The sequence below is a fragment of the Tauraco erythrolophus genome, chromosome 1 (assembly GCF_009769465.1).
Source record: "Tauraco erythrolophus isolate bTauEry1 chromosome 1, bTauEry1.pri, whole genome shotgun sequence".
NCBI classification, from domain to species: domain Eukaryota; kingdom Metazoa; phylum Chordata; class Aves; order Musophagiformes; family Musophagidae; genus Tauraco; species Tauraco erythrolophus.
Window position 1 is genome coordinate 79,280,556 of NC_141465.1, and position 1,153,433 is coordinate 80,433,988.

The 1,153,433-nt window shown below is 38.3% G+C and overlaps 2 protein-coding genes across 3 annotated transcripts; both read right to left on the reverse strand.

Moving 5' to 3' along the window:
• Positions 1-18,529: 18,529 nt before the first annotated feature.
• Positions 18,530-814,456, reverse strand: GPC5 (glypican 5). 2 transcript variants are annotated; one of them, XM_086620082.1, is made up of 8 exons: positions 814,297-814,456; positions 796,870-797,031; positions 684,035-684,729; positions 659,639-659,772; positions 652,000-652,125; positions 547,701-547,821; positions 389,894-390,056; positions 18,530-18,687 (listed from the first exon to the last, which is right to left on the reverse strand). In XM_086620082.1, exons 1-8 carry the CDS (start codon positions 814,454-814,456, stop codon positions 18,530-18,532), a joined length of 1,719 nt encoding a protein of 572 aa, XP_086476208.1. The 2 variants fall into 2 exon arrangements, with proteins under 2 accessions (XP_086476208.1, XP_086476202.1); XM_086620076.1 differs by having other exon boundaries at positions 18,530-18,690.
• Positions 814,457-1,134,947: 320,491 nt separating this feature from the next.
• On the reverse strand, positions 1,134,948-1,136,793 carry LOC147529427 (uncharacterized). Its single transcript, XM_086615964.1, has 2 exons — positions 1,135,205-1,136,793; positions 1,134,948-1,135,164 (listed from the first exon to the last, which is right to left on the reverse strand). The coding sequence occupies exons 1-2, from the start codon at positions 1,136,791-1,136,793 to the stop codon at positions 1,134,948-1,134,950; spliced, it is 1,806 nt and encodes a 601-aa protein (XP_086472090.1).
• Positions 1,136,794-1,153,433: the final 16,640 nt, after the last annotated feature.

Genomic DNA, 1,153,433 nt, shown 5'->3' on the forward strand with positions numbered 1-1,153,433 from the left:
CGATCTCTGCTTACCTCTTCTGATATTGTCTCAGGGATTTTCTTGTGAATGTGACGTGCTTCAGTTCATAGAAGTCTCCTACTGCATGGAACTGGAGATACACAGACTTTCTTTCATTCATAGCCATTTCCATTTTTTTTTGTGTGAAGATTAGCCAGAAGAATTAAAAGTTCTTAACTAATTCCCCCTGCTCCATCTTTTTAAAGCTTATTATACTAGAATGAGACATTTCTTCAATGCTAGGGTCTGAGATTCAGTTTTTTCCTGGGAACTCAAAATTAAGAGTCTTCTTATCTTCAAGCTTAGCTAGGGTATTACTTCCTCTTTGAGAAAAAGGAGAGAAGACAGAAAAAAACTATAAACCTATCATTTAAGTTGACATTTCTTATTTATGACTATGGATCTTTTCACTCATTCATTTTTCAGGTGGTTTGGTGGAAACTCATATGCTTTTGATAATTTATACAAACTGCTGATAGAACAAAGTTCAGAGTGAGATGTACTGCACCTTGTGCATTGGAGGAGTCCGGATTCAATAATATCTGGAAAGATTTAGAGTATTATGGTCTAGTGCACATAGTCCTGGAAACCAGAAACTTTTACATTCATACTGTTACTGTAAGCTATTTATAAAGTTATTTTCAAAGGAAGTAGTTGATAAAGGGGTTTTGAAAATTATTTTTATTAAAAAAAAATAATCTTTAATTGTAGCTGGGAGTAGAGGAATAATCTGATATTCTAAAGTGGTCATTCATTCACAATGTCCTAACATAAATGTAAATTAGTAAGCAAAGGTAGAGAGCATCCTTAGCTAACTTTGAAAATTTTGATTAAAACATGAAACAAAAAACAGATTAGGAGGTGTGGTACAAATCCTGAGTACTGACTACATGCACTCAATGTTAAGGATTAAATACAGTCTCCACCTCAGAGGCACAAATAACACGTTTTCAGTCTTTCCAGGGAAGGAAGCACCAAGTATTACATAATCAAGTAGAAAGACTTAATCAGTTAAGTAAAATCCCAGATCCCACATGTAACATTTCACTGACTTCATACTTCCTAAAATTAGTAGACCCTTATACAAGGTGTTGCAATTCATTGGTGCAACAATTTTCAAACTGTGGAAAAAAATCTGCTACATTCTTTGTAGCCTCCTGGATGTCGATTGGAGTAATTTCCTAAATAAGTCTCATCGTCATCTAAATCTGGACAATCTACCTGTGCGGCATCAAGGAGTGAACCTCTGATAGCTTTTTCACTTAGAGGGGTATAAGATGGAATCTTTAGGAACTTTTATCTACTAGAGGTTCTCTGCACAAAAAACTGGCCATTGCTTACACTGTGCTGTGTATTTTCTATTTTGAGTCATTTAATTTTTGCTATGAAAAAAGAATATGAGATGTCACAATGTACTTACTGTGTCATAAAAGGTAGGGAACATTTAGATGGGATATTTGAATTTGGCAAATTCAATTTCATTCAGAGACTAACTGTTTTGAAGCTTTTTGAATAACTGAGATACAGCCTGAAGGGTAGAGAGAAATAAAGGGCAGAGCTATGTCTGCATGCAAGAGTTTTGTTTTTAACCTCACAATTTGAGACTCTCCATGCACATACATCATGTAGCAAAGATATAATTTGATGAAAAGCCAGTGTCGCGCTTTGATGTAAAACTATTTCAATACAATGCATCGTAGATCACAAATCCTCAAGAACATTTTATTTAAACCAGCTAGCAGTGCTTGAGAAGTGATAATTGCTAACCTTCATGAAATGTAGACTTAATTTTGCCTTAACATTTGATAGCTTTATGGGTCTTTCCTACAAGCCATTTTTTGTGTTTCTGAAATGTGTCAGAGTGACAGTGCAAGAATCAAACTTCTTTTATCTAGACACTGAACAAACAACACCCGCAGCAGCGCTGCAGGCTTCCTGACATTGCCCTGTCGAAGCGTCATCTTCAGCTCTGTTTTGGAAGAATCAGTGATAGAGGTTGGTGCAGTTCAGCTTCTGTTTGTTCAAACCTCAGCCTCTTTGCTGAAACTGCCAGTGAAATGTACTAGTTGCAACATGCCTAAAATGACAATATTCTTCAATATAGTCCAACAAAAACCTAGCGAATAGAGCAAACGGTGTTGCTGCTAATTTGCCTAAAACTGTACAAACAGTCTAAAACTGAAAAATCTTATCAGCACCTTATAGACTCCTTGGCTTATCCAGCTCCTGTGATAATTGGGCTAAATTCCCAGGAAAAGACTGGCATATCATGAAAGTAAATTTGTCCATCTGGATGGTAAGGTCTGTGATAAGATGTCTTATCACTTACTTAGTGAAAGTAAAAGGAAAGTGGAGAAGATGACTGTGATGAAGAAGATAGTATACATAAACAGAAATGCCAAGCATACACAGCCTAAAAGATATGTATGATGGATGTATGGTGAGTGCAACCTATCTAGCCACTTAGCAGCGGATGAATAAATGTTATTTTCCTTTTGAGACTAAAAAGTGTCTGAACTCATTGGAATTCCTCAGCCTTATTTGATCTGTCCTTGAGTGTTCGATACCTATTTAATTATGTTTTTTTTTAACACTTATGCATAATAAAACATCTTGTGACAGTCACCGTAGAAGAATCAGAAACTGCAAATGGATGCTGCATCATGGAGCAAAAAGCAATCATGAACACAGGAGTGGGAGGGACCTCTTGATTCATGAAATGCAGTTACCCACTAACTCCAGCAACACAAATTATGTAATTGCTTCCCTAAACATATCCAGGCCTATCTGAAAAGCAAGAAGTTTGGGGTTTGGGTTTTGTTGTTTTTCACAGCTTGTCTCATCAGAAAATCTGATGAAGAAATTCACAGTTTTATGAATTTAGAACATTCTTCTAATTTCTGGTCTGAAGTCCGTTAAAATTACCAACAGATGTCAAATGAGAAGTATGTGTCTGGAAAGAAAGGCTGAATTTTGCATACCAGCAATAATATCCTGCATCTGATGACTTGAGTGGCTTTCCTTCATATTAATAATCTTTTAAGCATAAATTTTTGAAGTAGACTCTACAGACCTGAATAACACCGGGATTCCCCTTCAGTAGGCCATGAACAAACCTACAAGGAAACAGATTTACTCTGCAAATCAAGTCAAATTGGAAATAAATGCTAAAATAGACGAATATATAAAATACTAAATAAAATTAGCATGCAAAAGGAGCAATAGGGTATAATATGAGAAAGACAACAAAATGATTATGCAGTTGTGGGGATGAACCATATCCATACTAGTTAGTGGTTATACATCTGTGCTTTTATCCGTATTGCCAGAGAACTAGACGGAGTTTATAGTTATGCAGGGATTTAGAAAACATTTAGGGTAACATTGTTTTGCATGTTAATTACTACTTTGGCCCAGTGTGGTTTAAGTTTAACCAGGAAAAACAAGAACAATGGATATTGACGACATTAGATCTTTTTCAGAGTCAAATAATGGTCTTTGAAACTAGATGTTTTAGGGCACAAATAACTAATGTTTCTCATTTAAGATTGGTACATGGACATGTGATAAAGATAGCTATGAAGTAAGCTTATTTCTTTAGAGATCAAAATGTGAAAGCGAATGTTTACATTGTTTTTCTTTCCTGAGTGTTCATTCAGTTATATGTGGCCCTTTTTTTTCAATAGAAGAAGATGCTCTTCCAAAATCCTCTTATGACCTTAAGGAAAAGAAGCCACATTTGCAAAAAAAAAAAAAAAAAATAAAAAAAGGAAAGAGAAAGATAGTGCTGGTGATCCTTAGCTGATATATTAGTACATGCCTGTGTAAGTATAGATGCATGTTCATACATACTAATGTAAGTTATTGCACAATTTTCCTTTTCTCATTTCTGCCAAAAGTGGTACTTGGCTAGAGCTTCAGCACTCAGAATTCTGATTCCCATTAGCAGAGAGTCTCCACTAGGACCAAGGAAACCATTACTGGTCTTGGCTCTTCTCTCCTGGAGGTTATTGTCTTTTCAGCAGTGATATGGATGTTTTTCCTTGCCACAGCAATTTAGACCCTAATGTGTTTCTGCAAATTGCTAAACTGTAAGCTGTGGCAACTCAGGAACAGACACAATAACTTCTCGGTGGACAACAACATCTTTTAGAGGCACATAACAAAAAAACTGCTCCACCATCAGAGCTCACAGACAGTGAGGTTTACTCACAGACAGTCTGAAATTCTACTGTTTTCTCTCTGGATTGTGTCAGTATTTCATCTGGGATCTGGGAACAATTGCATTTAACATGGGTAAACCCCTTATAGAACAGGAATGAAATTTCTCAGGACTTCCATAACAGATTTCTAACTGTTGGACTAATGTCATGTTCTCCTTTTTATTTTTTTTTGTCTTTTTTTTTGTTTTGGATTTGATTTTATTGAGTGATACTCAATGATTTTGGCTTCAAGCTTCTGTATTAAATTAACAGGAAACTGAAGAGAAAATCTCAGTAGACACAAGCAAATTTTATCTGCATTTCGTTGGTGAGCCACAGAATTTGACATGTTTTTTTTTCTTCCACTATCTAAGTTTGAAACAGGAATGATCATTGCTCAAATTAGCAAGTATGTTCATGGGTTTATAAACTCTCAAATAATATGATCGGATATTTCCAGTAATTTTCTAGAACCATGGAAGTCGATGGCTTTTGTGTGATTTATAGCTTTGTCACAAATACCTTGTAGAACTTTGTTACTGGAGGAGCCTTATTTCTGCACCCAGATTTTCTCAAAATTTGAAAAGATTTTGTAGATTTAAATGAAAATTTGCTCAATACAGTATGTTTATTTCCCAAACCTTTCTTATCAACCTCTTAACTTTAAAATTTGGGGTGAAAAAAGAATAAAATAATCTGGAATTCTTTCGCTCTTTATTGTTAGGGTTGTTAGCCTTTGTACCTCCTGCTGTCGTGCACATAGCGTCTGAAAAACTTCATTCTTAATGCAGTAAATCCCTGGAATTAGATGTGTTTTATCTCTGTATGTGTGGCATCCATCATTGCTGGAAGGAGAAAAAGATGTGGAATGGTGGAATTCAAGATTCTTAGGGCAGCAAGGAGGGTGGGTGCACAGCAGGCTCACTACCCTGGATTTCAGGAGAGCAGACTTTCGTCTCTTCAGGGATCTCCTCGCTAGAGTACAATGGGATGAAGCCCTGAAGGGAAGAGAGGCACAAGAAATCTGGTTAATATTTAAGGATCACCTCCTCCAAGCTCAGGAGCGGTGCATTCCAACAAAGAGAAAGTCTGGTAGGAACACCAGGAGGCCTGCATGGATGAACAAGGAGCTCCTGGACCAGCTTGGGCACAAAAGGAAGGCCTATAGAGGGTGGAAGCAAGGACAGGTGGCCTGGGATTGTCCGAGCAACCAGAGCTCAGGTTAGGAAAGCTAAAGCCCTGATAGAGTTAAATCTGGCCAGGGACATCAAGGGCAACAAGAAAAACTTCTACAGATATGTCAGTAATAAAAAGAGATCTAGGGAAAACGTAGGCCCTCTCCGGAAGGAAACAGGGGACCTGGCTACCCGGGATATGGAGAAGGCTGAGGTTCTCAATGATTTCTTTGCCTGAATCTTCACTGGCAAGAGCTCCAGCTGCACAGCCCAAGCCACAGAAGGCAAAGGCAGGGACTGGGAGAATGTAGAACCGCCCACTGTAGGAGAAGATCAGGTTCGAGACCATCTTAAGAACCTGAAGGTGGACAAATCCATGGGACCAGATGAGGTGCATCCGCGGGTCCTGAGGGAACTGGCGGATGAAGTTGCTAAGCCACTATCCATCAAATTTCTGAAGTCTTGGCAGTCTGGTGAAGTTCCCAATGACTGGAAAAGGGGAAACATAGCCCCCATTTTTAAAAAGGGGAAAAAAGAAGACCCAGGGAATTACAGGCCAGTCAGTCTCACCTCTGTGTCTGGCAAGATCATGGAGCAGATCCTCCTGGCGACTATGCTAAGGCACATAGAAAATAAGGAGGTGGTTGGTGACAGCCAACATGGCTTCACTAAGGGAAAATCCTGCCTGACTAATCTGGTGGCCTTCTATGATGAGGTTACAGCATTGATGGATAGGGGAAGAGCAACTGACATCATCTACCTGGACTTATCCAAAGCATTTGATAGTCCCACACGGCATCCTTGTCTTTAAACTAGAAAGACATGTTTTGATGGATGGACCACTCGGTGGATAAGGAATTGGCTAGATGGTCGCACTCAGAGAGTTGTGGTCAACAATTCAATGTCCAAGTGGAGGCCTGTGATGAGTGGTGTTCCTCAGGGGTCGATACTGGGACCAGTGCTATTTAACATCTTTGTTGATGACAGTGGGATCGAGTGCACCCTCAGCAAGTTTGCAGATGACACCAAGTCGTGTGTTGTTGTGGACACGCTGGAGGGAAGGGATGCCATCCAGAGGGACCTTGACAGGCTGGAGAGATGGGCCTGTGAGAACCTAATGAAGTTCAACAAGGCCAAGTGCAAGGTCCTACACGTGGGTCGGGGCAATCCCAAGCACAAGTACAGGCTGGGTGGAGAATGGATTGAGAGCAGCCCTGAGGAAAAGGACTTGGGAGTGCTGGTGGATGAGAAGCTCAACATGAGCCAGCAATGTGCACTGACAGCCCAGAAAGCAAATCGTATCCTGGGCTGCATCAAAAGGAGCGTGGCCAGCAGGTCGAGGGAAGTGATTCTGCCCCTCTACTCTGCATGCATGAGATCCCACCTGGAATACTGCGTTCAGCTCTGGAGTCCCCAACACAAGAAGGACATGGAGCTGCTGGAGCGGGTCCAGAGGAGGGCCACAAAGATGATCCAAAGGCTGGAACACCTCTGCTATGAAGACGGGCTGAGAGAGTTGGGGCTGTTCAGCCTGGAGAAGAGAAGGCTCCGGAGTGATCTCATAGCAGCCTTCCAGTACTTAAAGGGGGCCTACAGGAAAGCTGGAGAGGGACTTTTTACAAGGGCATGTAGTGATAGGACAAAGGGCAATAGATTTAAACTGAAAGAGGGGAGATTTAGATTAGATATAAGGAAGAAATTCTTCACTCTGAGGGTGGTGAGGCACTGGAACAGGTTGCCCAGAGAAGTTGTAGATGCCCCATCCCTGGAAGTGTTGAAGGCCAGGTTGGATGAGGCTTTGGGCAACCTGGTGTAGTGGAGGATTTCCCTGCCCATGGCAGGGGGATTGGAACTAGACGATCTTTGAGGTCTCTTCCAACTCTAACCATTCAATGATTCTATGATTCTATGTCTAAGAAAAACACATCAGAAAACATTTGTGTAAGTACTGAACTGTGATTTGTATACCAAAAGCTGTCACATATGAGATTTCTTGAGCAAAAAATGTGAAGATGGTCATCAAAATGGAAACTAGCTGAGGAGGATGCTTAAGAAACTGGGGTGAGGATAAAATTTAGTACTAAAATAGGAGAAAGTTATGTTAGCACTCATGCTGTCTATAGCAATATTAATCCTGGCAGAAACAGATTCCAAGCAAAAAGGTCCAGATTCAATTTATAGTATTCTTCATTAAACTCATAGGCAAGTGTGGCTGAAAACCCATCCAGGAGAATGGAAAACTCATGTGCACTGTCTGTGTGTTTGCTGAAGAAAATTTGCCTGCTAGAGAGCAATAAGTTACACAAAAGAGTTTTCTTAAGTAGGACTGTAACGAGGTTGGAAAAGAAAATCTATCAGATTGGCAAATCTCAGAATCTTTGAAAAACAAAGTTACTGTTCTTCAAAGTATGCTTGCATGCATGGTGGCTAAGGAAGGCAACCACTATTCTCTCAATCCATTTCTGCCTTATTCACAGTTTATTGAACAGCCTAGTGCTCCAAATATTCCTCTTAAGAAAGTCCATCCACGAAGCAAAGGGATCCAATTGCTAAGAGGTGGTTTACAGGGCTCTCCTACCATTCTCAGCTTCTACAGTGCCTGTCTTCCCACTGAGAGGAGTTCTTATAGGTGGTAACAGCCTGAATGGTTCATACCCTCTTTTGCTAGTGTGATCAGTGTTAATCGTTCATTAGATGTGAGATATTGTCAGTAAGTAAATTCTGTAGCAGTCTTTCCACCTAAGTCAGTTCTCCTCTGGCCCAGGACACTCCAAAGTCACATTTGGATAGCCAGGCCTGTGCTGCCTTCATCTCTGCTTCATCACAGCAGCTTCTCTACTTCTCTCCTTCCAATGCTGCTCAGCCCTCTCAATACTGTGCACACACCGTTCTTCTTTTAGAAAAAATTAACTGATATACAGGCTTTACTCATAAAAAATAGTGTCTCTCCCTGGCTTTTCCCTCAAAATCAAAAAGAAATAAACACTCCCACAACTCTTTTTACTCAGCTTCAAGGCTACAGGTTACATAGTCTTAGTAAAGAGGCCCTTCATGTCATGCCCATTGTGTGCTCCTGGAGAAGACTAGGTGATAGATCCACTCAGTGCTCAAACATCAGACGGTATAGAAGACCAGTCCTGCTAGGGTAAGTATCTAAATTCCGTGTGCAGCTAATGAAGAGAGGTAACACTTTAGAAGGTGTTTTTCTTCTAGAACCCCAAGCTGGAAGGAATTAGCTGGATTGAATCCCATGCTGAAAGTGAAATTTATCTCTTGTAACTTCACATGTTAAATATCAGATATCCTTGAACTAATGTCTTCATTGCCAGAAGAGACCTATGTGACCCTAGATACCTTTCTCAGGATGAGAGGAATCACTCTTTCAAGGTGCTGCAACGATCCGGAGGGCTCAGTTCAGGTGGCCACACAGAGGCTGTTTATACCTTCTGAGACGACCTAAGACATCTGTCAGGACCTGGCAAAAATTTCACAGGACACGGCTGAGAAGGCCACTGCCTCCCTGCAGCACCAGAAAGGGGCAGGTGTCTCAGACTGTCCTGACGTACATGCGTAGCCTTGTAACATGGCACTGCCATGGCTAGTAACCAGCCATTAGCTTTGTACTGAGTTTTCAATTCTGCCAGACTTGCCCTATGTGAATTTTTCTTGACCTGCCTGCAGCTTTGTTTTGCTTGGTTTAGCTGTGACAGTAGGTTTTTTCTAATTGACCAGGTGGCTATGGCAAATTTCATTTAATTTCATCGACCTTTGCATGAGACAACCGTAGTTTTATACAGATAGCAGTAACAAGCAGTTATTCTACGTAGAATGAACTAGAAACTGCCAACTGAATATGAGCCAGCAGTGTGCCCAGGTGACCAAGAAGGCCAGTAGCATCCTGACTTGTATCAGAAATAGTGTGACCAGCAGGACAAGGGAAGTGATGGTCCCCCTGTACTTGGCACTGGTGAGTCCACACCTCAAATACTGTGTTCAGTTTTGAGCCTCTCACTATAAGAAAGACATTGAAGTGCTGGAGCGTATCCAAAGAAGGGCAACAGAGCTGGTGAAGGGTCTGGAGCACAAGTCTTAGGAGGAGCAGATGAGAGAGCTGGGGTTGTTCAGTCTGGAGAAAAGGAGGCTGAGGGGAGACCTTATCACTCTCTACAGCTACTTGGCAGGAGGTTGTGACGAGGTGGATGTCAGTCTCTTCTCCCAGGTAACAAGTGATAGGATAAGATGAAAAGGCCACAAGTTGTGCCAGGGGAGGTTTAGATTGGCTAGTAGGAAAATGTTCTTCACCGAAATGGTTGTCAAGCATTGGAATAGGCTGCCCAGGGAAGTGGTTGAGTCACCATCCCTAGAGGTATTTAAAAGAATTTTAGACGCGGCACTTAAGAAAATGATTTAGTGGTGGACTTGACAGTGTTAGGTTGATGGTTGGACTTGATCTTTCCAAACTAAATGATTCTATGATTCTATAATTCTAAGTAGTTTATGTATTACAATTTATTTTTGTTATTACTCTCATTGAGACGTTTCTGTGTAGAAATATTCTAACCAGGTAACTATGCTTTCTTTCCTCTTCTGTAATAATTAGAAATAGACTAATAATGATTCTTGAATTAGATTGTTAAGATTTTAATTATACTAACAGTAAATTCTTGGCTTTTTATATGTGGTGCATTTCCCCTTTGTCCATAAACAAAACTTCATGTGTAAAACTAGGCACCTGTATTTCACCAACTGGACTGGTTCAGAGTGAAGAAAAGGGGCAGTCTGTGAGAGTTTAAGATCTAGATGCATGAGTTTATACTACTTTTCCCCTCTGCCTAAAGAATCAGATTGGTCTGAAGCAATTTCGCTTAATGTTGTTTATTTTAAATAGTGGGTTTGCAGCATTAAATCTAATTGAAATCTACCCTCTTCCAGTTTCGAGCCATTGCCCTCTGTCCTATCAATACATGTCCTTGCAAAAAGTCCCTCTCCAGCTTTCTTGCAGGATCCCTTTAGGTACTGGAAGCTGCTATAAGAACACCTCAGAACCTTCTCTTCTCCAGACTGAAAAACCCCAACTCTCTCAGCCTGTCTTGTAGGAGAAGTGCTTCTGCTTTAGGATCATCTTCGTGGCCCTCCTCTAGACTCACTCTGATAGCTCCATGTCCTTCTCATTTTGGGAACCCCACAACTGAATGCAGTATTCCAGGTGGGGTCTCATAAGAGCAGAGTAGAGGGGCAGAATCACTTCCCTCGACCTGCTGGCCACACTTCTTTGGATGCAGCCCAGGATACGGTTGGCTTTCTGGGCTGCAAATGCTCATTGCAGGCTCATGTTAAGCTTCTCATCCACCAGCACCCCCAAGTCCTTTTCTTCAGGGCTGCTCTCAATCCATTCTCTGCCCAGCCTGTATTTGTGTTTGGGATTTCCCTGACTCATATGCAGGACCTTGCACTTGGCCTTGTTGAACTTCATTAGGTTCTCACAGGCCCACCTCTCCAGCCTGTCAAGGCCCCACTGGATGGCATCCCTCTCCAGTGTGTCCACAACACCACACAGCTTGGTGTCATCTGCAAACTTGCTGAGGGTGCACTCGATCCCACTGTCTGTGTTGCCATCAAATATGTTAAACACCACTGGCCCCAGTACAAGCCCTGAGGAGCACCATTCATCACTGGTCTCCAGTTGGACATCGAGCTGTTTACCACAACTCTTTGAGTGTGACCATCCAGCCAATTCCTTATCCACCGAGTGGTCCATACATCAAATCCATGTCTCCCCAATTTAGACACACGGATGTCATCCTTGGTATTACTGATTTTCTAAAATGTTACAGAGAAACATGATTTTCAGGGCAGAAGATTGAAATAAAAGAAATTAAAACAGTATTTCTAAATACTCCCTTAAGCATGTATTAGTGTGCAGGTCTACTTACTTATTTGAGCATAAGTAGTTTCCTCTTACCCTTGCAGTTTTGATTACTAAAACACTGAAAATTTTAACAAGTTACATATTTCATAGGAAAATACATGATTTTTTCCTTTAGAGTAATATAGGTAAGAGTTCACAATATAAACTTCTACTTGCTAAATTAAATTTTTATTTGTCACGGTATACATAGAGCAGAGAAATACAAATTACTATTAACTGTGATGTTGTGATGCCTTTCTAAAAACAATCTTATTGTGTTAAATGTATCCATTCAGTTTTGCATGTAGACAATACAAAGCCAAGTTATGTTTGCAGTTATATCCATGGAATTCAGTAGAATCACAAATGTTTAAAAGAACAATTTGTCTCATGCACTAATTACCAGTCCCACCAAGGCTCTGAAATTACAAATACAGCATTTTTTATAACTTACTAAACACATTCATGACAAGCAACATTTATTCTTCAGGATCATGTTGCTTTTTACCTTTTTGAAGGCCTGGTATCCCATATTTTGTTTTACTTGATAAACCTCTGATCTTTTTAAAAACAAGAAGGTGAAAGACAAGGATTTCACAAACAGCTCTGTCTGTCAAAAAACAGGAATGTGAACAGACATGAAAAATGTTTTTAACACCCAGCTCAAAGGTGTTAGCTATATATAAAAATAAATAACAAGTAAACAGGAAAACATTTTCTCCTACTATACAATACCAATCCGTTATAGACACAGCTATAGGGGACAAAGAAAAGGAAATGACTCAGGATTAAGTATACTGATGTATGTATTGGGTAGTATGTTATAGTCTTTCATGTGTGGCACGTGTATGAATAAAATCAGGCTTTGCTATGATTTTTTAAATGGCCATATCCTGCTTTAGATAGTGAAGTACAAATTCATTCCTGCACAAAGTGCAATCTTGAAACCAATTTTTTGCTTTATATGTTTATGTTATTAAAATGTTTTCTTGTACCTAACATTGTGTTGGCTTGCTATAAATATGTGACTAAACTGCCAGGAGTACTATGGCTACCCCATTCATTGTACCAGTGCCATTGTCTGTGGAGATGCAAGGTGAACTGGATGAAGGAGATCCTTTGGGTCAGAAATACCCGAACCGCTTTCACTGCATGGTCCTATAAACTCTTGTACCAGCACAAATGAGAGAGACGATGACATTGAGAGAAGCAGGAAAATCAGGAACTGCCACTGAGAAAAACCTCCAAGTGACTTAAATTCAAGGGACTAATAATTGATTTAGACTGCCTGACAAACCTGGAGAGACATAGTTGTGACACCTAAATTAGGCACGCACAGCAGGTGATCTTAGCACAGCCCGCTGCGCTGTAAGGGATGATGAGATGTGTCAACCGAGTCCTCCCAACCACCGAACCTCAACATGTTATTCCTCTTCAATGTGAGCTGGTAAAAGAGCTTCATGAGGTACCAGGTATATTGTCTCTAGCATTTCACATCTATGAGTTCCAAAATAAAATAAAAGATAAAGTTTCCAATTGCCAGGGATGAAAATTTCATCTGGCAAAATCTGTCTAGCCAGATTTTTTGTTTGTGCATCACCAGGAAGAAAGAGTAAGGAGTTAGAACTTTATTAATAATCTGCTGAGATTTGCAAGAGTAAAGTCTGAGTTTTACTAGAGATACATTAGCTTTTTAGTCTAATGTAGTTAGAAACAACTTTTTTTCCTATTATACTCAGTTGTGACTCAGAGCACACAGAAAAAGACATAATTTGCTGAATAAGATTCATGTTTACACAATTATTTCAGAGTAGAACTGAACTTAAAAAAAACTGAAGCAGAGATTGCTTCAAACTTTCGTTTTAATTCATGCTCCTGAAAAGACTCTATGGAAATATTAAGGTTAATCTGAAATCTTTGATAGGTTAATCTAAACTCTGTTAAAATCTGAACAAGAATATTAGTTTAGTAAACATATAAAAATACAGGTACATAGAAATAAGGGATGTATATGTGTATCTACCTATCTATAGAAAGAGAGAAAGACAAAGATAACCTGATCCTGGCTATAGTTATAGTGCATCTTTCATTATTCATGAAAGGAGCAATGATACTTACTTCCAAAGGAAATAAATGCTTTTGGTTGTCTTTCACCAGTTACACTCAGGAAGGTTGTCACCTTAAAATATTTATTTAAAGTCCTAGGACATTACTTATGAGAAAAACTACTTCAGTACCTTTTTCCTAGGAGGTACAAGGTACATTTAAACATACAGGTACATCTAGAGAGAATAAAAAATGGACATTCAAGAAGAATAGCTCAATCTTGCTAAATAAAAATATCATGGATTTTTGAAATGTTATATTTTTATAATTGCTCTTTTTCTAAAATGTTATTTTACAAGTAACTGCACTGTCCTCTAATAAATTATTAATTATACAAATGCCTCTCACCTTTTGCTTGCTGCTTTTTTTAATTGTACAGAGAACAGCTACACAATCTGAAGAGTGATATCCATTGCAATTTTAGTAGAAACAGCCTTTGAATGAGTGTTTGTGAGAAAAAGGGTACTTGTTGAGTAAAGCATTCGTACCTTAAACCATATCAGCCATAATATATAAAAAGCTTATTTAAAAGAAACCAAACCAAAACAAAAAGTTAATTCAACGAAGGATTTGTGAGACATGGAGACATTTTATACTGTTAAAAATGTCTGAGTAAAACCAAATGAAAGTACTCAGAGAAACCTAGACTCAGGTGCCATTTCTCAGGTTGTCTGGAGAGCTCAGCAACAGCCCTGTGCTGCCTGTACGACCGGCTGTTGGGAAAAGCCTCTGCTTCCCAAGGTCGTTGACCCAGAGTGGCTCATATTCATACTACGTACAGTCCACCATTTTATGTGGATACAGACGTTTTCACACTGTATTGACATGATCTCCAGTTTAGCCTTTTTTTTTTTTCTTTTTCTCCTCCTGGCTTCTCTAACATTCTCTGCATTTGTTTGCTCAGTGTTATTCCTAATTTCATTAACACATACAACATTTAAGGTTGTTTTTTTTTCCCAGTTGCCAAACTTGTATCTACCTTTCAACATTCTGCCATGTTCCCAAGTTTCTTACTAGGGTACCTCCTTCACAAAATAACCTTGAGACATACTACGAAACAGCCTTGGCTTCCTTTAAGGCAAGTTTCCTCTCCTTGCTCAGAGACATTTTAATATTGTTTTTGTACTTCTTTAAGAAACAAGAATATTTCTTTATGGCATGTGAGATATGACGAAAGAATCATGAGGCAGCCTGGCAGAGTACAAGTCTAGGCAATGACATGGAGTATGTGGTGGTGCCTAGAGATGGTTGAGACAGGAGGGTGAATGAGGTCTTGTGGCTGAGGGGCAAGTGAGGGAACTCCAAACCTGCCACTATTGTATTCATATTGCCTGTGGGAGTGATCCCAAAACCTAGATTGTTCATATGTATCTGGGAGAAAAAGATCTAATTTTCCATTCCAGAAGGAATCTTAGAAATTATTTTGTATAGGTGCAGTGTAGAAAATAAAGGGAACAGGTCACGAAAAAAATTGAGGAGTAACATAGACTAATACCATATGTATGAAGAGGGCTTAGGACCTAATTACTATCATTATTTGAAAATGGGGCTTGTGTTTCCAAGGTGCTATAGAATCTACTGTTATCTCCTTGACTACCTGGTGTCATCAGTAAGGTCTTGAACTACAAGCAAAAGTGAGAAACTAAAGCAAAGTGCTTTAGGATATAAATCAAATTCTAAGTAATGAGTATTGGTAGATTTTTTTTCTCCATTTCTGAATCTCCTATTCAAAGCTTTATTCTGTTTTTCTTGAAGTGACTGGTACTGGTTATTGTTCGAAAACACATTGCTGGACTAGACGGATTACTGGTTTCAGCTGATATGAAAAAAAGAAAAGAGTGGCATCAGGTTTTCTTTCCCTGGATCACCGATGTAGTAATTTCAGTGTATGTTGAGAGAACAAGACAAGTGAATTTGAGGGACTGTTTTACAAAACCTGTAAAATAAAAAAGAGGTCAAGTAAAATGTACACACTAGCACACATGCCTACTAATGATGTTTATCTGGGCATGGAACTGCTCTTAGGAATGTTCACTTGCTTTTTTAAACTTTATATGTTTACCTCTTGTTATACTGTATGTACTAATGACTAATGGATGCATTTGGGACTTAAAATATTTACATCTGTTTCTTTATATTAGTCTCATAAAAAATTAACTTTTTTACAGTCTAGGAAGAGTTCTAGGTACAGTATGAGCGCATACAACACCGTACCTTTTTTTTCTCTTGTAAAAGACTGTGAAGGAGAAATAACTACAAAATATTTTTGAATACTTTTTGGTTAAAATGGCATGGGAATTAGTCATGGCAGAACAATCAAATCTTATAACAGTAATATATAATGTACCATTAGTACAGTGCAACACTTTAGCTTACCTCATCATATAACGCATAAGAACTTTAGCTGGGATTCTTATTGTGATTCAGGTTTGCATTCATGTGTCACCACTTCAACCAGGTATCTAAGCTCTCGGTATTACTGATGGAGACCTGGCATATGATTCACAGGCCCACATATGCATGTCTAGACCTATTTGAGGTACACAAGGAGATCCCACTTACCTACCAACTGCCACTCCGGATGGCTCCCATTTAAAGTAGCCTCAGGGATTTCCCATATATTCTGCATCATTTTCCTGGTTTCAGCTGGGATAGAGTTAATTTTCCTCCTAGTATTGTGCCGTGTTTTGGATTTAGAATGAGAATAGTGTTGATAACGTACTGATGCCCTTCTCATTGCTAAGCAGTGCTTACACTAAGTCAAGGACTTTTCAGCTTCTCATACTGCCCTGCCAGTGAGAAGGCCAGGGGCACACAAGAAATCCAAACTGACCAAAGGGGTATTCTATACCATATGATGTCCTGGTCAGTATATAAACTAAGGGGAAAGTTAGCCAGGGGGGCCGCTGCTCAGGAACTGGCTGAGCATCTGTCGACAGGTGGTGAGCAATTGCGTTGTGCATCACTTGTTTTGTATATTCTTTTAACATCGTTACTATTTTCCCTTCCTTTTCTGTCCTATTAAACCGTCTTTGTCTTAACCCACAAACTTTTTTTTTTTTTTTTTTCTGATTGTCTCCCCCATCCCACTGGGGGAGTGAGGAGAGTGAGCGAAGGGCTGTGTGGTATTTAGCTGCCTGCTAGGATAAACCACAGCAGTCATATATGCCAGTTCCATGAGGATGTCTTGGATACCCTAAGAAATCTTAAGTGGCACCAGACACTTTTGGGCAACTGAGCTGCCTTCTTAGGTGTCTGTCTTCATATGAGTTGAGTAGCTTACTGGGCTTTGTTGACTGTGTTGACAAAGGGCTCAGGTCACTTGCCCACATAAAGACCTGAGGCCCTTCAGTGCAGTAGCTGGACATCAAGTGGGTTTCCTGACAGCATCTCAGCTGGCACTCGTAGCTGGTACTTTAGCAATTGAATGTTGCCCTGTATTTCCACTGACTGCAGTGACAGTTTAGTTACGGAACACATATGTAACAGATACGTAGCAGGTATGTAAATATCTGTATCTAGACATATAGATTGAGATATCTTAATCCAACATTGAATCCCAACCTTGCTGTTATTTTCAGATAAAATGTGGTTATGTGAATATCTGCATATACATACACAGTATTTAATATGTAGTTTTTCTGAACTATGAAAAGTAATTCCTACTAAAATTAGATGAGTTTGTACTGTGAATTATTTTTCTTTTTCCTTTTTGGAGAAAGAGAGAAGAGTAAATTCAACATCTTCTGTTTTACAGGGATCATGTCCCAGAAGGGAGGACTTCATATAAAAAACTCATAAAGTGCTGAGCAACTGTTTCATCAGTTGCTATCAGTTGTATGTAGAGTTGTGAATAGCAGCACAAAGTTCACATGGAGATCAATTACTCTTGGTTTACCCCAGGGTTTGATACTGTTTGACTTCTTCATTAATTACCTGCATGATGCAACAGAGTGCACTCTCAGGAAGTTCTCATAGAGGATACAAAAATGGGAAGAGTAGCTGATACATTAGATAGTTGTTCTGCCATTCAGAGGGACCCTGACAGGCTGAAGAAATGGCTTGATAGGAACCTAATGAAGTTAAAGAAAGAGAAACGCTAAGTCCTGCATCTGAGGGGAAATAACCCCATGCACCAGTGTATGCTGGTGCCAACTAACTGGAAAGCAGCTTTGCAGAGAAGGACCTGGGGGATCCTGAAGGACACCAAGTTGACCATAAGCCAACAATGTGTCCTGGCCACGAAGACAACCAACAGCCTTCTGGGTTGAATTAGGACAAACATTGCCAGCAGGATGAAGGAGGTGATCCCTCCTCTCTGTGCAGCACTGGTGAGACCATATCTACAGTACTGTGTCCAGGTTTGGTCTCCCATGGACTTACTGGATGGAATCTTGCAAAAGGGACATGGATTTTTAAGAGATAGGAACATGTCTTATATAAGGAGAGACTGAGAGAGCTGAGACTGTTCAGGCTGGAGAAGTGAAGATGCAGGGGGGATCTTATCAATGTGTATAAATACCTCATAAGGGGAGTGAAGAAGATGGAGCCAAACACTTCTCAGTGGTGCCCAGTGACAGGACAATAGGCAGTGGGCACAAACTGAAATGGAATAGATAACACTTAAGCGTAAGAAAAAACTTTTTTGCTACGAGTGTCCAAACACTGGAACAGGTTGCCCAAACAGGGCATTGTTGGATGTTGCCCAAACAGGACATATCATTGGCGATATTCAAATACCTACTGGACTTGGCCTTGGACAGCTTGCTCTGGTTGACTCTGCTCTGCTCAGGGTTGGTCTAGATGATCTCCAGGGGCCCTTTGCAGAACTCAGTGATTCTGTGATCTCTTTTTTACAAATCGTTTTTAAGAGAAAGATTATCATAGTCAACTTAATTTTAACATAAAATATTATAAAAGGAAACATCATTTTGCATGTCTATACAGGTGTTAAAAAAAACCCACAGGAAAAATATTAAGGAGACAACTTTGTTAATATTCAGGCCCAAGATCAGAGAGGCTGATGTTACACAAGCTATCATAAATATTGCTATATCTACCAGACCCCTTATTCCAGACTTGTGAGAGGTGATAAACAGATGACAATGAGACACATATATCAAGCCAGAGCTTCGCAGTCACCAAAGACTGAGAAACAGTGTTACCAAACTAATCAGCATAAATGTCATATAATCAGCCATTGTTGTACATCCTGCTCCAGTTGTGTCTAAAGCGCTGCCATCGTTGGTTTGATGGATTTGCTTTACGTCACTGAGGTTCGTCTTGTCTGGCATCCCTGCTGAGACAAATAAGAAAATATGGCATGAGGCATGCCTTGTCACTACTGGCAACACATTATAGCTAGAACAAATTTAAATATCCTCAGCACACAGACTGTCACAGTTTGGTTTCTAATTCTCATGTTACTGCCAAATTCAAAATCCTTTATAATTGCATCTAGAAACATACACTATACTAGATGGCTATTCATCGTTGAAAGTAGTCCAGAGGTCTGCCAGCTCTGAACAAAGTTGTTCTTGTAGAAATATATCTCAACAAACATTTGCAGACTGAAGTGAACAGCTTTACAAGTCCCAGTAGTACCTAAAAGTCCACTGCTCACATCTTTCTTGGATTTGAAGGAAAAGGGAAATAATTTAATGTGAAATTGCTTGTGTCTGGGTCCCAATATTATTCCAAAATAATGTATACTTGATGGAAGATATGCAGCAAAGTATACTTGTTACTGTATAAAACTTCAATTTTGGCACGATTTAAACAGACTTTACAACATTGTAAGGCAAAATTGTAAAGCTAACTTTAGACAAGAACTCTTTCACTGAGTTCCCAGCTGAATATTTGTACTTTTTTGGACCAGGGTAAATATTTCTTCATCTCAAAACAGTGCTTTGTATGGAACAAAGATGTAATCACCCATTATGTTCCCGCTGCCTGGTTAAACAATCAGAAACAGAAGGTCTTGGAGACACATTCAGATTTGGTAGCATTGGCAGCTGCTTGTATTTGCTATGAATACTTTTAGACTAACTGTCTTATCCCATATAATAACTTACAGCATGTCACTATCAATCAAAATTAACAAGTCTAAATTCAGTGTTATTACATGCAACAAATATTGACATTGTAATTACACTGAGACTGAAAAAGGCTTCATATAAAGCAAAGTCAATATTTATGTAATTAGGTCAATACATATATAATTCAGAAGGTAAGCTCTACTGTTGGAATAGCAGTATTAGAAAGAAGCTCAGCTCTACTGAGCTGACATATTGATTTTACAGTCTGAGTTTCTGCATTATTATTCATTGTTTAGGTACTTCTTTCCTCTCTGTATCATTAGGAAAGATGAATAAACTAGTGATTCTTTTTTATTATTATTATTCAAAGGGACCATGATGAAGTATAAATATTTGACTCATGGTGTTATCCTCTTTGTTAAGCTGGTTTAAAGAAAGCTACGGAGAGCCCTCATTTTTAAAATGAACAACTTTTTTTTGATGCTTGTGTTAAAAATACTCTTTTCTCTAAAAGCAGCTTGAAAGCTGCTCTTTGTGCACTTACTGTATGTACTCAAATCTTCCTCTAGCTTTGGAAAAATGCATTAAGGGAACAGTCAGCTAAAGTCAATCACATTGTCTGAAAAACCTGCTACAATGAATTTGTCTTCACTGCTGCAGCAGAATGTACTGCTATTATGTGTGGATTTATTGATCCAGTGCTCTTGCCTGGAATTTGTGAAAATTAGTCTATGAGTACAATGCAAGTGGACATACAAGAAGGAAGAGTGACAAAAGATGTTGAGAAGGAGGGAATACAACTTCTCCTTATCAGGCACATTCAGTAACCTGTCTAGAAAAAGATCAGTCGCTCCACACTTCACTGAATGGATGTTTGGTGGATCATCAAAGAGGGTATGTCAGGGTGTTTTTTTTCAGGGAAGTTTTGGAAACAGAACAACAACAAAAAAATGGTTTGGGTCATTTCTCCAGAGCATTAGTGAGGATTTCCCATAAATAAAAAGACTAATTTCAACAGACAGTGAAAAATTCAACACTCACCTGTACAACAAAACAGTTCACCAAGTGCTATAGGTATAACAAAGTAGATTTTTCCCAGTGTATTTACAGATACACTACTGCAGTAGTGAAAGATATGGCCTTATCTTAAACATCCAAGATATGGCTTATTATAAAAGATAATTACAAGAAAAAGAAATATATTCCTAGATCTTGCACTTAAAGAAATATCTGGCTTCAGTTAAAGTGACTCAATATTAATTACTGACCGGAGAGTAAGGTTTGATTTTTAGTGAAAATTTCATTGACAATGTTATGGAAATAAGGAAAGGATATATTTCATTTTATGGAAAATGTTAACCCTTTTTTTTTTTTCTTTTCTCTAGCTTCAAATGGAAGCTGCAGACTTTGGAAGTTCCCATGAAAAGAGATTTTTAAAAGAATGTTAAAACCTACCAATACATTTTCCTTTGATCAATCAAAATGCCATAAAGTATTGGATGTAATCTCAGATGTTACACGCATATGCTGTTAGGATTGCAGAGTGAACATATAGCAAACCTTTCACCTATTCAGTCAGCCCCATAGGTCTACGCCACAACATTGACTTGATTGAAATGAGAAGTTCAAAAAATATGCTTAGACATGCTCCTATGAAAAAGCTCACTGAACAGAGGAACACACAAAAAAATACCCTATTTTAACAGAACTGTGGGGTTTTTTTCGCCACAGAATGCTATGTCTTTTTTTTTATGCTAGTTTGAATAAGTCTAACTATAAATTTAATTCCTATGTCTAGACTGCAATTTCTATTTAAATAAGTAGGTTCTGTTGCCCGTTATGCATTAGGATTTAAACATATGTGTCACCTTTCACATAGCATAATCAGTAATGGAAGCAATCTTTTCCTCTAAACAAATTTAACTTTTGTATTTCACAGTAGACTTGCAATGAGAGCTATCTAAATACTTATAGCAGAAGAGACTTAACTAAACTCAAACCCAAACCTGTTTGATTTTAGTTTTCTTAAATACTAGAAGCTGAAATAATGTTATAGAAGAGACATTTAAGTTTCCCAAATATAAATGTCTAGTTTAATATCAAAATCACACTAGAGTTAATATTTTGACTGGAAAATGATAAAATTCAGATGTTTCAGCTGAGATTTAGAGTTTTGTTCTGAAGAAAAGCTAGAATTGCAGCAGAGTAGATGATAAATCTCTTGGGAGTTGAAATCCAAAACTAACATCTGCAGGAACCTGTATAAAGCAAAACTGCCAAGTATCACATACCTGTCCCCAGCAACAACTCTGAAACTCAGTTAGTGGCTGCAATTTAAAGTATTGTCCTGCTCTGATTTAGAAAAAATTAATCAATCATTGCAATAAATATTACAGTATCTCATTATAGTATAACGGCTGCAGAGTATTTCTAACAGTCTTTAACGTTTTCTAAAAATGTTTAAAGCTTGTGAGAGATAAAGGCACTGACAGGCTTGACATCGGACCTGTTGCGTTCTTCAGAATAGCTACAGCAACAATACAATTTCCTTCCAATATTCAGCAGGAGCCTTTAACTCTGATTTGAAAAGTCAAACCTAAAGTCATGGAAGATTTTCGTTTAGCACGGAGATTTTCTACTGAGATTGTCAAAATATTACAAGAACAGGCTATGACTTTTGAGCAGTAGATGCTTGCCTACTAAGGGCAATGCAGGGACTTTAAGCATTTTATATGTTTTAAATGGAACATCCTCTAATAATGGTCTAGTTTGAAACCAAACCAGAAAATATTTGTTTAACTGTAGTCTAACCTCAAACATCTCGCTATACTATTATCTATTATATATTATAAGATATATCTCAGAACTAACATGGCTCTTCAAGGGAAAATGAAGCTCCCAAATAAGCTGCTGTGGGAATCCTCCTGGATATAAATCGTGTCAAAGATTTAGAGAGGAGGAAGAACTGGATTTCTCTCTGTGCGTCATTCTCACTATGTTCTGTTTAAATATCTCAGACATGCTTCAGTTTATTATTATTTTAAAGAGGGCCTACAAGAAAGCTGGAGAGGTTTTTTTTTGCAAGGGCATTTATTGATAGGAAAAAGGGCAATTGATTTAAGCTGAAAGATTTCAATTAGAGATAAGGAAGAAATTTTTCACTATAAGGGTGGTGAGGCACTGGAACAGACTGCCAAGAGAAGTTGTGGATACCCCATCCTTGGAAGTGTTCAAGGCCAGGCTGGATGAGGCTTTGAGCAACCTGGTGTAGTGGAAGGTGTCCCTACACATGGCAGAGAGGTTGGACCTAGATGATATTTAAGGTCCCTTCTAAACCAAACCATTCTATGATTCTATGATTCATGTGTAGTAGTTGCTGTGAGAACTTGCATTTCCTACTTTAAATAGTATATAGATTCCTTTACTGAAAAGTAGCTGTATGTGAGGAAAACATGTTCATTATGTATCAGATAATTTCTCAGCTAGCGTGTTTAAGCCATTAGTCTTAAAAACATCACAAAATACTTAGGAGTATCCAATGCTTAGAAAGAAAAGTAGAAACAATGGACTACATCTACTATTACGCAAAGACTCTTCCGTGTGAAGTTCATGTGATGTTGGCCATGAAGGGTCAATGAGGGGAGAAAAAGATGTCTCAGAACTATATTATGAATGGTATCTGGCAAAGGACTAATTTCTTTAGGTCATTTTCATGTTTTACAAATACATCTATACTTGGAAAAGCTAAAGGATGTCCCTAAAAGGAAAACATATGCTATATTTGGCTTGAACATATGCCCTTCTTATAGTACACATATAGCAGTGCATATACTCACCCTCTTCAGGAAATTCGTGTGTTTTTATGATGTAGTGCAACTTTTGCCCTCTCCATTGCACAGTAAGTGAAACAGAAAAGAGCAGGGGGATTGGAATGGATGATCTCAGACGTCCCTTCCGACTTCAACAATTCTGTGATTCTATACGTATTAAATGTTTCACAATTCAGCACTAGTCATGAACAAACAAGCAAACAAAAAAATCCCACTGGGTTTCACTAACAAGTAGAACAGAGGAAAAGAATCTACATTGCTTTACCATTCTTTGACTACATTGCTTTTGAAGATGTGAACAGTGATATGAGAGAGATCTCTGCTGAGAATATAAGTCAGGAATCAACCTAGTGAAAAATGTATCTCTGCTTTATTTTGTTTAGTTTTCATTTAATGAAGGAGAAATTAACAGCTGATCCACAGAGGCTAAAGAAATGTCAAAATTTTCAAGAATTTTTCCAATGAAGCTTTGGGGATTTTTAGGCTTTAATTTTAAAGAAAAATAAATGATCGAGAATTGCACATTGGTTTGTCATATCTGAATTATAAATCAGTTTACTCAGCTGAATTTCTTAATATTTCGAACTTCTTATCTTTCAGTGAAGCTTCATTTGCTACAAGGTGCATAAGAAAAGAATAGAAAAGTCAACAGTATTCATTTAAAATGAACAAAGGCTTTTGTTATGGAACTTATTGTTATATAAACATACATATAACTGCTGCCCTATCCATGAAATTAAGGAATTAGCACAGAAAACAGATTTCACTGATAGTAAAATGGTTTTTGTAAAACGATTTTTATTCCCAGCTCCTTGTGTTTTCCTGTGAAGCCTAAAATCTTGATTGAGTGCAATAAGTTCTTGTATCTGATCACGTCAATTCCAATAGGTTGTCAATAAAGGCAAGGTGAAAGAGAAAAGAAATTTCAAAACCAAAATTAATAGATTTTGCCAAAACAATAATATCTGTTTCACTATTTGAGTCTCACTGTAACCATTGTCTGATGCTTTTGAGGTGGGAGAAACAATAAGATATAGTGAAAAATTTAAATAATCAGTCCACTGGGACCCCTAACTTCTGGCATTCAGTGATTAATGTGTGCCTTGGAGCATAGGGATATACATTTATTATCCTTGTAAAATAGAGGGAATGATTCTCATAATTCTCATAAATTCATGCTACTTTTTCTGCAACCCTTTTGCCTTATGTAAGAAGAAACCAAACCAAAATCAATGAAAAGCCAAAATAAAAAAGCAACAAACTGAAAATATGCTTACACCTTCTCAGTTGTATGAGATAATTTTTAACTATGAAGGCCAGAGTCCTTAGAATACATACATTAAAAAAAAATTCAGTACAGTTTTTTAAAATCACAAATGAGTTCATATTTTGGCAGAAGAGAATTTCATCTGCTTTGCTATAGTGGTTATATGGGTCAGTTTGTGTTCGAAATGATAAATTTAAGTGTGAGTACCATCCTGAATGCAGCATAAAGTAGCATTATGCTGATGCTGAAGTGGTGAGCTTAAGAAGATAATAACATAGTATGTAAGGCATGATTAATTCCAGTTAGTTTTTCAGATCTATACAGTCTACGTTTACAGCTAGAGTTCAGTTGGTTAAACATAGCCATCTACAGACGTGTTAGATGCAGAGGAGGGGGGTTATCACAGTTGGCATACAGCTGCCCATCCAAAAGAAGCCTGATTCTTATAAAACCCTTAAAGGATGTCTTGGACATCCTAGAGAAGCTCCAGTGGCTTTTGGCACTTCTTTTTAGACAACTGAATCCTGCCCCGTATCAAAGTTACTGCAGCTCCTCCTCCCATTATAGTGAATGTAGAGAAACAAGTAAATGCAGAAGAAGGAGATGGAGTACTCAGATGTAGATATTTAATCTGAATTTGGACAGATGAATCCTACACTTAGTCATGTAACAGGTTCACGACTGAATGACCAATGAATATTTTCTGACATATTCCCTGTCATTACGTTCTGCATCTTTGGTGGAAAAACAAAACTAAATACCAAATCATGTAGCCCTGGTAAATGGCTTATGTTGTAGAAATTCTAGGTAGGAAAAACAACAACAAAAAAATCGTGGGGTATTGATTGAATTAATATTTGTTTCACATGTAGTCCTATTTTTTCACTTTCATACCTAAATCCCTGCCTTTAAACATTTTTCGTTTCATCATCTGATGTTGAAGGGCAGAATGAAGAGCTGCCATGTTGCCATGAAATTGGTCAATGTCCAATGTGTGCAAACATCTCTGAGAAGACAGTACTTTGTGAAAGTGTTTCCTGCTAAAGTGCAGAAAGATTCATTGCAACTATATTAACATAGCTAAATACACATTCCAGAAGGACATCCTTCAGGCAAAGTGGCTTATGTCTACCGTGCTCAGAGACAGCAACACCTAGAAGATACTGAACAAATCTCCACTACACAGTACAATGCCCCGCATCTCTTTTAAGCCACACACAGTGGTCTCCTTGGCTCAAAGACCCAGTTATCATTTTGTTTGTTTTCAGTTCAAAGTGCCTGAAAAAAACCACAAGGGCTGTGCTGCAACCCACCAGGTGGTGTTTTTATAACATGAAACTGAAGGACTGCATTACAGGCTCTGGGATATGATATCCAGGCATGGGAAAGTGTTTCAAAAATAAAAAGCCTGCTGTTGAGGGACTTTGTAGGGCAGAGAAATCCAAGCCTTCAGCCGTCTGGTTTGTGTTGCCTTTTGGAAGCAGTCCTTGGAATGAATTATCCACAGAGTTTGGAGTTTGTTTTGGAGGGAAGAGATGGTTTTCCTTAACGCTGAGCCATGGAGTGAACTAACATTTATGTAATGTGGACAACAAGAACTGAAACCAGAAGACAACTCACAAGATGAGTTACTTGACAGTGTAAACATAGTCAGTGAAATCATTGTATCATAGAAAGGTTCTGTACTGTGATATAAATTCTAGCGGCAAATTCTTAATGTCCTCATGAGTCTCACCTCTGTAATTGGCCAGTCATTTCATTCAGTGAAATGCAATCATTTGTTTTCCTGGCTGCTCCTTAGGAAAGTTGCTCAAGAAACCTCTATCAGATGCCAGGCAGGATCTTGAGTAGGTCTGAAGCTGATCTATATGCCACAAGGTGATGTAGAATAGGGAGACCATGTTCGCTTAGGAGTCAAGCCAACTGAAAATTTATGTTTAGCTTGCCTCCACAAAGGGAGGTCATCAATGACTGGGATTTTTGTGTCCATATATGAAGTGTGGTGATAATCAAGCCATCATTAGATTTTTTTATCTCTGAAAGTGACCTTCTTGTGCTTTATACCCTCTGTTCTTAAGTGACAGAGCTTTCACCAGTTTCCCCAAGGAAAACAATTTCATAGAATCATAGAATCATAGAATGGTTAGGGCTGGAAGGGACCTTCAAAGGTCATCTAGTCCAACCCCCCTGCAAGGAACAGGGATATCTCCAACTAGATCAGGTTGCTCAGGGCCTTGTCCAACCTGGCCTTGAACGTCTCCAGGGATGGAGCATCCACCACCTCTCTGGGCAACCTGTTCCAGTGTTCTACCACTCTCATAGTAAAAAATTTTTTCCTAATATCCAACCTGAACCTACCTCCCTCTATTTTAAAACCATTACCCCTTGTCCTATCATAACTGGCCCTCCTGAACAGCCTCTCCCCATCTTTCCTGTAGGCCCCCTTGAGGTACTGGAAGACCGCTATAAGGTCACCCCGGAGCCTCCTCTTCTCCAGGCTGAACAGCCCCAACTCCTTCAGCCTGTCCTCATAGGAAAGGTGCTCCAGCCCTCTTATCATCTTCGTGGCCCTCCTCTGGACCCTCTCCAACTGGTCCATGTCCTTCTTATGTTGGGGACTCCAGAACTGGACGCAGTACTCCAAGTGAGGTCTCACGAGGGCAGAGTAGAGGGGGAGAATCACCTCCCTCGACGTGCTGGCCACGCTCCTCTTGATGCAGCCCAGGACGCGGTTGGCCTTCTGGGCCGCAAGAGCACATTGCCGGCTCATATCGAGCTTCTCGTCCACCAGTACTCCCAAGTCCTTCTCCTCAGGGCTGCTCTCGATCCAATCACCACCCAGTCTGTATTTATGCCTGGGATTGCCACGACCCAGATGTAGGACCTTGCATTTGGCCTGGTTAAACTTCATGAGGTTGGTACGGGCCCACCTCTCCAGCCTGTCAAGGTCCCTCTGGATGGCATCCCTCCCTTCCAGCGTGTCGACGGCACCACACAGCTTGGTGTCATCGGCGAACTTGCTGAGGGTGCACTCCATGCCACTGTCCACGTCACCGACAAAGATGTTGAAGAGGGCCGGGCCCAACACGGAGCCCTGAGGGACGCCACTTGTGACCGGTCTCCACTTGGACATTGAGCCGTTGACCACTACTCTCTGAGTGCGGCCATTGAGCCAATTCCTTATCCACCGAGTGGTCCATCCATCAAACCCATGACTCTCTAATTTAGAGAGAAGAATGTCGTGCGGGACAGTGTCAAAAGCTTTGCACAAGTCCAGGTAGATGACTTCACTGTCCATATAATGTAGCATGCTGTAGCATGATGCAGGTAAGAGCTCTGAAATACAGTGTACTGAGCTGTTGTCAGTTTTTGTTCTGTATGTGAACTAAACATAGATATGGTTAAGAAGAAAGTTTCTGGAATAGGTAATTGGTACTTACTTGGTGAAAATAATTTGATCTAAAATCTTCCTATTTGACTTTGTATATTACAACAATCATTGTAATAATACACAAATAGCAATTATAAATGCACAGGGAATATCAAGATGCAAGTAATCTCACCTACAAACAAAGGAATAGTATTACTGTTATTGTTAGAAAGCAATTAAGAAGTCTGCCTAACGGCATTAGCTAAGAGAATTCTGCATGGTTAATCATATATTAGAAAATGAATCCAACATATCATGTTTAACTGCACATATTTTATTAAAATCTGTGCATGTGAGAAATAGAGTGTAACCAATGATCTTAACATAAGTCTGGCAAGTCATTTTAACTACAGGGGCAGCAGACATTAAGTCTCTAGTCTAGTATTTGAAAGTTTTCTTTCAAAGTTGACGGGGGCATTTGTTTCACATTATACATTAATGAACTCAGTATTTCCATTTAGAAAACAAAGCTTTTATGAGTCAATGTAACACAAACAAATGGTGTCACAAACCAAAACATTTCAATTTATTACACATTCTTAAGAATCAGAAAGAGATAACTTTTTTTTTTAAACAGTTAATGTATACTCTTTTACTTGTAAGTCAGTTTTACCATATAGCAAAGTATTAGATGTCTAAAAGACTTGGTTTATTTTGCCTACAGAGACTAAAACATAACTGTATTTTTCATCTGAGGTAGAAAGAACCACAGTAACCCTCGTTAGATCTATTCCTACTGCTTTTCACGCAATAGCTTCTAAATCTATGTTCATTGTAAGACATGTTCATTATAAGTTCAATGCTCTAGGGTGCTGGAATCAGCATTGTCAATAATACCTGTTTTAAATGAAGAAATCCATCTTTTCAATCCTTTTCACTATTGAGGAACTTTCAACTTTTATCATTAACCTATGCAAAGGCTTCGTAATCAATACAAAATTATAATAGGGTTAAAGTCCTATAAATCAGACTGGGTAAAAGTAAGCAAATTCTTCGTTCTTTGAATTTTCATCTGATCAGTACTAATTTCCTTCTTATGAGTCAGATGTGCCATATAAATTACTGTCCTTTGAAACAATTTACCCACATGATTCTTTTTTAATCTTTTTTTCTTTTTTTAATTTTACTGTAGGAGATTTATAATCAACTATTCTGGCTTACACAAAACTACCATCTAGAAGAAAGAGATGAAGTTGAACTGAAACTCCTGAAAGTAATGTGTGAACTTGGTTTGAGGCAGAATGTTACCAGTTAGGCACATTAAGAAAATGAAATTTAGTTTTTATTTTTATTTTTAAATCATTCAGATTCCCAAGATTTATGGATCAAGTTCACTGTAGCTGTTCATTATTTTACTGTTTATCTGGATGCTGTTTTTAAAATTACGATATAAAATCAGTCTTTTCTGGAAGAGAAATCTGAACTAAACCAATTTCCATTGTTAAGATGATGAAGTAATTCTGGCAATTTTTTTCAGGTCAGTCCACCTAGAATGCCAGTCATTCTGCCTTCTGTTAGAAGAAACATAGCCTGTAGATTAGCTTAATCCTCCAAACCACTGATGCATTAAACTATCTGTAATTTTTGCTATAAAGCATATTTAATGACATATTTCCATAATTTAAGCTGATTTAAGGCAAGACTGCTTGCAGTCATTTCCTTATCATGTCTGCCAGGTGGGGACTATAAACTCACCTGTTGCCATGCATTGGCACGTGCAAGATCCCTCTAGTGAACCTGTTCCCAGAGGTTAGCCATCAGATCTGTGATTTTTCTTGCTGAGTTAGTTTTACCACAGCTTGAGCTTACTTTAGAACCACCCCACCGTGGGATCAGATAAGTGCTGGCAAGAGGAAGAAGGATCATGCTGTTATAATCTGGGAAAGGACTTAAGCTGTCAGCTAACCATAACATCGTAAAGCATCCAGAAACAGACTGAGAAAAACGTATAATCCACTGTAGATATCTGTCCCGAACCTACATCAAAGACTGCATTACTGACAAAAAAGGAAGTATGGAGCCATAAAGAAGGTAGACGTCCTTGTATCCGTTTCTTCCCTGTAAACAAAAGCACAGTTTTTCTCCTTATAAACAGGAATGCAACACAGAGATTCTCTTTGGTTGCAGATTTCTCATCCTTTCTGGGATAACTTTTGGTTCCCCAAGTTTTATCTCAGCTTTTATGTTGAAATGTATTTAAAGCATCTGACTCAAAAGAATCTGGTGCCTGATGTCTTCTTAGAAATATATTTTCTAATCAGATGAGGTTTAAAAACCACAAGTTTTCATAGAAAATTTTGTTCTCCAATTTTCCTATCAGAAACAGTCCTTTCTGGCTGAGCATTTCAATTTCTTCCAGGCTAGATGAATGTCTGTGATAAATACTGTCGTGCTTGCTGATGAATATTGATCTGCATTCCTCAGTGTGTTTAGTGTTATGAAATGCCACAGGAAGTCTTGTGTCTCAATGCATCCCACAAGTACAAGATCTTTAAAGTCACTAAAAATGGACAGTTAAACATCAAAGTAAGTGCATTCTTTAAGTTCTGAGATAACTGTCAGACCATTCAAAGACTAGACACAGTAACCGTAGCAGTTTTACCTCTCCCTAGGAAAGATGGCCTTGCAGAATTCATATCAATATGCAGGTTTCATGCAAATACATGGTTCCATTCAGCAACACACAAATAGTGCTGTTTCTGTTTGGCTCTCAAGGATCTATCCCTGAACAGAAAAAAAACTGCACTCCCCTTCATGCTCCTACACCCTAACAAGGCTGACCATCGACTTGTTTGGATCTGGTTGACTGACCGGGGGAAAGTTGTTTCTAATGAAAACGAGATATCAGTCTCCAGGTTTGTAATTAAAAAAAAGCAGGTAATGTAATAACAGGTCTCAAAATAATGTGGAAAAAGGAAAAGAAAGATTGAAGAAAAAAGATTACTTTTTTTTTTTTTTCCAGATTGGTAGTGTGGATATGAAGTAAGCCAAAATAAAAAGAAGACCTGTATGGGTTCAGCAGTTTCTCCTTAAAACCACATAAGCCATGTCTGCTCCTTACTTTTAACTGAAGAGGAAGGCCCATCTAACTTAACTTACTTAAGTAACTTAAGCATAAAGAAAGAGACTGAACTGATATTTCCAGTTAATTGGATAATTTAGATGTATTTTCAAAACAGGTTTTTAGTCACAACGCAGCTCTTCGAAGAGAACAGGAGCATAGATGGATGAGAAACAGCTGAACTTTCACAGTTGAGGTTTTTAGCCTGAAGATATTGATCCAAGAGAGAAAGAATTCAGTAAAGAGTGAACGAGAGCTGAAAAGCAAAGAGGAGAACAGTGACCTCTATTTAAAGTATTTCTGTGTGGACTTGTAAGTTAAAGACACCGTGAGTTTGTACTATTTTTTTGGTTGGGAGTGTCGTGGTTTTAGGCCGATCCAGCAACTAAAACTCACACAGTCTCTCCTTCTCCAGTAAAGTGGAGAGGAGAAAAATATAATAAAGGGACTGAGGGTTGAGACAAGAATAGAGGGAGCACCCACCAACCATGGTCCTGGGCAAAACAGACTTGACTTTCTTAAAAGCAAAACGATTTATTGATGGTTACTTAAAAGGACAAAGGGAAACAAAACCGGTTATGTGAGAGGATAAGAAGAAACAAAGCCAGATCTTAAAATCGACACCTTCCTTCCCCTCTCCCCCGCTTTCCTTTTCCTCCCGGCTCTACCTCCTACCCCCAGCGGCGCAGGGGGCAGGGACTGGGGGAGTGCAGGTCAGTTCATCCCATCCTGTTACTGCCGCTTCTTTCTTAAAGGCGGAGGAGTCCTTACACCCTTTTCCCCTGCTCCAGTGGATCCCCTACTCATGAGGAAAAATCCACAAACTTCTCACAGTGTGGGCTTTACCACAGTCTCGGATTCTTAGGGAGTTGTAGCCTCTCGCTCCGGCGTGGGTCGTCACGCAGACTCCAGATGCCTCGCTACCTTGTCATGCATCCCAACATGACCATCCTCAGGCTCAGGCATCTCCTCTCCACAGGCTGCGAGTGGGTCTCTACTCCACCGAGGCCGTCCTGGTTGCAGGGGGGCCACCTGCTATCTCACCATCAGCCGCAGGGGAAACTCGGCTCCGGCACACCTCCTCCCGCTCCATCCTCGCTGACCTGCTGTCGATGCGGCTGTTTCTCTCAGATCTCAGTCCTCTCTGGGTGAACTCAGCCCAGTGGGCACCCCGGGAGTGGGGTGCCCCCAAGTTCCCCAGCTGGCTCCGCCGCCGCCATTCTCCGTGGGCGGCACCTGCCCGACGCAGGCAGCCGCCCAGCCGGGAGCCAGGGAGCGGGGGCAGTGCCCTCCTCCCTTCTCTGCTCGATCCTGGGCAAAGCACCTTTTCCGGTTCCTTTGTCCCGACGTAAACAGGGCAATTCGCAGAGGTACTGATTGGCTCAACCCCGAGGGGGGTGGCAGTCCAATCTGGTGGTCAGAACCAGGTCTAACCCGGTTCCAAAACCAGGGAGGTCACAGGGAGCAAAGCTCCTCTCCTGCCACCAGAAACACCCCCCCCCCCCCAATCAAACCATGACAGGGAGGCACTAATTTTGTTTTACAGCTACTTCCAGTGGGGCATGGTAAATTCAGCTGTACTGTCAGTGAAGAGGCATGTGAAAATGTTAAAGATGCCAGTTTTCATGCATGGATGAGTCATGGGAAGTGAGAGGATATGCTGTGGAGCCATTCTATGAGCTTTCATTCATTTTAAGCCACTGAGTTCTTATCCCGACCATTCACTGTCCTTTAAGCATAAATGTTCTTCCTGAGCCTAAGTAAGTATCGACAGACCAAGATGACCTTTTCCACCACACTCTTGTTCTCTGTTGAAACATCAGCATTTGGCAGGAGAAGGGGAGATGATAACAGAGTGACCTTGGCAGACACCACTACTCACCTTTTTCATCTTTTAGATTAAGAGAAGGAAGGTTGGACTCATTCCATAGGCAGAGTAGCAGAGAAAGCTTTGCAAGAAGCCTGTACCCAAAAGCTTAAGAATGTATGCCAGACAACATGAGAACAATAATTCACATCCCTGTCCTTCGTGTATGTTTCCTAGAGTTCTTTTTAAGTGGAGGTGCCTACCTTAGCACAGCTGTCATTTCTTAGGAATTAGTAGAGAAAGGAATCCTTTCAGTGCAGTAGAGCCTGGATATGAGACAGTTTAAAGCATGTGATAGCTTGTGGTGCCCTGAAATTGTTTATGTTTTTAAATAGTCCTCTCCCAGACAATGATAGCTGAATAATGAGAGGACTACTTCACAGACCACCAGAGGTTTGTTTTTCAGCCTCACATCAGGAATTTGTGATTTTATGGAAAGACTAAAAACCATGAAGCCACCGGCATAGGTTTGAGTGATTGTTCAGAATGGAGAAAGCAAAACCTGGTGCAAATTATATCTACTTCTAGCAATACAGTCAGTCCTGAAGCAGGCTATCTTCTCAGGACAATTGGGCCTTTTCTTTTTGAAGGGCTCCAAATGGGAGCTCTGAAGGAAATTAGCATGTGTATAGGGTGAAGGATTAGAGTACCTGGGTTGTAAAGTTCACTGTACAGTAAAAAAAGCCTACATCTTAGGAAAAAGTGATTTATTTACTTAGATTTTCACTTACACACTAAATGTTAAAATAGCTTCTTGTACATTTTAATGCATTTGATTTGGGGAACTATACGCAAGTTGGGTTTATTTTTATTTTACCACTATATCCAAGTTGGGTTTATTTTTATTTTACCACTGATATATATATTTTTAAAGGCTTATGGCAAAACTGGCGGATGAGGTCATACCTTAAGGTAAGGTGCAATGTAGACATTGAGAAAAGTAGACTACTGAACTAATACCATCAAAATCTACAACTAGTGAAAGAAGACCAGACTAAGTTAGACAAACTAGAAACTGGGCATGAAAAAATGGAAATTCTTACATAACCAAAAAGGGAGAATTGAAGCAGAACGAATGAATGCATTCAAAAGCTAACATAAGTTGAACGACGAAGGAAACTCTCCAAAAATAGTTCAGCAGAATAAGCAGATGACCTAAACTGCTGAAAAGGCAGACTCTAGGTTTTTAGTAAGTCAATAAAACTGTAAGTCTGGGAATGTCATGTAAGATTAAGTGGTAGTCATGACATCTTCTTCCTCCCTTGTGATGTGCCCTTCTCCTGTGTGCCCTCTCTTTCCTTCTGGCTCATGGATGAGTCATTTCATGTTATGCTCCTTCACAGAGTCTCTGGACATGTTCAGTACATGATTCACTCTGGTCAAGCTCTAGCAGTTTCCAGAGTCAACAGGGAATTAGGGAGCAGCAGATGCTCAATATGTGTAGCAGAAGAGTATCAAACTCCAACACCTTCCTAGACACCGGATCAAGATGTTGTCTCCTCACTTTAACAAGAAAGCTGTCAAGAAACATAGCTTTGAGTTTGGGAGCTGAGTTACAAAAGGTTGAGAGATGAGATGAATTCTCCTGGGGGATGCTGCTATCCAGGCACTGAGGATACAGCACAGGCCATGCTTTTGCTGGTGACGTGCAGTCCTGCAGCATCTGAACAGACCTGGGTTGGTGACAGTAACAGTTTCTGTTGACTGTCCAGTGAACCCCAGGCAAGGTGAGGTGTTGAATCAGACCCAGGTCCATTCAGAAAGACCAGTCAGGAGCAATAGCAGGAAATCGGCCCAGAGACAGGACTGGAGAAGTGATTTCCTTCCCCACTGGTCTGAAGCCATCGAGGAGACAGGAGTGGAGATAATTATATCCACAGAATAGCTCAGGGAAGGCCTAGGTGAGCTGAAATGGGATTCTTGGGTCCATGGCCAAGAAGGCATGGGTGGAAGCCACAGGTGAGGCAGGTCAGGGTCATCCAGGCTTAGAATAGGGGACAGGGGGTATACCTCTGTAGCAACTGATTGAAAATAATCCCTAACTTGTGCAAGTTTCTCAGCACCCCCAGCCCCCAGGCATCACCCCAAGACCTCATCCACTTTCCAGAGGGGTATCTAAAGCTGCGAAAGGTTCTTTTTCCTCTTTTTCCTCTGAGTATGGCAGAGGCACAAAGTTTGAACAAGTAATTAGTACAGGGTCCCTTACACAGCACAAGTCTCCCCTCATTCCTCCTGTTGCATGTACCCATGTCAGTCCTCTCCTGCTGCAGTACTGGCTATGGGCTTTAGAAGAGAGGCAGGTTCTTATAGCCAGCCCCAGAGTGTTCCTGTTGACATTGGGGATACATGTCAGCAGCTGATAGGACACTCACGGGACGTTATCTCCAACTCATTTTTCTAGAATACAGCTTGCCTGTGAATGAGTGTGGTCCGCTTATCTCTATATATTGCTGTGGACTTTGTCCTCCAGATGAACATACTGAGAGGAAAGTGAGAAAGCATCTGGGAACAGCAATACAGTAGTCAGTCATTATGAAGGACTTACGTGCTGGTTTTAATTCTTCAAATGTGAAGGAGAGATCCTGCATCTAGCTGTTCCTGGACTGCACTGATATTCCTAGCCCACGTTCAACAGAGTGGTCTGAGGAACACAGGTCTCCCAAACGGAGGCCTTTGAGATACTTGTCTGCTGCCAATACGCAGTGAGTCAGTATCTCTTTCCAGGAAAGTCTGGGGTCAGGATGAGGGAAACAAAGAACTGTTTCCAAACATTCTTCTGTTCTCCATGAACTCTTCCTAAGAACTTGTTGGTGGGTCTCTCTTCCCTTCCTTGCCCTGAAATACCTCCTGTCCATGTTCTCCTGAGGAAGTGAAGCTTAAGCATCCTCTCCCACTGTTGTAGGTGTCAGCCTTACAGCAAGCTGGCTCTTTGGGATTATACAGCTTTGAAAGAGGAAAAGGTACTAGTCAAGGCCTTTCTTTTAAGTAGGCGGCCAGCTTTTTATTTTTAGTTCTAAATTATCCATTACGTACAGAAAACATGCTAGGAATTTCAGGGATACATAACTCTTTTCCTCTATGGTAACAGTGGTGCACTTTCTGTGTGCTCTATATAGCGTGAGTGTCGGAAAAAGGATAACGGGGTTAGCTACAGGAGAGGACCATGTCTGGAGATGACCTCAGTGTAGGAATGTAGCAAGTGAATGCAGTGAGGCCCTCCAATAGGAGATGGTCACGACCCTCTGCCTTCCAGAGTCTTACACTGACTTGCTGATTTCACCAAATGGGCAGAAGAACACAATCCTATCAGGAGATGCTAATCCATTTGAGCAAAACCACTGAAATTCCTCAGATTTATAGGTAACAAAAGATTATTTCAATAGCCTGACAGTTCAGCCAAGCATGTGCTGATATTGTCACTGAAATGTGCACCTGCCACTTGATCCAATCATCCCATGCTGTAGTCTTTCCATTCCCCAAATCTCTCTTTAAACTATTCAGTCTAGATCTGACTTATAGTATAATATTTCTTTGGTGGAGATTAAAGGCAGGTGAAAATATTGAAAAAAATATAATGCTTCTTGCTTGATTAATCCCCGTCTTTTCCACGGGAACCTATTCCTTTGTTCAATCTAAACTTCGAATTTCTTATTAAAATATAAGGAATTGAGATCAGCCAAGACTATATAGGCTTCTACAAACACTGTTTTATGTATACTACTATCAAACAGAAAGTTGTTGTAAGGAAAGGAAAACAAAAAATTTCACAATTATTTTCAGCACAATCAAGAATTACATCACTTTTACAATTTTTGGGTTATGAAAAAAAAAATTCTTAACAATGTGATAGAAAACGTATGTACTAAATGGCTTTAAAAAGAGTTTTCTTGGAAAAAAACGTCTCAAAGATTGACTATTTTAAGCAAGTCATGTTAAGTTTTCTGCATTCTCAGCGATAGCTTTTGCTTCCCATAAAACATTATCTGTGACAAATTTAGTAATAATACAGTCACTTTTCAAGGGCAGAAAAAGAAAGGCGTGGCATTCATAACGGCTGAAAACATTGAATGATGTACACATAATGAACAATATAGATCTTCTGGTGTTGCTAGGCATTACTGAAAGCAGAGAGATATCTTGCTGTTTAATCCTGTTATTGTCACAGTGATCAACCTGCCAGATGCAAACTATTTTTAATGGCTTTCTCTGCATATGGACTGTGAAAGTGTAAATAAAGGAGATGATACAAGAGTTTTCTCCACACAGGTGGTCTATTTACAAATAGGCAGTGGATAACTAACATTTTTTACATCTTATATCAATCAAAAACCTAAGAAAGTATGATTAGGCACTGTTACAAAATTGGGACTTCAAGGACTGGTTTCATTCTGAATGTAAAAAAAAAATAATATTTCGCTTCCATGTTCAGTGAATTGCAACCCTAGTATTCTTTTAAAATGCACCAGTTAAACAGTTGGGATTTTTTAAATCTGGTACATAGAAAATTCAAGAAAGCAGTATTATAGATGCATTCTATTTTGACTTTTTGAAAGCAGGCTATGTGGTATTTAAAACTGCCTATTGTTTTACACTTGAACTGCAATACCCAAAATAGCATGTTAGGGACAGTTAGTCAGTCTCATTCAAAGTTTTGTCTGACATGAAAAGAAATTGTAAACAGGAAAACGAAGACACACAGACCTAAATAATTTACATTCCCAAGCATATTTTTAGATAATACATCTGGAATAAATGGAGATATTTTAATACAGTGTCAAGCTGCTGAAATTCAGTGGCCTGTATTACCATAGAATCAGAGAATCGTAGAATGGTTTGGGTCGGAAGGGACATTAAAGACCATTATACACAACAGATTAAATGACCAAAATGGAATCCTTTTCTTTAGATCTGTTAATCTATGTGCAGACTGAAATCTTCTTGAACTGGAGTTAATACTTATTAGCCAGACTTCCATATTATCTCTCCAACTGGAAACTCTCTAATTATATGAAATCAGATATGAGTGCACACAAACAGAATAGCCTGACCTTATGAACTTGTCTTGAGCTCACGGAGATGAATTTTAAGTCTTAAAGTACTTTGAAAGAAGTTTTATTTAAAAAAAAAATTGAAAGCAATGCAGACATTTCAAATACTCAATGTTTACCATAAAATTATGATGTTTACTCACTTTGCCATATTTTGTTCACCTTTTATAATTGGCAAATGACAACCATCTTCCAAAGCCATGCAAAATTCAAAATAAATTAAAATAATTCCTATAATGAGACTCCATTTATGTCAGGAGCACTTTCGGGTCAAAATGACTTTGTAAGTTCTAAAGAGAGAAACTCCTGAAAATAAGACTTTACCAGCCGAACGCTGACCAGACGCTTACCTGAAGCATTGCGCTCAGCACTGCCACAGCTGAGTCCCCAAGCACAACCTAGCCACTGGAAATTCCGTACCCAGTCTCTTCCCAGTGCTTTGTATTCAGATGGCTTTTTGCAAAGTGTTCCTCTGTGCAAATACTTTCCTCAGAAAGATACTGTACTTCTGGGTGTGCGGGTGATATCTGTAGGTTCTTTATTGGTACTAAGAACTTGACAAACAGACTAAATAAGAGTAGCCTCCTGCCATGCCTGTTGTGTAACTGTTCTAGATTTTTCTCTCTATTTTTAAAGGAGTAGTTTAAAATAGTTCATGGTCTAAATGTTCAATAATAGTATTAAAGCTACAGCTAGACTGTGCTCAGCATTTTTGCCCTGTGGAATGAGTACGAAGGGGAAAAGGAAGTGTACTCAAATATGCATCTCCCAGACCAAAGTTTCAGCTTGTGTAACAGAAGGTATGTGATTTATTTTGTTTTAATATCTTTTCCATTATACCGTGGTCTCAGCATAGCAGTGTAATTTAGAATCTGGCCCAGTTTTTCTGCAATATTTGGCTCGACTTGAAATGGAACTAAAGGTGATCTTTTGGCTTAAGGAGTTTCATTATTCTAAACATGTAATTATTTTAGAGTTCCCGGAGATATTTCCAGATATTTTGCAAGAGAAAGAAGGAACCATCTTCCTTATCCAAAAACTAAAAAAAAAAAAGCCTACAGTTGTCAAGTTAGGCATGTTTATATAAAGTCGAGATTAATATTAAGGATGACATATGTTGGAAAAACGCAAGACTTACATGATTACCTAGTTTGCTCATGTTCACATCACTCGGTTTAATTATGGCTACCCCCTACAACACTGTCCCCATAGAGAAATGGTACAGGCATTTATGGACATACTGCCTCTAACATTTTTGCATGACACTTGAAAGATTGAAAGCCCAGAAAACCAGGTCCACTGGTCACTCTGCATCCACAGGAAGTCAAGGAAATCAGAACATGTGCCGGTAAGTGTACCATAAGATTCATTATACCCACTTTTGAGTTTGCCAGTGACAGCAAGACTGGATTTACAAGGCCAGTGATACACTGACTGCCTCCAAGCACTGTGTGAAAATGCTGGCATTTCAGCAAAGCTTGGTCTTAAAAGAAATACGCAATTTCTCTCTGGTGAGGTGCACTGTCACGCCTTCCCTGAGCAAAATTGCGAATTTGCCATAGGGCAGAAACACAGTAAATTTACAATTATTTTAAAGCACAGATTTAGTCAAAGCTATATCAGTAGCAGATATATTTTTGTGCCAGGATATATACTTCCAATATCTACCCTTCTGTAACTATTGAAATATTAATATCAACGTTTAAAAGGCTTGATTATGGAGCCCCTTCTGTGCACAGTAAAGGTTTTTATGTATAGGTATTTATTGCATTTACTTTCTTATAAGCTCTGTAAACAAAGGACAAAAAAAGAAATGTATAATCTTTTCACAATAAAACAAGCTAGAAAGTCAACATCTAAATATTGTTGTTATAAATTATTTAAGTATGAAATATTTTACTATTTTGACTCTTTCTTTATCTATAGAATAGATAGAATAGACTCTCTGCTTCAAAAATATTGTACTGCAAAATGTTGTTAAGATCTGTTCTGATTTATGCTCCTCTAATACACATAACAATATGTGCGCAGTGTTGTTATAGGTCTCAACCTGAGACGTTTCCATACAAATGTTGCTTTATTTCAGTGTTACGGAAGTAAAGTTCTGTGTTGGTTCTTAACAGACACCAAAGAAGCTACTAAGAAAATAGTTCAATTAAAAAAAATATATGTAAGGTATCATAATATATAATGAGATGGACACTTCTATTGAAGTGTTTTATTTTTTTAAAAGAAGTTTTAGTAAACTGAAGTAATGTTAAAAATTAACACTTTCATTGTGAATTCACTGTAATTAATAAATTCTATACTGTAACATATAACTTTCCAGTGTATTTAATCTAAGTAATTTAAATCTATTAAGGATAATAAATCTCTCACCTTAACTGATGAAATTTGAAATAAATACTGCTGATGAAAACTTTACAGCAGAAGTATTTCAGTGTTATTTGTAAAGACTGTTGGTTTTTTGTTGTTTTTTTTTTTCAGAATGACCTCTTCATCTATAGGGTGAGAATAATATCAAGACCTAAACCTAGAGCATACATGAAACTTGAAGAATTCTCTTCAGCCTTCTAGAAAAACAGTCTTGCTGTGAAGCTACCAGAATACAGCTTAGTGAAACAAAAGACTTTTTTTTTTTTTCAAGTAAGTTTTTAAAACACTTTCTGTGTTAAATAGATTTCATAGTTCCCTGCCAAAATTTATTTTTGGTTTACACAGTAATGATTAGCTGATGTGCAAGAATTATTAACAGCTGGTCGATAATTTTTTTTTTTTTTTGAGACTGAGTGATTGCATTTTGTCTTGTATTGAAATCTAAACAAGAGAATGTTCTGACAATAATATTTCTGTCAGATGCCAATAAAAACTGTAAAGTTACTTTTAAGAAAACTTTTATTTATATGTAGCATTTATTTATTTATGAATTGCCCATGTTGAAAAGTAGTATATTAAAAATAACTGTTGCCTGTAACATCTGCTTCTCTCGAAATATTTTCAATTGTAGTACAAAGCTGACTTCTCTCCAAGACTGGAATTCTTTTGTGGTCTTTAAAAACTGTGAAGTGTAGTAAAAATCAGTAATGTTTGGAGGTTTTCAGAATCCACTTAATTATTCAGAGAACCATTGTTCCAAAAATGTTTAGATTTTATCAAGTCTGCAGTAATAATATCTAGCTTGAGACAGTACTCTGTCTCCCTCTTACTAATGCTGTCCAAACCACTAAACTATCCCAAAGGGAGAAGAGCTGGAAGAATAGAAAACTGTCATGAAGCAATTATTACTGGGCAGACTGCTTCATATCCATGTGTTCAGCACATTTATTTCAATTTACTTCTGGCACGAAGAAATACAAAAATCAAGGATTCATAGAAGAAGAAACAGGAATAATATTCAATGATTTCAAAGTACACAATAAACCAATTTAGCCAACAGAACAACAGTGGATAATTTCAGCTGAGAGTAGTTACGCCAGAGCATCTGGAGAATTTTGGGGAGCAAGAGGGATTTCTAATATTTAATCCAGATAATTGTGTAAATCTATGTATACCTTGCCTTCGAGGAGTACACATGTACACGAGAAAAATTATATACCTGACTGAGAGATAAATATATTCGGGGAAAGATTTTTACATTTATTTCAGTACTAAGTGAAGCTGGATGTAAAACCCCTCCAACTGAAACATAAATTTCATCATTTTTCAACTTTAAAAACTGCTGTGTTTTTATTTGGTTTGTGTTTTTTTCGTGTTTTTGTTTGTTTGTTTGTTTGTTTTGTTTCTTTTTTTTTCCCTCTCAAGGAAGATAGGCTTTCAAATACATTCATTCAGAAACTGGTAAGCTACCTGTGAGCTTTCTACCCAGCACCTGTGCACAGATACAATCAGACTAGACTGCAGGATCTGGGTAGCCAGGAAGAGCATCAACAGCCCCAGTGCTGCCTGCTGCCTGTGCCTGGGGACAGGAATCCATCCACACTGCAAAAATTGTACAAACTAGGGAGACAACTGAACAGCTGATAGATTCAAAACTTCAAACCTTCAAAGATAACCTGAATGATGGGATCAGTTGTGCCTAGAGACTCTGGGCATTGAAGGCACCTTTACAATTGATAATAAAGGAATGTCTGCATGGTAGAGTTGCCTTGGAGCCTTTGCTACAGTCCACTGTATTTTAAAGCAATTTCTGAATAAATTGAAGGCATTGCAGGCTAAAGTGGACAAACTTCCAACAGAAGGTCCTCTAACAGAAAAAAAAAAAAAAAAAATTGAAACTTTATGATATTTAGCTGGAAGATGTGTTCAGCTGCAAAGAAGACCAGCATTATCTTCCTAATTTCTAGGAAGCAAGAATGGATTCAGCCTCCCATGCCCACATATCTCTTCCGTGGCACAGATACTTTCTGCATTTCCAGCACAGCACATCCAATCAAGTACCTGTGAATTTACTGGGAGAGTTTGGTACAGGCTAAACGTGTTTTGGGTACTGTTCAAACTGATATTGATGTCCGATTTCCACTGCCCAGAAATGTTCCTGATTACTGCTGAATTTGTTGGTAGCCAAAGAATCCAGATGAGAAAACAGAACCCTGAAGCATTTCTTCTCGGTTTATGAGAGATTATTTATCATCTCTCAGACTTGTAGAGGCAGTATGGAAAGATCATGCTGGCCAGTCAATGTAACAAGAAGAAATGAAGTGTCAGCATATGCAGAAGTAAGACAAAGTGCTTAAATAAGAAGGAAAACCTCATTCAAGCAAACACATGCTTGTGAGCACTTCTGGGTCTGAACAAAGGGAAATAATAGTTCAGAGCAAAGGGAAATAACTCCTAAGTGGAGTTGATTTGGGTTGAGAATATTTCAGATGAATAGGATCTTCAGAAATTATTTCAAGCTTGTGCTACCAGTCTGACTATTCTCATACTTCAAATGCCAAAGAGTACCACATACCTTTCTGCCTCTCTAACAGTGAGGGCTTTCAGCTCTTGAAATTCTTGAAGATACTAGACTTAGTGCTTTTAAGCAATCCTCTTGGTGATTCACCCATTTGAACCTGGACATGATATACGCTTTAGATTTACACATGCTTTTGCATCTGCTCCAGCTGTACTTAGTTTCCCTGCGATTCATCGCTAGATTTTTCTGGTGTGGGGTTTTTTTTTCTTTTTTTTTTTTTTTCCTATTACATCTGCTTGTGCACTCATTCTCCGCCATTTCCCAAGTGAGTACTCTAATTTCATAAGCAGCACCTTAAATTTTCCAAGCAACCTGTTAGTTAGCTTGTGGTTAGAAGGAATAGTGATGGAGCTAATGGGACATGGATTCTGAACGCAGCTCAGAACAGAATATAGATTCCCACATTCATCATGTGCTTTTGCAATAGAGGCCTTGATGCATAAATCAAAAAGCTACAGAGGGAGGCCTTTTGCACAATACCATATGAAGTACCTGGCATGTAGAACCACATAGAAGGGGAGAAACTAGGTTAAGGGATGAGTCCCCCTGGGGAATGAACAAATCCCCAGGGCCTTTCTGATGTTTTGTGCATCCCAGCTGTGGAATCACTCATCTGGTAAAATAACAGCAATCATCTCCTGAATGTAGACACACACTATGTGATTTAGTTGCCTACATGCAGATACTAAGGGCTCCTTCAGGGACTGTCAGGTATTCTGCTACCTACTGTCAGATGAGAGGAATGGTGACTTCCTGTAAGACCTGTGTTGTAACTATCAGCTTCATAACTTGGATACCCTTGTATACCTTGGAAGATACTATGTACCTATCAATAAAAGCATAGATGAATTGCACTCCAGAGTTTTCTCACTCTGGTGTTAATGAAAATTGGTTTGAACTGGCATCATGACAATGTTTGTATTTAACATGCATTTTCTGCATGGTCCATCTCTGGTTACAAGTGTTTATGACCATCACAGATATTCCTGCTCTTTGACATGAGTAGTTTATAATTGGGCTTGCTATCTGCCTGTGGACAAAGCAATTTCACTGAATGACAATTAAGCTGAAATTAAGAGATGTCTCATCGAGATAAATGTCCAAATGAACATTTATCAGAAATAAAATGTTTTTAAATTTCTACGAAGTCTGACTATCAGATCCAGTATCTGTCTGGGAAAACGTGCAGTTCTGTTGATTATCTGTCTGCGGTCCTTGGCTTTCATAAATGGGATGATGACGGATGTTGATGAAGCGCCCATGAAGTCATGTGAGAAAATACTGCACTGGTTATCTGAAAGAATTAAGATGGCTTCCTATTTTTCTTCATTTCACAGATGAGTAAATATTTGAAGATGTTCACTTGTGTCCACATGGAAGTGTGCACAAGAGGACTTTGAATATCTAATGTTTCATACATAACAAAGCTATTCTTTTTCATATCTTTTTAACTCATAGTTTTACATGCTTGGATTGCAATGTATTTGTAGATTATATTTCTATGTTTGTAGTTTATGATCAGTTGCTGTATATCACATACCACACAGTTACTGTTATGATCATGTAAATTTGGACAAAGCACTGACATTAGTTAGAAACTCTGGTTTTGTTGCATCTTCCTAAGTGGTGTATGATGATGATAAAATGAAAAATGACACTCTGATGTACATATGTTTCTGACACATGGATTTTATCCAAATACCCATAACCTGCTAAGTAAATCTAACTTTTTCTAGACAGTTATATGGTGTCTAGTTAGCACAGAAGGACATGAGGGCATGTGTTTAGGCACAATAATCACAGACTGGCAGACCCTTCCATCTGTAATTGAAATTAATTCTACCTACAAGATCTGGAAAAGAATGAGATATCTGAAATGAATCCTTTCCTTTTAGTGCTAATCAAAATAAACTGATACATGACAGAATTGACACTGTTTCTACCAAAAGAAATTCCAGGAACTGTTGAGACCTGTATCTTGGTCATTATGACCTTCAGTCAAAGTGACTTTCAGTTGCAGAGAACTGGGTAACGGATGCTTATGCATCAGTCCAACTCTACAACTCATAATGCTACTTTCATCCCCTTCTGCAGGTTGTACCTTTCAGAACATACAGAGAACACTTCTTTTGCAGGTGCTTTCATTCTCCTTTTTTTCATGAGTACATGTCTAGTGTTATAAAACCCTATCTCATGAAAGTTCAGAACATACGTTGTAATGACAAGACTGCGCTCTTTAATCTGCATTTCATTACACGTTCCTTGATAGCTTTATAATCCTTTTGAATGTGATACCTGTACAAGAAACATCTATTTCTTCTTATTTTTGAAGTACACTGTGATGCACATATTACAGTAACTGATTTAGTTTCTGCTTTCTCCCTTTGTAGTGCCTGCAAAAATATTGTGTGCATCAAGAACAGTGGATAGTAGGACTGTCAGGAGTGAAGTGAACATCTGAGAGTCTCATTTTATTTCTGCTCCAATTTCTTCTACATGTAGGTCAAATCTGTGTTTATAGTATTTTCTTCAATATTTCCTGTAAATTTAATCTCTGCAGGGGGTAAAAGTTACTTCATTTTCCACTGTCTTGCACACTATTTTTCTAGAATCATGTGCTGATTTTAAGTATATATGACGTCTCAAGTTTAACAGAAGCTTTTTACTGAGATATCAAATTTCAAATAGTTATTAAAACAAAATAAAAGTATCTTTCTTGAATGCAAGTTGAATAAGAGTGTGTATCTTGAATAATTCCTGGATGGTAATATATGTCTTGAAAGGAGCTTAATATTTTCTGCCCTCAGATGTTCACTGGTATTGGCAGTGTCCCCTGTAATTAAGGTTTTCTGGACCTTCTATTAATGATGACAAGCTTCATTCTTGCCAAAATCAAGTTATTTAGACTCAAAAATCTCTGAATATTGGCTGTAAAAAGAATTCTAATTCAATTATTTTTTTTGAAATGTTCAATTATAAAGGTTCAATTATATCTAAAAGAAAGACTAAAGAAAATATACATTAATTCCAAACATTTACATCTTTTCCATTTGCATTTTCTCTTGTAAGATCATCAGTCAATTTTTGTTATGAAGGGTTCCACTGATGGAAAAACTGCACTTTTATGATTTGCGATGTCTTTTTTGCCTCATTGTAAATCTATAACTATGCCAAATTACATGATTTTGAGTACACTTATGTGTTAGAAAGTTGATTTTTTTCACTTAACATTTCTGAAGAATCCATTCTTTTCAGGTTCTCCTTGTTATGACTAAACTCTGCCTGCACCATGGCAGTTAGGGAACTGACCATGCTTCCTGCTTAATATGGGTGCAGGTTCAAAACTTCCCTCTAGACCTTTTTCCAGAACTACTATTCTTAGATGTCCTTTGCTGAGCTGGAATTCATACCGTAGTCTGAGCACTGTCAATGAAAACAGGAGTGGTCTTCCCTCTGTAACTGTGGTTACATCAGACAGCACAGATTTGTGGCAGAGAAATAATCTGATTAAAATGCAGTGGAAACAAATATCCTGTTGAGAAAGGAATTCACTGGATAAAGGCATTAACTGATACCAAGACTGTGAAACTAGGGAAAGGAAACGAAGAATTTGGAACCTGAAGGATATATGGAGAAGGCTGGAAACTGTTTGTCTGGAAAAGGGCATTCAGTTCAAAAGAATAAAGTGACAAGGGAGATGGTGGGACTGATAGGAAAATCAGACTTGTGATGAAGAAAGCAGCTGAGCAAACAGTGATAGAGTGGAATCTGATGAAAGGGAGTAGATCAGCTGATGGGGTAAATTGACTTTGACATAAAGCTAGAAAGGAAAAGGTGAAAGAGTGGGAACAAGGTGGAAACTGAAAGAGAAGTACATCAAAAGTGTTAATTTTTGAAACCGACTGGAAATGATTGAAAAGAGAGATCAAACAAAATCAATTACCATTGGGTTAAATGAGTACCAAAACCAGCACTAGAATGGAGAAATATCTTTAGGAATTTTAGAGATAGTGGCATTGTCTAACTGCTGCTGTAGAGAACTTGTTTATTTCTTTATCACGTTGTAATTTTTTAGTTAAAACAGAAGAGTTTTCACAGTAGTTCTGAAACTTCAAACCCACTAATAGTCAACGTATAGCTATATGAAAAATGAAGGAAAAAAACCTATGGTGTTTCTTTTTATTCTGGGTGTTTTTTTCCAGTTATTTTCTTCAGACAAAAAAAATGCAAAAGGTGTACAAGCAAAAATGTGTTAGAGCATTATCTTCTGACTAAAAAGTCAACCATTATGAAAAAAAGACTCAGAAAAGTTGCTTCTACAGAATTGATTTTGACATTTTGTTACATCTTTGTTACTAGTTAAGCACTGCTTAATACTGAGCTGTTAAAAAGAGGTCATTTACAATTATATATTGTCAGAATTGTCCCTGGCAATTTTCGCCCTGAGATGATCAGAACTCTCCGAAGCCACATCCAGTCACAAGCTGTAAGGTAGTATGGAGCAGAGACATGTAAGCAGATAGTCATATTGGATATGGCCACCCTGTCTTGGAGGCCAGATGGCTTTAATGTTATATAAAACGTCTATACACAGTCAGTTTACGGGTATAGACAAAGCCTTATTAACTAGCCAAAGGGGTTTTAAGTTTAGATTCACATACTACTTTTTTTCTCTCTGCCTAAATTGAGCTATGATTGTCCATTATTGAAATGGTAATTATATATTACCTATCCTGAATAAGTAATCAGTTATATATACAGCTTACCATTAAAGTGATTCTAGAGCTTTCATTGTTAGTAAACTAATTCAAGTTTAATTTTAATAACGAAACATGCTCAGAAAAACAAAGAAAAGTATATTTGCAGTAGTACTGATCAGATGAGCATGACAGATAATGAAGAATCCTAAAGACTTAGATGTTGGATTAGATTTGGAATTTGGAAGTTGCTTTGTAGCACTTAGAATAAATCTGCTCTTCTGTTATGTGTCTTTTGTAACAGTCCCCTGTATACTATTACAAGGTAACAATCAATGACACCAATCTGCCTGAAAAAACTGCACCCAGTTTGAATATGCCTGTAATAGTGACAGAAAGCAAAGATTGAACACTCTCTGGAAACTGCAGAAATTGGATGAGAGCCTTTTTCTAAACTCAGCAAGGAATAATTGCTCATAGCTATCCAAATGAGTCTGTTACTTTAGGAGAAAAGAAATCTATAAATAGGTTTATAAAATACACAATAACTCTCCCCCCCAGGCATAACAGAGTTTAGGCATATAAATGCCTTTAAAAATCTGGCTGTATGCACAAGGTGGACAAAAAAAAAAGGTAAAGCAGTCTCTGCAACCAGAATATTCTTCTGCTTAAAAATATTCCAGGTTTAAAATTGTTTTCTTATCGTGCTATGAAAGAAACAGAAAGGTTTGAGGAACCTGGACAGGCTGGATTGATTGGCAGAGGCCAATTGTAGGAGATTCAACAAAGCCAAGTGCCACCTCCTGCATTTGGGTCACAACAACCCTATACAATGCTACAGACTTGGGGAAGAGTGGCTGGAAAGCTGCCTGGCAGAAAAGAATCTGGAGGTGTTGATCAACAGTTGGCTGAATATGAGCCAGCAGTGTGCCCAGGTGGCCAAGAAGGCCAGTAGCATCCTGGTTTATATCAGAAATAGTGCGGCCAGCAGGACTAGGGAAGTAATTGTCCCCCTGTACTTGACACTCGTGAGTTTACACTTTCAATACTGTGAGCAGTTTTGGGCCTCTCACTACAAGAAAGACATTGAGGTGCTGGAGTGTGTTCAAAGAAGAGCAATGAAGCTGGTGAAGGGTCTAGAGAACAAGTCCTGTGAGGAGTGGCTGAGGGAACCGGGGTTGTTTAGCCTGGAGAAAAGGAGGCTGAGGGGAGACCTTATTGCTCTCTACAACTACCTGAAAGGAGGTTGTAGCAAGGTGGGTATCGGTCTCTTCTCATAGAATCATAGAATCATAGAATTGTTAGGGTTGGAAGGGACCTCAAAGATCATCTAGTTCCAACCCCCCTTCCATAGGCAGTTACTTCTCACAAGTAACAACTGATAGGACAAGAGGGAATGGCCTCAAGTTGTGCCAGGGAAGGTTTAGATTGGCTATTAGGAAAATTGTCTTCCCCAAAAGGGTTATCAAGCATTGGAACAGGCTGCCCAGGGAAGTGATTGAGTTGCCACCCCTGGAGGTATTTAAAAAACATGTAGATGTGGAGCTTAGGGTCATGGTTTAGTGTCCAACTTTCCAGTGTCAGGTTAATGGTTAGACAGGATGGTCTTAAAGTCTATTCCAGCCTAAATGATTCTATGATTCTATAATTAGTGTTGTTTTTTTTGTTTGTTTGTTTGTTTTTTTCCCACAAAAAGTAGCAAAAGCATAAATGCCAGGTTAAATATAGGTAGGTAGATTACTTAAACAGATGGAAACCCAAGTTCAATTAACTGCCCCAAATACAACAGGGAGTTGAAGCTTAGCATCCATTAGCCCATACAGAGCCCTAATCTGTAAGCTATAGTTTTTCCAATTTCTTACTCTCTTCTAAACCGTTATGAAAACTCCAGTAATACAGTTTCTATCATGTTTTCATTCATAATAGCGTTTACCATGGAGAGTATCTTCGTCACAACCAAGGCAACACAGAAAGTCTTAAACTGCTCTTCTCAAAAATTAATATGGATGATAGACCTAAATCTCCCAGAAAATGATCACTGATGACAGATTTCTATAAATAAATCATCTTGTTTCTGTCATTCATTACAGCTTGAGGAGTACTTGATTTCTTAAATAAATAAATAAAAATATTTGGATCTGTATATTTCAGAAAACTAAGGAATGTTCTTCACACCCATTTTAATTGTTGTATTGCTTTTACATTGCTCTTCAAAAGTCATGTTGTGACACCTGTCTTCATATGGAAAAAAGTAACTTCTCATATGCAAACTATCATTTCCCCTGTCACACTGAATTATATTTTTCCAGAAAGAGAAGCAACAATTTTTCATCTTTCTAACTGGTCTGCCTGTCCTGTAAGCAAGTCACAGGCTGAAATATCAGCATGTTTGAAAGAAACTAGATTGTGATTGCATTTCCTTCACGAGCAAAGCAGTAAACCAGTCAACATGAGCAATACTGTTGCAGTTAAACCCCAGATTACCATGGCCATGGCATCTTAAAAATCATAATAAAATGACAGGGACTAATTCTCATTGTCTCACTATTTCTGAGCAGTTTCATAACCTAAAAAAGTTCCAGGAAAAACTGATGACTTTTTAAACCAAGCAGGTATTAAGTGTAAGTAGATGTGCTGGAATTTAAAACATATTTTAATGCAGAGATTTAAAAAAAAAAACAAACCAAACAACAAATCATGCAACAGCAGCAGATAGATATGATGATGACATTCACAAGCCTAGACTCTCAGCATAAACCCCAGAATTATGAAAGTATCTTCTTTCATTACCAACCACTGAGGTGAGTTAATAAATGCAGCTTTCTTTTCCATCGCTTTTAGAAAGATGGAGTCACATGTTGCCCCATTTCTAAGGCTACAGGAATAAAAAAAGACAAAGATTGTCCCAGATGGGGAATTGGAAAAAAAAAAATCACATTGCACAAAACTTCTTTCTCTCTAGTCCACCTTCATGGAACAGTAATAATAAGTGTTCAAAGATTTAGTGTAGTTTGATGCATTGCTCTCAATAATATAACTTCATCTCTGGTGAGAATGAAAAGTACACAGCACTTTCATGAAAAGAAAATAGTGTACTTATAATGAAAGCTTCCTTAAGTTTGTGTGGGTTTTCTTCTTGGTATTGTTTTATTATTCAGAAGATGAAATAAGAGGCTATAGGAGAAATAGGAGACTGGAAGAAATCATAATTTAAGCTTTTTGTATGCTCTGTGGCTAGAATACTTGGTTAGCATTTTGGAAAAGTACTCTGTTCTTTGAATCAATTTCTTCTGTTTTGAGAGTCTCTAATACTTCTCATTCTGCCCCAGTCATATTCTTGAATGGAGGAGTCTCTACTATTTATCAAATATTTCAAGCTGTTGCTGTCAATTTTGTCTGCTCGTTTACTGAGGGAACTAATCAAAATTCTATGTCATCTAAGAAAAAAAAGTTCAAAAGAACATTAAGGAAAGGTTTTTATATACAGTAACAGATATTTCGCACCTGTGAAAAGGTTCTATGATTTCTTTTTTTTTTGTCTTTGGTACATACATGAAAACTATATTTACTCGCGATTAATTTCACTCATCAGGAAGAATCCAATTTGCATGTAGAAATTTAAAGCAAAATATTTACAGTTCAACACAAGTACATTTCTCCAGGTAAATTTAGACACACACTTATGTGAAAGAAAACTGTATCTATTGATTTCAGTGCTACAACAAACAGAATGTTGAATGAGAAATATATTCAGCTTCAGTCAAAAGAATATCTCATTCCAAACCAGAGGACCTATTCATTACACTTTGCTGTACTTTTTTTCTGAAATGTTTTGGTACAAAACGTCAACCAAGATACATCTCTAAGGAGTTGGGTATAGCTGTTTTCTGCCTCTTCATGGTAAACACTGCTTCTTGTGAAGGGCCCTTAGAATTCTCCTAATTTTTATGCTACAGTGGAAGGTAAATGACAAAATACCCAGATTTAATAAACAAAGCCTATCTCTCTTGACAATGAGTTTTTTTGTATCTACCTACGTACCTGCTTACCTACTTATGTATCTATATATATATGCATATATATGCGTGTGTATATATATACATACATGTATATGTGTATATACATATATACAACTATGTAGATATAAGCAATTTACTCTCTGTTTCATTTGTTTTTTGCTTTAGGCAACATACTGTTTCACAATTTCATATGGTATTTTCATTTGAAAAGTATTTTATTCTTACCATGTATTTCTTTGCATATTTTTAAATCTCTGTAATAGAACATGAATGCAATGGCTCTTTTCTCATTGCAATATTTCAGATATTTATTCAGGCTGATACAAAACAGAAAACATGTGCCCTGGCAACCAAGAGGGCAAATCACATCCTGAGGTGTATCAAACACACAATTACCAGCCGGTCAAAAGAGATGGTTATCCCACTGTGTTCAGTGTTAATGCAGCCTCACCATGGGTGCTGTGTGCAGTTCTGGGCACCACAATTTAGTAAGGATGTGAAGTTTTTTGAATGCGTCCGTAAGGAGGGCAACAAAGCTGGTGAAAGAGCTGGAAGGAATGTCCTGTGAGGAGCAGTTGAGGACTTTGGGTTTGTCTAGTTTGGAGAGAAGGAGGCTGAGGGGTGACTTTACTGCTCTCTGCAGCTTCCTGAGGAGGGGAAGTGGAGAAGGAGGTGCTGAGCTCTTCTCCCTGGGATACAGTGACAGATCACATGGAAATGGCTCAAAGCTGGGCCAGGAGAAATTCAGCCTGGACATTAGGAAGCATTTCTTTACCAAGAGGGTGATCTAACACTGGAACAGGTTTCCTAGAGAGGTGGTCAATGCTCCAAGCCTGTCAGTGTTTAAGAGACATTTGGACAATGCCCTTAATAACATGGTTTAACTTTTGGTTAGCCCTGAATTGGTCAGGCAGTTGGACTAGATGACTGTTGCATATCCCTTACTACTGGAGTACTCTAAAAATATTTTTGGAGTTCGAGCTACAGGTATCTAAAGGACCATCAGCATGAATTCTTACTAGATCTGTACAAAACTTGGCATGTGTGATTTTCTGAGTTTTAAACCTTTCTTTTCACTCTTAATCACAGGTTCTATAGTTCTAAAGTTCAACTTTTGCTTTAGGTTTTCTAACTATCTGAATACAAGGTTTCATGAGAGTGACTAATGATTTGCCTGAGTTAATTTCGTATAGTTTTGCTGGCCAGATTTTTTTTTTTGAAAAGTTAATGTCTTGTTTTCAAAATACATGCTCCTTTAAAGAGGCAGAAAAAATGTTTTGCTTAGTTTGTTTTTCCACAAAAGATGCATGAGGTCCAAACTTTCTGTTTAAACTATGCCCAATAGCTAGCCCATATCTTAGTCAAAACATAATTTTAAATGATTTCCAGTTTCATTTATAATGTCTTTCTAGCTTTAATATTTGTGATTGAAAGGATGATTTTACTGAAATAAATAAACTAATAGAATAAAATTAGAAAAAGCACATTGGTTGAGAACGCTAGCAGTTTGGGCACCATTTCAGAAAAGCACTTAAATGGAAAGTAACTTCATTCAAGACAGACAGCAGACAGTGCATGAGACAATGTATAAGACTGACTCAAAAAGTAAAAGATCCCAAGACAGTTAGAATTTGGCAAGTGAAAAAAGCCTGAAAACCCAAGCAGATGAAAATTGACCAAGACTGAATGAGGAGAGTTTTTGGACAACTAAGTTGTTTGGAAAGTTGTAACTGAACCTGCAAGATGTATTTAAAAGTTTATATGAAAATTAAACCTAGGATATTCTAGATTCCTAGTAGCTGGAGAGGCCACTAGATAATAAGGCAGTCTACAAAGTCGTGATTCATTGAAAACAATTGTTAAATCTTCCTGCTAAAAAGAAGAGTCAGAGAGAATAAAATGAACAATTGTTAGATGCAAAACACAGTAAGATGAAAGAAAAGAAAAAAACAGAGAAAAAGAAGCATATCCTCACACAAAACATGCATGAGCTGTGTGGAACACCTTGCCACAAGATGTCGTGGACTTCATGGATTACTGAAGTTCAAGAAGCAGCTGAGTAAACCTGCTACAGGAGTTCAGCTGGAATATTAAATACAAAAGGCTCATCTTATTTGCTTTAATTTTGGCATTTAGTGTCCTTTCAGACACCCTAGAAACTTGCAGGTGGATGTTAAACCTGAAGGAGACCTTTCCTTTCTTGACCAGAGCTGGTGAGCTGTTATAGTTGTACTTATAGGACTGACATATAGTTAATGAACTGTCTAGTCAAGACTGTCTAGTCAAGACGGTCAATAGAACCTCAAGAGAGGTTTGAAGTACCGAAGCTCAATTCTTCGAGTGATACCAGGCATTCATGATTATGCATCTGAACCCTGGTTGTTTACTTTAGCATGAACTGAATCTCTTCTGAGGTTCTACTGACTGTCTTGACCAGACAGTTCATTAACTATGTGTCAGTCCATTAACTATAATTAAAGCTCAGACATCTAGCTCACATCTAAGGAAATGCATGGAGATATCCAAATGAAAATGTACTAATGTTTTGCTAAATACCAAAAACATCTACTTCTGGCTCAAGAAATCCCCATGTTGCAGACTGACAAGAACTGGGAAAATATTCTGGGAAATGATCAATGAGCATTGTATTCTTGTTGTTTTTGCAAATCCTTACCTAAGCAGCTACTATTAGCCAGTGTAGACAGACGATAGGTAAAGTAGATGAGATTGATGGACCCTGAACTGTCTTAATATAGCAACATAGATGTCCTTATGTTGTTCTCTGGGAACATAGTGCATTTTGTATTGTTAGGAGCTAAGATCAAGTCAGCATAAGAAAAAAAATAAAAAATAAAAAAGGACTCTCAAACAATCCAATGAAATTTAGGTGAGTTCAGTAGAGAAGAACAGTTTTTAAAAGTGTACTATATGAAACAAACTGTTCTTCCTGAAAAGGAGAGAAGCTGATTAAAATAAAGGATCTACTTGCTTACTTGCTCCAGATAGTGCCTTGAATTGTTTGATCTACTTTATATGAAGGCATGAACACATGCAAAATATCAAAGTACTACTAAGTCTACACATCTGAAACAGATTATTTTCCCCATTCTGTCCTATAAGTTACCTCTGTACTGAAAACCTTTGTATCTTTACCTAACAGCTATTTCCAGCACTTTCTTTTCCTGTTTCTGTCACATCCCACACTGGGAAAGGGCTGGGGAAGAGCAGGATGTGTGACTCAGATTCACCCCTTGGTGTGGACAAAGGTGAGAGAACACTCAAGGTCCAGAAACAAACATGGACTTTAATGAGGAACTTCTAAAGAACACACACTTTGAATGTGTTGGCTCTCTCACAGTTATATCCATCCAAGCCATGCGGCTTTACAGAAAATCAAGGTAAGTCTTATGTTACTTAAGAACTTTAAGAGAAAAGAAGAGGGGAAGAGAGAGAGAGGAAAAGAGAGAGAAAGAAAGAAGTATCACCAGTCTTGGATCCAGTATTGGACCTGCCAATGGAGGAAGAGACTCCCTAATCAGAGCAGAGGAGGGTTGCCTCTATTTGTTGGCCCCTATTGCTGGAGTTCTGGAACCTTCCCTCATCCCTGCTCCAGGAGTTGTTGAGACAGAAGAAGAGACACTCGGTCCCTCCCTGTAACTCAGCTCTCTCTTGAGGTGGTGCTCACAGCACAGACTCTTGGGGCTCGTCCCTTACGCTGCCCTCGAGAGCCATTTACAGCAACGCTTTACACAGACCAAGAGCACAGGTTTGATCACGGACATATGACCATCTGTCTTCAGTAATGGCTGGCACGCTCCCTGCCGTGACTTTGATCCATTTTTCCAGACGGAGCCTGGGAGTCATTTGAAGATGTGGATACACCCCAGGCACTTCTTAACAGGCAGGATAATACCTTTTTCTTCCCGGGGTGAAAAGGAGGAGTTGTTTCCCCATCTAACTTTAAAATGCCTTGACATTCATCTTTTAATCAGGACCTGTCATGTTTTATATACAAATACAGCTGTAATAGCAGAGTGTTTTTTTTCCAGAAACTGCTCCTCCAACCTACTCCGGGATACTGGAACATATCACAGGTTTATTACCCTTTTCTCTCTTGTCTCTGTGTTTTCCTTGTGCTTATTTCGCATTTCTGTTTTAACTATCCTCTGTGGCTGATCCTACCATGAACTTCAGGTGGTTAGGTCAATCTTAGTGTTCATACAAAATCCCACTATGTTTTCTGTGAAGCAACTAGTTCAGATGTAGATCCTATGAATCCTGCTGCTGTAATCCTCTCTCCCCATAAGGGCAGATGGTTTTTAATAACAGCTGCATCACGATTCTGTACAAAGACAAGGTATTTCCTGTAAATAATGCATGGATTTTCAGAAAAGTGTGTGCCAAGAAAAGTTATAGCTTTATCTCTAGAAGTATAAAGAACAAACTCTTTGGGGAAACAATGTGTTTTCATTCTTTTTTCATAAGTTGCCTAACCCACTGATGTCCACTGGAATAGAGATGAAAAAAATCAATGCAGTTACTGTATTACAACACCAATATGTACACTGGGTTTATGTACTAATATATATGCTACAGTGAGAAATCTAATAATTAATCTGTTAAATAGACTGCCATTTCCTGTGAATACTTACATTTTTGCAATCATCATGGGCATTTTTGATAACAACAAAGAAAACTTTACGTTTTCAACAAGTTTTAAAGTGCAAAAAATGAGTTAAAATCTTAAAAACCTGACATAATGGAAGTAATTTCTCAGATTGCTGCTAAGAATGCTCTCATAAGTCACAGGTTGTTCACTCAAGAAACTTGGAAATTTGTGATTGGAAGATATAAGACAACTTTGTTTAAACTCACATTAAGGGACCTATTATGTGATCATTTCATTTTTTCATAAACTGTTTTTCAAAAGTTCCCAACTATGTGCAATGGTTTCTATGGCCTTCTATGCCCTAGAGGAGAAGTGTTAATAGGGTCTGTGATTGACCCTGCATGATAAGTGATTTGAACTCTATCTCACATGATTGAACGTAGCAAATATTTTAGAAAGTATTGTATACAAAAGAATTCACAATCCTTTTTTTATTTATTTTTGACGATAGTTATTTAAACTACATGCAGTTTTTAATTCAGCATTGTCTACAAGCCCACGCAAAGAAAAAATTGCAAGCAGATATCACTGTGAAATTCTGAGACAGAAAATCTGAGAGAATTGCAAGTTGACCTTCATTTACACTACTGGAATAATGATTTTCTTTGAGAAACTATGTGGTCAGACTAATTAAGTGCACTTGTAGATCTACAGGGACCTTGGATTACTTTTGCTTTCAAGGAATCAAACATTTTCAGAGAAACTTTACATTTCTTTCTTCATGCAAGTCATGTTATGGAAAAAGTGATTTCAAAAAAAGGAGAAACAGTGTAGAAAAGTAGCTAAATGGTATTTTCTCTAGACAATATAAAGCCCCAAATAAAATAACAGGAAGTTTAGAGGTAAGGAGCATCGCTCCTAACATTCAGTTGTATTATTGGTGTAGCCAACAGGTAGGCTACAATATACAGTCTTTTGCCCTTTAAAATAAGTAAGTTGCATTTAAATACTGATATCTAGTGATTTAACTCCTTTGTGTGCTGGTTCCTGCTAACAGATCACCTATTAAGTCAACAGATGAGAGGAACTAAAATTACCTAGAGATGAATTCCAAATGAAATAGAAAGCTTTAATTACCAACAAGGCTTAGCAGAGTTTATGCAAAATTACTACTGCTTTTTTTCATGGCAAAATATAAATAGTCAAAATTCAGCAATTTACAGATGAAATTACATTAATTAATCTATTATATGTTAGTTTGCATAAAGATCTGGTTGTTAATCACAGAAAACAGATTTTGGAGATGAAAGTAATCAGTGAAAACTGACAGCATGTACCTATGTGCCAAATTAATACAGAAGGTGGTAAACTTATTGTTCTTTGATATGTATAAGAAATATTTAAATAGTCTAAATAACTCCAATTTAAAAATAAATTTACTCAACTTGCTAATGGAAGAAAGGCCTAACTTTAGATTGTACTGCATATGATTTTTTCTATATTCTGTATTGATTGTACTGTTCAGTATGTAGAGTTAGGATAGTTTAGATATATTAACAGTGTGAACCTCTCTCATCAAACAAAACTGTTTAAAAATATGGATAAAGTATTTAGAGCAGATTTCAATTTCAATTTCAATTTCTTCCCAAAAGTTACAAAAACTGACTAAAATTGAAAATAATAATAAAAAAATATACTTAAACAAGAATTGTGTAATTATTATCTCATATCAGATGCATAGAGGGGACTTCCCTACTCTTCCCAGACATGTGTCAATACTACCTGTGGAACGGACAGAGGTACAGACATGCCATTAGAAGGAATTCTGGGCTGTACTGTTTGCTTCTGTGCAAACTTTTTCAGGGATATATAAAATTACCTATACTTTTTCTCCCATATCAGTGAAAAGCAATAGTCATTTGTTGGGTTTTTTCCTCTTTCTGTTATTCAGAATCAGTAATTGTTTCTGGAACAGTATTTTACTCCGTGTAAATGGAGTAAAATACTGTTCAATTTTACTGGACAATTTATCATAGTATTAAGGTAAAGACTTTCTTTCTGACAAAAGATCAACTAATCAACCCACATAATTTTTATCAAAAGAGGACACAATATGCAAATCTTTACCTCATCGTACTATATTTACAGAAAAACTGGTTGGAAGGAACTTTGAAGATGTGTCCATACGAATAATAAAAAGCCTAGTTCCTGATTATTCATAATGTTCAATTCCTGACATTATTCCTGTTAATGGTTTTGGTGTTTGCCAGCTACTACAGTTCCAGATGATGCCTGGGCATAGCTCCTGAGATAACATAGAATCATAGAATCATAGAATGGTTAGGGTTGGAAGGGACCTCAAAGATTGTCTAGTTCTAACTCCCCTGCCATGGGCAGGGAAACCCTCCACTACACCATGTTGCCCAAAGCCTCATTCAACCATGTTGAGCTTCTCATCAGTCAACACCCTCAGTCCTCCTCAGGGCTGCTCTCAATCCGTTCTCCATGCAGCCTGTACTTGTGTGTGGGCTTGCCCTGACCCACGTGCAGGACCTTGCACTTGGCCTTGTTGAAATTCATTAGATTCTCACAGGCCCACCTCTCCAGCCTGTCAAGGCCCCTCCGAATGGCATCTCTTCCTTCCAGCATGATCACAGCACCACAAAGCTTGGTGTCGTCAGCAAACTTGCTGAGGGTGCACTCGATCCCACTGTCTGTGTCGCCGTCAAATATGTCAAACAACACCAGACCCAGTACTGATATCTGAGGAATGCCACTTGTCACTGGTCTCCACTTGGACATTGAACCGTTGACCACAGCTCTTTGAGTGTGACCATCCAGCCAATTCCTTATCCACCAAGTTGTCCATCCGTCAAATCTGTGTCTCTCCAATTTAGAGACAAGGACATCATATGAGACAGTGTCAAATGCTTTGGACAAGTCCAGGTGGATAATGTCAGTTACTCTTCCCTTATCCACCACCGCCATAACTCTGTTGTAGAAGGCCATCAAATTTGTCAGGCAGGATTTGCCCTTAGTGAAGCCATGTTAGCTATCACCAATCACCTCCTTATTTTCTATGTGCCTTAGCATAGTTGCCAGGAAGATCTGCTCCATGATCTTGCCAGGCACAGAGGTGAAACTGACTGGCCTGAGTTCCCTGAGTCTTCCTTTCTTTCTTTTAAAAAAGGGGAACATTATTTTCCCTTTTCCAGTCAGTGGGAACTTCATCGAACTATACGACAGATAATGATTTATCAACTTCATCCGCCAGTTCCCTCAGGACCGTCAGATGCACATGCATCAGGTCCCATTGACTTGTCCACCTTCAGGTTCTTTAGATGGTCTTGAACCTGGTCTTCTCCTACAGTGGGCGGTTCTTCATTCTCCCAGTCCCTGTTGTTGCCTTCTGTGCCTTAGGCTGTGCAGCTGGAGCTCTTGTCAGTGAAGACTGAGGCAAAGAAGTCATTGAGTACCTCAGCCTTCTTCATATCCCGGGTAGCCAGGTCTCCCGTTTCCATCTGTAGAGGACCCACATTTTCCCTTGTCCTCTTTTTATCACTGACATACCTACAGAAGTTTTTCTTGTTGTCCTTGATGCCTCTGGCCAGATTTAGTTCTATCACGGCTTTAGCTCTCCTAATCTGTCCCTGGTTGCTCAGACAATTTTTCTGTATTCTTCCCAGGCTACCTGTCCTTGCTTCCACCCTCTCTAGACTCATCATTGAGTCCAACCATTAAGATAATACTGCTGAGTCTCCACTAAACCATGTCCCTAAACACCACATCTATGTCTTCTAAATATGTCCAGAGAGGGTGACTCCAAAACTTCCCTGGGAAGCCTGTTCCAATGGTTGATAACCGTCTCAGGGAAGACAATTTTCCTAATAGCCAAGCTAAACCTTCCCTGGAGTAACTTGAGGCCATTTCCTCTCATCCTATAGCTTGTTACTTGAGAAAAGAGAACAACACCCACCTCGCTACAATCTTCTTTCAGGTAGTTGTAGAGAGTGATACGTTCTCCCCTCAGCCTCCTTTTCTCCAGACTGAACAATAACAGCTCCCTCAGCCGCTTCTCACCTACACACTTGTTCTAGGCACTTCACCAACCTAGTAGCCCTTCTTTGGACACACTCGAGCACCTCAATATCTTTCTTGTAGCGAAGGGCCCAAAACTGAACACAGTATTTGAGGTGCTGCCTCACCAGTGCCAAGTACAGGGGAACACTCGCTTCCCTAGTCCTGCTGGTCACACTATTTCTGATATAAGCCAGGATGCTACTGGCCTTCTTGGCCACCTGGGCACACTGCCGGCTCATATTCAGCCAGCTGTTGACCAACATCCCCAGGTCCTTTTCCACCAGGCAGCTTTCCAGCCACTCTTCCCCAAGTCTGTAGCTTTGCATGGGGTTGTGGTGACTCAAGTGCAGGACCTGACACTCAGCCTTGTTGAACCTCATGCATTTGACCTCAGCCAATTGATCCAGCCTGTCCAGATCCCTCTGTGGAGCCTCTCTATCCTCAAGCAGATCAACACTTCTGCACAACTTGGTGTCGTGTGAAAACTTACTGAGAGTGCACTCAATCCCTTCATCCAGATCATTAATAAAGGTATTAAGCAGAACTGACCTCAATCCTGAGCCCTGGGGAACACCACTTGTGACCGACCACTAACTGGATTGAACTCCATTCACCACAACTCTTTGGGCCAGGCCATGCAGCCAGTTTTTCACCCAGGGAAGCATACACTTGTCCAAGCCGTGAACAGTCAGTTTCTCCAGGAGAATGCTGTGGGAAATCGTTCAAAGGCTTTACTAAAGTCTAGGTAAACAATATCCACAGCCTTTCCCTCATCCATTGTCATGGTTTGATGGTGGGGGGGAAGGTTCTGGTGGCAGGAGCTGCCCACCAGATCGGATTCTCACCCCCCTCGGGGCTTGAGCCAATCGGAGCCTCTGCAAATTGCCCTGTTTACATCAGGACAAAGGAACTGGAAAGGTGTGCCTTTGCCCAGGAGCAAGGAGAAGAGAGGGGGGCGCTGCCCCCACTCCCTGGCTCCCGGCCAGGCAGATGCCCACGCTGGGCCGGTGCCACTCACTGAGGATGGCGGCAGAGCCGGCTGGGGAACTCGGAGAGCACCCTGCTCCCGGGGTGCCCACCAGGCCAAGTTCACCCATAGAGGACTAAGATCTAAGAGAAACGGCCACACAGATACCAGGTCAGTGAAGATGGAATGGGATGAGGTGTGCCGAAGATGAGTTTCCCCTGCAACCAGTGGCAAGATGGCAAGTGGCCCCCCTGCAGCCATGGTGGTCCCGGGGGAGCAGAGACCCACTCGCAGCCCGTGGAGAAGCCCACGTCGAAGAAGAGATGCCTGAGCCTGAGGACAGTACGCACCTAGAGTCCGTGGGACAACCCCTGTCAATGGGGAGGTGTTTTCTTTAAAGGAGATGCCTGAGCCCGAGGACAGTTGTGAATCATGGGCACAGGTAGAGACGCATTTACGCATTTACGCGTTTAGAGTCTGTATAAAGACGCATTTAAAGTCGATATGACGACCCATGCCTGAGCGAGTGGCAACGACTCCCTAAGAATCCGAGACTGTGGTAAAGCCCGCATTGGAGCAATCCTATGGGGAAGGATTGCATCCTGCGGGTAGGACTCACGCTGGAGGAGTTTGTGTATTTTCCTCGTGAGTAGGGGATCCATTGGAGCACAGGAAAATGGTGTAAGGACTCCTCCTTCTTTAAGAAAGAAGCAGCAGTAACAACATGGAATGAACTGACCTGCACTCCCCCAGTCCCTGTCCCCCTGCGCCACTGGGGGAGGAGGTAGAGCCAGGAAGAAAAGGAAAGGGGGGTGGAGAGGTGTTGTTTTTAAGATCTGTCCTTGTTTTCTTTTTATCCTTTTAAGTAACTGGTTTTGTTTGTCTTTATTCTTTTAAGTAACTGTTAATAAATTGTTTTGCTTTCAGAAAGCCAAGTCTGTTTTGCCCGGGACCATGGTTGCTGGGTGCTCCCTCTGTTCTTGTCTCGACTCAGTCCTTTTATTGTGTTTTTCTCCTCTCTCACTTTACTGGAGTGAGAGAGCGGCTGCGTGGAGTTTAGTTGCCCAATCAGCCTAGAAAAAGTCATAGAAAAAGGTCAGGTTAGTCAAGCAGGATCTGTTTTTCCTAAACCCATACTGACAAAGCCTGATCACCTGGTTGTCCTGTAGCTGCCGTTTGATGGCACTCAAGATGATCTGCTCCATAAAATTCCCCAGCACCAAGGTCAGACCAACAGGCCTGTAGCTCCCCAGATTCTCCTTCTGGCCCTTCTTGTAGATGGACGTCACATTTGCTAATTTCCGGTCAACTGGGACCTCCGCAGTTAGCCAGGACTGCTGAGAAATGATGGAAAGTGGCTCGATGAGCACTTCTTCCAGCTCCCTCAGGTCCCTTGGGTGAATCTCATCTGGCCACATAGACCTGTGTGTGTCTCAGCAGTGCAGCAGGTCACTAACCATTTCCCCTTGTATTAAGGGGGCTTAATTCTGCTCACCTTCCCTGTCTACCAGGGGGTTGGGCTCCTGGAGAATGACTGGTCTTACTGTTAAAGACCGAGGCAAAGACAGAATTAAGTATCTCAGCCTTTTCCTCATCCTTTGTCACTATATTTTCCCCTGCATCTAATAAATGATGGAAAGTCTCCTGAGCTTTCCTTTTGTTGCTAATGTATTTACAGAAACATTTTTAATTGGCTTTTATGGCAGTAGCCAGATTAAGTTCTATTTGGGCTTTGTAAGACACAGCTCTGGTAAGCTGCACATGGCTTCAGTACAGCTGGAGCTCTGGGAAAACATGCTGGCAACATTGATGGCCAATGAGGGTCAGCTCATTGTAGCTTCTTCATCTGGGAGCGTAGTGCTGGGCTGTGATGTCCTTAGATAACTACTGAAGTGACATGGAGCAGGCCAGATAATTAGAGAAATAAAGACCATGGAATAATCAGATTCTGTTCCTTCCATCCCTTATTTTAATCCAACAGCAAATGGCTTCTCCGTGCCTTTTCTCTATGCTAAAGTTTGAGTGGGAAAAAAAAGCCTCAGGAAAGTCTCTCTGAAGTACAGTTGCATCATCCCTGGACTTTAATGATGCAGTTTACTTACTACCTATGGCTCTGCTTAGTCACCCCCTAGCTTTACAGCATCTTTTGTTATTATGGATTATGGATTTTTTTTTTTGCTAAATGTTGCTTTGAGTTGCAAACAGCTTCATTTTCTCTGTTACTACTCATGTTACCTTCAGTGTTTCATGAATAGCCAAGTAAAAGACTGAAGGCACACTCCTGCTCTTTGCTCCAGCTGCTTCTGAGCACTAATTAGCACTGCAGCTAATGGTGTACATGGACATCAAGTGCTATGACATGTGATGTCTTTGAATCTTCAGGAATATTAATACAATTGGAATAAATGACACATAGGACCTCATCATTGACAGAATATGACATTGCATTGTATGATAAAATAATTCAGATTTTAGTGTAACGGAAAGAAGTTCTTTCCGGCCTTTAGCCAAAGATTCTGCAGTTAAATGAGTTTATAGAATCATAGAATCATAGAATCATAGAATGGTTAGGGCTGGAAGGGACCTTCAAAGGTCATCTAGTCCAACCCCCCTGCAAGGAACAGGGATATCTCCAACTAGATCAGGTTGCTCAGGGCCTCATCCAACCGGGCCTTGAACGTCTCCAGGGATGGGGCATCCACCACCTCTCTGGGCAACCTGTTCCAGTGTTCTACAACTCTCATGGTAAAAAATTTTTTCCTAATATCCAGTCTGAATCTACCTCCCTCTATTTTAAAACCATTACCCCTTGTCCTATCACAGCTGGCCCTCCTGAACAGTCTCTCCCCATCTTTCTTGTAGGCCCCCTTGAGGTACTGGAGGACCGCTATAAGGTCACCCCGGAGCCTCCTCTTCTCCAGGCTGAACAGCCCCAACTCTTTCAGCCTGTCCTCATAGGAAAGGTGCTCCAGCCCTCTTATCATCTTCGTGGCCCTCCTCTGGACCCTCTCCAACTGGTCCATGTCCTTCTTATGTTGGGGGCTCCAGAACTGGACGCAATACTCCAAGTGAGGTCTCACGAGGGCAGAGTAGAGGGGGAGAATCACCTCCCTCGACCTGCTGGCCACGCTCCTCTTGATGCAGCCCAGGACGCGGTTGGCCTTCTGGGCCGCAAGAGCACATTGCCGGCTCATATTGAGCTTCTCATCCACCAGTACTCCCAAGTCCTTCTCCTCAGGGCTGCTCACGATCCATTCTCCACCCAGTCTGTAATTGTGCCTGGGAACAGTCTGTAATTGTGCTATGGGAAGTCTGTCTTTTGTATTTTTACTTTTCTTAGAGTATGTCTAATATAAATGGTAGCTTATCATTGGGTGCTGATATCAACGTAGTGTCAGTAGAAATTATTGGTATTCTTTACTTTCAGTACCATGCATAACCAAACTTTTTCATTGCTAAGAAAAACACAAATCATAGCAAAAATATCACTTACTTTGAGTTACATCTCAGTACTGATTCACACAATATGTTAAATTTAAAGTATTTTATAGATAAAAATTCAGTTAGTTGCAAATGAAAATTGAATATGAACTGAATTAAAGTGGTGTCAGCACTCTGTACTGCTAAACTGCATTTAATTCAAAGAGGCAGGCAGTACTTTCAATTAATCTTTACCATATCAAAGAATGGTGAAATTTAGAATTCCATTAAATTCCTCCAGAAAGCACGAATTTCCAGAAATACTGAACTCTGCCACTCTGTAATTTGCAGCAATATAGATATGGGCAGAAACTAAAACTCTTCAGTTAAACATCTATTAGATTTTAATGCATCCTGTGGACAGAGGGAGAGTAGTGTTGTCACACATCTTTATTTTAGAAGAGCTTTGGAAGTTATCACATGACAATCTTATAAACAATCAAGGGAAATACTGTTCAGATTGAACAATTGTAGTATGAACATGAAACTAGTGGAAAACTATTTAAGGAAAGAATTAACTGTAGCTCATTGTCAGAGTGAAAAGATGTTTGTTGTGTGATATCACAATATCTATCCAAGGCTCGGCAATATTTTTCGCCCATGACAGTGGAAGAAAGAGCATCTTTATTAAATTTTCAGATGTTATGAAATTCTAGGTCTGCAAGTACTTTGAAAGATAAGATAAAATTTCTCCAAAAAATGGACCTGTTGTAGTAATATACCTAAGTAAAATATGACTTAGTAGGAAGAAAGGATTGTACTTAGGCAGGGACAAACTATGATACAAATGCAAAATGGAAGGCAATAGGTTTTCAGAAAAAGACCTGAGGGTTATTATGGGCTGCAAAATGAACATTTAGTAACATTTATCGCAGTGTTCTGAAGAAACAGCTTCTCTGTTGGAACATACAAGCCACAATGGCATAAGAACTATTTTCTAAAAGAATTTTCACCTTCTTTCCTTCCTGTCTAATTCTTTACTTTGAGCATTGAGTCAAAGAAACCTCTAATTCAGATTGTAAGGGTTCTGTAGTTGAATCTCCTGCTCAAAGCAGAGTCTCTGCATTACTTCATGGGTTACCAGCCCCTAGGTAGGCTGTGACCCATTAGCCCAATCATCTTGATGTTGTTTTTTTTTCACCTGGCCTTCTACTAGTCTGAGTCCAATGTACTGTGATTTTAGGAATGGGTATAAGCCAGACAGATCATGGGCATATTGATAATTGGCCAAAAGGAACCAACAATCTCTAGAAAATATGACCTATGGAATAAAATGAAAACATTCGGGCTGCAGAGTCAGAGAGGAAAGCCTGAAAGGTGCTATGATAACAACCTCGAATATGTTATGGTAGCTCACAGAGGAATTGTAGTGAAATTATTGCAATTGACGTCAAAGCAAGGTCTTCTAGAAAAGGAAGGTGGTTTTTTTTCCTCATAAAGTGTAGACTGACTTTTCACACTTGTACTGTCACAGATTTCATTCACTCACATGCTCTAAGTGGTCTGTTTAGGATCACTTGTGCACAAGACAGAAAACAAGGAACAAGTCCTTGTCTTTGTTTTTCTCTGATTGGTGGCAACAAACTAATTTTTTGGCAGATCTTCATATACTCCAGGAGTCAGCAGCTGGATGATTGGTTGTCTCAGAATCCCACTTAACTCATCTTCCCTAAATCTTAGGCCACTTTACTGCCCATTATAGGTTTTTTCTTCCTTGGTATACTGAGTTTTTCTGATGGGCTAAAAAGAAAAGGGCTGATATATATGATATGCTGCAACCTTGTTGGCATCCTTCTGGTGTTTGTATGTAAGTTCTTCACTGATGAGACATCTGTTATCAATACAGGCCACTCTTAAAACCTTGTGATGTGCAGCTTCTTCTGGTACTTTCAAACACATATTTCCATTCATACTTCATTCATAACAACCTCCAGGTTTCTCTGCAAAAATCTCTCCAGCAGGTAATAATAAAGTTGCATTTATGCTCACTGTGGATAGGGTGAGAGTTGATGGTCTTCAAGTTGCAGCAGAAAGAATTAAACAATACATTACGAAAAAACCCAAAACCTTTCTGAAAGCCAACCTTAATCTAGATTGCTAGTGAGACCGTACAACTCCATCACTGGAGGGTCTAAGTACCAGTTGTTATGGGTTGACCCTGGCTGGCAACTAAGCCCCCACCCAGTTGCTCACTCATGTCCCCTGCAGTGGGGTAGAGGAGAGAGTCATAAGGGCAAAAGTGATAATAACTTGTGAGTTGAGGTAAAGACAGTTTAATAGGTGAAGGAAGAAGAAAGTAAAAAAAAAAAATACCCACCTCACAAACTAACAAGTGATGCAAGGACAATCACTCACCACCTCCCACCGGCAGACCAATGCCTAGTGGGTCTCTCTCTGAGCAATGACTACTTTGGAAATACTCCCTGCCCTGCACCCACCCAGTTTTATTGCTGAGTATGACACTATAGAGTATGGGATATCCCTTTGGTCACTTGGAGTCAGCTGTCCCAGATGTGTTCCCTGCCAGCCTCTTGCCCACTCCCAGCCTACTCGCTGAAGGGACAGAGTGAGAAACAGAGAACATATCGACACTGCAGACACTTTTCAGCAGTATCTAAAACACTGGTGTGTTATCAACACTGTTTCGGTCACAAGTCTAAAGCACAGTAACATACGGGCTGCATGAAGTTAGTTAACTTCATTCCAGCTAGATCCAGTACACCAGTTTACACAAATACATTCAAGAGATATTTTAGATTAAGCTGTAAAAGCAAGGCATAAAATCACGGGTACAGCTTGTCTCATATCCACACAGCTAAATCCTCTTGCACTTAGAAGCGGTGATGACTGCACCCAAACTTACGGGAAACATTCCTGGCATAAGTTGCTGGATGATGCGAAGCTCGACATGAGCCGGCAATGTGCTCTTGCAGCTCAGAAAGCCAACCGTATCCTGGACTGCATCCAAAGAAGCGTGGCCAGCAGATCAGGGAAGGTGATTCTGCCCCTCTGCTCTGCTCTGGTGAGACCCCACCTGGAGTTCTGTGTTCAGCTCTGGGGACCCCAACATAAAAAGACATGGAGCTGTTGGAGCAAGTCCAGAGGAGGGCCATGAAGATGATCCGAGGTTGAGAGAGTTGGGTTTTTTCGGCCTGGAGAAGAGAAGGCTTCGAGGTGATCTTATAGCACTCTTCCAGTACTTAAAGGGAGCCTACAGGAAAGCTGGAGAGGGACTTTTTGCAAGGGCATGTAGTGATAGGACAAGGGGCAGTGGCTTTAAACTGAAAGAGGGCAGATTTCGATTAGAAACAAGGAAGAAATTTTTTACATTGAGGATGATGAAACACTGGAACAGGTTGCCCAGAGTTGTGGATGCCCCATCCCTGGAGATATTCAAGGCCAGGTTGGATGAGGCTTTGAGCAACCTGATGTAGTGGAAGGTGTCCCTGTCCATGGCAGGGGAGTTGGAACTAGATGATATTTAATGTCCCTCCCAACCCTAACCATTCTATGATTCTATGATCTTCAAGATCTCTTCCATTCTAAATGATTCTATGATTCTATCATCGTATTTTGCTAGACTTTCAAATGCTTCACAGACTGGGAAAGGATATTGGTAAGTAAGGTAAAATTTCTTACCTTCCCAACTAGGCGTATCCAAATGAGAATTTAATGCTTTCAAAAAGACTTTCTGGGGAAAACTGCCATCATAGAAAGAACAGGATGAAAATGTTACACTTTACAACCAGTGATAACCTACCTTGTCTGATAACACAGTATTTCCCAGACTTTGCATGGGAACTAGACTTGTCTCTGTGGTAATGAAAAACTATTCACTGAAAATGAAGTGAAAGGAATATCTTTTTTTTTTTTTTAAAGAATGCTGGGAGTTCTGCTGGTAAAAATACCAAAATGAATGGCTTGTTTTGGGAGATTGTTGAAAAACATGTGAGGAGAAGAATTTAATTTTTCTTCTTGTTTTCAGTCTGTTTCTATTTAAGAGTTGGCAAGCACAGAACTACAGTGATTTTTTTTGATTCAAAAAACGTAGATACTTCTGTGTTTTCTTTCTCCTAAGTAAAAGTGATCCCACAAGAAAGGAAAAAGATGTTCCTTTCACTTCATTTTCAATTAATGGCTTGCTTATGCTTTGTAGGAAGAGGTCATTGCCTGCCCCAGGGAGCCCAGTCTCACAGTGCAAGAAACATGAACCTGAACAAGATGGGTAACAAGGGCAAAGGTACCTGAAAGAATGGACTTTTCTGGTGCTTGTGGGATGCATTTTGCAGCTTAGCATTCACACATCACAGGGTGCTGACACCTATAGGAATTCAGTTAATGATGTGGATTTTTTTAAATCTTCTCATTAGTAGAGACATTGATAGACTCAATAAACAAAGGGAGATTTACTATTAGAAGCCTGTTCTTGATGTAAAGTAAAAAAAAAAAAGAAAAAGGAAAAATGAGCTAGTGATATAGATCTGCTTTGTACTGTTCTGTTTCCCTATTAACAAGAAAATGGAATGTTCCATCATTTCACCTTTCTTAGGACTTTACTGATCAGCTGCAACAGCTATAAACATTTGGCAGTGCAACTTGGAAATAACCAGTCAGAACCATTTAAATTTTTCTTCAAACCTATTTGAAAAGGTGAGGATGTAAAAAAGCACACCACAATTTTCTCTAGTTGTTTGCAGGACCACAATGAAGATTCTTATCCCCTTATTCTTCTTCCATCCCAGTTCTGTTTCTGACGCATCAGTAACTGGAAAACCTCTGAAATCTGTGTCAAAATCTGAAACCAAATCCATCCATCCAGTGGTTGGATGCTTCTGTGCATTCCTTCCATAGGACCCTCATCCGTCTCTAAGGTTCATAGGCAAGATGCAGCTCTGAGGGCTGTCTACTCTCTTTCTGCTCCATAGAACAGGGAAAACAAGTTCCATAGCAGAAAAACACTAAAGCTGTGGCACTATATAGCATTACGGACTGGTTTTGGTAACTGTTTTTAAATTCATGCTTGAATTTTCAGAGCCAACTGGTGCAATACAGTTGTGTCCTGACATTTAAAGACAGAGCATTACACAGTCCATCCCATATCTCAGTATCCTTACTAAAAGAGCTAATTGAGTCACACCAGATATAGGCAACGCAACTGATCCAAAAGTAAAGTTTGATTTGATCTTAAATGCTTACTTCATCCAGTCCAGCGGTGTCCAGTACAAGAAGACATAGGCCTTTTAAAATGATCAGAGGGCTGAAACACCTCTCCTATGAGGAAACACTGAGAGAATCGGTGTTGTTCAGCCTGGAGAAGAGAAGGCTCAAGGGGCACCTTATAGCAGCCTTCCAGTACTTAAAGGGGGATTATAAGAAAGACAGAGAGATACTTTTTACCAAGGCCTATAGTGACAGGACAAGACAAAATGGTTTTAAACTGAAAGAGGGTAGATTTAAATTGGAGATAAGGATGACATTTTTTACCATGAGGGTGGTGAGAGGCTGGAACAGGTTGCTCAGAGAAGTTGTGGATGTCCCATCCCTGGAAACATTCAAGGTAAGTTTGGACGGGGCTTTGAGCAACCTGATCGAGTGAAAGATGTCCCTGCCCATGGCAAGAGATTGGAGTAGATGACCTTTAAAGGTTCCTTTCAATCCAAACCATTTGATTCCAGGATTTTGTGATTCTAAAAACACGATGTCATAGACATGCTCCAAGAATGCAAAAAGAAATAATCATTTCTTGAATAGAATAGACTAGACTATTTCAGTTGGAAGTCCAACTGCCAGCAATATTTTCCTGGATTCCAATGTCAGTTACACATTGGAAAAAGGGCATGCAACCAAGATTCTATTTCCAGTAGCTATTGGATAAAATGCTACTCTTGCAATGGGAGAAGGCAAGTCTTCTTACAGTAGCTTATGGTCCTTACTGCTAATCCCTCACCTCTCCATCTGCTCCTCTGAGCCATTTCTCTCTGTGCTTTCTTATATCGCTTCAGCAGACAAGTGCTAAAAAACTTGGAGGGTATGTCTTTTGACTCCCACAGATAGAAGAGAGAACGGCCTCCTGGACTCCCATTCAGTGCTTATCCCTACTGCTTAGTATACAGAGGGACTGCTACTAATACTTCTAAGACCTTGCCATTGCCCGTCTTTTAAACAGATGCCCCAAAACAGCTGAAGGAGCAAATGCTTTTAGCAGTAAACGCATGTGTGACATAAGTTCTGGTGCCTGTATTAAGAAACACATCCCTCTCCTCACTACAGTCATTTGAAGTTCATCTTGCAGCAATCTAGCTGCTGCAAGTCTACTAGAAAAGGCATAATTGCTCCCATCTCTTTTATTAGGAATCCTGGTGCCCAAAGTAGGCCTAAGAGGAACCAGATGCTAAAAGATCTGATACTTCGAACAGCCACCCACTCTCACTTTCAGCTGAGTAAAACTTACACATTTAAGTATGTGCCATGAACATAACCCAGGCCAGACAAGAAAAGAAGGAAGCATCCTTAGATGGCACATTAGGTAAGTGGCATGAATCACTCTAGCTCCATCTCGATTTTTTCTGTAATCAATGCCTTATCGGTGTAGACTGATGTTACTAGTGTTAAAAGACTAAAGGTGAGTGAGATGAATCTGTTATCAATGTCATAGATTCAACCTTTCTTTGTGGATCTCACCCTAACTGTTTAATGCTTTAGCCATCAAGTTAAACTTGATTTAGATAGCACAGACTTTTACCTTTTTAAAAGCATCATTTGCAAAACCTGAATTGTTCTTAATTTCTGTTTAAAGACGTGCTTAACATTTCATGCACACAAAATACAGATGCAAATACAGAAATACAGCAGTACCCTGTTATTGTCTCCAGAAGTTCCCTACCACTGGAGTTATACTGTATTCACCCATATCACTTTAAGCTCACTGGAAAGAAACTGTTTTGAAACAACATCTGATAAGGACCTAAGGAAGAACAATAAAGTGAAGTTTGCAGGTGGCGGTTAATGGGGAAAGACTGAAAATCTAAGAGGTGTTATAATTGAATAGGAGAAGAGCTTATCTAGTCTCATTTATAGGAGAAAAACTATTAGATTTTGATACATACCTCAACAATAAAGAAGGTTACTGAGCAAAGTAAATCTTTAAAATGCAAGAACATTGGATTACTGTCAACGAGATATCAGGATAAACTGGCTTAATATCATGGAAAATTTTTCTCACTCATGGAAAGGTGGGGAGGGCAGAGCAATGGATGTAGTGTAAGTCTCACCCCTAGTTCCATCTAAAAAACAGATGTAACCTCCTTGTAGGCAGATGTGGCAGAAAAATGCCAGGTGGGTAGTCTTGAGTGGTGCTAGCACTCAGGATGCTGCGCAACTGAGGTTTGATTCCTGCTCCAAATTGCGCAAGCATAAGCACAGAATAATTCTAGAAAAGTTCACAGCTGCTGTTAAGTTAGCTGAATCAGACTATATTTACTGAGACCTAAGGCAGCATTATTATGCTGTTAGTTCTCTGCTCTACTAGAGTTTTCAGCTTTTTCTACACGTGTGTCTCAACACTTTTGAGATAACAGAGAACTCTGTAGGTTAACAATGTCTAAGGAATCGATAGTTGCTTCCAAAAAATAAGTCATAAAACCTTCCAAAAATTCTGATTTCTAAGAGAAAATGTTTGTCTCTTGAAAAGTATTTGTCATTGCTTTATTGATTTCTTTGGATTTCAGTCCCGAGATATCCTTTCTGCACTAACAGAACCTTTGAAAGAAGTGTTAGGTCAGATCGTATAAAATTATTAATATAATCTAGGATCATTAAACCTGGATGTTGTAAAAGTGAGATCATAGATATACTCTGGAAGTTGAGATTTTCCTTCAGTGGCATAATATTTTTGTTCCAGGAAATTGTTCAGAACGTGAACCCTAATGTTTCAGGAAAGTCTTCTCATATGTTTTTAAATAACAAATCATCCTTTGGAAAATTTGATATCCCTGAAACTTGTATTTATCATTTAGCAGTCAAATGGCATCTGAAACAGCCAAGAAAGAGCTTTAACCTGTCTACCCAAGTTATTTATTTAAAAATTATAGATGTTTTACTCAATCAAGATGAATTATCCTTTTTTTTTTTTTTAACCTTTCATCCTCTACTCTGGTGTCTAGTCTACTGAAAACTGTTTGTTTTAAACTAAACCTTGAAGTGATTACTCAAGATTCAGATCAATTATTTTTAATTTCAAAGGCAGTACAAAGCTTCTTTCAGTACCATGAGACAAAATTGAGTTTTCCTTTCCCAACATGAAGGTAAAATAAGCTTTTTTCTCCTTTTCTTGGAAATAAAGTACAAATCTGTGGCGGCAGATCAAGCATAGAGTTGAAGGGAGTGGCCAGTGGTGAAAGGTGGCTGAAAGGAAACAGGCAGATTTTGAGAAGTGTTTGGCCAGGCTGGAAAGCTGTTGTGAAGGCTGCAGATGTTCATGATAGAGAAAGGAGGCATCAGATCCCTGAGAGCACCAAGCCTTCCCTGAGACCTCTGTCACAGAATCGTAGAATCGTTTAGGTTGGAAAAGATCTTTAGAACATCTAGTCCAACTGTAACAACAGTTCATAGCCAAGGCACTCCTTTAAGTTCTGCCTGAGTCCCTGGTCCTTCCAGTCCTCCAAGACACCCACCAAGACACTCGTGTATTGCCCTTGGCAGCTGCAGTAAAAGCAAAGGACCATGCCAATGGGAAACTGAGATCAGCTCTTTAGGCAGTGCTAAAACATCTAATACCTGAAGCTTCTGGCAAAAGCAAAAAAGAGCAGCTTTGGGGCAAGATTCCTGCTATTGACAGCACATATGTCTCAGTATCAGCTAAATGAATGTGAGCAGGGGAAAGTCAACACTTACAAAAGATTTCTGTTTCCAATATTCATATTTGAAATGGAAGTCGGCAGCAGAAAAGAGTGGACTCAAAACTTCTAAAAAAACCCCAATGTTAAATAGCTTATTTTTAGTGGCAACTCATGTATTTGATGGTAGAATACTTTTATGTATGCCACTTGTTTTCCCTGAGGATACTTCTCTAAAGGTAGCTTTATACATATGTTCCCTGTAAACAGTACTTTCTTAATCAGCCTCTTGCTGGGGGTTGGGGTGGTGAGGGTGGGTGACACAGAGAGGGGGAAAAATATTGCCTGCTTTAATGCAAACAGAAAAACTTCTGAAAGTACAAACACCAAATACCAGCCCAATCAATATGAGGAAAACGAACCAAGAAATCATGCCTAAAGTCAACAAAAGGACTTAACTCTTCACAGTCTCAAAGTGAATCCAGTCATAGTATTCTTACGTGCATTGTATCCTGGAGCTGTTAATTAAAAAAGAAAATGTGATGTGGAACTAAGTACGTTATATTGCAAATAATGCTGTTTGCCTAATTGATTTACACAATATAGCTTCGAATAGTACTGACAAAACGCCCATTTCTATGAACATACCACCTGTGTAGGAAGCTCAGTCCTAGATATTATTTTGTTAACATGGGGCTTGAAGAGCTGCCTTTGCTATTTACGTTTACTGACCACTGAGGACAGTGCTAAAAGGTCAGAGCATGCAATTGCTTGCCAGGCACTGCCGGCGTCTGCTCTGAAGGTTCTCGCCAGCTCCTTCCTGACCTCAGGTGTGAAGAGGTCCTCTGATGCAGATTGTGCTGCTGCACTGTTTATGGTCTTCTATCACTGTGAGCTATGTATCCTCTCTAAATTTGTAACTTCTGCCCACTTCAAAATTCACTAAATTAATCATACAAAACTTTTCCTCGGGTGTTCAGGCACATTTTGCACCTTTTTGATATTTGCTTTTCTTCCTCACACACTCATGTCAATTCCACCATTTTAAGACTTGCTCTGGCACTGCAGTATTCACTGGACAAATACACTCTTGTGACACTTTTATCCTACTGCTCTGGTCTGTCCCTTATTCTCTAGTACTTGCCAAATCTTTTTATGACCCCATGGGCTAATCTGCTTGCCTGTCTGCTTTTGATGCTCCCAAAAAATGATGTATAAGTGCTTTATATATGTCAAATTCTTAGAAATCTCAATACATACTACCTGTTTCATGTATTGACTATTTTGATTTGATTCATTCCACCTATTTGTGACCCTTATCATAGATCCCTAAGGCAGGAATATAATTACTCGTAGCTCCATTTATAGTTAATGGGAGGCACTAAAGACCTCACCAGAGCATATAAGGATGCTGTAAAAAAATGTTTTAGGCAACAGTGTATTTTCTTTGTCCATTGTTGTCGTGGTTTTTGGACTGAGGGTCGAGACAAGAACCGAAAGGGAGCACCCACCAAACATGGTCCCGGGCAAAACATGACTCAGGCTTTCTTCATAAAACAAAACAATTTATTAACAGTTACTAAACAGGAGACACAAGGGAACGAAACCGGTTACTTGAGAGGAGAAAAGAGAAAACAAGGCCAGATCTTAAACCAACAACCTCCCCACCCCCCTATTTTCTTCTGTTCCTGGCTCTACTTCCCCCTCAGCGGCACAGGGGGACAGGGAATGGGGGAGTGCAGGTAGTTCATCCCTGTTGTTAACTGCCGCTCCTTTCTTAAAGGAGGAGGAGCCTTTACACCATTTTCCCTTGCTTCGGTGGATCCCCTACTCACGAAGAAAAAAGTCCCCAAACTTTTCCAACGTGAGTCCTGCCCGCAGGATTGCAATCCTTCCCCATGGATTGTACCAGTTCGGGCTTTACCAGTCTCGGCCTCTTAGGGAGCTGCTGCCACTGGGTCGTCCCATGGATTCCAGATGCCTCCACGACCTCGTCGTGCATTTCCATGCCCATTATTCACAGTACCTCATCGTGCATCTCCTGCTCCACGACCTCTCCTGGGCTCAGGCATCTCCTTCCCGACGTGGGTTTCTCCACGGGCCACGAGTGGGTCTCTGCTCCGCTGAGTACACCCTGGCTGCAGGGGGGCCGCCTGCCATCTCACACCAATTGCAAGGGAAACCTCAGCTCCAGTACCCCTCCTCCTGCTCCATCTTGACTGACCCGGTCGTTGTGGTTGTTTTCTCTTAGATCTTAATCCCCTCTGGGGAGCTCGGCCCGGCGGGCACCCCGGGAGCGGGGCGCTTCCCGAGTTCCCCATGTGGTTCCCCCGGCGCCATCTTGAGCACGTGGCGCCGGCCCAGGCCCGGGCAGTCGCCCGGCCGGGAGCCGGGAGCGAGGGCAGCGCCCTCCTGCTCTCTCCTCGCTCCTGAGCGAAAAGCTCTTTCCTGCCCCTTTGTCCCAACTTAAATAGGGCAATTCGCAGAGGCGCCAATTTGGCTCAACCCCCCGAGGGGGTATGGGACTCAGATCTGGTAGCACAGGGAGCAAATCCCCTCTCCTGCCACCGGAACAGCCCCCCACACATCAAACTATCACAATTGTCTATCTAAGTACCTAATGTGACTGCAATCCTAAGTGAAATCCCTACAGTAAAGTGGTATGCATGCAGTAGTTACTGCTTGATTTGAGTTTTCTTCTGATTTATTTTTGTACAATGAGGAAAGACCTTTATGTTCCCAGACGTAAGCTGTATCTGTGAGGGAGGACTATGTTTATTTGGTTGTCAGGGATTTTGTTTGCAGATGTCATCTCATTTGCCAAAAAATAGTAGAAACATATCATATCTTGTTTGATCCACCGCAAGGAAATTTCTACAATCTGTCCAGATAATGCATCAGTACATGAACAGTAAGAATACGGTATAACATGCGTAATAGTGTATTGACATATGTATTACTTATTCCTACTTTACTTGCATTAGTATTCGTATTTGTATCCCTATTTGTCTTAGCATTAAAAATTAAAAAACTGCAAATAAAACCATGGGGGTTTATATTGTTACATAATGGGAGAAAAATAATCATTTACCATGGATTTATGTTAGATTTTTGCACTGCAAATGTGTTTCAGCAGAAACCGATTCAATCTAAAATATAACATTTTCAGGTACATTAATGCCAGATATGAAAGTCACAAGTTTACACAATATTCGTAGTAGAGATTTGGATGAAACTGTATCTTCTTGAACACTGCTGGAAGAATTTATCTGAATATATATTTCCTGAAGCAATCTCACCATATGACTATATTTTCATCATGTGTGAATACACTCAAACACTTAAGTGTCTGAAAGGTATTTAATGATGTGTGATGCTGTTGTTTTTCAAAACAACAAGGCCGGACAAATAGAAGAGGAAAATGAGTTCCTTGGTTCATGTTCACAGAAAAACCATAAAATCTACACAAACTTGTGAATAAATGTGTATGTATTCACAGGGATACTCTGGTTGATTTTCTTGTTTTTTAATTCCATTTGTGAATTTGTATTTTATTTTGCTAAAAGCAAGACAGCTACTATAAACCATCAGGTTAAATGCAAAGTGTCATTGGACACCTGCTTTATTTCATTGTCTGACTACCAGTGTGTATTGAAGCCCATCCTCTCTTACACAAAGCATTGATTTATATTCAGGAGGTATATGAATCATCTTAGGCTGTTAGACTCAGGAACTTAGCTTTTCCTTTCTTTTCTAAATAGATGTGTTTGGCAAGTTATAAGCAGCCTAGAAATATCCTGTTAGTAGAAAATAGTTGGCAAATGTAAGTTCAAATCCCCATCCAGAATGTCATTAATGCTGTTCAGTGAGAGTGGCAGAGACTCATAAAGAAATGATCAGCCCAGCAAAATGTGGAGCATCTTCTGTTCCTTTTGAATGCAGTGGAAAATGAAGTTACTCAGCAGATCCTAGAAATATTCAACATCTAACAGACAAAGCCCAAATGGAGGAATTTGCAATGGTCTGGTGACCCATTTTACTTGTTCTAAGATTGTTTGTTTCGCGGTACCCCTCAAATGAGCTTCCAAAAAAGCAGAGAACAATCCCAGTTTAATTAGTAAGTCAACACCACAAAGGAGTAAGATTTTTAGAAAATGTATAAAATGAGTACTTCTGATCCTTTTGCCAATCAATTAATTCTCCAATTAAAAAAAAATGCCAGGGTGATACTTCATTAGAGCTTAAAAGCAGCGGAGAGAAAACTGCAAAAGAAAAAATTCTTGCCTTGAAAATCAAAGGCAAAACATTAAAGTAGTTTTGTAAAATAACATTAATGTTCATGAAATATGCTTAAAGTGGAAATTGCTTTGGGAAGTTGGGAAATGTTCACATAGTGCTGGATGTCACATATGAGATGCAAAGCACAACATAGTTTAAAAAGACACAACGGGTCAAGAGCAGAGTTAAAATGAGCGCAGTATTAAAAGAGTGTGGAAAAAAAACCACTAAAAGACCCAGAAAAAGAAATTTTACTTGGTAACTGCAAGATCTTTTTCCGTTTTCAGTATTGCTTTTGGTTACCAGCTCCTTTGACCTTTCTCAAAACAAACAACAAAGGAAGCATTTTAATCAGGGATTACTCATATTAGACTTTTTTCAAAACAGGTGTTTTCTGCTTTGTTTATTTTGGGAAGAAGGATGTTTCAGTAGGATATTTAAACTGAAGAGTATAATTTCAAAACCTCTTTTTTGGCAAGGAAAAGTTTTGAGCATTTTCCCTTTTGCATTAGTTATAATAACTTGGAATCAATATAATGGACAGGTGACATAGTTTGCACATCTAGATTCACTAGGATTCTGTGAAATAATTAAAATCCACTGATCGAGGGCAGCTTCTGCGTTCCAGCTATTTTTTTTTTCCAACTGTAACAGCTGGCATAATAATAGCTATTCCCCCTACAGCCTTTCTTGCATTTGTGTTTATATTATCACAGCTAAAAACAACACTATTATTAGAAAATATTATCGTGCTGAGGAAGTTATTCAGATCCTCCCTGTTGTATGCTGTTTGGGCAGCAGAAAACAACAGACACTGGTGTAACATCACCAGCTGAGCATCGGTTTTAGCTGTTAATGGCCTGAGACAACGAGGCTGTCTGGTTCTGCCAAGGAGCACCTGACCTACCAGCCCCCAGCAAGCTCCATCAGCTCTGCAGCAGCGATATGTGGGGGGCACCAGCTGGAGGCCACATGAGATGACCTGCTGATTGTGTTGGAGCTCACTGTAGCTCCTGGTCGTAGAATCATGGAATCATAGAATGGTTAGGGTTGGAGGAGACCTCAAAGATCACCTAGTTCCAACCCCCCTGCCATGGGCAAGGGACACCCTCCACTATACTAGGTTGCCCAAAGCCTCATCCAACCTGGCCTTGAACACTTCCAGGGATGGGGCATCCACAGCTTCTCTGGGCAACCTGTTCCAGAGCCTCACCACCCTCAGAGTAAAAAATTTCTTCTTTATATCTAATCTAAATCTATGCTCTTTCAGTTTAAATCCATTGCCCCTTGTCCTATCACTACATGCCCTTGTAAAAAGTCCCTCTCCTGCTTTCCTGTAGGCCCCCTTTAGGTACTGGAAGGCTGCTATAAGATCACCCCGGAGCCTTCTCTTCTCCAGGCTGAACAGCCCCCACTCTCTCACCCTGTCTTGATAGGAGAGGTGTTCCAGTCCTCAGATGATCTTTGTGGCCCTCCTCTGGACTCGCTCCAGCAGCTCCATGTCCTTCAGCTCCATGGTCACTTCACGGTAGCCAGCCTTCTGCTCCTATGGACCTGCAGCCCCAACTTCTTGGTGGGGAAATGCACCCAGGTCCTGCTTCCCCTACCTTGCACCAGCGCAGAGAGTAGAACCAGTGCATGGGTTTGAGTATGGGAGTGGGACAATAAACAGTCATCATTATTTACTGATAAATCATTAATTATTGGTAAATTATAAATAATTGACAGATCACCTGTTAATTATTGGTAGATTCCCTGACATAGTTTTGGCCCGTGAAACTAGCTGTGCTTCAGGAATGGCTAGGGAAAATGGCACAGGGAAAGCTCAAGTCAGCTGCTCCTGATAGCAGTCTGGGTGCAGCGTTCCTCTTCCGATAAAGAGCTCTGTGGGATGTGGGACACCACGGCACTTAAATCAGAGATTATCTCGGTGTAGTCTAGGTGCAGCCAAAGCAAGGATGAGTCTAGCTAGCACTGCAGCTAGGTGAAGAGGCTTCAGGTTTCCATAACAATAATCAAACCCCCATGCTTCACACCAGAAAATCCACGCTGAATTAACACATGTTGTTTTTAGAATAATGATCTTTCTCTCTCTCATGCGTACAGCACACATTGCACTGTGTGACAAACTTCTGAAATGTATTTGTAGATGGCTACACTGTGCCACCTGGAGTTTTAATAAGCCAAAACAAATTATTTTCTCTCTATCTTATATCATTTTATTTATGAATAAAGTATTCGTATTTTGAGCAAGAGTTTACTTCCACTAATCATGGATAAGGAATTCATGAATAGATTTGCAAGTGTTCTGAGGAAGGCTCATCAGCTCTCCAGAAAGCACTATTAACTGTGTAATTTGTCAGTATATTTTGGATGCTGTGAAAAGGAGAAAAAAATGAGGTAGAGATGGGTGTGAAAGCATTACAGAAGTGGGTGTTCCGAATACTTTAGAATACTTTTTACAGCTTTACTGTATCTTTAGGATTCTACCTGGCTCAAATATATTTAAATGGATAGGTCTGAGGTGGAGGCATTGCTATGCTCCTCCTGGTGCAATTGCCCCTCTTTAGGGAACACTTATTCTTGTTTTCCTGCCTTTTTATCTGGGAAAACCACTATCTGAGAAGAAAAGATTTCTGTGTTGAAAATGTGTCTATAGATTTTTATTTTATACAGAAAGAGCAAATGGTTACAGCTATTTTGTCAGTTAAAATACTCGTACTTTTACAATACGAAAATGTAGCAAGTACAAAAATGTCAATATAAATCACATTCATTTCCTTAATAACAAACAGAATATTGCCATTGGAGTCACTTGGAGAAAGATTCCTACTTTAGCAGTATGAACAGCTCTTGAAATTGATAAAGGCTTTCCAACATAAGAAAGTTTGTAGCTGAACCAGGAAGAAATCCATCTGTTCAGAAAATGAATATGGCTTTCAGATCTGCCTATCTAGTAAACAAAGCAAAAGAACTACACAATCTGCAGAGATCTACAAACATAAAGCAATATATTCTTGCCAATGCTGTGAGAATCAAAAACTCTCACTTGAACTGTCAGTTTACATATTCTATTCCTTTTTCTCCTTGAGAAAGACAAATAACTAGTAGTAGCAGTAGTTTCAGAAGAAACTTTAAAAACTCCAAGTAGATTGATTTTCATTTCTTCCTACTAAAATAGTAGGTTAATTTATGTGAAAGTAAAAGGGAACAAAACTAACATACACAAACAATGTAGAAGGTTTTTGAAGTACAGCTACCATTGAATAGTCTAACCAAACCATGTGTTGCTGCATGTGGACAAAAGTTTTGAACACCAGCACCTGCTTGCAATATGGTGTAGTATTAAATGAGACCAGCGAATCAGCGTGTGGGTTGTCATACGGAGTCTAACATATTTACTGACATGGATATAAAAGAAGTACTACCATATCCACTGTACAATGCCTATATTTGAGTTGTTCTTTTTTGTTCAGCACTGTACAGTTTTAGTCCCTGACCATGAGCCTACCTTACTCTCTTGGTCTGTGGTCCTGAATTGGTGTAAAAAGGCAAAGGTACCCCATGGGGCAAGAGTTTGTGTCCTATCAAAGTACTGAGGCCTGGGTATTAGGGTCAGAGCACCAGTTTCTTCTCACAAGGCAACCATAGTCTGCTTTCCCAGTGGAAATACTTGCAAGAATGCATGTATAGATGACTTAGCAAAGTTTTTAAAATAAAAGAATTTTCAGTAAATACAAAGGTTTATTTTTTCTTTGGAATCTGTTTTTATTTTTTTATTTGAAATTTGTTTTTATTTTATTTGAGTTGCACCCTAAATGGAATGGAAATTATTAAAAGGAGCATAGACTGCAAGAATAAAGAGTTAGGCATAGGCCAGGAGAGGTGTCCCATGGCTCCTATCTCCATCTTTGTAGGTGTTTATCTGGGAAATGTAAGAAGAAACAATACTTCACTTTATTATCAAAGTGTATCTGGAAGCTTAGAAAGGATATGAAACTTCACAGGTGATCAAAAGATGTTCACAGATTCAAGATCACTCTGTAGGACAATGAAGAAGAGGTGCAGCTTCATTATCAGCTATTGAATAGGAGAGATGGGTGTGGTGCATTGAGGGGAGACCTGATTACAGCCTACAAATACTTGAGAAGGGATGGTGGGGAGGTAGGGGAAGGGCTCTTTACATTAGTGTTGGATGATAGAACAAGAGGAAATGGGTATAAGCTTAGTCAGGGGAGATTCAGGTTGGATGTTAGGAAGTATTTCTTCTCTGAAAGGGTTGTCAGCCACTGGAATAGGCTGCCCAGGGAGGTGGTTGAGTCCCCATCCCTGGATGTGTTTAAGAATAGGGTGGATGAGCTACTTAGCGATATGGTTTAATAGGGATTAGGGACGGTTGGACTGGATGATCTCTAAGGTCTTTTCCAACCTAGAAATCTATGAATCTATGAAGACTTAGTCTCTTATCGTATTTAGGACAAATGCTCATTCATGTTACATAGTAGGGAAGTTCTGGCTTACATGACCAGCAAAAGAACAGTAAAGCCTATGGGGTATGAAGATAACCCAGCGAGTTACAAGGATGCCAAGCTTCCTCCCAAGTACATGTGCATTTGAAGCAACCTCTGAGCCAGCTAGCACATGCTGCTCTAATATAGAAAAGAGAAACAAAAAGATGTATCTGAAAAAAATAAGGAAATCAGAAGGAAAGTACCAGTCCTAAACTCTTACATTCCTGCAATACACCCCCAGACCCCATGCAGTGGCTTAGAAAGACTTGTAAAAGTAGTCCTGAGTCAAAGTCCGTAGCCCTTAGCTTTCAGTCAGTAATCTCCTGTGCATGCAGGGGACATCTTCACCAAGCAAGGTGGCCGTGCTCTGGGCTGACCGAAAAGGAGTGGCTCTGCCAGCCCCTCTGGAGGCGCTGCACCAGAGGGCAGGCTGAGCAAAAGCCCTTAGAAAACACCAGGACGAAGCCACTGCTGATGGCACGTGAGCTGCTCTAGTGCTTGTCACTGGAGACCTACGATCTGAGGGACAGAGGCCAGGAAAGTCAGCACTGGTGGCAGACACACTGTGCGCGCCATTGTTTCTTCCGCAGCGTTAAACTGCTGTCTCTGCAGAAGAAGGGAGAGATCTGACAACGTGCCACAGTAAATTCCCACCTTTGATACGTGGTAGGCAATCCAGCAAAGCATCTAACAAGCGGGAGTTCAGGGCTGGTCAAATTACTGGGAGCAAGTGCCACAAGAGATGAGGGATGATGGATGAGTACAAGATCAGACTTTGCTAAAAGTGTGCCAAGGAGGAATCTTGTTGGATTCAAGCAGAGTCAGCTGCGTTTCAGGTGGAAGGCAGGCTGTTTCTAACGGCTAGCCGTGAGTGAGGTGTTTTGGCATCTGCCAAAATAATGGGCACATGAGCTTTGATTCATTTATACTTGAAAGTGGCAAGGTGAGGAAGAAGGAAGGAGACCATATTGTCCCCACCTACTGCAAGCATCTTCCAGTAGTCCAGAGCGCTCTGTATTTTATTGCTGCATAGCCTGGGCTCTCCCATCTTTTGGTTTTATCCCTTATTTCTTACTCCCTTATGCCTGAATCCTGCAGAACCACCTAGAGCCTCTGAAGAAGGAAGACTCTTACTTCTTCTCACCTGGAACCACCTGTGCTGCTTATGCCACCGCTCACGGCTGCTGTCCCTGCTGAGATCTGGCCCCCAGTGAGGCCTGGTGACCCTGATTTTGGCACTGCTGCTGCTATTTTCTGACAGTACTCCCCAAAAATGTTTCTGTTTCCAAGAAAACGTGCGATTTTAAAATCTCCACTTGTAGACAAAAATACATGAAGCAATCAACTTAATGGTTAAGCGTCACGGGTGGAAAGCCCCTTTTCATCACTATTGTGCCAACTTCTATTTCCTTCTGTCACAAAGCAGCAACAAAAATATTTTATTGCAAAGGGCTTCAATTAACTTTTTCAGCTGAAAAAAACCTTATTTTTACCAGGTACATTTAACAGAAAACAATGTTTTTGACAACAGGTCGAGCAAGATATTTTCTGTTTTATTGTAAACACTATTACCTACAGAGGTTAGCGGTTTCAAATATAAAATTAGAAATGCCATTTAGGTTCTCATTGTCTCCTCATATTCATTTCAGGTTATTTGCTCTGGTATAAGATTGACAAACAATTTAGCAATCAGTAAAAAGGCTTGGTTTAACTTTAGAAGTAAAAGCAATTTCATGAATGTGAAAATATGGGAAGTCTCACCCATATTTTATTAATGAATGTGTTAATACACCTTCTTTAGGGAATTTCTCAGTGTGAAATTATGCAAATGCCATTATTTTTAAAAGCACAAAGAGAATGTGATTTACACTGATAAGAAAAATAAAGCCTTTCAGAAAATAACAGGCAACTCACTGGGGCATCACTGACCTATTCCTTTCTCACTTATTAAATGAATCTGAGGACCGTTTCGGGATTGTATTGATCACGTTTGTAAAATGACAGGTGACCTCCAAATCAGTTCACACACCAATGTCTTTTAGTGGAGCACAGAGCTGCTTGTCAATGGTATCTTCAGAATTGAAATAGACATTGATGGACAAGACCTTCAACTGGCTATTTAAAACATGCAGATTTCCCTGATTAAACTGATCTCTTTTGTTTTTTTTTTTTTGTTGTTGTTGCTGTTGCTGAGGGTTTTTTTAATGAGCTTTTATTGACTAGATGTTTACTGCTACAGTAAATTAAGGGAATGTTTGCAATGCCATAGTCAAAAATTTGTAATCAATGACATTATAATACTAAAGTTTTGCCAGAGGTTTATAAAAAAGGTTATGTTATTAGCTATAAATATATTCTTCTCCAGTACAGAACTAAGTGTACAAGCTTGATTCTTTTTTCTGTTTTGAAAAAAACATACGAGATTTCTGTAAGTTAAGCAGGGTTTTCTATTAAAATATAATGAGTATTTTGCTTCTTCTGACAAAATTCAGCAAGATTAGTTTTCGAGGTCTTGCTATAGTTATAGCACCTCAAAATTTGCTGCAAATTTTTAGTGTTTGAAAGGTGAAAACAAAAAATATATGATCTATCTTTTAGGCAACATTTATGGTACTATTACATGTGCATGCATGGTTTATTTTAAACACAGCAACAGTGTGAAATAAGTGCTCGCTTCAGAAATGGTGGGTATTACATGCATTTTCTCAGAACCTGATTTTGCTTTTGTGGTATCCGTTGTCTATATAGTATTTCAGTATAAAGTGCTATTCAAAAAAATTAAATCTTGATCACAATTATAGTAAATGTTTATTAAATATAAGTGAAGGAAGAAAAAAATCAGGTTATTTATAATAATTCCTTGTTTCCTGAGTTACTCTGCAATGAATTTTTCCTGGTTTTGTTTTTCCTTTAAGAGAAAAACGAGTGTTATAAAATTGTAATTGAATCTAGGTTGAACCACATTAGCAATTCCTCCAGCTTACCAAGGTAATACGTTTCTAAAGTTCTATCATCAAAAGCACTTGTTTCAAAAGTATTTTCATTTTATTTCAGCTTTTTTTCTCTTTGAATTAGATTACTCTCCTCTGTGTTTCACCCCAGAAGCTGTTCATGAAAATGATGCCAGACCCAAAGCAGACTCCTGTGTGAGGCTAGCACAGCATTTTCTGGCTTGACAATTTTTATGTAACAATAATTCTCTGCATGATTTTACCTTATGTCAGTTACACATACCTAGTCTTTCACACTGTAGGTGACTCTGAACTATTTCAGTACAATTTTTTTCCCCATTTTAAAGTTCAAATCTCATGATTTGAGTGAAATTATTCACACCATTTGACATGAACCCCATTTATCCTTTCCCAAATCCCATATTTTTAAAAGTTTAAGTGAAGCTTTGGATATCATCTATTAATTCCCACAAAGGGATAAATTTAATCCCAAAACTCTAGAGGTGACATTTAGATGATCCTATTCTGCACAAGATTAGTACAGGCAGATTTTGGACATATTTTTCTCTTCTACAGATAGGTTAGGATGGACACACCTCCTCTCTCTGCCATTTGAGCTGAACAGCCATGGCTCAACTCAGAAGTCATAGAATCATAGAATGGTTAGGTTTGGAAGGGACCTTAAAGATCATCTAGTTCCAACACCCCTGCCATGGGCAGGGAAACCCTCCACTACACCAGGTAGCCCAAAGCCTCATCCAACCTGGCCTTCAACACTTCCAGGGATGGGGCATCCACAACTTCTCTGGGCAACCTGTTCCACTGCCTCACCACCCTGAATGTAAAAAATTTCTTCCTTATATCTAATCTAAATCTCCCCTCTTTCAAGTTTAAATCCATTGCCTCTTGTCCTATCACTACATGCCCTTGTACAAAGTCCCTCTCCGGCTTTTCTGTAGGCCCACTTTAGGTACTGGAAAGCTGCTATAAGATCACCCTGGAGCCTTCTCTTCTCCAGGCTGAACAACCCCAACTCTCTCAGCCTGTCTTCATAGCAGAGGTGCTCCAGCCCTCGGATCATCTTCGTGGCCCTTCTCTGGACTCGCTCCAGCAGCTCCATGTCCTTCTTGTGTTGGGGACTCCAGAGCTGAACACAGTACTCTAGGTGGGGTCTCACGAGAGCTGAGTAGAGGGGCAGAATCACTTCCCTCGACCTGCTGGAGTCATACAGTTGCATTTATCCTGCCCTTGAGCTAATGCATCTTGCCTCTCAGTAGAACATCCGTTTTATTATGGCATGCTGTTAATGTGTGTGAAGCATAAACCAGACCTGATTTAAGTCCAGCCAGCTCAGAAAACAAAGTAAATTCAGAGCTGCAGAAGGCAATTCAGAGTATTTATTTTTGAAACGTCACCATTAAAGAGAGCTAAATCAGTTGTTACAAGTATCCTCGGACAAATCTGTTCAGGTGAGCACTCCAGAAACAGAATATCTGTGTTCTGCCTCACCTTCTTTCAGCTTGAGAGAATTTGTGTTCCTAGTCACTGAGAGCGTGTTGAACTGCGTGCACAGAGCCCAAATGCTTTCCTTTTCTAATTCCAGACAGGCATCATTTCAGCTCAGGATGGGTAGGTGACCATAAATAAGGAGCCTGATTCTGTTACCTGATGATTAAAATACGTTATCTGCAGAAGAAGAGCACCAGGTCCTGGCCCTTGCTCCAGGTACTGTTGTGCGTTTTCCGTTGCCATTTGTATGTAAAAGAGATTTTGAACAGGAACGGAAAACCTGATACTCATTCTCCTTACTCCACTAGAAAATAGGATTGTTTCTGGGTTACCTGAGCAGATTCTTTCCTGATTAAATGAAAGAAATAAAATCGCAAGAGTATCAGAAAACAAATGTTACTGTTAACTCAATGATTTGTTACCTTAATATTATTTCTGGTACATATTTGCGTCATTAGCAATCTGTAAATTTATTGCTAATCTCATAATTAAAACACAGAAGCAAATTTTGGAAGTTAGAGAGTGGTCTTGAAATTCAAATTGCTCACAAACTCTGCAGTATTAAAAAAGGAAAACATGCAAGTAATAAGCCATTTCATAATCCTTGAAACAGCATCCACAGTGTTGGAAAACAATTTTGTGGTATCAGGGTGCCAAAATGCTGGCCCAGCACAAGTCCTGTGATAAAGTTTCTTAAAAATGTGCATTTTTTAAACCTTTCCAGTTATGAGAAAACAATGCTTTAGAATGTTAAAGTAGGTGAATTAATTAATTGACAGATTATTTCTATTATTTTCAGGGTTTGGAAATTGATCTGAAAAATGTTGGTTTCAATTTTTAAAAAAGAATAGCAATTTTTCGTGGCTATGTTATTTTCATTATCTTTCCATATACAGTTTTTGAATTTTAAATGTATAATCTCTACACTTTTTCTTGAGCAAGAGCTTCATCCAAGGCCTTGGCAGTGCTTGAGAAAATTATACTGTGTTTTGCTTCATTCTAAGATGATGACCAAAGTGTAAAGGCACTTAACTTTAACATAAAAAGGGAAGTTGGTTGATGAGAATCTCAACATGAGCCGGCAATGAGCATTTGCAGCCCAAAAAGCCAACCGTATCCTGGGCTGCATCCAAAGAAGCGTGGTCAGCAGGTCAGGGAAGGTGATTCTGCCCCTCTACTCTGCTCTTGTGAGACCCACCTGGAGTACTGCATTCAGCTCTGGGCCTCCAACATAAGAAGGACATGGAGCTGTTGCAGCAAGTCCAGAGGAGGGCCACGAAGATGGTCCGAGGGCTGGAGCACCTCTCCTATGAAGACAGGCTGAGAGAGTTGGGGTTATTCAGCCTGGAGAAGACAAAGTTCCAGGTAGACCTTCTAGCAGCCTCCCAGTACTTAAAGAAGACGTATAAGAAAGCTGGAGATAGACTTTTGACAAGAGCATGTAGTGATAAAACAGGGAGCAATGGCTTTAAACTGAATGATTTTCATTTGATCTAAGGAAGAAATTTTTCACTCAGAGAGTGGTGAGGCACTGGAACAGGTTGCCCAGAGAAGCTGTGGATGCCCCATCCCTGGAAGTGTTCAAGGTCAGGTTGGATGAGGCTTTGAGCAACGTGATCTAGAGGAAAGTGTCCCTTGCCATGACAGGGGCATTGAAACTAGATGATCTTTAAGGTCTATTCCAACAAAAAACATTTTAGGATTCTATGAAATTCACAATAGAATTTTGTAAGTAAATTAATTGTAATGTTTACTCCATCTCTTATAATAACTTATTCCCACAGGAGTTTTATTTCACTCTATGAGATTCAAAAGACATTTTTATGTACCTTGGAGTTTTGACTGTTTAGGGGAGGAGGAGTTGTATTTTAAATGAAATCCTTACAGTTATTCTCATGAGTTATGTGTTAATCAAGAGCTGCTGTTTCTAGTGACACAATCACTTTTTTCTAACCAATCTTTGCAAGTGAAGGGATGTTATCTATTGCAATGCTAAAATGTTTAGAAAAAGTACAAACTCAGAAAAGTTCCTATCAAAGTACTGATTTTATCCAAATATGTCTTAGATGTATTTACAAGATCACAAGACAAAAAGATTTCCTAGATGTTTTTATTGTGTGTTTGTGAATAAAATTTTAAAGGTCTTACTAGCTAGGAGTATAATAAATGCAGTAGGACTTGGAGAAAAAGGCAATCCATGACAAGGGCAAGTTTTCTGGTAGATGACTATGGCTTCACAAGCTGACAGAACAAAAATAATAAATAAACCAAGGTGAAAATAATAATTACTCAACTTTTAATTTTAGAAGAAAATCTATTTCTTAATATGGGCAAGCATCTATGGAAAAACAAAACAAAACTATGGAGGCTGACCAAAACTTGTAGCTTCTGAGTTAACATCTTTGTACTCTTCATACAATAAAGTAACATCATTGTTATACTTGTTAGGGTTATCCTTCTGATTGCAACCCTCATATTTATCAATCTGATGCACATTTTTAATGGAAATGTATTTTATAAATAAAAGAAACTGTTCATCATCTTCATCAGTTCATTTCCCACAGCAAAACATTTGGGATGAAATCCTGCCCTTGTATATCTAACAGTAACATTTCCATTAATCATAGAGCAGCTGGTATTTTACCCTTTATTATTGACCTTTTAAAAGTCTTATATTACGAAAGTATAATGAGAAGCTGATATGTCGCAGCTGGAAGGCTTCAGGTGGCTCTAAGTAGACCAATGCTCTAATGCGAAGGCTTCAGGCTTACTCTAAGGAAGGCCCACACTCCTCCAAGACTCAGGAGGAAATGCCTCACCCTTAGAAGTAAACACCCTGCCTTAAATAGTCAGGAGTCACATGGTTTGCTAGATGGGTCAAGGCTATTGGTCACTTGACCATCCATCTCCCAGAGTGATTGGCTGAATGCTACAGCACCTGTTTCAAGGTAACTTTCCCAGTGTAACGAGCCACAGGTGTTTTAGTTAACCTGCATAGGGAAAGAACCTTCACAGGATGCTGCAGCAGCCAAAAGATTTCTCCACACTGATATACCTACACCATTAGCAATATAACCCTATATCAGAGCTTTATGCTAATGCAAAGCTTTGTGTTGACTTCACTCTTGAGGTTTCTTCTCATTTCAGTGAAATAGAATATTCCACTGATAATAATATAACATATCCTAATTAAGATGATGGAAAATGAAACATGCTTCTGTTATTTCAAGGACCCAAGCACCTTTGAATTATTCTATAAATACGGTGGGTACGTCATTGAAACAGAATCTGACTCTATAACACGGTGTGCTAAGCCTTTAATTCCCCCTTTTTGTTTTAAGATTAATTTGAATCAAGCAGGGAGATTTTTCAGCAATACCATGGGAGATACATCTAGCAAACCAGTTGTACATTCAGTTATTAATTCTGACTCAGACGGAGACTTGAAATTTAGTCTCTGCTCGTGGAAGGAACAGGTTGATGGCCGATGTCATTATTTCCATTAGGAGGGTCATTTGATGGATGATCTCCGTCCTGGCCATCGTTCGGATGTTGCCTGTTCTGTTTCCGATGTTGCAGGTCAGGGCGGACGCATCTTGCGGGCAGCCATCGTATCCCAGTATCTGTGGAAACGCAAGCATACCCACGACCCCAAGCAATAAGCTCATACGGGCCTTCCCACGTCTTAGTGAGTAGGTCCTGTATCCAGACTTTCGCTCGGGGCAGGTGCGTCTCGCCTGAAGACTGCAACGAAAGAAAGTGATTCAAAATAATGGGATTATTTGAATTTGATGGCACCGTAAGATGGTTAATTGTGTATAACGCTTTTTCTAGGCGACTCTGTGGGGTTTCTCCATGCATTCCCCCTTTTTGTTTTTCTAAAACACGCTTCAAGGTGCCATGAGCGCGTTCAACAATGGCTTGGCCAGTAGGAGAATGCGGAATACCCAAAGTATGATTTACACCCCATAGTTGTAAAAACTGCCGCGTCTTCTGTGAGACGTAGGCCGGGCCATTATCAGTTTTTATAGAAGAAGGCACGCCCAAGACCGCAAAAGCGAGTTTCCAATGGGCAATGGCATCGCGACTTTTCTCCCCAGTATGAGCAGTTGCCCACATAGCTGAGGAGAAAGTGTCAATAGACACGTGCACATACTTAAACCTGCCAAATTCAGGAACATGCGTTACATCCGTCTGCCAAAGCTGCAGGGCCTTTAGGCCTCTGGGGTTTACCCCCGATGGCAGAGGTGCCGCAAGTCCGTGGTGTTGCGGCCGAAGACGGGGAAGCAAGACGCATCAATATGATGAGTAAAAAGGCTTCAGCTTTATTCTGTGATACTGCTCTTTTTATAACATAGCTCGGTTCTGTGCACGCTTTCATGCGCTGTACTTAGCAAGCTAATTGGTCTAACACTACTGTTCACGCGACAAGCACGAGTATGATACACACGGTGATTGGATACAGATTTCTATATTTGTTACAATATTTTAATATTTTTGCAGTTAGTATGTTTTGCTCAGAATCTTGTTTTTCATAGTTTCATCCTTCTTGTTTTTTTCCCAGGGACAGTGTGTTTTTCACAGCTTCAACCTGCCTTCTTATCTCAAGGACAGTGTTCTTTTTATATTCGCTGATACACATTCCTTACTGTTAACACTTTGGCTGCAACATCTCCCCCTCTTTTTTCAAAAACGGCGTGCGCTATAGCTGACAAGCGTTGGGTCACACATTGCATTAAGCATGGTCCAAAAAGCAAGAGAAAGCCTAACAACAAAAGAGGCCCCAAGCACGTTTTGATGAGATCTCTCACCCAACCATCTATTCCCCAGGAAGTCAACCATCCATTGATGCCATCTACCTCTTTCAAGGCATGTAGTTTGTCCTTTAGTTGTTTAAGTTTTCTATGCACTGACTCTCCTGGACCTGTTAAATTCATACAACACATTCCTTCGATCTCTTCGCAACCATGCCCATGGGCTAAAAGCAAATAGTCAATCGCTGCTCTGTTTTGCAATACTGCATGATTGACACTTTCTACATCTTTCGTTAATTCATCTAGAATGCTGGATGTTAAGTTTATCTCGTCACGAGCCCAGCAACCTAGTTGTTTTGCTAAGGTGAGCGCTTTTGCTGCTGCTAACCCTGGGAAAAGTGTGGAGGCAGCTACTCGTCCAAATTCACTCCAAAACGTGGGATTGCCTACACTGCTACAGTCTAGATCATGTAGGCTTCTTTTTCTCCTGGTGTGATTTTCACTCCATTTTCTTAATAGGGATATATTAGGATGGAATAAGGCTAGTTGGCCTAAATAACAAGGACCTCCTTCTGGTTGTTTTGGAATGCCATTCCATGCCCTGTCTCCACAAATTAAGAAAATTCCTTCGGGCAACCTTCGAGGTTCAGTAATGTTGCTGCCATTGCAGCTCGAGTATAGAAAGCGAACTGCCGATGTGCTGTCAAGATTAGAATCTAAGGTTGCCCATAGTTTCCTGTTTTTATTCAAGTTGTTTGGGTCTAATGGCAAAAATGAAAACCATCCTCCTATTTTCCCAGCGGTAGTATTTGCATGCATACTACCAAGCAGGTCTAGTTCTTCTAGATTAGACTGGAGGGAAGCATTAAGTGCATGAATAAGCCGGCGTTGTACTGCTCCGTCATACTGTTGAGGGGTCGCTCTATAGATCGTTGTGGTATTGAAGTTGCTATATGTTAGGTTGGTGGCGTTTACCAGCCCTCTAAAGGCTGCCACTTTCCATGTTGGTACTCCTATGAGACAGGTACGGAATGGGTTTCCAATACCACCCAGGGCTAGGCAGATTGATGACTGGTTTGTTTTGTTAGCAATGGTTACCCATATGTTGTCTCTCGGGCTGATGGAGTTGATTCCGTAGGTCATTTGGCACCACACTAAGATTCCTGTTACTATAGGTATTGTCTTACCAATAAACTCCTCCATCCTTGTCATGATGTCTACACTGCCTCTGATGTCTGGTACCCATCACTTGTGTCTTTTGTGCTACTTCTACAACAGTCAGTAGTTTTTGTAACCTAAAGGCTGCGTATGCTAATATAGCTTCTTCTGCACTTTCAAACAACGCAGTTAACCTTTGTCGTGAAGCGTTCTCTATTTTAAGCCAAGCAGCGAGCGCCTGGTATGGGTTAATATCTAAAGCGTGTCTACAATCTGTACAGCCTTGCACTGCATCACGTTGCGATTCATGACATATGCGACTACAACCTCCGCACTCTATAGTTATAATTTCTAAATTCCTACATCTACACCTGCAGTGTGTTAGCGGGTATAATTTTGCAGCTTTGCGTGTACGTATCAAACTACGGATAAAGGCAAAATCTATCTCGTCTGGATCAGAGTCATCTAATATGTTCTTTGGAAGATTTAACAGTTCTTCTATTCTTCTGCAGAGAGGTCCGAGTCTTTGGGAACTCCTGGATTGCCTCCGCCTTCGCCTTTCAGTTCGCGCGTTGGGGGACATCTCCCCCTCTTTTTTCAAAATGGCAGCGAGTCGCTTTACATCTTGATGGCACCGTTCAACAATAGCCTGACCCGTGCTGTTGTACGGAACACCTTTTCTATGTTCAATTCCCCAATCTGCTAAAAATGCAGCACATGCTGTTCCTGCGAATGCAGGAGCATTGTCTGTTTTGATGACTTGTGGTAAGCCAAGGGCAGCAAATGCTGAAAGCCAATGTTGTTTCACACATCGGAAGGCAGTAGAAGGCGCTGGTGTCGCCCATACAGCTCTGCTGCAAGTGTCCACGGTGACGTGGATATGGCGCAGTGGACCAAAGGTGGGAAACTCAGTTACATCAGTTTGCCACACTCCTCTTGGTTGCAATCCTCGAGGGTTGGTGCCTTGCAGCGACGATGGCACGGGCTTGTGCTCGCGACAGTGCAAACTCTTTCTAAGAGGTCGAGCAGATTGGTGAAAAAATTTGTGTGATCGATCAGTGACAGCGTTGCCCCTTTTTTTTTTTTTTTTTCTTGCACGAATAAAACTCTGTGTAGGAGACTGGCAATTTCAGTTACTAGCATATTGTTTTGGTACAGCTTTGCAAAAGCAGTTTCTAGTATACTACTTCCCTTTCCGAGGGCCTTACTATTTCCACTATACCCAAGATTTCGCTGAGCAGGAGGGTGTCAATCGGCAGGGTCGTTGTGGAGAAGGGAGGCAGGCACGGCACCTTCAGGGCGTCCCCTGTTTATCCACACAGTGTGCTCTGCAGCCTCCCTCAGCTCCGCTCTGAGCCATCTCCTTTCACCCTCAGCAGAGTCTACGACAAAGGTACTGACACGGCGTTGCCGCACGCGTGGCCAGTGCGCGCAACAAGGCTGCCCAGTATATGCTCTGCCGGCTAACAGCGGTTTTTGCAAATCGCAACATGTTGTTCAATAACAATCCTCCTAGCTTCTCTTTTCAAAGTTACGTGCTTACAACTAAGTCCAGTTAATAATTCTTTGTCATTAATTTGGTACCAGTTAATTCTTTTCCTTCCAGTAGCTACGGGTGGAATCCATACACTTTCCGATCGGAGAAAAGACACAAAGCATATATACAAGCAACTTTCACACACATAATATACCTAACAATGAGAAACATAAGAACAGTTGATATATTAACATGAAATCTTCTATTACAAGTCTGTCCATTTGAACCATTCTCTTCATTCGGTGTTTCTGTGATCTCTGCTTGCTCTGCTAATTCTTGGATCTACCCTTCTCTATTTGTAGTTTCAAAAGTCCTGGTTGGCTTTACGTTTCTTGCTGGTAACCAGTATGGACCTGTGGGAAGAACACAAACATACCCTCTTCCCCATGTAAGCAGAGGCGCAGGGCCATCCCATGAGTTGAGTCCAGCTTCTTATAACATGCTGTTGATTTTTCTGCAAAAATGGCACTGGGTTTAAAATTGTGATCCACAGCCATAGTATGTTGCCTAGAAGCAGACAAATTAAGAAAATTTAAAACATATGTGGCTTTGTCCAAGGATTCTTGCGGGGAAATATACGGAAGACTGCCCCTTTTTGTTTATCAAACATTCGTTTTAACGTTAAATGAGTTTGTTCAATAACAGCTTGTCCCATAGGTGAATGAGGGATACTGGTAGTGTGAGTCACTCTCCAATCCTGAAAAAAGGCACCATACTGGATCACTGTTTGTCCCAATTTTCTTTGGTACTCCCATGGTTTTCTTCAGTGTGAGCAGTAGCAACAACAAGGGCAGAAAACATATCAACAGTTACATGCACATATTTAGATCGATTAGACAATTGAATATAAGTAATATCAGTTTGCCATAATTCATTGGCACATAAACCTGTTGGATTTACTCCTGCTGGAGTATTTGAAGGCACAATACATTGACGGTTAGGGTAGGCACGTACAATTTGCTAAGCTTGATTTACTGTCTGACCTGACAGAGAGCATCATCTACTACCAATTGACAAACTGTAGGACTATTCATCATTTCTTGAAGCAGTACAATCCAATGATATTGTTGCGTGGGTCGTTCATTGTTAAGCACTGGAACTGAAAAGGCAAATCTAGGACAATCGTTAGGGTGCAAATAAATAAAAAAGTAAAAAGGTGAAATAACCCAATCTTTTAAATCAATCGCCATCAAATGCTAACATTCTGGAATCATAGTAGGATTTGGTACACCCGGTTGTAATGCACCCATTGGTGAAATGATTGTATTAATAGCTCTTAAATCTTTTAACATAAATCTCCATTTTCCTGATTTCTTTGGGGTAACAAATATTGGAGGGAATTATATGTCCTAATTTGAGCTGTTCATTGACTAATTTTTGAGTTCAGTTCAGTTGCTCACCTTTTAGTGGCCACTGATCGACCCAGACCGGCTTGCCAGCTTGAGTCAGGGCTGGACATCAGTGACGTGCTAAAAATTTGAGGTTAGCCTCACATTCCACTGATTCAACAAATCCCGACCTCATAATGTACATGGGACATCAAAAACATATGGTTTCAAAACAGCTTGTTTGTTACCTGGGCCTACTACTAACAAGGTCTGTGCACTCTGCTGTGGGATCTGTGTTCCACCTACTCCGATCACAGCTGCTAGAGCTTGTATCAGAGGCCGAGAGGGCGGCCAGTCAGGATCTTTCACTGTAGATACATCAGCCCCTGTGTCAACTAGGCCAGAAAAGCCTCCCCATTAATGATTACTGTTAAAGGAGGCTGTGCAGCTGTGACTGTCTGTGTCCAAAATTCTTTTGTGATAGCAGAGTGACCTTTATTGTTGTTATACACGCAGCTTTTATAGATTATTACTCAGGCCACGATGTGTCCATGCGGCTCTCACCCAACTGTGATTGATTACATACAATAGTGCACGCACCTATTTTAATTTTACTATTGGCTATGCCTAAAAAGGAGCTATTTTTTACTTGCTAAACTAAACATCATTTTCTCACACACTCTATATCAACTTCCCAAACTCCTCATGTCAACTTCTCACACTCCCTGCACCAGCTGTTCACACTCCCTTTTCTTTCTCATCCTCTTTATCGGTGTTTCCCAACTTCAGAAAAGAGCACAGGCTTAAATCATCAAGGTCAAACCTCAACTGTAGCTGTGTGTATGATGCCACAACAACTCCCCCCTTTTTTGTTTTTCTGTGATCATTACTTGATTAACCGTACTCTGTACCGTCTGCTGGGAGCGTGACAATAGGCAGGGGGTGATTATTGCTATGCATAAAAGAACTACTAGCAATATAATGTCTGCTTTATTAAAGATTTTAACCATCCTGTCAATTAAGAGCATTGATAAAGCAGAAGCTGTAGCATTAATTTGTTTTGCAAGCTAACAACCCAACTTATTCAGTGTAGTTAACACCTGTGCCACTCCAACTCCTGGTGCAAATATTGAAGCTGCAATGATTTTAGCTGGTTCCCAAAATTTTGCTTTATAGTGTTTCGAGCCCACATTGTGACACGCCTTTACTAAATCTGCAATCGTTTTTGCCCGATTTCTGATAAGATCAAGAGCTTGTTGGCAGTCTGTGTTAGCATTTTCAATGGCTAACTGGAATACCAACACATCTGCAGTAGCCGGATTTTCTGTTTATCTCTGAACTGCCATTTGTAGCTGATCAAAGAAATGCTCATAAGGTTCCTGTGCTCCGTGCCGAATGGAAGCAAAGGAAGCCTCCCTTGTCCCAAAAATCAGGGACACGTCTTAATGCTCTCGTAGCCAATTCAGTCAGCTGTTGGAAAGCCACTTGCTGTAACCCTGCCTGTGCCTGATTTTGACATGAGTGACATTTTATTCATCCCAAAATATTTAGCTCTCGATTTAAGAGATTTAACACCTATAACACTTTAGCTATTGTTTCATTGGGAGATTTCCCCATCATTCCTCTTTCTTGTTTCAAAAGCATATTCTCCAAAGTACCATGTGCATGTTCTATGATCGGTTGCCCAGTAGGATTGTAAGAAATACCAGCAACATGCTCAATACTTTATGATGACAAAAATACATATGTCTGATAAGAAGTGTATGCCAAAGTTCCTGCGAGCATAAACCACGAAGATCAACACCATTCACTGGTGGCATGATCATATTTTAACAGCTAGTACACAATTGTACGATTGAGCGGGCTTATTGTCGTGTTAAACCAAATTGTCACTTAATAGCGTCAGTATCCTGATGGTAGAAGTCCTGCAAGATTTTGCCTGTATTAACGAGTTTGGTACCAGAGCTGCACTCGTGAGAGGCTCAGCTCGCCTGTTCCCTTCTGCTATAGGCCCTGGCAGCGTGGTGTGCGCTCGCAGATGTACAATGGAATGTGCATGTTTACGGTTTTGCAACACTGATATTAACTGTTGAAATTGCTGGAACAGAAGAGGATTAGTTATTTCCCGCAATGCCTATCGAGACGATCCAAGTTACGATGTGCTCTCTCTTGGTACAACCTGGGCCACAGGCAGCGGCCGGGCGGGGGGGGGGGGGGGGGGGGGGTCAGCCCTCCCTCGCCTCAGCCGGGCGGGGTGGCGATGACGACCCAGCAGCCCTGTGCCGCCCCCCCCCCTTGTTGTTGTTGCTCTTGTTGTTGTTGCCGCAGCTCCGGCCGCTCGCGCTCCGTAAGCGCCGCCGCCCCCTCCCGCCGAGGGGACCATCAGCCGCGAACGAACCGGCGCAGCGGGGCCCGCCGCGCGTCTCCGTCCTTTCCAGCCGCGGTTCGTTCCCGCACACGAGCGGCAGCGCCGAGGCAAACGCCGCCCGCGGCCCCGGCCGGCAGCAGCAGCGGCGTTCCCGGGGCGCCGCCGGGCGCGGTGGGCGGCGCGGCGCGGGGGTGCCGGTGTACCGACTTCGTTGGAAGCGGGGGAAAGAAATAAGTCTGTCTTTCGTTCGGGGCCCTGGATCAAAAGATTCGATGATGACTTTTCCAGGCCGGCAGCATCCCCACAGGTGGCTGCACGCCAAAGTTTAACGTCTATAGTGTCCCAAGTCCTTGTCATGTATATATTTGAAGAGCTTGCCTCCGGTACATGGGCTGATACCCAAACCAGGAGTACTGGGAGTTTTATCAAGTTAGAACTGTTAGTAGTGCTGGTTTCTCTAGCACTTTGTCCCAGTCGCTTACCTCCTCCTGTTGAGGCAGTTGTTGCTTATTTGTGTTTTTTTGTGGGTTTTTTTTTTTTTTTTTTTTTTTGCTTTTTTTTTTTTTTGCTTTTTTTTTTTTTTTTGTTTTTTTTTTTTGTTTTTCAGTCGCTTACTTCTTTTGCATACCCCCCTGCAATCAGGGGCCAATATCTTTTTCTAAGTTTTAGTCCACGCTCCTCTAAGAAGCTTTTCAACAACGACAATGCAACATCCCGTTCCATCATCTCATTCCCAGGCTGTCATTGAAGCATTCCCCATCCCGATCCAGACCTTGGTCTGCCTGACTCACCGGTCAGTCCGTAGCGCTACGATTCCGCCTCTCTCGGGTCGTCCGCCTCTCGGGCTATTCCGCCTCTCTCGGGCTATCCGCCTCTCTCGGGCTATCCGCCTCTCTCGGGCGCCGGGATGGCCGTCCTCTCTCTCGTCCGCGTTGTGGTCGTTGAAAACCCTCTTGATCACGTCGGGGTCACCAGATGTTGCGGCCGAAGACGGGGAAGCAAGACGCATCAATATGATGAGTAAAAAGGCTTCAGCTTTATTCTGTGATACTGCTCTTTTTATAACATAGCTCGGTTCTGTGCACGCTTTCATGCGCTGTACTTAGCAAGCTAATTGGTCTAACACTACTGTTCACGCGACAAGCACGAGTATGATACACACGGTGATTGGATACAGATTTCTATATTTGTTACAATATTTTAATATTTTTGCAGTTAGTATGTTTTGCTCAGAATCTTGTTTTTCATAGTTTCATCCTTCTTGTTTTTTTCCCAGGGACAGTGTGTTTTTCACAGCTTCAACCTGCCTTCTTATCTCAAGGACAGTGTTCTTTTTATATTCGCTGATACACATTCCTTACTGTTAACACTTTGGCTGCAACACCGTGGCAGTCAGCGCAAGCGCTGACAATGTCCCGAGCCTCAGTGGGCGTTAAGTGGAACTGCTTCTGCAGGGTATGTGCACTTTGATGGAAGAAATTATGCGATGCCTTGGCTTGTGCGATCTTATCGGGCTGAGGTGCTACCCATGCGGGGTTAGCTAGCATGTCAGCCCTGGCGTTGCCTTCCGTTATAAAGCCTGGCAAATTAGTATGACTATGGATATGCAGGATGTAATATGGGTGAACTCGATCTTGAATTGCACACCATAAGGTTTTTAACAGAGAAAACAGAGCCGCATTATTCACTTCTTTCAGAAGTGAACAATCTAAGCGTTGTGTTATATCAGCCACATAAGCAGCATCGGTGACCAAATTCAAAGGTACCTGCGAGAACCGTTGAAAGGCCATGGCAACAGCCCTCAGTTCAACCAACTGGGCTGAGCCTGACTCATGGCCTTCCAGCACCTGCCACTCAGATTCCTCCTTCCAGGTAACAATAGCTTTCCCAGTTTTCCCAGACCCATCAGTGAAGACAGTGGGTCCTTGTACTGGCACTCGGCTATTTTTGGCCGCAAGGTAAAGCTTGTCGATCTTGCCAATTGCAGCAATTTATGGCTAGGCAGATGATATGCAATTTGTCCTGAGAAATTTTCCAGCGCACTTTGGAGAGGAGCACTGTTAGTAAGGCTCCACTCAAAGTATTCCTGCTGTACTGGCAGAACAATTATTGCAGGATCTGCTGCCACCAATTGTAGACAGCGCTGACGGCATTTGATTATCAGACAAGCAATTAATTCAAATAATGTAGATGCTGTCTTTTTTGGTTGGTGCGGCAAAAAGACCCATTCCAGAATATGCAAGGGGTCAGACCACTGTTTGTTCCATTGGCCAATGATACCTGTAGGATGAGAATCTGGAGTGGTAATAAAACAGTAATATCAATGGAGGGATCTATTCGGTAAACCTGACGAGCAGAAATGGCCTGTTGAACCTCCTCTAGTGCCCGTCGCGCTTCAGGAGTCAATTTTCGAGGTGAATTCAACTCAGGGTCCCCCTTTAAAATATTGAAGAGCGGCGCAAGTTGCGCCGTGGTTAGCCCTAGATAGGGACGTAACCAATTGATGACGCCCAACAGTTTCTGAGCGTCATTCAAGGTCTTAATAGAACTCGAGAATTGCACCTCTTGGTGTTGTATAGTTTGGTCCAAAATTTTGACTCCTAAATATCTCCAAGGAGGATGCTGTTGAACTTTCTCCGGAGCCACTTGCAATCCATAAGAATGCAGAGCAGTGAGTAGCCGAGGCTGTATCTTCAGCAGCTCGTCCTGGGTGGATGCTGCTACCAGGATATCATCCATGTAATGGTAGCAGTATGCTTCAGGGAACTGCTTACGGATTCCGGACAAAGCTTGAGCAACGTACCATTGACAGATAGTCGGGCTGTTCTTCATGCCCTGAGGTAGGACCTTCCATTGATATCTCTTTGCAGGTTCAGCGTTGTTAACCGCAGGTACAGTAAAGGCAAATTTTGGTTTGTCATTAGGATGTAAGGGGATCGTGAAAAAACAGTCCTTCAAGTCAATGATCAAGATTTCCCACCCTGCTGGAATCATGGTGGGTGAGGGCATACCAGGCTGCAATGCCCCCATGCTTTCCATTACTGCATTGATTTTTCGGAGATCTTGTGGCAATCTCCATTTTCCTGATTTCTTCTTAATTACGAAGACAGGCGTATTCCAGGGACTGGTAGAAGGTTCAAGGTGTCCCTGTTGTAATTGTTCCTTAACTAGTTGATGAAGGGCGACTAATTTTTCTTTTGGTAGGGGCCACTGGGGTTGCCAGATGGGTTTGTTTGCTAACCATCGCAAAGGCAACGTAGGATATTGTGCGCCCTTCAGTACAGTGGCCCCCATCAAAAAATTTGTCCCGATACGTACTCCCCAGGCTGCCAAGACATCTCGCCCCCAGAGGTTGAGTGGAGCTGTAGTGACATAGGGCCGAATTGTAGCTGTTTGACCCTCTGCGTTCTTTACCACCACAGGTCGTTCGCTTCGATAACTCTGCGTGGTTCCTCCCAGTCCTGCAATGGCTGACCCTGCGGGGGCTAAAGGCCATGTAGGAGGCCATGCGGAGAAGGAGACGATTGTCACATCAGCCCCTGTGTCAATCAAACCTTGGAGCTGAATCCTGGACGGCTGGGCATCTGGCAATATTAAGGTGCAAGTCATCTGTGGCTTTTGGCTGGAGATATCCGCAGTCCAGTAAACTTGCGGAAGTCCTGTGGAACCAAAACCACCACCTTCACGACTTTGTCATTTTGCCTTAGGGACGCTTGATTTGAAGGGTACAAGTTGAGCGATCCGAGTCTTTTCCGGTATTGTGACAGGGGGGGTGGGCGTGGAAATCATCGCACAGATTTGTCCTGTGAAGTCGGCGTCAATAACTCCTGGGTGAACAAAGATCCCTTGAATGGTGGTACTAGATCTTCCCACCAATAATGCACTTAGCCCATGTCCTAGAGGCCCAAATGCATCCAAGGGAACCTTATAGACCCGACAGGATTCTAAGACGACTGTTGTTGCGGTGCATACATCCACCCCGGCTGATCCCTGGGTGCTGGCTGAAAGCTGGCTGAGTAAGCCTGGGTTGGTATCATGCCCTGGGGAAACATTTCTGTCTGAGCGCACATCCCCATTGCGCTCCTGGGGAAGTTTCCCGAACGAGTCAGGGGTCGGCCATTGGCATGGTATAACGATTCACAATATCTCGCAGAATGGCCTGGCTTATCGCATCTTATGCAGCGAGCAGGTCTCCTGTTATCCTTGTTTCTTCTTTGTCTCGTCTGTCTTTGTCTATTGTCCCTCTTAGGTTGTCTTTTCAGTTCCGGGTCAGCATTTTTGGGTTGAATAGGCCGTAGAATTGTGGCCAGAGCAGACTTATAGCTTTCAGATTCTAGCTTAGAGCATGCTTCAATCATTTCTGTTAGTGTAGGCTCCCCTGGCATGGAATTTATGATTTTCCTACATTCTTCATTGGCATTGTCTTTTGCCAGCTGCTTACATAGTAGTTGTCTCAGGTTTTCATCTTCGACCTGTTTTTCGAGGGCTGCAGCAACTTTCTCTACGAAAGATAAAAAGTGTTCTTTCTGCCCCTGATAAATCTTCACGTACCGCGTTTTTGGGGCAGCCATATCTATGCCCTTTAATAGAGCTCCCACGCCGATCTTTTGGGCTTGCTCAAGAACTTGGGGGTGCCATGTAGCTTGAAAATCGGGGTCAGCGAAAGCATTGGCTCCCAGTAGAGCATCTGCTGGAGCTCCGTATCTGGGGTCAGTTGGGGGTAATTGCATGTTTCCGGCTGCAGCTCTCTCAGCCATTCTTCTCCAGTTGGCCTCGAAGACTGTATATTGTACTGGTTGAAATAATACCTGACCTAGATGTTTAATGTCGAATGGGGAGAGTAGGTCAGTATTTAATATCCTGATGATCTGCATGACCTGAGGAGAGTCTAAACCGTATTGTGCTACCTTGGTTTGCAGGTCTTGGACTACCTTCCAGGCGATGGTTTCGTGTTTGTCAATTTGACCTGAGTTAGGAAGCGCCTTTTGTACTGGGAAGGCTTGGATAACATCCTCTGTTCGTTCATTACTTCCCTGAACAATCTGCTCAGACCCCTTTTCAGGCAACCCAACTTTTTCTATTAGATCCCAGTCGCCAGCCTCCAGAGCCCGCCTCTTGACTTCTTCCCAGAACCGTTTTGAATTTTTTGGGCGCACAGTCACCTTGCATTCGGGAAGCGTCCAGGGACGGTTGTGGGCTGGCCATGTTTGTTGTTGTCTGACTGTCGCCACGGCTTCCTGCAGTGATGAAACATTATCAGGCAGGGGTGTGTCCAATGGCTTCTGACAGGATGCAGACGCTGGGCCAACGGGTCGTGTAAAGGCGGAGGCTGTGGCCGGTTGTGGAACAGTCCATGGAGATGCAGTCTGGGTTGCGGAAACTTGTGTCGGCACCACTGTCTGTGAAGGTGCCACTGCTGTTGTCAGTGGCATACTTGGCGCCACTTCCGGGGTCGTTGCTGGGCCGGTTGGCACGGCCAGCCCAGGTTGTCCCGGTACAGATTCGGCAGCAATAACCTGCCGCAACATTTCCATCAATGCCGTTAGTTGTTGCGACATTCCTTGCAAACCTGCCATAACCTGCTGTATTATGAAATGCGTTGTTCGGGGTTGCTCCATTTGTGCCCGTGGCAGATAGCCGGGCGCTATGGGTGATGCCGCAGGACATGAGGTTGCAGTAAACCAGGGTGCCATGCCTGGGAACTGTCCTTGTGGTGCCTGGTCTGGTTGAGGGGCCAATGGCGGAGCAGTAGGAAGAACACATTCTGCTGTAATGGCTGAAGTAGCCGGTTGAGATGCAGAAGAAGGGGAGGCTGTTGGGGCAAAGGGTGGGGGACGCTCCGATGCTTTGTCTTGTCCGGAGGAGCATTCCCGCAAAAAATCACAAGGAGGACACTTGGGTTGGACATAATCTCGCAGGGAGGGGTAAAGCTTCTGTGCAGTCCCACAACTTTCTCCATATCTGAGGACAGCGGGGGCACAACTGGTGCACTACCGTGGTCAGTCCCCTTTCAGATAATTCATCGTCCCCTTCAGAAACTTCACTTGTGGATTCATCAGAATCTGGCAATACTTTTTCCTTCCTTTCTACCGTCCATGTCTGCATTACATCATATACAGTTCCCCAAATACGTAGCAGACCAGTCAGGTTCTTTCGTCCAAATACTGTTTCATAGATTAGCTTATCCCCTAGCTGCTTCCACGCTTCTGAGCTAAAGGGGGTGTTGAGGTCGGTCAGGCATTCATGCTCTGCCGCCCAATCTAACAGCTCACAGAGAGCTTCATCACTTATTTTAGCCCCTGCGACTGTCATTGCAGGTTTGAGAATGGAAAACATCATGCTTTCTTTTGTGGAGCTTTGTCCCATCATTCTAATTTGCAGTTCGTCCCTTGGAGCCCCGTGTACGGAAGCACGTACCTTCAGATCTTAGTTGCGGCTGGATCACGTCGGGGTCACCAGTTGTCGCAGCTGGAAGGCTTCAGGTGGCTCCAAGTAGACCAATGCTCTAATGCGAAGGCTTCAGGCTTACTCTAAGGAAGGCCCACACTCCTCCAAGACTCAGGAGGAAATGCCTCACCCTTAGAAGTAAACACCCTGCCTTAAATAGTCAGGAGTCACATGGTTTGCTAGATGGGTCAAGGCTATTGGTCACTTGACCATCCATCTCCCAGAGTGATTGGCTGAATGCTACAGCACCTGTTTCAAGGTAACTTTCCCAGTGTAACGAGCCACAGGTGTTTTAGTTAACCTGCATAGGGAAAGAACCTTCACAGGATGCTGCAGCAGCCAAAAGATTTCTCCACACTGATATACCTACACCATTAGCAATATAACCCTATATCAGAGCTTTATGCTAATGCAAAGCTTTGTGTTGACTTCACTCTTGAGGTTTCTTCTCATTTCAGTGAAATAGAATATTCCACTGATAATAATATAACATATCCTAATTAAGATGATGGAAAATGAAACATGCTTCTGTTATTTCAAGGACCCAAGCACCTTTGAATTATTCTATAAATACGGTGGGTACGTCATTGAAACAGAATCTGACTCTATAACACGGTGTGCTAAGCCTTTACGTACCACTTTCTGTCTTCAAAGTCTTGAGCTAACACTGACTGAGTACACTAGGCATGCTGGTAAATTTGCATTAAGTGAAGGCTAGCTTTTCTGGCAAGGACTAGGATGGAAAACTGCCACAGTAGTATAAGCTACGTATAAGAGTCAAAAATGGAGGCTCTAAAAAAGTATGATGGTGAAGTTGACTATAGAAGAGGAAAGAAAAAAAAATACAGACAAGAGGATTATACTTTTCAGCTAGCATAGAGTTTGTGACTTTAAACAGCCAAAAATGAGTGGATAAATAAGTGAGACAAGTATGTTGAGCAAACAGAAGAAAAAAGTACTGTTTAGAATTTCAGCACTTATAACAAATCCTGCTAAACATCTGAGTGCATTAGCTTCAATTCTCCTGCTTGGTTTACACTTCTAGCTAGTAATGTTTGTTTGTTTGTTTTGCTTATTTTTATTTGGCACACCAAATGTCATGGGTCTCATCAGGAAAATCTTTAATCACAGCTTTATTGCAGCTTCATACTGACAACCTCAAGCATTCAAAAATAGAGAATCTGGCTCAAAAATCATAACATCATCTTTAAATAGTCAAGAAATGACATAAATAAATTTGAGGTCTCTGTGTAAGCTGTCATTTCTGAGCTTTTATATTACAGTTGCTTTATACATTAAGGTTTTTTTTCATAATCATGAGGACACTAAGTGTATTTGAAAAATAAATAGAGAAAAGATGAGACTCTCAGATTACAGTCTCAGCAGCTAGATTTGAAGAAAATAGTTAATTTTACTGACACATTAAAATTGTGAGTGTGGATAATATAGATCACTGAAACAATTATCTTTAGTCCTGGGTAGTTCTTTAAGATATTGAAGGTTTTTTAAAGATTAAGAAAATCTGAAGACTTTGGCTAACAGCTGACCAAGCGTATCAGTTTGAAAGGACCAAGGTCAACACATACTGCTAGAAGTATCTTGTCCTGAAGTTATTGTACATCTGTGTATAACTAAATTCTAGTTATTACTGAATATTTATATAGTATTCTTGAAAGCTATATACTGAGATTGATTATTTTAGAAAGAAATGCTAAAATAATATCTGTTATGTTGCACTTTCTAACTACTTCTAGAATACAAAAGAATTGGAACAAGCTGTGCTAAGTGATTTAGTGATTTCCCCAATGTCTTAGTATGCATTATGTTTACAGCTAGGCATTGCAACAATCTAAGCTTTTCTTTTTTTTTATCTTTTTTGTCTCTTTACTTCCCCCCCTGTACAAAACCACTAGAAATATTGAGCTTTTAGAGAAGATAAGAAGACATTCTGCAGTCCAGGTTATAAAATTTCTTCATTCATTTACATTTCATAATGTTTAACAAAATTGATTGCAGGTTGTAAAATCTAAGTCCTGAATCCTCTTGTGATGAAAACTGCATAGTTAACATTGATCCCTGTTAAGCATTTCTTTATTTTTTGTTTAAATAGCTATATGCATGGATTCAGGCAACTAGTTATAGAACCCATGGTAGCTAAGAAGCACTTCACAGAAGTCTCTCTTCTACCTTAGGATGATGCATGTGCAGCAACCTGGCAGAAATCTGCATTCCATGAACAGCAGTCACTGGACAGTGGTTTCCTGAGTGGAGCTGAAACTTTTAGGTTTGCTCTGTAAATTCCTAAGTAGACTGGCATTTGCCATTTCAGGACTTTCTCCTTCATGCTGGTGAAAATACCAGAGGTGTATTAAGCAATCACCATGAAGCTTGCTTCTGCTTGCTGTAAAAATATGTTCTATGCAAAGGGTTGCTTCATTTGGTGTGTTTCTTACCATAGCCTTTAATTTTTTTCCAACCGAAACCAAAAAAAGCTTTCAAGTTTCAGTGAATGTGCAGGCAACTGAATGTGGGGATTTCTGTTTACTTGGGAAACACAAATAACGATTATAAACTACGCTCAAATTCTCAGTGGAAAGACCAACAAGTGTTCTCATCTTTTTTTTAATGCACCCATCTCTTCTATGGTTTTCCATGTTGCATGTACCATATGTTCCTGGCAGCACTGTGGCAGCACACTTTGAAATTTATCTGAAGCCAGAACCTAAATAACTGGATTTAGTTTATAAGCACCTTTAATGTATTTTTGAACTTAAATCTTACCTTACACAATTTATATCTGATGTGTGATGGTAAGTAAATCACTAATTCTGAAAAAGATCACATCTATTTACCTATAGTAAACCCTACATTTTGAACATTAACTGCAGTGGAACATTCTTCTATAATATACTTCTATTTTCAGCCATTCTGTGAAGTACTATATGGTTATTCAATTTAGCAGCACAAAAGGCAACTACTTTAAACACCACAATCCATTTAAGAAAAGTAAAAATAATTCACTGAGTTTCTAATTCAAGAAAGAAAGCTGTGAGTGACCAAATGGCACTGCAGACTGAGACTTAGCTAGTATAGGTCATGTGTTAAAGATTTACTGTAAAAAATAAAAAGAAAAAAGATGGTTTAAATAGTAGCTACTAGTTTCCTCAAACATTCTGCCTGCCAGGAAATTTGTCTGGGGAAGCTGAACACTTTCCCAGTTCAGCTATATGGGCATGATTCTTATCTTTTGAAATAAATCATCTATAGGAGTTTCTTTGCAGAAAAAATCTTTACAGTGATTAAAATGTAATTGCTCACTGGGAACTTGTTGCATAATTCAGTATCTGTCTCTATAATGGGAACAAACTGTATGGTTTGAGTACGCTTTTAGATGCAGATTGAGTTCTTTTCTATATCCAAGATGAAAAGCAGCCTTGGACTTGCCTGATAACTGCATTTGATTTTAGAATGAAAGTAGACAGACAAATTGGGAAAGTAAAATTTCAAGATCAAAGCTCCATCACAGAATCTTTTACAAGCCTGAGAAACAGAATACAACGGTTAGGGTGCTTTTATTCAAAGGTGTATCAAAAGTGGATGCTTGATTTTAGAGACAGTTTCTTTTTATTCTTGGGCTAGCATAGAGCGGATGCAACCTAAAAGTAAAAAAAACCCAAAAACCTAGATTAAAAGAGAAAAATAGCTGTGCTCAGAAAAACCTTTTGCTTGCCCATTCCTGAGGTCATTGATGTAAACTTCAAAGGAAGATATTTATATCCCTTATACTTTAATATATTAATGTTGTCTCTGTAATCTATCTGCCAAGGGTCATTAGGAGGCAAGGCTCAGCAACGCTCAAAGTAGTTCTATTTAAAAAAAAAAAAAAAGCATTTTATTAGGCTCAGTCTCAGTCTACCATCTTTATTTTCTATTCCAAGGCTTTAGAATAGTAAACAAGAGATGAGAAAAGGGAAAGGTAAGAAAACTCCAATAAGCCCTCTTCACCTAGCTGATCCATATCATGATTGTATCAGTGTGTAGATAACCTTAACCACTCACTTTTACTGTTATTATTCCCTTGCTAGACAGTTCTAGTGAACACGAAAAATTTTTTGTTCATACAAAAATGAAATTGAGAAATAAAATTTCAGAGAAAGAAATGCCCAAGATCCTAAGAATAGAATATATATGCTATATATTTATGCAAATCAGAGCCTATTGGAGCCCATACTCTTGTAAAATTCCCAGCTTCTCAGAAATGCTGTCAGAATCACTAATAGACTAAAATCCAAAACTTCCCATCCACAACGACAACTTTATCATTTAAGATCTATCCATAATCAGTTACAGTAGGTTCACAAAAAAATAGTTCATCAGGTGCAGTAGCTCTCCTGGAGCTCTAAGAGCTCTGCTTACATAGATCACCTTCCATCATATTTCAATATTCTGAGAAAGTTAAGATAGATGAGAGAATTGGATGTGTTTGCAGTTGCTGACTCATTTGGTGAAAGGATGTGCCATAAATCACAGAATCAGAGAATTGTTTAGATTGGAAAAGACCTTGAAGATCATTGAGTCCAACCGTTAACCTAACATTGCTAAGTCCACCACTAAACCATGTCCCTAAACACCACATCTATATGTCTTTTAAATACCTCCAGAGGTGGTCACCTAACAAGTTTCCTGGGAAGTCTGTTGCAATACTTGACAACCGTTTCGGGGAAGAAATTTTTCCTAATAGGAGATCTAAACCTCTCCTGGTGCAACTTGGGGCCATTCCCTCTTGTTCTATCATTTGTTACTTGAGAAAAAGAGAACGACACACACCCCACCTCTACTCCTTTCAGGTAGTGGTAGAGAGCGATAAGGTCTCCCCTTTGTCTCCCTTTATCCAGGCTAAACAACCCCAGTTTCCTCAGCTGCTCCTCATAAGACATGTGTTCCAGACCCTTCATCAGCTTTGTTACTCTTCTTTGGATGAACCCCAGCAGCTCAATGTCTGTCTTGTAGTGAGGGGCCCAAAATTGAACACAGTATTCGAGGTGTGGCCTCATCAGTGCTGAGTACAAGGAGATAATCTCTTCCTTAGTCCTGCTCACCACGCTATTTCTGAGACAAGCCAGGATGCTGATCCTCCTCCTGACTTCTCCAAGAATCAAAAAACCAACTCATTTTGTAATCCATATGTCAAAGATAGCCTCCAACTATCACATCACCCACAAATCCTTCTCTGTTTGCAAACATGTCCAGTGGGGTGAATTTCTTGGTTGGCTTACTCACCAGCTGTGTCAGGAAGTTCTCTTCCACACCCTCCATGAACCTCCTAGACTGTTTCCTCTCTGCTGTATTGTATTTCCAGCAGATATCTGGTAAGTTGAATTCCCCCATAAGAACTAGGGCTAGCAACTGTGAGACTTCTCACAGCTGTTTATAGAATATTTTGTCTGCCTCATCATCCTGGTTGGGTGGTCTATAACAGACTCCCACCACGGCATCTGCCTTGTTGGCCTTCCCCCTGATTCTTACCTATAAACACACAACCCTGTCGTCAGCATCGTTAAGCTCTAGACAATCAAAATACTCCCTAACATACAGGGTGTCCTGGTTTTAGGACAGCCTCTCCTTGCATGTCCATCCTTCTGAAGAGTTTACAGCCATCCATTGCAGCACTGCAGTTGTGTAAGTCATCCCACCATGTTTCTGTGATGGCAACTATATCATAGTTTTCCTGCTGCACAGTGGCTTCCAGCTCTTCCTGTTTGTTGCACATGCTGCGTGTTTTGGTGTAGACTCACTTGACGTGGGCTGTTGATCCCACCACCTTTTTGAGGAGAGAAGCCCTAATTCCTATGTGACCATTCTCAGGCACTTCTGTGATTTCTAACACATCAATAACCCTTGTGTCTTTGCTACCACGTGAATCTCCATCCCTACCTCCACTGAGATGGCAGACTGAAGAACCTCACTGGCACACTATCCCTCGAACATTGGCATGCTGCACCCAGGATTATCTATAGCAAGCCTGGTTTTATGCCTTGTCCTCTTTAAATCTAATTTAAAACTCTTTCAATGAGCCCTGTTAACTCCTGCGCAAAAATCCTTTCCCCCTTTGAAACAGATGTTCCCCTATCTGTCACCTGCAGGCCTGGTGTTGTATAGACCAACCCATGATCAAGAACCCCAAATTCTGCGGGTCACACCAGGCTCAGAACCAGGTATTGATCTGCTGGCTCTTCCTGTTTCTTCCCTCATCATTCTCTGAAACTGGAAGGATAGAAGAGAACACTACCTGTGCTCCTGATCCCTTAACCAGTCGCACCAAGGCCCTGAAGTCTCTCTTGATTGCCCTCAGGCTTTTTGTTGCAACTGCATTGCTGCCTACCTGAAAAATCAGTAATGCAAAATAATCCAAGGGCAGTACCAGAGTAGAAAGTTTCCTCTTCAAATCTTTAACCTGGACCCCAGGAAGGCACGTCCCATGGACTTGGCCGCTGCTTCTCCTGGCCCCGCTCAGGTCCGTCAGCTGATGCCACGTGATCTACGGGCTCCTGGCGGCTCTCTTGGCTCCCCCTGAGGTTCCTGCTGTTCAGGAAACTCCCCTGTGCACCGTGCTGCAGTGCTCCACTGGAGCTGCTCACCTCAGCAACAAATCATGAAGCACCTGGAGTTTCCTACAGGCTGATGGTTTCATACCCAGATATGCTGCGTTGTCTTTTCTCGGATGGTAAAAGACATCTATCTGAGAGCAGGTCATAACCTGCTAAGCTTTGAGCCACGGGATGTAGTGCGTTTTTATAACTGTTGATGTCTCTTGGGAAGCAATGCAGAAGCACTCGCAACCTATTTATTTGTGGCCATGAAGCATCCAGCTCTAGCTGCAAAACACATCAAAGTATTTTCTGCACTTGACATAACCTCTGTCCTGTTTGCCTTTGGTGTCAGCTGCTTGACTTTTTCTTCTGGGAGCTGGTAACTGGTAAGGACTGGTTTGGTTTAGTGATGTTGATTATGTTTGGTGAAGACTAGACAGAGAGGTATCTGTGGCGCACGAGAAATGCTCTCACTGGAGTCCAGAGTACTTCACAATACAGATTATGTTAGGTGTCACACAGAGCCAGGCCCGCTAAGTGCCCAGCGGTGCTGTCTCTGCTGCCATGCTGCATGTGGTCATGCTTGTGAATATAAACGTACGCAGGTACAGAGAGTCTTTATGATGATGAAGGATATATGCAACCCCTGCTGCCTCCTCCACAGAAAACACGTGAATTTCAGCTTCCAAAGGGAAGTCACTGAGCATATGAAATAGACCAGAAGGAAGAAAGCTGGGAAATCAGTTCCCTGATTTTAGATGTAGAAGTTTAACAATTGAATATATAGCCTCAGCATAGGAAACATGATTCAAGCCAGCCTGAGGGAAAGGAAAAATAAGAGAAATGCGGAACAATACTGATCAGTTTCTTCCCTGAGGATTTATTTGTTCTACTACATGTTTTCGAGGCAATTGATATCTAGTTGTTCAGGCCACCTGCTGGCAATTTTTTACAGCTGTGAAAAAATTTCTGATGGAATTATTCTGTGACTCTGCAAATGTTAGTTGTGTTAAGGAACTGCTGGGGTTAGGAACATTTCAGAGAACTAATCATAGTTAATTTTGGCTTAATAAAACGAGCAGTTTGTTTAATTAAATAGAAAATGTGGTTTAGACAGTACAGAGTTTGTGGCAAACAATATAAGAAATCAGAGGGTTTTTTTTTTTTCCTAAAAGAAAACTTTCATTACTTTTTTGACTAAATCTCAGTTTGAAGTGTACCATTTATTCAAATATCTCCTCTCCTCTTGGTTTTGCTCCTTTCCATGTAACAATAATGATTTGAATCACAGCTGTTTCACAGGAAAAACCTCCTCCATTTCAATGTAAAGAAGTAAATCTGTTTAAAACAGCTTCAGTGGTAGATTAAACTCATCTGTTTCACTTTGCACAGAAACGGACTGGAAATTAACATGATCAGTTATGGCATCTCAGCTGTGAGGCTGGTAACAAGCAGCTGTGAGGGATAATTTTATAAACTATTTCAGCTAGAGACATAAGAGCATTTCTGCTTGTGCCCTGACATATTGAGAAGTCTTGTAAACTCTTAGTGCATGGACTAGTTACAGGTAAAATGAATTTATTTATGTCTGCATATAATTAATAAGCAAATCACCACAGACCTATTGTGAAAGTGAATTGCACCTTGCAAATGACTATGGATATCTGGATACTTAAAGAGAGCTTCTGTAATACAATGCATCTGTCCACAAATGAAGAACAAGTCAAGAAAGAAGAGTGTAAGAGGCAGAGAATCCGATCTGTGTGTACAAAATGAAAAAGCACTTCCAACAAGGCAAAAACTGCTAGCGCAAGGAGTGTGATAGCACGAAGTAAGAAAAGCAAAAGTCAGTGATTGATCTTCTATCAGCTGTTGATTTTGCCATTTGAATGCTGTTTAACAACTTTATGGTAAAACGAGGACCCGAAGGGCATGTCTCAGTCATCATCAGATAACTGATGTCTAACCACAGATGTCTAACGATTTGAGATGCCCTAAGATATCCTCCCCGGCTTTTCAGCTGCTGATTCCAATGTGTGCAGAACTCCCATGGCTCATGTGTCATTTTTGCCAGCTTTGTGTAGATGTCTTAGAAACACTATGACCTTTAAAGTGGTACATGGCATATCCATTTAGGTAACTGAATTTAGGTATCTGAGCTGAATTTCACCCATATGTTTCTGCAAGGGAGAAACACCAGGTGAAACTAGTAGAGGGAAATGCAAAGTAAAAGGCTTCTGGACTTCTGATCCTGGCAAGGGTTTGACTTCGATAAATGTTTTATCTGAGTGATGACTTGGTCCTCAGCAAAATGACCTGAACCAGCTGCTGGATTGCCTTATCTGTTGAAACAGTCCAGGAGTCTACAGTATATTATTGTGAGCAAATAGTGCAAAATATGCAAAACTAAAATGAGTCTATGAAATTCCAGCTGTGTGATAAAACTCCTGCTTGGTTTGCTTAATACATGCACAGAACAAAAGTCTCTAAAAGCTTGGTGTATGCAGTTTGAAACAAATGTTGAAAAACTAAATTTCAAAACGAATAGAAGATCTGACATAATCACAGCTATATTACAGATAAAAGCAAAAACAGTGACATGCATATGGTCCTTGTTAACATGCTACTAAATTGTATATCTTAAGGTAATAATTCTACTTTTAACATCAAAAAATAGGGCTCACTGGTGGTGACTAAAAATTAAATTAGAATCAGAAAAAAACTGAGTTGGCAGGAAATGCAAGTAATCGTAAAGTCCATTCCCTCTCTTCACAGTAGGCTCAAATATACTTAAATCATCCTGACAAACTTGCCTAGTCTACTTGGTAACGATGGAGGCTATACAACCTTCCCAGCCACCTATTCCCATACTTTACTGGTCTTTCAATCCAAAAATGAGTTTTGTTGTTTTTCCTAATATATCTTTCTTTCTGTTTGATTTGCCCGTTACATGGGAACAGAATATTCCCTTCCTCTTAGCTCGATCCCTCCTGTCTGAGATGAGGATTTTTTCCCAATAGTTTATTGCTTATTAGCAAACATGAGTTTGTCAGGCAAAGGTTACAATTCACGTAGAAGAGAAGTACACTGACTGTATCTACACAAATTCAGTTCTCTCTTCATTCCAAACATTGAACATATTCCACCACTTAAGGCTATCAGGCAACTAGAACAGGTACAGAGAAATTTTCAGCATGGTCATTAATTATGTGAAAGACAAGGTAAGTAGTGAGAATAAAATTTGCTGATAATCTTCAATTATTCAGGACAAAAAAAAGTAAAAATTACTGTGAAGATGTGCAGAAGGATGTCAAAATGTTGACTGACTAGGCAATAAAGTGGCAAATGAAATTCAGTGTTGATTGCTTCAAATTAGTACACATAGGAAAACAAGCCAAATTATATACAATGACTGATTCTAAACAGCTATTGCCACAGAGGGATGAGAGCTATGATTTATTAGAAATAATTCTATAAATATTTTGATTCAAGTTTCATTGTTTTAAAAAAGCAAATTTTAAGAACTATTAGACAATGGACAAAAAAAAAAAGAATAAAGTATCCTAATATCATGATGTGCTGAAACTTGAATATACGAACTGACATTTCCCCTTTGTGAAAAGAGTACAGTAGAACTAGAAGAGAGAGTAAAGTTTTATTGAAGATTTCTATGCCATAATTTCTGTGTAAGGAGAAATTGAATGCAGTAAAATTCATTGGAAGAGAGAGATGAAGAACATGAAATAGAATCACCTATATGAGAAATTAAATTGGAAATGCCTATTTAGTTTCTTACAGTGCCAGAAGTGGGATCAATGGGATTTTTTTTGGATAGCGGACATTTTTTTTTGAAGTATACGTAATTAAACCATTGTACCTATCATTCTGGGATTTTAGGAAATGTCTAAACTCGCAAAAGAAAAACACATTAGCAACTCTTAAGTACTACAACATTGGACTCTGCTTCAGATCACCAGAAGTGGGGACTGTTTCATGCAGGCAAGCATCACTGTACCTTCTATTCTTATACAACTGCCTAAACTTTGCATAGGCGTGCTGGGTTTATGTGAGGGGCTGCAGAAATGGCCCCTGTAAGTGAAAAAGCTTAATGTTCTGGCTTTACATGATGGGATTTGATAGCAGGGGAGGGGTTGTGGAAATGGCCCCTATAAGTAGCTGTGAAGAGCTTCCCTGGCTCCAAAACCGTTTGGAGTGGCCTCTGGCCAGGTGAGACCTTCCCCATCCCTTCAGGCCGAGGCCGATCAGCACCTCTGAGAATGCCCTATTTAAGATAGGGATAAAGGAGCTCAAACTAAGGTGGACCTACACTGAAGAGAGCAGGGAGGTGGGGGCTGGATCCATGGCCTCCTGGGCAGGTGGCTGCCCACACTGGGCCACTGCTACCCAACTGGAGATGGCTGCAACAGTGCAGCTTGGAGAGCTCTGAAGTGCCCCACTCCTGTGGCACCCTCTAGGAAGAGTTTGTTTTGCTGGAACTGCTGAGGTTTGTCGAGAGGACTGAGATCTGAGAGAAATGGACACGCAGACACCAGATTAGTGAAGATGGAGTGGGAAGAGGTGTGCCAGAGCTGAGATTCCCTCACAGCCCGTGGTGAGATGGCAGCATCCCCCCTGCAGCCCGTCCAGGTTAACGGTGGAGCAGAGACCCACCCCCAGGCCGTGGAGAACCCCATGCTGGAGCAGAGATTCCTGTGCCTGAAAGGAAATCATAGAGAATGGTCTCTGTGAGCTGCTGGAGGCTGATGACGAAGTGGAGAAGCATCTGAAGCCCATGGAGAACCCCACGCCAGAGTGAGTGGCAGCTCCCTAAGAAGCCGTGACTCTGCAGGGAAGAAGTCCACACTGGAGCAATCTGATGGCTAAGGATTGCATCCTGTGGGAAGGACTCACATTGGAGAACTCTGTGGACTGTCACGTGAGCAGGGGAACCACTGCGCAGGGGAAGAGAGTGTAAGGAGTCTTCCTCCTTTAAGAAAGGAGCTGCAGAAATAATGTGCAATGAACTGACCTGCAACCCTTCCATTCCCCGTCCCCCTGCACCGGTGGGGGAGGAGGTAGAGCCGAGAAGAAGGGAGCGGTGGGGGGAAGGTTGTTTTGTTTCTTGCTATCCTCTCTGAATGAGCCATTAATGAATGAAATTGATTTGTCCCCAAACTGAGTCCGTTTTACCCGGGGCCATGGTTGGTAGGTGATCCCTCCCTGTTCTTATCTCCATCGTCTGGCTTTGTGATACATTTTTCTCCTCCCCACCTCACTGAGGGAGAGGAGTGAGTGAACGACCTCATGGTGGCTGAGCTGCTGCTTCCAGCGGGGCTGAACCACAACTATAGGGGACCCTCTTAAGAGATGAGTTAGTGAATTAGATGCGCGAGTCTATGAACTTGATGGAACTTCTGTAGAAGCTCTTATATTCTCATATCTGCATTCAGAAAATAATTGAATCATGGCAACAGTAGAGTTAGACCGAAGATCCATCAATCACAATATCCTGTCTTTGAGGAATAAGTTTCCGGGGAGGGAAAGGATGCTGGTGACAAAGTGGCCGTTTTTGGTTTGTGTGTTTTGTCACATCTTTGGGCAGATCCAACACTCTGGAGGCCTTAGGGGAGTGAAAGGCACTATCAAGGGAAGTGCTGCTTGGTGGCAGCCTCAGCCTCCCTGTTTGAGGATTTTCATTGCTTGATCCTCATCCTTTCTTCATTTTTAAAAACTCTATCTCTTTTGGTTGAAGAAGGAAAAATACAGCGGCCACTCCAGGTAGGAAGGCTGGCTGGACCTGTCTGCTGCTGCTACTCAGTGGATGGGATTTCTGACTAAAACAGATGAAGGACCTTCTGGTTTCCTTCCATCATGCTCCACTCTCCCCAGTCCCCAGATGAAGAATCAGAAGATATTGGCAGAAAGTAGATGCCTAAGGAAGAATTAAATGACAAGGAAAGCATTTAGTGATACTACTTCCCTGAAATAACCTGTCAACTTCAAGAAACCTGGCTTTTCAGGGCTTCTGAGCAGAAGTAATGTCTTTCCATTTAATAGCCCTGATAAATTTTACTTCTTTAAATACATCCACATCCTAGACTAAATCAGATCTGCACTCGGAACAGGGAAAGAAGGAAAGTACAAGTGATTTTAAACTGCCTCCATATCCCAATATCCTGGTCTGAAAGCATATCTAGCACATCTGAAGGTAGATGTAGAGCATTAGGACATCCTCCAACATCCATGCCAGCACTGAGACTCGGAGTGTTGTGCACCCTCACACTTCTGGCAGTGAGCTATGGGAGCAAAGCCTCCATTTGATGGCTTCACTAGCCCTTCTTATGAACACAAAGAAAAACATCAAAGTGCTCTGGCTATCATAGTTTCCTCCTTTTAGGAAAGATACCAGAACCCATATTAGAGATTGGATGTCATCACCTCTTCTTGCTCCTCTGGAGGATGACAGAGTTTGCAGAAGGCAGTCAATAACAGTCTGCCCAGTGGAAGCCTCCCAGATTATGGCAGCAATGATTTTGGAGTAAGCACAACAGAAAGCGAATCGCAAACATAGGAAGAAGCTGCTTGTGTTTGCAGTGTTGGTTCTTTTAATGAAAAGCCAGTTTCCTTTCAGAAAGAGTGAGTCCTCTCACATTATTAACCTGGAGGTGGTACATACAGCAACACTGCAGCCCAGGAACAGGGAGACAAAAACAGTCTTTCTTGCTTTGTAAGAACAACTGATGGCTCTTCCTTCCTGCCTGAATTTAAACTGGAAAAATATCTTAATTCAAAATTGCTTTAACTGTACTTATTACAGGCAGAAACCAGACCAGGAAGCCTTACTTTTGCTTCTGTTTTAAATCTACCAATTAATTCCTCTAATTCACTGACTCAATTTTGTTATGTTTATTATACAAATACTGTGTTACTTCAACATTATTGATGTTCCATTTTCCTACTTCTCCATTTTAGGATTTTTTTCTCTGTATGTTTGATCATTGAAATGAATACATGGATATATAAAGTGAAACATAAGTAAATTAAGCTCCAGATAGTGAATCCGTGCTCGTATTTTATATATATGCTCTACTTTGGAGTACTACTGCAACAGACCTGTGGTAGAGAATTGGTCTTACATATTTCTTGGCTGAGCTGAATTTGGGGACTAAATTCTATCACTTGGCTATTTCACAGATGGAAATTGCTGGGAAAGTATCTAAAAAATCGCTTTCTTTGGACTACATCTACTTTGGTAGCTGAAAACATCTGCTGCGAGTTAGGATTTATGTCCTTTCAGGACAAACAGTTCCTTAATGATAACATGCTCTGACTTCACAGTAGCTTTGCACTGAGGCTTGGTGCAGAGCTTTCACATGATGCTTCAGTTTGGACCAATCTGCTCACAGTCTTATTGGCAAAAAGGGGAGAAAGACACCACAGACTGGGAGTATAAAACTGGATATGTAAAACCCGAACCGTTACTATGAGAGCCAGTTTTCATCCAAATATAAGCTGCACATGCACCCTACTCATCAACATGGTAGTAGCCTGGTGTAGTGCCCAGATAATAATGAATTCACTGTGTTTGCCAGGGTGCAGCAACGGGCTGGTACAGCCAATATGCATTTAAGGTGCACGCTGCTAGGTCCACCTTGTGTAACACTGAGCCTAACGCCTTCGATGAGCTGCTGTTGTGCTGCACTCAGTTATGCAGTGTAAGCATGGCTGATGCTTTTTCCCAACCAACAAGAATTACTTGTTTCTAAAATCAAAGGTAATGTACTTTCACATGCTTGATTTTTTGCACCATCTTGCATTTATGTTTACATTCTTACTTTATGTATTACTATAAACCCTGTTCGTGTTATGAACCATTTTTATGCATCAAATTCCTTGTTTATACATCACTGATGATGCCCATGTAATAGCAAAACGTTTGACTTTTTTGTTTTCAGTTTTTTTTAATGCTCCAATATAAACTAAGAGTCAGGTATTTTATACCTAATATACTCTTAGTTCAGCTATGCATGCAATGTTTCTGTAACTGAATTTCCTGTACTGATATGGTAGTGGCAAATCACAAACACTCTTTAAAGTATAACACAAGAATACTATGTCAAACAGATGCTGCAGAGAAACGTTTATAACATATCACATCACAGAAAAAAAAAAGGACATATTGCTTGAATATTAAGAAGAAAATCAATATAGCTTCAACACTAAAAGCCAATTATTAGAGGAAAGCAATACTTTATGAAGTTAATCCTTTATCCTTGCTCCTCTATAATGTTACATCAGCTCGGGGAATATACAGATTCGTGACAAAAATTTAAGCCTGAGGGAGGTGTATAAACTCTTATGCTTTATGCCTCGTATTTCACTAGTACTTTCACTCTAAAATGAGCAAGTTGGCACACCTAAAGGTAGGATGAGGAACATGATCACATACAACTCCTCTTCGAGGAACAGCAATACTACATCCAAATATCAAGATGCTGATATTTGCCATCTCCTTAATGATCTGGATTCATAATCATGGCTATCTGACCTTTCATTGAAATGAACATCTAACTTTCATATGACACAATGTCTCTAACATCAGAAGGATTCTTTAATGAGGGTTGTTTTCATTCTCAAAGTTTGTGAGAATCTATGTCGTGGTTATTGTACACTGTCAGGTTAACATTTCCTATATGTATTCATTGTTCTCTATTGAGATTTTTAGTTTGTCATCAGTCATTAAAAACTAAATCTACTGCTGTGTTTTAGTTTGAATACAGCTCCCTGTGCTGATACAGTCTTTGGAAGCCAAACTTTGTCTCAAGAGAAATTTTACATATGAGTTGCTTGCAAAGCTCTCAAATAGTAATTTCTAGATGAAATAGAATGGCACATTCATAACAAAACTTGCAATAACTGAAAAAGAAAAGGATAATTTTGTGACAAAGTTAATTTAAATTAATAAAGTGGAAAATTCCTAGTCAATGAACTACTTTTTCCCGCAAAATGGCAGATACTCCAGTGATTCTTGAAGCTCCCGAATAATCAAACAATTATTAATTCAAACCTAGCAAGAAAAAGGGTGAGACATTCTTCATGCAAAAAAGAAAAAAAAAAATCGACATTCTCAGTCAAAAAGGCACTAAAACACAGACAATAAATTTGTTGCTGTTTTAACCTGACTTTGAATCAAATACGGAGTAGGTGGCATATATCTATGACTTGTCGAATTCTTTAACAAAGCTTTTCAAATATTTGAAAACTAAACATATCTCTTGCTAGAATACTGGGAGCTGGAAAGTAGAATTTTTAGAAAAAAATGCATCAAAAGAACAGCAGATTTTTTGAGCAAGATGTAAATGTATATAGCTCTTCCCTCTTTAAGCATTTGACAGCATGCAGTGGTGCACTATACTCAACCAGTAAAAGCGGGTGGAGTGTAAATAAACATACCAATAGACTTTGAGTCTAATCCTTTCTCAAAGAGGAATGTACTTCCTTTTAAAGAGCAACTAATGAATTCCACATGCTAGTATTTTTTAGTATTTTCCATGCTATTTATTTACAGTGAAAGTTAATTTATTGAGAAACAGTATGGTGCTTTTCTCAGTGACTGTCTTGCTCTAGCTGACTCAGAACTATTAAAATATGCTTATCAGAGTTTTATGGAGAATAGCCCTGGAGGTTGTCTTCATGTAATGCTTCTGATAAGCCCTGAAAAGACAGAATTTTGGCTTGTCTTTCAACCAAGAATTAAGTAAGCTGGCATTAGAAAACAGGATTTAAACAGAGCTATGCCCAAGTCTGACTCATCATTGACCTTACCCATATATGAGCAGAGGGTGAGTAAACATGATTATATCCTCCCACTCTGGTTGGTTGTGAAGAATATATTTCAAATGGCAGTGTCTTAGCACAATACATTATTGCTTGTTTGCAGAAAAAAAAAAAAAGAAGATTCTATAAAAGAAGGTAAAGGGAAAAGGAAATCAGTTCATGATACAGTATTTTTCCTTAGTCCACAGGAGAGTCACAAAAGGGTGTTAGGCTTCTCTGCAGGATGAATTCTCCTTCCCAGTGCTCAAGGTGTTCCAGCAGAGAGCAGGGCACACAGACCTGGAAGAACTTGCTCTTGTAAACTGTATTTCCTCGATCGCAGTGAAATGTCTGACTGTTTTATGTCTGTTAAACTGCGACACAATCTCCTTCCTTTATTTCTCAATGTGATAAAAGGTTTTCATAATGCACCACATAGTGTTAGTGCAGTTTCTACAACTGTGTTCTGTATTTTGCATCCCAGAATGGACTCTGGCAAATGTAAGCAAAGCAAACAAGCAAACAAAACCTTTTATCCTCTGGCCTTTTTCTTTCAATAAAACATAAATGCCACCTTTTATTCAAGCAAAACTGAGAACAACATTGTCACTAAAAGATACTGTCCGTTGTAAAGCTCAAGGTGTTTTGGGTTACGTGAAAAGATAATTAAAACCAGTAAAGTAGTAAAGGAAACCACAGGGAAATTTAACGTGAAAGTAAAAAGCAATGCAGAATTCTGCATATCAGATTTGTAATGGAGTTTGCTTTCTCGTCAGGGTAATAAAGTTACCTATACAAAACATTACACAATGTGCTGAACTTCCTCTCTGTAAATATATGTGCATTACAAGAGTCTTATTCAGTATAGAAATATCTGAGGCTATCAAAAATCTCTAAAACTGTGCTTAGCTTTGGCAACATGATAATTTCGGAGTTCTAGTCTTTTAACAGAGACAAAAGTTGTCAGTAAATATTAATTATTGATTCCATGATCAGTGCTGTCTCCTCTAACACAAATACACAACTCCAGCAAACATGGTCCTACAGATAAAAACGATTCTGTTTTCAGAACTACAGAATATTGCACTTGTCATGGAGAATGAAATAGCAACATGCAGTACTCTTGTTGAAATAACCTATGGACAAGATAACAAAAAGATAAGTGAGGTGAAGTTTTTAGGAAAGAGTAATAGTAAATTAACGAAGCTAAAAAAAAAAACAAACAGAAAAACATTTAAACTTGCAACACCTGGCTCAGGTAAAAGCTATGTAGTGACATATTGCAGAGTAAAGCTCCGAGTTACGGTGATAACTGAGCAAAAGGAGATGCTGTACCAACATGAAGTTACTAGAGGCTCAGTTGCACTGCCTAACCAAAGATGCCTAGTGCTGTTTGGGCTACCCTGGGCTATCCTCCCTGACCCTGGGCTGCAACTCCAGAAGGACACAGACTTCCTATATCATATCTGCCAGTCCCTTGTTGGGTCCTGGATGCCTTAAGGAATGTCAAATAGCACCAGTTTCCTGTGTGTGGTCAAGTGTGTTGACACCTTCATTGTTTGATGTAAAATTCAATATGTGCAGTTTAAGCTCGCATTTCTCAGTCTTTCATCATACCATAGAAAATTTGAATTTACTCTTCCTGGACTGGGTCTAATTCTACCCCACATCACCCTGATACTACATTAATAATAAAATAATAAAGGAACAGAAGCTTGAAAATAGAACAAATCACTCAGCAAACAACATGAGTGAAGTAGGTCAGACCAAAGTTCATGTAGCATGGGACCTTTCCTCTAATAATGGCTTGTAGATGATGTTTAGTGAAAAGTATGGAAAGTGTGATACTTTTCAGGCTATTTTCCCAGCTTTAAACAACCTACAGTTCAGGGACTTCCTCAGGCGTGAATGATATTTTTGTGTTGATAGATTTTTCTTCCACAACTATCAGAGGTCAACCAATCATTTATTCCAAGTGAATGACTTGATGATTTGCAAGGAGTTTATTGGCAAGAAAGTAAATGTTGCTATTATGGTTGAGAATGAACTCATTGAGCAGTGCATGTGATCCAATCAGTTTCTGGATAGTTCGTTTGGAGGAAAAAAAAAAAAAAAATTCAATTTCTGAACATAATGGGCTTAGACAATGTGACTTGGAATGTGTAATTTCAAATGTCAGGATGCAATGGTGGCAAAGCGTCTTTTTGTTGGTTTCACTGTCCAAAGTAGGATGCATTGCATTTTATCAAAAAGGACACTAATGTCAGCAAGATGAATGACAATATCGGTTCAAGCATGGCCCAGCAGAGAAAGAACTTCAAAAAATAATTTGAAGGTGGTATACAATTTAGTTGAAAGATAAATTGACAGTGACAGCCAGTTTCTTTTTTACGTCGTGTCAGAATAATGTTGCCTGTCTGTTAACAAAAAACACACCAAAAGAGGTCTAAATCCAGGATCAGTTCTGCCCTGGATTGCATCAATAACTTTAAACTCATATGGAAATAAAATAGTATTTGCTCTTTGTTTGCATATAGTTTATAGAATCATATAACAAAATCATTCCATAATATTTTCTTTTTTTCCCCCATATACCATGGGATTTGTTAATAACTACATGCAAGTCAGAATCTTAAATCCTTAAGACTACATGCTATAAAGCCACTGAGAAATCACACTTAAATGTTAATATTTGACTGCCATGTTAATTCATGGAAAAATTTTGCTTAGTTGATTTTAGAGGAATCCTTTTGTTCATGCATAAAATCTCACTTTTCCAGTTCTTTCCCCAAGGAGAAGCCTAAAATATAACTCCTCTCAATCTAGCTCACTCATCCTCATTAAAGCTGAAAGAAAGAGTAAGAGGACAAAAGTATACTGTGCTTTTCCATAATTGTGTACTCACATATTGTTTCATCCATATGGCTTATAGCCTTATCTTAGGAACATATACATTAGTTTGACCTCTGGATGACCTAAGATTAAACTGTTATAGGAAAAGATAGGCAACCAGGGACAGTTTAAAACTAACCATACTCTAGGCAGGGAGATAGAAAGCCTGTTAACACATGCAATGGAAATAAGCTGGCTGAATAAACCTCTCATGAAGCAAACTGATGGCACTTTTTCCTCCCCTTACAACAAACCACATAAACTTTCATCATTCCTGCAGACATTGTGCTCGTAAGCAAATGAGCTCTTGAAATGTTTCAGGGTTTTTACTGATAGAAACTTTGTAGGATATTTACCCAGAGTATATACATTCTATTTTAAACACAATGTGACCGCTCTCCTGGAAAAGAGCACAGTATCATCATGGGATTTGCTACCAGACTTTGCTTCCAGTAACAACTGAGTAAGAAGTCATGACAGCACCTTGAAAGTCTCACTGGAGAACAATGATTACGTTTCAGGATCTCTATGCTTGAAATATATGTCATAGAAAGAAAACCATGATACCACTATTTTACTGTTGGATTTAAGTGTTTAACAAACCATGTACCAGCACATTTCGGTGGATGATAGAGTGGCATCTGAGTGTCTAGATGTAGCTCAGAGTTATGGCTTAAGACAAATGAGGGTTTGCTTATGGTTCAGGTTTTTCTTTTTCTTTTTAAAAATTTGATTTCTTCAAAATTTGAATTATTTATATAATTATCTATTTGTTTTAGATATTTCCACCTTTTTTTTGTTCTTTTTGTCTGTTCTCCTCCTAGATTCCTGCTTTCCTTTTCTCTGTTTCTTCTTCTTTTTTTTTTTTTTTCTTTTCTTTTTGTCACTGAAAAAGGAAAGAGAAGTGATGCTGGTGAAAAAGAACAGAAAAAGTGTTCTCTGGTTTAATATTTTTTTCATAATTTTTATTCCTGATTTATAATGCATCATGTTTTATAGCAAGCTATAGTAGCCCTCCCACATTTTCCATCTCATATGATGTGGAATTTGTACTGTGCTAGAATGTCCTTAGAAATAGATGAAGTTCTTAAGCCTATATCTTTCAAAAGAGTCAACACACCCTGTCTGAAATACAGCGGGTGTTGAATCTGTAAGGAAAATGCTGACGTCCCGCTAAAGAATGGCAAAGCTCTGTCTGATTTCAGCAGTGTGTGAATTTCATCACTGCTTTAATCAGACAACTAAAGAGCATTACATTAAACACATCTTCTGCTCTCACAGATGCAGGCTTCAAACTCGCTTTTACTTATCAATATTTAACTTATTCTTGTTTTATCATCTCTGAATATGTTTCACTGAACGTAGCACTAAAAAGGAGTCTAAAATATTGAGTGGATCATAAAAGCAAATGCCAGAGAGAAAAGTAATATTTAAATTTAAAAAAACCCCACCTTTATTTTTTTTAACAAAGAGCTATCCACACCACTTTTTCTTACATCTCTGGTTGTGATAGCATACATTGTTTTACCATGATAACTTCCTAAGTGATATTAAATAAGATGAGTGACTATGAGTTTAAGGAACAGTATTCTATACCACTTGATTTTCATATTACAGCAGCAAAGGGACCCTAGCAACTCATATATCAAATTTTCCTTTTGTTTTTAACAAACTTGCATGGACAGCATTGTCAGCTCTCATGCTGTTGTCATAAATCTCTTTTATAGTTAATGTTTTAAATAAATATCTAGCTTTTGAAAAAGGTGATTATGTAAATATTTCAGAATTCATTAAAGAGAAAAAATATATCTAGTGTCTAATCTTTACAGCTCTGAAGACCTGAGTAAGGCCCCACCTCACAAGGAAGAATTAGAGCCTTTTCCTAGCTCTCAGACCTCATGATTTTTAGGCATTTGGGATCAGGAACGCTGAATGTGTGGACAGTCTTCTCCTATAACATAAGGTCTACTGAAAAGTAGGACTCTGACTTAACTCTTCTTTCCTGAATGCCTTCTTTCTCTGCCAATAATTCCTTTTTGTCTCCATATACAATTTTCCTTCAGCAACACTTCCAAAACTTGACTGGGTGCCAGTTTCCACTTCCACAGAATTATTCATCTTACAATCACACTGGTGTTACTAAGATACGGATCATATCATGTGAGATGACAATTCAGAGAGAATGTGAACATCCAAACAACTCCTCATCCCTCTCTCTCTTCTTATCAGCTTATTGGTACTCCAACTCCATTGGTCCAAGATAATTTTTCTAATTTGCAAGATGTCTTGTACTTCAAAAGTGATTAAAGCTCCTGCAATCAATAAGCTAATAAGCTGTTTTCTGGTTGTTTTAATTCATGGCAGTGGACTTTATTCCTTGAAGCTTACGTGACAAATTTTAAAGGTGAACAGGTAACTTTTTAGCTCTTAGGTTTTAAATGTTATAATAATAATAATAAAAAGTCTAACGAAAGAAAAAAACCCAAACCTGTTGTAATCTATTCTCAGATGTGTCTGTGTATAAACCAACAGAAAGAAAAAGCAATTTGGTAGCAGGGAATCTGCAATACACAGTATTACATTGGAATCGTCTTACTATAGATTGTTATTGTCAATAAAAAGGGAATAAAACTCAATAAAAGGGAAAATGTGATAAAAAATAAAATCTTACGAGTTTTTTTTGTGTGTGTGCTATCTTATCCAGTAGAATTAGAATTTTTATTTTCAGACTAGAAAATAGAATGACTAAGGAAAACTTCATTTTCACATGGGTCAACTCTTCTTTGTCATTATGTTTTTCTGGTTTCGTATGGAATTTTCTTTCTATTTAATTAGATGCAATACCTAGACTATTACGTAGAAAGGGCTTCTGCTTTGTCACATGATAAATTTAAGCAAACAAAGGAATAATCTCTCATTTAGTATTCATATTGCTATAAATGCATGCATACATACATATATATATATGTATGTGTATAAACACAGATGGTCATCTTTCGATGGCATTTCAAGGCATTGTTCTGGGAAGATTGTTTTCTTTACCCTTGACTTATGTTAAGTATTCCACTCAGGTTAGGGGAGACGATTGTCTGATTGCCTGCCCTATTTTTCTTTGCCAGAGCAGATAGAGTATGCTTATCTATTAAAGGCACTCCAGAGCTACATTAAGCTTGGATACCTGTGGAGCTTGTCAGCACAAGTTCTGACACAGGTCAATGGTTGCTGGGGCAGCCTCAAGAACTGAGTAAGAAGAACTATTTTGTATGGGAAACACACATCTCTGCCTTTTTCTTATCAGCATACTTATAAAAAATCCTTTGGATAATGAAATAGAAAAGCTCTCCAGATAAATTTGGCTTTTTTGTTTTTACTTTTCGAATTTTTTTAGTCTTTGATACAATTATTTTCCTTCTTTTTCATGGTTTAACCCCTATGGAAATCAAATCACAGAAAGATTTAAAACCTTTGAAGTGGTTGGAATATTTATGTATCACCTTCAGTTCTTCTTGGAGAGATGTCTCAGTTCAGAATAAAAAAGCTCATAGACACAGAGAAGTAATTGATGCATGAAAAAAAGAGGGAGTGGAAACAAGAGCCATAAGAGATGATTTGGCATCAAATCATGCTATGACTACAAGTTTTTGGGGATTGTATTCAGTTGTGTAAGTGCAGGTGCCTATTGACTTAGGGCATCTAAGATGGCTGTTTAGATATTTACTACAGATCTGAGTTGAGCACTACAGGAGACCTACGGTTTTCTAGTGATGGAAGCTGGATGGGAAGACTCTCAATATCTAAAAATATATGACATCTATATTCAGGAAACTAAATTGCCTCCAACTAAGTTTTGCTATTCATTATTATATTGTTATTTAATGGCATAACCCTGGACTCAATTCAGGTGCCCACACAGAGGTGATGGTAAAAGTTGAGATTCCCAATGATGGCTTGCCTGGCCTTAGATGGTCCTCTGGTGGTGGTAGGTTCTCCTACAGATCCTGTCACAGTTGATAAACTTATGCAGCTTTCTCATCTTCTCTACAGTATCTCAGATAATACCACATGCTTACGTATGTGTCAAGCTTCTGTGTACATTTATACATAAAATGACGTCCATAAAGAAAGATACAAGTAAATTTTTTTCAATATTGTGTAAGAAGATACTCTCTACCATTCTGAACCACTCTTGCAGGTACAGGATATTGCACTCATTTCCTATGATTCTGGAACTTCCAGGTTCCTTCTTAACTGAATGCTTTTATAACCCTTTTGTACAAAATTCTACCAGGACAACCAGAGCTGCTGTATTAACATGTAGAGATCAGTGTATACACGCTTCTATTTTCAGGATGTACTTGAAATATTATAATGTTTTGTTTCATATATGTCTGCTGTTTTAAACCTTTAACCTTTTAAAACAAAAAATTGCTGTAGATTTACTCATTAATGTATTTTCTGGCACTTTCCTTTTAACATAGAACTCTTACTTCCACACTGTTCATGTCTCAGAGTGTACAAGAATTTAGTTGTAGATAAATATTTATCCATATAGCTATAAACTATAGCAGATGTGCTATTAGTCCATGCTGCATAACCCTGATCTCAGACAGTCACTTAATACGGATTCAGAAATTTGCCAGTATACATCATGCAGTCCCTGGCTATCATCTGAATGACAGTCCCTCATTTTATATGTCTGTTTCTTGAATCATTAGAAATATTTTAAGAAGCTTTTCACAAACTACAATTCCATTAAGCAGACAATGGAAAAAATATGATAAAATAGAAGCAAGTGAATCTCCATTATCATAATTTTAAACTAATTTATTTTTTATTTATTATTTAAAACTTTTTTATTTTAAAGATCTAGCCAATTTGACTCCTTCTCTCCCTTATGAACTGAGCTTCCTTGAAGCCCTAGCACTTCAACTAAATTTTGAATATAAATGTATAAATTGTACATCTGTCTCATCTCGTTTTAGGCACTAAATTTATCCCATTTTGGTTTAGGCACTAAATTAGAGATAGACATCTTTTAACCACAGATCTATCTTCAGGTAAGATTCCTCAGGAAGTGAATATATTGCCGTCTGTGGGTGTTTGTCTCTGTAAGATGAATAGGTGACTAAGGTCATCTAGCCTTCAAAGTGCTGTTTTTAAGTTGGTACTCCACTTGGAAATCTAGGTAGGGAGGGTGATTATGTCTCGACCACAAAATAAAAAAGGGGCCAGACATCAGTCCTGGGGCTTGCAGTCAAGTGGGACGCTCTCACTGCTTAGGCCTCTTTTATTCTATAACAAATTTTTCTTCCAAGAGCTAGGTCAGAGTGGTCTAAAACAAAGCTAGAGCGGGAGCTAAGAGTTAAGCAGTAAATACGATCAAGCATCCAGTGCTCAGGTTTGCTCCCTGACTCTTTTACTTAGCAGTATAGGTGCATACATCCAAGAGGAAGCTGAAGGCACCACAGAGATATGTCAATGCTTTAAATTAAAAAAAAAAAATCTATTTGCATATATATTCAGATTTTTCTACCAGAAAATCAGGTGTTGGGAATAGGTGATCATTGATCTTTTTGTTGAAAGTGATGATTTAGGGAGCCTCTTGGTTTCCTGCCTACTCCTAATTTATGTGAAGATATTACTGTAAATTTCAGGTTCACAACAAAGTTTCATTACGTACTATTAACCAGTGACCATGTGCTGGACATGGTATATGGAGGAGAAAATGAAGAATTCTATCACATTAATACTTACAATCAACTTTGTCATAAACTAATAGAGAATTAAAAGAGGAGTACTAACTAGTAGAAAAAAAGTTGAAAACTTCAGAATCATAGAATCATAGAATCATAGAATGGTTTGGGTTGGAAGGGACCTCAAAGATCATCTAGTTCCAACACCCCTGCCATGGGCAGAGAAATCATCCTCTACACCAGGTTGCCCAAAGCCTCATCCAACCTGGCCTTGAACACTTCCAGGGATGGGGTATCCACAACTTCTCTGGGCAACCTGTTCCGCTGCCTCACCACCCTCAATGTAAAAAATTTCTTCCTTATATCTAATCGAAAGAACTTGAGTAATGCGTAGTACAATACAGAAAGAAAACAAGCATTAGAGGGACATTGTTACTTTCTCCTGGGCTAAAGACTCTTGCTATACTTCATATGGTGGTTGTATTCTTCTATTTCTCTAGAGCTTTTCCTCCCAGCTGGTAGACTCGAAGGTCAGCTGAAGGTTAGGCACTTTCTAAACAGTACGTAAAGCAACTTCTGTGGAACAGTATTTACTATGGTGAATTAAGGACATCAAATGTTTTTCCTATACAATAATAATTCACATTAATTTACTAAACATCAATTAATATTCATTTAAAATATAAGTTAAAATAAAGATAAACAAAACATTAAAATATGTTTAAAAAGCTGGTTGCATAATCTTAGTATTAGAACAGGAAATTTCCTTAGAAATAGGAACTTATTTAGAATATTAGAATAGGAAATTCTAATAATATAATTACAATTCTAACAATTCTCTTCTTAATTCTATAATTCTTAATTCTAATAATTCTAATCTTAAAATAAATTCTAATAATATAATTCTAATTAGTATTAGAATAGGAAATTCTCCTTAGAATAGGGAATTTCAGGCCTTCAGGTCATCAGGTCACCATCAACTTCTCAGGTCATCATGTCATCAGGTCATCATGAGATTTTTAAATTCCATTTCTCACTTAGTAATTGGATTTTGACAACAGTGACTTACCTTCTCTCTTTTTTTTATTTGTTTTTTCTTTTTTAATTTTTCCTCCCATGCTATATCGTTTTTTCATGGCAAGGTTTTGGTAGTCAAGGGGCTACAGGGGTGGCTTCTGCGAGAAGCTGATAGAAGCTTCCCCTATGTCTGATAGAGTCAATGCCAGCCGGCTCCAAGACAGACCAGACGCTGGCCAAGGCCAAGCCCATCAGCGACAGTGGTAGTGCCTCTGGGATAACATATTCAAGAAGGAGCAAAAAAAATCCAGCCTGCAGTTGGAGAGAGGAGTGAGAGTATGTGACAGAAACAACTGTGGACACCAAAGTCAGTGAAGAAGGGGCGGGAGGAGGTGCTCTAGGCACTGGAGCAGAGATTCCTCCTGCAGCCCGTGGTGAAGACCACGGTAAGGCAGGCTGTCCTCCTGAAGTCCATGGAAGTCCACAGTGGAGCTAATATCCACCCGTACTATATGGAGGACCCCACATGAGAGCAGATGGATGCCTGAAGGAGGCTATGACCCTGTGGGATGCCTATGCTGAGACAAGATCTCAGCAGGACCTGTAGACCCATAGAGAGAGGAGCCCACACTGGAGCAGATTTGCTGGAAGGATTTGTGACCCCATGGGGGACTCACACTGAAGCAGTCTGTTCCTGAAGGACTGAACTCCATGGAAAGAACACGTGCTGGAGCAATTTGTGAAGAACTGTAGCCTGTGGGAGAGACTCACATTGGAGAAGTTTGTGGAATACTGTCTCTTGTGGGAAGGACCCCACACTGGAGCAGGGAAAGAGCATGAGGAGTTCTTCCCCTGAGGAGGAAGGAGCAACAGAGACAACGTGATGAACTCACCGGAATCCCCATTCCCGTCCCCCTGTGTCACTTGGGGATGGAAGGACATAGAGAAAACTTGTAATAAGGTTAAGTCTGGAAAGAAGGGAGGGCTGGGGGGAAGGTGCTTTTAAGATTTGGTTTTATTTCTCATTACCCTACTCTGATTTGATTGGTAACAAACTAAACTACTTTCCCCAAGTCGAGTCTATTTTGCCCATGATGGTAATTGGCAAATGATCTCTCTCTGTCCTTATCTTGACCCACAAGCCTTTTGTTATATTTTCTCTCCCTTGTCCGGTTGAGGAGGGGGAGTGATAGAGTGGCTTTGGTGGGCACCAGGCATCCAGCTGGGGTCAACCCATCACACATGCCAATACTTACTATTGCATTACCAATCTGGAAAGTGACATCTGTAAGACCTGAATCTATTTGAATCAGCAAAGGAGCTTGAGAAGTGTGCAGTATGAAATGTGAAGGTTTATAGAGTAGTCACATGACAATAATGTTTTATCCAATTAGCACCTTCATTAAGTGGCATTAAACATTTAACTTTGAGACACGTAGCTACTGTAACAATACACAATTGTAAAGAGCAGCAGCCCGCTTCACCATTTGTCTCCCTCAGCATATGCATCCTCACCAAAGTGCAGACACAATGCTACCAAACCAGAGCAGTAACAATTGCTCCAAGAATATTCACAGAAGGAAGAGATTAGTCACATGCAAAACAGGCTATGTACGTTAACTCTGAAGACATAATTGAAAAAATTGGTTTTGGAAGAGTGGAGAGACGTTACGTATTAAGAGATTTCTAACATTTTTGAGAGTCTTAATCCCTATGAATGGATTTGATCTGAAACATGTTATGCAAATGTTTATATAACCTTATTAGCAAAGTCTGTCTTTAGTTGTACGGTTGTTTCTTCTCCTGAAGCACATCTTCTTGATTCTTTGGGACCTATATTTTATAAATGTCAGGTCATAGTTTCTGGTATTCTATTGTCAGAAATCTGTTCGCCTTCTATGATACAATTCTAAAGTGCTTAACACTCAACTAGAACAATGTTCATATTGAATTGGAGATGATGAATAATTCATACAGTTCAATTTAACATTTTTTTCTTGGCATTAGATGGTAATTTAGCATAGGACATAATTAATGACTTCTAAGATACTGACATTCAAGGTTGCTGTTGGTAACATCTAGAAAATGTACAAAAACATGCTTTCACAGTTAATTTAATGCAGTAGGTACTCCTCATCACTGTTATGGTATATGAAATCGTACTGCAAGTGTTTATGGTTTCCCTAGATGCTTAAAAGACACTCAGTAATGCTAGCATTAAAATATAAGATGAAAGATGTCTTAATATCCCATCAAGGAGGTTTTGACAACCTTGGCATTTCTACATTGGCTTTGGGAGGACTTCCAGACTGATAATTTCATGTTATGTCTGGATAGACTGTCTTTTCCTTTCTGCATTATGATTTTATGTATTATGTGATATACAGTCTAAAACAAAAGCTCAGGACCAAACTGAAGATCTATTAAGACGTACTAATAGTAATCGTAGTCCTAAAATGATTGATCTTTGCCACTGTTTTAAAATGAGTCGATTTCACTTCTTAGTTCTGTCCCAGATTCTGCCATAGATTTTGTACATAACATTGGGAAAATAGCTTGAAGTCAATCCTTCCATATTGGGTATGTGGGTATGTGCCTATTGTGCTGATTTCTCTTGAGTAAAATGGTTATAATTACTTGTAGCTCAGAAGGTGAGAGACTTTGAGTGTTTAACACTCATTGACGTCAGACTGAACTGGGGCATCAGAAGTGGTCACTCCAAGGAATGTTTGTTCCTCTTCTCTCCAGGAAGTAGGAAGTCCTGTAGGAAGGACAAAACCTGCTGGAAGTTTATGTAGACTGCTAAGAGATTACAACTGTGTCTTCAATTTGGTGGTCCCTGTCACAAGGGCAACAGTCAGTGTGGGGGGTGAGGAAGCAGCTTGGGTGGTAACTGCTTCAGATGGCCTAATGTTTTTAGGATGCTGAATGTATGTTAACTAGACTGTGTTGTCACTTTTACTGAATACAAAACTGTGCTCTGTTTCTTTGTTGTTTTGTGGGGTTTTTTTTCATGATACTCAGAACAGGCTTAGCAGTAGACATTTGGAAACATCAGATTAAAGTTCTTGTAGATTATGTATCATCAGCAAGTTCATTGAGTTCATTGAACCTTGAGGTTCAATGATGATGCTCAAGACAGCTTTACTCTGTGTCCACAGTTTTAAATCCATTTCAGTAATTTGATTTTTAAGTTGCTGCTAATGAATCCCACTGGCAGAGTTAAGAATTGTGTCCTAAAATACACTTCATTATTATTCTCTAAAGCTTTCTACTCAGGGACGAGGCCATGGACAGCAAATTTTCTTGAAGAACAATGTCTGTTGTATTGCATAGGTCAGACAATCATATTGGTTTAGGGAGTGTCACCGATGCTCATTTTTTCTTCTAGAGACTCATTTATCTTCTAGGAGTCAACCCCTTTCTGAGCTAGAGTCAACCCATTAGTGATTGTCATCAGAATGCTGCTGAGCTAGCTCAGGTCTGCTATCTTCTTGTTTTACGAACTACGATGAATAGAATGTACTTCATGAGAGTAAGTCTAATGATTTAGGGCTGGAACTGCTTTGGAGGTTTCCAAAATAATTTATTTGTAAGTTGACTTACACTACTATAAACTACAGAATCTCAAAATTTATTCAGTGACAAATCCTGCAGTCTTTATTCTACACATAAGCAAAGTGCTGAAATACCAGACATTTCCTTATTTCTCACGTTGCATGAAAAATACAGTTAAATGGAATATAATAATTTATATTAGAATGGAGTTTAAGAAGGAAACAGCTTAGAAACCTTGTAGTTTAGAAAAGTAAAGGTGTTATTCTGGGTATCATAACTTCCAGCTTGATATAGCAACACTTTCTTTCAAAGAGAAGTTGAAACTTTGCAGAGAAAATAAACATATTATTCCAGCATAGATATATGTTTGGTTAGATTTTGCATTATTCACTAATGATGCTTTTTCCTCCATTTTGAGAAATTTTCCTATTCTGCCCTACTGTTCAGAATAACAATAAATTTTATATATATATATTTTTTTTTTCTAATCATACAAACACAGGGCTGGGTGGGAAATAGCAAAATTAACCTTAGAAGACGCACAATGCATTTTCTGGCGTTTTTTGCTTCTAAGATGTAATTTGCAGCCTGACATAGGAGTAAGATGCTTTTTATCCATCTGCAAGCTCACTAAAACCTGAGTTTTGAGATGCTTATCTGGTTAGATGTGTGAGAGGCAGTTTTCAGTACCCAAAAATCTAAGTATTTATCTCCGGAATTTCCTAACTTTATAAACAATCTAAAGAATGTGCCTAATTTATTGCTGTATTTACTCTATGATTCCACCGTTATCACAGAAAAGAGACAACCAGCTCTGAGTGATTTATAACTTGCCTGCATTATTTTTCACCATTGACTGCAGAAGAAGTTATTACTTCAAGTGAAAATCATAGTGCTGTATATTTACATGCACTTTGCTGCTATGCTAATACACTGATAGCTACTTGTGCTGTAGACAAATACCTTTAGACTAGTATAGGTCCAGAGAAAGACAACTTGGATGATCTAGAAGACTGGATGTCTGAATGAGGAGTATCTTTAAAAGGACTAAAATAATTTAGTTCATGTAGACTAACAAAAAAAGATGAGGTGTGTTTGCTGTCTGTAGCTATTATGGAATGCAAAACGTAAGCATTTAAGATAAGATTTACTTTGGTTGAAGATCATAAGGAAAACTGAAGTATGCATGAGATGATATATTTAAACAGAAAACTAGAAAAACTTTTTAACCACTAGAGTACTGTGACTGTGCTTCAGAAGATAAATATATGCAGATATTAATGTAACTGTATTTGAAGCTGCATATGCATAATTGCAGCACAACTTCAGTACTATCTGTCCGATAATTCAAAAAACTATAACTTTGTGTTACACTGGATATTTAGCAAAACAATTCAATTTTTTCCATTGGCAAATTTTCTGATTTAAAATGTAATGATTAGGCTATATTTTTTTATTATACCTTATTCCTCATAAAATCATCATATAAAATAAAACGTGTTTTTACATAGTATTTATACATTTTTTTTTCTGAAATGTTAGAAAACATTCTCTCCAAATTTTTTTGAGGATCACTTATACACACGTGTATGTATACACACATACAGTTATGTAGACTTATTGTTTACATAACCTCTCAAAATTCCTGATTTTAGTTTTCATAATTTTAGACCATGCCACCAACATAGCAAAAATTATCATTGTTTGTATCCCTGTTGTTCCACCTGTTATGTTGCCTACCAAACTATACCAGAACAGCCTGGAAAACAGGTGAGAAAACTCATTACTGGAGAGCAGAAGATACTTCAGAGGGAAGATGCAGTTTAACTTCAAAGGAATTCTGAAAGGATTCTACTTTTTTCATGATTCAGCAGGTATTTGTAATCTCTGACGGACCAAAGGCAGGTGCAAGTTTATAATGTAAGTAACCAATATGAAAGTTAAAGCGACAGAATGAATTATGTCAAAAGCAATCAAAAATTAATAAAAAAAAACCAGCCAAATTAGTTAGTAGTTGAAGTTTTTTGAAGCATTCGTTGATATGATGTGTCTCTAATGACTTGCTAGATCTTTAGATAGATTTGTAAACTTCAGTTTTGCCCCAACCCAACTTTTTTCCCGTTTAACTGTTACGGTGTTACAGTGTCAAAGTCTTTTAAGTGCAAAGAGGAAATGACTTGGGGTGTACGAGTATTAATAAATTTGACTTTGTTCAACAATAAAAATCAGAGTTCATGTAGGGATTCATTATATTAAATAACACCAAGTGGAACTAAGTTGACTAACACAAGTGCACAGAGAAGATAATTGCTGTTTGTTTTAATAACTTACTCACAAAGCATATAGTTATACCCTAAACTGCAGGTCAGAAATACAGTCAGGGATAAACTTTTATATTTGTAAGGTTTTAATCACATCCTCCTAATTTACTTTAATGGGATTTGGACAGTGACAACCCAACAGACAACCTGCGGTGGTAAGAGCTAGACTGCATAGAGAATTTCCAAAATCCTTTGTAACATGTCTGCTTCTTGTACTTTAGCTGAAAGTCGAATAGTATAACTAAAATAGCTCAGTGGGTATCATGAAGAACATTTCACACACGGGTGAGATTCATATATTCCAAAATCTAATGAAAGGTACAAGAGAGGATAAAATGTATTACAGATAAGGAAGTCTGATCAAAATAGAAGTGACAGGTTCATTTCTGCGAGGCATACTCTGTGCCTACTGCAGACAATATTTTGAGTTATTCTATACATTTAAAATTATAAAATACTTTTTACCACTGTTTTCCATTTGAGAAAGGTCTCAAAAAAAATGCTCTGTGTACCCACCCAGAAGGTCATTCTTGCTGTGCTGGCAAGTTTCCAGTAGAGCTGCTTTTTCCCCAATGGATGGGGAAAAAATTGTAGGCACAAATACAACAAAACTTCTCACATCTCATAACTATAGATTGACAGTGAGAAAGGAAAAAGACATAAAAGAATTCCCCAGTCCATTAAAAATCTTCCTAAGCTCTTCCTGCTCTATTTGAATATAGCTAGTGAATGAAGTCTGCCTAAAATTAACTCTAATGTAACAAAAGGAGAAGTGAATTGTAGAAATCTATGGCTTTGCTCTAAGGAGAATGTGTCACCAGCCCCATGACATTTAAATTAAATATAGAGGCTGTCAGTTTAAATGTCCCAGCTGATATCAACTACTGATATAAAGCAAAGAGACAGAACAGGTCTCTAAGATACCTAGGAGTCAAACGTTAGAAGATTTTATGGGCAAAATACAGTACCTTGAACTGTACTTGGAAAAAAATGGGAAGACACAGAAAATGTTGCAGGAATGGTGCAGCAGTTCTTTGCACGTAAAACACTGCTAGAAGCAGAGCAAGTGTATTTTTCCATGAATATACTTCCTGCGTGGTTTTCAGATGTAGATTTAACTTCAGTTTTACACATCTGTAAGTGGGCCACAAATGACTCTGTTAGCATTTTGCAAGCAAAAAACCCCAACAAATACTTGCATCAAGACCGCATGCATTCTGATAAAAGCTGATTCAAACATTGAATCTTCTTCAAGTACTTCAAGTAATAAAATAAATTGAGAAGAATTACTTTAACACAGTTCTGGAAAGATGCTTTCTTAATGTTGTGTAATTAGATACATGACTGCGCTTTGTTTCTGGGACAAGACCCAGATGTATTTATTATATTCATGTAAATCTCACGTCTGTTGCATTTGTGTTATTTCAGACATATTCTCATGTTGTAATGAGTGACCAGATGCACAGAAAGCTCTGATGTGCAAGTATTTAGATAAGATTATATCTCTAAAAATCCATAAGAAATGTCACACATATACAATAAACCAGTTTAAATCCCATAAAACTATGTAGAAAAAAAAACACAACAAAGAGAAAGCATATACATAATTCATCCTTCAGGACTTTGGACATCCTAAATATTAACATAACTTACTGCGGATTAGCTGCAAAAATGTCTTCTTTTTAAATATGAAAAAAATCACTTTAGTGTATATTTATCTGTTACAAAAAAAAGGTCTTCTTTTCTGCAGCCACATTTTTTCACAATGTCTAAATTTTAGAAAAAAATAAATGAAACTGTTTATTCTTTAAGTGGTCAAATGCTGATATCAGCTAGTGCAATAGAAAGAGGTATCTTGGAGCTTCTGAAAATCCTTCAAGCACTTTCTTTGAAAATTGCAACTTTTTTGCTCTAGCCCTTATTTGTATGCTAAAAAGTGCTTGTTTTTCCCATATATATAACATTCTTCATTGGTATGTGCTTAATAAACCTGCTTATGAATGAACATCTCCATTTTTCAGATGAGAAAACTAAAGTAAAAAATCTCTCAAGTCTCACATCTTGTTGGAAGGAAAAGTAAAACAAAAATTCCTACAGAAATCTTGATTTCTGTTCTCCTAGCCTAACTAAAAACAATCTTTCTTTCTCTTTTACAAATACGTTGGTGAATACTAAATGATAACTGAAATAAAATGACAGATCACTTCAAATCTCCTTACCCTGAAGTATCTGCTTTAGAAGAAATTCATGTGTAAGCATTGTTTTAAAATATATTTACATTTTCTAATCTGTTAATTAAGGAGTCTGGGTTGTTGATTATCTCTGCTCATTTTACTTAGGTGACTAGAGGTCATGGAAATATTTCTTTCCTCAGAAAAATAATGTTGTCTCCATAGAGTAATTCATGTTAATTCATGATCATGTGGCCTTTCAATCCATTAATTAAATTAATGACACTTCACTGCTTTCACCCATGCACCCTTAATTAAAAATGCTGAGAGGGAGAGGGGCACAAAGAAATAACATATGGCATTATCAGTGTTGTGCCCAAGAGAACTATTTAATAACAGCTCTAGCTAATTTACTGTTAATAAAACCTAGTCACTCTCCCAAAATCCATATGATAATGTAGACAAACTGTGAATACTCAAAGTTATAAAATTTTTAACTATTCTCTGCATCAGCCTTGATGACTAATGATTCCTACCTCTCAGTAGAAGTAAGGTGGAATATTCAAAAACCACAACTACTAATTTGAACTTGATTGTATTAGAGCACACTTTGATAAGAAGTCATGATATCTAGCTGCTTTTCATTGCTGCTGATGAGTTTTGGGTAGCTAGAACTCTGCGCAGAATGAGTTAAGCATATATTCCTGAAAGATCTGCCTGGAGTCTGTTGAAGAAAATATTTAGTCAACACGTGATATACTTCGTTCCTTTCTGGATCATTTTCTGAGACTGTTGATGTAGCCTAAGTAAAATACTAGATCTTAGAGACCAAAGGAAAGAGCTACAACTAAATAATAGATACTTCCGTCTGTCAGGTAAACAATAGGCAAGTAAAGGTATCTAGAATAAAACAAATGACTTCTCTTAAATTAATGACTCATTCCCTTCCAATTTCCTGAGTCTTAAGAGAAATGAGGGTTCTGCACAAGTACTTCTCTAGTCTATCCAAATAACTCCTGCTGGGAGTCTACCAGGAGGCTGGTCTTGAAGTGCTGCCCGAGGTACCCTTCAAGGCATCTGGTGAACAGCATCAGGGAGAACTTTGCAGCAGCATAGCCCTGAAGGGATTTGGATAGCTAAGGGAATAGGGACAGACAAAAGAACAGTTAGAAATGGGAAGTCTTTTATTTACAAACATCTAAATTATCTGAGCTTGCCAGTGGTTGCCTGCATGCAGCTGCAGCTAAAGAAATGTTCAAATTTCATTCACAAGAAAAACTCTTAATTCTTGTTATCTTGAAGCTATATAATAGAGCTGTAAGTCCTTTCTTTCAAGGACTGCACAATCAATCATTTCTCAGTTGTCCTTATTCACACAGAATCATCAGACTCCCTCTTGGTAGGATTTCCCAGGTTTCCCCTTTAGGAACTAAATTAATGCTTTGCAGATGGATTTTAGTGGCTGAATTCCAAGCTCTTTGTGTTCATTGGCAATCCATTATATCAGTATATATCCAGAATAACTTCCTTCAACTCCATAACTAGTTTTCACTGAATACTTTAAATACTCAATGCTGTATTACATTTCTAATAATAAGAAAAAGGTGCAAGCTGTTCACACAAAATAAATATATTAATGTATGGAACTGGGGAGACTTATTTTAATGAATCTCTATATGAAGGAAAATAATAACAGTTATAATAATTAATAATCAATGCAACTAGCTCTGTGGTGAACATATTGCAGGAGGTTTTTTGAAGGTTTTTTCCTCAAGTTTTTATTTAAATGTTTTCTTTAATACTAACAGAAAAGTTAAAGTTAAGGACAATTTTTAGAAAGCTTGATTAAACACTTCACTCTTCCCGCTTTCAATTCCTCTACCATTTTTCTAGTGATGGGAAATATCTAAACCTTGTTTACTATTGTCCATCTTTTCAAATAATAAAAATTAATAACATTGGTGAAAAAGCATGATTTTTTCTCACCACCAATGTGAGACTTTTCTCTACATCCTATTTACTTTCTCTTGTTACAGTTTAAAGTATCCTGGATGAGGAGACTTTCTGAAGATAATGAACAAAACTAAACTATAATTTATTTCATGAGGTTATTCCAAGATCTTCTTCCTTCCCAACACTTTGTCATTCTGGCCTTCCAGAATGTGTTCTTTTGCCACTCAGAGAGATTAATTTTCTTCTGCTTTAGTTCTCTAAAATCACCACAAGTAAGGACAGAAGAGCATCAGCTACTGCAAAGGAGAGTCAGAAATGCACAAACAAATAGAGATGGGAATCACCAATTGAAGCAGTACCACCTTAAATCATCTTAAACTGTTGTAGAACTGTACTTTCAGTTCTTTTAAATACCTGTATTATACATATTTTATATCCACTTTTAATAGGCAGCAGGAGAAGCTAGACACATTAAGCCGTTTTATTTTTTTGTTCTACATTCATTTCTTTCAAACTCCTCATGAAGTCATTGGTCTTCTTGAAACTTCACTTTACTTCTTTTAAGCAATCATTACTTCCATTAGAAACATTCACAAATGTTTCCTCTACAGAAGCTTACAAATGCGTATCCAACCCCTGCCTTACTTGCATGGCATTCAAAACAGGCCACCTTATCACCTGCAGTTTTAGGATTAATTCTTTGATACATTAAGAAAGCAAAAGAGAGAACGAGAACATTAATTGAATTTGTTTGGGATCCAGGAAGATGTGATAGTTTGATGTGGGGGGGTGTTCTGGTGGCAGGGGAGGGGATTTGCTCCCTGTGCCACCAGATCTGGGTCCCATCCCCCTCGGGGGAGGTTGAGCCAAACTGGCGCCTCTGCGAATTGCCCTATTTAAGTTGAGACAAAGGTGCGGTCTTTTGTCGGTCTTTTCCCAGGAGCAGGAGAGGGGAGGAGGGCGCTGCCCTCGCTCCCGGCCGGGCGACTGCCCGGGCCGAGCCGGCGGAGCCGCATGGGGAACTCAGGGGCGCCCCGCTCCTGGGGCATTTGCCGGGCCGGGTTCACCCAGAGAGGACTAAGATCTGGGAGAAACGGCCACACCGACACCAGGGTCAGTCAAGATGGAGCGGGAGGAGGTGTGCCGGAGCTGAGGTTTCCCTTGCAATCAGCGGTGAGCTGGCAGGTGGCCCCCCTGCAACCAAGATAGACTCGGCAGAGCAGAGACCCACTCGCAGCCCAGTGGAGAAGCCCACGTCGGGAGAAGAGATGCCTGAGCCCTAGGAGAGGTCGTGGAGCAGGGGACTGCACGACCAGGTACTGTTAATAATGGGGCATGGGATGCATGACGAGGTCGTGGAGGCATCTGGAGTCCGTGGGACGACCCACGCCGACGCGAGTGGCAGCAGCTCCCTAAGAGGCCGAGACTGGTAAAGCCTGAACTGGTGCAATCCATGGGGAAGGATTGCAATCCTGCTGAGCAGGACTTACACTGGAAAAGTTTGGGGATTTTTTTCCTCGTGAGTAGGGGATCCACTGAATCAAGGGAAAAATGGTGTAAGGACTCTCCTCCTTTGAGAAAGGAGCAGCAGTTAACATCATGGATGAACTGACCTGCACTCCCCCATTCCCTGTCCCCCTGCACCGCTGGGGGGGAGGTAGAGCCAGGAACAAAAGGAAAGGGGGGTGAGGAGGTTGTTGTGTTTAAGATCTGGCCTTGTTTTCTCTTTCTCCTCTCAAGTAACCAGTTTCGTTCCCTTTTGTCTCTTGTTAGTAACTGTTAATAAATTGTTTTGTTTTAAGAAGAAAGCCTGAGTCATGTTTTGCCCGGGACCATGGTTGGTGAGTGCTCCCTCTCGGTTCTTGTCTCTACCCTCAGTCCAAAAACCACTACAGAAGAGGATCAAAATATATCCATAATATTGTTCTTTTTTTTTTTTTTTTTATCTGATCACTTTCCTGGCACAAAAGATTTTGGTTACACTGATGTATAACATTTTGATGTGGATTTTTTAATCTCCCTTTTTCAAACATCTGTTTTGAAATAATATTTATAACTTAATGCAAAACAAAATTAGTGAGAGTCTACAAACAAAACTTTGAATTAAATGGCACCATCTGCTTTGGAGACCTAGGACAGTTGTTTTAAGAGAGAACCCATGCTGCACTGTGAAAACCCAGAATAATCTTTCTGACAAATACACGAGGTAAATGTTCACGCTATGCAATATATGGGTAAGACAGCAGCCATTTCCAGCAAACACCTTGAGCAAATCAATTGGACAGTACCAGAATTACCTCCTGCTTTACCATGGCAGCAAGCCAGGATCCTGCTACTTGGCTGCCTCCCTTTCCTCCCTCATAAAACATACACACACACCCCTGGCAGCTCACTGTCACCTGGACTTCCACTAACATAATATATTTCCAAGTAAACTGGAAGATTCCATCCAAATTCTAGTATCTTGAAACATTGTCTTTTCTTATTTGGCTGGAGATAAGTTTAGTCTCATGTAGCATACAGTAAAAAAAAACAACAAAAAAAAAAAGGCAGAGAAAAAGACTCTAATGTCTCACTGGCAAAGAGGCAAAATACAGTGAACCATATGGAATATAAAGACAAGGGGATTAAATAACAAATTTTTCCCTTTTCTACTGGTAGTTATCTGAGCTATGAGAAATGTTCATTCAGTCGTCTCTGTGACAGTAAGCAAAAGCATTTCAAGCTAGCTTTCAGCATCGGCTTCAGTGCAGCTATTCAAGCTACACAATACCTGAATCTGACTGGCCAGACTAGTTCAAGTCACTAAAGCCAGGTCTCTAAGATGCTTTATCAATTATTAAAGAAGAAAAATAAATGCATCTGAGGAGAAGAAGAAACAAAGAGTGGTAATGTTTAGCACTAATCTACAAGTGAGAAAACCTGTGCTCCAGGTCTTTCAAGTTCAAGTCCCCTGCTCTTTGGCATGAACAAGTCTAGGCCAAGATGAAAATTCAAATGAGATGATTCTTAAGCCTTTCGCTAAAGCTGAAAGACTACAAAATAAACACCATATACACAAATCCAGGGATATGAAAAATAAACGTAGATTTGCTTCTAAGTCCCAGGTAAAAAAATACCTGATTTCTGGTTTATGTTCCAAAAGCTCTCTGTTTTATTTGTTAACAAGTACTAAACACATAAACAGTGCATACAGCACAGAACAGCATGTAAAGAATAGAAATATATTCCAAGGACAGATCAAAAGCTTAACAATGTCAAGAAATCTTTTTTCCACTGTGTGTTGTCTGAGATTTTGAGCAAAAACCTCCCAAAAAGGATTCAAATTCTGTGAATTTATCATCTCAGATATTGTATGATTCTCAATGTTCAGGTCACAAGATACTGCAGTATAGATAGATAATTTAATAATTTTGGTGTTCTAAATATATGAATACATAATTTTATTTTCTTTTTCCCAGTGCTGGCTTAAATTGAGACATTTATGTAGTCATTCATTTGAGCTTCTATAAGAAGCTGCTCGGTTTTCAATCTATTTAGGTGTTAATTTTGTATTTAAAAGGTAATTATGATATTTCTAATCCCAGATGCATTATTTCTTCTTAGTTGAGAATCATAAAAAGAAGGGAGTGTGGGACAGCAGAATTTTATTTTTTAAATTAAAAACTTAGCAGGTCATCTTTTAATAGATTTATCTATGCACAGGGATTTGTGTATATTCAGTAAAGACTTAAAAGTAGAGATAGCAATTAAGAGTTGTCCTATGGGATATTACTATATGCAGCCTTCCTTCCTCATCTGTAAAAAGCTAAGTGTTTTTTATCAGATGTCAAACACCCTAAGTACCACTGTCAATAGGCATTAAAGGAATAATCAGTTTGTAAGGCATGCACAGCTCCGTGCAGGATTGGATCCTAGAGACAACGAATAACCTTCTCAGGTTATTGTGTTAGAACAGATGACCAGCTTTTACATAAAAGCTAGGTGAGGCAAAATCTGCCTCAGAACAAGGCAGAATGAAACTTTACTGTTATTGTATCTTTAGCTTTTAAAATCAGTCCTTTAATTTGCCCTTTGTAAGTATTCTGCATGGTACTTCAGAGAGGGAATGACGACCAGTGACTTTTGGAGCAATGCTGATTTCAAGAAGCATAAGTGAAGATACCCAGTAAAGCACTAATGTAGTGCTGGTGCTCTTAGACTGTGAATTACTCTGACCTTTATGAAAATTATCATGGCCAAGTCCTGTAATTACATGAGCAGTTGAAGAATTGGCCCTTATGACAAAACTCATCATTCCTTTAATCACTAGTCTTGAAAATCAATAGTATTCTTTAGACTTAAGAAGGAAAAAAAAATATGCAGATTTATTATTAAAATGCTAATGAATTCAAAATGGGGACAATCACAAGTAATGAAAATATTTTCACAATTTTTTTTTCCTTAATTTCCCTATTTTAGGAGTTGACCTCATTAATTTAAGAATATTTAAATGTTTGTTTTGAGTGATTTATATCTCTATAACTGTATGTTTGATGTGTCAGTTGCCTCAGTGTCTTTCTTTAAGGTGCCTTACACAAACAACAACCTTCTTTGACTTTTTAAATTTTTTTTCATTACAGCCAGGATACTCGTATTCAGAAAGACACCTGAAGTAATTCTGAACAGTAAACAGTTGTACAGGGAGTTAATAAAGAACCGTGAAGTGGAGCACAGCTATAATAAAAGATTATATCACAATAGATAAAAGGTACAGCGGTGCTTTTCTCACTGGGATTTTGTAAAGGACTTGAGTTCAATTACGGTATTGGGTACTTTAATCCTCATTCTCTATTTGCCATGAATAAATCAGGAACAAATTTACCAAGTCAATGGACAAACAATATTCATTATTTTAGACTACATTAACCCCCAAACTTCTACATCGACAGGAGTGATTCACCTAGATAAGTCAGGTCCAACTGAGGCTATTTCTAAGAGCTTTAGAGCAACACCAAAAAGAAACACATGTGCTTGCATGTGCAATATTCTCTGTGTATTCCTGTATTGCACAGAGAGCAGAGAACAAAGGACCTTTCTTTACTCAATATTTCTTTTTTTTGAAAACTCAATCTTTTATACTTTAACTACAAAGGATTTTATTATTCATACCTTATCAGATTCACCATTATCACCTTCAGTACTTAGCTAAGAGAATGATGTTTGGAGTTTAGAGTTGTCTTAGAGTACTCTGGTGGTCACTAGGAGAGATACGTATCTCTAGGGCACAATTTTGAGTATGCTCTTGCATTTCCCTGTAGAAATACCTATATAATAATGCCAGTGTCTAGTACGTAAAATAAAGTGAAATGAGTCCATGTGAAAATGGTTAATATATGCATTTGTTTTGAATCTTCAAAAACAATTGGCCTCCACACCCTTAAGACTTGAAAGGATGGATTCCATAGGCTCTTACTGGGCAAAACCATGCCATGCTACCTATGAGGAAAACGCAGGCAGGTGGCTTAATGCTTCCTTTAAGACCAATGAAAGCAGAACACTTCTCCAGGATTTCTGAACACTGATGACCTGGCCTGAGCAGTAGCTGCAACTTTGGTCAGTGGCCAAGTATTCAAATGTTCTGGATAACAGACTGCTGAGCATATGCAACCAGAGCAATGCATCCAGAACACATAAAGCTTACTGTATATGTTCTGGCCATCTGTGCAGCTCATGAGCAATTGCTCAAGTGCATCCCAATGTGTCAGGCTAACTATATGTGCCTTGTACATCACATACTCCCAGCTTTCCTGAAAGCAACGTTTGTAGAAAAGGAAGAGATGCATCTCATATAGTTTGATGTAGTTATATCCATGTTAAAATCCCCTCTCCTCAGTTAAAATGGATGTTACCAGCTACTGTTTCGCCACCATAAGAATGGGTCATACAGCAAAGACTGTCATATAACTTAAAATGCACCTTCCATGTAGTTCACACATCTATCAAGTTTTTCTGCTTCTTCTAAGTTAAATGGTTCAAATAACTTAATTATTTCCTTCCTTTGAATCCTTTGTATCTTTCTAAATATTTCTATAGATTCTTTCAGGAAGTGTGCACTCTAGAGAGCTGCAGGAAGGTAGATTGCCATGGACTGAGACCTTGCTTTTCAGAACAGGATACTGAGAGCATTTTTTGTGTCCTCAGCAGTGTCATTTGGACCCAGATCCTGATTGCTAGGACAACTGTTTCAGCGGAGAGGTTGTGAACAGCCTGAGAATAAGAAGACAATACATCATTAATGTATCTTGAGAGTTACATCCGTTTCTGGATCTATTCAGAATGAGGCCTTTGGGTGTGATAGGAGATGAACTGTGTGACAATTCATCTTCTCATCCTCAGAAGATCCCCTGCTAGACTCACATCCAGAGCAGTGCTATAAATGTGTTATATGCATACTGCTACCACAAGGCATGGGAGGGACAAGCAAATACTCTCTTGAGAGCAAGATGTGAATACAAACAGCATGCACTGCAATCAGTGATAAGGTGCTGGTCACACATATTCAACCGATGAAAGCTAATTTATTAAAAGATACATGAAAACAAGCTCTTTAAACTAGTATGCCATACATAAAAGACTATTTATTTTTCACCTCACATCTCTTCTTTCTTGTATGACTGAATTTTTTGTTTTGTTTCAGCTATGACCTTTGCTGATCACCATAATTTTATAAAATTAGAAGGTTTTATCTACAAGTCCTGTATAAGAAACGTATATAGTTTGCAAAATGAAATAACTATAATTCCATGCTCCTTGCTTACCAGGACTTTACTATCATGGAGCTGTTTGTGATTCTCACCCTACAGCATTGGTTCTAGTATTGCTGGAATGGAAGTCACATGTGTGGGACTCTGCCCACCATATCAACTTCTTCTTTTTAAAAAAAAAAAAAAGAAAAAGAAAAAGAAGACTACCCAGGTTTGCATTTAGTTTGCTGCACTGTTCCTCGTTATCCATGACTCCTCAGAAATAAAATCATAGAATCATAGAATAGCCCAGGTCAGAAGGGACCATCAAAGATCATTTGTTCCCATCTTTCATGGAAAAGGAGGCCTAGATGTGTTTAGCATTCTGTCCAGTTGTGTCTGGAAAACCTCCAGTGATGAGGACTTCACCACATCCCTGCGGAAGTTGTTCCAGTGATTGATTGTTGTCACTGTAAAAAAAAAAAAATCCATGTTCTATCAATATGAAACCTCTCTTGGTGCAACTTGTGCTCGTTGCCCCTTGTCCTCTCCATGTGGCTTCCTTGTGAAGAGAAAGCCTCCATCCGCTTTGTAGCTACCTTTTAAGTACTGGAAAACTGTGATAAGATGCTCCCAAGCCTTCTCTTCTCTAGGGTGAAAAGACCTAACTGGTGTCTCCGTTTAGCAAGTATACCAAAATATGCAGTCATTGGGCTTTTGACTATCGCTGACTTGCAGAGAGTAGAACATTATTTGTCCTTCACACCTTTGAAAATCTCTTCTACCTATTAAACAGATCCATTAACATCTTGGGAAGCACAGCATCTCGGCTGGCTGATTTGCACATGTTCAACCTTACCTTTAGAGCATTTTTTTCCCTTGCTAATTATTCGTATTACTTCTTTTCTGAAGAGAATTTTCAAATGAAAATAACATGTCAGCTATTTTTAAATTATCATTTGTTTCATTGTCTGCACTATTTTATCCTTTTAATAGATCTACTTTCTCTCCAGTAATTCATTTGCCACTGATGTATTTGTGTAAGACTGTCTCTTTCACATTGACCTCTATGGTTAGCCTCAACACATTTTGATTTTTTGCTGCCTTTATCTTAACCTCAACACCAATAATATGCATAATATTACCTGGAAATCCAGATAACATTATTACTACTACAAGTCAATGAATGCTTTCACCTTAGATAATAGTTTTTGCTGGGGAGTAAATTCAAAGATAAGTGTGTTAAGAATGCATAAATGATTTTGCTTGAAGCCTCAGCAGGTACTGAGTCACAACCCATTAATCTTTTCATATACTCCTCAGCATGAACAATTAATATCCCACTATAATGAGTCTATAAAAATAAGTCTAGTGATGTTAAATATTAAAATTTAAAACAAGCAGAAACCAAAAAGTTTAGAGAATTCGGTGATACCAACTGTATCCTGGGCTGTATCAAAAGGAGCATGGCCAGCAGGTCGAGGGAAGTGATTCTGCCCCTCTACTCTGCTCTTGTGAGACCCCACCTGGAATACTGTGTCCAGCTCTGGAGTCCCCAACACAAGAAGGACATAGAGATACCGGAACGAGTCCAGAGGAGGGCCATGAAGATGATCAGAGGGCTGGAGCACCTCTGCTATGAAGACAGGCTGAGAGAGTTGGGGCTGTTCAGCCTGGAGAAGAGAAGGCTCCAGGGTGATCTTATTGCAGCTTTCCAGTACCTAAAGGGGGCCTACAGGAAAGCTGGAGAGGGACTTTTTACAAGGGTGTATAGTGATAGGACAAAGGGAAATGGATTTAAACTGAAAGAGGGCAGATTTAGGTTAGATATAAGAAAGAAATTTTTCACTCTGAGAGTGGTGAGGCAGTGGAACAGGTTGCCCAGAGAAGTTGTGGATGCCCCATCCCTGGAAGTGTTGAAGGTCAGGTTGGATGAGGCTTTGGGCAACCTGGTGTAGTGGAGGGTTTCCCTGTCCATGGCAGGGGTGTTGGAACTAGATGATCTTTGAGGTCCCTTCCAACCTACACCATTCTATGATTCTGTGATTCTATGAATCTGAAGTACTGCTAGCCAGAACTAAAGTCAGTTCGATGCATATACACAGAAGCTTACCATTAGTAGGAGATAACACATTTTTGACTATGAATACTATTCCAGAAGATCTAAATTACAAATAGGAGTATAATTCATGCTGGTGATAAACCAGATTTATATTGATGTAATTTCATTGACAGCAGCAAGGATACGTCTGCATACACTTAGAGTAATGCAGTATTAGGTTGTTCATTTTACTAGCAATGGACGTAGCTATCTATACAGCCACTGGTTGAGTCATAGAAAGCAGAACAAGGAAAGAATCATATCCAGAAAGATGATTTAATATTACAAAGCATAATGACGACCTTGTAAAATCTCATGACAGTCATTGCTTCACTTTTCATAAAATCTAGGTTCAGTGTGGGTCAACAGACTGTTCCATAAAATATTGTTGGATAATTTGGGTTAGCTACTGTTGAAAAAGTAAACTTATATACTGTGAAATGTCTGTGGATTTACAAACCTTAGTGAACACTTTCTTTAATTATGTCTATAAAAAATCAGCCTCTGTCACTATTTCAAATTGGAATATAAATCTATCTACAGTAGGTGCGCAGCAGCAGAGACACTGGAAAACATGCTCTGGAATTAAAGGTTGCCATTTATTTACCCTTATGGTCTTGCAATATATTAAACTTTTGGAAAACAGGAAATTGGGTCTTGTCTTATTTAATTTTGTCTCTTAATCTAACTTGCAATAAATAGATATAGTATCGACATGAACAAGGACTTCCAATTGCTCGGGGGTTGATTTGTTTCATTTCAGAGATAATGGTTATTTCAACAACTGTAAGAAGCTCAGTAGTGATAGTACTCAGTGTTCAAAGGCAGTAGGAGATCCTTGAAGAAAAGCTCCATTTCTTTTCCATGAGAAAAGAAGTCAATCACCTAAATTTGTTCCTTAATGTTCATTACTTTTTCAGTTATAGTAGAAAAGGCTATAACAAATAAAATTAGGACTAAACAATAATAAAGTCAAACAATGTTTTTAGTTAAGATAAATATATACTTCAGGCCTTTTATCTTCTCTGTGAGTTCTTACTGTGCAGGAAAATAGAAGCTGAGTTCCAGTTCAACGAGTTTTCTTCCATTATGTCTGGATTGTCATTAAACTTGTATTAAAATGTACAGTATAGCATCATAAGGTTTTAGATCAGGTCTATATTAAGGAGTGAAAGACTGTTTTTTTCTCTCAAACAGTTTCCTGAAGTTATCTCTCTCTTATGATTTAGGGGTGAATATATGTAACCTTCGGACTATACATTTGTCCTCCTACCTGGCAGTCCTCAATGGCCCAGTTTCTGTTTAAGCTTTGTGAAGGCCACGCTGCAGAAGCTATCTCTACTGCAGCAGTATGAAAACTGATCTTACATTTGAATGTAGATGAATTCTTCTAGAAGAGTGGGCAAGGAAAATAAGTTTATCTTATCTAGTATGGGGATAGGGAAAGGGAAGGAGAATCAAATACGGCATGGATATTACTCATCCTACTGTTGCCTTCTTGAACAACTGAGACCCTGTCAAGCCTTTCTGTAGAACAGAAAAAAAAAAGTCTTTCATAAATTTCGCAGGAATGCACTATAAATGCAACTAAGAATCAAATTGAACTCAGATGTTTACAAGTCAGATATCAATAGTTAGTCAATTCAAAAAGTGTCTCCTGAGATAATTCATCTCATCTTGAGAAACGTGCATGAGATAGGTTAGATGCCTTAGATGCTTCAGAGTTGCCCTTTCCACTGGCTGTAGAAGCTTCGGGTGACCAATCTAGACATCTAAAGTTAGGTGAAATGAATTGCAATATAAATCAACAACCTCTGGAAATATGTAAAATTTTATTCTTCAAAGCAAAATGAACTGACAGAAAAAAATCATCAAGAGATTGTATTCAAAATGTGTGGTTTGCTAGATTTCCTTTTCCTAACAATGAAACTCTTGTTTTAGCAGTCTGGGAACATATGACTTCAATCAAATGACATATTAAGTTAGGACAGATGAGTAATTCCTAAAACATGTTAAGCAAATGTCACCATTTTGCTACATGAATCATCTGTAATTTTTTAAGGTATAAATTATCAGAAATAATTACCCAAGAATTTAGAATATAATTCTTGCTCTGTCATTTGTGGGAATTTCAGCAAGTTTCTAAGTTATTTTGGATAGATTAGACAGATTTCATGGAATATTTCTGTTCTCTTACGAATATAAATCCTGAGATCTGATGTGTTAACATATCTGATTATGAATTAGAAACTCACGTCTTGCTTGATTTATATGAAATAAGTCATTGACAGAAACATGTCTGAAAACATTTGCTAAAATAGAGACATGAAATTGAAATTATTTCTGCTTTTGAGTTTGCTTCAGTGAGATGGGTTGAAGCTATTTTTCCTTGCATACCTCAAAAAAAAATAGCAAAATGAGAAATAAGCTATGGTCCAGAATAGATGTAGTATCATGAGAAGAAACACAGCTTGACTTGCAAGTGCTGCAGAGTTAATACTGTCTGACCATTACTCTTATTCTCCCTATTTGCTTCCGTACTTTTTGAATTCTTTGCTGTGTGCAGCTCAGCTGCAGCCCAGCCAGTGGTGGCAGCATCCCTCTGCGGGACTCAAACATCCAGTCTCCTCTCCCTGAATCAGTGCTCTCACCACAGCACCTCAGCATGAGGAGAGGTTTTCACTGCTGGCTCCATCAGATGAGATGAAGACTTCTCTTCAGCTTCATGGCCCCCAGAAGGATGGCTGCAGGTGTCGTGAAGGCCCCAGGCCAGCCCCTAATCAGACATGCTCACAGTGTCACTGTTTGCTCTTAGTAAACTCATGATGGCCATACACAAGTGAACACTTTTTAGAGATGCCTACTTCTCTGCATTAATCATATCACAATAATAGCTTTGCATCCCTGTGCTCTGCCTGTCCTTCTATTTATGGGGGTGATTAACGAGTCACTTCAGCAATCTGATTACGGCCGTATGATTGTGTTGAGAGTTTCAGGGTTTAATTTTTTTTTTTTTCCTTTTGAACACCTTGCTGAGAAGCCACATTCTAAGATAATCTACAATAAGAGAAAAGACAAGAGGTGGATATAAACCAGCAAGATGTAGAGAAGAGAGATTCAATGACAAGAATTTGGATGCCCATCAGCAATCTTCTCTATGCCCAGCATTTTCTTTCCCTTGGTTATAGAAAGCCAAACCTTCTCATCTGTGGCAGTCAATCAACATTAATTTCAATGGAATATTTTGTGTACGTTGGAGGTGAGACTTTGAGTCACATAGTTTTATTTTCTCGTAACTTTTTTTTGTTAAAAAATCTTAATTCATTTTAAAGCTAAATTAAATTTTGAGATTAAAAACAACCAAGGATTTTATGCTAATACAAAATGATATATACAGAATTAATTAGGACTGTAACTAATTAGTTTTATAAACCATGTGTTTAAATTTTACAAGTTTATTAAGCACAGAAATGAACTGGAAACAGTTAATTTATTTTTAAACATGATTTATACTCATTAAGCTTCTGCCTATTCATCTATGTTTTAGTTATATTTTCCACAATATTTTCTGCAAGATTTCTTTCATCTTCAGGCAGAGTTAAAATCAATATTGGGGGTTAATTAATGACTGTATATATAGCATAAAGCTCATGAAATAAGGAGTGAATATAAAAATCATTCAAGACGTATAAATAAACCCTTTTCTATATGAAATCATGTATTACAGAAATATTTTACTTGTCAAGTGACAGACAGCTGCTTTTAAATGCTATATTTATCAATAATAAAATCTCTTTATTGTCTGTCATTTTAAACTCTTTTATGAGTTGTAACTCAAAACAAGAATACACAAATAAAGATCATGACATGACAATGATCACTTAGTAGAATTTGGATTGACCATTGTAAAAAAAAACTAAAATAAAACTAAACTTATTGTTCACAAACATGCCTGTTTCAATATTTCTGTATTCTCACCAGTCATTCAACTGGTAGCCAAGTAGAAATAAGCTGATTTTCTAAGTGAGCCTCACTTTTAGGGAAATGAGCACCAAGATGAATAAGTTAAGCTTTGCATTATACATAGTGTCTCATCTCAAGCCACAGCATACTGCTAATTTATATCTCAATTTATGCTATCCACGAAAAGTCCTTTGCCAATCAAAAAGGAAAATCTGTTTTTTGGTGTTGTTTTTTTTTTTTTTTTTAGTGTGATTTGTCAGAGAGTTGTTCTAGGACTCTCCATAAGTAACTTTACTTTCTTTTCTCATGCAAAATATAGGTGGTATCCATAGGCAGGAAGTTTTACGCAATTGCTAAAAGTGCACAATAGTAACAGAAGTTATAATCCTCAGCAACACTGCGCTTGTTACTTCATTGTTGACAGTGCTACGTGGAGCAGAGATTGTTACTGAGCTTCTAGAAAGCAGCCGAAAGCACAAGCAGAAGCAAAGTTAGCTGGCCGGGCTGCTGCTGTGCAAAGCATTTGTGATAGCTGCAGAGAAACCTGCCTCCATACTCAGGCCAGACTGCTGAGCAAGGGATGGAGAAAGCATGTTGCCCTGCCGGAATCAGACAGCCCTGGGGAGAACAGAGACAGAAACACACACAGAAAGCCCAGCCACCTCCCTGAACACACTCTGCAAAACGGCTATGATTAGTGAAGATCATGAGAAGAGAGCTGGAAAATGGTTAAGTAGGTGGAAAGAAATGTCAGCCATACTCACTCAGCTGGTTACAATAGCGCTGAAACCTTCTGCTCATCGTCTTACTCAGGATCCCTCAGATTCCTTCAAGGTTACAAGCTGTCCTCCCAAATACTGCTGGCTTTCTCCGGTACTGGCATAGTATTCCTAGCAATCTGTCCATACTTTCTGGCCTCCTCAAGTGCAGGATCAAGCCGCAGGTGCTTTTTTTCCTGTGCTGGTTTGCTTGCCTATTACTCTATTCACCTAGTTCTTCGTCCACCTCTGAGTGGCATCAAATCATCAGTATTTTTTTCCTCAATTGGATCTCAATGGCAGCAAATTCCAGACTTTTCAATCAGCTGGTGCTGCTCTTGGCACTGCTGGCCCCGACCTAATAAACATAGACACATTAATCCTGGGATAGGCAGGGAACCTGTCTGTGAAACAGAAACGGTAGTGCAGAGTAGTCGGGGCATAGAATAAATAAACAAGAACACGCATTGTATGCAAAATGTTTAAAGAGAAATAGCTCTGGTTAACTTAATAATGAGGATATACAGCTCATATGGAGCTTTTTTTTTTGATAAAAGCCCAAAATCACTTTGCTGAAACAGAGAGGGAATGCGAAGAGATCAATTACTATTTCCCAACACAATAGGTAGAAGGGTTGGGCTGATGTTTAGGTCTTCTGAAACACTGGTCACACTAGATTGCACTGGCAATGGCAAAGAAAAGAGCTATACGCTAATTGGTGCTCAACAGGAATTTATCCCCAGGAACTAATTTCACTACCTTTAAACTAAGGGTCATAATAACTGCTGTTCAGTTCTGACATAAGTAACACCATTACACTTAAAAGAGATTCATTTGGCTGGCGTTATCATGTTAAATGGTGTGTGGCAGCAGGTAAACAGATGTAAAATTTCCAGCTTTTCAGTTGGAAAATAAAAATGGAGAAATAAAGATGAAGTTAAGTGAACATGATCTTTACTCCTGTGCTCCTGTTTCTGAAGTGATGTAAATAACAAGATATATTTAAACTTTGCAAATCAGGACACTCCATTAATTGAAAAAAAAAAATGACCTTGGGGAATCTACTGTATAGTGACCATATTATTTGATACCAGGCAGTGCTTTCAACACCAATACAAACCTCAAAAATTTTCACTTAATATATGCTCTCAGTATAAGCCTTGTGACAAAAGGGAAAAATAATAAGAACATATGTCAACTGCATTTTGAATATGGTAAAAGTAAGATGAGAAAATTTAGGACTAAGGTGATGACAAAAGCTCTATTTTTATTCAGTGACACTTGCAGTTATTTCTAAGAAAAGTGAGAAAGCAGGAATTTTAAATTCCTGTTTTGCCTTTTCTCTGCCGACTACTTTGACCTGAAGTGCATGATATGTATGAACTGTATGGGAATTTCTTTAGTAGAGTGACTCTAAAGGACATTGTGATACTGCCAAAATGAGAAAGTCCAACAACGAGAAAATCTGAAGTTTCCATAGGAAAGAGGCTGTAATTTGTAAACACCCTTGTTGAAAGAAGTAGCTGGTTAATTCAATAAACAAATTGCACAGAAATAGTCTGATTTTATGGCATCATTTTTTCCCCGATAGAAATATTCTCAGCAAAGAGGAAACTACATCCAGCACGTGGAGTTCAGATGCTAGAATTTATATATCGACAATATCAGCCTGTTTTCATGACAGATAATGACAGCAGAACAAGACATTTTATGTGGTATTGTTAGAACAATTGAATACAAGCAGGCAGTCTGAGGCCTCTTTGAGGGCTTAGTAGGGTTTCAGCAGTTGTACCTGCTTTCCAGTTTTGCAAGAAACATACATGAATATGTTTCAGCATATGCAAAGGTATTCAAAGTATATATACTTACTTATGTACCAATAAATAGGAAAAACAAATAGCTTTGATTGTCCCATCAGTAACCTTTGTCAAGCATGGAATTTTTATTCCTCTTCTTCACTCTTTGGATGAATAGAGATATTTTCAGATCATAATCCAAATCACTCCAGTTAAGAAAATGAAAAGATTAAATGAAAAAAGGGCAGCCTATCCATACTACATTTTTATTGTATTCAGAAATATATCAGCACTCTACTCCATCAAGCAGAAGCAGTCAAGGTAGTATTGAAAAAAGATTTCCTTTTCCTAACTCATTCTTCATTGTTCCTTTAAAATATTTTCTGAGCAAAGTGAAAAGAAAACAAGCCTAGATTTATTTAAAGAAACTACATGAGAGTGATGCCTGCTATAGAAAGCGTTATACTATTCTAACTGCTTTGATCAGTAAAAAAAAAAAAAAGAAATCCTGTTATTTGCTAATTGTGTTGTAATAAAAAAAAATGTTTAAGGCAGCTAAAGAGTCCATGCCCCAAAGGCCTTCCGAATTAAAATGAATGTTGTGACCTCACTAAGCAAATACTAGGAAAAATGTATTCTGTGCTGTGGCAGCTCTAAGCAGCTGCTCTTGAGTCTGTGGGCTACACCAGCTGTAATAAAGTTATGATATATACAGTTTATCTATTAAAAAAGCTTTGTGTAAGTCTCCATAACCCAATATAAATGGAATTTCTAGTGAAAAATTCAGGTGCTCACCCTTACCTTTTAAAAAAAAGGTGCATTAGTGAAGTCACTAAATACCTTTTCTTCAGTGTTTATGACGGTATTTTTAGAAAACAAGACTGACTGTATAGTTTACTGAAAAATTTCCTTCTAACCAGATGCTCTTTTGAGACCAGAGTCCTGCTGACGGGCACAAGAAGCATCTGGCCAGCTGTCAGGATTGATTTGGCTCGGTAGAAACTGGCAGCAATAACAGAATGAAGGAAGACTGCAATTACACCAGACAGTAACCCCTTCAATTCCAATAGCTGGGAACATAACCAAATATTCTTGACACCTGATAAAAAGGAGCTGATACAATGCTTGGTTTCTGCATTAGTTAAAAAAGATTTCATGTAGTTGCACCAGCACTGCCTTGTCAGCACCCTACAAAAGTCCTGCAGGAATAAAAAGTGGGAACCTGAGAAGAAGTACATTGAAGGAAAAAAAAAAAAAAAAGCTACAATTCCTCCTTGATCCTTTTCAGAAGCTATTCTATGCCTAAACCTCCAGATACTATATTGTGTGTCAATGACTCAGATTTTCAGTGTCCTCATAAGACACTCTTTTGAAACTTTTTGAACTTTGCTTAAAGTAAGTGAATCCTCTCAGGACAGAAACCCCAGACTCTAAAGAGGAAAAAGCTGGAAGGAGACTTTCTGCTGCCTTCAGTGAGAGCTGGCATGAGCTGTAGTCATCTGGCACGTGAAAGACTCCATGGTAGTTTGTATGTGTGACTTGTGTGCTGTCAGCTCACACTGACATTAACCATACTGCAAGATGAGAAGATGTAAGAGGGGAGAAAGGAAGAAGAACACATCTATAATACCTTTGTCTCTCATCTTATTCAGCTTCTTCTGTCTATATTTGTCGGCCGTTCTATACTCTGGTATTGAGAACACCTGTATAAATATACGGCTATTCCGTTTGTAAGATCGTAAGATGTTGAGAGGATTTTAAAGAAAAAACAGAGCTCTTGCAGACAGCAGGGATGTAAAATACCACTAAATTATCTTTCAGAAATCTAGCTCCACAAACCAAGCTGAAGTGGACCATTTCACGCTTATCCAGGTTTCAGTCTGTCGCCGAGCCAATAGTAGCATAATAACCTCTTTGAGAGCATGTGCTAAACTGCAAGAGACTGCAAACTTCCTCTTGTCCTACAGGAAGGGAGTACTACTCTTTCAGTAGAAAAACTACATTTTCTTCTGAGTAATGTAACCTGGAGGACATTAAAATCCTTATAGATCAAACAGAATTTTAAAACTGCTGGAAAGCTTGGATAAATACTCAACTTGGGTAAAGAACAAGATTTTCCCCTCTACACAGTGAGTTTATACCTTAAAAAAAAAAAAAAGCTTTCAAACCATAGATATTTCATGGTAGAACTATTTCCCTACTGCTACGTATGCTGAATGTTTTAACTTTAATAGATGTATCTCTGTTATGCGAACAACCACACATCCCCATACATCTCCACTGAATGTGTAAATAGCACACTAGGATTTTTCTTTGCCGCTATTAAATATTGTTTTTCATTAGAACAGCCTGGACTGTTCTAAAAACTCTTCCTTTACATATATACATGAATCATTCTTTGACATTCATGCTGGAACAAGTGTTTAAAAAACCGTCAAGGAAGGAGGTGAACGAGCCTGCAACCCTGAGGTCATGCTAATAGACAGTGTGCTTTGCTGGTTCCACTGCCATTGTCATAAAGATGATGTTTTCCATGGCTAAACATGTAAGTGCTTAGATACTACTCAAATCCTCATTACTTTTATTTATTGGTATTAAAGACTCAAAGAAAAATTGCTCCTGTCTTGTTTACTACCATCTCTTACTATGCTTGTTTACTTTAGCTGCTAAAATGCTCATGGCAGGAAACTATTGTTACGTTTCTTTCTAGGGCAAACGCAAGTTTGGATTGACTCTGCTATGTATCATAACTCATGTGGAAAGTATGCATTAAAGACTTCCCCAGACTGACAAAAATCAACATTATCTCGGAGGAATGGGACCTCTGAGCTTTCTCCAAAAGTGATTAGTAATACACGTTCAGACTACCTAAGACTGAATTTTCTTTAACTTCTTCAGAAAATCATGGAATAAAAAAAAATTTAAGGTTAGAAAGGACCTTCGAAGGTCATCTGGTCCAACCTCTGATGCTCAAGTAGAGCCACTTACAGCTGGTTGCTGAGAACCATGTCCAGATAGCTTTTAAAGATCTCCAAGGACGGAGACTCCACAATCTGTCTGGGCAATCTGTGTCAGTGCTTGGTCATCCTCACAGTTAAAAAGTGGTTTTGGTGTTCAGAGGGAACCTGCTGTGTTTCTGTTTGTGTCCGTTGCCTCTGGTCCTGTCACTGGGCACCACTGAGAACAGCCTGACTCCATCCTCTTTTGAACCTTCCCTTCAGGTTTTCATACAAATTGATGAGATCCCCCCTGTGCCTTCTTTTCTGCAGGCTGAACAGTTCAAGATCTCTCAGCCTGTCCTGATCCACAGCTCCTGACCCTTAATCAGCTTTGTGGCCCTTTGCTGGACTGCCTCCAGTATGTCCATGTCTCTTTCGTACTGGAGGCCCTAGAACTAGACACAGTATTTCAGGTGTGATCTCACCAGTTCTGAGTAGAGGAGTAGGGTCACCTCCCTTGACCTGCTGGCAACACTCCTAATGGACCCTAGGATACCGTTAGCCCTCTTTGCCACAGAGGCACATCGTTGGCTCATGTTCAACTTGGTGTCCAGCAGGATCTCTGGGTCCTTTTCTGACAAACCACTTTCCAGCTGATCGGCCTCCAGCCTGTATTGGTGCCTGGGGTTATTCCTCCCCAGGTGCAGGACTTTGCACTTCTCCTTATTAAACTGCATGAGGTTCCCGTTGGCCCATTCATCCAGCCTGTCGTGGTCCCTCTGTCTGGCAGCACAACCCTCTGGCATATCAGCCACTTCTCTCAGTCTGATGTCATCAGCAAACTTTCTGAAGGTACACTCCGACCCGTCATTCAGATTATCCTTAGTATCCTCACATAGAACATGCTATGTGTTTGAAAAGCACTGTCATGGGGTCGTTGTAACTGCTATCACTATTGCATTATTGTCTGGAAACATGAGGATCCAATGCAACATACAGCCCATCTGAAAAGTTCAGTAGGTTTTGAGTATGCGGTCAAATTTAGAATATTGAAATTATTACAAAAATATAATATTTGAATTTTAAACGTCTGAATAAATCACTTAAAGATTAACATGCAAACAAACGTATCAACTGGAATTACACAGTAGCTAGATATTCTGTAACCTGATATTGGTCTCAGGTTTTACAGAACAAAATAAAGATGTAGAAGACAATGAAATACTATGACCTATCTTTTCTAGAGTGGCTTCTATTAAGTAGGGAATAAAGTGTCTGTTCGCACTCTCTTAATGGATTTAGACCATTCGATCAATAGTAAAGGATAAAACTAAACCACTTAAGAAGGTATTGCATTAATAAAATCCCTTGCACCTGTCTCTGTAAAAGAGGATAAACAGAGCAGAATTTCAGGGGGTGATTAAGAGAGCATCAGGTTGCAGTGAAAGGCTTAAAGGGGACAAATTAGCCTTTGCTGTACATGGAGATAAGGCAAAGGGCTGCGAGGCTGAGCTACACGTTACAAGCTTTTACAGGCAGATTAAATGGTTTTGGGCTTTTTTTAAAGACGCCATGGGGATATCATATGACAAAATATCTTGAGGCTGTTTATATAACTAATAAAAAAGATGGTAAACTACTGTGCTGGAGCTACCCTTAGGGCTGCTTGTTGATCTTATTTATTACAGCCAGAATTATACTTGATTCATAGCTGTTCTTATATTCATTCTGTAGAATGCCTACTGGGACATGTGGAGAAAAATGTGAAGATTCAATCTGATTTTATTGCATTTTAATAATAAAATGTACTAGTCGTAATACTTTTATGAGCTTGTTAGTTTATAAATACGATCCTCCCTTTCACAAGCCTCAGTGACTGAATCCCTTATATTCATGCCCTTCACATTCTTAGATGGCAGTTGTCTTCAGAATTTCACAGAGCTCTGGGCCAAGGAGGCCCCTATGTCACCCAGGCTCACTTCTTATAGGTGAATAGCCACAGTTTCACTCCTATATTGTCACGACTGACTAACTTTCTATAGTTATTACAGGCAAATGCTGAAGAAGATCTGGTTGACTATGTCTATGACCAAAGGTTATTAGGTAAAATACAGAGTAATAAGTCTTTGCAAGTATTTAAAGATGGTTGTAACAGAGAATCAAAAAGTGTCTTTAAATGGATAGTTTTCACTGTGAACGAAGGTCATCGATGAAGTTCAATAAGAGTTTGTGCTGGGCCCTACATCATTCAACGCATTCATAAATGACCTACAAAAGAGGGTGAGTATGACCCAGAAAAGAGACGAAAAGCAAAGTGAAAATGTTGCTGACAATACTAAGCCATCTGAAAGAGCAAAGATCAGGGCCTGCTATGAAGGATACACCAAAGAATCTTATGGGATTGGGGAAGAAAATGGCTAAGAAAATGCAATCTAGATAAATATAAAGTGATGTTCATGACAAAGAATCATCTTTCATTCTGAGCTCTGAATCAACCACTATCAATCAGAAGAAAGGTGTTGGAGTTATAACAGAGAAAATCATGAAGATATTAGGTGAATCTCTGTAATAATAACTACTGAGTTATTAGAAATGAAACACAGAATAAAATGGAGAATGTCATTGTAAAACTGTATAAATCATTTTGTTTACTGTGTGTGGTGTAGGTCCCCAGAAAACAAAAGCGTGTAGAGGAACTGGATAAGGTTAAGAGAAAGGCAACAAAGAATACAAAAAGTATGAAATGGTGTCTGTAGAAGGAATAAATAAGTAGTCTGGGACTCTTCTGCTTGAAAAAGAAATGACTGAGGGGAAATGATAGAGCATGTAGAGAACAGATCTGTTGTTCTCTGCCTCTTGACAGCAAAGGAACTAGTAGGCATCAAATGAAGCTGTCAGCTGTCAGGTTCAAAACACAGTTACAGATAGACTGTGCATCACCTTGACACGGAGTGTTGTGGATGATAAAAATGTAAATGGGCTCATAGGAAAACTAGACAAATTCATGTCAGAAAAATCCATACAAACCCTTACTACCTCAGGTAGTCTTGTAGGCTAGAAGTATTGTCATATGCTGTTGTGTTTTTTCTCTGGACATTTAATTTTAGTTGTTGTTGGAAATAATCTCTTGTGCTAGCTTAACCTTTGGTTAATCTTGTTTGATGTCAGAGTATCAATTGCCCCAGCAATGACGAAATCTACAAAATCTAACAATACAGCTACCAATAAGGAATAAAGACAATGAAGGTATTTATCAAAACCAAAACAATAAAACTCATCTTTTCTCTCCCTTTTGAACTATCTTTGGTGAAGTGTTTCACCTAAGGTTATCTTCAAATCACTTTATTTCTATAGGATTTCTTTATGGATAAAACTTTGTGGTCTAAAGTAGGTAATTGCTAGTACCCAGTCAAATTTTTTAATCCACTACATTGTATTGTACAAATTTGGGAGATTAATGATAACATAGTATCCATGGGACAAAGAAATCAAACATCTTCTAACTTCAACTGTAGGTGACGTCAGAGAGTACAATCCTAGAAAAGTGACTCAGTGGCAAACAGCGGGCATGATGTTCAACTTGCCCTAGTACTAAAAATGCAGATGTTTACATGTGAGCTATACTTATCCAAATGACCATTGCAATCAACAGAGGCTCAAAGAATACCTCTATGAGGAGTAAGGGAATAGGTCAACCAATGGGACTTTTCTTCAGATACACAAGCAAAAGCATGTAATGCAATTTGAAGTGCCTAAAAGCATTTGCTCAGAGATGATGGATATTATATCAGACCTACAACAAAACGATATTCTTCTGGACTCACAGCTGGAGGCCTGGCAACATGCATAAAAGTATCTTGAATGTTTAAGCAATTTAATCATGTCCTGTGTGTTTGCCTGAGGATGAGGTGATCTGTCTCTACACTCCATCAACAATATCATTCATTAAGAGTAGTATCGAATAGCATAGCATAGCACAGCATAGAAGAGCATAGAACGGAATAGAATGGAATAGTTCCAGCTGGAAGGAACTTACAAAGATCACCTGACCAATTCAGGGTTGACTAAAGTTGAAGCATGTTATTAGGGGCATTGTCGAAATGTCTCTTAAATACTGACAGGTTGGCACATTGACCACCTCTCTAGGAAGCCTGTTACAGTGTTTGACCGCCCTCTCCAAAAAGAAATGCTTCCTAATGTCCAGTCGGAATCTCCTCTGGCCCAGATCTGAACCATTCCCACATGTTCTATCACTGAATCCCAGGGAAAAGAGCTCAGCATCTTCCTCTCCTCTTCCCTTCCTTAGGAAGCTGCAGATAGCAATGAGGTCGCCCCTCAGCCTCCTTCTCTCCAAACTAGACAAACCCGAAGTCCTCAACTGCTCCTCACAGGACATTCCTTCCAGCTCTTTCACCAGCTTTGTTCCCCTCCTTATGGATGCATTCAAAAAACTTCACATCCGTCTTAAATTGTGACGCCCAGAACTGCACAGAATACTCAGGGTGAAGCCGCACCATGTATGGATCATCTGGCTCACAGATCTTAATCAAGTTTCTCGGCAATGTCCAGCACACAGGCGACTCAATGTCTAGCACACAGGTGACACACGGGGGTGTTGTAGAAGCAACCCAGCCTTGTATCACCTTGAAGCAGAGAAGATCCACGGGGAGCTGTGTAGACAGCTCAGCCATGATTTGTCTGACTAGTCCTAAACTAAAGGAAGCAATGCTGCGTTATCCAAAGAACCAAAACTTGATTAGAGCCTTGAAATCTCTCAACAAAGAATATGTCCTGAGTCTCAATCCAACCACTGTCCAGTTGCCTGAAGTAAGATAAAGAGAAGCTGGAAGGTTTCTCTTTCAGCTGACAGCTTTGTGTACTCAGACAATCGATAAGGGGAAACTCCCTGTCACACCGCCAAAGATCCCTTCAGGCATAGCCCTACACAGCCATTTAAATCAGGGGATAAAAGCCCTATGATTTGGGTTGGGAATTGGGAGTCCCTTCTCCAACTACACAGCTGGTCTGTGAGGAGATTCTTCCCCCCTTGATCAGGACGCAGGGAATGAGAGCCTGGAGGGGCGATTATTTAGCATGCTCTAAGTCTAGTGTGACATTTTGGTTTTAAATTGCAATAGTGCATTCCTCCATTGTATCTATAAAAACCTGCAACAGTGGCAGATTGAATCTGCAAGTGCAGTTCAAGTAAATTGTTATCTTGAACCTTACAGCTAAACCTGTAAGCGCAGTGCAAATAGACCATTAGCTTGAACCTTGGAGCCGAGTCTCTGTTCGCCACACACCAACACTGAATACAGCAGGAAGATCACCTCTCTTGACCGGCTGGTTATGCTGTGTTTAATGCACTCCAGGATGCCGCTTGCCCTCTTGGCTGCCAGAGCACACTGCTGACTCCTATTAAGCCTGCTGTTGGCCAGCATCCCCAGATCCCTTTCTGAAGGCCTGCTCTCCAGCCACTCCTCTCTCAATTTATACTTATGTCTGACATATACATGTGCTCAACATGGAAAGGAATTCCAGCTACTCCAGCCAGTAAGTCACCTTCATCTGATGCTGAACTTAAATGCCTCTATGCAAATGCATGTAGCATGGGGATTAAACAAGAGGAATTGGAGGTGTGTGCACGCCTTGATTTCAAGGCTCAAATCACGCCTTCTATGATCTTATTGGCATCAGAGAGATGTGGTGGGATGAATCCTGTGACTAGAATGTGGGAATGGAAGGATATAGGCTCTTTAGGAAGGACAGGCAGTGGAGATTCGGAGCAGGTGTCGTCCATTATGTAAAAGACCAACTGAAGTGCATGGAACTCTGCCTGAAGATGCATGAGGAGCCAATCAAGAGCTTATAGGTCAAGATTAAAGGGAGGGCAGGGACAGATGACATTATAGTGGGGGTCTGCTACAGGACACCTGACTAGTAAGACCAAGATGATGAGGCCCTCTATAGACAGATAGGAGCAGCCTCATGTTCGCGAGCCTTGGTCCTCATGGAGGGCTTCAATCATCCCAATATCTGTTGGAGGGGAAACACAGCAGGGCATAAGCAATCCAGGAGGTTCCTGGAATGCGTTGATGATAACTTCCTTCTTCAAGTGATAGAGAAGCCAATGAGTAGGTTCTATGCTGGTGCTATGCTGGACTTGTTCTTACCAACAAAGAGGGGCTGGTGGGGAACAAGAAACTCAAGGGCTGCCTTGACTCTAGCGATCATGGAATGGTGGAATTCAAGATCCTTAGGGCAGCAAGGAGGATGCACAGCAAGCTCACTATCCTGGTCTTTAGAAAAGCAGACGTTGGCCTCTTCAGAGATCTCCTTGGTAGAGTACCATGTGAAAAAGCCCTGGAGGGAAGTAGGGGCCCAAGAAAGCTGGCTAATATTCAAGGATCACCTCTTCCAAGCTCAGGAGCAGTGCATCCCAACAAAGAGCAAGTTGGCCAACACCAGGAAGCCTACAAGGATGAACAAGGTGTTCCTGGACCAATCAAACACGAAAAAGAAGCCTACAGAGGGTGGAAGCAAGGACAGGTAGCCTGGGAAGAATACAGAGAAATTGTCTGAGCAACCAGGGATCAGATTAGGAAAGCTAAAGCTCTGATAGAATTAAATCTGGCCAGAGACATGAAGGGCAACAAGGAAAGCTTCTATAGGTATGTCAGTGATAAAAGGAGGACTAGCAAAAACATGGGCCCTCTACAGATGGAAACGGTAGACCTCGTTACCTGGGATATGGACAAGGCTGAGGTACTCAATGAATTTTTTGCCTCAGTCTTCACTGGCAAGAGCTCCAGCTGCACAGCCAAAGTCACAGAAGGCACAGAAGGCAGGGACTGGGAGAATGAAGAATCGCCCACTGTAGGAGAAGATCAGGTTTGAGACCATCTAAAGAACCTGAAGGTGGACAAGTCCATGGGACCTGATGAGATGCATCCATGGGTCCTGAGGGAACTGGTGAATGAACTTGCTAAGCAGCTATCCATCATATCTGAAAAGTCGTGGGAGTGCAGTGAAGTTCCCACCAATTAGAAAAGGGGAAACATAACCCCCATCTTTAAAAAGGGAAAAAAGGAACACCTGGGAAACTACAGGCCAGTCAATCTCACCTCTGTGCTTGGCAAGACCATGGAGCAGATGTTCCTGGCAAATATGCTAATGTACATGGTGAAAAGGGAGGTGACTGGTGACTAATAATTTGACTTCATTAAGGACAAATTGTGCCTGACAAATCTGGTGGCCTTCTACAATGAGGTTACAGCATTGGTGGGTAAGGGAGAGCAATTGATGTCATCTACTTGGACTTGCCCAAAGCACTTGACACTCTTTAAATTGGAGAGACATGGATTTGACGGATGGACCACTTGGTGGATAAGGAATTGGCTGGATGATCGCGCTCAAAGAGTTGTGGTCAATGGCTCAATGTCCAAGTGGAGACCAGTGATGAGCAGCGCTCCTCAGGGGTGAGTTCAGGGGTGGTGCTGTTTAATATCTTTGTTAGTGACACACCAAGCTATGTGATGTTGTGGACATGCTGGAGGGAAGGGATGCCATCCAGAGAGACCTTGACAGGCTGGAGAAGTGAGCCCGTGCAAACCTCATGAAGTTCAACAAGGCCAAGTGTAAGGTTCTGCACATGGGTCAGGGCAATCCCAAGCACAAATATATGCTGGGCAGAGAAGGGATGGAGAGCAGTCGGGGGGAGAAGGGCTTACAGGTGTTGGTTGATGAGAAGCTCAACATGAGCCGACAATGTGCACTTGCAGCCCAGAAAGCCAACCGTATCCTGGGCTGCATCCAAAGAAGTGTGGCCAGCAGGTCAAGGGAGGTGATTCTCCCCCTCTACTCTGCTCTCATGAGATCCCACCTGGAATACTGTGTTTAGCTTTTCCCCTCTAACATAAGAAGGACATGGACCTGTTGGAGTGCGTCCAGAGGGGGGCTATGAAGATGATTAGAGGACTGGAGTCCCTCTCCCCTGAAGACAGGGTTGTTCAGCCTGGAGGAGAGAAAGCTCTGGAGAGTTGTTATAGCAGCTTTCCAGTACTTAAAGGAGGCCTACAAGAAAGCTGGAGAGGGACCTTTTGCAAGGGCATGTAGTGACACGACAAAGGGTACTGGCTTTAAACTGAAAGAGAGTAAATTTACATTAGATATAAGGAAGAAATTTTTTACAATGAGGGTGGTGATGCACTGGAACTTTTGCCCACAGAAGCTGTGGATGCCCCATCCCTGGAAGTGTTCATGGCCAGATTGGATGAGGCTTTGAGGAACGTAGTCTAGTGGAAGGTGTGGTACAGGAGTTGGACCTACTTGATCTATGATTCTAGGATTCCATTATTTCTTTGTCCCAAGTGTAGAATCCAGCATTTGTTCTTGTTAATTTTTCATGCCGTTGATGATGGCCTACAACTACTTGAGAAGGGATGGTGGGGAGGTGGGGGAAGGACCCTTCACATTAGTGATGGGTGATAGGACAAGAGGAAATGGGTATAAGCTTAGTCAGGGGAGATTCAGGTTGGCTGTTAGAAAGTATTTCTTCTCTGAAAGGGTTGTCAGCCACTGGAATAAGCTGCCCAGGGAGGTGGTTGAGTCCCCATCCCTGGCTGTGTTTAAGAAAAGGGTGGATGAACTACTTAGGGATATGGTTTAATGGAAGATTAGGGACGGTTGGACTGGATGATCTCTAAGGTCTTTTCCAACCTAGAAATCTATGAAATCTATGAACTCTATGATTGCCAGATTCTCCAATCTATCTAGATCCCTCTGCAAGGCCTTCAGACCTTCAAGAGAGTCAAGAGCCCCTCTCAGTTTGGTATCATCAGCAAACTTGCTAATGATGCATTCAATTCCTGCATCCAAATAACTGATAAATATGTTGAACAGGACAAGCCCTAGGATTAAGCCCTGAGGAACACCACTGGTGACTGATTGCCAGCCAGATGTGGCCTTGTTCTCAACAACCTTTTGAACCCTGTCCTTCAGCCAGGTCTTCACATAGCAGTTACAGTATTAGTAACATGTAAACGTTTGCAAATAAACGTGAAAATATACAAAACCCTAAAAAGTATAATTCTGAACATCTACAGTGCACTTACAGCTGACACAAAATTCCACTGTGTAAAATGTGTTTTCATATTTCAAAATTCATTGTAAATACTTTAATATACTGTAAATAAATATATTTAGAAGCTGTGTGTAATGAAAATGGCATTTCATGAGGTAAGGAGTGTTGTATTGGTTGCCAGCAGGTTGAAATAAACCATAACACAATCAAAATGAAATAAAGACACATATAAAAGCCATCTCATAATTCAGCAAGCCATTTATAATGAAGCCATCTCATAATTCAGCAAGCCATTTATAATGAAATATGCATCTTTTAAATAAAGAAAATGCATTGGTAGTAGTTAATATGTTAAAATTATTCCTTTCTGTAAATCTGTTGTTATGCATGTTTATAAATGTATTCACTTTTTGTAAGACCTTGACAGACAATCCTTTAAGACACTTTGATAAATGTATTTCTGATTTAAGTCTATTATCTTCTGCAGTTAAAGCAAGATTGTTTCTTGCATAACATTTTAAAATGGCACGATTACTTGGAACTAATACTCCTTATTTTAAAAATCTATGAAATACAAATTTTAGAACACCTTTGTGAATTAGTTATGCCAAGGAAGATACTGCAGTTGTAATTTGAAAACATTTTTTCTGTCATAATTTTCATAGTATGAATCCAATTTTCTGCTTCTGAAGAATACATAACATGATGATAAATTTTGAGATTCTGATCTCAAGATACTCTAGAGTATCTCCTTCTGATTCCATATTGTCGTGGTTTTAGGCTGATCCAGCAACTAAAACTCACACAGTCTCTCCTTCTCCAGTAAAGTGGAGAGGAGGAAAATATAATAAAGGGACTGAGGGATGAGACAAGAACAGAGGGAGCACCCACCAACCATGGTCCCGGGCAAAACAGACTTGGCTTTCTTAAAAGCAAAACAATTTATTGACGGTTACTTAAAAGGACAAAGGGAAACAAAACCGGTTACGTGAGAGGATGAAAAGAAATAAAGCCAGATCTTAAAAACTGACACCTTCCTCTCCCCCACCCCCCCACCCCCCAGTGGCGCAGGGAGCAGGGACTGGGGGAGTGCAGGTCAGTTCATTCCATGCTGTTACTGCTGCTTCTCTCTTAAAGAAGAAGGAGTCCTTACACCCTTTTCCCCTGCTCCAGTGGATCCCCTACTCACGAGGAAAAATCCACAAACCTCTCCAGCGTGAGTCCAGCCCACAGGATGCAATCCTTCCCCACAGATTGCCCCAGTGTGGGCTTTACCACAGTCTCGGATACTTAGGGAGTTGTAGCCACTCGCTCTAGCATGGGTCGTCACGCAGACTCCAGATGCCTCTCTGCCTTGTCGTGCGTCCCAACACGACCATCCTCAGGCTCAGGCATCTTCTCCCCACGGGCTGCGAGTGGGTCTCTGCTCCACCGAGGCCGTCCTGGTTGCAGGGGGGCCGCCTGCCATCTCACCACCAGCTGCAGGGGAAACTCGGCTCCGGCACACCTCCTCCCGCTCCATCCTCACTGACCTGCTGTCGATGCGGCTGTTTCTCTCAGATCTCAGTCCTCTCCAGGTGAACTCAGCCCAGTGGGTACCCCGGGAGTGGGGTGCCCCCGAGTTCCCCAACCTGCTACGCCGCCGCCATTCTCTGTGGGCAGTGCCGGCCTGACGCAGGCAGCCGGCCGGCCGGGAGCCAGGGAGCGGGGGCAGTTCCCTCCTCCCTTCTCTGCTCGCTCCTGGGCAAAGCACCTTTTCCGGTTCCTTTGTCCCAACTTAAATAGGGCAATTCGCAGAGGCACTGATTGGCTCAAGCCTGAGGGGGATGGCAGTCTGATCTGGTGGCCAGAACCAGGTCTGACCAGGTTCCAAAACCAGGGAGGTCACAGGGAGCAAAGCCCCTCTCCTGCCACCAGAACCGGTGGTTGTAGTTGCCCGGGAACAAGGAGGACCCGGGAACAAGGAGAACCGGTGGTTGTAGTTGCCCGGGAACAAGGAGGACCCGGGCAACTACAGACCGGTCAGCCTCACCTCTGTGCCTGGCAAGGTCATGGAGCAGATTCTCCTGGGAACCATGCTAAGGCACATGGAGAGCAAGGAGGTGGTGGGTGACAGCCAACATGGCTTCACCAAAGGCAGATCGTGCCTGACCAACTTGGTGGCCTTTTACGATGGGGTGACAGCATCGGTGGACAAGGGTCGACCAATGGATGTCATCTACCTGGACTTGTGCAAAGCTTTTGACACTGTCCCGCACGACATTCTTCTCTCTAAATTAGAGAGTCATGGGTTTGATGGATGGACCACTCGGTGGATAAGGAATTGGCTCAATGGCCGCACTCAGAGAGTAGTGGTCAACGGCTCAATGTCCAAGTGGAGACTGGTCACGAGTGGCGTCCCTCAGGGGTCCGTGTTGGGCCCGGCCCTCTTCAACATCTTTGTCGGTGACGTGGACAGTGGCATGGAGTGCACCCTCAGCAAGTTCGCCGATGACACCAAGCTGTGTGGTGCCGTCGACACGCTGGAAGGGAGGGATGCCATCCAGAGGGACCTTGACAGGCTGGAGAGGTGGGCCTGTGAGAACCTCATGAAGTTTAACCAGGCCAAATGCAAGGTCCTACATCTGGGTCGTGGCAATCCCAGGCATAAATACAGACTGGGTGGTGATTGGATCGAGAGCAGCCCTGAGGAGAAGGACTTGGGAGTACTGGTGGATGAGAAGCTCAATATGAGCCGGCAATGTGCTCTTGCGGCCCAGAAGGCCAACCGCGTCCTGGGCTGCATCAAGAGGAGCGTGGCCAGCAGGTCGAGGGAGGTGATTCTCCCCCTCTACTCTGCCCTTGTGAGACCTCACTTGGAGTACTGCGTCCAGTTCTGGAGTCCCCAACATAAGAAGGACATGGACCAGTTGGAGAGGGTCCAGAGGAGGGCCACGAAGATGATAAGAGGGCTGGAGCACCTTTCCTATGAGGACAGGCTGAAAGAGTTGGGGCTCTTCAGCCTGGAGAAGAGGAGGCTCCGGGGTGACCTTATAGCGGTCTTCCAGTACCTCAAGGGGGCCTACAGGAAAGATGGGGAGAGGCTGTTCAGGAGGGCCAGTTATGATAGGACAAGGGGTAATGGTTTTAAAATAGAGGGAGGTAGGTTCAGGTTGGATATTAGGAAAAAATTTTTTACTATGAGAGTTGTAGAACACTGGAACAGGTTGCCCAGAGAGGTGGTGGATGCTCCATCCCTGGAGACGTTCAAGGCCAGGTTGGACAAGGCCTCTGAGCAACCTGATCTAGTTGGAGATATCCCTGTTCCTTGCAGGGGGGTTGGACTAGATGACCTTTGAAGGTCCCTTCCAGCCCTAACCATTCTATGATTCTATGATTCTAACCCCCACCCCCTCCACATCAAACCATGACACATATGAAAATACAGAATGTTCGCAATGTTCTTTGTTTGGACATATCTTCTTCCCTTGCGAAAGTAATAAACTCACAATAATTGTAAAGCTGCCTTCAGAACCTTGGAAAATGATATAGAAACCTAGAATATGTCACATTTTGTTAGGTGACTTTGCTGAATATACTCCCAAGTTCCTGTCTCTTTTTATGGCACATTATAATTTATGGCTTTTACACTTCTTTACTATAGATATTGTATATTGGTAGGACTGGAGAAGTGTTCTGTGGATTACTGTGGATGAAGAATTTCAGGAAGTAGATGCTGTGCAAATGCTTCAGGACTGAATTTCTGTAATGTGGTTGCCTGCCGTGGGAGATGATAGATCTTTGTTCTGACCAAGCCCCTGAAGTGTTGAAATGGTGTTTGCGAAGCCTCACTTACGAGGCTCTGCAGACAGAGAGGCATGCCTGCCAGAGCCGCTGCTTGCCTCTAACCGGCACAAGCATCTCAGAATTAAAGCCCAAGAAATTGCAGGAGTATAGATAGGGACAGATAACCATTATACATGATGCTACCAAAAGGCAGCATATCTTATTTTTGTTGCATTTAAGACGTAACATTACCTAGCGAGTTGCTTTTTCCTATTATTTTGCATTTTCTATTTTCTTTCTTGAGTCCTGTTTATGCTTGTCTCTGGGACTGTGAGATAAAAGCCACATAACGGAAAAAAGACTGAAGGAATGAAAGGGAGGTTTATACATTTTGAGAAAGATGTTGTTGCAATTTTATAGAATAACGGTCATGGATGTATTTTTTTTTTTTTTAAAGGAACATTTCAATCAACATGGTAGAAAAAAAAGAGTATCATACAAATGTTAAAAGCATGTTTTTCTCAGTGCTGGTACTTTTGGCCCTATTCTTAGTTAACCTCTCATAACCTAGACCTCGTATATTACTGGTTTTATATATTTAAGCAATTTTTAATAATAGGATTTACTCATAGGATGAACATCCTTTCTATTCTGCACTTCAAGTTTCCTTTAATAAATTGCACCTCTGATCTTGTTCTCCATATATTTGGTCAAAATTATGTCTTCCTTATTTCCTTCTTCCTACCTCAAAGGCCACTGAAGAAAATGTAGGGGGTTAATAGCTTTCCTGTTGCCCTCTGAAAAGAGCACAGGAACTGACACTAATATTTATCTTCTATAATATATTGAATAATCAGGGAAGTAACTTTCCTTTCAGCCTTCCCTCAGTAGAAGAGTGAAAATCAAATGACAGCAAAGGGATACCCAAGAATTTTATTACCATTTTCACCAGTACAGTATTTGCATAAGGACTTCTCATTTATTTTCACTATGACAGCAATTTGGGAAAATAATTCTGTACTTTCGTATCTCTTTAGACAGCCTGGACTGGCTATGTATCTCTGAGTTATGAATAATGAGGTTTTTACTTACATTGCTCTTTCCAATGGGAAGATATAATAAATGCCAAAAATGCACATTTGTCTTAGCTAGGTCTGTAGCTACTTGAATCCTAGAGAAGGAGGGGAATTAATGTTATTTTGTAGAGTCTTAATTATGGCATAATTTAATGGTGAACCACTATAGCATCAGGCACTACATTACAGTCCTTTCATGATATCTTTTTGGTGGAAGTCGGTAAAAAAAAAAAATCTGATACTTCTTTTCTTCCAAGTGATTCTTTTTAGGGAAGGAAGCATTTGAAAAGTTCAGAGCTCCTCTTTACTGCAGATGATCAGGAATTATTTGAAGCACATGCAGGGTGTTCATCTCTAAGGACTGTATGTACCATAATGAGACTTAGACGATAAAAGGAAAGGCTAAGAAAATCGTGAAGGGTGATACTCATCTCATCCACCCTCCAAATATATATTATAGACATAATATACATCATTGACATCTACATTGTTTTAATTCCATTTATATTCAGTGAAAGAAACACTTCTAGTCACAGTTCATACCATACTAAGGTAATAAAGCCTCTTTACATCTCAGTCTAGATGATGGTCCCATCCAACCGGTCTCATTAAAAATTTTAGTGGTCAATGCATCTAGTTTAAGAGAAAGACAAGTAAATGTGGAGCATAAGTAAGTAAAACAATAAATAAGATAAGAAAATCATCTAAATTACCCTCAGGAACATTCTCTACATGTTTTGCCTCAGCACGTGTGGGAGTGTGCAAGCTGGCATGGGCCAAACCTGTTGGGGAACAGGCAAACAATGAATTTATGTGGACAATCACTGGAGAGTGCTTGAGCTTGTTCACAGGCCCTGATATATAGCTAAAGATTCCTCCAGACTAGAGCTAGGCTCCATAGCATGCCCAAATTCATTCACAAGACATTTTGAAATTAGGACACTGAACGGATCTACTGATACCTCTTTTCTTTGAATGCAACAAAATTGTCCTGGTTTTAGCTGGGACAGTTAGCTCTTCTTTTTAGCAGCTAGAAGAGCTCCGTGTTTTGGTTTTACTCAGAGGCTCGCTCTGAGAAGAATGTTGATAGCGCACTGATGTTTATAGTTGGCACTGAGGTCTCAAGGACTTTTCAGCTGCCGTGTTCTTGCCAACGTGCAGGAGCACAACAGGATAAGGGGGGAGCATGGCCGGGACAAGGCATCCACGACTCTCCTTACGATTTGCACTTGAATTTAGGATTGAGAGCCAAACTGGCCAATCAGTATTCCGTATCATGCAGCGTCATGCCCAGTATAAAAGTGAGAGTCAGCCGGAAAGAAGGGCTTTTGCCCTTCCGGGACTCTCACTTTCGGGCTTTCAGAGTGCTTTCTCTTTCTCTCTCTCTCTCGGTCTCGGGGCCTCCCGTTCATCCAGGATTGCGGTATCAGGTTTTATCTGTTTTGGGATTGCAGCTTCGGATTGAGATGGGCCTCGGTCAAGGAGTGGTGAGCAATTACACCGTACATCAGTCGTTTGCATATGTTTATCCTTGTACATATCTGTATATACACGTATTGGTAGCGGCAGTAGTAAATTGTTCTTATCTCAACCCACGGGTCTCTTCTTTTTCCTCTTTGATTCTCTCCCTCATCCCTGGGGGTGAGGGAGGGTGAGAGAGGGACTGTGTAGGGTTTAGTTGCCGGAGCGGCCTAACCCACGACAAAACTACTACTAATACTGATGTGGAGAAACCTGTGTCCCATCTTCAGGGTACAGATGGTTCCCTAAACTCAGATGATTCTCTAAAGTCCGTACGAAATTCCTTTCACAATGTCCCATTACTTAGGTTTTCACATTATGTGTGAATGGGTTTCACATTGAGTATGAGAGTTTAAAAGATCTCCATACATTTTCTGTTATGGATTATTTCTTCTTGATTACCTGAGATACAGATCAGTGTGATCGTAGACTAACATCAGGGAAAAACAGAATTGCAACATACAGACAGATTCAGTCTGGTCCTGTCTAGCATCTCCCAAATAGACTTACAAGGGATAAAATCCTGAGGAAATGTATTTTTTCCTGACCCTGTGAAGAAGGCTGTACGGCACTGCACAGCCTGGCTCAAATATGTGTTAGAGATAAAAAACCTGAGGTTTTCATTTCGTGATGCATATACATCAATGGCTCCTTTTTGGTGCTTAGACTCTCTTTCCTTTTAGGAACGAACTCAGGCTAAATCTAGATATTTGAATAACATGGTCTTAACTCATTCTTCTGGATGCCTCTGATACAAAGATATTTCATTCCATTTCATTGACCTTATTTTGCAACTTACTTTCCTTACTTATGCACTCTCATTAAAAAGAAACCAGATATGTATTTGGAAGATGTTAATGACTAAACGATATTTCTATTTGCTCAATGCTGAAAAGTAGATAAGAAAAAAATAGTGCTAGAAATAATTACCAAATTTCAATATTTATAGAAACCAGGCACTTGTGTAGATAATAAGACAATTCTCGATGTGCTTTGATGATGATGAAGTGCCAGTTTTCTGCAAATATTGAAATAAGGTAATTATCACTTGAACTACTCATTATTTATCTGGTTTAAAATCACAATGAATACAGTCGAATTGCTAGTTCGTCATAGGAATGTGAAGCTAAAAATAAGTGTTGTATTAACCTTTTGTATACTAACTTTTTGGAAGTAGCTTGAAACGTATTTTACAAAATGAAATGAGAGAGAATCTCTACATACACAAGCAAGGGCAAATTTGTCCATTTATTCTTGAAGTTAAGACAGCAGGCTTCCTATAAAATGCACTATCCAATACCTATTTAATCTCTGATCTTGCAAACACTGACATCTAAAGATAAATCTACTGGCCATTTGTGTGCATAAGTCCAGGTAAATAAGAGCAGAGGACATGTCCTGAGTCACTGAGTTCTATACTTTACACACCTGTGCATTTAAATTAGTCAATCTGCAAAGCATCTAGACTTTTTTAAAACCAGCCGCCTTTGTTGTCTCCGCTAATTTGATGAGAAGACTGTTTCAGAACCTACTTGTTCACAAAGGAACCTTCTAATTTACCTTTGAAATTAATCCTGATAAATATTTGTTCTCATGCAAATATTGCTAAACACATACGCAGATGTTTGCAATAAAAAGTCTTGGCTTATATTATGCAAGGATTATATATTTGCTCTGTACTTTGTATGGTTTAAAACACAAAAATACTTAAATCCAGTATGCTTTTCATAGATACTAAGACACTACAACACTCTCTAAATGCATTTATTTTCAGGATTTTTGATCATGCATCCAGGGGCACACAGAACTGCTTGCAAAAGTAATCTGATGATAATTTGGAAACATAGGGACAAGAGAGGCATTGAAATGCAAATTAGCATGCCAAACAAAAATTTCACATATGATAAAGTGATGCCTACAAAACCTTAAGCTTTGTAGTGTTTTAGTATCTGAGTGTACTGCATTCAGAATTATACTGTATTAATTTAAGGCCATAAGGAACACATATTTCTTTAAGCCCAGATCTAACAGTATATTTTGCCCCAAGACTGGAGGAAAGCAAATGTCACCCCTTGTCTTCAAGAAGGGCAAGAAGGAGGACTCGGGGAACCAAAGGCTGGTCAGCCTCGCCTTGATCTCGGGGAATGTGATAGTGCAGCTAATTCTGGAAACCGTTTCCAGGCACATCAAGAACAGGAAAATCATCAAGAGTAATCAGCACGGATTCACTAAGCGGAAGTCACGCTTGGTGAACTTAATAAACTTCTATGATGAAGTGATTGGCCTGTAGATGAAGGGAGAGCAGTGGACAGTGTCTTCACCAGGCCTTCAGTTGGGCCTTTAACACTGTCTCCCTTGAGATTCTCGTAAAGCAGCTGTTCATGTATGGACTGGACAGGCAGACTGTAAGATGAATTGAAAACTGACTTAATGGCTGGGACCAGAGAGCAGTGATTGGTGGTGCAAAGTCCAGTTGGACACCAGTTACTGGTGGTGTACACCAAGGGTCAATATTGGGTCCAGTCCTGTTTAAGATCTTCATTAATGATCTGGATGATGGGGCAGAGTGTACCCTCAGCAAGTTTGCTGGTGACACCAAATTGGAAGGAATGGCTGATAAGCCAGAGGGTTGTGCTGCCAGCCAGAGGGACTTTGACAGGCTGGAGAAATGAGCTGACAGGAACCTCATGCAGATCAACAAGGAGAAGTGCAAAGTCCTGCACTTGAGGAGGATCAAGCCCAGGTACCAGTATACACTGGGGGCCAATTAGCCAGAAATCAGCTTGGCAGAAAATTATGTGGGGGTCTTGGTTGGACACCAAATTGAACATGAGCCGGTAATGTGCCCTTGTTGCAAAGGAGGCTAATGGTATCCTGGGCTGCATTAGAAGGAGTGTTACTGGCAGGTCCCGTTTGGTGATCCTTTCCCTCTACTCAACACTGGTGAAACCACATCTAGAGTCCTGTGTCCAGTGCTGGGGTCCACAATTCAAGACAGACATGGACATACTGGAGGCAATTCAGCAAAGGGCCATGAAGATGATGACGAAGGGACTGGAGCATCTCTCCTATGAAGAAAGACTGAGACATCTGGGACTGTTTAGCCTGGAGAACAGAAGGCCCCGGGGCATGTCTTTTTAATGTTTCCACTGGTTCCCAGCAACAGGATCAGAGGCAATAGGCACAAACTGAAACGCAGGAGGTTCCTTGTGAATATCAGGAAACACTTTCTGATTGTGAGGGTGATCGAGTACTGGCACAGGTTGCCCTGAGAGGTTGTGGCATCCCTCCTTAGTGATCTTCAAAAGCTGTCTGGACATGGCCCTGGGCAATCATCTCTAGGTAGCCAGGCTTGAGTATGGCATCCAATCATTATTACCCAGCTGGGCTGAGTTGAATATAATGAACTAATTAACTCAAGGTACAGACCCTGCCTACAAAAGGCAGGCCATTTCCTCCTGGCTGTGGAAGATGCAACAGTGTCCTTGGTGCTGCAGCCCAGGCTGGTGAGCAGCACTTGAGCAGAAGGGTTGGTCCAGATGACCTCCAGAGGTCCTTTCCAACCTCAACCATTCTGTGATTCTGTTTCTGTCATTTGCAAGAAAAGTGGAACTGCCTGCTGCGATATCAGGCTCAATGACAAAAGAAAAGATCATTTGATTTCCCTCCCTCTTCAAAAATCAAATATGTTTCATGTTTAAAAAAGTATGATTGCAATCTGAAAATATGTTTGTTCAGAGCTAAATTTGCAGCACAAAGAGGGAGTGGCTGAGGACTGGATGTCCAGGAGCACTCTCTCAGGAAGGCATTTGTCTGCTATGGAGCCTGGAGTCCTGGGAGTGCTGCCTCTTCAGGGGCTGTCCATCAATAGACTGTGAACTTTCCTGAACTCACCTCTGCTTCTCAAGCACATCAGTGTGGGAGTCTCATCTTGCTATCAGTGGGTCCTGTGGAAACCCTGTGCAGATTGGATGTGGCTACTTGAGGGCTGAACATTGAACAGCCTTGATCTAGCATTTTACTAAAGATGTGTTACTGTCAGTCTAATATGCATAAAGATGACTTGAGATCAAAATATTATTCCTTTTTGTTTTCCATGAAAGCAACAAAGCTTTGTAAGAGAATCTTTCAGAAACAGAGAAAGACTAAATGGCCAGAGAAAAACCTTTCAAGACAGTAATATATTTAATTGAAGAACACTTCAAAGTAAATAAAATATACCTTACAAGCTCAGGGTCATAAGCTTGATTCCTTTTGAAGAAAAACTATGTTTATGTGTAAATTAACAAACTAGTGACACTGTAGCTTCTATGAAATTCTTTGGATGCAGATTCTTCTGGTTTCTGGCTAAATAGGGGAACAGTTTTGATGACAGAGGTGAGGATTTATGCATCTAAACAACGGGAGCTAACTGTATAGTACCCAATCATCTACTAAAAGTTGGCAGATACCACACAGATCTTATGGCAGGGACACACTCTGGTGACACTGTAGCTAGAGACCTAGCCCACAGACTCTAAAAAATATGAATGAATTTAAGCAACTACATCTAAATCAGATAGACATCATCTGACATTGACTGTGTCAGCTGTGACTGAAGAGAGAACAAATTCATGTATATTCCAGGCTACAGTGAGCAGGATGTTCTGCTTTTTGGTCTGGAAGAGGTATATGAAACAGAAATAAAATCCTATGCAAGTGGTGGCAGCTTTCTTGAAAAAAAAAAAAAACCAAGTAAGAAACAGAATACAAGAACAGCATTACTAGAATTTCAACACTTAAAAAATGGAGAGTTTAAAGCTAATTTTCCTAAACGTTACCATTTTACTTAGACAATAATTACCAGATTTTTAATATATATTGAAAAGTAAAAATGATTACTTAGTTAAGCAATCTGTGGGATGATGTGCAAAATTACACCTATAAAACAACTTCCACTTTGTTTCTCTGGTCTTACACACTGCAATTTCTCTAAGGATATGTGTCTTCTTTGTAGTTTTCCCATTCGCACGTTATAAATGCATGTGCCATGGCTCATAGTCACTCTCGTATTTGTTGGTGTGCGTGAAGGTATGTATATCTATTTAGAACTGCATGGGGAAAAAAAGTATAAATCTGTCTGCTTATGGGTTTGTGTGGCATAACAATGCTGCAAGGATATCTACCTCAAATCCAGAAAAATGACACGAGAGTGACTCAATACAGATGAAGGTGTGAGTGTACTCATGTAATAGCCTACTGTATACGGGTATTAACTCTACAATGCTACAAATAGGAAGTAGTTCTTACTCCTATTTAAATGGTTAAAGTCCTGGTTCCACATAGGCTGCCTGCAGCTGGGATTTGTGCCAGATCCTACCAACATCAAACCAGGATCATAGCTGTTCATAGTATATTTGTAGCACTATAGTTTGCCCCAGTGCATGTATTATTAAGGCACACATAAAGTATACCATGCACCCACCAGAATCAGAATCATTATTTTAATAGAGTGTTGTTTTTAAGTATAGTATGACAAATAGCAGCTTTTGGATAGGTATAAATAACTGCATTAAAGTAGATATTGTTAGCACTGTGACTTGCTCTTACCTGTGCTTCTTTCATTGTTTCTAAAACAAAATTTCACTTCATAATACCTCTGCGATTATTTCAAACCTTACAGGTGCCTACCTGCTTTTCTAACTCAGAAAATTCAAGGCTTAAGAGTTGCAAAATAGTACCGTACTGTGACTTGGGAGTTTGCATAACACTGAGCAGAAAGGATTTTTTTTTTATAGAGTGTCCCCAAGACACATATTATTTAGATGGATCCAAGCTGCGAAATTTACATTATTACCATTTGCCAGATGTATACTTGACCTTTTGGGTTTGTACAAATGCATATGCTACATTCAAAAATATGCATTTTCTAAGCATGTAGCAGAGGCAAAAGTAATAGGCAATGTTTCTCTGGGCTCACTCACAGACACTGGAGACATTTTCTGGCTCAGCTCATCCTTTCTACATTAACAAATCTCAATATCACCATACATATGGGCCTAAGAAGTGAAAGGGCCTATCCCTCTCCTCTGTTTCTAGATGAGGAACCTTAGCAGCATAAGGTAGGTTCAATGTGCACCATTTGATGGAGCTGACTGGGCATGCAGCCTTCCTACAGGCAGACTTCAGAAGAGCTATTAATATGATATGTAAATTAAATTAATTCGAAAGTGTGTTTTTGTCCCTGTAGTAACATCTATCTCTGAAAATTAAAGCATAAATAGCTACAGATAATTAAATCTTAAATTTTCTGCATCTAATTTATTGCAATAGAAATGTTTTAGATATTATATCTTATATTTTTTATATAAAACAGATTATACCTAATGATTTTTCAAGGTTAATTTTTAATTATAAGTTTATTTTTTAAGAATAAATGTATGGTAAGGAACCAGAAATTTTGTCATTGCTTACTTCATTGGAGACAGTCATGTGAAGTTGAATAGATCGTACCTTAGCCTGATAATTTTTCTGACCAATAACTTGCTGAATCAACAGGAATGCATATATCTTTACCAAGAATTAAAAAATTTGGTCCCACTGAATAAGGTGATTTTTAACCATGTCCTTCCCTTTAGTGTGTGCATACTGTGACAGGTAGAGGTCACACTACTTATCTATTTCCACCATACTGTCTAAATAGAGAGTATATTACCTACAAAAGAGAGCATAATTATTTCTGATATAGTTTGTTATACATATTTCCAGGACTGTTGTAACAAAATTTCAAGATGACTTTCAAAATTGGTTAGTAAAAGCAGAAAGGTAATTTTTGAATTCTTACAGGTAAAGAGCCATAGCTAATGAGCAAAAAATGTAGTTGTTGAGAAAGCTGGAGGAGGAATTAGTAAAAAGGATAAACTAAGTAAGTTAAGGCAGAGATGAATGGTATGGTAAAAAATTCAGGGAGCAAAATTCCTTTTAATGTTATAAAATGAAAACCAACGGAATCTGTGTGATTTTATAGCTCTCATTCTATTATGAGGCCAAAGGCAGCCAAAATCTGGTTTGGAAAGTTACATGCATAGTCAAGAGATTGCAACCAAAACATTTCCCTTGGAAGATGCATGTATATGAAAAAGGATCAAGAGAGATGCATAGCTCATTTTCTGAGCTGATGCTTGCTGTATTCTGTTTGGCACCTCCTGTAAAATCCCAGTTGTGAATAAAATGAATCCAAGAGTGGGTTCAGTTGCCTAAAAATAGGTTTTCAGTGCCATTTTAGATGGCCTGGGGTGTCCACATGGCCTCCAGCTGTGTCTCTGGAAGGACATAAAAGGAAAGATCATAGTAACCACAGGGGAACATTAAAATGAAAATTGCCTATTTTCAAGCTTATATATCATTGTTTAATGTTTAAAAAAAGAAACCAAATACCAAGAACTTCTCAAATACAAACAGACATCAATTATCTTTAAATGGTGTAGAGCATATTCTATTTCTACCCATTTACTTGAATTTACATAAAATGCTGGAATCATCAGGCCCAAATTTAAGACCATGCCTAGTAATTTGGGCCATCTCCGATTCGGAATTGTCCTAGTCATCACAGCTATAGTGACAAGATAGACACAGTTTTTGAAGTATGGTATAAAATATTAACTTTTTCCTTGAACTTTAGCCTGCTAGCTGTGACGGATGAATTAGCCGAAAGTATAAATACGGCCCTGCTTCCCTTGTGGTAAAACAGGGGTTATTATAAAAGCTACCTATCTCATCTGATTGTAACTGAAAAGTTAAATTAATTTAAGTTTGTTAATATCATAATGTTTTTTTCATTTATTATTTACATATCTGGAGGCCAGTTCAGAGAAATGGAAAAATATATGCAAATGCTGTTTGTTACAGCCAATGGAGAAAGACAAACACTTTAGGAGATTCGGAATAGAAATCTATCATAAAAGTTCGTAATTCTTTCTTCTTAAATCATTAGCTGCTTGAGATTAGCCCTAGCCCCTTTAGTCATGTCTGTATTTATACATAAACGAGGAAGGAGAAATCTCAAGCAGGGATTGCCCATAACGACTGTCAAAGTGCAAGGCTTAGTCATAGATTCATAGAATCATTTAGGTTGGAAAATACCTTTAAGATCATCAAGTCCAATGATCCTGGCCCTTCTGGTCAACATGCCTCTGGGCAATGCTCAGGCACAATTCAAGGAAAACTACTTGGAAGAAGTTTCGGAAGATGGGCACTTTCAGTCAAAACTGGCATCCTGTCACCCTTGCCAGTCCTCCAACACTATTATAGCAGGCTTTATACCTTCAACTGTTCTAGCATTTCTAATGCCATACCCAGGACATCCTTCACATGCTTACCCTCAGTTTCATGTTTTGAAAAATCTCATTGCAATAAGCTAGTCTTCAAACTACCTTAGAAGTGACAATATGCACAAAAGATAATTGTTGTTTTTCAGGGTCAGGGGAGGTCCAGGGCTGGATGCTATGAAGGGAGAACACGGCAAGTTCGTTTTCCCTCTGACTTCTAGGACAGAAAAAAGCTCATGGGCTTTATCTATTAGCAGTATGCTCAAATGCTGTTGATCCTCTCCTTTAGAATCATAGAATCGTTAGGGCTGGAAGGGACCTTCAAAGGCCATCTAGTCCAACCCCCCTGCAAGGAACAGGGACATCTCCAACTAGATCAGGTTGCTCAGGGCCTCATCCAACCGGGCCTTGAACGTCTCCAGGGATGGAGCATCCACCACCTCTCTGGGCAACCTGTTCCAGTGTTCTACAACTCTCATGGTAAAAAATTTTTTCCTAATATCCAACCTGAATCTACCTCCCTCTATTTTAAAACCATTACCCCTTGTCCTATCACAACAGGCCCTCCTGAACAGCCTCTCCCCATCTTTCTTGTAGGCCCCCTTGAGGTACTGGAAGACCGCTATAAGGTTACCCCGGAGCCTCCTCTTCTCCAGGCTGAAGAGCCCCAACTCTTTCAGCCTGTCCTCATAGGAAAGGTACTCCAGCCCTCTTATCATCTTTGTGGCCCTCCTCTGGACCCTCTCTAACTGGTCCATGTCCTTCTTATGTTGGGGACTCCAGAACTGAACACAATACTCCAAGTTAGGTCTCACGAGGGCAGAGTAGAGGGGGAGAATCACCTCCCTCGACCTGCTGGCCACGCTCCTCTTGATGCAGCCCAGGACGCGGTTGGCCTTCTGGGCCGCAAGAGCACATAGCATTTAGCTTCTGGTCTACTCTGTTCTTGACAATGCAGCACCATTTACATCATGCTTGCCTCCACCCTGTTTATAATGCGAATTAAAACACTCATGCTGCACTGATTTCAAATCTTGTGAACTTGTTTGTAGGGCCATGTCCAAAAATACTAATATCAATTCTTCCTAAATAATTCAGTTAAAGCTACCTTCTTCTGAAGGTTTGATTTGGTCCCCAAACTATTTCAGATGTAAATACGTATATTCATAATATCTCAGGTTTCTGTTTTGAGAGTAAAAGTATAGGTATCCATTAAAAATTAGGAACAGGTATAGTATAGCTTATGAAGACAATTTTTAAAAGCTCAACAGACAAGCACTTCTCTCCCCCTCTCCCTTTATAATATATCTTTTCCTGTTAGCATATTTATTTCTGTTAAAACACAGAACCTTTCTTGAAGTTTCATTTACTGTCACAATGGATCTATCAGGAGACAACATTGCCACCTTTCCTTATAGGTATTTTTCATCTCTTGAAGGAGATGAGACACACATTGCACTCTGTAATTCTTCCAGCACCCACTTGATTCCCTCAGTTTCCTCTGAAATCTTCTCTTCCCAGATTAAGCATATCGTTATTGGTAATCCTTTTAAACAGAGTGTACTTCATGCATGACTATTTCTTCAGTGTCCCACTACCATCTGGGATTTCTGAATCTGAATTTACCTGAAACTCAGTTTCAGTTTGTAGCTTAAGAGAATGTTTTGTCTTTAACATCCTTCACCTAATATCAAACATTATTCTTCTCCTTGATTTTTTTTCTGAAAAAAACTCTGACTGAACAAAATAAAACCTGTGAGTGTTTTTTTTAAAAAGTGAAATGCATTTTATTTACTGAATTTCAAAGATAGAATGGTAAGTGTTTTGTACATACACAGGCACGTTTGACTGGCAAAGCTTATTTGCAATAAACTCCTACTAGAATGAAATTATATTTATCCTTATCGGAGATAAAGGTGAAGGTGGGATGAAGACATATACTGGTCATTTTTCTTTGTCAATCAAAAATCACATTTCTTCTTTGGAATTTTTGTTCATTTTGAAGTGTTGGAGTTGTTGTTATGTTCCTTTATTGTCACAATGGTGCAGTGTTACAAAACTTTGCAGTTAGCAGAGATCCAACTGCTCATTTGTTTTGCAAGCCTTTCTGATAAGAAAACGGTTCTGCAGGATAAGTAACAGTGTTTTTACTATTTGTGAAGTACCATTGCTTTGCCAGAACAGATTGAACTTCAAAGCCTGACTAAAAACACCATACATAGTTTATTTGTTTGGAAGACATAAAAATAAAAGCCAGAGCTGGGGTTGCTACAATGGTATTTCAAATAAACTATTGTGACAGCCAAGTATTTGTCAAGGGCTGAACAAGCTTTTCATCAGCCAAACTATTTCTCAATTCCTGGAGTTAGTAATTGATTGCTAACTTAACTGCTTTATTGCTGCTCAAACTGTCATACTGTATTCAGAGCACAGAAAAAATGAATTCATATTTATAGATCTATTCCATCTTTTATTTTCTTTAATAAGCAGTGTTTTTAATGGTTGCTTAATCATAAATTCTAGTCAGACTCTATTAATTGTTTTTTGACCTACATACTATTATGGGCCTGATTAACAATTCCCTAATCAAAGTTGCAAAACATTCTTCTTTGTGTTCAATAATTTAGAGATCCATGTGGGAGTTGTATTGTTGCTCTTAGTCTCAATGTGAATTTAGTTCATTCTATGCATGTAGTTTTGAGATTCACTTGAGCAAAAATAATTTCAAATTTTTAAAAGCCCACGCTAATACACCCAAGAATGCAATGAGTCTGTAAACCGTATTTCTTTTTCATTGATAAAGCCACCTTCAAATTCAATTACCAACTATTTTTCTAATTGGCAAAATGGAATATTTGTTCTGCCAGAGGCTCCTAGGACCAAGTCTTAGCGTGATTACTTTGAACCATGTGACCAGAGAGCTTTTGGGCTATTGAGTAGTAACAGGCAGGTTCAGGAAAAGCATTCCCATTCACGAATGAGGCACAGAAGATGACATATAACCCACTTTACCATCCTCCTTCCCTAGCACCAGAAAAACAGGAGCAAGGTGTGGAAAGGATTGGATATAAGGAAGAAATTCTTCCCTCAGAGGGTGGTGAGGCACTGGAACAGGTTGCCCAGAGAAGCTATAGATGCCCCATCCCTGGAAGTGTTCAAGGCCAGGTTGGATGAGGCTTTGGGCAACCTGGTGTAGTGGAGGGTTTCCCTGCCCATGGCAGAGGGGTTGGAACTAGATGATCTTTGAGGTCCCTTCCAACCCTAACCATTCTATGATTCTATGATTCTATGAAATATATCCTGGGCACAAAATACTGAAACATTGTGATTAAAGGTTTTTAAGGACAAAGATCTACCTAAGCCCCTGTAAATCACACCATTTCTGTAACCTCCAGAAAACAAGTGTGTGATGTGGGCAGCTTAAAGGCCACTCAGTCTTTTCCCAGAGGAACAAACGCCTTTTCAGAGATGGGATAGCTTACAGCACAGATGAGGAGCAATCCTGGAAAGCAAATCATTGGTCTTACAGGCCTTAGTGACTTCTGCCCTATTGCGTACTTCTTGGTCAACCTAAAGCTTTTCCTAAATCAGGGACCCCAGCATGGCAAGAACCTCCTGCTTTCCATCCAGCTTTTTTCCCTGCTCCTTAATCCACACAGAAAATCGCTGGCTTGGTTTCAGATGTGTTTTATATGTAGAGAATTCTTTCAGATTACATCTCCATTGTGTGGCAGTTTAAGCCCTGTTCAGTATAGACACAGGCAAGTATTATACATCTGATCACTGTTCTCTTACATGCTTCCAGTGATTCATTCAAACAGTTGGACAGGGGCTTCCATAACTTACTGGGAAAAAAAAAGAAACAAGTGTTGTAGCTCAAACTGCCCCTAAGTACACTGGCAAATAAGGAATTTGGAGGAAAACATGGTACTGTGGACAAAGCTTTCCTCAAAAGATACATACACAAGGCTAAAGTCAAGGTATTTCCACTAATTTGCTGATGACCTTAGTTAGCTGCTTGGTGAGTTAAAATAGTACTCAAACCTTAATTATTTAATGAGCATCCTAAGACTGAAGATGAGGGAACAAGCTCACTTGTTGATAAACCTGTGACATTCTTCATAGCCTGGGAATTTTGTGTATCAGAATAGACTTCCTAAGGAATAAAAAATCTACCTTACATGCATATTCAGTCTCATGCCTGATGCTTTGCAAGGCAGTTTTTCCTCAGGGAACTATGTTGAAATTCGTTATAAATATTCAGCTTCTGAAATGTCTGAAGGTAAATTAATACAATCTAGTAGCTAATTCCTTTTTGCAAGAATCAGACAAACTATTTTCATCACCAGAAGACATGAAAGTATTTTTAAAATATGCCTCCTGAATAGTGTGTGAGCAGCAACATAATGTGATGGATTGAAGTTCTTTTAAACTGTTATTAGTGCAGAACATGAAAGCTGAAGAGTTTGTGTCCTACATTGTTTTATAGTCTTAATTTCTTCAAAATTTAAAAGTATTGTGAATTTCTTCTCATTGTATACTTTTGTACATAAATGTACACATCTACTATTAAGAAAATGCATTTCGTCTTTAGCGTTGTTTACCCACATTGTGACAGAAGTGAACTTTGCCACATTTTTGGCAAAATTAAAACTCACATCTTGCATGCCTATGGGTATTCTAATGCTATTTATAGAATCAACAGGGATACAAAATAAATATAATATGAAATTCAGAGTCAATCTTAAAATCAGCAGAAAGATTACACTGATAAAATTTAGACCCTATCAGATAGAGATTAACAACACAAAAGTTATCAGGATGCTGTTTGAATGTTTATATTAAAATCCCTGAACTACATGCAAATGATTGAAACTGTTAGAGATAACAACTGAAAAACCCAGCATGAAATGTACTTTTATGTCCAGGTTATAAAAGCTACCCATTTATGTACAATATTTGCTATGTATCTGCGGTAAATTAAAGCTATATAATTCAATTTAAAACACACATTGTAATTTCTGAAGCTAATGAAGGATCTGGAAAAAAAACTTCAGAGACCACACACAAAAATTGCAAAGAAATCATGAGGGGTCTTAAACAACAGAAGAAAGTTAACTGTAATGGTTTAAAATCTTTATCTAAATGTTTAGTCAAGATAAATGAGGAAGAATACTACCTCAAAGGACATTCTTGCCTGTTGGGTTTAAAGGCAGTTTTAGATGGCAACAATGCAGAGTACGATCACTTTGGAATAGCAACTGTAATAACACGGTTTATCCAATTACATGCTGAGAAAACACTTACTCCAATATATGTCAAGTTTCAGTTAATGTTTTGCACACAAATGTTATTGAGCTCTTCACAGTATAACCTTTCATGAAAGAAAGTTTCAACATTTTCAGACTATATAAAGATAAAATGGAGTTTAAAAATATTCATTAAATAGGAAGATGAGAATCTGAATTAAAACCGTGAGATTTGACTTTATGAGATTAAATATTGATTTTTTTTTTGAAAAATAACCCAAAATATCAGGAAAAAGTACTTATTTTCTTACAATTGTGCTAAAATAAACAACTCCTCCCGTTTCCTTACATATTCTTCCATAAGCACATAAATGACAAAGCATTCAGAATTTTGAAGGAAGAGTAGCTGCTGCTTGGAATTAATGCACTAAGTAGAGAATATATATCTTCATTGTAGTACAGTATGTTCTTCATTCTTCCTCACTACTTTAAATTTCTTGTGAATATTGTAAAAAAGTGATGGTAAATTTGTACAGATGCAATGGGTTGTCGTCTATTCCTGACTGTTTTTGAAGTATATTACTGTCTTTACTGAGGAAGAGATGACAGAAGAAAAAGATAAGGTAGATATAACACAGCACAAATCTTCCTATCTTTAGGCACAATCACCAGTTTCAGTCATGACAGCATTACCTTTGTGAAGACAGATGGTATCAGTACTGCTTAATGTTGAAATTGTAGAGGTATTTCAGAGGGTTCTCCAAGAGCTCAATATTTAACACTATTCCTCTGTTTTCCCCTGACAAATGGTGGACTTTGCAGGTAATGGCATCCTTGGTAGTAATCTATGTCAGAAATGGTTCAACCTCATTTGAAGCTCAGAGACGCTTCCAAGCCTGAAAAGTCAGAGATATCTGCACCACAGTTTCTGAAAAATGACAGCAGAGAATTCACCTCTGGTAATATAGCCAGTGCTGCTTAAAATTGATGTTTGAGACCGTGAGATGACATCCTAAATTGCCATGCTCCATCTAGTTCCAGAGAGAGGGCCGTTTTATGGTGGAAGTGTGCCTAGGTCATAGATTATAGAACATGGAATGATTTGGGTTGGAAGAGATCTTCAAGATCATCTAGCTCCAAGCCCCACTGCCATAGGCAGGGATATCTTCCACTAGATCAGGTTGCTTAGAGTCTTATCCAGCCTGACCTTGAACATCTCCAATGATAGAGCATCCACTTGTTCTAGTGTCCTATCACCCTCATCGTAAAAAATGGCTTCCTGATGTCCAAATTGAATCTACAATTTCCCTCATATCCAATCTGAATCTAAAGTTTTCAGTTTAAAACCATTACTTATTGTCCTATCACTACTCTCTTTATTATAAAGAGTCCTTCTACATCTTTCCTATAGGCCCACTTTAAATACTGTAAGGTTGCTATAAAGTCTCCCTGGAGTCTTCTCTTCTCCAGGCTAAACATAGAATCATAGAATCACAGAATGGTTAGGGTTGGAAGGGACCTCAAAGATCATCTAGTTCCAACCCCCCTGCCACGGGCAGGGGAACCCTCCACTACACCGGGTTTCTCAAAGCCTCATTCAACCTGGCCTTGAACACTTCCAGGGATGGGACATCTATAGCTTCTCTGGGCAACCTGTTCCAGTGCCTCACCACCCTCTGAGGGAAGAATTTCTTCCTTATATCCAATCTAAATCTACCCTCTTTCAGTTTAAAGCCATTGCCCCTTGTCCTATCACTACACGCCCTTGTAAAAAGTCCCTCTCCAGCTTTCCTGTAGGCCCCCTTTAAGTACTGGAAGGCTGCTATAAGATCACCCCGGAGACTTCTCTTCTCCAGGCTGAACAGCCCTAACTCTCTCAGCCTGTCTTCATAGCAGAGGTGCTCCAGCCCCCATCATCTTTATGGCCCTCCTCTGGACCCACTCCAGCAGCTCCATGTCCTTTTATGTTGGAGAAGCCCCGGAGCTGAATGCAGTACTCCCAATGGGGTCTCACAAGAGTAGAGAAGAGGGTTAGAATCACCTCCCTCACCTGCTGGCCACGCTTCTTTTCATAGATTCAGCCCAGGATATGGTTGGCTTTCTGGGCTGCCAGCGCACATTGCCATCTCATGTTGAGCTTCTCATCCACCAGCACTCCCAAGTCCTTCTCCTCAGGGCTGCTCTCCATCCCTTCTCTGCCCAGACTGTACTTGTGCTTGGGATTGCCCTGACCCATGTGCAGGACCTTGCACTTGGTCTTGTTGAACTTCATGAGATTCACATGAGCCCGTCCCTCAGGCCTGTCAAGGTCCTTCTGGATGGCATCCCTTCCCTCCAGTGTGCCAATCATACCACACAGCTTGGTGTCATCAACAAACTTGCTAAGGCTGCACTCAATCCCACTGTCCATGTCACCAACAAAGATGTTAAATAACAATGATCTCAATATGGACCCCTGAAGGACACCACTCGTCACTGTCTTCCATCATATCATAGAATTTGTGTATTTACATTAAAACACTTTCTTTTGAAACTTAAAAAAAAAAAATAATTGTAACACTGGGATTTATATTAAGTATGAAGTCGACTATTGCAACAAAACTTTAACCTTTCTTCATCTTTTTTCAGAGAAGAAACAATCTTTACTCTTTCCTTTCTGCTCATCTTCAGGCATTCAAAATTTGTTCTGAAGATTTCTTCTTCATAAAAAATTATTGAAGTTTATTCTAAATGGGAGAAATCTAGGATACAAAAGTTTGTTTAATATTTATCTTTGAACTTGGGTGAGTGGTGTTCTCTGGAAATGAATCTTTGAATATAAATAACATTGAAATGTATAAGAAATAGTAGGGAATTGTGGATTTTTAAATGTTTTGCTGTTTTTTTTTTTTTTGGTTTTAGAATCAATGACTGGACTTTCATTTCATAAAACCTGAAGGAAACGAAGTATTTACGGCTCAGTCCAGCTATACCACTTTTGCTCTGGTACTGTAATTCCCATTGATTTAGCAAGTAATGCTGTCAAATTTCACATAAGTATAGAAATGATGAATAGAAAAACTTCTAGCTTTCAGGAAGATTAAATCACAACTCTACTTGGACTATTCTTTAGTTCCAGCTATTTCACGCTAATGGCTACATTTTATTAACTCCCAATAGTCCAGATGGGATACCTCATACCACTGGGATGAAATTGAACTTGGAGTGTATTTTTAGAAATGTTTTATGCTTGGGATTGGTAAATACTGCATTTTTCATAAACCATACACAGGCTACAGTGAATTTTTTTTCTGTGCTTCAATTTTTTTTTCCATATATTGAAAAATATGGAAAGAAAAAAGAAGACATCATATACCATGTATTTGAGGAAAAAAAGAGATACCATCAAAGTTCTAGACTAACAGTCAAAGGGTCTGTTTGTACGTTGATAAAAAGCAAATTGAATTTAGTATAATGGCACAATGAGAACTCAAGTATCACAGTTTAGATCATAAAGTAGTATCAGAGACTGAAAATGGTAAAAAATGTGAAAGATTTACCTGATCAATTTAACTAATGTTATGTATTTTTTATACAAATTTTATAACAAATTGAACAGTTGTGGAAAAGCCATTTATATTAAAGATATTTAGGTGCATAGAAAAGGCCTCCTGCATACCCAAGTTAAATTCCTTGCAAATGTATTAGATAATAGTTGTTCAAAACTGGTAAATACCCTTCTTTCAATTGATAAACACTAGTTCTGTGAGAAAACGTCTGTTTTCAAATCTAATAGATATGAGTTAATATCACATACTCTTTTAAGATTTGAGAATTCATTTAAGTCAATTGGAAAGGTATACTTTCTTACACAGTCTCATAATATTTTCTCTTCTTTTAATGTTAGTGCATACATACTTTCTGAGACCAAGATATGAGACTTCCATGCTAGATGTGCTACAGAGATAAATGGAAGAGGGTTCATAGCAATGTCTTACCTCATTAAAGTTGAAGATAAAAAGCGCATTTCAAATGCTGTGGAACTAGTGAAGCAGCATGGGTTATAAAGGTTAACTCTTTAAACATTAGGAGAAAAGCTGTTCAGTTTCACATTTTATTGACATTTGATCTTAAAGTGCATTAATAACTGGAGTATTAAAAAACTGGGAACATGTCTCATTGTGTAATGCAATGATAGCTTCAATAATACATTCCATAACTAAAAGAGCTCTGAATGTCAGGAAGCTTTGCGTTCAGTGAGTATTTCATGGACAGATTTATTTACAGCAAATCTTTCTATTTTTGAGAGAACTGTTGACGGTTTGTGGGCAGAAGACAGAGTGGGAATGCAACTCATGGAAAGACACACATATATTTGCTACAGAAGAAAAAAAGAATGGAAAGGAAAGGTTGTCTTCAAAATTCTTCATACAGAAACAATCTCTGTTTTCCTCTTCTTCCCAGTGTTACATCTCAGACTTCATAGTGGAATGAAACTTTAACAGTCAGTATGAATTTAGCCTACTTAGCCTAACTGTTAGCATAAAGGCCCTGAAACTTAACAAACATTTGAGTGTAGTAGAGGTAACCAAAATATGATAATCATCTGTCCTAAACAATGGAATGTTGATTTTGTGAGCTCAAGGAGACAGATAGCCAAACTATAAAAACAACCTGCAAACATGTTCTGGAGTGTCCAGAACAAGCAGACTGCAAGTTCCAACACCAGTGACAGCAAAACGGGAAAATACAGTGCAGTTTGATCGGACTAATCATCAGTGAGATATTCTCTACCCAATCCCATAAATGAGGACACTGAAGAATACTCAGAGACTCTGGAAGAAGAGACTCCAGGAAGGACCTAGAGAAAGGAGAACCTGTGAGACTCGGATGGGAATCCATGACCCTGCACCAGGATTTGGGACCATCTCTCCAACACTCCAGCAGATCCTGTGGCCCAGCCCCAGAAACGTACACTGCATGGCTGTGACTGCTGCGCTGACCTGACTGACTTCTCTCCCAACTGCATCATCTCTCCCATGAAACAGGGACATGGTGCAATTCACAAAACTGTATACGTCTGTGATTAAAACATTTTGGTGTCCAAGTCTATATAGTATCTACACTGTAATTTGGTCTTAAACCACAAGAATCAGGTTTCTGTGGTTTTCACTTCTTTTACACTAGCAAGAAAATCAAAAGGGAGTTTTTATAAGTAATAGTTCAAGATGTTTTTGTCCCTTGCTACATTATGAAACACACATGAAGTCTGAAAAGTCTCTGCTCTTATGATCTGTTTTAGAGGATGAAGAAGAGAGACTGAGCAGGGCTGCAGTATGGAAAACTATGTGCTTAGTAGACCTCTCCTCTGGATGGTTGCAGCTTCTGCACCTCATCTATGTTACAAGTAGTTGTAGGTAGGCAAGCTTAACCTTGCAGAAAGCATCTCATCATCTCGTTCAGGACTAGGCATTTCTCTGTGTTGCCTAGCACTTCTCCTGGGTCTCTTGTGAGGTCAAAAAATAATAATGATTTTATGAACTTCTCCAAATGCTCTGTCACTCTGGAAGCAGTGTGCCGAGGCCTGTCAGGCTGAGTTTTACAGCATGAAACAAAGGAAATGAGTGATACACTGGAGATACGGCATGAAGACATACCATGTATTTTGAAGGCCTAGAGGTATTTCTTGGAAACCAGAGGACATCAGTCTTAGTGTTGTCTCATTTGTATTGACTGTAAAAGCTACTCAGGAACAAAATATCCTCAAAATGTTTTGGTGCTTTGAATCAGAGAGAAAATTAGCAGCTTTACTTCAAAGGTTGTTCTGGGGACCTAGTTAAACAACACATCCAATTTTGTCAGAACAACCTAGAATCGGGCAGTTATAATGGTGGTTTATACATGATCATAAATCCTAGAGATTGTGCTTCTGCCGGCAAAACACATAATTTCATTCTGCTTAAAAAGCACAGCCAATCTCACTCCCATGGAACCATGTGCTATCCACATCTAACACTCTATTAAAATCTGTCATGCTTGGTGCCTTCAGTCTATGATATCTTCTAGCAATCCTGCACAGCTACTAGGTTAATGTGTTAAATAATTCTCTTTCAATTTGAGAATGGTGTTAGGCATTCAAGGCCACAACTACTAAACTATCACTATCTATACTGTTTTGTACTGTACAGATTATAACTGTTTTCCTCAGATATCACAAAGTCATGTCCTACCACATGACAAATTCTTGTTTACTTTGACAGCAGCCTACGTTTTTTTAAAAATAAAATTCCCCTAAAGGTTATAGCAAATATATCCATACAAAGAAACACCTGATTCTTTCCTATTTGTTTAATTCTGCAGCATACTTATTTAATACTCTCCTGGAATAAAACAGTTGCCAGTTGGTACAAGTCAGATCTATTTGCTTCTAACCGGCTTGTCTGGATTTTAAAAGTAATCATATAGATGTAATCAATTTACAGAAGTACTTAGATAGCTGTTTAAAAAATAGTAATACACTTATTAATGCCTAATAAAGAAAATTTGAAAGGCAAATTATGTTTATCATATTTTCAGAATCTATATTAGCATTTTGGCTATATTGAAAAAAAGTATTATTTGGTAAATTAAAGTATCACAAACATCCAAATACACTGGAAATGTAATTGTGAAGCTAACAACAAATTTCTCCAACAGATGTGACATTTTAAAAGATTAATTTAATTATTTAAATATCCACTGGAAAGGTAATTTGAATATATCAGAATTTTTCCTGCTGCATTTAGCAACACACTGAAGCAGCTGAAGGTACTAGAACTAGCTATTAATCAGATTTTTACAGGAAACTTGTCTCAACTTGAGTATAAAATAAAGAGATGGATGCTTTGGAATTAAGTTTCATACATGTATTTGTATGTTTTATATCTACCCATGATCACATCATTGTTAAGTAGGAAAAGAAAACATGCACGTTTACCTTAGCTGTTAACTTCACTGATGTGCATAACATTATGCCAAGGAGTTTGGATTGATAGCTATAAAAATATAAAGGCTGGAACACAATTATTTGAGATGCTGCAAGTTTATTTTCTATTTAACAACCAAGCAAGAAAAAGAAATAAATTAACCTTATCAAAAACTATAAGCCACAGAAAACTTTCGTTCCATAGTCTGATCTGCACTTAAATGCAAAATTTATCTGTTTATCCATAATGAGAGAACAAAGTGCTATTTGTTAATTCTTTGAAAGCTGAGAATGCAAACCATACATGTGTCTGAAACACCAGTTTCTTAATTTCTTATATCAAGGTACAAGACTTGTGTAGAATAAAAAGCTGCAGCCTGAAGAAACTGTCTTTTCCAAGAGCAGAGATAAAGTTCTTTTGACTGGAAATATTTTGACCTGATTAGACAAGTTGATGCAGTATCTGCTTAGATTTTACACATAGGTATGCACTCACTGACAGTGAAGGTGACTTAAATTTTTCTTTTTCATTTCCCCACCCCCCCATCTCTTATCATCTGCATATCCAACAAAAAAGAAGTGCTAGTTTAGAGAACAGGGACACTACACAGTGGCCCAGTAAAAATGCCAACCAAAGCTTATGTCAACTGTGCAAAACTCTGTCCTGACCTTTTAAGCTTGTTATCAACTTGTTATGAGAACTTGCTGGGTGAACTGGAGCTTGGTACCAGGTGTCTCTTGTTATGATGTAGAGTTTAAGCATGGGATAATAGCAAGTGCCTTGAAAATATAGTTGAAAACTGGGGACCTAGACCTATCAACAACCCACAGATGGTCAATTAATCACTGCTCATTGAAGAAGTACATCCTTGACAGTGGGCAAAAAACTACTTTCAGCATACTAAAGAAAAGAAGCAGGTAAGCAAGAAAAAAACAGCTGAACAACGGGATAAGGCACCTGCCTGGGAATGAAACACACTTGTCGTGCAGCGTATAGCCTAGGGTGCAAAAGCTAAATGCTAAAACCACGTAGAAGCGCAAACATCGTATAAAATGACAAAACTTGGAATCACAGGAACTGTTTCTGAAGAATTGATATGAGATCTTTGAAGTAGCAAGGGAGCTTCCTGCTTTCCCTGAATGCACCAGGAGCAGCAGCTCTCCCTCTGCTCTAGGAGCCCTTTGTACCTCAAGAACTTTTTAACCTGCAAAAGCCGTCATCCAGGATTGTGCATGGAGGGGTATGTGTGGGTGTGCATGTGCATATGCATGCATGTGTGCCTGTCTTTCCCTGTAAATGCTACATATTTCTTTTCTCTAACACTCTAATTTGCTAGTAAAGCCTTATTACACATAAACCCAAATACGATTTTATTGTTTCCTCCATTGCCCTTTAACTGACTCTATTCTCTTCATATAGCCTTATATTATATAGTTTGACAGTGGCTAGGCTATTTTACATCCCAGAATAAGTATTTTCTTGAATTCTAGCACCAGTCAAAGTATTCTACACACTGTATGCCAGGAACATGTTAGGAATGGGTGACAATGTATATCTGTCAGTCAGTTTGGTATCTTCAAGCCAGTGGTCTAGTAATGTGTGTAACCACTAACCTCATGTTTGTCCCTGACTTATTAGCTTGAAAAATAGCCTGTCTCCATAAACTCTTCTTTGCAAGTCACAGGTCAGTCAAAGCCATGACTTGTTCTGTTACTTATGGAAGTTTGTTCCCTTCTTGAGGGCTAATAAGATAATGCCTCGTTAAGGTTACGACATCTTGACACACTTAACAAGTGTCTTTATTTGTCTTTAATCCATTTTCCCTGTTTTTAATAAATCTGACTTAAAGAAATTTGATGGTTATGTGGATATTTCAGCAGTTCATTTTCAAGGGCAAGACAGTCTTGCAACTACAAAGAAGAAATGCTAAATGAGAGCTAAACGACACAGTCGAAGGGAACTGGTAAGATTTTCCTTTACCTTGGGAAAGCGTGAAGAAAAATGCAACAGCAGATTTCACACTACAGGAAATTAAAACAGCATCATAGAAAGAATGAGCTTTTAAGATCTCTGGTTTGTAGTGAACTCTCCTGCTAGTTTCTAGCCAATAATTGGTTTTGCTTTTGTTATGTTTTTCGTCTTTCCTGTTTCTGAGAAGGTGAAATATCTTACCACGATTGAATAGGGTAAAGATTCCCAATAGTGAAATCTATTACATGGTGGCATAGTCTCCAAAGGAAAGTAGCAGAAGCTTTATTGCTAAGTACATTTAAATCTAGATGAGACAAAGCACTAGAAAATATTCTTTAGGGACCAATCAAGCGACTACATGAAATAGAAGACCAAATATGTATTTTTGGCTCTAATTTCTACCATTAACATCCATGTTATGGTAGGAATCAAAGGTTGTTCAGAGATTAATGTGTTAGAGCTGCTAGATGAGACATTAATTATGTAAAAAATTCGTATTTCAGAACATTTTGCTCGTTATTATAGATTCCAGGGTTAGTAATTTAACCATACTTAAAAGGAAGCATACATTAATAAAGACTGAGCTGCAGCCAAAAATATCCACCTGATTCTAAGTGGTTGCTTTTCTCATAGCAACTAGAAAATCACGTTACTAATCTGGCCTTTCCTCATAATCATAGATGTTGCCTAGGAATAGCAATTCAAATAGCATATCAATGAATACATCTACTCATGTTCTAATGGGATGGAAATGGACAACAGAGACAGAAACAAGGAGAAACAGAAAATTGTTGGCTGACGAATATCTACCTAATGAAGGGTGTTTTTAAAGGCTTGTGTAGCTGAAATACTTACATGGCTATAGGCTGTAATTAAGCCATATAAAAAGGGTGATACGGTATAGATTTTCTTCTTTAGATTTCTTTTCACAAACGCAACCAATTCTGATAGAATTGAGTTCTCCTGACACAACTGAAGGAATTTCCCAAAAACCCCCTCCTATAAACAAGAAGCCTCTCTCTCCACCCCTAACACTTAGAACAGGGTGAAATGGACTTATATCTCACATTCCAGTTTCAGATCCAGAAACTAATTTCCTCAGTTTTCAGAAGACACTGTATTTTGTTTCTTTATTTGTAGTTAAGAGGGATGGGCAGCTGGGATCTGCTTTTTAGTCTGTTTTGGCACTAGGCTTTCCCTTTGATCCTTCTGCACATAAAAGATGCAACCTTATATATGAAAAGTGGCAACCAAGAAAATCAGTCTTGCCTCTTTGGTGATATGTAGTCAGAATTATTATAGCTTCAGGTGAGTAGTAATTCTTCAGCATGTTATAGAAAGAGACAGATGGGTAAAAATCAGTGCAATGCAGTACCATTATACTGACTCTGGCAGTGAAAGGAGAGTGTGAAACCATAGTAACAGCCACCTATAGCCTTTCTAACACTAGAAAAGATGCATAGCATGTAAACCCTCCTCTAAATCACGTAGGAATGTTTTAATGTTTAATGTAGAGCACTGCTGGCAGAATATTGAAGATAGGACTAGAAAAGATGTGGCTACATGCTAGCTGCTGTGACAACATTAAAAGTAATTCAGTAATATACCACAGAGCAGGTGAAGAGGAGGGAGCAAGGAAAGGACAAAGTTTATTTTTTCTGCAGGTTGCAGTGCTCTTGACATCTGAAACAAGGTCAACACTGCAGAAAGAATGTGCCGTTCTTACAGGATGGAGAAGACAGAACATGGATGGACTTGAATTAGTGCTTTGAGGCTTTCAGGCATATGTTGACCTGCCTATGGTCCCCTGTGTTAGCCTTACTGCTGATCATTTGGCAGGCTAGCTAATGTCTTTGCCTTTAGCCTTTGCCCGTAACTCCTTCCCCTTCACTTCCTCCTACCACTGACACATACATAGTGAAGCAAAAAAAACCCCACACCTATCAGCGGAAAGAAATATAGGTTACAGAATAGCTTACCAAGCTGCCTAATTCATGTTGGTTGAAACACAGCTGGTGAGGGAGGAGGAACATTTTATTAAACTAGCAACCAAATTATTTAAAATAGAATGAAATTTTATGTTTCACTTACCATCGTTTTTCTTACAGTATGAGTTTTATTAATTTTTAATGTTTAATTTGCAGTTTTTAACTTTGAAGAGAGTATAAAAGTATACACTCTTTGAATAGAGTATAAAAACATTCTGCACCTTTTTTAGAAAACTACTTCAGTTGTTCTGAAGTTCCCATGTATTCTCATTTGTAAAACCCTGTCCATTTACAGGCGGCTTATGACTCCCATAGGGAGACACCAAAAATCTTTCTATTTAAATAATGTTCTTACTGAAGGCTAAATCTAAAAGTACCCTAATAAAAAATAGGTTCTGTTATCAGTCTCTCTGTCCCTAGATGGCCTCTGCTTTCAAATAAAACATGTTGATTTACCAACCTAGTCCTTTGCTGGCAGAAATATAATGCTAGTCTGTATTAACTGCAGGGGTGGTGGTGAAAGAACCTCAAAAGAGCACTGTCAGAAATCGTGTAGATCTCATCCAGAGGGAACAATGTTTAAAATTTACCTTACAATGGGTACTTTAACCTTTTTATTGTTAGGAATTTTTGCTTTTGTTTTTTGTTTCTTGTCCTTTCCAGGTGTATTTGAGACTGAGGCTGAAGTTACTATAGTGATTCACCTGTGCTTATAAATTATAAGGCTATATGTTACACGTAATAAATGGAAAAGTGAAGGAACTCAGCACTGGAAGTTTGCTAGCTTTAATGTCCTGATACATAGAAGCATGCCAGATGCCCACTCAGATGCTCTCACTCCCACTCGTCAACAGGACAGTAGGAGAAAACAGGGTGAAAAAGATTGTGGGTTGAGATAAACAAAGGGAGATCACTTACCAATCACCGTCATGAGCAAAACAGACTTCACTTGAGGAAAGACCCATGAAAATGATCAGAGGGTTGGAACACTTCTTTGAAGGAAGGCTGAGAGAGTGTTTGAGTTCTTCAGTTTGGAGGAGCGAAGGCTCCAGAGAGACCTTATTGCAGCCTTTCAGTATATACAGAGGGCTTATAAGAAAGATGGAGAGAGAATTTTTACCGAGGCCTGTAGTGACAGGACAAGGGACAATGGTTTTAAACTGAGAGAGGGAAGATTTAGATTAGACATAAGGAAGCCATTTTTCATGATGGGGTGGCAGGACACTGAAAGGGGTGAATGCCCCATCAAGACCAGGTCAGATGGGGCTTTGAGTAACCTGATCTAGTGAAAGATTTCGCTTCCCATGGCAGGAGGGTCAGAATACATGATCTTTATAGGTGCTTTCTAACCCAAACCATTCTATGATTCTATGAAAATTAATGAAACTGGTTGCCAATTAAAATAGATCTGGATAGTGAGAAGTAAAGACAAAATTTAAAACAATATCATCTCTCTACCTTTTTCCCAAATTCAACTTCACTCCTTCATTCCCATCTCCTCTACCTCCCTCTTCCTCAAGTGTCACAGGGAGATGAGAGGTCAGGATTCGTTCACAACAGCTCCTCTCTGCTACTTCCTCCTCCTTACACTTTTCCTCTGCTCCTGAGTGGGCTCTGCAGGAGCTAATGTTCTTCAGGAAACATCCATGTGTTTTGGTGTGGGGTTGTTCACTGGCCGCAGTGTGGATATCTATTGCAGCGTGGATCTCCACAGGTTGCAGAGAGACAACCTGCTTCACCATACTCTCCTCCATGGATTGCAGAGGCACCTGGAGCACCTTTTCCCCCTGTTTCTTCTCTGACCTTATTGCTCATACTGCTATTCCTCACTTTCTCCCCTATCCCCACACTCTGCTCTCCTTCTGACATTTTTTTCCCTTTCTTAAATATGTTTTCATAGAGGCAACACACACATGGCTGACTGGCTCAGCTGTGTTCTGCAGTGGGTCTGTTGTGGAGCCAGCTGGAACCAACCGTGTCTGGCACGGGGTGGCCTTTGGTCTCAGAGAGACCATTCTGCAGCCCACTTGTTACCAAAACCTTGTCACCCACACCCAATACAAAGCTATATGAAGTGGGGTAACCAGTCTGGCCTCTGGCCAAGTATTAATTTTAAAGATCTAGCTAAACCAGATTTATTTCCTTTCAGATCATTGTCTACAGGTCAGAGGAAGCCACCTTGTGAAGCCTATCCCGTGGAGAGGGTACCATAGTGTTTCAAGGTCTATTGGCTTCTCAGAGCTGTGTTTTTCATAATACACGGTCCTGTTCCTGCCTTATAAGTGGGTAGGCAGATTTCCAAGGAAGGCAAACACTGACTTTGGTGGTGTTATTAATCCTGTTTGTTTAAACACTGGTCATGCACATGTACCTGACTTTTCCTAAAAATGAAGGACTAGTCTACTGAAAGAAATCTACAGATAGATTTTATCACATATTTCTCAGTTACATAATGCACCAGGACCCGAAAACTGTCCTGAACTCAATGTATGATTCAAGTCTGCAACTTGAGATACCAGACTCTCTCTATCCAATGCTGCTAGTAAGGATTTTGTATTTTGCTGGTTATTGTTATGAAGGAAAAGCAGAATAAATATAATTCAGCCAGAAGCTTGTAATACTCTTCATCACGAGATGGTGAAGAGAAAGGTAATCTGAATTTTATGTCTGTTCCCTGCCTAAATACTTTTTTGTGTGTTCGGATATCTAAGGCTCTTTTGAATTCAGAAAATAACTCAAAATATGTTGCTATCTTGCTACACATTTACAAACATAACATCATAAAAAAAAATGCTGGCTTTTAGCTCTCAAGGACAATGCAGTAACAGAAGTAAAAGTCATCATCAAAAAATTCAAGAGTTTGTATGTGCATAAATTACGATACCATTCCCAATCATATTCTGTATCATTTTGCTTCACCTTTCATAGAATGCTGCTGTATATTTTTTTTGACTCCTTGAATTAGTATTATTAAGATAGTAATTCATCTTTTTGGCATAATAAAGAGTTGTTTAATGTGAAAAATTTAGAGAAATAATAGACGTTGCTGGGGAACATGTAGTTCTTTTAAAGTCATTTGAAAATGTACAGTCAAGTGTCTTATTTTCCTGCTAAGATTTATGTTGAAACTAATCCTTATACAAGATAATGAAAGGATGAGCTAAAACAATTAGATATTCTTTTAGAAGGAAAATATTATCTCTGTACCAGTTTAGAAATATGGCTGTAAAATGAAATGCTCAGTTAGACTGCTTTTTCACTCTCTTGACTTTAACTTTGCATGACCACAGGTTTAGTATGAGAAACTCTTTGCTGAGCCTTATCTAATTTTTTCATTTACATTATAGGATTTACAGTCCAGACACTTGCAGAGTACACAAATTTGTTCTCTGATGCCAAAGGAAGCTCATTTTACTTAGTAATAAAGGCAATTTGAACCCAGAAAATATAATGTATGTGATGTGTTTTTGTTTTGTTTTGTCGTTGCTGTTGTTTTAAGAAATCCATTCATCTGTATTTCCAGAAGAGATCTGGATAAAAAAAAATCATTATTACCCTTAACAGAAACCCTTCAGAAACATTTTAATAAATTTAAACCACTATATGGTAACTCATGAGACAGGAATAACCTCTATTGTGTAGCTAAGTATTTCACAGTCCTTGGAATATTTGCAAATGTACATTTAAATCTTCGTAGGAATGATAGGAACTCTATGCTATAAATTCCTCCAATACTAGAACCATAAATACTACTTTATGAAGCCTGCTTCTGCCTGTGTTTTATAGCTTGCACTGATTTGGCTCTTCTTTTAGAGATTTCAGATATTACCTGTGAAAGACATTAGGCTTTTCCTTCCTAAAACCATGTGCTGAGAATTGTTCCAGGCATACAAACACAACTATTAATAAAGAGAGTTTAAACATGAGATCGATCACTGCTGAAACAGAGCTCATTTTAAGTCAAAGCAGGAACAGAATTAAATCAGAAATTAATGAGAAAAACTTCCTGTAGTAGTAAAAAAAAGGTTATACTAGTAAAATGTCATCTAGAAAACAAAGAGTAGTAATTTCCAACATATATTATTTCTCACATTCTGGACTACTTAAGCTTTACCAAAGTAAGAGTATAAAGCCATAAGAATAGGCACAGTAAAGTACAGCACCTCTAGTAGCAGACCATAACTTCTATGTATGGAAGAATACAAAACAAGATGCATATAGGGCTGGCCTTGCTCTTCCACTTCCAGAAATTAACAGTGTAGGACTTTTATAGCTGGAACTTGTATCTGAAATGTGATCTGATGGCCACAGGTAGACCATTCCTCCATGAACTTGCTGAATCCTTTCTTGACTTTTTTTGAAGGTGTAATATCTTGTGCTGAGTGAAAAAGTAATCAAGTTTCTTATTTTAAGTCTATTACCTGAGAATTTCTTTAGATACTTCCAGGTTCTCATATTGTATGATATAGTGATAATATTCCTTATTCACCTCCATGATTTATAGCACCCTTATATATCACCCAGGGTCATGTAATGCTTTCTAAAGGAGATAGAAAAGAAATATAGCGTAATAGTTGCAAAAGGGTGTCTTTAAACTCAGTCGAACAGAGAGGCTTCACCATTTGTCTTTTTTAGACTCCCTGGGTGGGAGCCAGCTCAACAAAGAGTAAGTAGTAGCTACTCCTTGCCAGCATTCTTCACTGAACTTCACTGAACTGTAATTGTGTGATTATAGAAATGTCCTTTTAAGGAAAAAAAATAGATGCCTAGCATGCTTTCTCTTCAAGTACTTGTAAAATATTCAAATTTTTATTCTTTCTGCTTACTATCATTCCATGAACTCACAGCTCCTGAGTCCATTTGCCATTATCCCCTACTCTCTTCAGTGTTCGGTAATGCACTCTTAGCCCAGAAAGCACACTTTATTTTTCTGATTTATTTGTTCTACAATCTTTCCCTCATCCTCCAGTATTTTCTCTTCCATCTCTGTTATCAGCCTGATAAGGGTATATTGTCATCCACCAGCATCTGTCTTCAGTGCAGTTGCCCTCCCTCAAAATTTTCATCACTACTCCCATGCGTCTCAGGTGCATTCAGAGATATGTGACTTACCTCCTGGAACCTTTTCTGGACTTCTGCATCCCAACAAAGAGAAAGTCAGGTAGGAACACCAGGAAGCCTGCATGGATGAACAAGGAGCACCTGGACCAACTCGGGCACAAAAAGAAGGCCTACAGAGGGTGGAAGCAAGGACAGGTAGCCTGGGAAGAATACAGAGCAATTGCCCAAGCAACAAGAGATCAGGTTAGAAAAGATAAAGCCCTGATAGAGTTAAATCTGACCAGGGATATCAAGGGCAACAAGAAAAACTTCTATAGATATGTCAGTGATAAAAAGAAATCTAGGGAAAATGTAGGCCCTCTCCGGAAGGAAACAGGGGACCTGGCTACCCAGGATATGGAGAAGGCTGAGGTTCTCAATGATTTCTTTGCCTCAGTCTTCACTGGCAAGAGATCCAGCTGCACAGCCCAAGTCACAGAAGGCAAAGGCAGGGACTGGGAGAATGAAGAACCGCCCACTGTAGGAGAAGATCAGGTTTGAGACCATCTAAAGAACATGAAGGTGGACAAGTCCATGGGACCTGATGAGGTGCATCCGTGAGTCCTGAGGGAACTGACAGATGAGGTTGCTAAGCCGCTATCCATCCTATTTGAGAAGTCATGCCAATCTGGTGAAGTTCCCAATGACTGGAAAAGGGGAAACATAGCCCCCATTTTTAGAAAGGGAAAAAAAGAAGACCCAGGGAACTACAGGCCAGTCAGTCTCACCTCTGTGCCCGGCAAGATCATGGAGCAGATCCTCCTGGCGACTACGCTAAAGCACATAGGAAATAAGGAGGTGATTGGTGACAGCCAACATGGCTTCACTAAGGGCAAATCCTGCCTGATTAATTTGGTGGCCTTCTATGATGAGGCTACAGCATTGATGGGTAGGGGAAAAGCAACTGACATCATCTGCCTGGACTTATCCAAAGCATTTGATACTGTCCCACACGACATCCTTGTCTCTAAACTGGAAGGACATGGTTTTGATGGATGGACCACTCGGTGGATAAGGAATTGGCTGGATGGTCGCACTCCAAGAGTTGTGGTCAACGATTCAATGTCCAAATGGAGGCCAGTGACAAGTGGTGTTCCTCAGGGGTCGGTACTGGGACCAGTGCTATTTAAAATCTTTGTTGGAGACATGGACAGTGGGATCGAGTGCACCCTCAGCAAGTTTGCAGATGACACCAAGTTGTGTGGTGCTGTGGACACGCTGGAGGGAAGGGATGCCATCCGGAGGGACCTTGATGGGCTGGAGAGGTGGGCCTGTGAGAACCTCATGAAGTTCAACAAGGCCAAGTGCAAGGTCCTGCACGTGGATCTGGGCAAACCCAAGCACAAGTACAGACTGGGCGGACAATGGATTGAGAGCAGCCATGAGGAAAAGGACTTGGGAGTGCTTTTGGATGCAAAGCTCAACATGAGCTGGCAATGTGCACTGACAGCCCAGAAAGTCAACTGTATTCTGGGCTGCATCCAAAGAAACGTGGCCAGCAGGTCGAGGGAGGTGATTCTGCCTGTCTACTCTGCTCTTGTGAGACCCCACCTGGAATACTGTGTTCAGCTCTGGAGTCCCCAACATAAGAAGGACATGGAGCTGCTGGAGCAGGTCCAGAGGAGGGCCACGAAGATGATCCGAGGACTGGAACACCTCTGCTATGAAGACAGGCTGAGAGAGTTGGGACTGTTCAGCCTGGAGAAGAGAAAGCTCCGGAGTAGCCTTATTGCAGCCTTCCAGTACCTAAAGGAGGCCTACTGGAAAGCTGGAGAGGGACTTTTTACAAGGACATGTAGTGATAGGACAAGGGGCAATGGATTTAAATTGAAAGAGGGTAGATTTAGACTAGTTATAAGGAATAAATTTTTCATTCAGAGGGTGGTGAGGCACTAGAACAGGTTGCCCAGAGAAGTTGTAGATGCCCCATCCCTGGTAGTGTTCAAGGCCAGGTTGGATGAGGCTTTGGGCAACCCGGTGTAGTGGAGGGTTTCCCTGCCCATGGCAGGGGGATTGGAACTAGATGATCTTTGAGGTCTCTTCCAACCCTAACCATTCTATGATTCTATGATTCTATGATTCTATGATTTGTCATCAGTTTCTTAATTTCTGATTCCTGGAAAGTCCATGACTTCTATGCACATCATTTTGCACTATACTATCTCTCCTTTGTCAAGTAGTTTGTTTATTTTCTTTAAACAGAGAATAATGATACCCTCAGATATTTTTAAAACATAATTCTTATCTTATTCTCAAGATTCGACCAGAGAGATTGTAAATATTATACTACTGTTCATTCTTTTAGAAGCCATGTTGTCCTGGTTTTGACTGGGAGAGAGTTAGTTTTGCTTTTTAAGAGCTAGAAGAACTTCGTGTTTTGGATTTACTACGGGATTTGTTATGAGAATATTGATAGTGCACTGATATTTATAGTGATACTGAGGTAGCGAAGACGTTTCATCTTGCTGTGTTTTCACCAGTCCACAGGAGCCCAACAGGCTGGGGGAAAGCATGACTGGGAGAAAGGGCCCTTAGGATTTGAATTTAGATTTAGAATTGATGGCTAAATTGGCCAATCAAATATTGCCTATCATGCAACATCATGTCCTATATATAGGCGAGTGTTGATCGGGAAGTTGAGCAATCTTTCTATTTCAAGGGCTCTGAGACTCTTGTAGTGCTATTTCTCTCTTGCTCCCTTTTTGGGCCTCTCACTCTTCTGGGATTGCGGTGTCAGGACTTACCTATTTCAGTATCGTTTGTCAGGATGGGACAGGGGTTTGTCACTGGGTGGCGAGCCATTATACTGTGCATCACTTGTTAGTGTGTGTGTGTGTATATATATATTAACACATATTATGATTATTTTCTCATTATTACTTTTAATTTTATATAATTATTATTAAATTGTTCTTATCTCAACCTGTAAGTTTCCTTCCCTTTTCCCCTTTAGTTCTCTTCCCCATTCCCTGGGGGTGGGGGAGTGTGAGCGAGTGGCTGTGTGGCGTTTAGTTGCTGACTGGGTAAAACCACTGCACATGTCAAAAGTGTCTTAACAAAAGAAACAGAACAAAGATATTTTATTTTTTATGACAGGTTTCAGGTTCACCCTTCAATTTCTAATATTATCTATTATGTGATCTAAATATATATATATATAATCTAAAGGAATCACTTTATTTTTATACTCAATTGCTCATCATCTTATGTTGCGAAATGAAGTCAATGTAACAGAGCAACATGTTATTATTCCGTTGTTAGAAAAGTTAAAGTAGTGAAGGAAAACATACAGTTGAAAAAGCCAATAGTAAAATGTTAAAATGGACATTTAAGTTTGATGGTGTGCCATATTTTGGAGTTTGCTTTGGAAGAATGCTTGAGACATGCTAGTACAATAGCCACAAGTAGCTTACCTAAAGAGGTTTTTTTTTCTTCAAGCAAAACATGTCTCATTTCCCTGGGAAATGTAAGTGCAGGCTATTAGAAAGGCACTTTATCTCTCCTCTACAGTTCTGCAGAGTGGCAGTATTTTGTTTGTTTGATTTGGGTTGGGTTTTTTCCCTAAAGAATACCAGAATAAAGAGAGAGGTTTGGTTCTGCATATTAATAGCTCCTTGAAATACTCATATAATTCACAATAGCAGTGCAAGAGTACTCCTCCCCCATCCATCTCCCTTTTATGGCTCCTTATTTGTCTATTCAGTAGCAGGTCACCATTTTTCACCAAATTTTCACCAAACATTTGAAACATTTTGAAACATGATTTCAACAATAATTTTTACCAAACAACAGTTGAATTATTTCAAGTTTAGTTTTGACTTGACTTTTTCTAGACTGCCAGTAAATATCTGTCCTGGTTATGAAAAGCATGGGGTGCATTATAATATAATTCAACAACTTGAAAAGAAAAACTTATTTCCTGTGTTTTACACCTAAACATGAGAAAAGAATAGTCACTTGTAAAATTTACTGAATAAAAGACCTGATCCTGCTATTCCCATTTTAATTGAAAGATCCTTTATCTGCCAGTAAGACCTAGTAGTGTTTTTAGCATGCTCTATGGCAACAGCATTGAACCAGATGCACTTTCTATAACTCAGACATGAAGACCATCTTATTGTCTCCAAAGAACTGTCTGAGAGTCTGAAGCAGAGCACAGAAGAGAGGAAGGCTTACTTTGCACTGACTTCTTTATTTCCCTTTCTGTAAGGTTATTTTTCTGAACAATTAGGGATTTATTTCCTCTGAGGAAGATTTTGATGTTTTCCAGTATACTGAAATCTTCAGTGTATCAGGGGATTCTCAACAACATGGATCCACTTAATTAATACTGAATTACTCTGGAAATCCTACCAAAGTACTCACAACAATTATAGTAATAGCAAATGAGCTCATCACAAATAATGTTTTCACCAGCTGTACAAAATGAATTAATAGTGGTTGGACACTCATTTTCTACAGATGTTGAACTCACTGTAGGATAGTTTAGAGGAATCGAAAAAAAGGTAACATCTAGAATGCTCATTTAACTTATGGAGGGATCATATACCATTTTCAATTATCACCTATGGAGAAGAGTAAAAATTAAAACTTATAACATATATCTTGCAAACTACATCCACATTTCCTGGTGAAGAAGTTAATGACAGAATAGTTTTTCACAAGGCCTTGTCAATGGTAAGGAGAAAGATGAATTAAAAATGTCATCTTGGCATTTTCCTTAAAAGGAGAGTTCTTGAGAAAATAGGAATTTCTCATTAATCTACTTCTATTGTTTATAGGTGTGTTCATAGCAAGAGCGGCTGGAGCCTTGTGGATTAAGAATGCCAAGTTTTCCAGTGACGCTTTGAAGTTGGAGGTATTTAACCTACTTTTGATCCGTAGAAAAACATTTGTGTAGGTCAGTTGTCTTTCCCTGTCTTTAATGTGTAGGAAGAATAAAGCAGAAGGCCAACAGTAACTAAGTAGTCCAGAATACAACATCCTTCATGCAGCTCCACAAGAAGGGAAGACAAGAAAGTCATCTAAGTCATCTCAGTCATCTAAGAATACATTTTTTTAGTGCTTCACCAACAGGCATAGATATATTTGATAATTCAGATCTTGTCTGTAGTTTCTTATGGATAAAAGTTATTCATTCCTGAAAGCAGGCGTGCTATCCTATTTCAACTTTCTATAAGGAAATTTTACCAGACATTTATTTTCTCTCTATCCCACTCCAGTATTAACAATACAGTATTTAGCTGAGCCATTGGCTATGTAGGAAGAAAGTAATTTGTCAAAGGTTTGTAGGCAGGAGTAAGCTGTTTGGAGCCTGTTGTCAACAAGGGAACAAATTATAGTCAAGCTATGTTTTGTAGGGTGTGTATTGTACAATACTTACGGTAGAGGTGAAAAACAAGGTGTGGGTTTTTAGCATCTGATTCCTTCAAGAAGATTGGTATGAATAAGGACCAAAAATCATTCTAAATATCCTTAAAACCAATCAAAAAATCTCATTGGATGCCTCAAAGGAACCTTTTCTAACACTTTTTTACATAGAGGTTGTATGTTCTCATTGGTCAGCAAAGTAAAGAGGAAAAAACTAAGCCTACATTTAAATACTGGGAATTGAAAATGCAAACCAATGAAAAAGTATTAAGTCAAAAGCCAAATAAACAAGCCTGTTATGAAAGTACAAGGTAGTCCTTAACATTCCACAATTAAAGCTCATTGTAGCGTGATGTGCTAAGTGTATAGTATCTATACGTTATGTTAAAAAAAAAGTGTTAGGTATCTAGATGCAGATTATTTACCTAAACATAAATTATTCATTACAGTAATTTATTGAAAACTGATATTTCTATTTTTTAAAGGCTCAATGTGACTTACATGATTAATATTTTCTAGAAAATGGGATTCAATACATAAGCTGAATGTTTGATACCATTTAAATGGAAAAGATCTTTAAAGTAAATTTACATTTCCCTATTTATTTTTTACAACTGCAATTACCACTAAAATATAAGCCAGATAAGAGAGCAAGAATATAATAGAATCTATCTTTGGATAGAACAAAGAGTTACAAAAATTTCAATTCTATATCTTTGCTGAGTTGATTAAATATCCAGTATATGCTTTCAATTTACCATGCTGTTTTGATGCCAAATGAATTTCAGACTTACCATAGCACTTTTTATCATGGAACTTCACCTTATCTTGCAATATAGCACAGTTTAATAAAGAGATATTTTCTTCTAAATTGTCTAACAGAAACAGATAGCTTAATATTCTTTTACCAATTAAATAAGTAATGCAAGACCAAAACACCAGGTATTTCTTGATAACAAGGATACCTAAGAACTCTCCAGGTCATTTGTGACGCAAAGTACTTTTCTTAGTGAACAAACGGGGAATCTGTTTCACTCAAATTGATTGATATTGCTCAAAGAGGAGATATCGACTTTTATTAGCCTCTTTTTGCTTTTAGCTTTTTCTTTCACTCTGAAAGTCTTCAAATAAATTGTTTCAATTGACACACACAAAAAGAAATAAAACTCCTTTGCCTTGTGTTAAAGCCTTTGCTATGAAAAACAATATTCACTGCAGTCATAATGTGGAAACTCCAACAGAGAAATAATTCACATTGAAGTATTAATTTCACAGTGCCCAGAAAAATAAAAAAAATACAAATAAAAAATATAGAAGGAAACCGACTGAAAAGATGCAGTGGTCAAATGGAGCCCTTACTAGAGATCTACGAAGTTTTCGATACCATTTTCACTTTCATCCTAACATTAAAAGATTTTTTTTTTCCTTAAAGCAGGCAGTTTAGTGAAGATGTTTACAAGCCGTACAGAACTAAAGAAGTGATTTTCAAGTAGTTATCCTTCTTAAGCTTCACTTGGCTCATTGTTTATGTAATTTTTATGGTGCAGTGTGAATATCTGGTTGGCAATGACAGCATTCCTTATGCTTTCTGACCATTCAGAATCACTTCCTTAAAAATTAATAGGTTACAAAAAAGGTTAAAGTTTAATCTTGTTTTAATGCTGATTAAGTGTATCAAGTAGTTTAAAAGCAAATGCCAGGTGTGTAAGGACCAGATTTTTATACTCTTTCTTACTGATAATGAAAACCATCTTTACTTCAGTGGTTGCTTCACTGACACTGTTTACCAACGGTGATGCTCCCCAATTTGAAAAAATGTTAAAAGAGTCTCAAGCGAGACTCTAGATGTGTGCAAATATTTTTTCTAAAATATACAGAATTTTGAGGGATATTTGGAACAATTTTTTTTGTTTTATTTTCTTTCAGATGCTTCTGTTTTTTCCTACACATATTAAACTCTACACCCTCTGGTTCAGTAGGAATTAACATAATGGTAAGAGACAAAAAACAAGACTAGATATCTTTTGTTAATTAAAGCAAGCTGAAAAGTTCAGAACATGACAGGAAGAAGCCTTGGGAGATGTGTAACAGGAAAAAGAAAACGATCTATTTCTTGCTGGGTTTTGTATCATTTTCAATGCTTTCCCTGTCACTGTAAGAATCTCTGATAAAACTGTGAGAATATGAATGACTACAGAAGAGGTGACCTAGTGCTCCAATGGGTCCTGTGTAAAGAGCTTAGATTCAATTCTAGCTACCTTGTTTCCTATCATCTCCTGGAATGAGAAAGATCCGAAAGGAAACCTGAGGAGAGAAAATGCATTTCAAAACACAGCAATCTTTTTAGTTTAAAGTATGGTTAAAATCCCTTTTCTCTCTATTTTTTTTCTTCCTGGAGAAATGGAAGACATAAGGCTGACAATTTGCTAAAAATGTATAGTCTACGACACAAGAAATAATATCTGATGATTCCTGTGCTGTCCTTTCAAACATCTTATTTTGAAGAAGAATAATAATTTGCTTCCTATATTAGAGAACATAATGGTTTCTAATAATTAAATGCAAGCATAATCCCCAAAAAATGAAATTTACATATTCCCTTATTAATAATAAATAAATAAATGCTATTAATTGTAACAGTCTTAATATGCATAGAAATCCTTTCTGAATCTTTCTGCATTCTCCTGTAACAATGTATTCCAGAGTATAACTAGAGACTGAGGTATGTATTAATAACTCAAAAAATAAAAAATTTTGATAAAAGTGTTCCTCCTTCTATCAAAATATTGCATGAAATTGTCACAAGTCTGTTCTAACTCAAATAAAAAAGTCAGACACTGCCTTCTTCCCTTTTGAATTCCTTTTCTATGTTTTTGCATAAAAATTTCTTCATTAATCCTCTTTCTTAAGACAATAACTTCTACTTTTTATTTCTAACTTATTTATAGAATTTAAAGCTACACAACGGAGTTTGAAGTGTTTGCCAGATGCTGACATTAATGATAAATTACAGTTATTTCTACTTCCTAAATATTTTTATCGGCATTTGGAAGAGCTGGAGCTTCTGTTTCATTGAATGTTAAAGCAGCTTCCTGAGTAATTTCAGCCTGTCATCATCAGACAACCAAAAGGCTCAAAAAATATTGTTGCATAACTTCCTTTGTAATATAATAAAGATCTTGCCACTGGAAAAGAAGTAGAAACATACATTTTAGAGTAAGAGACTGATGTCACTCAGAGTGATTGCAGGAACCAATAAAGTAGCAGTATAAATAGTGTCAATACAAATATAAATTACAATAACTAAGCTTTAGGTCAAGTCAAAGGAAGCAGTGCAGGCAGTACTCTGCAATTGCTTTAAGAACATCTCTATGGATACATTAGGGTTTGTCTAAAACAAAGAAAACAGTTCCCACCAGGAGTTAATTTTACTATGCATTTTTATAAAACCTTGCCTATTTTGTCCTCTTTGTAGTTTTTCAGCTGTCCTAGTTTCATCTCTTCCTTTTTCATGCAACCTTACATGGAAATGTCAAAGGTCAGGGCTGGGTTTACCTACTGTGCTACTGTAATTTGTCCTTTGCCCCAACTCTCCCCATAAGCTTCAAATCCAGTTCAAGCCAAAACTCAAGTCTCAATAATAATTGACACCGATGTTGATCATCATCAACAGATGCATGCTTTTTAAATGAGATCACAGGCTTATTCCAGGTACATAAAGGGAGAAATAAATTCCAAAACAAAGACAAGCAATTATTTTATGTCCTCCTTGTACTGTAAAGAACAGTTTTGATTCGGGTTCTAGCCTATGAAATATCTGATTCAACATTCTTATCAACCAACACTGGTAATGCCTGATTTATTTGACAAAATTCTTTGCCCTTCTCATCCCTTAATCAGAAAAACTGATATTACAATGACAAGGAAGTCACAGCTGTCATTTTAAAACTAACACAGTTTCTCAATGACAGCTGCAAAACTACAATGAAACAAAGGTTTGCAATACAAACTTTACTTTTATTTCTTTTCAGTATTGAGATCAATCTTATTTAAAACTGTATAACTAAACCCCCAACTATTAGCTTCAACAATAAGGAGGTAGTAGCATTAGAAAAATATGCTTAGTTTTACACATTGTAAAGCTGTGGCCAACAGATGATAGAGTTTCTTCTGGATATATAGAGCAGTTAACACAACTGACCTCTTCCAGAGCTGTCACAGCTTACAATGTAAATATGCATGAGATCCACGTTTTTAAGCTGATAAAAGGCAAATTCAACATATTTGAAAAGTAAGGCTCAAAGGTAAGTGCTGAATCAATGAAAAGGCAAAGATCATCACAAAGCACAATGAGAATAGAAGATGCCTGGAATTTTTTCAAGGACAAACTTTTAGATAAAATGAGGGACATTATACTGGCAGTGACTAATTACAAAAGCCACAAAGAGCACATGATCCCATCTAATTATATATATTCACAAAATATTCTCTCAGTTACTCAAAATCATCTTAGCAGAGAGGCTGAACACATGAACAAGAAATAATCCCAACATTGACAGCCAATAATAAAGGTATTGTAATCAGAGAAATAAATATTAACCTCTATATTTCTGGTTCCTGCTGAATTTTATGTATTGTGACAATGCTTTTTCTAAGTGTCACCTGAGTGGAATGTCAGTGACATACCAGATGGAAAGGGCAGTACAAGTGTCAGTTTTTTATTACTGTGGGTTTACTAATATAGAAAGTGCAATAGGGAAAGTAAAACTTCAAGCATCTTGTTATAAACATTAACAGCATTAGCAAACCAAGCACAGTCACAGGCCTAAAAACATGTAAGAAACATAAAGAGTTTAAGAATAAAGACACTAAGAATATTGCACAAACACAGCAGCAAAAAAAAAAAAAAAAAAAAAAAGTGGAAATAGTTTTCTGTATCTTTGTCTTTATTTCCTTTATCTGTGAAACAACGGGGATGTAATAGTAAGAAGGGAAACTACAGAATATGATCAGTTGGTAGAGAAAAGGCAAAAAATAGCAAAAAATGAGGACAGGGATTTAGTGACAGAACGGAAGACAAGAAGATGTTAAGGAATGTAACAGATAAGTGATTTTTGCCATGGAGGAATTAATGAGAAAAAAGTGATCATTAAAGCAAATATTTAACATAATACAAGAATACTAGATCAGAACAAAAATCTTTCTTTGGTCAGTTGTAAATACGTAGGTAAAGAATATAAGACACAGGGCAAGTATAAATTGATCCTTCCCTAGATTGCCTCTCAAAATCTAACAAATGGTAGTTTAAGAACTCACTAGGCAAAAGAGTAAGTATGTGTAAGAGTTTAATGCAATAAACTGTATGCCTGATATCATTGCTGTGCAAGATGCTGCTGTTTTTGTGATCCCAAACAATGGGAAGAAAGTGAGTAGAAAAAAGGGACAATACAAATTTTTTCCTCTAGTTTTCATTCCTTCTATACCTGCCAGGTAGGATCTTGATTCTAAATCAGACAGTGCAACCAGCTACTGGCTCTGGGAGAATGATCAAAGGTGATGTGCAAGCTTTGTTCTGGAACGGATAGTGAAGATATGAGAAGAAATCAATTAGCCTGGGATCCATGAGAATACAGAATTCGGGAGCCGTTGAACTTTTTTTTTCAGAACCCGTTCATCAGTCCAATTGCTTAATGAAAAATAGGCTTCTTTCCCACAGTACTTCTGATGTATGTGATTATATAACTTTGCTGAATTCGTGACTACAGGATGATGCTCCCTAAATTTTTGTCATACTGAACAAAACTCAAACTCAAACCTGAATTTGGCAGAACCCACACAGTTAACACTAATTCCATCCATATATTTTATGATAATTCTGCATGTGAAACTGCATAAATTTTTCACTTAAGTTTCATATTAGCAATTGAACCTTGTAGAAATCTACTTTCTATTCTCAAAATACATGTCCTTTATTGTAAAGATATCATGTTCATGAAATTTGCAGATCCAAGATATCATGCAATTTGGCAAAATGCAGAAAAAAAAAAAGCCATAAGTGTGACAGAGTCCTAGCTCCTATGGCTAATTAAGAGAGTTTTAGTAAGCAGAGTTCTTACAGCCTGAAGAGAAAACTGAAGCCATGACAGCAGTCTTAATATATGTAAAAAGCTTTTGTTCTCAATGTCCATAGTGGAGAAGACATAAAGTATCAGACTTAAAACAAAGCAAGAAAAATTTAAGCTAGATTGTAAGAAAGATTTTCTAGCAGAAGGGTTTCTAAGAACTAAGTAAGTTACTGAGCTAAACTGTCCAGACTCAAGATTGGCAGCCCTTAAGAACAGATTTAACAAAATCTGTCAGGAATGACCTTCCTAGAGTTGATAAAGATTAACTCAATGAAGTGGAAAGATACTCCTCCAACTGCTCTAACTCTGACTGTAGCTCATTATTTCACCTGGGAGTAGATTGCACACGCCTATTAAGCAACAGGAAAGAAATAGTGTTAAGTACGGCTTGAAAGACATTAATGTTTAAATACTACCAGACATTCAGATTTCACAAAAGAGAATGAATATATTTACATGGGGCTAAATTTTTATCTCATTTACATTAAAAAATCAGTCTTTTGAAAAGAAATTACTACTTGTAATCAGGCTGACCCTCTAGTAAAATTTATGGAATGAAAGTTGTAATTGTTGTATAACGAGGAAATTCAAGTTACATTCATGGAGTAACGGGGTGTCAGAGCTGTGCCTGTGTATGTACCCAGCACACTCTGCCATCAACTCTCTGAGTGGTTCGGGAACTTCACAGGAGTCATCAGCAAAGATGAGACAAGGAACTGATGTGAGGCGAGGTAGTTTACTCAGCTGCTATCTGGTTTCAAAACAATGCATTGAATTCATTTTCACAGGACCTCTTCAGGTGGGAGTTTCAGACAGTCCTTCCATTATATCCTTCCTATTGGAAGCTCCTGCTAGACCTGAACCAACCGATAGGCACTATTTTTATGGATAGATGTACTGATAAACATCCTGGGTACAGTGTCAGGCAGTCACAAGGACTCTCCCAGACAGGTCCAGCTGCACACCGGGGATTTTCTCCTGTATATAAAGAAATGTTCATTTAGGACAGTCTTTTGTACATAGCTGAGATAATTGCCATGTTTAAGATATTCAGTAGAAAATCAGATCACTCTGTATATCCTAGAGTGATCATGTAGGACCTCTGACCACCTGAATTATAACAATTCAGCAAAACACAGATTTGGGGAATCTCATTCAGTCAAGCTAAAAGTCTGATTACAGGGACCCTTTCAACGGAGACTGCCAACATATCCACACAGCAGCTGAATAACCTGTTCAGGAGATTGAACAATGAAGAAGACAAGATTCCTTCTCCAATGGACTTCCAGATGTGCTCTTTTTCTAAAATAAAATCATAGAATGGTTAGGGCTGGAAGGGACCTTCAAAGGTCATCTAGTCCAACCCCCCTGCAAGGAACAGGGACATCTCCAACTAGATCAGGTTGCTCAGGGCCTCGTCCAACCTGGCCTTGAACGTCTCCAGGGATGGAGCATCCACCACCTCTCTGGGAAACCTGTTCCAGTGTTCTACAACTCTCATGGTAAAAAATTTTTTCCTAATATCCAATCTGAATCTACCTCCCTCTATTTTAAAACCATTACCCCTTGTCCTATCACAACTGGCCCTCCTGAACAGCCTCTCCCCATCTTTCTTGTAGGCCCCCTTGAGGTACTGGAAGACCGCTATAAGGTCACCCCGGAGCCTCCTCTTCTCCAGGCTGAAGAGCCCCAACTCTTTCAGCCTGTCCTCATAGGAAAGGTGCTCCAGCCCTCTTATCATCTTCGTGGCCCTCCTCTGGACCCTCTCCAACTGGTCCATGTCCTTCTTATGTTGGGGGCTCCAGAACTGGACGCAAATATATCATAGATTAAAAAAAAAAAAGAAAATAGAAATACAGATCATTGTTATTATTGGACAATATAGCCTGTCTTCTTTAAAAAGAAAAGCTTTTATCTGATAGCTTCAGCTTGTTGTCTAAATTATTTATTTTCTTGTGCTTTCAATGACTTGTTCTTGAAAGTCTTCCCTCACTCAAGTAAAGGCAAATATAATTTGGCAACAACACCTTTTGATACTTCAGTCGCAAAAGGGACAAGGGCATTACTTGGCCGACACCAAATGCCATCACACACAACCATGCCAAAAGATATTGTGAGTTTGACAGAAGGATTGGAAGGTCATAGTTTTCCTACCAAGAGAAGAAAGTAAGTTTGTTTATTCTGCAAAACAAATCTAAAAACAAATCCATATCCTGATACAGCACAAAATAATCAGCTCTGCTGACCTCATACTTCTAGGATCAAAGAGAAATGTATGTGTACCAAATAATATAGCAACAAATGTGAATCCAACAGACAGCAACTATGAAAACACCTTTAATAATTCCAACAGACCAAAGGGATATTTCACACCATATGACATCATGTTCAGCAATAAAAACGAGGAGAAGAAGGAGGAAGAGGGGACATTCGGAATTATGGCGTTTGTCTTCCCAAGTAACTGTTATGCGTGATGAAGCCCTGCTTTCCTGGAGATGACTGAACACCTGCCTGCTCATGGGAAGTAGTGAATGAATTCCTTGTTTAGCTTTGCTTACATGTGTGGCTTTTGCTTTACTTATTAAACTCTTTATCTCAACCCATGAGTTTTCTCACTTCTACCCTTCCAATTCTCTCCTCCATCCCACTGAGGGGGAGTGAATGAACAGCTCTGTGGAGCTTAGCTGACTATGAGGTTTAACCCACAACAAGTGTAATGAAAAAAAACAGGCAATAAAAATAAACAAAATGTTCATTTTTTGACATGTCTATGCATGTGCGCATATATATATATATTTTACAACGAATCTTATTTTGACCTAAAGAATGTTGAAGAAATTCTTGAGTTCTTAGGATCATTTGATAACCCCATATGTTTGATAACCCCATTTGTTTGTATGCATTATCTTCAACATTTAAATATTTATACTTATATTTCAATTTCTTATTAAATCTTACAAATAATGAAAATATAGCTTTTTCACTTCTAAAGGAGTAATGTTATTTCCAATTACTTCAAATAGTATGTTAACCTCATGTACTGTGGCTCTTGTAAAGTAGCTGTTACAACTATTGTATTTTAAACCTTTTTGATTATTTAACCCTGTTAGGCTATAGTAAGTCATGGCCTTGTTCCTACATAAAATATTCACATGCTTAACTTTGAGCTCAAGTAATCTCATAAAAATCAATGAGCTAAGCAGATGTTTAAAATTAATCATGACAATAAATCTTTGGAGACTCGAGGCCTTTAAATTATATGTATCAAAAGTGTTATAGTAACTTTCAAGGAATGACAAGAATTTTTATTAAAAAAATGCAGCAGCATCAAATTGCAAAACACTTCTGTATACATTACTGAATAATAACTTTGGACATTTACTTTTCCTGTAAAAATTCAAACCCTAGGCCAAATCAAATGGAGCTTGGAATTTCTAGAACCTAATTAAGAAGCATATGTGGGGGAGGGAGGAAAAAAAGAAAGTCATAAGTAACTTAAAAATAATTTCTGAGCACGATTTTCTTCAAAAGAATTTTAGGACTAGATTCAAAAACATGTTATAATCACAAAGTGCAGCTTATGTGAAATTTAACACTTAAAAATATGATCCAGACTCCTTCAACTTACATTTTGCTTGAGTTTTTGCAGGTCCCTCAATTCCTACTGTGTCAGATGACTTACATAGCTTGCATAAAAAAGCCACCAGATAAAATTCATAAATAGATTAAAAGAACCAGTCTCAACATAGGACATTTTCTTGCTCCTGATATGACCATAAGACCTGTCTACAATGTTATATTTATGCTTTGCTACTTTTCACCCCGGTCCAGACCTTCCTGTCCTTCTTGGCTGTGAAATATGGCCCAGCTTCAAACTGAGCTGTACATCTGTCCAAGTCTGTATTCCAGCTGGAGAGGTAGGAATTAATTGCATGTGTTTGGGTCAAAGAAGGACCCAGACTTTTCGATGCCTCAGTATGCTGATTTTAGCTGGGATGGAGTTAATTTTCTTCATAGCAGCTAGTAGGGGGCTGTGTTTTGGATTTGTGCTGAGAATAAAGTTGATAACACACCAGTGTTTTAGTTGTTACCAAGCAATGCTTACATTAAGAAAAGGACTTTTTCAGCTTCTCATACTGTCCCTGCCCTCCCAGTTTCTTCTCCACAAGAATCTGGGAGGGGACACAGCTGGGACAGCTGACCCAAACTGGCCAAAGGAATATTCCATACCATAAAATGTCACGCTCAGTATATAAGCTAGAGGGAGTTGGCCGGGGCGGCGATCGCTACTTGGGGACTGGCTGGGCATCGATTGGAGCGGTGAGTGGTTACATCACTTGTTTTTCTTGGGTTTTGCCTCTAGTTTTTGTTATTTTCCTTTCCATTACAATTATTATTATATTTTTTAGATTTTATTTCATTTCATTTTATTTCATTTTATTTTATTTCAACCATTAAACTGTTCTTATCTCAAGCCATGAGTTTTCTTATCTTTTTTCTCAGATTCTCTCCCCCATCCCACTGGAGATGAGCAAGTGGCTGTGTGGTGCTTAACTGCTGGCTGGGGTTAAATCATGAGACTCAGAAAGAGCAGTAATATAGAAGGTGAGAAGTAGAGACAGTTTGCCTTATACACAAGGTCCTCTTCCTCTGTGGTCACATAGTGAATGTAGAGAACCAGTTGGCAATATCTGAAGGGATTATCTTAAGTACCTCAGTATGGGTCAAGCTGAGTTAAGATCAACTGCCCAAACTGGTAGAAGACAAGCTAGCTTCAGTCTGAAAACCCTGTACTTTCAGTCTTGCAGATGATAGCCACAACAGTGACCTATTAAGGTCAGTCTGACTGATCTATATGCAGGCACAGATTTGATGTATAATGTATATACCTATTTTGGGGCTGAATGTATCTTATTTCCTGCCTCCTCAAAGTGTAGATGGAGACCATGTGTCATGCCTGTGCTTCTCTTCACTAACATGTCATTAGGTGCCAGAGTTAACTAGCTACTATGAGTCTTCCTGGGCAAGGATTTTGGGAAACTTACGTAGTTTAATGGATTCCATTCCAGGATCCTAAGTACTACATGTGGCTGCATTAATTTGCTATACATAAACCCTCCAGGTCTCGTTTTCTTATGACTTCAAAAAAGGCATTTTCCCTTATCACATTGGGAATTAGAGATATTTGCTGAAGCCACATATAGAAGACCAAGCTTTTATTTCTTCATACATTGAAAATTCTTCTAAATAAACCACCATAGAGCAAACAAACTAGATGATAGTCTGGTAATCAAAATTAGAGAGGGGAACAAGTCCTGAATTCTTAATGGACTGCCAATCCTGGAAAGATAATTTTTTCCTTTAAACTTGAACTACAACTATTACAGCAATGACTATAGTACCATTAAGATTACTTTCTTATGACTTTGAGGATGGCAAATCTTTCCTCTGCTCCCCCACATCCTCTTTTTATGGCAAAAGACATGGTAACACTGGCCTTAATCCCTCAAATAAATCAACAGGTCAGCCTTTGCTACTAAGTAGTGTGGTGTTAATTCCTACAGTCAATAGATAAACAGGTACGTTTGGAAAATAACATTAGGAAAGCAATCTCAAATTCACAGAGTGCTATTTGTTCTTTTCCACTGTCAAGGCAATCCTGATAATGTGAAGACGTTTGCTACTGCCCTGTTAATCTGTTTTTGCAAAGAGCTGTCCATCCTCTAATCTTGCTCAATTTAGTGAAGGCATTCTCTTCTTTCACTGCAAGAATTGCATAATATATAGACCTTGTAGGTCAAAACAAAGTTCTTGGTACTTTCCTTCTACTTTTTCAGTGATTTCTGGTCATAATCATGACTACATGGTTGTACACAAATCTAACACTAATAGATCAGAGCATTAGCATTACTTGATTAATTAATGCATTTTCCATATAATTCATGGCCAGTTTTCCTACTGTTGTATCTATATACCAATATGGAGAGCATAAAAACCACCTTCCATAATCTGCTGAAAATTGGAGAAACCTTCATGTCCAAGCTCCCTGTGACAGAACCTGGAGCCAAGCTTACGTCTGTCAAGTACATTAGGTTCCAATCTCCATGACAAAAAATGCTCTGGTATTCCCATCTGTATCAGACATATTTGCTTCTGGCATCTTATAAGCAGCTAATCTGGTGTACTTATCCAAATTTATCTTGCTAGATGGTCAGCCCTAAAGTTATAGGTCCAAAATTTGTGGGTTGCACAAATCAGGGACTTGTGGTAACCAAACACTGCCCAAGTCTAAAAAGGTGGTGAGTCTCGGGCTGTAGGATAACTAGGCAAGAATGTAACCAAGAAAGACTTCAGAGGATTATTAAAAAATCCATAGAAGTAAATATAGTAATAAAATGTAGAAATAAAAATCAAATATTTTGAGCTCAACAAACAGATATTCTATGGAAAGCTGTCTCAGAAAATATCCATTTAGTTCTATTTGTTATGGAAATCATCATGAGGCTGTAGGCCTTCCAGTCATGGGATACCTAGCAGATAAGTGCATGTATATGTATGCCAATGTATGATATATTTATCAGGTACATTTACCCTTTTATGAAAATTTCCTATACCCTTAATGTGACAGAACTTAGAATCATAGAATCATAGAAAATCATAGAATGGTTAGGGCTGGAAGGGACCTTCAAAGGTCATCTAGTCCAACCCCCCTGCAAGGAACAGGGATATCTCCAACTAGATCAGGTTGCTCAGGGCCTCGTCCAACCTGGCCTTGAAACTTGCCCTAAATATGAAATTCTCAAAGTCAGTAGAAATACACACACACACACACACGAAAAGGTAAATATAGGTAAATGATATGTTCGATTGGGCATAGAAATAACAAATAAATCAGAACTCGGAAACATGTTTTGCATCTTCAGAAAAGGTAATGAGGTCTCAAGCTTGGCCCTACTTGCCCAGCATTAATCCATTCATCTGTGAGCTTAGTCCTGAAATAAGCACTATCCTACATGGTTTGTGATTCTAGAAGGGGCTGCATATTCTCAGTATGAGATTCCAAGGAACAGGAGAGATCTCTGAAGTAAGCAGATGTGTTCTAAGGAAGTACATCAAGGCATAGAAAATACATTTTTTAATATTAATTGTTTATGGAACATTCTACTCAAACATTACTCTGGAATTATCAACTCTAAGAATAACTGGCTGCAATCTCTGACCCATTGGTGAAGCCTTACACAGTCTGACACAAGCTGAACAACCAAATTGGCACAGTGCGCAGGCTGCAACTGGCAGAGAAAACAATTTAGAGCATATTTCGTTTACATTAAAATTCTGACACAAAGCACAAACGCTATTCAAAAACACTGTGTGTGAAAGGTGCAACATGGACCTCACAACTGCTGAGAGATTCTGGAAGGGCACAGTGCACAGTGTCCTTGCCTCATCTGGCATGGCAGCATCATGATCCCAGGATCTTGATCATGATTTTGTTTAATCCTTAATCAAGCAGGGCAGCAGTAGAGACATATTTCCTTGAGCTCTCTGTCTGAACTTGACTACCTCGTGACTAGTTAGTTACAATCTCAATAATCAATAAATAATAACTTCAAAGCTACTGGCAAGAAATAGACTTGACATTTAATACCTATCCAGTGTCTACAATGATAATGTGACTATGGAAATATTTGCATTTTCTTAAAAGCCTCAGCTCCTGAATTTAAATGATTGTGGAATACTATTATCTGCTTTCATTTATTATATACTAATACTAATACTAACACTAACACTAATGTTAATATAAATACTGTTTCAGGTTTTAATTACAGACAGAACAACTTGAAAGTTACACAAATCTGACAATTATTTTCTGATAATCTTCTGAAAATATCTCCCAATTCAAAGAGCTTTTTATTATTAGATCTAAAAGCACTACAGAAAAGCAACTGTGTTATCTCTGGACAGGGAAACTGCAACCATAGTTTCACATTTGGTTTCTTCTGTTTCTGCCCTTGAGATGCCACCTCAGTTTAGCAGGCATTACTGTTTGTAGACAACATGCTATACAGTGAATCAGTATCTAGCAAGTGATGTTTAAAAGTGTATCATCTGGACTGAAAATCTAGGTTAGATTCAGTCATCGTGTTACAGCAGAAGCCTCTCACATTTGTTCTGGTTCAAATGAAGCTGGGAAAGGGTATCTAAGAATGGTGGAGGAAACGAGAACTCTGTAAGTTGCTGAGAAAAAGCAAGTGGAATAAATGCCTGATTCACTGAAAGGTGAAACACCTAACTTAAAGTTATCCTGCTAAAAAAGAGCATAAATGGTAGTGGATCCTATACCTTCAGAGACTACTTTTTTTCCCCAATTGCTTAAAAACAACATACAAGAAACAGATCCCTACTTTAAGAAAATAATAAAACACAGTGATTTAGGCTATTCTCTTCAATGTTATTATTTGGGTTTGATGATATTACTATCTCTCTCTGAGAAATACCTGTCACAGACTTCACTAGAGAAAATTAAGTCAGTGACCTCCTTATTCAGTTTCAGAAGGGAAGACAAATCTACTTTATGATGTATTAATTTCTTTAGATTACAGACTGCAGTCAGTTATACCAGCTTGCTGTCTACGGTGATCTCTAGAAAATGTTTCAAGCAGAAATGCCATTCATTTACATGATCATTATTAGACCCTTCCTCTCTGCCTCTTTCAGGAAGGAAGCACAGTGAGTTTGCTCTCCATCTGTTTGGCACAACGTAAAACCTGTGGGAAATCTGCCAGCTTTCAAGAGATTTCCTGTTACTTATGCCCAAGGACATACACTGATACATAGATCCAGAGTGGAAAGACTTACATATTCTGAGACTTCGTATTAGTACCCTGCTACGCACATGAGGGCTTATGCAATACTTTTTAAACCACAATGTCAGCAAATTTGAAACATCAGATCTCATCTACCAAACCTACTGAGTAGCTATTTAAAACATGTAATGGTAGCAAACAAAAAAGCATAGATTCCACAATAAACATAGACCATTAACAAGACGTACAGAGTAGATAATCTTATCTGAGTTAATCTAACAAAGAAAAGCAGAAGATCCAGTTCAGGTATCAGCTAAAATGCAGACTGATTCCTACTTTATCCATGTAAGTTCAGCCAAGCATAATAAATCCTCACAAACTGTAAAAGCATGTATAAGCTCACTTTAATAAGGAGTAGTATTGTTACTTGTCATCACAATAGAGGATCAGTGTAGATTCATTCTCTTCTTGAAGACTTTGCAAATGCATTGTAGCCAAACCTCTGGATGCTTAATGACAGGATAAACAGCTTATAGTGAATTATAACGTCTGTAAGGAGTAGAGAATTTTTAAATGGTACAATTTGATTCTGTTAAGCTAAATACCCAACATCCAGCTAAAATCTGTTCCAGTTCCATTAACTAATTAGAAAATTATTTTAAAGACTTATAGTGAAGAGTTTTCTAGGCTCTCAGAACTAAGTTTTTCAGCATTGCCTACAGTCTGTCAAATCTTTTTTATTAAACTGCCATTTCCAAGATTTTGTGCAACCATTAGTAGCCTGTTACTTTAAGCCATAATACAGAGAGTATATAACAAAAACATTTTCTCACTATAACATTCCCTCAGCTATAGAAATCAGTGTTTCCCTTTAAGGTGCTCTCCATGAATTACATTTGAGACTTTACCGTGTGTTTATGTAAGGAGAAATGATAATAGAAAATGTTATTTCTCGTTTAGTTCCTACGTCATATAATTGTGATTTCTCTAACTCCTCCACATAGTGGTTACGAAGTGCAGACTCAAGTGCTCTATCTTGCAGAGTAAATTAAGAACATGTAATACAATAATTAATGGAGTGTAGATAGGTACTACAAGTATAATGTTTTAACCATCTATTTCTTCTGCAAAATGATTATGAGCTGAAGTGGTTCCAAAAGCCAGTGCACCGTTGTAGCAGTGAAACTTCCTTATCAGGGCATCCAAAGACTAAACTGTTCGGTCCATGTGCATGCTACTCCATGAACCAGCTTTCACGTATCTCTAGAAATATGGGGCTTGAAGACTGGCACTCAAAGCCATGGACAGTAACTGTGAAGTCAAAACTTTTATTAAGTAGGAATATCAAGTTCAAGGTGTTTGTTATTCATAATGCACTCTTTTTGATTTCAGAAGATAAGAGTTTCATAACGCCATAAATTTCCTGTGAATATTTATTTACGCCTTTTACGTGAAGGAACGGCTTGATCCAATGAAGAATTCACATTACTTTACTTTGGTCATGTGAAAAATTCACCACAAGGGAAATGGAATGCAAATTTTAAGAAACAAGAGAGATTATTCGAACATATAAGTTCTCTATTCAATTTTTATTAGGATTATTAGACTAACCTGATTGTTTTGGCAAATTTACAAGGATAGAATAGTAGCCTGACCACTCAAAGAGGTGAGCTGGGTAAAGATGTACCAAACATGATCAAAGGCATGAATGGATCTGTTAGAAGTCTAGATTATGGTGCCTTTGGTTTTCTCTCTTTACTTCTCCTAACAGAGAGTAGACATCTGCTCCCAGGTAATATTTGCTTTCCAGGTGATTTTGCTGCACCCAGAGTAGGCTTACATACTTCCTTCCAGCTCTTTGGAAATGATAGACTAGGTATGCATAAACCTCTTCTTCCAAAGAAACACTGCCTGCAAGACTTCTGCGAACAGTCATGGTAAGGTTAAACGCTACCCTTGAGCACAACGAATTATCTTCTAGAACAATCTGTTTCTCACCCAACTGTTAAATGCAGGTGCAGTGAAATACATTTATAGCTAGAACTATACAAACAGAGTAATTTAATTATTAGAAGAATCAGTATATTAATGGAAGATATAGCTCATTTCTAGTGAAGAAATTTGTATACCTAGTATCTTCCAAATTAAATTATTCAAATGTATGCATCCTTAAAGACAATCTACAAAATGATCTTTAAACTTTTTCCATATTTTGTGCTTGCATAAGACATAGTCTTATGTCTAGATCACAATCTACAATGTTCCTTAAAAGATTATTTCCTGCCTCCTTTCTTCAAAATATTTCTGAAATTGTCGTACACTTATCCAGATACTAATGTAGCTACTAATGCTTTACATACATTTCTATGGTACAGCTGGTCTATACAGCTTTTTGCTTCTGTTTTGATATAGATTACTAACACATCTGCAAAGCCTGTCTGTAAACGTTACAAACAGAACAAAGGTAGATCCAGGCAAAATATGTTAGTTCATTCCACTAGATTGTTCTTATAAAAAATTACTTCAAGTATTTCATTGAACAAAGAAGGCTTTCACCTTCACACAATTTCCAAGATTTTATAAGAAGGAGCAAGTTCTCCAACAGCAACAGACTGACAGTCTTGTGGCTGAGGCACATTTTAGCACGTAGAAGATGTGAAAGCAGACTTTGTCAAGATTTTTATCCACAGATCTCTAATAGGTTAGCCTATCATTTTTCTTCAGTTCCTTGGCTCTGTTCTGCCTCCTTTCTATCCTAGTAGCAACTAAGAGAGTTCAGTTGCCTTTTGGCTCTTTCCTTGGCTTGTAATTGCACACTGCCCTCTGTGTCTTCTAATTTGTTTACTGACCAACAGTATGTGTTGGCATTTTGTGGCTTTTGGATGGGATTTGTGAAAATATTTGCAAATATTCCTGCATCAGTGTTGCATAACCAACAGTATGAGGAACTATTTGCATTTACAGGCAGAAAAATTATTTCACTTGTAACTTTCCCAGCGCTCCTCTTCTACATATTCATTAAGACCATTAATCATTTCTCCCACCTCCTCTCTGTTTTCTAAAAGGTCACATTTGGTTTCACACCAAAAAAGGATCCTTTCTTAAATATATATATATATACACATATACAAGATTTTTCAAAACCTGTGAGTAACATGTTTCATGTCATCAACTTTACTAGCAAAGACTAAGCAGTACTTATTTACCTTTCCACTCTCTCTCAGACCATAACCCTTTTAAGACTGATTTCATGGGTCTGTGTGACCCAAAGCACAGTGGTAGGAAAGAATGCCTAGAATAACCAGTAGCAAGTATTTTACAAATCAGATGAAAAATTGGGTACACATACAGATATAATTTCAAAACTTTTGGCAGCCAGAGAGATGTCTCAAATATATTCATTATGCTTATATTAGGAAAAAAATTTCCATCAGGATAAAAAAAATTAATTTATGTGTATTTTTTCATATATAGCTCTAATTTTTATATATATATATATATATATATATATTTAATGTCCTTAGCTTGTGTGCAATCTTCTTAACTGAAATGTCTAATTCAGAATCTTAACTACCAAGGTTTTCCTCTATAGCCAGTCACCCCTCCAAGGAATAATTTGGCCCTCCTAAAATCTCTGTAGTGGTTTATCACTTCCAATTAACTGTTGAGGTAGCCCATTGTTTTCTTTGGGCATGATGTGTATTGAAGCCCAAGGAAAAGCTTCCAGTTTCAATTAGGGGAATAAAGGGGAAAAATAAGGGAGCTTCTGTCTTTGAAAATACAGCCCAAGAAGTTTAAAAAAATTGCTACTATGCTTTAAGTCTGACCTACGGAGCCTTTTTCAATTTTACGATAGATGCTAGTTTTTTATATTACTGGCAAAGAAAAATATTAAAAATTAACCCAGTGTAAAGAATATGGTTTCTAATTAAGAAGTTGGCCATTATCACTTTTTTATCCTTGAGAAACCGCTCATAGATGGCGCTAAGTAGAGTCAATTGCTACCCACTGCCTTGTGCTGACAGACAGCCACTCTCCTCTGGAGGGCACTTGCACCGAGCAGAATTATTTTTAGTTGCAGATACTTGGGAGCTTCAAGTCATTACTATGAATCATGTGACATTAAACACCTGTGGCAAACTGCCACCTCTGACAGACTCTTTATTGTGACCCATGAGTATATGCACAATTAATATCAGATTGTACATCATTAAATTTTCCTGTCTGACTTATGAATGAGTTCTGCCCTACAGACATAGAAACAAGAAACAACAATGATCCTGCTTACCAACCCAGGAACAGTTAACCTACTTTTGATATGTCTTTCCCCTAGACTTATAAATAGACTTTTAATTACATTGATGACATATCACCACACTTTTTTTTTTTTTCTAATAGGGATTTCAGTAAAAACTTACAGCTATTTACATCAAATATTACTTCTTCTATCACTGACAGAAATTTATGTAATTTAATTAACTTATGCCTCGGTGATATTTTGAAAATGAAGTAGCTCTGAAGAAGGCATTGAATGGAATCTACTTAATATTCCATCAGAGTGTACTGCAGCATAAACCTAATTCTCTCAATAAAGTGACACACTGAATATAAAAAGGTAGGAAAATTGGACCTTTTTACTTAGTACGAAAAAAACCATGGAGTTCAGATACCCTAACAAAATAATTGTGGTTTAACAATAAAGACTGATGGAAAACTAATGTTTGCTTGAGAGTAGGTGGCATGCAGAGAGGGTGCTTTCAGTGGCAGTGGTGATGCTGCGTGTTTTGCACATTCAGTCTCTCTCAGAATTTGACGGGTGCTACCATTAATTTTCATTTTCTGGCACATATTCAACAGAGGTAATTTCATTACCTTCTCATCTGTCTATAGGCAGGATTCCAAATATTCTTCTGGGTTTTCATATTTCTCGCTCATTTGCTCTTTTATTTCTCTAAACTCAGATCTAGCTGTCCAGGCTGCATCCGCACTATTTCCACTAGCTAGAAATCCTAACTCCCTTTTCGTTCACCCAGTCATATGGAGCTTTACTCTGAAGTTACAAGTAACTATTTATCATTCTAGATAATGAATGCAAGATCAACCTTTATTAAAATTTAGCAACCAAAAGTTTCTTCTTTTTTTTCAAGATAAAATAACTCTTGTTTTACATGAAGAAAATTTTATGCAATTTTAAACTGACATTTTCCTGAGCAGAATTTTGCAAATAGAAACGTGAAGTTTTTTATAACAGGGGAAGCAAATTACATTATCTTTTGTAAAGGTAATTAGCTATTTCCCACATACAGATGATTTTTAATAATATCAGAAAATAATATGAGAATTCCAATAGGCAGACATGGATGTAAACAAAGACAATTATTTATTTCTCAGATTAAGATATCTAAATATTTAATGGAAGGAAAGGTATTAATTAGCATTATAGTGATTATTTTTGAGTTGGATACAGCGTGTAGTTCTTTCACTTAAAAAAATCTTAGTCAATACAGACTTCTATATTAATAGTAATATTCAATATGGGTCTCCTAGTTAGTGCAAATAAATGTAAAGTGTACACTACATGTAAATTAAAGCTACTCTTTCTTTATTATTAAACAGCTACAGAGTACCATCAAAGAGATGCAAGTTCCACCAACAGTAAAATCTTAATTTTAATTTAATTTCTATGATTTCACATGATAATATTAAAGTTTATGTAAAAACAACGTATATCCATGCAGAATCAGACATTTTGGAGGTTCCTACAATATATCCATTCTACTCGACCAGTGTCAACATGAGACACAAAACGAATACTCAGTTTGCTTACAGACAACATACGGTGTGGACTGATGCACCACAAGCCTTCTCCTACCATGATTCAGACAGTCAGTTCTCATTGACATTAACAGGAAGCTAAGTGCATGTTTAAAACAAAGCAAGTACTCTCTGATGCTTCCAAAATAAGAAGTTTTTTAAGGATTATGTACTTTCTTGAATCAGGTCTCGTGGTTTGTGGTGGAAGCAGGGTGGCAAAGTGTTATTTATGATCATTGAAACAACTACAAATATTGCTGTTTGTATCTCCAGTGAGAATTGCTCTGTGCTCTTTATCCATCTAAATACTAGGTAGAAAAAATTAACACAAGGAGAGTCTGTTTTCTATCCCATCCAAACCAAGGAGACAAAATACTGCTCCCTTTAATCTTTGTTAGAGGGATTTTACATATTTTTTTAGACACCAATATTGTTGCCTATAAATTACCAACGATTGAATTTTCAGACCATCCAGAATAAGGCATAAAAGGGTTTCTTCAAAACAGACTTGAACAGGATATAAATTGTACATGGGCCAAGTGTGGGCCATATGCACCAGGTAGAGTATCACCCAGCATGAATAGGCATCGATGTAACTCTGCTTCCTGGCATCGACTTTGCAATGATCCATGTTGAGGTCATTTCAGTCTGTTTGATAACTGGGAAAGGGCAGCTTCCCTTCAAATCAGGGAGCAGAGTTAATGAAGTCTATTGCAAAGGCATCAGAGCCAGCTCGGCCATGGGAGGAAATAAAACATTAAGTCATTTCTAATATGACTCAGTTTTTGGGTAATTGGTAGTTACCCTCTAAACTACCTGGCACTCAAAAGGCAACATATTCTAAATTTCTGGCAGCCATTAGAATGCTAATGTTTAAGGTTGGCATATATTGTACTTACCTGAGCCAATCTATTACATGCCACTCTTAGATACTTCGGCTGCGTGGTTCATGTTTTTGATACTATTTGCTGTGGATTGCCACTGTTTCTTTATTGCTGTGCTCAAATACAGATGCATTTTGTTTTAATTAAGTCATTATTGCTATCTTGTAGATTTGCTTAGCACTTTCAATGTTTAGCTGTTATCTCCATCTGCAATCTTCATCTCTATAATTAGTAATACTTTTATGATATTTTAATGTGAAATCAGTCTGAGAAAGACATCCTTTACCTGTTAATATAAGCTTTAAAGAGAAAAAGCTCCAAAGTCCGGAAATGGCTGTGATCTTCAAGGCTTATTAATGAGAGCAACACACTTAGAACTGTGTTTAGATGTTCAAGTATTTTCAGATAATCTGAATTCAAGACTGTATGAGTTTGCATAAATGGTTCAAAATTCCCAAAGATTTCAATAAACTGGCAACCTGATGGAATAACTTGAACTTAAAGTGACAGGCATCAGCCTGTCACTGTTTTAATAATTTGAAACAACACTTGTTCACTTTTTAACCAATAAAATGAATGAAACATGGGCAAGCTTAGATTTTGAAACAGAATAAAATAAAGCATGGAGACAAATAGCTGACACAAGATCTGCACGAAAAAAGAAAAGATAACTTTTGTTTTTAAAAAAGAACTTTTTCCTCCATAACCAATTCAAAATTACCCTGCTTTGCATAACCACTAAACCATTCATTAAATTAAATCTGATTCACATTTGCTGTGTAACTATGCAGCTGAAATTCGCTCAAGGAGAAAGTATGTATAAAAAGGCAAGAAATGGGATGAACTGTGTATGTGCTTACTGTCAAGGCATAAATGATGCAAAAAGGTGACCACCTTTTGTGACTAGTTCTTTTGACTCCTGTACAATTCTTCACAACAGTTATTTTCACTTTCATTTTTTTTTAGCACCGTATGCCTGGGGATCTTTTCCATCCCCTCTGAGCTGCTGTAAATTTTTTCTTAAAATACTCCCTGGCTCACTTACCTTTTGATTAGATTAACTGTAAACCAGATTGAGCATTAAAACTGGTATATAAGAACCAAATTCATTATATACGTTATGTTGCAATGTAATTACAATTGATTTTATACTGCAGGTGTCCTAGAAACTTAAATCAGATTTCTCTCTTCCATTTCTAATATAAAACTGTTTATTAATAAATAAGAGAAGACAAAAACACAGCAACTTAAGATCACACATGGAAGCTCTTTGCAACCAACATACTATTTTAGAAAAAATATAAAAGTATCTTATATTATATAAGACTTCTTTTTCTTTCCTGCTGGCAATTGTTGGAGTTTACATTAAATTGCAACGGTAAGTAAAAGCCCTTGAACACAGAGATGTAGAGTGTTTTCTTCTGAGATAAAAGGAGGTATTTTCTAGGCCACTGCACAACTAGGTATTAATATACATTTATTTAGAAGCTTTGTATTTCTGTCTACTTTTTTCATCATTCTTTTTTCATATAAATTTAACTCTGGAATTTAAACAACATGAATAAATAGACAACAGTTTTTAATATATCAGTGAAGGTGAAACTGTTTCAAGTTAGAATGGCAACTAAAGCTTTGAAAAAATATGAGCCTTCTTATTCAGTGCTACCAAAATAATTTGATTCCAAAAATTGATTAGATCAATAGAATTTACAATTAATTTTGAAATTAGATTTTAAATTGATTGGACTGATAATTTACAAAACTACAAACACAAAAAATATGAGTTGTAGCTCTATAAATTTTTTCAACAGCTTATGTAAATTATGTTTTTAAGGACCACTTCACCAATACACAAGGAAGGAAAACTATCTCTACAATGGAACAAAAGAATACCTTTGCACCAGTTAATTTCTCTATTAAGCTTTCGAAAGAACAGCTAAGTAATGCAAAATCTTTTGCAATTGTTCTCTATGTAATAATGAAGACACATTGCCATTTGCTTCTCAAGTAGGTTGTAATAATAATATATTACTTTGGCAAACAAAAAACCTAGATATCCTACATTCCTTCATAAGAAATCAAACTGAGATCTCAGTTTAACTGAAATGCAATATCGAAAGAAACTTTAACAGTTTTTACTATCACAAAAGCAATTTACCAGCATGAGAGAGTAGTTCATCGTATTAATCAGTAATAACCACATAACTGCTCTGTACTATTACTTAACTGTTTTCATTTTGAGTATTTATGGTAAGAAGCAGCAGGTGTTTTTAAAGTTAGGTGGCTCAGTCTGCTTGACATACATTCAGATGGATAGACCTATTTTAGTCTATCTGAACAGGAAGCCAGGTCACTCAGTAAAGAATGGTCAATAAAAATGGTGAAATAGGTTTTCTCCCAAGGACTGATAGCTGGATAATTTGAGAAAAGGATGGAGAAGAATCATGAAATACCTCTGGATCGATGGCTATTAATTTAAGAGCAGCACATTTCCTGGAATGAAACAGTTGATGTTGTTATGTGGAACAATTACCATTTTCAATTAACTGACATTTCACATAGCTTTGAGACTAGAGGAAGACAATAACCCCCAGCACCTAATCTCAGCTCTGCTGTTAGGTGAGCCTTTTGTCAATAGCTTTGTGGTACTATTTCAGAGGCAAACCCAATATACTGTGAGCAGTTACTTTCTTTGTCCTCAAACACTAAGAACCACACAGGCATAGTTCAGGCAGAGTTCAGGTGCAATGAGCAATATGAAAACAGTCTTCCATGCAGATGGAATACTATATATGTGTATATAGTTACATATATATATGTAAAAATACATATGTGTGAGTGTGTGGGTGTGTTTGTGTGTATGGTTTTAAATATCTACATATATGCTGGGGTTTTTGCCCTTTCACTAACATGAGCAGCTCAGTGAGCTTTTACGGTTGTTACGGTATGTCACAATAAAACAGTAAAATAAATATCAGTGATACGGCAAGCATCTCATTCAAATAAAATGAATTTCTCTGCTCATCAACATTATGTTTTATATCCTGCTGTATAAACTACCATTTAATTTCCTTAAATCACTAAATACAATTATTGGGATAATTCAATGAAATTGTCTCAAAAGGCTTTCTTTTTCTTTTATTTATATGGATGGTAGATTAAAACCAAAACCAAACCAAAATCAACTTGTGGTCCAAAACGTAAAAAGATATATTAGAGAGGAGGCTGAAAATAACCTGTCCAAAAATATCAATTACACTGTCAACATTATGCTGGTATGGGGTCATCTAATACTGATATCCTATACAATTATTCTCTACCTCCACCAGTGGTACAGGAAACTATGGGTCATTCAAAGATTTATGTATTCAGTAATTCCAGTGTGTTCACTTTAAGCCTTTAATGATGTTTTTAATAAAGTAATTTGGTATAATGTCTGCTACAATTTCCCCCTAAAACTGTGCTGGATGACTCATGAAAGCAAAAGATCAACTGTTTCAGACCAATGATTTCAGCCAGAGTGCAGAGCAGCACTGTGCAAAGCATTCACACAGCCAATGGCTCTCACTCCAAAGGGTCTCCTGAGTAGCAGCTGCAGCCCATCTCAAATCCAGGACCATTGTTTGTTTACTTTGAGAAAACATAGGGAAGATTTGGATACTTAGGTTGAATTAGGTACCTAAGTCAGAGAGACATTCAGAAAATTTACTGTCTGGTTTCACATAGTCCTGGAGGAGATTGTGTCCAGCTGGTGCCAATTTCATTTGGCAGAAAAACTGAGCATCAGGCATTTAAATAAATAAGCTCTGTAATGTCTGAGAAGAGAGGTGCTCTCATGTGAGCCATGATGATGTTCAGGCCCAAAGTACGGGTAGAGATCTAAGTCTCTGAAGGGAGGTAATCCACTTAGCATACTCTGAACAGGCTTAGCAAATCTGACAGCACAGAGTTCAGCACAATGAATAGCCCTTCTCATTTGAAAACTTGATGGGGAAAAAGGAGAAATTGTCAGTCTTTTAGATGACAAAATAGGCTAAAAGTAGTTGCCGGCAAGAGGAAAACCTGAGCTAAATTCTTACCGTAGTTGGAGGAGATTCGGATAATTCTCTCTAATCACATAGAAGATTACCCCTTTGGCTGAATTTAGATCCCCATAGAGTCAAAAATTTCAAGGAGAGAGAAGAAAAGTCAGGAAGTATGCAGGCTATGTGTGCATAGCTGCCAGCTGTTGCAGTTTTGCTCTAACCCGAATCTCAACTGTAGGTGGATACATCTTTCTTGGTACTCAATTCAGTTATTGTTGCTTCCTCCTGGGAGTCAAACAGTAATTTTTGTGGCATTGAACACAGAACAGGTGAATGAAGGGCCCAGCAAACCCCAAAGCCAGCTCAAGAAAAGAGGTGGAACACATGAATGAGAGATGCAGTAGAGCATGGGATTGTAGCAGCCAGTATTTGCATCGGTTTAGGCTGCTGTGGAAACACAGGTTTAGTAATGTAATATTTAAACAATTCACCTAGAAAAATACAGTGCTGTGTTAAATTCTTTGTGCTTTCAGTTATTTCTGCTTTTTATCAGTGCATGTTTAGGTTTAAAAAAGATAAATAGTACAAGGATCAAGCCGAGAACACAAAGTGGTTTTTACTTTTTAGTTTCAGTCACTTTAAGAAGCAGTATAGGCTTTAACTTTGATGTAAAAATGATATGTAACATATTTAGATCAAAATAAAAGTTAAAATATTTAAGAAATTTATCAGAAGTGAGTGATAATGTGAAAAACAAAAACAAAAACAAACAAACAAAAAGAGCCAACCCCCCCCCCAAACCAACAAATTAAAACAGATAATAAAATCGTTTAAAAAAATAGAATTGAAGAATCATAGAATGGTTTTGGTTGAAAGGGAGCTTAAAGATCATAGAATTATGGAATGGTTAGAGTTGGAAGGGACCTCAAAGATCTTCTAGTTCCAACCCCCCTGCCATGGGCAGGGAAACCCTCCACTACACCAGGTTGCTCAAAACCTCATCCAGCCTGGCCTTGAACACTTCCAGAGATGGGGCATCTATAGCTTCTCTGGGCAACCTGTTCCAGTGCCTCACCACCCTCTGAATGAAAAATTTCTTCCTTATATCTAATCGAAATCTCCCCTCTTTCAGTTTAAAGCCATTGCCCCTTGTCCTATCACTACACGCCCTTGTAAAAAGTCCCTCTCCAGCTTTCCTGGAGGCCCCCTTTAAGTACTGGAAGGCTGCAATAAGATCACCCCGGAGCCTTCTCTTCTCCAGGCTGAACAGCCTCAACTCTCTCAGCCTGTCTTCATAGCAGAGGTGCTCCAGCCCTTGGATCATCTTCATGGCCCTCCTCTGGACTCGTTCCAGTAGCTCTATGTCCTTCTTGTGTTGGGGACTCCAGAGCTGAACACAGTATTCCAGGTGGGGTCTCACGAGAGCAGAGTAGAGGGACAGAATCACCTCCCTTGACCTGCTGGCCGCGCTTCTTTTGATGCAGCCCAGGATACGGTTGGCTTTCTGGGCTGTCAGTGCACATTGCTGGCTCATGTTGAGCTTCGCATCCACCAGCACTCCCAAGTCCTTTTCCTCAGGGCTGCTCTCAATCCATTCTCTGCCCAGCCTGTACTTGTGCATGGGTTTGCCCCGACCCACATGCAGGACCTTGCACTTGGCCTTCTTGAACTTCATGGGGTTCTCACAGGCCCATCACTCCAGCCTGTCAAGGTCCCTCTGGATGGCATCCCTTCCCTCCAGCGTGTTCACAACAACACACAACTTGGTGTCATCTGCAAACTTGCTGAGGGTGCACTCGATCCCACTGTCCATGTCTCCAACAAAGATGTTAAATAACACTGGTCCCAGTACCGACCCCTGAGGAACACCACTCATCACTGGTCTCCACTGACAGTGGACAATGACACTCCGCTGACTCCAATGACATCGAGTCATTGACTGCAACTCTTCATCGAGCCAATTCCTTATCTACTGAGTGGTCCATCCATCAAATTAATGTCTCTCCAATTTAGACACAAGGATGTCATTCAGAACAGTGTCAAATGCTTTGAACAAGTCCTGGAAGATGACGTTAGCTGTCCTTTCCTTATCCACCAACACTGTAACCCCATCACAGAAGGCCTCAAAATGCGTCAGGCACGATTTCCCCTTTGTGAAGCCATGTTGGCTGTCACCAGTCACCTCCTTATTTTCTATATGCCTTCGTATAGTTTCCAGGAGGATCTGCTCCATGATCTAGCAGGATTGTGAAATTACAAAAGAGGATGAACTCACCTTTTCAGCTTCTGAATAGAGTTCTGAAGAATGCAGGTATTCATTGATGCTGGGTTTGACTACCAAGAGAGAACCATTTTGTTCTGTAATGTAACTGAACTACTTAAATATCTTGTTAATATATTGTGCTCATCTATAATTTGTAAAACCATTGGCTCTTGGTGCAGTGTAGGAATCATAATTGGTGAAGAATTCAATCAGAAAATTGATAAAATAAAAAGGAGTAAGAATAAACATACCACTACTTCCTTAACAGGTATACATGTTTTTAGTGTTAACCTATTTCCCTGTGTGAGATCAAATTATAATCCTAACCACAGATGTTAGTTTCTCCTAAAAACCTTCTGCAAATATTTTTATATTTTTACATGCCTAAACCAGATTTTACAAGCAACCATTAGATACAGACCTGTCAGAATTTATTGTAAGTATTTTTTTAAGCTGGATTTAGACTTTGAAGGAAATTTTGTGAATAATAAACTAAATAATAAACTTTTACATAAGTCCATTAACCAGCGTTATCTTAACTTTTAAGCATGTGGCCACTGATGTAAAAAAAAAAAAAATTTATTGAGAGGTAATATTAACAGCATTTTTTTTTCTGTACTGTAGAAATTTCTATTTTATATTATTTTTCTTTGTATTAGAGTGTGCCCAATAGTATTCTAAGTAACAGTACTAACATCTGTCACAAACATCGTTCCCTCTCACTCATGTTCTATCACATGCTTCTTTGTTTTGAATGTTTCTAGTTTGGGTTTCCTCTTAAATCAGCAGACAAACACACTTCTGCAGTGGAGAAGTCATGCTGGGGAGCAGGTGACACTCATTTTCAGAAAGAGTTGGCAGGGTTTGTGATAATTCCTAGCTACATTAGGTGTTAATTCCAGAATGTCTGGAAATTTTATACCCAGCAGAAACTTTTTTTCTTTTGAAAGGTTTCTGATTGCCAAATTTGTGGAAATATCAGCCCTAGATTTCAGCCTGGAACTCTTAGATACCATTGCCTTGGTCCATTGAACAGATCTTGAATATCATTCAATATTTGTAACGGAAGGAAATAAAAGAAATGCCTTAGATAACCTGTAATCCATGTATGGTACATATATCCTTGTACTAAAGTCCTGTGCAGATATATCTTGCTGCGGTTAATGAAAAAGAAAGATGATCTTATTAAGGTTGTTGGTTTCTCACACAATGGGTGGAGTGCTGTTCTTAGGAATTTGGTACAATTTATAGGCTTTCATAGCAAAATCAGGATGTCAGATGCCTGAGAATTGGAAGACCTCTCTTCAGAGGTCAAGACAGCATCTAAGCTGCGGTACAATAAATACCGATCACTAAGCCGAATGACAATCTGTTCCTGAATATTAACCTTCATCCTAGTATTTCCATATTTTATGTTCTATTTCTCCTTTGAATTTGAGAAAGAAAAATAAAATCTGTAGCAAACTGCTACAGGACCCTTTGATTTCAAATGTGCAGCACAACATCTCCCTACATGCCACTCTGTTTTCTTAGTTATTGCTGGTCTTCCGACCCTCCAGATTTGTATAATGGCAACTATCCAGCTGGCCAATGCAAGGGAAATGAGCGAATAGTCTTTGAGAACTCTTTGAGTCCTGTGGACACTGTACTAGATAAGGTTACTTTTTTCTTGTTAAAGTTACCTGTTTACGTAACCTGTAATTCAGGTACTTGGTAAAATGTCCAAGAAGCATAATCTATAGACTTGTCAGATGCTTGCATTAGAAGCGTTGTTTTATAATTACAGTAAAATTATTACTAATTCAAACTAAATTAATATATAATGTAAACAAAAGTAACTGTCCACAACATCTAAAATACATCAGTGTTACAAATATATATGGAAAGCATAAACTAAAAAATGGAAGAGCAACAAAATTGACCTGTGTATACTCTGTCTCCTCCTTATCCATCTGACTTGCTGCCAGTTTTCATGGCTTTGAGGTATTCCCTTTTTCTGTACACTTTGCATTAACTATAAATTAGATTTTCTTGCTGAATTGTGGTAACCAATCTCCCATTTGAAATCCTCCAAGGGTCCAGATGAATTTAATCTTTCTTCCTGAAACTTTTATTTCCTCCTTATCCAAGAGACATTTTGCTTATTCTTCTTATTTAAAGTAAGCATTATTTCACTTGCTTAGGGATATATCTTTGTTAGATTAGATAACATCTGTAATGTAGTGACTAATTAAAATTTCCTCAATGAGTTGTAGAAAATCTAATTTCTATCTTTCTGCTTTGCCATTGAAGACTAAGTTCCACAAAATAGGTTGAGACAAGCGAAGTCTATGACTTCATGTGCATCTGATCCAGGTACACGGGTTACCAATGCCAAAAGAAGAAGCCCTGTTCCTCCTTCTTGAACCCAGCTCCTTCATTTTTCCTGGTCCTCATCCTTCCTTCTCCCATTCTGCTCCCTCCTCCTTGCTTCCTACCAAGCAATATATTTACTTCTTTTAGCTTTCATAGGCCCTTGTCAGACCCTTCAGTGAGCTGATTTAGTTCACTAAAACTGTAGGAAACTTCTGGAACAGTTTTAGAAAATTAGATCTGGTCATAACGTAGTCAAATGAGAAAGCGACAATGAGGAGAGAGGAAGGGAAGAGCAAAACCTCTCCTTTGTAGTTCCAGTGAAGCAGGTATCTTTGCTAAGAAGCAGGAGAGTCAGGTCTTTGTGTTAAATGAAACCACACTTCAAAATCTCACCTATACTGAAACAAACTTTCCCCCCTTTCCCCTTTTTCCCTTTCTTTCCCCCTTTCTTTCCCTCTCTTTCCCCCTTTTTTTCCCCCTTTCTTTCCCCCCTTTCTTTCCCCCCTTTCTTTCCCCCCTTTCTTTCCCCCTTTCTTTCCCCCTTTCCCTTCCCTTCCCTTCCCTTCCCTTCCCTTCCCTTCCCTTCCCTTCCCTTCCCTTCCCTTCCCTTCTTTCCTGGTTTCCTGGCCTGGTCTTTGCCTCACCTCGCCCTTCCTTCTCCACTTCAGCTGCTGTATCTGACTCTTTTTGGACTCCTCTGTGAATTTATTCACCACACTAAATCAGTGGAAAACTAAATTGTAAAGTCAAAACTGTATTGTTTTCAGCTGAGCTAGTAATTTTGAACAAATTCTTGACCCGCTGCAGCAGCTCCATGTCCTTCTTGTGTTGCAGACTCCAGAGCTGAACGCAGTATTCCAGGTGGGGTCTCACGAGAGCAGAGTAGAGCTCTGGGAAACCCACCATGTTTCCGTGATGGCAACTATTGCATAGTTTTCCTGCTGTGCAATGGCTTCCAGCTCCTCTTCGTAGCCCATGCTGCGTGCATTGGTGTAGGCTCACTTGACGTGGGCTATTGATCCCATCACCTTTTTGTGGGGAGAAGCCCTAATTCCTACATGACCATTTGAGGTGCTTCTGTGGCTGCTAACACATCAATAACTCTTGTGTCGCTGCTGCTGTATTCCCTACCTCCAGTGAGACGGCAGACTGAAGGACTTCGGGAGAACACTGTCCCTCAAACATTGGCATGCTATTCCCAGGATTATCTCTAGCAAGCCTGGTTTTGTGCCTTTTCCTCTTCAAATCTAGTTTAAAACTCTTTCAATGAGCCCTGCTAACTCCTGTGCAACGATCCCTCTTTGAGACAGGTGTATCACGCCTTTCGCCAGTGGGCCTGGTGTCATGTAGACTGACTCATGATCAAAAAACCTGAAATTCTGCTGGTGACACCAGGAGCCAGGTGTTGATCTGTTGGCTCTTCCTGTTTCTTCGCTTATCATTCCCTGCATCTGGAAGGATAGAGGAGGACACTACGTGTGCTCCTGATCCCTTAACCCGTCACCCCAAGGCCCTGAAGTCTCTCCTAATTGCCCTCAGACTTTTTATTGCAACTTCATCACTCTGTACCCAAAAAATCAATGATGGAAAATAATCTGAGGGCTGAATCAGGGTAGGAAGCTTTCTTTCACATCTTCAACCTGGGCCCCAGAAAGGCAGCAGACTTCCCTACAAAGTGTGTCCAGTCTGCACATGGGGCCTCTGTTTCCTTCAGAAGGGAGTCTCCCATGAGAATGACCTGTCTTTTTCTCTCTGTGGAAGCAGTTTTGGTGCAGGGCATAGGCCGACTTAACCTTGGCGACACCTCCAACCTAGATGAGCCATCGTCCTCGTTGTTGCTCAGCTCCACTTGCAGAGTCTCATACCTATTGTGCAGGGACAGCTGGGAAGGTGGGGTAGTCACAGAGGAGAAGAACCTGCTGCGCCAGGAAGGAACTTGCTGCCATTGCTCGCTATACCTTAAGTCACTGTGTTTAGCCAGGCCAACTAAACAGTATTTTAGTATTCTATTGTTTGGATGAATGCTCCTTTGAAATGTTTCCTCTTTTTTGAGACTCATACTCCATAAGATTTTCATGAAATTTCTGGTTAAAGACTATATATATTATCATTAATGTTATTTCATAAATGTCCTGATTCTATCAGGCATCCCTCATGGAGTTTACATAGTCACAAATGTTCTACATTATATTATTGCCTTTTCTCAAAGTTATTCTGCAATATTTTTACAGGCACAGATGTTATCTTTTCCAAGTATACACTTTGGGCTAAATCTTCCATTGCGGCCAAATCAACCAAAAGGTTATTACACAGTGTGAAAGGAAACATTTCTAAGGCTCTAAATAATGGTATAGTTAATCTGAACATCAACAGAATTGAATGTTGTATACACAAATGGTTCCAATAAAAATGGGAGTCATTTTTTATTATCAGAAGCAGTTACATTTAGCTGCATGAACTTCTCTAAGATGATGTAGTTGTACTATTGCAATAGACCCATATCTAATGTTACAAATGCACTCCAGGTGTTAGAGGGAAAATTCATCTCAGAAATTTACCCAGAACTACTAGAAACAAGAGGAGATGGATAATTTCCTGTGTTACTTGGACAGATGTTTAGATCTGGCTGTTCTGGAAGCTTGCAATTTTCATTCTTGCCACCACAAAAGATATATCCTCAAGGGTACACAAGGAATTATCAGCCAATAACTAGGCAAAATTAATTTATAAGGTCAGTGCTCCATACAGAGAATTAAGAGAAAAATGGGTGGATCTAATGTCTAGGATCCTTTACAGAAGAGATCAGCTACTACAAAGAGCCTCCTCACTGCAATATTACTTGGAGAAAAAAAAATTGCAAACATGATCCAAAACCAAAAGTAGTTACATCTATTATTCTAATGCAATTGTAATATTGTGAGTTGAGGAAATGGACTCTTTCCTCACTTTTGTAGGTGCATGGAGGGCATTTTGGAAAACAAGATGCACTATCTGCAGAATAAAATTATGCAAGACTTGTTTTAGCAATCTGCAAGTGGGCAGGAAGTGGCAAAATACAAAGCAGAGTAAATATAAATTTATCATTAGCTGCTCCATATGGCACATTGTATTGCAGAAACAGCCAACCAGTGGCAACAACAGCCTCAAATCTACACTGTAGCTCCAGTTGATAATCAGTTAATGATTCAGCTCATGATCCTGTTCATTCAGTTAACCTCATGAAGTTCAACCAGGCCAAGTGCAAGGTCCTGCATGTGGGTCGGGGCAATCTGAAGCATAAGTACAGGCTGGGTGGAGAATGGATTGAGAGCAGCCCTGAGGAAAAGGACTTGGGAGTGCTGGTGGATGCGAAGCTCAACATGAGCCAGCAATGTGCACTGGCAGCCCAGAAAGCCAACCGTATCCTGGGCTGCATCAAAAGAAGCGTGGCCTGCAGGTCGAGGGAGGTGATTCTGCCCCTCTACTCTGCTCTCGTGAGACCCCACCTGGAATACTGTGTTCGGCTCTGGAGTCCCCAACACAAGAAAGACATGGAGCTGCTGGAACGAGTCCAGAGGAGGGCCACGAAGATGATCAGAGGGCTGGAGCACCTCTGCTATGAAGACAGGCTGAGAGAGTTGAGGCTGTTCAGCCTGGAGAAGAGAAGGCTCCGGGGTGATCTTATTGCAGCTTTCCAGTATCTAAAGGGGGCCTACAAGAAAGCTGGAGAGGGACTTTTTACAAGGGTGTGTAGCGATAGGACAAGGGGCAATGGCTTTAAACTGAAAGAGGGGAGATTTCGATTAGATATAAGGAAGAAATTTTTCACTCTGAGGGTGGTGAGGTACTGGAACAGGTTGCCCAGAGAAGTTGTGGCTGCCCCATCCCTGGAAGTGTTCAAGGCCAGGTTGGATGAGGCTTTGGGTAACCTGGTGTAGTGGAGTATTTCTCTGCCCATGGCAGGGGGGTTGGAACTAGATGATCTTTGAGGTCCCTTCCAACCCCAACCATTCTATGATTCTATGATTCTATAATGGTTACTAAAATGCAATAAGCAGAGAAATTATATAGCATTCAACTTGTTGTACGAGTGTAGATAAGGCATACTATCATACAAACAGACTGGCACGGCAACTGTAATTTATTGCAAGTCTTGTTACCCTTACAAGCAACTGAGCTTTTCAAGAAACCATCCAAAAGGACCTTACATATAAACAGTTACTGTTCTATCATCAAGCCCCTGTTCGACTGCCAGAGGAAGAAGCTGACACCCTTATTCATATTTTCAGAGGACAAAAAACCCTATGTACTGTGAAAATAAAAATTGTAGTTGAAATTGTACTTTATATGAGCTTCCTGATTTTACTTCTGTGTAATAGTCTCATATTTTTTTCCTCAGTGTCTGAGACTTTTCATATCAGTGTCTTGATATTGGAAATACAGCCAGTCAAGGATATCAATACCTGAAATCAACATCTCAAATTTTAGGAAGTCAGCCCCTGAGATAGAATTTAGAATCCTGCCTTAGGCAGTAAACTCACTCATAGGGTAGTGGGAGAGTAAGGCGATAGCTAATAAAAGCCCTAGAGAGAACTGAGTCCAAAATCAACGTTTAAAACTGTATCCAAAACATCTTTCACATTATATCTATTTACTAAATGCTTTCCTGTTTCACCGAATTTCCTAAGTAAATTGGAGTTAGGCTTCTGAACATGCCCTGAGCTGTCCCAATTTAAAATTGTCAATATTTATTTCCCATTTAAATGGGTTCCATTAAGATGCAGCAACGGGGAGTAGAATACTGCCTAACTGGTGCCTCGATTTTAGGGATCTAATGAAGACAATTATTACAGCAAGTTTTTACAGTCCTTACACAATCAGCCTAATGGCTTCCCTTTAAAGCTTCCAGCAGGAGGTTTTATTTTCCTAACTTAGATTTCTAAAATTAGGTGGACTGGATCTCATTGTGAGAATGACTTATCTATCATCATCCATTCATAAATATCTGTTTTACCAGGAGATGAATTATGATAAGAGGGCTGGAGCACCTTTCCTATGAGGACAGGCTGAAAGAGTTGGGGCTGTTCAGCCTGGAGAAGAGGAGGCTCCGGGGTGACCTTATAGCGGTCTTCCAGTACCTCAAGGGGGCCTACAAGAAAGATGGGGAGAGGCTGTTCAGGAGGGCCAGTTGTGATAGGACAAGGGGTAATGGTTTTAAAATAGAGGGAGGTAGATTCAGGTTGGATATTAGGAAAAAATTTTTTACCATGAGAGTTGTAGAACACTGGAACAGGTTGCCCAGAGAGGTGGTGGATGCTCCATCCCTGGAGACGTTCAAGGCCCGGTTGGATGAGGCCCTGAGCAACCTGATCTAGTTGGAGATATCCCTGTTCCTTGCAGGGGGGTTGGACTAGATGACCTTTGAAGGTCCCTTCCAGCCCTAACCATTCTATGATTCTATGATTCTATGCCTTAGACAAACCTATTTCTTCCTATTGACTGCAAAGAGAACTTCAGGTAGCTGACTTTGATGTGGATACTTACACTAGAAATTTGGTCAGTTGATATCACCTTACATGTTATTCTGCCTCTGTCTCTTAAGAATGCCTAATGCATATCAGTAACACACAGGTTCCTGCAGCTGTGGGCATTTTCTTTCAAAAGGAAAGATAGAAAGGATGTTTTACCCATTCATTATTAACAATATAAATCACTATATCTGGAGCAGGTGCCAAATGAGCTCCCTAACTGCAAATTTGAATCTCTTTGGCCATATCAACCTTTCATTCTGTGTTATATCTTAAATAGGATGGATGAGGAGTGCCCAATAATCAACTGGAGGTCTGATAGGAAGTAAGAGACACAAGTTTCTACACACTGAAGACAGTGCTGAAGCAGGAAGCTCTCCTATTCTCTTTCCTATTGCTTTGACCACTAGGGTATCACAAAAAAAAAAAAAAAAAAAAAAAAAAAGAGCAACATCAATCACATCACCTGGCCACCTTTCTGGGAAAAACCAGGAGTTGCAACATCTTGTGGAATGCGATCCTGCCAATCTTCGTTAGGCATTCTCAGCATATACAACATGCAAGGCATTTGAGTGGAAAAGCTGCTGATTCAGACCCTAAACTTAGTTGTTGACAGCTTACCCAGATGTCTTATTCCTGTTCTATGTCAATAGCTATTGGCTAAATATAGTGATATCTGAGATGTCTGTGAGTTTTCAAGACATCCACATAGGGCTGCCAGGTTTGATGAGGACCTATTTGAGCCTTTCTGAGGTGAGGACTGAAGGTTACCTTAGGTCAATCTAAGGTCTAAGAGTTTACCTTAGGATAGCTGAAACGGAACTAGATGCCCAAATTGAGGCTATTGCATCAAACTGTAGATCTCCTTTGATTTAGGCACCTGGGTTTACATGTAGACACCTAAATCTGAATTTATTAATCTGACCGATTAATCTCTCCCTAGGTTCTGAGGCAAAGCAAAAAATAATATGTTTTCAAATTTAGGTAACATCCATACACACCTGCACTGAGTCGAGTCCTAAATTCTTGTAACCTAACTGAAAGCTTTATGTGTGGTTCAGATTCTCTATTGAGGTACAGTTTGTATTCTTTTCTAATAAGAATCATGGATTTTTAGGTGGTGATAGTATTTGATTTTCCTGCAAAGGCAATGCAGTATGTCAGTGTTTATGTATGGGATACATATAGGACTTTAATGTACATACTTGTGATTGCAGATTTGATCTAAAACATCATCTAAGAATAGTCTAAAAAAGCTTCCACGTGCTTTCCACATACTATCAATAGGTGAGTCCAAACAAAAGTATTGAGGGGAATACTGTAGAAAGGGTAAGAGAAATTCACTTGCAGACATGAGTATCACTGATAAAACTGTAAAAAGCTAGAAAGATTTATAGCTTTTTTTAGGGGAGTCATTAACAAGGCCAAAAGAATCATATTCCATGAACTGCATTGGAATTTACTGAGGCTTAACTATACTTGGTCTTAGCACCACACGGAATGTGTGTGAATTCATTAAGAACACAATGCAAAAGAAGCTGGACAATCACAGATTATAACTCTAGGTGGATGAGCTTCCTTTATAACATATGACCTTGGCACTTTCTTCCTACTCTTGGCAACAAAGAGCATCATCATAGGGGCATTCTATCAAATCAGTTAGGATTTTAATTTATCGTGCTTTCCCTAACTCAGCTGCCCTTTGAGAGAAATGAATCCATCATGACCTATACAAACACATTCCTGTGTTTTTCTCAAAGTTAACTCCACAAAAATTTGGTGAGAACTGGGCTGTGACAATGTATTGCCCAGTCCAGATAAAGAAATATTTTCCTTATTTTCGTGGGAATTGACAGATTTCCTTTCTGTTTTCACTTTCTTCATTTGTGGCGAAAAGACTTTAATGTTTTTCTGAAGAGAAATAAAATAGCTTTCCTGCCTTGGGCTTTAACTATTGTTCCCCTAAGCACAAAAAGCAACATTAACATTGAAAACAGTGTTAAAGCACTTCAGTGCAATGTTTAATGTGTTAGGAATTTCACTACCTCACTTTCAACTAAAACTAATTAGAATTTGGCAATGTTTTTTAGATCAGGAGACAGAAGAACACTTTTCACATCTCACTTTTGAACTCTTATGTTATTCTTCCACTTCATATTCTGCCTTAAATTATATGGACCAAATCCTGGCTGTAGGCTCAAATACTCCTGTCAAAATCTCCCTTTGATAGTAATAAAACCTAACTGCATTTGCCAGAGAGACAGTTAAATATCAGGACTAGAGCCAAACCAGCAGAATTCGTCTGTGGAACTCCAGATGTGCACCTTCTCAGAGAGCTTAGTCCTAATCTTCTTTTGCCACAAGCATTTACAAGATTTTATCATCAATAATTTCTAGAGTTGGAGTACAATGGCAAGGAAGACTCACATTTTATTTGATATCATTTCATTTGTCTATCTTCTTGAGACTTCTTGTAGATATCGATACAAGGAATACTCCTAGGAATTATGAACCAGCAGGAAATTTTTGTCTCGTTAGTAGGCCTTTATGACAAACATACAAGACTCTTATAGTTTCAGCAACATCAACAGCTGCTCGTAAACACTCTGTCCATCTTCCATAGAATTGCATTACTCTAGCACTTGTGTTTCCCGGAAGCATTCACTCCTATTTATCTGAGTATTTGATTTAGAAATCACAGCTGTCCTTTTAAACAGAAAGATCTGCATCTAAGTAATAACTGATGAAATTGAGTAAATACCACAATATGCACTCCACTACTTCAGTTGATATCATAAGCATCTGTAATTTAAACATAATCAAGTATTTCTTTTGTATTCTTTGTGTTACAAAGCCTAAAATCAATTTTATCCTTCAATGAGACAGTGAAGAATTTAATCTGAACCATTTCACAGAAGATGATTTTTTCAGTTTATTTTTTAAAATAAGTGTAATTAAAATTTCTTTCTAGACTCAACACTTCCTGCAGAAACTTTCTCTGCCATGGGTAACTGTATACCCATACTTTTCTTATACAGTAAGGTACTTGAGTTTGCATGTTCCATTGAACTCCCTTTCTTTGTATCTCTCAGTTATATGACCAGTTTTCTGGATGAAGTTGCGTGGAATTTTTTGGTTACAGAAGATTTTTAGATCTACATATGGAGTTTTCCACCCCACAAATATCAAGATCAGTAGAAAAAGAAAGATAAGTATTTGATCACAGTGATATTTATGCTATTTTTTTTTCATTTACTATCCAGCATTGCAGATTGGTGTCATACAGAACTAAGTTCATGCAGTTGTGTTTTACATGTGTGTGTATGTATACAATGCTTTTAATTGTGTTGTCCCGGTAAATATTTAATCCAATCCTAGCTTCAATTAAAAATGTTGAAAAAGTTTAAAAAAGGTATTGTTTATGTGTTTTGTGAAAGTAGCAAATGGAGAGTGGAGGAGGACCCCACAGGTGCCCTGTCTGACAGAGAACCCGAAGCATTCATAAATACTTTATCCTGAGTTTATGGTTTAGGATATATCTCTGTTGACCTTCAATGCACCCTGGCACATACCCCTGGAATTCTGATTCCCTGATCATTCATGATGGAAGCTCTTTGGAATGCATAACAAGATTCCATCTGTGTGGATAACATAGTGAAGAAAGGATATAGTCCTTATAGAGGCACATGAGCAACCCAGGTCTGCAATCTTGGAAGCTTTCCTGGCTGCTGGACCAGATGTCATCTAGACAGAGCCAGAGACACCTTATAAATACTTCAGCCAACAATGGAAACTTCAGTCAGAAGCTGCAGTCAACCACAAGACACAGAATTGTAGGAAATAGGTTTCGTTGTTTCTGATGCTCATGGGAAAGAAAATTGCCTGTATTTTTTTTGTGAGAAGTTCAGTATTTTTCATTCTACAGAAGCATTGGGTAATTTCATTCTGTGCTGTTCAAGTCTTTGTCATGGGAAAGGAACAACTTTACTCAAAATGCATAGAAAGCATCGTTATGTTGGGAGCATATCTTTGCTAAAACTGTGGCTCAGTGCTGCACCTTTTCCATAAAATATTAATCCCTCTCAAATGCCCAGTCCTTAAAACACTCTCTATTCACTGCCTTTGGTAGCAATAAACTTAAGCAAATATCCCCCCAAAGCTTTATGTATAACATATGTATAACGTGAAAGAACATATTAATTCTTATCAGGATCCTTTGTTTTTACCTCTGTACAGAAATATCAGGTTTATATTCCTGTGCTAAAATAGTTAAGTCAGTTAAGGAGCTTGATCGTTAACGTCATTGCTATACAAAACAATATATAACAAAGCAGCTGTTTTTCTCTGTAGTAGATATAAGAAGAGACTGTAATAGCTATAGACTCTGTGATAACAATATAAAAAGAAATTAACTCCATCTATATTGTCGATATTCTTTAGACCATACACAAAACATTTTTAATTTTTTAACTTCCTGGGCTTCATGTAGATATTTATTTTGATTAGAGCTGAATCTTTTCCTAATAAACTGACAGTTTATTTAGTACTTTGCACGACAACCATCAGTGCAATATTTTCATGTTTCGCAAAGACTAGTCCATTTATTTTTAAAAAACCCCATGGAGACAGGAAAGTATCATCCCCATTTCTGCAGATGTGGCCAAAGACCACACAGTTAAGGCTGCATCAGACCCTGGAACTGAACCAAAGACTGTCCCAGCCTAATGCCTTCCTGGTAAGACTATTCTTAAAAATTTCCTTGCAGACTCCCTTTTCAGTTGCCATTTCATGTAACACTCCACAGCATGAAGAGATAATTATGTAACCTTATTTACAGCTTATTTACAGAATTTCCACAACTTGAAACACAGAACAATGTTTTCTTTAGTATAAAGGAAGTCAATGTCAGATGTTTTCATCTTTCCTTAGAGGTTAAATACAAGTAAAAATATTTTCAGTATTGCTATGTGATATTAATGCAACATAGCTGATTACCTGGAGTATGAGTAGATCAATATGACTTCTAATAGAAAGAGTGGAGAGTATTAAAACAAATGGGCCTTTTGGTATAACCACCAGTGCTCTTAATTCTCAAAATCTTTCATACCCATCTTCTTGTGGTTGCATTGGATCCAAGGATCTGTATTGCCAGACAGTTGAGACAAGGTCTTTATTAATGAAAAAAAAAAATGATTTCTCACACTTGCAATACAGACTTTTGTTATTTTCTTCCGTATTCACAGTTTATGTGTTTTTTAATAGAAGAATTGCATTTTTATCAATTAGGAATTGGCCAGATATTAGATATCTAGTAATTAGATATTTAAGTCTGAACAAGTTAATAATATCCCCTTTTGCAGTCAATGGAGAAGAATCTGCAGTAGATTGTTCATCTGATCCACTTTGGTGTGAAACTTATTCTGGAAATGGCTGCATCTTCCTACTGAGCAACTAAAGATATTTTTGAGGATTTAGATTTTGACATCTAACTTTTGGATACCTTAATTAGGACAGATTAATTCTATCTCTATCTGTAAAAATAGATATGCCTGATCAATGACAACATCTTCATGTTTTTCCACTTCACTGCTATTTTGCAGAGCAACATCTATCTTGGTACTGAATAGAAGTAGAGTGTTTTAAGTGTACTGCTTGGTAGCACAAAAGCATTTTAATTTAGAGAAAAAATTAAAGATAGTTTTTAGTTATTTCAACTTTTTTTCACATTATGTACAAGGCTTTAAGTATTTCTTCAGTTTATAAATTGAGAAGTAGCATTCTTTTTATTTCGTCCAAAAGACTGTACAGCTTGTTGCTTTTTAACTGCAGCCAAAACTAAGCACCACACAGCTGCTCGCTCACTTGCCTCACCCCTCAACGGGATGAGGAGGAGAATTAAAAAAAAATCCTCATAGGTTGAGATAAAGACAATTTCATAGGACAGGAGGAAAAAAAAAATATGAAATAGAAGACTATGCAAAACAAGTGATGCACAATAAAATCGCTCATCATCTGCTGAGTGATGTCCAGCCCATTCCTGGACAGTGATCACACCACCTCCGGCCAACTCCCACTGTTTATATACTAAGCATGTTATATAGTATGGAATATCCCATTAGCTATGTCCTGCCTATGCTCCCTCCCATCTTCTTGTGCAACTCTTAGAATATGGGAAGCTGAAAGTCCTTGACTGCTTAGCAGCAATTACAAACAACAGTGTAGTACCAGTATGTCCTCTTAATAAATCCAAAAACATAGCACTATACCAGTTACTAAGAAGAAAAAGAACTCTATTCCAGCTGAAATCAGGACACAGCTTCACAAAACAGCTTTAAGAAAGATGGTCCTCCAAACTGCATGTCATATAATGTAGATAACTTCATAGTTCACATCTATTTCAACAAAAATAGAAAAGAGAAACCCTTTAAAGGATACACTTTCAGAGCAACACCAGGTTTCTAGATTTCATCATCTTTCTGCCAGAGTAAGAAAGACTTTGCATCTTATGACTTGGGTCCATCTGGCAGGCATTATTGAAAAAATGCTTTCCATGGTGAGCAGTTAAGACAATGGGGACACTTAACTGTGTTAAGATCCAAGATACACAGATCTGCTCTGGTGTACCTGCTGCTTTCATTTTTTATGTAAAAGATGTTCATTCATCAGATCTTTTAACCCATTTATGTTAAGGAGCTGTATAGATCTCTTACATTTGTGAGCCACAAAATTCTAAGGCACTCCAGCCGTATGTTAAAGTATTTTTTCTCTTTGCAAGATCTGTCATAAGGCAGAGCTCCATAAAGGAAGGTGACTGTGCAATTCCCAGGGATTTCAAGGGCATTTAGGGTTCTAAATAACTTCAGGCATCTGGGCCTTATTTGGTAAAGCATTTAGGGATGTACTTAAGCATTCTGCTGAATCAACGCTTATAGTCTGAGTTTTTCCTATTCTTTTTTTTGCCACTTAATTGTTAAAGGAAAGAAAAAATAAGGTAATTCCAACTTTAAGCAAGCTTAGTTATTTTTTTGACAAATAAGGATAGCACAGAAGGAGACTGAGCTCTGGTCACTGAAGTGGCAGAAGTTAGGTAGGATGAACCTGCCTTCATGAATGTCAAGCAATATGGATCTACTGAGTTGGGTACGCTTTCAAGTAACCCCTTCATCACCAGAAATAGGTAGTTTTGTTTTGAAAAAAGCAAATAACTGACCCTCTCCCTTATTTTTTGCATACAAAACAAAGCTAATCTTTTCAGTAAGGAAGCAAAGAAGCGTCAAAAATCACTTAGAAATGTCCAGTTTCCATAATGAAAAAATTTAGTTAGATCAATTTTTTCCAGAATAATTTGAATTTAAATGGGTTTAACATTAGTACAGATTTGTGCTGAATAGGTGAATACATCCTTTTCTGCTAAGTGATACCTTGTTTAATACATTCATTTATCCTTCCCAATTTCCTCAGCCTACAGAGTACTAGATTATTTTTTCCACAGCATAGCATACATGTAATTATTTTTCATTCACAGTTTACTAACAATATAGTTTTTTGATGTTGTCTCCAAAGAACAACCTTGGCAGTTTACATGGTTCATGACAATAATCTTAACTCTTCGCTCTGGAAAGTTTAATTCCTGTAAACAACATGTATTAACAACATTTTAGCATAATCCATGTTAATTTAAATGCTGACAGGGCAAGAACTGCAGACATACTGGAATACTACAAAATGAATATAAGGTTTGCTGTCTTCTTAGAATAAGAAATCAAAGAAGCCTTTATAAAAGATTAAAATGGTCATTATTTGGTTCAAAATACAATATTATGCTCAGCAAAGGTTTTATCTTCCAGTACCTAAATTGTGATGAAACCATTGTGGTACTATTAACATCAATATTTATTATGCTACACTTCTAAGGAAATAGCATGTAAGATTTAATAGAAAGGGGTAATTATTCTATATACTTATTATGATCATAGGATTTTAAACTATTTCACGGATTGCTAAATCCAGTCTGTTTATGTTACAGGTACCGCCATCAAAAATCTGTCAGGCTTTACATGACAATGAATTAGATTTCCAGTTGCTGCTGCTTCTATTGCAAGGATATACTGGAATTTTGTTTACACATCGCTGACAAGCCATCTCCTAAAATTCCAGACTAAATTTATTCATGACCAGTGACAAATGCTTGTTCTCATTCAACACCATCCTTTAACTCAACATCTTCTTCTCTCCCCAGTGTTTACTCCCCCAACATCTTTGTAATGTAACTATATCTCTTCTCCTAACCTTAATTTTGGTAGGCTAAGTAAATTAAATTCTTCTACTCCTCTCTTAGAGAATAAAATGTTCTTCATTATTCTAATTGTGTTAAGAGCCTTTTTTGCATCTGTTCCTTCTTAAAATAACCTTTTTTGAATGTGAATGACCATAAGTATACACAAGATGCTAGATGATGTTTTATGAGTACAATGCCTTGCACCACATTGTTAAAGTTTTTAATACAAACGCTTCATCTAATAACTTTAAGATTGCACTTTGCTTTTCTTCAAATACATCACATTGATCATATGTCTTGGATTAATCATTATAACAAATCTTTGTCTGATTTTTTCATTTGCAGCTGACAAAGTTTCAGTTTATAGCAGAACATCTTCCTTGTAGATATCTTAGTTCTGTGTTCAACATCAGTATGTTTCATGACATTGTCACTGCTCCAGTCCTCACGAACAGTGATATTTCTGTCGTCTTATGTATAAACTGTGCTCCCAACTTAGCCAACAGTCAATTTCTTTGAGTTTTCGTGTATCCTGTATTTAAATTCTTACTGAAAATATTAGTCCCAAGGGTAATCCTAAGAAACCCCACTGCTAACTTTCCAACTACATATTTCTCCTGATGGACAAGTTGTTATCATTCCTTGTTGTGATTTTACCTGGCTGGCAACTAAACGCCATGCAGTCGCTCACTCACCCTCCCCCATCTCTGGGGAATGAAGAAGAGAGTTAAAGGGGAAAAGGGAAGGACAGTCATGGGTTGAGATGATGATGATGATGATGATGATGATGATGATGATGATAATAATAATAATAATAATAATAACAATAACAATAACAATAACAATAACAATAACATTAATAATAATAATAATAATAATAAGAAAATCATAAACTCATATATATATATATATACCTGTTGTGCTCCTGCACACTGGCAAAAACATGGGAAGCTGAAAAGTTCTTGACGTCTCAGTACCAACTATCAACATCAGTGTGCTATCAACATTCTTCTCGTAACAAATCCTGTAGTAAATCCAAGACACAGAGCTATTCTAGCTACTAAAAAAAACCCCTAACTCTATCCCAGCCAAAACCAAGATGTATTTTCTCAACTCTTCACCAGTTTTATAATACTTGAATTAATCCCCATTTTTCCACTTTCAGATATGAAATCTCATGTGGCACCAATAATATCTGTTTCTAAAATCCAGATGATAAAGTTTGCTCTATTTTCTTGTTATGGAGAGTCAGCTGATATAAAAAAGAAAAATATTAAGATTATTTATATTTGTAAACTAATACAGTATTTTATCTTATTTTGTTTTTATTTTCCCAGTCTTTGATTATTCTTTTCTCCCCAATGTAACCTTAATCTTATAGAAGACAGCCTAGTGAGATTGCTTAGATTGCTTTTCCCAATTTCTTGAGCATTTGCTATTCTTCAGACATATGATAATACTCCAGATTTTAAAATAATTATATTCAAACTGGTTTTGGTTTTAAATGTCAGTTGTTTCAGAATACTCAGTAAGATATAATTCAGTTTTCTAGAGAAAACTGAATTTTAGTGCATTGCACTTTTTTAGTTTTATTTCTGTGTTAGCAACGGTAATTTTCATTTCTATACATTTATTCCTCTTAACTTTCCTGCCTTTGTCTCCACATCTAACATCAATTCCTTGGTGAGAAGCGGGACATATTTGAGGTTGGAATAAATGAGCACTGATTTCCAGGTTACACAGCATGTAGCAGACACAAGTCACCAAATGATAAGAAGGAGGAAATCTCATAAGAAGAGTGGAGAATCCTGGAGTACTTACAGCACTGACCTAAGGGAAACCATGAGGGAAGGAAGAAAAAAGTACGAAGGAGTGCATGAAGAAACATGCATATAGGAAAGATGAAAATTATTTGGCTGGTATAAAGACAAACATAGAAATTTGTTTGGCTGATACAAGGAGAAGAGATTTTCAGACATTAAGAAAAATCTCGCAAGGACCTAATTCTAGATTTGACCTTGGGTACAGCAAATAGCCTTGTAATGATGAGTACTCACTTTAGATGAGGCGCTATAAAAGCAAATAGCGGAAATAACATCAAACAAATTACTCTGAAAGAGAAGATAATGTCCTTGTTGTTAGCATCTAGCAACAATAACACATGTAAATTACTTTCAGATTTCACTTTCTTTAATTCTTAACAATGTTTGACACATTACATCCCCTGAACAACAGCTTGAAAAATTATTTGTGTTTTAAATATTTATCCTGAGGTGCTTTTATTCCAGAAATTGAATGGTTATCATACACTGCAGGTGGTTTTTTGCTTGCTTGTTTTTTCTTTGTCTGATAATAATATTGTGCTTCAAGCATTAGCAAGTCTATTTTGTACAGTATGTGTTTTCTCGCAGATTACTGGTTACATGACTTATTGTCTAAGTATCAAACAACAGTCATTCAGCCTTATAGATTTCAGAAAGGATGTTTGTACCTGGGCTAGTTCCCTACAGAGAATGCAGAATGCATTTTTGAGCGGCATTTTCCTGACACATCCGAGATATCCTGGTTAGGATAAAACAGATTTTTTTACATCTTCCCATTGCCTATATAGCCTACAGGGGTAATTCATTCCCATGTTTTCAACATCTCTGTTTAAGTATATATGTACAGGGGTTTCGTGTGAACTAGATGTCTAATCTTCCGTTAAAGCAAATGGAGAATTACGCAGGAAGTTGAATACAGTCTCAAAGATGTTAAGCTAACAAAATCTATGCGTCTACTTTAGGATGAACCAAGTAACTTCTGCTCATACTTAAGGCTGAGTTGCGTATGTGTTTATAATCTGGAGAAGAAGTTAGCCCTAAATGGCTACATTGGTCATGTATATCCAATGAGGTGCCTTCATGTAGAATTGCATCATCTTTTTTTTTTAATATAATAATCTTGTCCAGTGATGTTCATGTCAATTTTTTTGCAGAAAGAACAAAATGGGAGCAGAAAACGAAGCAGTATTATTCAGCAGGTTAAAGTGTGTGGAGTGCCCATAACAAACCCTTAGTGTCAGTGTCAAGTCTGAATTACAAGGTCTGATATTTATTTTTGTTCCCTGAATAGACGAACGTGAACTGTATACCTGGATTGGCAGAAATGAAGCTCACAGAATCAGAGAGTCACACAATAACAGAATGTTTGAAGTTGGAAGGGACCTCTTGATGTCATCTAATCCAACCTCTTTGCTCAAGCAGGCCCGGGACCGTGTTCAGATACATATTTTAATAGAATCATAGAATCAGAAAGGTTTTTTAAATGATTTTAACTTTTATAGTGTTCTGACTGCATAAAAAACATACTCTAAACTGGCATTTTGAATTAATCTTTGAATTAATCTTTTTGATTTTGTATTCCTGATTGAGATATTTTGTCTTATTTTATCTAAATCAGGCAATTTGTTGAAGCTTATGGGCATGCTCTGGGTGTAAATGAATGACTTATAAAGAAAGATCAGTTGGAATATCAAGAAGAAATGAAGACCAACTACACAGAAATGGCAAAAGAGCTTTCTGAAATAAAGCATGAATAAGTATGTGTTAAAATTAAATTATACATACCAGCATTCAGAATGTAGCTGTAATTTGAACTCACTAGGAAAAGTGTATGTAATGCTTTACTTAAAAGGATTAGGGTTTTTTTTTTGCAGAGGGGTTTGTTTGTGGGGATTTTTTTCTAGTAGAGCATAAGCATACGATGGAATTCTGGAAATTCACTTATTTTTCCTGTGAATTTTCTGCAGATGCTTTCTTAGAGTCATAGAATGATTTGGGTTGGAAGGGACCTTTAAAGGTCATCTAGTCCAACTCCACTGCAATAAGCAGGCACATCTTCAGCTAGACCAGATTGCTCAGAGCTCTGTCCAACTTGACTTTGGACGTTTCCAGGGATGGGGCATCTACCACCTCTCTGGGCAACCTGCTCCAGTGTGCCAGGTGCTCACCGAGGAAAAGTCATGCCTGATCATGCTAGTGGCCTTCTTCATCATATAGAATCATAAAATCATAGAATCATTTAGATTGGAAAAGACTCTTAAGATCACTGAGTCCAACCATAAAGTCTTGTCAGGTCCCATAGACTTATGTAAGTTCAGTTCCCCAGGTGGTTTCGAACCTGATCTTCTCTTACAGTGGGATAGACTTTGCTCCTCCAGTGCATGCCTTGAGGTCCTGGTGGCCCAGCATATCATTAGCTTTCTTTGGCAAAGGCGCATTGCTGGCTGATAGCAAGCTCATCGGTCACCTTAGTGAAATTAGGTCTCTTAAACAGGAAGATCAGAATGCTGATAGTAGGGATGGATGTAGGAACAATCAATGAGATACTAACTAGACTAAGTCGAAGGAGGTCAAAAACATCACGAGTAAGGTAAGTAGATGCACTGAGTGGGAGAATTGAAAGAGATCATATGACTCTTCTGAGAGGTTAAGATGGTGATGTGGTGAGACCACTGTAAGTTTTGGAGAGCTGGTAAAGGTTGTGAGGACTCTTAGTGGGAGAAAAAAGCTGCAAGGTGTCAGCAGATTTTGGGCTACATGAGAGTAGAAGTATGGCATTAAAATGGGGAAATACAGATCCTGCCATATATGTGCTTTTATAGGACTCCAGAGCATTGGGAACCTTCATCTCCTTCAGCTTATCTGTCTTTAAAACCCCTTTGACCAGCTCACTGTAGGTACTGGAATGACTCCCTGTCTTGGTACTGGACGACTACTTCATCCTGTATATCCTTTAATAAACAATTTACTTTCTCTTCTGTCTCCTTCTGTGCTACGCCTATGTGAGCTACTTGGGCAGGAAAGAGACAGTTATCACCAATGCACTTCATGGACAAATAATGGAAAAGAAAGAAGTTCTATTAAGTTAGATAAACTTTAAAAAAATGCTTGACAACTGGGGCCTTCTGCTTGAACGGTTATCTCTTGTAGTAGTATTTGTCATCCTGTTCGCCCAACTTCTCCCTCAGCACTGAAGCAGAAGGCCATGTTAGCAAGAGCTAAAAATCAGCTGTTAATTTTTGTGGTGGTAGGCAAATGTGTTCTGGCAGCAGAGACCTGGGAAAGTGGTAGGATTCTGTGTAGCACAGCTTATCTCCAACTCCTCAGACATATAGAGCAGGCAATCTTAGTTTTATTTTAGCACTTTCCCTCCTGCACTGCTATGACTAGGCTCTGGGAACTGAAGCAAAAAATAACACAAAAAATCCAGGCTCAGTTTCTGGAATTGCTTTCTATTGTTTTATGTTTCTTCAGATAAAAAACAAATATGTTAAGATCTTTCAGTATTATTTTTAGAGCATAATCTCCTCATGCATTTGACATTTAATTCAACAGCAGTGTGGGCTATTTTATGTCTGATTATCAGAGGTATCTATTTATTCGAGATTTATTTATCTGGGATTGATTTATTCGGGATTGATTTATTCAAGAGCCCTCTTTCCCACCTAGCATTCTTCTACTCTCCACAGCATGATTCCCCCATATAAATCCCTATTTTAGTACACTTCAGCCTGATATAATCCAGCACCTCAAATTCTGATTTTGTCTGGGCTCCTGAATAAGGTATTTTCAAGCACGGGTTCTTTCAAAGAGGGCCAGGTTATTTTAGCTTAAAGTTATATGCATGTTTTTTAAAGACAAATATAAGGTTAAGATCAGAAGTACAAGCAAATAATACTGAACTCTTCTAGAAACAAGAGCCAAAGACACATTAGAAGAGTATAAATGAGGACCCTTGACTCTAAGATGATTTGGGTTTTTATTTTATTTTTGCTTTGTTTTGTTTCTGTTTTTCTTTCCAGTACAAGAAGCGTTCCACTAGGACAAAGTCATTTAATAATAGTCAAACAGAAATTCTCATGATAGGTCATGGAATTTTAACCTATATAGGAATTAAATAACTATTGAATTTGGCCCGATTGGAAACAGGAACCTTGAGGTGTGAATTAATACAAAAATAGATAGATGTTACAGTATATGATATATAAGAGATACTAAGAATGAAATAGGGTCTTGGAAGATAAGATTAATAAAAATAATATGTATTTAAGATATAAAGTATATTGTATACTTCAAAATAATTATACTTCAAAAAAATTATTTCTTTTCATTTGGGTCTAAGTATATTCATTCTTTCTTGAGAGATGAGATAGTTTTTTGAAATAAGTATGAAACAGAGCATGCTCGTGCTGAAAATAATTTCATGGTTATAGAAAAATAAAATTACTACAGAGCTCCTAGAACCAATTCCTCAAGGATCATGACACACCATTTTATCAATTCCTTTGGAACTGAGGAAAAAGAACGAAACAATGAAATATACGTTTTGATACTTTCTGCTATCAGAAGATAGGTAAAATACACTTTGGATAAGGCTAAGAAGTGCCAACAAAACCCGCCCCAATACATCCATAACATAAAGAGAACTCCTGTGTGCTCCTGTTCGATGTATTCTTGGGCCAGAGTATATTGCCAGAATAGATAAGTTTTCTTCTGAAGCAGTAAGCTGTCAAAAGAATGCTAGCAAAGAATAGCTAAGTGTACACAGTATCTAAATGACAGGCAGACAACTCAACAACCTATAAGACATTTACAGAATATTTTATTTGGAAAAACAATAAGATTTTACCAGACTGTATAAAAATATAAATAATCAACCAGGAAAATATACAGATGAGGAAGCTTATAACAGCTAAAGTTCTGCAAGACCCACACGGCTTATCAGGATGTTTCTCCACCAAGGAAAACAATCACTCCCTTAATAGAAGTTTTTCTTTGATAGAAAAAGAAAATTGTTTTCAATTTGTTTTAGTAAATACAATTCCCTTGACCTCTAGTGTTTCAGGAGGGAGCAATTGTATCGATTTCAGAAACAGAATTAATCACAACAATTTATATGCTTAACTATCCTTTAGTGCATTTCAGAACAACAGTGCCATTTTTGTTCTATGTGTTTGTAGTGTCCCCTGTTCTTCATGTTAAGCTTCACCACAGAGATATGTAGCAAGGAATTGACTCCAAAACTCTTTCATGTTGCTTAGATAGTACTTGCTGTTCAGCAGTTGATTTATTTGGTAGCTCGCTGTCAGGACGTTGATTAGAAAATGCATATCCTGCTTGAAATGTGTGTTATAGAAATATATATCAAGTTAACCTCTTTCAGTTTTATCACATATATAAGCAAGTTTCAATGTGAAAATAAAATCAGATAATAGGGATTGATAATGTGCATTTCTTGCCACAGTAAAATGTATCTAGTGTATTCTAGCTTTTTTCCTTCTGAAGAGATACAACTAAAAAATTATGAAGAAAAAAATCAACATAGCCTAAGAATATTTTGGAGCAAAACACAACCTTTCATCTTTGTCCTGTCACCCCATGTTCAAAGGTGAATAACCAAATTGTTTGATTTTAGCTGACAAATAGTTGCTTTAATATTCAAATAATTGAGGTTTGGGGTTGTTTCTTTTTTATGTCTTCACTCTTTCTGTGGCTGGAGTGATCATAAGCATTTTCTGTAATGATCAGTTAGAAGTCAATGTTAATTACAATATACTTTAATGTAACTGGGTAATTTAAAATTACAACAGACCCAGAAAGTTCATTAACAGTATTGTATTTTGTGAAAAGGACAGGAGCCCTCTCAGACTTCCAGCCTTTCTTATTCTCTCTTTTTTTTTTTTGGTTCATTATGTATAAACTTGTGTGTTCTAATGCTATTCACTTGGGTTTATAACCTTCTCTCCCTAGTGACCCTGATCATCTCATAAGTTTTTAAGTCTATGCCCATCAAAATCCCATCTGCATTCCTTGTCTTTCTAAAACTTGAAGTCTTCTTTTCAGTGCTTGTCTGCTTTCCAAATAGTTTGTAATTTAAGAGAGAAGGATTTTTTTTTCCCTTAGAGATTTCCAGTATCTGTTATTATTAAGCTCCTTAATCCGTGCCTTTTGACTCAGAAGTGCTGCTTAGGTATTTAAATCCTTATAGAAGAAGCTGCTTTGCACCAGTGGTTACTTTTCAAAAAAGATTCAATACTGATCCCTAAAATCGCGTTACAACTTTACCCTTTTTGGAGTGAAAGGAATAAAAAAACTACACAGAATTTGGTCACAGCCAAGAGTAAATCATCAAAAAATCAACACTGAGCTAAGATCAAACTTTATGCAATGGTCATGAATAGATGCCCTTTGATACAACAGGCACTTTTGGAAGAATCATGAATACTTTGAAATGCTGTCAAAACATTTGCATATCTCAGTCTGGTGTTGAATCCCACAGAGGAAGGATTGTATTTCATTAGGCACTAGATCCAGATTCCTTCTTCCTAGTTCTAGATATATGACTTAGGTGACTGTTTGAGGACATAAGTTACCTGAATTATCGTTACTGAGACAGGCACGCTGTAATAAAATGAACACCCTTCCAAAGGGTTCAGAAGTATGAGGAATGCACAGATACGTATAGATTTCTTCCATATCCATAGATTGCCTCAAGTGAGATGAGAAGAATCGGTACTCTAGGTATCACAACGCACGCAGTCGTGTTTTAAAATATAGACTAATTTTCAATGTAACCTGTAGTAATGTAGACAAATGACTTTTGTACTAAAGACTGTCAATTTAAAGTAACGTGCAAATGTAAGCTATGATATTGTGAAGTGAGCAAGTCAAACAGGTATTAGAATGATACATGAAAAAAAAAGATATTCCAGCTCTAAAATGAAATATTTGAACAGATATTTAATCAGGGCAGTTAACCAGTAATGACACCAATTAATCAAGAAGTGAAAGAACATTCACCTTGTAACCCCTCCCCCACACCAAACCCATTACATTTTGAAAGAGATTGATTGTATTTATTAAAAAGCCAACACAGTAATTTAATTATTATAAGACAATGTCAAACAGCTTGTGAATTCTGTGAGCACCATAACTACGGTCCTCACTGAGACTAAAGTCTTGTACAGTCAGTAGACATTTTCCTCTATAAAGAAGTACAGAATTGGGCACTACGTGAAAAAACAGGAGCTACAAATTAGAAGGATAAGACAAGAAAAAAAACCAACATATTCTTTTTTTCCCAAAGAAAACAGAAAAGGAAAGGGCTTAAATTTTTATTTTTTAAATATTCTAAAAATAGACCACACAAAACTTAAACATATATATTTGCTGAGATATAGATTTCATCCTGAGACTCATTTTTATACAGATAATCAAAAAGGGTTTTACAACAAGGTAAGATCAACTTTTCTGAGCCAAAGATAGTATGAGATGGAGAGAGCTGCTATTTTACAAAAACAAAAGAAGAGTTGGCTTTGCTAATGAGTCAGCTAAGAAAACAGACATACCTATAGAAAATACAACAGCACCATGTGTCTCTGACAGAAAATATTAAGCTATGTTAGTAAGAAACATAATTTTTAAATTTCAGTTTATTGCTACAGTGACTGATTGACTGACACTATGTTATCCTTTTCCTCCCTTATACAAGTTAATTAAATCAGGATGACATATTTATTTGCACATATCTCTCTTGGTACAGAAACACTGTGATGACTGCTCAACTCCTTCCTCAGTGTTTTAATTTTTTTATAACTGCTTATGATCACAGTGTAGTCCTGCAATGCCAGCAAGAACAAGCAGCACACAGACACATGCAGGATTCTGACAGATAGAAGTAACCAGGAAACGGCAAGAAAGAGAAAACACTTACAGCTGGGTTACCTAGGACTGACATACTTGTATCAGAAAAAAGAAATCTGAAAACAGAGAACAGAAGCATCGTCTCCTCTGTTTAGAAATTTTCTGTAATGTTTTATGGTTTGCAGCAAGATGCTGACAGGGTGAGATATCTGATGGGCAATGTTTTTGGAGAGAGGAAGCAGCTAAACAACTGATGTGTGTACTGAAGGTGAAGATCTGCGAGCTTCACAAGAAGATCAATTGACTTGAATCTAAACTGCATTCAGTGCCTCAAAAAATCCCTGTAATTTCATCATTGGTCTGTATTCTTAAGCAATTAATGAAGCAAGAGAACTCAAGCACTATATATTTCCAAATAAATATGAAAAGCCCTGAGGGAAGCATTATTATTGTGCTGAGTTTACTCAATGGGATTTTGGCAGCACCTAAAGGGCTGCAGAGGTGGCTCCTGCAAGGAGCTGTGAAAAGCTTCCCCGGCTCCAAAATCGGTCGGAGGGGCCTCTGGCCAGGTGAGACCCTCCCCATCCCCTCAGGCCAGGGCTGATCCAGTCAGCGCCTCTGTGAATGCCATATTTAAGACAGGGACAAAGTCGGAAGCAGGCAGGACTGACACTGAAGAGAGAGGGGAGGTAGGAGCCCGGCCCCTTGGGCTCCCGAGTGGGCCTCTGCCCACACTGGGCTGCCACTACCCGACTGGAGATGGCTGTGGCAGTGCGTCTTGGAGAGCTCTGAAGCGCCCTGATCCTGGGGTGTTGCTGGATGGAGTTCGTCGTGCCCAGCACGGCTGCAGCAAAGAGAGGAGTGAGACCTGAGGGAAATGATTACATGGACACCAGGTCAGTGCACATGGAGAGGGAGGAGGTGTGCCAGAGCTGGGATTTCTCCACAGCCCGTGGTGAGACAGCAGCAGCCCCACTGCGGCCCATGGAGGTTAACAGCGGAGCAGAGATCCACCCACAGCCTGTGGAGAACCCCACGCTGGAACAGAGATGCCTATGCCTAAAAGAGGTCATAGAGAATGTTCTCTGTTTGCTGCTGGAGACTGATGAGGCGGAGAGGTATCTGAAGCCTATGGAGAACCCTACACCAGCTGACAGCTCCCTAAGAAGCCGTGACTCTGTGGGGAAGAAGCCTGCACTGGAGCAATCTGATGGGTAAGGATTGCATCCTGTGGGAAGGACTCACATTGGAGAAGTCTGTGGACTGTCCTGTGACGAGGGAATCAATTGGAGCAGGGGAAAAGAGTATAAGGAGTCCTCCTCCTTTAAGAAAGGAGCAGCAGAAACAATGTGTGATGAACTGACCTGTACCCTCCCCATTCCCCTGTGTCCCTCTGCACCGCTGGAGGGAGGAGGTAGAGCCAAGAAGAAGTGAGGGGTGGAGGGAAGGTGTTTTTAAGACCTGTCTTTGTTTCTTGTTATCCTCTCTGAATGAATCATTAATTAATTAAATTGATTCGTCCCCAGGCTGAATCTGTTTCGCCCTGGGCCATGGCTGGTGGATTATCCCTCCCTATTTTCATCTTGACCTTCAGGCTTTTTGTTACATTTTTCTCCTCACCACCTCAACGATGGGGAGGAGTGAGCGAATGACCTCATGGTAGCTTAGCTGCCAGCTGGGCTAAACCATGACAATTATCAACATTTGAGATCATTATGGCTTAAATTTCCAGAATATTTTAAGATATTTTGGAGCCTGATGTTTAAGTAAACACCTCTAAAAAGTGCATATTCAAAAACTGCCCAAAATCCCATTCTTAAAATATCTTTTATATCTTGACTTCATTGTAGCAAAAGCCTATTTTCTAATGGAGAATGGAGGCCCTGTATGAGAAAAGACTGAAGAAGGGGCTCTCCAACTCTGTATTTTTTTGATATGGCATATGGTATAAGAGATCATCACTGATCAGTGCTAATGATCAGAAGGAATGTTAAAACCCTTTCGTTTTCCCACCAGTAAATTTTGAGTTCTCAGCTCATATATGTAAATCACTCATAAATGACTATGTTCCCTTCATGACCTCCCTGTTTTCATGTTTAATGCCTTCTTCACCTCTGTCTTTAACCTCCAGAGCCCTGTGTTGGAAGATCATGACTGGGGGAATGATAAACTCCCAGCCAACTCTGAGCTTGTTCAAGACTTGCTACTCCAGCTAAATGTGTATAAATTTATGGGACCCAATGGGATTCATCCTAGGGTACTGAAAGACCTGACTGATGTCATCGTGGGACTTCTCTACATTATTTTTCAATGGTTTGGGGAGTCTGGAGAGGTTCCTGTTGACTGGAAGATAGCAAATGTCCAAATTTTCAAGAAGGGAAAGAAGGAAGACCATGGTAATGAAAGGCCTGTCAGTATTACTTCAGTGCCTGGTAAAATTATGAAGAAGATTATTCTGCAAGTTTTTGAAAAACACTTGAGAGGCAATACAGTCAATGGTCGTAGCCAGCACAGGTTCATGAGGGGAAAGTCCCACTTAACTAAATTAATTTCCTTTTATTACAAGGTCACCCATCTAGTTGACCTAGGGAAGCCAGTAGTTGTGGTGGGTTTGGATTTTAGCAAACTTTTTGATACTGTCTCTCACAGTATCCTTCTAGACAAAGTGTCCAGCATACAGTTGGACAAGTCCATAATATGTTGGGTGAGCAATTGGCTGACTGGTGAGGCTCAAAAAATTACAGCAAATTGGATTACATCCGTCTGGTGGCCAGTCACTGGTGAGGTCTCCTAGGGCCCAATTTTAGGGCCAGTGTTCTTTAATGTTTTTATAAATGATCTGGACACAGGAATCAAACGTAGATTAAGTAAATTCGCTGTTGATGCTAAATTAGGAGGAGCTGTGGACTCCCTCGAGGGTAGAGAAGCCTTACAGAGAGATCTGGATAGACTAGAGAGCTGGGCAATTGCCAACTGTAAGAAATTTAAAAAGAGAAAGTTCCGAATTCTCCTCCTTGGATGGGATGATCTTGGTTATATGTAAAAATTGGGGGATGAGAGGCTGGAGGGCAGCTCTGTGGAAAAAGATCTGGAAGTTTGGGTTGATGGTAAGTTGCATATGAGTCAATAGTATGCCTTGGCAGCCAAAAGAGCCAATCACGTCCTGAGGTGCATCAAGCACAGCATAGCTAGCAGCTTGAGGGAGGTGATTGTCCCACTCTTCACTGCACTGGTGCAGCCCCACCTCGAGTGCTGTGTGCAGTTTTGGGCACCTCAATATAAGGACATCAAACTATTACAGTGTGTCCAGAGGAGCGTTACCAAGATGGTGAAAGGTCTTGAGGACAAGACTTATAAGGACCAGCTGCTGAGGTCGCTTGGTTTGTTCAGCTTGCAGAAGAGAAGGCTGAGGGGTGACCTCCCTCAAGGTGGGCAGTGGAGGGGGAGGTGCTAATCTCTCTCTGGTGACCAGTGGTAGACATACGGAAACAGAATGAAGCTGAGTCCAGGGAAGTTCAGATTGGACATAAGGAAAAGGTTCTTCACTGAGACGGTGGTCAATCACTGGAACAGGCTTTCCAGGGAAGTGGTCACGGCACCAAGCATGTCAAAGTTCAAGGAGCATCTAGATGATGCTTTTAGTCATATGGTTTAGTTTTAGGTAGCCTTATGAAGAGCAGGGAGTTGGACTCAATGATCCTTATGGGTTCCTTCCAACTTGAGATATTCTCTGATTCTATGACTTGACTTTGAAAAATTTTAGATTCTAATTTTTCTGGGGAACAAAATATGTTTCTTGTTCCATCTAGCTAAACAGGTGTTATTGCACACCACAAAACTAATTGATGATTGCTAAGGATGCAGAATCAGCCCTCTGAATACAGGCTGACATAGAGTAAGCTTTAAAACTGCCTCAGAAAAAACTTAGGAAAGACACTGAGCAGGCAGAATGACTCTTTCTACCCTTAAAATGACTGGATTGCTGCTAAATTTAAGATCATTTGAAGTCTAATAGCTCTTGGCAAGAAGCTTGACATATTCTCCAGCAATTACAGTAATTTAATTGTAGTTATCTTACAGTATTAAAGTGTACTAGGCAATTTCCTGTAATAAGCTTGATTAAGATACCTCTCATACATCTACTGTCAGTTTTAAGTCTGCTTTAGAAGACGGCGAATCATGCCCCATAGAACTTGTTTCCTTTCATTGCCTGTAAAGAATGTCCAGAGGATTAGCTCACAGATAGAACACTTTGTAGACATGTGTATTTGACCAGTTGAAGATTGTCCTTCATGTCTACTATACATGTTCGAACAGAAATGATTCTCAGACTTTGAACTCCTATTTTGCCTTTTTTTCCGTGTAAGAAAGATCAGTGTTACACTGCAATATAATTTCGTGAAATATGAACTTCTCTATTTACAAACAAGTCCCAGCAATTGTAAGGTCTAAAAGCAGTCCCAAACAACAAAGAATGAAATACAGAGCCAGAGTGTGAGTCACATGGCACGCACGGGTAGTAATAGTAGTAGGCATAAAGTCATACCAAAAAAGTAAAAGATATCTTCCAAGCATTAGGTTCTTGAGCTCCTGGTTTATCTGTCGTTTAAACACAGAACCATTAGCCAAGTCCTAAGTAATTTGTCTGAATATCCTGAGTCTTCAGAGGCTGGATCTTTTTAGTTTTAGTGAAGTAGTAAGTCTTGTAACATCTGACTGAAAGTCAGATCTTTCTAGTGACTTTAGTTATCAGCTGAAGCACAGCAAAATTCTGATCTTGACAACATTGAAGAATGATATTTATGTATATAAAAACATATATCCCAAAGTTTAATGAATGCAAGTTTTTATGTTTGTCTTACAAGTCCCTTCATCTACCTATCAGTCGCAGTTATCAGTTAGGGTTTATATAGTAAGCAGAATCTCTTTGTAAAGGTAACTCTTCACTTTTGTGTTGATGAGTTTTTAGCTCTGTGAGTTGCAAATTATTAGATGGCCTTATTTATAAGTATCCAGGCTCTTTGTTACTAAGGTTTTAAGATAAGTATCTTAAGGTGTTCTCTTTCCATTGATTTAGACTGAATGAAAAAGCTGTTTATTGAATTCTTGAAAAACATTTCCTGTATTAAAGCAGCCATGAGTACAGGAAGAAGACTTTTGTTAAAAGTCTCTCAGGTTTTAATATCCTTGAGCCTCAGCTGAAACATGACTTTGTTAAAGGTCAGTTTCCTGTCCATCAACTCGTGAAGTTACCTGGAGGTTCCTGAATTTCTATTTGTCTTGTTTCTCACATTGTTATCAATTTTATCAATTTTCTAACTGTTACGCTTTTGTTTCACATTTTCTTTCTGAAGAGATAATCCTTTGACAAAAAGTGTTGACATCTTTAATATGTGGAATGAGTATATGCGAATGAGGCAAAGATTGGGTTTGGTGCCTATATCATTTGTACTTGTCGTGGTTTAGGCCGACCCGGCAACTAAACTCCACACAGCCACTCTCACTCACTCCTTCCCTAGTGAAGTGGAGAGGAGAAAAATATAATAAAAGGACTGAGGGTTGAGACAAGAACAGATAAGGAGCACCCACTGACCATGGTCCCGGGCAAAACAGACTCGGATTTCTTAAAGCAAAGCAATTTATTAACAGTTACTTAAAAGGATAAGGACAAAGAAAACCAGTTACTTGAGAGGATAAAAAGAAACAAAGCCAGATCTTAAAAACAACATCTCCCCACTCCTTTCCTTTTCTTCCTGGCTCTACCTTCTCCCCCAGTGGCACAGGGGGACAGGGAATGGGGGAGTGCAAGTCAGTTCATCCCATGTAGTTACTGCCGCTCCTTTCTTAAAGGAGGAGGAGTCCTTACACCCTTTTTCCCTTGCTCCAGTGGATCTCCTACTCACAAGGAAAAAATCCGCAGACTTCTCCAGCATGAGTCCTACCCGCAGGATGCAATCCTTCCCTGTCAGATTGCTCCAGTGTGGGCTTTACCACAGTCTCGGATTCTTAGGGACCTGTTGACAGTCACTCCGGGGTGAGTCGTCACATGGATTTTAGATGCATCTCTACCTTGTCCTGCATTCCATGCTCAATGACTTTCCTCAAGCTCAGGCATCTTTTCTCTAACATGAACTTCTCCACGGGCTGCAAGTAGGTCTCTGCTCCACCGAGTCCATACGCCACTGGTTGCAGGGGAAACTCAGCTCTGGCACACTTCATCCCGTTCCGTCTTCCCTGACCCAGTGTCTGTGTGGCCGTTTCTCTCAGATATCAGTCCTCTCTGGGTGAACTCAGCCCAGCGGCACCCTGGGAGAGGGGTTCTACCCAAGTTCCCTCGATGGCTCTGCTGCTGCCATCCTCAGTGGGTGGTGCTGGCCCGGTGCGGACAGCCATCTGGCTGAGAGCTGGAGAGCGGGGGCAGTGCCCTCCTCCCTTCTCTCCTCACTCCAGGGCAAAGCACCTTTTACGGTTCCTTTGTCCTGACTTAAATAGGGCAATTCGCAGAGGCGCCAATTGGCTCGACCCCGAGGGGGATGGTGGCCAGAACCAGGTCTGACCTGGTTCCAAAACCAGGGAAGTCACAGGGAGCATATCCCTTCTCCTGCCACCAGAACCCCTTTACATTAAATCGTCACAGTACTTCACATTGATGATGACAAAGGCTGAAACACTGAAAGGTTAGAAATATCCACTGTTGCTATTAGAGAAACGTAGCACATGAGAAACAGTGAAGTAATAGGCACTTATAGGCAATAATTGAAGAACTAATATGGTTCATAGATATCCATGGCAAATGGCATTACTCTAGCTAGTAACGCTAGTTGCTTTCTTTGAGTGTTTAACACACTACACACTGTTTGCTCTCTGATAATTGTTCAGTCTTCTCTAGAAATAAAATGATCTGACAAAGACCTGAAATCATTGTGGCACAGCTTCTCTAGAACTTTTCTGTTCCAGCATGAAATTGCAGAAAATCATGAAAGAAGAAAAAAAAATCTAACTAAAAAATAAAGCACTAATCTATTTTTTCTTTCAGCAGTTAAAGCTGGCCCACCAGCTCTTCTGCTATTGGTACAAGTTTGGCCTACCAAGGCTTTGACAACCTATGACTGTGAGTTATTTGTACAAATGGTAAGATCTAGGTTGAGACCTCTTTGGAGCTTGCCAAGAGTTTAAAGAAAGCGAGGGCTGGAACACCTCTGCTATGAAGACGGGCTGAGAGAGTTGGGGCTGTTCAGGCTGGAGAAGAGAAGACTCCGGGGTGATCTTATTGCAGCCTTCCAGCACTTAAAGGGGGCCTACAGGAAAGCTGGAGAGGGACTTTTTACAAGGGCATGTAGTGATAGGACAAGGGGCAATGGATTTAAACTGAAAGAGGGGAGATTTAGATTGGATATAAGAAAGAAATTTTTCACTCTGAGGGTAGTGAGGCACTGGAACAGGTTGCCCAGAGAAGTTGTAGATGCCCCATCCCTGGAAGTGTTGAAGGCCAGGTTGGATGAGGCTTTGGGCACCCTGGTGTAGTGGAGGGTTCCCCTGCCCATGGCAGGGGGGTTGGAACTAGATGGTCTTTGAGGTCCCTTCCAACTCTAACCGTTCTATGATTCTATGATTCTATGAGTCTATGATTCTATTTGGTTTGCTTTCATGTTCATTCCTACCGAGCACCGCTAGTTTTACAGAACTACCTATCAAAATCTTAAGATCTAATTCCTGTTAACATACGAGTCACTTAGTGTTATGTGATCCTTTTGCATCTCTCAACTGTGCGAATAATTTTAGATTATTAATAAATATGTTCACTTAAATGCTCATGCTTTTCTCTAAAGCTTTTATTATTATGCTGAACAGCATGAGATATCTACATCCAGATCCATAACGAACTCCTCATCTTGAAGAACTAATAATTTGTTCCCTATAGTTTTTGCTGTTCTTGTAACTTCATTCTTAGACTTTTTGTAAGTCTTTAGTGGGAACGTAGTCAACTGTTTTTGAAAATCCAAGAACATGCTAACAGACATCGTGAGTCATGGGTTCCCTTTACAAAAGGCATTTCAGCTCTTTCTCAATGTATCACATTAATCTGCGTGCTAGTTCATCCATTCTTGTAAACAGTCTCTATATTTTCCTTAACAAACTCATCAGGCTTTTTTGTCTGTAGATCTCAAGATTTTCTATGAAGCTCTCTTTAAAAATTGGCATTTGCCACCTTTGTGGTGGCATCTTGGCCACTGTCAACATCATTTCAAGCAAAAGCATCCGTGCCTATTTCATCCCCAAAATTTAAAAATTCTTAAAACTCTTTTCAGTTTTAAAACTCTTAGGTGCCTACCATATGGTCCTGGTAATTTGCTGTAGTTCTTTTTGTCAATCTGTTCTGCAGTATCTTCCAGTAATATTTTCCAATTTGAAACAAAATCTCTAATGCTTTTCACATCCTATTTGAGACTCTCTCCAAGCTTCTCTACGCAGACCAAGGATTAAAAAAAATCATAATTTTTTTATGCTGTGGCCATGGGTTATTTGAGTGCTCCCTCATACTTGTACCTTGATCTTAAAAAAAATTCAGATGTAATTAGAATGGCCAGAGTTATTTGCAAGTGAATTTTGTAACTCTCTGATTTAGAAAAGATAAAAAAAAATATGAAAATGAGGGTCAGAAATATTGTTTTACAAAAGAAATGTATGATACTGGCATACATAATCATTTCTGCAAGGCATGTACTTGTTTCACCAATGGGACATCTTCTGTCAAACTACATATGATACCTCACATTGGCAGTTAACATTACAGTCCAGTACACACAAACTAGCACTTTGTGCTTCAAACAATTCTGATGATGAAGAAGAAAATGTTTATCTCAACATTTTACACCTATCCCTAAACAACTTATCAACCCAAATCAGTTGTCGAAAATGTATTAAAAGCACATTCCAGGAGAACAAAATTCACTGGAGTATTCGAAGAAAATAAAGCATCAGAGAAAGCCCTCTGACTTTTTGACTCACACTCAGTCCTGTCTAGTGTAAACAAAACTCAATGTAGGTCAAAATATTGAAAATTTTATTCTGAGTAAGCTTCACTTGGGTAAACAGGATGCTTGCTTTGAATATTTTTCTTGTTTTTCCCCTGTGTAGTATACTCTCTAAACATGTAAATATTCTGTTTTTCTAAACATAATACGGATTTTTTTTGTCTAAAAAATGTTCTGGTGTCATTTTAATTCTCAGACTCTTCAAGGTAATAATAAGAACCTCCTCTCTTCACTTTATTATTGTAAAAATGGCTTTTCTAGCAATTTTGTCCCTTTTGCATTGTGAGCAAAGCTGAGGCTAGATTCCAGCAACAGATACATGTCAGCTCTTTTATCCTGCCAAGGTAACATAAAAATCTCTGAATAAATGAAAAAAAGAACAAGCAATTCCCAGTGAACTTGTATATGCGTAAGCCCTAAGAATTGCAGTTGGGCAGATCTACGTATCTGAATCAAGTAAATATTTATTTATCAAAGATAAATTGTGAATGTGTGATTCTGGATGTGTTATAGTTCAAAATTTCCCATGGGATGCTTTTCATTGCATTCAGACTAATGAGTATCTACACAGAAATACTTCTTTCTACCTGTGGCAGTAGAAAAGAAGATGGTAAAAATAGAGATGATACTGTATTTTGGAAGTATTGCTTGTGACTACACTACAAGACCATCTTTAATTTGCAGAACTACGACAGAGATACAAGAGATATTTTTTTAATTTAACTGAGATTTTAAAGATGTTACTGGAAGTCAATTAATTTAAAACAATTCCAATGAAAATTTGATTTGTTATGGTATGAGAGTGGGAAGCCAATTTTTCATCTCCATGATTTTTCCTCAGAGACAACAGTAATTCTGCTACACATCATTATAACTTTGAACACGCTGCAGTTTGATGAGATCAAACAGAATGATACAGAATAAAACAGAACACTGAGAAGTGATGTGGCTTGACAAAACAGCAAAATACTTATCTAATTTTCAAACTATTTGAAATTTGAATGAGAAACCTTGTTCAGAAAGCTCTCAACTGGTTGCTCAAGATTTTTCTTAAAACCACCGATATATTTTTTAAAGCATTTCACTTTTTTTTACACATACAGTTTTACATAGAGAAAAAAAATCTAAAGACTAAATATTTTTTCTGAGATTCGCTATAACTGTAGAAGCAGGTTTTACCTTGACAAATGAGTATTTTGTAAGCCAGTAAATTAATTTACAGCATGAAAACTACCCTGCTGGTACTTTAAACTGATAATTTGTTGTGAGCTAATATTTGAGATTTATCCCACCTAATCTTGGACAATTAATTAGCCTGCCTTTCCTTAGTGACCATAGAAAGACTTAGACCTTTTGCGTTCATCTGAATGTCAAGGACAAAGCCCTGAGCATCCTTGTCTGACTTTGTGACTGGCCCTGATTTGAGAAGAATTTGGGATTGGAAAGCTCGGGAGGTCCTTCTAAACTGAACCATTCCATGATTCTGATAGAAGAGTGATAGTCCAAACCACATTACGTGAGGTTCCTTTTTCCAGTTAGGTATTTATTATGCTTCTGTTTAGATTTTTCACCCTGTTTCACCACAGCCACATGACTTGAACCAGTATGAAAGGTGGCTCATTTGAAACAAGTGCTATTACACTACACGCTGTCACAGCAATGAGTATAATGGAAACAAACACAGAGAACAGAATGGGAGGGGTTTTAGGTGAAACAGCTTTTAAACCATCACCTAATTGGAACATACTGGAAATTATAACAAGCAGAGGTTTTGAGTGCATTTTTCAAATCTACATATTGCACAGTTGAAATTGCCCTCAATCTTAAAAAGTTTTGCTCCTTAAATACGGAAAACAAGGTAAATATCCTAGAGATTATTTATGAAGTAATTAAAAATATCTAACAATATTTAGTTCACTGCCTAGTAATATGATAATCAGTTTTTAACGAATGTACAGCTGTTCTTCTTCTACTTACTAACACATATCACTTTCTCAGAAGTTCCCAGAAGACATATTAAAATCTTATAATGTCTGTTTGAATGAACACCTGTGTACAAAACCGTGTACTGCACTATACGACAAATATTTTTACCCTGCTAGGCAATAATTCATTGTGTCTATTCACTTTAAACAACTATCTCTGAAGGAAATAAGTGATAAACAGTTTATGTGAAGAGGACCTGATAGCTGTCATGGTCTTCTGGAAAATATATTTTAATCACAGGTTTGTTTAATGGTTGTTATATGTTCATAAAATGAAAGTAAAATATGCTAATCCAGAATGAAATGCTATTGTGTAAGGGAATATACATTGCAATTTAGATTTTTAAGGAAAAGAGTAAATGGGATTGCTCCTGTCAATTTTGATCTTGGATAGGGGTGAGTGCGCATACCTGCACGTGCGTGACAGTGTCCAAAATAATAACAATAGCCAATCCAACAAAATCTTGAATCACAGATGTGCATACAGGCCATGGAATCTTTCTGCACAAAATTTTTAGGAATTATGCCTGCATATAAAGAAGAACCTATATTTCTTTATATTTCAGCAGTAGAATGTTTTCAGCCTGCACTGAGTTATAAGGTTGCTGTTAACCTAAAAATTGCATGTCTGTTTAGTACTTTTTTGCCATCTATTAATTTAATAGCCCATCCACTTATAATTGTAAAATACCACAAGGTGTGTGCGTGTATGTATCAACAAATATCATATAATGGAAGCACAAAGTCAGAACAGTTAATCTGAATAAACTGTAAGAAATACATATAAGCACTTAAAATAAATAAGAACATCTTAACTTACTGTTGACTTTTTACACAGATTGAATATTGAAAACAAAAGACAATCTTTTTATTTTGACCCCTATTTTTCAGTTCTTCCCACTGTGCTTCATAAGGGTTCTTGCAAAGCACAGAACAGAAAATAAGATGTTGTCTTAGTTAAAATTTACTAAATTTAGTGAATTTTGTATATTGAAATTTGCCCTTCTAGATATTTTTCCCTGTTGTTTTTCCATTGTATGTAAAAAATTGTGTGACTAGCATAAATAAATGCAGGAGTAAACGCCCATCCTACAGATAGGTGGTAATACCTTGTGCATTGTTATAAAGACAAAGCAGAATGTTCAGATAAAAGTCCAAAAGCCTGCTGTTACTTGAGAAATTGCAGTTGTGTAAAATTTGTTTGGTGATGTGATTCAATGACATTTTTCATGGGTGAATTACCCATAATATACAGTACACACACACAGAGCATATCTAAAAGATTTTAATTTTTTTTTTTTCCAGCAGGTTCTCCAGTGGTTTAGTCTATATTACAAAGTTTGGTATTTCTAACGCTGGGTACTAGAATCCAGTACAATCAGAATATTAACTGAAAATGCAGTGTGACAGTGTCCTTCACTGCAGTGGTAAGCTCCAGCTGGGACCCAGTGCTGCGGAATGTTCTTTGGTGTGCCTATGTGGGTGCAAAATATGGTGGAGTGTGGGACGGGAGACAGCAACCAGGAAGACTAGGGGCAGCCTATCTATTTTCTTTTCATACAACTATCGGCTTCTGCTAGTTTAAATGGATTGTGAGTTTAAAACTCAAAGTTCCTGAACACTCCTGCTATTTTCAGTGACAAGAAATAACACTTATGGATGTGTCAGGCCCCTTACAGTCTAGAAGTATATAATTTCTTTGTCGATTGGGAGGCAAATACGTTCCCATCTTTGCACTGTAATTAAGTACTGAAGTTAGCTGAGATGAAACTGGGCTTATCTAACTGACAGAATTTTACTTCTGAATGTCTAATTTTCTCTTCGTCTCTAAAGAAAGGGTAGATAACTTATTGATAGGCATAAACAGTAGTCACTTGAATTACAGCGTAATACTGTTCAGTTTCGGTTAGATGTCAAAGATTATAATGCAATACCAGATTTTAACTGTTTTGGATTCACACAAAAATATTTAAATTTATTTCTTAAAGTCTTTTAACACGGAAAATAACATTAATTTAAGTGATAGGTGGTTTTTTTTTCCAAAATATTCCTCATTATTTGTAATCACTCAACCATTGCCTGAGTTCCCAGCTACAGAACTTGTCCTTATGTCAGCAATTTACATCATGCACTGTATATTATATGATTTCAAATTATGAAGTTACCATATTACTAAATTTAACCGTTTTTAAATATTCTGTTGTGCTGAATGAGCATTAACCTTAAAGGATGCTCCAGCTCTCTATGATCCTCTTTTTGCTTTAGCAAAATAGGATCATCTAAAGAAAAATATACTACATTGTACTACATAATGAGCACTCTAAAGAAGTTTGAAGCACAGGATAGGGACTTCCTCAAAGCTACACAAAGCCCATATCTGAGGTTCACTATGGTTAGTGATGAAGGAAAATTCAGATAATTCCAAAATTTATAGTGCTTGGCATCTGAAAACTCTCCAACTTTCTCCCCAAAATTACAGCACAAAGTTAGGAGAAAAAAACTTTGTTTTTCCAGAGAACTACCCACTTAAAACTGTGCCAAAGAGAAACATTACAAATCTTTTGGTCTTTCCAGAGTTCCATTTCGTGCAAAACCTATCTCACATACAGCTGCTTCTGCAAACTCCCCAGTGACTCTCAGCTTCCTTCTCACTCAATCCTTCTCTGACAGAGCAGACACTAAAACTCAGTTTTCTTCCCTTAAGACACACAATAAAAAAACATACTTCTTCTAATTGCAATGGAGAGAATAAAAGTTCTTTAAATAAAATATATATATAAAATAAATATATATAAAATATATATTTTTAAAATTAAATAATACAAACAATAACTTATGTCTAACATCTTCAATATCAGCTGTGGCACAAATCATCAATGTCACAGACATACTTATCTGTATTGGTACTTGATTTTTACGGCTGACTGCATTGATAATAGCACTTGGGATTAGCTGAAATGCGGTATGCTAGAAGGCTAGAAGCACATTGCGCAGATTATGGCTGCTTCTTTTAAAGACCTTATTTTCTGAACCTCCCTTTCTCCTGCTCCCCCAGATTTTAAAATAAATAAACAAATAAATCCTGTCTCTGAATTTTACACTGTCACGCACAGCACTATAAAGCAAGAGGATGAGACACAGCAAGGGAAGTTTTACAAGTGTTACAGAAATGAGAGTGTATCACGCCAGTTCATTTAAGCTCCATTTATGCTCAAAGTACTTATCGAGAAACTAAAAGTGAATAAGCCCTACAGGACCTATTCAAAAGCATTAGCAATAAACTAGCCCCCACTGCATCACTTAAAAGTTACAAGTTCTAATTCCATGTGGGAGTTATGGGGAAAGTTTGTCTCTACTATGATTATATCAGACTGATTTTATCCCCCTCGTCATACAATTTTTTGATTTTTTTTCATACATAATTGGCACATATCATGGATATGTCTCTAATCTGCACAATTATCTACCTACACTGCTTTTCAATTAACTGATCACAGTACACATTGCAATAACATATTCTTGAAAGGCCACAGTTTCTGTATGCAAGCCAAGGGTTTTGCTATCAGAGAAAGGGTATGCACTGATTTTTACCTGACATTTTGTCTTTAGTATAGCTCAACATGTACAAGAAATATGAAAGAAGAAATTCTCAGTCTCTCTTGGAGACAAATATTTAATAGAACAGCAGTAGGTGCAAGTGTTGGTGGCCTTGGCTCTGAATTGAAATGTCAGTAGTAGCACTATAATGCAGCGTCTATCTGTTCACACACTTCAGAGAATGAAATCTCAGTGCTATCCTTATAACAAGACAGTTTAGCATTTATCAGTGTACACAGACACATACAAAAGAAACTGCACAAGAATGTTTGAATTATTGCAAGAGGTTTTGTGATATATTGTTAGCTACATTTTCAAAGGTGAAAAAGTTATGCATACTGAACATGGAATTACAGACTGCAAAGTACTTCACGTTAACAAAATTAAAGCATTTTTTTTAGTATATAATTTATTTCTCCACAGATGAAGTCTATATTCCAGAAAGTCAGTAATCACATTTTGGAGGAAAAGGATAATTAATTCTGCTTTTTTTTTTTTTTTTCTGGGGGAAAAAAAAAGGTTACTAGATTTTTGTAAGTCTAGAAAAATAAAACATTCCAAATAAGCAGAAGTTGTTCTAGAACCATCTTGCTTTTTGCATGTATCTTCAGTGTCACATCAAATTCCAGTCTATGAATAAACTCCATATGAATCCAAAGAGAAGAGTGTCTGGGAGCCCATCTATTTTGTCAGCTGAGTAACAACAGAGACATAATCACTATCTCCCGTGCTCGCCTCTGTTTCTACAACTGATCTACATGGTAATTTGCTTGCCCAGTCCACTCTCATGTCTATGCAATTATTAACTTCTTAGTTTTTGCTTTTCAGTAAAAAAAAATAAAAATCATTGTGTGATTTCATTGTTTCCCTGTACATTTACTACATGCTCATGCACTGTATCATTTACTTCAGTTTCTGTTATCTAATCTATCATACTTCTTCATTTTTCATCTGAGCTTTAACACTTCTTCTGCTTCACCTCACCAGTAAAAACCTCTTCCTCCTCCTTTCTGGGTGACCTGAGTCAAAATCATGTGCTCTTTCCAATAAACTCATTTCATTTTTCATGTTGTCTTCTCCACTGTATTATTTAGTAGATTACATACCCATGTCTTAATTAGATCTGGATGCTTTTAGACCTCAAAGGGCTAAAGAGGGGTCCCGGATGTTGATATCACACTACTTATGTACAGATTGAACTACTATGTGACAAAAAGGTTTAGGATCCTGCTGTCTCGCCCCTATTTGGTTTATTTATCTTGAAGATATGAATTAACTCTGCCATGGCCGCTCTTCTACACATGAGAGAGAGAGGAAGGAAGGAAGGAAGGAAGGAAGGAAGGAAGGAAGGAAGGAAGGAAGGAAGGAAGGAAAGGAAAGAAAGAGAGAAAGTGAGAAAGGGAGAAGAAAGAGAGAAAGAAGAAGAAGAAGGAAAGAAAGAAAGAAAGAAAGAAAGAAAGAAAGAAAGAAGAAAGAAAAGAAAGAAAGAAAGAAAGAAAGAAAGAAAGAGAAAGAAGAAAAAGAAAGAAGGAAAGAAAGAAAGAAAGAAAGAAAGAAAGAAAGAAAGAAAGAAAGAGAAAGAAGAAAAAGAAAGAAGGAAAGAAAGAAAGAAAGAAAGAAAGAAAGAAAGAAAGAAAGAAAGAAAGAAAGAAAGAAAGAAAGAAAGAAAGAAAGAAAGAAAGAAAGAAAGAAAGAAAGAAAGAAAGAAAGAAGAAGGAAAGAAAGAGAAAGAAAGACAGAGAGAAAGAAAGAGAGAAAGAAAGACAAGTGATACAAAGGCAATCACTGAGCACCTCCCACAAACAAACTGATGCCCAGCTGATCTCTGAGCAACCTTGAAAAGATTGCCCCTAGGTTTTCTTGCTGAGCATCATGTCATATGCTATTGGATATCTCTTTGGATAGTTGGAGTCAGTTGTCCCAGCTGCATCCCCTCCCATCTTCTTGCCCACCCCCTGCCTCCTCACTGTGGAGGCAGAGTGAGAAGCAGAGATAGCTTTGGAGCTGTGCAGGCACTGTTCAGTAACAGCTAAAACATTGTTGTGTTATCAACACTGTTTTAGTCACAAATGTAAAACACAGCACCATATGGGCTGCTATGAAGAAAATTAGCTCCATCCCAGCCAGATCCAGTATACAAAAGCCCAGGCAAATCTTGATCTCTAAAATCTGGAGTTAAATCCCGTTCACATGATCTTTATTTTTTTCTTTTTTTTTTCTCTCCAGCTCTTAATAACTGAGAAATTTTACTGATTCTTGCAACAGGCAAGTGAACTGTGGACTTTTTCAGGAAAAAATTTTGTAGTGTGTACTCTGTCAGAAGGCAAGATGTATCTAATGCATTTCCAATCCATATCAAATGCAGTCTTGCTTTTTACTGGTGCTTTCACTAGAGAAATGTTTAAAAAAGGAGAAGAGGAGAGAGAGAAATTAACATTAAGCTGTCTTAGCAGTGATCCCTCCTGATTAATTTCAGACATCTATACAAGCAGAGGTAAAATTATAAGATTAAAAAGAATGAGTAAATTAGCCAAGTGAGCTGAGAAAGGGTGAAAGAGAAGAAAACTGCACCTGCCATATGTATAATCAGTTTCTGATTATTAGATTGAAAGAATAATAATCAATATTACATTTTAAAAGAGACATCAGTTCTTTTAACTCCAGATCATTGTCAGAATGTGGCTATGGTGTTCAGAATCGCATAATTACACACATTGCAAACAGCAGCAAGATAACTGGGAAGAAAAAAAGTTAGACTCTCAGGAGAGAAACGTACCATTATCAGAAAAGTTCGGATTCTTCTGTGCCTTTTTCTGTACTTTAAGAACTCTGAATTTTATCCCAGAGTTAAGATTATGGTTAGATTGACAAATGGTACCAAAGTAATCTGTTCTCCTGACAAAAAATGATTGCAATAGGAAAAAAGAAAACCACAACCTTTATTCGTCCTTGTGTCTACAATAGCATATTCAAAAGGAAGCCTTGTTTAAAAAGACCTGTGATAAAGACCATAATGAGAATGAAAAATGTTAAGGAATCAACCAATTTATCTAGCAACCTTTATATCCTTGTCTCATGGTACCTTTCTTTGATTCTGGACATGAGATTTTTGTGACATTACTCCAAGTTATCTTGCTCTTTTGTCTGCTTAGAGATGAAAGACAAGAACTTGTTGAGCAAATCTATGCTTCTGAATTTTAAGGGTGGATGTGGAGAAAAAAAACAACATACAATTCACAGAGCCATTAATCAACATTTAGTTTGAGACATTCTAGGAGATTTAAAAACTGAGCAAGAAGAGTGAAGAGAAGGCCTATGGGGGAAGGGAAAGTCATTATGTATATAACTGAGTAAAATATGAACACATCTATTGGTTTCTTCCCTCTTCATAAAACCTTATATGTTACTTATCTTTGGTGGGAATTATCTTAGCTAACTGTCTGTCTAAAAAGTAAGTCATTGTGTTAGCATTTGTCTTAGGTTCTTTGGCGATTTGGTGGGAAAAGCAGATGTTTCCAGCTGAAGACGACTATTCCTAACTCTGTAGGATCTCAGAAATATTCAGTCTGTAGTATATGGCTATCGACATAATTCACACAATTAGTGCTTTCAGATTGTAGCTTCCATTTCTGTCTCTTCCATGTGCCTTTTGCATTTGTTTCCTTGATATGCACCCCTCAAGCTCCAGAAATAATAGAATCATAGAATCATAGAACGGTTTGGATTCGAAGAGACCTCAAAGATCATCTAGTTCAACCACCCTGCCATGGGCAGGGAAACCCTCTACTACAACAGGTTACTCAAAGCCTCATACAACCTGGCCTTGAACACTTCCAGGGATGGGGCATCCACAACTCCTCTGGGCAACTTCTTCCAGTGCCTCATCACCCTCAGTGTAAAAAACTTTTTCCTTGTATCTAATCTAAATCTACCCTCTTTCAGTTTAAAGCCATTCCAGGTGGGGTCTCACGAGAGCAGAGTAGAGGGGCGGAATCATCTTCCTCGACCTGCTGGCCACGTTTCTTTGGATGTAACCCAGGATACACTTGGCTTTCTGGGCTGCAAGTTGCTCAGTCATGTCCAGCTTCTCATCAATAAGCATCCTCAAGTCCTTTTCCTCAGGGCTGCTCTCAATCCGTTCTCCACCCAGCCTGTACATGTGCTTGGGATTGCCTCAACCCATGTGCAAGACCTTACACTTGGCCTTGTTGAGCTTCATGAGATTCACATGGGCCCACCCCTCAGGCCTGTCAAGGTCCCTCTGGATGGCATCCCTTCCCTTCAGTGTGTCAACCACACCACCAACCACCCACTGTCCACATTGCCAACAAAGATGTTAAACAACACAGGCCCCAGTACTGACCCCTGAGGAGCACCACTTGTCACAGGCCTCCACTTGGACATCGAGCTGTTGACCACAACTCTTTGAGTACGACTGTCCAGTCAATTTCTTATCTACCGAGTGGTCCACCCTCAAATCTGTGTCTCTCCAATTTAGAGACAAGGATGTTGTGTGAGACAGTGTCAAACGCTTTGGACACGTCCAGGTAGATGATGTCAGTTACTCTTCCCTTATCCACCAACACTGTAACCCCATCATAGAAGGCCACCAAATTAGTCAGGCACGATTTGCCTTTAGTGAAGCCATGTTGGCTGTCACCAATCACCTCCTTATTTTCCATGTGCCTTAGCACAGTGGCCAGGAGGATCTGCTCCATGATCTTGCTGGCCACAGAGGTGAGACTGACTGGCCTGTAGTTTCCTGGGTCTTCTTTTTTTCCCTTTTTAAAAATGGGGGCTATGTTTCCCCTTTTCCACTTGGTGGGATCTTCACCGGACTTTATTATTCTTTTTCATATTCAATAAAAAATTTATTATTTATTTATTTTCAGTTAAATTATTCTTTATTCTTTATTCGTAAAGTTCATGATTTTGTGTCTGTATTTCCTAGTAAAGTTGGCAGTGTGATTCCAGCTCACTGTCTATCTCACAGCTTAGTTTTGTGACAAAGCTCTCAGATGTGTGTCTATAGGAAACACAAATAATGATCACTTGGCAAAACTATTAGGGTTAGTGACCTTAATTTTTTTCCAAAATTTCACTTTTAAATATGATAAATATGTTTAATGTAACAGCATAACTAGGTTTAATTGTGTATTTTAAAGATATATTTACATGTTTCAATATTCTCACTGTTACACATAGGCTGAGAGAGTTGGGGCTGTTCAGCCTGGAGAAGAGAAGGCTCCGGGGTGATCTTATTGCAGCCTTCCAGCACTTAAAGGGGGCCTACAGGAAAGCTGGAGAGGGACTTTTTACAAGGGCGTGTAGTGATAGGACAAGGGGCAATGGATTTAAACTGAAAGAGGGGAGATTTAGATTAGATATAAGGAATAAATTTTTCACTCAGAGGGTGGTGAGGTACTGGAACAGGTTGCCCAGAGAAGTTGTAGATGCCCCATCCCTGGAAGTGTTGAAGGTCAGGTTGGATGAGGCTTTGGGCAAGCTGGTGTAGTGGAGGGTTTCCCTGCCCATGGCAGGGGGGTTGAACTAGATGATCTTTGAGGTCCATTTCAACCCTAACCATTCTATGATTCTATGATACACGGAGAACTGTCAAGATATCAATATTCTTTTTCAGGTTAAAAGTACATGATAAAAAATAAACATGTAATTTACAGGAGAACTTGTCCCAAAACTCATCTGCTCAAAATAAATACCCAAAGGTATATAAATGTATCAATGCAGAGACCTGGGTTATGAAACTACAGCTTTTACTGTTTTTTGACATGTCTCAAGAAATAACTGGTGGCTGTAAATTTTTAACACTGATATAAAACTGCTGTGACAAGTTGAGAAATTGGAAATCAAAGTAATCAGACACTATTCTTATAAGTATCTACGATAAAATACAATTTGCAATGAAATATAATATTTTTGAAAACAAAAGTTTCTGCTTCTTAGCAAGGATTTTATAGTCAGATTTTAACAGAGAGATGCCATCTGCATCTTTTCACCTGATGATGGTGGCAAAATTCTTTGGAGTTTTAATCATCATCAGAACTCTAAAGAAAACATTTATTGATACGTATTCATTTCTTTAACATTCACATTTTTTTTTGCAGAATGCAGTCTGTGAGTCCATTTTGACTCCCACCTGTCATGTGGTGGCCCAAGCAGTCTTTCCATCTACAGGTAACAACAAGATTACATACAAATTTTAGATACTGACCCTTATCCAGGCCTATTTCACCTAGTTTGAAGTTAATCATAACTATGTTTAGCTGCTGAAGAATTAGTAACCTACTTCAAACTTACCATTTGGCTTTTTTCTTTTCTAGAGAGACAGAGAAGCACCTCTGGAGGGTGATTCATCCTATCTGAAGATAAATGTCTAAAATAGTCAGGAGGAATCGTGCTCTGAAAAGGTCTATTTCTTCCCTACATCTGCAGAGCAAGCCTATATGACTGTGAAAGGAATAAAACAGTCAGTGAAAGGAATTCTACCCATTGACACCTGAGTGTAAGAGTACCACATAACTCAAGGAAGAACATGCTGAAATATCTGAGTAGCACAGGATGGAATTTATGTTCAAATTTAACCACCTCTTCTAAACTAGCCATCTAGGTTTGCTCTGTAGACAAAGCCACTAATACTTTTGGTGGCTCACTTCTGAAGTGGTCTTTCATAATGTGAAAATACAAAAAACAATTATGGTCTCCAAGTAATTTTGGCATATGGGTACACAAAATTGTACTGATGTGGCCTTAACACCTAGGAAATTGCTTCATCTTCCAGAATGCACAGCTGACATCTAACAAGTACCACTGGTAAAGTGCTCTTGGTATGGATCATTTTTTTTACACCAGGTCAGTAACAGTCTGTGCTTTTCTCCTTTGACTTTGAGGAAAAGTAAGCAGTATCAGTAGTGCAGTATTCCAAAGAATTTGCATCAATTAATACCTACATTGATGTTACCTTTCAGTTACTTAAGGAATATTAAATCAGTGCCCCTTTATTGTAATTTTTAAATAGAACAGTGAGAAGTGAACCAGCCACGTCATTTTCTAGGGTGAAATGGGTCTATATCTAGCTCAGGTGTAGGCGTAGGCATAGATGTAGGCATGTAAAGCTTTTCATTGTATGACTCATATTTAAGTAAGTATTTAATTTTACACACACACGCGCTCAGTATTCAAGTCCCAGATTAGTATTATCTTTGTCCCAGTTTTAGCTGGGACAGAGTTTTTCTTTTTAACAGCCAGAAGAGCTCCCTGTTTTGGTTTCACTCAGAGGCTCACTCTGAGAAGAATGTTGATAGCAAGCTGATGTTTGTGGTTGGAAGTGAAACTCCAAGGACTTTTCAGTGTGCGGAGTACAGAAACACGGCAGGATAAGGGGGGAGCATAGCTGGGACAAGGGGGACACGATTCCCCTTGTCATTTGTGTGGAACTTAAGACTGAGGGCCAAACTGGCCAATTAGTATTCCATATCATGCAGCGTCATGCCCAGTATAAAAGCGAGGGTCAGCCAGGAAGAAGGGCTTTTGCGCTTTTGCTCTTTTTGCACTTTTGCTCTTTTGCGCTTGCTGCGCTGCTGCTCTGCTGTTTTTTTTTTTCTTTCTCTCTCTCTCTCTTTCTCTCCCTCTCTGCCCCTCTCTATTTCGGGGCCTCGCGTTCGTCCGGGATTTGCAGTTTTCGGGACGAGACGGGCTTCGCATACGAGGGGTGGTGAGCACCTACATTGTATTAAATCATCTGTATTAAATCACTCTTATCTCAACCCACGGGTTTCACGTTTATCCTTTAATTCTCTCCCTCATTCCTGGGGGTGGGGGAGGGGGAGTGACCGGCTGTGTGTGGGGCGGTTCAACATAACCCACGACAATCTTGAACTGAGACCTGAATATTTAAAGGTTGTCCATGTGAATACCTTCTGTACTAGATTTTTGAAGACAAAGACTGTCATTAAAACACCTCCCATTACCACCCAATCTCTAAGAAATTTGAACAAACTTTCTTTTGATTCTTCTGGGCATAGTTTAAAAAAAAAAAACCCACAAAAAAAAAACAAAACAAAAAACCACAACCAAAAAAACCCATCTGCCCAATAATTTAACATAACCAAGACAGATTCTTTTTTTAACTCACATTAGCTTATCTGATTTCTTCAAATAGTCAGCTGAGTGTACTGCAAAAAATAATCTCAAAATTGTATACTTTTATATAAGCAAGGCTCTTTATTGATGGAAAAATCATTCTCCTTAATGAAGGATACACTATCTATTTATAATTTCAGGCAGTAGAACAAAACATCAAGAATAAGAAATCAGGTTACCTGCTATATCTGTAATCATCATACTTGAGAAAATATCTAGACAAGATGAGAGAGTAAGAAGTCAATATTTGTATGGGGGTAATGGAGAACCACTGTGTGCAAGAGAAACATAGCTAGACAAAAAAAGAATCAGTTGAAGCTTACGTAGTGTGGCATACACCTAGAAGCTACACTACATGGCAATGTAAAGAGGACAACATTCATAACATTAATGAAAGTTAAATTTTCATCCTAGATTCCCTGGTCTTATCCACTCTCCACATAGGAATCTGGGAAAAGCATTTTCATGTAAGGGTCAATTTCTGTTGATTTTGCCTAGCCTACTGAAGCCCTTGCATTACTTGCACAGTGAAAGAGATGCAGATTTGGCCCAATGTTTCTAATTCAGAACTGAATTGTAACTGTTATGCACTGAGACAGAGTTACTGGTAAAGATTGGAGAAATAACTGAATCAATTTCTTCATCACACTAAAGATTTTTTTATCTCAGTGACGATGAATTATTCAGATCATCTGATAATCTGATTATCTCTGTACAAAATAAAATGGGGTAAATTGTTTTTCAATTTTCATTTTCAGGATTGATTTTAAAGAAATCTCAAAAACATCATTTAAAGTCTGCTGAAATTAAGAAACAACATCTGAAATTAAGGAACAATAAGGCTTTTATTAGATTTTGATTTATGTTAATATTTCTTATAATCAATTCATTGTTTTATGCAATCACATAATCTGATTTCCATGGCAATATTTCACATCACCAGATATCCCCAAATTTGTTTTAAAAAGTTAAGTTTGTTTGAATACAATGCAGTAATGAAATATTAGTCTTTCTAGGGCTTATGTATGAAAAGGAAAATTTGAGATCTAAGAGAAGGAAATAACTCCAATGGATAAGTGCAGCACTTGAGCACTTACTTACAACATTAATTGTTTATAACTAAAGCAGCTATGTTGTGTTGATAACAAATAAACATCAACAGCACTTGTAAGAAAATGACTGTAAATTAAGATCTATGGATTAATGTGTATCCTTCGAGCTTCAGTGTCAGTAAAGTGCCCAGCTCACCACACAGCAGGGCTACCAGACAAACAAGCTTTTCCTTGTATCAAAAAATTGAAACCAAAGACAATCACATGAAGAAACTTCTATGTGCAATCAGAAATAAACAAAAATAAGCCTTTTGCAGTTTAATTTAAGAAGGCAAATCTCAAGCAAATCTCACAGCAGTAGAAATACAAAAAGTGCTCATTTTCCTACGGCAGAGGATTTCATGTGATCTTTGGAACTGCATCACTAATGAGCAATTTCCTACTTTCTATGGCTCCTGGGATGAAGAGGCAGACATATTGATCAAAATGTTAGTAAAGCATCAATTGGCAAGAGATGTCTGAGTGGTATTTCAACACTCTGCCCTTTTCATCAGTTGGAGGGGAAGGTGGGAAGAGAAAGGAGTTTCCTACTAGACCATCATTTTACTGAAATAAACAAATATATTCTCCTTCACTCTTTCATAGATAAGCCAAAAAGTAGAGTTTGCAAAAGTAAAATCTATTCATTACTTTTATATGTAAAATCTTATTATAAGGGAAGAAATAAGTGAAGTATTTTGCATGACTTTTACTTCAGAAATTTAAGAACTGTAGCACAGTTTTAAAGATCAAAATTCCAAGTTATTCAACAGTGGGAAAAATGTAATGTGAATTTTTCCATTGAATTTAGAGACAGAAGCCAAGCACAAAATGTAACCCAGGCTTGTGATAATGTCAGGCTGCAACCTGATAGCCTCAAAATGCAATCTTCTCATTGCTAGCAGCTCTCAAGAGTTCCTGGGCTTTGTGTGGGATACTCTTGGTCTGTTTGGATAACAACTAGAGATGACTGTTGCTCAATTTCTTTTAGCTTTAGCTTAGCTTTGTACAATTGTGTGGTGCAACACTTTTAGTTAGAATCATGTTTGTATATTTCTATAACTAACCATTTGTAAAAAAAACAGTATTTATTCTCTGTAGTTACAACACCATGAACTGCAAGTCAACAACCCCAGTAACAGCTGGGCCCATCTGAGTTATGGGATCCTAACTACTACGACACATTTCTCACTTCTTGTGTAGCATTTTGTTGTGCTGAGGACGGATAATAAGGTGAATTTTCTGGCCTGTTTTGAATGCACTATTGCTGAGATACTTCTGATAGGGAACTTCTGGACACTCCGGATAAGGGGTACTTTTAAGTGTCCCCTGAGAACAAAACAGTATTTACTTCCAGCTGTTTTCTTAGACAACACAAATGCAACAAGCACTAATAGAAAAAAGCCTGATAATACAGGCATCAAGGAAATAATTCCCTCCAAGTACTTTAATTTTCAATGTGTTAAGTATCTGTCATTTGTTAGGTACTTTAACAAAGTGCCCCATTACAGAACTAATGAACTCTGTTCTATTTGTATAAACTTTTGATGTTAAACTCCCCAATAACAAAAGAGAGACAATTCAGAGACCAATTCATCCTGTCCCAAAATTTGTCCATTCTTCTCATTGTTTATACAAAGAGGCTACACAAGGACCTGAGACCGGCTGCCTGTCCTTGAGATTATTAGTTAAATGAAATGCATTAAATCCATAGAATTATAGAATCATAGAATCACAGAATGGTTTGGGTTGGAAGGGACCTCAAAGATCATCTAGTTCTAACCCCATTGCCATGGGTAGGGAAACCCTCCACTACACCAGGTTGCCCAAAGCCTCATCTAACCTGGCTTTGAACATTTCCAGGGATGAGGCATCCACAACTTCTCTGGGAAACCTCTTCCAGTGTTTCACCACCCTCAGAGTGATTATTTTTTTCCTTATATCTAATCAAAATCTGCCCTCTTTCAGTTTAAAGCCGTTACCCCCTGTCCTATCACTACATGCCCTTGTCAGAAGTCCCTCTCCAGCTTTCTTGGAGGCCCCCTTTAAGTACTGGAAGACTGCTATAAGATCACCCCAGGGCCTTCTCTTCTCCAGGCTGAACAACTCCAACTCTTTCAGCCTGTCTTCATAGGAGAGGTGCTCCAGCCCTCGGATCATCTTTGTGGTCCATAACAAAGAGTATTCAACATTCAGCTTCCCCTTTCATTCATGAGAGGTGTTTCAGTATGGTTTTGAGTACCACCATGTATATTTATTTGAGCATGAAAAAAAACCCCACAAATAGTTTTTGCAAAGCTGGTCAAGTGTTAAATTTATTATTTATATCACTCTACCAGTATCAGCTATGTCCTTCTCTCTGCAGACAGAGAGCAGAATACAGCCTCTAGCCCAGAGATCTTGTAGTATTTTTTATTAGCTTTTTGCTAGACTCGGATACTGAGTTTGCAGAAAGGCTTCTTTTTTAGAAGATTTTTTTTTGCACAGAACTTCTTCTAATGCTCTGGAACGAAATGTTTTGCAGTTCTGATGCTGTGCTGTAAGCACTTGAATTTATAAGATGCAATGTGACATGAAACTCATTTTTGTATATATTATATCAATAAATTCACAGGAGTAAAAATATACCCGGTTACAAAGTTTAAATCAGAATCTTGATCTTCCCCACGTTCAAAAGGTTCTGATATAATCTTTCAGGACAGTCTTGTCTCTGTCCTTAATAACCGTATGATCGATCTGGAAGCATTAAGAAAGATGAAATTGCTTTACATGAAAGAGTGAAAAAACAAAAGTAGCAGAGCTAGTCAGAATCTATTAATCTGTCAATCATCTGCTAGGAAATATTAAGTTAAATTCATAGTATTACTACAATGAAATTATATAGAAATCAATTTAGCACAGTTCTGTCTATAAACTGAAGATATAGAAGAAAGATTACTTAATGTTCAAAAAATTTGCTATCTGATAAATGTTCATAAAATCAACTATCAAATTTAGGAATTTTCCAATTCTGATTTATAATTTCTAAGTACCAAACATCATTTCTGCATATGGAGCTTTTTTCTTCTTTCTGCAAAACTTCATGTAGCTGTAATATGAATGATACTTGATTCGTTCAACAAAACCAGGAAATTTTGACAGAAAAAATCAGACAGCATAAGATGGAAGCTTATTGACAGAAGTAATTATAAATATCAGAAACATATTAGCAAAAGAAATGGGGAAGATTTAGTCTGCAGAATAAAAAGCTGTGCATGCACTATTTCATTTTTTGTTATTGAGTAGTCTATCCAAAGAGACTTCAAAACCAGGAAAATACTATAAGGCAATTTTCCTCTCATTGTTTTCACCCACTAAGCTCAAATTGTGCTTTTTTTTGGTAATATTTATTTTTTCAGGAGATGCATATGCAAAGACTTCATTTTATAAAGCTAGATAGACAACAGTTTTAAAAAGTCAATACATTCTTGTATTTAATTTCATATTCTGATGGATTCATATTACAACTTTTCAGATAATAAAGCACATCCTTGGTAAGTCTTTCCTCATTTACTAACATTTTTTAGAAGTATTAAAAATCACAGATTACTATAGAAGACCATTTTGAAATAGATTCTGGTTTTGAAAATGCATATATAAGATGCATGCAGAATCAAAATGCGCATTGTAACACAATAATACTGCCATTCTTTAGGGTTCCAGTGCTTTCCCCGGAGATAAGAAAATAATTTTGTGTATCTTCATTTTATTATCTCACCTGTTTCTTCCTCATTTCATTCTATTCTTCTATCTTTTTTATTATGCTGTAGAAAAAAGTAATCCCCTTTGTATTATGTGTCCAGAACATTTACAGATGCATTCAGAACTCTTTTTACAGCACCTTAAGGATTAGACAGTGTTTTATTTCTGCTATTTTAAAAACAATTCTTTCAATATCTGGCAGATATTCTGCTGATCAGATTCAAACAAGATGAATAAAAATATTCCCTCTGTTGCAAAGACTTACAAGTTTTATCACCTAACTCAATAAACTCAGAATATATCCTGTATGTTATTGGACATTGGTGAGCTGTATGATACGAAGCATTTTCTCCTGGCTAGCTTTATATTATCCAGTTTAGACACAAGAAAACTTCAATTTTAGCATCTTGGTGATTTTTACTTTATTTAAACTAAACAGTGTACTTGAAAAGTATAATGCTGGAAAATTTGGAAACCTACTTTTAAAGACTAGCAGTTACCTACAAGAGTTATATGTAAAATAGGAAAGAGGGCTGACACAGCAATAATGTTTTCCCCCTCCTCCATATATCACTCTACAGTGGGTCCTAAACCGAATCACAGAATACCATTTTAATTCCAAATTTAGCCCCTCTTAGAAACCTGCTCAGAAAGTAATATTTAATGCTAACTCAATACCTAAGTCAATTCTCAAAATGATGTATTCTTCACCTTGGCACATTTTTTAAATGGAATTCTGTTCACTAGGCATATGTATTAAGGCAATTACTTTATTCAGCATTACCTATGAAATACTTATTGCTACTCCTGAGAAGTGCACCTCAACAAAAATCTGGCAGCTATATAAGTGCCTGAAAATCTGGATACCTGTACATCAGTTACTGAATATATCAAGTCTCCAAAGTTGGTTGTTGGGCTATTCATCTTTGTAATGGTAAACAAAGAATAAGATCAATAAGCTCACTGCTTTCCTAGTTCAAACAGCAGTAAGAATTGTAGGCCGGTAAATGCCACTTTGGCCTCTGAAAGGTGGTGGAACAGCTAATCCTGTAAACCATTTCCAGTCGTATGAAGGACAAGAAAACCATCAGGAGTAGTCAACATGGATTCACAAAGGGAAAATCATGCTTGACTAATCTGATAACCTTCTGCGATGAAATGACTGGCTTCGTAGATGAGAGAAGAGCAATGGATATTGTCTACCTTGACTTCAGTAAAGCTTTTGATACTGTTCCCATTAGATCCTCATAGACAAGCTGATGGACTGGATGAGCAGTGAGGTGGACTGAAAACTGGCTGACAGATGAGTCCAGAGGGTGATGATCACGGTACAAAATCTAGATGGAAACTGGTATTTAGCTGTGTATCCAAGGAGTCAATATTGGGTCCAATTCTGTTCAGTATCTTCGTTAATAATCTAGATGGAGGGGAAGGTTCGCTGATGATGCAAAATTAGAAAGAGTGACTGATACACCAGAGGATTGTGTTTCCATCTATAGGGACTTTGACAGGCTGGAACAATGGGTCAAGAAGAACCTCATTAAGTTCAACAAAGAGAAGTAAAAAATTCTGCATCTGAGGAAACATGACCACATGCATCAGTAGATTCTTGGGGCTGACCAGCTGGAAAGTAGCTTTGCAAAAAGGACCCAGGGGTTCTGGTGGACACCAAATTGAACATGAGCCAGCAATGTGCCCTCGCCTCAAAGAAGTCTAACAGTATTCTGGGCTGCATCTGGAGGAGTGTGGCCAGCAGACTGATGGAGGTGATCCTTACCCTCAGCATTGGTGAGGCCACAACTGGAATACTGTGTCCAGTTCTGGGCTCTCCAATACAGAAGAGACATGGACATAGCGGGGAGACTGCAGTGGAAGGCCACAAACACGATGAAGAGCCTAGATCATCTCTCCTGTGAGGAAAGGCTGAGATAGTGGGAACTGTTCAGTCCAGAGAAGAGAAATATCATCAGCATGTGCATACATGTAAGAGGTGATGTAAAGAGGACAGAGACAGTCTCTTTTCAGTGATGTCCAGAGACATGAGAAAAGGAAATGGGCTCAAACTGAAGCACAGGACATTCCCTCTGAACGTCAGGAAACACTTTTTTAATGTGAGAGCAATTGACTGCTGGCACAGGTTGCCAGGAGGTTGTAAAATCTCCATCCTTGGAGATATCCCAAAGCTGTCTGAAGACAGTCTTGGGCAACTGGCTCTTTGTGTCCCTTCTTGAACAGAGGGGTTGGACAAGATGACCACCAGAGGTTCCTTCCAACCTCAACCATTCTATAATTCTGTGATAGAACTGAGCAGTCTAGAAGTGGAAAAACTGTATTAATTTATCGTTTTCAACCCAGCTGATCTCCTTGTCCTATCCAGGTCTATTTCTGTACATCAAGATTTCTATAAAGGTAAGTGACCGTGGTTAGAAAACAAGGTGCTTATACCACAAAATGCATTTGGAAGTCTTCCTCTCACTCAAGTCTGTCCATTTTTACAATTAGATTTTATCAGAAATTGGATAGTCTTCCTACATCTAATTAAGGGTTATAAGAAAAATCCTGACTTCTAGTATATCCTTCAAGTGCAATTTTTCTTCTCACTCTTTCACTGCGAGATGAAAGGTGAGATGATACCACAGAGACCTGAAGGATAGATCACCATTACCTTTTTTTTTTTTTTTTGCATGCCCAAAATGCACTTTTGAAGTGAATTTTCTAGTCATTCCTTTTTACTTAGCTATAGTTCAGTTAGATGAAATTGAACTGGAAGAGTGACTCCAGGCATGCACCTAATGCACTCCAACTGCTAATTATCATTCAGTCCACAGGACCAGACTGGAGCTAGACTGCACTAAACCCCCTCAAATATGTACAGTGCTGGTCCTCCAAAACAAACCTCGTACCAGGAGGTATTCCATGGCAAAGCAGTACTCCACAAAGGTCAAAAGAGCAGTTGTTGCCAGGTTCAGAAGTTAGGTGGGTCATGACTCACAATCACTTGTGAATAAAAGGTCAGACAATTCCCTCGTTTTTTAAGAGCACCTAAAGAAACATGTTTTATATTACGGTTCAAGAAATGAAGGCTATATTTCATTTTATTTTTACATAAATTGACATTTCTAACCACTGCTAACCTGGACTGGATTTTATGGAGAGCCCTACAGACAGTGGCAGTATGTTCTTCATTACTGGACTCTTGCAGCACCCAAGGATTCTACTTCTCCTGAAGCATGAGAATGCAAAAGATCTTCTAATGCAATTCTAGATATTTGTCTCAACCAATTTTAGATATTCTGTAAATAATAATATTTTTTAATTGGAAACAGATGATCAGATTATCATGCATCTTCTTATTTTCATATGCAATATTCTCAACTGTGTTTACTACTTGACTGTACACTTGAACTCTACAGTGAAGATACGGTGATCTAATTTACCCAAGAGAATCATTTATTTCAGTCTCCTTAAAATAAACATTACAGGAAGATCCCTAGTGTTTTCCCACTAAAAGACTTATCTCATTTATGACATATGCTTTTTCTATATGATAAGGTGTCGTATACAAGATGGATAAAAGCTGAAATAATAATGAATTACAGTCTGAGCCAAATTTAAAATGTACAGCTTTGTTATGTAAGAATTCTACATGCAACTGTACGTACTCTACACACTCACATAGTGGTAGCATTGGTGAAAAATATTCCGTCTTCTTCACAGGTACCGCTCAAACAATATTTGACATCTATATTACTTTAAGAATCTGAAGACCTCATCTACCAAAATTCCACAAATTCATGTTGTTGTAAACCTCTTCCATTAGTCATATTTAACAGTAAAAAGAGTTAGAAATTTGGAAAATGAAATAACATGGGGGGAGCTTGTCAGTGCATTTTGATCTCATCTCTACTATCAAAATCTTTTTGATCCCAATTTTTGTATTATTTTAGATCTCAAGATTCAATGACTGCTCAAATACAGACTAAAATTATAAACTTTTGATAATTTTCCACTCTATCTGATTTACTGTGATCCACAATCTAGCCTCCTCCACCCTACACTATCATAGAATCATAGAATCATAGAATGGTTAGGGTTGGAAGGGACCTCAAAGCTCATCTAGTTCCAACCCCCCTGCCATGGGCAGAGAAATCCTCCACTACACCAGGTTGCCCAAAGCCTCATCTAACCTGGCCTTAAACACTTCCAGGGATGGGGCATCCACAACTTCTCTGGGCAACCTGTTCCACTGCCTCACCACCCTCACCTGCAGCCCAGGATACAGTTCTACTTCTCTTCAGGTGCTCTCAGCTTGTCTTGATCAAGCTTGATATTATCCCCCTCCCCCTTCAAATCTAGTTTAAAGCCCTGCCAACAAGCCCCACTATCTGATGTGCAAAGACCCTCATTCCTCTTTGAGAAAGATGGATTTCATCTGATGCCAGCAAGCCTGGTGCCTTGTAGGTCATCCCATTGTCAAAAACCCCAAAATTGTGGTGATGACACCAGCCAAAGCCCCATATTAATAGACTGTGCATGTCTGTTTCTTCCAATGTAACTGCTCACAACTGGAAAAAGAGAAGAAAAGATAACCTGTGCCTCAGATTCCCTTAGCAATCATCCCAGGGCCCTGAAGTCTCTCTTCATCGCTCTTGGATGTACATACGTATGTATATATGTACATATATTCACACATACACAAACATATATATAAATAACTCCATGGTTTGTAACTAAACTGTTTACTTGTATATTTCCTGATTATTTTTATATTCTTTTTGGATGTCTGGGTTTTAGGTATATATTCAAATTCACTATTCAACCTTAATGTCGTCTGTCAAACTACCCTATAAAAATTAATATAGAAATATGCCTTTAATTTTCCAGTTTTGTTCTAGAAATAAGAGTTCCCTCTGTAGTTGCAGTCTAGTGTTACCCTAAATTCTACTTTACTTTCAGTTTAGAACTAAAATGACATTGAACACTTTTTCTAAGCATTTTGGCTCCCGTTATTTAATCCCTTTGATTTAAATATTACGTCAAAGAACACTCACAAAATAGATATATAAATAAATAAAAGATCATACTGAAGTTCTTGTATTACAGTATTGCCATATTTCTGAGATTAGGTTAACAGATTAAAAAAAAAAAAGCACTATATAGTTTGTTTTATTTTAAAAATGTATCTCACTATTCTTGGTAACTAAATTGCACTTATTACACTTTTCATTAATAAAAAATATATGACTTTCTAACAACAAGTAACTGTAGCAAATACTTGATATTTATCGAACCTCCTAGGCATTCCCGTTGTTCTCTCATTCCCATTTTCCTCTTTATTCACAAAAATCAGAGGAGAGATGCACCCTATTATTCGATAAAAGATGCATGATCACAGTACTCTATTAAATCCTCATCATTGTATAAAGCTTGTTCATTCCACTGAAAGACAATACACGACTTTGCAGTTTTTCCTCTGTGTGCAATAAGGGGGAATCTGTGTCACACAGCTAATGCTTTTCCTAAATCTCAACAGAAACTCCCAGAATTAACTCTAACAAATTTGCAAAACAATAGAACATAAAAAATCACTTTCTGAATCTGATTTTTGTCTTGTCGTTGTTCTAATCCCCTAAGCAATGACTAATGGCATCACATCTTAGTACGAAATTCGAGCAGAAAAGATTCACCCACATTCACCTACACCTTGTTGATCATCTCAGCGATCCCTTTCCCAATCCTTTGGATGGCCTTGCAGACCGGAGAAAACGTAGTTTTTGAAGAGGCTGAGCAGAGCAGGTTATAAAATATCCTTCTTCTTCTTCCACAGGCGCTGAACAATAATACATGTGTGCCAAACTTTTTTGTTTTACTGAAAAGTAGCTCCCAAAATGGCCAACTGTAGAGAATGGTATGATTTGGTAAATTTCTGTTACCAAAAGAAAAAAAAAATAAAAAAGACAAAATCACAAAAGACTTGAAAAAAGCCTTTGAACTGAGTCTGGCACTGGCAATGCGCTTCGTGTTGGCAGGAAGGAAGGGGGTGTTCATCAGGGATTCCTCAGGGACTGGTAGAGGTTCTGTTTCCAGTTCCAGAAAGAAGAAAATGGGAGCAGTGAAATGCACTCTCCCAAGGACTGAGTCACACCTAGTCTCATGCTTAGTCTTAAGAATGCAGGAGTGGAGGGATTTTGTGGCCTGTGTAAAAGAGAGTTTGGGTGGACAGTTATAAGTGGAGCACAAAGTGTGTTAAGCACTTTCAGGGAAGAAAATAGGTGCTACAAGGTATTAGCTGACAAATGCAATGAACCATGGAAGCTGCAGGATGACTACCTAGATATGAGGAGGGTTTTCAGGATTACTTCTATTGGTGGTTCCTATGACAGAGTGAACCATGGGATCTACTGCAGGACCAATGAAGAGGAAAGAAGGTGGCAAACAGACTGACAGTCTTCTACTCTTCTTTTTCATACAGTGCTTAGGATAATAAACAGGGGATTGCTGCAAAGCTTTCCATCATCTTTGTGGCTACATCCAGTCTGTGATGTTCATCAAGTACTTCAACAGTAAAACAGGATAAATTCTTTTCAGAAAAAGGAATGTTCCTTTTACCTCTACAGTTTCACAATATCAAAAAAGTATTTTCAACTCAATTCAAAATTACCATTTTAAAAACCAAAATGTGCAGGTGATGGGTTCTTTTTAACCTTAAAGATTTGAAATATTAATTGATGCATAAATCAAAAGACCCTGAGGTTGCCTCAGTAAAAAAGGAATGAAATAGCAAAAAGGATTCTTCAGACCAATACTTTCTTCCTGAAATAGTTTACATGTTTCCTTAGGCATTTTATTTCGGCTAGCAGGACAAGTTGAACAAGTGAAGTAAGAAGTGTGATTTTGCAAATGGTTTCTAATTGTAAAGCTTAGAAAAAGACTCACTGTCTGTTTCTTTGCATAGAAAGCGATTACTGGTTTTACCTTGCTAACTTTCTCTTGCTGTGCTTGATAATGTATTACAGTCCCTTCTGGACTTCAGCTTAAGATATATGCATCTTTACCCGAGTATTATGCTGAAGCGTACTGGATATTAATGAGATGTGTTATCATCATTCATCCAGACAGAGCTGATAATTACTGTAATGTCTAAATTGTTCTATTTTTGCACCACGCTTTTATCTTTTTATTTTTCATTAACATTATCCAAAAGTGTTAAACAGGGATCATGGTCCTAAATTCATGACTCCGAATTATTCTAGGGGTTTATAGACTGATCTTTTCTTAAACATTAAAATCATATAAAACTCACAAACAAAGGAACAGTGGTGAAAACATTAAGTCTTGTCAGGTATGGCTGAGAGTCCTAATTACCAGCTGTAGAAACATATTACCTCATGAAGCTTTCCCCAGGATTTCGTGAATCTGAGTTTCCTGGGTGCAGAGAAGTTTTGTTTCAACAAGAAATAAGGAGGCAGCACCCACCCACTCCACCCTAACCTATATCTGGAGTTGCCAACTCAGTCCTGATTTAGACTAAAGACAGGCAAAACTCAGGTCTCCACTCTTGAGAAACCACCCTATCAACAAAGCTACTATGCAACATTTTGGCAGTGTCAGGATCATAAGGTTGCCTTTTCAATGAAAAAGAGTAGCATCAGAAACTGTAACAGAGAATGTAGCTGTCTGAATATAGGAGTGTGTTTCAAACATTTCCAGTTTCAAGTTCAGAGGCTAATTCCAAGTGAACCACCATTTCAGAAATATCCTCCTCTTCTGTTCCTTGTGCATCCATCTCTGTACCATGATGGTTGTGATGGTACTGCTCTTTACACCGTTATGTTTAATTTAGGTCTCTTGTGTGACCATAGCTGTTGTGCCAACAACTAAGATCAAAATTCAGCTGAGCTGTCATAAGCCTAAGATGCACCTAAGGCCTCCCTCAAGATGATTTTAGCACTTACGATTAATTAAACAGCATGAAAGCAAAGACACAAACTGGGATTAGCTATCCCACTATGCCTAGCCCTAAATCTTGATACTTACCCCACCAAAGCATACACCCAAAAACTACAAGCACAAATGCTCAAAACTCTAGGGACTTGGTGGTGCCCCAAACCCACCTAGAGGAAGCTGTTCTATAATCAATAACCCATGATACACCCCACCGCCCTTGCCAGAACAGCCTACATACCACTGTCGCCAGCTCACCTCCTCTGAGAGTACAACAGTAAGCATAGTAGTCCTAATCTTGCTGGCAAGACAGGTCAAGGTATAGCTCATGGTGCCAGACACCAGCATCTTTCAGGGACTTTAATATTATAAAAGAGAGTTAGAAAGAGCATAAAGAAATTGATGTTCTTGTGAAACAGTTCTAGACATGAGAGGTCTGATTCTCTTACAGATATCGAAATGAGTGTCCTGGTTTCAACTTGGATGGAGTTAGTTTTGGTTTTTAGCAGCTAGAAGAGCTCTGTGTTTTGGACTTACTATGGGATTTGTTACGAGAAGAATGTTGATAGCACACTAATGTTTATAGTTCGTACTGAGACAGCAAGGATCTTTCAGCTTCCCACGTTTTTGCCAGTGTGCAGGAGCACAACAGGCTGGGGGGGGAGCATGGCCAGGACAAAGGGTCCAGAACTCCTCTTATGATTTGAACTTAGATTTAGGATGGAGGGTCAAATTGGCCAATGAAATATTCCATATCACGCAGCGTCACGCCTAGTATATAGATGAGGGTTGATTGGAAAGTTGGGCTCTTTCTCTTCCAAAGGCTCTCTCAGACTCTCAGAGTTCTATCTCTCTCACTCTCTTTTTGGGGCTCTCATTCATCCAGGATTGCAGTGTTGGGACTTACGTGTTTCGGGATCATTTGTTGGGACGGGACAGGCATTGGTCACCAGATGGTGAGCAATTATACTGTGCATCACTTGCTTGTATATATTATTATCATTTTAATATATATATAAATATTATTGTTTTATCATTATAATTTTCAGTTTTATATTATTATTATTAAATTCTTCTTATCTCAGTCCATGAGTCTCCTTTCCTTTTCCCTTTCAATTCTCTTCTTCCTTTCCTGGGGGTGCGGGAGGGTGAGGGGCGGCTATGTGGTGTTTAGTTGCCAGCTGGGTTAAACCACTACAATGGGGTCAATGTGATGTCAACTTTAGAAAAAATTTTGAGACGACTCCTTCTAACAGATAATTATGATAATTATTTTGAAGAGATAATGATATCTGACTCAAGAAGTATACTATGTGCTTCACTGCTCGTTTGCTAAAACCATGATAACAGCCCAGATTTCTTAATCTACTTAACAGCTACTCCAGCTTGAAGCTTGCTAACATCACACTCAGGAAAAAAGTTAGGAATAAAGTTTAATAAGTAGATGGATGGGTTATCTGACCCAAAGCTTGGCCAGAAAAGATCATCAATCAGAAGGTTTTTTCATGCACCTAGACACTTTTATGCCCTTTCCTGACACATTTGTTGTCCTCAGGCTACCAGACTCCTTCACCTTGCCTTTGGCCTTTCTCCTAAGCATCCCATAGGAAGTTTGGTTCACTCCAACAAACCCCTTCAAACATCCCAGGGTAAGACTTTTCCCATGAGACTTATGGTATTCATGCTTCCTTTCAACTTTAAAAAATTGTGGTTGAACTTCCTCAGTGCTTTGGGTGACTCTTTCAAAGGCCTATCAGGCAGTGACCTGAGAGGTGTGGCCTTTTCTAGTGCCTCTGTTATCTCCCGGTTCTTAGCATTTGTGTATCTCGCTTCTTAATTTATTACTTCTCATGCCTCCTGCCCTGGTTGTTCATACCGAGTAGCCATGCACAAGCAAGCCTCACAAACCAGATATCCTTGCATCACACATATCCTTACACTCTGAGGCTGCAGACCATTCTGCTCATCTGTTGAGACTGGGTCATTAGTCAAATTACATACCACAGGGCAGTGTTCAAGGAGAAATCCAACTTATTATAAAACCAAGTCAAGAGAGTTAGTGAAATAAGCAACACTGTCTACAATACCCATACAACATAGGAAACAAACCACAGAAGGGCCCCCAGAAGTGAGTGCCAATTAATTTTTTAATACCTAAACAGTTTACTTTTTTTTTTGACTGCTTTTTCAATGACTATTTGGCTAACAAATCCACATAATAGGTCACGAATAAACTTTTCCACCTCATTAATAAAGACAAATGTTACTTTGCTTATATCTCTTCTTTATTGAATATTTGTTTTTAGTGTGTATCAGTTTTATGTAGAATTCTAACAGCAGTGGAAATCAAATACTATTCTTCCATTTAGACTTTTGGAGGATTACGAAGTTTCTGTGGCTTCTAAAAGGGAGAAGCTAGTGACAAAGACCTGGGAGTCCTCCCTGTTACTAAATATATATAAAAATACTCATATGCACATATATATCCAAATATTATCATGTAAGAGCACCTAGCTGAACATGGAAGTGCAGAATTGATTCTTGGGAGTCCTCTGTTACTGTAAAGCTGAAAAACGCAAATATGGTGTTTTCTCTCATGAGAGTAATTTATGAGATGCCAAAATCATAACAGACAACAGGAATATTTCTACAGCAGGGCATGTGTAGGAGCAGGGAAAGAGAGGGTACCACTTAATGGTACTTCATTAAATTCCTTCTCCCACAAGGTAAGGTTCTAAGAAAAAATATATAGGACTGAAGAGCAAAAAGCAAACTAAAAATGCACAAAAGATTGCATACTGTAGACTAGTGAAAAAAAAAATCCTAAAGACTATAAGAATTAAGCATATAGAGAAGAACAGTAAATAACCAGAAAAGAGAGGCATGGTCTATTATAGCTATGTCTGTAAACATCTGTGGCTCTTAGACAGAGGGGCACAGGCTGGCTTTTGTCCAAATTGCTCAGAACTAGCCCCTGCACTAGCCTCACCTATAGAAAGCCAACTGAAGGTGTCCAAAATAACATCACAAACCTAAGAATTAAGCACTGAAGATGATCCTGAGTTTTTGGATTTTTTTACTAGTTTGGATGAATCTAAAATGCTAACTGAAAAAGATTAAGAGGAAAAAAAAAAGGTGTAGGATAAGAAAAGGTCTTTTAAAGCAATCATCATTCTCATTAAACTTACCCCTTCTATCAGAATCTGAAATTTAAATATCCTATTTTAAAATATATAAGAGAAATAACAGACTGAAAAACACACAAAGAGAATACTAGAAGTTCCAGGTATAGTTTTTTACAATATGGAGTGTTTGTTTTTAGCAAAGGTGCAGTAGCACTGCCAATTTTTTTTTACTGATGTTGCAAATGCAGGGATATGTTTTGCACAGTAAGAATTATTTATTAAGCTAGTTGAAATGCAACATTTCAGTTTCTTTAATAAAACAAGAAGTTTTTAAAACAAAAATGTCAAGAAGCAATTCTATTTTTTCAAGTAGTAACTCATATTTTAAGCCATTAGAAATTACTAGTTCTTACTACAATTTTTTCAAGTAACACAGTTGCTCCAAGTAGCACATATATGATAAAACATGGATCTGTTGACTTATAGTAACTTTGACAATCAGTATATGACTTCTACCTGCAATATCAATTCTTATGTCTAATAAATAACTTCTAAGGCTACGTAAACTGTTAAATATTACTAAAAAGTAGTACAGAAATTATATTTACTTCTCCAAAATAAAAAAAAAAAGAATGCTGCCAACCATTAAAAGCACCCCAATATTGAGTAGGTATGTATTTGTGTAGCTAGTTCAAATTTATTAGTTGTGGTTTCTCTGAAATCACAGTTTCATTTTCCTATTTAAACTGTGCATGATTATGTGGGAGGAAGTTAATGTGGAAAGACAGACCAGTATCTCCCTGCTACAAATTAACCTTGACTTGCATACTATCATAAAAGTTGTATGAAGAGAATCTGAATAACACTAGAGTCAGTTATGATTTTGCAAAATGGGCAGAAAGTACAAATGCTAGAGCTGCATTGCAATAAATAATACTTATCAAATATATGGTGCTCTTATGTAGTTCAAATACATAAACATGGAATTTTAAAATGTCACCACATTTTCCTAGTAAATAAATGTAACTCAATAAATGCTGTTCTTTTGAAATAAAAGAAATTGCGCTTCCACTAGATTGCAAACTTCTGCTCCAACTCTATGAATTAATCTGCACAGAATACCTGATCAGTAAATTATAGAATCATAGAGTCACAGAATGGTTTGGGTCATAAGGGACCTTAAAGACCATCTAGTTCCAACCCCCCTGCCATGGGCAGGGAAACCCTCCACTACACCAGGTTGCTCAAAGCCTCATCCAACCCGGTCTTGTACACTTCCAGGGGTGGGGCACCCACAACTTCTCTGGGCAACCTGTTCCAGTGCCACACCACCCTCAGAGTGAAGAATTTCTTCCTTATATCTAACCTAAATCTACCCTCTTTGTGGCCCTCCTCGGGACGCGCTCCAAAAGGTCCATGTCCTTCTTATGTTGGGGGCCCCAGAGTTTGTTTCACTTCCTACTAATTATAGAAGTAAAATGTAAAGAATAATACTTAGTTTTAAAATATTTAATAGAGAAGTGTAATAATAACAGAATTTTCATGAAAATACATAAAGCACAGGAAATAGTATTATGGGATAAATGTTGATATGAAAGAGTACAGTGGAACTAACATAAAATGTGGTTTCAAGAAATACCTGTTGCACTAGAGAATTTTATAGGAAATTATAATGAGCATTGAGCAATTTATTACTGTAAAAGAAAAATAGACACTTGAGTACTTTAATAGTTATTTTTCACAGTTTTTTTTCTTCACATAATGCTTCTATCTTCCTCTGTTTTCAAAAGCTGTGAAAATAAGAAATTTGCTTATTTATTTCAGATGCTCCTAACGGTAGCTATGAATAATTTAAGCAGGTATAATTCACTGATTTCGGCTCTTCATGCTTAACTATCTTAAGTTATGTACAATTATCATTTAGTTGGGTGTGGATTTTAAGCTATGTGGTGATAAAACCAATACCCAAAACCCATATTTGCTCTCCATCTCCAGTCACTAGTAATCTGCTAGAAGGGATTTAAGTGTCACCTACTGCACAGTTACTCATGTGGTGTTACACTAATAAAAGCAAAGCAGAAAACGGTCACCTGAAATCACCATGAATTACCACAGATTTACTCTGAGTGTATGAGCTACATTACAATAGAAGAAGGAACAGCTGTGTCTTAGTGTTAACTAATGACAAAACAGTTAGCTTGTGTACTGATAGCAAGATAACAAGGATGGAATGGAGCCCTTTGTGAGCTAAACTATCCTGATTGTCATCTGGCTTTTAAGAACACATATCCTGACTTATGGGTTTCCCTTATTTAAGGTCATAGAATTGTATAATCACAGAATCATAGCACAGTTTTGGTCATAAGGGACCTTCAAAGATCATCTAGTCCAACTCCCCTGCCTTGGGCAGGGACACCGTCTACTATATCAGGTTGATCAATTCCCCATCCAACCTGACTTTGAACGCTTCTGGGGATGGGATATCCACAACTTCTCTGGGCAACATGTTCCAGTGCCTCACCACTCTCATCATAAAAAATTTCTTCCTTATATCTAACCTAAATCTACCCTTTTTCAGTTTAAAACTGTTATCCCTTGTCCTGTCACTACACATCCTGGGAAAAAGTCTTTTTCCATCTTTCTTGTAAGCCCCCTTTATGTATTTAAATGCTGCAATCAGATGTCCCCGGAGCCTTCTCTTCTCCAGCCTGAACGACCTCAACTCTTTCAGCTTCTCTTCAGAGGAGAGTCGTTCCAGCCCTCTGATCATTTTTGGGGCCCTCTTCTGGACCTGCTCCAACAGATCCATGTCCTTCTTCATTTGGGGGCCCCAGAGCTGCACACAGTACTCCAGGAGGAGTCTCATGAGAGCAGAGTAGAAGGAGAGAGTCATCTCCCTTGACTCGCTGGACATGTTTTTTTTAATGTAGCCCAGGATACGGTTGGCTTGCTTGGCTGCGAGTGCATATTGGCGGCTCATGTCCCGGTTTTCATCAACCAGTATCCTTCTCCACAGGGCTGCTCTCAATCCATTCATCCCTCAGCCTGTACTGATTATTGCCCCAGGTCACATTTGCATTGCCAGTTTAGGAGACTATCAAACCCAGGAAAACATTTTAAGGCAATATCTACATTAGCAAAGCCTATTAGAAGTGGGATTTGTAGAATGTAGGCTTGTGGAATTGGTACTGTGTATCCAAAGCTCACATTATACACATTTCAGAGTGTATTTTGGATTAGGTCTGGTTTTCCCTGTCTTCCTTCTTGCTGCTGGAGTGTATTAGGTGTGCTCTTGGAGACTATCTTCCAATTTGATTTCTACTGAAAGGACTTGTAAGACAACACAACCGTGAAAAAAAAAAAAGAGCACTGCCTGGGGCAACCGGGAGATATATTTCAAATGTGCATTCCTGATCCAAACTAAAACGTTGAAGTAGCTGAATCCTTAAAAATACCTCGCACCTAAAATACAGTGCTTTAGTACAGGAGAAGGTAGGAACTTTAGCTTTAGCAAAGTAGGAGAAAACCAAAGCTCTAGTCCTATGACTTATTAGTTAAAGTCCAATTTGCAGCTGCATTTATTCTACCCCAACAGAATTGAAACCTCTATATTTGAATGCTGCAGCCTGTGTCAGAGCAAAATCAACTACAGTAAGAGCATTTAGGTTAACCCTGTCTGACTTACCTGGGAAATAGATGAAAAGCACTCCTACTGTCATGACAGCTGAGAGGCTGAGAAACTAGTTCCTCTCTGCTATTAGTGAGAGGCTCTCAACCTAGAGGAGGTAAATCACTACATAAGTATTTCTAGTCTGTATCAAGACAAAACCAAGTGCATTCATTTAAATCAGTAGGTCAACTTTGCCTTCGCATGAACTAAGACAGCTCATACAGTGACAGAGGGGAGACGTTTCAGAACAAGTTCCTCACTGCCTCTCAGTAACCATCTCCTAGATGAAGTGCAGTATCTGAATATAACAGTGTAAATGGTTTTGGCAAACATTAACACATTAAATAGGTATTTAAACCAGTGTACTAGCAATAAACTATCATAAAACAAAGGAGCAAAGAGCATGATCTCACACATGCTTAGATTTATTCTCAACAACTCAAGAATGTAACTTAATTAATAATGTGCCTAAATTACAGATCTTGTTTCCTTCAGACCATAAGAAATCTTGCTACCAACATTTTCTGTATGGTCATTAACGAGAAATAGCCTTTTCATAAGATCTCTAGATGACAACGCAATCAATTTCAGTTAGGAATCTCCTTCTACTTATTAACCATGTAAGTAACAGTAAATATGTCCTACCTTTACTCAAGATTTAAATCTTCAACAGAAGGTCAGTAACCAATAAATCAGGGCTGATTCCTTTAGAAAGAGGAGAGAGCAGCAATGTTCTCTCTCAATGTTGTTTGCGAAACTATTGACACATTCAATCTAGAAGTGGGAAACCAGGTCCTCTTTAGCCTCACAAAGCTAGAACTGACCCCTGAAGATCCTCCTAGCATGCAACACTCACCACTCCTTTGGTTGATATGGCCAGCCAAGGGACCAGAAAGAGAGCAATCAAAAAGAATTTGTGGCTTTTTACAAGGGAATGTGCAGAAGTGGGATTCCTGTCTTTGCTCCTTGGAATGTGGATGTGAGATACTAGGAGAAGGAAATTGTTGATTTCAACCAGTCTGTCTTTCTGTTTATTCATACTTCAGCAACTCAAGACTTGAACTCTTGTCACAGTGTCTCTGCTATAATTATTGTAGCAGACATTTTGGTGGCCCACTGCGGACCCTTACGTAAACCTGGACTGAAAAGGATCAGGTTACATCTGTGCTCCTAGGTAGTGTTTGAAAGTTGGTTTCTGGGATGCTTTCAGGCCAATGAGGTAGGTGCCTTCTGATCTGGGTGCTTAAAGAGTTGGGTGCTGCTTCAAACTAAATAGAATGAAGTGATGACTGGGACTCAAATGGAAATTTAGCTACCCAGGGTACAGGGTAGGCAGGATTTAAGGGAACTAGATTTAGTCCTTCCTTCCTATAAACAAGTAAACAAGTGTCCCACAACTTAGATTTCTCACTTTAGTTTCAACACTTAAAATCAGTTTTGGCTGGTTTGGGGCGCGCACGCGTGTGCGTGTGTGTGCATATGTGAGTGGCAGTCTCTAGAGCAACAAGTTCTTTGATGGAGGCCAAACATATAAAAGCATCTGTCTAATTCACTGGCTTCAGGCTAATCTGGCTGCTGATCACATACAGTCATCTGGCGAATGCCTGGATAAGGATGCTTCTACTCTGATTAAAGAGAGATTCAAGACAATGTGGTTTTGTGTGTGTCAAGGGTCAATATATAAGAAAAAGCTTCTTACAGCACTCAAGCTGGAACTCATTACAACCCTAATACAACACTTATGAGGGGAAAAAAAAAAATCTATTCAAGTAAAGAGTACATTTCCACAGTCTTTTCAATAACTAAAGTAACACATGCAATACAATTTAGAGGTAATATGGAGGAAATACTAAAGAAGGAAAATTAACTAGGAAAACCACACACACAAAATTTACCTGTATTCCAGAAAGCATATCTACAGAGATTTAGGGCAACCGAAATGCACCATATTACGGATAACATACTTAGTGAATGCTCATATTTAAGCCAATTTATGTATTTGCGTTTTTCACATATCAATACTATTTCCTGTTCTATAGAAAAAGAACATGCTAAATTGTTCACTATATTATAAAAGAGGTTTTTAAAAGCTCTTTTCCTGTTAGCAGTTTGGAAAAGGAAAATAATACCATGATGTACCAGGCTTCCCTCAAACCAGGATGTAATTGCTTTGAGTCCCAGCAAGGAAAAGTCTAAGTGATTCTGACTCTAACCTAGGTGTAATCAAGTTCATTCACTCTATGTAGTCTTGTCTTGGAGGAACATTTTTCTGCTGAAGAGCAGAATACAGCTAATTAGATTGGAATGAAAGCTGTGTGTTTTCATCTGCTGAAGAACTGTAACTCAAATTGATGAGAGAAAAACTGGCAGGTTAAGTAAAATGAAGTAGTGTGGTTCTCTGGGCCAGAAAGCAGAACATCAAGAGGCAGCTAGGATGACTTTTTAACACATAGACATTCATCGTAGAATGGGCAATAATCCCTAATCTCTCATTTTGTAACTAGATATATTCCAAACATGAGAAAGTGATTATTTTAAGGCCAAACCAGCACTCTAGATTTATATGCGTTCCTGGGTTTTAAAAAGTAGGAAAACAAGGGGAATTTTTATTAGCTATATGCAGGACATTGACAATTGCTTTGATGCCTATAAAGATGCAGAAAGATTGGTAAATGAAAAGAGAAACTCATTTATTTACAATGATAATTTAATATTATCATTAATGGCTATCTTTCAATTTTAACTGAGGAATAAGGTCTTTAATTTATTTACTATGTATTTGGTCTTAACTTACAGGAGACCTGCATCTCATGCAAAAGATATTGTGATGTAAGAAGTTTTGCTATGTTTTTCCCCACATTTGATGTGCTATTTCATTATTTGGAATGTAAACTGAAAGTCAATTAGACACTAAAAAAGCAGGAATGGCACTGAGAAGAAACATTTATCAGCCGTTTAGTTGGCAAGCTGAAAATACCGAATTAGAGTTCAAACTGGATGGAAGTTCAAAAATTTATGAAGGTCATATATTTAGGAAACCTTGTACTTCAACTTCTATATAATGTTTGTTGGGTTTTTTTGAACAGCCACTATTTAAAGAAAACAAAATGAAATTGTTTATAAATGTATCACTACACCAGATTTCGTTACAAAGATTTACTTTGAATTCCCAATTAAACTGGTATATTTGTTCAAACATTATTTAGGTCTGTATATTCTGTTTCTCTCACATAAAGAAACTTTTTTTTTCTCTGAATTTGACATTTTCTGCCTCCAGACTAACAAACAAGAAGTGTTCTTCTCTCTTGTTCTTCCACAACTGTTGAGTATGAAGCTCAATTTCATGAACTTCAACAATGCCCAAAATCTGAGGATTTTGGTCAAATTTCTGGGGCTTCATTAAAAGACTTATTTTACTCTTTCTAGCAAGGTAAAATTATCTGCAAATTTCAGTAAACAGGTTATGAAAGTCATGCCTTGCTAAATTAAGGGTTCTAACAAGGAAAGAAAGCTATAATAAGGTTTATCAGGTTAAAATATTGATTAAAAAAAAATCTCAGTATGAGAAGAGAATAAAAGCAGAATAAATTAAGGTCTTAAATTTTTCAGTTAGAATAAGCGTCAAAGGAAAAATCCTGAAGGATTTAGCCATATATGCTAAGATGTATGCTAAGACATATATGAATGAAAAATAACACATGAATTTGCAATGCAGTATCACAACAAATGGTTAGAGCGTGTGAAGTATTAAAAATAGATTGACAGAATATCGGGGGGAAATTGAATCAATGCCAGTTTTTCACTCATCAATGAAGGACTAATTGTCATGTCTTTCCCCTCTCTTATTTCTGCAATCTAACTGCACATAGAGAAAGTCAGAAAATTGGTTTAAACAAGTCGAAATAAGATATCATAGGCAAATATTTTTCAATCATTTTTTCCTGTACTGATAAAAAGTTCAGTGAGCAACAATTACAGGAAAAAGTCTGCCTAAATAAATTGCTCTGAAACATTTATTTTTACTGCAGTAACTAAGGAAGAAAAAAAAAACCCAACCAAATTTAAAAATATTACAAAGTTATTAAATCATGTGTCTTGACATTTAATAAGCTTTATGCATGACATGAAAATCAAGGGTTTATGAAACATTTGCAACTTAAGCTCTGTTGTGAATAGTGCAGTCTTCTTTCTTACAGAAAGAAAAAGAGATAGTGGTCAGTATAAGAAGCATTGTAGTATGATCTGGCTGGCAATACCTGGAAAACTTAATCCTGGTTAGAAAATGCTGAGTTTCCTAAGCCTGGGAGGAAAGTCTAGTTAAAACTAGTGAGGGCAGAAAAGGAAGGGCAAAAGTATGTTCTCCTGAGAGCTGGAAGAGGCAGCTCTTGGACATTTGGTGTCTCATGCCTCCAGTGCCTGTTGTGGAAATCAGGGAGTTTTCAGCACTGCCTGCCTCACCTGCTCTTTTGAGAGTCTGTTCTACAATAAAATGTTGTCCTCCTCCTATGAGAGGGCTCAAATACTTATATTAAGGAAAGGAATAAGTTTATATATGATTTGCTGACTCCGGTCCCTGGAGAGGAGCCACAAACACTTCTGTCACCATCCTTACAATTTCTAATAAACTAGTTTCAGCAGCTCACTGTTCATGCTGGATACTGTTAATATTATTCTAACAATCAAAGGCACCGGCTACTCTGCAGCTGCTGAATCCTTCTAGTTTGCATATGTGGGTAAAAGCAATCTTCTATCTGTTCAGCTTTGGTCCGGAGTAGACACATACCATTCAAAGACAGAGATGAGAGACCTAGATATAGTATAAATGATACTTTTTAAGGCAATTGCTGATGGTTATTCCCAGGTTATTCCTGCAGTGGTATTAATGCATCTCTAAGTGTGGAAAGGTCCTGTTTGGTTATAAAATGAAGCTTTAAGGAATACTACTTTTTAAGGAAATCTTATTAAATACTAACTACTCTATAGAAGAAGTAGTTAAAAAAATTCTTAAAACTTCTGAACCAAAATAATCTAAAATGTTCTGAAAGTTATGAAAAAATGTTTCAATTTATCTTACAGAATTCTATAGCAAGAAAACAAGTTTTATTTGAAAACTGGTTTCTCTTGCAACACATTTTTCAATAAGCTTCTTTTCTGCTAAGCAATATCAGTGGCCCATTAACAAGCATTTTATGATAAACTGAGCTGCACTTGAAAACTGAGCTGGATTGGAAACAAGGGAAGTGAAATTACTGCATTCAGTGTGCAGAAAATAAAAAGGAATATTGCCGTGTTTTCTGTGGAAAGATGTTAAGACAACTTATAATTCTTTGCCCCAAACTAGTAAATGAAGGCAAATAGCTCAACTCATTTCAACAAGAACGAATCAGATTTTTCATCCTTCTCAAATCATTTAACATATGTTTGCATTTATCCTGGAATACTGGTACTCTATGATTAATTCAAAACAAGAAATATAAACTATAATGGTCATTTTTAATAGAAGCTAGCAGGAAAATTTATTTAAAGGCTGCCAGCCAAAGGCAACAGTGCTGTTATAGTCCAATTTGAAGTTTGTTTCTATCTCTCTGGATTAATTTGATTTTGATTAATTCTGATATGGATTAATGAAGGCACAAGAAAAATTAAATTACGAAGCATGTCACAAACGCCTTCTGTCATAGCCCTTCTCTTCTATCACTTAGACTTTATCAGATCTAGAGGGAGTGCGAAGGGGAATGAACCTTGCCTTTTGGAACCTGGAATACATTTGGCTTGCATTCAGTTTGAAGGCCTAATAAAGATTTTGTTTCTGAAATCGTTCCAAAATATTTAGAATTTATAATGGCATCCATCTTGAAAGTATTATTATACTGACAACTGAATAACATTGATTCAAGTTAGATTTCACACAACATTTACATTGAGGAAAATCTACATATATTAAATACAATTTTTAAAGAATATACTTAAATAAGTATATCATTAGATGTCTCCATAGACTCATTTAATGGAATTGAATCATTCCATACTGAAAAAATATTAAAAAGTATCAGTCACTACAGAAAATGAAAAAAATTTGCCTCACTGGCATTGCTGGCAGCTTTATGGATTTTACCAGCTTAAACTTGCAAGCAGAGAACCCACAACATTTTTTTATCAATTCATTAATACGCTCGATGTTTATATAATGATTCCTCTCCAAAGATGAAAGAATGCAAGAACAATAAATAAATTGTGACCTTCCTGCAAAATGACTTTACCTTTAAAGATGGATCATGTAGGATGATGCTTGGCTGCACCCAATACATTAATATTTATTAAGCTGACAGAAAGTCAATTTCACCATAACTTGTTCTTTACCAGAAAGCAACAGTAAAAGATGTGTCAGGATTCAAAAGAAACCCCAAAACAACCCCCAAAAAAACAAACCCAAAAAACCCCTCGACATTCAGTTCATGCTTTCTGTAAATGTCATTGTACAAGTTTTCATAGACTTTAATGAATAAGCTATACATAAAATGAAAAAAACAGTATAGATATTCTTATCATGCACAAGTTTAGGAGTTCACTGATTTCTGAGTTCAATGATTATTTGAAGTTAAGCAGGTCAAATGTCTTCAATAGTCAACAATGCCTGACAGGAGTATAATTTCTACAATTCCTAAAGCAGTACTAGGAGAATGTGAAATCCTATAGTCATCACTACTGAACAGTCATTTAGAAATAACTGATAACAAAGGGCAGCTAATATAATTTGTCAAGCCAGTAAGTTACTGGATACTTACAAAGGTATATGAAATAAATAACATTTGACAGAAAACAAAATCATCATGGAAGCATTCCCAAAGACAGCAAAAATATACAAATTAATGTGCTAAGAGAGATAACCCAGAAAGATAGAAAACATTTTGGACTCTGATAATGAAAAATATCATACAGACTTACACAAGGATTGCTTTATCATGTTTTCGCTGTACTAAGATTACTGTGAGTATATATGGAATGTATTTCCAGCCACTCAGTTACTTTAGCTGAACACACACACGAGCTGCAAAATCCCCTAGTACATAACATGGTCATCTAATTATCTAGTGTTTTATATTAATGGGTTCCAAATGATAGAAAATAGAAAACTTAAACTTACTCTTCAGGCTACAGTCACACAGTATGAAGGCATTAAAATTAAACAAGTGAAAGCAAGAATCAGGCGCTGAAAAACAGATCCTACTTTAACTGTTCCTAAAACTATAATCTAAAACAAATCCTCCGTGTCTGGTCTTGAAACACCAGTGTTTTCACAACTCAGCCATCTTAGAGTTGTTTGCTTCTAATGAGATGAGTAACACAAGCTGTTCACAGAGATCATGAGAGCTGAGTTTTTCCATATGGTAACTTTAATGTGCAATCTAAATGCACCTCAATGCACATTGGTGTTCCAGGGGGTCTAGAAATGCCTTACAGAGAAAGGAGAGAGAAGTATTTCCCAATTCAGTATGATTAAGCACTCCATAAATCTTTTCTGTTCACAGAGCACAGAGCTAAGCAATATATCCCAAATATGCTATTTCAGAACTGCTAATTAAAGTTTTACTCTTTCAAGATGGCTTTCTTGGTGCTGACTTTGAAACAGCTTAGGTATTAAAGATATATCTTTATGTGGTGAATATTACATTAAACAGAGATCAACAAATTTGTAGGCAAAACCACAATGCAATGGAGTGATATCTGACTTGCAAACAGAACAATACAGGATGTATTAAAAAAGCTAAATATCAGGAAGCACACCAAACTAAATGGCACTTATGTCAAAATCCTGCAAAGACTCCTGTGAAAAGTGACAAATCCTCTGATATTTATATCACTGACAAAAAAGGGCCAGACTGAAATATTTTAAACAAACAAAAAACCAGCTGTTAATTGTTAATACAATGTATAAAGTTTTATTATGAATGAGATCTGCTAGAAGAGGAAAACTTATAGAAAAAAATATTCTAATGGTGTTTTCATGAAAGTGTCTCAAAAGAGAGATTAATCTAGAAGTACTGTAATCAATGTAATTCACCTTTATTTTAGGAAACACTTCTGTAAAGTGTCCAATATGAATTAAAAAGTTCAAAGGTTTATGAAACATTGCCAGAGTGTAGATTTAAATACAAACCTGCTTGATGGGAACCCTGGAAAAAGACAAGAAATTATTTTTCTCTTTGAACTGAGTATAGCTAATACTAACCTTTTGTAGGCTTAATAAAAGCACAACATATCTGTGACAGCAATTAAGTGCTGTGTGACTGAACTCTGGTTCTCTGTTATACTTGAATAACAGAGGTAGAAATTCATAAGAGCAATACTCAAGCATTTCTCTCTGTTTTCACCTCCTCTCTGTGATACGATGAAGTTGTGATGCTGAAAATGCTCTTTAGAGTACATCCTTACTATAGCCTCAAATTTTCATTCTATATCTGGATTTAATTAAAAATCCATTATTGGTGGCTTATTGGAAATATGAGTACATACCAATTTTCTTCTTATTTTTGTCTGATAGATAACACACCAAGAAGACAACTGGGTACCATATGTATGCAAAGCTTTGCCCATAGGGAAGTGTTTGGTGAAGTTTCTCAGCAATCATTCTTAGGATGGAAGACATTAAACATCTTTGATTAAATGACCTTGGCACAAAGACCAGGACTGTACTCATGAGATCTGCTGATGACATTCTCATCAGTATGGAGAAGGATTGGAATATCTCACAGGAATAACTAGATGTTTCTGGTGACTGAATAACAGTAATTGGATGAAAATCATCAACAGTAAGGACTGTCTGAAATATTTAGGAACTAATAAAAAAAAAAAAACAATAAAGAAATGTTGCATGTATTAGCTACCTGCAAGATGACTATGAACCATCAAGATAAGGCAATGGTGGAGAATAGCAAGTATTTTTCTGGACGCATCCCATGAAGTATTATTAGTATAGTTCTATGGGGCTTCTGTAAAACTACATTTTGAAATATAAAAATTATTATTTCAGATTGGACTTAGTACAGAAAAAGTACTTTGCTGAGGAGGGAATTAAAGAACTGATCTTATGTAAAGAGACAAAAAAGTTTGATTTCTTTAATCAGGTAAAAGACAGACTTATATAAAATACTGTTTTCTATAAACACATCTAGTGGATAAAAAGCAATTACAGGTAAAAATCTAGTTAAGCTTAAAATCAGTTTTTTTACAAGAACAACTGACTAGTCACTGAGCATAATTTGGGAATCAAATGCTTCTAGCAAAGCAAAAAATTCTGGTACAATCTTCCACTATAGGTAGTGGATGCAAACTTGCATTACAAAATCAATGCATCGTGAGTGGAATATAAGGTAGCCTTTGATTGCCCCCAGTGTCCCTAACTGATTTCCAGCTTATACATTTGGGAGTAAATAAACGGAGATTGGTTCTGATTACAGCAGACATGGCACAGCTCACAGTGAAATTCTCCTCCTTTCTTCCGGAAATGCTTACACGCAGATGTCCTATTCAGACTTACCCTGCATTTGTTGTAACATGCAAAGCATGCCCAGAGTACAAACTGTTTCAGGCTAAAATTGTGCTATCCTCATGCTAGCAGCTTAACATCACGGACAGTCAAGTGACAGTGCCCCAGCCTCAGGTTTGACTTCATTTAGTGTAATTAGATAGAAATAATGAGTAGAGACTGTGAAGCTTTATAGCTAACACTGCAACACAAAAAAGGAGCTGCTACTCCATCAGTGACCTCCTCAGCGGAGCAATTGTAAGACAACACTGTTTGTCAGTTGGGAAGCTTATCAGACCTTTTCAGTTAAGCAAGAAACTTCCAGGCTCTAACAGTAAAGAAAACCAAGCAAAAACCAAATTAGCATTTGCATATATAAACCACCAAAACTAAAGGTCCATATCTTCAAAGCATCTTTACTAGACATAGTATTCAATAACACTGAATCCACACCATGGCAATCTAATGTTATGTCACTGCACATTTCTTGAGTACAGTACATAGACATTTGACCTATGCTCTTCAGTAGTCATTACTTGAAGTTTATCATGTGTGGGGTTTCTTTTTTTAGTTAAAATAATGTGAAGTAGATACTTCCAGATTCGGTTATGGAAATTTAGTGTGACTGTCCCTACTTCTAGTGTCTCTTTGTCGTAGGAAATAGCTCTTCGAAATTATTTCCCTAACATTTCAGAGGTGGTGTTGGCGAAAATGCCTGTGTTTACATATACAGTCAATTTAGATGAGCAAAAGTTTTCAGACTGATAGAAAAGCCTGGCTTTTTAAGTCAGTGATAAATTTAGTACAGTAAATGCTACTCTGCACAATAATAGTATTTTCTTTATTTTTTTTTTCTCAAGGAATAAAATAGTATGAACAATAAGAATATTATCTCTGGCAGAAAAAGTAATATTATTAAGCTGACTTTCATAATGGTGAATGCTAATTATAGCTGTTAATCCAATGAGACACATTTCAGAGGTGTGGATAATCACCATAAATTTCACCTTTCTGTGAATACATAATGAAGTATCAGAGACTTATTTCTAAGCATATCAAATTCTGTCAAGAGATTTTCATTACATCAAATGTTGATTAAGCTAAACTTAAGTCTACCATGGAATAGATGGCTTTGAAGTGCTGATAGACATCGTTTAAAATGTATCTTTGCAGAGACCTCTATTACAGTGTGTGAAAAGAAAAGAAGGGAATATTGCCAACTTGCATAACATACTTAGAGAAAGTTTTTGTGCTCTTTGTTAATTTAAATCTGGAGACTGGGAAGAAGTAAAGCACAAGTATAGAGATAATTATAATTAACATTTTTGATGCTTATTTTCCTTACTAATGAACTCCTTTTAACAAACTGTGAAAGACTCGTCATGCTATTGAGATCTGTGTGGGATCTTGTGTGTAGGGACAAGAGCTGATACATATACAGACACTGAAGAGCTGATACATGTACAGACACTGTATATACAGAGGAATGTATATACACTGTACATATAAGTACAGTGATACAGAAGAATGTTTCCCTTTAAAGAGAAAGTCTTCATTATTTTATGAAAGTTTTATCAATTGTAGATATAGACAAATGCTATCCTAGTAATCTAGTCTCAAAGCACATATATCTAACACATATAAATTATACATTTGTGTATATGTGTGTATTTCTGCTTTCAAAAGAATTTTTTTATTTTTTACATTTATTTCAGCAACTCTTCAGGAATATGAAAACCAAACATTATTCTGCTCCACGAGAAGCCTTCCTTCAACCATCAGTTATATAAAGTGAATGCATCTGTTTTAACCTCTGTGCGATAGCATGTACATTTCTGTCAAAACAATTTCTGCTTATTCATTTACTGAATAAAATATATAAATATGTATTTTCCAACATGTGTTGTATCTTTATCCAGTTCTTGTCAAAATCAATGAGAATGGAAGTACATTCTCAGCACCCTGCTATGCTATACCTGTGGTCCCATCTTTCTATTTTTACATCACTCAGTTTACTGTAGATTTCACTATTATATTCAATATAAATGAAAAACCCAAAGTACACAGAAATCCTACTCAATATTTCATAATGCCTAGAGAAACTCCTGTCTTCAAATGCAATAAATCTTTTGGAAGAAAATAGAAGACTGATCCTTCACTTTGTAGGAGGATCTTGTGGTAAGTTAAGCTCATTTCTCACAGCACTGAGAGACCCTCTTTTTTCAGTAATTCCAGTAGCAGCTCAGAGCACTACATCTTGTGGGAGCCATTCCTGCAGTGTTTATTAAAAGCCTTTTCAACACAATACTGTGCTCTGAGGAATCTTACAGCTCTCAGTATGGTCAAGGAAAAAACGAGGTGCTCAAAATAAAGTCTGTAATACAGTTATTATCAGATCGAGGCCTTGTGTTATTTTTTACATTGACTAAGATGACTATTTTCTAGCCCTGTCCTGTCACTATCCTGCTGACAGCCACATCACTACTTTATAACTCCAGAAGCTTCCTCGTACTTGGTTCTCGTCAGGTTCCCATTCTAGTCCAGTCACTAGTACTCTTGACAGTCCAGCTCAACTGTCGGGGACAAATGTTAAGGTAACTGAGGAATACAAGACCTGTAACTGGGGTGTTGCATACTCCAGGTTGACACTGAGTCCAATGGTCTTAAGGAAGGCCATTTTGCTGCTTCCAAGGAGGATTCATCTGATCAAATACGCGTCTAAGCTAACTCTGAAGGCTCTGCCACAAACAATGGAGAGAAATGGGCTCATCTAGGAAATGATTCACCTCAATTCCAGGAACTCAGTTAAATTGCCTAAACACGTGTCATGCTTTAACCCAGCAGGCAACTAAACACCGCTCAACCGCTCGCTCACCCTCCCCCATCCCCAGGGAATGGGGAAGAGAATTAAAGGGAAAAGGGAAAAGGAAAGGACAGCCATGGGTTGATATAAGAGCAATTTAATAACTGAAATAAAAAAAAAATAAAAGTAATGATAAAAATAATAATTAAAATTATAATAATATATACAAACAAGTGATGCACAGTGCAATTGCTCACCATCCACTGACTAATACCCGGCCCAGCTCCTGCTAGAGATCCTGAAGAAGTGAGGTCACAAAACAGCAATCCCGGAAGAGACAGAGCCCTGAAGAGACAGAACAAGCTTCCTGGCCAACTTTCATCTGTATACTGAGCATGATGTTGCATGATACGGAATATTTCATTGGCCAATTTGGATCTCAATGCTAAGTCTAAGCTCAGATCCTAAACTAGGACCTGTGAGTTCTTCGCTCCAGCTGTGCTCCCTCCCAGCTTTTTATGAGCCTGCACACTGGCAAAACATGGGAAGTTGAAAAAAAGTCCTTGATGTTTCAGCAACAACTATAAACATCAGTGTGTTATCAACATTCTTCTCATACCAAATCCCATACTAAATCAAAACACAGCACTGTTCTAGCTACTAAGAAGAAAACTAACTTTATCCCAACCGAAACCAGGACAACATGTCTAGCAACATCTAAGGTGATCTAGGATATCCCACATGACCTTCTGGTGATGTGTCAGCAGGGCAAAAGTCTGTCGCACAACCTGTAATACCTGGATTTTTTCAAATGTCAGTAAAGCAGTTTCAAATATTTGCCAATCCCCAAGTTTTGGATGTCTTAGAACATCTCAAATGGCTTTAAATCCTTTAATTTAGGCAACTGTAGTCCTACATGTCTGTATTAGAACAAGATGTGCCCTAGGAATGCCTATTTCTTTCCTCAGCAAAGATATTCAAGGGTAACTAGATACAGATGACTACAGTTAAGTGAGTTGAATACCACTCTCAGTGGTAGTTAGATACTGCTTTGAAAAATACTGACCACAAATGGTATAGGAGCACTTCTGTCTTTACTTTCTTAGCCTGCCTGTAGCTACGCTGTAGAGACTGAAGCTGCAGAACTTCCAGGTCTTTGTACTGGAGAAATCATGCCATGTCTGAATAAGCTGGCTTGGGGGAAATTTGCCTCTGATATGATGCATTTTATGATAATCATACTGCAAGATGTGTAATTACTGCACACTGTTCTTTTTTAAGGAAAGGTTTTATTAAGCAAACTATATTTACAGCTATGCGAGAATAACAATAACAAAGCTATAAAAATTTCATTTAGAAAATCCTTTTTTCTTTTTCATTCCTTCCTTATCTTTTTTAATTTAACTGTAAATCAGCAGCAGATGCAATGCTTCTCACTGTTTCTTTGAATCAGTCTTGTATTTTAATGCAATTCTGTTGATCTAATAAGATTGTCTGGCCAGCCATTAACAGACAATATAGACAAGAGGAAAAATAGGAAATTAATTCAAACAGACTGAGTTTAATGGGGCTACTTATAGATAAAGGTGGAAGTTTTGGTTTCTGCTATTTTTAAGACTATATAAAAACATGTAAAGGGCCTTTGGTGTCTAGAAAAACATTAGAGGGTAACCTGGAGTAGTATGTTTATCGGGTCTGCTTGTACAACTCTACAATACAGGAATCCACAACACATGCCCTTCAGAAACTGAAGCATGCCAATTGAGCACTGTAATGGAGTTCCACAATCTGTAGTATGTTTTTGGGATATAATTTCATGTTATGAAGTTTGAATGACAGAACAGATGACTGGACAGGTCATGCCTGCTCCATGAAACATTGCTACAGATGCAAGAGAGAGGGTTGTTCAAACAGCACATGATCTTCAAAGTAGCGAGGCTGCTGTTTGGCAAGAGAGTTTCTGGAGCTTCAGAACCATTGCCTTCAGTCCCCAAAGGCAAAATCAAGAGGCTTTCAAAGGAAGTTTCCAAAACATATTTATTTATTTGGACTTTTTGGAGCTGGGGCACCCATAAACAAAGACTATAAATATTGACTTTTTAATTTTTTATTTATGTTTTTTTTTTAATTATGCCCCTCATGTGGAGAGGTTGCAACCACGTTCTTACATGCTTGTTTACAAAGCATGTAAGACAAAGCATGAGCCATGTTTACAAACTTGGCTCAAGTTTTGCTGATTAATTGTTTGCTCGTTTCTATCTTCAGTCCTTCCAATCACAACCAGTAATAAGCAAATTTATATTTTATGTAAATCTAAACACATAATGTACAAACAAAATTAATCAAATTAGCAAATCAATAATACACTATTTTACTAGGATTCACACTGCAATTAAACAGTTGAGAAGCCTCCTGAACAGTAAAATGGATTTTTTTTTTCCGCTGAAAGCCAGTACCTTAGAGAATAATATCTCTGTTAACGAAAAAAGGAGATAATTAAAATCTTTATAAAGCATCTGTCATCCAGCTATACTGACTGGGAGGCAACAGATTATAAGATAAAAAATAAATTTAAAAAAAGAGAAGTTCACACACAAAAATAAAACAGAAACTTTAGAGAAAAAATAGACAATGTTCTAACCTTCACATAACTGCACAGATGTACTAAACAAAAAAAAGTCTGAACTTTGAGTGCAATTTTGATGTGTAAACAAAACAATCACCATGTAGCATTTGCTGAGAAAAATCAGAATTATGAGATACAGTGTGGATCACAGATTATTGCACTTTAATTTCTAAATGAGCTTAGACATCTGTGAAATTAAAACCCCAGGGCGGACAATTTATGTGACACTATGTTGAGAAAGGAACAAAGCTTTGAGATGCAAATTCCAGCTTTCCATTGCGTCAGAACAGGTAACCTTGCAAACAACCTTCACACAGACCAGTCCTCTCTGCTCTGACTGATGTCTCCCATATGTATCTATTTCTCCTCTCTGTTTTCCAATCAAGTTGACAGCAATTCCCAGTTCATTTTCTAAAGAGACAGATAAAAGCCAGGCTGGACCTGTACCTGTTATTAACCTCTCTTGTACCATTATTACTTATTTTTCTCCTTTGAGATAAGTAGTTACATTGCACTTGCTGATCTTTGCATGTGATGTGTTATTACACAAAAACGGTACTGCAAATGTCAGCCTGTTACTGGGTCATTAAAGTCAGGTCATGATATTTGAAAATTTGATGTTCTTAACCTTTTCAGGAGTTAACCAACATTTATTATGGGTTTATTCATCTTTGTTTGTTATTTTGTCATTGTTGTTGTTGCTTACATTAATTATTCATGAATACACAGGCATATATTGTGCTATAAAAAGCCATTAAATTTAATTGATTTATTCACGTTATTGAATAAACTGTGATTTAGTCATTAACAGTATTTACATAATTATTTTTACTGGCCAGTTTGAGACTCCTTCATTATTTTGAAGGAATAATTTTGAACTCTGTATATGCATAAATAATTATTCAAATCTCTGCCGTATATATGCTACAGGACGAGATGGGTTAAGATAGGAAATGGCCTCATGTTGCACCAGGGGAGGCTTAGGTTGGATATTAGGAAAAATTTCACCACCAAAAGGGCTGTTAAACACTGGAACAGGCTGCCCAGGGAAGTAATTGAGTCACCATCCCTGGAGATATTTAAAGGATATGTAGACATGGTACTTAGGCACAAGGTTTAATGGTGGACTTGGCAGCGTTAGGTTAATGTTTGGACTTCATGATCTTAAGAGTTTTTTCCAAACTGAATGATTCTATGATTCTATGATACCCAAATAGAAATGTCATTGTTTTTTCTATGTGGAAACAGGGATTTCCTGCCTACCCGTAGCATAACTGAATTCTCTTTTCAGTTATGTACACCTTTATACTTGTTACAAAACCAAGCTAAAGAATGTTACGCTAAGCAGAAAATGGATATATTTTGAATTACAAATGAAAATATTTGATAAAATGTATATATAAAAATGGACCTGCATGATATTTTGCAGATACAAATTAAATACAAATCTCGGCTAATGCCTGAAACCTATCATATATCAGAGATGCATTCTAAGATGCCAAAAATTGCAATACTTTCTTATATAACTGCAGTCTCAAAAGACAAATATCTCAAAAGTTCATTAGTTTTTGCAAGACTAAGATCATTTTGTGCCAACAGTTGGAAAAAAGAAAAAAGGTAGGGTTCAAATACTTGTCATGTTTAATTTGAAATGGAACCAAAATTCTTCTGGGAAGCCATTCAGAACAGAGTTTATGAACCCAGACTCCATCTTCCACTCACATTCTCAAAGTCAGATTCTCTAAATAAATCAATCCACATAATATTTTTTTTTTAATTTCTTGACTTCTCTATATATCACAGGAGTCTATGGTTTCTGCAGGCAACATATGAATGTGGGTTATCAGATGCCTTCTTTGAGGTATCACATTGAAATTATTCTTGTTTAAACAGCATACAGAGAATGTGTTATCTAAATGTGTACTTAAAACACTAATTTATATGTATACATTTTAAAATAATTTAAGTTTAATTCATTTTTTCAATATACTTGATGAAAAGAGGTCATTTAGAATGCCTTCTATGATAACTCTCTTTGGTGGGTATAATAATTTTTAGGAAGTTACTGAAGAACTCTGTGTACATATTTTTCACTAGATTTTTATAGATGCTTTTATAGAGGAGCAGTACCAATGGCATGCTGGCCATCTACTGTCCAGCTTTAAGAAGTGAATTGTCATTCCTCAACACTAAGAAGATATCACTCTTTTCCTGATGTATCATTCATGGATAAATGCTCTGGAAAACTTAAAACAACTCTCAAAGGCACAAGTCATTTTTTAAAATGACAATATTCAAGCTCACTTAAAACATGCAGTTGACAATACCATGCTGGAGAAAATGGTTTCTGTACCTTTTTCACACTGCTGAGAACCACTAATGAAACAAAATCTTCACAGATGGAACAATATAAAAAGGCAGATTTACAAACTAATGATTAAAAAAATCAAGCAGTTCTTAAACTCAAAATATGAACTGCACCAAATTGTCATATTACTCTCATTTGCAATCATTCTCATTATGAGAAAAAAGACACAAAGGTATCATAATTTGTAAGCAAAATAATCTGTAAAAAAGTACACATAATAATGACTCTAGCAGTCAGGAAGATCTAAGTTGCAGAAGTGATTTATTATCTTCTTGGGAAAGCCAATGGGCATCATGTGATAAACTAATTCTGAGTATGAATATCTTTATGGAAAGCTTTTGCTTCATGATAGCACAATAAGCTGTTGCCTCAATTGCTGGGCGTGACACAACCGACCAGAACAGTTATAGATTCATAGATTCATAGATTCATAGATTTCTAGGTTGGAAAAGACCTTAGAGATCATCGAGTCCAACCATCCCTAATCCCCATTAAACCATATCCTCAAGTAGCTCATCCACCTAGCTCATCCATCCTGTTAGATGTGCATCAGAAGGTCATTCACAAGGTGAAACATGTAGTTTCATGGTAGTACTAGGATAGGGAAGTTTTCTCCAAAATACAAGCAGTATGGCTCTCCATAGAAGGAGATATGCCTTCATTATGCCTTCACTCATTATGCCTTCACTCATTTTTCTGGGGCATTTTGTATAGTCATCTTCTTTTGCTTTTTGTTATTGTGTTATTTCTGCCAATGAAATCCAACTTCAGTGGAGAGCTAATGACAGAGACTCTGATAATTGAACTGGGGTGGGGGGGAGGTTTCTTTGAAAAAAATCTTCATCTTTTTTGTGTTGGTCTTAGACCTATGGACCAAAGCTACATAGTTCACTGGTGGCTTGATCCCACCCTGTCTACAAAATCTTTTAGAGCTTTGCATTGTTTCTAAAGACGGTGTGTGACTTCATTTTACCTTTACTAGGACAAGGCTGCAAAATCCACCTCTACTTTTGAAATCATTTCTCTAGAGTTTTGACCCTTCCTTCAGGGAAATATTCCCCTGTCACACTTGAGAGAGAAATTGTCTAAATGAACTTTTTAATAACTTTTTACACAGTATCTAATTGTGGACTAGCCTAGCAGGCAGCCTCAGCAGGTGCATTTCTATCAGAAATAATTTCACTGCATCTTCTATATAATTGAATTGACTAAGTTCTGCTGCATCATGATGTTTTCTCTCATTATAATGACAGCTGTGATATATTGCAAGTTAGTTGCTTGAGTAGAATAAAAAATTGAGAATAAAAAAGATACATTTCAACCATAATTTTTCAAACCAAGCATCTGAGAGGAAAAAACAAAAACAAACAACAAATTATCAACTCCAAGATAACTGGCAAATAATCTGGAATATTAAATATTTTTGTTCAAAAAGTACATAGACTGTTTTTGGAACATTCATCATATTAGGAGTCAAAAAAAATTTTTGATGTTACTACTTGCCCTCAAAATATTACTCCTTGTGGGGAAAAATGTCCTAATGCCTGAAACAAATCTCATGGTGTTCCTCAGTTTCTTAGCAGTGAAACAAGCTCTGAAGTTCTGCCTGGTAGTGTAAATGGGATTTTCTCTCACTTTTCTCACAAAGAACACTCATTTCAAAACATTCAGCTAATACAAGCACAAAATATCATATGAATAATCCAAGTGTCATATTGCAAATGCAATTTGCAGCCATTTAGAAAGTGCCCTAAGAATAACTTACTCTTTAAAAAAGGGAGGTTATTCACTTAAAAAAAAAAAAAAAACAAATGTAAAATAACTGTTTCTACATCTATTTTCTAAAAAGTACAAGGAGTGAATTACTGTTGTTGAGCATAGTGACTACTGAATTAAAGCAGCTCCATATAACACCAAAATTATAAGTAGTTTTTATACTCGGTTATATTTCAATGTGCTCAATTTTCTGATAATTAGAAATAACCTTCCTCAAATAGAATTTATTATACTACCATAATTGTCATTTCTTACTCTGAATATTACTTTCTCTTTCTATTTGTAAGTATATGTGGCACAAAATATATACAGTTAATAAAATTACTGGGCTATTGTGTCACTGATTAATTTATCATTTATCATTACCATTTCTCAAAGATTTCATTTGAATTGAGAAACGCTGTTGTTCCAATGCTGTTCTTAATGCTGCTCTTAATGTTATTCTTAATGCTTACCAGAAGAAGCATTTGTATGATTATATTATAAACCTCCAAAACATGTTGCCTTTGTCAAAACCTTTTAGATACACAGAACCATTATTTTTCTCTATCCAGTGCAGTACTTCACAGAAAGAACAATGAGGTTACATACTTAAGGAAAAACTCTAGTCTTTGCAGAAAGGTAGGCTCAAAGAAGAAAAATGTAAATTAGTGGTGTACATCCTATATGAGGCCCTTCACAAACACATGGCGAGGGGGAGGGGAGGAGGGAGTGACTTAATTTACAGTCCTTCGTATGAATGACATACAGACCGTATGAACTGTTCAGTGGTCAACAACCTGCTCCCAGCTGCCAAGTGGTCCTCTTTGCCTCTAATGTCAACTACAGGATAAGGCATAGGATAGTGGAAGGCTAGAGAAACCTCGCAGGAAACAAAAATGCGTGCTTGTAGGGAGGTTGCTGCCCAAAAGATAATTCAGTAGATTTACTGCTTGTTCACTGCACAGACTGATTTTTTTTTAGAAAAGATGACAAGCAGGAACAGACTTCAAAATTTAGACTGTAACACTAGCTTTAGTGGCAAAGCCCACTCCAAGCTGGAGGGTGAACTAAGCCATTGAATCAATTGAGTCTGCTAAAAAAACTCCATTTAGTTTGTTAAAAGTTTATAAACTAACTCATATGTAGACACAAGCACCAAGTGTCTTTTGAGAAGTATTCAAAATCTCCATCAGGGTTGGCATATATTGCAGAACTCTTACAAGAGATCTGTGTATTTCTGGACCAGCAGAAGGAGATACCCCAAGAAACCCAACTGAATTTCAAAATCATAGAATCATAGAATTGTTTAGGTTGGAAGAGATCTTGAAGATGTTTGAGTCTACCGTTAACCTAATACTGCCAATTCCACAACTAAACCACGACCCTAAGTGTCACATCTATGTGTCTTTTAAAAACCTCTAGAGATGGTGGCTCAACCACCTCCCTGGGAAGCCTGTTCCAATGTTTGACAACTCTTCTGGGAAAGAAATCTTTCCCAATACCAAATCTAACCCCCCCCGATGCAACTTGAGGCCATTTCCTCTTGTCCTATTGCTTGTTACTTGGGAGAAGAGACTGACACCCACCTCGCTACAACCTCTTTCCAGGTAGTGATAGAGTGCGATAAGGTCTCCCTTCAGCCTCCTTTTCTCCAGGCTAAACAGCCTCTAGACACTTCACCAGCTTTGTAGTCCTTCTTTGGACACGATCTAGCACCTCAATGTCTTGTAGTGAGGGGCCCAAAACTGAACACAGTATTTGAGGTGTGGCCTCATCAGTGCTGAGTACAGGAGGACAATCCCTTCCCTAGTCCTGCTGGCCACACTATTTCTGATACAAGCCAGGATGCTATTGACCTTCTTGGCCACCTGGGCACACTGCCGGCTCATATTCAACCGGCTGTCGTTCAACACCCCCGGGTCCTTTTCTGCCAGGCAGCTTTCCAGCCACTCTTCCCCAAGTCTGTAGCTTTGCATGGGGTTGTGGTGACTCAAGTGCAGCACTTGGCCTTGCTGAACTTCATACAATTGGCCTCGGCCCATCAATCCAGCTTGTCCAGATCCCTCTGTACTGAGCCTTTCTACCCTCAAGCAGATCAACACTCCCACCCAACTTGGTGTCATCTGCAAACTTACTGAGGGTACACTCAATCCCCTCATCCAGATCCTTGATAAAGGTATTAAACAGAACTGGCCCAAATACTGAGACCCAGGGAACACCACTTGTGACTGGCCACTAACTGGGTTTATTTGATTCCATTCACCACAACTCTTTGGCCCCAGCCATCCAGTCAGTTCTTTACCCATCAAAGCATACTCCCATCCAAGCCATGAGCAGCCAGTTTGCCCAGGAAAATCCTGTGGGAAAGAGTGTCAAAGCCTTTACTAAAGTCTAGGTAAACAACATCCACAGCCTTTCTCTCATCCACTCAGTGGGTCACCTTGTCATAGGAGATCAGTCCAGTCAAGCAGGACCTGCTTTTCCTAAACCCATACTGACTGGACCTGATCACCTGGTTGTCCTGTAGGTGCCGCGTGATGGCACTCAGAATTATCTACTCCATAACCTTCCCCAGCACTTAGGTAAGACTGACAGGCCTGTAGTTTCCCTGGATCCTCTTTCTGGTCCTTCTTCTAGATGAGTGTCACATTTGCTAACTTCCAGCCAACTGGGATTTCCCCAGTTACCCAGGACTGCTGAGAAATGATGAAAAGTGGCTTAGTGAGCACTTCTGCCAGCTCCCTCAGTATCCTTGGGTGGATTTCATCTGGCCCCATAGACTTGTGGGTGCCTAAGTGGTGTAGCAGGTTGCTAACCGTTTCCCCTTAGATTACAGGGGTTAATACTGCTGCCTATCCCTGTCTTCCAGTGCACATTGGTGGCTCATGTTGAGTTTCTCATCCACCAGCACTCCCAAGTCCTTTTCCTCAGGGCTGCTCTCAATCCATTCTCCGCCCAGCCTGTACTTGTGCTTGGGATTGCCCCGACCCACATGCAGGACCTTGCACTTGGCCTTGTTGAACTTCATGAGATTTGTACAAGCCCACTTTCAAGGTCCCTCTAAATGGCATCCCTTCCCTCCAGCGTGTTGACCACACCACACAGGTTGGCGTCATCACCAAACTTGCTGAGGGTGCAAGCAATCCCACTATCCATGTCGCTGACAAAGACGTTAAACAGCATAAACAACACGGGCCCCGATATTGACCCCTGAGGAACACCAGTTGTCACTGGCCTCCACTTGGACATAGAGCCATTGACAGCATCTCTTTGAGTGCAACCATCCAGTCAATTCCTTATCCACTGAGTAGTCCATCTCCAATTTAGAGACAAGGACGTCATGCGGGACAGTGTCAAATGCTTTGGAGAACTCCAGGTAGATTACGTCAGTTGCTCTTCTCTTATCCACAGCAAGATAAGGAAGTCCAAGGCAGCAGTTCTGCTGACCCCTCTCCTTATTTCTCCGAGAAAGAAAAATCATTTCATGATCCCTATGCTCAAGGCAGCCTCCAACCATCACATCACCCACAAGCCCTCTGTTTGCAATCAACACATCCAGCAGGGCACCTTCCCTAGTTGGCTCATTCACCAGCTGTGTCAGGAAGCTATCTTCCACACACTCCAGGAAACTCCTAGACTGTTTCCTCTCTGCTGTATTGTATTTCCAGCAGATATCTGGTAAGTTGAATTCCTCTATGAGAACAAGGGCTAGCAAGCGTGAGACTTCTCCCAGCTGCTTATAGAATGTTTTGTCTGCCTCATCCTCCTGATTGGGTGGTCTATAACAGACTCCCACCATGGCATCTGCCTTGCTGGCCTTCCCTCTGATTCTTACCCATGAACACTCGACCTTGTCATCACCATCATCAAGCTCTAGACAATCAAAGCACTCCCTAACATACAGGGATACCCCACCATCTCTCCTTCCTTGTCTATCCCTTCTGAAGAGTTCATGGCCATCCACTACAACACTGCAGTTGTGCAAGTCATCCCACTATGGTTCCATGATGGCAACTATATCATAGTTTTCCTGCTGCACAACAGCTTCCTGTTTGTTGCACGTGTGATGGTGCACTCGACCCCTTAACCAAGCCAGCAGCAGTTTGGTACAGGCTGCAAAGGAAGTCAAGGCTCGAGTTGTACCTGGGCCAAGAACTCCAGTTTCAATCTGTTCTCTGAAAATTCTCAAAGGAGCAGAGTGACATGGTGAGCATCGATGCATGTGAGCTTGGAACACCAATCATGCAATTAACTGACGAATAGCAGGTGGCTTTTCCAAGACTCATTTATCAAGGAACAAAGGAAGTTGTGGGTACGAGGAGTCTCATGCACAACTTTACATTGCGTGTGATTTGACTATGAGCTTACCACTTTATCCCATAAATATGACAGCCTAAGTGAGCTGCCTTTGAGCTCTCCTTGCTAGGCAGTGTGACTGCATGGCGATGATTTTCCCTTGAACTGGGAAAACTCTCAAGGATGCTACTCAAGGAAGAGAGACCGTCTAGCAAAGGTAGATCTTTGGTAAGTGACTGACAACATGTCTAACCTTTTATGGTAACTTTAATTTTCCCCTGTTAACTTTGATTGCATGCTGAATTGATGCTAATGAAAGGATTATAAACCTTGCATATATAATTCTTTAAACATAAACCATTGATCAAGTCTGGGACTAAGTCTGGATCCAACTGCACCTAAACTCCTCTCTGAGAAAGAGTTTAGAAAGCAAGAGGGTCCACTCTGAACGTCATGACTCAACAGAGGGACTTCCTCACTCCTCTTCTTTCATTAGACATAAACTATTGACCAAGTCTGAGACTAAGTTTGGACCTAGCTGCCCCTAGACTCCACAAGGAGTTTAGAAAGCAAGCGGGTCCACTCTGAACTTCGTGACCCTCGTAGGAGGATCTACCTTACCCTTTCATGTCTCTGGTCTCTCTGTGAAATCATTTTAACTCATGCGTAACTTAATTTTCCTTTGTATACTTCTTCCATGCAATAGGTAATAGAGTGACCTTAACCTTTAACTCTGTTAAATCACACTTTTACAACACCATATTAAAATCACTTTTGCTAATACCTTTTATGGTGATTCTTTAAGTGATTTAAATCACTCCTATTCATGACACCATGCTGCATGCATTCATGTAGATGCACTTCAGTTAGGCTATTGATCTCACCACCTTTTTGGGAGGAGAAGCCCTAATTCCTACGTGACCATTCTCAGGTGCTTCCATGGTTTCTAACACATAAAAAACTCTGTGTCTTCACTGCTGCATGCATCTCCATTCCTTCCCTCACTGAGATGGCCGACTGAAGAACCTCGCTGGCACACCATCTCTCAAACATCGACATGACACCCTCAGGTTTATCTCTAGTGAGCCTGGTTTTACACTTTTCCCCCCTTCAAATCTAGTTTACAGTTCTTTCAATGAGCCCTGCTAACTCTTGTGCAAGAATCTTTTTCCCCCTTTGAGACAGATGTGTCCCACCTGTCGCCAGCAGGCCTGGTGTCATGTAGACTAACCTATGATCAAAAACCCCAAATTCTGCTGGTGACACCAGCAATGTCTTGGAGGCAGATATTGATTTGTTGCCTCTTCCTGTTTCTTCGTTCATCATGCTCTGCAACTGGAAGGATAGAGGAGAACAGACACTATGTGTGCTCCTGATTGTTTAACCAGTCATCCCAAGGCCCTGAAGTCTCTCTTGATTGCCCTCAGACTTTTTGTTGCATCTTCATCACTGCCTACCCAAAAAATCAATAATAGATAATAATCTGAAGGCTGCACCAGGGTAGGAAGCTTTCTCTTCACATCTTTAACCTGGGCCCCGGGAAGGCAGCAGACTTCCCTGCAAAGTGGGTCTGATCTGCATATTGGAGCTTTTGTTCCCTTCAGAAGGGAGTTTCCTTTGAGAATGACCCATCTTTGTCTCTCTATGGGAGCAGTTTTGGTGCAGGGCATAGGCCAGCTTAACCTTGGTGACACCTCCAACCTAGATGAGCCATCGTCCTCGTTACTGTTCAGCTCCACTTGCAGAGCCTCATGCCTATTATGCAAGGAGAGCTGGGAAGATGGGGTAGTCACAGAGGAAATGCACCTGCAGCGCGGAGCAAAAACTTGTCGCCATTGTCCCCTATCCCTTAAGTCACTCTGCTCAGCCAGGCAGAGAGGACAGAAGATCCTCCGTATTATGTGTCTTGTCTGCCTGTAGGGCCTCTCTCAGGGAAGGTAGGGTGTGATTCCAGTAGTCTACCTCTTTCTCACACTCCCCGATTCTCCCCAAAGGTTCAAATGTTTTAGGAAATAATTCTTCAGGTAGGTAGTCATTTTTTTTCTAAGCACAGATGAAATGTTTTTGCAGATTTGTGGAAGGACATGGCATAGGAATCAGTGGAAGCTTCATGTTATTCTTCACAGGAATCATTGTTCATCTTTTACAGACAGAAGAATTTATAAAAGTTGCTCATCAGTGCTTACTCTAGCAGAACTTTAATGCACTCAAGAAGCAGAAAAATACATCCAAGTAATAATAGAAATCTGCTTTAATAAATTTTTAGTACAAACTTTATATGTAAACTTTACTATAATCAGATAAAATATAGAGTAATTCAAAAATTCTATTTTCTAATGTTGGACAGGGTATTAATGTAGTAGCAAATTAGCTATTAGATTCTGAAGCTTTTCTGGTATGAGCTGATAATTATTGCTACATCTTGTAAAGGAAACTATCATTCTTTCATTTTTGTCTTTGCCACCAACACTTTCACTGTCTTTGTTTCCACCCATTATCACAATTAAATTGATAAAATCTCCATGAATGTTCAGAATAATTTATATTTATTCCTTAGCATTGCATATTAAATAATCTTAATTAAAAAGAAACATTTATTGAAAGGCATTACTTTAATTCTAGTATCTCAGCACCTAATTTTGATTATTAGACAATATAAGCATTATCTGAAATATATCTGCTATGTCATATCATCTTGGAGGATATTAATTCAGAAAATGAATGATCATTTACAACTTTTCTCAAAAGTATTTATGTAATAGAAGTCTTATTTCAGATATGTCTTTACCAATGCTTTATGCAATTTCTAATTCTGTATCTTATCAGGATTTCCAGAGTTGAAAAATCACTGCAAAATAAAAATTCCACTCTACATGAAAATTTCTGCCTTCACTTAAAAGTTTTACCTGTCCTGAAACTTAATCAAGACCTAAGGAAGTCGAAGGAGTATGGGAACTGGTTAGGATCTAAGGGATCTAATACGATCATAAATCGGAAATTAATTTTTGTAAAATTCAGTAGACTAGAGACCGAGAGTTCACCTTCACCTAACCTCTCAAAAAATGAGCACATGGTTCCTTTGATCTACAACAAAGGTGCTTACATCTGCTTTTACGTGCTGCATTGGGGAGTTTTTGAATGAACAAGACAAAGAAGTCATCGTGGGAACAGAAACAAAATGCTAGCTTTTCTGTCCCTCATGGGAACACATACTTAATTCAGATGAACTGTTTCTTGATTTAATTTTTGCCCCTTCTGCCCAATACTGCTGGCTGTGCAGTGGCATGACTTTAACAGAAAGACACCAGGTGCCTGTGTAGTCTGTAGCTTGCAGACTTTAGAGTCTCATGAGGATGCAAGCTTAAGTCCCCTGGGGACAGGAAGAAAAAAGTTCCAGATATTCCAGTTCTGAAGCTCTATTCCAGCACTCAGACAACAACTGTTTGTTGAGAAAATTTTGCCATGTCAGCATACATTATAATGCCTCCTAAAATGCAAATTATGTCCTAAAAAATGAGATGCTGATGAAACTCCCTGAATGGAGTTAGGAACAAGCTGATCTATGCGACCCCATCAACCTATCTTAAAAGCTGATGTGCCATTTCTTTTCACGTTTTGCCACAGACCAGATGTGCTTTGATATACAACACGTTTGAACAGTTAATTAATATTTAGAAGTGTCATTCTGGCATATTCTGTATAAACATACATTTGGAATACACAACATCCTGTCAAATACAATTTAAAAAAAAAACCCAGCTAACTGCCTCATGCTCAGTAAAAGGACTATGAAGGCCTATATGGTTGCATATGGTGCAAATACTTCTGGCTTCATTGAGGAAAACCCAAAATATTTCTGTCATTTTTGCTATTATTTTGCTCAGAAAATTAAATTCACCTTTAAGCATTTAAATAGATTGAAAACGTATTTCTAATCAACAGTCTTTGGAAAAAATATTGGTTACATCTATTTTCTTTAAAATAGTAAGTTTATTCTTTGAAGTAAAAAGTCCTGCATAAAAACGTCATTGGAATAGTTTTAATGTTTTAATTATATATCATTTTAAACATTAAACAAATTGTCTCCCACTGAAGAAAAGGAATGTAGTAATAATTTAACTTTGTAGAAAAGAAAAGCACAAGTCTATCTTCAATTCTGAAAGAGTATTCAGTTTGAATAAATTTTAAATATTTATGTAATTATATTTTCAGTAAACTATAGTTAAATGAGGACTTTATAAATTTATAACCTCAATGGTATTATTTTCTTCAAAAGTGTTTGTCAGAAGTGTTCCATCTACTAATTTTATTAATACTTACTCGGAAATTAATTTAAATTTCTCTTTATTTTGGTGTCGCCAAAAAAATTGGACCATCTGCAGTGAAGTCTTTCAAGCGGTTCAGTTACTGACAAAATTTACAAAAGAGAATTATTCAGCTGCCATAGAATTCCAAAATAACTGCTTTGGATCATAGCTGCAGCTATGATTACAGAAGCCTAGAGTATGGAGGAACTGGGCGTGATTTTCTCTGAAGCTGATATTGTTTTTATTTGAAATTGCAAAAGTGTAGGCAATGCCATAATGCTCAGTGGTTAGTTGCCATTCCATCTTTACCAGATCTTTGAATTTTAATAGTTGTCGTGGGTTATGTTGAACCGCCCCACACACAGCCGGTCACTCCCCCTCCCCCACCCCCAGGAATGAGGGAGAGAATTAAAGGATAAACGTGAAACCCGTGGGTTGAGATAAGAGTGATTTAATACAGATGATTTAATACAATGTAGGTGCTCACCACCCCTCGTATGCGAAGCCCGTCTCGTCCCGAAAACTGCAAATCCCGGACGAACGCGAGGCCCCGAAATAGAGAGGGGCAGAGAGGGAGAGAAAGAGAGAGAGAGAGAAAGAAAAAAAAGCAGCAGAGCAGCAGCGCAGCAAGCGCAAAAGAGCAAAAGTGCAAAAAGAGCAAAAGCGCAAAAGCCCCTCTTCCCGGCTGACCCTCGCTTTTATACTGGGCATGACGCTGCATGATATGGAATACTAATTGGCCAGTTTGGCCCTCAGTCTTAAGTTCCACACAAATGACAAGGGGAATCGTGTCCCCCTTGTCCCAGCTATGCTCCCCCCTTATCCTGCCGTGTTTCTGTACTCCGCACACTGAAAAGTCCTTGGAGTTTCACTTCCAACCACAAACATCAGCTTGCTATCAACATTCTTCTCAGAGTGAGCCTCTGAGTGAAACCAAAACAGGGAGCTCTTCTGGCTGTTAAAAAAAAACTCTGTCCCAGCTAAAACTGGGACAGTATCCACCCCTTATTCCATACCATGCATGTCATGCTCAAACCTTACATATATACTATTCCCTTAGCCATGGGTCATCCCTCCAAAATGTGTCTTCATCTGTTACAGCAGTCTCTCAGGGCAGGAAAGACGACGTGGAATTCGCTCAGTCGGTAGAACGGATGACATGTAGTCTTTGTTGCGTGTGGCGCCTGGAGCTCGTAGTTGGTGTATCCGGCCGCTGTCTGCAGGTTGAAGATGTTGATCTTGAAGAAGTTGCTGGTTGTTTGGAATCAGTTCTGATTCTGACGAAGTTCATTCTTCATTAACCTGGATGATTCTTAATATAATGACATTAGTACAATGTGACAACCATAGTGATGATGGTATGCAGGGACAGGGTTATTCAGCAATTAATATCACACAATTCAATTCATTTTATCATCTATTTTCACCCAACATCAAATCCCCTTGAGGTACACATCGGACTTCCCCGTCCTTCTGCATCACCCACCAAGTACACCCAGGTCCCTGAGCAAAAGCAATCCCACGAATGGGTTTACCTTTACCCGAGGCAGGAATAACCCAAACTGTCTTCCCGAGTATATTCCTCATGTGCACTACAGGGACTTTGTCTCCTTCTACAGTACGTAGAAGTTCTGATTGCGCAGGACCAGCTCGATTGGCAGATCCTCTAGTGTTAACTAACCAGGTGGCTTTTGCTAAATGCGTATCCCAATGTTTGAAGGTTCCACCACCCATTGCTTTCAGTGTGGTTTTTAGCAATCCATTATATCGTTCAATCTTTCCAGAAGCTGGTGCATGATAAGGGATGTGATATACCCACTCGATGCCATGCTCTTTGGCCCAGGTGTCTATAAGATTGTTACGGAAATGAGTCCCGTTGTCCGACTCAATTCTTTCTGGGGTGCCATGCCGCCACAAGACTTGCTTTTCAAGGCCCAAGATCGTGTTTCGGGCGGTGGCATGGGGCACAGCATAGGTTTCCAGCCATCCAGTGGTCGCTTCCACCATTGTAAGCACATAACGCTTGCCACTGCGAGTTTGTGGAAGTGTGACATAGTCAATTTGCCAAGCCTCTCCATATTGATATTTCGACCAACGCCCTCCATACCAAAGAGGTTTCAACCGCTTGGCTTGCTTGATTGCAGCACACGTTTCACATTCATGGATCACCTCTGCAATGGTGTCCATAGTTAGGTCCACCCCTCGATCACGAGCCCATTTGTATGTGGCGTCCCTTCCTTGATGGCCTGAGGCATCATGGGCCCAACGAGCTAGAAATTTTTCACCTTTATGTTGCCAGTCCAGATCCACCTGAGCCACTTTAATCTTGGCGGCCTGATCCACCTGTTGATTGTTTTCATGTTCTTCTGTGGCCCGACTCTTGGGTACATGGGCATCTACATGTCGTACTTTCACAATCAGCTTCTCTACTCGAGCAGCAATGTCTTTCCACAACGGGGCAGCCCAGATGGGTTTACCTCTGCGTTGCCAGCTGCTCTGCTTCCATTGCCGTAGCCATCCCCACAGGGCATTTGCTACCATCCAAGAGTCGGTATAGAGATAGAGCATTGGCCACTTTTCTCGTTCAGCGATGTCTAAAGCCAGTTGGATGGCTTTCACCTCTGCGAACTGGCTTGATTCACCTTCTCCTTCGGTAGCTTCTGCGACCTGTCGAGTAGGACTCCATACAGCAGCTTTCCATTTTCGATGTTTTCCTACAAGGCGACAGGACCCGTCGGTAAACAGAGCGTACTTCTTCTCATTGTCTGATAGTTCATTATAAGGTGGAGCCTCCTCAGCACGTGTCACCTCCTCCTCCTCTGGTGACATTCCAAAGTCTTTACCTTCAGCCCAGTTAGTGATTACTTCCAAAATTCCTGGGCGATTGAGGTTTCCTATCCGAGCTCTTTGTGTGATCAGCGCGATCCACTTGCTCCATGTGGCATCAGTTGCGTGGTGTGTAGACGGGACGCTCCCTTTGAACATCCAGCCGAGCACTGGCAATCGGGGTGCCAGGAGCAACTGTGCTTCTGTACCAATCACTTCAGAAGCAGCTCGGACTCCTTCATATGCTGCCAATATCTCTTTTTCCGTTGGAGTATAGTTGGTTTCGGATCCTTTGTATCCTCGACTCCAAAACCCAAGAGGTCGACCTCGCGTCTCCCCTGGCGCTTTTTGCCAGAGACTCCAGGTGGGACCATTCTCCCCGGCTGCGGTGTAGAGCACGTTTTTGACATCTTGTCCTGTCCGGACTGGTCCCAGGGCTACCGCATGGACTATTTCTTGTTTAATTTGTTCAAAGGCTTGTTTTTGCTCTGGGCCCCATTCAAAATTATTCCTCTTTCGGGTTATTTGGTAGAGGGGTTTTACAATCTGGCTGTAGTCAGGAATATGCATTCGCCAGAAACCCACAATGCCTAAGAAAGCTTGTGCTTCCTTTTTGTTGGTTGGTGGGGACATAGCTGTTATTTTATTAATCACGTCCATCGGAATCTGACGACGCCCATCTTGCCATTTTATTCCCAAAAACTGAATCTCCTGGGCAGGTCCCTTGACTTTACTCTGTTTTATGGCAAAGCCTGCTTTCAGAAGGATTTGGATTATCTTTTCACCTTTCTCAAAAACTTCTTCTGCTGTGTTGCCCCATACAATGATGTCATCAATGTATTGCAGATGTTCTGGGGCATCACCCTGTTCCAGTGTGGTCTGGATCAGTCCATGGCAAATAGTGGGGCTGTGTTTCCACCCCTGGGGCAGTCGATTCCAGGTATACTGGATGCCCCTCCAAGTGAAAGCAAACTGTGGCCTGCATTCCGGTGCCAAAGGAATTGAGAAAAACGCATTAGCGATATCAATTGTAGCGTACCACCTGGCTGCCTTTGACTCCAGTTCATACTGAAGTTCCAGCATATCTGGCACGGCAGCACTCAATGGTGGTGTAACTTCATTCAAGCCACGATAGTCTACCGTCAGCCTCCACTCGCCATTGGACTTACGCACAGGCCATATAGGGCTGTTAAAAGGGGAGCGGGTCTTTGTGATGACTCCTTGACTCTCCAGTTGACGAATCAACTTATGGATAGGAATTAGAGAGTCTCGGTTGGTACGATATTGCCGTCGGTGCACTGTTGTATTAGCAATTGGCACCTGCTGTTCTTCGACCCTCAGTAACCCCACAGCAGAAGGGTCCGTTGAGAGACCAGGCAAAGTAGACAGCTGCCTGCCTTCTTCTGTCTCTACTGCAGCTATGCCAAAAGCCCACCGATACCCTTTTGGGTCTTTGAAATACCCTCTCTTAAGATAATCTATGCCAAGGATGCACGGGGCTTCTGGGCCAGTTACAATAGGGTGTTTTTGCCACTGCTGTCCAGTTAGGCTCACTTCAGCCTCTAACACAGTCAGTTGTTGAGACCCCCCTGTCACTCCAGAAATAGAGATGGATTCTGCCCCTCTGAAGTTCGATGGTATCAAAGTGCATTGGGCACCAGTATCCACTAAAGCCTTATACTTTCTAGGGTATGATGTGCCAGGCCACCGAATCCACACAGTCCAGTACACTCGATTATCCCTCTCCTCCACCTGGCTGGAGGCAGGGCCCCTCTAATGCCTGTTATCATATTCATCAGAGGAATCAGCAGGATTGGAGTCAGGATGGCTAGGAGGATCAGCCCTCCCATTTTGACTAGTGGACTGCTCACTGTAGACTGGGGCAACAGCTGTCCTGGAGGAATTGGAGAAAGTTCTATTCCTGTTGGTTCTTCCTCCCAACTGGCGTACCCTGGCCTCTAAAGCGGAGGTGGGTTTTCCATCCCACCTTCTCATGTCTTCTCCATGATCACGGAGGTAGAACCATAGCTCACCCCGTGATCTGTACCGTCTCTCTTGTCTCTCTCGAGGAGGGTAACGCCTGGTTCTGACAGCTGAAATTCTAGAACGTTCGGGTGGTGGGAAATCTACTTTTTCTCTTAATTCTCGGACCTCTTCAGACAGCTTTTCCACAGCCGCAACACAGGGTCGTATAGAAGTGTCATCATCATATCGTCGGAGGTAGGTGACCAGATTACCTACGGATAGTGGTGCTTCATCGTCCCCGAAGTCCATTATTGCCAATGAGGTGGAATATGCGGCTGGCGCACTCCGTATAATCTTCTGCCACATTGGTCGTGTGCACCGGACGTCATCTGGATCTTCGAGTCTTGGTCCGCTTCTCGAGTCAAGATAAATCAACTCTCGCACAGCCAGTTCTCTCAGATACTGAATAGCTTTTTCTATGTTGGTCCACCTGCTTACATTACATGGCACCTCGTCCTTGTAGGGGTACCTTTCCTTTATGGCTGCCAGGAGTCGTCTCCAGAGGCTGCGGACTTGTGTCTGCCTTCCAATTGCTTTATCAATGCCTCCATCCATGGCAAGGGCTCCCAGCTGCCTAGCTTCACTACCATCTAACTCCAGACTATTGGCTCCCATGTCCCAGCATCTGAGCAACCAAGAGACAATGGGCTCACCTTTAAGGCGGCCATAATCTTTTCGAATATCTCGCAGCTCGCTCATTTTTAGAGATCTGGTGGTTATCCTCTCATCTATGATGTCACTCCTCCTCCATTGAGATTTCCTCTGGGGCGAAACAGAACGCTCCCGCTTCATTTCTCGTGATGGCCCTGGTCGCTCTTCATCATCATCATCATCCTCTCCTCTGCGTTCTGACTTTCGCAGACATTTCCTTGGTTTCTCTTCCTCCAATCGTTGTGATGGTCCCGGTTGTTCTTCTTTGTCTGGTTGCTTTGATGGTCCTGGTTGCTCTTCCTCATTTGGTTGTTGTGATGGCCCTGATTCCTCTTCTTCGTCGTCTAACTTTTGTATACATTTTCTTTTCCTTACGGGGGCAACTGATAACGTTGTAGTCTGAGTAGCTATAGTGCTTGTCATGGGAGTTGAGATGGCAAGCACAATAACCCGAGAAATAAATTGATATACACCCCTAAATGGCCGATTGATTTTGAATATATAGATAATTAAACATATATTCAGGAGACCTTGCAGGACAATCAAACCGGTTAAATTATTCCAATGATGTTCGGCATTATCAAAATCAACGTAAGCTTTTGTGAATGAAAAGTCACCGGTATAATTGGCGATGATATCCGCCAGGTGACGCTCAAAATTAATAAACGAGTTCCACATCACCATCCCCCTCTGCACCGCCGAATACAAAGACTGAGCCGGACCCAGCACCGATGATCTTATCAGAGTTACACCGTACAGTATAGCAAAACCCTTAATTACCGATAACATACTTTTCATGCCGGTCCAACACCCAGAGCCAGAAAACCGCATAAACATTCCGCCTAACATCATATAGGGTAGATAAGACAATAAATTATGAATGTCCGGTAACATGTACGCAAGCATAACAAACAGCATTCCGGCCAGCCACATCGTTATCTCAACCCCTTCGGGCCCCACGTTGGGCGCCAATTAGGACTGTCGTGGGTTATGTTGAACCGCCCCACACACAGCCGGTCACTCCCCCTCCCCCAGCCCCAGGAATGAGGGAGAGAATTAAAGGATAAACGTGAAACCCGTGGGTTGAGATAAGAGTGATTTAATACAGATGATTTAATACAATGTAGGTGCTCACCACCCCTCGTATGCGAAGCCCGTCTCGTCCCGAAAACTGCAAATCCCGGACGAACGCGAGGCCCCGAAATAGAGAGGGGCAGAGAGGGAGAGAAAGAGAGAGAGAGAGAAAGAAAAAAAAACAGCAGAGCAGCAGCGCAGCAAGCGCAAAAGAGCAAAAGTGCAAAAAGAGCAAAAGCGCAAAAGCCCCTCTTCCCGGCTGACCCTCGCTTTTATACTGGGCATGACGCTGCATGATATGGAATACTAATTGGCCAGTTTGGCCCTCAGTCTTAAGTTCCACACAAATGACAAGGGGAATCGTGTCCCCCTTGTCCCAGCTATGCTCCCCCCTTATCCTGCCGTGTTTCTGTACTCCGCACACTGAAAAGTCCTTGGAGTTTCACTTCCAACCACAAACATCAGCTTGCTATCAACATTCTTCTCAGAGTGAGCCTCTGAGTGAAACCAAAACAGGGAGCTCTTCTGGCTGTTAAAAAAAACTCTGTCCCAGCTAAAACTGGGACAATAGTTCACTGAGTGGAAGAATGTGGAGGTTCAATGACATCTTAACTTTTACAGCCAACATCTTCGGGCGCTTTTCTGCAACGCTGGATATAGTACAGCCACAATTAAAGAAGATCAACCATAACATTTCTTTTTTAATTAATTAGCTAACCTTGAATATGAGAAGCTGCTTCCTCCTTTGTAACTTTTATCAGACAGCTATATTCAAAATTTCAGAATACATAGGAAATATTTACATATGTGTATGTATGAGCAGAATCATAAATAATTTTGCGAGCAGTAACAAAGTTGAGAAAAAAAAATTAATCCAAAAGTACCAATAGTAATAATAGTAAATCACAAAATCTGAAAGATAAGGCACCTAGTAGCTTTAACTAAATTAGGATACTTTGTGGAGCTGCACATGCGAAAATCACACTTTGTAATGAACAGATCAATGATGTGGGAAATAGGGAGTGGTCTGACTATTTTAATCATAAATTGATCTCTCTTATTCAGCTCATGGACACCGGCACTATAGCTGAATGGAGGCAGAGTTGAACAGTTTTGTAAGCTAAATATTTTCTACAAAAGACCATGCAAAAGGCATTGAAAAGTAGAGTGAACAGAAAATAAATATAAATCCGAGATAATCATACACAGTTGTATTATCCTAGTAAACTTACACTTTGCCAGAGTTTTTAATGGCACAGTAGTAATACATAGCACGTTTTACAAAAATACTAAATGGCAAGTAATGATGTATGCTATATTTTGCAAGAAAAAAACTAAGGGCACAAGTAATTTGCCCCATATCACACAATACGTAGGTATTTTAGATCTTTGCTTCCAAGTAACATGCTAAAACTTATTGTCTTTCTCTTAAGATGCTAAATAGGTCAGATGAATAATTCTCTAAATTGCTTATTTATGTCTATAGATTACAAAAAAATCTAGTTTATTTAAAATATAAATATCCTATATTACAGACAGTAGCTTTGAGAATTAAAGTACCATCGATTTTCTCAAGTAGTGACTCTTATTTAGTCAAAGTTTCCCATTTAATTTTGGTTGGAGTTAGCTGTGCACTCAGATATTCCTTAAAAAGATCTTGAAATCAAACATGTATCCTTCTTGGCATTATTTCAGTACTTTCCAATGCCCTGCTAAAAGTTGGTCATCTAGTTTATAGTTCTGTAAATGTACTGAAAGCTATGCTCGTTTTTTCCTATCCAAAATGTACTGTATCTAAGTGACTTTGGGTCACTTCCATGTTTAAACAAAAAGCATTTATGTATTGCACATAATGGTCAGCAGCAACATATTGATTCATTAGGAATCACACAGTATTGCTGACTTTCAGAGACGCATTTGGTTATGTAATCAATCATTAAACATTTGATAAAGGCTCTACCATAGACATTTCATTATTTCAGTTCAAAATAATTTCATAGAGTGTAGTAGAGATCCTGCCAATTATTGTTTTCTTAACTATTTTTTTATTCTCTTTTAAAACTCACAGACTATTTTTGTAAAAATAAGCTTCATATCCCAGATTACCAATTGCTTGTTCATATGAGCTTCATATTCTGCAATTTATATCTTTCTCACTTTTTTCAGTGAGGAAGGAAAGGAAGGGGAGCAACTGCTGACATATGTCAGCCTAGGGTTTGGGGCTTTTTTCCCCCAATGTATTAGTTGGAAAAGTTCTAACAAAAAAATGAGGACATTTTTCCCTATTTAAAGAGAAAAAAATACATATTTTTGGTGCTTACATGTATGTGGACACATCCAGTCTGAATGAGCTCTATATATATAGGTGAAGCAAACAGCAACAGTAAACAAAATTTTCTAAAGTGACACAACTCACTTAAGTGACATAACAAAAATTTTTTCACTGGGTTCAGTAACTCCAAGTGCAAAATGGCTCTGAACTATAAATAAAGAAAAAAAGTTGAATCGCATCTTTGGTAGAAAATACACGATAAAGGAAGATATGTTGATATTCAGTAGATTCTTTTTTCTCTGAATCTGCTGTTACAGCAGTGTAAAGCATAGCATTAGATCATGAACTATTTCAATAGCAGTCTTTCAAAGGAGATCACTTGCAGTTATTAAGGACATTGACACTGTTCTCAAAATACCGTTTGCCCCACCGAATTATGATTTAGGTAGTTTTTTAATGGAAATAACCGTGTGTTTTCTCTAGTGAAGTTATATATTGCTGGATTGCTATGTTGAAAAGTTTATACCTTTTATCTTCGATGCACTTGCATTTCAGAGAAACATGAACTCTGTTTATTGTATGAAGTTTCTAAAGCCCTTCCCTGTGGAAGACAGGTTGTACATAAACGTTGGATGCTGTATCATGAAACAAGAGAATTTTTCCTTTATTCATATTCAGCTCATATTTCTGGGGCAAATCCTGACTCCCAATGAGCCGAACAGGAATGTTGCCATTGAATTTGTTAGAGCTGGAATTTGACTTCTCAAATTTGTCTCTTCAAGAATCTCAAAAGATTCTTACGCCTTTTTCTCAGACTGCTACTTATTGATTATTGTCCTTCCTGTACAAATTATCCTTCAAGTAGAAAGAAAGCAGCATATCTGCAAGCTCATTTTACCTTTCCATTAAGGACTAGACCACAAAGGCATCTAGTAATGTCGCTGCTTGTCTGTATCACATGTAACTTTCAAGTTCCTGACCTCAGTAACTTACAACCCTTAGCTACCATTTGAGTTAAAATCTTTTCTTTGGTTTTATGTCTAACTTAGTCCTTTGGGGAAAAAAACTGATCACTCTATTTTGATTAAAAATAGTTGGAAGAGCATTCTCATTTTTTTTTATGTCATCACTTTGAAAATGTTTCAACTGTGCAGCCTTCCAGTACTTAAAGGGGGCCTACAGAAAAGCTGGAGAGGGACTTTTTACAAGGGCATGTAGTGATAGGACAAGGGGCAATGGCTTTAAACTGAAAGAGGGCAGATTTCGATTAGATATAAGGAAGAAATTTTTCACTCAGGGGGTGGTGAGGCACTGGAACAAGTTGCCCAGAGAAGTTGTAGATGCCCCATCCCTGGAAGTGTTCAAGGCCAGGTTGGCTGAGGCTTTGGGCAACCTGGTGTAGTTGAGGGTGTCCCTGCCCATGGCAGGGGGGTTAGAACTAGATGATCTTTGAGGTCCCTTCCAACTCTAATCATTCTATGATTCTATGATTTCCTTGATAGTCCCCCTGCGCAGTCCATGGGCAGAAACAGATATTGCTGGAGTGCAATTCATTCTTCAATAGAGGTCTAAACTGGGTCATAAGAGTTAAGGAGTCTGTATCAGACTGAAGAAGGTAAAGGTGAGGAAACCAAGTAGTAGAGCACAAACATGGTTTGCTCAGTCCTGTTACTTTAGAGCTTCTGTAGCAGTCACTTGCAGATGTGTAGCTTACTCCGAAGCAAAGTTTAAACTATGCTTGTACAAGTATGAAGAGCATCCTCAAAATATCTGGAAAGTGTCACATATACTAACATGACAAGATTACCTACATCTTTATCAAAAGATGTGTAATAGGTAGGCACATGGCAGAGCTCAGCCAAAGCTCAATTGTCTTTTGTATCCTCACTTTTCCAATATCGCTGTAGCTAAATATAATATGAAGTCAAGTTTCATATTAAATTTTAGTTAAGCTATTGGCCTCTAGTTTCATGTTATGAAAAATCCTGCGATAGTTGAGATGAAGATCCTAAAGAGGTTAGACCTAACAATTTACTCTATGTATCTGGTAACTCAGGAAAGCCAATGAGTGACAGGGCTGAGGGACCCTTAACACTGAAAGGGAAATCATCTGTGTTCCTCTGTCACCAGACCCATGCTGGGTGCCTGGCTTTGGCAGTCAGATATTGCGAAGCTTAATTAACAATGAATTCTAACATGAAATATTATTTAAGGAACACATGTTGAATGGTATTTGTAATGAACTTTCAACTCCAAAGAACATGAACTACTTCAACCTCTTCCATTACAGATGAGATTACTTCTGTTGTAAACCAAAGAACAAATCTCTTTTTAATTTCTTTCAGCCCATGAATTCTGCCTGCATTATTAATATTTGCTCTTTTTCTGTTAGAGCAAGTACTCCTAATAATAAAAGCCCTGTTAAAAGAAGTATGTAATAATGAACAAACTAACTCAGATAAAATGCACGCTGAAAGAAGACGCTAGGTAAAATACATGCTTGATATCCTTCCTCCTATTATGTGCTCTACTACATTTTGCAACATCAACAACCTAAGAATATATGAGCAAATCCCTTGCTTCAGAGTACTATTCTAGTAGATAAAAATAAAAACTTGATTTTGTTTTCAAAATATTGTAAAGCAGACCTGTAACTGTTATAAAGGAACTAATAAGAATAATTTTTTTTTTTTAATAGATGTGTATTAAAAACAAAGCCAAATTTTGCAGGATGAATTGTTTGTAAATTCTACCTATTTTTCTTTTATTTTCACCCTCTTTTTCACTGCCATTTTTCACTTATAATACTTCCATAACGTTTAATATTTTCATACTAAATGTTTTCCACTCAAGAAACAATAGTCTTCCCGTTATAAATCCTGTAACATACTTCTTGATTCAGTTTATCTGCTCACTCTCACCTCAGGTCATGTCAGGACACTACTGCTCACCTGCCCAGTTGGCCTACCCTCACTGCAAGGTACTGCGAAAGCCTTACCCACCTTACTGGCTATGCTTACGTTGCTAGATGTAACACGGATGTGGTTCATTTTGTAATTCTGAGGCCAAATAAATGGTCTGATTGGGCCACATCCACACTATACTTGATCCTGCCTGTCCTATGTGTCCTCCTCAGATTTATCATATAATTAGAACTGTCTGTATGCCTTTTGTTGTTGTTGTTGTTAAAATAGACAGAAATAATTTGAGGGCTGTGCTGAAGCCTATGGGCACAGCTTTCTCATAACATGAAACCAAGGATGTATGTGAATGCTTGTAGGGACATTTCAAGGTGCAAAGCCTGCAGGCATAGCACTGAGCAATTGGGTAGGCTACACCACAGCCAGGAGCTAAACTTGCCTCTACTCGCCACTGCTCACGCTGTCCGAAGGAGGCTTAACACAGTCCCTGCCCAAACTGTGCCTGAAGGGGATGCTGGAGACTGCAGCAATTGCTTGCTTCCCAGGTCTCTTTTAGAAACATAGATACACTCCCTGAATCTATATAGTTTCAGAGTTTATACTCGTGTCGAGGGAAAATAACCTGAGCTTCTCTCTTTTAAGATGTTGCATGATTTTTCCCAACAGATAACATCAATAGCAAGATAAAATATCTGTCCTACAGGAGAAGAGGAAAGGACAACTTTTGAAAACATACAGGAAGACTGTCAGGAACTGTCAGCTTTCCCATTGTTTTGCACTTTCTCTGAAAGTAGATGGCTCTAAAATGAGCTCAAACTCCTTCTATGAGATAAAAGCTTAATTTATTGTTCCACTCAGGCAAAATACAATTTTGTCAACTTTATAAATCACAGCACATTCTCTTTAGGTCTCCCCACTCAAAAAATCACTAAAGCACTTTCAGATAAAAATTAATAAAAAGCGGTGCAATATATAAACAACCAGAATCTACAAAATATCACGTTGCAAAGCAGAAGTCTACCCCAATTTCATATTGAGATCACATAAATTGTTGAACCTCAAAACTCCAAATTATAAGAATGTTCACCTGGCGTTGTTAACATATCAAAAATGTTGAGCTGCCACTTCCATACCTGAAGTCAAGTCACCTCTATTACTAAACACAAACCTGCAATATGCAATTGTTTATGCTGGCCTCTATGTGGCTTAATCACAATAAATCTCACAGCTATACTTTTTTTTTCAAGTAAATTGAGATAAATTCGGTTGATGTTAAGTACTTCTGTAAATCTCTTGGAAGCATCATGGTTACTGATTTTCATGTTTTTTCAAGAACAGACATTAATGGTGGTGCAATTTGGTTAAGGTCTATAAAGCACATAAATAAACTTTTAAATACAGGTAGTAATCCTGAAATTTCACTGGCCTACCTTCTTTCTCTAGCACACTCCTCTGTGCCTAAATAGCCATTGGCATCTGGTAAACAAGTCAGCCTGCAGAACTGGAGCTGAAAATGCTATGAAATCATAGAATGGTTAGGGTTGGAAGGGACCTCAAAGACCATCTAGTTCTAATCTCCATGGTAGGGAAGACATCATTTAAGGCTGGTATATGCACAGTTCGGTGCACAGGTTTTGCTTGTTCTTTAAACAAAATCATCACTACATTACAGGTGGACAGAAATATGTACCAAGATTTTTGTCACATTTAATCTCGGCAGCCTCTTTTTCTTTTCCATCTTTCGCTTACCTAGCTTCTATTTCCTCACTAATATACCTCACTAATTTAACTGAAATGTGCAGAAAGATTTAGTGTGATGGAAAATAAATTCTTCTAATTTCAACTTGCACAGCATATCTGTTTTATTAATAGGTGAGCAGTTATTAGAAGATATATACTCATCATTTATTCAGGAACACATAACTGTATATGAATCATGGTGGGAGGAAGGGATATAGCTCCCATTTCCACATTTTCAATATAGATAATACTTTATCAGATTTCATAAATCTAAGCTGTTCCATGTTTTATTTCTGCTCAACTGTTCATATTTTCCTGGAATTAGGTTTTTATTTATATATGAACCTCATAGCAAGTTTTGTTAACTTAAAAAAATAAAAGTTGCCATATGCCTTCATAAACAGAACTAGTCACAGTTTTGTTTTTATTAGTTTGCTGCATCAAAATAGAGCAGATTGCTTTTGAAAGGTACAGTTTCATACTGCCAAAGAAGCTCTAGAGAAGAGTATGTATTTTCAAAACTTAAGTCCATTTCATATGGAGCTATTCTTTAAATTAAGTTTGATTATATAGGGCCAACCGCAAAGTTGAGACTACAATCTAGAAAATCATTTATTACTTTTTGATATATTTTTTCAAAGAATAATGTAACCATAAAAAGATGTATGTATTATAGTAATAAGCATATTGAAAACTATAGTAGCAAGCATGCTGAACTATCTTCCCTTTACCTGTTTCCTTCTCTGTTGCTGTACAGTTTTATTCACAATATATTAAATATTGAGCTCAAGTTCTCTATATTCTGAAAGTTACAGAAAGTTGCTCAATACAATATCATAATAGATAAAAGTATATGCATTAGAAATGGATACTTCTAATAACTAGATTAGATTTTCAATGATATCAGCTGCATATAATTATCTATTCAGAATGCAACAATTCATAAAATGAAACACAGCTTCAGTGGTGTTTGCACTGATAAGTATTCTAATCTTTTTCTCACAGGTATAAACTGTTAATGCTATTTAGCATTCTGAATTGCTAATTTCAATTTCTTTTCCAGTACATACAGTAATATTTTCTTTATTATTTTTGCTTCTTTGCACAACATAATTTTGGTTTATAACAGCAAAGTAATTCAAACTTGAATGAGGAAGATATGATATTCCTTATTATCATTCCTCATAATACCTTATTGTTTACATAAATTTGGAAGTTGCTTAAAACAACAATTGAAGAGTCATGCTTTTTTATTTTTTTAAGTAATCATAAACTTAGAATATAGAAATGAGAATGTTTAAAGCCCAAGGGTAATTATATTTGTTATGCTGGCTGCATTGAGAGAGAGGTATCATGAAAAATCACAAGTAATACCGTTTTAAACATTCTCAATACATATAAATTAAACTGAAGCAAGACAATTTAACAGACTGTTCAGTAAAACATCCTTACACAAAAGGAATATTCATATCATACCATTATCACAGAGAATAAACTATACACCAGATGCTGAAAATTTTTGTGTTGCCAGTTAATGAAAAGATAAGAATTAGTGTACCAAGTCTTCTACAATTAAGATGAATTAATTTAAAAATCAGTGATGAAAAGTAATGTAATAAACTTGAAGTGTAGTGGAAAATAGCTTTTTCTATCCAGATATTTTATAAATTAGCATTTTCTGAACATTTAACAAAAGAGCATCTAGGGAGTTTAAAGATGAATATGTAACACTAAAGAGAATGTTGATCTTAGTTTAAGAAGACAAATTACCAATTTTTATTTTCTGAAATTAAGTTTTAGGCATTACACTGTATTAGGAGTTAGTGAAAATACAAATAATACAAATTTTCTCTTTGTAAAAAAATATTGATAGCACTTTTCACTAAGCCTCTAGAAGTGATACCAAGAACAATGAAGTATACAATAAGTGAGTGCTAAGAAAAACACTTACCATGATTTTGGCACATTTTAACTTTACAAGTCTAGGAATTTAGAAGTCTCTAGATATATCCTAGGTGCTTGAAAAACAAAGGTTTATCTTCAGTATTAGTTTAAATAGTTATCCCTTACTCTCATCTCCTTACTTGGGTGAAGTGCCCTGTGTTCACCTGGAAAAGCTGTTTGTGTGACTGCATAGAAAAAACATTTTTTGGCAAGGTTTTCCAACAAGTGAGTTTCCCAATCCGATCTCTGCACAGCTGCACAAATGCCCATGCTAGCACAGAACTGATACAGAGGCAGGAAGAGGTAGCTGAAGTGGTACAGGGATTTACAGGATGAAAGAGACACCAAAAAGTTAATGATGAGCCACAGCTGGAATCACCTGAAAGCCCTATCAACACTACAAGAAATTAGGGTTGTTAAAACCTTGCTCTTTCCAAGTGTTATAACTCCTAGTCAGTTTGCATCTGGATTTTGGGAAGCTGAAACTCCTCTAAATATTAGATCAGAGAAAAAAACTAGAGCGGACTGAAACTTTCTTCTGACCATCTTGCTTCTGTTACTAGGATAGTCCTTTGGTTCAGATACTCAAATGGTAGATGTCATATTACTGTTATATATGTGAAAAGTAATGCGGTGTAGAGGGCAAGGGGACTCTTAAATTACACATAGGAAATGTTTACTTTTTTTCCCTGAAAGAATGAATGTTAAGAAATTGCCCTAAAAATCTACATTATAAAAGCTATGCAGCACAGGCTAATAAGTTTCCACCTTATGAGCATTTCCACAGGATCCCAGCACATTCAAGCTCATTCAAGCATACAGGACAAAAATTAAAGTTCACCTCTATTATTTCCTAATGTCCAGGTGCTTCACTTTACAAGTCAAGATTCTTTTTTTTTTTTTTTTCTATACCATATATTTTAAAGGAAGTAACTAGATCAGAAAGGATCAGTAGCTACATCATTGCAACCTGTTTGCTCCTGGGCATTCTTCACACATGAAAATGGAAGTAGTTTGATTTAATTTAATTTTCATTACAGCGTCAGGCACAACTCACCTTATTGCTGAATGAAGCACACCATTAATGAACAATTTAATTACAATGCAAGCATTCAAAGATCTTTAAATTTGTATGATATAATGTTTCCTTTTTTAGTTATCTTCTATCGTAACACCTAAAGGATTTATTATCTTTTTTTTTATCTTCTCCCAATAACAGAAGTTTTTATTTCCTCTCCCCTTCACTTCAAATGAAAACTGATTTTCTCATGTATCCTCACCAGAGGGAGACTAAGAAAACTCCCAAACTCTGTGAGATCTGAAATGAAATCAACAGCAGCGCTGACTGGTCTTTTTCAGTGGTAGACTAGCAAGCTATATAGATACATTTTGGGCTGGTTCCCTGACAGAAAATGCAAGAATCACACAACATCTGGGAGGACACTGATCCAGCACAAGGGAACTATTAAGTAAAATAAAGTCTTCACTGGACTCACATGTTCAGCAAGTTGACCTCAGTTTGCTCCCTCAATTATCTGCATGCAAGACAGTCTCTCACACTCCAGAGGGAAAAAATCCCATGGCTAGTATGAAGATGGACCCCCACCTTACCATGGCTTTGCAAGGAAGGAAACTTTCTGCCCTCACCAAGTAATGGCTACATATTAGTGTCAACAAATCTGAAACTACTAGTCTTTGGAAACACAGTAGGTCACAAGGTGAGTCCTCGCTTTTGTGTTATCACTCACGTGCCAACTAATGCATAACTTACAAAATACATCTAATTAAAGACATTATATCTACCCACAAATCTGTCTCTTATGTCCTTAAATCATTACAGTTGTAACAAAACTACACCTACAGAGGTAAGTTTTCATTGAACTAAGTCTGGATGACAGCACTTAAGCAGGTTATCATCTTGGTCCTAGATATTTTGGGGAAAAAAATGACCTGGAAGATTTATTCAGAAACAGTTTTTCTTTTTCTTCTCCACGCCCCTCCATCCCTCCAATATGGTCAAGTAACAATTGGGTTACGTTTATTCCTCCCTATGTTTGGAGGAAGGGTGCAGGATCTGCCTGAAGTCTGGATGCCCTGGGAGAGAAAGTAACTATATGCGTTGATGAATGTATGGTCAATGCCATTTATTCCATTTAAAATACAAGTCATCTATATAAATAATATATATAATTAAATTAAAGATCTTCTAAAGAATACGTGATTTAATTTAAATTTATTTAATTTAATGAAAACCTATTTTGAAGACCCCATGACTGAAAATGACAAAATAGAAGCAAAAAGCAGACAGGTAAAGCTAGCATTTCAGTGTTTTAGCACCCTTTGGAACTGCTAGTACAAGACTGCCTTAAACTTACCTCTTTCAGCTCTGCAGCAAAAAAAATTCTTACCAAACTCTCTTAGTTTTGGGGAATGAGAAGGCCAGATTCTGAGCTCCAGTCTAATAATTTCTCACAGGTAGTTATACTGTTTTTTCATGATTATTTTTATCCTTCTAACTCGCTGGCCTTCTGGTCCTTCCTTTCACTCTGCTGCTCTCTCTTCCACTAATGACTTCAGCTGTTATTTGTGTGAGGAAATAACGCTGGATTTGATTAATGGATATTAAGACTTCAACAAGAAAGCCTCTGAAATGAAGAATTAAATTATGATGGTCTAGAAATTCAAGCACTGAAAATCAGAATAACCATTGTTTCCGATCAAGTTTCATATTTAAGAAAAGCTCACAATCTCTGCTATATGTTTAAAACTGACAGGGACATAAGTTCTGTGGGGGTGTCTAGGGAAACTTCTCACATTGGAGTAGTGCAATACAGAATGCATAAATAGGTAAAGTGTAATTCTGCACACATTTCTATAGAGATAGAAAAATATGAGGTACAGTTCACGAGGTATTCCTGAGGGAAATCACTGTGGTCACTTAAAAGTAATTAGATGCTGTACTGAGCAAAACTAGAAGCAAGGACTCAAGCCTGAAAGAAGAAAATAAGTTGTGTGGCTTTTGGAACCAAAATGTTAATTGAACTAAATAAACATTTAAGGCATTTGTTTCCTTCCCACAGAATTTCACAACCTCAAGAAAAGAAAGAAAAAAACTTCAAAAAAGTAATGACTCTAGCTTTTTTTTTGTCTCTTTTTCATATCTTTTCTTCCCTGTGTCCAGCATTTATGAGATAGAAGTGAAAATGTGTTCTCTAATTTAACTGGTGAAATAGGGTTATTATCAGAGGATATCTTCCTTTCTGTACATCATATGTAAATTTTTTGATGTTCCAAAACTAGAAACTTTGTTAGAAAACAGAATTTTGTCAATGAGGTTTATTTGGCTCTAAAAAGGAATATAATTAATTAATAACCTAGAAGGTCCTGAGCAAGTATCTCCATTTCAAAGATACTGTGGCTAAAAAAAATGAGAAATACCTCTACTACATTAGAAATGAGACTGTATTCCTATACTGCCAAAATTTACTTTCTGCTAGTACTGAAAACTTACAAAATGAGAGACTGCTACTTGCCTACCTCTTCAAATGAAAGAAGATGAGCTCTTGATGAGTAGTCAAAGGGAGAAATGCAAATGTAAATTTCTTATCTTGTATCCTGTTCCAGTATCCTGCTTCTAATCCAATAAGTATTCCCCTAGCTCAAAATATGTAAGTATTTCTACTCAAGTTGCACCATGGTCTGTGTGGAGAATTAGCTTTGCACCTACATACATAGTAATGGCACACCACCAAGAAACTCCTATTACTATGCTGAAATTAGTGGTTAGAGACTCAATAGGTTTTAAGGATTTAAGGTTTCAAATAGGTCTGATTTGGATGTGTTGACAAACAAAATCAGCTGATAATCAACACACGAGCTGCTTCAAATGGTGGAGATTCTTCAAAGATATGTATAAGGAATAAATGAGGAAAACAAAAATTCTCTTTTTTTTTCGCTGTCTTGGAAATGACTGAGATGTTTCTTTTTCCTTCAAATTTCCACACATAGAAAACTTAATCAGAGAAGTAAAATATTTGGCAAAGCTATAAGCAGGTAAGAGCAATGGTTTATAGCAGAAATTACTACATAACCTTGATTACCTACAACTCACCAAAGTGAAAACTGTGGAGATTTATAAAGAATTGAGGTTAATAAACTGTCTTCCTCCTCTTCCTCCAACATGTTCTGAATTAAGAGTATATGTTAGAAGCAATAAATTGTTTAGAAAGTTAAAACCAGTAATCATTATTCGGTTTTATAGGACAGATTTTTCATTTTGAGCAAGACCCTCCTCTACAAACCTTTAAAATTATTGCCATGGGATTATGGTGGATTAAGTGACTGTTCAAGGTAAGACTGGCAGAATCAGGTCCTAAGAGATTTCTTGTGCTATGCTGTGATCCCTGAAGAGAAGGAGTAGGAATTACACTGCTAAAATTATAAAAGCTAAAAAGGATTTATCATTTAATATGCACTGTAAGAATCATTCTTACATTGGCATGGGGACAGATAGGACAACTTAGAACTACATATTTTTTGCATGTCTAATTCATTTGATACTTTCAACTTGATCCTTGTCAAAGGTATTACTGTTTAATTTTATTTTTAAATCCAAGAAATTATAATTATTTCAATTACTGGAATACATTAAAATTATTAGTTCATATAATAAACCTATTTACAGATTTTTTCGGAGAGTTGTTGGGGTTGTGGCAGGGAGATGGGAGACTATAAAACCACAGACCATGTGATGGGATAAAGTAGAAACTGGAAAATTATACTGTGCTTTATTTCATGAGAAGGAAATATAACTCTTCATCGTACATTGAAAATGAGATATTCGAGATACCGAACAAAGTGAATTTGCATAATATATCACATCAATAAAGAAATACTGAATGAAATAACTTGATATCTCACCCACTGTAAATATTTCCAGTGTTCAGTAACTTTCATTTCCTTTTATCTTGTCTGCTTGTGCAGTACACATTTTTTTACTGAAATATTACAGTGTTCAAAAATTATTCAAAATGTTTTCTCTAAGATTTTTTAGGAGAACAAGTAAACTATGCATCAGGAGCACTGTGGGGACCTTTGAAACTATAAATACTCTATCAAATTGTGATCCTGATTTCATTCATATTTCTTCATGGTTATAGTTAAAAGACAGAAAAAAAACATACTTTGCAACCTGAGATATCTGCAAACAGTAAGCTTGTGAACCTAGATGACCTAAAATTCCTTTGTTCTTGTCTTCTCTTACTTACTTTTCCTTTGTGTTACTGCTTTTGTTCTGCTTTGTTTTGGGTTGTTTGTTGTCACTGTTTAAATTAGCGTATTAATATTTGGAACTCTATTGTGTTTTTTATCTCTGGTTACATATAATATGATCTATAAAACATGTATAATCTATAAAAACATACTAAACCACATTTAAATGTGAGATGGTGTTGAAGGGCAGCATTTTTGCAACCACTGTAAACTGGAGGGTGTTAACTGACTGAGCTCAGTGGTGCGACTGACGAAGCGGAATCTGTGCCTGCAAGGAGCAAGAAGACTGACATGCTTAAGGGCATGTACTTCTTCAATAAATAAACTGACAATGAAGAAGCACAAAGATGCTTAACTAGGAAAATGTAACCCTTGAATAACTTTTGCTTTTACTTCAATTTCCTTTATTCACTTTGCTGAATATTTTTTTTAAAAATCATAATTATTATATCTAACTAAAGGAGATTTGTTTAATATAGATATAAAATATAATGTATGAAATATTTTCTTCTTGCACAAGTGTTCAGAAAAACCCAAGAGTTAATGCATCATCCAGCTAGTAACATAGGGAAAACATATCCTATAATTACAAGTGTATGCCACCAGGTATGTGTTCAGAATCACTGTTACTGCATGGAAACTAGGCGTTATCATACAAATACACTCTTGATTACACAATGGCAAACTGTAGTCTCAAACATACAAAGCAATTTATTTTTCAAAATGCAAATTGGATACACATAACTGCTTGAATGTCTGACCTTCTTTAGAGACCTATTCCTTTCTTTTTATAGCCTCTCCATTTATTCATTTTATTCTCATGGTTCATTTTTTATATTCTTTCTCTAGATCTCTGGGTTCAGTTTTCATTTTCTTCTGCTTGTTTATTTTTGCATCTTCTTTCTAAAAGCTCTGCCATCCCATGTAGCTTCTACTGATTGTGCTTCCTACTTTCCATTAAACATTGCTTGAGGCAAGTGGGATATCATGTGGCTATGGGATGTTTCAGAGGTACCAGCCAGATCCCAGGCTATGGGATTTCTTTCCCCAGGCTGCCTGGTTCCCAGGACTTATTCTGCCTCCTCCTGCATCTCCAAGGCATGCAATTCTGTCATCCTCTCCTAAGATCAACTTCCTTCCAAAAGCCCACTCTTTTTCTGCAAAACCTGCCCAATAGATGATACTGGTATTTTTCAGCTCCATTTCCTAGTACAGATCTGCTCAAACAGAGTAGACACAAAGGCAAGGCCTTGGTTCAAGCTGTTCTACTCAAGGAAATGAGAAGGAAGAATAGGCTGTATCAAAGACCTGTTAGAAGGATTTGTGAAAGCCATACAGGGCTGAGAAATTGTGATATTAGCATCAACCAGTCACCAATCCTCTCATGTATCCAGCTGCTCATGCAGAAGTTGTACACCTTTTTTTTGGACCACAAACACTTTGTCCCTCTTCCTTTGGACAAAGTCATCAAAATAGGCACAAGATTATTGTTACTTTGATCTAGAAGTATCTTGTGCCTATAAGCATAAACACATTATACCTATACATATGGTGGCCCTGACTGCATCGGTAAAGCTTTGCCAAAGCAGTGAAATAGGGCTTTTTAAGGTTAATTAATCTATTTCTGAGGCAAAAATACAAAGAAGAGCTGATAGCTTTTCCACTAACATATATGTGTTTACCCAGAAAAAGGCTGTTATTGTTTCTGCAATCTATTATTATGCTTTTTCTTTTGAAATTAAGTTAAACAAACTATATCTAAAATAATTTTGCATAGGTTAGTGAACTACAAACAAATGCAAAGTGGTCTAAGTGGTACTTAGACATATTACTGTTTCAGTAACAAAATTAAAATCCTGGCAAAGGGAAGGACAAGTAAAGGCAAAAATTATCTTTGGAGAAATTATGCAGAAATTAGGGGGAAAAGACAATTTTAAAACCTATGAGAAGAGTCACTAAGCAGATGTGAATTGCCTATATCTTATATGTACCTTTTTCTACATACCTATGTCTTTGTGTCACTCCGATCATCAATGTCCCTTGGACCGTACTTCGACATATGTAGACAGAAACAGTAATGAAGTATTACTGAGAGGAATGCTTTGTACCAGTCCTGTGATTGATAATATATATCACAATAAGGTCAAATCATCTGCCAGCAATGAGGTTTCCCAGACCCAGTGTTTTCAGGAATAGAGACATGGAAAAAATATAGGAAATTAGTTCTGGTTTTACTTCCAAGACTGATGAATACGATAACCAAAAATCACCCACCCAGTATCAGACAGATTTGCATCTTTATGGTTCATTTCCTCTCATCTTCCTTTCCTTCTCCCACTTAAACGCCTTACTGACCACACAATTCCCTCCAGAACTATTCTGGCACAGCTCTCATATTTCTTTTCCTTCTAATTTTAGTTATATATACCTTTAGAGTACCTATTTTGAACCAGTACAGATTGGTTAATATAACAATGTGCCTTCCAGAAACCAGAAGAAAACCAGCAAAATATGTGTGAGAGAAGAGCAGTCAGAGTAGTTGGGACAAAACTAGGGTTGGAAACAGCTGGCAATGTATAATTACCATGTACCACATTCTAGAATCCAAACAGATTATTAACTCTGTAACTTAATAAAGTAATTAACATAATTCTGAAGTACTAAGCATGGGTAGTGCTGGGATAGGATGGCCTTTTGTGTTTTAGGCATTGAGAATACAAATCACTGCCTCCCTGTTACGTTGCTTCGCTCTTGTCCAAACTAAAAGATCAGGCAAGTTTTGATAATAGGTCACCCGGTATGACATAAATGCACATCTCATGTTAAAATAGTCTTTCCTACCATTACAACATGCTTTAAGTAAGCCAAGTTGTCATCTGCAAAAAGCTTTTTTCTTATGTCCCATAAAGGCAAGAAATACAGACATACATGCTTTGGTACTCTGACCAGGTAAGTAGCTGTAAAGACTTGTAAGAAATCTTATTATACAGGATAACAATTTACTTATGGTCAAAACATACAAGAAGGTTAATAATTAGGAAAAATAATTATCAGGAAACAATATAAGGAATGTCATCATTTAAGCAAAGATGTTGTTGTAGTTTGCAAGAGCATTAAGTTCACAGCCCTTGGTCCACAGTTCTTAGTCTGATACCTTTACAAATGTCTTAGAAATTCTTGTAAAGGGGTTTAATAATGAATAAAATTATTACGAAATAGTTCACACTGCTGTAGTTACCGTTGCATCAGCAATTTTACTGTAACCCTTGGTTTCAAGAGTTCATAACTCTATTGTAAATGTGTTTCAGATTGAAGTTAGGCATACCAAAGAGCAATCATGAAAACAGTAATTCAGATATCAAGAAAAATGCGTTCATTCAGTTACAAGTTTTGAAAGGAAAGGAATTCAGATTAGTATGGTAGTCTAAAAATTATTTTACTCTTTGAAAACTAAGAACCATGTTAAGTTTCAGTGTGTCTTTTTAGGGTTGTCCTGGTTTTTAGTGAAAATATATTCATCATGACAGACTGACAGCATTTAAAAATTTTCAGAAATATTTTAAGTTGTCCATAGTCCTCTACGTGTTCACGACTTTGTGTCAGCAAATATTCTGCAGTGATTTTTAGCCTATTAATAAATGCCCATGTGTACAAAAAGGTTTTTGTCAAGGCTGGCCGTAACAGCTTCAAGTCTCTATTGTACCTTTTCTTCACTTATCCATAAAATAAGATGAATAATGCTAAGTAAAGGCAGAGATAAAGATGTCATGCTTTATAGAAGGCATAATGGCTTTTGAAAATTAATACTGTTGTTTTGCCGTATTGATCCTCACAGAGCTGCTAAAGCTTCATCATATGATAACTGTACCGTATACCAAAACACAGATGAGAACTCAACATAAATAAAGTCAATAATTGCCTTTAAAAGAGTTAGATGTGGCCTTGAACACTTACTGAGTTCAAGGAGTGGATGTCTTGACTGCACTAGAAGGTTTCCACTGGGCAGGAGGTGAAGATAAAGGGTCTGGTCCTATTCCATACTTTCTGTCAAGTATTAAGGGACCTTTTCTGTGGCAAAGAACACAATTTGTCAAAGCAAAAAGCACAGCGAGTTCTCTATTGTGGTCAGTACCACTGGGGAGCTTCTTTCAGAGTGATGCACCTCTGTCCTCTCCTGTTAATCTGGTGAGTGTTTTATTTAAGTGCTTGCTACTACAGACCTGTGTATGCTGCAGGACTTCAGATGAGCTCCAAGGTTTTCTTGCCCACAGTTCAAAGAAGGACAGTCTTATTTCTGTTGGATGTCATATCACAATACACTAGTTATTGCATCCTCAACTAGTTGCACCATCCCCCCCAAAAAAAATGATTGATTCACAATTATGAACTGGCTCCTTTCAGTTTATTCATTCATTGTACAAGAGCAAATAATATTTTAAGCACCTCATAAATGCTTAGAGTAATTCTTAATTTAAGGCTAATTTATAAGTTTCCATTTAAAGTATTGCATTAAACTAACTGTTCAAAAATCACCCAAAAGAAAGGCCACAAGACTTACTTTCTGCTAGCAATATAGACAAAAAAAAGTTGCAAAATACAAAGTTAAAAGGACACTGGCAGGATAAATGCCATATTTTTAAAGTGGATGTCATATCCTCTGCTACTAACAACATTAAATTTACAAGACTGAGAAAGGAAAAGGTAATTTAATTTTCACCATTTGTGTTGTCCATTTGCAAAGGTCAGTCTCTTCACAGTGCAGTCTCTACCTGCATCTGACAGTATGTGAATCAGCTCACGACCAACTCCACCAAAAGAAACAAAGAAAAATATCATTTAAAAAAAATCTAATGACAAAATTTATAAGTGACAGGAGAGATGCAAGTTCATGAAGCGCTGAGCTTTGGAGTCATACTAAGCACGTATACTGATTATAGGGCACACATCCACAAGGAACTAGTATAGTTATCTATTTAGTAATCGCAAAATAAGGCAAATTGCCAAATTTTCCATCTCAGCAGAGCTGCTACAGCAAAAGAGCTACTACAGCAAAAGAACTCTTCTTTTTTCCCCACAGCAGCTGTAGGTGCCCAGACGGTTTAGAAATCTTGGATTAATGTTTACTAATTCACCCTAGACTATCTTCTCTGGTTACAACAAACGTATTCAGGGATGAAAGAAATCTTGTTGCTATCTGGCTACTTACCATTATTAGTGTTGTAATGTGTAGATGATACTAACGATACAAACATTTTGTTTTTCAGTGCTTAAGTAGTAACCCTGAAGAGAGCAACTAAAATCTATTATAGCAACCAGTAAACGTGTATCGTGCCTCAGATCATTGTCCAGAAATGTCAAGCTACTATAACATTGAATATTGCTTTCTCCACTGAAGAGTTAAGGCAGTCATTACAAGTAGTAGGAAAGATAATGGCATGACAAGACAGTTGTGAGAGCTTTTGGCAGTAGATGTGCTTGGTCACAAAATGAAAATAATGAATATAGAGAGACCAATGCTGCTGAAGTGCAGCGAGAGTAAGTAAGCAAGGCACAGGCGCATCAAAGTTGTTTACAAATTCCTTGCAAAGCATAGCTAGCTTCAGCCAAAACCAGAGGCTCCAGAACAGAACAAATCCTAATATAAGAATACAGAAGACAAGCACTGCGCTAGGCAGGTGACAAGCTAAAAGTCTTATGCTCCGTATGGTTTCTTGACTTTTTTACAGAGTATTAATGTTTCTAGTAATAAATATTCCTACTATAGGACACTGTTGGATAGCACGGGCATTTCAGTTCAGTTGAACAGTCCCTCAGATTAATATATTTTAAAAGTGATTACATTTTTTAGAACTTTAATAAATGTTATCAGACTTCTCCTTACAATAATATACAAAAATTTGGTAAGCCAAAAAATGTAGCAATACAGATGGAATCACATCAACAAATCCAGAGTTTCATACAGAAATACTGAAGTTCCAAAGGAAAACAAATATATTTAAGTTGATGAGTTTTTTTCTTACAAGCGACTAGAAAATATTCAGGATAAATAAACAAGATTCCCAGGTTAATTGCTGGCTAGAGTTAAAAATGACAGTGCTTCACTTCACAGTAGACTGAGTAAACCCTAAATAATCTCCACCCTCTGCATGTTCCTCACACAAAAACTAGTCAGCTCGCTGTGGGTTACAGGTCACTGAAATTGTTCTGACCCATAACAATGCTATAGACTTGCTCAGAAGGGATGAGGGACTTCACACCTTTATTCATTTAATAGGATCACGGAGAAATCCTGTGACCAGTCTCAAGGAGGTGGGGCTGGAAACCTGCTGTTAAGTCCTTGGGTGTTAAATAGCACTTTAGTCAATATCTTACTCTAAAACAGAATGCTCAAAGAAAGTGGCAAGACTTAGACTTAGAACAACATCCTCAGAGCAATGGTTTATAAAAGAATAAATTGCATCCATTCAGAACAAGACACCTTAGCAAACCTTTATAAATACAATAAAAATAAAGCTTCTATCCAGAAAACCACTCTGATTCTAAACACAGAGTCCAATTTCTGGTTACAGAGAAACAGCTAAAAAAATCTGACTACAGTGTAAATGATACCTGTAAACATTCTTTGTCTCCTAATCTCGTAGTATGAAATTATTGTCTGAGATTTTACTTTTAGACAGAGATTTTAACAGGAAAGAAATTTCTAAGTAGAAAACCAAAATATTGCTGCTTTGCAAATCTTAATACAAAAATTTTTTGAGAAACTTGATCATCATATATATGTAACTAGAGAAATAATTTCATTACAGTTTTGTATTTAACAAAATCTAAATTTAAAGTTTTGTATTTAACAAAATCTAAATTTAAAAAATGCATGAAAGTAAATTAAATTCTATGGAAACATAAACACATTTTAAAACATTATTTCTTTCATATTTCAATTAATTCATGTTACTCACAGAAGGCAAGTTTCTTTTCACTGCGTCCATTGGGCATCCTAACTCTTAAGTAGAGACAGATGTTTTCTTTGAGGAACTGTTTTAGATAGTAAATAGTCTGCAGGCAATTGACAGGTCACATCTGTAGGAGTCCCTCAGAGGTTGAAAACATTCTTCTACATTTGTAATATTAATGCCTAGTTTATCCTTGCAAAGAAGTAAAGACTATGTTTCCTGTTTAAGCTGGAAATCTCTTTTTTCAATCAATTATCTGAGCACTTTGAGTTCTGGTGTTGTCCAGGACAAGAAATGCAACAGACTGGATTTGATTTGATTAGATTCTTGTAATAGTCATACTTACTGGAACAGACAGAACATATGCATCTTTAGACTGTGAAACCAATCATGAAAAGTTATACTACAATTATGAAGAAAATGACGTGCAGTAATTATTATATTACATGAAACAGTCTTGAGATATTAATAATTTTCCATCTGTTTACTTATGTTCTTAGAATTTTCCTCATGAATGTTAAAAGAACATTTACATAAACAGTGAGTTCTCAAAGGGCTTCTCAGATGTTAGTAACGAAAACTTGGCAATCACACCCACTATCACAGTTTAGTAAAATAAATAAAAACATAGTTTTTTAAAAAAGGAAGACTGAAATGTCATGTGCATAGTTATGTAATGTACTGCATGCAAAGTATTAGTCACTATTTTTTTGAAAAAAAGAATTGCCTAAAGAATTGCTTAAAGCATAGGTTATTATTAGCTGTATCATCTTCACTGATCCAGTAGACAGTGCATTAAAATCAAGTCGTTTTCACCAACATCAACTCGAAAAAAAAAGCCAAACCAAACATCAACCAGTCATATATTTGGAAGTCCAAATCTTCTAAGTCTTTTCTAAAAATGCATTTCTATGTTACATTATCTACAATCTGTGTTTATCAGTCAAATTCAGTCTTCAAAGTTAAACTTATTACATTCCTTTGGTTCGTCATCAATTAAAATATATTATTTACAGTGCTTTCTATTATTTTGCTATACAGTACCTGCTAATCGACAAAACAAGTGTTCAGAAATAAATTAAGTTTCTTTCCTGAAAAGTAGACATCTTTAGGCACATAATTATCTGTCAGAATGTGATCTGTAAGAATCCTGATTTTCATTAAGAAAACCAAAAACTTGGGCATTTAGGAATCAACAGAAGTTTGATTAAAGTCCCTAAGTTATTTTTTGAAAATCAGGTTTGTTCTTGAGGCAGAATTTTCATCTGAATATATTTAGATATCTTTTAGTTTTCTGAGTGATCTAGAATCTCACTCTTGTCATCATAGAAAAATAGCTACATATGGACAAAAATTCATCCCAATTTTCTTAATTACATAATTTCTGATCAAGAAAACTTTTTAGGAGCTATCCAATTTTCTTGATAGAATATAAAGTGAACACAGATTAGTCTAGATTTAGGAAATAACTTTTTAAGTGAGACAAATCCCACTTTGTATCACTTATATTCATTGTTTGAACATGAATAGAATAAAAAAAAATATTTGTACATCTTTCATACTTCAACTGAAGGTTAACTATACATAAAATTGGAGCATATATTTCAGTTATATATTTGGAAAAATGAATAATAAAAAGATTGGTAAATGAAAAAAAACCCACATTTATCTCTGGGCATAAATATTTTGGACTGTTTATAGTGTGATGCATTGCAACTTTGGATGTTACTTCTACAACACAGGGAAAAGATCTTTCTCTATGTTGTAAGCATTCATAAGGGAATAGTATCTTAAAGTGTCATTTCCTGTGGCTACACAATGTTAAACTCAAGCACGACATAGCACAAGGCCTTATTTACTTAGTAAGCCAAATAAAAACTTTAAGGAAATTATCTTTTCCCTGTAGCCAAAGACATAGCATAACATTAGATAGGATCTTCAGTCACTCTTTAATAACTCATGCTTCATTATTAATACCAAAAATAATGCAATAAGAATGTGTTGAACTCATGCAAAGCAGGTCAGAATTTTTCTTGTGGGACAAATGGCATTACAAGCTGAGCAATATATTAAAAAATGGTTAGAAATGTCATTGGATTGGATTCTAGAGATTAAATGTGTAGTATTAATAACTGCTGTGTATAGGTATAAATATCTGCCAATGTATATGTGGTGGCTTGACCTCAGCCAACAGCCAAAGACCCTCCAAGCCTCTTACTCACTCCCCTTTCCCACAGGACTGAAAGAAAATAGAAGGAAGGTAAGAAGGTTCAGTGTTCAAGGCAATCACAATATATAGCATCAGTTTGTTTGAACGCAGTGTCTGGACAAGTCTAGATGAGTATCTACTCAGTAAACCCATTTTTTTCTTACTTCAAGTTCTAGGCAACCCACTCATTATTGACAGAAATGACAGCAACTAAAATCGGGAAAATCCATCAGAAAGAACAATGTAATACAGTGGTAAACACTAAAAGATCTGACAGACAGAAAATTCTGTTCTAACATGGCTTTCTTTTTATTTTATTCAGAAATATTTCCTTTACACAAAAAGTATGTTTTCAAATATATTTACATTTCCTTGGTTTCTTTGAAAGTTAACGGTGCTTTAACAGCTTGATAAAAATAAAATTTTTTTAAAAAAAAAAAAGGAATGAGTTTGTTCCAAGACAAGGATTTAGAAAAGAATCCTGACAGATATTAAACAGCAAATAGAAAATTCTCGATAATGGAATATGAGACAATTAGTGTACCAGTGATTGAATAACATATTTATTTACTCTTTTAAAATTTAAAAAGAAAGAAAAGAATTTTAGAAAGAAAAGAAGTTGAACATTCTGAGATATTAAATGTAGCATTTTAAGTCAAGATCTCCCTTTTCAGACTCCAAAATGCTCTATGGTAAATGCTCCATCTCATTCATATACGGGTTCATTGCAATCTCAGAAAAATCAGAATTAAGTTTTTTTTTTTTTTAATGTAAGTCTACAGATCCGCATGACTCCAAACGATAAGCAATCTATTTATACCAAACTTTGTAAGTGAAAATATGTAATTCTGTCACTGTCTTCAGTTTGTCATATTTTTCTAAGTCTGCTCTTACGTAATCTTTCCTTTTGCATTAGCACCTGTAGCTAATACACATTATGCTATACTTCAGGCAAAATGTAAACAAATGCAAACAAAATATGACCCTTTCTTCAAAAAGCCTATGAGAAACTTTACTTGAGCTGTGTCTTTTGGCTTAAGTGTGAAACCTAGAATTTATAAAGTCTTGTACAAAAACAGGAATACTGTGTGTCATATCACATTTCTATAATGTAATCCACAGCATCTAAAAATAGAAGGAAAATATCTATAAATGAAAATATGAAAATTTCCCCATTTAGGATTTTGTGTTTCTGATAGTCAAATAAAAAATATTTATATACTTAACATTATGTTTATTTATACATTTTACGTATTTCTTTATATATTTTATACTTTAAAACAATTTCTCTAATCATTATTTTGTTTGCAGTTTTCTTCTGATGTAATTCTTATGCTCAACTTAAAAAAAAAGAAAAAGAAAGATTAAGCATATAATGCTCTTCAAATTATAAAGTGTAATAGGACTATTATGTCTGATTACAATTTTGAAAAGTAATGATGTTTCTTTTCAAATAATGTGAGTTGTTTCATATCCAGATGACCTTCATAAATCCTTTCAGATTATCTAGGCTCAAGTAATTGTTTCATTCTAAAAATAAGTTTTTGTACTTCTTGATATGGTTGTCAATATTTATGTTTTTTTCTCTTGAGTGTGATTACTTTAGAAAAATACATTAGTGGCACTGAATAGTTTGGGATATAATTCAGGACTTCAATAACTTCATTTATTTTAAGACCTCTCTCTGTGGTATGCGTATATAATAAAATTTCTGTAGGGATAAATCCATATAGAAATATACGAAAATAAGATAAACTGAATTCATTTTCATCTATGCAATTACTTATATTTAGGAGATTTCTGCTGCCTCTCAAATTGATCTATCTGTGTAGTACTCTTTGGTCTTGGTGATGTACAAGGGGATTTTACCATCATACAGACATGTATTCAATCCCACATGTACTAAATATCGAAGATATTAATCCAACGTTCTGGTATAGGGAAAAAACCTCTTTGAAACTCATTTAATATTTAATATCAAATACATTTTCTGGAGAGTCTTGTTAAAACATTGTCTTCATATTCTTTTAACAATTTAGCACTATGAGCAGGTACAACACTGCTATATCTTTACTTTCCAAAAATTACAGAAATAAAATCCTGGTACTCAAGTTTGCTGCATGTTTCTTTTAGAGTGTTACAATTCAGTTTATCTGATTAAGTAAATTTGAAAGATAGCATGTTTTTTAGCAGTGGTTCCATTCCTTGAGATGGTAAGCTAATATAAACAACACAGGACTTTGAAGTATTAGGTGGTTCACAGAAGTTTAAAGTAGAAAACATGATTTAATACTGTGGGAATACAAGATTGGCACTGATTCACAGTACTGGAAAGAAAACCAGGAGGTAACAGAGAAGGAAGTATGTTTATGTCATTTTTTGTCTGAATGTGTTCATGTGAACATGCACAACTGTCTCTGAAGGACCAATATGATTATATTCACAGATACTGGAATTACAGATAAGACGGTGAGATCCATAAAGTGATTTACTAGCAGCAATAGCCTATATTCTGAACAGAATGTTGTTCACAACATTGCCTCACTTGCACCAATGCCTTGTTGCATGTCCTGTGCTAAATAAATGGACTGAAAAAGTCCAAACAAATAAAACAATAAATAAAGAAAGAAAGGCTGAGGCCTGATAATGGTGGTTGATTAGCTTCTGAAGACACTTTCTTACGGGGGAGGGCAGAGAAAAGTTACTACCTTCTCTGGGAAAAGCAAAGATTCCTCCTATAAAGCCAGAATTTCTGGCTTTACCATTTCTTACTGGCAGCAGATCCATCTGGAAGATTTCTTCTTGACTTTATAAAAGATGATGTGCCAGAGGAAGGATGTTTCTGAAGCTAGTCTAGGTTCAAAACAAGTTGCAATACCTTGTAATTGGGAAAGGCTTACAGTCTACACTGAGGAATACCTGCTGAGACTCAACTGGAAAGTGATAATGTGTCAAACTCCTAAAACTCAACTCTGGCTTATAAATTCCACTAAAGAAAAGCATGTACACTGATTTGGTTAAAAAATCCACCACTTACTTAATTTAACCTCTTCTGTTTCTATGTTTTCATTCCTAGGCATATTATTTCAATTATTCACTTAAGATTAGTTCTAAATTTTATAGGCAATGAATGTGAAGTTAACACTTATGCAAGCGAAGATTTGAAAATCTCTCCAGATCTGCTCAGAAAAGACAAAAATAAATCTAAAATATATTATTCAAGACTGCATTTCTTTAATTATGTAGGTTGGACAAGTACATACCACACTCATTTGAGGGATTTTGTTTGGTTTGGTTCTGAGGAGGAAACTCACTGACAGGAACAGTCATTTCACTGAAATGAAAAATTGTGTGGCCTTAGTATTTCCTTATATCCATTTTTATCCATTCTCATTTCTAATGATCTCATCTGAATGTCATTTTTTCCCTAATTATCTGTCTGCTATGAGAGAGTTTAAAAACATACGGATACCTTCTTCAGTTTGGAAGCTGAACTACCTTCTGGGCTTCTTAGAGTCCTGTTGGGTGATGGATAGCATGCCTTAGTATACTTCATGCATTTTTTATTTTAAGCATTGCATACATACACTAAGAATAAGTATAATTTTATCTTCTACTGAGAGAACTGCACTAAGCGCATACTTCCATTGAAAGTTCTCTTTATGAGAACCCAGATTTGGATCAAAATTGCAAACCATGCATTCATTCCTATCAATCTTTGAGCTTTCAAATTATCCATATAAATATTGTAGCTAACTGTGGAACAAGCGCAAAGACCATTATATTCAAGAGAGGAAATGCAAAAAATTTATACAAGTTTTATTGTCTAATCCTGGCCAGCAGTCATGGCCTCCCGCTCACTCCTTCCCAGTCGGACAGAGAGAGAATGGGAAGGGTAAAAGTGTGAAAACTCTTGGCTTGAGATAAAGTCAGTTTACCAGGGAAAGCAAAAGTTGTGTGCTCAAGTAAAGCAAAACAAAGAATTCATTCATTACTTCCCATCGACAAGCAGGTGTTCAGCCATCTCCAGGAAAGCAGGAATCCATCATGCATAACAGTTACTTGGGAAGACAAATGCCATCACTCCGAATGTCTCTCCTTTCTTCTTCTTCCCCTTCCCCTAGATTTTATTGCTGAGCATGACATCATATGGTATGGGATATCCCTTTTGTCAGTTGAGGTCGGCTGTCTCATCTTTGTCCCCTCCCAGCCTCTTGCCCACCCCACGGGCTACTCGCTGGTGGGGCAGGGTGAGAAATAGGAAGATCTTGACACTGTGCAAGCACTGCTCAGCAATAGCTAAAACATGGATGTGCTATCGTCAACACTGTTTTCAGCATAAATCCAAACCATAGCATCATACAAGCTACTATGAAGACAATTAACTCTATCCCAGCCAAAATCAATACAACAGGTAACATTTTCACTCTGGTCAGAGGAGAGAGATGTTAGAGGGAAATACGCAGTTCTAGTTTGATCCCTCAGTAGTATAGGTTATTACTGAAGTTCCTAGCCAAGCCAGTGAAAGATCATCAGAAGCACAGCTTCTTGCACTTCAGGTATATGATGCAATTCTTTGACCTTGGTTTATAGCAAATTAAAAATTCCAGTGCACACATCCTTCTTCCATGAGGGGAGAAGGGGAAAACAAATATGATGCAATAGACTACTTGTTATGCTGCTTAAGGTAACCAGTGACTCTGGGGTGATAACCATGATACAAAAACTTTTGTAGAAGATAAAATCATAGCAAGTTCTCCTTTCAATAATCAGCTAGTAGAACAGAATTTTTTTTTTTTTATCTATTTCAACATCAATTTCCTCTTCTACAGCTTCTTCAGTTACCTCGCATTCCTGGATGATCAAAACTAATCCACATAATTTTTACAGGACAGAAAAAGGAACTTTCATTTTCAGTTTTTGACTGCCTTCCGTTACAAAATACATTCCTGCTCAGTGTGGGTCTATTTCACGTAGAAAAACAAGGCATTTTTTTTTATTTTTATCACAAGTCATTACACCAATTACTTCTCTGTGTTAATTCAGCTATATAAAGCAAAAAGGATGTATGTACTTAGTCAGCATATGCTATTGCATGTATGCTACAAAAACACTACTATAAACTGGACATACATGTCAACATGAAGAACGTAAATAATTCCGATAAATTCCAAAAAATAGTCACAGTTTATTCAATTAAATCTTTAGTAGCTTAGTTATTCATATTTTTGTTGAGCCTTATTATTAAAGAATCAAAACCTGGTAGTTGAAATTAATTTAGTGGATAAATCAATATTTTATATTAAATTTGCTAAAAAAATTCATTTTGTTGCTTTTTATACAAATAAGTGTACTCGGATTAAACAAGCTTGCTATGTTCATTCTCCACACTGTATGGCTCACAGTCAAATATTCTACTAATAAAAAAAAACCCAAGAACTGGTTATTTTTACAAAAACAGAAAAAGGTCTCTGACTGCTTTTTCACTCTCTATTGCCTCAAAAAACATGAAAAAAAAAGGAAGCAGCAATCTATTTTCTATTTCTTCAATTCTTGAACTCTCGACAGAAACCTGTTATTTTGTTTATACAGATCAAGAGAAGGAAGAGACCAGATTTATGGTTCTATGGTCACTGAATTCATCAATATGATCAATACAACTTAACTTTTTTAACCAATATTTACTGAAGCTGGAGATAGAAAATAAGGAGGTGATTGGTGACAGCCAACATGGCTTCACTAAGGGCAAATCCTGCCTGACTAATTTGGTGGCCTTCTATGATGAAGTTACAGCATTGATGGATAGGGGAAGAGCAACTGACATCATCTACCTGGACTTATCCAAAGCATTTGATACTGTCCCACACGACATCCTTGTCTCTAAACTGGAAAGACATGGTTTTGATGGATGGACCACTCGGTGGATAAGGAATTGGCTGGATGGTCGCACTCAAAGAGTTGTGGTCAACGGTTCAATGTCCAAGTGGAGGCCTGTGACGAGTGGTGTTCCTCAGGGGTCAGTACTGGGGCCAGTGCTATTTAACGTCTTTGTTGGAGACATGGACAGTAGGATCAAGTGCACCCTCAGCAAGTTTGCAGATGACACCAAGTTGTGTGGTGTTGTGGACACGCTGGAGGGAAGAGATGCCATCCAGAGGGACCTTGACAGACTGGAGAGGTGGGCCTGTGAGAACCTCATGAAGTTCAACAGGGCCAAGTGCAAGGTCCTGCATGTGGGTCGGTGCAATCCCAAGCACAAGTACAGGCTGGGCAGAGAACGGATTGACAGCAGCCCTGAGGAAAAAGACTTGGATGTGCTGGTGGAGGAGAAGCTCAACATGAGCCGGCAATGTTCACTGGCAGCCCAGAAAGCCGACCGTATCCTGGGCTGTATCAAAAGGAGCGTGGCCAGCAGGTCGAGGGAGGTGATTCTGCCCCTCTACTCAGCTCTTGTGAGACCCCACCTGGAATACTGTGTTCAGCTCTGGAGTCCCCAACATAAGAAGGACATGGAGCTACTGGAGTGAGTCCAGAGGAGGGCCATGAAGATGATTCGAGGGCTGGAGCATCTCTGCTATGAAGACAGGCTGAGAGAGTTGGGGCTGTTCAGCCTGGAGAAGAGAAGGCTCCGGGGTGATCTTATAGCAACTTTCCAGTATCTAAAGGGGGCCTACAGGAAAGCTGGAGAGGGGCTTTTTACAAGGGCATGTAGTGATACGACAAGGGGCAATGGATTTAAACTGAAAGAGGGCAGATTTAGATTAGATATAAGGAAGAAATTTTTTACATTGAGGGTGGTGAAGCAGTGGAACAGGTTGCCCAGAGAAGCTGTGGATGCCCCATCCCTGGCAGTGTTCAAGGCCAGGTTAGATGAGGCTTTGGGCAACCTGGTGTAGTGGAGGATTTCTCTGCTTATGGCAGGGGGTTGGAACTAGATGATCTTTAAGGTCCCTTCCGACACGATCCATTCTATGATTCTATGATTCTCTGATCTCTTTGGCTTAGGAATGGGACTTGTTGCCCACATATGAATGCACGGTAATACCACAGTAGGCAACATCCACTTCCTCCTTTCTTGCCCTTCATCTCACTCATTGTAAAAGAAATCTTGGGGATGGTAATAATGCAGTAAGGATTATGATGAGGATTATATTTCTCTATGATCCTAAAGTCTGAAATCTGTTGAAAGGATTAGGGTAGCTGAAGTTGTCAGCTGTCTCAATTTATCACAATTTCTGGATATTTGCTGCCCTGTTAGAGGCATAGCTCCATGAGTCATGGGATTACAGGAAAATGTCCTTTAATACATTTTTAGCATTACTTATAGTTGCGGAGAAAATTTGGAAAATTTTGCAGCTTAAAACAATAAAAGTGGAATAAAAAGAAACAAAAAGCATTAAACTACTTAGGAGGAAATTCAAACCTTTTAGAAATTAAATTTTTGAGCTGTTAATTTTTGCAATGGATAGTCAGTGAAACCTTGTTAAAGAAGTGAAAGGGACTCCTTGTTCAAAACATGGCAGCAGTGAGATTATGTCCAACGCAAAGGAGAGCTAATAGCTGGGTTCGGAAAGATGAGTTTCACTGAGATGTTCTGTGCTAAGAACAGTCAAAGAGGGCAGCAAGAAAGCAAAGGATATGATGAGAAAAAACACTGCTAATACACTCCAGAAAAAGAGCCAAAGGATAGAGTACTTTTAAGACAGATGTTCTGAATTATGAACAAAACGAACACACAAATCTGCTATTTACTTCTTGCTATACTCAGGAAAACAGTGAGACACGTACTTCCATTAATAAAAAAAAAAGTCAATTGATTTCAATATCAGTTTATCTTTCTTGTGAAAACGAACTAACACAAACCTGAACATCCACTAAATACTTAAGTCACAGTAAGAAGTGAGGCATAGATAATATAATGAAAATTGACATGTCAAAGATTGCAAGACAAATTCTCCAGTTTTCCATGGTAGGAAAAAAATAAAAGATTCACATTACAAGCAAGAATAGATAATGGGAGAAAACTTTTTTTTCATATTTTAATATGAGAATGGCCATTCGCAATACCAAGGGCCACATGACCTACTAATTGTTAAACCTGCTAGTATACTAAATATATTATTCAATCACTTCCTTAATATTTACAAATTTTAATCTTGCTTTAGTTAATTCCTAGATTACAAAGACTGGATATAATCTAATAAATGCTAACAGGATATCTTTGATTGAAAAGAAAAATTCCAAAGAAAAAGACATTCTTAGTGAAAATTGAACCCTTTCTAAACCAATAGTCCAAAAAGATGAGAAGGAACACATTCTGAAAAAAGAGTATGGTTCCCTACATAATGCCATGAGACATTCACTGCACACGACCTTAATAAAATATGCTCTATGCCCCTTTGTCTTTGTAGGATTCTTATACTGGTGTGTTGAAAAACTCTTCTTCAGACAGTATAACGTGCTAATCTTCAGTAGGTGCCCTGCACATAAACTGCTGGTTTACTTGTAAATTGTCTCACTATTGTGGCTACTGTGAATTAAAAATATGAAAAAAAGAATGTGCGAAAAAACATTCATTTTTCTTACTCTTTGTCTTTGGGAACTGTAATTAGATTGATGAAATAATTTGTTTAAATGCAGAAGACTTCGAAGTTAAAGGGGTCATAATGGTAATCTGCTTCCTATTTCCCAGATCACATCTATATTACCTTTCATAAGGTAATAGGCATACATTGGAATAAGAAACAAAGAAAACTTGATAAAATAAGGCAATCTTTTTATCTTTTCTTAATTTTAGCCACCTTAACCACACCGCTTCAGATGTTCTACTTTCAGGATCAGTTTTGACTTCTTTTTTTTTTCCCAGTGACCTGTAAAAATTATCAAAAATTCCCACTCAAACTGCAAAATGAACTGAAACTACATGCATGTTCTCTTTCTTTTTGCTTTTTGTCTCTGTTGCAATTTAATAAAATATTAATGAAATGTAGGTAATTTAATTAAAAGGAATATTCTGGAGTGGACCATCAGAGTGTCTAATTTTCATTACTTTCAACATTTTCTCACAATATTTACTAGTGCAGTTTTCCAAAAACTGAAAAGACAGAGAAATGGCCATAGCTGTGACTAAACGCTTCATCACAAATTATTTTGGATCCATTATACTTTTTTTTTGCAGATAAACATAAAGATGAAACCTATGCAGTAAAAGCAGAAATAAGCATCTTATCATTGCAAAATTGATGTGCACAGTGCCATAATATTGACTGGCCATATCACTTGTCCTACCTATGAGTCATTCTCTATTGCAAACTAAATGCCTCAGCCACTCTCTGACTCCTAGGTACCTAATATTTGGCACTTCACAATAATGCATGGATCACTGAGCTCTAGTAAGCATGGAACCCGTGGGCTATAGTAGAAATCATGTTAGGTGTTTGCTAGTGTCGAAATTAATATTGGGGGGATTCTATTTTATTTCCAAATATACCTTGATTCACAGACATTTTTAGCTGTTATCAAGTAAATCTATTTTGAAGAAATCCTATTTTTCAGATAAAATTGTTGTAGTTAGTGGTAAGAAGACTACTTTTGAAACAGACGGGCTACAAGATTTATTTACTTCTTTGACAATGCAAAGAACTTTTGTGCATCACAAAATTTCTGCTAGTGCGTTTAAGTCATAATTTTACCTTTTAATTATATAACTATAATTTAAGAATGTAAGTCCATTTTATAGCCTTAGCTTTAGGGTGTGTGGTTAGTATTCACAAAACCAGAAGATGCAAAGATGAGATACTATGGAGAAGTAATGAAAAAAGAGTTACCATGATAGTATGCAAAACAAAAAGTCTCAATGTGTAATTACTACGTAACATTTTTATGGTGAGTGGAGTAAGAAGACTGAGGTTCATCCAAAGGATTGCCCTCATATAAGACCATTTGCTATTATTAGACCAATTTCCTAAATGTATTCAAGTCATTTGACTGTTGTAGCAAAAACATTTTAAATAAGAATATTTAATCAAAATTAAAATAGGCAGATATGTGAATTGTAGTTGTGTGTCATAGCGATCAACTGTTCAATATTCTGTCACTTGATTAAATATTCCTTCTGGTTCTTCCCTACATATTCCTTCACTAATTTGAAAGAGAGGACAGAGTGATTGGCTACTGTTTCATGGACATAGCTAAGAAGGCATAAATTTCAGTGGTTTAAAAGGCATCCTAAATTTCCCCACCACCTGGCAGTGCTCAATGTGCCTTTCAAAACCATGGCACAGAGACCAGGCTTTTTTTCCACATGGTAACTTCTTAATTCTGATGACAAATTCTGTTATTACAGCTAAAGAGATGAAAGATATTTCTAACAACGGAGCTGCTAAGCCCACTGAACGGGCTGAATAGATGCGCTGGATGTGGAAACACTTATAATCACTTTTGACTAGTGGACAAAGGAAAGACAGTGGACATGGTTTTTTTTTGATTTTAGCAAAGCTTTTAATACTGTCTCTCACAGTATCCTTGTGGATAAAATGACCAGCATACAGCTAGACATGCACACAATATGACGGATGAACAACTGGCTGAAGGGTTGGGCTCAAAGAGTTGTAGCAAAGGAGGTAACACCTGACTGGTGCCCAGTCACTAGTGGTGTTCCCCAGGGCTCAATTTTAGGGCCAGTTCTCTTCAGTGCTTTTATCAATGACCTGAACACAAGATTTGAGTACACACTAAGTAAGTTTGCCGATGATGCTAAATTAGAAGGAGCCATTGATTCCCTCAAGGGTATACAGATCTTACGGAGATCCTAAGAGAATAAAGTGCCAAGAAATCATCAAATGTATTAAATTTAACAAGGAAAAATGCCGGATTCTGAACCTGGGATAGTGTATTCCTGGATGGACATAGGCATTCAGGGACAAGAGGCTGGAGTGCAGCCCTGAAGAAAAGGATCTGAGAATTTTGATTGATGATGAGCTCAATATGAGTTCACAATGTTCCCTGGCAGCTAAAAGGTCCAATTGTACCCTGGGGAGCATCAAGCACAGTGTAGCTAACTGGTCTAATGAAGTGATTGTCCCACTTCACTCAGCATTGATGCAGCCTCACCTCAAGTACTGTGTGCAGTTTCGAGCTCCAGAATATAAGAAGGATATAAAAACATTTAGAATGTGTCCAAAGGAGAGCAACAAAGAGAGTGAAAGGACTAGAGGGCATGGTTTATGAGGAGCAGCCTGATGAAGTGGAGCAGAAAAGGAGGTGCTGATCTCCTCTCTCTGGTGTCCAGCAACAGGACACAAAGGAATAGCTTAAAACTGCATCAGGGAAAGTTCAGATTGGATATTAAGAAAGAGCTCTTCACTGACAGGATGTTCAAGCACTGGAACAAGCTCATCATTCAAGTGGTCACAGCCTCAAGACTGTCAATGTTCAAGAAGCATTTGGACAACTCTTTTAGATAAACGGTTTAACTTTTAGGTTGCCCTGTGTGGAGTCAGGAGTTGGACACCTCATGAGTCTCTCCCAACTGAGGATATTCTATGATTCTGTAACTGACTGAAAAACCCTTCCTCTTTCACCTAACACCACACAGAGTTAAGTTGGGCCTGCTTCTAATCAGGCAGGAGTATCATAAACTCTAAATGTTAGCTGATAAACCTGCTTGACCTCAAGACATGAAGTCTGTATGTGACAATTGAAAAAAAAAATTCACTGATAACACACGGCATAGAATTTGCATTGTACATTGCTTGTGATTAATGAGGGATTTTTTTTTTTCCATATTTTGCAGCAGAAACCCTGCATAGCTTAAATTTCAAGAATGAATTCTTGTCACCCATTTGGTGACACTCACATTTGACAGTGCCTTGCAGTGTTCCACTGGAAAGCACATGTGCACACGCACTTTGAATATATTAGCTTGCATTCTTATGTAGGCACCACCCTATCTCTGAGGACAAACAATTAATTGAGAGCTTGTTCAAAGGAAGTGCTTTTAAAGTGCTCCTTTCTATTGTGTTTCTTTACAGATTATCAATTTGAGCTTTTTTGACCATCAATGGGGCTCCACAGTAACCTTCCTCTCTCTTCTCCCCTGTCACCAGCAAGTAGCATAGCTGTCAAGAGGTAAAATGTTCAAAAAGTTCCTAAAATAAAATAAAATAAAGGATCTTTTTCGATAAACCTTTTGGGGAAGTATTTTTTGGCTGCCCTGTTTCTTTATTGCCTAGGGAAAAGCCTAGTTTCTAAAGCTAGTGATGGACTGCTTACCACTAGTATTTTTTTAAAGAAAAAGAAAGAAAAAAAAGAACCGTGACACTGCAGTAGATAGATGATATCAACCTTTCTGCGATTAACTGGATGTAGAAGAAAATAAAATAGTAACCTAAGGAGACTATTTTTTTAAAGTGATTTATACAGTATATTAAACAGTGGGGAAATCCTTGCCAGAAAAACCCTTTGGAGAAAGAACATGTACTCATATTGATGTTTGTTACAGTGTTGTAGCACATAAATATCCAAGCTGGCAAATACTGTACTAGCATGCCAGTTAATGAAATTATGCCATAAAATAACTATTTCCTTTAATTGTCAATATCTAGACACTTTTATTTCTTTTTCATAAATATCAAAAATACTGCAGAATCTCATTCTGTTACCAAATTAAGACTCATACTTTTAGGATACTCACATTAGTACCTGCTCAGCAGCAATCAATCAGATGCTGTACCTGATAACACTCATACCCTTCTCCCCTGTCATCAGTCTTTGCTGTTTGTCAGTGAGTGCTACAGTGGCATCTTCTGGCATACAGAAGAATTAATTGCCTTCTCGCCGTGAAAGAACATTGCTGTTAAAAGGATAAGTTAAGAAGCTTAAAGAGCTGAAATAATAAGCACTTGCTGTATTTTAATTATTCTATTCAGACCAAACGAAATAGTAACGAATGATGAGAAATGAAAATCTAGTTGTTTGGTAAGTGGTCATTTGGGCATGAGAGTTTGTGTGTGAGGCAACTGCTTCTAGGGCTATTAGTATCCTGAATAATGACTTATAATTATACCAGTTGACATAAGATGACAAATGGTAGTTAATTGGAAAAAAGAGGAGCAATAAAGAAGGAGGAAAAAAGGCAATAGATAGACTGACTAGAAAAGAAAAATAATCTGATTATTCTCTTTTTGAATCCATCTCTCTAAACATTTCTGTATATGTTTTATGATTTACATTTTGTAGATATTGCTGCACAATAAAATAAATTAATGTTTATGGATTTGGGGATAATGAGAATTGTTAATGAACTGTATATCATATTTGATATTTTACTAGAAAATCACTTTATAACTTCATTAAAATGTTACTGAGTTCACAGATTTTATCACAATCTCTTTAATTATATATTATATTTTCCTTTTTTATGATATATGCTATGACATTATACATCACACATCTTGCTCAGCGCATTCAAAGTGAATCTTGAGAAGCAGAAGCAGCAACTTCTTCAGTCCACTGATGAGAGCCTTAAAACGTGATCACTGGCAGCTCAGTCCTGGGCCATTGCTGCTCAGCAGACGTCATGAGAAGTCACCATTTATTTATAGCATCTGTTGAATTTTTCACTTTTTTGTGGAAGTTGTTAACAAAGGAATCAATCATGGGACCATTTTTCACAATGTGAAGCTACTGGGATTTTGGTAGTTGGTGACTGTCTTAAAAGACCTAGTCTTGAATCCATCAAAAACATTTGGCATAGGGATGGGAGCAATCAAAGTCCTGACTGTAAACAAGCAGATCTATGAGCAAAATGTTCTGTCTGGTTTTTACTTTTAAAAATCTGTTCAAATGAAAAGTAAATTAAAATAAGAGCAATACACCTAACTTACTGTAGACAGAGCTGTCAAAAAACATCTGACAGGCCAAACCTTCCAAATTTTGCCCTTTCTGCAGTGCGAGTACAGCCAGATCCAGAGGACCCACCAGACGACCCAGCTGAGCCCTATCAGTCAATATGGTGGTGCCTGGAGGAAAATATATTTTAAAAAGGGTAGAATGCTGATAGGCAATGTAAGGAGTGTGTGTGTTGGGGAGAGGGATGTGAGAGAAACAACCTTGTTAACACCAAGCTGAGAGAAGAAGGAGAGGGAGGAGATGCTCCAAGTGCCCCAGCAGAAACTCCCCTGCAGCCCACGGAGAGGACCACGATGGAGCTGGTTGTTCTGCTGCAGCCTTTGCAGAGCACCACACTGGATCTGATAACCACACTGCAGCCTGTGGAGGAGCCCACGCCGGAGCAGGTGGATATGCCCTGAAGGAAGCTGCAGGAGAGGAGCTTGTGCTGGAGCATTCTCATCCTGAAGGACTATAACCCATGGGAAGCACTCACGCTGGAGGGAAGAAAATGTGAGGAGGAAGGAGCAGTAGAGAGGAGCTGTTTATGAACTGACTGTGGTCCCTATTCCCTGTCATCCCTGTACCACTTGGTGGCACGAGGAGGTAAAGGAGCTGGGAATAAAGCAGTGAAGTTGAGTGAAAAAGGGCGGGTGATGAGGGAAAGATGTTTCTAGTTTTGTGTTTGTTTCTTACCATCCTACTCTATTTTAATTGGCAAGAAATTATTAATTTTCCCCAAGTTGAGGGTTTTTGTGCTCATAGTGGTAATTAGTAAGTGATCTCCCTGTCTTTGTCTCAACAAATGAGATTTTTCATCTTTTTTTTTTATTTATTATTATTTGTAGAGGCGGGGAGGGGGATGAGAGAGCAGCTAGGTGAGTATCTGGCAACCACTCAAATCAACCCACCACACATATATTAACATACAGCAGAAGCACATTTAGTTTGCCTTGAAGTGTTGGTTTCTAAACAGTTATGGTGGAGGTCCACATCATGTGTCATTCAACTATACTGGGTAGAGAAGATACAGGTCCAGAGGATGGGCAAGGTGGGCAGCAGAGGCCACCTTCTCAGCTAAATCAATTTCCAAACAGTCAGTGCTCTTGGTTTTCCTGTATTTAAGGTGTGTCTAAGTGTCTTATGTGCTTAAGTCTTGGAACTATCTGAGACTAGCACATCGTAAACTGGAACTCAAGTTTACAATGTTCAAGTTACCTATTCAAGTTCCTTATTACCTTCATTTAAATATATGAGCTCGCATGTTTAATTATTGAATATAAAATCCCTGATATGCACTTTTAACTAGCCAACATTTAACAAATAATAAATGTTTTAACAAATCTCAAGTGCTACTGCAAGTCACGATTATGATCAATACTTATGTGTATATGTAGCTTTTGCTGAACAATTTGATTAGGAAACCTTCATGTTAATTCAGAGTTCCCTCTTTTTTTTTTTGCTAATGACTGAATGTAGCTACATAAGATATCAACACAATATGTACTAAGCGATTATTTTGCAGCTATTTAGCTCATATGTAGCTTCTTCCTTTAAGAAAAACTGTCACATTCTGGTTTTGTTTCATTATATTTCAGAAATAGTATTTTTTAACAGCCAGCTGTCTCTCCTCTGTCTAACAACTGACATATTTTCCAAATGTTACTGTTGCAATTCATAAGGCACTCTTGGAGGATGTTATACTTTCTATATCACTATCATCTATGTAAGTGTCCCAAACTGTGCTTCTTATATCCTAAAGCTGGTCACATGATCCACCCTTTGGCCTTGGAGCTGGAGTCTTACACACATCAGCATTTCTATTGAAGCCTATAAATGTTCTCCTAGAAAGTGAAAACCAGTACTTGTGCCTATTAGCAGACTAATTCTAGAAAAGAGGCACAACATTCGTAGGCCGGATTGGAATTATACAGACATCTAACCACTTCCCTTTAGAAGAAGAGAAGAAAAAAGAAACTCAGTTGCTGCCTTGAGGATATATTGCTTCAGAAAATACAGGTCATAACTGAGTGTTTTAGAATAGATTCAGTTTCACTTTTGCTGTTTTTTTTTTATATTCACTTTTTTCAGATTTTAAGAACTAGATCTTGCATAGTCCCATCTCCCATATAGGTTATTTCAAGGGAGAAAAAATAGTGCTAAAGTGCTGTAACGAATAGAAATGAATTTGTTCGCTTTTATTTAAAAGTTAAAAAATGATCTGAACATGAATTACCGAGAAGCAGATTATTCAAGGCATTGGAGTTATAATCATTAATAGTGGAAGACGCAAATACGAAATTAATCTAATTTAAGTGTCTGCCCAGGTTGCAAAGGGAACTCCCAGGAGATCACACACTTTGATTTTTTTAACGAATATAATAAAGACTGGAGACACATGACAGGTAGAGGAACTACCTTTGATTATAAACTACCTTTGAGCCTACAGAGGTGTGACATTTATCGTGGTTACAATCTGTTTAAAAGTAGATTGAAAGATAAAGGTCTGATGTGAGTCATAACTTTGAAAAAAGAGCAGATTCTTTCATAAGCAGATTAAAAAACTATTTTACAGTTCCTTTTCAATTCAGTGAAATAATTCCTTTTTAATGTAATTGTCATGAAAGTTTTGGTTTGTTGTAGTTTTAACATTTATTTTTCTGTGTTCCAAATCTAAAAAGAGAAACAGATAAAACAGATATCAAGACAGTTTGATAATCAAACACACCATGGGATTAACAGCCATTCCTACCCACATTCTATTGCACCAGTAAGAATTTTCTTCATCATAGATGATGGAAAAAATGAATGATTTCTTCTCCTAGCAAATGAGGCTTTGCAGACAATGTGAATTCCATTTTACAGGTGCTATTGACTGCATTTGCAAGTAGCTCCTCTATTTTAAATTGTAGCAAATCATTTGTAATCTTGACAATAAGACTGCAAAATACACTGTAAAAATAAACAAAATTAAAACAAAACCAGAGTAAAAGCAAAAGAATCCAACTTATGGAAGGTGGTTTGAACACAGTGATCACAAGAGTTATAAAAAAAATCTGTCTTTTCACATCCTCAATACATTATTATAAAGCATATTTCAAAGAACACATTAAAATAATAAAAATATTGATTGATTCAATTATAATCAATGAATAATTAGAGATTACTAAAAATATCATTCTAATATTAGACATTGGTTCCATGAAATAATACATGCAAAAAAAGGCTTGAATTTTCTGGTAACTTCTGAATTAGTGGTATTATTATAAAGTAATTCCTTTCAAAATATAATTAGGACTTTGTAACTCCTACTAAAGTTATTCTGTGGTCTCTCTGGAAAATACAAGCTCCTATGAAGCTAGTGAAATGATGCCTACTAACCTCAGAAAGAACTTGATTATGGCAACCAATCATTATTACCCAGCTGGACTGAGTTGAGATAATGAGATAATGAATTACTAATCAACTCAAGGTACCGACCCTGCCTACAAGAGGCAGGCCATTTCTCCTGGCTGTGGAAGATGCAACAGCGTCCTTGGTGTTGCAGCCCAGGCTGGTGAGCGACACTTGATCAAAACTCATTTAAAATGTAACGTATATTAGCCTTACTATTTTCCAATTAGCCTGACTTTGTATAAACAAGCAGTATATTTTGACTTGTTTTTGCACATCTCAGATCTACATGCAAAAATAAATAGTACATAACAATCTAGAGTAGATGAGGAGTTCTAATGTTTTGTATGAAAAAAATGGATAAAAGTGCATTTCTTTATTTAAGAGTTGGACACGATATCTTCCTTTGAAATTTTCAAAGTTCTTATCTGTTAATGGGATGAAATATAAACCTTTTAAAAGTTGTTTTAGGAAAACAAAGACCTAAATTCAGGTCAGACACTAGTGAAGTGGTTATTCTGTTTTTCCCCCACATGCCAGCAGAATAGCTTTAAGCACAAGTCTAGGACTTAGCCTGATTATTATCTCCCTCTAGTTTTCCCCACTCTATCCAGATAACTATAGTGTCTTTGGACCAAAGACAGACTTACAACGGGTAAAGAAAGTAGACAATGTACATGAGTATAATCTGCTGCTTTTTGAAGGACTAACCTCAACCAAATTTGCATTGGCTCATTTGAGGGGATTAGATTAGTAAATCACACAACTTTGATGATATCACATAAAACATTGATGACATACTCATGGGCTAATATTAATTGGGAGGCTAGAGGTATCTCACCCTTCCTTCTCACAAGAAGTCTATCATAATCATAATCTGAGCTCTTCTCTTGTCTTTTGGGGAACTGAAATCTTTTGAAGAGAAAGATTTATTATAATCAGTACATTCCTGTGGAAAATTTACATTTCAAAAAATCAGTATTTTCTTTCAGCAAGAAGATACATATTGTCAATACGTACAAAGTTCAAAGATTTTTCTGTATTCATGATCAAGTGTTGGCACAGAAATACATAATGATACAAATTATGAAGAATAAACAAAGCCACAATGATAGACAAGTTCCAATGATTTCCACAAAAGCAAAAATTCATTTGTGGACTCCTATGCATAGACCTTCACCAGCCTATGAAGTTTGCACAAGTAAAGTTGCTGTATGCATAATGATATGAAGCAGTGAGAGTAAAATCAAAGCAATTCCATTTGAAATGCCATGTAAAAACTGAGAAAAATTTCCAAATAACTTCTTTGTATCTTATTTTGCAAAAACGTGTGACCTGCATATTCATATGTATTGAAAAAACAAATAATGACATTTCAATTTTTAGTTGTTTCTTATTTAAAGAGTATCAGTTCTCCCTCTTGAACGCAATCGTTTTTCAGGAGTCAACATTTGTACTTCTTGAGTGATGAATTTAACCTGAGCAATGGATTAAAGCTGTACTGTCAGGTTGGACCGTTGATTCCAAAACAAATAAGGGGAAGGGTTAAATAAAATTTACTGAGTGAATTCACACAAAGGCAGAAGTAAAGTCAACTAATATAAAATTTTGTACTTTTCTATAGTGCATTGCCTGGTACTAACAGCACACCAGAGCAGTGATTATTACAAATTACCTGCATTAATCACATGAGGTTGTCTTTTGATGAGAATTACCTCATAACAATACCACTAATTCTGAAATTACCAGAAAATTGAGCTTTTTAATGCACGCATTATTTCGTTGAACCCATATATAAATATTTACATTCACAGTTACCAGTAAGGAAACAAACTTTCCAGCAAAGTATCAATATAAATTGCTTTCTCATTCATTCTTTCATATTTCCTGAGGAAAAATAATAAGATAATAGATATTATAGCTATTTATCTGGATAGAGAATGGCCTAAACAGTTTCTAATTTCCACAGCAGTAGAAGGAAAGTAACCAGTGCCACTCTTACAAAAGTGTTAGTGTACATCACCTGTCTGCTGAACAAATTCCAACTCAATACTTCTCAGGTTTTAGCAACTTTCAAAAAAACACTCCTGCCTACTACTTTATGCCTCCTGGACCTGAGCACAGAGGATATACTCCAGTATGTCCTTTTCTGATCTGGATTCTGCTGTGAAGGTTTCAGCTCTTCAGAAGCTCCTTTTTGGAATAATCAGAGAAATACAGAATATGGTATTGTGTCATTAAGGTATGATGCAGCTTGTGTATCACCTGAACTACCTTTAAAATAATAAATATGAAAGGAATAAAGTTGGCATTCTGGAGGAGATATTCACTTTATGCGATACTGGAGTAATAAGCAGGTAATTTATCAGTCTGGAGAGTACTGGGGCTCCAATTAACAAGGCAGGAAGGAAAGCTCACCCCTCTCCTTGGATTCATTTACTTCCTTCTAACTTTTCCTTCTCACTAGCAGGGACATTGTGCAATATCTCTTGGATAGAGAGAGGAAAGATCCCCAAATTCTTCTGATTGGCCTTCCAGATATGTAGACATTTTTGAGCTGTTTGAACCATGTTACATACTGAATGAAGAAGTAATGTGCCGTTTGCTTGTTTCAACTAATTTTAGACCAAAAAGCACAGAAGCAATTACAGCGGACCAGAAAGCCAATTACAGATACAGTCCTTGCTGAAACAGACCTGACAGTGAATAATACATCAGATCTCCCACCGTGGACTATAAATTAATTCTGAATGGTACTCCTATGAAACATGGAGGAATAAAAACATCTTATGTGTGAAAGCACATGTTTGCCTGGAATTAGTGCAGAAGTCACAGTGGGTACTAGACTGGAGCAATGCACTTTCTTCTTGCATTTCCAAATGAGGTGTATTGTCCTGTAAGAACTCTCATTTCCTGCTCCTCCTCCACAATCATCTTTTAAACAAGTTTTTTCAAAGACAAACCACCAACTATAGAGAGAGAGATGAGACAGGGAATACACACAGTCTATTTCTGGACAATGTTGTAAGGTTAAAAAAGTCTGCAGTCAATTCCATTAAAATACATCAAGCACCGTCACTAAATGTCAGTTCTTCTAGCTAAAGAAGAAATGGTTAATCATTCCCATACCAAAACCATAATATAAAATCCGAGTATGAAAGCAAGTGTTAAAAGTTAGTGCAATGTTTAGACCAAGTTTGGGGTTCACAGCAGAACTTTCTATTTTTAATTTGTTTTTAATGGAATTGAGACTTTCTGAACTGAATGAACATGCAAACAGTGAAGTCATGTAGTCCTTCCAAAGACACCTGAATAAGAACACTTCACATTAAAAATGGGGGATCAGGAAGAATACTACTGTGTGTAAATAAAATAAAACCTGAAATCCTACTCATACGTAAGGGATCGCTTCCTTTACTGAGGTAATACAGAATTCAGATGAGAATTTAAAACAACATAAAAGATGGCAAACATCATAATAGAGATTTTATTGCTTTCACTATGTGGCACGTTCCACAAGTCTTCTTAAGTCTTTGAATCCTGAGACACAGATAGCAGAAATCTAATACGCAGCCCTTTACATGACTTCCATGATGGTTTGGACCCCAGTGCTTTACTTTCGGAGCTGAGGATGGTGAATGGTGTAGAAATATTGAAGAGATTGCCCAGAGAACATAGGAAGAGATTAATCGTGTTACCTGATATGTTGACAATTTATAAGACTGAAAGCATAATTTTCAGATTTGTCTACTTATTAGTCTTTGCTTTCTTTGTTTAATCAGACAATAAATGTTTAAGGAAAGGGGCTGTGAACTGTGCAAGAGATTCTAGTTTTGGACTATATTTCTATTATTTTTATATGATTTACTTTATGAGACAACTGAAGTGTATTTCCACTACACTGGGATAAAGGTGTACTCAAAGACCCTGATCAATAATAAGCCTACTGTTAAATAGTTGTGGTGGAAATATTTTGAAGTACCTCAGCAGATCTGGACTGGACTTTTCAAATACAAATCCTTAAAAAATACTTTGAGGGAATACCAGGTCATTAAAGCAACTATCATTCATTAGACTGTTTAATCTTTTTTATTTGTATACATATATTTTTAAGTTTGCTTCCTCATGAGTTAAAACAGAGATTAAAATTGTTTTAATATTAAATGGCATAATGTTTTTAAGATGCTTAAAAGTTATCCAGGGGCTCTTCATTTACCATTTGACAGTCTATGTGGTTGTATATCACTTCTACTTCAGACTGTGAATCCTCATTCTTCATATTCAACTCCTTCAGTAAATCAATCTCAATCTAATCTTGTGATGATTCATTTAAGTCCTATGTGTCTAATGGCAGATGCGTTTTTATAATAAACACAGTTGAAGATAAATGCGGTCATTTTGTCACATTTGCCTTTGCTGCCTAAAACAGTCTTTTCCTCTTCTTGTGTCCCAGTCAAGTACTTTGAATGAACATTACCTCAGTGAAATCATGTGCTATAGCACAGCCAAGATTTGCACTCAGACTAGTTATTTTGTTCAGTGAACAGCAACTGTTCAATTCCAGGACATCTAGGGTGGGAATAGCTGACGAGCCAACCAAGGGAAGCAGCTGTACAAATGAGCAATATCATGATCGCCGTTGCCATTGCACTTTCTTCCAATTCCACCTGTTCACCTGAATTGTTATTACTGAATTGATATTACTGTTCTGATTCTAATTTAGGAAAAGACTGTACTCTGCCCTGGGTAGGCCTGCCAGTGGTGAGAAGCAAGGTGGAAAAGCTTCTACAGAATTTGCACATTTCCAGGTGTAGCAGTTAGTGACGTTTGCTCTCCCTGAAGTAGGGAGACTAAACAAAGTTTCACACATGTGCCACCTTCAAGTAGCTTTGGTCACAGAAGATGCCATCAGAATCAGATTTTAAAAAAAGGAAAAAAGCACCTATACTGAAGTGAGTGAAGGAGTAGAAAGAGGAGAAAGGATGTTTGAGACTTGAGAATGCAGCGTAACATCAGATAAGAGACACAGACTTTGAATCATTTGAATCATTAGTACCCTATTTTTATATGGAGATCACAACATAAAGCTTTTTCCAAGTTATTTTCCCTCTATCGCATAGTCTGAATGAGAAAACAGTAATGTACAGATTAAGTAGTGCTAGAAATAAAACATTTTGGAGGCTTTTTTCCTCAGACAGGATGAATATCAGAAGGGATAAAAATCAAACAAGTGAGAGATAGGGTTTGCCTATATATACCTTAAGTGCAAGGACACCCTCAATGTTTCTAAACATGAGTCCTGAACTAGGAGAGCTCTGGCTGTAGTAAAGAAACACCTGCGTTGCGTGTTAAAATGAGAAAAGAAAGACAAAGCAGTGGTAAAGCACTTTTCAGAAAATTAGTGGTCATGCTAAAAGACTTATGAGAATTTTGATAGATGGTATTGAGTACCTCAGAGGAGTGATATCAGGATTAGCCCTTCCTCACAGAGCTATTTGGAAACAGATTCAAATCAATATATAGATGATAAGTATTTGTTGTTATTACCTCTTGCATTCTACAGGGTTTTTTGAGGAGGTAATTCATTGTGACGCATGAAATAGTCCTGTGGGAGCTCCTGGGTTAGAGTAGAATAAAACTAGCAAATGAAGTGTCAAGACTTTATACTACTGTTTATCTTACACATTTAAAGTACACTATCTTTTCTAGCACCATTCCTTCAGATAACTGCACCAATTTGCTGTATTTTAAAAGTATTTATGACGAGCGAAGCAGTCAGCACAATTGTAGGGCTTTGAAACATTGAATGTAATGAAAGGATGAACTGTTTGATATGAAAACCAGAATTTTTCAAAATACAACATATTTTAAGCACCAGTGTAATGCTAGGGCTATCACTTCTGAGCCATAAATACCAAATCTCTTCATTGGCCTTCCGAAGCCTGAAGCATGTCATCACACATTTGTCAGTCTCCAACACTAAGCGAAAACAATTCTTGAATCCTTAACACTGAGTGTAGAAATCAGTCATCTTCGACTTCAGAGGCTATGCTTTCATATAAAATTACTAGAGGTTTATCTTGGTGGAAACACGTCTTCTCCCCTCCCCTCTGTTTCTTGCAGGTCTGAGAATCACACACATACTCAGAAAGCAATGACATGGCCTCAGAAAAGGTAGAGGTGTCTTCACACTTCTTACTTTTATACAAAGCAATGTACTTAAAAGGATTGCTTCTGTATCGTGCTTCATCAGCTTATTTAGATTATGAATTTGCTGCAGATAAGATACTTTCCTTAGTGAAAATGTCTGAAACAGCTAACAAAAAGGAGGCCAGGGTTTGGCTAGGACTGCCAGGCTTTATTATAACCCAAAATAGTAATCTCTCTTTCTTCCTGGCTGATTAGGAACGAATGCAAAGTTGTCCAGAAGAAAAAGACTATAAAAAGTTTCTTTCATGAGAAAAAAAAATAATATTATCTGTATGTGTCCATGTATCAAAAGAGTATAAGGTAAAGTGAATTACTCATGTGCATAACAAATACAGTTAAAATCTGTATATTACTAAAGTCTATAAACTATTTTTTCACCAATTTTAATGTGACATATTAAAAAGAAATACTTATGAAATAAGTTATCTGTTGTATAAATCATAACTTTTTTGGGCTTCAAAAATCATAAATGCTTATCTATGACAGGAAAGTATCTTGTGTCTGTAGTTTATTAAAACTTGAAAGTTTTTATCTAACTTTTTACCTAAAAGTTCTTCTTAGACAAAATTACTGTAACATGACTATGTGTTTAAAAATGTGACACTAAAAGTTGACTTCATATTCACACATGCAAACTATTTGGTGCTTCAGTTCAATCCTGGTGTCATTCGTGTCTTTTACATGTCTACTGTAACCCATTTATCAATATAGATGGAAGACTGTCTCTGAACTATAGAGAAAGAGGAGTGTGACTCACTTTTATGCTTTCTTTGCCCCACCTTATTTCTGTCTTCTGTCTTCATGGATTTGTTACTGTTTTTCACAAATTGAAAGTTAACAACAACGAAATACTACACCACTGATATTTCTAATGTGAGTAATTTTTCTTCTGCTGTGATTCCTAAGTTGTTATGCGGGCATTGGCCATCTCAGTCCATTGTCTGTCTCAGTCTCTACCTGTCCAGTTCTACTGCATTTAAGGTCTGTTTTTCAGTTTAAAAACGTGGTCATGAATATTGATAAGCTGGTGTTTTATTATGCATAGAAGCAGCATGTAACAATTGGAAACCTGATCAATGATTTTTTATACACCAGAAGAAACAAAGAAATATTGTAGAGATGTACAGCAATTTTTGAGCTTGATTTCTGAGTAATATTACAAGTGTTTGCAGATCAGAAGCTTACAAAGGCTTGGATTTGAACAAATCTAACTTTTTGATCTTGTTCACATTGCAAGTGCGGGTCTTTCTTTTTATCAGTTTACTTAGTACTACAAATAGAAGTTTCTATATAAGAAATCAAGTTTGGTTGGTCTTTCATGATGTATATGATAAAATAAAAACCATATCTAAATACAGAAGAGTATTTAGACATTTCTGGCTATTTTTATGCAACTAAAAAAAAAAGGGATCCACAAAAGAGCACTAGAATTAGCAAGCTAACATTTAGGACCAAACAAACACAGTGTAGTCAACCTCTAGGTTTTGCTCAAGTTCAGTTATGGTTTTCAAAGATCAGTAGGTGATATTGCCAGAGTAAATCTATCTTTTCAGTGTAAAAATAAGGAGTTCAGGATCTGACTTAGCTTGAAACTGATACCAGTCACCTCAAGCTAAAATTTCACCAGCTTAAATCGTGACGATGTATATCTTTTAATTTTTTAATTCTAGTTTCTCACATAAAGTCATAAATCTTGAGAAGATAATTGTTTGCTTAATAAAATATACTTGCTTTGCTTTTTTGACTTTTGTATATCACAATAGTGTATCACAATGATGCAAAAGAAGGGTTGTTCAAGCTCCTGTTTTACTTATCTAACATATACACTTCAGTGATTTCTGAAGAAAAAGATTTTCCTAAAGTGTATTGTAACAAAATTCTTACTAATTGGAACGTTTTAACAGTTTTATTGGACAGGAAGTCCACGTCAATAAGCATGTGTGATACCCCAGAACAACATAGTGTTCTCTAGCACTTTCTAGTATACATTCAAAACACCTTTTAAGGTGCATTCCAAATATTAAATGCATGCCAGCATAAATTCATAAAATCACAATAGCTCATCTAAGGTACTAGTAACTCAATATATATGCACAAGTCATAATATTGAACAGTATGGACTCATATGTTTGTGAAGTAATATCACAGAAAAGGTTCAAATGAAACAGCATTACATGCAAGCTTCAGAATGCCTAATACAAAGTTTATAATACTAGAGATTTATAATACATGTAGTATAAAAAGAATATGAACACTAATAATATTTTTGACATTTTGAAAAGATTCCACTAAATATATCAATATGAAGGAAATTCTAATGCAGTAGAAGAGGCTGAAAGAAAAGATACTATTCTCACTTTTTTTTTTTGTCATTTAATAATTGCTTAATGACCCTAGTCATATAGTAAGGCTTTTTTACAGTCTTTACATATCATAGAGTGTCATTATCAAATAGATATAATATATCCAGTATTCTAAAGTACACCTGTTTTTAAATATTCAATCTCTAACTTCTTTTTTCAAAGTTAAATCTTCAAAGCACTGTCAGGAAGTAAGTGTCCAAATCTTTTTGCAGATCTCCTAAAATCTCATCCAGAGAAGCTATAGCAGGACTTGAAAATGTATAGACTAGGTATCAGTGCAACAGCATCTTAGGCTGAATCCCAGCTGACCTGCTAAGACATGCCCCAGGATGCTCAGAATCTACTTTCTACAGTTGTTCAAATCAGAATTGGGCAAACATACACTACAGCTTCTCTACGGCTACATTTCTAAGCTACCTTTTCACTGTCAAGTCAAGAAAGACCTTGGATTCTCATCTAAACTTGGAAACTTGGAGTAAATTCAAATTCAGTAAATACAGATAAATTCAGAGATTGACACCAACCTGGACATCTTATCTATTGGTACTGAATTTTGCAATGCGAAATGCAAAAAATGCCATTTTGATGATACCAGGCATCTATTTCCATCATCTCTGCCTATATTTTTACACCGGGAAAAGAAGTAAGAGATGTAGAATAACATCCTAATTCAGAGAAGTAGTTAACTTAGTTGTACTTCAATCCAATTGCTTATGCTTGCAGCTCCATATTAGAAGAAATTTGTTAAAAAAATTGTTCAGAAAAGAAAAAAAACACCAAAGCACAAAAAACCAAACCAAACAAACACCCAAACAAATCAAACAGAAAGTGAAGTGGAAAGAAGTGTAAGAAGTAGTACTGACATTGATGTTGAGTAGACTACAATACCTTGGTTCCAATAGTGCTCCATGAAATTCAGCTACCACAACTAAACCTTGTATTTTCCCATAGCTCCATGAAAAATTAGCATAATTTCTTTCCTTAATTGCCAAACCTTTTATGTTTAAGTAGTAACTCACAGGGACATGTCATTGTGACTCCTTTTATTTGACTAAAATACTGTGTTGAGGTCAGTCTAATGTCAAATATGTGTTAACATGTGTTACAGTGAAACTGATATTCATACCATGCTAATAGAAATCCTATAATTGCAGTCTTATTCCTGTAAATCTTGGAAATCTTGGAAAAAAAGACAACTTTTCCACACCTTTTCCAAGATAATTCAGTTGTATTTCTTAGTGGAAAATATGCCAATTCACTATTTAAATGCATGAAGGAAACATAATTATGGACTTACAGTCTGTAAATTTCAGAACTCTTTTGACTTCTCCACTTCCTGATCCTCCACAACCATCTTCATCATCACAATCTCCACTGATTTGTTCATCCACACCTCCACCACTGCCTGTCTGTCGGAGATCCCATTTGTCATACTTAGGAAATGATTTATCCTGTAACAGCTGAAGACAAGATATGGCATGCAAGTTAGTGGTACAGACGGAAAACTTCATTAAGTATCCAAAATTTCATATATGTCTCTCTAGTAATTTTCTGATTTAAAAAGAAAACTCCATGATCCATAGAATGAGAATTCTGATTTTTTATTTTGTTTTTCCTGGCTTACAGCAAGATTTTAAAGAGTGGTATCTGAAGATGTATGCTTCATTTTTAATTTAAAAAAATATAAAATGACTGTGTTTTTATTGCTAGATAAAAGAAGATAAGACAACAGTTCCTGTTCCAGAGGCCAAGTGGAATGGATAGAGATGTCTTCACTCCTTCAGGCTAATCCCCTTCAGAGAAGACAGACAGCATCCACGCTACATAGCAACTGGCCCTGGATCTTTTCAAGACCCATTTTGTGTTTTATAGTGCTTTTCAGATTATTGATAAAAATCTTAAATAAGTGGGAAAAAAATGTCCTTAGGATACAATTATTATTTTATGTGGATTTTTCTGCTTGAAATAGCTGATACTGTCTTAAGCAGTGTAGGTGACTTGAGTCCAGTTCACAAGCTTGTTCTCTGGCTCTTTTTTTATTTGTCACTATAAACATGGCCAATGATGCCAGCATGGTCTACAAGACAACAGGTAAAAATCTCAAAGTGTAACTCACTTCTCCATTCAGCCATCACCTGAATAATGTTCATCTCTCTCATTTATCAAGTGTACAAATGCTGTAATCTAGTTTTTTAAATACTAAGTGGTAGGACTGTCATACATACATATACAATGTGGCCTCTGCCTCATTCAGTTTCAGTTCAGTTTACGTGTCAGATCCATATGAATTTCATAATATCTAAAGAAACAGGTTCTTACAAGAGTTCAAAATTCTTATAACTCTATGTAGTCCAAAATATCAGATGGTGCAGGCTCATGCACTGCACTTACTTTAATCTAGCAAGACTTCTTTACACTGGCCAAAACTTTGCTGGCTCAGATTCTTTAATAATCTAATGGGTTTTTTTCTCCTGAAAGTAGCTACTAATTAGTCTGAAACAGACTCAATTGTTTCATACCTTCAAAAATGTGGTTGCTTTGTTGTTCAAGAAAGATACGGGCTTTGCATTTTTGGACAATATACTAAGTTTATTTACTGAGTATGGAGTCACTTCCGAGACTACTTGATCTGTTAAGCAAGTGCTGTTCAGTGCCTAGCAAAAGTATTTTAATCAGTGCTACAAAGACATCACTCAGATAAATCTCAGTAGCTTTATAAAAGCCACTTATAAGAATGCCATTCACCACATCGACAGAACCAATTTATGCAGCACTCTCGATTCAAAAGTTTTATTAGATAGTTATATGCTACTTGAAAGAAAAAAAGAAAAAAAAAAACCTGCCTAGTTAAGAGAAAATAAGTTCTTTTGTACAGCTGCCCTGCTCATAGTGTAATCCATGTCATACTTCTGTCAACATGGTATTTATGGAAAAAAAAACCACCACAGCCAGTTTAATGAACTACATTCGGTTAAACAGGACACTTTTCTTATTTTTTTTGGCCCCGTTCAAATCATGACACAGCTCCAAAGCCGCCTATATGATTATCCCTGAGTTCTGTGGCATAAATGTGGGAATGAACCTCCAGTAAGACATTTTCAAACAAAAGTTGCTGCCAAAGTTTCCATACTATAAAGCCATTTACATATACAATAAAAGTCATTATATTTTGCTGCTTCTGTAATTTCCAGCCTGAAGTAGTTATGTTCTCTTTGCTTTTTCTTTCCTTTCTACTTATTGTGCATTACTGACTTATGATTAGAAATCTGAAAACCCAGATGATCCCACTAAATTGCTTTAAATGTAGGTTCAACATTGAAAAAGTGTTCTCCAACTTTTTCCAAACTTTTCACTGTACTTGAAAGAGTAAAGATTAAGAAATAGAAAAGCTCATTTGTAATTTAGATTTTGTTACTTTCTTCAGCATTCTGAATGATACAAGAAGAAATATTGCATCCATAGAAGCTCACAAATCTCAGTGATGGTTCTCTATTAAGCATGGTAGAGTTCTAATTTAAATTCTTTATTAAATTTATGCAATCCATGTACTTCTTCAAAACTTGCTTGGTTTACATTAAAAATAAAGATAATAAAATGATTATTCTGTTGTGCTGCAATTTTTATGAACCTATTATTTAAGAGGAAAAGAAACGCAGGTTATAATTTGAGAATTTTGCTGTATATGCTTTCTGGGTCTTCCAGCTGAATAAGGAGGTTTAGTAGCTGTGTACTGTGTGTCCCCAAAAACTAGCACAACAAATGATCTTCACTTTGTATCAGGGCTAAAATAATCTCTTTTTCTTTCAAGTGTCCAAAAAGGTTTTCCATTCTATTATCTTTCTGTCTTAAAAAAAAAAAAATACTGTGGGTTTAATCATGCATCATTGCCTTTCAGTTTCAATGAAAGTAGCAGCAAATATTGACAACCATGTTAGTTTGACGGAGTTATGGCAAGAGTTAGGTCACCAGTGTCATAAGATTGCAGTAGGCACACCGAAATTTCAGGCCACATTTGCTGGATCTTTCCTTTAATTTTGGTAAAAGTTCGTTGAACTAAGATTTTGATATCAAAAACATGTCCTCCGTCAGTGGCATTTTATTTTCACATAAAATTTGTGTTTTCTTACCCCTAATGTGGTGCATGTTCACAGGTGAAGATTTGGGCTTAAGCCAATTGAAAGGTCCTTGGGAGTTTACAACTTCACACATTGCTTACATAGCTCTGGGAAGCTAGGCCTTCAGCTTAGATCTCTCACTGCCCAGCTACCTAAAAGCTCTTTGGAATTTTCACTGATGGCTTAGTGGAACACTTTCTTTGACACAAACAGCAATTCTTAAATATGTTATATTACCAAAAAGTACCATTATTAAGTTTTGTGAAATTTCATCTTTTAGAATGAAAATAAAGGTTTGCATGACGGAAGTCACATGGTTGTAACAAACTATTTAAAAGGTTCTGTAAATATATGACTTAGTACTATATAGCATTTCAGTAAGAAAAAAGAACTGCTTACAGCAGCTACAGAGGCATCTATAAGGGTATTTGAAGCTTCCTGACAAATCTCAGAGAGTAAGCATAATCAGGAAAACTATCACTAAGAATGTGTGGTTGTTGTGCAGTCCTGTAGGGTCTGGTAATTTTTCCAGATTATTTAGGATTTTTATTATAAAACACAAAATGGTAATGATGATAAACCTTTCAGTGCTACAAGGACTGGACAATGACTAAATAACAAAGAGAAGCGACAAACTGTCTAAGAAGATACCTCATCTGGTAAGCCAGGCAATATAATGAATTTTTAAACACATACTATAATAAAATACAGACAAATGTAAATTTGCAAGTCTAAAGATTGTATTACATGCATATTAGAAGATAAAATATTCTGTTCTGTAAAATAATTGTGGATGTCCTGGATGGCCAGAAGACCATGAATTATCAAGACTAGTGTTCTAGCTAGAGATTTTAATGGGATATCTTTGGGGACAGAAATAGGAATATTAAGTCAGATTAGGGATGTTATATTACTCCTAAAGCCAATTCTTGTTTCCTTTTTTTTTTTTTTTTTTCAGAAAGGATGGAACAGAATTGAGTTCTATTACAGTAGCTAAAAAGGAACAACAAATGTCTTTGTTTTTAACCAAGAAGCTCATCCTTTAATGCAGAAAAAAAAAAAAAGAAAAAAAAAAACAAACCCACAACCCACCTCAAGAATTTATTTAACCATCTTCTAAGTGCCTACATGGCAAACACAGATTTGACAGACTTGTGTAGCAGGCCAAAGCATATGAAGATAGGAAATGAATCAAAAACTTTTATTTACACATTCAAAGTGAATCAAACAAATCTATATTATCAAAATTAAACATCAAAAAAATCCCAAGGGTCGTTCTATATAAAAATAATTTATTAACAGTTGTGGTCAGGTTCTTAAAAAAAATGTTCTTGATCAAACAGGTTTTGATCTTAAAGCATGAATAATCAATTCAGAGGTTCAAGGACAGAGTGTGCAGGAGGTTAGACTAAATAACCAAAATGATCCCTTCTGGCTCTCAAAAATCTATGAATTCATGTAAATAAATCTAGTTTAAATTGGACGATCAGATTCTTTTTTACTTTCTTATGCTTGCAGGAGGTTACAAGCGATTTCATCTCTCATGAGTGCTGAACACTGAAAGGCAAGGGAACTTATGTTTACACTATTGAAACTGATGTGATATTGGTTCTCTTTCAACAAAAATCTAGTATCCCATTTACTTATCTTACACATCATATACCTTCAGGGGAAACATTGATTTTCTATGAATTGTATTTTATTCTTTTTCAATAAAAATATCTTGGTGATACTCTGTTGCAGTCAATGTGAACTAAACTCAGTCATAACATTTCCTCTCTTTCATTTATGTGCATATCGTAAGTATTTGTGGAGGTAATCCCAAAGGAGCCCAGCAGTGAATCCAATTTACCTCATCAAATCAAATCTAAAAGAATTATTTCTAGATTTGAACTCTTTCAAATGAGAGGTAAAAACTATGCTAAATTTTATTCCTCTGCTGAGCATTACATACCTGAATACTTAAAAATAGAGCATTTCTCTTTAGTGATCTCATTTAAAAACTACTCATGCTTCTGTAGGCCAGAATCTCCTGCAGGGTTTCATTTCCAATAATGCAAAAGATCCTTAACAAAAATATGTATTCTAAATTAGAAGTCCAGCTTATATTGGAGACTGGTATTTAGATAACTGGTATTATAACTCTTTTAGTCCCTCATGATAGTGCCCTGTGGTCTTCTTAAATAAAAGTTTTCAGATTTGTGTGAAGTACATCAGGTCCTTTTTAATTTTTTGCTTTTTCAGTGAAATTTTCAAAGAGACAATCATTCCTGAGATGATACAAAAAGTACAAGGAATGCGCAAGCTACTATGTCAAACCCATTGCTTTCTGCTCAAGATTGAGGGCTAAAACCCCACGTTTCAAGCCTGCAGACTTCTTCCACTCCATGAAATCACCAGCCAAACAGCACCCTGAAATTCTGACGGAAGTAACACATTTCTCTCCAGTCTAAGCCAACTCATTTGAACACAGAGAGAAATAGACGTTTACTCTGCTCACTGAACTATGAGCAAGAATCAGTAAGGCGGCTGTGAGCCAGAAATGCACCACAGCTCTAACTTACTCTTTGTGCTTTCTTGATATACCTTTACTACCTCAGGATCAAAACATTTGCTGCTTGAATAGTAGAAATAAGAGTTATCCCAGCTTATTATTATATTTCTGCTTCAAAATCCAGGCATTTCTTCTCAGTATTTACTTATGTAGCATTCAAAACCACCTAGTAAGCAAATAAAATTTTCACAGAAAGCTAACTACTGAATTAGGTGGAAATGACTAATAATTTTCACTGAAGGTACAGTTCAACAAAGCCAGGTTGTGGGCTCAAGTACAAGCCTACACTGTTTCCGTTCCATCATTAGCATGCTTCCTGGTCATCAATGATTTGAACTGACCCAACTAGCACTCTTCACAAAAATGTTTTACCCCAATTTGAGCCTTAGCAGGCTCAAATAGTCTAGGGACTATTTCCAACAGGCAGCCTGGATATGGTTATTCTGCTCTGGGAAGCAGGACACTTGCAGTGCCTGACCAATTTTATTTAATACAACAGATGCAACTTTTTGGGATGTCTACAGTGTTGAATAAAACAGGACTGGGGAATGAAGTAGAGCAGTAGATACTGAATGTCAACATTTCTCAATCTTTGTAATTTATGTCTGTTTTGGATTATTCCAACTAGTTCTCCTTAAGGTAAATGTCTTATTAAAGAGGTTAATTGTAAGCACTGGGGACACGAAGCAGTGTGTGCTCTCAACGTTGATCCTCTTCTTATTTAGCAGAATAGGTATAGCTCCTAAATGTAATTGTCCCTCAACAAATATTCTTTTCCTAATTTGTTACATTATTAAAGACAAAGTCTTCTATGCTCTAAAAATCTTACTTTACATCTGGGAGTGCATTTTATACCTAAAACTCCTCAATGAGTTCTCACATGAGTTCTGTCATGAGTAATTGCTTTTATTTCCAGTTATTACTGATTCCCAGTGAATACAGGAGCAAAAGTTTGGCTCTTGTTCCTTGGTGCAATCTCTGCTAGCACAGTTATGCACACTACAAACTTGATTTGTTTAGAAAATTTTTAGCTTTTTTTGGCCTTAAAAAAATACATGTCTTGCTAACATCTCACTGTAGATTTAAATCATCCTCAGAAAATTAAGTAAACGAGTCAGGCATTTCTAAGATAACAAATGAGTGCAAAATTAAATCCCAGAATAATAGCTGGTACTCTTCTTTCTGTTTAGGTAGTTGAAATAACAGAACAAAGTCACATTATATGTGATTAATGTTTAGAGACTAATGTTCTTTGCCTGTTTCACCCATCCATGAAGACAGCATAGCTACAAGCAGAAATAGACAATAATAATGAAAGAGAAACGCACACCTTTCAGGAAAATACCATCGCCAGCAAAATTTCATTTAAAATATTTCTAAATCTAGAGTATGACAGTCTTTAATGTCTGTTCCTTAGAGTCACGGATCTGCTTGGATTTTTTATTTCACTGTTCTTTTCTGTTCATTTGTTACATCGTATGACTTTGAAGGTTAATGGTATAACCCCTCTACTTGACATTACAAATAATTTTTCAGATAATTTGCAAATAATTTTATCCTTTATCTTATCCTCGTATGCATTTTTAGACTTTTCTCTCTTGGCAAGGGTGGATACTAATAGGTATGACATATATTAGACCATTTCCTTTTGTCATAAGGGTAGACTAAAACAATGTTCTTCTTTAGAAGCTGGAATTCTATCTTTCCAGAACAGACTATGTTAAATAGTAGATATCTTAATATCAAGTGGTGTAATGAACAGTTGAGAGTTACAAGAATAAATAAAAGAATTGATTTAAATATCATGGCATACTGTGATCAGATAAAGCTCATGTGAAAAAGTCTACCCAGGATTTTGGGGGGCCTTTGGCTTCAGAGTCATACACTTCAGTGTAGATGCCAAAAAAATTAGATTTTTTTTCTGTAGGGTGTCTAAAGTCCTCAGTAGTATTTTGCATGGTTGAGGTTTGATTCAATTTTCTGGACATGCTTGTCTAGTGCCATTTGAGATGGCCTAGAGTACTTGGGACACTACATGGGCGGAGAGCTGTGATAGAGAATTTTCAGAAGACCTTCAGGAGCAGCAGCTGGAGTGGCTTCAGGCAACTGTGTACATGCAGCTGAACCATAATCCTGGTCACGAAGCCAATAGAAAGCCGGGAGCTATTCAAATGAGAAAAGGCAGGTGTCTAAGATAAGATTTATAGAAAAGAAATAATTACAAAAAGAGTTTTCCAAGTGAATTCTTAATTCTTTTAGACAGACAGTATATTTTTTGTTTGTTTCTTTGGTAACAACAAAGTTTCTAGCACAACTAGGCCAAGTGGACAGAAGCACAATGAGATCCCAACCATTAACTAGATGCTACAGTTATACAATGGAAAAATTCTTTTTTTTTTGTATGTTTTCTCTCTATATAAATGTACTACTAGCAAGAATAAAAATCAAATTATTTGTGAGAAAAAAGATGCTGATTATAACTTACGAATTAAATTTTCTGAAAAAAGTTTCAAATCAAACATTTTCAGTGTTAAAATCTAGAACTTACAAAATCACATGGAGAATTAATCACAATTACATACATTGAGCTCAGTCAGTTTCAATTAATCTGGTGAGTACCATTACACAGGACATAAGAGAAGAAACCAAAGTATACCGAGAAGCTGTGGAATGGAAAAGAACTCACTAACCTGCAAATGTTTATTTTATTCTTTTAAGAATAAAATATGTATTTAACGCTTGAAGGTATGTTTATATAAAATTGCTACTGAAAAATAAGCGAGGATTGGGTTCAAGGCCAGGTTGGATGAGGCTTTGGGCAACCTGGTGTAGTGGAGGATTTCCCTGCCCATGGCAGGGGGGTTGGAACTAGATGATCTTTGAGGTCCCTTCCAACCTTAACCATTCTATGATTCTATGAATCTATGATTCTATGATTCCATAGCAAATTATCTATACTACATCACTTGTCCTTCTGTGTATTTCCAGTCTCTAGCAATTCTGAGCTTATATCTACAAAAGCAAAAGTTCTGCCATTTTTATGACATGGATTGTTACTTAAGAAGTGTTAATGATCTGTAAATCCTAGTTTCCTCTCAGTATCAGTGAAAACATAAGACTAAAGCTACAGCTGAAGTGAATTAAATTTCATAACAGATAATGAAAATTGCAGACAAATTATTTCAGGGTTTGACTTTGCCTTATACTTAACAGAGCTGCAGGTGAAAGGGCATGATATTAAGCCAGTTAAAGGAAGAATTTTAAAAATATCAACACCTTCCAGAATGCTTTTCACTTTATAGGAATAATACGTTACTTGACATTTCATCTGGAAGGCCATTCAGAAGATATTATAGAAAAAGCTGTATTACAATAACCAGTGGTGCTATTATGAGCAAAATCACTACCAGATTATTAGAGGTGCATTACATTCCCTATTGCTACCCTATTGTGAGTGGATAAATCAATGATTTATCCTGAGAACTGTTTCAGTGAATGGAATTGGGTGGATGGTCAGTGCAGGTGACTCACCAGCAGTGCTGACTCACACACACAGTGCTTCTCTCATCCACCAGCAGCATGACAAAGCTACTTTCTTCTTTCCGGTGATAACATTTCCAGCCCTCATGTGAGTGGACTCCGGAGTGAGTGAGGAAAAGCAATAGCTGCTGTGTAAAATTCATGAAAACTAAGTTGACTAATATTGCATTTAAGAAGATGTCTGAATGTTAATAACTGTGCCTCTATCTGTTTCTGCTATATCATTCAAACAAAAATTGACGAATCAAAAGGAAGAGCTTCCTGATATTTTGCTAGGATTCATGTCAATTAATTATAGGTATTTGCATCTGAGATACTCATCCCAATATCTTCTGGTCAGCAGAAAGAAACAGGAAACTTTTTTTGTCCTTCCTCTGACTTGCTTTAGGCGTATCTGTAGGATGAGGTGAACTGCATCCTAGAACCATCTATTTCTCTCTATTGGTAAGAAAGAACAGTTCAGATATATATGTGTATTGCAACATGAATCCTAAAATCAAAGACTGTTGAGAACAGTTGCACAGCAATTTAGGCAACTCATAAGGAATGCAGTTTTGCTGTAAAATTATGCCAAAAGCTGATTCAGTTGGAAATCAGTTCTGGTCACTTGACCCGGGGTCAAGGATATCAAAGATATCCTAATCTGCTGCTAAGATATCATTCTTTTGCTCCTGGCCCTGACGACAATATGAAAGTCCTGTGAAGTGACTAAGCTTTCAACAAGTCTTTCCTCATTGTAGCACAGACCACAGAATGTTGCCTTAAAGTAAAAAACCCTAAAGCTTCTACTTTATCTGTGCCACTGTTTGATTGTATTAGAAATGAACAAATAAATTCGGGCAATAGAAATATCCAGTTCACCTCAGTCAAAGAACTGACTGAATTTTGATCAGCTTGAGGTCTTTGCATCGCAATTTAGGTTACTGACTAACTTTAAAAAAATCTTCTTAATTATTGTATACAGCTTGAGAAAGAAATTATTTTCTATCTATTTTGACATTATAATTGAGCCTCACACAGACCATTTTATAAATTGAATAAACTCCTGTGACATATCAAAAGTACATTCCTTTCAGCTGAGGCACTGTGTGTGTTTAACACATAGCAGTGATGAAGCTGCTTAGAGCTTGGAAAAAAAAAAAACATAGCCTGGAAGGGAGTACAGATAAAATAAGTAAGCAGGTACAGAATTAATTCTTGCCACTTTCTAAAGTTGAAGTTCTTTCTACTGTTTCATGACATTTTCAGACACACCACTTATCCAGATTTTTGTGAAGAAATAGGAAGTCAAGAGAAAACAAGGAACTCACTCATCTGTAAGTTTGATCTTAGAATTAAGACAAATTTATTGGGACCATGATCCTTATCAAAACATAATATGAAGGATGCAGATATGAGGAGTGCTAGCTCCTTCTAAAACACACTGCAGGGAAGGACTGCATAGTCCCACCTCAGATACAAGAGGATCTCACAAGGCAGTCGTGTCCACTTAGTATCTTTCCAACTATTTTTTCTGAAAAGGACTAAAAGAATATTGCAGCAGGAAATGAGTCAGAAAGAAACAAAGAAGCCTGTTTCTGTTCACTTATCATGCCAATCTAATATCATACTAATTTGCAGGCTCTATGTAGCTGAGTTATTTTGACAGGGATTCTGTGTGACACAGATCAGTGACATCAATAAGCCTTGAAGCTAATGAATGGTTATAAAGCCTGTTCTCTGACAACTGATGATGACATTGTGAAATAATTCACCCGTGGTTTATCAGTACAATCAGTGAGAGATGACAGGAACCATAATCACTGGTGCTTAGCACATAACGGGGAATAATCAACAAATTGTTGACAAACAGGACATAGTACATCTTTTAATTCCTCGACGAGACAAAACCATCTTGCTTTAGCCCTGGGTAATGCATACTTGAAATAAGTTACAACCGCAAGTGTCATATGAAAGATAAACTTGACATGCATACAAATCACTGATCTCTACAGCAGAAGAGTGGAAGTGAGCAGCCCAGACCGACAGTCAGTTGGGCCACGAGACGTGTTTGTGGCATTCTCAGCATTTCAGAAACCTCGCACAAATGACAGCACATGCATCCAAGACACTTACGTGTACCAGCTGATAAGTGCTGTAGGATGGTAGGTCCACAAAAGTCTGTGGCCTGTATTAATGAGGAATTTAGATTTTTTTTCTAACCTATCTGCATGCGAAGCATTGATCCTCACATTCTCTAGGTCTAGAAGAGGGATTACCGAATAATACTTAATGTACACTTCAGCTATATACAGTAAAACTGAGGCATATACAGATAACAAAAGGTGCTACCACAAGTGATTTATGCACTCAGAGAATTGAGAGACTCTTATGCACAGTGATCACTAAACCATTAACAACAAACTACGGCACCGCATCGCATCCCATTATGGCAGAATTCTACAGGTTTCTAAACAAATGGTTAAAGTAATTCAGCAAGAAAAAAAGTATATTTCAAACTTAGTATATCTTTATAAAACTGGTACACTCCAAGAAATATTTGAAACCAAGTTAAATAAAAGACAGAAGTAGAAAGAAGCCATTACTTTTGCATTAGCCATTGTTCTGTAGACAATACAAGTTAATAATGGTCCCTCACACTTAACAAAATTTAAACATTAAAAATACATTTCCCCCTTCAGTAGCTGCATATGAACTTTTTCCTTCGATCAAAGCATTTTAAATTGATCTAGAAGATGCTGCAGGAGTAGATATGTATAAAATTTGATACAGAACTCAATCATGAAACAAAAACCTTCAGTATTCATTTACCTCACAATGGACAATATCAATGCTGTCTATAGCACAGTTTTGGTGGGGAGAATTTTTTTACGCAAGAATAGTCTCCCCCTCAGTATAAAAGAAATCAAGCAGGACCTTAAAATAATTAATAAGCAGGAATCTCCTTAGGTTAGTGAGTTCAAGTATCAATTACAAAAGCATACAACCAGTCCTTACCTGTGACTTTGGCCCAATCTTATAATAAGAGTTTGCCACACAACACACCACAGCAAAAACATAGTCTTCTGCATTATTTACCAAGTTTTCCTCAAGATTCTATATACCTTCTTTTCATTTCCAGAATATATCCTTCAGACAGAAAGCTAGCACAAACACCAGTACATCATTTATGCCCCACTTAAGCCTTGCATTGATAGTTTTCCAGTCACTGAGGTTGTGTGCTGGCACTCTTCAGAGGGCAAGTGAATTCTCAATGAGGTTAAAATAAGTCCTTCCTGCCACACAATTTACCCCACATCCTTGTTCTTCAGATTTCATTTATTTTCATGAATTCTATATATCTACACTCTTCTGGTTATGCTTGTTGTGTAGTAAGGCTGCTTTGCATAAATTGAGACTTATCATGTATGGAGGGCTGTATTTTTAAATCCTTTTTGTCTCCAAACTGTTCTTAAAATAGTTGCTATTGCCTAGTCTTGTCAAAATGCATCATGCCTGTTCTTCAAAATCTTCAAGAGAATTAAGGTGTCCTTGAAGTATCAAAGTGGTGGAGGAGGGGACAGTATATTAGTTGAGAACAGCTTTCTTGGTAAATAAAAAAGTGGATCATTTACAATCAGAGCCTTCTCAGAAAGGTTTGATAGAACTATTCTTTAGATCCCATTGGGTCTTCGTATGTGCGATAAGATTATAACTTTTCTCAGAAAAACTAGCTTCAAGTTCAAGTAGCTGCCTATACTATTTCCCTGCGACATTACTTATTCAGATGCAATCAAATACCATGCAGAGTATTACCAAATAGAAGAAGCCTTTTTTGAAATTCCCGAGAAAGCCTGGCTCATCCATTTTGCAGCTGCAATATATGCGCAATACTCTAATTATAGTAATCCTAATCTATGCAGACTATGTTATTAAACGTGACATATACTTTAATTGTTGACAGATGGCTTTGAGCCTTGCATAAATATTTATAAGGTCACATGTACTCCTTAGCTAGCACACACACAAAATTCCAGGTATATTAGTCTGTCTTTTCTGAATCCTTTTTATATGCACATGCTAACTCAGGATTTCCATTATCATAAGTATTTTTGCTATTTAGGTTATTCTTTTTAAAGTGAAATGAATAGTACATAGATTACAGACAGTTTTGGTTACTTTGGAAATCAGAGAACTTTTTCAGAATTGCATTGTATTGTTCTAGTCCATGTGCTCACAGTTATTAAATATTGCCATTATGCTTTTTATTCATAATTACCCATCCTCACTGATCACCTACATAGGAGATATCAATAGAAACCTTCCAATCTCCAAGAACAGTTGAGAAAAACAGGATCAATCCAGCAACACCATTCATTGATATGTGAATCTAGTGTGTTTCTCTTTTTTAGAACGTAGAAAGCTTTGTTTAAATCACATATAATGAGAAACTTGGTTATCTTATACGTGCATTAAAAAAACAACGATGAAAAAACCACACCCAAACCAATCAGAAAACAGGAAACATTTACAAAAAGTACCATACAGAAAATCGATTTAATTACCTGAGTTTTTCAAAGATATCAGAGCGGGCTTAAACTAACAGATGATGTCAAGACTGAGGGGTTATCAAGTCACAAAAACTGCTTATGTATCTTTTCAGGTTTTAGAGTGGGAGTCACTTCATACAGCTTTAGCAATCTAAACTTAGGCATCTGCCTCCGCTGAAAGACAGGCAAGTCCAGTGAGTAATTAATTCATTTCAGCCTCAAGTTGACTGAAAGATGCTTCCTGAAGTCAGAAGTCTGATTCCTTGTTCTATTCTCAGTTTTGAAAAAAAAAAAAAAACCCAACAAAAAACAAACAAGCATCTGTCCATAAATGAGGTTTAATTCTTTTCTTCACTGTAGGATTTGTCTACTCAATTTAGACATCTACAGGCTAGTTAAGCTGTAGTACTCACCTTTTAGAGGCACTGAATCTTTCATAGTCAATGGAAAGAAACAAGCATCTTCAGAAGACAAACCTCATCCTAAAATTAACCATGTAAGAATGCCTGGACATACACACTACTAATTTCGGAAGGGTATTAGCTGGCACTACATATTCTAAAGACGATTCATTTCTTTTCCTTGAATTGTTGCACTAAAAGCTCATTGCAAAAATGACTCTCCTTCAGAAAATGAAGGAAAGGGGTGACCATTTAAAAGAACAAAGTGAAAATGAGAAACCTTAATGTTTAACTGGAAAAACTGTAACTATAAAGTGATAGAATACTAAGTCCTTTCAAAGGGGTGTGATAATTTCTTCCATGAAATTCCAGTGAAGGGATCAATCAGAAAGGATGGAAAGACAGTAAATGTCAGCCATTTGATGGCAGTCTTCCTACTGTCTCAAAGATAGAGAAAAAAATATTCTAAAAGTTCTGAGAGTAATACATAAAATATTTTGGTTTATTCAATTTCCTTACAATTAACACAGATTTTTATGGTAAGTTTTATGCATTTCTTTAGCACAGTAACAGTAAGCTTTGAATTCTTTCCCTTGTGTCAGAAATATTTCACACAAAGCATGCCAACAACTGAACATCAGAAATAGATGAGTCAGCATTCTAAAGCTTTTATGAAATATAAAAAATCTTGAACTTCTTTGAGATGAGGCATGTTTATTGTATTATATTTTCTCTCACATAGAGCATCTAATTAGGAAAATACTAGAACCTCCTATTCAACGCAGTTATATATTTTTCATTTTATTGTAAGTATGAATTTCTAGCATTAAAGACTTTAATATAAAGTTAAAAAATCATTGTTAAAGCCTGGAAGAAACATCATAAGAATTTTTGTAAGGCACTTTGGATGTTTTTCAGTTTGTCATAATCCAATTGCATATGTACATATCCTAGCTGCTCTGGGGATATTATATGACAGATGGAGTTTGAATTTTGTTTCAAATGCTAGTAGAATTTTATATTGCACTTAACCTGACAAGGATTTCATTATTGGAATGCATTCTTTTCTGCATGGTTCTGTAGTGTAAATTCATGTAGAAATGAGACTCACTAACAGATCAAGTATTAATGCAGAAAAATATAGAATGCCTTTGATAAAATATGAGTCAAAATACATAAAAATCTTGACTCTGAGGTTTAGTTTCTAGAGTTTAGTGTTCCCATTTCTCTTTATATCTTTCAAAAAATGAATGTTTAATAAATTATAATCCTAGAAGATGCTCAAGTCAGGACTTTTGTATACAATCATTTCAATAATACAGTACTTCGATACACATAGTATAGATGCTAGTAAAATACAGTTGCATTTATAAACTAATACTCACTAACAGATCTCTAATCTATCAGATATAGCAAAATTTGATCTTTTGTTTTTTTGTAGTGTTGTTCTACATGCAGAACTGGGTTACATTACTCTATAAATTGCAAAGAAAATAAAGCAGTTCTAATGTGAGCTGGTACAGTATAGTACAGTACTGAGCACTACTAGTAGTAAGGATTCAGCTTGGGAGGAAAATAACTTTCATAATGTCCCAAGAGGCAAAGACTTTGGTACAAGCACAGTGTTAGGGAAGAAGATATGGCTCAGAAATCAATAATTTACATGTCTCAATGTCTCACCCTTCCTTAAAATTAAGACAATAGAAGAACAGATATTGTTCATTTTCTTTTATATCACACCTTAATTATTAGGGTTTTCATGCAAAAAATCAGAGATTCAGACTGAAGTGTTTTCCCTGTTCACAGTGATTCATATCGACATTTTCTTCTATTGTCCTAACTCTTACACTACAGTCTAGTTTCATTAAGAAAAAGGAAGGTGTGTTCTCAAGGTATTCTTACAGAAATGCGTCAGTGAAGAATGAATTCTTAATATTTTATGGGCCCAAATTGCTGAAGAGAAGTCACAGATTTGTAATCTCATACTTAAAAATCTGAAAGTTAAGGTAAAAGAAAAGAAGTTTAATTCTCTGAAGGATAATTTCAGTTCTTCCTCCTCAAAGATCCTCTAGCTTTGATGCAGCAGCACTCTCCCTGGTAGAAACTTTATTAAGATCTCTCACCTTACACAATCGCATTTTAATCATTCAACTCACACATACGTTGGTGTGTGAGGTCACTAAAGACCAGAAGGATGAGTCTCTAAGGGTACTGAAGGAATCCCTCGTATGTGTGTCTGGGGATGTGTGTGGTTAAAGGACACCTGTACCAGCAGCAGGAGTAGGGCTGTGAGCCTGCAGGTAGGGTAGCATCCCTGAGTGCCAGCAACTGGGGAGACCAAAGATCCAGCGTCAGCTAGTAGACAGGCTAGGTGTCCAAGGCAGGGACATTATACATATATATACACACATATACACACACACACACACACACACGTATGTATTTTCCAGACTTTCATCCTGACTGGTCAGAGAAATGAACAGCATCAAGCCGTTGGTGCTGTTTGCGTTTACATTAACACTATGTTTTCTATCCATGTTGATAAGTCGCCTATATCCCTGTTGTGCGTTTATGCACACGGGATATTGGGAATACGTGCTCAGCCTTGGAACTGGCTGGACCTGGGGACATGATTCTGCAGCAGATTTAACAGCCCCTAACATAAGACCATGTATGTTCAGCAGTCTTTGAGAATGCTTGCTAAAATTAGCTTTCCAGGACAGTTATGCAGAGAGATGTCTTATTTCTGTATCCACATTAGCAAAGCTTTGTGGTAGCCACAAAGTTCTTCAAGGTAGAGCAACTCCCGAAATGCACAAAACTTCATCTTGGAAACCTGAGAAATTCCGAAGTGCCAATGCAGCCTAGATGCTTCTGAGGCACAGAAAGTGAATAGGGGAAACAAAATTTTAGATTCTCAGCTTCTGTTTAATTTTTTTTCAGGAAGAAGGGAAGTCCCCCCCTTAGGCAAGATGAACAGAACCCTGAATAATGACTCCGACCACAGTAGATACACGCATCTGGTCAGCAGGCTGTGCAAGTTCTACGATTCTTTTAGAGCCCTGTGTACATCCAGGAATACAGGATGACAGTACAAAGTCAGCATCAGAAAAAATGGTCATTCTTTGTGAGGCACATTCTCTTCTCCTTGGCTTGACCTCTAGAGACTTTGCCAGACTCCATTCCATACAGCAATTACTTTCCAGACTTGATGTTGAGACTCAAATTCAAAATTATTTTTTCCCATTTTTTTCCCCCAATTAATGTAAACAAATAAGCAAGTGCTGGAGGCCTGAATCTCAAGATGAAATGTATAGACAAAACTGTATTTCTGAAGAGTTCTTGCAAACAGTTAGCTAGGCTGTCACATGTCAATGGCTACATATTGGCTAGCCCCCCATATGTTTCAATATAACTCTATGGTTTTAAACCAGTTTTGGTATAAACCATCAATCTTCTGTTATCACTTAGTGTGAGAGGAATCATTATCCCATCCTTGTATAAAGAATAGTGAAACATATAGAATAAATTAATGCTAGAGTTCTAAAAGCTTCTCTTTTCTTCTAGAAGATACTCTCATAATTTTCTTCCTGCTTCCCAAATAAAATCTGGTCTCTGCACTATTGGTACAGACCACTAAGTCAACATGAATTAGGGTTACTATCTGGACAACTAAGACTTAGAATTAATAATTTCTTTGGTATATCATTTTGAGAAGACCCATTACCTTACTAATTAAAATGTAAATATTGACAGAGTAGATCATACTTACCACACAGGTCCCAAGGCCTTATTTGTGTTTCAACCTACCTTTCAGCCTTACTTAGGCAAAATTAAACTTTTCATAGGTCTTTTTAACCTAAACCAATCATATGCTGCATGCTTCATTAATGAGAATTGCCTAATTTTTGTCTATATAACAAGCAGATAATCTATTCTTTGCTAAAAATGAGATGTTAAGGATGGGAAAAAAATAAACTCTGTATAATCAAATTGAAATTAAACCCTGACCTATGATTTTTTCAACAGGACTATTCCAAATAAGAGCTCTAGCACTTATTTCTAGCAAAGATATTATATTATTGCTCAGAGATATAGCATTGTTGTCAGTTATCATCTATGCATAATTTGGACCAACATCACAAGTCATTTCACCATAAAATTTAAAGTAAAATCTCTGATTATAACTCAGCTAATCATAAGATCAGATAGTTGGCATAAGCATAATGATATTAAATTCAGAAGATCTTTTCATTATGTGCCAAGTAAGTTTACAGTATTGTTATTGATTAAAGGCTATAAAATAAGTAAACATGCAACCTCATTTTACTTAGTAGGATAGCTTGAGAGACTCTTCTATGCATGGACCAGATCACCTATATGGTTCAACATAATAAAATGGAAAAGAAAGGAAGATATGACATGTAAAAGATCATTTTCTATGGTTCCTGGTATTCTTTCCACCAAGTTTGCTCCATAGAGTTTTATCAAAATAAATATGACGGATATACCTACAGGTATTCAGCACAAATTCATTCAAACATTTCAAAGATTCACGAAACATCTTGAAAGTTTAGTTATACGTTCCAGAAATAAAGAAAAAAAGTTTCCTATTCTTGAAATAATGTCATAACTGTGTTTCTGGGTCTGTAGGCCAAGTTAAATCTTTAATGGGCTGCTTGTTTCAACCTTTTTTTCTCTGGTTGTTTGCAAAATCTTCTTGGCATGTGCATCCCAGCAGATTTCTCCCTTACCTCAGTGTCATGGTTTAACCCCAGACAGCAACTAAGCACCGCACAGCTGCTCGTTCACTTCCCCGCCAGTAGGATGAGGGAGAGAATCAGAAGGGTAAAAGTGGGAAAACTAGTAGGTTAAGATAAAGACAGTTTAATAGGCAAAGCAAAAGCCGTGCATGTAAGCAAAGCAAAATAAGGACTTAATTCACAACTTCCCTTCGGCAAACAGGCGTTCAGCCATCTCCAGGAAAGCAGGGCTCTAGTGTGCGTAATGGTTACTTGGGAAAACAAATGCCATCGCTCTGAACGTCCTCCCCTTCCTTCTTTTTCCCCCAGCTTTAAATGCTGAGCATGACGTCTTGTAGTATGGAATATCCCTTTGGTCAGTGGGGTCAGCTGTCCCAGCTGTGTCCCCTCTCAACTTCTTGTGCATTCCCAGCCTACTCACTAGTGGGGTGGGGTGAGAAGCCTTGGCTCCGTCTAAGCACTGCTCAGGAGTAACTAAAACATCTCTGCATTATCAACGCTGTTTTCAGTACAAATCCAAAACATAACCTCATACTAGCTGCTAGGAAGAAAATTAATCCTATTCCAGCCAAAACCAGCATGCTAAGAAAAAATAATTCTCTAAACTTATCTTGTTTGTACAAATTTTTTTGTGTGTGAGGGTGTGACATCATTAAAAGGCAATCTGTTTGCAGTTGGCATAAAAAAAAAAAAACACCTAAATTTCTTTGTGTAGCAGGATTTCATTATCAAATTCCCCTCCTCTGCCTCCATTAATGAAATTGAGCTCTCATTATTGCAAATAGAGGATGATAGGATTCAAATGAAGGAGACAGGTCTAATTCATATCTAGCTCTTCACATTCCTTGTGGAAATACAGGCAGTTCCAGAATTAGCACATCGTTGGAACAAAGGCTAAAGATCTCAGGTTTTACTTCCTCTAAAAGTCTAGTTTTTACCCTTCCTGACCTTTACAATCCTCTACATCCCTGCCCAGAGCTTCATGATTCCAGTCCTATCGGCATTTGGAAGAAGCAATTCATAACCTTCACTTTTTCCTTTTCTTTGTATTAATTACAGCTGGAGGGCATCCTTTAGGTGGAACATATATGGCAGATGTTGCAAAGTAAGGCAGACTTAAGTCTTTGTTTTCAGGACAGACCACTTTCCCTTTGTTGCTCTAGGAATGCAATCTTCTCCCCAAGTGTAATACACTGTTCTCTGGAAAACGTATGTGAGAGGATGCACTCACAGGTCCTGCCTAACAGTCCAAGCAATTTCTTTAAGCATTAAAACGCATTAAGATCATTTTGAAGACGTAATAACATACAAGAAAGTGTGCTCTACATTCTACTTCTGTGCCAATGATTATACATTTATTCTTATATCTACAGATTGGGTAATTTGCCTCACAGTTGGGTTCCTAACATTTCCTATAGATTTATTCCCCTCCCTCCTACACAGGGATTAAACATATGTAGCTTAAGGTAAATGTTTCCTAAACTTCTGGTGTGCTCACATCAGTTCCTAAAAGCTTTGACTATCAATTAACTGTAAGTAGTTCTGTAAGTATTTTTTTGTATGTTTGATGGTTAAATCATAAGTTAACAATAAAGAAAAATAAAATACAGTTATCAATGTATTAAGTAGTTAGTTCTTTTATACTAAATGGCATATGTACAACAAGAAAAAGCCATTAAATAATAGTTACTGATGTGATCAAACAAAGCTCTGGTTGGATAAAATTTAGAGATTTAGATCATATAGTCAAGTGTACAAATTCACTTCACTACCCATGACTGAAACATATATTCTATTTCTAATTCGAGAAAATGTAGAATAAAATGATTACCAAGGGCTCCAGAGGCTTTTCATTTGTATTTATTGTCTAGTTAATTGTAAAAGAATATATTGAGTCGTGAAGCTGTGTTGTTCAGCACAAGTTTTCTAGTCCTATAGTTTTGTCAGTGTCCGCAGTTCAGGTATTGATCGATATTAATGCACATCTAAATTAATTTAATATACAGTAATTTGGCATTATTTCTGTTTTGGAGAGTCCTTTGATTATGCATACACGAAGGATGAAATGCTTTAGATCCTGATACAGAAAGAATGACTCCTCCATATAAAGATAAAGTCTTCAATGGGAATAAGCCTGAATTTTTATCAGCCATCCAACTAACATGTTTAATCATACCTCTACTTCATCCATCACTTACATAAATAAACAGACTACGCTTCTTGAAGAAAGAAATGAGAAATAAATAATATCAACATTATAATAATGTTATACTATAAATATAATATATAATATAAACATGTTACCTTCACATGTGATTTAGGAATTAGTTTTTATAAAACAATAGAAGGCCAGAAAAATAAGGTTTTTCCTTACTCATAGTAAGATATTGAAAAAAAGGGACTCTCTAGATGCCTGTAAATGTACAAATGGCATGGCATGTTTTCAAAGATAGGGACATATGAAGAAAATATATGTCACAGAGCAGACCTGATAAAATACTACGATTTTTCTTTCCTCTGTATATTTATTCCATTTTAAATGACATGACGTCTTTCACATTTGCTATGTGAATGCCTTATTTATTGGAATTATAAGACATAATAAACAATAAATATAAAGCAAATGCGCAAAAATGGTCACAATAACTTTAAAAAATAAAAATAAAATCAAAGTACATTATCACCACACAATGACTTCTAATAAACCTTGACAATACTTTATAAACCATCACAGACTCTCAAAGATACTCATGTAAACCAGGACTCTAATCTCAACAGCTATTTCTAAGATGCAGGGAAGATGTACTGCATGGTGCACTCCACAGCCCTGGTGGCCTGACTGTCCCACATCTGGTAGAACAAAACAATGGATAAGGTTACGTCTATGCTAGTACTCATCCATAGCATGCATCTTGAGCAGGTCAGGAGACAATCTTGATCTTTAGAATGCAATTGTCTGTGTATTGTAATCATTAATACAGTTTTGGTTCACAGCAATCACCAAGTATCCTCTTTAGCAAGAGGCTGAATCAACAAGGGTTCACTCAGAAGTTAGAACACGCAGAAACCAAATCCCTGGGTGTAGCGTCCCTGTTCTAGGGAGAGCAAGAGTAGCTGTATGAAACAGCTATTCTGTGGCAGTTAGCCTCAGCAATAGAAAACAAGCTCAGGCATGTTAATTTTGTTAGAGTACCTACAGCCAGACTGTCTTTCCTGTCAACTTTATCTCTTCAGAACTCTTCCTGAAACATTTTTTAGATTTGAATGCTACAATCTACCTCCCAAGCTTTCTATATTAACACAAGACCTCTTTAATATACTCATGAGCTTCTTTCAGTTCAAGTGCATCAATACAGTAAAAATAGGTAATATTAAGTCCCATTTTCCTTAGGTAGAGCTAATACCAGCTCATTTCCAGATAAATAAAAACATAAATAAAATAGAGTTTCTCAAAGTTAATCCTTATTATCACAGACACAATAATAGAGAAGGGAAAAAACAAACAAACAAACAAACTGTGAGCAATTATCATATTCAGATCAGCAAAGTGATAATACCTGAACGTTTTAGATTTGTATTCCCATCGCAAACATCATAGCAGTAGCAAGACCATGAGCTGCAGCAAATTGAGAGATTGCATCTGTTTCAAATGGTAGCTTCTGCTGTAATCAAGGCCTCTATCTCACAGCAATTGCAATATCATGAATTGAGATGAATCCCACCCTAAGTATCAGCAAATCTGTGGTAAGTGTCTATGTGAATGATTTTAGCTGATACAATATTACTTGAATTAGGTCAGCTTTCTACCACTAAAGGCTATACTAACACATTGTCTCACTCTTGTTGAGGATTAAGAATGTGTATGTTGATAATCATTGTGTACAATAAGTGGTTCGGTTGACATATAGCAATTTGATCCTGTATTTGAGCCTGAGGTCCCCAGTTTTGATTCCAGTTGCTGCTGTAAGGCTGCATCTACATTAGCAAGTTCTGTGGATCAACAGAAACAGACCTAAACAGCAAAGCAGCTGGTGCTGATGACCTACTCCTCACTCTTCATACATTTACTTTTCTACTTTTGAGAAACTCTAATGTAGTCCCTTGGACTGGATTCCACTTTGTGGCTGCATTGCATTAGATTTGCTCCAGGAGTGCGTCTTCAGCTAAATTTCTTCTAAGAGGAGCCAAGTTTGTACGTTGTGACACTACTCTGCATGTGCAGTGGTGACAACCAAATGGACTCCTAATACCCATTTAAACACTAATGCAGAGGCACTTTTACAAGCCTAAGAACAGCACCGAGTGTACACCCATTTGCAATAATAACACAGGTAGCCATGAAATAGATATTTGTAGATTTTTACAGAAGCCATGCGTGTTGGTAGAGGGTGATTTTGTAATACTGACTTGAGAAGGAGGAAAGCAAGAGAGGAAGGAGAATGTAATTATAATGTAGTTATCAATCTACTTCCTGTCTTCCAAAACCAGGTGCAATTTGGAAGGAATGAATATTTGTTGTCCCATCTTTTACTGTGTTTAAACAAAACGCCTTTACTCTCCAATTTGTAGTCACAGAAGATGATGAGGATACACATGGTAAAATACACAGAAAAATTGTTCATTTGGGGCAGGTTCAAATACTCAGTTCCAACAGAGTAATCAGAAATATGGCAAACAATGCAGCTTGCAGTAGCCCACCAGATTTTGAGATACAATTTATTCTGGCATAATAAAAACCATCTGCTTTCACACTATTACTATTTCTATTATATAATTGAATAACTATCTTATTTTCTTTTACCAGATCATTTTTCTCTGATTCACAACTTGCAAGTAGCATAAGTCAGGAATATCAAAACGAAAGACAGATATTACAGCAGACATATTATGTGTCAAGAGATCTCAGAGCAATAGATGATCTAGGAGAACATAAATCCACCTATGTAGTTTAGACACTGGGGCATCATTTTATGATTTTAATTATTCTGTTTAGCTATTACAGTTTTAAGTGTTTTGTGGTAATCAGCAGAAACTAATTAGACATAAAACTATAAGACATTCATTTTCAAACACTTTATCTTAATTATATTGTAAATGCTGATATTAACAGATTACACAGCAGTTTGTTTGGCTGCTTCATTAAATGATTGCTAGAGAGTGCTTTAGAAGCAGTAATAAATGCACACTAATACTCTCAGAGTCTGCAGAAGATGTGGACAATTGAGGGAAAGACACAGAAATTATGTACATTTACTTTGAAGTACAAAAGATAGAAAAAGGACTGTTACTTACATCCCCAAAGTTGCAGAATGACAGCAAAAGCCACCTTTTATCAGTAAGGGCAACAAAATGTTCCCAGAAATGATGAATCAACAGAAACAAGTCTAGCATATTAGCTCTGAATTGTTAATCTTCAGAATTCAAAACAAAATGGAAGAAAATCTTAAGCAAATAAAAAAAAAAATCTAAACAGCAGCCAAATACATCAACGGAATTATTCTTTCAACAGTGATAGTACTACTTCAAGGGCAAACGCAGCCCTAAACCTGAGAGAACATATATTTTAATTTTATTCAGCTGTTTCTAAGTAATTTAGCTTTAAAACACCGTCAATTTTCTTTGGTAATATCTCTGTGGCAAATTACTATCATGCTATTCAGATTTTTCTTCCTACAACATGAGGATTGTAAAAACAAAGCCAAAATACCAGTGTGACATGGTACTAGAACAGAACATACAGAGAATCTTGGCTTAACTCTGCAAATACCTCTTTGGGATACTGTATTTATTCCAGGAGTCTGATTTAACAACAGAATAAACTCTTGGCAAACAAAACAGAAGACAAAACAGCTGGTTGCATTCCTGCCAGGCAGTTTCATAGTTCATAAACCCCCAAAACCCAAATGAAATACATTAACATCAAACAATTCTTAGATTTTACCAAAAAATCTTGAATAATATAGCACAACTTCATTTTTCCTGAAACTGACCCATGCTCACTTCAAAGTCCTTCTGCAAAACAATCAGCATGCTGACAGATTCAACAAAAGCAGTAAGTACAGGACTAATTTTACTTTTCCAGGAAGTCATGGGAAACTATTAAAGACTTCAGCCAAATTCAGAGCTGCTTTATTTTCTCTGCTTTGAATGCAAGGCATGAAAGTGAATTATCACATTTTTGTATGGGATAAAAGTAGAAAGTACAGACAGTGACAGCATGTATAGAATTCTATGAAAAGTTAGTGTTTGATCACTGATACTAAGCAATTATACTGTTTGTTAGTCTAAATATAAAAGAAAACACTGCGTATTGACAAAGTTGAATTTTAGCTGTATCAATAGTATATTAAATAGTCTACATGCCAAGGAATCATTTTAATGCTGGTACAAATAATAAGCAAAACTCTTTCAAAGACTGCCAGGGAATCTATGAAATGGATTTTACTGAAGCCAGTAAAATATGAACGACTTCTCTGATTTAACAAAAAAGTATTTGGAAGACTGGGAGATAGGTGCTGCCTTAATATTTATTTCACTTCTAGGTTTAGGAATTTTCTCCCAAGTCAGCATCTTGCAAGGATTTACTTGAGTAACTTACTTGTATTCTGTAGACTCCACTCGAGGATGTCCACATCATCGAATAAATGAGCTGTGGCCATTGCTCAGTTCTCAGCCATAATCCTCCTCTCTTCCCCCAGAATGGTGTTTTCATGGACAAATCCTTTATCTTCATTATCCTCCAGACTGTATCAGTTGGCAAAGGCCATGACTTCCAAAGAGCATACTAACATTTAAACACTGTAGTTGATCTCACATGAGCACTTAGATTGTTCCTGTGCAGTTTCCTAGTGTGGATACAGCCATCCAATCAAGCAGGGTGATATTTCATGTATCAACATGAATCCCATATTACAAAAACAATATTGACAAACAGATGACTGAGATAGTAATTATCACATAGCTGTTGATACTCAGGATTAGACTGTTCAAAGTTTCCGACTTCAAATTCATAGAAAAGAGAATTTAGTAAAATTTAGTATATTTTTACAGTCTTTATTGCAATACTTACTCTCATTAAGGATCTATTTCTAAAAAAATAAAAGCAAAAGTCTTGATACAAAGCTTGTTGAAATCAGTCAAGAGACTTTATCCGATTACAGACACTTGTGAATCAAACTCCAAAAGTGTGAAATAGTAGTAGTCCGACATAGTTAAAAGTTTAAAGTAGAAGAACCTAATTGTTTTAAATGTATCCTCTGCAAAAGCAAATGGACAATTTAGTATGCAGAACTCAAACTAGAAGCAATTTTCGGAAATGAAAATCGATAAATAGGAGTGGAATCACAGAGAGACATGCATTATACTAAAAGTGTGCAATGGCCTCCTTGGAGAAGAGTTGAAAATTTAGTTATGTGAAACTTGTTTATGCAAAACATGAGGAAATACCAGTGAAAGCCATTATTTTCTTTTTCACTTTCAAATAAGCTTTTTCACTTTCAAATTCATTGTCTGAGCTCTAAGTAAGCCACAGCACAACTCAGTTTAGAATTCATGATTCATATTGGTTTTAGTGAGACACTTCCTAATCAGCCATTATTCCCTAGAGGCATGAAGCCAAAGAAATCAATAGAGTAGAATGTATTTATTTATTAATTTTAATCAGTGCAGCTAATGCCAGGACCTTTAAACCATCTGTTTCAGTTAAGGAGAAAGTATGGACCACTGGTGATATTACTACTGAAAAAAACATTCAGAGGAGAAACATATGTTCCAATGGTAATTTGCCTCCTGAGTGCAGAGGGAAAGAGGCAAACACTCAAAATATAAGAGCAGGCTCTATGGTTACTGCTCCAGAGTATTGCATATTCTGAATTGCCTTCCAAGATATTTTTCTACATGTCTGCCAGTGCTCAAGGGGGCAGGAGGGACAGAAAAAACCCACTGTAAGCAACCAAAACCTCTAATAACGTACACGTATGCACATTTCAAAGTGAACACACAAGTTTTCGTATGTTTATGACTGAAACAATCATCTAATCACTCACTCAGACCCGTTCTGAATAAACACCCTGGCAAACTGACCTGGCAATTAACATTATGGTTTAGCACAGATATAAATTTTTAACTTAACCTCTGTCACTGCTTCTTTTACTATTTCCTGGTTAATCTGCACTTTAGCAATCCCCCGCTAAAGTGATTGTATAAGGCCAGGGGTACAAGTAGAGGGCACAGGCTGTTTGTCAAGGCAGACAGAATTACTTTCTTTCCCCATTCTGGACTGACTTGGTTCTGGGAATCATGTGGCACAGACAGTGCAGTATAATGTGGGCAACTCACCTGAGATAACTTGCCTTGCCAGCATCTCAGTTGCAACTCTCTCCCTTCCTACCCTGTTTTACTGTGACTAACAAGACTGAGAGCACTTCTTCACTTGAGATTACTCTGAGGCATGTCTTTCCACAGGACAAGTGAAAAGGTGAACAGAGAAAGAATCCACCACAACAGGGGAAATGATTGAAAAATTATGTGAAAAAGAGATAGGTCTATGACCTTGACACTGCTAATTAAATGAAGACGAAGAACCAATCCCTCCTCTGAGTTTCATATTGCTTTAAGCATGCTCTAATTCTAAAATGTAACAAGTGTTTCATGGGAGCTTTTATACTTCAGTGTCCAGAATAACATGAGGCAGCTGTGGCAGCCCATCGGATTTGTGGGTTTTATGCATTAAAAAGCAAATATGTGTGGTTGCTTCCTGGTTGTGGCATGTGACTATGTGGTGGTGCCTGATGGTGCAAAGCCTGCTGAGGCACTGCTGAAGGTCCACAGAGACCCAAGGAGCCAGACTCAGGTGAACAGAAGAACTGCCTAAACAAAGCACTGCCTACACTGAAGTAATCTTGGACTATGCGTCATGGATGGTTTTTTGTGAAGAACACGACTGCTGGTTTTTATGAAAACCGACCTGAGACGACTGTACACTCTGTTAGGATTTACTTACATCATAATTGCCTTATCTTTCATTGTTCCCAGCAGGCATAGTATGAAGTGTTTAAGGAAATATTCTATAGAAAGGATTTCTGAAGGAAAATGTAACCAGAATCCCATCTACGACAATACTTGTGAAAAACGATGAAGAATATGGTCCTTTCAAAATTAAAACTCTAAGTACAATAGATTCATAGATTTCTAGGTTGGAAAAGACCTTAGAGATCATTGAGTCCAACCATCCCTAATCCCCATTAAACCATATCCTCAAGTAGATCATCCACCCTATTCTTAAACACATCCAGGGATGAGGACTCAACCACCTCCCTGGGCAGCCTATTCCAGTGGCTGACAACCCTTTCAGAGAAGAAATACTTCCTAACATCCAACCTGAATCTCCCCTGACTAAGCTTATGCCCATTTCCTCTTGTTCTATCACCCATCACTAATGTAAAGAGCCCTTCCCCTACCTCCCCACCATCTTTTCTCAAGTATTTATAGGCCGTAATCAGGTCTCCCCTCAGCCTCCTCTTCTCCAGGCTAAACAGCCCCAACTCCCTCAAAACAGCCCCAACTCCCTCAACAGCCCCAACTCCCTCAAAATGAAAATACATTGAAAGCATATACTCATGTCTGAAATGTAAAGCTAGAAACATGGATCTGAGATCTACAAGCATGTAAAACTAAACAGCATTTGGCATTTATGTATTTCAGAATCATATTTCTTCACACAAGACTGTAGGTATCATCTTACTGCAGAAAAAAAGCAAAATTTTTCTTTTTTTTTCTCATTCAGTCAAATCCTAGAAAAACAAATAATGTAAAAGTTACCTAATTTTCAGTTCTGTAGATAATAATAAGCTCTCTCTTGCCTTCAAATACAATGTCAATGGTAAGGCATTCCAGAAAAATTTTACAAGACTGAGCGAATGGTAAATATGATTCAATGTAGGTAAAAGAAAGTAATATCACTAAATAAAAATAATCTAAATCATAGAATAGTTTGGGTTGGAAGGGATCTTAAAGATCATCTAGTTCCAACCCCCCTGCCATGGGTCTACATGATGCATAGAACTTGAAGTTACAGTTCAAGAAGATTTTGAATTTAATTTTGACAGTTCTTGACATTTTTCTTTCTTAAAGTCAGCAAAATTCTGATGATATTTCAAGTACCATCAGAAAGGGTCTTGAGACCAAGGTACCATTTTGTTGCATATCAAATTTTGGCACTCTGATCTATTGCATATGTGCAGTTCTAGTCTCCATATCTCTAGAAAAAAAAATTACAGGTAGAGGAAGGTATAGATAAGAGCAAATGATTGATAAAAAGGGCGGAGCAACTGCCTCATCAAGAGACAGCTTGAATAAGCAGGCATTGTACGATTTGCAAGCAGGGCAGGTGAGTAGAGATGTGATTGAGATGCATTAAAGTGACAGACAGAGATGTGTCTGAGGTGATAGAAGTATAAGGATGGTGGATATTCTGAATGCAAAGATATTTTTCATCAAATTCTGCAACATTAAGGTTACACAAGAATGCAGTTGAAAACTAATAGATAATTTAAGATAGATAAGAGGAAGCACTTTGCATGGAGCAGGAAGTTAATTTGTGGAAATTTTTGACATAGGAGATTGCAAAGGTGAACAATATGAGAAGTTTTGTAGAGGAATTCAACAAATTTATTAGTCACCTGAAATGAACTACATGCCCATCTCAAAAGGGACAGGTGAGAATGTATCTTCTAACAGCTTTAATACAACTGTTGTGGATGCTGGCAGAGTATAACAGGAATGGAGCACAGATGGTGACTAGGATCACGTTCTCCCTAAATAGCACCTCCTATTGCTACTGTAAAAGATAGAGTACTGGACTCAATGGACACTGGTCGAAATAGAAAGCATATTTCTGGTGTTCTTAATCATTTGGCATTGAAGCAATAGCTTTTTGAGGGGAAATAACAGAACAGAAGATTCTATTACATAAGATTAATTAATATTGTATTAGTTTGTGGTAAAGAAAAAAAATGAAGTAGAAGACAGAATCTTTGAAAGGTTGAAGAACTGCTCTGATTTAGGGCTAGAACGAAGATGATGCTGTGTTTCAACATATTTAAATATTTTAAAGTTGTCAGTGTAATTTGCCTATTTCTGAGTAACATCACATTCTGGTTCCCAGCCTGGGGATATAAACAGACTTGCTGTAGTGTGTTTCTCCAAATGCATACAGCATTTGATGACATAGATATCATTGTGTATAAGCATTTTACTGAGTTTCAGACATTTCAGTTATAAGAACATGGGGACACAAATACAAGGCAAACATACACATAGAAGTGACTCAGTAAGTACATTTGTATTTGAAATAGCTTTTGAGCATTTGGATTAAGAACCAAAGCTGAGTGGGAGGGATAAAGATAGATTAGACCAGAGGCAGTTATCTTTCAGCAATATGTCTTGAGATGCATAAACATAATGTTAGTGAATTCTAGGAATAATTTACACTGGAGACATTATCTCTTAAGAAATTGAAAGAAAATATCAGATCTTAGGAAATCCATTATTTGAATCCTTCACATTTTTCCTTATATTAATTTGTTCATCTACAGTTTTTAGACAAGTTTAAATAAAGCAATAAATCTCATTACTGTACAGCAGTCACAGCTGCATTAATTAGTAGAAATGTTTTTAGTAAAGCATTGCTCATTTACCTCTTTGGACAGCTACATTACACAAAAAGTCTGAATTAAAGGCCAAGATAAAGGTTAAGTTGCTTGCAATTTTTAAACAGAGTCAGATTCAGTGGTATTATTCTAACAAATTTCTGACCATTCATACTCAAAAAATAACAGTATTTTATTTTCCCACATATATGTCATGATTTAACATAAAACAAGAATGAAGAATAAAAAAATCTCTACTAGACTTCATTCTCCCATCTGGAAATAATTGTCATGGTGCAATAATCAGGAATTAACAATTCCTGCTTTCCTCTGCATTAGAAATAATGAAAGTTTACATTCCTTTCTGAAGGCTCCTTCTTCTGGATGATTCAGGTATTTGGCTGCAAGGCCAAGCACACTACAACTGATCCACTAGCAGATATCCTAAGCTTTACTTTTCCTAAGTACAATGTGAATGTGCTTCAACCAGATTAAAAGCTAGCAATATGGATGGAAATATTGAATCCTGATTTTGGCATCTGTCAGTTTGCTGTTGGTCACTGTATTCACAGACACAGCGACTAGCAGAACAAAAAACATTCCAGTATACAAAGAAAACCTTTGCAGTTTAAGTCTTATACCCGCTGTGGTGGTATCTATCAGGGCTGACGAAAGATCTTTTAAAGGTAGAGATTAACCTCTGATGTTGGTAGTACTATTAAAAAAGAGACAGAAGATACTGCTACCATTCAAGATAAAGTACTGCTTTAAGTTGAAGTAGACCTTTCAAACAGGTCTACTGCTGGGTGGCAAGACAGAAAACAGTTATGCTTTTATGTATGGCATTTATAGATGAAAATATTTTCCCTAACAAATATCTTGTCAGTAGCATTACAGTAGCAGTTATCAGTGGGACTAGTAAGGACAAGGGAAAAAAAAAGTAAACCTGCTTTACTGCTTTTACTGAACACCTGTTTCTTTCTAAAACAATACAAATGAATGATATTCTGGATTCCATGACAGAGCATCCATTGTCTTTAATGATGCATAATGGTGCCGTCAGTCACAGAAAGGCAGCCACGTTTCTGTGTAGTATCAAGAACCCATTTATGCTGAGAAAAGAAGCAGCCACCTAAAACTAAAAGTGTTTTGCATGAGCTTTTTATGAAAGACATGTGACCCAATTTCATTTGACATAAACCACACAGCAAAATGTCCATCTGAGGGAAAATGTTTCTATTAAAATTCATTTATGCCGTGAGCTTTAATTCTTAATATAACTTGGGCTGCACAGCATTTAGGTACAAATGCAGTAGGTAGCTGCTCATGCAGAACTTAGCACAGAAGTCATACTTATATTGACAGTCCTTAACTTAAAGAAATAAATTGTCTAATGTGATATTTTGCTGTAGTTACAACACAACTGAAAGGCCAAAACCTACTCTTCTTCGAGGCAGAAAAGGAAACAAGTCCAGAATAAAACAGCCGCTTGGTAGCTCTTTTAAGGGCTTGATTTTAAATAGGCTGAATACACACTCTAAATAGTAAACACCTATTTACACGCTTAGCTTTTTGAATATTTCTGATAAAGTCAATGAGATAATTCAAGTGCTTTCAGGATTAAATAAGCATATGGAACATTTTATACCACTGAACAATCAGTTAGAGCAATGAATAGCCTAAACATTTTGAATCTGATTCTCAGTAAGTGTAAATTGCTATTAATCCCTGAGTTTATTTTAACTACACAGATTTAAAGCCATTAAAGGAATAGAGGACTAAAAATTGTTTAAATGAAAGATACGGAAGAAGTGCAACCATTTAATCATTATTTTATCTCTAAGAAAGTGGAAAGATAATTTAGAAAGTTATTAATAAAACCATGGTTACACACTGCTTTGTGATAATATTCCATTTACTTACAGCATGTAATGTAAATATCCCATTAAAATTGAGCTAATAGATTCTGCAAATTTCATAACATAGTAAGATCAAGAAAAATAGTTAAGCTATTAACAAATAAATAGTCATTTACAGTTTTTCTCAGCAATTCAAAGACATTAAAGGACCTAACAAGATATGAAAATCAGATAAAAAAGATTTGAAAATGACATTATTTAAGCATTGAAATAAATTGTGTGCAGAACCATACTAGAGAATATAATCTATTCTGAATTTCTTTCTTTCGTTCTTATTTTCTGATTAAATATACAAACTGGCCTCCACTGACATTTTAAAATGCTACTTTTAGAGTCATGCCATGATTTAAATTATTCCAGTCTGAAATAATTGATTCATGACCAGTTTATCTGATTTACTTCACTGCCAGATGGGTACGGAGAGACAGAAATGTTCTGTGTCACCAGCTGTGCTACTGGATCTGGATTATTTTATGCATGGCACCTGTAGTGGCTTTCAGTTATGAGAACTCTGTAAATTATCTTAAGAAATAAATTTAACATTTAGTTTGCAATAATTACTGAGTTTTAGACTACAGGAAAAGAAAAGTGTTCCTAGATTTGTGTTCACAGTTATGCTATAACAGGTTCCCTCCTAGGTGTCATGAACATACATTTTGAACAGTCTCATTTAGTGTGATCAAATGCAGGAATGCAAGAAAAACCCTAATTAATGGTTTCCCATATGGGATATGTAAACTTCAAAAAGTCCAAAAGATTATGATGTAACAAAAAAATTGAATCTGGCTCAAATTTTTCATTTCAGTATTGAATTTGAAAGAAAATTTAATCTGGCATCAGTTTTTTGGACCATCACAAAATGTCACATGAAACTTTCCTTACCAAAATTAATTCATATCAAACAGAGTAATGCACTAAAATAGTAAATTCAACCAAAAAGGTGAATATCAAAACTTTGTATATTCAAACATAGATTTAAATTCTTTCTCTTTTTCTGTTTTCATCACATACTGTTTCATAATGATTTATAAAATGAATACAGGAACACAAAAGCAAGAACTGTAACTCAGAGAAAACACACGTCAGCATTTTCCCTCCATCTCTATCTATGCAAGCATTCTTTAAAATCTTCAAATTTATCTGTAATGTTTACTTTTGATATGCAATTTACAAAACATTGAGTCAGTGAGCAGGTGATGCATTCAGAGTGTTTTCATTATTGCTATTTTAATTACAAATTTATGCTCCACCTTTCAGCCTAATGCATTAATTATGTCTTAGTCATATCTGTAGATCTGATCTGGGGACTACTACTGTATAAGTAATAGTCATTGCAATTGGAATTTTCTTTTTTATTCTCTCGCAGCTTTGGGGAATTTGAGGATTTGCTCTGTTCCTTTTCCAAATAGGGTACTTTCTTGTGTGAAAGTAATGATGATAATTAGATCAATGTAATGAAAAACCTAGGTTGGCAAGGAGAAGAAATAGAAAGAATATGTAGAGGACTTTCAATAATCTAAAACTTCACTGTCCTCAATTTAGCTGTTTCATCCCACAAGCCTGGGAGAAAGAGCAGCTAGTTTGCCTGTTTTGGACACTTTATCCTTTCAAAACATTTAAGAGACTGTGTGTTTTTTCTAAGCCACACATAACTGAGCATCCTGCTGGCATCAAGGTAAACACACTACTATGCAGCCAGTGATCTAACCAGGAAAAGCATGCTGCACCCACAGAAGTGCCCTCCTGGAAAATTCAAGAATAAGCTCTTTTGCAAAGTTGCTTTATTAAAAGCCCTTGCTGGCATCAGATATAATGGAACAGCAGCAGCCTTTAAAGACAAAATCTCTCACCCATGCAGAGAAAGAAAAAAAAAAGGACAAAGTGTTTTTATGCCTAGTGATGTCACTAGAGCGAGGAAAGTTTTCTTTTCTTTAAAAATATGGTGATACGTAAAATTTTAAATGAGCTGAGAGAAGGTGCAAAAAGTTTTGAGGTAGATCCATTAGTATTAAAACTCAATTCCATAATCACCACAAATTTATCATGATCAGGTGTAATCTGCATGTTGAGCTATTGTGGGTTTGCGGATTTTTTTTTACCTTTTTAATCTAAAGAAAAGGGGGAGCAGTAACTGAGGGGAAAAAAAAAGTTTTTCTGTTGACTGCTCTATCTACAAGCTGAGAGCAGTAGAGTAGGTAACAAACTGCGGCCAGGGATGAATGCCAAAGGTACAAATATTGCAGCATATCACTAGATCCTGTTACTTCTTCCCAAAAAGGTAACCAAGTAGCAGGCAAGACCTGGAGGTGAAGAAAGCAACAGATGGAAGCTAATCAGAGAGGAACCACCTTGGGAAATCCATATCAGGCATGAAGGTTTCTTAACTACACTTGTGAGGTTTGGAAATATCAGTAGCTCTGTCTCAAATCGTGCAGAAGAATTTCCACTAAGGACATGTCCTCAGCAGTGGAGCAGCTGGAGTTCAATGTAGAGAATGGAGAGACACAAACACATCATCTTGTTGTAGCAGTGACCAGACAATATAGAAGTGACACATGGGAGGCTGAACTGCAGAGTCTGAGCCATCTTCCACTTGGCCATTTGCTGAGGAGGAGCCCTGGATAGCTCCAGGGACCAGAACATCTGGCAGTAACATTTTGGACAGATTGCCGAGGAGCTTCTCAGGGGGATCAAGGAGAGCTGAGGGACTGCCACTCATCTCTACACTATTGATGAAAGGCACACACTTCTGATATCAAATAACAGAGAAGTAATCTCTGTGAAATCGAAGTGTTAAGTGTTGGAGTATGCTCTGAGGCCTGTCCTCCTATTGAAACTACTGGAGCAACAACTAACGAGAACGAACAGTGATAGAAACCACTGACAGAGTTATGGTTATTGAATGACAGATACTTAAGAAAGTTGCATGGATAGTCCAACTACGTGTTTCAGATGCTTGTTTATATTCGAAGATTAAAGCACATCTACATGTCATATATGCTCGTCTTTAAGAAATGGCATGATGTGCTATCTCTGCAGTTGAACTCTGTAACTCATTTTTCAATTGCTCAGGGAATTTTGACCTATAATTTATCAGATAAGCAAGCTGAAGAGAAAAAAAATGTTTATTATGTTATCTCATCTCCTCAACATAGTCCACAGACATTTAGGTTATATCAAGACTATGTAACGTGGGAGTGCTTCTGACTTCCTGGACTTCAGCATTTACAACAGCCGTACTGCCTCCATCCTTAGGGATGAAAAGGGGTGATATCTGTTGTTGAAATCATGCTACAGATGAAGGAAAAGCTTTTCACAGGAAATAAACGAATTTGAAATCATTTGATGAGAAAGATCTGTCCTGCCGCTGCCAGAGCCAGCATATAAACACTGCCATAGCCTTAATTTTTTTCTGCTTTCAGATGCAAGACTCTGACTCCACACATGTGATACTGCTGCTGTTTGTGCACAGTAACAATACATTCTGACCTAGCTTCAGTGGAGTACGTTTGTACTTATAGCCTTCTACATGCCAATACTCTAGCGAGGTATATTCAGAATTTACATTGAACATATATTTACTTTAACAACCTAACTACTTCTTCCAGATATTCTGCTTGAAACTGCACACATATTCAATTTCAGGAGAGAATAGTTTCCATATTTTATTGGCAGATTACAAATTTAATCTTCATGATATGTGGATTTTGTTCAGGGATCTGCCAAGCAACCATACATCAGGATTTTATTTTCATATATTACAGCTCATTTTAAAGTTCCAATAATCCCTATGATTAAAAGATTGCATTTCTGACAATATGTCTCTGATTGTACATTTGTTCCTTGGAGTTCTTTAAGGCTGTAAAGTATAGCTCAATAAAAAGCTTAATATAATCACATGTTGCTCATTGTTAAGAAAATCAGTAAGTCTAACATCTTAGGAAATCTAAAATGATCCATTAACCAGTTCCATAACTTTTTCTGTACTAAACTAAGTAGATATTTTATTATTATTATTTTACTACTAGTATCCTCAAAGACATGGAAATGCAGATCTGGTCTGTTAATTCAGTTTATGCAGAAAACTGCCTTGTGCGATAGATAGTGCTACTGTGAATTTTAATTGATTTAGTCTGCTGTCCTACCAGAAGACTAACACCATTATACAGCCACTTTGAAGAGCAATCAATCAGCCAGTGCTCCAAGTGAGCAGGAGCTAAGATCTGGAACCTATCCCCAGCAGGATCACAGTTTCTACACTTCTAAATGAAAGAAGGATTCTTACTGCTTCTCTTGAACAAAAAGATAAAAATAAAATATAAAATAAAGAATGGAAATCAAAATCCATTCCAGTTGGAGGAAAGGGAGAAAAAGTCAGCAGATTATTCAGTGAGGCTCTCCTGCTTACAACATTTTTCTCTGAACAATGTAATCAATCTCTGCATTATATTCATTTTATATTTCCCATTTGACTGATTTTCAAACAGAATCACTGTCACATAAGGGCACTAGACAGAATTACTATGCCTTTTCTGCTAGTTACTGCATTACATTTATAATACAATATCTGGTCTTAATTTTTATTGTTTTTTCCTTTTTACATCCTTATTCTAGCTTGTCTCTGACTAGTGCCACCACTATTCCTAATTACACTCCATACTTTGCATGCACTTGAGGATGGATTTTCATTATTTAACAGTAATTTATCCCCTAAAAGTGCTCATAATTTACAAGGTAGCTTGAAATGAACAGGAGTGATTTAGATCACTTAAAGAATCACTGTCAAAGGAAATAGCAAAAGCAATTTCAATGCGATGTTGTAAAAGTGCGACTTAACAGAGTTCAATGGCAAGGTCAATCTATTACCTGTGGCGCGGAAGAAACATACGAAGTTATACTTGAGTTAAAATTATTTACAGAGAGGCTGGAGACACAAAAGGGTAAGAAAGACCCTCCTGATGAGTCACAAGGTTAAGAGCGGACTCCCTTGCTCTCTAAACTCCATATGGAGTCTGGGTGTGGCTGGATCCAGACTTAGTCTCAGACTTGGTTAAAGCTTCATGGCTAATGAAAGACAAAGGGTGAGGGGGACTCTCCCATTGAGTCACCAGGTTCAGTCTGAAAAGCCTTTGCTTTCTAAACTCCATCTCAAAGGGGAGTTGAGGTTCGGTTGGATCTTAGTCTCAGACTTGGTCAACAGTTTACGTCTAATGAAAAAAAAGGAGTGAGGGATAGTTTGTCACAAGTTGAGATTTAAACAACTTTGAGGTAGTAGTAGTTTAGGATTTATTATTATTAAGTAAATCATAAGATTAGATTATATGGTATTTAATGACCTTTGATCATCAGCCAGTTACTGTTATAATTTGTTACTATCAAATGGTGACTGAGTTAAAGATTCGAGAATGGTAAGGTTCACACAAAAATTACAATAGAGATTCTTAAATCAAGTCACACACACACAAATATAGAGGGTTCTTAAATCAAATGACATACAATTATACAGAGATTAATCTATGATTTAGATTTTCTCCTTTGTAAATTGTAATAATTTATTGGTACCAAATAATCTTTAAAACTTTGTGAAATCTAATTACAGCGAATTACTCACTCTTCTCCTTTGTTGTCATCTACCGGCAGATGATCTGTGAACTCCTCTTCCTTGTTGGCACCTACTAGCAGATGGTCTGTGAATCTCGCAAAGTCTACTTTGCAAAATCTACCCCTAAGAGGTGTCCCAGCTCAGAGAGAGATACTGAATCATAGTCCACTGCGATCCAAGAGAGCTCCAAGGGTCTGACTTTATAATAAATCATTATTTATAGGATTGCAAGATCTATGACTTTGGTCAGTACTCTTTCTTTTGTTTTGGCCACAAGTTATGTTAAGTGATTCTGCTATCTCAGAAACTATATGATTGTAGTATTTTTCAGATTGTACAGTTCTGATACCTACCAGATTGGGCAATGATCCAGGCAGAAGTTTTGAGCATGATCAGGGAATGCCTGATCATCCCAACTCTCTGCACTTGCAACCAAAACAAGAACACAATGCTGGCTTATCCTGAGATTGCAAAGTGATCCGGGAGGGCTGCACCACAACATAGCTGCACAGCACACTCTGTACAGGAATATGCATATAGGAGTATAATAACACTCTTTGAAGTCTTTTCTTCATGTTGTATTCCAAATCTTACTCCCTGTGACATCTTTGCTGCATCTTCCTCTTATTCCATGAATAACAGTTGAAATAGTTGATTTTAGAATACCTTTTATAAAATAACCAGCAGCTTTTACAATCTTTTATCTTATTCTGCTTCATTAGCAAAACTGAAAACTGCAAGGATTAAATTTCAACATGCCAAAAACTTCTGATGCCAAACCATGAAGTAATCAGAAAAGTAATAAAAGCAAAACTTGTCAGATTGAATAATTTTAATGCATGTTTCCAAGTTTCCCTCTAAATTATAAACCCACAGTAAATACTGCAGTCTTCCTAGGCAACACTGGTGCTCACAGCTCTTGGTACTGTGAGGTATGGAGCATATGGGTCCCAGGTTGGTTCCTTTTCCATACAGGTGGAAATCATAACCTTCATACCCTACACTCTCCAATTCCTGCACTAGGACTCTAACGATGCCTCCACTTTACAGCCCCCAAGTAGGAGTTTAAACCCATGCCAACAGTTTTTCTTACCACTCCTTCAAACTGGTACCCACTCCATCTCTTTAACTTCCTGCCTGCATCCTTGTCACTGATAGATGTAATCATCTATGAGAAGGTATGCAAACCCACAGTCAGAAGTCAGCACTTCCAGACAGTCAGTTATTACTCTGAGATTGTCGAGTCTCAGAGATTTAGATTTAGAATCTCCACAATGGTAATTGTTAATCACTGATATTTCTATTATCTACAGGATCTACCCTGCAACTAAGGTGAGCTTCTCCACGTAGGCAGTGAGATCATATGGATATGTTTCCTGTGTTACCATTTCAAGTTTAAAATAGGCTGGGAAGTTTGTAGGATAGCTGAGCCACTAGGTTTTATAAAAGATTTATATACCAGTTGTGCCATATGTTCCTCTCACTTCCCAGAATTTCAAAATCTAATGAGGATACTGTTCCTGAGAATCATGCCAGAATCAGACTAGTTCAAACCAAAATACTGAAAATAGCAGTTTGTAAATGTTTTTTTGGAGGAACTCTATTCAAATGTTTCAACTTTTTCCCTAAACGCAGGAGAGCTAGATATTTGTCCTCGAAGAAAACAACAACATTGTGTTGCTTCATTGCCTGTCAGTAAACTTCTAATAATTTTTACAAGTGTTAGTGAATTCCACACAAATTTGATAGAGGGACTGGATCCAGTCCAATGTTTCTGCATGTCTTTGGAAATCAATGACTAATAGTCATTTCAAAAAGCAGAAGGTAAAGTTTAGTTATGTTCAGCCATGGTCAACTAATTAGCTGGGGAAAGAGCAATGTAACAGCACAGACGTTAGGTGAAGGAAGTGGGAGTGTTCAGAGGACATGTCTGCTAGTAACATGTCTGTGATGGTCACAGGTTAGAACTGTGCCTATATTATTGATAAAAAATTCTTAAATTAAATGTGTAGAAACAATCAGAAACTTTAGCCAGCCTAATGAACTAATGCATTTTATTCCTTCTGTAACTTTAATTTCAAATTAGAAAATACAAATGCTTACCTTTGTTGCTTTTTTTTCCTTTTTCCATTAAATTTAGTGTCTAATATGTGCATAACATCTAGATATTCCAAAGTGAAGACAAGAGTATTCTTTGAGAATGGGCCAATCTGATTTTACAAATCCAGAAGGATTACAAGATTTTCTTTTAAAAAAATCTTTGGTCAAAAAACTTTCAGAATCTAATGGGCAGATTATAAAGTATGTTGAGAAGTTGCAATTCAAGTGAAATTATATTTTTAATTAGTAATCTGGATTGGTACTGAAATCCCATTTCCTCTTGAACGAAATATAAAACCACTCCGACTAGAAAAGGCTCACAAAGCTTTATTAGGCATGGATGCCACCTACTGGAAATTAATCAAGGCAGAAAAATCAATTCTGAGCAGTGCTCCAATACCCAAAAGAAAATGAATGAATTACTGTCATATATAATCTCTTAAACACATAAGCCTGCATACAACATGTGGGCAAGCTCACTGCTAAAATTAAAAACATGATACCATCTAGGTCACTAACTTAAAAAAGTGATAGAAATTGAGTATACGAAAGCAAAGATATCTGTCAAATCCCAACTTTGAACTCTAAATTAAATGACAGAAATTATCATCTGTGCTTACAGGATTCTGAAGTGTTAAGTGTTTTTGTAAAAGGGACAATCATATAAAAAAATGTGACCATAGAAGACATCTCCTTATAGCTTGAAGCCAGAAGCAAAGATGTTTTCTTTGGTGGGAGTGGAAACAGACTTTCTAAACACATTTGGTCAACAATGCGTTAGAACACCTAGCAATGTCTTTCTAGTCATAATATATAAAACATGCAGCAGCAGACTGTGTAAAATGAAGTCAGAATATCATATCAAGAACAGAGTCAGTAGGGTCTCTAGCCTATCTCTAAGCAGCAATTAGACCAAAAATACAAATTCCCTTGTATACTACTTATTGACATGAAAGGCAGCTACTACAGCCACTTAATCAACAATTTTTGTTCTAAAGCAAAAAGTGTAACCCTCAGGTGATTAATGCCTTTTGTTCTTTTTTCTTCTCACAGATAGGTTTTATCTGCACACACACAGAAACAAAGCATTTGAGGCACATGTACTTTGTGGCAGTTTAAAGTTTTTCGGAAATAAAGACACTCCAGGCATCCTAATGTTATAGCCCACTGACTAATGCTATTCAAATTCCACCTGGCAAACATCACAATAATTTTTAATGACAAGCAAAAGCGTGAAAGTACAAATTATACCAGAAAAAAATTATCTTGGATATTCTTAAAGAAAATAAATTTGAAGACATTGCTGCTTCTAAAATGATGCTTTCTGGTTTTGGGTATTGCAGTCTTTTTAACAAAAATAAAACTTAAAGGTCATGCTTGGTTCTTAGTGTCTCCACTGTCCTAGTCTCCCCAGACTGTTGCAGATGACACATACAAACACAATACTCTAAACAGAAATAGACATGGAAAGAAACAAGAAAGGACTTAAACACTGAGAATGTACTATAATAACTCAACTGAAATATAAGACTGCAAAAAGCAAACTAAATAAAGCGTGACAGGAAGAAATCCTATATCAGATGTTTAGTAAATTAAGAGTTAAATTTGTTTTAATAATGCACTATAACTCTAAATTAAATAAGAAAGTATATTCACTGTATGTCAATTCTATACAAGCTTCATCTAGAGGATTCTTGTCAGACAAGACTTTATTAATTTGTTACAGTATATATTTCAAGAAATAAAAACTTATTCCGAAGAGAACTCTTGTTCCCTTAGTCTCGTAAAATTTCAGGATTTTTGCAATGCTGTTGGCAAAGGTAGCAGTAAAATGCAAGCGAAAAATTTGAAAAGTGATAGTATCCTGCTAAGCTATAAGCACATTCCAGTGGTTATGGCACAGGAAAAAGCCTTGTGAAAGGCTATGCAAGACAGATATATGCTGAACAGAAATCGTAAAAAGCAGTAAGTCTGGTCCTAAAACTATACAGAATATATTTTACAATTACTAAGTGATCTCATATACGCAGTGACAGTGCATTCTTGCCAGCACAGGAGAACATGTATCCAGTTTCCATAATCTTGGTATAGTTATGGCAACAGTGAAACAGCTTTAAAGCAAGTGTAGAATGAAAGTCCTTCTCTCTGCCAGGCTGCATTCTCTGTGCTTCAGTTCTCACTGATCTCAGAAAGAATTCTAGAAACAAGTACAGCAAAGTTAAGCCTCATGTTTCCTTATATAATGTTTTCAAGTACTACAGATGAGAAGAACAGGTCTGACAAAGTACAAGTACCACTGAACACAGAGGATGCTCTGAGGCATTAAGTAAGGTCACTGCAGTTCAGGAAATCCAAGCAAACAAATAGATCTGCAAAAGAAAAATTTCAAGAAAACAAAAAAATGCAACTGTTGGACTGGAAGAAAAATTGACAACTCCCTGCACACAAGCCTCAAACACTACACTCAAAACTGAGACATCCTCCATCACCACGCACTTTCATATCCTTGAATTTTATAAACCATATGTAAGACTTTATCACAAAAGTCAAAACCAACCTTAGCTACTGGGACAAAATGACCGCTGAAATAAAGCAACCTGATCTACTAGAGAAATAATAGCCATAACAGCCAACTGAGTCAATGAAGAAAATTACAATTGTAGACAACTGACCTGCAACTCCTCTTGGTTTTTTTTTTTTGTTTCAAAGTAACTTTTAAAAATGGAAACCAAATGTGTAATTTGCAACAATTAAGTTATTCAGGTTTCATTGTGGAACTTAAAAATGAAAATTACCATAGTCAGTGAGCTGATAACTATAGTGTTTAGGTAGAACGTGGACTGATGTTCCGGACTTCTCTGAGATGAGCAGAGCACAGACAGGAAGGTGAACAGTCCACTTTCAGCTGAGTGCTCTAATGATTAGGATAACTGATTACAAGTCAAACATTCAATGTCACGCTATTAAAAATAAATTCCATGAAAGGATTTGGTTTTATTCCATTACAGAATGAGAAAATGTTTTAATATTGAAAATTTAACTTTATGGTTTTTGGTTTGGTTTTTATTACTGAGTGGTAGATTAACTGATAGCAACTTTCACTATCATCTTGGACATTTTATCATTAAGTATTTCAGGTTCAGTAGGTTATTAAAAAGTCTACATTTGTCATAGGACTAAAACATTCTGAAGAATGACAACTTCTTTTCAATCCCCAACAACAGCCACAGAGGTTTTTGTCGCACAATCCTGCTTTGATGTTACATGTACATTGTTTACACTGAGCTATGCTGTTCAGACAGCTAGCACTCAATTTCTAAATCTAGCCTGTTGTCACTCTTTAATGTTCCTGCTCCCAAGAACCAGACATATGTTCAGTTAAATTTAGAACATAATTCAACAAAATATTTAAGTGTATGGTTAAATCTATTGCTATGAGTTATGCACTTAAATAACTTAGAAGATATGGGTTTTAAAGTTTTTCCCAGGTTTTATGAAGACAGTATTCTTCAATTTTTATATGAAATACATTTTTCTTTAACAAATATATTTATCAAATCTTGTCCTTTTAGTTAGCATTGTTGAGGAGAAAGTGTGAAGAGTAAATACTAGCTGACATACTGTCAAATCACAGTCAAAACCTGGGTTTTTTAATCTCAAAGAGGTCAACACGCAAACACTGTATCACGATCAGCCATAAGAAGAAGGGATGTACAAACTAATGAAGATTAAGTCTGGATAACTATTAATTGTATTGTAGTTACACCTGTAGGCACCATTAACTATCTTTCACTTTGATGCATATCACAAGGAAGGAAAGAAATCGTCTCTGGTCTCATAAGCTTAACACTCTAAACAAGTTCCTATAAAATGTATTGGAAGCATTTGTGAATTTATAGAAAACAATATTCTTCTCACATGGTTCTTCTGATTTTACTAGAAATGGAGTTCTGGAAAAGACATAGAGGGCCAAATCAAACAAAGGTCTCTTTGCCTCTGGCAGAATCAATATCAAGTTGGGTAACTGAGCTCTGTATAGAGCTCTTGATGATAACCTAAGCACGGAGATGTCCGTTGGCAGAGGGCACAGCTGATAGAGGAAATATGCAGAGAAAAATAGAAGAGTGTGAAATCCTATAATTTCTTCCAGAGTTTAAGTAACCCCAGTAGATTCCATCACCAGGAATCACAACCATCCTTTCAGATAAGTAACCAAGCACCCATCCACACTTAGGTTGTGACTGTGATACCACATCCTATGTGTACAGTGCTCCTCATTCTCACCTTGGAACTGCTTTTACTGCTCAGCAAAGAATTTAAGGAACAAGATGAGTAAACACATGAAAAGATCACTTTGGTAGACTAGTAGTTATGGCTGAGAAGATACTTGATATGATGTATGTTTTTATGCAGTGATGTTTAAAACAAGGACTAATCATTCCTGAAATAAAACCCCAAGTTTGGTTATTCATCTTATGGTCTTTATGAACGGCCCATGGTTCTTAGATTTGATATGTATATTACAGCCAAATTCATGAATGTAAGAGAGAAATTAATCTTTATTTTTTTTACAGAAGGCAATATCTTAATGATGGAAATTTTGCTGCTATCGATAACACTGCAGTAATTTTGTCACTATCTTATGAATGAGAGACTTCTGAATTGTCCCACTAATCATAAAACTATGGTTAAACCTGGTTTGCCATGGACTTATGTCTACCTTCTCATATATTCTCTCTACCTATTTTCCTTGAAATAAAAAAACATCTCACCTTCACCCTAACCTTACAACCACCCCACTGCAATTCTTCTGTTTTTCTCTGGCAGTTCCCCATCCAATAACAGTAATATCAGGTTCTCCCTAAATCCACATCTCCTGCTTGTGAAAATTTAGCAGATTTAAATCACAAAATCCGCCCTACAATACCCTTAGTTTTCTCTAGCAGTGGTTCCTCTGGATTCAGTACTACTAGCTCACTCCCTTGCTTTTTGGTACATGAATAAAGTTAGTAAAAAATATTGCAATGTCCCATTGCTGAGTGCCATCTATTCCTTTGTTAAATGTGGCTGAAGAAGGCTACAAGGTCCAGAAGTTATTAGGAGCATTGGCAGACAGTGTCACTGCACAGGCTCCAGTTTTGTAGGAGGCTGTAAAACTGTTCATGACTGATTAGCAAATCCATGTTACTGGAGTCATCAACATTTGTATGTTCATCTTTTTCTAGGCAAAACCTATTTTCTGTGGCAAAGGTACATTGGTACAAATGGCACAAATGGATTAATTCAAAATATTTTGATGCAGTGCTGCTGGGAAACTCTTCATCACGTATTTAATTAGGTCAATGATTGGCATGTATCTGTACCGTAGTCAGAAATATATTTTCTTTTTTATTATTAATTCCAGCAATAACCACACGTATCTCATACATATGCGTATTGGTGATGCATACTCAGTTTCCATGTTATAGGGATGTATGCTACAGTTTTAAAGCAAAAAAATTAACTTCACTCCATCTTGAGTCCAATGTTAGTCCAGTTAGTAACACCATCTGCTGTTCAGGTTCTGCTTGCAATGGGGTTTTGTGGAATTTCAAACCACAGCTTTCTCTCATTTGAATAGGCAATTTCCTCACCTGAAAATAAATTACTCTTGGAGAGAGATATTTTGATGAGAGAAAAAAGTTTCCAAGCATTTCTCATACATAAAATATATCAAGTCCACGTGAAACGCTTCAAACAGAACACTCAGCTGGTAGGAGAGGCTTTCAATTTTACCTTTTATACTTTGCAATAGTTACAAGCAGTTTTTCCCTTCTTTTCTGTACTTGAATGGCATACTTCATTTCACACCTCCATTGCTTTCTGCTCAGCACTGTAATTCAGCTAAAGGAAAAAGCTTAGTATTTGAAAATGTCAGCTGCCCAAAAGATATTTGGAAGTCTGTGAATGTTAACCTTTCTAACATTTGCTTAAAGCCATCTGAAATTAATTCTCCTCTCTGTCTTCCCGTATCTAAATAAGGAGAAAGAACTATTCTAAGATGCCTGTTTAAGCAGAAACTGATACAGTGTATGATCTCTTCGGTGGAATCAGGCCTCCTAATACATGTAAATAACTTCCATTCACATTATCATAAATGCAGAGGAACAGATTTTCTCTTAATATCGTTACTCAGTAAATTAAATTCAGGCTTGCCACTCTCACTTCCTCTTACTTATTCTCATGAAAAGTATGTTTTTCTGATGTTCTGTATGCACCTTTCTTATCAGTTCACTGTGCATACAATTGAATAGTAGAGATATATAAACAGCTTTAAGCAATCTTAGAGCTCAGGATATTTGTTTTAACAACTGATTATCAATTCATCAAGTCAAGATTTCTGGTAAAGACATAAATCCTGAAGAAAGCTTTGAAATTATTATCATTTCAAATAGGGATTTAGAGTTTAACCACAAAACACAACTGAACAGAGTAAAATGTTTCCATTTGCTGGATCATCATTAATGTGAACCTGAGACTGTGTATTATGTTTGATTGCATCCTCTCAATATGAAGTAAAATGAAACTACAGATCTGATTAAAAAAAAAAACCACGCAACGTAATCATTTCAAAGAAACAACAGAGCTACAATTGTTTATAAAGAACAAATAGTGATTTTAAAAATATACTTGAAGTAAGTTTCTGTTATTGATACAGTTTGTTCTCTGTATGACAACAGGGTCTGTTAAACTCTCAAAAATAAATAGCATTTTCTTGACATAAATATCTCCCATTTGGATAAAATGATATGAATCTACAGAGGCAAATCTGATTAGTTTTTTTCCCTCCTCCTGTGGTCTAGACAGAAGTAAAAGTTACATTCTCTCCTGCTGATATATAATCATAGCCTCCTGTAGAAATATGCTCTGGGCCACATAAATGCAAAAATGACCATGGCAATCAGGGCCAATATTAGACAATGTGAGGTCACGACCAAGACTTACATAAAGCGCTCTTTTTTTCCTTTTGAAATACTTAGTCTCCTCTTTTCCTTTCAAAATTACATCTCAGCTCCATCTAGAACTCTACATCATCCACTACATTTTCACACATCATTATCTTCCCAAAACATGCTACAGCTTGATGTCTAGCCTCTCATCTCCACTGTCCTACCACACATCCATCTCCTCAACCCATGATGGCTACAGCCCAAGCATTTTCCAAAAAAAGCCTAGTTTCCCTTTTGCACAGCTGAGTACTACTCTCCCTGTCAGGAAGTCCCTTCATTGTTGATAGGAGATTTGGCCCAAAGGACATCTGTATCTACACATAGGATCTTATTTTGTCACACTGTTCTTCTCAAAATAGTAGCAATTGCAAGGCCTTAAATCAGGAATAGCAACCCTCGAGGTGCTTTTTAGTAGTCAATATGCACTCTTCAGCATTAACATCCATCTTCCAAGAAACCCTGCCTATTGAGAAAATGGTCCCCACTGTTGCAATCTATCAGTCTTAGATTCTTAATAGGCAAGGACAGCCTTCCGAGATGACCAAATTCAGCCTGGGCCTGGCAGTAGTCAAAGACTAAAAATGTTGATTTTCATGTCGTTAGACTTATGTGATTTATAACAATCACATCCAGAGCACCAGGCAGACCTTCACCCAGACTGAACTCAAATCTAAGTAGGGCACTCATGTACACAATCTACTACCAGATTCAAGATATCTGTTTTCCTTCAGCTCTCAGGTCTTCCAACAGAGACATGTCAGCTTCCATTTCTCTCAAAAACCATCAGCCTCTATGTTGTCAGAGTGCCAGTGTGCACTGTGAACTGTATCTTCTTGCTGTTTTGGGCCATATATACATGTCTGGATACCTGCAGTTTTCAGCCAAGACCGAACTCCTGTGAAGTTGAAGATGGATATACACCTTCAGGCAACTGAATAAACACTGAAGGACTCTTAGGGACATTTATCGTGCCTGCATCCCTAAAACCATGAGGATTAGCATGGCTTGTTGCACCTTGCTTTATTTCTGAGAGGAGTCTGGAGAACCATATCATGTACACAAAATCAAAATACCTAGTTCAACTTCAAAAAGCCTGGGGCAGCTGCTGCCAGCTCCTTAACACTCAGGAAGGAAGATGAATGACACCATGAAATATAAGCACGTGCATAGCAGTATAGAGGCAGCACCACTGCAGCTGATATCAAGGCCCTCCAATTTTATCCTCTGCTATGTTTGCCTGGAACGGGAAGTCCATTCTGCTTTTCCCATCCACACAAAAAAAAAAAAACGAACAGGCAACAAAACCAGGTTAATAGAACAAGCCCCTACATCTCCCAAACGAAAGGCTTTTTTTTTTTTAAATCAATGCACACATGTGCGTGCACATAAGTAGATGAGGTGAAGTCACTTGAATCCCCTCCCATGCGCAATGTAAGCTTGGTCCTTCCCCCAAATCCTCAAAAACTCTTGAGAGGACAAGCTAGTAGTATTTTGGCCTTTCCACTGCACCCAGATGTTGACCCAGTAAGAGTGGAGGTGGGTTTCAGTCTAGTTTGATGTGACAAATGTTGGTCAAATGGCAACATGCCAAATCAGAAAACCCTTAAGACAAGTGGCCAGTACTTCTCTGTGCCTGCTTGCTTCTTCTGTCTATGCACCTATGGAGCTTTGAGTCCCTGAGGGCTCATGCCTTCTAAGTAGGCTGCCCATCCATGCAGAGAAATATAACGGCAGGGAGAGAAAGAAATGAGTTACACAAGTTTCCAGAGAAGAAAAAGACAGCACAATACACACTATCAAAATGTAAATTGATTTACAATAAACCATTCTAAAAGGCTAGTGTAGCTTAAAATTAAGGCACTAGTTAATCTGTCATTGACTTATGGGATCAGCCAGTCTGGCTGGGAAAAAAATAAAGAAGGAGTGGGAGAGGGGAAGAAGGAAGTCTGTCTATTTGCATCAGGCACATGATACGTCAGCCTGACTGCTGAAATGAGATGAGTGACAGTATTTGTACGTCTGTCTTGCCCCTGGGTCTCACGCGATACTTCACTTATACCCCAGATGCTTCTAGGCCTTGGCAGGGGTTTGGGTCTGATAAAGGTCAATATAGCTATACTGAACAGCATTTTTTTAGAGACTTTTTTCTGTAGCCTTCAACTTTTTAATATATTGGAATTGGAATACTTTGTCCCTTGAACAGTGGCCATCAGGGCTGAGCTTATTGATGCCAGGAAATCCCCCATGTCATGAAGTCTGGGAAAGCGCGAGATTTCACGATGCAGAAACCAGTGCTTTGATCTTTTCTAGATCTCACTAGTTCCTCCCTGCCATGACACTATTGAGTGAAGTTCTCTTCTGTCTCCACAATATGGTAATTAAACAGCCACTTTGGATGGAGTCAGGGAAGAAAACTACATTAGATGTAGGGTGAATGACTGGAGCCCCACATCAAAAAGTAAAATAGAAAGTGATTCAACTTGCAATAAATATTCTCAAGTCCTCATCCACTTAACCTGAAAATGTACAGCAAAGATTGACAGGCAATCCCCACGCGCAGAACTTCAGCTAAGTCTGATCCCACAAAGTCCCTGAGATGTGATGGCATATCAGAAAGAAAAAGGTATCATCCTATGCAGCTTTATCTTTCCCTCTCTGTCATGTTTTTTCTCTTCCAATATAGCCAGCTCTAATGAACATATTACTAGTCCTTTTTCTTTTTTATGAAGTTTCAAATGATGTTCTCTAGAATAAATATTGTAATTATTTTTCTGGTTATTTGCAAAGTAAATGGTGTTTAATCATTGCCAGAGATGATTTGGCCTGACACTTTCAAAACTGATTTATTGTGTTTTTTACGCTAAACCTGGACCAGTTCTAATCTCAAATATGCAAAGGCCCATGATTGCACTGGTGATTATCATCACAGAGCCTGTATCTTGCAGCCTGCTCTCTTTTCTGAAATTATTATTTATCACCCATTTCTCAGAGAAATGATATCCCCAAAGCAGAAGGTTCTCTTCACCAGGATCCTGTATGTAACCTGTACGTATGAATTCAATAAAAACCTTAAACAGACATAGTATATAAAAATTGATTCTGTCAAAATCTCTGAAGCTATAGATGGTAAGGAACTGATAAACCATTTGCTTTTTCTTTACAAATTGACAAAACTTCTGTACTGGAATTCAGTCACCATTAAATCACCATTGGCTACCAGGCCCTGCTCTGTTGCCCTATGGAGGACCCTGCCACTCCAAGCAGCCCAGCACCTGGGAGCAGCTGGCCCACGCTGACAGAAACCTTTTTTTGAGGGTAGGGTGAGGGTTTAATCAACCTGATTTATCCTCTCTGGAGCCCTGTGATCATCAGCTCCAGAGAAAAAAGGAGGAAACAGGAGGGAAACAGGAGGGCAGACAGGCAGGGTCCTGGTGCTGCTTTGATAGTCTTCAAGCTTTGCTTCCTCTGAGACATGAAATAAGAATGATCCAAGTTATGGCTAAGCTAACAGTTTGCTCCTATGAAAGAAAGAAGATTTAGAAAGCCCTGCTGCCTCTCCATCCCTTCCTCTCTGCTTTCAGCCACGTGCATCACCTACTTGCTGTTGATTTTGCAGCTCAGTGTATCCCTGCACAAATTGATACAACTGTCTATTCAGTAAAACACGAGAGGAAAGGTGAATAATATAGACCTTGTAGATCTTCATGCTGATACCAGTATCACAAACACTGTAATCATGATCTTGCACTGCTAATAGAAGATGCTGCCTTGCCTCTGCCTTGTCCCTTTCTTTCTCACTTTTTTTGCCCTCACAGAGCTTATGCATTGGGAAAGGAGCTGAATCTGAAAATTAGCTACTGCTAAAGAAAATCCTCCAAATATGTCAGGTTTAACTTGCGTCAGTAGCCTGATCCAGTTCACCATGGGGTTGGGTAGATGTGCACATGGGTGCAAAAGGTGCAGCTGTGCTGGGCAGGGGAGAGGAAAAGCCGCCTCTTTCAGAAGCTGTCTCAGTGGATAACAATGTGAAATTTGTGGATCATTCGGCTCATAAATCCAAACCAAGTTTCTCGGCAATGCCCAGCACACAGGTGACACAGGGGGGTTGTAGAAGCAACCCAACTTTGTATTGCAGTGAGGCAGAGGACCCACGGGGAGCTGTGTAGATCGCTCAGCCCTGAGCTGTCTGATGGGTCAGTGCTGCGTTATACAAAGAACCAAAACTTGATTTGAGCCTTGAAATCCCTCAACAAAGATTATGCCCTGAGCCTCAATCCCACCATTATCCAGTTGCCTGAGAGAAGGTATTCAGGCACAACCGATAAGGGGAAACTCCCTGTCACACCCTTGAAGACGCTCCTCAGGCATGGTACCTACACAGTCACGTACATCAGGGGATAAAAGCCCTACGATTTGGGTTGGAAATCGGGAGTTGCTTCTCCAACTACACAGCTGGTCTGTGAGGAGATTCTTTCCCCCCTTGATCGAGACACCGGCCAAGGTAACTTCCCTGGGATTGAGAGCCCTTACCTGAGAGGGTAAGTGATTTCTTTTTTTTTTTTTTCTTTTTTAGCCTGCTTTAAGTCTAGTGCACCTGCGTGTTCTCTCGCTCTTGTGTGTGTAATAGTGCATTCTGTGACTCTGCTGTGCTGTAATAGCACATGCCATGACTCTCTTGTGTGCCATGACAGTGTATTGTAACAGTGTATATTTTGGGTTTAAATTGCACTAGTGCATTCCTCCATTGTATCTATAAGAACCTGTAATAGTGGCATATGGAATCTGCAAGTGCAGTTCGAGTAAACTGTTATCTTGGACCTTACAGTTAAACCTGTAAGTGCAGTCCAGATAGACCGTTTGCTTGGACCTTGTAGTCGAATGAATCTGCAAGTGCAGTTCGAGTAAATTGTTATCTCGGACCTTACAGTTAAACCTGTAAGCGCAGTGCAAATAGACCGTTTGCTTGGACCTTGTAGTCGAGTCTCTTTTCGTCACAATGTGACAGCCCAATGAAAGGTGGGGTAGTAAAACATAAGGTAGAAGTGTGAAAATCTGTGCAGTCTACTGAAAACAATATTGTATTTAATTGCTCTGATATCACAGTGATACTAAGAAGCTTAAGTGTGTGTTGCTTATTTTATCGATTAAATATTTAACAGAGATTTTTATGGCCATTGGAAAATCTCTAAGCTCTACTGACAAAATAGTACTTGTTATGATGATGGAAGGCAGACAACCTTTTATCCTCAGTTGACTGCTCTTGCTTGGGTTTTTTGAACACTGGACTTTGATAATAGCAGCAATAACAGGATGTTTAGAATACTACCCTCCTTCCTGCTCTTTTATGATAAAATTAGATTTTCCACAGATGACTTTGGCAAGATTTTGTTGTAAAGCGTAACTAAAAGTTCTCAAATCCCTCTCGAACTGATTTCTTCCAGAAGTTCTCTCAAAGATTTTTTCATTCAACATATCAAGACCAAGTACAATTTTGCATTCTTCCAAGTATACTTTCTTGTATGGTGAAATGTCTATCACCTGGCCTTGCCTTGTAACAGTTTGCACATAGCTCTCATCTGAAGTCAGTGCATGTTCTGCTGTGCAGACAAGTCCAATCATAGAATCATAGAATCATAGAATGGCATAGGCTGGAAGGGATCTTAGAGATCATCTAATCCAACCTCCCTGTCACGGGCAGGGACGCCTCTCAGCTAGACCAGGCTACTCAAGGCTCCGTCCAGCCTGGCCTTGAACACCTCCAGGGAGGGGGCATCCACAGTTTCTCTGGGCAATTTATTCCAAAGTCTTACTACCCTTGTACTGAAGAATTTCTTCCTAAGATCTAATCTAGATCTGTTCTCCTTAATGAATCAGATCCTCAGACAGTAAATTCTTTGAATAAGAAGTTTACTTGTGAAACAAATTTTATATGGAAATAAGTATGATGACAGAGTTGAGTAAGTTTTTTAATGTGAAGTGTTTTGGCGATTTGGAAATAAAGTGAACATGCTTTTAAAACTGCTAAATAAAAAAAAAAAAACCTGAAAAAAAGTATGTAATTTTTTTGGTTTTTTTTATTCTATTGTGTGGACAAACTGAAATGGTCCACAAAACTTTTGAGTTCTCTGTGGGTTTAGTTAAAATTAATAAAATTAACTAAAACTGTGAAACAAAAGTCACTTCAAACTGAGAAATTATAACCTTTAATTTTGAAACTAAAAAACCTAATTTTATTCCTTTTTTTCAAAATCATAAGTTTGGTCAAATTCATAAATGTTCACAAACTGATTACTCTTTAGTTTTCATATTTTGTCAGAACAAGTTTGGAACAAAAATTGCCCTTACATTTAGTACTTTATTGTATTACAGTGTTTAATACTCAATGTTATTAAGTACATATTACAATCTTGCACACCCCAGTAATCCATGAACAAAACAATGTCAGTAAAATTGAAATGTAAAGTGTCAGTGTAAACTGTGCACCAAATGATGAACTACTTTGTATAACCAAAAGTGAATCAGTTTTTCTCCGTAAAGCACACAATTTTACCAAGTGAGGTAACTGACTGGACACTTGGAGACAGAAAATAAAACAGAGAATGACCTTATACAGATTGTGTTTCAATTTCAGTATAACATAAAGCTGTATGATTTGCATTATTTAGTTAATGATAAGGAGGACAAGCATCAGAAGATCTAAGAAGTAAGTATATTTCCCAAAATGACAGAAACTTTCGGTCAAACATAAGAAACCTAGTCCACTTCCAGCTGTTGGAGAATAGATCTTTGGTTTTAATGATTTAATAGTGCTACTCTCTTCACAGTTTTAGGGAAGAAAACATTTGCTTCTAATATGGTATTGAGGTCCTGTGGAGAGCAGAACAGATGTTCTGTGAGATCCTCCTAACCCAGGCATCTGTTGCATGGTTGTGGACAGTAATTACAGTTGTATAGTCAGATTGAGCAAATATCATATAAGTAATAGTACTGAAGTTTCTGTTACTGCCAAAAAGATGCAATTTTTATATATTTGGCTATCAACAGGCAATGGAATAGAGCTCACATATGAAAGACTTGTAATGCTTTAAGTGAGTACATACAAGAGAGATTTACTTGCAAATAAGTAATATATTTGTTCTGACTTTCAGTCTATGTGTAATATATATGGGACACAGAAATTTTAGTAATTTGTCAAAAGAAATTAAATCAGACATCTCTCAACAGATTCTTTCCATCAATTTCTCACTTTTTAATTGACCTTTTACAACCACAAAGTGTTCCTGTAAAAGTTTACAAAAACACTGAACCACATATTTTTCATAATGGCTTCTGGAACACTGAAAATGAGATTAGAAGAGAGTGATGCTGAATTATTTAAGTTGAAACCTACTTCAATCTATGTCAGTGTACAAAAATGATTTCTACCAGAGACATATTCCTAATGAACAAAATAGCACACAGACTTCAGTGTGAATAGATGTGGCAATTAAAATGTTGTAACAGTGCCACTAGGGAATCACAGTCCTTCTGATGAGATTTTTGGAGGTATTCATATCAGCTAAGCCTTATTTGGAAAACACTATAATTGGATTGTGACATATGAAAATAGCTTACAGAACTTAACTGATACATTTACTTACAACACTCTTAGTTAAACCTTGTCAATTTAATAGGCAGATTATCCTGACTTCATCAAGTCTACACAGGGGGAACTAAAGTGACGTAATCAGCATTTACAGGTGTGGTCACATGTCTACACTTAACAATAGGAAAATTAGGCCAAATTGCTGAATGGTATATATTACTTATTTGACTATTAGCCATTACTAATGATTTTTTATTTTAAGGACATTTCATTTTCTAGTGCCAAACTTCAGACCAAGATTACAACTCTCTTTGCAGCGAGTAGGAAAAAAAAGGAAAACCTAGGGAAGTACCTTGCAATTGAGGATGTGACTTTTCAGGATGAAAGCTAGTTACTTATAGCATAATTTGAACTGACCTCCTATAACCTATGGCCTTCAAACCTGTCCTACAATATCAGCCTATACATATGAAAAATGCAAAATTCCTTAATCACAAAGAAGCTAAAAGCTGGATGACATTATAGAGCAGCAATCGGTTTGCTGGGGGCCAAAGAGAAATGTCACAGTTAAGCTGCTGAATTCTTACTCTTGTCTCCTTGTTAATTATTTTCTAACTTTACTATAGTTCTGTGTTTTACTCTTGCAGGCTTCCTAGTGGTTTAAAGTTCAGTTTGGATTACCACATGCTGGCACTTATAATCACCATGGGCTTCATCTCTATGTTAAGAGGGAAAATAGTCAGAGGCCATCATGTAGAAGGCAGAGGAGGTAAAAACTAACCTGTAGGATACTTCACAGGCCAAACAGGCTTTACCTTTCAGATGTATGTCAGAAGACAAGATGACACTTATTTCTATGGCAGAATTCCCCTGACTGGTGTCTCAATTAAAGTCTCTATTTGGAAAACAAAAACAACAAAAAAAAACACCAGAGAAATCTCAGTTTGCTTCTTAGGTTGTAAAATGTTTTTGTCTCTCTTTAAATGACAGTTAACAACTAATAAATCATAACAAAACATTTCCCTTAAAAACAATTTGTGCAATGAAGCGGTTAGCTATAACAACCCCTTAGCTAAAGACAGCTGGGACTCAGACTCCATTAATTAATACACTAGCAAATGTCATGTAAAATATATTAAAAAGATATCTCACAATTAAAAGTAATTGCATTTATTTGGAGGCAAAAGCTTCTTATTTATCCCCAGCTGTTAGGGAGATTTTTCCAAGTTAGTACACAAAAGAGGTTATCAAAAACACTCATGTTAGACAACATGAAAAATAACCTGTCCCATTCACTTGCAGGAACTTTTTGCACACATGAGGTTAGTCTATTAGAAAAAACACAGAAAACAGCATATAGGAGCTCTTAAAATGATTACAAGAAGAGATCTCCAAGTACCCCTAGCAAATTTTCAGGTATAAAAGTTCTTCTGGAAGAAACAGTAATTAAAGATATTTAGTTCTGTGTATATTGAAGAAATAAATAGAGTCTTCAAAAACAGTGTGTCTCTTTTGACTAGAGAAAAAAAAAAGTACTGATGTATTAAATAAAACACCATTTCAAGATGTTGAGATCCACCGATTGTTTTTGTCATTTTACTCTAAAATTCATAATTTTGACAAACTTATAAAAGAAATAGATATTACATAGAGATTTCAAAATCAGACTATGAGACTTCGAGTCTCACTGAAAGTCAATGAGACCTGTACATTTCAGCCACTTAGATTTTAGTTAAAATCTTCCCTTAGTACATGTGTCTCCTGCCATATCTATACTCTTCTGCAATTACGGATAATTGATACATCAAACAGACAAACAGAAAATAATCTGTAGGAAAAAGATTACTTGCAGAATTAAAAATAATCCAGGTTACAGATTTTGGAGGTTATATTTATGTCTTCATACTAATATAGGGTATGCACCACAAAACTCAGTCATGAGTGGTACTTTTAACCATTCTGTTCGCACTATATACATACCAAATCCCTAACTCCACAGTTGTTCAAAATGAGACTTCACATATTACTTAATCTCTGAATCTCTCTAACCTGAAAAAGATTATTTTCAAAGTATATTCATTATCACTGCAAAGAAGGTCAACTCAACTAGTTCAACTTTACTCTTAGAAAAGTTCTGTATATTAAAAAATGGCAGTCCTTTAGAATTTTAACTTACATATACAAGAAACACAAAACTAGGTCAAGTATCTTAGAATCATAGAATGGTTAGGGTTGGAAGGGACCTTAAAGATCATCTAGTTCCAACACCCCTGCCATGGTCAGGGAAACCGTCCACTACACCAGGTTACCCAAAGCCTCATCCAACCTGGCCTTGAACACCTCCAGGGATGGAGCATTCACAACTTCTCTGGGCAACCTGTTCCACTGCCTCACCACTCTCAGAGTGAAAAATTTCTTTCTTATATCTAATCTAAATCTGCCCTCTTTCAGTTTAAATCCATTGCCCCTTGTCCTATCACTACATGTCCTTGTAAAAAGTCCCTCTCCAGCTTTCCTGGAGGCCCCCTTTAAGTACTGGAAAGCTGCTATAGGATCACCCCGGAGCCTTCTCTTCTGCAGGCGGAACAGCCCCAACTCTCTCAGCCTGTCTTCATAGCAGAGGTGCTCCAGCCCTCGGATCATCTTCGTGGCCCTCCTCTGGACTCGTTCCAGTAGCTCTATGTCCTTCTTGTGTTGGGGACTCCAGAGCTGAACACAATATTCCAGCTGGGGTCTCACGAGAATCACTTCCCTCAACCTGCTGGCCACGCTCCTTTTGATGCAGCCCAGGATACGGTTGGCTTTCTGGGCTGCCAGCGCACACTGCCAGCTCATGTTGAGCTTCTCATCCACCAGCACTCCCAAGTCCTTTTCCTTAGGGCTGCTCTCGATCCATTCTCCACCCAGCCTGTACTTGTGCTTGGGATTGCCCCGACCCATGTGCAGGACCTTGCACTTGGCCTGGTTGAACTTCATGAGGTTCAACATCTTAATTTATCAAATTAGATGTTTTTAAATTATTGGCTTGGAAATTCAGTGATGAAATATATTTCCAGCCCTTCTCCAGCACTTTCCATCAAAGAGCATGTTTTTATGCTAGCAAAACAACAGAAATGCAGCTTATGTCTTTAGAGAGTTAGAAAAAGATTTATTCAACACATCTTGATTTCGTGCTCTGTAATGAAGCAGTGCAGTTTCATAAGTGGATAATGCATTTTCACAAAATATAGGTTGCTTCCCTATTTCCAGCTACATCTACAGGTGGCCTTTAACAACAGCCATTTCTTTTTTTTTTTTCACTGACTTGCTCTGTAACAAAAAAATGTGGGCTTTTATTCCTGTGCAATACATATATCACTTGCTGTTACCAATGGCTTATGAAATTGAACATTTAAAGGGGTTTTTACCATCACTCCCACCATTCAACATGCTGCAGTTGTAGATCAACAGCAAAATTCCACTTGTCTGCATTGTCCTAAAGTAAAATTAAACATTGAGTTTATCAGTAAATGCAGAGTTCTACTTTTATTTTAGATATTCATATTTTAAATTTATTGAAATAACCTGAGAGGAAACTGAGGGAGCAGAAATCCAGAGACTTCATGAATACAAAATATATATTTTAAGGTTTTGAGCAGCAGTTACTGCAAATGATCTCAAGGCATGTTGCTACAAACACACCTAAAATCACCATTATCGATTCCTGAGGTAAACGAGGCTGGGGGAGGAAGTATAACTCCCCTCCTCATGACCAGAGAGAACAAAGTCCTTCTTTTGCTCTCAAATCAGCAACTTCATGCTTTTGGTGTGGCTTTTTTTCTCTATGAATCGTAGTAGCCCCTGCAAACTCACTAGAGGATCTGCCAATCGAGCTGGTCCTGCCCAATCAGAACTTTTATGTACTGTAGAAGGAGATAAAGTCCCTGTAGTGCACATGAGGAATATGCTGGGGAAGACAGTCTGGGTTATTCCTGCCTCGAGTAAAGGTAAACCCATTCGTGGGATTGCTTTTGCTCAAGGACCTGGGTGCACTTGGTGGGTGATGCAGAAGGACGGGGAGGTTCGATGTGTACCTCAAGGGGATTTGATGTTGGGTGAAAATAGACAATAAAATGAGTTGAATTTTGTGATATTAATTGCTGAATAACCCTGTCCCTGCATACCATCATTGCTATGGTTGTCACATTGTACTAATGCCATTATATTAAGAATCATCCAGGTTAATGAAGAATGAACTTCGACAGAACCAGAACTGATCCCAGACACCCAGAAACTTCCTCGAGACCAACATCTTCAACCTGCAGACTGTGGACATGGACTGTTGTTGGATACCATATCCAACACCATATCTTCTAATGATGCATGTTTTGACCTCAGAGTATTTCACTTTTCTGCAGATATCTCTTCTGTACAGTATGCTTCTTTTAGAAGCCTCAGCATCTAAGCAGAACTTCTAGCAAAAGCCTTTTTCTTTCTCTTAAAGATTGTGGAAGAAAAAATATAAGTAAAACACATTGAAGACTTGTGCATGTGTTTCCTTGTCTTCAAAGTCCAGTCTAACAAAAAAACCCCAGCACTTTAAAAGGAAATCAGTTTCTATTAAATTACAAAGAAAAAATAAATAGACTTGGGACTTAAGACTTTTACAAGAAGCATAACAGGGCATAGTTTAAAAGGTCATTATTACAATTCTTGATTGCCAGATGAGACACAGGATCAGTGACCATCACCCTTCAGTTATTCATTAACAGCAACATAAAACATACCCCAAAGCATCTCCTTGCAATTGCATAGTAATCTGCTTCTGTTTGTTTCTACACTCAGAAAAATAAATAAAACTGTTCTTGTTAAAAACACCCACAATAAGCTGGCTCTTTCTAAAGCATACTCTGAACTCCTATTAGTGTTACCGAATTTGATAGAAGTTCACTGAGAAAAAAAAACATACCCCAATGGAGAAAGTGGCCTAACTATCTGTGAAGCACTACAGAAAGTGGCAGAGACCAGCCTTGTATGAAGCAGTGTGAAACGCAGACTTTTATTTTCACCTGTGGAGTGCACAGTGTTCTGTGCCTTGTGATGCTTTAATTGCATCTGTCCTCTTTCAAGTTTTGATCTTAAAAAGGCTTATTTCACAGCATCCCATGGTGTAAAATAGGTATTCTTAAGAATGCTGACTTACAGTCTGTGTGATAAGTTTGATGATATTTCCAGCTTCCTTTAATCATAAACTCAGCTACAAGTATAAAGTAGAAACTTCAACCAAGCACTTAGCACCCATACTCATTGCAACAAATACCAAAGGTACAAAGAGATGAAACAAAGTAAGTCAAATTTTAAACTCTTTTTTTTTTTTCCGAAGGTAGACCTCAAATATCAAAACTGGAACACTATTATGTTACAGATATAAAAATAAAATACATAATCTGTAAAGATCCTGCCTCAAAAAGCATAAAATACGTGTATGTAACAACAGAAAATAATAGAGAAAAGAATTGCTATCCACGTTTCAGAAATCCTAGATGCAGTGAGATTCTGCATACATCTAAACATTTACTAGAGTAGGACAATAACGGCAGAGTACTCATGTCAGTAAGTACAAATGAAAAATCAATCATTGTGGCCTAGATGTCAGATCCATGGAGTCTTAAGCATTGGCGTACTGGATTCCATGACTTCTAGCAAGGCATGCAATAGACTCTCAGTTTACTGTAGAGGCTGGAAATCACTGAAGACATTCTGTGCCACAGAAACCAGCTACAGAGAAATGTTGAAGAAAGATCTGTCCAAAGTGATATCCTTTTGTGGGGTCTAAGTACTTAAACATGCATGTTTTAAGGATTGCTATCAGAGTAGCATATAGTAGCATTTACTGTGAGGATCCATCATTCAAAATCTGTATAGTTTCAGACTACATAGAAAAAAACCCTACATTTAGGCATGGATTTGAGAAGAAAAGGCCTGGATTTAGGTGTCTGAACTGTAGCTAAGTTTGGTGTGACGAAGTTAAGTTTAATGACATTTAGTGTCTTTGGGCCTTTTTCAATGTGAATTTTAACTTTGGTAACCCATGTTTCCTGAAGTCCAAACAAGTAATTCAGCTATTAAACCCTCACCTTTTTGTATAAAGCCTTAACTCTGCAGACAATGAACGCACTTGATGTTAAAGTCTTTGATGCTCATGATTCCTGAAAAGCTGTATAATTTCATTCTCTATGTATATAAGCACATATTATCTAGCAATTCCCTCTCTAGCATTGTTTTTTTTCAGGTGGAATCAGCATGGCTTGTTCTAAGGAAAAACGGCCACCCTTGTATCTTGCTGAGACATCTCATCAGTTCATTAATTGACTTGGATGAGGGAAGGCAGAGTACAGGGAAAGGTTCACCATAAATAGCTAGGTTAGTATTTGTAGCATGGTCATTAACACTTCTTTTGCAAGAAGAATGTAGAAGAATGTGTTCCTCCCCTCAGATCTGTTTATAACCAATCCATCAGAACCCTGTTACAGGTTTGTGGGATCACTAAAAGAATTCAGCATAATAAATACACCAACTATAGAAAACTTGTGGGCAACCACAGAGCACACCAAAACATCCACAACATCCCAAAATCAAGCACACAATGGAAGTGGTTATTTCAGGTGGTAGTTTGTATTTCATAAAAATTTACCAGAAGATCACAGTTTTAAGAACTACATTGGGCTGAATACATGTCATGGTTTACCCCCAGGCGGCAACTAATCATCATACAGCCACTTGCTCACTCTCCTCCCCCCACGCCCCCTGCCCTTCCCCTCCACCCCACCCCTGGTGAGGTGGAGAGGAGAAAAATTTAACAAAAAGCTTCAGGGTCAAGATAAGAACAGGGAGGGATCATCCATCAACCATGGTCCTGTGCAAAACAGACTGGGACAGGGGACAAATCAATTTAATTTGTTATCAGTTCACTCAGAGATGATAACAAGAAACAAAGCTAGATCTTAAAAACATCTTCCTCCCAGCTCTCCCTTTTTCTGTGCTCTACCTCCCCCCACCCCCCTCCAGTGGCGCAGGGGGACGGGTAATGGGAGTTGGGGTCAGCTCGTCACATGTTGTTTCTGCTGCCTCCTCCTCCTTGGTGAGAGGACTCCTCACGCTCTTCCCCTGCTCCAACGTGGGGTCCCTTCCCACAGGAGACAGTTCTCCATGATCTTCTCCAACATGAGTCCTTCCTGCAGGATGCAATTTTTACCAATCTGTAAAACTGTTCCAGCATGGGCTTTTCCCACAGAGTTACAGCTTCTTAGGGTCCAGTCACCCACTCTGGTGTGGAGTTCTCCATGGCTGTGGGTGGATCTCTGCTCCACCATTATCTCCATGAGCTGCAGGGGGCTTGCTGCCGTCTCACTGTGGGCTGCGGGGCAATCCTGGCTCCAGCACCTCCTCCCGCTCCATCTGCACTGACCCGGTGTCTATGTGGCCATTTCTCTCAGATCTCAGCCCTCTCTCTGCTGCAGCCATGCTGGGCCCGACCGGCCCGATGTACCATGACGGTCCTGGCAGGATGAACTCCGCCCAGTGGGTGTCCCGGGAGTGGGATGTCTCGGAGCGCTCCAAGTCATGCTGTCATGGTCATCACCAGCAAAGCGGCGCCTGTGGGAGGCAGCCCCACCTCCCTCCTCACTCCTCACTGCAGGTATCGCATGGCCCGGGTTTCTTCGTCCCCCTCTTAAATATGTTTATTCATGGAGGTGCTGCCCGGCTCAGCCCTGGGCAGAGGCATGTCCAACCTGGCCAAAACTAGACTTGACTGGTTGCCAGGGAAGCTTCTGGCAGCTCCTTACAGGGGCCATCCCTGCAGCCTCTCCCCTGCTACCAAAACCCCACCACATAAACCCAGCACAATATATTTCTTCATTAGCATTTCTTCATTTTTTCTCTAATGACTATATGTTATCTTGCTGCCCAGGAGGAAAATGAAAGAAAATCTTTATTTTTAAAAAATGTGTGTAAATATACCACCTCACAAAAGAAAGCAATGCTTAGGGATTACTCAAATTACTTTAACTGTGTGCTGATTATCTCGTAAGATTACATTTTCTTCTCATACTATGTTCATATAATAACTACATCTAAAAAACAAAAACAAAAAAAATGCACTAATCCATATAATCACTTAGTTAAATGTAATTGTTGGGAATAAATTTCCTGTGTACTCAGAAGAGAAATCAAAATAAATGTGAAGAAATCATTTAACTCTATTACATTTAATTAGATATCGGCAGATCTCGCTAGCAATTTTGAATTATTATTCAACTCTAGATGGGGAAAAAAAGGCAAATAAAAAACCAGCACTGATTATTTCTTAATATTCAAAGGTAGAGCAAGTGTGTGTTGCCTAGGCATTCAAGATTCAGCTGTTTCTGGTTCTGTACCCAGAAGAAAAACTGAGTTTTCCTTCTTTGAGATGCAGGGATGTCTGTGCTTTTAGAATTTAATGTTTACACATAAATAAAAAGAAAAAAAACTTTCTTCAAGCAATTTTTTTAAATTATATATGAATTTATATATAATATTTTATATAAAATATATAAATATAATATATTATATTATATATAAATGTATAAAGATATATAATTTTTATATTATTATAAAATATGCAACTGTACTTTGGTTAAACATGTGTAGAGAGAGGAGGGCATTTAGCATTAAATATTATTATTAATGGTTAAAATTGTCTTTTTATATGCAAGTACACTTTTTTTTAACAATGCATAATATATTCATATGTTACAAAACTAAATGTCACCAAATATTCAGAAGAGCAACTCCTTTTTTTAGTATAGTATATATACTATATATATTTAGTATTAAGTATAGAACTAGCTGGATGTGTCTCCTTTAGAACTTGGAAATACTTCAGATTGTGACTGAAAAACACAAGGAATACTATCATCATTTGAAAAATCTGTTGAACATTTGAATCAGTTAATTTGATTAATGTAGGAAGGATATACGATTTTTAAAGCACTATGTGTTTGAATTTAAAACTATTAAACTAAGAAATGGCAAAATATTTCGAATTAAAATATTTAGTAGTCACATATTTCTTCAACTTTTCATCAACTAGTCAAGTCAAAACCACTGACTATGAAGAGCTTCAGAAGATGTTGAAGATGGTGAATTAACAGGGAAACTAAACAGCTAATGAAAGTGTTGAAAAATGCAAAGCAAAATACATTAAAAAAAACCCTGCTGTTAAGTCACATTGAGATTTATATTAGCTATTATCACATAGAAAAGTGATTGTACAGTTATTACAGGTAGATTGATTTTTGAAATCAAGAAGACAAACAGGATGATGGGATCATTAGAAAATGAATAGGGAAAAAATATCACTAACGAATCATAGAATCACAGAATGGTTTAGGTTGGAAGGGACCTCTGGAGGTCAGCTGGTTCAACTGTCCTGCACAACAAGATTTTTGAATATCTCCAAAGATGGAGGACACTCCACATCCTCTTTATGCAACCCATTCTAGTACTGTCACCTTCACAGTAGAAAAGTGTTTCCCAATGTTCAAAGGGAAACTCCTATGTTTCAGTTGGTGCCCATTGTCTCTAGTCCTGTCACTCAGCACCACTGAAAGGAGCCTGGATCCCTCTTCTTTGCATCCTCCTTTCAGATATTTGTACACGTCAACAAGATCCCTCCCAGGTCTTGTCTTCTCCAGGCTGAACAGTCCCAGCTTTCTCAGCCTTTCCTTACAAGAGAGATCCTCCAGACCATTCATCATCATCTTCGTGGCCCTCCGTTGGACTACTTCCCATATGTCTATGTCTTTTTTTGTACCAGCGAATCCAGATCTGGACACCAGGATTCCTGGCATGGCCTCACCAATGCTGAGTAGATGGGAAGGATCACCTCCCTCAACCTGCGGGCAACACTCCTCCTAATACACTCCAGAATATCACTAACCTCTCTTTGCCACAAGGATGCATTGCTAGCTCATGTTCAACTTGGTCAAATCAGTCAAAGCAGAAATCTTTCCATCTTTTTTTCAGGCATTCACAAAACCTAAGCAAGAGAGTCTATGCTGCAGGGCAAGTAGAAGATTCACTGCTCCATGGTGCTCCTGGGAGGTTTTTTTCCCAAAGGCAATGCTTTGGAAGACACAGCTTTCTCCTACACATCTAGGTTTCCTTTCAAAGGAAGACTAGGTTGATGTTCAAAAGACCAGGACTGTGAGGAGGACCAGTAAATCTGTAGAGCAAATCAAGCTCAAGAAATACCTCAATCTTTCTTCTTCTACACAAATCCAAGAAAACAACTGAGTTTTGTAATTATTATTAAATTTGTCTCTTAGGTTGATCTTGCAGTTAGTTATGCCAAGACCTTAAATAGGTAAAATACAGAAAGAGATGTACAATTTTAAGTGCTTCTAATATCTTCAAAGAACACCTTGTTTTTAAGTTGTGGAGAGGTTTATTACTCTTGTGATGCCTAATCTTGCAACTTTCAAAGGCAGTTTCACTTCCACTGATCTTTTAAGACTTTACCAGAAGCTGCACAATGACTAGCAGCACATAATCTGATTCAATCCTTGTACTTCCTAAAAAAATAAGGTAAATTGATTTTAACTGCTAAAACAGGAAATGATCCCATCGTATAAAACTGTAATTGGATGGAATTGAAATCCCTCAGTTTCAGATTCTGTAGCTATTCCATAATTCTGATATTTTAACCCTTTAGTTATCTAGTTAAGGTTTTATATATTTAGTAACTTAGTTCCATGATCATTTTTTCATATTACGTTCACCCAGGATCTGTGTTAGTAGAACTCTTTTTTTTTTCCACACCAATACCAACTATATCAAATGGTTATTAAATGGTTGTTCACTTTACTGACTACTGAATTCAATATACACTAGATCAGACCATATTTAATTTCTTTGGTTGAAAAGAGAGTTTCAAGAAAGAAAAATAATTTTCCAGGCTGAGAAAATTTCACTGGAAAATTTTAACTAATAAATAAGATAGTAAGCAAAACTCAGTTTTTGATGAGTTCTTTTTTATCTATTTAAATCTGCAATAAGTAAGTTGGCAATATCAAAATTTTGTTTGTGAAATGAAATTTCACTATCTTTAAGATGATAAAGAATTCCAAATATAAAAATTCATGAAGCAGAATGGAAACCAAAATATAACGTCACAAATATATGTTGCTTCCTCAGCTCCTGCTAACTTCTTAAAATAAACAATATACAAATTTACATTATGCTCATATAAAATATTAAGCTTCATTTAATTGTCTACAGTTACAACATACCTTTTAAGTCCCTGTGCAATTCTTATTTCATCTTGGCTCATGCACAGAGGTGAGAATCAGTAGTAAATTATGGGAGATACACCAGCTTTTATTCATTATAGGAGCTGTAGTTATAGAATCATAGAATCATAGAATGGTTTGGGTTGGAAGGAACCTCAAAGATCATCTAGTTCCAAGCCCCCTGCCATGGGCAGGAACACTTTCCACTAGATCACATTGCTCAAAGCTTCATCCAACCTGGCCTTGAACACTTCCAGGGATGGGGCATCCACCACTTCTCTGGGCAACCTGTTCCAGTGTTTCATCACCCTCAATGTAAAAAATTTCTTCCTTATATCTAATCGAAATCTCCCCTCTTTCAGTTTAAAGCCATTGCCCCTTGTCCTATCACTACACACCCTTGTAAAAAGTCCCTCCCCAGCTTTCCTGTAGGCCCCCTTTAGGAACTGGAAGACTGCTATAAGATCTCCCCAGAACCTTCTCTTCTCCAGCCTGAACAATCCCAACTCTCTCAGCCTGTCTTCATAGGAGAGGTGCTTCAGCTCTCAGATCATCTTCACGGCCCTCCTCTGGACTCGCTCCAAAACATCTGTGTCCTTCTTATATTGGGTGCCCCAGAGCTGAGCACAGTGCTCCGGATGGAGTCTCATGAGAGCAGAGTAGAGGGGCAGAATCACCTCCCTTGACCTGCTGGCCATACTTCTTTTGATGAAATCCAGAACACGGTTGGCTTGAATGTCAGACATCATGTCCTCTAAATTGAACAAGTAGCCATTCTCAGTGAGGTATCAGTGTTATTCAGTCAGTAGGTTATTTCTGCCCTTCCCTCCTCATCCTGAAAGCAATTAATGTAAAGGAAAAGAGAACATATTTATCCAGAAAAAGGAAGGAAAGTCAGGAGGAACTTGAAAATATGAAGACTAGTGTGAGATGACCACAAGCCAGTAAATATATTTGTTGCATATTACAATTCATGGGTTTTTTTCATGGTTTACAGCTAAGAATCTTTTGCAGACTATATAGTTTGAGAACACAAGTTCTATTTTTAATATAAAATAATATGACATTGTTAAATTATTCTAATACAAAATCCACATAAGTTATAGATAGTTTTATTTTTAGGAATTTTCTTCTGGAAAACATACTTCTCTAAAATGCATGAAATTTTTCATATAAAATGTCAATATATATGAGAGGAGGTAAAATACAGAAAGGGATGCACAATTTTAAGTGCTTTCTAGTATCTTCAAAGAACATCTTGTTTTTAAGCAGTTCCAATTTGTAACAGTCCACAGTCTCCTATGAAGATCTATATGTTGGGAATACTGACACTACAGTATGATACACATGGATTTTAGCACTGCTGGTTCTTTAGACATAAAGAGATGTGACTCTTGGAGTCAGTCTTTTTTAAGAACTTCATTATCTTCAACATGAAGTTTTTCCTAATGTATAATATGAACCTTCCTCATAGGAATATATATTACTAATAATATTTTATATCATCTTGGTTGAAAAAGAAGGGTCCTCTGAAGGCAGTTCACCATCATTGTACTAGAACAAAGTGAATGGTCTCCTGAGAAAGCCTGTCTCTCACCACTAATTACCACTGTGCCTAGATGACTAGCTTGTACTACATACAGAAATTTCCAACTGGAAACTTAGGCAAGGTGAATTTATGCTGAGTGGTTATGTTATGTGTCAAAATAAAGAACTATGTGAAATCCAAAAGCGTATAGTTAGCTCATCAGAAATGTGCTACGCTTTTCTCAAACTTTTTAGTAGTGGAAGTCTTTTAGATTCAATTCTAGTATAACATACGTCACATATAACTTATTTACTTTTCATACAGTAAAAAAAAGAAACAAAAATCCTCCCATTCTTACTTACCTGGTGAGGCATTTGTGTATCAATTCAATAATTCAATTTAGCTCCTTTTAAATTTTATTAACCTGCTGGCAGACAAATACTTATTTACTGAAATTTTGCTTCTTCAAGGATGCCCAAAGGAAAATAAGCTGATGTGTCCACAGTGTAAAATTTATGTTTAAATGGACAGAATGAATGATTTTCAAGACATAAGGAAAATGCATATACCGTGAACATAGACAGTATTCATTACAGTCTACATATTCTCACAAGTAAGCAAATCTTTCTATTTAGGTATCTGAATTACACTCACTCAAATATAATCAAAGTGAGTTTTGGCCTTATCATCTCTTACACATTCTGTTTGATTTTATATCTAATGTTTTTCCAGGGCTTATAACTTGCAAATGTTAATCCTTCAGACTAAAAATCTGCAGACTAGAATCGATATTGTCAATGTAAATCATAAAAAAATGCCCAAGTTCAATCTCAGACTATCACAATAAGTCTTGCAAATCATCGGGTATTTAAAAGTTTAAATCATGAATACTTAACTGCCTTCTATTTTTCAATTAACTGTACTTGTACCGTACCAGAATGAACAATGTAATATTTTCTTCTGCACTTCCCTACCAGTTAATTTTACAGCTTCTTCATTGGTATATGAAATGCTACATTTCCTACAGTATCACACCTTCTCCTGACCTTTCTTTATATTTCCCCTCTTTCCACAGCTGAGGATATCCTTGTTTTCCTATAGTCTAAATGACAGCTTGGTGTGTAAGGACAGAAAAAAGGAAGTTGGCAAGGGAAGAACAGCAAGTATCTGAATCATTTTTCAAAAGACGGAAAAGAAAAAGAACAATACTGCTCCATTGGGGCCTTGCTGCTGCTTCTCTTTCTGAAAAAAAAAAAAAAGTTTTTCAGCCACTTTGTCTGCATGGGTTTTTTTTGTCAAAAAAACTGCATGGTTCCTATTAGATGAGTTTCACTCTACAGGATATCTGTTCTTTTCTGTGAGGTGAGGTAAGAAAAAAAATGAAAAGGTGAGTCAAAGAGTGTTTACTTCTTGACAGTCTAAAGACCATGTTCAAATTTCTAAGATCTGCTGTAATCCGACAACTAGAATCATTTGAGGCCCTGATCACGTCTAGGTACAGACTGCCCTGACTAAAAAGGGAGCTAGAAAACCTATAGCCTTTGTTGCAGGCATCATCTGATACGATGCATTTGCTCTCAGCCCTGTAATGTGCTTGCAGCCATTCAATGGTATACCTTTCTCTTCCCACGCTACCATTTCAGAGACTCTGCTTCCCCTCCAGAAATCTCAACCCAAACCAGGATTCCTGGATATGACTGTTCCTCTACTTGCCAGCTCAACTGTGAAATCATTTAGCAAAGCAGAAGTCTTAAAAGTATGCAGGGAAGAGGACAGCCTAGTGTCTATTGCTGTCACTTACGTAGTTCAGTGCACGAGAGGCTACACATAGACTTAGAGAATCCAACCTTGTTAATCTGAGGTGATTTCTAAGGGGATGGCAAAAGGAGTTGTTTCTTTTTTGAAAATAATTGTGTTACCAAGTAACTCTGTCAAGAACTGAAAAGGCTAGTCACGCTCAAGATTGACTCTTTAATAGCAAATAACGCAGCCTGCCCAAGTGCCATAGTAACCACTGGTGTCTGCAAACACGGGATTTAATAATGTGCCAATTTGTTTAGATGCAGATGTGGATAAAAAACAACACAAGCAATTTTGCCAGGCTTAGAAGTAAAAGTTACACATAATTTCTCCTCAGGAACATATCTAGCAGGCAAGCTAGTTGAAATCATCTCCTCCTCCTATCATCCCTGTTAGTAGTGCACGCTCTAGATAACACCTCATGATCCTGATTCTGTGACTATGCAGACCTCCATCTACATTCTGGATGAATCTTGTCCTACTTCCCGGTGTATATCCATTACATATTACAGGGTATAGGACATAATTTTTTATAATAACTTTTTTTCTGTTAGACAGTATTTCATATTGTCCATAGTAGCCTTCAAAACTGGTCATTTTTTGCTCATGTTTTTTTTTATCTTTTTTTTAAGAAGTAAGGGATATAAACAGGTGAATTTGTGCCACGTCTATCAAGGACATATATCATTTGTATGAAAGTCTGATTCCATTCCTCAGATACAAAAAGACCATGCTTTGGAGATGTACCCAATGCTGTTTGCTAACATGCACCTCGGTTAGCAAGGATGAATGACATGTAAAAACCAGTAAGTCATGTGGGACATTGATAATGAGGAAAGAACCCAACACTGAAAGGTGCTCACATTGAAGTCAGAGATACAGTTAATGCTAGAATGTTCACACCACAGTCTAAACTGTCCTAATGGGTTCCTGTAGAAAATATCACAGAAGAAGCTGCAAAGGGCTCCTTTCCTCCTTTGGACCTGAGGTGAAGAAAGAGATCAAGCGCCCCTTAGTCAAGGGTGGTGAGCAAACATGATGATAAATCTCCATCAGACATACAAATGTCAAGCAAAAGTGGAAAAGAGACAAAATTACTTGGCATTGTGTTATCTGGCTCTGCAGAGATATAGCAAAGAAAAAAATAGTGACGCTAAGATTTTTTGGAACACTTATTTGCTGGCAAATAAAAAAGCTGAGAGACAGCATCTTTTCCTCTTCTTTTAAACCAAATAAGTGTTTGATTTGGATTATAATACCTAAAAGAAAAGTAGTTGTGTGTAAGGAAGGATTGGGGACAATAAGACTGTGCACTGTGAAGTATCATAGAATCATAGAATCATAGAATCGTTAGGGCTGGAAGGGACCTTCAAAGGTCATCTAGTCCAACCCCCCTGCAAGGAACAGGGATATCTCCAACTAGATCAGGTTGCTCAGGGCCCCATCCAACCGGGCCTTGAACGTCTCCAGGGATGGAGCATCCACCACCTCTCTGGGCAACCTGTTCCAGCGTTCTACAACTCTCATGGTAAAAAATTTTTTCCTAATATCCAACCTGAATCTACCTCCCTCTATTTTAAAACCATTACCCCTTGTCCTATCACAACTGGCCCTCTTGAACAGCCTCTCCCCATCTTTCTTGTAGGCCCCCTTGAGGTACTGGAAGACCGCTATAAGGTCACCCCGGAGCCTCCTCTTCTCCAGGCTGAACAGCCCCAACTCTTTCAGCCTGTCCTCATAGGAAAGGTGCTCCAGCCCTCTTATCATCTTCGTGGCCCTCCTCTGGACCCTCTCCAACTGGTCCATGTCCTTCTTATGTTGGGGACTCCAGAACTGGACGCAATACTCCAAGTGAGGTCTCACGAGGGCAGAGTAGAGGGGGAGAATCACCTCCCTTGACCTGCTGGCCACGCTCCTCTTGATGCAGCCCAGGACGCGGTTGGCCTTCTGGGCCGCAAGAGCACATTGCCGGCTCATATTGAGCTTCTCGTCCACCAGTACTCCCAAGTCCTTCTCCTCAGGGCTGCTCACGATCCATTCTCCGCCCAGTCTGTATTTGTGCCTGGGATTGCCATGACCCAGATGTAGGACCTTGCACTTGGCCTGGTTAAACTTCATGAGGTTGGTACGGGCCCACCTCTCCAGCCTGTCGAGGTCCCTCTGGATGGCATCCCTCCCTTCCAGCGTGTCGACGGCACCACACAGCTTGGTGTCATCGGTGAACTTGCTGAGGGTGCAATGAGGAGTGATCAATCAACAGAACAAAAATTTGCTCCTAGCTTTGAATTTCTGGTGTTTTGCCTCAATATACTTTGGATACCATGTCATCTCTGAGAATCTGGGAATCAGTCTTTATTCAAGCCACATCTCTGATGACATTTTCGCGTTTTAGGCCAGCCGGCAAATAAACGTCATACAGCTTGCTCACCCTCCACCATCTCTGGGGAATGAAGAAGACAATTAAAGGCGAAAAGGGAAGGACAGTCATGGGTTGAGATAAGAACAATTTTTTAATAATAATAATAATAAGAAGAAGAATAATAAGAAGAAGTACAATAACAAGTATAATATGTATAATAATAATAATGTGTATAATGAAAATCATATATACGAACAAGTGATGCACAGTATAATTGCTCATCATCTGGTGACAAACACCTGTCCCATCCAGGTAAACGATCCCAAAACACATAAGTCCCGACACCGCAATCCTGGACAAGTGAGAGGCCCGAAAAGAGAGAGAGAGCACTCCAGGATTTCGAGAGTAAGAAACTCCAGAAGATCAAAAGCCTTTCTTTCCAGTCAACCCTCACCTATACACTGGGCATGACGCTGCATGATATGGAATACTAATTGGCCAATTTGGCCCTCAATCCTAAGTCTAAGTACAAATCACAAGGAGAATCACGGACCCTCTGTCCTGGCCATGCTCCCCCCTATCCCATTGTGCTCCTGCACACTGGCAAGAACACGGCAGCTGAAAGAGGTCAGTGCCAACGATAAACATCAGTGCGCTGTCAGCATTCTGCTCAGAGCAAGTCTCTGGCTAAAACCAAAACACAGAGCTCTTCTAGCTTCTGAAATAACTAACTCTGTCCCAGCCAAAATCAGGACAGACATATTTGAAAGACAATATCACCACTCTAACCTAGCACCTAATATCACTTCTCTAACAGTGATATTAATTTCCTAAACTATGCCAAGATCCTTTAGAAGACCTCTTTTTGCTCAAACCCTACTCATTCTTACAAATAATTCAAATGAAAAAAATATATTATTTTTTAATTTCTATATTTGTTTTCAGTCTTTCAAGTTTTTGTCCAGACTTAGTATCAGGACAGTTGCCTACAGCACCTAATTTATGTTTTTGAAAGATGCTGGTGCAACATTTTCAATTTACCCTCTTCTTTCAGTACAAAAATACGCTTTTATTATAATTCTTTTTTTTGCACTCCTGTTTCAAAGTCTCTGCCTCTCATCATGCTGACTACATATTTCTGAAAGTTATCTTTAACCTCACTAACGACATTTTTCAACTCATGATTTACATTAATTTCTGCCTTTTTTTCTTTTTATATATTTACATACACATTTCTGCTCTTGTACATACATACAGAGTTTTTGAACTTAAACTTCAAAATGCTGGGTATGATGGTAGTACCATCAGAGGACAAAACAGCCAGAATAGTAAGTAATTCTCTATTATGTTGTGGCTTGGGTGATTACCAGTGCTATATCGCATACCAGTTCATATATATATATATATATATATAATCATCTTAGAAGCTTTATTTTGTTCTCTTATTAGCTGAATCAGATTATTTTTTAACTAAAGCAGCTTTCTTACCTGCAAAATCGTAATTTGCTGGTTTATAATAAAGATAAATTAATTTAAAAGTATATATATCTTTTCTTGCTCCATTTTAATTTTGACACTGTAAAAACATATCTGCTTTTGTAGTATATATTTTTTGTCTTCCTTTTTCATTGCTTGTCACAACAACTGTCACTTGTGTCTCAACATCTAAGGCTACAAAAGGCTAATCTGTGAAAGCGCTGTACTTCCATGATGAAAATGTTTGTAAGTTTTTCTGTTAATTAAGAAAGCAGATGACAAACACAAAAGAAAAATAAACGGCCATGACCTTCCAACACTCAAAGAAAGATTTAGCTGTTTTAATCAACAGAAAAATGCTGTTTTGGATGATTCAATGAGTGAAAGTAAATAGAGGAGATTTATTTTCACTGGAGGCAAGGGTGAGGAATGACAGCTTGGCTACCCACTTGCATATATATCCACCTAACTGACATGCACCTGTCTAATTCAGATGCAGGTCCTTTTTCTGTTAGTACATTTGCTTTGTTTTTGCAGGTGAAGGAAACCATAGGGGAGATGTTTAATTGAACTCTGGTGTGGAGGACAGACACAGGGAAAGCAGAATGGCTTCCAGCTTTCACTTACAAATTAAACAAAATCCTCAGGGATCTTTAACTGGCAGACATTTGGAGGAAATTAAATGCTAATGTGTGCAGTTGTACTTTTTACACCCACTGACATCAAATATATAAAGACATTAACTTCTCTTCTGTTGCAGCAAATTCATAATATATGCACAAGGTATAAGGTTAAATCTTATGAAGTAAGGTAAAAATTCGGTATCGAATCATGCACTTGCAATATAACATGAGCCCAGACATTTTCAGCCTTAAACTGTTTAAATAGATGACTAACACTTTTTTATGTGCAAAAATATGGCACTACTGCAGAATTAGAGAAGGTCCTTGTTGAATACTACAATGTGAATTATGCCCAGGAGAATACAGTAAATGAGGTTCTGGGATGGCATGAAAGCTCTTATGCATAAGCTTTCAACAGCTCCATCCAGAGAAGAAAAACGTTTTAAACATTTCCCACTGAAGGGCTTCGAAAAAGACTTCAGCAACTGAGGAGAAAGAATATCTACCCATAAGGGCACACACAGGATGAATGCTGGTCACAGTGATTAAAAAGCTCATGTGCTTTATCATACTTTTCTTTTTTGTAGATTATGATGAACGTGTGCATATGTATAAATGGCAAATTATTATGTTATTATGTGAGTTTTGTTACTGTCCTAAACTGTCAGAAGGCTAATGTCTTTAGAGAGAGCAGCATGTACAGTCAACTTAGGAACTAGTTGTATGGCAAAATGGTTTGGCAAAGGATTGGATGACCACATGAATGGACTTTTAGAAACTAGTCAAAAACTGAATATATAAAGAAGTGGTAAATTATATAAAACACATGCTTTAAAACAGGAGGAAAAACAATTGAATTTAAAAGGAAAAAGTTAATTCTGTGGTTTTGGTCTTCTGCAAAGAACAAAAAAATCCAACTGTTTCCTTAGAAAGCTACTACTGGATACTAAGAAAGCTACTACTGGATACTAGCGGAAAACTTCATTGAGTTCTCCCTTAAGCTTAAGGGATGCCTGAAAGTGGGATTTTTATGACCTAAATGTTATCTATACTCGAACAAGGCTCGTTTTGTAGTCAGTGAAGGGAAACAGCTATTGAAAAGACAACTTAGATGACTAATCTTTAGGTTTTTTACACCAAAATGAATTCCATCCCAAGTTCTTACCTACACTAATGCTTGACATTATTGAATTGCTTGGTATGGAAATTTGTAGCAGTTAGCGTAAATTAGGCCTACTTGAAACCAGTCCTAGCATATTTGGATAAGTTTTAACTGACCTTACAAGATAAGGGAGTAGCTAAGCAGAGAACTAACTTACACATAAATCTGTGAAACAGTGTGAAAGTTGCGACCATTGAGATCCTTTGAGCCAGGAAGACTGAAGGCCAGCACCAGTCATTTGTTGGGCATCCAGTGGATCTCAATGGGCCAGTCAAGATTTGGGTATTCTCTACCCGATCCTAGCACGGAGAGTGTCCAGAGTTGCTCAGGAAGAAAACCTCAGAGACACTACATCCCTGCAACAGGGTCAGGACAACCTCTTTGACTTCCAGAGATGCCTGAGAGGAGAGGAGAAGAGCACTTGAAGCTACAGGAAGATGCCTGGTACATATGGAACCCCTGCACTGACCCACCTGTGCCTCCTGAACTTCAAGTTCTCTCACAGAGAACAGGAAAGTTATGTAATTGGTAAATTGTCTATAACTGTGATTAAAGTGTTTAGGCATATCTATCTTGCATATGGCTGCAATATAGAATACAAACAGGCTGTAAATTTGAGCCTTGTAGAAAAGATGGAAAGAGATGGGATTTGTTTTGTGCTGTACATATATATGCCACAATAAATTTATTACAATTTAAATTATCTAAACTTGAACAGATTCTCAGACTGCTACCTTTAAGTTGATGTACATAGCTACATGGTTTCACCTACAGATCTGATTCAGGAGCTCCTGTTCTTAGGCACGTATCTTTCTTACTTATATTTTATTTTCTGTATTTTGTAGGCTTGCAATCGCTGATGTGAAATTTCTAGCAGCATGTTACGTAAAGGTTAAGTGTTTTGATGTTAAAGTTCTTTTCTGAATCTAATCTCTTGTAAGCACAGAAAATTAAAATATAAACTTATGATAGAGACCTCACCAAAATGTTAAACCAGTCTCCAAAAGTAATAATTGGAGGGAGTGGGGTGAGAGTCTACTGACAATGTCACAGGCAAAGTTAACAAATAATAGGTAGGTACGTTAGTGATTCTGCACAGCTCTGTTGGATTTTCTGCCTCAGCTTGGTCCTTTCCCTGCACCACTGTATGATATAATTCTTCTGATCGCTGTTCCTTGCATGGAGTCTCTCTCCTCTAGCCTCCAATGTCTATAATACGTGTCAGTCTTGTCACTTTTTTTACATCCATTGAGTATGGTTCTGACATTTTCATTGGAAGTATAAAAGCATTTTCCATAAAATAATAATAACAAAAAATCTCCTGCATTTGCAACGCGTTTTCCTACTGGCATAAGAAACCCCAAACTTTAGGTAGCTTTCTCTTTTTCTTCTAAATCCAGGAATGTCAGGATCACTGTATGATTTGCTTTTAATAAAACAAATAAGGGTTAAGATTTTAATACTTGTAGTATTTTTTTGCCTGGTACGGTATGGAGAGAATGTAGTAATCGAACCTCTCTATGTTCAGAGTTCCAAAAACTGTAAAGAAGAAAACTCATTTCAGGACAAACAAAAATTTCATTTTTAAAACTTAAAAAAAATGGAGTAATTTTGCTACAAATAATCTGAAATTAATATGCTTGATTTTGAAAATATTATAGAAATTTTTATTTTAACTTGTATCCTCTGTATTTTTAAAATGATTTAGTCATAGATTTTTAAAAAGTTGTCAAACATGTTGACCAGATGAGCTTATAAAATTGTTTTTGCGACAGCAATCCCTGCAGCCTAGAAGACACAGAAATGCCTAGCACATTCAAAGCGTATTGTTCTCAGCCTCGGGGGTAACTTGCCAATGTATATAAATACCTGATGGGAGTGCGTAAAGAAGATGGTGCCAGGCATTTCTTGGTACCACCCAGTGACAGATGAGAGGCGACAAGCATAAACTGAAATTCAATAAATTCCATTTAAGAAAAAACATTTTACAGTGACGGTGATCAAAGACTAGAACAGGTTGTCCAGATAGGTTTGGAGTCTCCATCCTCGTAGATATTCTAAACATGATTGGCAAAGTTCTGAGCAACCTTTCTAATTGGCTTTGCTTTGAGCAGAGATGTTAGACTAGATGATTCCAGTGACTCCTTCTGACCTTAGCTACCTGTCATTCTTTGAATAAAAGTAATAAAAGCTGCAATAAAGCAGCTAAAGTGTTCATCCAGATATTTAAATGAAACAAACAAACAAACAAAAACCCAAATGAAAATATCACAATCAAGACATATCTTCCTGCTGAAAAGTGTTTCTTATCACAGATGATCAGACAAGTAACTATCTCAGTGGAGCACTTTTCACTGAATCAGAGCAGAACCAAGTAAGGTCCTAATTTTCTATTTCTGCACTTAGTTCAGTCTTCAAAATTAAGGCTCTATATGCATTGGAAGAAACCCATTCTGACACCTGCAAATAGACCAATAGACCATGTAGTTTGTGAAAGCTGTTGCGAAACAGTAGGCCAGAATGAGAGCTGTACTGACAGTGGCCCAAAGACAGAGCGAGAATTAAAACTCCGAAGAGAATTTGATTGACTAGCCAAAAATTATCTTTACCTTAATGGCAGCACATCTTTTATTCTGGCCCCTCATTCCTGCTGCTGCCAGGCTCCAATTCTTGCAATATCTGGAAACAGAACCCTCAAGGTGGTCATTGTTGCTTTTGCTCTTGTTTAGTAATAAAGCATTCAGTTGCTGGAGGTGGATTTTAAGGGTAAATTCAGAGTTTAAGGTTGAAATGCACCTGGAAAGCATTTCTTAGTACTAGAAATATATATGCTACAAAAATAAAGCAAGTTTTTTAGCTTTTTTTAGCAGACGTTACACAGGAAAAAGTATGTAAAACTGAAGCACACCAACTAGGAAAGTAAACTTCAGAGCGCAATTTTTCCTTCATCTTATATCAACATCAAGATGAGGATCTTTTTCCTCAGCAACCAGGATACTGAGTGGCACTGCTCCTTCATTGTCTTTCAGGTTAATGATTTTGAGAATGGTTTTATTAAAGTTAGCAGCAACACTGAATGTCTTTTAATGGTTTTTAAGAATATTTCTGGTTTTCTCTGCAAATTAAATCCCCCATCACAATAGGCTAAGCTCTAGCCCACTCCCAGAGGTATGTTTTAAAATACTTGACCAGTCTAATAAAATTAGAAAGCTCCTGTTACTTTAGAATTTAACCCTAGTAGATGATGAGAATGTTACTGAGCATCTTTAATACATTACATGTAATTAGCTCTTCCACAATAAGGAACTTGAAAAATGTCTTCACTTTAAACACAGAATCACAGAATCACAGAATGTTAGGGATTGGAAGGGACCTCAAAGGATCATATAGTCCAATCCCCCTGCCTGAGCAGGACCACCTAGATCAGATCACACAAGAACGCGTCCAGGCAGGTTTTGAACATCTCCAGAGAAGGAGACTCCACAACCTCTCTGGGCAGCCTGTTCCAGTGTTCTGTTACCCTTACTGGGAAGAAGTTCTTCCTCATGTTTAGGCGGAACCTCCTATGTTCCAGCTGATATCCATTTCCCCTTGTCCTATCATTGGATGCCACTGAGAAGAGCCTGGCTCCATCTTCATGACAGTCACTCTTTACATATTTATAAACATTAATGAGATCCCTCCTTAGTCTCCTCTTCTCCAAGCTAAACAGACCCAGCTCCCTCAGCCTTTCCTCATAAGGGAGATGCTCCACTCCCTTAATGATCTTTGTGGCCCTGCGCTGGACTCTCTCAAGCAGTTCCTTGTCCTTCTTGAACTGAGGGGCCCACAACTGGACACAATATTCCAGATGCGGCCTCACCAGGGTAGAGTAGAGGGGGAGGAGAACCTCTCTCTACCTACTAACCACACTCCTTCTAATACACCCCAGGATGCCATTGGCCTTTTTGGCCACAAGGGCACATTGCTGGCTCATGGTCATCCTGCTGTCCACCAGGACTCTCAGGTCCCTTTCCCCTGTGCTGTTCCCCAACAGTTCAGTCCCCAACTTGTACTGGTACATGGGGTTGTTCTTACCCAAATGCAAGACTCTACACTTGCCCTTGTTGTATTTAATTAAATTTCTCCCCGCTCAACTCTCCAGCCTGTCCAGGTCTCTCTGAATGGCTGCACAGCCTTCAGGTGTGTCAGCCACTCCTCCCAGTTTAGTGTCATCAGCAAACTTGCTGACCATGCACTCTATGAAGAACATCAGTGGGATTTCAAATAGGAAAACAGAAAGGCTCCATATGTTTCTTTGACACTTTGATACTAAAATATCTTCGTGTTCCCAGAAAGATACTTGCTTTACTAAAAGTTTCCAAACTCCTCACCTCCCCCAATATTCAAAATATTTAACACTTTAATTCTTGAGTTGTTTAATTCTCCCGCAATCATGCTGAATTGTGCCTTCACTGAAGCTGAGGTGCTAGCCAGATGGCTGGAAGCTATCCTATGGCTGAACCTAAACAAGATTTATGAAAAACTATTGCTCATAGGACAATGTTCATTCTTGTGAAATGTCAGTGAGTTAACTGGCTTATATCAGAAAAGGAAAATCTGTATTGCGAGTCATAGCAGATTCCAGCACAGCCGTGTACTGACATCCATCATTATTCATTTTCAAGTCAGGCATATATGCATTGACTTTACTTTTATCTAGGGATCTTATTTCCCTTAGTACTTGGTAGTTACTATAGAAAAGTGTACAAAAATTGCTGAGGAATTATCATGAATTTTCAGTAGTTCATGCACGGTTCGATTAATTTTCAGAAACTTACAATACCAACTTGTTGCAAACCTAATCATAGAGGGAACAAAGAATAATTCTCAAGAAGATCTTTCTGCTTCAGGAGTTTTTCTTTCATGAAATTCTGGAAAAGGTCTAGGACTCGAGATATAAAGAAGCTTTGAGATTATTTATTAACCACTAGCTCTGAAGAGAATACACATTTCTCTGGACAAAAGAATTCATGACTGTTGAAGCATAGTCACATACTAGAGTTTACATGTCAGAGTATGCAAAGATGAGTAATTCTGTTGAAATACATATGATTAAAATGCAGACAGGCTAAATGTACCTTTTCATCTTCGCAGGTTCCAGTGTGTTTTATGATCCAGAGGATTAAATAATAACTTTGCCTACAGGAGACCTTCATAGGCACTTCATAGAGTTATATTTTAGAAAAAAGAAGGAACCATTTCTCTTTCTTGACTTGAAAGACAGAATAAGCATTATCTCCAGGGCAGACTTTCAACTCATAGATATGGTTCCCCAGGCTGTGAGAAAGAGTAGACTGAAACCACAGTGCTGTCTGCCCACACATTCTGCTTTAGATGTCTCAAGGCACTTCTGTCTTTGTGCTGCATATAACAGAGCTTATTCTGAGACACCTAAGTATCCACAGGCTCTATGTCTTGCTTAAGGTCCGATGATGTAAAATTTAAGAGTTGTAGCATCAGTTCAAGTTTCCCCTCCCAAACCAAAAGAAAACTAATCTTTTCTTTCAGAATCCCTGTTTTGATACAGCCTGTTTTATTTTAATCAAGAACCAGCATTTTCCATCTCCAGAAAAATATCCCAGTCCCAAAGTCATTGAACTCTATTTCCTTTCTGTTCAGTGTTCCCTGCCTCATCTGGAAAAGGGAGATGTAGTTGATTTCCATGTTGGCTAAGTAAATGATCTAACTTCTGGCTGTTTTTTCTTCCTCTCTGACCCAATGCATGTGTTTGGGATGGGGACATATACATGTACTTACATAATTTCTAGCCATTCCTTGCTTTCAAAATTCCTGCCAGAACAAGCTTTCCTAAAAATGAATCTAAATAAATTTATAGACTAAAAATGCCATTCTGGGTTTATCTTTTTTTTTTTTTTTTTAATATAAGATTTGCTGACTCAAGTTAATGTTGCATGCCATTAGCTGTCAATATGAGTATTAGGAATATCATGAATCAAAATTCCCATCAAGTCTCAAAATTTTCTGACTCCAAAGACAACAATGAACTGTGGTGTAAATTGACAGAGAGAGAGAAAAGACTGGGAAATGGGAAGTTTTCTGTATTGGTATCTGACTTTGGTAGCTTCAATATCACTTATTGCAGAAAGTTTTGATCTCAGGTGTTGTCCTGGTTTCAGTTGGGACAGAGTGAGGCTTCTTTTTAGTAGGTAGAATAGTGCTGTGTTTTGGATTTAATATGGTATTTGTTATGAGAAGAATGTTGATAACACACTGATGCTTATAGGCGTTGCTAAGACATCAAGGACTTTTCAGCTTCCCATATTTTGCCTATGTGCAAGAGCACAACAGGCTGGGAGGGAGCACAGTCGGAACAAAGGACCCACAACTCCCAGTTTAAGATTTGATTTTAGGCTTAGGAGTAAGGCCCAAATGGAATATTCCATACCATGCAACGTCATGCCTGCTATATAGATGAGAGTTAGCTGGGAAGTCATTCTCTCTCTCTCTCTCTCTCCCCCTCTCTCTCTCTCTCTCTCTCCTCCCTTTCACATCTTTCTTCAGGGTTCTCACTCATCTTGGATTGTGGTTTTGGGACTTAGCTGTTTTGGGATTGCTAGCCAGGACAGATAAGGCATTGGTCAGAGGGGGATGAGAAATTAGACTGTACATCACTTGTTCATATATATTATTCTATTTTTAATGTATCATCATATATTATTATAATTTTAATTATTATTTTGATCATTATTACTTTTAATTTATTATTGTTGTTATTAAATTGTTCTTGTCTCAACCCACGAGTCTCCTTCCCTTTTCCTCTTTAATTCTCTTCCACATCGCCCAGGGGTGGGGACGATGAGCAAGCAGCTGTGTGGTGTTTAGTGGCTGGCTGGGTTAAACAGCAACAGGTGTATATATAAACCTCAGGACTATCTTAGTTTTCACAAACTACAGTAAATATTTTCTTTTAATTATGTTGACTTTCTGTATATTTCCTTCTGTAATCTACTGAAAACAAGCTATCAAATAAATTGCAACAATTTCCAATTCACTTTAAAAAGCTCATTCCTTTTAAATGGAATTAATTCATTTCCAGATACTCATAAGAACAATATGGCATACTTTTGTCTTATCCTCTTCATCTAGCGTTTCACTGCTATGTTTACTCTGACTTAGATTGACCTTTGCAGCTAACAATTGTTTCGGGACTTACACAATTCATTATTTGCAGGTCACTACTGCCTTCTGAACTGCCCCCTTCAGTATTGTTGCTATACAATGTGATGGTTCATGTCCTTGATTTTTTTTTTAATCTTATTTGAATCTTATTAATCTTATTTGCTGGTTACATCAATGATGGATAGGGGAAGAGGAACTGACATTGTCTACCTGGACTTATCCAAAGCATTTGATACTGTCCCACATGACATCCTTGTCTCTAAACTGGAAAGACATGGTTTTGATGGATGGATCACTCGGTGGATAAGGAATTGGCTGGATGGTCGCTCTCAAAGAGTTGTGGTCAACGGTTCAATGTCCATGTGGAGGCCTTGACAAGCGGTGTTCCTCAGGGGTCAGTACTGGGACAAGTGCTCTTTAACATCTTTGTTTGTGACATGGACAGTGGGATCGAGTGCACCCTCAGCAAGTTTTCAGATGACACCAAGTTGTGTGGTGTAGTGGACACGCTGGAGGGAAGGGAAGCCATCCAGAGGGACCTTGACAGGCTGGAGAGGTGGGCCTGTGAGAACCTCATGAAGTTCAACAAGGCGAAGCGCAAGGTCCTGCACGTGGGTTGGGGCAATCCCAAGCACAAGTATAGGCTAGGCGGAGAATGGATTGAGAGTAGCCCTGACGAAAAAGACTTGGGAGTGCTGGTGGATGAGAAGCTCAACATGAGCCGGCAATGTGCACTGGCAGCCCAGAAAACCAACCGTATCCTGGGCTGCATCAAAAGAAGCATGGCCAGCAGGTCGAGGGAGGTGATTCTGTCCCTCTACTCTGCTCTCGTGAGACCCCAGCTGGAATATTGTGCTCAGCTCTGGATTCCCCAGCGCAAGAAGGACATGGAGCTACTGGAGCAGGTCCAGAGGAGGGCCACAACGATGATCCAAAGGCTGGAACACCTCTCCTACAAAGACAGGCTGAGAGAGCTGGGGCTGTTCAGCCTGGAGAAGAGAAGGCTCTTGGAAGTCCTTCTAGCAGCCTTCCAGTACTTAAAGGGGGCCTCCAGGAAAGCTGGAGAGGGACTTTTTACAAGGGCGTGTAGTGATAGGACAAGGGGCAATGGGTTTAAACTGAAAGAGGGGAGATTTAGATTAGATATAAGGAAGAAATTTTTCACTCAGAGGGTGGTGAAGCACTGGAACAGGTTGCCTAGAGAAGTTGTAGATGCCCCATCCCTGCACGTGTTCAAGGCCAGGTTGGCTGAGGCTTTGGGCAACCTGGTGTAGTGGAGGGTTTCCCTGCCCATGGCAGGGGGGTTGGAACTAGATGATCTTTGAGGTTCCTTCCAACTCTAACCATTCTATGATTCTATGATTCTATGATTCTACAAAATCTTTTATAAAATATATCTAAAAAGGTATAAAACAGTTGTGGTTTTGAGTCCAGTATTTTGGGCTGAGCTATCCAAACGAGGTGTCCACTACTATTTGAGAAGTCCCAGGGTATCCAAGAGATATACTTTGAGCTGGAAGCTATGACACAGGAGGAAAATGAGAAACAACTGGAAGCCAGCAGAAAATCCCATCTGACACTGAACGTTTTATGCTAAGGTAACCAGATCAACCCCAATGGAAGACATCACTGTGCAGAACATAAGACGTCATCCGCAAGAAAATACATTAAAATCTATTGTCTCTGTTTTATACCCACTGCTCTTTCTGTGCTTTTTTTCCCCCTCTGCTAATGTGCTTCACGTCATCTAGAATAAATTTAGTAACATTCCAGAAACATTTTAAATTCGTTACTTGTCCTGTCCATTTCCCATTCTGCTTGCTAACCTACTTTAAACTGCTTTGTTCTCAATCACTTATGGGACAACTATGATTCCAAACAGAAAGAACCATAACAACCTAATTCTTGCACAATATAATGCTCTCTGGTTTTTGAACTAATAATATAACAAACATGCCTAGTCTTACACTTGTTCAAAATAATCCAGTTAGACAAATTGCAGAAATCCATCACTAATCAATGGGATTAATATTCAAATAAAGAAGTAATAATACTGTATCTTATTCTTAACAGCTAGAGCTTCTGGTGATTTTTCAAACTTTCATGCCAGGCTTCCCTTTATTTCAATACAAGTTCAATGCATAAAGGGCTAACATGACTGGACCCAGAAACTTTTTACTGCTTCTTTTTCCCAATCATAAATATTAGACATTCAATTAAATGAAATCATAACTTTAATATCTATGATTCGTGATTACTTATCACATTTACCTTACATTTCCTTATCTATACAAATATATACGTGTGTATGTATACAGAATAACCTTACAATATTTCATGACATCTATATCTCAAAAAAATTCTTTCAACATTTTGACAGGTTTCACAAAACAGTATTTCAAAGTTATTTCTTTCATACAAATGATCAAATCAAAACAGAAAGCAAGATTGTAATACGTGTGATCACAACTGCGTAACAACCTTCTGTATATTTTTGTCCCTCTGTTTCAGTGAAACTTCCAGAGTCAAGTTCTATCTGGAATAAGTATGTAATCTTATCATTTCTCATTAAAAATGTGTGCAGGCAGTTTCTAGGGAATATACACATTTGTCCATATTGGAAAAAGAATTTATCATTGGTTATTAGAGCATGATTAATTTTTGTTTATAGTTTAGTATTGATTGCATACACTTTCCCCAACCACAACAGTTTCAAATGTAATAAATAATAATAGCAATGTTTGATTTTATCTATCTTGCCTATTTCTATAAAAATAATCAGGGCATCACAGCTGAAAAGAAACTACAGAAATTTGGAATGGTGATAGCTTAGTAGACTGAGAAAGATGAATTGCTACAGTGCTCTTTAAACACACAATTTTTAACACTGATCCTACATTTGACTATTATGCCGGCTCCTTTGGTATGCAGGATACCCATGCATTCCAATATTCTGCTTTTGTGGAAGCCTGGTAAGAGTTATCAAAATAGTGATAAGAATAAATATTTGCTCTCCAGGATTTCTGTAGGGAAAACATGACCAAAGAATTATGCAATAAACACTTTTGCAGAAGCTGCATTCAGTTTTGACTTAATGACAAGGAACTGCAAACAACATATACAACCAATTGAAAAATGGAGAAGCTGATGGCCATGTGCATATACTGACAATCAGGAAATACCAGAAATTGCTAAGGAAACTAAATGTATTCATGAAACTTCTAAGTCAAATATTAAGGCTAGTAAGTACTACATCACACTAGAAACAAAAAATATTCTAGCATTGATATATGACCTAAAGTTGACACAGATGGCAAATTCATCAATCAGTCATAATACAGCATGTCAAAACAGTATAAGAATATTTCTGTGTTTGGAACAAAGCCAGGTGAAATATTCCACCATAAGTGATAAGAAAATACTTCGTATTCCATCACTAAATAAAATGATTCATAGATTCATAGATTTCTAGGTTGGAAAAGACCTTAGAGATCATCGAGTCCAACCATCCCTAATCCCCATTAAACCATATCCTCAAGTAGCTCATCCACCCTATTCTTAAACACATCCAGGGATGGGGACTCAACCACCTCCCTGGGCAGCTTATTCCAGTGGCTGACAACCCTTTCAGAGAAGAAATACTTCCTAACATCCAACCTGAATCTCCCCTGACTAAGCTTATGCCCATTTCCTCTTGTTCTATCACCCATCACTAATGTAAAGAGCCCTTCCCCTACCTCCCCACCATCTTTTCTCAAGTATTTATAGGCCGTAATCAGGTCTCCCCTCAGCCTCCTCTTCTCCAGGCTAAACAGCCCCAACTCCCTCAGCCGCTCCTCATAAGTTTTATTTTCCAGCCCCTTGACCAGTTTAGTTGCCCTTCTTTGGACTCGCTCCAGGAGCTCAATATCTCTCTTAAAGCGAGGGGCCCAAAACTGGACACAATATTCCAGGTGCGGCCTCACCAGTGCCGAATACAGGGGCAGGATCACTTCCCTGCTCCTGCTGGTCACACTATTCTTGATACACGCCAGTATCCCATTGGCCTTTTTGGCCACCTGGGCACACTGCTGGCTCATATCAAGCCGGTAGTCAACCAACACCCCCAGGTCCTTCTCCGCCAGGCAGCTCTCCAGCCACTCCTCCCCGAGCCTATAGCGATGCTTGGGGTTTTATACCCCAAGTGAAGGACTCTGCACTTGGCCTTATTAAAGCTCATGCCATTGGCCTCAGCCCAACGATCCAGTCTGTTCAAATCCCTCTGAAGGGCCTCCCTACCCTCGAGCAGATCGACACAGCCTCCCAGCTTGGTGTCGTCCGCATATTTACTGAGGGTACATTCAATCCGCTCATCCAGGTCATTGATAAAGATGTTAAACAGAACTGGACCCAGCACTGAGCCCTGGGGAACCCCACTGGTGACCGGCCTCCAGCCGGATTTAGCCCCATTTACCACCACTCTTTGGGCCCAGCCGTCCAGCCAGTTTTTAACCCAAAGGAGGGTGTGCCTATCCAGGCCAGCAGTTACCAGTTTCTCCACCAGAACACTATGAGAAACCGTATCAAAGGCTTTACTGAGGTCCAGGAAAACTACATCCACAGCCCTTCCCTCGTCAACCAGGCGGGTCACCCTGTCATAGAAGGTGATCAGGTTTGATTGGCAAGACCTGCCTTTCATAAACCCATGTTGACTGGGCCTGATCACCCGGTTAACCTGTATGTGCTCATTAATAGCACTCAAGATAACCTGTTCCATGACTTTGCCCGTCACCGAGGTCAGACTGACAGGCCTGTAGTTCCCCGGATCCTCCTTCCGCCCTTTTTTGTAAATGGGGGTAACATCCGCCAGCCTCCAGTCCAGCGGAACTTCCCCAGTGAGCCAAGACTGCCCAAAGATAATGGACAGGGGTTTGGCAATGACATCCGCCAGCTCTCTCAGGACTCTCGGGTGGATACCATCAGGCCCCATAGACTTGTGGGCATCCAGCCGAAGGAGCAGATCCTTGACCCGTTCCTCTTGGATCACAGGAGCTTCGATTTGCTCTCCCTCCCTGCTCTCAGACACCGAAGGCCAGCTCACCTGGGAACTGCTGACCTTATTATTAAAGACTGAGGCAAAGAAGGCATTAAGGACCTCAGCCTTGTCTTCATCCCTAGTGACTAACGTACCCCTTGAGTCCAGTAGGGGCTGGAGGTGATTTTTAGCCCTTCTTTTGTTATTAATATATTTATAGAAAGACTTTTTGTTGTCCCTTACGGAGCTGGCTAGTCTAAGTTCCAATTGGGCTTTTGCCTCCCTGATTATTTCCCTACATGCCCTAACTTCCTCCCTGTATTGATTCCTGGATGCCTGCCCATTCTTCCAAGACTTGTAGACATCCCTTTTTCTTTTGAGATGTTCCCAAATCTCCTTTGTTATCCAAGTTGGTTTTCTACCCCGGCAGCTCGACTTCCGGCACACAGGGACAGCTCGCTCCTGTGCCTCCAGAATTTCCTTTTTGAATAGTAACCATCCCTCCTGCGCCCCCTTACCCTTGAGAGCTGTCTCCCATTGGACTTTGTTAACCAGACTTCTAAACAGCCCAAAGTCAGCTCTCCCAAAGTCCAGCTTGGCCGTTTTAGTGTTCCCCCTCCTAACTTCCCCTAGAATTGAGAATTCTATTATCTCGTGGTCACTAAGCCCCAGGCGTCCTCCAACCTTCACATCTCCCACAAGACCTTCTCTGTTCACAAACAGCAGGTCTAGGGGAGCTCCTTCTCTAGTCGGTTCACTAACCAGTTGTGAGAGGAAGTTGTCCTCCACACTCTGCAGGAACCGCCTAGACTGTTTCCTGACTGCCATGTTATACTTCCAACAGACATCAGGCAGGTTAAAGTCACCCATAAGGACAAGGGCTAGTGAGCGCGAGACTTCCCCCAGTTGTTTAAAGAATAGCTCATCAGTCTCACTGTCCTGATAGGGTGGCCTGTAGCAGATACCCACTACAATATCCGCCTTCATAGGCCCCTCTTTGATTTTCACCCACAGACATTCTACTAGGTCATCCCCAACATTTAACTCTAAACAGTTTAGATCTTCCCTTACATACAGGGCAACCCCACCACCCCTTCTACCTCTCCTATCCCTCCTGAAGAGCTTGTAGCCATCCATGGTAGCACTCCAGTTATACGATGTTAAAGTATAACTGGAGTGTTATACACTATAACAGTGTATACACTCCAGTATATGATGTTAAATGACAGCTGTTAAAATGTTTTTAATCCAGTTTAGATCCTATTTTCAAATGATAAAATATGGGCATTGAATTTCACCACAGTGCAAACTGAAAGGCTGTAGTAGATAAGTCAGAATACATATGCAAGCTAATCAGACTAACTTGCAGGGAAGAACATCAAAATTATGGATCAAGGAGCAGTCTGGAAGACTGATGTTGATTCTTTAATACATTTCAGACTGCAGTGTAGGATCTGGGGAATTTAGGCAAGCTAATTTTCTCACCAACATTTTAAAAGGGAAGTTGGTTGACCAAGGCAACTGTGGGTCTGTTAGCTTCACATCTATCTCATTAAAAAAAAAGAAAAAATTGATATGCGATACAGTTTATAAATACCTAACAGATGGCAGTGAAATCACTGCCAATTCAACACATCTCCTTTATACATGTCTTCTCAGACAAGACTTATCCATACGTGCATTCTGATATGCACTCATGTTTATGTGCATGTATGACCATTTGTATGAGTGCATATAGTCACATGCATAATCATCATTAAAGACCAAGCAAACTACTGCTAAAATAAGATTTCCATAGAGTGTACCACTCGGGTTTTAAAGATAATTATTAACCTGTCTATCATTCATTTCAGCCTTGCATGACATAGTGATAAAAGTTTGCACTAAACCATTCTTTTGTCATCTTGATATCTATGAATCATCTATTCAAATAAAGCAATATACTGTTGAAAATTCTTATGCTGATAGGGAGGAAAGTGTTCAGCTGTTTCTTGAGACTCAGGAAAAAGAAATCCTGTGTGATAGTTATGTGGAGCTTTTTTTTCTTTCTTAGGAGGTTTCCCTAAGAAGGAACACCACCTAAGGAACACCACCCTTAGGAGGTGTTATGGGCTTCTGTTTCCTTCTTTTTCCTATTTGCTTTCACAAAGTAATAATGTATAAATATGATAAATTTAAACTTTAGCTATTTGCTACTAGAAAACAAAACTTTAAGACAGCTTTGTAGAGGCCAGACATGATTTGTTTGCTAAAGAGTTAATATTGCAGTTTTTTGGAGAATTTGTTGCCCAGGACCAGGTGAAGCAGGAATGGGGAATAAAGGTTGTTTATGCGGGTGAAAACCTTCCTGATTATAATGAAGCATCTAGCTAATTTAGAGTTTGGCTAGAACAAAGGGCAACATGGACAACAAGGAGTGCAGAACTTATCACAAGATAAGGATAAAGATTATCAACTCCAGAGAAATGAGCATACAGCAACTCATCAAGAAGTGGTTCTCTGTAGTGAAGTCAGTGCAGGAGAAAGGAAGGTTCTCATTTCTTTCTCTTTAAGATACCTCTAAATCCTCAATTAGGTCTAAATCCTCAATTAGAGGAATGTTGAGCTTAATTGTTTCTCACTCTCACTAAATGCTTCACATAGATTCAAACTGTAGTCTCATTAAAGTATGTACCAAATTTCTGTGTCATTTAGAACAAGATTTGACCTATAAAGTGTCATGGTTTGAAGGGGAAGAAATGCAGCCCGAATAAAAAACTTATGTAGAGATCAACTAAGTGATCTTTGATATTGTATGCTTTCCCTCTTAATAAGTTTTGGCTTCTGTTCAATTTTTTTTTTTAAAGTGAATATTTAGAGATTATAAAGCATTAGTTCATATTTAAAATCTGTGAATTACATGATGACAAATGTACTAATATGACATAAACTTGCAAAAAGTTGCAGTCATGTACACTGGAAGATTCTTTTTATGCCTGAAAATCCCATGTAGAGTGCTGTAGTTTTTTCCCCGCTTAACAAATGGTGAAGCATCTTGCATAATGGATCAGTCTGCCTCAAAAGGTAATTTAAACTTTTTTTAATAGACTTGAGAAACTGATCTGTGAAGGTCCTTAATGAGAATACACTCACTCATAATAGCAGAAGGACAGATAATCTTTTCCAATTTTCCCTTTACAGCCAATAGATATTTATAAAAAGCAGAAAGGCTTGTTCATACTATGCACATGCAGTTTTTGGTTTGTTGGTTTCTTGGGTTGATTTGGGGTTTTATTTTAGATATAATATAGATATTACTTTTACAACTCATTAAACGACTGGCAAAACATGTCTACTGAACACTAGATAAAGTTGTAGCATAGGATAATTGTCCCCTGCAGCCCACACCTCGGTATTCTGCTTAAGAAATTTTTGGAAGAAAAAAACTAGGAGTCATGAAGTGTCAGAGTTCCAAGCATGTTTTCAGTCAAACGTTGAAGATTAATCTCCCATGGCTTTCACAATTTTGCATTATTATTAAATAAATTTAAAAAAGGTCCAGTTCTTCAACTCATTCAATAATGAAGAACCGTATTTGCATTTACAAGACAGACCGATGTAGTCTTGTAAACTCTTTTTAGGTTTCTCTGCTACCTAATGTGTGAGAAACAAATCCATCCTTTTTAATGATCCCTCGGTATCATTAAAAGTAATCTGAAATCCCTGCAGTATTAAGTTTAGCAGAACTTCAGAACTTGTTTAGTCATTTTATTTTGCTTAAATAAATACTAATTTTGATTTTGGCTTGCATTGATTTTTAGCTTCTTTGGCTCCATCTGTATTTTCCTTGCAACCTCTATAGAAGGACCTCTTTTTTGCAGTTCATTTGTTACAGGCTGCTTCCATACTAACCATTGCTAGACTCCTCTAGAGGAGACTGGCTACAACTCACTCCAGGACCAAGAATTATCCTTGGCTTGATATCTTACCTACCCTATAGACCTACTCATTTACAAACTCTTCAGTGCCTTCCACATGCAATGCACAATACTTTCCTGTTCCACAAATGCAACAAAACATTCCAATTCTTATATTATTATTTTTTGTTTCCATAAGCATAGCCTGGGGCTATGCTCACAAGCATCAGCTTCTGCAGACGTAAAATGAAATTCTCACAATTGTGAGCTGTTGATTTGGCATGAGAACCTGTGATGTCCTTTCTAGGCCTGAAACATTTTAAGATTGCTTAAGCTTTTTTAATAACCCATTATTAAACCATGCATCAAGGATAATGACTTGCAAGCATGGGATATTATAACACTAAGCATTAGGACAATGCTTGGGTTTAGGGTTGGACAAAGGACCTTGCTCAGGGTGTTCTTTGCTTCATTTCTTAAGTTGTATCTATCTTATGCATTACTGAATATGCTATTTGGACCACTAAATATACAGAGTCAAACTATAAACTTTGAAGAATGCTTTATTCCCATCTCAAAATTCATTATTTCCCCTTCAGACTCACTACACTGCATATATAATTTGGAACTAGATATAGATCCACCATCTAACTAAGAGTGAGCTGTTTTGAATAGATTTCAAAATGCCAGATTATATCATCAAAAGGATCTTTCATCTAAAGCAAATGACAATGAAGTTGGGAAAGGAACCAAGCCCTATCCTGTTTCTAGGTACAAGCATAAGGGCAGAGAAAGATGCTTTCTTTCACTCAGTCGGTCATTTTCTATTACTGTTACTTCTGGGACAGTAAAAACCTTCAAACAGTATAGTCAGAGATCTCTCTCAGTCCTAACCACAAGACTTTCTCTAAATCTAATTGATGAGACAGGTAGTTTTGAACCTCTTCAGGCAGAAGTAAAACTGAAATGATGACCTCTCTCTTCATTTGTTTGTGAAACCCTTTTATAGTTACGATAACATGGACAATTCCCTTTATCTTTAAAAGTAAATGATGGAAAAGTCTGTATTTTTTTCTTTTGTCTGTTAGGTGTATTTTTAGCATTCTTACTAGATCAGGCCCTCCAGAAATAATAAGGAAAAAGATACTAGTTTCCAGCCCGTTTCACTTCAATACCTCATAAGGTACTGCATGTGTTTACTGATGCTTGCTATTCATGTGATCTGCAGATTATTTTGCCAAACCCCTCATCTCTTTTCCATCTCTCGGCTATGTCTTCATTTCTTTAGCATGAAGACAGATGAAGGAAGATGGAATTCTTTCCATGTGCTATACTACCCACTACTTCAAAATCAATGGCAGGAGTCACAAGGGCAACAGAGATGCATATTAAATACAACCCATTGTTAAATTTGTATCTTTTAGTTTTTCATTCAGTTTCTTTAAGAACCTGTTAATTTTCTTTTTCTCAAGCTTCTTTTTGTTTTTCTTTCATTTTCTTCCCATTCTCTTTCTCTTTTTTCAATCCAAGTTTCTATCAGAGAAATAGAAATTCCTATTTTGGCAGACAGGAGCTACATTCAATCACCTCAAAGCCTATCTATTCAGCTTTCAGCAGTAGTCAGAAGCTCTTGCTAAGGCAACTTGCTTTCAGTCAGCAAGCAAGTGGCTTTAAAAATAAAAATAAATAAATAAACAAAGACTTGACACAAGATGTAAGTAAAGACTATCTCATGGCAACAAATCCTTTCAGCCTCAACCAGTTAATCACTTTAATGTTTCATGCCTATGTTGTCTTATTTGCTCCTGAAATTACCAAATTTTGCTAAAAAAAATAAATCATCACAAGTGGATAACAACATTGTCATTCATCCTAACTTACCTAACTCTCTTTTTACTTTCACTCCTATTGTTTGTAGACAGTGGAAAGAAATACGAATCTGTAGGTGGTAATTCACCTCTTTAAGACAGATGTTCCACCACTATCAGAACATATTCTGTGTTTCCCATTTCTTCCATTTGTTCTAGAAGAGGCTGAGAGGCTCCCCTAAAGTATATTTTACATTAGTTTGTATTCTGTGTAGTTCATAACATATACCATGAGATACTGTGGATAAAGAGATTTAATTATATAGTTAATTTTGTGATTTAACAAGTGTTATAGAATTACTTTAAACAGAGTTCAATCATTTTGTTCGTGTTTGCAATTTAAAGAAGCACTTCCACTGACTTATTTATTTTACAAGTAAAAAAAACCCCAATTATTTACCACAATAATTAATGGTAAAAAGGAAAGGAGATAACTTCTATGTAAAACCTATATCTCTGGTTACCACTTTGTATGGCGACACTGATAATTTTTATCAATTAACATCCTTACTAAAGTGAAGATTGAAATAATGTTTGAAGCTCCGACCTTTTCAGTATTATGTTCATCAGGAATCCAGGTCAGAAGGTAGAAGTCTATTCTTAAGAATATCACATTTTTAAGAAACAATTAGATGGCTCATTAAAATGTTCTTTTATATCAGATTTATAAAGTGGAATTTATAAAATTAAAATACTAGCGACTATATCAGTGTATTCTGATTTTTCTGCACATAGCTTTATATGCAGAGCTACTTGGGCAATTTGATTTTATAGGCATTATTGTAAAAAGGTGATTTACAACCAGTTTTGGCCATGTCAGTTCAGCCATTACATATTATGAAGGTTACCAAACACTTAAAATAAAATTATACAGTTTGATGCAGAATTTCTGTTTCAAAAATATTGTCATTATTATAAGAAGCCCACACAGTAGTTTCAAAACTATATCAGTAAAAAAAGGCAGTGAATGTAATAAACAAAATAGTCATAGTAGTCTGTCATCAACAAAATATCAGACAAGAACTTAAACCTTCACGTTTTGGTGAAAATATTATTAGGACTTGACTGAAAGAATTCAAACTTTTGACTTTGTATACAAAAAAAAGAATGAAAGGCATTCAAAATCACATATATAAAAAAAACCCAAAATCTTATTTTCACCACCTTTTTTTTATTCTTTTGCAGAGGTGTGAAGAAAAGTTTAGTAGAGCAATAATGGGGAGAAAAAACATCACAGATCCATAAAAACCGTAAATGTAGTACATGATCCATACTCGGGCACAATTTCTGTATTGTATTGACTGTGGACAGAGACTAAGAAGCAATCATGCAATAATAAATATATATTGTCATGGGAATTCTCTTTACCATTAAGTAAATGGTCAGGATTATTATGCTACAAGGACAAAGGAATCTTCACGGCCAGCAGAGTAAGTGTTTTGTCACTAGACAAAAAATAAAAGAATTTGTAAAACCACTATACTTTTTCAGGGCTCTTTTTAAATTTTTTTTGGGGGGGATTAAGAATGTATGTAAATAATTGAAAATTAATTGTGGTATTGTAGATTATGAATTGCCAATTCTTTTTATTGATGAAAGTGAAAAATCTGCCCAATTAAGCATTGCAATATTCATGTTAAGTAATGTAATATTTTATTCAGTGCACATTGCATTCAACCACTTTATCCACTATTCAATGAATATAGTGTTTCTTAATTCACAGCAAAAATAGGAAGATAAGAAATATGCATGCAAACATAACCTCAATTGTTTCTCTGTAAGCCAAACAATATGACACCTTTTAATGAAGATGCTACTTAATCACATCATTGCCTTCCAATTTTAGACTTATCTGACTGAGGGCAATTAGAAACAGTGTGGCTTGCAGCGAGCATTAAGCTTGAACTGTCTTAATTTAGGCAAATCAAGATGGATATTTTGAAAGTATCACCCTCTTCCTTCTTAGAGTCCTTCTGGCATTTACAAGGTTCTTAACAACCTCCAGAAACTCCATAAATCCGACGAATCTTAAGCCATTCAAGCCAACAGGAAAAACTTCACTGAGATCAAATCGGACGCCAGATAAGAACTGCAAGATCAATTTTCCCCTGAAAGAGTTATTTTTCAATTCAGCAATACGGAAAAAAATAATTAAAATCTTAGTTAAAAATATAATAAAGGCATAGAACTATGACAATAAAATTATTTTTCTTTTAAAAATGTTGCAGAAAAATAAAGAGGTTTTTTGGATAGTATCTCTTTAACCGATTCATTCACTCCACCTGTCTTCAATATGCCATGCTGTTAACAGGCAGCTAGATCTTTTCCCTGTTATAGTAAATCGATGGAAAATGTATCATTGATTTCAGGTAGAAGTGAGGGATAGCAGGGAGTCGAGGCATAAAAGGGCAAAAAAGAGACTTAAACACATTTGTTTTATTGATTACTGTTGACTATAACTGCAAATCCATTAACAGCTTGATTATAGGAGAAGCGGCTTTAGTTTTCTCCTTGTGTTGGTCAGAAGAACAGAGAGTATACACAAAAGTGAGACAGTTACAGAAATTAAACATTTTTGAAGAAATAATATTTGCTGAGTGATAGAAAGGAATCAGGAATTAAACAGAAAGTTAATAGAATCACAGAATCATAGAATGGTTTGGGTTGGAAAGGACCTCAAAGATCATCTAGTTCCAACCCCTGCCATGGGTAGGGAAACCCTCCACTACACCAGGTTGCTCAAAGCCTCATCCAACCTGGCCTTGAACACTTCCAGGGATGGGGCATCTACAACTTCTCTGGGAAACCTATTCCAGTGCTTCACCACACTCAGAGTGAAGAATTTCTTCTTTATATCCAATCTAGATCTCCTCTCTTTCAGTTTAAATCCATTGCCCCTTGTCCTATCACTACATACCCTTGTAAAAAGTCCCTCTACAGCTTTCCTGTAGGCCCCCTTTAAGTACTGGAAAGCTGCAGTAAGATCACCCCAGAGCCTCCGCTTCTCCAGGCTGAACAACCCCAACTCTCAGCCTAAGATAGGCTGAATTGTTAACACTTCATTAAACAGTACTATTCAACTCCTCTTCATAAAATGAAATTGTTGTAACTTAATCCACTCAAAATTATACTTTACTTATAGTTTGTATGTTCAAATAGTTACCTAATCCAAAGTTTATGAAAAGCCTATTAAATTAACGCATTAAATTATTCATGTGCAGTTTTATTTATTTTTACTTCAGAAGTTAAAATATCATTGCAGACTAGAAATTAATAAATTGGACTCAGAGCAGATACTCAGAAGCAGGATTTGAAATCTCAAAAGCAAGATTTTCATGGGGATGGAAGGGAACAGAAAAAAAACCACCTTTTTCTCTGGTAAGGAATTTTTAGGTGGCAGTCAAAATTGGGTGGCTGATAGATCAGAGATTAAAGTAAGGTGAAATGTTGGCAGAACTCTTCAGATGAACTTGAGAGATGATTATCAGTAAGTTAGTGAAATAACTCATGAGAAGTTATATTTCCTTTATCAGCATTGCCTAATGTACATTTGCTCTGCATGAAGAATTATTAATATTATTGGATTTCAGTAGTTTCTGTAGTTTAAATATTAAGTAACACAGCCAGATTCTCTACACCTAGTTAGATCTGTACGGACCATCAGAAATAAAAGGTTCTCAAGAGACATTTGTTCCAGAATAGAGTGCGTACATCTAACCTGAAGTCCTCAACTGAAAAAATAGGATTCTATGTCACAAAATGAGCTGCTAAAGTTAGTGGAGGAGAATCCTGCTCTGCTTTTGCTTAGGAATGTAAGACAGGAAGGGGTCAAATACAACCTTACTGGCAAAAACGGGATGAAGGCCCTGAAGTTCCTAAGCACTTGCTTGTTTGGTGTTCAAACACCACCTGTCCTAGGCACAGCCACACAGTTGTTGAGCTGTGCCCACTTACATCCCAGCTGAATCTATCCTGAGCAAATGTCACTAGTTCTCTGAAACTGCGAGATTGCAGGAAAGATTAAATCCAGAAGGTGTCACAGGGGTATCTTTTCTTTCCCTGTGCTTCACAAAAGACATACAGCAAAATCTTAAGTACAAAAGGCAAGAACTTACAAACTACATGCACAGGAAGATACTATGAATGTCAAATACCCTGGACTATTTTCCTCAGTAACTGAGAGAGACAACAGACAGTAGTGCTTCACTTCTTTAGTACATTTGGTTCTGTGGTAGCCCATACAGCCTGGATTCTACTGTGCCACAATGTAGAGAACGATATGAGGGGGACTAGAAAAGCAAGAGTGACTTATTCCACTTGGCATGGCTGAGGGAATAAATGGGTATAAGGTAGGTTTATGTTTCCATAAAATCTGAGTCTCCCTGAAGGCAGCTCAGCCAACACCAGCTTAAGCAGCTAAAAGTCTTCAGATTTACAGCTCTCAATAATAATTCCCTGGACACTGTTGTGGCAACTAAGAATTCCTGAAGCACATTCTACTATTACCGAGGTACCTTCCCTTTCTGAGAAAACCAGAGGGGAGTCAATACGGGGACAGACTGATGTGAAACAGTATCACCAAATCACTGTCCTGGCCCTAAACCCAAACAAACATTACCATTTCAGCAGTATCTTCCAGTCACCGTGTTATTCCAAACAACTTTTGCATAAAACAAAAAGTTTAATCAGTCTGCCTTTATGAGATACATTGCTGGTCTCTTACCTGAAGAGCTCTAATAGTGCCAGCACAGAAATCCATTCAATGTCATACGTCAAAGGAAAGAAGGAAGCACCAATGTGTTGTGCACACATGATAGGCACAGAAGCACCTACGGTGCGTGATTAGCATAATTTTGTGGCATAGGTTCAACAACGAGACGATTACAGCAACCATCCTGCATTTCACAATCACCACTTCAGAAAACATTTTGTATACACAGACAGTCGTGCTGTTTGGAAAAGAACTTACTCTCAGGAGAGATAAGAGCTGATTGATTGAAGTCTCTGCTGAGAGTATTTTAACCAAGCATGCTTTATTACAGCTTACTGCACTTTAGTTTGCGTTTATGAACGTGCAATGCTGAACATTCCTTGATAGACAATGATGATGTCTCTGTCTGACATGACTATTATGATACTATGACTTTATTAGCAGGTAAGTATTCTTCCATTAAATTTTTGGGATCATATTATATTCTGATGAAACTTCAATGGTTTCCCTAAGCAAGGAGACAAAACAGTGTTCTGCAGTCTAGTGTGATATTTGCCCAAAACTAAGTAAAATCCCTGAAAATGTGATGTTTTCTACTATTGAAATCAATGGTGGCAAATCATGCTGTTCACAAAATGTAATTTGAATTTAAAGTTATCTTAATTATCAAATTCACTTAAAGTTAATTATACTTTAAATCCACTTAATACTCTGTAATAAATGTTATACTTGTAATGGATAGGCTCAGCCCATTAAAACAATAACTTTTATGAGTGAGATGAGGCCAATTTAAAATAAAATTAATCTGTGGATGGAACAAGGATTGAATTCCAATAGCCTAATATCTCAGAGACAATACACATTTGCCAAGGGCATCTCTGTCAGTATGCACCATATCATTCTACAGTACAAAATATACTGAATTGGAGAGCCTTTTTATTCCATTACTACGGCCTCCAACCAGTGGTTTTGGCTTTCTATAGAATAAGAACTATTCTGCATCAAGTGGTATTTCATCATAAAACCCAGAAGACAAAAAACAAAATCTCAAACCAGAAAAGTTAATTTTGAAAAGTTATTTTTAAGTTCAAAAAGTTCCAGTGAAAAACGACAGCCAGTTCTGGGCCTCCATATAATTTATGTCAACACTTTCAAGTGAAGCTTCTGTTTTCTAATACTTTTGCAGAGCACAGTGAATGTGCTGTTGTAATATACATTAAGAAAGATATTTTGGGGATATTTTTTATATAGGAATTAATACTTGCTTTTTTCCTGGCAAATTTCCAGACTGCTTGGGAAAACACTGAAAGAATTCAATGCATCACTCTTGCCAATTGATCAGTTCTTTCAAGACTGGCTCCACTGCAGAGTTTAATAAATATTTCACATTTACAAATCAGAATTTTTACTACCTAGCTCTTCCCCAGAGTTAGCAGTCAGGTATTTTACTCGCTCCTATAGCCACTATTGTACAAAACATTACACATTAGAAACCTTATTTAGGTGTTACAGTTGCAAAGTCAAAAGTCTGCCATATTGATTTAATTCCATTTCTTACTGCATATGTATTACAATCATCTTACAAAAATTAAAATGAGAGTCTATGGAATGGCCAAGAACATACCTCCATAATATAGGATTCCTATTCCATTCTTTCAACACCAAAGAACATAACTTCTTATCTTGAAAACCTCTGGCTCAGTCACCCTGACCTCCTGCTCATTTTCAGTCCTGTCTTTGAACAAAGGCATATTATCTTCCTATTTTCAACCCAAAGCCCTTAGTTGGATTTTGGTTAAGCCTTTTATTTCACAAAACAAAAGAAAACATTCTTCTCATTCAGAGCAAATTGGTTCATGGATTCATAGATTTCTAGGTTGGAAAAGACCTTAGAGATCATCGAGTCCAACCATCCCTAATCCCCATTAAACCATATCCTCAAGTAGCTCATCCACCCTATTCTTAAACACATCCAGGGATGGGGACTCAACCACTTCCCTGGGCAGCCTATTCCAGTGGCTGACAACCCTTTCAGAGAAGAAATACTTCCTAACATCCAACCTGAATCTCCCCTGACTAAGCTTATGCCCATTTCCTCTTGTTCTATCTCCCATCACTAATGTAAAGAGCCCTTCCCCTAACTCCCCACCATCTTTTCTCAAGTATTTATAGGCCGTAATCAGGTCTCCCCTCAGCCTCCTCTTCTCCAGGCTAAACAGCCCCAACTCCCTCAGCCGCTCCTCATAAGTTTTATTTTCCAGCCCCTTGACCAGTTTAGTTGCCCTTCTTTGGACTCGCTCCAGGAGCTCAATATCTCTCTTAAAGCGAGGGGCCCAAAACTGGACACAATATTCCAGGTGCGGCCTCACCAGTGCCGAGTACAGGGGCAGGATCACTTCCCTGCTCCTGCTGGTCACACTATTCTTGATACACGCCAGTATCCCATTGGCCTTTTTGGCCACCTGGGCACACTGCTGGCTCATATCAAGCCGGTAGTCAACCAACACCCCCAGGTCCTTCTCCGCCAGGCAGCTCTCCAGCCACTCCTCCCCGAGCCTATAGCGATGCTTGGGGTTTTTATACCCCAAGTGAAGGACTCTGCACTTGGCCTTATTAAAGCTCATGCCATTGGCCTCAGCCCAACGATCCAGTCTGTTCAAATCCCTCTGAAGGGCCTCCCTACCCTCGAGCAGATCGACACAGCCTCCCAGCTTGGTGTCGTCCGCATATTTACTGAGGGTACATTCAATCCGCTCATCCAGGTCATTGATAAAGATGTTAAACAGAACTGGACCCAGCACTGAGCCCTGGGGAACCCCACTGGTGACCGGCCTCCAGCCGGATTTAGCCCCATTTACCACCACTCTTTGGGCCCGGCCATCCAGCCAGTTTTTAACCCAAAGGAGGGTGTGCCTATCCAGGCCAGCAGTTACCAGTTTCTCCACCAGAACACTATGAGAAACTGTATCAAAGGCTTTACTGAGGTCCAGGAAAACTACATCCACAGCCCTTCCCTCGTCAACCAGGCGGGTCACCCTGTCATAGAAGGTGATCAGGTTTTATCGGCAAGACCTGCCTTTCATAAACCCATGTTGACTGGGCCTGATCACCCGGTTAACCTGTATGTGCTCATTAATAGCACTCAAGATAACCTGTTCCATGACTTTGCCCATCACCGAGGTCAGACTGACAGGCCTGTAGTTCCCCGGATCCTCCTTCCGCCCTTTTTTGTAAATGGGGGTAACATCCGCCAGCCTCCAGTCCAGCGGAACTTCCCCAGTGAGCCAAGACTGCCCAAAGATAATGGACAGGGGTTTGGCAATGACATCCGCCAGCTCTCTCAGGACTCTCGGGTGGATACCATCAGGCCCCATAGACTTGTGGGCATCCAGCCGAAGGAGCAGATCCTTGACCCGTTCCTCTTGGATCACAGGAGCTTCGATCTGCTCTCCCTCCCTGCACTCAGACACCGAAGGCCAGCTCACCTGGGAACTGCTGACCTTATTATTAAAGACTGAGGCAAAGAAGGCATTAAGGACCTCAGCCTTGTCCTCATCCCTAGTGACTAACGTACCCCCTGAGTCCAGTAGGGGCTGGTGGTGATCTTTAGCCCTCCTTTTGTTATTAATATATTTATAGAAAGACTTTTTGTTGTCCCTTACGGAGCAGGCTAGTCTAAGTTCCAATTGGGCTTTTGCCTCCCTGATTATCTCCCTACATGCCCTAACTTCCTCCCTGTATTGATTCCTGGATGCCTGCCCATTCTTCCAAGACTTGTAGACATCCCTTTTTCTTTTGAGATGTTCCCAAAGATGTTGGTGGCACAGGATGATTGCTTATATGAAACTCCATTGCCCGCTCTTATCCTAAATCCAGAAGTTAAGTGATAGAAGTACTCCTTCAACCTTTGGAAAATGTTGAGTCACTTTTTTTACATCTTATGGCTTTAAATATACATTTCTCCTACCAATGCTGTAATGATCGGGTGTAAATATTTGGGATGGGAGGGCAGGCACTTTGTACTTCTGCAGCTGAAGCTCATCCTCCACACATTAACATACACACACAAATATTTATTATGCCAGAACAAGTATGACTCCTGTTTCATACTGATTAGTATACTCAACGGAGGAGTTGTACAGCAGTCATTTCTGAATCTGCTGTTTAAATGAGTTAAAACTAACCATGATTTTCTTGTTTCAAATGCTAATTTATTTAATGGTAAAGACTACATTATTGCTTGTTATATAAACATAAAATACTGACCAATTTCCTCCTAGTCATTCTCTTCTCTTTTCCATTCTTCTTCCCTTCTGATCTTACTCATAGGTAAAGGTATTAGATAGCATGCATAATGCAAGATATTTATATATCATAAATAAAAGATGCATATCATGGATCTTGATTCCCATACGAGTACAAAGGAGAGGAAATTAAGACTCATTTTGAATTCTTCTTTTTTATATATAGCCAGTAATAAAGCATAGTTAAGAAAACATTGGTATTATTAGGGAATTGGACAACTCCAAATTATCCCAAACTGATCTGATTCCATCATGATCATAGTTCACCAAGGAGCATCCAAATTTTGTTTTGATGTGTGCATTTTGTAATTCTTATTTGGTTATTTAAAATGAGATTATTAAAATGTTTCCATGACTATAAACACCCAAGTATTAGGAAGAGAATCAAATTGCAGAGTGAAATGTTCTACCTGCACTGTTCATCAGTGGAGTGTCTGCCACTTCTTTAACTTTTTTTTTTTTTCCTCCATTCTTAGAGTCCTTAAAATGTCAACAACACACTTTTTCTCTCTACAACAGAATCAACTGCTCTATATTACACAGAAATTATTACCTGGACAGCAAAACCAGAGCTAGATCATGTTTCTCCAGAATTCAGTTTAAACCTGCTTTTTTATGATAGGTTATCAGCTGCTCTTTTCCTTATTCAATGTGTTTATGCTGTGTTCATTTAATACAGATTGTTAGTGCTGATACATTCTAGACTATTTTTATTACTGAAGAATATTGCTGTAAAAATCAATAAATAATCAGAAACTTTAATTATGTGTCAGACATCTTCTTAAAAAAAAACCAGCAACAACAAAAAACAAAAACCCAAACAAAACAAAAAAACCTCTCTTTATTTCACTCTTTTTACTCAAGCACACACACTGTGTGCATTTTGAGATCTAATTCTGAATTGCAATATTTTTACTATAGTAAATGGTAAAAAGTGATCTCTACAAAATCCTAAAGATTGTGCACATATTAGTGTTGAAATATCTCATTACTCTTTAAGTCATATTCATTAAATAGTGCAAATATGTTAACAACTGCACTACTGGGACCACTTCTAGGGAGATTTGAAAATGCAAATGTAACTACGCAGCTGAAACAGCAGTCTACATGTAGCAATATTTCATATTTACATTAGTTAGTAAAATGTGTTAAAAATACTATGGATTATCTGTTCATATCTCAGCTAGACATCTAAGTTGGTTTTGGAGAAAAGAGGTACCTTCAGGGCATAGTTATAAACTTCTAGCACCAGACAATATTTACCTATGAGACCTAGAAGAATTAAAAGATAATATGGTTGAAACAACAGTGATCACATGTAATCTGTTACCTACAACAGCCTTGGTACCTGAGGACTGGGAATGGCAAATGTAATGTCAGTGTTTAAAAAAACCCTCTGCAATGATCTGAGAACATATAGCCAGTAATCCTGATTTCTCTCCAGCCCATGGAAACTATAAAGCAGAACAGAGTAAGTGGATAGCTGAATAAAAATCCAGCCACATGGATGAGTCAGTTTGGCTTTTTTAAATGGAAGTCTCATCTTACCAACTTGATAGAGGTCTCTTTATAGAGCACGTAGATAAAGATTGTTTCCTAAAAGTTGTTGATCAAGTCTCTTACTAAAGGCTTTTAAGGAAATCATCAGTAATGGAATAATAATGGTAGCTGTGCATGGTGGATTTGGCTGTTGGCAAAGTTTCTTTGGTGAAGGTACGGCCATAGAAGAGCAGATTTTATCCCCTTCAGGTGCCTGTTTGGGAGATTCCTGTGCAAAACTGTCCCAGAAGTCAAAACGGCCCAGGAGAGACAGTTAATCTTCAAGGAGAACCTCTTCAGAGCACAAGGACAGTCCTTTTAAATGTGTAGAAAATTGAGCAAGTATAGCAAAGCACCGGAACGGATTAACATGGAACTCCTGTCTGAGTTCAAACATATGAAGAAGGAAGTAGGAACAGGTTGCTTGGGAGGAATGCAGATACACTTCCTGCAATGTAGGAACGGAGTCAACAAAGCAAAAGCTCAGCTGTAGTTTAAACTAGCAAGGGAGGTGGAAGGCAGTAAAAAAGATTTCTATTAATACATTGGTAGCAAAAGGGCTCATTCTTCTTTAGCTTCGTATTGTTCAGTGCAGCATGGGACCTAGTGACAAGTTACTGGTAGAGGCTGAGATATCAAAGGCCTTTTTGTCTGTTTTCACTGGCAACACTTTCTTTTCTGGTATCCCAGGTCCCTGAGGCTGTAGGAATGAAGCAGTACCCACAGTACAGGAAGAAATGTAAGGAATCACTTAACCTGCTTAGACGTACAGAAGTCCATGGGATCAGATAGGATGCACCTGAGGGAATTGAAGGAGATGAAGCCATTGCAAAGCTGCTTTCTGTCATTTTTGAGGTATCTTGGCAATTGATGGAGGTCCCTGAAGACTGAATAAAAGATGTCACACCTGTCTTCAAGAAGGGCAACAAGGAGGATCTAAGGGACTGCATAAGCTTCACCACAGTCCCTGAGAAACTTAGAGACCAAATCCTCTGAGAAATCATTTTGAAACACACTAAAGACATGGTGATTTGGAAGAGCCTGCACAGGTTTAACAACAGCACGTAATTCCTCACCATTCTCAATGCTTTTTACGACAAGGTGACTGCCGCTATAGACAAGGAGAGTGCAGTAGTTATTTATACCTTGAGGTTAGCAAGATCTTCAGCACAGTCTCCCATAGCCTCCTTATCTAATGGATGAGATATAGGTTGGATAAGTGAACAATAAGTGGGCATAAAATTGGCTGAACCGCCAGGCTCAAAGAATTGTGACCTGTGGTGCAAAGTCCATCTGGTGACCAGGAACCAGTGGGGTCCTTCAGGGCTTAATACTGGGAACATTATTGCTTAATGTCTTTATTAATGACCTGGATGACAGAATAGAGGGCACTCTCTTGTCAGCAAGACTGCTGACGCCAAACTGCAGACAGCAATTATTATGTTGGAGGGCAGAGCTGCTATTCAGAAAGGCCTCAATAAGCTGGAGAAATGGGTTGATGGGAGCCTTGTAAAGTTCAACAAGAGCAAGTGTAAGTACTTGCAAATGGAATGAAATAACCTCATGTAACGATGCAAGCTGGTGGTAGACTCTATGAGGTAGCTTTGTAGAAAAGGACCTAGGGGTCCTGGTGGACAAGCTGAACATGAGTCAACAGTGCACCCTTGCATCAAAGAAGGCCAAATGCATCCTAGGCTATATTAGTGAGAATGTCAGTAGATCCAGGAAAATAAAATTTCACATTCATTTGAAACTTGAAACTACATCTAGAGCACTGTGTCCAGTTTTGTACTCCTCAGAACAAGAAGGACATGGATGTACTGGCTTAGCAGAGGGCCACCAGCATGGTTAGGGTATGACAAACCAGAGGAGACTTCAGTTCAGAGAAAAGAAGACTCACAGAAGACCTCACTGCTGTTTACAACTACCTGATCACAGGATACAGAGGTAATGGAACTGGACTCTTCTCAGCGGTTCATGGTGATAGGTCAAGAGACTACGGACAGAAGTTGAAATATATGAAGTTTTGATTAGATTCAAAGAAAGAAATTGCTATGAGAGTGGTTAAATACTGACACAGACTGCCTGGAGAGGTTGTACTATTTCCATCCTTGTAGATAGTAAAGACTCTATTGGATGTTACTCTGAGCAACCTAGTCTAATTAAACCTGCTTTGAGCAGGCAGTTGAATGAAGTGACCTCTGGAGGACCCTGCCAACCTAAATTATGGTTATGTTTTTCAATGTCTTCATGAATACATACCTTGAAAAGGGTATGAGCAGTGAAGAATGAAGGATCGTTCATGTTATAAAGTTACTCAGAATAATAAGGTCAAGGCTCAACTGTGATGACCTGCAGAAGTACCTTTTGAGTAATTCACCAATAAAACAGCTGGTGGAATTTAATGTAGAGAAATGTAAATTGGTTTGTATCATGCAAAAAAGTATTCTTAATATCTAGGACAATAGAGTTTGATACAATCACTTCTAATCTAGGATATTAGGCTTATGACAGCTAGTTCCATCAAAATATCAGATCAGTAAGTAGTATAAATCAAAATGCTAGAAATTATCAGGAAAGAATCAAACTATGGCTGCAGAGACCCTTAGAGAACACTGTTCAACACTTCAAAATTCATGAGTCACATATATTTAGTCCTGTGTTTAGTTCTGGTCACTCCTACTCAAAAAAAAAAAACAAAACCCAAACAAAAACCTAAAAAGACCTGGAAGAGATTTGGAGGGGACAACGGCATGATCAGAAGCATACAAAGGCTTTTGTACTATGAGCAATTACTTAAGCAGGCATTTTCAATAAGGAAAAGAGATGCCATCAGGCGAAGCGATACAATAGAGGTTTAAAAGTGACTGGCATAGACATGGTGGCTTGAAACTGACTATTCATCATCTCTTCCAAAGCAAGAATCGGGAACATCAAATGCAGTTAACTGGAGCCAGTTTCATAACAAGCAAAAGAGGCACTTTGTGGCGTGAAGCATAGAACTGTAGAGCTACTTGACACAGTGATGTGAATGCTAAAAGTTACAAGGATTTAGAGGGAAAACTTGACCAGTTAATGGAATCTAATAGTTATTGAATATGTAAAAGCCACACTGCAGTTGTACGAGTGTTAAGGAAATGTATTTTCTTTCTTCTTGCTCTTCTTTAGGCATCTGTTTTAGCAAATATTGGAGATGGGATATGGGACTTCAAAGACCTTTTGGTCTAACCCAGGACAGTCATATTGAGTTTTATGATATGATTCATTTGTATGCCATAATAAAGCTGAAATCTCCTCCAAGGGGTGCTTGATCTATATGCCACGAGTCATTCTATCAGACAGGGTACAAAAAATGAAGTACATCACTCAAAAGCAATTACTCTGTTTACTTTTGGTTTTATATTGCATCACAGTGAATGAGAAGGAAAACGTTCAGATACGTATTTTGTGCTGGATCACCAAGGGATGTTTATTAAATCACTGTAATTTTAAATAAAGCACTATGATATTCTGTTTCTATTTATATTAAAAAAAAATCCTACTTATTTTACAACTAGAAATTCCCCATGGTTAAAACATGGAAGGGAATAATTTCCCTGTAATACTTGCATGGATAAATAAGAGCTGACAGATGGTATAATACACAATAAAACTTTCTATTAGGTTTAGAATACATATTACACAAACTCAGTACTCATGTTCATATATTCCCATGGCCCTGGTCTAGATCTTGGTAAAATCAACAAGACTATTTCCATTAAATCTGGTGTATAGCATAAAAAATTTAACTGTTTCCCAGTAATTTCATACTTTTAATAAAAAAAAATGAACAAAAATTTATTGCTTGTATAGAGTATTGAGATGCATTGATTTTAATAATTTATGATCCCTCTCATGGTGTTTATGTAGTGGAGGCTGAAACCACCTGATTAAGCTAACTATATACATAGTTAAGACAGCAAGAATGTATGAAGCACAAGCAGTAATAGCAAAGGAAAGTGGTGTGCTCGGTTTACTCTGACTCTTTGGGCATGCATTCACTCTATGATGCCCAGAGGAAACTGAAAACTGTGGACCAATAAAACAACATTAATAATTAGACAAAGTCAATCATGATTAAAATGACAAAGAAGAGGGAAAAAAGGTAGAATTTTAGTTGCTGATAAACGCTCTAGCTCTATGAATATCAATTGCCTAGAGAATTTAACCTATTAGTACTATAGATTCTGTTCCTCTGGGGTTCTGTTGTATCTAGTTAACTGTAAGCTAAATGTGACTAAGCAATAAAAATTTGGAAGATTTTGCCTTTTATGAATGACAGAAAAAGGGACATGAAACTGTTCTTCATCTTTGTATGAGGAAAGTAGTTTGATAGCTGTGACAGAAAAAGGAAGTTTTCCTCAGAAATTATAATCTTCTTTCTTTTCCCAGAAAATTGTTTCCTTTTGAAAAATATAAGTAGGGAAAAAATAGCGTGTTCAAGGAAAATGTAAAAATAATTCATCATTGCAAAAGTCTTTATACTTCAGTTATATTAAAATCAATCAGTTGATACACTGGATGAGTGAGAAATTACCAAAAAGACTTTGCAAAGTTTTTCAAAAGGAGATGGACACCATAAACCTGGAGTTTCCCCTCTCTTATTTACCTCTTTCCTTAGTTTTTTTCAAAAAGCAGGAGAACCTTTAGAAAAATGAAATGGTTCAATGTCACAAGTTTAGCAAAAGGAAACTTCCAGCTATGTGTCAGAGCTCAATTACTGTTTTTCCTGTAGTGTGCAGTTAGCTGTGGAAATGTTAACTTTAATGAAAACCCTGTTCCCTTGTAGTCAAATAGAGTGAACTCCCAAGGGCATCCCCCGTGTGTCATCCTCATTGTGCTTTTTGATCTGATCAAATTGAATCTTTCACGCTTGCTGAATACACAGGTGGTGTCTTGTAAAGTTGCCTGCTCCTTAGATTTTCCATAGCTGTTTCTCAGATTTATGGTCTCATGTTTTCAGTGCCTCCTGGGGCAAACACAGCTCCACCTATAAATCATTTTTGCAAGTATTTTTATCAGTGTACGCTTATTACTTTTTTCAGCTTCTATTTTTTCAACAATTTTCAAGTTGGAATTCTTGTGCATTTTGCAGACTTGCAAGGAGAAGTTGAGAGGCCAGTAGCTTTGAAAGACCCTCATTCTGGCCCACCTATCTGAGTATTAAGTGCAAGCTCGTATATTACACAGAAGAGAAGCTGTGAATACATGACAAAATTCTAATGCCAGAGAGAAGAATACGTTAGAAGGGTGGGATTTGTCAATAGCGGTGTTTGAGAGAAGTACTTTTTTCCACGGTAATCTGTAAAGAAAATAGGTGAACCATTACAAAACAAAACAAAAACAAATTAATTAGTTAAAAAAAAAAGATTACTTGAAAGAGAAGGTGGAAAAGACAGATCTTGAAAAATTTATATATTATGGTGATTATAGGCAAAACAATCCCTGAACTTGAAATTGCCAGAAAGATAATTGCTAAAAAATTTTCAGAGGTACTGCCAATGCTAACTTCATTTTGTAAAATGCTGTTGAGTTGCTTTTTTGGGGGCAGGGAGAAGGTAGTATATACTTTAAATTGAGTATGATAAACAGTTTTCAAAACAAGAAAAGGGTTGTAAAAAGATTTTGTTAAAAAAAGTAACACAGACTTAGAGCTCAGATAGCTCTCTTGCCTACTCCCTCTGCCTGGGTTTTTAGATTAACCTTTAACATCCTACAATTTTGGTTCTTGCACTAAATGTAGAAAGCTATATGGGTGAGCTTCAACTCAAGGATCACTAATCTCAGAATTAACTATACCATTTAATGAATAAGAAATATGAGTCATTTATCAATAGGACAATGAAGGTTCTTTGATAATGAGCCAACACTGCTAAGAGAAATAAAGTGCAAGGAAAGGAAACTTCAGTAAAACCAAGATAGAGCATATCTCTTTGGAGAAGTTATTCCACACTGACATTTCTGCAGTTTTGGCAACCAATAGTTACAGCTTCATAACGCAAAGGTTTGTAGTTAAAAACTGGATTTCACCAGCCTTCTAAGATTCAACCACTTGAGTTTGGAACAAATCCATTAACTTTGGTGTGACTGAAGAATACAATGTAGAAAGGCATTTCCTCATGACTTCCTGATCTCATAGGATGAAAAATCAATCTTTATTACACTGGTCAACCACCTTTACTAGTAAGCATCATTTTCTCCTCAAACGTGTCTGGCTCCTTCCTCCTGTCATTATTTTTCATAAATTCCAGACTAAAGTTGAATTTCCAGATTTGTCCTCTGAAGATGATCATAAAGCAGGAAAAGAATTCCCAAATCATCCTCGTATTTGCTTTAAGAGGCTCAAAATGTTCAAATAACAGCTTCTAACTTACGATTACCTTTTCTAAACGTTATAACTTTCTCTCAATTCTTCTGTGCTTTTCTGCATCCCTTACAAATGTTGACTTCAGCTTTGCATTGTTGTATTGATCTCCTTAATAACACATTTAAACAAAAAAGACTATTACCTGTCCAATTTAGACACTTCTGTTTATTCTGTCAAGGATGACATTAAACCTCCCTGCACTTATTGTAATCTCAGAGCACCAAGCATTTTCCAGGGGTGTTGCTTGCAAAGGCATAGTCACCTGTTCTGTGTGTATGGTCTAATTCCTGAGAATATATGCATATCTATATTTTTTGCAATAATTGTGTGACATAAAAATGAGACACTGGCTTAAAATAATTATTTATTTAATATTACTGAAACCAAGATATACCAGGGCATGGTTTCGGGGTTTTCTTCCTATTAGAAATGAATAAAACAACATTAGCTAGTGAAAAGAAACATAGAATCATAGAATGGCATAGGCTGGAAGGGACCTTGGCCTTCTGGGCTGCATGAGCGCACTGCCGGCTCATGTTGAGCTTCTCATCTATAAACACCCCCAAATCCTTCTCTTCAGGGCTACTCTCAACACACTCTGTGCCCAGTTTGTATTTGTGCCTAGGATTGGCTCAACCCAGGTGAAGGACCTTGCATTTTGACTTGTTGAAGCTCATGCAGTTTGCACTGGCCCAATTCTCAAGCCTATCAAGGTCCCTCTGGATGGCATCTCTTCCCTCAAGTGAGTCCACGGCACCACACAGCTTGGTGTCGTCGGCAAACTTACTGAGGGTGCACTCAGTGCCGTCATCCATGTCACTGACAAAGATGTTGAACAGCACTGGACCCAGAACAGACCCCTGAGGGACACCGCTTGACACTGGTCTCCATGTAGACACTGCACCATTGACCACAACTCTTTGAGTGCGACCATCCAGCCAGTTCTTTATCCACCGAGTGGTCCATCTGTCAAATCCGTGTCTCACCATTTTAGAGACAAGGATGTCATGTGGGACAGTGTCAAACGCCTTGCACAAGTCGAGGAAAATGACATCCGTTGCTTTACCCACATCAACCAGTGCTGTAGATTTGTCGTAAAAGGCCACTAAATTATTCAGGCACGACTTGCCCCTAGTGAAGCCATGTCGGCTCTCACCAACCACTTGGTTATTTTTTATGTGCCTTAGTACAGCTACCAGGAGAATCTGTTCCATGATTTTACCTGGCAGAGGTAAGGCTGACTGGTCTGTAGTTTCCCAGGTTGTCCTTGGTCCCTTTTTTAAAGATGGGGGTTACGTTTGCCCTTTTCCAATCTGTAGGAACCTCACCAGACTGCCAGGACCTCTCAAATACGATGGCTAGTGGCCTAGCAACTTCAGCCGCCAGTTCCTTCACGACCCATGGATGTATCTCATCAGGTTCCATGGACTTGTGCACCTTCAGGTTCTCTAGGTGTTCCCGGACCTGATCTACTCCTACCCTGGGTGGTTCTTCACTCTCCCAGACCCAGCCAGCATCCTCTGTGATTTGGGTGGTGTGGTTTGAGTGGGTGCCAGTGAAGACTGAGGGAAAAAAGTTGTTGAAAATTTCAGCCTTCTCCATGTCCTCAGCAACCAGGTCACCCGTATCTTTCCAGAGGGGCCCCACATTCTCCCTCGTTTTTCTTTTTTCTCTCACATACCTATAAAATCCTTTTCTGTTATTTTTAATATCGCTGGCCAGATTTGACTCTGTCAGGGCCTTAGCTTTTCTAACCTGGTCTCTGAGTACACGAGCAACTTCCTTGTACTCATCCCAGGTTACCAGTCCCTGCTTCCATGCTTTGTGTAATCCCCTTTTGTATTTGATTTTAGCCAGGAGTTCTTTGTTTATCCCTATAGGTCTCCTGGTGTTTTTGCCTGATTTCTCCCTTTTAGGGATGCAGTGCCTTTGAACTTGGAGGAGATGATCCTTGAAAGTCAACCAGCAATCTTGGGCTCCCAGTCCTTCCAGGGCTTTATCCCATGGCACACTACCAAGGAGGTTCCTGAGGCGGCGAAAGTCAGCTCTTCAATTCATTTTCATTCACGGATTACTTGTAGCAGTAATACATAAAGGCACATGTTTTAAGGCTAATGGTCTAAAAACTCACGTTTTCGCAGCTTCTTAAGATGGATTTAATGCTTTGGTTCTGTTTGGGGGCAGTGGTTGAATAAATTAGTGCTTAGGTCACTATGCCATTTAGAAAAACAAACAAAAAACAACAACAACAACAAAACAACAACAAAAAACCTTAGCTGCAAACTAGTACACAATTATTCTGTTTGTTTCCTAGACTAAGTGAGAGGAAGGAGGAGATGAAAGGAACTATCCACCTGCATCTCCTAGTTCCTTGACACAGAATCATTCACATTCCCAGGTCACAAATGAGAATTTTGCAAGATGCTTAACTGAATCTAAAATTTTTTTGGCGTGACTGAGAATTTCTAAAACTACTTTAAAAAGAATTCCTGCTTGTGCTACATCATGGAGCAAAAGATGGTGACTGACACAAGAAGCCACTACCTTCCCTGGCTAGAGCAATATTCTTCACTCCATCATCCACATGAGGAAATTCACTGATGCAAGAATTGAGATCTAGCTAAAAATGCATGTGTCACAAGCATGTGTTTATCTCTAAGCTAGGAATCTAAACTATCATTATAGTCAATGAAGATCCAGTAAATACAATCAATGGAGTTTACAGAGCTATTTGTGTCACTGTAAAACCAGACGCTGACATTTGATCAGCTGGTTCCCCAGACACTATGGTGTGCTGACAAGAGGCTCAACTCGCTTGACCGCAGGTATCGATTTAGTGTCACTTGAGATGGCAAAGCCTGTCCAGCATGGCCTCCAGCTATTGCTCCTGTATGATACCTGTAGGTCCCACGTCATATCTGTCAGCCACATGAAGATGTCTGAGATATGCCATTTCAGAAGTCTGTGTGTGAGCAGCAGAACTGATGCTTCACTGCCTGAGTATTTGAATTGCAAAGGAAGTGAATTCCACAGTATACCCTGATTTCCCCTCACACTTCTCCTCTCCCCTTCCCATCATCTAAACCAAAAGATCTGGGGACACAATGAAGCTCTTTAGTTATCAAGTACTCTCATCAAATCAGGGTTTGGGAGGCAAAGTGAAAAACTCATATTCGGGCTACAGTCCCAGCACATACTCTCTTCTGTGAAACTGAGACACTAACTACCACTGTTTAGACACAGCCTTAGAAAGAGAAGTCAGTGATACTATTCACGCTTAATCTGAGCATTCTTTTAGCACATTAATAATGCATTTGGGATACAAAAATATTCACTACAGGTAAATAAGTAGTGCTACCCATAGACAAGACTGACTTAAAGTCACTACAAAATTTACATATTTTTATTTCATTAAGTAAATCAGTTATTTCTACTAGTTTTACTCTAATTGTTTGCAGTATGATTTGGAACATACACAAGTGATGTTTTAGCTATTTATAATTGGGAATTGTACTGTACACACTACATGAGGCAGCCATTAATCTTTTACAGCTGGGAAGCCTGGGTAAGTTAAGAACAAAATTCTTCTATGTGACAGGTATAAATTAACATGACAGTAAATTTTTACTTGGAGGATTTTAAAAGGCAACCTTCAAGTGTAAATTTCATAACTTTAAACATCTAAGCTTTAGGTATGCTTTGAGTATTTGTTTAAAAACAGCAAAACAGGATTAAGTTAATCTGTTTCCCCAAACATTCATTTAAAAAACTCTCATTATTAGATTTTACAAAATCTATCATAAAAAAGAAGCAGTATAATAAGCACTTTAGATTATTAAAAATTAATTTCAGAAGACTTAATAATTTTTTTTCAGTATTAATGCAATTTGTGATTCACTTACTTATGACAATGAAAACAAACTAACTAGTCAATTTTATTGTTGTTATGTATATTTGAGTTTTTTAATTGCTAGCTCTGTGCTTCACTTTCAGCTGCAAAATGGAATTAGAATAAATAATTGAAGTATTTTGACTTTGGGCCTGAAACTGTATTTTTTTATGCAATGTTAGATTTATCTATAAATTGCACTAACAATTAGAGTTCAATATGTTTTTTCTAAGTCAGTATTTGATCATATAAAAGCAGAAGCAGAGTGTACAAAGGACTTGAAAACCCCTTATTTTTTTAATTTGAAGAGATATCTTTCTATTGATACCAAGAAAATGACCTATATATTGTTTTATTCAATCATTGCTGAGTGTGTATTTAAATTAGGTAGCAATGCTCAGCATTATCAAGATAATAGAATTAAGAATATGTTTAAGAATATGTTGGAGGAAACAGAAATTTAACATAAAGGTCATGTTTACCTTAGCTTCTGAGAAAAGAAGACAAGCTATAATAATTTATGTGATTATTTATTTACTTACTGATAATTCATGCACTGTGCACTGTTACAATGGAAGTTCCTGAAAAAGTATCTGAGTTTTTTAGATACCTTAGGATATCCAAGGCTGCCGTAGGACATCCAAAACATCTACCCAGGCCTAGCAGACATGCTGTGGGATGTACAACCTACCCATGAACTTCTGTTGTGGTAGACAGTGGCCAGGCATTTCAGATGGCACAAGACATCTATATGCAGTAAAATGAATTGAGCCCAAGGGACACAGAGCTCAACTCACGCTCAACTCAAAGCCTGAACTTAAGTGTCTACTGCCCTGTTAGGTGCTCTAGGTTATCCAGACTCCAGCTGCCCCTACAGAAAGACAAGAATTTGCTCTAGGTTCTGCATTTTCCAGGTGTCTGAGTTCCATTCAGATAGCACTTAAAGAGGACATTTGAAACATCACTCGTGAGATATGTATTTTCAGGTATGCAAATCCTGCCCGCTGTAGCTGACAAAGCTATTTCAGTGAGTACATGCGGGTACATGTACAAACCTGAAGTGCAGATACCCACATTTGTAATATCTCGAGCTGGAGGTGAATCCCACTGCTGATTAAAGGCAATCTAAATGACTTGTGAAAATATCACCTTCTCCTTCGATTAGTATGTACCTGCTTTTTGCTAAGCACTTATTTGATTCAAATCATTAGCCAAAACTCAGGGGCAATTTTTACTTTGTCTACAGCTGTTTCAACTATCCACATTTCTTATGGAAAAGTTAAAGGTCCAACATGAAATGTGTTTTTTAATTTTTGGACAAGCAAAACTTCTTTGATCATTCTTTATGTTGAACACAAATGGGTGATGCAGTTTGTGATGCTTTAATCCTTTCTTTTTGCAGTATAACTATTCAAATTACATATATTTGAACCAGTGGCAGCAATATTTTACGTACTCAATAATATGCTTTTATTGTTCCTTAACCTTTTTGATCAAAAGAAGAGCTCTAAAACTTATTCTGCAAGCACCAAGGTTGCTTCCCTTCTCCATTTTGTCAATTTGTTTGGGTTTCGTTTGGGAAGGTTTTTACAGTATGAAAGGGACAGTCATTAAGCTCTGCTAACTGAGCAGAACTTGTACTTGCAATTAACCTGTTTCCTGTGGAATTCTCTTTAAAATATCAACCGAACTGTGGAATTTTCAGTTCACTGAACTCCTTATCTTAATATTTGGATTAATGCCTGCTTCCTTTATTTCACAAATTAGATGCAGTGCTTTGCCTTGTCACAGTCTGGAACAATGAATCCCTCTCTTCCGTATTGGATTTACAACTGTATCTATAACATTAATGGCTATTAGTTTCCATTTTTTCCACTCATCCCTGCTTCCTTGCTGGTTCAGTGTTCAACAAAAAGTTTACAGCACTCTTGATATTTCTTTGCTTATCTTAAGCTGCATATCCAATTTGAGTCAGCTGTCTATAGCTAGTAAGTCCCCTTTAGTATCAAGTTATATGAGAAATAAAGGTCTCCCAACCTATGATTCTTTTCTCCTGCCTTTTTTGTACCAGTCATCAGTGGGTTAGGAAACTTAGACCAATGGTTAGCTCCTGATCATATATCAAGAACCTGTACATGGACAAGATAGCTCAGACTCTTTTCTCAGAGTAAGGTCTAACACTAAAAACTTGCTTCATGGGATCGATTTTGTTTTTTATCAATATAACTGACTTCAAACATTTTATGTTCTTTTTCTCAAAAGTTAGGGGGGTTGGGCAAGCTCTTCTTTGAGACTACAAGGATAACAAATTGCTGTAAACAGAATGTTTTATCCATGTATTTGATCTGATTCAATTTCTTGTCAAAACTGACTTCCATGTTGACCTTTGCCTCAAGAATTTTTCTCCCAGTGATTTCCCAGTTCTGTAAGTCCCTGCTACACATACCCTGGTTTCCTCACTGACATTGTCGCAGCTAGAGTGTCCTTAAGTGACTAGAATTTTAAAACTCAACAAAGATTTCCTCTCCGACTGTAAGTTACCTACTGGAATGCTCCCAGGCAAGCTTTGATTTGACTGATTGGAATACCTTCTCCCCCAGGCTTTGTCTGTTCTTGTGCAAGAGATTACCATTCCTAACTTCCTGACAATCGAAGAGCATGTGCTGGTTGCTGAGGCATTTGAATTAACAGCCTGGTACATCGATTTCCTATGCCACTGATTTTACTTTAAATAAATACAGCAGGCCACGAACTGGGAGTAGCTGGCACGTACTTGCTTCTAGCAACTCTGGTTTCATTTGGACAACTTTTGGAGAAAGATACAGCAGAAGAGATGGGGGAAATGACCTTTTAAATTATACGAAGAATAAGTTTGCCTGGAGTTATGGCTGCCTTCTTGGAGAATATCCAGACCTTGTTTTAATTCCTTTGTGAGGCCTTCAGCTAACTTTGCTCTTTATTTTAAATTTTCTGGGACATACTTGAATTCTCCGTCCTCCATTTTCTGTTTCATTTTGGTTCAGCAAATGCTCATGCATTGTCTCCATGGAAACTGAATCCAATGCTTGTCATCAGTACCGTGATTTTTGACCTACTTGGTTACCCAAACATTGCGGCTCTGTAGGGTCAAACAGTCCCTATGCAAACCTGGTTTTTTTACAAAGAAAATACCTATCTCTCTTTCCCTGGACACGAAAGAACTCAAAGGAGACACTTCATATGCTTAGTGTCAAATCTCTTTTAGGCAACACTTGGTCCAAAATCTTTCTTCTCTAGCTTTCTCTGTATTGCAGTCATACTGCCTTTTCTCTCCTTTTCTTCAGTTCTCCTTTTCTTTTTTTTGTGAAATATTGAGCTCCGCAAAAAAAGTCAAAGAAAATTTTCTTCTGTGAGTGCCCACATATGTCTTTATTCTGGGAGGTGACTCCGTCCTGGGTTTGAGGGAAAGGCTGTTATTGTTTCAGTCAACTAGCTGCATAGAAGGTCTTCCTACAGCTTCCATCAAATCAGGGAAAAGGCTGAATCTGGCCCTTAGTATTTCCAGTAGTCATGGAATCATACGAATTTCTAAGCTGGTTTACATGATGACATTGAAAAAGTTAAACGGAGCAAGTTTCCTTTTATCTATCATCAAATTTCTACTTTTCTTCTGACATATCTGCTATTAGCAATGCTTATGGCTCTATGTCAGAATAATAAAAACTCCAATGAATGGAAGCTTGAACATAGTCTTGCTCTGGTATGGCTAAGCAACTTACTCTCTTTTCAGTTATGTATCTAAAGGAAAGGGCAAGTAAAGTTATGAGGAATCTCCACAGCTTTTTTTTAGACATGGTCAAGACTGAGATGATCACTGACAGATGCCATTCTTTTGGTGGTTTATTTTCTGTTACTGAAGCTTGTACTATCTTATTAAAATTCTCTTCAGGTGTATAGAGATGTTTCAAGGAGCTTATTTCTTCACACTAATGTCTAGCTGCACGATTATCAGTCCATTTACGCTTTCCAAGGAATCATTTTTTTTAAGACAGTGCAATTTTTGTGCAAGCCTGTTATCTCATTTGCTTGCAAAGTGACAACTAATTCCTGATATATAGCCTCTAGTGTACAGCCCTTGTCAGTTACACAATAAAATGCTCAGTCACTGATCTTGAAGTCTGTAGGAAAATATACTAAAATTTGTGTAAGGTTTCATTTTTTGTTTGTTTCGTTGTGTGTTTTTTTTTAATATACAAATAAAATTAATGTTGATACATAGGCTTGCATATTATCTACTCCAAGTCAGTTTTTATGAATTGCATTCAAAACTACATTACTCTGCATCTGATTCTGCTGTTATTTCATTTTCTTTTGAAATTTTCCAGAAGAATGATGTTTTAGACTGAAAGTTGCTCTGCGCACTTCTTTAAGATGCTTGCTACAGAAATTAGCTATCTACTGTGACAATTTTTTGAGAGCTATTTGAGTTAGCAAATTACTTTCAACGAGAAAATTACATTAAAAATCTTTAAAAATTTATTGGAAACTTTCCCCAACCACTTAATTAGTCATTAACACAATTATTTAGAACAGAGTGTTCTATGACTGAGGTTAATAGGAGTTTTGCCTTTGACATCAACAAAAACCATTTTCAGAGAAATCTGGGAGCTAGTAGAAAATCAGCTAAAGCAGCAGATTTCTCTACCTAGATTGTGTGACTGATAAACTTTTATGGACTGGAGCAATGTAAAAGGCATAAAATCTGAGTATCATTTTTAACTGAGGAAAGATATTGAGGCAGGCAGGCAGCTGGAGGCAGCCTAAAGAAGCTTTAGCTTAGTATGTAGGGGAAAAAAATAACGTGGAGAGGAGAGGAACATAGGCTTGGGTGAAACTTACACATTTGCATCAGTAGGAATAGTCCAAATTTGAAAAGACAGGGAAAAAAAGCACATAACACTGTTCTGCAACCCTGAACTGAATTTTGTTTCCATCCCTGTGCCTGCTTGGGTGTTTCTCCTAATGTTTACACTGTAGAATTAGTTTCTTTCGCCTCTAACTTAGAACAAAGCAACCTGCTAAACATATGTCCTTTAAAAAATATTTTTCTACCAAGGTAAACAAAGTTTTCATAGCAATAGTACAAGGCATCCCATTTTACTCCTGCTGAAAGTAGCAGTAAAATTCCAAGTGTTTCTAATGAATGTTGTCAGCAGTAATGAATGTTTAACCAATGTAATACATCTATCCCCTTATCTACAATAATGGATTCTAGTAGCAAAAAGACAAGGAAGAAAAACTATACAGTATTAAAAGATAAGACAAGAATAAATCCAGAGCTAACATATATTATTTAGCAGACACAGGCTCCAATCCAAAGCCTAGAGGAATAAACAGGAAACTTCGGGTTGATATTGCTGAGCTTAGCACGACTAACATAATGACCTCACTAATCTAAAATTGCAAATATCCATTTGATCCCTTGTCCAAATTTATTTTGGTTTTAAGTTCCTAACCAGTTTCATTCTTTACGAAGGTGGGTTCTTACAGAAAACGTTTGTTTATATACACATATCAACTTGGAACTACACCTGAAGATCACTAATATAAAAATGTCAGAATGGGAAAATAAACTTGATCTGACAAAATATCTGGCTGAACAAATTTATCTTTGAGCTCTATCAAGCAATTGCATGAAGACATTAAAAACTTAAACTATATATATAGTCATAGTTGATGTCATGAAGTGTCATGTACATGTATATATGCATGGTCTGCATTTTATTAGGGAATATCTGATCTCTGTAGGCACATGGACACACAGTAACATTAACTATTCCTTTCTTTTTTTCCCCACCTCTTTTGCACAGTTTCTCTTTTCAACCTCATCCCTCCCTTCCTTCCTTCGTTCCTTCCTTCCTTTCTGTGACATATGTTGTCTGCCATTTTTTTCCAGTGTTTTTCCTTATCTGTCTTGCCCCATTAAAAATTTACTAGCATTTACATCATATTTCCCCGTTTTTCCTCAGATCTTCTTTTGAGCCTTGCCACACTTTTTATCCATCTTTCAGTGAGTCTTTTTCACTTCTGTTCATCTTTTATGCTTTTCCAGACCTTCTGTTCCCTTTTGTTTCTACTCCATTCAGTTGTTTAGTTATTACTATTCAGCTTTCCATTTATAATATTTATCTTTAGGTCAAACTTTTTTAGGTGGTCATGCAGTTCGTCCTGTGTAGTTGTAAACTGTATGCAGTACACACGTATAAGAATCACATGATAGCTTTAAGACATGCTTCTCTGCAACACTTCAGTTGCACTTTAAATCATTTAAATATGACAGCAATAGATGAGACTAGGCAGAAAAAAAATCTGCTTCAGCATATTTGGGAGTTGTAGTGAGGGTATATACTACTTTAATAAAAGATTTATTTCATTCAGTTACAAGCTTGTTTTCAAACATATCCCATTGTCACTCTGTTCATATTCTGCCCAATGTATTACTTGTTGTTGATCTCAAAGATAGTCAATAGGAACTACTGCAGCATTCCATAGACCTTTTCTGTCTTTTGTTTTCTGCATAGATATCAATTTGTTAAACAACCTGAATCTTTGACGACTTACACAACAGTTTGGTTAATGGTCCATGCTTTAATGCATCTTATCAATTGCAAACATCTGCCTAAAAATGGCTGTGCTTTCATGACTGTCAAGCTCTAGGGAAAATGTGAAGTTAGATGTCATTTTGTTGATAGGGTTTAAAACAAGGACTGAAAGATAAAAGATTCGTGGCTCTAAGCAGCAATTCCATGTAAATAATTTATAGTCCAAAAATAATGCGCTATTCAACGCTCAGAGGAAAGAGTCTTCTTTCTGTGTCTGTTTTATAACCGTTCCTTTAGAATGATTCCAATTAATATGCAAAGATTACCGACTTCCTATCTATAAATGAGTTGCTTATTAATATTACATAGGCTGTCCTCCTTTCTTCTGATGAGGCAGAGCACAACATGCTGTAAACAGTATTGACAGGAAAATACATAGTTTGGAACTGTAGCAAAGCCATTTACCATTCATGAAGTAACTTACTAATAATAGTTGTCTGCTTATGAAATTCTCAGTATGGTACTAAAAAGAAAATTCTAATGTTAAGGTTTTAACAGGGCACTGAGATCAAAAAGAATAGTAATAAATGACCTAGAACTGAATTCCTTTTCACACAGCTGCACAGAATAAACTGTTCATTTTGAGTTGCACATACATATGTAAGATGTGCTTTTAGATGGTTGGAAAATTCAGCAGAGTAATAGGGCTTTATGACAAGCAAATGCAAAGCTCAGAAAAACTGGCTGTAAATAACCTACCTACTGGCCATAGGTATCAATAAGTAATAAAAGGGCATCTTTCCATCAGTGTGCCTTGGGGGAAATAGGGATAATTCAAACAGGACAAATTTAAAGCAGTTTACAATACTCTAGCTCAGTGGACAAAAGCTAAGTAAAGGTTGCCATCCATGATGATTGTACAAGAAAGAAAAAAAACCCAAAAAATAAAAGGAAAAAAACCCAACACTCTACATCAATTTGTCTCAAGTATGCAAAAATCCAACACAATAGCAATAACTGTAAAGCAGTGACGTATTCAGTGTAACTTCATAATTACATGCTGATTATTTTGACAAGTTCAGCTGTTTAATATCATGCCTGACTGCTTCTTTATGGCTGATGGTTTTCTTTTGTTCAGTATGACAAGCCTAAATGAATTTCAACCCAAGTGATTTAAAACTCTGACTCATTTACTTTGGCTAAAATCCCATATGCACAAACCAAATGTATGGTTTTGCTTCTGCTAATTCATTGGTAGAAACATATGACTATTGAAGAATACATTTAGTTGTTGCATATTCCATAATTCTTCTGCACAGGCTTATAACAAGAGCTAGGAGATTCAGACACTGTTCTTTGCAGGAGTGACCAAAGCCATTTTATGGCCAAAACTCATTTTTTTCAATAAATAAACACTGAATAAGACTTTAATGGCTCTTAATATAAATTCAAATACGTTTTATAGATAGTAAATGTGATATAATATTGATCATAGAAACTAGTATATTATTATCATTAGAGTAATATTTCCTAAAGAACACAAAAGGATTGCAAATGAATAAGCAGTTTCTGTGCAGGCAGCATTGCTAAACCATACCAGGATCTAGTATTTTAAAACGTAAAGTTAACCAGCACAGCGTTGGGATGGGAAGGAAAACATACATGATGGTGTTTCCTCCTCTTAATAAAATAAACCTCAATGACTGGTTAATTCCTCTTAGGAGAACCTCAGCTACAGTGCTGTCATTCAAAAGAACCCCAGAATGAAAACACTTTAATACAGTCTATCTCTATTTTTTTCTTAGACTAAAATGATTCCACAGCAATTGACAGACACACAAACAGAAAAATAATGTTGTTCTCTAAAGGAGCTCTGATTTTTGCCCAGTTCTTCTTACACAGGTGACATATATGCTTATCACTGTACAGTGTCATCATATCACTTTCTGTATTTCCTGTACACATTGCAAAATTCTGACTGAAAAAATGTAGTATGAAGAATACAACACTCCTAATAGACAAGAAACTGTGGAGGATGAAAGTACTAAATTTATAAAAAATCTAGGAGGTAGACCTTGTGCAAAATAAATAAGAAAAAGTATTCTTTCTTGAGTGGGAATTATTATAAAGTTTTCAAACCTACATAAATATTTGTGTTAAGCCAGTAGACTCCTGAACAGAACAAACAAACAAACAAACAGATGCACAAAGAAAAAAAAATCTGTATAAATTGTTCATATTTCAATTTACCAAAGAGCACTGTTGTCTTCTAAAACATCCAGAAGTATTCTTGACATTAATTATAAATATAGGACTTGGCTTAGCCAAGAAAATTAAGCCTTCAAACCATAACTCTCTTACCAGAATCCCTACCCCTCTATGCTTCCTTCTTCATCCTCCGCCCTCTGGAAAATTTTCAGATAAACATACTTTGCAATCATTCTTGAAGTTATGAAACTCAAGCCATTTCTGACCAAGAAGTAGAAGGTTGACATGTAGATTACTTTTTTAAATGCTAATTAATAAATATAGTCAGCTTTTCTATATTTTCAGACTAACGCTCTGAAGAAGACTAGACTTGAGTGCCATCAATTCAGTATGCTTAGAATAAAAGTTTCAGTTCATCTGGGAAGTCGCTATCTTTTTTCTCAGAATTAGTCATGGAGACAAGAAAAAAAAAAGGATAGCAATAATGTTAGTGCTCTATTTAATGTTAATTTGTGCATCTTAGAATCCACCAAAGGTCAGTCAGAGTTTGATATGACTAAATTGCAATGAAATTGAATATTTGTTAGGAAGTCTTCTAGGAAGCTTGGAAGGATTTTATGGTTTGAGTTTAAAAGGTAGCTTTCCTAAATAAGCATGAATAACTCCACTAAATTCTACGCTACTTAAAAATAATTTTTTAAAATCTTCAAAATGTGAGTCAAGTGCTGCCTATGTTTCTGCTGTCTTGAGTATTAATGCAGATGTGAACATAAATGCCGCTAGTGCGCAGGCGAACCTGTAGGGAATGCTCTGCTCAGTCCTACTCAACGAACTTTAGAATAAACAGAGAAGGAGATGTGAGGCCTCCAGTTTCCTTCCAGTCAAGTAAATTTCTGTACAATATCTTGTAGATAGGAAAGAAAAACTGCCATCCTCACCAGAGCAATACCAGTAGAGGCAGAAAGTTGCAAATCTAGAACTTTAATTTCTGAACACCTGCAGCAGCCACGACTGAGTCCCATGCAGCAGGAGAAGAACCACATTGGTGTGTTCTAATGATGAGGCAGGGGATGACAGCACTAATAAATCCATTCCTGATGAGCTTGAAAGTTTGATTCTGCAAGAGTCTCCTCTGTTTCAAAGCTTTTGTCAGAAGAATTTACTTCGCATACCCTACAAGTGATTCTTTCGGAATAAGAAATAGTTTACTTGTAGTTGTCCTTCCTCACCCACTTCCAATAAAAGCAGATATATGTGAATTTGCATATTAAAAATAATGCTATTATATCGAATAGATAATAGACAAGGATGTTGGATGTGTCTATTTAAAACTAGAAAATTTGGTTTTAGCATGCTGGAAGGAACTCCACTGCCTACGACAAAAGAAACTCAGTTTGACTGTTAGTTGAAAGCTGTTAGCTGATAAATAAGCTGGTTCAGACACACATACACACAAGACTGTAAGACTCCTTTTTTAAAAAGGAGTACCTAAAGTAACTGTGTCCTCAGGGAAAAGATATATTTATTCCATATACATGCTATACACATTCCTCTCAAATTCTAGTCAAACTTTACTCTGAGTAGGGGTCTCCTTACAATTGTTTCATGAAGTCTATGTGCCTCAAAATGCTTTTGGCTTGGCTGAATGGAATTTTTTTTTCGTATCGACATCACATATTACTTGGGGAACACGTGGAAAACGTAATTTCTCAGCTAGCTTTCTGCTGATTTTTTTTTTTTTTTAAGATCACTTTGATTAAGGAATTCAATTTGGAAATTTAAATCATTGTTCTTTTGGAGATCTGTAATGTAAAAAGTTTGTGTTAGAAATGAGTTACAGAAAATTGAAGGGCTACTAAAAATATTTCTCAGAGAAAAACATTTTTATGGAAGAAAAATTTCTCATGGAGAAATTTTGCAGTGAATCTTTTGGAGATATTTTCTCTTTAAAGCATAGTAAGTGTTTGGAAAATCTGTACTAACCCACTGTGTGAGGGATTGTATTGTTTACATATATCTAAAATAACATGGACGGGTACTGCATGCACCAGCTCTAACAATGCATTTTTAAAATAACAACATTTCACTTGAATGCTCATGTTCCAAAGAAAGGTTATAAATTCTACCATCTGACAGTGGCTGTTGCAGGAAACTTCAGTAAACTGGAGAGTACAGAGGTTATTATGATTCACAAATCTTACTGAGCTAAATGATTTCAGAAATAAAGAAAAACCTTTCAAATACTTCCATTTTTGGAAAGTGAGTGGTAAAGTACATCCTGCTTGGTTTTCACATAATTCAAAGCAGTAATATTTTTTTCTTTTTCTTTCTTTCCCACTCTCCTTTCTGAGGGACTGAATAGGACTGTGAAATACTTAAAACTCTTTTATTACTTCAAATACTTTCTTTTGGGCCATGCATTACCCACAACACCTCCTTTCCAGTATCCCGTAAATATTCCACTATTACATCCCCTCTTAAAGCCCCTTGTGGAAGATTACTCCTTTAATCCACTCCAAAAAAGCATCACTTCCTGTTTAGCACTATCAGGCTACAAATTATTCATTTTTTCCCAAGGTGAAAGAAAGTAAAATTATGTCCTTTGCTTCACTTTCATCTTTTTTTTTTTAATTTTAATGTGAAAAATTACAAAAGCAGTAATAATACTAGTAACTTTACAAATCTACCATACCAATGCAGCAAAGGAGCTATTCAGTAAAAAATATACAGATGCTTGAGCAAAGCTAAGCAAAAAAATCGTCTTCTGAGCTGCCTGGAGTTTGGAAACCAGACATGATTTTCACTCAGTAGAAGGAATAGATAGTTTTGTTTACCTGAACAGCAGTTTCCTAAAGTGTTTCAAAAACCTAAAAGGTATGGTCTTGCTCATCAATTGTATTCAGGAGTGTAGCTAGGTGACAGAATAATTGCTGCAACATGGGATTCATTTGTGCCCTTGTAAAGCAAAGCAACATCTGGTGTACACTTCTGTCCCTTCCTCCTTTAACATCACAATGAGCTGTGTCATCAGTATCATGTATGCTTCTTCCCACGTTACAACTTTGTTTCTCCCCTACATGGTTTCTATATCCCATAAGCTGTTTAAAGTCATTTGGATGCATAAGACAGTAGCTCATATATACTGCTGTCATTGCTCCCGGGATTCATCTATATCTGAACATAACATATTGACTCTGAAAAATAAAAGCATTTTCTTTTTAATTACAATTACAACTGAGAATACAAAATGAAAGTGAAATTTAAAATCTTAAGAGGAAGAAGCAAACAAGTATTCTTTCATACTTACCTTCATTTCACTAGCCAATAAATAAAGAATTAAGTTTGCACAAAGCTCTGATCATGCAAATCCTCCAAGCATAGGTCAAAAAATTCTTCGGTTCTTATCAGATTGTACTGGTCAGACCCCTACTGATTTTAATGAAAGTTTTATTGACTGAGAATTAAGTAAGGTCTTCACATTTCAGCTTTACAGGCTTACACTTTTGGATAAATGCTGGGTGTAGAAGCAGGTCTAAAGGATATTAATAAATTGATAATGCCATAATTTCTGTGGTTTACAGCTTTAACATGATAGAGACATAAATCGTTGCTTCTTAAAATAAGGAAAAAGAGCTTTGATGAGGTACTTAGGGATGCAAGTATATATATGTGTATTTACACTTAAATGGATACTTATATACATATATGTGTGTGTATATATACATATAAAAAATACACAGTACTGTTAAAGAAAACAGAAGGAAAAAGGTGTGTTGAGCTTAAGTTTGAAATTAAATCCTTATCTCTGAATTGGAGACATGGACTTGATGAATGATGGACCACTTGGTGGATAAGGGATTGGCTGGATGGTCACAGAGAGTTGCAGTCAACAGCTCAATGTCCAAGTGGAGGCCAGTGACGAGTAGTGTTCCTCAGGGATCAGTACTAGGGCCAGTGCTATTTAAGATCTTTGTTGGTAACATGGACAGGCATTGAGTGCACCCTCAGCAAGTTTGCTGATGACACCAAGCTGTGTGGTGTGATTGCTATGCTGGAGGGAAGGGAGTTATCCAGAAGGACTTTAATAGGCTTGTCATGTGGGCCCATGCAAACCTCACAAAGTTCAACAAGGTCAAGGTCTTTCCCATAGGTCAGGGCAATCCGAAGCACAAGTACAGGCTGGGCAGAGAATGGATTGAGAGCGGCCCTGAGGAGAATGACTTGGGGGTGTAGGTTGATGAGAAGCTCAACATGGGCCAGCAATGTGCGCTTGCAGCCCAGAATTTCAACCCTATCCTGGGCTGCTTCAAAAGAAGCGTGGACAGCAGGTTGATTCTGCCCCTCTACTCTGCTCTTGTGAGACCCCACCTGGAGTACTGTGTTCAGCTGTGAGGACCTCAACATGAGAAGGACATAGAGCTGTCAGAACGAGTCCAGAAGAGGGTCATAAAGATGATCCAAGGGCTGGAGCAACTTTCCTCTGAAGACAGCCTGAGAGAGTTGGAATCGTTCAGCCTGGAGAAGGGAAGGCTCCGGGGAGACCTTCTAGCAGCCTTCCAGTACCTAAAGGGGACCATAAGAATGCTGGAGAGGGACTTTTTGCAAGGGCATGTAGTGATAGGACAAGGGGTAATGGCTCATAAACTGAAAGAGAGTAGATTTACATTAGATCTAAGGAAGAAACTCTTCACTCTGAGGGTGGTGAAGCAGTGGAACAGGTTGCCCAGAGAGGTTGTGGGTGCCCCATCCCTGGAAGTGTTCAAGGCCAGGTTGGATGGGGCTTTGAGCAACATGATGTAGTGGAAGGTGTCCCTGCCCATGGCAGGGGGTTGGAACTAGATGATCTTTGAGGTCCCTTCCAACCCAAACCATTCTATGATTCTATGACAGTATTGTTCTCTAGCCTTAAAGCCAGTCCTAGTTTGTGGATATGCTTTATCATAATTGGGTTTAAGAATGTGTGCATCCTCAAGGAAGCTATACTCTGTTTCTTCCTCCCTTGTAAGGTTGTAAACCGTAACTGTTAAGAACCCATTTGTCATACTCTACCTTTTTCAGACACTCCAGATAAACCCACAGGACAGTTCAAGGATAGTGGGTCCTGAGTACTAGACAGCAGTTATTTTCTTTTAAGAGCCCTAAGATTCCATCAGGGTAGAGAGAGGAGAAACACAATCCAGTTCCAAACAAAAGAGAAAAGGCAACAGTAGTAACTATACTTTTATTGTATGCTTTTTGCTCACTTCTGTGCAGAGAAAGAAAAGCAAGAAGCCACAAAGTCCATGCAATTGCACAGTGATTCCTGAAGCTTCAGTGAGGCCATACATTTTAGAATTTCAGTTAAAAGAAGCTATTAACAATCAGTTACTACAGAATTAGCACTGTCATTAAATGAAATGGCTTCTAAACACTTTCTTTTACAACTGGTCAAAGGATATTGAATTCCAGTTTTCCAGGCTTTTTAATGCGAGTCCGTGAAAATCTCACTGGCTGCTTTAATGTACAAGAAGCAGACACCATTACTGAATTCTGTGCTGTTCCTCCCTGCTTGAGACCCAAGAAAGTTGGCACCCTCTTAAAGCATCCTATACATTTTTAAATTTTGTTTGAGAGGTAACAAAATAGATAAAATCTGTGTCCTCTTTCTCAAAAACATCTGCAGTTCCACTTGAGAAGTTACAGCCTTCAATTAAATCTAATTAAAAATCCTATAGTTTCCATTATTTTAGGTTTTTCATTTTAAAACATACACTCAAATTGCTCACCACAGTCACCAAATTTTTTTTTCAAAATGTGTAGGATATATTAATTGTGCTTTCTGTTCATAGTGCACTGCAGGAAAACTAATTTTGAATGCTTGACTGTATTTCTCGTTCCTCAAACTAGAAAGGCCCAAGAGCACCACAGAAATGATCCATTTACATCCTAGGGAGTGGAATTTCATTTGATTTTAAACTGACATTTTGTGGCCATTTGTAAGCTGTATGACTAAAGATATTAAGTGCTCACAGTAGGCAAAGAGAAACTGTATATACATTCCCTGAAACAGCTGAGATTATCTTTACCCTAAAAATAAATTAACACAATATAAAGCAGAAAACAGCTTTCTTAAATAGTAACTTATTGAGGTCAGTGTAGTCTAGAGTATTCTGACTTTAAGTGCAATATAGACCTATAAGGACAGTAATTACCTATACGTATTTGGTGGAATAGAAGAAACTAGTCTTTAACACCTTGTCAACAGCGGAGAAAAAATAAATAGGATTTCTGCAAACAAAAAATGCAAACTTATAATATTCAACTTGTGTAAGGGTAACTTCTAAACATGTTGTTTCTTCTTTTTTTTTTTTTTTCCAACTAATTTTAAATATTTGTTAACATTTTTGTTGCATTTAAAGTCAGATCAATAGCTATGAAATCTCCTCTGGTACCATACCATTCCGGACCATATTGTCCCAAGTTGGATACAAAGTATTACGCGAGTCAGTGTTAAACATCTTGCTAAAGTTGAGGTAAATGACATCCACTTCTCTCCCCTTGTCTGAAAATGCAGTCATTTTATCATAGATAAAATCAAGTTGGTAAAGTACGATTTACTCCTGGTAAGACAACTTCATGATTTTCCCAGGGAACGAAGTTAAGTTGATGATCCTGTAGTTCCTTGGGCTGATCTTTCGGTTTTTCTTTTTAATTGTCACCAGGTACCTGCCCAAATCTCCATGACGTTCCAAAGATGATAGAGAGCAACCTTGCAAGGACATCAGCCAACTTTCTCAACACTCTTGGTTGCAGCCTATAGGGTCTCAAGGACGTGTATGGGTAATTTTCTCCTTTGCAGCTGTCCCTGTTTCCACCCCTGGTATGCTGCCTTTCTGCACTGGAGCTCTCATGAATTCCCAGTTTAGCCGAGCCAGTCTCCTGATGTGTCTACTTGTTTTCATGGTACTGAGTATCATGATGAACTGTTTTCATGCTAGAAAGATCCTGTCCTTAAAAACCTGTTATCTTTCCTGACCTCTTTTGCCCTTGAGAGCTGCTTCCTGTGAGATCCCACCTAATGGTTTCCTGAATAAATTAAAATCTGTTCGAAAGTCCAAGGTTTGTACTCTGCTATTGCCCTTCCTTACTCCCGTTAGGATTCCGAACTCCACAAAAAGCTACTGCTGACTGCCATACCCCTAGGAAGTTCTTGTTCTTGAATACCATCTCCAGCTGTAAGTCATCCCCTAGCTGGTCCATTTGGTATCCATACCAAGAAGCCATCTCTGACACTCTCTGGCAGTCTTGCTTGCGTTTTGCTGTGTTGTCTTTCCAGCATCTACAAGGGAGTTTAAACTCTCCTGTAGGAGCCAGGATCTGTGACACAGACACTTTCTCTAGTTATTTAAAGAAGAATTTGTTGGCTTCCTGGTCTGATCAGGCAATCTGGAACAGTTTCCCACCACAACATCGTGTTCACTGACTCTCCTCTAATTCCAGGTTACCGCAAGCTCTCAACCAGCCTGCTGCCTGCTGTATACAAGAGCTACATATATTCAAGCTGCTCCTTAGCATAAAGAGAAACCTTTCCTCCACTTATTCCCTGCTTGCCCTTCTCAAAGAGCCTGTATCAATGCATTGCAGCACTCAAGTTATGCAAGCTGTTCCACCACATCTCAGCATCAATGATGTCACAATCTAGCATCTGCATATGGAGCTTTAGTTCTTCCTGTTTCCAAGACTTCATGCATTCATGTCTATTTCAGGAGGACCTTCTTTTGCCCTGTTTTATTGTTCCTGGAGCATCTCTTGTTCTTGTTACCTTGCATCCTTTGCTCTCCACCCCTGTCCACTGCGTCCACACTTAACTGGCTTGTAATTTCCCTCCACCACTGGGTGTAGTTTAAAGCTTTCCTCACCAGGTTTGTCAGCCCGTTGGGAAAGATGCTTTTGTTCTGCTCTTCCAAGAGGGTCCTGTCTTTACCCATCAGTCCTCAAATCTGAACCACTTTTACTGTGGTCTTGTTAAAAAACAGAATGAAAACATGGCAAATGGGTCAGAAAGAATTCCTGTGAAATCATTGATCATAAAGCAAACTCTTTCATGTACAGAAGCAGAAAAAACACATTTACAAAACTAATAGTAATCTAGCTATTGAAGTAAATGAAACTGAAAAACAAGTCGAAAATTACAAAACACTAAAAAACATACAGGGCAAACAAACAGGATCTTTCCAACTACAATAGTCTTTGATAAATCTCTAGCCTGAGTAAATAGGAACTTTTATTTTGGTAATATATTGCATCTTAAAAATGAACTCAGTTTTTATTGATTTTGAAAGTAACACTTGCAAGTATGAAGGTAATAGCTTTTTGATTGATTCAGTCAGGATGAGTTAGGCTTTGTGAATAAAGGAGGAATTAATCAGTAAGGGTTGATTTAGGACCTCTTTCATAATATAGATTTCCATTTTTTTGTGTCATTGTTCTGTTGTTAAAGACCTGATGGACTGTTTGCACTGAGGTGAATGATTAAATGACTGTAACTAGGAGTGACTGAAAAGCGAGGCCATCTCACAAGAATTAAAGCCTTCCTGAAATTAAATGTAACAATCAAATTTAATCCAAGAAAGTCTGCAAGAACCTACAGTAAACAAGCAGAAAGGGAAACATTTTCCATTTCAGGCAAAGCAACTCAGAAAAGAGACAGAACTATTTCAGAAATCAACCTTCAGAGAGAGAGAGTGGCTTAGGAGGCAACGCACAAACACATGTACTGAGGTATTTGTGACAGGCATTCTAGCAAGTGACATACTTCCAGTGTACGTAGCACTGGTTTGACATGAATCACCATACAAAGTTGTTCCCTGCTGGACTTCCAGTTTCTTTTTTCCCCAAATGTAGATAAACGCTATCTCAGCAAGGTGAAAAATACTATTAGGCTTGCTAAGTAAAGCTGTGATTGAAACAGAGATTACTGGATACCAAGCTGAACAAGTAGTCAAAGAGTTTTTCTCTGCCTTCTCTCATTAAAAAGAATTATTTAGGAAAAGTTGAACTACAGAAAGAGGATACAAGTTTTGTACCAAAATTCCTGGAAACAAATTTGCTTTTATGCCATTGGACTAGTACTATTACAGGACAGCAGCATACATAAAACTCCAAATAATGCCGATTTCTTTTCCCTTAAGGAAAAGACATAAAAGGCCCTTGTTATCTACTACCTGCAAGCAGAGTACAATTCCACCTTAGCTATATATCTCTAGCCACAGAAGCAGACAGATTGTATAATATATATAAGTGTATATCTATAGATAAATATTTTTATGTATGCAGGTATGTATGTAAATGTAGTTATATATATAACTTGATAAAAAGAAGTAACTTGCTAAGAAGATAACCTTTATAGAAGCAGATACTAACTAGAATTTTTTATGCTTGTATATATCACCATATATTTTCTCCCACAAGTATCTGTGAGAAAACTAGTTTAAATGAAAGACAATATAACAATCATGGAATGGTTTTGTATCGTAAGACTTCGTTAATAATAGCATATATTGTAATAATTCATGAACCTATGGCTTTCAAATTGATATTTCACCTGTTTCCTGAAGTTGACTTAACTGCTGGTGAAGAGCTGATTTTAGAAATTAGTCTTCTTTAAGACAACATTGTTTAAGAAAAACAGCAAAGTATGGCTTTAAGAGCTTGAGCTGTGATACTGTAACATCAGAGCAATGGAACAGAAAACTTGATCCTAGCAAACAGCCTACATCACACACAGAAAACAACCAATGTGCCTATATTGTGATGGAAGTCAGACACAGAGTAAAATAAGAAAGATGGATGAGAATAACTATTCAGTTGCTGTGATGAATGCAGCAAGTATGTCCGGGGTGTGGGTGTGGGGGTGTGTAGGGGTGTGTAGGTGCTTTGATTTTCCAGATTGCTCTACAGTTACTACAAGTTTTGTTCACTACATTCTGTTAAAAAGGTCGTGGTTAGGCAGCTGGGAGGAAGTCAACTTGTTTATGTTGGCTGCTGCCTTCCAGGCCAGCTGGATATGTAATAGAACAATCTAACGAAACAAGATAGATATACAGTCAGATTCATAAACAAGCACAAAGAAACATTGGCACGAGACTTTTCTGGATGACTGACTGCCATCTCCTATGTTCCAAAGAGGAAAAAGTCATGAATAGTGCTCTCACCAATGTATCACAAGAGAACTATAGGAAGAGACAGAAAGACCCCTGTGTTTTTCTTCTCACCCTAAAAGAACATATTCCTGTAGGCAATCACACATGCGAAAATGAAAATGGTTCCTTTTTCCCTTGAACATGCCAGGTAATTGCCAAATTTATCAGCACTTACATTTGGCACCACAGCTGACCTATTTAGAAGAGGTTCTGGGTTAAAACAAGAGAATGAATAATTTGCAGATGCTTCTAAAAGAAAAGGAAGAGATCTTTAGAGAGTTTTTTTTAAAAAAGCTTGAATACATTTATGTTTTTAAAAGGTAGCATTAAAGACAGTATTAATTATTACAAAACACTGAGATAAATAGTAGAACATTCTTTGTTTCTAAATGCACTGGAAAGCAGATGTATACTCAATAATAAAATTGTTGTAACTGCTTTACCAAAAAATACAAGATCAATGTGAAAATCATGGTATGCTTCATTCTACTCTGTCGGTGTATTTTACAAACCTTGTTTTAGTCAGCTAAGGTAGTTTAAAAAAATTATGTATAGATGGCATTACAAATGGCGATACAAAGGTTATAGAGAGCTGGTGGGTGAGGCAGGGGAGTCACTCAAGGGTCCAACAGGTTTCTTGCCAAGTACCTGCAGATCTATGTCACTAGGACAGCTGAGAAACCAAAGTCTAGGGCATCTTCTAAACTCTAGATCAAAGAGTGGTGCTGGTAAACTGTCAAGTAAGCTGTTTGGACAGCTGTCTTTTTTCCCATTGCTCAATATTCTGCCACCTCTGTGCCCCATGACTTTATGCGGTGCAGTATTCCATAGAAGACAGGCTGTACTGGAAATATCATGGCCTTATCCTTGCAGACTACTCTAGAAGCTGCCACTGATGACAATATCTTTGTTAACATGGACATCACCTCAGTATTCTCTATAGCTTGCTTTCCCATTACCATCATAAGCAAAATGAAGCCTACATTGTGAGAGCTTTCAGATTTATTATCAAATAAGCACAAAACCAGTGATAAAAATAACAGAAAAATAGCATGACAAGAATTGAATTTCCTTCTTTTGCTGAAATAGATGTACATTTTATGAAAATTTGGGAGCATAAAGTATTGCATTAATGATTTTTCAGACTGAATACTTTCAAAGATCTTTTAATATTAGCTCTTGTTTGTTTTCTACTATTGATTTTATTCTGATTTTTTCATGCTAACATTACAGCAATAGGCTGTTCTCTGTCACCACTGTAATAAAAGTCTTTTTAAGATAACAATTTAATTTGATCTGGATATTTCTAGAAAAGAACTGTGCTATAAACATTTGGGCAAGCATTTTTTATCCTCTTCAGGTCAGACAGCACATTGCAGAGACAACCATTTTACTAAATGCTTTTTGAGGACACTGCTCAGTATTTTCTATTACTAACGCACTGGAAATTGGATACTTTTAATTTTTTTGGTCTTCTTGGAGTGAAAGGAGTGCAATGGACTGGAGAGGGGGAGCTGCTGATGTTAAGAACAGTAACTAGTTTTTGAGTGCAAAGATTGAAGATTGACCTAGATATTTTCCTCTTTGAAGGTGCAATATCTACATTAACCGTTTCCAAAATATTTGTACATACATTTTAAATGAATTACATTTAGTGCTAAAGTACATGTTATTTATTCCCTAAGTATGTGGATGCATTTCTAATAATATAGTGCAATTAAACATGCTGCTGAGACACGACTAGAAGAAGGACATGATGTTGCTGGAGCGAGTTCAGAGGAGGGCCATGAAGATGTTCTGAGGGCTGATGCACCTCTCCTGTGAAGACAGACTGAGACAGTTGGGGCCATTCAGCCTGGAGAAGACAAGGCTCTGAGGTGATCTTATAGCAGCCTTCCAGTACTTAAAGGGGGCCTACAGGAAAGCTGGAGAGGGACTTTTTATAAGGGCATGTAGTGATAGGACAAGGGGCAATAGCTTTAAACTGAAAGGGGATAGGTTTAGATTGGATATAAGGAAGAAATTTTTTACAATGAGGGTGATGAAACACTGGAACAGGTTGCCCAGAGAAGTTGTGGATGCCCTATCCCTGGAAGTGTTCAAGGTCAGGTTGGATGAGGCTTTGAACAATCTAGTGTAGTGGAGGGTGTCCCTGCCCATGGCAGGGGGGTTGGAACTAAATGATCTTTGAGGTCCCTTCCAACCCAAACCATTCTATGATTCTATGATTCTATGAACCCATGAACTCACGGCAATATCCTGCTTCAAAACATGTGTGAAATTTACAGTAAAAAAAAAAATTATAAATTTCTAAGAAAAGCAATAGTAAAATACAATGATTTCTGGTGAGAACATTTTAGACTTAAACAAAAGGACTTCATTATAATAACAGCAGAACCACACTGTCAGAGGACTGTACAATCAATGACAACTGAGGAAGATTGAATACTGACTGAACAGTCAGGCACAGAGGGTAGGGATCAGTGGAACAAAGTCTAGTTGGAGGCCAATAACCAGTGGTACACCCCAGGGATCAATACTGGATCCAGTCCTGCTTAAGATCTTCATTAATGGTCTGGATGACAGTGCAGACTGTACCCTCAGAAAGTTTGCTGATTACACAAAACTGGCAAGAGAAAACCAGAGGGTTTTCTCTTGCTGAAACAGCTGAAACACCAGAGGGTTTTACTGCTGTCCAGAGGGACCTCGATGGGCTGGGAAATGGCCTGGCAGGAACCTCATGAAGTTCAGCAAAGGGAAGTGCAAAGTCCTGCACCTGGGGAGGAACCACCCCTGGCACCAGTACAGGCTGGGGGCGAACCAGCTGGAAAGCAGATGGGTAGAAAAGGACCTGGGGGTCCTGGTGGGCATCAAGTTGAACATAAGCCAGTGATGTGCCCCTGTGGCCAAGACCAACAACAGTCTCCTGGGCTGCTTTAGGAGAAGTGTTGCCAGCAGGTCAAGAGAGGTGATCCTTCCTCTCTATTCAACACTGGTAAGGTGACACCTGGAGTACTGGGTCCAGTTCTGGGCACCACAGTACAAAAGAGAGAGGAAGCTACTGGAGAGAATTCAGCAAATGGCCACTAAGGTAACTAAGTGTCTGGACCACCTTTCTTTTAAGGGGAGACTAAGAGAGCTGAGACTGTTTAGCCTCGAGAAGGCTCAGGGATCTCAAAAATGTGTACAAATACGTGAAAGGAGGGTGTAAAGAAAATGACAGGACGAGAGGCAATGGGCACAAACTATATTCCAAAGCTGTTTGGATGTGGTCCTGGGCAACTTGCTCTGGGTGACCCTCCTTGAGCAGAGAGGCTGGGTCATGTGACCTACAGAGGTCCTTTCCAACCTCAGCCGCTCTGTCATTCTGTGGCAAATTGTCTTCAGGCTCCAGTGTTTTCAGTCTGAATTCCACTTGATTTGTGCATATTGCTGTGCTATTGCAATACAGTTTGAAGGACGGCCGTCGTACGTAAGAGCACATTTTTAGCTGTTGACCTGAAGTTTTTTCAACTTTTCTTAAGAAAACTTCTTTCAAGTTTTATTAAGTTTACACATTATTTCATTAATGTGTAAATGCCTGCCTTAAATGGGAGAAAAATCAAGGTTTATCTGTTTTCTAGTCAACTGTCATCACCTTGTTTACTTTTATGTTAATGGAGTAATTGTTTTCCAAATTATAATACCATCCATACCAAAAGCCCCTACAGAAGTTGAAACTGCAGAAAGACATAATTCACAATTCAAAGAGATTTAATATGAAAAACAGTATCTCAGAACAACAAATAAACCAAAGGAAGGAGAAAGAAGTGTTAATATAAATCATTACGGAGTAAACACCATATACATTTAAGCTAAATGATGGTACTTATGGAACTAAGCTTAAATGAAAATATATGGCAAAAGAGATCAAAAACTCATGAATAGACAATAAACCAAATTCCACAAACAATTAGAAAACCATAATTTCCCATCTTTCAGATTATGTTAAGAAGACTGTCCTTTATTGCCTCTTTATCACACACACATTATGTTGTCTTGCTGAATACGCTTTAATCGAAACCTCCATTAAAATCAGAAATTAAAGACAAACATTGAGTTTGTTCTTGACAGCAGACAACTAATTGTGATGAAGAAGCAAAAAACTGTGTGCCTTTTCATAAATAATGGGTTCATATTCACATTTTTTAAAATAAAAATAATAATTATATTAATTGGATTTTCTGATTGTGTTAAAGTGAAGTATCAAATCAAATATTATTTCTAAAAAAATATTATAAAGGGAGTGTGATTATATAGATCCATCTGAGTAATTTTTGTTCCAACACAGGTCACAATATGTGCAAGAAAGTCAGAACTTATTGAAGAAAAAATATTACAGAAGAAAAAGTTTTTCACTTCCCTTCTTTTATTTCAGATTTAGGAGGCTTCTTGAGAATAGTCTGCAAAACCAGTCATTTTAAGCTATGCTAATTTTACAAACCAGTAGTTTGAAGGCCCTCAGAATTGCCATCTCAATATTTTTTTTCTGTAAAAGTAAATTCATAATTAGTAGAGTTATATAGGTTTGCTTTTGAAAAAAATAATTGAAATCCAGATTTACATTAAGTGGAATGCATTGAAAAATAAAACAATCATTGAATGCCAGAGCTAATGGAAGTAGATACTGTAATTAATCCGTTTCATTGTTATTAAGCTTTATATTTAATAAAGTGAGAGAAACACAAACCTTTCATCGAGTCTGACATGAATATAAAAGATACAAGGTAAAAACTTAAACATCTTATTCAAAGCCTGTTTGCACTTTTTTTCCATCTCAAAACTGCTTCACAAAACAATTAAGTCTTAGAAAGCACCTTGGGAGTTTAATAGATTTTTTTTTCTCTTGGATGATAATCTTATTTCTACAAAGAAAAAAGAGGATTTTTATTCTGAAGCCTTTAGACAGTGTTCAGCTGGGAAAAATTATATATTGGTTTACCAAAACATCGCGCAAAAGCAAGATGATTTTATTTTTCTTTTTCATTTTCTAAAGTCTCACATCACTTACAAGACTTTTACAAGAAACAGCTCAAATTTCACCACTCCTACAGTTTAAAATGTTCATGGCCATCAGGATAGCAAAAGAAATTAAATGTTTGCAGAAAGCTTTCACGAAATACTTCTGATTGCAATTCTTTCCTATGAACTTTTCTATGAAAACTTCAATAGAGAGAAGTTCCTTATGGTTCAATTGTGAAATTACATGTAGAAATATCAATAGAGCAGAAAATGGTTAAAATAAATCTACACACCTATTCAAGCATCAGCAGATACTCAATTTTAATAAAAATTTTTTATATATTTTAGGAGGATGTGTGGAGTTTGGGGATTAATCTGAGCCTTTTAGTTTTACTGAATTTACTAATAGTAGGATTATTGATTCTGTCTAGGCAATAAACTCTGAAATAAAATCAGTTCATCAACAGCATCTCAAAAGCATTCAATAGAATGTGGAAGATACTATTACAGTCATTTAAAAATAGTATTGATTTTTCTCTAAGTCCTAGCCATTATTATCTTCTTAGTTTCATGAGAAGCTGTTCAAAATAACACAACCACAATTTCCTGAGTTTCAAAAAAGAACCAACAACAGGATATGAACATTTTTTTCATTGTTAATACTGGAAAAGCAGCTGAAAGATTTTTAAATCTCTTCTGTTCAGGAACCAGGCTATCATAAGAAACTTTAGAATAGAACAAAACAGTTTAATATTGATATATAGATCAGAAATATTTAAATATTTAAGTGAAGCACAAATAACTGAAAATATAAATTAACACTACCATCTCTTCCTTACAATAGTATGAATTGCTAAAACTAAACATAGAATATGAAAAAAAAAAAAGGAAATGTTGAAAGTAATTCTGTAGTGCAACTGGATTCATCAAATAATCAGTTAATATGTTTCCACAAAGGTTCCCCAACCACACTGAAATATGCTACCATATAAATGATAATACTACTACTATTCAAGCTTTTATAAAATAGGGTAAAAAAAAAAAAAGCTATAAGAAATATCATATGGAATTTGCAGAGAAAATTTATTAGATTTTATTTTTATATGGTTTGTAACTTTAAAATAATGTTTAAACATGAAGTAGCTTTAAAAAAAGCAGTGAAGTTCCATCCTTCCCTGAATGCATATGTCATCTTATTTAAATATTATATAGAATATAATGGGGAAGAAGATGAACGCATGATAAGAATCTGTCCCTGGGTCTGTACCTGTGCCAAAGGTAACACACCTTCTATGAATTCAAATTACTGGGCAATGTAGGTGGCTCAAACTCATCTTTTGATCAGTTACTAGACCCAGATCTTAACCTTCCTCAGTTGCCTCCAGCTAATGTGCCTTGACCTTATAGAATCTCCTAATTCTAACCAGAAGGCTGTCCCTTATGCATAAGCTTACCTTTCACATTTTTATATTTCATCCTATTTCTATTACTGAGGCCCTTAAATCACTTAGTTGTTTTTATATGATCTGACTTGTTGCTGATTGCTAAATCATGTCACTTCTAAATTTGTAAAACACCATCTTTTTAAGTCAAGATCATTTAATACCAACTGCAGTGGCAACCTTTGAGGAACTCGCCTTGTAATCTTCCTCTAGCCTAATAACTGATCTTTAAACACAGATGACAGACTTTTTTTTCTTTTTTTTTTTTTAAATTTTCCTTTTAAAGTTAATTTCTTAACTACAAACTATATAATCTGTATCTTTCCCACTAGGTTAAACTTCACTCATATAACATTTCAGTCACCATCTTACTGACACCATCTTACAACACATCTTCAAGTAAAGATTCTACAACAAGTTATTTGCTTGGAATATTGACAAGATATTATGTTGCTCTACAAGATATTATGTTTCTCTGTCATGATAGGCTCTCTGTTAAATCATGTCTCTTTGCACATTTTCAGTTTTCTCCCTTCCTCTTCATTTTTCCTTAAATTGATTAATGGTGATGTGGTACATCTTCAAGGTATATCAAAGCCTGAAATGAGATTTATTTTTTTTTCCATTTGATCTTGATCATCTACAGTTTATTTCTATAACCTCATTCCCATAATTCATTTCCTTTTAGGTTCCTTACTGAGCATCACCTTTGTTAGTGGAAATGGATGTACTGAAGCTTAGTTCTCTCTAACTGGCCTTTTACTAATCTTGTTGAAGCTTTTTGTTACTATTTAGTTACTTTCTCTGCAAGTTTAAGTCAGCTTGACTTTTGGCAATTCCATATAATCTCTGCACTTTCTACAGCAGTATTCTATCAGGTCTCTTATTTCCAATAGGCTTTTGTATTTTTATTTATCTGTTTTGATTTGGATGCCAACTTTGCTATTTTGTTTTTTCCTCCTTTCTTGACATTTGAATAAGAGACAGTTTCCACAATTCAGATACATCTCATATTCAAAATCATTAACTTCTCAGCAAAGTTGCTTTCATATCCCTAATTTTTTCAATTTGCTCTTTGAAAAAGAAAAATGTTAGCTACAGAAGTTTTGTGTATGAATGGCTTCTATCTTTTTCAGCAGTATGTTAATTTAAAACGTCAAAAAGCTTTTTCTAGTGTCTAAAGCACTTCAGTAACATGGGAAATAATCACCTGATGTCATTTGCAGCAAAGCATGCAGGACTGCGATTAGATTCCCCCTAGCAAAGAAGAGCCCGTTTGTGTGCCATCTTTTTTGGTGAATTGGGTTTAGACTGTATGAAAACCATAGTGGAGTGACACATTTTCTCTTTGCTTACTCTTCATCCATAATTATAGTATTCTTTCTTGAAAAACAGATGACACATCCCACCCTAAATAAATAAATCAATTACTAGATTGTAGATTGCTATAGTAAACTTTTTGCCTTAAATATTATGATCTTTTTTAGTCATTCCATCAATTCCATTTGGGACTTATAGAATCCCAAGCTCTTTATAGAATGGGCTTGGTGTTCATTCTTTCCTAGCTTTACAGTCACCTAGAACCGAGGTTTTACATTTCCTGGGAAAGTGCTGTAAAGACCAACTTATTAGCAAAAGTTATCTAATGTGATCTCAATCCTATTCTTCCTCTTCTTTGTAATTAATTCCCTGAAATCACAGGATGTAGTATGCAACATTATTGGTTTAAAAAAAATTGTTCTCTTATCTCGGCAGTCTTGAGATAATTGGGGTCCCATACTGCATAGCAGATCAGAGATGGGTAAAAGCAATCATCTCCTGCCTATTCATCCCTCCAAATGACCCCAAACCAGCTATACAAAAGATTGCAAACAAGAATGAGGAAAAGAGCACTAAGATGTCTGGCAGATGGAAATCCTTAAGACTGGTATTTCTGCTAAAGCTTTGTGTCATGAAAACATATCCTGAGTTAATTAAATACACTCAAATTACTCACCAAATATCAGCTCATCAGGAGTTTTTAATGAAGTTTACATGTCTGGAGAGCTGTTAATATGTTTTAAGAACATACAAGATTTTTGTGGTCAATCACTGAAAAGTGGTCAATCTCTTCTTGAAAGACAGCTGCCTATGTTACACACGAACAGATGCAAACAGAATTTGGTGTTGCCCACAACGAATGAGTTTCTGTGTTGTTGGCCAAATATATATAAGAAAGATATGTCAGTTCAGACTGTGGCCACTCTAGGACGCCAAAATAGAAACGCAAGACATTCTAAGTATGATTCAGACCATCTCAAGTCTGAATTGCCTCTAGAGGTGCCTTTTTCCCTTTGTTGCGGGGAAAGTCTCAGCAATCGATTCAAACGACTCAGGATGGTTTGAGCCGAGGCTACAACTTTGCTTTCAATATCAAAGTAATGATAGCTATTCATGTCATTTTTTTTCTTCTAGAAATACACACACCAATATACTATTTTCCCATCCTGAAGGAACTTGCATATTTCACACCATGAATAATGGAACTGTCATACAAGTTAGAAAGTAATAAAGGTAAGACTCAAAAATAATTATTGCAGTGTTCGAAGCTTCTTATTATTTTAAATGTATTGGCAAACAAAAGGGAGATAGAGGGGGAGATGAAGGGGAAAAGAGAAAGAAGTTGAGTAGCATTTAAAAGAATTTTGTAAAATTAAGCCTTTCACTATATCAGAAAAATTGTGTAAAACATTTTTTGAAGTATTACGTGACATATACTCTAAATTTCACTGCTGCAATCAGAATTCACAAAATATGCACACTCCCATGAATTGTCCTCCTCAAACAGGACTCTTCCACTCCCTCAGAATTTTTTCAGGCTCATTTAGACAAAAGACAGCAAAACTAACTTGTTTAGTAGCAACAACAACAACAAAACTGAACGAGAGGTTTTAAAGTATGAGATGAATCATCAGCAGTTAAAAATGCCGAAACATTTTCTCAAAATAGTTTGAGGGTTTTTGTTACAAATAACATCTAAGACCACTAAAGATGAAAAAGAATATATTCCACTTGCTCCACTTTATTTATTTATTTTACAGATCTTTAGGCCCAGAGACATTCCCTCCAGATTCTTCAGAAACACTTCTTTCCCCTCACTTCTCCATTGCCCACAATTTCAAAGTTATCTGAGCCAGGAGGGTGCTCTGTAGCAGTTGCCCACTAGCATCATGGGGAAAGCTGCATTTCATCCCACTGATGATGCTTTGTAGTGGGAGGGAATGAAGAGTAACAGGATTTACTAAAGATGAGAACCTGGTGGTGACTGGAGTGCAGGGGATGGGGGGACTGCTCTCAATCCATACTCTGCCCAGCCTGTATTTGTGCTTGGAATTGCCCCAATTCATGGGTAGGACCTTGCACGTGGCCTTCTTGAACTTCAAGAGGTTCACAGGGCCCACTTCTCCAGCCTGTTAAGGTCCCTCTGAATGGCAGCCCTTATCTGATAGTCTTCTTAAAAGGTTCAGTAAGTGCATAATTTTCACTGCAAACATATCAAGGAATCCAGGAGAGGCTGACTGCTCATTTGACTCCGAGCCATAGTGTCCCATTTCGTAGAAGTAACGGTTGAGAAAATAAGAAATATTCACAAAATTTCCAGGTGACTCCAATATCTGCATAGTTCTTCACCAGTCTTGCATAGTATGAGCCACAAGTCTTCCTGGTCACAGGTTTTATGTCTCCTTGACCATAACAGAATTAACAAGATTAAAAGGACTTTAAAGGAAAGCAGAGCATTTTCAATAAAAAGGATACATGAGAGCTAGCTGTTCGGATTGATCCTCCTCTGAAAAGTTGCCAGAAACCTAAAGGCAGGAAAAGAACCTACTTTCTTACTTCCTCGAGTAAGACATGCTCCAGCACTTCCAGATGCTGGGAATTTGGCAAACAGATTTCAGCAAAAACATTCTCTCTCTAAAGTCAGAGGCCAGTCACATAAAGAGAAGTCAATTGAATCAATCAGACACAGAAGCACATTAAGCCATCCATGCCTTCAGGCAGACCCCCAGCAAGAGAGAGTAGTTTCCCAGTGAACTGTATTTAGCATCCATCGTACACCTATGTGATTGCCTGCTTTGGGTCAGGCACCAGATGGATACGCATTGCATAAGCATCACATAGCCCTAAGAGACAAAGTCTTGACACCTAGGACCAAGCTGCTGAACTTAAGAATTTCAGAGAGACAGAGAGGTTTATCTACAGTACTTTTAGAACATTCGTCTCCAGTGTTGCTGAGGAGCATTTTCTCATAGGAAGCCCATAGCAAACACCTGGATATAGCAATCTCATCTCTGAGCTAACAACACCAGAAATCAACCAGAAGACCAGTGAGCTTTTGAAGGGAAAAGTAATCCCAATGATAGATCCTCTTCATCCTCTTACAGTCATCGTCTCCCTGGAAGATCCATACAGGGACTAGAAGTAGGCTGAAATGGTTGGCAAACAGTTCACTATGTGATGCCAGAGAAGAAATCACACTAAATTATCTGTCTGTGGTGAACCCTGTGAGTTGTCTAGATAAGATATCCAAAAATTGCTGGAGAGGAATGAGTATTACTGGTACATATAAATGCAAAAGAAAAAAACAAAAGAAAAAAAAAAAGCCTCTGGAGAAAACATTTAAGCTGTCAGGAAGAAAACTGAAGACCGAGCCCTCCATAGTAGCATTTACTGACATACTTTCAATATCACACATAGAGCCAAAAATAGAAGTACAGAGGTAAAGCTTTAATCTACAATCGAAGAAAGAGTGCAAATCAAAAACATCTAGATTAATCAAGAACAGGAGACACTTCAGAAATGAAGGGAGCTGTTACAGGAGAGACTAAGTGCAGCTGCACTGAAAGGGAACCAGATGGCTGGCACTTGAAACAAGGCTTCAGAAAGTACTTAAATAGAAAAATGGGGAAAAGTTGACAGCTATGTTAAAGTATGTGCTAGATACAACGTGTTGAACTGTGTCACAGAGGTGCTGAGGTTTACAGAAGAACCTCTAGTGAAGGACAAGATAGAGGATAGCGATAGTAAAATGTAAAGCAGAGAACAGACGGATTGGATCAAATTATTATAATAAATAAAAGCACTTCCTGAAGTGCTTCCATGACACTATTGAATGTCACACTCCAGGGTTATGATGGTATCAAACCGCTCAAAATCTGTGCAAGACTTAATTGGAAAGCAGATTGTTATATGTCTGCATATTACAGAGGTGTTAAATCAGGGGATGAAGAAATCAAGAAAGCAATGATGGCTAGTGCTATGAACAGTAGCCTTACCGTGATACAGGTCTGATATAGGAGTCTGCATATTCTCACTAAAAAGTCATGTTGTTATATTTATTGACATATCATGCTGCAATTCTGTGTTCACGCAGATCTGTGTGCTTTGACATCAAAACTCAAACAGAACAAATTTAGCATAGTCCTAAGTAAATAGTTCTGTTGCAAGGCAGAGTCAGGACAAAGCAGCTAATAAGGGAATTACAGTTTAAGGTAACAAAATCAGAACTTTGTAACCTCTTTCAAGCTTATCACTATGTTTTTATCACAGTCATTCATTATTCGCACTTTAAAATGCCTCCCTATCTCTCAACACAATGAAGGCAAAAGTTTTCACAGAGGCTATAATACCCTTTCCTGTACAAATGGTTACTGGCTAACAGTAAGACCTTAATTCAGATATTTAAAACTAGTTCCTTCTGTTACAGTCACGACTGACTGAAAAGCAGCATTTCTGTGTTCAAGCCGGGCTGTCGCTGTCACTGTCCCAGACCTGCACACCAACTGGAAATACAGAAGGGCAGAAATTCATCAAAAGAAATGCTGAGTAAGACAGTGAAATATTTTATGGAATGAGGTGAAAACCATGGGATTCTTTAGGAAGATGGGAGAACGAACTGGGAAGGATTAGAAAACAAAACCAAAAAGCGACAAGGGGAGACTGGACCTGGGAAAACAGTACTTGAAAGAATATGGAAGAAGGGCAGGACACTTTTCACTGGAAATATACATCCCATCAATAGGCAGAAAGAAATGAAAGAAAGACTTTTATCTAAAATTAACTTAAGCACTTTTCTCACTAAAAGCCTTTAGTCCCCACGAAATTTCTTCTGTGATTTGCGCAGCCTGGATTCCATGGGCCAGTGTACCTATGAGTAGATTTATGTGGTAATTAAATGTGAAGGAACACTAGATATGAATAGTGATTACTTTTAAAGATTTTGCTCAACTGAAGTGACAAGCAAGTGACAAGAGAAGTTTCTAATCAAAACATTATCATACATGAAAAACTGCGGACTATCTATCTAGTGTGTTTAAGAACTTATGGATATCAGGATTGGTTTAGGGCTCTCTCTACAAGTATTTTACAGATCTAGTTCATTGTTGTTTGTTTTTTTTCTCCTACAGCTGTTTATGTCAGTGCAGTGAGGCAGTCTATAGATCAAGCTGAACTAGTCCCCATGACAAAAAAAGCCCAGGGAAAAGAGGAAGCCGAGGTGCCTCATCAATGTCCCACTACCAAAACAGCACTTCATACAAGTATCACCAGCTCAAGGGTAGGAAGGAGAAATAGCTCCATTTTCTCTACAAAGTATGACCTACAGGAGTGGAGATAATGAACTTTACAAACAAATTAGGGTGGGTTCTTGACTGCAGAATGACTAGATCTTTCTCAAAACTTTCATCTATCTGCTTTTAAAGACAAAATTTGAAAAAAGATTTTTCAAAAGTAGTAACTAACCTGCCTTGTAAAGAGATATATAAATGTCTATTGAATCATACTACTATCAAAGTTATGATTCGTTACATATGTAATGAATCTTGACAAGTTTTCTTCTGTGAATGCATTTTTTTTAATTATGTGCTTATTTTAGAAAGAATTTAGAACCAGCTTATTTATCAGGCTTTTTTTGTTGTTTTGTTTGGATTCTTTTTTTAAATGTATCAGTCAGTTAAATTCAGAGCACTGTAATGTTCCTCTTTCTGGAGTATTCACCACAAACCTCAAAAATAACCATACTCTGCCAGGAAATATTTATACTCACTCGTATTATCTCTTGAAACAAAAACTAAATTAAAAATTGCATAGCACAGCTTGTTTCTGGCACTTCTCTTTAAAACATAATGCTGAACAGTTCTGCTGAGGCTTCATGCAAATTAAATACTTCCCCTTTGGTTCCGATTCTTCGGCCACTTGCTGGCTGGCTCCCTCAAGACAACACCAGGGTTTTGCTGAGCAAAATTTGTGCCTTTAAAATATGTGGTAGTCTTTCAAATACAGATCGTGTTATCCACATGGATTTCACATGCACGCTACAGGAGTGAAAAGCAGTTTAATGCACCATACAATGCTGCTTTTTTCTACAACTTGCCACACTTCCAGAGAACAAAAGACTAGGCAGATGAGTTCTTTAGGCAACAAATAGCCCTCATAGATAACATGGGATTCATGTTTATAAGATTTCAGACCAACAGATTGTTTTCCAGACTGGTATTTCATGTGTCTACAGAATGAATTGCTTGTTGCACAGACTAGCAAGGAGAACAAATTATGATGATGCCTGCAGCAAATGACTTGCTCTGTATTGCTGTCCACAGGCCACTGGCTTGGAGGATTTCCCAGGACTAAGACTAAAAGGAAATAGCCTGTCTCAAATAGGAAATGTTCAATATGCTCAAAAAGGATGTATTACATTTCAGGCCAGAAAGTCAGTGGACATAAACTTTTTTTCTCTCAGTAGTTAACTGCATACCACTGAAATACTGCTGCATTTCCTTTTTGTAGTGCTTTGTGCTACTGTGGTTACCTGCTTCTTTTAGACGACATAGTTTTGCACAGCGAGTGTTGCACATATTCTAAGAAATGGTCTTATGATCACTGATGATGAAGCAGCCTGTTTCCTAATGCTTTTTTGTAGTTGGTGACAACCTGTTTTCATGGCCATAGCATTTATGATGACTGTTCCCATGTGTATTAATAAAGTATGAGTTCACATAGCGTTTTCCTTAGCTGTGACACTAGGACTGACAAGAGGCAACGCACTTCCATTGTATCAACTCTTACAGAAGTGTGATTATCTTTGAACTGATTTCTGCCACTGTGCAGAATCCACACCCAGTAAACTAACGTGGGGAATGCACTGATCAGCCAGCACTAATGTGCAAACATACGCACAGTACTGTCATCTTGCCCATTCCCTTGATATATCAGCTTAGAGGAACTGCTCAGTAATTTCCACAGTACTGGTGAGACCAGTACTATGAGACCATCTAAATGCCACTTAGATCTTAATGGTATCTACTGTAATTACAGTTACTGTTCCACTCCTTTTTTTTCCTTTTTAATGAGTTTGCTTGCATACAAAATATTTTGTTAATGTTTTTATTATATTGACAGATTAGATCTGTTATTAATTAGTACTAACAGGACCAGTAACCAGCTTCTCAAATTTTTGTTGAGACCTTCCATCCTAATGCGATACTTCATTGCTGAGCCTCTACTCAGAAGAGGCTGTCAATGAAACTAACTACGGGACGGTTTTGTCATATGTATCAGATTTCATAAGTTAGAAACACTAATTTGATTTTTACTTCTGACTAGAGTTGATTTCCTGCTTTACTTAAATCTTTTAAAGACTCATTCGATATGAAAGTCTACATTTCTCTTCCCTTTTTATCAAATATGTTGTTCCAAATGTGTCAGTTTGGGAATACTCCTCTATCTTTTATGAATGTAATAAGCATATTGATTTCAGAAGGAGGTATTACAACCTACTGTGTACAGGGTGCTGGTGTCCAGGTGGTGGCCTCTGTGAGGAGAACCCGGGGCTGCCCCATGCCGGACACAGCAGCCCCACCACAAGGCACAGCTGGTAGTGCCTCATGGAAAGCGCATTTAAGAAAGGGTAAAAAACACTGGGCAACATCTGTGAGAGCCATCAGTGAGAAAAATGAAAGCGAAACAACCCCGCAGATACCAGGTCTGGAGACGGAGGAGAGGGAGGAAGTGCTCCATTCACTGGAGCAGAGATTCCCCTGCAGCCCATGGCAAAGACCATAGTAAAGCAAGTTGTACCCCTGCAGCCCACAGAGGACCACAGTGGAGTAGGCACATCGCAGCAAATGGAGGAATCCATGCTCCAGCAGGTGGGTGTTCCCTGAAGGAAGCTGCAGCCTGTGGAAAGCCCACTCCAGGGCAGGCTCCTGGCAGGAGCTGCAGCTGGTGGAGAGGAGCCCACACAGAAGCAGTCTATTTCTGAAGGACTGCAGCCCATGGCAAGGACCTATGCTGGAGCAGGGGAAAAGTGTGAGGAGGAAGAAGCGGCACAGACAAAGTATAATGAACTGATCACAACCCCCATTCCCATCCCCCTGCACTGCTCAGGCTGAGGAGGTAGAAGAGCTTGGAACGAAGGAATGAAGTTGAGCCTGGGAAGAAGGGTTGAGGGCCTGAGAGAAGGCGTTTCTAATTTTTTCTTTGTTTCTTACCATCCTACTCGACTTTTAATTGGCAAGAAATTAAATTAATTTTCCCCAGTTTGAGGCAGTTTTGCCTGTGACAGTAATTGGTAGGTGATCTCTCTTTCTCTTGACTCATGAGCTTTTTCATCTTATTTTTCCCTCCTTGTTGAGTTGAGGAGGAGGAGGAGTGAGAGAGTAGCTTGGTGGGCATCTGGCAGCCAGCCAAAGTCAACCCACCACAAATGGCATTTTCTCGGATGCAAATAACAGCTTCAATTAATGCAGCTTCCTCCAGAATCACTTCTGTTAAAGTAATTTACAGTGCAAATCTGCAAAAAAAAACAGTTTAAATGTAAAGACTGATGGAATTCTTACACTTAAACTCTCTTTACATGATTAAGTCAACCTTTTAATAGTAATCAAGCTTATTCAAAGCTGGATATAAAACATTTGCAAAACAAACTAGCTTAATATTTCAGAAGACATTTAGGATAAAAATATTTTACAGCAAGCTGCATCTCACTGCAAAATACATTTTGGAAAGAAACTAACTAAATAGTAGTTCTGCTGGTGCACAAGAACAGTACAAGCCAGTAAGACTACAATTTAATATTCAAACAGATATTCACCTTTAACTATATTGGATATGTATGTATTCCAGTGTAGTTAGCAGACTGTAGCTAAATGAGCCAGGGCAGTCACAAAACTTATTAGCTTAAGTAAGATTCACTCTACTGTATTAAAGCCTAACCAGATTAGTGAGAGTCTTACCATTTCTGATGTAATAAATACCAGCGAATACTAACATAACAATAAAACCTATTCATAGGATATGTCCTTCCTGTTTTATTGTACATTATAGGCATATCACTTGCATTTTGGTTCATTGTCAACCTGACCTGTGAATGCAAAAGACAGAATGAATAGTGTGTGTACCGCAAGTAGCTGAGTCTTGTATGCATCTCTACAAGTCCAATTATTGTTCCACATGAGAAAAAAAGGATGTGGTTCTTCGATCATAAGAAGCAAGACCACACAAATCCAGATCCCATTAGGCAGGTCACTTGCAAGCTGAATTCCTAAACTCATTTCCAGTTGATTATACACTAAGTGGCGTGGTTGCTATCACACAACAACTGATTCTCTAAATGGGAAGGCCAACAGCAAAAGTAATGCTCAATACCGCTCGCTAAAAAAATCCTCTATTGAAAGTATTCAGAGACAAGCCAGTTGTTAAATTGGTGTTCACTCAAAATTAAGTATATTTCATACAACTTTTCTTCTCCCCTCTCACAAGACTTCACAGAAGTTAAATCTTACATTATCCAATTCAAATTTGAAATCAGGCATTGACAGCTTCCTCTCTTTTAATATAATTGAAATAGAGAATAAACGTAAGGAGGTTTTTGCCTTTTTTATGAGAATGAAAAAGTACTCATGCTCCAAAAAAATCGCAAGATATTTTGGATGAGAGATTTTCCCAAAAGAGTAGCTAGTTAAAGATTGGCAAATTTACCCACTGTCATACATTATGCAGTATGTTGCATCTATCTATATCACTAATGGTGTACTACCTCAATGCATAAAGAAGCGATTTTTCTGTTCTCTAATGAAATTATAGAAGAAAGCAAAAATGTCCAGCCTTCACGGACTGACCCCTATGCTTCTGTGGAGCCCACCAAAGTTAATTAAAGGTTGAGTGAATACCATTGTGAACATGGGATCAGGCCCCTGAAGCTTTCTTGAACTCTCTAGTCTGTCTCTATTACATTCCATATATATATTCCATTCCTTTTCTAAATTGGGAATTAAGGGCATCAGAAGCTCGTTTTCACTTTCAGAATTGCTACTACTTCCATGGAGTAGGGGGACAAACTGCTTGTTTTCCTTGAGATCTATAGCCAAAATTCTGGGAAATTTGAAAGAAAGCATTAAAAAGTAAAATAAACATCCATTTTTAAGACAGTCAAGGAGCATAAATTATAAACAGGAAAAAATAACTTCCTTTCCACAGTTTTGCAAATAGTAAAGTAGATCAGATTTTCTAAAGTAAGCATCACAAAATCTGTGCCCCAGATCATATTGTTTGTCATAGCTATAACTCCTCCAAAATCCCAAAACTCTCCTCCACTTAATATTGTACTTGAGAAGATAGAACAATGTTCCTCTTTTGCTAAGAAACCCTGACACAAGCAGCTTTTACCAGCTAAAGCAGCAAGCAATTTAGGTGCAAAATAGGCTTTTGTAGAGAGCATCTGCACCATAATGAATTCTTCGGTTAGTGTCACTATCCACCTAAGTAGCTAGAAAAGGCTGTCCTGTTTTCTGTGCCACTGTTGTCTTCACTAAATGGATAAGAATTGATAGTATCTCTCTGTTGCATCAATGCCCATGTTTTCTCACTGTATACTGTGCAGTGCTTCATAAGCATCGGAAGAAGAAAAAATAGCAAAAATACAAATGTTAGGTGTTTTTTTTTATTAGCTCATCGTTTCATTTTACACAAATTTGAAACTTAAACTTAGTTCCAGAAAGCTCTACATAATGTACACTATTTTTCTTTTGTTATTCACATTAAGAGAAATCAAAAGCTTTTCATTTAAGCACAAATCCTATTTAAAAAGATACTACACAAAAATAAGGATCATTTGTGCTAAATGAATGGGACTCTGATCAGCCTTTAATAACTTTGGTAAGCTGTTTAGTGAAAAACAAAACAAACTGGGAAAAAGATTATTGAGTTTTTATTTAAATTACTGACAAAAAGGACTATGTGGCTGGTGATCTGTTCTCAAATTACCCCCTAGGCATCTCAACACTGTGAGACACATGGGCTCAACTTCATGCCCTCCTAATCACTTTTTCCTTCTCTGCCTTCCATCTGTACACCATATGTAGGTTTGAGTTTACACATAATTTTCCAGGACATACAGACATCTCATACAGAATGTTCATATAACTTGTAGGTTTTTGACTTACAAATACAGAAAGACCACCTTTGTGAGCAACAAAACGGCATATACCTTCATTATCATCACAGAACCGTGAAGAAAACCTTTTCACTTTGGAGAGGTACAAAAGCATCAGCGATCCTGCACTCTAACGTGTATTTTTGAGATTGGAAGTTGAAGTATATTTTAAAAGGAGGAAGATGAAACTGAGAAAATAATTTCCCATCTCGTTTCTAGCTGTTTAATATCTTCGCAGGCATTATGCCAGTATTTTACATGCAATGGTAATAATCAAGTATTCAACATATCTTCGGCACCAGTTAGCAGTCAGAGAGAGCTCGAGTCAATACAGCGGGATAAGCCAGCTCTCCGTAGATGTGCCAAAAGACAGAAACAGCTGACACAACAAATATGAAATAGACTTCTCTGTCAAGTAGGAATATCCTAAAAAGACATGTCACTTTAATACTCTGCTATCATGCCTTGCCAAAGATGGAATTTGTCCAAGGGTTTGATTTCGAAAAGACAGTAACACTGTATTAATTCCAGAAATAAAACAAACGAAGGAGCCAAGACATCAAAATATGAAAGGGAGAGCCAACAAATCACTGGGGGGGGAAATTAACATAATCAAGATACTGAGCTATTCTGTACCTGCAGGATTGTTCTAACCTATTCATTTGTAACATGAAAAACAAAACAAAACAAAACTTGTAAAGCAGTCTTTCCTATTGCAACAAAAATAATAAATTGGCAGTTTAGGGTCAAACACAGCTGAAAGAAATTCTAACACCACTGAATGTTGAATGCCCGTTGCACAAAGTGCACAGAAATTTTACTTCTCAATTACTTCTATGGGGTATCTATTATTGACCGGTGCAAAGTGCAGGATACAATATATGAATGAAAAAACATCTAAGAAGAGAGAGGAAAAAACCCATTCTGAAAGTGAGTCTCTAAGAGCGTGTTACTGAAGAGTGTATCAAACTAAGGCCCTAAATATCTGAGACTGTTTGATGCTGTACTCTTGAGAATTCTCTCATTCCATGAGAAAGAACTGCATTTCAGTCATCAACAGAGTCATCAGAAAGTATGAGTCGTTAAGTTTATACAGTGGTTTGAACTATTCTAAGAGGCAGAGGGATTTTAACTATTTGATGATTAGCATAACACTAAAGAAGGCACAAACCTGGTATCAGTGATCAAAAGGAAGTACAACTGCAAGTGCCACATCTTGCATAAGAATAATTTAAAACACAATTCTTTGTATGTGCAGATGAGGACTCAGGTAATGTATTCCATCACCACATCCAGTATGTACTTGGACAGCTCTTACGAAAACACATACTAATTTGCCTGTGCTGCGGTACATTGATAAAAGCTTTAAAAAACACAGCTGGAAAGTTTAGTTGCGAGTATGACAAATCAGTGTCAAACCAAAATTTCATCTCACTATTTTTGTAACCTTTTTGAGCTAGGTAAATGGGCAAACGATGGCATGGTGAAACACAATGCTTACTACACCACAATAATGACTAGTAGTAAAGGAAAAATTAGATTGTCACCTACATTTAATGTCTTCTCAAGTAGTGGCCTCTATTCACTTAGAGGAGGTAGACATCACTTTCATGAGTGACAGTTTTCAGCCCTTTGTGGAAAAAGTAAGTATCATGCCATGTATATCAGCTAAAGTCCAATGGTACAGCAGTATAAAACAAAATCCGTTCCAAATAAGTTCAGGGAAATCTTTTGCTACACCCAGAAACAGGAAATCACTTATCCCAATAGAAGCATTTACACTTTCAGGATAGTCAATAGAGTGGCAGGTACCACTGGAGATCTCCAGAAGGAGATTCGATCTGCCTAATGTAGACAGACAGACATAGGGGTATTTTCTACCAAGACAGAATTTCCTAAAATTATAAAGTCTTTATTTCACCTGTAAATACAAGGTCCAAGTAATGTTTATTATTTTCAAAAGCAGTATCTTTTTCAGATTGTCATCTGAAAGAAGAAATACATTAAAATTACCAAGATCCAATCACTTGTAATCATGGCACCAAAATATCATATTTACTTCATAACCTCAGTATTTGTACTTGCAGGAAAGATAAATGAATCGTGTTTTAAAATTATTGGGGAAGCAAGAAAAATAATTACCATTATTATTGCTGCCATATGCAACTGACTTTGCTTATCATGATTCCCTATTAGAGTGATAGCTGCAGACTGCAGTACTTAAGAGAATATGCACTGAACCCATTACTTGCCTACCGTGAAGATAAATGAAGAAGAGTCCATCATTTAAAACTCTCCAAAACACCAGTCTGTACAAGTAAGGATTTTTGCAAAAGAAAGTGACTTTGTCAAGCCATTTGCAGCACTGACTGGTTCAGCAGAGTTCATGTCAGTTCCTCTAATTGTACTTTGTTGCTGTGAATATGAACCTGTGGAGTCCAGAGCACAGATTATAGCAGTCAGGGTCCAATGGAATCAAAACGTTCTATTGATTTTTGGTAAATCCACTATTTACAGAAAAAGAAGGAGGATTACTGTGAGCCTCTCACAAAGGAGAAGTGCCCAGAAACCACAGCCTGCTGGGAAGAGATACTGTCCTTTATGCGACAACTTTGATTTCAGTGGTTTAAAGTTTTTAATAGAACAGAACTTAAAAAATGGAGTATGCTTAAACATTGTATATTTACATATTTTAAAGCCAATTCTTTGCTTGGGATTATTATGCACTTGTGTCTCTACCTTGCAAGAAAAGAGGAGATACTAGGAGACATCTGTTCTTTTCTGCATGCAGGGCAGAATGGTCTTTGATCTGTTTTATTATGTACGCATTAAAGATGAGCAGGAAGGGATCTTTAAGATCTGTTCTTCTTTTGCTATTTGATAATATTTAGTTATTTTTACAATAAATACATACAGTCTTATTTTCTGAGAGCTCACTGGATCTTCCCTTAAATGGGCTCTCCCTTTACATCTCAGAGTATTCACTTTCTTCTTGCCCTCATGCTAGGATTCTTGAAAGTAAGAAGGGATATTTAGTGTAACTGGTGAGAAAGGGGTCATCTGCTTGGAGGACAAAGAGGTGGTTTCAGAAAACAATGAAGCTTTCTAACAGAGTTTTTCTACCATGGATTTACAAGAGAGAATTACTTTTTCTGGTCTGGAAGGACAAAATGTAATCAGGATATATTTCTCAATTTGACTTTAACTAACTTTAACTAAATGGAAACCTGGTCATCCTCTTCAAATTAGTCCTTCTATAGTTAAATCATTCTTTTCTTTTTTTTTTTAACCATTAGAAAATAATACATAATCATAAAATGAAATAATTTTTAAGAGCTTCCTAAATGTATGTATATGTATATATAAATGTTAGTACATGCTAAATATTTCTCCTTAGAAAATTATACCTTTCTAGTTTGTGTGCTCAAACCAATAACTTCTTGGAAAGGGCTGAGAAACATGACTTAGGGTGAAATCCTTCACACCAGACACCTAACTGCAGGTGTCTACAAGACAGATGCTAACATGGGGATAATGTATCCAAGTTCCTTTTATATTGTGCAAGACTAAAGAACTACTGTTCTTCTTAACCTGAAGCATACATTTATATATAGCCAAACAAATAGCTCTCTAAGGTCCAAGGACAAGATCTACATATAAGGGAAGCTTAAACATCAAAATGCAGATGTCTGATTAAAGAACTTGATTCAACCCCTGCTGCAAACAAATGCCACAGGTAATCATTGATTAAATTACATTGCAGTGCATTTCACCATTTTTATCATAAAAAGTACCAGAAACAAAGCTTCCGATTCTTTGCTGTGCATTCACTATTCACAAAGTGGTAGAGACCATTCAGTCCTGAAGGCCTTCGTACTGTGGCAGACTGCACAAGAAAAAAAAAATAGGCTATACTTACCACTGATACAGAGTTCTGACTGTGGTTGAGAAGCAAGGACAAAATACTATCATGACATCATGAGACAGAGAGAAATGCTACTTCAATATCCTGCATCTTGAAATGTTTAAAAAAACTGATGTGAGAAGTCATATAAACCTGAGCTACCACTCATTTCCTTTCTTCTAATACAGAGAGCAAATGGCTACATACAAAACACAACTAAATAATAAAAATATACTTGTTTAGCAAGGAAGGTTACAGCAACATGGAATGTATATTAAAATATATATAGTTGCCTACACAAATAGCAAGTTATATATCACCCTGCCAATCTGTGTCACCTTAAAGCTAAATTAAAGTATATACACTTTTACAGATTTCAAGAATTATTAGTTCTGGAAAACAAGACAAATATGATTTTTTTTCTACTCAATTAGCTTTTAAAACTTTTGCAGTGCAGTAATACTGCTTGGGCAGAGTGTTAGACTTAAGTATGACTCCGTCTATCTCTGAGGAAACACCACAACCCATTAAGCTCCCCTTATATAATTTGTGCATGATAAGCTTAATATGTGATTCGTTCTTTTTGTATCACAAAAGACAAAAAGGTGATCTTCCATATTTGAATCTCTAATTTACGCTCTCCATCCTCCTTTCCCAAGCAGTAAATGGTAGAGAAGAAAGCTTTTTCTGAAGTTTCTTCAGCCCTTTTATCTGAGGAAAAGCAGTTATATGTCAGGTCTCTAAGGAATTTGATGCTCTTTTTATCCGCTGACCCTATTTCCATGCTCAGAGCTGCAAGAAATGAAACTATCCCATAGAAAGATAACATATTTGGAGGTTAGTAAGACTTGCAGTATGTAAATTATATGTCTTTCTCCCTAAGACCCACTCTAGTCTTTTGGGACAAGGGCAAATAAACTCTCAAAATGAAATATCTTATAATGGAATTGTTCTATTCCACTCTTTTAGATCCTCACTCGAAGAAGAAACAATGCAACTCCTAGTCTCTAGAGGAAAACAACACAATAAACTATGCAGTACAGATTTAATATCAAAGAAGGAGGGCATTCCTGATAGATGAAAGACCTTGAGACTTACCCAGTATGATTTGCCACGTTTTTCTTTGCACAGTAATTTGTAGTTCTTAATTAAGTCACAGCATCTCTTTGCAGGGAAAATTGTATTCATTTTCTCACCATTGTACTCACCATTTTAGTAAAGAAAGAGAGACAAAAGCATGCTGAAGCTGGAAGGCTACAAAGGATAATTCTCTTAAGAAGGAAGGAATAATGTTTGGCTTTGAGCTTCAATCTGGATGCCACGTCTCCCAGAAAACAACTCTACTGACGGAAAAGAAATTTTTTCTATTTTTTTTCTCTTTCACCACTCTTTCCTTTGTTGTCAGAGAAGAGTTATTTTTCACAAATAGAGAAATAAGAACCAAGGGAGTTTATCATTAAGCTATCAGCAATGTTAGAATGGCTTGCTTATTTCAACTCCAGAAACTATTTGGGAAACTGTATTTAAAAGCTGCCAAGAAGATGGAAAAACAAAATTAAAGCAAGTCCTTAGATGGAACTAAACGCAATAGACAAGGAAGAGCCGTCTAATATATCTGATTCTCATGTTTGGGAAATGAGGTAAAGAAGGGGAGTGGAGACCATTAAGGTGACAAGCTTGCATGCCCTCCCTAAGTAGCCCCTCCTTTTAACAGTGTGGATAAGAGGATATTGGGTTAGACAGGTCACTGACAAGAAATGCCAGTAGGACGTTTCTTACCACTGAGTCTTCAGATCAGAGTGGAAACTTATATTTTTAAACTGAAATACAGAGCTGTCAGCAAAATAACTATTGGTTTCAATTGAATCAGCTTTTTGTCCTGTACTTCTGGCCATCTCTACATATAGACACAGCATTTAACAAAAGATACCTGTAACCCTTTAAACGTGTCACAATACTATGATTGAAATTGACTGCCTTGTAAGCCTTAAATTCAGCAACTCACAGATATGTACATCAGGTAATGAACACCAACTCCTTTAGCAAGCATTCGATTCTTCTTCAAACTTCCTGGTTTTTCTATCTGGCATCTAAACAAAAAACCTCACAGCAAGACTAGTTAAGAAAGAACTTAGATTCAGTGAGGAGGGAAGGGGGAAAATATGTTTTATTGTTTTTTAAATCTATGTGCCCAGTTAATATCCCTAAATTATATTGTTTGCGCTTCTGTACTCTTACTCCAATGCTGAGCTGTGGTATTCACAGGTACAGATGGCCCAACTGCCAGAGTCTTACTTCCTACACTCATCTACCATATGCAAGCCTTTTAACTAAATCATTTTTGGTAATTGAAGTGAGACAGAGAACAAGTAGTATTTTGGTGTTGACGTGCACTGAGCAGTAACTTCAAGCAACAATTAGCTTTTAATGTATAGTAAATTCATACTTTCACTACTAGAGTGGTCTTTAGCAGTATACTATATCTATAGGTAAAAGCAGCTTACCTGAATAACATGTTTCAGCTTGTCAATAATTTGACTTATTACGGGATCTGTTCCTTTCACTTTTACTTCTGGATTTGCAGACTGAGCTTTGATTCCACTGCCAACCACACGATGAGTATAGCTAGTTTAATACACAAAAACACACACACAAAAATACTTTAGTAAGTTTTTCTACTCCGAGAGTCATCATCTACTTTGTCTCATGGCACCAACATCCCACTTTAATGAGATGCATTAATTTTGTGCACATATTTTTCACAGAAAAGAAATACAGCATAATACAATTACTACATTTCACAAAGTTGTATTATTTATGATGGCTTTAATTTTTCTACAAACTTTAACAAGAAAAGAGTTATCTACATTTTGAAGTGAGAAACATTTATCTCGATGCATGCATTTTTGTCTGTGCAAAGATTATGCTCCATTTTGGTTTTGCTAAATACAAACTACACGGTGACTGCCTAAATGCATGGCATTCCAGGTTTTTAAAACAAACTCCAGATTCTACACACACTGTGCATTCAGAACTGCATCTGAAGTTTCCTATTGTTTTTGTGAATGCACATGCAGATAGAATATTTACTGCAGGACAACAGCCAAGTCCTGAACAAATTATTCAGCATTACATAACTGATACAAGTACAGAGTAGACCAAAATTTACTTCATAGATAGATGCGTAAAAAAGAACCAATAGAAACCAGACACATACTTATTCAAGAAAGAACTGCTGTAGTAAGTAGAACACTGTTTCTAATCTATCAAAACTCAAAATACACAGACTACAATTAACCACCTAGCAGAATTCTGTGGCTCATTAAGATGCAATTCTTCATTGAACTTCTCATGCTATATGTAATACTTAAGTTATGCAAGAAAAACTGAATATCCACCTTCTCATCACAGATACTGTACATTACACAAATACTCTCCATATGTTAGGTTTTGTCTGCATACTCTACAAGAGGATAGATCTATATATCTGTCTCAAAAATATTTTGCCAGCTGTTACATTGCAAGAAAAAGAAAGGAAAGAACCCTATCAGGAATGGAGTGAATAAATGCCTAATTCCTATCTATAAGATCTGCATATGAGCATAGATAACACAGCACATTCAAATTTTACAGAATCTGTTTCATGAAAAACATTGCAGGTCCTCTTAGCTCTGCAGAAAACCTTCCATGTATGCGAAGCAACGAATGCTATTCACTAAAGCAAGGTTGCCACGTAACAATATTTTGTCTTTGATCTTTGCTTAAATATCACCTTAACTGAGACTGAGACTATTCCTAAGGAAGCGTATAAGGACCCAGATACCACTTCTAAAATCACATTGGCCGTGGTCATAGATATATATTAACCTTTTCATACAAAATGACTGTTTTTCACAGGTCCCAGAGAGCATAATTTGCCTTCTATATGCATGACAAAAATTAGTAGCTTCTTTAGGGATTACAAGAAGACACATTTTGGGCTACAAGTTCTGCAAAATGCTTCAAAAGTGAACTAATTCCTAGTATCAGCAAAATTTTCCCCAACTTTTAATGTATCAAGATCCAGCAGTCTTTCATCGCTGAAGCCCTTTAAAGCATTCAGTTTCACACAGTAAATACTAAAATTCTAGACCTTGTGCATACAGCTCTGCATGTGCTATTTAGGTCAAGTGCGCTCTAAATTTCTTCTGCACGAAATCAAGTTCACTAGAAGCAAATATAATACCAAATTTAAATTCAATTATGTATCAAGTTATCACAGCAATGATCATCTAGGATTAGTCACAAGTTAAAGATTCCAGCTTTATTCATTCTTTATTTGAGAAAACAGTCAGCTGTATTCAATACTCAGAACACACTGTATCAGCTAAAGGTAAACACTAAAAATAATAATAAGCCCATTACTAAAAGCCATTATGGAACCCTTTACTGATTCACTAGCCACATTATTGCTTGGAATAGATGTTAATGCTGCACAATCAGGACAGCAAGGCTTAATGTACTTAATGGAGTTCACTGGGACATGGTAGTTGAAATGAGTTTAAAAAAAATCTTCATAGCATTGTTGAATACATTGAATATATGAATGGCTCACATTGTTCACAAAGTGGTATTCTGGTTTACAGCAGACAGTTTTTTGTGCTATCTTGTAGTGATGGGGAAATCTGCCAGCTTGTAGTGATGGGGTAAAGCTTTTTATAGGACTGTGTACAAAATCTGCAGCCTGACTGCTAGACATGGGGAAACATTTATTGCAGCAATTTGAGTAGGGTCAACAAATCTTCTGGTAACTTCTAAGAATTAAAAACAAAAAACAAACAAAACAAAACAAAACAAAAACCTAAAAAGCTTCTTCAAGATTTTCCTCAAAAATCCTTCTTTCGCAGTCATTTGTCTGAATCAAAAAAGATAATTCAATATGGAATTCCTTCTTTCCTTCCTCTTTTCAGCTGAACAATACTGCATTCAACAGATGGACGACTGGTTTAACTCAACACACTGGTTGCATTTAACTTAATGCAATTTCTCTTCATAATATATATAACACCACAAAAAATATCTTAAAAGGTTATGGCTATCCTTTCTATACAGTGCTCCCATTTTCTGTTTCACAGCATGAAAAACCTATGTTCTCACTTTCTGTCACTCAGAATTCTTCAATTAACACCTATTTTATAATGCTGCAAATCCAACTATTACACATTTGCCCGTGAACTGCATAACTATGTAAAAATGAATACCCTTTTTCTTTTCTTAATTCAATCAATGATACTCATTTCTCTAACAATGCAGGAAGAAATAAACCATACACAAGCTGAGACTTGCCTAGGCTACAATTTCATTAATTTAGCTCCTCTGGGAGTTATCTGGCAAAGACTCATTCAAAGCTGGCCATCATTTCTTTTTCGGCTCTTTCCACAATGAAATCCACACTCTTGCACAGCTGGTATTTACTGTAGGACTAACTCTCTTCTTTCATGTGAGGGAAAGCCACTGGGAAAGTAATATTGTCTTGTGAGTGGACCAAATATTAGGAGTTTCAATCATGTTCCCCAGCCTCTTTAGAGCTGTCGTCCTCTAAACTCCTCTTCAGCTGTGGTTCATAAGACATAATTGGATTTACTTACCAATAAAAAGTGTTAGCAATTAATTTGATTCTCTCCCACTCCTAGTCATTCTGTTATAGTTGGGTGTTTATAGATGAGAAGCTCAACATGAGCCGGCAGTGCGCTCATGCGGCCCAGAAGGCCAACCGCATCCTGGGATGTATCAAGAGAAGCGTGGTCAGCAGGTCGAGAGAGGTGATTCTCCCCCTCTACTCAGCTCTTGTGAGACCCCACCTCGAATACTGTGTCCAGTTCTGGTGTCCCCATCATAAGAGAGACATAGATCTGTTGGAGCGTGTTCAGAGGAGGGCCACAAAGATGATCCAGGGGCTGGAGCACCTCTGCTACGAGGACAGGTTGTGGGAGCTGGGATTTTTCAGCCTTGAAAAGAGAAGACTTCGGGCGGACCTAATAGCTGCCTTCAAATACCTGAAGGGAACTTACAGGAAGGCTGGGGAGGGACTTTTTACAAGAGTGTCCACTGATAGGATAATGGGAAATGGGTTTAAGTTGAAGGAGAACAGATTTAGATTAGATTTTAGGAAGAAATTCTTCAGTATGAGGGTGGTAAGACTTTGGAATAAATTGCCCAGAGAAGTTGTGGATGTCCCCTCCCTGGAGGTGTTCAAGGCCAAGTTGGACAGAGCCTTGAGTAGTCTGGTCTAGTTGAGAGACGTCCCTGCCCATGACAGGGAGGTTGGATTAGATGATCTCTGAGGTCCCTTCTAGCCTATGCCATTCTATGATTCTATGATTCTTTTCATACACTCTCAAAGGCAAAATACATATCTCCTCCTCAGGTAGAGGAGCTGTATTATCTAACATTAAAATTTCTTTCTAGACAATGATTGATTCTCCTTTCTCACTTAAAAAATATACCCTTTTTCTGATCTGCACATTTTCAATGTCGTCAACTATATGTGGCCCAAAAGCTATTTGCCATTTTGGGTTGGAAGCTTCAAGTTATCCCAGAAAGAGGTCCAAATTACATTTGAATGCTCTCTCAGTTCTCATGACTAAGGCAATTCCTATACAAAATCCAGATATTCTTACCCAGTAACACTGTCTGTAGCAAATCTCACTTAACCTTCATGCCTTTTGCCCATTTTGGTGAGAAGCATCTCTGCACAGAAGGCAGATGTACAGTACGAATGGGCATGCTCTAGTCTGGGAATATCCTTGTCCATTCTTATGCCTGCCCTCACAGATTTGTAAAGAAACTGAAAGTTTTTGTTTCTCTCACCTGCAGACAGTGGGATCCTTTCCAGGGCTGACAGAAGCAGCAAATTTGTGATTCCACCTGCTTCCCACTGCCTGCGGGCTTCCTCATCTTCCCAAAGCAGAACAGAGCACCTCTCCACCTAAAACCTTCACAAATGCACTGGCTGCCCTTGAAACTGTTCAAACCCTGTTCTGTGACAACTGACATGTCAGCCCATCCTCCTGACATTTTTGTCTCTTACAGGCCCCAGCAGACCCCAAATAACACACAAGATTACAGCTATAGAGAAAACTTTGGGTGCAGGATTGGTATAATCACTACTCATTTCAAAGGCTTCTGGTTTATCCTCAGGTCTACTAGATATTTACCACATTCCCCAGCTTGACTCTTAAAGGAGTTGCTACTTCTCTCTCACTCTCCGGAAATCCTTACGCTTTTGAAGTGTTGAGTTATTCAAGCTTTATAAAGCTTTTATTCATTCAAGAGTTTTTAATTTTATATTCAGAGAGAATCAATATCTTGGAATTAATCCTCCGGATGCCAATTTTCACTCAGGAATATGCCTTATAAAGCATCACATATGGAAGATAAAGAGGTAAATGACAAAAATTAAGATCCATTTGAATGGAACAAAAAGAATGCAGTCTTATTTGGAAGAATCATTTTCCCAAAATACATCCGGTTTATGTTGCAAAGTTTTGGTAGTGGGGGGGGGGGAGTACAGGAGTGGCTTCTGTGAGAAGACGCCAGAAGCATCTTGTGATAGAGCCCATACCAGCTGTCTCCAAGATGGACCTGCCACTGGCCAAAGCTGAGTCAATCCGAGACAGCAGTAGTGCTTCTGTGATAACGTATTCAAGAAGAGGAAAAAAATCTGTGCAAAAGCAGCCCAATATAGGAATGAGAATACGTGAGAGCAGCAACTCTGCAGACACCAAGGTCAGTGAAGAAGGAGGGATAGGAGGTGCTCCAGATGCCAGAGCAGAGATTCCCCTGCAGCCCGTGGTGAAGAACATGGTGAGGCAGGCTGTCCCCTGCAGCCCATGGATGTTAACAGTGGAGCAGAGATCCATCTGCAGCCCATGGAGGACTCCAAGCCAGAGCAAGTGGATGCCCAAAGGAATCTGTGATCCCATGGAGAGCCTGTGCTGAAGCAGGCTCGTGGCAGGATCTGTGACCCCTTGAAGACAGGAGCCCACACTGGAGCAGGTTTGCTGGCAGGGCTTGTGACCCTGTGGAGGACCCACACTGGAGCAGTCTGTTCCTGAAGGACTGCACCCCATGGAAAGGACCCACGCTGGAGCAGTTCATGAAGAATTGCAGGCTGTGGGACAGACCCATGTTACAGAAGTTTGTGGAGGGCTGTCTCCCATGGGAGGGACCTCAAGCTGGAGCAGAGGAAGAGAGTGAGGAGGAAGCAGTGGCAGAGATAATGTGTAATGAACTGACCACAGCCACCTTTCCCCATCCCCTGCACTGTTCGGGGTAAGAGGCAGGAAAGCTGGGAGTGAAACTGAGCCTGGGAAGAAGGGAGGGGTGGGGAGAAGGTGCTTTATTTGGTATTATTTCTCATTGTTTTACTCTGATTTGATTGGTAATAAATTAAATTAATTCCCCAAGTCTAGTCTAGTCTTGCCCATGATGGTAATTGGCGAGTGATCTCTCCCTGTCCTTATCTTGACCCATGAGCCTTTTGCTGTATTTTTCTCTCCCTGTCCAGTTGAGGAGAAGGAGTGATAAAGTGGCTTTGGTGGGCCCCTGGAGTCCAGCCAGGGTCAACCCACCACCCCAAATTTGACAATACTGTCGTTATGTACCAGTTCACAGCATAACTGTTGAACAACGTTTTTCATGTGGTATTGCATTGCTAACTGATAGTGGACTCAGTATAGAATCCTCAAATGTGAATAAACTCAACATACTGAAGTAAATGAATGCATGTGTTTGCATTTTCCTGTTACTGGAAAATCTAACCCATACTAAATTTGCTTTCACTGCTAGGTGATGTGGCTTTGATCAATTGACATTAAAAACTACCATTTAACTTCGAGTCTTTCATAATTACAGGCTCTGACAAGTCACAAGGCAGGTTGAAAAGCCTTTTTCTTTCTTCAGGTGTGTAATAAGGCATTGACAAAGCCTTATGAAGTATTGCTTTATTGATTCTTATAAAAGTAAGATTATGGAAGTCAATCCCTTTTTTTAATCTACTCTTCTGCTGCTTGAAATGATATCTTTTGCATATAAAAATTATAAACTTACTTATATGTTGTTTTATTTTCCACATATCATTGTGCTTAATTAACAAATGTCTATAAATCTAACATCTTCAAACATTGTAATGTGGACTAAATGATCTGCCAGAGCTAAATGGGCTATTAGGAATCTGAGCATGGTACACAAAACTTCATCCCTCTAGACCTACATTCATATGCAAAATACGTTTCCCTTTAGTTGGGGCAAAATATAAAAATCTCAGACTCTTGGTTTGAGAGATTTCATTCACTATAAAGTTTCAATACAGCATTAATCACTTTCTGTTTCTTTTGCTCCTAATGTACAAGTAATGGAAAACACATTTTAAGGATCCCCACAGAGGTAGCCTGACTTAAGCAAGTGCTGCTCAGATTTGAATCCTGGGGAAAAAAAAAAGATGACGAATTTCTTGCTAGAGAAGTAATAGACCCGCCATCTGTGCTCATTTCTGTGCAAGCATGGTAATGTATCACATCAATTTAATGGGCAGACTTGGTCCCCAAGTACTATTCATTTTCATCAGTACTAGGAAAAAAAAACAAGCACCAATACATTTGTATTCTATAAACATGTTTTAAAGAGATGAATAACAAGGTGCCCATTTTCTGAGCTCAATATATGAATATTCATATAAATACATTTGATTGTGTCAATATGTCTGTTAAAAGAGAAGACCATGCTCTATTGGCGATGGTTGACTTCTTGGTTCATGCAGTTGGAAAGCTATTAGAAGTAATGAATATATTAATTCTCATAAGAGTTAGTCATTTTGGACATGGTGCTTAAGGCAGATCTGTACCTCTATATGCCTTCAACACAAATTATATTATATTGTGATGACAACAAATACTGGTATATCATATTTATTGTCAACAACTGATCATGAATTTCCATTCTTTCACACTAGCTTTGTAGAGTAGCATCAGCATAGAATAGATAAAATAGAGTAAGAAATCAATGCTAAAAATAAGTGAGAGCCATAAAGTTTTAATCCAGATGCAAACTTCCCTAGAGTTCAACTTCCAGTGCCCATAGCGTTTTGCTTCAAACCTGTTACTCTTCAAATTTGCTGCTACTTATCTCTGCTATTCAGTATGAAGAGAATACAAATTCTTGGTTAGACTAGTAACAGACTAGTTTCAAGTCAGGTTGATCTTATTTAGTGCAGCCTTTCATACAGCTTATAAAGGAGTCTTTTAAGAAACCAATTATCTAACTATGAAAAGAAGAAACATATGAATTATGGGAATAAATGAAAAACTTTGAGTTGAAAATATCCATTTCAGTTCTTTCAAATAGAAATTTTTGCAATTTGTGAAAGTGGAACTGTGGTATATAGATAAACATTAGAACCAGAACTCAAGCAGAAACAGAGGTACATTTAAGTTCAGCGTTTCATCCAGACTAATATTTGTAAATAGTACAATCATTTCAGTTGACTCTCTTTGTCACTAATAGTTAAAACGCCTACATGTTGCCTGAGGAACACAGAGCTGGACAGCTGGACCTACTAGGAACAGGTACTGCTGAGCTTGTTAAGTGTTTCAAGACCCTAGCCTAAGCTTGAAGAGTCAAAAGTTTTGATAGGTGGTAAGGATGGGCTTGATCCAAACCTGCACAGCCCATTGCACAACACAGGGCCTGGAGATAGCCTCAACATCCGTTTCCAGATATGGAATTCTGGCCTCTTTTTTTTTCCCAATCTGTGACTCTTTTTTCGGTTGGTTTGATTTGTTTGGTTTGCCCAGTTACAACCTGAAGGTGAACACTGAACCACGGAGCAGGGCTTTCTAATGTGGTCATAAAGGCACAACAGCATGGCTTCTGGATCGCAGCAGCATGGCACAGCCCTGCCACTTAAGAACACAAGTAAAATGAGGGCATGCACCCTGTAGACTTACAGTGAGCCTGAGGGATACACAGAAGGGCAATAATTCATTAGAGACGGAAAGTAGATACATCAGTAAAGGGAAATTAGGAGGGAGACACGGTTAAGATGGACTTCTTTCTAATAATCTGACATAAAGTACTTCAGTGTCATGATTTATGAACAGTAGCATCTTAACAGATATAAAAAAAACTAGCAACAAAACAAAACAAAGAAAACCTAACTAATGGTTAAATAGAAATCTTGTCGTTTTCCCTCTCCAACATCATAAGAACTTGTGACGTAATGACATAAATGTTTTTAATGTCAGGAAAAAGATGACATCGTCAATCGTCATGAATAAGCCCAGATGAGGGCTCAGATATGGCTTGACCGTTCCTAAACATTGCACCAGTAGGACTCTCTGAACTGGGGGAAAGATGCATTTTTCAAGCAGAGAAAGATTTTAAACTGCTAAATATCTTCCAAATAATGCCAAAACCATATCTATTGTTTGATCATAATAATAAGTATTATCTAGTCATGGCAATGAGAGCCAAGATCCTTAAATAATCATGAAGAATATTCACTTCAGTCAAATATTTAAAGAAATTGATTTTGACTTAAGCTCAAAGACAATATGTAGTTTTACCTCAAAAACAGAATATGTACAGATGTATACATAAAAAGTATATGTACATGCAAAATTTTTAAACATCAAAGTTTTCTCCCTCCAGAACTATCTCATTATGCTGACTGCCTGTAGCTTTGACAGGATCCAAATTCGCAGGACAAATCTACAGAACATCGCTCCCTCAAAAAAGAGAAATATTCTTCGGGCAGTTCCAAAAAGCTGAGAACTGCTGTCCCTGAAAGCTCTAAGTCTCCTGCTATGATTTCACAGTTGTGTAGAGGCCGAACAAAGGTCTAGCACACATGATCGTCTTTGTTTAATTGTTCTACTTTTGTGCCTTTCATATTTCTGGTTACAGAGGAGCCCAGCTTCAACAGGAGAGAGAATGCCCTATGGTTTTTAGGAAACTTTTCTACTAAAAAATCATTATTGGCTGACACGCCATCGATGACAGGTTAGCAGGGGAACTGCACACCACCAAACACCATGGCTTCTTACTCTTTTTAGTGAAAATGATCCCTTTAAATTAAAAGAAATTAACTCAGAGCCACTACAGACTTGAAGTTTCTTTTCGTCACAGATCAGACTGTCTGGGAACTCGGGAACTCTATGTACATTTCTAGAAAATTATGTTTCTACATGTCCTCATAGTCCTGGGAATTTCTGCAGACAAAAATGTAGTCACAGGTCAAGATAGTCACCTCCTCCAGTTATTGGGGAAAAAAAATCACATTAATAACAGTTTGCAATAATAATATTATTTTTTTATATATATGTAAGCTTGAAACATTGTACAGACAAGCAGGTTAGAACTGCACTCTGCCTGATAATGCTGAAGAAAAGAAGTGAAAGACAGAAGGACTAACAGTGCATTTAATGTTTTCAGGTTCAATAGGACAACAAGCAAGTAAATCCAGAAAAAGAAGAACTGAGGATACTGAACGGGATTCAAACTTGCTGCTTCTTCCACTGCTTGGAAGAAGAGATGTCAAGCTTCTTTTCATTACTTGGACCATGTTCCAGGTAGGAGATTAAAGTAACAAAAAGTGTATTATCACAGGGAATACTATTTTCCAGAACAACCCTAAGCGTCTTAGCAGTCAAGCCTCTCCCAAGAAACCTAGTGCTTACTTAAGGATCTTGACTCTCATTGCCACGACTAGATAATATTCATTATTCTGATCTAACAATATATTTTTTTTTCAACATTAGGAAGGTATTTAATCTTTTCTGTAAATTCAGCAAGTGTATATGCAATCATTTTTTTTCAAATATATTCCAAATGCAAGTTCAGCCGTTTGCCCCATCCTGATGTCTCTCTGCCAGCTGCTACCATCATCTCCTACCACCACCTTCTTGGGCTTTTCAGTGCTTAGCCCAATTGACTTTGTCAAGAGCTACTCAGGAATCTCTAAGTTGCCAAGTTATAGAGTCATGGTATTGAGACAACTGCTCTGGTTGTGAAGGGCTTAATCACTGGGGTGCATTGCCTTACCTCTGAAATACTCGTGTGTATCAAGTAGTCACAGTGCTGTAGGAGATTCAAGTGGTTCATAGCTGTTGCAGTTATACAGAGACACTGCCTGACAAACCTTATTCTTTTTGCCATTTTGTGACAATAGGATTCTCACCTCATTTGCAATATTTCTTCTCAAAGTGAAATATTAAATAATAGCATTACAGTAATCTCCATGAGAGTAAGCAGATAACAACCACTAACTCCTCATCTGGTAACAATGGAGAAGTCTTTCCATTGTCTTAATTTTCTGTATTTGAAACTAATTTGGTGCAAATAAAGTAACGCTGATTTTCATCAGTTGACTGTTCGAAGTAAGCACTGAAATCCTATGGAAATAGTTTGAAGTACTAGATACATAGTTCTTGTGGGTTCTTTGAGAAGCTCCAGACCCAGGGAATGTACTATATGAGACCAAATAATTTTTAAAATAATCTATTTATTTACTGTATTTGCTTTCCTATATTTACCTCCTTTAACTGGCATTGATGCAGTAACCAAGATGCAACTTTTGCAATGTGCTCCTGCTTCACAACCTGGATTTTCTTGTTTGTGCGTTCTAGTTTGGAAAAGTAGGCATTCAGGTACTGGCACTTCTAACAGATTTGTTTTGTTCAGCTTCTCACGTTAACTGAATTCTAAATTACTTCTCAGTTTAGGCTGTTGGTACTTACAAGTTACAAGCAAGTACCTGTATTTATATAGTCTCACTGTGTTTAAGAATGGTAGGATAGCACAGCGTGCCCACTACATTTTGTTTTATTTCGAACTCGGGATATGATTTTTAGTAACTCCTTAGCTTGCTTGCTTTATGATTGCTGATAATTGCTATTTTACACCTGCTATTGCTAGCATCTTCATCATTGCTGGACATTTCAAAATTCTGCATAACTGCTAATTGAGAAATTAACAATTACCTGAATACCAGTAAAAAGAAAATGTGCAGCACAAATGAGTAAAAGTGTTTAGTAGTGCAAATTTTAATTAACAAATCTTTACTAAACATCTGAAATTCAGTACAGGATGTGTGTTTGTTAAGTAGGACTATCATTTTTGCAAAGAATGCAACTTCCCCTGAAATGAAAACAACCAAAGCTAAATTTTCTTATTCAGAAGAAATGGCAGAACCTACACATTGAAAATACATGCTTTGAAGCTTTCTTCTAGCCAGCAAATAAATTCTGATCTTACTTAAAACTGATCAGTAGCACAGTTGTGACAGCTTTGAAACACACCAGATTTGCCTGGATCTGCATTAAGTCATTAAGGTAATCTACGTAAAGTTAAGATGATATAAAATGTTTTTTAAATACTATCTTTTCCTGTTGATTTTCCTTCTTCCTTTTCTTGGACATCATCTGAATGAAGTAGTTTCCATTAACTTAAAGAATTCTAGAACAATTCTGCCCAAATGCTATGAATGCTTAAATACATTTCCCTGAAACTGCTGTTACTTCCTGCTGTAAAGAAAATTTCTTTATCATGTTATCAACATCAGGGCATTTTGTTTTGTTTTGCTTCTAAATTTAATCTTTACACTGTATCAAAAGTTCAAGAACTTTTGGAGAATTCTCACTTGAAAGATACCATGGAAATTAGTCTTCTTGCCAATTAATGGCTAACACTGTAATAGTTATCTATGTGTACGTATCTCAGCAGCATGTTAATCATAGAATCACAGAATGGTTAGAGTTGGAAGGGACCTCAAAGATCATCTAGTTCCAATCCCCCTGCCACGGGCAGGGAAACGCTCCACTACACCAGGTTGCCCAAAGCCTCATCCAACCTACCTTGTTACTAAATTCCAGACAGAAACACTATTCTTATATGTGATGCAAAATCAGTGCCACGAAGAGCAAGACAAAAACACCCCAGACGACCTTCTGTTCTGCCAACAGAAACTTAAACTCTGTAGAACATTTCACACTAGTAGTGGGAATACCTCACTCCAAAAACGTCCAAATTCTCCATAGAGGCAAAAGAAAAAGCATCTGAGAGGGAGCTACTATCAATCTGTAATGCACCTTAACAAATAAATGTGTTCTAGTAATTGCAAGCTCCACTGAAGAGAAACGAACTGAAGGGGAGCTTTGAGACAGATATTTCATTTAAACTAGGTGCCTGGGGTAAGTCACATGTTTAAAATTGAGAAAATAAATTCTTATTACATTAGAAAATAACTAAACAGCAGACATATGCAAGTGCACTAAATCTAGACAAATAAAGACAACAACATCCTCTTCTTCTTGTAGTATTCTCAAAATTTTCTTACAACCTTAATAATTCTACTGTACCTTCATTTAATGGAGCAATGAAATGAGAGATATTAATAATCATAAACAAGCACATAAATGTTTATAGCAGATAGCTGGCAAAACAAAAGGAATTATCTTGGAAAAACATTTCAAGCAACTTGGAAACACAAAACTGTCAAGCCTAATTAGTCTAAAATTGAGAAATCTGCTTCCACTATAGGACACTAAAATATCTCTGCTTGGAAATGGCAAAAGGGTCATGTAACTATGGCATTATGTAGGACACCAAACCTTGGACATAGAAGTCTGACATTTATATTTTGTCCAATGTAATGCTTCTGTGTACAAAACAAAGTATCTTCTAGGCACTTGGAATGCACTGATAATTTTGGGACTGACACCTGACACAATGCTGGCACGGTCAATCTCTACCTCACAGCCACATGGGGACTATGACACTACAAATCACATCAAAGGTGCACTCTCACAATCCATTCTTTGTCATTGAGTGGTTTGTTTTTTCTGAGGTAATTTATGGAAAATTAGCACAAAATGACAGTAAAGTTATGGTGAAGGACTATCAAGCAGATAATAAACCTGAATATCATTATTGACAAAAGAAAAGAAGGTCATTCAGTAAATAAAGGTCAAATGAAGGAATCAACCTGAGTTGCTGTGAATGCCAAGAGTGAAATGCTATTTCAGCAAATTTGCTGACATGAACCACTCGATAGATCTTTTCCTGTTTATTCTAAACAGTGAAATTCCCTGTGGCAGTGAAGCTGCTTTCTACTGGCTCTCTCTATTGCCACAGCAGACTCAGAGTTAGCGTTTAGTAATTGGTGGATTAATAATAGATCAACGAAAGTGGCCAACCCATTGCTGCGACTTTGGATTCATTATATCATCCTAATTGGTATAAATGTGCATGGATGATGATGCTCCAAACTAAGAATCAATGACACGTGCCAAACACATGATGCTTTTCATCTTAAATGTTTTATGACTCCTATGTGCTTAATATTAATTGTGTGCGGCGGTGTTTGTTTTGGTTTGGGTTGGGTTTTTTTGAACAAAGGAAATGCTTTCATCCAATACCTTCCTGTTTCCAAAACTGTAAAATCCTAGAGAATATAATATCAGCTTGAGGAGACACAGGGTGTAATTCTCTCTTCATTCAAACCAGTTTTACACTTAGGCAAGAGCACGCTTACTTCATGTACATCTGTGTGGGTGGAATATCAGTCTCCAGCAGTATTACTATACCACTTGGATTGGTTTCATTTTTATCCAAAAGATATCAGGCATTGTACTGAAAAAGAGTTTTCTCAGCTACTAGAAGTTTGTTCAGCTACTAGCTTGTAACTGTTTTCTTATTTCACAGCTTTATTATTCACAGCACCTTTGCAGGATGCACGTGTATTACCTGATTTGCAAAATACCTGCGTTGCCTCTTCTCAGTGTACAGTGAATAGCTCATGTGAAGAACAAATACAGAGTTATGGATTAGAAGCTCTACAGCATGCTGTATTCTATTAAATAATAGAAACAAGTGTTACAGTATAATGCCAGTTATGTGCTAGGGTTACTTTATCAGAAATTAAGTGCTTTCTAGAATGCCATATTTTATCAATTACAGTTGAGTAAAGGTTTCATTCTGTACTGGTCCTTAACTAACCTTATACCAGAGATAAACATGGTTGCCTTAACACTGGACACTTTTCACACTCCATAATGGGCACAATGGGTAATTTTTAAAGTATTTCAGGACAAGTCACAAAAACCATGGGCTTTAAATAAAGTCATATTCAAACATAGTGGCATATGCATGAAGAGCTCCAATTTCAGAAGCCACCCCTAGAGCAGTAATCAACTCAAGTGTCTGGAAAAGGCAGAAGGGTTGTCTGTGAAGCCACTTGGAAGGTATTTGAACTGGCCTATCAAGATACATATCCTTCGTCTCAAATTTCATTAGACAAAATCATATCAGAACCACAAAAGCATATCTTAGATGCACATTCTTAGTATCAGACAGAATAAGAATAATGTAAACCCTGTATACAAAGCACATTATGGTACCGGGGACATAAGAAGGGATAAAAACACATTTGAAAATGTTTCAGGGTTTTCCACAACATTTCAGCCCAATGGTTCTTGCATTCATGTATGATATAGCACCACCTTTTAATGTTTCTTTAAAAAGATGAACTAATTCTTTACCCTTTGTGGTACAACCAGTAAGTGCATGAGCTAAGAAAGCCTTCATAGTTAATAATAAATGCTTTAAAGATACGGATTTTATTGGAGTCTTAAGAGTGTTAATAAACTTTCAGGTTTTCCTTTCTTCCCACTCACCCCTTTTTGTGTTTTCTTTCACAAATTTCACTTATCATATTGAATTATTTTTTTTTCTTTTAGCTATAAATGAGTGGACATAAATGCATTATTTTCTTTTCAGTAGATAAAGGTTCATGGGACAACAGTAGTAAAAATATGTTTTACAGAAGAATCAAGAAGATCATACTTCCAAGTTCTAACAAAAATAACTGGTTCAGTTTTATTGTCACATAAATCTCTGTAATTGTTCTTTATTTTACTCTACTGTGACAAAATCACAATGAAAATGTGGCAGTGACTCAGTTTCTTCACATTCACCCAAATCCTAATAAAATAGAGACTTCAGAGAAATATGGCATAGTTTTCCCCTGAGAATGCTCCCATAAGAAAGAAGATGACAAAATGTTTAAATATTGTATTCCACTTAATTATCTTAAGCTATTTAAAAATAAGGCATCTATTGCCTAAGGATCAATTGGCTAAGCTTCCCCTACAATCAGAGTAGGAGAAGAGAAACAAAAGAGAGAGAAGGGCCTCTCAAGGGAAATACAGCACCTATTGTAGGATGAAATGATGACTTGCCATCACCATTGTACATGACTCCCAGACAACCAGTCTAGACACAATACTAAATTTTTAAATAACTAAACTGAAAGGAGATTGCATTAGCTTTAGCATTATTGCTGACGTCATAAGCTTTCTGCAGCAAGCCTATTACTCCCTCTGGTTTTCAGTTTTCATTTGTAATGTCATCGCAATCCTTACTTACCTCTATCATGGAAGATACTATGAAAAGAAAAGAGTTAAATATTATGATGTATCCAGCTATTGCAGTAATGGGAACTGTATACCTGAGCATCAATAGGATGTCAAAGAACTTTGCATTTTTTTCTGGAACATGCAGTGCAGTGCATTCTAGAAAACAGTGTGGCTAATAACAAGCTTTTATCTTCCTTTTTGTTCCTAAAGAAGCTCAAAGTATTTAATTTACTGAAATATTCAGTAGATCTCGACAAATTGAAGGACAAAACTTACATGAAATTTATACAGATTATTATGAACTGTTGGAAGCTAAAGCTCTTCCTAAGAAAAGAAGGGTTCCACTTTTTTCCTTTGGGATCAGAAGGAGAGGAAGTCTATTGTCTATTGTTGAGTTTCAAAGCTCTGTGTGACTGCTTAGTATGCAGTCTGAAGGCAGAATCAATCTAGACAAGGCTATTCTAGGCTATTCTCAGAAATTTGATTTTTAACTACTATTGTGATATTGCCTTGGTTACAGAAATTAATGTCAAGTAAGTAACAAGGGGTTCAAGGATAACATAAGTCAAACAGGCTATCTTCCCTATGGGAAAAGCTGTCAAAAGAAGACAAGAAAATGGGGTCAAAGTGTTGCCAAAACCGTTCTTCAGGGAAACAGCACCTTGCAGCAAGTATTACATGTCTGAAAATATTAAATGAATCTTGTGTTGCAAAAACATATAGAATTCCCACATATAGTTATATGTCTTTATGTGTATGTATATACATATATACATGAACAGACGTGTACATTCCTATTATGATCTACATACTGAGTCGAACTTAAGTATCTCTGTCCTGTATCATAAACCCTAATGAAATGATCAGAATGTTTATGAACAATGGCTGGATTTTAAAAACAGTGTAATAGTGAGTACCTTCACTGAGAGAAAAAAACATGCTTCGGTATCATGGGACCTGGAAAAGTAGGGTTTCACTTGCGTCACAACATATTCCTGATTTAACATTGAACAAACAACTGGAAACTAGGTCTTCAACATTACAAAAGTGTTGCAGTGACATTTTAGTCATAAGTTTTAGGTCATTGGCTGATGTCAGGACAACCATAGCCTAATTTCTGATGCAAAATCTCTGGAGAGAGAGTAGTTTAAGAAAGTTCTTAACAATGGCCAGCACAGTCAGTTTTGGTAAACTGAAATTAGTAAGTTTCTTGAGCTAAACATCATTCTATCTTTATCAATACACACAAATTTCAAGCTGCCTAAAATTGCATGTCTTCACTGTGCTGTTTTTATATAAATTCTATTGATTCTGTGGAATTTACTCTACTTCATTGTCAACTGAGATGATTAAATATAATGATACAGGTGACTAAAGTGCCTCAGATTTATACCACGCTGTAACACAAAAAGAACTGGATACAGGAAACTCTCCTCTCTGTTAATAGAGGGTTAGACAGTGAGTCACATCAGTAGGTCATTCATTTATAGACTAATTTGACCAGAAAGAAAAAGGACTGTGATTTGTTGCTAATAGTTGGGGAGGAAATGGAGAAAGAAAAAGTTCCCACATCTTTACACAAAGATACATATTCTTTGTTTTACAGTTACTGGATAAATGATGAAATATTCATGACAGTAGAAACTCTGACTTTGACACCTAGTTCCTAGCAAGCCATCCTAATCATTAGGCTAGAGGTCCATGGTCATTCCTGCAAATTACTCCATACAAACTGAAGAAATATCAGTGAGACTGACTGAGAGCTGACTGACTTTTTTGTGCCTGCAAGGGCCTGTATCCCTGTGGATTTTGAGATGAACAGTGGCCCTGAACCCACAGGCATTAGAAATAACCCATACTCCCTACCCTGGTGGCATGCTTCTAACTGCTGAACTAAAGGAAGCAGGAAACTACATTTTTAACAGCACCAAATTCTCCTTGGGTTTTTTTTTGCCTTTTTCTTAAATGCATCCGAATCAATTACACGTGCTCTGGTAACACTGAACAGATTGCATATTGCATATAAACCAGCCCAGTCTTTTAAATTGCAAAGCCCAAAGAGGTTGGTGCTTGAGCTGGAATTCAGCTGTTCCACACTCTTATTCATGAAATAGGTCTTTAATAGCCAAGGATGAAACAGAACTTGGCAAACTGTTTAAAGAGGAAGTCCCATATAAAGGCAAGCAATAAATTGATGAAGCAGCATGAAGAGCCATGAAAACTTCTGATGTATGGAGGGTTGGACCAGAAACCAAGGAAAAAAACAGAGTAGCTCTGAATGATCAGGCTGCATCCAAGAAGCAAGATGAAGTTAAGTTCATGGAGATTTTTGTAAATCTGGATGGTAATTTTCATCACTATGGATTTGGATCTAAAGAGTAAAAATGAAAGAAAAAAATAGAATTTTGAGTCCTTAATATAAGATATTCAGGTTATCAGAGCACAAATGTAACAATATTTAGTTTCCGTTCTTGGCAGATATCCTTTCCATTCCTCCAGGTCTCTGGCTTATACAATGAGATAAGTAGTTCCATGTACTGGTTTGCTCAGAGGCCAACATATGGGTCAGCAGTAATATATGGCTCAGAAGCAATTATTTTGATATTAAAAAAATGAGATTGCTAAAGGAGATGACCTTATCACTTTAGAATTTTGATAAGTGTCACTTTGGACACATTACAAATAATACACATGAAGCTCCAATTTAGAATGTAACTTTTTTATTATTTTTATAGTGCTTAAAATGAACATAATATCATTTGTCTATGAATCTAAGCAATAATAGTCTCAATGAGCACTCTATCTTCATTTTATTGAAAGTCTGATGTACTAAATCAGCTGTCTATAGAATCCACTGAGATGAACAATAAACTGTAAGGCAGTGTCGTGGGTTAGGCTGCTCAGGCAACCAAACCCCCCCCTAGTCGTTCACTCACCCTCCCCCAGCCCCAGGGATGAGGGAGAGAATTAGAGGATAAATGGGATACCCGCAGGTTGAGATAAGAACAATTTAATACACAGTGTAGATGCTCACCACACCCTCGTATGCGAAGCCCGTCTCGTCCCGAAGCTGCAATCCCGGACGAATGCGAGGCCCCGAAATAGAGAGGGGGAGAGAGAGAGAGTACTCCAAGAGTGGGAGTACTGGAAGGGGGGGGGGGGGGGGGGCGGGGAAGGCAATAGAGCAAAAGCAGCAAAAGAGCCAAAGCGCAAAAGCCCTTCTTTCCAGCTGTCCCTCACCTTTATACTGGGCATGACGCTGCATGATATGGAATACTAATTGGCCAGTTTGGCCCTCAATCTTAAGTTCGCCACAAATCACAAGGGGAATCGTGTCCCCCTTGTCCCAGCTATGCTCCCCCCTTATCCCGCCATGTTTCTGCACTCCGGCACACTGAAAAGTCCTTGGAGTTTCACGTCCAACCACAAACATCAACTTGCTATCAGCATTCTTCTCGGAGCGAGCCTCTGAGTAAAACCAAAACACGGAGCTCTTCTAGCTGCTAAAAGGAAGAGCTAACTCTGTCCCAGCTAAAACTAGGACATGCAGATATTCAGTATCTTGTACTAAACTGAATTGAGCAACAGTGTTTTCAGTAACACTCCAGAATCTGTCTAGAATATATAATTATTTAGGAATACATCCCTTTTTGTTAGCAAGTATTTCTTAACAGAAGATAATGTATCTGCAGCTTCCCTGAAAAGGACCTGGGGGCCAACACCAAGCTGAACACGAAACAGTAATGTACCCTTGCTGCAAAGAGTCGCATGAGGAGTGTTGCCAGCAGGCTGAGGGTGTGATCCTTCCCCTCCACTCAGCACTGGTGGGGCCATACCTGGAGTACTGGATCCAGTCCTAGGCTCTTCAGTACGAGAGAGACATGGACATATTTGAAAGAGTCCATAGAAGGGCACAAAGATGATGAAGGGACTGAAGAATCTCTCCTATGAGGAAAGGCTGAGAGAGCTGAAACTGTTCAGCCTTGGGAAGAGAAGACACAGAGGGAATCTTATCAATGTATTTAAATATCTGAAGGGAGGGTGACAAAAGGAGGTAGCCAGCCTCTTTCCAGTGGTGCCTAGTGACAGGCCAAGAGGCAATGGGAACAAGCTAAAACACAGGAGGTTCCCTCTGAACATCAGGAAACACTTTTTTAACGTGAGGGTGACCAAGCACTGGCACAGGTTGCCTAGGGAGGATGTGGAGTATCCATCCTTAGAGATATTCAAAAGCTTTCTGGACATGGTCCTGGGCAACTGGCTTTAGAAGGCCGAGCTTGATCAGAGGAGTTGGACCAGATGACCTCCAGAGATCCCTTCCAACATCAACCATTCTGTGATTACGTGAATGTATAGTTACTGATTTTTCATTTCCTGATGTTGTGTATTACATTCTTCACAGTGTTACTCATATATACAGTTCTTCATTATTGATCAGTAATCTTCAGATCAGTCATTGCAACCATGTGGTAATTAGGATTTCTCTTGGTAGAAAAATTATTTTTTTGTAAATTTTTTTTCAGATTAGAAGACTGTAAAAAAATGTAGGCTTTCTATGTCATTAACAAAAGATTTCTTTCTGAAAATTCTGGACCTGCTACCAACTATTTGACTACTTTGTTTTTAATTAAGACAGTCACAAAACCGAACAGCCCATTCAATTTTGCTTTGTGGACTCAGTGGACTTGAGCAGAAAATAATTTTCTCAAATAATAGAATGGGATGCTAAACAGCCTAGAACTTCACTTTCTTGTAAACCGCCAGGCAAGTTCCAAGAGATGAGGACCTACCTACAGCTGAATAATTTGGTTTGTAGAGTGGCATCCTTGCCACAGAAGAGTGACTACTTCTTTGTAGCTGAGAGCTCAACAGTACAGAAAAATGTGCTGTCAAACTACGCATGTACTAAGAACAAACCAGTGCCCCACAAATCAGGAGAACAGAAAGCTGGTCAGGGCAACAGGGTTTCTAACAGACTAGATCACAAAGGAAAAAATTACAAGTCTATGAATGTTTCATTTCTGACAAACCACACTTCTCCTATAGAAAACTATTTAATCAGACAACTTTCACTCATACGAACATATTGCTAATAACAAACATATATTAACATATCAACTACTTTGTAATTCTGTGATTATGAATAATAATTCAGATACATGAAGATCTTGGTGAACAGGTTGCACAGAGTGAAAAATTATAGTGCCAGCTCTCTAACACGCTTTCAGTGTTGGCCATTAAGTTGGTCAGACTCTGTGGATAAATGAAGAATAAATTCTTTGGCTGCAGTTCAACCAGACATTCAAATACTTGAAGCTCAGTGCTAACTAAAACTCTTTAATTCTCCTTAAATGATCTTAAACTCTCCTGTATGCTGTTGAACACTACCTTAAGCCCTCCAGCAAAGCAGGCATGAGGTTTGATTCAATCCATCCAACCTGAAAGCAGTTTTCCTAGTAGTAGTAAAGTCTAACAGCAAGTTCTATACATAAAAGATGAAAAAAACCTCTGAACCCAAAAGCTGATATATAATTCTCAGTTTGCTTTGTGAATACACTGAGCATCTAACCAGAGAGCAACTACACAGAAGGAATTAGAATAAATTCACTAAAAAAAAAAATCATATTCAAATCCTATTTCTTTCCAGAATCCCTGGCATCTCTTAATCTCAGGCTTGTTCTCAGAACTGCAGGATGCGTACTTTTGGGAAAACATCTACATTGCGTGCTAGTAAATATGGTCCCTGTCTCAAGACCCTAAACATTTTTTTCAAGAAAATAAGTTAACAGTACACATTTTCTGCTGGCATTTAAGGTTCTCACTGTGAATAAATCTACCAAATAACTTTCAGAGTAACAGCAGATCTTTAGAAAACTTTATAATATTTATGTAGTAATTTTCAGAATGCAAATGTGAGATAAGGAAGTCTCATTTCTGATTCATTCTCTGAATGGTTGACTCCAAAACTGCCTCATAAGGACAATTTTTGTCCCACAGACAAAAATCTCTTCATGGAGATCTAAATTGTAACTTCTAGTTGTGCTCAGTCTTTTGTTTATTTCTCCCACATGACTAATTCTACTTTTCTAAAAACATGCTCTCTTCAATCTTGTTCATGAGTTTGTTCTGCATTTCGTGCACCAAAATAAATATTCTTTGTTTATTTCAGGCAACTTGGTCTTCTTTCAGTATATGTGTGTTTACTGCACAGCCTCACTGGCATAGCCTTGAAATTTTTCTGGGAGATATATTCTCATTTTGTCTGAAGAGCATGGTAATGCTTGCCACTGTAAAGACAGACAAAATTCAGGATAGCAGTGTTGTCCTATCTTAGTTCTTAGTAGTAGTTGAGGACAAATCCCATCTTGTCCCCAAAATTCTTATTTGAAACCCTGAAAGCTTATGGAAGGCTTTCACTTTCTAGATCAGATTTTGCTCCTCACTAAAAATCATACTGGCATTGCTCTTTACCAGATTGCTGGTGCACTCTTCCTGGGCGTTATCTTAACAATTTTTAAGAACTTCATATTTTTCACCTTTTCTTACAACCAAACAGCATTTCTTCTTATTTCTTGAGAAGTTTACTTCATTGTCATATCTCATAAAATAACAGAGATTTGTGACCAATTGCTGGCCATAAGCCCAATGGCACTTACAGTTATTGTGACCGTAAGTGCTAAGGATTTACTCTCTCTGGAGCAGGTTGGCTATGTCCATGTTACCCAGAACTTGATCTTGGAGCCTCTTCATGGTCTGTCAAGGTTCCATGGTGTGTTATCATTTTCTCCGATTTTTAAAATCAGACTGACTGGAACACTGTGAGAACTAGGTGTCAACCTACCGGAGAGGTATTTTTATTGCACAAAACCGAGGGTATGCAACGGATGTACCATGAGGGTACCTGGAGGATTTAAGGATGCAACACTTCATGAGGTAGTTCCTCAGGGGTGCGTGGGATGGACACAGCCAGACTTGCTGTCTTATTATCTTCTAAAAATGATTCCTGGAGTAAACTTTGTCATATACTGTGCATAATATTGAGTGGTTCAAAATAAAGTCAAGAGAGTGGGCTAAAAAATGAGCCACGCAGATGAACCATGATAGTACTCAAGCTTGCTGCCTAGATCCCTTTTTTGTAATGGTATGAATATACTCCAGTTGTTTTTCTGGTAACTCGTTACTATTTGATGGCCAATAGCTCCACCCAACTTTTTTCCTGTCTTTGTTGCACTACTCACTTGTATAACCCCACCAATATAGGCCTTTCAGACAAGGGTAAAACATACTGAAGTCACGGTGTGTGAAAAAAATATTGTGTTTTAGACCACTTCAGTTGCTCTTTCCGTGCTTATTCTCCTCCTTCAGAGCTTCTGTCTGATTACATTTATCTACTGCTGTGCTTTCCTCTTTAAATGCTCTGCTACGGACAATTTTCTTTGCTCTCTGGGGGCTAGAACTATTGTGTAAGTGGACCTTAGTCCCACCATCTTAAGGCCATTCTTCAGACTTTGGAGTTTCCTCCACTGAATTTATATTTTTCCAAGGAGACTGCAGTCTGCCATTAAAATATCTGTTGAAACAACAGCATTCAGGCCATTTGTATACAAATGAAGAAACAGTTTTGTGGTTTTTTTCTTGAGCATCCTCCTTATAGCCAGATTCAAATAATTACACAAAAGACATTTTGATATGAGATAGATGAAAGCCAACATGAGTTATTAGGGAAACTTTATCACAAGTACTGTGAAGCACTGGAATAGGTTCTGGAGAAGTTGCAGAGTTCCCGTTCATGATCTGATGCTGGCAATCCTGTACTGCCATGAGTCTGCTGTAAACACTCTAACAAGGCTTGGAAGCAGCAATTTCATCTGAACTGTTGAGCTCTACACACAAGACAATAAGGCAAAATTCTTATGTGCCCTTTATCATAAGAAATACAGTAATGTGGTCTATTATTTCAAAATTTTTGGCAACTTACTGATTTTGAGCGAGCATTGGGACGTATTTTTCATTAGGGTAGATGTTTTCAATCAAAGTAGAAGGAGCACAGTGAATAACTCACAGAAAGAACACTGGGGTCAAAGTATTGAGGACACATCTCAGAAATACTCATTATTCACGTCATTGATTTTGCTACTTTGTTTTCAGAATAGCAGTGAGTCACCAAACGGCACTGAATAATTCTTCAGCTTGTAGCATTCAAAGAGAGCAGTATTAATGCAATCTATATTTTCTGACATAAATAAAACTCAATCTTACCGTCTTCGTTCAAAGCAATTTTCAATTTAAGGTCCCGATCTTTCAATGAGTCTATTCAAAGAGGCCTCTCTCCATGCAGATGGTAAAAAATGTAGATCTCAATGGAAACTGGGAATATTTTTGTAATATTATTGTTGTGGACATCTTAGACAAATATTGAAATAAAGAGGTGCCGATATATCCTGACTTTTATTTGTTGGGAGTGTTTTTTATATATAGCAGCAGTATTATAAAACAGAAGATATAACAGGGACTTCCTAAACAGCCTCTGATATTATTAAACTAGTGTTTTGCCCACCAACACAGGCATATGAATGTCCTGCCCTGCGACCTCAACTTTCTTTATCCTAGGTGACTTTTGACAGGTGTCACCTGAGTTGAGGAAATCAAAGCCATTGTTCAGATGGTGAGAAGTAGTTTCAGATTCCTTTAGACATCCTGCTTGAGATTTTCCATCTCAACTATGTTTCCAAGAGCTTTACTAACCCTCAGCAGAGGCAGGCAGGGAGGCTACTATCAGCACCTTTGCACAGTCCAAATCACTTTGGCTATGTTTAAGAAAGAACCATACATTAAAAAAAAAAAAAAGAAGAAAGTAATCGAAAGGAAATCAGAATAAAGCAAAGAATTGAACTCAAATTTCTCAGTTCTCAAGCTGTGACCTTAACATTAGACAATTATTCCTCTATTTATCTGTGATTTCACTAGATTATCGAAAAAAAATAAGAAAGAGATTAAAATTAATGACTAGTGCACCAAGCGAATAAAATTTAATTTTTTTCTCTACAGGAAATTGATATAACATATAAATAACATTTATATGAGATGATAGAAATCTGAACATCAACAGAAACTTTTTTGTCCCCAGAGAAAAAGGGAAATTAATTACATCAAGTATTTACCAAATATTCAGATAAAATTGGACCTTTAACAAAAGTTAGGGATATGACCAAGATTTTCTTCTCAGGTATGGCTACACTAAGTTTACTTTTTCACTCCATTTTTACTTTATTTTTGTAAATGGAAACAGAATTTATCACTAAGTAAGTGAAGTGTCCTAGCTTGCTTTCTTCTATCTTCTTTGGGGAAATTCGTCTGTCTTATTTTTTTCTTTTTTTTTTAAATTTTTAACCTGGATGTAATATAGAGACAATACAAAAGAAAAAAAGTGGTGGTTCAAGATTTTAATGATGTTTCTTGACTGCAATTTATAAATATGCTTACATAATTTCTAAACATGTTTGAATTAAGTTCTATACTGAATTGCAGGACTATATCATACATATAATGTTAACTAAATGTTAGTTTTCTTTGTCATTTTGCTTCTAAGGTTGACAACAGCTTAATGAATGTAACACTTTTTCTTTTTAGTTTGTGCTTCTGTTTAACGATTAATCATAGACTGTGACCAATAAACAGTACCAGGAGACACATTTTGCAAAATTGTCAAGAGCCAAACCACTAGCAACCTTTTTGTGTGAAGGAGATCTGCCACAGGAGCAAGCATAGATGGAAACTGATGGAAAGGCAAGGTCAAACTGACTGTATTTCTCTCTGACAAGCATACATTGAAAAGTTTGGTTATTGAGGGACTGACTTGAGAAACTTACATGAAGAAGTGCTTATTACGAACTCTTCTTCCCAATCAGGGATTGAGCATTTCTGCTGCCTTTCTGTAATCTGTGGCTATTTATTAAGTGCTTCTGGAATGGTTTTAGCCACCTGTGTCACTTTATTATATTGCAGCCCACATTGTGATCTATGGAAAATAAAATCAAGAGGGAATGGAAGAGTTTTGAGAGCTTCAGAGTCTCTAAAGTTAACACTTACAGGTTTATCCTGCAAATAGCATGGATCACGCAGTCATAATCTTGGCCACACACTGGGTTAGGATTTGATTTTCTAAAGAGCTGAATTTTGTTTTAAAAGCTTTTAGGTCAATTCATTTAACTAAATCTGCACTAATTGTTTAGATTTCCTTTTCCTTTAATTAGAAGATCAACCATGTCCAGAAGTATTATGTCTCCAGCTACCTATTTGGACAACCTAAGGTGCCTTAGCTCCACTTCAAACATCTAAGATGAAGTGCAAATCCTCACACACAAGTGCATAAAGTAATTTTGAATGCCCAGGATGCGTTAGATAGACAGATTAGGTTTCAGATCTGACAGAGGCGCTGGAGGAGACCTGCACCCTTCTGGCATGGCACATGGATGCAGAGTACCCAGAGTGCCCCAACAGTGCAAGGCACTGATGTTCAGGTACCTCAAGCAAACTCCGTGCGACACTCATGTAGATCTCATCAATATAGGTAACGGACCACTGGAAGAATGTCAAAAAGGCACCAGACATGTGCCATACGTGGTTACACATCTGAACTGAACTCCTACCCTACAGATATTTCAAGTGCCTGAAGCAGAGCTGAAATGACATATGACAGTCAAAGAAATTAGTTCATTAAAAGGTATTCAAGTTGTTCCAAAACGCTCCTCAATTTAATCCATTTAGTTAACCTTTCCAAGTAGGACAAATGAGTTTTCACTGAAAAATTAAGCCATAGTATAAATTATTCTATGGAAATAAACATTGTATACAAATATAATGGTTAAAATGCAGTTTAAAAATATTTTGATGGAAGTCAGCCTCTGATTGAGGCACTCAAATTTAGATATGAAGACTATTTTCCAGCTGCTGCTTCAGATACATGGAAGTACCTTATAGGCCCTGTGCCATACCTGGTAACCTGTGCTGCCTCCAGTATCTTACTGCTAGGGAACAAAATCGCACCCTGGACATCTGGTGACACCCTCAGAGGAGTCAAGAAAACAATTCACCTCAACAGTGCATTTAATCAGCTGAACCACTTTGTACGCATCACTAATTGTATCGATTAGGGACTTGTTGGAATTGTCTAAAGACATGTCGAGTGCTATTTGAGATGCTGTCAGGTATCACATCTGGTCAACAGCTGCTGCTCCAGAACTGTGCAGATCTTCCATATTATAACTACCTGCTCCATGAAGGTCATTTTAGCTATTTTGGGTATTGCAAACAGCACTCTACAAGCGTCGTACCTTACTAAATGAAAACTCAGTATTATAAATCCCTGAAGTACGGTGGGAAAACCTGACATGTTTAACTGTAGTTGTAAACTAATATTAACAGTGTATTCAGCAGTTTCTAATATCTATATTGAACTGGATAGTTGATTTTTACTAATCATTTAAATAAAGACCAAACTCAAATGACAATTTGATATACATTTGACAAAAATTTAACCCTTGGATTTGGTGGGATTTTTTTGTGGTTTCGTTTTGTTTTGTTGTTTTTTGGTTTTGGTTTTTTTTTTTTTTTTTGAATATCTATATACCCTTCACATGTGAAATTCTCTAATTTTCAGTATTACCCTCTGGGTCTCGCATAATTCTTTTGCCTGTGCTCCAAGCTGGACGGATGCCAGCCAACCCTGATCTGAGGGTTGTGAGCTCAAGCTAATATGGTAATCCTAATGAGAGTACAGCACCGTGCTAACAAAGATGCACAGCAAGATTGAAGCTTGCTGGCCTTCAGCCAGCTGTGAGCACAAGTAAAATGAATGTAGGTTTGTCTGCAAAAGGCCAGGAAGTTATGCTGTGACTTGCAATAAGGCAGATTTTCAGCACTTCATAAAATAATCAAGTAATTGGCACAGCCAGGTCTTAAAGGGCAAAATCTCTGAAAACATCTGTGGCTAATGTTTCAATAAATATGGTATATATCAAGAGACCTTTGTTGACATAATAAGACTTCTAACTTTACGGAAATGCAAGAAGGAAAAATTGAGTCCCAGTGAGATATAGGAAACTGGAAAGGGTCTATATGATATGAGAATCATACATACAGCTTTTTTTGACTCTGAGGATGAGGTACAAAGATAAAAATGCTTATTAATTAGAATGTGTGGACCAGATATCTGGACTATTTCAGAAGCAGGCATTTTAGAAGTCACTTCAGTTAAAATAATAATGTACTTCGATCAGACAACGTTTTACATAGATTTGACAAAAAATATAGTTGAATGATCTGTGTAGCTAAGGAGAATGTAATTCTCTAATTTCCTACTTATATGTTTTACAAATGTTTGGAAAATGAAAAATTTGCAGGTGATAAAATCTGACATAGGTGGTTATTAGAAATTATATTTACACCACCATGACAACCCATTTTGTCAAGCCACATTAGAGGAGAAAACAAGATTTTGTATGTAAGCATAAAAAACAAGACCTGAGAAGGTTTTGTCTGTTGCTGTGCATTGTTTTTTGATGGAAGATAACAGCTTGACGCTCAAAATGTTAACTCATAACTTTTGATTTCTGCAGTAAGAAACCTGTGACATCTTACAATAATTTTAGTGACTGATAAAAGATGAATGCCGAAAAAGTTTTTGGTTCTATCTAACCTAATCAGAATCAGTTAAGAACTTCATTAATATTAATTCTATCGATGCTGCCACTTTCATTACATGCAAAGAGATGATAGTTTTCCTATTCTCTGCTAGTTTGCCGCTACGTATGTTGGGATAGTAGGAATAAACGGCACAAGAGTTTTTTTTCCCTATGTAAACATGAAATTAAAAAGTCAAAATCAAAAGTGTTTTTTTTTAAATTTGGTATGAAAGAACATAATAAACAATCAATTATGTTATTTTTCCATTAATTATAAAACTTTCACATTTTATATTATCAGCATCCAGTTGAGCAGAGCTCTTTATGTTTAGAGTAAAATTTTGCAAGTTTATGCCAATCAACTTCTTCATATTTAGCAGGTAGAAAAATGCCAGCAGGCTTTGACTACTATTTAAGCGAATAATCCCAGGAAATGTACCAAATAAAATATGCGTCTATTTAAATGCAGAGAGATATTAAAATTCCTTTTGTTTCTCACAAACTTCTTATAGTGAAGCTTGCGATATCTTGTGATGTAATCCTATGATATTTTCACCATCTAACCCATACACGAATTGTCCAATGCCCACATACACAGTGAACATGTGCATACCTGAGGAATGCATATATATATTCAAGAACAGACACGTATGTCTGACAAACTAAAAATATGGCAATTTATCAAATCCCCAAAGTGAGATTTTACACACCGTTTCTTGGGTTAGTCTGTTAGAATGTACATGGAACAAAATGTAGAATAAAGCAGTCAAACAGTGATTGCAATACAGAGTAAAAAAGGACGTTTGATCTGCTTAAAAATCTGGCATTATCAGCTATTAGACAGGTCTCCAGTGGGAAGTCATTATCTGGAGGTGCATAGGCCTGGGTTAATTCTGCCTTAATAAGTAACTGTTTAAAAGTGTTAATGCTATACGCCCAGTTGCCTGTGAGTCCCTCTGTAGTCACTGAAGAGACAGAGGCGACCTTGAAGGGAAAATTATCCCATGTAAGTCTGGTTCAGCTTTTATAAGTGCCTCTGTTTCTCCACTTGTGATGACCAACACACCCCTACAAAAACTGTATTAAAAGACTTGAAAAAACATGGCATCAATGAAGAAAATTTTAAATTTCTCATCTCCAAAAGCTACAGTGTCCTGGTTTTAGCTGGGACAGAGTTAGCTCTTCTTTTTAGCAGCTAGAAGAGCTCTGTGTTTTGGTTTTACTCAGAGTCTCGCTCTGAGAAGAATGTTGATAGCAAGCTGATGTTTGTAGTTGGCACTGAGGTCTCAAGGACTTTTCAGCTTGCCATGTTCTTGCCAGCGTGCAGGAGCACAACAGGATAAGGGGGGAGCATAGCCGGGACAAGGGGTCCACGACTCTCCTTACGATTTGTACTTGAATTTAAGATTGAGGGCCAAACTGGCCAATCAGTATTCCATATGATGCAGCATCATGCCCAGTATAAAAGCGAGGGTCAGCCGGAAAGAAGGGCTTTTGCCCTTCTGGGACTCTCTGACTCTCTGAGTGCTTTCTCTCTCTCTCACTCTCTGTCTCGGGGCCTCCCATTCATCCGGGATTGTGGTATTGGGTTTTATCTGTTTCGGGATTGCAGCTTTGGGAAGAGACGGGCCTCGGTCAAGGGGTGGTGAGCAATTACACCATACATCACTCGTTTGTATATATTTATCCTTGTACATATCCGTACATATATATATTGGTAGCGATAGTAGTAAATTGTTCTTATCTCAACCCACGGGTCTCTTTTCTTTTTCTTCTTTGATTCTCTCTCTCATCCCTGGGGGCGGGGGAGTGAGCAACTGTGTAGGGTTTGGTTGCCGGAGCAGCCTAACCCACGACATACAGAAAGACATATTTATCTGTGGCATTATCTCAAGTCTACAGTTAGAGACAATTAAAAATTTGTTATATTTTTATTGCATTCCTTTCAGGCTTGTTAATGTTTAGCCACAGAAACTATCTATTTGTTCATACGTATATCTATATAAGCTTATGCATATATGCTGCCTTATACATATTATAGCAAGTAATTTTCAGACCGAGCATTACTGTCATAATGTGTTTCAGCAAATCACTTAGAGCACCTTAAATAATTCAATGTAAATTGGGTCTTTGTTCTCTTATATACAGCATAAAGCAAAAATAAAACAAGTCTGAACTTTGCTTAAAGATATTATAAGCTACAACAGTAAATAGGGAAACTACCGTTAAGTTTTACTCCCAAACTAGAAATGGGATTTCATTACAGTGCTGAGCTATGGAACAATTACTTCAGAGAATTAACAGAGCAAGTGGCAGTTACCATCTTTTTTAAAAATAAAACTGGCTATCACTATTATGTTAGGTGAGGATATCATCCAGAAAGCGTTTGATAGGTGTGTTGAGAACGTGTCTTCAGATAGCACCTGTAGGGGATTTAGTGAAAAGAAAACCTAATTTAATGATCATTGTTTGGATTTGACATGAGATAATCACGTAGCTGCTCAGCTTGAAATTGCCTAAGATAATTTTGCCTATGCACAGAAGCAGAACTTCTGGTTCCCAGCTACATTTTCTGATGACTGTTGGTGCCAAGGTAGGTATTTTGATGATCACAATTTCTTACATGTGCACATAAATCCTTCTGTGGATCAGAGCCAAACTTATTAACCAACTTGTGATGCAGAAAATCTCTGGCAGAGGCAGGGACTGACTGGATACCTGGAAGCAAAGGCAGTTCATGATTATAGACCTGATCTGGAACTAAGGGAAAGGCTGGTTTAATTCCCTGCTCTGTCACAAACTTTCTGTGACCTTCACCAAGTCCTGCTGAATATATTTATTTATATGTGTAAGTATCTCCAGTTTTCTTTTAAATGAATCAGCGTGAATCTCTGAAACAGTGCAGTTGCATACACACAGGCAGACCTGTGAAGCACAGAGCTCTCTGGAAGCTAATTCACTCCATTTCTCTTCCATCTCCTTATCAGTCAGATTGCAGGACTGAAAATATCTAAAATAATTACGTATTCGCAGCTATGAGATATTTCTCAACGAAAAAATAAGCAATTTAATTAGCTTCTTTCCTGCTCAACATGAACCAAATATTTATTTGAAGAGAATTCCATTGTTCTGATCCAAACACAATCAAGATGGTATTTCCAGTTGAATTTTACTCCTCATGGAACTGCTACTTCAGTATTGTAAATATGTCTAGCAAATGAGATCTTGGAAGGCAGCTTCACTGAGTCCTGTGCACCAGAACAGAAAGTTGATCATTCCCATAGTACATAGCCATGGTTCCCTTGGTCTTTGGTATTATTGAGTAGGACTGAGCGGTGAAGATGAAATTTGCTTTTCAAAATAAAAACAATGCAGTAGGATGACTAGAATTTTGTTTTGTCACTTCTTCAGTTAAAGTAGTAAAAACATTATATTGAAATTCCAATAATAAAAAATCAAACATTTCAAAAAAGGCTGAACAGGTTTAATGTGATATTATATATTACCAGAAGTCAGACACTATTGCATAGGTAGTGTTATATTTTTGTTAGAGACCAATGGTCTTGAAATCAAAAATATGGTTATCGTTACATTTCTATTCCTATTGTAGCACTTACTTTTGTTTCCAACTCTGGAAGAGTTGGACAAGAAAGCAACTACATAAATAAACTTGTCATTCTTTTCAGCTGTGTTTTCAGGAAGAAAAAAAATCATGATAGTGAAATTGGAAGACTTATGGAAGGCCATTCATGTTACCCAGGAGAGTACAAATCAATAAAAGTTCATGGCTCAGAGGTTCTCGTTGATTGGAACATACTGGTAGCACAGTAATTTCAAAAACCAACGTAGGGTTTGCCAACCACACCACATTTTGTGATTTTACACAATAAAACGTTATGACCTAGAAACAGCTCTCTACAGTACAGGCCTTTGAATGTCTTAATGTGTTTGACTTCAACATGGATCAGCTAAATACTGACCATTTGAAATGTATTTCAGAGAATTATAAAACTCATATAACATAAAACATTTAATATTAAAAAAAACATAAAATATTGTAGGCTTTTGTACAGCTTGTAGGCTGTATTGAAGAGCACGGACATTATAAAGACAAAAGAGAAAAGTAATATTTCAAGGAAATTTGTGTTTTGTAAAAAGGTACTTAAATGCCATGTAAGGCCCCTTAAAAACATACCTAACTAAACTCTTCTGTTCATTCATTAGCTGTTGAAGACATTATTGCTTGTCACAGTCAATTCATGCATGTTGCTATCCCAGTAATTAATTTCAAGTCAGCAAGGGAGAAAAAAACAACCACTCCAATTGCTTAGAGACATCTCTCAGTTAAATACTTAAGCAAAAATAGCCTACTGTATCAGCTGTTGCTGAGAAAAAAACAGATTATATCTGAGCTGTATTGTAGCTTATTCTGACTCATGGGACACACTGTGAGTGCAATGCCCACAGTCACAAACCATGGAACAAAATTCTACATGGTATATTCACTCCTGTTGAGCGAAATTTCAACATTTAATTGAAGTATAAATAAATAATATATAATTTTCTCAATTTAAATTTACTACAAGTTTAATCTTTTTTGAGTCATAATAAAACATACTGCTTGGTAAAGGAAAAAGGTAAAGATAAAAGGCAGAAACATTAAAATGATTGTAAAAAAAATAGGATACAGTATCTTCATTATCATTCAACCTTATTTCCTTATTTCAAATTCAGACTAAATGAGAATATAATTAATTTTCAAGTGCATGTCTGGTCTTGGATCTTAGCTATAACTAAAGGATCCAATGCAAGTCCTCAGTACTACAGCAAGGTGAAACACCAAGACTGGTCTGGTAAATTCAAGAATGTGATTTATCTCATTTTCTCTTTCACATACTCTTTCACCACTGAAGACACACTATTGAAGCAAGGAGTCTCTTTCATTGGTTAAAACTTGTTTTAATAACGTTACACGCGAAGTAGCACATATAATAAAGAATAGAATAAAACTGAGTATAAAGTACAAACATCATTAGAAAGGATACAATGAAACTGAATGTTTCACAGAAAAGTCACCTGTAACTTAGTCAGTCAGTGGTTTACACATTACCCAGCTGCCTTTTTCTTTTCACATTTATGCCAGACAGTCCCTTTTATACCCAGGGAGGTTGCACGTGACACTCTAGACAAGGAAGACATGTTACAGGATCTTTGTACAGAGTCAAAGATAAAGAAACAGGTAAAGAAGCACCTCTAGATCTGAGACATGTTACCTGTTTGATAAAGTGCTGTATGGCGGTCAGCCACTCAGGCCGCCTTGTTTCCTGGGTCAAAAAAGCTGAACAACTAAAGAGCAACAACCCCACAGTTGTTATTTTTCTTCTTTTATATGTGTTTTGGTTTCAAACACAAAAGCAGGTCTTGCATGGATGGAATATATCCATGATTCATCATGATCTGTTAGTCAGTTTGGCCTTAATCCTAATTTTCACACTCAAAAACTGCATATTCCTTCACTTTCCTCCCCAGCTTGTGCCATGCCCACAACCTGTATCTACAGGAACTGCTCTGTTCTGTAGCTTGTGAAGAATAGTTCCTGGCTCACTATGTCTGCTCAGTCTAGATAAAAGACTTTGTAAGCTCCTTTAGTGTCTGAAAAAAGACTTGACAGTGACTATTTCTTGTTTCTTCTAATTTTTATTATTTTTTTAAGTATGTCTACCTGACTGCTCCAGATAGTTCATACCCCACCTCTGTCTCTAAAGCCATATAGCATGTGGAAAAAATTGCTAATGTCCAAGCATGGATCTATTTCTGAGTGAATCTGGTTCATTTCTCATCAACTGCCTCTGCATCCCTTGTTAGAAGCACTGGCTGCCAGGAAAGGCAGATACTTCTATACCTTTCTAGCCTAATTTGATTATTCTCTTCTTTATTACTTTCAGATAAATATTTCAGGCTAGAAAATCCCACGTTTTGTCTGTGTTATTTTGGTTTTCACTCTTTTTTCTTTCCTTTGCATTTGTAATAACTAAATTGTATCTGCATGTTATATAAAGTCCCATCAAATCCTATCCTTTAGTGGTGCGCCAGAAAATTATTCCACTTCAGGCTACGTGAACAAATATTCTGCCAGCCTTATCCAATTAGCCAAGCTGACTGCTTTCTATAGTATTTTTCTCTCATATACCTGACATGCTTTCTCCACCATATGTGGGGTCCTGTTCTCGCACCATACACAGATTCCAAAAAGTCTTCCCAACTTTCATCTTCTCATCACTTATCTCCTCCTTCTCCTTGCAGCTCCTTCTTAGCACCGTACGTACTACAGAAGTGGAAGACTGCATGATATAGCCTAATACATAAGTACAGCTGACTTTTTCTTAGTCATACTGCAGAGCACTCAAGGACCAGAAGAGATACAGCCAGCAGAGCTTGAGAAGCTCAAACACCTGCATTATGGTGTGCCCTGGTGGCTGCCCTGAGTGCTTTGGTTTTGGGCAGACATCTGGGTGAACCTTAAATGGGGTGGAAAGTAGTGCAGAAGAAACAGACGACGTCTGTCATGGAAAAATAAAGACAAAACCAAGAGGAAATTCTTCTGTTAGAGTCCAGAAGATAGGATATACAGTAATACATCAGGTTTCTTCTTTAAGGCAGGAATGAGGATTAGAAAGGAGAGGGTAGTCAAAAGGTGCTTATCTCAGGCCCAGACTTTAGAGATATTTTAGGCTGAAATATAGCACAACTGTTTATTTACAGTACAGGTCTCCTGTGGGCTGATGAGGTGGTAGCATCACAGGGAAACTTTTTAGTATTTTTGTATGCCTATGAATTTTTCCTCTTCAACTCCATATTATTATTTATTTATTACCAATTATCTATTATAACTTACCTATTACCTATTATTATCTATTACTTATTATACATAATTATCATCGTAATCACTGTTAAAATCCCTACATAATTACAGATTGGCACTACAGATTTTTGCAGGATCCTGGACATTGTAGTTAGGCTGACTCTATGGTCTGAGTAGTAAAATTTTGACATAAACTTCAGAGACAAGGTTTTCAAAGGTGTTACAGTCGCTGAAACCAAGCTCATATAAAGTCTGTATATACCAGACGACCCTGAAGCTAAGCCAATACTTTTAAATGGAGGTTCTTCTCTGAGGATGACAAACTCAAGAAGTGAACATCACTAGAACCACATCCTGACAGCTCTCCTAGGTGGCAGTGTCCCTGAAAGCAAACACTGGCTAAGAAAACTTGATCTTCATTATTTTGCAATATACTCCATCAAGGTAGAAAGGTCTTGCTACATCCTCCACCTTGTAATGCATTATATGTTTAAACGTAACTAACGTAAAACAGAGGTTGGGTTAGAAAAAGTACCTTCATATGCAAAAGCAATCCAATCACCTTGCAAATCACTTGAGTTTTTTTAAGCCAAAAGAATAGCACATCCTACTGCAAGGAAAACTCAATTTCCAGACTTAATAGACTAAAAAGTAAATACAGAATTGTTGTGTTCCAAAATTAATCATAAATTTTTGAGATTTCTTTGCCCCAAATAATTATTACTTCTAATTACAGCAACTTTTCATTTGCATATATCCTAACTTTACCATGCAAGCTAAGAAAAGCTAAGGTATGTTGCAAAAAGATATGTCTAAGAATAGGCACCCAAGAGGATCATTTAAAAAATATGTTTCTGTATCGCTTGTCAGTTCAAAACACTTCTACATATGGTCATGGCTTAGTGCTTCACATTGCTCTTCTCATGCTCATGTTCTCCTTTCAAGTCCCCTTTGCAATTACTAGTAGGTTGGAGCCAGTGAGCAGGGTGTAAATCAGCCCCAAACTGGTGCTTTTATGATCCCTCCTGCTGCTGTTCCTCCTCTTCCAGCTGCTTCTCCTTCTGTTATTTTGCCATTTTACAGAATAAGGGTGATAATCTGAATTTTGCAGGCTCATCAGTTCACAAATATTTTTGAAAAAGAGTGCCAGGCTTTAAGAATTCCAGTTTCCGTAACGGTTGTTTGGCAATTTCCATAATAATTTCCAATCTGGTAGCCAGTTTAGTACTGAACACTTACATGGGGGCTAATTTGGCATTGGTTTTGACACTGTAAAGTCATACAAGTTGCCAACAAGACTGTGGTAACATTATTTGTAGTTGGATTTCACACAGGAAACATGGCAGAATGAACTTTTATGAATGGTATAGAAGTTTAAAGATTTTATGTAACAAGAGTGATTTTTTTTTTTTGTCCATTTACCACAGTGTCATCCAGTATAATTCAAAAAGTCCATGTCATCCTCTTTACTATGCAAAAGCCATATCAACTGAATACTCCTCCAGCCCCACATTGAAGTTTGGGAGACTCATTTGGGAAAGACAAGTTGTCCCAGTGTGCCATCTTTTCCTCACAAAGCAATAGCTTCAACAGAACAGCTATCAAGTATTCTTGCTATTATTTCAACTAATAGAGCTATTTAAGGCAGTAGATAATTGGGCACATCATGGATTCATCTGCTGTTCATTTCTCGTACTTGAAAGATTAACAAAATTAATCCAACTGGCAATAAAATCTTTAAGAGCTGAAAAAACTATTTGGAATATTGCCAAAACTAAAGGCAGTATCTGTATCTTAAAATGCCTCATTTGTAAAGCAACTCTTCAGTATATCTTTACCCAAAAGACATTTATCACATGCTTTCCCTTTAGATACTCAGAAGGAACCACATGTACTTAAAAGAGACTATACTCTATTGGTTATGCAGGTATTTGTTTTTTGTCTCGTCTTTTATTCGTCATTCAATGCTCCAGCACAAATCCGAATGGCCACCTGTTTTACAGCCAAAATCGTAATGAATTATACGAGGTCCATCGTGATAAATGTAATTTGAAAAATTTTTTCTGAATTTGCCTACATTGCAATAAATGATTTTTTAAAGACGAAATACAAAATTATGTTTAAAAAGAAAAACAGAATGAAATAAAAAGTAATAGGATAGGTCTATCACAACTTTTATGATATTTTCCCCTTAATGCAAGAACACTTGTGGGAAAATAACTGAAATGGGAGGGGAATGGGAGAACATTGTCCCCCAAAATTCAGCTTCATCTCAACATAAGCTGTAATATTAGAGCAGCTCTGAGATGAGACACAGCTGCTGCTCCCAAGAACAAACAAGGCCTATGTAATATCCTTGAAATGAGGAATAGAGTGATACAGAGGTATCACAGCTCATCCTTGTTATCTGGGATAAGGAATAGCAAATAAGGCCTACGTAATACCCTTAAAATGGGGAGTAGAGTGGTACGGAGGTATCACGGCTCATTCCTGTTATCAGGGATAAGGGGCGCCTGGTGAAGATAAAGATGAATCACGACCGCTGCCTCAGCAGTGATGGTGAAATCATGTCCTTTAGCTACCAAATCACACCTCCACCCACCTCCGAGCTTCAACCACCCCTCACGAGGGAAATTTACACCAATCCTAATCTGCGACCACCCCTCATGAGAGAAATTTACACCAATCCTAATAAAAGTTATGTATGACTAGAGTCACTCGAGCTCCACCTAAAAGAAATGGAAAAAGTATAAAATGGCAAAAGACAAAGGGGATGTTAGGGAGAAGCCCCTCCATCGAAACGTCCGGGATCAGTCGACGGGCTGAACCTCTCTTCTTCCTCCCATAGGACGCCTATTGGGTAAGAGCTCTGTGTTATGTGCACTTATTTATTAACATCTTGCTAGCTATTTAGTATTATCACTGCAGTATTTTAATTAAAGTTGTTCTTGTAGTCAGTCACTATCACCGCCTATCTACGAATCTATATTCTGTCACGAATAAAATATATATATATATGTTTCCAGAAACTTTTTAATTATTATAAGAAATTTGGCCTGTAGTATTACTAGTGTCAGTCCCTAATAAGTGGGCGAACCACCCTCCGATTCACTGGGCTGCCAAGGGAAGGCAGGGGAGTCGGACCCAAGGGTCTCGCCTGACTTGGGACACTGATAGACTGGTCTTTTGACCTCAAAACGTGACAACACTCTTTCTGTATAGTTTCTTCTACAATTTTGACCATGGTTAACAGCATCTTACTTGATAAAATTCCTTCATTTTGTTATAAATTATAACGCAATATCACTCTCAATAGGAATATATTTCATTTCTTATTTTCATTGCCTTTATATTCCTTGCTGAAAAAAAATTCTTATCTTTAAATACAAAGGTTTGTTATCACATCCGACTAGTTTAAAACTAAATTGAATTCTCTGTACACTGGTCATAACTTTTTCGTGTCTGGGTATTGAAAAATTAACATGATATCAGTAGATTATATAAGAAGGATATAGCCTCCCTGCTTCATGTTCATATTGTCTTCATATGCATTTTTAAAAATCACAATAGATTTTTCCTTCTGCCATGTCAAACTGCAAGGTAATACATAATTAGCTAGGTAGGAAATGTAACAGAAAAGCGAATATTTATATCCTGCAGGGTCAAATCATATTTTGAATTGTTCCTTAGCCAGGACTTTGAGTTTGCAATCTCCTCTTTAGCAGATTTATAATTTCCCCCAGTTCTATTCATTTCAAATGCCTGCAGAGACCTTTTTCAGTCTTCAGAGAACAATTGAAACTTTCTGTCTTTCATCAGGAGTCTTTGATGGTGCATTGACTACAATGAGGAGCAGAATTGTAAAGGCTTCTTCTGTCCTTCTCCGACCTATTCATTACATGAGATATCACATGAGCAGCCTTTGGAACTCCTGAATTTCTGACTGCATGGGAAAGAAATATGGTCCTAGAGCACAACAGTCACTTCCTGCCTAGATGATCCATTTTCAACCCACTCCCCTCAGGTTTTCTTCACATTCCTATCGTTTTTGAATGATCTCCCTGAATTTGTTTTTTTCTCGATTATGTTCTTAAACCTTAGGGCCCCACATTCTGCTACCAGCCTTTGCTTTGCAAATCTTTTTAATTACTCTGCTTATAAAAGATATATTTTTTCAAGAGTATTCAGAGATAGTTCTATCATCACAATTTTTATATGCATAAAAATACTTTCTACCTAAAATATTGTCCATGCAAAATACAGTCAAAACTGAATAAACACAGAATTGCATCTTTCTGATTATTATCTTTTCTCACCTCAGAGTCTGCTTTAAGTTTAAAAAGGGTGTTCATTAATTATATCTCATGTGACTTTTAAAGCATAAGTCTGTGGAACAATCATTAGGCTTTTGTTTTTCTGCACATACTAGAACACAATCATAAGTCTTGCACAATATCACACATTAAAAATAAATGTAAGATTTATATTCTACAGACATACCACCAAGTACAATAGTCTTTAGCATACTCTGGTCTGCATATAACATCATCCCAATGTTTGAACAGCCTATTGAAAATCAGGTTGCTATAGATAATGAAATGAAAGTAAGGTCATTATATGATTGGTTCCATTTTACTCCATTTAATTTGTAAGCATTAATGAGAAATTCAGTTTTCAAATTCTAGATGAGAAGTCAAATAAAATTAAAACTATTTATTTCATTTTTTTTATTATTTATACAAACATCTTAAGAACTTTTAATCATATTTTGGAAAAAATGGTGGGTTCCTCAACAAGGTTGCAATTTTCAATAAAAGGCTGGTATTTTGAAATGAAAAAATCTTGTAAGGAATATTTGACTTAGTAAGCAACTATTTCATAGTACTTTCCATAAGCCATGATATGCATATTTATAGCAATAAAATATACATTAATTAATTATAACTCCTTACAATGCAAACTTATTATAAATGATGTGTTCATCATTTCATATTTAGAAATGAAAGTTTTTCTGTGAATACATATAGTGGTATAGTAAGCTGGTTTTTTTAGACAGGCTATGTAGTCACATTGGTCTTGGCATATTTTCCCACACCCAAACCCAAGTCTTTCTCCATCACAAATATAGTTCTTGTAATCAAATATAATATGATGTTTATCTCTCGACTTTTTGCGTCGACTTCTCTCGACGCAAAAATTGTGTTCATCAAAACCCAACCGAGTTGTTCTGCACTACGAAAAAAACCCTCATGGATTTAAATTCCAGCGCTACATTTAATACATGGATAAAAATGGATTTAATACAAGTAATGCATTAGTACCCTTTAAATATAGACACAGCTTTTAATCCTTACATTTATATTACCTTCAGTTCAAAGTAAAGGCAAGTCAGTCTTACTCAAGAGCAAGACGTCCCGTTAAAGAAAGCAGAATTATGCCCTCAGTAGACAGAGAATTGAGGCATTAAACATCCTTGTTTGAAATCAATATAAATAAATGAAGTTTACTATTTAGGAAAATCGGTCTTTTCTGAGACAGTTCTATCCTCAATAAATTCTCATAAAATTCCTCGCAGTTAGAATCTGAAGCCTTACCTGACCACCAATGTTTCAATTTTATTTTTTTTTTTTTAATGAAAAGCTTCTTAAGGATATTTTTATAAGTTATTTCTGCTGAATAAATGAAAGTTAAGTACTGTACGGCAAGTATTTCTAAGGGATCTATTGATTATATTTAACAATACCATTTGTTCACTTGCTAATAAAACCTAAAATCCAAGGTGCAGATTTTTCCAGCTTTGTGAGGGCTGCAAGAAACTATTAGCATTACAAACTCCACAATCAGTCCTGTGTTTGCACTCCAGGATATGCATGTTTATCCATTGCAGATCCTGTCTGTTCCACTGTTGTTGCGGTTTAGGCGGCTCCAGCAACTAAACTCCAAAAGAGCTGCTTGCTTACCCTCCCCCACCCACCAGGGATGGAGAAGGGAATTAAAGGAGTAAAGGAAAAGAGACCTGTGGGTTGAGATAAGAACCATTTAATACTTCTACTACTAATATATTTATATATACATATATGTACAATGATAAGTATATACAAATGAGTGATGACTGGTGTAATTGCTCACCACCCCCTGAACAAGGCCCTTCCCGTCCCGAACTAACGATCCCGAAACAGCTAAGTCCCGACACCGCAATCCCGGACGAGCAAGAGGCCCAAAAATAGAGAGCGAGACAGCACTCTGAGAGTCCGAAAGTGAGAGTCCCGGAAGAGCAAAAGCCCTTCTTTCCAGCTGACCCTCACTTTTATACTGGGCATGACGCTGCATGATATGGAATACTAATTGGCCAGTTTGTTCTTCAATCCTAAGTACAAATCATAAGGAGAGTCGTGGACCCTCTGTCCCGTCCATGCTCCCCCCTATCCTGTTGTGCTCTTGCACACTGGCAAGAACACGGCAGCTGGAAATTCCCTGCGACCTCAGTGCCAACTATAAACATCAGTGCACTGTCAGCATTCTGCTCAGAGCAAGTCTCAGACTAAAACCAAAACACAGAGCTCTTCTGGCTGCTAAAAAGAAGAGCTAACTCTGTCCCTGCTGAAACCAGGACAACTGTGTATGTGTAATCCCACCACTTTTAGGGATCAGACTTGACTCAGAACAATACTCATTTGTCACAAGTCTGGGATTCAGCCTGAGATCAGGGTACTTAATTGTCTACATGCAGGCTATGTCATAGACAATGAGAACTTTATTCACTTGTGTAAATACAAGCATTGTTGCATTATCTGAGACCTCGTGTATCCAACGCATCCGCATGGGGGTGCCAAATGTGACCCAGAACCTAACCTGTACCGATAAGGGTACATCCTTACGAACTGCAGCTAAAGGCTTGGCAGGAAACACTGCACTATCTCAAAGGGTGCTAAACATCTCTCTTCGGCCAACTCAATAGAGTCTCAGGTATCTGACTAGCTGGATCATTCTCCAGGTACCAGTGACCAGGTTGATGACTCATTGGCTACAACAGAAGTTCAGGTACTGAACTTACCTGTAGACATGTATATAGATATCTGAATTAAGTGTCATATCAAATAGCATCCCATTCACAAGTTTTCTTAGGCCTTAGGGCCATATGGAAGACAGTAAGCATACCACCATGTACTGAAAAATTAAAAGCAGATGACAGGAAACCTCAAGCCAAAGAATCTAATATACAGTTATTCTTTATATGTATACATAAATATGTGTGTGTGTATATATTTAATCAGTTCAACAAAGGATTATATAGACTATTATGCTCATGTGAAAAAACTCTCATTTTCCAATTGAGTAATTAAATTGTTAAGTACAAGCATTCCACAGCTTTGAGCAGTAACATTATAGGTGTAGTTCATGTTGTTTATCTTGATGTGCCACAGTTAAGCATTTCCCATTTCATCTCCAATTTATATATCCTTCTCCATAAACTACCACAGGTATCTGGTGGCCACCGCTGTTAAGTTTTTGACGAAATATACACATCCTGTTCATTAGCTCAGAGTTAAATGCTTAGCTGTCTTAAGCTCATCATTACCGTTTTCTGCCAGACAAGTGCCACCTGGCTCCTAGACCTACAGAAAGGAAGCCTTGAATTGTCCCACAGATCCCAGGCTTCCTTACAGGCAACCAGGACACGAAAGCTCCCACCTCAAGTTCTCTGAATTACCTTTTAAAGGCTCTCAGAGTCCTTTCACTTTCTGGCAAAAAAAAAAAAAAAAACAAACCACCCATGAGCATAGGCTTCTAATTCAGGCAGCATTAATCACATTGCTTAAGCATCAAATCCGCTTTTCAGATGCAGGATCCAATAGCGTTTGGGAAGCACTGATGAAGCAAACTCCATGACATGTAAAGCAGAGTATAACATATACGTTGAATTTCCACATTAATTCTAGTCCTCTTTGCTAAATATAACACATTTTTCTTTACCTACTATGCTTACTGTTGCAGAACCCTATCTTCAACTATTGCAAGTATGGTTTGATGCTGTTTGAATTTGATTTATGACAAGATTCATTGAATTCTACATCCTAATCTGTGATTTTAAAAAACATGTATTCTCCAAGCTCACACTAAAAATCCATTTTTATTATCAGAAGTGTAGCAACAACCCTGTCAGAGAGTATCTTAATTTATCTGTTTCTTTGAGAAGCCCCATCCATGTGTTCTTTCAGACTACCTTAATGGATAATTTTGTATGCATAACCACATTCCAAAAACCTAGTCTTCATCATACACTGAAAAATTGAAATATTTTGCATTCCTTTTCCTGGTAGATGATGAATTCCTCGTTGCTCATTTTTCTTAGAAAAGTAGCCACGATGAAAAAAAACCATATGTGTATTCTACATAAAAGAAGGCTGATGTCTGCACCTACTTTAAATACCTGCAGTTATTTAACTTAAAATTGTTGCATTTGTCTCTAAATGTCTAAATCCATTCCCATCAGACCGAAAACTGAAACAAAAAAATGCTTGTGATGATTAACAGAGAAGAGATTTTGTTTTGAGAACCAGAAAGACAACTACAATACGGAAGGAATTTTTAATTAAAAAATACAATAATCTTAAATGGAATCCCACAGAAAAATGTTTGTGGAATGGTTCTTCAGTTTTTATCATAGATAAATTGATAAATAGAGAGTTAGACAATTATCTAGTAAATATTCACCATATAATGATGTTTTTTGACATTTTGGAGGAAAAAATTGTACTCCTGAGCATTTCTGACTACGCTACAAGACAGGCAATTCTTAAAAATAACAGGCTATTAAAATATGTTTTCTAATAATGGGAAGTCACTGAAGATTTAACACTGATTACTTCATTTTATCTATGTAACAATATTTAGGAGAACACTTCAACCAATAGAGTAGTGAACACTACTATAATTATCTCCCATATTAAGGTGGTAATGTGGTTAAGGGCAAGACACTCCGATGTGTATCATCAGACATGTTTGTTCCCTGGGGGACATTAAAACTTTGTCTTATCAGTCTTTTGAATGATGTTTTTCCCTGTTCATATGAGATACTATTTATTTGTAAAATACAGTACACAGTATAGTGAATATCCAAGTATAGGTCTTCTGATTCACATTAAATAGAAGAGTTGGTATCGTGGTTTTAGGCCGATCCGGCAACTAAACTGTGACAGTTGGGCAAACTACAATCTCTTAGGAAAGACATTTTAAATTGCTACAGCATATTCTCATTTACAAATAACTTTGGCAAGTTTGGGCTTGTCTTAATATATTTACTCTATTGTGATATGTGAACTGCAGTTACAAAGATAAAATATCTTGAGTCTTCCTACCTGATGGGCCAACATAAACAGTCCTTTTGGATTTATGCAACAAATAGATACACTTTTTAGCAAACTTTGTCCTACACTGAAAGTGCTTCACAATGTACTCTTCCATTTAGCAATCTATAAATCCTTACTATAGAAAAAACAAAACAATGTGGTCCTTATGGCACAGATTTGGGAAAAGCCACACTTTAAATTGCTTTAATCTTTGCAAGAACAGAAAAATGCCTTCTCTTCCATTAAAACTGCAGATTTCAATAACCACTTGGTAGGCTCCACACGAAGTTCTAATTCCATCATTGCATATTATAACGCAGTACTGTATTAGTCAGATTGGCCTTCCGTTTCAAAATAAATGCTTTCAGAGTGCTGTATAGTATATTAATGAGGTTCCTAAAAGAGAAAGACTATCTTAAAATAATGTTAAAATTCATAAATTAACAAGGGGGAAAGGGAAAGCGAAAAGACTTAGTTATATCAGTGCAAGACAACATCTAAAGGTTATATTTTAAATATTTTTAATATGTGTAAGTAAAACACTCCCTGAACAAGTAGCAGTGTTTGTACACTTGGTTCCTAATTTGAAGTATTTATCTTTAAGGTTCTAAAATTAAACACAAAAAAGCAAAACTTTGACTTCCTTATGACAAAATTCTGTGATGAGTCTGTTTCTCATCTACACTGAAGGCCATTTACACATTACTGGCAGGGTTAAGGGGACTTTCAGTGACTGCAAATGTAATTTATGTTCAGCCAAAATTGAAGAGTTAATCTCGCCCTGTTCTGCAGCTACATTCTAATGCATAATTTACATATAGCCAAAATAGTAATGTCAGCTGAAATAATTAATTTTCAAAATCCTATATAAACTTAGTATCAAACTTCATCCTTAAACAAGTTGCTGGATGGCCTTTAATTTATATGATGTACAGTAACCTTTTCCACTGGTAAATGTGCAGTTCAATCTGTCAATTAAATTAAAAAGCTGTTCATGCCAGGGAAGATGTACAAAGGATGAATGTATCTCTGATAAGAATACCTGTAAAGCTTCTTTTCTTTTCAAAATGTAACAAGATAACATTTCATCAGTACCTAACACAGATCTTATTTTACTTGATCCTGTCCTTTAGCAAATACCAAAGAAGAAAAAAAAACCAAACAGCTTGATAACAGATCATACTAACTACAGTATTATCTTAACCCCTCCACTGCACTTGAGAAATTTCTTTGGATTATTGCTAACTCATTGTATTTTATTAAATCAGTTGAGCTCAACATCTGAAGAGTGAAAGAAAAATCTAACTCACTTTCAAAAGATGATGCTAAGAGTTAAGAATAATCACGAGCTACAGGGATGATACATAGAAATATAAGCGTAAATAAATGTGAATCATGAAGTCATTTTTTGTTGCTGATAGGCCTCAACTTTGGTATCCTTTCTAAGGCACAGCACCAATGAACTTATATGCACGTCCAGGCATCTGTGTGTATTCTTCATATCCTAGAGATCTGATCTTTGAATGAAGAGAGCAAAAGCTAGAACAGAAAGTTTTGCAAAAATAAAATTAGAAGACATGCAAATCCAAGAGTAATTTTCAGACACGTCTAAGTGACACACAACCCTAAGTCCTAGTTTGGAAAATGACCAGGAATTATTAAAGAAAGCTGCCTGAAGTTCTTTGAAAATTTATACTGTAGACACAACCACTTTACTATATAAAATTTGCTAGTTTAATCCACTTAGATACTTTTATATTTTACTATGCGTTTCCATTGTCTCAATTTTTGAAACTGTGGAAAAGCATGAAAGAGCTGAAACATGTGCAATGAGAATGATCCAGATCTTTTTCTTCTGTCTCAAAGTTGTTTTTAATGGCACCTTGAAGCAGTGGAGGAAATTCATTATATAGTACACATATTGCTGAGTAAAACATGAACATGCATAATTTTTCTTTTCACTAAATCATTGTGACATCATCTCCTCATCATTATTTTCACATATTTTGACTTATTTCCATATATCAAAGCAAAACTGGTCAGAAAATCGAAAAAATATTCACTTTATAGTAAAAGATGAAAAAATATTGTCATTACTATGATAAAACTTTAACTGATCACAAAGCCTTATTGAAACACATATCTAAACACATAATCTATTTTCTACATTGCCAGGACAGTCCATTCACTGCTAATGACAAACATTCAAATAGTCACACTAGTCACTTTTCAGATCCACTCATACTTTTTTCATAAGCCATACACAGTTTTCTCAGCAATATTGCAAAATGCTGGAGACAGAGCTAAAGAAAACACTCAAAATGCATACAAGTCAATATAAATATGGATTTTAAAGCATGAGCAATGAAGATGCTAACAACGTTAAATGCTGTTTCCCTTTGCTTTACAACCAGAAAGAGAGTGGATGGCAGCAGAACCACTACAGTTTTAAGCAGTCAATGAGATGCATGTCCTCTCAATCCTAATTCACATTTTCTTTTGTCTCACTCTGAGACGGCGTATCAATCTAATAGTCAGGCATTCTCAGAGACACCGCAGGTATTACAGGAAGATGTGCCTGCACCTACCTGCTATAGTGCGTCCAGGGCCCTGGCTACTCAGATGGCTCATGCAAGTGAGTGCACTGTTGTGCCCATCTGTGTAACATCCCCAGGTTTTATTTTTGAGGCAACTGGTGCATTGATTTCTCTCACAGGACTTAATCAAGAATGCAGCACAGACGTGCCATCAGCACTGTATGGTCACGGGAAAAGATCAACCATGGACATATTAACAGCGGTAGACATTGGCACTTTTGGTTTTCAAGCATCTTGCCAGACATACTTTATTTAAATATTTTGGTGTTCTGCTAGAATCAGAATATTCAGTTTTGCTATAAAGCTTCACAACAGCAGTTACGAATGCCTGTATCATTTGAGATGTGATGGAGCAAGTGGACCTGACAGGAAGGCAGGAGACCGAGAAAGAGTGACCAAGCCAAAGGATGATCTAAGAAAATGATCTTTGCAGAATGAATCACTGGGGCAAAATTAGACATCCATTAGACATCCATCCTAGTTAGCATAGCTACCTTATTAATCTTACTGTATCATTGCCAATCTGGAACTACATTTGAGAGAGTTTTACAACACTTGGGCCAGTTTCTGTGCTGCTGTAAACCCACATTGCCAGTTTACACCAAGTCCACTCATTACAGCAAATTCTTTCTACTTAACTAAACTAGTTTGTTGTGTTGAGTGTATTCCATTCCCTTTATTAGCAAGGAAAAGAAGATCTATGACCTTGGCTACTTTCCTGTGAAAACAGTCCTTTATCTCAGGATACAGAGAAGTGTGTGATGTGAATAAAGCTGCTAAATAGATACCTGAGCAAGAGAGTGCTCTATGGAAAATGTGGAAGTAATGTATTGGGAAATCCCCTATGAGCTTCACAGGCTGGCAGGTGTGACTGAAGGCCCTCTTTCTCTGTAACAGTGATATTCTTAAAATCTTGAGTGTATTGAATAAAGCAGACAGCTTCTAGGACAACAGTATTGTGATAGCTGCAAGTAGGTTAAGGCTGTGACAAAATGTAAAAGCAAAATGTAAAAGAAATTGACACATTTAATGTTGGTTTTTTTTTTCATTCTCATGTTCTGAGACTTGTGACTGGAATACTTGTGTTTCCATTACACTGCAGTGTGCTTAGAGATCCTATGGAAGTTCTCTGCTTTTTTCTGTAAAGATTGCAGCAATCTCTGTCCCCAAATTACTTATTACAAATTTATATAGCACAGCTGGTGTTCTGTATAAGCCACTGGGCATTTGTTGACACTACACTGAGCAGATATATTTACAGTACTCAAGAGAAAGTGGTATGGTATTTGTTTTCAAAAACTCCTAAAACATCTGCAAGGTACAATGAAAAAAAAATAGAGTCTACATCACCTCACTTCAATCAGCAAATGCTGACTATTAGGAATTAATTTACCTTCTACTATACCCTTGATAGATTATAGTCATTTATCTTAACTGCCAGGTAAGGGAAAAGCGAGAGGAGATTAAAGTTGCCCCAGCAATTCAGACATTTCAGGATGGCAAAAACTATATGAAAGTATAAATGGAAAATTCTGTCACTAGACAGTGTTGTTCAGCCCTAGTACAGAAAAAGGAATGGACACAATCCAGTTCACTTACAACAGGTAAACCCAGGCTAGGGTTTACTACTTGCGGGAGTTATTTTAAAAATCACCACCTGAAACAGCAAAAAATGTCGCTTTAATCTACTCAGAATGACTGATGCCACATAAACTAAGGTCATGTTTATGACTTAAGTCATGTTACAACATTGAGTATCTATTATTGAAAGAAATAGTAAAGTCCACGTCTGCAAAGGAAATTAATCAAAATGGTGGGTAACTAGAAAGGTTAAAGGCACAACAGGCAGGGAAACATATAAATATTAGTGTTTCTGATGACTGAAATGAGCATCAGTAATACTGAGGTTTAGCGTACTTTGATTTGCCAAGGACAAACGCCTGGAAATAACTTGAATGAGCAAATGAAAAAAATACCTTTTCAGGAGAGCAAAGAGATTGCATGGCCGAACTGTTCGCAGCACAGAGCTTGGTAAACATGGAGTGGTGATTGTGTGACTTGGATTTTTGTGGCAGGGCACAGCTGAGGTCCATTATACAGCAGACCTTTTCCAGGGCTATGTTCTTGTGTCTGGCTAGTTGGGGTTTGATTAAATTGCCTAAACATAGGAGTTTACCACAGTTAGAGACACCCACTTTCCTACCTCTTAGACTCCATCCTAATTATGGCAACTAGATTTACTGAATGTCTTTAAAATATTTAAGAGAAAAGCATATGCGCCTTGATGTAGTTGAGAGCACATGGGATTCCCAGTCAGGTTGAACATCCCTCTACTGGTAAAAACACTGGACCGAGACCTATCTCTCATCCTGGAAAAAGATAGCACAACGCAGATCCCTATGGCTATCTGCTCCTCCTTCCCAAGGTGAAGTGGCAGTCCTTAGCGCAAGCATGGAGCTCAGGGTATTTCTCCAGCGCCTCTTGCTGTTACCATGCTGGGTGAAAAGCCTTTGCTACACCATTCTGCAAAGACCCTTCATCCTAACTATTAACCGTGTCCAGTCTAATACAGAATAATCATGATATTGTGGAGCCTGCTCTGAAAAGCTTACAGGATTATTTAAGAAGACTCCAAATAACCCAACTAATATAAAAAGACTGATTATTTCTTCCAGTATTTTGCAGTATCTGTCTTCTCCTTAAGGAAAACTGGTCTGTACATCTCACAGTACAGCTTCCATACTGTGAGAATTATTTAAGATGAGCTGCACACTTCTGTATACTTTTTAAAGTCACAATTGTAGGGGTCATATGTTCAATGCCCTTAAGAGGTTAAATGGCATGTTTCAGCATATTTTAAAGCTTCCAAATCTTTTTGTCGTTGCACTGCAGGTCAAAAATGGAGATCCTGACAGGTCACTAGTTCCCACTTGGTGGTAAACTGTACTACATGCTCTATAGGACATTTCACAGCTGCCACTGAAAAAGACTAATGCCCAGAGCCTGCTTCGCGGGGGTAATATAGGCTCTACCTTGACATAATCTCCATTGTTAAAAGCTTCATTTGAAAATATTCTTCACTGATATTTCACTCGTTGTAAAATATATTCAGTTTTGGGAGGGTAAAAAGAGCACAAACAGCATTTCTTCTTTCCTTTGATTCTATAAACGGATTTGTATAGATTCTAGTTTAGAACAACAAGTCCACTTTCTGCTTTTGTATATCAGAGCCCAGGAAGAATTTGCTATTATAACCCAACAGGAAAGAAATCAATAAACGTTAAACTTGTCTCTCTGAGTGCCTGCTAGACAATGTTCATGAAAAATGCTGACACTAACAATATGGAGGGAGTCTATGCTTATCTGTAACAAAAAAAAAGAAAAAAAAATGCATTACTTTTCCTGTTACCTTGCATTCTGTTTCAGAAAACTGGTATCTGAGATGCTAGAGCACTTGTTCAACTCTCCAGGTTGATTACTTGGTAACAGAAGTCAGGAAAGAAAGATTTATCAGCATAATTAATTATTTTTACCTTGCATACAGTACACTGATGCCATCTACAGACTTGAGTAAAAGCATTCCTAAATGCATCCAATTCAATCTATGAAGCTTCTCTTCTGGATATAAATTAATACATTTATTTCACTGACTATGACTGGAATACTAATAGCTTAGCCACTGGAGATCAGATCCCCCTGACTGAAATCAAATAAAAGGTTCTCACTAGTTCGGCAGAAACTGAATCAGGCCATGAAACAGTTTTTTGGTATTACAATAAACCCCCCTCCCTTCATCTGCAAACCAAATTATTTCCTCTAATTTTGCTGCACAAGATGAACTGCTCCCTGGTGTGCAGATGATTCATTTTGTTTGATTCGGACAGACTGGCCAAACCCTTCTGAGGGGTAAACTGTTCTGCTACATCATATATATCATTTCAGCACACTGTCTCTTACTTGAGATCATCCCAACAAAACAGTTTTACCTGACAAATGCCGAGAAAAGACTAACGCTGCAAAGCATGCCCTTGGGCACAGCCCTGCACTGCTTTTACATTCACAGATCATCCAAACCTTTGAAAGGTTCCTCTTCCACTCACTTATCTCTATTTTAAGACTAAAGAAATGCAGTTTGATCTGGTTTGGATTTTGGTTTATGGCTTTTTTTTTTTCTTTCTCTTAGCCTTCATTACGTACCCTAGGCAATTCTGCTATCTCACCTGTCACTAACATTTTGTTCAAGATATACTTTGCACTGTCAAAACCACGACTGTTTATTGCTGGAAATATCATCCTGAATCCAGACATAGACACTAGTTCGTTCTCAACAGATACTCTTTATTTGAATTTTTAGTGAAATTGGCATTGAAAATGTACTGTCTCCTGTACAATGTCTGATGAGAGAGGGAGGTTCTAGCTGAGATGTTGAAACATGACTGCATGAATGTAGCTGCAGTGTTCTCCTTGCTCTGAGGTAGTAGTTCCTTAAGTAAAATTAGGTAAATAAACTTATCATTCTTTATTACTAATCATGATGTGAGCTACTTACAAAATCAAATCCTTCAAAGTCGTTATATTCACAACATCTCTTTCTGTATGGATAGAAACATGAGAAAGGAACAGCAGCACTGAGAACAGGCAGCACAGGTATACAGAGGGTAAATTGTGCCTGACTGTCCTGGCAGTCATCTGTGATGAGATGACTGTCTCTGTGGATGAGAGGAGAACAATTAATGTTGTATAACTTGACTTCAGCAAAGACTTTGAAATGGCCTCTCATAGTATCCTTACAGTCAAGCTGGTGAGATACGGTTTGGGTAAATGGACTGTAAGGTAGGTGTAAAATTGGCTGTATCACTAGGCTTAATGAGTTGTGATCAGTAGAACAAAGTCTAATTGGAAACCACTTCACTGGAGTCAGCGGTGGGGCTGATGCTATTTAATGGCTTTATTAATGACCTTAACCACAAAAAGAAATGCACTTTCAGCAAGTTTGTAGGTCATGTCAAATTGTGAAAGAGCAGTCAATCTGCTGGAAAGCAGGACTGTGGTTCAGAGGCATCCCTACAGACTGGAGAAATGGGCCAACAGGAGTCCCTTGAAGTTCAAGAAAGGCAAAGGCAAAGTCTTGCTCCTAGGAGGAATAAGCCTATGTCTCAGTAGCGGCTGGGGGATGATGGGCTGGAAAGCAACTCTGCAGAAAACGACATAGGAGTCCTGATGGACATCAAGATCGGTTAAGTGTGCCCTTGCAGCAAGGAAGGCCAAGGGCATGCTGGGTGGTACCAGCAAGACTGGAGTCAGCAGAGCAAAGGAAGTGAGCGATTTTTCTGTTCAGCACTTGCAAGACCACATGTGGAGCTCTGTGTCCAGCACAAGAGGGACACACACATACTGGAGTAAGGCCAGTGAAGGACCTCCAAGATGGTCAGGAAATAGGACACAAGAAATACAAGGACAGTTTGAAGGAGGTGCGTCTGTTTAGTTTGGTGAAAATGCAGCTTGAGGGGATCTTATTGCTGTCTATAGCTACCTAATGGGAGGGTGTAAAGAAGACAGAGTCAGCTTCTTCTGAGAAGTGCACAGTGATACGGCAAGAGGTAACAGACACGAAATGAAGGAAATGCCATTAAAAAAAAAGATCAGGAGGAATTTTATCAAGCACAGGAACAGGTTGCTCAGAAAGGCTGTGGACTCTCTGTCCTCAGACATACTCAGAAATCAAATGGACATGACCTTGAAAAACCTGACACAAGCTGACCCTGGTCAGAACTGAATGTCTGGCTAGAGGACCTCTGGATGTCCCTTCCAACTTAAATTACTTTGTGACTCATATACAGGATTTCTGATGAAATTTTATTTTTTCTGTGTGATGATGTTTGTATCTCTAATCTGTGTAAGCTGCACACACATTTATATACTATATCCATGCACAATTATTTAATTATTTACTTCATATACCTCATTCTTAACAGTGCACCTACAAGAAAAAATCATCAGAATCCAAATGTTAAAAAATATGAAAATACCTGGAAAACCTAAATTTCACTACTGTCTCCAAAGTCATGACCATAGCTTACAAATAGTCGGACTATAGCTTACAAATACCTCACACTACTCTTAATGTATCACAAAATTCATAGATCTTATTGTATATAAAACAGAACCAAATGACCCTCCTTTATGTTTAGGAAAACTGTTATATAATTTTTCACTGTTATGCGCCTCAGTCACATTTCATGTTGCAGAGATGAATTCCAATCAGAATTGTGCTAGAGTATGGCTGCCAGCATGATGAAATGAGGATTAATGCCACCAAATCAAAACATACACCAAGAAGGAATTTTTTTAAAATCTGAGCAACAATCTAACATGGAAGAAGTAAACAGCCTACAGGATGTTATAGTTCTCTTTAGAAAGAGATAATTATTTAAACAGAAGTAAAATGTTGGCAAAAGAAAAAATTATTATAAACTAGGTAATGAAAAAAATTGAATGGAAATCAAGACACTAGTAACCATTGCTAAAACATGGTTCATAGTAGTATTCCAAACATGAAATGCAAGAAAAAGGACTAATTAATTTTAAACTAGAACTTATGAAGATTATGAAAGGACTAATATGCACAGTTGCTGTTGATAAAAAAGTGTACAGTGATACAAATCACCTGTTCCAATACTATGCTTCTTATGTTGGTTTGCCAAAGTAGCTCCAAAGCTGAAGCCTTACTTTATCTTGTGGTTTGTTTTTTTTTGAAAAGGCAGAAGGGCTACCCATACCTGGGTGAGGGGTTTGCCCTGGAATAGGTTCTTACTCACAGATGGGCTTTGCAAGGATGTGCATTTTTAGGAATCATTAGAGGCTCTTACAAATTTCATTCACAATGGAGGGAGCTGTAAGGACAGAAATCTGTGAGACAGACCAAGAGTGTTCTTAAATAAAAACAGGTTTGAAAAGAGAGTTTAGGGAAATATAGACTGAAATGTCCAAAACTAATAAGCAGGTGAAGGCAACATTTTTCTTTTGATATACGTTATGTAACACAAAACATTCTTGCCTACAGCTTCAAAGTAGGAGCTATCTAGGCCTTAGCACTGCTAGGGGCACTAGCTGTTCTACCCTTGCCCTGTACTTCCTCATAGTGTGGTGATGATGACGACTAATATTTTGTCAAAATTGGTGGAAAGTAAAAAATTCCTGCACGCTTCATCTTTAAGTGCATCTACATGGAAAAGTTAACATTCAGATAGTTATTAACCAAATAATCCCATTTCATCATATCACACTATTATGAAGAAGCGCGTGCTTTCTTAATGCATCTCTGTTTTGTAATGGCTAAATGATTGAGTTATGAAACAGTCTGTTTTGTTTCCTATGGCAGAGCAAAGAAGAAAACGGTTCAATTCTCCTTCCACTTTAGATGGGTTTTGGTAAAGCTTTTTGAGTAGATGTACGTACGCAATTAGAATATATATTGTAAAAGAAAAAGTTTCTAGCATATATAAGCTTCTTCCCTTTTTTTCACATTATATTTTTAAAGAAGATGTAAACATAGCTGTCAGAGCCACAGCTCATATCATTTAAGGCAACTGGGATATATTTGCTGAGAGAGACAGAGAGACTCAGCTGATGCATGCATGTGTAGAAATTTACTATAGCACAACTGTGAAATGACTGATTTCATTAACTGTGCATTCAGAAATGAAAAACTGGCCCAAAAATGCACTGGCTAGCCAGTTCATTACAAAAAAAAAAAAAAAACACCAAAAAAACAACATACAAAAATGATTATGTAGTTGGACAATTCAGACAAAATCTTGATAAGGAGCAATATTAAGAATAGAGCACTGATGTGCCCATTTGCACAATAAAGTCTGTGAAAAATCAAAAGAATCCAGGAAACTTGGACTGAAGTTACAAAAGAGTTAGCCTTTCTTTAGAGATCAAAGTGCAACATAATCTTGCAACCTGCATAACAATAAAGTGAAGGTTGAAATTACTGTGCTGGGCAGACTCAGATTGGAAACTGACATTTCTATTGGTCAAACTGTCCTTGTGATCAGAAAAACAGAGACAGTTGTGTTTTCTGAAATTCAAATTATTCAAGTTCCTATGTAATATTTAAATCCAATGTTTTAAATCACATCACAAGAATCATCTGGTTTTAGGCAGAAAATTCCCCAGTCAGTAAATTATGAAAGGTCACTTAGAAAATTTCCTATTCAGATTTGTTTGACATTTAATTTATTAATGAAACAAAAAAGATGCAGCAAAACAACTAAGAGAAAGACAAACATATGACACAAAAAAAGAAGACAAGATTGATTTAAAAACTCTACAATAATTTCATAATTCCAAATCTCTAAATAGCCATAGATTCATATAGGTGTTGCAAACTGACCATAACCAGCATACTCTATCCAAATCAAAATATTTATACATTTGAATGGAAGACAGATATTTCTGCAGTTGGATTTCTCACAACTGTATTATTATATAGAATCATTTTACTGTAAACATTCAATTATCTTTTAAATTCTTAAAGAGATTACTGACATAAGTATAGCTTTTGCGCCAGCTATTTTCCAGTCTTTAACAAATACGATCTAACAAGGTCTTGAAGCTGGATATCATATAACATGAAAAACATTTGCAAAAAAAAAAGTAAATACCAGTGTCTGAAAGGCATTTAAAACCATTCAGAAAAATATTACCTCTGAAATCCCGTTGAATCAGTGTTACTGGGAATGCCTAAAACACTCTCAGGAAATATCAGCATGACTACAAAGAGCCACTATGCTAACTGCCATCCAAAACACATGCCACACAATTGACTCCATGAAGTAAATGTTCATAATCTACTTTTATATTATATATTTCAGGCTAAATATAAGTATTAAATACTTCCTTCTTAATAAATGCGAGGACATTGTATAACATATACTTTGTGTTCCTATTTATTTTTAAAGACGATAAATGTGACCTCAAATCAGTAAAGTCTTTAAATATCTTAGCTTAAGGTAGACATCTAAAATAGGTACCTTGAACACTACTGCAGAATTGTATCTGTTCAAGAACAGTCAGTGTGCCTGGGTAGCACTAATAGAATAATCCTACTAATAAGACAGTTCCTCCAGTATGGAACCAGTCAGATCTGTATGATGAAGCTATCTTGAGCTCCAAGACACAAGTGGACATATGCAGACTCGCTATTCTGAATAGTCCTTACCACTCTTGCTAACTCGAAATTATCAGAAGAATGCCCAACCATGACCTTGGGACACTCACGCATGTCACAGGCCAAAAGTGTCCCAAGCCTTGTTTCAATAACGTAAAAGTAATAATGCTTAAAATTTCAGCACTGTAGCAAACTGGCATACTGTATTTTTGAATATATATGCAGTATTGAAAATCCTGTATCTTTCCAGGGACACCTGTACATGAACTAGTCTCCTTGCATAATTTCTATGTGGTAGATATCTAACGTCAGACAAATCCAACTTCTAAAATCAGAGATAAGTAATTGCTAGTTTTTTTCTGCAGATTTTTAAACCCCTGACTTGAATTCAGTATTAGTGCATAAGATGTTTGACTCTCTTGCATATCCTACTGTTGGGGAGTGATTGGGAAGATGCCAGTGCCACCAGGCCAGGAATAGGCACCAACACGGTGACACCAGTATGCTGAGTCTGTCTGTCGTGGGTTTTGACCAACTAGCCACAGAAATCAGTTTGCTTCATCTTAGAGATCCTGAAGATCTGATTTTTAAATATAAATTTCACTTTAAACATTTGTTTAAGTTACATTGCAAGGAAAATGGAAAAGTATATTTGTGTGGAGTCCTTTTGATGATGATATACGTCAATACAACCTGGAAAATCCATGCCACCTCTGTGCTACAAAAAGATAACTCTGAAGCGGATGTTCCATTGTGATTGATGTTTAAATGAAAGACAATCAAAGATCTCAGGATTAGAGAACTAATGTAAAATATGGACAGCCTATGTAATTTGGACTGTGAGCAAGAGACTGGAAGCAGGTCAGCAGGAATTCAAGGCTTTGTGGTGTATATATTGGTTGTTTCAGATTCTTAGTGTAACACCTGGGTTTCTTCTGTGCTGAGGACCACAACCTAGACATGGGAATGATCACTAGGCAGCCAGAAGAAGGGGTAACAGTTTTGAGCCCAAAAGATAGATTAGGAGAATGGGTCATCCAGAGGGAACATTATTGGGAAGCAGGAAACTATTATGAATGAAGATGCATCAAAAGAAACAAAAGTCTATCTGGACATCACTAAGCTGAAGCCAAGTCAGCTGGATATAGAGGTCACTGCAGCATAGAGTTTGTGGGAAGTTGCAAATAGTTTGTGTAGTCCATTAAAAACAGTACAGAAAGAATTCAGGGAGAAAACAAACAGGAAACTGGAGCTGAAACTCAATATTTGATTAAGGAATAGAACAAGAAATCCAAGGCTCAGCTGTGTACTTCCATTGCACAGAGTCTGCATGGGGCACCTGTGACGGACTATGCCCAATAAAGTTGCGTTGCAAGGTGTGCAAACAAAGGTGCAGTCGAGGCTCAAGCAGGAGAGTTAGACTAGAACTTAGTATTTGGATGGAGGGTGGAGGATTTTGTAACTGAATAACAGAACTGATATACCAGATGCATTCCTTTACACTCTTGTTTAAGTTCCAGCAGCATGTTGGCAAGTATAGCACAGCTGTATGGCTTTGGGAAAACCTCTTTAGTTCTTGATGCTTCTATTCTCCATCTGCAGAGTGGCAGTAATATTGTCTTTCTGTTACTGAAATGGTGGGAAGACAAATCAGCTAGTGGATAAATGACTAACTATACTTCGACTGACAATGCAAGCCACAAACGCTGGTGAGTTCTCAAGTGCAGTTGAGTATTTGTCTGAATTGCAAATATTCACAAGGTAAGAGGAAAGGGCACATTTCCCACTCTCTCACTCCCCTGTCTGATCATTCTCAAAGGAAGTCCAGGAACATGCCCCAAGATAGCAATCATGGCATTTTCCAGCAAATTCCAGACACATAGATTTCATAGATTTTCTAGGTTGGAAAAGACCTTAGAGATCATCGAGACCAACCGTCCCTAATCCCCCATAAAACCATATCCCTAAGTAGTTCATCCACCCTTTTCTTAAACACATCCAGGGATGGGGACTCAACCACCTCCCTGGGCAGCCTATTCCAGTGGCTGACAACCCTTTCAGAGAAGAAATTCTTTCTAACATCCAACCTGAATCTCCCCTGACTAAGCTTATACCATTTCCTCTTGTCCTATCACCCATCACTAATGTAAAGAGCCCTTCCCCCACCTCCCCACCATCCCTTCTCAAGTATTTGTAGGCCATAATCATGTCTCCCCTCAGCCTCCTCTTCTCCAGGCTAAACAGCTCCAACTCCCTCAGCCACTCCCCATAAGTTTTATTTTCCAGCCCCTTGACCAGTTTAGTCGCCCTTCTCTGGACCCACTCCAGGAGCTCAATATCTCCCTTAAAGCGAGGGGCCCAAAACTGGACACAATATTCCAGTTACTTGCTACTATAAACGCAGTTCAGAAGCTAAAAAGATGGGTGTAGTATAAAAACTTCCAAAGCAAAGAGGATCTCATTATTCTAAACATGCTACATCAATTTGTACCATGCAATTGTATTCTCTGTACCACTAATGAAAGAAGAAAAAAAGATTTTGCGTTTTCTAATATTGACACCATGGATGCTGTTACCACATGGTGTTGTCACGTCTCAATTTAGAATCTAATTCAGAATGCATCTATTTAGATGTATTCAATTTAGGATTGTAATAATTTACTTTGATGAAAACATCAGAAAACTAAATGCTAAACTCTCCAGTGAAGATAATGTGAGTTTGAAACATGGACAATTGAAGGAAATATAATTACTCTGAAATTGTGAGCATTCAACACACACAAAGCCTGAACATCTCAATTCACTCTCTGGTATACCTGATCTATCTGTATTATATTAATTGACATTTGTGTGCTATGAACATTCCCTGACACCAAGATAAACAGGTGCGGAACAGCTCTTGTCTATGCTAGTGAAATCTCTTAGCCTTCAAAACAGGGTGACTGCAGCATATTGCTTATTGGGAACAGTGCCTAGAACCTTCTAACTCCCAAATTATGCTGGGGAATTGTTTGGGAAAGTGCCAGTTGACACAAATCAAAACTCTTCCAGGGACTGTTCTAACAACTCAGTAGAATAGATGATCATTTTCCAAGGCCCAGGTACATTCCTGAACACTATTTACTTTATATACACATATGAAAAATAAAAACATACAAATATAGATATAAAAATATATAAATTTATATATTGTTCATGTGACCAGAATCTCTGCTTGGCCAGGAGGTCCTAATTTCCTAGAAACTCCAGTGAAAAGCTTCAAAAGATTATTTTACTTGACCAATCTTCTCCTGTTAGACTGCACTGGGAATTGCCAACAGGGAAGCAGGACACCTGGAAACGGATACCTGCTCAGCCTGTTCGAGCTAGGAACTTTTATTTATAAAAGCATATTTAGTCTGGACGTGGAACTCAGTGACTGGTATAAAAGATAATAAAAATTTAAACTATTTTTTTTCTGGATTATAAATACCAAATGAGCAATCAAAGTGTATAAATGAAAAAGAGAACTATCAGCAGGGAAGGTGCATGTCAGCTTCTACAAGAATATTGAGACATAAAGTATCTGGATTTCGGTTAAAGCATATTTTCATTTTGAATCTAGAAATTCGCTAATATCTTGCAATTCACTTGACAGACTGCTCTTGTCCTCACTCTAAGCAGCTACGATAAGCAATGGGGCTAAAAGACTCCCTGTACACATAAAAGAGGTGGCTCCCAAGGCAGCTCCATACACACGATCCCCTTCCCTTTGAAACGATACCTTTAATTCTGGATCTAACACACTCCATAAACCTTCAAAAAGGCTGCACAGCCCATCTTCTCAAGCTAGCACCGAGGTGGAATTTCTATTGGGAAAAAGGACGGATGCAGTGGGAAATTTTTTAAGTTCATTCACTGCTAGTGAGTACCATATGGCTGGAAGGAAAGCAAAAAGCTGCTGGCTTCATCAATTTTGTTTTGTACTTGCTTTTTCTTGTGTTTTGAAAAGGGACATACACAAAGCCTGGATTGACGACTTCTGGAAAGGACCTTCTAAAACCAAAAAATCAAAAGTTTTTAAAAATTGACTTACTGATAGTGTCCTTAGTAAGAGTAAATTCCCCAAGTTTGCACTGTATATGCCATATGCAAGGCAATTATTATCATTATCGTTACTCCTTAAAACGTAGAGATGAAAGCGCTATGACTGCACACATCATTTCCTCGGGTACATCTCGTGCTCTCCTTTTCAAGCGGGGACATAGCCCCTCTCTAAACAGTGGTCACATTTCTTCTGAATGACAAAGTACTCTGGAGCAACTCGTGTTTAACGGCATTATGCGGAGGGAAATCCGCATCTGAAGCTTTTTAGCAAATAACTATCTAATCTACCGCTCCCACTTAGTGCAATCACAGTCATGCCTACAGCTCATACAGACTCAGATGACTGAAATCCTGACAGGAACGCAGTTGTAGCAGTTCTTTGCCAGCCAGGAGTGTGACTATTCATCCAGGTTCCCCCACAACTCCAACACATCCTGAACTCCACACTATCTAGTTTTAAATCAGTTCAGTATTTACACAAACATATACACTGGACAGTGAATTGCAGTCATGTCCTTGAATGTAAAATGGATACAGCCATCAATAACACCATCGGTGCTTTTCATACATCCATTGCAAGAGGGTAGTTAAGTATATACCTAATTCAATGATACATACTGTGTCCATCCCCATTATCAGGCATCACACCTTCCACTTTTTCCTTCCTTTCACCTCTGACAGAATAAAAATGGTTTCAGTCACTGTTAAATCCAGTGGGATTTGAGGGCCTGAGGTTCTTTTTTTTCAGGTGGCTAACTCTACGTCAGCAGTAAGCTGCGAGTTCCTGCTCTGCCACTAGCCCCTGCAACCAATCAGCCAGTGAAAATGCACTTAAAAATGAAGAATGCTGATACCTTTGCTCCGTTCTGGAGCTTCTCTCCCTCTGATCTCGAGGCTCAGGGCTGGCAGTACAAGATATTGCTGTTGCATCACCAGACTACAGTGGCAGAAATCTTGGCAGCCAGACAAAAGGTAATGAAAATTTCAAAGGAACAAGGCTCTTCTTGGAGCTGCAGAAAGTGACAGGGTTGTCAGTGGAATCATAACAGAAGCATCTAAGTAAAAAGGAAAACAACACCAATAAAAAAAAAAAAACAAACACAAGCCCTTTTTTTCTGGAGATAACTAAAAGTCAAGTTTACAAATATTGTATATGTATTTTAAGATAAAAAGTCCTTCCCAATACTCAGGAGGTTGTTGCTATTAAAGGAAAAGGCATAGGAGGGAAAGTGTTGTGGTTTTTTTTCTAAGGGCAGAAGAAATACCTTTCACATTAAACATTTAAGAGCCTGTCAGGACTGAAGAGTAAACATACAAACATGGATGGCATTCTGTGTCTTGCAGTGTAAATGCCTCCCAAACGGCAAATATTTAGCTGTTCCACAGTCCACTCTTTAAAAAGAGGGCTATATTTTCAGTCCACAGACACAAAGGGAATTAGACGCAACACTTGCATATGTACCGTGTCTATTTAAAATTCTGCATGTACTGGTCTGGAACATTACACTAAAATTATATGAATCTCCATATAACTGTGGACTGATTTGTCATCATGATTTTTAAATCATGATGATTTTTAAATTTTCAGTTTATTAACCTAAAGACCAAGACTTTAATATGCTTAAGAAATGCTGCTTGTATTATCCATGCTATATTTTTATGGGAAAAGCTGTATTCAAAACATGACTTGAGCTCTATGATACTAATATTGTGTATCATTTTGAAAAGGAAACGACAAATCATAAACAAAATCAAAACCAATGCTTTCGGTTCTACATATGTATGTACACTTTATACAATATTTACAAAGCAGCCAGATTAAGGAAGGAATCCAACAGAGAGGGAAAACTCAGTTCTGTATGGCAAGCTTCAGTCTGGTCCAAAGTGTCGTTTCAAGTATGAATCTTTTAGTAACTTCCCCAATAGTCGCATGGGCAAGGCAAGGGTTAGAAGAGAAGTGGTCAGAGAGATCACTCCAAAACTCTTCCTAAATCTCCCCTTCTGCTATATGGTATAAATAAGCTGCACAAGCTTTCCTACAGCCGCCTCTGTGTCACAGGCAGTGCAGCAAGAGCTCCCCCCTTTGTTTTCACAAACTTTAACCACTTTGCTCACTTCTGAGAAGGACTAGACTCTTGAAAGAAAGAAGACAGGAAAAAAAAAAAAAAGCCAAAAGAAGCTACTATGCCCTATGAGAGAGAAAAAATAAAAGCCTAGCTATTTATTTAATCAGAAAAAATATAATCTGTATACTTTGGGATCTTTACATCAGTCTTTACAAAAACATCTACTTCAAGCCAAGCTGGCCTTGCTAAAGCAACAGGCTGTTTTGAAGTGATCAGCCTGGGGAGAAATGAGTTTTGGTGGCAAATACTTCAGAAAACCTGTCTGATAAGTCAAAATCATTTTTTCACCCCCAGATCAAAGCCTAGAACTTTCTGAACACAAATAAACACCTGGCATTTCTTAAAAGACCTGAATTTCTCCAAGCTGCTACCACTTCAGCCAACAATCTGGCCACTGAGCCAGGGCCTCTTAGGCTGAAGTGGTTTTTACTGAAAGCTGAAACATGTTTAAAGACCTCAAGTATACTCTGTGAAAAAAAGTAATGCACACATATTGAAATGCAGTAAAAATAACAAGAAACAGCAAACATTTCTGGAAAATCACCTAAGACATTAGCTGAGAAAATTTCCTAATTCCTCTTTAAAAACGTGACCAAATGTTTGAGTAAGAACAGTAACTGTAATTTCAGTAACTACAGTAATTGAAGCAGAGACTGTTAATTCTCTTTCTCTGAGCATTAGCTGATGATAACAAGGAAGATTTCTTCTGGTACTGTAACACTGCTTGCTTATGGCAACATGCCTTATTCTCAAACGATAGCTGCACGAGTCAGAAGAAAAGTTGAGGTGCATCTTGTTTTTCCAGAGAATGTTTTATCTCAGCCTTAAAAAATAGTAGAAGATGCTCATATTATCATATGATTTTAAAGAAAAAAGGTATTCCATAATAAAACTAAAGTGTGTTTGCACACACTACACATTATCTAATGCTTTGCCTCGCATACTGCTGTTTCGGTGAACCTGGCAGAGTGCTTCAAAGTTTCTGACTCATTTAGTTGTAGCTCCACAATGTGGCCAATGTGAGAATATATTGAAGGAGGGAGAGACATTTTCAGCGATTTTCCAGTTGCTATGTGCATGCATTCCCCAGTTAGGCATCAACAGCCTTGTCCATAGCCTCCTCTCCCACCAGGAAAGACTACAGGCTAATGCAATCTACTAACGGGCATTTTTCCAATATTAACTTCAGGAACTTAACATTGTTAACTTCAGGAAGTTTAATGTCTTTTTATATCCTTTTATATCCTGTAAGATGATGGCTTCTTTTTTAAAATACGATGCCGCAATAAATAAGTAAATACAATTAGTACAGTATTGACAAAAACAAAATATACGTCTGCCTAGTAGAACAGCTTTTAATTTTTTAGGCAAATTCATGGACTGATAAGGAGAGAAACTGTGGATATTTTAAACACTGTAAACACGATTGCTTTTTCCGCTGGAACAATCTGCTATGCGAGATAAATATATTACTTTGAATTACATGTCATTGATCATTAAATTCTCTTACGAACAATTATTTTCTTATTGTGAGTTATTTCTTTGAGAAGCTTAAAGGTAAATCCATTCAGGTTATTTGTTGTAGTATCTTTGTGAATGCACAAGCTTGTTTAATTTAAAGTCGGGCCACAGATCTACATTCTAATATTCCCTGAGGGTTTTTGGAGACAATATAGATCCATTGTTCATTCAATATAAGTACTTATTGAAACGAACTATTAGAATAAATGCATTGAAAGTTCCTTCACTGTTAACTGCAAAAGTGATGAACGTTCTGAGAGTTTAGGAACACAGTTAATTCCGTGCTGCCATTGCGCTACTGAACTGATCCATTTAAGCACGAAAAAACTTAAACTGGGAAATTGCAATACAGTTAAGGTTGCCAGATTGCATTATTTTATTCTTAGTTAAACTTTTCAAGCATTCATAAATTGACCATAAAGATTTGCTCTGTCCTGGGGCCACTGTGATATATACTAGGCTGACAATCTGTTCTTTATTCAGCTTGCTATGTCTAGATAAGAAATATCACACATTATCCCCAGCCTGCCTGGAAAGTCTGACAAGGGTATGAAGTTAAGGATCCAATGACAAATTTTATCCTGCCTTTTCTTGTATCAGTCGACAATGCTCTGTAAAATTTTGGTCACCTAGTTTTGATTACCCTCATGATAATTAAAACAGCAATGATACTTTATCAGAATACTTTACAGGCATGATTTAATTGATATTCATTATACCCCCACCCATAAGGCAGATAGGTGTTATTATCCTTACTTAGGGAAACAGAGAAAGGCAAAATGACTTGAAAAAGGCTGTATAATGAATTAATGCTACATCAAGACTAAGACCAGGGCTTTTCTGACAGAACTCTATACCCATTAGTCTGGATTATAGTTCTTTCCACATTTATTAGTCAATCATATTTTAATTCGTAATTTTAATATAGTTTATTAACATGCAATTAATTTTACTTTTTTACATTTATAGTATTAAATTTTGGCATAATAATTAACTACACAAAATAACAGTAAATTTTGCCTTCTATTGCTCTTACACTGTAACAGAATTCTTCCTTATTAAAGTCTTTGATACTAGGGGCAATATTTATACAATATAAAAATATAAGTGCATCAGTGTTGAGATGATACCTTTTTCTTAATATTTCGTTCTGCAATTGATATCAGTCAATTACAAATTGGACCTGAATTACAGTTCCAAATGTCCCTTTTAAAGGCACACTGGCAACATAAAATATACACTCCTTCCAGTAATCAAGTATATGAAATAACAGTATATAAAGAGACTGTAAGAAATAATACTGGTTTTGTAAGTCAGCCTGTTCATTCTGAGAGCACTTTGGCTACTTTGGGTTTAGTTGTTGCTACTCATCCTGCTGATGTCCTCTCAATCACTGAAAATGCCATTAGCAGGAGCATCGTAACAAAACGCCATCTCTTTTTTCTGCTGTTTATATGATTATATTGTATTGAATACCCAGAATGACATCCAAGATCCTAAAACGTTAACTCCTCACTAAACGTGTCCAAACTCTTTGATTTCATTTACAAAAAAAAAAAAAAAAAAAAAAACCACCAAGAAAATTTCAGTCATCAGAAGTACATGCTGTTGAAAACAGACTACAAGAACACAGTCATAGAATACATTTCACTTCAGTGTATATGATGCCACAAAGACTGTCTTGGAGTTCAGCTTTATCAAGTACTGTTTATCCTCTGTGTCGTAGCATGCTCCTTGATACAGCCTGCCTCCCTCTGCAAACCATCCTGATTTAAGGGATGCAGGGTTATCTCCCACCTGCCTCATTTCAAAGAATTTGTGTGGATTCTTTAGTTTTAGAAAAATTTTTAGGAAAATCTAGTATTGCTAAAAGAAATAATGAAATTTTTTTTGAAGGAAGAGAAGATTGTGAGAGAAAGAGAAATGGGTTTAAAAAGAAACATGTTAGTCATTGCTTTAGAAGAAGAAAATCCTCAAAATTATGCACTAGTATTCTTTTATGATGTTGCCAGTACGATATTTAGCCAAGGGAAACACATAGCTTTGCTGAGCTTTAAATTATTATTATCTGTGTGTTTGTGGATTTACTTATCCAAGATCAGCTGTTGAAGTCATTGAAAACAGCGTGTCTAATGTTTCTAAAGCTCCACTGATAATTGTAGCCATATCCTTCTTTATAGCCTCCCTGCTTGCATGGTTTCGGGAGTATCTTTCAGAGGCAAAGAGCGGATCATTTCCTTTTATCCTCCACTGTCACTTCATGCCTTCAAAGGCAGTGAATGTACCCTGTATTTTAGTTTTATTTTAATTATAATTAAACGTTTTTGTCTGAAAGTATGAAAAAATATCAATTCAGGCTTTGTTTCTGCATTTCAGAAACGGGGAAAAATCTAACTAGCATATTGAAAAAGAAGCGATAACCTTGACTATATTATACTAGCATATAATTTAGCATATGTATTTTATAATAGCATAAAAACAGCATTAGAGAAGGAAATCTACTCTAAAGCATTTAGATGCTGTGCCCAAAACTCATCCCAATAAAAAAAAAAAAGAGAGAGAAGGGGAAAAACCTCCATGTGGCTGAGTATTCACATTAAACTCAAAGTCTGTCAATGAATATTTATCTTTATTCTCCTGCCCAGAAGGGAGGCTGGAGAAAGACTGAGCAAAAACACTTCTTTCTGTCAATGAAGCTTAGTAATCAACTCCATCACCAGAAGTCCTCTCACTGCCAGCTGTCATTCAGATAACAGGCTATTTCAATATATCAGCAGAGGGCCAGCTGGCAGGGCGACAGAAATGACAACCTCGCTTCAACAGTGAAAAATATTTTCGGCAGAATTAGCAAGGTTGAGATGTCTGTATATGCTTGGGGATACGAGTAAGGCCAGAGGAGGGAAGTATTTGAGCAAACAGGCGTATTTATTCTCTGTCTTCTAGTGAATGTAGAGAAGTATTTTTTCCAAATAGCAAAAAGCATGTCACTCACAGATAATTTAACGTTTGATCTGTTTAACAGATTAGCTTTTCTCTTCCATGTTTTTTTCACAGTGCCATTCTCCTGTCTCATATGTTTCTCTTAAAAGTTTCAGCTCATCCCTGTTTCATTCCATGACATACACAGAGGTTTCTTTGCAACTCTTGTCACCTTTGTGACTTTCCTTTTCCTCCTTTTCTTTTAAAAGAAAAGCTCTTATTTTATTAGCTACTTCAGATTCCTCTCAGTCTCTGCCATTTTTTCCTTGATGTGCATTCATCTGACTCCGAATCTCCTAAGAGGTTTAACTCCAGTTGACTTTATCTGCTCATGGATAAAACTCATATTTTGAGAACTTCACCACCAGACTTCCAAGGTCTGGTTTCCAGTGCTTCAGTGCAATCATACGAGACTTGCACTGACTTTATGTGGAACTGAAGGTATCAAAAATTGTTGAAAATCAGTCTCTGACTGAGTATAGGTAAATGAAAACTTGTCTTTCTTCTGCTACTCATTTTATGCATTTCTTTTATTTATATTTAGCTTTGAAAGTGTCTTTTGAATATTTCTTTTCAATCCTGACATTTTCATCAAAGTGTTCACAAACTCCTTTACTGAAGGCTCCATTTTCATAGGCAGAATGTGGATTTTAAGTGACAAAATGAAATTAATTGGGATTCTGCATCCTACTTTCTGATTTCAATTGCACTGTATTTAATAACGATTTTCACCAATAAACAAAATTTTGTATAAAAAATTTTGTATAGTTCAAAATGAAGAGTATATGAGGCACATAGGTTCTATTCCCCACAATTCCCTTAAAGTACAATCAACTCTAAAATAAATAATATATTTTCTATGTCTGTAGTCACCTGAGCCATATTATATATTACAGAAAGCACATAAAATGTTTGGAACTTGGACAGAAGAGTGAGTTCACATAAAGGCAATTCATATCCGTTATTTCTTCTGCTGCAGATTACATCACCTAGAGAAAAAAGTATGCCCAGATTAACGTTTCTTATCACATATGTGCTCTGTCCCACCTGTGTCCTGTAGAGTTAATATTGCCCCATCAGCACTGATCAACACAGGTTGGACTGTGAAGAAACAACACACATTTTTGAGCAATGTCTGGACTGAGTATCAATAATAATTTTGCTCCCCCAACAACATTTTAATATGCCATTTACAAATTTTTAGGATGCCCCAAGGCATGTTTTGCTAGTCCATTTATATATGCCTTGGGTAGGTTCAGAGACATAAAGTAACAAAACAGCTGTCTTCAACCATCCAAAGCACTTCAATAATTCATTAAAAATGCCCTGAAGTGTCCTAATGTTACTACGATACAGGTTTTTAATTTTAAGATGAGATTTCAATAACAAGCGGCTACTTAAAACACAACACCACCTTTCCATTTTTATATAATTTAACATGTAAAGCTTGAGATAAAATAACTATTAATAGCGTTCCTTCTGCCATCTAGAAGTCTTGAATGTCTCCACATTAACTTTCGGAAATGTAAAGCTGGTATCAATAAAAGACTGAATATACTTTAAAGCTGATTTCAGATTACACTTAATAGTATCATTAACCAGCTTCTGAATATTAGCTCCGTACCCTTCTATTATTCAACATATCTTCTCTTTATACACAAACCAAACAAAAATAAGTAAATAAAAGTGATGTGATTCACACACAGTAGCAAAATGGATACTTGCTTATTGGACTTTCATATGTACCATAACACTGAAAGAATATTTTATTGACCACTCCAGTTGAGTAACCAAAAAATGACACTCGGACACAAGTCAGCATCTACAAAATAAACCCCACAAAGTCAGTAGAGATTCTACCCATTTATATCAGAATTTAATTCAGCCCTCCATTTTATTCAGAATAGTTATAAAGTCAGGAATTATTAGAATGGTTGCAGAATGCTTTTCTTAGAAACAGATAGGTATGATTCATCTGACCATATCTAGATGTCTACTGTTTGCATAGCTACCTGTAAAGTGGTTGTCTAGGCTTTTCTTAATAGTGAGGAGATTTAGAGGGTGCTTTTTTATCATGGAATTCATATCTAGAGTGGAATTCAGTTGCCTAAATGTACGTATCTACAAAGCCATTCCAAATGCCACAGGGTATCTTGAGTCATTTCCATGGGGCAGACAAACATGACACAGAAGTGATCAAGCACCTCAGCAGAACCTAGAGGCCAAGCAAGATACCTTTGGATCTAAAATGGCACACTGGATGCCTATATTTAAGAAAGTGAATCTCATCTCTAAAGTAGATATGGTGAATCAAGATCTGCAATATCACTTTTCTCCACTAACTCTAAAGTGACTCTTGTCACTACTGGCTACAGATGTACACTGTATGACTCTAAAATTGCATGAGATTAATCACACCTTTGGTGTTAGCTCTGATAGATTTTATTTATTTTGAAATGCATAGTTTACAAAATAATAAAACTTACATCACAGAAACACTGATCTTGCCTATGAACACAATGGGGTTTGTTGAAGTGGAGAAAATTTTTCTCCATTAGCTTGAAGACATAAGTAGATATATAAATAAATTAATTCACACAAATATATAGAAGGACAAATAAATTTCTACTTCTAACTGTATACATGTTAACAGTTCGTAGACAAACGTCAGCAGTTTCCAAAAAGACTGGGAAGCTCTGTTTATCTGTAAGATGTAACGCTATTGAGATGTTTGCTTTCCTTTATCTACACAGAGGTATTTGCACAGACTTGGTTTCACCCCTCGAGGAAGTGACCCTGGATCCAGCTTGGAGCCATTTGTAAAACTGCGTTTGCCACATTCCATTTATCTGACACCAGGACAGTTCTGAGCAACAGGTACAACTGCACCACAAGCCATGTAACATGTCCATACTGGCGTTTCACTGGAGTACCAGGGTGGATACTCTGCTCCTGGCTCTTCCAACATGAACATCAAGACACTCGAGGAATTCAGATTTTCTGTTTTGTCTGTAATTTCCTTGGAATTGACTTCACGTATGGATCATATTTGAGCTCTCCAATCCTCTCCACAGCTTCTTTCCAGAGGCTTTACGTGTCTGTGTACCAGGAGTACATGCTTAATCTTGCTACGGGTTGGATTCAAGGCATGGAGCTGCAGCAGCCTCACCTCTCTTGGGTTGTCAGATCCAGCACAGAATTTTGCACTAGCAAATATCTCTCCTTTTTTGTTTTGTTTTATTTTGTTTTGTTTTATTTTTTCACAAATTGCTCCTCAACATCTGGCCTTAGCCTGACTTGGCTCACCTGAGTTTATGCCCTTTTACCACTTTCTTTAGTTGTGGAAAAAACAATAACAACAACAAAACAAACAAAAAAACACCCCAACAAGAGCAACAAAGTGCTTTCAAAGGATGTCTTTTCACTTCTAAGAGATGCTTTTACTCTGCTGCTTAACAACATTAGCTCCTTTTAAGGGTTGGTTTGTTTGGAGGTTTGGGCTTTTTTGGTGGGTGAGAGATGGTATGTGGGAGTCCTCTCTGAGGCTCTAATAAAATACCTGTAATATGGCATTAGACCTCAAAGATAACTAGTGGCATGCTTCTCTGTTTGACCAGAACTGCCTCAGTATGCTTTGCTTCCACCAAGAGTCCGAAGGTCAATACAGAAACATCAAACCCACTAAACTACCCAGTTATGCAGAGCATAATAATCAAGAGAGAAAAACAGCAGAATGTCTGTTTCCATCACTACCAGTCACCTGTTAAAGCAAATAAACAAAGGAAAAATAAACCAAAATAGCACAGTTTCTGTCTCCCCACTCCTAAATGAAAATAACACAGTTGTAGTTATTTTCTCCTCTCCTTCTGGCCTCAGAAACCTGGCTTTCTTTTTTTCTTTTCACAGTTTCAACGCAGAGATGGACAGTGTCTGTAATCTAGTAAATCTCCAGCCTGCTTATTTAGGGCACTCTCCTTGTGAGGCAGAAGAAATAGGGCTGAAATTTCTGAAGCTAAGAAAGGTACCGAATCTAAGTGCTGCAAGTGTTATACAACTGTATATAAAGCCCCTGCCCCCACCCCTGCTACTTTCAGAGATGAAAAGGAGACAAAGCGAAAATCCTACAACCTATAAATTCTGTTTGTAGAGCACAGCAGTGTAAACTTACAAAAACTCAAGAAAAATTCCACAGTTCATGTTAGGTTATACAATTAAAAGGTCATTTCTGCCAACATGAAGGAGTAGAGAGGTCAAGGCCAGGCAGGGGAGCCCCAATAACCCAGTCAGAGAAATAAGGCCCTGCCCCAGCCCTCCCGGGGCTGTCTCTGGAGACCCTCAGCCCCATGGGCTGGGAGGGGACATCCATCACCCTGAGTCAGTTGCAGAGGATTTTCCTGGGTCAACTTGCGCCTGAGGGGTGTTACCGCTTTTCTGTAATACGATTAAAAATTATAAGCACCAATAATATGCTTATTGCCTGCACAGAGTCATACAAAGCTTGGTGATACACCCTCTACAGTGTTGGCTCATTTCTGAAAGGGAAGAAGACATCGAGATCTTTCAGAGATACAGAGGTAGTAATTTATGAACCCCACATATGACTTCAATCTTCAGAAATTTTAGCATATTATTAAAAATCATTTGGTATAGAATTCTCTTTACTACAGCAATCAAATAAGAGGATGCTTTTCCAAATACTAGAAAAAAAACTAATGAAAGATGTATCAGTATTTTATGACATCTTCTCCAAGGAAAGAGTAGTTCCCTACTAAACTATATAATACAGTAACGTACACCTGCGAACTCAGAAATAAATACAAAGCTTTTCAGTACTAGGGCTAAGACTACCAAGAAATACCTAATATATAATGAAAATGGAAAATGGATTTTTTAAAAAAATTGTTTCCTAAAATAATGTAAGAATATAAGAACAGCTATTTGGTCAAAGGCATAGCCCAGTATTCTGTGTCCAACAGTGGCCTTAAACAGATGACTAGGGAAAAATAAGAACAGGGAGCACATATATGACCAGTTTGCCCCTAACATTTCTGTCTGTTTTCAGCTCAGGAGACTTATAACCCCAAAGCTGCTTCTAAATATTTATTATAACTCAAAGGATTTATCTTCTAGAATTTGTCTAATTACATCTTGGGTCCTGATCAATTTTAGCATGCACAACACTCTAAGTAGAGAAAATATTCTAGATGTTATATATTTAAGATTTTGGCAAATGTTATAAAAATTTGTAATGAAACTCTTAGTTCTTTTTTCAGTAATAAGCAAAATGTTCAATTTTCTGCTGTGCTACAAATGTAAATACATCAAATACACCACCACAACAGAACAGTTTAGAACCATCGAATAATATCTAATTAAGTTTCTCACAAGCATAAAAATACTGTAATTCTTGAGTGTTTTTGTAAGGAACTATATAATCAACAAAAAAACTTAATACACATTTTGGTGTGAACAGTTGAAGAAGTAGGAAAATTATTGCAGATGCTAATAAGATCAGGAAGGAAATTCTAAAAATGTTAGAAAAAAATCGACTGGTACTTGCAAACAAGAAAGGTAAATAACCTAACTACAAAGAAATTTTCACAGAGATATCCAATATAAGAGAATCTGAACAGGGAAATAACTGAAGTAATAATAGTAGTATGTCTCCAACATTTTTCTTTGTCCAATGAAATTTTTTAACGTAGTTTTTAATTTGACAGCCTTTGAGACAAAGATGATTTAGCACATTTTTTTGCAAGCAACTTTGAATACATGAACACAGGTATCAATATTCAAACAATATATTTTATTCTAAAAGAGACGATGGATAGCTGAAAAGAAAAACAAAAAAGCAATATAGTAGAAAACAATAGATACTAGTAGGTTATCTTGATTAGTGTTCTGCTACTATAGAACTATTCACTGTCATCAATTTATCTTTCCATGTGCCCGTGAAACCATAAAAAGTCACAAATAACTTTCTATCGCTTTGCTTAGAACATCACTCTTAACACAAGGCATATTAAGATTCCTCAAAATTTATATAGAGTCTTTGTTTTTCCCATTCTCCTACTACAGCTGTAGCCTGTCTACAATCCTAATTCCCGCTTCTGCTTCCAACACTGCCAACTTCAAACAGTGGGGAAGGAATTCAGTTCCAGACTGCAGACACACAAGTGCTGGTGTCTGCCCAGGAGGTAGGTATCTATGCTCCCACTACAGTAAATGAAAACCTAGGGTTTGATTCAGAAGGCATCTAGTGCCACTTGATGGTATCATGTATGGCCTCCAGCTACCAGTCCAAAAAGGCCTGGGTCTCTCACAGCTTTGTGTCACCAAGAGTGGAGGACTTGCCCTAGGCAATCCCTAGAGGTCCTTCCCAACCAATATTTGTATGATTTTGTACATGCCAACGCTGTGCAGTATTTCAGATACCGTTGGCATCTCAACTGGCATGCGGTACCTGTATTTTTCACTCAGCTGAACCAGGTCTCTAGTCAATACAGTCAATGGAGTTTGGTTCAGCTCACTCAAAAGGAGACAGTAACTCGTAATCAGCCCCCAGTCTGCAGTGGAGTCCTACCAAACAGTATACTCTTTCTCAGTGTATTAGTGACAACTTAGCCCAACTGATCATGATTAATTTTTTCTCATATATTCTTTTCAAATTAAACCCTACAACCTTATTCTAAATGTCTATACAAGTATTTGGGGGTTGGAAGCAGATGATCTTTGAGGTCCCTTCCAACCCTAACCATTCTATGATTCTATGATTCTATCTTTAACTCTTCCCGAAATACTCACCATTACTATTATATTTCCATACAGATATGTGTGTGAGCGTGTTTATTATTAACAAATGTGTGGGAATAGACTTTCACTACAAAACGTATCAATGCAGATGTTAGCAGGAAATCACATTCAATTACATCAAAGGCAGGTCTCAAATACTATTTTATGAAATATAAAACATTCTGATCAATCTCATGATGCATTAACTATGGCTTTACATGAAACATTTTTATTTTATTAAGAATTGCATATTGCGTATGAATAGTGCCCTTCAACTCAGAAGTAATCCACAGTCACAGCTAACTGACAGTAATTTTGGGAACGATACTGAGAGTGTCACGATTAAACATAACGTGTATTAGAGGTATTATCACACTGAAGCCTGTAGGGATATTCACATGGAAATTAAATTTTAATTATAAGCATCACATAAGATTCACTTCCTTTCATATTATCATGCTATCACAGATCAAAAATACTGTAACTCAGGACCCCACAGGACAATGAAGAGTTTCTATATTGACTCAGAGGGGTGCAAAACAGTGAGAGAAACAAAAGAAAATGAGCTTTGCCAAGCAGCAAAGGGGAAAACAATACATAAGGACAAATAACAAAAAGTTTTTACCTATCTCCTATATTGCTTCAAGAGGTATAAAACCCACAAAACAGTAATATTGTCCAAACATTCTGTTTGATAAAACTCAGATAACGCAGTTTTAAGCCTTTAGTTAAATGCAAAACAATCAACTCTAAAAAAACTGCTTCCTGGAATGACAGTTTATAACTTCCATCAGACAGTAATAAAAAGTTATGCACCTAGAGGCATGTCAGGTTCCTGTAGTTTTAATCAACTGATTTCATCAGCTTGGAAAAGGAAGAAAGATGACTTAATACTAACATATAGATTATTAAAGGATTCTCTGATTGTTTTTAAGAAACTTTTTTTTTTGGTATAGGTTTTTTTCACTGTTATTACCTTATAAATAGTGGATTCACTGAAATAAAACAGAAAGTTACTCAGTGTTCAGGCATTCTTCTACCAACATTTCCATGAATCTCATTGACAGTACCTACTGTTTCTTCCTTTACTGGGATGCCGACACCGAATTCTCGCGGAATAGATTTACGTGCCGTGCTTCTATAAAAGATCCAGACTTTGGAGGATATCACAGCAAAACGCAATTTTTCTCAGTAAAATAGTGAGCTCTCTTCCTGGCTAAGGGGAGGGCCTTGAAATCTCAATGGCCACTGAAAGGCCTACTGCATCACATTTTTACCCACAAAATATGAGAATGGCCTAACTCTACATTCTTAAACAACCTCAAACCAGCTTTCACCCCTAAGAGCAATGCTGCCACTTTAAAAAGTGCAACTAAACAAACTGCAGACACAATCATTTCCTATTTCTCACGACAGAAGACAGGATGAAAATGCTACTTACGCTTTGACCTAACAGCATTGAATATTGCTTGGTATTTGGATATCAGAATGACAGGTGCAATATAAATAAACAGAATCGCTTGAAAACATCCAATAAAATCCTGACCAATGGTAAACCAGTCTTTAAAATGCATGACTGCACGATGTTACTACTAAAGGCATCTTAGCTGCAATGTTATTGAAAGCACAGACTGGTTGTGAGCACCCTCTCCCAATTCACTTGGGAATTTATTACCTTATAGAGAGAGGGGAAAAAGGTGGACTCTTCTGAGACTGCACACTTGAGAATTCCATACTGTAGCTTCCGGCACAGTCATTAGTGTGTTTTTAATGTGAAACATTAGAGGATACTGCAGGAAAATGAACATAAATGAGCGACAAATCATTAAATTAATTTTTCATTTTCTGGAATGTATCCTTTCTTTTTCCCTCCTACCGTCCTTTCCTTGATATCATCAAAGACTGCTTCAAATCAAAACAAATCCAGCTAAGACAGACTATAGTACTCAGGGTTGGAGTCAGCCCCAATTTCACTGGGACAGCTGCACATCATGTGTTCAGCATCTTATTTGCCACGTTTACCACACATGTAATGTACTACAAGAATTAATATTCACATGGTGGTACCCTTCAGGTTACAAGTGAAAAATAATGCAAGAAAAAAAAAGTGATGATTTTTATTAAATTGAAATAGTTGTGTTTAAGGAAAAAACAGCCAGAAAAGACAGACACAAAAAATTGAACATTCTGCAGAAAGAATTCGGTGTTCTATGCCTTTTGAAAGAACTCGTCCCTGCAAATCCACAAAAGTATATTAACTCATCCCATTTTAAATTACTGTATGGAATGTGTCTTGCTATATTTAGGTAAAATAGTCAGAACCACTAACTATTTATGTTTCTAAAACCTTTTGACAATACATTTTTTTAAAAGCTGATTGAATGGTCATTTTCAATGATTCATGAAGGTCTAGGGTAAAAGTGGATGCTACCAAGCAAAGCAGATAGGCACTCAAAATGCTGAAATGACTGTCAAAAAGGCATCTTCTGAAAGATACAAACTGATAAAGAAATTAATAGAACTGAAATCAGTAAGGAAACAAACTCCCTCATTTTTCAAGGTATTGTGCAATTATGCTTTCACTGACCTGACTAATGTAGAAGAGTTACTGTACCAAATGAATCTTTAAATATATTCTGGGACATCTGTTCCTACTTTTTAGGAAACTTTGTCTGAGTACAGGAAAAAAATAGTCATTATGAAATATTATCTCACACAAATATTTAGGGAAAAGTGTAAGTATTTGGTTGGCTGTACATTGTAGGAATCACTGATTGTTCAGCCACAAAATTTGCTCAATGGCCTCTGTATTTTCTGCATTTCTTTTTTCTCAGATACTCCCTGGGAAACAGTGATAAATAGTTTATGTATTTATAACTTCACCAGATGTTGACAAGTTGACTTAATTTCTTAGAGTCTCTGTAGTTTTAAAAATATAAAAGTTTCGCATGAAGCAGGCTAGTTAAAACCATGCAAGGATGCCATATTTATAGACCTAAACTGATTTAAAGAATTATTGCCACTATACAATGATCTTTAACACATAGGGTGACTTCCTGGCCCTTTTTAAAATTCATTTCCTTTCCTCTTCTTCTCCCATTCCATACAAGTTGGTCCACCCATCCTTTTAATAATTTGTCTTATGACATCTTTGATCTTTTGTCCCTCTACCTGAGCTGTAGTGAAAAATCTTGATATGTGCTATTTTTCCTGCCTGCTACAACACGACACTAGTCTCCAGTTTTGCCTTGGCTCTAACTCCCACTCTGCAATTTTCCCATTCAATCTGTGCTCTGCTCCAACTGGAACGGTGCCTTTTCCCACAGAATATTTCCATCCAATGACTGGAGTTTGGCCACAGCTGATCCACCGATCAGCTCCTCAGGTCCTGGGTTGCCTTACTGCCCTGGGATTTTATCAGGCCATGGCATCGTGTTGTACTCATCATCCTACTACAAGGATTTGGGCTGCCCATCAGGGGTGTTGGACCTTACAAGTGCTTTCTGGTTCTGTTCAGTCCATTCGTAACAGCTTGTTTTGTACCAGACTTTTTCAAAACAAATAGTGTCTGGTAAGATATTCAGCAGAGTTATGGAGATTTCTGTAAGAGTAATTAAAGATAGTACGTGCAAATATAATTTAAATAAACTTACATGATGTCATGTCCAGCTGTACTCTGTCCAAAAATCTTCAGTGACTGGAGCCTAAATTATTGTAGATTGATATAAACATAGTTTTGCAGCTGTGTGACTGCTGCACAACATCAGGAATTGCATTGGGGTTTTATGGTATTGTCAGGGAGGTAGGAAACAGCTGATATTTACAAGTCAATCTGGGAGGCATTTTTATTAACCTATTTGTTCAACCGATGGATTTAAACCACAGTTAACCCAGTGATTTATGGAACCCAGTATAGATCCTCATTCTGCATGTCTGACAGTTATAATCTTAACCATAAAGAGTATGTAATTTACAAACAGGTATAAATGCATAAACAATTATTTTATGCATAAATTATTACATTTACACCCTCGGCTATTTTGGCTATAAACAGGCACTGTTTCACAACAGTTTTATACACGTTCCCAATGTTCATAAACACTTGAATATAAGTACATTGAAAAGATAGATAATTTGTAGGTATTAGATTTTATTTTGGTTTCTTTTTGCTTGCACTTTATTATTTGATACAATAATTAGCATTCTGGGGAAATGGTCAGGAAATATTAGTACATATCGAAATACATTTTTCTCTAGGTAAAGAGTTTCAATAGGCAGGAGGAATGGGAAGAAAAGGAAAATGAGTTTAAGAACTGGAGTTTATGACTTAATGTTTGCTTGACTGGCTTTTGTAATTAATGACTGATACTTCTAGAATGGAGGTAAACTTATAACTGAAAACTTAAATAATAGCAAAATACGAACTACAGTGTACTGCAATTCAACACAAAAAGATCTTAAATTCATTAAAAATATAGAAAAACAAAGGAGCTTGAAATTTTAAAAACCTAAAGATTTCAGAAACACAACTATTTTGATAGGAATCTTTAGAGCACATTTTAATATCTCAGACAGAATGTTTTAAATAAAAGCTGTGCCCACAGATTGACAAATCACCAACTTCAATATTAATATTCTCAAGCATGTGATTTGGGCATAATGTCCCACTGTCAGCAATTTTTCAGATAATACTTTACTACTTTGTGAACATCACTCCCTGCAACCACATAGAAAATACTTAGAACCACTTCAAGAATTTAATTGCATCTTCACATGAATTAGTATTTTTAGCATTTCTTTCCCAAGGAGACTGACATTTAAATTCCATAATTTCTATGTTTATTTCATCTGCCTTCAAAGACACTTGGTCTTTTAATATTTTTACCACCAACAGTAACTCCAAAAGTCAAATTAATCATATGGATGTCATCTAACTACTAGTAAAGATGCCAAGGAAAACTCATGTTGCTTTCTGTGACAGCAAGAACAAATAGGATAGGATTTTAACAGAAAGAGATTGATCTTCTTAAGGAAAAAAATCCTAACTTGTGGATCCTTTATCACTTTAATCACTTTCAAGTCTCCTTCACAGTTTAAAAAATATAGAGATTATGCTTTCAGAACAAAATTCAAATCTTGATTTTACATATGACAAGTGTATCAATAAAATAAAAAGTAATTACTCTTCTTGTGAAACTAACGCTCATTGTAATTAAACGACTTGCGAGAAATTAATGGATATTGGAGTCCTAGGATGGATATTTAATCTACAACACACAAAAAAATCTTTAAAGTGTTCTAAAATGATTTTGACAGAAATCCAAATAGGTATATTTTAGATAATCTCAATCAGTTCATGCCATGTAAATACAATTTCATACTGGAAATGTAAACATTAACTTTTTTCTACCCAGTTTGCCTGCATTGTGTCAGATATTTCTCACAGAGACTGTCACACGTGATTAACATGGGTAGAGTAGAAGGAGTCAGAAATTGAGTAATGGAGCTCTGTATCATTGCATTTCAAGCTATTTGTATTTTTCGCAAGAAATTCTTTTAGGTCCCTATCAAGTGTACTTGATCACACAATCACAATAAGATACCAAATGTTGCAGCCATGAAAATGTGATCTTCAGATACAACAGTAGAAAGAACACTGATAGGCATGACTTAATCTAAGAAATGCTGTATGAAGCTATACTGCTGCCAGGGACTGGCATCTCCATACAGTGCAGGGCAGACATGCCAGCTTGACTAGGCACAGCTTGGGAACTTTCTGCATTGCACTCTCCTGAGCAGTGAAGACATGTCCTTAAAGAGCTTAATTAGTTTAGGAGAGCAACATAACTGGCTAAGGGAAAACGGTTGCTTCAGTGTGAACACACTGTTCAAAACCAGGAATGGACACGAGTTATATAACCTCAATTTAAAAGTGGGGTTGATTGTGGCACAAGAAGAAATAGGACACAGGCTCAACATCCTGCAAGCTATGTAGCAATGGCTGAAGCTCAGCTCCCATGTATGACACTTGAAAGATCACAAAGTAGCTTAAAACATGCTTTCTGTTAATTTCAAGAGCCCTCCCTAACTTGGGAGAAAGGGAGGGAGCAAACTTTGGTCTGCTCACAGATCTGCTTGGATGATTGTCATGGGAGAGAGTTCTGGGGAAAGGACAGGTCCAAAAAGCTGACTGATTTTCAAGTACCACCTCCTCCAAGCTCACGAACAGTCCATCTCCTTGTGCAGGAAATCAAGCAAAGGTGGCAGGAGGCCTACATGGATGAACAAGGAGCACCTGACTACACTCAAACACAAAAAGAAAGTCTATAAAAGGCAGAAGGAGGGTCAGGTCACCAACGATGAACACAGAGATGGGGTGCAGGGACAGGAGTAAGAGAGTCAAAACCCGCCTGGAGTTGAACGTCGAGAGGGTCACAAAAGGAAACAAGGAAAGCCTCTATGGGTGTATCAAAAGCTAGAGAAAGCCTAGGGAAAACGTGGGTCTGCTGCTGAATGCAGTGGGGGATCTGGTAACAAAGGACAGGGAAAAAGCCAAGGCACTCAATGCTACCTTCACCTTGAACTTTACTGGTAACACGGGCCGTTTGCAATCCCAGGTCTCTGAGGCCCATTGGAAAATCTAAAGCAAGGAAGACTTACTCTCAGTGCAGGAGGAACAGATTAGGGAACATTTAAATAAAATGGACATATACAAAAGTCCATGGGCTCTGATAGGTTGAACCCATGGATGCTGAGGGAGCTGGCAGATATCACTCCACTTTCAATAATGTATTTATGAAGGGAAAATCATGTCTGACTAGCCTGACAGACTTCTGTGATGAGATGACCGGCTTAGTGGATGAGGGGAAGGTAGTGGGATCTGTTCATCTCTACTTTAGCACGGCTTTTGACGCTATCTCCCGTAACATCCTCATCAACAAGCTGAAGAAGCGCAGGTTAGGTAAGTGGTTAATCAGGTGAATTGATAGCTGTCTGAACTGGCTTATGGGGTTCTTATCAGTGGCACCAAGTCCAGCTGAAGAGCAGTCACTAGTGATACACACCAGGGGTCAATACGGGGACCCCTACTCTTTAACATCTGCATTAATGTTTCTAGCAACGAGGCTGAACGCACCCCCAAGAAGTCTGCTGACAGAAATCGGGGGAGTGGTTGACAGATCACTGTCAGCCATTGATCTTATCAATGTATATAAATACCTGAAGGGAAGGTGCAAAGAAGACAGAGCCAGGCTCTTTTAGTGGTGCCAAGTGACAGGACCAGAGGCAATGGGCACAAACTGAAATACAGGAAATTCCACTTCAACATATGAACAAAACTTTTTTACCGTGAGGGTGGTGAAACACTGCAGAAGGTTGCCCAGAGAGGCTGGAGAGTTTCTGTCCTTGGAGATATTAAAAAGTGGACAAAACACAGCCCTGACCAATCAGCTCTAGATGACCCTGCTCTGAGCAGGTGACTGCACTTGATGTTGTCCAGAGGCCCCTTCAATCATCCTGTGACTGTATGACGATCCCAGGCTACTCACTTGCTATATAGCTGTAAAATCCCTGAGCCACGGCTGACTCCAAAGGACGACTTGTTCTGTTCCATAGGAATTGCTGACAGTGCAGGATTCCTGCTGGCTTTTCTTTTGCAAAGAAAATATGAAGAAATAGAAATTATTTTTACCCTAAATCGGATATTTTTCTGACCTGTGCAAATGCCTGTGAAATAATAACTGACTACCAAAATACAGAAATTTGCACCTTTAATGTTCTGCATGTCAGAGAACTTAGAGAAAACTTCTGCTTTTCTACAGAGAGTGGTATTATACTTATTAATTCCATTATAGAGATACTTAATTTGCTGTGGAGTAAATGGAGTGCTGCCAAAATACATTGCATGGAACTAAGATATCTCAGGCCTCCATAAATCACCACTTTTTTTTTAAGACATCACTATCATTATTTATCTCTGGCATAACCAGTATTCCTTCTTTCTGTATCTTCCCTGTTTACTTATAGTAGCTTCACTTGTCAGTATCTATGGTGCCAATATCGTAACAAAATGACACAAAAATGGTAACTACTAAACAGACCCAAAACTCTGTGAGCATGCCACAATCTGATGTTGTTGTGTGAACACCACATCCTATAGATCTCAGCAGGAACTTGCTCTTGTCATGCCTCACTTACCCCGGCTGGCCCCAGTATTCTGACTGAGCCTTTCTTAACACCGAAGAGAGATGAAAATACACGACTGTCCGGATTTTCTTTCCTATCTCCTATGTCAACAAGCAACCCAACTACTGAGTAGGCCGAGAAAATCTCACTCTTAATTTCACTATCCTAGATGAAGCGTATGCCAAGAGCATAGTATAAAGAATGTGTCTCTGCATGCATTTTGTGAGTAAATATGAGAATTTCAGGTGAGAGGCTTATGAATACAAATCTTTTTCTTACTATTCATTTCAATCCAGAGAAGTAAATACACCTATTGAGTGGAAAAAATGCAATAACAATAAACTATTTTCTTTCTTTTTTTTTTTTTTTTTTGAGGGAGCGGATTACTTTCCTTTGATATTGTGTCACATCAGGGCTTAGTTGTTTTGTACTCTGCTTGCAGCACCCAGTGGCTCCAATGACCACACCTAATAAAATGACATGGAAGTAAATGTCTGGTGTAAGAAATACACTAAGTAAAACAATAATTAATTTTTTTTTTCTGGTGATAGATCGACTTGTCCAGTTCTTACAGTAACAAAACATCTGTAGTAGTTATGTTTTCAAAACAGGGCTTTTGTCCAGAAACACACCAATGCTACATCTTCCACCTTGTTTCAGTGTGCCATTGGTCTTCCACAGCTTAACCTGCTCTTTCTGTCAGCAGGTTAATAGCTCAATTACAGATTCAAAAGAGAAAATAAAATGGTATAGAACCTATGCTAATTTTGTATGAATAATAGAAAAAACTGTAATATAAAAAATTATTATTTTATAGAAAATATTATTTTCCAGTTTACTGTTTTCCAGTTTGACAGTAATCCTAGCTCTTACAGTCTGATGGAGTAGCTGACCTTCTTTCTTTCCCTTGAATAGGTCTTTTTATAGCTTTCTTCTAGATATCTACGAGCAAGAAGAGGAGCAAAAGCTGCAGTTAATCACCCTCTGCTCTAGAGATCAGAAACAGGTCAAGCGTAACTGTCCAGTACCTGAAAGAGTAGCGTTAAATAAACAGAAATAATGTCTTTATGTATATACACACTGATATGGCAATATGGCTGAACATTCTTTACAAATACAGCCGTATCTGTGAAATACAGTAGCATAGCTCTTTCTCTGTTTATCATAAGACCCTTTACACAAAAGTAAAACTGTCATCCTCTGGTGAAAAGCACATGTGAAATATTTGAGTGACTATGTGGCTTTTAAAGTTTCAGTCAATCTTTGCAAGAGCTTCAGCATAAATACATTTTTATCTAAACACAAACATAAAAAGAAATACTACAGTTATTGATTGCAAAAGTAGAGCCTGCTGGTTGCTATTTATTTAACAAATAACTCTGCCAAACAGAGAGCTCCTTCTTCAAAGACTTCATTATCTAACACCCCAGCTTTGCAAGTACTTTTTTTGTGTGTGGTTACACACATAAGCAGTTCCTTTGATTTCAGCAGTGTTCTTCTGACTGCATTTACCTTCCAAAATGCCTTTTCATGGTCTGAGTTTAAGCAGATGACAAAGTCAAGGGAAAGGAAGCCTGCAAGAAAGATGAATTGGAGGGATTTGGGCAAGGCTTCCCATGTTATCATAGGAGAGAGGGAGGTGCTTCTTCAAAAGAGCTGCTTAGAGAAGAAGCTTAAGTCAGGGATTCCCAATCACCTTCCTGCAGAGTCTGTTCAGCTCTACTTACTATTTAGGAAGACGCAGAAGATTAGCCTAGGAAAAAGCCCAAAGTCAGATGCCTAAAGCACAGGTTAAAACCGTTTTCCGTCATTCCCAGCCTTTGCAGACCAGGAACTGAAGAGCATCAACAACCCTGTTGTAGCAGCATTAAACGTAGTCCACTTCTCCGACTAGGCTAGAGAAGTAATGTCCTACAGCAGCAAACGTGAAAGCTTCATCCCCAAGATACTTTAGAACAGAAAAAGGTTCTGACTTCTTTTTCTCCCATAGGCCAGGCATGCAGAGATGCCAGGCTGTGAAACACTTTGCTTCAGCAAGAAATGTATTTCATAAAGTATATTTAAGGCGATATTGTTAGTATTGCAGTCTGGTCCTCAAAACACTTTCTATAGCTAAGAAATACTGAAAATCAAACTGTTGCAATATAAAAAGTTACAATGTTAGGCAATTTCAATTACTACATACCATAGGCCAGACAAAATAGCTACTTGGCCTTTAATACCATGCTAAGTTTATATGCACACACCAACACACATACATGGGAACGACACATTCATGTAATAAGGTTTTTGTTGGTAAATATTATGTTAGATTTCATTTATATACCATGCCACACACCAGTGATACAGTCTTTTTAGACTACCTGGTGAACATATTAATGCTTTCAGTTTACGGAATTTACTTTTTTCCTACATCAGATGTGTCAGCAGGCACACAAGGAACATAAGTACATACCTCAGTGCCACTCCATCTCTAAAATAATGTACACTTGTCATTATGCAAAAAATAAAGTCTTAGTAATTACTAATTTAATAAAAGTATTACTACTTCTTATGGCTTAAATAATTGTTGTAAACAATTTTGTCTTTACAATTCTTAACAATTACATAATTTTTACAATCGCTCATTTGTTTGGTTGAGATAAGAAAAATGATATAAGATTAAAACTTCCCTAACATACAAACATGTGCTTGCCTTCAAATAATTAAAAAAAAAAAAGCCTCTTTGAAAATCATTCATGTCTTTGAAGACTAATGATTCATTTCTTTTTTCTTATTATCAAAATATTTTCAAATCTTGACATCTCCCCTTGTAAACCTAGGCTGAAAGATAAGATCTTAACATTCAGGCTTTACAGTCATTGAATTTACATTTATTTTAGCAGGATACTTGTTCTGCACAGGTAAAAGAACAAAAATATATTAAGGCAAAACTATTTCATGTGGATTAATCCCATTTAAAATGCTGCTGTATAAATGATGGGTTTCAGTAATCAGTTGTTAATCCAAAAAACCAATCAATTACGATGACTGATATTTTAAATTGCTTCACTAAGCAGCATATATACTTCAAAACTGAATAAACAGGTGATCTGTCACTTTACCTAGTTATTCATCACTAGGTGATTATACTAAAGTGCCTCTCACTGTGTACAATTTACTCAGCGTTCCAGGATTTCAGGCAATGGGATAAAACCGTCTCACAGTCTAAGCTTTTTCTTCCAGGTCTGAAGCAAAGACTGGGAAGCTTAATCCACTGTCAGAGACATTTGCCCGTTCAAAAAGAAACGCAATCTCTAAGACTGCAGAAATGCAGAGCAGCTGTCTCAAAACAAGATGAAGTAAGTCTATTAGTCCACTGAACGACTGCACTTAGTAGCTTTTCAGTAGCAGAAGAAAATCAAATCTAACCTACCACACAGCCAGCAGCATTTGGCCACCTTTCTATGAATCTCCCGCAAATCATCTTTTTCTCCATCTGTCACAGAGTACAGTATCATGGCGTTCATTCATTCATTTGATTTGTCCCCTTTGCTTTATTTATTAGTGCCTTTACTTTATTTATTAGTGCTGGACCGATAACCTTTTGATACTACTGACTGAAATGAAAGGACTAGCAAATCACTACCCTCAGTGCCCCACTTTCAAGTTCATGTTTCCTCCAACAGTCAAAAACTTCTCTGCCATTCTGCTAAGATGATCCCTTTGTTCTAGATGATCACAGTGGTAGGATTTAAAAAAATGTCAGCTCCTTTATTGTAACAGAAAAAACAATGGCAAATATCTATAGATCAGTAAGCACATCTACAATTGTGAAAATCATAGGTTTTCATACTAATAACAACTTTGGTTAAAAAAAAGAGTATTTTTTTAACTAGTACAGCTATACGAATCCATGCTATAGCTGCAGCTATTTCAGGAAAAATGCCTAATACATGAAGATTTTCCCCTTACTTTAAAGCATTAAACCATTCTGCTGCAGGCATCTTTACACCCATAATACTGAACCCACACTGAGTGAATAACTGTACCCAGGGAGTATAACAAGTAAACCTTAATAACAGACTCAGCAAGAGATCTCAGTCATTCTGGTACCTTTTTGTGTAAGACAGGCTGAGAATGCAAGGAGCAAAAGCCACAAGTAATTTGTAGCATTTCACAGTTACATTAACACCTCTAATTGTAACTGACAGGGCAATTAAGGCTGAAAAACATCCCAATACACTGGCTTGTACACGATGATTGTCCCACTGAAACAACAGATCATGTATTGTATTTGGAAGAAAAGTGATTCACTTTCTTTTCCTCCATTGAAGTAGATGTCCCAGTTCATCATGCTTCATTAAAAGGTTTGTGTTGCTATAAACATGATTATTTCAAACAATCACAAGCCTTTATATCAAGCATAAAATTTAAGTCCCTTCTCAACACAAGTATCAAGAATCTTTTTTTAAAAAGATGTTAATTGTTATGTATAATCCATTTAAACAATCAGTCTTAGGATAATGAACAGGCAATACTCTGAATACAAATATATTTAGCACTTAGATTTTTCTTTTGGTTTGTTGTTGTTTTTTTTTTTAAATGAAATCCAGTAATTGCCCTCATGTGCCTGGATTTGCCATGTTTTGTACAGTGGTTTTCCTACCAGCCTCCCTTCCTCCCACACACATGCAGAGCTTCCTATGACAGAGCCATAACAAGTCATGTCTGACATCAGGAAGTAGTTAAATTAGTAGTAGTTAAACAACAAATTTACAGGGTTTTTTTTCTGTAAAAACTTGATGCTTAAGGCCCAGTATGTACAATATATCTATTTGGAGGGGAGAGAATACTTGTTTAGATCTACATTAATCCCAAGAGACTGAATGGCCACTAGTAGTTACGGTGTGTTAGGTGCAATCTTCAGGCACACCTTACAGTTGAGTTTCATCTGAAAGGAAAATCCCATTTACTTGCCCCAAGTCTTCTCCATGGCATGAAATGAAGTGAAGCAACTGGTGATGACTGAGAGATTTGCTTTAAAAGCACACTACTGATCTAAATTAAAACGCTAACGTAGATGCATCTGTATCTGCTTCTTCAAGTAGAAAGCAGGTCCGTAATGTCCATAATTTAGAAGGAAAGAATTCCTTTTCAGTTTCTGCACATACACTCAGGATTTTAAACGGATGGGATTTTTTGTCTCCTCTGAGAACTCTCCCACATTTTAGCTGTTAACTGCTTAATTTCTCAGTTGCATTCTACTAATAATTTACTATATTCATTTGTATATCAAACATTAAAAATACCTGGCCATACTTCACACAGCTGTGATTATAAGCACATGGGGAAAATTAAAAACAAAAAATTAAGCTCAAATCCCACAACCTTATGCTGTACTGCAATCTTAAAGAACATACATGAATAAAAATTGTCTGAAAGCTGAAAAATGATATAACTAGTTCTGGAAATTAATAAAATAGATTAATAAAATGATTGGTCATATACCCAGATCTCTGCTCAAAGTGTGACAGAGGTCATGTTAAAGGTGAGCAGTGGATTTTAGAGTGTGCTTTTGTTACCTTGCCCAAATTACACTTGAGACAGAGAGAGCATTGAAGAAAAAACAAACAAACAAACAAACAAACAAAACTCTGTAATTGCAAATGTCATGGCAACATATGGGCCTTTACAAGCCTGAAAAGCAAAGTGAATTCATTAAGACACCACTGAGATGTTTAGAGAGCTGGAGAACTTGTCATATGAAGAATGCCTGAATGAATTGTGTTTGTTCAGCCTGGGAAAGACCAGGCTTTATAGGAGATCTCACCACACACTTTATAAAGCACCTAAACCATAGGTACAGAGAAGGAGGGGGATACTCTTTTCACAGGGCTCCACAGTGACAAGAGGCAACAGGAACAAGTTGCTCAGAGGAAATTCCCTCTGGCTATATGAAAAAAAAATATGAACCCTGTGATCAGTTAAACATCGAAACAGGTTGCCCAGAACATCGGTGAAATCTCCATCACCGAAAATCTTAAAGACTCAGCTTGACAGAGACCTGAATAACCTAATCTATGGCCCTGACTTCTTTCTGAAGATTGGACCAGTAACTCCAGAGGTCTCTTCCCAACCCAGGTTTTTCTCTATTTATGAGCCTTGAGTAACAACTGAAGTTCCACACACAAGGTGAAAAAATATTACCAAAAAATAGATCTTTTTTCCCTTTAGAATCCTGAACTGAAGCAATTCCTGTATGTTTTTACTTTGAAAAGGACAAACAGCAGCATGCATTTGTTCACACTGCAAATAAAGAGAAAAGTACTGAGGCATAGGGTTCATATTCTTGAAAGTTTCTACCTTATCTGCTACAACTTGGTTCCATAAGTAAAAGACAGATATATGCTAATGTGAAGGGGACTTTAACGAAGCAGAACACTCTCACAGTAAGTTTAGAAACCCTCCTCTCTTCTTCTCTCTTTCTCTCTCTTCTCTCTCTTCCCAAGCTTTGGGGGAAGAATTTGAAAAATGGAAATACCAGGTAATAGACTAGATAAGGAGGCTTCTTTTAATCGGAAAACATGAGGGATGACTTCAAAAGACTTTGAGTTTCTGTTGCTTTTAATCTTTCTAAAGAAAAAAAAACACTCTTTGAGAGAGTGTTTGTAACTTGGCTTTCATTACGGTAATGAGGAAATACAGATTTCCAAAGGAAAGAGGATTTAGCCAATATCTTCTTCTATTTGTGTTCAGCCTGCTCTGGACAACCTTCGGCTTGTGGACCAGGGCAGAGTGATGGCCACTCAGGAATTGCTTCTGAGGTGGAAGTGACTGGTCACTGTCTTCCATGTCTCCGCTCCTCAGAGTGATCAGCGTCCTTGGTTTCTTTTCTGTACTCTGACTCACCCTTCTCTGCTGTTCTCTTTCCCTTAAATACTCAGAGTATTTCCTCATGACACACTACTTAAATACTGGTGGCTGCCAACACTTGCCTACATTCGCTTTGTACAGCAATTGCAAACACTTAGATGAAATAGTGAGTACAGAATGAGTCATATTATTCAGTAATACAAACTGGAAACCAGTTTGGGGGTTTGGGTAGTTTGTTAGTTTTTTTCTTTCCTCAAAGCTGTGAACTGTTTGTTTAAACATAGCTAAGGCCAAATGAAGTTTGTGGAAGAAGAGATTTTAACAGCAGATGGCGAAACTTATAAGAAGCTGAAAATAATGTAATCTTTTTGTAGAATTCAAGACACTGTTGCAAATCACACCTCTGATCCACTGTCATATTAATAATTTTTTTCACTAAATAAATGGAGCTACAGTGTTGTATTAGGCTGTTAGATGGCATACAACACTGTGGTCAGATCCAGCAAACATCTAGAGAACAGAGGCAAGCCCCAGAGGCCCTCAGATTCCGTGCTATTGCTATTTCACTTTCTAAATCTAAATTAAAGCAACCGAAAACAAAAAAATGCAAGCATTGTTTTCACAAAAGGCCACCCACAGGTATTTCCTTGCAGAATAAAGGGCTACAGGTCGGTGAGTAGCAAAGCTTCTCTTTTTGAGCCTGCATCAATTAGACTTCACAGTCTTCTCCACTGGGTGGCAACCTAGGATGCAGCAACAGAAAGAACTGCTCTCTGCGGAGGACCACAAAAAAAGGAGAAAGCCTCCACTGTTAAGGTTTACCTGAAGTTTTTGCTTCTGTTGATGTTGTACTTGGCAATGCTATGAACATGTGGGAGAAAAAAAAGAAACTTTGAACAATAGGTGACTGATTACAGCCTAATCAGATTACAAGAAGTTCAAACAAGTATTGACATAGCCCCCTCAAAATCCCATTTTTTGTTTGTTTCTCTATCGTCATAATAGGGTCATGAAATGTGAACTATAGTTGCCATCAGGGGTGTCTGAAACTAATGCTGACTTCTGTTAAGTGTTTTTTTCTCACATGCATCATGATTAGAGTTCTGAAATTTTTTTAGAATGAATGATTTTAATAGTCACTTGAATTTATAGTAAGAAAAAGTAAAACATAAACAGGGAAAAAAATCCCAAATATTATGTCTCTGATTTGTTTAAAATGTAGAATTCACTTCCACTGTCAAAGTTGCCTAGAACAAGAAGGATTCCATTCCAGAATACTTGTAAGCAGACTCACTTTGTTTTCTAAAGTTCTTTTGTGGCTACCAGAAAAAACAAAAACAAAAACAAAAGCAAAAGCAAAACCAAACCAAACCAAACCAAAAACCCAATGGTATAATAAAGTTACAAAGTCCACTTTGTCATTGCTGTACTATGATTAATGTGACTCTGGTGAAGTGAAAATAAAGAAATGGAGTGCAAACAAGAAAGGTTTGAAGTGGACAACAAAGTAGAGACAAGAATATGGAAAACAATGGGAAAAAGAGGTGAAAAATTGTGAATAAGAAAGGTATGCAAACAGGAGGTAAACTAAAAAAGTTATGAAAAATGAAAAGAGGATGACAGATTAGAGGAAGAGAAAGAAAAAAATCACACTGGTATTTTCTTCCAGAGAAATAACAGGAAAAAATATTTAAGTTTGAGCTCTTCTTACTGTATGAAATCAAGAAGAAAAAGTTTCTAACTTTTTGCCACAGTGGGGAAGCCCATAAAACTTCAAAACATTTCTGCTATAACTTCTAGCTCTCACTTCCCAGTTCTGTGGGATTGCTGCAAAGCAGGATGTGGTGGATCCAGGGTATACATGCCTTGAAGTGAACGCGCAAGTGTGAGTGATCGTTAGGTTACAGCTGTTTTACATTCATTTGAGTGCTCAACGATATCTTTTTTTCTTTTTGTAAGAAGAAAATGGTTCAGCAATACACATCAGAGCATCATGGAGAAGAAATTCAAATGGAGAAATGTCTCCACCTGGGAAGCTCCACTCTTTAAGCAACCACTCTCTGAAGTTAGTCAGCAGGGACTTGGAATGAAACACATACTGTTACACTTTCTCCCTTCCCTTCCTTGCGCACAGTCCCTTCATTTCTGGCAATTTATAGAAAGTGGAATTATATTGTAACTTGTATCAAGAGTCCTTGGTGAATTATTCCATGAATCTGTCTAGCCCTTATTTGAACATAGATACACTTATACTTCCGCAACATCTTGGGACAGAAATTCTGTGATTTAATTATGTAATATGTGACTAAGTACCTTCCTTTTTCAGTTGGCTGGCCAGATGTTGTGTATTGTTCGTAACTGTGATGGACTATTACCTATTCATTTTTCAAATTACGTGCTGGTAATGTGCTTTGCAGTTAGATCTCCAAGTGTTCCAGGAAAAGTGGTCTCATTTAAACAGAAAATCACAGTCATAGAAGGACATATTATTGTCACTATTACCCTGACGTCCTCTTTGTATTTATTTATTTTTCGGTGATGAAAAACATGCCCCAGGGTTGCTAGTTTTAACATGCTATAACATTAAACTTTTTAATGTAGACTCATCATGGGTTATTTTAATTTTTATTATATTGGTGCTTTTTTTGTTTGTTTGGAAACAAAAATTTTGCAGCAGAAACTTTATCTACTTCCCAAATTCTCTGACATTATAAAGGTATTATAATTAGTTTGAACTCATAACAAATACTAAAGTAAAAGCAAACACGTGTTTTAATTTTACTAAATGCAAAACTTTACGCAACAGCAATGATATTTTGAGACAGATGTGGATAATAAAAATACTATGCCTTACCAGAATTTCCCATAGCTGGGATCTATTCATTTGACAATATCTGTTCTCAGGCTTAACTTCCCCAAATGGAAGCGAACTTCAGGGTGAAATTTCCACTTTTGACCTATCATCTCAGCAGATTTCAGCTGATAGATTTCATTTATCCTCCAGGTTTGTCTTCCCCAAATTAATACAGTTAGGGAATGCATCTACCTTCACATCTCCTCAAAAGCTCCTCCCAACGGAGTGAATTTCATTGCATTCAACACCTAACTGACAGAAAATCTAACTACAGTATATACGTGTACTTCTTCATTGTAGGCAGACAGGTGAAGTAGCATTAATCCCAGATGCACACAAGTTTAAATGCATAAGCTCAGAATTATTTTATACACACACATAAATGAGAAAAATTAACATACTATACTGCCTGTTTTTCAGAAGATGAGACTTCCTAGGACATGATCTAGTTGAAGATGTCCCTGACTACTACGCTGTGCTTGGACTAGATTACCTTTAAAGGTCCTTTCCAACCCAAACTATTCTGATTCTATGAGTTGCTCTATCCCTAGAGAAAGAATGTGTTCTCTTCTTACAAAATGATAATCTTACGTATTCAAGGTCTATTTCATGTCAACAGAAAAGGAAAAAAAAAAAAGGCAATATAAATCCCAAATAGCTTAAATGCTTTCTGGAGGTGATCGAAATATTAGAGAAAACTGCTCATCTGAACAACTGCAGGATCTTTTTACATATGGCTTCTCCTCATGTACTCTACTGCAATTTGTGTACACAGCTGAGATAAGAGTTTTTCTTGACATGAGCATCCGTTTGAACCATCATATGTGCTGCATCTATCACCGTGAACTGTTCCAATGGCAGTGTTGAAGCATCTGCCATATAAACTCTCTCTACAGAGGAGTTCAAAGCCCAGAGGAATCTGAAAGAGGGAAGCAGTGGAAAGCAATTCAACGAGCTTCAGCTGATGTTCAGAAAACTTTTACTTTCAATGGTCATCTTCTGGAGATATTTACTTAAGGATGGTGCCCAGTAGCACACCTGTAACTACAGCTCCCTGAGGCACAGAGTTTAAGTGACTAATTCCTGTACTTTCTTTCTGACAGTTCGGAAATATGCTTGGAATTATCTCTATCTGTTGGCCTAGGGTGCAAACCTTTCTCTGTCAGACTTACATGTCCTTGAGGGCAAGATTCAGATCATCCGAGCTATGCAGCTCCTCTGTGAGGCTTACTCCAAGTGATTGCAGTGGTTGGAAACTATCAGTCCGTTAGCATTAAGTAGGACATGTCTCTTTCTGTTGACTATACAGACTCAGGAAGTTCAAATTAGATGCCTAAATTCTGCATAGCTAAAGACATCAGTTGAATCTCACCCCCAAAATGATGCCTTCTGTGTATACTCAAATATGGCATTATCAACTTATGAATCCAAAAGAATCAACTGTATTGGCTGAAATATGAGCTAAATTATTTTTCATTTTAAATCTTTCATAGGTGGCTAAGTAAATAAGCAACTTCTGGCTCTTTGACTCAACATCTTTTTTTCTGCAAATATATTCCTTTACTAAGCAAGTAAAAGTACAGAAGAGATGGTAGATTCTAGCTATCGGTTCTTGAACTGACTGGTAAAAAACTCTCCTTCAAAAAACTAATTCTCTAGATATAAAAATATGGATTTAAAATTAAATGATTACTGCCAAGATCTCTGTGAATACAGTCTGTGCTGTCAAAAGGCTGAAGGGCAGTACTCCAGAATGAGCTTTCACTGGTTTGGATCATAGTCAAATCTTCCCTGTGCTAGAAATATATGCAGTCAAGAGCCAGTTGCCCTTATCTTGGGATTCCTGTTCAAGGAATTGAAGAAAATATAGTGATGATCTGCAAATGCAGCAGGCTTTTGCTCAAAAAACAACTGTAATGGCTTATGCAGTCTCTGTCCATTCGCTGCTGTCCAGAACCCCTGTACCATTCAGTACTGCAGCGAGTTAACTGATCATATTTAATAGTTTTTAATGGAAAATGAAACATCCTTATATCAAAAACATTGTTTGTTAGGATTTTTTAGTTTTTATTTATTTCAAACAGCTTCTGTAAAAGGATTTCAGGAGGCACTGATAACATATTTTTCTTCCCTAAGTAGAATAGAACATGTTGCTTTGATGTTTGAACTGAAGGCAATAATATCAACTATCTGCCGTGCTATCTTTATAAATTTCAGAAGTATTTCATCAAACAAAAAAAATCCAGCTTTATTAGACTGTAACATAGGATAGGCTTATTACTTCCTCTACTACTGTTGTACTTACATGTGATTCAGAGGTTTTAAAGACGTCAGGATATGAAAGTGAGACATATTAAAAGAAGGATAAGAAGGATTAGTAGGAACATATTTATGTACAGGAACATAAGCTTCTCAAATATTGTTGTCATCACATTTGGAAAAAGGACACAAACATACCAATTTTTATAGCACTTTATAAGAACCGGAGACTTAAAACCTGGTGTTATAGATGCCAAAACCTCTCCTACAGCGAAAACAGGCTTAGGAAACAGAGGGAAAATGAAAGGGAAAGTTCATATTCTTTCCGTAAACAACCTAACTCTCTCCAAATCCATTCCTAATTTTATCTAGCCTTTAAAACAAAACAACTTTAAGATACCACGCGAAACAGAATGTCTTATACCTTATTCAAGAACACGTTCCATCTTTGACCAAGGGTACTGAGAAAGAGGTAGAGTGGGGCTTGGTTGTGCACAGTCCTTTATACTGCTTACCCCAGTTACCTTCATATATCACTTTGACCAGAAGATCAGAATTAACAAAAATTCATCAACACTGCTATAAGACATTACTTTCAGTATATGGATCAACATGTATACCTAGTTTTCTGGTGAAACACCTCAAAACACTCAGGCATAATGCTTCTGGATCAATCTCTCAGGTTTAACAGTGTTTAGAGTATTTTGGTTTTAATCTCAGCATATATACTTTGTATTAGTTTTTAAATATATCCGAGTTTCTAGATATTTTAAATTTAGATAACATACATTCTACCACTGCCTTTAGAGTGATGTCCTTTACAGTCAACAAGGAGAAACAAGTCCTTCTAGCAAGTTCTGTCCAACTGTTTAAAGACTAAACGAATTGCATACTACAAGGGTCCATTTATCTCCTTACTGAAAGAGGCCAAGAAGCTCATTCAGATGTGCATTTTTTCACACAAATACCTGGAATAGAAGAGATGAAGAATATCACAAGTTCTAAAACAGCAAGATGTTATTAACATAAGACATATATTTGTTTAAAAATTAACATGATAGAGATTCACGCCTCACACTCCTTAGGAGGAGAAGCTACATCTCATTACACAGCAGTATGCTATAGTGCAGTCCCTCCACTCATAGGCATGGGATTTTCTCAAATACACATAATGATTCCTAACAGTCTGAAGGAAAGTCTTGCTGGCACTCCTGCCTATTACAAGCTGCAGAGGAGTCTCTTTTATTGTGGAAGGAAAACAGTTCATTGTGAGTTTGGACTGTGTTTTACGCTGCGTATTTTTCTGTCTCTGCCTCATAGGTATCAAGTATGTATTTGGGAGGAATCTGCAGCGTCTCCTGTTGCATGAATGTAACAATTTAATTCTGCTGCTTTGAGCTGTTCTTCATAACAACGTCTTATATAAAATCTTAGGCACTACCTGACCATGAAAACCTTTCAGATTTGGACGTGGCTATTCACACTACCGCTTGACTGGGTCATTTACTAAGCCTCCAGCATGGCATACATAAGCGTGTTCATGTTTCCTTCTAATTAGTCTTTACTTCAGTCTTTTTCAGAGACAGCTGTCACCGAAGCACTCAGCAGATATGTGCTTGCCTACATGGCAAAACTCAAAACATCACTCAGAACATATTAAACATGCAAACGTATTAACTGGGCTAGCAAAACATCACTGAATTTCTCTGGGATACTAGACTTTCATAATTAAAATTCCTTCTGAATTAAAGTAGCTTCAGTTTGCTTTATTCATACAATGAACTGAATCCAAAATGAGTTAACATCTCTGATTTCTAAATTCACGATCTCTATTAATTCACCTTTTTTTTCCTGAGTGCCCACAATGTGGACTAGTGCTAAAAAACATTGGCCCTGACAAAGCAATGTTAGTATAGAAACAGTTAGAGCAAAATTGTCATTTTAATGACTTGTGCATAACTTGTGCCTCCCATCACATCATTCTAAAAGAATATAAGAAGAAGCTGAGTTGCTAACGAAGATAACAAACCATAGGTTTTATTAAAGAGAACAGACCATAGGTTATTTTGAAGTAGATGCTCGTAGACTCACAGCTGTGAATGGCAGATTAGTTTTACTTCACTAAAGAGGATCTAATGATTCTTTTAATCACAAAAGCAGCAAGAACAATTTGGTACAATTGGAAAGAAAAATATTCATTTCTATAAAATATAATGAGTGAACTCATTCTTTGAATGTACTAATAATACTATATGAATATAACTTTCTTATCATCTGTATTACATAAACGACATAAACAGAATCAAGCTGTACACGTAATAATCTACTGAATATTCACCAAAGTAGGATTATATCAAGCAAAATTTTTCTCATACAGAGAAAAACTTAGCAGAAACTTCCACAATTAGACACATAGGAAAAATCAGTGGTTTTCACATAAGACTCCCATCCAATTTCCAGATCTCCAAAATCACCCTGCTCGAGTACCTAAGTCGGCTGTGAAAATGTAAAAACCAAAACCCCTAGCATAATCTAAGTTTCAGTAGCTTATTTTCACAGTCGGTGAAGGATGTTCAACGAAAATCTAACCTGTAGTTGTCAAGAGAAAAGTCTTCAGCAGATGCAGCGTACATAGCAACACGAAGGTTGAAAGGAACACCTGTAAACGCTGCAGGGCTGAACGTCAGTACTCAGAAGTTTTCCGTCTGGACTGGTAAGCCTGCAGTGTTTATAGAGGACTGCTGTGAACACTACAGTGAAAGAGGACCCTGAAAAGATATTTCACCACCCAAAATACCGTTTATATAATTCATTGAGAGCTGTTGTATTAAATTGCCATGGCTAGAGGTGATAAATGATTTATTTTTAGAAATATAAAATATTTCAAAACATCGCTGTGTGAAAGGGGCTTCATTGTAAAATATCACTAAACTTATTTGAAAGGTACCCTGTATATCAAAGTTAAGTTCAGTTACATCATATTTCTTTTATAAGAACTTCAGTGAGGCACAAATACACAAATCTTCTGTCTAGTATAATGTGCTATGATTCATAGCCATTTATTTTATGTTAGGCTTATTTTTGAACTATGCAGCAAAGCCTCTTGCATGAGTTTTCCTTGGTACTAATATGAAACCTTATTATACAAAAAGGAGATGATAGATTATTTTTTTTATTTTGCCTCCATTGTTTCATGTCATAAGCTATAGTAAGGTAGTCCTGAATTGCCTAAGAAAACCTCTAAGAGTCATCAGATCACCAATACTAAATTCTGGAGTAAATCCATTTTTCTATGGCTGGGTAAATCAAAAGAACAAACCGCTCCAAAGTGAAGGTAAGATGATGCCGTAATTCAAACTCTTAGAATATCCTTTCACTGTTCTTTCTCATGCCTATCTTTCAATAGTCTTCTCTGACTTTATAAATGGTCTTATTTATTTAACGTGGCTCTAATTATATTTTTCGATTTAAAAGTCAATACATTTTGTAAATTATTACCAGTTTAATAAAAATTAATTCAGCCGGTGTTAGAAACCTTCTGTTATAACCCCTGCTGTGCATGACAAACGACTCAAATGTTTCTAGGACAAACACTACAGAAAATTATATATTTGCTCAAGCAAATAAAAGGAAAACCAGATAATTTATTTTGAGGTAATCAAATGCAATGCATATTTTGCTGCTTTTACGTAATTACATAAATTCTGTCATGAAATGTCATAGATCTATCTAAGCATATATTGACAACCGTTATTACCTTTATTAAAGCAGAAGTGATTTTCTTTTTATATCTCATAACGAACCCCACAATTAATATAAACAAAGGGATCATACACCATTTCATTTTTGCCCCTAATGTCAGACTTGGATCTCCTAAAATCAATTGAAACAGGGATCTGAATCTCAGCTTTTATATAAACTACCTAGTTTTTATACAATCTATCATCAAGCCAGTATCCTTTTTTCTTCTAATTTTTGTCTTTCTCTGGAATAAATAGTTCAGATCATATTCTCCACCATATTTCCCAAATTCATTAAGCTAACCTAAAAATAATGTTTAAGGTTTATCAAAAGCAAAGATAACAAAAAGTTACCTCCAGAAAACCAGCAACTAGACTAACATAATTATTTTTTTTATTATTCAATTACATGTTGATGCCAGAAATAGAAATGCCTTTTGTTTTCTACACTGAGACAGAAAAAATTATCATAAACCCCTCTCATTCTTCTGACAAGCAAAGTAGGATCAATGTGAAATTATTCATGATTGGGGGCGGCAGTGGTAAAACTAATGGTGTTGCTGATTAGTCATAGAATATATCCTGATGTCAGCAGTTTTCCAAATGAAAATGTATGAATTGTAATGAAAAAATCCTCCTGAATCAGGGAGGACCTTTGAAGCCCTGTGTTTTTATAGGCCAGATGACCTGATTTTTCCTTAGAGCCCAGGTGCCGTATGTTGGTGACTTCACTTCCAATCATCCCTAAAGGAGTAGCGGCAATTCAAAACAAAAATACTTCACATTTTGGGCATTTGGATTTAACAATTTATTTAATTTTTGTTTTCCTTACAAAACATTCGGCCTATAAACATCTTTACCCACCATTTACCTCTTAAGTGGACTCAGTGTTTTGGTATTCGAAAACTTCTGGTTAGCTTGCTGTGGAATGCTATTGGTGCTAAGATTTTACAAGCTCCTGGGAAGACAAGCTCTGGGTCGGGCATCTCCAAATTTGCGGATTGTGAGGAAGCGCATATTTACAATTCTTTTTCTCTATGCATCTGTCGCTGGCCTTTGTTGGCTATGGTATATTAGGCAAAGCACTAAAAGACATAAAGGGCTGTTCCTACACTTCAGGTTGCTGCAGCAAATGTTTTGCATAGGTGGCAAGTGGTGCCTTCGATGGCAGTTTATGCTCTGCCTCATTATAAAGTGATGACGAGCTCAAATAGAAGAAAAGTAAAAGGAATGCATTAGATCTCCTTATATCACCATTTATCTCCTTTCGTTGGCTAAGAACAGATTCAGGATTGTACTCGTTTCAGAATATTCAAGAATCAACGGTGAAAATTCCTTTCCCCAGCCTAAGAGTTGTGCTAAAGCTAAGCATTTATTTGATGATAGATGCTTATTATAATCACTTTCTAACAACTTGCTTAGCAATTACAATCAATCATGCTGTTTAATTCCTCTTAATTTGGATACTTTAGATATGTGTTTCATATGAAACTCTTCCTTCCAAACTTGATTAGCTGTTTTTAATAATCTCATTACTCTTGAACCCTTCAACATATGTAATTTTACTGTTTTCTTCTCTTACATCTATTTTTATTTCACTGGTCTCAAGATGTACTTTACATATTCTGCACTTCTCTGTGAATTTTTAATCCAACTCTCTTCACATTCTAGCCAGGCACTCTGGACTATCAAAACTGTATAAATGTCAGTTAAACCACTTTATGTTCATGAATGAGAACAATCTCAGTCTATTTGTACAACTCCCGTTATTTTAGCTTTGATGCTAAGATGCCACTGAAATTCTGAACTGATGCATGCAATTCTCTCACATGTTTCGGTAGTGCATTACTTACTAATTTTAATTCCTTTTCTTCCATTGAATCTAATGAATCCCATAACACTAAACTCCAGGTACTTCATTGTGTCACTCAGTTATGCCTTTAAAACTGAAGTCTGAGCTTCCTGCCCAACCACTGTAGTCACACAATTAAGTAAAACAGTGGAAGGGCTGAAGACTCCTCTGAGATGTCCTCTCTCTCACTCCACAGCGATGTGGACCTTGCGAGAGCCGTCTTGCTCTTGGAAGTCCTGCCCACTACTGATGTTGTCTGACATGAATACAGGAATGTGGGGACTCCAGTCTCAGATTTGATAAAAGCATGAACCTACACCATGTGACAGGCTAGATGCAGAACAATTTCTAGTTTCAGAATCAAGAGCCACATTGCCACAACATTACAATTCAAAAAAAAAAAAAAAAAAAAAGCTTAAACCAAAAAGGAAACATCTGAAGCATATGAAATGTAAACTGTTAAGTAAGCTTTCATTTCACTAATACCCTCTTTTTTGTTTCCTGACCTTTTCCCATCCAAGCTTGATAACCGCTTAGATGGTATTAGAGATGTGAGATTTATCTGAGATATGATATTACAGCTGTTAAAACCTTGAACGACTTCCTTTAGAACAATGCACAGAAAAGGAGAAAGAAGAACTGCAAAGATTTTTTTAAAACACATCTATTTTCTGTCTCCAGGGCTTATTGCTACTTGCAGCACAAAACATAGATACAGTCAACAGTCCTGGTACACTCACATCAGCATTATATAGCTTATGATATTGCTTTCCCACATGAGGCCCAAAATTGCAGTCACCACCAGCTATGGCACATGATTTTCAAACAGAAGTCAAAAACAGACGGAAATGATGAAGAATCTCAAAACAGATAAAATCTATTTATCTTCAACCAATTTGAACAATACAGACTTTCTACCATCTGTGCCAGGAACACTGCACAGATGAATTCACCGATATTTTCATTTATTACTATATTAGTGGTGGGGAGAGGAAGAAATAGAGAAGAGACTGAGTGTACAGGTTCAGGTGTTCTTCAGTATTTACAGAGGAGAGCGATGATGCCTGCTCAGGTCACTATTGCTTCTAAAATGTCACAGTATCCTGGGATCATGGTAACAGAGGTTGAGCAGTACAGGATTTAGATAATCCTAGATTCATAATCAGAGGACTGGAGGAGATTTTAAGAGGTTATCCAATTTATCTTCATATCTCTAAGGAAAAATCGGCTTTTGCTGCACCACTTCTCAGTGCCTTGCCTTGACTGTTCTTAAACATCCTCCTTGAGGCAGATGCTGGACCCCAAAACTATCTATTTTTGTCCCTTATTGTCCTTCCCACTAGAAAACTCTCCCTAATATTTAATTGGAATATATTTTAAATGTTTGCTATGTGTACTAGCCATTATAGAAGCAGATAATAGATACTTTTCTTCCCCCTAGCAACAGCCTGTTTGCATTTTGTGTTTTTTTCCTAACAGGTTTTCATTTCCAGGTTAAAGAAACCTAATGCTTTGACTCCTTTTTTGTAAGCTGAGTTCCCTAGATTATTGACTGATCTCATAATGCGTCTGGGATGACTCTTCAAGTATGCCACAGTTTTCCTGAAAATGCTAAAATTGGGCTCAGGCTGAATTTCATCATCATTTTGAATTGCTTACTCATTTTTTTCCATGTTACTAGTCCCTTCTAATCTCGTTTGCCTGCACAGTGATTAGGCTCACTGCCTCCAGTCCACATTCCCAAAGCCTGACATCTCCATTTCCCTTCACAACATCCCCAAACACAATCACTTCCGATACTGCTCATCTCCCAGTAGATCTCTTGTCTAGTCAATTGATTTCTTGATCCATTTCCCAGCATAGTCTGTGGGGCAGATGAGGAACCTTTCTTGCTCAAACAGAATCTCTTTGTTTCTGAATTTGCAGAATTTGTTCGTTTGAGTGTGTGGAAAGTGTTTCTAAGGCCAAGTTTGATTTTCCATAACTGAGAGAAATTTCCAGGCACCACACACCCAATGCATGTGCTCCCTTCCCACATGCTTGTGTCACACGTTCAATTGTTCCTCACAGTTCAATTCCAGGGTCAGTCCTGTGCAATATATTTATCATGATCTGGATGCAGGAGTTGAATGTACCATTAGCAAGTTTGCTGATGATATCAAACTAGGAGGTGCTGTTGACTCTTTTGAGGGACAAGAGGCCTCACAGAGGGATCTAGATAGATTGGAGCATTAGGCTATGATGAATTAGATGAAATTTAACAAGTCAAAATGTTCTGTATCTAGGGCGGAGTAACACTGGGCACAGCTATGAATTTGGAGAGGAGTGGCTGGAGAGCTGCCCTGCAGAAAGGGATCTGGGGGTGCTGGTCCACCACAGGCTCAATAGGAGTCAGTAGTGTGCTCTGGCAGCCAAGAGGGCAAACTGCATCCTGGGGTTCATGAAACAGCATAACCAACCAGTCAAAAGAGGTGGTTATCTTGCTGTATTCAGCATTGGTGCAGCCTCACCTCCAGTACTGTGTGCCTCACAATTTCAGAAGGATGTCAAGGCCCTTGAATGTGTCTAGAGGAGGGCAACAAGCTTGTGAAAGGGTTGAAAGGAATGTCATATGAGGAACAGTTAAGGATTTTGGGCTTCTCTAGTTTGGAGAGAAGGAGGCTGAGAGGCAACCTCATTGCTCTCTGCAGCTTCCTGAAGAGGGACAGTGGAGAAGGAGGTGCTGAGCTCTTCTTCCTGATATCCAGTGATAGGACACGTAGGAACAGCTCAAAGCTGCGTCAGCGGTGGTTTAGACTGGACATTAGGAAGCATTTCTCTACCAAGAGGGTGGTCAAACACTGAAACAGGCTTCCTAGAGAGGTAGTCGATGCCCCAGGCCTGTCAGTGTTTAAGAAGTTGGACAATTCCCCTAAATAACATGCTTTAACTTGGTCAGCCTGAATTGGTCAGGCAGATAGACTAGATGATCATTGTAGGTCTCTTCCAACCAAAATATTCTATTCTATTCTATTCTATTCTATTCTATTCTATTCTATTCTATTCTATTCTATTCTATTCTATAAACATAGTAATAGTATAATAACATAATAATAACTAAAATGTAATAGTACTGTATAATAAAATAATATAGGTTTGAAAAGATATAACATATTAATAGTAAGACTATAAGCAGCCAAAAGGAAATCTGTAATTACAAGATGCTAACTTCAAATCGCTACTGAAACATTTGTTAGGAGTAGTATAATTTATCCGGGGAGGGGCAGCAAAGCAAAAGTCAGGAGGCAAAGTTGAAATTAAATCTGAAATATGGATATCTGAAGAAAGAACATGTCATCTTGAGAAGATTGTTGAAACCTTAGGACAAAGATTCCCAATGAGACTATCAAGGCAGTCAACCACTCATTAGGCCTTGCTGCTGCCAAAGCATTGGACCACCCAAGAAAATACAGAAAAGTGTGACTGTAGCTGTTTGCTGAAAGGGTATCCATTAAGTTTCCTTATGTATCATTAATCAATAAATTACAGCTCCTACCTAACTTTTTTAGAGATCTCTGAAAGTGCAGACTGTCACTGTTCCTTCTACTTGGTACCAGCTATCTCCCACTTTACTAAATCACCTCACAGCCTTCAGCCACCTTGTTTGACAAGACCTTTGATACCACCTAGTAATGCAGTCTGTGTTAACATCACAAGGACTTCCTGCTCAGAGAAATACTTGTTTAGGTGAAGAGAGCAATAAAGCAAACACATGTAGATCAGCTCTCCAAAAATCCTTCTGACATCCACAAATGCTAATGTTTTGTAAGCTGTGAAATACATCGATTCCAGAGATACATACATTCCAGCACAACAGCAGTTTATTATTATCTCTTCTGTGTCATTGCTGCTGCAGAATGATGTCTCCCAAGCTGCTGCATACATAAAACAACACATGCCTTTAACCTTTAAAATGTTTTATCTTCATGTCATAACTTTTAGCTCTCTCCTGAGAAACCATATATATTAAGAGATTAGTTCATTTTTCAGAGCCAAAGAAAGTTTTAAGCAAATAGTTTGAGTCTGTTATCACACACTCTGTATTAAAAAGAGCATTTTATGAAGATTAACCTCAAACAAAAATCCAGATTCTCTTTCTGCAGTTGTATTTTGTAAACCTCAATCCAGTTTTGTTTCCACTATATGTTTGGGTGCCGTAAATTTGAAGGAAAAATGTCTAAAGAAAAGTAGAATCCTTTTTTTTCCTCAAAACAGAGATGCAGGCAGACTTTCTTTACTGTTTACAGGTGAAGCCTAAGAGAAGGAAACCCATGCTGATTTGTTTTTTGAACTAACCTTGACACATAACTAGAGAAACAATGCACTTGAGTTGGAAGCTACTTTAGAGAAACATGAAATAAAAAAGAATAGAAAAAAATGAGTCATAAAGGTACCTTCTCACAACATCTTCTCCGTTCCAACACGGGAGTCCATCGGCAGCTGCCAACTCATTACCGCACAGCTGATCAGCCAAGCCGCTGTAAAACACTTTGTAGAGCCGGAGGTGGCTGATAAATTCTCTGCACAGGGGAACACGGGAAATAAATGACAGTGTCAATCAATAACATTAAGCAGTACTGCTATTGCGTGTTTCTACAAGAATATAAAGAATCACAGAATGGTTTGGATTGGAAGGGACCTTAAAGATCAACTAGTTCTAAAACTCCCACCATGGGCAGGGACGCCTTCCACATCACATTGCTCAAAGTCTCATCCAACCTGGCCTTGAACACCTCCAGGGATGGGGCATCCACAACTTCTCTGGGAAACTTGTTACAGTGCCTCACCTCCCTCAGAGTAAAGAATTTCTTCCTTATATCTAATCTAAATCTACCCTCTTTCATTTTAAAGCCATTGCCCCTCGTCTTATCACCACGCTTCCTTGCAAAAAAAAACCCTCTCCATCTTTCTTGTAGGTTTCCTTTAGATACTGGAAGGCTGCTAGAAGGTCTCCCTGGAGCCTTCTCTTCTCTAGGCTGAACAGCTCCAACCCTCTCAGCGTGTCTTCATAGGAGAGGTGCTCCAGCCCTCAGGTCATCTTTGTGGCCCTCCTCTGGACTTGCTCCAACAGCTCTATGTCTTTCTTATGTTGGGGACTCCAGAGTTGAACGCAGTATTCCAGGTGGGGTCTCACAAGAGCAGAGTAGAGGGGCAGACCTGCCGGCCATGCTTTTTTGGATGCAGTCCAGGATACGGTTGGCTTTCTGGGCTGCAAGTGCACATTGCTGGCTCATGTTGATATTCTCATCAAACAACACCTGCAAGCCCTTTTCCTCAGGGCTGCTCTCAATCCATTCTCCACCCAGCCTGTACTTATGCTTGGGATTGCCCCAACCCACATGCAGGACCTTGCACTTGGCCTTGTTGAACTTCATGAGGTTTGTACGGGTCCACCTCTCCAGCCTGTCAAAGTCCCTCTGGATGGCATCCCTTCTCTCCAGCATGTCCACAACACCACACAGCTTGGTGTCATCAGCAAATTTGCTGAGGGTGCACTCAATCACACCAGTAGAATAAGCAATAAGTGCTTACTCCACTACTCTCCATTGGCTCCAATGATTTTTAAAATCCATTTGTCAATTTCTTGTTAGATAGGTTTGATTCTCTCAGATATACTTCTGTAGTTTACGAAGCTGATACTTTCATTGATAAAGTTCAAAAAAAAAACCCAGTAAAATTTACTCGGGCTCTGGAACAGGAATTATATTCCTCCCACCTGAAATTTTCTTGCATTGTTGTGATACAGTTTGCATGTTTCACTTATACTAATGTACCAAAAAACGTTCCAAAAAAGAAAAAAAGCAGAGTAAATAAAAAACTAGGAGTATATAGATAAGCCATCTGTTTTTCAAAAGCGCTCTCAACTAGTCCCTTACACAATGTTACAAATAGTACAAAGAATATTTATTAGAGTTATAGAGTGATTCAAGATTTAGGTAAGATGAGTTTAAGATGTAGGTGTTAAATATTTAGTGGCTACTTAAATTACTGTCTGAAAAATGACATCCATTTCATGACATGCTGTGCTGGTAGGTTATAAATTATGTATTGTTATTTTAAATAATTGTTAAGATGTCCAGAGCTAATGATAGGTTTTGTACTTAAAACAAAACGAACGATTTTAGTTAGTATGATTTTAACTGGATTGTGATATTTGTGTTTATAAATTGTTTGCTTATGTATTGAAAATCTCTTCCTGGGAGACGTATTGCTGCTGTGAAAAATTAAAATATTTATACATTCTGGTTTAGAATATCACACTATACTGGGTTATCTACAACCCACAGGCACAAAGAAAGGCACCAGAAAATGCTGTACTCATTGCTCTGTAAGCCAGCAAGCACCACATTATGTTAACTCCTTGTACAGTATCGGGAGTTGTGAAAAAATGTCAGAAATATTCTATACATTTCGCTATATTTAGTCAATGTAGGCCTAAAATAGCATAAGGAATTAAATTGTTAAGTATCGTTTACTCCAAATTAAAACAGATATAAGTGATTATATACAGTCCATCATTTAAAAAGCCATATGTTCTTTCTTGTAATCATAAGGCAAATATTTTACACAAACCACAGTAATTTAGATTTACTATGTCTATTAAATGTGACATGAGTGCACTACTAAGTCTAAAACTGCAGTTCCGAAAATCTCACGTAGGGTCAATTTTACCTGTGCATCATATAATTGCCCATGTGTGATGTATTCTAACTATATAAATATGATTCAGTCACACTCTCCCACCCATGAATACCCACATCTTGAATTTGTCCACCCTCAAAATTGCAGCCAGTGTGCACAGTATGTTTGCAATTTTCCTCTACTTCCCATTGAGTGGGATTGATTTTGATTTTGTCTATGTTTTGGGTTTACATTCCAGATGAAAACTAGCGTTTATAGAGAGTCCTCTCATAGCAAATAGTTGGAATGCCTTCTTCTGTGCAATCAATCCACGCAGAATACAGAAACTGAAATAAATATCACTACCATAATATCTTGTGACAAACTGCATTCTAACAGAAAGGTCAGTTATTTAGTTTATTAGTAAATACATCCTGAGGCAAAGCTGAAGTCAATACAGAAATAATAACTGATTTCAGCCCCTGTTGATGTCTGACCAAAGTAGTTAGAAGGGCAGATGGTATGAATGTCAATTTTCACATCATCATCTTCTAGACCAGATAGCATGTAATTATAGGCAGCTGAGCACAAATGTGCAATTACAGTCAGTGGAAGCTGCAGATACTTCTTATCACTTATTTGGAAATGTTCATTTTTTTTACAATTTTATTCTCCTTGCTAAAAGCTGTCTGCAATGTTAAGTTCTGGAAGAAAAAGTATTATATACTTTCAAGTTTGCATGCTACTATGGAAGGTTCTCAGAATTTTTTTAATTCATCTGACAATTTTTGGTGTCAAAAGGACAGAGAAATTTCCTTTTCTTCTTGTACCACATAGTACTAGAAAATAACAGCTTAGGTCTGATGGTAAAAAAAAATTAGGAAAAATTCAGGCAGAGGTAGTCCAACATGCACTTTGAAATGTAAACTTTCATCTGGAGATGCATTTGAAAAATATTAGGAAATTAGGGAACTCTTAGGAGTCACATATTTAATGGAATCTTTTTGTTCATTTGTTTTCCCTCAGATAACTGCCACCAATCAAGTCTACGCAGTTCAGGAGAAGCCTATTCTTTTCTGCTATAGTCTGTGAAAGTTGTTGAGAGCAATCTGCTGCCAGAAGTACACAGGAGGTAAATAAAGCGGATTTAGACTCAGAGAACAGCACCTCCGTAAAAGCAGGCTGTAAGCACCCGCTGACGCCGCTCTTCCATGTGAGGAATTGTTATGGTTGCCACGGGAATATAAAATGAAATACAAAACGACTGTGACTAATAAGGAAGGAGGTGATCCAGGAGGCAGCAAATGAAGAAGATATCAACTATGAGGCTGTTAAACTGAAATCTGTGTCAGCGGATCTCAAAGTTTCTCCCCCTTTCTCCTTTTCGGTGTAGTGACTGCTGCATGCCATAAAGGGTTTCCAACATCTCAGGCAGGGGGAAGTCATGGGAAAACAACATTGCTTTGTGCGGCCCTCTGCCTCTGATGCCCCTTAAGTTTTTTTGAGCAATCTCCCTGAGGTCAATCCACACACTACTTATTTTGAAACATGGAACAGTCCTGGATTAAGTGAGATTTTAGAATATAGTTTCATGTGTGCAAAGTGCTAGCTATCAGCTACAGAAGACAGAGAAAATGTGCCTCTGTAATGGGGATTGCCTGATGAACTTATGTGCTGGCTAAAGCAAACTTCTGGTTTGCATCTCCTTCTATTCCCATGATGTTCTCTAAATCCTGCTTTCATCTCTTGCACTAATAAGAATGGTCTACCTTTGAAGCTCAGAGGCACTTTTTCTCTTCCAGACAACAGGATTGAGCAATTATTCCCTGCAATTCTCTCACTTCAGTTTCCTTCTGCACTGCAAAGTGAAATGAAAGGATAAAGAAGACAAAAAAAAAAACCCTCTCTGTATTTTAGCAAACACTGTGATAGAAACGAAATTTCTGATTTTAACTTTGTAGTTTGTTTGCATAATAGGGCCTTTAGTTTCAACTGCAATGCTACCTTTACTCCTTACAGTGCTATTACTCCTTATAGTCATTAAAGACTTGATCAGTTTATCTAAAGATAGACTGGCCTTTGAGATGCTCTCAGCTATCCAGGATACCTGCAGAAGGCTGAAATATATAATACAACTTACAGGACACCCACATCCTTCTTGGCAACAGAAGATCAGCTGGGATACCCAAGGGTATCCTCAAGTGGCACTGAATGCTTCTAGTTGTGTGGGCAGCTGAACGAAGTCCTCCTCTCCACAGACTATAATGGCAGCTTGAACATCTATCGCATACGCAGTTAGGCAAATTTTACCTTCCAGTGCTGGGCCAGGTATAAATCAAATGTCCAAGTCTTCACAGTCACCTCAATCCACTATATACTGGCAAAAGAGCCAGATAAAAAAATCATAGAATCATAGAATGGTTAGGGTTGGAAGGGACCTTAAAGATCGTCGAGTTCCAACCCCCCTGCCATGGGCAGGGAAACCCTCCACTACACCAGGTTGCCCAAAGCCTCATCCAACCTGGCATTGAACACTTCCAGGGATGGGGCATCTACAACTTCTCTGGGCAACCTGTTCCACTGCCTCACCACCCTCGATGTACAAAAATTTCTTCCTTATATCTAATCTAAATCTCCCCTCTTTCAGTATAAATCCATTGCCCCTTGTCCTATGAATACACGCCCTTGTAAAAAGTCCCTCTCCAGCTTTCCTGTAGGCCCCCTTTAGGTACTGGAAAGCTGCTATAAGATCACCCTGGAGCCTTCTCTTCTCCAGGCTGAACAGCCCCAATTCTCTCAGCCTGTCTTCATAGCAGAGGTGCTCCAGCCCTCGAATCATCTTCGTGGCCCTCCTCTGGACTCGTTCCAGTAGCTCCATGTCCTTCTTATGTTGGGGACTCCAGAGCTGAACACAGTATTCCAGGTGGGGTCTCACAAGAGCAGAGTAGAGGGGCAGAATCACTTCCCTCGACCTGCTGGCCACGCTCCTTTTGATACAGCCCAGGATACAATTTGCTTTCTGGGCTGCGAGTGCACATTGCCGGCTCATGTTGAGCTTCTCATCCACCAGCACTCCCAAGTCCTTTTCCTCAGGGCTGCTCTCGATCCATTCTCCACCCAGTCTGTACTTGTGCTTGGGATTGCCCCAACCCACATGCAGGACCTTGCACTTGGCCTTGTTGAACTTCATGAGGTTCTCACAGGCCCATCTCTCCAGCCTGTCAAGGTCCCTCTGGATGGCATCCCTTCCCTCCAGCGTGTCCATATCACCACACAACTTGGTGTCATCTGCAAACTTGCTGAGGGTGCACTTGATCCCACTATCCATGTCTCCAACAAAGATGTTAAATAGCACTGGTCCCAGTACTGACCCCTGAGGAACACCACTCGTCACAGGCCTCCACTTGGACACTGAACCGTTGACCACAACTCTTTGAGTGCGACCATCCAGCCAATTCCTTATCCACCGAGTGGTCCATCCATCAAAACCACGTCTTTCCAGTTTAGAGACAAGGATGTCGTGTGAGACAGTATCAATTGCTTTGGATAAGTCCAGGTAGATGATGTCAGTTGCTCTTCCCCTATCCATCAGTGCTGTAACCTCATCATAGAAGGCCACCAAATTAGTCAGGCAGGATTTGCCCTTAGTGAAGCCATGTTGACTGTCACCAATCACCTCCTTATTTCTATGTGCCTTAGCATAGTCGCCAGGAGGATCTGCTCCATGATCTTGCCAGACACAGAGGTGAGACTGACTGGCCTGTAATTCCCTGGGTCTTCTTTTTTCCCCTTTTTAAAGATGGGGGCTATGTTTCCCCTTTTCCAGTCGTTGGGAACTTCAACAGATTGCCACGACTTCTGAAATATGATGGATAGTGGCTTAGCAACTTCATCTGCCAGTTCCCTCAGGACCCGCGGATGCACCTCATCTAGTCCCATGGACTTGTCCACCTTCAGCTTCTATAGATGGTCTCAGGCCTGATCTTCTCCTACAGTGGGCAGTTCTTCATTCTCCCAGTCCCTGCCTTTGCCTTCTGCGACTCGGGCTCTGCTGCTAGAGCTCTTGCCAGTGAAGACTGAGGCAAAGAAGTCATTGTGAACCTCAGCCTTCTCCATATCCCGGGTAGCCAGGTCCCCCGTTTCCTTCCAGACAGGGCCTAAGTCTTCCCTAGATCTCTTTTTATCACTGACATATCCATAGAAGCCTTTCTTGTTGCCCTTGATGTCCCTGGCCAGATTTAACTCTATCAGGGCTTTGGCTTTCCTAACCTGATCTCTGGTTACTCGGACAATCGTTCTGTATTCTTCCCAGGCTACCTGTACTTGCTTCCACTCCCTATAGGCCTTCTTTTTGTGTCCGAGTTGGTCCAGGAGCTCCTTGTTCATCCATGCAGGCCTCCTGGTGTTCCTACCTGACTTTCTCTTTGCTGGGATGCACCGCTCCTGAGCTTGGAGGAGGTGATCCTTGAATATTAACCAGCTTTCTTGGGCCCCTCTTCCCTCCAGGGCTTCATCCCATTGTACTCTAGTGAGGAGATCTCTGAAGAGGACAAAGTCTGCTCTCCTGAAATCCAGGGTAGTGAGCCTGCTATGCACCCTCCTTGCTTCTCTAAGTATCTTGAATTCTACCATTTCATGATCGCTGCAGCCAAGGCTGTCCTTGAGCCTCATGTTCCCCACCAGCCCTTCATTGTTGGTGAGAACAAGGTCCAGCAAAGTACCTCTCCTCGTGGGTTCCTCTACCACCTGGAGAAGGAAGTTATCATCCATGCATTCCAGGAACCTCCTGGATTGCCTATGCCCTGCTGTGTTGTCCTTCCAACAGATATCAGGATGGTTGAAGTCCCCCATGAGGACCAGGGCTCGTGAACGTGAGGCAGCTCCTATCTGTCATAGGAGACAGATCAGCTGAACTTGCTTGAAAGAGGATTTCAAGATTTAGTCCTAAATGCTTAGTTGTCTCACTTTTCACAGTAGAAATGTATGTAGGAACAGTCATTCCTTTTTCTCTGTCTGATCAATTTATACAAAAAGCCTTCTGATAAAAGTCACAATTACTTCTTGACAGATTTAGTAATGTCTGCTGATGTGCAAGGTAAATGTTATTTGAAAATTTACACATAAAGATAGAGCTAATGTTCATACTTCACCAGTGTTATCCACTCTTTTAAATATTTTAAACCACACCAAATTATTCTGGTCATATGTCCACTATTTCAGAAAACAAAATCTAGTCATGAAATTACTCTTTCCAAAATGTAACAGCAGATTGTGTTGCTGAAATGCCTCATTCTCTGATGTCTTTACTTATGTTCTAGTAATGCATGTCATTGCATTGAATACAAACTATTCTGTTGTAAAATTAATGGCTTACTTTATTCTTTCTTTCTGGCTGTAAAACTAATGTCTTACTTTCTTCTGTTGGCGAGAGTTTCTTCACTGTCTCTTGTGAACATCTTCAACCTTTGACTATTTTTGTTCTGATCAAAGGAGCAACCTGAAGACTGCGTAGGCTTCCTTACAGGAGGACCACATACCTTCTTCACCTAAAAGGAAAAAAAGCCACATGAAGAAGGAAAGAACACATGTAAACAAAAATTATGTATCTCTCAATTCAGTTTAAGTCCATTTCAATAAGAAAGTTAGTTCTGTGGACATTAAGCTAAGAAAAATATCATTAATTATCATACTTTTCAACACTATATCAATAACAAATCCAGTAAACACAAAATTAGTCATTTTATAGTAGGAAAAAACCCAAATAAAGTCACTCCTTTTGAAGGAATACCAGATGTATAAGCAAGTCACAATATGTATTTTATTGATTGCGGCATTTTTTCTTCCTGTAACAGTAACCTCAAGAGAAGATGATATGTTGTGAACAGTGGCACATTTCCATTTTTTTCTGTACTATACCCCAATCATATTTTTAATATGCATTGAACTTTGTGATGTCTTTCAAGGTTGATGAATTATTATAGCATGTTCAGCACAGTTACCCAGAGCATAGAGTGAGGAGTTAGCAATGTGGAAACTTGCATTACAATTTTGCAAGATGTAAATTTAATGATCCAAGATGTAAGTTTAATGATTCGGACCATAGATGTTGAAAATATCAAGGGATTTTATATGTCTAGCTTTCTAATCTAGATGTCAATAGAAACAAATTCACATGAACTACAATTTTCTTCTTTGTAAAATGTGATACTGAAAATTTTGTACAATAGAAGCTATCAATTCATGTTCATAGCTCATTATTCTTCCTAGTTACTGAATAAAAACAATTAAGGCCATACATATTTATTAAATAAGTGATACTTCATGCTGGGGATCACATCAGACAAGATATTAAGCAGACTGAACAGCACATAGAATCATAGAATCACATAATCATAGAATGGATTGGAAGGGACCTTAAAGATCATCTAATTCTAACATCCCTGCCATAGGCAGGGACCCTTTCCACTACACTGGGTTGCTCAAAGCCTCATCCAACCTGGCCTTGAAGACTTTCAGGGATGGAGCATCCACAACTTCTCAGGGCAATCTGTTTCAGTTCCTTTCTGTTCCTTCTCAGAGGGAAGAATTTCCTCCTTAGATCTCATCTAAATCTTCCCTTTTTCAGTTTAAAGCCATTGCCCCTTCTCCTATCAATACACACCCTCGCAAAAAGTTCCCCTCCAGCTTTCTTGTAGGTTTCCTTTAGGTACTGGAAGGGTGCTATGAGGTCTCCCTGGAGCCTTCTCTTCTCCGGGCTGAACAGCCCCAACTCTCTCAGCCTGTTTTCATAGGAGAGGTGCTCGAGCACTCGGATCATCTTCATGGCTGGCCCTCCTCTGGACTTGCCCCAGCAGCTCCATGTCCTTCTTGTGTTGGGGACTCCAGAGCTGAATGCGGTATTCCAGTTGGGGTCTCACGAGAGCAGAGCAGAGGGGCAGAATCACCTCCCTCGACCTGCAGGCCATGCTTCTTTTGATGCAGCCAAGGAATATGGTTGGTTTTCTGGGCTGTCAGTGCACTTTGCCGGCTCATGTTGAGCTTCTCATCAAACAACACCCCAAAGACCTCCTCCTCAGGGCTGTTTGCAATCCATTCCCTGCTCATCCTGTAATTGTGCTCAGGATTGCCCCGGCCCATGTGCAGGACCTTGCACTTGGCCTTGTTGAACTTCATGGGGTTCTCACAGGCCCACCTCTCCAGCTTGTCAAGGTCCTTCTGGATGGCATCCCTTCCCTCCAGTGTGTCCACAACACCACACAGCTTGGTGTCATCTGCAAACTTGCTGAGGGTGCACTTGATCCCACTGTCCATGTCACCAACAAAGATGTTAAATAGCACTGGTCCCAGTACTGACCCCTGAGGAACACCACTCGTCACTGGCCTCCACTTGGACATTGAACCGTTGACCACAACTCTTTGAGTGCGACCATCCAGCCAATTCCTTATTCACTGAGTGGTCCCTCTGTCAAATTCATGTCTCTCCAATTTAGAGACAAGGATGTCGTGTGGGACAGTGTCCGATGCTTTGCACAAGTCCAGGTACATGATGTCAGTTGCTCTTCCCTTATCCACCAACGCTGTAACTCTGTTGTAGAAGGCCACCAAATTTGTCAGGCATGATTTGCTCTTAGTGAAGCCGTGCTGGCTGTCAACCACCATCTCCTTTTTTTTTGCCATGTGCTTTAGCATTTGCTCCATGATCTTGCCGGGCACAGATGTGAGACTGACTGGCCTGTACTTCCCTCCGTCTTCTTTTCCCTTTTTAAAAATGGGGGCTATGTTTCCCCTCTTCCATTCAGTCAGAACTTCACTGGACTGCCATGACTTCTCAAATATGAGGGACAGTGGCTTAGCAACTTCATCCACAAGTTCCCTCAGGCAGGGAAACTATATATATATAAATATCATAAAAATCCAGTCATTATCTGAAATGTCTTTTTAAGAACTGACTATTTTTTTCCAAAAGCCATTCTTGGAAAATTCTGAAAACAGCATTAGTTAAATCATAAAAAGTGCTTGTACAGCACCACGTACAGTTCTGCCATTCTCACAAAGAAGTGCATGACAGTAATCATACTGCTGAGAACTCTGTTCTGCTAACAGCAGCGACAGCTTTCACAGCTGAAAGAGCACACCAACCTTCGGCAAAGTCACTTACTTCTAGCTACTTCAGCATGCACAATGATGATGTCATCATCTCTGTTACCTTTCTCATATCTCTGATATTTAAAGCCCTGGGACCACTGACTGATTCACTGGCATTGTGTGGTGTTTGTTCTTTTTTTGTTTGGTACGTTGCACTTGTAGCGCTCACCGAGCTGAACCCAATCTGTCTTTTTTTAACTGCTCACCAGTGGCTGTCACTTTTATGCCATGGTTAAACCATTAACTGTACATGCACGTCAAACGTACTTTAGCCTCCCTCACTGGCCCAGTCTTCGTTGTCATCCAATTTCTTCAGTGCACTGTTGTGCATGTGAAAAGGTCATATACTCCTACCTTGCCTTCAGGTGCCTGTTCTGTCTGTGAGTCAAATAATTTAAATCCAAAATATCATTATCTCATTTCCCAGTATAGGGCTGACAATAGTCTAAAAAACTGATGCATTCTTTAGGTCTCCAGGAATGAGTACACAGTATAAGTGTAATGCCACTTAGTTGTATTTCCCATGTTTTCTGAAGGACTACAACTATATCCATTAGCCACATTGTTTCTTAATTTTTAGCCTTTGGCCTACAAAATTAACCTTCCAAGTAAAAATTCGTTCAGTTCTATTACCACCAGTCTTGAGAGACACAGTCTGGAATCACAACCTTGAGAGAAGGGAAATGCTCTCACTATGCTAATGATCTAACAAATGACAATTTTGTAGCAATGTCCGATCAGAATGTATTCTTACTATCTTCCAGTTTCACTGAAAGAGCATTCCCGCAGAATCCTTCCACAAACTGAGCATTCTTCTTGGCTTCAAACACAAAATCCTAGAAGAGAGTATAAAACGATCCTCAAAGGGAACTGAAAATACCCTGAGAAAAGTGAGACTGAAAAATCATCAAAAATATTATTCAGGAGAGTATCACACATCTTACTGAATTTCAGAAAGAATTAAAGACATAAAAATGTTAAAATAGACAAGCCTCAGCAACCCACTAGGGTTTTTTCTGTTGGTTTTTGTTTGTTGTTTTTTTTTGCCTTTTGGTCAAATGTTCTTAAATACTGCATAGTATTTAAGGGAACAAAAAGTAAACCTCAGAAAATGATAAAACTCCTGATTTTCACAGTTCAGACAAACCTATTGTCATTATACTCAGCATGCTGTTATTATGCACAATTTGTATGCCACAGTATGATGACTGGGTTAATTAAAAGCTCTTGTAATAACCATGCAGTTAAATTGCAATTAGTGCCACACATGAACTTTATGGCAGTTTGATTTGCCTTAGTGCAATTCTGTAGAATGTCTGCTTACGGTTACTTACAGTTTGGAAAACCAGATCATCATAAAGCTTTACGTTTACACAGGACTGGACAATGACATGGGCATCATATCGATAATGGTAGGATACCGTTCTCTAAGTTCTCATGCTCAAGAGGAGAAATCAGTCACATTCTTTGTTGTTTGTTGGGTTGTTTTTTTCCCAGTATAGAAACGGTTCCTTCTGATCCTTTCTACTGAAATGATTTTACATCAAATGACTGAAGTAAACTGAATGCCCAGTCCTGCGGTGCACTTTTGAACTAGATAAGCCAAGTCTTGGTAATTAACTATGCCATAATCTTTAAATGCTGCCACTGTGCCAGGAATCCTGAGACTCTCTGCTCCACTTTGGGTCACAGGCTGTTGTGAAAAACCCTGAAAAGATGAGCACCTTCTAGTCTTGCAGTGTGCCTGTAGTCTGTTTCACTAGTTCTTACTACTGCGCATAGAGTAACAGGGAAGAAAACACTTCTCTGGATACAAAAGCTTTCGGGCTTAGACTCAGCTCTAGCTGGGAACCAGAACGAGGAGTCTGAAAATTGCCCTTTCTTTTATGTTTAAGTGTTTCATGCTTGTTTTGGTAAGTTTAGCAAGTTTTTGATACGCATATATTCAGGATTTCCTGTAAATTGGGTATGTGTCAAGTATTCACTAGACTGACACAGCCCTCTCAGACCTGTAAGCCATCTGTGTGGCCATAGCCCATGAAGGCATTTTAAACTCCTTTTATTTAATGCATGTTTTAGTTAGTGATTAGTCTGATGGCTTTCAGTTCTAGATATCAGATCACAAATTTGCCACCATCTCTCACAGTTAAATCCCATCAAACACTCACGAGTAAATGCCTAGCTGAATTCCAATAACTCTAAAACAAAGCTAGAGTGAGATGATGGTTGAAAATACATTTGTTACAAAAAAAAACCCTGTGGTTAATTTTTTTTTTATTTTCTAGGAGCACAAAAGTGAATACTTTCTTCAAGAAACAGACTCTTGATGAGTCACAAGCATTTCCAGCAACAGATTACTAATCAAACTACCTGAAATATTCACCCAGAAAAAACAATGCATTAAACATTTATGACGTTTCCTTGATTCAGATTTAATCCTTGCAAGTGGATGTGTAACACTTGCAGGTAGATGGCTGTGTGTCAGACAGAGGAGAAAAAGAAGACCAATAGAGCATTCTCTTTTTTGCACCTCATTCTGCCAGCCAGCCTGCCTCTGCACGCAGCACAGGAGAGGATGGCTTCTCCGTCACCAGGCAACACAGCGGTTTGGCACTTTCTGATCATCTAAGCAGTTGAAAATGAAGATTTCTCAAAGTAAGATTAGCTTCTCCTTTGAACTTGTAATAATCTCCAGTTGAGCTCCTGCTGCAGAAGCCAATACAGCCACACGCTTCACGTTAGCTTCACTGGTTTGTCTTCTTCTAGTTAGACCACATGAGGGAGCACCAGCATTTCAGTATTTCTGAGCACTTAAGGAGGCTTTTATCGTCTGCTGCTTATGACAGTTGCTCATTTAATATCAAACTTCTGTTGCAAAGAAAAACGTATTTTGATAAGTGAGAGTGTGCACATGTGCACGGCAGACTAAAGTATTCACTACTGGGACAAAATTCAAGTTCTTGAAAACAAGGGGAACAAGCATTTGGTACAACAGGCCGTTTTTCCTTTGGAACAGGAAAAAGACGTTAATGAGGTGGTCTTAGGAAGGAGCGGTGGAGTACCCCCAGCGTTTACAACACAGGAAAATCACGCAGAAATTGTGTATTATTTCCTTTGTTTTCTCTGTAAATTTTGTGTTCTTTATCTGTGACTAGTTGTCTCTTTTTTTCCACTCAGGATTCTTTATCTGTGACTAGTTGTCTCTTTTTTTCCACTCAGGACTCTTGGCAATAGGTCTTAGGCATCCAGAACTCTAAGTAACCTCTGGAGTTACAGGGGCAACTTGTATTTTCATAAGTTTCATACACGGGTTTAATCATTTCACAGAACTTGCAAGAGAAGTCCAAGACAAGCTGAAAGGGGCAAACATCGTGAACAACAGCCTTGAGAATTACAGAGTAAAGCTGATGCTTAGAATAGTGCTTGCACAAATTATTAAACACTCAATTTATAATCACCTGCAAGACAAATCGTAAGTGGATTTGCCAAATAACGATAATTACAAAACAATTTTATTCAAAATTGTAATTAAAAGCTCAGGTGACACTTGGAAAAGTGTATTTATAATTTTTCAAGTGAGATAGAGTTGGCAGAGGCTTCAAGATCAAGAAATAACCAATCCAACTCAAAGCAACCTTGTTAAATGCAATACTTTGCCCCACACCCAACCATATGGTATTGAGCAAAGATCAATGCAAACTGCAGATATGCAAACTGCAGACCCACCAGCAAGGCAGTGGTAACTGCCATCAGAAAAAAATGGAAGGATTACACATTGAAAAAAAAAAAAAGGAAAATAATTTTCTATTATATATAAATAAAAGTACAACTTGGAGATACTAAACTAATTATTCCACTCTGTTTGGCACAAGTGTGGCATCAGTGCCACTGCTGTACACCTTTTGGGGGAAATCTACAGACAAGATGGAGGGCCAAGGAAGAGACAAAAATGTTAGGAGTTTGCAAATCTGTTTGTTTGGGTTTTTTAATCAGCAATTTTTTATTACAGTTTTGCAAAAGACTGCTGTCCAAGCTGTTGGATTCTGGGAACCACAGTCCACAACCTTCACGTGACTGAGACTCATATCCTCCTCCTACCACTCCATCTACCGAAAACCAGTGCTCCAGCCCAAGTTCTTGAGACTGTTCTTGTATCTTGTCAGGCTTTAATTATCTCTGATTTTCTTCATAATTTTGCATGTTCTGATTGTAAAATAAAATCTAATAGCCCATTAAATATGAGATACTTTATATACTTTTAATTTGTGTCTTCTGCTCTTTAATTACTAAAACCTTAAATGGTCTTAATTCTGCTGTTCCTTTCATGAGGGACTAACACTCAGCAAGTCTGGCAGTAAAAATAGTTTCTCCTTCTGAATGGGGGTGGGAGGGAAGGAAATGATTCTTTTTTTCTAATAGCTTAATGTCAGGGGAAATCCTAATGTTCTCAGCCAAGTTACCCTGCAGCCAGAATACAGCACTGCCAGTTCAAACTCTTCAAAGGCAGTTCAACAAAACTGCTTCTTGTGAGAGGCTGCCAGCTCTCCCGATCCAAGTCTGCTTCAGTGGATGCCAAGGTGTTTCATTTATGTTCAGTGAAAACACTCTGTGGTTCTCCTCTGAAAAGCAATTATATAAAACCGGCAGTAGCCCTTTCCAAAGATCAGCTGCCTGTGTGCAGTTAGACAGAGTTATCTATGCTCTCTAGTGGTTAAAATACACTTTATTGCTCCTTACTTCTGTGTGCCCTGCAAGTACAGCTCTGACGTAGAGGGCTAACATTATGCCCTCTTGTCTGATACAGGCAGAATTGTTCATTAAATCTAAGTCTAAGTCCACCCAGAGTCACCTGTGCAAAACAAAAGAAATTCAGTAAGAATGTGACTGTCAATGAAAGCAGAAATGAGGCCCTATAACACTTATCAGGCATCTTACTCACTTAAAACAAAAAATATATTACAACTTACAATACATAAAGAATTTGTGGAAGCAAAACAAGTTGGCTGCATCAGCATACCTGCACGATGTGCTTACACTTTGTGGCAGGCTGTGATTTATGTTCCAAAATTGTGAAGAGGAGAGCAGCAGTTTTGTAAGTAAGATCTGCAACAAAAGTATGTAAGTCAGTAAAATCACGCATGCTTACAGTAACGGTCATAATGCATTATTTAATTTTGCATAAGACGCTGTTAACAACTCTTTAGATAACCGGAGGGTCACCATTTCATGATAACAAAGAATCAAAAACCATCTGAAAAAAAAAAGATGAGGGGAAAGAAACCACTATCTAGTTAGTCAGCATTTCAGAGAACCTAGGTATTCTCTCCCATTCCAAACTACATTTTACGAGATTAGTGGGTTTGCTTCCAGTGTCTGTATATTAAGCATTTCAGTGTCACCTCTTCCTCTTATTTGAACCCGGACAAACCAGTTTTCTTTGACGATCTTTTGTGATGTATAAGGTAGTCACTTATTCATACACGTTCATATCATTTCAGGGATCAAGTAGTCTGAAAAACTCATTTACTTAAAAATCTCTAGATTTGCCCCCACAGTTTTTCTCTTCCAGTACAAAGGGTTGGTAGCAATTTAAGGGCCAACTGAGACACCAGAAGCCTGCTCAGCTCAACAGCTCTCTTTGTGAACAGTTACTCTGTTTCACAAGGAAAAAGGAAGAGCAGAGATAAAACACATACACAGCCCTACAGAAAGGATTCTCAGTTGACTTCTTCCTTTACATTTGTTCATGCCTCTTACTTGGCATTGCAGAAGAAGTGAAAAGCCTCATTTCTTCTCTTCCCGCAAATACGACGAACCGGATTGCAGCATTTTTAGCCTCTTGGAGCATCTTCCCTACCTTCAGTTCAGCTCCTCAGTGGACACATTCAGACAAGCCTGCCATGGTGCCAAAGCAGATTTAAACATCTAGCATGTCACCTAAAACTAGAACATGACAGCAGGCCAAACTGCTTACTCCACATTTTTCAGACCTCTGAGTCCCTATGCAGTCAATGGAAAGAGGAAGGCCATTTTGGATCCGTGCATTTTGACCAAATTTTGCCTAACCTTTTGCTAAAAAAGAAAAAAGGGAGGTGTATTAAACATCTTTTCCTGACAAAACAGATCTCAATCTCAAGAAGGAAGCACAGCAAACTGAAAGATTTAACAAGATTCCAGTCCTTTCAAATCGTGAAGTGGATTTGCTCTAAGCACATTAAATAGGAATGCATAATGCAAGCCACGATATGTTCCTACATTATTTACTTGGCAGTCTATACTGAACATACCTTATACAAACCCGCACTGCTCAGCACCACGTGCCAAAGCTGTGTTCATGTGTCGGTGAGTGCGGTGGGCTGACCATGGCTGGCTGCCAGACCCCCACCCAGCTGCTCCCTCACTCCTCCTCCTCCACAGGACAGGAGGAGAAAATAAGATTAAAAAGCTCATGGGTCAAGATAAAGACAAGGAGATCACTCACCAATTACAGTCATGGGCAAAAAAGCCTCAACTTGGGGAAGATGAATTTAATTTATTGTCAATCAAAAGTAGAGTAGTATGGTGAGAAAAAAAAAAGATAAAATTAAAAACACCTTCCTCCTTCACTCCAGGCTCAACTTCACTCCTTTGTTCCCAATTCCTCCACTTCCCCTCAGCCCAAATTCTGCAGGGCGGACGGAGAATGGGGGCTGTGGTCAGTTCATAACACTGTCTCTGCCACTCCTTCCTCCTCACACTTTTCCCATGCTCCAGCATGAGGTTCTCCATGGGCTGCAGTGTGGAGATCTGCTCCGCTACAGTCTTCTTCATGGGCTGCAGGGGAACAACTTGCTTCACCATGGACCTTCCCATGGGCTTCACAGGTGGTATCTGCTCCAGGACCTGGAGCACCTCCTCCCCCTCCTTTGGTGCCTGTGGGGCTCCTTCTCTCAGTTTTTTCCCTCACTCCTCACTGAGAAGCTGAGGAACGTAGTAATTGACTTTATTCAGACAGATATGGTTTCATGGCTTCATGTTCTGCTATTATATTTAAGTTCTTGACAGAAACAAGTGCTCCCAGCGTTTGCCACACATCTGCCAGTGTATCATAAACCTTAAAATAAAGACACTTACAGAATATTAGCATGCGTACATCCAGCAATGTGTATCAATTTCGTTTTTTCCTTCCAATTTGCACTTGAGAAGTAATGCCCTGATAAATGAAAGGAGCAGATTATACACTAACACATATTTTTCCAAAATCTGTGCATAACTATGGATGTAATATTGCCTCTGCTAATATTCTATGCATGATTTGAAGGCCTTTTTCTACACATTAAGTGTAGAAAAGTAGACCAATTGCACTTGAAAAGGACACTGATTTTCAGCAGAATTCTGCAGCAGAGAGCTTACAACAGGGATTCCAACACATGAGAGATACTCCAGGATGTGATTACCACTCTTTTTATGTTAAATATTGTAGCAGACACTTTGTTGTTATTTGAAAAACACCGATTTTAGTTACAAGATCTGTAAAACAGCATGGGCATTTATAATGGTAGTACATAGTGTGTGATATGGAGGACAATACTACAGAAATAGTACTTCGGATCTCAGTAAGCACAAGCTTGGATCAAACCAGAAAAGATGGGAAGTGCTGTCAAACCACTACATATGTTTAGGTAGGAAGAGAGTCTACTATTTAATGAAAACAACTTTTCATTAGTTACAAACATGACACAAACACTTGCTTTGTTGATTTTCACTTTGTTTTCAAAGTTCTCCATTCTCTTTTCTGATAAATGAAGCCCAGTTTAGCCTCAGAAGAAAATCTTTTGGCAGCAGCAAGAAGTTTTTCCACTTTGAAACAATGGAGAAGTGAAATTCCTCCCAGAGGAATCTGAATTACATTGAGGTCATGACTGCTGTACACTTACTGCACACTATATTAAAAAAAATGACTGATGCATAAAAATATGACATATTTTATAATACAAGCACCACAGTTTTTCACAGCTACAGCTGGATGCAGATCTGTGAATGGAGAGAAATGGAAAGTGATGGTATTCAACCGTGTGTTAGGTTAGGTATCAAACCTTCCTTTAGAACACAATAATATTAGAATACAGACATACAAGATGAGGACTTTAAATCCAATACCCAATTACTGTTAAACAGTTTCCACAAATCAGTTTATATTGATCTTGTGAAGTAATTTAAATTCATCAATCTATCAAGTAATTTAAATTCAGCAAAGTAATGATGGTAGAGACATATGCCAAAAGCTTCAGGCAGAATTCTACAATTTTATTTCGAAGTCTGCTTTGCTGAAAATTACATTTTTTTACTTTTTTTAAAAAAGTATGAAAGAACTATATCGCATGTTGCTCACTTGGGGTTTGTCTTTTACAAATTTGTAATGGGAACACACACTTGCTGAAAGTTAAAGGAGTACAAGGCTGAGTCCAGTTAGTTAGTCTGGTGATAGGAACAATATGATTAATTTTCCCACAACGTCAAATTTAGGTTTTATCTATGCAATCTCTAAACCAAGGCTCATTTTCCCTCTACTGTTTATCATCAATACCTCCACTTCTCTTGAGAACAAAAGTACCAATTGTTGATATATAGCTCTGCGCCCAACTCCTTTGAGAAACTCTGGGCTATCACTCTGTTGGCCTCAATTTTTATCATCCTGTCCCGGGGAATTTCATTCAGGCTTTGAGACTGTATACAGAGCAATTCATTCACTTTTTCTTTGACTAAAGATCTGTGAAATAGACAATGTGTACTGCCTTGGGCAGACTCAGTTTCAACAGCATACTGTGGTAGTGAATATGTTGCATGGCAATGTTCATCAGGCATGAGATGAAGTCAGCGCCCACATCCTGCACTACAGGAAGAACAGCATGAACATGATAGATTTCTGACTTGTCCATGATGCTCACAGGTGAGTTCTATCCCACCACAGCTACTGATTCAAAGATGGCTGGTTTCTCAGTAAGAATATTCCCCTGATGTTGAGAGGGACTTCTTGAGGTCATATAGCTCAACATCCCTATCGAAGTAGGGTCAGCTACAGATGGTTTTCCAGGTTCATGTCTCGCTGGGTTTTGAATATTTCCAAGGATGGAAACTCCACAACCTCTCTGGGCAACCTGCTCCATGGAATTTAATGTTTTTTAATTTCTGCCCAATGTCTTTTTTCTTGTCAGTGGGCACCACTGAAAAGAGCTTGGCTCCTTTCTCTTCGCTGGTTCTATCAGTTGTTTATACACATTGATGAGATTCTCCATGACCCTCTTCTCCAGGCTGAACAGTCCCAGCTCTCTGCCTGTCCTTATATGAAAGATGTTTCTGTGCAATAATCATCTTTGTGGTTGGACTCACTTCAGTCAGTCCGTATCTTTCTTTTACTGAGGAGCCTAGAACTGGACACAGCACTCCAGATGTGGCCTGACCAGTGCTGAGCAGAAGGAAAGGATCACCTCCCTCAAACTGCTGGTAACACTCTGCCTAATGCAGCCCAGGAGGTTGTTGGCCTTCTTTGCTGTGCAGGTGCATTTCTCATGTTCAACTTGGTGTCCATCAGGACCCCCAATACTTTTCTTCCAAAGCTGCTTTCCAGTCAGTCAGCCCTCAGCATGTACTGGTACACGGGGTTATTCCTCCCCAGGTGAAGGATTTTTCATTTCCCTTTGTTGAATTTCATGAGATTCCCGTCAGGCCAGTTCTTCAGCCTGCCAAGGTCCCTCTGAGTGACACAACCATTTGGTGTATCAGCTACTCCTCCCAGTTTTGTATTGCCTGCAAACTTGCTGAGCGTGCACTCTGTCCCATCATCCACGCCTTTAACGAAGCCAATAAACAGTATTTGCCCCAGTTATCAATCCCTGAGATAAAGGACTAGTGAATTGTCTCCAGCTCTACTTCGGGCCACTGATCACAATCCTCTGGGTCCAGCCACCCATCTGGTTTTCAGTCCTCCTCACTGCACACTTTATTAGCTTATATTTAAGGAGACAGTCTCAAAGGCTTTAGTAAAGTAAGGTAAACATCATCCATTGCTCTATCCATATTCTATCAAGTTGGCTGTCCTATCAAGGACATCAAGTTGGTTAAGCATGGTTTCCTCTTTGTAAATCCATGCTGATTACTCCAAATCACCTTCTCGCCCATGTGTTTGGAATGGTTTCCAGGATTAGTTGCTCCATCACCTTTCCAGGGATCAAGGTGAGGCTGACTGATCTGTAGTTTCCTGGATCCTCCTTCTTAATCTTTTTGAAGATATGGGTGACATTTACTTTCTTCCAGTCTTCAGGAACCTCTCCCAGTTGCCAAGACCATTCAAAGAGAATTGAGAGTGGCCTCATAATGACATCAGCCAGCTGCCTCAGCACTTGTGGGTGCTACTTGCCAGGCCCCACAAACTGACGTACGCCCAGTTTGTTTAAGTGCTCTAAGGTTAGTGCCGTAATTTTGTTCTCCTCCACTGAGGGCAAGTTTTCGCTGATTCACACCTTCCCCCTGGTCTCTGGGTCCTTGAATTTCTGAAGGCCAGTCTTACTAGTAAAGATTAAGGCGAAGAAGGCATTCAGTACCTCAGTCTTTTCTGTGTCCTGTGTCACCAGTTCCCCTGCCCCACTCAGCAGCAAGTACACGTTTTTCCTTGTCTTACTTTTGCTGTTTATGTACTCGTACGATTCTTTTTTGCTGCCTTTCCCATCACTTGCCAGATTCAACTCCAGGCAAGCCTTGGCTTTTCTAATTCTAACCCTGCAATACTGGACACCAACTCTATAATCCTCTTGGGTCATTTGCCTCTGCTTCCATCTCTTAAACACTCCGTTTTTATAAGTTCAGTCAAGACCTCGTTGTTTATACTAAGCAGGACTCCTGATGCCTTTACTTGATTTCCTACTTGTCAGGATAGAGCTTTCTTGAGCTTGGAGGAGATGATACTTATCAACCAGCTCTCCTGGATCCTTCTAGTCTCCGTGGCCATACTCCACAGGATTCTTCCAAGCAGATGTCTTGAAATCTGGTCTTCTGAAATCCAGGGTTGTGGTCCTCCTTTTTGCACTGCTTTCTCCTCTTAGGATATTGAACTCTTACCATCTCAAGGCTGCTCCTGAATTTCACATCCCTGACACATTCGTCCTTGTTTGTAAGTATCAAGTCCGGCAGAACACCCTTCCTTTTTAGCACCCATGCCAGAAGTTGTTGCCAATGCACTTCAGAAATCTCCTAGATTGCTTGTTCACTGCTGCGTTGTCCTTCCAGCAGATACCAGGATGGTTATAATTCCCCCATGATGTGTGTCTCTTTCAATTCAACATCTGAAGCAAGAAAAGACACACTTATCTTGACTACTATCAGCAGGATAGAGTGTTCTCTATCCTCAAGTCCTATCATGTTTTCCCTCAATTTTTGAAAAAAGTCTTCCCATAGGAGATGACATCTATTCCGTCCAGCTGAGATTTTTCACCCTCTTAAACCATTGAAAAATGAAATGATGACCTTGTCCCCTCACCATCATAAAAATGAAGGGTTTTGGCATCCTGAAAACACCATGACGCAGGCTGCATCAGTCTGGCAGTGCCCTGAAAAATGCTCTGGAAAGTGTCAATGACATCTTCAGTGGTTACAGCACTCTGCACACTTGTTTCCAGCAAGAAAAAGAAGCATTATGCCTAGAGGAAGAATGTGGTAACAGCCTGGGCAGAATAAGTAAGAAAGGGTGAACATGGACAGACTCAACAGTGGGACTGAGTGCACCCTCAGCAAATCTGCAGACACCACTAAGCTGTATGGTGTGATTGACTAGTCGCTGGAGGGAAGGGATGCCACCCAGAAGGACCTTGACAGACTTGTGAGGTGGATCCATGCAAACCTCATGAAGTTCAACAAGGCCAAGTGCAAGGTCCTGCACGTGGTTCAGGGCAATCCCAAGCACAAATACAGGCTGGGTGGAGAATGGATTGAGAGCAGCCCAGAGGAAAAGGACTTGGGGCTGTTAATTGACAAGACGCTCAACATGAGCCGGCAATGTGTGCTTGCAGCCCAGAAAGCCAACCATGTTCTCGGTTGGCCAAAGAAGTGTGGCCAGCAGGTCAAGGGAGGTGATTCTGCCCCTCTGCTCTCGTGAGACCCCACCTGGAGTACTGCATTGAGCTCTGGGGTCCCCAACACAAGAAGGACATGGAGCTGTTGGAGTGGGCACAGAGGAGGGCCACAAAGATGCTTAGAGGGCTGGAGCACCTCTCCTATGAAGACAGGCTGAGAGAATTGAGGTTATTCAGTCTGCAAAAGAGAAGGCTCCCAGGACATCTTCTAGCAGCCTTCCAGTACTTAAAGGGGACCTTCATAAAAGCTGGAGAGGGATTTTTTACAAGGGCATGTAGTGATAGGACAAGGCACAATGGCTTTAAACTGAAAGAGGGTAGATTTAGATTAGATATAAGGAAGACATTTTTTACAATCAGAGTGGTGAAGCACTGGAATCGGTTTCCCAGAGAACTTGCAGATGTCCTATCCCTGGAAGTGTTCAAGACTAGGTTGGATGAGGCTTTGAGCAACTTGATGTAGTGGAAGGTGTCCCTGCTCATGGCAAGGGAGCTGGAACTAAATGATCTTTGAGGTCCCTTCCAACCCAAACCATTCTATGATTCTATGAAATTTCATGTTAAGCTTCTCATCAATCAACAACCCAAAGCCCTTCTCCTCCGGGCTGCTCTCAATCCATTCTCCACCCAGCCTGTACTTGTGCTTGGGATTGTCCCAACCCAGGTGCAGGACCTTGCACTTGACCTTGTTGAACTTCATGAGGTTCGCATGAGCCCATTTGTACCTTATAGTCCTAACAGATCCTATTCTTGGCAGGGGCTCTTCTACAAAAATCAGCAGTGTCTCTGTCATCCCCTCATGGAAGCAGTGTGCTCTAGCCTGTCGGTGGGTTCCTGGTGCTAGGTACTCTGCTGACCTCCTGTTACCAACTGCCCGGCCTTCCTGCCCTCCCCTATGATGACAGAGACTTCTTGTCAGTGAAGGATTTCCCCTGGTTGATGTCAATGAGGTGCTTAAAAACAGCTACAACTTATTCCCCCTGCTACGTACACTGTGTTCTTGATAAGCTATGGGATGTTGTTGACAGTGAAACCTGGCAGAGCCCTGGCTCCTGAGCCGCTGTTGTAACCTAAGCCTGTAAAGAGCAGTGGGTTGACAGAGTGTGGGGGACCTGCTCGTCTTACCCAGGACTCCAGTCCACTTCTCTCACCCTTACTCACACTCTCCTTTTCCCCATCTCTCTGCATCTGATTTCAGACATAATCCTCCTTTTTTTCTCCCAGTGAGAAACTGCAAGCCGGTAATCCACCAGACACACTACCCGTGCAGACATACTTACTCATATATACACGGAGCGGTTTGGCCATTTGAATGCCACAAGGGTGGGCTCTGATAATCATCCTGTCTCCCTGCTGCTTTCCGGGCTGCCAGTGGTGATAGGAACAAAGTCTGGGAGGAGCTAGCAGAGCCAGGTCAGCTGTCCACACCGGGGCCATCCCAAGGCACAAACCCTGCATGCAGCACCGACAGTGCTCCTCTGTTCAGCCCATGCCAAGTGCACCTGGAGCTTTGTGTTAAACGGGGCTCTCTTATGAAGAGAGTGATGGATCCTCCAAGGTAATTTTAGCAATCACGAGAAAGGAGCAGGAGCGTGTGTAGAAGCACGGAAGAGAGGGAAGCCTGCGATTTGAATACGGTAAGTTGTCTCTGCCCTCAAGCTGCTTTTCTGTTGCGGCGGCAGTGGGGAACTCCCTCAGAATGACACCATCTGCATGTCTCCACATTGTGCAAATGCTGGAGAAGTCGTCTACGCAGCAGCAGATGAATCACTGACAAATGCAGTCAGCTGTTTGAAAGAGCCAGCCAGATATTTTTCTGAACTTAATCTATTTCCAATCAGACAAAGTACATTCCCTGGAATGTCTGCAACAGGGAAATTTACTGTGTAGTTTAAATATAAACAATACGGATAATAAACCAAAGCAGACATAAGTTATACGATGCCGTGTATCTGCTTCATTTGTAAAATAAAAAGTGATTAGGTTATTCTATAACAATTGCTGGTTTTACTCTAGTGTATACAGTAAATCAGGCTGTGAAACTATGTTTTCACATAATTAATTCTTCTTATGTGTAGAGCTTTTGTTTCTTTTTAACCAGGATTTTGATTTTCAGTCTATGCCATTTCATAAAAGCATACAGAATAGAATAGAATAGAATAGAATAGAATAGAATAGAATAGAATAGAATAGAATAGAATAGAATAGAATAGAATATTTCAGTGAGAAGGGACCTTCAATGATCATCTAGTCCAACTGCCTGACCAATTCAGGGCTGACCAAGTTAAAGCATGTTATTAAGGGAATTGCCCAAATGCCTCTTAAACACTGACAGGCTTGGGGCATCAACCACCTCTCTAGGAAGCCTGTTCCAAGGTTTGACCACCCTCTCAGTAAAGAAATGTTTCCTAATATCAAGTCTGAATCTCCTCACTTGTAAAATATTATTTTAATATTTATTTTTAAAATAATAAAACCTTGAATGCATCACTCCCAGATAGTACATTTCTCATTTCATTTTAGGTTAAATTCATGAGAAAATTAAGGTGGTAAGAGTAAATGTACATTATTTCCCTTTACAAGTTTCAAAATTCAAAAGTAAGAGTCATGTGAATAATTCTAAGACTATGAAGCAAGAAAACAAAATCCAAAGAAGCAAAATTAAGGTTAAAGTCCTTACTCATTTTGCTAAAGGCTACGCATAGTCCTCAAAATTAAAGAATGATGAAAGATTCCTCCACTAATGAGGCAAAATAAGATAAGCTAGTGGTAAAATAGTCACTAAATTTGATAATAAATGTAAGTTCCTCCTGTGTCCATACCGTTGGGTACACTGAAACACATGGAAATAAAGACATTCTTACTACATTGCTATTTAAACAGACTGAATTGTTTTAGGGGAAATGTTTCTTATTTTCCTCCTTCACTTTACTTTCCTGATTTTTCTGTTTTAATGGAAATGCTTATTTTTTTTCCTCCATTCTTCTGCTTCCTGAATTTTTATTAGATGGGTAACTCAGAAGTTTTTCAAGTAAAACAGGGCTAGACATCATAAATAATGCCTGGAAGTACAGCCTAATAATTCCCTTACAGAAAAATACTGTAATCATATCTCTGATTGTTATCAAATCAATAACCATTTTTTTGTTAAATACATTGTACATTGTACTGGCTATTTTTACATGCATATAGAATAGAAGTCTATTTCAGGTGTGCTGAGTACAGCTACAACTTTATTTTTAAAAAGTGATTAATTTCAGATCTCTTTCATGACCTGATTTATATTAAAAGTTTATAATAAGCATTTTCTAATATTAAAATTTCTTTAAAATAGTGACAAAATTAATTATTTTTTAATATAAGCTTAAATAGCTCGTGAACTTACTTTGCACAGTTGACTAATGCACTCTAAGCAAGTAACCAAAATGCAGTAGCTATGAAGCAGTAGGCATAAAGCTGTTGTATTTATAGGCATATAATCATCTAAGTAGATAAATAAGTATTAAATACTACGGAAGTGGGTTCACAGGAAAGCTACTTCAAACAATGCTCATCTCTTGCATCTCTTTAAGTGCCTTAACTTGTAAAGTTATGAAAGTTACCAAATATCCAGGCACAGCACTTCCCACAATTAGCAATGCTGTTAACCTGGTCTTTTGTTGACAATCAAATTTAGTCCTTCCCAAAAATAACAGCTGGAATTACACTGTAGCTTGCAGGTGTATGTTTTGTATGTATTTGGGATTATCAAAAGATGTTTTTCATCACTTCTTTCAAACCCTTTTTTAACTCTAAAAAGTAATAGATTTAGTGCACTTGTACAGTGCTTGAATTTCTGGAATGGCACGGAATAAGGCTGTGTGACTTTTTGCTAGAGACACCCCAATAAAAAGTAGCTACATAAAACAGATACTAGAAGGAATAGGAAAAAAATCCACAAATATTCTATTTATAATGTTTGTGACTGTGTCTCTTCATGAGAACATTAAATTTAAAACATTACTGTAGTACAGCAGTTCTGACTAAGTGTATATAGCTAGTCATTTCAAGTAAAAATAATCAATAAGGAAATAAAGTTCTAAATACAATCTATTAAATTCTTCCTGCTAGCATTCTATGACACACGAAAGACCTTGCTTTTTTTTTTCTAGTATTAATGATAAAATAAAAAAAAGAGCAAGACAAAAGTCTTTTTTAATACAATATAATTATGCACATTTTTAGAAGAATCAAAACTTAGATCTTCTTTCAGGATTAGACTAAGAACAGTGAAAGGACTTGAGAATTTCCAGAAGTTTGACATTTTCATTATCTCCAACTATTTGGAAAATTGATTCGGTGAAAGTCCACATCAGTTAGGACACAGCGAAGACATAATGCTTTTGAAAATCCCATTTTGAATTTTTGTAGGCTTATATTACACACAAAAATACATACAAGAATTTTACCAAACCTATAGCACAAATTCCTCACTTCCAAAATTAGGAAATGCGAGAATTTGTCTGTGTGATTTTAAATTTTTCTGTTGCGTTTCTGATTCCCACAGAATCAGAATATCTGCATATATATGCACATATATCTTTTAATATCGTGGTCACATACTTCATTTTCCTCCAAATCATCAGTGTCCAGAATACACAATGAAAAACTAATAAATATTCCTTTTCATCTCTTTTATCAATGTTAATCTCAAACGCCACTGATCTTTTGGGAGTCAAGAACAATAGTTTAATGTAAAGTCTGGAGGAAATATTTAATTATAAAGCCTTGTGACTTCTCTTTCTCTTCTCTCCTGTTCCCTTCCCCTTTTCCTTCAGCTCTTGCCTCAGACCCATTTCACCTCCTCTCAGGTCCTCTGTTTTCTCCACTCTGATGGACCGCTCAGCTGTTGTGCTACCCAAAGCGTGACAGCACGAGTCTTCACACACCGAAACAAAACCATGGCTGAGGGAGACCCTCCCTTACAGACAGCTCCCTCGGCCAGCGTGACTTTCAGCTGCCAAAACAGTGTGCACGCAGGGAAAGGGGTGGAAACACACAGTTGAGGACGATGTCAGAACAGGACCTGGGAAACCCTGGCCGAGACTGGCTTAAGATGCCGTTGAACCACACTGTGAGTGACAGAGGAACTTGCCCTTCCATGGCATGGGACCGTGCCATTAACCCATGCAAAAAGGGAACAGAAACACGCTCTTAACGCTGGGGATAGTAGGCTCCATCCACACCAAAACTTTGTAAACCTTGCTCAAATGTCTCCGTCCTTCTGTCTCAACACTGACAGTGGCTAGCATAACAGAACGGAGGTAACATGAAACAATTCATTACAACTTGTAAACAAGTTTCTATAGGCTTTTTGTTTGTTTTTCCTTAAATGAGGCTTAAATGTTTTACAAAGTTCTCATGCATTCATTAGCCTGCACAGTTGCCCTCAATGGGGATTCCCCTGGCTATACTCACACTCGGAGACTGGCACGCAGCAACTCAGGCTAAGCACAAAGAGAAGCACAGGACGAATCTACGAGGTCCTTTGTAGCAATAAGCACTTTCACCTCCTATCCAATGCTTAAGAACTACATATCATCTTTTTCAGATTATCTTAATAATGAATAGTGTTCTTGTTTTGCATGATGCAGCTCTCTTAAACCTCTACTATGTTACAGCTGCATGAGCATACACAAGGAAGTCTGCTAAAAAATTTCTGTATCAACTCCTACCAGCTAAGCACAGGGTCCACTATGCACTGAGCATAAACAGTAAATAAAAGGACATACACAGACTTCGAGAACGCAGAACAGAACTGTCATTAAGCATATGTCAAAATATATATACATATGGGTGAACATACATAAACGTGAATAGTCGCACAACCCACATATCTCCACTAGATTCTGCAAAATAGCATAGAATAATGTCCAGATATAGAGACGATGAATGGGTGCTGCACTTATTCGTCAATAAGTGGAGCTGTGGAAGGCAGGAATTAAAGGTGTGAATTCGTAACAAGAAGAACAAAGGCAAAGAGAAATTCCAGCTGGAAACAGTGTGGCACTGCTCCGCTGACCTAAGCAGAAAAGGGAACAAGTTGTAAATTACTGGAAAAGGGAGTTTTGTAAAAGGAAGCTATATTATATAAGCACTAGTGGTCTTTCCACACCATACAGAGCTTAAAGTATGAATATACATTAGATTTAAATATAGATATCCATGCAACACATTAGAAAAATTCCTTTACATATAGTTATTTACACAAATATACACATGATCATATAAAGAGCTGTACAAATACATGTATCACTAAGGTGGATACTCTATTGATTCTCATATTAACATTTGCATATGTGTATATCACGCTTCCAAACCTTTAACGATTTTTTTCCTCTGTCCACTTCTTTAAAACTCACAAAAGTACTTACTGTGATGAAACTCACTTTTAAAACTGCAGAGACTGCTGCGTGCCTAAGTGAGCCATTACTTTCTGGCTCATAATCATCTTTTCTGTGTCTGTGAGAATCACTGATGCGTTAATTGCTTATCAAAATTTGAAACAGTTCATGAGTCACTCTGAAGATAAAATAAATAAATATTAATGAGCCAATTTCAAGAGAATTCATGTCCTCTGCCTCTTAAAGCTGAAACACTGTCTTTATTACATGTCAGAATTAGGTCTTGATACCTAATGTATGGGCAAATATGAAATATACTCAAGCCATACTCAGCAAATCAGAACTGACTGACTAGATCATCATGTTTCAAGGGATCAATTCATCATAGTCTTATCTGACCAAACTATAGATCAAAGAGAGAAAGGACTGGTCAATTATAACACAGAGATTAAGTGAAAGGTATGTCTAAATGCATAGGTCTGATGCAGATTGAGTGGAGAGAACTTTTCTGGAGAGGGACTTTTTACAAGGGCATGCAGTGACAGGACGAGGGGCAATGGCTTTAAGCTGAAAGAGCGTAGATTTAGATCAGATATAAGGAAGAAATGATTCACTCTGAGGGTGGTGAAGCACTGGAATAGGTTGCCCAGAGAAGTTGTGGATGCCTCATCCCCGAAAGTGTTCAAGGCTTTCAGTGATGAGACTTTGAGCAACATAATGTAGTGGAAGGTGTCCCTGCCCACAGCAGGGGCGTTGGAACTAGATGATCTTTAAGGTCCTTTCCAACTCTAACCATTTTATGATTCTAAGATTCTATGAAAAATGAAATATTTAGTTCTTCAAGTTTGGAAGTGATTCTATCTGAGAAGATAACACAACAGAAGTAAACACTTGATCTTCAAACAAACACATTGGCATAAAATATCATGACATAAGAAATTTTAGTATTCCTTACATCGTATGAGGGAAGGGCAGAAGGAAGGCGTAGAGTTTTCGGGAACATCAAAATAAAGTCTTTTATTTTGGATCAATGTGAAATTTTCATTAAGCCAAAACACTGGGTGAAGGGCTCTTCACCCATTTACTTTTGTACTAAAATCGAGTGAAATATACTATTCTGGAGAGTAAAAACTTTCATTTTGAAAACATGAGTGTGCTGAGAGTCTTTTAAGTCTGGGCCAATGACGGTTCACTGATTAAAATCCAAGTGTAAAACTTTTCAAACTAAATGACCCAGGATGAAATAGGTAACAGAAGTCCTTCCCTCAATCCTTTATTTTCTTATTCTAGCTTATTCCTGAAAATTGTAGGCAAAAGAGTTCCCTCAAAAATCTGAGGAGGAACAGGGAATATCTCTAAAAGGCAACTGTAGCTCTGAAACATATTAGGAATTAGACACTAGTAAGCCACTTTTGAACCAAACTGTTAGTGAAAAACCTTTTTTTAAAAAATCATAGAATGAATCATAGAATCATAGAATGGCATAGGCTGGAAGGGACCTCAGAGATCATCTAATCCAACCTCCCTGTCATGGGCAGGGACGCCTCTCAACTAGATCAGATATATCCATTTTTCTCAAGGAGGTGCAGCTGCAGCAGATTCTGGCTAATGTAGCTGGCTGGTATAACGCAGATAAAATGGGAAATTCATAGAAATGGGTAATTTCCCTGTTAATCACTGACTACAAGCAGGATGAAAAACCCATTTCAATAGACTGTGGGTTTTAGCAAGAAATGAAAAAATGAAGAATCCTCTATTTATTATATTAAGTCAAGTTGCTTATTGTCAGAGGTCATATCAGCTGCTCTGCAGAAGACGCTGCTTCAACTTCAGCTAGTCACGTAAAGAGGCAGGCTGTGGTAGTCCTAGAAATATTACTGCACCTCAGCTGATGCCACACCCCAGTGACACCCTGGCACTCTGTTTAGACCTGTGTATACTGTAAAACTAAAGGCATCTCCCCAGATCAAGATATTCAATCCATCATTAAACACAGAATATGACACTGACAATGAAATCTGTATGTGAGAATGCAGGAAAAAATACAATTACAAAACATATTCTGGATTAAATATAACATAGGAAGAATTTAAATTTTGCTACTTACATAACCTGCATAAATTTGTAGATATACTAGCTTACTAGCTTTCCTTCTAATGTGTAGCTAGGTAACATGTATTTTCCCTAACAGTATCTTAACATTCTTCACTTCATGCATTCACAGCTAACATAGCTCTCATATAACTTCCTTTTTCTCTTATGTATATGTAAGGAAGGACTTAGCTCACGTTACAAATGAACTGTGCTACCTTCTCTGAAACCTACAAAATTATGCAAATAATATATGCAAAGTCATAGGCTCTTTAAGACAGGTCATTGGTATCTAAGAGAAAGATTGTTTAAATTTATTGTTATATGCATATAAGATAATAATGAAGCGATTAAACAATTTTCTTAAGTTCATGAAAAATATTTTTTGTGTTGACAAAAATTATTCTCAGTATGTTGTATAATAAGTTTCCAATCTGCAAACAAACATTATTGCTGAGATTTAACATTCTCATTTACACAAATGCTAGGGTATTATTCTATTTTTATAGAATATTTGTGGAATTAGTTTTTCACTAGATAATTTGCGTTCCTGTCATTAATATTTTAAGCTTCCAAACTTAACAACACATTGCATTGCTCACTCTTGTTCAGCAGAACTTAACAGTCACAGTTGTAAAGTTAAACCTAAAGCTACTCAGTGCATCTACTGAAAGCATTAACTTCTAAATAAAAAGGGTGAAAGAATAGAATTTTCCATTGGATTGTGCAACAAAAATTTTCACTCGGCAAAATTTTTGAAAAAAGCTGTGGTTTCACGGGAAATGGGAAAAGATAAATTCCACGCAATAATTCTTTTCATTTTGAAAAGTCTTTACTGTAAATGCTGCCGAAATGTTGAATCTCCACTTGATATTAAACTTGTGAACAGAATATGGGAAATTAGTAGGTCATGTGCATGATTAAAATAAAAACTGGCAGTGCTGGAAAAATGCATCGTCAAATAAAGCTGAACTCGGACACAAATGTGTTCATCACCATATAAATGGCCAAAGAAGCAACAGTTATCAGTGTTACTTTTCTTAGTGTCATGTTTGAACCAAGTGTGGATAAAAACAGCTCCTTACCTGCTCAGACAATTCTGGCCCATTGACACGAGCCTGTAGGAGAGCATCATTAACAAGTGAATGAAAGTTGAGAAGCACATGCTCAATGTCGTATGTTCCACTCATGGCACTCGAGAGCTCCTCCAGGGACTGGATATATCCCCGCCAATGAAGATCAACTTCTGCCACGTTAGCCAAGCAGCCCCGGATGACATTGAGGCAGTAGCCCATGCAGGGCTTACTTAAAGTCAGCCCTTGGCAATGAGGGCAGTACTGCATTCTCAGTAAAGCTCTGCTGCAGTCTTTAGAGAAATGCAGATGATCTGTCGTATTGATCACTTCAATCCCCAGATTCAGAGCCTGCAAGAAAGTCCGGCTGGGTAACAGTGATCTTCCCATCTGTCCTACGGCCTTTTTGGGAACGTTACCAAAGGGCCTGATGTCCCTTCTCACCATTCGGAGACACTCTGCGTATTCCAGCGAAATGTCTGTCAGACCAGGGTTAATCACGTGGTTGTAGACTACTGGGAACAGGGTGTCAAAAAATCTGTTGACAAATTCCTCTGTGCTAATGTCTGTGCCAAATACGAAGAGTCCAACATCTGTGAAAAACTCCTGAACACGTGTAGTAGCCTCAGCAGCCATGTTTCTATACGCATCGCAGAAAAGTGTGCTTGTGTAATTCTCAGCCAGTCTGATAAGCATTTCAAAGATTTCTGTAACAACAAGAAAAGATCATTATTTTTATTTAAAAAGAAAGAACTGGCTATCACATCTTTAATATATATCTATGCATAAGAACAAATGTCTTACATTCCGATAAAAAGCTCACTCAGGTCAGTGAAATGGCTGTCACTGACTTCAGTACCGGAGTTTGAAATTGCACTTTGTGAAAAGACCACAGAGAAGACACATTAAACTAATCTGCTTATACTTTCTATGCATTCTTTGTTTTTCTCTGGTAAAAACGAGATACATGCTTACAAATCAGACAGTACCTCTATTCCTCTGCTATCTATTACCTATTAACTCTGAGTTTCATATTTCACACTAACCTTAAGACTGACTTTGCTATCTCCCTCTTTTCCATTCCTCTGACATATACATAAAAAAGAATGTGTAGACTCCCACAGCAAAAAGTAGGAAAGTGCATCCTATTGATCGTTGGGTTTTTTTTCATTACTAAGGCACATATGTATGCGCACCTCTCCTCAAGTGAATTTCACTGTAATCATTCACACGTGCCGAATACCACCGTGATGCAGTGCACTGGGTTTGTGTGGCAGGGTTTTGGTGGCAGGGAAAGGGCTACAGAGGTGGCCCCTGTGAGGAGCTGCTGGAAGCTTCTTCCCTGGCTCTGAGTCAGACCCACATCTGGCCAGGGCTGAGCCCAGCAGCGCTCCTGCAAACAACACATTTAAGAAGGGAGAAAGGCGGGATCTGCGGCAGCCAGAAGGGGAAGGCGCCAGCGCTGGGCTGCACTCCCCACACCCTCCCCGTCCCCTGGCGGGGGGTGGCGGCCGCAGCTTGGAGCGCTCGGAAGCTCCCTGCTCCTGAAGCAGCTGCTGGATGGAGCTCGTCCTGCCCGGGCTGCCAGGGTTTGTCGGGCCGACCGGGCCCATAGCAGCTGCAGCAGAGAGGAGTGAGACGTGAGAGAAACGGCCACACCGACACCGGATCACTGCGGATGGAGCGGGAGGAGGTGCCAGAGCCGGGATTGCCCCGCAGCCTGCGGTGAGATGGCAGTGGCCCCGCTGAGACATGAGAGACTCCGTGGAGAAGTCTGCGCCAGAGCAGGTGGCCGTGCCCAAAGGCTGTGACTCCGTGGGAAGCTCACGCTGGGGCAGTCTGTTGCTGAAGGACTGCACCTCGTGGGAAAGACTAACGTCAGAGAAGTTGGTGGGGAACTGTTTCCCATGGGAAAAGACCTCATGTTGGAGCAGGGGAAGAGTGTAAGGAGTCCTCCCCCTGTAGAGGAAGGAGTGGCAGAAACAACACGTGACAAACTGACCACAGCCCCCATTCCCCATCCTCCTGTGCTGCTGGAGGGGAGGAGGCAGAGCCGGGAAGAAGGGAGGGGTGGGAGGAAGGTGTTTTTAAGATCTGGCTTTGTTTCTTATTATCCAGTCTGATGTGACTGGTAATGAATTAAATTGATTTTTCCCCCAAATCAAGTCCATTTTGCTCGTGACCATCATTGGTGAGTGATCCCTCCATGTCCTTGTCTCGACCCTTGAGCCTTCTGTTGTATTTTCTCCTCTCCATCCCACCAGGGGGAAAGGAGTGAGTCAGTGGCTACATGGTGGTTAGTTGCCAGCTGGGGCTAAACCACAACATTCAGCAAAGGGTTTGATTTCTTTCAGAAGCCAGACTCCTAAAGTCAGGACCCTGCATGGAGCTAGGCTCCCACCAACGGAGACCTATTCAATACAGCACAGTGGCTTCAGTTTATCCCATGAGTTCACACGCAGAAGTGTTGGCTGAGTAACTCTGTAGACCACAGATGCTTGCATCACCACCGGCTCTGTGACATCTCAACCTCAGCATCTTATGCCAGATCATACTTGAGACACCAACACCGCACCCCATGTTTGTAGGTGTGCGCCTGTGTATGGGAGACCCATATCCTTCTGGATACGGGGAGACCCATATCCATCTCATCCTCAGATGAGACACAACGTATCAGATAGGGCTTATTAGATTGATCAAGACGCCCACTTTAAGGCAACTGAACTCAGGATGAGATCTCCACCAGCTATAAAGGCAGTTTGGACATCTAGCTTACATAGAGGCACATATACATGGACAGCTAAATTACAGCCCTAAATATCCTACTGTAGATTATGTCTCATTTTTATCGGAGAGAACAAGGAATGCAAAGAAAGTACAATCCTACTATGGAGGCGTTACTTAGTTGCCTAAGAGGGTTTAGTACTATTTCCCATGGTAGATTCTGTTTATCTGTCCAGAAGGGCATGGGTATCCTGCAGGTCCTGTGTCACACTTGCAGGCTTTGTGTAGATGTTTTGCATTTAAAACGGTACTAAATGGCTTTGCCTAGACAACTGAACTAAATTCTAGATACCCAGTTATCACTGACTTAAGAACTCTTTATATAAAAGCTTGGAGAAGCCAGAATAACAAAGACAAAAAATTTAAGTCAAATTGATTCTTGGTTTAGATGGTTAAAATAATAAAGTGTGAAGAATACTAAAGCCTCCTAGGAAAATGGCTATTTTTGTACCTGCAGATTGATTCTTTCACACAAATTTTGCCAGTGCTTCAGATGAAATTTGTTAATGTAGGTAATGTTAGTAAAATAAAGATGTTATAATGCTCGCGTTAGAACGACATGAAAAAGGTTTTTATGACCCTTCTCAATTTTTTATTATTACTTTTTCCTAGACGAAAGCCATAAAGTATGTGACCTAAAATGTTTGTTACATTCCATGGCTGCGGTATCTTATTACCAAGAGCACAAATATTAGATGAAAGAATAAATCATGCTGCAAACGGATAATCAATAGATTTTACAATGTGGTATAAACAATAACAAACCTTCACGATTGAACTACATTGCTAGCACCCCAGCAACCCACAGATGAACGAGTACAATAATCAGCTGCATGATTGACTATTTGTGCTTTTCTAAAAAGCATATGATAATACTAGCCACTCGTGTTTATGACTCTGCATCAAGCTGTTTAATTGTCTTTCCAGGATTTCTTACAAAATTTGTTAATCATCAGGTTTATTTTACTGGCATGTTTCCTACTTTATAACCGCCAAAGCTATTCCAGAAATTTGTTTTGCTTTCAGACAGCTTGAAGAATGACAGACAGCAAAGCAGACCTATGTTTACTTTCAATATTGAACGGCTCCTGTGAACACCTGATGATGACAATCTATGTCATTTACAACACTTTCAGAGACTTCGATGACAAATCAAGTTATGTTGGCTCAATACTGTAAGAGTACGATAGATTTCACAACGTGGTTCTCTGTCTTTCAAGTCTAGGCGCCCAAGACTGACAACATCCATCTTAATTATTCAGCCACATAAAAGAAGCAATGAGTTTTCAATCAGTATAAATCCAATACATATAAAAGACATTTTAAATACAACCAGGATGAGCCAGACAAGCTTTTTTTTATTGTTATTAAATGATTTTTTAACCTGCAGGCTCAGTGCCTGTTATCTCCATTCTTTATGAGACCTTTGTAGTAACCACTATACAATATCCTACAGACACCTCCTGCAGCACTACTGTGAATAATGTCTTGCATTTACCATGGGTGACGTGTCAACTTTGTTTTCATTTGACTACACTTAAAATCATGATTTGTACACTCCTAAGTCAAAAATCAGGGTTGTCTATATTAACCCGTAATTTTTTTGAAAGCACAGTAATATCGCCCTGGTTTTGCTAAGAAGGAACAAAACACAAGGCTACAGAAAAAAAATGTAGGTGAGAACTTTTTTGGTTTTTGTATTGCATTTATTCAGTTGATCCTTCATATCAGTACATATTTTTGTTGAAAACAGTGTATTTAACAAAGTGATCACAAAGTGATGTAAAATAACTACTAGGTTGTTGCCTGAGAAGATTTGCAGTCTTTCATTCACTTCCTTTAACCTGTCTGTTCCTGAGAGCCATAGGTAGTTTTAAATTATAAAGATACCACAATGTATTAATCAGTCCAGTGGATCACTGGCTTTAAAAGGAGACAAAAAAATGTACATACGACTTGTTTACCAGAAAAAAGAGAACTCACAAAGAGAAGAAAAAGAAATCTTGGTTTTTTATTCCTGCACATTAATGAAATTTAATGGAAATACTGCATTGAATGAAACAGAATTTGGACTGGATTTTAAATCAGCCCTGCAATTCTCAAGTTTTGGCAAAGTGTCTTTCTACTACAGGTACCTTAGAAAATTAATTTAAAAGAAATTTCCATGGAATCACATTGTTATAAAAGCAACTGCATTTTCTTAAGTTTCCCCTTCACACAGATGAATGTTCTATACAAGCTGCTAAATGAGAAAATGCATAGTTTAAATTGAGTATTAAGTTTTGATACATCTATAGTACTTAACACAAAGATGGTCTAATAAATTAAAAATCCAGTAGCAGTAGTGAGCCAGTAAGGTGTGAAACCTTTTAATTATTAATCACCAGCCTACATTACATATTATAAATTAATTCACACTTAGTCAGGGTAAGGTGTAGGACTTTATAATCAGATAGGCTAAAATCCATCCTTGAACTATGGACATAGTATTTAGCAAGAACACCTTTCACAGTCTGGAGGGGATTCGAAACTGATGAGTCTGGATTAACTTAAGTATCAGCCCATAACATACAGGAATCCAGATAACTAAATGCCAGCAAAAGCTGAAAAACCTAATAATATTATAAGACATGAAAAATCCTATGGGAAAGAATCAACCTGTTGCCAATTGCCACTCATGTTCAGTGATCTCATATATTTTCGTCCTGTGTATGGGCAGTGCAAATAATGCAGAAGCATCAAACTCTCTTCATGATTTATAATCCAATTAAGTGTATCTTGCATACATTGTCCTATTAGAGTCAAGGTGAACGTCTCAGGTACAGTTTATAGCCTAGCAAAAAGCATTGAAAACTTACGGAAAAGAGTAATTATGGAAAAGAAAGTAATCCATCCAGTGTTACATACATAGTCATAGAATCATAGAATGGTTTGGGTTAGAAGGAACCTTAAAGATCATCTAGTTCCAATCTCCCTGCCATGGGCAGGGACACCCTCCTCTAGATCAAGTCTCATACAACCTGGCCTTGAACACTTCCAGGGATGAGGCATCCACAGCTTCTCTGGGCAAACTGTTCCAGTGCTTCATCACCTTCAGAGAGAAGTATTTCTTCCTTAGATATAATTGAAATCTCCCCTCTTTCAGTTTAAAATCATTGTCCCTTGTCCTATCACTACACACCCTTGCAAAAAGTCCCTCTCCAGCTTTCCTGTAATTCCCCTCTAGGTACTGGAAGGCTGCCAGAAGGTCTCCCCAGAGCCTTCTCTTCTCCAGGCTAAACAATCCCAACTCTCTCAGCCTGTCTTCATAGGAGAGGTGCTGCAGCCCTCAGATCATCTTTGTGGCCCTCCTCTGGACCCACTCCAATGGGTCCATGTCTCTCCTGTGCTGAGGACTCCAGAGCTAAACACAGTACTCCAGGTGGGGTCTCACAAGAGCAGAGTAGAGGGGCAGAATCACCTCCCTTGACCTGATGCTGCCCAGGATGCAGTTGACTTTCTGAGCTGTAAGCGCACATTGCCGGCTCATGTTGAGGTTCTCATCAACCAACACTCCCAAGTCCTTCTCCTCAGGGCTGCTCTCAATCCATTCTCTGTCCAGCCTGTATTTGTGCTTGGCATTGCCCTGGCCCATGTGCAGGACCTTGCACTTGGCCTTGCTGAACTTCATGAGGTTCTCACAGGCCCATCTCTTCAGCCTGTCAAGGTCCCTCTGGATGGCATCCCTTGCCTCCAGCGTGTCCACAACACCACACAACTTGGTGTCATCTGCAAACTTGCCGAGGGTGCAGTCGATCCCACTGTCCACGTTGCCAACAAAGATGTTAAACAGCACTGGCCTCAGTACTGACGCCTGAGGAACACTACTCTAGAATCTAGAAAAATATGTCCCAAAGTCAGGTGAGATGAATTTAACTCATGATTGTGCTTCGTCTTTTAGCTGGTGTGAATTGATAATGGTACTTCTCGTTCTCTTTTATAATCTACTTAATATCATAACTCAGTGTTAATCTTTTCTTAATAATTCTGATACTGATTATTTTGCCATGTAGAATTTTCAATCCAAATCAACATATCCAGGTGTGGTTTTTTTCTTTTCCTTCTCCATCCTCTTATTTATACATTCAAGAACAGGCCCAGCACTGCAACAAGACTCACGTTCAGCTGACCTGACACTGATCTCCAAGTCTTGCATTTATTTTTTATAAAATGTTGGAATAAAGTTATCTTTTTTCCAGTTCTCTGGAGCTTCAATAATTTTTATAACTTAAAGAAAATCATCACCAATGGTTCAGAAAATTCTTTTTGAACTTTTTGTTAGAACTTGCTACTGTTGATTTTAAAACATCTAGCCTTAGAATCTGCTATTTAACATCCTCCTAAATTGTAATTGGAATGTCAAGTATTTAACCACACCTTGATAGATGATATTTTAACACTGAATGAGTGTCATATGAATGAATGAATGAATAATAATCATATGAATGAATATCACATATTTATTATTTTATCTAGTTATAATCACTGATTCCACTTTTCTCCCAAAACTTTTTTTTTCCCCCTCCTTTTTTTAACCTTTTAATAGTGATGATCATGAGACCATGCATCTTGTCATTTTGGAAGCAACAGGAGCAAATTGTTTTGTATGGTGCCAGGAGAAGAAATATCTAACCATAAATAGAGCTCTACCAAAATTGTGTTTTCCTCTTGGATTCTGTTTACCTTTCCTCTTTTTTTGTGTTATTTCACAAGCAATGCTTTCTCATTGAAGGAAAATATTTCTAAATTCTGAATATGTTGCTTACTCACCTTGCTCAGAGTTGCAAGCAGAACACTTCAGGGGATCATAGAATCATAGAATCATAGAATGGTTAGGGCTGGAAGGGACCTTCAAAGGTCATCTAGTCCAACCCCCCTGCAAGGAACAGGGATATCTCCAACTAGATCAGGTTGCTCAGGGCCTCATCCAACCGGGCCTTGAACGTCTCCAGGGATGGAGCATCCACCACCTCTCTGGGCAACCTGTTCCAGTGTTCTACAACTCTCATGGTAAAAAATTTTTTCCTAATATCCAACCTGAATCTACCTCCCTCTATTTTAAAACCATTACCCCTTGTCCTGTCACAACTGGCCCTCTTGAACAGCCTCTCCCCATCTTTCTTGTAGGCCCCCTTGAGGTACTGGAAGACCGCTATAAGGTCACCCCGGAGCCTCCTCTTCTCCAGGCTGAACAGCCCCAACTCTTTCAGCCTGTCCTCATAGGAAAGGTGCTCCAGCCCTCTTATCATCTTCGTGGCCCTCCTCTGGACCCTCTCCAACTGGTCCATGTCCTTCTTATGTTGGGGACTCCAGAACTGGACGCAATACTCCAAGTGAGGTCTCACGAGGGCAGAGTAGAGGGGGAGAATCACCTCCCTTGACCTGCTGGCCACGCTCCTCTTGATGCAGCCCAGGACACGGTTGGCCTTCTGGGCCGCAAGAGCACATTGCCGGCTCATATTGAGCTTCTCGTCCACCAGTACTCCCAAGTCCTTCTCCTCAGGGCTGCTCACGATCCATTCTCCGCCCAGTCTGTATTTGTGCCTGGGATTGCCATGACCCAGATGTAGGACCTTGCACTTGGCCTGGTTAAACTTCATGAGGTTGGTACGGGCCCACCTCTCCAGCCTGTCGAGGTCCCTCTGGATGGCATCCCTCCCTTCCAGCGTGTCGACGGCACCACACAGCTTGGTGTCATCGGCGAACTTGCTGAGGGTGCACTCCATGCCACTGTCCACGTCACCGACGGATCACAGCTTTACAACTGGTATCATATGATGAAGCTGTTTGAAAATCTCTTGATGTAAAATGTTGTGCAGGGCTTGCAAAAGGACATTAAATTGATAACGATTTATAATATGCATTTTCGCACATTTGCTGTAATAAATAAGGAAGGCACGTAATCTCAGATGTACGAAAAGGGTATTATTAGAAAAGGGACACCTGGAATTTACAGCAGGATGATGTTGAGATAGGAGGATCAGGAAATTATTTGATTAAAAGGGGAAAATTCATCTCACATAACTTCAAACATATGTATGTGAGCTAGTCACCTGAAGCTCCCTAAAAGTCAGGTGAGGGAAACAAGAATTTCTAAGGCATGATCCATCTATATGACTTCAGATGGCTACTTTTGGTTGAGATTAACTGCTCTCTGGAAGTGCTTGTTCCTCTCCCTCAGCTATAAAAGGACGTTAGAACAAATTGTTCAGATATAAAGGTCTATATTTAGTCAGTGGGAATCCCTAGGATTTTTGTAAGGAACTGGTATTAAGAGAAAGTGTCATAAACCAAAATACAATACTGCAATTTATACAAATAAAGAGCTGAGATGATCATGCTTCTTCTACAAAGTGGTCTTAGTGGTAGACAAATGACAAACTTCTAATGTATTTATACAAATCCTCTTTCTTTCTGCATAGCTGGGAGCATGTTTTCCTTAGAATGAAATATGTGGTTTCCAGAGGGTTGCCTGAGCATGATGACTTTTACATGCTATCTTTATAAAAAGTAAATATCAGGGAATCACAGAAGAATTACACATGAAGAGAAAGAACAACCTCAAGAAGATTTCCATAGCGCTATGATGATGACTGACATAAGATGAAGCTTTTGTCCTTGTATTTGAAAGTTTAGAACTTGATTTTTAGATTTTTTTTTTTCACTTATCCCAGTTTTATGCTGGTAATACTCACTCAAATTCAGTAAGCTGATTTTCAAATTATTCGGGTTAAAGTGAAATGATAATCAGGTCCTAGCAGATGCAACACTACAGATCAACATTTCCTGCACATCAAACAACTACATACATTCATTTTGTATCACTGAATATTTAATCTGACAGCTTTCTTCTAAGTGTTGGTTGAGGTTTGGTGAATTCCTCCATCTGATAGTCTGAGGAATTCCACACTAAAAATCATCACACCAGTCAGTTAAACAAATCTGAAGAGTTTGTTTACTTAACATATGACTACACATCATGGGTTTCAAGGAACCTCCAAAGAGTCTAGTAAGAGATTAGATGTGTTTATTATCTTTCACTTCACTTTGCTTCACTTCATTTTTATTGAGAAAAAATAAGACGAAAAAAAATGTCTTTTAAGTGTGCATTTCTTAAACTTATCAAACTTAAGTGAAATTCAGAAGACATTTCAACACTAACGAAGTCTCAGGAAAGAGAAATTGTTTCTAGAAGGAATTTTTCATGACAGTTGTACAGAATATTCTGTGTTGCTGCTTTTGATGACAACATCTTAGGATCAGATACTGATATGGATTGGAATAGTCTATTTCGACACACCTTTTCTTACCCAGATGACTCCTGATTTTAATACAATTCATTTCTGCACCAACTCATAACCCATTCTTTAGAAACTAAACTAAACAAAACATGTTAAATGATCCACTGTTGCTAGTAGCTTTGGCACTTGCCTTTAGCTCTACTTCCAATTCATACACGCTGTTGAATGCACACACAGCTGTTAATCACCTTTGCTTGCTTTCTTCTTCCTCCCTACTAACACTCTTACTGGTTTCTGTGCAATTATTCAAGCCTGCAACAAAACCTCTTGAGATGAAAGTTCTGGATATGCTCCATGATGTTCAAGCTGTTTTAACAGAATGGCTTTTACTATGAAAAAGGTAAAAACCCATTACATATTGTTTATTGGTTCCCGTGTACTCAGGTAAGACTGTTAACTATACCCCTATTGAGTATATCTGTAGAAAAACAAACAAACAAAAAAGACTCCACAAACACAAAAAAACACCATCTAACAACAACCCCACCTGGCAGAGGGATGTTTCTCCCTATGGCTTCTGAGAGAGCTACTGCACTTGTGGCTTGTATCAGCTAGAATGGCCCTGGTGAAGGGGAAAGCCCATCTAATTTTTCAGTCCAGCTCTCTGGCCTCATGGCACCAATGAACCAGTTGTCAAAACCTGGATTTTTTTCATATAGTCCGGATGCCTTTATAAAGCCTATGTATCTTGTCAAGACGTAGTCTACTCTATGAAAATTTTTGAAATCCAGTTCTTTAATAGCAATCCTTTCTTTTCATTACATTATCTCACCTATTATTTTCTGGTTTTGTTTGGCATGATGTTTTTTAATGACTATTAATGTTTAGTTAGAGCTCACTCCATGGACCAAAGAACAACAGATGTTAGATTAAAACATAAATCAATTATGTTTGCTGTAGTATGAATAATTACGTAAATATGGGTTCATGAAATTACTCCCTTAAGCTTTATGTCTTAATGCTCTTTAACCTTCACTAAATTCTCTCCAAATATATCACTAAATTATTTCCAAATATGTATAAAAGTTAATTTGCCTTTTCAAATGCTACATTTTTTCACTTGCACAAAGATCACTAGTATAACCAGTGTATTTTCTACTTTTACTAAACAGCTTTACTGGGGATGCTAATAGCCTTTGACTCTACCACTATTTGTAGATGCTCTAAGATCTTTTTTGCAACTCTTGCTGCAGCACTACCAACTGCCTGATTGTAGACGTCTCCGAAGACCAAATGCATCTCCAAAGTAGATGAGTCTATATCTCAGCTAATCAGCAGAGAAGATCATGGCATGACTCATCTGACCTAGTTTAGATGTCCACATGGAAATAAGATGAATCACACTGCTTTTCTCCTCTATTTATACAGAGAAAGAGGGTGACTAGTTCAGAGAAGCTACATGATTAATCCTACTCCTGAAAACTGTTATAAATGTCTCTTCTTTTCATTAAAATGAACAGTCCGGCCTCTTTCAGTCATAAAGGGGGTCCATTCTGCCTCTACGTAGTTGAACTTAATCCTAAAGACTTTCAAAGGGAAGTCTAAATTGCCCAAATGAGGTGCTTAAGTGGACAAGATATACGTTTAGTTTCAAATTCATATATAGCTCTGCCTGTACTAGGCATTTCAAAAATGTTTTGTTAACCTGTTTTGGAATAGCATCGCTTCTCCAACTCATGTTTACCTGGAATCACTAAGCTCTCTACATCACTGCAACAGAGCCACTGCTGAGCCAGTCCTTCTCCAACCTTCAATTTATTTTAATCCTGCCTAAAAGGGTAATCTGCATATGTCCCCACTGAATGGCATTTTGCTATTTTGAATTCTAGCTCTATTTTCCAGCCTGCATATGAGCTCTTTATTGCCCTCCCTCACTTGTTGAGAGCACACTGATTATTTCATCATTCAATACAGTAGTGAAAACAGTGGCTGTACTTGCCTAAGAACCACAACTGAAGTGTCTTTCTATTCTGATGTGAACACTTGCTAAGCAATCAAATGCAGGTTTCCAAAAAAGCTTTGCATCTGTTTAGTGGTAATTTAATCAAGACAATTCCCTACTTAACTTATAAGAATGGCATGTTGACTGGCGCAAAAAGACTTAGGAAAGACAAGTGACTTAACATCTGTGCTTCTTACATACTCACATTATGGTTCCATTTCCATACAGGGACATTAGATTAGCTTGACCCACCTGCCTCCAGTAAACACAGTTTCCTTGTTACTTATCAACTTGATATGTTTTTCTACTTAGCTTCTAAATATTTCAGCTTTTTATTCTTAATAACAGAAATGAAGCTAAGCAGTCTAAAATGCTCTACCTTCCCCTTCTCTGTTTAACAAAAAAAAATATTCACCCTTTTCAGTCTTTTGCTACCTCCACACATGGAAAGACAACTACTAGTGCACTTCAGAATGTGTATATTGACAAAAGAAACCAATCAGTGAATACAGCTGTGGAAAACGATTCTGAAGTGAAGATCCTTTACATCTTACCAGCACTGCTCCATAGCTGTGCAAAGAGGTCCTTCATCTGCTAACACTCTGATCAGCACTGGTGATAGCTCAGCTTTAGCAGAATCAACTATTTCCAGTGAAAGCTGGGAGGACGCGTGACAACATTCAGCCCTCTTCTGCATTTTTTTAATGACTCTGCATGAGAATCTGATTTATATTATTATACTCCTAAAGTAACATATAGCGTGATGTCAGCTACTAATACACATTTTACCTCTGCAATACAAAGTATAAGGCTCATTATGGAGCCTCCCAATTTATATCGTTCACTTCATATGCATATACTGTTCAGTAAACACACGCATGCCAATAGTGATGAAAGCAGCGATGTTTACTAAACAATGCCAATGCCAAGCTCAAAACCCACAAGGAAGAACGCAGCGAAAGGTCACATCGGTTTATCACACCTATCACACAAGTTTGCACGGTGGTGATTCATCTCAGTTACCACCTCAGCTAAATACCATATTCTCTTTTTTTCAACAGTAGAAAGTTGTAGGGATTTTTAAGGCATGATTCATCTGACCTATTTTAGATGTTTATGGGAAGATGAATCATGCCAAAATATTTATGGGGAGATGAATCATGCCAAAAAAGTGCCTCTCACTTAATTTTCTATTGAGGGAGCTGATGGTGACAAGCTCAACAATCCAGTCTATTACACCAATCACCATTAGTTTTGCTATTTCACCTGTACAGCCTGATTATCTTAGTTACAAATTTAATAATATCTTCTGTATTATTGACATATTTACTTATAACTTCTGTACTATTATTGCTTAGAATTTCTGTATTACTGACCTGTAACAGCTGTATCTGAATTTCCACTGTGGAAAATTAGATCAAACTCTATCTTCTCCAGAGATCTGTTTGCCTAGAGATTATTTTTTTGCAACTAGATCTGGTTTTAAAATGATATATTCATCTAACTTCGACTGCATGAATGCAATATATAACATAAAACAGATTTCTAGTGAAAGTAGATATCTTGATATCCCTGGGCATATAGCATAGCACTTTGGGTTCATTTTGGTGGGTGTGGCGCATCCTTCATTTTATTGCAGACTGAAAAAATGTCTTTTAAAAATGCAAAATCAAGAGTGCACACACAGTCAAGCGGTACATGAAACAGATGTAGTCATTCTGCTCTAGGAGCTAGTCCTAAGTGGTGTGGACATGAGCCACATGGTATTATTTGGCCTGTGGTCTAATAATGCCTCCCTAGACCTGAGTAGTTAACAATGCTGGTACAGCTAACATCCAGTTCTGGGCAGCTTTCCTTCTGTAATCTGGAAGACACTGTAATGCTCTGTCCCTCTTGTACACCCTTCGTCTCACTTCCAAATCTTGTACTTTGTTCCAGAACTGCTGATGAGGCTTCCTCACCCTCTACCAATAGAGATCAAAGAGATAAGAGGTATAGGAGAGAAAAGCAATGAAAGTTGTGTGCTGTCTACTAAAGACTGAACATAGTAGTCCTATTCTCCACTAAATTTAGTAGATAACTTTTAATCCTCTGCCAAATCCAGTTTCACAAGAAGATCACACATTCAACTATTTCCTGAACTGCCCACTTGCCTAGCAGTGACAAAACAGATGTGATTTTCCAGACTGCAGTCCATGGAGAATGGAGTGGGGAAGGACCACCAAGAACATCGATCTTCTGCGACCATCCAAGGAAAGAAAACTTCCATTTTGGTTCCAATGGTATGCTTCTCTTCAAAGAAAGTCATGTAAATTAGTCCTACTTTAATCCTAAGAGATGAGCTATATTTGCAGCTCTTGAAAACAGACTGTTACTCTGAACACAGGACATTCAAAACATGTAAAAGCTTTCTCCATAACCATGAAAATTGTCTAGAAAACAAAAAAATACTCCCTTCTCATATCCCACACACGCAGGAATGATATGTTTCCAAATTAGCAGATAACACACCATGAAAACAAGAGGAAGGTGAACAGCCAGGAAACTTCTCAGTCTCTGGAGACTCTTAGAAGTGCCCTGCTACTCTTTCTGTGACCAGAAGTTCACAGAGTTTGGAAGTTTGTGCATATTAAACATTACAGGAATGTTCTGTTGTGAGAAGTAATTTCCTGTCTATTTGCGGGCCTTAGTGAGATGACATTTATGGCAGAGATACAGAATCATCTTGCTCTGACTTAAGACTCCTCTATATTGTTACCACTGGTTCAAGAACACTCCTCAAACAAGCATGACTGCTAATGAAGGACTCTCCCTGAGGATGGGAAACTGCCTACAGAAAGCAGTCATTTTGCTTGAAACAAATGGCATGGAAGGGATCTCTTTCTCCTCCAGCTGGCAGATAATTCAACTTAACGTATCTTAAAAGAATCACAGAACGGTTTGGGTTGGAAGGGACCTCAAAGATCATCTAGTTCTAACACTCCTGTCACAGGAAGGGACATCTTTCACTATACCACATTGCTCAAAGCCTCATCCAACCTGGCCTTGAACACTTCCAGGGATGGGGCATCCACAACTTCTCTGTACAACCTCTTCCAGTGTTTCACTACCCTCAGAGTGAAGAATTTCTTCCTTGTATCTAATCTACATCTACCCTCTTGCAGTTTAAAGCCATTGCCCCTTCTCCTATCAATACACACCCTTGCAAAAAGTCCCTCTTCAGCTTTCTTACAGGATCCCTTTAAATACTGGAAGGCTGCTAGAAGGTCTCCCTGGAGCCTTCTCTTCTCCAGGCTGAACAACCCCAACTCTCTCAGCCTGTTTTCATAGCAGAGGTGCTCCGGCCCTCGGATCATCTTCATGGTCCTCCTCTGGACTCGCTTCAGCAGGTCCATGTACTTCTTGTGTTGGGGACTCCAGAGCTGAATGCAGGTGGGGTCTCACGAGAGCAGAGCAGAGGAGCAGAATCACCCCCCTCGACCTGCTGGCCACGCTTCTTTGGATGCAGCCCAGAATGCAGCTGGCTTTCTGAGCTACAAGCACACATTGCCGGCTCATGTTCTGCCTCTCATCAAGCAACACTCCTAAATCCTTCTCCTTAGGGTTGCTCTCAATTCATTCTCTGTCCAGCCTGTACTTGTGCTTGGGATTGCCCCGACCCACATCCATATGTACAATGATAAATATATACAAACGAGTGATGTATGGTGTAACTGCTCATCACCCCCTGATCGAGGCCCATCTCGTCCCTAATTAATGATCCTGAAACAGGTAAGTCTCAACACCACAATCCCGGATGAGAGAGAGGCCCGAAAACAGAGAGCGAGACAGAGAGCACTCTGAGAGTTCGAGACTGAGAGTCCCGAAAGAGCAAAGGCCCTTCTTTCTGGCTGACCCTCACTTTTATACTGGGCATGACGCTGCATGATATGGAATACTAATTGGCCAGTTTGGCCCTCCATCTTAAATCTAAATACAAATCATAAGGTGAGTCGTGGACCCTCTGTCGCGGCCATGCTCCCCCCTATCCTGTTGTGCTCCTGCACACTGGCAAGAACATGGCAGCTGGAAAGTCCCTGAGACCTCAGTGCCAACTACAAACATCAGTGCACTGTCAGCATTCTGCTCAGAGCAAGTCTCAGACTAAAACCAAAACACAGAGCTCTTCTGGCTGCTAAAAAGAAGAGCTAACTCTGTCCCAGCTGAAACCAGGACAGATGTTAAAGAGTGCCAGTCCCAATACTGACCCCTGAGGAATGCCACGCCCACTGGTCTCCACTTGGACATTGATCCGTTGGCCACAGGTCTTTGAGAGCCACCATAATTCCGTCATGCTGTTCTACAATACATACATGACCAGTCACATGGTAGGATGCTTACGAAAAGAGCACATGGGCAATGAATAACTCTTCAGAGTCCTTCTGAAGCTGCAATAAGCATTACTTATCTGAAGCTCAGTATCAGAACATTCTTCAAAACTGTCTTAGATGCCCTGACTTACTCCTATAATGAGGATTTTTTTCAATTTTTTTTTATCACTTGACATCTTTCTGCATGGTTTGGTTCAGCTGCATAAATTAACTGACTTTCTGTATGGCATGAGCAATAATCATTGGTTATTTAGGAATCATGGAAGAAAGTAGCATTGTAAGAACCATTACGGATCAACTGGAAAAATGGGCTGAGGAAACTTGCATCTACATGAAAAAAGATTACGTCTGTAACTATTTTTTGTGGAAAAATGTACCATGAGATAACTCACTCCACTGAGCAGACACAGGTCTGTGAACACTCATATTACAGTCATATGTCTTTATAGATGGCACATACAAAAAAGGACTCTGAAAAACAATTTAAAAGGTAAAAAAAAAACTATACAAAAGAAAAAAAGTGGTTTTCTTTTATTTTCTCTTTTAAGGAAAATGTTCCCTGCTTCTTGAGCTTTACTGGTTTTAGCTTTTCTAAACCTACAACAAATAATAACTAAAAAATTGCAAAGTTCTGGCTTTATTCTGTCTTTTAACTGTTGATGCAGTACTTTATGCATCGTTAATAACTTGCTGCTACAATTCCATCAAATCTATAGTTTTCAATAATAAATATATAAGTAAATAAATAAGTATTGTTTTTAAATTTCTCCTGGATGACTTAGTTTATATAGATATGTAAGACAACAATGCAATTGTATTTTTCCTTCATGATGTTCTGGGAAGGGGAGGAAGTAAAGTGGATGATATTCTCTCCTTTTTATGTATTTAAGAAAGATCACCTGTAGTATCATAATAATGAGACAATCCCTGCCAAACTCTCGTCTTTTCAAAGTATAAAGCAGGATTCATTTCACCTTACTTTAGCCATCTAAAAGTCAAATACTTCATGTATCTGAGCTATCTGGATAATGAGTGGATTCAGGTAGGCACCTCCTCATATTTTATCCCTGTGGTAAATCTAATATTACTGATTAGTTAGAAAGATGCTTTAAATGTACAAGCCATAGTTCCCACTCAGACAGACAACTTTGAAAGGAAATTCATCCTGATTATGGCAGCCATCCACGTTAGGATGGGATGAATTGCACTCTGGAGTTCCTTTTCCTTCTTCATGAACTATGCTGAGCCTAAATGAGGCAATAGATTAGATACCCTTTTAGCTACTTTATAGGTGGCTAAAATTAGAAAAGATTAATCCCACTCATAGGGTCTGCAAATTCAATCAGGTTTAGTGCTAGGTGAATTTAGTACTAAGTTTACCTACCTCATGAGTCTTCAAATGCCACAAAGATATTTTCTTTGAATTAACATATGGAAAAAACTAAAAAGGAAACATATCTTACTGTAAGATTCTCTGCTTTTTGGGAAACTTTGAGTGTTGAATTAGTTCTGCAATTAGTTCTTCAAGCACAAATGACTAACATGACTATGAAATGGAAACTTGCCTCTCACCTGATCATAAGATAACTGGTAATGAAGTTTAAAAGGTTTAAACCATTACAAAAATTAATTACTTTCAGAAAAGATTCCCCAAAACTCAGGAATCACAAGGGGGAAAAAAAAAAGTAAAATCGGCTCCTGCTGGCTGTACTGATTTTGTGTTACACTGATGAGATATGCTACCATTGATGATTTATTCAGTCAAACCCTGAAATGTTGGTTAGCATTGGAGAAAGGGCAGAGGAGGCTCTCACTGATATCCTGTTAAATGCATCCAACTCAGCGATATACTATTAAACATATCCTAGCAAGTTTAATGTTTTGTAATTATATAGTATATATCTACAAGTAATCTATTTATTTTTAACTTTAGTGAGTATGTGGTGCTTGATATACAGATCAGTTATCACCCATTTAAGAATTTAATAATACCCATTTTCCGTTCCCAAAGTAAGGATGCAGCACACGATTATTTCAATATATTTTTACTAAAGAATACTCTACCATATGGATAGGATTTTTTCTGATTCATCTCATAGAAATAGATAACTGGAAAAGAAATATTGCCGTGAAAAAACAGTGTGTACTGTTCTGACTTTATTTAAGGTACCTTTTCTAGCAAACAATTATTTCCATTGCAGTCCAACTTGAAATTATTTTCTGAACTACATTTTTACTTCTAAAAAATCCACCTACAATTAAGTATTCTGAGTATCTTTATCTCCATACATATTAAGACTCCAGAATTATTTTTTCCTGGGTCTGATTCCATGATCAGCTCATTTCCTGAATCTGTGTTAGGACAAAATCCAGGTATACAGCAATTCCCCGTCCCAGAAAATAAACCTCAGTTTCTTTCCCTAACAAGGCCCATGATCAAAACATCCAGGAGAGTAAGACCTGATGGTGGGAAGCCGCTGTTTATTAAATAATAACACTTCAACTTTTCAAGAATGCTTGCATACTATGTTGAGCCAGCTATATAGACAGATTTCTAAGCGGCATCCTTGTATACGGAAGGTGAAAGAAAACCTTTTTGTAAACCGATGCTACCTGGTCTTTCTAATTTAGCAAGAATCTGAAGAAGACTATGAGTTTTACTTAACATTGGCCAGCAGAGATTTCTGTCTTCAGTGGAAGATGGAGAAAACAGCTCGCCTAATTCTTCAGAGTATTTCCTTTTCTGATCATCACTTTAATCTTGCTTGAGGGAGATTATTTATTATTTAAAAGCCAATATCCCAAAGATATTCTGACAGTTAGTTATGTGCATTAGTTGAAAATAAGACACAACGTAATGTATTGTTAATGCACAAGTGTAGCCAAGGTTGTGGCACCCATCTGTCTCGAACAACGGCCTCCTGTACGGCACGGGACAGAATAAATAGCCCGGTTCCGCTAACGCTCCACAGATAATGGTTTGCAGACCAGAAGAGAAATTACCCAGTAACAGTTTCTAAGTTCCTTTGAGAAAAAAGATGCAAGCGACTGCTGGGCTGGATCATCTACTTCTGCCTTATCACATAACCATTTGTTGATCTTTGATCTCAAAGGCCAGAGGGGAGAATGAGCTTGGAAATCTCATACTGTTCATAGCGATAAGGAAGCTGTTGTTTATTGATGTTACTGGCCCTTGATCTTTTTGTTGTGCTGTACTGTGGTCTGATTCTTGACCGTGAAACACACAGGAAATTCATTCATGTTGTGTGTTAGTGGAACTCGGTGATTACTTCTTCCCAAGAATGAAAAACTGAGCAGGGGATGCTAGCCAGAGAGATCCTGGATCAAATGCTGACGAGAAAAACTACTGCATTTTCAAATAATGTGTTAAGTATGCTTATCTGAAGGAAATAAATTATTTGGATTAATAGTGAGAATAGTGTTGTTCTTTTATTTAGCAGGCAGGAAATAAATCTATTTTGGAGAACATAGTTTGAAAAGTTTTCAAAGCTGCTCGAGTTTCAGTGTGCATTTTCATGCTGAGTGAGTCAAAAATAGTGAAAGAAACTTTTCTAATTCCTTTAGTTAGAAAGCAAGTGTACCTGGATCTCCTATATTCCATTCAGTGTAATAGACTAGTACGCAAAATAAGACTATAGGTTCCACAGGAGCCTCCAAGAAAAGCCAGGGCTGCTACAGTATTTTGTAAGGAGCCTAATCCTGCACACTCTGTGAGAACCAGTACTCAAGGGGTTTTGGCATGGGGACCTCTAATTTTTGTATGCCACTTCAGTTAGGTTAAAAGCTTTTCAAACGTTAGAAATTGAAGTGTTTCTACATATTGATGGAACTACACTTACGAGCACCTTCAGGAACTTAGAAACTGCATCACCTATAGAGGTATAGGTGGTACCCACCTACAGAGGTAGGTACCAGCTAAATGATAGGTTTTCAGATTACAGATCTGAATGCAGACAATCAAATTTTCTCCAGCTTCTGGCAATCACTATCAAAAGAATGAGTCATCCAAAAACATTACTGTTCAATACGATTTGACTTCTTCTTGGCACCACATGAAAGTCAGTTATGAACTGTACACATTAAGCCTATTCACACACTTGTATCAAGAACGTCTGCCAGTTTATGGGTTGATAGAGAATATATGCTTCAGCAGGCTGTCACGTATCACATTGAAATTTGTGTGTCAGATCTTAATATGGGAAAGAAGCCTGAACCCATGGAAGCTGGTGTTTAAGCACCATGTCTGGTGTTTAATTATTTCTCTGGATTTAGCTTCTTGATCCAATATTTCAAAAACTATTTACAGACTTAGAAGCTTTACTTTCACTGAATGTCAAGTACTAACATCAGAGCAAAAATTCCAGTTTTCTTCCTGTGTGGTAACAAACAACACAGTGTACAAATCACTTGTCATAGTTACAGCACAGTGAGCGACTAAATGGCACTTTGAACGGTGTCTTTCACTCAGTGAACAGGTTAGACTGCTTATGCAATTAAAAGCTATCCAATCTAAGACTGGCTCTATTAGATCCTTATTTGTGTTAACAGCAATTAATAGTACTTCGTAAAAAACAGCTCCAACAAAACAAGGAGGCTTCTGGATCACGCAAAACTGGCTTCGTTTTCAAATTAAGTTTCACTACATGTTCCATTTGTGCTTCAGTAACAGAAATACTAGCAGACTCTGTACAAAACTAGTAGGAACTCTTATCTCATATACTATTAGGATAGGGTATTGTACAGAATCTGTTTCATAGTACTGCAACGTAGCTGTTACAGTGGGAAGCTGTCTTCTGCGATAATAGATAAAATGTATGATATGGTACTTAGGACTGAGAATTAAGGATATGGAAATAGAAGCAAAATAGTTAATGTTTCCCACAATAATGCAAGGTAGTTTGGATCACTGAAAAGTATTGGGAATTGGGAAGACTCAAGTTACAGGAACCCTAAACTGACCAGAGGTTTACTAGCCGTGACGACTTGAGGAAGTCCCGTAATTCTCCCTATTTCTATTCCTTTTCAATGTTACTTACTTGCATGAGAAGGAGGCTGTAAGGATTATTTATTATTTGATCAACGTTTCACACATTAAGTGTCATAAGTATTCTAGCTACTCTTAACGACTATATGAAGCCATGAAATTTGTCTGAAACGTCATTAATATTACATCTTTGGTTTCATATTTTAAAAATAGAAAAAAGTATAGGAGTTATTGTATGTCACTATCATGTTTTCTATTACCGGCTGCTTATTCTGTTACCTGTTGTCTTCTATAACAATGAGGAAAGGAAGGCAGGGAGCTACTGCACTAGTGCCAAACCAGAAAGACCAAACAGATAACGACAGTTCTCACAAACATCTAAGAAGTATTGCCTAAAACGTTAAAAAAAAAAAAAAAAAAGAGACAATTCTGATCTCTAACTAACTAAATATATTTTGGGAAAGGAATATAGTGAAATGCAGACTATCCAAGAGTTTCTTCAGATGGACTGCTAATAATTTGTTACACAAAACAGAAAGCAAGAAGACCTAGACCTTATGAAAGAAGACAGATCGTTAAGAGATTTAGGTGAGTGTCCACCTAATCATAGTATTTTCAATCCTTAGAATGGGAAGGAGGAAGAACAATAAAATAAATAGAAAAGACATTAGGAAAAAAAAAAAAAGGTCGGGAAACTCAGAAATCACATGTAAGATCCCCTGCGAAAAAAATCAATGAGGAACCTCCTTAAAGAAATTCTATTTAAAATGTGACTGTAAATTATTTACCACAGAAGAAATATGGAAACTGTGTGAGATAAACTTCGTAAAATGACAAAAGTTATTACTTGAGATACCAGAATATATACAGAAAAAGAGCACTCTTCAAATCACTAAGGTGGCAAATGAAGAACAAAACAAAACCAGAACTACCAGGAACATGGAAAGACACTAGAAAAGTGAAGGCACAAAATGTGAAACTAGCAAGGAACGCACAAGATAAACAAAGATCAATAAGTACATTAGTTGCAAGAGGAAGGCAAAGGAAAAAGCTGGTCCACTACTCAACAGGGAAAAAAGCTATCAAGCCATGGCACTAAAAAAAATCCTAAAGGTTTAATGCATTTACTGCTTTAGTCTTCACTTAAAAGGTTAGATGCAATAAGGCAGATAATGTAATTAACACAAACAACAAGCATTTAAGATAGAAAAAAGGAAACCGGTTAGAGAATACAAGCTTAAGTTAGTCAGCTTTAAATCATCCAGACATGATGAAATTCAGAGAGTATAGAGAATTTGCTGAAGTAATTTCAGAAGCACTTAAAAAACTCACGGATGATGAATGAGATTCTGGAAGACTGGAAAAACATCAAAGAGGTTACCTATCTATCCTTAAAACGGGAAAGCAAAAAGAGCTGGAAAACTATATATCAGTCAGACTGCCTTCCATTTCTAGAAAAATACTGGAATATGTTAGCAAATAAAAAGACTGCAAGCCTCAGCAAAAGCGATGATGACCAAGAGCCAAAACAATTTTTCAAAAACAATTTCTGTAAGTGAGGGGGAGGGGGGTGTAGGTGTGGGCAGTGTGTAAGAGAGAGAGTAAAACAAGATTTTACTTGTTTAGTAGTCAAAAAAAGCTTTAGTGAAGCTTCTGATACTAACATAATGTTCTCATCAGCTGACTAAAAATGGTCTAAATCATGTTACTCTTATATGCAAAACCAGTTGGAAAACTATATTCAGAGAGATGTCAATGTTTCCCTGTTAAACAAGAACATACTGATACGAGATTTCTGGGGAACTACTGTTGGCCTAATCAACGTTCTCCTTAATGAACAGTATGATAAAATTGAAATTTTAAGAAATGTGAAATTACAAAATCTGAAAGTGTTGCCAAGCTGGAAGTAGCTGTAAGCACTCTTGCTGACAGAACTAGAATTCCAAATGACCACTGCATATTGCATACATATTTTGTAAAAATAGGATTAATTTCCCCAAAGAGAAGTGAAAAATGCTACGCTCGGGCAGAAGTAGTCAATGGCACAAATCCAGGCTCTAGAATAACTAACTGCCTGCAGGAAAGAAAATATCTGGGGACTTTAGTGGACATCAAGTTGAACATGAGTCTTCTATGCCATGTGATAAAGGAAAAGACTATGATATTGGTGTACAAAAAAAAAGAGCACAGCCTATAAAATATGTAAACAATCTTTCTGCTGTAGCTGGCTTTAAGACACCTTTCCCTGGCATATTATATTTGATTTTTGTACCAGAATTCCAAAAGTACGTGGATTGTCTAGAAGGAATAGAGGGCACAACAACAAAAATCATGTGAGATGATGATTTAAACATGACTTGCAATGAAAATATAAGTAATATGAACTGAATCCAACTTAAAACTGAGGAAAGACATGATAAAAGGTAACTGCCGAGAGGAACAGAATAAACTATTCTTCATGTACATTGTGAGTATTACAAGTAATAATAAGCTTTAACTGTGCAAAGGGAGATTAATTTAGACGTAAAGAAACGCTTACTAGAAGTGATAGCTACGGTCTGGAACAGATTGCCTTAAGAGAGTGCAGAGTATCCATCAGTGAGATTTTAAAAAACAAGCTAGACAAAAGCTGTCTAGTTTTGTCTGTCATTTTCTGTAAACTATAAAATTTTGAGACATTCTATCTTGAAAATATAATGCTGCCTTTGTTTCCCAGACTTTACAGTTCTCTGATTTCTTGAGCTGCTTGTGGTGCTCAGTATCCTTGTGACTAACCAGGAGGAGAGAAGATTGGTGATCCACAAGATCATGTAGAAATGGGAAGGAAATTCTAGGAGGAGATGCTAACTGTTGGTTGCAAAGCCAAGGGAGATGAGAAGCTGAGGTTGACAGGTGGGCTAGCAAATGGCCCAGCAAATACAGAATCAATGGTTTACTTGAGCTGAGCAGTCTGACAGCCAGGACGTCTGATAAATGAACTGTTCAGTGTGGATAATCATAGGACAGAGAAGAGCTTGGAAGACAGGTCAATACTAAAGAGGAAGCAAATTTTTCACAAGATCCTAAAGCCAAAGTCCCTGGAGAGTGCAGTAGGCTTGTAGAAATTGAGACCAAGAACAGGTTGATTCAAGAAAGACACTTGCTGGGGTTTATGTCAAAAGTTTTTCTTCAATGAATACGTGTCTGTGGAATGTGTATACTGCCACTGGATCAGCATTTTTCCAGTGAAACTGCTGCCTCTACCAAAATACCAAAAAGCAGTTTCCTGTCATGGAACAAGATCTCAAGACGTTCTACGTGACCTTCGTTGCTCCTGCTGATGAAGTCTTAAGAAGCGTTACAAATGAAAAAAAAAAAAAAAAAAAAAAAGGATGAAACAGTTCTCTGCCTGAAAGATACCAGTTCACAGGCTCTTGTTAACAGATTTGTTTTTCTTGTTTAAAGACTTGTGTGAGGTGGCAACGAAGCTTTTATTATTTTCAGGTACAACAGGAGTGTCAGTTAAGTGAATGCGTGTAACGTTTGAAGAAAGAAATGAGAAAGAATTTTTGACTGTTAATGTTTGATGCTCCTGTTTCTTATTCATGTCACTTATCATGTGAAGATAATTATGGGGCTGATTGGACCATGGGTCACTCAGATGTTTTACTGTCTCTCTGTAATGGTTCTGTATTCCCTACCTGCCCCAAAATTTCAGCCGGAAGAACCAAGTATAGGGATGATTTTTCCCAATGGCTGCACCAATGAGGGAGTACAGCAGCTGTTAGCAGCGCGAGGAGGCACAGACATGGATGCTGGCAGCACAAGGGTCAGGGGGAGCTGAGCAGCCCTGCTGATGGTCCTGGGGTGAGCAATCGGCACAGGCAAGACATGGATTTGGAGGAATAGGGAAGTCCTGTGATGTATTAGAGGGCTCACAAGAAAGTAGGACAAGGTTACAGGACAAAACATACTGGGAGACTTGGTGTGAATAAGGTTTTAGAGATTTTAGGTAGAGCTGCAGTCTCAGACAAGATGGAATTTGGGGTGGTTTGAGAGAGACTGTGTTAAGAAGAGTCGTGGGGCTTTGGTTTAGAGAAACGTAGGCTGTAGAGTTAGCAGGACAGGGAGATTTACATGAGACTTAGTGAACCTCTGCACTGAGAAATCTTCAAGGTGTTAGAACAGCTGTGGTGGTAATTAAATTCTAGGCAGAAGAATTATGATTTGGCATGTTAAAGGCCCTGGGTCAGGAGAACAATGAGTTCTAAAAACTTCCTCCTCCCTCTAACCATTTATAACCAGGACCTTGGTATAAAGAGACATCACGAACACACACAGCTCCTCCTCGAGCCGGCATAAAACTACTGCGCATGCTTTTACCTCCCTTCCACATTCCTCTTCTTTTTTTTTCCCCTTCTTTTCTTCTCTTAATAGGGAATATGGTAGCTTTAACTCACAAAGGACTCTGAATTTCATTCTTAGGGGAATGCCTCAATTTCAAAAGCTTCTGTGCTGAACTTTAACTTATGAGCAATATTTCTCTCCCCTAATATCTTCAGTGTAAACATCAAGATCTGGGTTAGCTGTACAGCCTCTCTTTATGGAGAGAAATATACGGAAATACGCTCCTGTATGAATCCTCTCACTCTAAAATGTACAACTAATACGCAATAGATCAGTCATGACCTGCAGATGTTCATTTCTCTCCCCAACTATAAAAATTATTACCTCAGCTGTAGAAACCTAGACTGAAAAGATCTATAATTAGATGAGTTGAATCCCAGCTCTTTGCACTATAAAACCACTGTTCAAAATGTTATTCAGAACCATTCATGTACATTAATAGTGAAGCTATATGCCCTCAAATGGATGAATTCACGCTAGAATTAAACAGGTATAATTTTGTGGTTGTCATAAAAATTAAATATCACTAAGATTCTTCAGGTCTGAGTACATGGTCAAGAATGATTTTTTTTTTTCTTAAGTTAAATGTATTATTATGTTCCTAATTTTATGTGGGCTTAGTCTGGTTATTACCTATAATTGCATGCCCACAAGTGGCTCCTAGGTCTTGATTAAATATGGACACCAGTCTTGCACAAATAAGCGACCGTCTTCAGACTTGGATACCTACAATTCATATTACAGAAGCTGATTTGTAAAACTTTACTACTACTCTTTGCCATATTAATACAGCTCATTTTCATTCACTGGGCCAATAAACGAATCCCTTCAAGACCTTAAGAGTATAACACAACTTCTGCGTATCACCCAGAAAAACCAACTATGGTGAGTAGATGGTGCTTCAGAAGCACAGAAGTTCTGTTTTGCATTCCAACAGCAGCTGCCAGTGCTTCCTTGTGCATTTGTTATTACAATTTCTGGATTGAAATTTCTCTCATTAACTAATAACATTATGTCACTTTTTTATTACCGTCATTTGGAAGCATGGCTCTGCTGTCCTCTGCAGAATCAGTCGTGTATGCAAACAGTTAATCAACGGGCAGCAACCCTTTGTAAAGTTAGATTTCTACACTTCTACACCTGTTTCTCACTCTTGTCAGAGAACACCAAAGTAATTATCAGAATTGTTTATGAAAGCCCACTGCAATATTTAGTTAAATCACTTTACTAGGCATATTCTAAGTATTACTTACTTCATACTTTGAAAATCCTAGATAATATAATATCTCTCAACTGAAACTACTGTTCTATATTAGGCATTGGAAGGAAACATAATTGTAATTCCAGAACTTCTCTACAACAGGTAAATCATAAAGCGTAGGTGCCATTTTCAGACAGCATTTTCAATGTAATACTCAGATTTTTTTTCTTATTGAAAGATCCTTTAAATACGTATTCTCCTTTCCTCATTTCTCTCTGTCATGTAGACATGTTCTTGATGCCAAGACATAAGAAATATAGTAAGAGTAACCATTACTTTTTAAATGTCTCGAATACTTCAATTTGCTTCAGAAGCAATATTCTAAGGATGACAAAATTAGCTTTGAAATAACTCAGTTACTGAAAAAGCAGTATCTGTTTTCACCTCAAACTTTTTCAGAGGAACACGTAATTCCATTAGTTGACATAATATGCTTGAACATAAGGCCAGATACTGGTAGAAACATTTACAATTACCAAAGATGCCAATAACAAAGTATTCACACTACTTTACTTACTTCAAAATACTGCCTGAATCTTCTAAAATGGGGAGTGGGATGATTACTGAGATGATTAAAGCCAAATTATCATGAATTGGAAAAAAAAAACGAAACTTCACAATTCCTAGAGAAATTACTCATGTTCCTAGGAAGAATGACTTTAATAGGATTTGTGCAGGGTAGCTAGTCAGATTACGAACATATGTGGAGAGGGCTCTGTCCCTGAAGCCCATTCAAGTCAATGGAATTCTTTCTGTTGACTTAGATGGACTTTGGACCAGATGTTAAAACTGCTTTTATCTTTTGTATGCACTGAATGTGTAGCAAGTACATATCACCTTGAGAAATACTATGAGAAGACTAAATTTTCTTCCAAGAAAATACTTCAGAATAATTTTTAAAGTGCAAAGTGCACTTCTCTCATGCATTAAATTCATTTTTATGTTCACTTTAAAAAAAAAAAAAGAGAAGAAAAAAGTATATATGTAAATATTTATATATAAGGATTTAACCTACTAGCACGTCCTTGAACGACATTATGACACTGTAATAGGAAGTATGTCTTCACTATGTAAGTTGTTTAGTGGAGGCTCTTTTACCCTTAAATTTTTGTATTGCAGCTACTTTGTCAACGTCATGCTTATTCATTTTCTCGCATGGCTGGCTGAAGAGCCCAGAGCCGACTGATAGACAGTGACTAGGAGAAGACATACATTCACTTCCTTCTTTGCTAGCTGCAGCAAATGAAAGGCACTTATTGAATGAAAAGTAATTTAGATTCTGGGCATATATGACTATTTTGAAGAAATGTTTTATTACATGAATCTTAAGAATGATGAGAAATTTCCATGGTTCTTGAAGATTTGCTCACAAGGGGTTTTTTTTTAACATACTTGAAAGTAAAACAGATGACCAATTTAACTGAGAAGGTGAACGGTGGGGTCTCTGATCTGACTTTGTTAGAAAACACAATTGTTAGAAATGTTTTAGATTGTTACAAGATACAATAGATGAAACGCTCTACTTCATATAATGTAATATTGTTATTTTACACTCTCTCAAAAAATAGCTTTGTAAATATAACTTCTACAACATCTGAAAATATTACTGTCCACACACTCAGTGGAAACACAGCTTGTAACACTTTATTAACTGAACTAAAACACCACCAATACGATGAGCACATGAACTTTTATAAAACGTAGTTAAGAAAATGGTTTTGTGCGTCTTAATTTTTATGTTCATCTATTTTGAGCAGTGTTTTCAGACAGGCTGTTCTAGGAAAAAAAAAGGTAAGAGGTGCAGACTAAAAAACATATTCAAGGATATAACAGAACTGACAGTAATTTTGTGTTGAGGAATGTCTTTGTACGTATGCTGGTTATGTCAACTCTTTCATTTACATGTTAGAAATACTGCCCTTGTGTGAAAGGCTTCACTATGCATAATGTATTTTTCTTACTGAGACAATGTATTAGCTTGCAGTGCTTTAGCTCTGAATAATTCCCCTTCACCTCCATTTAATGGATGTAGCTAACATTTGTTGCCCTTGGGTATTGACGGAGCAGAGGGGTCCAGAAAGTGTTGCTCTGTTTGGCTTTCTACATTATTTTGATTTTAAATCTTTCTAGATTCTCTCAACCTATCATTCTTTCTTTTAAATAAAGAGTGTTTTTTTTCTCTTGGTATTTAGTATCATGAACCAGTGCTGAATTCTCAAAACCATTGGCTCATACAGCAGAGATGGATAAGCGATATGTGTACTCCTTACTTGCTTCTGAAGTGGGTAGCCTGATGATTGCAGGCTCAGGTTTGAAACACTGAGATTAGGTATAAAATTCAGTCAGTTAATCTGGCATCTCTTTGGCATCTGTATTATTCCACATTATTTATATTATTACTGGGTATAAACACTTCAGATCTCTACTCAACATATGTTCTGGTAGCTTTAAAATCTGTAGAACTAAATTTTTTTAAGCGCCCAGCAACTCTGGTCACATGATGAAAAATCTGTGACCCTTCTGAGCACATTTCACAACTATGTTAAAAATCAAAGTCACCTCTTTATCTCATCTCTTCATCAAATTCAAAGTATACCACTAACAGTGCAACTAACCTAAGCAAAGATAGACATCCGCAGTGCAGAGGGATATTTCAGGTACCAATTCTAGATTTTTTTTACAGTGGCATCCAACATGGTTCCAGTGGAGTGAGTCTGGAATAGGGTTCATTTTTTTCATTGACTGTAAAAGGAATGGGGATTACTTATATAATAAACATGAAGGATAAAATGAAGAAATTCTAGATTAAGTTCCTGAATATAATTTTTTCTATTGCTTACTGTAAGGTAAATTTTCTTCTCAACACTGGGACACCTGCACTTTAGTGTCTCCACATGCTGGAAACTTTGTAAAACACTTAGTGATGAAATGTGCTACTGCACACAAAGTGAAGTCTACAAACCTTGTCCGAACTTTCTTTAATTCCAACATATCCCAGCTTCCAGGGCTTGTTATGTGCAGAATAAAATGACTTAAAGGAAACACAAGTTGAGTATGATAAAATGTCATAAAGCAACACACCAATACATTTAAATCTGGAATGTGAAAAAGCCCAAAAAGCAGTTTATGACAATAAAATAAATTAATTCATTCCAAATGTTACGCTACAGTAGGTTATATGATTCTGCCAGATGTTTCTCTTTACACAGATTTTATTATGCCACAAAGGGCAATTTGTTTTAATGAGAGTATTTTTTGAGGATAATATTTGTTCCGGAAAGCAGTACTTCTCTAGCTTCACATTCTAATGAGAACAATTTCCTTTGATTCATTGGTGTTACCATTCTTTTGTTGACTCAGTCAAAACACCAATTAGCTGCACACATGCTGCGAGAGTGAGAAAGCAGGAAAATACTGATTAGGGTCCTGATCCTGAACACTCTTCAGCAATATCATTAACCTAGTGGAGTTCTTTGCATGAGCTGATTGCATGATTAGAAGCTTAAAAGAATCTGAAGTCTCTCTGATATTAAGCTGGGACAAAATTCAAATATATACATGCAAGTGCTCCCTTATGTCCACCTAAATCTCCCTGTGTTTATTTGCACTCTTTCAAGCTGCTACCAAAAAGGCTATAGCAACCTAAATTATATGCTGAAAAGCCAAAATTTAAAATAAGTGTTTTCACTTAAGAAAATGAAATTATTTTCATTTTGCTTTAGCTTGCGGGGTTTTTACATCTTCTAGGCGCTTTGGCCAACATAGATTTTCTCATGAAAAAATTAAGCTGGTGTTAGGTCTAGAAAGACTCAGATGTTTAAAAAAGTAAGAGAGCCTAGTTTATCTTTCAATGGACAAATGGGTCCCTTGAATTTCTGTATATTTTATGAAGTGTCTATCAGAAACGGGAATCCCACAAAATTTATACAGCACATCTATCAAGCATAAACTCGGAATTGTTCGCTTCTTGCATTATCAGGGCAAATAAAATTTGTTTGCTGTCTACAGAGTAATCTCTACAGGTAAAGCTCAGTTATAAAATTATATATTGAAAATACATTATCTTTCAGTGAGTGGTATAACTAATCATGTCAATTTTCACAACTAGATTTCTAAAGATTTGTCCTCTGATGCTGATTGTAATGTTTTAGCGAAATTATACAGTGTCTTCTTGCCCCATATTTGAATCATAAAAAAAAAATCTTGTAGAGAATAGATTTTAGCAAACTAATATATAAACAGAAAGTAAAGTGATAAAGGAGATATTCTTCAATTTTTCATTTTGAATGCCAGTAACATGCAGCAAATAAAACACTGTTACTGACTTAATGATATTTTTGTATACAGTAGTTCAAAGGAACCACCTGTAATAAGTTAATGCAGTTTAAAAGCTTTATAACTCAATAACGTTATTATAATGTGAGATCTTTGCTTTCACATAGAAATGAAGCAAAGCCATTAATCTAAAACTTTTGTTAGTTTCTCTGGGTTGTTTTAGAAAAAACCATCACATAGGTCTGTAAGAATCAGCTTACTACATAAATGAACATTCGACATTCACGAAATTTTTTAATTGGTTAACAGGAACATGCTAAAGGTCGTTAAAAAATATAAACTTCAAGCCTTGACAACTATGATTTAATAATAAGATCACTGAAGGACAATTTTTGAGGAAAAAAAAAAAAGGATTGTTACCTCTGTTCTATTAATTTATTTTATTCTGCAATATTATCATTCAAGATGAAATATAGATCATCTTTCTCTTTCAAAATTTCTCTCAGTGGCAGTTTTGTACTACCTAAGTAAAACTTACTTTATTTTAATACAACAGCACTCATTCACCCCAATGAGAATAAGCACCTCCTCATGCTAAGCAATGTTAAATAAATATTAGATATAGTTCATTGCCTAAATACTGTGCATTATATAATCTAAATAAATAAATCACTTAGTTCGCTGCTTCTTTTTGAGTCCTCATTGAAGTCCTCATAGACTTTATGTGTTTTCCTGAATGGAGTTAATGAACTTTTAGCTACGTAAACTCAATTGATAAAAGATGCACTTAGGATCTTTAAGACTAAACTTTGATGTAAAAAATTAATTACTTGGAAAACGTTCTCAGTTACAGTGAAAACACTGGCTTTCTGAAGGTCATATTATGATGTACTTACCATGACCTATTAAAATTAATTTTCTTTATTTATTGGCCCTACTACGTGTTACTAATGATATTCCCAATATAGCATATGTATGCTATGTATCTTTTTGGTCTACACATACAGCATATGCATGCTGTACATGTTAGGATATGCAGACACCTAGATTTGCATGGGCGATACATAGAATGAAGTTTCAATTTCAGAGGAATATTAATTAAATTTCAAAATACTATCTATAGACACTATCCCTTTCCATTTTAAGCCCGGTATTTATTCTAACAAAACACTATCTATCTTTACGAATAATAAATATATCTATAAACTACATATTTACATATACTATACACTATATTTATTTTAAATTGCTACATAAGATAACTTCATTCAGAATTATTTTGAGGGAAATGTAGCAACCTTTTCTAAATTAGAGTTGATTTTGTGGGATCAGATTGCTCCCCTTTGTAAACTGATGGCACACTTGATGACAACATACATTTAATTAGATGCTATGGCAACTGAAAAAGCAAAAAGGGGGCACTTCGGTATCTCTCGTGTCCCCCCAGAATGTAGAGGTTATTTGTACAAAAACATCTAGAGGAGAACATTGGCAACAGAAAGAAAAAAAGTACTAATCAAAGATAAAGGACCACAGTCTGGTCCCAGTTATGTTAATGTTAAATAACATCTTTAAAGTCAAACAAACTATTCCTGACTGAATCAGTGCAAGACAACTGAACCAGAATTAGCTTTTTCTATTCAATATCTGATATCCTTTATATCTAACTTAGTAGTAGGTTTCCTCACTGGTGACAAGGACAATAAGGAGGCTGTACCTAAAATTTAGGGGCTACCTAAGGGCCTAAACACACAGATTGAATCCTCTTCTCATTTCTTCTGCTTCCTTTAGGGAAGGCACTTGCAAGAGAATTAAGATCCTGGCAAGTAAATTAACTCTTGCAATTTTCTCAAGGATTGTGATGAGATTACACGGATCTGCCATTTTTTCTGCAGTTTCAATCTGAGAAGCTACATGAGTTATATGAAAGCTGTTATATGAATACGTAAGTATCTCAGCCTGTATAAAGCCTGATGGTCATGCCTGATGGTTTGATCGTTGCGACTCAATAACATAGCAGACGCTCAAAAAAAAATGCTGCTCTGGGTTTTATCATATGTATTTTGAGTCAGTCTCATAGTATTAGGGAGTTCTGCTTGTACTTTTTGAGAACTGTAATATTACAGTTGATCTAAGCTACATACATTGTTCCTAGAAGACACTTACTTGGTACAACAACTTAATACCATAGTCCTGGGAAAAGTTTTAACCTGTTAGCGTTTATGTTCACAATACCACCCTTCAGTGGCCAGACTGCTCTTTACAGAATACCTGCACAAGCTATTCCTCATCCTGGTAACCAAGGATGCTTGTTCTTAGGGACCACTGGGGTTTACGTATTTTCTATCTAGAGAAAAAAAATTAATCATAGAATCACAGAATCATTTTGGTTGGAAAAGACCACAAAGATCATCAAGACCAACTGTTAACCTAACACTGACAAGACAACCACTAAACCCTGACCTTAAGCGCCACATTACATGTCTTTTAAATATATCCAGGGATGGTGACTCAACCACTTCCCTGGGAAGCCTGTTCTGATGCTCAACAAGCCTTTCTGTGAACCAATTTTTCCTAATACCAAATCTAAACCTCACCTGGAGCAGCTTGAGGCCATTTCCTCTTGCCCTATCACGTGTTACTTGGGAGAAGAGACCAACACCCACCTCGCTACAATCCCCTTTCAGGTAGTTGTGGAGAGCGATAAGGTCTCCCCTCAGCCTCCTTTTCTCCAGGCTAAACAACCCCAGTTCTCTCATCTACTTCTCATAAGTCTTGTGCTCTAGACCCTTCACCAGCTTCATTGTCCTTCTTTGGACACTCTCCAGCACCTCAATGTCTTTCTTGTAGTGAGGAGCCCAAAACTGAACACAGCATTTGAGGTGTGGCCTCACCAGTGCTGAGTACAGGGGGACAATCCCTTCCCTAATCCTGCTGACCATGCTATTTCCGATACAAACCAGGATGCTATTGACCTTCTTGGCCACCTGGGCACACTGCTAGCTCATATTCAGCCAGCTGTTGACCAACATCCCCAGGTCCTTTTCTGCCAGGCAGCTTTCCAGCCACTCTTCCCCAAGTCTGTAGCATTGTATAGGGTGGTTGCGACCCAAGTGCAGGATCCAACATTTGGCCTTGTTGAACCTCATGCATTTGGCCTTGACCCATTGATCCAGCCTGTCCAGATCCCTCTGTAGAGCCTTTCTACCTTCAAGCAGATCAACACTCCCACCCAACTGGTTGTTGTCTGAACACTTACTGAGGGTCTACTCGATCCCTTCATCCAGATAATCGATAAAGATATTAAACAGAACTGGCCCCAATACTGAGACCTGGGGAACACCACCTGTGACCGGCCACCAGCTGGATTTAACTCCATTCACCACAACGCTTTGGGACCAGACATCCAGTCAGTATTTACCCAGCAAAGAGCATGCCCATCCAAGTCACGAGCAGCTAGTTTCTCCAGAAGAATGTTTGAAAGCAATTTTCAGCATGGAAACCAATTGATGTATTCCTTCTCAAGCACTTCATTGTGCTTTTTTAATAGCTAATTATCTAATTGCAGCAGTTCAAAGAATAAAAAAAGTATTTTAAGTACACTAAACACAAAGGCTGTTTATTTTAACTTCTGATGCTTGTTGTCGATTTTGATTTTTAAATTGCTGTGAAGGCATATTATCTTAAGGTAAGGAACTTAAGCCCACGAGTAAAATTCAGAAGGAACTAGAGATGCAGTAAACTGATAGTCATCAAGAAAGGTAACAAGACCCAAGTGCCTGAAGGCTTTTCAGTCATTTGATACACATGTCTAATAGTGTATGTAGCAAGTATATCATGTTGGACTTTGAAGTGAGGTTAAGCCTGTAATGCTGTTAGCTTCATCAGCATGTGCACAGCTGTTGGCTATCAGAACACTTCCCACTGAAAGTGAAAAAGGGAGTAACCGGAATCTGTTAAAGAGGAAACACCTACAGACTTGACGATAGGTGTAACCTCTGCTTTTGCCTTTGCTATTCAAAGACGAAACAGAAAGAAAAACCCTATTAGTCATATTGTAGGACTTACCCTTAAGTGACTGGCTAGTTACTGTAGCTAGTGGTTTCTCCAGTGTGCCATATGCTTGGCTGCCTTAACTAGAAAACTAGCAGTGTATTCTTGTAAAACTTGGCGCTGTAAGCATTTCTGGAAAATTCAGACAGATACTTGAATTACCTGGATGTTTACCGTTCCTAGAAATATTCTTTAATATTAATGAAATCTGTCAAAAGATGTCCTTCAGTATTATTTGCTAGAAAAGTGGTGTTCATTTCAATAAATATTTTTCAAGATTAATGGAAGTATTATAGAAAAAATGTAGTTGTAAGTTCTTTAAAACACCAAACCATATGATGTAACTGTAGAGAAGTTAAGGTTGAAGGAGAAGCACAGCTCCTATGCCAATTCTAATAAAACTGTTCTCACTCTTGGCTGTGTTTGACATTTTCTTTTTGTCTCTTTTTTTCGCCTTTTTCTTTCCAAAATAACATCTTTCAGTCCCATTGCATTGTTTGTATCCTGTCATACTCTAAACCCAAATATTATTAAGTATGTAAAATAAGTTATTTTAAAATAAATTCATTTGTCTTATCCTGTGTTCCTCCTTACTAGAAGAATAGGTTATTTACTACCTCTTATTAACATTATTAGTCTGATTGTCCCATTCCAACTGCAAAGCCTCAGAAATATTTTGAGGGAAAAAAAAACATAAATACATGCACATACATAAGCAGAGGGGAAAAGACAAATACTGCAAATACACAGTGCTAACTTACATGTAGATATAAGTATATATGCATACATGAATGCAAACCTAACTTGTATTAAAAAGAACTGCTTCGAGTGAATATAGGGTGAGAGATGCCTCCTGGTTATTTTGGTACAGATTGCTTAGGGTTCTGAAGACAATTACCAATAGAAGGAATTGAAATCCGAGAGGGAAAAGGACTCTACATACATTACATCTATCCTCCGTTCATTCTTTTCTTTTTTTAATCACTGACAGTAGTAAATTTCTAGGAATGTGATTCATTACTTAAAATATCATTCTACTTAGTGCACATGGTTTTTTTGCTAAACTAGTTGCCTACTACTCTTTAATTTACTATTTGTTTCTAAAGGTATTCTTCTCACCCTTAAGGATTTAATTTAGACTGACAGAACAGGATTTTTGAGGATCGTTTCCCTCCTGCTCCCTTCTCTTTTTGAAGACAAATGCCACCTTAGCTTTCTGTCTTAATTCTCCAGTGCCTTCACAGTTTTTTTTTATTTTTTAGAGTAAATTACAGTTGTAATAAACTGTGTTTAAATTCACTCATATTTATACAATTTGCAAATTTCTTTGTCGGACTTGGTTTAAGTCCAGCCGCCATCTACCCCCCTTATTTGCTAAGGGCCAGACCTTTGCCTGATGCAGCAAACCCCGGTACGGAGCAGCCGGCCGCGCCGGAGGCAGCCATTCCTCATCCACTGCCACTCCGCTGCACGGCACGCAAAGCAGCGTAGCAGGAACGGTGGTGCTGGCAGATAAACTGCCTGAACGTGATTTGAGAACAAAAAGTAATCCAAGGCCAGACAGCAGATCTCGGCCTCTCGATTCAGTACCTGCTTCCCCCCCGGGATTGTACAACCGTGTCTCTCCCAAGACTTGGTGTAGATCCCAGTGTGCCAGCTCGCTTCTGTTTGCTCATGGCTTCCTTTTTCTTTTTTTTTTTTCCCCCCACTAAGATTGATTTTTTTAAAATCACTTAGGCACTTGGCTACTTAGAGTCATTAATCATTAATTTAATCTACCTTCTCATTTATTAATAAGCTTACTTTCTCTCAAGTACCTTCATTTTCCCTTGATATTCCTGTAAAAATTTTATTGACTCTAACTGCTCCGGTTGACACTAATCCACTCTCACGTTTTGCCATCCTTACCTTTCCCTGAATTAAGCCCCTCGCTAAACACCTGCTGAAATAGCTGCAGCCTGGGCAGCTGAAAGCAGCAGATACAGGTGGCTGAAAGGCCGATGCACAACAAGACAGTTTGGGGACTGCGGAATTACGGAAACAATAAGATGGGCTGAGAAACGCGATAGTGAATCAACAAACTTGCAGTCGTCTTGTTCAGTTTTGACCAGCTTTGAGTTACTGCAGTTTCTTTTCTGATCCAATTATGGATCCATTCTTCAAGAAGCTATAAATAAACAAGCAGTGGTTTTTAGCAAATAAAATGTGAAATAATAGGGATTTTTAAAAACTTACAGGTACAATAAAGTATATAAGTGATGAAAAGTAACACGAAATCAATGCAGATTTCAACTCTGCAGGTTTAAATGTATGCTGATTCCAGGAATTAAGATGTAGTTCACACAGTAGTCATTCTTTGAAGTGTATTCTTACATCTGGAATATTTTGGGCACAGAGCCCATCTCTTCATGCAAGATGGGACTTTTTTTTCCTCCATTTTTAAGAGATATTTGCAGAAGCTTGCAAGACAATAAAATCACAATTTTCTCCTTGGAAAAAAACTTGCAGCATTGTACTCTAAGTGCAGGAAGAAGAAGCTGGCCCTCACTGTGCCCTGATAGTTGCACCAACCTGATACAAAGCATTCATTTACACTGTCGTGTAAACTTTGAACAGAAAATGGCAAAAAAAAAGAACATGAGATTTCATGTGCAGAAACAGGCGTATAAAAGTTTTACACACAGCTTCAAAAATAACAGTTCTACTAAAATTTAATCCCACCAGAAACAATTCTAATTTCTATAAATGCGACTATCATAACACCATTGTAGAGAACACAAGCTATTGATAGATAGAACCTATATAACTTGGAAAAGAAAGGTCTTCCAGTGTTGCATGAAATCTTGGCCTTAAATTTGGACTAGAAAGTCAACTTCAGTGAAGCCAGCATTTTGTTATGAATCTCTTCTAAGAACTGACACTTTAAAAAAAACAGTAAATACTAAAATCTATCCGCATTAATATGTCAGGACCAGATGACGCCATCATATAGTCCCAATGATCCCACAGCATCCACGTGTGTACTACAAGATCCAGTTTTCTTTCAAAAGTAGGGGTTTTTTTTTCAGTATTTTCATTCTACCTAGAGTTACACTTACAAAATTAACAATGAAAAGAGATGGTAAAGTTTTGTCTTTGCTCATAAAGCTTATTTGTCATGTAAGAATCAGCAAAAATATACTGTGTTTAGATGAATGTTATCATCAGTGCTAACTCTAGTCTGTGTTTTGAGGTCAGTAGGTGTACTTCCTGCCAAGATTCATCACCTTTGCCAGTGCAGTAACCTTTAAAAAGAAACAAGTACTGTCGATAAATAACAGGTTAGCTGATTTTGGATTTTTTTTTCTGTTACATTTCACTAATTTACTTAACTCTAGGGCAGACTTTATTTATCACTACAACAAAACATTAATTTAAAACATTTTAGAGATTCAATTCCTTTGCCTACTATCTCATATAGGATGAGAATGAACTGTACATTTCTTTGATGATTTTGCCTATAGGCCCAAATTACCTGACTTTTTGTTCTTTTTAAAATCTAGCTTTGTGCTGTATTTAATATTCTTATTATCATTCTTATACAGATTTTGGAATGGTAATATGCTTTGATTCTGTTGGGAATTTAACCTGTGAAATCTCTGTGAGAGATCATAACTATCTAAATACATACTGTTACTCACTGATACTTCTTGACATACCGAATTACTGTGCTAGGTCTATTCTACTGAGACAAACTCAGCTCAAGAGTCAGCAATTCCCTGGAGCTGCAGTGCTTTTGCAGAGGCATATGGAGATGGGAGGACTCACTGTATCCTGTGCCCTCCTGGTGGGGCTTCAAAGCCATATTTTGTCTTTTACTGTGCAAGCATTAAGGACATATCTTTGATGGCCCTATTATCTCATTTCTGTTTTGAGATTTGTCTTTTATTTCATGTACTTTGTTTAAAATTTTCTTTCAAGGTATGAGGTAATTTTATTGGGAAGATTCAGGAAGAATCACTAACAGAAACAACTTAATGTCTTGCATGAGAAGAACACAAAAGTAACATTTTCTAACCTATAAGCAGGCTGTCAGCATAAGGAGCTACACAAACAGCATAATTTAGCTGTGTGGCAGAAGGATCGGATTGAAACTGAAAGGATGCATAAAGGATGGCATTTGGACAGGATTCAAACAGGTATGAAGATGAGACAAAAAGGTAAAAAAGACACATAATAAATAATAGCACAAAGAATGGATTATGGTCAAGAGAGTCATGTAGATGTACAAAAGTAAAGACAAAACTATGAATGTGAATGAGAGATGACAGTAAATATTTAGGTAGGAATCTTACATTACATCTGTACAGCATAAATTAGCCATGCTCTTTTACTTTCCCCCCATGAAACAAAATGTTGATACTGCTTTTCCAGAGATGCAAAGCATCATTCTTTCTAAAAAAGCAAGTCAAATAAAAACACCTCAAAATAAAACAATTCTAATGATCTGAATCATTCAAAGTTTGACTCAGGCTGGTTAACTCCTGTGACTCCAGGCTAATGCTCTTTCCACTTCGCCTTCCAGCCTCATCACGGCAGAGGGTTTGCCCTTACTGCAGAGTGGGACTAAGCACCACATCCGAGGTCAATAAACTTACAAATGCACGTAGCTGCAGCCTCTACACATATGTGCCATGGCACAGTCCAGGTCCGTGGACCTCACTCAAAAAAACATGACTGATACAAAAGAGTTTCAGAACAATCTCAAAATCTGAATGGCACTTATCCAAGTGACAAATGCATGCAGATAGGGAAATAAACACTAATAAATTAACTATTACCCATCAGGAAAGAAATCTTGGAACCATTGTGAGTCAGTTTCCAAAACCGCTGACTAGTTTATTGGCAATTGTCTAACACAAGATATCAAAAATTACTGTGAAACAGAAAAAGAAGAAAACAACTAATACCGTCTTTCACAGCATAAATGATTAAGCACGAAGTACTACAAATAATGAATACTGTACACAGCCCTAATCATCACATATCCACAAGAAAACAGGTAGAGAGGGCAATAATGAGCAAGCATGGACTAGCTCCTCCACAGTGATTAAACAGACGAGAACTCTTCAATCTGGAAAGGAGAAACGAGAGGAGGGTGGGAATGAACAAAGATGTATAAAATCATGAGGAAGACGAACAGAGAATGAATCTTTACAACTTCTAACAAAGACATGAAGGTAAACTTCCTCTTGAGGTGCTCCACGGAGCATAATTAAGCAAACAGAAGCAAGTGTTTTTCATACCGTCCATAACTATATCTCATTCTTAGAGGATGCTGTGAAGACCAAAAGTAAAAATGAGTTCCAAAAGTAGTTAGACAAATCAGGGAGAATACATGGACCAGCGGAAATCCCTGGAAGCTGCCTTTGTCTCATTTGCCAGATGGTGTGAGGCTACAGTATGGGAAGGACCTGCAAGTAATTTTGCTTCTCATGTTCCCAAGCACATAGGGACACTGAGCAGGTACAGGGCTCAACGTAATTTTGACTCTCTAGGATAGTCTGGACATTATTTATCCCTTTGAGTATTTTTTGGAACTCATTCACATATATACTTTAATTACAGTTCCAATACTAGCTTACTGGTATTTCATGGCTGATGACAAGTTAACAGCAAGAGGGATAATATTTTGTAACACAAACACCCAAAATGTTACCAGCAACTGAAAACTGATTCCATTCCTCCTTCATATTTCTATAATGAAAACTCTGCAAATTTTACCTTCAGCAATTGACTTACATATTAAAAATTAAACCCAAACCAAGCTAACACCTAATTATTTTCATGTATATTCCTTGTTCACCAAATGCAAATAGCATACCATAGTCTAGAGCCACATTAGCTACGCTACAGTATAGCTTACAGCCTAGCTACTTATACCTGGTTTAAGAATCTTTGATTATATACACTTTTGCATTAAACATAAATATTCTAAATTTCCACATCTTTGCAGTTTCAGAAGATGAACATCTGCTGTCTTGCAGGAGATAAGACTGGCTAGCCCTACAGGTTCCCCTGCAGTGAAACACTGAGGCATGCTGTATTGGGATATAAAGGACAATAATAAGCTTGCTCTTTACAAGTTACTAACATCAACGTTTTCAAATTAAGACTTTTTTCTAATGACAGTCACAAACTGCTACTGGAAATTCTCACGGTTAATCACAATGATGTGAATTTTCCTACTACCCTCGAGTATTAGACAAAAGTCTTTGCTTACTCAAGGAATTCCATGCTCAATAGAAAATCTGAAGAACAAAAGAACTAAAAAAGCCAGCCCGATGCAGTTCAAAAGATGCAAAGAAATGCTTAGGGATTCTGCAATATTACAAGAATGTCTTTGCTGATCTACATGAAGCATGACAGGTATAATCCAAGCTTCGACAGGAAAGATTAGTGAAAATCCTACCACAAAGACATGCAAAACACCAAAAACTATGTTGCTATTAAAACATCACTTTTTAATATGTATGCAACAACATTTCAAAAGAAGTAAATGACTCAATATCGCTAGGGGGAATCTCTCCTGCATTTCATACTGTATTGCATCATTCACTAAGAATATGAAGCGTAGAATGGAATAACAATACCACATATGTAATGAAATATACGTAATGGACACTAGATCGAAATGCAGAAAAAGACCGGCTTTGCTCTTTAATATGCCACTGACGACCTGTGGGACTTAAAGGAAATAATTTTGCTGCTTGTGCTCTGCTTCTCTTTCTCATTTACCTACACTGTGAATTTTTTATGATTGAGACTTTCCTTCCTACGTGTCTGCACAGCACCAGAGGCACGGAAGTCTCAGAGAAATACATACTTTGATGTGATCCAATAGCTATTTTAGTTATAATGAGCCCTTCTATTTATTTGCCTGCACTGCCTATTCTTACAGGTTCAAACAGTCTTTTACATGGTTCCTCGGTTGTCCTGACAGTTTTCAGGATAGGCATCATTTGATATTCTCGTATCCTAGGTCAGTAGTGTCCTGAATCAAAGAACACAGTTGGCTGTTTCCCTCTTTACACTCCAAAGTAATCTAATATCAAATCAAATGACATCCTCCTCCTGCCTAAATGCCTGAAAGGACCCCAGTTATTCAGTCTTCACTGCAACTACCTACATCTCCCGCAAAGTGATGCAAGTTAGACATAATTTCACTGAACTGTCAAGTTTTTAGATCATTTTCCTAGAAAGCAAGACAACTGTAATCTAGATCTTCAACTTGATAAAGTTTGAACACAAATTCTCCATCTCAGGTGGATGCCCATGTCACGGTACATGGAAGGACGGTGTCTGCTCCTTTGAGGGTATCTGGTCAAAGAAGCCCAAAAGACCTGACCAACACATGATAAGGGAGGTCACGATAAGAACAAAGATAAGGTCACGATAAGAACTGGTCAGTGGCATGAACTGATAAGGGTAAGTGGAGTGTGAGAATGTTTATTTTTATCAGTTGGGAAGATAAGGAAAGGGAGGGAGACAAAACACACAGAGACATAAAACCTGGCCAATTAGCATCAACAAACAATAACCAGAAACCAAACCTGGTCACTCATACTAACAGACAGGCTATCAAGAAACTGTGGGCAAACCAGGACTTTGCGACAGCTGAGGATGCAAACCTGGGGGTCCTGCACATTGGAGGGGGTCGGTGGGACTCTGCCAACTGATGCAGCAATATGCAGGGGAAGGGGGAGCAGGAGGGAACACACAGGGGAGTAGGCAGAAAGGGGTATAAAAGGGACCAGTTGCATGTTAATCCGAGACAGTCAATACACTTGTCTGGCTGAGAATTGCACCTGATCACCGCAGTCTGTCCTGTCTTCTTATTAAATCTTTCTTAACTGTCTCTCTGTGCAATCTCACTCTCTATTCTGTGTGCGTGCGTGTGTATGTGTGTGTGCGCTGCAAAGACTTCATGCCAGCTGCTGCTGAGACCTGAGCACGTGCGAGTGAAATTTGGGGGCAGCTACTGGAGCCAGATCACCCCTGGCCCCCAGCGTGAGCTCCTGGAGCCAGCGGGTGGTTTTAAACCCCAGCCACTGCGAACAAGGTGTGTGCCAAAAATCAGCTTCTGGGGGCACTGGGGTGAGTGAGGTGCGTGAGGAGCTCAGTGCAGGTGGCTGGAGTGGGACTGCGGGTCACGGCTGCTGGCGGAGTGGGAGCGTCTGCATCTCCCCCAACTGGGTGGGCATGGAGGGGGTGGGGGGGGGTGGGGAGGGGGGCTGTTCGCTGGTAAACTCCCAAGCTGGACTTGCCAGTGCCTGTGCTGGAGGGTCCATGCTGGTATCTGGGGGGACCCACAAGTGTGGCGTGCCTGTGGGACGAGTGTGTGAATGCTGCATGTTTGCAGCGAGCACCCGGCTGGACCAGCTGGCAAGTCGGGGACCCGTTGGGCAGGTCAGAGGGTCTGGGATGCAGGCAGGGGGGCTGGGCAGGCAGAGGGGCTGCACTGCTACCCAGGAATCCATGAACAGGTGTGCCTGTGAACTTGGAGAGTGTCCTGTGCGTGCTGCACTAGTGACCTTCTGTGGCAGCCTGTGGGACCAACCGTGCCGGTGTCCTCTGTCCGTGTGTGAGTCCCCACATGCGTGTGTCCCTGGGATACACGCTCAGCTTCACTACGGGTTGAACCTGCAAACCTAGCAACCCCCCGCTGCCCTGACACACATTACACTGACTCAGACAATTCAGCAGCCTTCATTTTGACATCAGAGACAAAGGCAGAAATGCAACCATCATTGTGCCAAAGGAGAGCAAGAAAAAGGAAATCCGACTTTGACTTTGCCTCCAGGGCACTTAGCTGAAAGGGAGAAGACTAAAACTCTGTCTTATCTTCTATCCAAAGATTCATGTAAAATGCCCGAGCACTCCACAGATAACAACTGATGTCTGCCTCTGGCTTCATAATTTCTTTTCTGACCATTTGACATAACAGTATTTTTCTGATTATTGACACGGTAATTTTTTCCATTCAGACTGGAATAAAATCTAGTTACTGGTAATCCATATCTAGAAAGTTCTTTCTCTTCCTTTTGGCAATAGTGTAAAATTTTGTATTTTACAATTCTTATTTCCAGTTTCAGGTTATTGTATATTATGTTAATGATATGTATATTATGTTTATGATTGGTCATAAAGAAGATAAAAAAGAATTTAATAAACAAAAGCCATTTAAGTTAAAAGTTACGACATACACAAAGTATATTTTTACCTGCTTATGGTTTGCAGGGAGAGGAGGAGAAAACACAGATTTATCTTTTTAGCATTAATGAAATAAATCAAATCATAAATACATACAAAATAATTTTTCTAATTCAGGTAAATATACATGATGATCAGCATCTGAACCTCCAGATATTTCAAAAATATCAAAAGCAAAACCATGCAAAATATCATCTAACAATACATTTTTAAAACATCACCATCTGTTTCACCTTGTATAAGGGCTGTGAAAGTTCATGTTATGCATGGTATATTGCCATAAGATAAATAAGGAAGGTCAACTTCATCTTAGAACTAAAAATTAAAATCTGCAAATATAAAATCAAGGTTTTCCTTTACACTCTTTAACAACGCTATTTTCAGTTCCCTCAAACAGCCAATGCCTTACAAAAGAAAAAGGAGGGGTTAGTTTCTTCATTTCGGTCTCAGGAAAGAAACCTCTGAAGTTCTACCATTTATCATCCTGGAAATCTTGAAAGGAACTATATATATGTGAGATAAGTGTGAAAATACCATGTCTTGTTTAAAAATACAGTCATTTTTAATTTGGTGCGCTGTGCTTAAGATGTTATCTTGGATGAGGTCAAATAAAACAGCAGAAAACAAAGAAGAATTGAGTGAGACACATCATCATAGAACAGCCCAGGTTGGAAGGGATCTTGAAAGATCATCTGGTTCAACCTTTTGCAGCAAAGAGAGCCTAGATAAGATTATCTAGCACCTTGCCCAATTGCATCTTGAAAACTTCCAATGCTGGGAACTCCATTGCATCCCTGGAGAGGTTGTTCCAGTGATTGATTGTTCTTGCTGTAAAAAAACTCTTTCTTATACTGAGATGAAACCTCTCCCAGTGCAACTTGGAGCCGTCACCCCTTGTCTCCTCCACGTGGCTCCTTGTGAAGAGAGAGCCTCTGTCCTCTTTGTAGCCACCCTGTAAGTACTGCCAAGCTGGACTTCAGCTGTTAGTAAAAGCCCATCCATTTGACTGACAATAGTTAAAAGTTTGGTCCTCTTACTTTGTTTTTCTTGGACAATTTCACTTAAAAATAATTGAGAGGCCTCAGACAAAGGGGACTTGTTAACCATGTTTGCAGTCATTTGGGGGAGCAGAATCACAGGCTGAAGACTGCCCACACTCCAAGCTGCACCTGGAAACCTCCTGTAATGCTGTTCAGGTGCATTAGCTTAACTACCTGCCTTGCTTGCATTAACTCTTACATCAGCCTGATAAGGTCACCGAGTTGGCAAGATGAAGGATCCAACTCAACAGAGCATTTAAATACAGGCTTATGTATATCGCTGCCTCGGAATGGATTTAAGCACACGGTTAAATGCTTGGTGTGCCATGCAATAATCTCTGCAAACCCAAAGCACTATGTCATTTTTATATTACAAGGCCTTCTAATCACTTCCGAAGTCATATAAGATAACACGTATTCCATTATTACCTTTGGTTGGTTAGCTGTCATAATCAAGGAGATCTAATGCTCTGGAGAGTCTTAACTGTGTCAGACTCTGCAGAGCTCTACCAGGACAGCCTCCAATTCTGCAGCTCAACTCACATCAAGAGGCTCTCTCCTTTCAGAGTTCGGACATCAGGAAACTGATGGACTCAGCCTAAAAAGATCCCAAAATACAGTTATACATCCACAGTATCATTGGTGGAGACTTCTGAGGTGTTTGGGGGTTTTTTTGCTACTATCATTCAATATACAGAAATGCTTAAAAATGTCACACAAATGCTCCCAAACTAGTAACAAATGTAGCTCATCTCCATTTACTTCATTAAATCAGAAATTAAACGTACTGTTTCACCTCTTGGCAAGATGATTAGCTGTCACATTAAATAGAAATCTTCATGAAAAACATAACCCAGATGTTCATAAAAGAACTAAGTGAACAACACATGGGAATTCCAAAGTTCTTGTACTTTTTAATTGGGATACAAATAACTGGTTTTTACAGCATTTTAAATGTCCACCTTCTCGTTCTGCAATACATTAAGCAGAAATTTCCAAAACAGGTATGAGACCGTGGGGTATGTGATTCCTCAGGATTCATTCTACGCAACTTCCCACCAAAACTGAGAACCGCTACCCCAGTGGTATTTTATTTGGGAGAAATATAGTTTCCCAGATGAACCCAATACTGTGGGGGTCCATCCCTTGCCTATGGTCTCCTCGGGAAACTGAAGATCCCTATCTGCAGTGCAGAGGTGCCGCCACTGACCCCTTCCTTTTCTTCTGAATTCCCTCCCTCCATTTACTGCCAAGATATCACGTGAGGTGACACTTGACCTGCTATAAGGAATGAATGGTAAATGTCAGACACCTTCATTCTCATAGAGCAGAATTTGTGTTTCCTCATTATAGGGGGTTAGGGAAGGAAGCATATAGATATCTTTTGCATAGCAACAGCATCATTTTCCTCAGGAGAAACTTTTTGCAATGTAAGGCACCTCTTCTGCTCCATAATTTTACAGCTGGAGCATTCCATACAGACAGGATCGAACAGGGTTTGCATTTTTGCTCTTTGAATGCATGTACTCTGAAAACAAAAGTATTCCTAGGAACGGAACCTTAGGCTTCCCTTTCCAAACAAAACTGTGCTTCTACACTGAACACAGCTTGTCACCTACCTATACTAGATTTGGTCCCATGCAGAACAGTCAGACAAAATAAAAAAGAAAAAAAGATGAAAAGTACTATCTTCAGTATAAGCCAGACCAGGGATGAGAGACCTCTTCTAGGATGCAAAGAAAATAAATTGCAATAGTTAATACTCTTGACCACATCTAATTTCTGGGTTTCTCGGACTGGAGTTGGAAGAATTCATACATCTCTACCTCAGGCTGGAGAAACACTGTAATGGTGGGACACTTACTCAAAAACTGACTCTTCTATCATAGAATCACACAACAGTTGAGGTTGGAAGGGACCTCTGGAGGCCATCTGGTCCAAGCCCCCTGCTCAAGCAGGGCCACCTAGAGAACAGAATGTTGAAAAGGAGACAGACCACACTGCTGGCTGAGATTTAGGAATGCTGTAGGTGCTCAAGTCCCAAATAAACAATGTTCAGGTAAGCTGGAATCAATGTGAATCTTGGAGAATGTTGTATTTCAGACTACTACTAGCAAATGTTATAAAAAACTAGAAAATTCTGCTATCACAGTACTTTCTGTAGTATAACACATTAATCTGTGTATTTAAATAGACTTTAAGCATTTACACCTAAAAAAAAGTACCTGAACACATGGAACTAAAATTTAGGCTTTTTGAGTCTTCCCATTGTATATCTCTTCCACTGCAGGATCAAGGATTTGGAGATGAAGACATTCTGTAACCGGTACCATTGAAGGGTTAAATAAAACAAATTAAAATTATTCTGAATCATCACAATTTATACTAGTATAAGAAACTAAATTGTACATGATACAAGAAGTAGAAAACTGATGCATATCCCTTGCTGTCTCACTGATAAGCCCCTGAGCACGATACTGCTAAGGTTTTGCGAGATAACGTGTCTATCATATTTGTTTGCTGGTATTCAATATTAAAGATGTAAGGATAAGGTGCACCCAGCAATCAAGAAATACCATTAATGAATATCGGGTGAAAACAATGCCAACGTAAAAAAAAAAAAAAAAAGGTCTTGAAAAGGGAAAAGAACCTAAAGGCTGGTACAATGAGAAGTACAATAACTTAATTTTGATAGGAAAAGCATAATTATCTAAATGTTCAACATCTGTTTAACATCATTCTTGGTGACATGAACAGTGGGATTGAGAGCACCCTCAGCAAGTCTGCGAACAACACCAAGCTGTGTGGTGCTGTGCTGGGTTTATGTGGTGGGGTTTTGGTAGCAGAGGAGGGGCTGCAGAGATAGCCCCTGTAAGAAGATGTGAGAAGTTTCCCTGGCTCCATAAACCAGTCAGACGGGTCTCTGGCCAAGTTGAACCTGCTTCTGGCAAGGGCTGAGCCAATCAGCACCTCTGCAAAACACATATTTAAGAAGGGGACAAGGAATCTGAGCCAGGCAGGATCTGCAGTGAAAAGAGGGGGAAGGCAGGGGGCTGCCAGCTCATCCCGGCCTCTCAGGCAGGTGGCTGCCCACACTGGGCCACTGCCACTCGACTGGAGATGACCACAGTGGCACAGCTTGGAGAGCTCGGAAGCGCCCCACTCCCGGGGTGCCTGCTGAGTGGAGTTTGTCCTGCCAGGACTGACGAGGTTGCAGCAGAGAGAGGACTGAGATGTAAAAGAAATGGCCACGCAGACAGGTCAGTGAAGATGGAGCGGAAGGAAGTTTGCCAGAGCTGAGATTCCCCTGCAGCCCGTGGTAAGATGGCAGGCAGCCCCCTGCAGCCATGAAAGAAACAGTGGAGCAGAGACCCACCCTTAGTCTGTGGAGAACCTCACGCTGGAGCAGAGATGCCTGCACTCAAGGCAAGTTCTTAGAGGATTGTCTCCGTGGGAAGGACCCTTCACACTGCTGGAGCCCGATGGTGAAGCAGAGGTGCATCTGAAGCCCGTGGGAAGGGACTCCACACCAGAGCGGATGGCTGCACCCAAAGAAGCTGTGACTCCATGAGAAAAGCCTGTGCTGGAGCAATCTGATGGGTAAGGATTGCATCCTGCAGGAAGGACTCACGCTGGAGAAGTTCATGGATTACTTCCTGTGAGGAGGGGCCCCATGTTGGAGCAGAGGAAGTGTCTTCACCCTTTAGGGAAGGAGCAAGAGAAACAATGTGTAATGAACTGACCTGCAACCCTCCTCTACCATTCCCCATCCACCTGCACTCCTGGGGGGAGGAGGTAGAGCTGGGAAGAAGGGAGGGGTCGAGGGAAGGTGTTTTTAAGATCTGGTTTTCTTTCTCGTTATCTTCTCTGAATGAACTGATAACGAATTAAGATGATTTGTTCCCAAGCTGACTTTGTTTTGCCCAGGGCCATGGTTGGTGGGTGATCCCTTCCTGTTCTTGTCTCAACCCTTAGACCTTTTGTTGCATTTTTCTCCTCTCCACCTCACCTAGAGGGAGGAATGAGCAAGCAGGTTTGTGGTAGCTTAGATGCCAGCTGGTCTAAACCATGACAGCTGCTGTCACCTCAAGGAAGAGATGCCATCCAGAGGCAGCCTTGACAGGCTTGAGAGGTGGACCTCTGCGAACCTAATGAAGTTCAACAAGGCCAAGTGCAAGGTCCTGCACATGGGACAGGGCAATGCCAAGAACAAGTACAGGCTGAGCAGAGAATGGATTGAGAGCAGCCCTGAGGAGAAGAACTTGGAGGTGTTGCTGGATGAGAAGCTCAACATGAGCCAGGAATGTGCACTTGCAGCCCAGAAAGCCAACCATATCCTTGGCTGCATCAAAAGAAACGTGGCCAGCCACTTGAGGGAGGTGATTCTCCCTTTCTACTCTGCTCTTGTGAGACCCCACCTGGAATACTGCGTTCAGCTCTGGAGTCCCCAACACAAGAAGGACATGGAGCTGCTGGAGCGAGTCCAGAGGAGGGCCACAAAGATGATCAGAGCACCTCTCATATGAAGACAGGCTGAGAGAGTTGATCTTATTGCAGCCTTCTAGTACTTAAAGGAGGCCTACAAGAAATCTGGAAAGGGACTTTTTACAAGAGCGTGTAGTGATAGGACAAGGGGTAAAGGCTTTAAACTGAAAGAGAGTAGATTATGCTGAGATCTAAGGAAGAATTTCTTCCCTCTGAGAGTGGTGAAACACTGGAATAGGTTGCCCAGAGAACCTGTGGATGCCCCATCCCTGGAAGTGTTCAAGGCCAGGTTGGATGGGGCTTTGAGCAAGCTGGTGTAGTGGAAGGTGTCCCTTGCCATGGCAGGAAGGTTGGAATTAGATGATCTTTAAGGTCCTTTCCAACCCAAACCATTCTATGATTCTATGATTCAAATGTACGTGTAATGTTTTATCAATTACATTACTCTTATTTTCCATTCTGCTGTAATTTTATTTAATTACATATTAGAATCAATTATACTTAAACAATAGTTCCTGTCACTTTGTGCTTTTCTGTAAGGTAAGACTTAAACCATTTGCGACTTGACTAAGGAGAAAGGTCTGTTACACAAAGGTCAACTACCCGCCCAGGAAGTCAGCTTCAAAAGTGAATTTGCCGTAAGAGTATATTCCATTTCAACCCATTCTTTGCAGCAGTTGCTTACAGACAATGGTACAGTACTGAGTAGAAAACACATCTCACAACAGCTCTGAAAGGGAAGTTTCACTTTTCTTTGTTTTTGTGTGTTTTTAGCCGCCTGATTTCCTTATACAAACTATAAGGAACCTAGCACACAGCAAACAAAATTAACAGGCCTGGTTAAGCTTTGAGCTCCTTTTAGGACATTTCAGGTCGATGGAAACAGACAATAGACCCACACAGGTTTGTCAAAATACAGTAATATATATATGAGGGAGGGACAGGTACATGCACTGTGGATACATATGCACATTCTTACACAAACAGTCATCTTTCCAGTTAATTCTTTCAGAAGTTGAACTTCCATAATTTTGTGCATTATAGATATTAATGAAGTACTTATTTTTCACAAAAGGGAAGATAAAGGAAGTGACGTGACAAGGAATCACTGCCATCACACCATCTCAGAACTGTAGCGCCTGCCTCACCCACCAAAAATTATTCTTATAGTGACCTCAGACAACAAACACCGTTGCATGCTACTTGTGTAATAAGCAGCAGGCATGCTGCTTAGTATGTACATAGTCCATTGACAATTAACAGTTCCAGGAAGATACTTTGAAACAAAACTTTTCCATTGCTTTCACTCACAAAATATACTAACTTTCAATTGAAAGGTTCGATTAATACCAAAAGCCAAATATAAACATCTGCAGAAATATCTGCATGTAAGTATCTATATGATTGGAAAAAGCCGTTTATCTCCCACAAAGTAAGACACTTCTTATATATTCCACAAATAGGAATCCTCAAGGCTTGGCATCCACAGAGGAGAAAACAATTTTCTGAAGAACTTTGCAAATTTCCATAAATATTGACGCAGAAATGAACTCGTTATTCAGTATAAATGACACTACAGTGAAAACACATCTCAATCTGGATGCGGAAAGGATTTTCTATTTCAAAGTATTCTATCAGTAAAAGAGTATTTGAAGAGCACAAAATAGATACACCTGCACATACACATACACTTGTGTATGCTAATACAGAATATATTGAACTACTGAACTCAGTAGAACTGTTCCTCAAATACGTGCATGGGCTACTCTGCAAACACTGAATCACAGAATCACAGAATGTTAGGGATTGGAAGGGACCTTAAAGGATCGTCTAGTCCATTCCCCCTGCCGGAGCAGGACCAGCTAGATCAGATGACACAAGAACGCGTCCAGGCGGGTTTTGAACGTCTCCAGAGAAGGAAACTCCACAACCTCTCTGGGCAGCCTGTTCCAGTGTTCTGTTACCCTTACTGGGAAGAAGTTCTTCCTCATGTTTAAGCGGAACCTCCTATGTCCCAGCTGATATCCATTTCCCCTTGTCCTATCATTGGACGCCCTCGCTTTAAGAGAGATATTGAGCTCCTGGAGCGAGTCCAAAGAAGGGTGACTAAACTGGTCAAGGGGCTGGAAAATAAAACTTATGGGGAGCAGCTGAGGGAGTTGGGGCTGTTTAGTCTGGAGAAGAGGAGGCTGAGGGGAGACCTGGTTACAGCCTACAAATACTTGAGAGGGATGGTGGGGAGGTAGGGGAAGGGCTCTTTACATTAGTGATGGGTGATAGAACAAGAGGAAATGGGTATAAGCTTAGTCAGGGGAGGTACGGGTTGGATGTTAGAAAGAATTTCTTCTCTGAAAGGGTTGTCAGCCACTGGAATAGGCTGCCCAGGGAGGTGGTTGAGTCCCCATCCCTGGATGTGTTTAAGAAAAGGGTGGATGAACTACTTAGGGATATGGTTTAATGGGGGATTAGGGACGGTTGGACTGGATGATCTCTAAGGTCTTTTCCAACCTAGAAATCTATGAATCTATGAAGAGCCTGGCTCCATCCTCATGACAGTCACCCTTTACATATTTATAAACATCAATGAGGTCCCCCCTCGGTCTCCTCCAAGCTAAAGAGACCCAGCTCCCTCAGCCTTTCCTCATAAGGGAGATGCTCCACTCCACAGACAGAGAAGACACTGTTTGGAAGGCAGTAGTATCAGACTCCACAGTTATGGCCAAACTGTGCGTAAGCTCAAAAGAGTCTCCAGCTCTCCAGGGACACGCATGGTGGCTGTGTCCTACGTGCATGTTGCGATGAGATCTGGGTGCGTTCTCCATGGCTGTCCTAACTGCCACGACCCGGTTGCCACTGGAAGAAAGCACTAACATGGAGGCAAAACAGAAGTCATGGACAGGCTCATCTGTTCAGATACTGACTATGGCTTCCCAGCTCTACAACAGTTTCAATACTATCCCGAAAAAATTTAGAATTATCTCTTCAGTTTTCTCTGTTTAAGAATTTCTGACAAACAAGATTGGAGAAATAAACATTTTTAAATGTTTGAAGTGGTAAATACCACTTATTTTTTAATTTCAGAGTCCTGAAATTACCAACTAGAATAAATGCAGAAAACATATCTTCCGTGTTCTCATATATTTAGAAATCAATTAATACATTATGCTGTTGATGTCCTTAAAGAATTAACCTCTAAATTCAGATAGAAGGAAACTCTCTGTCTGGAGATTTTTGTTTGAAAAAGTTGTTACAAGAAAAACGTATTTCTGCAAGGGAAGCAGCAATTTCTCTCCAGTTGAAAAAGCTGCTCCTACACTCCTTATTATCTGTAGTAATATCTCTAATATCTTTCTGTCTGCAATATCTCTCTGCCTCACCAGTACATTGTATTTTAAAGATTTTATTCTAGAACATTATATTTTTATTATAATCTGGGGTTTTTTTCAATTTCGAAAACAAATTTTAAGACTAATCTTCTGCAAAATGTAAATAATTATGTACTTTTCATTTGTAGAATGATAGGGGAAACAGAAACTTAAGTCTTTCTTATTATAAAATTAATGATCATGAAAATACTATAGAATGTACACCAGTAAATTTATTATTAAAATGATGATATTTTAAAAACTGAGAAGCCAACAATAAAGTAATCCATTTTATTTTCTACTTTATTGCTGCTATTAAGTTAGTAGGAAATAGAACGAAATAAGGTGTAACACTTGCCTATTAACAAACAGTCAATGTCAGAAGTGATGCATGAATGTAGTGGAAAAGTACTTGACTTTTTTAACTTTTCACTTATTTTTTCTTATTAAATCAATTATTCCTGCACCATCTAAATCCTGAAATAATTTCTCACTAGCTGAAGCAAAACCCACTGCTGTGAGCAAAATCAGCTGATTCTTTATAAGCTGCCTTGATGTTGAACATGCTACAGAATTCAAGCAGATGTTTTCAGTTTCTAGGATTAAGGAAACTTTGTATTAATGTCTTCCAGCAGTATTAGTCACAAAACCTGACGTCCTTCAGGTTCACTAGGGCCTGATGTCAGCAAGAAAGTGATATAAAAATATTATGGTTATTAATCACCAACAAGTAAATCTATGAGTTTATATGAAATTCTGAGAGAAGAGTATTTGTATTGCTGCCTAACTCATTATTTTTTACAATGCAGCAACTTGAAAGCCTTTTGTCATCATGGACTTTTGAAGTGTACTTTTTGTAACTTCTACACTGTGCAATCACATTGCATATTGAAAACCAAAAGTGAGTAGTATTATGAAATACAGCAAGAATTACCATCAACATCTTTCAAAAGTATGCACCTGAAGGTCTGCAAGGAAGTTAAATCCTTTACATAGATCCTCATAATTTAAGTATGGCTTTTCTCTCTTACATTTAGCTTTAGGCAAGGTATAAGGAACAGAAGTACTGGCACTGTAAACACGTTATCATTACAGCTTTGTGAGCCGACTGACTATGAAAAGTGATGGTTCCCATAGATAACTGCAGATCAGTCTGAGTGACAAAAATAAAATTGTAGCTTGTTCTCATTATAAGATATTTTTCATCAGTTCTCTTGGTAATAAAATTGATTGTTTGCTTCTAGATGCATTTTCAATATTTGGAAAATCGGAAAGGAGGATGGAAGGCAAAAAGAGTGTGAGGGACACTGTTTTCCATGGTACTGTTGTCTTTGGAAACTAAAAAGTTGTCACTTACTAAAAGGATGGCCATGAATACTAACTATTGCTCACATTATCCAAGTGACCAGTTCTGAAATGAAAGCAAAAAGCCTACCATATATGGATTCATCCACTTTTTAAATGAAAATTTTTCTTTGACTTAATGATAAGAAATAGATACGGGATCTAGTTTATGTAAACCCTCTTTATGTTTCTACAGAGTTACCAAAAATATTTCAGGACACGATACATCCGCCTACTCTCCAAGTCTGCCTAACTTTGTGAGTACCTATTCATGCAGCAGCCTCTTTGCTCTGGAAGCTCTTTTGCCATTCTATTACAGTGCTCTGCATTTTCTTATTTCTGAGAGTTTTGTACTTTTCTCCTGCCTAGACTGGCATTTCAATACATGTTTAGGTAGACAGGCATCCAAACTCCACCTAAGATCCCTAGGAAAATGCCCAAAATTTACATAATCTGCAGCAGGATGGGTAACAGCTATTACCTAAATTTTCCATAATATTTTTGCATCAGAAATAGGTTTCAACTCCTATGCAAACTGAAGGAGAATGAATCTTTCTGGACCCTGAACACTCAGATAGACTTGGTATTTTCATCCGAAGAAAGACTCTAAATTAAGCAGATTGGACTGTTCGCCTAAGGCCACCGTTTCCATTAACCCCATAACATAATATTATAGAAGAAGTACCCAGTTCTGCATAGCAGACTGGATTATACCTACCCACAGGGCTGAGTTACCTAAACTTGAAGTGAGACAATGCCGAGCTTAGCATCTTAAATTAGACAAACCCTATTAACCCAAAATGATCTCAAAAAAATCAGGGAAAGATCTTGGAAAATTTTATTTTTCTCTAAGTTTTGCAACACAACACATTTATAACAAAGAAAAGAAAGTCTGTAAGAAATTAATACTATCCCAAGGTAATCACTTGAACTAATAAAAATTACTACCATGTTAACAAACGATAATTTTTAATTAAACAAGATCTTAATTCATGCTTCAGATGGTCATATTAACAAATCATTTCTCAAAAGCCAAATAAGAAAGCCAACTCTAGACCAATATAAGTGCTACCTCTAACATCATGGAAATTCTGAAGATACGGCCTGATTTAAAATCACAGATGTACAATGGCCCTGCAACCCAACTGAAGGTTAAGTACTTGTACAGCCACTGAAAGTTTTGAGGATCATAAAATGAAGCAGAGTCAAAGTTAATTGTAACTGTATGTTTCCACCAAATAAGGATTATGTCTTCATCTTTCAAATTTATAATATTTTGCTACTTTTGGTTGAAACCTTTCTTGTTTCTTTTTTTTTTTTTTTTGCTTAGTGACAATGAATAAAGGAATGAGGAGTGAAATAAAATTAGATTCCTAGCTGGTTTTTTTCTCTCATTTTAGTCATCTGCTATATGCAGAGCTTTTGTTTTATTTGAATTTCCTAAAACTCCCACCTCGCAAAATTCAGAAACCATCTGGAACAAAGAAGAAGCAGCACACGGGAAGGAAATGAGAGCACTAATATTTGTGTGACATTCAGTGCTCCTAACTCTCTTTGGATTTTTTTTTCAAGTGGATCAAAGAACTTCCCAGATATTTTGTACAACAAATTCCTCTAACATCAAAGTCCTATAAGATGTCACTATTTTCCTGCAGTCACCACTGAAAAATCTCATTGGTTTCAAGGTTTGTTTTTGCTACTCAAGAATGAACTATATTCAGATAAGAGTGACATGAAACAGCATAAATTCCTTTAACTACTTGATTTTAAGTCAATTGAAAACTTTTATCTTCTATAGGCTAAATCCTTGTATTTATTTTCTTTCACAGAGCACTGAAAAAATGCAATTTATGACACAAATGAGAGAATAAGAAGACCATCAACATGAATTAAAAAATAACTGTTGAATAATTCTTGCCAAGTGAGAAGTAATCTTAGTTATCTTTTCTATATATAAGCTTCCTAATACAAGTTATTTTTCTAAAGAAATGCATGAGTCGGGTTCTAAGCCAAACCTTTACTGTCATTACTTCTGTTTAAATAGCTACCAGGTGAAGACAGAGTCCTTAATGCTTCTTAAGTCAATGAGTATGCAACAGAGGTCTCTCCAACACCAACAAGTACAACATGTACATACAGTAAACCTTTCCCCTGAGCTTCCAGTTGAGAGCAATTATCTCTGTCAGTAACTGACAGCAATTGATTCGCTGTGATCTCAACACTAATTATGCCTATAGGGAGTCACTGTTCTGATAAATTACTATTTACCTTCTTATGTGGATTCTAAATAACGTGATCGCGGTTTTCTGAATAGCACTGTCTCTTCATAACAACCTCACACGCCTGTGTGAAAATACAAAGAACACAGCATTACGAGTGTCCCTTATTTATTTCATTATTCAAAGCCCTGGTGGTGACAGACTTCGAAAAACACGAACAGAGGAGCCACGCTGTGATACAAGAGGTGATCATTTTCCTTTCTTCAGGATATATTCAGAAAAACTATGTTAACTATAGGCTATTGCTGCACGGTGCCCACTAACATGATAAAATGAGGCTGCAGCTGCCTGAACTGTGAATTTTGGATTGCTTTAACGATTTTATACACTTTCAACTCAAATATCAGTTGAGTTCAGCGTGTAATGCTTGAGTTCTGGGACAGTAAATTTGCTGAGGGAATATGCTCAAGAGCAAGCAAACTAAGTTACACCGTAATAGGTGCTTCGACAATCTGCAGTAAGATGACCTCACCTTCAAAATGTCAACCTTCAGCTAAAAAATAGAGCATGAACTATTGAATAGTGTGAATCCTTTGACCTTATATTGTAAAAATCTAGAAATTACCAGGACAAAAAACTTCTGTCGACATCAAGAGAGTACCTTCAGAAATAACACAAAGAATTAAACGTTTCAGATTGAATTCAGGAATCATTTTTGAAATTAGGTTAGTTAGTTGTTAGCATTTTCTCATCTATGTGCACTTTTGTGTAAGGTATATCAGCTTTAAGTGCCTGTAATCTTTGGTTGCTGCCAGCTAAGAAAACTGTGAAATGATACAAGGAAGATTACAAGTAATATTAAAAGCTATGAACCTCATGAGCATTCATATCAAGATTCCAGGCAAAGGTGCAATCTGATATTTACACAGATTGTAAGAATCCTTTAAAAAACTTCAATACTATTAGAAAAGACAAAACATCACTGATGTCAGATAAAACATTTACCAATGTGGAAGTGAAGCAAAGTCCATCTTGGACCCGGCTGGCATTGGCTCTATCAGACATGAGGGAAGCTTTTAGCAGCTTCTCACAGAAGCCACCTCTGTAGCTCCCCACTACCAAAACTTTGCCATGCAAATCCAATATAAGTATTTTAAAGTAAGAAAAGTGTAAGAAAAAGTATTCGATTGCAGGACATAGCAGTCTCCTAGCTTAAATATCAGTGAGGAGAGTGATATCCCTTCCATCTCCACTACATGAACAATGGTAGCAACTTGCAGAGTGCTGTTGGCTTATTCTTCCTCATTCCGACACCTCCAGATCTTGATGCCTTAGTGTGGTGTGCTACATTTTACCACTAGATGCAATTTTAGTTGAACAGTTGGATTTTTAGTTTCAAGGAAGAGGAATCTTCATTCCAGGCACTCGAATTAGCTCTGTCTTAAATGGCAAATGCACAAACTATGTCCATCCTTGATGGAAATCAGCTGGACAGGATGAGCTTCATCTTATCTAGTTTAACACAGTTATTTAATAAAGTTTTTTTTTTAATTTAAATTAGTCATACACATTCCCTTTATAGTAATTAAAGATACCTCCAGAAGACAATTAATTCCATTCCAAGAAAAATGTCTAAACATTCCATAGGTCCAAAAAGTATCTTTTTCAAAAACACAGAAACTGAGAGAGATATTAAGATTCATCTAATGTAAATAACTACATCTGCACTGACCATACTAGTCTATACTTGCAGAATCAATACAGAGAATTTGTCATTTTAAAGTACAATTCATCTCCTCCTAAAGGACGTGGCAAAACATACTGCTGTGTAAGTGCCTCTTACTCTCCAGTGACTATAAATGAAGTCTGGACACCCTGCTCAGATATAGATCTTCAAATCTAAATTTGAACAAAATTAAATTCCACTTGAAGTGCAAAATAACTCAGATTTCTGAGAGAATGACCTCCCAGTGAAAGCAACACCAGACTTGTTTACGTTCATTGGTTAAGGAAAAGTAATGACAAACTTAAAGAAAACTGACAAAAAAAAGGAAATTCCATTCTAGAAATAGAAAATAAAACCATATTGTGATAAAGATTTTTTATTCTAGATAATAACTATGCTCACTAGCAACTATTACATTTTATTAAATGAACGGATTGTTCATCCAAGGCTATTACAAATTAAAGACGGAAAAAACCCACATATATCATAATAATTTAAAAAGTAAAAAAAAAAAAAACCAAAAAAAGAAAAAAAGCTCATTTGTATAACTTACGCTACCCTGATATTGATTACAGGCAAAATGATGTAGTATTTCTGGAAAAATGAAATCTTAAAAGGTGCAGAATAAAAGGACAATTAATTTCAAGAAGCATGACTTTGTGGAATGTAGGTCTTCTTGGCAAGGTTGCTATTTTTTAATGAGACGACAAGATATTTTAGTTGATAAAGGTAAATGACATAAGAACCTAAAATCTTTGTATTAATAATTAAGACAACAACAAGAACTATTTGAAGTAAAAACGGAGTAAATATTACTGTTGGGTCACTAAGATTAACCATGAGGTTCTCTAAGATCCTGTGTTGTGAACAACTGCATTTATTTGAAAAAAAGATCAAATCATTGCTAATACAATTTGCAGATGACATAAAATTGCTGGAGGTAGAAATAATTCTGTGGTAAAGCCAATCATACAGCTAAATCTGGATCTTTTGGTAGTATGCAGTTATTTGCGCAGCCTAAGACAAAATACTGCTGTCAACTGCAAGGCCAGAGGAATATAAGAGAAGTAATGCGATATCTTGAAATAAACTGAGGGACCCAGGAATATTGTCATACAGATTGCTGAGCAAAGATTCCTTTTATGACAGTGCAGTTTAAAGGATAATCCAGTCCTTGGGAGCATATCATGTCAGAATTGATGCACCCATATACAAAACCAGTGAAACCAGTATCAAAATCCTGTGCTGTCTTTTTAAGGGGAATGCAAGAAAATTAGAAAGGATTCAGAAAACATGATAACACATTTCCATAGGGTTTTCCATATTTTTACAGCTTTAACTGCACATCAGTAGTGACTCCTATGCCTCCTGAATTCTTCGGATTTAAGGAATATACAAGGTTCGTGGTTGCAGGACAGTTGCACTAAGCTGTCACAGTAACTCACTACAGGCTAAGCACGCTCATTACCAGTGCATTTACAATAGTTTATTTCCTCATGCATAGTGCACATGGAACAGAATTCCAAACACTTGAAAACGGTAGAAAAAGTAAAAAATCTTCAAAACTGCCTGCATAGATTTTCCAGGCAAAACGATGCCTAGGCAATCTCTTACCCTGACGTGCACAGGTAACAGGTGCCTGACAGTAAGCGGCAAAAATCAAGACTGAGTGAATGAAGCTCGTACTAGGTAGGCTACGTTATACCAGAAATAAGGTACACGTTTTTCAGTCCTGAGGATATTAATCGCTGAAGTAACTTACTTAAAGAATACTATGAATCCTTCATCATTTGAAGCTTTTCATTCAAGAAAAGAAATCTCTTTACAAGATATGCTATAGATCAAAAAAAAGCTACAAGTGCCAATGCAAAAACTACTAGCTGAAATTTGATGCCCAGTATATTGCAACTATTAACACTAGATCACCACTGGCTTTCAAAAGCTCCCTGTACAAATCCTTTAGATTAATAGATCTTTTAGTAATAGCAAAATGCTTCCAAAACGTTTTGCATACATCTGGCTTACATACTCTTCAGTGGAATTGTTTCTCATTGCTTTTCAAAAAACAGATAGGCATCTGTCTTTGTTTCATATTTCTTTTTGCTTCTTGTTTTGTGTTATAATTTGACTTAAGATTGCAATAAGAATTTGGAAGTTCTTAGAAGGGATATGAATGAAGCTATAACATGAACTGAAACTACTTTTCTCCCAGGTAAAGAGAGAAATGATTCTTTGTAAGAAGATGATAGGAAGGGAAAAAAAAAAAAAACAAAACAAACATGACTCTGCCTGTGTAAGGACAACGACAATTATAGCAACATCTGACAAAATAACTTCTGAAATGTCATCTCTTAGAAGTTGCATTTAATGTTGATAACCTATGAGAGATTTTATATGCATATACAAGAACAACCATGTTACGACGAAGCATATACAACTAGGTAATCTAAATCATCAGTCCCAGAAATTTAATTTACAATACAAGGAATCACATTTATCCTATATCAGCTATGTCCAAGTTTCACTACTAATCACAAAGCTTACAAATAAAGCAGGGGGTTCAAGTTTGAGAGGTGAAATAGATAAAATTCAGGTACCAGATATTCTCTCCTGCAAAGTTCCGTGTGTTCTCTGCAATGTTTAACAGTGACAGAAATCTCTGCTTTAACCATTGTCAAAGACGGAGAGAAATAAGACAAGAGATCAATCAGGTAGGGATTACTCTGTGCAGATGACAGTAACACATTGTCTCAATATCTCAAGTACAAAAAAAAAAAAGGCAAAACATTTTAAGTCATCAATCTCTCTGCATGTAGTATTGACAGACAGTCAAGGACTGAGGCCACAATACCTGATTAAACTAATTTTATTCATACTTTTTCCTTCTACTCTCATCTCAAATTAAAGGAAAAAATTTATTTTCTTTATGTTTTTTTATCATTGGCAAACTTTTATTTGCTTTATCAGCAAGGTTGATTTTTTTTTAACAGTGTAAACATATCTCATGAAAATAATCTTCATGAAAATCTCCTTGTCCAGCCACTTTTTATCACCTGAGATAATTAGGATCAACCTGTGAGTGCAAATATTGCTTTATGAACTTCACCTTATTTAGTTACACTTTCTTCTAGTTGGTTAGACTGTATTTTCTGAGTATTATGCTTCAATATTAATTGTAAATTATACAGAAATATTAAAACAAGTGAGTTCTGATAAAATGTTGAGATGCTATGATTATGCAATATATGTATGCCACAAGTATGTTACAAAGAAGCTAATAAACAGAAAAGCCACACCATCTACATCTTACAGGCTATAAAAGTACACAGTTATTTTCAAGAATGCCTAAATATGTTCTTGCTATTATACACCCGGGGAATCTATTAACCCTCATGTGAGTGCAAATACTTTCAGTTCCATGTTTTTCTTTATTCTCATTTCAGAGATCACATCCTTTGTGGATAAATAAAACGTGTAACTTCACCCTACTTGAGTCATGTCCTAATTCCAATGGAAAACAGAATATGCACAAAAGTAACCATTACGGATCCTATACGTGCTGAGGTTTAGAAGACTTACTGCAACATGCTTTCTTTTTAGACACACTGTAGAGGTGAGGGAAAGCCAAAGTACTTCTCATGTTTGTTTTTCCACACATTCCTCTCAGTGCAATGCAAGTTTTCTATCTTTCTAGCTCTTTGGCAAAGACTGCAGAGTAACTTAACCATTACACAGATTCCAGCCTCCAAAGAGGCTCAAGAATCACCTTAGCCATCACTTAATTACTGAGAAATAATTAAGTAATTATACATAACTTAATATTAAACTATGTATTAATGAAACAAATAGAAATTACTGTACTTTCAAGAACTTACCAGAAAAAAACAAGCCGATTCTTCCCCTACTTTTCTCAGCCATGACTGGTTCTTCACTTCTGAAGCAGATATAATGTAGTGCCACTGCTAATGAACTACTTTTTCATTAGGATTAAGTTTAAGCCTTAATCGCTTCTATGTTAGAACTGAATGATAGGAGGATTGCACTGAAGCTACTGAAACTCTGAGCTATGGTTTATCACATGCTATTGCACAAACCTCTTCTGAACAGTGTCAGGCTCACCTTTGGATTGAGGATTGTTTTAAAAGCCTTTATGAAATACAAAGCATATGACCACTATACTTCACCAGTGATTCCTTCAAACAACAATCAACAGCTCTGCAAGCAGTTTGCTATTAAATGGCTTTGTGAACCCTTCACGTTTGCTCAGTGCACACTTTCGCAAAGACTAGGAGACTTGTTCAATTGACCAAGATGTTGCTTGGTAGCAGGTTGATCATTTGATTCTTACCGGGAAGATTAAAACTAAAGCATTTCATTGTTGTAGTCAATTTCTACCACCACGAGTCAAGAGGGCAAAGGCAAAGAAGAAAAGATCTAATCCAAAATTTGCATTAGCACGATTGCTAATCAGATGCAGCTTCTGATAAAAATTCCACATAAAAGCTTTTTGCTTTAGATATCACAGGCAAGAAGAAAGCACAGTTCAGCACAATATTAAAATACAGCTTCAAACCTCTTGTGGCTCAAAAAAAAACCCCAACAAATCCCAAATGCAAATACTAGCAGTTAAACTTTCTAAGAATTTTAATTATTATGTGCTGGTACAGTGGCATTTTATTAAAAGCAGATTATGAACAGATTGATGAAAGAGTTGTATAAAAGTGATTTCCAGAACTTTCACGTCTACAGATATCTGTGACACTTAAGCTTCATTTCTACTAATAAATGAAACATGGCTGTGACTGTTCTTTGTCACTGAAGACAGTTTACATGGAATGACCCACATCCGTGCCAAACCAGCACCCTGACTGCCAATGGTAGATGTTCTTTACCCACACTAACTGCAGAACTATACACAGGAAGTTTCTGGTATTGTGCTAGATAGCATGGCTAACAAGGACTCAAGGGACTAGACTCAAGGGACTATTCTGACAATTAAACAACATAGACAGTCAATTCCAGAAAACAGGCGTGTGCCCTGATACTCTCTGATTGATTAATTAAGAAAATAAAAACACATCTTTACTTTATGATTCATAGACTTAAAAGTTCTTAGCTGGGACTTGGATGGAGCACAGGTCAAGACTGACAAGTGGAAAACCATTAGTAAACATACAATGATGATGAATCCAGAGAAACTGCTTTAGCATCTTTAACTTAGACCACACAACATCTAAAAGTCAGGTCCCTGACTTTGGAAAGGTGATTCACAGGAACAGCAGTAAGTGACAAGAGACCCCATACAAATGGTGAGGCTAGGTGTAAACCTCTGAACTGTACAATGATTTATTCTTTAATGATCCAATATTTTATTAACACTGATTAGATGAGGTCTTCTACTGCGCAACCCGCAAAACGTAACATAACTCGAGTAAGTGCTGGAAAATCCTGAACATAAAAATATGCTGGAGTTCCCGTCTTCTGTAGAGCTTCAGTGCCTTAGTCAGAACTTTATATTAAGTAGCTCCACTAACTTGCCACATGTATTTGTCACTCACTCTCCCTAACCTAGAACCACTTCCTGAAATTTTGAATCAAATTGATTTAGCCTTAAAATGTCACTAGTGGTGGCTGAAGCAGTGTACAAAACCTCTACTTTGTTCAGGGAAGAAGAAGCGTGGCATTAACTACCTATGCTCAAGTGAGAAGCTTACATCTTCAAATTCTTAGATTGAATTTTCAAGGAGAAGGAGAATTTTTCATGTTTAAACAAGTTATAATTTGGGGTGACTAGTCATTTCTTATTTGGGAGACAATGCATTATATTTCTAATTCTCATTTCAGAGAAGTCTGCACTTTAAAATATAGGGCTACCTTTAAATAAAATAACTGAAATAAATAAAAAAGAAATAAATAAAAAACCTGAAAACCAAAAAGGAAACAGGTCACTAGTGACCACTAAAACAAAAAAAAGAACACGTGTACCCTACCCAAGAAAATTAGTTATTCACAGGATACACACAGGATATAGTCCATTGGAATGAAACATAATTCATTTAGTGAATAATAGATAAAAAAATAAGGATAAGTATATCAAAGCATGAGATTTGCAATCCAAATGCATTCTAATTTGCCATCTTGGGTTTTTTCATTAATAAGCATCTACTGACCTCTGACATAACAAAACGAGAAGTCAAGCTCTGACAGATTTTGTTACAGAACAGAATCTTGTCAGTTCATAATAACATCTGGATTAACAGTTATGAACACTTACAGCACTGCAAACTAGCACACAAATCAAGAGAAAGTATCATTCAGCACAACAATACTTTGACTTTTTTTGAAGTGTACTTTAGTTTTAAGTATGTATGATAAAAAATACATTAATGTAGTATGTACTTAGTAAGTACTCCACATGATGCTTGTAAATTAAAAAAATCTTTGTAACATGACCTATCGCTACCATATTTTGGTTTTAAAGTCTTTAGCAAAATAAATGAAATGTAAATTATGGGAAGTGTACATGTGATTGACTGCCATGTGAATTCACTAAATTATTCCTTAACTGAATAGAGCAACATTGAAGACAAGAAATTTAGTTTGAAATTTCTAAAACGTATTCTTTGAAAATTATATATATTTTAAAATCATAAATATTTTGCCTGATTGCCTCCTGTTTTGAAGAAACATAGTTCAATTTTAACTTACACTGAAATTTCCCAATTAGCATGTAGCAAACATAACCACACTTAAACTGAAAGAAAATTAAGTTCATTTTTCATTATAACTACACTTGTAGTTCTCACAAGTATGATTCTTACAGGAAAACAATTATTTTTCCACTCAGAGGAACATAAACGGCATCTTGATTCCATTTAATCGTACAACAGCCTGGCTGGCTCCAGTCTTTTTCTATCGTAACTGAAGGGGTTGTGGACGATCTAATTTACTAAGAAAAATGCAATACTTCTGTCTTCTTTTCCTTTTTTGCACATTTGCTGCTAAAACATTTTTCTGTCTCAAGATACTCATGTAAAGATGTTGGTGGGGAGCCCCCTGACTCTGCTTTATGCTCTGGAAAGTGCTTTTTTACAGAGAAAACAAACAAAAAAAAACAACAACTTGTTGAAATGCTACCCTTGATGCTGATGTAAAGGCTGAATAGAATAATTAGACTCTCTGCTTTTCCAAAGAAAGAGTTTTATGAGCCTTAAAGGATATTGCCCAGATCACCAAGATGTGTAAGTTCAACATCTGGCATGTGATCCTTCCCATAAAACTGTGCTGACAAAAATGATCCTTCACCTTAGAATAAATTATCCTTTCCCAATAATAAACTAATGGGGTTCTTTGTTTACTATGTTCTGTTTTGCAAGGAAAATACATGAGATCTGTACCAGACTATCCATTTTACATTTATTTAAGGCAAGGATATGGATCCACACAAATTCTACGTGAATATGAGAACAAGTTATCCTTGTTAAAACCATCAGTAGAAAATTAGTTCATAGTATTGATATTTAAAATTACTGCATTTCAATGTGTAAGCTAACAACCATATTATAAGGAAAACACGGCTCCATTTTATGAAGCCACTGGTTTTTGTTCTTCTACAAGTCTCTTAGAAAACCACATTATATTTTATATAACAGGTAAAAATCTTTTTCCAGTGAAGCTGATGTCAAAACCTACCTTAATTTCTTACCACTAACATTCAGAGAGGCAAATAAAAAGTGAGGGGGGGGGAAGTGAAAAGTCCCTTCACCTTTTTGGATGGAGCTTCAGAAAAAGAACAGCTTCACAGAACAGAAAGTACAAATACAAGGGAGATCCACAATCTAAGGCTAGGGCATTCAACTATAAAGCAGAATATCAGGTCTTCCTCCCTTCATTATATATGCCTGTTTTTCTTTAAAAAGAATAGAGACATCTTTTTATTAAAAAAAAAAAATAAAGATGAAGGTTTCTGCTGTCAAAAGAGAAGTCTAAACTGCATTTTATTAGACTGAGATATCTCCTTGCTACTTTCACTTTACCAACAATATTTTGAAAGGGCAAGGGATCAAATATACCCCTCATATTTTTTGGTATCTTATACCCATAGAGCAAAAAATATCAGACAGTCCCAAATCACTACATACACTTTGGAAATTAGCCTTCTCAACTCCTCAAGGCATTTTGCATCCAAGATTCTCCTCTAAGGACCAGAGTGAAAACACCAGGCACTGCAGAAACTGATTTACAAGTAGGGGCTGTGCATAGTATTTGAACTGATTCCACAAAAAAATTTAAGTGAGTTTTTCAGCAAGTCATACCTTAATCAATATTTCAATATGAAAATCCAAAAGTATTTATCAATAGCCACTCGAACTAAATATTAACAAATCCTCCGGATTGTTATTAGAATTTACTAAAATTTCTTAAAGATTCTTTCAGACAAATACTGGCAATATGTCGGTGCAAGATGTTGTGTACCTTGTTACTAGAATAGACTAGATTCATAGATTCATAGATTTCTAGGTTGGAAAAGACCTTAGAGATCATCGAGTCCAACCATCCCTAATCCCCATTAAACCATATCCTCAAGTAGATCATCCACCCTATTCTTAAACACATCCAGGGATGGGGACTCAACCACCTCCCTGGGCAGCCTATTCCAGTGGCTGACAACCCTTTCAGAGAAGAAATACTTCCTAACATCCAACCTGAATCTCTCCTGACTAAGCTTATGTCCATTTCCTCTTGTCCTATCACCCATCACTAATGTAAAGAGCCCTTCCCCTACCTCCCCACCATCTTTTCTCAAGTATTTATAGGCCGTAATCAGGTCCCCCCTCAGTCTCCTCTTCTCCAGGCTAAACAGCCCCAACTCCCTCAGCCGCTCCTCATAAGTTTTATTTTCCAGCCCCTTGACCAGTTTAGTCGCCCTTCTTTGGACTCGCTCCAGGAGCTCAATATCTCTCTTAAAGCGAGGGGCCCAAAACTGGACACAATAGACTTGGATAGAGTTTACAAGATTTTGCATGCTTGTCTTTCAAAACAGGAAGCAAAAATATCTGGGTTTTGGAGAAAAGGTAATGGTGCTGGTAACTAAAAGAAAAGTTATTCTATTGAATATAATAATTATAAACCTCTAGTGGAAAATATTTTTCACAGTGCATAAAAAATTCTATAATGAATATCCAAAATTTTCTTTTGTATCTTATGACAATCAAATTTTTATTCAAAATGACTAAGTAAAAGAAGTCTCTATTAATGATTCTCTCTAAGAAAGAAATCTGTCAAATTATCATAGTTTAGGATTTTTATTTTCCTGTCTTTAAATAGTTGAGTTTAAAAGTACAATGCCATTACCTTAATTTTATCCCTAATCTATTTAAAGTTTATGTAATTTTATGATCCATATCAAATAAAGGAAATAATTGCATCAGCTTATAATACTATATGGACAGGATCAGAATAAAGATCCAGCTACACCAATACCCTGTCTGAAGTGGTGGAATAGATCCCTACTGAAACTCAGAAAATAGAGCAGTCATTCTCCAGAATACCTTCCCAGTTTCCAACCATTTGAGACTGGAAGTCTTCCTTAGTCAGAGGCAGCAACTTTGCATTTACTAGCGAACTACTCTGAACTGAACTGATGTAAAATTTTTGCAACCACTTCATCCTGGTGCCATTAGTGTCAGAGTTTATGTGTTGTAAGAAGAGCCACCTTCTAAGAAGTTCATTTGATATCCCCTAGTTCTTGTATTGGAGGAGAGAGTGAAAAATGGATCTCTGTTTTTTCTCTCCATGCCACTCAGGATTTGAGATATCTCTATCATAGTCCTCCTTGTTAATCCATTTTCTAGGCCAAAGAGTTGTTATTAAACAATATTCCAGGACTACTTTGTCATTCCTCATACAGATGCTTTTCCACATCTGTGACTACCTTGTTTCTCTGAACCTTTCCAGTTCTACAGTCCACAATATCCATATTTTGAGATGGACAGAAAAGAACTGAAAGGTTTTCAAAATGCAAGCCTACTATGGCTTTCTGCTTTAGTATCCTAATGCTCTGTTTTCTTCTTCGTTTGGGGTTTTTTTCCCCGTCTTTCTGAACACTCTGTTTTTTTAACCGCTATGGGACACTAAACTGACATACTCATAGAACTATAGAATCATAGAATCACAGAATGGTTTGGGTTGGAAGGGACCTCAAAGATCATCTAGTTCCAACACCCCTGCCATGAGCAGGGACACCTTCCACTACACCAGGTTGCTCAAAGCCTCATCCAGCCTGGCCTTGAACATTTCCAGGGATGGGACATCTACAACTTCTCTGGGCAACCTGTTCCACTGCCTCACCACCCTCTGAGCAAAAAATTTCTTCCTTAGATCTAATCTAAATCTACCCTCTTTCAGTTTAAAGCCATTGTCCCTCGTGCTGTCACTACATGCCCTTGTAAAAAGTCCCTCTCCAGCTTTCCTGGAGGCCCCCTTTAAGTACTAGAAGGCTGCAATAAGATCACCCTGGAGCCTTCTCTTCTCCAGGCTGAACGGCCCCAACTGTCTCAGCCTGTCTTCATAGGAGAGGTTCTCCAGCCCTTGGATCATCTTCTTGGCCCTCCTCTGGACTCGCTCCAGCAGCTCCATGTCCTTCTTGTGTTGGGGACTCCAGAGCTGAATGCAGTATTCCAGGTGGGACTATCATAAACTCAGTATCTCAGCAGAGTGAAAACAGCTCAGAGCCATTATTTTTTACATAAAAGACTTTTTTCTTTTTCTATAACACCATTAAAGGTACACTGAGTGTCATCTGGCATTCTATCTTGCAGTTGCTCTACCTCTCCAAAGATACCTCTGCAGCCCAGCACAGCTGGTCCTTACTTTTACTACCCTGAAGCACTTAGTATCATAAGTAAACTTTGCCATTTTGCTACCCCCTTTCAGATTACTGAGAAATATGATGAACTATATCCCAAAACATATCCATGTAGAACTCCACTGGTGACCTTTTTTCACTCTTAAGAATGGAATATTTATTTTTATCCCCCATTCCTGATCCATTAACCAATTATTTGTCCATACAAGACCCTATATCTTACTTATGGGTGAGTAATTTGTCAAAAGTCTTTTTTTATTACAGCACGTACTAATTTGCTCAGTAAATCCTTTCTCAGATGAGAAACTCTAAACTGAATGGAGAAGCCCCTAAATACACAGAAAACTTTCCAAGCTCCGCAGTATGATACTTGATTCTCTATGTAGCAGAAATTATATTAGCCCTGGTGGCATACAGAACAAGCTGAAAATCGAAAGTGTGAGCAGAAGTCTGTTATGGAGCCAACATATTCTTACACTAACCCTCATACAACTACATAGAGCTTTATAATACAGAATTCAAGTACATGCATTCTTCTTGCATTTATTTGTAATAAATAAATAAATAAATAAATAACTACACACACACCAAAAAAAAACCACCACAGTGTAGGGAAGCAATAAAATATTAACATGCAGCAGCATAGCGCTAGTATGCATCACTCGTTGTAGTAGCAGAGTGTTAAGCATTTCTATGAAAATATTCAGGATGCTCTTTATGCTTTGATGTGAAGTGTTTGTTTCTTGAAAGTGTTCTGCGTTGCACTGATAACTCCACATAGTGTTTGATGCAAGGCTGGTTACGTAAGTTGCCCTTAATGAACTCCCTCAGGGCAGCTATAACCTGCGCTCCCATATTAGAAGAACAGACTAACTTCTTTTCAAACTGAAAGGCTGAAATCACAAATCAATCTATAAACAGAATGATATTTTACACTGAGAAACCTCAGGTCATTTTAAGTTTCGATGTTTCCTCCATCTTTTATATTAACAGACTCTCAGCCGTAGTTTTGTCAGAAAATCACAGTACTTGATTCAGTACAAAGACATGGAGAATTGTTTCTCACATGTTATTTTATGTGGTTGTAAAATACATATCAGCACTTGATCACGCTTCCATTAACTGGTAATAGCAGCCAGCTTTCCAGAACAGGAGTATCCTATAAATTACTGAAAAACATTGCAGTGGACTTCCAACAGCAGACAAGTGTGTTGAAGACTGAAAGTAGAAATCAACAAGAGTTTTCAGTTCTGACATTGATTTCCTTATAGCTCCTCAAGCTCCTCTTGATTAAACCTTAATAGGAAAACAAAGTTCCCCTTTCTTCTGATTCAACACCTAAAGTCCTCATCTTTTTTATCAAATTTCATACTATTTTTAACTACAATCTGCCACCTCCCCACCACCCTTATTCCTCTGCAATATTTTCTGGAAAGATACACTAGTTTCTGTCTCATATCAAGAGCAGCTTGGTCACACTATCACTGGTTTCAGAAATCCTGTCTCTCAGTCCAGCTCATTCCTACAGTGAACTGGAAAACACTGTAATAAAAGTAACTTGTGAGACTTCACTGAGCAGATTTCATTAACACACAGCATCACTTGCGTTTGTATCTTCTGTTATAAATAGGAACACTCTTAGTATGGTATTTTCATATGAATGAATGCCTTTTAATCTATAAAAAACTAAGGCAAACTTAGATGAATGTTGAGCTAACAAGCTAACTCCCAGTTGCCACTATCAGCTCATCTTCAAGCACTGCGTTCTTTCACTGTGCAAATTTGACTATCATCTCAGAAAAAAAGTTTTCTAAAAATAATACAGATTTCGGAAATCGCCTCATTAGTCCTGTGTGGAAACAACTGACATGATCTCTAAACAATGAAACTTTGAGCTAAAGGGAGATGGAAAGTAAAGAGTTAGGATTCATGTGGATGATAGTAAGCAACACTTTATATCAACTGCCAACACTGCAAACAAAGCCAACAAAACACACACACACGGGATATACATGTGCCCAAATCCAACCAAGACCTTCTTGCACATACACCCTGTGCACACACATCCTAAGTAACATGAGATTCTCCTGTCCTGTTTGGCTTTAATTATTAGCTATTCTCTGACATTTCTGTTAACTGATAAAATGAAATTAATCTTCATGAACGGCCAAACCACAGTCACTTTTAGCATATATAATATTTCAGGAGAAAGAGAAAGATGCCAGAGAAAGATTTTTGTAGTTATTAACAAGCATTCATTAACCTTTGGAAAGATAAATGGTCTATGGCTTCGAATACCTAAAGAATTCTTCCCAAACACGCAAAGCAGACACCTACATACATCAATTAAGGTACGATCCTTACAAAACCCTTATTCTTTGTGTGAATAGAACTCCTGAGATACAAGTAACTAGTTTACTATAAATAACTTAAAAATTTAAAATAAATTTTAAAAATCACATACATACATAAAAAATAAGTATCTTATCAGAGATTAGCTTATGATCAAAATTGTTTCTAAATCATTCTGCATCTGACTAATAAATAGAGAATATCAGAAACTCCAGAAGGAAATGACTATGAGAATGTTTTACCGAGAAATATTACTTTGTTATACAATATTCTCCTTGGAGATTTAAGCTGTCAGAAGATAAAGGGATCTGGCAAGACTAATGAAAATAAAAGATCATATTTTCCCAAAGGAATTAGAATAGCTTTGTAAATTAATAAATAGACGATGTTAATACTCCCCTACAAAAGAAAGGCTTCTTAATTTACTAAGATGCATGCATAAATGTCTTCCATTCAGACTGTTAAAAGGAAGATGAGCAATAGTTAAGGGCAAAGGCTACACTTTCACTTCAATAAAACAAAGTGTAAATGAATGGGAATCAGAAGAATGTATTAGTTGCAGACAGAATATATTCTTTGGAGAAAAACTTGTAATAGGGATCTAAAAATGAGACGGTTTGGTAACATATTACCATGCAAGACCAACAGAGACATAATTGTTCACAGAGGCAGGTCACTTTCATCATCGAATAAATCAGATTTCAGTGTGCCAAATTTGCAAAACGGAACTTTCAATAAAAAAGCCTGCAAACATTAAGAAAGATTTGTAAGAAATAAAAATTAAACACAGGATGCTCCTCTGATCCAGTCCTCCTTGCCACAGAAGTATTGACTTGTGGTATGGTCAGAGTAAGAGTTTTGGTTTACTGTCCTGCTCTGTCCGCGGTGACCTGGCTCAGGGCTGTCTGACAGGTGCCCTTGGCCACCATCCATGACGTGAATTGCATGGCTTCTTATCCCTTCTGCTGTTTCTTTGCCCTCCTTCTCACCACTCTTGAGTTCCCCTTTCTCTACCCCAGTCTCCTCTCACATACACAACCCATCCCTAGTTTTCCCCCTCTGGTCCCTGTTTTGCTACATTCGTACCCAAATTGGGAACAACTGATACCATTACCTAGGTAGTTGCAACTGGCACAGCTACCTACGTATTGCCATCCTGGCACAACTCTGCTCCCCTAATGGTCTTCAATGCTCCCCTCCAACTATCTGTGGCATTCAGCCATTTCTCACCTACCTTCCCCTTAACTACCAAAGAAATCCGGCCAACCCCTAATTTGCAATTTCTGTCAGCTTCCCACACTCATTTGTCACAAATGCCTATTTCTCATAACAGATCCAGTTGTTTCCAACATCCTGTTTGATTATCTCAGCCTCAGAACAGGGACGTCATTCACCCACAGTCCTGATGGCCCTGTCTACTTCTCTTCATGGTCTGAACAAGTAGAGCCACTGTTTATACTCATAATTTACTTGACTAGAGTCAGAAGGAATGAATGTGAGTCGCAGGAAACACGCACACAGAACCCTGCAGAGCCATCTGAGCTTGCTTTGCCTACAGACAGAGCCCACATACATATGACATGAGCTGGTTTCTACCTAAAAGCTGTGCAAGCCTCTCACCAGGGCCCCCTCCCTTGCACTTTGTATTTGTCTTTATTTTGAAATTGATTTCCAACTTGATTCCTCATAAGATGCTTAGTCTACATTCTTCTCCATTGTCTCCATGAAATGTAAAAACCAAGCAGTGTTTCTTCACCTCTCGCCTACCACCTTTGCTGAAAATTCCAGGAATATGGATACCAACATTTCCTTCATACCTCAGAGGTGCCAGAACTTTTTGATAAATATTTTCAATGTAAAAAGTCCTGGAGATTTTCTGCCTTCCTCACTTCATCTGATGTGGGACATGGAGGCCTTCCTCTTTCCTCACACCCACTAAAAACAAGAATATGGACCCTGTTTCTCTGCTAGTTCCTCTTCAAAGAAGGGAATTCTCTTCATTCTCTTGCCATTGGAAGAAGATGGATGGATTGCAAGGGCATTTAATTTCTCACGTCAGGAAGGGATAATAGGAATTACTGCCCCTAATGGCAGTGAAAGGACATCATCCTATCTTGCATTCACCCTGAATGCACAAAGCTCATAATCAGTTTTCCATAAGTCCATATAGTCTCTGTGTTTTCAGGGGGCTTAATACTTCTTGGTTATAGGAAGAAATGCAGTTTATTGGACTTAGGATGATAATTTTATTTGTATGTAATTTAGCTGGGTTGGGTTTCCAACTTTCTGCCTTTAACTTCTTCTAAGTGTCAACTCTTTTCTGGATCAGAGTAACATTATCTGTACATTGCAGGTATTGTTCCTTACAAGTTCTCCAAAAGCCCCACTGAGCAGTTGGTGAAAGTTTCAAGTCTGTGGGACAAAAACACCACAGGTGACACTGTGGACGAAGAAGTGCAGTCACCCCTCATCACACTCAACTAATCTTGGAAGGAAAAGCTGCAGTACAAGATATGGTAACGAATACCACAGGCAGGTGCAGGAAAAGCCCAGGTGTAAACAAATACGTATTAATAAGAATGCACTAGCAGTACAGAGAAAATTTAATTTCTGTATATGGCACTATGGTGATCTATATCATAAAATCATACATAATTCATACCAGTAAAACTATTTGATGATTGGATAAAATGTTTTACAGTAAGGCATTTAAAGAGTCATTTAGCTTACTGAAACTATTATTGAGAATGATATCATTGCATTCATATGGAGAAAATGCTTGGATACTGAAGGGTTTTTTAATCTAATAGAAAAGATGTTTGCATGCAGTGTGATCAAATTCTCAAAGAAAACAATGAGTTCATCTTCTCCTCCTGACAACTTTAAACCAAAATTGGATACCTCTCTGAAAAACAGTTTTAGCTAAATTTTACTTGTTAAACTCAATAGAGATGTAAAAACATAATGTTTGTCTAGATGATCTACTGATACAGCTTAGCCAAAGATTTTTATCACAGTTCAGACAGGGCTCCAGCTGACAAAAACTACAAGTAAGGAATGATATGAACAGGTCTGTGGGAGAATAATATACTTTTCCCACATGTAGCTGGTGAAAGCGATGGTGACTCTCCAAAATTTACAGCCGGTCATCAGAAAGTATGTACTACCTACATGCCACAGAGCTATGTGTTAGTACTATGGCTGAGCAAGACACCCAAAGTGACACAGGGAATAGTGTCACTATGTGTCTTAAAACATCTGGATTTCTGTAGAAACAGTAATGGGCACAAGAGGAACAATTCAGCCTTGCAGGCTTGACGTCATTTCAAATTCACAGTCCAGAAACTGTACATTAGCACCACAGCACTTATAAGTGAACGAACACTTGCAGTTATTACAACAGAAAATGGAAATTTGCTTCCTCATTCTTATTACATGTAATCCATCTCATAATATTTCTTTTCATGTTGCTTTTCTCTTATGTTGATATTTCATTCCCTGGAACATGGGCTCATGTATTTTAATCCACAGGATTTTAACACAATAAAAAGAGATTCTGTATATTTTTAACTATTCCAGGAATAATTTGCGATTTGAAAGGCAGCTCTAAAATCAAATTCTGCAGTGTGAGTTAATTTGCATACTACACAGTAAGACTAAGAAGGTTAGTATTCTAGATTGCACATTTGTCACGTGCATTACTAAAAGTCACATATAGCTAACTGACTAGGGGAAAATAACTTTAATAGAAATAAGACTCAGAATTCATCTGTTTCTGTATGATTCTAAGTGGAAAAGGAAAGTATGTAGTAACTGCAAGAAACTAGATTATCCTGACCTAACAAAAAAAAATATTTAAAGAAATACTTTAAAATATGCCAGTCACAAAATGCAGTAAGGTTTAAAAAAAATTGGGTCAGGTTCTCTACCTATTCATACTCATCATCATACTGTATAAGCAATTTCCAGATCCTCAAAATTTGTAATGCCTGCTGCTGAATTTTTGTTATATCTAGCACTACTCCTTGATGTTTAGCAAAACTTGCAACCTGTTTGTAATTTTAAGAGCACATATATTGCCATAAATTGGCTATTTATTAAATTATGAGACTCCACCTATCACCGCTTCAGGATAAAGTCTCTTTGATTTGATCTACGAAGATAAAGGCAAATACCATGCAACTTGTTCCCAGCTGTACTTTATTTACTTAAAGTTTATTTATTTAAAGTTTGTTTAAAGTTATTTAACATCATAGTAACTGCAATTGCAAGTGCAAATTCGTATCATCCACCCCAGATTTTTTTTTCCCTCACTAGCATCAACATTTCCAAGGTTATGACAAAAGTTACGCCCAGTTGTATCATATATGATCCCTCTCACTTGATTTTCCGTGTCTCCAGTGTAGACAACTACATCTGAGCTAGTCATTTTAGACCCTGCAGAATCAATGGAGAGAAACAGGCATCTTGGCTCACCTCTAGCAGAGGTGACTGGAACTGAGCCTTTTTTGAGGAGCGGTGGTGCGGGGTTCAGAATGTAAGAAATTGATGTTAAGGTCAACCTAGTGTGTTTGACAAGTGTCACTGAAAAACTGACATTGACAGTAAGATACTTTCTCCTCTTCAGTCGATACCTCAAGTACAGACCTCTACAGAAAACCACAAAGCTCTTCTACATGACAGAGTGAAAGTACAGGCATGAAAAATGAGCCAGTATCACTCAATCATCCACTCAGGAAGCTCTTCATAAAGTTCAGATATAAAAAATTCAGAGTGAGTTGATCACACACTAAATTGGGGTTGGGGTGCCTACATGAAGACCGCAGTCACTTCAGACTGCCTCTGGACCAATGAAGGAAGAGAGGCATCTTGGAGAACAGGTCGGCTTTGGGTGGTCTGTACCCACTCTGAAGCACAGACTCTGCCCACCAACTAGCTGGTAAACCCTATGGCATCAGCACTTAATTTTTGTTTTCTGTTCAAAAGTGTCTGAAGGTGTGTCACAGCCAGTTTCAGTGTCTTTACATAGCAGGTAACAGAGCATAATGTGTTATGACAGTAAGGTCTGAGGTCCATGTAGGGTGAAGACAGCCAAACTTAACCAGAGTCTCATCCAAACGGCCTTTAGGGATTAGTCTCTGTGATGAACATTTCCAGAGAACACAACAGGTACAAGTCAAAACATTACCAGAGAAAATGCCAATGCTCAGGCAACATGGGTAAATAATAGCTTCAGTCTTCCTCCCAGGCTATGTGTTATTTACCAGTACAGATGCAGTTCAAACTAAAGCTAGAGAGGATGAATATGAGTCTAAGATCACAGCATTTTCAGCCTGGGTGAGAGTATCCAGGTGCTGAAGGCATGGCCATGGTGCGATGTCACATCTCTGTGACCATATGTGACCGTGTGCCTGAGCTGCACCCCTTCCCTACTGAGAACTCTCAACATAGATCTACCCTTGTGCTCTCTAGATGAATTATGCTTCTTTTTGTTTGAAAGCCTGCAAATTTCCCATCTTATTCAATTGCTACAGTTTTGTTTGCAAAGAGCTGAGAGATGGTGCATTTGCAAGCAGCAGAGACTTTCCTTGGTTGGGACAACAGACATCTAGAAGGACCTGCCACATCTGGATCAAAAAGGACATTTACAACAGCAGCTAATACAAACATTTGCCTATTTGATTTCCTCACTTTTAAAATCTCTCTAGAAAAAGGCTTGCCTACACCACGTTTTGTCGGATGCTTGCTCCCCTGGCAATTTCACATATTTCACACTCCTCGTTCATAAGAAACACAATCTTGTCAAAACAATGACACTAAAGCCAAGCACTTTCAAGGTACAACATTCCTAAGGATTATTACAAATCTGCTGATAGTCACATTATGCAATATACCTTGATTTAAGTACAACATATGAACGCTTATTTACATGATAAAATGAAAATACAAGAACTCTTTCATACCCTGATGCAAGAAGTGAAGATAGTCAACGTATCTGTTCACAAGCTTCTGCTGTCCCAAGAGTTCCCAGCACCGAATGTCTAGGGTATACGTGAATCAAGAGTTGGATGGAAAAGACTTGTAAGAAAAGAAAAGTATAAACCAGAAATAATGTCAAAGCAAAGAATTGCTGGTACTTGCGCTAATTTCTAAATATATATTAACTTACAGATTAATTCCCACTTCTGAGATTTTGCTGGTCAGCTACAAGAGTACGGAAATGTCTTCCTTTTTCTTTTGAGTCATAACTGTCTTCTGAATTATTACTTATCACCTTAAATCTGAACATTTATATTGGATAACTTTAAGCTGACACAGATGCTAAACTTCAAAATTTTCTTTTCTTCAAATGAATGTGACTTTGAGGGATCAAAGAAATACTTTAAATGAAATATTAGTCATATCTTCCAACACTGTAACTTCAATGTACCTTAGCATTTATTCCCAGTATAAGTTCTGCTGAATTTCAGAGTTCAGTTCAGAAATTCCATAGTAACTTATAGACCTAATTTGTGGAACACTCACATTTTATACTAGAATTGTTGCTGTCTATTGTCTTGAGAGAAGTTTTTATATTAATTAAATACTATTATATTTCAGTCTGCACTGTACAGAACTCATGCAACAAATTTACAAACAAATCTTTATGAAGGTAAATACAGTTCTGATGCATTTACTTGATTAGAAATATCTAATATGAATTATACTATACTATGGACAAACTATGTCAATCTTTTAATTAAACACATTTTAGCATTAGTTATACAAAGCACTTGAAGTGGCAAGACTACCCTACTGCTTTCCTTCCCTGAACCCATTCAAGTAGCCCATTCGATTTACCATGAAAAAGATGAGGTTAATAACTACATCTTGGGATGAATGTGAGTATCTATTCTAATACAAAAGATTGCAAAAACAGAAGTTATGAAAGCCCTGTAATCATAGCTGCCTTTTAATTATAAGCACTGGAAGTAACTCAAAAGCACTATGACTTAGGCTATGGTTTCACAAGCCTTTGGCTGCAGTACCAGACAGACACACAACTGTTTGTGCAGCTGCTCCATGAAGCAGATCAGGGAAAGTATCCAATTTAAATATAGTACAGAAGGAAAAATTATCCAGCATTAATTTCCCACTGTAGTTCACAAAGCAGCCACTAAAATGGTTGGGCTACTACAAAGAGTAGAGGACACAGCACATGCTGTCAAAGAGGAAGGAGTATGAAGCAAGGAACAGGAATGCCTTAAAGTTCATACCAATGCTAAAAATAAATAAATAGAAAATTAAAAAGAGCTTGATGAATATCTGTGATCAATACTGATACTTAACTGAAAAATTGCCAGACAAAGCTATCCCATCCTGTTTCAACAGGATACTATTCCTCATCATAAATGTTCCTGATACAAAACAATGAAAATTAAGTGGAGCAACTCAAAGAAGACCAAACTAGCTACTTTTGTTAAAAGACACCTCCAATACTCAGCTGGCTCACAAGCCTTTGAATGTATTCTATCCCTCCAGTACCACATATATTTACAAGGTAAGGAGGTATTCCATGCAAGCCTGGAAACTGAAAATAAAAGCCATGCTCACAAAAGGATTAAACTTACACTGACTTAACACAGGAACCTATGCTAAATAAGGAAGTCAGGATTGTAGGGCACCCCACACAGCCAACAGAGAGCAGCAGATTCCTAACTGAATCAGCTGAACCTCTACTTGCACAAGGAGTCTGATCACAGATGTTAGAAACTATAATATTTAAAGATAGTGAATACACCTCTTAATACCCAAATTCACAATGGCAACACAATTCCTATGAAATCGATGGGACTTGATACCTCAATTCACATTGTCTCACTTCCAGTACCAATTGAGGCACTGAGGTAGGAGAGGAAGAAGCAGGCTATCTTCCTCTGCAAGGACCTTTCTCTCACTGTTGACTAGAAAGGTGCCCAGGAAAGCCAGGCTCCTAACTTAGGTATCCAAGTTAAGTGGAAGGAAGCCGGCTTTTCACACCTTTGTGGATCTAGTCCAGCCACTCAAATGCACTCCACTTAAAAAGAGACAGTAAGGAGTCTCGTGGCCCTAGGGTCTTTCTGCTGTTAATGGAGAAAGGTATCTCCAGGAGTCTGACTTTGGTGCATTGCATTATCCTTTCTCTCCGCACACTACACTGGGAGCTGAAGTGCCTAATTTAGGACAGAATTATATTCTGCAAATTTTCTAATACTTACTAAGTGTGAGCGAACAACAGTAAGAAACAAGTACCTTTCAATAGCAAAATTCAGATGACTTGTCTCAGAAAAGCCTTTAAGCACATCCTCAACAGATGAATTAATTATCTCAGTGGTTCCACCGCTCAGCTGTCTTTTGTGACTCCACGCCAAATCACCACGCTATCAAACTAATTTCAGCGAGGTGCACCCTCCACTTACCATCTTTCAGCCGAAAAAATACAAATCCTGGACTTCAAAGTCTTCACATACTCAATGTATGAACAGGAGGGTGGGACAAATACCTATCTTTTCTATGAGAATTTATAAAAAATAAAAAAATACATAACCTGAACACAATTGTGTATGTTGAAAAAAATCCTGCTTTTTCTGTACCAGAAGAGAGGACATAAATTGAAATTTGCTGGATTACTCGGCTTGTGGGTTCAGAGCTACAGCAGGAAAATCTGTTTAGCTATAAAATGTTCCTCAAACTACTTTTCCTTCAGTCTGATATTGCAGGCATTCAACGCTAACAGTTTTAACTTTTGAAGCAAATGTAACCACAATGGTTTTCTTTATTCTTCTCGAAAAAGAAGTATTAGAGAAACTATATTTATAAGCCATTACATGCAATCTTTCATGGTTATTCTTAAGACAGCTTTAAGTGAAAAATTTATAAAGAACAGAGAATATTGGTTTCCACTTTCATGTATTTATAAGTGTGAAGGAAAGGGTCAAAGGCAAGAGTAGAATTTCTCACAATACTTTCCTTGTGAATAACAGCTGAGAAGTCTGGAAAGCAAACTAATTGCTTAACTTTCACATTATCAACAAAGCTGTCTTTTGAAAGTGCAGTTAAAATCTCAGACATCTGTTACGTTTGATCAAGGTAGTTTTGACTGAAATGCTCTCACTGTCTCAAAAGAGCGCTCTTCATTTTCTTTGAAGAGTTTGAGAGACACCTAAGAAAATGCTGTTTCTTTTGACTCCTAAACCTTCTTGGGAGAGCATGCAGGAAAAGGCAACCATAAGTACTGCCATCAGAACAACCTAAACGATGAAACAAAATGGTGTCTAGTTAGAAAAAAAGTACATTGAAACAATGAATGTACATTTTTTATGCTATTTTGAGTTTTTGATACCTTAACACTAAACATTAAGAGCACATGATTCTACCACTACATAGGGCATGTCACAGAATTCATGTGTCAAGTCTTGATCCACATCAAGGCATTGTCCAACACTCCCCTTAACAGGATTTGAATCTAGGTCCTAGGTATTTTAATGAACAACAATACCTGGAAAAAGAAAATTTCAAAAAAAGACTAGGTATCAGACCATCTGTGCAATTCTACCTCTGACACCAAATCTCTCTTTGCAGGAATCAAGATGCTTTCTAGTAATTACGGACCTTTGACTGCTGGCGTCTTAACATGGCAAAAGAACTGTGTAACTTCAGTGAAGACCCTAAAAGGATGCCACTATACCATATATCTTGCTTGTTCTTCCACATGAAGCCAGATTCCTTCATGCATTTCAGTGAACTATAAATATATACCAAGCTTTTCGTGCCTGCAGAGTACGGAATCACTTACTCTCCCAGACTCATTGCGTTCAGCAAATTCCTAAATAGCAGTGTTAAAAATGCTATTGTCCATCAGTTCCACAGTCATCAACACTACAGCCAACAAAATCTGCTTATGAGCAATTTGAAGAGGATTCAGCTACCTAACCATAAACATACAGTGCCACGGGAAGAGCCCTAGACAGTCAGGAAGACAGGATCCACAGGAGACCTGCACTTCCCCAGAAGAGCTCCTGAGGTCAGGTAAGAGGTTCCAGGTTAACAAATACAGTATTAGATGTCTGAACTTAGGAAACCAAATCACAAAACTTCTTCATTTGTCTAATATACAGGAACAGAACACCTTTGCTTGTAATGCTACCCATTTTAATCTCAAGAGTAAAATGAAAGCATCAACTAAAAATAACCAAAATAAAAATAGATATAGAAAAGAAAGTTATGAACCTAAGAAGGAACACCACATAAATCAGACAGGAAATATATATGCATGAGCAAGAGAATGAAGTATTCATCTTAAAGAAGTACAATTGATACTAAAAAATTAAAGCAAGTAAAAAAAGAACCGGAACTCCTCATGCTCTGCGAGATGACTATGAACTGTTACCTTTCCATGACTGGACACGTCTTTGTTCCTCCCCATTTTTTCTGCTGAGGAGCTCAGCACATCTACCAAAGGCGTTATCAAGGATTCTCTCTAACCTGAGAGTGACTATCGCCTGTGCTTCTTTGGCAATACAACGGGGTTTATCTTTGCAATAGATTTATTTTCTTAAATTGGTATAAAGATGATGTATTAAAACCAACAAAACTGGATAAACTCTTCACACGCATACTCAGAGGAAATTCAATAAAATGTTTAAAGTTAAAAAAAATATATATTTCCAAATCCCAAATTAAGAGATAAGTGCTCTATTCTGCTTGAAGACATCTTACAGTTTCTATGATCATTGACACCTCCTTCTCATACATCAACCCTTTTCGTCATGTTTCTACCTGTCCATGGGCCTCACAGACCTTTCCTAAACACCTTTTATATAATAAACCACTGTCACAGCTGTGTTCTCCAAAAATGACGGCTGCTATGAGTCTCTGTCTCGTGGCTTCCAAAGCTTACAATACTTAGATTCTCCCACAAATTTCCTTTTACAAAATTCCTTTGTTTTATGCTCAGCTAAGCCCAATCCATACCTAGTTATAGGTCTGTTCTGGAAAGCTAGTGCCTGGACCAGGGATATGATGGTCTGCTCTTAAGGAGTCTTGCTTACACAGTGTCATGCTAAGAGAAAATGTGCACTCATAAGGCAATCCAGTAGGATAACTTGAATCTTCCAGCACTACTACAGTCAATTTCTGACTCTGCTTCTTTTTTAATGAAGACAGTAACTTCAGTTATCATGAAAATCCATTCCAAGCTGAACAGCTAGCTTTTGCACATCCTCCATTACTAAAGCCTACCAGAAGACGGCTCAACTCTAAAGACGGACCAACTTGAGTATGTCTGGCTGTTTCACCCTGCAGGAGGTGGCTGCCCGTACAGGAAACCTCCTCAGAATTCAAAGCAAAGACCATGTACAGCTGCACTACAGCAGACAGTCCCTGGCACACAGCCTGCAGAATCACGGGCAGCAGAGGAGGTAACCAAGAGGGTTACAGAGGGAGAGTGACACAAGAGACCTTTATTGAGCCATCTGAACCCCACCTCTATGTTTAGGTATCCTAGCACAGTCAGATTTTTTGCAATCAACAATGATGTTATGGAAAGATTCACCTCCTCCACTTCTGAACCCTTAAAAGCATAAAACAACACAGCAATATTAGCTTTCGCTAAATAGAGGCTAAGCAGTCCTGGCTCTCTCAGCCTTTCCTCACGACAGAGATGCTCCAGCCCATTAGTCATTTTTGTGGCCCTTCAGTGGACTTTTTCCAGTAGCTCTGTATCTCTCCTGTACTGGGGAGCCCAGAATTAGATACAATTCCAGGTGTGGCTTCACTAGTGCTGAGGGGAAGGATCACCTCCCTCGACCTGCCAGCAACACTCCTCCTAATGCAGCCCAGGAGGCTGGTGGTGGTCTTTGCCACAAGGGCTCATTGTTGGCTCATGTAAAACTTTGTATCTACCAGGACCCTCAGGTGATTTTCTGCAAAGCTGATTTCCAGCCAGTTGGCCTCCAGCATGTCCTGGGGCATGGGATAACTCTTCCTCAGGTGCAGAACTTGGCACTTGCCTCTGTTGAACTTCATGAGGTTCCCATCAGCCCTTTTCTCCAGCCTGTCCAGGTTCCTCTGGATGGCAGCAAAATCCTCTAATGTATCAGCCACTCCTTCTAGTTTTGTGTCATCAACAAAATTGATGAGTAAACTCCACGCCATTATCCAGATCATTAAGGAAGATGTTGAGCAGGATTGGACTCAGTATTGACACATATCGACGTGGGGTACACCGCTAGTTACTGGCTTCCAACTAGACTTTATGCCACTGATCGCTACCCTCTGGGCTCAGATGTTCAACCAGTTTTCAATCCACCTCGCTGGCTGCTCATCCAGCCCATACTTAACAGCTTCTCTGTATTCTTTCCAGGTTACTTATCCTTGCTTCCACCCTCTGTATACGTCCTTCATGTGTTTGAATTTTACCAGAAATTCCCTGTTTATCCACACAGACCTCCCTGCATTTCTGCCTGACTTCCTGCTTCTTGGGATGAACTGCTCCTGAACTAGGAAGAGGTGATCCTTGAGTATCAACCAGTTTTCTTGGGCTGCCTTGCTTTCTTCCCTCCAAGGCTTTATCCCTTCATGTAACCCTATTTTTATTACAAGATATTATCCTAATTTGTGAAAAGGAGATTCGAGATCAACATGCGGGCCACTAGCAGTTACTAAATATCGCAACATTCTGTGCAAAAGTAGTTTTGTGAAAATTACTTACCTCACCACATTCCTGCTGGAATATACATCCTTCTCATTTTCCATTTAAATGCAACGTATTTTTTCTCTATTATTTCAGTAGCAATTATTTTACCCAAAGAGATTCTTACACTTCCATAATGCACAAAATTTGTTATTGTGAATGGGTCACTGTAAAACACATGAACTGTTTAACCTGCTTTAAAGCTATCTCTGAAGAACTAGAAGATGTCTCAAATGGCTTTCTGCCATTTTACCATCATGATACTAAATACACGAACATAAAAGCAGATATCATCAGCCTTAAAGATGTTTTGATGAATTAAAATTAGAAGCCTTTAAGAATTTGACCCCCAGAAATGCTAAATAATCTCACTTCTAAAAATAGTAATAAGGATGGCCTCCTTGGTGGACAGGACTAATCTACTCAAGATGACATAGGCTACATACATTAGCAAGCTCTGTGGCGTAACAGGAATGGATCTACAGAGTGAAACAGTTGGCACAGATGATCCAGTGTTCACACTACTCGAATTTTGGAGGACTTTATTCACATAAATTCTAGTTCTACAGATCCCATGCCCACTAGTAGCTGGAGAAAATTAGAAGTAATCCTGAAAGGCATCTTTCAGTTTAGATTCATCTGTAAGGAATCGAGCTTGTTAACTGTGCAACTGCTGAGTGATGCAAACCAAAGTGGAGTCCGGGAGGACAGCGGTGAGAATCTTTTCAGAAGAGCTCTCTTAGTTCAATCCAAATTGCTGATATAAATGCACACTACACACAACACTACAGAGCAGACTTTCTGAGTTCTCCTGTCCTCTATCCTAACAACCCAGTTTTACTTCCTTCTTCTCTGTCTAAGCAGAAATAGATCCAAAAACTGACATATCTATTCAGTTTAGGAATCCACATACTGATGTAGTGTTGAAAAGTAATTGTTCTATATCTCTGTCCAGAATCCAGCTAAACTTTAGTTGCTTAACTCAAAGCAACTCAATGCCTTACACAGACTGTATTTTCCCAGAGTGATCAAATCAATTCTTAGTTTATTTAGGAAATCTACGGTATTACTAAGGATTGAACATTGTGGTCCAGTCTAGCACTTTATGGAAAGATAACTATCATTCTGATATGGTATAATTTTAAAAGAATAATTATCAGATTTCCAATCAAACTACTTAAAAATTACTAAAAAAAATGTGGTGCTGTATTAAGCTTATAATAAATAAATAGATAAATAGATTAAACCACTATAATGTGCATACACTGATACATACAAATCCAAACACTAAGTTGGATCCAGTCTGGAAACACACAAATTCTCTTCTTTAAATCCGGAAAGAGCCAGATGGGGCTCCTCCTTGGGACTATCAAGCAGTGTGGGTGAAAACACCTTCCACTGCTCCTGTGAAAGCTCAGCCAGCCACCCTCTGGCCTGGGATGTACAATTCTCAGGGCAGGAAGGAGAACATGCCAAAAAAACCTAACTCTAGCTTAATCATTAAAAACTCAGATAAGAGCAGGAGGATCTACTGGTTTAGTCCCTGCTTCAACGACACAGAACAAGGACACCATGTCAGCAGCATTCTGGTTTCTACTGCTGTTTTGATTCCACTGGCTGTTAAAACACATAAACAGCACAGAGTCCAAGTCCCCCTACTGTCCATTCCTAGGCAGGCACCTTTTCCCTCGCTGAATGGAAAGGGACAATGTGTTTGCATAAAAGCAGCATAACTAAAGAAGATTTTTACCATTGTGCTCTCACCAGGTAAATACTAAGAAGCAGCTGCTACATCTAATTTTTGAAAACTTATCAAAGTGACAAGACAGAAAAGTAAATCACAAATAAAAATGCTAATCCTTTCACTTAATGCATTTCTCAAAGGTCCTCAGAGGTGTAACTTTACTTGGCTAATAACAAAAGCTAGATTAGAACAGACCTTGGTCTTCACAGAGCAACCAGATACCGGTGTTGGAAATAGATCTGGGACTGGACAAAGCAAGACACTCTTTCAAAAACTCCTGAAGTAGAATTGAGACAGTATTGAGTACACGAATTTTCTCTTTGGATTAATTTTCATATATCTAAAGTACGCTATCTAATATCGCACCGTTCTCACAACTCTGGTGACCTAATGACAAAGATAAGACCAGGATTTGCAGATAGAGGTAATACCTTTTTAAGAGCTCGTAAAACGCGGTTGAAAGTTTATCCACTCAATAAAGAGCATAAGAGAAATTATCTCTATCTACAAACTTTTGCCTAACTTATTTTATATTACAAAATCCAGCAAAAATTAGAATTTTAATGATACTTTATATGATATAAGAGTCGCGTTTTGTCATCCTAGCATTTGTTTACCTCCTTCAGCTAGGAGTGTTCTCAATCCTATACACTTACCATAGTAACAGAGTCATGAATCACAAAAGATGAAGTGGAAAGTGAAAACAAACAACAGCTCCAAATAATATTCACTAGAGAATCACGTATAAAAAATAATCTAGTTTCACTTAATATGTAGGTGACTTATAAAGTATGTTAAGTTTTAGCCTGCTAAAGAAAGGAGGGAAAATATTACTTCATGTAGGGTACAGACTCATTTAGCAAGTTACAACAAATCAGAGCAGCTTGCTTCCAAAGTTATTCTTTACCAGTATTATGCTACGGATTTCATTTGACAACCTGAAGAGGACTCTGAGGGGGGTGGGGGCTTTTTCTTCAAATAACAGTGTTGCATGACTTCAAGATGCTGAAAGTATCTTAGCTTGGTAAGAAGCAAAGTAGTTGTCATGCACAACCTTTCCTCATTTGCCACCAAAACATAAAATGTTGGCCAAAATCTATAAAGTCCTATATTGTTGTAAAACTTGATGGTTTGAAGGCCCATTGATGGATCGCAGGCTCTATATACTACTTTCTTAGAAACTGGAGCCAAATTCTATTAGACAATATGAATCATGGTGAAGAGTGCAAAGAGAAATGGAGGAAATTTTGGGAATTATCTGGTTTTTTAAATAAATCTTAATGAATAATTATAGAAAAGCTGACAGCACAGAGCAATAACGTCAGCAGTGTATAGGTCTGTGATGTTGAAAGAAATAAGTGGAAGTGACTTCCAGACCTATATATATAACATGACTTGATACTCCTAAGCCTAGCAACCCAGAAACGATTCACTAAAGATACAAAAATGCATGGTCTTAAAGTCCTTAAAAAATGTATAAAGTATGTGAAGAGAATCCAAAGCAACCATAAACACTTGACGTGATATTTATACTCAAGAAGAATTTCATGGTACACATAACACACTAAATCCCACTTAGTTGTAAAACTGCTTGAGGAACCTGAATAACTCAGTGGTCTTCCATTAACTCTCCACATGAGGAGGAAAACTGTGGGAGGATGTGTTTGGGGTAGACTGTATTCAGTTTTCTGACTAAATCGACATTATTCCTCTTTCAAGGAACCATTCTAGTGCCAGACTGTACTACGATGAATGCCTTCATACATTCACACTCACCACTTTTAAGACCAGGGTAGGATCACAGAATCTGACTGCTGTAACACACCTTGGGCCTGCAAAATACTCCTTTACAAAATAGGGCAGTGGCTGCCATTTGATTACAGCACATCTTCAAAAGCTGATGCTAAACCTAAACTGAAGAACTTGAGATGGGGTTGATATTCTATCATCCCCATAGATAGCCTGTTCCAGTGCCTAATCACCTTGACTATTAAAATTTATGGCTTATTTCTCATCCATTGAGTCCATCTGGCTGAGCTCCCAGACACTGCCTGGTGTTATGACTTCAGTTATTAAAGATCTCTTTAGTACCCAGAATATTGTAGCTACTGATAAGCTATAAAAATAAAATCCCATAACAAAATACAGATTGAAGTGACTCTGAGAAGTCATCCACCCTCTCATTCTTCGCCAAGAAAGAATAAATGACGACTATAACTTTCCTGACAGATGATGTTGAGGAATTTTGCTCTGGGGTGATCTTATAGCAGCCTTCCAGTACTTAAAGGGGACCTACAGGAAAGCTGGAGAGGGACTTTTTACAAGGGTATGTAGTGATAGGACAAGGGGCGATGGCTTTAAACTGAAAAAGGGTAGATTTAGATTAGATCTAAGGAAGAAATTTTTCACTCTGAGGGTGGTGAGGCACTGGAACAGGTTGCATAGAGAAGTTGTGGATGCCCCATCCCTGGAAATGTTCAAGGCCAGGTTGAGCAACCTGGTGTAGTGGACAGTGTCCCTGCCCATGGCAGGGGGGCTGGAACTAGATGATATTTGAGGTCCTTTCCAACCCAAACCATTCTACGATTCTATGATTTTTCTGCTCATATCATCTGTATTGTCCAAACATCAGTTTGCTCCTAAGGTTGATGTGAGCCAACTTGCGCTCACTGAAGCAAACTTCACTCCACTCCAGGGAGCTGGCACTAGAAAGTAGTATAGATGACTCCAGCCTATACAGTTCATTATCACTGTTCCAGCAGCCTTTGCCAGTCAAGCACCACCATTTGCCCCATCATCACACCCAAGGGCATGCAACATATACATTTGATGCCATGTTCTAAAAACGCAACTCTGATGGGTTACCATCATTCTTTCAGACATCCTCAAGCAAAAAAAGAAAACCTGTGAAAGTCATGACATGTTACAGAGCATAAGTGCAGCAAATGGTACAGCTCAATGCTATGCATGGGGATGTGGTCAGGCTGCTGTGGAAGCACTGGCCTAGATACTGCTTATGCCTGGATATTCCATATGCACCTGAACCAAGCTGGGTACCTCCTCATGGTCAGAGATCATCCTGCTTAGAAGATGCATTTACCAGTGTAGATTCACTTAATAGCTCACATCAACTGGATTCATATGCTGAGTCCTTCAGATAACTATTCAGTCTGTGAAAGCGAATACAAAGTGACAGCCAAGGAACGCCACTGATATTCCATCTCCATACTAAACAGACAGTGATGACTCCTGAAGTTTATTGTAATAGAAAATCTAGACGTAGTGCTGCAGAGGAAAATAGCACATTTTTCCCCACAATTTGTACAAGCTCTGAAGTTTTGAGTCAGAGTAACCACTTGTACTTTTTCCTATATTTTTATGTGAACAGAAGCAGGTTAGCAGCTTTTTTTGAGAAACTACTTATACTTTGAATTAAACTTGACATGTTCTACTTAGAATGTTTTTCTTGCTCCATTTTGCTAGAACATCAAGTAGGCTTTTCTTGGTCTTAAGAATTTTCATCTCAACTTTTCAGGAAAAAGTTGTAATGCTGTTCTAAAGCTGTATGAAATTTTACATTTTCAAATGGTAAGTCAAAAAACTATCACTTGTTCTGAATTCTCAACATACACAGTGGGAAGACGCCATGGTTGTCCTTCTTCCAGTGTTACAGAAGATACTTGTGCGCAATTGGACCAAGTCAGGGAACTGCTCCTTACAGCTTCTAGCCGTAATGTGTTTCACTGAAATCTAAAGCTAGATGATGCAGAGAAGAGAGAAATCATAGTCTCTAAAAACAATTAGATTTTCTTTTCTTCAGGCTACATAAGTAGCAGTGTGAGCGAACTGAGGGTGTAAAGTTCTATAGCAAAGAAGAAATTAAAAAGACAACCCCTATTTCCCCCTTTTTCTCGTCTTTCTTCCTAATGCCCTAATTCTATACTTCTGTCATTACTTCTCTAAGGTTTGCCTTTTTAGGATTGATTAATTTCTGGTTTGTTTACTTGTTTTAATCCATTCCGCAGACTATCACCTTGATCAGTACACAGACATAAGCTGATGCTTGGAGGTTTTTTAAAGATCTTGAACTAACATGGATATTTTTAATTATTTATGTTACTAGTATAAGTGTTCCTGGTTGGTTTTAAGAAGATATGCAAAAAGCTTGAGCCTCAGTGAATCTTCCCAAATCTGCTTGACAAGATGCTCCTGTTTCAGCTGCATTAGGTACCATAGCAACTGTAGGGAGGGAAGCCGAGCATCAAAGAAATGTTTCAGCTAGGGAAGCAAATCTGTAGTTAGAAGAAAGAACAAACCTAGAATCACGATTTTTTTTTTTCACCCTACTACCTTGTCTGTTCTGTGTCTAATTCAAAAAGTGTGATGTTCCTGAAGAGCAGCAATACGAATTGCATTTTTTTTAATCTTTTCCCCCTCAGGCTCCAGTGATTGTTCTGTAACAGTGACATTGTCTAAGGTTTTAATATAACTTTGTCCCTTACTTTTAAAATAGAAATATACACTATATACAGTTTATGTAAGTAAAAACTGTTAATATAGGTGTAGTCATAGAAGTTACTTAACTCCATTTAAAATATACATATTTGATCTTATTTCCTTTGATCATTATGGCATTAAATGCCCCTACCTCACATGCAGACACTAGATGCGGACATCTACAGTCTGAAAGAGTGAACTTGTATCTTTTGCCCAACACACAGTGTCATTTGCTTTTCTCGAGATTACACAGGATATCCTCCAAGGGATCAGCAAAGATGAGAGGGCAAACAGGACCAGCACTTCCCTGTAGAGGCAGGCCTGGGGGACAGACAGGACACCCTATGACAGCTAAAACAGCACTAGATAGATGCCTGTTGTGCAGCTGAATCATAGAATCATAGAATGGTTAGAGTTGGAAGGAACCTCAAAGATCATCTAGTCCCAACCACCCTGCCATGGGCAGGGAAACCCTCCACTACATCAGGTTGCTCAAAGCCTCATCCAATCTGGCACTGAACACTTCCAGGGATGGGGCAACCACAACTTCTCCAGGCAACCTCTTCCAGTGTTTCACCACCCTCAAAGTGAAGAATTTCTTCCTTAGATCTAATCTAAATCTACCCTCTTTCAGTTTAAAGCCATCGCCCCTTGTCCTATCACTACACGCCCTTGTAAAAAGTCCCTCTCCAGCTTTCCTGTAGGCCCCCTTTAAGTACTGGAAGGCTGCGATAAGATCACCCCGGAGCCTTCTCTTCTCCAGGCTGAACAGCCCCAACTCTCTCAGCCTGTCTTCATAGCAGAGGTGTTCCAGCCCTCGGATCATCTTCGTGGCCCTAATCAAGCCCTGAATCAAGCCCTGAATCTCATCCCAATGATTTACTGTTTCCCAATGATTACTTTGCCTCTGGGAGGGTCAGACTGCACTACATCACTTACCCTTTTTGTTCTTATGCAGTTACCGTCTCTTGTCCTCACCGTCCCCTTCTAACTTTGCACTGTTTCATCTTCCACATTCTTGGCTATTTTGTGTCACAGTAACACGGCACAGAGAAAGGAAGAAAAATTAAAGTTCTTCAAACCAAAGGGGTCATTAATCTGTTTCACAGTAAGGACTAAGTGCAGTGTGTGCAGGAAGGACTATGTTTAAATCTTAACTTATAATAAATACTCAAGAAAACATTATCTTTAAAAGAAAACAGCAGGTTTATGATCACCAGCTGTAAAAGAAATAAAAAAAGGCAGCTTAACGAACCATTAAATATAAAATGGAAATATTAAACGAAGAATTAAATCTTTCCCAAGGGGGTAATCACTACAAAATTTCTTTAAATATTAGCTTCTACCTAATAACACAATAAAGGAAAAGCCCTTGCATAAAAGACGCTACAGATTTTAATCCTCTACTATGAAGGAAACCCTTAAATTAAATGGCTATTTCAATATATTTTTAAAACAACAAGAGTAAGTCATGAAGAATCAAGTACCTCATGGGACTGATCAAAATTGAATTTGCAGTTTCCTGTACTATGCTGACAATCATTTACAATAAAATCAGAATGAGAAAGGGAATTGTCTGTGGGGACCACTGAGCCAGGTAATAGCTTCAGTATAACAGAGTCACACAGCAGAAAGCAAATTAAAATGTAAATAGAAGTTTAATATGGTTGAACTAGGCCTTACTTTGCTTACAGGATTCCTGCTTGCAGCCTTTAAGTAATGTATCAGGAGTGACAAAACTAAATACTCATTGGTGATAATTAGACATTTTACGTTACCAGGAATTTGTTTAAAATAACATGGGGTTAAAACTGTGTTAGGCAAAAGCAAGAAAATTAGCTTAAAAAGTACTTAAGTTTAAAATTGCCATGACATAACGGGAACACAATGCAAACCCATGCGATGACTTAAAATTTCTAGTCCCATTCTGTACATCTACAAACCTTGCAAATTGTAACTACAGTATCCCATCTTACAAATCACAAAAATCCTGTAGGTATAACATAACGAACAAGGAATACTTGAAATATTTAATTATTTTTAGACATCTAACAATAAATTCATATATTTATAGACACAATGCATTTTACACGAGCTCAGAAAAAAGACATGCTATACTCCTGTACAAAAATAATGCATTAATTTGACTTGAAAGAAATTTTCTCAGCCACGTAATAAGCCTGATCCTGCAGAACATCTATGCTATACCTTGCACAAGTTTATCATTCAAAACAAGCAGCCAGCGCACAGCTATCACAGTGGTGGTAGTGGAAGGGAACATCCGTTGGAATTTAGATGCATCCCTCTCCATTCTTTAAGAGAAGTTAGCTAATTGGCTCCCATTCAGCACATAATTCCTTCTTTTTAAAGTCCTGGTGACCATAGAGGATCCATTGAAAAGGGCAAAGAAATTGATGAGACATGGACAACTGGAAGTATATCCAGCCCAGAGCTCATACGTGCCTTGAAAAACATTAGTTCTAAAGTGATTCAGGCCTGGCCAGTGCAGACTGTATTTATAGATTATACAAATAATTAAAAATACTCACTGGAGCAGCAGCATGCAACTTTCCTTTGTGGCAGACGAGTACCCTAACCACTGAACTACAGAGCTGATTTTTCACTTTGCTTCTGTCCCAATGAATATTAAGTAGTTACACAGACCAGAACGGCTGCAACAGGGAAGTCTCAGAGTTACACACTGCAAAATAAATAACCCAGAAAACATTCAACTCTCCTCAGTAATCTGCTGTATTTTTAAACACCACCCAAAAATCCTACATAAATGGCTACTGTACATGTGCTGAAAGGCTATGCAGCTGATCTACAGTAAATCTGCAGTGTTCCATATCGCAACCTGCTATGCATGTGCATTTTAAATGTGCCTAAATAGTGAATATAAAATGTTCTCTCCTGGAACTCCAGGATCAGCAGGTCTCCACCATGGCACTCCTCTAGTCTGCACAGACCTGAGATCAAGGCCTCAACACAAGCCGAGATTTGCAGATTTTTTAAAAATTGACAATACTTGTATCAATAGCTCTTTTAAGACTCAAAGTGCAGTTAACTACGCCTGCTGATGACCTGTTTAATAAAAGTTTGTTTCATTACCAGTTAAAATCACTATCCCACCTGCTTCATTACACAACACAGATGCACCTTTCTGCTTCATTCCAGAAGAACAGAAAGGAAAGCAGACAATCACTTCTTATTTTGCACGTAAGCAAATTGCCGCACGGTAAGCAACGGGGGAACAACAGATCTCACGTTACGCGCACAGAATCGACCTGCACGTTTCCTCCTCCCTGGCAGGAGGGCAGCAGCTCGCTCCGAGCAGAATGCCAGCTCTCCTTTGCTCCAGCATAAAAGCAATCACCTCCAAGTAGTTGATAGGCTGGAAACTCAAATATTAGCTTATTGCTCAATGACCTGCTTGCATTCCCAGACCTTACTCACGCCCTTGAGCTACGTTAGACAGGGTGGCTGTAAGGTTTCAGGCAGCAGGGAATTGCTGAGGGCCGCTACTTTGGTGTGTGTAACATACACATTGGGGCGCAGCTTCAGACACCTCCGTGTAGGTATCTAAGTATTTTAAATTTAACTAAGTGTCCAAGCTTTCATTACTACCAAGGGTGACACTGGGCTCAGTTCAGTTGTCTAACCACAGGTTTCTAGTGACACATGACGAGCCCTAAGGTGTCTAGCAATAACTTCAGATTTTTTTCTCCACAGGAGCAAAATTCTCCTGCCAGGTTTATGTTTACTGTACAGTGGTTTTTTGCAGATTTCTTGATTTGATTCTCTCTTTATTACACATCATCTACTTTTTAAAGTACATATGTAGTTATTTACAGGAAAAGTCAATACTTGGTTTGTTAAATTTTGTAATAGTGTATTCTAATGTTTATTTGATTAGTTCAAATTTGATGCAATTCTATCCTCCTTCACTTCTCCTTTCTGCTGTTTTCACAAGATGGTTTCCTAATTTAAAAAGTCACTTCAAATGCAATCAGATTTACCTGCTTTAGATGTAAACATATTGATCTTTAAAAATTCCACCTAAACCCAGACAATTTTAGTTCATGTTTGCTGGGAAAGAAAATTGGTTTTACCTCTCATAAAGCCTTTGAAAATGCAGTACATGATTCCATTTCTCCTAAGCAGTATGCCAGGTTCACTGAGATGCAATTTGAACAAAATTAAGGTAAAGGTTATATCGTAAAAACTGCAAAATTCCTTGAATTTCCCATGTGGAATATGCAGTTCATAATAGCATAATTACTAAGTATCCATTCAAGTGACAGTGTACAGATTTAGTAGCTCTGCACACAACAGTTCCATTGTAAGAATAATAATGAAAAAGTCTTACATACAAAGTTTTGAACAAATTCACGTTCTTTTAAACTGAACTGAAATATAGTATTCTAAATTTAAATCCATTCTCCAAGCATCTTCATGACTGAGGCTGTCCATCCCATTATGTTATAGTAGAGAAGTGTGTTATCTTCTTGGAGAGAGATTAATGACTAAACTCTTTTTGTTAGAGCACAGCACCCGTAGATTAAGCTTAAAACTAGTTAAAACATTCGATTCCTTTAACCTTTCTTTGTAATCACATTTTAAACCTGTCGTAAGGCTGAGAAAATTCTGCTGAGCAGTCTAGTCTAACCCCAAAGCAGAATCAGTCATATCTGCAACTTAATTCTTGGCAGCTGTGGTCTTGTCCAGCTTGTTTCTAAGACCTATGGACATGGAACCCCTCAGAAAGTTTAATCAAAAGTATTTTAATGTTGTCATTGGAAAATATTCCTCATATCTAGCCTACATTTTCTTCGCTACAGTATGAAACCATTGGTTTGTATGTACTACATGATAAAGTACTGATAACTACTTTCTTCTATGTAGTTGTCGTCTATTTCTTTTAAGAAATAGCGTAATTCTTCTCTATGCTTCTCATTTTAAAGGAACTAGAGTTGTCCATTCTTTGAAGTTACATGTTCATACTTCAGAGCACATTTTTGCTTTCTTTTTTTCAATTGGTCCATGTCTGTCTTCAAGTAAATTACCTAAAACTGAATACAGTTCTCCAGCTTACCAGTGCAAACCAGAAAAGTTTCAGTTCACAAATCTCTGCTTTCTGTTTAAGAATTTTACAATGATAGCTGCCTGTCTCACAACAGCATGAAACTGCTAAATTGTCACTTTTTGATCCATCATTACTCCTAGAACTTTTCCTACAGAACATATCCATTTCAAGTTATCCTCCATCCTGTTGTCTTCCACAGTTTCTTCCCAATTAAATGTAGCCCCTTGCGTTTGGTCCTACTGAACAACAGGTTTTCCAGACTTTATCTTGAACTTGTCAAGATTATTTTGAGCGCTGTCTTTCAGCAAGTCTTTACAAAGAGAATAAAAATATTAAGTGAAAACTTTTCCACACTTGGAAATCTTAGAAATCTAAAAGGCTACAGAAAATGTTATCTTTGAAACAACACTAAACATTCATTCCAAACCACCAACTTTATACTGCCTTCTGCTGTTGGAGTTCAGTCTTCCTTCAAACTCCTCCACTTTGCCAGCAACCAGCTTCCCAAAATTCTGAGAATAAGCAGTAAGCAGGCATCCACATGTCATGGTTTGATGTGGAGGGGGGGATGGTTCTGGTGGCAGGAGAGGGGTTTTGCTCCCTGCGACCTCCCCAGTTTTGGAACCGGGTTAGGCTTAGTTCTGGCCACCAGATCAGACTGCCAGCCCCCTCGGGATTGAGCCAATAGGGCGCCTCTGCGAATTGCCCTATTTAAGTCAGGACAAAGGAACCGGAAAAGGTGCTTTGCCCAGGATCGAGCAGAGAAGGGAGGAGGGCACTGCCCCCGCTCCCTGGCTCCCGGCCGGGCGGCTGCCTGCGTCGGGCCGGCGCCGCCCACGGAGAATGGCGGCGGCGGAGCCAGCTGGGGAACTCGGGGGCACCCCACTCCCGGGGTGCCCACTGGGCTGAGTTCACCTGGAGAGGACTGAGATCTGAGAGAAACAGCCGCATCGACAGCAGGTCAGTGAGGATGGAGCGGGAGGAGGTGTGCCGGAGCCGAGTTTCCCCTGCGGCTGATGGTGAGATAGCAGGCGGCCCCCCTGCAACCAGGACGGCCTCGGTGGAGCAGAGACCCACTCGCAGCCCGTGGGGAGAAGATGCCTGAGCCTGAGGATGGTCGTGTTGGGGTGCACGGCAAGGCAGAGAGGCATCTGGAGTCTGTGTGACGACCCACGCCGGAGCGAGTGGCTACAGCTCCCTAAGTACCCGAGACTGTGGTAAAGCCCACACCGGAGCAATCTGTGGGGAAGGATTGTTTCCAGTGGGCTGGACTCACGCTGGAGAAGTTTGTGGATTTTTCCTCGTGGGTAGGGGATCCATTGGAGCAGGGGAAAAGGGTGTAAGGACTCCTTCTCCTTTAAGAAAGAAGCAGCAGTAACAGCACGGAATGAACTGACCTGCACTCCCCCAGTCCCTGCCCCCTGTGCTGCTGGGGGGAGGAGGCAGAGCCGGGAGGAAAAGGAAGGGGGGGGGGAAGGTGTCGGTTTTAAGATCTGGTTTTGTTTCTTTCTGTCCTCTCGAGTAACCGGTTTTGTTTCCCTTTGTCCTTCTAAGTAATCATTAATAAACTGTTTGGCTTTGAGAAAGCCCTGTCTGTTTTGCCCAGGACCATGGTTGGTGGGTGCTCCCTCTGTTCTTGTCTCAACCCTCAGTCCCTTTGGTTTTTTTTGGTTTTTTTTCCTCTCCTCTCTACTTTACTGGAGAAGGAGAGACTGTGTGAGTTTTAGTTGCTGGATCAGCCTAAAACCACGACACCACAGTTCTGTGAAAATGCAAACTTTCTATAGCCATTGCTTCCAAGGGAATGATACTTCAAATTTATACTTCACAGGTTTTTTCTAATGTAGGAGAACTACATAAAGCATAAAAATCCTAAATTAGTGTATGTCTACACTGATCACTGTGTTACACAGACATAAACTGACACAGTAGTTAGCTGGGTACTAACAAAAATATGATTGTGAAAAAATCTTAATATTCACTGCATATGTGAGTCTGAACAGTGTACTTACATCAGCTTAATTGTAACTCAGGTATTACTGCAACTAGGAGACATAATTAAGTGATAATAGAGATAAGAATCAATGAGCACAAGTGCATGCTAAAAAAGTCCAATTTAAGAAAAAACGGATGTGGCGAAAATTGCTATTACAGAAGCCCCTTAAATCCCTGTGTATTTATATACAGGAATGCCTATAGCACAGCACATATATTTGCAAATAAGTATCTAAAAGATAAGAATGAGATACAACAGAAGTAAATCCCTCTAGAAAGATAAAAGACTTGCTTGCAATATAGAAATAAAACTCAGGATTAATAATGAAATTTTAAGTAATAATCTAAATCTCCAGATCTCTTCACTTACAACAGCCCCTTAATGCTGTGTTTTATGTATATATAGACATACCGAGTCCAATTCTAAGTTACACTAGCATACTTTTTATCCTGCTTTTGTATTACAAATGAACCGAAATATCATCTGAATAGATGATTTCTGAAATTAATAAGTTTAGTATAACAGCTGAGCTCCTTAGACCAACCAGTGGGTATAATCCTTTTCCAGCATTACTAAAATTCCCTACTTCTTCAGTCCATAAGAGAACATGATCGTAGATGTGGGAAAGGTCTGCAGAGCAACAGAGAAGCAGGAGCATAACTGGTGAACCACAGGCATTTTTGAGACCCTCATTCCTCAATACAACAACAGAGTGACAATCAGGTCTCTTAGCCTGTCCACTGTTTTGACTTGTAATACAATCATTCAGTTTAATTTAATTAATATAAGTTGGGATTCACAAGTATTTGGATTTTAGCATATTTGTATCACACTTAAAATATAAAGGATTATGAAGCCAAGAAAGAAGAAAACGCTGAAACTTCAAAGTAGTTCTTCGCATTGCAAATGATCTAAAGGGCAATGTCTCATTTAAAACTATAAGTAAGATACAGCAGCTCTTGCTGAAAGTTTTCTGATCTTCAAATCACTCTTCAGAAAACTTCACAAATGGAAAACAACTGAATCAGTGCCAGGGCAGATTTAGTTTTACAAGGAGGAACAGATATTCCATTATTTCTTATGACTTACCATGCTACCAGAGAAAGTCGTTCAGAAGATTTCAACACATTTTCTAGTTCACACAATTTATTTTAGCTACTGACTACAACTTTATCACATTTAAATGTGGTAATTGTACTGTGACTTCAAACAATACAATATAACAGTCTGACTTCACTTAATTCTGGTCTAGGATAAAGTGGACATCGATCTATTGTGTAGTAGTAATTTCACAGAAGAACATGAAACTGCATCAGGAAAATCTGACTCAATATACTCCAGAACTTACATCACAAAAGTATTAGAGTTTTCCTACACAGTAGGAAAAGTGTCCAGGAATGCTGTATTGAAGAATTAAATTTATAACCTCTTTCTTACAAAGGCACACTTGCCAAGTTCACTGTTTTGGTGACAGGTTGCCACGTTCATAAATGATTCACTGTTCCATATTTTTAAATCAATTGTACAGTACTTGAGTTGCCAAATGTACTAGCACAAAGAAACGTCCATTTGCTTTCAGACTCTACAACCTAATTATTAACTCTAAATTTCCCGTGCAACCAGGCAAGCTGCTATCTTGTTCTATGTCATACATTGCCACTTTTTAAAGGGTTAGGAGCTCTCTGTGTGAAAAAATAGTGAAGTGACACAAGATCTGCTATCCTATATCACAGACCTCTATCCCACTTCAAATCACCAGATTTTTAGATGACTAATCAATTCCTCTCCAAGTTGTTACAAACCATAGGGATTTTTTTTTTCCCTACACAAAAACTGGCACTGCATTGTGAATGTACAAAGGTTGAGTCTGGTGGTGTTTGCTCCTTTTGTTTAGAGGTATAGACAAAGGTCAGTGTGAACTTTGAGTAACATCTAATAACTGTACAAAGGAGTGTGTGTGTGTATATATATATGTCCACAGCACATAAAATAAAGGTTAAAAAAGCATTTGTTTTTTTATGGTTATCACTAGAATGGATATGTTGTGGCAGTCTCTGTACAGCATTCACAATCTTGTTCTCAGTTATTATTAAGATAACAAATGCTAAAACTGCAGAGATGTGCAAGAATGTTATCGTATCAAATAACTGTCTTGAAACATGATTATCGTACAGTTTAAGTTCTCTAGTCACCTTTCCCAAGGGAAGAATGATTTCTTGCTCTCCATAATGTATCTCCCACTTACCATATTAATATCTTATTTAACTTCACTCTTACCTATCCTTCTGTTCCCCTACCACTCCTCAAAGGTGTTAAAAAGAAACAAGATTCACAGTGAAAAAGAAAATACACGCTCTGAAAACATCTTGAGATCTAAGGAAAAAACTCTAACAGTACTTGCTAGGAAGCAGTACACAAGTGGTACAATTTGCACCACGTAGCTTGACATGTCTTAAGAGACACGGAATTTTTGCAACATTCGAAAATTGTCTAATAGAGTTACTGTCAGCAGGCAGCACTGACCACAACATAGAACCAGAAAATTCTAACAAACATTAGAAGGTGACAAAGACATGTCAATATATAACTATATTTACTCTCATATAAAGATACATGCACACACATCCAGTTCGTAGATAGGTAGACAGACAGGCAGCCAGATGCCTCATTTCACAAACACAGTCATCCTAAAATACTTAGCATGTGGTCATCCTGAAGTACTCAGGATCTCTAGCCTGCATTTTATACAGAGAGAAAAGACACCTCTGAAGGCCTCCAGAGGCAGGCATGGATTACTTATGTTAACCGCCTACCTCTCTCTACTGAATATGTAAGAAACTGAGAGAAAACATTCGCTATTTGTTGCGTTTGGATCCAGTCCACCTCTTTTAGGCCAAAGCATCCAACCTTGACGGAACGCAGAAAGAGGCAGGTGACAACAGTGGCAAAGTCCATGACACCTGCTGCCCTCTGTACACGCCCCAACAATCCCCTTCACGCTTTCTGCGTTAACTGTGGAGATGCCTGTCCGGTTGCCAAAGCAGCAGAAGAGGTAACTGCACTCCCAGCTGCACAGCCCAGCCTCAGCTAAACGTAACGGGAACACCTACAGGCTTGGTGGTGAACGCTGAGATAGACATCCCGTCATACAGGAATTCAGATTGGAAAGGACCTTTCAGGAGGTCTCCAGTCCAAACTCCTGCTCCAAGCAGGGTCAAAACTGAATTCAGAGCAGGTACAATGTCTTACTACGTTCCTAGAGTACAAACCCGAAAAAACATCATCAGCATCTTATGATGGTTTCTGAATCTGAAATCATTTAGCTTGAATTTTAGTTAGCAACGGTAGCAATTCTTCAAAAATGAGTGGTATGTTCAACAGCATGTTTTTCCACAAATAACTACTTCGAGGTTAAACAAGGTTTTCAGTCTAAATTAATACCATAATCCACGGAATATTCTCTCTCAATTATAATTCTTACACAAAAGGAAATAAAAGACAAAAGTACTAAAGCATATACCTCAAAAACATATGAAATGTATAAGGTATATAAAATATATATATTAAAAGTATATTTGAAAAATACCACTTAAAGCAACTTATGAAAGCAAGCCAGTGACTAGCCAAGTAATTACCTTTAGGCTATATATATTTGAGAAGGATGGCTTGCATTCCTGTAACAAAAACTGCTAACGTGTTTCACAAAAAAAAAAACAAAAACGAAAAACTGTGATTCTCAAGCAGTCCTGAAACCATCCCTCTATAGGGAGGACATATCATTGCTAGGCTACAGAGGCAGGCTCCCTTCTTTGGGTCAGTGTGTTACCGAAAATCCGGAATAAGAAACTTATCAACACCAATGGGATGTAGATAAGCAGACACTTCTTTATTGCGGCGCCGGGTGCACGGGGGATATCTCCTCCTAGCGTGCGCACCTTGCACCAAAATTAAACTTCTTATATAGAGCTTACACATGCATAAACAAATTATTTCCCGAAAATCATTAGCATATTCTTCTCCTATTTCCGATTCTGCGCAATAAAATTTAGAATCATCTGGAAATGAGTCTGGGGTATAATATGGGTAGGTGGTCTATGAGTCGGTGGTCGCGATCTCCCCCTGCCGGAATTACATTTTGCTTAAGTTCACAGTTTCTGGTAATTACCTCATGGTTTCTTGGCAAGTACCCATAACTCGTTAAGGCTGGCCTTCTTCATTCTCATTAACCCAAACCTTGATAGCTACATGCATTCTTCTAGTTCTATGTAAGTATCATAAATCAATTGGTAGGTCAACTTGTACTCGTTATCTACTTTCTACATGATTCTAACTTATCCCTTTGGTCTTGGTACAGGATTATACAAAGGCTTTCATAGCAGCATCTGGTTACTGTACGAGCATACTTTTCATTGAAATATTTCTTATAGCTTTATATTATTAAAATCAATTGCAACCTATATTAATCACAAACTATTGATTAAATTCTAATTACTAAAATTCTAAGTATCAGTAACATTTCCCCCCTTTGAAAGTGTTGAAAACTATTTCAATACTTTCACCACTTTTATCTTTACTGCTTAGCACTTATTCATTATCATTTTCAAAGCTAAGATTCGTTTCAGCATAATTTGGTGGTAAACTTTAGTCTGGTGGAATAGTAGGTAACTCTCTCATGATTCTGCGACTGATTGCAATTCTGTTAGCAAACTGTTTCTTCAAACAAGTATATAACAGCATGATCATCAGGAAGACAATTAGCAACAGAAACAGAGTTTTAATCAAAGATTGGATCCAAGAGCTTAGATTCCAGCCCAGCCCTTTGAAAATTTTTCCTATCCAGTCTTCCGACATGTCTTCTCGGATTGATTCTGTTTCTTTTTCAATTTTTCCTAGCAAATCCAAGTCATGCTCTACATCCTGAGTAACGTTTGGAATGTGTATACAGCAGTGGTCTAATTTATCCTTGAGATATCCACATACTCCATGTTCTTTGAGTAGAAGCATGTCTAAAGCCATTCTATTTTGAAGTGTCATTCTAGATGTTGCCTGCAATTGAATGTTCAATTCTTTGAACCCTTTCTTTGTAACATTTGCTAACTTTTCTACTTGACTTGTCAAATGATACAGCCATTCTCTGTTTCTATATGAGGCTATAGGATTTAGAAGAGACTCAAGGGCCCAGCTGATTTTTAGTCCTGTTGATGGTTCGTTCCAAGTGTCATCTGTTTCAGACCTTTTAGTTCGTTTTAGATTTAGCTTTTCTAGGGGTCCTTTAAATGGTGATTTTTTCCAAATTGGACACAATGTTGGCATGCCTAAGGTAATTTGTTTAACTTTACCATCTAATGGTAAGTGAGTTGTCCAGGTCCCATCATTTAATGCCCAAACCAAGTGTCCAGGACTTTGGATCGTACTATTTTTACAACTTAGGAATGTTCCCTTTTTAATCTGATAATCTGCAGTCAATTGAAGATCGTTTTTGAGTCCTCGACAGAAACACCCATACCTCACTGCAGCTGCTAAAGGGGGAATTTCTTGTATTGCTTTACTTACGGTACTACAATTGTAAACTTTTTCACATTTCCACCAAGATACTGAACTCCCTTTTTCTCGTGACGTAGTTCCTCTATCTGTCACTGTTGGCCAAACTGAATAAACTGACCCTACCCATGTAAAACACCAAGGGGTTTTTGCCATGTATTGAAATTGGGAGAATATAGCCATGGACCAAATTGATTCCCAAGTAAGTTGTTCCTTTTGTGAAGTTTGAGTATTTTCTTCACATTCCCATTTCAGTATTATGCGGCTTGTATTTTTCCTTATTGGTTCATCATAAAAACACCATCCGTAACCATATCCTGAATCTAGTCCTGTCCAACCACCACTAGTGTCTACAAAGTTTGAATTCAATAATTTTCTACACTCAGCCCTACTTCCTGGGAACTTCCATTGTTTTCTAATATATCTCACTTGTTCATACCATTGAGTCACTGGCTTTTGTTCACAGTGAGTGGTCTCATTTTTATGTTCTGGATCAGTCAAATTCATGGTTAAGATTCCCCATGGAATAGATTCACCTGCTGCCCTTGGTATTGGCAAGCAAGCAGTAATCTGTGTAACATTCTGTAAATTGGCAAATCCTTTAATTAATCCTAATATCAAATTTTCCTCAGGTGATTGTTTGGGAATTTCAATCACTTGTTCTGTTTTTAATTGTCTTTTGTTCCTACTCACCAAGTCAGCCCACGGTTTCACCAGTACTACCTTCCAGCATAAGATCCAAAGAACAATTGAAAACGGATATGAGAATTTAGACATGTTTCAAAGTCAGTTTCAAAGTCTCTGGGTCATGATTCACAATTTTCCAGGGTGTTGGTGCTTTCTTCACTCGAGTGTAATGTATCCAAGCTGTAGATTCTGCAATCTTGACTGCTGTGAAGGTTGTCAACAATATTTGGAAAGGTCCTTTCCAGCGCTCCTGCAGAGGTTCAGAAGTCCACGTTTTTACGTAGACATAATCTCCTGGTTGGAAATCATGCACTGGAGTGTCTAAAGATAAAGGTCGATTCCAAATCACAGCACTCCGAATTGCAGCCAAGGTTTTCCCTAGAGAAAGCAAATAGTTATATACATCTTGTTTTCCTTTTACATGTATATCTGGATTTGGTTCCGGGGATTCATAAGGTTTTCCGTACAACAATTCATAAGGACTGATAGAGGTTCCACTCTTTGGCTGTACTCTGACTCGAAGTAATGCCAAAGGTAATGCTTGAGGCCATTTTAAATTTGTTTCTTGACAAAATTTACTTATTTGTCTCTTTAGAGTCTGATTCATTCTTTCTACCTTTCCACTGGATTGTGGCCTCCAGGATGCATGTAAGTCCCAGGCAATGCCCAGTACTTTACTAACGCTTTGGACTACTTCAGCAACAAAGTGTGGACCTCTGTCAGATGAAATTCCAATTGGAACTCCAAATCTTGGAATTATTTCTTGTAGTAACCATTTTACTACTTCTTTTGCTTGTGTGGTACGACAGGGAAGGGCTTCAGGCCATCCTGTAAAAGTATCAACCCCCACCAGGACGTACCGGTACCCATTCTGTCTAGGTAATTCTGAGAAATCTACTTGCCAATAATCTCCAGGTTCTGTACCAGATTTTAACTTACCCATTTGGGCTCTTTTCTTGATTACTGGATTATTTTTCAAACATATTTCACATTTTGCAGTTATCAATTTAGCTAATCCTAGCATTTTAACTGATACTACCTGTTTCTGTAAAGAAGTTACCAAAGCTTCTACTCCCCAGTGACATTCTTGATGCTTTGTTTGAATTATTTCTCTCATCAAAATAGGTGGAATTACTACTTGTCGACTAGGGGTTACCCACCATCCAGCTAAGTTTTTCTTAGCGTTTAATAATTGGCCTAACTTATCATCTTCCTCTGAATATTTTGGCTTTTCCCTAGGAAGGGCTACTGTTTTGGAGGGAATTAATGCCATTTGGAATGCTTGTTTCTTTGCTACTTTCTTTGCTGTTCTGTCAGCTAAATTATTTCCAACAATTTCTTTTGTATTTCCAATTTGGTGTGCTTTACAGTGCATGATTGCTACTTGTTCTGGTTTCTGAACTGCTTGCAGTAATTGTAAAATTTCATTCTGATGCTTAATGTTTGATCCTTGAGAGGACAATAATCCTCTTTCTTTCCACAGAACTCCATGGACATGCACTACTCCAAAGGCATACTTGGAGTCAGTCCAAATGTTCACTTTCTTCCTTTCACTTAATTCTAGGGCTCGAATCAGAGCAATAAGTTCTGCTTTTTGGGCGGATGTGGTGCTGGTCAATGCTCTGGCTTCTATAACTGTGGTGTCTGTTGTTACCGCATATCCAGCGTATCGGACTCCTTGTTCCATAAAGCTGCTGCCATCTGTATACAATTCCCAGTCTGGTCGCTCCAGTGGTACATCCTTCAAATCTTCACGACTGGAATAAACATACTCGATAGTAGCCAAACAATCATGTTCCAGTTGTCCTTCTTCCTGTGTGGAGTTTAAAAACACTGCAGGATTTACCAGGTTAGTTGTTCTTAGAATCACATCATCCTGTTCGGTTAGTACCACTTGGTATTTTATCATCCGGCTTGGGGATAACCAATGACCCCCCTTTTGTTCTAAAACAGTTATCACCATGTGTGGGACATAGACCGTTATTGTCCTCCCCAAAGTCAATTTGCGAGCTTCCTGTATCAGCAGCACTGTTGCTGTCACCGCTCGCAGGCAACTTGGCCATCCTTTACTCACTGTGTCCAGTTGTTTGGAGAAGTATCCAACAGGTCGTTTCCAACTGCCCATCTTCTGGGTCAACACTCCCAATGCAAGGTGTTGCCTTTCATGGACAAACAACTGAAAGTCCTTAGTCAAGTCTGGAAGTCCTAAAGCAGGTGCTGACATCAAAGCACGTTTTAATTCGATAAAAGCTTTTTGTTGATCTGGTCCCCACACAAAAGGAGAAATCTTTTGGGCTTCGTACAGAGGTTTAGCAATCAGCCCGTAATTCATGATCCAAAGGCGACACCACCCAGCCATTCCCAAGAATGCTCTGAGTTCATGAATATTTTCTGGTTCAGGTATATTGCAAATAGCTTCTTTTCGACTTTTTCCCAATTGTCGCTGTCCTTTAGAAATTTCAAAGCCCAGATATATTACAGTCTGGCAAGCTATTTGGGCCTTTTTCCTGGATACCTTGTACCCATTTAGTCCCAGAAAGTTCAAAAGATCTATTGTTACCTGGATACAAGTTGACTTCTCCTCTGTAGCAATCAGTATATCATCCACATATTGTAGCAGTAGATGTCCAGGCCTTGGTTTCTCTTGTTTCCATATCTCAAGTTCTCTGGCCAGCTGATTCCCAAAGATTGTCGGACTGTTTTTAAATCCTTGGGGTAGCCTTGTCCATGTTAACTGCATCTTTCGTCCAGTCTGTGGATTCTCCCACTCAAAAGCAAACAGTTTTCTATTTTCTTTTTCCAAGGGTATACAAAAGAAGCATCTTTTAGATCAAGCACTGTAAACCACTGATAGGTCTCTTTTAACGAGGTTAGTAATGTATATGGGTTTGCTACTACTGGGTAAATATCTTTGACTATTTGATTCACTGCTCTTAAATCCTGTACCAGCCGGTATTCTCCGGACGGTTTTCTGACTGGTAAGATAGGAGTATTGTATTCAGATTCACATTCCTCTAAAATCTTATACTTCAAGAACTTGTCAATTAATTTCTTCAATTCTTGTCTGATTTCTGGTTTAATTGGATATTGTTTCAATTTAACTGGTTTTGCCCCTTCTTTTAATTCTACTTTAACAGGCTCTGCCAGTTTTGATTTGCCAGGGATATCTGTTTCCCATACTGTGGGAATCACAGCAAAATCTACATCCCAAGGAATTTCTTGTACTTCGGTTGTTTCCTGAATCATCAGAATTTCACCTGTTTTTGATTCCGGTATTTTTAAGAGAATCTCTCCTTCTTCAAAACTAATCTGAGCATTTAATTTAGACAATAAATCTCTTCCTAATAAGGGTACTGGACATTCAGGTACATACAAAAATTCATGGGTAATTATCTTTTTCCCAAATTTTAAATCCAGGGGTTTCAGGAATGGTCTGCTTTCCTCTTTCCCTGTGGCCCCTATAATATTTGCTGTTTTTGTTCCAATTTTTCCTTTACAGGTGTTTAATACTGAAAATGTTGCTCCAGTATCCACTAAAAATTTAACTTCTTTTTCTCCCAGCTTAATTACAACCAGAGGCTCAGCTGGGTTCCCCTCCGGTCCCCTTCAGTCATCTAGCATCATGATTTTAGCCATTTCTTGCTGAGCATTTCCCTTTCTAGGGCAGTCTCTTTTCCAATGTCCCTCTTCCTTGCACAAAGCACACTGATTCATTCCTAGGGGAGTGTTAAAATTCCTGCCACCACCGTTCACAAATCCTCCTCTTCCACCGAATCCTGAACCTCTTCCTCTGCCTTGTCCTCTATTCACTGTTCCTGTCATGACTGCTAGCAGCCTGTTTTCCCGAGACTTTCTTTCCTCCTGTTCTCTATTGTTATACACCTTCCAGGCTGCTTCCATCATCTTATTCAAACTCCTAGAGTCTTCTCCCTCTAATTTCTGAAGTTTCTTTCTTATGTCTGGTGCTGATTGTCCCATAAAAATCAAAGCCAATTGTATTTGTGCTGCCTCAGTTTCCACCTTTAAATCAGTATATTTCCTGGCAGCTTCCTTCAATCTCTCCAGAAACACTGAGGGAGATTCATTTTTATCCTGCCTTACTTCATATAATTTAGACCAATTCAAAGATTTAGGCATAGCATGTTTAATTCCGTATAAAATCCATTTCTGATACCGACTCAGTCTCTGTCTCTGCTCCGCATTATTTGGATCCCACTGCGGATCCCCAGATGGAAAATTCTGTTCTAAAGTTCCAGTCATATTTTCATTCAGAACTGCCGCTTCAGCCTGTGCTCTACCTGCTTTCAACACCATTTGCTTTTCTGTATCATCCAATAAATTATCTAAAACCACCTGCAAATCACTCCAGTCTGGGTCCTGCGTTCTAATTATAGTATCCACCACTCTTCCTACCCTTTCCGGATCCTCTCTATAAAGTCCGGCTGCCTGTTTCCAAGCCATCAAATCGGTAACTGAAAAAGGCACCTTTACATACACCGGCCCATTGCTGCCAACTCCCTGCCGCAGGGGAGCTATTGTGTGTGTCTGCTGCCGAGTTCTCCGAGAAACAGGGGTGTGAATTACAACCTCAGAGGGACCCTCCTCAGCATCCTCAATACCACTGCTTTCTGGTTCTTGCATCTGTTCCCGATATTCTCGACCCCGATTTCTTTCTCTCCTAGGAGGAGATATATCTAATTCTGGTCCCTCATCAGCTTCAGGAATAATCCTCTTTTTCAAACAATCCTTTCCAATATCACATGTTGTACAACACTTTTTCCCCTTTTTATTCCCTGTAGCAACAGCCAATATCAGACCATTTCCATCAATCAGTCTGCACTCCTTCTGCCAATCTTTTCTTTGCCTTAAATAGAAAAACAAATCTACATAAGGTATTTCATCCCATTTCTCTTCCCTTCTACAAAACAGCATTAACTGAAAAATAGTGTTATAATTCAAAGTACCATTCACAGGCCATACTTCTTGATCTTCTAACGTGTACAACGGCCACCAATGATTACAATATTGAATCATTTTGTTCTTTCGCAAATCATCTCCTATATCTCCCCAATGTGCTAACAAACATCCTAACGGAGAAGTTTTCGGGATTTTGTCATTTGTAGCCAAATTACTCGCACTTTTACTTTTAAACAAACGAGTTAACTTAGATGCCATGATATAATTGTTTTACAGTACAATATACAATCACTCAAATCTGTCGCTTTGTTCTTCTCCGACTGGACCCCTCGCGGAATAGCAGGACCACGGATCCGAACTCTGCACTCGCTTCGTGTTCAGTTGCACGTCTCTTTCTCACAGTCACACTCACACAGTTCTGCAATTATTACTTTGAATACAAGTATGTAACACAATAAACACAAAACTCAGCGCCTCAGTACCCCGTCAAGACAAACAATTCCACAATATAGCACACAAGAAAACTTCTAACTTACGTTAGAGGCACAACTTATAGAACACTATAGCTAGCATATAGGTTCCAAGTCTCCGCTATGTCCAACCCTGCAATAGCTTTCGCTTATGACTTACGGGCAGACGCCCAGGCTTCCACTCCACGAGGATCCTCTGCCCAACCCTGCGCAGCTTTCACCGCGACTGACAGGCAGGCTACAGCGAGGGGACTCGAACCCACTCGCAGTGGGACTCGAACCCACTTTCCAGAGGCGGGACTCGAACCCCCTCTATGTGGTGGGACTCGAACCCACTCACAACGGTGGGACTCGAACCCACTCGCAGTGGGACTCGAACCCACTTTCCAGAGGCGGGACTCGAACCCCCTCTATGTGGTGGGACTCGAACCCACTCACAACGGTGGGACTCGAACCCACTCGTTTAAAACAAAAGAAGTGTCTTACCCAAAATCCAGGGGACGTCGCGAAGAACCTTACGGATCGGGGATCGATGGGTGTCCCCGAGAAATCCTCGGTGCCGGCTGGAACCGATCAGGTCCCCGACTCCTCCGGTCTCCTTCAGCGAGGTCCCATCTGGGTCGCCAAAACTGTTACCGAAAATCCGGAATAAGAAACTTATCAACACCAATGGGATGTAGATAAGCAGACACTTCTTTATTGCGGCGCCGGGTGCACGGGGGATATCTCCTCCTAGCGTGCGCACCTTGCACCAAAATTAAACTTCTTATATAGAGCTTACACATGCATAAACAAATTATTTCCCGAAAATCATTAGCATATTCTTCTCCTATTTCCGATTCTGCGCAATAAAATTTAGAATCATCTGGAAATGAGTCTGGGGTATAATATGGGTAGGTGGTCTATGAGTCGGTGGTCGCGATCTCCCCCTGCCGGAATTACATTTTGCTTAAGTTCACAGTTTCTGGTAATTACCTCATGGTTTCTTGGCAAGTACCCATAACTCGTTAAGGCTGGCCTTCTTCATTCTCATTAACCCAAACCTTGATAGCTACATGCATTCTTCTAGTTCTATGTAAGTATCATAAATCAATTGGTAGGTCAACTTGTACTCGTTATCTACTTTCTACATGATTCTAACTTATCCCTTTGGTCTTGGTACAGGATTATACAAAGGCTTTCATAGCAGCATCTGGTTACTGTACGAGCATACTTTTCATTGAAATATTTCTTATAGCTTTATATTATTAAAATCAATTGCAACCTATATTAATCACAAACTATTGATTAAATTCTAATTACTAAAATTCTAAGTATCAGTAACAAGTGCTTCTTGAATTCCTTTCTACACTGTAAAATAGCACTACTGGGAGAGTGAAAAGCACATCTGTCCCACTTAGCCTCTGAACTGGTGTTTTAGGGCATCCTCCTGGACTGGCAGGCAATGGAATCTGAATCTTTACAAGCTGAGAGGGGCCTACAACCCAAACCCTGAATAACTGCTCAGATTGTACCCGAGGGAAGCACAACTATTTCTCTTCAAAGGCATGCATGTATTCCTGTCTTTCAGGGAGCACTCACCTACTCACCTTTCAGGGCAGATGTACACTGCACCCATTCTGAAAACACCCCACTGACTGAGCCCCTCAGGACATAAAAGGAATAGAATGTAGTGTCTGGGTCCTGATTTCACTTCACTTAAATGTCACTTAAATTCCATTCTTGTGAAGACTGAGAAATCCTGGGATTGCACAAGTATATTATCTAGACACTTAAGGGTTTTTTTGTGCATTGTTGTTTTGGGTTTTTTTCCTAGAGGTGGGGGAAAGGAGGAGGTGTTAAAACACAAAGGCAGAGAGTATAGCCCTCACTTAAGAAAAGTACAGTTGCTTACTGAGGTCTACAGAGCCTACAGCCCTAGGACAGCAAAGCAATACAGCATATTATATTATTATGGTGCCAAAAAAACAGCTATTATACCGGAGTTGGAAGGAAGAATGAAGGCAGGAGAGGGAGAGATTTCTTTGCATGTTTTACCAATGATCTCCTGATCATGACACCCATTGACAGCTGTGTTAGGCAGGCTAAATGGCAATACTCCCAGAAAGCAGAGAGCAACTGCAACTTGGTTTTGCCATTAGACAGCCAAATTTCAAAAAGGGAAAGCTTTAGGACCCCAGAGTCAACTTTGCAGCCCATTTTATGACCCTAGGCAGTTGTTTTTATTCTCCTAATCATTTTAGCTTCACAGGTTAAAAACAAGAGAGTCACCAGAACACAACTTTTCTAAGCCTGTACAAAGTTACTATCTGATCCTGTTCAATCAAGTGGTCATTAAGGCCATAAGCACATATTAATAGACAAATGACAAGTCTGTAGGGCTTTGTACTCAACACATGCAAACTCTCTTTATATCACATGTAACCTCATGTTGCCACTATTTCTCACATCTTCCCAGCTCCTAACCAATTTCTGCATTAACTTATGCCTTACTAATTCAGAGAAGACAGAATAGTAGGCAGGGTGACTGCTAAAAGGCAATCCTACCACCAGGCCAAATAACTATTAATGTATTAGATAGTTTCCTATTATGCACTGAAACAACTGTCACTCAACCTCTAATTATTTTTTAAATTATTTTTAGAAACTCAGGAAAAAAATTTTACAAACTCAAAAGCTTACAAAACTAGATCCCCAAAATGAACCTCAAAAGCAAAATCCAAATATTTCTACTAGAACAAGACAAAAAACATGGTGGGTCACAATACTGGAATAACAAAATCTCTTTTTTCTGGCATTCCAGGCAATAATTTTCCATTTTAGTATTGTCCAAATTAAAGAAGTTCAAGAGGAACGCCAAGTTACCAATTTACAATTTAAATCAAAGCATCTTACTAAAATGATTTCCTACTTTTTCTCAAATATTTATCATTTTTTTTAAAGTCACAAATTCCAAAAGCAATGCAGTTTCTAATCACCTGCACAATTTAATACTCTTCCTTTGATAGCAAAAAAGCAATAGGGAGAAACGAAAAATTAACAGACAGCTTTTATTACACGCATAAACTAATCAAAGATGAAAATCAAGGAAAGCATGAGCAAGTTTGGAAACAAAAAGCAGAAAGCCTTACCTTGAAAAGCAGCTGCATTACGAGATATTAAAAATTTTAACGTAGCACTGGATGTTTGAAGCACTTGCTGTATATCTTGCTTTGCTGCAATCTGATATCTTTCTTCCATCTTTTTGGTACAGCATGTTGGATTTTTAGAAGTACAAACCTGGAGATCAGCACCTAGAGAAAGAGATAATTATATTGATCCCTACAAAACAGAAGTACGCAATACACAAATACACAGAAAACAGTTACTTTTTTTTTACATAGGTATAGACACATAAAAGAAACACTCAAAGCTTTAAAGACATCTGGTCTTGTTAAACAAAAAATAGAGGGGGATACTAATTAAAATTCTGTGGGAAGAATACACTTATTACAGTTAATTAATGTCATATAATTTCCCCTATGCTGTAATCTTTTATTCCAGCTGTGAATACTGCTAACTAAGGTTGGTAAAATACATTGAAAACGCATTGTGCTTCATTGTATAGGTGGTAGATGCCCCATCCCTGGAAATATTCAAGGTCAAGATGGATGGGGCTCTGAGCAACCTGACCTAGTTGAAGATACCCCTGCTCACTGTAAGCGGTTGGACTAGATGACCTTTAAAGGTCCCTTCCAACCCAAACTATTCTACGATTCTATGATCATGTAGAATACTGCACTGCTGGGCCAGCTCATGGCTAGCACCCTTGTTCTTCTGTAAATCTTAGACTGGAAAGAGCTAACTGCTGCTAAATATTACAAACACACCGGTGGAAAACCCATTCCTGATCGTTTTATAATGAATACTCATGATAACTTTTATATGGAGCAGTCCTACATTCCAGTCTAACCTCTCTTACTGTGTCTTTCTCTATCCTCTAACATGTCTTTGCACCTGTCATGCCGATTCATTACTTCACTAACAGGTCAGGAAATGTTCCTAGAAAGCAGTATCTTTTCAAATTTTGGGCATGCTGAAATTCACAAGGGGCAATTCAGTACTGTTATAACAGTGGTCTCTTTCATATTTTTTTAATAACTGAAATGCAATCAAGGATGAAAATACTTTATTAATCTTCTTTGTTATGTGGAATTTAAAACCCTTTTTACACTGTATCTAAGCAATGCTTTCTAGAATGAGGAAACAAACATTGCATGAAAGAAGAAAGATGTGAGAATTTATATTATATTGATACCAAAGGTAGCGGTCCAATCCAAATTTTATTCTCAGATATGCTGTTTCCCTGACAGATATCACAAGATTTCTAGCAAACATAGTGAGAAACTTTTTTAATCTGCTCTGTGGACTAAATTCTAATTCTGTGGTTGTGTGTACATGCATCACTCTTTCTCTATAATAGGTAAAAAGGAAAGATAATGATCAGAAGAAAAAAAGTAAGAAATTCAAAAACTGAAACTTAAATCCACATTGCCCTTGCCTCTATACTCACTTTCAGCTCTTGCACCACCTTTGTACTTAACCTTTTATTTCCCTACCACTAAACCTACAAGATTTAACATTTCTTTTAAATCTTTTTCCCCCCTATTTTTCTCTGATAAATCATTCTAAGGTAGGATGAAGATAGCTATGGGGAAAGGGTGGCCTTACACATTTTGCACCCTAAATATTCCATTAGTTATCTTACGTAAATTAGATGTTTTAAATAATATATTCCAGAAAGCTAAGTAAGAAAAGTTAAGCTACTGAGGCCTGGATCAGAGCATTCTGGAAGAATGGCAAAATGTTTAAATTCATTATATCAAACTTATGTCCCTTTATTCATGTGTTGACTGAAGTAATCTTAATGAAGGGATTCGCAGCCCTGGAACTTCGCTTCAACTACACAGTGGGAAAAAAATGTTATTATTTACATACAGCAATCCCAATCCTGAAGCATGAACCCACTGTGTCAGATTTAGACAGGTAGAAAGGCTCCAGAAGATTCCTTAGAAACCACCTTTAGAAAAGCACGAATAAAATAGGTAAATGATACAGACCATAAAAAAAAAGGGAGTTATCCGAGTCCTGGATGAACACTTGTCTCTACAATACTACACAGAAGTAATTTGATTCCCATGACAAATAAATAAATTTCCGTTGCTAATTGTAGGTAATATGGTCTCAGATTTGCTGAAAATTTCCTTCCAGTACTGGTGGTTTCCTCATATATCTTGATGTTTTTGAAGGCTATTTATCCTCATCATTTATTTAAAAATAGAAATTCCATGTTCTCTAGTATGTACATTTTTACAATTTACAAACTAAGTCATTTCTCCTGGACGGCTGCCTTTACAAATGTCTTGCCATCCATCCTCCAACATTCCAGTTTAGCCAAAGAATGAAAACAAAGCTGCAAAATTAAGGTGGTCTATTAAATCATCTATTTATTAGCTACTCTAATATTTGTTACGCACGCAAAAGAAAGTGCTTAGTGTCAGAGCCAGCCTTTAACAAAGTTGCTTGCCTCCAAGCAACATCAACTAACATCTTAAAATAATTTTTGAGTATTAAAAACACAGTTCACCAGTGCTCTACAACCTCAGAATCCATGTAACTATCTATATACAGCCTCCCTCTCATCCATCTTCACCACGTGCCCCACGCTTCCCCAAACCAGGTTTCAATCCTTTGACGCCACTGACTCCAAGCTCCCAGTTCACACCAGCTCTCCAAACTGAGGCCCCTGCGCTGCTGACCATCCCAACCTTCCCACAGCATTCCCACATTCCCAGTTCTAGACACCATGACCCCATCCCCAAAGACTCTTCTCCTCTCATCCCAGTCTTCCTCACAAAATACTGGCCTGCCGTGCAACAGTCCAAATCGCAGCCCAGGATAAAACACAGCAGGTGTAGAAACTGGTGCATCACATAAGAGCAGTATGACGCGCATCAGCCGCTCTGGGTCCAGGCCCCTCTGCAGAGGGCAGCTGCTGCAGCACAGCTAAAACTCAGCAAAAAGTGGGGAAGGAGCAGCAGCAGGACTGGACCGAGTCATGGTAAGACCTTAAGCGATCACTTCAGATGCTTGTGCTTAAGGCTGGCCACATCTCGGATTTAAAACTGGCAAAGCTGGAACTTGAACTACAGGAAAGTTCATTTTTCTGCAACCTGTAACTGTAGCTCTCACGACACTTGTTTAAAAGTTGAATCTGTTTATCAGGGCAGCGGTGATGGCTTCAGAAAACTTTGGTTCTGGAAAGAGACGGCAGGTTACTCAAGGGAATGGGTCAAGAGAACAGATGAGTAGTGCATGACTCAAATCAAGAAACGTAAGGACTGAAGCTATGTTAGTACTGTCTGTTCCAGGGGTGAGTTATGCTGCATGTATATAAAACACATATAACTTCAGGTGCAGTAACTAATGCAAAACACATCTAAGTTGACGTTGTTTAAGGAAATAAAACACTGCAAGTTACTATTAATCCTTTTAAATCCTCTTGCTTGTGATCAGACACACTTGCTGAATACTAGTTAATGTAAACATTAGCTACAGTAAAAGAGAATTTTAAAATAACATACTGCTAAAACGGCAAGCAGCAAACTGGACTAATATACCACCCACCTACAAACAAATTAAAGGAATGATACATAAGCCTGCAGCAATATTTACTCATCATACCAGAAAGGTCTATCCACAGGTATGACATGCAGTTCTCTCTCTCCTATTTTTTTTATTCTCAAAGAGTTTATCACACAAAGAATATCACAGTACGAGACAAGCCTGTAGTGTGCCAGGAGCAATACACCTGACAAACATCAAGAGAAAAAATGTTTATACTGACAGCAATATTCACAGTATTGCACTACAACAGCCTTTCTTCCTTTTTGGTTACTGAATATTCTCTTTTGCTTGTAATTAAAAAAAAACCTCCCTACTGTCGAAAAAAGGCAGGCATGTAAAAGACACTGTAAAAGAGTGAACTATGTTATTAAGCTGTTTCGACACATTTCAGTGTCATATCAATTTCAGACTTACTGTACTCTTTATTCCCCTATGTATGTTTTTTAGGTTCTTTTCTGAAAAGGAAAGGTTTTATTTATCTTTCCTTATTTAAAAATAGATTCTCTATTTATTTTTTTTAATTATTTGTGCTTATACTTTCTCTTTACTAACCTTCAAACAAATCAGCAGAGAGCTCAAAATAAAAGAATTAGTTATATAACCTGATCTATTAGTGTTTGTCTGTTGGTCTCACATTGACAAAACAAGCAATTTTACAATTCTTTGGAGTACTTGTTTTTTCTTAAAACTCCAATTCTGCTGTTCCAGGAGAGTCTTTCATCTTTATAAAGAAGTTTCTAGCCAGCATGACTTATGAAGAAAGAGCGCAGGGGGGACGGTGGTCATTTGTGATACTACAAATCTAAGAGATATTTTTTAACCCACATGCATGAATTTTGAGGTATCTGGTACATCATTATTAATACTGCTGCTCAAACTTACATGTGGCAACTAATATATTCATTAAGTACAGCTAAATTGGAACTCTAAAATGGAAATATCCTATTAAGAGAATATTTTGTCCTATTAGATGGCCTCAAGAAATAGAAGCTGAACAGTTAGGCACAAACTCATCATTTCATCAATTCATCTAATCGGACTAACATCTGGATTAAATTATGAACTCCTGTGTCACTGAAATCTCTAGGGCTATGAGAAATTCTACTATGTGATACATGTTAAATTCGTGTCTGACCTTGCCCAAAGTTCATTTTGGTCAAGAAACACGCTCAGCACCTACTTAAGAGACTGACACAGAAGCTAATTCAGAACAACCCTGAGCTTGGCTTTCCCTCAAAGCTGCATTACTTTTATGGGAACAAAAACACTAAACAAATTATTTCAGCTCTAGATATCCAGAAGATAATCCACTGCTCCTATATTATACTAAGAAAGGTCTCTCCACTCTTCCTGCAATGTGCTCCTTCAGTTTACCATTAGCGCTGAGATTCCTCACGATGGCTTTGACTTCCAAATCATTTTATTCTACCAGATGCTGGCAGCAATCATTCTCAACACGCTCCTCTCACTTCCAATTTCACAAAGCAGCCTGAGAACCCCAATCTACTCATGTTATGTACATCTCTTTCATAAATATTTAATTATATATTTATATTTTAAAATATTTATTTTTCAGCACAAGTCTCAGTAATTTTCGTATTTATGTCATACTTTTCTAAGTTTAATATGCCTAACTATTCTTATTTTCTTCTTAAGCTTAGAAAATTTTAAGTATGATTAGAAGAGCCCAAAATATCTCTCAGAATAAGAAACACAGCAGTAGTTGGAACTAGAAACAAAGCGGATAAATTAATCTAGATCAATTTTACTAAGCATTGTCTACATCAGGACTTTCTCGGGTTCTTCTTGAGCTGAAAACCTGATTACGCAGAAAAGAGAAGTATGCAGTGTCACACTGAAGACTCACACACTCTGCTACGCTATTCACAACTTTCTCCTCTGCAGTGATGCAGTGTCCAAAATACATACTTTCCAGAGATGACAAAAAAAGTTAGCATATCAATACAGAATACATTTTCAAGGCTACAAACAGAACTAATGAATTAATAAAGCCTAGAAAGTCTTAAAAGCAGAAAAACTTTGAAGGCTTAACTGTTAATTTTCAGGTGGAACATAATGAATACACTCAAGTGTTTTTCAGGGCTAGGTTAGCTGTTTTACTACAGTTGAAGTGAAAAGCATTAAGAATCTGAAGGACAATTAAAAAAATAAAATCAGACACTTTTATATTAACGTCATCAACAAGAATTTAGATTTTCTAGCTGTTCTCTGGGGCACATACGCAGAGATCGACCACAGTCTTTATCTACTATAGTTTCAAATTAGGTCTATGATTTTAAATACTAGACTGAAATAGCAGGTGTATCTTTTTTAGAGCATCACAGAAGTGTTTGCACAGTATTCCAAACAACTATTTTGACCTTCTCTATGACATATGCCCTTGGTTTGTTAAATGAAGAAGTGAGGTTTCTAAGCAGCTGGATTGTTTGATTCAAATCGAGTAAGAACAATGTCTTTTCTTTTTTGTTCATGACATCTGTACACATCCTCTGATTTCTCTGCTCTTTTTTCTTTTCTGTGGTCTGCTTTTTTTGTGTGGATGTGTGGGTGTGGAGGGAATCAGCTACATGAGATGACTGGCAGTTAGCTAAATCACTTCAACTATTACTAAAGAGCCAGAGTAAAATTTTTGGCTTGCTATCCCTTAGCAGAAAGGATGGCAGCGGGCAAGAGACAAGAAAGACAACACAACAAAAACCCAACTAATGAAGCAACCCTTCAAAGTTGTGCAGAGTGCTCACTTGAAGCTGAGAATTCGTAACTTGTGATGCTCCTACTGTTTTTTTTCCCCTGCTTTGAGTTGTGTGCAGAAGGGCAATGCACAGTCACCAGAGCACATCAGTAGAGAAAAGGGGCTTCTGAATTTCATCCTTGTGAGAACCACAGCGCTGGGATCTCCTGAGGATTTCATTTGTGGTTTCTTCAGGAAGTACAAATTCTGTTAGGTAATTATTTGTCTGGGCTCTGCCTGGCCCCGGGCACATCTTAACTGCGGGATGCAGCAGCATTCCCCAGATGGAGTACTTGCATGCACGCTGGCCATGCTTCAGCTCCATGCTGAGCTCCAGGCACCTGGCGTCCCCCTCCAGCACAGGGGTAGGAAGATTTACTCACACAGGCTACGAGGGAGCTGGGGCAGACACCAGCCAGTGGATAGACAGAACCATAGGGTCCTACCATGCAATTTTCATACAGCCCCTCTACTTCCCCCTCTCTCCTTGTGTAATTTCAGGACTACTGTACAATTCGGTTTATTGCTATTGTAGTGAAGATTAATCCACTGATGTTAAAAAGAGGAAAGTGCTATAGTTGTTTAGCTTCTAGCATTGATTAAAGTCAGAGACATTAAATACACACAGAGATACCACGCTTTTGCCTTGAACCTCCTCCCTGAAAATGTAAAATGTTAAACTGTATATCCTCCTGATTGGCTTTAGGCTCGAGATTTTCTCTTCAAAACTAATTTTGCTTCTTTTTGACCTTCATTTGAGAACACATTTGTCACAGTAAGGTCATTACATTTAACTCAATTCTATTCCTAGTGCAGAATACAAAGAGAAAAAAAAACATGCCATGTTTTCCTGATGCTACCCTCAGTTGTAACATACACCGTTTTGTTTTACTAACAATATAGAAGTATTCACATTTTACAAGGCTGAATCAGATCAGTTAATAAACTTTTAGAGTTTTTTTTTTTCTTTTAATTAAAAGGTACAGATTTTTTGAAACTACAATTTTTCTCATATTTTACCTATAAGAAGCAAAGCACAATTTAGGCAATAGGTGACATGTTATAATTTCAGTTAATGTACTTTGATGATTATTTAAAATTCATTTCATTTAAACCTTTCCCTGTAACCTGTTTATTAATTTAAACATATGATAAACCATTCAGCAACCTTGACAAAGCAGCCACTTCAGAAAACAAAAAATTCACCCTGAGGATGGTCTAACACTAGAACAGGTTGCTCTGAGAGGTCATGGAGTCTCCATCCTCTAAAATGCTCAAAACCTGATTGGACACGGTCCTGAGAAACCTGCTGGAGCTGATCCTGCCTTGAGCAGGGGCCTCTCCTAGAGGATCTCCAGAGGTGCCTTCCCACCTCAGACGTTCTGTCACCTGTGACAACAGCAGCTGTTAATACCAGAGAGGTGCACCAAAATCATAGAACTGCCCTAGAGAGCCATTTGCCCAAAACTTGTCATACTAAATAGGAGGATGACCATTAGCTGTATCGAACATTAACCGAGGAATTACAAGGTTTTTGAAAGAGAGGCGTGACCTTGGCAAGAAGTACAGACATTTGTGACAGCAAGGAGAGATAGTGGAGAGGAAGCAGCAGCCATCAGAGGAGGTCTGTCCCTGCCACTAGCATCCATGGGGCATCTCGACCCCTGCCCAGGCCGAGCAGTACAGCCAGCCCCGTGGGCACGGGGAGCAGTCTGCAGCCAGCCATGGGCTGGCAGAGCAGAGGCAGCACACAGGGACCCCACCTCGGGGTGCAGCGACACCTCCTCACTGGGGAGGTGCATCAGTGGGGTGCCAGGAGCAGCAGGGGTGCACAAAGCTGGGACAGACGTGTCTCCTGCAGGAGGGGTGTGCATCCAGGGGAGCCTGCACTGCCAGTGTGAGGGTCACATATAACCAAGGTGGCGAGAGGGGACTAGAAAGCGTTGGAATTAGTTAAAGGAAGGTGCTTAGAAATTTGCAGGTGTTCGTTAACATTTTGTGTCCAGTGCCATGTTTATCTCTTGTAGTACTGATATTGATCCTGAATGTATAATTAACTGATTGTCAGGTGTCTTCAACAAACCAGTAAACCACTTTCATCCTGATTCGTCTTAGACTGCTTGTGCTGAGCAGTTTTTCCCTTTAAGTATCACACACAGCGCTTTGGTTTTTATGACCATGGGTCTCTCTTTAAGGGAGGAGGACTGTTAGTGAAAGACAGGATCAATTTGACGAAGTGAAGCGAGAGCAACTTTGCCAAGAGGCTGGCCAGCCTGGCAAGGAGAGCTTTGAAATAGGCACGGCAGGGGGATGTTGGTAACAGCTTGCAAGTAAGCATGGGAAGGAAGGTCAGCCATGGTAAGTGCATGTGGCCCAGAGATGGGTTCAAGAGAGCCCTCAGGAAGGACAAAGGAAACTGAAAGTAGGCCCACCTCCAGTACAGCTACACAAATGCACACAGCCCATGTGTGAGGCTACACTGAATATAATGGTATCTGGCCCATTAAGTTGCCTGGTTACGAGCTATTTCAGCATAAAATAAATGGCAAGCAACAAGAAAAATGACAAATTAAATAAACACAGGCACACGGATGCTAAAAAGCAGGTGATAACAGGGACGGGGAAAAAAGACCAGAACCTGTCAGACAGTGACTGATAGGCTACAAGGGAACTCAAAGCCTTTGAGAGAGGGTCAGCCTGAACATTGTAACTGATGAGGAAGGGGAAACAAGACTAACCTGAGTATTGCTGGATACTTGGGACTGTGGGAAACTTAACATGTATGTTAACGGGTATGGCACTCTTCCAGATTGATGCTAACAGAGAAGGAGGACCTAGTCATGGGGAAGGTAATCTATAGCAGCAGCCTTGGCTGTAGTGCCCATGAAATAGTGCAGACCAAGATCCCAAGGGGTGCAAGGAAAAAAGAGTAGCAGAGTACAGACCCTGGACTTCTGGTGAGCAGATCGGTTTATTCAGGGAGCTGGCAAATGGGATCCTCCAGGATACAGTATTGAAGTGTGAGGTTGCCCAGGAGAGCTGACAGGTATTTAAGGACCATCCTTTGTCCAAGCAGACAATCCATCCTGACACTCCAGCGGATAGACTATCACGGGACAGGCTCGGGCAAACAGGGAACTCATTACTAAGCTCACTGCAAAAGAGATGTAAACAGAAGGTGAAGACATGGGCAGATTGTAAGGAGAAATATAGAAGGTTATGGATGTCGCCTATCTGGACGTCTGTAAGGCCTTTGACACGGTACCCCACAACATCCTTCTCTCTAATTTAGAGACATACAGATTTGATGGGTGGACTGTTCGGTGGATGAGGAATTAGCTGGATGATCACATCCAGAGGGTAGTGTTCAACAGCTAAATGTCCAGATGGAGATGAGCTATGAGTGGTGTTCCTCAGGAGTCCATACTGGGACTAGTATTAACATCTTCATCAGTGACACAGACAGTGGGATCAAGTGCACCCTCAGCAAGTTTGCAGATGACATTAAGCTGGGTGGTGTAGTTGACACACCTAAGGGAAGGCATGCCATCCAAAAGGACATGGACAAGCTCGAGAATTGGGCCCATATGAACCTCACGAGGCTCAACAATGCCGAGTCCAAGGACCTGCACATGGGTTGGGGCAACCCCCGCTATCAATATAGGCTGGGAGATGAAGGGATTGAGAGCAATCCTGAGGAGAAGGAATTGGGCGTACTGGGGGATGAAAAGCTCAACATGAGCTGGCAACGTGCACTCACAGCCCAGAAAGCCAACAATATCCTGGGCGGCATCCAAAGAAGCTAGCAGATAAAAGAAGGTGATTCTGTCCCACTACTCTGCTCCTGTGAGACCCCACCTGGAGTACTGCATCCAGCTCTGGGGTCTCCAACATAAGAACCACATGGAGCTGCTGGAGCAGGTCCACAGGAGGGCCACGAAGACAATAAGAGGGATGGAGTACTTCTATGAAGACAGGCTGAGAGAGTTGGGGCTGTTCAGCCTGGAGAAGAGAAGGCTCTGGAGTGATCTTATAGCAGCCTTCCGGTACCTAGAGGGGTATTACAGGAAAGCTGGAGAGGGACTTTTGACAACGGCATGTAGTGACAGAACAAGGAGTAATGGCTTTAAACTCAAAGAGGGTAGATTTCAATCAGATATAAGGAAGAAATTCTTCCCTCAGAGTGGTGAGGCACTGGAACAGGTTGCCCAGAGAAGTTGTGGATGCCTCATCCCTACAAGTGTTCAAGGTCAGGTTGGATGAGGCTTTGAGCAACCTGATCTAGTGGAAGGTGTCCCTGCCCATGGCAGGGGTGTTGAAACTAGATGATCTTTAAGGTCCCTCCTGACCCTAACCATTCTATGATTCTATAATAATTTCACAATCAGAGGTGTGTAGCTGATCTATCAAACAAAGCAAAAATCAGAACTTGTATTATTCCTCATTCTCCTACGAACTTGATACGCCTCTTTCTCAAGTAAACAGTAGCTTTACCTCTTAGAAGCAAATTATCTCCTTTTTCCTATGAGGTTCAGAAAAGCAGATCTTGCATAAAACCTTCGTGTAGCTTTTCCAATATGTATGACCTTTCAAATACTACAATTTAGTTATTAACAAACACTATACATAGCATCTGCTCACATGCAGTTCCACATGTATATAGGCACAGACATGCATAATACTTGTTTAGTATTAAAATTAAATAACCTAAAGATTAGCTCTATTACCCAGACTGTGCTTAGTATTTTAAACAAATGTTAGGCACTACTTAGCTTTCAAACCTTCTGCACTTTGTCTCTTGTAAAGAAGGAGCTAGTATGAAATTTTATCTAGGCTTATCATGGGCTTTAGAATAGCTTCAAGAAGACATTTAGACTTTTAGCAAGACTCTAAAATAATAATGACTATTTGTTTATAGTTACAGTTGACTCTTCAATATTCTTTATTCCCCTGATGTTATGGTAAATATTTTTTTTAAGCAGCATCTTTTTAACATGGGTATCATTCCCAACCCTAAGGGAACTTCGTTTTGTACTTTAAGAGTGCAAATCACGTACATACAAAGTACATTTTATTGACCTACTTCTGTTCCAGCTCATTAAACACAGCTGCTTTCAATGGTCAGGAAAAAGTAACCAAATACAACATGCAAAAGAACCCAACTGACTAAAAATGGAGTGCCTGCTCAAAATCCACAGAGTGGCTTTGTAGTTGTTTCTTTATAGAGCTACAGAACAAGCAACAGCTTATGGATAATGTTGCAGAAGAGGGCATGTGAACCAGCAAGTGAAAAAGGTCGTTCCATTTCAGTACAACCAATGTTAAATCACAACACACTTGTTTTCTCTGTTTTCACATCTAAAAAGCTCCTATCTTGCACAAGAACTGCTTTGTCAATAACCAATTATTTTGAAATACAGTGAGAAAACATTTTCTGCTCCAATGAGGAATACTGGCTTTCAGTACCAAATTCTGAAGGTTCTACACTTCAGTCTATTTTTAGACAAGATCTCAAGACAGCAAGAAGTGAAATAACTTGACTATAATAAATGTATATTAACATAAACTGTTACAGTACAGGAAAGGTTTTACAACTGCAAACAATCTGGATGGCTGTAGAAAAGACAGTTCAGCATGAATAAAATGTAGTTATTCCGAAGAATAGGTTTACCTATTTCCAGAAGGTCTGGAACTGATTTCAAACTTTCATTCATGGTCTCAGCTGTACAAATCCATATTTTCAGTACCTTGAAATAAACAAGTGCTGACAGGATGAGGATGTTAACTGCTAGGAAAATACCAGGTATGTGGTAAATTTCTGCCTGTCTACTTAAGTCAAATACTTCCATGAGATCAAATCCAGAGTCTGAAAAATCCCAAGAGAGACCTAGGATCAGTATAGACATCTCTCCATATACCCACACTACAGCTCACAGCACAAAATGTGCGTTCATGTTGCCCTACACTCGCTGCCTGCAAAAAGCCTTCCTATTTTTAAGACTGTTTGAATTGCGGTGGAAGGGAACCCTAAAAGTTCACAGTGCCTTGGCATTACAAGAGCATCATATGGGATCTAAAGAAGACTCAAGGGCAAACCCCATCTAGTGAGGTCAGTCAGTTCCTTCTACAGGATACCAGCCTTAAGCAAGACGTGAGTCAATCTATTCCACTCAGCACAAGAACCAGGAGTTGAGCAGTATGGACACCACCTTTCAGGTCAGCCCAGCCAGATCAATTCCTAAGGCTACTGAGCACTGCTGACTTCCCAGAGAAGCTGAACTATGGAAGATAGAGATGGGGAAGCACCTACATAGTTGAGCCCATTTTTTCATTGGTTTTAATCTCAAAACATTGTAAGAATTGTTTCACAGTGATGATTTTGTGGATTCAGAGGTGAAATACTACTTGCATTCAGGAATCAACAGTGTATGCTCACACACAGACAAAATTTGTGTTGTAGGCAAGTCGTTACAAAAACACAGGTGATACAATGAACATCAATAACTGATATCACAGAGTAACTCGATTTCCATCTCTGCCTAAATCCTTTTCCAGAGATCTGAATATCAGTTAGGCAAATACCATAACTAGAAGTGTCCCTGCTTGCACATACCAAAAAGAAAAAAAAAAAAGTCTTGATTTGACTTCAGATAGAACTGAAATCCAAATTACCTGAATGTAAATCATATTAGAAACCCAAATTAAAATTCGAATATCATCTTGGAGCTGCACTGAAGTAATCTGATCCGGATATTAAACTGACTTCTATTGTTACTTTAAACTGAATTAGCAGGAGTATTTTTAATTTGATTAACAAAAGAGTGTTACAAACCAAGTTTTTCCTGAGAATACCTCATTCTTCAAGCATAGTTTGTCTCATTTATTCAATTTCATAAGCACAATGATTCTCTATGAAAAAGCCTTCGCAATAAAATTTACACTAATCACAGAGTCTGCACTCTTTATTATGCTTCTTGTTCTCACAACTGCGTACATGACCTCCCAAAGGTTGCTGAAAAGAAGTCTAGATTGATTCCTGGAAAACAAACAAGCAATGAAAACAATCAAAAAATCTGCTGAGAACTTGGAAAAATATCTCCAGCACTTTTTTCCAGTTCATTGGGAACTGTTTGGTTCTACAATTTCAGCATATGTAACATTTTTCAATAAGCCATGGAGTACAGCTTTTTGGGGCAAACAGAAGCCTGACAGTTTGTTCACTGACGTACCTACTGGAAGCCCTTTGTCAAGAAGGCAAAGGTGGTTGGACTGGTTTACTGTCCAACCTATTCTGCTGTTCTACAGATTCTGTGAGAAAGAAATCAAGAAGAAATCTTATTTGCAATCAAGAGACAAAAGGAGAGTTGAGAGCTCCCATTTAATCTGTCTGAGAAATGACCAACTGTAATCAGCTAGCTTTCTGGAATATATGGGGTAAAAGAGTGGAATTCTTAAAAAAAGTTGTTTAGATTACAGTACGAGAAACTGAGCATAGGGAATAAAAATACGCATAAAAAAAGTATTTTGCAGACAACAATTATTTTTTTAAATAATCCAAGTCATATCTATACACAAAAATAAAATTAAAAAACCCAAACATTTCAGGCCTTTTTATATTTAATTCATGCTTTGCATATTGTTTGATTCTCCATACAATGAAAGAGTCTTTTAGGATTTTTCATTATTGAGGTTTGTCTGTACAGTCCCAACAATACCATGCTTGTCACACAGAACCAGATAGGAAAAAAAGAAAAGTATTTTTGCAACAACATTTTAAATCAGTATGAAAGTGATAAATGTTTCAATATACGAAGTGATGGCGTTAAGCGTAAGTCTGTTCACAAATCACTGGTACAGAAGATTGAGCACAGTTAGTCAAGTTTCTTCATTGCTGGGGGGTAGCAATAAAAACCTTGGTTTTGTTAAAGATAGGCATTTATCTTTAACACTAGTTTCCAATTGCAACGCCATGATACCCTATGTTAAGTGAATGAAACACAAACTCAAATTTGTGGTTCCCATATCCCTCAAGATCATCTTCGTGCATGTATCTGGCATTTTTTGCATACGATAATAGAGATATTTTTGCTCCTTTAAAGATACATGAACTACATACAATCACTGCAAAACTAATTATATAAAATAACACATAGTTTTTGAGCTAACATATATGCAAAATACAAACACATGACAGTCCCCGAATGAAACAGAATTACAATTTGCATGATTTACTGATATAAAGCTGCTTAGTTTTTATTACCACCAAGAAGAGGAAAAAATACAATTGTGAATGTTACAGTCTTTTATTTTAATATATGCAATGAAAACAAGGCCAATATAAGCCAACTTCTTCCCTATAATTTCATTGGCTGTAGAGGTAGCCTTCCACTGTATGCAAATCCATACACCAACTAACACACCCATTCTTTTTCAGCTAGTGATCCTTCCCCATGTAAAAGGTGTGGTGGAACTTAAGACATTTCAACGAAGGTGTCCTTATAGAAGCTAAGTCTAAAATAAGGAAACTGAGGCAATGCAAGAGAGGCAAAGGACTTAGGTAGCTCGCTCTGAAGTTGACACCTAACATTTGACAGCTGAGGAGTTCCAAGATGCCACTGGTCACACTGACCATGCTGTGCACTTGCGCACAGGGAGCACCTGTCATGCCAGAGGTATCCCACCCGCCACCTGCTGCCATTCTGGAAAGACATGAGTCTCTCAGAGGTATCACATCTGCCGGCCCCGCGGGGATATCCCAGAGATTCTAGGGAAACTCAATGGTGCCAGATGCCCACATTTAAGCAATCAAATTAAGCCTTATAAAGGCAGCTTTAGACTCCTATTTTCACAAGAGGACATCTACCAAAAGTGTTTATACGTGTGTGGGTATTACACACAAACGCATTTCTGAGTGCCATCAGAAAAGGTTTTAAAATGTTTTTCACTTCTTGCCTCAAAAGAAGGCTTAATATAGAAGATCAGTAGCAAAAGTGACATTTCTTTCCTCTTCGCGTTATGTTTCCAGCCTACGAATACCTTTAATCACACCTAAATCTTCTAAAATACTCGTTTAACCCCCATTTTCTTGTCATCTCCAGTTCTGAATAGATTTTACTGTTTGCAATTATTTGTTTCATTTACCTCTGAGATCAAAGTTACTCAGAGTGAGAACCCTGATGCCTGTACTCAGCTCCCTGAAGGCTAGTGTTTTCCAGGCTGCCCACAGCAACGCAATTCCTTCAAAGAATGAAAGGCTGCTGCTGGCCACGCAGCTGTACCGCACCTCCTGCTGACCGCTGCTTGCCGGGGCAAGGAATTTTTCATTACTCTTACAATTCAAAACCGGCTTTTGCTTCAGGAACAGGAAATACAGAAAAGTCCAAAGAAGAAAATGAGAGTGGTGTTATAAAAGTCTTATAGGGGAAGAGAGAAAATCAGAGAGCAGGGCAGAAGAAACATATGTAAGGTATCATAGTTCTTTACTCTTGAGGCAGTATGTTTCCTCTCTATCCTCATATACAAGTAAACGTATGTTATCAAAATAAATGACAACGGCATAAAAAGTGTAATAGTTGCACTAGACTACTGAATGAGAAGAACACAGATAAACCAATACCATATTATTCATATTGATGTTAATCACACAAAAAAATCAACACGAAAAATTTAAATCACTGACATGGCTTCGATTCAGATTTCACTCACCAGACATCTTCATTTGCACAGTACCTATCTAATCAAGCTTTTCGACTGAAGTGTTTATTTTCTTTTTAGTGAAGACAATAATAAAATCTAGTTAAGGAGAATGTTTGAAGACAATGCATGTTGTCAAATGTACTGGTAACCTAAACATAGTACTTTGATTTGTAAACTCCACACTGCAATATTAAATATTTTAAGTTTAGGATTATCTGCTATGTTTAAAACCAGAGTCATCAAAAAGCTGTATTTTTGTATTTTATTTCTTTAGGAATAACCATAGTATGCCTTAACTCACAAGAGTTAATAAAAACTGCACAGATTATTTTAAATAAAGAAGAGGCTATTGATATTTTAAAGTGAGGGGGATGTTAATTCAGCTTTTGTTGCCCTGAGAAGTCATTTTCTATCAGAAAAAACACTGACTCCATTTACTACTTAACTTGTCATCTAAACATGACAAACATCCAAAACACGACAAACATCTAAAACACTTTATAGGTATGTGTGGAAAAAAAAAAAGGTTTTTTCCAACCCTATATCCCTGAACATGAAAATATCTGTATTTTAATTTTGTGATTAGCACCACTGAAATCAACTGAGGTTCTCACAAGGCTGGAACAAACTCCACATCTAAGAAAGTACGTCTTATTACACACATGCTTTGCAATGTCATTTGGCATTCGCCTAAAAAGAAGTTTCATAGATGCTATAAACGCTAGGATGTACCCAAATTGTCATTAAGACATTACTTTCCCAGGGAATGTTACTCAGGCAGACATCCAGCAGAGAAAACGCGCAGATCCACCACTTGCAGGGGTGTAAATCATTCTCATTTCACACAAGAGTAACTCCACCAGTCCAAAACGCAGTTCAGCGGCTTCCCCCGTCCTTCAGGGTTTGCGCTGGCACCGATGTATCCGAGCCTTCCTAGGAAAGGCTCTAGGCAGTTTGTGTCCGGATTTTCGGCGACAGGGTGACCTCCGGCTCAGATTGGCTCCCTCTCCTCTGCGCCGCACGCCAGACGGCGTGGAAGCGGGCACCAGGGGATTTTGGGCAAGTGTCGGCGTGCTCCCGTTTCTAAAGAGCACACACGCCGAGAAGAGCATTTTCTCTCCTGAGTCAGCAGCCAGGCATCTCCCCCATCAACTCCCCACGTAGCTACGGAGCCAGGTCCGCCCGGACGCTCCCCGACCGCGGCGGCCGGCGCAAGGACGCGGGCAGCGGGGCGACCCGAGGTGCTCGGCGGAGCGGCAGCCGCAGCGAGCGAGCCCCGGCGAGCCCCGCCGCCGCCGGCACCACCCACTCATCGCCGCCAGCGGCACCAAATTCAAACCCGCCGTCCCCGCTCCCGGGCCGGGCAGCCTGGGGCGAACCGAGCGGCCGCCGGAGACAGCCCCCGCCCCCCCGCCGCGCCTTGAACAGGAAAACTCGCCCGTACCTGCCCGCGGGGACTCCGGGATGCCTCTGAGGGGGCCGAGCTGCCGCAGCTGGAAAACTTTCCGGACGCCCTCGCAGCTCAGCGGCGGCTTGGCGGCCTCCGAGGCGGCGGCCAGGAGCAGGACGCCGAGGCTGAGGATGCCGAGGCTCTTCCCCCCCATGCCCGCCGGCCGCCGCAGGCAGCGCGGCCCAGCCGCCCCCGAACCGCCGCCGCCGCCGCGGGGAAAGGGCTGTCGGCGCCGCCCGCCGCGACCCTCCCCCGGCCCGGCCCGGCCCCCGCCGGCTCCCCGCCCGCTGCCCACCGCCCCCGACTCCGGGAGCGGCAGCGGGAGGGCGCTGTCCACCGCCGGTGTCGCGGTGCCTTCGCGCCGCCCCGTCGGGGCTCGGGGGTTCGCACGCCCCGTTTGGGGAGGGGAGGGGACTCCCCCCACCACCACGTACACCGGGGGTGGCGGGGGTGCGGGGTGAGGAGGAGAAAGGGGAAGGGCCGCAGTGCATTGGTACGGAAGAAATAAGCCCCAAAACGCATCGAAAAAAAAAGAGGCTTTAAATAATTTGTAGTGCTTCGAGGAACTACTTGCAACAGGCTTACAGAGGCAGTAGCATACACCATTCACTTTAGCTTCGAATGCCAAACTTTTCTGACGAAAGTCTCCAAGAACTCAGCCATCTTCAAGATGTCTTCAAAAACTTCAGTTCTCTTTGGCAAAAGTGACAAAGGACCAGTTTACAAAACCCTCTCACATCTACAAGCCAAAGTCCAACGGTAACCGTCAGAGCAGCCAAAGAAGCAGCCAGGAGTCACCAGATTACTTTTTAAATGGCTTCCTCGATGCCAGAGTTAAGAATCCCTTCCACGCACAAATGTAAACAGCACACCTTACCCCTTATAGCCGGAAATTGTTCTTAGTCGGTTTTGAAGCTTCTGGTGGTCGTTCAGCACTGTACAGCATTAGTCTATCCCAGCTTTCGCTCAAAAATAAATCTATGGCAGCAGTTTCAACAGAAGGCTGCAAAAATACTGCCAAGTATGAATTATTCTATGCATCCATCTGAATATGGGTAACAAATTGACACAAGTTATTAAAACTTGCACTAGAGATCAACCATTTCTCTGCTGAGCAAAGCAATAAAAGAATGGCATTACGTTAATATTATCCAGTCTACCAAGTGACAGACAGTTCATAAGAAGGAGAGAGAACCAGTATTTCCTGTTTTTGAATCATCTGTATGCCTGGACTTGGCAACTTCCTTCTGTCAGCAAGTTCCAACATATATGAAACATCCTTTAATAGAATTTGTTGTACTGTGCTTATACCGTTGATGTATCAAGATGGAACACAGATGAATGGTTACAATCTTCTTGATTAAGCAAACCACAGAAAAAGGCATTTTAGGCCCTTCCTGAGGAAAAAAGAGGGGGAAACAGAACAGGGAGTCCCACTGTAAATAAGATTTGTTTTAGATAAAAAAATAGAAATAATTAAAAAATGCAATACCTTGTATAGAAGCTGGTAGTAGCCAGCAAAACCCTTGTAGGTCAGTAACACTTTTTCTTAAACAGAACGCTTATTTTAAAATATTAAAAAATATCTTGGGAAAACAATCCAAACATGGCAGCCAGAGAACACAGGATCTTATCCAGCAACTTGAAGATGGTAGAGGGAGTTCTGGAAATCACAAAATGCCAACCTCAACACCTAGTACAAGACACGCAGCACTCAACAATAAACATATGAAAATACAGTATTAGGAGACAGAGGAAAATTCTTGCAGATTAAGAAATACAGACAAGTATTCCTACTTAAAAAAAAATAAAATGTAAGTTTCTCATTCAGCTCACAACTGCACAGAAGTTTGCCAAAAGCAACAGATTATGTTGGAAAAACTCTAGAACCCCATGGCTTTAAATTGAATCGGTACTTCCTCCTAGGTTCCACTAGTAGCAATTCAGAGAAAGCCCTACCCTCCAGCCCAAGGAAATGGAGCTTTTTGGTAAGAAATTGTATATATATGTTTTAACTAACTCTTTCAAGATGTGGAATATTCCGTTTTAGTCCAAAAGGTGGGGTGGGGTTTGTTTGTTGGGGGTTTCTTAATAATTTTAGCATAGGGACTGTGAAGAAAATAATTAACTTTGGCTTAATTATGAGATTGAATTTAATTTTCTTGCAGGTTTTATGCTGGGAAGCTTCCCTGACTTTAGTGTTAAAATGTATATTTTAGCTAACAAGCTTAATGAATCAAATATTCTAGAAAAGGTTTCTGCATATTTGCAACCATATGCAGAGGAAAGGGACTCCTCTCATCTTAACATACAAATATATATATACACATACATATATATATGAACTTGATGAGAGAACATGAACATTTGGCTACAGTCTCATCTCTTTTCTTGACCAAAGCCTTGACATGTGCTCTTGGTGGCTCCTCATGAATATCTAGCTGCCAACTCAAGATGACTAAGAACACCACTTCCACAAACTCTCCCTTTCCTCCTTTTCTTATTCATCATGAACAATATCACTATGTTACCTGAAACGCTGGCACAATGCCGGAGAAGATTACTCTTTCCTCATCCTTCTGAATCACATCAAGCTAAAATTAAACTATTATTTTTGTCCCACAGCACTAAGTTTCCTGCTCATCTAGATAGATGATGTTCTCCTTTGGACTGTCATCTTTTAACTATTGAAAATGCTTTATTTGGCTGTGCCATCTTCCCTGTTCGTATCATTTCAGAGAGCTACTACAAAAAAAAAACCTTTCTGACTTGTCACTTTGACCACATCCGTATTTCTCACGTTCTTTGTGTCCAATGCAAGTCGCTTGGCTTCAGTTGCTAATGCCTTTACTGTTCTCATCTCAAGATGCAAGGGGGAGTTTCCACTTTCAGAGAGAGAACTACAGCACCTGTCTCCATCTCCAGCTTCAGAAACAACCAAATACTTTCACGCTATCTCCTACTTTGTCTCTCTTATCTGAAAGTAGTTCAAACACCCATTAAGCTGTCTCATTCTTCCAAGTCGTTCTTCAAAGCTTTCTTTACTATGAGTCTTTTAACTATTACTTTTATACATATCACAGCAATTAAGGAAGTTTTTCATAAAGAATATGGACTGTTGTGTCAGCTAGTATGTTCGCATCATGTCCCAGTGGCCAATTTTACCCATCTATTTCTGGTCTAATGTGTGCTCTCTGTAAGCCCTTGGTTCTGATAATACTCTTTTGCTTTTTATACAGCTTTGAACAGAGCGGAGATCCCAGGACCCAAATGGAGCTCCTTAGAGCTACAGCAACAGCAGTGGGGGGAGGGAAAAAAAAAACACACCACGAACACCACACACAGAGGAACAAAACATTAACTTTTTCTTCCATTATACAGAACTATTCCATAGTTACTATGGTGTGATGGTTTGATGGGGGGGGGGGCTCTGGTGGCAGGAGCTGGCCACCAGATCGGACTCCAATCCCCCTCGGGGTCTGAGCCAATTGGCACCTCTGCGAATTGCCCTATTTAAGCTGGGACAAAGGAACTGGAAAGGCATGCCTTTGCCCAGGAGCGAGGGGAGGGGAGGAGGGCACTGTCCCCGCTCCCTGGCTCCTGGCTGGGCGGCTGCCCGCTGAGGATGGCTGCAGCAGAGCTGCTTGGGGAACTCAGGGAGCGCCCTGTTCCCAGGGTGCCCACTGGGTCGAGTTCACCCAGAGAGGACTAAGATCCGAGAGAAACGGCTACAGAGACACCAGGTCAGTGAAGATGGAACAGGACGAGGTGTGCCGGAGCCGAGTTTCCCCTGCAACTGGTGGTGAGATGGCAGGCGGCCCCCTTGCAGCCAGGACGGACTCGGTGGAGCAGAGACCCACTCATGGCCCGTGGAGAACCCACGTTGGAGAAGAGATGCCTGGGCCTGAGGACAGTTGTGAAGCATGGGACGCACAACAAGGTAAGAGACATATCTAGAGTCTGTGTGACGACCCAGGCCGGAGCAAGTGGCAACAGCTCGCTAAGAATCCGAGACTGTGGTAAAGCCCGCACTGGAGCAATCCGACGGGGAAGGATTGCATCCTGTGGGTAAGACTGACGCTGGAGAAGTTTGTGAATTTTCCTCGTGAGTAGGGGATCCACTGGAGCAAGGGAAAAAGGGTGTAAGGACTCCTCTTCCTTTAAGAAAGGAGCGGCAGTAACAACATGGAATGAACTGACCTGCACTCCCCCATTCCCTATCCCCCTGCACCGCTGGGGGAGGAGGTAGAGCCGGGAAGAAAAGGAAGGGGGGGGGGGGGGAGGGGGGCAGGTGTTGTTTTTAAGATCTGGCCTTGTTTTCTTTTTATCCTCTCAAGTAACTGGTTTTGCTTGTCTTTATTCTTTTCAGTAACTGTTAATAAATTGTTTTGCTTTAAGAAAGTAGAGTCTGTTTTGCCTGGGACCATGGTTAGTGGGTGCTCCCTCTGTCCTTGTCTTGACCCTCACTTCTTTTATTATATTTTTCTCCTCTCCACTTTACTGAGGAAGGAGTGAGAGAGTGGCTGTGTGGAGTTTAGTTGCTGGATCGGCCTAAACCATGACATATGGTAAGTAAAAAAAAAAAAAGTCATATTATTTTAGGTTGAGATAATTAAGCTAGTAACTAGGACTAAAAGCTACGTGGCATTTGGATTCCTAACGTAATGCTACCACACTGTTATCAATGACCCCATAATCTTACAGTGAGGCCAGTAAAACTTCACACACAACTCAAGTCATCTAAGGGTCTGTTAACTGCAGTGCTGAAGAAGAGTTGATAGTAGTGTTACAAAGAGCATATTTTTCTTCTTCTTTTAATAAAAATGAATTATGAATTCCAACTGAAAAATCTGTAAGAAATTTTAATGAAAAAACAGTATTTTGTTTCATACCTGCAGTTACAAAGGATCATCAGCCGAGACCTCAGGTAGAGGCAGATGAGTGCGAGAACACCGGGGAAGCGGTTGCAGGCCACAGAGTACCACCACAAACCATCAGCATCGCCTCTTCCCACCCCCACGTGCCTCACAAACCTATTTGACCATTATTCCATATTCCAAACTTCAGTTGCTGCGTTCCCCCAGCGCGCTGCAGCCCCGGCACCCTGCAGGTCCCAATTCCCCACCTCTGTGTAACTCCTCACGCTCTCGGTGAAATCAGCAAACCACTGCCAGTTGGGAAAACGCCAGTGGACCCGTGGAGGTGGTACCGCTCGTGCCACCATCCACTGATCGCACCTGTGGCGCTGCCCGACGGCGGCTGCTCCCCAGGGTTATCCACAACAGCCGCCCGTACCACCCTGCACTCTGCCACCCTGGAACAGACCGCAGGAGAGCCCACCGCTCTACAGCAGGGGAAGGGGCCCTTCCCCACATTATAACGCTCTGCAGTTCCGCCTCTTCCCTTGAAGTGAAAGGGAAAAGGGTTTAAAAACACAGACATTGCGCCCTGCCTGCACAGAACGAGCTACAGTTCTTTACAGCAATTCTAAAATTCAAGCATTCACTTAGGAGTACTGTATCCAGAACGAAGAGGGATTTGGGAGTACTGGTTGATGAGAAGCTCAACATGAGCCGGCAATGTGCGCTGGCAGCCCAGAAAGCCAACCATATCCTGGGCTGCAGCCAAAGAAGTGTGGCCAGCAGGTTGAGGGAGGTGATTCTGCCCCTCTACTCTGCTCTCTTGAGACCCCACCTGGAATACTGTGTTCAGCTCTGGAGTCCCCAACATAAGACAGACATGGAGCTGCTGAAATGGGTCCAGAGGAGAGCCATGAAGATGATCCGAGGGCTGGAGCACCTTTCCTATGAAGACAGGCTGAGAGAGTTGGGGTTGTTAATCCCAGAGAAGAGAAGGCTCTGGAGTGATCTTATTGCAGCCTTCCAGTACCTGAAGGAGGCCTACAAGAAAGCTGGAGAGGGACTTTTTACAAGGGCGTGTAGTGATAGGACTAGGAGCGATGGCTTTAAATTGAAAGAGGGCAGATTTAGATCAGATCTAAGGAAGAAATTTTTCCCTCTGAGGGTGGTGAGACACTGGAACAGGTTGCCCAGAGAAGCTGTAGATGCCCCATCCCTGGAAGTGTTCAAGGCCAGGCTGGATGAGGCTTTGGGCAACCTGGTGTAATGGAAGGTTTCCCTGCCCATGTCAGGGGGGTTGGAACTAGACGATCTTTGAGGTCCCTTACAACCCTAACCATTCTATGATTCTGTGATATATTTTCATAAAGGTTTATCTATTTTAATAATTTATACTTCAAGCATAGCTCACAAGTCAGCTATTTACTTTTAAAAGTACTTCTTACTGCTAGGTACACAGTTTCCATGGAGACTTCTTTGGATAATCTAGTGTGAACAATCTGAATCTCTTGTTATCTTTTCATTAATATCACTTGTTTCATTGTAGGATAGTTAACTCAGGTCTGTACATTTAAGACATTATCAGAAAGAACACCTAAGCAGGAACACCCAGCAGAGGACACTGCAGCAAAGAAAAGCAGCGATTTCTACAAAATACTAGCATGTAACAGAGGGAAAGAATCTGTTGTGTAATTGGAAGTAGTAGGAACCTGATCCTAATATGAAAGAAATCTACGCTCAGTATTAGTTTAGCATCATCTGTATTAAAAAAGCCAAACTTCTGCAGATATTTAAATATTCCTCTTTGAAGCATCAACAAAAGGTCAGCACAATTTTGGTCATCCCCAAACACACAATATACAGGAGGGTACTTCTTCCTTTCCCTACATGCCACAAGACGACAGTTGTTCACATTTTACAAACTCAAATTCAAGTTTCATCATGCCTAGAGATGTGAATTAATTTCCCTTAGTCTGTATCTGATGTTCACAATATTTGTACTTCATCGAAGAATAATGCCCCAGGAGACGCTGCAATCAGAAACTGTTTGTTCAACAAGAGGACCAGGCACCACCTTAGTACGCAGGTAAGTCAATATGCACATGTGCAGACACTCCTCAATGGTATCGCTCACAGCTTCTGTTAATATTCCTCATACCCCTGCAACTCGGGAAGCATTTACTCTGTAGCTGATGCCCAGCTTCTCAGGTTTTGTTGGTGGGTAAAACACATTAAAAACTATTCCTAAGAGGTATAAACCACATGACTTGCACCTAAACATAACGTACTTGATGCTTCAGCTTCTGCAACTGGACAAACGAAGCATTTATAGCCTAACAGGTTTTAACTTTCTGCCTTTTCTCCCCTAAGCGGGTGGAGGGACACAGAAACATCTAAAAAGATGCAGCCCCACCACAAAAAAAAAAACCAAAAAAAAAACCCCCACGAAAACAAAACACAAACAAACACGAAGTCTTTACTGATTCACTAAGTTCTGAACGACTGTAAGTCTCAGAAATGTCTCAGTTTTGCCTTGCAATTATATGTGTAAATCTCACCTACACAAGCTCCACAGTAAGCAACAAGCTGGAGTCACATTCATTCTACTTAGAACAAGAGTAAACAGTGAAAAAACGTGACTCTCAGGACATTCCACTAAGACAATAAAACCTGAGTTACAGCATCCTTCAGAACTCCAGACCCTATCTTACAGTAGCGTGCCACTTCTACTGGTCATAGAGAGTCTAACAAACTAATATTCAAAGACAAAAGGTGTCAATGTTCTTTCTTCCTTTATGCCCCTGCAGCCCTGAACACATCCCGCAATAGCTCTTGAATTTAATTCTGCACTGAGTTTTGCCCTTAGGGATCAACTTTTTATTTCTTCCTAACTTTTTTCCACTGAGTCCTGGTTCCAATTCATGCAATGTAAGCCAGGCAGTTATAGGTGCATGCTTCACTGGCACTAAATCCAGAATTTAGCTGTTCAAAAATCAGGGCAAACCTAGGCACTCCTCAAAGTCAGTAAGGGCTTAAGTTCCCATCAGTAATGACTCCCAGGCACTTATTTTTAGGTCATTAGCAGTTACATGCTGCCAGTGTTAAGCAGGTGACCTACCTCACCATTAGGTCCCACCTGAATCGACAAACTGAGTGAAAGAATGCCTACCAAATCACTAGATAAGACCAAGAGGCAGTAATTTGGTCACATCCTACGTAAATAAGTATCCAAGAAAATGAATAGAGACATCTTTGTTTTTTTCAATACCATTCACACATTAAAGATGCAAGTGACCTGTCTGTCTGCTCCACACGGATTCAAACTTTCCAAACTTTCCCAGGTGAACATGTGAGATATTAATGTATTTTTAAAGTGATAGGGCTACACAATAAACTCTCTGAGATTATATCAACATGCACTGTAATAGTTGTAGCAACTAGTCCAGGGGAGAGCAGAACCTCAAGTCTATCAAGTTGGGGTACTGGAAGGAAGGAGTACTGAGCTCCCATCTCTTTTCTACAGATGATCAAGTATTTCATCTTAAAGTGAAACCAGCACTGATCTCCTTCTGCATTATAAATCATAGAATCGTTTAGGTTGGAAAAGACCTTTAAGATCATTGAGTCCAACTGTAAACCTAACACTGTCAAGTCCACCACTAAACCATGTCCCTAAGCATCACATCTACATGTCTTTTAAATACCTTCAGGGATGTTGACTCCACCTCTTCCCTGGGCAGCCCGTTCCAATGCTTGACAGTCCTTTCAGTGAAGAAATTTTTCCTAATAGCTAATCTCAACCTCCCCTGGCACATGTTGAGGCAAAATACAGCCATAACTTTCTACTGAAAGGCTGTTGAACCTCCCTAACTCCATCACATGCTATTTGTATAGATCACTATATTTAGCAACATGCAATTTCCATCAGTATATGAAACCTTTAGGAATTTGGTAATGAAACTCACCATACAAGTCAATTTCCAACTTTACATTTCATTTAAAAAAAAAAAAATTGCACTGTGTAATGATGTTGATGCCTATCAGCCCGTAACTTGTTAATGGGTATTTCTCTGGTGTTTTAAGTATGAGATATCAGAAATGCCTCAGTCAGAAGAAGCTTCAAGTGGAAATTTGATTACTTCGGATACCATAGCCAGCCACCACACAACAAGGTTTCATGAATTCTGCTGCCCCTGAGCTACTTGAAGTTGTACTTCAAGCCTACTTCCCACTTTGCATTAAACAGATAAATGACACTACTGTATGGAAAGTTAGCCCCAGATCCTCATTAAAAATAAAAAATGAAAAAAAGTTGTGCTTAAGGAAATACTTAGACACCACCAATTTTCATACCACATCTTACTGCCACCCAAAGAAACTATATTTGCTCTTCAAAGGAACAAAAGCTTTTACAAACTGGAACCAAACTGCTCCCCATTAGTGAGCTGACTAGTCTTAGCTCAAGGCAAATTCTGGACGAGGATCTCCAAATCATGCATTTTCCTGTCTCGCCAATAGCATTAACATATATTTCATGGCAACTGTATATTATATGTGAGTGACTTAGAAGTCCACTGTAGGATCAAGAATTAGACATTGCAGCATGTAAATACTTTGAGAGGTTACCCTGCTGTTATCCACTGACTGTTCCAGAGCATTGTAAGGACAGTTCAAGCATGTAAGTTTCATCTTAGTACTTAGGACTACATGGTTTCAGTAGAATTTATGAGCATTTAATATCTTAAAATATTAGGAATAACTAGGAAAAAAAATGAACAAAGAACGTATTTGGAAACCGTTTTATAGGCTTAGAGGAAAAGCTAAGGCAGTTCTCCAGTAAATAAACTGTACCTCTAACTACATTCCAGCCTTGTCTTGAAGTGCACGTCTTAAAACTTCAGTAGAAAACATTAGTTTTTAAAAAAAAAATCTTAATTATAAAATCAAAAGAAAAAAAGTAAGTGAAGGTAGGTGTTGAAATGATACCTTTTTGGGTTTCATTTTACTAGAATATATTGTTTGATGAAACATTGCTAAGATAATATGATGCTATAAAGTAATCAAAATCGACATACAAATTCCAATCAGCAGGGCTATTTTCATTCTTTTGGCTCCTCGGGGAAACAGAAGTAAGAAAAATGAAGGGTGTTGGTAAGGACTTTGTTTGCACATTGCAAAGGCTCCTCACACACCCACCCACCCCTTTTTCACCCTCAACAGAACTTCATCAGCATGTAACATTCAACTCTGCAGAAATAAAACACTACACAGGGACTGCACTCGTAGTAGTACAGTCACACACTGTAGCTTTGGGTCACTACAGGATTCCACCGGCCTGTGTCTTGTCAGCTGCTCTTCACCTCACTAACTCGGAGGGCTAAGCAGTACCTGCAAGGCTGTGTTCCCCATGATTTTGTCCTGCAGCACTGTTCCCACCGTAAGCTACAGAAGTGTCAAGAATGAAGCATGGTAATAAAATCCAGATGAGAAACAAGGCATGAAGGAAAACAGGAACACAGGGTATCTACAGAAGTTCAGGATGGCATCATATAAATACTTATATTAAAATAGACAAACTGTAGTTTTCCAGTAGCGCAGGTAGGGAGGAAGTCTGCATTTTCCTTTTCCCTAGAACATTCCATCTCTCCAATCATATTTTCTGGGACCAAAAAGTTGGAGAGTCATCACTGGAAGTTTCTAGTGTCATTTCTACACATTCATCCAAGGCTTTCTGCGGAATTCTGGCACTTTCTAAGGTTGCCCATCCTATTCAAGTCTTGTGTTTACTAAATGTTCCTGCAATGACTGAAATGACAACTCATCAGCACCTGCTCCTCTGTCAAGAAGTTATCATCTTGCTCTGTCAAACTCCATTGCCCACTAAATCCTTTATTTCGAAGTTTAAACAAAAGCACTTCCCTTTTTAAGTGCAGAGGCAGTTGTGTGAGTCAGTTTAAAGATTGTCTACATGGTATTTGCTCATCTCTGCCTCTTTTTCAGCAATGAATTCTTTGAGTATTCCCCCCCTCTCCTTTTTCCGGTCAGGAGAGCTGTCATCTGTCTTGCCTATATAATCCCTGCAATATGGAGCAGGAATGCTGTCAGCTATGCTGGTTTTAGGAATATTGCTACTTATTCTGAGCTGACGCTTTCCAAAGGAGTCCCTTGTATTTTATCTAAAACTAACCAGGAATATTGGACTTTACACTTACTTAAGAACTAAGAAGAGTATTTACATAGTGGCTTAAAATGCAAGTTGGAAGTGTTTGGTTATTTACTAAGTTCCTGATTTTCTTCTTAAATTTCTGACTAGTTCAATACAGCTAGTACTGAATTAACTTGTTTTGGCATTATGTATAGTGACAGCTGCAAAGCATTGGAGCCACCAACTGTTCAATCATGGCAACAGCTACCTAACTTCTATTCCAGAGTAGTTTATACAAAACACAATGTGTAAAGTAAGTTCTGTCACCACTGAGTTTCCTTCATTACTTAAGACACAGTATTATCATATTTATCCTATTAAAATTCTGAAAACTTTATATTTGATAAAACATTTATTACATATTTATTTCAAATTATTTATTGCTAACTCTAAAGACTTGACACAAACTTAATACACTTGAAGCTCTTCAAGTTCTCCCGTCAATTAGACACTCAAAGACAGTTACTGGTAGAAGCACACAGGAGATTCAGTTCCTGTGCACTGGTTCATAAAAACAGTTTATACAAGCCTTTCATACAGAATTATACACATTTACCACTGCAAACAATTAAATCAATAATTTTCAAATACTTAATGGAAGTTTATTGATAAATTAATCAGCAGAATGGAAATAGAGTCACTTTAGAGCATACTGGTAAAAAAAAAAACAACCCACTCTACATGTTCTGTGTCAAAGTATACTTTGACACAACAGTCAATAACTTTTCTTGATTTTACAGTTTACCTTGAACTTTTATCTTCAAAGTCAGATATGTATTCATTCCCTCTATTTCCTTTCCTCACAGTGCCAACTTTAACCATAAATTTGTCCCATTGAGCTGTACCAACTCAGCTGAGGCAGCCAAATGCCTCAGTTGTTCCAAGCTCTGCCATTCTGTGGAGTGGAGTGGAGAAGTTGAATGCACCATTAGCAAGTTTGCTGCTGATACCAAACCGGGAGGTGCCATTGACTCTCTTGAGGAACAAGAGGCCTTGCAGAGGGATCTAGACAGATTGGAGCAGGAGTCAGCAGTGTGCCCTGGCAGCCAAGAGGGCAAACCCCAACCTGGAGTACATCAAACACAACATAACCAGTTGGTCAAAACAGATGACTGTATTGAGCACTGGTGCAGCCTCACGTTGAGTGCTGTGTGCATTTCTGGCCCTCACAATTTCAGAAGGATGTAAAGGTCCTTTAGTGTATCCAGAGGGCAAAGCAGCAGGTAAAAGGGGTGGAAGGAATGTCCTATGGAGAGCAGCTAAGGACTTTGGATTTGTCTAGTTTGGAGAGAAGGAGGCTGAGGGGTGATCTCATTGTTCTCTGTAGCTTCCTGAGGAGGGAAGTGGAGAGAGAGGTGCTGATGTCTTCTTCCTTCTATCCAGTGATAGGATGCATGGGAATGGTTGGAAGCTGCGTCAGCGGTGGTTTAGACTGGACATTAGGAAGCATTTTTTTACCAAGACAGTGGTCAAACCCTGGAACAGGCTTCCTAAAGAGGTGGTGAATGTCCCAAGCCTGTCAGTGTTTAAGAGGCATTTGGACAATTCCCTTAATAACATGCTTTAACTTGGTCAGCCCTGAATTGGTCAGGCAGATGGACTAGATGATCATTGTAGGTCCCTTCCATCTGAAATAGTCTAGTTTACTCTATTTTCACCTGGCTTCAATCAGCACAGGTGAAGGAACACCTAACATGAGCTTTTAAGTTTACTGAGAATTTTAACCAGCATAGAACAAGTGCTAATTTCAGTTTGCAAAGCATCTTGGAACAAGCTGGCTTTATATTACAGCAGTGCAGTCTTGAGGTAGCAAACATGACAATAAACTACACAAGCAAGCTACTAGGCAAGTCAACCACACAGCTCACTGTAAGAAGACGAGAACTTTTTATAAACCAGACCAGTTTTACTTAGTGTGGCATTGTCTTAACACATAGTACTATCAAGTAGTAGCTCAAGCATCTAATAAATTGAGGCAGACTCCGTAGCAAGAAATATCATAGTAGATCAACTATGGGAAGTTTCATGACACAAATCTTTCTGTTATTTAAGCTATCCTAACTGTTACTACTGTATGACCACCTAATTCCCTGATGGAGAAACAAGACTCCCTCACGAGTATATAAGAAGGACTATGGCAAGGTCATGCTGCAGCTCTGTTCACCCAGTATCCCAACTGTAATAGCAGATCCCTAGGGAAGAATGTAACATATCCCCTCCAAGTCCTTCCAACCATCTGTGACTTCAGAACTACTTGAATTATTGGTCACGTTTTCTTTAAACATCCCTTTTAATGGATTCTTCCCCCAATTTTGTCCAATCGCACCCCCTACCACTCCCAGCCATCTTTCCATGTTTGCAATCCAACTAAGGCAAAAAAACTCACCCTGCCAATATTTCAGCATTTCAAAAACGTGGGGAAAACCTTATGTGCTTCCAGGTTCAGCACCTGCACTGTTCATAGCTGACTTCAGTCATCAGAAAATGCATTCGAGCAAAGAACAGTTGCTTCTCCTCCCAAACAGGTTTTCCTGGAAGAATTTATTTTCATAGACACTACCAATGAGAATGAGGGAATACACATGAAATGCTGATGTTTTGTCAAGCTACAGTGATTCCTTCTCCATTTCCTGATCGTTTGTAGCAGATATTACGCAGGAAGTCACTTTACTAACCAATCTGTTGTCTTACATTGTGTGGACATAGAGTAGCTTTTGTATATTAGCAGCATTCCCATACACATATATTTACGCGCACAATAAACATATGTACCTATACACAGACACATATACATATTGTAAGAGAGAAAAAGTGTAGACTAGGGAAACAAGAAGCTGCTGTGAAGAAAGAACATTTCCTGAAGTTTGAAGAAAGTAGGAAAGGTCCTAGTTTGTTTACAACACTTCTCAGCCCCCCTCGAGGACAAAGACGTAATGTCATTTGTAATCATAGTTCATTTTGACCGTGTACACTCAGGGAAAGGCTAACCTTGAAAAAAAGTCAGGGGAAATCAAAGAAATTTAAAAATCAGAAATTACAAATATCTGTAGCTTTATTAAATGCCTCCCCAAAACATTCTCTGGAATCCACAGTAGTTATTAAAATTCTGACTAACATACAACAAGTTTAAACTAACATTTTAATATTACTAAACAATGCTACCAAAGGTTCTTAATTACCTATACATGAACAGTGGGACAGATAACTACAGGTAAGGGGAACAACGTTAGCACTTCTTGCAATGACAAATTCTGACTCTGGAGAAGCACGATTGTAGTGGAAGAACAAAAATACAGTATGAACTGTTAGCAGTGCCTAGGTCCAATAATTTACTTCACTTGAAGCTAATTTAAGGTGAACTTCCAAAGTTGTATTTGAAATTAAAAATGAGATTCCCAGCATCTTAAACCCACACAAAAACAAACAAAAAAAACACAAACACAGCAGTGAGTCAGAAAGAAGACTCTCTACATACACCCTTCAACCTCAATCCTAGAATCCTGGAGTCACATCCTAAGAGAAAAAAATAAATAGCTTTACCAAAAAATTTAAACAGTCCAGACCTCCCTCCATACAGTGGATAAAGGACCTGCCAATCTACAACCTTGACTCTTGTTACTCATGTTGTTGTGCAAGTTCTACATACGAACAGAAAACCACCTGTTCAAAGTACTAGACAACCTGTGATCGGAATGTGACAACTTGGCAGCTGTAAAGTAAAAACTATCTACTAAATATTTCTTCAAAAGGATTGATCAGCTTAGAAGTAACCGAGTTTCATTAAATAAGTCTATTACCACAAATGCTATTTGCATCTTTTTAGGTTCATCTTCATGAATCGGAGTGTGGTTTTGGAACTATGTATCAAAAAAGCATATGTTCTGTCGAAGTCTGAGTGTTTAATCTGTGAGAGCATAGCTAAGTTTCTCTCCGTTCATTTCCGGTGTCCCTGGACATATTAATTGGGAAGACTGGAAGCTCCAAAGGCACATGCTAGTCAGACATCAGTCAGTTGTGATTTTACCCTGAGGCTGCCTAAATGATGAATCTGAGCGTCACTTCCAGGTCTGAAGACCTAATGTACATTTTGTTGAAGGTTGTGCAACAAAATAAGAAATATGACAGATACTCCTCTCTATCAACACTCCCCTGCTTAACACATTCCCCCTGTTTGGTTTTTTTTTTCCTTTCCCTCATCCCCTGTAACTCACTTTTATTGTTAGGACAGTGCTACAACATTCCATTGCACTTGCACATAAAAAAAGTACTGGTCCTTAGTACTGCCTGCACATTTGCCCAAAAAGTATGCTAATAGAAAAAGGTAAAACAGTAAAACCTGATGCTAGAACAGATCAACCAGGTCAATCAAGATTATCGATGTCTATGTCCTTACCATTCAAGCGACTCTCAGAATAAGGTACGCACCAACTTCCCAACTATAAGTTGGAAGCACACCAGCGAAGTTCTCATTTTGTTGTGGCCATAAAAAGTCACCAGATTAGGATGTTCCCAGTCTGAATAAAATAGAGATAGATCTCTCATTAGCGCACAGAAGAGTGAAGCAGCTAGCTGCAGCTCTGACAGCGTGTTCAAATCACACAGGAGATTCAACTACTGGTTAATGCACCAGTTCTATAGGTTACAGCTACCACATGAAAGACCACCACACATGCTCTGCCTTGCCAGTCAAACACAGGGTGGTGTTGCTGCCCTGTGGAAGTGACACTCTGGTATCTTCAGCACACCCTACGCCAGCTCAAGTCCTGGCATACTGAAGTGCTGCCTTTTATTTCTCTGAACACCAGTGAACTTGGATGTCAGCTCAAAACCAGACACCCACAAACAAGAAATTCAAGGCAACCTGGGTGAGCAGAAGATTTTGAAAGGTCAAGCTTGTAAACACGAGGCTAGTCTCAAAACAAAGGCAAGGACCACTTAATCCCAAGAACTGCTTCTGCCGTAGCACCACCTTGTCCCAATCCAGAATCGTGATCTGGGAATACCAACTGGTAGAAGCTGTAACTTACAACAGAGGTTTTAAGAGCGACTGATCTGGAGTTTTCTGGTTCGGGCACAAAGCAAAACTTAACAGGTTTCTCACTGTTGCTTATTGCCCAAGGTCAATGTAAAAAACAAACAAACAAACAAACAGCACAACACAAAAAACTGACACGGGACAAAGGGATAGGTAATTTAATTCCCATCTTAATTCCACTTAAGTTTTATAGCTTTTTCCTCCTTTTAGCATGTTAAGGTGACTTACTATAACCAAAATCTAATCTCTACTGAGCAGGGAACTTTACTACTCCCCTGCTTATTCCTTTCCCCTAACCCTCCAAAAAGTGGCTCTGCATGGAGTCTCTGCCAGAGAAACTACTCAAGTATCCTTAACACTACTTGGTAGCCTCTCTACAGAATCCAGCTCTGTTTCCTTCTCTCCCTCTCAGCTGACAGAAGAAATACGGATGCACGTTTTTACATAACTTCAAGTTAGATTTTGTTGCACTGTGCTTTAATCAGAACTTTCTAGAGCACCAGTAGTAAACAGCCTTCTTGCCTCTTTATCATTCAGATTCTTTGTCAAAGGCTCCTTTGCAATTAACTTTTGTAAAGGAGAGGGAAGGGGCAGAATTTCCCAGCACCTTCAGGCTACAAAGCGAAGACTCAGTTTATCACTAGCAGAACTCAGATACGCAGTCCATGTTTTATGAAAAAAGCATGTCCTTTAAATTTTTCTTGAACTTTAGACAGGCCTTTTGTTTCTGCAATGCCTCCAAGAATATGCTTACATTTTTGTTGGGTCCCCACGCTTCTTATAAAGAACGCAAGGTGGAATGTGACCTAATTTAAATGTCCTAGAAATATGCAGATTTCTAGAAGCAGGTGATCCCCAACATACTATCGCTTTCCCTATCCCCAAGGGGGAACGAACAGGCCTACAAACCAATACATGTTTCAGACTTGGAATTCTAACTTAGTACTAGGACTTACCAAGTGGAACTACACATCCACATAGAAGGAGCAAATAATTTTCAAGCGTAACTCCACGTCACTGCAGACACCTGAATGCAGACGCCATTTACCCAGCCGTCAACACTGAATGCCTCAGTACACACAGCGCTGTGCACAGCTCCCAGAAACCATTTCCCCAAGTAACCACTCACATGTCAGAGCATGAAGTATGTCTGTCACGGCCAGTGATGCTGCGTTAGTTTGGTAGGACTTTTATCAGTAGATGAAGGGGAGAGCTCGGATTCCAGGTTGTGTCCAGATATGCTGTTTTGACAATTACTACATGAAAGTAACCCAGAGGAGCATCCAATCAGTGTAAGAAGGCTTATCCTTTTTGATACACTAGCTATGCTGCTACAACTTCACGATTTCAGGAGGAAGTAGTGTTAATACTACAGTCATCTTCAGTTGGAATCCAGGACAATCTTACAACACACCATCACAAAATACCACTGAATGGATTGTCCAAGGCTCTCCATTCTCACAGTGAAAAATTATGAAGACAAAAGTTTGACTTTTGTGAAAAACATGTTGGAAATTACCACTTTGAAGTAGCAACCTATAAGGATTTTCCACATCCAAGAAACTACAACCAGCTCATGTCACAAGGAAGGAGAACTCTTTACTCACCCTGTCTTGGAGCAGGTCAAAACTGTAACACCCACACATTTCCTCCTTTAAGTGCCAAACCCCCCCCCAAAAAAAAACAAAACCAACAAAAAACTCCCGTAACAAATAAGAAAAAAAATCCCAAACCACTAGGCCTCCCTATGTACAATACCTCACCAGAGCAGAACGGCCTACCTTAGAAAAGTCAAAATACTCTGGCTGATGAGTAAGAAACTGAGAGTAGTTTCACTTGTCCAGCAGCCAAAGCTCTGCAGGCTTTTTTCACCTCTGTCATGTCTCAGGGTGGGCAGGGGGAAACACCAAAACAAAAAACAAGGAAAGAGCACAAAAATTAATTTCACTCTTTCAATTAACTAGGTTTGCAATATGTACAACTGTTGCAGAGTGGCAAAACACTGCTTATCACTCCAAGCAGCCTATCTCAACACTTTCTTGGAGAAAGTGTACTTCTAGCCTCCCCAACCTATAGGATTCTGTTCCATTATTTATTTTTCTCCTTTCCTCCCCCTACTCTGTCCCTAAGCTTTAGCCTCCATCCATCTGAACCTCATGTTTAGAAATGCTTTATTCATACCATATTTGTGTGACTAAATCTATTTTTCTCCTCCAAATTCCAGGTGTGGTACATATCTGAATCAATGTATAACTCCATCTTTCTACTGACTGGGTGTTTAATTATTGGCTGAATTTAATAAACAAACCTTAAAAAAGGACAAAAATAACTTGAGTAGTAGATACCAACAAGTGAACATCTGTTGTCAAAGTGATCAGCACAATCCTTAGACATGAGTTGCTAGGAAATAAAGGTAAAAAGAAACATCCTAATTCAGAATACAGCTTCAAATAGGAGCCGATTCAGACCTGGCCAGATAACGAACATGCTCACTTTTGTTTGCACTGATCTCCGTGGATAACCCGTATTTCAGATTGCTCATGCAGTCTCCCTGAGCAAAACCTGCTTTCACTACCCTGCTAAACCAGCCTCTCAAATGCTGCCTACTAGGATCTATTCATAATTCAGCCATTTGATTTCACCTGGGATCATTTGAGTTTTCTACAAATGGAGACACATGAATGAGGAAGAGCAGGAAAAAACTATTTCCCTGACTACTTCCCCAGGAACCCAGATACCAAAACACAGAGACAGAATTAAGAGCTGCTTTTTGGTGGGTTTTTTTTTTTTTGAATCTCTAGTCCAGTTTGCCACAAAGTTGGAGGTGTTCCAAGCTTACAGGCTGACTTGTTGAAAATACTCCGAGGATCTCTGGTATGTTGTTTAATTGTGACAACCCCAAAATACTCTCTACGTATTCCTGCAATTGTCAGAAGCATATTTGGACTTCTAACACCTAAACAGTTCTTTACAGCATACTCACCTGCAAAGAAAACCAGTCCAACACTTTTGGAAACACAAGCCATCTGTTACTCGCGAGATCAGGACTAAATCTCTGCTAGAGGATATTCACAAATACAAGAAGCATGTATTTGGTGATGTACAGAAAAACATTAAAAAAGCTGTACGACCTTCAGACTGGAACCAAATTATGAACTGAGCAGTTCAGAGGGCAAAACTTGCTCATGAAAATTAACCACCCTGTGCAATATCAAACTGCACAGAGGCTTGCAGGATTTCTATGTGATGGCTGAAAGGGGCACTTCTTAACACAAAATCCTAAGAAAGACTACTTCCTACCACAGATCTGAGAACATAAGTGTAATGTAATTTCAGAGAGATTAGACATGCATGCAACAGTTGTTTCAACAGACAGACAAATACGTACTCAGGACTTGCTTTACACTTTGTCTGAATAATAGTGATGCAAATGAAAGAAACTACATCTCAGAACTGTAGTATCTTGCTCATTATACTGTGGCATCAAGAACTATTTAACATAACACAACCACACAGCTTCACCCCACATATTAACTTCCATAGTAAAATCTAGGTATCAATTACCGTTCAATCAGCATGTTTTCCAAAAGCTTTGTTAGACAGTAATTAAGGAGTTTTACCTAAATTAAAACCCATTAGCAGAGCTTACCACACACATCAACACTCTCTCATGCAGTTAAGGAAGTTGTTCCTAAGCCATTCTTGTTCATTATGAACCTTTCACTTCAATGTTTTTACTAAATAGCAAGAAAAATCGTATCAGCCACCTAGTAGTGCCAATATGTAGAATTTGGCTGTAGAGAATGAGATACTTAAAAGAAGCCTCACTACAACACAGACGCATTTTTTGGTCTTCGAAAACAACTAGGAAAGCAAAAAAACTTAAGTCTGCAGAGTTCTACAGAGTTTAACACATAAATATTTTCTATTTGAAGTATTCACAGGCTTCCAAGCGTTACAGTACTATTCAGAAACTATGGAGTTAAGGTGAGTTTCCCACGTAAAAACGGGCCTTTGCCAACTAGTGTGAGGCAGGATAGGAAAAAAAAAGAGATACACATATCAAAACAACCAGCTGGTGACTCAATACTTCCTAAACGCTCATATTTTACATCTCTGCAGGACAGTCAAAGAACTAGAGAAGCGACTAGAAAAGTGCCGCCCTATACAACAGTAGAAGCAGCTTTCCTCCTGCATGAAGTACACCAAGCAGGAACCATTTAATTTGTTCTATAGCAAGAAAAAGCACTGCCAATAAACCGCACTTAAAAGATGTGGGTATCTGGAATCTTTAAAGTTTCTATAACATGTCACCCAAAATGATTTCTTATTGTTGTACAATGCCTTATCCATTGTTAAAATCCAGACCATTTCTATCTACTTGTTGGACAGGCCCCACAGCGGGACAGTTGCTCTAACATTCTTGTCAGATCAACAACAGTGTACCAGGGGCATAGAAAATACAGATTAAGTAACTCAAGTTATAACGGGTCTTCTGCCTTAACTCAGTTTCTACTCTCTTTTTCTTCTCGCCATCCATTCTTGTTTTCATCTTCCCTTACCTTTGATTGCATCCTTGATGGCTTCCCATTCCCCCAGGAAATATCGCACTTTTTGCAGGCAGGAAACAGGCCCGCATATTTCTACTGCAAAGTGGGATATGACCAGCCACCACTTATCTGCAGGTCGGATTCTCCAAACACACATCTCTTCAACCAAACTGATGAGAGCAAGCATATTTTCCAGTGACTACCATATACAAAGACTAGCACTCAAGCATTTGTCACAGACTACTTTTTGTCTTTTCAAACATTGCTCCATTAGGAGTTCAGATTATACATTAATAGGTAGCACTAATCAGCTAGCCCAGCTGATAGCAATCAAAACCACAGTCTGAATCCCAGATATGTGCAAAACACCCATCACCAAAATAAACATTTCTTCAGTTAAAATAGTCTCAGATAGCTCGTTCACCAAATTTGTGTCATAATCCTGTTCCTTGCAAAGTATGTCAGCCACACAGAAGAGCCATTAAGAATTTTATTTTTTTTTTTTAAATGAACTAGGGAGATTTCTTCTCTCAGCTGCAGTGGGTACCTAAACCTGGTCCAATTTGTGATGTTTGAAGGAATTGGTCCTTCTAGTGACGAACACAAGTGCTAATCTCCTCGAGTCACAAGAAAATCTAAGGCTATCCAAATTACAGCCATTTGCATTTATAGCTTTGTCTGTGCAGTTTGCAACCCATTTAGAAAACCTGATCTACTTCCTAAGGAGCCTGCAGTCAGCTTTTAATCACGCGTACTGTATTTGGACATTTAGACTTGAATTAGACATGTGTCATGTCACCCTAATGATTTAAGTGTAATGAAAAAAATCCACAACACCCCGCTTCAAGAAACAAAAAAAAAAACCCTGACCAAGAAAAACCCAAGAAACCAACACGTGAGCCCCAAATGACACTGAATTCACAGAACTGTTCATCCATTAAATCACTTCGGGAAACTACGCAAAATTAAGTGTACTTCACAGTAAGAATGAAATGCTACGTTTTTGGTTTTTTTCTTAGAAAGGTAGAAAATCTAGAATAACTGAGAGAAGATCCATTTTACAACTCTGTCTCTACCTACGGGGCCACTAATAGGTTCCCCACCAGCCAGGAATACTACCGGCTGTGGCAATTAACAACCCTGTATTAAATCCTGTTAAAAACCTAACTCCATTCAATATACGCAATGTTTTGTTTGCTGTGTTTCAAACTACCTTCCAAAACGGGAAGCTTCAGAACTACTAGTGTGCAACACCGCCAGGGTGGGAACACATGTCCAGCCTCGTTAATTCCAGACTGACAATTCTCATGCACCATGTTAACAGGTCTCACCTCAGTTGATACAGTCAGCAGGAGAAGAGTTAAGACAGATGCTTGTTAACACTGCTACACAGATGTAAAAAGACACAGCACAGCAGATAATCCATTACGAAGAGTAGTATGTATTAAATGGAGTAGAGAAGAACCCTAATGGCACATTGTTATCTTTCCCCCAGTATCTTCACATTTAGACATCATACAAAACAGCGAACAGGAAGGCAAATGACCAGAAATTAAGACTCTCAGAACAAAACTGTAGATTTCATAGCAAGGCTATGATGAAGAGTCACAACACGATGCAGTCCACTGCTTTATGATTAGTTGCTTTATCTCCTGTATCCATGGCATTTCTGTGTTTTATATACTGAATGCTGTTTGCCTATTTGTCTGAAGCTACTAAGACCACATTTAGAGAGGAGAAGGCTTCAGGGAATGAATTCTAGTCTAGCAATGGGGGGATATGGAGGAGAAAGATGATGTGGAAACAAACCCTGTAAGCCAAGTCCCAGGTTTGAAGGAATCTGTGGGCCTTTTTGAGTAAGACTTCATAAACAAAACGCTTATGAATTACACAAAGTGATTTACACACAAGTGATGTATTTTATAGATGACGTGAAAAGCAGAACATGGAGCGTTGCATTCATTTTCTCATGATAGTACCTCAGCTATGCAGGAGAGATACAACTCTGCACCACCACAGCAGGGGATGTCCCCTTCTAGTCCTATGTTCATTTAATGCCAATGAACTAGCTATTACTCAAAATGTCTGCTCCTGACAGTCATCTCACTAGTTGCTTTCATATTCTAAAGTACACACAAGAAAGTCAATTCTAAAGAACTGAGCTGTTTTTTCAGTATCATCCAGTCACAAATTAGTAAAAACAACTGCTTCATTTCCCAGCATGCTTTCAGATACCAAGAGCGTACAGAGGAAAGTTTTCTATGGTTAACAGACAAGGTTTTCCTTATAAGGCTAACTGTGCTATACTAGAATTTCAGGCATATATCAATACTGCTTGGAATTTCTTGCTTTTTGTTTAGAAAGACTAAGTTATGCTCTTCCTGCATAATACACATTAAAAAAATAATTTTAAACAATTCCTGAAAATCTGTGCAGGCTTATCTTCATTAGTGCTAAGCTCACAGAAGTTCACATGGCTCAGACTAACTCACAGCAGCTCAACTGAAAATTACTACCTGTACCAAAGCCAGCAGTAAGAAATGGGCTTCTCATCCACATGACAGTGCTTTAATAGACTCAGCTGAACATCTGCAGAAAACGCTTCTTGGTCCTTCTGCAGAATTTTTAAACTAGCACTTGTTTTGGCTACCTGACCACTCCACTCCAGTCAACCTTCTAGAGAAACATCAGTGACAAGGCTCAGCTTATTTCAGTAAAACCAGCTGAACTTAGCAGCATGACTTCTCTCCCTACCAGCTTCCGCCAACTGGAGGTCAATGTCTCAGCTACATGGAAACCAACAGACACAGGATGAACAATCATTTCTTAGGAGACATTTAAGTGACTGTAAGAAAAAAAAAGGACAATAGCTTACGCAGAACTTGCTGTACAAGACAAGACTATACTCACTTATTACATAGCCATGAGAAAGCCAGCAATACATTAGAGTGAGTTGAAATAGAGTTTAAAAGTATTAGATTATTTGCAGAGAAGAGCATGCTTAACTTGAAACTTCTAATAATGTTAAGTTATATAATAAGCCCAAGCTGTACTGAAAGCATGCAAGTAAGACTGACACCACAGTTTACACATACATTGTCGCAATTGTCCCTTGACTAAAGCATAGCTTACCATGTCCTTAAAATGCTGTTATGACAGTTACGAAATTATTCCTCACAGATTTGCACCATGGGCAATTAAAAGATCAAATGATGGAAACACTAATGAATGTCATGTAGCTTGTTTTCACATAAAGGTATTAAACCAGGTACACTCCAACATACCTGATGGACAATTTAAGGCTCCACGGGCATAAAAACTGCTTTTGCAAGCACTCAGTTTTAAGAACCTTCATTGTCTAACTGTAATATACATCTTCAGGCGTTTCAAAACGTGATGCTTACATGGCAATGTAAACATGATCACTTCCTGCATTTCAACTCTAAAGAAAATTATTTTTACACCGAAAAAGGTTAAACTTGCCATCACCAGCAAACTACTGCAGAAATTTATTGTACAGAAATCAGGATGAGACATGCATCTTCATCTGCTGACTGCACTGACACGAGCTTCCTCCAATCAGCTAGACTAAAAAGACAATTTTAAACTCGAAAAACCAGAGTATTTTGGGTAAGAAATCTGAGCAATACATTCTGAAGAGTTGAAAACAGGCAGAAATTGAGCAGCACATAGTAAAAACCTAAGTTGGCTTGGCTACTTCAAAAAAAAAACCTTAAGGGACACCAACCCCATCTAAGAATTTTCAATGTCTTGCTAGAGGACAGAGTAATATTCCAAGGCAGCACTGCAATATACATTGACTGACTCTGGAAAACAGTGTTCAGCACTTATAGGAACGACGACCCATTTAGCTTAGTATTCCGTTTTAATTTGAAGTAAGAACAGCAAGGGCAGCATTGACCCAAATATTCTTAATTTTCCTACCACAAAGGAACTTTAGAGTACTATACAGAGTCCAGCATCTGTAAGCAACAAACAGGTACTTTGAATTCACAGCATTAGTACTCTGGAAGTCTGTTTTAGGAAATAACACCACTAACGTCTGAGCTACAAGTAGTTTACTAAGACGCAGCTCATTGATAAATGGGATGTGTTGAATGCTCCACTTGCAGATTTTACACTGACGCTTCCTTATGGAGCAGGTTACCACATCTTCCCCAACCAACCTCAGTTTCTTTGAAGCAGTTTTTCCCCAGGTAAGTTCTTCAGGTAACTCAAGAGATGTTTTATGTCATTGCTATGCATCACATGCTAAGTGATCCAACCTAAAGGTTATGAGTTGACCACTGTTACGCTCACCATGAATGAAGATACCCCACAAGAAGGGGACACCTGACTAATATTAAAGATTCCATAGCTGAGGAATGGATTATAATCCTCACAGCTGAGGACTGGTTACAGGCCCAGCCTGTAACCTCATTTATTACTCTTAAATTCGACGAACTCTGGATGGAAGAACTAAGGCTAAAAAACGTGCCCTGTTACCAACTAGAACACACGCAGTTTCAATGTAATAAAAGGCATTACAAAAGAAAGCGGCCAAATCCTTCATGTAATTTGAATTTGAGAAGCAAGCTTACACTGAACAAGTTAGAACTTTCATCCGTATTTTCTGATACCTACGATCTACTTTTTACCAATACATTCATGAAGAAACTGTGAACAAGTATCCACCACGATTTAATAAAAAGCTCAAAAAAGCCTTAAAAAAAAAAAAAAAGAGCCACACTCAATGATTTAAGTAAATACATATTGTAAGCAATAAATCCAGTACATACAAAAACCAAGTCAAATACAGAAAATTAAAGCCTGGTTACACAGAAAATTACATGACATTTTTTCAAGAAGAAACTTAAAAATCTTAAGTTTCCTGGATCAGTGAAGGAGAAATTCCTTAAAGCTACGAAGGTGTTTCAGCCTCTATCCCCACCAACCTCAACAGGCCGGGACAAGTGCAATACCACAGACACACACAGCATTGCAACTGATCCCAACCTGTGTAGAAAGGGGTACAATTTTTCCACACTCACTGACTGACTTGTCACTGCCACAGTCAGTTTTGCATGGATTTGCACAGCAGAGTATCATACAGCTGGATGCAAACCTGCAAAACTAACCAGAGAACAGTGTTCAATTAAACAACAAATAAACTGTAAGACACGCTAAATGTGTAGTTCTACAGCTAGCAGTACTTTAAGTGCTTATAATGCAGTAGATTAGTGAACACTACCTGCACTATAAGCACTTTAGTGCTACAAGAGCTGTCATTCACTAGACTGCTGTTAAAATAAGGCAGGCCACAAAACATCCCATAACCAGCAGAAAGCATTCAAACTCCTTGATGTAGATTATAACAGGCCACCATCAGTTTTGCATAGATTTGCACAACTACACTCTTCTTGTAGTGCAACTATGCAAAACTAACAGAAGACTGCAAAGCAGAAAACTACTGGAACGTCTACAGTCTTAACCTGAGTGACTGGATGAAGACATAACTTCTTATGCCAGAAGGAGCACTTAGGGCAGTAGATGCTAATCTACTTCACTATCTGCACTAGATGCACCTTAGTACAAAAAGCACTTGACACCACCACACTGTACCTTTCCAATCTCTGGAGTCCTGCAAGATCTCCTGAGGCAGTTGTCAACATAATGCTACAAGTGCCTTCACTGCAGTAGGTTCTATATATCACTACCTGCACTGTAAGCACTTTGACATTACTCTGACGCAACCAGCGTTTTTAGTAATTCAAGATATGTTGTCTACCTTGTACCTGCTGAAAGAAAAGAACAAAGTGAGTATTCAATCAGGTCTTGAATTGCACACCTTTTGACAACCCAGCTTTGGAACAAATATTCCCCCTTTGTTTCTACAGGGCTAAAAACCTCCTCCAGAATAAGCTGAAGCAGCGCATTAGCCCGATCCAGGACTCTCACACGCAATACTAGCGGTATCAAAATCAATGCTGACTGACAGCACAAGAGCCCAATCGTGAAAACGGTTCTCCCACATCATTCTAACAACACCATCACAACTTGTAGAGACAAAATAACTATTATTTCTCAAAGACCAATCTGTAATAGGGTAAGAACTCCCACTGCCTCTCCTCAATAAAAAAAAAAGGGTAATTCCAGTAAGTATTAAAACAAGTATAATCAAAGTTTATGCCCAATTTTAGGTAATCGAGAACTTAAAAATTGTATTGAACAGATCACACCGTCAGTTTTCCAAAGTCCAGAGAGCATCTAGGACATGCCAGGTGCTCTCTTTTAAGTTTTCCAATTACCCTCTTTACTGGCAGGTTAGAACATTTGCTCCTACTGCCAGGCACTCTGCCTCAAAACATACCTACCACTCTGTTTAGATTGGCCTACCTAGCATCAAAAAGCAGTTTCTAATGGTGGCTGTAAAATATACTATCACAGCCAAATTACAGCTACTTCTTACAGACCCGAGGTTCAATGAAGCAGGACAGCACTAAATTCAAAATCTGAAAGCACATTTTTTCGTTCTTTAATAGGAATATGGACTGGAAGGATCATGTAAACATAAAGCCTCTCTTAGTTGATGCTTACAGCAAACTTAATATACTTCAAAACAAGAAACTGTAACTTGTTAGACTGAAAAAGGAACTTTGCTCCAACAGAAAAAAAAAACACCCAGATATCGAATTTAAACACTTCTAAGACTCTCTCACTGTCCAGCTGCTTCAGTTGGGTAAACGAGTGCTTGAAAAATTTGTGTTATTCTCCTCCAAATGAGTGAAATTGTGGACTGCTACATGTGCCTCCAATCCCAAGGAACTCTTTGGAATTTAGTGCTCCTAAGCAAAGTGCCAGGCTCGGCCTCAAACGCCTGCTTCTGCCTACACATTTTAAAAAAGAAAAAAAGAAAAACTTACCGTTTTCTGTGAAAAGTAACTTTCTCCACAAACACGCTACTGCAACATCCAACAGAAAGCCTCATTATTTCCTGCTGCACGTGTCGACGCTGCAAAAAAAAAAAAAAAAAAAAACCCACCGAGTTATCCGCCTTTTCTCGCAGAGCGGAGAACAAAGTCACCGCGCGAGCTCCCGGCCGCCGCGGCGCCCCATCCCCGCTCCGCCCGCGGAGAGGGCGCGAAACGCGCCGGGACCCCCCCGGGTGGCGCGAAACCGCCTCGCGCGGCACCCCACGCGCGGGCTCCCCCCTTCCCGGGAAACAACTACCACCCCCCCTCCCCTTCCCGCCTCCTGGCGAGCACACACACACCCCCACCCTCCCCTTAGACAGACCGCTGCCGCTTCGGCGGCCCGCCCGGCCCAGCTCGGTCGGGCCGGGGCCGCCGCCGCTCGGGGCCGCAGGCCCGGCCGGGCCCGCTCCCCTCACGGCGCAGCACGTGCTCCGGCGAGAACACAGGGGCGGCCGCGCGCGGCGCGCCCGCCAGGGGGCGCCGTCGGCAGCGGCGCGGAGGTCACAGCCCGGCTACGGCGTGACGCCCCCCCGGCCCCCCCCGACCGCCCGGCGGGGCCCGCCGAGCCCCGCAGCCCGGGCAGGGGGGAAAGGGCCGCGCCCGCCCGCTCCCGGGGGCCGCCGGGGCCGGGAAGGGGCCTCGGCGGGGGAGGGGATGCGGCTCCCCGCGGCCGCCGCTGCCCACACGCGGCTCCGGGCCTAACAGGGAACAATCGGCCCCAGCACGCAGCCGCCGCCATGTCCCCCCCTCCTCCCCCCTTCCCCAGCATGGCGCCGCCGAGGCCCCGCAGCTGCCGCCGCGCCGATTTCGTAATGAAGCCCGCGGCTCCCGAGCGGCGGCAGCGGCGCGGGGCCCAACCCTTGCCCCCCGCCCGCCTGCCCGGGGAAGGGTGGGGGGAGCTCGCGGCCGCCCGCACCCCGGCGGGGAAGGGGGGCGGGGGGGAAGAGGAGGGCCCGCCGCCCCGCCCCTCCTGCGAACAAAAGCCCATGCGGAGGGGCCCGGGACGCGCTCGTAGCCCGCGGCGCTGCCCCCTCCCCGGGGCCCCGCGCCCCCTCCCCCGGGGGCGGCCGAGCACAAAGCGCCTCCGCCGGGAACTCCCCGAGAGCAGCACCCCCACCACCACCCCCCCCTCCGCGCCCTCCCTCCCTCCCCCCCGCCCGCCACCGCCTCTTTTACCGCCGCTGCCGTTCCCCGAGCTGGGCGTGGGCGGCGAGCGGAGCCCCCGCGCTGCCGCGGCCTCTGCCCCATGTGCGGCTTTGTTCTGGTGCCGCCAACTACCCCGCAGCCGCGGCGGGCACGGCGCAAACTTTCCCGGACGGGCCTTCCCCCGCGGGCCGCGGGGGCACGAACCCCCGCCCGCCCCGCTCCCACCCCCGGCAGCTGCCATTGTGCCGCGCGCGCCGCCCTGCCCGCCCCGGGGGCTCGGCCGCCGCCGGCCGCTCCCCGCGTCCGGCCCGACCGGCCGCCCCGGGCCCGGAGCGCGGCGGCGGTAGGGGGGGGTGGGTGGGGGAGGCGGGAAGGGGGCGGGACTCACTGCAGCAGCGAGCGGCGCGCACGCTTTTCAAATCTCCCTCATTCCGGCCCCTCCCGCCCCGTGTGCGAGCTCGGGAGGCGCCGCCGCCGCGGCGGCCGCTGCCATGCGCCTTCCTCCCGCTCCCCCCCCCCCGCCGCCCACCCACACCCCCCCCCGCCCCCCCCCCGCCGCCCCCCACCCCCGCCCACCGCCGCCGCCGCCGGCCACTCACAGCGGCCCGCCAGCACCCCCCGCCGCCACCGCTGCCTCCCTCCGCGCCGCGCTGCCTCCCCGGCTCGCCCCCCGCGCCGGGCGGCCGCCACCGCCGCCTCACAACAGGTTTCCTGTCAGCGACACGCGCGCGGCAGCGACACTCACCAGCCAGCGGCGGCCGCCGCCGCCACCATCTTCCCTCCTCCCGCGGCCCCCGGCGCTCTGCGCGGCGGGGCGAGCCCAGCCGAAGGGAGCCGCGCCGCTCCCCGGCGGGGCGGATGGGGGGGGGGGGGGCGGGGGGAGGGAAGTGGCGCGAAGGCAGGTCCTGGCGGCAGCAGCGGCCGGGCTCGGGGACCATGTGGGTGAATGAAGGGCGGCGGCTCCCGCCTCAACGTAAATATCCACAAGCCCCGCTCCGCCCTCATTAGAATAGAAAACAAAGTGCTTCCGAGCGCCGCGCCGCCCAATCGCCGGCCGCGGCCCCCCGCCCCCGCCTGCCGCCTGCTGCGATTCATCCACACACCAGGCATGCACCGAGCCAGCCGCCCGCCCGGCCTGCGCTGCTCCGCTCCGCTCCGTTCCGCGCCGCCCGCCCGGGCACCTTCTCCGCCGCCGCCACCGCCGCAAACTTTGTCTCCGCCGTTCCGCTGGGGGCCGGGCCGCGGCGGGGGAACGCGGTGCCCGCCGCGCCGCGCTGGGCTCCCGCTGGGGGATGGCGGTGCTGCGCGCATCCTGCCTGCGCAGGCGGTGGGGAAGGGAGGGGAGGGCAGGGCGAGGTGGGGGATGCACATGGTGGCCCCCGTCTCACGGGAGGCCCGGGGGAGAGCCCGGCCGCGGGGGCGGGCAGGGTAGGGCTGGGCCGGGCCCGCCCGCTGCCGCCCCGCGAAGTTTCGCGCGGTGGGAAGGCGGGGGGCGCCGCGCCCCCCCCGCCCGTGTCCCCACGCGGAGCCGCGGGAGTGGTCCCCGCGGGGCTGCACTTGTCCGGAGAAACTCCTGCACTTGCGTCTGGCCGAAAAGGCGGGAGAGGAAACCCAGATCGCAAGGATGCGAGTGGGAAGCTGGCGGGGAGGGTGAGCAGCGGCATCCCGCGCCGCTCCCGGGTGGCCGCTTTTGGCTGGGAGTCCCACGCGCGACTGGCGGTACCCAGGTGGGCACCCCCGGGGAGCGGCACCGGGCTCGGGCCGGTGCCCGCCGCCGCGGTTCGCAGGCTCCGTCCGGGCGGGCTGCCGGGAGCAGCGCGCTTTCCCCGAGCAGATGCGCCCTTCCTGGAGCCACCATTAACTGCGGCTTCCCCGGGCGCGGGCGGGGAGCCGAGGGCAGGGACGGCAGAAGCGTGGTGCCGCAAGAGCAAAAAGTGCCGGGACCCGTGGGATGCTCTTTGTAGGGAGGCTGCGTGGATAGGGGGAAAAGTGGGGTTTAAGTGTCGTGTGCTTAAAAAATTCCTAGGTTTTTCTGTGGGCCTGTGTCATCGTTGCTTTCGCCGCAGTTTTCTGGACTCGGATAGAAATGATAGTTAAGAGATCAACGTACTTTTTCCGTGAACAAGAGGTGTTTGTTTTTTTTTTTTTTAAAATGTACTTATTCTGTATTTTAAAATGTGAAAGTGCCTTTAGTTATGTATCTTTACACAACGGTGGTATTTTGTAGCTCTGCATTTTTGTAGTTTGTTATGTCTTTATAAATGGAGAAATCACTTCATCTTCTGAATAAAAAGACCAGAAAAACTGTAGTCTGAATTTGCAATTTCCAAAGCACTTTGAGGTTTTGTTGGTTGTTGTATCATTCCAATGGTTTCTGCAGGCAACAGAATATTTGTTTTTATCAGTTATTCTAGTTACCTTCGGTGTGTAGCAGAAAAAGTATGCCTATTCTCAGCATGTCTGGTTTTGTAGTGGTTTGGAATAAGGCACTAGTTGTTCCAAAGTACATTTAATTAAAGCTACAACATTATCTTTTATTATTACTTCAGAAAGTAATAAACCAGAGAGCATTTAAATATTTTTTTTTCCATTTATATGTGGTGTTGAATGTCATGGAAGTTGACTCTCAGGTTTTTCATCCACACCCTTTAGTTTGGAGTTTTTCTTAGCTTAAATATTTATTTACTGATACTTACAAAAATTTATTTTACAATCATGTATTTGATAAAGGACTATTTCAACTGAAAAACATAGCTACTTCTTAAAACCACAGTAATACAAAATGTAGTTGGTTTTGTATTGTATTTTAGTAATATTGTTCTCCCTTACAGCTGAGGTTCTTTTCTCATTCCTTAACCCTGTTTCACCAATCATCATTTCTTTATTTTTCCTCTTTTTTTCTCCCTTTTTTTTTTTTCCCCATCCTCCTGTAACTTTTGGCGAAAAGGCCAACAAAAGGTAATCAGTGAGATGCAAATATAAGCATATTTTTGTTCTTGCTGCTTCAGATGAACTCCAGGCCTTACCAAAGTTGGTGGCAATAGTCCTGCTAATCGAACAGGTAAGATTTCAATCCTTGTCTTCTATCCAAAGATTGCAAATTGCTTTCGGAAAGCTGGGCAAGTATCTCATCTCCTCAGAATCTAGTGTAAATTAAGTGATAGGGAAAGTAACGTTACATTATACTGAACTGTCCACTGTCTGAAAAGAGCCAAGAAAAGCATAATCGAGAAAGAATACAACACTGACTTTTTTTTTCAGTGACTTTATTCATTTGCAATGGAGGGGATATACTGAATTCAGGACCTAGGTGTCTGTGTTCCTCTCACCAGACCTAGAAGAAACATGCCATTGATGAGGAAAATTAAATGTTTATTTCACTGATCCAAAAGGTTATGCCCATAGGTTCCAGTCTAGCTCCCAGTGAAACCAGTGGAATGTTCTTCATAAAGCCCCTGGGCACCTACGTGGTCCAGAAGCACACCTGTGTTTTTTGTTTCGTAGCTCTAGTGACTTCTTCTACGGATAACTTTCTTTTAATGTAGTTTTGGAGTAGAGTCTGCTAAATGAGAATGGATTTCCTAAGAGGAAAACTGACACAACTGTGAATTCCCTTAAAGTGGAAATTTGTTAAACAGCAAATACTGTTCCGTATCTTGCAGAAAATACTCAGAAATGAAGGCCCTAAGGTTACTCTCCTTTAACATTAACTCATCTGTTCGTCCTTTATGGAGTGCTGCCCATCTTATTTTTCTTACTACAGTAGCTGAGCACATCACATTTGTCATAATATTTACCTTCACAACACAGCGTGACATGGCAATTACTGTTCCCATGTTACAGATGAAGAGTCTGACATAACAAGGAACAGAAGTTAGCTCTTTCAAAGCCAAGGCTGACACCTTAACTAAGACCAGTTTTCTCTGTTTTATTCAATATACAGAATATGGAATAAATCGGTATCCTTTATGCATCACTCAAGATCACAGGTAGTGTGTATGTTACGCAATACAGACTACTAAGGAATGGTAGCAAATGCCTAATTTAGCAACCTGCCCCTAAAAAAAACCAGGAAGAAAAAAGTATATACTATCTGAAGTAACTAAAACTTTTAAAAGTTTGTTAAACATCATTATCTGATGAGATGTAGTAATGATGACAACTCCTTGTCCATTTGCAGTTCGTAAACTAGAGACAGCGAGGGTTATTAAAAAAAAAAGAGTTTGCAACAGTCTTTTTGGTGATTTGGGGGTCATTTGTCTCTAAATAAATAACTGAGTAGTGACAGACTAACATAAGGTGCTTGTTTGGTATTTTACTCCCAACTTTAAAAATCCTGCTTTTTAAAATTATTATTATTTCAAAACTTTACAGATTGTTTATCGGTACCAGAGGTGACAGATTGTTAGATTTCAGTCAGAAAGAAGAAAACAAGATGAAGGATCTCTCAAATACCTTTTTGTATTACCTATCAGTGGCTAATGCCAGTTAAAAAATTAACTTGTCTAAAACATTTTGGAATTACTGATTTTTCAGAGCTAATTCTTATTATTCCTTGAAGTTTCAAGAACACTAAATAAATGACAAAGCAGCAAAGAAAAACGGTGTAAAGAGGGTTCTTTGTTTTTAAGATTAAAATGTGCTTTATAGTCATACATTTTTTTTTTAGAATCAAGCCTTTAATTCCTGCACATTTTATCATACTCAAGTACACGTGAACCATAATTTCAAATACTTGTGTTTGGCAGGAGGCATGCACTCTGTAGGGAGGTGAGTTACAACAAGATATAGGAGTTCCCAGTCACAGGCAGTTACACATCTATATCTGATTATTATTTTGGGGAGTTTAGTACTGTTATCATTCAACCATTAATTTGATTTCCCAGTGTTTACGATGTTATCCTATCTGGAGATCAGTGTTTGCACAGACTCTACCTATTCATTTGACTTGTAAAAATGTTCCCCTTCATATGTTAGTTTCATTGGAGGTATAAAAGTCTCTAATTTGAGGGTATATTTCAGCATTTGTGAGACATGAAAATTTAACAGATGAAGCAGCATGGAAAGGGGGAACATTTATAACTGGGGAGCGTTATATCTGCAGCAGTGTCTCCCTTACCTCTGTCCTCTGTGGCTCAGGTTTGCACGCGCTGAGGTTTGACAGGCTGGGTACAGGCAGGAGGACTCTTGCCTCCCTCTTTCTCGGGCTGGCCAAAATCGTCTGTGTCTGTGATTTTTACAGAGCCAGTTTTGCTGCAAGATGTGCCTTTGGTTTCTTAAGAATGCTAATAAGAAACTGGAAATACTCCTTGTTAGGATGTTGGGCTATTCTGACATAATTTGGAGAGATGTTACCGTGAGTGCCATCGGCACTCAGCTATAGGAAGCAAACGTGTTGCTGGGAAAAGAAGGACTGAAGATATGCAGCTTCGTGTTCAACTATTCTGTCCTCTGTCTCACAATTTTACTTTCTTGGCTGTTGAAACTCTCTGAACTGCTCATTGTTTCAAGCCAGTCGCTGCCTTTCCTTCTCTCAGATCCTAAGTATCTTCCGTCTCCTCTCTTAAATAAGCAGTTGAGAGGGAGGTAGCATGAAAAGCACTGAACAGCTGGAAAAATGGAGAAGCCACAGGATTTACTTCTGAGCAAATCAGATATAAAAACACGGGGGGGAAAGATGCACAGGTGTAAGAGTGGTCTTTGAAAAGAAGGGATTTGCAAAGTAAGAAAAAGATGCTAAAGAAGACGCTCTGAAAAAAGGGGGGAAGAAAACTTGAGGGCAACAGGGACAGTATACCTCCAGGATGAAGTTGTACTCTGACATTATTTTTACAAACGTCTGATAAATCCATCCATACTTTAGCCTTTCCAGGTACTGGCCGATGTAATCCCTGCCTTTTGTTCCCTTTGCATGCATGCAAAAAGCATGTGCTTTTTTTTTTTCTTTTTTCTGCTGTGTGAACATTCAGAATGACTAAGAGCATGGTTTCAAGCCTCACAGTGCTTCTTTGAGGCTAAATAAAAGAACATGCCAGGAGAGATAAAGCAAAATGGCTGTTATACTCTTTCCCCAAAATCCCCTCTCCACACTCCGGGGATAGTTTTTCCACTGCTGTATAGGAATCAATCCTAGTGCATTAACATATAAATATGTACTATACCTTCACAGATGTTTAAGTACAATTACTGAAACAGATGCAGTTCTAGAGTCAAGGTGATCTTTTAGGGATTCCTGTACCTGGGTTAGCTCATCCAAATGCTTCATACAGCTGCCTGGCTCCTGGATTAGAGAACAGAGATGAACAACAAAGGAGTGGAAAAGGATGAAAATGGTAGATGGAAGGACTGGGACAACACATGTACTGTAGGGATTTGGGAATATGATGATTAATAGACTAAGGGAGAAAGAGAATTAGTATGGAAGAGGGAATTGTGTAATGAAGAGAAAATCATGAGTGGTGGAAAAAAATGGGGATTTGAGAGACTACATGTTCATGTAAGAGCAATAGCTGAATAGCAAGGCACAGTGGGACCTTCTGAATGTTGCAATAACACCTCTAGATATTATTACAGATATTCTTCAGAATAACATCTATAAACTTTTGATATTTGTATTTAAAATTTTACACCTCTGGTTGTCCCCTGAATCTCCAGGACTAATGTTAAATTGTACTTCAGGTCATCTTCTGAGATCCCTGCTCTGTTGGTGGCCTTTGACTCTGAAATTAGTCAATGATTAAAGCACCAACATGGCAGCAGGACCAAAGTCATGCCTCAAAGGAGCCGATGCTAATGTTTTTTGAAGCATCTGGCAACTTTATGGCCAAACATAATCCTGCTGTCCAACCAGAGGCCCGAATGTTTGGGCTGCACAATGGACCGAGATGACTCGAGGAACATCTGTTCATGGACAATGTGCAGAAATAAATGTTACATTTGCAGTCATTGCCTGCATCTCTACAGGCAATGGCTGTTACACCTCTAAGACATCCTTTGACAACCTCTCCTTTAAAGGGTGCCTCTGGAGCTGGGCAGACCCAGGATGTCCTCATTCCGAGGGAGAGTGAAGCCTTCCAGCCTCTACAGGCTGCGTGCTCTCCATCATGTCACCCCTTGCCCTTATTTCATGCTTCTGCAAGTGTTTCATTCTTCTTGTCCTCTCCAGTGCCATCCTCACTTCCTACAAAGTCCTGTGATGCAACACAGTCCCTTCTTCTGAGGTGAGGAACTGTGAGAATTATATAGATGAAAAGGATAAACGTAAATCTGTATTTTCTCTCATTTTAAATAATTTTAAGACATTAGTCAGGGTAGGAACAAACTTCAGATACTTATTTCCTCCTCTTCTAATGTAGCTTTAGCTCAACCATCTTATTCTATCTATTACAGCAAAATATAGTAATTTCATTCTTTCTAACGTCACCTGGGCAGCTGTGCTAGCGATGTGCGGACTTTTAAAAAGTACTCTCTCTTGTTAGTGAGAAAAGTTGCTCAGTGAATTCAAGTGGATGGCTGTTCAAATATGTATAGTGAAGACCACAGTGGCTGCACTTCACTGGGGGACTGTGCTCAAAATACTATACTGAAATAAACATATGTATGGATGCATGTACACACCAATAAAAAATGGTAGTGATGCTGTAACCATTCAGCTTGCCCTAGTCTACTGTAGAATATTTGGCCAAGATTTTAGATTTCTCAGTAACTTTGTGCCAATGAGACTAATGGTTCTTGGTGACATCAATGCGCACGTCGATGAATATCCTTTGTCAGGTCAGTAACTTGTGAGAATTTACGACGTTGCAAGCTGGGTTGAATACACTGGTTCTAGCAGAGAAGGACGATAGGACTTTTTGTAAGAGGATTCTTCGAATTGCTTAACGCCCATCTTAGATGGCTTCAGGCATTGAACTAAAATATCTCATGATTCTAATGGTGATTTTCAGTAGATGTTAACAATAAGTTGTCCGTATCAGTCAGTTCAGCTGACTTGAGTCGAGGAGTGCTCTGTTCCTTGCAAGGTATTCTTGACTAGCCCACAGCAAGCGCAGAGACAACTTTTTGCCTAATTCTGTCGCTATTCCTTGCCTCCTCTTCTTTCTTCCTACTCAAGCGGGAGGAAACCCTTGAGAGATTTAGAAGTGAGATACTGGACTAGATGCTGTCACTGCGCTGACAACACACAGCTCTCCGTTCCCTGGGTCTCTTTTTCTATGATTCATATTGCTTCAGTAAAAAGATAATACATTGTCTGTCAGAGACCGAGGCTTGGACAAGAGCTATCTGATCAGCTAACACTGCAGTAGCAGAGCGGGGAAAAAGGAGAAAAAATGGTTCTGTGTCAGCACCTTTGATTAATGAGTTTGACCACCATTTGTGACAAACATTTTAAACGTGCAGTCTACTTGTGCAGATAGATATGCATGTAACAAAGCAAATAAAGACGTGTTTTCAACTACATTTAGGCAAATTCTATCACCTTTTTTGTTAGCAAACCCTTCTGCAGCTGTGCACATCGCTGTTGTATCTCAGTTATGTTTTTGCAGTGCAGACTGCCGCCAGCTACTCTGAAGCTAGTCCAGATTCTTTCGTGAACAGAGATTCATCTTAACTGAATATAGTACGCGTGTTCAAGAGCTGTGCCAAATTGTAGCATGGAACTTAAAATATTGAACTACAGCAAAACAAATGTCACGTTCCACGAGCTTTCAGATACTACAAGTCACTTTCATGCACTTTACATATGGTGTTTATTAGCAGAGTAATTTTGAAAAATTGAATCTCATCTGATTGTTTTTTCAGAACAAAATAAATCCACATTTTTTTAATCTCATAAATTTATCTGAAAATAGCAATGTATAGGAACAATTATAATATGATTGTACTGAGTGAATGAAAATACAGATCTAATAATGTCATGAACAAATGCTGTTTTGAACGATCCAGCAAATATATTTGAAAATTACAAATTCAGAAATCACAACTTCCATATTCAGAGGGCAGATATATTTTTATTAAATGCTATAATATGAATTAATTAATTAAAAATAATTCTGTTTATTCAAGCATACTGTTAACTGTTTTGCTGTGAAATACTCTTTCAAATTCTTTGGCAAAATATATTTTTAACCTAGGCTTAAAATTTTGCTTTTTAATATGTTATACATGTATTCAAAGACAATGAGGGAGCCCATAGTTTGTTTTAGTGGAAGAAAGCAAAACTCCACTGACACTTAAGGAGTTGTTTTTACAGTAGGACTGAATTTGACCAAGCTATTTTATAGTGTGAAGTGTGACTGTAGCAATAGACTCTGCTTATTCAGTGGATCTCCTTGCATATAATCTGTGTCATAGCTACTCTCTTGATTAACAAGGTCCGTTTGATATAATCCTTATTTGTTAAACCTGAAGAAAAAAAGAGTATCTGTGAGAGGTTGTAGTATGTTTTCCCCAATTTTATTTTCATCAACAGAGCTGTTAAGTGAGTTTAATTTGTAAAAGCTGCTTACTTATTCAGAGACATAAACCAACAGCATAGTTTCATATATTTTAACTTTCAGAAGCCACTACCTTAAGATTTAAAAAAACCCAAACATTTTTGCAACCAATTACATTTACTATCTTCATCTTTTTGATTTAGAAAAAAATAACTGCATGTATTTCAGTGATGAATTTTCTTAAATGAAAGAATGCACATGAATAAAGTTAGAGACTTCCACAACAATGTGTTTTAACTGTTAATCTTAACTGGCAAGTTAAAAATTGAAGTCAATAATGATGCATCATCAGCATTATACATGTATGCATTTAAAAGGAAAACTCAGCTTTAAAAATGAATGAGTTGTTGCAGTTTCAGTTAGTTATTCGGTCATTTTTACAATGGAAAAAATCTGACAATAGTTTTAAGTTCAATAAGTAGACTATGATCACTCAGAATTACTAAAATGAAAAAAAAATATAGACATAGACAGTGAAGAAGTCTGGCATCATTCTTTTTCGTCATGGAATGACACACTAAAACTTAAGAATGTGCTAAATAATTTGGCTGATATGCCAAATAATTTGAAATACTTTAACATAACATTATGATTTAAATTGAGCAAACATAAGACTAATGCAAAGGTAAAATAGAATTTTTATGAAGAGAAATAAAAATATCTCATCCTTCTCTAAGAATTATTGTAGGCATTAAGACACATACTGGTTATGACTGTTACATATACTTTAAAAAAATGTTTTGTAGAATTATACATTAATTAAGCTTAGTCATGTTCCTTTTGGAGCAATGGTAAAGCTATTTTTGACCTCAGCTGCACTCTTTTCCTACATGAGCAAACAATATTATATTCTATATTTTCAGCTCTGATTAAATGCTAATTGTCCACAAATATCCTGGCCTCCTCTTTTTTTTTAAAAAAAAAAAAAAAGAAAAACATGAATCAAAATGAGCAAATCTTGTTCCATCTTGTAAGATAAAAAGTGTTTCAAAGAAAATATTTTCAATAAAAGTCTCAAATATATACTTTCTCTACTTATGCTCAAAATATTCCCTCATTTTATTTTGTTCCATCATCTTCCCTCCTTCCATCTGCATCACACTCTCTAGGTTTTTTCCCTCAAAAAAGACTTTTCAGCCCTATAATTAGCCCAAGCATGATGAGCATGGTAGTACTGTTTCTGGTACACAAACGAAACTCACTAACAGCTACTTTCAGTATCGCAGCATCACACTGCATCATAGTATCCTGTGGACACACTTGCAAGGAGCATTTTTTCAGAAGTGCTGCGTACCAGAAACTTGCAAAATGCTAGCACCCTGCTCCTGATTGCTCACACTGAAGTGTAAATACACTCGTTGCCTCCCTATGTCCCAATAAGAATATATCACAAATCCGAGCACGTTTGACCATAGCATCTTACTTTGTTATTGTGAAGCTCGAGAAATGAACTTAGAATATTTATTATATAGCTGTATTTGCACACTGATACGATCAGCATATCTTATTGTGTCTTTCCAGTCTCGAAGACTGAAAATGATGTTTTGACATAATGTCAAAATAAAAAATATTCAAATTTATTTTTGCAATGTGCGTATGTATGCATATGCCATTGATACAATGATATTGAGGACAAGAAATCTGCAGTGATAATTGTGGTTAGAAAGCTGAGTATTTTTTTAGAAATCGTCTCATTTTTCTCTGATGAATGCAGCATGGAAAATTACCCATGCCTTTAATTTTTACAAAACGATTTCAGCTGTGGTCAGTTACACCAGTCAACATCCTCCAGTAAGTTTATCTGGTGAGCAGACAAGCTATATTAACAGCCTAAAAGGAATCTGAACTTAAACTCTTGCATTTGGTGTAGGATGAGCTAGGGATATATTGGGTTTTGAAGTGTACCTATGCTATTGTGGCAGTGGCAAAAGGGTTTACATTTTATCACAATGAGGAAGAAGTTTTTTAGGACCTTTGAACTAAGAACTTCAGGCTCAAACTCTTGTGAATAAGAAACATAGGCAATATGAAATAATGAGTTTGTATAATATGTACAAATGATCAGGATTTTTTTTCCAATTTGTAATCTAAACCATTTTAAGGTGCTACTTTACCAAAAAAAAGGTTGCACTACTCTTTTTCCACAGGCCCAGTATCTAAACAAATATTTGATATAACATTGACTCTTCTCAATAGCTTTTTCTGGCCAGTAACCGTGGGACAGATTTATCAATAGCATAAATTTAGTAGACTTTTGACACCTTAGGTAGCTGGCAACTTGATCCAACAAATGCAAGACTGAAGATAAAACAAATTCCTTGCAGAATGCGGAAGAGTGTAGTCAAACTGATATTGACAATATGAAGTGAATTACAGCTCAAGTCCTTATGCTCTATCAAATTGAGGAACCAACTTTCAACTTGACAACAGAAGACAATAAGAATGTTGTAGATGTAATCATGATAATAAGGAGAACTAGAGAGGACAGTGGGAGAAATGTGATGATATTTATCATTCAAAAGACACAAAGATGCTCCATTAGTCTATGTTTAATGTTTGTCTTTATTCTGATTTAGTAGATCATGGTTAATGTGAGATGTGAGTTCTCCCATTTCTTCCATATGTTCCTAGACCAAAAATAGTTTCCTCTCTTCATATGGATTTCTCCAAATAAGGAGTGAAGAAACTGTAAATTAACTTCTCATTACTACAGAACAAATGCATACTTCCAATATGCTGATTTTGGGGGAGAAGAGAAATGAGGAGACAGCTCTTTGGAAGACTGTGTTGAAATCTGTCTTCTAGAAATTTCTCACTTAATTACAGATTTTTTTTTAAAAACCCAACATTTAATTATTGTCTTTATACATATGAAAGCGGGGGGGGGGGGAGCGGGAAACACAAAAAAACAACAACAACAACAAAAAAAAACCCACAAACAAAGAACAACCCACAAACGCCAAAAAGCCTAGCCTAAAACTTCTGAGCTCAGCAGAAGGTCAATAAATTAATTAAACAGGATTTTCCAATGAGTTTCATAACATTTGTAAATCCTTGATTCTGGTTACAATGTGGTAAAACAATGAGATAAGACGATTCCATCAAAAATTCCACACTATGGGACAACATAACTAGAACAGCAGAGGTGACCAGATAGGAAACCAAGATGAGCACGTCAAGCCAGAACTGAGCTACGGAGTCTGTTGTAAAGAGATCCACAACAGAAAGCTAAATAGTTTTCTTGGCGTGTGCTGTTATCTAGACCTGTGGATCCCAAGAAATGATCTTTGGGAAATGATTCTACCTTCACTGTAGTTTTGATGATTTCTTCAGCACCACTTGTACTTTAATGTACAGGAAATACAACATCTGCTACAAGATGTAACAACATCTGTTGGCAGCTATTGAAGGCAAATAGACCGGGCTAGATGCGCCAAATCATCCAGAATGACAGCATTTATGGGTCTCTAGCACAAACGTATACAATTAAAACTAACAACAAATGTAAACTTTTACATACACTAGGACATTAATCAGTGCTATTCTTCTCTGAAAAAAAGATGATACTTAGATAGAATTTTCTCAAATGGCCATATTGCAGCTTTATGGAAACCAAATCCCAAAGTATAGACTATTCAGAAAATTATGTATGTGCATATGCACATATATGTTTAGATCTAAAGACATTATATTATGAGAGCGTTGGCTTTAATGTCATTGTACTCTAGAAAGTGTTAACATTTTTTTCCTTCCAAATTTATAAATAGATATAAATTTCTGTAAATGAAGTCAATAGTCAAATAGTTAAACATATTTTTGACTTGTTAATTCAAATGTTTTGACCTTTACAAACAGCCTATTTTCCTAACGTTCTGGCTTGATATTCTGCTTGAGTTCAAATCCAGCATCTGCTTCCACATTGTTTATAACTAATCTTCTGCAGAACAAATAAGTGCTACATCCATTGCAAGCATGGAAGTTAAAAACAAGTTTCTAACCTTAAAAGTCAGTAAACTCAATTATCTATTATAGCCTTGTTATTTTTGTCATCTTTCCTTACAGCAACAAAAATCATCTACTGTCTCAACACCTTTAGCCCTTTTTGTTGATGCCACTACCTTTCCTGTTACCTTCATCTTGTTTATTTTGAAATCCTTGATTTTTTTAGGATGAACAATTCTGTACTTTTCAAGGTTTTCAACATTAAATTTTCAAATATATGTTTTAATTTCCTACATAGAAGAATTGCTTTCATTGTTGTTGCATCTTCATTTACATAATAATCTGTTTTACCTACTTCCTTGAAATGTATGGAAGTTGCTATATGAGCTTACTTATGGCTTTTCTCTGAATTCTCAGTCCGTGGTTTTGAGAATTACTCACCAATGACAAATTGCTGCTAGGTAGAGCTGAATTATAAATTTGTATAGTGTGGTCTTTCATTATTTGATTCTATGTCTTACCAAAGTCTTACCAAATACTAACAATTTTGTGGGAGTTTTTTTAGGTGCCTCTTCAATCATAAGATAGTTCAACTTTCATTTTAAAAAGTTTTTGTCTTCCTGGATGCAGAATAAACCTTGAAGTTTTATTTATTTATAATGTAAAACTGAATGTAAATAAGAAAATGTATTACTTCTTTTTACTTTGCATCGGTGTTTTGGTTTGGTTTAGTGGGACTGTAATTGATTCTGTATTTTGATATTTTAACAATATGAACTTTCAGTACGATTTCAGGTTTTGACTGATGTTTCTTCTTTGTGAGTTGTATCTTTTATTTGGTATTGATGTCTCATCTCATAAATGGTGATGTAATTTACAGATAGATACGCATATCTAATTTGATAATAGATCAAAACTTATAAATTCTGAAAATGGAAAAATAGTAGAAGGTTGCTGATGATGGTACTGGAGACTGTCATTAAGGACTGAGCTTCCCAGACATGCTGGACGGCCTGCTTGAATACTCTGTCCTTATATATACCTACCTGGAAATGGATATAGAATAAAAAGATAACTCTCAAGCACTTCAAGCATTGTGTGCCATCAAATACCAGATGCTACTTATAAATCCTTACAATGTTGACCTATGCAGCAAAATTAGTTATATTGATATAGATATTGTGACTGGCAACTAGATCTTGTTTCTGTGCAATGATGTCCGATGAAAATCAAAGGCAAATAGCACGATTCATATTTTCAGCTAGGAAAAGCTGAGAAACTGAAGGCATAATTTAGATGCCCAAATGCTGATATAATATGAAAATGTGTGCAGTTCTCTAAGTTGCTGTTGGATGACTCCAGGAATGTGTAGGTACTGTCTCCTTTTTACATGGATGAAATAGAACTCATGGCTTATGCATTAATATTAACAATATCTGAGCATCAGCAAGCTCAGAGAGGAAATTTTGTTTTTATTTCATCCATGTTACTCTTTCTATTTCTTTATTCATGGAGGGGCATGTGCTATTAACTGACATTAGTCAGGAAACAATTAGCACTATTGCCAAAGAGGATCTAGCAAATGCTTTGCTGTACCCTGAGAATATAGAGATTATTATTCATAGTTATGAATACAGAATGTAAAGGCCACATACAAGTGAAATGAGGTGAAAGAATCCATGTGGATGACAGAGAAAATGCTCTCAAAGCATATATGTATATTTCTACATTTTTAAAAACAGAATAGAAACCTGACTATTTTACTTATTCTAGACTTTTTCACATTTTCAAGCAGTAGCTCAAGTAGAAACTAAATACGTAATTGCTTGTCTGATCTGTTTTTATAGCTACTTGACACTTTGATTGTGATTTAATGATCATTAATTTTCTTTCTTTGATTTGAAATATAAGTTTAGATATGCAAGCATGAGTCCACATTTGCCTTATGATGTGATATATGTGATCTGATATGATGTAATATGATGTGATCATTATTAAAGTATTTGGTAAAAACTGATGGCAAAACAGATTCTGGCCCATATTTAGCATTTAAGTTGTGAAATGGCACTTACAAAGCATGTATTGTCTTCTCTTGACATTTGTTCAACAGAAACTTAAAATGAGAGTGCCAGAATCATCTCTACTTGTGGATAAATAAGTGGATAAATAAATAAATTAACCCTTAAGGCTTCAAAGCATGTGGGATTGCAGAGCCTCAGTACACCAGGGCCTCACATCTCCAGACTGCAGCAAAGCTGGCATTCTGGAGAGCTTTTAATAAAGACTACTTTCCCACAGTGTTAGCATGGCTAGTGTTGAGTTGGTTATAAGTATCCATATCATGTATTACGTTAATGTTAGTTTTTGGCATGTTACATTTTTGTTTGTTGCAACAGACAATGATGTGTGGTCTCTCAGGGCCATACTTCACAGAAAGGAATCTGGATGTCCAACATGAAGATCCTATTGCCTTGAAACAAGACACAATAAAAGAGTTCTTGCAAGCACCATCACAGATAAAGGTGAAGTCCAAAAATGCATCTTCATTTTGCTGCCAGATGTACTCCTGTAGCTGAAATTCTGAAGCCTGAAAATGCTGAAGTTCATAGCAAATATTTATTTACCCATCTTGTCTATAGCCACCTAAGACTCAAACAAAGTGTGCCCACAGCTACATCACAGAAGAATACTTACATGGATGACATTACATTTAACAGGAATAATTGCAAGCATGATTTCTGTCGTTCAATATGGTTACTGGTTCCTGGCCTTTTGTGAATACTAAGTTATTATACCACTGACTACAGAGTGAGATACTTGTGTCCTTAAGTCTAATAAGAATCTAATCCTCAGCTTTCTGAAGAGGAAAAAAAAAAAAGAAGAAAAAAAAGAACTATCGCGTAACTGAACAGTGCTGGTATGAGATAAATCCACTTCTGTTGTCCAAAATGTCCCCTCAGTGTACAAGATGGTTTAGCTCATTCATAGGAGCATAGGTCCTTCCGATCAACACCAAGGGAGCATAGCTTAGTGCATTCAATTCCATTTCATGTATTTAGTAGTTAGGTAAGAAAACATTAAGTTTTGCCACGTAAAGTTACTTTTTAGATGTGGATCTTGAATCCCAATGAATGCTATACTTCCTATTTTTATCCTACTGCACAAATTGAGAAGTATTATAGTCTATGGTTTTTACAGAATGGTTCCTTTTGTGGCCATTAACAAATAATGATTTTTTTTGTAAATTCAATATTTTTGTCTTGATGTTTTTCCACCCTGTGCAGAATTCATCTTAAGTTTTCTCTAAAATCTATAGGGTTTATCTCTATCTTCTAATATTCTTGGAAGTTAATTTGTTGTATACAGGCCAGATTTGTTGTTTTTTTAACAAGGACTATCTTCTCATATTCATACTGCAAACTAGACAAAAAAAAAAAAAAGAACTGTTAAATGTTTCCCGCACCAAAAAATAACCAAAGAGTTAATGTGAAATCTAACTGATTTCCTCATCCATCACTCACTAAGAAACAATTCCAGTGTTGGTTACTATCAGTTTGTAAGCCAATATAAGATAATTCAAGCCCTTTGTTGGCCACAAGTGAAGTCAGCTCCAACACTGTTGCTGAGATTCACCTTATTAAATACATATACGTGAACTGTAGATGCCTACACCTGATCTAGTCATCTAGGCTGCCTTTTTACACAGTAGAGATGAACAGTTCTTCTAGAGTGGACTTTTTACATGCTGAAGTCAATAAAAAATTCCAAAAAGTATCTTTTCCTTTACTTTTAACTATAAAGGAAGTCTACCCTGACTAGCTCAAGTTTAGATATTGTAGATACCCAAAGCTACGTGAGATGTACTTACTATATACTGGCAAGATGTTTCGTTCATTTTTTCACTCAAAATAGCATGTGTTCATATATATATCTGTGTATCAGCCACCAGGATCTAATCTAACTAAAGTAACTTTCAGCCCTGCAAACCACAAGTACCTTTGATCACGCTTTGTTCCCAAAAGGTTAACACTCTATGTACGCATTCACAATAACTGATGTATCATGGATCTTCAAAATCCTCCTACACACCTGTTGAATGACATGCTTTTATGCTTTGACATATAAGAAACTATATGTAATCTGAACTCTCACTAAGTATGATGCAACTTTCAACTTCCATAGTGTCTGCATTCCCATTTGCTTGTTCTTTCTTCAGGTTTTGTCTCTAGAGTTTGAAACAATAGGATTATTACTTCTACATCACTGTCCTTACTGTCTGAATATAGAGAATTTTGAAGAGCTTCAAAGTGAAGTGAGAATACTGTACAGCTTTAAAAGTTTGAAGATGAATATTGAATTGTGTCAAAATATACCTCTGCAGTTTCAGTCTAGGACTACACAGACAGGACATTTTTGTAGAAAGAAGATAGAGATGCTCAAGGTATGTTACCAGAAAGGAGCAGAGGCAGAAATACTCATCTTCTGGTGCCATAACGTTGTTAGCTTTATGATCAGTTGTGGAGAACATTTAAGCAGATAGCTCCCCTTAAAGCAAGGAAATAAGTAACTTTGTGACTTGAATGATTCTGAAGATGTGATATGACGTAACTTGGTAGAAATTGTTCAGACTGAAAAAAATGACAGGGGCTTGCAACCTCATTCTCATAAAAATAAGGTATTTTCTTTATAATTATCATGGACAGTATTATGAAAAATTTGGCATGTACTCACTTGCAATCTTAACACCAGTTGAAAGTAGCTGTGGTACCAACAAGCTTGTCTTTTCACCCCCACTTCTACTTCCTTTCATTTCTGTCTTTCAGCTATGCTGCTCAGGCTAGAGAAATAAAAATGTATTTCAAAACTATTTCGAAACTGAAGAGAACAATAGCACTTAATGGAAAGACAACAATATTTATATAGAACAACAATGTTTATATAAATGTTTAAGAGTATATGGCTATGTCTTTAGCAAACAATAAATTACAAGAAAAGAGTGGTTAAATACATTCAGTATTATTTCAAGTTCCTTCAATAATACAACAGCCTCTTGTCAGCATAACAGTTGCTCTATCACTATTCTCACTCTAGCCAGGTTTCTGGAAAGTGTTAAATACGCTTTCTTCACTCAGTAAGAGATCCATGAGTTCTGACATTATTTGATAAAGCAAGCTCCCTTTTGCTGTCATAGTAACTTGAAATCCCTTCCTGTTACATTTTTCCCCTAGACTCATAGAAGATGTCTGGAATAATTAGCCTTTCCTCCACTGGTTTTGAAGCAGAACATCATTTTAAGGTTGCAGATGCAACTAGAATTATAAGCTAGTTCCCTTTATAGTCAGTGATGCATGGTCTTTCAAATGGATGACTCTTGTCTCCTAAGAAGTTAGGATAACTGGCATGCAGCACCCATAGATGTTCTTGTTTCTCTACACTGACAAGCCTGGATGACTAGTACAGGCCAGCTGCAGATTTAGATTGCTGCAGTTAGACCACGTTAATTCCATCCTCAGGAATTAGACTCCCGTTAGTTATCCTTCCCAAACCACTTTCCCTCCAGAAATATTTTGATGAGATGGAAGGCAAAACCAAATTTGTTATGTCTTCATATTGTATTTTTTGAGAAAGATGACAAAACTTTTTTGTTCCAAAGTATCTACCATTGGTATGACTGTGCCACTGGGGACTAGTCTGACGTTGTGAGGAATATCAAGCCAATGTTTGACCACTGGATCATCACTCCAGTGATTGTAAAATGAATCTGAAGCACAGCCACAGAAGAGAATGGATGACTTGACAGTGCTGCCAGCAGTCAGACATGCCAATGAGATAGAAGAAAACATGAAGGAAAGAAAGAAACGAGGAATGGAAGGCAAAGAGATGAGGAGAATCACAAAACCACCGTAAAATGCTGCTTCCAGAAGATCTCTAACATGACTATGAAACAAATGGATAAGGCATGGATTTTTCACGGGACATGCTTAAGAGAGCGTGCACTTAGAAGAGGGAAACCTCAGTAATATAAACATCTGTGGTTTTGTTTCTGCATAATCATGGACTACAAAATATGCAAGCAATATTTTGGAAAGGGAGAACCGGCAAATGAGCCACAAACCAACAAACCATTAGCAACACAGGCTTCATTCTATCTTTATTCAAAGCTCTGAAATAAGAGCAGATGCAGTATAATAATGCTTATAAGCGCCTCTAGTTACGAGGTTTATCCTATATCTGATGCTTGCACATAACTGATAAGAGTTCAGTGCAACTGTATACCCACTTTTCTAGATGAACTGAATTTAAATGCAAGTGAAGGGAAAGGAGATTTTATTTCCTTAGTAAGTAAAAAATAGTAGAGTTGAATACAAAGACAGTGGACTCAATGTACCATACAACAGTCCAAATTTGCCATGCCACCTGATTATTCAACCTGATTATAGTCTCCAGGCAGCTTGCACATGTGACTTAAAATAACATTTCTAATGTCTTTGTAGTAACAGACCACGTCAGGAAGAAATTCAGTTATTTGTATGTAAACGACACTTTTGTAGCCCATAATTCATGACATTCTAAATTTAGGAAGGTGATCCACCCTCCCTAAAGATCACAAGCATCATGATGTGCTCACCATGACCCAATCAAATGAAAGGCAGCAATAACCCTACAGTTCAGATGAGTCAATTAGAAATGCCGTCTTGCTAGAGGGCACCTTTCACCACAATCTGCATTGCTCAGAAAGCAGTTCAATTAGACAGATAACGCAGTCCAAACAGAAAATTTCCCAGCTGTCCAGTTTAAAAAACAAGTTTCAAATTGGTGTGCATCTTATTCTAGATTTGATTATAACATGGGTTTCTGCTGAAAGACATAACAGTTTGTTTAAAGAAACACTTCAGAGATATATATCCATTCACCCAGACATAAAGGACAGCATAGAAGAAACCGTGAAACTAAAGGTAAGATAATTTAAAACGAATAGTTTTAGACAGAAGTTTTATGGGAAGGAATGGAAACAAAAAAATTCTTTTCCATTCTGTTTATATTAGGATATTGCTGCTTCCAGCTGGTTACAACATTTTTGGCCTTTGGTCTTATGAAATGGTAAAAATGACACTAGCTGAAGTTTAAAGGTCTCAAAGAGAGTCAGTAACCTCACAGCATGATAAGCTGGGAGAAAAGCACGTTTCAGGGCTTTTGTGTGTTTTGTGATATGTGAAACAACTATACTTATGAAGCTTTCATTTTGCTGTAACTCTTGGAAAAAATTTACTGCTGTTTGAGTCTATTATCACCCTGTTGGGCTCTCACTTGTAACAGTTTGCAAACACTCAACCTAAGTGAATATATGCAGAAAACCTTCAGAATGACCAGTCCTGTAACTCTAAGGGTGGAGGTAGATGATGATAACTTTTGGAAAATTTTATTATATAATATACCTTTCTGCATGTTAACATACTTTATTATTCCAATAACTTTCCTTCTTCAATTCTTTCCCAGTAAACCCAGTTTATAAAAATACTAGTGTTAGTAAGCAAGCGTGAAACATGATCAGAAATTATTATCAGGCCAACTGTACATCCATTCTCATGAAACCTGGAGGCACTCTGAAAGAACAATTATTATCTTCACAAATTTCTGAAACTGGCTATCAATAAAGAGATAATGCCTGAAAGAAAGTCGTCATTCCCAGCAAAAGGCCATATGTTCTTGACTATTCTCACTTAATAGTTACATCTATAACATTTTTTAAAGTTTCCAAAACAAACGAGTGTATTTATACTGTCACAATAAAAGAGCTGCAATGCTTAGCTGGACATGGAGAGGGACTTTTCACAAGGGCATGTAGTGATTGGACAAGGGGCAATGGCTTTAAACTGAAAGAGGGGAGATTTTGATTAGATATAAGGAAGAGATTCTTCACTCTGAGGGTGGTGAGACACTGGAACAGGTTGCCCAGAGAAGTTGTGGATGCCCCATCCCTGGAAGTGTTCAAGGCCAGGCTGGATGAGGCTTTGAGCAACCTGGTGTAGTGGAGGGTGTCCCTGCCCTTGGTAGGGGGATTGGAACTAGATGATCTTTAAGGTCCCTTCCAACCCAAACCATTCTATGATTCTGTGATCGTATGATTACATTGCCAATGCCTTTCCTGATTATTAGTCAAAAGTTGTCAGATGATCCCCTAAGGAAACAAGACTCCTTCTGGCAACACTTACTGTGCAGGTATGGTAGTGTATATGCTACTAACTTAATTTCAGTCACTTACTGCTTAATATCAGTCACTTCTGACAAAGAGTTGGAAGCATCAAAAGTACCTAAGTCCTTATAGTTTTCATAAAATAGGTACCTGGGAAGAGAAGACCATATTAATTTAAATAAAAGAAAGGCTTCAGCATGAACTCAGCCCATCATAAAGGCCAGGGAATGCAGAAGAGAAAGAGGTGTATGATTGGAGATGTACATACCACTGAGAAAAAAACAACCAAACAACTTTATAAAGGGCTCCCATTCACTGCCTGGTACAAACGTGTCAGAGAATTCAATTTATCTGACTTGGACATCTTATCTCCTCCTACAGCTTCGATAAGAGTTACCTCACCAGCACTAGTGATCTGAAACTTATTTATTTACCCTGAACTAGTCATATGGGCTGTGTCTGTAGTGCTGAATGAAACAGGGCTAGGGACAAGCCCCCAGCCCTGAAAGTGAATAGCACTGAATAGACATAACAGCACTGATGGCTCTCCAGGAAACTTAGGCACTTCTTTGAGAAGGACCACTTCTACAGGCACATGAAACATAGGTGTAAGGCATCTAATAAAGACAGACAGAATTCTGCTTCAGATTTTAGTGGATTCTGGTGCTTACTCAACAACTTTAATATCATTAATTGCATCCACATCTTATACAGCGGATTTACCTGGGAGAAAACAAGTTGTAACAATCCACGGCACTTCCAGGAAGACAGTAAGCAATTAAGTAGTGTGAGTAAGTAGATATCTAGTGTTTAAGCTCATTCCCTGACGATCTTTTATTTCACAGCAGGGTATCTGTAGTCAGTGGAGCTAACGGGCATCTCTGAGGATGAGATGAATTATCCTCAGAAAGACTTACCTCTGCTGCTCCTCGTAGTTGAAATGTAAGCAATAAGCTTAGACTAGACAATCAGCTTTTAAACAGTTTAAATTAGGTATGATTAATCCCATCCTGTAAGCTACTGAACTGCTCTCAGGGCACCTGAGTTCCTTGTATAGTCGATGAGGAAGGCTAGGTTTTTTTGAAGATACCATAAGGAAATCCAATTAGCTTAACTTTGCTTGTTAAACTGAAGCAGGCAGAATCACCCTCTTGAGGCCTTTACGTGAAACAAACTCTTACTATTGACTATCCAGGAAACTTAAGCACTCGTTTTAGAAAGATTGCTTCAACAAACTCAGGGCATTTAGGTGTAAGCTGTCTAATAAAGTTGAACAGATTTCTCTTTCAGATTTCATTAGTTCTGGTGCTCAGCAAAGAACCTTAACATCATTAGACCTATTAAAGTTTAATATTTAGTATTAATATTAATGTTTATACTGTAATTTTTTACCATCTGTTACCACAATGGCAGAAGATCAAAAAATGACAAAATGCGTGCAGGAGGAGACAAAACGTTCTAAAATGTCCAATTTTTCACCCGTATTATTAACATTATTTGTATTATTAACATTAAGGACTTGTCTAAACTGAGGAACCCAGGAACGTTTCCCAGCTAGTGGATGCAGGTGTATAATCCATCTGCTAATCCTAATTAGATGAAAGCAATTATAGCCCTTTTGGATAAGTAGGAAAGAAGCTGTGATATATTCAAGAAGGCCCCTTGTTTTGCACACCTTCCTTCTTCATAGTTTAGGCTGTGAAGATTTAAATGAAAGTTTAAGAATGTCAGTTTGTCACACACACGTGTCACACACACACATGCATACATACAGATAACATACATATACACACACATATACATACATTCTTTAGGTACATTCATAAAACATTTCAGGAGTTTTTAAACATCTTGTTAACTAGGTGGTCATTTAAGCTAGAAGCAATGTGCAAATAAATAATACAGTAGGAATCAAACAACCTCCCTGAAAGTAGGATGAGGTGTACTTGATGAATTTGAGCTGAACAGCAGATGAGAAAAAAAAAAAAATAGAGAGGATACATTTGATTTGTAGCAAACAGAAATAAAATTGTTCAAGGCTGCAGCACTGTGGAGGCTTGGGAGAAATGGTAGTGTTTTCCCATCCCTGGGGAAGCTTGGAACTGATTCCAAAAGGCAGTACTCTGGGATGGGCTGTAGCTGAACCGTTTCCTTAGTTTTTATGGCTAACATACACATTAGGAAATCTTTATGGACCACCATGAGCAGTCTTCAAGGAGTTATTTTGAGGATAAGTTCTTAAGACAGTCCTACCAGAGGGGATGCAATACTGGACCTGTTGATCACCGACACAAGTGAGCTAACTGGTGACATCAAGACTGGAGGCAGCCTGGGCTGCAGTGACCACGCAATGGTGGAGTTCACAGTACAGAGCAGAACTGAACTAGCAGATCTTTAAGGATGCTTTCCATAGAGAACAAAAGCTCTGGATCCCCACACGTCAGAAATCAGGCAAGGAAGGTAAGAGACTGGCAGGGCTGAGTTGAGACTTGCTGGTCAAAATAAAGGGCAAGAAGGAAGCGCACAGGCAGTGGAAGCAGGGGCAGGTAATCTGTGAGGAGTATAGGGATGCTGCCAAGCTGTAGGGAATGGGGTCAGGAAGGCGAAGGTGTCGATGGAGCTGAACTTGCCAAGGCATGCAAAGAATAAGAAAGTATGTCAGCCAGAAAATGAAGGTCAAAGAAAGCATAACCCTCCAATGAACAAGACCAACAAATCTAGAACAACGGATGAAGGAGAAGGCTGAGGTACTCAACTTTTTTGCCTCAGTCTTCGACCTCTCTTCCCACACGTCTCAAGCAGACAGACCACAAGACAGGGACTGGGGAGCAAAATCCCTCCCACTGTAAGAAAAGATCAGGTTTGTGACCACCTGAGAAACTTGAACATACGTAAGTCTATGGGACCTGACGAGATGCATCCTAAAGTCCTGAGGGAATTGGCTGATGTAGTTGCCAAGCCACTCTCCATGATATTTAAAAAGTCGTGGCAGTCAAATGAAGTCCCTGGTGACTGGAAAAAGGGAAACAGTTGCACCCATTTTTAAAAAAAGTAGAAAGGAGGACCCTGGGAACTACCAACCTGGCAGCCTCCCCTCTGTGCCTGGGAAGAGCATGGAACACGTCATCCTAGAAGCTATGCTAAGGCACATGGAGGACAGGGAGGTGATTTGACACAGCCAGCACAGCTTCACCAAGGGCAAGTCCTGTCTGACCAATCTAGTGGTTTTCTGTGATGGAGTGACTACATCAGTGGACAAGGGAAGAGCTACAGATGTCATCTATCTGGACTTCTATAGGGCCTTTGACACAGTCCTCCACAACATCCTTCTCTCCAAATAGGAGAGATATAGGTGGACTGTTCGGTGGATGAGGAATTGGTTGGATGGTCACATCCAGAGGGTAGTGGTCAATGGTTCAATGTCTGGATGGAGATCGGAGACAAGTGGTGTCCCTCAGGGGTCCGTACTGGGACCAGTACTGTTTAGTATCTTCATTAGTGACGTAGACAGTGGGATCAAGTGCACCCTCAGCAAGTTTGCAGATTACACCAAGCTGAGTGGTGTGGTTAACACACCTTAGGGAAGGGATGCCATCTAGAGGGACCTGGACAAGCTTGAGAAGTGGGCCTATTTGAACCTCATGAGGCTCAACAGTGCTAAGTGCAAGGCCCTGTACATGGGTTGGGTTAACCCCAGTATCAATACAGGCTCGGAGATGAAGGGATTAAGAGCAGCCTTAAGGAGAAGGAATTGGGCGTACTGATGGATGAAAAGCTGGACATGAGCCAGCGATGTGCACTTGCAGCCCAGGAAACAAACCATATCCTGGGCTGCATCAAAAGAAGCATGGCCAGCAGGTCGAGGGAGGTGATTCTGCCCCTCTGCTCTCGTGAGACCCCACCTGAAGTACTGCATCCAGCTCTTGAATTCTCAGCACAGGGAAGACATGCACCTGTTGGAGCAAGTCCAGATGAGGGCCACAAAAATGATCCAAGGGCTGGAGCACCTCTCCTATGAGGAAAGGCAGAGAGAGTTGGGGCTGTTTATCCTGAAGAATGGAAGTCTCTGAGGAGACTTTATTGCAGCCTTTCAGTACTTAAAGGGAGCCTATAAGAAAGATGAGGACAAACTTTTTAGCAGGGCCTATTGCCATAGGACAATGGGCAATGGTTTTAAACTAAAAGAGGGTAGATTTAGACTGGATATAAGGAAGACTTTTTTTTACAATGAGGATGGTGAGACACTAGAACAGGTTGCCCAGAGAAGGTGTAGATGCCTCATTCCTGGAAATATTCAAAGCTTTGAGCAACTTGATCTAGTTGAAGATGTCTCTGCTCACAGCAGGGGGATTGGACTGGATGACCTTTAAAGGGCCCTTCCAACCCAAACTATTCTGATTCTATTTTAAGGCATATTCTGAATTTGACGTTCACTTTTTTTTTTTTTTAAATGGCTTTTGTGACTTTGTTTCCAGTTCTTACACTGAGCAGTTTATCCTTCTTTACTAGGACAAACTTGTTTCCTCGTTTAGGCTTGTCTGCAACACTAAGCAGAATCTTAGAAAACAGAGGCATCACAAGCCTCACTCCCATTAAAGCAGTGCTCTTTTATTTGGCTATCCTGTGGCTACCAATCATCTAGGGCAAACCCTGAGGCTACATCTATATGAATAAACAAAAAGGACTAGAGCTGGTCTACTGGTCCTGATGGCAGTGGCAAACACACCCATAAAGCTGAAATTGTTGCTCATTCCCACAAGGGATGGCCTCTTGCTTACTGCCTAGCAGAAAAGTCTCTGTCCAGTGGTATTTCCTAGACCTAAACATGGTCTGATGGAGCCTTAGTTAGCAAGGACCAAAAGCATAGGAGCTTATGTGCTAGCAAATCACATTGTACAGGAGGTCGCACGCTAGGAGCACTTGGGCATCTACTATACGCCCTCACCCTGTTAATAGTACTACAGACATAGCAACAGGGTCCAGACATGATTCAGGGAACAGCATTTTTTAAAATTGTGGTTCTTTAATTTCCTAATTTATTACAGCATTTGTATCTGTTGTGTAACAGAAATTCTCCATACTAGGAGCTGAGAATTAGAGCTAAAAGAAAAACGTCAACACTGTCCTCCTCCCTCCTAAATATTTTAGGGTTCCTTCCAAGCCTATTTTTTCCTTCATCTTCCTCCAAAGGCATCCTAGAAAAAAATAGAGGGAAACAACAACCTTTCGTACTAGAGTCACTATTTCCAATATAAAAAAAAACCAAGCCCCCAAAAGGAACAGCAGTAGAGTTATGTAGAAAGTTCTACTTAAAACTTATTAAAAAGACCAGCTTTATTAATTAGTGGTATTGAGAAAAAAAACCCACATATTAAAATCACATTACATTATAGATACCTATATTCTTAAGACATTCAGAATAATCAGTTGTTTTGGTTAATGATGTACAACATATTAGTTGTCTTAGCTATTACATATAACAAAATACCTAAAATATTTTAAAGTATTCACAAGTGACTGCATTAATCAGATTCTATACTTTAGGAAAAAAGTAATGAAATACACAGAACAGACATGTTTGGAAGTGGATCTATGTTTTCAACACTGTATTTTCAGTAGTGCAATTTTTGGCTGGAAACCAAGAATCAAGAGTTTTAGCTCATCATAGGTTTCCAAAGAATCTGGTTCTGACGAGCTGCCACTGTCAATGCTGTTTGAAGACTGAGATTCTAACTCACAAAGCAGGATTTCATCTCACTCAACATGTATGCAAGGATTCAGCAGCTTTTCCAATCCATAATATCTGGGATCTCTCTTTTACTTATTGGAAAGGAATAGCTAATAAAGAATTCAACTGGAATTCAGTTTTGGTTGGCAAAGTTTTGTCTGTGATGTCATACACACAATACTTTCTCTAATGAGTTCAAGCATCTTTAACAGATGCATGTGATACCAGACTCTCATTTCCTTGGCCAAAACTATTTACTAGTGCCACTGTGTAAATTTCAAGCAGTTTGAAGTGGAGTAAAACTGATGCATGTAGTTTTTGGTTTCTGGAGAACAATTGTTAAAGACAGACAGAAATTTGAGGGTAAGTAAGTGGGTGCAAAGCCAGCCAAAATGGAATGACTTTTCCAAACAGACTTAGCAACAGTCACTGCACGTACTTTGTCAGTTCCATAGTTTTACTTTCTAAAAATAAGAAAGCTAGTAAGTTAAATAATAGGTTTTTTTAAAGTTTCTATTGGTAATATTTTGATAAAGATGTCATTTGAAGATGACAGTGCTACTGAAAATTTTAGAGCTGCAAGGGTGGGAAATTAAAGGCTCAACCTTTAGAGGATAAATTTATTTATCTATGAAAATATTAATAATGTATTAATCATTGTTTCAAATTGACATCTGATAGATCACTCCACGCCTGCTATGACTATCTCTATAGTAGATTTCAGTCTACAATCACCCAATATTGCAGTTTTTTCCACTAGGGGAAATGTTAACAGAATTGATGCACTGTCAGACAAAAACTGAAATAATAACTTCTCATGCTGATTAGCGGATAGCTGAACGTGGTTAGTGAGTCTCCTAAAAATCTGAATGGCCAAAAAAAAATCATTAGAAAGATGAATGCTTATCTGAACCTTTTGTGCCTGGAAGCCTGGGCTCAAGATTTTGCTGAAATAATTCTGATGTAAAATGGATAGAACAGCAGAGCAGAACAAGACAACGCAGTCAGAACTTCAGACATGGAAATAGCAGTTGGGAGACAGAAGAAAAGGAAATAATGTGAGAGTTTCCCTAGTCACGAAACTCATGGATGTTTAATTTGTAAAGTTAGAGTTACTTTACTGAAGATTTCTCTCTTCCCTCCACACTACTATAAGAACATGGAAATAGGTCTATATGATTCATTTAAAATTAGGTGTGTTAGAAAGTCAGGTGACATTAACCACTGCTTTTTTTTTCAGGTTTTGGTAAAGTAGATGTCTTAATGCAACTTCACATTTACACAAAACAGAATCTTCTGTTACATTTTTAATTTTCAGGCTTATTTTTCTAGAAGGAATTGTATTTCACTGATGTAAAAGTTGATACTGACTGTTCACAGAAGCTCTCGTAAATATATATAACCCTTTTTTACCTTAACAGTCTGATAGCTTTGCTTCTATTTTCTAGCTTCGCCTACAAGATAAAGCTATGAGGTAAACTTCTGTAAACTGGTATGCCTGTTAGTTGTGCTGATCAGATATACCTTAAAATCACCAACTGTGAGTGCTGTACTGTTTTTATATGTATGTTTTTGCGGTAGTGACGACATCTTCCAAGCACAGAGGAGCCTCAGGTAAATGCAGCTTTGGAACATGCTTGTTCCTTCCCAAACTCAATATTTAGTGCAATGCACACTCAAATGCTAGTTCATATAGCACAGTTCCAGTTTCATACACAGATCTTCCTGTTCAGCTACTTCTGTATGAATTTTGGCTTTCATGCATACATTCGTTCTCTTGAAGTGATGAAGATTTCCATTTGAGACATACAGACACCGTTAGAAATGACTTTACAGTATCTATAAATATTTCAGAACAACTGTTAAAAATCATGGAGAAAAAAAAAAAAAAACAAAACCAAGCCAAATAAAAAAAGAAAGGCTAATATTCAGCAATCCAAGGTACTGTAGATAAAACTAATGCTGGTATATTTTCACAGTAATTTAGGCTCTGATAGACTTAACTCAAATGACAGTGAAACTGTTACATGTCAAAATACATAATCCAATAAATCTAGCTTTGTAAGAATGCAGGCAAAATCTACTCTATTGATTATATTTAAATACCAGGCAAAACTCTAAAGGACAGCTGGGTGACAAAGGGTAGGATGTGTGCCAGTCATTTCTTTGGCAATCAGTGGAAAGAAACAGGTGATTCTCTGATGTAACTCATCACATGTTAACAAAGAAACCTACAGCTGGCCAGATGAATTGTACCCCAAAAGTTCTTCTCTCCTTTGATTACCAGGAGAGCCTAGGATGACTAGCTCAGACACAATTGTTTACATGACTGATGCCTAAAATCTGCTGAGAGGAATTTTACCCTAAAAATCACTGTGGAATGAAGCTTCATCAGTTGTGTATACTTTAAAGTTTTAAGCATCAAAAATTTGAAATCTTTATGAAAGTTTCAAAGGAAACTTGAATTTATTAATTCAGAGATTAATTTAACATGCAAAGTAACCTATTCATGGAAAGAATAGTTTGTCTTCCAGTTTTAATTTTAAAAAGCAATGTGAGCTGGTACTATTTCCAGCTGTTTCAAAAGCAATGCATATAATGAATGGAGCATAATCATGCTCCCTATGCAGCCGGGATAAAGTGGGAGGTGTTAGCTTTGTTTTATTTACACAATTAACAATGCAATGCTAAATTTAGCCAAAATAATTTCTCCAAATATGTCTTTTTCTAAAATTCCTTTCTTAATTACCACTTTGTCCACCTAATGACTAAGGACTGTTTGGTTAATTTTCATAAGCACCGCTTTCCTGTCTTAATACATAATACAGTCTGTAAAATTATTTCCGCCATTTAAAAGTTATTTATATTCTTTTTATATTCTGAAGAGATCCAACATGATACTTGTCATTAGACCTAATTTCTTCCATCTTTATATGTATATATTGTCTTTTGGTAAACCCATAAGGTGGCATTTGTTTCATTAGTTTCTTAAACTTTAAACATAAGGCCTTTGGCATATTCTGAAATATGAAGAATAACCCTTTGATTAATAGAAAGCTGTTCAAAGTTTATTGTAGGACTAAATGTTGCAATTATTAAGTAACCACTGAAACATTTCTAAAATAAAAATCACTCTGTTTATAGACTTGCCTCAAAAACCAGACTCATATAAAAAAGTAGAATCCAACAGTGTTAATTGCAAAAATTGCCATTTGGTGTAACTGGGAAAATGATCTCTGTCCGAATGTCATTAAAAGCACTCGTCTAAGGCTACTTACAGGTCATTTGTGTTTAATTCCAGAAGTGCTCAACTCTATTCTCCACTATAAAAGTTATGTGTTGACTTGATCATTCATGTATTGGTATTTCCCTACCATTTTGAAAACAAAACAAAACAAAAATCCATATAAACCATTAAACCTTATTTAAATTTGTTTTCAAATGTCTGTAGAAATCTTTAAATCTCAAAGGTACTTCTACAGTATCAAATGGCTTACCTCCCCAGTTCACTCCTGAGCCCTCCTCTCCTTATTATTCATGCAATGTAAACAATTAGCTTATTTATGGGTTTTCTTTTGGAAAACAAAACAAAACAGTTTCTTCTGAAACAAAACCAGATACGTTTTTGGGGACAGTTCACTTTACTGGCAGTCCTAATGTTTTTCAGGTGTAACACTATATGGCTCTTAGCAGAAAACTCTGCAGTTTACTTGTGCATACATGCAAATGCATATCCACACCAGAAGTCTGATAAAACAAATTTGTACAAAGAACAAGCAGTACTGATTATTCACTATCACAACACTAACAAAATGAGAACATTCAGTTGGTTTACGGTGGAAAACATAAAAAACGGCCTTTATCATGTAAAGGGCTTGATAATTTTTTCCTATGCTCCCTTTTCACATTTAGCTTGAGCTGTCGTATGCCTGTCTCTGTGACATGGGGAACAACGGGTGAAAATCCGCACGGATGATAGTACACACCGGCTCTGGTGTTTACATCTCATTCCTGTGCATGGCTATGCCAGGCTTGTTGCCAGCGCGTGCACTGTCTACACTTAGCACAAGAGGGAAGTAAGATTGATAAAGTTTTCAGCGAGGCTTCTAAAGGTTTGAGGGGGATGGATTCCACCATCTGCGAAGGAAGACCATCCCCTGGACTCACTGCAGAGGCTGTGCGGATGCTACTCTGTGCTCTCAGATATTCCCATGTATCTCCATTTATGCTGGTGACACGAAAGGTTTTCTCTTTCCTCAAAATTACCTACCACCACCAATAGCGCCTGAATAAAACCTGCAGTGCTTTGGTACAGGCTGTAGGACTGTATTAAGTTCACTAAGGTGAAGAAAAACGCCCTTCAGACATAATGCTTTTTTCTGTTACCACTTTGCTTTCAGAGAGGATTGAGAATTGGCATCACATGCATAGGTAAGGAATTCCCTTAGGCCATTTCAACTCTTGGAAGTGTGTTAGTACATGTTTCTTGCTTAGTTATCTTACATAATGAAAAAGGGGCTTGTGTAGGTAACATCTACTTCCCAAAGAAAATTTGATATTCATCATCTTCTGCGGATGAAGTTAATTGTCTAAGTCATGGCACTCCTGACAGAAGACAGCTGAGGGCTCAGAGCACAGAGAGGCTGTAGAATGCAACAGTAAACATTATTTAGCAGAAGATCTGATGTAGGATGAGTTCATTTATACCTCCAGCCATTCCAACTGACACAGAGACACTAATCCTTCAGAAAAATTCAGCAGGTATTTTGATGTTGAAGAAACAGACATTGTAACCTGTGTTAAGTCACTCACGTAAATGAGTTTTTTGAAGAATGAGAAAAAAGATATTCTGAGTAGTACATTTAATTTATAAGAGGGGTTTTTTTTAAATTAACACATTGAAATGTATGTTTAGTCCATGGCTGTTGAATCACAAAGAGAGGTCAAAATTTTGTTACTTCAATCATGAACTCTCACACTTTTGGATCTTAATAAAGCATCTTTTTTCTCAGCTAAAATGCAGCAAACCTGGGATGCTCTTTTCATGTATTGACCATTACTTATCATAATGATTTGATAAAAACACCCTACTTTCTCAACTGTCACTGGTAAACACAGTTTGCAAAAATGTAAGGAGATTTCACCTGCTTACCCTTTTTTTTCCTTGCTAAATACTGCAGTTGGATACTTTTCATTGTAGGTGCCAACAGTAATGCTTTGCATTTCTACTTTTGACTAAAGCTACAGTTTCTGAGACTCAATTTTGCTTTATAAGATGAAAATCATGAAAAACTGCACCTTTCAGGACTCAACTGGAATTTTCTAGATTAACTTTTCCTGTTCAAGACTCATGTCAGCATCTGGAGAAGGCCACTTGAACATAGTCAAGTGTATTATCATAGATTGAATGAATTTTGTGTTTTATATGGCATCTTGATAAGTTAGGCTCTGAGTCAGGAGTTAATAGTTACAGTTCTCATCAGTAGTGCTGGTCCTTAGTTGTGGCAGTTCAGTGAAGTTCCCACTGACTGGAAAAGGGGAAACATAGCCCCCATTTTTAAAAAAGGAAAAAAGGAAGACCCAGAGAACTACAGGCCAGTCAGTCTCACCTCTGTGCCCAGCAAGATCATGGAGTAGACACTCCTGGAAACTATGCTAAGGCACGTGGAAAAAAAGGAGGTGACTGGTGACAGAGTGTTCAACATGGCTTCACTAAGGGCAAATCGTGCCTGACAAATTTGGTAGCCTTCTATGATGAGGTTATAGCATTGGTGGATAACAGAAGAGTAACTGATGTCACCTACCTGGACTTGTCTAAAGCATTTGACACTGTCCCACACGACATCCTTGTCTCTAAATTGGAGAGACATGGATTTGACGTATGGATGACTTGGTAGATAAGGAATTGACTGGGTGTTCTCACTCAAAGGATTGTGGTCAACATCTCGATGTCCAAGTGGAGGCCAGTGACAAGTGGTGTTCCTCAGGGGTCAGTACTGAGGACGGTGCTATTTAACATCTTCATCGGTGACATGGACAGTGGGATTGAGTGCACCCTCAGCAAGTTTGCTGATGACACCAAGAGATCTTTAAAGTCCCTTCCAACTCAAACCGCTTTATGATTCTATGATTCTATGATACTAAAATAAAATTTATGTGTTGTCTACATTCAGATCTACCATTTGATTACTCATTACATATTCAGAGATCTACATCTTGCAACCAGGAGGCATAACATAACACCTACTTCACAGAATTGTTATCTTTTAACAGCACATGGTATCTGAGGCAAAGTTATGGTCTTTTTAATGCTAAGATTTAAAGCGCTTTAAAAATCCTACCCATACCTATTGAGCCAAGAGATTCAAAATAGGTCAACTAATTTATTTCATAAGTACTTACAGGACAGGGATGCTTATAACCCAGTAACTCCTGTCTTAAGGTTTATCCCAAAGGAATTTTCTTCCACCATAGAAACAAAAGAATGCTTATTCTCATTCACCAGATATAAATGTATTTACAAATGCAGGGACATACAGCAGTAATATGCAACAGTAATAAAGCATGTGTTGTACTGTATACTTTGTACAAAAAAAGCCTTACTGGTAAATTTCAGTATATTTTTGTGCTTTTCTTCCAACATTGGTTGGAATAATTTTCTGGAGATCATCGAGTCCAACCTCCTTCTTGAAACATGACTATTACCCCACTCCCAGGTCAGCTTTGACGTCTGAAACGCTCCAAGAACAGACTTGATGTCACTGGCAACTCCTTCTAGTTTTGAACAATTCTCCTGTCTTTTTTCCCTTAATGTCCAAACTGAACCTCCCAAGATGAAGCCTGTAGTATTGGCCCATTCTTTACATCATCTGGCACTACCGTCATCTTTGTAATGGCCCTTCAAATAGTTGCAGGCAACCACTAGGTCCCTCGTTAGCCTCTTCTTCCCAAGATCACAAAAGCCCAGCCCCTCAATCCCTTTTTTGTAGGGTGTGTTTTAGGTCCCGACTATCTCGGTCACACATCACTGGACCAGTTTCTCCTGTAACTGGGAGACCTCAACACTGACTGTCATGTGCCAGCTCCTGCCTACCAGTGTCAAGTAGAGGGGAACAACAGCGTCCCTCAATCTGTTGGCCGTACATCTCGTAAAGGAGCCTAGTATGTGGCTGGCCCATAAAAAACATGCCCTGGGCTCGTGTTGGCCATGACACCTGCTGCAACCCCCGTTGCTTTCCTGGAGCCCAGGCCTGAGCCAGTTGCACCAGCGGGGCTGCAGGGTGACGCCATCTCTGGTGCAGACCCTGGTCCTTCCCCAGATGGAGCCCCAGGAGGTTTCTGTCAGTCCCACCTTTCTGGCCCGTGACCTCACACGGAACAACTAATGACTCCGGCAGCGTTACCAGACGGGAAAAATTTGAAGCGACTACTGTTTGAAAGTAAGAGTTCTTTGTTCTCGAAACAGAACGCGGCGCGATGTCAGGACCGGGCGCGGCGGAGCGAGCAGCGCTGTCGCACAGCGCCCGGCCCCTGCCGGCCGGAGCAGACGCCGGCGGCGCCTTTGGCTCCCCACGGCCGTCACCTGCCCGCAGCGACTGGCTGGGAAACACCCCGCGCTGCCCACCTCGCCGCCGTTTCCCGCTCCCCACAGCTCGCCCCCTCCCGCGTCGCCCGTTCGCTATCGCGGTGTCGCCGATACCGACAGCGGGCGACGCGCACGTGCCCGCAGACGGCGCCCCCCGCCGCGCCTCGCGCCGCCGCGCCCGCTGCTGCCCCCCAGCGGCCGCGGCGGGAACGCGGCGGGGGGTGGCGCCCCGCGGCGCTGCCCCCGGGGCCCGCCGATCCCGCGGCGGGGAGCGGCGTCGGGAGCGATGGGTGGGAAGCGGGGTGGCCCGGTCGGCTTGGCTCTTCCCTCGGAGGGCGAGGAGCGCACCGAGCAGGGGGAAAGTGCCCTTTCCGGGATGCGGTGACGAACCGTTTCGCCCTCCCCGCTCCCGGTGAGCGACAGGGTGGGAGGGCGCCGGGCTTTTCTCGGAAGAAACGGCTCAAATGAAATCAGAGGAATTAAGCAGGGAGGGAATTTTGCCTGCAGATTGTGACTATCGGTAATCCCAGACGCAAACTGCTGTCAGCAAAATGAAAATCTATAGCGGTTTTATATCCAAATTGGTTGACACTTCGACTAAGCACTGGTCTACTAATTCTATTTATTTGTTTCAGGAAAAGGCTCCCGTATTATTTAGAGAGGGGTGCAATTTATCATGTGCTGCCTCTTTAAAATGCTATACGTGAAGTTTCGTTGCCTGGTCTTTTTTTTTTTTTTTTTTTTTTTTTTTTTATGGATACCAGATGTAGGGAAAAAAGCAGTTTGTGTTCCAACAAGTTTACCGAGTGGATGTATATTTTCTACCTGTTAGCAAAACTTTTGCTAATTGCAATTCTTACTCCTTCCTTCCCTTTAAAATGCTGTTATCTTGCAGAGTGTGCTTTTTGCTGAAGTATAACTGAACATTAGAGTGTCAGTGCTATTTTTCAAAGAAACGGTCCAGTAAATGTTGAAAATTCAACTAAGTTTACTAAATACCGTAATCGAGATTGGGAAGAGCAACTTTTGTATTTGTTTTCTCTGTTTGAAAGCTAGAGAAAGTGACATCTGAGTGGTGAACAGATGGCATAAATCAGTCAACACAAATCCTGCCTCACGTCGGTGTTACTGTATAGTACTTTACTCAAATTAGTATTAATTTTGGACACTAAAATGATTTTTAAGGAAGTTTGTTGGAGTAAATTTGTCCATGTGGTGTATCGTTTCAGTTATTACAAATTTTTATTTTTGGAGTGGCTGGATAAAGAGATAATTTTTAACTCATTTATCACCCTTCAAAAGATGGAAGTTTTTCTGTTTTATTTAACAAACTCAAGTTTTAAATAAAGCTTCTGATAACTGTCTGATAAGAATTATCCCATGGATTATTTCTGGTTTTCCTACTATACATGAGGCAGACTGGTCTATATTTTGGTCTAATTGTTTTTTTTGGTCCTATTTAGTCTATCTTGCCTTTTCAGTAGCGTATCAATCAGTCTTTCTCCTATTTTTTCCCTTTGCCAACCCACCCTCTGCCCACACGCATGGGAGAGGGGAAAATTGCCTCACGTATTCTTGTTCTCCCAGCAGGCGAGTAGGAGGTGTTTTATGATACCTTATTCCTCTGTAATAGGGAAGCCATAGATTTGCCCTACTACCTACACTTATTTATATCTCTTTTTAATCCAGAAATCTGTGTATACAATTTAGGGAAAAGGTAGTTTTCACGAAAGTAAGCAAAATTTTGTAATTTTGGTCAGGGTATAGTTTGTGTATATTTGCTGATTCAGGGTTATATTTCCCCCTGTTTTCATAAACCTTTGAGAATGGCTGGAGTAAAGGCTCACCGTGCCTTGTTTTATTCCCGTACAAGCTGCTGATGTGGTGTGAAAGAGCTTATAGACCTTTCTCAAGCTTGAGGAGGGGGAAGGAAACACAGCTTTGACCGTCCACGGGGACACAGCATCTTTTAACCCCCTTTCACTGTGCAAAGCAGTAATCCATCATCACCTGGGAAGCCAAAACTCACCATCTACTCCAGCTCCTGGAGGTCTGTAATCACAACCGCAAACTGCCCTACGCTCCCTGATGCCCCTGGCTCACGTTTCTCACAACAGCTACCATCCCTGCCAGCTGTCATGTTTTTACTACCAGTCACAAGGTACTTGCTCTTTTCAGTTATTGTGCACAGACCCCAGGGCTTCCGCTTTCCCACAGAGACTGGAGAACGAGGCTGCTTCTCGTTGACGTCTCTCTTGAGCTCACGGTACTCCTTCCTGTGGAGTGACCCAGCAGCCTTTCCATTCTTGCTCTTAAGGCACCTTCCAGGAAAAGAAAGTTACTGGTTGAAATGCCCTCTGAAGGAGGCTGGCCAGCATCGCAGGTCTCTCGTTTCCCAGCTGGGTGCCCTATCCATGAGCATCTCCCCCACCAATGCTCCTGCTTTTCCTACACCGCACCCTGGGAAGAGGTTTTTGCCTCCTGAATAAAGAGAAGTTCTGTGAAGCCTAGGGTCAGGGACTGTTTTGGTTGCACCTCTGCTCCTAACATCTGCTGCTGGCCCATTTTGGGAAACTCTTGTCCAGCATGGTATCACTCCGTCCCTCTGCAAAGACACCGAGGCTTACAGTAAGCAGAGAGAGACTGCTTCCTAATTTAGACACCAAATGGCTCTTTGTAGGACCTCAGAGATGCCTTAGGAGCAGGCTTCTTCTTTCTTCGCTGATAGACTAGTAAATGTTTGAATTAATGTTTTGGACTCTGATGAGTGTTTCATATAACAACAGGCAGGAAAAAAAATATTCAGGAAAAATGGCTTGTGAGGGAAGGAGAAAGATGTCTCAGTCATCCCAGTTTCTGACATTAACAAACAACATGTAATTTGTTACAGTGGGTGGTAAATTTCAACCAAAGCCTCTTCAAGAACCAGTTATGCTGTCTTTTTGCTACTGATTATATACAGAATACAGGTTTCTAATTAATGTGCCTAGATCAGGTTGCTGGGTTTAGATGGCTGCCTTTCATGTCCTGCAAAGTGAAAATTAACAGCCTAAAGGCTAAAAAGTTTGAACATGATCCAGAAGCAGCTGCCTATCATAGAACAACCCGTTTAGATCCTTCTATGGCTCATTATTCTTAACTCTGTCAACTCTATCCATATCAGCTATAGGTGCCATGTGTTATGTACCTAACCAAGTATCAGCTGCACAGGTACTGTACAGAACAGCCGCATCATATGAATTGCACTTGAGGTTCACATGCATGGAATTTGAATTTCAGAATATTTCAATAAATATTGAAATAGAAAATTCTTCCTTCTCACAGTATGCTTGCTAATGTGGAGCCAGACTAATGTTAAATGTCGAGAGGGATGGTGATTTCCGTGGGTTTGTCTTCTTTAGGGCTGTAATTACACTTAAAAAGAGCTGTATTTTTGCCCTTAGATGAATAATCTGGAAAGAAAACAAAGTCATAGATGTTGAAGAAATGAGGGGGAAAAAAAAAAAAAAAAAAAGATTTTGAGTGCTCAGCTGTAACCAAACAGGAGGTGGCATGTTTTTTACTCTAGACTCCAAGTGTTACTGCTTTTCCAAATCCAAAATCCCTGATCTCTGAGGAAATTTATGGTAATACTTTTTCCCTAAAAAGTACTACTAATTTCCTTTTAAAATCCTGGAAAATTTTATTCCACAGTATTCCACAGCAAATGACTTCTGCTTAATTTGATAACAGTAAACAAAAAGCTCCAGGTATGATGTTATTTAAAGAAGATATTAACGCAAAAAAAACCCAACCAAAGCCAAACCAAACCAAAAACCTAAGAAAAAGTATAATAAAGAAATCTTTTCCTGCAATAATTAAACTTTTAATATGAAAAATGTTCTCATTTGTATAGTATACATGTGTATTTGTGCATGGGTGTGTGCTTGGAGATGTATGCTATAACCGTGACAACTGAGAGAGGTATTTTCAATTATGCTGTGAAAGAAGAAAATAATGTTTCTCAGTTGTTGGCCATTTTAGTTGTCTGTATTATAAACTGAAGAATGTGAAATTGTCTAGATTATGTTAGAAAAGAACAGTCTAGATGGAAATGTAACCATTTTCCTTGAAAAGCTATGTAGCAAGAAAGATTACATATGGATGTTTTGTTTGCTTTAAAACTAACTTTTTTATCTTCCACAAAAATTGTCAGCAAAATGCAGTGGAAATGAGAGCAATTTCCTATGGATATTAGCAACCTACCCACATTTTCATGGTTCTACAGTAAGATCAGAAAAAATCCTCATGAGAAGGAAGCTTTAACTTGCTCTAGTAATAAACTGAAAACTTTGAGGAAAGTGTTTTAAAAATTTTGAGGAGAGATGAGTATTTTACCATCAGATTATTTTTTCATCAATCACTCCAAATTCAATTTGTCAAATCCAAAAGAGATTCCTGGAACTTCAAGAACCTGAATATGATGCATATAGAACAGATATATTCTTACCTCCTTTCTTAAGAAGAAACAGTCACTTTGATAACCGTCTTCAGGTAGTAAAGTAATTCAAAACCAACGTTCACAATTTTAACACAATTTTAAGCCAAGAGACACAACTTAGCTCTTTATTGAAAGCACAAAGTGAAATGGAAGAAGAAATATACAGCTGCAGCAACAATAACAGGAAACCAGAAGAAAAAAAGGGGTGGGTTCTACCTCTTGATCTGAATATACTCAAGATAAAAGTAAATTTGACGTGCTTTGATAAGTAGTTGCATAACAGATGTCATGCCATTTTGAACATTTTTTTTTCAGGATATCTAGGGGTTAAAACTTGGCTTCTGTAGCTCTTTGGCAGTTTTTGGAAATATCTTCTTGACTATTTAGACTCGGACTGATTTGGGATCCCGAGTAACAGGACTTTTAAGTTTGACTCAGAAGTGAAGAAACAGCACTTAAGGAGCCCTAAAAAATGATCTTTTTGGTGCAATCCCAGTTTTTCTATGGCCCTAGGACAGCAGAACCATGCAGATTTTCCAGGGACCATAGACATTAGTGTTTCACTTCAGAAATAGCTCTCCTTTTGCTTTTTCTTTCCCCTATTTTCGGTAAATGTAAAATTTTGAAAAGTTTAGTGTCACTCATCTTAGGAAAGAAATAAAATATTAAGAAAGTAGATTATTTTCCAAACCAGGAAATATGTTCTATTTAAGACTGGGATCCTTATCGTTTCCCTGGAGCTTTGCAGTTCTAGTAGGAAAGGTAGCTGCTACTGCAGCTGTATTAAAGGATGGCAGCTATGTTCAAACTATAACACTCCTTAAGAAGAAAGGTTGAATTTGATTTTGCTCATTTCTCTCGGGCAAAAAATGTTATTGCAGAAAATACAGGAAGTATATAGGACAAGAAAGATCTATATCCTCCACTCTGTTATGGTAGGTTCCTTTTTTCTGTTTTTTAGATCTCATGCTTGCTCTGAGCTGTGCATGCTATGCATGTGTATAGGAATGTGTAAAATATTAATCCTCTTGAAACTTCAGTTTTGGCATAAAGAAGCATATATTCTGAGATCTACGTGAAACAAATAAACAAATGCAGCACTTCTTCATTTCCTCACATATATTTGTATAAATTGCTCAGGCACCTAAAACCGTGATCATGAAGGACTGAGTCTCTCCACACCTGCAGTGTGCAACACAAGAACTTCCTTCTGGTATGTCCTGACTCCAACCTTGACCAAAAAGGAGTAAGAATGGAAGCTACTGAAGTCTGGTCACTGACATTTGCCCAGCAAGGGGAATCTGAGTGCTGGGTAACAATCTGAGACAGCTTTTATACTAACGTTAAGTTTCTACAGAATTTACAAGCTTGTATTCTTCAGTGTTTTTGGCTACTGTAACACTAAAAGGAATAATAATTATCTCGTTTACCATACTGTTTAAAGAATTTTCCTTGAAAATAGGGCTAGATGCTCAGGTACTGTATCTATGGACAGAGAAGGTTTGATTAAATTCAACTGTTACAAGTGACAAATTAGATTTTCTTTTAAGGACTCGAGAGCTTCCATGAATTGTTAAAACGTCATTGAAAGTAAGTAGCTGACATTTCTGGTATGATCTCTTTTAATCTGTACTTTTTTTTTTCTCTCATCTCTGTCATGGACATGTTTTTTTCATATGTGACTATTGAAGATAGGTAATTTAATCTCACATTCTCTTTCATTCAAACTGACCTCTGTCACCTACAGTTCTTATGACACACAAAAATGTCGGTTAACTTGGAAGCAACAATAAGAATGAGCTCAGTTCTAGCACTGAATCCAGCTCTTCATTGTTCAATTAAAAACTGCAATTAAAATAACATGGTACTAAATAAAACACCAATAAAATATAAGCAGTGATTTTAAATGTGTTTGTCTACGTAGAGCGATCAATACTCATGCTCATCATGATAACAGGTCACAAAATAGTAAAATACAGCTGGAAAATGGAAAATGCTTCAGTGACATGGTTTTATGTAGACTTTGCGGTTTTTGTTTTGTTTTGTTTTGAACTTGATTGTATTGACAGAAGAAGTGACAAGATATCTCCTGTGTACCTTCAGTAGCACAGGTACTTTTGCGGTGTCTTCAGCTGAACTGAAACAAGGTTTAAGATAAAACTGGCACTTTTTTTTCCTGCTTCAGAGGGGAAAGAAATTGGTTTTATGCTGTGAAAAATGGCTACTACAGTCAATTGTTTCAAATAAGTTTGAAGCAGGCTGACCCTAATTACAGATGCACAGTGAGGGCAGTGGTGCAGGTAGCATTTTACAGCAAATACAGTCCCAGAGGAAGAATGACAGTGCAAAGACAAGGTGGCAAATGAAACATGAGAAAGATACAGAAAAGAAGCCAAAGAACAAAATATAGGTTGCCACGAAGCGCTTTGAAGAAAATTATGCAGGGAGAGCAAAAAGGGGAGGATTGCTTGTAGAGACATACAGGACCATGAGGGAGTAAGACCTCATGAGTTACTTGGGGGCCTTGGGAAGAAAGTTTTTGTTGGAAAAATATTTGCTGTTCTTGGCTGCCACTTCTTTCACTCGCACCCTATATGATAGCCAGTTATTCATTATCAAATAACTAATTACTAACATATCTTGCACAGAATTTTTTTTAAAAAAGAAAATATTACCTCTATACTAATGTGGATTCGGTGTGACAAAATAAGAAATATATGGACTAAAATGAGTTTGCTTATTTTTATATATAAGAAGCATACTAGCTCTCTGATTCTTTCAAATCACTAAAATAACTGATAAGGAAGTAAAAGGTGCCTTTGGAGACCTTGTGTCATGATACAGGTTTAGAAATGAGGTTTGAACAAGGTGAAGGAACTTATGTTGCACTTATTCTCAGTGTGCTTCAGTCATACACTACATACTTACATGCAACTTTGCTTTCAGGAACATACAAGTTGACTGGGTACCAGTTTTTCAAACTTTGTGCTTATCCTCATCTTTTTCCATATGTTTGGTTGCTTGCCTGTAGGCAGGATTCTCAGAATGAACTATCTATTAATTCTCTATCTTTTCTAGTTAGATCTTGTCACAGCATCTCAGTTTCAGCATTGAACAGCCATGTCACTACAGCCAAAATTCGCTTCTGAAGATCATGGTTTTGACTATCAGAATACGCTCTGTAAGCAATGATTACTTAAACTTCGCAAAATGAGGCTTTTAATGCGTGTGGGTTTTTTTTTAATGAAACACCAGTGGTATTAAATTTATGGATATTACCAAGACTAGCTAATCTTTGATCTTAGATTCACTCAGTATTGGAATGTAAACCATGCATTTTCCTCATGTTTCTCTTCATGTGTACAAATGACAGCAATCAAAACAAATGCTGTGTTAACAAGTCTCAGTGGATCGATGGCATATATGGTAAGAACTGACTGTACATCACCCCTGTCTTCCTAACGTCCTTCTGGATGCCCCTGAAAAAAATTGTGTGGTTGGAAGTGCTTTCCAGCAGGCATCCTGGAGGGTGGAGGATCAGGACTGTGGAAAACATCGTGAGTGCACTTGCCTTCACTTTAGATACAACTGTAAGTTGTATATGGTAATAAAAACACAAGAATACATAAAATGTGTGTACGATATGTATTTTCTAGGCAAGTTGACAATATTATGGATAATTAAAAAGAATCACAAAATGTGGCGATTCCAGTATTTTCAAAATTGCTGTCAGGGCATGTTTAAGCTAGCTCCTAGGAATGCCAAGATAACAAACCAATATCAATCATTTATAAAAGTGCACCTTCTTGTCCGCTTGTTTAGGTGGATACTGTGTTCGTTCATGTCCATAGAACCATAACAGAAGTTGTATTAATATATCTAAATATACACAAAATATAGCAATTAGAATAAACTATTTCAGATAAAGCATGTCTTTTGTTAGTCTTGCAGACTGCCTATTTGTATTAAAAGACATACTACTCATCAGCCAGTAAGTCTCTGCATATTGTCTAAAAAATAGTTTGTGAGTTTATCCTCTCTTCTTCTTTATGATGTTTCCTTGAAGTATATTATTTACTGTCTACTGTCTTAAACTTAATTACTTTATTACTTAATTTAGTAATAATACAAGAAATCGATAAAAATGTAGACTTTATATTTTCTTTAACTTTTCTCTTTCCCCCTCTGTTCTTTCAGCTAGCTATACTACTAGCTACAACTTTTGTTCACTGAGAACTCACATTCAATGTTGTTTTTTGAGATATTTTTAGATAAGTTTAAGTAAACATGAGATTTGATTTTACCTGACTTTTAATTAAAAGTGAAACTAGAATACAATTATATGTTTATAATTGAATTCTTTAATATCACTAACATTAATACAAACAGATACTGACAAACTTCATGAACTCTCTGTTACAGGTCTTATTGTTATATCATTACTTAAGTGACTACTGATTATCTTATAAAAATAACAGCTTTGAGAAAAGTGAACAAAACATAACTGGAATAATTTAGATTCCAGAGGCAATACAAATTCCAAATGCTACACTCACGTCAACGAAGGAAAGTTTTTCTTTTCCTTTATTTTGAAAAAGTCTAAGTGTTGTAATCCAAAAATCATTCAGTTAGTCTCCTGCTAAACTACCCAGATCCACGCTTCTTTGTGGCCTGATTTTTAATTTTGAAAGTCAGATAGCCTGAAATACAAGGAAGCAATCCATAAAAGAAAGACATCAGTTCTCATCACTTTGTGTTTTTCAGGAGCAAAATGACCTCCGACCAAACTCCTTGCTGTGAAGGCATGATTTTTTTTATTTCCTAACAAAACATAAAACTATGTTCTTGTATTGCTTTGCCTCAGTGAAAAAGAATTTAATAAATTTATGAGTTATGTCTCAGAAAGAAACCAGAAGTGAAAATTAGTGAGTTCTCCATCTCCTCTGAGATACTAAGACAATAATAAAAAGCAGTGGAGGTTGAGGTTTCCCCCACTGTCTGCACTGATTGTCAATATATATGTTTTTCCCTTCTTGAAGTGGCAGAATGCCAACTATGCATATTCATATCATAGAATCATAGGTTGGGAGGGACCTCCAGAGGTCAGCTGGTCCAGCTCCTGTGTTCAAGCAGAGCCACCTACAGTGGGTTTATCGGGACCTTGTTCAGATTTTTTTTTGGTATCTCCAAGAATGGGGCCTCCTCAACTTCCCTGGGCAACCTATGCCAGTGCTTGGTCATTTTAACAGTCAAAAACTGTTTCCTGATGTTCAGAGGGAACCTCCTATGTATCTGTTTGTGTCCATTGCCTCTGGTCCTGTCACTGGGCACCACTGAAAAGAGCCTGGGTCTGTCCTCATTTTACCCTCCCTTCAGGTATTTGTACACATTGATGAGATCCCCTTGAGCCTCCTCTTCTCTAACAGTCCCAGCTCTCTCAGCCTTTCCTCATAAGAGACATGCTACAGTCCCTTTATCATCAGCCTCGTGACCCTTTGCTGGACTCTGTCCAGTACGTCCATGTCTCTCTTACATTGGGGAGCCCAGAACTGGACATAGTATTCCAGTTGTGGCCTCACCAGTGCTGAGTAGAGCAGAAGGATCACCTCCCTTAACCTGCTGGCAACACTACTCCTAATGCAGCCTGGGTTACTGTTAATGCTCTTTGCCACAGGGGCACATCACTGGCTCATGTTCAACTTGGTGCCCATCAGGACCCCCAGGTACTTTTCTGCCCATCTGCTTTCCAGCTGGTCAGCCCCCAGCCTGTACTGGTGCCAGGGGTAGTTCCTCCCCAGGTGCAGGACTTTGCACTTCTCCTTGCTGAGCCTCATGAGGTTAAATGCTGGTGTCTGCATTTATTTTTTTTAAACTTGCATAGAAGCAATTCAAATTTTTGTTTCTTTGGGAGAGTTAATACTTGTACATTTTGCCACATTTTTGAAAAAATAAGATCACTGCTTCGCATGTGTAGATCAGCTCGTATTTAACTGCACTTTAGGAATCTGAGAAAAAGAGTACTTGCAATGGAGTTTGCTATGTGTGAGTTAGGTTGCACTAATTGACCTCATATTGGCTTAGGGGGTTTTATACTCAATTTGCAGTTTTCTTAGCATGTTCTATTATACTTGAACATATTTCTCAATCATTTAAAAACAATAACTAGAAGCATTTAATACAAAGGAATTGTAAACGAAACAGAATAATCCTTTTTCCTTTAGTTCGTATCTAAATAGTCACATTTATGATCAAGAACAACAGTTGAAAATAGAGGTCCCGATTCAGCAAAGTATTTAAATACATAATTTAGTTTTGAGGCCTTGATAGTCCAAATGAATTCAATGTCTAAACTGCTTCAATACTATATAGTGTATATTTCTATTATAAGTTACATGAGAGTCAGAACTCATACCTAATATCTTCAGTTATTTGTATTAGACTTCTATATCCCATTTATTTCTAGGTACAGGCAGCTATGCAGTTACATAGCTATCCTGCAGTGCATCTCACTTTTTTTCATTCATGTAATCAGTAAGTTTAATATTTTTTGGTGCCACTATCTGAAAAGAGTGCTACTTAGCCTTAATTAGAAATTCAGTTACAGGTTTTGCATGTACCAAGGGAATTATTTAGAAATGCTTTTCTTTTATTCGTTGCAACAGACTGAAAATTCCAAAACCATTTGTTTTGCTGATATATATATGATTGGGTCACATACAGTATTCAACTTATGCATGTGTATGTATAATTACATGTTTTGTGCTTATGTATTTAGGCTTTTTATGTCCAGCTGATTTTGTGAATCGGGCACACCGCTTTTTGCTTAGCAAATACAATGTGTGTTTTTCATAATAAAACCTAAACCTTCATATTTATTTTGGAGCAACATACATTTTTTCCTCTAGATGGCAATGTATTGCAAGAAATATTGTCAATCTGTTTGCAGTACTTTTAAACATTGAATTTGTCAGTCTCCAGAAGATATTTAAAGTGAAATTACTCTTTCTTTTCACTTTATTTTTTTTTTGAGAGTTGATAAGTGTAACACAATAAATAATGAGGAAAATAGGCATAAAATTGGAATAATTAAATAAGTTAAATAAAACCATTCGTTATAGTACATGCAATACTTAAATACTTACCTATCATTGATGGTCACATGGACTTTTATATCAAGGTAACTTGTACAAATATTTCCCAAGTATATTAGTATTTTTCACTTACATTACTGTAAGAAATGGGACTTTCAGATTTCCATATCAAGACTTCAAAATTCCATATTAACTCATTAAATTTTCTAGTTTAATCACTAATTTAAATACGATATAGCAAAAAATAATATTCCAAAATTGTGATTAATACTAATATGGAAAATGATGTACAAAATATTAGAGGTAGCAATGTTGTTGTAGATGTGATAATTAAAGAATATAGCAAGAAGTAATGTGTCAGGAGAAGTAGTATCTTTCTTATACCAGTTGATATAAGCAGGGCATTAAAATAGATGTATTTCCAGGTGGCTTGGTCAAAAATAGTAATATTATATTTTGCCCTTGTCCATACATTTTAATTCTGACTAGTCTTTTTCTGTTCTAGCCTAATACAATAAAGCTATAGACTATATTGTCTTGAAAGCATTAAATAGAAACTCAAGGATTTCATGATAACGATGTACCAGCATATACAAATCTGGAGCTTTTTATTTATTTGTACGCTTTTAGAAAATATTGTGTGTGCCTACTGAAAAATAAGTGAACTGAGATACTATCTGAATTTAACTATACTAACTCACTTGAGACATCTCTTTTCTATACATGAGTTTGTTTGTTTCATTTTCAGGAGGGCCAGTTGTGATAGGACAAGGGGTAATGGTTTTAAAATAGAGGGAGGTAGATTCAGATTGGATATTAGGAAAAAATTTTTTACAATGAGAGTTGTAGAACACTGGAACAGGTTGCCCAGAGAGGTGGTGGATGCTCCATCCCTGGAGACGTTCAAGGCCAGGTTGGATGAGGCCCTGAGCAACCTGATCTAGTTGGAGATATCCCTGTTCCTTGCAAGGCGGTTGGACTAGATGACCTTTGAAGGTCCCTTCCAGCCCTAACCATTCTATGATTCTATGATTCTATGATTTCTTCTCTATAAAAAAAAAAATCTGATACTTTATCAGAAAATTTTGACCTTCACTCTTTTCAACAGAATCTGACAGAGCAGTTAATCAGCCCAGAAGTGGGTTGGAACTAGGTGATCTTTAAGGTCCCTTCCAACTCGAAACTTCTATGATTCTATGATTCTATGATTCTATGATTCTATGATTCTATGATTTATCATTTATCTTCCCCTGAAACTTCTGAAATGGATTCTTGAAGAATTACACAAAAGAAATATTTTTCCCTCACTTTTGTTAAGCGAGGAGGTGATCTGATGTTGTGATCATGCGGATCAGCTCTGCAGCTGGAGAGGTCAACCAGCTGTGAAGTATGGCCATAAGGAAGAATGGGAGGGGGTATGGAAAGGTGGCTGAAATGGCAGTTTTAAGGCAACATGTCTGCAAATTTAAGTTAGTCAGTCATATATTTTGCCTCAGGAAAATTGTGTGTGTTTAGGGCTAGATTTCTCATCACTGTACGTCTACCTTCTTGAAAACAATGTGTCTAAAAACCTTGTGTTGAACTGGTATTGTTTGCCGTTTGGATCTGTATAGGAGAAAAGGGTGGTACCTGAGGCTAATAAATGTGGAAAGGGAAGGCACAGATCGAGACACCTGGGCAGTGGTGGATACTGATAGCGGAAAAGCCGTGCACATTTCCTTTGAGATGGCGAAAGGATGAGGAGGATCTGACTAGTGACCCCATAGATTTTAAGATGACTCAAGCAAGGAAAAGAGTAGAAAAAATGCTAGCTGATTTCACTATAGCGAGCAGATAAAAGCTGCGGATATGTGAGACATATCTGAGTGCAGTAGAGGAGTTTGCTAGCTGGTTTCTTTGAGATAAAAACCTGAAGGTTAAAAGACTAGTGGAGGAGCTGAGCTATTCAGGGTAAAGCATAAATAGCACAGGGAGAGCTATTCATCTTTCTCTGGGCAAAACACAGTTGAAGCAGGGAAGTTAGTGCAGGAAGAAGGGAAAAAAGCGGAACTCCAGGGTCCCTCTCAGCTAGCTAGAATGCAAACCTCCCCTTTAACAGTAGCAGTTTCGGAAACTGTTGAATATAATGAGTTACTGTGGTGTACTCAGACTTCTGCAGCCTGTTTTTGGTGTCCAGCAGCAATGTACTGCAAGTGTGAGCAACACGAGCTGAGCTCTGCGGTGAAATCCTTGATGTGCTGTGGAAAGAGACGGGGTGTGACATTGCTACAGCAGTGCACCTTCTGCAGAAAGTGTTGCTGTTTGGTCAGCAGTCTGAATACGCTTCATGCAATACGTCTCCGTTCTTAAACTCCTTAAAATTCTGGTGTAGTGCATTACTGATACCATACTTGCTGTTAGGAGTTAATGCTGTGCTCTTGCTGCTGCTAGTAGGAAGTAAACATCAAAGTACCCCTTAATAAAATATTGCCCTTGATGATGAAGAAAGATGCTCATGTGAGGCAGAGCAATGAAGCCTTTTTTATGAAGCTACAAGGCTATAATAGTACAGGTATGTCATACACATGGCCGCCGTGCTGTAGCATACATCTGGAGGAAATTTTTAAATGGTGTAAATTTATTGGAGAGCAAGTTTGGGGTTAAAAAGGTCGAGGATAAAGGAAATGTCCAATCCCTGGTCTGGAATAGAGACATGTAGCTACCAGATGCCTGTTCTTTCCACAATCTCATTTCTTTCTCTTGTGACTCAAGAGACTGCTTTCTCCAGGATTTAGGGTGGTACAAATACCTAGGGATGGTGCAGCTCTTACTATAGAGCCCTTCTTTGTTCATAGCCTAAAGGAAATGTATTTGGAAACCTGCTGTGCTTTGGTGATCTCCAGCTGCTAGATCAGACCTGTAGGGTAACTTGCAAGTCTCAGACTTCTCCTATCAGTACTGAGACTTCGTCACCTTTCTCTGTCGCTGGAATTAGCGAGCTGTGTAACAAAAGCATCAAACTGTCTTTGCCACCACCATCTTTGGCACTTATATTGCTTAGAGAGATTATATCAGGGAATTATTATACCAAAATGTTAGTCAGTAATTATAAAAATATATATGATTTAAAATTTAACAATAAATCAGGGATGGCTGCACAGGAGTAACAGTTGGGATTCATCTGCCTAAACTAGATTTCTAAGACATAGTCATCCATTTTTGAAAATGTATACTTCAGACTTCTTTGATCGTTACTATGGAGAAACAGGAAGATCCAAAAAGTAATTAATTTAAACCCAAATTAAGCGTTTAGGACAGTTTTGACCAGAAAGCGATCATTTCTCTCTGCTGACTAGTTTTAGGCGCTAAAGTTAGGTGAAGTGAATCTCACTCAATTTGTTCTCTGACCTGCCCTAGTCTGACTTGGTATGTGTTTTCAAAAAAACCTAACTGCTCTAAGATCTATACATATTAGGACATTTATTACAACTGTAATGAAGCCAGCAGAGTTACAGCAGTTTAAATTGAGGGAGAGTTGACTTGCAATGTTGTTATAACGTTGGCTGCATTACATAAAGTCACCCTATTTTACTTGAAATAGTACTAGTTTGTAGTATATGCTTGCTAACCTGTTATAAATTGGGGTTTGCACTTAAGCAACAGAATTTATTAGATATTTTCATATGCAAATTTCTCTAATGAAGACAGACCCTTAGATGCTGTGAAAAAAATGCCCCACTGCCTTGCTGCTTTTGAACTCATTTCCGTCTGTGCTAAGTTTGAATGTGAAATACTGTAAACCAGCAGTATCTACTCAGCACTTGTTTTGAAGAGGGGTAGTAAGCGAGATAAAGGGCGAGGAAGATAACAGTGATATTACCTTGCTGCAAAAGATTGTACAAAATTGAATTAATTCTTTGAAGAATTGATTCTTTATTCCATATTCAGAGGAAAAATTACTTCTATGAGCTATTCCTTAAGAAATCTAATCTTTTATGTTAGTGATAGAATAGTTATCATACAGTTATTCATTGAGAAACTGATCTTTTTTTCTCCTTGAAAAAATCCTTTCTGATAATTTAATCCCATAGTTTCCCTTTCAAGAATTTTTTTTTTCTTGTGTCACCTCTGACTTAACAGGAAATGCGTCACTCTTGAAGTTCACAATGTCTTGTCTATATTAAAGATCTTGTTTAGTATCTACAAATATTTAGGGACCCGTTGCAGTTACTAGAAAGTATGGAACATCTTTGAATGTAAGATGGATGCCAGAGCAATATGTACAATACTCAGATACAGTTGAAAAGCAAAAATCCATATAGCTTTCGAAGAGCAGATGCTCCTCAAGGAGCATTGTCCTCAAGAAGGTGGCTGTTGTTAGGGTTGTGACCTGCACCAATATTCATCCGTGGATTCAAACCAATGCTTAAAACGCTAGACAGCTCTCTGCAATATCAGATCGGAAAGCGTCTTTGCTTCTGCGCTTTACATATAGACTCATTCGACCTCATCACTGAGGGGACTAACTTGCCTTTGGCATTTGACCAGAATCTGTATGAAATCATGCGTCTAGGGCAACAATGTTTATAGCTGAACTATTTCAGATGATACCAGCTTCTGAGCTAGAGGATTACATACAGTTAGCCCCACGCAAAGAAGGAGATAGGGTACAGTATATCCCAATTTATGCTAAGCATGTGTACTCTGGATGCTTAAATCTGAAAATTACTTTGTGCAAGTACTAGACTGGACTGTGAATGCTTTCTTCTTTAAGGTATTTAATAGGAAAATGACCGTTAGCCTTTCTTCTCCAAATTGAGTGTCTGTCCTCCCCTGCCTGCATCACAATTTCCACCACTTTGCTTTTGCTGGTACTAGTGTTTGCATGATTATTGTCAAACAGGGACCTACTCTGGCAGAGACCTGGCATCACACAGAAAGAATTTGTTGTTGGCACCATTACTGTCAGCTCCCAGAGCTGTCTCGGTGCCTGTGTATGCACAAGGAAGACAATTGGAGCGAGGGTGACCTTCTCATCAGCAAAGTCAGTTTAGTTTAGATTAAATTAGTTGTCTTTAGTTGGTACCAGCATAGTTCAAAGTTTTACATAGCCGATGTGTTCTTCTCATCATATTGCTAAAACTCCCTGTAGAAAAAAAATGTTAAAACTGTCAGAATAATGTCCTTTTGCACTTTTAAAAGGAAAATAAATCAGTCAAACATTCTGACAATATACTTCTAATTTAAAGAAAAAAAACAAACCCAGTGGGTCAGACAGCAACCTCTTCCTCTGTTTTCCCGTTTGGGCTTCCATCTGTCTACCGATATTGATTAGTACTCAACTCTCACTTTTCTAGGGTAATTATATATGACAGATAATTAGGACTGCCTAGAAGGAGTGATGGAAAATGTTATAACTTCAGATATTTTTTAAGACACCGTTTGCCAAGGGCTTCTGTTTCCAGCAGTAAGAGTCAGATAATAAGATACAAATTATTCTAACACCAGACAGAGACAGTAAATAAAATGTGTTGGAATAGTTCAATTTATTTTCATTGAGTTGCTATCAGTTTCTGCTTTCTTACTTAATGGAGGGAAAAAAATTAAAATTCCATCATTTCTCAGTCACATATTTTAAAAGCCAGAATACTTGAATATGTTTCCATAATTTTTTTGTAATGATCTGGGCCTGAGTTTCCTCAGCTGTAAAATGGGAATAATTTTTCACAGAGTTATAAAGAGACATAATTAACTAATATTTAGGAAATACTTTGAAATCCACAGATGGAAAAATTTTCAAGTTAGTGCTACATGAATAGTGTTCCAAAGAACTGAGTATGTTACTCGGATAATATTCTGCCAAAATATTCTGCCAAATATGTAAGTATCATTCAATCTGTAAAAGTGGAAACAAATTCAGAATTGTTAAAACTCTGTACTTTATGGAAACTAATTAAATTAACAAAAAATGGAATGGCATGCTCCTGATACAAAACAGAAACTGCCTGATATGATTATTATGAAGGAAACTTCATCTTCCATATGTTGAGAATAGATTTTTCTCTTAGGAGACAGTAAAGGAGCTACTTTCTTTGCAGAACAGACCTTGGACAAGATTTGAACACACAATTCTAAACCGCGAGTTTTGCTTTGATTAGCAAAGGAACAAAGATGCATTTTGTCTCTGATAGTGCTTAAATACAGATTGACCCACCTAACTTTAAAAGAAGTGCCTAATTGAGAGTGTAATTGTTCAAACCTCCCTGAATATCCAATTAAGAGAAGTAAATATCTCTCAGGACAAGAGTGATTGTAAACGGGTTGAATCACCCTTTAATTCTCCCTACTTCTCTCTGCTTTGTGTATAGGGAACTTGTAAACCTTCTATGTTTGACTGTATTCCTAACACGGTGTCTCAGTTGTTAAATCTAAGTCATGAAAGATATCACTCATTAAAGGAGAAGAAAGCAGTGCTAGCAACAAGTCCAGCTGTTCTACCTGCTTTTAAGAGGCAAAACACGAGGAAAACAAAATACAGAATATAAACCAACAACAACAAAAACCCAAGACAAACGTTGGCTCTCTAGTTGTTGAGATCTACTTTATTTTTGTAGTGTTATCCTTGTGTTATTCATGACAAGATAAATCAGCAAAAATATTAAAAGAACCAGACACAGCATAAGCACTGGATGAAACACTGTGCCAAAATTCTATTTGGGTATCGTTTTATACATAATGGCATAACACCACATTGCTCAAAAACACACAGATGAGCCCTCGGTTTGTCAGGAGTTCCGGGAATAAAAAAGCAGCCTGCAGCATTCCACCTATGTCTGGCACAAACACGTTAGCTAAATGCTGTGTTTTATTGCTAAATAGAAAGAACCAAACAGTGAAATTTTAGCATCAGGCAAGAGCTAAAGCTGGCAGCAGAAGAAAAACAATAGCATTCAAAGAAAACACCAACAACAAGGAGAGAGTAATATGGTCCAAAAATAAATAAAAGACAAGGGACCACATCCAAAACCAGAGTAGGTTATAAAACACAGTCAGAGATAAAATATTCCCAGTGGAAGTAAATGGGAGAGGCACTATATCTCATATTGTGGCAAACTAGAGAATTCTGCAAATCATCCTTTATACTGCCACCAATTACCATTTTGTGTCTTCACTGTTTTCCATTTTTTGGCATTGTATATTGATTTCCCTGCTTTTTTGGGGGTACAATTTTAATCTTTTTAATGCCTTTGTTGTTATGGGTGGTGGTGGGTTGTTAGCAACAAAGATTTGTGACGTATGCCTACTATTGGCCTCATTGATCGGAGCACAGCAAATTTTGGATATGTTAACGTGCACTGAATGAGGTGTGTGAGTCAAGCCTTTGCCTTTCATTTAAAAGAGTTTTAATTTTAAAGGCCTTTTAAGAACCTTATTAAGTTATCTCCCCATAATAAAACAGAAAAAGCCCACAGCTCAAACATACCTGCATGTCAGGACCCAGAACTGACACAAATGTGAGGCTATCTTACAGAAATGTAGATGAAGTAAGTATAGAGATTGTGAATATTGTACTAGTGAGAAGCTGCACGTGTACAGATACAGTTCAACAAAATGACTGATGCCATATCCATTCACCACCAAAGTGAAATGGTCCTGCTCCTCCTACCCGCTTCCCTGTGGTGCTACCCTGCATTCATTCTAGCACTTATCAGACATGCTGAACAGGTTGATTGATAATTTAACAGAAAATTAACATGATAAAGAAGAGAGTTAATTTTAGGCTCTTTTAGAGGCTGAAATCAACTGTGTGGGCACTTCCACCAAGAGCCAGAGGCATAGCGAAAGAGGGACGAAAGAGAGATGGGAGCTGCACAGTTGGGTGTGCAGGCAAAAGCCAAGGAGAATCTGGGTGTCCACAGCCACCTCCTGCAGCAGCAACTGGCTCATCTCTGTCACTGAACCGCACCTTTAGAGGGAGAAAATCCCCAAAAGCACAAAAGAAGGAAGTAACAAAGCATGACACAAAGCTCCTGATAATGTATCTGCCATTGAGGAAAAGCTAAAGAGAGTGTTTATATTGAATGCTAATAGTTCCAGCTTTCCTGCTCGAGGGAGGAGCACTTTGTACATCCTTTATAAGAAAAAAATAGGATTACACCAAAGAAGTGACTGATTCTATCATCAATTTCTTTTCTGAATGGAAACAGTTTATATTTTGTGAATTTTTTCTACCTATTTAGCTCACAGAAGGAATAACAAAAGTGTCACTGATTTGACTTCTTCTAAAAAAAATAGACGTGGAAATGACTTCTGCTGAACAAAAATGTGTGAAAGATATAGGGTAAATGCCTGGGGAAATCTAAAATGGGCAAAAGAAGCTAAGAAAAAATCCAAATGGAGACTAAATGGAATTAAAGACAATCTGACAGTTCCCACCCTTCCCCCTCCAAAAAAAAAAAAAAAAAAAAAGAAAAAAAGAACGAGCAGAGATGCAATGAAGTCTTTGCTGGAAAAGCATGACGAATGGCATCTGCTTTATTTGTTTACTGGATATATATTTCATGCTTTGTCAGAGAAATTTCTCTGAATGGCCAGAAAGGCTAGTTTGCGTGTTTGCCTTGTCCAAGCTGGAGCAGAATGGGTCAAGGCAAATCCTAGTGTAGCGTAGCATCCCAAAGAGCCACTCAACAGGGCAGGGTAGGCTCGGGTGGGAAGCTTTTACTGTAGAGTATTATGGAAGAGGGGAATGAAGGAAAACATGTAGGGTGATCCCTAAGGAGGCAACAGGGGAGTTGCCAAACTCAAGACAGTGGTCAAGAGGTTTTTCCTAAGGATGAAGACCTCAGATGAAATGTGCACTGTTTTTGCAACCAATGAAAACCACTGTAAATTGCTAGATTAAGAGCAAGATGGAAAGATGTTGTAGGCAAAACTGTTTTGTACGCTTTGTCTTATCTGTCTTATTGGATGGGTTTTGCATTTTCATGATGTATCTTGTTCGACTTGGTGTTCCAGTGAGATTGGAGATGTATTTTCTTCAAGAAAAATTTTTCTTGAAAATTCTGGTCTACTGTAAGCATTTTCTTTAGTTGGCCAGGGAACCATAACTGAAAAACTTCCTGAGTGAAACAGACAGGTAGAATAGGTGGCCAGCAACCTAACTGCCATTTAGAAAAGGTTTTCTCCAAAGAAAAATTTGGTCAAATAGCTAACAAAGATGAGCTGCAGAAAAGACTAATAGAGTTGAAAAATCAGACAGTTGTAGATCTTCATGGAAAAAGAGCTACTTAGTTTTACATTTGAACCACCCAAAGAATTTGCATAGATTTGGTTTTTTTGCAACAGTTAACTATTTTTTGTAAACTAAGACCTTGCTGGAGCAGGTTCAATTTGCAGTGAATAAATTTTAAATATTTAGGTGGAACTGGAATTGCACTTGAAATTGATTCAAAATAAGATCAGATCACTCTGAGTTGTAAAATTAGCTAAGCTACAAACCTTAGAATTACAACCCTGTGAAAGAAAATGATTTTGACTTTTTAAGTGAGTGAAAAAATCATGTTAAATTCAATTTGTGGAATAAGGGAGTGTAGTAACAATAGAAACATAATAGTTAAGAGTTGGTAAGTGATGAAAATATATCCACAAAAAGGTCTGTTAAAAATATAGAGTCGGACAGACCTGAACATTTTTAATTTTTAAGAAATCTTACAGCAACGAAAACTGGAGAAGCAGCAGCTGGCCAAGAAGTTTCCTTCTGTCATTATTTGGGTTTTTTTTAAGTTCTCATAGTTGAATGATAAAGATAGGAATATGTAGCGACATCTTGGAAAGCTTAAGAAATATTGGAAAAAATGCAGAAACGGAAGGATTTAGATCCTACTTTATTAATGAGCTAGTCAATAATAGCTATGAAAGAAAATAATTCAATTGGTCATAAGTGGAAAGAGCAAAGATAGAGCATGGTTTGCCAGAAAAATTCATATTTGAAAGGGAATTTGAGCAGATAAGACAAACTATAGTACTGTCTCATCTGGGATCTTCAAGGTTCAGTGGGATGTCTGAGTATCTTACTTTGTGCTGGACATTCTCCAGTCCTTGCCACAGTCACTGAGAGACTCTTGTGCCCTCTGTGATGCTCATGGTATGCGCTGTTCTGCTAGCCCATATTTATTATACAATTGAGATGCCACTCATCCTTTGGCTATGTTGTGAGACGTGCTGGGGAGCTGGTGCACCCTGAAAGTCTACTGATACCTCTGTTGCACCTTTCAGTGAAGAATGTTTTATTACTGCCTAACTAGTTTAAACCAAGCCAGGCTGAGGAAATAAGAAGAAAACCAAACCAAATGAAAGCATTTTTTTATAAAAGACATAAAGGAATAAATGAAACAAAATATGAGCTTAATCTAGTTACAGTAAAGCTATGTAAGGTCTCTGCTTCAGTAACTTGGCTTACCTCCTTACCTACAGGCATCTTGCATGACTATCTTCCTCATGGTGTCAAGCATTCCAATTCTTACAGGCAATCTCCTCTTCAGAGTATTTTCATGAATACAATTAAATATAGCCTGACTCTCCACTTAACTAGAGTTCGTTTCCCTTTCAGAGATATGGAAATTTCTTTTTCTTTCTCTCTCTTTTTCTTCCTCTCTTTCTCTTTTTCTCTCATTCTCTTTTTCTCTTTCTCTCTTTCTCTCTCTCTCATTATCTCCTTCTTCCTTTCCTTCTTCCTTTCTTGCCTTTACTTTTTTCCATTCCGCTTTTCTTCTTTTCCTTCTCTTTCCTCATCTCCTAATCTTAACTGTTCATTAAGCCACCTTTTTATTGAAAAGGTGAAGTATATACTCCTCTACATGTCTTTAAGAGTCCAGAAACTATTGTATATTCCATATCTCAAATAATGAAATTCTGGTTTAAGGTCAGGAGTCCAAATTGCCAAAGCCTTAACAGGTCTAAAATGGGGAACTAGTTAAACTCATAGTTTCTTCGACTATTTTTACAAACTGCAGTTATCAGGAAAAAAAAGAAAACAAGGACAAAAAAAAGTCTATTGGTTGCAACCTATCGGATGATCACAGTATTTTTACAGTTTTGGAAAAGGATTGCTAATAGTGGTCCAGTGTAGTACCGTACTGTTGATTACAGATAGTTTTCTAACCTGCAGTTAATCCTCAAAGTGTAAACTGCTTCAGGAAAAAGAATAAACTATGAGAAGGTCTTTTTCATTATTACACATCAAAAAAAAATAAAAAAAAGAAAACTGAGGTTGGGTAGTGCAAGAAGACTCTCAGACACACTAGATATAAGAAAGTTTATAGGACTTGTTACAGAAAGGGACTATGCATTTTTCTATGTTGCATAGGTGCGTGGAAGACAATGCCTTTAAAAGATTAAGGTAACAGTTTTGGATTTGAAAAAACTGTTACTAGTACTCTTGTGACTATTTCAGGAAGCCTTTTGTGTTGGAAACAAATATTATTACTTACAGTTTGAGAGCAGTTGCAAGAACGATGGATTTTTATAACACAATTCTAAATTGTCCTAATTTCAATTATTGCGTTATGAAAGAGTTCTCAGCACTTCTGAAAGCTGGGGAACATTGTTTTCACTGTTTGTGTGAGAGGAAGTTAGTGGTCGAGGGAAAACATGCATCTCAACACATATCTTTAAATATAGAAATAATTAGATAGGGCAACTTGTGAAGAGACTGGAAAAACCCTATAGTTTAATGGTTAGAAAAAATACATAAATACCTGATATAAGGTTAGCATTGTTGGGACACTAATTATAATGTTCTAAGCAAGAAAGTGAGAAACTGTCAAAAGAGATATTTACCTAGGTACAGAAAAGATCCATTCTTGTTTTATAATTTTAGAATTGAAAATTTTCATGCTTCATCTTGCCGGCTGCAGGAATGATGTTCAGAGAAATCAAAACTTACTAAAGACAAGATCATGCTAACGAAACTATTGTTTGGAAGATAATTTGGCAAATAGTCACATAGAAGTCACTAGGGTTTGGGGTTTTCTTTAATCTCATTGACATTACAATGTGATTGTGCTTAAAAAGGCCCAGCAGGACTTGAAGGCTTGAGCTGGCCCCTTCTCTGGAGGAAGACATAAGTTCGTAGGGCTGGTATCTTGCATTTCCTTCCACTGAGTTTCCAGTATACAGTGAACAAGAACACCGTGCTTGCTTCTCTACACTCAATCGATGAGCTTGAGCAAAGAAATCCGTCAATTCCTTTGTGTGAGGTACTGAAGTGATCAAGGAAATTTGGACTTTAAAACTACCTCTTCTTTACAGTTGGAAAATGTCATGGTTTTTTGAGGGATTGCCATTGATCTATTAAAGAGACACAATGAGAACTCTTAAGAGCAGGGGTAGCTCTACCATTAGTTGCACAAACGTTGGAAAGGCCAATAAGCACTACTGATTTGAGTATATAAGGGGACATTACAAGAACTGAATGGATCCTGAGTCTATGCCTGTGTGTTTATAAGAACCATCTGAACAACTGATAATCAGCGTGGCTGAGAACAGAGCTACAGGAACCGAGATTAGCTAATAAGACAGAGATCACTTTCTAAAAAACAATCTGTCCATTTCGACAGACGTTTGGGCATTGATACCCATATGATTTGGGCTTGCTGCAAGGGACTGCTTCTCAGTCGGTTATTAGGGAATCAGAGGGAACTCGATGAAAATGTCAATGTTGTGAGACTGTTATGAACAAACGGTGCAAAATATCTTGACAAAAATACAATACAGTTGCCTGAGTAGCTAGAATTTATTAGGCTGGTTCTTCTTTTTCTATTTGTAGCATAGATCACCAAGTGTTAGGGTTTGAAGACCCAGGGAACTACAGGCCAGTCAGTCTCACCTCTGTGCCCGGCAAGATCCTGCTAGTGACTATGCTAAGGCACATAGAAAATAAGGAGGTGATTGGTGACAGCCAACATGGCTTCACTAAGGGCAAATCCTGCCTGACTAATCTGGTGGCCTTCTATGATGAGGTTACGGCATTGATGCATAAGGGAAGAACAACTGACATCGTCTACCTGGACTTATCCAAAGCATTTGATACTGTCCCTCACGACATCCTTGTCTCTAAATTGGAAAGACATGGTTTTGATGGATGGACCACTTGGTGGATAAGGAATTGGCTGGATGGTTGCACTCAAAGAGTTGTGGTCAACGGTTCAATGTTCAAGTGGAGGCCAGTGATGAGTGGTGTTCCTCAGGGGTCAGTACTGGGACCAGTGCTATTTAACATCTTTGTTGGTGACATGGACAGTGGAATCGAGTGCACCCTCAGCAAGTTTGCAGATGACACCAAGTTGTGTGGTGTTGTGGACATGCTGGAGGGAAGGGATGCCATCCAGAGGGACCTTGACAGGCTGGAGAGATGGGCCTGTGAGAACCTCATGAAGTTCAACAAGGCCAAGTGCAAGGTCTTGCATGTGGGTCGGGGCAATCCCAAGCACAAGTACAGGCTGGGCAGAGAATAGATTGAGAGCAGCCCTGAGGAAAAGGACTTGGGAGTGCTGATGGATGAGAAGCTCAACATGAGCCGGCAATGTGCACTGGCAGCCCAGAAAGCCAACCGTGTCCTGGGCTGCATCAAAAGAAGCATGGCCAGCAGGTCGAGGGAGGTGATTCTGCCCCTCTACTCTGCTCTTGTGAGATCCCACCTGGAATACTGCGTTCAGCTCTGGATTCCGCAGCACAAGAAGGACATGGAGCTGCTGAAGTGGGTCCAGAGGAGGGCCACGAAGATGATCCGAGGGCTGGAACACCTCTGCTATGACGACCAGCTGAGAGATTTGGGGCTATTCAGCCTGGAGAAGAGAAGGCTCCGGGGTGATCTTATTGCAACCTTCCAGTACTCAAAGGGGGCCTACAGGAAAGCTGGAGAGGGACTTTTTACAAGGGCATGTAGTGATAGGACAAGGGGCGATGGCTTTAAACTGAAAGAGGGCAGATTTAGATCAGATCTAAGGAAGAATTTTTTCCCTCTAAGGGTGGTGAGGCACTGGAACAGGTTGCCCAGAGAAGCTGTAGATGCCCCATCCCTGGAAGTGTTCAAGACCAGGTTGGATGAGGCTTTGGGCAACCTGGTGTAATGGAAAGTTTCCCTGCCCATGGCAGGGGGGTTGGAACTAGATGATCTTTGAGGTCCCTTCCAATCCAAACCATTCTATGATTCTATGATTCTATGTTTGAGAAAGGTGCTAAGAATTCACAAAATGTTAGAAAACGTTAGATAATTTTAAAAGGTGAAGATAATTATAAAAAATATAAAAAGAGAAAAATGTTTTCTGATCTCTTTCTAGAATTAGCTCAATTCCTTCAGAGTGAGGAAGTAAGAACCATCTCTAACTACTGAGCCAGGTACAGTTAAACTACCTGTAGTTGCAACCAGCCATGTAGCTACTTCAGGGAACTGCAGATTTACCTCTTTGCCATGCAAGAAATGAGTTGGCAGTACTCAGCATCAGCTTTCTGGTTATTGCATCTTACTGACAGGAATGCACCAAACGCAGAGCAGTCCGAGAGAGAGTCATGTTTGAGCAATGCCTTAGACATTATTTTAAAAATGAAGACAAGCTGGCTTGTAAGAGATGTCATGTGGAGGCTGCTGTGACTAAAAGATTAAGAACATATGTCTGTGTTTTGTGTCACCCGCCCACCCCCCTGTAGTTAAACTTTGGTGCTCCTTTTGTGATGGAATAAAAAAAAATAAAGTGTTCATGTTGTCTTTGATAAGTATATGGCACATATATTTTTCTTTAAATATCTGTTTTGGTCACAATATTTCTTGATTGCCCAGAGAAAGAGCTTTCTCGTGATTCAATTTGTAGAAAATAGTAATTGACACTATGGTATTTATCTGTGTGGGTTTTTTTTCAGTCTCATATTCTTACTACTTTTCTAGATCTAGATTGTTCTTTCTTAGATAAAAAATCTTTTTTTTTTGTATGCAATCCCTTTGACTATAGTGGAACTCGTTATGATGAATATTACTATTCAGAGTGAGTAAGGGTGTTGCAATCTTGCCTTTAATATGTATCTTTTCCACAGATTATTTAAAAAATATCTCCTTTTTTTTCATTTGTTTGTTTTATTACTATCTTAGGAAACATGATCAGAGGAACAATTTTTCAATTGTGTCTATTAAATTCTTTATGATATAGATAGAGTAGAGGGGAAATTTTCTAGCATTGTTGTTTCTTTATGTTTAGTACATATAGAATTTCACTGTGGGTTTTGGTTTTGTTTTTTTTTTTTCTTTTTTTCTTAAAGCAATCCTTGATTCTAACATATTTTGTTGATATAGTAGTTATTAAAAATCAAAATTAGTGGAAATGTTAATGTTTCCTAAGTGACTACCCAGGGAAAATGCGATAACCATTAATGTTAAAGCTCCTGCATTGGCAGAAAGGATGGCAGATAAACTGGAATGTGTCAGTACTTCGATTCAGTTAAATTGGAATGTAAAGAGTCCAAAAGAAGCTTTGTTAGGTTTTCAAAAAGCTAGCATTTGGGTTCATCTCCAGCTGCAATGGCACAGTGCAGTACTGTCTATTACTAGTGCCAGTTTCAACACCATTGCGCAAAAAGGTTACTCAATATCCCTAACATCATTTGGTCAGGAAAGTGAATCCCTCACTCAAATGAACATGTCTTCTCTTCTTATTATGAAGATAGTACAGTGAGAGCATTTAGTAATTCATTTTCCTTCTGTTGTGTTTAATTATCGTTCATCCCTTTTTTTCTCTTGTACGTAACTCTTTTTCTATTTCCCCTCCATTTTATACCTGAGACATAATAAGGTTCAATGTGACAAAATGAAGTGTTTATAGACATTACCTTCCAATTACACACTCCACACACCAACATTTAACTTGATAAATTTCTGGTTTAGTCATTAAACTGAACAGTAATCTGCATATTATGGCTTTTAAAAAAAGAAGCCTCTGGCTCCATGCAAGAGAATCATAAGGGTAGAGATTTAATTTGAGTTCTAGAGAGTTAGCTGTAACTGCTAGGACAGTGACTCAAATATGTGGGTGGATTTAGCTGGGTTGGGTCTAACCCACTTGTTTTTCCCAAAGCCTGCCATTCTCATGGCATTGTACTAAATAGAATTGCATTTGTTCCTGAGCAGGTGCGGGTTTACAATTAAGCGTGTAAAACCTAACAAACACCATTTTCAGTTCAAGTTCACAATTACTTACACTAGGGGTGCTCTATTTACCTCTATTGTTTCCCCTTATAGGTGAGTGTAGCTAGAAACAGGTCATTTATTGCCTATACCTCCCTGTTCCAAATGGCATTGTGCCAGTAAAGAGCAATTTTTAATTGCAATTGGATCTCATTGATTTCAGTGAAGCCCCATTTGTCATAAGACTGGGAAATTCAGTTGCAAATCAGGCTCAATGTATTCTGTCACTGAAAAATTCAAAGGCTTGCCCTGCTGACCAGAGTAGGGAAAGATGTGGAAAAGCAAACTCTACAGATAATAGGGTGCTGTTTTTAGAATGCTTAAAGAGTAATTGCGTAACTTACAATATAGAGTAGTCCTAATATTTGAGTCTACTTCAGATAGAAGGAAAATACAACTCTGCAGTGTAATTTTAAGATTGAATCACATACAGTAATGTGACCTTATCTGAAATACCAACAAAATAACTGTTACTCAAGAAGTTATGAATAATCTACTTCTGCCCACAGATGGCTGATGGTAATGGTAAGCTAGTTTTCCCATGGTTCAGTATGTTCTTTCAATATTATCCTTGTAAATTGGAGTATGTTAATGATTTAAAAAAAAAAAACGGTTGCTGACCAAACAGTCTATTTTAAAGACAAATCTCAGCCATGTTCTCCAAAACATCTTATGTAAGGCTTGGGATCAAGCATGATCTACAGTGTGAGCAAGCCTTAGATCATAAGTTTTTAGGAACATGAGGGTTTCAGGCTAGTAGTGCAAGGAAAGATGTGTGTGTGTCTTTCTGTCAGGATATATTGTAATGTTATATTCACTATCCTTGTCTTATATATGTGATTTTAAAAACAAATAAACAAATAAACTCTGTTGCTGACAAAACTGTAAATACTCAAAATTGGGAAATTGTGAAGTCCTCTTGTCTTTGCTTCTGGGGAATGGAGATATGCCATGTGTTTTTTTCTGTATTTACTAAATACTAAGTACATTGAGACACTGATCTTCTGTTGTTACCTTATACAAGCAATTGTATCTATTTAAATAAGGACTGTAAATATTTATGTCTGTGATGGTTTGATGTGCGGGGGGGGGGGGGGGGGGGGGGGGCGGGCGGGGGGAAGGGAGGGGAGTGGTGTGTTCTGGTGGCAGGAGAGGGGATTTGCTCTCTGTGACTTCCCTGGTTTTGGAACCGGGTCAGACCCGGTTCTGGCCACCCGATCGGACTCCCATCCCCCTCCAGGGGGGATGAGCCAATCGGTGCCTCTGCGAATTGCCCTATTTAAGTTGGGACAAAGAAACTGGAAAGGTGCTTTGCCCAGGAGCTAGGAGAAGGGAGGAGGGCACTGCCCCCCACTTCCCAGCTCCCAGCCAGGTGGCTGCCGGCACTGGGACGGCACCACCCACTGAGAATGGCGGCAGCGGAGCCACTTGGGGAACTCGGGGAGAGCCCTGCTCCCAGGGTGCCCACTGGGTCGAGTTCACCCAGAGAGGACAGAGATCTGAGAGAAACAGCCACACAGACACCAGGTCAGTGAAGATGGAACAGGACGAGGTGTGCCAGAGCTGAGTTTCCCCTGCAACCGGTGGCGAGATGGCAGGTGGCCCCCTTGCAGCCAGGACAGGCTCAGTGGAGCAGAGACCCACTCGCAGCCCGTGGAGAACCCACGTTGGAGAAGAGATGCCTGGGCCTGAGGACGGTTGTGATGCATGGGACGCACAACAAGGTAAGAGACATATCTAGAGTCCGTGTGACAACCCAGGCCGGAGCGAGTGGCAACAGCTCCCTAAGAATCCGAGACTGTGGTAAAGCCCGCACTGGAGCAATCCGATGGGGAAGGATTGCATCCTGTGGGTAAGACTGACGCTGGAGAAGTTTGTGGATTTTCCTCGTGAGTAGGGGATCCACTGGAGCAAGGGAAAAAGGGTGTAAGGACTCCTCTTCCTTTAAGAAAGGAGCAGCAGTAACAGCATGGGATGAACGGACCTGCACTCCCCCATTCCCTGTCCCCCTGTGCCACTGGGGGAGGAGGTAGAGCCGGGAAGAAAAGGAAAGGTGGGTGGGGGTGGGGGTGTTGTTTTTAAGTTCTGGCCTTGTTTTCTCTTTATCCTCTCAAGTAACTGGTTTTGTTTCCCTTTGTTCTTTTTAAGTAACCGTTAATGAATTGTTTTGCTTTAAGAAAGTCAAGTCTGTTTTGCCCGGGACCATGGTTAGTGGGTGCTCCCTCTGTCCTTGTCTTGACCCTCACTTCTTTTATTATATTTTTCTCCTCTCCACTTTACTGAGGAAGGAGTGAGAGAGCGGCTGTGTGGAGTTTAGTTGCCGGATCGGCCTAAACCACGACAATGTCCTTTATATTTTTTCGATTATACAAATTCCCAGTTCATATTTACATTCACATCCTTACATACCAAGAACACTAAAAGTCAATGAGAATTGTATGTATTTATGCATATGTACTTGTACCTCTAGAATAAAGTATGTGTTTGTATTTTGAACATAACTTTTCTATTGTTACATCTAAACTATGTAATTTTAGATGTTAATTTTACTTACAGATGATCTGCTAGAAGTTTAAGCGGAACAGTTGCTCATTAGTGTGTGAAGTAAGGGCGAACAAGTTGATTGAAAAAAGTAATCAAAGAAGGCAACTAAATTAATATGTTTTCTCTGCTTCTCTGTAGTTTGGACATATTACTGTCCAAAAGTAAAGGTATAAATTAGGTTGGATTAAATGCTGATTTGTTTGGAAAGGTTCTCTACCTTTCTCTCTGCTCCAGGTCAAAAAGCATTGATTAAACGTGTTGAAACAAAAATCTTGTCAGTTCCAGTGTCCTTTAGGGGAGTTCCTATGGAAAGCATCTATGAAATGACATGATTTATTTTTTTCATAACACTAGCTCTATCCCCAAAGTGATACAATTGGGAAATCCCATCTGTGCATATCATCTGCTGCCTGTTAAATTACTTTACTCAAATTGAGTTTGGTTATATCTATCAACCTCAGGCTTAATGCAATTCCTGAGGAGGTGGTTAACCTTAATAACAGTTACTGGCAGAGTTTAAATTACCGTTGCTCACAGGGTACTAGAACAGATTATTTTGTAGGAATATTTTAGGTTTACTCCAGTTAAACTTAATACTGAGATATAGGTCCAAACCTATAGATTTGGGAAGGTACAAGTTCAGCTTAGTCACAAAAGTGTAATAAGAATTTTCTCTGCCTTAAGAATAAGATAGAAATCCTTGAAAGGATTAATGTAATACTAGTAATTGAAATATTTCAAAATACATTTAATAACTTTAAGTTGCTGAGTTAAAGTATGAGAATAGATATCTCACTACCCACAGAAAAGATACAATTGTTTTTAAGCCAGGAGCAGTTTAATGTTGAACCTTTGGAGAAAGGGACCAAAAAACTCACTCACTGACTTGATTGAACTGACAATGACCAGAGTGAGCTGCTAACTGGCTGATAAACCTCCTTGCATCCTCTGAGGCTGGATCAGCTCCTTCTTCTGCATAACACAAAACTGGAGTTCATGGCAGACCCTTATTTCTAAAATTGGATAAACAAAAACTTGAGATCTAATTGACTGAGTTATAGATATTATTAATATAGATATTAGCTGCTATCAAATCAGAAATTTGAACCTCATCATGCCACTAAGGCTCCGAAGAGCCGTCAGTGACGCGACGCTTCATCAGTACTATGTGTCAGATTACTTTCTGTTTTTACTATCTTTCACACTGTAATAACCACGAACTGTTAAGGCAAAACAGAAATTAGACGGTACAAATCTATTCCTTTATTTTCTGATGATCTTTTTCTGACTTGTTGGAAGAATCACATGACAGAATCATTCGTTTACTTTTTAAATCTGTGTACTAAAAGAAAATAATTTCATTAAAATAGTGAAGTGTTAAGACCAAACACCAGATTATGAGTAGGCGGTAATGGTGACACAAAATTGTAAAATACGAAACAGCTAAGCATAGAGTGAATGAACAAAGATGTTTAAAATAGATCAAAAACAAAAAAGCAAAATTGTTCTGTGTATTTCATCTGTATAAAGCATGACTTAAAGGATAACTTATGGAAGATCGTGTTGAATATATGTATAAAATTTTGGTTATTATTTTTAGATTGAGGGAAATAAAATACGAAATAAAAAATCATTTGAGTTGACTGGACTTTGTTTCCAAAGAACTCTCAACATATATTAAATATAATACACTGAAAGAGACATTATAGTGAGATTTATGAAAAAAACTGCACACGGTTTGATAAAAAAAGTAAACATCCAAATCAAACTGCATACAGCTCTGGAAGGAAGTTAAACAGTGTCGAGGCTCACCCAGAGGGATGTCAGAGATGTAATCTGACACATACTAAGAGGTCTCCCTCTGCAGAGGCCTTTGAAAGAAAATGTGTTTCCTCTCATTCTCTCAAGATTATACAATATTTAGAAACAGTCAGCAGTTTCAGCTTTAGTACGTCTAGTTGGTCCCTGATGTGGGTTACTCATGTATTATTTAAGACTTGCAATGCTAGTATAGCAAAAGTCTGAAAAAAATTTTCAAGATAAAAGGTAGACAATGTAGGCTTGAGTATGAATGTAGGCAGAACTGTACAAAAGATTCAGCCTGAAACTGAAAATACTCAGAATTAGTCTTTTGCTTGACAGCTAAATGTATTAGACTGTGGAACAGTCTCTCAAGGGAAGCAGTGAAAACTCAAATACTTGGTGTATTTAAAAATAGGTTTGACAAATACATAGTAGTTGTGTAATAGCAAACAGTAGAATCACAGAGTCATAGAATACCAGGTTGGAAGGGACTTCAAGGATCATCTGGTCCAACCTTTTTTGGGAAAAGCACGGTCTAGACAAGATGGCCCAGAACCCTGTCCAGCTAAGTCTTTAAAAAGTGTCCAATGTTGGGGAATCCACCACTTCCCTGAGGAGATTATTCCAACGGCTGATTGTTCTTGTTGTGAAAAATTTTCCTTTTACGTCCAATCGAAATCTCCCCAGTACGCATTATCCCTTACGTTTTCCATGTGACTCCATCTTCTTTGTAGCCACCCTTTAAATACCAGAACATGGTGATAAAGTCTCCCTTAAGCCTTCTTTTCTCAAGGCTGAACAAAGCCAGTTCTCTCAGCCTTTCCGCATATGTCAGGCTTCCTGGTCCTTTGCTCATCTTTGTGGCCCTTCTCTGGACTCTCTCCAGCCTGTCCACATCTTTTTTTTATAGCAGGGACCAAAATTGAACACAGTATTCCATATGGCCTGACAAGTGCTGAGTAGAGTGTAGTAATGATTTCTTTATCTCTGCTGGTGATGCCCTTGCTGATACAATCCAGCAGCATCCTGTTGGATTTCTTTGCTGCAGCAGCACACTGTTCACTGTTATTGAGCTTGTTGTCCACCAGGACCCCCAGGTCCCTTTCCACAGAGCTGCTCCCCAGCTGGGTAGATCCCAGCCTGTGCTTCACTCCTGGATTATGTTTATCCAGGTGCAAGACTTTACACTTGTCCTTGCTCAACTTCGTAAGGTTCTTGTTAGCCTACTCTTCCAGTCTATCCAGGTCTTCCTGCAGGGTGGCTCTCCCTTCTGAAGTGTCCACTTCCCTGCTCAGTTTGGTATCATCAGCAAATTTCATCAGGGTACACTTGATCCCATTATCCAGATCACTTATGAAGATATTAAACAGCTTTGGGCCCAATATGGATCTCTGGGGGACCCCACTTGTGACAGGTTTCCAGTTTGAAAAGGAGCTATTTACCACCACCCCCTGGGTGAGGACGGTCAGCCAGTTCCTCACCAGCTGCACAGACCACTTGTCTAGACCATCTAAACCACAACACATCAGTTTGTCTAGGAGGAGACTGTGGGAAGAAAAGATAATTCCAGCACAAATGCTTTTCACTGGCACCTCCAGGGCTTTGCAGTCTTCCCTGATTCTGCCCAAGTTCCAGCTTGCAGTGTCATTTGTGCCCAGATGAATGCTGCTTTGACAAGCAGAAAGACTACATAACCATCACCCAAAATGCTATCTAGTAAGCTCAAGGAATTCAGTTTCTGATAACACTGATCCCAGCATATATCTTTTGCTCAAGTAAGAGTGAACAATGCAGTCCCAAGACTATAGTGATGGGTTTTGCATTTTCGAAATAGCATGAACGGAATTGACCAAATCAAACGAAGCAAAGAACTGTTTTACGCATGTGAAAAGAACATCCAGAATCTGGCAACACTTTCTTTAACTTTCACTCCCTCTGGGTCAGATGAAGACCTTTTTTGTTATTCTCCCAGATTGAAAACCTTGAGGTTTCCTTCTGTTCTCCTTTATTTGTCTCTGTGATGCTTTGATAATGCATTTATGAAACCTTTCTCAAATATACATTTCCAAGAATGACCATTGACATTCCTAAAGTCAGGACCGTGGACATTTTTGGCCTTACGTTGTAGGTGGAGAGCAATGGAATTAATCACTGGCACACTCTGCATGACATTTCATGAACAGAATATATATCAAATGATTTTGGCAACATAGGTAAGTTGAATAGTTGGTTAAAATAGTTAATTTTAGGGGTTATTTGAGACTGTCACTGCTTCTCTACAGTGAAGTTCGTCCCTGTCAATGAGAGCAGAGCCATCAGTTTCTTTTACCTGACACCAAGACTCAGTTTTTCACACACACTCCCATAGAAAAGCATCAACGGTTTCCCTGTGGTGAGCTCAACTGGCAGATCCTGTCAGCTAACCAAGACTTCTGCAGTTGTTTATCACACAGTTTTTTTATTGTAGTCCCCAGCTATCTCCCCATTTGTAATGATGTACTTCATACCTCAGTTGCGTCTTCAACGTTTTTACACCTGTTTCCCTCAGTCACCCCAAATGCCCTCTCCTACATTTCAGATAGAATGAAGCTTGCTTACGGAAGTCTTAACAACCTGTAATCAGTCTGGAGTTCTCTAACACACGGACATGCATCATTTCGTAGAAGTCCTAAGCAGTACCTGCTTAGCCTCTGCAAACCGTGTGACGAAAAGAGACTCGACTACAAGGTCCAAGCAAACGGTCTATTTGCACTGCGCTTACAGGTTTAACTGTAAGGTCCGAGATAACAATTTACTCGAACTGCACTTGCAGATTCATTCGACTACAAGGTCCAAGCAAACGGTCTATTCGGACTGCACTTACAGGTTTAACTGTAAGGTCCGAGATAACAGTTTACTCGAACTGCACTTGCAGATTCCATACGCCACTATTACAGGATCTTATAGATACAGTGGAGGAATGCACTAGTGCAATTTAAACCCAAAATATACACTGTTACAATACACTGTCACAGCACACAAGAGGGTCACGGCATGTGCTATTACAGCACAGCAGAGTCACGGAACGCACTATTACACACACAAGAGCGAGAGAACACACAAGCGCACTAGACTTAAAGCAGGCTAAAAAGAGAGAGAGAAAAAAAATCACTTACTCCCTCAGGTAAGGGCTCTCAATCCCAGGGAAGTTACCTTGGCCCGTGTCCCGATCAAGGGGGGAAAGAATCTCCTCACAGACCAGGTGTGTAGTTGGAGAAGCAGCTCCCAATTTCCAACCGAAATCGTAGGGCTTTTATCCCCTGATGTACGTGCCTGTGTAGGTACCATGCCCGAGGAGGGTCTTCAAGGGTGTGACAGGGAGTTTCCCCTTATCGATTGTACCTGAGGCGGGAGGGGGGGGGGGGGGGGGGACGGGGGACGGTCTTTGAGGGTCTTTAAGGGTCTTTGAGGGTCTTTAAGGGTCTTCAAGAGTCTTCAAGGGTCTTCAAGGGTGTGACAGGGAGTTTCCCCTTATCGATTGTGCCTGAATACCTTACCTCCGGCAACTGGACAATGGTTGAATTGAGACTCAGGACGTATTCTTAGTTGAGGGATTTCAAGGCTCAAATCAGGTTTTGGTTCTTTGTATAAGGCAGCACTGACCCATCAGACAACTCAGGGCTGAGCGATCTACACAGCTCCCCGTGGGTCGTCTCTGCCTCACTGCAATACAAAGCTGGGTTGCTTCTACAACACCCCCATGTCACCTGTGTGCTGGGCATTGCCGAGAAACTTGATTAGGATCTATGAGCCGGATGATCCATACAAACTGTCATAGTCTCTAATCCTAAAAAATCTCTTAGACTTTGTCTCTGATAAGGAGGACATTGCCACTATCTTACTTAATGCCTTCATCTGAAACTCTGACAGCATCAACAAAAAATAACAATTTTAATGTCTTGTCCATGTGTTGGCATATTTCAGGCTATCTTAGGCATCCTGTCATACTCACCAAGGCAAGCAGTCAGTTGTACTGAGAAAAGACATGGCTTGTAGGTAAAGGTAACATCTTTTCTTAGAATAACCTGTATCATTGGAAAAAGAACATACAAGCCCTTCTTAAGTCTGGTGTAGAAGCAACAGACTTCAAAGCTAAATGTGAGTTCATGGCATCTGCTCAGTTTAATTTGAATTGATTTCTCTTTACATTTGTGCCAAATTACTGGCTAGCAGTAGCAGAAAAAGAAAACAGAAATTAAAAAAAAAAATCTTTCCCTTTTTAACAGCTTGTTTGATTCATCTTTTGTTTGGTTCCTTCTACTTGTCCCTGCTATCAGCTGCATTATTTACTCCTGCCTTGTGCTGGCTTTAGCATTTTGTGTGATTGCAGCCCCAGCCCTGCAGCACCCGTTATTTTTTCTTCTCTGCAAAGTTAGGTGTTTTTTTTTTTTCTTTCTTCATTTTAATGAGGTGAATCAGTTTATCTTGTGACCAAGTTAACAGAAGCACTCGTTCTAAGTAATCTGTAGGAGTGTGGGATAGTGCAGATGGAAGGGAAAAGCTAAACTTTCTCCTTTGAGAAAGAGAAAACTATTCAGTTCAGGCCATGCTGCGAAACCATATCCTGAAATGAATGTTTCTCCCCATGGTCAATAGAAATGTTTCTGAAGCTTATGGATATGACTTTTGCCATATATTCAGGATAAATATGAGACGTAAATACATTGGTTCGTGGAACAAGTAACTGAAAAAATCGGAGCCAGCATTCTTTATACTTCTATTGATTCCTTGTGTCTCATGGTTATTTTTCTTTATCTTAGAGAAGAAGCTTTATTTGTGGGAAAAAGTAACGAGAGACAAACTGAAGATTTTAAATGTTCTTTTCATGCCTTTACTTCCTATGTCTATTTTCTGGAAAATTTATTAAAAACATTCCCTTCAAATCCCACTTATACCTTCCACTTCTCACCTATATGCTGTCTTTCAGTTTTCTTTGAGCATTGTACTTTTCTATCTTTTTATTTTTCAGTGAGGAAAAAGGGAAAGAGTAAGTAAGTATTTTGGTTTTGTTCTCTGATTTAATTTTTATTAAAATTGTCTCATAGCTTTCTAATGGAAAAGTGAAAGTGAACATGGAAGGAAAAAATCCCTTTAAAAGCATTATTGTTTCAAAATTAGAAAAATTAAAAATAATTGACAACCATAATATTTTGCAAATTCATTTTGTATAATTCATATTCAGCCATATGATTTGGTAATATTTTTTTCCCATTCTTCTCTTAGCTTTTTCCTGTGTTTAGAGTAAGCATGGTAGTTCCAGATGTCTTATTATTGCCTATGTATAGCACCCAGCACAGTAGAATCTGGATAATGTTCAAAACCTTAAGTATGCCCAAAGCAAACTGTTAGTAAGTGAAGCAACAGTAGGAAATACAATGTTTAATTGTTTTGTAGTGGACAAAAATAGGTAAAAATAATAATAATGTAGAAGCTTCCTATTGAAAATATATGTAACAATCTATGTAAAAAGTTCTGTAATTCTTGAAATAAATTATAGTTACAGAAATATCTGTTTCTACTTAAGGAAATCCTGAGGAGTTTTATTTCAAACCACTACATATTCATGTTGGAATTTTACATTTGCTTTGAAAGAAATGCTATGAATTTGTATTTATGATGCTAATTAAAGAACTAAAGAAGCACATGGAATGGATTTTTTAATCAAATGAACATTCACAAAAAATAATATACAATTGGTCCTGATAAATGGCAAGCTGAATTTTCTTCTCATCAAAACACTTTGTGAGGTGAGCAATAGTTGTCAATGTAGTAAAAGATTAAGAAATGTTTACATCAGTTTTTATTTACATATTATTGTAGTTTAGGCTTAGTTAGAAATGCTAGTAAGTGCTTTAGGGTGATACTAAAATTCTGGTGCATTCCGTTGCCACTCAAACCCGTGCTGCTCTGCCCCCTGCCCCATCCTATTCTGTCAACAAAGAGCTTGTTTTTTCTGCTCAAAGCAGCTTCCTGCTTTTCATGAAAGCACTTCTTTCAGCTAGCACCTTAATATTCCTTTTTCTGAAATAATTTGTATAGAGTGTGGAGTTCTTTTGAACAGCAGAGAGAAGCCATACAGAGAGGCAGGACTGGGAGAAGAACAGAGATAGCTGCCATCTGCCACTTTAGCTAAACTGAAGCAAATTGAAAAGGCTCTTCAGCACAAGTTCTTCTTTCTATTTATTTGTTTAAGCCCCTCTTACGGACTAAGGAACAAAACTCCTTCAGTTAAAAATGTATTTTTTTTCTGACATTGTATGTTGCTTTTACTGGTTGGACGGTATATTTTAGGAAAACCATGTACTGTATATGGTATCAAATTTAGTTGAGATTGGGAGCAAAAGATGTGATCCAAATCCCATTGACGTAATTCAAAAGAATTTAGAGTTTTGCTAAATTGTATACAAACAAATCCAAAAGCTCCATATTTTCGACTTGAATGTTGCCATAATGGGCAGGAAAAGTAGTCCTTTAAAAGAAAGAAATATGCTGTTAGGGTTAACGCAATGAAAGAGCACTAAGAAACCGCAAATGCTTGCATTAACCTACATGAGTAGTCCTATTGTACTTATTATTCTTAGAGCAAGTAGGAACACAGAACATATTTATGTCCTTGCGAGAACACAATGTGTTTGAGACTTCGATCAGTCAGTAGCTGTAGTCATTGTGCGAGTTTTTTGTCTCTGTGAGTCACAAAAGACCAAAATCATCGAAAGTAAGCTAAGCCTTATTCCATACGGTTCTGGAAGAATTATAATTTTTACGTCATTATCCTTTTCAAATCTGTATTTCAGATCTGAAGAAAATTAAGCTAAAGGCAAATCTTCGCCCAATGTATGGGTTCAGAATAATAAAATAATGAGATGAAAAAAAGTAATAATGATTTCCAGGAAAGTGCCTAAGAAGCACTGTTTGTGGCATATGCACAATCAATTTCAAGTCCATATAAATATCTGGATAAAACTGTGCATGTAACAAATAATCAGCATTAGTTGTGGCAGTTATGGAGGTGAATGGAAAGTTTTAAAATTGGAAGTCCGTTTCTTAGCTGGTGAAATTTACCTGTTTAGCTGATAGATGGCTTTATGGGACATACTGTCTCTTATGTAATATTTAACCCAATATACCTTTCCTTTCTGAAGCTTTCTCTTGTTTTGCAGATGTTATCCAGAGAAATGGAGTAAGTCTTAGAACTATATTCTCCATCTGAAGGCCAAGCATTGAATAGAATACGAAATGAAGAAAAATAATAAGAAATGAGACCATATAAACTCTAGTTATGTATTATAGCCTTAGTATTATATAGTAGTAGACCACGTATTATAGTCTATATATTATACTCTATAGTATATAGACCTTAGAACTATGTCTGTCTTTGGAAATCCTAGGAGCCATGGGAATAATCTTTGTTTGGAAAAATAGTTGAAGTCGCTATATGTTGATTATGAGGTATTCCAGATTATATGCTCCAGCAGTGCTCCAGCCCTTGGACCATCTTCGTGGCCCTCCTCTGGACTCGCTCTAACAGCTCCATGTCCTTCTTATGTTGGGGAATCTGAAGTACTGCATTCAGCTCTGGAGTCCTCAACACAAGAAGGACATAAGGCTGTCGGAGCAAGTCCAGAGGAGGGCCACGAAGATGATCCGAGGGCTGGAGCACCTCTGCTATGACGACCGGCTGAGAGAGTTGGTGTTATTCATCCTGGAGTAGAGAAGGCTCCGGGGTGATCTTATTGCAGCCTTCCAGTACTTAAAGGGGGCCCATAAGAATGCTGGAGAGGGACTTTTTACAAGGGTATGTAGTGATAGGACAAAGATCAATGGCTTTAAACTAAAAGAGGGTAGATTTAGATTAGATATAAGGAAGAAATTTTTTGCATTGAGAGTGGTGAGGCACTGGAACAGGTTGCCCAGAGAAGTTGTGGATGCCCCATCCCTGGAAGTGTTCAAGGCCAGGTTGGATGAGGCTTTGAGCAACCTGGTGTAGTGGAAGGTGTCCCTGCCCATGGCAGGGGGGTTGGAACTAAATGATGTTTGAGGTCTCTTCCAACCCAAATCATTCTAAGATTCTGTGATTCTATATGTCTCGAGGTGTCTTGATAAGGCTAAAAAGTAGGAAAATTGTAACTATCAGAGTTCTTTTTTTTTCAGAATACTTCTTAGTTTGTCTACTATTTTAGTTATTTATGGTTTTAATATTTTTGAGACATTGTTACCAAGAAGAAATGTAATATATGTTATATTTTCAATGTTCTTAAATTTGCGGGTTTTTTTTTTGTTGTTGGTTGGTGTTTGTTTTGTTTTGTTTTGTTTCCACTTTTTCTTATTCATTTCCAGTGCAATTGCTTCCTTACAGAGCCAAGAATATTCATTTATCTTAGGAACATTCTCTTTGCTTCCGATTTAAATATATTTGTATCATGCTATTTTTGAGAGAGTGCAGTAAATGTAAAAACTGAAGACAAAATATGTCCTGTCATTGTCTGTGGGATGAATTCTATTTCAGAAAGATTTCTTGAAGCAGAGGAAAAAAATTACTGTTTTTAAGGCAGTCATTTTTGAGGCCCTATGTATGCACAGAGTGAAGGAAATTTGTGTTTTCAAAACCCTGCGGTTTAAATAAAGAATAACCCTAGAAGTTTAGAAAGGTTTAGATAGTGTGACTGAATGTATATTCATTGAGTGGGGAAACCAGAATTGCATTTGTTAAGAGATTTTATAGTCATTGACAGCTGTAAAAAAAAATTGAAGGAAAAAGGGAAAATATTAAATAAAACCAAGTAATTAATATGTACCATTTATGTTAGATTCTGCATTTGTAAAATGCGACTGAGTACAACGCATACGATGAAATAGATGTTTTTCATTTTACATCAGGATCTGTGGAAAGTTCCTTTAACAACATGAATAGTCTCATAGATCTTACTAGGACAACCTGAGCAGATAAAATGTTTGTATTTGATTGATATAATGTTCTCCAAAAGAGAATTCAAGCTGATTCTACAGACCATTGAAGTCAAGCCATTCAACAACAGTTGTGAAGAATATAAAGTAAAAACTTGTGGTACATGGAAGTTATGAGCCTGACAGGTTTTTTAGTAAAAGATATAGCTAATAATAATATATGAAAGAAGTCTGAATAGCTAGTCATTTTGGACTCAATATGACTTGAAAATGAAACACATGGAGAAACATTAGTTAGCCACAGCACATAGACATCGGCAAACAGCAGGGAAATGGGATTTTTCCTTTTTTACTGTGAAATCATTGAAGTGAGAATTAGTTAAAACTTTTCGACCAAACTTATAATAGTAATTTCTGTGAAGCAGTTGCTAACTTTTATTCAAGTGGTAGAGGAGGCTTGCACACAGAATTAAATTTGCAAAGGGCTCTTAGTTTTGATTTAACTCATTTTCTCATCGTCAATGTAGGTTTTGTAATTCAGTTTCAAAAGCAACAGATATAAGCCTCAAGGTTTTAAAAAAAATATTTCTACATAGAAATTTTAACATGCTGACTACAATTTTCAAAGTACTCTGCAAGTATGAGCTCTAGAAGGAAGTGGTGGGTGATAGAGGCTGGAGATTCCCTCCTGCAGAAGATGGAGGCACCCATCTGCCAGCCAGACATGCTTTCATGGAAGTTTTGTTGCTTTGCAACATCTAGGATGTTTTTAATCAGTGGTAATTGAAAGGTTGTGGATATTGGGGAAGGTGCCTGATGAACGGGAAAGGGTAACTGTCGCACCCATCTTCTAAAAGAGGAAAAAGGACGATATCTGGTGAAGCAGAGGATGGTCCTTTGACAGGAGGACATTCCTTCCTTTGGTCTCTGGGAAAATCATGGAGTAATAGGTGATTAAACAGATGTGAGCAGTGTGCCTGGCAGCACTGAAGGCTCACAGTGTACCAGAGTGACCATAACCAGGAGATTCAATATTCCATTTGTCTTCCATTTTTCAGCCCACATATTGACTATTGCATGCAATTCCTCACCCAGAGCAAGAAAGACATTGTCAGACTGGGGCAAACCTAGAGGATGGCCACCAGGATGGTTGAGAGTTGATTACTTGCGCTGTGAGTAGAGGCTGCATCTCAGAATATAACTGAAGTACAAATGTCTGTAGTAACTACTATTTAAGTAGTATGCCAAAAGTTTTTTAATAAATCCAAAGTGATGAAACATCTCTATCCATTAAAAATGGTGATCAAAAATATTTAGTCGATATTTAGCTCATGCCAAAATCTATCAAAGTGGTTACAGGGTTGTTGTCCCCCTTGAGTCAAGCAGATTCAGGATGTCCCTCACAGAGCAAAGGTAGTCCACTCAGACTGGGTTATAGTATGCAAGTGGGATCATACAGTTCAATTGTTAAACAGACAGCACAGGCATATGTATCTGGAAGCCCATTAATTTGGGTGAAGAGTGGCTGTTTTACACTGTGTTAATGAAAAAGTTGAGCTGCTTAGAGTCTAGGAACCTATTAATTTTTTGCTATTGCTCAAACAAAGTTTCATTTTAAAACATTATATCTTATGATATTAGGCCTAGGAATACCTTTTTATTCCAACGGAAGTGGGATGGCAGCTTTGGAAGAGCTTACACACAAGATTTTTATATGAATTACTGGTAATCTGCTTATCAATTTGCATGTAATTAGTTTTCATGCAGAAATTAAGACACGGACTGTACACTTCATGCATAAGCCAAGAACTCATTTTAATAGTTAAAATGAATTGCCTAAGTCAAGCATTTCAGCCTGAAAGGTTAAAGAAGCAAAATCAGAAAGGCTTTTCTTTTCTGTTCCTTCAGTAATTTTGCTATAGTATAACCTGGCCAGCATACAGCCACTCGCTCACCTTCCCCATTCCCCGAAACCAGGACAAATTTCTAGTTAAAACCCAAACAGCTATAGATTATTGCACATGATTTTGTCGCTTTGCATGTAATTAAGAAGATATTTATGGATTGTGATATAAAAATTCCATGTAGAGCTAACACACATCCTGGAAGTGTCGTAGGTAGTTCCTCTTAATGATTTATTATGGCTACTAACAGCATACCACATTGACCTGTGGTTTGCATCAAACACCAACTGCCATCTGCTCTGATGTATTATCTGCTAACATCATTGCCTCCAGATACGATAACACATTTAGTTGAGAGTGGCAAGGCATTTCCTGTTTACGATATTCCAGGTTAAGGAAACTTGTGAAATGATTAGAAGAAGTAACAGGCAGTTAGGTGGAACTGAATTCTTACTGGTCTGTGAATTTCAGTGAGAATAAAGAAAGCAAAATTATGGAAGATCTGGAAAATATTTTAATTTCTCTTTCACAAGTTGTAGATTTCTTGCTTTTGTCTGGAAAAGAAAACGTAACAATAAAATCAGTTTTGCAGTTGTGGTATCTCTGAATTAACTGAACAAATAAGCCTTTTCTTACAAGTGTAAGAAGACTGTAAGATTTACATAAGACTTCCAGATTTGATTCCATGATTTTATTTAAGCACTCTGTAATGGCGGTAGATTTATTTGTTCCCCATTTATTAACGATTCATTAACACGAAAGCAAGGAAACCAGTCACTGTGAGCCAAAAGATGTCATTGACCAAGCCAGAGACACCAAAGTAAGCTTTATCTATCCTCAGGCCAAAACCAAAAGTGCTGGAAACATGGACCAGAGACATGTTTTTTTTTTTTCTTTTTTTGCTTTTGGCTCAAGCTGTCCATAAGTGGCAAGATGCTGTGCTATAGCGAATTGTTTGATTAGGATTTACCTTCTTAATTTATGCTTGGATTTTAATGAGCATTATGGATGTGCCCTAATTAACGAGATAGGAATTGCAAAGAGATACTGGAGTTTGTCCCCACAGTGGCATAATACGACAGATTTTGGTCTGTATGTGTGCAACAGAGTGATTGGCATAGACTAAGGCTAGAATGTTTCCTGTGAAAATTCCCAGATGGAAATAGTGTTGAACGCTTTATAAAATCATGTGCAATAAATCTGGAAGTTACAGACAGCATTAGTTCAATGTACGGTACCGTGTATGCAGTGCATAGGTGCTTCTGTTCATGAATTGTAAATCCATACTTGGAAGCACTGAGCTTCTAGATGTGCAGGCAACTTGTGCACTACACAAAAGAAATGTTTCCCGGGAGCATCAGTCTCTAACTCTGCAACCTATCCATCTGCACAGCAAGGTTATTTCTTTGAGGATCTTACACTGGAAACACCTACTTAGTATGAACATTTGGGTCTGTCATATATTGGCGGAGCCGCTGTGCATTACCTGCAATTTATCTGAAATATTGTTGAAATATTTCCTGAACAACATTGTGGGGAAAATTTGTGGTAATCTAAACTCAGAAATTTGTGTTCTGCTCTGATTCGGGAGTCCCATTATGCCCGTCTTTCTAACTGTTAGGTGGAATAGCTTTTTTGTTGTTTTTTTTGCCTCTGTTAGTAATCGATCTGGCAATTTCTTCTGTGTGCATGAGCCTGTGATTCTTCTATATTTAGAGAAACACCTTTCATTTCTCTCAGTTTTCTAAATCTTACCTTTTTTCTTTTAAGTGGGAGAAATACGTGTAATTTAAGAGGGAGAACACATAAAGAAGAGAAAAAGTAATATTTTGAGGGCTGATGTCAAAGAAAAGTTATATTTGCGTAGCTTGCTGTAGTAAACCACCTTTTAGTAATTTTTTTGTTTTCCTTTTAAGTTAATTGGGGTGTAGGGGCGTTGAGAACATGCCATAGAAAATTACATTGTAGGTTGTTTACATTATAAGCCTAAAATAAAAATAAATGGGGAATGCAAATTAAGGTTTCCATAGCAATAGTAGTTTACCAGTATTGTAGATCTGAAGTGTTTGCAACTGTCTACTGGACTACTGTGTATTTTGATGAATAGTTTGTGCATTTGATGAGTTAACAGCTCTATGGAAACCTGCAGCTTGTTATATTTACTGACTGTAATGGAACAAATCAGCTCATTTCCAATTCAGTATAGTTTTCCACCATTTTTTCACAGCTGAAAAGTTCCTATTCATTAAAAAATTAGAGCTTCAGCTTTTTTACTACAATTACTCTTGGTTTCTGACACGTTTATTTGCCAATAAGATCTGGGTGTGCTCCCCTCTCTGTCCTTGGAAGTCTTTATCTCTTTCCTCCCTGCCCCCATTCCTAGTTGTCATAATTAGAACTAGTCGAAAAAAAATAATTGGTTGTTCACCATTGTCCTTAACAAATTAGAGCTAAGTACACTTAACTGGTCTTGTTAAGCATGCCCTCTCCATTGATACCACAACAATCTTTAGATTGCTGTTGAAATTTATGTATCTATACTTATATATATTTATGTATACATGAACTATTTGACCCTGTTAATCCTGAAGATGTTAACAACAGGCTAAGCCTTAGTTAGCTGATTAGCTAACCAGCTTAGTTAATATCTCCAACTAAACTAAGTAAACAGAAGACTGTTGATTTCGTAACTGAACCCTAAAAAACAAGTAAAGTTATAACCTGGAAACTTTAAAGGATGTGGTAAGAGGCATGTCAATCACAACCAGAAGACCACTGTTACCACCGGATCTGATTACTGCTGGCTGTTGTCTCCAGGATAACCGAGGGTTTCAGTTCAGCTATATTATGTACATACAAGTCACATCTCATTGACTCAGAAGGAAACCTTTTACAACCTCTGGATAGATATTCAGGCATTGAATAAAATTTAAATACAGTAGTAGAAAGGAAAATGAGAAACTAGGCTTTTTAACTTGCAGCTGAGCATAGCACAATGGCAACTATTGTTTGATTTTTAATGCTGAAGGAATTGAGGCATGGTCAATGACCTGGACATACAGAAAGGATTTTCCAGAGGCATTCTCAAAGAAGCTGCATAGATATTAAATAATTATGCTTTTATTTTCTTATTTTCTGAAGATTTTACTACTGTAATGCTCCGAACCATGCTGTACGTATGCAGAACTTTGACTGCTCTAGAGTAAATGAATATATTGTGTTAGCTGCAGGCTAGTAATCTATATATTTGTGTTCTATAGACAAAGCAAAAGTGATTTACAATTCAAAGTCCTGAAAGTTAGGAGACTATTATAAGTCTGTAATTTACAAAAAAAGGAGAGAACGTTTAGGATTTTTTTTTTTTTTTTTTTTGGTAAGTCAATTAGTTATCAACAATGAAATGGGCACTTTGGGCAGTATCCAGTATTGCACTCCTGTTGCATTCCATGTTGTATATTCAGAATTAGGCAATGATGAGTAAGTACAGCTTTTCCACAGACATGTTAATTAAAAAGAAATCTTGACCTTCCTCTAAAAAAAAAGACAGAAAAGTTTTCTATTGATATTCCTTAAATACCACTTTGATTTTTTTCCTCTATTGAAAAAATATTTTTCTGCCAGTCTCCAAGATTTAACAAAAAAAAAAGATTCTATTTTTAAAATATGTTAAAATAGAAGGATTTTAGTATTTGCCAAATACAATAAAAAAATCTTAAAAAATTTAGAAACTATTTTTAATTTTTTTCTACTCTTGACAAGTCCTGAATGGAGCATAGACTGGTGCATTCACAGCAAATCAAAAGAACAGTTATTGGTACTTATCTCAATAAAAGCAATGTTGGGCGCTCCAGACCTAACTAGCTAGCAACTTTTAAGAACTCTGTGTTTTATTATCTGTGCATGAAACGAAGGAAGACTGCACAAGCTTGACCAGCATTGCTCATTCCTTTAAACAATCAGTAACTCATACATCCTGTATATTTAGCTAATAGGAAAGGAAGCAACAGCATACATAGGAAAATTAACTAGTGCAGCTTGGATAACGTGTGTTCTTTATGAATATAACATCCAACAGTTACTTACATTAACTAAATTAGTGGTTGTTTTCAACAGCATATAAAAAATAACTTACAGGTGTTAGTTCACAAGAAGCTTGATTTATAAAAATCAAGTACAATTGTACATTGTAAAAACACTGAGAAATCAGAATATGATGATGAATTTTTTCAACTACTTTGGGTCATCTGTGTACATCCTGTTATTTATAGACACGTTTTTTGCACGTATGTATACATGTGTTTAAATATAACTACATATGTCATCAGTAGAAGCCTGATGACAGCAATTTAAGGACCTCATTGATGTGGGCTACTCACATTACTCATGGTAATTTCATTTACTTGGCTAGAATCTGTGATTCTTAAATCAAATTTAAAATACAGAAGTAGCCCTAAATTCCCGGTACCACTTAAGATAAGAAGGTATTCATTCTCCCATTTTACAGACTAAAATGAAAGTCTTTCTCTGTATATACACTTAATGATGTATGCAAGGATACAGAAATGATTGACAGGGCAAGTGACATATCAGGATAGTCTTAATCACAATTTTATCCATAGGCCAATTCCAATTCCAAGATAAGTTAAGGGATGGATTTAAATTTTCATCATTAAGAGTTGGATCAAATGATCATACGTTCACACGCTAAAATTACCTGTAACCATTTTTAATGATTTGAATGCTGTACTTATTATAGATTCAGTATTGACTGCCAGACATTTTGTTAAATAACCATTTATATTTTTTAATCTAACTAACTTTGTCCCATTTTCTGTGAAATTCCTTGTTCTCTAACAACAGTGCTAGGTTGTGAAACAGAGGAAAAATATATTTTAAGTAACAATAAGAGGCAAAAATAAATGGAATGTAGTACTGAAAAATTAAATAATCTAACAGGAACTTTTAGATAGGCATAGTCAAAAGAGACCTACTCTTCAGAGGAACTTCATCAGGAAAAGTGTATTTGAGAAGCAAGTTGATAGCTTAAGGTGAAGGGTTTCATTGACTCTCATAGCAAACTATTTAACTCTGTTAACATTTCATTGGGAAACTCTTACAAAAATAACTACGTCTATAGCAGGCTCAACTTCTAAGAGCATGTTTGATCTTCATGATCTCAATGTGAGTTGGCACATTGACTCCAGCCCCAAGGCTTTCCTGATTTAACAGGGGACTGCAGTATACGAAAACAGCCCATTTTGAAGATCATCTGAATACCCAAATGTTGTCAGACCCTTTGATGATCAAAATAGAGCGCCAGAGCTAGAACATTGGCAAGGAAACAGATTAGATCTGTAACCAAGATTGGGCACTGTTAAAACAGTAAAAAATCAAACAAACTCTGAAAAGCAAATGAGCCTATTTGTTAAAGTCAGCTATGCAAGTAATAGTTTTGAGGCTCCAGCTAATAGTATATTTACACTGATAACAGTAAATTACCTTTTTCTATTGTGAGTCCATGTCTCAATTCACCCCAATCTACAGCTCAGAAGACTATTCCATGCAGAAACATTCTTCCTCAAAAGGCATAAAAATTTACATGCATCATAAAGACAGCCCCAGCCTAGCTGGGCTAGAAGAAACATCCTGAAGCCAGCAGATATGCCTAGAATCAGAAGCCACTGCCTTCTGTGCAAGCACAGAGGCTTAAGAGATAGGATGGAAGTAAAACCATCACAACAGCATATGAAAAAATTCTGAGGAAAACAGGGACAGGATAGGTGAGGTGTCCCCCAGTTAGTGTCCATCTGAGGCACACATACACACTTAAGACTAATTCTAAGTAAAAGACAAAGACATTAAGTGAGAGCTAAGCAATATAACAAGCAAACTACTTGTGATCTTCCTTATTCACACTGTTATTCCACAGAAGTAATAAAGGATACAAAGGAATGCAAGACAGATTTTTATTTTAAGAAAATACCTCTTTGTCAATTCCAGTAAAACTCTTTTCCATTTAATGTAATAATGAAAAAAAATTAGATCAGCTATTTTGTTGCACACTGGCTGAATTTCATACAGATGTATTTCATATGTTTCACAAAACAAAGAACAGTTTTTAAATACATGGCTTCGGACAGATATTGTGGAGAGAGTGAAAGATGAAAATCGTGGTGTTGAAAGATGTTCCTGCCAGTCTTGTGCACAGAAAAATATGTTAATCTCTGTTTCATTCAAGCTATTTGAGGGTGCAGTTAAGTGCTTTTTCTTTATTGATGCCTGAAATGTTAGGACACTTGTGCCCAGATGCAGGTCAGCATCAAGTTGTGAACAGAAACTGGCTCAAATAGCTGAAGATATTTTCTTTTACATAAAAGGGAATTATAACTGCAATATTTAAATTAAAATGAACAACACAATGCATGTGCTTACACATCCATATCCATATGTAAGCAAGTAAGAAGGCAGGGCATATTAATGTGTGTCTGAAAACAACTCAACAATGAGGGAAGCAGTATGAGTGTCGGTCTAGGAGGAAGCCAGGAGAGAGACAAGAGAGCTTCTTTTAGGCACAGAACTGCCTGCAAAAACAGACTGGATTTTTTTGAATAAAGAGATGGCCTCCTATCATTTATTCTCTTTGAAGAAAGCAGCCTCTGTAATCTTCCTTTGTAAATAAACATAGTTGTACTAAAGAGATACCTGAAATACGATTTTTTTTCTCTCTCTCTTTTTTTTTTTTTTTTGTTTTGTTTTTTTTTGTTTTGTTTGGAACAGCCTGGCAAAGCGATTAATATTGGTTCATTTCCAGCAGCGACAACAGCTCATCTGAGAAGTTATCTCTCTAAATAGCTTTGCATATCTTGAGATTATCCACTTACATTTGGGTTAAGACACAAAGGAGCACTTTTCAGGAAAATGAGTTGAAAATAATTTATACTTAACGATACATACTTAATCATTACACTTTGAATCAAAGCACGTTCTTGCATGTTATAAAAGAATACACAATTCCTTTGCATAAACAACCTTTTGTCTCTCTGTACCTCTTTCTTTTCCAGTCTTTTACAAATCCCACATCATGCTTCTTTTAAGACATGTGCTTTGTTCTTTGGGGGCAAATAAGCCTGCAAGCCCAGCTTATGTGATGGTCTTATAAAATTTTACATGGAAAGGTGCCACACAGTAAAAGACTACCATCTCTGCTGAGCCATGCAAGGGATGTTAGTCGTGGCCTTGGGAGGAGGCATTGCTGACCCCTACCTGCCTTCAGAAAACAGGAAGAATAGAGATACAGTTGTGTACTAGAAGGAGGCATACACATGCACACACACACATAAACTAAGCGTATTCACACAAAAGTTTTGGAAAAAAATGTAGTTTCTTGAAGACATGACCACTTGTAAGTGATGTAGTAGTTTGTCTCCTCTGTTGATAAGTCTGGAGATACCACACAAACCCATTCTCCCTAGAATAAAATGAAAAGATCAAGTAAAACCTCATCATGTTCTCCTGTTAATGATACAGGGTTTTCACCCACTTCTAGTCATGCAGCTTGGCTGCAGAAAGGTGCACAAGGTGTATGAAGATTTTTGGATGATGACCTGTATTACTAGAAGGACATTTCTCATGTGGATGGAGCAAATTGGGTCAGACTGGCTGAGACTGGTAGGACAGTTATTTTCTGCTTAAACAAACAGGGTCAGGCTCCCATCATCTCACTGATAATGCTATAATTTTCTGCTGTCAGTGGAGATGCACAGTGTTAAAATGGGCAACAGGAAACATCCATGATCATAAATCTTAGTACTTTCCCCAACCAAGCAATAAGCTATTTCTCATGGTACTTTTGCTTTTTCGCATCATTTATACATTCAGCGTAAATTAAAATGTTTCACATCATGGACAAAAATGAGAGAAGACAGTGGAAGCGCGGAATCACGTAGAGCAGACAAACTGAGATCCCTTTTACACGTTATTAGTGCTTCTCGGTTTAAATCGTGTTTGCTATTAGCTACCACAGTGCTGAGTGCTTTAGATAATGTACTTTTCAAGGAAATTAAAAAAAAAAAAAAAGCTAGGGAGTGTGTAGGTAGCTTCCATTAGCAATAATGGGAGTTTGGGCACATTTGCAACTTACAAAATCCTCAATTTAAAATCTGTTTGTCAGATAATGGTTGCAGGCCCGAAATGGGAATATGGAAGCACTAAATTAACAGTGTCTTTCCAGACCCACATTCTTTGCAAAGAACTAATTGATTAGTTCTCCTTTAAGTCCAGAATGTGTTTTCTTTTCAAGGTTTTTTAGTCTTGAATAACATTCAAAAAATTGAAATAGTAATAGGAAAAAAAAAGTTTTGCTGTTTGTTTTTTCCAGCTAGGAGAGTAGCCTCGGTGATTTTTATTCTTTCAATGTCATTTAAGGCCATTCTTTCTATGCTTGAGATTGAAAGCCCTTAACAAAGTACTGAAAATACGTTTAGTTATTTTAAGGGTAAGACTGACTATTTAGTGTAAGACATAGTTCAGAGCATGCCTTTTCCACAGGATTTGTGAAGTGGAACGCATGCCAAAAATTCTCCAGATGTAATAAATTGTCTTGGGAAGTTACTCTGTTAAATAATTCACAGTAACCTGAGGCTGAGTATTCACGAATTGATTCAGCCTAAGTGGATGTCTTAAAAAAATCATTTACATTTGGGTATTTGAACAACGTTTTGCGTAACAATGAAACTCCCTTCTGACCCTTGGAAGGATGATCCTTTCAAATCAGAGCCGCTTGAGTCTGCCACCTAGTGAGACAGGGGGAAAACACACTGGATCACACAACAGAGCAACGCGTTACGTCAGTGCTGTACCTTAATAAGTTTTCATATTTCAAAACAGTTTAGATGGATTCCTCCTCCTGCCATTAAATTTAGGAATAGATTCGAGATTATTACTCGTGAAAAATCTGTTTGTCAGATGAGGATTCTAGATTTTTTTTTTTTTAAGAAGCATTTTCAATTTATTGGAATAAATAAATTTATTTATATAAATAAAATTATATTTTTTATATAAATTTATAGAAATTTATTTATATAAATAAATTATAAAAATAAATAAATTTATTTATATAAAAATAAACAAAAATTTATTTTTAGTATTTATGAATTCCAATAGGAGATAATTGTTGAATTGTGCATGAAGGCACATATATTCAGCACGTCTGAAATCATCCTTGGCAGTAATAGCTACAATTCAGGCATCACCTTCACAGAGTCTCAGAGCTGAGATTTCAGCTGAGAGCTTGTCACAGAGCTGTGGGATTACAGGGTCCGGTTTAGATAGTAGTAAAGGTATTAGTTTTGATAGCTGAACAGTACTCACAATTAAGTGATTAAGAGAGATACTAACTTTCCATTTATCATGTGGATAATAAATATGCCTTATACTTCTGGAGAGATTTGATTGTGAAAATATAAAAAATTTGGTTAAAGAAAATAGCATGAGATAGATTGATTCCACAATTCAGTTTAAATAGAATTGAAAAAAAAAAAAAAGTTCAATTTAAAATTCTTCAGCAATTTAAATACTTAATTATAAAAATTAGTGAAAATCATCAAAATAAGAGGAACTTGAAGATAAAGGATGTTATTAATTTCTTAGGTAAATTTGAAACAGCTGCTTAGAATTTGCATCTATTCCATACACTTTTTTGTGTTTTCCTGACTTGTCTGAGTTTTTCTAACTGGCAGGTTTTTAACAAAACATAATTTAGATATTCTTTTAAAAAGCAAAATTATACATTCAATGTTGTTTGGAATACAACTAAAACAGCAAACAGAAGTGTCATTTTGATGTGCAGAGATTTGTCAATGTACAAATTCACTTTCATGGAAGTGAGCATAATGCATCACACACAAGATAATAGACCAAATAGTTATCTTAAAGTCAGAGCTAATGGTGGCAGTGTGAGCAAGTCTTAATTATCTTGCAGACATATGTAATGAGAGCTTCTTCTGAAACTCAACATCACAGTGGTAGAATTTAGACCACATGCTTATTATCTCTGCATCAAGACTGTACAGAGACCAAAAAGGATGCAGTTTGATTTTTGTCACTTTGCTTCAGCAGTTACCTATCATCTCCACTGTTGTGAAGGTCATAGAATAATTTCCATGATATCCCAGCATTCACACAACTTTCTGAAACGTTTCCTTTAGGAGCTGTAGTGTTTCATGGTTGGTCTCTGTACCAAGAGAAAAGTCTGCGCAGTTTGTTTAAAGTCCTGAGAGAATTAGAAGAAACACATTTTCTTTTTAAATTGTCCTTTTTTAACAGCAGACCGCGGAAGTTATGCTATTGAGAGCTGCTGAAAAGCTGTTCCTGGCTTCTATGGAGTAAATATCTCATGTTATCATAATTCTATACAGATACTAAGCGTTATACAAATTTGAAAGCTGTAAGCTGACACTTTGTGCTAACAGTCTTGAGATAGCTGAATTCTATTTTATTCCTGAATCTTGACTTAACAAAACTCCCAGTTACTCCTAAAAGACAGCTATTTTTGCACTGTGGCTAAAAATAGTCGTTGGATCTAATTAATTTTCATGTTTTATCTCAAAGGACTTTAAAATCATATTTCCAAGTGTGAAAGGTTAGTGTAATAACTGAATGCTTGAATTGGATAGCTGTAGTTGATTGTGTTAAACATAATTTCCAACTGCTCCAAGTTGTAAATAAGAACTGAAAAGAAGCTGAGAAAAGGAAGTCTTTCCTCTTTTCCAAACAAAGTACCAAAAAAGCGTGCTCAGGTTGCTTATAATCGTGTAAACTCATTGCCCATACTCTTTGATCAGACACATCACTGACTTTTATTTGTTCCTGGCTGCATAGTTTCTAGACAATGTAACCTGGGCAAGAGAGGAGATCAAAGAGGAATTGACCTATAATTCAGCTCTAATCTCATATGAAATATTGTCACAACTGACTTGATCCACAGTTTACTTCGTTTTTTTCTCTTTATCTTTTTTGTTTGTTTGTTTGTTTGTTTTGTTTTTTTGTTTGGTTGGTAGTTTTTTTTTTTTTTAAACATTGACCTACCATTAAACTTGGGACAATCACGCAAGAGCGACAGAATAATGATGGAAGTTAGATAATACATTACGTTCTACATCGACTACAGTTTTATTAATTAGCATGACACCAAAACTTAAAGTACCTGTGAAGAAACTTCCTGGATTTAAGATACATCGATAGCTTTAGTACAGTCAGTTGAGGACATCAAAGTATAAGTTTTTAACTTCTTTATTTTCTTTGATGAGCAGAATCTTAAATCATTTACTCTTTAATAATTTAATTACAAAATAAAGGATTTTTTTCCTAAATTTCTTCCGATTTATCAGCAAATACTTTATGGTGAAGAAAATTGCCACACTCAGAATGTTATTTCTCTTAAAAATCTCAAAAATCCTACCAAACCCAGTCATCCAACATCTTAGATCAACATGAAATCAAGAGAAATGTGCATGTAAATCCATTTGGGTTGATATCAGAAACACAGTTGGTCTTTAACTTCTTTGAAGCTAAGGAGCTGGTAATTTTAGGGAATTTAAAAAGGACATTACTAGATCTGCATGATCTATTCTGATTACCCACAAGTGTTCTTTTAAAAAACTCACAGCATTCATCTAATGAAATGCAGGGAATAAAATTGTTAAATATACGAGGTCATTGTTAACTAGACAACTTAATATTTTTATTTATGACTTTCGTATATTAGATCAACTCCTCAGCTGCCATAAACAAGCACCTTGTTATTGATTTCAGAGGAATTAAATGACTGGGTCATTTTCTGTATGGAGATATATTGCTCTACCACAGCACAGTAGTATCTCACATTGAAATATTTTATTTTGATGGCTAAACTCTTAGGTATGTTGTCAGTATATAAGAAACTCATTTTTCTGTAAATTATAATAAACTTGATGCTGAAAATATGTTTTTTTTAGTTTCAGATATCATATACTACTCTGATGAATATTGTGTTTTGTGACTGTATAAAGTAGTATTTCTCAATGCACTACAAAAAAAGGCAATAAGATGTTTGAAATTGAAGGAATATCTATTTTAAGAACAGTTGCCTTATTTATTAGGTTATGGGATTTTATTCAATTAAATGCATCATAGGTGACTTGGGTAGTCACTGTGTTCACAAACCCACGACTTTTCTTTCTGAGGTTCATTGGACATTACAAGAAATTAACTCAGCTAAACAAATTGTCCATGGCAAATTCATGGGCTACTCAAAATAAAAAATAAAGTGTCAGAAAATCTGGCTTTATGACTCCCAAAAATTCTTGAAACAGGCAATGGGGAGATATCCACTTAATTACTTTTATCAACAGGTGTCTGATTTCACAGTGAAAATTGTGATTATTTTGTTTTTTATTGAATTCAGAAAAAAGCAATGAGAAATGAGAGTTCCAGTGAACTAAATTCTATATGCGTATACAAAGGAACAACTACTAGTTATGGATAGTTCTTAAAATATTAACTGACTATGTTTTTCAGTGTCATTTTTTATTAATCTTAGAGTTAATTAAACAACTGTTAACAGCAGAGGGAAGTTTTCATTTATTTGCTTGTCTGTCAACCCACAGTTATTAGCATTGTTGTTTACATACAGATAACAAAAGGAGGTTAAAATAATTTGTGATTACAGCTACAAGCACAGAAAAACGTTCATCTCTGCAGTCTGCGTAAAAGAAGGAAAATATCAAAAGCATAGTCTGTATGTAATGGGCTTGCAAGGACAGAATATGTCTATAAATGAAGTTAATTGGGCAGTATTCATTCTTGCTCATCATAGTGTTTCCTGGCATTTCAGAGCCCTGTACAGCAAATGGTGAAGGCTGTTGATTTTATATGATGCTTCAGAATGCTAAGCTGTAAACAAAAATTATAAAAGGCATAACACAGTCCCAAAGTGCATGCATAGCTACATTAATTGCTTTGGATTTGCTGATTCATATAAACTGATTTCAGTTGCATTCTCATGATGATAGCTTACGATGATAAAAGGACTCCCTAAATAATTTCAGTCCTTGCATATCATTCTGGAGCAATTTTTTTATCCTGTGAGAATTGCAGCTAACGTGCAGTTCTCACTGTAATATATGCTAAATAAATGATTCAAACTACAGCTGTTCTGAGTTCTTTCTGCATCTCCATCACAGAACGGCTTTTTTTTTTTTCTCATGAGTCTGGGGTACCTGGGGAGTGCAGTACCCCACACAGCCTCTGTTTTAACATGCGTGTGTTACAAACATAAGAGTGAGATTCATCTCACCTACTCTACTTTAGAAGTCCGTTTCTCAGCTCATCATTCAGTATGCACTTCTGGGGTGCCATTTATCTGATGTCGCAGCACAAATTTAAGATAAGGCAGATAAATCGTTCCTGTAAGTCTCACTTCTTTCTGAAGTTGACTGTAAAGGAAGCCTTAGGTAACTAGTTGAGAGATTTGCAATCTGAATGTGTGACATTACTTGATATAATTAGACATTTATATTGTGATTCAGCGCATGGTGGGCACAGTTGAAGAGTGAAAGCCCCAAGATCCTAGTAGTAGAGTGTAAAAGATAGCTTTATAGAAAAGCTACAATGAGTTTTAAAGTGATGCCGGGTGGAATGATAGCTCAGGGATCATTCTGTCAGGCCAGAATCACTAGCCTTTTGCTTCCTCTTCTCCCCTTGAATTCTCTCTTCAGTAGAAGATAAAAAAGCAGAATAGACAGTATATATCTGGTTTAAATCACAAGGAGTGACACTTAAGTTCTCTTTTTCACTTTTTTTTTTTTTCCCAGTAGAAGAAGTAAAGGGCCATGAATTGTATCTTTTCTCAACCTTTGTTACACTAAAACTGGGCAAGCCTGGTCTTTTGGGCTTCTTTCCTTGTCTCTTAAGGTCACACAATCTCCTTCATAACTATTTAAAATTTTGTTAATCTTTCTTCAATATGTTCATCAGATTTATGTACAGTACCTCAAATTTTCAGCAGGAGGGCAGAACTAATAGCTTCTTAGCTCAAAAAGGTTATATTTGCTTTGGCTATACTACACTGGCAACTCATAGAATCCAGGGAAACATAATTGTTTTTTTTCCTCTGCCATTTTAGGCTGCTAAATTTTCAGTTCACTATATCAGTTTTCTTGTATGCATGAACTAACATTTCTTACTTCCATACTTCTTCCCATTTTGCTAGTCCAGCCTTTGATATCGATATCAGTATTGAATATCTCCAGTCTTTACATCATGTTCAGATTCCATCTACAGCTCCCAACTTCTAAAGTGAAGCTCCTACAATCAAAATGTTAAATAAAATCAAATTCAAGAATGATCTAGAAGAATTTTTTTTCACCTATTTTCAACATCGCTGGTGAAACTTCCCTTTCTGCATAACCTGTTGGCCCCTCCACTTTACCCGGTCCCTTAGTAAATTTATGAATTTATTTGTTGAGATCAACTAATTTACTAATTTACTAATCTCAGTATCCTTGGTTAAATGAACAACTTTTCAATGTGGCATAACATCAAAGGTTTTACTAGATTTTATATAGTTGAGATCTTTTTCACCCCTTTCCTCCAGTCCTCTGTCTGAGCCTGTCACAATTTTCTCATTTTCTCATCACTGTGAATAAAATTGTGGAATTAAGTATAAAAACAGCCATTTCCCCATCCCCTTTTGTATGAACTGCTCCTAATGCTAGTTTTATTTTGATGATTGTCAGGAAGGAAGGAATAAAACCAACATATCTGAATGAAAGCCTAATTATTAAATTCACTGAACTACTTTACCCTTGTTATTCTCTAGAAGCTCATTCTCAGTGATGATTCACAGTATTATGACTAGGTCTAAAAGTATCTAAAACAGTTAGGCTTATAGCTAAGCTAACCCATAGTATAACTCTATAAAACTGTTCAATTTACATTATAGAAGTGTATGGAAACAAGGCTTTTAGAAAATAGATCCCCTTTCCATTCCAGAACTGTATGAATTAGGGAAGATGACTTTTTGATGACAAGCAGCTGCACTGGCAATATCTATGTTGTTTACTAATGCAGCAATTGGAGTAAAAATTGTATTTCTACTGAAGTAATCACAGAAATACAGGAGGAAGACCCATAATGTCCATAGTAATGAGCAAATTTTGGAATTAACAAATTATAACCTCTTTAGGAGGATAATGAGTAGATTCTCCTCAGACTTTTCATATTCATTGAGAGATGCAATTTTCTTGTGATTTCTCAGCCAGTTTGTGCCCAAGAAGATGTTCAGCACTTCCATCTCTCTTTGGCCCACCAAATTATTTGCTTGTCAAGCCATGCACTGACGTAAAACATTTGCAAGCAGTGCAGCACTAGTTGATAGGCAAATGCTCTTAATCTATGCCAGAGCCTCCTAGTTGGCGATAAAAACAGTTTAACCAGGATTCTGTTGGAGTAAGACATTTGAAGTTTTAAGACTCAGTCTCTTAAAGCTAATGCTTAACTACCTATACAATCAATGGAGAGAAGCAAAAGTCATTGAAAGACTCCTGAAAGATATCTGTTCAGTATTCTAACTTCGAGTGTAGACATGAATTAAGGTATCCTGGGAGGAAAAGAGTCTGATTCATGAATTGTTAAGACAGATTTCTTATGCTGAAAAAGTTGGAACACTCACACCTTAGATTCATTCTAAAATAAAGTTATATGCTTGTAAGAATTTTATAGCTTTTGAGGTAGGTCTGGTCTTGATCCCCTGAAATCAATGATATTTATCTCTCTGTAATTTTATTTCTTTTCACAGATTATAAGACAAAATCTTTTCTCATATAACCTGATAATGAGAAAGATAGATATTCACTAAAAACAGGTATATACAGAGTTTTATGATAAACGTATTCATATACCTGTCAAATAGAATTTTTTTTTTTTTTTTTTAATTTTCATTTTGTCTATATATATTCCTTTATGGGAGAAAAACCAAAAAATATTTTAATAACTGCACCATTTGGCACAAAAAAAAAAATAATTCGTCGCATGAAACCAGAATATAATGTTAAATGATAGTTTTGGAGCTAACTCCTTACACACTTCACTGAATGCCTGCTCTAAAGTAATTGAGTCCAGGAAAAAGCTAAATAGGTTTTAAATAGGTCAGGGAGCTGGAAGACTGCGTGTGTTCGAATGAAGTGGGTTTTAATTTCTCCCGTGGACGCTAGATGGCAGCATTAATCAAGAGATTCAAGACTGCTTCACATTGTTTTACTAAGGGACAAAGCCCCGCAGAAAATTGTGTGAAACATTTATTTATAGTTTCTATTTTCCTATTTTGAAGGATAATTTAGACTAAATATTTATTGCAAGTGTATGTAGGTTCCGGGGTGTATGACTTCATAAAACAATCTCTGTTTGTGTTAAATGGTATAGGCAAGGGCAAGTAGTGCTTCCACAACAGAGATGAACAAAAACCCGTGAGAATAAAGAGAGGGGAAAGGAACAAAGTCTTGATATAATACTGATATAGGTGGAAGTAATAAAGGATATACAAATTCTAAATTGACTAACAATGGTTGGAGAGGTCACAGGCAATGCCACAAAAAGCAGTGGAGGTTAGTGGAAAAGCATGAGGGACCATAGCTTTTTGAGTAAAGAATCTGGGCATCGAAACAACAGATTTAACTTTTTAGTTATCTGAATTAGTGACGTGTTGATATTTAACTGACTCACCCTCAGTGACTTACCACTATTTTTAAAGAGAGATATTAGCCTTTCTGAATTCAAGCTTCATATCGTTTCTATAATTGACAATGATGAAATCATAAGCTATGCAGTCGTTGCCCAGTGCCTGGGTTTTCAAAATGCGTCATTACAATTTATTTGCTTGACTCATGAGACGCTGATGCCTGATGGCAAAACGACTCACCCAGCTGAGTCACTCCCAAATCTTAGCAACACTTGTTTCAGGAGTACTTTTTACCTTGAGCTCCATCTGACTGCACACCCGTCACAGAAGAGCTGGTTGAATTTAATTCCCAACAAGATGCTAGAGCAACCTGCTAATCCATCAACCTCTGAGCAGTTGAAGGCTAATAAACTGGTCAAAACTCTGTGAATTTGTAACAGCAAAACAGGGTAACTTCTTTCTTTGCAACCACAACCTGCTTGTTTAATAGAGGGCAAACAACAAATGCCCTAGCTCGACCTAACAAGGCTCTTCATCTTGTTTCTTCTCAACGAAAAAATGAGTCATGGTGATGAATCAAAATTTTATGAGGGTGATGAAATTACCACAAAGTTAGTGCACAACATGGCCACAAAACCATAGACAAAGAGGAGGTTTTGTTCACTTCTGATGATAGTGGGAGTTAGTTTTAGACAGGATTGCAAACGACCATGTCCTGGGGCTCAGTTCAGACCAACATCGCTGCCAGGGCTGGCTGCACTCCCTGCCGGGCAGAAAGGGGTTTGGCAGCCTGCATACAAGACCTGCTCTACTTCAACATGGTTCCCCCATCGGCCCTGGCTGCTCCCTAGCCTGCCCTGTTCCTGGCTGGGGCGACGGAATGGCCCCTGCCCAGCGAGGCTCTGCCCTGCTGCCCTGTGGGGAGCCCTCAGCCTGAGGAAAAGCTGGATTTTCAGCAATACTGGAAAAAATAATTTTGAAATCATGCTTGAACTCAAATGAAAAATGAGTCATCCATAGTGTGTGCTGCAAAACCGTCAATTCTCACTCTGAGATGCACTAGCAGCAACATTGCACGTGAACTATGGGGAGAAATTCATTATCATGCTTTAACCAGAATGGGACAGGCCTCAGACAGAGTACTCTTTCCACTGTGCACCATATATTAAAGAAGACAGTTTAGATAAAATTCAGAGGAGGGAAATAAAAAATACTAAAAGGTTTGGAAAACATGAACTGGGGCGGGAGGGAAATGCGATCTGCACAATTTATTCTTTCAGATGTTTAAGACTGTCATTATCAGGAAATGATCAGTTGTTCCCTGTATCTAACAGGTAAGTATAGAGAAAAACACTATGACATCAGTATAATTTGAATAAAAACCAGCTTCATATTCAGTATGAGAAATTTTATTTTAAGTTTGAGAATGGTGCAACGCTGTAGGATGATAGAACGTACTCCACTGAATTTTCATACTATCAGTTTAGAGAAGAGTCTGCCTTTATACTTTCTAGTCTCTTGAAATATCTTCCAGATCTTCATATCTTCCCGTTTCTATTATATGGGAGATATGAGCCACAACTGATATTTTTTATAAAATATGTATATATTTTTTCATATTCCTCTAACGTTAGTGGCAGTTCTGCATTGTAAGCAGAGCAGATCACTGATGTGATGGAATTTTGTCTTACAATGCATGCACAACGCCTGCACAGCTCAAGCCCTCAAGAGCAAGGTCATCCATAATTACCATTCATTAAATGCTGTGAAAGTTCCTCTAGATATTGCAACATAGGTATCAGTAGCATCGAGTACACATCATTATTAGACATTCACCAAATTACCTGAACTGCACAGGTTAGAGCTTGGAATTTTATTAATTAGGAGCTCAGAGATATTTTATAGAGTCTGGAAATATATCTATTTGTTGGGTAGGCTAAAGACAGCTAGCTTATTTTGTGGCTGAAGCTTCTGTTTATAGCTTCATAAAACATGGGCTGTAGTTTTATTACAGCGATCATCCTTGGTTTTCTCTGTGACTACAGTTCTGTGGTGGTTTTTTTTTTTCCATGTGGAAAAAAATGCTGTATGGCTTAAGAGTATGTTATCATCTCTATAGATTTTTATAGAATTCTGTGGCAGGAATAGTGAATTCTATAGGGTGGCTTAAAGATCCATAGGATGCTTCTTGTTCTATTTATTCTAACCCATTTTAGATACATATGTAGAGACATATTCCTGCTGTGGAATTCTTGCTGCATAAAAGATTATTTTTCAATATTAAATTCCATGAAGATTACTACACTGAAAGTACTGTTGCATAGCTAAAATCAACTTGAAATAAAATCACAAAATAAAAACATCCTTACATGTATGTTAGGGTTAAGGGAAGATAGTATAAGAAGCCAGAGATTGAGAGCAGTAGGGAAGAAGTAAGAATTCTTCAGTTATTGTTGTTTAATTTTTACATTTAGCTAAAAGCAGGATAAATCTATAATTCAGAGGTTTCTCCCTGTTTTCCTACTTTGTTAATACCTCCTCTATTTTCCGTTCTGATCTTGTATTTCTCAATCGCTAGGTCAGAGAATATTTTTATTTACTGTTTTTTTTTTTAAATATTTTTATTTTTATGGTTTCAGCATTGAAATGGTTGCAGTTTATTTTTAAAACAAGTAAACAGCTGTGTGATTCTCTCATGTTAAAATCAAGTTTAAATGTTACGTATTAAAATAAAACAGTGCCTGAAACAATAAGATTATATAGAAAATGTCATTTCTCTAAATTATGACAACGTAGGATTCTACCAATAAATGTATTGTTAATGTTCCTAATAATATTCAGATAGCTGCTCTGCCGCAACATGAGAATGCTGATCAAGCCAGTTTCGTGAATACTTGTGCCAGCTGATCTCAAAAAAACATTAGATGGCACTGTTCACATGACAGTGTCTTTGCAGCTCTGCTGGAAACTTTAAGGCATTCTCTATTTCTATACCTTCGTTTGTTTCTTATTTTAAACATTACTGTTTTATCACATTTTTACTTTTTTTTTTTTTTTTCAGGGCTAAAAGAAATCACACATAAAAAAACCCTGAGATCCTCTTCCTGTAATGACATACACTGCAGGACTGCTTCAGAGATGCAGCTTAGTCTTTATTACTATAGCTACCCCAATAAACTTTCATTTAAGTAATCAAGACAAGGCCAGACATCAGGTAGTGGAGATTTATGCGCATCTTAGCTGTGTAATGAGGCATGAGGCAAAAGCACATCACCACCTCATTTGACTTTTCATAAGGCAAACACAATAACAATTTAAAAACTGAAAAGATGGAATTTTAATGTTTAGATCTCAATGTGGCCGAGCTTTAATATTCTTAGATTTTAAAAATATTTTAAAAATTTGTTATCAAAAAGCTGGTAATCTAATTTCCTTGTATCTCTGAAGTTCTCTGATTGAAATATATTTTCTTCTAATATGTTCATACTATTGATCTATCGATTTTGTTTTTTTAATGTTAAAACTAAAAGGTTCTGTATTAAACTGATATGATGCTTCTCTCTGCTTTATACAGGCTGTAAAGGCCAAAGATGTTACAATGCTGATATCAGGATTCACACTGTCTTCAGTATTGGGATATCACAGTGGAACTTTTGGAAAGATCAGTGGTCATGTTAAGCTACTTGGTTGAGTTTTGTCTATGGCTCAGCCTGTGAGTTTCAAAGAAGGGATCAGATTGTCCACTGATGCAGAACAAACCGATATTTTGAAAGAAAGTATTTGAGTATTCTTTGTGGTGATCAGAAGGGAATCATATAAAAAGATAGCATTTTGAAACATTGAGAAAGCAAATCCTCTAAAGCCAGGAAATAAGGTGGTACATTTCAAAACATAAACTGCTAGAACACCTATATGTTGCATATGTCAAAGATTTAGGTAAAGCTTTCCCTGTTAAACACAATAATAGGTCTCAAGTATCTAGCAGAAATGAATAGTTGCATTATATAACCAAGTCAATGTTGTCTTAAGAAGTATGATTATTTCAGCTCTAGAGTATGACTAGATGTAGGTGTCCCCATTCTATGTGTCTGAGTTAATAATCTTAGAATCCTTAAAGAATAAATGGAGAGAAACAGAGAAAACAGACTTATGATTAAGGGATTAGAGCACCTCACATACAAAGAAAGGCTGAGAGATCTGGGACTGTTTACCCTGGAGCAGAGAAGGCTCAGGGGGCATCTCATCAATGTGTATAAATACCCGAAGGAACAGTGCAGAGAGAATGGAGCCAGGCTCTTTTCAGTGGTGCCCAGTGGCAGGACCAGAGGCAATGGGCACAAACTGAAACACAGGAGTTTCCCTCTGATCATCAGGAAACACTTTTTCACTGTGAGGGTGACTAAGCACTGGCACAGGTTGCCCAAGGTGATTGTTGAGTCTCTCTCCTTGGACATATTAAAAACTCATCTGGACATGATCATGGGAAACTTGATGTAGGTGGCCCTACCTGAGTAGCGGGATTGGGTCAGCTGACCTTCAGAGGTCATTTGAATGTATTCGAATATAACCATTTGCTACCAAGAATTGCACAGAATTCTTCAAACTTGTCTTCTTTTTTTCTTTTTTTTCTCCCCCCCCCCCTTTTTTTTTTTCTTTAAGAAATGCAATATCTTGGTGAGGAGAATGCCATAAGCATTTGACTGATTATTAGAGTTCTCTTAGGGAAAAAGAAGCACTTAACATTTTTTTCTCCTCAGGATATTTCACCTGTCAGAACAGCAACTACTCTTCTTTTCTGCACTAAATACAACGAAATAAGCCTTCGAAATCAAGAAATAAAAAGCAACTAGCTACATTCTTTAGTTTTCTAAATTAACGAAATAATCTCATCAGAAAAATTTATTCGGTATTTAAAGCCTCCCAAACCATGTTGAAGATCTGCCATATAGACATGAGTCTGGATAGGATCCAGTTCTCTTCCTTAAGGACCGTACAAATTGTTCACATGAGAGGAAAACCCATCCATTAGAAATTTAAGGAAATACAGGGTTCAACAATGCTTTCAAGCCATTTTAAAGACGTTACAGCTACATGAAACAGCTCTTCTGCTGTTATAAATGCTCCTCATTTTTTTTTTTGCTTACTCTACAGCTGTGACAGTTTACACCAGTGGGCCATTTACATCGTAAATTTCAAATTGTTTATGAAGATTTCCCATTGTCATTGCTAGCCTTTTGACATGGAGGCATCCGACATGGACAAAAGTAACTACCACAGAGGAAATTAATTGGGTTTGGTAGTCTGCCTTGGATATGACGCCCTCAGGATCTTAATATAATGAATGGCAGGAAATTACTTTTGTTTTGTTTTATTTTGTTTTGTTTTGGTACACCTCTATCTCAAAGTGTAAAGCTACATTGGAAAAGGTCTTCATGGTCCAAGTTTGTGGAAAGTTTGTACTACGTTTAGCAAAGTGGCTTTTCAGTTCACCTAACTTTGAAGTACCTGTGAGATTAAGCCACTACAAACTAGTTTTGAAAAAGACAGTCTAAAACTCCTTTGACTTCTTAACAGACGCTTTCCTTTGCTGTAACTTGCTCTAGCAGTGGATCCTAGGAATTAATTTAAAAAGAAACACTCTCAGACAAGAAGTAGGATGAATTTGAAAGTGTCATTTTCAGCAACAACAGCAAAGAAAAAAATTCAGAATTGTATTGGACCTAGTTTTTACTTCACCCCAGTGTGGAATAGAATGATGAAACCAATAGGGGGAAAAACTAAAATGTGGTCAAAGCCACTGTATTTCACACAGGGCCACGCAACCTTGTTACACTAACAAGTAAAAATCAGCAGAGGTTATTAACATATTTTCCACAGTTGCTCCTTCAGCAATTTATGAGGGCGGAAAAAAATACAAAAATCTCTTGGCTCTCTTTCACCACCTTTTTAATAAGTAAATTAAGGGAAAAAAATGTGTTATTATAGTATTTATTGCACATTTCTTTGCTTTGGAAATCATGTTTTTATTTAAAAATGGATTTTTTTTTTTTTAGTAATCCATGATAATAATAAATTAATGACCTATTCAATGGGACTTGCTACTTTTCATATAGTTTTTTTTTGGAAAATGAAGAGACAGAATCATTATAAGAATCCTTTGCATTTTCTCATATGAACGAGGGGAACAAATGCAATATCTTAGGACTCTGTCACAGTTGGTTTTCTGAAACTGTTAATATTCTTGTGGGGAAAAAAATAAGAGATTTTTTAATATTTCTGATAAAATTGTAATCTTTGGATGAAAGACATTTATTTTCAATTATTTTTAAGCAATTTCATTATACTTTTGTAATTTGTGTGGTTTTATTCCTGAAGGGTAAATGGGCATTTAAAAATATCGCCAAGAAAGAGAAACCCTAAAGAAGTCTTAAAGAAACATATTTCTCATAACTCCTGTGTGATTGGAGAGACTGGAACATTTTATTTCGGAAAGAAATGGCAAAAACCTAACTTGAGAATAATTTCTTCTTATCTACAAAGCAGATATCAAAACATGATCTGGTTCATCCTAGGTCACCTTAGTGATAAATGGAGAGAAAAATGTCACCTCCAAAAGGCTGTACATCTATCTCACACATCTGTCTTAAATTTAGATGTATCGCCTCCTGAAAATGCTCACTTCTTTCATTTGGTAAAAGGGGTACATGCGGTGATGAACTAAGACACAGTTTTACTTTAAAATTTCCATGTAAGAACAGGTTGCATATATCTTGCTAATTGGGTTTTCTGTGTTATTCCAAGGACAAGTTCACTTTCAAGATGCTTTTACTTCAGGCCAGAAGCAATATAATATCTTTTAAGAGTTGAAAAAACATGCAAATGTGTTTTTCGAGTGCAGTTATCCATTTCCAAATATGTGCTGTTGACTCAGATGTGACTCAGATTAAAGCCTTGTACTTGTACAAGGTCCTTGTATGGACTTTGGGGTCCATATGGTGTGATCCTCTTGCATTGATTTTGGAAACAGGTTTCGTGATGATGGCCACCTTTGAAACTTTTCCATTTAGGGGAGCAAAGACAAAAAGGCTGGGATTCCACCTTGCTGACTTCCTTGGGTGTCCCATCTCCTGCTTATTCCTGTATGCCAAAGAGGTCGCAGGGCCAAGAGAGTCCCAAAATACACTCTTTAGCCTTTGGCACTCCCTTTATAGATAGACTATAAATTTGTGTTTGTACTTCCACCTTGTTTTCTCTACAGAGTTCTGTTCGGTGACAGAGGTGAATTATGCTCTTAATCTTTTCTAAAGCAGAATTCTAAAAGCAAAAACATGTTATTAGTGAGTTTAGGTAGAATATATTTCCATTTTTTAATTCTCATTTTTATTCATGCTACCTCTTCTGAATTACATTAATGTTAGCATCAATCTCTTCGCATTATGTTTAGGAACACAAGAACTACCATATTTGTGCTTAGTTTCCAGGCAGTAAGCAAGCTTCTCATTTTAAAGATAAAACAGTTTCAATTCTACTTTAAGATAACTTTCCCTTTCCTCTGTGTGTTTTTTTTTTTTTTGCTGAGGAATATAGTCTTTTTTAGAAATTCAGCATGAGTAGTAAAACTCTTCAGGATTTCCAGAAGATCAGCAGGAATTTTGCAAGAAGCTTTTTGAATCACTCTCATTTAATAATCCTTACTAGTACGATTTACCATTTTTTTCTTCACTAGTTTGCTGTAGGGCTATCCTTTTCAAAATATCAGGTTAGAGGTAGTATAGTGGTTTGTCACTTCATGAGTTTTATTGTTGATTGTTACAAAGGTAGCAAAATATTTGACTCCAGTTAACAAGAAATAAATCTGACTTAAATACTATTGCACAGATATATTCATGGATCATTAAGCTTAATAAAAAGCTTTCCTATCGCATCAGTATACTTCACGATTTTTAGATGTATTCTATTTTATAGAATATATATATTTTGTGAAAGTAATGAATCTACACAGTATCCAAACAATTCTAGTTAATTTTTGATCATTCTACCTCTTCCTTCAGTACTGTCTTAATATATATATATAGTATATATCCTCAAGGAAAATGAAATAAATCTACGTTTTGACACAGAAAACATATCACATGTTGCAAAACAAGATCGTTTTTTTTCACTCCACTTAGAAGGCCTGTGCCCAAGCCTGTTGGTCCTGAAAAGTAAAAGATTCTTTGACTTGAAGCTAGTTGTCTCTGGAAGATGGGTAGGACCAGGCCCACTAACACGAGAAGGAAAGAAACAATAGTGCATACAAAGCAAAGGCTGTTTTACCGCCTTTGCTGCAGGAGAGGTCTGACTCCCTGTGGCTTCCCTTGCACTTTCAATTTCAAAGGCCGACACAGCAGCAGAGTCTTTGACCTCTGCAGAACTGCTCTGATCATAAGAAACCCTGAATGCAGCCTTGTGTTCAGTAAAATAGCCTAAGTGAGGATGCTCAGTCCTAGGAAATCAGCACATCCACAATTTCATTGAGTTAAATTAGGTTCCTTTGACTTCAGTTAACCCTCCAGAAGACTGCAGTGCTGGTATTGGAAGTAGCCCACACACCCAGACAGAGTTTTACTTTTTATTTTCGGTGATAGTAGACTCGCAGAAGTGCTGACCACAAGTACTGTGCTTGGCACTGTTCCCGCAGGCACATGAAGCAAGATAGCCCATACTCTGCAATTTCGTATCGGAGATGATCAGGGAAATCTGAAGGAAAGGATGAACACAAGATTATCATAGCAGAGGTGGATAAACACTAGAACAAACTTCCAAGGAAGTAATATAATGAAGGCAGGTTATTAAGATCAGTAATAATTAGGTGAAAATTAGTGTTCTACAGTTAAGGAAAGATCAAAGCTGTATCCAGTCATCACTTATGGACTTAAAATCCATGAATCTCTCAGTGCCAAATTATAATAATTCAAGATGTTTAAGGATCACTGAAATATTCAGATAAATAGAATTAAGGGTAGACGATTACAGGTATAACGGGGAAGTAAAATCATGCTGCGAGGGATAACCATAGATTTAAATCATGATTGTAATTGTCCATATATGAACTGTCTTTGCCATTGCTTCTCTCCAGAAATTCAAATGCACTTCTAGACCATATGTCCTCTAGTTTTGAAGAATTTCTCCAAAATAGTGCTATTATACGTGTGTGAAAAGCGTATGGTCTGTCTTGCAAATCTGCATAACCTGTATAATCTGTTTCCTATTAGGATCAATCAAAAGACTCCTGTCAGTCTTAATGAAATCTGCATATGACTTTTATAACCTTCTCAGAAATCATGGGATTTATCTATTCCTGTGACTCTGAAAGGATTTCAAGCTCATATAAGAAAAACCCTAGAGCTGACTAGGTAAGAAATCCAAAGGAAGTAAAACACTCTATGTCCTATGCCACTATCTTCATTATGTACAGATAACTAGGAGAGATAACTAGTATAGAATAATCTGAGATGTGATTGTGTTTTGTCTTGAGAAAGAGGCTATTCTATTTAGTGACTATTTCCTTGTACTGTTCAGGAAAGATCTCAGGTGATCCGGAACAGATCATATAAAGAAATAACTCATAATGTTAGCGATTTTGTTGTTTGATGAATTTCAAAAGACATAATGTGAAAATTTGTCCTACTGAAGTAGTTCAGTGAAAAAAAAAAAGTTTTAATTCTCCTTATACCCAATGTGACCATTGACACCTCAGGACTTTCAAGTAACAGAACAATTCACATTTCTCTTTTAACATCAGCTGGATCTTTTTTAAGTCTGGTGAGGAATAAAAAAGTTATCCAAGGCTAAAATGGGTTGAGGAGTAAAGTTCATCAGAACAGGTGAAGGTGATGATCTCTGGTGAAGTTCATCCTTCTGTCCTCTTTGATGTATTGTATTCACTGTTTCATTTTTTGATGGTAGCTTCCTGGATCACAGGTGATATTCCAGCAGTGAGTTATTTCTTTGTTGGGAGAAAATGATTGTCATACCGCAGGATACTTTAGCTCAGCTGGTTTAATTCTAGCACTGTAAGTACATAATTCCTCTTCCTATGTTTTGAACAGAAATATTAAGTTAAGAGAAGTCGATTAAAGGTTATTGATCTAATCATTGTAGTAGAAAATTCTCTGGAGTGATGGCTGTATTTTGTTTGGAATTTGACTGCTCCTGGCGCAACAAACTCCTTATTTCATAACCCCTCAGAGACATTTTAGACATGACAGTACTAGAAATAATTAATTATATACTCAGAAACATAGCCATCAGAAACTCTGTAAGATCACAAAATATTGACTCTGCTTCATTTCTCTATTGTGGTTGGGGTTTTTTTTGGTTTGTTTTTTTTTTTTCCTGGAGGCTTTAACTGATCCTGCACAAAACTGTATTCATGTGTTAGCATCCCTGGACACTGAGAGTGCTACAAATTCCCAATAAAAAGACTATCATTTCCCTTGCCAGCCACAATAAAAGCCTTTTTTGCCCAAAGATGTTAAACAGTAATCTTCCATGGGATTGAGCTGAGGTTTCTGGGCCTCAAAAAGTCTTAATCTAAAAAAAAAAAAGTCTAAACCTTTTGTGCTACCAGAATATGCCAGAGCTGTTTACTTGAGCCACTCTTTTTTGGCAATCGACTTGTCAAATTAGTTTCAATATTGAAATGAAGGAGTCATGTGTCTCTAACTCTTTAGGTTTCCATGTCTACACTTAAGGAAGCCATTGAAGCACAATGTTCTTTCTAGCACAAAAGAACCCTAGCTAAGTTCTTATAGAAGTTGTACCTTTGAAGTTGTGAAAGCCAGTTGGAGATGTAGTAATGATTACCTAAACATAGGTTGTTACTGGACTTCTCGGCTCTGCACTGGTTTTTCACTAACTTAACATGAGGTTGTCTCTACAGCGAAAAGGCAGAAGCAGAACTTGTTGCACGGATATTTTGGAGTAATTGTTGTCTCTGATACTGAAGCATATTAGTAGAATATTACCAAATAAATACAATTACTGTGTAGAAAAGCTTGTCTGAATTCTTCACAACAATAATCTTCTGTCTAGTTTTAAGAATGCATATATTTTGGGGTTTTTTTTTGGAGAGGGGTTTGTTTTTAATATAAATTTGAACATATACATAAGTAAGTCTAAACTGTTTCTTTGTATCCAACAGTAAAGCCTGGATTGAAGGGATCTCAGAATAGAAAAGTAATAAAGAATTTCAAGTCTAACTGTCATGGAAATAAACACTGAATCTGTCAGTTTCCTTTCAACTCCTGAGCATAAACAAGAAACATTTTTTCCCAGAGTATATATTATTTTTTTGTCAAATAATGTCTGTAAATAAAAGCATGTTTAAGAAACCAAGGAATGGTCACAAAAAGAAGCCAGAATAAGTCTTGCAAAAAGCCCCACATAGACAAATCCCAAAGAGTTCGCCTATAGAGGGTTTGTTGCCAAATTAGTGTTTTATTGAACTCAGAAGCTATTCAACAGCAACAGATATCTAAAAGATCTGTTTTTCTGTAAATGAAAGATCTTTTTTTCAAACACACCAATTAACTGAGTCATAGAGTTCTAAAACCTTTTAGAAACAGAGACAAATAAGACATTGTCTTTATTTCATATAAAGATTTGCAAGAAAACTCAGTGCATAAACTCTCTTTAGTCCCTCTGAACACTTCCTCCAAGTTTCAAATCTCCTCCTGTACATTTTGTAGGTGACTTGAATCTGGAGCACATCTCCGCAAACCCACTAATTCTGCTCTCTTGTCAGGGTTACAAGTATCATTGCTTTCCTCCATCTTCTCATGTAATGGCCATATCTGCCTTCCAACAGTCATTATCATCTTTAAGACAACTCTTTCCTGAAACCTGTGGGCTGATTAAAAGTGATTCAGATTAGTTCATTCTAAATGGATGTACTGTTTATTCAGCCAAAGCAATACAGCTAACAAAGTGGAGTTAAAACCACAGTGCACAAATCTCAGATGTTTGCATCTCATCTGTACCTCCTCAGCTCTCTCCAAGTCAAAGTGAATCCCACTGTCTCAGGTGGCTTGTAGCTCCAACCCCTCTGCTCCTTGCTCCATATTTATCAGTACCTCTCTCTCAAAATCTTCTCCTTTCTCTATCTGTAGACTGGAAATTTTAGCCTCTCAGTAGGGTTGTTTTTGTTTGCTCGCTTGCTTTCTACATTAATCTCTGGCTTTGGAGATATCAGATAATTGCTCTACCAGTAAAACTCAAATAAGGGTTTTTCACTCTTTCTGCTTCTTAGGGTTTCTTGGGCCTCTGGATTTTTCTCTCTGGCATGGTTTATTTCTGGCTTGTTTCTTTTTTTTACAACTCCTCTTAGTCAAATCACATTTTTTCAAATAGATAATCTGAGTCACAGATAATTTTCTTTTTAAGTAACACAGATCCCTCACTCTCTGTGATGCTGTCAAATATCTGAAAGTGATCACAGAGACAAATTTTAACATCTTGATACTTTTGATGCTACTTTACACTTACAAAAATCATTAAAGATATTTCAGATTTTGGAAGGATACCATTTAATGTTGTTTGAAATATACAATGGCACATTGAAAACTTAGAGCCTAGGAATACTCTACATAACAACAAAAAAAATCTAAATCTTAGAATATCACAGGAGGTTTATGAGAGCCTGTGTGGAATCAAAAGACCCATGGATGCATGCATGTTTGTTGGAGTTTCTAAAATTAAGGGACTGTCCCTATGTTGGTTTTGGATTTTTTGAGTCGTGGGTTTTGGTTTTGTTTTTTTTTTTTTTGTTTTCCATATGAGATAGTACATCATAGAATCATAGAATCGTTAGGGTTGGATGGGACCTTAAAGATCATCTAGTTCCAACACCCCTGCCACGGGCAGGGAAACCCTTCACTACACCAGGTTGCCCAAAGCCTCATCCAGCCTGGCCTTGAACACTTCCAGGGATGGGGCAACCACAGATTCTCTGGGCAACCTGTTCCACTGCCTCGCCACCCTCTGAGTGAAAAATTTCTTCCTTATATCCAATCAAAATCTCCCCTCTTTCAGTTTAAATCCATTGCCCCTTGTCCTATCACTACATGCCCTTGTAAAAAGTCCCTCTCCAGCTTTCCTGTAGGCCCCCTTTAAGTACTGGAAGGCTGCTATAAGATCATCTCCCCTACCATGTGACCCTAGAGGATCCATGTACAGACATCTTGGTCTTTCCTTGATTTTTCTGTTTCAAGTTATAAGGGGATTATTCAAGTGTATCTCATGACATAAAGAATCTACCTGCTTATGTTGAGACAGACTTCTGCATTTCCAGCTTTTAAACCTTTCGGAGAACCAGTAAATCTTAACCATTAAACTATTGTTTTCAAGGATATATCAATGCAAATTGTTTCCTTTGACCAGATCTTCCCATGTGCTCGTGCTGGTGAATATAGTGTTTAGGTCTATCTTCCAACTTTTTACTAGAGTCTGATTTTTTGCATAAGGACTCCTCTGAAACAAGGAGAATTTAGTCATTACTGAAGGAGAATAAATACTGTATTTTCTCATTTGCTTTGGGCATCTTTTAGGGCCAAGTTTGGTGGTAAGCTTATTGAATGAGTGGTGAAGATAGTAAAAAATCAATAAAAAGTTCACAGTCCAAGAAGAAAATTCACAACAAAGGACTGAGAATAGAGGAATATAGAAATTTTATTTGATTTATTTTATTTAATAGTTCAGGAAGCAGATTCTGATTTACAACAGCATAATTCAAAAGCATTTTTATTGAAATGAGATATGCAGCTTCAGAGCTCAGATGATTAGAATCTCTGTCTCCTTCATCTCAGTCTTTCTGGTGATGGGAAAGGTCTTGTGGAGGAGTGGACGAATCCTGCACATTCAATGGGCTGTGCAGCTGCTGTCAATAACAGGGATTTCTTTTTTTTTTTGTGACTATGGAAGCCTCTTTGTGGACTGAAGACTGCTTGTAAGAGACAGGATCCACCTGACAATGTGGGTCAGGATTGAGGGGCAGAGCATTTTGGGTGATGTGGTGGGTGTCGGCTACAGATCTCCCGATAAGGAAAAAGTAGCTGAAGCTTTCTTCAGACAACCAGAGGAAATGTCCTGTTTGTAGGCCCTGATCCTTATGGAGGACTTGATTCCACTGATATTTACTGGAAGGAAAACACAGCAGGGCAGAAGCAATCCAGGAGATTTCTGGAGTTGATGACAACTTCCTTGACACAGATGATGAAGGAGCTGAGGAGGGGATGTGTTTTACTGGACCGGATACTAACAAACAAGGAAGAGTGGGCTGGTGATGTGCTGGTCAAGGGCAGCCTTGATGGTGACCATGAAATAGAAGAGTTCTCAGGAGTTCCTCATGAAAGGATGGAAAAATGCAAACAGCAGTATCACAAGCCTGGACTTCAGGAGAGAAGAGCAGAGCTTTAGCCTATTCATGGATCTGCTTGGAAGAATCAGAGGGCAATGGCCATGGAGAAAATAGGGTTTGTACTGGTTGTTTTTCAAAGGATTAACTCCTCCAAGCTCAGGAATAGTTCATCCCCCTAAGCAGGAAATCATGCAAAAGCATCAGGAGGTCTGCACAAATGAACAAAACTCAAATACAGGAAGGAAGCATAAAAAGGATGGAAACAAGGACAGATGACCCAGGAGGAATATGAGACACACTGTCTGAGCATGTAGGGAAGGAGAAAGAAAAGTCAAAGAGCATCAGGCATTAAACCTCATGAGGTATGTGAATGGCAGCAAGAAAGGCTTTTATTGATACATAAACAACAAAAAGAAGACTAAGGGAAAATGTGGACCTCCTGCTGCATAGAGCAAGGGATCTGGTGACAAAGGATGTGGAAAAGGCCAAAGTATTCATTGCCTTTTTTGCCTCAATCTTTAGTAGTGAAATTTGCCTTCAGCATTCCCAGTCCCTTGAGACCTGTAGGAGATTCTGGAGCAAGGAATACTTAGTTGGTTGCTCAGAGTCTGTGAAGCCTTCATCCTTGGAGATATTCAAAACTCAACTGGACATAGTCCTGGGCAACCTGCTTTAGCTGACCCTACTTTGAGCAGGAGGATTAGATTGGATGACCTCCAGAGGTCCCTTTCAGCCTCAATCATTGAGTGATTCTGAGAGAGAGTTGAAGATTGGTCTTTACTCACATGAATCCTGAGAAATATAAATAGTATACGTTGACAAGTACAAGTAAGAGAATCAGGATTTCAGAAGAAAATAAAAATTTTAAATATTAATTATTATTATCAATATTATAATTATTATAATTATTAATATTTAAATTTAAAATAAATTAAAAATTTTAATAAAACTGAATTAAAAATAAATCACCCCAGCATTTCTGAAATACTAAGAATTAAATAAATGAATGGTCTTGAACTAACCTGAATGATCTTATTTAAAAGCTATTTGACATTTTATAAATTTTACTCTATTTTGTACAAGTCACAGTCTAATAAATCAAAAAGACAGATGAAATGAAACAATACAAACCAACAAAGTAATTCCTGAAGTCAGTTCTAAATTTGACAAAATACAGAATGCTTTTTTATCTTAAATTTAATTCAAACTTGACAATAAAAAGTAACAGAAGCTCAATTTGAAATTGTAGAAGATGTGAATAAAAAGTTTTGTACCTCTTAAACAGTCTCTGGGGAATAACCTGATTATCTCAGTTCAGTTTCACAGTGGATGTTCACACTATAGAAATAATTTGGGAATGACACTGCTGTTTCACTGGGCCAGGGATCATGCAAATAGCTCTTCGAAAAACCTGTCCATCACTGAATGCCTCTAGAGCTGTAAGCAGCCACTCTCAAGTTGGACTAGCTCAAAAACCATTCTGAATTATAATGGGAACTGCAATAACTCTAATTTGCTTGGCTAGGTATGCCTCTGCCTATTTTGTGCATGCTCTCTTCATAATGACTAATCCTTCAAGGTGTGGAGCATTTCCCATGACATACAGATACCTGCATGTAGCTTGAGCTGGCAGTTTATGTGTTTTCATCAATGATTGTCAGCCCATAGTGGAATAAAAACCCAGACTCCACATGGTTAGAGATGTTAGCAAAAGCTAACAGAAAGAGCAGACACTTTCCATCTTTGACTGACAGGGCTATATAATCTTCAGAATGGCATCATGATTTTACATCAAGCATCAATGATTTGAGGATGTATGATCTTTTTCATTCCAGAAAAGTAATATAATAAGTGTTCATGCAATGCCCAATCAAGGCAAAGGTAAGAGATGAAATAAGAATAAAATTTACTACCCAAAACCATATCGAGCAAATGATAACTTCATCTTGTCATCTGCATAGCCCAAGTCAGATAAATGAGCGTTGTAAATTTCTTAACATAGGCAGTTTGTAAGGAGACTAGAATGATTGTAGATGCAAGATGTAAACAAAAGATTTCTTTGCACTTGAGGCTTCCATAGTAATTCAAATTAGTTGAGTCAGAGTCTGAGTATGGAAACTAAAAAAATATAGGCAAGAATATTCAGTTTCTCACTCCATTCTAATAGCTTTCTCTGTGATACTTCTAGATTTCAGCACTAATATTCATAGCCTTAGATAACAGAAATAAATTTAAGAATGTTTCTGAAAATATTTCGAAAGATTACTTCTGATTAATTCAAAATAAAAAATTAAAAGATTAATTTTCAGATTAAACTAAGAAGGTTTTTACAAATAAATTGGGCTGATCCATTGTCTTGAGAGCCAAGTTCAAACTTATAAAAGAAGGAAAGATTAAGGAGTCATCAATGTCTTCTTCATATAGCCATCTTTTTCTGCAGTCTATCTTGATACATGATACCTTAGTAGGGAAAAGAACACTGACAGAAAAATCCACTGGATACATCTGATTTCAGCAAACCACTCCTCAGGGAGTAGAGGTCTCCAAAAATTTACACATTGGAGAGGCAGTAAGAAAGTAGGATGGAAGACAGTAAAATGAGTTACTAGATCAAGAAACCCAATCTCAGTTTATGGAAGTGCTTCTTTCTGTTATAGATCTGTCGTGGTTTAACCCAGCCAGCAACTAAGGCATCATGTGGTCACTCACTCACTCCTCCCCCTCTGTGAGGCACAGAGGAGAAAAATGTAACAAAGGGCTGAGGGTCAAGACAAGAACAGGGAGGGAGCACCCACCGACCGTGGCCCCGGGTGAAACAGACTCAGATTGGGGACAAATCAATTTAATTCATTAATGGCTCATTCAGAAAGGATAACAAGGAACAAAATCAGATCTTAAAAAACCACCTTCCCCTCACCCCTCCCTTCTTCTTGGCTCTGCTTCCGGCACAAGGACACGGGAATGGGAGAAGTGTTGCAGGTCAGCTCCTCACATGTTGTTTCTGCTGTTCTTTCTTAAAGGAGGAAGACTCCTTACGCTCTTTTCACCTGCTCCAACGGATCGCCTTCTCACAGGACAGTCCACAGACTTCTCCAATGTGAGTCCTTCCTGCAGGATGCAATCCTTACCCATCAGATTGCTCCAGTACGAGCTTCTTCCCCGCAGAGTCATGACTTCTTCGGGAGCTGCCACTTGTTCTGGCGTGGGGCTCTCCATGGGTTTCAGATGCCTCTCTGCCTCATCGTCAGTCTCTCGCAGCTCACAAAGACCATTCTCTATGACTCCCTTCAGGCACAGGAATCTCTGCTCCAGCATGGGGTTCTCCATGGGCTGCGGGTGGGTCTCTGCTCCACTGTTAATCTCTGTGGTTGCAAGGGGGCTGCTGCCATCTCACCATGGGCTGTGGGGGAATCTCAGCCCCAGTACATCTCCTCCCATTCCATCTTTGCTGTACTTGGTGTCTACGTAGCTGTTTCTCTCAGATCTCAGTCCTCTCTCCGTTGCAGCTGTGCCGTGCTGGACAAACCTTGACAGCCGCCCACTCGGGAGGCCATGTGGTCAGCCTCCACCTCCCCTCTCTCTTCAGTGTCGGTCCGGCCTCCTGTTGGGCTCCTTTGTCCTTGTCTTAAATATGGCATTCTCAGAGGTGCTGACTGGCTCAGCCCCGGCCTGAGGGGATGCAGGGTCCGATCTGGCCAGAGGCCACTCCGAATGGTTTTGGAAGCAAAGAAGCTTTTCATAGCTACTTACAGGGGCCATTTTTGTGGCCTCTCTGGTGCTACCAAAACCCCATCACATTAAACCCCATACCCAGCACATTGAACTTCTCACAGCTACTTACAGGGATCATTTCTGCAGCCCCTCATGTAAACCCAGCACAAGAACATATCAAGGAAGGTTGTTTGACTCATTACTGAGGATCTCTGGTCAAAGGAGAGGCAAGAGTGGTTATATCTGGCCTTAAAAATGCAAGACATAGAATGAATTATGTACATTGCAATGGTGTGAAGATCTAACTGATTGTTTGGTCTTCAGTCATTTCTCTTAAATAATTGTCATTCAAATAATCTGTCAAAAATAAAATCCATGAAAAATATTGAGGAAATGTAAACAGAACACAGTATTGATTTATTTTTTTTTTTTAAGTTAAAAAATGATGGAAATAAAGGAGGAATAAAAGCATCAATATATTATTTTTAGACAAGTGTTTTTATTTTTGTTCCTTCTTTAAAATTATGTTCCTTTCTGAATTCTTAAAAAGTGAAATATTTTTCTTCATTTTCTTTTTCTTTAACAAACTTCAAATTCTACCAGGTTTAAATTGCATTTATCATACACATATTTCTTCATCCTACTGTAACACACATTACTGGTTGAGGTGAAGTCTTTATGCAAGTGATTTCATAGAATCATAGAATGGTTAGGGTTGGAAGGGACTTCGAAGATCATCTAGTTCCAACACCCCTGCCATGGGCAGGGAAACCCTTCACTACACCAGGTTGCCCAAAGCCTCATCCAGCCTGGCCTTGAACACTTCCAGGTATGGGGCATCTACGACATCTCTGGGCAACCTGTTCCAGTGTCTCACCACCCTCTGAGTGAAAAATTTCTTCCTTATATCCAATCGAAATCTCCCCTCTTTCAGTTTAAATCCATTGCCCCTTGTCCTATCACTACATGCCCTTGTAAAAAGTCCCTCTCCAGCTTTCCTGTAGGCCCCCTTTAAGTACTGGAAGGCTGCTATAAGATCACCCCGGAGCCTTCTCTTCTCCAGGCTGAACAGCCCCAACTCTCTCAGCCTGTCTTCAGAGGAGAGGTGTTCCAGCCCTCGGATCATTGTCGTGGCCCTCCTCTGGACCCGCTCCAACAGCGCCATGTCCTTCTTGTGTTGGGGAATCCAGAGCTGAACACAGTATTCCAGGTGGGGTCTCACAAGAGCAGAGTAGAGGGGCAGAATCACCTCCCTCGACCTGCTGGCCATGCTTCTTTTGATGCAGCCCAGGACACGGTTGGCTTTCTGGGCTGCCAGTGCACATTGCCGGCTCATGTTGAGCTTCTCACCCACCAGCACTCCCAAGTCCTTTTCCTCAGGGCTGCTCTCAATCCATTCTCTGCCCAGCCTGTACTTGTGCTTGGGATTGCCCCGACCCATGTGCAGGACCTTGCACTTGGCCTGGTTGAACTTCATGAGGTTCTCACAGGCCCACCTCTCAAGCCTGTTGAGGTCCCTCTGGATGGCATCCCTTCCCTCCAGCGTGTCCACAACATCATACAACTTGGTGTCATCTGCATACTTGCTGAGGGTGCACTCGATCCCACTGTCCATGTCTCCAACAAAGATGTTAAATAGCACTGGCCCCAGTACTGACTGACCCCTGAGGAACACCACTCGTCACTGGCCTCCACTTGGACATTGAAGACATTGAACCGTTGACCACAACTCTTTGAGTGCAACCATCCAGCCAATTCCTTATCCACCAAGTGGTCCATCCATCAAAACCATGTCTTTCCATTTTAGAGACAAGGATGTTGTGTGGGATAGTAAGACAAGGATGTCGTGTGGGACAGCAGACAACGAAGTTCAGTTGTATTCAGAAGTTTCAGATATGTCATCTAGCCAATGAGAACCAAATTTATAGTATGTCTTAGTGCTCCCATGCGGATTGCTTTATTCCATTTTGTTCTTGTCCTGGTTGGGTCAGGATGAAAAGCTCCAAGGTTACGGTTAAGCACCACATACAAAAAAACTTCTGTGCAATTGTCAGCAACTTCTGGTGGCTACTCAAAATGTAAAGAAGTACAGCACTGGTAAATAATACATGTAGAAAAGAACTTGGTTGCTTCATTCTAGCTCTGTGTTGTAATTTGTAATTTGTAATTTTATCAAATAACCAAGAGCAACAGAATTAGTAATGCACTTTCCTCTCTTCAGAAGGCAGCATTATTCTCCCACTAGATCTAGAAACTTCCTTTTAAATAATAAGCAATATCTTGCTGGAAACCAAGCAGTGACCTTTTATTTATTTGACATATGAGTTTATAAATACAATTTAGTCTTGGGAGACATGACATTGACAAGCTTTCTGGAATCTGTACTGAGCAAAATTTCACTAAATGGCATTTTTTAAAATCTATAAACATGAAAGTCACAGAAAGGTTGAACTCTGCAGAAGCCCACATCATCTCAATAATTTATTTTATAATGACTAAGAGCATTTTCTTTATATACATAAACCCTCTAATTATAGACTTTGGGATCATATTAAGCTTTTGGGTTATTTCCTTTACTTCACATCATTTTTCTTTGAAATGAGTACAAGTTCTGTTGAAGTAAAAATGCAATGAAGCACACAAATTGTAAAATAGAAAGCTTTTTAAAGCTGCATATGAAAATTCCTTTTAACTTAATTTCCCTATTCAAAATTGAAGTGTACTAGAAACAAACAAACTAACGAGGATCTAATTCTGCTTGGCTTGATTGCTTTTCAGTTAGTTCCACTGCGTGAAGTTTCACATTTCAAGATCTTCTGTCTTGCATCAACATAAACGAATAATTACAAAAGATACAATTGAAAATTAGACACAGAAAGGGATTGGAACGGCAATTGATTGCTATGTAATTCTTCAGATCTTCAATTGAGAAATGAAGCTCCTCACTGTGAAGTGGAAAAAAATGAACATTATATAGATGTGTATCAAGAAAATTAATATGTATATCTTAATATGTGTGTATATATATAAATTTGGAAAATCACAGCGTGTGAAAGTTTAGTTACAGGTCGCTAACATAGATTCAAGATGCAGCTGGATTTCTCTTGCTGTAAACTCCTTTTCTGCATTACAAAGAAAAGAAGTTTTTTAAGCTCTCCCTCAAAGAGACAGCATGCATTTTCTCATTTATCTCAACGGTGGTTTTATTACCCATGTAATGTTTTTGAAGTGGCATTTTCTAGTAATCCTGATCAACAGAGTGAAATGGAATAATATTTTTATGCTACATGTGAAAATGATTTAGTGATTTTCTTCCTTTTATGCTATAGTCTAGTAATTGCAGTTTATACGTCACTGGAATAAATACTGCAGTTTAAAAACTGCTGAGAACTAAAATTCTCTCTGATATTCAAAAATATCTTAGTAAATATATATCTTTTATATTCTCTTAGTTAATATAGGTATTAAATAAGTATATAAAATAATGACAACAACAGAAAGTGCTCCACTATATTCTTTTTCATATTAAAAACACGAGGATGTTTATGACCTCTTGCCACCTTTCCTGAAGATGTAAATATAGTACACATAACAAAGGCCAAGGTTTGTGATAGGTACAGATAAAATGAAATATATTTTGTGGTCTAGGGAAGATTTAAGAACTTTTTAGGTCTTAGATGTATATGCAGAGTTTCCAGTTTTAACATATCTGATTATCTTTTATAAACAAATAAACTATAAATTTCTAGCCTTACTATTCTTCTGGTCTCAAAGGACCAACCGTGTTCTTCACCATGACTGAATCTCCTTACAGATCTCTACACGGTCTCTGTAGATATAACCATAGTATCTGAACAGTAGAAAAATGTCCTGGCTTACTTTTCAACTCCATTGGTTCCTAGCCTTTCATGAGCACTTAATTCCTCACACAGAAGGAAACAGTCACACCGTAGAAGCCTGTGGACCATGAAGGGTAATTGGATAAGATCTTTTGAAAGATTTACAAGCCTGCCAAGGATTGTGCCAGCTTTAAAACTGACTGATTCAGTGTGAAAAGATCTGAACAATCCTGACCTAAAGGTTTAAAGAGAGACCTTTTCTGTGAAAGTATAATTTAAAGCCTGTAATAAAAGTGTATTGAAAAACACCACAAGGAAGAAAACAACCATAAATTCTAGAGCTTTATATTACATTACAGGACACTTTTTGGTGACATAGCCTCTTGTCTTGCAACATACCTCTTTTGCCTCAAACTGTTTTTAATTTTGTTGTTGTTGTTGTTGGTTTTTTTTTAAGGGTTACAATGGTAGCTCATCAATAAAAGGATAATTAGAAAGCCATTTGTTTAATACAGCTGAGAACATTGACTTGATTTCTCGCTCCCTGTACATAAACATACATGAAGTAAGATCAGGTCTTTGTACAGTGTTATAAGTAAGAAATAAGGGGAAGAATCACAAAGAAAATTAGGCAATTTATGTGCAAAAGTTAGGTTCTCAAAATTCCCGTTTAACATCTGTATCACCTTGAATACCCAATATGCACCCAGTGGCAAAATTCTCTATGCTCTTTCATTTCTATTGCTGTGCAGTTTACTCTGGATCAGTGCAGTGTCTAAACCACTGTGGAATATGGAAATAGGACACTTTATCCACTCTTCTCACCTGCAAGGCCCAGGTGAGTCATCCCACCTCTCAGATAAACGTGAAGTGAGGCTGCTGGCTGCTCCCTTGTGTCTTCACAAAGGAGTATCCGTCTCTTGACCCAAGCAACAAGTGATAGGATGAAAGGAAATGGCCTCGAGTTGCACCCCGTGAGGTTTAGACTGGATATTAGGAAAAATTTCTTCCCCTTAATGGTTGCCAAGCATTGGAACAGACTGCTAGAGAAATGGTTCAATCACCATCCCTGGAGGTATTTAAAAGACATGTGGATGTGGTGCTTCGGGACGTGGTTTAGTAGTGGACTTGGCAGTGCTAGGTTAACAGTTGGACTCGATGATCTTCGAGGTCTCTTCCAACCTGAATGATTCTACGATTCTATTATACAGTTTCCCAGTGGTAGAGCACTAAAAAATGATGCAAAAGATTCATTCAAAATCCTTAGGTGTCACCTAAGCATTAAGCCCTGCAGAGAGGCTATTTTGCTTGTCTTTGATTACAAAAAATTTACACATAAAATAACTTCAAAGCCTTTGCAACCAAGCTGTATTACATGCAATAAGAAACACAAGACAAATTGTCTCTGGAATTTCTTGGAGATCTGCTTGTGTAAACTGTTATAAGCATGTGTGTCTATAGTAAAGATCTCTGCATTTCCACCAGTTCTTCATGCAATATTCAGATAGTTTAAAAATCAAATTACATACAGTTGTCATTGGTTTTAAAGAATGAGACTAATTCTCTGTTTCCTTTGTGATCTTTGATTAAGTCAGTCCTGGGCAAAGTGTATGTACAAGGACAGTGTTTCATGTAACAGCCATTTGCACTGCTTTATGCTACTCAGACACGAAATACCATTGCTTTCATTGAAGTCCTAGCACTTTTCTTCCAATTTTTTAATGCTGACCTTCAAATAATATTTCCTGTCTTCCCTCATTTCTTCAGACTGTAAGACTTTCAGAGGTATTATTCTTGTGTTCTAACTTTATGATGCGTACCCATGAGTGGAGAGTTTTTGGAGGAATATGACATGAATATAGCAGTAAGTAATAACTTCATGAAGGCTCACAATTACTGAATTTCAAACTAAGATCTGCCCTCAGGCTCCTTTTTGAATTGCACTGGTGTGAGTAACATGCCTCTAGGACAGCCAAGAACAATCTCCACGTGGATACCAGCAGGGAGCGTATCCAGAGATAATCACAGCACAGGCCTGCAGCACTGGCTGAAGAGCTAATCTTGTGAGGGAAAGATCAAAGTGTAACTATGAGATACAGGAGAAATCTCTGGGGCACTTCCAAATGGGAAAAAAAAGCGTTGGAGACTTCACCACAACAGTTAAAGAAGCACTGGGAGAGCCAGTGAATCTGCTTGAAGAGGATAGACTCAATCAATTTATTTGCAGACTTAGACTTTGAGACAAGGGGATGGGAATTTCATAGAGCAGCTAATTTGGTGGCTTTTATTTTGTTTCATGATGAAATTGAGAAAGGTAGCCTTCATTCTGATTGAATGTACTCTGACGTATACTTCAATTCCATTAAGAGCAGTACAGTTCTATAGGTGTTAAAATACAGGAAAGCAGGTTGGAATCTGACCACAGGGTCGAAATACAGAGTTTATTGTTTTCGTGAAATAAATATGGTTTCTATCTATGTATCTGCCTATCAATTCCCAGACAGTTTTCTAAACAAATTGAAGCTATGTCAGCATGAAAGGAATTAGGATTAGCTCCGTAACAGATCAGATCACCTCACTGTTTTCACACTCTGGCAAAATTTAGAAAAAATGTCACATGGTAAAGATGACAGCTGAGCATAATTTATTTGATGTTTCATTTTCTGTGGATAAAGCTTCAGAGTGAAGGATTACCAGAGTCAAATCTGAGAAACATTGTCATGGAAATAATTAGAGTTTGACATTTTGCAGGTACTCTGTGACATGATGATTGCTGCTTTAGGAATGTTCCAAAGTGCAATTAAATTGCATCTCTTACCAACAGACCATAAATCATTATCTGTAGTTCAGTGGGTTATCTTCAGACCATACATTTTAGAGGAATTATTGTAGTTTATCATATTGTGTACCTTTAAGGAGCCTAAATCTTCAAATAATTGCAGTAATAATTGGGAGAAGACCTACATTAGCTGCATTTAATGAATCAGGTTGTTGACATTCTAAATAAATGTTGTATTGTTTTCATGATGTTTAGGTGTATTTGTGGTGGCAAAAATGCATTATTCTACACAATATTATGAAAGATAGTATGTATTTATCATGTTTACTTTCTTAAACATTTTAAAATAAGTAAGCTATGTCTTACAACATAAAAGCTAAAAATTTTGTACTCCATGAATCTCAGAAGTATATTAATGCCATGCAAGCATGCTGCTCCTCTTCCAGATGGAAGATTTCATCACTGCACACTATTTACCCTTATCCAGCTATGTTTCCTTTGCACCGTTATGGTAAGTGTTTTCTATCCCATTTTAAACAATCCAGAAAAAAATCTGCCTTCTCTGAAAGTGAAACCTGAAATGCAAACCTCATCTGATCAGTGCCTTTTAAAAATGTTGCTGAATGTTAGCAGTCAACTGGAATCAATTCTCTACAGAGACTTGCAGCTAGTGGGCAAACCCATTGAGAATACAATAAGAATCATAGAATCATAGAATCATAGAATAGTTAGGGCTGGAAGGGACCTTCAAAGGTCATCTAGTCCAACCCCCCTAAGAAGGAGCACTAAGGCTGCTCTAAAAACAAGCATGACAGTTGGAGCAGTGGAGAAGACAGCAAATAGTTGCTTCCAGAGCCAGTCATTGGCAACCAACTCCTCTGCAGTCTCACTGTTGTGCGTAATGGAGACTGGGGTAGAAATGTCAGTCATGCCTACCATGTTGAACAACTGTGGTAGGCTGACCTTGGTAAGGGCCACATTCACACCCAGTGACTCGCTCGCTCACTCTCTTCAGTGGGGCAAGGGGAGAAAATAGGACAAGAAAGCTCATGGGTCAAGATAAAAACAGAGAGATCAATTGCCAATTACTGTTGTGGGCAAAACAGACTCAACTTGGGGAAAAAAAAATATTGCCAATTAGAATAGAGTTGGATAGTGAGAAACAAAGACAAACATTAAACCAACAATTTCCTCCCCTCTTCTTCCCAAGATCAACTTAATTCCCAACTTCTTTACCTCCTCTACAGTAGAGCAGGCAGAGGGGCGAATGGAGGTAGTGGTGTTGTTCCTTCCTTATTACCAATTAAATCAGAGTAGGATAATGACAACTAAAATAAAATCTTAAAACACCTTTCCACCACCCCTCCCTTCTTCCCAGTCTCAACTTCACTCCTGATTTCTCTACCTCCTTCCCACGAACTGTGCAGGGGGATGGGGAATGGGAGTTGCAGTCAGCTCATCTATTGCACCTTCCTCCTCACATTCTTCTCCTGCTCCAGTGTATGGTCTCTCCCACAGGTGACAGTCCTCCATAAAATTCTCCAATGTGGGTCCTTCCCCTGGACTATGGTTCTTCATGAAGGGATCTAAATGCTTTGATATCACTCTAATCATGCTCCTAGACTTCTTTTAGGACTTCTACATTTGTACTTAAAATTTTAGGCTAAAAATAGGTGATGAAGATACAGCTTTTTAGGACATCCTTGTTATTCTGCTGAGTGACGTGTGATGTGTGACATATTATATAGGGGACAGGTATAAGGCAGATGTGAGTTTAGTGAGAGTGCGGGGTTATTCAGTGACAATCTAAAAACTGACATCACCAATGCTGATATCACACCCAAAGAGCCAGAGTATATAAAGCTACTGCTAATATAATCTTGTGGACCAGAGCTGACACACCTCCTGTCTGTTTGGAAACTGAGGAGAAAAACTTCAGATATGCTCGGAGCTCAGGCACCACTGCCTTACGCGCAGTGTGTGCAGTGCTGTATGTGGACAGCTTATCTCCCACCACAGTGGATATATTTGTGGATATACTGATAACACTGTGATGTAACTCTTCCCTGGCCCTCTGCTCCCTCGAGTCTGTAAAGCAACAGCTCTTCAAGATACGCTAGGGACATTTTGCTGTTTTGGCTTTCTGGTGAACATGTCTGGAAATATCTTGTACTTACACAGGACTTGGCTCATGACAGCTGAAAGTATTCTTCTTGAGCAAGGAAAGAAAAACTGTGATCAAAAAAATTCTGACCTCTGCACAGTGCATGGTGTCTCTAATGTATCCTGATAAGAAGATTCTTAGGAATAAAAGATTTTAAGGCCAGCTAGCCCGACCCCTTGCACAGATCAGGTCATAAGATTTCATTCTTCAACTCCTTCGAAAACCCTAAAATTATGTTGGTGCTAAACTCCTATGTGAAAGATTAAATCTTTTGAATTAACTGTCACACATGCATTTTCCAGCTGAAGTTAACACTACTGACAAGGAAGGATAGGATGTGAACTCAGATCAATGGATGTGATAGGGCTGAGGTAGGAGTGGGGAATAGCTTCACCACTGCACAAGATGAAGATTAGCAAACCAGAAGGCTGTTATTACACTGGCATTCTATTTTGCATTGTTTCTTTGGGTTCTGCTTAGCACTCATTATATGGCATTTTAAGAATTTTTGACTGCTGTCCTAAACAAGTCAGGTGCTTTAATGTGAACTAGTGTTCTCAAGTACTTTATTTTATAAAAATTGAAAGGCTTACACTTGCTTTCTCTTTAGATTTTAGCAATCAATCCAGTTGCCCCATCATGTACTGTACATATCAATTCATTCTGAACCAGTGTAAGAGTGTGAATACATAGAGTGCTTGCTTTGCTTAAATATGAAGAAAGTCCAGGTTTATTTAATGGACAGTTAATTTCTAAATACACGCCAACAGTGAGCAGGAATAAAACGTGAAGGTGTTAAACTATGTAGGGAAAAGGCATGAAAGTAAACTAGCTGGTAGTTAAATGGACTTTGAATCTGCTAAGGTTTTGTACTATCCACTTTCAAGACCTTAAAATTAAAACTGTACAGAGTACCAATCAAGTTTTGAACTAATCCTTTTTCAAAACAAGTTTTCCTTCATTGAACAGATTTGGTAAATTCCTTTTTCATTGGTGGGACACTGGGGCATACACTAACTGTCTTTTAATTGTGTCTATTTAAAATTCTAATCCAAATGTTATATATTAATAATACAGGTCATTTATCAGCTACTGTTGCAAACTTGATTACATTCTTAACTGTCTCAATCGACATAATTTCAGGAAATTGGAAAGGAATCACAAGCCAATTAAAAAATGCCCATCGTTCTTATACTGCTGAATGACAACTCTGCTGGCCTGAAGGTCAAATTTCTTTCTGTGAAAACTTTCCATAGAAATCTTTTGTTTCTCTTCAGTTATCTCTAAATCCAGGAGGCTGTGTACTTTTAGTTACACTTCCACAATTGTGTCCAGTAAATACTTCAACATCTGATGTTACTGAAGTAAGAAATTAACAAAGAAACTGAGTGATTTACGACTTTGTTACTGATAACAATTTGGGGGGGTTTTAGGGATGCCTCGGTTTTATTGTAACCTTCTGTCTTATTAACATAACTAAGAAGGTCATGATGAATGTGCATGCAGATACATATACATTCTTTTTAATCCTCCTCTAGAATTCTTTTAATTTTGACCTGTTAATGTGAAAATTAAAGATATAATCAGAATTTGCTTAGATTTCCTGTGAGGAAAAAAAAAACCAATGCAAAACTGGTGCAATTTACATGCATCTCTTAAAATAAAGGTAAAAAAAAAACATCAAGAAGATGGATTAAGCAAAATTACATTTCTAGTTATACTACTATAAACTTGGACTAATTCTGTGCCTTTGAAAGAAAACAAATTCTTTATATTTCTTTGAAATCATTGAAGAAGATTAAAAAAATATATTTTTCCTTTATTGTTTCCTTACTGTAGACATTTACTACTCATATATTATCTTGCATAATAGGATTATCAGTTTAAGCTCTCTTGTTTCAGAGTTTAGCATCATAAATAATAATGAAATGGAGCAGAAAGCCTCAATCTCTTCAATAAAGCAAATAAGCTTTAATATCCAATTCTTTTTCTGATGCAAGTCATAACTACAGCACTTTACAGGAAAAAATATTTTATGGGATCATGCATCCTCTCCTGTATTCTTTGAGTAGATTCTCTCTTTCTGTCCTACTATTGCAAATACCTTGTTCTTTCTTCTAGTCCCCCAATATTTTTCTCTCTTCAGAACACATCAAATCTGCAATTAGGAGTAGATTTTTTTTTCTGTTGTTCTGACTATATTTCTCCTTGTCATCTCTTCGAATATTTGCCTCTTTTCTTAGCTATACATAGGTATCTACATCCTTTATTTGATCTAAGTATATGCTCTTCCGAAAACTAAAGACAGAAGCCCAGATTTGATATAGACATTGTGACGCTTTCTTTTAAAAAATTTCTCCGTATCTTGTAATGATACTAAGGGAAGATACAAAGGAGCTCAGATCCAAAAAGAAGTATAGTGACATTGCTGCAGCAGTTAGTGCAGGCTAACCAACCCTTTGAAGCCTGTTGTGTGAATTCAAACAGGGAAAAAAATACCTATACTGCTTCCAGTAGTCAGCGTAGTTAGGCATGGCAGTGTGTTGAATTGCTGCTAGCAGATTTTCTGCCATCTGAAGTCTCTGAGCTACACGTGCCTGTGAGTATGTTTGGGGAAAGTCAGATTCTGAGGATGAGTTTAGCGGAGGTCATTATATTGAGAAGAACATGTAAGTTAATCAACAGAAAATATTAAAGAGGAGGATATGTCCCTCAGGCTTTTCCTCAGTGAAGCAGCACAACAGGATTTAAGACAGTCAGTTCTGAAGATCAGAAAATTGTTTTTCAGCTTTCGTTTTAACTGATATGGAGTAGGTTCTTGAATCTCAACTCCAGCCTTCCAAAACTGTTCCCTATTTGCCAAGCTATGAGCTGTTTTGAGGCAGCTTATTCTTAGTGCTTCTCTTTGGATGAACTTATTCCACTTCATACAACATATATAGTATCTGGGGGACATAATTTAAACCTGGTGTATCCTGTGTTCCAACTGAAGCATGTCAACTCAAGGACAAACTACAAGACTGTAAAATCAGTTTTGTGTTTCCTTTCTGTTTTTCTTATTGGATGATTTTTTTCTCCCTGCTAAGCAATTTTAGGAAAGAATTTCAGGAAGGAATTTCTGCCTTAAAATAACCTGTGCTTGTGGATTGAAGATGTTCTACATCTCCTCAGGTAGAGCTGGGAATTCAACCTCTGAATATTCTCGCAGGATGACATGCACCCTGCTGCCTTCCCTGGTTGTGTTTAGGAGGAAGCTCAATGCAACAGGTAGAGTCTCACTGGCTATGGCCAGTCACTGTGGCATAAAAAAATTGATCCCTGGCCTTACAAGATGGGCAGTGTTGATTGCCTCCAGGCTAGTGAGGGCTCGTGCTCTGTGTTGTAGACTTATCCTGAAGGGAGTTAGTTGGGATGGTACAAAACACAGCCAGGGAGTAAATGAAGGGACAGTTTCGATGCTCAAGGGCTCAGTACTTGAACTGTCTCCCTGGCCCTTGTCTACCTAGTAGCATACATGTCCCTGGCGTGTCTCTCTTTTTGTGCCTCCCAGCTGCTTGAGCAAGAGCAGGTAGGACAGTATATAGTTTGTAAATCCCTGTAGGACGTAGTTGTGAAATAATCTTTATGGCCACGAACAGGATGTTGCCCAGGGATTTGTGGGGCACGTCTGGAAGCAGAGGCTCAGCTGCCAGCCTACCTGCTTTGCAGAAGTTGTTTGCATAAGTAATGGAAGAGCCCTGAGGATGCCCAGCAGCTGAGACAGGCTCCTGAGGACCTACTTTTTAGACCTAGGCAACTACTGGCAGATGAATGGCACTTCTGTGGTTTTATGAGCCCCAGCTAACATTTCAAGTTATTGAGGTCTGAGGCTAGTAAGCTTTTCAAAGAATCTAAAAGGGGATTTAGGCCAATACTAAGAATTTCCAAGAGGTGCCAAAATATTTTGAATATATGCTACCTTGGGTTCTTTTTAAAATATCAGCTTAGTGTGAATTGCTATCAGCAGTGAAGAAATAATTTTTATGACTCTAGGGTAAAGCACGCAATATATTTGTTTGTTCTTTGTAAGAATAAAAACCCTAACCAGAAAAAAAAAAGCTTTTCTGTTTCACACACAAAGCATTTCTAGTCTGAGGCTGAAGTAGGTGCAAGGTATCCATTTGAGTCTAATTACCCAACTAGGTTGAGCACAACCAGTCCAACAAAACCCCAGCTGTAGTTTTTAATTGCCTTAAATGAGGTCCTAAATAACTATGTGAAGTGAAACCACAGCACAGAGAACACAATATAAGTACATAGAAACTCTGAACACCCAGGGCTCTAGAGTGCTCAATTAAACTTTCCTTGATTATTCAATAGAACAGAAGCGTGCAAATTAAAGGCTTTCATGCTACAGCAGGCTACGACCTCATTCTCAAGTTTCAATATTGCAATGGAACTTAATTAAGATATTCCCCATACAAAGCATAACCCCAGAGGTAAGTTTTGTTCCAAATACCTCATATAGGCATCTCTCCTGCTGTTAAGTGAATGGCTCTTGGTGAATCAAAATAAATATTGTTCTGGCATAGACTCACTTTTATTGTGTACATTGTGAGAAAGTAACAGTATGAAATCATTAAAACATTTAACTCACCATGCTGAAATACAGTTGCTAAAAAGCCTTGCTCTTGTTGCATTCAGATTGTAAAGTGTCTTAAAAATAGTTTGGTGAGAACCCACACTAATTCCTGATTCTGTGATAGACATCCAGTTTGAATAGGAAGAAATTGTATTTCCTCAGGTATAGGTAATTGCAAGTGTAAAATTTTTACCCTATTTAGGTCAGTGGTAAAAAAAAACAACAGCAAAATCAATATTCAGTAGAAAGAACAGCTTCATCTCAGGATATTTGTTGGTTCATATGGTGTCATATGTCCTTTTTTGCTAATAACTGCAAAGTACACTGGAGTCACTGCATGAAAGGCCTTTTAAGTTCAATGTGTCATTAATTATATGACCAGAATGCCAAACCCATTGGATGTCGTCATGTAAATATAGTGGTTTTGTCATTTATACTTTGTTTAGAATCACTGAAATATTTTAATGTCCCTTTTCAAATTGCACTATTAAGATAGAAGTCTTAAACAATACAATTATTTAATCTCAGTGCCAACCTACTTTCCATACCAAAAGTCTTTTTATACTATTGGAACAATTTGTGTACCTCTAAATGTTTAAATTATGTCCTGACTTACATTGCTAATTATGATGTAAACAGTATATTGCTACTTAGCTTTAAACAGTTATTTCCAAATAATTATTAATGGAGTCAGTTATTGAAAGCAAAAATATTTCTTAATTTTATTACTCATTTTGTTTGGCCACATTCATCTAAGCAGACTGAGAAAGCCATGTCACTTTAAAGTTTTGCCTGAATCGTTAGACAAATTTATCTACTGCCTTAGATTATTCTCACCTGTCTTTGGCATTTCTCTTTTCTTCCATTACCTTATCATTGTCTTTTCTCTCTCTTCTAAAAAGTGACATTAAAAGCTGATGGTTTGATATAATCTGTTGACTGAACATCAGATCATATTTTCAGAATGAAACTTCCAATTTCATTTCAGGATATTAAAAAAAAAAGAGTTCAAAATTGACACAAGAATTATTTCCTTTGTCCCAATACTTTCTTCGTGTGGTATACAAGCTTAAATCACTCCTGAGGCATCTAAACTCTATGCTTTGTAATCTCTGCTTTTTAGACACTTGTGTGCTGTATTAGATCTAACTAATGACACTGAAGACAGAAATCTCAGTTTAGCTTAAGTACACTTCAACAGGCTAAGATTAAATATGGATATTTTACTTCTGAATATTTATCATAGAATCATAGAATATCTCAAGTTGGAAGGGTTCCATAAGGATCGAGTCCAACTCCCTGCACCTCACAGGACTACCTAAAACTAAACCATATGTCATCCGGATGCTCCTTGAACTCTGGTAGGCTTGCTGCTGTGATCGTTTCCCTGGGGAGCCTGTTCCAGTGACTGACCACCCTCTGAGTCAAAAATCTTTTCCAGATGTCCAATCTGAACTTTCTCTGACGCAGCTTCATTGCATTTCCTCATGTCCTATTGATAGTCACCAGAGTGGGGAGATCAGCACCTCCCCCTCTGCTCCCCTCCTTGAGGAAGTTGTAGACTGCAATGAGGTCACTCCTCAACCTTCTCTTGTCGAATCTGAACAAACCGAGTGACCTCAGCTACTCCTCATAAATCTTGTCAAGACCTTTCACCATCTTTGTCCTCCTCCTCCAGACATTCTCTTAGAGTTTGATGTCCTTATATCGACACACCCAAAACTGCACACAGTACTTGAAGTGGGGCCACACCAGTGCAGTGTAAAATGGGACAATCACCTCCCTCAACTGGCTAGCTATGCTGTGCTTGATGCACCCCAGGCCACGGTTGGCCCTTTTAGCTGCCAGAGTACACTGTTGAATCTTCAACATGCCATCAACTCAAGCCCCCAGATCTCTTTCTGTGGGCCTGCTCTCTGTTCTCTCGTCCCCCAGTTTGTATGTATAACCAGGATTACTCCGTCCCAAGTGGAGAATCCAGCACTTACTCTTGTTAAATTGCATCTGGTTAGTGATTTCCCAGCTCTCTAGTCTATCCAGATCTCTCTGAATGGCCTCTCTATCCTTTTAGAAAGTCCACAGATCCTCCTAATTTAATATCATCAACAAACTTAATGTGCATTTAATTCCTGTGTTGAGATCATTTATAAAAACATTAAAGAGCACTGGCTCTAAAACTGAGCCCTGGGGAACCCCGCTGGTGACTGGCCGTCAGTCTGATGTAACCCCATTTACTACAACTCTTTGAGACCAGTCAATCAGTCAATTTCTCACCCAGCGTATTATGGATTTGTCTAGCTGTGTGGTGGACAGATTATCCAGATTGATACTGTGAGAGACAGTATCAAAAGCTTTACTAAAATCTAAAACCACCACACCTACTTGTTCAGTCAGTCTAACGAATAACTACGCAATAGCCATCCAACTGACGCTTAAGATCAGTGCACCAATGTTCAGAAATTATTTTTATTGTGCAATTTTATAGTATTATGAAACTGCTAACTAAAGTATTATCGCTAGCTTCCAATTTCTTTTATGAGTTAGTAGCAATGCAATATTTTAAGGAAAGCAAATGAAAAACAAGCGTTCTTTGTTAATAAAGAACTAATATAGAACTAATGTTAAGGAACAGATGTTCTCTTACCATTTTCAGCTGCCCCAGTTACAACAATCATCCCTTTTAATTGCTAAGCACCTGTCTTTTATTATGTTTTATAGCAATTCTTAATTTCATTTAATTTCCAGTCTCTTTTCTGATTTTTAAAATGTTTTATTTCTCTAATGCCTATTTACGTGGTTTATTACCTTAATTCCTTTATTTAATCTTGAGAACTCTAAAAATTATTATGGGATTAATTGTGCAGGGAAGTAATGTTTCTCCCTTATAGTCTAAACTAGACACTTTCTCTCCAGTCTTTCTAGGAAAAAAAAAAAAAAGAAAAGAAAAAGGTGTCCTGAGAATTAAGAGTTTCTTCTCAGTGATAATCATAGATTAGAATGAAGATGTAATCTTGCGTCCCCAAACTGCTGCCACTGTAGCATGTCATAGTTGACCTCATTGCATGTCTGACTATTACAAATACAAGTAAGAAATAAAATTGAGCCAAGGTGAACATTTCTTTCAATAACGAGCAATACTGAAATAGAATCCGTAACAACTTATCCTCACTTGCTCATAACTTCTTATTCCCATTTTCTGTGACACACGGACCATGAAGTTACTTATGGTTTTTTATCAAAACTCACGGCATGAGATACAATTTAGATATTCAAAATGAGGTTATTTGACAAGAGTACTTTATTATATGTAATTGCCCTTTGGTATGTGCAAGGAAAAAAGCTAATATGTTTCTTCCTTACAACAACCAAAATTCAGATCTTCCTTACTCATATATGGAATCAGGATCATAGGGAGTGACATACTTAATTGTACCTGTGGCATAGTCATTACTCTGCCATTAAATCTGACCCATCTCAGATACTTGGTGCAGGAAATCTTTCAGTCATCAGATACAATGTGCCTCAGGGAAAATGTTTTTCCTTTAACTTCATTACGTGCCCTGAAGAATGAAAATTAATATCTATTTTATAAGTCCTGTTTCTTTCTTTTTTATTTTTTATGGAGTTTGGTCCTGTAATAAGATTGGCTCTGTGGTGTGTGCGTGCATCCTTATGTTTATGTATGCAAGAACTCTCCAGAAACAGAAGTAGCAGTAATCATACAATGATTAACTGTGAAGATTCACATATCAATAATCTGAAGATAAATACTGTATTTGGACCTGAAATTTCATAAGTTAAAAAAAAAGTTTAATATTAATATCTCTGTTTGTCTGAGAGACTGTTGGATCTCCCATTAGCATTTTCATGACTGTTGAAATTTAAGGTATGCAATAACAAAGGCTCATTGGCTACGGTTGTGACACACTGTTTTCAGTGCTGTGGGTCTTTTATCTCCTCACTGATGCCTCTGAAATTCAGGCAGATAAACAATCTGCATAATATCATTATGCCTTTCTATAGTTGCTTGCATTAGTGGATCCTTTACTAAAGGATGGTGTAACTTTTGTATTATACATGCTAAAGACAGGCTAAAGAAATGTTAACATTTTTGCTCTGAGACAAAGGGAAAAACTGGCAGAAGAATTCCCTCTCTAAACTGAATGATTTGCAGTCCTCATTGCAATTATGAGTCTTTCAGTGCCAGGTCTAGGCATAGACATAGAAAGCACTGGCTGAGAGCAGCAAATTTCTGGGAACGGCCTGGGCAAGCCTGTGCCAGGCTACCTGGACACACATCTGTGCATTCCCACTATGGACATTGTAGAGCTGCTTTCATAGTTATAAGGCATGCAAGCTATAGACCATACAGGACCCTGACCCTGGGCCTGCAGCAGACAAAGCTGTTCAGGTGCAGCCACAGAATTATGGAGTTTATGCACTTTAGTTCAATAACAAAACTGCTTTCATAGCTTAATTACTTTTACCTCTCATCGGTATATGCCACTAAGATGATGGCGTTCACACATTATCAGGGAAAATAAAAATATGGAAAGTACTAATTGTTTTCAAGGCTTTTATTGATGTTCTACTTCCCTAAATTTCCAAATGAATACATAGAGTGTTCTACTACTGGCAATCTGTTTTTGAGCTCTACTTTATCTTCATTACTGCTACCATTTTTGTTCAGTTACCGACTTTATTAATCAAGCCAAAGACCATAAGCTGTACTTCATTAATTTCAAAGTTCAGTCTCAGTGTTTTTAATAAAAAGCTTCACATCCACTTCTTTAATCATCTTCAGAAGTGGTTAATTCCTTCCAGAGGTGCATTTGTTCTCTTCTGCTGTCTTTCTGTTTAAGATGTTAGTAGTTTCATTATTAATAAGGAAATTGCAAAGTCTTTAATGTTATAGATCTTTAATGTTATAGCAAGACAAGTTGAGTTTTTGTCACAGCTAACACTGGCAAATCTTAATCCCAGGCAAAGTCAGAATGCTGTAGCTTGTGGGTGACACTGAAAATACTTTGATTTGTTTATTTCCCTCTCTTTTTGTGACTTTTACTGGTCACATAGCTACTAATGAACTGAATGAGAGTTCTCCATAGATAAAGATTGCCTGAGTCAGATTACTTTAATTACTATCTTTATCAATTCACTTGTCTAAACCAGAAAGTAACAAATTCAGATGTTCAGATGTTTTACTTTTTTAGATATTGCACAGTGATTACTGCATGGTTCAACACTTAAGTTTGCCAAGTGCTTACTCCTTTGAGTATACTCATGAACTTGTGAAGAATACTAAATTGGTCTACTACCATGAACAAGGTGCTGAATAAGTCACCAATATACTGAGTACTATTTTAGTCATCTTGCCTTGTGAGATGTGGTGTTTTGTTCTGAAAAATTTAATTGACTATCTTCAGAGATGTCTAAATACATAAGTAGGTGTATTTAGTAATCTGAAAGTTTTCAGTATTATTAATTTTAAAAATAATTTCTGATCAACCACAGTTCCATTTAATTAAGAGCTTGTGGAATTTTACATGTGATTCTTTTCTGCAGGAAAAGGAGAGGAAGGGTGAGAGAGAGAAGTGGGAAGAGAGAGGAGGAGGAGGTGAGAAAAGGGAATAACAAAGAACCCTCTTGATACATTTTCTCACTCCTACTGCTGAGTAATAGAGCTTGGCTTTGAAAAAGTATACTTTAAAAAAGAAAGTGTACGATGTTAACTGTGATTAATGCTCACCAGTAAGTCTAGCTAACATTTTTGGGGCTAAAAAAATGGAGAAATCTAGTGAAAAACTGAAGCTATTGATAAGTGTACCTGTGACTCAGAAGTGTGTTATAATAACAGGTTGGCTTAAGATAATTGGGAAATTAATTTTACCCTCTGCTGTGTTCTAAGTAAAAATGTTCCAAAAACTTGCTACCTGCTGCCTTTTAATATAGTGATTATGTCCAGGCAGGATTCTTCTGCTACTAATCTATTCCTTGAAAAGCCTGACGCAAGTATGTAAATATTAAATTTTCAAACTAGGGCTCAGATAATTTAACCATTTCACCTGGGGAAAACCTTTGAAAGTTATTGCTTGATTCAGCATGTAAGAAGAATATGATATCTGTTTTTACATAACCAAGTAGTAGTTAACTAACATTGATTTCTTCCTGGTCTTAGATTTGAGCCTGCATCTCTCCGGCTGCACATGATTTACCATCCCACGGAGCTGTGCATATGAGTGTTTAGAAGAAAGAGGAAGGTGAATGCTGACAGCACTAAGCAGTCTTTCTTCTCTTATGAAGAAATTGCATAAATGGTTTTTTCTATGAAATGTTTAAATGTGGATTGGTGCAGGGCCTTTAATTTAGCCAAGTAGCAAAGCTAAACTGTCAGTATTAATTCTTAATTACATGGCCCAAGATTGTGACAAGCTCACTGTCAACTTTCCACTGATTGAAAAGATCCAGGCATGCTGGACGTAATAGGGTAGCTTCACACTGATTAGGTCTCTAGCCACCAAATATGTAGATACCACTACTGTGAAGTATTTTACTTTTTGTTTTCCAACCAAACCCTGTAATTTGTTGTGAGCAATGAAAACGGTGGAGTGTATCACATTGTCATAGTTCAAAGTATCATTGAGCTGAAAATATCCTCTTATGTACCTTATAAGCTTCATGTAGCTTAAAATCATTGTTGTGATTCTGCTTCAATTAGATTTATAGTGTTTAAAACGGCAAGAAAAAGTGTGCCTTAAGGTCAGTAAATAAAACAAGATTTTAATACATTGCAACTTTTCTCCTTATTACTTAACAATGACATATACCAAATGACATATATCTTCTGATCCAGAAATGAAAGTGAAGATCCTGCAACTCTCCACCTGTCATCCATAACCTGGGAGCAGCCCAGGCTCTGCTCCACCTGCAGGACTGTGAATGGTATACTCAGGGATGCAGTGACTTCCTCTTTGGAAGAGGACAAACAGTGGGTTTCTCCTTAGGCTGTGAACTAGGATGAAGCCTAGTGTTTATTGGGCATATCTGAGTTGACCTCAGGACTTGCATTCCACTATGCTTTGATTCCCTTTTTTAATATTCTTTTCAAAATTAAGAAGTACATGATGAGTCTATGCACTGTATTGCAAGAGCAAGTAGTGCCCAATGGACAACATTGAGCTCATTTGTATAATACAAGCAAGAGTGGGGGAAAGACTGAAATAAAAACCCCTCTTTTTGCCTAGATCCTTTCTCTGTATATCCTGATATCTAATAAAGTCACCTAGGAAATTATAGAAAGCTGTTTTGCTGATTACCTGATCTTATTCAGTATTTACCTGCTCTTAAGTAGAAATCAAGTGTTATATTTACACATAGGTAATGTGCTGAAACAAATATATGAAATGATCTGGGTATTTTTTCGTATTAATGCCACCAGCATTTTCTGAAAGCTCCAAATAGTCCTTCCTCTATTCTTTGGAATATATATACCTTCTTTAGAAGGTATTTTAAAGTGCATAACTAACTTCAGAAGTTTTAAATTGAATTGACCCTATCAGGATAATGATAACTTTCACATCTCACAGAGTAGCCCTCTCTCCAAAAATCAGCTCTTCTCAATGCTAGGCACATTATTGTGCCAACTCCTTGTCTGAATTACTCTTTAGAGACTCTGTAAAATTGTTATATTAGAAATGAATAAAATCAAACCCCAGAAACACGATACAAAAGCCCTGAAAGCACTTGTATAATATGAAAAATGAGTTATTAAGTTCAGAGAAAGACAGTTATTACTCGATGGAATGTAATTCAGTAGAAGAGAAATAAAATGATAGTTGCCTTATGATTTTAAAAAAGTCATTTTATTTTGCATTTGAATTATAGTTTCAGAACAGGATAAAGAGTTTGATAAGGAAAAAAATTAATGAATAATTAAATATATTATGTATTTATTTTGAATAAAAGTTGGATGCTCTCTGTTCAGTTACTCTAAATACATCTTATATTACTGTTGTCTGTCAGGAATGCACTGTATAGGGCCGTAGGGACTTCTTTGATCCCCTATTTGGAAAACCGTTGCCACACGAAATTCCTCTGGTATTTTTTTGCTGTTGAACTAGTGTTTTTACATGAATGTCTAAGTCAAAGAAAAACAAGTAGTAGCCAAAGGATGCCGATTACATGACAGGAAAGTTCGTTCTTTATTCCTACGTATTTAAAATGAAAATCTTTGCTTCTCATAATCACCTTTATTTTTTATTGTTTTTTAACATATTGCTGTTTTTAGCATCTAAAATTAAGTTATGTGGGACAAAAGGCTTGTCTTGTACAGTCTCAGGGGTATATAGCAAGAGTGAGTCGAAAAAGGAGTGCTTCATCATTGTCTTGTTGCTTATGAAATCATTTGCATGAGTGCAAAGGGGACAGAAAATGCTAATGTTTTGTTATGAGTAATATAGAGAAATAAATAGGTGCAGCTGCAGCTGCACTATTAATGATAGGGAATTGTGCTTTTCCACAGCCATTATTGTATTTTTTAACTAGAGGCTTGTATATTGTGTTGACTAGTCATACTATCAAAGTTATTCTGCTCTTGATTTATGCAACTTGCAAGTAATGCAGAATCAACTTTAAGGCAACACTACAACACAGGACCATAGATCTGAGAGAGTTAGAAGTATACCTATTTAATGAACTAGAGTGCACATTTTATTCTTGCAGATAAGTATTATTTGTTCAATGAACTCAGCAGCATGAGGAAAATCAGAATTTTTCAGATAAGTGTATAATCTTTTTGTACCTTGCTATTATACTTGAACTAAAATTAGTTTTCTGGATATGTGATTTACAGGTTATTAAAAATGGAGAGTAAAATCAGGTGATAGTCTGTTGATATACCTTTTATATGTGCACAGTTAAGCCACAATTTATCTATGACCTTTCAGCAGAAATCTTGGAGACCTTGTGATAGTTCTCTGACAACATCAACTCAGTGTTCAATAGTAGTCAAAATGCAGAGCAATGTTGGGAATTATTAGACTTACTGGGAAAGAATGTCATTGTGTTACAGTGCATCCATGCACGATGTATTCACATCTTGATTAATGCATGCAGTTAAAGTCCACAGGGTTTAAAAAAAGATACAAAAGGCTCACAGTAGAAACAGGAAAGATAAGAAACATTAGGAAGTATAGGCCAATGTATGGAGAACTTCTCTCTTTTCAGAGAGAAATTTTGTAGATAAAATCTCTTTAGTGAAAAGATAATCCAAGGTGTCACCTAATGAAATAATTACACAGTAGATTTTAAAAAAGCAGAAGGACTTTTTTTCTACAGAGAGAAAAATGAAATTGTAGGGCTCATCTGTGACTAGACATTCTGGAAGCCTACAGTGTGTGTTAGTCCAAAAAGGAGCATTTAACAAATTCAGCTACCAAGCACAGTGGTCTGGATTCAACATCTGAACCTGGAAATCCTAAAACAGAGATTTGCTAGAACTTGGAAAGATGTGCCTGTTGAAGCCTTTCATACACTTTTCCCTCTCACATCTGCTGCAGCTACTGTTGAGAAGAAGATGATAGGCTAGGTGAATGCAATGACTGCATCTCTACTGCTAAATAAACATGGTAAGGGACCTTTCTCTCTGGCCTTGCGGCCAAGTGTTACATCTTGGCTGCAACCAAATTTCACTTGGCTCTGTGTCTCTTCTGGGTTTCATGCCATGATTTTTTTTGTCCCTAGGACATAGTTCTAATTTTGTGATATTTTTTTTTTTAATGTGTGGTTTTTTTTTGTTTGGTTGGTTTGTGTTTTTTTTTTTTTCCTTTTTCAGTTCTATATGTTTGAAAAAAAAAGAAGGCAACCCACTGGCTTAGTATTTTCATACCTTAAATCTGAGAATCTCTTTTGCAATCTCTGGGATGTGGCATGAGGGCCAGGAGAGATGCTTGAGGCTCTGCAAATCCTACTGAGATATGGAGTGTGAAGGGAGCCAAATCTGGTGCACTCTAGTTCAGACTACATATTGGGAATGGCAGACGGCATGTGCTGTTGTCCCCTGAACCGTGTCCAGGCACTGCCCCAGCGACTGCTACTTGGCATAGTCTAAACTCAACCTCTGTCGCTGAGATAAGTGGTTCAGGTGACAAAACCACCACTGCTCAAGCTTCTTGCCTGAAGTGTTTTTATTTAGCAGTATTTCACACGCATAGACAAAATGAAACCTTGCTTTCTCACTGAGGTTGTAACATGGCTTCTGTTTGAGTTTCTGGGGAAGGTAACTTAGAAATGTGATGCATTTACTTTTTACCAAAGGGAAATCCCTGCATAAGCTTTTAAACTGTGGTCAAGCATGGCTGAGCACTCTATTGTTCATATAGGTATGTTTATATTTTATAGTTGTTTCATGTTAGGGTAAGCTAACCAGAGAGTTCATTTTCTCTAGATTTTTTAAAACCTTGTGTTAGGATCCCTCTTACTCCTTCATTGTTTCTTCTCTAGAATATATGAATTTAATTTTATTAGTCTGCTGTCCCAGCAAAACCCTCAAAAATTTAATATGCTATCTGCTCCATTTTCTGTGCCTTGGAGATGTAAAATGTCCCGTACCTTCCAGTTTGTCTATAATACCATACCAAACCAGAAATTGGGTGTAGCTTGTTAGTGATTTTCACTATGGTCTATATTTCTATTCCCTTGCATTTTCGACTGTTATTTTATTCGGTGGAAGAGACACTTCAGTCAACAGTTACAGTTGTGTTTTATGCAGAACTAAGGTTCTACCAGAACGAAGAACCGAGAAGTTTAACGGAGCATGTAAGTGAAGTTGTGGACAAAATGAATAATTTGTCTGATCTAGCACAAAAAATACCTATGTTAGAATATGGTCAAGAGGCAGTCATAAAAAGGACACAGTAGAGTATGATTTTGCAGCTTTCCAGACAATCAGGTTAATATTTTTACGTGGTTGAGAGCCTTAAAACACATTCCAGGTGCTGAATGCATCTGCGGGAACACTGGAGATAGCAATGGCTACATGAAGAAAGGGACCCTCTCCCCTCTAGTGCCAAATCTCATGGAGGTTACCGACTTTCACAAGCAAGACGTGTTGCTTGTGCTAGTAGCTAGTCTTGTGACTTGAATGTTTCAGGAGCCAGAAGTTGCCCAGGAGCCAGAGACTTTCCACCCTTGCATTACGAGAAAGGTGAAATGCAAAAGAAGCAGATGTTTCAGACTACAGAAATAACTCTGGAGGGTAAACCAGAATGCTGCCTCTGATTTTCACTTGTGCCGTGCAGCAGCAACTGGGGCTGAGAGCAGCGGATGTGTTAGGAATCATAACAAGCACACAAAACATGAAGAAAACATGGGAAACTGGAGAAGGATGGAAAACTGGAAAGGTACTGTTATTTACAAGGCAGAAAAATGATGGATATATATACAGAAAAAAATGCAGCAGCTGGAAAAACAAACCAACCAACCCCCTGGTGCTAAAAGTTAGCTCAGGAGACTGGTGTTTTATTTGGGTTTGAATAGCTTAGTTTTCAAGTGTAAATGTTTGAGCGAAGTGCAGTACACAAAACAGTACCTCTTGCTCTGAAACAATGTGTAGTCTCTGCGGCAGCTCCCTTGAAATCCCTCAGCTCCCCCCACGAAACGGCTGTCGCACTGTTCTCAGAGCACATTAGTTGTCTGCAGGCTCCATCTCAGCTATTCTTTGAATTCAGCAAGGCACTGAGGTACCACCCCAGGCCTTTGGCTGGTGATTCAGGACTACAGCAGGTGTAATTAAGCTCAGGCATGCTGGTAGGAAACCCAGGACTGCTCCTACAGTATTCCGTGCACTGTAAATGAAGCTCCTGTTGTTATAAAAGAGCCTGTTTTCATTTTCCTGCCATTCCCATTGCAGCACAGGACTGGTCTGCAGCAGGGAATCCTTTTAGATAAGGGCAGTAAGAATTGACTACTTATGGGTCAGTTTGACATGCATTTGTAGGATCTGGGTAAGGAGTTCAAACAGTAAGATTACAGGTTTTTGGAGTTGTGAATACCTAACTTAACTCTTTGATGCTTACAGTGAGGATTTTCTGATACTAAAACAGCACCGAAATAATTCGTGTTAACAGTGGGATGATTGGTATCACAAAAAATAGTGCTTATACGTGAACTACCGTACTGTACGAGTATACTGTATCCGTGTGCATGGTGCACTGTCTGAGGAACTTGCTTAGCATTGAGCTTTTGTCTGAAGAAAGCTCTAGTGCAATGTGTCTGTAGATATATGCCTAAATTGTAACTGTCCTAATTTAAATGAGTAACAGTTTCTGGTAAAGCTAAATCTGTCTGATATACATACAGATATGACTGTGCTGTGCATTAAAGCTAAAATCTCCTTACATGCCACCTTAAGAATATATATTGTTGAAAAATTAACTTTCCTCGTGAAAATTTGACAGAAGGGTTTTGCTATCCTTAGAGGAAAAATTCAATTCCAGATTTTTCAGAAGCGCTGTCATAGTCCACTTGTACTCTGTGGATGCAACGACCACTAGACTGATCTTAGGGAGAGCAGAATATTGCCTTCTTCAAAATCCAAACCAATTCCATAAGAACGCATAATAACCTTGGCATATTCATTTGCATAATAGCTTTTTATTCATTTAGGTCCCACTTCACTAGGGTACTGACGGAGGTACATTACTTCAAATATGCACAAGTAGTCTCACTGAAATTAAAGAGTGTGTGCCTGAAGTTCGCTACCTGTTAAAATTCCCTGGTGAATCAGAATCTTAGTATATGATCTGCTTTTGCAGAGACTTGATATTTAATTAACCTCTTTTATGCCACTGTACAGCTTTAGAGTGCTATTGAAATGCTGTATTCGAATCGTGCAGCCTGAGAAAATAATTTGATTGCCGTATAGTATGTGCCATGTCAGCAAGAACCCTAACATGATCTCTTTTCTTAGTATTGGACCAAAACTCCTCTATCCTCTGCAGACTCAGTGGCATACATAGAAGCACTAAATGTGAAATACTATATGTAAAGAGACATATTTTCTGTGTAGCTAAAAATACTACTAATGAGTTTACTGCTGGAGATTGTATAGAAAGCAACAGCATTATGCTTTGCTCTCAGATGAATGTTGTTTTACTTACTCTTATCACAAAAAAGCAATCCTACAGCAATAGCACCTACTTCTAATAAGTACATTAGCCACTGGTTTTGAAATTACCTTATTAGAAAGGAATAAACTGGCTGAAATGAAATAAACTTCTAAAACCAGTAGGAAAAATAAAAATGAAACAGTCAGCAACCTACACAGGATGCTCCCTGCTATTCTATCCCCTTCAGCTAATCCCTGTTAAAAACTGGGAATGTCTGGATGTCTCAGGGAGATTTAACCAACAAAACTAATAGCTCAACATTAGCGTCAAATATAACTTCTGATCCTCCAAAACGCCTTTAATATGGAATACAACCCTTACATGTTACAATTGCAGGAATATATATAATTTTTCTACTCACTCTAACCCTGCCTATCATGCTGCGATTCAGTCTGAGTGCAAAATGACCATCAGAATCCCCAAATCCCAGATTTTTTTTCATTCGTTATTACTCCATCACCTTCATGATTAAGGTAGTTTGCTAAAATAGTGGCTGAAATGTTCTGAGTCTCACAATAGCAGGTAAATTGCAACCTTAATGTGCTGGTCGTAGAGGGGTAATCACAGTACAAATTGTGACCATATTTGTAATCTTTTTCTACAGCTGTATCAGGAAATGAGCCAGGTTGGAGCAAAATTCTAGGCTTCATGAAGCATGAAGACAGCTTCGAAGCATAGGTCAGTTTAGAGATAATACTGCTTTTATTAGGTGTTTTTTTATTTCTTTACTTTTGGATTTGGGACAAATTCACTCATTGAATTTGGAATCTTTTAATTAAAAACAAGAAGGACACTATGGACACAAAATCCTCCCAAAGCTCGTGTGTTCAGTGTCTAGAGCAGTGGGCCATGAGAGCACTGTTACAGTTTGCTAGTGCTTCAGCTTTTGCCCTTTGCCTGCCTAGACTGTGAGACGATGGGCCCTCCGGAGCAGACTGCGTGGATGGGGTACATTTACCAAATGCAGACTTCTGCATCTGATCTAATCACCCTAGGCTCCTTTCTAGGGTGAAGTTCATCTTATCCTGATTTGTAGGTCTAAAACAAGTCAGATGAATTGTCCTTTAGAACTGCCTGTTTGTCTCCCCGGATTATATACAGAGCCTGCAGTGAACAGTTTATGCTCTTGGGCACCTCAGATTAGGTGAGACAAACCCTGTGCTTTGTGTCAGTACAGCAGACCATAATGCACACAAGGACCAGTTCTCAACGTGGAGGGGGAGGCTACATTGTTGTAGTGCTGTATGCAATAGTAATAAATACGATTTCTTTTGTGATATCTAGCTGTTGCTGTAAGCTGCATGTGTTTTTTTTTCCCTCTTCCTGATATTCTCTGTGTGTAAGCATTTGCAAAGTAAAATAAAATAATAATTATAATAGTATCATTTTTTTTTTTTTTGTGTAGCATTTTATATTTGTGCTCATTGACCCCATCTTTGTAGGGGAGTAAAACACATAGGTGCTGTATCATTGATTTTTAATCAGTAATGCCAAAGATCAGGTTTTTAGAAATACTAATTCTGAGGCAGAAGCATTTACGTAGTATTTCTTGTCAAATAACATAATCTTTCTGTTCATTTTAGTACTAATAATAACATTTCATGCCATAATTCTTATCTTTAAAGTAGAAACACCTGAAAAAGATCACTTCAAGTAAAATAGAATTCTTCAAAGGTCTTACTGCATGTAAAGGGCTCTGTATGACTACCTATCTCTTTTTAATAAGCCATTACAAAGTAGGTTCATTTATGTGGCAGATTTATGAATCTAGTGTGGAATTCATCATCCCTAGAGACTCCATTTCCATTGAAAGAAGTGTATGTGCAGAACTACTGACATGAAGTTGTACATTTACCAGAACTGTATACAGAGAAGACACCACTAGCTGTAGGAACTAATTACTTTTCAAAACTTATTTTAATAACTTTTGCAGTGCTGTCTCTAAAACTGAAAGTGCAGACAAATTGCCTTTACGCTGTTAGAATGTCCTTTGCTCATCCTGCCCCCTCTGCTGGTTAAGAAGTGTAGGACCACATTTTATATGTTTGGTTCCCGGTGGATAGCGTCTGAAGTCCGTATTTTATGGATGAGGGCTACGAAATTCAGAGGAATTCGGGAGAACCTGTCCTATCTTACCTTAAATACGTTTTATTTTTCTGATGCCCTGAATTTTCTGGGTAAATTTCTCATTTAAAAGCAATGCAGACCTTCTGTAACACAGCTAGTAAACCACAGACGAGGAGTCTAGCGGTCTTTTGAAGACTCGCAGACTGGCTTTCTGCTTGAAAGTCTTCACATTCTAAAATAAGGGTGTATAATCAGCCGGGTACTCCCTGTAGTGTCATCCTCATCGAAAAAGGGAACGGTTTTGTGGTACAGGAGTAATTGCTGTAGATGCGTGCCATCCATGTGGTCCCTGGGGAAAGGGAAATCCTAAAGGAGATGGATTCTCTGACTCAATCACTCTTTTGCTCCACAGGAGCAGCACAAAGCAGCTTTATTTTTTGGCAGGAGGGAAACTGTGATTCATATGTGTGTCTGTGTTTTGCTGGGGATAATCCATTTAATCTGAATGATAAAATACACATAGGGATTCTAGGTGAGAAAGTAGCTGTGTGGCTTGCTTTATCAATAGATGTGGAAAACAGGGCAAAGTATCCAGCTTTTTACTTTCTTTTTTTATAGCCTCACAGCACAACATAAGGTGAATGATTCTGCTATATTGCCCTTGTAACTAGGAGCAAGAATGTTTCACTGACCAAGGATTAGAGAAAAGAGAGTGGAGGGAATTAGTACATTCTTTGTGACTGTAACAATGGACGTTTTTCTTTTCAAAAGATCTGCGTCTTTGTTGCATTCTCTAGTGGTAACCCTAAGACCTGGCAAATTATTAGCAAAGAGTCCTTTTATAACATAGTGGTGTCTTTGTGAGGCCACGATGCTCAGCGGGTTGATCTATTTCTCATGGTTTCCTCAGTTGCAAGTTAATTTAAGTGACATACTAAACCCACAAGTCAGTCTGGGATGGAGGCTTCAGAAGACTGATCAATTTTTTTTTAAAGTATCATTTATTTATAATATATTTTTTCTTGCATTGCTAACTTGTTTTATGTTCAATTTTGAAGAAAGAACCCCAGAGATACAGATGCCTAGAAGCTCACCAGCTGTTCTAGAAGTTATTTGCCATGATTTGCAGTGAAGTACCAGGCCAAATTTAGCCCTGTTGTAATATAGAATAGATCTCTGGGACAGAACTAGTAGCAAAGTTTATACATGCACATAAAATGAACTTGAGTTCTGTGTCAGAAATAGAGAAGTCAAGCTTCGGATCAATATCTGCAAGAAAAAAAATAAAAGCAACATTCCTCTCTACTTCCTAACACAGTTGCAATGAGGGTTATGTTTCTATGTCATCATGAATATTTCTTAAATATATATCAGATAGCATCTTTTTTCTTTTTTTTTAATAACAATGTAGAGCTTTGACAGTTGTTGAAATAACTGCAAAGCTCACTTATTTTAATGAGAAATACATCAACTTGTTCTGACTTTTTGTATTTAACTCCTTCAATTATTAAGAAACTTAGCAGTTGGGTGAGCAAGTGAGTGCAGTTAGTTGGCTACCTTAGGGGGATACTGCAACTGTATGTGAGAAAAGGTGTTTGTATACTGATCCTGCAGACTGAAAAATAAGGAAACCAAATGGTAGGTGATATTCAGACCAAGTTATACTATAAGAGTCTTTCATAGTGGTAAATAAAATAAACCAGTTACCTTATGTAGTCTTATAATTTTAACTATTTTGAGAGAAATAATTGTTTGGGGAAAAAAAGCCCAGATGTGTAGTCATCTCAGTACAATGGCAGTGAAAAACTTTAAATTGGCGAATGTCTTTTCAGTTTCAGTGTACGTGAAAAGAGACAAAAGTTTGGACATATGTAATTTCTCCCATATGCACTCTTCACTTGAATTGTGAACAGAGCAAGGCAGTCCCCCTCCATGAGACTGAGCATTTCAACTGTGTTCAGCTGTGATTTTTAAAGTAACCCTCTCCATAAATATTGAAGTCCCTAATATCTCTTGACGTAGCGCAGCAATTAAGGAAGGGCTCTTTGGAAATTGAAAGAGCCGGTAGAAACAAACTCCTAATAAGGAAAACTGAGAGGGTATTTCTTAGATGTTGCATCTTCTGGTGTAGTCGTTTTCTGTTGAAATTAGTGTCTAGTACCTGAAATACACAGATGGTTGGCAATGTTGCATTAGGATGAGTGATGCTATCTGCAATTCAAATCCCCTTTCCCAGAGGGAGAGGAACAGAGAGAGAGAGGGAAATTCCTCTTAATGCAAAGCTTAGATAGCAGCCTTATATGCTGTTATACAGGTCACTGCCTTCTGCATTTTTCTGGTAGCAAATCTTTATAAACCATGCTGTACTTGCTCTTCTGCTCAGAAATATATAGCAAATCCCCTAGAGACTGTACTGAATTTCTAGGATAGGTATGTCTATTGCAAAATGTGATTGGATTTTGAATATTCTCCAAATCTTCTAATATATTTCGATTAACACTGAGCCTTCTTGGACTCGCCTGTATATTATAGACATTAAATGAGGCATTGTATTTGCATATACTAGTCCATGCGTTTCCCTGACTTACCTCAGCTGGAATCCTCATTATTCGGGTAATGTAGCTTCCTGTCATGTTTGGGAGGGATTCTTGTCATGCAGAATTAATTCAGACACTCTACTCATATTGAGTCTTTGAGCAAAAGATAGGCCTTTTTAAATTAGTATAATCTTTTTTTTTTTTTTTTTTTTCCATTTACATCTTTTTTTTCAGCAGAAATGAGGGCAGTGGTATATAAGAGGGGTTGGGATTTTCACTCAGTACCTGAGAAGCAGCAAGTGGGACAGAAATGAGCTGTCAGGCCTGAGACTACTTTTTGAGTCCAGATGACTGCTTCTGCCATGTCTTGATTTTGTATGAAAGTGTAATGTGTGGTGTATGTCACTCTCTGCTCTTCGGCTCCCCAGCCTCCATGGGAGAGAAAAAGATAGGTATCTGAGCTAGGAATGAGTGGTAGCATATCCCTGACCCAAAAGAGTGGAAAACAAGTGCTTCAGAGGATGAAGAGCCCATTAGATAGCTTTGGAAGCAGCCTGTCACGTTGATCTGTCTTGTTGCCAATACTGTTAGCAATAAAATCCTCGGTGTCTCTTTCCTTCCCAGGAGAACTGAAGTACATAATGGAAGTAACTTTGTCCATTCTGGTATTTTAGAGAAAGTCTTATTGCTTCCTGAAAAGAGACCAGCGTGATAGTTGGACTTGGATGATGGGAACTGAAATTTAACCAAGAGCAGCAGAGGAAAAGAACAGACTAAATTTTGCTTGATGTGATACCCCCAACTGACACATTGTATCTTCACAACTTAAAAGCACTTCTGAGCAGTATTTTTAAAAAGGAAAAAAAACCCCATAAAACTTAGATGCTTACATTTAAAAAAAAATGTATATATATTCCTGAAAAAGTTGATATTTTTCAAATGAAAAACATTATGTACAAGTTGGTCTTTTTCAAAACGTTATCTTTTTCAAGGCAGAGGGCTCATTTATGAGACACACAAAGAATGATGTAAAAGTCTTATAATTACTATTTGCATAAGAAAGCTATTATAAATCTTTATTTGTATATATGTATATGTATATATATACACATTGAAAATGCAAAATATTTTATTTCTAGGCAGAAATAAATTAGAATAAATTTTTGTGATTTAAAAAACCTAATTCTGATATCTGTAATGTGGCATAAATTTCATTCATCTAGCAGATGGTCTTTTTCAGGCATTAGCCTGACGAAAGTTAGCTTTCAAATCTCTGTCGTATGGTAAGATGAAGATATCTACCTTCGAATGCTGCAAAGAGGTTCTGAAGTAATATCTCTGTGAGGGCTTGTCACAGTCTTATTCCAGATTGACTTGATTTTATTTTGATGCTTTTCTTCAAATGGGATTCTTAGTCTTTGAAGCCTTTGGTTTTCTCCAAAGTTGACAACAGAAGTCATTAAGAGGAGCTGACCACTGAAGAAGCTTCTTCACTGCTCAGGATCTAGGTCTCTTGATGGATATGCAACAGGCAATATGATCTAATCTATCTAGGTAGGCACTAAAATTCTGCCTGTGCTCTAAAGAAAGCTCTACTAATAAAGCACTAACACCTCTTTGACATCATCTCCTTTCCCAGGTGATGTTATTACTGGCCTAACAAGGTAAAAGAAGCTGATGACTGTGTGCTACTTCAGTCAGTTCACACAATTTTGGTCTGCTGCTAAATAGGAGGGTCAGAGATCCATGACCTCAAATCCTATTACACTTGCAGATAGTAGTTGGACTGATTCAGCACAGGTCCAGGGAAAAAGCTAAAAAATGGTATAAATGATAGGGAAATCAGTGCTTGAAACCTCTCCTTGGACTTCTTACTGGAGTGTGGACATATCTATATAGGCTGCTCAATAACTCAACCACACCACAACTTAAAGTTATCTTTGCCCACTATTTCTGGAAGCAGGATATAATAATGAGGATTAAAGCTGGAATTGTGTTTATATGTTAAAAGAAGTATGCAAGCATTGAAGAAAAAGTCCAATAGTTCACACTTTCACTATAATGCTTATAGTGGTTACTCACACACTCTCTCAGCAGTGCCAAAAATTCTAAAATTATAAGCTCCTTTTCTTTGTGCTGTTTGAATCCTTGTTTTTGAATTTACAACAAATTGAAAATTTGGTCTGTTTTTCAAACAATGGATTTACATATATTTTTATAGTACATCTATAATGTCATCTCTTTTTATTGATGAGAATTTCAAGAAATTGTGATTCGATTTCAGAAGTAGGTCTAAACTTTAAAGAGAATGTAGTAATTTTTGTTTGTTTAAATTACGGTTCATTTAAAGGATCTGCAGTATTTTCTTCTTACAGTAGATGGCAGATGTAGACTACACATTCCTTTGCAATTTAATTGCGTCAATATCTAAACAGGAGGGTTATCCTATTTTCTAAAAAACCTGTATTAGTGTTTAGGAGCACCTGCTTGTTAAAAATCTTATTTCTTCCTAAACAATTCTGGTTTAAGTACCACTAAACTGTTACAATGCTGAAAAACAATAATAATAAATAATTCACAGATTAGAAACAGAATGGATTGGAATGAAATGATTTCGGCTGCATTAACCTTGAAGTCAAACGTGTTTGTTCCTTATGTTTTTGCTTTCCTGAAGTTAAGTAAGAGCAGAAATGTTTCTGTAAAAAAACAGTTTCTTTCATATACAACAAGCTCTGTGCTAGATGTAGCATGTAACATGTTGTCCAAACCTATCTTAATTTCTTCTGGTGGCTTTATGCAACAATCCAGAACCTCTATTGATTAGAATACAGTTGTGGTTGTAGAACATGAACCAGTCTGAAAAACAATTAGGGTGAGTGTTAATATGAATGACAGGATGGAAGCATGGACATTAGGTTTTCAAAATCTGTTAGAGAACATTTTTCTAGTAGAGGTATTGATGTTTTCTTGCTGCTTCAGCTTTTAATTTATTCCAGATTTGTCAGACTCTTGCAGTGTGGGTTGTTCTATTATTTTTTATATGTGCTCTTACATTGTGGTTATCATCATAATACCTGAGTGCCTTATGGTAGTACATTGAATAATTAACATCCGCTGCATATTTGTACTGTCAGCTTCTCTGAAGAAGAGAAGAATGCGTGAAAGAGAGTTTCTTTTGGCAATTAAAGCAATGCACAGACACACAGTGATATGTGCTAGAGAGGGCACACTCCAAGAAATATGCGTTGTAATTAGAGCAATCTGATAATTCTTTATTTCCTATGGTAGGACTTCTAATGTTTTGTACATTTGGGTCTTTTGCAAAAGGGTGAAGCACAATTGTCTCATGAGAACGTATTTGTAGAAATTTTAACTCATGTGTGTGAATACAGAAAAATTATTATTTATCTATTATTTAATAGACTTGAAATTGAATCAGTAGAATACAATGAGAATACGAAGGAAATTTTATGCTGTTCTTTATACAATTTATATTTCATTAATTGTTGCAGTCGTGCTGTGCCAATATTCTTCAAAGAATTATTTAAAATTCTGCTGCAGGTAGCAAGTACGTTACCTTGAAAATGCATCCTGTTTTCTGTGTTTTTCTTTCATCATTCTTTCTGTCCTCACTCATCGGATGGTTGTATTGTCACATTAGCCAAGGGTGATATATGTTTGTGTTTGCTATTGCTGGGAATCAAGGATACATACTGGAATATGTATGCATGATAAATTCTTCTTGTTTAGCTAACAGTCTGACCATTTTATATAAAAGTTACCACTGTGAATGAAATGGATGAGAACTCTTCTCTTGCAACAAGAACAAAATCTGTTAAGTAGTGATGCTGGATCCTATCCAACCCTGTTTCATATTTTACTCTAATTACATTAAAAAATAAATAAAAAAGAGCACATTATCTCTCCTTTTATAGATTTCACTTTCCACCATACCTTCTTCCTATCCAAATTACAGATGATTCATTCCATTTCATCTGATTCTTGATAATAGTTATTATTAGTAGAATGTATTTGTCTATCAATTACCAATGTTTACAACATCAAGTAGAGAGGAATAGCAAATTCTGTGATCATTTGTATGTCTTATTACCATTAGAGAGCCATTTGGAGACTAGGATCTCAATCTAATTATGTTCCTTCAGCTAATGAACAAAGAAGCAAATCTCTTGTTCATCCGTCATAAGAAAAATGGAATAAATGAATCAATCTGGGATTTTTTCTGATTGTCTTACAGCTAATTATTCATATTATCGTAGAATCTAAGAGTTGCAGTCCCAGTATTCCCATTATGCATGGTACTATAAAGAAAAAACCTAAATTCTCAGAGCCTACAATCAATATATAAAGTAAGGAACATGAAGTGAATTTGTATAAAGAAAAAAAAGGGTTACAATTTGAATGCAAATTGTCTTTATGCCCTATAAAGGCGGAACTAGGGATTTATAACTTCTAAAGAACATTTTAAATTTAATTACAAGAAGGCACTGTAATTTGGTCTTTTCATTCATCCACAGAATAGAAAAAAAACCAAAACCATCAAAAATCACATGGTAGAAATAATGTTTATAATAATGCTAAACCTTCCTTCATGAGCCGCTTAGGCTGAGAGGTTGCCTCTTATCTCTGTTTCTTGACACCTCTGCCGACTATTTACTGGGGTGCTGGGGTCTTCACAGGATAAACATTTCTATGAACAACAGTGGAATAGCTGGATTCTTTATGGAAAACCGTAAAGTGTCCTTGAGAAGAAAATAAAATAGTAATTGTAGTCTAGATTTCCATCTGAGTATCATTTATGAGACTTGTAAGAAGCTAGCCTTAGATTCATCTTAAGAAAGAGTAGAAGTATCACTTTATTTCTTTTTGAATTGTGAATTCCAGGTTTCATTAAAACTCAAACATGATCCAGTCTCTTACTAAGCTAACAGAATGTGATCTTCAGCCATTACACTTTTCAGTAATGATGAATCAAAATATGGGTCAAAAAAGTTAGGGACATTTTTAAAAATGTCTGCTGATTTCAGTTGCCTCCTAGACAAGAAAAATTTTTGACAATCAACCAAATAAAATATAAATGCATTAATGCTTTCCCCCAAAGAGGAAGGATTTGATCTAGTCCTTGGCCTGCATTTTTTTTTTTATTTAAATACATACTAAAATTTTAGTGCATTATTTAAACCTGCATTCTACTTCTTTTGCTTTGGATTACTGTGCAATGGTTTCTCATTTTTCATTTGTCTGACTCCATTTAGACCCTGTGTTTAACTGTGTCTCCATTTGTATTCATATATTAAAATGCTACTGCCAGCACTAATTCAAGATCGTGAAAATAAATTAGAATTATGCAATTTATTTCAAATTAAACACTGAGATTCCTGTAGATCTAGTCCATCTGCTTTGACTCTGCACAGTCATGCTAATTTAATTCTGCTCACTGTATTTAAATTCTTGAATGTATTTTGTTCATGGTCATCCTTCAAGCAAGAAAATAATTATCTGGTGAAGGAAAACATCTTGGGCTATTATTCTGAATTAGATCTTGAAAAGTGCTTCAGATGTTTACAAAGTTTTTGTTTTGTTTTGTTTTGTTTTATTTTGTTTTTTAAGGCATATTATGCATTGCTGTTCTGCTGGGCAGGACAATTACACTGAGTGGATGTCTACTTAGCATAGTCAATTCAGCAGACTGTGTGTATTTGTCTAAATTGCAGCTAGAAATAGTCTTTGACTCACATTTAAAGGCAGAGTGAGCCCAAATTGTCCAACTCCTTGCTTCCTTTGCAATTCACAGTGGACTGTAGGCTTGCTCTTACATGTTGCGGATGTGAAATGAGTTCAACAGTAGACAGGACCTGAAAGTCACTTATAATCCAAGTCTAAGGACCTCACCATGAGCCTGAATAATACTTGTTGCTTGTGTATTTTCAGAAAGACACATTCTTTTTTTAAATCTTAAAGAAAACCAAAATGTGCTCATCCAAAAGTTGTTTGAAACAATGAAAGGCAGTTTTACTAACAAGAAGGAAAAAAGATCAACTTTGAAGACAACTCTTTCGCATGCTGTGTGAACAATAAAACTGCTTTACTGAGTGTGTGTGTGTAGGAGGTGGGAAGAGGTGCGGATAGGACAGGGAAATCTTTCAGAATCTCCAAGAGAAAAATGCTGTTCTAAAAATTGAATAGCATATGCAGAGACTAGTATGCTTTTTACGTTCTTCAGACTGTCATTCAAAATATAAGGCACAGCTAGGACGAGATGGGGATATTTTTTTCCCTGTTCTGATGGAAGATATTCCAGTGACAGAAATAAAATGTGGGCCATGGACCACTGATACAGAACTCAAGAATGGCTACAGTCTCATAGTCAGATTACATGGATAGCTTTTTTTGCTGCTAAGAAAGATGAGACAAAACTCCAACCTTGACATTGCTCCAGGAACATTCTGTATGTTTTGGAATAAAGAGTTAGTGGATACAGTGCAGGAACAGAAAAAGGAGCGCAGAATCTGGGCTAGAAAGAAGATATGCCCCTTTTGTCACCAGTTGCCATTGGCTGGTCTGGGTTTCTGATTGTTTTAATTCTCTTCAGTAATCAGGTCTTAATTATCAAAATGACGCTTAATATTCACAAAGGATTTAGGGGCATATTTTTAAAAAATTTTTTGGTTTCACATGTCTGCATGTAAATTTTTTATTCTAAATACTTTAATTCAATATTATTCTAAATGCTTTAATTCAATAAATCATGTTCACTAAGACCCAGATTGACCTACCTGAATTTAGACAACTAACTTTTGGGAGACAGGAAAGGTTTTTACTCTTCCAGGGGCTCTCACTCTCAGACTCTCGCTCTCTTTTTGGGCCTCTCACTCATCCAGGATTGCAGTGTCAGGACTTATCTGTTTCAGGATCATTAGCCCTGGCCGGACTGGGCCTTGGTCACCAGATGGTGAGCAATTACACTGTGCATCACTTGTTTGTATGTACTATTATCATCATACATATGTATATTAATATATTATTATTAATAGTACTATTAAATTGTTCTTATCTCAACCCACAAGTCTCTTTCCCTTTTCTCCTTTAGTTCTCTTCCCCATCCCCTGGGGGTGGGGGACGGTGAGCAAGCGGCAGTGTAGTGTTTAGTTGCCAGCCAGGATAAACCATGACAAGGTCTGCTGACAACAGAAGAAGCATGGAACAATTATCCACCTACATTTAGGAGCCTGAAGTTAGGTGGAAGGAGTCTAAGCCAAATGTATTAATATGTTTTTTGGGTTTTTTATATCATGGCTATTATTAAAAACTACTCAGCCCTGTTTTCAGACGTTCAGCTCACTAAGAAATAAATGAGAAAAGTCTGAGAAGGGAAAGAAGGGAAGACAATTTTTTTTCATGGTGCTCTTAGCTGATGCATTCACACCAAGCTCATCACTACTATGAGAAGCAGCAATTTCTCTTAGGAATTGAAAGTCTTTCTGGGCTTTTGGGAGGTATATAAAGCTAGAATTTCAATGTATTTATTCTAAATTCTGGGCTTTGTTCAGGAAGGGAGAAACACACTTAAGTGAAATCCCAATATTGGAGAGAAGTTGCCTTCACTTTCTTTTGGCACAAGATGTAATTGGTTGCAAAATACAAGTCAGAAGATCTACGTATTATGCCTGTAGAGTATTCTTCAGTTTGGAAGCTGTAATGGTTCTCTATAAGGGTTTTCAGATGACAGCTTATTTCCCTCAATTGCCATGTAAATTATGATAATAGTGGTAAGGAGACCCTTAAATTCCTGATATTTACATCCATGAAATTTTAAGCAGCTGCTGCAGACTTTAGGGCACACAAATCTTCTTAGGCATCAAGTTCAACTACTTGGAGTTTTAAAAGAGTTTTATTTTAAGTTTCGGTAAACTTATTTATAGTGTGGCATCTAGAGATAACATTTTAGTCACTATTACTGTTAGTTGTTGTTAATATTATTATTAATTATCATTATCATAATTATGATGTTAAATTACAAGAATGGGTTGTAATGCTTTGCTGAGTTCCTATATGTGTAGACATCCCACTGGCATCAACGGTTGTCTGTTGTTATTGTCATCAATGATTATGATCAATGATATGTTGAAAAACATTTCAAGAACATTTAGAGTCCCCAGCTGAGCTCACAGTCCCGTTTTGCCAGGCTCTACAAACACAAAGCAACAGGCTATGCATCTCTTTCAGTATAAACAGATGCAAAACATATAAAGCTGCAAGCCTGATTAGGAGAGGGACACTTTTAGGTCGTACAGAATTAATCATTTATTTTAGCTGACTACGGCCATGATTTAAAAAATGCAAGTCACTCTGGCTTTAGTAGAGCTTTAGTCCTGTCTTTTCTGCATTGTTCCAGAATATAGGGGATAATTAGTAACTTGTTTTCTATTTTACTCCCTTTAGAATACATTAATGACTTAATTAATGGCATTAATCATGACTTTAGTTTGACTAGCTCTAAAGGTCCGCTGGTACAAGATCTAACAGCTTTCAGCAGTCAAACTATAGATTAGATGATAGAGAAAAATGAGAAATATTGGAAAAAACCACCTTGAAATGTTGTGATCATATCCTCAAGTGACACAGCGCAAATTCATTGGAACTGAGTGAGCTTGTGGAGGAACTAGCGCAGTGTGGTTATCTGGCAAGTCAGTGACTTTTGTTGGATCTTTTGTGTTCGTAAAGAACATGGAAAAAATGATTTAACCTATAATATTAGTATCAACAGGGTAACTTATGTTGAGAAGCACAGTATGAAACAGTACTAACTTAGGATTTTAGATACAAGCCATGCCTAAAGAAAGAAAGATCCCTCATCACAGACTGATCATAGAAGGTATAAGTAAGTTGTTTTTCTGACTCTTCAAAATATGAGAGAGGAAATGGAGCCACATCCTATTAAACATAAATGAAGAAATGTTTCCTTTCTCTGTTCCTCAGAAAGTCCTCTCTGAAGATTAAAGAAACCTCAAGTTTGATCTTCTGTTTGTTTGCTGTGCAATGCTCGTCTTCCTTTGTTTCCCTTTCCATTTCCACCAGGCCCATGAAAGAAGCAATTACAGTTTTTAGTGATTATTTTTACACCAGATTAGAAAAAATGTATTATTCCCGAGATCAAATTCAAATCATTTTCTAGACTATGGAAAAGTATGTGTTGCTTTAACTTTACTTCTTTATTCAACAGCGTGTTCTGGGAAACTAAGAGTTTGAGAGACACCTTACATTTCAACCACAAAATGCTGCAGTCTGTATCAGATGGGTAACCTGCAAGATGTATGTCTCAGCTCATCACTGAAAATGTTTCATTTGCATACATATTCACCTTATTGATTGCAGCAGAAAAGACAACAGATCATAAATGTGATAAAAGTCAGTGCTGCTCGAATGAGTACTTGTTTTTACCCTGCATGAAAGCTCAGTTGGAGCTTCTGTTACAGAGATAGCCTCAGAAAACATTTATGTCTCACAAGCATTTTGTAGAAAATCTGCATGAAGTGATATAGAAAACCAAAGGAAGTCACAGCTTTATATTCATAACAGTGAGACAGCACTGTAATTTGAAAATGCTTCAAATAAAATGGGAATATACTTTCCTTGATCTGACATCTTCAAAACACTTTTGGCTATCGTACTTTACAGATATCCTGTGGCATGCCACATGCGATTTTTGAGTGTATCACAGTCGCGACAACTTTACATTTCCTGCAGCTTTTACAGCATTCAGGCAGATATTATGCCTTACCCTATGCCTTGCTGTCTCTTACTGCTTTATCTGGCAGTTGAAAAGGATGTCCTATGTCTGCACATATAACAGACTTTGAGTCTCAGATTCACATTGGAAATCATGGAGGTTATTGGATAAATTATTTTTCTTTAGTGGGTGTTATCACCTGTGCCTCTAAGATTCTTAATGGCAGGAAAGTAACATTTCTTAGAAACACGTTTCTTAGGTGTCTCTATTGTAACCATTTATAGTGCCAATTAAAGCCACAGATCAATGCGATTGTCTTCATCTGTCCTCATTTAAGCATCTGAAAGTGAGATGCTTAAATATGAGCTAGTCAGCTTAGACTCCCCTGTCAGCCAAGTAAGAAAGATATGTACCTCCTAAAGGTGATACATTCCTAAGGAGTGTTTAAGGTAGATCCTTTGAATTGCCTAGAAGCGTTTCTTTCTTCCAGCAAGGGAGACTCTGGCAGCAGACGTGAATGCAACTTTTTCAAGTCTGAAGTTAGTTTTGCTGAACCTGTCCTTCAGTGCTTATATCTTAGATATCTGAAGACACCAGAAACTTAAGATGGTACAAGGGATCATATGAACACTCCCTGCCTACTTCATGTCAAATATAGTGGAGTTTAAACAGCTGATAAAGATCATTTTATGCTTTGGTTAATTTTTTTATTTCTGAAGTGGGATAAGGAGCTGTCACAGAGGGCTCTCACCACTGCTCTTGTAGGGCTGGTAACTGCAAATGGATGTCTGCAAGTGGCAGTGGCTCAAGTGCTTGTTATCCAATATAGATCTCAAAAGAATATTTTGTGGTAGGTGTGTGTGTGCGTGTACTTATAAGACACTGGAAGTTTAAGAGAACAGTATCATACAAAACAAGAACAGTATAAATTATATAAGTTATCATGACGCTACTAACTCAATAAGGATATTTAATAGTTGTATATTGAAACCCCCCAAAATGACCGTGATCAAGGTTAAGCGACATTGCTGCTTTCTCCTGTTTGCCTCTTTTCATGCTCAGCCCATGCTGCTAAATGCCTGTTTCTATGAACTCAAGGACAGCCAGCATTCCACAGCACTGAAGTCTACAGCACAGGTGCATAAAAGCAATGCTGAACTCTGTAGTGCTGTCACTGAACTTGTTTGTTCAGCACCAAAAATCTGTCACAGAATCACAGAATGTTAGGGATTGGAAGGGACCTCAAAGGATCATCCAGTCCAATCCCCTTGCCTGAGCAGGACCACCTAGATTAGATCACATAAGAACGTGTCCAGGTGGGTTTTCAACATCTCCAGAGAAGGAGACTCCACAACCTCCCTGGGCAGCCTGTTCCAGTGTTCTGTTACCCTTACTGTGAAGAAGTTCTTCCTCATAGAATCATAGAATGGTTAGGATTGGAAGGGACCTTAAAGATCATCTAGTTCCAACCCCCCTGCCATGGGCAGAGAAATCCTCCACTACACTAGGTTGCCCAAAGCCTCATCTAACCTGGCCTTGAACACTTCCAGGGAGAGGTTTAAGCAGAACCTCCTATGTTCCAGCTGATATCCATTTCCCCTTGTCCTATCATTGGATGCCAGTGAGAAGATCCTGACTCCATCCTCATGACAGTCACCCTTTACATATTTCTAAACATTAATGAGGTCCCCCCTCAGTCTCCTCTTCTCCAAGCTAGAGACCCAGCTCCCTCAGCCTTTCCTCATAAGGGAGATGCTCCACTCCCTTAATCATCTTTGTGGCCCTGCGCTGGACTCTCTCAAGCAGTTCTTTGTCCTTCTTGAACTGAGGGGCCCAGAACTGGACACAATATTCCAAATGTGACCTCTCCAGGGCAGAGTAGAGGGGCAGGGGAACCTCTCTCTACCTACTAACCACACTCCTTCTAATACACCCCAGCATGCCATTGGCCTTCTTGGCCACAAGGGCACATTGCTGGCTCATGGTCATCCTGCTGTCCACCAGGACCCCCAGGTCCCTTTCCCCTGTGCTGTTCCCCAGCAGTTCAGTCCCCAGCTTGTACTGGTACATGGGATTGTTCTTACCCAGACGCAAGACTCTACACTTGCCCTTGTTGTATTTCATTAAATTTCTCCCTGCCCAACTCTCCAGCTTGTCCAGGTCTCTCTGAACGGCAGCACAGCCTTCAGGTGTGTCAGCCACTCCTCCCAGTTTAGTGTCATCAGCAAACTTGCCAACCATGCACTCTATTCCCTCATCCAAGTCATTGATGAATATGTTGAACAGTACAGGTCCCAGTACTGACCCTTGAGGGACTCCACTGGATACAGGCCTCCAACTGGACTCTGTCCCATTGACCACTACTGTCTGGCTTTTATCCTTCAGCCAGTTCAGAATCCACCTCACTATCCAATCATCCAGACCACACTTCCTCAGTTTAGCTGTGAGGATGCTGTGGGAGACTATGGCTATCACCCAGCTGCCTTGAATTGATTGAATTGCCTGATTAAGGTTTAGACCCCGCCTACAAAAGGCGGGCCATTTCCTCCTGGCTGTGGAAGATGCAACCACATCTTTGGAGCTGCAGCCTAGGCTGGTGAGCAGCATCTGGTGACCCTGACGTGATACATCTGAGAGACCCTGAGGACCATGACTCCCTTGCCGGAGCCAGAGTCAAAAGAGCCAGAGCCGGAGCAGCAAGTCCTTTGATAAAGAAGGTAAAGCCGCTACCCCAAAAGAGGGAAATGAGCTGGAGTTGGAATGAATGAATTGGGTCTCTGCTCACCGTAAAGCCTTCCTGAAAACAACAACAACAAAAAAAACAAACTGTAAAACAAAAAGGGGGAATTATGGATATATCACCCAGCTGGCTTGTATTGGTAATGATCTAATTAAGGTTTAGGCCCTGCCTACAAAAGGCGGGCCATTTCCTCCTGGTTGTGGAAGATGCAACGACATCCTTGGAGCCACAGCCTGGGCTGGTGAGCAACATCTGGTGACCCTGACGTGATACATCTGAGAGACCCTGAGGATTGTGACTCCCTTGCCAGAGCCAGAACCAAAGGAGCCGGAGCCAGAGCCGGAGCGAGAGTCCTTCGGTAAAGAAGGTAAAGCTGCAAGCCCCGATGTGATATTCACTGGAGGGAAGCGTGCTGGAGTTGGAATGAATGGACTGGGTCTCTGCTCACTGTAAAGCATTCCTGAAAACCTTTGAAAACAAAAAACTGTAAAAACCTTTGAAAAAACCTTTGAAAACAAAAAATTGTAAAACAAAAAGGGGGAATTATGGCTATCACCCAGCTGGCTTGAATTGATTGAATTGCCTAATTAAGATTTAGACCTCGCCTACAAAAGGCGGGCCATTTCCTCCTGGCTGCGGAAGATGCAACCACATTCTTGGAGCCGCAGCCTAGGCTGATGAGCAACAGGAGACTGTGTCAAATGCTTTACTGAAGTCAAGATAGACCACATCCACTGCTCTACCATCATCCACCCACTGGCTGATGTCCTCATAAAAAGCTATCAGGTTTGTCAATCTTAGTGAAGTCATGTTGACTGCCCCTAATGACCCTCTTATCCTTGATATGCCTAGAGATAGCAACCAGCATAAGTTGTTCCATTATCTTTCCAGGGATGGAGGTGAGGCTGACTGGTCTATAGTTACCTGGGTCTTCCCTCTTGCCCTTTTTGAAGACCGGAGTGATATTTGCTTTCCTCCAGTCCTCAGGCACCTCTCCCATTCCCCATGAGTTAGCAAAGATGATGGTGAGTGGCCTGGCAATGACATCCGCCAGCTCCCTCAGCACCCGCGGGTGCATCCCATCAGGACCCATGGATTTATGGGTGGCCAGGTTGCTTAAGTGGTCCCTAACTAAGTCCTCATCAACCAGGGTAGACTCCTCCTGTATCCTGACTTCCTCAGGAGCCTCAGGGTTCCAGGGCTCATCAGGGTAGCCTCCAGCAGTATAGACTGAGGCAAAGAAGGCATTCAGTAACTCTGCCTTCTTCTAATCCTCTGTCACCAGGGCACCCTCCTCGTTCACTAGTGGGCCTACATTGCCTCTAGCGTTAGTTTTATCTGCAATGTATTTGAAGAAGCCCTTTCTGTTGTCCTTGACCTTTCTTGCAAGGTTTAATTCCAAGAAGGTCTTAGCTTTCCTAGTCGCCTCCCTACATCCTCTGATAGCAGACCTATATTCCTCCCAAGTGGCCTGCCCCTCCTTCCATGATCTGTACATCTGTCATTCAGTTTCATCATAGAAAGGAGGGCCAAAGCACACAGCTACAGAATAAAGTCTTACAAATCACCTCATGCTTGAAGTCACGGATAAATGGTTTAACAGTATCAAGCAACTCACTGTTTTTCATGCTCAGTCCATGTCATTGCATACCCACCTCTGTGATTTTGGAGGTAACCAGGGGAATACCAGCTGAGATCTAGGTTTCCTGTGCTGCTGTGTACTTCCTCTTGTGATGTGTTGCAGTGCTGACATTGGTGCCAACATGTGCCGTCTGCCCTTAGACTGAGAGGGAACCGAAACTCAACAAGATTTTGCTGAGGGCAATCAACTTCTGATGGAGATGGATCCCACTACACCCAAGGTCAGAGGTATGGTCAACGGATCAATGTCCACGTGGAGGCCAGTGACGAGTGGTGTTCCTCAGGGGTCAGTCAGTACTGGGGCCAGTGCTATTTAACATCTTTATTGGAGACATGGACAGTGGGATCGAGTGCACCCTCAGCAAGCTTGCAGATGACACCAAGCTGTGTGGTGTTGTGGACATGCTGGAAGGAAGGGATGCCATCCAGAGGGACCTTGATGGGCTGGAGAGGTGAGCCTGTGAGAACCTCACGAAGTTCAACCAGGCCAAGTGCAAGGTCCTGCACGTGGGTCAGGGCAATCCCAAGCACAAGTACAGGCTGGGCAGAGAATGGATTGAGAGCAGCCCTGAGGAAAAGCACTTGGGAGTGCTGGTGGATGAGAAGCTCAACATGAGTCGGCAATGTGCACTGGCAGCCCAGAAAGCCAACCGTATCCTGGGCTGCATCAAAAGAAGCGTGGCCAGCAGGTTGAGGGAGGTGATTCTGCCCCTCTACTCAGCTCTCGTGAGACCCCACCTGGAATACTGTGTTCAGCTCTGGAGTCCCCAACACAAGAATCATAGAATGGTTAGAGTTGGAAGGGACCTCAAAGATCATCTAGTTCCAACTCCTGTGCCATGGGCAGGGACACCCTCCACTACACCAGGTTGCCAAAGCCTCATCCAACCTGGCCTTGAACACTTAGAAGGACATGGAGCTGCTAGAGTGAGTCTGGAGGAGGGTCACGAAGATGATCCGAGGGCTGGAGCATCTCTGCTATGAAGACAGGCTGAGAGAGTTGGCGCTGTTCAGCCTGGAGAAGAGAAGGCTCCGGGGTGACTTTATTGTAGCCTTCCAGTACTTAAAGGGGGCCTACAGGAAAGCTGGAGAGGGACTTTTTACAAGGGTATATAGTGATAGGACAAGGAGTAATGGCTTTAAACTGAAAGAGAGTAGATTTAGATTAGATATAAGGAAAAAATTTTTCACTGTGAGTGTGGTGAGGCAGTGGAACAGGTTGTCCAGAGAAGTTGTGGCTGCCCCATCCCTGGAAGTGTTCAAGGCCAGGTTGGATGAGGCTTTGAGCAACCTGGTGTAGGGGAGGATTTCTCTGTCCATAGCAGGGGGGTTGGAACTAGATGATCTTTGAGGTCCCTTCCAATCCTAACCATTCTATGATACACTTGAGATACAAACTATTTGGTGGTAGCAGCTTTTTTGAGTGCTGCTCCTCTTTCCAACAGACCGATTTGAGTGCAGTTTTATCCTGGGCAAAACTGTAGAAGATGCATTACCTGTAAAAAATAGTAAAGAGAAAATTTGCAAGTCTAAAGCGACAAACGAAGCATGGTTCTCTGAGCCAGAATATGAAGGACCTGATCCAAGGCAAATTCTTGGGACACTCTGGTAGAATTCACTGGAGACTAGATCATGATCATATTAACATATATATAAGTAGAGAAGAAGGAGTGCTGAATTCAAAGGGTAAATCCAGGTTTTCTAAATTTCAGTCTAGTGTCTAAACCGTCAGACGTATTCTTCCTTTCTAATTAAACATCTGGTTTCTGCAGCTAGAAGTATCTTTTATTGATACCTATGGGAAAAGTTGATAACTTTCCAATACTTTTCTATAAAAAAAAAAAGCTGTCAACACAATTGATGTTTCATGCTTCTTTTCTCAAGTTGCCTTATCCTGGAATACATGGCTGCTTTATGGTAAAGTAAGATACTAAATAACATGGGATCAAAGTCTTCACTATTTGTTCTGCATCAAGTGAGAATGCTGTGCTGACATAAAACGTAATCTTTATTTTTATACATCTGTCTATCTTACTGTTCTGCTTATACAACAGACTGTTGAAATGGAAATAGCACCAAATCTAATGCTCAAAAGCAAAAAGTAAAGAAAAATGTTTTTTTATTCTTATCAAGATCTGATAGCCTTCAAAGAGATATTACTTTTTTTTTTTCGAAGTGTTTCATGGGTTTCTCATTATTTTTTTCCTAATCTAGTCTTTAAGAATGCAGAGTTGAAGCCTGTTAAAATCTTCAGTTCTGTTTATATGTTTCTTTTAAAATCACTGTAAAAAAAGCCTTGTTTTACGTGTCACAATAATGAATAAATTAATTATGGATTGCTATATGATGAGAACTATTACAACTATTCAAAATGTGATAAAAATCCTTGTTCTCCTTTTGCTTGCAAACAGAAAATGCAACATATATTATAGATTAAATAACAAGTGAGTATACTTAATGTTGAGCTTCCTTGAGATTACTGCAAAGTGTTATCTTTTCTGACATTAAGCACCATGATTAGTCCAAAAATAGTTTTCTTTATAAGTAACCTGTTAGTATTTATGTTAACATTAACATGTTAAAATGAAGGGCAGTTAGATTTATTAGTAGTAAATGAAAATGCTGCTAAATGCACATTAATATTTTTCTCAGAACCTTATATATTTTAAATATTCTATAATATAATTACTTAAAAGTAGATTCAGTTTTAATACGTCAGATAGTGTTATCATCTTGCAGGCAGCCCTCCAAGGTTAATAATGTCAGGAAATATAAAGTGTTTTTGACTATAAGATTAGACGTCTTATTTGGAAAAGGGCTTTAAGATTCATTTCAAAAGTAGATTTCATGCCCCATGAAATTTAAACTGTGACATTTAGAAAACATTCACTTTATTATAATGTAGTGAAAAATTATAGTGTATATGCTTCCTACTCAATCCATCAAAACTGCTTCTGGAAAGACTGGGAATCTTTTCACAGGTAAAAAAAATGTGAAATTCACTGAATAATTGATGCCACCAACTGTTCATCCTATGGAGACAGATAGTTAGGCAGAAATAATTGCTTTCTTAAATATGTTCTCTGGAGATTGAAAACAAAACCTTAACGTGTATTCGAAACTTATTAACATTTAACAACATTTTTTCTGGAAAAGGATTAACTTCCACATAGAAATTCCAAAAATACCAGAATGCTGGTAACTCTGTCTGTATTAATTGTTTAGATTGATTGAATTTGAGTAGATAATGCTGTGATCCCACATGATCTTTTCAGGAAGTGGAGATTTTCTCATAAAAGACAGATATGTACTTACACTTTTGCTTCAGGTTGATATTTTGATCACAGCTTTCAACAGAAAAAAAGGAAAAAATGGGTTTGCCGTTTGAAATTTTTTATTGCTCCCAAGAGTATTTACCATAACCTTCAAATAAGTATGTGCTGAAATATTATTATCAGACTGACTCCACATCCATGAACTGGTTTGCCTGCAAAACTCAGATTAGGGCCATAGATTTTTCCAAAATATTCTTTGATCTTGTATTTGGGAACTCAAGACTGCAGGGCATGCAGAGCTCACCTCTACTACAATCTAGAAGTAGTCAGACCAGATGTGAATGTGACATTTGTAGAGGAGACAGATGTCATGAGGCAAAATACTATCAAAAGAATTGATGTATCACTGACATTTTTGAGGAATGCAGCTATACCTGTACAAGACTGGTCACAAGTCCTTAGGAAAGAATGTATCTTGTTTAGAGGAGATTGAAAAGAAAACTGACTGCTTTCTATATATATCTGAGACATACTGGGGAGGGAGAAAATCTACTTAAACAACAGGTCAGAAATAGGGTTTGTGTTGGGTTTATGCGGTGCGCCTCTGTGAATAACATATTTAAGAAGAAGATAGGACAAAGAAGCCTGTGTTAGGAGGAACTCATCAGGCTGCAATAGAGAGAGGAGTGAGAGAAACAACTAAGTGGACATCAAGGTCAGTGAAGATGGAGTGGGAGGAGGTGTGCCGGAGCTGAGATTCCCCTGCAGCCTGTGGTGAGACGGCAGGCGGCCCCCCTGCATCCCGTGAAGATCAATGGTGGAGCAGTCTGTGCTGGAGCAGGTGACTGTGCTGAAAAAAGGCTGTGACTCCATGGAAAGCCAATGCTGCAGCTGGAGATTAATGGTGGGGCAGTCTGTGAAGACCTGTGGCTGTGAAGGACCCCATGCTGGAGCAGGTGACTGCGTCCAAAGAAGCCATGACTCTGTGGGAAGCCCACACTGGGGCAGTCTGTTGGTGAAGGACTGAACCCTTTGGGAAGGACTCACGTTGGAGAAGTTTGTGGAGAACCGTCTTCTACAGGAAGGGACCCTACATTGGAGCAGGGGAAGAATGTGAGTCCTCCTCCTCCTTAAAGAGTCCTCCTCCTTTAAGGAAGGAGCGGTAGAAACAGTGTGTGATGAACTGACTGCAACCCCCATTCCCCATCCCCCTGTGCTAATGCAGGGGAGGAAACAGAGCCGGGAAGAAGGGAGGGGTGGGGGAAAGTGTTTTCAAATCTGACTTTTTTTCTCATTATTCTCTCTGATGTGATTGGTAAGAAATAAATTGATTTTTTCCCCGAGTCAAGTCTGTTTTGCCCGTGACCATACTTGGTGGGTAATCCCTTCCTGTTCTTGTCTGGATCCTTGAGCCTTTTGTTACATTTTCTCCTCTCTATCTCACTGAGGTGGGAGGAGTGAGTGAGTGGCTGCACGCTGCTTAGTTGCAGGCTGGGCTAAACCATGACAGGATTGAAAAGTGCCATTTAATGCATTTAGAGTGGAGATTAGAAAGATTCTAATTATGATAAGAGAAGAATGAAGTCCTATAACAGCCTTCTGCTAAAAGTACTAGGAGCCAGCGGCTTGACTACTTTTAAGAGGATCTTAGCAAATTAACAACTGGATTATGTTATTTCAATACCCAGGTCACAGGAAGTCAGTTAGTTCCTTCAAGGCTGGCTCAAAGGATAAAAGTGGTAGAAAAGTGCCTATTCTTGAATAAGGTTAAGATTGGTAAAAAAAAAGGACAATATGAAACATGGCAATAATAGTTTCCCATTAAAGTTTGAAAGCATGAAATGTCTCATAAGGAATAAAGAAGCTAATGGAGGAGAGGAGCAAAAAAGAGTGCCACTTACCCTTGAAAATAAGCAAGTGAAGCCTTCTAGCCAAGTGCTCAGAATCTCTATAGGCATGTATTGAAGTTATTTGTTTCATAAGAAACAAAACTAAGACTTAAAAATACTGAAGCAAAAGTAGGTGTTTTAGTTAGCTCCACTGCCATAGCCCCATCTCTGCAGAAGTGAAGAGCTGCCCCCAGCAAAATTAGGGTCAGTCCTCTGTGCAAACAGAGACCAGTGGAGGAGGTGAGAGAAGATGCAGAGTCAGAAAATTAGTTCAGGGGGCTATCTTCAAGAATGATCACTAAAAATGAGTTTGCTGGAAGGAGGAAAGAGAACAATTTACTGCTCTTCAAGTACCTTCGCTGTTCCTCACACAGAGGTGGGTAGTAAAAGCAGTCATCCCTTACATTTCCCGGTTGCCCTGTTAACAAGACGTTTTTGTTAGGCAAGTAGAAGCAATACAGCTGTGACTTGGGAATCGTTAGTACTGTAGTTGAATAGTTATATATGAATCATACTGCTTCACTTATTATCAACCAGCAACTGACCATTAATTTCATCAATCAATGAGTGTGCCTCATGGACTGGTTACAATTACTGTTAAGTAAACAGTGTGTAACAGCGTGTATAAGCCCTGATGGATGTTGTGATTCTCACCGTGCTTCGTGTTTTTTTAAGAAGCTGCTTAAGCCTCAAATAACTTTTTGATATAAACGTATAAATGAGAAAAAATAAAAGGTAGAAGGACAGATATCTTCATCTTAAACAGAAAGTTCAAGACCCACAGTCAGTTAAGAACATAGATATTCAGTTGAATCCTTTCCAACTGTCCTGGTTTTTACTGTGTAGTGTACATTAGGAATACGCTGGGGAAGACAGTCTGGGTTATTCCTGCCTCGGGTAGAGGTAAACCTGCTCACGGGACTGCTTTTGCTGAAGTACCTAAGTGTACTTTGTGGGTGACGCAGAAGGATGGGGAAGTGCAATGGGGACCTCGAGGGGATTTGATGTTGGGTGAAAACAGCCAATGAATTGAATTGTATGATGTTAATTGCTGAAAAACTCTGCCACTGCATACCATCATCGCTATGGTTGTTACATATTGTACTACTGACGTTATATTAAGAATAATCTAGATTAATGACGAATGAACTTTGACGGAATGAGAACTGATTCCAACAACTGACACTCAGCATCTTCCTTGAGATCAACATCTTCAACTTGCAGATCATAGTCATGGACTATGCCAGATACATCAGCTACAAGCTCCAAATGCTGCACGCAACAGAGACTACATGTCATCTGTTCTACTGACTGAGCAAAGTCCACATCATCTCTCCTGCCCTGAAAGACTGCCATGACAGATGAAGCACAGAATTATGAATTAATGAACTCAACAGACCTGTTGGAGCGATAACTCGTAGACTAAGGAAATGGTATCTATGTACATATGTGAGACTTGAGCATGATGTGGATGGTATGGAATAAGGTGTGGATGCTGTCCTGGTTTTGAGTGGGACGAAGTTACTTTTCCTTTTTAGCAGTTAGAAGAACTCTGTGTTTTGGTTTTAGCTTGGGTTTCTTTATGAGAAAAATGTTGATAGCACACTGATGCTTATAGTTGGTACTAAGACAGCAAGGACTTTTCAGCTTGCCATGTTTTTGCCAGTGTGTAGGAGAACAACAGGCTGGGGGAAGCAGCATAACCAGGACAAAGGGTCCACAACTCCCCTTATGTTTTGAACTTAGACATAGGATTGAGGGCTAAATTGGCCAATGGAGTATTCTATATTATGCAATGTCATGCCTGGTATATAGATGAGGGTTGACTAGGAAGAAGCTCTTGGTCTTTCAGGAATGCTCTTCCAAGGGCTCTCTTTCAGACTCTCAGAGTACTCTCTCTCTCTCTCTCTCTTTCAGGCCTCTCACTTGTCCAGGATTGTGGTGTTGGGACTTACTGGTTTTGCAACCATTTGCTGCGATGGGACAGGCCTTGGTCACCTGGTGGTGAGCAATTGTACGTGCATCACTTGTTTGTGTGCATTCTTATCAATATATATTCATATATTATTATTTTATAATTATTAATTTCAATTGTATATGATAGTTATTATTAAATTGTACGTATCTCAACTCATGAGTTTCCTTTCCTTTTCCTCTTTATTTCTCTCCCCATTCCCTGGAGATGGGGGAGAGTGAGTGAGTGGCTGTGTGGTGTTTAGTTCCCGATTAATGGTGGGTTAAAACACACCATTGATCTTTTCGTAGAAGTTTGTAAAAATCAGATTGCTATGTCAGTCAGTGAAAATGTGAAGATAAAGGCATGTTTGAAATCATCTTCCTCTCTTAGATATTTAAATACTACTGAGTTAAGAGTCATGTGGGACTGGACTCAAGTGTAGAACTCTGTGTCGAACTCAAGAGCCTATTTCTTCTCATCTTGGTAATAACTTCAGTCTCCTATTTTAAGACAAGTTTCTAATACCGCTTTTACTTAGTTTTTTAATAATAGTCTAGATTACTTCGTTTAGTCAGAAATTTGGAGAAGGTGAGAATTGGAGAGTTGAATTCAGTGGTGTCTTCAGCATGAAAGTATTTAATGACACATCTTCCCTGATAGTGCGTTCTGTACTAGATTATAAAGGAATATGATTGGAGCCATCTTTCAGCACTTCAGTTGAGCTGAAACATTGTGCAAAATAGAATTCAATACCAGCAAACCCCAAAAGGTACAAGATGAGAGGAGAAAAAGCAAACGATAATGAGGAAAAGGTCACAAGTTCATTGAATAAAATACAGAAAAAAGAATGTAGTGGATTGTCTGCCTTCAGAAATTGCAGATTGAGTGGGGACAAATTGATATGCTGTTTTCTCTTGGTAGCTTAGGAGGAAGCTTTAGGATTGTTGAGGAACTTACAATTGATTTACTCTCTGGAAATCACCCTGTGCAATTTTGATAGAATCAGTTCAATGAAGCATGGTTGTTCTCCTGTGTTCTCAAAGGAGGAAGGGGTGTCCTAACAACATTCTGCAGTTTTCTTCAGATTATCAAGTCAGATACATTATCAAGTGCAATATAGAATCTGGAAGGTCTTAAAATATGGATAAAATTTACAGGCAAGGAAGATGATCATATAAAATGAAAGTTACTATTTATTCCTAAGTACAGAAAAGCAGAAAAATTACCAGTCTAATTTATGAAGCAGCGAGTAAACTGAAAGACTTCACTGGTATGTGGAAAGATTGTGTATTAACTGCTTGTTCCAGGTGAGGTATCAATGATTTGATTGATACCCACAAATACCCACATTTCCCACACAATTACCAATTGATTATTGTCATTATTCATTTTTCATAATGGATGGACAGTCATCATATTTTATCAAATCATTGCAAAGTCTTCCATAAATGTAAAGGAAAGTTATTATAGGATCAAGAGAAAGTATGAGAATGAGTAGCCAGAGAAATCCAAGAAACACCACAACTACAGAGTAATTGAACAATCAAGACATAAGCATACTTTATAAAAAAGTAAAAATGATAATAAAACCCTGAAAGAAATTTTATATTTACCTAAAAAAATTATGATTATGTTTTTAATGTATTCTGGATTTGAATCAAAAGCGTGAAAAAATCACAGCTGCTGAACAAAGTTGCTGAAGAAGAATACAATCTTACACACTTGTTCTGACACGAATTGTACCTAAGCCAATACTACGGGTTAAGATTTTCAGTGATCTAGGGTGCTTAAAAAGCTTTAGTGCAAATAATCCTGATAGTATTGATTATCGATGGCAAGATAATAGAAGTACTAAACCTCTATGCCACTCTCTTCAGTTTATTGAAATGGAAGTCTATCTTCCAGTTGTCTGGATTTCATTTTTTTATATTGTTTCATTCTCAAGCTATTGAACAAATGTTTTGTGAGGATTTATTTATCTAGATATTAAATGTCATTGCATACATACATTACATAACACCCATTACAGGAACTACCCTGCATATTTGATTTTCACATCTCAACTTTCCAGGTGCTTCTGCAAAAATCTCAAATTATTATTTTTTAAATATTAATATTCTACCATAACTACATAAAATTACGACGAATTTACCATTACTGTATAAATCATTGTTTTTTAATTTTTAATCACAATCAAATACAATCCAGTGTAATCTAATATCATACCATAGTCCTTTATGTTACTGTTTGGAAAGTCACTAAATTAAATCACTTTATCTCTCTTTGTCTTGTCACCTTTTCAGATCTCTTAGCTGACTTTATTTTTTTATTCATATTATACTTTTAGTAAGAGTAAGTTTGATATAGTAATTATAGCTGAAAATATTCAGACCAGATATCTTATGCACAAAGAAATTAAATATCTCTCCATTACTATTATACATTAACGATAGCCTTGCTGTTATCTCTCTGAACGTCTCTTATTTACTTGCTCACGATAAAGTAATTTTGTTTTTGTTAAGCATCAACACGTTAACTATACATTATTTGCATGGCATGACCTTTACCTGGCATAATTTTCAACAGATTTTTCTAACATCCTAAAAATTTGTCTTCTGTGGACTTAGTATGGACTTTATCTACTACAGAAGCAGCCAGCTAAAATATAGAGCCCAAGAGCAGTTTCAACTCCTCAGTTGGAGAGTGATTTGCTTTGTTTAAAATAAGAAAAATGTTACCAAATATTCTGTTTAAGAGTATAGAACAACACAGACAGTTGTCTACCTGTATGTTCTACATATTACCTTGTGAAAAAACGGGCAAAGAGATGAGCGACAGCAGATATAAGAAATCCAGCCCCTATCTCACAGATAGCCTGAACTGAGTTTTCTGTTCAAGAAAGCTGCTTTGCAGCTGACAAAGTGATATATTTTTTCAGCAATATGTTCTCTAGCACTAGGTGAAGTTTCTGTTGCTTTTTTTGATATATGTTTTTCTCTCTTATTTTATTATGTTTTCACTCTGGATAGAAAACAATGGCTGTCTTTATCACTTTGGGAAATGAGTTCTTTTTAAGCATAAATTAATAAAATATTTGTGAAAGCTATTATTATGTACATCTGACTGAAATGAACAAACCTAATTTTATTCCTTTAGCCTTTTTAAAGCTGCAGCATTCTTGGCTGTCTCAGTCTCTTTGATTTCCCTCATGTAAGCATATGGGTTTTTTGTAAGTAATGAAATGCCAGGGTTCAATGTGGTGCATCTTTCATTAAATCTGCAGTGATGAAATCTGTTTAATAATGTGTATGACATTCTTTTCCCCTCCTCCAACTTTCATCTGGGATAGAGACGTAAGTGAATTGTCTTTCTTTCATATTTCCCATGGACAGGTAGTAAAATCCATGATGTTTTTAAGACACTGTGAAATTCCATTTTCCTGTCAAGTTACAACCTTGTTTTTATATGCATACATATATTTGCTGGTAGAAAATATAAAAAAAAGATTAATAAAGATATCTTAAAACATCAGATTACTAGCCACAACTAAGCAAAGAGTAAAACAAAAAGAAAAGGAAAACCATTATTAGAAAAACACAGACTCAGTCCTCAATCCTAAAAACACCTAAGTTAACATATACTTTTATATGAAAGAATAATTTCTTTGAAGCTCGTGGGATCATTTCTGTAAATAAAATTGAAACTTTTCTTACAATATACAGTGAAATGATGAACTGTGGATACAGTTTCATTTATATCTCATGAAAAATAAATTTTGTAAACTCTTATCTAAATAATAATGGGTATTAATTCATCCTTTTTATTGAATATCTGGAATACAAACATTATTATGTTAAAACATTCCAATGGAATTTAAAAAGCAAGATTCTGAATCCTGGTCAGTACTTTAGATCATTAATCATGTGTTACAGAGAACTGGAACTGAAAAGAGAGGATATAATTACCCTTTGCACTGCATACAGAAATATATATAAGCTCAGAAAGAATATTTTGTTGGGTAAAATACTTGAGCTCATATTATAGTTTTGTCTAGGATATTGAAGAATTAAAAAGTCTTTTTCTAGGAATAACTAAATAACTAAAGCAAACTGTCTCTTTAAATATTGGCCATAATGACTTATTAAGCCTAGCACTCTCTTTACAGTATAGTCAACTTTATTCCTTCAGGTAATTATGCTCTGCTTGTAGATTACTTTAGTGCTGTCCTATGTTGGAATTTTTGTGTCTGTTTATAATTCCAAATGAAGCTTATAAAACCAAAGTCTGTTTCTACAATTTCTTTCCTTCTATTAAATAGGGAAGAGTTTTATATTTCAACTACATTTGACGCTTAAAATTTTCAAAGCCACCGTAATTCTATACTGTAACATAAGTTACTACCCAGTTCTGATGAGGATAGTGTAGGGATCCAGTTCTTCAGCTTTTTCTAGTTTGAATCAACTTTTTCAGTATCTTCAAATATAGATCCTCTGATCTCCTTTTCCACTAGTTACAAATTCGTTGAGGTGATACAAGTGTGAAAAAAATGAACTTGTAAACTGATATGCACTGAAAGGAAGGAAAACCACACGGTTTAATCCTAGAAAGAACAGCTGTTGTGGGACTACAGTTTTATGAGAAAGAAGGACACTGTGATACAGCACATCTGAAACATTAAAAAGGTTGTTTACAAGTGTTCTTCAGCTACATGAGCTGTTAATAAGGCAAATGGTTACCTTTCTGATCTGCCCTCCACAGTAGGAAAAGGACTTGGGAGTGCTGGTTGATGAAAAGATCCAACATGAACCAGCAATGTGCGTTTGCAGCCCAGAAAGCCAACCGTATCCTGGGCTGCATCCAGAGAAGCGTGGCCAGCAGGTTGAGGGAGGTGATTCTACCCCTCTACTCTCGTGAGACCCCACCAGCATTACTGCATATTAGCTCTGGGGATCCCAACTTAAGAAGGACATGGACCTATTGGAGTGGGTCCAGAGGAGGACCACAAAGATGATCTGGGGGCTGGAGCACCTCTCCTATGCAAACAGGTTGAGAGAGTTGAAGGGGTTCAGCTTGGAGAAAAGAAAGCTTCAGGGAAACCTTCTAGCAGTCTTCTAGTACTTAAAGGGTGTCTACAAGAAAGCTGGAGAGGGACTTTTTACAAGGTCATGTAGTGATAAGGCAAGGGGCAATGGCTTTAAACTGAACGAGGAGAGATTTAGATTAGATATAAGGAAGACATTTTTTACACTGAGGGCGATGAGGCAACAGAAGAGATTTCCCAGAGAAGTTGTGGCTGCCCCATCTCTGGAAGTGTTCAAGGCCAGGTTGGATGAGGCTTTGGGCAACCTAGTGTAGTGGAAGATGTCCCTACCCATGGCAGTGGGGTTGGAACTAAGTGATCTTTAAGGTCCCTTCCAACCCAAATTGTTCCATGATTCTATGATTCCTTGCTCTCTTACTACTTATCAGTATAGATAGTATGTTCTGACATGCATGAAATGCCCCTTCTTATAAATCTGATGATGCTGGAGGCTCTTCCTGAAGAAAACTTGTGTGACTTGATTCCCCAGCACTGATGTTATAATACAAGGACAGAGCTGTAGACTTCAATAAGTGGAGGACTCCACTGGGGACCATGGTCGTACCTAAGTCTGTCTTCTTTGAATGGTAAGATGACAGGTGCATGGGCTGAGGTCTAGTATTCAGTCACCCACCCTTTTCCTTATTGCATGCTTAAGGTCTGAGATCAGAGTCTGAAAAATGTATGTAATATTGTATGGACCTATTATCTGTATTCCCTCTTGAAGGTGTTACACTCCTGTTACCCACAAAATGGCAGCTGTACCTTTAAAAAGTGGACTCCTAGAGGCATGATGTGTCTGAAGGTTGGAGCATGTATATACACACAATAATCTTGGTTTACTCCTTTGTAATGGTTAGTGCATACATATTTGTCAAAAAATGAGTGTAAATGCTTTGAAAACATTTCATAATACTTAAGGAGTCTTCTCTGTAACTTTCTGGTGTTAGTACATAATAGTGCTGACCAAGGTTAAGAGTAATTTCAACTGTTCTCAGAATTTTGCCACCACTAGAATAGGTTAACCTCACATTTTTTCCAATATAGACTTTTCTCTTAGCTGTATGAATAGTTATTATAACAGCCTGAGTTCTTATATTACCCTCTGTGTTCCTTACTGTTACCTTTCCTTTCCAGTAAGCTTTCTTCAGAGATAACTAGAAATATGAATAACACTTACAATTCAGTTTTTTTTAGAAGAACATTTTATTAATTTCTCTTTATCTGGATCTACTTGTGTTGTTTGTACACTCCACTATTGTGCACTCTACTCTTGTTTGCTTTATTACTCTTAAGTAGCACACCTGGGGCTTTGGAGATTTCTTTTTCCTGTGTGATGCAAGGCCAATTGTTATGCATCCCCTTTTCTTGTCCTTGGCTTTTTCAATCTTGCTTTTTTTTTTTCTGTGTATAGGTCACTTATCTGAAAAGTTTGAATGTATTTTGCCCAAACACAATACATGCTCTAAAAGTTTTATCTCCCTTATACTCTGATGAAACAATCAAAATGAGAAGGTCTGTTACCAAGGCATTTAAAGTTGTGTGTTTTTTACTGTTTTATTTTACAGACTTTGTAGGAATGGCACAGAAATTATCAGCGTTTACATATATCCCAGATTATTCTTTGCTAGTAATGAATGTAAATTACAGTTATTTCCAGTTTAGGCAAAATTTGACTGGATTGAAAGAAGAGGAACCAGATGAAGGAACCACCTCTCATACAAATGCTTTTAACAAATCCACATTAACCACACTATCTTGAGTACAATTTTGAGCTCTTTCTCCTTTTCCACACTAGCATTGATTTAAATGCCTTCTGCTGCAGTTTTATTCTTAGAATGTACCACACTGAATGACATACTTGGAAGCTTTGTGGAACATCCCATTGGTACTGATGGGACAGGATGGGTACAAGTTAAAATTCCCATAAAGCTTAAAAATAGATTTTGAAAAAATCCATTTACTTTCAGAAAAGTTCCCAATACAGAGCACACTTGTAATATGCAGCTTATGTGCTGGCCAGAAAGCTCAGGCAAGAGTTCCAATAAAATTCTGTGTCACCAGATACTTATTGTCAACAGGAAAGTTCATCTCTGTTCCAGAAATTTATTCTAAAGTATTTTAAAGTCCAGATCTCCCAATTTCTTGTCATTCAGTGTCATCTAGAGCATTGTCTTTCACTGATTTTTCTTTAAAAGAGCCTTTTTTATAGTCAAGCCATGTAAACCCAGTGTCAACAAACGGTATATCACAGTATCACAGAACAGTCGAGGCTGGAAGAGACCTCTGGAAGTAATTTGGTCCATTCCTCCTGCTGAAGCAGGGCTGCCAAACCATACACTTGGATTTCAACTTTTAGATGAAATGTATGTAAATAAGGAATACTGTTAGACCTGGGTCCAATACAATCATTATCTTCCTGATCCTGGGTTTAGCCCTATATATTGTGGTTCATTAATTTGCATTTACATGTCATTTGCATCAGGAGAGGTTCTGAATTCCTCCTAACGTCTAAAACTTGGAGAACAATGGAACAAAACAGTGACGGTTCACAAGAAGCAAGAAACAACAAAAGATTATTCCTAGATCAAGGGAAGGCTTTCACAATCTTACTGCCAGATGGCAAAGCAGTTGTGAAATTCACAAAAATTGCTTTTCGTGGAAGGAATTTAGTTTACCAATGCAGTCTTAAGAAGACACTCCTGACAACAGACAGGAATGAGGGTTAGAAGAAATGAGACCAGAGTTCAATGTCTTCATGAGGAATCCAGAATGATAAAGAGTGAAGAAAGTGTGGTGGAGGGATGTTTTGAAAGACAGTATGTACGGCTTCTGCCAAGAGTGACAGCTCATGTCAATATTTACTAAATGGAAGTGACTTTTTTGACTTCTGAGACATGTGATGTGCTTCTAAGCACTCAGTTATTAGTAGGCATAGTTGGAGTGCTGAGTAGTAGATAATTTTCATCTTTTTTGAGGCTACAGCAGAAAGGTGGAAGGCTAAACAGCTTGTTCCAAAATGATTGATTTAATACAAGCAATCTCAAGCAATAGTACAGATGATCTGCATATGCAGTACTAGCTGCCCTCAGTCATTTCCTCTGGTTTAACTGAGCAATTCCTATCCTTTGGCAAAGCAGCTTGACTGTTTATAATTGATTGTTGCTGTATGCTAGGGCTTTAAATGCCAACACTAGTTGTGCTTAATGAAGTAGATGAAAATGAAAATGAAATGGGTACTTCCTTGTCAGAGAAGGAAAAACCACAAAGACGACACTCAGTCTAGAGGAACTGTGTATGAGTATAGACAAAAGAAAGCAAATGTTATAAATTAGGAAAGAGGATAAGAGAAATGTTAAAGAATAAATCATCTGTGTTGTTGCTCAGCTGAAAAAGAAAGAAATTCTTGTTAATAGGGCCAACTTATTGAAATATGTGCTACTTGCTAATGCTGAAAAGCAACCTGAGACAAGGCAGAGAGATTTTAGAGGAAAGTATTCTAAGAAGTCTGATGTAAGAAGTTAATAATGAGAAGTCTTCTGGGAACACTAAATAACGAGGAAAAAATGATGCATACTACTTTAAGCTGGGCTAATGCAAAGACTTAATTTTTCAAATCTCAAGGACAGTTACTGCAGAGAGAAAAGTATTTGGTGGTAAAGACCTGAATAGTGGTAAAGAATGCTTTAAGAATTTGCAGAATCTGTACTTTAAGATTTGAAAAATAAGGATGAACTTTTAAGAGAGGTAAAAAACTAGTAATGATACTATATGTCATCAGATCTCTCATCTCCCAAAAAGCCTAACAGAACAACTAAAACCAAAAACCATTTCTACTGCAGCTGTCAGCTTAACATGTGATGAATCAACATATATTAGAGCTGTAGATCAGTTCTTTTGAATTTGTTGTGTCAGTCCTAAAACCTGGAAAGCTCAAAAGATCTATTGTCTTTTCAAACACTGTATATAAGAACGTATGTAGAAGATACATTCAGTTCTGTCCATTTGATTTGTAGTGAAGGAAACATTTAGCTAATCCCCACAGCTACTTTAAATCCAGATGGAGCTTAGAGTATCCCTGGAAAACTTTTGAACTTTATATTTGTTTCACTGTTACATGGATTTATATGACTTAAGTTTACCGCACTTATAGAGGGTAGATCTGAGTCTGTAATCCAGAGTAAACTGTTTTCACACACAGAGTGTTTAAAAAGGAGTGCAAGATTGAGAATAGCATCATGAGAATGAGAGGAAGAGAATATCTTGGACCTCTGGGTCCTCTTTGCACTAAAACAACTGTGTGCTTACACAGTGTGAGGGAAGGCCGGTGTGCTGACACCTACACTAACTACCTCTATGTATCCAATCTGTCCTTCTGGTTATGCCCCATGAATAGTGCCCAGCCTTTGGTTTAACCTGAAAACTTTATCAGATTGACAAGAGTTGTATTAGCTTTGGCATAAGAACTGTATTGTCTTTCCCAGTTCAAATCGGGCAGCTCTCACCAGCTTCTTTTTGTGACTTCAACCAAACCCTTGCTGACAATGCCTATGATAAAAAAATAAAACAAGGCCAGAGGACGGCACTAACCTGCGATTGTTTTGGCTGAATTCTTAGTGTCATCCCTGGTTTAGTTTTGGCTGTGCCAAACAGCTTTTACTCAAATTTTGTCTGAGCAAAAATTGAAGATAGTAGATGCTGAGGAATACTCCCAAAAGGCGTTATGGACAACACTGTTCTGTGTCTGGGTCCCTCTGCTCTGTTTCTTTCCCTAGCACTGTTTAAACAGGCTTTGAATCCTCAAACTTCCCCACAATTTTGTATGCTGTGCTGCAGATCTTCAGTATATGTATCATGTAAACTCAGTGTCAGCTGTAGAACCTTTTCCAGAAACTCTGAACTGATAAAAATAGATAAAAAGTAAAAACCAGGTCTCCTTGCCAGCAGTGCACAACTGTATCCAAGTGTTATGCTGTGCAGAGGTGGCTGTGCTATGCCACTTAGCCTTAGGGCCAGAGAATAGTTCCTTGTTCTGCTTAGTTTACTAATATCTATGTGCCGATGTCTGCTGGTCTGCTGGCCACCTAAGAGAAAACTTGCTGTTTGCCAGCTGTCTGAAGTGGAAAAAAGTGTTCAGCAAGATCCTAGCTCACTCCGTACTGCAAAACAGTGGCATTTTGTGTGTCTCTTTCAGTTTTTCCTTTTGGCAGCTATAGACATCACTGCAGGTTCTGGCACTGTGTAGGGTAATCCTTCCTGCCAAACACCTTACTTTCCCTCTTGATGTCATTTACTATGAAACAAATAATTGCTGTTTTCAGTTTAAAAATATTTCTCTTAGACTATAACAGAATAGGTATGCAGTCTGACGCATCCAGTCAACTGTCTTCACAGAGGTCTCCATCTTTTCTGGAGACTCTAAGGCCTTCTGTTCCTGCTCTTCTACCCATTTAGTGAGAAGAACCAGAAGTGAACCCTCCACTCCTAAATACTTCACAGACTTCATCACCAGTCTTAGGAGGTGAGGCAGAAAACTAGATGCAGTTTTCCGCACAGGTGCATAACCCATACCCTTGGTGAAAGTAGCAGTTTTATATTTACTTTCAGTTGCCTTTTAGCTGAATAGATCATCACTTGTACACAAAGTGAATGTCATGCTTTAACACCAGCTGACAGCTAAACACCACACAGCCACTCACTCACTCCCCCCTGGTGAAACAGGGGAGAGAATCTGAAGGGTAAAGGTGTGAACACTCGTGGATTAAGATAAAGACAGTTTAAGAGGTAAAGCAAAAGCCATGTACGCAAGTAAAACGAAACGAGTAATTCATTCACTCCTTCCCATGGGCAGACAGGTGTTCAGCCGTCTCCAGGAAAGCAGGCCTCCACCACGTGTAATGATTGCCTGGGAAGACAGATGCCCTAACGTCAAAAGGCCCCCTCTTCCTCCTTTTTCCCCTGGTTTTATTGCTGAGCATGACATCGTATGTTGTGGGATATCGCTTTGGTCAGTTAGGGTCAGCTGTCCTGGCCGTGTCTCCTCCCAATTTCTTGTGCACTACCTGCCTGCTTGCTGGGTGTGCAGTGTGAGGAGCAGAAAAGGCTTTGACACTGTGCAAGAACTGTTCAGAAATAACTAAAGCATCGATGTGGTATCAACATTGATTTCGTCACAAATCCAAAACATAGCACTATACAAGCTACTATGAATAAAATTAACTCTGTCTCAGCCAAAATCAGTATAGTGAATCAACTGTCTCACTAAGCCTAAATTTATACCTGATAGCTGGGGCATGCCTCTAGGTAATGGGAGGCAGAATCATCAATCCTTTGAAGCAGTAGAGCATTTTCAGCACTGGCTATGGCATGCTGGATACAATATAATGTGTTTTATATTGAGCTTTTTGGGGAAACTTAGAAGTAGACTCAATTTGTGGAGAACAACAGATTGTACGAAAGAAATATATGCAAATACTGCAGGCTTGCAGAGAAAAAAGACTGGGTTTCGGGCATCTCTGATATACAATTAGACGCTTGAAAGTTAGCTAGGAATCTGAGGATTTAAATCACACTATGGTTGCATTATAACCTTGCTTAAATTCTGGTTAAGCGGCTAAGCCTAAGAAAACATGTAGGTATCTAAGTTCCTTTATGGGCATGGGGAGTAACAAGACAAGCTGAAAGAGTGTTAGTGATAAAGGCAAAGATAATCTATATTGTTTCGCAATGAAGAATGTGAAGGCTATACAAATTAACTGGATAATATTTGTGGAGCATTTGGTTTAGGCTAAAATTCAGTAATGCACACTGAACTCCTAGGACTGTAGTCTTATTTACAGGTTAAGAAGAATGAACTGGACTGGCAGTGTATTTTCATGAAAAAAAAATAAAATTCAGGAGTTATTCATGAGAGTGCAAGGATTTTAAATTTGCATCTACTGCTAGAAGAAAGTTATGGAGCCATCACTATGTAATTAACATTTACTAGTAGCAAAGTTCTTCAGGGCAATTAGTTAACAAGCAAATAAAAGTGTATGGGATGAACAAATTAGTGGCCTAGCTTTTCTGAGCCATGTATCCTATCACAATGGGAAATTTAAATGACAAAGTATTTTGTTCCTTGGTTTTATTCCTTTCTCTGGCTGTATTATTAGTAAATGCTTCACTTGTAATCATCATCATTTTGTATCTTTGGTAGAACTAGTGCTAATAAGAGATATTAAACATATGTTAGATTGTTAATACACATAAAAGGACTATATAATTTTCTTCTGAGAATTCACTATTTCCGTTATCCAAATCTTTAAAGTTTGATATAAAAGTACATTGCAAAAAATGGTAAATAGCATTTCTAGAAGAAGGATATCTCTATAGCATAACAGGATATGTACCAGAGGAAGAAAAAGTTAATAGTTATTATCTTTTAATTCATAAGTCTGAATGAAATATTGTTTAAGATTCTACTAATCTAACAGATATTTGTTCTTGTCAAGGTCACATCGGCTGTAGGTAGTAGCTAGTTTAGATCAATTATAATTTTCATAGATTTCTAGGTTGGAAAAGACCTTAGAGATCATCTAGTCCAACTGTCCCTAATCCCCATTAAACCATATCCCTAAGTAGATCATCCACCCTATTCTTAAACACATCCAGGGATGGGGACTCAACCACCTCCCTGGGCAGCTTATTCCAGTGGCTGACAACCCTTTCAGAGAAGAAATACTTCCTAACATCCAACCTGAATCTCCCCTGACTAAGCTTACACCCATTTCCTCTTGTTCTATCACCCAACACTAATGTAAAGAGCCCTTCCCCTACCTCCCCACCATCTTTTCTCAAGTATTTGTAGGCTGTAATCAGGTCTCCCCTCAGCCTCCTCTTCTCCAGGCTAAACAGCCCTAACTCCCTTAGCCACTCCTCATAAGATTTATTTTTCCATTTTATTTTATTTTATTTTATTTTTTTTTTAATTTTACACTTTATAGCTAGTTTAGATCAATTATAATTTTACACTTTATTTTCTTGTTCTTAGATTTTGAATAGGATATATATCCTTGTTTGTCTACTTACAGGTAAGGCCATCACATACTTTTCCATTTTATTTACAGAATTATAACAGGAAAAACAAACAAAAAAACCCCACTAGAGATTTTAACTAGCAAAATACCAAGGACAAGGTTCCGACAGCCTTACTCATAAGAAACTGCATCAAATGCTGTGCGTATTTCCCCTGGTTGCAAAAGAGAGTAAGGGAAATTAGATTTCACGTGATTATAAAAATGCAGTTCCTGGATATGAATGTGCTATGAGTACTATAAATACCAAAGGGAGACATAATAAACTCTCTTCCAAAGTCTCAGAAGACTGTGAAAAAAGTCCCGTAAGTTTCAGTGAAAGCTGGATTACGTTCCAAAATAAGGAGGCAACAAGGTTCCTGTGTTTTTTTTCCTCTTTCTCTTGTGTCAGTACTTAATCAGATAGATTCACAGTGATTTCCATTTGTTACAACTTCCTTGCTTGCAGATCTATTGGACCGAGGTTTTTAAAGTATAACATTGTGTGTGAACTAATGACAAAAGTTCAAAGAGAACTGCATAATTTTATACTGTTCCTTTGAGGTCAGTTCCTCAGCAGACAGTTTAATATAGACCTCTAAAGTTTTAAATATTAGATGACCTTTGGAAATCACTGGAAATTTAAATGGTATTGCAAAGCTTCACGCAGTTTCATGAGATCAACTCTATTTGGACAATTGCTATGAAAAAAAAAATTAGTCTAATGCTACAAGGCAGAACAAATGTCCTTTGATCAATTTTTCAAAGCTACTGAGGAATGAAATGCTGAGAATTTTTCTTATTTACAAGAACAAATTAAAATTTACCCAAAAAAGATAATATATGAATAAACCAGGTTTTCAATTGTGTCTCTGAAAAGTTGCTATCTAGATTATATGGAAAGAACAGGGCACATTTTTCTGTTGTTTTTAAAGTATATGTTGGAAACTTAGAAAGGATGAAACAGATTTTGTCTTTATCATAAAATAAACACTATCTTGCAGAGTATAAAAATAGAGGATTTAAACAGAACATTTTTTTTTCCTAAATCATGGATTCCATTCATTCTTAATGGCAATACAGAATGTAATGGTCTATGTAGTATTCTAAGAAAAAATAATATACTGAAGAAAATTCTATTTTGCTGAGGGGTAGTTAGAAATATTACAGTTTTTTCAATTGTTCTATTGGAGTTGTTGATGTTACTCTTGGTTAATATTTGTATTATTTGTGAAGGGCTCAAACCAAGATTTAAATACAAAAATATATGTACTAAAATCTATTGAGTCCCCTTTGTGTTCTAATATTTCATGTCTTCACTCTTCTGTTATTGCACAATTGATATGTTTAGACACAAAAGTAATTTTTTAAACATTTCCATGACATATACCTTTCACAATACCTTTGTCAGAGAGAATATTCATTGTTTCTGAGCATAGTGTCAGCATGTTCCTGCATGTGTATCAAAATCTTAACAACTTTGAATAGTATGCTACTTACATTCTGCTTGATTTCTTACACATATGCTCTCATTTCATAGCCGGAATTTAACATTATGGCCTACTCTGCTGTCTTTGTCTTTGAGGACTGCAGTCATTCCTTAATGTCCACTCTGCGAATTTACAAAAAAAAAAAGTAATACACGTTATATAAATATTCAGAGGAGATCAGCATCATCCTTTAGGTATCATTCTGATTGCCAATATATATGTAATTTTTCTCTCAAGTAAATGTGTGGAGGGTATTTTAGAACTGTATTGTGAATGCTCTCATAGGAACACTCACTAAAAAATTGTATCTGTAATCTGTGTAACATACTATGTTTACCGGTACTTACCTTAGTAAGTGTTATAGAGGATGCATATGATGACCATGGAGGTTCTATGCATTACCTTACCAGCACCCAGGCTCCCTGGCCCCTCAATGTCCTCGATGTCTCAGCATTAGGACTATACTGGGGTCCTCTCTGGCCGGCTCACACAGGTTTTCTCCCTGTAAAAGTAAAGTGCATGTTATCTCAATGTCCGAGACATATGCATGGGGATTTTGTGTGACAAACTTTCTGTGGGCAGCTTGTGGTCATCTGCAGCAGTAGCCAGGAAGGGTACCCGACAGTACTCCAAATGATGCAAATGGCCTGCTTTTGTGCAGTTCACTTGGCCCTTTTCTCTCAAGATGGTCACCCCTATCAGTTTTCATTTTAATGCTTTTGGAATGGGGTTGAGTTGCCTATGTATGGCACTTAGTGCCATTTGAGATGCATAAAGTCACCCACCTGGCCTCCAGCTGCAATCCTGAAGGCTGAAACACTCGGTAAATTCTCTACTCTACCTGTCAGGTTCATGGAGACATCTTGGACACTCCAATGCATCCCAAATGGGATTAAGTGTCCGTGCCCGAACAACTGAATTGAGCCATGGATCTCCACTGATTACCGTGAGTGCCTATATGTAGATATTACTATCTAGGTATCTGTATTTAGGTGTCTTAATCTGAAGCAAATTCCACTTGAGTTTTGCACACACATGAAGAAATGTTAGCCTAAAACAGCTGGCATATTAAGGAGAAGGTATTCTATCTTAGGCTGAGGGAGTATTGCTGAAATGAAACATGTTTTACCTAATGTAAACAGTGTAAACACATAGGGAGAAAAAAAGACAAACTCTTGAGTGAACTGTTGTTGCTCACCAGCCTGGGCTGCGGCACCAAGGACACTGTTGCATCTTCCGCAGCCAGGAGGAAATGGCCTGCCTCTTGTAGGCAGGGTCAGTACCTTGAGTTGATTAGTTAATTAGTAGTTTATTATATTCAACTCAATCCAGCTGGCTAATAATGACTGGATGCCATAATTCCCCCTTTTTGTTTTACCATTTTTGTTTTCACAAAGGCTTTACAGTGAGCAGAGACCCAGCCCATTCATCCAACTCCAGCACGCTTCCCTCCCGCAAATACCACATCGGGGCTTGCAGCTTTACGTTCTTCTCCAAAGGACTCTCGCTCCGGCTCTGGCTCTTTTGGCTCGGCTCGGGCTCTCAGCTCCAGTGAGGGAGTCGGGGCTTCCCAGGGTCTCATAGATGTATCACATCGGGGTCACCAGTTGTTGCTCACCAGCCTGGGCTGCAGCACCAAGGATGCTGTTGCATCTTCCACAGCCAGGAGGAAATGGCCTGCCTCTTGTAGGCAGGGTCGGTACCTTGAGTTGATTAGTAATTAGTCATTATCTTTAACTCAATCCAGCTGGGTAATAGTGACTGGATGCCGTAAACTGTAAGTTTCTCTTTATTATTTTTACTTGTTAATACTGTGAAGTCTCATTATAATCAGCCTTTGTTAACTTTGTAACTGCAAACATCAAAACTCATATATTGGGTTACAACACAATTATAACAGTTAGTTATGCACGACTACTATTAAGTGACTTCTGTGGAGTCAAGACTTATGTAATGAAAATAAGAGTACTCAAATCTGGTTTCCAATGTATGTCTTGTAACAGGACCATCATACTTCAGCATGTTTAAGAAATTATGTGATTAATTTACGGTTTGTATGTTCCACTTTTTCTATGTAATCTTTTGGGTACCTAAAAGCTTAATGTTCCTTGAATTTGATGAATGCCTAGCCAAGATTAGTGCAACTCCTATTACACTTTGTATATGTTTCCTTTCATGTGTTCCATATACATAAGCTACAGATGTTTTTTAACCCATGGTCTATTTTCTTTTTTATTTGTGGTGAACTTGAAAAATGAATTTATGGCTAATGAGAAATACAAAATTAAATTGAAATCACCTGGTAAATAAAATGTACTTGATATGTACTAACTGCTCTCAACCTGTGACAGATTACTGTAGACAAGCACTGGACTTGTTCAAGCTGAGGATGCTGCACTCTGAACAGAGATGGAGCTGTTGGTAGGCATTTTAAATAATGTTTTAGTAAGATGAGGTAGGATATTGATGTGATACACTAAAGCTGGATAGAAACTTCTGTTTCAGTAGTGCAAATGCATTGTTATATATAAGTATTCTGGTTCTGTCTCTAATAATGATATCTCCTTAAATTACTTTGGCGGTTTCAAACTGTGTTGTAAAGTGGCAGTAAATTTTGTTTGTTGGTTAAAAACCTTTTGAATGCTTTTCCAGATGTTAAAGGAAGCAGAATAAGTTTTTTCCCTTCAGTCTCACCTTTAGCTTTGCAGAGAGACCAGCTTTACAAAAATTTACCTAAATTTGCAAAGCCAAGGCATACATGTAAGCTTATATATGTGCTCATTGCATGATTTTATACATATCAGCCCCTATCTTGACAAGCACTGGGAATTTGAGCTGGAGACTTCTGAGATTGTAGTGTAGGTTTCTGTGATACAAACTAAATCATGCTTCTAAAATCAGATCTGTAGCCAAACTCTATGAAAAACTATATAGAAGGGTACAAATGAAAATTATATACCTATAAACTAAAGAAAGTCCCCAGAAAACTGTACCTGAGTGAAGACCTCAAGCGTGAGTTTCAGCTACATCCTTTAAAAACCTGACTGAAGCTGTCTCAGTCTGGAGCTGAAATATATCCTAGACTGTAGTTTCTGACAAAGACTTTAAACACCTAAAATTTACACCTGTGTTCCTGTTCCTATTCTGACTTTGTTATCTATAATGAGACTTTTTTTCATTTAGACTTTACCATTTGTCAGTGTTCTAGGGGTCTGTAACAATATCTTTCAATTATTTTTTATTTAAAAAGTATCCACTAATCATCTGCTGTAAGATAAAAATCATCAATATGTTTTCCTTTTTTTCTTGTTTTTTTTTTTTTTTTTTCCTGATCTTTATGGAACATTTGTGAGAGCCTTTTTTAAGCTTTTTATCTTTTCTGTCCTGTACGCAAGTAATTTAGTTAATCTATTCTTCATGTTTTTTTTTTTTTTTGGCAAATCATCTGTGCTTTAGCATATATCAAAAAAGGTGTTGGAGCCTCCCATGAAAAGGATGTTTTCTTCAGGTTTTACAGAAAAGAATTTCAGAGGTAAGTTTCTGATAGATCTAAAAGGGTTGTTTTTAAGACCAGTGTGAAGCTAGTGGCACTGTACTATAGACATTAAAAGTTGCTTACTTGGTGCAAGTACTACATCTACCTTGAAATCTTAATTTCTTTTTCTTCAAACCTTTTAAAAATGTGCCAATTGATTCAATGGTCTTCATTGAAGAAGAATTGCATAACATAGAGATCTTTAATGGGGCATTGCTGTCTTTAGGGGTTTGCAAAACCTTCTATTTGAAAAACATTTGCTGTAGTGTAGAGCAATACCCTAAGATTACCTCCCATGGATGTCTGAATAATCCATTTCACTGACTATAATGACTTACCAACATCTCTTTAGTCATTTGGATAAGTTTTGCTCCCTTTGCACAGAGAGCACTACATTCTTAAAATCTATAAAATCATAGAGCATCACTTATCTAATCCATGAGGCATACCAAAATAATTTAATTAAAGAACATGCAGATTGTCATGAATCTGTATACAGATTTATGCATATATATACAAATCCATGTATACAGATTTGTTGCATACAAATGCAATAGCACATTGGTAATGATAATGTACAAAAAAAATCACATAGCTTGTAACAAATATCTTTTTGTAAAATTCTTTGGTTTCCATGAGCTAGAGCTTTTTCCTGTTTTAAGACGTGTTTAGATTGTGGCACATTTATTCACAAATGTTCTAATAGGGAACTTCAGAGCCACTGTCTTTATCATCATACATGTTACTAAGCTGAAAAACTTACTGTCACAGTACTCTCAGTGACATAAATTCAGTTGCAGATACAGCATTTCAAGTTCCAATTACATGAGCTATTAAAGAAATTTTGCTTGCAAGGCTACACAAAATATAATGAATATTATGACATGTAAATAGAAATAGATGGGAAATTATTTTATGGATGCAGACAAATGGTAAACTACAACACACATAACTCTGCAATGATGATGATGTTTCTGAAAACACTAAAACCTAGTGGAGACAGAAGATCACGGAGTGACTTCAAAGAGAACTTACTGAACCTAAAAATATTGCTAGCTGTGTTTGTTGTGTTGCATAAAAAGGAATCTGTTAGTATAATTTAATTCACAACTGAACAAAGCAATTTGGTATTAAGCTAGGCTTTTGCTGCTGACTAGGGAGTTGGGTTCTGAGTCAAAAAAGAAGTTTAAGGGAAATGTTGAAGGTGCTGGCAAAATTTAAAACAATTATTGTGCTCAGCAATTTTTTCAATGCTATACACTCACAATTTTGTGCTGTTAAACCCAACATAGTTAACGTTAGACTGTAGTTTGCTAAAAGGGCTTGTTACTACAAGAAGAGGAAAAATTAAGTAAAAAAGAATGGCAGTGTTATGCATAAGATAACTAACCCATCTCAACTTCATATACTAGAATAAGTTGCCAGAGCTGACAGCTTAAAAGGAAAAATAAGAATTTCCCAGAAATATTCTTTTTCTTTAAGAAAACAGTGAAAAAGCTGGCAGTTTTTCATTTGGGTTACAAATTCCCTGGGAAATCTTGATGTTTAGACATCCTCTGCAGTGCCCAGCTATGTGTATCAAACCCTATATTTAAGATCAGGCAGTGGGAAACATCCCTTTAAGAGCAGTGTGCTGCATTGCTTCCTCACAAAATCGGTCCATGTTGATTATTAAGAGGAGAAGAAAGCAGTGATGCTTGATGATTGTTGAGGAGTACTATACACTGAAAAAATGGTTTGCAACCTGTTTTTTAAGATTTTTTTTTTCTACATTAAGGAATGGAAGGTACGACTTCTTGATATTTTCACTTGAAATTACTCTTTGCACCAGACAAACGTTAGTAGAAATAAAGCAACACTTTATTCCACATTTTATGTACCAACAGTTTAGAATCAAGCTCATAGCTACCTGTGCCTTACATCAGCTCCATGTTTTTGTTTCATCCAGCTAGCAAAGAGTCAGAACAATGACAAAGACTTATTGAGTCTGGTACCTTGTCCCTATTTAAAAAAAAAAAAAAAACAAACTGATTTGTGCATGATTTTTCTTAATAAGATCTGGATTTGAAAATTCATATATCATGGTATGCACAGATCAGAAACTCCTTCCTACAGGTTCTCATAACTAAATCTGAATATTAACTTTGGCAGCTTTCTTGAAAGATTATTCACTACCATTTCTTATCTTTCAAAAATGACATTATCACTCCACTGCAAATGTCAGTTAGGCTAAGTAAGTAAATCTATCTTTCATCCTGATTACAGATAAAAATTATTGATAATAGTCCTGGTAATTGACTGGACTACAACAAATTTCTAATACATTGTGAATACTATGTATTATCAAGGTGGAGAAGAAATGGCTCTGCTGTTAATCATGTTTGTATACTTTATATACTGATATCTATGTATGAATTGTACAACATAGTTACAAGATATAAAATACATTAATTTAAATGTCCTTATTATCTGTTGATCAAGACTAGAGATAACTGTCAAACAGTTTCTGTGACAGAGGGTTTCAGGTCTACAGCTCAAGGCTGGCTTGACCCCTAAACTGTCATCACTGAAAAAAAATCTCATCTGGAAATATGATACACAGTAAATGTGGAATTTGAAAAAGTGCTGAAAAAAATAGACTTTAAATCCTGTAAAACCTGGGGAAAAAACCTGATTGATTATTCCTATTAGCTGACTAAAGAGAAGCCAAGTCATAGCAAGATCTATGTTAAGTTCCACTTAGTTTTCGAAAATAAATTCCAGAGGTCAGACTCAAGATACCACTATAATATCTATCCATATTCCTATAGGAAAAAAGAGTTTAAATAATTTTCTATATAGAAGAATTTCAAATTTATTAGTTTCTGCACTAGCATCTTTTATCTACACCCCACCCGCCCTTCTTCCAGTTAAACATCTGTCCTGACTAAAAATGCTGCTGAAAATCACATATTGTACTGGCTAGCTCAATGATTTTGGTGTAAGGTTTCGCCCATCAAATCTTTGGGGTTCAGGTTTATGAGAAATCTCACACTTATAAGTATGAAATTCCATTCTGTTCTGTCTTTTCACGTGCCTTTATTGGCAATTAGACTGCAAATGACAGGTAAAATACTTATTGACATACTAATCAATACTAGTGCCACAAGAGGATTTATAGGCAGTGAGAAGCGAGAAAGAAATCATTTCAGTGAAATGGATTTTTTAGTTTGCAGATCTTAACCTTGGGACGGAGACTTGGAGGAGTGACTTTAAGCAGATCAAGGCAGGCTTTATCAAAGAGATAACAGACCCTGAACTTATGCTCCCAGCTAAACTTCATGCTGTTCCTGAGAAGAAATTTTCTGGGGTATAAAAATCTATCACTTGGTAATCTGAGAAAATCAAAGAGGCAGGAGAAAGTTAAGTAAAAATATTAACAATATGAAATCTCCATTGCACAGCTATGGTCTGGAAAATGAAGTTATTACTTCCTTTATTTTGCCTTTTTAAAATGAATGTGAGATATAATAGTTTAACATTATTATAGCAAAAATATAGGTTGTGTTTGATGGAGTTTACTGAATATTAAAAGAGTTAATATATGAAAGGGTAGGTTCTGGTAGAGACTAATAACCAAGTAGTTGAGACGTCTGACACTTTATTTGTCCTCACCTGGACAAGAGCTGGAGTTTGGTTAGACTAATTCATTGAAACAGTTTCAAGCTCACTTAGTAAGGCTTGAAGAAAGCACTACAGTTGTATTTTATGAAGGTTCATTCCTGCAAACACAAGTAATCTTACATATTTAAGAATCTGTGCAGTTTTAACGGAAAAGGTCGACAGAAGAGCAAGCAATGCTAAAGCAAACTGCAGTTCCTTTCCCCTGTTAGCCCTGAAAAGAAACTGTGCTCTTGCTGTCACATAATAACAGAAATACACAGTGCCTTTGTGCACACAGTGTACCCGATCATGATTTTGCCAAAATGACTTTTTTATTTTTTGGCAATTCAACATTACATTCAATAAGAAAATAAGTTCTTCAAGGTTTGTTGTCTGAGTTTTTGAGAGTTCAGAATGACTTCAGGTGACGTGAAAGAGTATTACTGAATGAAAAAAAAACCACAAACATGTACAATCTTACATCCACTTCAAGTGTATTAGAATTAATGGAAAACATCTATTATAAATTAAATAGACACCGTACGAACCCAATGAGAAAGAAGAACAGAAAATGTTCAATTTTATAATTTACACGAATATTTTCAGAAACAAAGAGTCCTTATAAAATTCATGGCATTGTAGCTAGAAATAAGCTATAATAATCACAGCTGCCATAATAGTTCATACTGAAGTCAATATTTTTAAAATTCCAGTTTATAAACTAAGATTTCTCAGTATTTGTTTTGCCTAGTTAGCAACTAACCCACTACTGCCATGAATAAGTCATGGCATGATAAAAGTCATAATTTTTACTGATACGTTTTTTGATTTGTGCTGAACACCTCCATGTACACATTGAAAGATAAAAGTGATGGTAAATCATAAATGAATGAAGAATAAAAAAATTACTTTATCTCAGACAGTCAGCACCTGTATATGTTGCACAAGTTGTTAAGTCCTATGCTAGTAGTTAAGCGTTGGATCAAGAATTAAGTGAATCCCTTCATGTGTGTTTTAGAAATTGCTTCCAGATCCTTTCAAATTCATCTGATGTACTCTCTAAACCATAAATTATCTCCAGATATGCACAGAGGGTATTTCTGTAAAATCTGCAATTCATTGCTTCTTGCTTAACTCTGTCATGTCAGTGGGTGCCTGAACAAGATTTACTTTTTTGGCTATCTCAGAATAACTAGTTCAGCACCTCAAGAATGTGCTTAGAATTTAAATAATGGTTAAATAATGTGTTAATGGCATAAATAATAGTAAATAAATAATTTAAATAATGTGTTAATGCAAAACTATTAACACTGTGGGTCTGCCATTGGATAAGATACTTATTCATATAAGATATGTCTGATATTTATTTTTTTGGTTCCTCTGAAATTCTTAGTGATTTTAATGTTTTTGAAAAATAAATGTGTACAAAATGTTGGCTACATGCATCTTCAAATTTTATCATCTGAGTTTGGGCATGTGCAATCTTACATCATCAAATCTCTCTAACTTTCCACTGAGCAGTCTATGTGAGAATCTGTGATATTAATATGGGGATAATTGGCTTATAGAGTTTGTTTGGTTGGTTGGTTGGTTGTTTTTTTAATATCGTTAATTCTAATGACTGAAATGCATCCACCTTACAGCTAATTTACACTGATATAGACTTCAGTTATTTATGTGTGGTCAAATATCAGGACTTCTGTGCTTTGACATTTTTGTTCAGAATTAGCTGTCTGAAGTCTTGTTCCCTTGGTTTATTTGATTGTGTCTTCTTCTCTAGCCATCTCAGTCTTTCTTGAATGAAATATTCTGATTCCTTTCTCTTGTTTTTATGGGAATCCCATATTATTATAAACTTGAGCTATTATTTCTTTTCACTCTGTAGTTTTTTCCATTAGATCTGCTTTTAAACTGATTTCTTATCTACATTTGAGCAAGATGTAAATAAATAAATTCAAATGTTTACAAATACCACATCCAAAATTTACACTTGGGAAGTTCTCATCAACGACTGTTACCTATCTGGAAACATCTAGCATGGTATTAGATTTACCATCACTTGATGATTAAGATTCAGTTTGTCAGGTCTTTGAGGGCACCACCTGGCCTCACTGTCCCAGCCCAGCCTCCATTAGGCACCCCTACCCAGCTTATGGCCCAGGTCTCCATGTCACCCACCCTGGGGCCATCAGCCCTTGTCCCAGTGATGCTGCAGCAGAGCTGGGCTCCAGCTCCACACAGCCCTGCCTTGCCCAACCATAGGCCTCACTGAGCTGGGCCCATCTGCAAGCATAGGTTTCCTATAGGTCCTGTCTTATGTCTGTCATCCCCAGGCAGATGCTATAGATATCTTAAAGTACTTCATACTGTATTAGACTTCCATGTTTAGGAAACTAAAATAAGACCCTGCTCAATATAATCATAAGTCCAGAAGGATATTCAGATAAAAAAATTTCAGATAACGAAAGTCTATCTTAGAGTATGATAAATATGCTTGAATTCCACCTATTGTACTTATTAGATTTGCACTGAGTATGATGGAAACATAGCCACCTACATTTAAGTGAGTTGAAATCCACTTCTGAACTTCAGAAGGGCTGGATTCAATTACTAAACTTTCGTATCTGATATGATATTAAGGCACACACAGGCTGTTTTCAGGCACAAAGCTTTTTGGAGTAGCGCTGGAGAGCTATTGAGGGTAGAGGGAATCAATACTGGACCAGTTTTCTCCAAGTTGCCCTTTTTGAAGTAGTGTGTGGGATGAAGTTTCTCCAGAATGTCCCGTACTTGGAGACAGGAAAGTCATTGGAGCACCCCAGAAGAGAGTAAGGGTCTGATATAGTTTTTAAATGCTGTGTGGATCTGATCAGCGTTCCAGGCTTGAGCATGTTTTATTTAGCAGAAGATGCAGACCCTTGTTTTACCCAAAACTGAAGTGATCAGCTTAAGCTGTTTAAACCTATGAAGAACGTGGGAAGAGCAGAAAAACAGCATGCCTCCATTCCGTCGCAAAGAAACTTCGCACACTTGCAGAACTTATCTTCTTCAAAACTGCATAACACAACTTAGTCTGTAAGCCTGACTAATAAAATTTAGCTAATCTGACACGAGTCATTCCTCTCAATTATTCATTCAGCTTCAAAACATACATCAAGTCAGCAGGATTCCTTGCAATGCACATGTCTAAATCTCTGATTTGGTTTTGGTTTTGAATAGAGGGGACAGTCTGGAATCTGAGCACATAAACAAGCCTCTGGGGCTGCCACTCTGAATGGACTAGTACTAGCAAAATTTGCAAAGAAAGCTTACAAAACAACCACCTACTTCAATAAGTCTCAAGCCAGCATTATCTGATTGCAAAGCTACTAAAGTCACCTAGGTCTTAAAAATAACAGAAATGATTCGTTAGATAATGTTGATTGTGACAAAAAAGCAGTAAACTCCTTGTAAGCATATAGATATAATTTTTTAAAAAGTTGATGCACCACATTTTATAAAGGGATACATGCAGAGTTTACATAATATTCATAATAATTAATTGTCTTTTCCCTAGAAAAGGCTGTAATATAATGAAGGAAATAGCTAAGTAAAATGGTCATATTTAGGTTTGCTACAAGAATTGATTCCCATAAGAAAAATGAGAAGGATGTGTTCTTAAATAATATTCTATTAAATGTCTATTTTGCTTTTTTAGGAACTTTATTTATATGAAATCCATGGAGTATCCAGCATAGACAATTTACTCTGACAAACAAAACCCAACAAATGTTTGAATACAGTGAGATAATTCCTGTAATAGAACCCTTCTACAAAATGTTTAGCTTGCAGTTTTGAAGCCAAGAGAACGGCTGTTACCGCATTATCCATCTAGCAACTACTGTAGCTTATGGCAGAAACCATTCAGTTTAATGACTTAGATTAGTAAGTCTTATTTCATTAGTTTTTGCACGTTGAAAACACTTAAATGAAAAAAAAAAAGTATTTGTTAAAATGCCTCACAGTTCATATAGTAGTCATATAGCATAAAACATATCGTATTCTTGGAAAGCTATTATAGCGTTGGAAAATGAAACTGTTACATTATTGTGATTTAAATAAACTTGAATTCTCTTGGCATCTGGCCTAGTAGCATGGAAGACTGAGCTAGGAACTATACTCATGACATAAAGTACTACTTGTAAAAGAATAGTAAAAGAAAAATACTTTTTGTAGGCAAACCACTTTGAATCCTATTATCTAGTTTCCAGAGTTAACTCTTCCAGAATGTCCGTCGCTTACTATTCCTCTGGTATGTCCTAACTTCTGGCATCTTGTACCAAATCATGTAATATGAAAATTTGTTACATTCACAATGGTTGACTGAAAGAGAATGTGTTTTCCTTCAGAAATGGAGGAGCACATCATAAAGAAGAAAGGTCTTGCATTGAATTTCTACCCAAATTTAATTCTAATGTATGAGATCTTCATATTCCCTGCAGTATCTGAAATCTCTGATCTGGATTCCATAGGTTCCTATGAAAAGGTCAGACTTTCACAGGTGTTTGAAAGAACTTTGACACTAGCCCGCGCGACATCCTTGTTTCTAAACTGGAGAGACACATATTTGACAGATGGACCACTCGGTGGATAAGGAATTGACTGCATGGTTGCACTCAAAGAATTACAGTCAACGACTCGATGTCCAAGCAGAGACCAGTGACGAGTGGTGTTCCTCAGAGATCAGTACTGGGACCAGTGCTATTTAACATCTTTGTTGGCAACGTGGACAGTGGGATCGAGTGCACCCTCAGCAAGTTTGCTGACGACACCAAGTTGTGTGGTGTTGTGGACACGCTGGAGGGAAGGGATGCCATCCAGAGGGACCTTGATGGGCTGGAGAGATGGGCCTGTGAGAACCTCATGAAGTTCAACCAGGCCAAGTGCAAGGTCCTGCATGTGGGTCGGGGCAATCCCAAGCACAAGTACAGGCTGGGCGGAGAATGGATTGAGAGCAGCACGGAGGAAAAGGACTTGGGAGTGCTGGTGGATGAGAAGCTCAACATGAGCCGGCAATGTGCACTGGCAGCCCAGAAAGCCAACTGTATCCTCGGCTGCATCAAAAGAAGCATGGCCAGCAGGTCGAGGGAGGTGATTCTGCCCCTCTACTCAGCTCTTGTGAGACCCCACCTGGAATACTGCATTCAGCTCTGGAGTCCCCAGCACAAGAAGGACATGGAGTTGCTGGAGCGAGTCCAGAGGAGGGACACGAAGATGATCCGAGGGCTGGAGCACCTCTGCTATGAAGACAGGCTGAGAGAGTTGGCGCTGTTCAGCCTGGAGAAGAGAAGGCTCTGGGGTCATCTTATTGCAGTCTTCCAGTACTTGAAGAGGGCCTACGATAAAGCTGAGGAGGGACTTTTTACAAGGGAATGTAGTGATAAGACAAGGGGTAATGGCTTTGAATTGAAAGAGGGGAGATTTAGATTAGATATAAGGAAAAAATTTTTCACTGTGAGGGTGGTGAGGCAGTGGAACAGGTTGCCCAGAGAAGTTGTGGATGTCCCATCCCTGGAAGTGTTCAAGGCCAGGTTGGATGAGGCTTTGAGCAATGTGGTGTAGTGGAGGGTTTCCCTGCTTATGGCAGGGGTGTTGGAACTAGGTGATCTTTAAGGTCTCTTCCAATCCTAATCATTCTATGATTCTATAACTCAGGAAATACAGCTCTCAAATAAATCAAATTTCATTATTTACTAGGCCAGTGGCTCTACTGTGAAAATTACTGCTGCCTAGAGTATAAAAGTTAGAAATTAAATCAATTTTCTTTGAATTCTTTTTCCTGTGTTTTTTTTTTGTTCCTTTCTTCCTATGTGGAAAGACTCAAGATTCTGTATAAGACCATAACACAGCAAAGCCAGGCCAAAGGTAATTCTAGTTCTTGAAAAGTAAAGACAATGAACAGACATTCACTGTTCACCTTCTTTGTGCCATTCATGATTTAACAGATATCATCATCATCTCTCTCACTCTCTCTGCTTTTCACTTTTCCAGCCTAAAGATTCCTAGTTCCAAGTTCCTTCAAATTCTTTGACGATCCTTTTGCTCCTCTTTGAACATTTCTCTATTTTAGTAAATCCTTTTGAAATGGAAGGACAAGAGCTGTACAAAGTATTAAAGATCCACATACATCATGAATACGTAGTGGCATTTTTTTTCTTTGTTATTAGTCATCTTTCCTGGAAACTCCTCAAGTACAGCTGAATTTTTGATTGCTACTGAATACTAGACTGATCTTTTCAGAGAACCTCACACTGTACTTTTGGGATCTTGTCCATGAATAGCAGTATAAAGATCAGTGTCCATCACTGTATAAGGTTGGTTTTTTTTGTGTGTATAGCTATCATCACAAAAAAAATATGTACAATGAATTTCATTGCTAATATGTGAATTCAATCAAGCTGTTATGTGAAACCAAAGTTAAGCACATATACCAATGCTCTGAACTGGAAAAAAGTTCTCAATGGCCTCCTTTTTCCATTAGGGCAAAAAGGACATTAACTACTTATTTCTGTAGATACTATATGTACTATCTAAATCATAAATAACAAGAGAGAGGGAAAAAAAAAAAAGCCAACCAAAACCCAGAAATAGTACCATATACTGTAAAACCAGAAGAGTCTCAGAGCTGCAAAAACATTTTCACCAAGAAATTGATTCATATCTTTTTCATTATTCAGTTAATTACATCAAAAAATAAAATGTTTTCTTAAAATTGAATCATAATCCTGTTACTTTTTTATCAGCATAATTTTATTATATTGTGCAACTCATCTTCAGAGATAAAACAGAGCAATGCTAGGTAGTGACCCCAAATATACCAAGCCAACAATCTACTTCAGTGAAGGGAGAAAAAACAAATTAAAATTCTTAGCTGGTGTAAATCTGGCATTCTGTAGAGTTATCTATACTGACATTAATGGACCATGATGACTTATACAAGCTAAAAAGCTAAGTTTCTTTTCCATAAACGTTCTTAGCTTGAACTGCAGATAATTAGTGTGAAATGCCATTTTAAATTCAAGTATTTATACAAACTGCAGTCCTAATTACCTGTATTATATAGTTATTCTTAAAAGTAGCTAGTAAGAGAATTTCCTCTAAAGAGTGTTGATCATTTGATCTTTGAAGAGATATGCTGAAAATAGGGTTTTCTCCTCCTGGCCTTTAAAGCTTTTAGTATCCTAGACTGGCTTTCATTTCAGTCATTCTGATGTAAATCAGGAATAATTGCATCAAGTCACTGGAGCTATAGGACCACTGTGCAATTCTAAATAATATTTAACAGTATATCTGAAACAATCTGTTTGACTTAAGGATGACAATTAATGCGTATTAATGAATAGATCAACCAAAAGTGGTAGTATGTATTATTTCAAAGAGTATGTTCATGTTTTCCAGTATTATATGTGTAAATCCTGTGGTGTGATGTCTAGAAAGTACGGGCCTGGCTAGGGAGGCCCAAGCCTCCATCATTGGAGGCTTTACAATGATGTCTTTGCAGAGAGGTACAGTCTCTCCTTATCTTGCAGATGTAATGATTCCCTTAATCAAGGCAGGGAGAATGTGGTGCTACTCCAGCAACCACTTTTGGTCTGAACCAGAATATGGCACTGAACCAGAACTGAACTATTTTTTTTACGGTGTTTGATATGTGAGCTGTGATTTCAAATCAATATTTCTGTGCTACCATGACTTTGTACTCATGTTGGTAATTTCCTGGGTGTTTAGATGGAGGCTTAAGTTGTTTAAATGTTTTTAAACAGAGTGCTCAGAAACTGACCTTGACAGTCTTAGCTGTCAGTCAGCATTCGGCAGAATGGTTGCTTGTGCTTGTCTTCAAAAGGAATTAGGCTTTCTGTGGAGCCATTTACATGGAAATAGACAAACTGTTAGTCAATACAGACCAAAGCCATTTGCCTCTATGTGTTAAGTATTAAAAACCACCTATTGACTAGATCCACATGGAGACTTGCATGAAATTTAAGCATCTGACTATCTCTATATTTTTTTCTAATCCAAAACTGCTACCTCCTGCATCCCAACCCCCATTAGTTACTGGTAGGCTCTGAAAATGTTTATTGTTACAGAACAGGCAGACCTTTAATATCAGAATCTCAGTGTGTCAGAAACATTTTACTTCTAGTACTGCAGAATAGGTCCACCTCTACTGTAACATCTCCAGTCTGCTCCTTTGCACATCTTATCTGCCAAGTCAAATCTGTCCTGTGTTCTCAGATGTTAATAAAACAGGCTTTTAATGAAAGAGACACTGTGAAAAGAGCCAAGTGGAGACTCCAGTAATAGGAACAACTACAGAAGCATCCGACAGAGTCTTTTTCACATTCAGATTTGTACTTTGTTCTGGGCCACTGGTCTGCTTGGTACAAAATGTACCACAGCCAAAGGAACACTTAGACTTAAAATTGGAGAGCCTGGAGTCTAGTTTCCTGTTTGGGCTATGGTTAGTTGAACCTACTTTATCTAGTAGAGAATCCTGTTATATCATAATATATTCTGTTAAAAATCTATTGTGATTCATCTTGGCAAGGTTACTTCACTTTTCCTGAAGCATTTTCATGAAGCAATTAGAGTGTGATTTCCAGGTTCAAGTCCTTGTTTTTGTGGTAGATTATACATTTAATCAAAGATCACTATATATATGTACTTCTATGCGTACATAAATGAAAAGATAAGAATACATTTTAGGACCAAGCAATGGAATTAAAATCTTACTTCTAGCTGCTCCTCCAATATTTTGGAAGAAATAAGTCACCTTTTAGATGGAGAGATTGAGATATCAATTGCTGTCCTGCTCTTGAAGCTGTGAATTCTAAGTATAGACAGAGCATACTGTAAAGATATATTCTTAAGCCCAAGAGTCCTCTGTTCTGACTCACTGTCTAAAAGTTAACTGGTCATTCCAGCCAACCTTTATACACTTAAAAAAGAGAAATTGTTATCTTTAGGAGGTGATTCTTCTCCTCATAAGACAAAAAGCTGAGACAGGACAAGTGAATTGGCCTCTGAATGTGTCTATTTCTCTCTAGTGATTATAATGGGTTGATAGCTCAGGTGTAAGACAGATGAATTCCATCCTTACTGTCCCATCGAAGTGAGTCTTGCAGCATGCAGGGTCTTGTTGCTTTCTTAACCAATTAACTTTTTTTATGCACTGGATACAGAACCCAAATGTTTAGCCTGTATGTATCAAAACAAATTTCACTAGACAACTAGATGTCTGGAAACAAGGCATGTAGTAATATAGCCAAAGGAATCTTGAAAATAAGGGTAACTTACATCCAAAGAAAGTAGATAGAAAACTTGCAGAGAGATGGAAATCCTACTGGAAAGGCATCTTTAGTATGTTTATTTTAGGCTGGTCATTGGTTTTACACAATTGGCTCTACTGTCTCCAATGCAGACTACATTTGTATTGAAAAAAATACTATAGAGTGCAACATAATTTCGGAGTGTTATGGATTTGTTTCTGGAGCAGAGATGCTTTAGTAAGCACCTTCATAGAACAGTGCATAGTAAATAGAGGAAGCACAAGTCTGAAAAGTTTCATCTATAGGGAGCTGTTATGTCTGCTTTTAGTTTCTAAAATTTATAACTCACTTAGAAAATTGTACCTGACTTATAGCTGAGTTTATGCAGAAAACATGCCCAGTTAAGAAAGAACTATATAATGACTTTTTATTTGAAGTGCTAAAGATTTGGTTTTGTTTTCAGTATGAAAACTGATTGGTCGTTACTACCTTTGATATATTTGATGCAGGGAAGGGTAATAGAGATGAGAATAGTAGTTCCTTTGCCTAAAATCAGTTTCTGCTAGTAGAAGGAAGGGCACAAGCAGAGATGTTCTGTGTGGGAGAGGGCATACAACATGATATAAATAGGGCAAAAGCTGTTTGTTGTTTTCTGCGTAGACACAGACATTCAGTTTATAGGATAATATTTCCCTTCACACTCCCTACAGTTCAAACTACTCTGACTGGAAATAAGGGCCAAAGTATTTTTTTTTCTTGGAGATGGCTGTGTATACTGGGACTGACTGGGATGGAGTTAACTTTCATTAAAGAATCCCGTACAGTGATGTGTTTTATATTTCTGACTAAACCAGTGTTGCAATACATCAGTGTTTTGGCTATTGCTGAACACGTAGGTTACTATCCCTCTCCCTTCCCATCAGAGGAGGGGGGAGAATGAGTGAACGGCTGTGTGGGTGCTTAGCTGCTGGCTGTGGTCAATCTACCATACAGTGGAAAAGTTTCCAGCAGATAAACACTACTGTGGAATTAGCCAAAGCAGAATACTTGAAGTAATTCAAGTAACATGTATTGTCTTATATTGAATGGGAGAAATAGAATACGAGTCATCTAACTTATTCCAGATTTCTATACTAATATGAGATGAATAACCCTCTCAAAATGTGTTTGTTACTATTTAGTCAGATGAATTCAATGCTTCGTATCTGTGAGGACTGGTCTCAGTGAAGGTTCAGCTAAGCAAGCAGCTTAGATATAAGAAATTTATCATGGCTAGAAGAACAAAGTAGGTAACTGTGAGGTGACTTGGAGAACTGGAAAGCTGATAAGGTTATTGCACATCAGAAGAAGTTTAGTTTTTGGGAATAAATGTTTAGTAATTAGCAGTAAATCCACATATTTCTTAGTTTCCTGCTATGCAAACAGCCAGACCGATGCTTGAAGGGATTGTTGTGTCTCTCTGAGGGTGGGATATAAAACTATATTAAGAAAAGTTGAGAATGAATTAATGGGCTCACTTAAATTAGGTATTTCATTCAAAAACCTAGAAGAGAAGAAGCATGGAAGTAGAAGTAGATGACTCTGAAGAATGGAAGCTGAATGACAGCTGAGGTGAAACAAAAGAAAACAGATTTGAACTAAAGAATCCTGTAAGGGGTTAAGAACTGTTATCTAATGCAGCAGAACAGAATATTCAGCAGATAAACTTGCTGGACAGTTACGTGATACGGTCTTAAGAACAGACATTTGAACAATTCTGTGAAAAATGTGTGTCAAGAAGGTTACAAAGGAAAAAGAAAGAACAACAAGAAATTATAAGGGATTAGGCAAAAACCGAACAGTTTGTTTAACAGATATTTTAAAGTAGAATCTATTGAATATCACCTCAGTATGTAGGAATTAATTAAAATTGTGTTCCGTTTAATTCCTTAAATGTTTGATGTTCCACATTGAACCACACATCTGTATTATATTAATGACAAAATCAGTTGTTCGAATTAAAAGTTAATTTAAGTTCATTAAGATTGTACTTTTAAAAAGTCATCTAATAATTATTTTAATAAGATGATATGAGGGAGAATCTATTTCAGTACCTTGGCTATATTCAAACTGAAATGAAGTCAACAGCTGCAGGCTTAGCATGAAATATTATACAGTTCAGCAAGTTAATTTAATTATAATTGCTATTGCTAAACAAAAGGTTAATTACAGAGCAGGAGAATAATGTTGTGGAAAAGTACACCAAAGCTCTGTAAACAGATCCGTTCTTGCAAAATGTAAAGAACAGGTAGATGAAATGTCAGAGTCATACAGAAATTAAAGCACATTTAAATATAATCCTATTTGCTTTGTATAGTCTGTGTCTGGGAGTAATAAAATTCCTTGCCATAGTAGAATTCATCTATTTTCCACAGAAGTAATATATAGCAGACAACTTTTTCATCTGAGCCATTCTGGCCAGCTTCATAGGCAATGTTCTATGCTATTTGCCTTCTAAATGCAATTGAATGATCCTTACTTTCCTCCTGAATTCCCTCATCAATCCTGCATAATAACATCTGCCAATGCACCCTTCTATTTCAGGCATTCTCATAAGAAGTCGGTGGCACGATAAACAGACTGCACTTCTTGACTTCTGAGTACTTAGCCACAAGAATAATAGAATTACTTTACTGTTTCAAATCAAATGTTTCAGTTGTCTAGATCTACAGCACAGACCAGCAACAGATGCTTAGGGAAGTGTGTAACAATACGATATTTACTGTGAAATGCTAAATTTCATCACAGTTCTGCACTCATTTAGAATATTGCCTTAATGAGCGGAATATGGAAAAGGAGTGAGAGCTTCTGCATTGCTTTGTATTGTCCATGCAAATTCATAATGTTAGTGGTTTTTTTTTTTTCAGTGATCAAATTCTGCTCTCAGGTACACATACATGACTTCTTTTTACTTCAAAGGAAATTGTCTGCATCTTCAAGTTGATTTTGTTCCATTGATTTTTCTTGACATTTTGCGTAAACCTACAGAAAAAAGCAATAAATATAAACTTAAATGTGAGAAAACTTGTGAATTTATTGACAATGTGAAGCTCAGAACTATTCAAAGCAATTTTCTATGTTAGCAATTATTTTTGAGAGAGAGTGTTTTTTGAATGCTACTTGACTAACTGCTTTTATTTTGGGGAAATGGAAGCTATGGAAACCTGCTTTTAGATGACTATTACAGAAGTTGTCTTAGAGCAGGGTACAATATTCTAGCAAGAACTTTGTCAGTTACAATGAAGTACTTTCAAGACAATTACTGAAAAGGAAATTTCCTTTCAAGAGCATCACTAAACTCAAAACAAAAAGGGATTTTTTTTTTTAAATAAATGAGCCTAAACTTTGTCAGTATGTTTTAAACACAGAGATATGAAGTATTTTGGAAATACTTGGTGTTATTCATGGCTCCATGGTAGTGCAAGTTTTATTTTCTATTCCTTAAAGTTTTCTTCTATATTGAATAATTTATTTGCAAATATATGCATTTAAATTAGAATACATAATGTGCATGAGATTCTTAATGAAAGGAGTTACACAATCAAATATCAATTGTGATTAATTTTTCCTCAGACAGTTTGCAGCAGTGAGATTTTTTTTTTCTTTCTGTATAGATTGAGGCCACAAAGAGGAGGACTAGATCGAGTTACATGAGACAATTTCATTTTTTTCTGTGAAATCTCGTATTGTTTCCTCTTATTATTTCCACTTGTTCTGGATAGCAAAAGTATCTCCACAGAGACGAAAAAAAGGAGAAGAAATCCATGTAAATAAATTTGGATTTTGGAGCGAAACCCTTAGGAGACTGTGTGGTATGGACAGGACAGAAAGCCTGGGCAGAATGAGTGCAGAACAAAACCTAAGTGAGGAGAAACATCTTGTGTAGACATTAGAGAGTAAAGTCATGGCAGAACAAAACCTAAGTGACATTAAGGAAGTCTGCGTAGCATAAAGATACCAGATACCAGATATGGTAAAACAGTAAAACAGCTACCAATCTAAAAAGAAAGAAACTTGGCTGCTTTGCACTGATTACAAAGGGAAAAAAAAAAATTGCCTGTGACGATAAAGCTGACTGATACTCTCTCTTACATTTACTATTACAATCATGGATAGATCGTCTCCATATGGTCTGTTATGTCTGGAAAAATACCGAGGCATAGTAATTTAATATGTTTACATTTAACTGTAAATGCTGCAGTTAATGACATTTAAGAATTTTTTATTCGAGAAGATCAAAGAAGGATTTAATGATAAGTTAAATGAATGTTAACTATAACTTCTTTCAGGTTATGAGAATAATGATTATAACAGTGTATTTTGATAAAAATGATTGAAAAGAGAAATTTTATGCTAGGACAATAAATTTTATCTTTCATATAATTTAGAAGTAAATATCAATATTCTTTCATTTTACCATTAATAATTATATTATCACTACAACATTCATGTAAATGTAATTGTATTGATCAACCTTCATCCCATCTAAATTCAGGCATTTAAATGATATTACCTAAGTTGACATAATAATTAAGCTGTGTGTTTTTCCTGCATAGTGTATTGGGTTTGCATGGCAAGGTCTTGGTAGTGGGGGGTTACAGGAGTGGCTTCTATAAAAAGATGCCAGAAGTTTCCCCCATGTCCAACACAGCCAATGCCAGTCAACTCCAAGATGGGCTCACCATTGGCCAAAGCTAAGCCCATCTGTGATAGTGGTAGTGCCTCTGTGACAACATATTTAAGAAAGGGTAAAATCTACTGCACAACAGCAGCCAGAATAGAGAGGAGTGAGGATATGTGAGAGAAACAGCCCTGCAGTCACCAAAGTCTGTGAAGAAAGATGGAGAGGAGGTGTTCCACTCCAGATGCCAGAGCAGAGATTCCTTTGCAGCCAGTGGTGAAGACCATGGTAAGGCAGGCTGTCCTGTTGAAGACCAGAGAGGTTAACAGTGGAGCAGCTATTCACCTGCAGCCTGTGGAGGTTAGTGGTGGAGCAGGTGGATGCCTGAAGAGAGAGTCTGTGCTGGAGCAGGATCCTGGTAGGACCTGTGACACCCTGGAGAGAGGAGCCCACACTGGAGCAGGTTTGCTGGCAGGGCTTGTGACCCTGTGGGGAACCCATGCTGGAGCAGTCTGTTCCTGAAGAACTGCACCCTGTGGAAAGAACTGCAGCCCTTGGGAAGGACCCAGGTTGGAGAATGTTGGGGAGAACTGTCCCCTACAGGAGGGACCCCATGCTGGAGCAGGGGAAGAGTGTGAGTGTCTTGGTTTAGGCCGATCCAGCAACTAAACTCCACACAGCCGCTCTCTCACCCCTTCCCCAGTAAAGTGGAGAGGAGAAAAATGTAATAAAAGGACTGAGGGTGGAGACAAGAACAGAGAAAGAGCACCCACCAACCATGGTTCTGGGGAAAACAGACGCAGCTTTCTCAAAAACAAAACAATTTATTAACAGTTACTTAAAAGGGACAAAGGGAAACAAAACCGGTTACTTGAGAGGATAAAAAGAAAACAAGGCCAGATCTTAAAAACAGCCCCCCCCCCGCCCCTTTCCCTTTTCTTCCCAGCTCTACCTCCTCCCTCCAGTGGCGCAGGGGGACAGGGAATGGGGGAGTGCAGGTCAGTCCATCCCATGCTGTTACTCCTGCTCCTTTTCTCAAAGGAGGAGTCCTTACACCCTTTTCCCTTGCTCCAGTGGGTCCCCTACTCAAGAGAAAAATCCACAAATTTCTCCAGCGTGAGTCCTACCTGCAGGATGCAATCTTACCCCATTGGATTGCTCCGGTGCGGGCTTTACCACAGTCTCGGATTCTTAGGGAGTCGTTGCCACTCGCTCTGGTGTGGGTCGTCACACGGACTCCAGATGCCTCTCTACCGTGTTGTGCGTCCCATACTCCATGACCTCTCTCAGGCTCAGGCATCTCTTCCCCGACGTGGGCTTCTCCATGGGTTGTGAGTGGGTCTCTGCTCCACCGAGTCTGTCCTGGCTGCAAGGAGGCCGCCTGCTGTCTCGCCACCGGTTGCAAGGGAAACTCAGCTCTGGCACACCTTCTCCCACTCCATCCTCACTGACCTGGTGTCTGTGTGGCCGTTTCTCTCAGGTCTTAGTCCTCTCTGGGTGAACTTGGCCCAGTGGGCACCCCCGGAGCGGGGCGCTCCCCGAGTTCCCCAAGCGGCTCCACCGCCGCCATCCTCAGCAGGTGCCATCGGCCCGGCGAGGGCAGCCACCCAGCCAGGATCCGGGGAGCCGGGGCAGTGCCCTGCTCCCTTCTCTCCTCGATCCTGGGCAAAGGCACACCTTTCTCGTTCCTTTGTCCCAACTTGAATAGGACAATTCGCAGAGGCGCTGATTGACTCAACCCTGAGGGGGGATGGGAGTCCTATCTGGTGAAGCAAATTCCCTCTCCTGCCATGGCCCCCCCCCCCCCCCGGCCCCCAACCTCGCATCAAACAATCACAGTGAGGAAGAAGGATCAATAGAGACAATATGTGATGAACTGACCAAAACTCCAATTCCCTGTCCCCCTGCACCACTCAGGAGGAGGAGGTAAAGCTGAGAGTGAAGTTGAGCCTGGGAAGAAGGGAGAGTTAGGGGGAAGGTGTTTTTAAGATTTGGTTTTTATTTCTCTTTACACTAATTTGATTTGATTTTCAATTATTAAATTAATTTCCCTGAATTGAGTTTGTTTTGTTCATGACAGTAATTGAGTGATGTCCCCGTCCTCATCTTGACCCATGAGCTTTTCTTCATGTTTTCTCCCGGTCCACTTGAGAAAGGGGAAAGATAAAGTGGCTTGGTGGGCACCTGGCATGCAGCAAAGGTCAACCCACCACGCATAGTCAGCAGAAAGAGGCTTAGACACACATACGCTATTCAGGTTTAAATAAACAGAGCTGATCTTAATTCTCCTTCTCTGTCTCCCCCTCCACTGGCTATAAAGGTGGGCCTATACTCAGTAACTTTATGGCCTTAATCTAGGGATCCCTCCAGACCCCTACAGTTTTGTGGGATTCATGCAAATCAAAAGCTAAATAGCAAAAAAACTACTGATAACAATAAAGAGTTTAAAAGTAAGAAAAATGATCTTGTGGTATTCATGAAGCAGAGCAATACTGAAAAAAAGAAAGTGGGAATTTAGTGAAGACAAAGAATGGAATGATATACTGATTAAAACGGACTATGACATGGAGACTCATTCATTTTAAAGCAATATAGCAAAAATCCATCTGTGTATTGGGGAAAAAATATAGTGGATATGTGAAGGCTAACCTAAGTTTTGATTTTTCTTTTGCATTTCCTAATCACTTCCAGACAGGAAATTATAATTCTGAAAAAATTTCTCCCTCTGCCCACCCCCCCCCCCCCAAAAAAAAAAAAGCTGAATCTGTAGCTGAAAAGGAAGGAAAAAAAAGAAAGGATCTTGAAAGTAAACATGTTAGTAATAAAAAAAGAAAAAAGTTTACAGGAAGAAAAGTGAGATAAATGTATATGAAAAGTACTCTTCAGAAAATGAGGGAGATAATATATACAATAGGAGGATAATAAAGAATGCCTTAGAAAAGTGTGAAAAGAGCAGAATAGCTCTCCTGAGAAAAAAAAGGCAAAAGATAGCACTAAAATCAGCTATATGTATGTACTGATTAAGACACTAGTAAAGATAACTTGTACTATACTGTCATATAATCAAAACTGGACAAGGAAGAGATAAGAACTAATACTCTGCGCACTAAGATTTGATATTGATTTAAAACTTGGAGAACATTTATGACCACAATTGTTTCGGGAGGATTATAAGAGTAGAATCAATCAGACAGTACATCTTACTTTTTTACTGAAGTGTGGTTGATTTGATTGTTGCTTCCCTCATATTCTTTACTGAAAGAAAGAGAATAGGAAACCTATGAAACAAAGAAGTCTTTGAGACTTTAAGGACCTGGGGAGTAACTGCATCTCTAAAGCATCAACTGATTACTGCTCCTGCTAACTTCAACAACTTAGGTCCTGATACTGTGCATATATTGAAATCTACTGAAGGTAGTAGGCTTCCAAACATGGCCAATTGAAGGAGTGAAGTTATCATAATTTTAATCCTCTGTTAGACACAGATAATAATCCAAGTGTTATAACTTCAATACTGACTTATTCGCTGAAGTGATTTTTTGAACAGGATTTATTAATATCTCCTGTGGAAACCCTGTATCGTATTTGCATTTTTTTATACAGCAAGAAGTGTACTACTACTTGCTATATACTTATATGGATACTTGTGCTTCCATCACAGCATATCCTAATTCCCTGTAACTCCTCTGTTGTCTTCATTCAGAGGTTTAGAAGCATAGAATCATAGAATAGTTAGAGTTGGAAGGGACCTCAAAGATCATCTAGTTCCAACCACCCTGCCATGGGCAGGGAAACCCTCCACTACATCAGGTTGCCCAAAGCCTCATCCAACCTGGTCTTGAACACTTCCAGGGATGGGACATCTACAACTTCTCTGGGAAACCTGTTCCACTACCTCACCACCCTCAGAGTGAAAAATTTCTTCCTTATATCTAATATAAATCTGCCCTCTTTCAATTTAAATCCATTGCCCCTTGTTCTATCACTACTTGCCCTTGTAAAACCTCCCTCCCCAGCTTTCCTGTAGGCCCCCTTTGAGTACTGGAAGGCTGCAATAAGATTACTCCGGAGCCTTCTCTTCTCCAGGCTGAACAGCCCCAACTCTCAGCCTGTCTTCATAGCAGAGGTGTTCCAGCCCTCGGATCATTGTCATGGCCCTCCTCTGGACTCGCTCCAGCAGCTCCATGTCCTTCTTATGTTGGAGAATCCAGAGCTGAATGCAGTATTCCAGGTGGGGTCTCACGAGAGCTGAGTAGAGGGGCAGAATCACCTCCCTCAACTTGCTGGCCACACTTCTTTTGATGCAGCCCAGGATACGGTTGGCTTTCTGGGCTGCCAGTGCACATTGCCGGCTCATGTTGAGCTTCTCATCCACCAGCACTCCCAAGTCCTTTTCCTCCGTGCTGCTCTCAATCCATTCTCCGCCCAGCCTGTACTTGTGCTTGGGATTTCCCCGACCCACATGCAGGACCTTGCACTTGGCCTGGTTGAACTTCATGAGGTTCTCACAGGCCCATCTCTCCAGCCTGTCGAGGTCCCTCTGGATGGCATCCCTTCCCTCCAGCGTGTCCACAACACCATACAACTTGGTGTCATCTGCAAACTTGTTGAGGATGCACTTGATCCCACTGTCCACGTTGCCAACAAAGATGTTAAATAGCACTGGTCCCAGTACTGACCCCTGAGGAACACCACTCGTCACTGGCCTCCACTTGGACATTGAACCATTGACCACAACTCTTTGAGTGCAACCATCCAGCCAATTCCTTATCCATCGACTGGTCCATCCATCAAAAACACGTCTTTCCAGTTTAGAGATAAGGATGTCATGTGGGACAGTATCAAATGCTTTGGATAAGTCCAGGTAGACGGTGTCAGTTGCTCTTCCCCTGTCCACCAATGCTGTAACCTCATCATAGAAGGCCACCAGATTAGTCAGGCAGGATTTGCTCTTAGTGAAGCCATTTGCCCTTAGCAAGCTTCCAGATTTCTTAGAAGAAAGCTGGAAGCCTAATATTTGCCTAATCTAACCTTCTAAATAGGAGATTTGACAGAGAAACTGACCTACAATTTTTAAGATCCAAGCTAAGGATGATTATGATCACATCTGCAAAAGAGAAAACTAAATTGTGAACATTGTCAAAAAAGAGTTCATATTCAGGTGCTCCAAGCAACATATAAATATGCAAACAGATTATATTGGAGAAAAATACACTAAGAAGGTGTCCTTATCACTGTCTCTAGTCCTAGTGAATGTATTCTGATTGTATATTTACATTTTTAAAATGTAAATACATGTGTATTCAGAAAAGAACTGTAAGAAGTTCTAGACACAAGAAAAGTTGCTTCATATAGACAGGCACTAAACCAATCTGTTTAATTTATTCAAATGAGGATAAAAAAGTAATTTGATGATAAATACTTGTGAAGTAGCTGAATCCAATGAGCAAAAGACAGTCGATGGTATTACACGTTTATTTTAATCTGGAACTTTGATATACATTTGTTAACAAGCTGTAGAAAATACTGTAACTAAAATGGTCACAACTTCCTTCATTGAATGACCTGAGGAGCAACCAGCAGATTGTATAATTCATTCATGGTTGATAAAATAGTTCAATAACCTTGTGAAAATATTTCTTATTTTAAATTTGTAAAGGAATGTGAAAATCTATTTTTTTCACGAGTGCATTCTATGATTTTGGCTTGTATATTTGTATCTGAACACTTAAATTAGTGATCTGATTTAATAGTACTGCAATACAACTAGAATCTCTAATGACTTTGGAAAGTGGGCAGTTTACCTATAAACCTTAACTAACTTTTTAAAAGCTTAAATGCAAGCATCCAGTTTAGAATTATAGTGAGAAATTATTATGTATACCGTGTATTACTCTTTCAACCTGTTGAACCTCTACTTCTTGAAAATGAATATAAAACCCAGTAACTTATTTGTTTAATGAGATACTGCTCCACAGAAACCAAATATGCCCAAATAATGAGTTTTAATTAAGCCACAGCACTTCTAGGGATGCATGAGAAGATGCAGAAGTGTGACTCTGCATATTTGAAGGGAAAGTTTTGGTGTGTATCAACTTTCTGTTGGCCTGAGGAAGGAGGTGTATGGATCATCCGGCTCATAGATCCAAATCAAGTTTCTCGGCAATGCCAAGCACACAGGTGACATGGGGAGGCCGTTGTAGAAGCAACCCAGCTTCGTATTGCATTGAGGCAGAGAAGACCCATTGGGAGCTGTGTAGATCGCTCAGCCCTGAGCTGTCTGATGGGTCAGTGCTGCGTTATACAAAGAACCAAAACTTGATTTGAGCCTTGAAATCCCTCAACAAAGAGTGTGCCCTGAGTCTCAATCCAACCATTGTCCAGTTGCTTGAGATAAGGTAAAGGGAAGCTGGAAGGTTTCTGCTTCAGCCGACAGCTTTATGTATTCAACTTTGTGTATTCAGACGATCGATAAGGGGAAACTCCCTGTCACACCCCCAAAGACCCCCTCAGGCATGGTACCTACACAGTCATGTATATAGGCGGATAAAAGCCCTATGATTTGGGTTGGGAATTGGGAGTTGCTTCTCCAACTACACAGCTGGTCTCTGAGGAGATTCTTCCCCCCTTGATCGGGACACTGGCCAAGGTAACTTCCCGAGGATTGAGAGCCCTTACCTGGAGGGGTAAGTGATTTTTTTTTAGCCTGCTTTAAGTCTAGTGTTCTTGTGTGTTCTCTCACTCTTGTGTGTGTAATAGTGCATTCTGTGACTCTGCTGTGCTGTAATAGTGCATCCCATGACTCTCTTGTGTGCTGTGATAGTGTATTGTAATAGTGTATATTTTGGGTTTAAATTGCAATAGTGCATTCCTCCATTGTATCTATAAGAACCTGTAATAGTGGCGTATGGAATCTGCAAGTGCAGTTCGAGTAAACTGTTATCTTGGACGTTACAGTTAAACCTGTAAGTGCAGTCCAGATAGACCGTTTGCTTGGACCTTGTAGTCGAGTCTCTTTTCGTCACAAGAGGTGAGTCACTCACGTGGATGGATCTGAGGTTTGGCTTAGAGTGAGTGATTAAGAATATAGATGAAAACTATACATTTGTAGCTTGTTGTAGACTTGGAAAGGATATTTAAAGCATGATCTTGTTCTTTGTATGTAAACACTTTTATATTATGCATGTCTTTTGCTACTGAACCCACACTAAATTTGACAGTTACTGTCAGTATTCATGCAGCTTTTCTATAGTAGTGTATCTAGTAGCAAAAAGCATGCTGTAGGGAAGTTTTGATATGATGACTTTCTAGGCATTTATCCTTTTTGAATACAAACATAAAAATTCTGCATGTATTTAGCTCTGTTTTGGAGGTTTATGATTCCTGTAATTAAAATCTGTACCCTGTCAAGGTAATTATTGTTCTGTCAGTTATCTTGTGGGCTGGCTGGTTTCTGGGGTGCTGGGAGTAGTGGGGGGTCCCCATGGGGTGCCAGGGCAGAGCTGGGCAGCCAGAGCCCAACCCACTGCCCCAACCAGAAGCAGAATTGCAGGGGAGCAAGGAGGCAGGCCCTGCTCTGGGCATCAAGCAACTCCCTGGGGACAGGACCAGCCTGAATCCAGGCTGGGATATTGGCCCGTGGGTGGGCCTGGCTCAGCAAGGGCCATGGCTGGGCAGGACAGGGCTGTAGGGAGCTGGAGACTGGCCCTGACAGGGGCTTCCAGACAAAGAGCACTCCATAAGAGCACTGCTATTTCCACATGCTAGCTAGTGTGGAAAACGAACTTATTAGTGCTGTTATAATTTTAATGTACTTAGAATCAACAGAATGTCTTAATGCAATAAATAGGTTGATAAATACATAAAAGTTAATTATTTTTAAATTGATGCGTCTGGTCTTTTAAAACCACGGTGTTAAGACTTCAAAGAACAACAAATTATGCATCATGCAGTACATGTGATGGATATGCATAAGTACTCTAATTACTGCTCATAGTATGCTACTTGTTTTGCTAGTTCCAAATTTTGACCTGTAACGTTAATGGTGCACAAACATCTATTATTTCAGAGAAGACATCTTTTTTCTTTAACTTAATCTTTCCTTCTGCGTTTAAGAAAGGCTACCCTCTTAAAATAGTCTTAGAGAATGTTTCTTTACTCCTTAAAATGCCTTTAAAATTCTCCAAAAGCATCAGAGAAGATGATGGAGTTTTAATTCTTACTTTAAAAGAGAAAAAAAATATTTAAAACATGGGAAACTTTCTCTATATTTCTAAAGAATGCCACTACGCATTCCTAATCACTGTAATTTTGAACATATCTCTCCATCGCTTAGAGGGACAGAGAAAATCCTTGTTAAACATATTCTTCAGTACTTTACAGCAAAAAGTGAAATAAAACATCTGGTAATATCTCAATATTCTTAAATCCTGAAGAAGCCACTATGAAACTTTTTCTAGAGCAAAAGTAGAACTCTACTTACATGTATCAAAAAGTCATAGAATTAAGAATGGTTTGGGTTGGAGGGACATTTAAAAACCCTTAATTTCCTCTTATGATGCTTTCACTGCAAGCCAAAGCAGCTTTTAACATAATGAATTTGTCCATGCCAATGGTATTCATAGAATCATAGAATAGTTTGGGTTAGAAGGGACTTTTAAAGGTCGTCTAGTCCAATCCCACTCCAGTGAGCAGGGACATCTTCAACTAGAACAGGTTTCTCAGAGCCCCATCCAACCTGACCTTGAATGTTTCCAGGGATGGGGCATCTACTACCTCTCTTGGCAACCTGTTCCAGTGTTTCACTACCCATGTATGTGCAGGAACAGGATGGATTTAGTTTGGAGTCAGATATATAATTGTATTAACATGAACCCGGCTTGTTAACAGTCATTGAAAACCTCTAGAAATAGTGGAAAAAGTGTCTTAGGTGTAGAGTTAGAGGCCCATGTAGTCTGGACATGGATTTGCCTCTAATATATTTGTGGAATGGTTGCAGCTAGGAGAGCATCTGGAAATAACTTGTAATTCCCAGGAAACATGAGATATTTTGGTAGGTATATTGGGTTGTGGATCTTTTAAACAAAAGGCACAATCTGGTGTCAATTTCTAAAACGTAAAAATTTAGGACTGTGCTAGTTGGAGAAAGGGTATCATTCAATAAAATTAAAAACGAGAAGCATAATTGCATCAGTGCATGGTCTAGGCCTTTCTGATTTTATTTGCCTCCCCCTGATTGTCAAAAAGGAATTCTAACTATGGCAATAGGAAGACATGAGGATTTTTTTTTTCTCTTTTTGCTGAAGATTTTAGACAATATGTTAAAAAGAAAAAAAAAGTAAAATCCAGTTATTTTCACTTTGTTTCTTTATTACCACGAAGTTATTTCCCCCCTTCTTTTTCTGGGTCTAGTAAAGTGTCAGTGTGACTGTTTTTGCTGCAGATCTGAGGGCTAAATATGTGTTGCATTTAAAATCAGATTATAAATCTTTTTCAAGAGCTGGAAAATAAATTACAACCTAGGGTTTACAACAGCTGCTGTGGTTGAATAAACCATGAACTTTATATTATCAGGCGAATATCTCTGCTGAGGCTTTAGGCACATTTCAAAGCTGTAGGATATTAAAAAATAATTTGGTTTTTATTAACCATGGCATCCTACTGAATAAATTAAAAGTAACTTTTGATGGCTCATGCATAAGAGTTTTTACTGTGCTTTAAAATGCACCATGTATTTCTCTCAGATTGATAGGGTTAGTTGCTACCTGGTTGCCACACATTTCAGGTTAGTATGCATCATTAGTCCTATTAAAAATGAGAACTTAATTCCTCATTAGAAAACACTATTTCTGCTGTTTTTTTTTTCCCCCTGAAAGTGCAGACACCTGTTTATCTGTTCATTTCTCATAATTGCAATGCATAGACGATGGAGAGACTTGTGCAAAAAGATTTGTTGAGTTGCTGAGAACAGCAGAGATACTGATGTTGCATTTTCCGTGCTTATTGCAGAATGTCAGAACGATAGTAAAGAACGTAGGGAAAGTACGTTGTATTTTTGTTTGCTGGGGAAGGAAGGCTTCCACTACAAAGTGAAAAGTTTAGACAAGGCAAGTAAGTAAAAGTGATGTAAGGATTTGGACCAGCTCTCAACTCCGATCACCATAATCAAATAGCATTTAACTAAGGCCTCAAGAAATTGTAAGTACTGAATAAATTGCTTTAATATTTTACTGTGACTAGAAAAAGAGATGATTATGAGCAGCATTATGGACTCATCTATGTGAATCCCTTAAACAACTAACAAATTTATTCTGGAAGAGAGGCCTATGGATAAAATATGTGATAAGCCATGAACATTCATTCAGTTCTTTCAGAACAAAGTGGCAGAAGTGTCACTCAAACAAGGACAGCTGTCAACTGCTCTTGGGATCCACAAATGGATGAATATTGTATTTTTCAGTTCTGTGGCAGATAAGTAAATTTGTCAACAGCTTTATGAGTTGCTGTGCAACTTGTGAGGCACAGGTGAGGGCCTGTGCATATTTTTATAAATACTTTGCAAGTCCTGCGTAGTATATATTATTTTTCTGTATTTACTTGATAGGTCATACAGCTTCTACTTCTGAATTTTATATGGAGAGTACTTATTAAAGTGTGTCATATTGCTGTTATATATGCTATTACATTTTCAATGAAACTGCAGCAGCCATAGTTTCAACAAAACAAGACTAGATGTAAAGGTGATTTCTCTGTAGTTCTATCATGCAATTTGTGCAGTTTTTGGATTACTAGGGCCCTAAAACTGTTTCTTTACCAAACATTAATTTCTTCAAGCCACATATATGTTGTTAAATCTTTCCTATAGTGTGTTATATAGCACAAGGAAGGACATGTTTATTTTTTGATTCTGAAAGATATATTTCTATGATTAAGTGATAATGTACCTTTTCACAGTAAGTCTTTGCCAGATAACTAGAGTGGAAAAAACTAGCTAGCAGAACTGTGGAAGTAAATGATATGTTCTGGTTTTCTGCCATGATCTTCTCACCCTCATTTATTTCATGCTGTTACCAGTTCATGGCTCTTTCTTCTATCTGACAAAACAGCGTCCAGAAGTTTGAATTTTAAATCTAATTTTTGAAGCAAGGTGAACTCAAATCAGGAGAGTTCTTAGTGCTGAAGGAAACAAGAACAGTTCAACTGAATCTCTGGTTTTATCACAAGAACAGTTCAGTTTCATTTCTCATTCGGTTATTATCGCATAAGGGATCTTCCACTATTCAATTAAATCACGTGAGAATTACCTGTTTCTTTTATATTGCATATATTGCGCAGACCAAAGTCTGCAAGTTAGGTCTACGAAGTATCCATTACTTGGAACAATGTGACAAGAGGAAGTCACTGTTCTGCTGACTATTCAGAATTATTTATCTGTTCTTGCATGTTGACCCAATTTAGACCTTCCTCCCTATGAAAATTTCATCATTTGAGTTTTTTACTCAGTTCTTCTCACACTTTATTTTTTAAGTAGTCAGCCAGAACTGCCCAGGCAATGGTATACTGCACTTTGTTACTGCCTTTCTCAAATTAGAATTGTAGAAACTTGTCCCTTTCTTGCCATTTAACAGTCTTTCCTACTGACCAGAAGTTATCTGTGAGTCCCATGCAAAGTGAGTTAGCCACACGAGAACCTGACCTTTGCTGTCCTCACATGTTTGATCATGCCAGGTCAGGTAGTTTCACGGCATTTTGCCTCAGAATATTCAAAGCGATTTGTCAGTGTGTTGCCAGATTGTGTGTGTCTACAAAAACCAATATCAGTCTTAACCATGTCTAAGATTACCATCAGACTGAAAAAAAAAAGATGAATTTGTTGGTAACTATCAACCTCCTCTGCCTTAATATGCTCTATGGTCGTCTTGATAAATAGTTGTATTATCTTGACCTCTATTCAGATGCTGAAGAAAATTATATGTAATTGACAAAGCATCTGTACCAGACTAAACTTCCAGGTACAAGCAAATTGAAATTGTGTATGAACACAAACATTTTCACTGAAGAGTAGGAGAGTAGTCATGAAGTAATGAAACTATAGAAAATGCATGATACAATGCCTTACCTTCCAGAAAATTTGTCCATAATGCTTTTAACCTCCATTCTATGCGATTGTGAAATTGCTGTGTACCTGGCACCATCTGAGTATCATCTCTCCCTTCTTTGTCACTTTTCAGAAAATTGCAGAAGAGCCACTAAGATGTCTGTACTCCTCAGACATTTGAGCATACCTCTTTACAGTCAAATCACAGCTGCCCAGTTGTCCCTGGACCCCACTTCCCTTATTATCCACATTGGATAAATGTTAGCTCACTTCTGTCCACGTTCTTGGCAAAAAAATAGAGTTCCTTCTAAAACTGTGTGTAGTGATGTGATAGAAAACCATCACTCTGGTGGGCTATGCCATAGCCCTTACATTATTTGAACACTGGTTTGAAAACACACTAGATCACACACAATCAGGTGCTGTGCAATTTGAGCCTTTACAACAGCTCTAAAAGGGGCCAGGCCTGAGGAATGGGGATGTAACCCGTTCTGCACCACTTGGTCTAACAATAAACATTAGTGCCTCAGGTGGGTTCATTGTAGGTCAGATCACACAAGTTCACAACAAAGTAATTGAAACTAAAACAGGGAATAGGAGACCAGAGAAGTAAAGAGTCTGATCAAGTCCTGCCTGGTTGCTTGTCCTCTAGGTGTAAGGGATCTGCCTCAAACTGAGCCATTGACAGTGTCAGGTGTCCATGTGTGGAGCCACTTCCACCCTGTACCTTTTGTTTTAACTATTTATTGTTTTCTAAATTAGATTTTCTGTTTAAGTCAATGATAGCATGACTAATCATGTAGCCTCAGGTCAAGCCCTTGGGCTTTCTCCACCTGTAAGGCCAATTATCAGTTGTCACCAGACTTTCTGTCACCCCCTTGGTCTCCTATCTCAAATGTGTTACATCAAGTGTGAAATCAGTAACAATATAAAACATTTGTCTATTGTTGCTTTACTTCCAAAGCATTTGGATTTGGATTAACTCAGTTAGTTAAATACCATGACAAATGTTAAAGTAAGAGTTGGAGAAAAAAGAATCCGTAATAGTGAGAAGAGTAAGTTTTTAAAATAGCCTTCCGCACACAATGGTGGAAGGACAAAATTGGGAAAGTTAACAGCTTTAAATATGAAGTAGATTTATTTTACAGAATTGGCTGTATATATACTGTCTGTAGGAAAATAACTCTGAATTGAGAACCTCGTGAATTCCTTTTAATTCTGTACTCTTGTTTGATGCAGTTTTATAAAGACTCATCAAGAAATACCTCATCAAGAATTCAGCTCAGTATAGAGTCTCATGTCCTCCCTATGCAGACTTGTGCAAATATTCTGGATCCATAGTTTATTTTTCTTCATATATAGCTTATTAATATTTATGTAGTCTCAATGATAGTGTCTGTTTGACAGATTGCCTATCCTGGGGAAAAATATGTAGGTTTTATGGAACTACAGCACTGAGTCTCATTCTAGCTTCACACTTTATTCAACCTTGGTACTTTCTTGGATCTCTGTGGATTTTCCTTCAGCAGAATGATAGTTTCTCTGTTTCATAGTTCATTGTAAAATGGAATAGATCTCAAAACTGCTACTACTACTGTTTTCTGTGGAACATGAACATTCTTTATCATATGCTGCCCCATCATCTCGTTTTGAAGAGTCCTCATTTTATCTGCAGCCTCATTTCTAGTGTGTAATATTTACTTGCAGATTTCTTTTTTTGGTGAAAAGTCTCACTATTGAAAGATATATATTTTAAGATTAAAAAAAAGATGTGTTTTCCTTCTCCACATGCATTTTTATGTGTGAAGAAAATGCTATGTAGGAAAACAAGAGGTAGAATTTGCTATGAAAATATGAGATGTTAGGAAAGTGAAAATTCTTCCTACATCCAAGATTATATAATAAATTCTGGTTAGCAAATATTGACTAAATAATTATTTTTTAGTCAGAATCACCAATCCTTCTCAAAATTTTTTGCCATCTCATTAAAAGCACATGAATTTATGAATCTTGTCAAACCAGAAAAATAACAGTAACCACTTGGTGTCTAAAATGGAAAAATTGATGCAGGTTATAAAGCGTTTATTTTTTTTTTAGGATGGACTCAGTTAAGGTTTTCCCCTCCAGAGTAGCAGAGGAGTAACAGATTGTTATTCATAGGGGGTGCCAGTGACACTACTGATTATGTTCATTCTTATCCCTTCCCTGACAGGAATTGTCAAAAGTAGATACTGAAGGATTAGTGCAGACTCAGGCTGCTTAACAAGCCTTGTAGAAAAATAAACAAAAAGTTAAGGAAGAAGATGTGTGTTTCCAGTCACAGTTAATCTCTTAGGTCTTAAATCCCTACTGAAGTCGCTAATCAGTTTAAGTGCAAATGATTTGGAGAAATCTAGGCACTGAAAACAGTGATTCTCTTGCTAGATATACCGACTGGAGGAACTCCTTACTGTAAACTTTCCAACTTAATAAAATCCTCCTGGAAAATGATTTGAAATGTTGATGAAGTAATGCAAGGATAATTTTATTTCCCCTGCAAAGAATCTTTTGTGAAATAGCATGCTATTTAGAACTTGCTAGAATAAGGATTCCTCTATTACAGAGTAGAATAGACATTTACTTTTACATTGCTTTCTGAATGTATCCACAGAATTTGTGAAAGAAGGATATTCTTACTATCAAAACATGCAGGATTCTACTGGTTTCTATCCCATTTTCTGCATTTTCCTAATGGGGAAATCCAATATAAAGAGGTTTATTAAGAATGCCCTTTGGCTGAGCTGTCCTGTGAAAAAGCCCATCTCTCTCTATTGATTAACCCCAATTAGAGGATTGAAATTAGAAAAGATGAATCAGAAAATAATTTTTTAAATAGTCAGCAATACTTTAACTGAAGATGTATAGACTATTAGGCTCCTTAGAAAATAAGAGGTCAAATATCATTTGTATCAAGTCAAAATGAGAAACTTTCTTACTTTCATGTTCAATTTCTGCTTTTGAGTTCAATCCTGCATTTTTTAAATTCAAGTTAAAACTTTGTGACAATTACAGAATAAAGAGATTGTCACAAAAGGATGCATACATAACTCTCAATTTATCTTTTCTACGAGATACTAAATTCCACTCATAGACACTGAAATTAGTGATATCTCAAATTTATTTAAACTGGAAACAGGATCACAAGTTTAACTGAAGGACAGAAGAGCATGGCTTTCATAACACACATCAGTGGATTTGCATTTGTATCAGCATACTGTTAAATGATGTAAGGGCAGTAAATCATTGCTACAATGACACTCCTCTTTAAAGGAGAGATTTTTTTTGTTGTAATATATCCTTGATGATTTTTAATAAAAACCACTAGTCATATTTTTGTACGCTAATGCACACCGCACTATTCAAGATATAAATGGTACTTTTGTTTCCCCTGTTTACTAAATGTATTGCATACAATAAATGTACTGTGTATTTCAGGTCTTCAGTAAATGTATTGTGAATAGATTCATAGAAATCAGCATCTGTTTGCAAACAAATTCCCAAGAGAACAAAGAAACAAAATGATTGAATAACTTACCTGCAGGGATAATACCACTAGTGCAGTCATAGCTCTTTTTATTTGTTGTCTTTCATTATGACTGATTTTAAATAGTTTAAAAAAGTAGCATGCAAATATTGATAAAATGCTGACATGGATATTTATCATAGATTATGCAACAACTGCTTTTACTTTTCAAATGAATACGAATCATGCTTAATAATGTGTAATGTAGTACTCAAAATTTAAATTTATTCTAGTTATTAATGTGGTCTAGGAAAGGTTCTTTGATTCTAGGGCCAGCTCACATGGTGCACCAATATCCATTCAGCTCACATACGTACTTCAAGCTTACATTTTCTTTCCCTAACCAAACCGATGAGGGCATTCATATTGCCCATTAAGATTCATTCTAACGGATAACCTCAAGCTTGCCTATGTGTTAATCTGAAAAATGTTAGTCCACATGGGCTAAAAATATGCCATGGCCTGTGCTAATAGTCAAAAGTGCAGACAATTGTGTTTCATTGCTAAGGCCCACATCTGAGTCCTTTTTATTTTGCCGGTATACACTTAGCCTTCCTGAGAAGTTTTAAAAAAATCAATTAGAAAATCCCTTCTCCCAGAAGAGGGAGATAAAAAGATGACAAATCCTAAATATAACAAGGTTGCACAGTATCCCACAGTAAGCAAGGAACCAATACTGTAACCAATTTACTTTATAGGACCATAGAAAGTAATATTATTCAACTAATGGAGCATTTTAGTTACAGACCTTCCACAAAAAGGTTCAATATCCTGTCTTTTCCAGGTTACTGCACAAGTTATCATTAACACATGTCCTGCTGACGTCATGCAATAGTACGCAACAGCACTGGAGGCAGCAGGTTTCTAAAACACTCCCTTCTTTTTGAGAAAATAATTATACTGGAGTTGTGTAGCATCCCATCATTTTGATCATATTAAAGGTTTGAAATATTTTGCTTTAAATAAAAGCAATTTGTTGGAAAAATCAGCTTTACTGACATTGGGAGTGCTTCTCTTCACTGATTGGCTTAAGTCCTAGGGACAGACAGTCCTTGTTAGTAAGTGGTGTGAACGTGTGCTTCCTCAAGTTGTCATCCCACAGCAGTCGTAACGCTTCAGTTTGTAGGAAGTGTTCTGAATAACTCCTCTGATTGTTTCTAGACTTCTAAATAAGGATCCTGACACTCGGATATAATGATATTTGCATTTACCAAATTTTTGCAGGAACAAAACCTCTTAACTCATCTTTCCCTTAAAAGGTCTAAATTCAATACTTGTACTTCAATGTATGAAGTAAAAGGAAATGATGACAGAGTAGAAAACATAGAGAGGAAATGAGGCTTAATCTTGCTTTTGATAAGAGTTCAAAACTATATTGACTTCAATGAGAATTCTGCAAGGAAAATGATTATAGATTTGGATCTCCAAGACTTCTACATGCAGAGAAGTTTTTACATTCTGCCTGGGTTCTTCAAGTTCCTAAAAACTGGAATCCCAGAATGTAGATAGTTCTGTCAGGAGACCTTGTTACACTCCTGCTGTATTTCTTCAATCCTATTTACTTGTGTACTTTTTTGACAAAACCAGAAGATTTTACATTCAATAGGTCATCAGTATTTAGTTTGAGTAACATAACTGAGAAAGTAATTTAAAACAATTGGGCCATGGACAATATAGCTTCCAATATCTGACTTTCAATTATATTCACAGAAGTATGAAAATAATGTGCCTGTGTTACTGACATTAATTGCATTGTGAATCTTCAGGAAAAAAAAAAAACAAAACAGAACACAAAAGCAACTCATGTTATGTAGATATGTAATTAATGAATGATATATAAATGATTTTGTGTTGATCAAATCCAACCATTAAGCTCAGAAATTGGCAAGAACACAAGTCAAACACATGTGCTTTCAAGTTATTTAGTGCTATCTAGTTACTGAATTGCTTCTATCCTGTACTTAGGCAATTGAAAATTATTTCCTTTTAACGTTGCTAAATAGCACTTGGCACCCCAATGTATCTCATATTGTATATTATATTAAGCTTTTGATCCTTTCTTTGATGATGACTAATGTGGCAACATTCACCCTTTCACATCATGAGACTTTAAGACGGAGAAGAGTGAAAAGAGGGGCTAATTCACAGCAGCAAAGCGAGTCCCAATAGCTGAGTTATAAAGTGTTTTGACAGAATAGTTCAAAAGTCACATTGAAGTAATTTTTCATTGCATGTTTTATGCTCTGTAACCTATCACCAAAAAAAGCTAGAAACCTTAAGCCTACATATGATAAATTGCCTTCAAGACATATACTTTATCACTGAAGCCAAATAAACTTTGAACTGTTAATGCATTTCTAGAGTAAGTAATACAACCCTTCAGGAAGTGTGCAGATCAACTAACTTAAACCTAAGCAGAAAGGAAAACGTAAAGACAATGACTATGTCTGGAATTCTAACATTATAATACCAGCACAGTATCCATCCCTTTTTATCCTAACTTTCAAGAGGTTTTTATTTTTCATTTAGAAACCAAAACCAAGCTGAACCCCACAGCAAAAAACTCACTTCAAGATTAACATCGAAGCAGAGAGATAGCAAAGAAAGCACCAAATAAAAATAACTTTTTCAAAAACTTAAAATGAAAAAGTAGATGAGATGAGATTCTACTACTTAAAAATGGTTATTTTGAATGTTATCCTTAATGTCTAAGGTATCTGAGGAATCCACATGGATCTGACAGGTATGGCATGGACTTACAGGAGACCCCACACCCTTCCAGAGTAGCAGCTAGCAAGGCAGCCAAATGTGTGAAGACCTTTCTACAGTGATATCAAAAACCTCTGGTTAGATGACCGAACCACTCCAGTAGTGTCCTTAGGGACCAGTGTCATGATAGAGACTGTAAACCTTGTCTGTACCAGAGGAACCTCTGCATGGCAGAGTTCTCAGGGAAGCAAAGTGTCTATTGAAACTCTAACAAGGGGTGCAGCAGTTACACTGCTTCTGAAGACTAATAACTGGCTCTGAAGGTGGGACCTGGGTTCTGTCTTTGAAATAATGCTAAAAGCAATTTTGGTAATAAAAATGTAGAAATTATCCTGGTGGCATTCTTTATGTTATTGCACAATTTCATGCATACAAATGTTGATCAGGTGCTGCCTGATGATTAATATCAGACATATAATAATTGAAAAGTTAATGTAATGCTTTTGTAGGTTGACAGATTGGCAATATTCAAAGTTGTAGTTCTCCATGTATTTACAGAGTAATACAAAGAGGACACAGTTTTGCAAGTCTCTTAACAGAAAAGTATCTCAGTGCTAACAGTGGCTGTAAGAGTATGCCTAATCCCTCAGATGAAATTGATGATAGTTTTACCTTTTGCGGAACAATTGAACTGCAGGAATTGAATTTCAGCCACTAGTTTGTTTCACACAGATCACTGAACAGCAAGAAGGCCATTTGAAAACAAATGATTCTATATTCCAGGACCAGTCCCTTGAGCTAACTGAGCTTTTGTGTTAGAATGAAGACAGGAAACCAAGGAGTGGAAAGAAATGCTTAAAAGGATATGAAGGGCATAGCTTGGATACCCTGTAATGTTGCAGAATGGTATCCCAGGTGTGATTGTAAAACCTGCATCTGTGCTAGTACCGAGTGACTACCTCCAGTAAGCTGTGAAGCTATGTGTGTAAGTGAAAAATAACATCTTAATCTTTGTACCAAACTAGTTTCAACACATCTACTCAAGTGTTAGAGCCTGTACAGTATCTAGGACAGAATCGGATTTAAAAACAAACAAACAAGCAAACCCCTAAATATACATTTTGTGTTACATTTATGCCTTTGTGGGATCAGTCAAGGATAATTTCATATCTCCCTCATTGCACGCCATTTGCAGTCAACTGCATTCAACTCTGGCTCAGACTCTGGCTTTGTCCCTTATGCTATAATTTTCAGGTCTAGTAAAAGAGCAACTACATCATCTAGAAATTCACAGGTGCAGGGATTTCTCCTGTGCCTTATTGTGTGATAGTTATGGTTATTTTGAATGAATGAAGTGACAGAATCCAAAGAACATCCACAATCTGTAGCCTGCCCTTTAGGGTTGCCCATTTTGAGAAAGGTATTATAAATGAGTATTCTTCCCTGATTCCTTCTAGCACTATTTTTAGATCACAGCTTTGTCCTTTCAGAATTGAAATGCTTATATTCAGAAGACACTGCTATGCAATCCTTTCAAGGAAATCTGTTCTCATCCTGCTTCTCATCTAACACTTCCAAGAGATAAGCCTGCGCGGAGGTTCTGTGTTAGTGATTGAGGGCACATGCTATAAGCAATCTAATGCTGAACAAGATTAATTTCAGAGGTGAAAATAGTAACTCTCTTTGATTCTATAGAGGGAATTTTAATTGTGCTGATTCTGATCAACAGTTCCCCATGGAATATAATTATTTTGATAACCTGTCCAAGAAATGCAGTCTAAGGCACATAAAATTTTGTGGTCTAGCACTCGTTTAATACAGTATTCTAATGATACACATGTATTTATATGTTTGAAAGTCCATTTATGGTAGCTGCTGAATAATAGTTTGACAAGGAAATGTTTCATTGCAAATAATTTTTTGCGGGCATTTGCACATACATAATTAGATTAATTAATCTGTAACAATGTCAAATACTTATGTTTTCTTTTTACCTTTAAGGAGTAAGTAAAACAGCATATCCTACACAAAATACAAACTGAAAGCTACTGATGCTGTAAAATTCACAAGAACAATAGCTGCACATTTTTTTTAATAGTAATAATAATAAAAAATCAGCTCTAACATTACTTATTTCAAAAGTAGCATCCGTAACAAACTAGCAGTATTAGGAACTGAAAGACTGCTTAATAATGTGCTGTGCCACAACGTTTTTTTTATTGGTGGCTTGAAAAATACTTTTAGGTGCAGAATCTAAAGCTGTATCTATATTAACAGTCATGGCTCCTTTCATTTCTTGAATGGTTTGACCAGTCTGATTATTAAATATAAAATAATTAAATCTGTTAAATCTAAATAGAAACCCCTGATTTCCTTTCAAAATCTTTTCCAGAATCTTTTTATGAAAGAATTTCACAACTATTAACATGACTATGTTTTTTTTTTTAATCTGACCTTGCCCCAACATAAATAAAACTGACAAGAATAAAGTTGAAAGAGAAAGACGTTTAGAAAAGATGTATTAATGTAAATCTCCATTTGAAAAGGACAACAGCCATTTCTGAGTATATTGTTACTTGGCAGCTAAATATGCATAGCATTATCAACAATACACAAGAGATACTCAGAAATCCAGGTTATTGACATTTAGGTTAGTTTCACACAGGTGTTTCACACCAAGGATTTTTAATGTGATGTCAATGTTCTGTAATCAATAACTTATAAAATAGCCAAAAGTATTGAGGAAGAGATGAAATTAAATATTTAGAATATATATATATATTCTAAAATGACACTTGATTTAAACTTTAACTAATTGAGTAACATTTCGAAGTTTAATTTCACTTCATTAAATAGTATGAAACCCAAAGATTTTCTAAAATTAGCTCTATAGTTCTTCTACTGATTCTATTCTGTCTTTACATAGATCTCCCAATTACTATTAAGCTTTCTTAAGTACTTTCTCTGTATGCTTATTGAAATCTTGTAGTAATTTTGCAACTATAATTCAAGTGAGATTCTAGTTAAATTGCAGTTTTAGCTAAACCTGAATATCTCTTGGTGTAAACACAGAATAAGAAGATCTATGCTGCTGCAACTTGAAGAAATCTTGAATCCAGTTTTAGGTGACTAGTTTAAGCAATCATTGCTCATTGCCTAACTAAAATGTTAGATGTGTTTCCAAATGGGGTTGATCCATTCTACCTAAAATAACCACCTAAATTCCCTGTAATGTCCAAGGAAGGAAGAAGGTACCTCTAAAAGCAGAACGTAATTGTTCTTTAGGCATCCACTCTCTACTGACTACTGAGAACACAGATGTGTGAGAAGGGTCTTGTAGGCTTATACAGGATGAGTCCTCTTCTGAAGAGGGAAATCAAATAGAGAAATATGATAAAGCAGCATAACGGCAGCACTGCTCACCTTTCACATAATAACCTAGTTCATTGAAGCATTCCTCCTGAAAGTGGAAAAATTCAATTCTGTGCTGTTTTTAACTTGACACTGAATCAAAGTCTTTGCTGTAGCCAGGTATCCTGGAGTCAAAAAGGAAAAAAAAGTCTAAGTTTATGCTTCACTCCTGAGAATGTTTTTGCTCTTTATTCAATATTCATCTAATGAAAAATGCATTCAGAATAGTACTGTTGGGAACTCCATGTCACTGTTCTACTGTGTCCTCAAGCACTCTCAAACTAAGCAGGAAAACTCAAGTTTTCCCACATCATGGATCAACATTCTCACCATGAGACTATTTTTCCAAAACACAGTCCACAAAATAGGTTCTGCTTTGCTGGACTTGAATTTCAGTGCTGTTCTCTTTGAGCGGCAGGCCTCCATCTCCTCGGAACAAGCAGGTTTGATCAAGCCTGGGTGACATAATTAGCTTTTAGCTAAAGAGGGGGAGTTAACAGGGTTAGCTAACCCGGACAAGCAGGCAGACTGAATAGCTGTTGGACACTGAGTGAGCTTTAGGCAGACATGCCCTGACTGAACTTTCCTTTATCTATGCAGAATCACATATACATCAGGGGACTGGAGAGCTTTTAGAAATGGGAGGATTTGGGGACTGGAACATATTTTGTGAGATAGGAGAAAATTGAAAAATCTGCTTTATTCTATCACCTTCCTGGTCCAGAATAATAGCTGAATACTTCTTATCAGTTCTGCGCTAATATTAGTAATGGAGATATAAAAGCTTCCTAAGGCCTCTTGCTTGCTTTGAAAGTGGAAATAAAATTTCACCAGAATTTCATTTTGTCTTTTAATTCTGCTTTCGTTAGTCATGTGTTGTAATAGTACTTAATGTTTGCCAAGTACTTTCAAATTTTTTAAAAAAACAGACTACAACGGTGGCAGGGTTTTTGTAGAGAAAGAGTTACTGTTATCACATCTTTTCATAATTACAGCAAGCAAATGGAATTAACTTTTTATTTTGAATTGTATGTATTACATCATTGACATGTAATTTGCCCTCATTTTTAAATCTTGAAATGCAACTCAAGCATTCTGAAGATCTGAAAAAAAATCAGTCCTAAACATTTTATTCTTAAAAGTCAAAACAATATGCAGTAGTGTTAGAAACCGTTGATTTACACGCTAAAACCAGGAGTTTGTAATAGAAAATATAGTACAAAAAAGCATGAAGGAACATAGCATTAATTTCATATGATTACAGATTCAAATACAGGGGTAAAATTAGTGTAGTCTAATTTGCATTTTGAAATGAAAACGCACTGTATACATTTTTTCCCTATTAACTTTGAGAGAAGAAAAGAGCCTGCATCTGTACCACATTTGCAAATCTTTATATCAACTAACAGGAAACATTATTTTAACCAGTAAAACAATCTGTTAATTTGTGACATAATTAAGTATGCATATTCTGTAAGAGCACAAAAAAGTAAGTATGTTTAATGAAATTTAAATGGCATTTATTTTGCAACTCCAGATATGTTATTAATAAACTGAGTAATTTAGAACTAATTTACATAGTAAATGAATATAATTAAAATCAAACCTTTAATAAAAAGTCACAGGAAACCTTTATTTTCTAATATATTTTAAGCATGCAATCAAAACAGATTATTTCAAGAATAACTCTTAACAATGGCCAGTAACACATATGAAACAATGAAACACCTACATGGAAGTTTACGCTGCACATGTCAAACTATGTTAAATACAAAAAAAAAATTTAAGATATTTTGAAAACCTATGCCCATAATTTTTGCTTTTCAGACACATTCCCAAATTTTGATTTTGTAGTTGAGACATATTTAACTATATGATTGAAAACATAAAATAATAAGAATATTAAGTGTCCAATTTCTGACATTTCTTTTTTTTTTTTTGAATTGCTAATATTTGAGATACTTGAGAGCTCTTTTTTTCCCCAGCATATCCTTTGTAGCTTTTCTTCTTTAAAACAAACAAACAAATTAATAAATGCAGAAGAACTATAATTTCCTTTAAATTCCAAGAGGTTGGACTTAAAAAAATATGAATATTCAGTGTAAGATGATTCATGATAACAACATGTATGTTCACAAGAAAGATATAAAGTGTAATATTGCTCCCATGCATGTAAAATTGTTATCTTTTTGTCATCATTATGAAGGAATAATCATTTGGTAAATGAATTGTTCTTTCAAACCATTCTTCAGATGAATGAAATGAAGGTCCTTCAGGTCAGTGAAGTGCTACTGGCTTGGTCAAAAAATCATAATAAACTGCTTTCCACGATTAGAAATTATGCCTTCAAATTGCATGCTAACGTGATTTTCAAGACTTCCTTTATACGTTCAGTAGAATTAATTAAACTTTTGTTTCAAGGTTTGCATACTATTTTAGGTGTTTCTGTCACTACTGCTTCATGTCTAAGAAGTTGGAAAACCTGACACTAACTCTTCATATGACTCCACAAGAGAAAAAAAGAAAGTTTATTGCTTGTTTCTTTGTCTTTCAGTCTCCTAGTGTTTCTGTACAGGTGCCCAGGAATATTTTGTGCTTTGTGCACTCAGCATGCACAGACTGGAGGAACTCCAGCTTGAGCTGTATCTGGAAATAATAATAGTGAACAGGAAAGGTCAAGGAAGACCTGGAGTGATGACAGACTAATGGGGCTGGCATAGCGTAAGTGGAACCACAGCACAAACTGCAGTTACTTTATGAACAGGAGTTCAAAATGATACACAAAATCTATCAGTTAGGAAGTGACATCTGGAGAGACTATGATCAGTAGTGTCAGACCTTTCTGACTTCTATTCATTCTGTTCTAGTACCAGGTAGTTACTGGCTCTGCCTGATTCAAGGAAAGTTTGGATATTTAATTTCTGTCTCCAAAGGTCTTTCAGATCTCAAACTGTGAAAAAAAATGAGACTGTTGAGATATACCTACTCCAGAATTTAAACACCTGCAAAGCTCTTAGTTTGTTCCAATTTATAATATTGCTTTGGATTTATCTATAACATCAAGTAGCATAGAAGTAGAAAGAGTAGCAAATCAGTTGCCTTGATGTGATTTTATCTTTTGGTTTAATTTTGCTTTCTTTGAAGTCTTGATATCAAATTCTCTTTTGAAATCGAAACAGACACATTTCAGATTGAATAGATTATTGTCTATTATAATACTGTTTCACACAGGACAAATTGTTACTGAGAAACTCTAAAAGAAAAAGAGAGATGCCTAACAGCAGCACTGTATTTTACGGTTTGTCAGCATTTCTGTTATAAACCCTGTTATTTGATGTTTTTCTCATAACCAATACTTGGACTATAAAAAAAAGCCTCCATAGTTGCATATGGGTGTGAAACAAGAATAAAATAAAAAAAATACAAACAGTATGATCGTATCCATGCCCATGTGCAAACATATCACACAAAAAAGCAGTAAAGCATTGTATGCTTAGTTCAATTTGGACACTTGTATTGGGTGTAGGTGGCAAGGGGCTGGTCACAGGGGGCCACATGCTTACTCTACTAGTATTGATTGTCTCATGTAACATTTTCTAACTCTTCCAGAGTTTTGACTATGATCTGGCCACTGTTATTAAGTAAGTCTAGGAACTGTAATTTTCTTTGTTTCAGGATAAAAAAATCAAACCCTATATTTTCTTCAAAACACTGTAGGTAAAAACATGTAGCTAAGAAAAGATTGAGGTTTTCAGACTTATGTGTGTAGATTAAGTTCTGCATATTTTTTTTTTCTGGACATTTATATTCAATTGTTTTCTGAATATGCATAATAATTAAGATTTTCAAAATTACTAGTGACTTTTAGTGTCTGAATCAATTAACACTGCAAGAACTGATTTCTGAAAGCCAGATATCAACTTTTCATTAAAGTTTTCAAAAAATTTGGATTGAGTGCCTGGTTGGAAGGGATCTCAAAAGATCATCTGGTCCAACCTTTTGAGAGAAAGAGAGCCTAGATGTGATTATCTAGCGCCGTCTCCAAACCCGCCTTGAAAATCTCCATCAATGGGGACTCTACCATGTCCCTGAGGAGGTTGTTCCAGTGAATGATTGTTCTCACTGTAAAAAAATACTGTTTTCATACTGTAATACTGTATTGAACAGTTGAGATGAGGCTCATGACACCAGATGCTAGCACCTGACTGAAGTGTCGAGATTGTGTACAGGTATTATGTTCCTTGTGTAGTCAGCTCATACAGCTTAAATTCTGATAAAATCACTGGTTCTGCATCTTTCCACTGGGAGCACTCTATGCCAATGGAAGCTTCTAGTTGCAAACACTCACAGAGTCAACACAGGTACAATTTAACCTATTTAAATCAAGATATATCTAAGATTGTCTTTTGTATGGAGCTACTTGATCTTTTAAATTGCTGTGCAAGAATATGGGTAGTTATTGTGGTTTTTGTGGAAAGATCATTCATGTTGCTCTAAATAGTGACAACTAAACCAGATTTTGTATTTACACACGAGATTTTATTATTTCATCCACTGTTAGGAAATAGATTGTATCCCATATAATTCTTTTATCACCCACGCCATTTATTTACTATGACATTTTCAAGATTGCTAATGTAAATCTATTTTTTCCCTTGCATCAGCAGTCTATAATATTTATTTTAAGCCTTTTTATGGATAGAGAAAGTTTGTCCTCTATTTCTATATGATGTTATCATTTGCTCTCTATTTTGTCTTATTTTGTCTTACCTTTACTTTGTACTGTGTTTATTTTTGTTTTCCAATTAGTGCACCGAATGTCTTATAGATTTATAGCTACAGTCACATTAACCTTTGGAATTTAAGTGTTATAATCTATTTAATAATTTCAAGATTTACCAGCGAGCAGAACTGATTAATTTTTCCTACAGAGGTGCTAAAAAAAAGTTTTTACAACACAGTTAGGGATTCTCTTCCATATCTACTATCTCCTAATAATAGCACTAATTTAAAATGGGAGAGCTCTGCCAACATTGCCCTTGAAAACATTTGCAATGTCCTTCATCTTCAGGCTGTTAACAATGTCTTTTCATGGCTCATTTTACTCAATTTAGCATCTTCTCCAGATACCATTGACCCTGGCATCATTTTACATCATCTTAAGCACCTTGTAAGTCTCACTGACACTGTTTTAGACTGGCTGATATCTCTATCTAACTTGACCATAGCAATGTGAATTAATTACTGGAGGTATCTGGGTTTTTTTCCTGAGCTTGTTTTGGTTTGCTTCAAGGATCTAGACTGTGTACTATAATTTTTATTACCTATATATTCCTTCTTCTTCATATTTTTTTATAGTTAATACTATGCTTAATGTTTTATGAACTCAGTGTTGATTCTTCTTAATTGTTTTACTGCACTGTCTTTGGAAATGGAAAATTATATAACAAATTCAGCACAAACAAATGTTTATAAATGGCATGGAATTTTCTATTTAGCATTTTCGGTTAGGTTTGTTTCTTTGGTTGATATCTGCAATCAGAAGTACACAATAACCTAAAGAGAGACAATGTATCCTACTGGGAACACTGCAGGGCATTACTGGATGCTATGTATGGGTTATTTTCAAAGAAAAGCATCTTCCTGGAATTTAATGGTTCACCAGTGGTCCGTCAAGTTCTGGAGCAAGATATGCTCCCATTCAGTGATATTTCCTGTCATCCCAGAAGTCAGAGCTCACATAGTGTAATCTAGTGCATGATCACGTACTTAAGTCTTCTTGTTACATTGGCTCTTCATATTCTTTCTCAGTAAGTGGTTCTGTGAGTACATCCCTTGCCAACAGCTTCCACTATGCTGATGGAGCCAACTCCAAAGTTTAATTAAGATGGAAATAACTCAGGTCAAGGACAAACAAGTTCAGTAGTGACAGCTGGCCACAGGATTTGGCTCTACTTTTTTGTCTTCTAGCTCAAAGAACTCTCATATATCAGATTTTTTTTTTCCTATGGATGCATTTATAGAGAATAACCACCTTCCTTCTAGCCTTTTTCTGTATGTTTGATAGACTGACTTTTATAAGGCCTGACTTAAAACCCATAGAGAGCAGTGAGAAAATTTTTGACAGGTCCGCTAAGTCCCAAAAAAATGTCACTGACGTGTTTAAATGTAAAGTTCACTCCCATCAACCTTAGTTCATATGCACCTATTTTCCAGCTAATTTGGGATATGTATGTTTGCATTCAGTCACAGCTCTCTGAATTTCACCCTTGAAACTTAGATAACTGGTTTGTTACACCGGCTACATGCTAGTGCTTGTCAGCTGGCTTCTGTGGTGACAAACCATGAGCGCAGAAGAGAAGACACATCCTCAGATAGAATGTTTACATAGTGTAAGTGTCGTGGTTTTTGGACTGAGGGTCGAGACAAGAACTGAGAGGAAGCAACCACCAACCATGGTCCTGGGCAAAACATGACTCAGGCTTTCTTCTTAAAACAAAACAATTTATTAACAGTTACTTAACAAGAGACACAAGGGAACGAAACCGGTTACTTGAGAGGAGAAAGAGAAAACAAGGCCAGATCTTAAAACAACACATCCCCACCCCTATTTCCTTTCGTTCCTGGCTCTACCTCCCCCCCGGCGGCGCAGGGGGACAGGGAATGGGGGAGTGCAGGTCAGTTCATCCATGTTGTTAACTGCCGCTCCTTTCTCAAAGGAGGAGTCCTTACACCATTTTTCCCTTGCTTCAGTAGATCCCCTACTCACAAGGAAAAAATCACCAAACTTTTCCAGCGTAAGTCCTGCCCGCAGGATTGCAATCCTTCCCCATGGACTGCACCAGTTCGGGCTTCACCAGTCTCGGCCTCTTAGGGAGCTGCTGCCACTCGCGTCGGCGTGGGTCGTCCCACGGACTCCAGATGCCTCCACGACCTCGTCGTGCATCCCATGCCCATTATTAACAGTACCTGGTCGCGCATCCCCTGCTCCACGACCTCTCCTGGGCTCAGGCATCTCTTCCCCGACGTGGGTCTGTCCACGGGCTGCGAGTGGGTCTCTGCTCCGCCGAGTACACCCTGGCTGCAGGGGGGCCGCCTGCCATCTTCACACCGATTGCAAGGGAAAACTTCAGCTCCAGTACACCTCCTCCTGCTCCATCCTTAACTGACCTGGTCGTTGTGGTTGTTTTCTCTTAGATCTTAATCCCCTCTGGGGGAGTTCGGCCCGGCGGGCACCCCGGGAGCGGGGCACTTCCCGAGTGCCCCATGCGGCTCCCCCGGCACCATCCCCGGCTCCCCCGGTGCACATGACGCCGGCCTGGGCCCGAGCAGCCGCCCGGCCGGGAGCCAGGAGCGAGGGAAGCGCCCTCCTGCTCTCTCCTCGCTCCTGAGCAAAAAAGCCCTTTCCCGCCCCTTTGTCCCAACTTCAATAGGGCAATTCGCAGAGGCGCGGATTTGGCTCAACCCCCCCCCGAGGGGGATGGGACTCAGATCTGGTGGCACAGGGAGCAAATCTCCTCTCCTGCCACCAGAACACCCCCCGCATCAAACTATCACAGTAAGGATTCTGGATGTACCCCTGGCTCAGGAGTGGTAGTCAAGACAACAGAGACAAAGCCATTTTTGCATAAATTCTTTTCATTTATACTCCTCTACTGGCTAGTTTAGGGAGGTTGCAGCTCTTGGTTCCTGAGGATCAACATGTAGGATTTTTTTTTCACATAACATACTGAATGCTGAGATATCATACTTTCGGTTCCTGGTTTTAGGGCAAACTGTCTGTAACTTTAGATATCCATGTCAGTTTCAACATCTTGTTCTTTAATCTGTAATGTTAAGTCCTTGTCTACAGGCATTCTAGTTAATTCCTGAATGTTTTTCAATACGAAAAAGAGCAGGGAAAAAAAGTTCTAAGTAACAGATTGAAGAAAGACTAGGACAAAGGTTGTGGCATATGAACAGAAGAAGTGACTAGAGAGAAAGAAGGGAAATAAGAAATTCGTACAGGAAAACATGGAATAAAAGACAAAAAAGGTAAAGTTAAAAGAGCCACAACTGAGCATTTCTGAAATAAAAACAAGGATAGTTAAAAAGAAATAGGAAAGATTAGGGAAAATCAAAGCACAAAAAAAATCTCTGAGAACCAAGAAAAGAGGATTATGTGCAATAAGTAAGTGTAACTTCTAAAAAAAATTATTCAGACAAAATAAAAATAAGCCATGTAGTTAATAAAAGCTGTTAATTGCATTATTGCCTTAATGAGGACTTTTCGCATTAGTTCAAATACTGGTATTATATGGGATTATCTTCTCTCTTACATTCATCCAATACTGTCTTTTTAGCATATTCGTGCTTGTGTCAGATACCAATTTCAGGGTTTCTCACTCTGCATACAATTATTTGGTAACTCGGCTTCCTCTTTTGTTACATTTTTTCCCCCTTTCCATCTTTTGAAACTTCTTGTCTTCTTTTGACAGTTAATGTATCTGCCTCTCTGTCCTACTCTGCGAGAGAGCTAATGACAACGTGTGAGGAAACATGGCAAGAAACACTCCCTAGTAGGCAAGAAAAAAAGGAAAGGAAGCCAGTAGAAACAGTAGCTATTGGGAATTGTATATACCATGGCACTGAGCCTATAATTCTTCCCTTACCTAAACTTCACAATGAAGAATCTGCTCAAGTATCCCTGCACTGTGCTATTGCAGCTGTGGGTGCTTCTGAGTATGATGGAGGGGCACAGAAGCAGTAAGAGTACAAAACAAGCAAGCTTATAGCTTTTTTGACTATACGTGTATGCATTTGGGAATGGCAGGAATGAGTTCTTACTCTGTTTAATAAAGGAGTTGCAACACATTATGAATTTATTATGCCTTATTAATTTATTACTTCCAGAGATAGCTCAAGTTTAAAAGCCACTGATACCTCTCCGTTGTGTTCCTAGAATGAGGAGCATGAAGGAGAATAGCAGAAACAGATCCAAACACATCATCAGTTTCGAAGTTGCACAGTTTATTAGCTCTGGTTCGATGTTAGCTGTGCTTGTCAGTAGTCTCCAGAGCAGCAAGTTCTGAGCAAGCTTATTAGGTCAGTCACACTACTAGGCAAGAGCTGGCTTTGTGTAGTTTTCCAGTGTCGCAGGTAATGAGCCCTTCCGACTCTGTGGAGCTTAGAAGAAACAGTTGCTCTGCATAAAGCTATCTTAGCCCTGCAAAGCTGGGACTGAGGCAGAACCAACAAGCCTTTCTAAAACGAAGCTGACTCTATGTATTGGGATGTCTCTACACCTGACTCTACAGTTCTTTTGTGTCTTGGAATGTAATAGAATTGGTTTTTTTGTATCGTGATGAATGATTTTATTCTCCGCCTGTGGCTTCTTACCTGCTCATTGTACAGCACGTTTTCTTACAACAGGAATAGCTGAGTGGTAGAGAATTGGGCAGCCTGTTTTTTTCCCACTGTGGCAACAACAACACTAGCTGTGTTGTTTCATGGTTGGTTAGCACCCATGTTGCTAAGAAGTGATTCTTTCCTCTTCTTGTTTAGCCCCTGATCTCTTTTTTTAGGCAGTAATGTTTCTGTGGCCGCAAGGCAGCTGAATCAGATGTGGCTGAAAAGAATTTTTTTTGTTTTTTCCTTTCTTGTAGGCTGTTTCAGCTGGGTCAGTTGCTGGATTTCATGACTGTCTAAATGCTGGTGACAGTGTAAGGGAGGTAGATAGCAAAGTTCAGAAGCACAGATTTTGCTTGGCTTGGTTATGAAACTGCGTTTCTGAATAAGTGAAACCCCTTCTGGTTCAACTGAAAGCAATTGTGCATGTTAGGCTTGGGGAACCTCTGGGTGTTCAGGACAGGCTGAAAGGTAACAAGACAGCAGGGAGGAAGACTGCAACAGAAGCAGCCATCAGCCACCTCTTGAAAGTGCCCACTTGCCTGCTTACATCAGGAAGTAAACCCAGCACTAAGAAAGATGTCTTGAACTTAACAATAAAAAAGATCCAGTGACCTGGAAAAGAATATGTGGAGTTTAGGCAGCCTTAAAGAAACCATGAGAATTGCTGGATTAAGTACAGTATTGATGAAAAGAATCCACCCTAAGAAGATGTAGTGGGCAGGAGGAATCACTTTGCTGTGCAACCTATTGTTTTGTCTCATCTAGAAGATGAATTGTCTCAATTTTAATGAGTTCCTTTGTAGCCAAAACAGATCATCTGACAACTATAGATTAAAAATACACTAATCGGTATATAGTTTTTCTTGTGTTGAATACAAATATATGAAAACTAAAATAGTGCAATCACCAATGCTATGTATTTCACAAAACTATTTTGCCATACCCAGACAAAATCCTTAAGAATTTTGCAGAAGTATGTGAGCAATGTGACCACAAAAGAGGCAAACAATGGAGTGTGTAGTTGCATGTGGAAGATATCCACATAACAAAAGTTGCAAGACAGCTCTGGTTTAAAGAGCATTTCAGCTCAGTCCATATGTCTGAACTGCTAGAAAGGTAAAAAAAAAAAAGCTAAAAATATAGCAAAAATCAAAAATAAACAGAATCACACAATCATAAGATGGTTGACGTTGGAAGAGACCTTCAGAGGTCATCTGGTCCAAGCCCCTTCCTCAAGCAGGGTCGCCTAAAGCTAGCTGCCCAGGACCATGTCCAGACAGCTTTTGAATATCTCCAAGGATGGAGACTCCAGAATCTCTCTGGGCAGCCTGTGCCAGTGCTCAATTACCCTCACAGTGAAAATGTGTTTTCTGATGGTCAGACGGAACCTTCCGTGTTTCATTTTGTGCCCATTGCCTCTGATCTTGTCATTGGGCAACACTGGAAAGAGCCTGTCTCTGTCTTCAGGTATTTGTACACATCAATGAGATTCCCCCTGATCCTTCTCTTCTGCAGGCTGAACAGTCACAGCTCTCTTACCCTCTACTCACTGAAGAGATTCTCCAGTCCCTCAATAATCTTTGTGGCCCTTCACTGGACTGTCTTCAGTAGCTCCATATTTCTCTTGTACTGGAGAGCTCAGAACAGGATACAGTACTTCAGGTGTGGCCTCGCTAGTGCTGAATCAAGACAGTGCTGTAGTTTTATTTTTGTGTCTCTATCATGGCATGTAATAACTGCCTAACAAGAATTTTCTATTTGTTCTGAATCAGCTGATACTAGTATTACTGCAGCCCATGAACTTCCTTTTTATGTAATATTACTATAGGAACAAAATAGCCAGGTTACAAACTTATGTTTTTCCCTTAGTCATTTCTTCAATGATAAAGTGTTAACTGGGTTACAGCAAACTGTTCCTAGCCTATTCAAAAGGAATGTTTTCTTTTTTTTACCAGTTGGTTTCCAAAGCCAGCTATGATCAGAGAACACATACTAAAAAGAAAGGCCAGAGGAAAACATTTTAAAAAGAGAGAGAAAAAATGTTTCTCTCTCAAGGACTGATTGTAAATGTGAAGATTTTTGACAGTTCCAGGACATATTTTTGTGTCTTGTCTTTGAAAGGCAGTGTCCCTGGTCAATCTGAGATCCAGCTAGATAGAAATCTGTCTCAGTTGGTGATTTAAGTTTCCTGCCTTTTCCTAGTGATATTAACCAGCGCAGAAAACCACTGACAAAGAATCAAACAAAAAATCAAAGCCTTATTCCAAGATTGTCTAATTTACACTGCTAAACTTGAAAAAAAGCTTTGCATGTTCACCCAACAGACTGAGAAGATGAGGAAGAAAATATTTGCTTATTTGAAAAGGAGATACACAGAACAAACATAATAAAGCCAACTAAAGAAAAAGATAAATCCCTTTGTGTTATTCTATGGAAATAACCCAGCAGAAAGTGTTTTTCATTTGTTTTCATTTGGTTTGGTTTTTCTTCCTCTCACCTTCTTCACCTCAAGAACTAGGTCAATTTGAAGTGAAGGTGTGTATTTTTTTATTGTTTTAGAAATACAAATATATAATTTGAATTGTGCAACTGCTCTGACAGTACACAAGAAAACTGATGGAGCTCTTGTTGTACTTATGAGTACTTTTCAGAAATCGTAATAAAGTTATATAGAAGGTTAAGGTTTAAAAAAAAAAATAAAAATCACTGGGCCCTGATGAGAATGCCTTGGCTAGTGACTGCTGTAAGCTGTCAAAGAGGGAAAAGGAAAATATAAGAACAAATCAATCAGATATAGCTGGTTAGACTTGGGGAACATCCAGGGACAGAATAAGACCTCTTAAAATTCTGTTTGAAATTGCCAACATAACTTGTAAAATTTAGGCTTCAGCTTTCATACTGGATTTCACTGAACCATGTTATTTTCGTTTCAACTGAAAATGTTACTGATTTCCAAGCGGCTAATGCCAAATTCAGAAGATTTGAAACTCTCCTTGCTGTTGTTCCTGAGCTATTGGATGTTATGTTGCTTCTGTGTGTGTGTATGTGTGTAACTATCAATTCCATTGAGCTTTCTTCTATGCTATAGTATTTGATTAAAACGAGCAGATAATCCAGATAATTACTCGACAGAACTGTTAGGGAGATGGTGTTTTCATGTTTACACCCAAACACAAAAAATATGTTGGTATTCAGCTTGAACTATATCTTTTCAGCTTGTGGAAATCAGAGGTTTCTTGTTTTCCTGAGCAAGATGCTGAATTTTGCCCATTGTTTCTGATAGCCGCTTGGATTTTTCTTTCATGAATTTGTCTTCTTGTTCCTTACTTGAACTCATATTTGCTTTCAGAGTTCACAGGGTCCTGCAACTGTGAATTCTACATGAATTACACACTGTATGTAGCTTCAGTGAGAATCAGTGTTTAGCTCCTTCTGTCTGCACAGAAACCCCATCCCATGTATCTAACTGAATTAAAGATAGAATTTGGTGGTCTGAAATTTAGTCAGCTGGACCTTTGACAAGTTACCTATTCCTGGATAAATGATGTACAGGAAGAGAAGGAAATATGCTTGTACTCCTTCTGAATATAAGTGGGATTGTAAACATCATGAATTGATGTTAAATTCACATATACACACAAGTGTGACAGTCTATTTTTTTCTCAAAGTGTGCTACATATACTTTTCTATGATTATAATATTAACATTAAAGTTATGATAGACTTGTACTGATAAAAGAACGCCTTGTGCCAAGGTTTCTCAGTCATTGGTGTTCCTCAGTATTTGTTTGACAAATATAAGACAATGAAAGAACCAGAATTCTATAGAGTACTGAAGATATTTCTTCTGAAAATAAGAAAAGCCTCTTGAATATAGATCAAATTCAGCAGTGAATGACGTGTACCTCAACTTCGATAAAGCGTTTGACACTATCTTCCACAACATCCTCAAATAATAAGCTGACAAACTATAAGTTACATAAGTACACAGTGAGGTGGAATAAAAACTGACTGAATGACCAGACCCACTGGATTTTGATCAGTGGCATAAAGCTCAGCTGGAGGCAAGTCATGAGTGGTGTACCCCAGGGGCTGATACTGGGAACGATACTATTTAATATCTTCATTAACAACCAGGATTCTGGGACAGAGTGCACCCTCAGCAAGTTCTCACAGATCATAGAAAACTGAGAGAAGTCACTGAGAGATCATTGTGCTGCCATTCAGAGAGACCTAGACAGGCTGGAGAAATGGCCAGAGAGGAATCTCAGGAATTTCAACGAAGGGAAGTGCAAAGTTCTGTACCTGAGATGAATAACCTTGGGCACCAGGAAACTGAGTGCCAACTGTTTGCAAAGCAGGTCTACAGAGAACTTTGGGGGTCTAGTGGACTGCAGTTGAGCGTGAGCCAACAATCCTTCCTCATAGTAAAGAAGGCCAACAGTGTCCTAGACCATGTTAAGAAAAGTGTTGCCAGCAGTTCAGGGGAGGCAATCTTTCTTTTCTAGTCAACACAGTTGAGACTGCATCCGGAGTACTGCGTCCAGTTCTGGACTCCTTAGTATGAGAGAGAGGACTTGCTGAAACAAGTCCAGCACAGAGCCAGAGTGACTGTTAAGGGATTGGAGCATCTTCCACATGAGGAGAGCCTGAAATCTGAGACTGTTCAGCCTGGAAAAGGGAAGGCTCAGGGGGAGATCTTATCAATATGTATAAATACCTGACAGAGGAAAGGAAGATGAGGGAGCCAGACCCTTCTCAGCAGATGTACTCTAGCTGACTCCACCTGAATGGGGGGAAGTCGGACTAGATAATTTCAAGAGATCCCTTCCAACCTAAGCCAGTCCGTTGACCTAGTCCTCCATTTTCTGAGACCCCTCTGAACTGACATTTTGCCACTTGTTGTTGTGTGAGCCACTCCACCAAGTTTAGCACCATTAAAAGCTTTCCTGATGTTTCACTCGATATCGTACAGACCACTGGTAAAGATGTTGAACAAAACAGACCCCAGTACTGACCCCTGGATACTCTGCTTGTCACTGGCTGTTATCTGGACATTATACTATTGATCACATTCTTTGCACAAGGGGGTACAATAGATTTTCTGCATACCTAACCAATTCATTCAACCGTTGCAGATTTCTTCAGCTTCTGTTTTATTTTCTATTGTTTTGTATACATGACAAAGGACATAGAGTATAAAGATCAAAAGTCTTGGGCAGTAAACACTGCTTTCCTTATGAGAATAAAAAAAAAGAGAGAAATGAAAATATTATTAATGTTTAATTGGTGACTTCTCAAGAAAAAAAGTTTATATAATTTCTGATAAAAGAAAACACAATTGGAGTTCTATATATTTGGTTATAAACATTCTAAGTGACTGATGTGTGTTAACAGTTTTTGTATATATATTTTTCAAACTGTAGTACAATTAAGATTATAAATGAACTATGGAAAAGAAACAGTGGCATTATCTACATATTTTTTCCTTGAAAGAGATTTTAAAAATTTGTTTTAGCAACATATGTGATATAGAAAATGGTGGGGTCTAGATGGGCTACTACAGTGTGTAATTAGCTGAGTAATACTGCAAATGATGTTAGTATTTTGGTACAGTGTTAAAGGCTTAAAAGCAGTGAACAACAACAACAAACTTACTGGGAAAAAAGGGTTAGTGAGACTTACACAGGTAATGTGCATGGAGCTTTAAAATGTGGTACTTGGGACATAATACTCTCAAGAAAACAAGGAATGGTCATATGAGATCATTCTTCATTTAGGGCCATAAAAAAAGCCATATAAAGGGCCATACAAGCACAAAAGACAGATTCTAGATATGCGATACCCCAGGGAGAATTACATGCTGGCTACAGAGCCATTAAAACATTTGAAAAGAACCGTATATTAAATTTAGAGCCTTAGCTCAACATTGGCAATGGGCAGATCTAAATATCTGTAAAGACTAAATTCAAAAAAAGGAAATAGTACTTACTCCGTAAAACAATAGTATCAGTTATATTTTACAATTTATATCTACACAATCATCAGAATTATTAGGCTGCTTACAATGACTAGTTTTGTTGGTCTGTAACATTGTTCTCCTACAGAACAATTTTTCAGCTTTCTCAGTATGCTAAATTATGAAATAAAATTGTGTTTTACTCTTTTTGAAATTATGTTTTGTGCACAAACATGGAGTTTCTACCTTTCTGTTTCTTAAAATTTTAAGAAGATAGCTCGTTTTCATAGATTAGCTGAAAATACAGAAAGTAAAAGGTTGTTTTTCCATAACATTGAGTTGATTCCATATTAAAGAAAAACATAACTAAGATGAAGAAAATCTAGATGACTAGAAAATACAGGAGTATACATACATTTTTTATTTTGCTTGTAAAGCTTTAGATTATGTCTGTGCTTGGACATATCTGTGTCTCAGAAGTGACTTGCATTAGTTCTGTCCCATATGATTATTTATGCTCATATCATTAGTGGTTTTTGTCCACTTCACGAAGTCTGGAAGACAACGTGATAAACTGGAAGGGCAGGGGACAATGAGAACCAAGACATGGCAGAACCTAATGATCATGATTCTGTTTCATTTTCAAATCAATGTAATTTCTAAGTGATATATGCGGCCAACATGCCTCCACAATGAAAGGAAGCTCAGAAATAGTATCTATCAATATTCTTCTGAAAAAAATTGTCTTTCTGATTCTAGCAATCATTCAACCACGTTTTAAATTCAGTCAGGCTGATGTAAACCCTATTCAATAGAATAGCTTAAAATAATGTGAACTGCTAATAGCAGTGAGATACTTTTTTGCTTTACATCATACTACACGTCTTGAGCAGATTTTTATAAGTGTTTAGACATATCAAGATACAGCAAATCATCTAGTGAAATTTCTGTGGCATGACTTACATGCACAACAGTTTCTAAATAATCAGAAAATTTCTATCTACTTCAACATTTTAAAATCTGGTCTAGTTTTGGAAGCATATGGCAAAGATCTATGAAATAAGTGGAATGAAGAGGATGGATAAAAGATAATTTGTCTTTTCCAGGACAAGAACTAGAGAAGTATTGAAGGATAGCATCTGCCCGTAGCCTGTGGAATTCTGCCAAGGGGTATTGCAGATTCAAGTTTGCAAGATTAAAGAAGCCTGGACAAGTATTCAAGGACTGATCAAATGTGGGTTACTGTAAAGAAGTTTTAACAGGCCTAAGACAACTCTCTATCCATGGATGGTGTTTGAGAGCTGAAAACAATCTGAGACTGGGAGAGTACTGGGAACTGCATCACATGTTTATATAGTTGTTACTCTTCATAGGAGTCCATGAACGGTCACTTCTGGAGACAGATTATTGGGCTGATCCAGTATGGACATACATATACGAATGCAATTATAGTCCTAACCAGATGACTTACATGAAAACAAGCAAGGTATGCCTCTTACGAAGAAAGGTATGCATAATCATCCATAAAAAAGTCTGAAGCTTGAGAAGTATGGATCAATTATCTCTTACTAGCAGACAAACATGGGGCAGCAACTGTCCTTTGTGTCATGGGGTGGAGGGGCACCTGTTGCCTTCCCTCGAGGGGTGTCCAGAAGGAAACGACAGGGTGGTAGAAGGAACATGCCCTCAGAAACCCCTGGTGAAGGGGCCATACCTGCTGCAGGTGTCCTGCTCCCTCCAGCGGGAACCATAGGGCATCAGCAACATGACCCGGTCACTAAGCCCTGATCTTCCTGAGGAAGGCTGAAATGGTCAGCAGAAAAAGCCCCAGAGAAACACCAGACAGGGAAGCATAACACTAGGAAAACAAAGGTAGGATCTAAGAAGAATTTTCTCTGTAATGGATTTAAAGAGATGATTAATGGGCCTTTCTGTAATAATTAGATACTGCAGACGGTTAGACTGCTAAAATATTAATTGGGCTAGCAATAAATTCCCAGCCCATATTTGTGGTGTGTTTCTGGCTGCCTGTGATGAGGCTCTGGGCATGGCAAGAGCTGCCGATCGGCCCCAGTGCCACAGGGCCCATGGCTGGGCTTGGCCGGAGTGCTGCAGGGGCTGCAGCATCACAGCACAGTAGCTCCCGGGCGTTAATAATGAAAGAAGAAGACTCTCATACAGACAGTCTTGAAGAAAAGTCCTGGTTCTGATAGTGTAGTAACTCAAGTTTATGTGTTAACCCAGTAGCTAGTCTTTCCATTTCCATCTAGCCTTACACTTCCAAGCCAGTCTATCCCCTTTGTGACTGAGTCATAGCATGATTGTGGGTACAATGTAAGCACTGTGGTGATGACATAATACAGCACGTGGTCTGCCTGTTTAAGTTATATGTGTTTCTTTCGCAGGCCTGTGTGGCAACAACAGCCAAATTTCTTATCAGAACACTTATATAAAACAAAGCAAGAGTCAAAGAGTCAGCACAATTGACTTAGGAACCAAGTAGAGGGGTGTTTGCTTGTTATACTAGTGCACCATGAATTACTGAAATGTTTTACTTTTGAAAATATCCTAAATTTTTCCGGCTGGGTGAGGGGAATGTTAATGCAGTGAGTAGCACCTTGGTAAGAAGAGATCTGTGATTTGCAAAAGGTCTCTCTCACCTATGACTTGCTGTTCATGTGTCTGTATTGAACTAACTACAATGAAACCACAGAGGAAAGACAGGCGGAGACTGACCATTTAAGCTAAGAGCAGTGGCTTATTCCTCTGGTGCCTCCATTCTCCCATGAGATAGTCACATTGCTCGGAATTTTAGAGCAGCTGTAGCTTTAACTAGCACTGCTAAGGCATTTATCTCTGACTGCCACCAGGCTTTTGTAATTTTCTCCTAACTGAGATAGGATGGTAGTTACTCCTTTATCTAAAAGATACTTCGTCATCTTGTAACGTCATGAATTCCCTTTCCCCGTTGTTTATGAATTCATCTTGAGGGCCTGACAGTCTTTTTCTAATCTTTTTCCTTTCTCTTTCCCTTCATTCTTTTCCAGAGGTCTTGCCTTCTGCCTGAGGTTGTCTAAATGCTTATGGGTTATCTGCTTCTCTACAGCAAACTCTCTTCAGTTACATTAAAAAAAAAGAAGTAATTTTGGTAGACAATCTGCTTTACAAGACAAATTGTCAGGCAAATTATTTTCTTTTTTTTTTTTTCCATTTAATAATTATCTCATGAAGCTTTATAAATGATCGTGCTTATTATGTTATCTGAGCAAACTTTCATACATAGTTTTGTCTAGAAAAGGCAGAAAGTTTTATTTGGATATTTTCAACAAGTAATGTTTTAATTTACAGCCTCAAGAAGACAGTTTGATTTAAAAATCCACCTAAAAAATGACTATTTTTGTCATCAAAATAACCTGGAAGTGGAATAATGTGTTTCATTTTTAGTTAACAACGTCAATGAGAATTTCTAATGTGAATGTGAATTATTTGAGAGAGAGCACTCATTTTTAAAGACTGGAGAAGTACATATTGAGTACAAACAATATTTATGTCCAAAATCTATCTATATTGATTTTATGAAGCATTTAAGATTGTTTGAGTATTATGTATCATACTTGCTTATGGAAAATATCATTATTTCCATGGTATATTATAATTAATATTAGAACCGCTGAATGGGGGGTTTATTAGACAAGAATCTGGCCACAAGGGGTCTCCCTTGCTTTATTTTTCTGTGTTTTCTTCTCCATTACTGACTCTTGCAAAACATGGTTTTCCTTGGAATTATTCTGGACATTTTAAAAAAAATAATCTATAATGCTGATTGAAGGGTAGGTTATTCTACTCTGAAGGAGAGAAATGTCATCTTACCATTTATTTCTTTTATTCAAAATAGATCATTTTTCTTAAATTCAGCTTGCCAAAAAATGATTACAAAAATGAAATGCTGTTAGCTAATACATATTAAATCTGATATGTATGAAGACATTAATTTCACAAATATTTTTTAACCAGATGGATGAGGTTACTCCAATTCTTGCAAACATGTTATCTTAGATGTATAGACCTTCTTTGACCTATTATGAAGAATTTAATGTTTGAAAAACATGAACAGCTTTCACCAAAATAAACAGAGTGGGTTAAATAAAGCATTTCATGATTACTTGTGCAAGACTGACTCCTCTTTTATTTTAGAGGAATAAAACCATTGCTCTTGTATGATACAGTTGCTTTGCCAGAGGAAAAAAGCCAGCCACCTCCTGTATTTCATCTGATTGCCTGTATATACACTGAAGATGATAACTTCTTCACAGGAGGATCAGCTGAGGGTTTTTCTCGCATGGATCTGTTTTAAGCATGCAGTTCCTTTGTCTCTTTGACCTCTTGTGCAGAAAAGAATTGTTCTTCAATGCTGCCTTCTAGTTCGGATTCTCCTGTGCTTGCATTCAGAGCAGAGAAGATCACTTATTTTTTTGTCATATTACTTTGTACCCTTATATCACCTTGGAAAAGACAGAATAAATTTCCTCCCTAAATGTTTCAACTTAATTTCTCCCTCAGGAGAAAGAAAACTCATCAACAAAAAACAAGTTGTTTTCCCTTTTATGTTCTTCAAGCGTTAGTTGACTAATATTATCTCAGATAAATTCTGGCATTTTCAATGATGCTGAGGTAAAGTAAGTATTTACAGTTATAGTGAAGTGCTTCTGAAACTTCTGCAATGAAAACAATTGTAATAATTTTAGATATAACAGGTAAGCAGAAAGAAACTCATATTTTTGCAAAAAAAGATGAAATAAATGTAAAGAAAAATATTTGCATGTCTCAGATCAAAAACAAGAGTGAATTTATTCCAGTTTTATAGAGATGGTAGAGAAGTCATGAATTTGAGTTCAATGATAAACTCATAACGTGTCTAAAATGTGGGCTCACCTTGAAAGATGAACTTCTCTTTGAGAAAATCATCCACAAATAACTTACCTGTTGAGGTGCCGTTTGGTTTGAGACATCTATTTTTTCAAGAGCTCTTAAAAGTTTTTAGGTCCCCTTGAGTTCTTAAAGCTTGAGATGAGCTGGATAAAATATTTGAAAGCAAGAAAAGAAATATAATCTAATAACACTAGTTACTGGCCAAAGCCATGTTTCAGCCAAGGAAAACAAGCTCTAAACAAAGTATGACCTGTTTACAAAAGTAAAGATAGGCTTTTGCATTACCCATCCCTGCCCCACACCCCACCTTCCTGCCCAGATGAGATTAACAGAAAGTAGACATGTTATGAACACTACTTTTGTTATTTAATTTTTCCATATCAGTAAGATTCTTCAAAGCAATTATTTTTGTTTTCTGTTGTAGGTAGTTAAAAAGGTCCATCACTGCATTTTTTCCTCAGACATTTTCATTAGGTTCATAAGGCATTTTGCTAGAAGAAGGAGTTTAAGCTCCTGCACAACGTTGTCTTGTTTTGTTTTGGTTTGGTTTGTTGTTTTTTTTTTCCGCATCAAATGGATTTTGAAAAATGCATTAGCAAAAATTTATAGTTTGAAATATCATCTGGATTGAGGAACAACTGCTGAAACTCTTACTCATGTTAATTACCTCACCATGAACATTGAGAACTTTATTTTTAAAGGTTCCAGATTATAGAAAGACAATTAGTCTACACTAAAATAGTGTAGCTGAAACCATAATTCTTTTTTTTTTAAAGCACAGTCTGTCACTCGTATCTGCAGTTTCTCTGGTTCAACAAATACTATTCATGTCCTGTCAGAGAATGACTGTCAAAAAATTAGCATTTAGCCGATTGTGTTGATACACTTGAGTATATCAAATGCCTGATGGTAAAAAAGCAATAGCAAGACAGATTCAGTTCCAGTACCTTGTAGAGTTAAAGTAGGTAATGACATGAGTTTTAACTGAGCCCATGGGACTTCTCCATGACATGTGGATGCAGGTCATCAGATTCTTTAATGATACATAAAAATACCTTGAGCTTTTTGCAGACAACCAGAAAGTATTCTGTAAATGATTTAGTAGAGGTAAGATATGCATGCTGGTAGAAGAAGGATAAAATCAAAAGATTCCTACCTTTACTTACCACGTAATTTTACACAGAGATGACAGTGTAGGTAATTGTCCTGATAATTTAACAATTGCACTAAGGATAGATTTTATGTATTCAGTTACTGTGCTCTTGTCTCCATGATCTTAGGCTCAGGTAAAATATACTGATTAGATTAATCCATCCTCCAGCTGAAGGAAACACGTAGGTTAGAGGTGGTAATAAGAATCTGTTACATGTTTGTTTGCATTCAGTACCATTTGTTTTCAGTGTACGAACTTGGTGAACTGAAGGAGCCCTTGCGCTGCAGTCAAGCAGCTGAGCGTATCTGTGTTCAGATTTTCTTCCTAGATGGCCAACTCGTAGTTCAAATGACTTGGCTTCTTCTGTGCACAATCAGTCATGAGCTGTTCAGGCATCAATGGCTCATCAGAATGCCGGGTTCCTGGAACGGAAGCGACTTCCCACTCAAGTCTTTTTGCCTGAAGCTTACTCTCCTTCCCCCATTATACAGTTCATTTTTTTATTATTTTGTTTCAGCCTCTTCTCTGCTTACTCAGAATTAGGAGTCACTGTTGTGTAGTTACTGAGAAGAATGAACACTCTGGCAGTGCAGTATAGAACTGGAGCAGCGGGGTACTACTTGACCGATCTGTTGACTGACTTTATTGTGGAGCTTAAATAAATCCTCATAAATTAAGAGAATATATCTAGGTATTTCCCTAAAAAAATCTACTTTTAAAAGAGTTTGTCACAGTTTGTCTGTGAATGGTGTGCACAGGCATGATCAGAGGAGATTTTAAGAACTGTCGTCCAGATTTAAAAAAATTGCAATACCTGTAAGAGCAGATGAGCACTCACTGAGGTTTTTGGTGGAGTCCTTGGGATTTACAAGGTTTATCTTGAACAATCCTAACAAGTATCTCTCTGTGACTTTAGGCATTTGTATTTTTTTTGAAAACTGGCCCTGGATTTTTTGCTACCAGAGGCCATTATTTTTCTTGTATATCAATGTATTTTAAATCATTAAAAATACACAAAAATCTTTTCAGTAATTTATCATATTCCACTTTCAGAGTCTGTGATTTCCCAAAATGTGCTATAGTAAAGCACACAATGCTAGCAAAAAGCACTGATGACTTGTTTCTAATTTTGGATTCCTAAGCCAAACATCTCTTGTTTATGGTAATGCAAACTAAAATAAATCCTCAAATAGATATGCTCTTTCAGTCAGTGAATGACAGAACTTAATACAGCTCTGTTGAAATCCAAGAGGTTATTTTATTTATGTGACCCAAGGACCTCACCTTAACAAGTATTTCAGACCGTAATATCTTTTTAATTCCTCTTGTTAACTCAGAATGATGTCCGAAGACATGTCTACACAGTGAAGTATGATAAATTTCTGAGTTAGTGAAGAGTTGGTATGTACTAACGACATCGTACAATAATGTCTGGATCAACTCCTACCTGAAATCAATATACTTACTGCTATTGTGAAAATGAAATTGTGCTATACTCTTGTAAGCTTTCCTCCTAGATTGGACTTGCAGACTTTAGCACACTGCTATTCAAATGTAGCTATAGTGTTTACAGAATTAAGTTGCCACATACATTAGGTATTTTGGAATCATTGCAAATGTCTTTGTACTCAATTGTACAGATGTGACTAAAGTGCGTATAGACTGAACTTTAGTCTGAATTTTGGTGCCATTTTTATATACTTTTATATAATGAAGATTATTGTGACTACGTAACAGCTATCTGATGAAATATTCTTGGTTGACAAATAATTTTAGAACATCTAAAAAAGATCAAGCTCCTATGCCAGATGGTGAAATCTATGTCATATAATTCTCTATTTAACTGTGGGTTATATTGCAGCTTTGAATAACCTGGCATGCGGGAGGCTGTCTGAAACACATCATCCAGAAACACGAAAATAGATATTATTGGGAAGTGGTATGGGAAGAATTATTTAATATTTCTCAAAACATAAAGGTTAAAACTGTCAGTTATATGCAACAGGTTGACAGTGTCATTAGAATTCTTTAGTGATGTCTTAGAGAAATTTTGGCAGTATATCAAAGAGTGAAGAACTATCGATTGACTATGCAGATTGTGGAAAATCTTGTCTAAAGCCTAAGCTGCTATACTGCAAACAAACTTCTGTGTGCCCACCAGGATTTGTAAAAGATATATTTTGGAGAGCAGATCTGCAGTCACTGATGACATGGTCTAAACTAATTGCAGGGTGTTACAAAATTACAGAGTAAATTTTTGTAGTTTGTGGATTTCAGATTCCACAGTTGCAGTGGATATCAAATAAAGTGTTAAAGCAAAGTAAAGTTGACATATTCTACATTATACAAACTTCAAAATGGTGTAGACTTCTCACCAGATTTTCTGGACTCCATACTCTGAAATATTGAGAGGTGGAAGGGAACTCAAAGTTTTTTAAAAATCAAATAGAAAAAAAAAATCAAATAAAAAATCAAATTAAAAAAATTGTAAGAATTTTCCAGTTGTACTTGATGTCGTATGTGCTAGTAATTCATTAATGGGGAAGGATAAAACATAGTTTGCAATTCTGAGTGGAGTTTGTTCATGATTGTAGTGTTCGTATCTCCATATGAAATTTAGGACATATTTCTGTTTTTTATAATGGAGATGGAGACAACCCTTTTCATGCATCAGACTGAAAAGACATTGCAGTTTAACACTATTTGATATGTTCTTTGAGAAGCTGTAGTGAGAATACATGGTTCTAACAGGTGTCATCATTTAGCACTAGTATAGTTAACTCTTTCAGTGAGTGTATGAATAAGCTTGGAAAGCTGTTATTCCTGGAAAGTTTTTTGGTTACCTAAAAGCTTCCAAGTGAAAAACTAATTTTAAGAGAGCAGAAGAAATAAGTTTCATCATCTGGCTCGAGTAAATTTTTGAGATATTTTTCTTGGGAACCGAATACTCATGTTGGCCTGAGTTACCTGGAGGAGTGGCTTGCCTAGTCTATATGGTATTTGGTTCTCTCATTTCAGGAGTAAATATGTAAATATACCAAGGTTACCTTAGTTTGATACAGAACTTTTGGCATTGATTGTCTCATACTTTATAGCAGTAAAAAAACCCTCATAGTAAACACTAAATTTTTATTTGAAATAATATGTACATGCAAATGTAGACTGAAATGAACTCATGTTATGAATGAGTCAATGTTATTTTAAATGCAATCAACATAATCAGTAATGAAATTTATAAATTAACTGCATTCTTTTGTTTTCTCTAACCAAAGGATCAAAAATTTCACTTTTCATAGCATTTAAAACTAATATTTATCAAGCAAAAAAGTGTATTTCCCTTCCTTTTATTCCCATTTTACTTTCCTTTCCTTTATAAATGATCTGGACACAGGAATCAAATGTAGATTAAGGAAGTTTGCTGATGATATTAAATTAGGAAGAGCTGTGGACTCCCTTGAGAGTAGAGAGGCCTTGCAGAGAGATCTGGATAGACTAGAGAGCTGGGCAATCACCAGCTGTACGGAATTTAACAAGAGCAAGTGTTGGATTCTACACTTGGGGTGGAGTAATCCTTGTTATACGTACATACAAACTGGGGCATAAGAGAATGGAGAGCAGCCCTGCAGAAAGAGATCTGGGGCTTTGGGTTGATGGGTTGATGGCAAGTTATAGATGAGTCAACAGTGTTCCCTGGCAGCCAAAAGGGTGAACCGTGGCCTGGGGTGCATCAAGCACAGCATAGCTGGCTGGTTGAGGGAGGTGATTGTCCCACTCTACACCGCACTGGTGCAGCTCCACCTCAAGTACTGTGTGTAGTTTTGGACACTCAATATAAGAAGGACAACAAACTATTAGAGTGTGTCCAGAGGAATGTGACCAAGACAGTGAAAGATCTCAAGGGCAAGACTTGGGAGAAGCAGCTGAGGTAACTTGGTTTGTTCAGTTTGGAGAAGAGAAGGCTGAAGGATGACCTCATTGCAGTCTACAACTTCCTCAAGGGGAGCAGCGGCGGGGGACATGCTGATCTCCTCTTTCTGATGATCAGAGATAGGAACTGAAAAAATGGAATGAAGCTGTGTCAGGGGAAGTTCAGACTGGATGTTAGGAAAAGATTCTTCACTCAGAGGGTGGTCAGTCATTGGAATAGGCTCCCCAGGAAAGTGGTCACAGCATCAAGCCTATCAGAGTTCAGGGAGTGTCAGGATGATGCTCTTAGTCGTACGGTTTAGTTTTAAGCAGTCCCATGAGGACATTTGGACTCGATAATCCTTATGGATCCCTTCCAACTCGAGATATTCTATGATTCCTCCCTGGTCTAGCTTGCTTTTCTTGTTAAAGAATTCATTATTACTTTGAGAAATTCAATTGTGTTCAGCAGGAAAGGTGACTGTTAAGCTTAGTAACAAGTTTTTAACTCCTGGCTGCTTTCCCCCCACTCTCCCCCTTCCATTTCTGATAACGGCTTTACAAAGTCTAGCTTGATTTAGGTAAATTACTGCAACATTAACTAGAAGTCAGAGAATTCAGTGTTTCAGCTAGACAAGTCAGCTTCCTCTTGCATTCTATTCAGTGCTGTATAATCTGATGTTTTCTCACTGAGATGGATAGGTCAGAATATTTTGCGTCCAAAAAGTATTTTGACCAGTGATATTAGATAAACTACATAGAATTCTGAACAGCTAGGCTTGTCCTTAGCCAACTCATACCAGAGATTTTTTATATACCTCCCATAAAATTTACATTTTTCAATGATTTATCTTGTTTGTTTGTTTTTTTTTAACAAAATGGTTTATAATTTGAATAAATCTTAAGCATTAATTTTTTCAGATGTGCAAAATCATATATTGTTTATATATGTAGTGACTCAACAGAAGTCAGCAATTGATGGTCCATTACCATATGCTACAGTTCACACAATTGCCAGAGTATTAGAAAATAATTTTGATCTGATCCTGAAAGATAAACTTATGAGTTCATGTGTGTTCTGAAGGCAAACACCCCAGACAAGATTCATCTCACTTGGCTTTAAACATCTGCAGTTGGGTTGCCCTAAGCTCCAGTTCTGACTGAGAGAAATAAAGTGCATCTGTTACAGAGTTCATCTGGCTAAATGTAGTTGTCCCCCTTAGAATGAGATGAGTTTTACTGTAGAAATTGTAGTTGCTCCCCATTTTCTATGAGGGGAATCTAGACAGACAATCCATGATACACATACCTTAAAATGCAAACAGAAAGCCTCCTTCCCCTCCCACTGCAAAGCTGATGAGTTTGTTCTTTTAGCTCACTAAGCACTATCTTTCCTCCAGTTCAAGCTTCCCTCATCCCCTAGTCCTTAACTAATTTCCCTCATATGATTCAAAAACACAACTTGAAAACTCATACATGGAGATGCTACATTTCAGCAACAAATGCGCCTTTTAGATCTGTTTTTAGTCTTTGGCCTGTGTCTGGTGGAGATATTCCTGCACTTGATGGTGCTACATCTCTGTTAACAGTTTTTGAAGTGTGTGTCTAGGCTATATGGATGGATCATGGTGGATTAGTCCAACAGTATTTGAGATACTAGCATTTTAGTTCACAGAAACTCTGCTGTTTCTATTCATGTGCTGATGTGATGGAAGTTGCTTGCACACAACCATTTTTTCCTATTAGGGAATTGTATTTGTTCTGGTATTGATGGAGTTAACTTTCCCCATAGCAGCCCTCATAGCGCTGTGCTTTTGTATTTGTAGCCAGAACGATGCTGATAATACACTAATCTTTTGGCTACTGCTGAGCAGTGCTCACACTGCATCAAGGCTCTCTCTCCAAATCTACCCTCCAAAGGTCGGTAGGCTGGGAGGGAGCAAGAAGTTAGGAGGGGACATAGCTAGAACAGCTAACCCAAGCTGATCAAATAGATACTCCATACCATATGATATCACGCTCAGCAATAAAAGCTAAAAGAAAGGAGGAGAGAAGGGGCCATTTGCTGTAAAGGCATTTGTCTTCAGGAGCAACTGCTACCCACAGGGAGGCCCTGCTTCCCGTGAAGTGGCTAGACATTGCCTGCTGATAGGATGTTGAGAATAAATCTTTTTGTTTTCCTTTGCTTTGGCGTGCAGCCTTTGCTTTTCTTTATTAAACTGCCTTTAACTTGAACCATGAGATTTTTTTCATCTTATTTTATGCCTTCTGTCATGCTGAGGAGGTGGAGTGATAGAGCAGCTTGGTGGGAACCTGGCAGCCAGCCAAGGTCAACAGACCACAATCCTTTTGGGTGCCCAGTGGAAGGCATGAGGAATTTGAGGCAAGGGTAGTAATTGGTGAACTAATGGACAAAACATGGACTGAACATTGCTAGACAGTGGAGTAGTTCTGAGGAATTTTTATTGTAATTGTGGTGAAGGAACGAGGGGTGAATTGTGTGTAAATTGTCCATCTTTGTTGGTGTTGCGATGATGCTATTTTGATCTTGGTAAGGGGAATTCTTTTTTTTGATGTAAGAGAAGATCACAGAAGATTGTAGATTGTATGATGAAAGTGTATTTTAATGATAATTCTTAATTATCATTATTAAAATAAAATTATAAAAAAGCACTAAATTACCATAAAATACAATGGTAAAACCCCCACCTACCCAGAAGGGTAGAGTCAGTCCTATGTGCAAGTTGCTTTCTCCCAGTAGAGCATAAGGATGGGCATCTGTATTGGGTTTATGTGGCAAGGTTTTGGTAGTGGAGGGACTGCGGAGGTCAGTTCTGTGAGAAGATGTCAGAAGCTGTCCCTGTGTGTCACATTTTGAGGTCAAAAGACCAGTCTATCAGCTCCCAAGTCAGGCGAGACCCTTGGGTCCGACTCCCCCTGCCCTCTCTTGGCAGCTCAGCAGGTCGGAGGGTGATTCGTCTGACTTATTGTGGGATCCCTCACTAATAGACGAACAGGAGGTAATTTGGCCAGTATACCAGCTCCCAAGTTAGACGAGACCCTTGGGCCCGACTCCCCCTGCCCTCTCTTGGCAGCTCAGTGAGTCGGAGGGTGATTCGCCCACTTATTAGGGATAGTCACTAGTAGTACTATGGGCCAACTCCTTATAATAATTCAAAAGTTTCCGGAAACATGCAATTATATTTTATTTGTGACAGAATACAGGTTCGAGGATAGCCAGTGGTAGTGACTGACTACAAAAACAACTTTAATTGAAATACTGCAGTGATAATACAAAACGATTACTGATCAGTGATAATACTAAATAGCTAGCAAGATGTTAGTAAGTAATTAAGTAAGTGCACATAACACAGAGTTCTTACCCAATAGGCGTCCCTATGGGAGGGAGAAGAGAGGTTCAGCCCGTCGACTGATCCCAGACGTTCCGATGGGGGGGCTTCTCCCTAACATCCCCTTTGTTTGCCGCTATTTTATACCTTTTTCGTATCTTTTAGGTGGAGCTCGAGTGACTCTAGTCATACACAACTTTTATTAGGATTGGTGTAAATTTCTCTCGTGAGGGGTGTTCACTAATTGGGATTGGTGTAAATTGCTCGTTTGAGGGGTGGTCGCAGCTCAGAGGCGAGTGGGGGTGTGATTTAGTAGCCGAAGGACACAATTTCGCCATCACTGCTGAGACAGCGGTTGTGATTCACTTCCCTCAATGGCATTTTTATGGTTATCTTTACCAGGCGCCTCTCATCCCTGATAACAGGGATGAGCCGTGATACCTCCGTACCACTCTACTCCCCATTTCAAGGGTATTGCGTGGGCCTTGTTCGTTGTTTCTTGTCCCCGATAACAGGGCTGAGCCATGATACCTTCGTATCACTCTCCTCCCCATCTCAAGGATATTGAGGCCTTGTTCGTTCCTGGGAGCAGCAGCTGTGTTTCATGTCAGAGTTGCTCTAATATTAGCTGAATTCTGGAGAACAATGTTCTCCCATTCCCCTCCAATTTCAGTCATTTTCCCACACTGTGTCCAACAGAGTCAGTGCCAGTTGTCTCCAAGTTGGACACACGTGACACCATATTTAAGAAAGGGTAAAAATGCTGCACAGTAGCTGGGAGAGAGGAGTAAGAACGTATGAGAGAAACAACTCTGCAGACATAAGGTCAGTGAAGAAGGAGAGGGAGGAGGTGCTCCAGATACCAGAGAAGAGATTCCCCTGAAGTCTGTGATGAAGACTATGGTGATGCAGGTAGTGCCTCTGCCACCCATGGAGGTCCAAGGTGGAGCAGATATCCACCTGCAGCCTGTGGAGGATCCCACACCGGGGCAGGTGGATGTGCCCTGAAAGAGACTGCAGTTGGTCAAGAGCCTGCACAGGATCAGGCTTCTGGCAGGATCTGTGACCCCAAGGAGAGAAGCCCATGCTGGAGCATGTTTTCTGGCAGGAGCTGTGTCCTGTAGGAGTCTCATGCTGAAGCAGTCCATTCCTGAATGACTATACCCCGTGGAAAGGATCCATGCCAGAGCAGTTAGTGAAGAACTGCAGCCCATGGGAAGGACTCACGTTGGAGCAGTTCATGAAGGAATGTATCTCATTGGAGGCACCTCTTGCTGAAGCAGGGCAAGAGTGTGAGGACAAAGGAGCAGCAGAGACAAAGCGTTAGAAACTGTCCTCAACTCCCATTCCCCTGTGCTGCTTGGAGGGAGGAGGTAGGGAAGTTGAGAGGGAAGTTGAGCCTGAGAAGAGGGGAGAGGTGGAGAGAAGATGTTCTAATATTTGGTTTTATTTTTTATTATCCTACTTTGATTTGCTCCACAAAAAATTAAATTAAACTAATTTCCCCAAGTTGAGTCAGTTTTACCCATGATAGTAACTGGTGAATGATGTCCCTGTCCTATTTTCTTCCACAAGCCTTTTGTCATATTTTCTGTTCCCTGCTCAGTGGAGGAGGGGGCGTGACAGAGTGGCTTGGTGGACACCTGGCATCCAGTCAAAGTCAACTCACCACAGGAACCCATATACTGTTAGTCAATTTTCAAACAGAAGAAAAGGATGATTTTGCTAGGAAAAAGAAATGATTGGCTGCAATTTGTTTATTCAACTTTAATTATCAGGTGAAACTGGAATAAATCATTTAGCAAAGCTCACATAAATCTTAAGCTGCCTTAAAGCTGTGAACATTAAAAATTTTCTTCTTTTTAAATGTCTATGTATAATTAATAAACATATCTTACATATATGCCATAAATTGTTGGCTTCCTTTTATTTGACACTATGCCCAAAGTTTATTACTTTCTAGGGCAAAAGTGAAAGTTTATCATTCATAAGTTAAAATAAACTGAAATTGATGACCCTGAGACACATAATATAAATGGAAGCAGAACAGAAAACCTAATTCTGAAAGTTGCTTCATAAATAATTCATGATTTTTCTAGAAATAGTCCATGAGCTTTTTATGACATTTTGAAAGCTCTAAAGTTTTTATTAGTATGAGTTCTATACTGCTGTAGTTGTAAGCTAGTTTTGCAAATATATAAAACATACAGTGGGAAGGGCTGTAAAAACAGGCATCTCTGCCCCACAGTGCATGTTGCCTTAATTTAGGTTGTATTCTCAGGCATTTCTAATTAGCTGACACATTCACCATAGAACTTAGTAGCTGATATCTTTGTTAAGTGACTAACTAAAAAAACCCCAAAACAACAAACAACAAAAAACAGATAGAAATATGGAGTTGCATCTGGAGAAAGAGCTGATAGAGTTGCACGAAAAATTCACAAGAAATAATAGATGGAATTAGTTTTCAAGTTATCTCTCCTTGTGTAACCTATCTAAGGCCAGAACGTGACTTTGGGGACTTACTCTCCGCTTTGTGTTTTACCTTTTTTCCATTTATTGTGAAATTTCAAAGCTTAATTTCTATTTCATAGCTATAATTGAGCAGATAAATAGTTTTGTGCGGTGGCTGGTTAAGCATAAACCATTTCTGACACATATACTCTTCATGTTAATTTAGAACAGAATTCTTGCAAAAAGCTACATAAGAATTTGTTGTCTCTAAACATTTTTACTAGTCAAATTTTGTCATTAGAGTATTTTCAGAAATCAAACCTATAGGAGGGGAAGAGAAAAATCACATTTTGTTGGTTTTTATTTTTTAAAAGGAAGCTTTCCTTCCCCCTTTATTTGTCCAGTTCCCATTTACAGTAAGACGATCGTTTGAAGAATCTAACATAATTATCAGTGATTTTTGGAAGCAATAGTAATAATATAGCATAGTATACTCATTTGAGACACGCAAAATTGGAAATTCTACTTAATCAGAATATCAAATTTAAACTCAAAGATACTGGGACGTATGTGGCAAGACACATTAGGATTCGTGAATAATACTTCAATGTCTTTCAAATTGTGCTTGACTTGGGAGTGCATCTTTCACATGTTGTTCAAGCTTACTGAAGACATCAGATGGTTTTAGATGGAAAGTTATAAAAGCTTTTCTTTTTGTTTCCTCGTCTTGGCAGAGATTAAGTCAAACTTTGCACTCTCAGAGATTAATATGAAATTGCGTAGTAAAAAAAAATAAAATTAGTCATATGGAAAGACAGCATTCCATTTCATATTTTTCTTAGATGTGTTGTGATCTAGATCTCAAAGTCAGTCTCCACTGATTTATGTAGTGGTGGCCTTGCTTTTACAGTCTTCTTTTTTCTTCTATTTCAATAAATCTTTCTTATCTTCCCTTTACCTAATCTTTTCTGCTTCGAAAATTCTTCAGAGCATTCAGATGATTTTTTTTCTGTTTGACTTACACATAGAGACAATTGAGACATGCACACAGTCTACCATTATCAGAGTAATGCCTATGATTTTTAAGAGTCAGTGAGATTCTTCAGACACTAGAAGAATCTTGTGAGTTCAGTCTTAGGCCTCGCTTCAGTCATATATTTTAAGTGTATTCTTAAATTTGTCTTTTTAAGCAAAATTCTAAGGTCAGTTGATTTCACACGGGATTGAGCACACGCATAACGTGAAGGGAAAACAAGTGCTTCAACTTTTGATTTTGGATATTAACAAGGATGATAGTTCAACTTTGTATATAGGTGACTGGTAGGTGAGAATTATGAATAAATTTTTTGTACGTCACTGTTATTCTCTTTACAGTGCCATTTTGAACTAAGCTGCTAGTTATTATCTTTGACTGCTAATTTCAATTTTTTCACATGCACCAGACAGGTAGGTTTAGTAATGTTGTCTGACTGGCAGGCCCTCCAACTGCTTGTTATGTTATGACAATAAAGAACAAAAATAAGTGCATTCTCTATCCATAAGCATGGCTTCAGACAGATAAATCTTTAGGGTTAGTATTCTTTAAAAAAAAAAGTCTTTACACATGATCATATGCTGTGTATTTTAGAAATATGGTAGTTTCTTTTGTTTGGAAGAAAAACAGGTTCTGTGCAAAATTACTTAGAGAAAATATATCTTAATGTGCTTTCTGGGCACGTAACACAATCTGGTTTGTTTTGTTTTGTTTTGTATGGAGCAAGAGGTATCACGTAAACAGATGGAGAAAGATACAGTGAGAGAGAAGCAAGGTGACAAGAATGGGAGGCAGTGTGTAAGTCATCCAGGCTGATAGACAGACTAGATTTTCAAAAAGATACAGAAAACAGGAGTAAAAATTGTAATGAAATCTGTAAATGAGAAAGAAAGATAGAGATCAAAATGATATCAAAGCAATACGAGTCTTCAAATACAGAAGCATGTAGAGTATATAGTGTTGCAGCCAGAGATGATGGGAAGTGAATATAGAGGGAAGATGGAAAACTTGTCATGGAATGTGTAAAATAAAGCAGAACTGAAATACCTGTGTACTTCTTATTCCCTCCAACTGGCAATCCAAACTCACTTGCAGTAGATGCAACTATCAAAGTGTGACTCAGAACTACATGGTCTAATTCCATACTCTCAGACGTGAACAACTGTCAGAAGATTACTTTGCATATGGTTTGCTTTGCTTTTTTTTTTTTTTAATTTTACAGGCTAAACCTCTATGCTTTCTCATCACATTCAGTATGAGAGCAGCTGACTGTGAACATCCAGAGAGACATCTCTCTGCTCTCCCAAAATCAGCATGGAATCATTAAACTCTCCTTTACAATATATATACATATGAAGCTTGATGATAATTTTGCAGATACAAAAAATCAAGAGCTTCTCATGTTTGCTATTACTATTAAAGTGATAACTTGTGCTTCCCTTTTGGTTTGCTGTATTCAGTGTCAGCTTTTGCATTTTAAGCAAAAACTTTAGTATTAGAGTTTTCTGGTCATGGATTCATTTGGACAATGGAAGGAAACGTATACATTTCCTTTTAATATACTAGACAGAATAACTTCTATTTATTAACAATCAGCTTTCCTCTCATTCTTTTTCCACCTTCTCCTGTTTCACAGTATCTTTTTGCAAACATCAACTACAGAGCATTTTTTCAGTATTGTCTCAACAGTGATATATATAATGATAAAATCGGTACAATTTCTCACTGCTTTAAAATAAGTATGACGTTTAGTCACATGGTTATGTATTGCTCTAGCAAGTCATGTTTAATTGCATGGCTAATCAGGGATTTCCAGAATATATCCTCCATTAGGTTGTGTTAGTTGTTCCTAAATACATTGCTTTGTACCTGATCATCTAGAATTAACTTTGTTTGAGTAGCTAAATTTACTCAAATTAATTCACTCTGACTTTTCTATTCTCTTTTTTCTTTACTTTATACCAGACTTTTGGCATCAGGAAGTTCTTTATGACTGTGTTTTCTTCCTGGACAACACTGAAAATGTATTTACTACCTTGGAACCCAAGGAAACCACCCATTCATAGATTCATAGATTTCTAGGTTGGAAAAGACCTTAGAGATCATCGAGTCCAACCATCCCTAATCCCCATTAAACCATATTCTCATTGATGAGGATTAAATTAAATCATCATTGATGATGATTTCTCATGGGTGACTATTTGCAAGATAGCAGTCAGTTCTCAAATCTGTTTGACATAATAACCACTACATTTTTATTTTGAGAAAGCATTTAAATGAGTATAAATATCTTCTAATAAGCTTTATCAATGCCTTAAAAAGATTAAATGTTTACGTGAGCTGTTTTTGATGTTTCTGGAGAAGGCAATGTCAAAGGAAGTTCTCCAAAAATACATACTAAAAAATATTAGAGATGAGAGAGAAATCATTGGAAAAGGGAGAGGGAGACAGAATAATAACTGGCAGTAACGATAGGCTGGATCTAAGAAAACCTACAGCTGAAAGTTAAGTTTTTATCTTTCATAGTCAGCTAGAGAGGAAGGGGTAAAATATTGTCCAGGGAGAAGACATAGGCACAGCGTCAAGTAGATATGTCACAGTGTATATCATCATGTACATCAGGCAACTTACAGACCAGCTTGAAAAGAAGATGAAGGAACTTTTGGAACGTATTATGGGTACCCTCTCGAAAATATGTCCAACTTTCCCTCTGTGGAAACTATGGTCCAGAAGGAGCCTGCATGGCCCCATGTCTTTTCCTGTTACGGAGTCAGTATCTGTATGGGGCAAACACTGAAGTACTAGAAAGCGCTCCTATTTCTGGCAGTACAGATATTTATTTCTACAAGATAGAGAAAGAGTAGACAAATGCACCTGGGAAAGAAGAACAAGTAAAATACTAGAAAGAAAAGAAATTTTTATACAGTTGCTTTTAATAAAGTAGGAGTCTCTAAACATTAATATTTTAATTGTCACTGTTTTTAAATGGAAAAATTTTCCAGGAGGGTTCAGCTTTGATTCCAGAAACAGCTGGAAAGGCCTAAAGTGAAATGTATCCTAGAGAAGTCTGAAGAGATAAAAGGACAACAGAGGCCAATTTTGATCAGTAGGAACGTAAAAAGTAATATCAAGCTGCAGACTCTTAAAAAATTAAACAATATGCTAGTGGGGAAGATTAATACAGAAATAAAAATAAATAGAAGCTCGTTTGAAATCACCAAGAAGAGTGAATGCCTCTTTGTAAAACATTGTATGTCAAGTGGTTATGAGGTTTTCAAATATATACACAGTAAACAGAGTATGTGATGTTTTTCCCTATTCTAAATGTCAAGAGAATGGTTAGAGAGAGAGAAGACAAAGAACTGGCAGATCTGTCAACTAGCTATATGCATTGTACAGAATAAGAAAGTAGCAAATCTCTCTGCTAAGTGGCATGTTCTTTTCTCGTGCTGTGGATTTCCTGTTAAGATGATCTTTTTGCAGATGCCAAAGAAAATGCTTAAATGCTTCTCTGTGTGCACATTGGCATTCAGGTCATAGAACAACCAAAGATGAAGAATGTGCAAAAGATGACATGGAACTCGTTATCTCCTGCCCTTCCTCTAGTTTCAGCTGGTAGTTCTTGGAAGAAGATTATAAAATGTCTCCTGATTCACTACTGAGAAATGGGGTTCAGTTTTTAAATCTGAACTAGAACATGCTTGTAAAAGTTTGTTGATGAAGAGACATTTTAAATGTCGATGAAACATCAATACAATAAAAAGAAAAGCAGAAGATTAGAAATGAAAGCAACATAAGATTTGTCCATAAAACAAAACATTAGGACATAATAATCTATTCTAAACCACTGACATTCAGTGTGAAAATAAGACCAGAAAATTTGAAAAAAAATTCAAGGTCTGTACAAGTAATGTATATATTTGTATTAGGAAAAGGACAGCATGCTTTTGGGTTTCTATAAAAGTATACAATCACAGAATTGCAGAATGGTTAAGGTTGGAAGGCATCTCTGGAGGTCAGCTGGTTCAATCCCCTTCTCAAGCAATCTCAGTGCTCTCAGCCTTTCTTCATACAAGACATGCTCTAACCACTCAGTCATCCTGGTGACTCTTTCCTGGATTATTTCTAACATAGAACTAAAATTATCTCCTCCAGCTGAATTATTCTTTTTTATCATTAAAATCACTTTCCAAAATGATACTGACAACTTAGAGTTCAGAATACAAGAAAACGATCACTATCAGAAGACTAGAAACTATGACTTCTGAGGAGTTGACTTCAAGAAAAGAATAATATTTTGTAGTAACTACAAATATTCAGGAGACTAAACTCCAAGGAGAAAGTGGAATGATTTAGGGTGATAAATGAAGGTTAATTAGCAATAATGGGCTGAAGCAAAGGACAGCAAAAATTAGAGTGAGAAGTATAAAATTTCCTGACAGAGAGAAATCTCTTAACCTCTGGGCTAACTTTCTAAGGCAGTTACAGAAAATGATTTGCTCAGGACTATTATTACTGCTCTGAAAAGAAATGCTCTCAGATCTTGGAGGGATCAGTGGTACATTAGCAGTGGAATGCATTAGGTGATTTAGTGGATCTTTTATCTTTCTCTTTGATGATTGTGATTTTCGTATCTTTATCTCTGTTTACAGTACCATGTTTTCCAAAATAAAATGCTCTTCATTATTAGACATGATTTATCATGAATAGAGGATAGAAGAAATCGATACAATAAATGTCCAGATGTATGCATTCTGCTATAATTTAAAAAATAAAAAATGATAAAAAATTTTTTCTTTGATAAAGAAAGGAAGAGAGCAGCCAGTGCATTGTCACACAAACATCAGGAAATAGTTGCTATAACACCTCAGAACTGGTAGGGCAGTATAGTGTTAAATACAAAAGGAAGTTATTTCATCATCAGTAAAATCCACTGTACCTAGTTTACTACAGATTCCTGTTCTTTGTTCTCTAGAAACAAGCATATTAGTGTCGTCAGGCCCCTCTGTTTGCAGCAGTCCCTCTTCAATGTCTACAATTATTCTCCTGTCTTTTTTAACCTCATCTCCTTCCTGACTGCTCCTTCAGTCTACCTTTACGACATCTGGTCCCATTGATCCATGATCGCATTCCTTGGGTTCCTAGCTTGTCTTCTAATCTTCCTCCCCTGTACTAACAATAAACTCCCTTCTTTTCCCTCGTTTCTTTTCCCTGTATGTCACACACCCTAACTAGAGATCTGTTCTCTTGAGTGCACAAAAATCTATAGAGAATGTAGATATTTTGCAGCTTTATGAGTGTTACTTGGGCAGCTGGAACAAAGGTATGTTACTTGGTCACTTATCTGCTATCGAATGCAACAGGTAATGATTCAATTTCACATTCCTTTCTCTCAGTGGACTAAAGAGTAATGACTTTGGACATCAGATTATTACTGCTACTGTAGATCTTTCTATTGGTATTTGCTAGAGACATGGATCATGAAGAAATAATTTGATGCAAAAGCAGATACTACAAGTATACATTTGTGTAGGAAATCCATTTTAATACAGTATCAGGTGTTCCATTACATTGAAATATTTTGTCTGAATCTTGTGTTGTTTGTGGTGCATAAAGACAGATGAAGCATGTCCTGTTTGCTTAAAAGAGTACTTAACTCCATAAACTAAAAAGTAAGCTTCTATAAGGCAGTGAAATCATTATTTTAGTTTTATTATACTGAGTGCCTTTTAACATAAAGAGTTTGTGATGACACTTTATTATCCTAGCAAATTACCACTGGTGAAGATAACTATAGAGTTACTTACATAAGCAACTGCTGAAAGAGTGGGTGTGTAGGAAGGTTTTTTTGATACAACAATTGTAAAAGGGCAGTATTATCTCTTATTTCAAACTAAAGGTCTAACTCTACAAGAATAATTTCTATCGAAGAATGTCAGCCATAGAAAACCATGTTGTATTTTCCAACATAGTCTTTTTCTTTTGCAAGTCTTTCCTCTGTGTTTTTACATGTGAAAAGTTTCACTATTTCTTTCCTTCCTTCCTTCCTTCCTTCCTTCCTTCCTTCCTTCCTTCCTTCCTTCCTTCCTTCCTTCCTTCCTTCTTTCCTTCCTTCCTTCCTTCCTTCCTTCCTTCCTTCCTTCCTTCCTTCCTTCCTTCCTTCCTTCCTTCCTTTTTTTTCTTTCTCTTTCTTTCTTTCTTTCTTTCTTTCTTTCTTTCTTTCTTTCTTTCTTTCTTTCTTTCTTTCTTTCTTTCTTTCTTTCTTTCTTTCTTTCTTTCTTTCTTTCTTTCTTTCTTTCTTTCTTTTCTTTCTTTCTTTCTTTCTTTCTCTTTCTTTCTTTCTCTTTCTTTCTTTCTTTCTCTTTCTTTCTCTTTCTTTCTTTCTTTCTTTCTTTCTTTCTTTCTTTCTTTCTTTCTTTCTTTCTTTCTTTCTCTTTCTTTCTTTTTCTTTCTTTTCTTTCTTTTTCTTTCTTCCCTTCTTTCTTTCCTTCTCTCATTCCTTCTCTCTTTCTCTCTTTCTTTCTTATTGCCAAGAGCTTTGTTTCTAGCTGTTATCATACTTCTACACTGTTTGCTCTCCACTGAGCTGAAGTACAATTATCCTCATTGCAGTAAGGATTACGAAGTTTAATGAAGATATGACCAAGGGTATTATTTTAGCAGATACATTTTTCATGAGTGTCTGAATAGTACTGAATATGAAAGGATTATTTGCGTTATTGCCTGGTGTAATGGTGATACTATCAACAGACTAGTTCTCTGAGTTTTAATATGGCTACAGCATACAGCAATCAGCATTTCAGTAAGCAATCCTGAAATCAAGGCTGGATTTTTCTCTGTTTCACAAAACGTTTTTACTACAGGGAGGATGCCAGCTTCCCTGAAAAAAAACAAACAAACCATAAAGGATGTTCTTAGATTCTTGGAAATGCTTCTTCATAGACATTTTTCTCAAAGTTGTTACACTTCATTTTGTTTGTTGTCAGCATTCAATTTCTACTTAGAGAAACCCATTGTTCAGATTTATTTGATAGTCATTTTTGATCCTATAACAAATTAAATTCATTCTTTCTAGGCATAAAATCATAGAACGCTTTGGGTTGGAAAAGACCTTCAAAGAGTTCCCCCACCATGGGCAGGGACATCTTTCACTATTCACTATTCAGGTTGCTCAAAGCCCCATCCAACCTGATCTTGAATGCTTCCAGTGATGAGGCATCCACAACTTCTCTGGGCAATCTGTGCCAGTGTCTTCCATATATCTATCTAAATCTACCTTCTTTCAGTTTAAAACTGTTGCCCCTTGTCTTTTCACTACAGACCTTGGTAAAAATCTCTGTCTTTTTTATAAGCCCCCCTCTAAGTACTGACAGGCCACAATAAGGTCTGCTTGGAGCCTTCTCTTCTCCAATTCAAACAACACCAACTCTCAGCCTTTCTTCATAGGAAGGATATTTGAGTCTTCTGGTAATTTTCATAGACCTCCTCTGGACCCATGTCCATGTCATTCTCATACTGAGAGCCCTAAAGTTGGATACAGTACTCCAGGTGGGCCCTCATAAGAGTGGACTAGAGAGGGAGGGTGGGAGAGAGAGTGGCCTGCTGGTCATGCTTCTTTTGATGCAGCCCAGGATGCATTTGGCTTTCTGGGCTGCAAGGGCACATTGCTGCTCGTGTCCAATTTTTCGTCTACCAGTATCCCTGAGTTCTTCTGCACTGGGCCGCTCTCAATCCCTTCAAGCCCCAGCCTGTTTTGATACCAAGGTGCAGGACCTTGTATTTGGCCTTGTTGAACCTCATGAGGTTCTCATGAGCCTATTCCTCAAGTGTCTTAAGGTTCATCGGGATGACATCCTTTCCCTCAAGCATATTAACTGCACCAGTCAGCTTGGCGTCACCTGCAAACTTGCTGAGGGTGCACTCAATGTCACTATGTATATCATTGATGAAGATATTAAATAGTATTTGTCTCAGTATGGACCCTTGAGGGACAACACTCATTACTGGTCTCCACTTGGATGTTAGGCCCATTGACTATACCTCTTTGGACATGGCCATCCAGTCAATTCCTTATCTGTCTAATGATCCATCCATCAAAGCCATATCTCTCCAATTTGGCAACAAGAATGTTTTGGGGGACCATATGAAAGGCCTTTCAGAAATCTAGGTAGATGACATCACAACTCTTCCCTTGTCCACTGATGCAGTCACACCACTGCAGAAGGCCACTGGATTAGTCGGGCATGATTTATCATTTGTGAAGCCATGTTGGCTGTCTCTAATCATCCCCCTGCCTTCCATTTGTTTTGATATGTCTTCCAGGAGGATCTGTTCCATGCTTTTCCCAGGCACAGAGGTGAGGCTCACAGGCTAGTAGCTCCCAGGGTCCTCATTTTTACCTTTTTGAAACAGGCATGTTGTTTCCCTTTTTCCAGTCACACAGGACTTTGCCTGACTGCCATGATTTTTCAAATATGATAGAGAGCGGTATCAGCCAATTCCCTGAGGACACTGGGGTGCATCTCATTGAGTTCCATGGACTTGTATATGTTCAAGTTTCTCAGGTGATCTCAAACCTGACCATCACTTAATATAATAGAGAATTTGTTCCCCCAGTTCCTGCATTGAGGTTTAAGGACTTGGGAGATATGAGAAGAATGATTACCAGTGAAAACTGAGGAAAAAATGTTGTTGAGTACCTCAGTCTTCTCCATGTTCATTGTCACTAGTTCTCCTACCTTATTTATTGGAGGAGTGCATTTTCTTTAACCTTCTCTTTCTGACCTGTGTACTTGTAGAAGTCCTTCTTATTCTTTGCACCCCTTACCAAATTCAACTCCAACCGTGCCTTAGATTTCCTGATCTCATCCCTATGCATCTGGGCAGCAATCCTACATTCTGCCAGGATACATGTCTCTGATTCCACCATCTATACATTGCCTTCTTACACTTCAGTTTGACCAGTAAGTCCTTACTGAGCCATGTTGTTCTCCTGCCTTCCTTGTCTGACTTCTTACACATGGGCATCGAGAGCTCTTGCGCTCTAAGAAAAATGTCCTTAAAGAGCTACCAGCTCTCTTCTACTCCTTCATCCCTGAAGACATCCTTGTCTGTGGTCTGCAAAAGACTGCAGACAGCTTAAAAATGTAAAACAATTATTTATTCATTAACATCCAGAAAACCAGATAGGAGTTAAGGCATTTCTGTGCTTATCGCCCCTGATAAGACAGCCAGGAAACTTTGCTGGCAAGGCAGGCATCAGTCCAGAGCAGTTCCCTGAATGGATGATTATCATTACTGTTTGCCATCTTCCACTAAATCTTTTGGCAATGATAAAACTGGTGACACTGATCAATGACTGATCAGTGCTTTCTGCTTTCTTTTTTTTGTTTGGTTTCTTTTTTGTTGTTGTTGTTGTTTTGTTTTTGTTTGTTTGTTTGTTTTTTAAAGAATTAGGTATTAGGTATCTTTCCATGTTGATGTTTTTCCTCTTGAATGCTTGAGATAGAAATTATTCCTATCTCAATTATCCAACTCCTGTCTGTGATTTTACCTTTCCTACCTTTCTACAGACTTTCTAACAGCTCTTCCTCCACACAACTTAGCAATTTCCTCAAAAACCTCGGTCAAGGTAAAATTGTGCTGACTTAGTGCTGGGCCTTGGATCCTTGGGACACAGGCAAATGAACTCCCAGAGGATATGGAAGCTAGGAGAATTTACAGAAGGGGTAACAAGGAAAGAAAGTTACAGTGTTAATCAGAAGTTGAATGTGTTAATTTCTCGCATCCAGACAGTGAATTCTACTGTCTCTTACAGAAAATCAGGCAGTTTTTTGTTCAAAGTGATTCTTGGATGGAAGACAGAACCGAAAAGAAGTTTCATGTATTCCCAAGTCCGATTTTCAAACTAAAGATTTTATTACCCTAAACAGCTGAGAAGACAGCCTCCATCTCTTCAATTCACAGATAATGAATATCAGATCTACTAACTAGGGTTAAATGTGAAACCATGCAAATTTGTGTGTATATATCATCAGACAGGGCTAATGCCTGACCTAGATTTTATGAAAAATATAATTCCTGAAGGTAGTACTCTTTGTTTTTTAATTCTACAAATTAGTTTCTTTCTGTTTATTGACAGATATGAAACCAGCATATAGATGCGTAAAAGGAAACAAACTCAACGGTATTTCTGTAATTATTTAAAAGTTCGCTTTACTCACTTTCAGACAACATAAATACCCCTTACACAACCAATGCCAAAATGAAGGCAAAGGATCTGTTGGAACTTGAATTCATTTAACAATATATACAGCTATCTGGTATTTGGTGCTATCTATGGTACTGGGAATGACAGTTTTAACTGATAGAGCTTCATATCAGAAAGAAGGCACTAAAGAAGGGATACTAAAGAACCATATGTTCTGTTAAAGTAGTTAATACTGCCTGACTGTAAAGTGAATCTCTATCAAGCACCTTGAGTTAGAAGTGATTAAAGAACACGACACCCCTCTCTTCAACTATCAGTGGTGAAGTCAGAATCGTGTTCATTCGGTTTCTGAGTGAAAATTAGGGGACTATATAGAAACATTTTTTTCAAGGATAGACTGGAGCACTTTGCTATTTGTCTTCATAAACAGGAGAGGAACTCCATGAGAGAAAGAAACTATGCTGACTTCTTTCCAGATGTAGAAAATTAGTAGTGGTAGTGAGAACCTTACAGGAATCTCAACTTGCACACTCCTAATACTTTATTTTCTAATTCTTTAAGCAGCTGTGATGAGGTAGCTTGATGGCTATACTATGGTCATTGAAGATCTTACAACTGTGATCTTGAAACCCAGACACAATTACTGAATTAGGATTTCACATTAGTTTGTGACTAAAATGATGCTCAACATTACTCAATTTATTCTCTATTTACGTGAGCACTTACAAAGAGAATTCATTCTTTTCTTTTTGTGTGGTAAAACCATGTTCAAATCATAAAGTTAGTAGTCCTTTATAGGCATTTTCCATGTTTAACCATAAATGGTTTTCTAGATGAAAAGAGTGATTTTATTCTACTGGTCAGACCTCAAACAAAAAAAAGGAAACTGATTTTATACATATTTAAAAATAGAACATTGTGTTTTGTAGTTGGTGTTTGTTTACTGTAATTGTGTTCAAAATTGGGCTGGGCACCCTGAGGCAAGGACAAGAAAGCAATTTAATTAGCTAATATAGTCTCTAAGAGGCAAAGTAAGTTTTACATCATTTGTGAAGTCTTGATAACAGCCTGAACTAAAAATACAATTAAGAAAAGGACTTATCTGCAGTTGTCTTAAATTCTTTTGCATGGGCAAATAATTAATAGCCTAAGCATGCCCTACGTATCTGTTTGAAACAAAGAAACAAAAATTTACCTATCAGTATTCAGTGAATATCTTGTCCTTTTCCAGGAGTGATTAGTATAAATAACCATTATCACCAGATCTGTTGTTACTGAGTTTTTCTTTTTTTAAGGCCATCCTCCATCGATTCTCAAAAATTGTAAGGGTTTTTAGTAAATCTTATCATAATTTTAGAAATGATTCATGGTAAAATTTTATACCTATATTTTGATAAATTTTATTAATTTTTATAAATGTTTATAAATCTGGAATATTTGTTTTGTTATTCAGGAGCGTCAAATATTCTACCTGATGAAGCCTTTTCCATTTTGTTCTAAAGAAAAAGAAAAAAACCTAAACAAAGGCAAATCCATAATCTTAAATTCTGCTGTCCACTCAACTACCATTTGGGCAACATACTGCTAAAAGACAAGAATGCACTTCAAGAAATTATCTGTCCATCCCAGGCATTAATTCTGCATCCCTACAGTCACTGTCAGAGACATTTGACTAATCTGTCACTCAAAAATGTCTTGTAAAGAAGAAAAGAAGACTGAGATTGGCTCTACCAGTACTTCAGTACCCTTTCCATCACATAATTTCCTGAAGTTTTCTATAAGTCTTCACTGCTGTCTGTAATCAGAACATAGATGTTGTCAGCCTCTGCTCTGAAAAAGTATGGCTGAACTCCTCATGCTTTAATATCTGATCTAAAACAGAAGGGGAATGGGAATGAGATTTTCAGCCAGAGTAATAGAGTTCATATCCAGATAGCCTTATGAGGAATTCACCTGCCTAAACACATGTCTAGTAACATTATTGATGCCCTAATAGTTTCTGAGGCACCTGCAAATGTTTGAAAGATGAAACACAGAACTTAGGGAAGACCTGTGTCTTTCTTGGTGGTAGCTGGAGACCAGACTAGATGTAATAAGGTATAGAAAATGTATTAGAAATCAATTTTTAGAGAACTGAGTCCTGCCTACAATATCTAAAAAGTATCTACTTACGAAGATGGGAATCTAATTTAATGGAGTCTAGAGAGGTGTGTCTACTTTATCACGAGACTGGACTACAGTGACTGTATTGGTGATATCCACTAATTATGGAGGAGATCTAGATATCCAGTTCACATGTAGACATGTGTATTGAATTTATTTGAATTAAAGTTAAACAAATCCCACCTCATTTATCCAAATCTCAGTCCCTTATGTACATGCCAGTGAGCATGTGCAAGTCACCTCGCTTTTGAGACTGCTGTCTGAAATTTCATCTTAGTGTAAATCCCAGAGCCCAAAGTAGGATTCTCAAGCTAAGGAGTTTATTTTTTTCATGTTATCAGAGGAGTCTCTACTATACGAATACCTTGAGGAAGCCAAAACTAGTTATGGCATATATATTAGTGGCAATTGAAAATTATTGTAGGTAATGTTTCTAGTTATTCAACTGGAGGAAGGGAAGCTAATATTTAAAACCTTGCTGTGCTTGAGAAAGATCGTGAACATGGATGTAGGTTTTCTGAGAAAAATGACTAAATATTATCAATAGAAAGTGGAAGTATTCCAATCCGAAAACAACAAAGTGCTTGTTTTTTACATGCATTCCCATGTAAGAAATGTGAGTTTAAATGATTGCTACAAATCACCTGAAATAAAAATATCACAGGTGAAAATAATAACCTGAAGGCCCAGTCTGTTGGTCCTATTAAATAACTGGTATTAAAAACCAAAATTGAATTAAGGACAATAACAGGTGATTTGTTCTGACTATGATAACTGTTATATGACTGTTCATAATAGTCAATAGTCCAGCAATTCTCTTCATCTCTCCTGAGCAAATGTAATTGTCGTTGTCAGGTAGAAGCAATATCTAATGTAATAAGCAAGTGTTATTTGGTGTCTTCTACAATAACAGAGCCCTGTTCTTTCTAAAAAATACAGCAAAAATCCTACAGAGTTCTTTAGAAATTGTCTGGAAAGAATATTAAAGTAAACTCTCATCTTTCTGTGAATAATTTCTAGTTTAATAGAATTATTTTCCCTTAAATTACATGGAAGAGTGTATAGAACTGCTGTAAAAAAAACCCATTCTAATAATCTAAAATATAATTTATGCAGGACTGTTTATGCTTGGCTGATAAGATAATGACAGGATTGATAAAAAATGATAGGAGACACACACTTTTAGTTAAAAATGACTGAGAACGTAACAGCTTATTGAAGAAAAAAGGCTGTATGGTTAAAAGAGTCCTAAAAAGAGCAATTACTAAGTCTAGTAAAATCAGTCTTGCTCCACTACACAATATGAAAACTCATAAACCCCTCTATTAATCTCCCTTTCTGTATGTTTCTGTTAACATGGTTATCCAAAGCATGAAGTGTCACTGTAGACTTAAGCCCAGACATATACGACTATCCTCTGCTCTGAATGAGTGGCTAGAGATGTAGTGAAACTGAGGCCTGAATGTGACTCACTAAACTTAACAACTAATAATTACTAGTCTTCTTCCTTATATACAAATTGATGAGAAAAATATCATGACTGTAACCTACGGAGAAAAAAGATGTCAGGAGGTCTTTAGTACTAGAAGCTCCTACTGTAATCATTCTCAGATAGGTTTGACATTACATCCATGATTATTTATATATGCTGTTCTCTTCTATGATGGCTGATACAAGTTAATCTTGGGTAACTATGCAATATATGCTTTTCATATTTAAAAGCATCTCAAGGCTTATTAACTTCACGCAATTCAGTTCAACAATTCTAGATAGTTTTCATAACTGTGTTAAAGCTTTTAAAATCAATAAGTTTTACAAATCTTTTGAATACGTTAGTTGATAGAATAATGTATTATTATATTTGGTTTAAGAGAGGGAAAAAAAAAAGTTCTGGTCTCTTCCACTGCAAATTTTATGGACTTCCATTTATGTGAAAGAAAATCTCTAGCTCAAATTGACCAATCAATTAGACTGAGAACTTTACAGTCATATTTACAGGCATTTGAGAAGCAAAATGATGAGCAAAAATCAGTTTTACATCACTTCAGTGACAATTGTCAGTATTTATTATCTATTGTGGATGTGCTAAATATATCCTGTATAAGGATCTTATTAATAACTTCATGTTTTTTTCTGAATTGTCTTCCATATTTGTCCTTGTAAATTTATGGAAATTAGTCATAATTCTAGTACAGGAATTATGGAAGTTTCTGTTAAGTTTTTAATCTTTAACAAAATGAAAAATAACAAATCTTCTTAGTTATCAAATCTAGAAGAGTATTTCTTGGTAGCCTCATGAAGAATTTTGGTGATAAATTGGCCACGGCCAAAGGTAGACATGCATGCGTTTGTGGGGATCATGCAGTGCCATGGCATTTTGCATCATGTGTGTGACATCCTTTAGGGAAGAAATAATAGTAGAAAGGGAACTCTACAGCATCCTTCACTAATTCCTGTGCCAGTAACTATGCCTCTAAGAGAGATATATATATATATAAAAATATATATAAATGTATATATAACTTCACATTCAGCTTGCATACAAATTATAAATATGTATAATTGTGAGAAACAATTTAATAATATAAAATTATTAGATTGCCTCTAAATGTTTGCTGATTTGCATTTATAATGAGTAGAGCTTGTAGCAGTTTTAACATGTCAGCCACCTTTTTTATTCTTACTATATATGATTGTACTTACTATATACGATATACTATTTATGACTGTACTTTACTTTGAAACTATGTATGATTTAATCACCACAAGAGGTATCTGCATAATACAGTGCTAGATACTAGCAAACAGGGAGGCAATTAAAAACTTCTGAAAGTGATTAATTAGTAATAGATATTATTTGTTGAACTAGCAAAATTTTTCAAGTTGGCAAAAGTATTTTAAGGTGTAAGTATAGTCATGATTTATAAAATTCAGTGAAGCAATTTCTGACAATATTTATCTTAGGTAAATCTATCTAGTGTCCAAAGTGTAGCAGTCTAAAATAAAAGTCTTACTTTTTTTTTTATTTCATTTCAGTAAAGTGGGACCATCATGCCTTTGAGGAACATGAGAAAAATTCTGAAAGCACATTTCCTAATTATATAAGAAATCATCTTGGACTTGAAGCAGTGATAGAAACCCAAACTGTTCTTTACTTACATGTATGAAAAAATAAGTATGTTAGGTAGCTTCAGACAGAGATGTGGTAAAAGTAGGGTGAAAGGAAACTATAAAGAGGGGTAAATATGCACAAAATTGTTGTAGCTAGAGCTACTTTTCTGCTGCACAGAAGAATAAGAACAAAGTGCTAGAAGCAGAGATGGAGTAGAGAGGGAAGGCTGCTCTTTCCTTTTCTTCCCAGATACTAGATGAATATTGAGTGTTATGCTACTTCTCAGTTTGACTTCAACTTCTTTACGTGGTACTAATTAATTTAAGAAGTGTTCTCAACTTAACCTCTGAAGTCATCGATGTCTGAGAAAATAATAAAACCAAGGCTGTCCACCAAAATGTGCACAGAAGAAGGCTAGTAGAATGAAAAAAGGCAAAGCTTCTTCCTAAAGAAAGGAAGATCCTTTCACTAATTTCCAGCCTTAAATTGCTTTCTACAGACTTTGCACAGAAGATATTTTCTTGGCAATAGGCTTCATCAAGAGATTTTATTAGGTTGCTGCAGATTAGGGAAACTGTATTTAATTCAAAATCCATTCACATTTCCCATCTTCTCTGTGAGATAACTCCTTTGTCCGGTCTTCCTTATTTGAACAGATACACTAGGGAAATATCTTTTTCGATATAACATAATTGTGGTTTTAAATGTGTATATATTCACAGATCTTCATCGTGCTAACAATTTAGATTCATATTATGCGTTTCCTCTTTTGGGAATATTAAAGGTTTATTATGCTTTATGGATCACCGTCATAATGATGTTTGATAGAAAATACTGAAAGAGAAATCTGAAGATTTATTTTTAAGTAAAGTTTTGAGACATGAAAAGAACTTCACCTGAACCATCATGTGAGTACTGTAGACAAGTTTTTACAAGAGATGTAGCAGACATGAATCTTGTCCCTTTGAGGAATCTAAGTGTTTAAAGCCTAAGCTCTCAAGATGTAATTTCAGGGGAAAAGTGCTTTTCACACTAACTTACTCAGCATATAACATTTCTGTTGTTTTTTTTTTATGCCAAGCATACTGTTAAAAGTGAAGAGTTGAGTTCCGAAAATAAAGAAGAATTAAAAGCACATATGCATATATAATAGACTATCTGTCTTTGTAGCAGAATTCATGCATAACTTGTTGCAGGGTTGTTTTTTTTTTTTGCTAACTTGCATTAAAAAAATTGTTTTGAATTTTGAGTTTTGAATTTTGAATTTTAAATTAAGGCTTTCATGGAAAGAAATATACTATCTTAACCTTTCCAATTTCCAACATCTCTCTGACAACTGATTTACCCATCGAGTCTATTTGTGTGTGTGTGTGTATAAATATATAGTTTCTCACTCCAAATGACTGAAATGGGAAGACCTTTTTTAATAAAGTGTTATTCTTTAGGAAATTATTGAGATGAGAAGAGCACCCCCCAGTTCCTTAAACAGCTTTTGAAGAATTATCAAGGAGATAAACAATTTAAATCATTGTCTTAAAAAAAATGTGAGAAGAAATAGAATTTGCTATTCAAAACCAGTTTTGCTTTTTGTTTGGGATTTTTCCTGTGCAATGGTTTCTACTCTCTGGCCTCTTAATATCACCACACCTGATACAGAGACTTCTGTATCTCTGCATGTTTTTTTCTGCATTGTCGAAGGCGTTTGATGGCTTCAGCAGCATCTCTGGTTAGACACTGACAAACAAGTAACCTCTAACCCATCCAAAGATTCTTCAACATTTAATCCTGGAGACTGCATCAGCTCTATGGCTGGAACTTTCTTGTATCAAAAGTCACTGAGTTAATAATATTTGGTTATTCTGAGGACTGATTGCTAAGCAGAACTACAGCAATCCAAATTTGTCCTATGGAGCTTAAAGGATTAATTTAGAAAGGATATTATCAATCTGATAATTGGATTCATTTTGTAATTTGATATAATCCTTTTTCTAAAAAAGGGATTGTATAACCCTCCTTCCAAGACTTGACAGACAGCAACAAGGTCTAGAAGGAAATTTAAGGGCTTACTTCTAAAACACCAGCTCAAGCATCTATCAGCAAACCTGGGATAATTGTACTAAACTTTCTGGTACTCAGATAACTAAGTCTCCCATGTGCAGACATGAATTACATGTTTAAAAAGTAATATTTTTATTCAAGGCATATATGAACCACTAACAAAGGTACAAATAAATAAGCAGGGTAATAATAACTAATTCTTAGTATGTAATTATAATAGATCTATAGTGTTTCCTCTGTGAAGGCAAGTAATAGACCATCCATTTGACTAGACCTTCCTGTAGTAACCTTCATTTACATTTTAAGGTTCTGAAAACCTTCTAGTGGGAATTGCTTTTGTTAGCTGTACCCAGGTACATAGCTTGTTCTACCAGGAGTTTCTTGTTCTACTAGCAGCTCCCACTGCCCATCCTTTATACTGCTCTGATGCCTTCTAGCCATGACTCTGTCAAATCTAAACTCTCCAGCCCCTTTAGAAAACTCCAAAATATGTAGTAATATTTTTTTATGTCAGTTTAGAAGAATATGCACAGAATTGGAAAATAAATTGGAAAATAAATGTCATCTCCTAGCACACAAGATGCGCACACACAACTTCTTCCATTTTTTCCTAGTTTAAAAGAAACTTAAAGAAAAGCTACTGCTTTCTTCACCCTTGGATTTTTGCACACCAATACCATAATATTCCTTTAGACTGCATGACCACTTGTGTTACTACACTTAGGCAGTTAGGTGGCTTAGATTTCCATGCACTGCTAACATTCCAAACACTCTTGTGTTATAGCTGGCTTTTTAACAGGAACGTCTTTCAAAAACAGTGATGCAATACAATCGAAGATACCATGTCTAAGACCTACCCATTGATCACAGAATCATAGAACGGTTAGGGTTGGAAGAGACCTCAAAGATCATCTAGTTCCAATCCCATTTGTTTTGTTTCCACAATTCTTCTCTGGCTTACTCTGAAGTCAGGTTGGAGAATGGGAGGGTTTTTCATACAGTTTAAACCTCAGCCATCAGGTTTACATGTACTTAGTGCTTGCGGCTGTTTGAGATAATAAAATCTGGAAATTGGAATGCTCTGCAGTTAATGTGTTCCCTTTGCTAGGTGTAAAGAGTGACTGACGGAAATAAAAGGCAACTTAATGTTTTACATATGCATTAAGGGAAATTTCACCCAGAGGCAGAAAAGTACCTCTGTCATCCCCTAATCCCTCAAGCAGCATTCATTCATGACAACAAATTACTGAATATGAGATGGCCAGATTGCACATTTCTCAGTGAGATAGATCAGTAGAGACTCCAATTAAATGGATGTAGTATTGCTTTAAAAGAAGAAGATGGTTTTAGTTCACTTGAGTCTGTTTTGTCTCTTTGGAACCATTTGGAAAGTGTGCAATTACCTCTTTACTAAGTTGGAATAAGGATTTTTACAATCACTGTCCATCAGCCTGTCTCTTCCCTGTAGGATCCTTAAGATTATGACAACATGCAATGTATAGGCCTTTTTAAACACACTTCTGCAGACTGCTTTTACAGATATCTGACATTACAACGGAGCAAGCGTCATTTAAAGAAAACATTGACATTTCTGCAAAAACTCACTTATTTTTGATCATGAGTATATTTTAAGAGATTCGGCTCTTTTCCCATAATAAAATATATAGGCCTGACTTGCTGTTTTATGATTTTCTGCAAGTGCACATTAGCTGAATTCAGTCTAATACTTGTGTAAAGTTGGAGTAACAAAATAAAGTATCGTAGTGTTTTTAATTTCTGAACTGCCAAGTTGCTTTCTCTCCTTCAGCCAAATTTAGATGGTTTGTCAGCTGAATCGGCGTTTTCAGTTGCAGTGGCAGATGTAATGAGAGCTATTACCGCCTCTCAGATGTGACAGCCATCAGCTCTCAATCCTCTAATGTGCTTATTGTATACTGGATATGAAGTAAGTAAAGCAAATGAAAAGGACGCTGCTAAGGCTTTTGGCTTGAACTTTCCTACCTAGAAGGTCGGTTCTTGCCTGATACGCAACATCAAGCATATGGTCCAGACATTTCCCTACAGATTTTCTTGACGCTATTAGAAATATATGGTAGGTAGGTTCTTTTATACAAAGCTAGGACATCTTTTATGCTGCTCCACATTTCTGTACTTCTAAACCAAAAATCAGAAGGGAGCACTGTGATTAGGTCATAAGACAACCCTAAATTCATTCTTAATTAATTAATTTGAACTGCAGTGCATGAATAAGGGCAAAAATCCTCTGATCTCCATCTGTGTTCTTTTAGGACATCTATGCTGCACAGAGGTGATTTTGGTTAACATGTGCAATTGCATGTAGGAAGAAGGGATCAAGAAAGAAATATCATGATAGATTAAAACTTCATGTTTGTTCTTCTTCTGTTCTTTCCTGAACAAAGATTTATTCTTACTCCTGCATACTACTTAGTCTATTGCATTTTAATCATTTGCAGCACCATGAACACAGACTAAAAGTGAAATCTCCAAGTAGATTGTTTCTATCTACAATTTTAAAATGTTTCATTACAATGAAAGGACATTTTTCACATGGCCAAAGTCACTTAAAATGGAGCACAATGTTTTGTCTTATCCCTTGGGTTTGAAAAATTCAAAATGATTTAACATTTTGTCTTGGCAAAAACTCCCACAAATCTCTGTTTTGTTTAGACTTTAAATTCCGTGGTGGCTTGTATTAATCAATATCCAACTTGCTTTCATTGGAATAAAAGGGCAACAGACACGAGGGCAAGATTCATTTGGAAAAGAACAGTAGCAAAATATGACATGTCATCACAAGAGTAGTGAATAGGTACGAAGTAGTTTTCATCATGAAAAAAGAATCTAGTAGTAACAACTTTTTAGGTGCCCTTGAAGTCTACTGACTCATTTAAAACAGTATTACGTATATACCTGACTTCTCTTATTAATTATTCTCCATTATTCTAAATCAAGTATTTTGGCAGATCATGAAAACTCCATCACTTTTAAAACCACTGACAGTCTTTTACTTTGCTAACAGTTTCACCTTATTTCAGCAGAAATTGAGGAAGAGAATACTTGTGAAATACAGCCATTAACAAGATAACTAGACTTATTGTGAAAAACAAACAGAAAACATCAATAATTATAAATTTTGACACTATATTCACAAAGAAGCAGGAAATTATTTGACACCTGATGAAAAACAATATCCAAGCTTCTTGACATAGTTCCCCTTAACTTTGCACTGTGTTCCAACATCTTTGTATTCTTCAATCTGGATTCTGGCTATAACTCGCCATTAGAAAAATTCCATTTTCAACTCTCTATATAAGATGAAAATCACTGATGGTATAAAACCAAGAGAAGGAAGTGTTATAGAATCATACAATCATAGAATGGTTTGGGTTGGAAGGGACCTCAAAGATCATCTAGTTCCAACCCCCATGCCATGGGCAGGGAAACCCTCCAGTACACCAGGTTGCCCAAAGCCTCATCCATCCTGGCCTTGAACACTTCCAGGAATGAGGCATCTACAACTTCTCTGGGCAACCTGTTCCAGTGCCTCACCACCCTCACAGTGAAAAGTTTCTTCCTTATATCTAGTCTAAATTTACCCTCTTTCAGTTTAAAGCCATTTTCCCTTGTCCTATCACTACATGCCCTTGTAAAAACTCCCTCTCCAACTTTCCTGTAGGCCCCCTTTAAGTACTGGAAGGGAACCCATTTAACATTTAAATGTTCTTGAGTGTCCCTTTAGGGTGTGGTGGATATGTGCTGAAATGCTGTGACATTGTGTATGTCTCAGAGACAGCAGAACTGTACAGTTATATTGCTAAATAAAGGAGGACTGGTCCTTGGTTCAAATCCAAAGGACAACAAACTGGTTTCCACGCACACTGCTGAGGAGTGGGCTTTTCTGTGGCTGTTTGTGTTAAAGAGAGCTCTTCAGGATAGTCTGAAATGATCCTGACAGTGAGCTGACAGTTAAATACTATGTGTAAGGGATTCAGTGTAAGCATCCTAAGAAGCCATGTCTGCAGTTAATTTTGGGCATGGCCTAGAAAAGAAAAATAGAGTCATAATAGTATTGTTACTGGACTGTGCTTGGTACAAAAACGTAATGCAGACTGAAGGAGAGTCAAGACCAGTATTTTGAACTGGGAGTGTTATTAGCTGCTGCTTGATAGAAGAGAGACTGGAATGTTATGTTTTATAGGAAAATCATCTCCCTCTTCCCAGGTGTATTCTAATTAAGTTCTTAAAAGCTCATTTATTTATTTCATTTATGGAGATGAACACTGGATAAAACAATTGAGTGTGATTGGTGAGCTCACTCAGTATTCGGCATTAATGTTTGGTGCCAAATTCCTTCTTAAAGTAATCAGTTAAATGAATATGAATTTTATCAGATAATATATTATTTTGCATTTGAAATTGTAGTTTGGCAGTGATATCTCTAAATGGAAACATAAAAATATTTGAATTGACAGTTTAAAATTATTATAAATTTTTTCACATTTTGCTGACATTGAATTCCTACTAAACATACCAGAATCTTAAAACTGGTTAACCCACTTAACATTTTAATTTGTACATTATACGGATTCACAGAACAGTGCTTATATACAATTGACGTAAATATCACAGAAAATGAGAGGTCGATGAGACTAATAGGATTATGTTTGATTTTTTTCCAAATATGATTCCTTTTTTGTGCTAAACAGCAGTTTGACAACATATTTCACTGTCAAAGTGTCTCTTGTTATTTTGAAATAGTTATAAAGGGAATTCAATATTGGAAGTATTCTGAATCATTCAGATGATTTCATATTGATGTTGTTTCCATCAAGAACTGGAAATTATTTTCCAAGTGGGTTTACATTTTAAGAAATAATATAATTTCTATATAAAATGATATCTAATTCCATACTCTATAGGATTTTAAGTGGATAAAATTGCTTATTCACTGCTGGCACTTTGGAAAGAGAAGAAAGTTGCATGAGATTTTTTGAGTAAATCATGAAATAAATTTCAGTAAATGTGTGATGAAAATGCAAGAAATGTATTTTCCAAGTTAACTAGATTTTATTCCTTAATGGAGGTGATAAGTTTAGAAATGCCTTGCTTTCTTGTATGGGAAAACTTGAATGTATACCTCATGATGTAAATACTTTATAAAGACAGAAATCGTATTTCCCATATGACTAGTATAAAGAAAATATCTAAATCTTTTAGGATTCTACCCCTTCACTATTACAATATTCCAAACATTTTCCAAAAGCATTATACAAAACTGGAAAGGACTGAGAAATTTAAAAATAGCTAATATGCCAAATGTTATTGTGCTATAGAGGAGATGCTATCATGTGCTTGGTTTCTTCTAACACACATGGGTTGTTCTAAGTCTAGTTGTTCTAGTCATGGCTAGTCTTTCAAACTAGCCTGTCTTTTCTTATTTCTGTCCCTAAAAGAATGCTTGTAAATCCCATAAGCACTTATTCTTCAATAGGTTTCTTCAGTGCCAGTTTTTGGTCAGAAAACCTGAGGCTTTGATGGTAATTAATTCAAAGCCTTCTGAATCTGCAGTCCCGGTATGTTTTGTTATCAGGACTTATGTGATTATTGCTAGAATCCATTTTGTGGAATTACCTTCATTGTGCCACTTCGATCCCAGATAGAATTTTATTTGGAGACATCCATTAAAACACTTTGGAAGAAAGTACCATGCTGTAAATGCTATGGACCAGGCTAATAGCAATAGTAGGTTATCATACTGCACTTTTTTCCATATGGGTGTCTATGGATTTATGCAAATCAGAATAGATGCATAATGCTATAGTAATCTTAGACATAGTGTGACTAAAGTGCTTGACACATGAAAGAGATTCTGTATCTAATTTCAAACTAATTTTTTTTTAATTAAAAAAATCAAATGGAAAGGAATGGCTTTGTTCAACAGAATTTTTCTGAAAGTTTTAATTTTGTGTAGTCTTGATATTTTGGCTTCTCATTTAAAGTCTGGAGGAAAAATAACGTCAAAATATTCATCTTGAAATATGGAAAAAAATCACTGACTCAAGCTCTTTATGATGCTCATCACAATGATTTACAAGCACACTGAGGTTGCAATCCACACCTTTGAAACAACATAATTCAATGTAGATGAACGATAACCAAACTTGAACATCTATGTAACACAGAGCTTGTCACTGTTCTCTAAACCTGAGGCCAAGTCTGAATGTCTTTATGGTATTTGGCTATGAGTTTCCTCTGGGACGTATGTGATGACTCTGAAGCATAGGCTCAATTGTGTGTGCGTTTTAGTTGGGTATGTCTACAGTAATGGAAAGCTATGTCTTAGCCCAATGCCTGCCAGAATAGTGTTAGAGGACTACAAAGGTTTGAGGGAACATAAATCGATACAGTCTTGTCCATACTGCCTTTTGAGAGTGGTGGTAAATGTCCAAAATGGGCCAGGAACTGTGCTATTCATACAGAATACTCCTACATTAGAAATTAAAACAGACCAGAGCCAGTCCTCTGACTTTAAAAATAAGTTGCAGGGTACAGTCTGTCTATATTGATCAAACAGGGTGGTCACGATCAAACAGGGTGGTCATAATCAAACTACCTATTGAGAATAATCTCGGTTACATGTGGATTTTGTTTTGCCTGAGCACTGGGTCAAAACTGCAAGTCAGGACAGGCTAAAACTTGATGAAAGGCAATGCTAAGAATCTAACAGTATGAAGATTACGTATCATTGTTAAAAGCAGTGGTCTGTCCCTGTTTAGTTAAAAATATATTCCTAGAATATATCCCTGGAGAGGGACTTTTTACAAGGGCGTGTAGTGATAGGACAAGGGAAAATGGCTTTAAACTGAAAGAGGGGAGATTTAGATTAGATATAAGGAAGAAATTTTTCACTCAGAGGGTGGTGAGGCACTGGAACAGGTTGCCCAGAGAAGTTGTAGATGCCTCATTCCAGGAAGTATTGAAGGCCAGGTTGGATGAGGTTTTGGGCAACCTGGTATAGTGGAGGGTTTCCCTGCCCATGGCTGGGGGGTTGGAACTAGATGATCTATGAGGTCCCTTCCAACCCTGACCATTCTATGATTCTTTGATTCTAGAAACCAGGGATAAACTTTAACGGTTGGACTATTAACTTGTTCTGCATTGAGCTGAAGCGTATATGTGCATCCACACTTAAACAACAGTGAGCACTAAACCCTTCTACACAATTTCAGTTATGTGCTTGCAGGTCATCTACAGTGACCCAAAATGATTCCTGTCAGCTTAGGCTTTAGACAGGCTGCCATACAGAGAAATCCGGTGTACCTACTTTAGTTAAGTATATACAGTTAGATAGAACAGATTTAGGCTTCTGGGAATTTTTTTAGTCTATTTCAGGGAAAAATCAAATATATGAGTTTTCAGAGGCAATATAAACTGTTTGTTTTTGACCTGGCCCTTAAGAGGATCAGATGTACTCAGTCACTGTGACTGGAAGTCTTCTAATTGTATGTGGATAGCAAAATCTGAGCTAGGTATTTCAAACTTTTTTGTAAACAGTAGAGAGGAACAGACACTGTGGGCTCACTTCAACTGTCTAAACATAGACATCTTGGGCCACCTTGGAGCTTTAGGATGTCTATCTGCTTAGGTCTGGCATATGTCAAAGGAAGTCCTTTATAAACTGCCACTTTTGGAATTAGCAGATGGTGGTGAGATGGAATATCTCAGCATATCTAAAGTGGCATTAGATACCTAAGGTTAGGCAACTGAATGTGTTGTTCCTGCACAAAATTTATCTGATCTATTCAGATTAGAATGTTAAATTACCAATTGGATTCAAATTTGTATTAGAATGACATGTTTGTAATGACTTGTTTGGCTGTATCTGTTTAGTCAGATGAATCTCAATTTCTACAAAAATTGATATGATAAATGACTGCTGTGTGGCAGTTAGAGAATGTCCACCCTAACTTTCTAAATTGTTTTTGTAGGCAATCTTTGAGTAAAAGTAATCAGATTTTCGTAGACTTCTGTGGTAATTTTTTAAAATTATAATTGTATAAAGGAGCTACTTGGAATGATTCCATTATTTCTGAATCTGGCAAAATCTAATCATTTTAGTTACTTCATTGCACCTAGATTTTGGACTCTGGTGTTGCAAAGCTAAGTAAAAATCAGATTTAACCTTAAAATTGCTGGAAGGATTCACTAATGAAACAGTTGTATACATCCTGATGAATACTGTTTCTATATCACCATAAACTGATTTCAGATGGATTTTGTTTGAATAAAGGTGCCAGGCCAAGGGCATCTTGCCTATCTATAGTTTTTATGCTGTTGTGATATCTCATAATGCACTATACTATTATGAGCTATACTGTAGTATATTCTTATTAGGGAAATTAAAAATAACCAAACTAAAAGTTTCTTTACAGACAATATTCTTGATCTGTCCCCATTCACATTTTTTTCAGAGTACTTTCAGATTCAGAATACTTTGAAATAGATCTACATATTTTTTCAATGAAATCTTTCAGCAGAAGATTGCAAGATTGCAAATAATAGACTGTCATTTTTTTCATTATCACATGCATATAATTTACCTTCTCTGTAGTTATTTATCTTGAGGGTCATTTTATTTGAATCTGAGTGAGAGCAAAAGGGCTAATTCCTCCTGCCAAGAAACAAATTAGCTTTTTACGTTGTTTAATAACTGCAGCCAGTTCCAAATGCCACGAAACAGCTATTAAACAGCAAGCCCCTTGAACAAAAACTCAATGGTGCATAACACGCTTGATTAGAGGTACTCTTTTCTGGAAGGGACATTATTCTTAGTAGGCATATTCCATTACTGTTAATCTGAGTCTAAGTCTATGTATCCGTAACCTAAGGAGTCCATCTGAATTTTCTAATGTTTTCTAGCTAATCTTAGGATTTTTCTTCTAACCTTTGTATGTTTTCCTGAGAGATTTTTGAGGCTGAAGAACCATACTTAATGTTTTCTGTTGCTGTTTCTTAAAACTAAGATCAATTGCACCCAGGAAGGAAAAAGTTTTATGCCCACTTTATTTTTCTCTTCAGTTGCAAAAAAGCGGTATTCTCAGCAGTTTCCAAGCAAACACATCATTTTCAATTACTGCTTTGTATTGGATTCTGTGCCTGGATTACTGAATGCCTTTTTCTGTAGTCAGTCTTTGCCATTTGCAAAGAGTAACATAGGTGTATTACTATGAGGATAGCATGTGATGCGTGGTGTTTGTATGCTTATATGAACAAACAGTATCAATAAAATATGCTTTCTAAAACAATATAAAATTGAATGTTCTGTTTCTCTGCTGACAATAATAAGTTTCCTCAACTGAGAAGGAGGATTTACTAGCTTTATTGGAACTTTGATTTAAATGTATTTCCTGATTTGTTAATGAGCAAATGTGGAAAAATGACTGTAGCTGATTTTATTGAGCCAACCAATTTACGTCTTTGTATTTTACAACTCCTTAAGACACTCTTATTAGCAATTAAAAAGTTATACATTGTTATAAAGCAGTCACATCAAGTTTGCTTTAAAAAGTAATTTGGCATTATGTGAAATTTACTGCATTTTGTTCACATTAAAATTTCAATAAAATAATTTAAAGCCTTATAAAAATATACCTTCTTTGTAATAATTTCCGTGGTAAATAATGCACTAAGAGATGAGAAAGGTAGACTCCAGAGCTGAAAGGCCGCCTAATATCTCTTCTTATGTAGTAGAGTTTGCACAGTATATGATTTTTAGAAGGCATGCATGTACACGTCAGGATTCATGTGGCTGTTGCTATAGTACAGACTTTCCTTCTTTGTACTACCTTCAGCCTCAGAACAGATTAATTCAGTATGTTAGTCAAGTGCTTGTGAATGTGGGCGTCTGTTGAGATTTCACTTCTCTGGAAACCTTTAACTGCTTTAGTAGTTCAATGACCAGATAGGTCTTCTATGCCAGCATGCATCGAGAGGTGAAATCTTAATATTTATGTAGATTGAGAGAAAATGGAACTGCTAGAAAGAACTGCAATTTAAAGTGGCATCTTAGTAGTGTTTCTTTAGTCTTCACAGTTTGTTTGGGAGCTAGGGGTAGGATTTTTGGTTCTAAATTAATTTTCCTAACCTTCCCTCTAGGTTTGATTTTTAATTCTCGTTAGCAGGAAATCTGTTAGGGTTAGTTCATCTCACTTTCTTTAGCTGCTCAGGAAAAAAAAAAAACAACATAAAATAAATAAAATAAAATTGGTTTGTCTTCTATAAATAATATGTGGAGACAGACTCCCATATTTAGAAGGTTTATAAGTTGATCTATATAGATAACTGTCTTGTGATAGAGGTGCCTATGTCTATCTGACTTAGAGAAGAACCTAATGACTTTTATTCAGTTGTTTAAGAATAGTTGTCTAGAGCTATATATGGCTAGTCTTGTGTTGTATTTGCCAGTTCTGTCAACAGTGATAGCATTCGCACAGTCTGGCAGTTATAATGAAGGACCCAGGGGAATCATGCATCTTTCCAGACAGAGTCCTGAATGCCAAATTATCTTAGAAAGCTCTTCAGTGGCAATAGGTACCAACGATTTTTCATCTGAACTGATCCCCTAATGTCAGGTAATTTGAAATCTTGCTATAATTACAAATATTTATACTAAGATTTAATGTTCTACTATGCCTCAGTTTTATACACACATAATGAAAGACAATTCTTTCCCCAAAAGAAAACAACTGAATGTATAAACAGAAAGAGAAATGTCAAAGTATAGGATATGTTCTGGTTTCAGCCAATCCTGAAAATTAAGATGAAGTCTCCTATCCTAAGCATTGTAACTAGCAAGCTGCCAAAATTCAAAATGAGTACTTGTGACCATCTTCCACCTAAACTTGTACTATCAGTGAAAACATCAGTGAAAATAACAGCCAGTCCCATGTTAGAAACCTGTAGGTTATCTGAACCACAGATACAGACAAGAAGTTTAACATCAGAGTGTTCACTGGGGCCACACAAACACAAGATTTACTCAAATATGCTGTCTCTTGCATGATTGAACAAGGAAAATATTCCATATTTGTAAAAAATAAAGAAGAGCTGTATATTCCAAATATGCTTTGAATCCATAGCTCTGTTTTGTAGTTCATTAGGCCAACAGGGCTGCATAAGGAATTTAAACTCTTTTTAAAGTTTAATAAAAATTAGAAAGAGTAATCTAGTATATGTATTAAAATGTATTAACATCATAGCCGTTCACTCTTTTAATGCCATTTTAAGAATGATGTTTTTAGGCAATACTGCCCATCACAGTGCTATTTTTTTTTGTAGCATGAATGACATTTTGTTAAACATACTGACTTACAAACTTTTATCTACACTTACATGAAACTTCCATTGTAATAACAGTATATGTAGTAAACGGAAAAGTGCATTAGAAAAATAGGTACATAGTTAAGACATAGTTAAAATTGAAGAGTTAAATATTTTATATAAATATATATATATAAAAAATGTATTAGACAATGCATATCTGCTTTTCTATGTCTCAAACCTAATTCAATGAGAAGGGAAAGGCTGAGACCTATGTGGCCAGCCAGGTCCCTGTGAAGAGCAGGCTGGACTTCAAACACAGTGGAGTTAGCTGACCTTTTGGGAAAACCATAAAATACGCAAGGAAAAGGCTAGAATCTAACACTTGGAATATTTACAGTGATCTTCTGACATGTATCTTATGAAATATTTTGTAATGTGCAATACATAAAATGCATAGTTTCTGTTAAGGGATGGAAGGAGTAAAAACCAGGGAATTGCTGGAAGTCACTCTTACCTGAACACAAATGTTTTAAGCCACTGTAGGATGATCCTTCTACATTGTGAAATAGATTATTTTCATAGGTACATAGTAAAACTTTGTCAGGACTCTAATTCTTGATTAAGTATGTATGGCAAGTGCTTTTACCTTGCATGTTACTTCTAGAATAACATCATGTGGCAGACACTAAGGACCTCATTCTAAAACTGTTATCTCGTACCAGTGGTTCTTATGCAAGTGATCCCAAAGATAACGTGCATCCAGGTTTCAGAAAACGATAATGAACAATGTAAGAAAACACAGCGGTTTACATGTGTCTTCTGTTACAAAATAAATAAATAAACAAACAAATAAAATAGAACAAATTCACTACAAAATAAGACCTGTACAATTATTCTAAGCTCTTCCACTACCTGTTCCACCTGCTTCCTGGTTCAATAAAACTAGTACTTCTCAGATTAGGTTGCATTTAACATTTCAACATGTGCAAGTTTATGATAACAACAACTGGGCTACTTGTGTGAATCTCCACACAGGAGGATGTGTGAGTTTCATAGTCTTTGCAGAGCACAATTGCAGTGTTTCACATGACTTTAATTTTGTCTTCCTGTTCTTATAAACTGGATTTTTGCCAACTCTACCAACTCAGATTTGTGAGAAAATAACACCATAAATAAAAGATATCTTTGAGAATTTCAAGTTTCAGTAGTTTTTTTTTTAGCCCAAGTGATGTTGTTTCTGAATGTAATACAAAAAAATTATAAATATTTCTTTTGTCTCCTGACTGAATGACCTACCGTTTTCTTCCAAATGTATCTGAAAGTATTTATCCTGAGGCGATAGGTGGATAGGTGCTTTTATCTTCCTGCCGCTAGCTCCATTATGAAACAAATTTAAGTAGACAGACCACCTGAAGGTCAGCTAAGTTCCACTGAAAACATAAAAACGTAGAGGTATAACCTGGGTAGTAGTTACATGATTCACAGAGGAAAAGAGAAATCTTTACCCACCTAAGTGCTGTAATGACTAGGCTTTATTTTATTTCCAGGGGAACTTTATCCATTGTTTCTATTGAAAATTGTGGAGCCAAAAAAATAGTTTAGGGAGAAAGAAGATATAAATGGTCCTGGATCCAACTAATCTAGGGAACTGAGATTAAGGCCCTTGAACTGCTGTTTTGATTCTACTACATTATTTTAAAGCCTCTAATAAACTAATGTAAAAAGCAGATAGACATCTGAAATCTTAATTCTCTTCCCCTTATGCGAGTCCCCACTAGATTTCACTTAATGTCACACAAGAATTGTATTAGTGCCAAGAACTATGGAAAGACATGAGACAGCTATTTTCCTTGAAGAGCTTAACTTCGTTCTTAAAAAAAACCCAAAATGTTCAAAAGAATGAGAAGAGAATCAGAAATGCAGCAAGCTGGCAAAGATTGTAGTCAGTGGCAAAATGTTGCCTGGAACAGGGATTTGCAGACTTGGAAACCAAGGGAAGAAACATGATACTTTGACCTTATCACATTACACGTAACATCAGATAATGCTAAAAAGGCTTCCACTGCTTTTAAGCACCAGTCCTGCACCCTTTGGTGTACATTCTTTGGTTTGTAATAATTCTTCTTCTACTACCTTTATGTCACCAAAGGAATTGTTTCTTGTCTCTTGTAGAACAGGAATTACTAAATGCTTCATAGAAACAACATGTTTGCATTCCATCCAAGTAAGACTTTTCCACAGTTTGTCAATTTACAATGCAAAAAGAGGACAAAAAGCCCTCAGAAAAAATGCTCCCCCTTAAATTACTTTGTCTCAAATTAAGCAAAAATTTAAAACTTATATATATACAAACACCAAAAAAAAAACCTAAAATGATTTTATGAATAGCAGCTGCCTTCTTCCATATACAATTTTTAAAATACAGAAGAAAAATTTAACTCATCTTAAATTTCGGTGGGCCTGAACACCACATGTACACTGTTCTTTTATCCGTAACAGCTTTCTATATGCCACTTCTGACACTTGTTTTTCTCCACCTGCTTCTCAGTTAACATCATGGTAAAACGCACACCTGCAACAGGTTTCATCCTCCAGCATTTGACCTTTTACGCCAGACTAAAATATTTCATTGGTATGTGCTAAAAGAAACAGTAACAAAGACATTTGGCAACACTTCAGGTTATTCACTGATGTAAGGACTGTGTTATGTATTGTGTTAAGAAGATTAAGAGAAACAGGCTACATCACAATGTTTTTGGTTTTACAATTAAGATAACAAAAAAGATATCTGAAGGGAATATATACAATGGAAAATATAAGGTTTTCACTAAAAGAATTAAACTTTTTCCAAATTATCATGGGATCAAACAGGACGCATAGCTGGGCATCTCTCAGCCTCTGTACTTTTCAACTAACAGAGAGACAAAATACAGGTCTTGCACTCGTCAGTCCTATGCAGGTTTTGGTTTTGAGCTTACACAATGAGAAAGATTGACCTCCCCCACCCCCAGTTTTAGAAATTGAAGAATACAAGATAAGAAGTAGCCAATGACTAGAAAAGGGGAAACATAGCCCCCATTTTTAAAAAGGGAAAAAAAGAAGACCCAGGGAACTACAGGCCAGTCAGTCTTACCTCTGTGCCCAGCAAGATCATGGAGCAGACCCTCCTGGCGACTATGCTAAGGCACATAGAAAATAAGGAGGTGATTGGTGACAGCCAGCATGGCTTCATGTCGTGGTTTAGCTCAGCCGGCAGCTGAGCTACCACGCTGCCGCTCGCTCAACTCCTCCCTCCGGCAGGATGGGAGGAGAAAAAAAAAAATCAGAACGAGAGGGGCGAGACCAGTAGGTTGGGATAAGGATGATTTAATAGAACAGTATCAGGAAAAAGGGAAAAGAAAAACAGGGTAAACAACTCTGAACGTATAAACGCGAAAACAATACGAACCGACCGCACGCGAAACGCGACGCACCGCCCGCTCCCGATCACCGAAGCGAACCCCTCCCCCGGCTGCTCCCCCAATATATACCCTGAGCATGAGCCACATGGTATAGAATAGCCATTGGCCAGGCTGGGTCAGCTGCCTGAACCGTGTCCCTTTCAGCCTCCCTCGAAAAAGAAAAAAAAAAAGGAAGGAAAAAAAAAAAAAAAAAAAAAAAAATTAACCCTTTCCCGGCCCAACCCAGAACATTATCCACCCCTTATTCTATACCATCTGCATCATGCTCAGAACATACATCTTCCAATTAATTCCCTTAATTTATGGACCATCCCTCTAACATGTCCGTTGAGTTCATTTAGTCCGCGATTTCGGGGTCCCGTTATCCAAACAGTCCCTCAGGTCAGGCGAGGCGGTGTGCAGTGTCAGGCTGTTGTACGCTGCATCTGGAGCTCGTGGCTGGTGTGTCCGGCACGATCCTTGACTGTGGGTCAGAGATGTCAGTCTCAGGAAAAGTTGCTGGACGTGGATTGCCGAAAACTCGTTCTAATTCCAAACCACTCATGCGCTCTGGACAGGGGGCGTGGAAAAGAATTTTCTGCTGCGCACACTATCCCAGAATCCAACAGTCCAGGGCAGCAGGCTGCGTGGATCGCGAGGGCAGAGTTGTGTCGCTTTATATCTTCAAAAAAAAAACGTGAGAAAAATGATGAAATTTATGCCAATATTCTTTCCAATTTATTGCCTGACTTTACTTCTAATTGTTGTGTTTGTGATTATGTGGGTGTTTCCCCGGGAACGTTTTTGTTGTTGTCGCTGTCCATGTAGGCCATCCCCGCAGCCTGCTCCCGAGGCGTCAGAGCCACCAAATGTTGTAACTAGTCAATGTTAATTAGATGTTAAAGAAAAAAAAAAAATGAAAATGTTAAGTCTCTGTTCTAACGTTGAAAACTGTTGTTAGCTATCGTTGTTCATCAATGTTAATCAGGTTTAAAATTAAGTCTCTATTTCCATATTGAAAATTGTTGTTGCGCGCCATCTCTTTTCTTCTTTCTTTCTCTATCTCTATCACTTGTGCCACCATGGAGAACCATTTTTCTTGAAGAAACACCAGTCGCGGATGTCCGTCCGAAGATTGTCGGGAAGGAAGACCACTGGCTGTGTCCGAGATCTCCTGCCCTCCCACGGACCTCAGAGTGGAATCCAGGAAAACCAGCGTGCACCCAGACCCTGGGGTCCAAAAGCAGAGGGGACTGGAGACCATCGAAGACCCCTGGTGGCGTCTCGAGTGACAGCACCGGGCATGCGCACCACCGCCAGGTAGTGGGTGGAGCCAAGCGGGACTGGGGACTTCGCATCCACCTGCTCGAGGAGTCGGACTGTTGGGACACTGCAATTCCATGGTGGCAGCTCTCCTCTAACTCTTCCCTTCCCTGCATCTTTCTTTTCTTTCTTTTCAATAAAGTTGTTTTGGCGCTTGACTCCGAGTCTTAATTCTGTTCCTGGGAACATGAACAAAAAAAAAAGAAAACCACGCTCTGGTCTGTGACCAGTGTGTGGCCTTAACGTAATACAATTTAATTCATGGGCTATTTTCTCCCAGAATCAAATCCCCCTGGGGTACACATCGGACTTCCCCATCCTTTTGCATCACCCACCAAGTGCACCCAGGTCCTTGGGCAAAAGCAATCCCACGAATGGATTTGCCTTTGCCCGAGGTGGGACTAACCCAGACTGCCTTCCCCAACATATTCTTTACATGCACTACAGGGACCTTGTCCCCATCTACAACACATGGGAGTTTTGATTGGGCAGGACCGGGTCGACTGGCAGAACCTCTAGTGTTAACCAGCCAAGTGGCCTTTGCTAAATGGGTATCCCAGTGTTTGAAAGTTCCACCACCCATTGCTTTTAGTGTTGTTTTTAGCAGCCCATTGTATCGCTCAATTTTCCCCGAGGCTGGCGCGTGATAAGGGATGTGGTATACCCACTCGATGCCATGTTCCTTGGCCCAAGTGTCTATGAGATTATTACGGAAGTGAGTCCCATTGTCCGACTCGATTCTTTCTGGGGTGCCATGTCGCCACAGGACTTGTTTCTCGAGGCCCAGAATAGTGCTTCGGGCAGTGGCATGGGGCACAGCGTAGGTCTCCAGCCATCCAGTTGTTGCTTCCACCATTGTGAGTACATGGCGCTTACCTTGGCGAGTTTGTGGGAGTGTGATGTAATCAATCTGCCAGGCCTCCCCATACTTATACTTTGACCATCGGCCTCCGTACCAAAAAGGCTTTAACCGCTTGGCCTGCTTGATCGCAACACATGTCTCACACTCGTGGATAACCTGCGCAATAGTGTCCATGGTTAAATCCACCCCTCGGTCGCGAGCCCATTTGTATGTGGCATCCCTTCCTTGATGGCCTGACGTATCATGGGCCCACCGAGCTAAAAATTTTTCGCCTTTATGCTGCCAGTCCAGATCCACCTGAGCAATTTTAATCCTAGCAGCCTGATCCACTTGTTGGTTGTTTTGGTGTTCTTCAGTTGCTCGACTCTTGGGTACGTGAGCATCCACATGCCGTACCTTCACAACTAGCTTTTCAATTCGTGCAGCAATGTCTTGCCACAATGGGGCAGCCCAGATGGGTTTGCCTCTGCGTTGCCAGTTGTTCTGCTTCCACTGCTGAATCCACCCCCACAAAGCATTTGCCACCATCCACGAGTCAGTATAGAGGTACAGTATTGGCCACTTTTCTCGCTCAGCAATATCTAAGGCCAGCTGGATGGCTTTTACCTCTGCAAACTGACTCGATTCACCTTCTCCTTCAGCAGCTTCTGCAACTCGTCGCATAGGGCTCCACACAGCTGCTTTCCACTTCCGATGTTTCCCTACAATGCGGCAGGACCCATCCGTGAACAGAGCACACCGTTTTTCACTCTCTGAGAGTTTATTATATGGTGGGGCCTCCTCAGCACGTGATACTTTCTCCCCTGGTAACATTTCAAAATCTTTACCTTCTGGCCAGTTTGTGATGACTTCCAAGATTCCTGGGCGACTGGGGTTTCCTATTCGGGCCCTTTGTGTGATGAGTGCAACCCACTTACTCCACGTAGCATCAGTTGCATGATGCGTGGAGGGGATCCTTCCTTTGAACATCCAACCCAGCACTGGCAGTCGGGGTGCCAGGAGGAGCTGCGTTTCAGTACCAACCACTTCTGAAGCAGCTCGGACTCCTTCATATGCTGCCAGTATCTCTTTTTCAGTTGGAGTGTAGCGGGCTTCAGATCCTCTGTATCCTCGACTCCAAAACCCAAGTGGTCGACCTCGAGTCTCCCCTGGTGCTTTCTGCCAAAGGCTCCAAGCAGGGCCATTCTCCCCGGCTGCAGTGTAGAGAACGTTTTTTACATCTTGTCCTTCCCGGACTGGCCCAAGGGCTACCGCATGGACAATCTCCTGTTTAATTTGTTCAAAGGCTTGTTGTTGCTCAGGTCCCCATTTAAAATCGTTCTTCTTCCGAGTCACCTGGTAAAGAGGGCTCACAATTAGGCTGTAACTTGGAATGTGCATTCTCCAAAACCCCACAACACCTAGGAAGGCTTGCGTTTCTTTCTTAGTAGTTGGTGGAGACATAGCTGCTATTTTGTTGATCACTTCCACCGGAATGTGGCGACGCCCATCCTGCCATTTTATTCCTAAGAACTGGATCTCCTGTGCAGGTCCCTTGACTTTACTTCGTTTTATGGCAAAACCAGCCTTCAGAAGGATCCGAACTATTTTCTTCCCTTTCTCCAAAACTTCTTCGGCTGTGTTACCCCATATGATAATGTCATCGATGTACTGCAGGTGTTCCGGAGCCTCACCCTGTTCCAGTGCATTTTGAATCAGCCCATGGCAAATGGTGGGGCTGTGTTTCCACCCCTGGGGCAGTCGATTCCAGGTGTACTGAACACCCCTCCAGGTAAAAGCGAACTGTGGCCTGCACTCTGGTGCCAAAGGGATTGAGAAAAATGCATTAGCGATGTCAACTGTGGCGTACCACTTGGCTGCCTTTGACTCCAGTTCGTATTGGAGTTCTAGCATATCTGGCACAGCGGCACTCAGCGGTGGTGTAACTTCATTCAGGCCACGATAGTCTATTGTTAATCTCCACTCCCCGTTGGGCTTCCGCACTGGCCATATGGGACTGTTGAAGGGGGAATGAGTTTTACTGATCACCCCTTGACTCTCCAGTTGGCGGATCAACTGATGGATGGGAACCAGAGAGTCTCGGTTGGTGCGGTATTGCCGCCGGTGCACTGTCGTGGTAGCAATTGGAACCTGTTGTTCTTTAACTCTCAGCAATCCCACAACAGAAGGGTCCTCCGAGAGACCGGGCAAGGCAGACAACTGTTCAATTTCCTCCGTCTCCACAGCAGCTACACCGAAAGCCCACCGATACCCTTTTGGGTCCCTGAAGTACCCCCTCCTGAGGTAGTCTATGCCCAGGATGCACGGGGCCTCTGGACCAGTAACAACACGGTGTGTTTGCCAGTCATTCCCAGTTAGGCTCATTTCAGCTTCCACCACAGTCAGCTGTTGGGATCCCCCTGTAACTCCCGAAATACAAATGGGTTCTGCCCCTTTATGGTGTGAAGGCATTAGGGTGCATTGTGCACCGGTGTCCACTAAAGCCTTATACTGCTGTGGGTCTGATGTGCCAGGCCATCGAATCCATACTGTCCAATAAATCCTGTTATCCCTCTCCTCCCCCTGGCTGGAGGCAGGGCCCCTCTAGTCCTGGTCACTATATTCATCACGGTCCTTCTGTACGAACAAATTAGAGGTGCCTTCAAGAGGATCAGAGATGGAGTCAGCCCTTCTATACTGTCTGGGGCGCTGCCCACTGGAGACCGAAGCAACACTTTTCCTGGAAGAATCCCCTTTTATGACTGTTTTCCCTTTCAGTTCCTGTACCCGTGCCCTTAGGGTCGAGGTAGGCTTTCCATCCCACTTCCTCATGTCCTCTCCATGGTCACGCAAGAAAAACCAGAGGCTGCCTCGAGGTGTGTACACTCTGTATTCTCTCTCTTGATTAGGGGAACGCTTGCTTCTAATAGCTGAGACACAGGTCCGTGCAGGTGGACAGTCAGACATACCATCTTTGAATTGGTGGAACTCCTGTGACAGTTTCTCCAAACCCGCAACGCAGGCCTGTACGGAGGAAGAAACACTTCCTTCGTATTGCCGGAGTAGAGCAGCCACATCCTGCACCGTTTGTTCTTCACCTTCTTTCCAAGCTAATATTGCCAACGAGTTGGCATATGATGGTGGTGCACTTCGTAAGAATTTTCGCCACATGAACTGACTGCATGGGATTTCATCTGGATCTAGGGGTGACTGCTCATTATTCAGGTCACCATAAATTACCTCCACCACAGCTAACTCCCTCAGGTACTGGATGCCACTTTCCATGGCAATCCACTTGCCTGGGCGACATGTAATATCGTCTTTGAAGGGGTACCTTTCTTTCACACTTGACAAAAGCCGCCTCCAGAGGCTGAGGGTTTGTGTTTTCCTTCCAATTGCTTTGTCAATGCCCCCTTCCCTAGACAGGGATCCCAGCTGCCTAGCTTCCCTACTATCTAGTTCCAGGCCATTGGCCCCGTTATCCCAGCACCGGAGCAGCCAAGTAACAATGTTCTCATTTGGAAGGCGGCTAAAATCCTTTCGCATATCTCGCAGCTCGCCTTGCGACAGTGATCGGATGATCACCGTCTCATATGTGGGTTCTACCTCTTCCTCCTGTTTTTGTGATGGTCCTGGTTCATTTTCATCCCTTACTAAGCGAGCTGTTTTCTTTAGGCACTTTCTTTTCTGTACAGGGGCCACTGACAGGGGAACAGGTGGGTTCTCCAGCTCAGCTGCAGCATCTGTCATGCTCTTACCAGATTCAGGGACCTCCTCCCTACTTTGAGGGTGCTGAACAGTATTAGACACGGCCACTCGGTAGGCATGGGCCAGGCCCCAGCACACTGCAGCGAGCTGTGTGTCCCTGGAATTGCCAGGGCGACAGCACACTTTTCCCAATTGCTCTATCAGTTTGTCAGGGCTCTGTACTTGTTCGGGGGTGAATTCCCAAAACACTTGAGGTGCCCACTGTTCTAGGAATTTCCCCATGTCTTCCCACACACCGTGCCACTTGTAACTGTCCTGCCTTGGGGCACATCTCTTGAGTTTTTTGAATAATTCTTTAACCCCAGACAGGACCTGAAAACCGTTCCAGACAAGCAGCAGTAGGACCATGATGGCCAGCACACCCCCGGGACATTCAAAATCCTCAAAGGCTGTTGTACCCGGCCCGAACGAGAAGGGCGGGCTGAAGGGCCGGTGGACGGGATCGTCCCCCGACTCCCCCGCCTCCCCCGCCGGTTGGGCGCGATTACCAAAAAATTCCGGGAAGTGGCGCCCGAGATACGGGCACGATGCCAATGCCGCGTACACGGAGCAGCCCAGCCGCGTGGCCAGCGCCATGACCGGACCATAAGCCCTCGTTATCCCGTACAGCGCCAGGAGGGTCCTGAGCCATCTCCCAACCGTTATAAACATCATCACAAACAGTACATAGGGCATGTAGGGAATTGCGGAAAACCACCACGAAAGTAACCAGAACAACATTATGATCAATCACTATTAACACAATAAACAGGTATAACAAATTTGGCTCTGTCGTTATCCCAACCCTTTGTGCCCCACGTTGGGCGCCAAAAAGGACTGTCGTGGTTTAGCTCAGCCGGCAGCTGAGCTACCACGCTGCCGCTCGCTCAACTCCTCCCTCCGGCAGGATGGGAGGAGAAAAAAAAAAAATCAGAACGAGAGGGGCGAGACCAGTAGGTTGGGATAAGGATGATTTAATAGAACAGTATCAGGAAAAAGGGAAAAGAAAAAACAGGGTAAACAACTCTGAACGTATAAACGCGAAAACAATACGAACCGACCGCACGCGAAACGCGACGCACCGCCCGCTCCCGATCACCGAAGCGAACCCCTCCCCCGGCTGCTCCCCCAATATATACCCTGAGCATGAGCCACATGGTATAGAATAGCCATTGGCCAGGCTGGGTCAGCTGCCTGAACCGTGTCCCTTTCAGCCTCCCTCGAAAAAGAAAAAAAAAAAGGAAGGAAAAAAAAAAAAAAAAATTAACCCTTTCCCGGCCCAACCCAGAACACTTCACTAAGGGCAAATCCTGCCTGACTAATTTGGTGGCCTTCTATGATGAGGTTACAGCATTGATGGATAGAGGAAGAGCAACTGACATCATTTACCTGGACTTATCCAAAGCCTTTCATACTGACCCACATGACATCCTTGTCTCTGAACTGGAAAGACATGGTTTTGATGGATGGACCACTCGGTGGATAAGGAATTGGTTGGATGGTTGCACTCAAAGAGTTGTGGTCAACGGTTCAATGTCCAAGTGGAGGCCAGTGACGAGTGGTGTTCTTCAGGGGTCAGTACTGGGACCAGTGCTATTTAGCATCTTTGTTGGTGACATGGACAGTGGGATTGAGTGCATCCTCAACAAGTTTGCAGATGACACCAAGTTTTGTGGTGTTGTGGACACGCTGAAGGGAAGAGATGCCATCCAGAGGGACCTTGACAGGCTGGAGAGGTGGGCCTGTGAGAACCTCATTAAGTTCAACAAGGCCAAGCGCAAGGTCCTGCACGTGGGTCAGGGCAATCCCAAGCACAAGTACTGGCTGGGCAGAGAATGGATTGAGAGCAGCACGGAGGAAAAGGACTTGGGAGTGCTGGTGGATGAGAAGCTCAACACGAGCTGGCAATGTGCACTGGTAGCCCAGAAAGCCAACTGTACCCTGGGCTGCATCAAAAGGAGTGTGGCCAGCAGGTCGAGGGAGGTGATTCTGCCCCTCTACTCAGCTCTTGTGAGACCCCACCTGGAATACTGTGTTCAGCTCTGCAGTCCCCAGCACAAGAAGGATATGGAGTTACTGGAGCGGGTCCAGAGGAGGGCCACGAAGATGATCAGAGGGCTGGAGCACCTCTCCTGTGAAGATAGGCTGAGAGAGTTGGGACTGTTAAGCCTGGAGGAGAAGGCTCCAGGGTGATCTTATTGCAGCCTTCCAGAACTTAAAGGGGGCCTACAGGAAAGCTGGAGAGGGACTTTTTACAAGGGCATGTGGTGATAGGACAAGGGGCAATGGATTTAAATTGAAAGAAGGAAGATTTATATTAGATATAAGGAAGAAATTTTTCACTCTGAGGGTGGTGAGGCAGTGGAACAGGTTGCCCAGAGAAGTTGTGGCTGCCCCATCCCTGGAAGTGTTCAAGGCCAGGTTGGATGAAGCTTTGGGCAACCTGGTGTACTGGAGGGTTTCCCTGCCCATGGCAGGGGGGCTGGAACTAGATGATCTTTGAGGTCCCTTCCAACTCTAACCATTCTATGATTCTATGATCCTATGAAATCTGGGATTGTAATTGTCAAAATGAAAAGTAGCAGAAATTCTAAGTCAAAGCAAAACTGTGAGTTTGGAATTATTTGCAGCTACCTGTTTTTTTGACAGAAGAAAATGAACCAACCAGCCAAGACCTCATTACTTGAATTAAAAAGAACATGAGCCATCCTCTAGCACACACCAGTCCAAAGAGAGGGACAGGTAACAGAGGTTGTATCTGACTCTGAAGGGGTCTCGTGGGCCAGTTGCTCCCCCTGGGAGATATGAAATGCACTTGTCTCAAAATCACTATGATTGTGATCACAGCCTGGTGTTTAGAAAGCAGGTATACATGCCACCTTTGACATCAATAATAAATATTTAAGGGAAGGAGGAAAGGCTCAGATATCATTGTAGAGGGTGTTGTTTAAAACCTTGTATAGGAGTAGTCAAAGACTTGTCATGTCCTTAAGCATTCAAACTTTGAGTAGGATCATTGACATTGAACTACTTGTAGTGTATGAAATTAATTATATGTGTGTATAATTAAGATCAAGACTTTATTTAGCAGAAAGAACATTATGAGAAAGCTTGCACTATGGAGGCACTTGTACTATTTTGTTAGTGAGAGGGCATGATTTTGGACTCCAAATCTAGTGACATAGCACTTCAGTGATGTTGTTAGACTTAGAAGCTTCAGCAGGATTTAAAATTTTGATAGGCCAGATATGGAGCAAGCTGGCCCAGTGCTAACTGTGCGATGCATGCTATGCTGATTAGTACTAAATTATACATTTTTTAAAAACTCTAAACCATATTTAAATATATGTTATCTCATACATGACTTAGAGCTTTCTATGACTGGCTGTCTAGCCTGTTGAATTCTTCCAGAGATTGATATTGCATCTACCGAAAAGTCCACTGATTTTAGTAGCAAAAGGATCACCCTTAGTCAATATACAATTATGACAACATAAATAAAATTCTAATTGATAAACCACACAGGTACTAGCTTTAAAAATAACTGATAATAGAATTTAATGCTTTTAAAGAGTCTAGTTCGGTATTCTTACTCATACATTTATTCTAGTAGTAAAAACTGTCATGTCTGTGCTCAGAACTAAAAGGAAGGTAAATTAGTACAGTAAAAAAAATAGAGACCAAAACCAGAGTTAGAACTTAAAGATTATATTTTGGTTCAAACAAAAGAACAGGATGGACAGAAAATGATAGAACAATCAGTGCTTTGAATACTTCTGAGAAAATAGCAGAATTGAAATGATACAGACAGTTTTTTGAAGCATGCTTAACCCCTCTATCCCCATATCTCAGATGCGAACGCTTAAGAGTTTTCCTCAATAATCTTAGTTTGGAATTCTGTATTAAAATCTCTATTATCTTATTCTTGTTTGAAAGAAATGTTATGCTGTTATGTTAACTGATTCTGTGTTGTGTGTATCATTATATCCTTTTTTTAGATATCTTTATCAACTTCTGATTTTCAGATAAAGTCTTTAGTGCATCCATAAAGCATAACCTTAACGATATTCTATTAAAATGGTGTTATTCATCAATATATTATTTTAGTCTCATATCAGTGTGCTGTAGTTAATGTTCAATATTCTGATTGTTACTGGTAAATAAACATAACAGTATTTTGTGGCATTTTAAAATTACTTTGTTAACTTCAGAACCATCAGACTGATATTTTTATCATTTCTATGTTTTTACATCATGAAATAATGGCATTTTTCTTTTTATAGCATTAAAAAGAATAAAAAAATATATTTATGAGTCAATGTTTTTTATTATACTTATTCTATAAAAATTTATCTTCACTTATGAATGGGAGAAAATAAAATGTAAACATAAGTTGTATATTCAATAGGTTAAATAAATGAAAAGATATATATTTTGCTATGCATTGAAATACTTGAATAGTTTCTGCACAGCAAAAATAATATTGTTTGTGCAATCCTTCACAGTTACTGGTAAAAGAAAAGCTGCAAATTCCTGCCAGTGATGATGTGATTGACCTTGTGCCCATTCATACTTAAGCCAGAAAGCATTCTCATTATATTTGTCATTGAGATATAGGCTCATAAACATGGTCAAATTATATATAACTTTCCTAAAAGCTAAGCCCAAGGAAATGCTAGTAACAACACAGTGTTATTTTTTCCTGATAAACCAAGAAATAGTAGAGTCAGAGTTCAAGTTTCTTTTACACCCAAAGTGAATGAAATCATGTCTCTGACTGGTCTGAGGAATGCCCTAGACATGATACGGTGGAATAATGACTTCTCCATTAAAAACCAAAACAAAACAAAACAAAAAACCACAAACAAAAAAAGCACCATTAAAAGGAAAAAGTCCAGAATATATAATTCAGAAATGAGTGCCTTTTCTCATCCTAACAAATGCATGCTTTTCAATTGGATCTCCATGTTTTGGTGTGGTTTTTTTTTGGTTGGTTGGTTTTTGTGTTTGTGTTTTTTTTTCAGCTTCAGTGTAGCATGAAAGAGGGAAGGGACAGATATTTTACTCAAGGTGCCACATTAATTAAAGAATACTTTCAAAATTTGTCAGGATGATAGTATATTTAGTATGGAAACGGTTGAACTTACTGCAATGCTGAACTTCTGTGCAAAACAGTTAGGTGTTATATTTGAGCTCCAGGTGTTACATATCCCTTTGCAGGGATACTTACATGTATTTCTGAGACAAGGACCTAAGACCATGAAAGATAGTCTTTGAGACATCTGTTAGTGTCTCCTCTTACCTGGTTTAGGAACCTTTACTTCAGTAACCTTTTCATCATTCTCCCACAACATCTTCATAGAGAAGCTGATGATGTATGGGCTGGATGAGCAGACAGTGAGGTGGACTGAAAACTAGCTGAATGACTAGGCCCAGTGGGTTGCGATCAGTGGCACAAAGTCTGGTTGGAGGCCAGTAACTAGTGGTGTACCCCAGGGGTCAATACTGTGTTCAATCCTGTTCAACACCTTCATTAAGGATTTGGACGACAGGTCAGAGTCTATCCTTAGCAAGTTTGTTGATGATACAAAATGAGGAGGCATGGCTGATACACTAAATTGTTGTGCTGCCATCCAGAGGCACCTTGACACGTGGGAGTAATGGACTGACAGGAACCTCATGAAGTTCAACAAGGAGAAGTGCAAAGTCCTGTATCTAAGTAGGAGCAACTCCATGCACCAGTGTATTCTGAGGGCTGCCCAGCTGGAAAATAGCTTTGCAGAAAAGGACCTGGGGGTCCTGGTGAACACCAGGTTGAATATGAGCCAGAAATGTGCCCTTGCTGTAAAGGAGGCAAATGGTATCTTCAACTGCATTAGACTATAAAATATTGCCAGTAGGTTGAGGGAGGTGATTCTTCCCCCCACCAGCTCCGGTGAGGCCACACCTGAAGTCCTGGGTCCAGTTCTGGGCTCCTCAGTACAAAAGAGACATGAAGGGCCACAAAGACAATGACGAAAGGACTGGAGCATCTCTCGTATGAGAAAAGGGTAAGAGAGCTGTGACTGTTTGCCCTGGAGAAGAGAAGGCTCGGGAGGATCTTATTAACATACACAAATACCTGAAGAGAGAGTCCAAAGAAGAGGGAGCCATGCTCTTCTCAGTGATTCCCAATGACAGGATCATAGGCAATGGGCACAAACTGAAACACAGGAGGTTGCCTCTGAACATCAAGAAACATTTTTCTACTGTAAGGTTAACCGAGCATTGGAACAAGGTTACCCAGAGAGGTTGTGGAGTCTCCATCCTTGGAGACATTCAAAAGCCATTTGGACATGGTCCTGGGAAACTTTTTGTAGGTGGCCCCACTTGAGCAATGGGGATTAGATCAGATGACTTCTATAAGTCCCTTCCAACCTCTTCCATTCTATGATTCTGTGATTTTGTTACATTTCTCATTCAGTGGTTGTTGCAAATCCCAAATTAGTAGTCTGTCTCCTGTTTCACGTTTAGAGAATTTATAGTCCAACTCAGACTTGTGAAATGAAAGTACCTTGTTCCTAATTATCCAACTTTTAGGTCTCGTCTAATCAATTTTTAGGTCTTGCTTTATCATCTTGTCCCTAATAGGCCGACTTTACACCCTGCAGACCTGATTATCATGATACCAAAGTGTGCTCCCAAGGTCTGACCTCAGTTTTGGCCTCATGTAAAACAATGTAGCACAGAACTATGTAAGGCTAATTACTACTAAAACTTTGAAACTCTCTTTTCATCTGGAAACATGTGCAACCCAAATAAATCTTACAGTAAAGGACAACAGAGAAGAAACATGTAAAAAAAGTTACTGAAAATAAAGACTGAAAAATTTGTAGTAACAAGTTTAAAAACCATAAACATTTCTTTTTTTTTTTTTCAGTCTCAGTATGATATGATTAGAATTATCGATGTTGATTTTATTGGGATATTAATTGAATCCCTCATATAAGGAGAAAAAAAAGAACTAGAAGTTTCTGGAGACTAGGTTTATTTGGGTATGCTGTCTTTTGAGTTGTTTGCATTTCTTAATGTTTTGATTTCATAGTTAGTTACCCTTTTATCTTCTTCAGTTTTCAGGGCTGTCATATTTTCACCTGTGTTCTTGAAGGAAAAAAAAAAACAATACCCAAGAACAGTCCTAAACTAAAAGGTAACTTTAGTTTTTGAATAATTCAATAATTGTTTTCATGTAGCTAGAATCTTATTAGAACTGAAAACATTTATATCATTGTCCTGAAAACTCTCTCTTCGTATGGTTTCATCTGGTCAGAGAAAAAAATACCTTCAATTTCACATCCAATTGCTCACCATATTTTGCCCAGCAATCTCGGGAGAGAGATAGCTAGTGGAACTCAAGGAAACTCAAGGAAATGACTGAGGTATGATAGCCTCTGACTGTTCTCTGATTCTCTGAACATACAGACATGAACACACATAGTAGCTGCACTTGGCCCAAAATTCTACTAAAGAAGGTGATAATGTCATCCTATAGAGGCAATTGTAACTCTTTTGTCTTCAGGAGAAGAACATCTATTTACAGTGTGTTTAAAACTGGCAGAGCAACCTTAGCAAGAAGAGATTTTGACTTTGGCTCAGTTCCATGTGATGGTTTAGGATCAGTTGCCAACTAAGCAACATGCAGCTGCTCGCACTCTCCTCCCTCCCTTGGCAGGATGGAGAGGACAAAAAATAGTTAAAGGCTCATCGGTTAAGACAAGAACAGGGAGGGATCACACACCAATTACAGTCACAGGCGAAACAGACTCAGCTTGGGGAAACAATCAATTTAATTTGTTACCAATCAAATCAGAGTAGGATAATGAGAAATAAAACCAAATCTTAAAAAGTCCCTTCCCTCATCTCTCTCTCCTTCTCAGGCTCAACTTTGCTCCTGATTTCTCTACCTCCTCCCCACTAGTGGCACAGGGGGATGAGGATCCGGGGTTGCTGTTGATTCATCATGCATTGCTTCTGCCTCTCCTTCCTCCTCAGATGGAAGACTCTTCACACTCTTCCCCAGCTCCAGCGTGGAATCCCTCTAATTGGAGACAGTCCTCCACAAACTTCTCCAATGTGAGTCCTTCCCATGGGCTGCAGCTCTTCACAAACTGCTCCAGCATGGGTCCCTCCCATGGCGTGCAATCCTTCAGGAACAGACTGTTCCAGCACAGGCTTCCCATGGAGTCATGGCCTTTTTCAGGCACAGCCACCTGCTTCAGCATGGGGTCCTCCACAGGCGGAAGCTTCACCATGAGGACCTCCACAGCATGGGGTCCTCCACAGGTGGTTCTCTGCTCCACCGTTAATCTCCACTGGCTGCGGGGGACAACCTGCCATCTCACCATGGGCTGCAGGGGAATCTCAGCTCTGGCACACCTCCCTCCCCCTCCTCCTCTGACCTGGTGTCTGTGTAGCTGTTTCTCTCACACCTCACTCCTCTCTCCGCTGCAGCCGTGTCGCGCTTGACTGGCCCAATGAACCCTAGCAGTCCCAGCGGGACAAGCTCTGCCCAGCGGGTGCTCCAAGAGCTTTGGAGCACTCCCTGAGCCTCAGTTTAGGTGTAACGAAGGCCCTTCACAGACCCCGCTGGGCTGCGGGTCTGCCTGACACTGCGAGGCTCCCCGGCTGCTCTGCTGCCCCTCCCCTGCTACCAAAACCCCACCACAAAAACCCAACACATCACATTAAATCAATTGTTTCTATTTATGCTAGTGGCAACACAGAACTAAAAGCATCTTTTTTATATGAGTCATGGCTAATGTGTTTGAAGAAAAAAATCACAGAATCTCTGAGAAAAGAGAGACAGAAACACATTTGTTTACATAGATTAAAATTAAATTGCAAATATACTTAATACATAGTAGAATGTTTAAATAGCTGCATAAACTGACAAATCACTTCAGATGAGATTTTTGCATTCTTTAGAGTAAATATACTTCCTTTAATATCATATACAAATATGATACTGCTAATATAATTTTCATTTGAAAGAAAAGAAAAACATCTTGAGATACACAAACACCGATGTATTTGCTGGTACTTAAATGCCTGGTTACAAATTAATCTGGGAAGTTAAATCCCAATTAATTCATTCATCAATATAAAATATGAACAAACTGAAAAGTAAATTTATAGAAATTTATTGATCATTTTTTTCCCCCAGTCAATCCTATTCATGTCATCATGCAAATACTTTTTTTCTTTTCAAATTATATATTTTTCAGCCTTGTGAATTCTTCTGTAGTACATTTCAAAAATTTTGACTTGTTAAAACAGTAGTTAGAAATCCATAATTTTTTTGAAGATCACAAAATCCTTTCTAGATAGAAATTAATTATACGCATCCTGTGAGATGAGTGATGCAGTGGGGCTGTTTTGCTCAGCATGGTGTGGAACTAAGTGGCTTAGCCATGATACTCATTAACATAGGTTAAGACGAATATGACTAGTTCAAGGATAATGTTTGTATTACCTATTACATACATAATAACATCTCTGAAGTTATCTCTGCTTTCTGATTTAGAAAGTGCAAATATGAAGTCTTTAATGAGAAATGATTATGAGAATCTCTTTCACGCTTCTACAAAAGACAAGAGAGAAGTTACACATAAATACATAATGTGGTAATAGTTCATATTAAGAGTGACACATCATCATTAGAAAAAAATAGCATTGTTACCATAGGCAGATACCATTTGCACAGACTCCACGTGTTTTGGAAAACTGGTAAAATCTAAAAGAGAATCCTGCTGTATTCATACAGCTATTGTAACTTCCTCCTAGAAAGTCTTGTTCATTTTGTGCTTCATGTTGGTCAGATGTAATCTTCTTGGTTTCTTCTTGGTGGGAAAATGACAAGAGTTGTTTACAGCTATGCTCGTTATATCTTTTTTGTTACATAAAGCAGAATCGAAAACATATGCCTGTCATGGAATAAAAAAACAGTGGGGCTTGAGACAGTTCGGGTCTCTCGAAGCACCTAGCCTTACAAATCTGCACCAGCACAAGAAAGAGTCATGTCTCCTGTTCAGCTAGGTATAACTCTTACCAAGGACAGATCTACAGAAATTAGGATGAGACACCTCAATGTAAAAAAAAGTCAAAATAAGGGTGAAGGAAGAGATTTATATAATTTTAATCTGCGTTGAGGCAGAGGTATGCTGTAGCATTCTTTGCTAACTGGAATGTTTGAAAGTCCAAAGATTTAACTTGCAGGTATATAGCATTTATTGAGGCAAAACAGGGAACATGGAGAAGGGAAATGCAGAAGTGAAAAAAAATCCCAAACCACAAATAAAACAGGGCCTTGTATTCCATGCTAGGTTGGAGTAGTCTAACTAAAGAAAAGCAAATGTTGCAAAAGCTGTAAATTTATATGAAGTTGTTCAGCTCTATCCATGAAATTATCTGTTCAAAATTCTAAATTCAAACCATATATTCAGTATACTCCTTGGGCAAAACTCTGCATTTTCAGTAATTTGAATAAAAATGAATAAATAACAGATTTCATCTGTGCAAAGGATATTTATATGGTCCCAACTAATCACTGTAATTTTTACTGTCAAAACTGGTGAAGATATCCAAGAAGAAAATAAAAAAATTAACAGAAAATAGGACTACATGGTATTATAATCACACATAAGACATCTTGTAGAGAAATTAACCTCAAGCCCCGTGAAGATTACCATCTGGAGTTTAAACTCCTAATTTGCTGTTCTTGGAAAAGGAATGTTTATCTGTTTCTTTTATTTTTCTCTGCACAAATAGATGAACTCATATATACAATTTTTTTCTATAGTACAAGGTTCCAAGATGGCAACAATTCATACAAGTTCATCATTTTACAATTGAGTGAAGAGTAGATTTAAAACTTTCCAGTTTAAAGATAAAAACAATAAACTAAACTTTTTAGTTTTTATTCTCAGGCATTGTCACATGGTATTCAATGTAATTTCAATAGAATCTATGTATCTTCTCAGTTATCTATAAAGGGAAATTAGAAATTTGTTCTAACGGTCAATGGATCTAGGAGGAGTCACAGCACTTGTAAATTGTCAGTGATGCTGTTTGTGGAATACTAACCTTGGAATTGTTTTTCCAAATTTTTTCATTGCTGAATAGTAGAGGAATTGGTAACTTGATATGCTTTCTACAGTAGCAAATCCATTCTTCCTAATGGAAGAATGCGTATCTATTAATATTGCATTTATCCTTTGGCTATTTTGTCTAAATCAGTTCTAAAGAAAATAAGCCACACAAGTACCTCACACTCCTTCACTGTCCACAAGATGCCAAGAGTTTATTCTGGTTTTGTGTATTATTTTAACATAAAAAATCACATCACATTCCCAATAATGAAAAACATTGGACTCACATCAACAAAGGGTGTTATTCAAAAATAGACATTTCCTCATATTTGTATATGCTGAGTATTTTGATTTTGGGAAGTTTTTTATTTAAGTGTTAACACTGTTAAAGAAAGTAGGTAAGTTTAAAGGACTACTGGACAATATAAGAAATACATCTAGTACTATGTGTTTCAGAATTTTCTTTTCTAAGCATTTTTCCTATTCATACATATGTTCAGGATATTTATTAATAAGGACATTAGGAGCTGAGGATATACTGAAGGATATACAGTAAGGATATACTGAAGTAAAATAGTAGGATCTTGATTTCAGCTGTACTAAGAAATGAATGCCTCATTTAGATATTGAAAAATTAAATCCATAGTCCACTGTTAAACATTCTTATAGACCCTCTTTCAATACTGAAAGGCTGCTACAAGGTCTCCCCAGAGCCTTCTCTTCTCCAGGTTGAACACCCTCAACCCTCTCAGCTTGTCTTCAATCTCTTCTGGGAGCAAGAATTTCTGTTCCAGCATGGGGTTTTCCATGGGCTGTGGGCAGATCTCTGCTCGGACTGTGGGTGGATCTCTGCTCCACCATTAATCTCCATGGGTGGGAGGGGTGCCAACTGCCATCTCACCACAGGTTTCAGAGGAATCTCAGCTCTGGCACACTTCCTCCCGCTCTGTCTTCACTGACCTTTTGTTTCTCTCAGATCTCAGTCCTCTCTCTGCTGCAGCTGCACCAGGCCTAACTGCCCCGAGGAACCTCAGCAGTCCCGTCAGGATGAACTCCACCCAGCAGGCACTCTGGGAGCGGAGTGTTTTGAAACTCTCCAAGTCATGCCACCATGGCTACCTCCACTTGAGTGGTGGCAGCTCAACACGGGCAACCATTCGCCCTGGAGACTGGTGGGGCCAGCTTCCCATCTCCACCTTTCTTCACTGTACATCCAGCCTAGTTTGGATTCTTTTATCCCCTTCTTAAATAAGGCAATCACAGAGGCAGTTTGGCTCAGCCCTGGTCAGAGAGGGGTCCGACCTGACCAGAGATTGGTCTGACCAGTTTTGGAGCCAGGGAAGCTTCTTGCATCTCCTTACAGTGGCTATCTCTGCAGCCCCTACCTTGCTACCAAAACCCCATAGCTTAAATCCAGCACAACTTCTCTCAGGATTTTAGTTCCTTATTCTCACAGTCACTGCAGCTAAGGCTGTTTTTGACCTTCATATCTGCAGTGGTTTATTCAGTATTTGTGAATAAGTCCAGCAGAAGAATTGCCAAAACCTTACTTTAATCATGAACTTACTAGAATTAAGTCATAAGCAAAGATGTAACCTAGTGTTATCTTGCTTATATTAATATTGACTACACGTAAGTTACTGGTCTTCATGGTATTACTAGAAGAACTTTGTAACCATGAGAGTCTAAAAGTATAAGAGAATAAAAGTTTGTAGGAATGATTGATTTAGCTGGAAAAAACAGTTATGCTTTTCAGCCATAGCTTTTCTCTAAGTCTGAAAAAGAAAGTCTTTTCTGTTCAATATAAGATGCAAACATTCTTAGTCTAATGTAATCAATTAGATGATATGAAAACATGGATATTTAGTACCTGTGAAACAGAGAGAGGTCAATGATAAGAAAGGAAAGAACAAGAGGTAATCAAATATCAAACTTATGTCTGTTATAGTCTCTGTAGTCTTTACATCACCTGTAAGTCAGTTTGTCTAAAGGTAGACAATCTAATTCGTCTGCTCTCAAGGTAGAATGGACATGATAGTGACCCCTGGTGTCAGAGTGTCGTGGTTTTAGGCTGATCCAGCAACTAAAACTCACACAGTCTCTCCTTCTCCAATAAAGTAGAGAGGAGAGAAAAAAAAACAAAAGGACTGAGGGTTGAGGCAAGAACAGAGGGAGCACCCACCAACCATGGTCCTGGGCAAAACAGGCAGCGCTTTTCTCAAAGCAAAACAGTTTATTAATGATTAATTAGAAGGACAAAGGGAAATAAAAACCGATTACTTGAGAGGACAGAAAGAAACAAAACCAGATCTTAAAACCGACACCTTCCCCCTCCCCCCTTCCTTTTCCTCCCGGCTCTACCTCCTCCCCCCAGCAGCACAGGGGGCAGGGACTGGGGAGTGCAGGTCAGTTCATTCCGTGCTGTTACTGCTGCTTCTTTCTTAAAGGAGAAGGAGTCCTTACACCCTTTTCCCCTGCTCCAATGGATCCCCTACCCACGAGGAAAAATCCACAAATTTCTCCAACGTGTGTCCAGCCCACTGGAAACAATCCTTCCCCACAGATTGCTCCGGTGTGGGCTATACCACAGTCTCGGGTACTTAGGGAGCTGTAGCCACTCGCTCCGGCGTGGGTCGTCACGAAGACTCCAGATGCCTTTCTGCCTTGCCGTGCCCCCAACACGACCATCCTCGGGCTCAGGCATCTTCTCCCCACGGGCTGCGAGTGGGTCGCTGCTCCACCGAGGCCGTCCTGGTTGCAGGGGGGCAGCCTGCTGTCTCACCATCAGCCGCAGGGGAAACTCGGCTCCGGCACACCTCCTCCCACTCCATCCTCACTGACCTGCTGTCGATGCAGCTGTTTCTCTCAGATCTCAGTCCTCTCCAGGTGAACTCAGCCCAGTGGGCACCCTGGGAGTGGGGTGCCCCCGAGTTCCCCAGCTGGCTCCGCCGCCGCCATTCTCCGTGGGCGGTGCCGGCCCGACGCAGGCAGCCGCCTGGCCGGGAGCCAGGGAGCGGGGGCAGTGCCCTCCTCCCTTCTCTGGTCGATCCTGGGCGAAGCACCTTTTCCGGTTCCCTTGTCCTGACTTAAATAGGGCAATTCGCAGAGGCGCCCTATTGGCTCAACCCCGAGGGGGATGGCAGTCTGATCTGGTGGCCAGAACTAAGCCTAACCCGGATCCAAAACCGGGGAGGTCGCAGGGAGCAAAATCCCTCTCCTGCCACCAGAACCACCCCCCCCTCCACATCAAACCATGACACAGAGAAATGTAATTCAGCTAGAAAAAATGTTGACAAAACTTTATTCTTCCAACTTATTTTGGTAGATGTTTGCATAATAGAAATTATCATTAGAATTAAAGGATATTGCTACATGATATTAACAATAAATCCTATCCAAGAAGGTATAATGCAATTCCCTCTAGACTGTTGAAAAGTAATTTACATATGTTGTAAGTGATACAAAGATCATAGATCACAGAATGGTTTGTGTTGGAAGGGACCTTTAAAGGTTATCTAGTCCAATCCCTCTGCCATGAGCAAGGACAACTTTGACCAGATCACGTTGTTCAAAGCCTTATCCAACCTGATATTACGATGTTACAGTAGGTTATGATAATGTAAAAAGCAAAATTCATGGTGTTATTTCAGAATCTTGAATAAAATCTACTACATGTGTGCTTTTTTCAGATTTATGTTTATTTTTTAGAAGTCATGTAGCCACAGGTGATGTATCTTGATGCTACAAATAACTTTGCATTAAATGTTAGTCAATAGTACACGAGATTTCACAGCATTTTGATATTAAAACGTCCTTAAAGATTACAAGAGTGATGCATCTAAACATCTGAAAAGAGAGATAAGATTCGATTCAAAGCTAGACCTTGAAATGAAGTGTCTATATGTATATATGGTCTGCAAATTATTTTTGTAGTTAGTGAAAATCTAGGTCTCATTTCAGGCACTTAAATACAGGTTTCTAAGACTAAATGATATGCACAAGGCTATTCCACTAGGTCTCCAGCTGCTGTTTCAGAAGGTTGGAGAATATCTAGTAGGCCTGTTGTAAGTCTATTAGAATCATTATAATCCCACCTATAGATAACAGAGCTAAACCCAAATTCCACACAGGCAGTGAATTCTAGAGAGTCATTCAATTCCACTTAAAATAGGCACCTTGGGCTTATTTCAGTGGCACACATAGATACACAGTGTGTTTCTAGACCAAAGTCTTAGTTAGGATTAAGATTTAAAGTGAAGCCCTCAATCGTCCCACTTACACTTACAGTGTGGACCAGTCTACAAAGACACAAATGAAAAAAATCTTCCTATGAAACACGTATAATGGGACAGTAGATCTCAACACTAACTTTTTTTTCTCTAAAAATCCATTCTTTCTGATTCATACTAATTGTTAATGATGACATATCTCAATCTCATTACAGGTGCTGTGGGATAACCTGTCTGAACTCCAGCTGCTGCTCCAGAAGAAAAAAAGTTTCCTTTTTTCTGACAGTTTAAGCTTCCAGACGCACGTGAACATCATGGGAACCTGAGTACCTCTTTATCAGACCACACTACATGCCCATTTAGGCAACTGAATTGAATGTCAGTCATCAGCTTGGTGAACTAAAGTGCTCTTCAGGCTTCAGTAACCAGTTTTTGTTGGAATCATCTCCAATAACTGTAATATATGTCATGCACACACTAAAATGTAGGAGTTTCATCTTGCACCAAATCTCATCCATCATTTTTAGAATTTGAAATTCAGTTCATATACGTGAAAGTTATGCAAATTTTGTTACATGTTTTGACTGATTATGCCTGAATTTTTTCTGAAGACATAAGGTTCTTAAGGAAAGCTCAGTTTAGTATGCAAGTGTTTTCAAGGATGAATTTTATATACCTTTTTGAACATTGAATTTACAGTTATATTGATACATCTTTGCTCAATAGAACTTGATTTTGGGATGCTTGAGTATATATGTTTTATGTAAACAGCAATGAATTAATATTTGAACATGAACTGATGAAATAAATTATACCAAATCTTCACAGGAACTAATTCTCCATTTTTAATCCTTCCCAAACTATTAACCCTAACTAACAAGCAAAGCAAAGGATACTAACTTCGAACAATTCTTACAGTTTCTCTCGCATAATCATTGATAAAAGGATTGGGGAAGTATATATTATTTTTTATCCAATATGTTGGGCAAAAGCTATGACTTGTTGAAGTAACACAGAAAAATTACTCAATGTATAGTTGCACAAATGAACATACTCTGATGGCAATATTCCATCAGTTCAACAATAGGTCTACTTGAATGCTTATGTAGAGAATCTGTGTTATAAGGGAGCAAATTATGAAAGCTGAAATGGAAAAACAAAATCTTCTCTGCAAGGTTGTGTCAAACTACAATATTTCACTATTTAACCTGGTGATGTTTTTCTGTTCTACAAGTGAGGCATGCTGTCTGCCAGAATGACAGATGATCTCCATAACTGCTAGCAGGACTCTTTAAAGATACAAAGGAAGACACAAGTACAATATAGAAATATACTGATTATTTCTTCAATACTGTTTTGTATTGTGTAAATTATATATTTTTCTTTACACAGTTGAGGAAATCATAGAATCATAGAATCATAGAATGGTTAGGGTTGGAAAGGAACTTAAAGATCATCTAGTTCCAACCCCCCTGCCATGGGCAGAGAAATCCTCCAGTACACCAGGTTGCCCAAAGCCTCATCTAACCTGGCCTTGAACACTTCCAGGGATGGGGCATCCACAACTTCTCTGGGCAACCTGTTTCAGTGCCTCACCACCCTCTGAGTGAAAAATTTCTTCCTTATATCCAAATTAAATCTCCCCTCTTTCAGTTTAAATCCATTGCCCCTCGTCCTATCACTACACGCCCTTGTAAAAAGTCCCTCTCCAGCTTTCCTGTAGGCCCCCTTTAAGTACTGGAAGGCTGCTATGAGATCACCCTGGAGCCTTCTCTTCTCCAGGGTGAACAGCCCCAACTCTCTCAGCCTGTCTTCATAGCAGAGGTGCTCCATCCCTCGGATCATCTTCGTGGCCCTCCTCTTGACTCGTTCCAGTAGCTCC

Coding starts and splice junctions, on each gene's coding strand:
- GPC5 (XM_086620076.1), bottom strand. CDS start 814,456: ATGGGGGGGAAGAGCCTCGGCATCCTCAGCCTCGGCGTCCTGCTCCTG. Junction 547,822..651,999: donor GGAGAAGATGTTGTGAGAAG/GTACCTTTATGA, acceptor GTATTAAACTAG/CTATACTCATCGTGTGGTTG. Junction 18,691..389,893: donor AGTTCTGAAATTTACAGACT/GTAAGTCCATAA, acceptor TATTTGTCTCAG/CAGGGATGCCAGACAAGACG.
- LOC147529427 (XM_086615964.1), bottom strand. CDS start 1,136,793: ATGGCGCTGGCCACGCGGCTGGGCTGCTCCGTGTACGCGGCATTGGCA. Junction 1,135,165..1,135,204: donor AAAGGGAAAACAGTCATAAA/AGGGGATTCTTC, acceptor TCGGTCTCCAGT/GGGCAGCGCCCCAGACAGTA.